Below are 1,153,433 nucleotides of genomic sequence, written 5' to 3'. Positions count from 1 at the left end.
ATACCACATTTTCTTTATTCATTCATCCTTCAGTGAACAATGAGGTTGTTTCCGTATCTTGACTTTTGTGATAAATAATGCTGCAATGATCATAGGGGTGCATAAATATTTCTAAATTAATATTTTCATCCTTTTTTGGATAAGAAGTGGAATTGCTGGATCCGCTTGGTACTTGGTAGTTCCATTTTTAACTTTTTGAGGAAACTCCATACTGTTTTCCATAGTGACTGCATCAATTTATATTTCCACCAACAGTGCACAACAGTTCCCTTTTCTCCATATCCTTACCAATATTCCTATTTCTTGTTTTTTTGATAATTGCCATTCTGACAGGTGTGAGGTGGAATTTCATTGTGGTTTTGATTTGCATTTCCCTGATGATTAGAGATGTTGAGTATCTTTTCATGTGCCTGTTGGCCATCTGTATGTCTTCTTTGAAAAAATGTCTATTCAGATCCTCTGCCTATTTTTTAATTTCATTGTTTGTTTTTGTTTTCTGATGTTGAGTTAAATGAGTTCTTTATATATTTTGGATATTGACTCCTTATCAGATATATGAGTTACAAATATTTTCTCCCACTCTGTAGGTTGCGTTTTCATTTTTGTTGATGTTTTCCTTCACTGTGGAGAGCTTTTTGGTTTGACATAATCCCGCATGTTAATTTTTGCTTTTGTTGCCTTTGCTTTTGGTGTCAAATCCAAAAATCATCACCGAGACCAATGTCAAGGAGTTTACTGCCTATGTTTTCTTCTAGGACTTTTACAGTTTCAGGCCTTATGTTGAAGTATTTAATCCATTTTGAGTTAGTTTTTGTGTATGGTGTGAGATAGTGGTCCAGCTTCACTATTTTGCATATGGCTGTCCAGTTTTCCCAACACCATTTATTGAAAATACTGTCTTTTCTCCCATTGTTTAGCCTTGCCTCCTTTATTATAAATTAATTGACCATATATACTTGGGTTTATTTCTGGATTCTCTATTCTGTTCCATTGATCTAGATGTCAGTTTCTATTGTAATACCAGACTGTTTTGATTACTGTAGCTTTGTAATATAGCTTGAAATCAGGGAGAACCATGCCTCTAGCTTTGTTCTTTCTCAAGATTGCTTTGGCAATTCAGGGTCTTTCGTGGTTCTTAGGATTCTTTGTTCAATTTCTGTGAAAAATGCCATTGGTATCTTGATAGGACTGCATTGAATCTGTATATTGCTTTGGATAGTATGGACATTTTAACAATATTGATTCTTGGAATCCATGAGCAGAGAATATCTTTCCATTTATTTGTGTCTTCTACAGTTACTTTCATCAATGTCTTATAGTTTTCAGTGTATAGGCATTTCACCTCCTTGGTTAATTTTTTCCTAGATATTTTATTATTTTTAAGGCAATTGTAAATGGGATTCTGATAGTTCACTATTAGTATAGAAATGCAACAGATTTTTGCATATTGATTTTGTATCCTGCAACTTAACTTAATTCATTTATTAGTTCTAACAGTCTTTAGGGTTTTCTATAAATAATATCATGTCATCTGAATATAGTGACAGTTTTACTTACTCCTTTCTGATTTGGATGCCTTTTATTTCTTTTTCTTGTCTGATTGTTCTGGCTAGGACTTCCAATACTATGTTGAATGAGAGTGTCAAGAGTAGGCATCCTCCTCTTGTTCCTGATCTTAGAGGAAAAGCTTTCAGCTTTTCACCACTGAATACAATATTAGCTATGGACTTGTCATATTTATATTTTGCTTTTATTGTAAATGGGCCAACTAGGAAACTGTGATTTCAGGGAAATCATAGACTCTGTCATAAAAGCTCATTCTCTGAAGACAGAAAGACCTGGATATGCATCTTGTCTCCACCACATTCTAAATATATGACTTTGAGAAAGTTCCTTGACCTTTGCAAGCCCCAGTTTTCTCATCTTTCAAAGTGGAGATAAAAGTACCAAATGCTGGGGCTTCCCTGGTGGCGCAGTGGTTGAGAGTCCGCCTGCCGATGCAGGGGACGCGGGTTCGTGCCCCGGTCCGGGAGGATCCCACGTGCCGTGGAGTGGCTGGGCCCGTGGGCCATGGCCGCTGGGCCTGCGCGTCCGGAGCCTGTGCTCCGCAGCGGGAAAGGCTGCAGCAGTGAGGGGCCCGCGTACCGCAAAAAAAAAAAAAAAAAAAAAGCCTACCCCATAGGGTTACAGTGAGGATTATATGAGATAAGGCATACAAAGCACATCAACAAAGTCTAAACTTGTGACAAGAACCCATTAAGCATTAGCCATCACTACTTTATTATTATCATTATTATAGATTTTAAGGAGGCTCAGTTGAGAGATGATCACCTAAAAGCCTGAAATGGGAATAGTAGATAAGATGGAGACGAGAGGACTGCCTTTAGAAATATTTGGGACTTAACAATGGAAGAAGAAGAAAATTGATTGCATGTGGAACTCTAAGAAGAAGAAAGACTCAAGAGAAATCTCCAGAATTTTTTTAGCTTAAGTTACTGAGTAGACTGCTTCTAACTGGTACAGCTAATATAGGAGGAAAAGCTCATTTAGAAGGAAAAATAATGAATTGTGTGTGAGGCGAATTTGAGACACCTGTGGGAGTTAAGCTGATGGGCACCCATTGGACAGATATGGTGAGTTTAGTTTCAAGCCTATGTACAGCCAGCCTTGAGATTTCATAATGTGAAAAGAAACTACCTATATACTCTAATTATGTTTGCAGGCAAAGGGTCTTATTTTTAGAAGTGAATAGAGCCTTATTCCTCCATGAAATCCAAGCCCAAACAAGCAAATGTAAGTGGCTGGAATTCCTTGTCTTGTTCACTGTTGTTCACTGTTATGACTGCAGCTTCCCTGAAGGGTAATGCAGTGCTTACTTTGTCATCCCATCAGGAGTCTCCATTGGGAGGGAGGGGCTAAGCTAGGGAAAATGCCCAGTAACAGAGAAGACCAAAACAAGGGAAGGGGGACTTCCCTGGTGGCACAGTGGTTAAGAATCTGCCTGCCAATGCAGGGGACACGGGTTCAATACCTGGTCAGGAAGAGCCCACATGCCACAGAGCAACTAAGTCTGTGAGCTACAACTACTGAACCTGCACTCTAGAGCCTGTGAGCCACAGCTACTGAGCCCACGTGCCCCAACTGCTGAAGCCCACGCGCCTAGAGCCCATGCTCCGCAAAAAGAGAAGCCACTGCAATGAGAGTAGCCTGCGTGCAGCAATGAAGACCAAATGCAGCCAAAAAAAAATTTTTAATTAAAAAAAAAAAGCAAAACAAGGGAAGGGAAGCAGGAATCTGGGGAGAAAGGGAGAGAATTTTCCTCCTCTAAGAGGAAAGAGCAGTTCAAGACTGATCCAAACAAGGGCACTGCAAATTCCCAATCAAATGATGAACATCAAGTGTCACCAGGTGGGAAGAAAAGAAAGATGCAGCTTCATTTAAGAACCATAGAACTTTTACTGGAAGAGTATTAGGTACCAAGTCAATTCTCTTAGGAATTCTCTCAACCCTTAATCCTTAGAACTCTGGTACAACTAGAAAAACTCTATCTCTTCCCCGAAGGAGGCTATAAAGTCTTCCAGGCAGAAGAGATTTCAGAGGGTGAGCTGGTTGTGCTACTTTGATATCTAGAGGGCTGCCCCCAGAGAGCATGTACTTCTTCCATTGGACTTAGAGCAGAGAGAAACCAGTTTCTAAGCATGCTAGTGTACAGGGCAAAGGATCTGGAAATATTGACCTACTAGGTCATTAGCTCTTAAACTGTTGAAAACCATGGACATCTTACCATAAAAATTCACATTCACACACAGTTATTCATAGGATTTGAGGACTTGTTCAAGCCTCTCAAAGGTTATCCATGGAAAAGCGAAGATCTGAGGACCCAAAGCTAACAACCTGACTCTTTTGGAAGAGTTGTTCAGGGACTGCGTCAGGGCAAGGACGGGCAAGGAATGCACAGTTTCACCAAGATGTTAGCGGGAATGGCTGAGAGATCTGATAATGGCATGTTGAAAGTAGTTCCTGGAAACCATCATTCCTGCTTCATTCCGGTGTCCTGGGTGCTGAGGCTAAAAGGACTGAGCTTGGTGATAAAGCAAGGAGTTTTGGAACTTGAGAAAGGATCATAACTTCTACCTGTAAAAAAAGAAAAAGAAAACAAAAAAGAAAAAAAACTAGCAATGCCAAATTCACATATTCATTATAATGTTTGCTTTGAAAGAGACATTTAAGAAACTTAATTTTCACTTTTTTTGCGGGGGCATAGATTATTGTTCCAGGGCCATCCGCCCACTCTGCCTTTGTCTCAGATTTGCACACATGGCTTGGTGTCCTTTCAGGGAACGCAGCATGCCTGGGGCTTGGGCTTGCTTTGCTGTGGTGGGTGGACAGCAATCTGTGCATGAGGAGCCCCAGTTGCTACTGCAAAAAGCGCTGGTGTCCCAGAATATCAGACAGTTCTGTGTTACAAAACAAATAGGAGCAGAGAGGATGGAGCTTATGTCCTCTCCAGCCACATCACCGCTTCCTGTTTGAAAGAGCTTGAAGTTCTCTGGTTTGGGCTTCTGGTCAGCCTCTCCACGTATGTACATTTGTCAGCTTATCATTTACCCAGTTCTCAGAGGAGAGGAAAGCCGTAGTCGTAGAAGAAGTTGTGTGACTTCTTCCTCTTGTGCATTTCCCATCTTTTCTCTCTTCTGATTGAAGTAGAGCATTAAAAGTTGTGGTAATGGCAAAGGATTCGGGGATGAGGGTTTCAGCCTCTCTTGTGAGTGTAGATTTCCTCTTCCTGTGCTTCCTAACTTCTCTCAAATCCCTTCCACTAGTATTTATTCCTCCTCAGCCCACTGAAACACAGTGGTTCCTTGATGTTCATGCAAGAGACCAACTCTTTTCAAACATCAACTATTACTAAACACCAAAGCTGTGCCCCAACCCTTCCCGTGTTGCAGTCACCTGTTTTGTTACCCCAGAACATCTTCTATTCAGATTAAGAGAGTATAAAGCTTAATCTCCCTCAAATCATATCTGAGTGTCTTGAATGGGTTAATCAAGTATAGAAAGATACATGTCTCCAGTATCTTACATGTTGGAGATAGATGATTTCATCTGAGGGAATGAGGGTCCCAATGACAGAATTTGCAGGCAGAAATTCAGTGAACTGTAATCATTCACACTGAACTCTGAATGATGGTATGTTTGGCAATTCCATTCTGAACAATGGGAATATGTTTAAATAAGCCGTGAGAATAGAATTTCTTTTTGTCTTAAATACCAAAAGCTCCTAGAAAGTAAACTCAAACATCACACTTTAGCATACTATGGCAAGAGTACTCAGAACTTTGGGTTTATTGAGTAATAATGATAAAGTACGCTTCCAAATCCTTTCCAGGAAGGCATAAATGTGACAGAGACAAAATCAGCCCTCAGAGCCAAGCGAACATTTTGTCTAATAACCGTTTGATATTACATGGTAATTATAATTAACTTTAAAGGACTAGTGTGTGATACACAGTCCTCTAAAGAATCCTCGTAGTTGATTCCAAGTTAATGGTAAGATTGGACAAATGGATGCAGTAAGGTGCAGCAACATTAACGGAAATGACATTTCAAGTGGCCTGATCCCTGGCCCTCTTCTACCACAATGCTCAGTGTTTTCCAATCTTTCTCGAGTGCCTGTTCTAATGACCCTGACACTTAACTGTAGATAAAGCAACAAGTTTTGCCCAATTAAATATTTTCTCTTAAATATTCCCCAGTGCACTCAAAAGAAAATGGTGTCCAGGATTAACACAAATATTCTTTTTCAATAAAACCCAGGGATGAGTTTTTTATTTTAATGAATCTAGTCTAAGGAGACTACCTTTTTGTGCAAGGTGGATATCATTTACCAATACAGTGCTTTCTAGTTAAAAAGGAACCCCTGTGTGCATGGGCGGAAAAGCATTTCAAATAATACTTTCTCCTAAACTGATGAAAACTTTGTGTCCAGAGAGAGTAGGGGTCTGAACGAATGGAGCTCTTCTAGAGCATTTCACTTCAAATCTTATATTTAGTATGAGACACTGATATGGCCAAAGATTGTGTTCTGGAACCTCAGATAGGCATGAATGAAATATGAACATATTTATTACATGGGGTCTCAGTGCCTTCTTAGGAAAGGTCCTTTATAGATTTATGTCAGTCATTATTCTTTCAGCGGAGATTTTTGTATTTTTGCCACAGTTCTTCAGGGATGTGGCAGTGGGTTCTGTACAATGACCGTGACTCATGTTGGACAGTTGTAATAATCAATATTGAAACATGAAACTGCGACACTGCAGCTAATGCCTTGCTGCATGCAGTTGGGATGTGGTGAGCGGCCCAAGTCCCTGACCTGACAGCACATTGGTCAGGGGCCACCTGGTTCCAGTTACAGAGTCATAATGCATATGGTTATGAGGGTATCCATATCTGTGTAAATGATCATGAATGTCTGTCGATATTCAGAGCACACTATTTAGATGAACTCAACTGCAACTAAAGAATTTAGACATGCTGAATAATTTGTGGGAATTTGTCAATTTTTGACAACTTTTGAAAATCAAGGGCTGATTTTCTAAATTGTGCATCATTCAGCATTTTGCTTCTCTTCCTTCCCTGTGCCCACTTTTGGCATGGATTTTTAAGCTGATGGATGTGTTGATGAAAATCATTAACTAATATAATTTGGAAGAACAGTTGCTGTGATCTGAATATTTGTGTCCCCCCCACCCCGCCCCAGAGTTCATATGTTGAAATCCTAACCACGAAGGTGATGGTTTTTGGAGGTGGGGCCTTTGGGAGATTAGGTCATTAGGTCATGAAGGTGGAGACTTCATGAATGGGATTCGTGCCCTTATAAAGGAGACCCCAGAGAGCTCCCTCACTCCTTCCACCCCTTCCATTGCAAATTGAGGCTGCAATGAGAAGTTGACAGTCTGCAGTCCAGAAGAGAGCTCTCACCAGGGTCCAATCATGTTGATATCCTAATCTGACTTCCAACCTCCCGAAATGTGAGCAATAAATTCCTTCTGTTTATGAGACACCCAGTCTCTGTGGTATTTTGTCATAGTGGCCCCAATGACTAAGACAACAGCACAGAGAAGTCATTAAGAACAATGGCTTTTGATGAGATTTGAATTGAAATCTTGGCTTCACCCCTTGTTCACTGTAACAGGAGCCTGTCATAGGCTCTTAACTTCTCTGAGGTTCAAGTTCCTTACCTGTAAAATGGAGATAAGGGTAGTATACCCCTCTAGAGTTATTGAGAAGACTAAATGAAATAAAGTGAAAGCACTTAGCTCAGAATATGAACTCAATACAGATTAGCAGTTTTTATGTTTACGAGCAGTAGACAGTGTCATATCACAAAGAATTTATTCTGTTTCTAAATTCCAGTTGACATCCTTAAGTGTGTGCATCAAGAATGTAAAACCATGGGAAGGAGACAATAGGAGAAACATGAGCTTTGAAGCTGGTAGGCATGCAAAGCAGGAAATAAAAGCCATGCCTTAAAAGGGTGAAAAGATTGTCACTATCCTCTTGGCTGCCAAACCACCTGTGACATGTCTTATTATTTTTTTCTGTTGTCTTTATTGTATAGTCTCTGCCCCTTTTCTTTGTATGCCTTAATGCTGACCTCCTGCATAAAATATACTATTAAATCCTTAACAGTTATGACCGGCTAATGTGATGTGGGCTAGTGGACATTGGCAACTTTGTCATAAGGAAAATGTAGAGTAATTCATGACTACCAGGAGGGGGATGTGAGGAAAGAGGAAGGTGTTTCATGGTTTGAAGATATAGGATTTTGAATAGTAAGTGTTCATTTAAAAGTTATTTTCTCAGTTGGCATTCACAGAGAGTCAATTACCAAAATCTAGTTTTAAAACTTCTTCATAGGAGCCTGGTCTATCTCCAAAGTCATTTTGAAGACCACAGTGTTGTTCACAATGTATACAGTTGCCATTCTGCTTTGTATTCTTTTAATTGGGAGCATTAAAAGGATTTTTGCTTATAGTATTTTTAAAAGAAATATTTGGATAAAAGCAGAAATGTGGAAGTTGCCTGCATGGTGATGATATTTGTAGCCATAGAAACAAATAAAATCCCAAAGTGGAAGAGGAAGCATGAAATCTGGGTGCAGACCTTTGGGAAAAGCCTTCATTCAGATGATGGATAGAGAAAGAGGAGACAAAACAAATAGTCTGAGAGGGAGAAGAACCAGTATATTTATTTGACACATTATGCAAGGGATGGGGCAAAACTTGAGCAGGGGTTTTCAAACTTTTTTTAGACCCAGGTCCTTATTCTCAAAGGATTGTACTTCAAGTTCAATAAATAAACTAACAAGAGCAAACTGGAAGGACTTACTATGTGGCATTTGTAAGCACTCAAAGTCACTCGTTTAAATCTTATACAAGCCTAGAAAATAGGTACTATGATTACTCCCTTATATTTGCTTATTTTACAGATAAGCAAACTGAAGCACAGAAAGGTTAAGCAATCTGCCCAAGGTCACACAGCCAGTAAGGGGTAGATCCAGCATTTGGATCCAGAAAGAATGACTCCAGGGTTAGAAAGTTCTCATGAAGGAGGAGGAATGGGCCTTAAAGGGGACAGAGTAGCAGCTAGACTAAGAGAAATGAGAAAGGAACAGTACAGAAAGTGATCTCCCAGCTCCAAAAAGTTCAGCCAACATCCTAGCTTTTGGAACTCCCTTTCCTCTTCATTCTTCACAACTAAATGGAGTTTTAATTTCCCTGCTGAAATCCTGTGAAAAATAATCCCACCCTTTTCATAGTGCTTCAACCCAAATTTCAAAACAAAAAAGTTCCAAGGGGGAACAGAGGGAAATGAAGACACTTCAAGTTATTGCTGCCTTGGCAGAGGGTGTAGGGATGGGGAGTGACAACAAAGGAGATGAGTGGAAGACTTTAATGATGCTGTAAACATTGTAGTGCATTTCCAGTCGGGGTGATAGGATTTAATCAGGAAGCATAAATAACTTTTGATAGCCCAAGACTCCGCTGCACAAAATGTATATATTTAAGTGGAAAACAGACACCACTCCTTAAACTTTGGGCCAGGAAAGCCCATACTGAAATGAGGCACATTTAAACTGCAGTTGATTCCTCTTCAAACCATTTTGTCTACAAGCTTTTCAATGTCTAATTTATTGCATTGTAAATCTAAGGAATTTCCCTCTTACAAACAAAAAACAAACTGATCTCCTATATTTGCTTTCTCTTAATAGCAATTTGGCTTAAGCCTTGGGTTTCTTGATTCTTGAGAGGGGCGGCTCCACCCACTGTGAGGGGCTGTGGACCTGGATTTTCTCTGAACTTCTCAAGGCATGGCTGACCGTGTACAATTTCACAAAGTCCCTGACCCCTGGCTTCAAGTCTGGACTCCTTAAATACAGGCACTCTTACTCAGGTCTGTTTACCCCCACCCCCCACTCCAAAAAAGATAATACACATATGCACCCAGGTGGTTTTCAATCATTCTAAAAACAGAATAGGACTGAATTGCTTTGAGGAGTATTATGACCCCAGTTAACCAAAAGCAGCAGGTGCTGTGACTTGAAAATCCTTTATATTTAGGTCAATTTATTTCCATTTCACAAATATTTACTGAGTGTCTACTGTGTACCAAATTTGAGATTTGGTGATGAGATTTCAAAAATTAATAAAGATATTATAATTTGGGCAATGAGTCCCCTACCAAAGCTGGAGGGAGATAAAAGAACTTTATTTCCTAACCTGATTTTCAGCTATTTTTTGATGGATTGACACTTGGTGAACACATCCATTTAAGAAAAAAATAGGCAGGCATCACAAAAGTATCCATGATGGCAATAAGAAGCTGGTCTTCTGTTTTCAACAACTTGTCACAAATGTGCCACAAAATAGATAACCCATAGACAGATAATTCACAGATTAAGTTTTCCTTTCTTTTTGTGACGAATATTGTTTGGGGGATTTGGAGTTGTCTCTAAACCACCAGACTGTACATATCAAAGAGGTTCACAAAGAAGGCATGTACATTTATATTTGAAAATAGTTTGGATCTCATTTGTATCTTTGCCAAGTAGTCATCATGCTGCTCTTAGACCAGTAGTTTCATCAAATCACACTATAACCATGAATCTTCAATTTCATTTTGTATTATTTCTAACCAAAAGGAGCATGAGATAAATGTGTGCATATTGAAACACCTGGTAGATCTTTAATAGTGCACTGCTCGTTGGATGGAGAGTTGGAGATTGTCTTGTAGGGGGACTTAAATCTGCTTTAAAGCAATGTTAAGTGTACTGGGAAGGCCCAAAATAGTTCCATGCATCTTCTAAATGAGAAAAATAACCAAGAGGACAATGAACAGGAGGTAGAGTTATTTTCCATATATTTTGCAAATCTAGGTAATGCATTCTTCATTCAAGCCACAAAATGACTGAACAGCTAAAGGAGTAAGACTCAGATGAAGGTGCAAATTGCTTTTCCCTTGGGGCCACTGTCATCTGTCTCTTGGGATGCATTTCAATCTAAACTATTTTGGGAGAAAGGGGAGGAAAGAAGGCCAATTATCACAAAAGCAGACTTCATCGCTAATCTTATTACCAGGAATGAACCACTAACTTCAAAAAAACTTGGAATATGTTACTGTAAAAAAAAAAAAAATCCATTCTCTGTATAAAATAAGTGTAAATGGGGCTTCCCTGGTGGCGCAGTGGTTGAGAGTCTGCCTGCCGATGCCGGGGACACGGGTTCGTGCCCTGGTCCGGGAAGATCCCACATGCCGCGGAGCAGCTGGGCCCGTGAGCCATGGCCCCTGAGCCTGCGCGTCCGGAGCCTGTGCTCCGCAACGGGAGAGGCCACAACAGTGAGAGGCCCGCGTACCACACACACACACACAAAAAGCGTAAATGGCTTTTTTTCTAATAGTCTGCTAATAAATCTCTAAGTCTTTAGTGTTACTACAGAAAGTGGTCAGATCTCTTATTGTCTAAAGATACACAAAGTAAGAAAGCCATGTCTGGGGTATTTTCATGCCACTCCCCCCAAAAAAAACATCCTGAAAAAAACTTTAACTTATAAAATTAAGTTTTTTCACAATATAAATGATAAAGGTTGGAATGCTTCAGAGAGGAATTAAATTAGAATGTTGTTTAGAAGATTCACAAATACTAGCTAACTCTCATATGGTAAAACAAATTAGCTTAAGGTTCTATAGATTTAGTAGTTTTGCTAGGAAATAATGAGTCAAAAAGAAGTTTGGTCAAAAAGAAGTTTGATGGTTATGAAGCCTTGACCAAAAGGCTAAAAACTGCTGAAATTTTTAGATTCAGTGGATTTACCTTCTATAGACAGAGTAAAATGACCTTTAAGAATCTTCATAGTAGTAATAATAGTAATAATAATAATTCAGTGAATCATTATAGAAGTTATGGTAAGTAAACTGAGGAGCAAACATAAGACTTATTGAATCTATTCAACTGTTCTTTCTACAAAGAGCTACTCTAGTAAATTTGGCTAGAATTACTTGTTATAGTGAGCGTCCAATCAGCAGCACAGAAGTCTTGATCAGATAATAGAAAAAAAAGATCAATTAAGTACATCTAACTTCATTATTAATACAAATGTTTTGTTCAAATTAATAACTACTGAAGAGGATACCTTTACCCTTGTATTAAAAAAAGAAAATACCCTTGTGTCTATCCTTGAATATGTATATTTTATATATATCACCATTCCATTACTATCTTCCTAAAAATATTGTCACAAATAAAAACACATAATTCCAACTCTAGAACGAAGTTTTGGATTTTCCATATGATCAAGAAAACAGCTGTCTTAACAGCTGAATCACCCCTAATATGATTACTCTTTTGGCTGGCTTATTGATCAAATCTGAGTGCATGTGTTGACCCTGTGGTTTACCACATCATCAAACACGAAATCAGTTTAAAGCATTGACTGGACCACACCCCGGCCAACTTGAGCACATTGTACAAGCATGTTTACTCTGAGAAGTGTCCAGGAAATGGAGGTCATGTGTGTTCGCACAAATGTTCTGTAAAACTCTGTGCAAGAACATAGGGTCACATCAGCCACAGGAGAAACAACAAAGCCATACAGCAAGTGGAAGATAAGCTTTGGGGAGGTTTCCTTCAATCAGTCTAAAGGGCTTAGTGCAGAAAGCAAATACAATGAATTATTTGGAAGGGAACTAGAGCCTCAGGAATTGCCTGTAATCAAGAGCCAAAAGGCATTTACATCATATGCTTGAAATGCATGATCTATGCTGAGTGTTCTGCCAGCGTTTTCAGGGCTATAAGTCATTTTACAATGCTGCATGTGACTCAGAACTGGAAAGCGCGGGTGTTTTGTTGTGCTCATGGCTCCTTCCCCGTTCCCCTCCCATCTCTTTCTGTCCCAACCCTTCTCTTCCCTTTAAAGGAAGTAGACATGGCTTTGATTTTCACAGGTAAACAAAGGGGCTACTGGGATTCACTGCCTACGTTCAGTCCTGCAGGTTAAGACACATTTAATGGATTCTCTGCTGTACTGAGATATCTGTGTTTCAGTCAGAAAAATATGACTAGGGAGGCTTGGCCAGTTTCACTAGTCTAGGAGACCTTGGGAGGATTCAGACTGCGATGGAAAATCCACTGGACAGAGAAGAAAAGACCTGAGTTTTAGTCCCCATCCTGAAACTAAAGGCAACCGCATTAAGTTTTTGAGCATGAATACCCTTTGTAAATTAACACAGTGATACTGACACGTGGTTAGTTGAGAATGAGCTTTGAACTGGACTGATTTACTAATGATAAATTGAGTAGAAGCAGACACCACGACCACTCTTCAGTCATGTGCATGAACTTTCACAAGATGCAATATCTGTATGGCCATGAAACAGTAACCAGCATCGTATGGGGTTCCAATCAACAAGCTGGGTTCCTTGTAACATGTTCTAACCAACTTGTAAAATAAATTCTTGAGAATCTTGTACAATAAATTCCATGGGTCCCTTTTGAGCCTTTTATCATTTATTTGATAAAATGGGGTTGGGCCAACAACAACAAAGACCGGAAAAGTCTGGTTCTTCATTTGCCTACAGATGCGTGCCTTTGTGGAAAGATGTTCAGACTGGAAGATAACCGATTAGGGGTTTAGACTAGGTCTGTTAAGGATCAACTGTGTAAACTAGGGAAAGGGTTATCTCCATTTGACTTTGAAGTTCTTTCTAGACCTGAAATTGCATAGTTATTTTCATCAAAGGAGAAACCAAGGAAAAATATTACTGAGAACGTCTTTAAACACCACTATGATATTACATGCTCTCCACAAATACTCAGAAGCTATTTAATGCTGGAAGATGTTCCTTGACCAAGAACAATTTTATTTCCTTACTCAGTTTATAACCCTATTAATACTCCTAACACTGAGATATGCAGTGAAGATCACACATCAACCCACTGCTTGAGATGAGTAATGTATGTGCTCTTGGGTGCACCTCATCATGCGTTTTTGTTCAGGTGTTTCATTTTTCACAGTGTTACATTTTATTTTTGTAAAGAGAATGTTAAAAATAGGAAATGGCAGCAAAATGAGCTACCTGACAGCCTAAAAAAAATGCCTGCCACAGGAATTTTGACTTCCATTTGTAACTTGTAGGTTCAAACTACAAGTATTGAAAATACAGGTTTATTCTTTGATAGATCTCAAAGCCAAGCATGGGTAGAAGCCCCGTTCTGAAAGGCAGCAGGTGTTTTTCATTCATCCCGGTTTGGAGCCCCCAAAACACAAAGGTGTGGAAAGAAAACCATCGTAAAGAAAGACGGGGGATGCCTTAGTGACTGTTTCTCTGTTAATTTTAGAACAAGACCATCAGGTAAATTTTCTTCCTGATGTCTGCAAGACATCAGGGCAGAAGTATAAAAGGTAGGGTACTTTAAACATAGTGAGTGACTCATTTTCAATCAGGTTCAGCTACTTGCCCAAGATCATTGAAAATGAGAGTGCAGGCATTTTAAAGTGACACAAGATTCTGTTTTCTTGGATACCAACAAAGGAAAGTTCTAGATGTCAGTCAAATAAGGAAAAGGATTTCTTATAACTCTGGTGACATCCTGGAAATCCATGAAATTCCACAAAAGATATTTAGTTGGGGGATTTCCAAGTTAAAGTAGCTGTTTGATTTAGAAGAAAGAGAGTATTTTTTGAACACCAGATGTGTTTACCCTAAGACAACCAGATTAATACTGGCCTGGGAACCTAAAATCATTCATCCTTAGTGACTGTCCATTACTTTAGGCAAAATAACATCCTGGACTCAGTGTCTCCCACAGGATACTTCATTAGCCCCAAGGACAAAATTAGACACTGCGGATGCCTCTGTTATTTCATCTCCAAGCTGGAGGGGTTGAATGAATCTGGAAGCCAGACTACTTTATCATCTTTAATGGGTGTCTGTGAAGGAAAGATTTAAATCTCTATCCAGGTTGAATTGGAGGCAAGAGAAAAAGATCTGGGTGAAAGGAGAGAAAATGAGGCCCAGTCTCACAGACAAAACTAACTTTTGTCCTACAGTCAGTGTTTTTCCAGCTCTTCCAAACTCTCCCTAGCCCAACCACTTGCCTAGTGGGTAGGTCTAGACTCACACCGAAACCAAAGAGATAGTATGAGTTAAGGAGTCTTGGGAAAGCCTTGATTCTCTTCCAAATATCTTCCCCTATTTTCTGGAATTCCTCAGAATCTAGCAGTGATTCCTAACTAGAACTATGTATGTATAGGTGCCTATCAGAAACACCTCAGTATCTTTTTTAAAACATAGATACAGGTACCCAGGGGGCCTCCTGAATCAACAAGCTCAGTATTAGAAATTTCAAATGCTCTGGGGATGAGGGATGGCTATGATTTATGGCCAATATTGAGAACACTGTCTGAAATGAACCAGGATTGAAAGGCATCCTTCTTGCAAATGTGATCTCCCCTGAGAGAACCATTGATCTTTCTCACCTTAATTGAACCATTTCAATCACATTCCCCTATAATTTTAGAATTGGCACAGAGTGTTCATCTAGTCCACTGTGCCCTGCCTATATCCCTGGCGAAAGAATGAAGTCCAGAGAGGGAAAATATGTATTAACCAAAGTCACACAGGTTATGTGGCAACAGCTAAAGCCAGAATCCAGGTATTTTAGTTCTGATTCAGTAAATATTCTACTTTGCCACCACCAGTACCATCTTCATCAGCGTGTTTCTGTAGCATCTATCATATGCATTATGAAATACGGTCCCTCTCCAATAAGTTCTGGTGAGGCTGGACTGAGAAAATGGTGCCAATTCCCAGAGCTGTGTTTGGGACATAGAAAATGATTCATAAACGTTTCCTGTATCAAAGACCACCGTTTACCACCTGTGTACAGAGGCCCTCTCCAGAAGCATCACAGCAGAAGGCTCTGAAGAGCTGATGAGAAGTCTGTGGTTGGAAGCCAAGAGGGCAGCCAAGAGGGGTGGGGACAAGAAGAAGAAGACGTGCAGGAGTGGGGAAGTCTAGGCAAACTCTGCCAGGGCCAGCTCTATCCCTACTGACAGAATCAGTAGATTCTTCTTACAAAAGGACAGATAGTTGGCTCCCAAAGTCTCTTTAAAGAACAGATGGGAAGTGGGAGTCGAGAACTCTATTCTAGGATGGCAGTAATCACTGTAGATGCTATGGTTTTAGCCAAATCACCCAACTGGCTTGTGACTCAGTTCTCTCCATCTGCTAATGTGCTAAAATAATGGGCCACACCATCTTCTGCACCTACTTGCCTCACAGATATGCTTTGAGGAACAACATTACAAAGTCAGAGACTTCAGATTAATTCATAACAACTCAAGGTACAAGAAACCCAACTAATTGCTATTGTTAAGGGGAAATTCATTTTAACCTTTGTATTCGTTGAGTTTCTGAGGTCCTTTCTAAATGTAAATATTGCTTTCAAAGTACAATTGATCTGGGACCAATTCCTGTGGATCAATACATTTTGCTGTGCATCGTATCAATTAAGATAACTATTTCAGGCTGAAATACCCTTTGATATTTCGATCAAAACCAAAAGGCAGCAACCTTGCTTTTCTTCGGGCAGTTAGATAAGATCTATCAAAATGAATATGCTACGCACTTGACTGAGTATGCCACAACACCCAGCATTACTAATCAGAGCTGTATCTTTAAGATATTCATGGTTTAAAAAAATGAAAATATTCTTCCCAAACAAGCAAGGATACATCTTCACATTTCCTCTCCCTCAATGCTTCCTTAAAGTGGTGCCAAACAAAATTTCTCATTCTAAATTTCAGAACATGTGTGAATATGATTTTATTATGTGAGTGGCTGGGAATTTTTTTTCAGAGTTGACAATTTTTGACAGTTCATTTCAAACGATTATTGCTCCAAGTTGTTTTCACTAATGTGAAATAACTTTAAAATCTTAAATTTATCTTTAGACCGACTTACACATTCTTTGAGATGGAAGTTAAAAGTTTGAAGAAAGGAATTTTTCTTTGATTCAACTCCACTTAACTTTTAAGAAACTGCTCTTTCCTGGCAATAAAGACTTTTGTCTATATGATGCCAAAAGAGCCAACAATGGATTCAGAAAGGTCAATAAAAAATAGTCAAAGTTGGGCTTCCCTGGTGGCGCAGTGGTTGAGAGTCCGCCTGCCAATGCAGGGGACATGGGTTCGTGCCCCGGTCCGGGAAGATCCCACATGCCACGGAGCAGCTAGGCCTGTGAGCCATGGCCGCTGAACCTGCACGTCCGGAGCCTGTGCTCCGCAACGGGAGAGGCCACAACAATGAGAGGCCCATGTACTGTAAAAAAAAAAAAAAAATATATATATATATATATATATATATATATATATATATATATATATAGTCAAAGTCAATTTAGTAGGTACAAAGAGAACAAGTTAACTGGCTCACTTTTAGACCAGTTATAGTGCTTGAGAGAACTAAATTGTAAAATTCTGGGTTGAGAAAAGAGAGATGAAATTGACAACGCCAACCTAGAGATTTTTGCAAGTCACTCTTGGTCCAAATAAGGCAAGCTGGAAGTAAAATCACCACCCAGCACCTTAGGACTGTATTACTTTCTTTTTTTCTTTTAATTTTAATTTTAATTTTACTTTTAATTTTTTTTTTTTTTTTTTTTTTTTTTGCTGCACTTGTGGCTTGCAAGATATTAGTTCCCCAACCAAGGATCGAACCTAGGCCCAGCTGTGAAAGCGCAGAGTCCTAACCACTGGAGCACCAGGGAATTTCCAGGACTGCATTACTTTCTATCTCTCAGGAATGGAAGAGTGGCAGTGAGGGTGATGAGTTTGGAAGAGGCACTCTGAATGCTCCGCCATGTTCGACTATGATCCAACTATAATGGGAGTTAGAAGGGAGAGTTTGGAAATACCCTTTAGTGGGGCCGAGTCCAGGTGTGTTTCTCTGTACCCCCTGAGTTATGGTGTACAGCAGGAGGGCACCGCACTGGCCTCATGTTGACAGGGTCAGAGCCAAGAAGGGCCCCCTACCCTACTGCACGATTTCCAATGCAGCAGGAGTCCTTCTAGGGGGCTGATCCTATAGTTGGCAATGGAGGCCCTTTGAGAGTCCCGAGCACATTGACTTATCCTAACTTCCTGCACTGAGGGACTTTAAGGAAACGCTGTGTCATCTCATTTGACATTTCCTATTTGAACTGCGAGGATGCCACCTCCAATAAACTTACCTTGGCAAAACGCTTGAAAAACATGTACCATGATTGCATTAGTAATGCCTTCTAGAATCCATAAGTCACAGACACCTGAAATGAAGACACAGATGTCATAAACAAAATTTGTAACAAAATGTCACTGAGATCACCTCAAATGACTGCCCCTAAAAATCCAACATGATTGTAAAGCCCTTTGCCTGAAAGAAGGATACTGAAAATCAGCACCGTCTCTGTCCACATCTAATTTGATTTCCTGGCTTGGTTAGAGATTAATGACAATAGGGCCGGAGACACATGAGGCCCTTAAATTATATAGAAACACTCAAGCACACACACACATACACCTCTTTCCATATATGTGTGTATATATATATGTGTGTGTATATGTGTATCCATATATATTATATACATATATAATATATACATATATACATATAGTATAATAATATACATATTAATATAATATAATATCAATATAACATATTATATGCATATATACATATATAGTATAATAAAATCTCTTTATATTTCTATTTTATGATTAGCTGACTATTTTGTAAAGGCAAGCTATTTGTCAGAAGGCAGACCAGGCACAAATTTAGTGCAACCCATCATAACTGGAGGGAGGGAAGAAGTTGGGGTTCTGTATTCATCTGTAGCATCATCTAAACATGACTTCAAGGAGATCTGTTATTTCAGTCTAAAGTGAAGTTAATTTGAGGAAAAAAGAATCACCCTATTTACTTGTTATGATATTGTGTAGCAGGAACAATCTGTTGGAAAAATGAAACTTTCCCTTCAAGCCTAGTTATTGCCATATTAGGTAAACCCACCCATAAAAATGTGGCAGTGGCTTTTACCCAAAGTACTATCAGTGGTGTTTCCACAGAAGAAATAGCTGCAAAAATGACCCATTATACATACTGTATTATTCCAATGATATGACATTCTAAAAAAGGCAAAACTGTGGAGACAGTGAAAAAAAAAAAACCATCAATGCTTGCCAGGGGTTAAGGGGAAGGGACTGATGAATAAGTGGAGCACAGAGGATTTTTAGGGCAGCGAAGCTACTCTGTATGATACTATAATGATGGATACATGTCATTATACATTTGTCCGAACCCATAGAATGTACACCACCAAGAGTGAACTCTGATATAAATTATGGACTCTGAGTGATTATGATATGTCAACATAGGTTCATTAATTGTAACAAACGTACCACTCTGGTAGGGGAAGCTGTCTGGGGGAGTGGGGGACAGGGGGTAAATGGGAAACCTCTGTACCTTCTGCTCAATTTTGCTGTAAACCTAAAACTGCTCTAAAAAAATAGTCTTTTTTTAAGGCCCCATTGGCCAAAAAAAAAAGTCCCAATTTGCTTTATGGGTAAATCAAATCCAACCATGCATTTCATCTTTCACTTCTTGTACATTCCCCAGAAAACAATGAAATGGTAAACTTTTCTATAGATTGTGTGCAGAAAAGAAAGAACAAAGTAATAGGGGAAAAACACACTCATAAATAAATGTGAGTTCTAATCTCAGATCTGTCACTAATTAGCTGTGTGACCTTAAGCATCCTATCTCCAAACAATTATTAAGAATTTTATGTACCAAGAACTCTGTTAGATGATAGGACATACAAGCCAGAGAGAGAAAAGGGCAAATAAATCATTTTGATTAACAGAGATAAATCTCTGATAGAAGCAAATGACTTATTCTTCCTGGATGGAGGAGACAACGTGTGGAAAGATATAGAAGTTCTGCAACAGAAGATACTAGCAGGGGGATAGAAGGAGGTTGAGTTATGATGAGCCAACGTCTCAATTCCTCAGACCTCAATTACAACATCTTTAAAGTAATTGATTTGTATCGGATGCCCTTCTTCCATGAACCCTATAATACCCTTGGTTGCTCTCATCTGGGGCCTCTGCGTCTGACCAGTTTCCATGTACTTTCAGAGCCAGATTCTTGTATTGGGTCCTCTTGACTTAGCACTTCATCCTGATGAAAAGCCTTGTTTTCTGCAAATAGAAAGGTCTTGTTGATGTCTGAGTTTCAAGGACAGAGTCCTAGGTGGACATTTCAGTCAGATGAGTGCAATTGTTTTAATTATATCATTAACATGAAGTGACACATTTAGGGGAAGATCAAATTAAAATGAGGAGAAGTAAAGCAGTGTAATGAAATCTATGGCAGATAGCCATTCAAGGCATCAACATCAGAAATCAAACTTTCTTAGCTGTTAAACTCTTAGCTCTGTAACTTTTAAAAGCAGATATTTTGGGGGGTATTTTCTTTCCCACAAATCATGAAACAAATGTCAAGTGGAATTACAAATGGTGTCCCCTCTCTCGGTACTGGAAGTAAGGGTGGACTGCGTGGGGGTGAAGAATATTACTGTTCCTTGACAACATTATGCTCAGAAAATATCAAAAAGCAAAGAGAGTTTAAAATGGGTATTTACACATAATATCCATGCATATTTACATTTAATATCATATTGGATTTAATTTTATTACTTTCTGGAAGGCAATTGGGAGAAAAATAAGCACAGTGGAATGCTATCTCTTTGGCATGCAGGATCAATGTGATAATCACATGACTGATATAAACTCATAAGAAAATGCTTCTGACATTTCATCGGAGCTTCTTAATTTAGTATTTACAATGTCTGTGTGAAATGATATAGTAGTTTATTGTTTAATTATGGAGATGGCAGAATGTAGCAGATTCCTGACCTTCCCCCCTTAATTACTATTAGCCTTCTTTCAAACTGTTGAATGTGGTATATAAGTTGGTCTACTGTTAGGTTTTCTATTGCTTGGATTTCATATAATTTCTAATCCTCCCTGAAAATGCTTTTAAAAAAAACCTTTTCCTCTCCAATATGTGGACTTTTATTATGAGCAATAATGTAACACAGGGGTATGATTATGGTGAGATAATCACAATGCAAAATAGAAATGATGCTTTGGAGTACAATAACCTGCCCAAAATGATTATTCATCTTGCTGCTGTCCCTTAGATTTATTGCTCCTTCCTGTAAGGTGATCAGCTCTTTTGGAAATGAGGGCTGGATTTTTTTTTTTTTATTACACTCGATGTGCATAATTTTTAAATGTCATTATTTCCACCAGCAAATGTGTAATAAAGGATAAGTCAGAATGAGGGAATAAACAAATGTCTTAGCCCTCTCCCCAACTAATATAGAATTCATGAGCATGAGCTATAACCCAGAGTAATATTTGTAGAAAGGAGACTGCGTTTGTTTCTAGAGTAATTTGGATTTGAGGATGTGAGTTAACTGATCTCTAGGGTTGATGAGGTTGACCAGATGTCTCCTTTCTCCTCCATTGTCCCTTAGGCAATTTCAACAATTCTTATTATGCCTTTGGATTTAACACCAGTTAGATGTCTGTTAGCATTCCTGCTCTGCTGTAGAACGACCACCCCCCAACACACCGTTTTCCTCCAAATAAGCTGTTTCCCCATTCCTGGGACACAGGACCCCACAGTGAAGCCAATGTGAAATATGTCTGTCCCCCAGCAGCAACTTCCATAAGGCCATCTCCCCAGAAGTTGTTTTTCTGATTTTAAAGGCAGATTTATCTTATGGGAAATTGCTCCATTTAAACAAAAGGAAACAAAAGTTATAAAATCCCACTCTCTCCAGAACTGATAGTGAGTGATTAACATTCCCCACAACTTCACAGAGACTGCCACAAGGAACTCAGCAAGGGAGAATTGATTGAGTCACTTATTCAAGAATAAAAATGAACAGGGTGCCAGGCCTGTTGACAGGGAGAGATATGAGTCCAGCCTTATCTTCATGTTATTGCCCTTGCCAGTTGCTATCACACTATTAAGATAAAGCAGGTGACCCAGGTTTATAAGCCACTGACTGGAAGTTGGATAGTGAATTCAGGATTTTTTCACTCTGCAAGTGTTGGCCAGAGCCCAGACAAAGGTGAATTGGTAAATGAAAAATCCACTCTCTAGGAAACAGACATAAGGCACAAATCACAGCACTTACATAGCCAGACAGATCTTTTACTAAAAAGTAGTGGGTAGCCAGTGATGGGAACAGATGAAGAGGGAAGCTCTGAGAGCTTGATGATATCTCTAGGCTCAATTAGATAAGGGTTCAACTTGATCATCCTGGCTCAACCCCTGGTGGGAGCCATCTTCCCACCAATAAATGAGGTCTGCTAAGTTCTAGTCCCTGTTATATGAGTGTGGCCTATTCACTATTCTCTGTTGTAATTTTTAAAACCAACGAAGTAGAGATAAAAAAGTATTTAATGCAATTATTGGAGACATAAGATATGGATCAAAGTACCATTGATCTCATTAATCATCGATTCCATGTTTGCCAATTGGCCTGATCACTAAAATGTATTTGTAACCCCAAAATCAATGCAGCACTTTTGCAATCATTTGTGGACATGTATAGAGCAGCAAAAAAACTTGAATCATCAGATGCATGTGTTCCCAGCTGAGGTTAAACAAGTCCCATGCCATAAACAAGTGTCCTCCTCCCAGTCTGTTTTGTGCCACATTTTTATGCTTTTCATTTAAAATGTGTCTAAAATGGCCTTCAAGCATAGTGCTGAAGTGCTATCTAGGGTTCCTAAGGGCAAGAAGGCTGTAATATGTCTATGCATGTGTTAGATAAACATCATTTAAGAATGAGTTATAGTGTTCTTGGCCATGAGTGCAATGTTAATGAATCAACGGTATACAGTTAGGTCCCCTACATTCGAACCTTCAAGTTGCGTAGTTTCAAAGATGCAAACATGTGTTCACATGTCCATTCACTTAAGTTAGTTCACGTGTCTGGCATACATTGTCATGTGCGTGCATCCTCTACAACTGGTTGTGCTTTTATGTACTTTACTGTACAGTACTGTATAGAGTACAGTAGTACAGTATCTTTATTTCAAGCCCAGGATGTCCAGAAGCAAGCATAAAAGCAGCAACAATGTAGCGAGTTTTACTGTACTTCTCAAGGTACTGTATATAAGATTAAAAATGTTTTCTTTATTTTTTGTGTCTGTTTGTTTTTTATGTATTATTTGTGTGAAAAGTATTATAAACCTATTACAGCACAGTACTATACAGACTATGTTTGTTGGGTACCTAGGCTAACTTTGTTGGACTTACAAACAAATTGGACTTACGAAGGTGCTCTCAGAATAGAACTTGTTCATATGCAGGGGACTTACTGTATACTATAGGAGGTGTCTTTAAACACATAACACAAGGTTACGTATTGATTGGTTGATGGAAATGTTCTGCCAAGAGTCTCCCGAGAACCTAACCTTGTATTTCCCTTAGGAACTGTGGCTCGGTGTTTGCTAATTCAGTGTTTGCAGTGACTTTTATAGAACATAACTACCACAAATAAGCATCAACTGTATTTTGAAAAGTAAAAAGTACTAGGTAGATTCAAAGCATTTTTTTTCATTACCTGTTAAGTTCTAGAGAGCAAATTCAGAACCTATTACTCAGAGGAAATCGGAGGATTCTAAGGCCACCTGTCCTAGAAATGACTCTGTCATTACATAGTGTTGATCTTTAGAAAGTCTCTCAATCTTTCTGGGCTCAGCTTGGTATATAAAATAAAGGAGTTACATAAAGGTTGCTTCCAAGTGTCAGGTTCTGCAGAAAGGCTTAATAAATGTTTGTTGAATGAATGAATGGGATTCTATAGTAATCCTAACACGGGAAATTATTCTATGTTGGTAGTGTCATAATGCAGCCAAGTCACACTCTCTTTCGGCAGAAAGAGGCTGTTATCTACCCAATGCCCTCCAAGAGAATGAGAGAAAAAATACTGCTTCTTCTTCTCCAAACTTCTCTTTTAAATTGGAAGAATCCTGGATGGGCCAATATCAATTCATATCCATCAAATAATTTCTCAGATCTCTGGCAGCTATATCTGCTAAAAGAATGAGAGGTTTGGAGATGATAGGATGAAATCATAACTTTGGGAGTATGGGTTTACAAAAATGTGGAGGAGAGAAAGTTATGCTTACATAGATGGCAAAATAATAGCTACCATTTATTGGTCGCTCACTCTGTGCCAGGCACACTCTTGCAGGTTTTAACTCACTGAATACTCCCAACAGTACTATATGGGAGAAACTGTTACCCCGCCAAAACTTGGGTCTTGAGTCTGCTTGCCTGTGTGCAGTAAAGCCAATCTACTGACACCAGGTTGTGGTGAAGGAAAGTGCAGCACTTATTGTAAGGCGCCACACAAGGGGTCCAGGACAACTAGTGCTCAGAAAGCCCAAGCTCCCGGATGGATTTCAGGAAAGCATTGTAAAGGCAAGGTGAGGGACTAGAGTCCCAGGGTATGCGATCAGTGCACAATTCTCTGATTGGTTGATGGTGAGGTAACAGGGTGGGGTCACAGAGGTTAACATAATCAGTCCTCAGGCTCCAGTATATCTTGGGGCTCATGATCACCAAGTAGTTAATTTCTTCCACTTGGTGAGGATTTTAGCATCTGTAAAACAACTCAGGAAATGTGCATCAGATACTGTTATCTAGGAACTTCAGAGAGGAGCTAAAGCAGAGGATACGGGGGAGGGGTCTGTCCCAGGAAAGCCCCATAGGCTCCTGCTCGGTTACAAAACTATTGTTAACGCTATTTTATTTATTTATTTTTCTTAAGCCCTTGACTTTAATTACCTGTTAATAAAGGATAGTTTTTAAGTATTTTAGAAAATTATTATCATATCACCAATTACCATATTGGTGTGCTTTGGGCTTAGTCCTGGGCCCTATCTTATTCCCACCCCACACTGTTTCTTTTTTTTTTTTTTTTTAACATTTTTGGAGTATAGTTGATTTACAATGTGTTAGTTTCAGGTGTACAGCAAAGTGACTCAGCTATATATCTCCATTCTTTTTCAGATTCTTTTCTCATATAGGTTATTAAAGAATGTTGAGTAGTTCCCTGTGCTGTACAGTAGGTCCTTGTTTGTTATCTATTTTATATATAGTAGTGTGTACATGTATATCCCAGTCTCCTAATTTATCACTTCCCCCCACATTTCCCCTTTGGTAACCATAAGTGTGATTTTGAGATCTGTGAGTCTGCTTCTGTTTTGTAAATAAGTCATTTGTGTTATTTTTTATTAGATTCCACATATAAGTGATATCATATATTTGTCTTTCTCTGTCTGACTTACATCATTTAGTATGATAATCTCTAGGTACATCCATATTACTGCAAATGGTATTATTTCATTCTTTTTTATGGCTGAGTAATATTCCATTGTATATATGTACCACATCCTCTTTAACCATTCCTCCAACAGTGGACATTTAGTTTGCTTCCATGTCTTGGATATTGTAAGTAAGTGCTGCAATGAGCATCGGGGTGCATGTATCTTTTCAAATTACAGTTTTCTCTGGATATATGCCCAGGAGTGGTATTGTTGGATTATATGGCAGTTCTATATTTCATTTTTTAAGGAACCTCCATACTGTTCTCCATAGTGGCTGTACCAATTTACATTCCCACCAACAGTGTAGGAGGGTTCCCTTTTCTCCACATCCTCTCCAGCATTTTTTTTTTTTTGGTAGACCTTTTAATTATGGTCATTCTGACTGGTGTGAGGTGATACCTCATTGTTGTTTTGATTTGCATTTCTTTAATAATTAGTGATGTTGGGTATCTTTTCATGTGCTTTTTGGCCATCTATATGTCTTCTTTGGAGAAATGTCTATTTAGATCTTCTGCCCATTTTTTGATTGGGTTGCTTGTTTTTTTCATATTGAGCTGCATGAGCTATTTGTATATTTTGTAGATTAATCCCTTGTTGGTTGCTTCATTTGCAAATATTTTCTCCCATTCTGTGGGTTGACTTTTCGTTTTGTTTATGGTTTCTGTTAATGCTATTTTAAAGTGAGGCAGGTGAAGCAGAAAGAGGTTAAGTAACTTTCTGCTGAAGGTTACACAGACATTAAGTGGCTACACTGGGTTTTGAACCTCAGTCTTCTGATCGCAGATTCTTGAGGAAGCTTAATGCTTTGTTGGGACTAAGTAACCATGAGCCAGAGTGCAGTAGCATCACCAAAAAGGGCACATATCTAATTTACATTAATATTCCAGTTCTATAGCAGGCCGTTCTTTCCTAACTGGTACTCAATTTTTGTGTTGGAACCAGAAAGCATGAGGTGCAGAAAGGACCCTGGTCATTACTCTTGACTTCCATTCCCTGACTCCTTCTGTAAATCAAAGCAATCTTGAACTCTGACCAACTTACTGTCTTAATATTTCTTGATTCTGACCAGCCCTCTCAACCCTCCCACCTTCATTTAACGCCCCACCATCTCATGCTTGGGTTTCTGCCACAGCCCATGCTGGCTTCCAGGCTTGCATCTTTCCAGCCCATTATCTGTAATCCAGCTTGAGGAATCTTTTCAAAATGTAAATTTGGTACTTACAACCTTTTGATGACTCTCCAGTGTCCCTAGGCATAAACCCATTTCAAGATGCAGGACAATCTGGGCCTGTCTTTCCACCCACCCTCTTCACCTACAGCTTTGGTTCAGTGTCCCATGTTTTTCTTGGAAGAGGCTCCTTTGCACCTCAAGGCCTTTGCATTTGCTGGACCCTTGGCCTCCTGGCTCAATAGGAAATTTGCCTCATGAGATTCCACTTGCCTTTGCATATCAGGTGAGCTATTGCATCACCCAGGGAGCCAACCACACATATGATTCAGTTCAGTGACCCTACCATATAAATGCAAAGCCCCCCAACCAATCCCCATCAATATAATAATTACTATTATTATGATGATGATTTAACCCATTTTCACCCTTCACTTTGTAGTAGAAAAAAAATGAAGAACAGAAACAAGGAGCAACTCCTCTAAGAATTTGAAGAAACTCGCAATGAAATAGATAACAAATATATTTATGAGAGATAGTAAAACTGAATCAAAAAAGAGGAGATCCAATATCCTTGCCATGAGAGCTAAGACGACTTTTGTCATTGAATCTTAAATTTACTCTAAGCTTCCTGACATCAGGTATAATAAGAAATAAGGTGTATTATACAAGTCGCTCTATGTAGGAGAAGAAAGAAAATTGAGTCATTATTACAAAAAAACAAAACAAAGCAAAAAACACATTTTCTCAGCCCTAAATTCTAAAAGACATTTCTCACATTAGACCTGGAGGGTACTCGGAGCGGCAAAGTGAAAAGCAGAGTGCTTCCCAGGCTGACTGCATGTTGTAAGCCCTGTGGAGGTTTCCAGAAGTGCCCATTCCTAGGCCTTGCCCCCACTATTGACAGTCTCTGGGACTGAGGCCCGGGGGTCCCCATAAAATCACCGCAGGCTAGTGCATTCTCTGATTTAGATCACTCTTACAGCAGATTTCAAATGAATGTATTTTTGGTTTTGAGACTTACCATACTAACTTTTTAGTGTAACTCAGTGAAGGATTAAGCGCCTGAAAGGTGGAGTGATTCTTGAAAGACACCAAGTTTAGGGCCATGGATTGGGAAAATAACTGAGCATTTTCAAGTTGACATAAAGATTGGTAATAGGGCAAAGGAGTGGACTCCTGGCAGGATGTGTGTTTGTGTACCTGGTTTCGAAGTAGGTGGTTGGAGCCCTCTGTATGGCCATAAGCAACCTTGGTCTAAACAGTACGACAGTTTGATGAACTGCCTTCTTTCATTCACACGGGCAACGTAGCCTGTGGAATCCCTGTGAATTATAGCACGGTTGTCTCTATTCGCTGGAATTCAAAACCCATCTGCAGAGAGCATCCAGAGAAGCCCCTTCTTATTCTCCAGAGGGCAGCAAATGTGGTAATCTCTGCCGTAAACACGCATCGGAAAAGAGCTCCATATTTTGCTAAAAGTAAAAGGGCAGTTTGCAAGTTGTTACAGAGTAATCATTTAATTTACTCTGAATTATTCCTACTAATACTGTATTCTGATTCTGCAAAGAGGCTAATCTTAGCAGTGGGGAATTATGTCATGCTGGCAGTATTTCGATGGCATCGAGCCTCTTTCCCTTAGGCAGAGTTGGCTCTCACTCCACTTTCCCTGGCCACGACTTAACCTAAAGCCACTGCAACAGGAAGTTCCCCTTGGAAACAGCACACCAGCCCCAGTGGCTTCTGGATCTGGGAGGAAGCTTACCTGAGCCCAGGTATTAAGAAGCTGGGGGAGTCAAGACCAACCAGATATGGTGAAGGGGGAAGACATCTTGGAAAAAGAATGATGAGGAGGATAAAATAGAGCTTAAATATAAGGATTTATAATGTGTCAGACACTGTACTAAGTGCTTTACGTAATTTTATCTCATCGAACGCTTAACACAACTCTATGGGATAGGGTCTATTCTACCCAATTTACTGATCAGGAAGTTGGCATGCAGAGAAGTTCAGGGAACTAACTGCCCTATGTCAGCCAAGGAGTGAAAGTGACGAGCTTAGCCCAGAATCCAGGGAGGTTGACTGCAGGGTGATGTACTTAACCCCGGAGCGGAGAAGGTGGAGTGCCCATCTGATAAGACTCTGATAAAACTGGACTCAGCAAGTCTTTCTGGGTTGTACTCTTATCTCTGCATTTCCACTGACTATTTATCCAATGCTTTGTGTTGTTGTTGTTGTTTTTTTAACTTAACTCTGTGACTTGGAATGAGAATGAGCAGTATGTACTAGGCAGCAGCACTAGAAGAATGTCCCATGGGCGACACACAGGTCCCTTCTTCATGGGCTTTGCTTCATTTTTACCATCTCTTCTGCTTTAGAGACAACTGACATGGATCATAGCTGAGCTTGTGCACAGATTTCTACAATCCATACCAGAAATCTGCTCCCTATCACTTTCTAAATCAGAAAGGCCTTTCAGCACCTTTAATCTTTCACCTTTGCTCCAGTACGCGTGAGCCACAGAAAGTCACTGCACGTACTTAATAGCTCTGTAATGCATTGCATTTTTCCAGTCACCTAAAAGCTTGGGTCTGCATCTACACGGTCAAAACAATTTTTGTTTCAGAACAGTCAATTAGTAAGTCTGGCTACCTTAATCAATTCACATCACATTCAGCTAATTTGGTCAATCGATGCATAATGGCTTGTAAAAATGACCCAAATTAGTGCTGCATCATGTTTTCAGCATATAAACCTAGTCCTGATGCTATTATATATGTTGATTGCAGAAAACCCTGGGGGATAGTCTCAAATCCCAATAGGTCTAGAAATCTGTGAATAACGTGCTACACTCAGATATTTTCCAGGAATTTGACAAATTAAGACAATCATTCTGGGCCAGGAGACTTTTGAGAGAAACTCCGCACCACTGAAATCACTAGTGGATGATCATTTCCCTCCAGGGAATGAGGGGAGAAAGAGCTAGTTCAGGGACACAAGAAGGCAGATGGCAGGAGAAAAGGTCCTGGTTCTGCTGCTTTTGTTGTTAATAATAAAATAAGACATCACAAGTAGCCCCATTGCCAAGTCTAAGTGTGTGACAATATTTCTTCAAGTTTATCAAAAAAACAAACAAAATAAAATAAACAAAATAATTTTTTAAAAAGTCTTTGAACTGCCCTTTTGTCACTTTTTCCCCCCTTAAAGTTTTCCATGATTGGTTTTCAGTTTAATTAGATAGCCACTGAATAAAAATGTAAGGAAGGTGGGAGATTTTCCCTAACCCTGTAGGTACAGTATTAGTAGAAGTGACAAATTAAAAATTTCCCCCATTTGGCCTTTCATCCACTTGCTGTGTTACTATTTGCCTGCCTTCTATGTATCATGACTGAGGGCAATTCTTACTATGGAAATATGGTCATAATATCCACAAGAATAGCAATAACAGCCGCTAAAGTTCATTGACCTTGTACTATGTGAGGCTGCCATTATGAATTAACTCATTTAATGCTCATGGCAACCTTTTATACGGTACTTTAGTGGGTACTAATATTAATCCCATTTTACACATGAGGCAACATTGCGTATGTTAGAAGCACAGTAATAATGTCCTATAACTTCGTAGAACAAAGCGCATCATGCTTTGCTGGGTCAGCTGGGAAGGTAGAGAAGTTTCAAAACTTCAAATCTTGAAGCTCTGAAAAGCAAGGTTTTCCCCGTAATGAAATAGCCTCAGGAAAACACCTTACTTGATCATGTATAACTCAGGCTGGGTTTAGAGAGCATCCTTGTAGGGCCAGAATCCTTGAGCTTCCCTTTCTTCACTGCATCCTTCCCTTCAGTCCTTAGCCCAAGCTCTCTGTTTGAACTTCTTATCCACTCTGTATTGAAGAAGTGCAAAAGGCACAAGGCACACACAGCACCATCCTAAGCCCCAAAGAGGACAGGAGGGTGGATCCAAGTGTATGGGTGTCACTGACCCAGCACGATTTTCTTCATTCACTTCATTCATTTGTTTGAAGTTTCTAGCCATGGCATCGATTTTATGTGATTTTTTCTTTTCTCTAAAAATATCAAGTTGTCTGCTAAAATGATTCAAGCCTGGGACAGTGCAGTTACATGTGGTTTCACCTGCCACTGGAAATATGCTTTCACCTAGAAAGAGAAGAACATTTTGGTCCTTGCTCCCAACTTGAACCACAATAAAAAGCTAATATAGACTTTTTCTCACCTTGAACTTCTTTTCCTTAAGCTGATCGTCTTGCGTGCCTGCACCCAATTGTGAAGCATGTTAGTTGCTTTATTGATTTACTGCATATTCCTAGGTTGGAGCTGCAGAATCACACCTTCTCCTAACAGCTCAGGAATTGCATCTGGGCTGTCATTCACACAAAAGGAAAGGGTTATTGTCAAGTCAAGCCTCACATATTCATATTAGGATGAATTTGTATTAGTGATAAGTATAGAGTAAATGAAATAAGACTGATCTGGGGTGGTAAATCTGCCCGATTTAAGTGAGTTTCATATGCAGTTAACAGCATGTAAATTTCCTAAATGTGATTAACAACTTCATGCATGTAAGACCCATCAGCTACTGACAAAGCTTTCATAAGGGAATGAAAAAATAAGATCACAAATAAACAGATTTTCTCGAATTCTCCCTCTAGGGTTTTGTCTTTTTGCTATAGATTTTTATTCTTTCTACTTTTTTTCCCCTTATTTTAGAATTTGATATTTAATGCTGTTAAGGATTCCTATATTATTGAGTTGAAGCAGAATAATTCTTCAGCTGGCTAGCTCTGATAGCAGACGGCAGTATATTTTCTATTTGGTTTACTTCATTGACAGCTTATTAAAATGTGCTGTCTCTTGTATATTAATTTTGGAGTCCTCAAATCCTGAAAAATCAATCCTTCATCACATGTTTACAATAGAATTCTTGAGTATTTTTCTCCATCAACATCACTGATACACTGATGCCATATCAAGTGTTACAGGGCTCAGGGGGGTTTGGGTTTTTTTTGATTTTTTGTTTTTTGTTTTTTTAGCATTCCCCAAACCCTAGCATGGGACTCTGAAATAAGCATGAGTTTATTAGAATCCCTCTAAGTCCAAACTCTAGGTCTCTGGCATTTAAGAAGCTACTGCTAAGTGGCTGTTATAACTGAACGAAGAATTGATCAGAGGAATACAAGTGCCAGGGACACCCAGTAAAAGTGTGTAGCTTTCCTGTACAGCCCCCCAAAAGAGCCTCATTTTATGCCTAAAAGGAGGTAAACAAATTTGCTTTCATAGGAAAATTGGTAGAGTTAGGTCTATAGGACTTCACACCTCTGGACCTTAGCACTTTCCAATAAAACCTAGGAACAAATGCATATACCTTTGAAGGGAAAGGGTAGAGTGTAGATTTTGGAGGGCTCTTTAAGGATGGTTAGAGAAGGTAGCTATGTTTCAGCCTCACTGATGTTTTTAGCTGCTGCTGTTCGGCTAATATTCCGTGAGTAGTCTCAGAATGGCCTCTTGGAGCCTCACTATGCCCAGGGAATTTACATCCAAGAGCAGAGCAGGGGGAGAGACTGCAGGAGGTCCCTAGGGTGCGGGCCTGCAGAGAGCCCTAAACTAAAGAGCCCGTTTCGGTCTGGCACCTCACAGAGCCTCAAACCCTTTCACAGATGCCTTCTCATTTGAGCTTCACCACCTACCTCCAGGCAATCCGTGATTTCAGTGGACAGTGACACTGGGTTAGGTGTCACATGTGCAAGTAGACCGGGTAGCATGAGAAGAATGTGTATAATGCAACACAGATCTGCCCTGAACCCAGCAGACACAGTCCTCTCCCTGCCTCCTTGGGTCTTTTGAGGTCTTGGAGTCCTTTAGCTTCTACCCTTTGAAGGAACCTTACCTCATAACCTCTTCAAAATGGGATCCTTTTCTACTTTCTACAAGAATATAAGCTCCAGAATGATAGAACCATGGGTATGGAATTTCTTTATCACTATATTCCCAGTGTCTAACATATTATTTGGGACGTCGTGGAGGCCTAATTCTTTGTCTAACCCTCTTAAAATCAGCAAGTGCCACTTGGCACAGTCAAAAACTTTTATCACGATTCTTGTGTCTACAGAACCAAATATTTTATTATCATGTAGACTGAGCTGTTCCCATTCCAGAAAAGGAAACAGAAGGAAGGCAGAGAGAGAATCTCATTTATGGAGCACCTACCATATGCCAACCACTCTGCTAGGTCCTTTCTGTGTGTTTCACCATCCTTCCAAAAAAATGTATGAAGCACGGAGCATAATCTCCATTTTGGAGATGAATAAATCAAGTCTTGGAGATGTTAGGTAGCTTATCCAAGTCACTGGGCTAAAAATGGCAGATACTCATACTTACGTGTCTGACTATGAAACTTTCCCCTTTACCAGGCAGCCTTCCTATAAATTTGGGGTTGTAGAGAAGAAGATCCCCAGAAAAGGATTATGACTATAAGTAAGAGGATCACCTTCTAATTTTAAAGCTTCAAGAGAGTAGAGAGGACCCACATTTTTAATCCAATGGCATTAATAGGTTGTGATATGAAGATAGAATATCCCGTTTTCCCAAAAGAGTTGGTTAATGCTGAATCTCCCAATTCCTGGATTCTGGTAGGTAATTGCCCCAAACTACTTCACTACCTTAGACCTCTACCCCAAACATTCCCTGTTGATGACTTTTCTTGTCCTCTTACCCTGGTTATTTTCCCATCTGCTGAAAGTAAGCCTCAATCATTAATTCCCCACCCCTTCCCCATGGTTTTAGAAGGAAACTGTGCTCACAAATGGCACTCTTATTCCTCAGTTTACAATGTATTGGGCTAATGGGTGCATTTGCTTTTCAACGTTGAAGTCCTCATATCCCATAGAAAATCTGCAAACTGTTGTTTACCCTCCTTTTAAAAATTTGATTTCCTTAAGTTTAATTAAGGCTCCCTTCATATCATCCTAGATAAATGTCTTACTAGCATGCTTTCTGCAACATAAACTTCAAAATCATTATTACTTGAGCTGCATTCTTTTTGGATGACATAGACCAAGATACTTTGGGAATAAAAATCTCTCCAACAAAAGAACTAGTGTGTTTAAAGGTAGCAGAACTCTTCCAGTGAAATGTTTTCTAGAGGGAATGTTGGAGTGCCCAGCTTACTCCATTTCGAAATACTAATTTGAGGCATTTGTTCTAAGAATCTGGATGCACTGTGGACAATGTCATGTATGCAGTAGCTCTTTGCATAAGTGAATCATTGCTAAGCACAAATGAAGACAAAAAAATCAAGCTTTTGTAAAGCTATTAAACAATAGCCTGTTAGTTGTCTTGGCCCTGAAGGAGTTTTACCTGATGTTTTATTACTGACAAATCTGTACCGGCTATTATTCTATGTTCTCCCATTTCAAAAGTTAGATAATAAAAGAATAATGAAATAATATCTTGCCAAGCAAGATACTCCATCTGCTTTTGTTTGTTATTTTTTTTTTCCCAACCCATCGCCCACTTTCCCCAAATGCTTCCTCTAATGCAATAATTTTCCTTTAACACAGACCTGTGATTTTAATCAGCCCATCTGTGTGGCTCCATCTGGGGGAAGGGATTGAGGATTTAACGTTCATGTTCAATTCACATTTTGAATGTAAGGGCAGTCGCAAGCACACAGTCACCTTCTGGAACTCAGAGCCAGCAACTGTAAAGGCCAACAGTCTGCAATTCTCACCAACTTTTTTTTTTTTTTTTTTTTTTGATCAGTAGGGGTTGTGCTAAATACTAAGCAAGCAATTGTGTATCATCTGGGAAGAAAGTGAATCCATGCACCCAGTGTCTGGATCAGAGGTCACTTGGATCTCTGTTCTACACTGACTGGTCCCCTAGCTGTAGAAAGGCAGAAGCCAAGATCATGAGTGAATGTGACAGGACTCTAGTGACTAGCTGAAATCAGATCCACTCGGTAGAGACGTCATGAGATGCTATAAAACATTTTGTAGCCATTAAACTAACAGCTCATAAAATGAGTGAGATTTGGACAAGTGTAAATGTAGAATCTGTTAATTGCTCCAGAAGATCGTGTGGATTAGAAGGGAAATTAATGAGAGTGGGATAAATGGAACTGGAAAAGGAATTGACTGAATATCTCTATAACACTTAAATCATATGCAATGCGTTAGAATTACTGAATTGTAAGAAATGCAGAAAATATAGCTGCAAATAAAGAAACTGCAGAGATGAAGCATTGTAGCTAAGATTTCAAAGAGATGGCTCCCACTCTCCCCTTAACCCTTATTCCCCTGCACGTGAATTTGCTCTGGAGTACACAAAGTGTACATTTTTATGCCTCATTAGATAAAATGTGTTGTCACAGAGTGACAGTTGCCGGGGAGCTCTAATTTGGAATTGCCAGTGTTATACACCTTAAAATTCTCAACTATAATGCAGAATTAAAACTCTTCTCACTGAATTTCTTTAATAAAAAACACAGCTGTGAGCATTCATTCAAATACGTACTTATCATGTTTTATTCCTACAAGTAATGACTTCCAGATCCAGCCCGACATTTGGAACTCTGTTGCTAAATGGAAGACAGAATTTAAAAAGGTACCTTTCCTCATTAGAAGCAAAGCCAAACTCATGGCGAGTCTGAACAAACTAAACTAGGCTAAAGAAAAAAAATAGTTTCAGAAGCATGTACACATATTTGGAAATTGTCATTTGGACTGGATACCCTTCTGTTTGTGCACAGAAGTGACCGGAAGTGCTCGCGACGAACCTATCGTCTCCAACCCACAAATATACTTCATATCTGTCTCTAGAGGTCATGTCAGTATGAAGAATGTTAGCTTTAGGAAGTTCCAGAAGCTCTCAAAAAGCGAGGATACCAGTCATCCCAGCACCAACCATTCCATTGAGAAATGACTTACAACTTAACAAGCTTAGTTAAGTTGCTTCAAAATGAAAAACATAAAATCATACTTTCTTTGAGGAAAAGATGAGGGAAGCTGTAAATTCCCAGAATGTGAATGAGTTGAGATTTTGGTGAATCACCAGACTTATTCTTTCTTGGAAGAACAACCACATTTGTCATTCAGCTCCTCTTCTAAGTTCTTAGGATCAAAATTTTCCCTCACATAGGTGAAATTCTATTAGTGAAGGAAAAATGATGTCCTACAAAATGTGAGATAAGGAAGTGGAAAGTACCGAACAAAGATACTAAATAATGACCAGCGCTCTGGTGCAGTGCGAGTTGTGGGAAGTGGGTAGGGGACCTGGTTTGCCTCTTACCAGCTTCAAAATGCACAAAATGATATTAATGATACATACCTCTTCGTGTTCTTGTGAGGCATAAATGAAATATCTGTGTGAAACACTTACCACGATGCCCACCACTCGGCAGGTGTTCCTAATAGTTCTGTTTGTTCCCACATACCAACCCATACTCGTTCACTTCTCCCCTTCTGCTGTATTTTCCAAAGCCAAATGTTTTAGGCTATATTCTCCTAACTAAAAACAAAGCAAGAGCAGTTATTACTTCTGAATTTATTTCAAGACAGAAGTCTGATCCATACCTTCCACATGCCGGAGCAGGGCAGATGGCACACTCTTCCTTGTGGGAGATGTAGATACACAGGGTGGGGTTACAGCGAGGGATGAAATGGGTTTTACTTTCATCGTCTGACCTTGTAAGTCATCACCTGGCTCATCCTGTGATTTCTTTGATATTCACAACTAGTTCTTAGGAGCCTCACGTTGTACATTCTGCAAACAGAACTCCATTTCCAAATTTTCCAATAATTTTTTTTTTAAGTATAAGCTTCTACTACATGGAAGAACAGATAATATAGACGTGCTAGGAAAGGTGAGAGTAAAGGGGAGGTGATCTGCCATCTGGCAATTAGATCATTGTGAACAACGAGACCTCAAGTGCAATTTGTCTTTTCTATCAATAGTTCTGTTAGGATTGCTAACACTTAGTGAGGCTGCACTTGCCACAAAATCTCTAAACCTTCTTTTTGTTTACCTTTGTTTGTTGATCTTTCTTTTTTATTTAGTTATGTATTTATTTATTTATATGGCTGCGCTGGGTCTTAGTTGCGGCACATGAGACCTTTGTTGTGGCATGCGGGATTTTTTTTTATCTTTCTTTTAAAAATTATTTCAGTTGAAATGAAAAAGGTATGTAGTTTGAAATTCACAAGGTGGAAAGGAGGTCTTCTTCCTGCCTCTGAGCCTAGTGTTCCAAGACCGGCCTCTACAGACAACCATTATTGCCAAAGCTCTAGGATATTTTTCCAGAATTATGCTCTGTGCACACAAAGGTACAAATATATACACCAATAAGAGCATAAGATACACACCATTCTGTGCCTGAACCTTGCATTTCTCACTTAACAATATACCTTGTAGCTTACTCCATATTAGCCATACAGAGATGCCTCATTCTTTATAAAGGCGGCATAATAAATATTCCATTGTATGAATGTACCATGCTTTCCCCTAAACTATTTCTCTCCATGAGCATTGAAGTCATTCTTCAATCTTTATTATCATCATCATTATTATTATTCTTTACTATAGGTACTGTTTGGGGGACTATACTTGGGCCTAACTCATTTCACACTAGTGTGAGTATATCTGTAAGATAAATTTACAAAAGTTAAACTAATGGTTCAAAGACTATGGGAAATTCTTCTTGAAGGGTAGACATTACCAACTTAATCCTATAGAGGGTTTATCAGTTACACCATCAGAAATGCAGGTGAGTTCCTATTTCCCTACATCCTTATCAACACTGTCTGTAGGCTGTTTTGGTATTTGCCAATCTGAAAATAATGTCTCAGTATAGTGACTGCTTGCATTTCTCTGGCTTGGTATCTTTTTGTATGTTTCTAATCCTTTGTATGTACTTTATTTCATATCTATTGCTCATGTTTCTCTTGGATTGTTGGTGTTTATGATGATTTATATCTTCTTATATTAAGAATAATAATTCTTCATCATATGGGTTGCAAATTTTTTAATGTTTGTCATTTACTTTTTGTATTTGATTTTTTTTAGTCACATAGAAAATCTTTTTATTTTTATGTAACTAAATTTTTCATTTTCATCTCTTATATCTTCTGAAGTTTGTGTCACATTATAAAAACCTTCCATACTCTGAGATTATTGTTTTTTCTAGTATTTTAATTTTAGGTTTTTTTTGTTTGTTTGTTTGTTTTGCGGTACACAGGCCTCTCACTGTTGTGGCCTCTCCCGTTGCGGAGCACAGGCTCCGGACGCGCAGGCTCAACGGCCATGGCTCACGGGCCCAGCCGCTCCACAGCATGTGAGATCTTCCCGGACTGGGGCACGAACCCATGTCCCCTGCATCGGCAGGCGGACTCTCAACCACTGTGCCACCAGGGAAGCCCCTAATTTTAGTTTTTTAACCTTCAAAAATTTGACTGCTGTACTGTGTATATTTGTGCAAGCAGTGAGATAGAGGTGTGATATTTTCATGATACCTATCCACTTGTTATTTAATGAACATTACATCTTTTCCCACTGACTTAAAATACCATTTTATCATATATTAAGTCCTTATATCATTTGGGCTTATTTCTACTCTGTTCCAATTATCTGTCTGCCTATTTTAACTGTCTGCCAGAAACAACAGTTTTTAATTATTATAGCTTTATAATACATTAGTAAGTGCTAAGTCTAGCGTACTCCCCATTTCCCTGCTTTTCTAGAATTTTCTGGGCATTCTTATATTTATTTTACTGTAAGTACTCTGTAATAAGCTTGTCTTGATATTTAATTAGATCACACGGAATTTACAAATTAACATCAGATTCTTAAATCTCTGTAATACCATCTCTTCTTATCTAAGAACATGACATGCTTTTATATTCATTCAAGTTTTCTTCTGAGTTCTTTACTAATGTCTTAAAATTTTCTTTATATATATCATGCATGTCTCATTAATTTCATTCCTAAGCATGTTATGAATTTTGGGATGTGACTGTAAATAACAAGTGTTCTTCTACCATACATTTGTATTTATTGTTCATTGTATATTTGGTTATTCATTTTGTATATTAATTGTCCAGCAGACATCTTATTGAATTATCATACTGTTTGTAGTAGTTTGTCAGCTGATTCCCTGCGTTTTACAAGTAAATAACGTACCAACTGCAAATATTCCTTCTTAATGTTAGCTCCTGTTAGTCACAATAAGATAGGTTTTGCTGCAATACTAAACATCCTCAAATTCTTAGAGGTTTAGCAAAATCAAAGTATATTTCCGGCCCAGCCAAAGTCTGCTGTGGATCCAGGTCATTCTACAGGACAGCAGGCCTCCATGTGTAGCTCAGCACTCCAGGTGGTATGACCCTTACAGCACTTTGACATTAGCGCATGTTTCCATGGAGATCATGCAGCAGAAGAGAGAGACAAAGAGTGGGGTATTGGCAATTAAACCCAGTAGGCACATGTATCACTTCTGCTTACATTTCATTGTTCAAAGCAAGTTCAAATCCAAGGGGCAGGGAAGGTTAATCCTGTTGCACCCCAGGAAGTAGAGGTGACTCGAATACAATGCAATGTGCCTTCCTTAATTCCCTTGGCTGAGTTAGCAAATTGTTTTTCCAGTTGCCCCCAGCAGAATTAGCTCTTCATTTATTTATCACCCTGAATGTTAAACAATTTACATGTGAATGATTCAAAAAATCATTTTAAATCTTGCTAAAAGAGTCATTATTGAAGTCCAGTTCTCAAATATATTTGAGGAATGATCCCAAATATGTTTGAGAACATATTCCCTTTTTCTGTGGAAGGTCCCCTGTATCAGTTTATCAGTGTTTCTTCCAGGAGGTTATGACACATTCTAATCTTATCCACTGTAGGGTTTATATCCTTGAACGTTCCTTCCATGGTTTATCCCTTTAATTCTAGATTAATTCTGTACCTCTGGGAGGAGGAGAGAGACTTCCTTCCTTTAAGTACCATGTGTTATATAAAAACTTTGTTTTTAAAAGATGTGCATAGAACAGGAATGAATGTATGTGTATAAATATATGTATCTTTACCTTCTCCATCTGCTGGCCTCAAAAGCCACAACATCAAAAGTAAACATATTCAAGTTGTCTCTAATCAGCAAAATAAAAAATGTTGGCATAGGAGAGTAGCGATATTGCATGCCTATGAAAAGATTTTTAGCCATTATTTTCTTCAAAGTCTATCCCAAAACTAGATAATCACTTGATTGGTAAACAAGAATACCATCCCTGTGACTTGCAAATCCTTCCTACTGGTTGGGGTGGTGACTAAGATAATATAATTTCTAATAACTCATGTTTTCTTAAAAAGCCTATTATGTTTTTGGAAAAAGCTTTCCATCTTCCCCAGACCCATTTGGGTCCATCTAAACAGAAATATATTGTGACAAATATCCTGAAGAAAAGATTATTGGGCAGAAATCTTTTTCAGATAAGAAATATATCAAAGAACCTAAAGGAATGAATTTTTAACACTTCCAAAGTATCATCTTTTTTAAATTTTATTTTATTATTTTTTTATACAGCAGGTTCTTATTAGTTATCTATTTTATACATATTAGTGTATATTTGTCAATCCCAATCTCCCAGTTCATCCCACCACCACCACGACCACCGCTCCCCCGCTTTCCCCCCTTGGTATCCATACGTTTGTTCTCTACAACTGTGTCTCCATTTGTGCCTTGCAAGCCGGTTCATCTGTAACATTTTTCTACATTCCACATATAGGCGTTAATATTCGATATTTGTTTTTCTCTTTCTGACTTACTTCATTCTGTATGACAGTCTCTAGGTCCATCCACATCTCTACATATGATCCAATTTCATTCCTTTTTAAGGATGAGTAATATTCGATTGTATATATTTACCACATCTCCTTTATCCATTCGTCTGTCGATGGGCATTTAGGTTGCCTCCATGACCTGGCTATTGTAAATAGTGCTGCAAAGAACATTTGGGTGCATGTGTCTTTTTGAATTATAGTTTTCTCTGGGAATATGCTCAGTAGTGGGATTGTTGGGTCATATGGTAATTCTATTTTTAGTTTTTTAAGGAAACTCCATACTGTTCTCCATAGTGGCTATTATCAATTTACATTCCCACCAACAGTGCAAGAGGGTTCCCTTTTCACCACACCCTCTCCAGCATTTGTTGCTTGTAGATTTTCTGATGATGCCCATTCTAACTGGTGTGAGGTGATACCTCACTGTGGTTTTGATTTGCATTTCTCTAATAATGAGTGATGTTGAGCAGCTTTTTATATGCCTCTTGTCCATCTGTATGTCTTCTTCAGAGAAATGTCTGTTTAGGTCTTCTGTCAATTTTTTGATTGAGATTTTTGTTTTTTTCGTATCAAGCTGCATGAGCTGTTTTGTATATTTTGGAGATTAATCCTTTGTCCGTTGATTCATTGGCAAATATTTTCTCCCATTCTGAGGGTTGTCTTTTTGTCTTGTTTATAGTTTCCTTTGCTGTGCAAAAGCTTTTAAGTTTCATTAGGTCTCATTTGTTTATTTTTGTTTTTATTTTCATTAGTCTAGGAGGTGAGTCAAAAAAGATGTTGCTGTGATTTATGTCAAAGGGTGTTCTGCCTATGTTTTCCTCTAAGAGTTTTATAGTGTCCAGTCTTACATTTAGGTCCTTAATCCATTTTGAGTTTATTTTTGTGTATGGTGTTAGGGAGTGTTCTAATTTCATTCTTTTACATGTGGCTGTCCAGTTTTCCTAGCACCACTTATTGAAGAGACTGTCTTTTCTCCATTGTATATCCTTGCCTCCTTTGTCATAGATTATTGACCATAGGTACTTGGCTTGATCTCTGGGTTTTCTATCCTGTTCCATTGATCTATATGTCTGTTTTTGTGCCAGTACCATATTGTCTTGATTACTGTAGCTTTGTAGTATAGTCTGAAGTCAGGGAGCCTGATTCCTCCAGCTCCATTTTTTCCCCTCAAGATTGCTTTGACTATTCGGGATCTTTTTTGTCTCCAAACAAATTTTAAGATTTTTTGTTCTAGCTCAGTAAAAAATGCCATTGGTAATTTGATAGGGATTGCATTGGATCTGTAGATTGCTTTGGGTAGTATAGTCATTTTCATAATATTGATTCTTTCAATCCAAGAACATGGTATATCTCTCCATCTGTTTGTGTCATCTTTGACTTCTTTCATCAGTGTCTTATAGTTTTCTGAGTACAGGTCTTTTACCTCCTTAGGTAGGTTTATTCCTAGGTATTTTTTTGTTGCAACGGTGAATGGGATTGTTTCCTTAATTACTCTTTCTGATCTTTCATTGTTAGTGTATAGAAATGCAAGAGATTTCTGGGCATTAATTTTGTATCCTGAAACTTTACCAAATGCATTGATTAGCTCTAGTAGTTTTCTGGTGGCATCTTTAGGATTATCTGTGTATAGTATCTTGTCATCTGCAAACAATGACTGTTTTACTTCCTCTTTTCCAATTTGTATCCCTTTTGTTTCTTTTTCTTATCTGATTGCCATGGCTAGCACTTCAAGAACCATGCTGAATAATAGTGGCAAGAGTGGACATCCTTGTCTTGTTCTTGATCTTAGAGGAAATGCTTTCAGTTTTTCACCATTGAGAATGATGTTTGCTGTGGGTTTGTCATACATGGCCTTTATTATGTTGAGTTAGGTTCTCTCTATGCCCACTTTCTGGAGAGTTTTTATCATAAATTGGTGTTGAATTTTGTCAAAAGCTTTTTCTGCACCTATTGAGATGATCATATGGTTTTTATTCTTCAATTTGTTAATATGGTGTATCACATTGATTTGTGTATCTTGAAGAATCTTTGCATCCCTGGGAGGAATCCCACTTGATCATGGTGTATGATCCTTTTAATGTGCTGTTAGATTCTGTTTGATAGTATTTTGTTGAAGAATTTTGCATCTGTATTCATCAGTGATATTGCTCTGTAATTTTCTTTTTTTGTAGTATCTTTGTTGGCTTTGGTATCAGGGTGATGGTGCCCTTGTAGAATGAGTTTGGGAATGTTCCTTCTTCTACAATTTTTTGGAAGAGTTTGAGAAGGATGGGTGCTAGCTCTTCTCTAAATGTTTGATAGAATTCACCTGTGAAGCCATCTGGCCCTGGGCTTTTGTTTGTTGGGAGATTTTTAATCACAGTTTCAATTTCATTACTTGTGATTGGTCTGTTCATATTTTCTATTTCTTCCTGGTTCAGTCTCAGAAGGTTGTACCTTTCTAAGAATTTGTGCATTTCTTCCAGGTTGTCCATTTTATTGGCATAGAGTTGCTTAGTAGTCTCTTATGCTGCTTTGTATTTCTGTGGTGTCCATTGTAACTTCTCCTTTTTCATTTCTGATTTTATTGATTTGAAGCCTCTCCCTCTTGATGAGTCTGGCTAAAGTTTTATCAATTTTGTTTATTTTCTTAAAGAACCAGCTTTTAGTTTTATTGATCTTTGCTATTGTTTTCTTCATTTTGATTTCATTTATTTCTGCTCTGATCTTTATGATTTCTTTCCTTCTACTAACTTTGGGTTTTGTTTGTTCTTTCTCTGGTTCCTTTAGGTGTAAGTTTAGATTGTTTATTTTAAATTTTTTTTGCTTCTTGAGGTAGGATTGGATTGCTATAAACTTCCCTCTTAGAATTGCTTTTGCTGCATCCCATAGGTTTTGGATCATTGTGTTTTCTTTGTCATTTGTCTCTAGGTATTTTTTGATTTCCTCTTTGATTTCTTCAGTGATCTCTTGGTTATTTAGCAATGTATTGTTTAGCCTCCATGTGTTTGTGTTTTTTATGTTTTTTCCCCTTTAATTTATTCCTAATCTCATAGTGTTGTGGTTGGAAAAGATGCTTGATATGATTTCAGTTTTCTTAAATTTACTGGGGCTTGATTTGTGACCCAGGATGTAATCTATCCTGGAGAATGTTCCATATGCACTTGAGAAGAAAGTGTAATCTGCTGTTTTTGGATGGAATATCCTATAAATATCAGTTGAATCTATCAGGTCTATGGTGTCATTTAAAGCTTGTGTTTCCTTATTAATTTTCTGTCTGGATGATCTGTCCATTGGTGAAAGTGGGGTGTTAAAGTCCCCACTATTATTGTGTTACTGTCGATTTCCTCTTTTATGGCTGTTAGCTTTTGTCTTATGTATTGAGGTACTTCTATGTTGGGTGCATATATATTTATAATTGTTTTATCTTCTTCTTGGATTGATCCCTTGATCATTATGTAGTGTCCTTCTTTGTCTCTTGTAACATTCTTTATTTTAAAGTCTATTTTATCTGATATGGGTATTGCTACTCCAGCTTTCTTTTGATTTCCATTTGCATGGAATATCTTTTTCCATCCCCTCACTTTCAGTATGTATGTGTCCCTACTAACACATACATACTGAATGTGTTATGAATGTGTGGGTCTCTTGTAGACAGCATATATATGGGTCTTGTTTTTGTGTCCATTCAGCAAGCCTGTGTCTTTTGGTTGGAGCATTTAATCCATTCACATTTAAGCTAATTATCGATATCTATGTTCCTATTACCATTTTCTTAATTGTTTTGGGTTTGTTTTTGTAGGTCCTTTTCTTCTCTTGTGTTTCCCAGTTAGAGAAGTTCCTTTAGCATTTGTTGTAGAGCTGGTTTGGTGGTGCTGAATTTTCTTAGCTTTTGCTTATCTGTAAAGCTTTTGATTTCTCCATTGAATCTGAATGAAATCCTTGCCAGGTAGAGTAATCTTGGTTGTAGGTTCTTCCCCTTCATCAGTTTAAATATATCATGCCACTCCCTTCTGGCTTGTAGAGTTTGTGCTGAGAAAGCAGCTGTTAACCTTATGGGAGTTCTCTTGTATGTTATTTGTCATTTTTCCCTTGTTGCTTTTAATAATTTTTCTTTGTCTTTAATTTTTGTCAATTTCATTACTATGTGTCTTGACATGTTTCTCCTTGGGTTTATCCTACCTGGGACTCTGCGCTTCGTGGACTTGGCTGTCTATTTCCTTTCCCGTATTAGGGCAGTTTTCAACTATAATCTCTTCAAATATTTTCTTGGGTCCTTTCTCTCTCTCTTCTCCTTCTGAGACCCCTATAATGTGAATGTTGGTGCATTTAATGTTGTCCCAGAGGTCTCTTAGACTGTCTTCATTTCTTTTCATTCTTTTTTTGGTGTGTGTGTTCTGAGGCAGTGAATTCCCCATTCTGTCTTCCAGGTCACTTATCCATTCTTCTGACTCGGTTATTCTGCTATTGATCCCTTCTAGTGTATTTTTCATTTCAGTTATTGTATTGTTCATCTGTGTTTGTTTGTTCTTTAATTCTTCTAGGTCTTTGTTAAACATTTCTTACATCTTCTCGATCTTTGCCTCCATTCTTTTTCCAAGGTCCTGGATCCTCTATACTATCATTATTCTGAATTCTTTTTCTGGAAGTTTGCCTATCTCCACTTCATTTAGTTTTTTTTCTGGGGTTTCATCTTTTCCTTCATCTGGTTCATAGTCCTCTGCCTTCTCATTTTGTCTATCTTTCTGTGAATGTGGTTTTGCTTCCACAGGCTGCAGGATTGTAGTTCTTCTTTCTTCTGCCCTCTGCCCTCTGGTGGATGAGGCTGTCTAAGACGGTTGTGCAGCTTCTTGATGGGAGGGACTGGTCCTGGGTAGAGCTGGGTGTTGTTCTGGTGGGCAGAGCTCAGTAAAACTTTAATCCTCTTGTCTGCTGATGGGTGAGGCTGAGTTCCCTCCCTGTTGGTTGTTTGGCCTGAGGCAACCCAGCACTAGAAGCTACAGGCTCTTTGGTGGGGCGAATGGTGGACTCCAGGAGGGCTCATGCCAAGGAGTACTTCCCAGAGCTTCTGCTGCCAGTGTCCTTGTCCCAGCAGTGAGCCACAGCCACCCCTGCCTCTGCAGCAGACCCTGCAACACTACTTGATGTCTGGTTCAGTCTCCTGTGGGGTCACTGCTCCGTCCTCCTGGGTCCTGATGCACACACTACTTTGTATGTGCCCTCCAAGAGTGGAATCTCTGTTTCCCCCAGTCCTGTCAAAGTCCTGCAATCAAATCCTGCTAGCCTTCAAAGTCTGATTCTCTGAGAATTCCTCCTCCTGTTGCCGGGCCCCCAGACTGGGAAGCCTGACGTGGGGCTCAGAACCTTCACTCCAGTGCGTGGACTTCCATGGTATAAACGTTCTCTGGTCTGTGAGTCACCCACCCAGCTGTTATGGGATTTGATTTTATTGTGATTGCACCCCTCCTACCATCTCAATGCAGCTTCTCCTTTGTCTTTGGATGTGGGGTATCTTTTTTGGTGAGTTCCAGTGTCTTCCTGTCAATGATTGTTCAGCAGTTAGTTGTGATTCTGGTGCTCTCACAAGAGGGAGTGAGCACTCGTCCGTCTACTCCACCATCTTGAACCAATTTCCCAACATATCATCTTAATGGCCAATTAGTCAGAATTTTTATTTGAGTTATTCCCTTCTGATCAAGAATATATACACAAGAAAATATCTGTTTTTAAAAACTCCGTGCATGATCAAAACAACATGTAATTGCTACTTCACTTGACTTATGTTGTAATAGAGCTAATATTTGGCTTTTCAACCTGAAATAAATACCTTCCTCTCTCTTCTCTTCTGGTTGTGCCATAATTAACACCAGGGAAGCACACATTTAACTATATATGACAGATATTTATTTAAAATACCTCCTGCTGCATATATTAACATTTTTCTTTCTACTTTTTAAAGTAGCCTTGAGTTCAGCAATAAAATCAGATTACATTTCTATTATGTTAATAGCTTCATGCTAGTGCAGAATATATCAGTTCAGAGGAAGTCAGTGAGTTACGTTACAATAATTGTGTTTACCGCATGGGGCAATTTAGATAGAAAAAAAATGCTATGGAAACATGGCATCCTCAGTCTCCCCTACCATCACTAAGCATCAACATAGAAGTCATATCCAAGCCCACTAGCAATAATCCATTAGATGCATGCCCAACAGTCAGTTTCTTACTGATTTTTGAGAAGATGGAAATCGCCATTGCTTGAGTCTTAACCCTAACATCATGGGGTGAATAATTTAAGCAAGTCTATGGTTAAAAAGACCTCCCAGGTGAAGATAATCTGTAAGAGAGATTATGAGGGTGAATGGTTCAGCAAATCCTGAAAAACTAATGATACATTTGCATGTATGGCAATGAAATCATTAGAATAAGGAGAAATAAGGGCTATTTTCATATTAGTATATAAGTTTGAAAATACATCTTTCCCTAGGGATTATATAGGTGGAATGCATAAATAAAGTATACAAATCAAAATATTTTTCAAGTTAGGAAGTACGTCAGATATGATAATTGCATAGGTGAGCCCCTCTGGGGCTCAGAGAGGTCCAATAGTCACACAGCTCGTAGGCAATTGCACTTTCATTAGACCCCAGTGTCCTGGCCCACCTAGATCCCCACCCCTGGTAAATTATTAAGGGAAAGCTATGACTGTTGAAGTAAAGTCTGCATCCTATAGGGATTTACTATGTTCCCTCAAAACATAGTTTCCCAGAATCCCAGGCACAGAGACATTCAGGTGGAGGTCACGTATTTGTCCAGTGAGGACTGGGACTAGAACCCCATCTGTGCTTTCTAGATCCCAGAACAGTGCAATTTCCCCAGGACTGTACTATCCCCCTTAGTGGGGATAAGTGACCTTATGGGGGGATGAGTGATGTTATGGGGTCACTGCTTCTTCCCCCTGGGTCCCGATGCGCACACTACCTTGTGTGTGCCCTCCAAGAGTGGAGTCTCTGTTTCCCTCAGTCCTGTCAAAGTCCTGCGGTCAAATCCCACTAGCCTTCAAAGTCATTCTCTGGGAATTCCCCCTCCCATTGCAGCAGTGTTTCTCAGAGCAGGAGGAAACACTGGCTGTGGTAACAGGTGGTCAGAGAAGAACCTGGTAGCCATCACCCCAAAATCAAAGAACATAGTACTTTTAGAACCCTGATACATCATCATTTCAATGCGCCAAACGCCCAGCAAATATAGCTGGTAAAACTATCCTATTCCTCAGTGGGCATGTGATCACAGCGGTTATCTGAAACTTTCCGAATTCACCTTTCAGCTGAACACTGAGTCTCAAATGATTTGAACTTGTCGTGGGATCTGTGCTCTGCTCATATTAACCTGAGTAGAACATTCCTGGTCTTTCTTAGTCTTTTGCATCAGAAGCTTCTTTGTTGCAGCTGCCTTAAATTTCACAGCCTGAATAGGGGTAAGCAGAATTTCTGGGGTCCTGAAAATAAGCATCATATTTATAAAGTTTAATAATACTTAAAAATCATACTTCTTTAAAAAGAAAAGAAAACTCATAAGATTATTATGTATGGTTTCCCCTTTAGTCCAATTGATGAATAGTTCATCATACACAGAATCTTGAGAAATATTCAGTTTAATTAAGGGCACTGATATGGATAGACCGGAGTATCTTTAAATATTGTAAGCAATGTTGCCAGTGACTTTCTGGTACCCAGAATAAAACACCACCATCATGCTGTTTCTTTTATTTATATAAATTAATGGAAGCAGATGAATATCATTGACACCTGATTACTAAAGGGCCCAGGCTTCTATAAATCCATGGATCCTCTTGGTTTCTGTATCTGAAGTTCTGCTGTAAGTATCCTCTGCTCCAAACCTATAGTTAATCTGACCAACAAAGGCTTCATTCATTAGCAGGTTCCTACATGAACCCATTCATTCACTCATCCATCTGTCTATTCATTTATACATGAGGGGAAATGGTAATATTGTGGTGTAATAAGAGCTTGGAACTGTGAAATAATCTGTACAATATCTACTGGAAGTTCATGCATATCATGAGTAAGATTAGTTCTAGATTCTCTGAGTCATTAATGGAAAAACTTTTTATGGAAATGCCTGTTTGGGCATGAATGGCCATTGCATTCACCTCATTTGGGAGGGCATCCATTGCTATTATGACACATAGTGTTCTGGAAGTAGGTACTCACTAAAGAAGTTGTAGTAGAAGTGTATGATGAAGAGCACAGTTGCCTAATTATAGCATCTGCCCCAGAGCAAGTCAAGACCTACTGGCAGGGCTTCCCTGGTGGCGCAGTGGTTGAGAGTCCACCTGCCGATGCAGGGGACACGGGTTCGTGCCCCGGTCTGGGAGGATCCCACATGCCACGGAGCGGCTGGGCCCGTGAGCCATGGCCGCTGAGCGGGCGCGTCCAGAGCCTGTGCTCCGCAACGGGAGAGGCCACAGCAGTGAGAGGCCCGCATACCACAAAAAAAAAAAAAAAAAAAAAAGACCTACTGGCAAAGGAGCAAATTCTCCACTCTTTCTGGACTAAATTGTTTCTCCAAATGCAGAACTTACCTCAAGACCATGAAGAGTTGATTCCTCTGCCGACTGAATTTCTTCTTGAACTTTTCAACCTCACCCTGACTAGCAAAGCAGAAATCCCATCATGACACTCAGCGAAAACAGAGCTTGCTAGTCCCACAGTCAGGGAAGCCCTGAACTGTCCAGACCCTGTTTCCTCACCTAAGAGTTTGAATTATTGCATAAACTTAATTAACATTTCTTCCTCCAGGATTCTATTTGTTTCTTGGTTTTGTTCTTTCTTTTGAAAAAAAATCCAAAAGAAAGCTTTTAATATCCAACTGTAGCTACAAGTTTATGATCATAAGAAAACAAACTAAGACATATCCTAGAAAACCGTGCAGTTGTTCTGGATTGTGTGATTAGCATGGACATTATGAAATTCTTTCTAAGTAATTGAATACCCTAAGTGTCTTGAGTATTTTTAATAGCAAATATTACCATCAGCTTATGGCATATGGTCCTGTTAATTATGACAAAAGAAATATTTTCAAATCTGGACTATACCACAAATTGCACTATACCTCTTGTGATTTCCTTCTTTGGGTACTGAAATAGTGGTTGCAATTTACAGGGCTTATGCCTTTTTGCAAACATTCCTATTTTTTAAAAAATTAAATATAAAATGTAAAACATACAAGGGCTTTTATAAATGTCGGAGGAGACATCTATTTTCACAAAGCATTGATGCAAATCATAAGTTCACTCTTTATTATCTTTACCATTTCCACTTGGGCCTTGTTCAAACTATACATTGCAAAAGTCTTTAGCATAGATGAATTTTAATTGCTGTGATACATAGCCTTTAAAATCCTTCGGAAACATTATTGAAGTGATGAAAGAGCTCTGGGCAGTCTCCAGCCTATATGTCACAATGTTTTCTGTTAGTATAGTTACTTGTTGGGGTATATAATGACCAAATTTTAAAATAAATCTATTTCATTGGGGCAACTAATTTTCCAGGAGTTAACTTCCAAATATGAGGACATTCCTGTTGCCTAGACCAAGCCAGTAAGATTCACTACAGACAATTATTGAAAGTAAGACTGTGGGAGGAGATGGGGTTAACGTGATCAGACTCATCTCTTATTAATCCTCCTGTGAATGCCACGCTCCCACAGGAACAGCTTCCATCCCTGGAATAGGACACACCTCTGTCTTTGCGCACCTTCTTCTTGCTACCTGTGATGCCTTCTGCCTCCTTTTTGTCCATTGGCCAAAGCTTGCTCATTGTTTAAGCCCCAATTTAAATGTCACCTCATCCAAAAAACCTTTCCCGATCTCTTAATTAATTGCCCCTTCTTCTGGACTCTCAGTGTGCCATTTCCACCCCAATTTCACACTGTTTTCATTACGCCTTTATTTATTTTATTTATGCCATTATTTGTATATCTTTCTCTCCAGTGAGATACAAAACATACTGAGAAGAAAGACCTTGTCATATCTTTGTATCTCTGTGCCCCTAACAACGTTTTGACCATATCAGGTGTTCAATCAATGCTTGGCTTCAATTGTTTTTGCAGTTCTGTGAAGATATTGTTCTCTTTCTCATCTCTCTGCCTTTGTCCATATTGCTGTTCCCTCTGCCTGGGATACCTTCTCCCAAGTCCTACCTCCTTCTCAACCCAAATCTTTTACTCAAGCATCAAGACTTCTCCAGTTGTCAGGTCCCTGTAGTAAGCTTTCTCAGATTATCATCACCCTCCCCTATACCAACAATCAAGAGAGATCTGGGGGCTTCCCTGGTGGCGCAGTGGTTGAGAGTCCGCCTACCGATGCAGGGAACACGGGTTCGTGCCCCGGTCCGGGAAGATCCCACATGCCGCGAAGCGACAGGGCCCGTGAGCCATGGCTGCTGAGCCTGAGCGTCTGGAGCCTGTGCTCCGCAGCGGGAGAGGCCACAACAGTGAGAGGCCCGCGTACCACCAAAAAAAAAAAAGAGAGATCTGGGTCTCTGCTCTGCACTTCTCAGATTATCAGATTATCATCACCCTCCCCTATACCAACAATCAAGAGAGATCTGGGTCTCTCCTCTGCACTTCTATAGGAATCTCTATTTCCTCAATCATGGCAGGGGTTGCGTGATTCTGTAATGACTTGTTTATAGGATGGTCTTAGTAGTCTTGTAAGTTTCTTGAGGACAGGAATCATTTCTTGTATCTCTGAATTTCCAAGATCAGCTTAGTAGGCACTCAGTAAATATTTGCAGAATGAATTTGGCAGATAAATCAAAGCATCTTACTGTCATTCTTGTGTTATTTTCTAAAAATGAAAGGAAGGAAGGAAGGAATGGAGGGAGGGAGGGAGAGAGAGAGAAAGAAAGAAAAAGGAAGGAAGGAAGGAAGAAAAGGAAGAAAGAAAAAGAAAGAAAGAAAGAAGGAAAGAAAGAAAGAAAGAATATATTTAATTGACTTAGGCGTACTACAAAATCCTTTGTTTTCCTTCTACTGCTGCTATTCATTACATAAGTATATTGACCCAGTTATGGCAATAGACAGCCCACCTAGGAGTCATCTGTGTTTTCTTCCACACTTTGCCTGCCATCCAGTCCATCTACTTGGCTTTGAGGAGCAAAGAGATTCCAACTGGCTAGAGTCAATTGCATGAATATGATATACCTTCTTTAAGGAGAAAGAAAAGTTTAAAAATCTCTAAATAGAATGTAAACTATACTGTGGAGAACTTGTGATACATTAGTCATAGTCATATCTTACTGGATATTCTGGATAAATATAAAATTTCACCAGCTTCCCATAGTCTGAGCTCATCAACAACACTAATAATATTTTTATTGGGAAAGAAGCTTGGAGTAGTGGGCACAAGCATATGTTTTGTAAACAGACAGACCAAAGTTTAGATTGTGTAACTCCATTTCCTGGTATGGCCTTAGGCAAGTTACTTAGCCTCAGTTTCTTCATCTGTAAAATGGAAATAATATACTACTTGGTCACATTGTTCCTAAGAAGTAAACTTCAAAATATATGTCTATACTTGGCACAGTGTCTAGATTATACTAAGTATTCTTTTCCTTCTCCCTCTTGGTAGAGTGCTAAAGAATTTTTAAAACATATTTCTCATTATCTAAGTTTTCTCTCTCACATCCCTCACCTCAACCCCCTGTTATCATTTTTAGATAAAAGTGGGCAAAAATATATCAAAGTTCAGCTTGGTAACCCTCAGGCTGTATTAGGTGGGTCTCTCTCCTTGTTCTCCCAAAGCATCCTGTGTTTTTTGCTGTCATGTCATTTTTCACACTGTTTAAGCTTTCAAACTAGATCATAAACCCCTTGAGAGGAAGGATCCTGCTTTTATTTCTGATTTTGAGTGCCTTGTAAAGACCTGACAGAATATGGTCAGTAAATGATTGAGTCCTTCCTTTATTCAATAGTCAATCAAGACCATCCTGGAATAAAAAAGGAAACAGGAAGTCAGCTGCACACAGACTGAGAAGCAGAAAGGGGTGACTCCCTTTGCCTTGGCAGGGATATTGGTGAGAGTCCCAGGATCATTGGTCTTTCTATTTATTACCTAAGCCAAGTTTTTCTCCCTTTCACACTATTATTGCCCCGTCTCTTGTCACTATAGCGGTAGAGTGAAAAGGGCTTCGGACAGGTCACACCAACCATCCTACTCAGACTCATTTCTCCCACAAAGCTCCAAAGCCAAACTCAGATGACCTTACAATTCACATTACCCAACAGACAGAGTGTTCTATGGTCGCCTGCATTAAATCATGATGTCACAACCAGACTGAGGATGTCTTTCTAGCAAGGAGCAATAGGAAAAATGAAACAAGGGAGAGAAACTGTTTATTGAAATGCAAATGAATGCTTTGTGCCTGTACTTTAGCTCTTTTGAAAAAGAAAATCTGTTAGAAGATAGCAGTATTGCCTCCCCTCATCCCCCACTTGCTTATCTCTACAATGTTATAGGGCACAAATACTATGAAAATATGTGAGAATTTTGGAGAGGAAATACTTATCTTGAAAATGCATACTTTCTTTAAAAATAGCAAATGGAACAGTAAAAGGGCCCAGAAGAGTAAATTAGGATTGGCTCAAAAATCATTCTTTTTTCCCAATGGGTCCGTGGACAGCAGGGGTGCAGGTGGAGCCCTGCCCTGTCCTGGATTCCACAGGAAGCCAGTGGCAGGGGTGCAAGATACGGTCCCCAGGCCTGGCAGGCCATCTGACCCTGCGGCTGTCACTCCACATGGATTGCCTCTCAGCCAGCCTGGCAGCTGCTGGCCGTCTTAAAGAACAAGGACATTCCTCATCTGCATCCCTGGTAAACAGCAGTTGTGAGAATTGGAGCTGGCACAGCCCTTTGAGTTCTGCAGATAAGAAAGTTCTCTTGAAATGTAAAATATCAGAAAATGTTTTAACCATCACAAGGCTACATCCACTGCAGTGCTGAAGAGGGCGAGCAGAGGACATATGTGCGTTTCAACATCCCATTTGAGCACTTTGCACAGTCAGATTTCTGACACTTACATAATCCTGTAAATGTAAATTTTTGGAAAATTGGACCACAGAGTTTTCAAAATATTTTCATGGTTTATACCTGACCCCTTTGTCTAATGCTCTCTTTTATTAATCCTGGATCTTAAGGAATAACATGTAAGTATTGATCCCCGTGGAGTCCCTTCTTTTAGAAAAGTGAACACCGGGAGTTTCCTGTAAACCTACCCAAATTCTCCTGGACCTGAAATTGAATATCACTATTTTACTTTATGACTTTATGTTGTCTCTGAAAACTCTAAATTACATCAGTCTTAAGTGGCAATTTTTCCATTTGCATTTTGAACATTTGACACAGTTACAATTTAATGGGTAAACTCATGTAGTCCGTAGTCAGAAATAATCTCTCTCCCCTGTCTTCCAAAAGATCGATGCATGGACATTGTCTTAGCCTGGAGGTAAAAATTTAGGATTATGGACATCCTCCCCTCACTGCCCCCCAAGCCCAGGCCTTGCTTTGTTTTCTACCAGGTGACAGAAGAGGTTTACCTATGGCTGAAAACACGATGCTGCAATTTAGGCTTTCTTTACAAAATCATGTCTCCTCTCTACCACCCCATGATAAATAGAATCTGTACTGCCTGACACTTGTGAACAATGGGTGAAATGGATATTAGAAAAATCTCATTTATCTTCTGCTTTATTTCTTGATAGGGGTCCTTGTCACTAGGGCTATTGTGTGACCAGCCCTGGAAAGGGCATCTCATTAGTTTTTCTTATCAAGATAGCAAGGTCCTTTTAAACTGCAAAGCACTTACATTTTAGATTCAATTAGGAAACCGCAAAGTGTGTGTGTGTGTGCACGCGTGTGCTCACGTGTGTGCGTGTGTGCACTTTAGAGCTTCTGCTTTGAGACACAGCAGTGTCGGATTTATTCTTATGGACTAATGTGCACCACGCTTGAAGCCAGCAGCCTGGCACAGTGAACCATGCACTGAAACTCCAGGTCCACCTGCACAAATGCAGGCTGATCAACTCATCTTCATCTGGTCCCACGGTTTTGCATGAGACAGGATCCATCTGAGCCAGGTACAGGGAGCAGAGAAGCCATCTGGTTATGGAGGGATGCTCGTGGATTTCTTTTCTGAGATGATTTGTTTCAAAAATCAAACAAAAGCCCTTTTTCAGCTCCATAAGCTTCCAAAGGGTTCACCTTGGTTGTCCCGGCCCCTCTCACACCGCAGGCTCTTCTGACAAGTGCATTTTGGAAAGTCTCACAGTTACCACCCGGACAACTGGGAGAATGTCAACAAATCAGCCATGATTTCGAATATGTCACATGGAACTCAACTTTTTCACATCATTTCAAAAATCCTAGTGACAGGCAGATGAAGTGGGACAACTGGACATCAGGGCACTGTTGGGTAAATTTAGCTGACAGACTAAGAGAGCACTCCTCCCCACCAGCAGCTGTGAAAACAAACCGAAAATGAAAAATCCCGGCAGGGTTGTGAACGGTCTCCTGGGGATATTGGCCTCTTTTGAAAGCACAGTGATCCTTTTGGGACAGTAGGATGCCATGTAGCTCACTTGTTATGTGCATATGGGAAGCTATTGGCTGGCAATTGAATCCCGCCCTCCTGGTCGAGTGCTATTGAATCCCCTCTTGTTGAATGAATTTTTCGGGGAGAAGGTCCATTCACCTGCCTTGGAATAGACGGTCACCATGCATGATTTAGGCTCATCACAATTGTGACAAAGAAATGATTTGCTTATATGATATCACTTCTATGTGGAATCTAAAAAATAGTACAAATGAACTTATTTACAAAACAGAAACAGACTCACAGACATAGAAAACAAATTTATGATTACCAAAGGGGAAGGGGGGAAAGGGATAAATTGGGAGTATAGGATTAACAGATGCACACTCCCCTATATAAAACAGATACACAACAAGGATTTATTGTGTAGCACAGGGAACTATATTCAATATCTTGTAATAAACTATAATGGAAAATAATTTTTTAAAAAGAATTTGGATATATACATATATATATGTATAACTGAATCACTTTGCTGTACACCTGAAACTAACACAATATTGTAAGTCAACTCTACTTCAATTAAAACAGAACCATATTAAGAAATTACTATCAATTACTCAGATGCATATTAGTACATGTTTAATTTTCTGATTTGTTTAAGCTGGGGAAGGACAGAATATTAAGTGATAGCCTGGAAGAGAAATTAATAATATTAATAAAATTAATGATATTAAATCCTCTGAAAATTAAAAAAAAAAAGAAAAGAAAGAAATGATTTGCTTGATGGTGGATAAGTTTCTGGAGTAGCCTGTTCACTGTAGATCTCCTGACAAAGAACAGGCACTCCATACATTTCTTTTTGAATGGATGAGTGACTACTGAATGGACACTTTCTTTCCCTGATTGAGGTAACTCCAGTCTGAGATTCCAGGAGTGCGCCATGTAGGTTACAAAGTCCTGGTCCTGGCTTTGTGCCCTGCTGGCTGGGACGGGTGGTGGGACCCTGGCGGGGCCTTAGTTCATTCTCCTGTGATGAAGGGTGTGAACCAAAATCTCCCTATGAGATGCTCCCATCCTGGTCCCCTGGTTAAGGATCCTAAGAGCGTGACCTCTTACTTCCCTCTCAATGTGCAAATTCTAAGATAAGAGCTAATACATGCCATTGCTAACAATTTATTAGGCTTGTGTTGGTCCACTTTTCCCTACTAGTCAGGGCATGTGAGGCCACCTGAGTGTTCTGAGCACCCACAGATAAAGGACCACAAAAAGTGGGAGTCTTGAGTGAGGACAAAAACGGAAGTAGAAAACCACCGAAACCAAAATTCACCTACTTCATTAGCCCAATGGCCAATCAGTAAACACCCACAAGTAAAGGCAAAGTACATTCCTGGGAACAATGAAAACCACAAACCCAAAGGAAAGCCACATGAAATTGATGCAAATTCCACAATTTTCCCATAAAACATGGGTCTCTCACTTGTCACCCCTCCTGAAGAGTACTGGGTCTCCTGCACATTGACACTGGGCCCCTTACCTTACTCCTACACTATTTAACCAAGTCTCTTTCGATTGCTACAACACTTGATAGTGTTAAATATTATAGGAGTCACATCCATCTTCATGCATAATTAAGACATGGATTAGATGCTCTGAAAATGAAAATCGCTGCTACGACTTCCGAGGCTAGAAAAAAAAATTATCCAAATCCGGTATTACTTCCTGAGTTTTTTTTCATGGAATATTTATGACAAGCTGTGATAAAATATTGAACCAGGATGTTCTGACTAGAAACAGGTGCCATGGAGGGGCCACATCATTATGTGGGACTTGGCTAGCATGCGCTTGCCAAGAGCCTGTCTCTAATACTTTAGATTTGCTTTGCATTTGTTTTGGCAGCTCTGCTCTTTGAGTGCTAAGAGCGAAGACGCAGGGCCCAGAAAGGTGAGCTCTGTGCCCCACATCAATGGTTTCTCCCTGTCCTTCAGGGAGCTACACGTGTCCATCCTGGCCAGTCCACTTCAGACTCCTCGTTGGTGGGAACAATGATGAACTGAAGAACCTATCACGTTTCCGGCTGTTTAATATCTCTGGGACTTTACAAATAGGGCCATGGGGATATGACTGATTCTCCTGTCCCTCCTGGATTCAACTGTCATTTCTGAGTTTGATGACCTGGCTGCTCCTTCTGTATCTCACAGCTCAGCCCCTACCCCTTCCCACCTGTCATGGCCAACTCCTCTGGCCCCATTTCCCCTTCAATCTAAACCCTAAACTTCCTTCAGGGCATGGCTCAAGCGTCAGCTGCTGTGACACCTTTCTTGCTAACTAACGCTGGTCTCTGAGGTTCCCTGTCCTTTGATCCCACTCTTGACCCCACCCCATGTGTGGGTAAGCATGTTATCACTGCCTTTACCTAAAGGCTGCCTTTTGATTGGAATGCTTCTGTGTGTTTTTAACAAGTTGAGAACTATTTGTAAATGCAAATATAAATGTGGGTAGGTGTATATACGCTGTCTACAAGAGACCCACTTCAGACCTAGGGGCACATACAGACAGAAAGTGAGGGGATGGAAAAAGATATCCCATGCAAATGGAAATCAAAAGAAAGCTGGAGTAGCAATTTGGGCTTCCCTGGTGGCAAAGTGGTTGAGAGTCCGCCTGCCGATGCAGGGGAGGCGGGTTCGTGCCCCAGTCTGGGAAGATCCCACATGCCGCGGAGCAGCTGGGCCTGTGATCCATGGCCGCTGAGCCTCTGCGTCTGGAGCCTTGCTCCTCAACAGGAGAGGCCACAACAGCGAGAGGCCCGTGTACCGCAAAAAAAAAAAAAAAAAAAAAAAAAGGAAAAAGAAAGCTGGAGTAGCAATTCTCATATCAGACAAAATAGACTTTAAAATAAAGACTATTACAAGAGACAAAGAAGAACACTACATAATGATCAAAGGATCAATCCAAGAAGAAGATATAAGAATTGTAAATATTTATGCACGCAACATAGGAACATCTCAATACCAAGGCAAATGCTAACAGCCATAAAAGGGGAAATCGACAGTAACACAATCACAGTAGGGGACTTTAACACCCCACTTTCACCAATGGACAGACCATCCAAAATGAAAATAAATAAGGAAACACAAGTTTTAAATGATACATTAAACAAGATGGACTTAATATTTATAGGACATTCCATCCAAAAACAACAGAATACACTTTCTTCTCAAGTGCTCATGGAACATTCTCCAGGATAGATCATACTTTGGGTCACAAATCAAGCCTTGGTAAATTTAAGAAAATTGAAATCATATCAAGTATCTTTTCCAACAACAGTGCTATGAGACTAGATATAAATTACAGGAAAAAAGCTGTAAAAAATACAAATATATGGAGGCTAAACAATACACTACTAAATAACCAAGAGATCACTGAGGAAATCAAAGAGGAAATCAAAAAATACATAGAAACAAATGACAATGAAAACACAATGACCCAAAACCTATGGGATGCAGCTAAAGAAGTTCTAAGAGGGAAGATTATAACAATACAATCCTACCTCAAGAAACAAGAAACAAGTCAAATAAGCAACCTAACCTTACACCTAAAACAATTAGAGAAAGAAGAACAACAACAACAGAAAACCCCCAAAGTTAGCAGAAGGAAAGAAATCATAAAGATCAGATCAGAAATAAATGAAAAAGAAATGAAGGAAACGATAGCAAAGATCAATAAAACTAAAAGCTGGTTCTTTGAGAAAATAAACAAAATTGATAAACCATTAGCCAGACTCATCAAGAAAAAAAGGGAGAAGACTCAAATCAATAGAATTAAAAATGAAAAAGGAGAAGTAAAAACTGACACTGCAAAATACAAAGGATCATGAGAGATTACTAAAAGCAACTATATGCCAATAAAATGGACAACCTGGAAGAAATGGACAAATTCTTAGAAAACCATAACCTGCCAAGACTGAACCAGGAAGAAATAGAAAGTATAAACAGACCAATCACAAGCACTGAAATTAAAACTGTGATTAAAAATCTTCCAACAAACAAAAGCCCAGGAGCAGATGGCTTCACAGGCAAATTCTGTCAAACATTTAGAGAAGAGCTAACACCTATCCTTCTCAAACTCTTCCAAAGCATAGCAGAGGGAGGAACACTCCCAAACTCATTCTACGAGGCCACCATCCCCGTGATACCAAAACCAGACAAAGATGTCACACAAAAAAAACTATAGGCCAATATCATTGATGAACATAGATGCAAAAATCCTCAACAAAATACTAGCAAACAGAATCCAACAGCACATTAAGACGATTCTACACCATGATCAAGTGGGGTTTATCCCAGGAATGCAAGGATTCTTCAATATACGCAAATCAATCAATGTGATAAACCATATTAACAAATTGAAGGAGAAAAATCATATGATCATCTCAATAGATGCAGAAAATGCTTTCGACAAATTCAATACCCATTTATTATTAAAACCCAGAAAGTAGGCATAGATGTAACTTACCTCAACATAATAAAGGCCATATATGATAAACCCACAGCCAACATCATCCTCAATGGTGAAAAACTGAAACCATTTCCACTAAGATCAGGAACAAGACAAGGTTGCCCACTCTCACCACTGTTATTCAAGATAGTTTTGGAAGTTTTAGCCACAGCAATCAGAGAAGAAAAGGAAATAAAAGGAATCCAAATTGGAAAAGAAGAAGTAAAGCTGTCACTGTTTGCAGATGACATGATACTATACGTAGAGAATCCTAAAGATGCTACCAGAAAACTACTAGAGGTAATCAATGAATTTGATAAAGTAGCAGGATGATACAAAATTAATGCACAGAAATCTCTGGCATTCCTATACACTACTGATGAAAAATCTGAAAGTGAAATCAAGAAAACACTCCCATTTACCGCTGCAACAAAAAGAATAAAATATCTAGGAATAAACCTACCTAAGGAGGCAAAAGACCTGTATGCAGAAAACTATAAGACACTGATGAAAGAAATTAAAGATGATACAAACAGATGGAGAGATATACCATGTTCTTGGATTGGAAGAATCAACATTGTGAAAATGACTCTACTACCCAAAGCAATCTACAGATTCAATGCAATCCCTATCAAACTACCACTGGCATTTTTCACAGAACTAGAGCAAAAACTTGCACAATTTGTATGGAAATATGAAAGACCCCGAATAGCCAAAGCAATCTTGAGAAAGATAAACGGAGGTGGAGGAATCAGGCTCCCTGAATTCAGACTATACTACAAAGCTACAGTAATCAAGACAATATGGTACTAGCACAAAAACAGAAAAATAGATCAATGGAACAGGATAGAAAGCCCAGAGATAAACCCACACACCTATGTTCACCTTATCTTTGATAAAGGAGGCAAGGATATACAATGGAGAAAAGACAGCCCCTTCAATAAGTGGTGCTGGGAAAACTGGACAGCTACATGTAAAAGAATGAAATTAGAACACTCCCTAACACCATACACACAAAAAAAAAACTCAAAATGAATTAAAGACCTAAAGGTAAGACCAGATACTCTTAGAGGAAAACATAGGCAGAACACTCTATGACATAAATCACAGCAAGATCCTTTTTGACCCACCTCCTAGAGTAATGGAAATAAAATCAAAAATAAACAAATGGGACCTAATGACACTTAAAAGCTTTTGCACAGCTAAGGAAAACAGAAACAAGATGAAAAATACAACCCTCAGAATGGGATACAATATTTGCAAATGAAGCAACTGACAAAGGATTAATCTCCAAAATTTACAAGCAGCTCATGCAGCTCAATATCAAAAAAACAAACAACCCACTCCAAAAATGTGCAGAAGACCTAAATAAACATTTCTCCAAAGAAGATTTACAGATTGCCAGCAAACACATGAAAGGATGCTCAACATCAGTAATCATTAGAGATTTGCACATCAAAACTACAATGAGGTATCACCTCACACCAGTCAGAATGGCCATCATCAAAAAATCTACAAATGATAAATGCTGGAGAGGGTATGGAGAAAAGGGAACCCTCTTGCACTGTTGGTTGAAATGTAAATTTTTACAGCCACTATGGAGAACAGTATGGAGGTTCCTTAATACTAAAAATAGAACTACCATAGGACCCAGCAATCCCACTACTGGGCATATACCCTGAGAAAACCATAATTCAAAAAGAGTCATGTACCAAAATGTTCATTGCAGCTCTATTTACAGTAGCCCAGACATGGAAGCAACCTAAGTGTCCATCAACAGATGAATGGATAAAAAAGATGTGGCACATATATACAATGGACTATTACTCAGCCATAAAAAGAAACGAAATTGAGTTATTTGTAGTGAGGTGGATGGACCTAGAGTCTGTCATACAGAGTGAAGTAAGTCAGAAGAGAAAAACAAATACCATATGCTAACACGTATATATGGAATCTAAAAAAAAAAAAAAAAAAATAGTTCTGAAGACCCTAGGGGCAGGACAGGAATAAAGACACAGACGTAGAGAATGGACTTGAGGACACAGGGAGGGGGAAGTGTACGCTGGGACGAAGTGAGAGAGTGGCATAGACATATATACACTACCAAACGTAAGGTCGATAGCTAGTGGGAAGCAGCCGCATAGCACAGGGATAGCAGCTCAGTGCTTTGTGACCACCCAGAGGGGTGGGATAGGGAGGGTGGGAGGGAGACGCAAAAGGGAGGGGATATGGGGATATATGTATACTTGTAGCCGATTCACTCTGTTATAAAGCAGAAACTAACACACCATTGTAAAGCAATTATACTCCAATAAAGATGTTAAATAAATGAATGAACGAACGAATGAATGAATGTGGGTAGGGTTTAGCCACCACATTCCAAAGCCATATTTCTATAGCTGGCATGAGCTCTTGCTTATGAGAAGTTAGATGACCTATCAATAAACAACAATAACACATCATTACGACCAGCATTTGGACAGTGCCCTGCATTCACTCAGTGCCTCCATCAATAACGCTTCTCACACTTCTCCCCCGACAAGACGGATGGATGTCTCAAGGGCATGGGAGTACATCCACAAAAGGGAGGCAAGCATAAAATATTTTAAGTCTCTTGCTTTGCTTTAAGATTTCATGTGAATTTTTTGTCTTCCATGATAAAGCTTCTTGTTTTCTATTTTATTTTTTTAACCATTTTTTAAGTTGAAGAATAGTTAATTTACAATATTGTATTAGTTTCAGGTGTACAGCAAAGTGATTTAGTTATTGAATATACTTCCCTGTTCTATACTGGAGGTCCTTGTTTTTTATTTATTTTATATATAGTAACGTGTATCTGTTAATCCAAAACTCTAAATTAGGAGTTTGTTTTCTATTTTAAAATGTTTTAAATCACTCACCATTTAGTAAAAGTGCTAGTTCCAAAAGATCCCATGGGTCTGCAATACCAGTTTGAAAAAAACTAGAATGCCATTGAACTCGATCCCCGTTGTTATTCTGTAAAGAGGTGACACATTTGTTATTAATTCATTGTTAGAGGAGATCCTCAGCTTGATTCACTTCCCTGGGTCACAAATTAGTGACAGACAAGGATTTAAGTCCAGATGTATTAACTCCAAACCTCATGTAAAAATGTCTTTGCCCCTGAAGAAGCTTGCAGTTTCACTGCCCTAATGATATATGAAAGTGTGTTTTATCCATCCCCAGCTACCTAGAAGCAATGAAGGAAACCACCCACTGCCCAGGCACTGCTCCCCCAGGCCCATGTTGATTTTCTCTGCTGGAAACCTTGCACCCAGCTCTCACTCTTCTGCAGCCACATCCAGCATGCAATATAAAAACCCAGGGGAAGCTCAGCATTCTCCCTGTATACTCATGTATCATAGCTCGCTGGAGCACTTTATTGTCCTCCTTATTATCATACATCTGCCCTTTTTTTACTAAAGTCCTTGGACATAGGGGACCCCTTTTCTGCATCTTGGTGCATTTCCTCAGTCTGCTCAGTGTCCGGCCTCTCGTAAGCTCTCTTCTGTCCTTATTTACCAAATGAATGGACTACCTTCCTAGTTTCCGGAAGCTGGATGGGGAGAGTTGGAGTGGGTAAAAAATGTACCATTTCCCCAAAAGCCAAAGCCCAAGAATAACTGTGACAAGATGCCAGTCTACAGCCTTCCCTCTCTCCTGTATGTAGTGGTAGATCGCGTTCTGGAAGTAGCGTTCTGTAGCTTAAATGGGTCAGGCGTGTATTTTGATTTCCTCTTACTGCCTACTGAAAATTATTTTATGCTTTTGTAATTTGTTTCTTAATATCCAAGATGATTGACCATGCTACCCAGCAGCCTGAAGGAAAACATTCTTAAATGTCATGATTATTTATCCGGAAATACTTGAACAATAGTATTTGAAATTTGATGTTCTCAAACATATTACTATAACTGCTTTCCATTTTGATTCAATGAGTGAAATAAGGGGAGGGAATTGAACTGCTTACAGGCTATTCTCTTTCGTATTACTCCTCTTTTCTCCCCCAAGAGCCCTGGAATTGAAATGTTGTTATGTGTTCCTCTCCTTGTCTTATGATATATGGAGACTTCTCAAGGCTTGAGATTTCAATCCTGGATTTTCTGCTGGTAAGCTAAGACTGATTTCCCATCTCTTCCTCTTTGAAAGAGGTACTGTGTCTAAAGAAACCATTATCCTCTGACATTTTCACTCTGGTGAAACCATGGATCATTGTAGATAGTCCTACACATACTTACACACTCTTCATAGCCATGTCTTTCATTTTCTAAATGACCTAATAAATAAAAGGTAACTACATATTCTGAATACACTCACCTTCACAATCTTAGAATAAAAAAGCAGGTCCATTTTTCTTTTGGAAAGGTTGGAAACTGCTCTTAGATGGCAGGGTATGTCTTCTCTTTTATATTGACTCAAGTCAATATTACCAACTATTTTCTCTGGAAAAAAAAAATTAGCTGGACCATCCCCAAGATTGTTTTTACATGTTTATATGTTTCACATACAGATATATCCTATAGAGAGGGATATATCACCAGATACCACACAACTTGTCTTAGACAACAGTTTACATTCTCAAGCATCACCTCTGTGTAATAACAGACTTGCAAAGCAGATCCTAAATTTAATCTACAGGTGTAATGATTCACGCTTCCAAAAGACGTGAGCAGATTCCCATAACCTCAGGTATCTCTGGTGTTCCCAAAACACTGGGTCCTGACTGTACACTTCCCAGCACTGTAAAAGCCCCAGCATATAGTGTAGATAAACCCAAAATCTGGGATCATGCGCACTTCTTTCAGAGATCCTCTGACACCTGAGACTGTGCCTTCAAATTCCCCCACACTGTGGTAGTCCATCAGCTCACTTCTGCCACCTCCACATCGATCTCTGCAGGGGAATGATTTAAGGGGCCATTTAGATCAATGCCTCAGACAGCCCAACAAAGATATCCGCCCAGCCATAATCTACTCATTCTGTACGGAAAGACTTGGGCTTAGCTCCAAGAACTCCAATTGCATTGCAAGCTGCTGAAAACTTTCAGGCTGTTTAATGCTCAGCAAATGCTGTTCCCGAATCCAAGGAATAATAAAGAACAATGCAAAGTACAGCCTTCTCCCTTCATAGCATCTTATTAAAGTCTCAATTTGAGGCAATAAAAGGAAACTGAAAACAAAAATATAACAAAGCAAAACAAAAGCCCCCCATTGAAAGCATTGTGAGTGTTCAAAGCATTCCCTTGTGTAGAAAGAGCATGCAAAGAGCAAGGCGTCTCAGTAAGAGAATCAAAATTATTTTCATTGAGCACTTTCAAACTTTTGCTATCCACCTTACTTCCAGATTAGTAAATCTATTCATTTTGCTCAAACTCATAGTTAAAAAATAATTACCATAATTTTTCATAACGTTGAATATATGCACATCCTATGCCCCAGAAATTCCAATCCTGGATATAGTCCTAAAAGTACACACAGCAGACCATGTAAAAATATACATGCAGCATTACTGATAAGAGAGAAAAAAAAGAACATCAGTATCCACTAACAGGAGAATGAATTTTTTAACAAAATGGAATACGATACAGCATTTAAAAATGAAATAGCCCCTCACACTCTCTAGGATTGCTGTAATCAAAAAGACAGAAAATACTTAATGTTGGCAAAGATGTAGAGAAATGGGAATCCTCATACATTGTTGATAGGAATGTAAAAAGGTACAGCCACTTTGGAAAACAGTCTGGGAGTTTCTCGAAATGTTTAACATAGAATAACCATCTGACCCAGAAATTCCACTCCTAGGTAAATACCCAAGAGAAATAAAAACATATGTCCACACAAATAGCTTATACATGAAGGTTCATAGCATTATTTGTAATAGCCAAAAAGTGGAAACCATCCAAATGTCCATCAACTGATGAATGGATGAATAAAATGTGGTATATCCATACAACAGAATTATTATTCAGACAGAACAAGGAATAAAATAACTGATATTGATACATGCTACAACATGAGTGAAACTTGAAAATGTTAAATGAAAGAAGTCAGACACGAAAGGCCAAATAATATGTAAGTCCATTTATTTGAAATGTCCTGAATAGGCAAATCTATACAGACAAAAATTAGGTTTGTGGTTGCCTATGGCTTGGTGATGAGGAAGAGTGATTGCTAATGGGTACGGAGTTTTTTTCAGGGAGGAATGAAAGAGTTCTAAATTTAAACTGTGGTTGTAGAACACTGTGAATATAGTATAAAAAAATGGAATTGTATACTTTAAATGGGTGAATTGTCTGGTATGTTAATTATATCTCAATAAAGCTATTTTTAATTACAAAGGAAAATATGAAATAGAGGTGAAGTTATCACCATAATTAATTCCCACAGCATAATGTTGAGTAAGAAAAACAAAAAGATGCATGTAATATGATTCTAATTACATAAGGTTTAAATATAGGCCGAACAATCCTACATTAATATTAAGGACATATCTACATAAATAATAAAAGAAGGGCAGGAGAAGGAAAGTAGAACGTGATACAAGATATTCATTATAATATCCTTTTGTCTTTTTAATTTTTTTGTGCAATTTTGTAACAAAGATATTGATAATTAGCAATGAGCACATTCATCCAGAAGCATCAGCTAAATTGTTTTAGGCTATGCTTTGCCCTATTATAACCTTCTGCTCCCATCAGGTTTACACTGAGTTGTAAAATCATAGAAAAGTTAAATTTCCCATGATTTTTTGGTTGCAACCTTGATATCCCACTTTGGGAGGAAATTAGCAATGTATTCCCACACTTGCCCCATAAAATGTCCAGACTTCAAATTATTAGCAATATTCCCCTGTTGAGAAAGGTTACTTAACAATTCCTATCTGATGATGTCTTTTCTAAATTCCAAATATTGGGTCTTTAAAAAAACCCTAATACATGGTTAGCTTGTGGGCCACTGGGATCATTGTGGCCTCTTTTTTGCTCATTTATTTATCCCAATCTTCTGCTGCTTAGAGCCTTAGGAGTGTTGAAATATATGTTCCATTATAGTTTGTCAAACAATCGCCTTATCTTTTATCTTTTGACCATACCTCCACTCTGAGATTATCTTACATTTCAAATGTGGAATCAAAGATAACATTGACATTTTTATAAGCACTATCATCCATTAAGCTATTTAATGAATATGCTTTCTTTTTATTAAGAAAATCAGTATAAATCTGGACATTCTAGATCTAGGACCAGATCTCCTACAGACTATCTAAGCAACTTTGTGCATCCATCCAATAGAAAACCAAAGTCTTGGCCTGCTGGCCAATTTTTATAAATGTTTTTTCATCAAAGTATTTTTGATCAGCTCAGTGCTTTGTGACCACCTGGAGGGGTGGGATAGGGAGGGTGGGAGGGAGGGAGACGCAAGAGGGAAGGGATGTGGGAACAGATGTATATGTATGACTGATTCACTTTGTTATAAAGCAGAAACTAATAAAAAAAAAGTATTTTTGACCTATTTTCTGCATTTTCTCAAATTTTCTGCATAGAGAAAGACAAATTCAGAGAGTTTGACCTTCTAAAAGATATTCTCTATTGTTACAGCTTCTGAATATATGAGTATATTCCATATAGATCTTTTTGCTTCTTTTTCAAGTATTTAACCTTTTAACTGGCCTGATAGAATTTGCTCTTCACAAAGTCTAGATAGTTATTATCCAGATTGTGTCATGTTCTAGGACTTTGTACATCTTGCCAAGATAATACAGAGAAAAGGCCAAGGTCTTTTTGAGAATGGTAGGATCTTCAAGGGAGATGAGGTTTGAGCAGCATCACCCCTAGCATCCTCCCTAGGGGTGATGTTGAACTCATACATCAATCTGCATTACTGTTTGAGGTGCTCAAAGTAATGAAAGTTCACCAGAATCATGCTTAAAAATGAAGTTTGTCTTCTGATTATCAGGAAAACCAAGCATAAGCTACCTTGTCTCTTGTTGCAAAATGCTGTTCAAATTATTTTTATTGAATATAAAATTACCTCAAGTGCTTGATAATAAGGGTTTTTGTTCTTTAAGATCTTCTTGACCCATCTAATCCCTCAATTCATGAAGAAAACAGGAGCATATTAAGGAGATCGTGGCCTGTATACAAATAATCTGTCACTGTTTTCATAATGAGGGAACCTTCTCCCAGCCAGGTTAGTCAGTGAATTGTTTGCTCTTTAATAAAATATTTATGTTTCCAAGTCTAAACTGCCCTCAGTGTTGCAATATTTAAAGGAATTTCAAAGTGAGTAATTACAAGTAAGTCCCATGAAAGTAATTTTCCTTTAGTGATTACCTATTCTGTCAAAACTCTGAAAATAAGAAATCCATGCTCTCCCTCCCCCTCTCCTTCCCTTCTTTATCTTCTCTCCAAATCCCCTCCCTTGTAATGGTGATTAAGGATAGAATCCATCTTGGGCAAGATTAAGAAACTGGTGAACTTCCTAGTTCAGACCTCGCCGGGACCCTTGCAATGACTTCAAGGTTATGGCCTCACCTCCAGTTCTCAATCCTTCCAGCCATCCTCCCCGCTAACCAGAGCTCGTTCCCTGAAGCTCAGACCTAAGCCTGTCAGTGTGAAGCTTCTTGTGCCTTCAGCTCCAGATCCCTCTCAGTGCAAGACTTTTCCCTCCTCCCAACCAGCCTCTCATTGGCTCAGTCCCAGCAACCTGGCCTTTCAACTACACTCAGATTCACCAGAATGGTCTCTAGGTAGCTCACATATCATCTGAGGTAGGCTGAATAATGCCCCCTCCCCAAAGAAATCCACAGGCAACTCCTCAGAACCTGGAATATATTATTTGACATGTTAAAGGGCACTTTGCAGGAATGATGAAGTTAAGGATCTTGAGATGGGGAGATTTTCCTGGATTATCTGAGTGTACTCAATGTTATCACTAGAATGCTTCTAAGAGGGAGAGGCAGGAAGGCCAGAGGGAGAGAAGGCGGTGTGATGACAAAAGCAGAGAGAAACTAGGAGACGTGACAATGGAAGCTGAGGTCAGAGACTGAGAGATTTGAAGATGCTACCCTGCTGGTTTTGAAAATGGAGGAAGGGGCTATGAGTCAAGGAAAGTAGGCAGCCTCTAGAAGCTGGAGAAGACAAGGAAATGAATTTGATCTTTGACTCACAAAATCAGATTTCACCAGTAATTGTTGTATCCTATTATACTGGGTTGCTAATCTGATAAAGCAACGTGGTAATGGATGATCCTGACTTAAATGTATCACCTCTCCCAGATAATAATAACAGTAGCAAAGTATGATGTTACAGCAACACTGCAAAGTAAGTATTGTTATCCCAAATTAGAAATAATGACGTGGAGGCTCCAGGAAGATGAGCAAATTGCCCAAAGTGATAGAACGTGTCTGAGGTTTGCGTAAACCGAGAGTCCTCATACTGTCTCTTGCCCTCATCCTGCAGGACCACACTGTCTCTTGTGGTTTTCTAAGGACTTGGTGTCTTATTTCAGGCATCACCTCCTTTGGGGGGAAGCTGTTCTTAGCACCCCAGATGGATTTCCCCATCCCCTCCATTCAGCATCCCCTGTGCCTGGTACAGTACTTAGTTCTACCACTGTGCATCCATCTATCACTGCAATAGCTGCAATCAATTCCTTTAACATATTCCTCGAGGCTGAGAAAATGCCTTATCTTTCTTTATATTCCTAGCATCTAATTCAGTGCCTGTGATGCTGCAAACTACAAATGTTTGATAGAATAAAATGAATGAACGATGGAACTTCTTATAGATTTGCAAATAAAATGTCATCAAAGTATGACCCATTTACATTCATTTTTAAAAAGCAATCTAGTGAGTTAATTCTCCCCCACCCCACCCCAATCCCAAATACACCTAAAGTACATTGAACCCAAATGCAACACTCTGTAGAAAAGACACATAGAGATGCTAAAATATTACAACCAATCACTCTGGTCCGTCTCTGGGCTAACTTTGTCATAGTCCCTGTGTTCAACACAAGTTCATGATCAAAGTAAGCAAGACTCAGAAAAAGATGTGTTTTTCACATCTGCTCTTTTTTTAATTGAGGTATAATTTACATACAGTAAAATGCTCAGCTCTTCAATGTGTTCTTCCATCAGTTTTGATGACTGCAAATCAAGGCACAATGTTTCTGTCACCCCAGCAATTCCTTCCTGCCCATTGTCAGTCACTTTCCTGTTCTCCTCCAAGTAACCACTGCTCTGATTTCTATCCTTCTGGATTAGTTTTGTCTACTCTAGACTTTCACTTAAATTGAATCATATAGTGTATACTTTCTGAACCCGGAATCTTTCGCTCAGCTTAGTAGTATTTTTGAGATTCACCTGTGTTGTTGCATGTAGCAGTAGTTTATACTCTTTATTGCTGGGTTGGATTTCATTTTAGGAACACACCCCAGTTTATGTTTCTACTCTTCTGTTGATGGACATCTGGGTTGTTTCCAGGTTTGGGCTTTTATGAATAACTTTGCTATGAATGTTCTTGTCCAAGGCTTTTTGTGGACATATGTTTTCATTTCTTTTGGATAAATACCTGGGAGTGGAATAGCGGGTTCACACTGTAAATGTGTATCTGTGTTTTACCTGATGGATTATATATTTATAAATATTAGAGTGTTCAAGGTATGTATAAATTGTTGTAATTGTCCTGTGAATGTTAGTGTGTTGCAATAGCAGACTTAGTTACCATGTGTCTTGGGTCACATTCTCTGGCAGTAGAGGCCAAGACAGGGATTCTTGTGGATGTGATCTGTTGAGATAATGCTTGTGGGAGAAGCATGTTAGGGAGTGAGGGAAGCAGGGTGTCACAGGGAAGAAGCTAAGCAAAGAGGTGGTTTCAGTGAAGCCCAGCGTCATCTTTATCCCACAGAAAGCTCTGGAGCATTTCATGTTAAGGTAGGAGAGCTGGGCCTTTTTATCCACACTTCAGACAGTCTTTAGCTGAAGACAGCCCTCTTCCAGGGGGCAGAGTTTACCTCCCAGGCATTTCTTAGTGGAGGTAAAATGGTGAAGGGGACCTGGTCGGGGTTCCAAGCATCCTCTCTCCCAGGCCAGCCACTAGAATACATGAATTCTCTCCATCCCACAATTTACTGGCAACTTGTTTAGGATGGGGCAATCCATACAAAGAAATGCATTCAGACATTACTCCAAAAGACTCACCTCTGTGGCCCAGATCAGATGATTCTAGATGAGGGTTATCTGCCCAGGCTTAGAAGACTTGCATGATTTCTCAAGGAGTAAAATGCCAACAGTGGCTGCCACTGTTAACCTTGTAACCTTGCACTTCAGGGATGGTGTGGCTGCTCTCTGAGGTCTTCCAGCCCTGACCTCGCTCTTAGTGGTAGCTGCCCACCCCTGCATCCTGGTGCTTCGGTCACCACTTGATATCATAGATTTGTAGACTCGGCAGGCTTGGCAGGAGTATGAGGAAAGACAGGTTCCTCTGTGACCTGAAGGAAATTTCTGTGACTAAGAAGTCTCATTTCACACTAAAAACTGACCCCTCCTCCATACGCCTGGTCTTTTGAACAAGTGGTATCTCTCTTTGAGGGACATTTTAATCCTAAATTGACAGAATGAGTATACAAATGAAGGACCTGCTGTATAGCACAGGGAACTCTGCTCAATATTATGTAACAACCTAAATGGGAAAAGAATTTGAAAAAGAATAGATACATGTATATGTATAACTGAATCACTTTGCTGTACACCTGAAACTAACACAACATTGTTAATCAACTGCACTCCAATATAAAATAAAAAGTTTTTTAAAAATGAAACAGAATAGGTCACAAAATGGCCAAAAAAATAATTTCTCTTCTTTCTGGCCAAACCAGCAATGGTGGGGGAATTGATGGGTAAAGGGGACTCAGGAACCACAGAACCACAGGTGATCTTTTGACACAGTAGCCTTGCTTTCCAATGTGTCAATTGGAGTATTAACCACTTGTCAGCATATTAACCACTTGCTGGCAGAGAGGAGCATCACTACAACATCATAATGCATCCATGGCAACTTGATGTCAAGATGTCTTTCCGTGACCCTCGTGGCACTTTGTGTGAAGAAAGTCCCATTCCAGCTTCTCAGTCTGCAACAATGCTGTTCTGGAGGGGCTCATTCTCAGCAATGTAAGGAGCTATTGTCCCACTTTTTGGAAATAAGATGGTGGTGGGAACAAGAGCTGTTATTGCAAACTCATTGTAGTTTATTATTTCCATCAAAGAGAGAAAGCAAGGAAGTCCTCAGGCAGGCTTAGCTGAAATATTACAGGGGCTAAGAGGTGAACTTGAAAAACCTTTCATTTTAAGCTTGCAGCTGCTGTGTGCACTGAAAATCCAGTGAGGAAGAACTTCCCCAAAAACAACCACCATGAAATTGAGCAATGTTTATTAATCTTTGGTTATTTCTCTCTGGTTGTTTGATAGCAAGCGGCCATAAGTTCATATCTAAGGGAAGAGTCTTGTAGGTTACAACTCCTCCTCAGCCTCCCCCCAAAAATAAAAACACAAGAAAAATCTAGAGGATTCGTATGGTGATGAAGAAAAAGCCATCTTCAAGAACCCACTCACAACTCCTTAAATGTTGGTCCTTCTTGGAGTCCTATGATGCTGATTTTGGCTACTAAAGCCATTCAATTCATTTGATAACTGTGACCCAAAGAATATCTATGTCAGCAGCTGACCCAAGGGGAAAACAGACAGGAAAAATACCTAAAGTTCATTATTTCTCATGTGATGCACAGTTATCAGAAAAGAGAGTACTACAGTTTGTGGATACAAGAAATTACATGGTAAGATGATAAGAAAAGTGTGCATTGGCTAGCCCATTGAAAAGCTGACTTTGTGTTTGAAATTACTTATTACTGATATCATGGACTCATGTGCCTGGCCCTGGATATCTATCCTTTCCCTCAGAGAGGAATCCCCAACATGCGGCAGAAATATGATTACATTTCCAACTCTACAGTAGCGACCTGTTATGGAATTAGAGCACAGAAAGATTCTTCAGCATGTCATCTTCAGTTTACTACCACTAGTTAACCTATTGGAACAAAAGAAATCCATTTTGTTAGAAGTGACATTTTGAAAGCAATATTGACTTTGAAAACTTACATTTGTTGAGCCTTCTGGAGCTTATCTCAAAGGACGTTGAACTCTTAAAACAAATTAGGTTAAGGATAAAAAGCCATTGAAGATAGATGCCTATTAACATCCTTGAAGTTTATGAACTCACTCAAAATCTGGGTAAAATAGAGGTAGGCAAAAGCACAAAAACAGTTTTGGTGGTCCTAGCCAATCGCAAGCTGAAGATAAATTTTCAGCAGCTCAAAGGGGTAGACACATTGATATAATGAGGGTAACAACAACAGTTACCTCTTGAGAATGAGTTGAGGCCAGAAGTGAAACGATGACTCAATTTCAATATTCATCGTAACACATTTTATTGCAACCAGTTTGGGGCTCAAGTTTTAAAAAAATTGAGTGCAGAAATATAAACAAAATATGATGTAAAACAAGTTCTGTGATGAAAGGGGAAAGATAATAGAGGTGATTTACCCTGGGGAAGTGAAGCTAAAAAACTACCCTCAGAGCAATCCTTGGGTGTCTGAAGCAATAGTACAAAGAAGATACAAAGGAGATTTTCTCTATGTTTGCAAAAGATCTAGCAAAGTGACTGTGCAGAAGTAGAGTCTGGCTAGAAATTGCTGCGGGTCCTTTTTACTTTAGCACTGGGATGGGCTATCAAGGAAAAGCTTGGAATCTTAGACATCTTTGAGAAGAGCTAGAGAGAAAACAAACCAGGATAGAAAATCATCTGAACCATCTGCCTTCAATTCTGGTAAACACAAGAAAATGATGACAATTCTTTTTTTTAAACTTTTTATTTTATATTAGAGTATAGTTGACTAACAATGTTGTGTTAGTTTCAGGTGTACAGCAGAGTGATTCAGTTATACATATACATGTACCTATTCTTTTTCAAATTCTTTTCCCATTTAGGTTGTTACATAATACTGAGTAGAGTTCCCTGTGCTATACAATAGGCACTTGTTGGTTATCCATTTTAAATATAGCAGTGTGTACATGTCAATCCCGAACTCCCTAACTATCCCTCCTTCCCACACTTCCCCTCTGGTAACCATAAGTTCGTTTTCTAAGTCTGTGAGTCTATTTGTTTTGTAAATAAGTTCATTTGTATCATTTTTTTTAGATTACTCATATAACGATATCATATATTTCTCTTTCTCTGTCTGACTTACTTCACTCAGTATGACAATCTCTAGGTCCATCCATGTTGCTGCAAATGGCATTATTTCATTCTTTTTAATGGCTGAGTAATATTCCATTATATACATGTACCACATCTGCTTTATCCATTCCTTCATCGATGGACATTTAGGTCACTTCCATGTCTTTGCTATTGTAAACAGTGCTGCAATGAACATTGGGGTGCATGTATCCTTTTGGACCATGTTTTTCTCCGGATGTATGCCCAGGAGTGGGATTTCAGGATCATATGGTAGCTCTATTTTTAGTTTTTTAAGGAACGCAATTCTTGCCTTGCCTTCATGGTAGCCGCCACATGTGTGTGGTTTAGGGGAATCTATCTCCATATGCATATCTTACACTTGCATTCTTTTCCTTCCAAAGTTGGATGTGAGTAGTTTTAAAAATGATTGAAATAGTTAAGACATTTTTGCAATTGCAGAGAAGGGTCCACGTTAACTGCACAAACTAAAGTCATCATCATTCCAACAATCTGATTTAACCAAGGAAAGTAACAATGCCAACAAATGAAGCCAGTGTGAAGCCACTCAGCACTGTGGTACTGGATTAATCATGTTGCTCTTTGAGAATGTAAAGCTTTTAATCATGTAGGGCTGCAGTCTTTGGTGAAAATTCATGGGCACTTTATGGGTTTATTTTGGGCCCCAGGGCCCCTGTGCATTTCTTTATACTAAGTACAATGAAAACCTGTTAAGGGTAAAGAATAAAAATTAATGTCAAAGTGAATAAAGGAACTGAAAAGGTCAAAACTTGTTCCTAGGGCCAAGGAATACACCTGCCAGTGGAAAAGACCATGGAAATCAAAATTAAATAAAGAGCTTATGCCCATAAATTTGTGGAATTAGCAAAATTGCTGCAAATTGGCTTTCCAATGGCTCTGCATTACAAACACATAATATGCATAAGAATATATTATGGCTATATGTAAACATATGTATAAGCAGGAGATAAATTTTTATTTTGTTCTTGTAATCCAAATACTTGAACTATCTATTTAATTATCTGGCCTGAAGGAGACAACAGCAGTCCCTCTCAGAAGGCCCATGTCAACCCTGGATACATATAAATGCCTCCCAGTTAGTATATATATATATATATACATATATATATATAGAGAGAGAGAGAGAGGGGGAGAGAGAGGGAGAGAGAGCGAGAGAGAGAGAGAGCGCATGTAAGCTGGAGTTACTGAATGCATTCCCCAAATTTCCAGGAGCCTTTTTATTTTTATCTGCAGGAGCCGTATTATCCTTCTGGATGAATGGTTTATATCTATATGTATGTACGTGTGTGTGTGTGTATATATGTATATATATAAGTATATACATATATATATAAACCTACCAGCAGACACTAAAATTTTGATATCTAATCAGCACCCATTTTGTAGTGGAAAATACATGTAATACTGATACAAAATATATATATATGATTCTATTTATTTGTTTAATCCCAACTTCAATGCATCACAAATTGGTTTTAAAAGAGGGGTGATGCTATAATTTCACACATCATTTATCATTGAACACTAGGATTTAGGATAGTTCGAGAGATAGGGTAGGATACATCAACATCTCGCAAACTATTCCTAAATATTAAGGTCCACAAATAGCTCGTTTGATAGAAAAAGTTCATAAAATTCTAAGAAAAGAGGAAAAAAAAAGGTTCTACAAAAACTGCGTGTGCAGTTTGTCTCATATAATCACCAGTAATCAGTGGTCCACGAATGCAACCATTGTCTGTGAAACCTAGAATAGTGTTTTGCCCATCCTGCCAGGTCCGCATGATATTAACGGTGGGGTGGTTTTCTCAGTAGGCTCCCTCCTTCTCCCTGCTTGCACAGGGGAGAAAATTCTTCCATTGGCTCTGTTGCCTCCCTGGCTGGGCTTTCAGGCATCTTAGCTTTCGTTTCTTCCATAGTCATTACCTGCATTTCCAAGCCTACTCGTCAACCTGACAGTACAAACCCATTCTCTCCAATGGGGTCCTCAGAGCATTTACCTTTCCCTGTTCCAGGTGAAAAGTCCCAGCCAAGCACCAAGGACTGGGTGCTTTCTGTAGATTCCAATAGTCAAGTCAGTTCTGGGTTGAAGGGCCTACATTGGCTCAGTGTCTCCCCGGCGGGGAATGAGTCAGGGGAGGACTGTTCAGTGGTCAGTGCCCAGCACAGCTCCAGGCAGCCAAACACTGGCAGCAGCTCTGCCTGCAACCTGTACATGACCTCTGGCAATCTTCACCACGTCTGCCCCTTGAGCATCATAGAAGAAACCAGGATGGGTCTCAGGTCGTGATGGGAATAACAGATGAGGAGGAAAGGAAAGCCTTGAAATGACTTACTTCAGAAACAGCCAAAATTCCCCCTTGAGGGGGAGGGTTATGTGCCAGCAGGAAAGAGTCTAATTCACTCTGTAGCCTATTCTCGGGGTGTTTTGTGTGTACATATGTGCACATTACACCACAGCATACATTGATAAGGCAGCCACCCTCCAAACTAAATCTGATGGAGGGGTGAATAACAGGAGGGAAAATGAATACCCATTCTGGGCAATCAAAAAGGTCCCTGTTCATTTGAAAATGTTTTAAGATGTCAGGTTGAAAGGCGCCAGGCTATTTGAATAAATGAATTGGTCCACAGGCATTACGGCTATGGCAGTTATGGTTATTATTCCTCAAAGAGGAATTTTGACTTTTTTTTTTAAGTAATGCAATAGAATCAGGAAAAATGTCTGGGAGTCAGCTCCCTATTTTAGTGACAGCCTGTATCAGGGCATGTTGTGAAAATAGACCAAGCATTTGTTTTAGAAAAAAATAATACATTCATAATGTGTTCCTGCATTTAGTTCCTTCCAAATAAATAAAAGCGTATGTGTGAGTGGCTGTAGGCTAGTGTGCTCAGGTGTTGACATATTGAAATGGAGATGTTTTTCAGCACCGAAGCCCACAGGAATAGTTGCCAACCTGGTCACAACTCTAAATGGGTGTTGAAATATTTCCTGTAACTTAAAGAACATATAAGCTGAGTTATTGAATGCGTTCCCCAAATTTCCAGGCGCGTTTTTGTTTTTACCTGCAGGAGGCATATTATACTTATGGATGGATGTTTTAAACACTCTGCCGTGTGTGGGTTTATGCAAATTCGATTTTTTCAAAGGTGCCTCTGTTAGGTGCACATGCGTTAGCCCCCCATCTGCTGGAACACCTGGGATCAGGGCGCAAGGTGGGATCAGGTCAGAATGAAATAAAATTGAGCCTTTCTGCTCTCTAGGGGCATAGCTCTTACTATTTTCCAGTCGGAACTATTCCGGGCATCTCAGAATGGCAGTTCATTTTAGCTTTTTACTCTTAAACCAACCCCGTGATTCTCTGCACACCCTCACCCCTGAAAAGACATTAACTGCTCAAATAATGTGCCCCAAAGAGACACAGATCAAAATGGCATCCATGCCAGTTCTTTACTTTTCTCTACCATATGAAAGGATGAATGGACAATTCAAGCAAAGCACCAGCTTAGAGGGAGAGGCTGAGATACCCAGAGATTTAGAAGGAGCATTTCTATAGTTCTGTGGATAGTTTCCACCATTAACATTTTTATCAGTTTTATTGTAGTATAGATGACATCCCATAAACTGTACAATTTGGTAAGTTTCATCATGTGTAATCATCTCTGAGATCATCCCCTCAATCAAAGAAGCACCCCAGATTCTCCTTGGGTCGCTTTTTAGTCCTTCCCTCTGACCCCTCCCTGCATTCCCCAACCCCATCCTACAACTTATAACCTTTATCTGTTAAGGAAGCCAAGCCAGTTGTCCTATCAGGATGGTTTTGATTGGTTTCTTCTTCCTGGTGTCATTTAGCTTATTCCTCTCTCTCTCATGTTTCCTATGAAGTGGAAGGTGTATTTAGAGGCTTCATGGATGCCTGTTAAGCATTTTTGGCTAAAAATAACATATGTATTTCATGAGGCATCGCATCAAAGGCACTTAATATCTGATTGACCCAAATATTTCTATTTTACTCTCCTGATACCAGCTTTTATTTGTTGTTGTTTTGTTATTTTTTTGCTTTGCTTTTAATGATATATTTTCTTCCTTAGAAGTTACATTTAAGAAAATTTAGGTTAGGTTTAAGATGAATCTTAGTTGAGTTATAGTTAAGGGAGTTTTAATGTTGCCTCTATTACAAAATATGTTTATATCCACCCTTATTCACTCCTCACTGTGAAGAGAGGCAGCTTAGTAGTGATTTGACAGCAAGAGGTGTGGATTTGACTTGTGGCTCTCTCATTGAAAGCAGTGTGGCCTTAGACAATTTGTTTTTTTTTTCTTTCTCTGAGCTTCAGTTTCCTCACCTGCAAAATAGAGATGAAAATGTCAGCACCAAATACATGAAAGGTACATTATATTAACCAAAAGAGATAATATATGGGTTGATGTTCTGTGAAGAATAGAGTTCTAATCAAATAAAAGTTATTATTATTCTGATGTTTCTTTGAGATAAGAAGAAATCCTAAGTAATATATTGCACACCTAGAGAAATTGAGACACAGAGAGAGCAAATGACTTACAAAGCTAGGGAATGGAGCATCATATTCTTGGCTCCTACCATGGCAGTGGATCCTGGATTTGAAATTAGTGATGCCTCACTAGAGCCAGGACCCCAAGACATAGAAGGATAATAGCCTACAGCCCATCACATGCTATCACTCTCAAAATGCAATCTGCTGGATTATGTATTTTCTCAGTAACCCCCACCTAACTACCATTGCTAATGCCAACGCTTCCAAGACATCTTCACTTATCCTCACAAGATATAATTTTCTTTCCCTCTCCACCCTAGACAATTTCACCTAAACTCCTCTGAGAGATTCTACACATTTTTCACAGTATTATTGCTACTTAAGATTGCATGCCTCTTGCAGGCAAGGACTGAGTCATCTACATGCCTTAAACATAGCATATACTCAACATATGTTTGTGAAACTAAATTAAACCTTAAAGAGTTTGAAGTTAGAGTAATAATGCCCTAACTGATTGGTCAGCCCAGCTGTGACTATTAGACAAAACAGGTCACTTACCCGAAACCAAAATTCTGATTAAAAATTGATAAACATTAAAATAAGTTGTTTATAATTTAGCCCTTAGACTTTTAATAACTACAAATGCCAAATTTAAACTTGAGGAATAAAATTGAACCTGCCTTTATAATCTGTCATTATTCTAACGGCTAGATGAGCTAAATATTTAACCTTAATTGCCTTCATTTATTAACAGTATAAAGTATTTTAATATAGTCTGAAAAGAAAAGAAAAAGCAGACTAGCTCAGCTGTTCATGGTTTTATTTGACAGCTGTAAGGTAATGATGACTATGACAATGTATGGTCTGGGGAAAAAATCTGCCAAAATTATTCTCTGGGGATATTTAGAATATACATTTACATGATGTTAATCAAATGCTTTGACAGGTCACATCATTTACGTCCTCAAAATTAATTAGGAGCCAAGTAAGTACCATTTATACGATGGCCAAATAGGTCCTATGGCTTGTGGACAAGGTCACTGTGTGCAGTCTTTTCTACTGGGTCACAGAATGTGTGCTGCTCAAGGGTCCTGGCATTAAGCACATGAATTATATGGAGACAGTGGAAACCAACTGCCCCTTTTGGAAGCTTAGAAGCAGTTCTGACTGATTAGGACTGGGCTACAGGACAAAGAGAAAATTAGTGTCTCTCGAAGATTCTCCGAGACCATCAATCAGAATGACTTGGGTAGTTCTTGAAAATGCGTATCACTGGGGCCCCAACACAGAATACTGAATCAGTATCCCTGGAGAGGGACCTGCCTAGGAATCAGAGTTTCTAGACAAGTTCCACTGAATGGTTGTTACACATGATGAAATTTGAGAGCTGCCAATAGTGCGTCCAATGGATGTAACAGGAGGTGATGACAGCACCCCCCGCCCAGTGGTTTCTTCCCTTCAATCACGATCTTTGCTTGGAAGCTACCTGGCATTTAGTGCTTTATTTAAATGGCCTGAATAAGGCTCACTCCTCCGGCTTTGGGGGAATCCTAACTGCTATCTGCTAAACAATGAAACTGGTTGCCACGAGGTCAATTTGATTGAGTTGCTCAGTTGGCCAGAACAAGCCACTAATCGATGAGACTGGCCTGATTATTTAGGGCCATATGAACAATGGAATCAGATGAAGCCAGGTAATGCAATTACCAGGAATTGACTTGTGACAGTCGATCTGGGTGACTTTTAAAAGGCAGTTACTTTAGAAGACGACCCAGTAAGTTCCTGTCTTCGGTCTCTACATATCCCTCTGTCTGAGCAGACCACTGATGGAGGAATGTATCAATAGCAAGATTCTGCTACTTTGGTGTACTTTGACTATTCTACTGAGCTAGTGGCCAGCCAGCTTTATAATCTTTTTCCCTTTGTGATCTATAACTATATTATTTTGGGAGAGATAACCATGTTCCCAAGAGCTAGCAAAAATTTTTCCAAACTGTGTTGATTTTTAGGTTATTTTCAAAGGTCAGTAAATTATATCTGATACCTTAAGAAGTTAAGTGAATATTTAAAATTGTTTTACCTTGCTGTGACCACATTATATGTCTATTTTCAAGCTATAATCAGCTTTGTCAGACACTAGGCAGTGACGACTGCTAAAGAAGTTCAGTGATCTGGCTCTAAGGAGGCACGAGCTTTGTTTGGTCTTTCTGTGTGGCAGTGATCTTTCTACGTGACAATGTTGCATCCATTGTGTCGGCAGGCAATGACTGCAAAAAGGACAGATCTCGATGGGTGCAGGGAACTGACTGTTGATGGCTTTGAATCTGCCTTGTTATCAACGAGTTTAGAATTTTTTACCTAGGCACACATTAGTCCCAGAACTGGAGAGGTGCTGAAAAGGGGAGAAAAATCCCAGTGCTCATCTTTAAAGGAAGTTACAATTCACTGTTATGATCATATGTGGCTCTACTGAGTAGCTGAGATTTTAGTCCTTTGATCTAACCTATGCAGATGGGGTTTGTTCTACTACAACTAAGTAGAACAAACAAGATACATCACATACTCCATTCCAAGATACACATGTAAGCAGTGGGACAGAATTTTCAAGACTCCAGAAAATGACAACTAAAACAAATTAAGATCCATATTCTATTACAAGACCACAAGAATTGTGATCCTTGAACAACTAAGTGACTTATTTCTTCATGAAAAATAAATAATAGTCCTTGAGTAACAACTCTAAGGACAAAATGGCAATCTTTTCTTTAGCTGAATGCTTTAGCTGTTAAGCTGGACCTGAGGATGGTTCTGTAATTTGCTGGAAGGAGTCACAGAACTTGTGAAAGCTGTTACACTCACAATTATGGTTTATTACAGTGAAAGGACAGAGATTAAACTCAGCTTAGGGGAGAGGCCCATGGGGCAGGATCCAGGAGGGTTCCAACTGCAGAGCTTTCAGCCGTGCTCTCCCAGTGGAGTTGTGTGGACAGTGCTTACTTCTCCCAGAAATAGTGTGCAACAAAACGTACACAGTAAACAACTGTGAAAGCCCACCTAAGCCTTGGAGTCCAGAGGTTTAACCGGGGCTCAGTCATGTAAGCAAAGTTGGTCACCTGCTGAGCTAACCTTTGTCTCCAGCCTCTCCAGAGGCTGAGTTTCTACTGCATGGTCCAAGCTCCCCATGGACTAGAAATCACATTGGCAGCATAGATTATCTGGAGCAAACCAAGGCCCCCAGGTAAACGATGACACTCTTATCAGGCAGGATATCCCAAGAGCTGAGGGCAAAGGCCAGACCTCTCTTTGGGCAAGGTTAATCCTTTACTGTACATATGTGAATATATATATGTTATGTGTATATATCTTTTCATTAAAAATATAGTTTGGGTATGTCTGTTTTTGAACCTCATAGAAATGCTTCATATAAATCATTATATGTATATACTTGTATGCTGTGTTTCATTTCTTTCAAGATTTCTTTTTTGATTTATTCCATATTGAGTTAATGTTCTAGATATTCTTATCAAATATTAAGGAGAGTCTTGAAATCTTACTATAAAATAAAATGTGGATTTGATAGGTAACTAAAATCCAGCAATGAAGCCAGCCTAGAACTTACTGCACAAACAACTGACTCCATTTGTTCATGAATTTCCCCCACATAGTCTGTGTCCTAGAGGACCCCAGAATGAAATACAGTCACTTTTATTTTTTATTTATTTATTTTTGCGGTACGCGGGCCTCTCACGTTTGGTACTGTATATATGTCCATGCCTCTCTTTCGCTTTATCACAGCTTACCCTTCCCCCTCCCCATATCCTCAAGTCCATTCTCAAGTAGGTCGGTGTCTTTATTCCTGTTTTACCCATAGGTTCTTCATGAAATTTTTTTTCTTAAATTCCATATATATGTGTTAGCATACGGTATTTGTCTTTCTCTTTCTGACTTACTTCACTCTGTATGACAGACTCTAGGTCTATCCACCTCATTACAAATGGCTCAATTTTGTTTCTTTTTATGGCTGAGTAATATTCCATTGTATATATGTGCCACATCTTCTTTATCCATTCATCCGATGATGGACACTTAGGTTATTTCCATCTCTGGGCTATTGTAAATAGAGCTGCAATGAACATTTTGGTACATGACTCTGTTTGAATTATGGTTTTCTCAGGATATATGCCCAGTAGTGGGATTGCTGGGTCATATGGTAGTTCTATTTGAAGTTTTTTAAGGAACCTCCATACTGTTCTCCATAGTGGCTGTATCAATTTACATTCCCACCAGCAGTGCAAGAGTGTTTCCCTTTCTCCACACCCTCTCCAGCATTTATTGTTTGTAGATTTTTTGATGATGGCCATTCTGACTGGTGTGAGATGATATCTCATTGTAGTTTTGATTTGCATTTCTCTAATGATTAATGATGTTGAGCATGCTTTCATGTGTTTGTTGGCAGTCTGTATATCTTCTTTGGAGAAATGTCTATTTAGGTCTTCTGCCCATTTTTAGATTGGGCTGTTTGTTTTTTTGTTATTGAGCTGCATGAGCTGCTTATAAATTTTGGAGATTAATCCTTTGTCAGTTGCTTCATTTGCAAATATTTTCTCCCATTCTGAGGGTTGTCTTTTGGTCTTGTTTATGGTTTCCTTTGCTGTGCAAAAGCTTTTAAGTTTCATTAGGTCCCATTTGTTTATTTTTGTTTTTATTTCCATGTCTCTAGTAGGTGGGTCAAAAAGGATCTTGCTGTGATTTATGTCATAGAGTGTTCTGCCTATGTTTTCCTCTAAGAGTTTGATAGTTTCTGGCCTTACATTTAGGTCTTTAATCCATTTTGAGCTTATTTTTGTGTATGGTGTTAGGGAGTGATCTAATCTCATACTTTTACATGTCCCTGTCCAGTTTTCCCAACACCACTTATTGAAGAGGCTGTCCTTTCTCCACTGTACATTCCTGCTTCCTTTATCAAAGATAAGGTGACCATATGTGCGTGGGTTTATCTCTGGGCTTTCTATCCTGTTCCATTGATCTATCTTTCTGTTTTTGTGCCAGTACCATACTGTCTTGATTACTGTAGCTTTGTAGTATAGTCTGAATTCAGGGAGCCTGATTCCTCCAGCTCCGTTTTTCGTTCTCAAGATTGCTTTGGCTATCCGGGGTCTTTTGTGTTTCCATACAAATTGTGAAATTTTTTGTTCTAGTTCTGTGAAAAATGCCAGTGGTAGTTTGATAGGGATTGCATTGAATCTGTAGATTGCTTTGGGTAGTAGAGTCATTTTCACAATGTTGATTCTTCCAGTCCAAGAACATGGTATATCTCTCCATGTATTTGTATCATCTTTAATTTCTTTCATCAGTGTCTTATAGTTTTCTGCATACAGGTCTTTTGTCTCCTTAGGTAGGTTTATTCCTAGATATTTTATTCTTTTTGTTGCAGTGGTAAATGGGAGTGTTTTCTTGATTTCACTTTCAGATTTTTCATCAGTAGTGTATAGGAATGCCAGAGATTTCTGTGCATTAATTTTGTATCATCCTGCTACTTTACCAAATTCATTGATTACCTCTAGTAGTTTTCTGGTAGCATCTTTAGGATTCTCTATGTATAGTATCATGTCACCTGCAAACAGTGACAGCTTTACTTCTTCTTTTCCGATTTGGATTCCTTTTATTTCCTTTTCTTCTCTGATTGCTGTGGCTAAAACTTCCAAAACTATCTTGAATAACAGTGGTGAGAGTGGGCAACCTTGTCTTGGTCCTGATCTTAGTGGAAATGGTTTCAGTTTTTCACCATTGAGGATGATGTTGGCTGTGGGTTTATCATATATGGCCTTTATTATATTGAGGAAAGTTCCCTCTATGCCTACTTTCTGCGAGGTTTTTATCATAAATGGGTGTTGAATTTTGTCGAAAGCTTTCTCTGCATCTATTGAGATGATCATATGGTTTTTCTCCTTCAATTTGTTAATATGGGGTATCACATTGATTGATTTGTGTATATTGAAGAATCCTTGCATTCCTGGAATAAACCCCACTTGATCATGGTGTATGATCCTTTAATGTGCTGTTGGATTCTGTTTGCTAGTATTTCGTTGAGGATTTTTGCATCTATGTTCATCAGTGATATTGGCCCATAGTTTTCTTTCTTTGTGACATCCTTGTCTGGTTTTGGTATCAAGGTGATGGTGGCCTCATAGAATGAGTTTGGGAGTGTTCCTCCCTCTGCTATATTTTGGAAGAGTTTGAGAAGGATAGGTGTTAGCTCTTCTCTAAGTGTTTGATAGAATTCGCCTGTGAAGCCATCTGGTCCTGGGCTTTTGTTTGTTGGAAGATTTTTAATCACAGTTTCAATTTCAGTGCTTGTGATTGGTCTGTTCATATTTTCTATTTCTTCCTCATTCAGTCTTGGCAGGTTGTGTTTTTCTAAGAATTTGTCCATTTCTTCCAGGTTGTCCATTTTATTGGCATAGAGTTGCTTGTAGTAATCTCTCATGATCTTTTGTATTTCTGCAGTGTCAGTTGTTACTTCTCCTTTTTCATTTCTAATTCTATTGATTTGAGTCTAATCCCTTTTATTCTTGATGGGTCTGGCTAATGGTTTTTCAATTTTGTTTATCTTCTCAAAGAACCAGCTTTTAGTTTTATTGATCTTTGCTATTGTTTCCTTCATTTCTTTTTCATTTATTTCTGATCTGATTTTTATGATTTCTTTCCTCCTGCTAACTTTGGGGGGTTTTTTGTTCTTCTTTCTCTAATTGCTTTAGGTTCAAGGTCAGGTTGTTTATTTGAGATGTTTCCTGTTTCTTTTTTTTTTTTTTTTTTTTTTTTTTTTTTTTTGCGGTGCGCGGGCCTCTCACCACTGTGGCCTCTCCCGTTGTGGAGCACAGGCTCCGGACGCGCAGGCTCAGCGGCCATGGCTCACAGGCCCAGCCGCTCTGCGGCATGTGGGATCTTCCCAGACCAGGGCACGAACCCATGTCCCCTGCATCGGCAGGCAGACTCTCAACCACTGCGCCACCAGGGAAGCCCGAGATGTTTCCTGTTTCTTAAGGTGGGATTGTATTGCTATAAACTTCCGTCTTAGAACTGCTTTTGCTGCATCCCATAGGTTTTGGGTCGTCGTGTCTCCATTGTCATTTGTTTCTAGGTATTTTTTGATTTCCTCTTTGATTTCTTCAGTGATCACTTCATTATTAAGTAGTGTATTGTTTAGCCTCCATATGTTTGTATTTTTTACAGATCTTTTCCTGTAATTGACATCTAGTCTCATAGCGTTGTGGTCGGAAAAGATACTTGATACAATTTCAGTTTTCTTAAATTTACCAAGGCTTGATTTGTGACCCAAGTTATGATCTATCCTGGAGAATGTTCCATGAGCACTTGAGAAAAATGTGTATTTTGTTGTTTTTGGATGGAATGTCCTATAAATATCAATTAAGTCTATCTTGTTTAATGTATCATTTAAAGCTTGTGTTTCCTTATTTATTTTCATTTTGGATGATCTGTCCATTGATGAAAGTGGGGTGTTAAAGTCCCCTACTATGAATGTGTTACTGTCGATTTCCCCTTTTGTGGCTGTTAGTATTTGCCTTATGTATTGAGGTGCTCCTATGTTGGGTGCATAAATATTTACAATTGTTATATCTTCTTCTTGGATCAATCCCTTGATCATTATGTAGTGTCCTTCTTTGTCTCTTGTAACATTCTTTATTTTAAAGTCTATTTTATCTGATATGAGTATTGCTACTCCAGCTTTCTTTTGATTTCCATTTGCATGGAATATCTTTTTCCATCCCCTCACTTTCAGTCTGTATGTGTCTCTAGGTCTGAAGTGGGTCTCTTGTAGACAGCATATGTATGGGTCTTGTTTTTGTATCCATTCAGCCAATCTGTGTCTTTTGGTGGGAGCGTTTAGTCCATTTACGTTTAAGGTAATTATCGATAGGTATGTTCCTATTCCCATTTTCTTAATTGTTTTGGGTTCGTTATTGTAGGTCTTTTCCTTCTGTTGTGTTTCTTGCCTAGAGAAGTTCCTTTAGCATTTGTTGTAAAGCTGGTTTGGTGGTGCTGAACTCTCTCAGCTTTTGCTTGTCTGTAAACGTTTTAATTTCTCCATCAAATCTGAATGAGATCCTTGCTGGTTAGAGTAATCTTGGTTGCAGGTTTTTCTCCTTCATCACTTTAAATATGTCCTGCCAGTCTCTTCTGGCTTGCAGAATTTCTGCTGAAAGATCAGCTGTTAACCTTATGGGGATTCCCTTGTGTGTTATTTGTTGTTTTTCCCTTGCTGCTTTTAATATGTTTTCTTTGTATTTAATTTTTGACAGTTTGATTAATATGTGTCTTGGTGTATTTCTCCTTGGATTTATTCTGTATGGGACTCTCTGTGCCTCCTGGACTTGACTATTTCCTTTCCCATATTAGGGAAGTTTTCAACTATAATCTATTCAAATATTTTCTCAGTTCCTTTCTTTTTCTCTTCTTCTTCTGGAACCCCTATAATTCGAATGTTGGTGCATTTAATGTTGTCCCAGAGGTCTCTGAGACTGTCCTCAGTTCTTTTCATTCTTTTTTCTTTATTCTGCTCTGCATTAGTTATTTCCACTATTTTATCTTCCAGGTCACTTATCCGTTCTTCTGCCTCAGTTATTCTGCTATTGATCCCATCTAGAGTATTTTTAATTTCATTTATTGTGTTGTTCATCATTGCTTGTTTCATCTTTAGTTCTTCTAGGTCCTTGTTAAATGTTTCTTGCATTTTGTCTATTCTATTTCCAAGATTTTGGATCATCTTTACTATCATTATTCTGAATTCTTTTTCAGGTAGACTGCCTATTTCCTCTTCATTTGTTAGGTCTGGTGGGTTTTTATCTTGCTCATTCATCTGCTGTGTGTTTTTCTGTCTTCTCATTTTGCTTATTTTACTGTGTTTGGGGTCTCCTTTTTGCAGGCTGCAGGTTCATAGTTCCCGTTGTTTTTGGTGTCTGTCCCCTGTGGCTAAGGTTGTTTCAGTGGGTTGTGTACCCTTCCTGGTGGAGGGGACTAGTGCCTGTGTTCTGGTGGATGAGGCTGGATCTTGTCTTTCTGGTAGGCAGGTCCACGTCTGGTGGTGTGTTTTGCGGTGTCTGTGGCCTTATTATGATTTTAGGCAGCCTCTCTGCTAATGGGTGGGGTTGTGTTCCTGTCTTGCTAGTTGTTTGTCATAGGGTGTCCAGCACTGTAGCTTGCTGGTCCTTGAGTGAAGCTGGGTGCTGGTGTTGAGATGGAGATCTCTGGGAGATTTTCGCCATTTGATATTATGTGGAGCTGGGAGGTCTCTTGTGGACCAGTGTCCTGAAGTTGGCTCTCCCACCTCAGAGGCACAGCACTGATTCCTGGCTGCAGCACCAAGAGCCTTTCATCCACACGGCTCAGAATAAAAAGGAGAAAAATTAGAAAGAAAGAATTAGTAGAAGAAGAAAGAAAGAAAGGAGGGAGGGAGGTAGGGAGGAAGGAGAGAAGGAAGGAGGGAAGGAATGGTAAAAAGAAAGAGAAGATAAAGTAAAATAAAATAAAGTATGATAAAATATAATAAAGTTATTAAAATAAAAATAATTATTAAGAAAAAAAACGGATGGATAGAACCCTGGGACAAATGGTGGAAGCAAAGCTATACAGACAAAATCTCACACAGAAGCATACACATACACACTCACAAAAAGAGGAAAAGGGGAAAAAATGATAAATCTTGTTCTCAAAGTCCACCTCCTCAATTTGGGATGATTCATTGTCTAAAGGAGGGAAGGAAGGAAGGAAGGAAAGAAAGAAGATAAAGTAAAATTAAATAAAGATAAAATGAAATAAAGTTACTAAAATAAAAAATAATTATCATGAAAAAAAATAAAAAAAAAAAAAGGACGGATAGGACCCTAGGACAAATGGTGGAAGCAAAGCTGTACAGACAAAATCTCACACAGAAGCATACACATACACACTCAGAAAAAGAGGAAAAGGGGAAAAAATCATAAATCTTGCTCTCAGAGTCCACCGTCTCAATTTGGGATGATTCGTTGTCTATTCATGTATTCCACAGATGCAGGGTACATCAAGTTGATTGTGAAGCTTTAATCCTCTGCTTCTGAGGCTGCTGAGAGAGATTTCCCTTTCACTTCTTTGTTCGCACAGCTCCCGGGTCTCAGCTTTGAATTTGGCCCCGCCTCTGCATGTAGATTGCCGGAAGGCGTCTGTTCTTCTCTCAGACAGGACGGGGTTAAAGGAGCAGCCGCTTAGGGGACTCTGGCTCACTCAGGCCGGGAGGAAGGGAGGGGCACGGAGGGCGGGGCACGGAGGGCGGGGCGCGCCTGCAGCGGAAGAGGACGGCGTGACGTTGCCCCAGCCCGAGGCGCGCCGTGTGCTCTCCCGTGGAAGCCATCCCTGGATCCCGAGACCCTGGCAGTGGCGGGCTGCACAGGCTCCCCGGAAAGGGGGCGTGAACAGTGACCTGCGCTCGCACACAGGCCTCGTGGCGGCGGCAGCAGCCCCAGCGTCCCACGCCCGTCTCTGGGGTCCGCGCTTTTAGCCGCGGCTCGCGCCGGTCTCTGGAGCTCCTTTAAGCAGCGCTCTTAATCCCCTCTCCTCGTGCACCAGGAAACAAAGAGGGAAGAAAAAGTCTCTTGCCTCTTCGGCAGCTCCAGACTTTTTCCCGGACTCCCTCCCGGCCAGCCGTGGCGCACTAACCCCTTCAGGCTGTGTTCTCGCCGCCAACCCCGGTCCTCTCCCTGCGCTCCGACCGAAGCCCGAGCCTCAGCTCCCAGCCCCGCCCGCCCCAGCGTCCGAGCAGACAAGCCTCTCGGGCTGGTGAGTGCCAGTCAGCCCCGATCCTCTGTGCGGGAATCTCTCCGCTTTGTCCTCCGCACCCCTTTTGCTGCGCTGTCCTCCGCGGCTCCGAAGCTTTCCCCCTCCGCCACCCGCAGTCTCCGCCTGCGAAGGGGCTTCCTAGTGTGTGGAAACCTTTCCCCCTTCACGGTTCCCTCCCACTGGTGCAGGTCCCGTCCCTATCCTTTTGTGTCTGTTTATTCTTTTTTCTTTTGCCCTACCCAGGTACGTGGGGAGTTTCTTGCCTTTGGGGAGGTCTGAGGTCTTCTGCCAGCGTTCAGTAGATGTTCTGTAGGAGTCGTTCCACGTGTAGATGTATTTCTGGTGTATCTGTGGGGAGGAAGGTGATCTCCGCGTCGTTCTCTTCTGCCATCTTAAGAGCAAGTTTTTAAAATAATGTTTGCATAGAGTATCTTTCTCAAATTAAAGGACTGAACCTAATTACCTGTGTTTTTTTCATCTTTAGATCTGCAGAGCTTGAGAAGGAGTGATCGAGCCACACAGGTAAGAGCTTGCCTCTTTTGCAGACTTAAGATGGACAGCTTCAAGATACCTGCTGAAAAGGTAGTGATGGTGGTTAACTCACGTGAATTTGATTTTCAGGTTTTCTGCTTTTTCTGCTTTTTGGTGTATGAACATTTCTGTTGTTTCTCTTTGGATTTTTCTCTTCTGGATTGTGTTTACTGTTGAGTGTGCTCCATCACCTGTTTGGAGCACATTTATATCAAAGCTTAGTTGTTGTTGAATATTGACATTCCTGTATGACTGTCTGATTTCGGATTCCTATACCGCTATTACTTTTGGTTGTTTGCAATGTGTTTTATTTTGTTTATCCAAAACATCAGCTTCTTTTGGAAAAAATTGTTTTGAATAAGGTTATTGGAAGAATATATAGAAAATTAGGGCTATGAGGATAGTTTTGAGGTTGGAAGCAACCAACAGTATGCCAACGCCATCACTCCTGAATTGACAAAATGGCATACCACACCCAGTGACTCTCAGTGTCACATTACACCTGTTCATACCACTCAGCAAGAATTTGTGGAAAGAGATTATAATCTTTTTCTTATCTGTGACTTTAAGGATCAAAATAACAATACTCAAATTTAAAAGGATAATTAATTCTCCTTCTTAAATAATTGAACACGGGGCGCTGTCCCCACTGTAGCGTTCCTATATCCAGACCTCGTGAAGATTTATGCACTGCCCATTTTTCAAGACAGCCTGGGAGATGCACTGAATGAAATTAATCATTCTCAAGTCATCCTCATAGAAAGGCTATTCAGCATCCTTTTCCTTCTTCTCTTAGGTTTTTAAATATCATTGCAATTGAATATTGATAAACTCTGGAGCATTGTTACTGATAAATGATTTCTATTAATAGCAGTTTCATTCATTGGAGCTTTTTAATTTGTTTTGGCTTTGTTGGTTTTCATGCTTGTGTCTTTCATTTTTTTAATACATTCCATTTTTCTGTTTCTTTTCGAAATTTTAATCCAATTACCAGCCCTGTAAACAAGCATTTGCTGCATCTCCAGTAGGTGCACTGAACTGTGAGTGGAAGTGATTTCTGATTAAAGACAGGCTAATTTTCAAGGGACAAGAGGAGCAAAATGCAGTGAACTGAATAAAAGAAAAATGGATAATACCTTGTTAGGAGACATACGGCACAGAGTTAGAAGACAGATGGAAAAGGGAAAACTTACTTATTAATCCTCGAGTACATATGCATTGCATGGATAGTAGTTGTGATCTGGGTCACATATGTATCTGCTTGGTTATGAGAGGGAAGCTATTTCCCACACTTTATTGCTTGGGAGTGTTCAATAACATTAGATTAGCTTCTCTAATTGAGAGGGTGACAAAAAGCAATTTAGAACCTGTAAAGCCTTTGAGTTTTGTCAGTGGGGCCAAAAGCATATGCCCTTAGGCAAGAGCATCTCCAGGATTTCTGGATTTTTGATTTCTTATCCTTCTCCTCCTTTCTTGGTTCCCTTTCTCCACCCCTTTTTTTAGAACTTCTACCTTCATGGCTTTCTACTCCCACAAAATAATCTCACGAATTTCCTGCGCCTTGAAGTATGATTAATAACATCTTGGGAGTTATCTGTTACAACCTTCATGCTGTAACAGGCTGTCATGTCTGAGGATCAAAAGAGGCACCACTGATGATGGAAAATTATGTTTGTTTTAATATGAGACAAGTTGGGCAAACATAGGGAGTCATTGGATCATCATAAAGCCCCTAAAAAGTGGGGGTCACACTACAGAGTGGCTTGATCCTCCATCAGTGTGAAGGCTGACCATGATTATTACCTATTCAAAGCAGAGGCAAGGCAAAGTGAGTTTGGAAACTAGACGTCACTGTTTTCTGGCCCTATTCTTGCCAGGCATCTGAGTGATGGTGTGAGGGGCGGGGATAGTAAGCCCTTTGCATTGGCAGAGGGTTCAGTAGAATAAAGTTTAAAAATCACAGCTAATGAGTACTTTGTCATGTTAAGCCACCTTCCATCACAAGAAGAGAGCATCCTGTTTTGAAGCTCCTAAATCGGAGAAACAAGATTTATAGGCTACAGAGTCTTCAAGAAAACCGGCAGGCACATAATAATCAAAGCACTGGAAGCTACTTCACTGAGAATTTAACCACTACAAGTTAAGATTCCTCCATAATAATGAATTCTCTTTTGTCAAAGCAAAGCTCATAAAGGCAGGAGACAAATACAAATGGCCACCAGAGACCAAAATATCAATTTTTCGAAGAAAAGAAGAGCTTGAAAGGGCTGTCAGAGCAAGTTAAATATAATGGTGCAAAAATAGTAAACTCTTAATTTGCTCCATGTGTCGTGTGGATTTGAAGAGCCTCTGGAAATGGGGAGTCCAGAGGTAGATAGATCAGCTCAAACTTTGGCCCTGGCCTCCTCTTCTCAGAGGCCAAAGGATACTGTATCAAGCATCTGCCTTCTGATGGTTTCATGAAGCATAGTCTGCCTCTACTTAGTAATGCAGCTTAACATATTTCTTTCGGTGCTTTGGGCAAACATTAAATCATAAAACCTTGCACAGTATTTAAAAGACATTTAGCTGCCAAATGATGAATAAAATGGGTGATTTAGACACTGAAATCCAAAGCTTGATGTCATTTTTATCATCTCATTATACTATAAAATACAAAGCTGTAATTAATAATGACAATGACAATCATACACCATATATTCTGTAGATTCACTTCTAACACTAGCAGAATGCATTTCAGACAGACTGTATAGCCCATATATAACTAACAAATAGGGCTTTTGTCTCAGGGGCCAAACCTAAAAAATCAAATGGTCGTTTAAATCCTGACTTAAATATATGAGGCTGACTTTGTAACTCAGGACCCCTATTGATAAAGCAGACTTTTGGAAACAGTCTGTTTCCTAATAGACCAGGGGCACTTGCAAGAGCTAGATAAAGAGAATAAACACAAATAAGACTTTAGTAAATAAAAACTGACTTTTAGAGGGTGAATAATCTAGTTTGGTTTTCTACATTGATCAAATTCACTGAATAATTGCTTAGTAGACCTCTTTCTTTACTTGAAGAGTCAGAGGAAAGAGACCACTTCAGAATGGAAATGTCAGGGCAAGGAGTCAATTACCTTCTATGGTCTTTGTCACCCATAATTGTCACAGGATTCGTTGTACACCGTGGCTGAGTCATTAGGACCCTGATGTGACGGGGAACTTTATTTGCATTTCTTCCGTCAGCATGGTGACCATATTGTGAGAAGTTGGACTTCATTGTTGACAAATAGTATTTGATTCTTTCAATCTGTTGATAAGATTGGGGGAGTGTTTTACTTTGCATGGTCCTATGCTATTTGCAGATTAGCTGGCAAGGAGTTTGAAGTTATCACCATGAAAATCTAAGTCAGATAACTTAAAAAGGAAACTTAACTGCTGAAAAAATCTTAACTTTCTGGAGGTGTGTATGTGTGTTTCGTAACCTCTTGTTAACTCATCCCTTCTCCAGTCAAGCAGGGCCAACTCCTCATCGTATCATCAGGGCTGGTCTATCCTCTGATGACTGGTCCTGTGATGTGACTTTCTCATCTTCCTGTATCTGCGGCTCTGAGTCCGCCCTCATTTCACATTCTTCATTAAAGCTTAAGTAATGGTTTTCCTGCCTAAATTCTTGACCTCTCATAATTGTATACTCCTTAATCCTTATTTCAGAAACCTGGAACACTCACCTCTCATCTATCTTGGTTTTATTTTCCTAGATCTGATCTGTGCCTGAGGACCACTGCTCCCTTCCTATCCTCAACCCATGAAAGCACCCTGTGCTTAAACCCCATGGCACCTCTTCCATATCAGTATTTCACAAGAGTCTATTATAAGGTCACTGCACAGATTGGCATAATTGCAAAGCACTGATGCTGTGGATCTGAGAGGATTTTTAAATGGATACCATAGTCTATGCCCAAAAGGACTGCCATAGAAATACTAAAGGTTAACTTTCCTCCACCTCAGATTTGCTACTGAAATTAGCAGAGCTCATTTGAGAGATAAATTTGCTCTTCAAAAATTTATTTCCTCTGCATTCATTTTCTTTTCCTATAAATGGGAACCTGAGATCTCATAAAACTGAATTAAAATTATCAAATACTACTGAACCAACCTAATGAAAATTTTAACCAAAAGTCATTGTAAATTACGTATGTGCTGTACTGAGAACACAAGCCTTTGTAAAGTAGATATTGTTCTTATGTACACTCCTAAATGGAGACTTTCTTGAGTAAATTGCTTCTTAATAACATCAGAGAGTCATTGGCTGGGTAAATATCTCCCTGGGGCATTCACTGAGATTCTTGAATTTAAATGTTCAATAGAACTTCATATTTGTCACCTTTACTAACGAGTTTTTCTTTATGAAATCATTAGAATGAAAAAGTTAAATTTTGTGTCTAATTTCTAGAATTAATGCTCTTTAAAAGACCTCAAGGGCTTGAAATTTGTCTTGCTGGAATGCAACATTTACATAATTTCTATTGCCCCAACATTTACACTCCCCAACCCACTGTCAATTTGCTACCTGAAGCAGGAGGGAAAAAATGATCACAACAGCCAGAATGTCTGGGAATTTCTGCTAAGAAGACCAATGGACCTTCTCAAAGGACCAGATAGTAAAATCATTTCTCCCATTCTAACTTGTGATCCAAGCATCTAAAATCTTTATAGTGGTTATTTCTAAGCCACACATTCCCAACAAGTCCTACTGTGGAATTGTTGAAACACCCCATTCTGCAGAACCCTTTAACATAGAAAATGAAATGCTTGCTTATAGACCAACCTGAACTGTTCTTCCACATATGGAGCAGCACAGCAATGCCAAGAGGTCTCAAAGATGCCACTTCCATGACCATACTCAGAAAGAAAGATGCAAATAGATTATAATAATTGTTTTCCTGCCTGGTCCAGATCCTGCCCAGGCTACTCCTGTTTGTGCCTAAATACATTCCCAAATTTACAGGTGATTTCCTGCCACTAAGCCAATAGTATATTTGCTGCATGGCAATACAGAGGACATCCTGAGTGCAACATGGGGAATTCAGTGCATTGCTCCCCGACCACTAAGTGATCACGACACCCCTGTAAGATTTATAGCATTTAGCTTCCCTCAAAATTGAACCAACACCGTAAGACTAATTGATGATGATACAATTGGTACCCTTCTGAGTGCCATAATTTTATATCACCTTTGCAATATATCCAGTCAAAAAAGTGTTTTTAACAAAATCTTAACATGAAAAATTAAAAAGAGTACTTGAATAAACTTCATATTACTGTGAAATGTTTTTAAACATAGAGGCTAAAGATACTAACAAAAGTTACTCAAGGATGGTTTTATGCCAGTGAATTTGCTCCTGAGCCAACACCCAAGAAGACATGTAAATCACCACGACACAAGACAGACTTGCCGAAGACCCCAGATTAGCAAATAATTGAGCACGTACCCCAGCCTCTACAAAGAAAACCTTATGTTCAGCCAAATATTTTAAACAGAACTGAAAGTTGCTTCCACATTATGCTACAGAGTCATTGAAATACATGTATTCTAACAAAATTCTATATATGTATGTAACATATTTCTGCTGAATTTCAAATCAAATCAAATATGAATGAAATCAAATATGAAATCCCACAGAAAATAGTTCCCAGGTCAATTCACTCAACAAGTATAAGTTGAGAACAGATTCTAGTGGCAGGAGTCCGAGAAGACAAGATTGAGAATGAGGATTAAAGAGTGACCAGTTCTGTGGAGCGGTAGGTGTGATACGCACACATAGGAACCATAGTCATATCATTTCTCCACTTTCTAAACTCTCTCTTCTTCTTCCAATAAGAAGAGACCACAGGGATTTCCTCTAAGACCACAGGGATTTCCTCTAAGACCACAGGGATTTCCTCTAAGACCACAGGGATTTCCTCCATGCCAAAAGATTCTCTGACCTCACATGAAGTTTCCAGAACTTTGCAACTTTCCCTCTTTTGACTGGTTCATTGCAGAGTCTGAGTTGCAGGTGTCACCTTCTAGTGTATCATGTACCCTTAGGTCTGTAAATCCCCTTACAGGATTGAGGCTTAAATTATACAAAGCCAGTATGTTTCCTGCCTATTAATTCTGTATGACTCGAATTATCTATATATCTTATTTATTGAGTTATCCATATCTATGCTAAAGCAGTACACTACATATGATGTACTGAGTTGCCAAAATAAAGGTAGAAAAATAAGTCAAGAATGCCCACCTGTTCCCATCAAGCATCCCATCCATACATTCTGGTTGGCAATCGTGCAGGCCTTAAAGAGAGAACACCTGGATGCAATATCCCAGCTCAACCTCCTTCAAGCTCTGTGCCTTTGGAGAAATTTTCTTTTGTTTCAGATTCCTTTTCAGAAAAATGGAGAATCACAATATTTCCTATCTTTCAGTGTGATTTTATGAATTGGATAATAAAATATATTTAAGATGCTTGATATCACGACTGGGACATGCTATCATGACATCCTGACTTAGAACAAGGTGAAAGAAGTAATTGTGCACCTGGAGCAAGCATCCAAGCTGAGTTTGGGGGGAAGTTGAGTATAACACATGTTTGTAGAGCGTCCTAAATAACAAGACGGGAACACCAAGGACAAGGCCTGGGAATTGCCAACATGGTAGTGACTTTTTGAAGGATATTTCTGATGGGACAGAGGTGTGGAGAATCGGTGATAAATCACCAAAGCAGCTCTTGGATGACAGCTGTCCACTACAAATAAGGAGGACCATGGCAAACCCATCTTATTAAAAGTGCTCCCAAGCACTGCTTAGGGCAAGGTGTGAGAATAAGGAGTTATATACAGACCGGCTCTGTAGGCATCCGCAGAGGGTTGACATGGTAACCCCAAGCCCTTGCAGCATTATCAGTCATTTCATTTCATAGATCCTAGAAACTCAGCTACTAGGACAGTCAATTTATGGTGGAATATTCAATTTAACTGGAAAATGGCTCCAGGAGAAGATCTTAAGCCCATGGAATTGATTCATGGAGCTCGGAGTGGTAGAACAGATCTCCGAAGCAGGATGCTCCTGTGACACGATGCATTTAACTGACTTCTCTGCTATAACATGTCAATAATAATACCTCCATCTCTCAGTGTGTGGGGAGGATTAAATAAGAAAGACAAAACATTTGAAATTGCTGAGCAAAGTCTTTGTTGCAAAGTAAATGATACACACATGTAACTTTCCATTTTTTGTTCTTCCTAATTCCTTCTACTTTATAAAGCAGAAATCCTACATTTCCCCCAAATTATATATCCGTTAATTTTCAGGATAACCCATGCAAAATATGAAGCAGTCTTCTCAGTAAACTGCAGGTCTGGGCTCTGGTCCAGGAACATGCTTGTCAACAAAACCATTTTGGGCACGACTGCTTCCCAACTTCTGTTTTATTCTCTCTCACTTAACAGAAAAGTCTGTGATGAAAGACTTCTCATAGCATCCATCTATTGATTATCATGAGCAAGCAGCCAAAGACGATACAAAAATTAAAGAGCCATTTGCACACATACCAACACGGAAGGAAGGGTTGTCTGGAGTCATTCTTTTCAACAATACTGACATAGAGTAATCATCATCTTAATCATCGCTCTGGATTATAAAATTCAGTAATGAATTCTGTCTTTGCAACTAGCTTGCAGGGTGGCTTTAGGTAAATATATGTAATATGCTGGTTAATTGGTTTATATAACATATGTAATAACTATTATGTATATATAATATACAATTACATACTAGTAAATTAGTATACATGTTATATATATTATACATCTACCATGTAGTATATAAGATATAGTATATACATTATATATTAGGGTATTATATACACTAGTATATATCTACTACATATTATAGTAGATGTCTGCTATGCTGTATTATATATCTACTATATACTATAGTAGATATTTACTATTACATAATATATAGTATGTAATATATATAGTATATACATATATATATATATATATGTGTATATATATATATATATATATATAATTTTCTTCACAATACAATGCCTCACTTTCCTCACAGAGATTTTTTTTGATGAGCAAATATGCTAGAAGATGCAAAAGGTCCTTTGAAAAATTAATATCCCAATTAATATCCCAATTAATTATCCCAATTATGCTGCACATTTACTTATGTATGAACATGTACACATACACATCAAACTTACCAAAGAAAATAATACATGTTTTGACGACAACTCCATTTAAGTTTCTAATCACTAAATGAACTAACATGATCATAATTATTCAATCACGGTAAAAGAGAATTTCTGTAAAACTTCAGGGTTTCAGTACAATTTGTCAGTCCCGTAGATAAGCTCATTGATAGCATACTTCGTTCTGACTGAGGCCTGTGAGCCGGGCAGTGTGCTAGGGATGGGATGGAAGCAAGGGTGAGTGATTCACATGCAGCCCTGTCCTTGTGGAGATGGACAGTTAAACGTTTGGTAAATAATGGCACAAATAGATGTATAATTGCAAATTGGCTCAGTGCACTAATGGATAAGGATAGAGCAAATAACACGGGCATGGGACCTAATCATCAAAGTATTCCCTGAGGAACAGACATGTCTCCAGTATCTGAAGGGTGATTTGCAGTTATCTAGACAGACAGCATGGGGTGGAGGATGGAGAGAAAGGGAGAGGGTGGTCTTTTCCAGGAGAGGGGGTCTCCAATGTCCTGGCTGAGAGGAGGGAGCATTCTACCCAAGGCAGGAGGGCTTGCCTGGCTGAGGGACTGTGAGAAGGTCTGTGTGAGGGGCGCTCAGGAAGCAGGAGGGACCAGAGCTGCCAGACAAGCTGGGATCTCCTGGGGCCTTGCTGACTCTGTCAGGGATGTTGGTCTTTGTTCTAAGAGCCATGGTACACTTGGGGTGTATTTCAATTGGAGTGAAGAGATTTGTGTTTTCTAAGTGACCGCTCTGGTGACCAATTGTGAAGAAGAGAATGGGGTCTTCAGAATATCTTCCAGACTTCATACCCCTACCTTCATCTTAGGGGAAACTGGTCTTATACAGAGAGAAATGGCATCTCTATACTTAAATGTTGTCTTTTTCCTTTTTTAAAAATTTTTGTGGAAATATAGTTGATTTACAATGTTGTGTTAGTTTTAGGTGTACAGCAAAGTGATTCAGTTATACATATACATCTTTTGTACATTCTCTTCCATTATAAGTTATTACAAGATATTGAGAAGAGTTCCCTGTGCTACACAGTAGGTCCTTGTTGGTTATCTATTTTATATACAGTAGTGTGTATATTTTAATCCCAAGCTCCTAATTTATTCCTCCTCCCCCTCCTTTCCCCTTTGGTAACCATAAGTTTATTTTCTATGTCTGTGAGTCAAATGTTGGCATTTTAATAATTCCAGAAAAAAAAACTCCAGTCTTTACCTTAAGCTGGAAATATGGTCCCCACAAGAGATCTGAAATTCCCAGACAAAAGGTTTACTCCTTTGGCTTAAAGTTTTTATCCCTATTAAAATGCTAAAAAAAAAAAAAAAAAAGAGAGAGAGAAAGAAAAAGAAAAAAGAAAGAAAAAGAAAAAACAGCCTAAGAAGTAGCACATAAACCCCATCTGTATGATAGTATGAATCAATCATTGAATCTTTTCAAGGGAAGAGGTTTTGTTTAGGAAGAGATGGAATAAAACCCAAATATAGGAAGATGGGTGGGATGAAATGGGTAACACCAGGGAGACAAAGAGAACCCCAAAAACCACATTCACAGACTTTACAATTTAATCTAATCACTCCCTTGTGTGAGAAAAGTTTGCATGAAACCCCCAAATCCCAAGTTCCAGCTTCATCATGGCTTCTGTTGTACCTCAACTTGAGGATCCAATCCTGATGTCTCCCTTTTTGCTACTATGATGAATAGCAATTGTGAGGCCTAAACTTGGATTTATCAGTGGCACTCAGGTATAGCAACTCATAAAAGCTCAAAGTAGTATTTGCATTTTTCCTGGAATAGAAAACACCAGGCTTCCAGTTGGAAGCCCCAGCCAGAGAGGAAGAAGGCAGGCTGCAGTAAGCATGTGAGGAGGAGGGCGTCTGTGAGCCTCCTGCCAACTCAGAGGCAGATGCTGCATCCCAGCCCGCTCAGAGGGATTAGACAGACAAAACCCAAACACAGAAAGAGATGCAAATATCCCCAGGAACTGGGATAACTCGGAGCCTCAGCTCCAAATGGCAATTACTGGAAGTCTCCAGAGCCTGGTTAAAAATAGATATGCAGGTTTCTTTGTTCACATGTCAGATAGGGTCATCCCATCAAATCAGATTCCCTTCACCCTCTTTTCACCCAATAGCTGAGTTGTCAACTGTTTGCAACTGTAAATCTTGGTTACAGTACTGTCACAGGGTCTAAATTAGCATGCGCCCTTTCAATTATATTCAAATACCACGGTTTCCAGGTTTTCACAGGACGTGCATGATATGGGGATGCACATACACATAATAAGTGTAAACATTGCTGTACCCAGGTTCCTCCCCCCGCCACCTCCAAATAGCCTCTTTGTGTGCAGAGAGAGAGAGAGAGGGAAAGAGAGAGAGAGAGAGAGAGAGAGAGAGAAGGGGCAGGGAGCAGTCTCATGTTGCCGGCAGGCAATTTAGGCAAACCAGGAGTTAGGACTGGATGGAGGTGAGGACAGCCACTTCTGATCTTCCTTTTCTGCTGCCACCTCACTTAGGGAGCTTTAGAAAGTCCCTCACACTGCAGCTTTCCTCGTCTCCATACTTAGGCAAATCCCTCACTACCCACCTTTGCCCAAGAAATACTGTACAAATGAATTAGATTTAGTCTGAATGACTCATGAACTTCTGCTAAAAGTGCTTAAATTTGCAGTCAACTCCAAATTAGACTTGGTAATTGAAGGAGCCGCGGTACAGATATGCCCAAGCAACAGACAGTCTAAAAAGTCATTTTGACTTGATTCTGGTAGGCAATGTTTGATTTTTGAGGGGAGCAGTGGATTTGCTTCCCTAATTAGTTTTCGCTTGAGCAGGTATCCAACTTGATTCTCTTCCGTGAGCCCTGCCTGGCTTAACACAAAAGGATACAGAACAAAAAGGAAAAGACCAAAATGTAAATTTTGCCATTGAAAGAGGACATATGTCCATGCCACTCTCTCACTTTGTCCCAGCTTACCCTTCCCCACTCCCCGTGTCCTCAAGTCCATTCTCTAGTAGGTCTGTGTCTTTATTCCTGTCTTACCCCTAGGTTCTTCATGACATTTTTTTTTCTTAGATTCCATATACATGTGTTAGCATACGGTATTTGTTTTTCTCCTTCTGACTTACTTCACTCTGTATGACAGGCTCTAGGTCTATCCACCTCACTACAAATAACTCAATTAAAAAGCAAATATTTTAAAAAAAGAGGGCATAGCCACAAAATGAACAATTTGCAAATTCTTAGTTAAGTCTAGGTTTATCTCTACAGAGAGGAGTAGTGGTATGCTTAACTTTTTATGCTTGCCAGAAATTTCCTTTTCACTTGACTCACCCCTTTATGTGTCTCTCAGCTCTTGAGTCTTTAAAATTTAACCTGGCCGAGGAGCCTCCACGCCACCCCCAACCAACCCAAATGCACCCCCCTGTAATTGTGTTCATGTTTAGGACATCTTAACCAAGCATATTACATCTCTGCAGTAGTTCCTTCCACAGATAAGCGAGCATTTCAGGAACTAGTCTACCCTCTAAAGACTGGTCCAGATCTTTTTTTTTTTTTTTTTTTTTTTTGGCTGTGTTGGATCTTTGTTGCTGAGTGCGGGCTTTCGCTAGTTGTGGCGAGCAGGAGGCTACTCTTTGTTGTGGTGCACGGGCTTCTCATTGCGGTGGCTTCTCTTGTTGCAGAGCACAGGCTCTAGGCACTTGGGCTTCAGTAGTTGTGGCTCTCGGGCTCTAGAGCGCAGGCTCAGTAGTTGTGGTGCACGGGCTTAGTTGCTCCACGGCACGTGGGATCTTCCCAGACCAGGGCTCGAACCCGCGTTCCCTGCATTGGCAGGTGGATTCCTAACCACTGTGCCACCAGGGAAGCCCCAGATCTATTTTTGGTGACAAACAGAATTTCTTAGAGCTCAGGTAGACCTTTCTTTAAATGTAAGCAATTTTATTCCCCTGGCCCTTTTCTAGCATAAGTTTTCTTCCCCGAAATAGGTACAAAATAAAAGCTCCTGTAAAACCGACTCTGCTGCAAACCGTTTATGGTGTTTCCCCAAACGGGCCATCCTGTCCTTTCTGATAGCTCTCAGCAACTCTTCTGTCCCTGGTGGGCCCCAGCCTAACCTCCTCTGAACCTACAGGCATATTGTAAAGCAATGTCTTTTGCTTCCTCACTCTTTGCCCTCCAGATCGCTTTGAATGGCAACTCAAAATTTACATTTCTTGATATGTTTTGAAAACTGTTCTTAACCTTTCATGTATGTTAACACATTTAATTACACATCTATGGATGGATACCTTTATTAACCACATTTTACCTAGTAAGTGGTAGAGAATTCAAACCCAGCAGGCTGATTCCAAGACCCATGTTTCTACTCCACACCTCCATCTAACAGTGAGACGGTCCCCTGTCCTGGAATCTACACTTATCCTAACTGCTGTGGCTCTACTAAGGACACAGTATAATACTGACAAGTCAACACAAAAACACAGCTGTACGTGGGTCCTTTCAACTCTCAGTGGTCTCCCAATGGCTCTCCATCATCAGTTAAGGCAGAATGTCTGCACATGGGGTTTGGTGTGTTCAAATAGCTCCCCAGGTGGCTCGGCGGATAGCCAAGGTTGAGAACCGTTCATCAGGATTAATAGAAAGAAGAGGAGGAGGAGATGATGGGAAAATGATGGGTAATAAAAATCTAGGTGCATTAGATTCTGAATCCCAACATTACCCCTGGGCCTGGGTACAATTCCACACATAAAAATGTGTAGCCATTTCTCAGACAAGGGAGACTTGCATGTAATTAAGTTGGCCCTCCTTCTTTCTTGAAGGGAAAATCGTAAAATCCTAATCAATTCAGCAGTAGGGTAAATGAGGAGGTTGGATAAAAGAACATACATGAGCTCTTTTCTACCTTGAAAGATCTGTGATTGCAGAGAAAAACGTGAGAGTAACGCTAAATGGCAACCTTAAAATGTCTTTTTACCTCTGTTCCTCATTTTGCATGTACAGTAGACCTTCCATCGTCCTCACTTCAGTACTCTGTAAGCCAGATAATTATTTGCAACCCCCTGCAGTCCCAAAGCTATCTCTGAGCAAAGATGTAATGTCTGAGTTCTATAGTAAGATTTCTGATTACCAAGACTTCATTATTTTTGTGAAACAAGCGACGATACGTTTATACCGAGGTACTGGAAAGGTTTATCATAGACTGTTAAGTCTGAACGACCACTGTCAAAACAAAGGGATGCAGCATAGTGTGTGATTTTACTTTCCTTGACTCTAGTGTGTGATTTTACTTTCCTTGACTCTTGTCTGTCTGTTTGCATACCCACTCATCTGAAAAACTTGGTAATTCACAATGGGGCTCTCTGTCATTAGTCTGAATTAGGAAGTTTCTACTGTGTTTTAGAAACCAAGTTGAAGTCCTCAGGAGGTGAAATGCTTGAATATACCTAAATGATTTTCATTATTGTAACTCAGATTTTTATTAAACATGTATTACTCTTCAGAAATAATGAACAATAATATAATAATTAATAACCAAACCTACATCAAGGGGTACTTTATGTCAAAGTAGAAACTTAAAAGACTAACCATCAGCCTCTCTGGCAGTGGAGGATAGTTTCTGGTCTCTCTGGTCTCTCTGGTCTTTTTGCTGGAAAGTTTGGGCTGAGTTTACTCCCAGGGAGGCACACTGCTTTCTCCTTCATCTTGCCATCTGCATTGATGTCCTGCCGTATCATGTCTATTGGATCCCAGTGTATGCTCTTAACCATAGAAGTAGAAGTTTTAATGATGTTCTTAGTATTTAATAGTATTTAAGGGTGAGAGAGTGCCAGTATTCCCATTAAAATATCCCCCCTGACCATCCCAGCAGACATGAAGCAACTTGTATAAGAATTTTTTTTCTCTTCTCTTTCTCCTCCTATGCATCCAACCCACTTCCCTTTAGACACTTCCACAAATGAACATAAAGTCACAAGATACATTTGTGAAGCTCTCAAACTGTGTGAATGTGTGAGACCCATTTTCCTCTCCCTTCTCTGGCTCAGCATCCCTGAACTCACAACAGTGCAGAAGTCTGGCTCCCTCTCGTAGGAAGCTGGAAGAGATCAGGGTGAGACATTTCTTTACCAACGGGGTGACTCTCAGAAGCATTTGTATTTAAAACATTTGATTCCAATTTTGGAATGAAAGGCTGTGTTTGAACTTTAAGGTGAGACCAGGGGAGTAAGCGTCCTTCTGGGTAAAGAAACACCACCTGAAACTGCACACCAAAACGTAAAGTGGAGCCTCAAAATCTCACTTACTCATTTAGCACTTAGGAGGTCAGAAAAGAATATGAGTTTGGGCTCATTTCTTTCCCCCAAAAGCTTCTTGGATTTCTCTTGTCACCCACCTCCCTGTGGAAATCGGAATGAACTACTTTTTTTTTTATTTTAATAAATCTATTTATTTATTTATTTTTATTTTTGGCTGTGTTGGGTCTTCGTTGCTGCGTGTGGGCTTTCTCTAGTTGCGGCAAGCAGGGACTACTCTTCATTGTGGTGCACGGGCTTCTTATTGCAATGGCTTCTCTTGTTGTGGAGCACGGGCTCTAGGCACATGGGCTTCAGTAGTTCCAGCGCGCGGGCTCAGTAATTGTGGCTCTCGGGCTCTAGAGTGCAGGCTCAGTAGTTGTGGCACATGGGCTTAGTAGCTCCGGGGCATGTGGGATCTTCCCGGACCAGGCATCGAACCCATGTCCCCTGCATTGGCAAGCAGATTCTTAACCACTGCACCACCAGGGAAATCCCGAACTACATTTTTTTAGTAACATTTTATTGGAACAGAGTCATTCACTTATATATTACCTATGGCTGCTTTTGGACTGATATAGTAGAGTTAATTAATGGGTCAGAGACCATATGGTTCACAACACCAAAAATATTTACTCTCTGGTCCTTTATAGAAAAATTTTGCCCTCCCTTAGAGCTTTTTTAAATTTTTTAAAATTTTTATACAATTTTTAAAAGTTACTTTCCGTTTACAGTTATTACAAAATATTCCCCATGCTGTACAGTACATCCCTGTAGCCTGTCTTACGCCCAGTAGTTTGTACCTCCCACTCCCCACCCCTGTCTTGCCCTAGTTTGTTCCCTATATCTGTGAGTCTGCTTCTTTTATGTTATATTCACTAATTTGTTGTATTTTTTTTTTTTTTTTTTTTTTTTTTTTTTTTTGCGGTACACGGGCCTCTCACTGTTGTGGCCTCTCCTGTTGCGGAGCACAGGCTCCGGACTCACAGGCTCAGCGGCCATGGCTCACGGGCCCAGCCGCTCCGCAGCATGTGGGATCCTCCCGGACCAGGGCACGAACCCGTGTCCCCTGCATCAGCAGGCGGACTCTCAACCACTGTGCCACCAGGGAAGCCCTGTTGTATTTTTTAAATGCCACATATAAACAATATCACACAGTATTTATCTTTCTCTGTCTGACTTATTTCACCTAGCATGAAGGATGAACTACTTTTAACTATTCGAAATTTCCTTCATTTGCTAATCATTCTAGGTGTTCTCTCAGTCTGGAGCTGTCTTCTCTCCTCTGTCCCTCCCTCCCCACAGCATCCCTGACTCTTTCAGCCTCATCTTTCAGGTTTCAGGTCAGGTGACTCTTCCTCCAGGAAGCCAAGCCTGGGTTGGAGTCCCTTCTATGTGTACTTTTCCCAGTAGTACTTAACAAATCATGTTGCTTTGATGGAATCCTCCATGTCGACCGTACAGTCGATGAGGGCAGGAACGATGTTTGCTTATTCACCTTTGTTCCTAGTACCTAGCATAGTACCTGGCACAAAATGCTTGTTTAATGAAAGAGTGGGTGAATGAATGAGCAGATGGATGTCAGTGATGCAGGGTATGTTTGCATCATTTTCTCTCCCTGTTCATATCACTACCCTTGGTCCAGACATCTCTCCAGCCCATCTCACCATCCTTGGATCCATCCATCAATGTCCACCTTTCACAGTATCTTAACTCAGAGTGTCTACTGTATGAAGGAAGGCCCCCAGCCTTCAGAACACTTGAGGATGAGAAGGAAAAGGGTGTGTAGAAATAAAAACGATTTGCCAAATAGGAGAATCTGGTAGGATGCATGGGCCCTCATATTGTAAAAGGGAAAGCAAGACCCGAGGGTTTCCAAAGAGCCAGATGTGAGTGTCAAGTGGTAATAATGATGTTGGGGGAGGGGAAGGGGAAAGGAAAAGAAGGGGAACTAGCCCATGGAATTAGGGAATCAAGAGAAAGTAGTGACATTGGCACTGATTAGAGATACAGGAAAACTGAGCCAGTGAAAAAATTATATATTAAAAACTTGGATTGGCTAGGTGGATGTAACACAGATCGCATTGATCTGTATAAATTGCTTATAAATTTTGCCTAAACATGATGCAGGACAAGCATAATTTTATTTATCAAAAGGTACAAGTCGGTGTTTATCCTTATGGTCAGTCTTCTCTTGTTAGAATGACAAACCCAACACATACAGTTTTTTCTTCTTTAATTATTTGTGCATTTAGCTTGGTCAACTCACAACTTTAAAAATCTTGGGAGAGCTCTGTGACTATCTATGCATATGTCAAATTCTCTACATCATTAAATGTTTTAAATAACTGAAATTGGCCTTATCTAACTAGATTACCCCTTGAGGAAGACAGTAATAGTAGCAACCAGCCAAACTTGTCTCTCAGGATTTACCTTTAATTCATCTGAATTCAGTTCAACCAAAACTGAATGAGTACCTTCCATGTAACCAATCGCGGAAATAGCAGAGAGGAAACTCTTTTCTCAAGTCTCCTTCTCCAACTAGATCTTTTAGGAAAACTGAGCCCAAACTTAGTTAGGGCCAATCACATAACCAAGATGTCAAAGAAATTATCAACCTATCATCAACCTCAACCCATCTATCTCACCGGACTGGACTCACAGGCTTTGGAACACTGCCCTCTTTCTCAGCTTCTACTTTGACAGTAATAAAAGTCCTGGGCCTCAGTGTGGACCCAAAAGTGGAAAGAAGGTGCCTAAGTCATATTAGCAGGTTCTCAACCAAATGCAACCAACCTTTAGTGACTTCTGACAAGAGGAAGCAAGAGGGCAGATGTGTTAAAATTCTCAAGCAGTCCAGAATCTTTTCTTAGGAAGATTACTGTTGAGCAGGAAAAGATCTTAAAGATACTCAATTAGATCCTGTCCGATTAGGTATTAGGAAACTAAGATCCGAAAACTCAAGTGAATGGTCACACTACTTAATGGTGGAGTCAAGAATAATACTCAAGTTTCCAGATATATAGTCCTGTGATCTTTCTTTATCTAGATTTTATAACTTTAAACTTTGTCTTACCAAAACTTTAGGCAGATAGATTTGCCAGTCACCCAAAGATTCCTTCTCTGTATGTCTCCTACTGATTTGAAGGAGAGAAGATAAAACAGAGGAAAATACCAAAGCTCAGAAAGTCTTTAATATTAAAAGTAGGAGAGCAACTATTCCACTGAGACTGGCCTACAACTCAGACTTTTATCTTCTAAAAACAAGCCAGTTTTTCAATAGAACTCAATCCTTGAAATAAACACTAAAATCATGAGCTCTGACTTTTGGGGTGGTTGGCTTTCCCCCAGTTTGTCAATCTGGGTTAAATATTCAAATTCACTTGAAATGCTGGCTCTTTGAGTACAATTCTCTAGTGGAAATACAAATAATAACTCAATATTAAGGGTGCTAATTACAGAACCCAGACTCTATAATCAGTGAACAATTTGGTCTAGAAATTCTCCAATGGAGTGTGTAACCTCAATCTCCAGACACTTTATTAAATGTCAGCAAACGCCTAGCCATCTGATAGTATCCGGGGCTTTTGATTCCATAGACGGGGTGAAAACAGATTTCTTTGCTTTATTTAAGGTAGGAAATATTGGTCAGTCAAATGAGGTTAATATCCGATAATGGAGAAATGATAGTTATCATTAAACACTTCAGTGGTGACAATGTTAGATGCATTCCTTATTAATCTAGAGGCAAAATTAGAAAACTTGTGTAAAGTACAGAAAGACAGAGTTTTGGTTCATGTAAAGAAAACAGTCCCCATCAGAGCTGGTCAACAGTATAAATGACCACCTATAAGAATCTGTGAGCGATTGGTCACTGTTGAAGCAGAAGCAGACCAGTTAACCATCTGTCAGTGGTAGTGTATGTGGGATTCCTGCATTGGGTAGAGAGTTGAACAAGTGACCTCCTTTACAATAATTTCCTTCTATTAGCAGACATGGTCCAATTCAGACTTTATAGATTGATTTTAGTAAGTTTTACATTATTAGTTTAAATCAGCTATTACTAAGCCTCTAAATATGTACTTTGCTAGACCCTTTACAGAGAGAACTTCAGGAACATGGATCTTATGAACTTAAATACACACACACAAACAGGGAAATAGGTAGGATTCCACATTTTATGCTTTTGGAGCTGATTTGTGGGAGAGAAGTCATGACAACACTGAGTAGTTGAGGCAGGAAGCAAAATCAAAAGGCATACAAGAGGAAACATCCATTGTTAAATAAAAATTTTCCTGTTGCACAATATTTCATAGCACTGCTTCAGTCCGCAAGCTGAGAAACACAGGATCATGTTTAGGTACTATAATTGTAGACTGAAAAAAAGAAAAGCACAACGTGAGAGTTGTGAGTTAAGTTGTATTTGGGGCAAAATGAGGACTATAGCCCGGGAGACAGCTTCTCAGACAGCTCTGAGGAATTGCTCTGAAGAGGTGAGGGGGAAGTCAGTATATATGTGATTTTATGGAGGGGGTACATGCAGTCAAGCACACATTGTGGCAGAAGGTTACTGCTAGTCGCAGGAAGGTTGTTGGTCACAAAGAGCAGATGTCTCCGTTAATGACCTTGGTGCTTTTCTAGATACAAGAAAATGCAAGAATTTGAGCTCCTAAAATCTTCTCCTGAAAATATCTGAAGGCTTGTTCTGCCAGTTTTCCCAGAGCACAGAGGGCCTGATTCCTGATTTCCGCCCTGAACTCCTTTTAGGGTGTGTTGAAGGTCAGCGACTGCAGTGGCTTGTGACTTCATCCTTGTAGAGGCAGATGGCAAGTGCCAGTTTTTGGTTGGCATAATGTGTAGTTGGCATATTTTTGGTTGGCATAATGTATAGTTAGTTAAATAACTATATAAATAAAATCTCAGAACTAGAAGTCAGTCTAGAATCCCATCATCTTGTTTTACAGATGAGGAGATTGAGGCCCAGGAAGGTAAAGGACTTGCCCACAGCTCATGGGATGATCGTGGTGCTGAGGGATTTGGGCACTCTTTCTAGCCAAACTAATTCATGTATGTAAGGGTTGATGTCTTGGGACACAAGACAATGACATTAAATGAACCTGTAGAAGGAAATGCAAACAAATGACTTGGCACATATAAAATACCTCCAAATGAAAACAACAAAAGCTATGTCAGTGCGTGTGTTTCCAATATTCCCGGAGAGACAACAAAAGCTATGTCAGTGTGTGTGTCTCCAATATTCCCGGAGAGACAAGAAATATTTATTGTAGAACCCCGTGATAAGAAAAGTCATTGACTCAAGAAAGAAAAGGAAATCATAGGAAAAGGGCTATAGATTATTCCATTTTAGAGCTATTTCTCTTGTTTTCCTCTCTTTTTATTAACTCTATCTCATTGTGAGATCTTGCCTTGGAGTCTGATACAAATGGTATTATTGAGCCAAGAATAATGTCAAACATATATGATTGAAATAATATACTGAGAATGGTTGAACATTATATTTAAGCTAAGAAATAATAGTCCTATTAGCTTATTGGTATTCACCTTGACCCTTACACACACACACAAACACACACACACACACAGGCTAAATTTTTCTCTAAAAAATGAAGTCATCATTACATAAACTCTGTAAAGGCAAAGGCTATTTCTGGCCTGTGGTCTTTAAGCTGCCTGCCCTTGCAAGGTATTATATATGCAATATATGCTTAATAAGTACTCGTATGTGAAAAGGATGATGATGATAACAACCTTTGCCGAATGCCAATTACAGGACATACAGTCAAAGCTTCATGGGTCAATACATCAGCAGAAAGGAAGCAGCAAATGGAATTAAAATAATGTATCTGTTTGTTCATTGTTAATGGCTGCTATGAATTTGAATTAGGCCAGTAATTGCTTCCCTGATATGAGAGCAAAATGCCAAGGTAAAGACTGTAATTAACATTCAGAAGGAATATAGGCCCAGAGTGTGGGGACGCTTTTGAAAAGAAATCTCTAGTTTCCTCTGTTCCTCTTCCAAATCTCCTCCTAATTTCTTAGCATTCTTTTCCCTCAGTTCTGTTTTTGTTATTTTTGATCCCTCCTCGCTTTTAACTCTTGTCTCCAGTTTTGAAGCTAGAAGAATTCCTGTGTTTAAAGACTGCTACTTCTTTTCCATGAAAAGTTAGGGAATAAGAAGTAACTGCCTCACCAACAATAATGGGGGGTCTTGATGAGGAGAACGTGGAAAGGCCTCTGAGATACTCAATTTTAAAAATAATGCTTATTATCCAAGCTCCTCTGTATCCAAGGGGAGGTGAGCTGTTTCCTTTTGTCCTATCTGATCATCATTTTATAGGGAAAGGACAAGAATATGGCCAAACATCTTATGTCCAAAGAAAACCAATTGTCTCAGTTACATCCATCGAGAATCAAACAATAGCTATTATAATAAATTTTAAAAATCAAGCACTCAAGGGTTTTTTTTTTTTTTAATTCCTATCAGTTGAGATCAATTAGTGATCTTGTACTCCTTGGAATGTGATTGCTTGATATGTCTTAGAATGTCCTCCATTTTTCCTACAAATCTCAGGGTTCTAAAAGGCAGATCAGCCTTTCCAAGGGAAGCTGATGGCTTGGTGCTTGGGTAACACAGCTCAGAATATTTGCTTTGTCCATTTCCTCCCCTATGGCTCCTCACTTTGTGTTGGATTCCTCAACCTCATAATGATGTTTCGACTCAGGATTCCATAATACACTTAGGAAAACTCACAGAACCCCGCCTGCCACTTTGCAAGGACTCAAACTCCTGTGGCACTAAAAGAATGCTTTAAATAACAAACCAAAACCAGTTTTCCTCTCTAAGAGATGGAACATAAGAACAGTATTTTTGAAACAGAACAGTGGGAAGAAAAATGCATTTCTCAAAGTAAAATCTTCAGGCAGGTTGACATTGTTACAATCATAAAGTGGGGTAAAGAAATGGATTTGAAGCAAGAGACTTCATCGTCTGGGGATAATTAGTGTCCCAGGCAAAAATTTGCTAAGGCCAGGATTTCATATCACTAAGTAGGAATAATTACAGGGAAGCAGGAAGCACAGCCTAATCATTGAGCATCTCTGATTCAAGATGCATATACTGAGTTTATACTGCACGGGTACCACTGTCTTATAAGCATCACAGGGTCCAGCAGAAGTATGGTATTGATCTGATAATATGATTAAGGAAATAATTGTCTGGTTGAAAATCAATTACACTGGCTACCTACTAGCCAGTGAGCCTAGAATCTGAAATTTTTTTTTCATTTTTGTTCCTCTCTCAGAATGACTTTAAAATGTCAAATTTTGTCTTAGGAGCAGTAGGGGTTTCATTTGCAATATCAGCACCATGAAAGCTTCACAAGAAATGCTAAAATGCATTAATGGAATCAGTAGAAGGCTATGGGCGTTTTATGTACTTCTTCTAATGGAATACCTTTCTCATTTTCTTTTCACAAAAGTGAGACAAATGGCATGAAACCGACACACTGATGTTGTTATATAATGGTAGAACAGTCAGGAAAATGAACTCATAAGATGGTACACTCAATTCATTTGAAAATTAAGTCTAAGGCTGAGAATTAACTATGGTTTTTTAGAGTTTTCTTTATATGAGAGTTTCTCAACCTCGACAGTATTGATATTTTGGGTCAGATAATTCTTTGCTGCGGGGGACTGTCCTGTGGATTGTGAGATGGTTAGCAGCATCCCTGGCCTCTACCCACTAATTGCAGCAGTAGCCCTCAGTGTGACAACCCAAACTGCCTCTGTCTCCAGATGTTGCCAAAGGCCCCCTGCTTTATATGGAAACCTCCTCATTGAGAACCTCTGCTTTGTATTGACACCTAAGAAACAGCAAGTTGTGTGAGTTGCTGCTGGCCATGAGAGCAAATTTTGGATTCATTGCAACACAGTTGCTCTAAGTTAAACCAAGAAATGACATAGTCCAAGAACTATAACATTACAGAATTTATATATTTTTTTATTGTGGTCTAGTTGATGTCCAATATTATGCAAGTTTCAGGTGTACAACAGTGATTCACAATTTTTAAAGGTTGTACTCCATTTATAGTTACTATAAAAGATTGGCCAAATTCCCTGTGCTGTATAATAATATCCTTGTAGCTTATTTATTTTATACAGAGTAGTTTGTATTTCTTAATCTCCTACACCTATTCTGCCCCTCCCCGCTAGAATTTATATTTTTATTGTGTGACTCATGAGTTTCTTTTCTTAAAAAAAAAAGGATGCATGGTGTTGTGATATCCTGGTCCCAGGGTTGCCTTTCTGAGTCACAGTGTAGCCTCTGCCACCTGTATGCCGACTTCACACCTGAACTTCGCTGAGCAGAGAGCACCTGGAGCTTTTGCTCCAACTTGTACTCCTGGGGGTTAGTTATAATGACAAACCGTGTGCACCGTGAGAATAGAGGGAAAGATGAATGTGTTTATTCTACCACTGGTTTACCTCCTGGGAGGATGTTTACCTCTGGATTTTCAAGGAAGAGGCCACAAAGGGAGTATGGAGCCCAAGCAGTCCTCAGCTTTTCAAGACCTTTATTTCCCTGTTTATAAAAAGTTTGGGGATCTTTTTCCCTTGGACTTCTCTTGTCTCAAAAGATTTGAGCATGTCTCTGTAGTTTGATGGAGTTCCTTGGAGATTGGTAGGACATAAACATGAAGAACTGGAATTTGTCAGAACAGGAAAAGTGCATCCGTCACCTTCAATAGCAGGTCAGCTCAGGCTTACGTTGTAGGTCATCACCCAAGTGAATCCATCAGGAAAGATTTGCATCCTCACAAGATACAGGAATTTTCAGAGTGAATCATTCTTCCCTAATGTTTCAGTAGCACTTTCCATGATGGACTACATTCTTTTTCTCTAACTATTTATTGTCTTGACTTCCGTAATATATATTTGCCTAATTTTCCTACTATATCATAGGCCCCTTTTTTCTAAGCTCCTTTACTGGATCCTTCTTTCTACAAAACCTGTAAATAGATCAGTGTTTACAAGACCCTGTCCTCAGCCCTCTTCTCGTTCTGCTCACTCCTCCTGTGTGATCTCATCCAATTGCACAGTTTCAAATGCAATTCATGTATCAGTGATGTATCTCCACAGCCAAGATCACTCCACTGAGTTCTGTCTTCTTTCATCCAACTTGTACTTAGCATCTTCTCAATACACATGAGCATCTCAAAATTAACATGGCCAAGGGACAACCACTGACTTCTATTTTCTCTCCCTCAACCCCCCAATCCTCTCCAGAATATTCTCCAATCCAACCACTGCTCACATTCTCCACTCTTATATCCTAGTGCAAACCACCGGCATCTCTCACCTGGATCAATGCAGTCATCTTTGAATTGTCGCTCTGTCAACAAAGTATTTCTAAAGCTTTCAATTCTTTGCTTTCCATTATACGTGGGGTGAAATCCAACCCTTATTGAAACCCAAAAGACCTCCAAATCCTGGCCATCACCTCCCACCACTCCTTGCCTCGCCTACGGCACAACTGTCACACCGACCTCACTTCCGCCACACAGCACTTCCGGTGTGTTTTGATGAAAAGGTCTTTTTGCCTGTTTTCCTTTGTGTTCGTGACACTCGTTCCCCATATCTCTGTAAGGCGCCCTCCAGTTAATCATTAAGGCCCCAACTCCAGTGATACCTCCTCAAAAGGCCTTCATAGCCTGTTCAAACAGCCCCACCTCCTGTCAACCAAATAATACATTTACCTTTTTTATCTTATTCATACTGTCTATTCCTGAAATTAACTTGTTTGTTACATGCCTATTATCTGTTCTTATGGCTAGAATATATGCCCCTTGCAGACAATGACTCTGTTTTGTTCATCACTGTATCCCTGGAACCTAGAGACGTACCTGACACAGAGAAAAAGCTAAATAAACACTTGTGGGCTGGCTAATCCAAAAAGAAGGGAAAACCCATGAAAAGTTAAATGCTTTCTAATAAGCCAACTACTTGGTTCTGTCATGTGCCTGCCGACCAACAGAGTATCTTTATCCATCTTGAGATCTGCAGAGAATCCCAAATTGCCCTTCAGTGCTTTTAAAGCCCATATATGAACTAATCAGGAGAACTTCTGTTTCTAGGTAGCTTGCTTCAAATTCTGGTATGTCATGCAATTCTGCTTTCACATTTTTGCTTACCGCTTAGACCCAATGATGCCAGAATTCTTTTTTTTTTTTTTTTTTTTTTTTTACAGTAGGTCCTTGTTGGTTGTCTGTTTTAAATATAGCAGTGTGTATAGGGATTGGGATGCCAGAATTCCCAAGCAACTTAATCAAGAACAGAATGAGTCATTGTGAATGAATCGAACTAGCACCAAAAGGAAATAAGGGTATAGATGCTTTCAGAGCAATGGGATCAATACAGGACTCTCCTTTCAGGCAGTGTTTAGATGGTGATTAAAATTGTAACCCCTCCCAAAATATTAAACATCTTTTGGCCACTAGAAAATATGAAATTTCCTTCAAGAGTAACCTTTAAAATTGAAGCAACTCTCTGAAGCTCTTCTTTTTTTTGCATTTACACCACTATTATTTTATCTATAATTACTTTGTTATTACCCACATCATCAGAATTATCACTGGTAAAAGAAATTTCCATCTGGAAAAGTGACCAATATTGACCTGAAATATAAAACAAGATGGTAGCTGAATGATAACTAATTAGAGACAAGCCATCAGAATTAGGGAGCCCTGCTAGTTAGACATATTCAGCTTCAAAAGGAAAAAAAAGGTGTGAACTAGGAGGGAAAGAAATCTCAGAATCTACCTTGCATCTTTCCACAGTTCCGTGATTAAATGAAATTCACACCAATTGAGATCAAGGATGCCTGTAGGCTGACACAATAAAAGAAGGTTATATGTGCCCCTATGACATGCTGACAGAATTACAATCATTTCACTGCTAGAAGGACAGGGAATTTTTGATGAGTTCTTACAAGCGATATCTTTTAATCATAGGGAAAATGACTTCTCCAAAATATAAAAGAGGGTATGTTAAAATGCTTTTTTTTTTTTGCATCCCCATGCTTATATTTTAATTGACAAATAATTATGTTGGCTTAGCCCTACAGTGTGCTCATCCTTTTCTCATTCCCACGCCATACAAACATAAATATATAAAAAGTCATATAAAACATAAGAAACTCTATCTTATTGAAAATATAGTTTATATTACAAAGGGGTTTTATTTCCACCATATAAAAGATTCATTACTGGGTGACTTTATAAAGAGCTCTCCTGTGTTTTTAATTGTTTGCTTAAGAGATTATTATTAGACCTAGATGATAAAAAGAAGGAATTTTAAAGTTCACATTCCAGAAGCCATAACCAATTGAAGAGCTATCAGAAATAAAAATAAAGCATCTCTAAAATCATTAAAGATGTTGATAGGAAAGTTAACATTTTAAGAATTTTATGAATCATTTTAAAGAACAAAAACATGATATAAACAGGACAATTGGTAGTTAACCAAAAGCCATGAAGGAAAGAAAATAGACCCTTTGCTTTTTCAGTAACTGGAACGAAATAATCCTTGATCAACACCATCTCCATAGAATTTTCAACCCTCCAGCCTCCAACCCATAAGCTAGATTATCAAATTCCATATAAGAAATAAGTTTACAGGGCTTCCCTGGTGGCGCAGTGGTTGAGAGTCCGCCTGCCGATGCAGGGGACACGGGTTCGTGCCCCAGTCTGGGAAGATCCCACATGCCGCGGAGCAGCTGGGCCCGTGAGCCGTGGCCGCTGGGCCTGCGCGTCCGGAGCCCGTGCTCCGCAACGGGAGAGGCCACAATAGTGAGAGGCCCGCGTACCGGAAAAAAAAAAAAAAAAGAAAGAAGTTTACATATATCAAAATTCTTTGGTCAGTATTCAGTAACCTCCTTTTACTTTCAAATTGCTAAATTATGTTCTTGAACAAAGGTGATTTAATATTCTTTTATGAAAGCAGCTTTTTCAATGTTTACTGCTTACTACATGTATAACAAAAAGGCTTAAATCATCGTTCCCTTTATTAATCTATGTTATGTAACATTGTGGGTTCAGATAGCGGGTATAAATCACCGTCATGTTGTTCTCTGAAACCAAACATAACTGACACATTAGCCAAAAAACTCTGGTAGAAAACTTGGGGCCTGGGACTGTATTTTGGTTCCATTACAAAACCATCGTTTTCCTTAGCAGTGAAATAATTCATCCATCTGCTTGTCTTAAGGAGTTGCTATAAGGATAAGATGAGCTGAGTTATCTGAAAACTCTCTGAGAAGTATAAATAGCTGTACACACAGCCAATAGAAATAATGATATAACACTAGTATGTCATTTGCATTTATCAGCCACAGATGATTAGAAAGTTACCCCATGGTGTCCCTGAAAGATGAAACCTTCTGGCAAGACCTTCTGAAATGTCCCCATCTGTGGTAAAGGGTTACTTCTCTTCCATGTGACCTGTTCTTTTGATATCAAGCAAGAGTTGATATAGTTCAGATATAGTTTGCTCTGTACTTTAAAAAACAAACTTCATTCCCCATTAGTTAGAAAAATTCTACTTGAACATCAACAGAAATCATGTGGAAGGAAACAAGAATATACCAAGCTGATTTTCCTAGCTGACCCACAGATATCATCATGGATAAAAATTCTGTCACCCACGGCACTCGAGAGCAATTTTGATCAATGATGTTCTACTACTGTTCAAAAGGTCAAATGGTTCGTGAAAGTTCCATCGTAGTATCCATGCTTACGCTTTGTAAAAGTTTTGAGACTGATCTCTTAAAAACCAGTTCCTTTTTGTTATGGTTACTGTTGTGTTAGTAACACTAACTGATTGGGTCAGTTAGTGTTACTTTCAGTTTATTGCCATGCTCTTGTCCCTGTCTTCATTTGAACCCCAGGTGGGCACCATATCTGAGTATCAGAAGGCAAAGTGGTCAGTGCCAACCAAAGCATAGGCAAAGATGACCTGTTGCTGGAGTAGTCCTATCCACGGCAATGTTTTTTACTTTTTTTGTTTTTATTACCACACCCAAAGTTCGTACCTAAATCTCATGACCCAGATGCTTTAATTATGCTGAACATAACTAATCAATACCAGCCAAATGCTCCCATAATTTAATAGAGCAGATAAAGCCTGGATGTCTAACAGATAAGGATAAATCATGTGGGCATGTGAATCACAGTTTTTATCAGAGACTCAGTAGGATCATAATGTATTCTTTCAATCTGCACCAAAGGTAGTAGCAGGAAGCTATTTTATAGATTTCTTGGTAATCTGAGCTGATGCTATACCTGTTACAGGACTCTTCCAATAAAATAGAAACACAGCAGGATAAAAAAAAGATACAAATGGTGATTTTATAACCGTCAATAAAAGCATGACTCTGTAGTAATGGAAAATTTGTTCATGAATTGTGAAGTATCGGTGGCTCAGTTGGTGTGGTAATAAAATAATTTGTGTTCTGCCACTGGAACTTTTTCTAGTGTGCCAGGATATACCTTTATTTACTGGTTTTTTTCTTCCCTTTGAGAGAGGAGTCACCAAAGGCAATGAAACTTACTAAGAAAATAATGTATCTTAGTCAAATACAGGCGCCTAATCAAAACAGCCTCTTGAATGGCTTTTTAAACCACTTTATAGGCCATTACTTTTATTCATGAAAGAAAATTTCAGGCCATTATGTGAAAAATAAATTTATATTTAGTTCTCTCCTCTCATGCACATGGGAATGAACCATTTTATGTATAAAATAGTTAAGCTCAGGCCTCCCAAATTAAGAGCTTTCACTACTTGTTAAGTCATGTGTTAACCTACAGGAAGCAAAATGCAAAAAGATTGAATCACCATTTTATGTGATAATTTAAGTGGGGAAAAAAAGAAGGCAGAGAAAAAGGAACCAAAGTCATTTGAGGGACGAGGGCAGAAATGATATACTCTCTTTGATCCATCAGAGTATGTTCTATCCACAAGATTCATCCCCAATCCTCTCCAAAGGGAATTCTGTGCTATTTTATATGTTTCTGTTAGTGTCTTTGTGGATATTACTTGGCTTGGAAACTTTCCTCACCCTCACCTCTCCTCAGGGTTCCTAAATTATTATAAATAATTAAAATAATGGCAGAATCCTGTTTCCTAGTGAAGCTATACTGTCAAATTCGTGAATTATGATTATTCTCCCCCAGTGACAAGGTGTATTTGTTTAAATTATATGACTTCATAGTTGGTATTAAAGACAGGGAGATAAGATCTTTATTATCTCAAGAATATGGGAAATGAACCCTCAAAGGGTAAAGAAGCCACTTATAAATGATTTCTTGCCTAGCAAAACCAATCCAATTTTCTTTAAATTTCTCAGATTTTAAATAAACGCTCCTGAGAGCCATATTTGAGAAAGTAGGTTCTATGTTGTTCTTAACAGGAAGCAAAAGAACACTAGGAAATTTGAACCCAGGACACATCTATTCTGTCTTCTCTCTTGCCCTTCTGGTGACTTCCCATGAGTCTAGGATGGCTCACCCATCATTTTTATGAGATGGAAAAGCTTGGCGTACCCAGGGGCACAGATCACGACGATGCTCCTATCAAACCGCTTTGCATTCTATGGGGCTGGTCAATATCACGTTCCTGTTAAGCTGTTTGCTTAGCTCTTCTTCTTTTCTGTTGGCAATTCCCCCTCTTCTTTCGCTGGGCTGGTCTCAGAGTGAGGTTCGCCACGCAGATCCAGCCCGGCCAAGGGCATAGGAACAAGATCAAAAGCCCTGCAGTGCAGCTGGTGTTTGCAGGGCCCTTGGAAGTGGAGCAGGAGCAGCCCTGCCTTACTACATCTGCACAATGCACATAGTGTTAAATGTGCAAATAGCACCAGAGTGCAGGCCCCGTGCTGCTGCCTGCTAACGTTGTCAGGCCAGAACTCACCGGTTCTTGCTCAAGGGAAACCCTTGGTTCATTTTCCCTCCCTCAATTCATTGAGTGGAAAAACTGCTTTATGGGGGCTTGCCATACCCCTGCTGAAAAGTTGGGCTGAAACCTAACTGTCACAGGGGGGTCTCTTCCAGGAAGCCGACCGAGGTTAGGCCACCAAACACCAAACCTGCGTACCGATTGCTGTGTCCTCCCCGCACTTGGGGAAAGAGCCAGGCCAGCAGGCTTCCCGGAAGCACATGGCAGTGAACGTGTCACCCCGTGGCAGTGAACCTGAGCACCCTCTGCACCAACTCCTCAGACTTCTTCAGCCCAAACATTTTAAGAAGCAAAGATAAATAATTATTTAAACATTCTCATTGATTCTGAGGAAGCCCAACTTTGTTCCAGAATAATTAGTTACTGGAAACTTGATACTGCTTTTGTATGTAAGGCAGTGGTCAAGGGCTTCCTTCAACGCTGTGAACTACGTGGTAGCACTAGATCCAAATTATCTGGGCTTCTTTCCTGACCTTATTATCTAGCTATGTGACCTGCCCTCTCTGTACCTCATCTGATCTGTAAAGGAGGAATTAAAGCAGTACCTACCCCATAGGGCGATTTGAAGGATTGTTAGAGGTAAAATAGTTACCATAGCTCCCAGCACGTAGTAAGCGCTCAATAAATGTTAGCTGTTGATTCTGCTTGGATGGTGGGGATTACAGCAATCCATAACCTAATTTGAAAAGGACAGAAGCGGTTGTTTTCAGTCCCACGATAGACATCAAATTACTCACAGGTTACAGACTTATTATTGGCCCTTTCACCTGCCTGAATTTCATCATTTCTTGGTATCTTGTTCAGTCCTAAAAGGATACAGTTTAACACAGTCAAGTGGATCCAGTCAGGCTGCTTTTCCTGAATGGGGGGAGGAAATGTCAGATGGGAAGTACTGGTTTATAGTCAGAGGCCCTTGGGACTCTGGTTTACCGCTGAGTAGGACATGTGGCAAAAACACATTAATAAATAGGAATCATCAAAATTCTATGAAGCTCATAGCCTTAGTTTAACAAACAAATTTTTAAATGTAATTATATTAACTATAGAATACCAGGCAAATATAAGGGACTGTTACCATCTTCAATAGCATGTTCGTTGCCCACAAGTAATTTGTCTGCTTCCCCCTTGCTTTTTTGAAGCTGCCGTCAACACCCAGTGTCTTGAGAGAGTCCCCGTTGCCAGCACCATCTCTTGGAAACCTCACAAAATGATATCAGAAATGATTACATGAGAGCACATATATAAAGCTGTTAATAAACAATAGGACAGCTTCCTTAGATGCTAGATCCCTTCCCTAATTCTTGTCTCCACCTACAGCTGTTCCCCTATGTAGGGAGAAGGAATGGCACAGAATCTGGAGTGCAAGGATTTTGAGAAGAAAGGGGCAGTGCCAAGGATTAGATCATCCTGGCTATAGTCAATGTTGACTGGATGTTCTTGGTTCAAAAAATAGAGAATTCAGAGATACCATGAGAAGCTTAAGAGTACCACTGGGGTCTGTTTATCTAAACTTCTTTATCTAAAGTAACCTTTGTTAATCATGAGTCCAGTCATGTGATCGGGACTCAAGTGATCTTTCTTCTTCTTTTACTGGTTATAATGTATTGAGAGCCTCCCATGAGCCAGGCACCATACAAGACACTCTGTATATGCTAGTTCTCATCCTCACACTTGCACTTGGGGTTACCTGTGGTCCTTGGCATAGAGATGAGGGAAGGGCCTTGGAGGGGTTCAACAGCCACCCAAGCTCACACAGGTGGTGAGTAGCAGAGTCTGGGTTCGAACCTGGGGCACAGAAACCGAAGCTCTTCCCCCTTGCCACAGCGCCTCCACTGACGGACTGCTAGCTGTTGTTGGACCCATATAGTCTTGGTGGGCACCCATTGTGCGTAATCTGGTTGGGTTCCTGCCTGAGATCAGTTTGCGGCCCCCTCCCGCAACTGAATTCAGCATCAAATGCACGGCAAAGTCAGCAGATATCATACCTTAGGAAAGTCAGTTGGAGAAAAAAAAAATGAATGCAAATTCTAAAACTATCATTTAAAACCCTGCCGGATGTAACACAAAAATATTCTGCCTGGTAACACAGATTAATATAATAATTAAGCCGTGTTAGACATGTAATGTTTTAGTCAGTTTAGTGTAGGTAAAGCACTCCTGCACAGATTGCAACTTCTGCTCAGAGACTATAAACATTTGCCTTTTATGAGTTTTTAAAAGCATATCTTATTTTAAATTCAAGACCTTAGTGTCACATACAACTGCATTTGATGAAAAGTTATTTCTGCACCGTTTGCAAAGAGAAGCCTAACACTGGGTTTTGGCAGAGGTTTGGAAGTAGGGCGAGGTCAGTCTTTCAAAGTAGCCAAGTAGATCGAGCTTGAAATATTAATCATCTGTTTACCCATACTTAATGCATTTTACTCCTGTTCATCTACACAGAAATCTCACTTGGAGTTTAACAGCAGTCTATACCCAACCATCAAATATTTAGTGTCTGTTTAGGAAAAGCAATTGGTAGAACTCAAAGCTACTATTTGTTCTGTTTGATTAAAGTTTACCAAGTGGAAATTTTGGAACAAAATAATACATCAGCATTCCATACCTTCCTCCGTTTATCAATACCGCACCTCCTTCTGATCCTTCTTTGCATAGTCCTTTGAAAGTGGAACACAATGAATATTTTCTTGAATTAAATCTTAATTTCTGTAAAGAATTTGCATTTCCCCGCAGTGGCAGATGTGTCCTTCTCAAAATTCACTCTAGATAAACTAATAGTATATCCACTTCTCACTACATATTTGCTTTCTCTACAGAGTCACTAACCATCATCAGTTATAGCCAAGAGCAGCATTCCTCCTATTCTTAACACATGCTGTAGGTTCAGAGTTTGATGAATGAAATAATGAGCATCCTCATACGTACAGTGAGGATAATGGAATCCACCCCACCCATTCAACAGGCTGTTTCAGTGATTAAACAAGTCATAGTCTAGGGAAACATTTAAAATAGTAAAATGACATATAAACATATATTCTTATTACTATGCCAGCCTTTGAATAGTGGTGCATAGTAAGAAATATTTGAAAGAAGTTGAAGGGTAGGAAATACCTGTAGGCTCATAAAAATTTGCATAGCTTCAATAACCTTGTTCCGTAAAATAAATTAAACATTGGCATGGTTTTCTCAAAGCCTGAACTGACAAACTGAAAACAAAGAAATGCCCTTTATTTTCTCCTCTCAACTCTGACTCAGAGCCCAGCTCTCTTAACAGAAATGTGTTTCTAATTAAACGTTATTTTTTCAAGAATAGCATTTTGTAGCCTATTGCTTAAAAGGCATCAGTGTAACGAGTTTTAAAGGGGAAAAATTCTGCTATGTATGAACCATGAATGACACCTGATTTACAACAAGCAGCCATCCAGTGATGACCAGAAAAATTAAGAATAACTCGTATGAGTGAATCAAAAGTGCTCACTCTATTTCCAGAAGCAAGCTTTAGCATATCTTTTTATAACTATCTTGATTATCTTGACTTGGGCAAGGTAAAGGCAGCAGTGAGATTTTGGGACTGGACAAGCTAAGAGATAATGAAGCAAGGCACTTCCTGTTCTGACCAGGAAATGATCATTCTCTTCCTCGATGGTGGGTCCTGATATTAAACTGATTTCTGTTCTTCTAAAAGGAAATGCTATAGTGTTAACTGCAAAATTGATTCCTTCCTCATAAATCTTTATGCACTATGATATTCATGGGTTTTGTCTTTTCTCTGAATTTTAATTCAATGGTATCTATGAGGAACAAGACCTTAGATCCAGTTGTCGTCAACTGAAAGCACTAAACATTCCCTAATTTTTTTTTTTTTTATGTGACCATGGGGCTGTGTCTGTGCTTTCCTCAGGATGGCTGTTCTTAGAGTTGTTACAATGGAAAGCATTCCACGATGAGTATATAAAAATGAGTATCGCTGTCTCAAAAAAAGGTCAAATATTTCTTGACTTTTGGTAAGCTGAAATAAGAGAGATTTTGGTCTAAAAGATTTTCTAAGCAATGTCCCCAGCATCCTAGAAAGGAAATTCTCAGTGGCTACTCAAACAGATCCAGTAAAAGAGAGAGGATCGGTCTGAGACTGGTAAAGACAGCGTTTGTGCAAGTGTTTCTTCAGCTCTTAGTTAATTATTATTTGAATAATGTTTGAGCTGCTGGAAATTCTTCCAGGGATTCCAAACAACTCACCAATTAGCACTTACCTTGAAATGTGAGCTATTTCTCTGAAGCTTACTTAAGCCATCTAAAGTACTGCTACATCTTATGTAGTCCCTCGTTTTTTTATAAGCACAAAACCTGACTTCTAACCTGGAAAATAAAATTAATGACATTAAGGAGGATACCAGAATCGAGCTTAGAGAACTCAGGGAAGCACCACCAGTGTGTCTTTCTGGGAGGAAGAGAAAGGGAATTCTAAAGGAGGGGAAAATTAAAAGCAGTAACACATATTCCACCAACAGCCAATACATTTGAAAATGATTTATTGTAATTACTTAAACTCACATCTCATTGGCAGTATTCTTCACATCTTGGTCGGATAGTTGCTCTAAATACCACTGGAAGGGTAGTGAGAAGACTAAGGGTTGTTTTTTTCTTTTTAAAGCAAACACGATATTTGATTCTTAAAGGACCAGTAACATCACCTATTGATCTGTTAAAGCAATGTAAAATCAACACACTGATATATTCAGTAAATAAAAATCTGCATTCCTCCCATTTGTGTCCCAAGCTCAGCCCCAGGGTGGCTGACTTAGCACTGCAGAAAAATCAAGGCCCCATCCTTGAACTTTACAACCATGGTAAATCACCTCGTCTCTGTGTATTTTCACTATAAGTTCTATCCCTTTTATTTTGAGTGAAAACAAATCAAAAACAAAGATAAAAATGTCTGGATAGTAATGGTGACATGTTTTTAACCCCAGGGTCATCTCTTCTAGGATGTACAAATTTGCGGGAGTCATTTCACCTCTCCAGAGGCCTCAACTGCCTCAACTAAAAGTTGGATTTATAGTTTAATCATGGATTGTTTAACTCCTTTGTGCTTTAAAAGTGCAAGGTTACACTACAACCTTAATTATGTGGATTTTGTCATTTACACTCTTCAGCATGATGTTCATACTGAAAAGGTATTAATTGTTCATATCTTTCTCTCAAATCCTTCCCTCCTATAGATGTTTCTAGCCCATAAGTTTCTGTATAAATGGCTCCAATAGGCCCTATGGAGTTGATTTAATGGTTGATTCTGTCGGGATATTTATAAGTGACAATGATTTTGATATAAATTCAGAAAGCTCTGAGGGAGTATGATTTTTTTTTTTTTTTTTTTTTTTTTTTGCGGTACATGGGCCTCTCACTGCCGTGGCCTCCCCCGTTGCAGAGCACAGGCTCTGGACACGCAGGCCCAGCGGCCATGGCTCACGGGCCCAGCCGCTCCGCGGCATGTGGGATCTTCCCGGACCAGGGCACGAACCCGCGTCCCCTGCATCAGCAGGCGGACTCTCAACCACTGCGCCACCAGGGAAGCCCCCAGGAGTATGATTTTTAATTTAATCCTAAAATGTACAAGACGGCAGTTCTACTTAAAACATATGATCCTGATTAGTACAACTAGTTTTCAACTCCTGTTTTCTCCTGCTTTGGAAACATGTTCAATTTCAGCACTAACTTCTGTGGATTATGCTTGGGTTTCTTTTTGCTTTTACCAGAATTTCAATTCTTAGCTCAATTATCGACTGTAATTTCCCTAAGGGTGGATTTCTTTCTGTATTACTGAAAAATCAATTTTTTGCTTCTGGATATGAATTGAAAAGTGACTCTAATTAGCTGCCACTAGCAAGAATAATAATAATAACTACATTGGTAAGTGCTTACATTTATATAGGGTATTTTTTCTATCAGAGGAGGATAGAGTACTTGTCTGATGGGGTGATAAACAAACTGAAACAAACTGAATCAAAGTGATCGATTCCATCACCTGGGGTGAAATGTAGTAGCTATTAAATAGTCTACAGCAGTACAGGATTGAAGGGTGAAACACAAAAAAGATTTCCTTCTTTATCGTCTCATGGAATGTATCTCTGCTGTTAGTAGTCCATCTTAGACTGCCAGAGAAAATCCCAACTTGCTTGTAATAAATTTCATTTCCAGTCATTTGTGTTCCCACCTTGGATACACTATTAAGACAGAGTGTTGAAATGGGACAAGCGTGGGAATAGAGCCAGATAGACCTGTTCTCTGATTCTGTTTCTTCCACTTATGAGCTTCCCAACTTGGGCCAATCACACAACTTTGGTGAGCAGCATTTACCATCCCCATGTGGTAAATGCAGGATGTCATGATGACTCTCTTGGCAGAAGTTATAACCATGAAGTGTTATACAATATTCCGGTCGCCTAGTATATACTTCAGTACGCCACACATGATAATTCCTCAGAGAGGAAAGTACAGGATTGGCATCCAAGACTGAGAGTGGGACTGTGGAGTGTTTTTACACTTTGATTGGCTGGTCATTGTCTACACATTTTCTGTCTTACTAGTTGGTCCCTTTCTTGGTCTCTTAGTTAGAGAAGAGACTTTTCTTCTGACATTTTTTGTCTACTCGCATTGTAGTTTTGGGGTTGTCACTTTCTACAGTTCCCAGTTGGGGATATTTGACGCATGAAGAAAACCCAGGGGACTTGCCGCCATAGTGTTGATCAGGTTCCAAGGAGCCTAGCTGGGCTTTCTCCACCTGTTACTCTTCTTATGTCTATTTCATAAACTTAATGACCTAGTGTTTGGATGTACTTAGCAGGAGAAATGGAGAGAAATGTGTCTACACCATCTTGGTCGTGAACGTGGAATGCAGATTTTCTGAATTAATGTTTTTTTAAAAAGATTTTTTTGATGTGGACCACTTTTAAAGTCTTTATTGAATTTGTTACAATATTGATTCCGTTTTATATTTTTGGTTTTTTGGCCGCATGTGGGATCTTAGCTCCCTGACCAGGGATTGAACCCGCACCCCCTGCATTGGAAGGTGAAGTCTCAACCACTGGACTGCCAGGGAAGTCCCCAATGTTTATTTTTGTCTTTTTTTTTTTTTTTTTTTTTTTTTGCGGTACGCGGGCCTCTCACTGTTGTGGCCTCTCCCGTTGAGGAGCACAGGCTCCGGACGCGCAGGCTCAGCGGCCATGGCTCACGGGCCCAGCCGCTCCATGGCATGTGGGATCTTCCCGGACCGGGGCACGAACCTGTGTCCCCTGCGTCGGCAGGCGGACTGTCAACCCCTGCACCACCAGGGAAGCCCCCCAATGTTTATTTTTGAAAATACATCTCTAAAGTATTTCCCTAGCTTCCTACCTTTATAAGCATCCTATATAAAACATAATTGAATCTTTTATCATTAAGAATAATGCTATGTTGACTATCATAACTGCATAGTATCGTAGATGTAGATGCTGTAGGGGATTCTCCCCCCACTGTAAGATAAATCCTAAAAATTGCTTTCAGACAAAAATAAGGTCCCTATAATAGTTAAATCAGTTGCTTCCATTGTCCTAAGCTACTGTTTTAATGCAGCTACCTATCCAACATTATTAGACTTTTGTACCTCCTTCCCAATATTCCCCACATCGTTTCCAAACCACTCCACCTTGTATTGATATTGAACTAAAGTCCTAGCTGGCTTTATAAATCCTCATCATCAACAACAGAGAACACCTGCCCTTGATGGCTTAATAAAGAAAAACAGGGTGCCATCTTAAAGGTTCCTTTATGGTATACAATAACCTGGTCAAATAGAAAGCATTTTCTGTTTAATCCAATTCATTTTTATTGAGCACTATAATAAGCCAGGCACTGAGCTTCTAGGGACACAAAGATAAGATCCTCCCTCCCCAGGTTGCTTATAGCAGGGGGAGGAGGAGGTCCCACCCAGTAAGGACAGGTAGAGATGGCATGAGTAATGCTGATGGGCTGGGAGAAGGGGGATGGGGAGAGCCTCTGACTAGAGGTGACCTTTGAGTTGGATTTTGAAGTATGAGAAGAATGTTTTTGTTTCAGTAAAGGGAGAGAGAAGAAAATACAAGCAGGAGCACAGGGGCTTGAAAACACCCAGAGAAGCCCAGTGCTTGGCACAGTGGATGCTGCGCTGGGGACTCCCAGCAGATACTCACAGAGCTTTTGATTTAAGTTTGCATGGTGAATAGGAGAGATGGGAGAAAGTTAAAGGACTTTTGTGAAACATTTCTTCTATGTCATTTTCTATTTTATTAAGTGCCTTTGCTGTTTGATTTCTTTTTGCCTGCCTGTGGTATGCAGTGATAATATATGCACGTTGCAAACTCCACAATGTGAGAATTGACTCTTTTAGGAAAGCATCCCATCAGTAGGCTTCTTTCTCTTTTTAAACAAAACAATCATAAGAACATGAACTGGTTAAATTACTTTGCCGCCTCTAAATGTGGAATCTAGTTGAGTTCTGGAGGGGAAAAATAATTGATTGCCGTAACAAGGTCTACTGCTAAAATGAACATATGTTGTTCATAATGTCACTTTCTAAATCAATGAAATTATCATTATAGAACATGTCGACAAATTAGACATGTAAAGTGCCGGCTGTATGTGGGAGAGATGTAATTTGGCTCCATAAAAAGAAAATTAAACAATTAAATATCAATGACAGATGTAGTTAGCTAAAGGTTTTGAGGTTTAAATACCAATTTGTGGGGAAAAAATTGTGCAGACAAACTGAGGGTACCAGATAAAAATACCAGTCTTCACGGGAGAGGAAAATTCAATCTTTTGATCAGATGTTCTAAGACCTTAGCTGTGCCCTTTATTTAACAGATGAGTCTACAGACAAATTCCTAACTTTTCCAAATTCAAATAAAGTAGGCTAGTGATGATAAAAGAAACAAAGCTAATCAAATAATTAATTCATGTCTCTGATTTGAAAGATATAGTAGATTAGGTTTAGATTGGTGAAGCCATGTTCTCCAAACCAGGGCTTCTTCAAGTGGAATTTGTCTTATGTTTCATTCCTTAGAAAGCAACATGTCAAAAAACCCCCACAGGTTCCAATGTATTTCTAGTTGTGGTTAATTATTCCTAACAGCATCATGGAATTATATGAGTCTTAAAGATAAGTATGAAAAATAATCAACACAATTATTGATGATAAGCTTACTGTTATTACTATTACAGTAGTAATAATAGTAAAATAAGTGAAAATTAATCATCTTTTATACTCCAATTAATCATCTTTTATACATTGGTTATTCCTAGTGGGTCTCAGACTTTCAATGTCTGTAGCTGGAAAAGTAGATAGACCCAAACTTTTCTCAGCATTGAAACCTGGGACAGAGTAATGACATATAAACCGTAGAAAACACTTGGTGACGGGCTTTACAAGTCTTCAGCATCCTGTATAGATTAAGACAGGAAACATGACATATACCAAGATTATAGAAATATTTTAAAATTTCAACATCAGTGAAATCTACTAAGGGCCTTCTCCAATCTCTTGTGAATCCTCTACTTTTTCCCTCCTCTATGTCCCCAATCTTAGGAATCAAGAGTGGGTTCATTATTCTCTCTCCTAGTGTTTAGCACAGTACTCTGCACATATTAGTAATTAAATAAATACACGTTGAAACAATGTACAGATGATTAGATGCAGAAATGAAAGAAGAAAGTTTAAAATATTTCCCAAGTGAAAGCCATTCATCCTGTCCATAAAATAATTCTGCCTCTGCATGTGTGAGGGTTGTAATCCTGGCCCCCATACAGTTGAGAGGGGCCACCTGGATGGTAATTCCACCAATCAGTTGTAAGGGGACGTGGCCTTGGTCACTACCAGGCTGGCCCAACTGGTTGCTATTGTGAGACACAGCAGAGCGTTCTTTCGCTCTCTCAGCTGCTCTATCAGCCTGAATCCCAGGTTAATTATAATAAGTAGAGTCCCCAGCTAACTTGCAGACATAACACATGAGTGAGAAACAATCTTGTCTTATTCCAAGTCCCTGAGATGATCCTGGTTGGTACAACAGGCAAAGATATAATATTAGGCTACTAATATTTCCCAGGAAATGTTGCTGCTCCTATTAAAAGCCACATGGTATACATCTTTGCAATCATCTCAACTTCACTCCCAATCTCCATCACATTCCCAAAGGGACAAGTTTGATTAAACTTTAAACATTGCAGTAGTCCATACCTGAAGATCTTCCTCCAGAGGAAAAACTCTTTTCAGAGTGGGCTACTACTAAGGAGACAAGGATGACTCCACAGAAAATTATACACACACACACACACACACACACACACATCTAAGCAACTTCATTCACTATCTTCTTAGCCAAAATAGAAAAATAAGATGATATACATAGCTGGATTACCATGGTCATTCAGGTAGATATTATTTTCTGGAATTTTCATGTCTAATGTTATTGAATGGATGGTTCCATTATATTGCACACAATATAATTAATAGAAAAAAATGGCAGTTATATAAAGTAGGAAGAAATGAGGATCTAACATAAATGACATTCCCTTCTGAAAGTTGTGGATAGAAAACTTCCCCAGCATCTGTTATGGAAATATGGAAACTGGTATTTTTAAATGCAGTGTGAAATGTAAAATAAGAGATAAAATGTGGTGAGTCCATATTTGAGGATCCATGCTTGTCAAAATAACACTTCCAAAAAGAAAATCATTTAGAAAGGTTACCCCTCGGAATACGGCCACCAACAGTGCTACTTTCAATAACTGGTGTATTTAGTATATCCATACAACGTTCAACCCTACCAACCTACAACCCCAGGAGGAAAAGAAGAAGAAATGTACCAATACAAATAGGTAACCTTCAGACTGAGTGAAAGGAAGCATATTTCTGCAGGCAGTTTGGTATTGGGGAGCCCACCCCCAAACTCACCATAGAGAGAAAGAAGTTATAATGGGGATCAATTAGCTGGCAATGGAAATTAAGAAGGAGTCATCAAGCAATAAGAAATGTGATGTTGCATCAAGTAGCTGTCTCCTGGAAGTTAACTCTAGGACCATTTTCTTTATTTTAAAGAGTAGTGGGAGTTCCCTGGTGGTCTAATGGCTAGGATTCGGTGCTTTCACCCGGGCTTCAATCCCTGATCAGGGAACTGAGATCCTGCAAGCCATGGGACGTGGCCAAAATTTTTAAAAAATAGCATTAGAATACAATCCACTAACAGTTCATCAAGCGATGAAGACCACACTCTTCAGGGAGAAGGAGTGGGCCTAAAGGATGCTTCAGAACCTGCATTCTACTCGCTCACAAGTACAGTCCAAGCCTAGGCTTATTCCACCTGTCAATTTCTCTTAAGAGATTTACTATTCTTGTTTAGATCTGCATATAACACAGCCATAATCACATCCATAATTTATATTTTTTTCTTCAAACTTTCCCTCCTTCTACCTGTCAACAGAGATAAATCTTCCATCTGCAGTCATCAAAGAAACAAACTTTAAACATGTAAAGAAAGTGTGCCCAGAAGAGGCAGCAGAAAGGGGACAGCCTGTGGAATCCTTCACACCTGAGACCTTAAATCCATCCAGGGGTGGCCCCAGATTTTATGGGACCTAAAATTTAAATTGGTAGACACCTTTTAAGAATGATACAAAATTACAAAAAACAAAAGTCTCTCTTGAGAATGAGAAATCACAGGAAATTAGAAATTTTATAAAACCTTAAAAATCCAGAAAAACAACATGCATATATTTATTAATAGCTGTTTAACATATCTCAGTAATACCCTTTTTCCTATATGCTTTTTGGCTGCATAGACTTTAATCACCTTTGATATGATAAATAATCTTGTGTTCTTTTTAATGAAAAAAATGGAAGGGTAATTCCATCTTCCAGAATGACTGACCAGACACTGATGGTGATTGTTATTATTACTGTGAGATCTTCCAACTTCACAACTTGTCATCGGTAATAGCATACACACGTTTAGGATTGTTGTTAAATTTGGGAGAAACTCTTCAAGCTTCTTTCCTATATGAACTGTGAGATTTGGAAGAATTTTCTATAGCAGAGCTTCACAACTCTACATTTCACATTTTGTTTTTCTCCCCACCTCCCACACAATTCTGGTGCAGGGTGCTATCAGGACATATTTATGTCACAACTGGACCTCTGCGCCAGTATCATCATGTCACAGTGCTGGCTGGCTTGGCCAGGTGGGCATAGGAGCAGCCCTGGAAGCCATTCCTAATCCAGAGCCGCTGGCAAACTTTTAACCCATCACAGAAGTAACCATCCACATAAATATATAAACCGCAACATAACGTCCCCTTAGCTAGAACCCAAAAATCTGTGGGGAAATATAATGGAATACCATTATCAGGAGGGGAGGTATGACAAATGAGAAGGGAATATGAGTGGGGAAAATGCAGCTATCTTAATCCATTGGGATCATAATATCTCACTTTTTCAATTTTTTACAAACTTAGGACACTTTATAATAGGGTGACCAACCATCCCAGCTTGCCCAGGACAGTCCCAGTTTTAGCACTGAAAGCCCTGCATCCCAATAAACTCATTAGTCTCAGGGCAACCAGAACAGTCTGTCATCCTATCTTATAAACACATTTCTGGGGCACCTACCAGGGCCTTGGAGGGGCCGTGTGAGGGAGGGCCATGGAGCTCAGCCTCGTGGTCCACCCGCCTCGTGGTCAGTCTAACTCTAGTTCTAGACCTTATCCTGAGAGTTATTAGGGTGTGACATTCAGCCATTCTTTATCTTCTGAGTTTCTTTCTCTTTTAACAGTTGTAAAATACGGTTGCTTGAGAGGATTATATGAAATTATAAGCATCCTGCACGAAGTGGGAAATCAACCCTTGGGAATTATTGTTACAGACTATTTTTAACATTAGGACCCAGATGATTTCCATGGTTACTTGTCTTCAATATTTTAATGTAAAATCAGTGATGAAATATTAAAAGTTAAATTCTGAATTTAACTTTAAGCCAACTTTTCAGAATCTCATCCATGTCATATTTTATGAACTATTTCTATGAAGCTGTATGTTATGAAAAAAAAGTCACAATTAATTTTCTATGAATTAGCAACTCAGAGAGAGGAACAGTGATATGCGTTATACCAAAAACAACTTTGCAACTAAAACCTGTGGAATTAGTAGTTTGAAACGGGACCTCATGAGAAACAGAAAGAATTATCTGGAAGAAAACTAGAGTTGAAGACAGAAGAATATCTATTTCATTTTACACTATCAACATATTCCCTTGGGGCTTCCCTGGTGGCTCAGTGGTTGAGAGTCCGCCTGCCGATGCAGGCGACGCGGGCTCGTGCCCCGGTCTGGGAGGATCCCACGTGCCGCGGAGCGGTTGGGCCCGTGAGCCATGGCCGCTGAGCCTGCGCGTCCGGAGCCTGTGCTCCGCAACGGGGGAGGCCATAACAGTGAGAGGCCCGTGTACCGAAAAAACAAACAAACAAACAAACAAAAAATATTCCTTTGATAATTTCAGTGTTTAATCACCATGGCATCCAAGAAGTTTTTTTCTTATTTTTAACTGAACTCTATTCTGCCCTAACATGGACCCACTTGTCTTATTTGCATCTTTATGGTGATAAAAATAAAAAGGTCATCATTTTCCTCAGAATATTTCACATCGTTTTGGACAATTATTGTCCCTTAGCCTTTCCTAGTCAACGTTAAACAACATTGTGTCTTTACAGCATTTATGAGAGAGAAGCAGTATGTCAGCTGCAGAATAGCTTACTTGACACTCTCTCTTCTGTGCCTAATATTCAGTAATACTCAATACATACTCAACCGATAGCCAATAAACACCTTCTAAATGAATACGCCAATAGCTCAATGTGTGAATTGAGAGAGGTCACCAACTTCAATGGACTTCATCATTCTCCTCTTGAAAATAAGGAAATTAGATTGTCTTGAGCACTCAGTCCAGCCCTGAAATTCTGCCATCTTAGAATCTATTTTTTATTCTTCATCCTGGATTCTTTCTGAGCAGCCAAAACAAGATACGGTTTGTATGTTTGTATAAAATAGGATCTGGCCCAATATACTGGCAAGGCTTTATCCTTGCCTCTTTTGTTATTTTCCTATAAATGTTCAACAGACCTGCTTGCTTTTGAAATAAAAGTGCTAGGAATGTAGTCCACTCGAGCTCAGAATTTTTGCTGCTGAGATAATTTCTATTCATTTTTACTGCTGAGATAATTTCTATTCATTTTTACCCATCTCCTGTTTTTTGCATACCTGGTTACAGAGATGTATTAAGAATGTCAGATTGGCAAAGTTTGAATATCTGTAGATCAGCCCCTGATAACAGTTCCAAATAATACAACTTAAGAGAAATATATTGGGGGTTTTGTTTGCTTGCTTGCTTGTTTGTTTTGGTTCACAAAGCCATACCTATATGGTGAGATGATGGAGTTGGCAGCTGCGGGAGATGGCGGGGGCGGGGGGGCGGGTAGAAGAAAAGAAAAAGAAGAACTTCAGGCCCAGTCTTGTCAGCCCTCTCAGTAGCCAAAATATGCTGACCATCAATTTTGCAGAATTCAGTTAGTAAGATGATTCAATCATTTTTAATAGGAGATCACCAAGACCAGTCTGTTCAGTAGTTTCACATGCGTGTTGACCAATAATTTCAATCATGATGACGTGGCACCCTGACATACCAGTTTCTAATACTCTACGAATTGAAACAATCACTGTGCCTTCCAAATGGCACAACTTAATCCCGCAGAGAAAATGGCTCAAGTGGGATGAGCGGCCCCTATCTGTGTAATTATAAATTATAAATAAGTAATTAAAGATTAATTCTAAATCTCAGTAGGCCCTAAGATGGATGGGCCATCTGGTTATTCCTGAGATGCTTAAAAAGCATTGGTGCTCATATGTCCCAATCAATGATAAGACCTTGTAGAGAGGAAAAATTCAAGAAATCTCAGGGTTTGTCCTTTAATATATTTATTTATTGGTCCCATCTAACTATTCCCTAAACGTTTAAAAAGTTTTCTGATGGGTCTGTTTAATGGCTCATATACTGTTCCTATAATTCTTCTTAATGCTCATTTTTGAAAAGCTATGAAGATTTAGGAGATTCTACTACTTTATATCAGCCCTTTGTCATCCCAAGTGTGATAAACATCTTTGTATGAAGAATTACTAAGTCACACACCAAAAGATAGATCTAGTCTCTCCCAAAGAGTGATCTCTGAACAGCTCTATCCGATGTTCCCTGATTTTCTCCTTATCCTGGGTAACGTATTTGCTGCCAGGATTCAAAACCAGCAGAAAGCTGTCAGCTGTCTGGGAGCTGTTACTTTCATCTCCCCACTGCCCTTCATTTCAATGCGGTCCATTGTGTACAGCAGACAAGTCTGGGTTCATTAGCAGTCATTCAGAAAGCCTTCAGCAGCGGGGAGGTTCTTCCCATCCTCTGCCCCTTCCATCTGCCACCAAGCATCCACCTCCCCACCCCCCAAATAAATCATCCTGGCACACCCTCTTCTCTTTCCAGTCCCAAATTCTGCATTTCCCCACCTGATGGCAAGTCAGATTAGCATAAGAAAGAATGGTAGATCATCTGTCAAATCACCTTTTTATGTGGATGACCTCAAGCCAAGGTCAATAGAGAAAGAGTCAGCTATAATCTAATGGACCATTTTCAGAAATGAAATATGGCACCCATCACATGAAGCAGATCAGGCCTCTCCCCTGCAAACCAGTTTCCAGGGGCTCCCATGACACTGGGAAGAAAAAGTGAGCTCGTCACACCCTGCACAGTTGGTCCTCTGCCCACCCCACCAACATCCTCTCAGACCACACTCCCTCACCCTGGCTACGCACAAGTGGTATAAAGAAACGGCACGCTCTTGCTGATACAGGCCGGTTGCACTCGGAGTTGCCACAGATATTCTGGAGATCTGTTTTGCACTATGTGTCAAAGGCCTTGCTGTACATATTCTTTGACCCAGCAATTTCACTTCTTGCTTTTTATCCTAAAGAAACAATCAGGGGCTTCCCTGGTGGCACAGTGGTTGAGGGTCCGCCTGCCAATGCAGGGCACACGGGTTCGTGCCCCGGTCCGGGAGGATCCCACATGCCGCAGAGCGGCTGGGCCCATGAGCCATGGCCGCTGAGCCTGTGCGTCCGGAGCCTGTGCTCCGCAGCGGGAGAGGCCACAGCAGTGAGAGGCCCGCGTACTGCAAAAAAAAAAAAAAAGAAAAAAGAAACAATCAGTACACATGAACAGATCAATGTTCTAGGTTAGAATGCATTGCAAGATTCTTTACAGTGATTAAAAGTTGAAAACCCTCTCTACGTCTACCAAAAAAGAAGTTGGTTAAATATACAGAAATTCATTCATATTTCTGAACCCATTAAAATTTGTCTCCTTAAATGTGGAATGTGCATTGTGACTTCCTTCTAAAGAGTATAGTATGGAAAAATGGGGAAAAGAATACTTTTACAGTGGAGAATCCTGATAACACCCTAGCCAGGTGATAAATGTCGGTATCAACATGTTGATTTAATCATGTTGGTGGTGGTGGTGGTGGTGGTGGTGCTGGTGGTGTGTATATATATATATATATATATATATATATATATATATATATATATATACACACACACACACACACCCTTGACATGGTGGTATGAGGATGGCACTTTACCTCTACAACCTTCCTCCCAAAAGTCCATTACCCCAATCTTATCTTGAGAACAATATCAAATTCCAATTGAGGGGCATCCTACAACATACCTGAATAGTACTTCTCCAAATTGTCAAGGTCATCCAAAATAAGGAAAGTCTGAGAAACTGTCAGTGTAGAGGAGCCTGAGACATGACAAGTAAACGTAATGTGTCCTGAATGGCATCTTGAAACAGAAAAAGGAAATTGGGTAAAATCTTTAAAAATCTGAATAAAGTATGGACTTTAATAATAATGTATCAATATTGGTTCATTAATTTTGACACAGGTATCGTACTAATGTTAATAGTAGGAGATGTTAATAGTGAGAGAAACTGGGTGTAGAGTATATGAGAAATTCTCTGTATTCTTTTCTCAATTTTCCATAAATCTAAAACTCTTCCAAAAATTAAAGTCTATTTAAAAGGGAAAGAAAAATGAGGCTGTAGGTGTATATGTAGTTACACAAAGTGTGTTAATAATTTAATTTTAAGTGAAAAAAGTAGATCATCAAACAGAATCTAGTGATTATAACAAAAATTATATATACATGCACATGTATCCATAGTTTATATATCTATAGAAAAATCTGAACAAATGAACATTAACATATTAACAGTGGGGTGACAGGTGATTTTTTTTTCTTTTTTACTTATTTTCCAATTTTTGACAATGAATTCTTAAGTATTAAAATTTTTTTAGGTTGGTTTTTGTTTATTGCTTTATTCAAATCTTCTGAATGTTTAGATATGCCAATGTTAGCCAATGATCAATGCAACTTCCTGAAAATTGCACCATATTGGGGACGTGGAAATAGGAATAAATTTTGTTGTAACTTGTATTGCTTTTTAAAAATCTTTTTAATTTTAAATAATTGTAGACTTACAGAAAAGTTGCAAAAATAGAATTCCCATATACCTACCTACATCATTCAGCTTCCCCTAAAGTTGACATGTTTCATAATCATAATAAAATGATCAAAACTGGGAAATTAACATTGATACAGTACTGTTAACAAAACTCTAGACCATACTCAAATTTCACCAATTTTTTCACTATTTCCCTTTTTCTCTTCTGGGAATCAATCTGTGACCTCAGGCTGCATTTCGCTGTTAAATCTCCTTAGTTCACTCCAGTCTGTAAACGCTTCTTAATCTTTCCTTGTCGGTCTCTGAACTTGACATTTTTGAAGAGAACTCTAGTTATTTTGTAGTATGTACCTCATTTTGGGTTTGTCTGATGCACTTTGGAGGTTATGCACTTTGGCAAGAACATCACAGAAATGACCTTGCCCTCCTCAGTGCTTCATATCAGAGTGTCCATGAGGCTGATATGCCTTTTTACTGGGGAGGTTAACTTTGACCACTTGGTTAAGGTGTGTCTGCTAGATATTTCCACTTGTAAAGTTACTGTTTTCCTCTTGAAATTCCTTATCTTAGGGAAGACACTTTGATACTATTCAAATATCCAGATACCTCCTTAAGCTTTTGCCCCCTAATTTTAGCATCCCTTTTGTGTCTCTTGTCTGCAACAACTATTACTGTGTCATCTGATGGTGATTTTTCTTTCATTCTTTCTGTATTTATTAATTGGAATTCTTAAGGAAAAGACATTTCTTCTTCTTTATATAAGTATTTATATCAGTATGAACTCATGCCATTCTATGGGTTATTATCCAATACTATCATTATTTATTTTAAAATAAAATATAAAAAAGATAAACATATCAAATTGTTCAAGACTTTGCCATTAGGAACTTCTTTGGGTTGACGTGTCTGTCCTTTAAATATGCCCTCCTGTCTTTTGGAGCCATTGCTACTTTATGGCATCACAAGATGTTCCAGGCTCCTCTTGTATTTCTCTGTGCCAACTCTGGGATCAACCATGTCTCCAAGGAGCCCTGGTCCCCTTTGTTGGAAAATGATGTTTAGAAACAAAATCTAGACCCAAGGTATGCTATTAATACTGGAAAACCATTGCCTCTAGGACCTCTGAGCAGACAGAGCTAGGAAATACATGTGTGTATACCAACCCACACATATACACAAACACCTACTTTTCTATTAATATAGCCATCTATCTGTGTAGATAGATAGGTAGATAGAGAGATAGACAGATTCCAACCCAACACCACAGATTCATTTTCGCCTTCCTTGTTTATAACTTTTCTCTAACAATGTAAAAACCTAGTCCTCATTATCTACAATGTAGGTACTTATTTATTCAGTCCTAATATACACATGTAAAGCAGTTTCAGAATTGCTAACCCATACCTCTGTAACAAATTTAATAGCTGAATTAAACTCTAAACATATTAATGTTTTCTCATATGTTTAAGAGCCTTTTTATATATATTTTACAAATGTTCTTTTTGAATCTTTTCCCATTTTTCTTTTGTGTTTTGATCCTTTGTCTCTTAAATTTTGGGGTTTTTTTTAATATCTTTATTGGTGTCTCTAACTTTTTAAGAGTTCTGTGTATAGTAGGGATGTTTGCCCTTTGTCTGTGATATATGTTGAAATATTGTCTCCCAGTTCATTCGTTGTCTTTTGATATTGTTTATGAAGTGTTTTTGCCATGTGAAATATTTTAATTACATCATCAAATTTATCAATCTTTTATTACCTCTGGATTTTAAGATAGTTATATAGCCTTTTCCTACCCCGAGGTTAAGGAGGAATTCACCCATATTTTCTTCCAATGCTTGTATGGTTTCACTCTTAGATTTATAACCCTAATCAAGTTAAGGTTTATTCCTGTGTATGGCCACACATCCCTTTCTCCATCTCTTTACAAGAATATGTTCACTCGGGTGAAATCAAATTGGAAGAAATCAAGTTAACAGAAAGGTATAGCGTTAAATTAGCTGTGGAGAAAGAGCAAAGCTTTAACTTGAAATGGTTAGAGCCAAAGCCACTGCTTATTGTGGCTTACAGGATGGCTTGGTCTCTACCTGCCTCCCTAGCTTCATCTCTCCATGACCGGGACAATGTCTTCCACCACAGCCAAGCTCTTGTTCCTCCCTGGAAATGTACATAAAGGCAAGATCTATGATCTCTATTAGCAAAAACTAAGAGTGGCAGCTTCCATCAAAGGAGGGATTCAAGTTTGTAGTCTTTGAGGTTGGAATCTTAACTTCGGGGTGAAACATTCTGAGTTACATAATACGTGTTTCTGCCTTTGCTCTCATGGTATCCATTGCTACGTTCGACTTCACAAATACTTTTCTGTGCCCAAGACTGTTTCCATTTCTGGGTAAATGGTGAAGAAAATGATCTTGCCTCCCAGGAATTTTACCTCCTTGTTTAGAAGATATTTCCACAGTTCACAGATTCTTCTGATCCCAAAGTAATGTTGACAGTCTTTATCCAAAAAAAGTCCCTCCAAACCTAGAGAGTTCCTAAGGATACCCCTGTGATTTAGTGTGTGAATGCAGCTAGAAGTCTCCATTGGAATGAGAGATGGCCTTTAGAGGCAAAGCAAGCTTCCTTAGATTGGAAGAAATGGGAGCATTTTTGATGAAAACCAAAAAAGACAAGTTACAGGTACACACAATAATATAGTTTTTCTGCAAAGTGTTTCATGTTCTGCAGCCAGCTCAAGGACTGCCCTTTGAGAAACTGAGAATAGCTCTAATCTCTAAATGGCTACATAGCGTTGGGCCATTTTCTCCCCTGATGAGAAGACACCATCTGCCCAAACTCACATTTGAGGATTCCCTCTGACAGGCAACTTAGAAGTGCAATGAATTTTTAATTGGAAGATACTGCTGTTCCATTTTGTCTATTTCCCACTCATTTATTTAGTGCCCAAGCAGTATCTTTGTCTTAGTGATGTTTCATTCCTGTTGTTTATTCCACACCTGAAGTCATAATCTTCTTTGTGACATCTTAAACCATAAATGGTGGCTATGGAAATGATTAGAATGTCACACAAAGGATTATTACCTTTGGTTGGGTACTATCCAGACCATATAAACTCTTAAAGACATTATTTAAGGCAAATGTTCCAGCGAGAAATTTGGGAGAAAATAGATTTCTGGAAGCATAAACCTTGCGATACAAGTGAAATGATTCCAGTTCAGCAAACTTGGTCATCTCTAGTAATTCCAGAATGTGGAATATCGAGGGGAAATTTTTCTTAGTAACCCGTTTTCCTTCTTCACATTAATTGTTTTTGACACAGTTTTTTTAATGTATTTGTTTGTAAGTGGATCTTTTCTCCAAATTATTCAGATAAGACTATATCACAAATATCTGAAAGAACAAAAATGAGCCAATGCTGCTCAAAGAAACTCTAAAATCTCAAGTGCAGATAAATAAGTACAAAACATCAGCTCTCTCCACCAACTATATATTGGGAATGACATTAGAAGCCACAATCTCTTCTAAACACATAGTTTTTACACTATGTGTAAAAGAAGGCACATAGTGTTCTTCTCTTTGAGTTTAAAAAATATCAATGCTATTTTGCATCCTAAATCATTCAAATGCATATAATTTCAGTGCCTAGAGATGTTAGGTGTAACTATTCACATTTACAAGAAACAAGAAGACATCTTTTGGTTATAAATTAGCAATAATAGTACATGCAGTTTAGTTCTTGATATACTAGTGCATTTCCAAAGTGTTTAAAGAGTACTTTTCAAAGCATTTCCCTAGGATATATACTTGTTCCCAATTAAGGAAAAGTTGGCATAAGTGATTATATTGACCCTATGGTACAATAGCCATCTCTAGCCATGGACCACCTCTGTGGGTGGCACACATACCCCGTCCCATCCAACCACGTATGTCCTATGCTCCATGTTAATTCCCAAAAGCCTATGTAATGAGAAGACGTTGCATTTTTTTACTTCAAAATATGCGTTTATATCTATTATGCTAGTAAAAATGATTCCACTCTTTTTATTTAGCAAGCATTTGTTTTGTTTGTTTGTTTTTTAAATTTTTTACTTATTTATTTATGGCTGTGTTGGCTCCTCGTTTCTGTGCGAGGGCTTTCTCTAGTTGCGGCAAGTGGGGGCCACTCCTCATCACGGTGCGCGGGCCTCTCACTATCGCGGCCTCTCCTGTTGCGGAGCACAGGCTCCGGACGCGCAGGCTCAGCGGCCATGGCTCACGGGCCCAGCCGCTCCGTGGCATGTGGGATCTTCCCGGACCGGGGCACGAACCTGTGTCCCCTGCATCGGCAGGCGGACTCTCAACCACTGCGCCACCAGGGAAGCCCTTAGCAAGCATTTGTTGAGTGGAGGTGTACCCTTTCTAGTTTGACATTTAATTGGCCAACACTGCCATTGATTTTCTTTTTCCCTTGTACTCTGACTATAAGATCAAGATTTGTAAGTCACAGAGAGGCTTTCTACCAAGAGGAGGGATCTTTTCCTACCTGAGTGAATTCTCTACCTAAATTGGAAGCCAATTAGCGGCCTTTCCTAGTTCCATTTTACCAACCTTTCCTGGTATACAGGGTTCATACATTGGGGCTCCCAAAACAGCCCACTAATAGCCAGACTTCCAGGAAGATAAACAGAGCAGCAAGGCTCAGAAAAGCCGACTCAGAGACATGAATATGAGTTTATTCCTGTGGGAAAAGCTTCTTCCATAAAAGATAGGCAGAATGTGCTTGCTGTCAAATCCATCAAAACCATGCCACGTAAAGCTATAGAAAAAAAAAACTCTGGTAAAAACTGAAGAGACATTTGCAAAGAGACCTGTTTTACAGGCATGGCCTATTTGTGATTTTTTTTTTTTTCAATCATCACTCAGCAAGCACAGAAAATTTACAGAATGGGGGTTAGAACTGGTGCCAGATAACACTCTAGTGGTCAAAGCTGCTCCATCATCACCTTAATTTCTTACTAAATTATTTTCCTTTTTTTGACTCACATCTCTTTTTATAGTATTCAAGGCAATTTTCTAGTCCATGTGAATTTGTTCAATCTTTTCTCCTATGTAAACATTTTACATAGGAGAAACATTACATATCCATGTAAACATTTTTACATGTTCATCCAAATTTTTCCCTTCGCCTGCACCCCTACAGAGCTCTCTTTGAAGTGGAGAACTTGGCAGGTCCTTGCTAGCAAAGCAGCATGCTTCCTCCTGGGGTTGGAGATGTGTGTTGTGTTTAACCTCCTCCTAACTGGCCTGTCTGCCAACAGTATAATTTTAAACCAGTTCCGTTTTCCTCCAGTGGGTATATTTATCTCCACAAAGACCACCCATCTTTGTTCTGCTTCACTATTTATGGTTTATTTTCTGCTGGCCTCTGTCTGATGGAGGATGATCCCTCTAAAAGGACCATGGAACTAGCCAGCTGTCAATATTCCCTGTCTTTGACATTGATGTAGGGATCTTTAGGTGAGTCGTGTAACCCTTGGTAATTTCTCACTGCTTCTGTACTCAAACAGGGGTGATCGCCTGGTCTGCCCACCTATTTTGTGCTATCGGAGGGCAAAACATTTTTTTAATATTGTCTGCATCATGTTGATATTATTTCCTGCCCGTTGTTTGGATTGGATGACATAGAGACGGAAATGAACACTCTAAAAAATAGTGTCCTTATTTTGCATCTGTGCCTGATTATTAATTCCCCCAACTGCTTAACTTTTGCCTGTGCCATTTCTCATTTTAACTTGATGGCCCGTCCAGGGCATAAATCCTGCTTCACCTAAATCTTACCCATTCATCTAACGCCAATCAGCTGCCTTACCTTTCATGCTTTCTTTCACTCTCTTACTTTTAAATCTTGCAGCAGGATTTGTTATTAGGAAAACTTAATATTCTGTGTTCTTTGAGGGCAACAGGCAAATCTGCAGAAAACTTAGATAACAGATAACAGTATTGAACACTATTTATCCAGACTTTAAAAATCAGATGTTTATTGTTAAATTATGCATTTATTTATCAAAATGTGCTATCATCATTCTTTTGGTGGATGGAGAATATAAGAATTTGACTAATGCTGGCAGCCTCTTGGAAAGATGCTGCATCAAATAAGCCAAAAACGAGACCTAACCTAGATTGGGGATTGATTAGCTACAGGATGCAGAGTTCTAATTCAAAATTTTAGAAGTTTAAGTGAGTCATTTTAACTTTAACTTCTGAATGAGGCCAAACCCAAAAAATAAGTTCCAATGCATGTTGTTAAAGAGGGAATTCTCATTATCCTTCATCTATCTCTCTCCCTAAAACTGAACAGAAGCCAACAATCACGGTGAAGCAGTTTCTTGATGTTTTTAAACCTGTTACTAAATCTTTTAGACTTCAGAATTGAAAATGTGGATGATATTGGTTTTAGAGTTGCTATTCTTAATAAGAATTAATAAAATAAAATTATTATATTATGAAATTATTCAAATAATAATTTAAATATCTCAAACATACCCAAAATGGGTAACTGCTATATCACCACTGAATCATAATTCTTAGCAGTCTTACAAAGCATCGCCATGTGTGAAACAGAAGTGCAAGAGAAGTAATGGTTGTGTTAATTTCCATGTGAGAGCTGGGTAGCATCAGAGTGTAGCACCTCCAGAGGCTATGGTTACCTCGAAGTAGACCTGCTTAGAAGCCGTTTGAATTTATCAAACAGTAATCAAGATTTTTTCAGAAGTAGAATTATTTCAGGAAGCTTTGAAAAAAAATACTGAAACAGTTCCTGATGTTGCCCAACTAGGAAAAGATCCATCCTTTGGGAGTCCATAAGCTGGTGGACCTATAGATGGAGACTATTCTAAGTTATCCCTACACCACCCTGGGGTGATAGAGCCTAAGGTCGTGTCTCTTTCAACAAATATTCCTGAAGGGTCCACTATGTGCCATGCACTGTACTGGGCATTGAGTAAAACACTGTAAGTAAAATAGATAGGGTGGTCCTTGCTTTCTTATAGTTTTCTGTCTAGTGAGGGAGACAAAGAATAAACAAATAAGCAATTAATAAATGTATTTGCAAATTATGGTAAGTGCAGTGAAGAAAATGAAAAAGGCACATTGAGAGAGAGTGATGGGTGTCATAAAACGTAGCAGATGATTAGACCTGAAGTCCGAGAGACATCCAGCTTTGTGAAGGGCAACAGAGAAGGGGGGAGGGATACAGAACAAAAAACTACAGCCTAGGTGGGTGCTTGGAGAACAAGAAATATTGGTATAGTCACAGAACTTACAGAAGGACCTGTGGCAGGAGACAAATCAAGTAGTGCCTTGTAAGCCACAATACGAAGTCTGAGTTTGTATTTACAATATTTAAAGTGCTAAGTGCAAAAGGCAGTGTTGTTTTCAAAAGAGAAGTAGCAGGATCCTTAAATGCGTTTTAAAAGTCTGTCTGAAAGCAGTCAACAGTAGAGGTAAGAAGACCAGAAAGAAGGACTTAAGGTGAGCTGACGGAGGGTTGGACCATGGTGGCTGTGGCAATGGAGGGAAGTGGACGGATTGGAAGTGGTTCTGTCAAGGAAGCATCAGGACTTGCTTAGTAGGGTGAGGGAGATGAGTGTCAAGGGCGATTCCCAGCTTTCTGGTTTGACAGAACATGTGAATTATGGCCCAACTTGCTGAGATGGGAAGGAGAGAGAGAGACAGATGATTTTTTAATCTGCTCTATGAGAGATTCATGACAGTTATTAAGAGTTCAGCATGCCGGCATGTTAGGTTTGAAATGCCCATAAGACAGTTGAGTGAAATGTTAAGTACATACTTGGATATTCAGTTAGCAAATTTTTATTTAATACCTACTATGTGTCATACACTGTTCTATTATGATAGAAGATAAGTGATTCTGGATCTAGAGGAAGTTTGGGCTGAGTATAAAATCAACTTAGAGCTGCTATGAGCACTGGCTTCATTACAGAAGGCATGTTCTGTAATGAAGCCAGAACATGCCTTCCCTTCTCTGCCTCCCTAATAGACCATCTCCTGAGACACATCAAGATAAGCTGAGAGTTACCAAGTACTCCTAAAGAAGGAACAAATCCAACAAATTGTGGATTAAATGGCACCTGAGTGACTGGAATCAGTTGACTTTTTTTTTTTTTTTTTTTTTTTTTTTTGCGGTACACGGGCCTCTCCCTGTTGTGGCCTCTCCCGTTGCGGAGCACAGGCTCCGGATGCGCAGGCCCAGCGGCCACGGCTCACGGGCCCAGCCGCTCCGCGGCATGTGGGATCCTCCCGGACCGGGGCACGAACCCGCATCCTCTGCATCGGCAGGCGGACTCCCAACCACTGCGCCACCAGGGAAGCCCCGACTTTTTTTTTTTTTAATAATCAGTGTGCAAAGAATATTACCATGTATTTATAATAACGAGATATTGATACAATCTAAATGACTAACACAGAAGGAGAGATTAAATAGCATACATTTGTAAAAAGGAATGTTAAGCAGCCATTGTAAATAATAGTGTTTTTTTGTTTGTTTGTTTTTTTGCGGTACGCGGGCCTCCCACTGCTGCAGCCTCTCCCGTTGCAGAGCACAGGCTCCGGACACGCAGGCTCAGCAGCCATGGCTCACAGGCCCAGCCGCTCCGCGGCATGTGGGATCCCCCCGGACCGGGGCACGAACCCGTGTCCCCTGCACCAGCAGGCGGACTCTCAACCACTGTGCCACCAGGGAAGCCCGTAAATAATAGTTTTGAAACATATTAAATGGCATGAGATAATATTTCAAATGTATAAGTGAAAAGTAGGCTAGTGGAACACACTTAGAGCATATCTCAGTCTTCTTTAAAGATTGAAAGTAATATATGCATAGAAGAAATAAAAAGGAAATGAGTCAAAATGTCAATTAGACTTATCAATATGTGGTAAGATTTAAAGCGGCTTCCATGTTTTCTCTATGCTTTTAAGTATTTTTTAAATGTTTTTATAATGAACCTACCCTCAATTATTGGTAAGAAAGAGGACCATGATGGGAGGCACTTTGGGGAAATAGGTGGAATAAGTAGATACGACCCCTACCCTTAAGTTAAATGTATGGAATAGGTATATGAAAAACAGGCTTGTTACTTCCCCTTAAGTCACTGAAAGGATCAGTGCTTCCGTTATTTATAACCAGTGTTTCATATGGAGAGAATTCATGGGGAAAACGAGCCAGAGATCTGGGATATTCTCAACAAGGGAAGACAAATAAGAGAACGTGAGAAATTGTCACTGTTAATTAACATCTATGGCGCACTAAATGTGCGTCAGGCACTCTTTTTTTTTTTTTTTTTTTTTTTGCGGTTTGTGGCCCTCTCACCACCGTGGCCTCTCCCATCGTGAAGCACAGGCTCTGGACGCGCAGGCTCAGCGGCCATGACTCACGGGCCCAGCCGCTCCGCGGCATGTGGGATCTTCCCGGACCAGGGCACGAACCCGTGTCCCCTGCATCGGCAGGCGGACTCTTAACCACTGCGCCACCAGGGAAGCCCTATGCCTTTTGTAACATTTAACTAGAAAAGCATAAGAAGTTACCTATTTCAATGATGAAGCAGAAGCACTCTTTTTCTGTTCTTTAAGATACTAGAGGAGAAATGAAGCCACTAGACCGGATTCAAGTGATAAATACAAGTAAGCATGATCATTAAAAAAATGGCTTTAGAACAAACTCTGCTGTCTTAGAATTTGATGATTTAAGAGTGCTTAGCCCCAGGTCTGTTTTCATTGTTCATGGGTTTACATCCAGATTCTTTAGATCTCTTTTCTTAGGCTTCAGCTATTTTTACCAAACTTAATCTCTTACTACTTTGCAGCCCCAGCTCTCTTTGCAGATCTGAGTCCTACTGGTTCTTTGAAGCCCCAAACCAGTCTCCCTGTGACTCCAAAGCCTCTCCTGGTTACCAAAGCCTTAAGTAACACTCTCTTGAATTCCTAAGCCACAAGCTATCTGCTTCAATCAACTGACAATAAGAATATACTTTGTGTATTGTTAGTTATTATTGCTTTTTAAAATTTAGAGGCTTTTAAAAATAGATTATTTGCTTCCTGTGAGCAGAGACCATCTTCACTGGGTTCAGAGATGTTACTAATCAATAACTTTAAATATATTCCAAAGTTATGTCTACAAAAGACCAATAATGAGATGAAAACTTAAAAGAGAACAAGGAAAAAATGAGTGATAAACTATAGGCTTATAATCTCAAAATATCATAAAAATCCTCATATTAAGATCTATCATGAGTAACATAATTAATTAATATAGCATTTTATCATTTTACACCAGATATCTGGAGTTAGAACATGAGGGTTTTTTTTTTCCATTCTCCTATTTGTCTTCTATTGCCTCTTCTACATAGTATACCAATATTCCAATTATTTAGGTATTATTTAGGATGACTCTGGCTGCAAGTAACAGAAAACCCAGCTGAAATTGGCATCAACGATAAGGGCATTTATTGGCTTAAAACATTGGAAATCTAGGGGTTGGACGGGTTTTATCTTTTTCTTAATGTGCTGGCTCTGCCCCATTTGCCTGTAATTCATCTGGCTCTGCCCTCTCGTGTGTGCTGGCTTCTTCCTTGGATTAGTCTTGATAGAGCTTGATAGCTTCATGACCAATGTTTGCTCAGGACAAATTGTCCAAAGTGAAAAGAGGAAGGGGCATTTTCATAACCTTTCCCAAAACATCAAGAAAGCCCTCTCCTAAGATGATTCTGCAGTGATGTCTATGCACCATTTTGCCAAGTTAGGTTAGGTGACTCTTCCTGCAAACACAACTGAACCAATCCCTCTTGGAGCTGTGAGTGTGTTCAGATTCACCTGAGACATCTGAGCTGAGTGGGAAATAAGAAGGGACCTCAGCAAAACTGGAGTTCTCTTGGGAAGAAGAAATGAGAGAAAAGATGCTAAATAGACAATCAACAACCTTCACTCCAATTTTCAAAAAAAAAATCTCTTCTTCCCAAGTAGATCCAAAGCATACCTTTCTAATGACCAACTCTGTTGTTTAGTATGAATATATATTGACTTTGTTAAATATAAATTTCTCCCTGGGCAGAGTCTGTGTTTCCCACAGTAAATTCATAGGTATATTAATGGGGGAAACTAACTAGTAAATATTTAATTATTTTGGAAGAATCCATTTCATATGACATCAAAAATAATTTTTCCTCTGTATTCTGCAAACCTAAAATAGTTCCAGGAACATAGTGATTCACCAAGAATACTGATGCTGAGTCTCTCCATTTCTATATATTTTCTTTTAGAAAAAGGCTATACTTTGCAGGTCATTTAATATTCTGATGCAGAAGACCTTTCAGAGGTGCTCTATATTTAAAAGTGTTAAAGAAAATTTAGCTCACTGATTACTAATGGTGAGATTATCTCTCACTATTGCCATGATGGCTTTTGGTAGTAAGGAAATTTCATTTTTATCATTTTATTCATAAGGAATACAATAAGAAAATACCTCTGCTTGTAAGCATTGGCTTAAAATATCTAATATTCCCATTATTAGATATTTGAGTTAGAATTACTATGTTTGGGGTAGAGTTTATTTTTTTCTCCTGGTAATAAAAGCACTCTCATAGTTTTCAGCTAGAGATTTTATCTTCACTTCTCCTAAAATAATACTACAGTATATTAAATCTTGATTTATAAAGTCTATCCTATGTCACATAGATTTATTCCATATTTGTTTAGTAATTTTTCCCTGAACATCAGAGGCACCTCAAAGGAAGTAGATTCCTATTGAATATTCTCTCTGATATGTTGACTTTCAGTGGCTTAGTTATATTGATTCAATTAAGTTAACTGGTGACAATAATCATATTTCTATTGATTCCTTCATTTTTCTTTTCTTGAATTACCACTTTATTAAAATTCATTTGTGATCAGTAATTTTCTAAGAATCATTGTCCTAGAATAATGTGAATATCAAGACCCTATAAATCAGATTGACTTAAAGAATCAATAGTTTTTGTTAATCACTAGACAAAAGGTCAATACACATAACTTAAAAAAAGACACTTCTATGAGGGCTTCCCCGGTGGCGCAGTGGTTGGGAGTCTCTCTGCCGATACAGGGGACACGGGTTCGTGCCCCGGTCCAGGAAGATCCCACATGCCGCGGAGCAGCTGGGCCCGTGAGCCATGGCCGCTGAGCCTGCGCGTCCGGAGCCTGTGCTCCGCAATGGGAGAGGCCACAACAGTGAGAGGCCCGCGTACCACACACAAAAAAAAACTTCTATGAATTCACTGAATTCAACAATGGCAATAATAAATACACATACATACATGCAAACATGCGTGTGTGTGTATATGTAAACCAAATAGACAAATGTATGGAAAAGAGAGAGGAATGATTAAGAAACATATGAAAAGATATTAAACAGCCTAACAATAAAAAGTAATAGCAATGAAATCAACTATGAGCTATTTTCTAAAAGTGTAAGAATAATCTTTCCTTAAACATATAGTTTGAAGAGATTGACTATATGCCTGTGATATGAAACAGTAATACACTATGGCAAATACTCCTCCTTTTAAAAATTTTATTTATTTATTTATTTATTTTAATAGATCTTTATTGGAGTATAATTGCTTCACAGTACTGTGTTAATTTCTGTTGTACACCAAAGTGAACCAGTCATATGCATACATATGTCTCCATATCCCCTCCCTCTTGAGCATCTCTTCCATCCTCCCTATCCCACCCCTCTAGGTCGTTGCAAAGCACTGAGCTGATGTCCCTGTGCTATGCTGCCGCTTCCCACTAGCTATCTATTTCACGTTCGGTAGTGTACATACGTCGATGCTACTCTCAGTTCGCCCTAGCTTCCCCCTCCCACCCCATGGCCTCAAGTCCATTCTCTGTGTCTACATCTTTATTCCTGTCCTGCAACTATGTTCATCAGTACCTTTTTTTTATTTTAGATTCCACGTATATGCGTTAACATACACCATACACAAAAATAAACTCCAAATGGATTAAAGACCTAAATATAAGACCAGATACTATAAAGCTCTTAGAGGAAAACATAGGAAAAACACTCTTTGACATAAACCACAGAAAGATCTTTTTTGACCCACCTCCTAGAGTAATGGTAATAAAAATAAACAAATGGGACTTAATTAAACTTAAAAGCTTTGCACAGCAAAGGAAACCATAAACAAGATGAAAAGACAACCCTCAGAGTGGGAGAAAATATTTGCAAATGAAACAACGGATAAAGGATTAATACTCCTCCTTTTTTAAGCATAAAATGAAAGCAGTACAGAGCGAAATAGAAGGTAGGGTTCTTGTCCTTATTTTCCTGCCATTGAATCTGTTACAAGATGGTTACATTTTATATAGTTGAAAACTTGTAAATAATTCCTCCATAATGAAGAAGCGAAGTTTGTAAACTTGGCCCCTTGTAGAATGGAATTGTTGGAGCCCCAGGACTTTCTCTCCATTTATTGATGGATTCAGATGCCTACACTCTACCTGTAAGCACCTCCAATAAAGTGTTGTTAGCCGCTGAATGATATTGACAGAGCCATCAGCAATCTGAAGATTTTCATTTTGAACTGTGGCATCCTGAAATAAGTTGAAGCAGAACTAATATCTCTGTGTTGAAAGATTTCAAATTCCTTTTATTGATAGGTGAAGTACAGGACTAGAGATGAGTGACTGAAGGATGATTTGAGAGGGCAGAAATAACCAGTGGACTGCTGCCTGCGATTGTGGAAGGGAAAAACAAGAGGAGGGAAGAGAAGCCAGCCGTGCTCTATGCTGTTTTGGTGTATTAAGCTTCAATTCACCTTAGGCTCTTTATCTACTTTTCATCAGGTTTGCCTTTCTGCTTTATTCTCTTCAGAGCTCTAGGAGGAATTATCAGCAGCACAACCCTCTGGCAACACTTAGTGGGAAACCCTGGGAGGTCGGCAATCTGAGCCAGTGATTACAGTGACATCTTCCTGCCTGGACCAAAGATAGCATTCATCATCATTTAAGTAGACACACGATGCTGCTAGACAAAACCTCAGCCATGGATTACATCAGTGTCCCATAGGGAGCCAGCCTTTGTCCCAATGTCTACATGGAGTAGAAATCTCAAAGCTGGATCGTAAGACTCTTGCTAGAACTTCCAGGAAAATTAATGCACTAAATCAATTGGTTAATTATCCGTATCATTGACCTTGGTGCCTTAATGAGAAAAGAGAACTCATATACTGCATGGCTGTAAACAATTATAACATGGCATTCGTTGTGTAACTGACAAACTTTGCTACATCTAAATAGTGTGGAATGAAATAAGCCACCCCATTCAGAACAAGTGCCTCCCCTTTTTCTTCCTTTATTTCCTACACTTCTTATTCCCCTGACATTTGCCTCACTCAGTTTCCCTAAGATCAGTACAATGTGTCTTCTAACTTCGTCTTTTGATTAAAACTGCCTTCGTTGAACAAAGCTACTCAGATAGCGTTCTCTGTCTCCTGATTGGCAGACAGTCCTCTGAATGTTTATAAACTTCCTAAAAGCTGAAGTTCTCTTTGGTTGGCACGGATCTTTGCTTCACAGTGATATGAGCTAGCTAATTTCTGATTGCTTCGTAACACAGTTCCTGCCATCCTTTGTCTCAGTCTGAGCATAATATACAAATTCATCACTGAAGTCAGATCCCAAAGGCATAATACTCCATGAAACCAGATGAAATAAGAGCATATAGATAATGATGCCACACCCAACACACCCAGCCTACAATAAAGCAGGTATCAGTGAGTGTTGGCTGAACTCAGGGACCTCACTGGGCAGCCAACCATGGCTCACCCTGGGCCTCACCCCCAGCTCAGCCACAGGGCCCACCAACACACAGGAGAATTGCCATTGTCATAGAAGTTTCTTCCAGTGGTTGCATAAATCTCCATGTTTATCTTCCCGTCCTCACCAAAAATAAGATTATCAATATCAGATGCCAAGTGTTTTCCTAGCTATAAATGTCCATTGGAAAACCACACAGAGAGAACAAATTATATTCTTGAAAAGAAAGTACTATTTTTATTAGGAATAGCCAGGTTTGTATCATCTTAACCATTACTCTCCTAATTCTTAGCCTTTTTGCTCTGGCACATCCAGACCTCCTCTTTATCCCTGCAAACATGGGATTCTAGGAGAAAATCTGCTACTGTCCTTCGGATTCTCCACAGGGTACAGACTGACACTTGGGGAAGAGATTCTGCTACTGTTACTTGGTTTGGTATCTGATTGTGTAGGAAGAGGCAGCCATTTCATGTGGTCCTTCACTGCATCCATTCATTTGTTTGATAGATCATTATTTATGTATTCACTAAATAGCCCATACCTTGTATGAGCCATGCTTAACTTACAAGATGCAAGGAATTCAGATGGATAAAATTTACAGTCTGATATGGGAGATGGTCATTAAATATAATTACAAAAGCAGAGAATTAATGATGCCTATGATTCGAGCTGTAATGGAGAAGCACAGGGTGCTGTGAGCACACAGCCACCTCATCGCAGGACTCAGGAAGATTTCCCAGGGGAACTGACATGTAAGCTGAGTCCTGAGGCTCTATAGAACTTGTCCAGGCAAAGGCAGTAAAAGGCCAAGAGTGTTTGTAGCAGAAAGAACAGTGTCTGTAACAGTGTTGAGGAGGGAAAGGGCTCTATGTGTGGGAGGAACAGAAAAAAAAATTCCGGCAATGCATCTTGAATAAGAAAGATCGACAAGATAAGGCTAATGATGTTGGCAAAGGTCACATCATGCATGACTTTGTAGGGCTTGTTAAGGAGTTTGGATTTATCGTGACAGCCATGGGAAGTCATAGAGGAATTTGAAGCTGGGTGTAACACAATATAATGAGCATTGTAAAAGATCGCTCAGTGCTTTATGGAGTATGAGTTGGGGTGGTGGGAATTAGAAGGCTGCAGACCAGTTCTGTCAATAGTGTTAGTATTGTGATGATCTGAATTAAATAACAATAGAAATGAAAAGAAGTAGAGAGCTTCCACAAATATCTACAGGAATTGGAATTGATTGGCTGAAATTGATGATTTGGGGATATGGGCAGGGAGGTGTAAAAGATGGCTCTCGGGTTCTGACATAAGCAGTTGAAGGAGTGGTGGTGTCATTTTATAGTTTCAGGAATACATGAGAAGGAATGAATCTGAAGAAAAAGGTTATACATTAATTTTTTGATAGGATAAATTTGAAGGACTTGTGTGAATTCAAAGTGGACTTGACACTAGGTAGTCAGAGGTATATGTTGCGATGGTTAATTTTACGTGTCCATTTTTCTGGGCCACAGGATGCCCAGATATTTGGTCAAACGTTATTCTGGGTGTGTCTGTGAGGATGTTTTTGGATGAGGTTAACACTTGAATTGGTAAACTGAGCAAAGCAGATTCCCCTCTTGAATGTGAATGGGCCTCATCCAATCAGTTGAAAGTCTGAATAGAACAAAAAGGCTGACTCTCCCACAAGTAAGAGGGAACTCCTCCTGACTGTTGAGCTGGAAATGGGTCTTTTCCTGCCTTTAGACTCAAACTAAAACATCAGATCTTCTTGGGTCTGGAAACTGTTGGCTTTCAAACTAGACCATTGGCTCTTCTGGTCTTCAGGCCTTCAGCCTTGGACTGGAACAAAAAGAACAGGAGAACCATCCCATCAGTTCTCCTGGATCTCCAGTATCAACTGCAGATTGTGGGACTCCTCAGACTCCATAATTGCATGAGCCAATTCCTTATTTTAAAAAAATCTCTGTCTTCAATATAGATATAGATATAGATATAGATGGCTGTATTTCTCTGGAGAACCCTAATACAAAAAATATCTGATTGGTGATGTGAATTTGAAAAGTCTGGGCATATAAGTAAAAAATGAAGCCGTTGAAACTGATGAGATGACCTAAAATTGGGAGAGAGAAAAGAGATTGTGAAACTGAGCTCTGCGATCCAAACTTAGAGGTTGGGTAGTGAAAAATGGTCCAACAAAGGAGACAGAGAAGGAATGACTAGAGAGGTAGGAGGCAAACTAGGAGACTAGGGCATCATGGAAAGTAGGAGGATGCTGCAAGAAAGGGGTGAACAGGTGTATTCGGTGAATTTAAGGAGGTGACCGGGCAATACTCACTGGGTTGAGTACTCTGAAAGTCAGTGCTTGTAATGGTGTCTACTCATGAGTTGTGCTAGCAGTGGCCAAATGGAAGTTCAAGGCATGGCTTAGAGGTGACGAAGGAGAGACATTGAGCAGGAAATTCATCTGAGAATTTGGTGTAAGAGAGAATTTGAAAAAAGAGGAAGAGGACGGTAGAGGAGGAAAAATAATTTCCCCTCTACCCTTCTAGGTTCTTGGCTGGGACTTTTGTAAGAAAAAGACAGATTAACAGGAGGAAATCAAATTTAGTGACATGTATACCTCCTGTATGCATGGGAGAGGCCCAGGAAAACTGAGTAACTCCCCCAAATAGTCCAAGCCATCATCTTAAATACTATCTTTAGGTAACGACAAAGGAAAGATGTTGTGGGGTGGAGGAGGCCTATTAATGATCATCTTAAATACTATCTTTAGGTAACGACAAAGGAAAGATGTTGTGGGGTGGAGGAGGCCTATTAATGGGTGGTGACCGGGAACGGCACAGTAACAAGTAAGAAGGGCAGACCTAGGTCATTGCCTTCTCCATTGACAAGAGTTTCTAGAGATTTGTTCATCTTTCTCTTCCCACTACAGAGAGGAAGACACGCTTACAAACTGAGATTTCCCTTATCAATGTAGATGTTTCCCACAAAAGGATAACTTCTACTCACTTTTCAAAGCCTTCCCTGTTTCTGCTGTTTCTTTAAAATAATCACCCTAAAATAATCCTTATGCCAAAAAAGGCATTTTCTAGGATGATGAATTCTGCTCCCCTTCAAAGAAAGGCAGCTAATAGCAGGAGAAAGTGACACATAAAAACCATTTCCCTTCTGCGCATGGTTTCTGCCATTGTGTGGTTAGTCAAACTGTGTGACTATTTTTTTTTTTTTTTTTTTTTTTGTGGTACGCGGGCCTCTCACTGTTGTGGCCTCTCCCGTTGTGGAGCACAGGCTCCGGACGTGCAGGCTCAGCGGCCATGGCCCACGGGCCCAGCCGCTCCGCGGCATGTGGGATCCTCCTGGACCGGGGCACGAACCCGTGTCCCCTGCATCGGCAGGCGGACTCTCAACCACTGCGCCACTAGGGAAGCCCTGTGTAACTATTTTAAATAGAAATAGGCATGAGCCTGCCAACAGAGGGTCAGCGTGTCTTTACTAGGCAAAATATAAGATCCAGCTGGAAGGGAGAAGGAGGAGGATGATTAAAAATGTCAAACAGAAGGAGACTGTCTCGTATAATACTTATTTGTGACAGGTAAGTCAGTCCTTCATATCACCTGAACCATGGAGAATTGTGCTATTGTATTAATTACTCTCTTTAGTGACTCTCTGAGCTTTGGACTATTTAAATTCCAGCATGAGAGGCACCGATCGATCTGGTATTGTGGATGTAATGAATTAGTATTTCACGCTGTGAGGCCGCCTGAAAGAGTTCTAAATGGTACACCACAGACGAGCAGCACCCCATGCTTTTAGAGTTTATTCAGCCATTCTTTCCCATTAGTAACGCAGCAACTCTGGGGTCATATAAAAATTCAGAGAGGAAGAAAAGGAAAGTGGGTGTCAGTGGGACACTTCGGGAAGATGAATGTGTTTTGCTGTAAGACTGTTTGTGATATACTTTTTTTGTGCACATTGACAATACAACCCCACTAGTTCACATCTGAAAGGGAAATCATGTGTCCTTTAAAAATTTCAAATCAAAGCTGCTTTGAATGAGATTTTTTTTAAGCCGTAGTTTCCACAGAAACTCTGTTTGGCAAATTGACAGGGATCTCATCAGGTACCTTCATACTTGGTCATGTCTGCCCGCCTGACCCGGGGTCCCACATACATAAGAGGTATAAACAACACGCTCATGGCAAAACATTTCAAAGCTCCAACACAATTGTTCATGAAAACCTAATCAAAGAACAGAAGGACACTGTATGCTGCACGATGTATCCTCCTAGAAGAGGCAAAGCCAAGTTCTCCAACAAGAGGAATGAGCCTGGTGATCAGTCTCTGAAGGGGAAGGCACCAGACCAGGAGTTGATGTCAAAAAAAAACACACATCACAGGGCCCCCTTTTTTACATGTCTCAAAACCTTACTTTTCCAATCCTTCTAATTTCTTTTTAATAATATTATAAATCATCATGCCAATACTTTACTTGAAAATTTCTTGAGTTGGAAAACACAGTCAAGAAGAAAGAGTGTCTCTGGGCACATCTACCCCAACCCCACTGCATCCTAAACATCTGTTTCCAGATCTTTGTACAAACTAACCCTACGTCAAATCTCTGCATTCTTACTTAAATTCTGCCTGGGCTAGGCTTCCAAGAAAGCAGGGCCTGAGGCGAAAACTTCTATGTAATATTTTATTAAGGAGTACAATTCCAGGAAAGCAGGATTAAGGGGAAAAAAGGAATGACAAGGGAGAGAAATGAGACCCCATCCAAAGGAAGCTTATCATTACCAAGCTGACCACTCCTGGGGATCCAGTGTCACTGATGGCTTGATCTCGTGGGACTGACATCCAAGGAGCTTATACGAACCTCAGACCATGTGTCTGGGGAAGGAGGGAGGTGGAATTTATCTACCAGCTCCCACTTCCCATTGGTGAAAACTCCCTTTATGGGATAACTGCCCACACTTCTGAGTTGCACAAATGTGGCACTGGGCAGGTCTCTCTTGATTCCATTCTTAGAAAAATAAAAGGCCAAGGGCACCAGGCAAGAGTGCCGGTGCAATGGCAGAAGGTGAAGCTGGGTTGTGCCTGTGTGAAACTGGCCAGAACCCAGGCAGGGCTGGTTACACAGCAGTGGGTAGGTCAGAGCCAGTGGCCCAGGTCCCAGAAACAGTGACTGTCAGACTCGTCACTCATGCCCTTGTATTGTGTTGAATTCTGCATTACAGCTGGGGCTTCATTGCTGTAAAACAGGATGCCCTGAGAGGGGATATAAAACCAGTCAGGGGGCTTCCCTGGTGGCGCAGTGGTTGAGAGTCCGCCTGCCGATGCAGGGGACACGGGTTCGTGCCCCGGTCTGGGAAGATCCCACATGCCGCGGAGCGGCTGGGCCCGTGAGCCATGGCTGCTGAGCCTGCACGTCCGGAGCCTGCGCGTCCGGAGCCTGTGCTCCGCAACGGGAGAGGCCACAACAGTGAGAGGCCCACGTACCGCAAAAAAAAAAAAAAAAAAACCAGTCAGTCTCAGAGTTCCCTTCAAGGTAGTAGCCAGACTCAATCTCTGAGGACTTAAAGTTAAAAAGGTGGATAAAACATAGTACCAGCCCCTCTCCTGCGGTTGGTTTTGAAGCCATGGCTGCTACTCATCCTCCACCACCCCTTCTAGACTGCCCTTCTGCTTGGCCAGCCCTGGGGCTCACCTGTGTGGCTTACCGGAAGGGCTGACCAGACCTGCATCCCTGAGGGGCTGGTTGTCTTCTCCTTGTTGTCCATTTCTCATTGTCACTCAACACCAAAGCACCAAGAGACTCCAGAAAATGCCCTGGATCCCAGACACGTTCTCCCTGCCTCTTCATGCAGCAGTCTCCACCTCCTGATGACAGGATCGAGCTGCCAGTTGACAATAACTGCTTTATTGGCCTCTGGCCCATGGACCTGAGAGACCAAGTGCCCCTGCAGAGGTGTCCCACTCCCCAGTTCTGGAAACCAGAACTTCTAATCTGGTAGAAACTAAGAGTGCAGGGACAGGAAACACAAATTCCGGAACTTGGTCATTGAGTGACGGTGCGAGGGGCCAATCCCATTTCGTCCCTTTGGTTCCCAGGCTCATGTATTTTAGCTATTGAGAATGTATCAGACTCTTAGTATGAAAGACACGTATACTAACATATAGGATCACACACTGACTCGTAGGATGTCCTCCATGAGCTGGTGCCTTAACTGAGCCTCTACCAGGCCTATCTGTTGCTCCATAGGACCAGCTCTTTCTGGGTGATGAGTCGTGTGGAAAAATGAGAGGACTCTCTTGCCATGGGCCCATTACTGCACTTCCTTTGTTGTAAAATGTGTCTGAGATGATTGTATGGGCTAGATCAACAGGTTGAGGCCTTGAGAAGAGGGAAGGTGGACCATAGATGGAGAATGTCTGGGTTCCGAGGAGAACAACCTGCAGTCTCCATCAAGATGGAGAGGGTCTGGTGTAAGTGACCTGCACAAGTGTCCAATGGGGCTCCTTGGGGAACAGTGCATGTGAGGGCTCAGCCTTGGTCTCTGCTTCTGGGAGGCTTGGGTATTCAGCAGTAGCCATGGATCAGTCTAGTCCTCCTGCCCCTCTGGTGAATGAGAGCCTCCACTTCAAAGATCTTCATGCTTTGTGCCCACTCATGTGCTCATCCATATGTGTCTCCACCAGACCGTCTTGTCCTTTCTTCCAGTCTTTTTCCTTCTAAACCCCAGACCAGCCAACTAATTCACTTGTCACTACCAAAAGTCCATAGATATCTGTATCTCAGGCCACTTCTCCACCAGTACAACAGGAACAACTAAGTGTACTGCCAGAAGTTCTGTCTTTTGGGGTTACACTTGATTGGGGCTGAAATGTAGCACTGGCCCAATTTTGGCCAACACCAATATATAGTACTCACCTATCAATGAACTATAAACAAGTCCCAACACATTCAGCTGATCACAAGCAATCCCCTCCCCACCCACCATGATGATACCTGATGTTATAGGTGTATACTGAAGGACAGACATCAGTCCTTCAGAACCAGACGACAAGGTAGACTGGGCCACCTGTTCATGTAATTTATTCATGTCTTCTGGATCTGCTTAGGCCTGATTCCAAATCAAGAGGCTTCCAAAATGCCATCGTGAGGGTGTGTTTTCAAGGGTCGCTACCAACTGTCTCATCCTGGGTCCTCCAGAAAGCAGAACCTGGAATTGAAACAGTAATAATAAAATAAATAAAAACATATATGTTACTACTGTATTTGGGAGTACAGTGCAAGGGAAGCAAGATGAGGGAAGGAGGGGGGAAGCAGAGAAAAAGAGAGCACCTCTCCAGAATGTGTTAGCAAGGAGACCACTGTTCAGTATTCAGCATGATTCATTACTCAGTCTCCTGGGAGTGTCTTTCAAAGGGCTGCATGAATAGTTTCCTCTTTGGACAATCCATCTGTTTGGAGTAGGGGGTAAGAATTTATCTGCCAGCTCTCATATCTAGTTCATCAAAGATTTGCCCCATAAGGCAGTTTCTCCCAGTCTTCTGGGGTTGCATGTGCTGATCCTTGAATGGATGTCGTGGGCATCTCTCACCTCAGCATCAAAATCAAAGCCCCAGGATGGGGGATAAAAGGTGATGTGGTAGGGACATGGGGCAAAGTGCTGGTGGTTGAAGCTCCATGAATTTGGTTGGAGCTCATGAAGAGTTGTTTGTTGAAGCAACTGCTGGGGAGCGACAGGTGTCCAAAGACCCTGGAAACCAGCAAGGTCAAGAGGATCCCAAGAAGGGGCCTCTTTCCACCTGTCATTTCCCTTCTCCAGATCTTGCTTTTTCATTCCTGATTTTTGTTTTCTACTAGAGTCTGTATTCTTACCAATAGCCGTCATCTGTAGTGATAGCAATGCACTCTTCCCTCCATCCTTCCTTCCACCCACCAAATATATGCTCTACCGTAGACAAAATTATAAAATAAGCAAAGGGAATGTTTGTATTTTTTTTTTTTTGGCTGTGTCGGGTCTTAGTTGCGGCACATGGGCTCTTTGTTGTGGTGTGTGGGCCCTCTAGCTGTGGTGTGCAGGCTCCAGAGTGTGCAGGCTTAGTTGCCCCGGGGCATATGGGATCCCAGCTCCCCACCCAGGGCTCAAACCCGCATCCCCTGCATTGGAAGGTGGATTCTTTTTTTTTTTTTTTTTTTTTTTTTTGCGGTACGCGGGCCTCTCACTGTTGTGGCCTCTCCCGTTGCGGAGCAAGGCTCTGGATGCGCAGGCTCAGCGGCCGTGGCTCATGGGCCCAGCCACTCCGCGGCATGTGGGATCTTCCCGGACCGGGGCACGAACCCATGTCCCCTGCATCGGCAGGCGGACTCTCAACTACTGCGCCACCAGGGAAGCCCTGGAAGGTGAATTCTTAACCACTGGACCACCAGGGAAGTCCCAGCAAAGGGAATTTTGGACTTCTTCTCACTTCCCGATTTTTCTGTATTTTCTCTTTTCCTTTTGAGATTGTCTCCCCAAGGTATCCTTCAGTTCAGTAAAACAGATATTTATTTTAAGCTTATTAAGAGTTTGGCACTGTGCTATAGAATAAGAATATAGGGATTAAAGATGTACTTCTTGTCCTGCTAAGCTTACCTTCTATCAGCAGAGACAAGACACAAAAGTGGGACACTTCTCCTAACCTGGAGGACCAACCAAAGTTTCCTGGAAAAGATGACTCCTGAGCTGAGTTGTAAAGGATGGGTAGGAGGTCAATTCAGCAAAGAACAATAGGAGAGAGTATCAGCTGATCAGAGCACAGAGTATGAAACGAACTGCAATCTGTTCTGTCTCACTTTCCCATAAAATGTGATGCAGTGACTGGCTGGTGGGTAGTAGATCGTGGGAGAGCTTTCACATCATGACAAGGGAACAGGCGTTTATTCAGTAAGTGATGTCAATCCATAGTAAAATTTTAAACAGAAAGGGCAGCAATCAGAGTTACTTCTTAGATACATTATTCTGGCTGAAGAGTAAAGGATCAATTTATAGCAGCAGGGAGATTAATACTAGTGTTACTACAGTTGACCAAGCAAAGGATGATGCAGGTCTGAATCAGTAATGTAGTTACAGAGGGTTAGAAGTAAAGAATTAGGTTAGAATACATTTAAGTGGTAACATCAGCAAGATTTCATAATCAGTTATAGAGACGGAGGTAAGCACAGTTATGCTGGATAACTTGAAGGTTTCAGACTTGGGTTTCTAAGAGGACATGGTACAATTAGCTGGGATTGAGAATATAGGAAGAGATACAGGTTTGGCAGAAAGATTATGCAATTAGTTGTGGATAGAGTAAGATTGACATGACCATGGAACATCCAAGTGAACGTATAGAAGGAAGCTAGGGCTAGAAATGTTGGGAATCATCTGTATGGGTTTGGTGGTTAAAAATATAAGGATATATGCTTTCACCTAAGGTAATTCTCTGAATTGAGGGGGTGAATGGACCACAGATATATTCTTAACTAGGTCAAATGTATAAGGAATGGGCAGACAAAAAGAAACTCACAAAGAGAAAAAGATGGAATATGGAGAGAAATAAAAACAGGACCCACCAAAGAGTTTTGAAGGTCAGGAGAGAGTAGAGATGCTGATCATGAACAAGAAGAGAAATGCTTGGTTCTCTGAAAAGAAAGGAAGATAAGTAGGGGCCCAAGTCCAGATGTGGATAAATTTGATGTTGGGGTTGTTGGCTGGATGGCCCCAATTTTCTGCATGAAGTAGGGAGTAGTGAAGGTTCTGAGGGACGTGAGGGTTGAGTGGGTGGCTTGATGAGAGCAGGGCAGGTGTGGTTTAGTCTCTATGTTAATAGGATAAAGAGGGAACAGGGTAAATCAGAGGTTGATGAACAGTCTTGAGATCAAGCTGCTGTTGTAAATCCTGACTTAGGATGCCATTGCACCATTTCCGCAGCGGTGCACAGCAGCTGGCAAACAGGAGGGATGAAATCAAAACATGAGGCAGATCCCACGCTGAGATCTGGCAGGCAAGGGGCACTGGAGAATGAGGTTACGAAGTAGTTGAAGCAGTTGGTCCAGGTTGGTAAGGAAGGAGTTTGAGGCCAGTATGAATTTAGGAAAGAACTAAGAAACTATGAAATAAAAGTATGAGACCCAAGACAAGTTGTAATAGGCGTGAGGTTGTGAGAGAATTGGAATTTTAGATTGTGGTCAGAAAATCGAATAAGAGTTTAAGATCATTCTTAACTGGACATGCTCCCCCTGTAATGCCACACCCCTCTTCCCTTACCACACCCCACCCCCAGCCCCATTAGTCCCAGCCCAGATTCCTCTTTTTTTCTTCATGAAGTTGTATTCATCCTGTATCTCCCAGCAAAATGAATTAGGCTAATCTGCTGAACTAATTCATGATAAGATATTGATGGCTGATGACTGCTTGATATGTTATCCATCCCAGAAAATACTCTCCTGATGCTAATGACTTAAAACAATGGGTCTAAACTAGGGAAGTAGCAGAGTCACCTGTCGTGCTATTTCAGTAATAAGTGCCCTCTGGGCTCCATCCTAAGATATTCTGATTCAATTGCTCTGTCATGAGAACCAACGGGGGGCATCTGAATTTTTGCAAACACCTCCAGTAAAGAGGTAGGTCAGTGGAAAAGTAACTGAGGAATAGATGAGCCTTTTTCTAGCTCTTCGAATTGATAACTTCTTCTATATGTACTTAACCTTGGCGTTACTCTTTCTGTCTCTCCAGGAGGCTTTGCTGTGCCCCATCTTCCAGTTTTGTATCCACCCCTCGCCCAATTTGTAGTAACCTATAGGCAACTCTGTCCTTTTCTTCTGGACACAATGAAACGTGAACTAAGCAGAGCAAATCAAAGTCTTTTTCTGAGATTCAGAAATAGATTGGAAGCCGTTGTTTACAGTGGTGTTGCTAATTTGGTGTAAATCTCAGGTCATTGATGGCCATCTTCCCAGGTGTTGGTAGGACTCTGCCTACAGAATGAAACCAAGCAGAGGTAAGCAAAAATGACATTTGAGTCCCTATTCCTGTCACTGATTTTGGCTCCTGAAATTCTTCCTTCAATCCTGTGTGCTACCCAGTATCCTTCCCAGCTATGGGATCCAAAAATATCAATTTCAGTCACTTGCACCTTAAAAAGCCCTTATTGATTCATATATGGAAGGGAAATTCTTCCTAATATTTACATCAACCTGTCATTCATTTCTCGGGGTTCATCTGTATTAGAAGGAAAGACTCTTACAATTACATGACGTACACAAGAGCAGGACAGAGCGGCCCCCCATTAATGTGACTGACCAGCAAGAGGGAAATTAAGGAGAAGGTCTAGATTTGTAGGATGTATTTTATGAGAAGTATTATTATGTTCAAGAACAAAACCGGGCCTCCCTGGTGGCGCAGTGGTTGAGAGTCCACCTGCCGATGCAGGGGATACGGGTTCGTGCCCCGGTCTGGGAGGATCCCATATGCCGCGGAGCGGCTGGGCCCGTGAGCCATGGCCGCTGAGCCTGCGCGTCCGGAGCCTGTGCTCCGCAACAGGAGAGGCCACAACGGTGAGAGGCCCGCGTACCACAAAAAAAAAAAAAAAAGAACAAAACCAACTGGAACTAGCATAAGAGTGCCCTGCGGACCTGTTTTTAATGAATGAATAGGAAGGCTGTGTGGCATTATAGTGAATCTAGAAACTTGCCTTTTTTTTTTTTTAACATCTTTATTGGAGTATAATTGCTCTACAATGGTGTGTTATTTCTGCCGTGAATATACATATATCCCCATATCTCTTCCCCCTTGCCTTTCCCTCCCACCCTCCCTATCCCACCCTTCTAGGTGGTCACAAAGCTCTGAGCTGATCTCCCTGTGCTATGCAGCTGCTTCCCACTAGCTATCTATTCTACATTTGGTAGTGTATATATGTCCATGCTACTCTCTCACTTCGTCCCAGCTTACCCTTCCTCCTCCCCATGTCCTCAAGTCTATCCTCTATGTCTGCGTCTTTATTCCTGTCCTGCCCCTAGGTTCTTCAGAACCTTTTTTTTTTTTTTGAAACTTGCCTTCTTTTTTTTTTTTTTTTTTTATTTTTATTTTTTTTGCTGTACGTGGGCCTCTCACTGTTGTGGCCTCTCCCATTGCGGAGCACAGGCTCCGGACGCGCAGGCTCAACGGCCATGGCTCACGGGCCCAACCGCTCCGCGGCATGTGGGATCTTCCCAGACCGGGGCACGAACCCGTGTCCCCTGCATCGGCAGGCGGACTCTCAACCACTGCGCCACCAGGGAAGCCCGAAACTTGCCTTCTTAATCTTGGTTTTGCCACTATCCAGAGACATGATCTTGGATAAACCTTCTGAACTCTCTATATTTAGTTTCAGCTGTAAAATATAAAATATGTGATTCTAGATTTTTTTAAAATCAGCTTTAAATTGTTAAATATAAATTATATAAACATTAAATAATTTTTAAATGTTTAAAGTTGCATAATAGTTTGGTCCCCATGCGAATGCTATCTCTTTTATCTTTTTATATTTTTTTAATTTGCTAAGCAAACCTTTGTGATACACATGCCATACACTTCAGCCTGGTTCCAGTCTGAATGTTCACAAATTAGGGTCTGAATCACTGAGCTTGGGATGGACCCAAGTGAACAGGTGGGACTAGCACTGTCACAGGGGGAACTGGGAGAAATCTCTATCAACAGCCAAAAGCTGTAAACTCACCATTGCTTCTTATTCTTCCTTAGGGCAGAGCTATAGAGGAGATGCTCTGGATTTCCCTTTAAATTGTCCCTGTGAGATAATTAAACACAGATCCTTTATTTCCTAGGAAGTCTCCCATATGGGTAAAAGATGCGAAAGATCAAGGCAACATATGTGAAAATGTGTCAAGTAAAAAAGAAAACTCGCATATTTGAACATCTTAAAAAATCAAGATAAAAAAGAGAGTGCCAAGGGAGTCATGAAAAGTTAGCTCTAGGCCAGAGACATGTTGCTTTTAATTTCTATACAGTAGAAGAAATTTTAGCGCATGAATCACATTTCATTAAAAGGTATACCTTTAAAGATTTATATTATCAAATTTGAATGGGGGAGACAACAGAAGGTAGTTTAAACTGTCTGAGACATGCTGATTTAGCATTTATTCAGTAAACAGGATCGACTTCTGGCTGCAAAATATATATAGAACATCTCTTTAAACACAAATATGATGTAGATTTCAAAGGAATATGAAACAAAGGAGAGAAAAATAACTCCCCATTTTTTTATAGTCACCCACCTTTTAAGACTATTCTCAGTCAAGCCTTATTTTGTGGCGTATGCCTAAGCAAATGTCTCTAAGCAAGTCACTTGAGGCATTCATATGTATGCAAGTAAAGGCATAAAACCTGAAAGTGAGAAATTCTCCTGTAACTTTTTTTTTAAGTTACTCTATATTTAAAAATATTTTTTGTTGAAGTATAGCTGATTTACAATATTGTGTTAGTTTCAGGTGTACAGCACAGTGATTCAGATATATATATATACATATACGTTCTTTTTCAGATTCTTTTCCATTGTACCCCATTTTTGGGAAAGAGCCCAGCACAGTAGCAGCAAAACTAGAGAAGGGTCAAGAAGTTTGGGGCATGGAGGATGTACCCCACTTGCTTGGGCACAGTGATAGTTGGGGTCAAATTCACAGGGAAGATTTGAAAAGAATCTTAAGTAAATACACTGACCTGAGAGAGGAAACCATCCCACCTGGAAGGGCCAGGGAGGTGAGAATGAGAGGTGTCTCAGTGCCTCTCTGCACGATGTCCAAGCACACACATGCATGGACAGACAGCTCAAGCGTCAGGGGACTGTCCTGCTTCCAAAACCGTAGTCAATCGTAAGCTTCCAGAACTTAAACCAAGCCTTAGAAAAGGGAGAGAAATTATGAGTTAATTGAGATTTAAATGAGAGCTGCCCTGGCAAAATGGGAGCTTAAAAAAAAAGCAAGTTAAAGAACAATAAAGACATATTTCTTGCACACTTGAGTTATGAACTGAAATTTATATTGTCCCACTTATTCCTCTGAATACTAATCACCTATTTCCTTGTTTGTCTGTCTAACTAGATTATAAGTGCCTTGACTAGAGCATAGGATCTGGCTAATAATGAGTGACTGATAAATTTATGGGAAAAGAATAAATAAATGAATACATGTTTCTGAACCAAAAATGAGTCATCATTAAGAATCCTGAGAATTTCAGTCAGCTGGGGAGAGAGACAAGGATACAAGTCACTATGGAGCAGTGTGTTCTAGTGGAGACACATATACAGGGCAATGAGAACACCAGAGGGAACAAGTAAAATTCTTGCTAGGAATCCAGGAAGGCTTAATGGAGGAGGTGACATTTGAGCTTAGATGTGAAGGTAGAAAACAGGTCTTACCAATAGGATCTCACACCTGGCTTAGTTCATGAAATCGCCCAATTGTAATTTGGATAGACACCATCTCTGCTGAGGGTCAATGAGAAAAAAAAAAGATGGATGGAGGAGGGCACTGAGTGTGGATCCCAGGAAGAGGCATTTGGAAACTGCCTTACAAGATAGTGTACATTTGACCGAGTATGAGTTGTTCTGTCTTCGTTCACCTTTTTATCACTACCTCCACTGGGTCATCTCTTTAAAACCTACATTTGTATCTGGGTGACAGTTCACAAACTGTGTTCCTGTGACCCTCCCATGTCCTAAAATGTTGTAAAGTTAAAGGAGTAGGTTAGATATTCAGTTGCCAGACGTATTTAGGCTAGTTTTGCCCTATTTTCTCTGCCATTGTCTTTTCCTACATAGTCAGTTAAGCAACTACTACGTATGATTAGTGTGGAGTGAAGAATAAAAATTCTTACTCTACTCAGGGTCTGTCTATCTGTCCTTTGGTTTCACTCTTTCCTTTCTCTCCTTCCTGTCCTTCCTCCTGCCTGTGCCCCCCTTGCTTTGTGTGGCACCATGAAGCTTTCAACTAGCAAGCATGACTCCCAGCTCTGCTGGTCCAAAGAGAATGATCAGGACCACCCAGCCCAGTGGTTCTCACACTTCAGTGTTCATCACATTCATCTGAGATTTTTTTTTTTAAAGTAGAGACTCATGGCTTCATCTTAAGGCTTCATTGAATTCAAATACTTGGGGGTGGGACCCAGGCATTAGTATTTTTAAATGTTTCCCTAAGAGATTCTAAAGTACAATCAAGCTGAGAATCACTGATCTAAACTTTCTCTTCATACCTTAATTCCTTCTGTAAAATGCAGTCATTGGTCTGAATGATATTTAAGAAAACTGTCAACTTCCCAGTGTATGACATCCCTTCCAAAGGCCCATATTGGTGGATCCCTGGGGGAAGATCTGGTCAGGACTGGGAGTTACAGAGGACGAGAGGCTGAAGCTGGTTGCCAGTAAGATGGGAAGGGAGGGAGGGGTGGATTCTGACAACTTTTCCATCCACCTTTAGGCCTGATATTTTTGATAGCAGAGAATTTTGTGTTTCTGTTCTGCTTTGTCTTCTGGGTTTTTTTTTTTTTTTTTAATGGTTCCAACACATGCATTTTATTTTTGTTTTTTTTAAATTTTTATTTTATATTGGAGTATAGTTGATTTACAATGTGTTAGTTTTAGATGTACAGCAAAGTGATTTAGTTATACATATACATATATCTATTCTTTTTCAGATTCTTTCCCCATATAGGTTATTACAGACTGTTGAGTAGAGTTCCCTGTGCTTTTGTTTTATTTTGTTTTTCTCTAGAAGGGTAACCCACACTTCCTTTGATGAAAGTGACTTTTAAGTCATATATTTGGACATCTGATATGACAAATCTCTGGACCTTTTGCTTATTGTTTGTTTTATCTTAATACAGAGTTTAGAACAAAACAGCCATTCTGTAGCACTTCCCGATCCCACCCCAATTCTGTGCATGTGAATATCTGGCAAGAATAAGATAGAAGATTCTTGAAGGCACTTATTCTGGACATTTTTAATAAGAGGATAAAGCCGCAGTGCTTCTTGATGTTGCCAGATCAGCAGTACAGCTTGGAGACTCTACAGATCTATTCCCTTCCTGACCTAAGTACGTGTTTTTTTTGAAAATGGAGGGAAACACTTCAGAGACCAAGGAGCTCAAACATCTGTGGCCTCCACTATTTGCAAGGGTTTCTGTGCCTGACACCCTTATCTAGAACCTACACATCAACACGGCTCTAATTAGTTTCACTTGTCAATGGGCATGAAGTTGGGGTTATCACAGACTCCGAGTAACTGTTCCACGTGGGGCTTTGCGGGTCTCAAGAAGCAACACGTCTTCTTAATCCAACTCTACTCTTCTTGAGTCACAGCAGAAACACCAAGAAATCAAGTGAATCCATCAAAGAAAGCATTTTGGAAAAATTTACCCACTTACCAAAAAAGTCAGTCTTCCGTGTTCTCCCTTTGCCAATAAACAGTACCGATTATTGGCAATAAACGGGAAGCCCACATAGTGGTAGTGTTATGTTTTACTCAGCATCTCATCTTGAATGTTCTATTTTCTGGGGGAGAATGTATTCACCTTCCTTTGCCTTCTTGCGGCCACACCATTCACGTTCTTCGTGACGTCAGCTCAGTAAATCTGAGGTTTCCCAGTCATCACGCCTCATCATCTGTGATGAATCGGGCTGGACCCCTAATTTATTTGGGGAGGGAGCAGCAGTCATGGGTGGAGATGGATGACAGAACTCGAACCACGACTCCCCCTAGGTTGTGTGGCCCCAAAGTGTGTCATTAAACACTCTGATTTTAAATTTATTTAGTAAATCTAAAGGGCCACTGTGAGGATCGTGAGTGAGAGTCTCTGGATATGTTTTATCAACTTTAATATCCTACACATGTTTAAGGTACAGTTCTTATCTTTTTTCAGAAAAACTAAGAAATCTCTTTTTATGAGGGGTTTTCACAATTTCTGATTAGTAAGAACTTCTTTCAGTTGGCAGAAAGTACATGTTATGGGCTAAATTGTGTCCCTCTAAAAGATACTGAAGTGGTAACCCACCATATCTGTGGAAGTAGGGTTTTTGTAGGTGATCACGTTAAGAGGAGGACATTAGGGTGAACCCTCATCCAAAAGGACTGTGTTCTTATAAAAGAGGGAAACTTAAACGCAGAGACACGACATAAAGAGAGAAGACAACATGAAGACACAGGGAGATGACAGCCGCCTACAAGCCAAGAAATGCCTGAGGCCACCAGAAGCTGGGGGGACACCAGGTGTTCCCTCTCAGTCCTCAGGAGAAACCAACCTCGCCGACACTGTGATCTCAGACTTCCAGCCTCCAGAACTGTGAGACAATAAATTTCTGTTGTTTAAGCTACTCTGTTTGTGGTATTTTGTTACGGCAGCCCCAGGAAACTAATACGTTATTATTTCCGGAAGACTTGAAGTGCCCTGCAGCTGAAGTTCTAAGTGAGAATCTTTTCAGTCTCAGGCAGGGGTTGTATCTCAAGCAAAATAAGAACTGGAGGTCATGATCTCAAACTTGCTGCCTTTGGATCAATGTTTCTGGGGTTTTAAAGCTCCCAGCTAAGGTTGAGAACCATTGGGAAAGTGTAGGTTCTGAAGTCAGCCATAAGTGAGCTGAAACCACTGCTCCACCATTTAATGGTCGTGCTACTTTGGGCTTGAATTTATTTCCTCATTTGTAAAACAAGATGAGTAATACTACGTGCTTCATAGTGTTTTCTGTGAACATTAAAAGAGATAAATGCATGTAAAATGTTTGTACCATGTTGTTATCAAGAATAAAAATGTCGTTTGAACAGGGATCTACTGTATAGCACAGGGAACTATATTCAATATCTTGTAATAACCTATAATGGAAAAGAATCTGAAAAAGTATATATATATATACAAACATATATACACATGTATATGTGTGTGCGTATATATATATTTATATATATACATAAAACTGAATAACTGCTGTACACCTGAAACTAACACAACATTATAAATAAACTATACTTCAATTTAAAAAATTTCCCTTCAGACTGTCTACTTAGGGATTTCTGGTCATGTTGGGTGTTTAGAAGGGGCAATATAAAGGACCCTAAGCTATCACATGACAAAAGCACACAGTTGGCCAATATAAAACTTAGGTCTTTACGATGAGAAGTCTTTAATCACACCTTGTGACTCATCTGGGAGGGAAAAAAAATCCCTATAAAGGGTTGCTTCATCTAAAAAGAAGTTATAGAGCAGAAACCCTTGAAATACTTCTGCATTTTTCGGTCTGCTATGACAAGTTTTTTATACTCTGTGATTCAACTCAAAGAATGGAAATCAAGTTAGCAGAAAACAAATGGCCTAACCTTATTTTCAAGAGGTCACAGGGAAGTAAGGAGAGAATTGGGGAAATACATTTCCGTACTGATCAGGGAGTCTGCCAGCTCACTTGAAAGGTGCTACAGGAATAAGAAACATTCTACGATTAAGCAAAGTGAAATCATAAACATAGTGAATTTAACCCATCTGCACCCTCTGCCCCTACAGGGAATATTTTCTCCTCCTTTTGGTCTTTATTTGCCTATAAGGATTATGTTATTAAAACACACACACACACACACACACATTGAAAGAAAGGCTATAGAGTAATCTACCCCCATTTTCATAGCAAACTCGTCATCTCAGAAAACCATTTTTGAGTTTTCAAGTGAGTGATTTGTGACACCTATTTTGTAGAGAGAAAGCACGGACAAAACGGGGCAAGAAATACATTATGTGGATTGTGTTATAACTTTAACATGTGTTAAATATTCAGTTATAAAAAGTTCCCCCTTGCATTTGTAATTATAAACTGACATATTCATTTAAACACTGTCAACAAGAAGTCAGAATTCTCACTTTTTAATGCTTCAGTGGGAAGAAAGCCCTTAAGGTTTGATATCACACATTTAAAAAAATTCTCATTTTAAAGGTTATAGCAAGCCTTTCTTTGAAAATGAATTACACTATTACACTATTTCCTGGTCCAATAATGTCAGCCTAATAGCTAGGATACACTTGTTTTTATGCTATACTAATTTGAACAATTTTCATTTTCTCTTTTTATTTAATACTTTACAAAACACAACATGCTTCCAAAAAAATAGAGGAATTAGAAAAAAACAATAGCTGGTTAAAAATGAAATCCAGGGCCTCCCTGGTGGCGCAGTGGTTGAGAGTCCGCCTGCCGATGCAGGGGATACGGGTTCGTGCCCCGGTCTGGGAGGATCCCATATACCGCGGAGCGGCTGGGCCCGTGAGCCATGGCTGCTGAGCCTGTGCATCCGGAGCCTGTGCTCCGCAACGGGAGAGGCCACAACAGTGAGAGGCCCGCGTACCACAAAAAAAAAAAAAAAAAAAAAAAAAAAAAAAAAAAAAATGAAATCCAGATCTTTCTGTTTTCCCAATTTTCATAAAATTCAAGCTTTATAAACAAGACAAATGGTCAAACAAGCTTGTTTCCAAGAAGCCTCACCCTTTAAACATAAAGATACCCAGACAGGGAGGTGTATAAAGATTACTGTGTGTGTGCAGCAGTGATTCTGTAATTAATTTGCTTTGAGCTTTGTGAAAAGCATTCTTTGTCCTTATATAAAGAGAGGGCTTTGTAGTTGTTGCCAGTTATTTTATCATAACCCTCAATCTACTGAGCCTATTATATTCTTTTTTCCTAGATTGAGTACTGAACTTAGTGCTACATTCTTTTTGCTTTTTTTAACCCCCTTTTGTAAGGTGACTATCCAGAAAAGCATGTGCTGAGAGATGGCACAGCAGTGCTAACAAACCTTAGAGCTTTCTTTTCTGTTTTAAAAGCCATGCCTTTCCGAACAGTTATGGACTGTCCTAATATTTGAAATAATAAGACACTTTGGCCAGTGAACTGCCAAAATTGGACCATCGATGGCCTCTACCACTAGATTAGAAAATTGCTTAACATTGCATAACTGTAATTGAAAAGGATGGATATGATTTAAAGGAGAAAAGAACGCAGTTGAAATTATGCCAAAAATGATTAAGGTAAGCCACAAGAGAGTGAAAAATGAGACAAATTTTTAGACCCCTGTTTTTGAAAGAATTTTCCAGCAGCTTACAAATAATGATTTAAAAAGAAAAGAAAGGAAGGAAATAATGATTTCATAAATAAGAGCGTTATCTATAACCATGTAGATAGGTGGACATATTTAGACATACAAGATCAGAGACAAACTTCAAAATAGGACCCTTCATTTGTTTTTTTTAACTATATCTCCTAAAAGGATTACTAAAGGGATAAAATAACATGAGGAGGTCATAGTTTACTGATTATAAAAAAAAAATACATGGAGGGAACTTAGAAAATAGAAAAGGTATGAAGAAAATAAAATTAAAATGATCGAAATTATGCTAATAACTGTATTTTTGTGTATTTCTTTCCAGCTTTTGCATTCCTGTACATAAGTGTGATTGTTGGTAGTCACAAACCTGAAGCTTCTCAATGTGTTTTGTCTGGTCCTCACAGTGTGTTATGAAACATACATGAAATCTTATACACTGTGTGTGTGTATAATCTTAAGTCAAATGAAGTTCAAGAACTGACATTTGGGCTCCACTCTGCCATGGCAAGAATAGATTGGGTGGGACTCCTGCCCTCAGAGGGCTCCTCTCTCCTGCTACCCACACTCCCCACTCTGAGTGCTCTTCCTTAATGTGATGCTGAATTTCCATCGCCGGTAATTACACATCCTTACAGTAGAGATATATTTTTCTGTGCCTGGTCTTCAATAAGAGTGGGAAAAAAGAAAGATGGACGATGGAGGAAGGAAAGATAATTGCAAAAGAAAAAGCTAGACCAAGTAGGCTGAATGTTTTTGGAAAATCTGGAGAAAGAAAGATTGTTGCATTTTCGTAGGGGTCTTCTTTTCTAGCTTTACTCACTGTGATACTTCTGTGGACTTTTGGCAATTAAGTTTACAATCCCTGGTAGCAAAACAAAATATTGATAATACATGATAGACAACATGTTATGCCCTGCCTTTTTCTCTTATTTTATTTTTAAAGTCTTTCAAAGTTATTCCACCAAAACATGGTTTTAATGGCTTCATAATATACCACCTTATAGTTATAACATTTTATGCATATATATATTTTAATGTACCTTAAATTGCTGGACATTTAGGTTGCCTCTAATAGTTTATTAATATAATTAGTACTGCAATGAATATCCTTCTATGTAAATCTTAAAAAAAACTTTTAGAAGTGAAATTTCTGCGTCAAATGGTAGGAATATTTTTAAAATTGTTGACACGTAATTCCAAATTGCCTTCTGGACAACAATTTAAACATTCACCAGCCATATAGCTATATATAAGTGGGCCCTTTTAATTATACCTCATTTGGCCATTACATATAGTCATTTAAAGGTATTTACCAGTTTGATGGGTAAAGCACTGTATTTTATTTTACCTTACATTTCTTTGATTCTTTCAGAAATTTTATATGCATATTTTCAGTTGAATTTCTTCTTTGGTACATTTTCTGTTTGGGCATTTGCCCACATTTTTTTCTATCATTGTATCTACAGAGTTTTGCTCTGTTATAAATGCATATGTTTCTTAACACATTTTTGACTGGAGATATATTACAGCCACAGGCGTTAGTTTCTGCAGAAACCCCCAGTCAATAATGTGTTAATTTGTCTTTCATATTCTAATGTTACGTATGATGTTTTTGATAAATGGATTTTTATGGACTCAAATGTAAAACTTTAATTCATATTTTTATAACTGCTTTTACTTAAAATTTTTCCTTTATAATTACTTAAAAATAGAGAAATTATCAAGACAAAGATTTGTCTCCCCTATATTTTCCTCTAATTTTCTGTGGTTTCACTTTTTATATCTAGTTCTTCAATCTGTCTGGTATTTATTTTGGTTTCTGATACAAATTGAGGGTCTGATATTTTTACCTCCATAGAGGTCCCACAGTTTTTTCAAAAGACATTACTTCAGTAATTATTACAGTCTCTCTGTTACGTTTTCACCATCATCTATTAGTTTTTCTATTCAAGGAATAATATAATACTGAGGGCCAAATTCTGTTCCAGTGATGCCTTTGTTAAATTTTGTGCCATTGTTTGTGCCATTCTATCATTGTTGTTGTCTAGATATGTTTTCTTTCCTTCCTACATTTTCCCCTTTGGGAATATCTCCTTCATAATTGTACTTACATGCATGTAGGTTTTGATTTATACATGGCAAACAATAATTCCCCTCTGGACTCTGGAAACGCTTGTATGGTTTTTGTTGCCTACACACTCAGAGACTTTTGATCCTTTTGTAAGCTCTTGTAGAGTATGTATAAATGATCCATAGATGAGGGTTAGAGCTGGGGTTGTCTTCTCCTATAAAGGAGCAATTCAGGGTGGATGTTTACAAAGGAAAGTACAAAGGCAACTGAGTGGTCATTAGTTATATTACTATAGAGTTATTTAGAAAGGACACTGAAAGAAGTGGTTTCTAAAGGGAGGTGAATGGATATTCAGTGAATCTTCAGTGATCTAAGAATAAAATGATGGTTTCCACCTTCTGTCTTGATCTATAAATTAAATAAGTTCACGGGAAAGTTTTATTTAAATCACAATGCTCATTAATTGTCCAGTTGAATTACATTTATGATTTGAAAAATGCTTTGCCCTTCTTTCTGATGGTCCATTAGAAGATGCCCCTTAGGTTTGGAATGAGAGGGTGACTGGAAAACCAGACCACTTGGTTTCAAATTTTGCTTCTGCCGGCTACTCGCTACAGTCATCATTTACCCTCTCTGAGCTTTAGTTTCCTCATCTGTAAAACGAAGATAAAAATAGAGTTTGCCTCATAGGTTGTTATGAGGATTGAGTGACTTAATTTTTGTACATCCTTTAGAACAGTGGCTGGGACATAGTAAGTGCTATGGGTTTATTAAATCAATATTCTTTTCCATTTTCACTTCTAGGTCCTTCTACTTATAGCTATGCCAACTGTTTAGTGATTTAAAACACTGCTCAAGCACACTAGGGGAAATTAACTACATTAGGAACCCTTCAAAATATTTTATAATCTAAATGATCTTTTGGGGAATAAATACATTTGGATTTTCATATATTGAGATATCTTAAATTGTAGCAAATCGACAGCGGTGATTTGTTTACCTTTCGCTATCGTAGAATAAAATAGGAACTAGAGGAAGCAATTAGAAAGGTGTCACAGGCAAGGACTAATTTCCAAACCTGCCAGTCAACAAAGAATTATTTTCAATGAAATCGAGTCCCACTTTTTAAAGCATGAGTGTAATTATAAATGATTTTTTAGATTTCTCATTAAATGGTGACTTTAAGAATGTTTGGCATCTGGTGGCTAAGTTAATTGATTTTAATTTTTTATGTTTTACTAGAATAGCTTATTTTTTATTAATTAATTAATTAATTTTTGGCTGTATTGGGTCTTCGTTGCTGTGCATGGGCTTTCTCTAGTTGTGGCGAGTGGGGGCTACTCTTTGTTGCGGTGCGCAGGCTTCTTATTGCAGTGGCTTCTCTTGTTGTGGAGCACGGGCTCTAGGCATGTGGGCTCCAGCAGTTGTGGCACGCAGGCTCAGTAGTTGTGGCTCATGGGCTTAGTTGCTCCGCGGCATGTGGGATCTTCCTGGACCAGGGCTCGAACCTGTATCCCCTGCATTGGCAGGTGGATTCTTAACCACTGTGCCACCAGGAAAGTCCCGAATAGCTTATTTTTTATCTTTTCATCAACAGTATAAATGGACATAATTTCTATTTGCCTTAGATCGTATATGGCTTGGTTTAGTACAGGTCCTAAAACTATTCTTTGAAAGTCTGTAGATTTTGTTTTTTATTGTTGTTGAATACTTTTCACCAGTATTCCTCAGACTGTGAAAAGCAGACCAACGCAGGTCTGTGGCTTGTTTGTTTTTTAACAATTAGGAGTAAGAGTTTGGATATGCATAGCAATTTTACAGAGTAATTTTGTATCTGTTAATCCAATAATTTTTAAAATTGGGGTTTATACTTTGTATGATTCTGCTCTATTTTTTTCTAGTTGTTCAATTTTATTGTATTTTACAAAAATGCTGGTCTACAACATATTGGAAATTAAAAAAGAAACATGGTGCTTCAGCATGGTGAAAAGCCTTACCTAGTAGACAAATGGGAAAGTGCTTTGGCATGCTAATGGATCATTTGATTGCCAAATAAACACTTTATACAATCAATCAATTATCAATCAGTATTTTTTGTAGTTACTACTTTGAATTAAATTAACAAGTTATTAAGTATTTAAATCTGTGTCTTCAAGTAAATTTGTTGCACACTTAATTCCACATAGGTCTGCTGTTTTTAAGTTGGGGATAATACTGGGCAGCTTATCTTTTTCTCTGATCCCTAGGCGGAATTCCTGGTTAGGCAGTCCTTCATAAGCAGAAGTTGACATTGTTTCATTGACTGGAAACTTGACACTTGTGTTTGACTTTCTTCTAAAACTCAGTTTTGCCTCTTAAAAAGCAGTGAGGAGTCCTGTCTTGAAGCACACAAACACCAGAGTAATCTGAAATTGCCATTGAAAGAAAAAACAAAACCGAAAAAAAGATAATAGGATCAACGCTGCAGGTTTTATTTCCTGGCCTGAGCTACAGGGACTGTCTGAACAATACATCTTTTTTCTGGGCATCCCTTTGTCCCGCTTGCTGGGAGCCGTGAGTGCTAACAAAGCAGACTGGAAATTAAAAGAAGGACATTACACAGCTTTAAAAATCACATCTTCTGTGGCAGTACAGGAGTTAAAGCTTGAATTTTTTTTTTTTTTTTTCCCCACTCTATGGCCAAATTTGGCCTGTGATGCCTTTGAATGGCATGAAAAGCTGCTGGCTGGGTGTGAGTCTTCTCCCCTCTCTTCCTTTCTCACTTTTAAAATATGCCTGGCAGAGAGTCAGCCCTCCCCTCCCCCTGCTTTAATCCATTTTGCCCTCCTGTTCAGCTGACTAAGAAAGGCTCCAAATGAGAAAAAGCATTACTTCCCAATTTTTAAGAGGACTTTTACACCACTAGAAAATATTCAGTACATATGTAGACCCTGAATAACACATTTGGTCTTTCCCTCTACTTAGCAGGTTTTGTAGCTCTCTCTTCAGAGACCCTTTAGAATTTTTTTAGTTTCCATAATAGCAATTTTTTTTTAGTGTCCCATAATAGCAATTCTCCAATCATTGATGAGGCACCAAAACACATATCTTTGTTCATAGACTTTTCATTGTATCAGGTGTTCGGAGCTAAACACAAAGGCACTTGAAATTCCATTAAAGTTACATTCATTTCTTTAAAAAAAAGAAAACCCCACCATCTTTGGAAGTTGGTCTCTGTAGACCTTGCTAATGTAAGGATATGTACAAGACACATTTTACGTAACTGAAGATTAATAGTTAACTGTTTCAGGTGCAGATTTTGTACAGTAGGAGCTGATGCTTGCTGGGTGCAAAAACAAGAGGACACAGCAACTGTGTTATCTGCCAAGTCACTCTGTATAAAATAAATATAATATAGAGATGCTCCCAAATTTTACAAAATGTCAGCTTTGGTGCTTCTGAACATATCAATGTTACCAACACTTAAAAGTGCAGTCAACTTGCCAGTCTTGAGACAAGAAGGGTGCCTGGCACTTTCTAATTTCCAACATTGGAAGATACAGGCATTCTCGCATCATATCACTGCTTTGTTGAGAAAGCAACCTCAAATGGGGCTTTTTATGTTTGACTTATAATACATAAGACAGTAAAGATGCTTTAAGAACATTTCAGTAAATGCATTTTGATGCCTGGTTGTCAGGGAGGAAGAAAACTTTCCTCTACCCTTCTAGGTTCTTCTGGCTGGTCCAAGAATTAAATTAACATGAAACAGATTAACAGGAGAAAATAGAATTTAATTCTGCATGTATGGGAATTACATGTACTTGAGAGGGTCAGAGACAGAAAGGTAAAATGAGGCTTATATGCCATCCTGAGCTAGGGAATGGGATGGGGCCTGGGGCTTCCAAGGACAGGAGGGCCATTCACAGGATGATAAGAAGAGCACATGTCTGGTAATTAGATGTTTGCCCTGCCATATAGATGAGGCCACTTAGATAAAATGTATCTCTGGTAATAATTATTTTTCTAGGAAAAATCCCCAATTTAAATTCTTCTAGGTAGTTGAAGGACAGGCAGTAGTGTCTGCTTAGCTTGTGGGGTCTTGATTGCCTTTAACTCAAAATAATCCACATCCTAGGGAGGCCTGTTCTGAACCCCGACATAGCCAATGACATCAGGGTGCCTTTACAGACCTCATAAATGAAAACTAATCATCACAGTGATGTTGCTCTTTTTATTTAAAAGTCAAATCAATAGCTAGTGGCAAGCAGCCACATAGCACAGGGAGATCAGCTCGGTGCTTTGTGACCACCTAGAGGGGTGGGATAGGGAGGGTGGGAGGGAGGGAGGCACAAGAGGGGAGAGATATGGGGATATATGTATATGTATAGCTGATTCACTTTGTTATAAAGCAGAAACTAACCCACCATTGTGAAACAATTATACTCCAATAAAGATGTTTTAAAAAAAAGTCAATCTAGCATACGGTTGCCAGATTTAGCAAGTAAAAAGGACTTATTTGCTAAGTAAATCGTGAACTGACACAGGACTTAAAATGTCAGTTCAGATAAAAAGCAAATATTTTTTAGTATATGTATGTCCCATGCAATATTTGGAGGGGGCATACTTATGCTAAAAATTTCATCCTTGTGTCTCAAATCCAAATTTAACAAAGAGTACGGCATTTATCTGGTGACCCCTGTCTATCATCATTGCTATGAAAACAGTGCAAAGCTGGATCCAGTTTCCAGGGTCAAGAACAAGAGCTAGAGTCTCTGAGTTCATTGCATCCGCCAACTTGAAAACTCTGGCACATCACCAAGACCATGGAAGCTTCTTCTACAGAAGTAGAATGTATTTCCAATCAGTCATTTCAGTTTCTTAAAGGGAGAGAGAGCACCAACATCCGAATTACAGGGCTCCCAGAAGAAGAAGAGAAAAAGAAAGGGACTGAGAAAATATTTGAAGAGATTATAGTTGAAAACTTCCCTAATATGGGAAGGAAATACTCAAGTCCAGGAAGCACAGAGAGTCCCATACAGGAAAAATCCAAGGAGAAACACGCCAAGACACATATTAATCAAACTATCAAAAATTAAATACAAAGAAAAAATATTAAAAGCAGCAAGGGAAAAACAACAAATAACATACAAGGGAATCCCCATAAGGTTAACAGCAGATCTTTCAGCAGAAACTCTGCAAGCCAGAAGGGAGCGGTAGGACATATTTAAAGTGATGAAAGGGAAAAACGTACAACCAAGATTACCCACCAAGGATCTCATTCAGATTTGAGGGAAAATTAAAACCTTTACAGACGAGCAAAAGCTAAGAGAATTCAGCACCACCAAACCAGCTTTACAACAAATGCTAAGGGATCTTCTCTAGGCAGGAAACACAAGAGAAGGAAAAGACCTACAATAACAAACGCAAAACAATTACGAAAATGGTAATAGGAACATACATATCGATAATTACCTTGAATGTAAATGGATTAAATGCTGCAACTGAAAGACATAGACTGGCTGAATGGATACAAAAACAAGATTTGTACATATGCTGTCTACAAGACACCCACTTCAGACCTAGGGACATATACAGACTGAAAGTGAGGGGATGCAAAAAGATATTCCATGCAAATGGAAATCAAAAGAAATCTGGAGTAGCAATTCTCATATCAGACAAAATAGACTTTAAAATAAAGACTATTACAAGAGACAAAGAAGGACACTACATAATGATCAAGGGATCAATCCAAGAAGAAAATATAAAAATTATAAATATATATGCACCCAACATAGGAGCACCTCAATACATAAGGCAAATGCTAACAGCCATAAAAGGGGAAATCGACAGTAACACACTCATAGTAGGGGACTTTAACACCCCACTTTCACCAATGGACAGATATCCAAAATGAAAATAAATAAGGAAACACAAGCTTTAAATGATACATTAAACAAGATGGACTTAATTGATATTTATAGGACATTCCACCCAAAAACAACAGAATACACATTTTTCTCAAGTGCTCATGGAACATTCTCCAGGATAGATCATATCTTGGTTCACAAATCAAGCCTTGGTAAATTTAAGAAAATTGAAATCGTATCAAGTATCTTTTCCAACCACAATGCTATGAGACTAGATATCAATTACAGGAAAAAATCTGTAAAAAAAAAAACAAACACATGGAGGCTAAACAATACACTACTTAATAACCAAGAGATCACTGAAGAAATCAAAGAGGAAATCAAAAATACCTGGAAACAAATGACAGTGAAAACACAACGACCCAAAACCTATGGGATGCAGCAAAAGCAGTTCTAAGAGGGAAGTTTATAGCAATACAACCCTACCTTAAGAAACAAGAAATATCTCAAATAAACAACCTAACCGTACACCTAAAGCAATTAGAGAAAGAAGAACAAAAAAACCCCAAAGTTAGCAGAAGGAAAGAAATCATAAAGATTGGCTCAGAAATAAATGAAAAAGAAATGAAGAAAACAATAGCAAAGATCAATAAAACTAAAAGCTGGTTCTTTTTTTTTCTCTCTTTTTTTGTGTGGTACACGGGCCTCTCACTGTTGTGGCCTCTCCCATTGTGGAGCACAGGCTCCAGATGTGCAGGCTCAGCGGCTATGGCTCACGGGCCCAGCCGCTCCGCGGCATGTGGGATCTTCCCAGACCAGGGCACGAACCTGCGTCACCTTCATCGGCAGGTGGACTCTCAACCACTGTGCCACCAGGGAAGCCCAAAGCTGGTTCTTTGAGAAGGTAAACAAAATTGATAAACCACTAGCCAGACTCATCAAGAAAAAAAAGGGAGAAGACTCAAATCAATAGAATTAGAAATGAAAGAGGAGAAGTAACAACTGACACTGAAGAAATACAAAGGATCATGAGAGATTACTACAAACAACTATATGACAATGAAATGTAGAACCTGGAAGAAATGGACAAATTCTTAGGAAAGCACAACCTTCTGAGACTGAACCAGGAAAACATAAAAAATATAAACAGACCAATCACAAACACTGAAATTGAAACTGTGATTAAAAATCTTCCAACAAACAAAAGTCCAGGAGCAGATGGCTTCACAGGCGAATTCTAACAAACATTTAGAGAAGAGCTAACACCTAACCTTCTCGAACTCTTCCAAAATATAGCAGAGGGAGGAACACTCCAAAACTCACTCTATGAGGCCACCATCACCCCGATACCAAAACCAGACAAAGATGTCACAAAGAAGGAGAACTACAGGCCAATATCACTGATGAACATAGATGCAAAAATCCTCAACAAAATACTAGCAAACAGAATCCAGCAGCACATTAAAAGGATCAAACACCATGAGCAAGTGGGGTTTATCCTAGGAATGCAAGGATTCTTCAGTATATGCAAATCAATGAATGTAATACACCATATTAACAAACTGAAGAATAAAAACCACTTGATCATCTCAATAGATGCAGAAAAAGCTTTTGACAAAATCAATACCCATTTATGATAAAAACCCTACAGAAAGTAGGCATAGAGGGAACTTTTCTTAACATAATAAAGGCCACATATGACAATCCCGCAGCCCAAATCGTCCTCAATGGTGAAAAACCAAAACCATTTGCACTAAGATCAGGAACAAGACAAGGTTGCCCACTCTCACCACTATTATTCAACATTGTTTTCCAAGTTTTAGCCACAGCAGTCAGAGAAGAAAAGGAAATAAAAGGAATCCAAATTGGAAAAGAAATAAAGCTGTCACTGTTTGCAGATGATATGATACTATACATAGAGAATCCTAAAGATGCTACCAGAAAACTACTAGAGCTAATCAATGAATTTGGTAAAGTAGCAGGATACAAAATTAATGCACAGAAATCTCTTGCATTCCTATACACTAATGATGAACAATTTGAAAGAGAAATTAAGGCAACACTCCCATTTACCATTGCAACAAAAGAATAAAATACCTAGGAATAAACCTATCTAAGGAGACAAAGGACCTGTATGCAGAACATTATAAGACACTGATGAAGGAAATTAAAGATGATACAAACAGATGGAGAGATATACCATGTTCTTGGATTGGAAGAATCAACATTGTGAAAATGACTGTACTACCCAAAGCAATCTACAGATTCAGTGCAATCTCTATCAAACTACCACTGGTATTTTTCACAGAACGAGAACAAAAACTTGCACAATTTGTATGGAAACACAAAAGACCCCGAATAGCCAAAGCAATCTTGAGAAAGAAAAATGGAGCTGGAGGAATCAGGCTCCTGGACTTCAGACTATACTACAAAGCTACAGTACTCAAGACAGTATGGTACTGGCACAAAAACAGAAATATAGATCAATGGAACAGGATAGAAAGCCAAGAGATAAACCCACGCACACATATGGTCAGCTTATTTTTGATAAAGGAGGCAAGAATATACAATGGAGAAAAGACAGCCTCTTCAATAAGTGGTGCTGGGAAAACTGGACAGCTACATGGAAAAGAATGAAATTAGAACACTCCCTAACACCATACACAAAAATAAACTCAAAATGGATTAAAGACGTAAATATAAGGCCAGACACTATCAAACTCTTAGAGGAAAACATAGGTAGAACACTCTATGACATAAATCACAGCAAGATCCTTTTTGACCCACCTCCTAGAGTAATGGAAATAAAATCAAAAGTAAACAAATGGGACCTAATGAAACTTAAAAGCTTTTGCACAGCAAAGGAAACCATAAACAAGACAAAAAGACAGCCCTCAGAATGGGAGAAAATATTTGCAAATGAAGCAACTGACAAAGGATTAATCTCCAAAATTTACAAGCAGCTCATGCAGCTCAATAGCCAAAAAACAAACAACCCAATCCAAAAATAGGCAGAAGACCTAAATAGACATTTCTCCAAAGAAGATATACAGATTGCCAACAAACACATGAAAGGATGCTCAACATCACTTATCATTAGAGAAATGCAAATCATAACTACAATGAGGTATCACCTCACACCCGTCCAAATGGCCATCATCAAAAAATCTACAAACAATAAATACTGGAGAGGGTGCGGAGAAAAGGGAACCCTCTTGCACTGTTGGTGGGAATGTAAATTGATACAGCCACTCTGGAGAACAATAGGGAGGTTCCTTAAAACACTAAAAATAGAACTACCATAGGACCCAGCAATCCCACTACTGGGCATATACCCTGAGAAAACCATAATTCAAAAAGAGTCATGTACCACAATGTTCACTGCAGCTGTATTTACAATAGCCAGGACATGGAAGCAAACTAAGTGTTCATCGACAAATGAATGGATAAAGAAGATGTGGCACATATATACAATGGAATATTACTTAGCCATAAAAAGAAATGAAATTGCGTTATTTGTAGTGAGGTGGATGGACCTATAGTCTGTCATACAGAGTGAAGTAAGTCAGAAGGAGAAAAACAAATACAGTATGCTAACACATATATATGGAATCTAAAAATAAACAACAACAAAAAATGGTTCTGAAGGACCTAGGGGCAGGATGGGAATAAAGGCGCAGACCTACTAGAGAATGGACTTGAGGACATGAGGAGGGGGAAGGGTAAGCTGGGATGAAGTGAGAGAATGGCATGCACATATATACACTACCAAATATAAAATTGCTAGTGGGAAGCAGCCACATAGCACAGGGAGATCAGCTTGGTGCTTTGTGACCACCTAGAAGGGTGGGATAGGGAGGGTGGGAGGGATGGAGGGAGATGCAAGAGGGAAGAGATGTTGGGATATAGGTATATGTATAGCTGATTCACTTTGTTATAAGTCAGAAACTAACCCACCATTGTAAAGCAATTATACTCCAATAAAGATGTTTAAAAAAAAAAAAAAAGGGAGAGAGAGACCTTACCGGCTTGAGGAGAAGGAAAGAGCTGGCAAATAAGAAAAAGAAAAATCTGGAACAAGCAGAAGGGGAAAGAATCTTTATCAGGAAGTAACAGAATTAGGACTAAGCTTGAAACAAAATTTTCTAAAATAAAAAATTAAAAAAACATGATAATTGGATTTCTAGGAATCAGAAATTAGAGACAAACATAGAATGAAAAAAGGACATAAAATGTTATTTTTTTCCTTAGTAAGGTTGTGTTATTTCTGTTTGTTTTTTTTTTTTAATTCCTGACTATCAGGAAGTTAGACATTTTCTTGGGAGTTGAATTTCCTGAGACATCATATGTGTCTTTCTGAAGCTCTGTTCAGTAGTTGGTCTAACTTCTGACTGATGGAGAATGCTTGTTTTCTTTCTTTGGCTACTTCACACCCAGGTGCTTCTTGTTTCTCTATAACATAAGATCTTCACCTTTGGCTTCAAGGTCATGGCCCTCAACCCATGAAAGGTCACCCGGGATGCTATATGACTGGGGTAAATTAGACACTTGCTGACTATCAGCATTTTCTGCCTAGGTCTGGTGTGAAATGCAGATTCTTTGGCTCCTGCTCTTGTCTCTTCACTGGGATTCTGTGGTTCAGTTTCTTCGCAGGTGACTCTAATCACCATACTCATGGAAACCACAGTCTCATAAGGTTTGGGGCTGGAGGTTTTATTTGTTTGGATGGAAGAGGTCCAAAGGGGGGGTTGCTTTTTGTTTGGATTTGGATTTTGGTTTTAGTTTCTGTATCTAGGAAGAGGGAAGGATATTGCAGAAATTTTAGTTATATGAAAAGAAAAACTACGAGTCTTGTCCCTGGTAATAGTGGGACAATTTAAGAATGTTGCTTTATATAGATGACGTTCTTTTTTAACACATAGGGACCATTCAGAAGAGCCAACCATTGAAGAGTCATTGTAAGCAATAATAAAATAATTTCATTTTTTAAAGGCATCAGTTGATCAAAATATGAGGAAAAGAACCCAAAATTAGGGCTTCCCTGGTGGCACAGTGGTTGAGAGTCCGCCTGCCGATGAAGGGGACACGGGTGCCCCGGTCCGGCAGGATCCCACATGCTGCGGAGTGGCTGGGGCTGTGAGCCATGGCCGCTGGGCCTGTGCTGCCCGGAGCCTGTGCTCTGCAATGGGAGAGGCCACAACAGTGAGAGGCCCGCGTACCGCAAAAAAAAAAAAAAAAAAAAAAGAACCCAAAACCAAATCTTGTAATTCATACAGTGACATGGAGGAAAATTATATTTGGGGGCAAAGTTTCTCAACACTAAATTTAACCTTTGAGTTTTACATATAGAAAGTTTATTGTTGCTTTTCTTGAGCTAAAGAGGAATAGTTGGCCAAGTTTTGAACAGGGCAGTATCTTGTTTGTTCATTTTTACTGGTTTCCCTCATAGCTGAAGGTGAATGAATCTTTCTGATGGCCTTTTTCTTAGTAGGCAATGGATCCATTTGATGTAAAGCTGTTCAGAATCAGGAACAGAATGCTTAGGGGAGAGAGGAAGAGAAAATTCACACTATATACAGCATGGAATTAATCTCCAGTGTATGTAAGAAAACACTTGTTCCTCACAATTAAGAAAGATAAGAGCAAAATCTTCAGCCTGTTGGACTCAACACAGCCTTTCAAAGATTGTCTATCACCAAATACTTTCAGGAAGTGTATTTCAAAGCGTGTCCTCCTGAACGCTATGGTTTCCTAGGGGCGTCTTAGAAGAGGAAGCAGGAGCTTCATGCAAACAGTCTTATCCACCCCTAACCTGATCCCAACCCTAGTCCCACCCCAATACAGATGCACCCTACTTGTGTATTCCTCTCTGCTGGAGGAAAGGAGTGCCCTGTGTGGTTGATCACGTGGGATCCAGTGGGCGTGGCTTCTGGGTACCACACCTCCCCCTGCTGAGGACTAGCCCTGTGAACCCAAATTTGCATGCCCAAATGTCCTCACCTGCATTAACAAAACAGTGGTGCTTCTGGTAACTTACTTTGTAAACAACTTAGTCACAAGGGCTGAACAAGCTAACACACGTAAGGAAATTAGTCCCAGTAATAAACTTTCACTAGTATCTGTTTCTGCACTTGGACTTGGGGCAAGGTTTCATCCAAAGGAAAGTTTCTACTGCCTTTAAAAAGTTTTTGGAAGGACTACTGCTTTAAAACATGATTTAATAATTGAGGAGCATGCTTTTGTCCTTTTGTCCTTTGGCAAAAGCCAAGTTCCTCCCCCTTTTCACCCATTAACCCTGAACTCCAAGGGTTAAGGAGCCATTCCCCCTTCTTCTCCAGATCTGAATCTCAGCAGCAGAGCAGTGGGTTAATATATAAAAATGATGTCATTGTAGTCACAGAAACTATTTCATTATAATCTTTTGTTTTTTCCTGCTAACTTTCTAAAGGGAGAAACAGCTTATTAATTATCTAAGCATTTGGAACCCTTTGCAGGTACATGTCCCACAAATGCTATTATTATCACCCACATTTGGTGAAGTACTTGGGGATTACAAGTGTCATGTAAATGTTTACACATTATTATACTGTGACCCAAGATCCACAGTGGGACAGCAAAGGCAGCCCAGGAAGGAGCATGAAGCCCCAGAGAGGCAATGTTTTTTGTAAAAAGTATGAAATTCTTCTCTTTGTTTAGCATAAGGAGAGTTGTACTTCTGCGGAGAGTCATTTACAGCCATTAGGGAAACTATGTATGACTGTAAAAGAGACACCTGAGGGTTTGCTGCATATCTTCAGATAGAAGGGGGTCCTTCAAGAAAAGGGTAACAGGGAAAGGATTTAAAATGCTGTGAGGGGCATTTTGAGTTGACTGGAAGAACTTCCTGACAGTAAAAGCAGCATGCTTCCAACAGCTGTCACCACATCTTTCCCTCTGGAGACTCTCAGGAAAGAAGAGATTCTTTTTCTTGGTAAGCTCAGCCTAAAGGCAAGAAATTGGAACGCATCCTCCTGGCTGACCATTTTGAGTAGTAAGGTCACTGCAGAACATTGAATGGCACTATGTTCTCTTTAAATCTGGACTGAGCTTGTGGGGAGTGTCTTGGTTGGTGCCAGCGTGTCCTTAACATCCCCTAACACTCACTCTCTACACTCTTTTCAACCGAGACAAAAAGATCTAGAACCGGCCATGTGTCCGGGCACAACAATCATTGTTCTGTTAGACCAGGGAGGCTGATCTTCCATTTATGGTGATGGTCTTAAAATTACCTTCTAAATTAAGTGCAGGAAAAAGAGGAATTGGATATAAAGAGAGTAAAGGTCCTATCGAGTAAAGGTCCTATCATGTAAAGCTCATGTGGCATGCAGGTGTCAGGAAAATCTGAATGACCTGGGAGGTCATGGAGACCCCTATGCCAGGTGATTTCAAGGTCTTCTAATGCCAGGATCCTGGGAGGACAGGGTGGGGAGGGGTTTCAGTAGTGGAGTCTTACCTAGAACCTCAGGAAGCAGGAAAGCATATGCTATGAGGCAGTGCTTACAAAAATAAACCTGTACAGTCACAAAAAACCTACATCAGCACACAGACCAGTCTAGAGGAAAACAGTTCTGCTCTGGATATTGTTTTCAACATCTGCTGTGCACGGTTTCAGACGACTGTTGAAAGGATGTTCAGTTTTAAATAAAGGACAAAAGATATACAAGTTGAGGGAGAAAAGCCCACGCCCTTTTCTCTTAATGCTTGGAGAGATTCTACATTTCCCCCTCTTCACATTCTTTTAAAACACAAGAAAGAAAGAAAGGAGGGGGGAAAAACAGTGTAACAAATTCCCTGCCAGAAAGCACACAGTAAATTCTAGCTTGTTAGCAGGCCGGTTCCAAATGATTTCTAAAAAACAAATCCTCACAGTCATGTAGTTACAGCCTCTGAGGGAAGCTGTAAGCCCAACGCTGGTGTCCCAGAACCCAAGCCACCAAAAAAAAAAAAAAAAAAAAAAAAAGGGAAAAAAGAAACCTAACCGGTCTTCTGACAGGAATATGAAAGCAAAATCTCACGAGGATGCCCCAGAGGAGGAGAAAGCTGCAGCTTGCAGTAATCTGTAAATGATTGCTGTTAAAGTCTGGAGGCTTCAGGCTTGATCTGTTTGTTCCAAAAGCAAGCCAAGGAGGACGGTGTTAATAAAGAGAGATTTAACTGAGAGCTGTGCTTGGAATAAAGTGGGCTACAAAAAGGTCAAATGTGATCAGTTGGCGCAGATTACAAGGGCTTTAAAAGGTGGTGTGGAGAAATGAGCCAGGGCTGGGGAGTAATCCAGCGCAAGATTGATTAGGCCGTGGGCGTGGAGAAAAGCCAGGACAAGTGCTTATCAATCCTAGAAGGAGGAAGAGCCGCGCGTGCAGGCGCCCGGTCGCTCCGGGCCTGAGCCGAGCAGCCGGCGGCCGCTTCCTTCCCCCGCATCCCCTCCCCGCGCCCCCTCCTCTCGGGACTGGATCTGCCTTCGGCCGCCCTTTAGACAATGGTCTCCTTAATCTCTGACTTGGATCCACTCAAAGACTGGAAAGTTTTAAGGTAGGCCTGCTTTTCTTTCTCTTTCGTCGCTGTTACCGTTCACGGCCAAGTGCTTCCCCCGCCCGCACCCCGATTACGGCGCGTGGGATGCTGCGTGCAGTGCCAGGGGTGGGTGGCAGGGACCGCCGGGTCTGCTTAGCGGGATGCTCCGTGGTGATGCGGAAACAACTTCCAGCGGATGTGGAAAGAGGGGCGGGAGAAGTCCTCAGTTTCACTCCCTCAGGGGAAGGCGGTGCATTTTAATGAGAGTTTGTCTTACTGGAATGATTCCTGACATTGGCTGACTCAGGGAGCCAGTTATACTTATTATTGCGTTCCATGGGGCGCTGAATCCGTCAGAGGGGATGTGGGAAACTTTCTGGGACTTCAGATAAAAAACCGAACTTTCCAGAAGACTATTCCTTCTCCTCTTTTAAGAGTGTCTGTGGAAATGCCGTTTCCTCCTGTGACCTCTCCTCCCCACCCCCAGGCCTAATTTGGAAAAGCCGGTCGTATAAAAACTCAGCTGACCTCGGAACGGAATGAGTAGAGTTTCTGAAACAAGGTCGTTCTCTGAATGCTCCTGAAAAGGTGAACTCAGACCTCTTCATGAGTCAGAGACCCAGAGAAATGAGAACCCAAGGACCTCGAAGCGGCGAAAGTTCATGCGTTTCCTCCACTTGGGTCTAAGCTGACTCCTTCCTAGTTCACAATGCCTTCCTAGGTCTAAGTTAACACTGAAGGGTATTTCCCAGCCAAAAGCACTTTGGGCAATTTTTTAAATACAAAAATGTTAAATGGAGGAGTTTCTATGAAAAGTGGTTTAACAACAATGGCATGTTGTCCTGAATACCTACTCCCAAACATGATTCCATTGGAACTAAACCGAAACCCAAAACGTCACCTCTTTTTCCTGACATCTTGTATTAATTGCCAATTACTTATTTCCCTGAGTCTGCCTTAGTTTTTTTTCAAATTGTATTATTTTTTAAATTTATTTTATTGAAGTATAGCTGATTTACAATGTGTTAATTTCTATGGTACAGCAAAGTGATTCAGTTATACATACATATATATACATATATATTCACATTCTTTTTCATATTCTTTTCCATTATGGTTTAACACGGATACTGAATATAGTTCCCTGTGCTAGACAGTAGGACCTTGTAGTTTATCCATCCTATATACACTAGTTTGCATCTGCTCATCCCAAACTCCCAATCCCCCCCCTCCCACTCCCCCTCGGCAACCCCAAGTCTGTTCTCTATGTCTGTGAGTCTGTTTCTGTTTTGCAGGTCAGTTCATTTGTGTCATATTTTAGATTCCACATATAAGTGATATCATATGGTATTTGTCTTTCTCTTTCTGACTTCATAGTAAGATAATCTCTAGGCCCATCCATGTTGCTGCAAGTGGCATTATTTTATTCCTTTTTAGGGCTGAGTAGTATTTCATTGTATATATGTACCACATCTTCTTTATCCACTTATCTGTTGATGGGCATTTAGGTTGTTTCCATGTCTTGGCTATTGAAAATAGTGCTGCAGTGAACTAATTTGATTATTTTTAAAAGCAACCACATGATACAAAACAGCAAATAAAAGAAAAATTGGCCACTATCCATCTTATTTTCTTTTAAAAAATTCTTGCATCTTGCTTTCTAGAACTTCACGTGTATACATGTCATATAATATGTGTCATTTTATAATCTGCTTTTTCCAGTTAAATATCAAACACATTTCCATGTTTCTGCCTCCCCTTCATAACCATAATTTTAATGACTAAAACAGCATCATGATGTTGATGTACATTGTTTTACTAAATTACCCTGTTGGTTGAAAATTTAGATTGTTTCCAGTCCTTGGTTTATATGAACGACGACTCAGAGAGCTATACCTTTCTGCTTTCATTAAATAATTCCCAGGATTTCTAGATGAAAAGGCATGAATGTTTTATGGGCCTGTCAGTGATACTTTCTTCTTTTTGTAGGTTTAAATTTTATTTTTAATTGAGAGATGCTAAAGTACTTCTGTACATGTCCTTATGATGCAGCTATTTATAATAAATTTCATTCTTTAACTGGATTACTAACCTGTTTCTAAAATTGAAATATTTCTTAAGGGTGCTTTTTAAAAAATTGTTTTGGGTGATTAACTTATTATTGCACAAGTGGATAAGGTGGGCCCCAGCTCTAAGAACGTGTGTAAGATTACAAATCTTTAAAAATGTTGCCTTCAAAGGCCTTTTCAGATAATGATCCCTAGTCTTAACTCACTTAGAAGCCAGTGGTAATGTTGCCTTTCCCCTAAATGTGTCTCTAACATAAGTGAAGGTTATTTTATGGCTGGAGTAAATAAAGCTTCACAAACTTGGACTGGGAAGACCTGGGAAAGAGAAACATCTTCCCATTGACCTCTGGGTACACTAAGTTCGTTCTCGCCACACCTCTTCTTGGCAAGTGTTATTCCATCATCATTTTAACTGTGTGTAATTCTTTCCTGCGATAAGGAATTATGAAGTATGTAGTGTTTAGGTGTCACATTTTAAATTCCTTAATTGTTTATAAATCGGGCATCAGCTTGGCTAATTCTGATTCATGGAACCATTCACTCGCCAACACTAATGCTCTGTCCGTTACAGACACACCTTGTTTTAATGCTTTGCTTTATTGTGCTTGGAAGATATTGTCTTTTTTTTTTTTTTTTTTTCTTTTAAACAGACTGAAGGTTTGGGGCAACCCTGTGTCGAGCAAGCCTTTTGGTGACATTTTTCCAACAGCATTTGCTCACTTAATGTCTCTGTGTCCCATTTTGGTAATTCTTAGAATATCTCAATTTTTTCATCATTATTATACTTATTCTGGTGATCTGTGATCAGTGATCTTTGATGCTACCATTGCAAAAAGATGATGACTCGCTGAAGGCTCAGATGATGGTTAGCATTTTTTAGCAATTAAATATGTATATTTTTTAACATCTTTATTGGAGTATAATTGCTTTACAATGGTGTGTTAGTTTCTGCCTTATAAAAAAGTGAATCAGCTATACATACACATATGTCCCCATATCTCTTCCCCCTTGCCTCTCCCTCCCACCCTCTCTATCCCACCCCTCTAGGTGGTCACAAAGCACCGAGCTGATCTCCTTGTGCTATGTGGCTGCTTCCCACTAGTAGCAATAAAATATTTTTAATTAGGTATGTATCTTGGTTTTTTTTTTATAAATTGATTTATTTATTTTTGGCTGTGTTTGGTCTTAGTTGCTGCGCGCGGCTTTCTCTAGCTGCGGTGAGCGGGAGCTACTCTTTGTTGCGGTGCGCGGGCGTCTCATCACAGTGCCTCTCCCATCATGGTGGTCTCTCCCGTTGCAGAGCACAGGCTCCAGGCACACAGGCTTCAGTAGTGTGGCACGCAGGCCCAGCAGCTGTGGCTTGCAGGCTCAGTAGTTGTGGCGCACGGGGCCAGTTGCTCCATGGCATGTGGGATCCTCCCGGACCAGGGATCGAACCTGTGTCCCCTGCATTGGCAGGCAGATTCTTAACCACTGCACCACCAGGGAAGTCCCTGTACATTGTTTTTTTTAGACATAATGCTATTGCACACTTAATAGATGACAGTATAGTGTAAACATACCTTTTATATGCACTGGGAAACCAAAAAATGTGACTCAATTTATTGCGATTTTCACTTTATTGCAGCGGTCTGGAATCAAAACCGTAATATCTCTGAGGTGAGCTTGTGTATGTGGGAGAAGGAAAGATATAACATGATCTTCTAAGTGGGATAATCTAGCAGGAGACTGAAGATGTGTATGCTGATGGCATACAGGGTTGTATGTGATATGATTTACGTCAATAAAATGCTTTTCGGGGCTTCCCTGGTGGCGCAGTGGTTGAGAGTCCGCCTGCCAATGCAGGGGACACGGGTTCATGCCCCAGTCTGGGAAGATCCCACATTGCCGCGGAGCAGCAAGGCCGGTGAGCCATGGCCGCTGAGCCTGCGCGTCCGGAGCCTGTGCTCTGCAACGGGAGAGGCCACAACAGTGAGAGGCCCACATACCGCAAAAGAAAAAAAAAAATGCTTTTCAAATCCAGAAGTGGGAGATCCTATTATAATACTGCTACTGCCTTTGTCTGATAACAGGTGAGCAGAATGCTTGGTATATAACACGGAAAGACTTTCAAACCTGCCTACCCTGGAATATTTTCAGATGTTTGCTCCAGTTATGCAGCCTGGAGTTCTGCCAAATCTGCTGCTCTTGAAAAGTGATTGCAAGGCACATTTTTTGAATCTGCTTACACCCTAATTTAGTGTTTTAAGATATGATCTGAGGGTGGGATACAAGTTCCGGTCCTAAACCTTTGTCGGGCACTGTATATTTAGCATCACTCCCTCCTAGGTCCGTTTTGTCAAATGGAAAAAAAAATCCAGGTTGGGAATCCTGCTGTTGGCTGTTTTAATTCCTGTCTACCTCAAGGGGCATAAAAGAAACAATTTCCACCAAAAGACATGCCAACAAATTTGCAACTGTAAGACTCCCCTCTTGACCATTGGGAAAGCACAAACACAAAAGCTTCACTCAAGAGAATCAAAATCAGCTAAATCAAGAAAAAATAGTCTTAGTACATAGAAGATGAAAAAGGAAATGACAAGGTAGTAGATGTATGATTAAAAGAATAAAACAAACCTGCCAATCTGATTCATATAAGATTTCATGTTCATCGATACCACTTGAGGGAAAGCAAGTCATAAAGATGACTCAAGTTCAACAGGTTGAAAACGGTACCTGTTATCTCCCCTAAAACCTGCTTCTTTTCTGGTGTTGACAGGCTTATAAATCACACCATGTAGGTATCCGGCCAGGTACTCAAATTGGAAAGTTGGCATCCTCCCTCATCCCTCATTTTCCCTCCTAATTACATCTAAACTATCACCAGCTCCTGATGATTTCAACTCCTAAACATCTCCTGCCTCCCCACTTTTCTCCACCTTTCCTTGCTGTGTAGTCTTGTTTTGCTCAGAACTCCGTACTACCGCCTAAATCTCCCTGCTTCAGTTCTAGCTATCATAGTCTACTTCTCACAGAAGAGGAATGAAAACACTTAAAAGCCATAAATTGGATCATGTGATGTTCCTTTTTAAAAGCCCTCCCTTTACTCTTCAAGTAAAAGCCAAGATCCTTATCCTAACCCACAAGACCCCATCTGACCTTGCCCTTGACTACCTCTTCAACCTTATTTCCTCCTTCTTTCCCCAGAGCCCACGTTGCTTCAGCCCCTCTGGTCTGCTTTCTCTTCCTCGAATGATCCAAGCTTACTTTGGCTATAGAGTATTTGCAAGGGGCTCTCCCTTTCCCTGCCTGGAAATCTTCTCCCTCGATGTTTGCAGGGCAAGATGCTGCTGTCATTCAAGTCTTAGCTCAGATGTCACCTCCTCAGTGAAGCCTTCCTTGATCCCTCAATTTATTAAAAAAAAATTTTTTTTGTTGATGTGTAGTTAATTTACAATTAGTGTTAGTTTCAAGGGTACAGAAGTGATTCAGTTATACATATATGTTCTTTTTCAGATTCTTCTCCATTATAGGTTTTTACAAGATATTGAGTATAGTTCCTTGTGCTATATAGTAGGACCTTATTGTTTATCTATTTTATATACAGTAGTGTGTATATGTTAATCCCAACCTCCTAATTTATCCCTCCCTCCCAGATCCCTTAATTTAAGGCCATCCAAAAATCACTCTAAAGCATTTCTCACTGATAGGTTGAATCATATAAAATTGTCAATATTCAACTACTGTAGACCTATAAAAATTACAGTTTCATATGGTTGAACTAATATTCTCATTATAGCACTTATCAGTACCTGCTATTTTTATATGTGCCTATTATTTCTCTTCACCATTAGAATGTATAATTGGTGTGGTTAACTGGTATGGTTAACTGGTACCTAAAATATTTCCTGGCACATTACAGAGAATGAATGAATGAAGGATGAATGAATGAATGACGTGGTCACCGTTTGTCTCCCTCATTGACTTTATACTCTATGAGGCCAGATTGTTCATACTCTAATGCCAGTATTTACCACAGGAATGGTGGTGGTGTCTTATGTGGAATGAATAAATGGATGAATGAATGAGTGACTTCTAACTCCCAGTTCAGTAATTCTCTGTTCACTTCCTCCTTTCTGTTCCAGTCAGCAAAGTGTCTGGATTTGATAACATGGGAAAGTTTTAAATTCTCTGGGGATCTGATAGATGACTGTTATTCAAGCAGAATTCTTTCTACCTAAGACAGTGATCTAGATCAGGGGTTGGCAAACTTCTATAAAGGGCCAGATAGTACATAGGTCAGTTTTCGCTGCCCACACAGTCTCTGCTGCAGCTACTTAGGTCTGCCATCCTAGCATGAAAGTAGCCACAGGTAATATGTAAATGACTAAGGTTGAGTGTGAACCAATAAAACTTTATTTACAAAAATAGGAAGTGGGTGGGATTTGGCCCAAGGGCCATAGCCTACCTTTCATCTGTTATCTAGGCTAATGATTTGACCAACAAGAAAATAGAAGTCGTTTTGACAGATAGCTGGAAGGATGTTGTCAAATCTCATGGCAAAGTACATATCATGAACTTACCTCCTTATTGGGAAAAAATATTTTAAAGAGCCTTGGTCATATTTCACAGATCAGAGATGTTTTCGGTCATGAGCACTTGATCTCACAAAGATGATTATAGTCTGGAGGAAATTTATGGCTCCCCAAATTCTTTAAATGTTTGGGTGAGCCTTCAGGCTATAACAAAATACACTTTTGCCTGTTCCCTTACTCTGTGTGTGAGAAACTCCCATTAATGAGAACAGCACATGTTGATGGAAAAAAATAGACCAAATCCTGACATGTTTAAAGTCAGTGCTTGGCCTCGTTTCTTTCTGTTTCATTGCTTTCTCCAGCTCATTTAGGAGATGTTTCCCTTTCACATGCCTGATAAATCTCCCAAGATGAATTCCAAACTCACGGAGGAAAGCATGCTGTGTGATTTTGAATGAATGCCATGTATAGATACTCTTCAGCTCACGTTACATGACATCTTGGAGGCGCTCGGAGTGAGGAGAGTTTACGTGGAACTCTCTTGGTGTCCAGTGAGAGCAGGCTGGCCATCTGAAGATCAGAGATTAGTCTTCTTAGAGGATGATAGAAGAATTATTAATGCTTTCTGTGTGCCAGGCATTATGCTAAGAGCTCTGTATTTAATATCTCATTTAATCTTTGCAACAACCTTATGAAGTAGGTGCTGTCTGGTCATGGCACCTTTCCTTGGTATGTTGGTAACTTAATGAAGCATCTTGCCTTAACTATGCCTCAGATGGGAAAAATTTGCACCGTATCATTTTTTCCCCCCACTGGAAAGTTTGAAGAATCATGACCCAGTTACTACTGGGTTCTTTAGAAAACCTTTGCAGAGCAGGGGGGAAGTAGGCTATGAAAACAGAGTTATATCCAGTAATAATTCTTTAAGTAGAGAATTATATGTTTATAAAAACGAATACAAGACCTGGGCCTTTTAAATAATGTATTGTATCAGAATAATCTACTCTTTTTCACAAAGCGTGACTAATGTAGCACATTACATAACTAATAATAACAGAGTATTATAAGATCACATAAAAATGTAAAGTAGAGAAATCCTGTTATCTATAGGTTGGAATGCTACTGCCAAGGCTTTTGCATCTCCTTCCAGCACTCAAAAGAAAGCAAAACACTAAAACACCCTCAGGAGTTGTTTCCACTCCACTGACTCCAATAATCAGCAGAAAAATATTCACTTGACAATTATTTTGTTCCCCATCCTGAACGGGTCTGTTTCCCTAGTGGGCTGGACCAGCAAGGACAAACCCAACACATCCAGATCCTGTGAAATATCTGTTAGGAGAAACACAAGAGGAAATCCCTGTAATTGGGGGAACGTCTCCCACGGGTCAGAGACCACAGGGAAATTATTTTCCCAAAATAGAGGAGAATCACCTGGCACTTTTATTCCACTCTTTGGGAAGAGAATCTGACACTTAACTCTCTACACTCCCCAAATATGTGTTCAGACTCAGAGTTCCCGAATACCAGCATCATATGCTATAGATTATAGTATAAGGAGCGGACTCAGTGTGTAGGTTTCACGTCTGTTCCCACATGGAGTCCCTGTGTTTACCTCCCCTTTCTGTTTTAGTGCAACAGGAGAAGGCACCTCAATAGGTCAACTAATCACTCTCCTTTCTGCATCTCTGTGTTAAAAAATCTCCACTACCCAAACACCATATTATTCATGAGGACATGGTTTGTCTCTCTTGTTTACCACTGTGTCTCCAGCAGTGCCCAGCCCTGATGCAGGTTTGATACTTATTTCCAGCAAGGATGTCTCACTAACCCTCTCTCCCTGGCTTCCACCCACCCATCTCCCACCAGGAAGGAAGGTTTTCTTCCCCTAAATGCTCATAGCCCTGAATCTAAACCTTAGATGCTCCAATGCAAGTGCAGATTTCCTACTTTGTAATATTTATGTATATCTTAGTTCCATTCCTAGACTGTGAACTCTCAAAAGATAAGGGCCATGCCCCATTCATCTTTGCATCCACTTGCATCCTTAGTATTACCTGACACCGCATTTTGCCCAGCCAGGATTTGAACAGACATCCACACATTCCTCATTTGTAAGATGAGAGATTGAACCAGATTATATCTAAGGATCCCCTTCTATAAAATTATGTGATCAATGTGAGATAGAACGAAGCACTCTCCCCCAGGACCCTGAGTCCCACCTCTGAGCCATACCGTGCATCCTTTCCCTATATTGTTGAATGTTTCTCCCAGCAAAACAATTCTCTTTCTATTGATCCACATATTCTTTCAAGGCTCTTTTACTCCCAGTCCTTCTGTAGAGTTGACAGACCAAAGTACAAACCTGTTTTCAGATGTTCTTTCTCGAACTAGGGCAATAATGTAAATCAGCTGTTCCAGGGATGAGTTTTGCTGACACGTAGACATTAGCAATCATAGGACCAGTCCTGTGGGGCTGAGTATTGCAATTAATCTGGGTTGCAGGTGTTTCAGTTACCCATGGCTTTGGCACGCCCTTTGTTTTTCATTGCATTAGTTTTTCATTCTTATAGAGACACAAATATCTAAGCCAGAAAGAATTGTAAGAGGCCCCTGGAAACAGCAGTTTTCTCTTATTTTGTCATGTTTCCTGGTGAGTAAGTGAAAGATTTTGTAAACTGGAAAAATGTTGCCCTCATTTAAGTTTGGTATTTACAAATGGAACTTAATGCTTCTTCTGAGGCTTGGCACGTGATATTTTTTCCCACCATCATTATCATGATCGTTACTGACCACAACCACCATTACTGAGTCCCCGAAAGCTGGGCTGTTCTTTCCTTCCCCATGAAAACACATGTGCTTCAAAGGTTTGTTAACCTAAGCTCCTGAAGGTAACTTTGCCTGATAACCCTATTCACATCGACCGACCACTTGCTTCATTAGAACTTCCTTAACATTTAGTTACCACTCTACAGAGATGTAGTTTATTTGTTTATTTATTTTTGGCTATGTTGGGTCTTCGTTTCTGTGCGAGGGCTTTCTCTAGTTGCAGCGAGCCGGGGCCACTCTTCATTGCGGTGCGCGGGCCTCTCACTGTCGCGGCCTCTCTTGTTACGGAGCACAGGCTCCAGACACGCAGGCTCAGTAGTTGTGGCTCATGGGCCTAGTTGCTCTGCGGCATGTGGGATCTTCCCAGACCAGGGCTCGAACCTGTGTCCCCTGCACTGGCAGGCGGACTCTCAACCACTGCGCCACCAGGGAAGCCCCCAGAGATGTAGTTTAAATAACTATTTGGAATGTGGGTTTTTTTGGTCAGGTATCACTGACATATAACATTATATTAGTTTCTGGTGTACAACATAATGATTCCCTGTTTGCGTAGATTGCAAAATGATCACCACAATAAATCTAGTTAACATCATCACCAAACATAGTTACAAAATTTTTTTCTTATGGTGAGAATTTTTAAGATCTACTCTCTTAGTAGTTTTCAAATATGCAATACAGTATTATTAGCTATAGTCATCATGCTGTAATTTCATCCTCGTGACTTATACATTTTATAGCTGGAAGTTTGTACCTTTTGGCTCACTTCATCTATTTGGCCACCAAGCCCCCACCTCTGGCAACCATCAATCTGTTCTCTGCATCTATAAGCAGTTTGAGTTGTGGGCTGAGGTATTTGTTCTTTTAAGATTCTACATATGAGATAATACAGTATTTGTCTTTCTCTGTCTTATTTCACTGAGCATAATGCCCTCAGGGTCCATCCATGCTGTTGCAAATGGCAGGATTTTATTCTTCTTTCTGGCTGAGAATATTCCATTGTGTTTATATACCACATCTTCTTATCCATTCATCTACTGATGGATGCTTAGGTAGTTACCATGTCTTGGCTGTTGTAAATAAGGCTGTCATGACATGGGGGTGCATGTATCTTTTCCAGCTAGTGTTTTCATTTTCTTCAGATAAATACCTAGGAGTGGAATTGCCGGATCATGTGGTAGTTCTATTTTTTATTTTTTGAAGAACCTCCATACTGTTCTCCATAGTGGCTGCACCAATTTACATTCCCACCCACAGTGCACAGCGATTCCCTTTTCTCCACACCCTCGCCAACACTTGTTATTTCTTGCCTTTTTGAAAATAGCCATTCTAACAGGTGTGGGATGATACTGCGTTGTGGGTTTGATTGGCATTTCCCTGATGATTAGTGATGTTGAGCACCTTTTTATGTACCTGTTGGCCATCTGTATGTCTTCTTTGGAAAACTGTCTTTTCAGATTCTCTGCCCACTTTTAGATTAGGTGAACTTCCTCAACACTGAGGCCCACTATGGTGGGTATTTAGGTGTTTGTGAAATCTACACATTTGAATGACATAACAAATGTAGTTCTTTTACACAAAGATGGAAAGTGAGATTGGGTACTATTAAATGGCAGTATACCTAGGGAACCCAAGAATATTTGGATCCTGATGTAGATGACAGCCACCTCTCATGTACAAGTTTCCAGAGGGCCTGAGGATAGAGGGACCAAGATGAGGCCCATCAGTTTCTCAACCAAGGATTTTAAAAACCATTTGTTTGGGAATCCTGGGGTTGAGAGAGGGGAGCTGGAACATTCTGTGACACTTAGAGAGCCTCCCCTACTGCCAATTCTGCCAAACCCAAACCCTCATGGCCTGAGAGAGACAATGACAAACTGAAGCAAAAGCAATAGTTTATAATTAAATGTAGCATTGGCTCAAAACCCCTATGTATATATTTACATAAATCTAATGAGTTGGGTTGGACTATGTAGAACACCCATTTTTTTTCCCCTGATGTAATCTAGCTTCTTCCAAGTAACTTCTGCTCTGTTTCTCATTGAAACCGCAACTTTAGTTAGGCATGTTTCTGCTGCAGGTTAATCAAACACTGAATATTTCGTCTCCATTTTATAGGGGTCTAAACCAAGGGTTGGCAAACTTCTTTCGCAAAGGGCCAGTTAGTAAATACTTTTGGCTTTGCTGACAAACCATATGGTATCTGTTACAACTATTCAGCTTTACCGTGGTAGCACAAAAACGGCCAGAGACAATATAGAAATGAATGGGCATGGTAGTATTCTGATAAAACTCTATTTACAAAAACAGGCGGTGGGTTGGATTTGGCCCACAGGCCATAGTTTGCCAGTGGCCCATGTATGCTACACTGAGTTTTGGACCTTTCAGAGCCAAGGCAGCCTGCACAGCAGTAGGGAAATTAAACCAGAGAAAGCAGCAAGAGAGAGTATGTTTCCCCAAATGCTATGTGCTGAGCTGGCTTAAGCTGTGCTTGTCTTTCTTCCCTGGGAAGAAGAGAAAGTATATGAGGAGTGAGGGAGGGGTGGCTGAACTGTCTCAGACCCAGGGTCACGTTTTACTTTTGCTACATTGAGGCAAGAAGCAAAGCATCCTTTACCTTTAAAGGAAGGTCCAGCACTCTTACCCACCTGTCCTTTATAATGACCCGGAATCTCATCATCCAAAGGAACTCATCCCTTTGGGGAAGGGGGCCAGATGATGAAATGACACCAAGGAAGGGAAGAAAAGAAAAGAGGATCTTGAAAAACCTGCCCAACAAGGATTATAGGAATCTGGGGAAAGAAGGCAGCTGGGATAATTGATTGCCCAAAGCCCAAGAGAGTCAGTCAGAAAGTGACTTCTGGAGAAATCTAACATGACGCCTGGTGCCTTTGGTCTGTATCCACTGTTGCTGTCTTCATCACCACAGAATTGCCCTCTTCTTCAGGATGTGGCTATGCATTTTATTATTAAACAAAAGTAAAGCTCTCTTACAGACTGAAGGCAGGTTGAATACATGCGTGATCATAGCAAGCAGAGAGATTTAGCATCTCATAGAAGCCCACGTTTCCTGCTTATGATGGATACCTCTTTGCCCCCACCATGATGGGCCATTCATCACAATCACTGCAGAACACACATAGCATTTTTCAAGAGATTTAGGATTAAGAACTGGCCCCAGGCCAAATGAAGTACCACAGCTTCCTCTAGCGTGGGAAGCCTCTTCAGAGAGATCAATCAGTTATAGCTTACTCTGAATTTAGATTAACATGATATGACATCCAGGAATTTATGTTTTAAGACTTCCAGTTATGCAGCATGGGGAGTGGGGTGGGAGTGGGGACAGGAGTACTCAGGAATTAGAAGTTTGTTGAGGATTTCTGTGCCCCAGGGGTTCTGTCTAGAAGACCTGAGCCGGGAGCACTGGAGGGTGAATTGAGTCCCTTCCTGGTTCTGAGAGCTCTCTCCACTCTTGAATCTCACTTAATAAATTACCACTTCACAATAAATTGCCCTTAAATGACTAGATCGAAAGTGTCAGTTCCTCTTGGCAAAGAGCTAGAATTATACAAGAGAAGACCACTGGAGAGGGACGTGGTTTGAGGCAGAATTTCTTTCTTAAAGACTTTAATTACATTTATAACTTCTTCTCAATAGGCAGGAAACCCTCTTGAGTGCCAGCCCTGCCCGGGATCGAATCAGGCTCCCTCCCAGCACGTTGGCTTTGTCTTTCCTCCTCCCCGCCTCCCAACTGTCCCCTCCTGGAGCAGGAGGCAGATTTTACCTGTGGGCACCTGGCATTGGTGATGACAGACAGAAAGTGGCAGGAAGGAACAAGCGCTACGCAAGGCATCATTTGCTCAATTAATATTTCCGAAGGAAAGGAAGGGAGGGTCGTTATTTTCATTTTTGAAAGAGGGGTGAGTATGTTTGAGGAAAACAGTGCCTGAGAACTTGGATTTTTATCTAAAATTTAAAAACCAGTAACTGAGTTGGAGAGTAAAGCCCTTTTCCCTGCTTCCCAAACTAGTTTTTGCCTTTCTGTCTTCTCTCATGACAAAAGGCAGGTGGTAAAGGTGGTTTTCCATTTATTGAACATATCTTGAGCAGAGCTCTCAAAACAGAACTAGCGTGTTGTGCTTTTGAATCCTGTTTTTAAGCTCTGTCTGCAATCAGGCAAAGCTCTCTGGAGGATAAAGCTATATTAAGCTTTAAATCTCTAGTTAATTTTTTTTTTTTTTTTTTTTTTGCGGTACACAGGCCTCTCACTGTTGTGGCCTCTCCCGTTGCGGAGCACAGGCTCCGGACGCGCAGGCTCAGCGGCCATGGCTCACGGGCCCAGCCGCTCCGCGGCATGTGGGATCTTCCCGGACCGGGGCACGAACCCGTGTCCCCTGCATCGGCAGGCGGACTCTCAACCACTGAGCCACCAGGGAAGCCCTCTAGTTAATTTTTGTTTGTTTGTTTCCATAAAATTGGTTTCCTTGTCTTTTGCTTTTTCTCTGCAGGTCACCATTCAGTAAATCAGCAGAATCACCAGTCCTCTCAATGAGCCCATTAGTTAGATGGGGATCAGAGAGAAATATTTTGCATATAAACTTCAAACACCATAAAGTAGAGAAAGAGAGAGTAAGAAGATTTGGAGCCCTTGACTCCAAGTTTCATAGCATGGGTATTTCGTCCTGGTAATTAGTTGAAGTCCCTTTTGATCATCATTTCTAATTTTTTGGCAATGTTTTTTCTTTATAAAGACTGTGAATGTTTTTTTAACTTGTCCTAACACCCTTCTCCCATGTAGATCTTTTACTTTCATTGACCCCTGCAACTGAATTTGATCTGAACTTTAACCTCCAAACTGTAAAATAAAAGTTTGAACCTAATCTTGAGGAGATAAATTTCTGCATTTGCCATTGGTAGGCACAATGGCTTTTATTAATGAGAGTTCAGATGAGGAAAAAATAAACCCGTTCTAGAAGGTCGCGGAAAATGCCCTCATGTTTCACAAATCCATTGACTTACATTTTGATTTCTCTTTATATCTGATTTAAAAAAAAAAATAATTGGAGACAAATGGTAATTAATTTTGTGTTACAAGGTGATTCTGAGAGCTGCCTCTCTGTTCCTGACTTTAGATAAAACTCTGTTTTTAAAAGTATTTGCTGAAAACCTAATCTACCTGATTATAGCAATCAAGATGTTTCGGGTATATTGAGTGTATTTTGTAAATGCACAGTTTAATTATGACATTCTTTGTGTCCCTTTCCTATAATTATTTTTCTCTGCATTATGCACATACTGAATAGCCATCGAGCTGTCTGTAAGGGGAAAAATGAATAAGTGGAAAATTAAATGTCCAGTTAAGTAGCAACAAGCCTCCATGCAGATATGGAAAACAAGTCATATCTTAAAAATACGGTCCATTCTTCTGAAGAACCTTGGATAAACAAACTTAGTATGATGCTAATCATCTGGTACTAATTTGCTGCCTTGCTTTTCCATTAAACTCTCCGCAGGTGACTCCATATAACAGTTGGGTTTAGTAGATTCCAGATTCAGGTAATGGATTAAAGTTAAGCAGATATTCTTTTAAAAAGACAGCATGTAACAAAAGTCTGTACTAGAGTCTTCAATGTGAAAACCTCTAGTGGAGGAAAGATAAATTCTGTTAATTGGCACTCTTCTGCCCTTCCTTAAGAAAGACAATTGGGAGTTGAAAAAGGAAATTGGAAGTCTGTAGGTCAGAGTTATGTGGCATCAGGAAATCAAACAGGCAACTTGGAAACTGGTTCCGGAAGTTTCTGGATGGTACACAACAAACATGGCAGGCGGTCGAGGAGGAGAGGTTGTATGAAGTGAATGGATGCTTGTCGTGAGTCAGAGCTGAAGAGAAGGAATAGACACATCTGTCTATATTAGGTTTTCTTTATCCTGAATTATGGGCATGAACACTGTTCTGGAGTGAGATCATGAGGTTGCTGAGCTTGCTCCACTCCTCAGCATTTCTTGTTCTCATTTGTTCCTGGGGCCTAACATGTAGGGGGAGAGAGGGCTTCAAAGCAAAATAGACCCGAGTTCAAATCCGGTCTGCCACTTAATAGCTCTGTGACCTTAGGTAGGTACTGACTCTCTGAGGTAGTACTACCCAAGCAAAGTTCATGTGCCCCACGCACAGTGAGGCTAAAGAAACCGTAATGTCAGAGTTTGGGGCAGAGAAGTGTTTATTGCAGGGCCAAGCAAGGAAAACAGGTGGCTCATGTTCAAACACCCCAAACTCCCCAATGGTTTTGTGGGAATAGTTTTTATATGCAAATTTGGGGTGAGGGCTACAGGGTATGTGACTTTCTTCTGATTGGTTGGTGGTGACGTAGCAAGGTGGTGCTCCAGGAATCTTGTGCTCAGCCAGAAGTTGCCATCCTCCACCTGGGTGGAGGTTTTAGTTCTGCAGAAGAACTCAAAGATATTGTTATATATATTCCTTGAAGAGGAACCAGGACCCTGCCCCATGGTGCACTATTGTTTCTTGACTGCTCCTCCCTTGTTTCTGCATTCCCTCCCTTCCCTGATTAGCAACTGTTTGAATCTGCCCTTTGGAACTCAGAGAAGGTCAAGGAGGCTGAATGAAACCTATTTCCTACAACAAGAAGCAGGGGACACAGAAAGAAAGGCTTTTGTGCCAGAAGGGCCCCACAGGGTCTTGCTTGGTTTCAGTAGCCTACCTTGAAGGTCTGCTGTTAAACTCACAGGTAATCTTTACAAAACCTCTGGCACCTAGTTCTCACTCACTCACTCAAGTAACAAGCTAGTGTGCCTATGAATATCACTTATACAGAAAACCAGACACTTCTGATCTTTCTGGTATTTACTTAGGGGCAAAAATAATTGCTTAGATAGCATCTGTTCTGAAATTATATTTTGAGACTGTTAGAAGAGAGCAAAATTTGCCACCCTAAAATGTATCTCTTTGGCACGCAAGATTGAGCTGAAAACAATCAAGGCCCAAGAGACTCGGGAAGAAACTTTGACCTTCCCCCTAACTGCCTAGAAGAATTTAGATGGAAGGTCTGTTCCCAGAATAGAGCTCTCACCAGAGTTATCTGCAAAGAATATGGGTGAGGTATGGTGGGGGAAACTCTGCAGGCTCTAGAGATCAGAGCCCACCCTGTGTCCCGTTTTCGGTGCAGGCCCAGCAAACATTTGTTTACCAAACATTTGCTTTTCCGTCTCCTTGTGAATTGCCTTCCTCCCCTTTGAAGTCTCAAAGCCCCACCCCCAACATCCTCTTTTGTCTTTAGCTAAAGATGGTATTTAAGGTGAGGGCTTGGGCCATTTTGGTGAGTTGCTCATTTTTTCTGGGTCTCTCTCGTGCATACATGTTATTAAACCTTTGTTTTATCTTCTCCTGTCAACCTGTCTTCATGTCAATTTAATTTTTAGACCAACTGGAAGAACCTAGAAGGGTGGAGGAAAATTTCTTCCTCCCCAACAGTATGAAGCAAAATTCTAAGAGGCGATCATATGCCCTTGGTTTTGTGTAAATAAGCATTCTTGAGACCTGTAGAAATGCATTCAGTGACCCTCACCTCTGTTCTTCCAGAACGCAGCAGCCATGTTGCTGGCATGGGCGGACTGATGATAGGTACCAGGTGCCAAGAGCAGAGGACTCAAGCAGCCCCAGCTTCCCAACTGCTACAGGTGTACATCCAGAAGGAAGGGTTTCTCCCTAGATGGTACCAAACTCAGGTTTGGCCGTTTGCCATTTGAAAGCCAATACTGGAGAGACAGGTGATGATAGAAACGGAAAGATTGCTTTATTCAGCAGGCTGGCAACCTGGGGAGATGGTAGACTGGTGTCCAAAAGCCAACTCCAAAGATTCTGCTTGACCATGAAAGTGTTTAAAGAGACAATCATTTGGGGAGGGGGTCCGAGTCTTCATTATCTTTTACTGTGTCTTTTACTGTGTGCAGACTTTATTTTGACTGGTTGGTGGTGAGGTGCTCCAGGAATCCTGTGCTCAGCCGGAAGTTACCATCTTCTCCCTGGGTGGGGGCCCTTGTTCCTACAGAAGAACTCAATGATATTATTATATATATTCCTTGAGGAGGAACCGGGACCCTGCCCCATGGTGCACTATTGTTCCTGACTGCTCCTCCTTCGTTTCTGCATTTCCTCCCTTCCCTGATAAGCAACTGTTTGAATCTGCCCTTTCGAACTCAGGGAAAGTCAAGGAGGCTGAAAGAAACCTATTTCCTACAAACAAGAAATTTGTACCCAGAAGGGACTTGTACCCAGAGGGCCCCACAGGGTCCTGCTCCATTTCATAGAGATGAGGTTCAGCTTCCATTGAACACATGATCATAGAAGATACTTACTTACAGAGGTAGCCTATTTCCTGGGGTCTGCAGAAGGTCCCAGCCTTCATGGAAGGCTTCTTCCATGTGGAGAGTTGAACTTCTTCTGAACCAGGGTCAGCTTGGCCTGCTGGGTAACTGTTTCCTGTGGTAGAGGTGTGCTTGGCTGATACTGTTAATACCATATCATCAGACAGACAAAACAGGAAGCATCCAGCACAGTCACATGGGAGGAGCCCAAATTTGGGCTACTTGTGATTGGGTTGTTTAAGTGGTTGCATAATCCCCGCTAAATCCTTGACCTCCCTAAGCTTCTGTATTCTCATCTATAAAATGGAGGTAAGACCCCTCCTATATACCTCTCCAGGCTGTTGGGTATTCACTTTATAATAGTACGAAGTATATTCAAAATTACTCCTGCTTTGACTTACTTTTGGTTCTATTTTAAATTTTATTTGGATTTTTAAAATTACATTAAAAGGAGAATGTGAGATACTTACGTTTATCAAAAGGGAACATTTTGTTTTGATCTGATTTGGTGCAGAGCGTGCATTCTCCAGTTCACACCCACTGTCCTTGGTCTCTTACTTGACTAGTTGACGCCACCTTTTCTGGGTCATTCCTGGACATATTTGAACTTGCACTTCTTCTTTATACCCACCCCCTTAACACTGCAAATTTACAAGTACCTATGCGTGGTGACTCCCAGTGTCAACTTCTCTCTTGAAAGTATTTTGTATATTCCACAACCCACCGGGGTATGCTATAGAAATCTAAAAAAGGAAAGTCTATACCTTGTCCCTAACTGGATTCATTTGTCCAGCTCTATTCTCAACTTTAATCAACGACTTTATCCGTCTCACTGTTCTTTCACATTAGGAACCATGGGCTTATTTTTTATTCACTTAGTCTGTTGTTATTCAAATGTTTATTACCTAACACGTACCAGGTTTTCTGCTGGAGGAAGAGAATTCAGTGGTGAGAAGAAACAGACCTGGCCCCTGCCTCGTGGAGTTTAATGTCTAGTCAGAGAGGAAAACATGAATGAGATAACATGAAAATAAACACAAGATGGCGCTTGTGTGGATACAGAGATATGGAGAGCTATGAGAATTATATAGGGGTCTCTGACCTGGTTAGGGACATCAGGAAAGGCACTCCTATGGAGTACTTAAGGTGAGATCAGAACATGCTGTAGGACTTAACTAGCAGGAAAAGGTGCTAAGATACATTCTAGGCTACGTTGAGGGTTTTGTTCTTTCAACCTCAGAGTAGTGGAAACCCCTGAGATTTTTCAACAGAGACAGTGCCAGGAAGAGATTTACATTTCCAAAAGTTCAAAAGGAGAACAAGTATGGATGTGGGAAGGGCATTTTGGAGGCTGTTGGAAATGCTCAGGGCAGAGATGACAGTAGCTAGAGCTAAGACAATAGCAGTGGGAATGGAGATGAGTGGGCAAATTCAAATGAGATTTAGGAAGTAAAATCTAAGGATTTGGAGTGATCTTGCATATAAGGGTGAGGGAAGAAAAATATCAAGGATGACTTGTAGATTTGTGGCATGGTGGGGGTGTTTTACTGAAGTTGAATCTTGCAAGAGAACCAGATTTGTGGTTGGTTTTGGACAGCTTTGGTCCAACAGTGCCTCTAAGATACCTAAGAAGACATCTCAAGCAGTGAGTTGACCCTATGTATCTGGAATTCCAAGGAGACTAGTGGAGAGATCTATATATAGTTCATTTGTGTAGAGGGGGTAATTGGATACATCTGTGATGGTTGAATGCCTATATGTGACATTGGCATGGAAGGAAAGAGGACCTAGGACCGAGGCTTGACAAATGCCAGTCGTCAATGGCTTAACTCCTGACCCCACCACACATCTTTAATTGTCATTAATTATTTCACTTTCTCCTCGGAAGCATCTCCTGAGGTAAGGTCCTTCTCAACTTCCTTAGTGCTTTGGCCATAAGTGAGGTCTTCAGTCTTCCTTTCTAATGCTTTAGATTCTAGCAGGGCTCACTGCCACTTTCCTTCCTGACTCTGGAGCTTCTCACGGAGCTACTGCGGTTATCTTCTTAGGCAAGTGTGATCTTGTTTCTCCCCTACTCAGAAACCTCAGGGGCTTCCTGTTCTCTCCCAGCACCCTGTTTTTATGTCTGCTGAGCAAGAATCACATTGTATTGTCACTACTTATTCCAAAATCTGTTTCCTTGCTGGCTGGGATGCAATAGACTTTCTGGTAGAGGGGACCAGACTTCACCCACATTTGCATCTCCAAAGCCTGGGAAAGCATTTGGCATCTAGGAAGCGTGCAGTGATGTGAACCCTGCTGCCATCTGACCTTCATTTCCTTCTGTACAAATGTAGATACAGCTCTTTGCCACTTACCTGCCTCGGAGGCACGTTTTTCTACAAGGGAAGGAATCTCCTTACTTTAAGGAGAGGAGTTATATAAACAATGCTTAAAAGAAGTGCTAGGTTCCATATATATGTGTTAGCATACGGTATTAGGATAGGGAGGGTAGGAGGGAGGGAGACGCAAGAGGGAGGAGATATGGGGATATATGTATATGTATAACTGATTCACTTTGTTATAAAGCAGAAACTAACACACCATTGTAAAGCAATTATACTCCAATGAAGATGTTAAAAAAAATTTTTTTAAAAAGGAGTGCTAGGAACACATGCAATCATGTGTTTTGAAGTCAATAGGCAAAGTTGCTTCACTGGTTTAGGCATGACATTATTTTTACTCAAAATAAAATGCTCTAAAAACCCCATTGGAGGGCTTTCCTGGTGGCGCAGTGGTTGAGAGTCCGCCTGCCGATGCAGGCGACGCGGGTTCGTGCCCCGGTCTGGGAAGATCCCACATGCCACGGAGCGGCTGGGCCCGTGAGCCATGGCCGCTGAGCCTGTGCGTCTGGAGCTTGTGCTCCGCAACGGGAGAGGCCACAACAATGAGAGGCCCACGTACCACAAAAAAAAAAACAAAAAACAAAACAAACAAAAAACATTGGATTACATTCCATAGATTAGTTATGTGTGTTCAGTGAGGAAAAGTTCAAACGTCCATTTGAAGAACCTCAGGGGAAAAAATGTCTCTTTAAGGAATTAACTACCTATACTTGTATGTAGACCTGATTTACTATTTTATTGTTTTTCTGCAAATGCAGGTTCTTTTCCTACTCTCTCTTCATATGAGAGAGAGAGAGGGAAAGAGAGAGAGAGAGAGAACATGTTTTTGAATAAGTTTGGAAACCGAATCATTTGGAGTTAAGAAAATTAGATATTTACTTATTACAGATTTTTATTTTTCATCTTGAATGGAGAGCAACTGGCTGGCCCTAATAGCTTGCCTAGGATTGATGCATTCCAAAGAATCTACTTCTAATGAAAATTTCTGTACATTTCAAAGATTTTCACTTGTAAGGCAATGATGGATGCAGATAAATCCAAAATGAAATTTTTAGTAATTATTTACTTATTTTGATAAGAGCCTGGATACACTGGGCTCTTAAAAATAGGATGTTTTCTTGAGATGGAGCAAAAAGGTCATTAAAAATAACATATGTAATTCTATTCTTCTGTTGTTTCCTTGGGGAAAAAAAAATACCACAATCCAGAAAGCACTTTTTAAAGCTTTTTTTTTTTTTGTCATAGAAACATAGAGAAAAAATATATAGGTATGACCTGTACCCTCTAGAGTTCTAGTTAAAAATAAATGTAGAATGAGCCTGTAGTTTAAATTACATATTATTAAGTCAAAATCCAATATCTGAGCCCTGTCTCCAAGCATTTTAGTTGCGCTAATTCTGCATTTACAGACTTTCCCAGCACAGTCTTATGGGATGAGTGGGGAAGAGTAAGGATCAGAGCTCTTGCAGGGATGGAAATTGGTTATAGGACTATAATCCCACCTGGGTAATAGGAATGGGGAGTCGTGATCCATCTCATGCTTTGACCGTTCAGATTTAGATCTCTCTTCTCTGCGCCTAATGCTTTTTAGTCTATAAGCAAAAGAAAGAAAGTGAGGGACTTAGTTAACTGAGCTGTGTATATATATTTGTGTGCGTGCGTGCGTGTGTGTGTATTTTCCTACAGACAAGAGTGGAGTGCCTGAGTTACGTTAAATGTATGTGAAAACCATCAAACAGTTTTATTCATTTGAAAATACTGAATGAAATGTGGTGGAGATCATAGAATTAATAATAAATCTTTTTCTAAGTATAGTATCAGCTGCCATTCGAATAATCATACACCAAGCCCTATCCTAAACATTTCACAGCTGTTCTCTCGTTTCATCCTTGCAACAACCCTATGAAGCCTAGGAAGCAGATATCATTACCATCCCCATTTTATTAATGAGAAAAACAAGGCACAAAACTTCCCCAAACTCATACCATTAGCGTGCACCCTTATTTCAGATCTTTTGACAAATGACGATAATTACATTAAGAAAAAAAGCATATTTTGATATAAATTAAATTATATATATTTATATTTTTTTATGTATTAAATTACGTATAATTATATATAACTAGATAGCTAGATAGATATAGATACAGAGTATTACTAGAGGGATCTAGATCTAGATGTAGGTTTTATACAGAGAGAGGCGGGTAGCATCGAGGTCCACCACAGCTAAGAGGTAAAAGTTCATTTTCCTTTCAAATACTATTTTGAATTTGTTCCTCTTATACAAATAATCGCAGTTATTAAAGTTTAAAAGTAGAAAGCTAGCATATTAAAACCCATGTAAGAATTTTATTAAAACACTCTTTTATCACCTAAATAACAAGCTGTGTTATACAGGTCAAGCACACTCGGGAATGCTATTAATAGCGTGCAATGGTTATTATTTATTTATGTATGTATTTGGATAGACAAGACAGAGTTTTCTAGAATTTTCCATCTGCCTCATCTCACAGTATTTGTGACCTCTCAGTCATATCCACAGCCCCCTCCCTCGAAGTTCAAACGCATATCTGGAACCTGAGATAGTCCCCCAAAACTCTGAAAAAGAATAAAAGTGAACTGAACTGGAGGCGTATTTGAAATCCCCGTCAAACCAGCTTGAGCACACACCTCAGATATTCCCGTTTCCTTAACCCCACGTGCCTTTGGGATCATAATTATGCACAGATCATAATTATGCACAGTGTCTAATTGGAGCATTAACACTCTTAATGTTAAGCCTTACTTTTTAATAAGAATGCCAGTGTAAACCCACTTAAAATAACTCCTTTTTAAAGCCATGTCAGAAATATTTAGTCTCTGTTGCCCAACAGACTGGGAGGGGACCTCAGCCATAGGAGGTCAGCTCAGATCTGTGCCTCTATGGTCAGGCTGCCAAAATCCATAAGAAAATGTTGAGAACAATGAATTGTAAGTTGAAAGTTTTAACGCTCATGGAAAGTTGTCTCCAGCACTCACCCACACCTCTTTTAGCCTCTGATTACAAGGGAAGAATCAGGGGAAGAGCCTGGGCTGGGCCACCTAATGGAAACATTTCATCAGGCGGTGACCTTTGCATGTGTCATTGTTTGTCCTCTCCGCTTTCTTGGGCATACTGTTTTAATAAGCGTTTGTAATTTTAATCTGCACAAGCATCTTAATAGTTTCCAAAGAGACTCGGATACTCATTTGAGCTGTTTTACAATTGGAAATTGGCATTTATTTGGAGATGGCTCTAATAGGATCATTGGCTTCAACCTCCCTGGGGTTCCCCCTGTATGATTTCAGTGGGTCTCTTTCGGGAAAGATGCCAATGTTTGAAGCTTTCAACGGTGATAGGAAGATTTCTGCGTTCCTATAAAGTTTCATAGTGGTACAGTTAATATTTGCACATGTGTTTAAATATGCCTGGTATTTTTGCTTTGTGGCAGTAAATCCTTTATGAATTATGTCACCTATTTAGATATTGAGAGCATTTGTGTACCTCTCCACTAAGTCATTTGACATAACAACAAAGAACACAGAGGACATTTACCTAGCTAGAGATTTCATGTAAGTCACTCAATCTATCTAAGCTCCAGTTTCCTTATCTGTAAAATGGTAAACTTAGACCATATCATCTCTGATACCTGAAGCTCTGATTATATGATGCTTGTAAACCCATCTTCAGGTTATGAAGTAGGTTATTCATACAAAGATATTTTAGTAACGATAATATTATCTACCTCAAATGAGCCATTCTCAACACCAGGAGCCATACTCAGAACTTGAGGTACAGTCTCAAGTACAGTCTCTAATATTAAACCTTACAGATTCAGATTGAGGGGCCGTATAGGCAAACAGATGCCAGGGTCATCACACCATAAAAGGTTTGGTTTCTAATAAATTAAAACCTCTCATTTGAACACTCACATTATTAAAATAAAACAGCTTACTCCTACTTTCACTGAATAAATTTCATGCAGATGTTTCACTAATACTAACTGGATGGGGGAAAAAATCAGTAGTCTTTCCAGGGTACCCATTTATCTTGAGCTGGTCCTCCTTTGAGGAAGATGATTATTATTGACACTCGACAGGTAAGGAAACCAAAGAGCATGGAGGCTGTGTAACCTGCTCAGTTATTCATCCACCTGGGGCCAAGATGGACTTCACACTGAGAGGACTCATGTTCTCAGTGTTGTGACATTTAGCACATAAAAATATAGGACATCCAGTTACATTTGAATTCCAGAGAGCATCAAATAATTTTTTTAGTATTAGTATGTCACAAATGATGCATGGGACACACATATACAGAAAAAATTATTAGTCATTTATCTGAATTTCCATTTTAACTGGGTGTCCTGTATTTTGATTAGGCAGCCCTACCTAAGGACAGAATTCCGTGACAGAATCTGGGTCTCTATGCTTTGGTAGATGTATTGGGGATGAGCAGAAGACCCCATTGCTGAGAAGTTTGAAATCCAGATGATGAAACTGATAAAAGAAATAGAGTGAAAATCCACAAGGGCACCCGAGTAGCCTTAGGAAATAAAGGACTCTTGTTTTTTTTCCTTCTTTTGGATTTTTATCTTTGAGATCTAGAATTTGCCCTGCTGTTGGCACAAGGGCAATTTGTGTAAAGTAATCAAGAGAAGCAGAGTTACAGAATTTCAGTCTTGGGAAGTGGATGGCTTTAGAATCCATAGATTCAGATCTCTTGTTTTATTGATGAGAACAAACTCTTCACAGTCACAGCTAGTGTGGACTAAAATAAAATGACCTAACACCCTTCCCGAGGACCTTCCAGGGAATGGCGAGTGAAGGAACATTCCAGGTAACATAGAACTAATCAGACAGGACTAAACAATCCTCTGGCTTCCCAGAAATTTTAGTGTGATCGAACTATTTTTGTAGATAATTAAGTAGGGAATCCTACTATCCTGACCCATATCCCTGGACCATGTGGCATTTTCTTCTCTATTTTACAAACATTTTTATCTTCTCATGAACAGGTGCTACTGTCCACCCATGAGTGTTCAGAAGCTAAATACCTAAATAGTGGCTTATCCAGGGATTTTTGCCCTTCTTCCCTCATTTTACTAACCTGCTAAGAATTATTTCATAACTAACACTCCTCTCATTAATGCCTTTTTCTGAAGATAGGGAAAAAAGAAAAAAAAATAAATAGAATGTAAATCATTTATCTTTGCAATCTGACAACAGACCACTTTGGAAAAGCATTAAAGAATAAAAAATGTTTGAAGAAATAGCTAAACAGGGCTTCCCTGGTGGCGCAGTGGTTGAGAGTCCGCCTGCCGATGTAGGGGACACGGGTTCGTGCCCCGGTCGGGGAGGATCCCACGTGCCGCGGAGCGGCTGGGCCCGTGGGCCATGGCCGCTGGGCCTGCGTGTCCGGAGCCTGTGCTCCGCAACGGGAGAGGCCATAGCAGTGAGAGGCCCGCGTACGGAAAAAAAAAAAAAAAAAAAAAAAAAAAAAAAAAAAAGAAATAGCTAAACAGGGTTTATCCATTATTTTACTAATTTATCATGTCCTTGACCCTAGTACCAAGGATGATCTAGAATAGATGTGGATATGCTAGGCCTTCCTTTAGGTATGGAAGTTATTCATGTAATTACAGTAATTATTTACTTATTAAAACAGAATTGTTTAACAGTACTTTTAATTGCAAGTCAGTCTCTATTCCAGGAAACCTGCATCTTTGTTCCTACCTAATCATTGACAAGCCATAGACATTGATTGGATATATCACATTCTCTCTGAGACTCATTTTAAGATCTATAACATCCTTAGACTTCTAGAGAAGGTTCTTTCCAGAGATGACTTTCTATGAGTTAATGATTTTGAAATTTTGAGTGATTGTAATCAACTTGTGTACTAGAAGCATGGATAGATAGGTAGATAGGTAAGTAGATAGATATAATTTTTTTAATCCTTAATCATTTTATAGAATCTGGATTTAAATATCTTCCAGATTAATTTACCAGAAGTTAATCCAAGGGAATTGTTTTGTCAGACTTGTAGGTACAGCAGGCTTTGGGGTGTAAAGTATGAGGACTTGTTCAGGTACCTTTCCAAGGAAGGCTTTCAAAATGTACTTCTGCATCTCAGCCTTCACCAACCAACATCCCCAGAGATAAGAAGCAAAAGGGAGACACCAAGGGGACTGGGACACAGGTGAAGGGCCTGCGGTGACCCTGGCAGAGCTGAGGCGGTTGACTCTTGGCCCTGCAGAGGTTGATTTCTGTGGATGTGATACATCTGTTCTCATGGAGTCCCCCAACATTTTCAGTAGTTGGTTAATCGTTGGAACTGATGTAACAGCATTTTAAACATACAACTGCATTTTCTAAAATCCAACAGGAACCACCTGTATCCATTGGCCAAGTTCTATTTGTTTCTCTCCAGCAACACTTGTGTGGTGTTCTATCATATTAATAGACTTCTTTGTCTGCCTTGCTTCAGTGTAGAAAGTTTATTGAACTAAAGTCAGTTGAGGGTCAAAATACAGAAATTTCTGTTGAGTTTTATAAGACCCCTTTCTTAACAATGCATGGGTGATGTACAATAATGAAAGTCTCTGCACTTGGATACATAAAAGCAATTGTTTAGCCTAGGCTGTGAAAAGATTTCCAAAGGGCAATACAAATTGTGGACCACTACAGCCGTGGATTAAAAAAAAAAAGGTCAACAGGAAGTTATTGTAGAATTACAGTAATAATACAAACAGTATGTATAGCAGATTGTTGGAATCTGCGTTACAATGTTATCATAGCTATGTTATAGCAATAGTCTTTACTTCAATGCCAGTCTGTTTCCTGAAAACTTAAAAGATATATATAACATAGTTCATGTAATATGTCACTCCATAATGAAGCCAAGATTGACTCCTCATTTTATGGTATTCTTCTTTGGGTCCTTGAAGGACTTTTTTAGTTTAATAGCTTACAATCCACTCCCTTCTTTCCTTTTTACAGAACTTCCCACTCCTGACGCCCTGTGGGAAAAACTAAGGAAAGAAAATAAAAGGACTTTGGGAGAAAATCAGTAGAAAACAAGCCCTCTAAACCCAAGAGGCTTTCTTTTCTTTTTTTTTTTTTTCTTTTACATAGAGAATATTCACATAAAGAAAATAAGAGATTTACAATTCCCATAATTTGGCTAGAAGAAGCACACAAGTACATACTTCCTGTGTGTTAGTCATTTGGGGTTGCCTAGCTGCAAAACACAAATATATTGCAAAACTATTTTTTCATCGCTATCATCCACATCTGTCAAGGAATCTACTCCCTTAATTTGTTTCTCAATGTGTTAAAAACAGTAGACGTCACCATATCAAATTCCAAATTTCTGATGACTCCAACCTTGTTTAACTCTACGTTTGATCCCCTATCTAGCTTCAATATTGGGCTTGTCTGAGGCTGCATGAGAGAAAATTGCCTAAAATAAACTAAAAGTACTAGAAATGGGCACTGGTGACACACAGGAAAAAAGAAACAAGTTCTTCCAGAAGCCAATAGAACAAAGAAAGAAATGTTGTTCTATGCAGAGATGAATTAAATTCCCAATTGCAAATTTCAAGTATGTTAGCATTATTCTAGAACAAACTGCTCCAGTGTTCACTTCTGATGGTATAATGAGTATTCTGAGATACTTGAATATGATCCCAGATTCCCTGGTGTTTACATCCTGAGGGTTGGCTAAGGGTCATGACTAACACAAAGGGTAGTAAAGGCACTTCTGGAACGGGGTTCACAGAGCCACTTCTGTCTTCCTGTGCCATGTGGTTGGCACAGGCCGATGTGCACAGCTCCCTGCAAAGGCCCTCAGCCCAAAGAGGTGATGCAGTACATCCTAAAGGGAGGCGTTGAAAGAGAATGAGAATGTGATAAGCTTAGTTTTCTTGGTTGTTTCCTGTCCGCAGGATAGGGATATGGAGAAGCTCTTCATTCCACCATGTATAAGGGCACCCCTGATGTTGCACTTGAAGTCTGACATCTACCTGGGCAACCTGTCCTGTATCAGTCACCCCAAGAAAAGTTAGCACAGTGCCTGGCACATGGTGGGTATTTAATGAATATTTGCTGAGCGAGCAGCACTTGGGGGTGATTTGTACAAATGGGTTCAGCACAGGGATTCTAGAGCTACTGGCACATAGATGCGAATGTGCTTGGGGCCTCTTGTAAGATCCCCAGACATGGGGATCACCCCTAGCACAAGAATCTTTGCAGAAACGAGGAAATAGTCAAGGTTCTTCTTTTGCAGTTTCTCCTTGGACCTCAACATCTTCTTCTTCTTCTTCTTTTATATTTATTCATTTGGCTGCATTGGGTCTTAGTTGCGGCACGCGGGATCTTGTGGTGCGCAGGCTCTTCCTTGCAGCGTGCGGGCTTCTCTCTAGTTGTGGCTCACAGGCTCCAGAGCATGCAGGCTTAGTTGCCCTGCGGCACGTGGGACCTTAGTTCCCTGACCAGGGATCAAACCTGTGTCCCCTGCATTGGAAGGTAGATTCTTAACCGCTGAACCACCATGGAAGTTCTGGACCTCAACTTCTTGATGAATGCCATTTTAAGAGTAGAATAAAGCAGAGGGTAACCCTTTCTAGGAGTAATTATAGCATTGTGATGGGTGTGTGGGTGAATCAGTTCAATAAAACATTTATGACCAATGAGCTGACTAAACATAGTATGATTCAAGATCAAGGACCCAACCTGATTTCAGTATCTTCTCCCTAGTTTCCTTGATTATAGTCTTAAAGTTACTTCTCTCCTCCCCGATGCCTTGTTTCTAAAGTGGAAATACCATAAATAAACAATCTCTGAAAACCTGCATTCAATGCCCTAAAATTGGAGGGAAAAGAAGGCGCAATTCAAATTTAGCCTGTCACTAAAAACAGTAAAAAATGAGATGCCTCGGTTATAAAAACTAGGTTTCTCAACTATCTGGGAATCACCCCAGGACACCATTTTGCAGTTCTGTATGTCAGGTGTATCAACTGGCAATTTTTGAAGTTTTTGAGCCTAATACACACACAGAAGGGTATTAATGGATATTTTAAAATGTGAGTTCTATGAGGCAAAAGTTTTAGCAGACAGAAAAAAATGAAGTCCCTTCGTGCTTTGAGGATCTGTCCTCATGCATAAAACTTTTGTGTGATGCTTTATGTTTACAGTTTGTCTTTTCTCCAAAGAGCATTATGTCTTTTCAGAATTATGGCATGTAGCCTATTCTAATCAACCTCGTTAATGTAAATGAAGCAATAGCAGACATAATTCAAAACCACCAATAATTTCAAAGGGCATTTGTGCTTGATTTCGGAATGTACATGGTATTTTCCCTTACCAGTTGTGTTCATTAGACTGATGTTCAATTTGAACTCCTTTTCCAGAGCACACAGCAACCGACAGTATAAAGAAACTGCCAGGATGTCTCCTAGGGCCAGGATGAGGCCAAACCAAAAGAAAGAACTCTCTGTAAATAAGCTAAGAAGTGGGTAATTAGAAGCAGGAAGCATTATCTCATTTATTTTCATACTGTCCCTTGAAACTAGGTAGGAATATAATCAAGGATTTTGAATCATGAAGATCAAGGGACACATAGGAACAGAGCTGTATTAGAAAGGCTGAGGGGTAGGTTGAGATGTACAGGACCACCTGGCAGGTGCCATGCCCATGCCATGCAATGTGTGTTACCTGATTTTAATTCTTACAACAACATGAAGTTATTATCCTCATTTTACAGAGGATTCCAAGAACTGGAGAGGTTGATCAACATGCCAAGCACACACACACCTAGGGAGTGGCAGGGCTAGGAGTTATACCCAATTTTTTACTTGACCCCCAAGCCTTTCCTCTTTCCATAGGAACCAAGAAGCTCACTGGACATCTTAAACATCACATGGAAGACAAAGATTTAGTTTTATGTGGATTCAAATAAAATTATAGCATTCATTAGCAGCACAAAAGGAAACCTAATATATTTATGGTGCAGATTCCTAATAGGCAGACTGTTCAGGATGCTTTTATCCTGCTTCCTCTCCAGAAGCCTTGTCTCCATGATTAGCCAATGTGTCTGCCCAGACTTGACGCCTTAGAATCACCTTTGTTCCTTCTCCTCTCTCTCGTCTCCAGCTACATCAAATCAGTAACAAAATAGTGTCTCTCTTACCTTCTTAATGTCTCTCACATTTGCATTTCCCCACCCTTTGTTTCCCTTGTATAGGAGGCTGGAGTATAAGTCAAAGATGAGATGCCTGGTCTATTGCATCATCCTCCTGACTTTGCTTTGTATCTTGAAACTACATATACCTTGTAACAAGGTTCATTTTTAAATTCTTGAGTCCTTACCGGGCATCAGACCCTGAGGTTGTATGCCAGGGTAGGCAAAACAGGTGTAGCCCCATCCTTTTGGAACTTATGATCTAGTGGGGGAAATAAACAAAGATATGCAAACAAATTCACAATTATAAGACCATAGAGCTTTAAAGGATATAAATAGGGTGCTGGGATAGAGAACAGTGAGGAACCTACTTCAATAAGGTGGCCTGGGAAGACCTCTCTTAAGAGGTGATATCTAAGCTGAGATGGAGCTGATCTTGTAAAAAGGTCAATGGTGAGATTGCCAGGAAAGTCAACAACAGGTGAAAAGTCCCAAGAAGTAAATGAACTTGTCTGGCTGCAGAATGACATGAGGTAGAAAAAGTGAGCATGCATCCAGTCCTACAAGGCCTTCTAGTTCATGTCAGAGAGTTTGTGTTTTTCTTCCATGTGAGATGGAGGCCATTGCCAATAAAGGTGGTTGTATGATGAGATTTATATTTTAGGTTCTGAAAGAAAATCAGGTGTGATTGAAGTGTAAAGAGCAAGGAAAAATGTGAAGCAAGGTGAGGCCAGAGGTGGAGATGGGGCAAGAACGTGCAGGGTGCATTAAATTGTTGGACTTTTATCCTCAGAGCCACAGGAAGCCACAAAAGTATTTTAAATAGAAGGTGACTTGAAAAGATTTGCTATGACAGAGAAAAAGGACAGAGGTAGATAAGAGAGGAAGGATAGACAGACCAGTTAGGAGGCTGCTTCGGGGGTTCATGCAAGAGATAACAATGGCTTAGACTAAGGCAGTGGAGAAAAGGGGACAAATTTAAGGTAATTAAACTTTAAAATTTGTATTTATTTTTAATATTTTTTTCTTTTGTAATCAGGGAACTTAAAGTAATATCTACCCTCTTAGCAAAATTTTTCCAACTTTACTGAGATTTAATTGTCATATAACATAGTGTAAGTTTAAGGTGTACCATGTGTTGATTTGATACAGTTTTATACTACAAAATGATTACCACTGTAGCTAGCTAACACCTGCATCATGTCACATAATTACCATTTCTTTTTTGTGGTGAGAACATTTAAGATCTACTCTCGTAGCAACTTGCAAGCATATAATACAATATTATTAATTGTAATCACCGTGCTGTGCATTAGATCCCCAGAACTTACTCATCTTATAACCAGATAGTATTGTTACATATGGGCCCTATATTGTGCAGTAAATCTCCGTCATCTTGCATAACTGAAACTTTGTACCTTTTGACTGATACCTCCCGCCCGACCCCCAGCCCCTGGTAACCATCATTCTACTCTCCTGTTCTATTATTTTAACTATTTTAGATTCCACATGTAAGTGGGATCATGCAGTATTTGTCTTTCTGTATCTGGTTTATTTCACTTAACATAATACCTTCTGGGTCCCTTACGATTGTGCAAGAAATGGCAGGATTTCCTTCCTTTTTAAATTGAAGTCTAGTTGATTTACAATGTTGTGTCAGTTTCAGGTGTACAGCAAAGTGATTAGGTTCTTTTTTTCAGATTTTTTTTCTGTTATAGATTATTACAAGATATTGAATATAGTTCCTTGTGCTATATAGCAGGACCTTGTTGTTAATCTATTTTTATATATATACAGTAGTGTGTATGTGTTAATCCCAAACTCCTAATTTATCCCTTCCCCCTTCCCCTTTGGTAACCATAAGTTTGTTTTCTATGTCTGTGAGTCTATTTCTGTTTTGTAAATAAGTTCACTTGTATCATTCTTTTAGATTCCATGTATAAGTGATATCATATGATATTTGTCTTTCTCTGTCTGACTTACTACACTTAGTAGGATAATATCTGGGTGCATCAATGTTGCTGCAAATGGCATTATTTCATTCTTTTTCATGGCTGAGCAGTACTACACCTTCTGTATCCATTCATCTGTCGATGGACATTTAAGTTGCTTCCATTCATCTGTCGATGGGACATTTATGTTGCTTCCATGTTATGGCTATTGTAAATAGCGCTGCTGTGAACATTTGGGTGCATGTATCTTTTCAAATTAGAGTTTTTGTCTTTTCTGGATATATGTCCAGGAGTGGGATTGCTGGATCAAATGGCAACTCTATTTTTAGTTTTTTCAGGAAGCGCTGTACTGTGCTCCACAGTGGCTGTATCAATTTACATTCCCACCAGCAGTGTAGGAGGGTTCCCTTTTCTCCACACCCTCTCCAGCATTTATGATTGTAGACTTCTGACCAGTGTGAGGTAGTACCTCATCATCATTTTGATTTGCCTTTCTCAGTTAGTGCTGTTGAGCATCTTTTCATGTGCCTGTCGGCCATCTGTATCTCTTCTTTGAAGAAATGTCTCTTAAGACTTCCTTCTTTTTTAAGGCTTAATAATATTCCATTGTATGCATGCATACACCACATTTTCTTTAAGGTAATTTTAAAAAGTAAAATGGACAGAACCCGCTAATGGGTTGGATGGGGCAGGGAGAGGAGGAGGTGAGGAAAAGGGTAGTATCAAGGATGACCTCTAGGTTTCTGTACAGAATTAAGAACAGGATAGTGCTGTTTATGAAGATGTGAAAAACTGGGGCATGATTTGAGGAGGATGCATGGAAGATCAAGAGAACAAATTTGGACATGTTAAATTTGAGGTAGCTCTTACATAACTCAGGCATCCACACAGACGTGTCATCTATACAGCGGTATCCATAAGAGTGGAACTCAAAGAAGAATTCTGGGCTAGAGATATAGATTGTGAAAGAAAAATCAAGCAGAAGGAAATAAACCAAGCCATGGGAATGCATGGGGTCAAGTAAGGTGAGCCTACAGAGAAAGAAGAAAAGGGAGAGAGAGGTAACTGGAAGAGCCCCATCACTTAGACGTTGGATAGAGAATGAAGAACCAGCAGAGGAAAGTAGCCAGAGAGACAAGGAGAAAATCAGGAAAGGGTGGAGGTCCAGAAACTGATAGAACACATTGTTTCAAGGGGGAGTAATCAATACCAGAGTTAAATGCTGCTGAGAAACTAGAGCTGAAACTAGCAGTGTGACCGTTAGATGTGACAGCTCTGAGGCAGATAATGCCCAGGGGAGTGGTGGCTGGGAGAAGCCGTTCGGGGGTGGACTGAAATGGGGGGAGAGGACAGAAACACAATGTGTGCAGGCAAAGCACTGCTTAAAATCCGTATTTAATTCTGTTACTTCTTTAGTGAGAAACTTTGCATGGCTCCCTACGTACTGCCTGTAACATAAACCCCACATTTTCTAGCCTCTTTGCCAACTTGTCTTCCATCTGAATACTCCTTTCTGGTCAAATTGAACTAATCCTATTACTTTTTTTCCTCTCCACCTCTGCCCACATATATTCCTTCGCCAGGAATTCCCTGCTCACTTCTTTGTGTCCCAGCTCCTACATGGAGGTTTTCATGATTGCCCTGATCTTTCCATCCTCTGAATTCTCATAGCACATTCTGTCTGTAACCCCTGGTGTGACATTTATCAAATACTGCTTTTATTCATTTTATCTTTCATGTCTTCTCTTATCAAAGGGTCAGGACTGCAATGGACATTGCTTTTAGCATTTTCCCAACACAAAATCTTACATGCACTGGTACACGGTATTAACTATCTGAGTGGTGGTGACATTTTCCATTCACTTCTTCCTAACTTTGGAGTTGGCATCAAGGAGAACACACTTACCCACACACCTCCCTAGATGCCTTCTGGAGGAAAATTACTGACAGTGTGGTTTTCCTACACTGGAGTGTAATGACAAGACCCTGATCCAGTGACTACGTTGTGTTTTGCTGTTAATAACTTTTTTTTTTTTACTTTAGAATAGTTTTAGATTTATAGAAAAATTGCAAAGATAGTACAGTACAGAGTTTCCATATACCCCACATCTAGTTTCCACTATTATTAACATTTTATATTAGTAAGGCACATTTGTTACAATTCATGAACCAATATTGATACATATTATTATTATTATTATTATTATTATTATTATTGCCTAATGTTCATACTTTATTTAGATTTCCTTAGTTTTTACCTAATGTCCTTTCTCTGGTCCAGGGCCCAATCCAGGATGTCATATTACATTCAATCATCATGTCTAAGGAGACTAAGGAGTCTTTTCTTGGCTATGAAAGTTTCTCAAATGTTCTTGTTTTTGTTGACCTTGATAGTGTTGAGGGGTACTGGTCAGGTATTCCGTAGAATGTCCCTCAATTTGGATTTGTCTCATATTTTTCTCATGACTGGGCTTGTGGGGTTTGGGAGGACGAACAGAGAGATAAAGTGCCACCATTCTCGTCATATCATATCAAGGGTGCATACTGTCCACATGGCTTGTCACTGTTGATGTTGACCTTGATCTCTTGGTGTCTGTCATGTTTCTCCACTGAAAAGTTGTTTATTTTCCCCCCTTTCCATACTTGTGCTCTTTGAAAAGAAGTCACAATGTGCAGCCCACACTTAAGCAGTGGAGGAGATCTCTGCTCCACCTACTTGAGGGCAGAGTAGCGACAAAAATTATCTGAAATAGCAGATTTGTCTCTTGTTCCCATTTAATTAGCTCTTAAACCATTTTTTTCTATCAGGATGGACTCATGGATATTTATTTGTTTGTTTGTTTATTTAGCTAGCGGTACGCAGACCTCTCACTGCTGTGGCCTCTCCCGTTGCGGAGCACAGGCTCCGGACGCGCAGGCTCAGCGGCCATGGCTCACGGGCCCAGCCGCTCCGCGGCATGTGGGATCTTCCTGGACTGGGGCACGAACCCGTGTCCCCTGCATTGGTAGGCGGACTCTCAACCACTGCACCACCAGGGAAGCCCATGGATATTTATTTTATACTTTAGATTATAATCCAATACTAACTTCTTTATTTTGTTGCTCAAATCGTTTCCACTTTCACCATTGGGAGCTCTTTCAGTTATCTCCTGTATCTCTTTGACATACCCCATCCTTGCAGGCTTTTTGGTTTGTTATCTTTTGAGTACTTTCTTGCTCAAAAACAAGATGCTCCATGTGCATCTTGTATATTTTCTGCCTGAGTCCTAGAAACACCGTTTTCTCTAAGGAGCCCCAGTTCCATTTATTGGAGAATGTTATTAGAAACCAAGATCAGTGTACTAGGTATGCTCAATACCGTTGGGTTGTCATTGCATTTAGACCCTCTCAGGTGACAGAGCAAGGAAGTATGTGCATGTGTATTAATCTCTAATATTTATATACAAACTATTGATATCAATAGTGAGCTAAGCATAAATTCAGACTGATATCTCCAACTCTAATCCATTACCTCCTCCCCTTGTTTATCTGCAAATTCTCACTCTAAACAGTGAGATACCTGGCTCTCAGCTTATGCCATCCATTTACTAAGGTGTTCAATTTCACAAGTATAGTGATTTCAGAATGTTAACCCATACTCATATCCCATTGGGAAGCAACTCTATCAACTAGAGTACAGTGCTTATGGGTACTTTCTTTTGCCTCTAGTCTTACAGACTCCACTCATTTCCAGAGTTACTTGGATCAAAATCTTTTCCCCCCGTCCCCTTTGGTGAAGCTGTTTCATATGTTTGAACTCTCAACTCCATCCTGGGATCCTAAATGAGCTTTTTGGAACTTTGCATAAATTTTGGTTCACTCTTTGTGCTCTAAAGTTCTAAGGGTTGTGACAAATCCAGCATCATGTATCCACCATCACAGTATCATACAGAATAGTTTCACCACCCTAACATTTTCCTGTATTTCATCTATTCAACCTATCCACTCCAATCCCTGGGCAACTACTGATATGTTTAATATCTCTAGTTTTGGCTTTTCCACAATGTCATATACATAGAATAATATGTATGTATGTAGCCTTTCTAGAATGGCTTCTTTCACTTCCAAATAGGCAGTTAAGATTCATCCATGTATTTCTATACCAACTTGATAGCTCATTCCTCCCTATCACTGAATAGTATTCCAGTATATAGGTGCACCACAGTTAGTCTATCAATTCACCTACTGAAGGACATCTTGGTTGCTTCCAGTTTGAGGCAATTACAAATAAAGCTGCTGTAAACATTCATGTGCAGGTTTTTGTGTGGGTGTAAATTTTCATGTCAGTTGTATAAATACCTAGGAGCATGATTGTTAGGTCATAAGCTAATTAGCTTTGTAAGAAACTGCCAAACAACCTTTCAAAGTTACTATACCATTTTTTATTCCCATCAGCAATGAATGAGAGTTTCTGTTGCTTCACATCCCACCAGGAATTGGAATCGTCAGTTCTTTAGATTTTAGTCATTCTAAAATATGTGTAGTGGTATCTCATATTTTTTCAATTGGTATTTCCCAAATGACAAATGATATTGGGCATCTTTTCATATACTTATTTGCCATATGTATATCTCCTTCGATAAGGTGTCTATTCAGATCTTTTGCCTGTTTTTTAATAGTGTTGCTTGTTTTGTTGCTGAATTGTAAGAGTTCTTTGTGTATTTTGATTACAAGTTCTTTATCAGATATATGTTCTGCAAATATTTTTTCCCAGCCGGTGGCTTGCCTGTTCATTCTCTTAATAATATCTTTCTCAAACCAGAAGTTTTTAATTCTAATAAAGTCAGAATTATCCACTTTTTCTCTCAGATTGTGATTTTCATGTTGTATCAAAAAATCCTCATCAACAAACCTAAAGTCATATAGATTTTCTTCTGTTTTCTTTTAGAAGTTTCATAGTTTTGTATTTGAGTTAATTTTTAATGGAAGGTATAGGTTTGTGTCTAGATTCATTTTTGTGTATATGAATATCCAAATTTTCCAGCACCATTTGTTGAAAAAGTTATTCTTTCCCCATTGAATTGCCTTTGCATCTTAAAAAAAAAAAAGAACAGTCTGTTAACTATATGTGCATGGATCTATGTCTGGGCTTTCTATTCTGTTTCATTGATCTATATGTCTGTTTTTTCACCAGTGCTGTACTATCTTGATTATTGTAGCTTAATTATAAGTCTTGACATTGGGTAGTATGAATCTTCCAACTTTGTTTTTCTTTTTCAATATTATTTTGGCTATTAAAGAACTTTTGCCTTTCATTATAAATTTTAGAATCAGTTTGTTGATATTCACAAAATAACTTGCTGGGATTCTGACTGAAATTGCATTAAATCTGTAGATCAATTTGGTAACAATTTATGTCATAACAATATTGAGACTTTCAAACCATGGATACAGACTGTTGATTTAAAACTTTGATTTCTTTTATCAGTGTTTTGTATACAGGCCTATATTTGTTTTGTTAGGTCTATACTGAAGTATTTCATTTTGTTTGGTGCTATTGCAAATAATTTTTTTTTAATTTCAAATGTTGATCATTCATTGCTGGTATAGAGGGAAAAATGACTTTTGTGTACTGATCTTGTGTACTGCAATCTTCCATACTTTTTGATTGGCTCCAGGAAATTTTTGTAGATGCTTTTTGATTTTTCTACATGGACAATCATGTCATCTGTGAATAGGGATGGTTTTATTTCTTCCCTTCTATTCTGTATACCTTTTATTTCTTTTTATTTTCTTTTTCCATTAGCTGATACTTGTAGTATTATGTTGAATTGGAATGGTGAGAGAGGATATCCTTGCCTTGTTTCTAATCTTAGGGGAAAGGTATCCAGTATTTCACAATTAAGAGTAATGTTAACTGTAGGGGGTTTTTTTGGTAGATGTTCTTTATCGAGTTGAGGAAGTTTTCCTGCATTTATATTTTCTGAGAGTTTTTTTTTTTAAATCATGAATGGGTGTTAGAACTTTGAAATGCTTTTTCTGCATCAGTTGATATGATCATATGATTTTCCTGCTTTAGCTTGTTGAAATGGTAGAATACATTGATTATTTATTTATTTTTAAAATGTTGAACCAGCCTTGCATAAATGGAATGAGTCCACTTAGTCATGGTGTATAGTATTTTTATACATTGTTGGATTCAATTTACTAACAATTTTGTTAAGGATTTTTGCCTTTGTATTCATGAGGAATACTGATCTGCAGTATTCCTTTCTTATACTGTGTTTTTCTGGCTTAGATATTAGGATACTGCTGACCTCCTGGAATGAGTTAGGAAGTGTTTCCTCTGTTTCTATTTTCTGGAAGATAACTGAAGAATTGGCATTATTTCTTTCATAAATACTGGGTAGAATTCACCTGTGGAGTTGCCTGGACCTAATTTTTTTTAAAGATTTTAAATTGATTAAATTTCACAAATGATGACCCATCTTTAACTTCTGATATTGGCAATTTGTGTCCTCTCTTTTAATTCTTACCTGGCTAGAGGTTTATGAATTTTATTGATCTTTTCAGAGAACCAGCTTTGGTTTCATTGATTTTCTTTATTGTTTTTCCTATTTTCAATTATTGATTTCTGCCCTATTTTTTTATTATTTCTTTTCTTCTCCTTGCTTAAATTGTTCTTTATTTAGTATCATAAGGTATAAACCAGTTATTGATTTTTAGATCTTTCTTCTTTTCTATTATATGCATTTACTGCTATAAATCTCCCTCTCAGCACTGCTTTTGCTGCATACCACAAATTTTGTTAAATTGTATCTTTATTTTCATTTAGATCAGATTATTTTATATTTTTATACATATATTTTTTAAGTTTATGTATTTATTTCTTTTTGGCTGCGTTGGGTCTTCATTGCTGCTTGCTGGTTTTCTCTAGTTGTGGCGAGTGGGGGCTGCTCTTCATTGTAGTGCGCAGGCTTCTCATTGCGGTGGCTTCTCTTGTTGTGGAGCACGGGCTCTAGGCACGCAGGCTTCAGTAGTTGTGCCACACAGGCTCAATAGTTGTAGCTCGCGGTTTCTAGAGTGCAGGCTAAGTAGTTGTGGCTTGCGGGCTCTAGAGTGCAGGCTCAGTAGTTGTGGTGCACAAGCCTAGCTGCTCTGCAGCATTTGGGATCTTCCCAGACCAGGGCTCAAACCTGTGTCCCTGCATTGTCAGGTGGATTCTTAACCACTGCACCACCAGGGAAATCCGAGATCAGATTATTTTAAAGTACTCTCGAGACTTCTATTCAACCCATGGCTTACTTAGAAGTGTGTTGTTTAATTTCCAAATATTTGAGGATGTTATGGCTATCTTTTGATTACTGATTCAGTTTAATTCTGTTGTGGTCTGAGAACATACTTGGTATGAATTCTGTTCATCTAAATTTGTGATGGTGTATTTTATGGCCCAGAATATGGTCTATTTTGATGGCTGTTCCATTCGAACGGGGCAAGAAAGTGTCTTCTGCTCTTGTTGGGTGAAGTAGTCCATAAATGTCAATTAGATCCAGTTGATTGATAGTGCTGTTCAAATCATCTCTATCCTTACTGGTTTTCTGTCTTCTTCATCTATCAGTTACTGACAGAGGGGTGTGAGGCATTGACCATGTCTTGATCTTTGAAACAAAATCACTCCCCAACACTGAAGATCCAAGTTCTCTCTGGTCTACCCCAGTCGTCTTTCCATGAATTATGAAAATGAGTATCCTTGGCATTAGATTTATGAGAAAAATAGGCTAACAACAACTTGTGGAGGATATTGTAGAAGGGAATCATGAATCAGGGCAAAATTGAATTAGAAGATTTCTAAGATCCTTCCAACTCTGGGATTCTGGATTCTCTTAGTGATATTTTGACTTGAGTTTTCTACTTCTTTGTTCCCATTCTTTTTTTTTTTTTTTTTTTTTTTTTTGCGGTACGTGGGCCTCTCACTGTTGTGGCCTCTCCCGTTGCAGAGCACAGGCTCCGGACGCACAGGCTCAGTGGCCATGGCTCATGGCCCAGCTGCTCTGCAGCATGTGGGATCCTCCTGGACCGGGGCACGAACCCGCATCCCCTGAATCGGCAGGCGGACTCTCAACCACTGCGCCACCAGGGAAGCCCCCCATTCTTATACGTGCCTCACAGTCCTGGTATTTTTGTCCTCAGTAATGAAAGTTCTCTGTTAAATGAAACCTCATCTGTGACTTCTGACCAACATATAAAAGTATATTCATTGAGGGACCTAGTGGGTCAAATATCTTTCTAATTTTTTCCCTGAGATCATTCTTTAATAAGAAGTGTTTGTCTTAAAACATTCAAACCAAGGGTAAAACAGTTTATACCACCCTGTGAACCAGATAAAGTGATAAATCTGAAAAAGCTGAAGAAAAATAAGGAGTCTTTATCAATGCTTCTAGCCAAAACAGTGATCCTCTTGCTACCTTCCCCTGATATAAAATCATTAAAAAAAAAAAAAATAGAACTCTCTACAACACCTGAACTTGGAGACACCTGAACTTGGAGACACCTGAAATTGTATAGTAAAGAAGATTTTGCTAAGTGGGGAAAAGTAGTGCAGGGAGGACTTGCTCTACTGCTGTGTGCACTTTTATCCCCAGAAAAATGATAAGCCTGAGGAAACTTTGACAAATGACTCTTTTATGATATTTGTAAATCAGTTGTGCAAATTAGCATATGTCTTATACCTAATATTAGAGAAGTTTCCCAAGCTTCTCTCTAGGTACTCTTTGTTGGGTTTTCTTGGGATTCTCTGACTTTAGGAAATTTTAAGTATGTTTTAAGTCCATGAGGAAGGGGAGTTTTATTACGTTTAATGGAAAAATCTGGCACAGAGCCTGATCTGTGTCCTGACAAAGGGACAGAAAATTTGCAATCAGAATTGTCTTGGAAACTCAGGAAAGCACAGCTGCTATTTATTGCTCACCTCTCCCACAAGGACTTCCCTTTGAGAAAGAGCCTTGTAACTATTCATTAGTTCTCAGAGCTTCGTGTTAGATGGATGAATGACCAGAATTTTCATTCCATTTTTGTAGACAAGAGTGAGAAACAGCAAGGTTTTAATTACTTGCTCAAGGACAGGATTGGGTCTTCTAATTCCAGTTCCTTTTCACTGCCTATGCAGTTTCATAGCCTGTAATATTTAAATTACTGCTTAAATGTTTTATTTAATGATGAGTGGCTTTTGCCATCATAGATGGGAAATAGCTTTGGCCACTTTCTTGCCTGACTAACTGGAGTCTCTGAGAGGGTAGGCTTATTCTTAGAGGGCCTCAAATGAGAAATCTGTTTTAAACATGTTTCCAAGTGTGAATGAGCTTTCATAAAAGGAGAAAGAAGGGACTTCCCTGGTGGCGCAGTGGTTGGGAGTCCGCCTGCCGATGCAGGGGACGCGGGTTCGTGCCCCGGTCTGGGAAGATCCCACATGCCGCAGAGCGGCTGGGCCCGTGAGCCATGGCCGCTGAGCCTGTGCGTCCGGAGCCTGTGCTCCGCAACGGGAGAGGCCACAGCAGTGAGAGGCCTGCGTACCGCAAAAAAAAAAAAAAAAAAAAAAAAAAAAAGGAGAAAGAAGGAAAACACAGCCCCCGTTTCCTGTCCATTAGCCTTCAGCTCATTGCTCCAAAGAAAATGGGAGCTGTTTTTGTAAATAACCCTATGTTATCGTGATAATATCTGTGGAAACTCCCTAAAATTTTTAAATAAAATAACAAAACACGACACACACACACACACACACACAGAGTTGTAGCTAAAAGCCTGCCGTGCATCTGTGAGCTATTTCTTCCAAAAGAAAGGCAGTGCCTTGGGAAGAGGTGTCAAAGAGGAATTCTAAAAGCAGAAGATAAAACTGGATACCATCTATGCATTTGGTTCAGAGATGAGCAAATCATTAATTCAACAGAGCAAGTCAAGATGTCAGTGGATCCATGTGTCTCAATTTTCCCATCTGTAACATGGTTCATTGACCTGTGAGTCCCCTTTTATTGTAGACTTTTGTGATTTGAACTATCCTTCCATGATTCCTGAGTTCAAACAAGAGCAGACATTTCCCCTGACAATATTCGGGACCATTTACAGCAAGGACTTCGTCCCTCCTCCTCTTCTGTGCAGACCTGGCATTTTCATGATTAATTATATGTAGCATGGCCCTTTCCTTTCCCAATGTTTCAGTGTTGTTTGCCAGCTTCTTCATGCTTTCCAGGACCTGGTTGTTCCTGGAGCTTTTTTGCTGACAGTGAGATTTTTCCATTCACTGCCCAGACTCTTTCACAGATGTTCCCTGTATCAACAGAGCAGCAGCTGATGCCTGGTCAGTGAGAGTCTACGGAATTTGCTGGTGTCTTTTCATCTTGGCAAATATCATTCAGATAAGCAAATAACTTTCCAAAAAAATCCCAGAAGAATTTGTGTATGTGATAGTTTCCCTGTCACCTTCTTTTCAAGAACTTGTCTTCCCTTTGATGTTTTTATCACTAGGGATAAAGATTTAGAAGGGATCCATAAATTGCAAGAGAAAGCAGTAATTGCCTTCTGAGTTGAGTGTAATATGTGAAGCCAGTGTGAAACCCTGAATGGTCCAGATCTGTAATGGATGCTTTAGACCTTGAGTTTACACTTAACGCAAAGAAGAGAGACCCCCTTGTAGGCATGCCTGCAAGCAGAGTGCGGTATATTATGAATCTCAAGATCAAGCTCTGTTTTGCTGAAATGAGTTTTGAAAACAATCTAAAGAAAAGTTATGTTTTCCTAAAATAAAAATTGAGTTTGGGCACCAAACTGTTGTACATGCTGGTTAAATGAGATTTGAGCACTTCCAAGTGATTGCAGGTTTTGGTTTTCTCTTTGTAATTCCCTCTTGCAATTTCCCATACCTGCTCGCCTAAGGTTAAGAAAGATATATCTGATGTGATTTCTTTTATTACCTACGTATTGGATGTACAATTTTGATAGCTAAGTCCATTATTAACCTTGAAGAAGGTGGTCTAAAAAAACTAAGCAGTACCTTAATATTTTTATTTGCATGAGAGGTATATATATTATATATAAACAAAAGTGGAAGATACAGTAATATGTAATAATCTGTTACGTATAAAAATATAGTTATATATTATATAGAAGTATATATTGTATAAATTTACTTACATATAAATTTATATATATGTGTATAAATATACCTATATATAGATACATAAATACATATGTAATGCATATAGATATGCATAAACTTATATTTAAATAAATGTGTATATAAGTAAATTTATATAGCATATACCCCTATATAATAATATGTAATTATATTTATATATAGCATTTTATTACATATATCTTCTATATAGATAGAGATAAATTCATCTATATATAGATATATTGTATCTTCTACTACCGATATCTATACTTATATCTATATAGATAAGGATATAAAAGTGGAAGAAGCAAAGTATTGCATGAGGTGCAAAGAAAACTGTATGCTAGTCCTGTCACAAGGATAATTTTAAAATGTCATTTCAATTCTCCCTGATTTCTCATCAGTCTTTAAAATAGCAATGATACCATCTGACCTACTTACTTTTTAAGCTCAAATGAGAAACTGTTCTAGGAAAAAAATACAAATGTGAAGTCCAGGTGTGTCCCTCTGATGCATGTGTGTGAAAAAATGCACCTTTGTTCTACTACAAGCACCTCTCTCTGTAAACATTCACATGATTCGAAGCAAATAGAATGTAAAAAAAAAAAAAATCGATTCACATTTCTAAAAGGGAGGATGGCTTTCATGTTGGAAAAGCATCATTATAGAATGACTTTCAATATCAAGTTCAAGTGAATGCAAAAAGGTTTCCATTTTCAGGAGCGTGTTGACTGTAGAAAGCTGAGTGTGTAGTTTAAAGCAGTGGCCCCCCCTCACTGTGCAGCAGAAACACCTGGGCCCCACCCCCAGAGATTCTGACTTACTGAGTCTCAGCTGACACCCAGGTATGGTGTAGTTTTATGCATCTTTGGAATTCTAATGGGCAGCCAGATTTTATAGCGTGATTTCTGAATTTGAAGATACAATATTTAACATACATCCAGGAAAAAGTGACTCCGTTAAAATGAATACAGTCAAGTAAATGTTATAAGCATTGAATTTTAACCAGAAGGTAACTATCATAGAACATATACATAGGACAGTCTCTTTCCCTCCCACCTCCTTTATCTCTCTCACTCTCTCTCATTTCTCTTACCCTCAAGGTATACAAGTCCATCAGATAACTGGAGATTACAATTTCCTGCTATATTGTGCATATCAGTTCAGATTAAATCCTTTGGAGGAAATTTCATTTCCCTTTCCTATATGAAATTGCCCTTTTAAACAAGTGCGTTTTAGGTAAAAGCTTTTCTATTTGATCTGTTCAGTACCTCTTTATTGCAATAAAACTAGCGTGGTCCTGAATACGTTTGAATGCTCTTGAGTTATAGGGAGTGAAACCATTTTGTGCATCTCATGTTCGTGCTGATACGCCTTTCCCCTTTCTATACTGCAAGCTTTAAAATTAGCAACATTGCCTTGAATATTGAGGCGGGATTGTTTTATGTAGCACTCTCTTTAAAAGCATGACACGTGAAACTGAAAAACTGCTAAAAGATTAAGAATGTTGCTTTTCACCAGAAGATGCTTCATGGAAAATTAAAGTTTGGCTTCAGTTTATGAATGGGATTAAGACAGAAGTCTTTAATTAAAGCAGTTCAGAGCCACGCATAACAGAAGGCAGGCTGTGGCAGGAGTTCTGTTTTTTCCTGCTCCCAGGGAGGCTCCCATAGTGTTGCAGGATTTTGCTGGTCTCTTCCCTGTAGAGTAGAAGGGGAAGTGTTTGTTTTGGCTTTCGTGTGCCCTGGGTCATCCTCCCAAGCCAACTGGGGAGGCCGGGAAGGGACATCAAAAGATTCCCTATTCCTATTCTTGCCTCTATCAACCAAGTAAACTGAAAAAGCCACTTCGTTTGTCTCTGTCCAGTTTCTTCAACCATCTAGAAAATGGTGATTATAGCCGGGGTCTGAGGGGGTGTTGGAAAGGGGATGCCGCCATGTTTTCGGTGGCGTCTGAGTCCCATGTGTAAGGAGTACCCCCCTTCTGCAAGTCCATGCCTGTGGCCTGCTCTCACATAGTCTCAAAGAGTGATTGCCCAGGGATGGGGGGGGAAGGGGAATAACCTGTCTGCTATAGACTGAATGTTTGTGTCCCCCACCCAAGTCATATGTTGAAGCCCTAATCTCCAATGTGATGATATTTGGAGGCAGGGCCTTTGGGAGGTGAGTAGGCTTCAGTGTGGTCATGAGGGTGGACCCCCATGATGGGGTTAGTGCCTTTATAAGAAAGGAAAGAGACCAGAGCTTGCTCTCTTTCCACTAAGTGAGGACACAGCAAGAAAGGAGCTATGAGAGGCTCTCACCAGACACTGAATCTGCTGGTGCCTCGATCTTGGACTTCCAGCCTCCAGAACCGTGAGAAGTAAATTTCTGTTGTTTGTAAGCCACCCAGTCTCTTTACAGCAGCCTGAGCTGCCTGAGACAGTCTCTATCCTTGATAGAGACTCTATCCTCTATCCTTGACTCCCCATTATTCTTCTGTATTACTGTATTACAGTCCTTAATTACAAACAAAATCTGCTTTGGCTAATTTTTTTACCCTGTATTTTTTTTTAATAATTTTAAAGTTGCAGGAAAATCCTAAGACTAGTTCAAATAATATCATATATCCTTTTCCCAGATTTCCTCTCTCTTAACATTTTGCCATATTTGTTTTATTGTTCTTTCCATACATATTTCTTTCCTGAATCATCTGAGAATAAATTACAAATCGGATGCCCTTTACTCCTGAGTTCTTCAGTGTATATTTCCTAAAGATAAGAATATTCCGATACAAAAAAAACCCAAGAATATTCTGTTACTTAATCATAGTACAGTTATCAAAATCAGGAAATTATTGTGAAACAGTATTATAATACAATCCACCTCATCCAGGGTTGTCTAATTCCTCAAATTGTCCACTATATATATAAATATATATATTATATATATTATTAAATATATATTTACACATGTTTATATACTCGTCTAAAGAAATTGATCTATTTAAGCTATACACACACGTGCGTGCACGCACGCACACACAGCTTTTTAATTTTTATTATTGTCTTTTAAAAATTTTTTTTGAATTTTATTTTATTTTATTTTTTATACACCAGGTTCTTATTAGTTATCCATTTTATACATATTAGTGTATATATGTCAATCCCAATCTCCCAATTCATCCCACCACCACCCCAACCCGCCACTTTCCCCCCTTGGTGTCCATACGTTTGTTCTCTACATCTGTGTCTCTATTCCTGCCCTGAAAACCGGTTCATCTGTACCATTTTTCTAGGCTCCACACATATGCGTTAGTATATAATATTTGTTTTTCTCGTTCTGACTTACTTCACTCTGTATGACAGTCTCTAGATCTATCCACGTCTCTACAAATAATCCAATTTCCTTCCTTTTTAAGGCTGAGTAATATTCCATTGTATATATGTTCCACATCTTCTTTATCCATTCGTCTGTCGATGGGCATTTAGGATGCTTCCATGACCTGGCTATTGTAAGTAGTGCTGCAATGAACATTGGGGTGCATGTGTCTTTTTGAATTATAGTTTTCTCTGGGTATATGCCCAGTAGTGGGATTGCTGGATCATATGGTAATTCTATTTTTAGTTTTTTAAGGAACCCCCATACTGTTCTCCATAGTGGCTGTATCAATTTACAGTCCCACCAACAGTGCAACAGGGTTCCCTTTTCTCCACACCCTCTCCAGCATTTGTTGTTTGTAGATTTTCTGATGATGCCCATTCTAACTGGTGTGAGGTGATACCTCATTGTAGTTTTGATTTGCGTTTCTCTAATAATTAGTGATGCTGAGCAACTTTTCATGTGCTTCTTGGCCATCTGTATCTCTTCTTTGGAGAAATGTCTACTTAGGTCTTCTGCCCATTTTTAGATTGGGTTGTTTGTTTTTTAATATTGAGCTGCATGAGCTGTTTATATATTTTGGAGATTGATCCTTTGTCCATTGATTCGTTTGCAAATATTTTCTCCCATTCTGAGGGTTGTCGTTTCATCTTGTTAATGGATTCCTTTGCTGTACAAAAGCTTTTAAGTTTCATTAGATCCCATTTGTTTATTTTTGTTTTTATTTCCATTACTCTAGGAAGTGGGTCAAATAAGATCTTGCTGTGATTTATGTCAAAGAGTGTTCTACCTATGTTTTTCTCTAAGAGTTTTATAGTGTCTGGCCTTACATTTAGGTCTTTAATCCATTTTGAGTTTATTTTTGTGCATGGTGTTAGGGAGTGTTCTAATTTCATTCTTTCACATGTAGCTGTCCAGTTTTCCCAGCTCCACTTATTGAAGAGGTTGTCTTTTCTCCATTGTATATTCTTGCCTCCTTTGTCAAAGATAAGGTGACCATATATGCATGGGTTTATCTCTTGGCTTTCTATCCTGTTCCATTGATCTATATGTCTGTTTTTGTGCCAGTACCGTACTGTCTTGATTACTGTAGCTTTGTAGTATAGTTTGAGGCCTGGGAACCTGATTCCTCCAGCTCTGTTTTTCTTTCTCAAGATTACATTGGCTATTACATTGGCTAAACACAAACACATTTGTGTTTCCATATAATTTGTAAAATATTTTGTCCTAATTCTGTGAAAAATGCCATTGGTAATTTTATAGGGATTGCACTGAATCTGTAGATTGCTTTGAGTAGTATAGTCATTTTCACAATGTTGATTCTTACAATCCAAGAACATGGTATATCTTTCCATCTGTTTGTATCATCTTTGATTGCTTTCATCAGTGTCTTATAGTTTTCTGCATACAGATATTTTGCCTCCTTAGGTAGGTTATTCCTAGGCATTTTATTCTTTTTGTCGCAGTGGTGAATGGGAGTGTTTCCTTGATTTCTCTTTCAGATTTTTCATCATTAGTGTATAAGAATGCAAGAGATTTCTGTGCATTAATTTTGTATCCTGCTGCTTTACCAAATTCATTGATTAGTTCTGTAGTTTTCTGGTGCCATCTTTAGGATTGTCTATGTATAATATCATGTCATTTGCAAACAGTGACAGTTTTACTTCTTTTCAATCTGGATTCCTTTTATTTCCTTTTCTTCTCTGATTGCCATGGCTAAAACTTCCAAAACTATGTTGAATAATAGTGGTGAGAGTGGGCAATCTTGTCTTGTTCCTGATCTTAGAGGAAATGCTTTCAAGTTTTCACCATTGAGAATGATGTTGGCTGTGGATCTGTCATATATGTCTTTTATTATTGTTGAGGTTGGTTCCCTCTATGCCCACTTTCTGGAGAGTTTTTATTATAAATGTGTATTGAATTTTGTCTAAAGATTTTTCTGCATCTATTGAAATTATCATATGGTTTTTATCCTTCAGTTTGTTAATATGGTGTATCAGATTGATTGAGTGGCATATATTGAAGAATCCTTGCATTTCTGGGATAAACCCCACTTAATCATGGTGTATGATCCTTTTAATGTGCTCTTGGATTCTTTTTGCTAGTGTTTTGTCGAGGATTTTTGCATCTATGTTCATCAGTGATATTTGCCTGTAATTTTCTTTTTTTGGTGACATCTTTGTCTGGTTTTGGTATCAGGGTGATGGTGACCTCATAGAATGAGTTTGGAGGGTTTCTCTCTCTCCTATATTTTGGAAGAGTTTGAGAGGGATAGGTGTTAGCTATTCTCTAAATGTGTGATAGAATTTGCCTGTGAAGCCACCTGGCCCTGGGCTTTTGTTTGTTGGAAGATTTTTAATCACAGTTTCAATTTCAGTTCTTGTGATTGGTCTGCTCATGTTTTCTCTTCTTCCTGATTCAGTCTTGGAAGGTTGTACTCTTTGAAGAATTTGTGCATTTCTTCCAGTTTGTCCATTGTATTGGCATATAGTTGCTTGTAGTAGTCTGTCATGATCCTTTGCATTTCTGCGGTGTCAGTTGTTACTTCTTTTTCGTTTGTAATTCTATCGATTTGAGTCTTCTCCCTTCTTTTCCTGATGAGTCTGGCTAATGGTTTATCAATTTGGTTTATCTTCTCAAAGAACCAGCCTTTAGTTTTATTGATCTTTGCTATTGTTTCCTTCATTTCTTTTTCATTTATTTCTCATCTGATCTTCATGATCTCTTTCCTTCTGCTAACTTCATGGGTTTTTTTTGTTGTTGTTGTTGTTCTTTCTCTAATTGCTTTAGATGTAAGGTTAGGTTGTTTATTTGACATTTTTCTTGTTTCTTCAGGTAGGATTTTATTGCTATAAACTTCCCTCTTAGAATGCCTTTTTTTTTTGTAAAAAAAAGTTTTTATTGGGATATATTTTATTTACAATGTTGTGTTAGTTTCAGGTGTACAGCAAAGTGAATCTGTTATACATATATCCACTGTTTTTTAGATTCTTTTCCCATATAGGCTATTACAGAGTACTGAGTAGAGTTCCCTTTGCTATATAGTAGGTCCTTATTAGTTTTCTACTTTATATATAGTAATGTGTATATATCAATCGCAATCTCCTAATTTATCTCTCATCCCCCACCCCATTACCCCCTGGTAACCATAAGTTTATTTTCTACATCTGTTACTCTATTTCTGTTTTGTAGATAAGTTCATTTGTAGCCTTTTTGTAGATTCCTCATATAAGCGATATCATATGATATTTGTCTTTCTCTGTCTGAGTTACCTCACTCAGTAAGACAATCTCTAGGTTCATCCATGTTGCTGTAAATGGCGTTATTTTGTTCTTTTTCATAGCTGAGTAATATTTCATTGTATATATGTACCACATCTTCTTTATCCATTCCTCTGTTGATGGACATTTAGGTTGCTTCCATATCCTGGCTATTATAAATAGTGCTGCAGTGAACACTGGGGTGAATGTATCTTTTCAAATTATGGTTTTCTATGGATATATGGCTTTTAAAAATTGGATAACTTAAGTAGCAAGGGAAATTATTAAATAATATTAGGTAGTATGATCATCTCCAAAAAAGGCTAGACAGTCACACTCTGAAGCTACATAACTAGGAAAAAAAGCCCAAGCAAAACACAGGGCAAAAAGAAAAACCAACAGTGCAGCACTGCTCAGTACGTATACTACTTGGGGCTGAGTTCTAGAATGCTGCTATGGCTGCCCATAGAAATTCTTTGAAAAGTGAATTGCTGATACGTGACCATCTGCTTTGATTGTTCACCTCTGAAACCTAGGCCTTCAGAGCCATGTCTGATTGGTAGAACCTGAGTCACATGCCTTTACCCCAGCTGCAAGGAAAGATGGGAATGCAAGTTTTCTGGTTCTTTCTGGGGATTTCATAATGTGGAAAATTATCGAAATGTAGGCAGGGTATTCGGGGGTGTTGGACAGCCACAAAAGATGATAGTAGCAACACCATTTACAAAGAGTAACAGTTAACATTACTGATTATGCTTTATGTGCTAGACATTCTTAATTTTTTAAGTTTTTTGTAAAGAATGTGGCATGCATACCTTAGCATCAGAGAATTCACACTGGGGAGAAAGCATACAAATATGCAGAATGCGGCAAAGCCTTTACTCCATGTTCATGTCTTAAGCAGCATCAGATAATTCATACTACAGAGAAGCCTTACAAATGTACAGAATGTGGCAAAGCTTTTAAATGGCACAAAAGGTTTACTCGACACCATAGAATTTATACTTGTGAGAAAACATACAAATGTGGCAAAGCCTTTTAGACATTCTTTTAAATACTTTGCTTTTTAATGCACTGAATCCTCACAGCAACCCAGTGAGGAGGGCAGTATTATTGTCCCTAGCTTATAAATAGGGAAACTAAGGCACGGAGATATTTAGTAAGTTGTGCAGGATTACTAACAGGGAAGAAGCAGGAGCCAAATTCATTCCATTCTTAACCTTTATGTCTTCCTTTTTCAAATACATACTGGAAAATAGTTTGGCAGATTTTAATAAAATTCAGCAATTGCATTCTTGGGCATCTATCCCAGAGAAATGAAAACTTAAGTTCACACAACACATGTTCGTAGCAGCTTTTGGGTACCAGACTTTCCCTCCCACCATAAACAACAAATGATGATGGAACAATTAGATGTGTGTATGCAAAAAATGAACTTTGATCCTCATGCTATATTTTTAAAAATTAACTCAAAATATCACAGGTCTAAATATAAAACTTAAAACTACAAAACTTCCAGAGAAGACATCAGAATAAGTCTTTGTGGCCCTGTGTAGGCAAAGGTGTCTTTTTTTTTTTTTTTTTTGTCGTATGTGGGCCTCTCACTGTTGTGGCCTCTCCCGTTGCAGAGCACAGGCTTTGGACGCGCAGGCTCAGCGGTCATGGCTCACGGGCCCAGCCACTCCGCAGCCTGTGGGATCTTCCCGGACTGGGGCACGAACCCGTGTCCTCTGCATCGGCAGGCGGACTCTCAACCACTGCACCACCAGGGAAGCCCGGCAAAGGTGTCTTAGCTATGACTCTCAAACACTGATCCAAAAGTTGATAAATTGGACTTCATTAAAACAAAACAAAGCAAGACAAAATTCTTCTCTTTGAAAGATATCATTAAGAGAATGAAAAGACAAGCCACAGACTGGGAGAAAATACTCACAAATCATATCTTTGGTAAATGAATTATATCCAGAATATATAAAGAACTCTCAAAATTCAACAATAAGAAAACAACCCAATTTTTAAAAATAAGCAAAAGATTTGAACAGGCACATCCCCAAGGAAGATATGTGGATGAATAACAAGCACAGAAAAGATTCTCAACATCATTAGTCATTAGAGAAATTAAAACTAGAATGAGCTACCCCTGTACATAGATTAGAATAGCTACAGTTAGACAACTGACAATCTCAAGTGTGGGTGAGGATGTGGAGGAACTGGTATGTTCTTATACCACCGGTGGGAATGTAAAATAATACAGTCATTTTAGAAAACAGTTTGGTAGTCTCTTAAAAAAGTTAAATATATAGCTGCCATCCGATGCAACAGTTCTACTCCTAGGTGTTTACTCAAAAGAAGGGAATTCGCATTTCTGTGCAAAAATGTTCATGGCAGCTTTATCTGTAATACCTCAAACTGGAAACAACCTGGATGTCTTTCAACAGGTGAATGTTTAAACCAACTGAGGTACATCCATACCATGGAATACTCCTCAGTAACAAAAAGAAACTAACTGTTGATTTACACAACTTGGATGGATCTCAAGGAAATTATGCTGAGTGAAAAAAATCAGTTCCAAGAAGTTACAAGCTATATGACTCCATGAATATAAAATTCTTGAGTTGACAAAATTATAGAAATGGAGAACAGATTATTGGTTGCCGGAACTAGGGACCGGAAGGGGGAACAAGAGAGGTTTGTGATTATAAAAGGACAACACAATGAACCCTTGTAGCGATGGAACTCTCTGTATCTTGACTGTGGTGGTGGATACACAACCCTGGACACATGTGATAAAATTGCATAAAACTAAATATACATATATAACAAGTGCATAAAAAATTGGTGAAATCTGAATAAGATCCATGGATTGTATCAGGATCTATATCATGATTGTGATATCATACTATAAGTTTTGCAAGATGTTAATGTTGGGGGAAAATAGTTAAAGGGTAAAGGATCTCTGTATTAGTTCTTTATTTATTTATTTATTTATATTTTTGGTTGTGTTGGGTCTTCGTTGCTGCACGCAGGCTTTCTCTAGTTGCGGCGAGCGGGGGCTACTCTTTGTTGCAGTGCGTGGGCTTCTCATTGCAGTGCCTTCTCTTGTTGTGGAGCAGGGGCTCTAGGCGCGCAGGCTTCAGTAGTTGCGGCACACGGGCCCTAGAGTGTGCGGGCTTCAGTAGTAGTGGCGCATGGGCTCAGTAGTTGTGGCTCATGGGCTCTAGAGTGCAGACTCAGTAGTTGTGGCACACGGGCTCAGCTGCTCCGCGGCATGCGGGATCCTCCTGGGCCAGAGATCAAACCCGTGTCCCTTGCATTGGCAGGTGGATTCTTAACCACTGGGCCACCAGGGAAGTCCCTCTGTATTAGTTCTTATAACTAAATATATCTACAATTATTTCAAAATGAAAAGTTTAATTAAATTAAAAGATACACATGTATCTCAAGACAACAGCATAAGATGAAATCCCCTTATTCAGGTCTTCAATTTCCAAAAGCTGACATTGGAGGCAGGACAGGAGACATATAATTTATTTTTATGGATCCTTTTTTAGGACACGGGATTAACATTTCCGTTTTACTTGGGCACAGGAGGGTTTGTGCACATATGTTATAACTGTTCATCATTATTTTAACTTTGTCTTTTCTCTGTTTATCAGTCCTGGATTCTTAGTTGCAATAATAAGAACAGACTTAAATTATCAGGCTATTATAAGCAAAAAAAAAAAAAAGAAATTTAGTGAAAGGATCTGGGGAGCTCAGAGAATCTACTGGAAGGCTACAGAACAAGTTTTGGAAATGAGCAGAAACAGAAGCAGCTCTGGAGGTCTAGGAAAGGGAACCACATAAATAGAGTGGTCTCATGGTAGGAACAGGTGGTTGGAGGCCTGGTGGCTGGGAAGAATGCATGCCAACCTTTTTTAAAATAAGAAATGATGAGAGATTACATCTATTTATTTATTTATTTTTGGCTGCATTGGGTCTTCGCCGTGGTGCGCAGGCTTCCCATTGCGGGAGGCCTTTCCTGTTGCGGAGCCCGGGTTCCAGGCATGTGGGCTCAGTAGTTGTGGCACGCGAGCTCTAGAGTGCAGGCTCAGCAGCTGTGGTGCACGGGCTTAGTTGCTCCACGGCATGTGGGATCCTCCCAGACCAGGGCTCGAACCCGTGTCCCCCCGCACTGGCAGGTGGATTCCCAACCACTGCACCACAAGGAAAGCCCACGCCAAGCATCTTTCAGTCGTAAGATCACTTGCTTATGGGCCAAAGTCCAGCCTACAAGGTCTCTCACTGAAGGACTTATGTCACTTCCTCCTGGCCATACAGAGACAATGAGAGCAAGGATCTGGCCTTCTTGGTCTCCTCAGTGAGGGGCAGACACCTGAACTTAACATTACAGTCAATTTCCCGCAGTGTAGGAGGGGAAGCTCCCCTAGAGGAAATCAGGAAGCCATTGGGGAGGAGAAATGAATGCTGGGTGACCAGATGGTGATAAACGTCAGTCTCAACAAGGGTGTTACAAGGGAGAACAAGACTTACACATGTGCAGAAGTCAAGGGGGAGTGGTATTTCAGAAGGCCTGGGAAGGCAGCTTTTCTACCTTCGCAATTCCTTCTTTGTGTACTTTCTAAAATCCCATCATTTGGGAATATGTTCGTGTTAATCATTAACCCTCATTTGATAGCTCTTTTAAAATGTGCTTTCTCCTGGTAGAGCCAAAATGCCAAATCACTGAAATATTAGTATCAGATTTGTCTGGGGACACTTAGAAGGGCTCTGTGTCAACAAAAGGGGAGAGCCTGGAATGGGGAAGTTAAAAAAGAAGCTTATGTCTGCTCTGATTTTGTCCAGAGCTGTCCCCACCTAAGGAACGATTTAGGGGCAGTGTACCTGTTTTAGGTGCTGTCAGACCCAGGATGTGAAAAACTACAAAGCAAGGCAGAATCAGGAGTCAAGTTATGTACATGCTGTGACTACTAACAAAATGTTCAGCCAAACCTGCAAAGGGCTCCACCTGCATGACCACTTTCTCTAGAAATGAGTATACAGGGACCAGTCAGCTAAAAGGCCCCAGGTAAATGGATTCAGTTCAAACATAACCCAAATAAACCCCAGAGTCCATGTGGCCTGTTTCTAGCACAATAGCTCATTCAGAAAAACATAGTCCAGGAACCAAAGATATTTGCTGGCAAAAAGAATTCTAGTTCTATTTGCCTTTCCCTCGAAAATATTAAATGGACTGTGTTTGGTTCATAACCCACATTTCCCAGAACCTCTTTCCACATTGCTCTGTCCTTTCCTTCTTTACTACACACCAGACCTGAGGACACTGTCTTCCTCTTTCAACTCTCAATCAAAAACCCACTCTCGGGCTTCCCTGGTGGCGCAGTGGTTGAGAGTCCACCTGCCGATGCAGGGGACACGGGTTCGTGCCCCGGCCTGGGGGGATCCCACGTGCCGCGGAGCGGCTGGGCCCGTGAGCCATGGCCGCTGGGCCTGCGCGTCCGGAGCCTGTGCTCCGCAACGGGAGAGGCCACAACAGTGAGAGGACCGCGTACCACGAAAAAAAAAAAAAAACCCACTCTCACCCTTTTATATATAAATATAAAAACATCTGAATGCAAATCAGATACCACCACCCCTCTCCTCGCGCCCACCCTAATCTCCTACCTGATTGCCTTGACCTGCTGAAGGTACTTGGAGGACAAGAAGAATAAAGTGCCTTTTTCACCCATAATAATGTTTGGCCGTGTTACAGAAGGATTGAATCACACGTGAGTGGGCAGGAAGTGGATTCCAGGTGAAGAATTATAGACAGAGTCCAACTGTTAAGCATTGGTGAGTAAGCTCATGTCCCCAACACAACGAGCATGTAACTCGGCCAAGCAGACAAAAGTCCATCTTCACCTGCCTGGAAACTTCACCTTTGGGTCCTAAGTGTAGGTCCACCTGCCTCTCTCTGGTTCCTGAATTGTTCCCACTTTGTGCCCCTGGATTCCAGTCCCGGTGAGAGTCTGTGCGTGATACGCAAGCTTCCTCTCCTTCCCCAGCACTCACATGGAGGGTCTTTGGGCCCCTCTGCACATCAAGATGTCCATTAGGCGTCTAGTCTCCCAGTCACTTCCTCCAGCCTTGTAACTCCGAGGTGCTTTTGGCATCCCCATCTGCAAGTGTGATCAGGTGTAAAAGAGGATGTGATACCAAAGTGACACTGCTGTCACCTAGGATGGACTTCCTGCAGCTGACATGAGTACACACAACAGCAGTGCACAGCCTGCTCATCTAAATCCATTGGCACCTGGGGGGAGAGCAGAGGATAGGGGCTCTGATAACAGCAAATACAGTGCCCTGTCACCAAAGACTAGCAGAGCATAGAGAGATTTAATCCTTTCAATATCCCTGGCACATAAATCCTACACAGATTGTGACTTTAAAAGGTTTAGCTACCAGACTAGGTTACAGCCTAAGTTTCTGACACATACAAAGAAAGCAAGCTTCCCATTCGTTGTGCTCCAGAAGGTCTCAACAGAAACGAATCAGGGTGATTAACTTAGACAGAATTATTCTCCATGACAGCCGTTCCCAAAATTTGTTCCACAGAATACTGGGATCACTGGAGGTATTCACAGGCACTGATATTCAGCATTAATTCCAACTTTATATTTACTGAGTTCCTACTATGTGCTAGGCATGATTCTAGCCTAGGAGATCCATTAATGAACAAGAGAGACAAAAATCCGGAAAAGTGTTAAGGAGATCTCAGTTTGGGAAAACTAAATCTAAGAGTAATTCTAGTAAGAGAATTTGGAGGAAAAAGGAACTAAATTATTAGACTTCTTTGGTGAGTGATATCTAATGTTGTCTTCCTAGTTAGTTAATCTTTCCAGAGAACTTAAAATTTCTAAGTTCAAGACAGAGCTATATGAGCCAGGATTCCCACTACCTAGAAGGAGAGAAGGATAAATTTAGTATTTCAGTGACAACTAAGGTTAGCATATTAATTATATTTTATTTTAATCCTCACATTAACCCTATCAGCTCTATTATGTGGGTATTAATCCCATTTTATATACAAAAATTGCATTGGGTTTTCTAACTAGGAAAAAAAAAAACCAGAATAGTAATGTTTTCTTTTTAAAAGCAACCATCTGACCGGCACCAAAACCCAGAATTCATCCGCAAGTCATGCACACGTATTTTTGAAAAATCTTTTCTTTGGTTCCTCTGGATACAGAGATCCTCAAAAGAAAGTATCTGCATAGTGGAACAGAGAGATTAAATGTTTAAAGGCTTGTAATTTAGGAAGAAAAAAATGACTCCCTTTTGACCAAAGATAAAGAACAAATGCTTTATCATATTTACTGTTCTGCTCATTCAAAGCATTTGATCAGACAATAAATAATGAAAATAGTCATTCCATTACATACTAATTTTTACTTTATTATTCTGACTTTATTAGCATTCTTACTTTAACTCTGAATTAATAGATAAAATTCCCCTTCTCCTTATTAAGGCTAACCCCTCTACTTATGCACTGAGAATGAGTTTACATCTATTCTCACTTTCTCAAAGAATTTGCCTCTGAAATATCATTCTCTGAAGCATCACCAGATTCCCCCTCTTAATTGGATCATTCCTGTTGGCATATAACATTGCTATACTATCTTCCATCTTCAAACAAATGGACAAATAAATAACAGTCGTCTGGACTTCTATTTTCACACATGATTGGGAAATTAGTATTGGACTTGCCCCCCCATCATAAACAATTAGAATATTGGGGAAAAATCTATAAATCAAATTTGTTTGGATATTGGACAACAGGCATCACAGGATTCTAATCCCTTAGAGAAGGGAAACAAGTGAGGTAAGTCCCATGATTACCCCAGATTTCTACCTGGTGGCACTTTCTGAACTGCAACACAGGAAGGGATACCCAAGCAGAGAAAAGCAGTATCAATGAATGGAGCACAAAAAGATTTGAGTTTGAAGAGGCTTAGGAAGCTGGAATTGAGCTCCAGAAATCCATGAAGTTGCCTTGAGTCTTTGGCTGAATTCTAAGCTTCTCATGCGCTGGGTGAATCTCCACAAGGCTGGAATAAGAACAACCAGGGATTCCACAAACTAAAAAATTTACAGAGCTCTCAGAGGATGGGAGATGTTTGAACTCCAACCAGATAGAATGGAGAGACTTTGTTGAACACCCAAACCATTCGAAAGAGATCCCAAAAGGGTTATTTCTTAGTAGCAGCTCTAAACTGGCCCTGAAGTAAAAGCTACTGTACATTCACCCTAATAAAGCTAAAAAGCAAATCTCAGAAGGATTAAGCTGCCCCACAAGTAACTTAGCTGCCTGCCAAAACACACTTAATGGAAGACAACAGTGTAATATTAAAAATGTCCAACATCCCATCAAAAATTACTAAGTGTACTAAGAGGCAGAAAAATGTAGCCAAAAGAAAAATCAGTCAATAAAAAAAGACTCAGAATAGCAGTGATGATGAAATTATCAGGGAAGGACTTTAAAACAGCTATTATAAATATTCTCAAGGATTTAAAGGGAAACATGAATGTAAGGAGCAGAGAAATAGAATATATAAAATACAACGAAAGGGAATTTCTAGATTTGAAAAATACTCTTAAGTTTTTTTAAAAATCACTAAATGGGCCTATCAACAGATTAGAAACAATAAAAGAAATATTAATGAACTTAAAGACATAGCAACAGAAATTATCCAATCAGAAAGAAACTCAGAATAAATGCTGAAAAAAAATGAACAGAGCCCCATTGAGCCACAGACAGATCTCAAGTGGCCTTAAATGTAATTTGGAGTTCCAGAAGGGAATGAGGGAAGAATAAGTAATTGGTGAAATAATGACTGAAATTGTTCAAAACATGATGAAAACTACAAGCCCACGGATTCAAGAAAATCACAAACACGAAGCAGGGTTGGGAGGGATGTGTGAGGTCTCTCATCATCCAGTAGGGTAGCCCTGGCTTGTTTAAATGATACAAGGAGTTACAAGAGAGGGAAAACCCCAATGTACAACTACTCTCAAGATTCTGCTTATGTCCCATTTTCTAATGGCCCACTGGCACATCAAGTCACATGACCTGGGCCAGATTCAAAGGCTAGAGAAATATACCCTATTTTTCAATAGAGTCATTTCAAACAGACAGGCATAGTGAGATGGAAAGAATGTGTGGCCATTTGCAATCTACCCATCACTCCATCAGAGAAGCCTTCCTGACCATCCTGTTTAAATATGTTTCCTTCCATATCCTGTCACACTCTATATTCTTGTTTTATTTTTCTGCCTAGCACTTATAAGTAATCAAAATTATATTAAATATTAATTTATCCATTCCATTATAATGGAGTATTCTGACATTTTTTCTTTTCCAGTGCATAGTACTTGGTCAATAAATAGTTGTTGAATTAATGAGAAAATGCAGGAATATATGTATTTTCTGAAAAGTACATAGGATATACCATCTCTGCTTTTCAGTAAGTCGTTTAAATAACATTATCTTTTTAATTCAATTAAAAGATTCAGAAAGCCAGAGAGTTTATAAACTAAGAAGGAATGTACTTTTGTCTCACAACTCTTGATGAAGCACTATGTGTATAGGTATAATTTAATATTAGGTTTGGGAAACAGCTTTCTTTGTCTTTTGTGCAATTTTTATATACCTGAAAGGTGCTCAATAACTAACAGATAATAAGTAAATATTTATTTTCTTTGAAGGACTGATTTTCACACAGCAAATTCAAAATCATGAGCAGATACTGTAAGAACTGGACTTTCCAAGGAGTTGTGAAAATTATGTGGCTTTTTTTCTTTTCGTCCTTTTTTTTTTTTTTTTTTTTTTGCAGTACGCAGGCCTCTCACTGTTATGGCCTCTCCTGTTGTGGAGCACAGGCTCCAGCTGCACAGGCTCAGCGGCCATGGCTCACAGGTGCAGCCGCTCCGCGGCATGTGGGATCTTCCTGGACCGGGGCACGAACCCGTGTCCCCTGTATCGGCAGGCAGACTCTCAACCACTGAGCCACCAGGGAAGCCCCTTTTCGTCCTTTTTTATTAGGGAGGGACACAGCTATTCATTTATTCACTTGGCTTTTTTTTTTTTTTAAGATGTTGGGGATAGGAGTTTATTAATTTATTTATTTTTGCTGTGTTGGGTCTTCGTTTCTGTGCGAGGGCTTTCTCTAGTTGTGGCAAGGGGGGGCCACTCTTCATCGCAGTGCGTGAGCCTCTCACTATCGTGGCCTCACTTGCGGAGCACAGGCTCCAGTCGCGCAGGCTCAGTAGTTGTGGCTCACGGGCCTAGTTGCTCCGCGGCATGTGGGATCCTCCCAGACCAGGGCACGAACCCGTGTCCCCTGCATTAGCAGGCAGATTCTCAACCACTGCGCCACCAGGGAAGCCCTATTCACTTGGTTTTGACTGCAAATGTGACTTTAAAGACCTGAAAGCAAGTCATTAAACAATAAAAAACAAATTGCACATTCCCTTAAAACGTAATCCTCAGACCAGGGCTTGGTTGAAGGCTCAGGTTGGTCAGGGTGGTTGATTTTTATTACCCTAATTATAATCTAATTTTCGGATTTATTGAAAGTGATTCAATGTTCTTAATTCTGTTGGTCAAGAGGCTAAATGGAGGGAGTGTTAAGAATCCTTCAGAACAGAAGGATCTGACCATTTTTCATATTATCTACTTTGCTAAGCAAACACGAGAATGATGAGTAGCCTCCATGGTATGACCTGTTATCTGGTCTGACAAGAGAAGAGGAGAGAGATTTAGAGAGAAGATAACCCAATTCTTCAATTTATAGTATTTCACACAGAACATTTTTTCTGGTTAATCCACCATTCTGTCAAATAATCACACACATACACCTTTTTGAACTAGCCAGAATCTTTGATTCAGAGAGCTCTAAATACCTGCCTGGCCTACCTAGGTCTATTAGTTAGACCGTATATTACACTCAAATATTTCTGATTCTTATAAGAATTTTTGAGATTTTCAGCATAACATAGAGGTTTAAGGTTTCGATTTACCTAGGAGTATAAATGTTATTATCTATTGTCAGTAAAATAATGTTTGTTTCCTCAGATAAATTCCTAACTCAGTAGTTCTCAAACATTTTGGTTCCCATCCTTTTTTACCTTTTTAAAAAATTTTGGTGATCTCAGAGAGTAGTTTTTAATATGTGTTATGTCTATCAATATTTACATTAGAGATTAAAACTGAGAAAATTTTAAATTATTCATTCAATATAATAATAAATCCATTACATATTAATACTTTTAAAGGAAAATGTATTATTCTTTGTTAATTTTGTAAAATAATTTTACTTTCAAAAAAGTTATAAAATGGCATTATTTTACGTTTTTGCAAATCTCTTTAATATCTTATATAATAAGACAACTGAGTTCTCATGTATAGCCCTGCATTCAGTCTGTTGCAATATCACACACCATGCAGCCTCCAGAAAATGCCAACAGTGTACTCATGAGAGAATTAGATGAAAAATAGCAAATAAAGTCTCAACATCATTATGAAAACAGTTTGATTTCACAGACCTCCTGATAAGGCCTCTGGGACCCACAGCCATCCCCAGGCCATACTTTGAGAATGTGTGTCCTAACCAGTTCAAAGAACTTCTGTCTCTGACCAGAGTCTCCTGATGGCAATTGTATGACTCATAAAAAAGAAATGAAAAGTTATCAAAAGTATGAGAAAGAAGTAAATTTTATTCCTGTGGTTTCTTTGGCAACCATTCCTTTGGCAAAACTTGATTTTAATTCAGTTGATAAATTTTATATGATGAGACTTTTACATTTTGTAAATGAAAAATATATTTGCATGGTCTTGTAAAAACAAATGATCCCTAGAATGTTTCTCAGCTTCGAAAGGCGCTGTAGGTAAATCCATCAAAAGAGTTAGCCTCTATAGCCGCTTTAACCACCAACCAACAACTCTGCTCTCCCAATCTCTCTTCTTACCTATAATCCTGATATCTTGCAAGAATTGGAATTTTTTTTGTGTGTGTGTGGTACACGGGTCTCTCAGTGTTGTGGCCTCTCCCGTTGCAGAGCACAGGCTCTGGATGCGCAGGCCCAGCGGCCATGGCTCACGGGCCCAGCTGCTCCACGGCATGGGGGATCTTCCCGGACTGGGGCATGAACCCATGTCCCCTGCATCAGCAGGTAGACTCTCAACCACTGCGCCACCAGGGAAGCCCAAGAATTGGAACTTTTTGCTTTCAAAATTATTTTCTAAAATATTTTAAAGTGAAAAGTGTTCACTGGAAGACATGATCAAGGCAGATAAAAATTACTTACATCCTTGAGTTTGTGAAACTAAGATGGAAGATAATTAACATGCTCAAAGGTAGACAAAGGCCCTTGACTCCATAACCATTAAATAATTAGAAATAATATTTAAAACACAAGAGGTCTAATAAAAGGAATTAGCAGCGTGAACCTATTTTCTTTTTTACCTTCATTGTGGCCAGCTCTCCAAAATGCTTACAGTTCGAGTTCTTGAGCCCTTTTAATAAAAATAAAACTAGCCCTTTGTATTAACATATGACTTCTATCTGTGAAAGTATACTTCTTTGGAAATATTAATATATAGCTTGCAAGGCTCTAAGACCAGATGGCAGTGAGTAGGGGACATTTAAGCATGTAATGGCTCTAATATCTGTGCGTTCTGGTTACTAGCTGTGAACAAATTATCCCCAAGCTTAGCAGCTTAAAACAGTCATTTTGGGGCTTCCCTGGTGGCGCAGTGGTTGGGAGTCCGCCTGCCGATGCAGGGGACGGGGGTTCGTGCCCCGGTCCGGAAGGATCCCGCGTGCCGCGGAGCGGCTGGGCCCGTGGGCCATGGCCGCTGGGCCTGCGCGTCCGGGGCCTGTGCTCCGCAACGGGAGAGGCCACAACAGTGAGAGGCCCGTACCACAAAAAAAAAAAAAAAAAAAAAAAAAAAACAGTCATTTTATTTTTCTCACAGTTTTGTAGGTCAGGAATTTAAGAAGGACTTGTCATTGCAGTTTTCACTTAGGGTCTCTTGTGTTGGCTGGGCTGTAACATGATCTGAAGGCTCGACTGGGTTGTATTTCCAATTTGGTTCCATCATTTGCCTGGGACTTGTTGTAGGTGGTTAACTGGAACTCAGCTGGGCTGTCAATCAGAATGCCTGTACATGGACTTTCTACCATGACAGTTTCAAACTTCTCATGTGGCACCTGGCTGGTTTACCCCAGAACAAGCATCTTAAGAGAATTAGGCCGAAGCTTCTTACTCAGCCTTTACTGACACAGCCCAAGAAGTCACTCAGCATCACTTCCATTGTAGTCTGATGGTTACAAGAGAGTCATTATGGTCAACCCAGATTCAAGAGAAGGGCATATGGACCCTACCTTTCAATGGGCGATGTGTTCAGCAGTTTTCAGACATGCTTTAAAAATCAACACACCATGTAAGGTTGAGAGTGCCTGCTTTAATATTTCAAATGACGAAAAATATTTCCCATGGTGACTATGTAATATTGGTAAAATTCATTATATCTTTACTGTAATTAAAAATATTCATGATCACATGAAAACAACTTATGTTCAGAATTCTTATTTTAACTCTGTTGAAATTGCTGTAGTCTGTGTAAAGGAAGCAACCTTTTTCAGAAAACAAATTCTAAGTAATTCTTTTATTCCAAAGTTAATTTGTTAAAAGCTGCAGATTGCTAAGCTGTTGATAGAGTTACTGTTAAATTAAATATTGTTGTATTAGAAATTGTTCAGATAAGCTCTGAGTCTGGAAACTATTGAGAGAGGGATGGTTTCACTCTTTTGATTGGTAAAAATGTGAACATAAAGGAAAGATTTGTATATTCTCAACAAAGCGTTGACAAATAGAACTGTACTTTCTATATGAAAGTAAAAAGGGACAGAGAAGAAAACTAAAAAGAAATCTATACAGACTCACAAGCATTTCAATAGTGGGCAATAAATGAGGGAGGCAAAAACCTGGTTCCCAAAACTAAAAACGTCTATCCTGTAAGGACTTCGGACACTGGTTTGGCCTAACAGCAAGAGTTGAACCAGATTCAGGGCAGTTTAACTACTGAGACAGAATTTAGGGTGAGTTAAAATGGAACATTCTAATTTAAGACTGAGAATTAGAACAAAGTTAAATTAAGTTGAAATTCATAGTAATTTATAGAGACAATATGATACTTCTCTTTTATCTTAGATGCAAAAATTTTATGTCATGAGGAAAAGCTAGAAAACAAAACCCTATATGAACTTCAGATTAAAAGTCCCCCTTTACCTTTTGCCTGGGTTAGGGCTGTCACCTCCTGTCTACTCTCCATGCCTTTATCCTTGGTAGCAAAACTATTCTTTTAAAGCCTAAGTCAGTCTCAGAAATTTCCAGGTAGAAAGCAAAGGCCTTATGATGACCTCTGAGGCTGAAAAAGGTCCACGTGTTCTGCTGCCCCTCCCACCACTTGCCTCCTTGACATGTTCACCCACCTGCTCAGCCCCTCCCTGCAAAGTTCTCCTGGGACACTCTTTCCCTCCCTTCCTTCGGAGAATGCCATAACAAGTTTGTCCGACAGATGGTTGAACACTTAGGTCTAGAAATCAAAAGAGAGTTCTCATATGGAGATCCAGACCTGGAAGTTGTGAGAACTGGTTTCATAAAAGTAGAGATCCATGGAGAGAGGGCATCATTAGAAGAGAAAAATTTATAAAGATAGAACCTTGAGGAGGAGCTCTGGTTTAAGGGGTCAGTAGAAAAGAAAGAAATAATATATGAAGAGATCTGAAGAAATGAGAGAATCATGGCAGTCAAAGAAATACAAAATTCTAAGAAATAGTAGTGACTGGGCAACAGTATCAAGTTTTTCTCTGCTTAAACTGGGGAAGACTTGGTAGATGAGCAACTGGAAAGTTATCCATGGAGTTTGAGATCATTTCAGTAGAGCCAGTTACTGAGACCACCCAGTTGGGGTGTTCGTTATACATATTATAATGATAATAATATCCGAGTTAGTGTTATTTTTCTCAGGTATTATTCAGCTATTCCTATCAAGACCTAAAGAAGGAGAGAGACTAAACCAATCTAGAGTTGGGATTTTCTTGTCAAAGAACAAAACATATAACACCAAGGCTTTAAAAAGATACAAGGCCAACTTTATTTCTTCCAGGCAAGAAAACATACACCAGTGGAGAATACTCTGAGTAGTTAGCTAGAAAAAAAGAGGTCATTAAATATTGGTAGTGGGATGATTTGTAGTTATTATGCTAATTAAAGGATTAAAAACTAGCACTCTAGATAGAATGGAATGAGCCCATAGGTCTGTACAGGGTTAATTTTTTAAAGTTTCACTGCATTATTAGTCAGGAAAGAGATTTCAAGTAGGTCCAGTAAAAGTCTGGTATTCCAGGCCACTCAAAGTTTGTTATCAGCCCCTGACGTTAGAACCAGTTGTGATAAAACACAGCATTCCATTTTGATACCTCTTAGGCAAGGGTTTCTGTAAGTAGAAAATTTTCCCTTTGTGCCATGGAGATGAGAAGGAAGGAGGGAAAGACAAAAAAAATGACACCGGTGGGGGACCATGGAATCTTAGCAGAGTAAACAGGGAAGTGAAGACTAGCTGAAAGAGAATGCATCCCATGTGTTGGGAATTAGTTCTTCATCCACTTGAAGGGCGATTTCAATGGGGCTCTTTAAGCAAGCAAGCTGGAAGGAGAGGAGGCTGTGATTAGAGAGTGTGGTGCATGAACTTGTGATTTCAGATGTGATGGCAAAGTCAAGGATGTGATGGCAGGGTGAGTGCGGGTCACTAAAGGAGATGGTCAGAGCAGACCTGAGAGCCAAAGTGCTGGATGTGTCATCTGCATAGACTTTAGAGGTCCTTATGATGATGGCAGCAGTTAGGGCAATAAGGAATGTTGGCACCAGCTATGGTGAGAGGCTGGTGTAGCCAGATGCCCTGAGCCTCAAAGTGGCAGTGGTTTTGCAATGGTCTGGAGAGAGCATGGGTGAGCAAGGAGGACTCCATACCCCCTCCCAGCTAGGGAGAGAGAAACATTTTCATTAGAGTCGCATTAACACTCACATTAGCCTTCTGAGGAAGGCTTTACGCCAATTTTACTAATGAGAAGATGATATAATTTGTGTTACTTTCATGTATGTTAATAGCATGTGAGAAAGTGCTAGGCATCTACTAATCGGCATCAGTTTACGATTTAATTTCTTCCAAGTCATTTTACATTTCTTACCTTCCAAAACCCTTGATGTTTCAAGTGTCCTGGTTCAAAGCCCAGCTCTGATGTTATTAGCTATGTGACCTTGGGCAGGTACTAACTTTACTAAAGTTAGTACTCTACTAAAGGCAAGTACTTGACTAAAATCTCTCTCAACCTCAGTTTTCTCATCTGTCAAATGGGGCTTGTGAGTAAGAATTAGATATTTGTGTAAACATGTATTGTAGTTAGCACACAATAAAAATTCACTGAGTGAATGGGTAAAAAAAATGTATTTATTAATCTAAATATACATGCATGTGTGTGCATGTACACACACACACACACACACACACACAAAATCTCAGTATTCTGGCTCTGCCACCAACCATTTTTTTGACCCTGGGCAAGTCATCTTAAATCTGGGCAGTTTCTTTACCTTGTCACCTATTAGATCTCAGAGGAGAACTAAGTCGTTTCTCAGTGTAGTGCATGAGCACATAATGCATACTGCTGCCACAGTACTTATTACAATCATTTTTGTACTTCTTGTCTCCTCTAGACTGAGTTTTTTGGGAGCACAGACTATATATTACTTAGCTCAGGCTGCCATAACAAAATACCATAGACTGGGGGGCTTAACAGAAATTCATTTTCTCATAGTCTTGGAAGCTGGGAAGTACAGGATCAAGGTTCTGGCCAATTCAGTTCCTGGTGAGAGCTTTCCTCCTGGTCTGCAGACGGCTGTCTTCTCACTGTGCCCTTGCATGATGGAGAGAAAGATAGTGAGCAAACTCTCTGCTGTCTCTTCTTATAAGGATGCTAATCCCATCATGAGGGTCCCATCCTCATGACTTCATCTAAACCTAATCACCCCCCTCAAAGGCCCCATTGCAAAACACCATCACTTTGGGGGCTAGAACTTCAACATATGGATTTGGGGAAGAAACAAACATTCAGTTCATCACAGACTAGCTTTCATCTCCACGTCCACAGTACTCCACATGTCATTTTTCCCTTGGGGAATGCTTGTTGAAATTTTAAAGCCTCTTCTTCTCCCCAAATTCTATCATCTAGAAGTAATGGAAAAAAATACATATCCACAATAAAGTAGTTTCCCCTTATATAAAAATTTTAAAACTTGCATATTTTCAAAATCTCATAGTGTGTTGTTGTTTTGATATAGCAAGCTTAAATTGCTGTGTCATGGCATATTCATTTTTAAAATCCATTTTAATAAGTGCCCTTGGAGGGAAAAATGAGGAAAATTATTTTTCCCTGTTAGGTAATTCTCATTCACTCAACAGAGTAACTGTTAAACAGAATTCACCACATGCCTCACTTTTCATCTGGTCTCAGTAGGAAATACGGTCTGTTTCCTACTGTATTCAAGGGAAAGTATGGAAGGAAGCTGTCTAGTGACTAACATAACACCTGCAAATGCCTGATGGGATTATCATTGAAGCCCCCAGATAAAGAATGTCACCAACCAGAGTTCAAGTAGAATGGAGGTTTTGTTAGTGCTTTTCTTCTGTCTCAAAAATATCACTCCACATGTTAACACTAGTTATTACATATTCATCTCTTCTAATTCTCCCCCAACTAAAATATGTTCAATAGAAACAGAATAATCTAACATACTTCTAATTTTAATGAAACTTTTCAAGTCTATATAACAATTCTGAAAGCGAGTCACGAAGAGCTTTATTACCCTTATAGTCACATCTTAGTCATTCTCAATAAGTTTTTATTGCATGAATGGAAAAAAATATTTATCTAGTTTAGCATACTAAGTAACAGCTCAAAATTCCCAGGTTTGCTTTGCCTAGCAGATAAAATTTTTGTGTCTTATTTCAAACTTACTAGGCTGAAATCCTTTGAGGGTTGTGTCTTCCTTCATATTCCCAGTAACCTTTTCTTTCTTATTGTGCTAATTTATTAATTTTGTTACTATAAAGCAAAATGAGGGAGAAAGAAAAGTGCAGGCAGTATTTGAAAACTGAACTGAAAAAAATCCCAGATAGATAAAGTAGGAGGCTAACCCTATTTTGGCCCTAGATTGTAATATATCAGCTATATCATTTGGCAAATTGGGGTGGTTAATAACTTTTTTTTGAGTGATTAGTTTATTTAGCATTCCTTTCAGTGCCAGTATTATAGTGTTTGCAAACTGAAGGCAGAAGGAACATGTACACTTGGGGGTGGATTTCTGGTGAGTAGCATGGGTAGCTGGGCATATTTTCAGGGGCCATGGGGAGTTCTTATCCTGACTTCAATTGCTCTTCACCACAAGCTCACTGAGAAGGAAGATTAAACTATGCCAGTTTTCCCCTTCTGAAAATAATCTTTTCACAGTTAATCCTTTTTCCAATTCCATAGCCGTTATAGGACCTACATCTTCACATGGCTGAACTTTGCTTACTTCAGCTTGTTTTGTTGCCTTTTCCCTTCAGTCTTGGAATGTTCTGGCATCGGAAAGAGGGAAACGTGTGTCTTCACATGTAATAAATTACTTATCCTGAATCCAACAGTTGTGCTTCATGCATATAATAAAAGTAGGATGAAATAATCTTCCACTCATGTCCTTTGCAGGATAAGGCATAAATTCGAAGACATTGACAAGAAATGCACAAAATTAAATTCTCTTTCTCGTGGAAACTGTGTATAGGGACAGCATGGGTGGGTAGTTGTGTGCTGGTAAATATTTAATACCCACTTTCTGGGAAACAAAGGCTGCAAGTTTCTATACTGTAAATATTCCAGCATGGCCAACGTCAAGCTACAATGTGATGTCACTGAGCAGAAATATAGAAAGATGTGCACGGTCAGCTCTCATGAGTGGGTGTAAGTAGGCTCCCCACACCTGGATATGGGCAAATAAACCTCAGTCTAACCCTCCCCTGTGAATCAGCTTCCCATCCAGGGATACTTACAAATGACTGCCAACTGGAAATATTAATTGGTTTGGATTTTTAAATGTATTAGTTTTTAAATATTTCATAAATAAAAGCTTTCATTACTAGTGAGGTTATTAAAAAATACAAGCACAGCAAATAATTCAATAATATTCTATTTTGGGGTCAGAACTTACCTCTCCAGCTTCCTTAATCCCTTCTCTTGCATGGTAATCTTTTAGACCTCAAATGTCTGCATCTTCTTTCACTCCTATTAGCAGCTCCCTCCCCATTTCACTTCTTTTCCCTACACAGGCTAAAATCCATGGTCCATTGGTTCAAATAATACCTACCAAAACCCACAGCTATCTTGCTCTGTCTTCCTTCCTCACTTGCTGTTTAAAATTGCAATCCAAGATCAATCCGGTCAGAGGATTTTTCTTCTCTTAACTGGACAACTGAGTACAGATGGGGAAAATCCCAGCCCCTGGCAAATGGTATTCTTCAAATTTATAGCTTACAACATCAGCTTGGCCTTCAGACATGTCCGTGAACTTTCATTGGATTCTGTCTCCAGTTACATGTATCTGATATTCCAAATATGTATCCCTTTCTTAAACCTGCTACCTCATCTTTTTCTCTTTCTTATCAAATGATATTGCTTCCAAACTCTCACCTCTCATTTCTTACCCATTCAGTCTGGAAACCTATCTATCATCTCACTTATTTTTTGGTCTCTTTTCTGCCTTCTTCCTGTCAAAGCCAAATTCCTGTATCTGTGTTTTGGTACCTGTTCCAGTTATCTGTTCCTAGTTAGCATACCACCCCCAAAAGTAGTGGCTTTAAAACCATGCATTGTTATTTCTCGTGGTTCTGTGGGTTGACTGGGCTCAGCTGGGCATTTCTCGCTGGGCCGTCTCATGTAACTGAAGTCAGGTGTTGGCTGGAGTGACCATCATCTGAGGTCCTGATGGTGTGAGGTATCCAAGATGGCACACTTGTGTGGCTGGGAGCTCAGCTGGGGTGTGACTAAGGCACCCACGTGTGGCCACTCCATGGGGCTTGGGCTTCTTACAGCCCAACCTTGGGTTCTGAGAGAGAACATACCAGGGGCAGATACTCCAGAAGGCACGAAGTTAAAGCTACCAAACCAGTTAAAGGTTGTGCCCAGAAATGACACAGTGTCCTGTCTGCTGTGTTCTGTGGATCAGAGCAGTCACAGAGCCGACCAGATGCAAGTGAGAAGAGAAATAAGCTCTACCTCTTGATGGAGGAGGAGAAGGGTCACATTGCAGGAGAGCTTAAGGGACGGGAGGTATTACTGCGGCCATCTTTGGAACCTACAATCTGCCATAATACTAAAGCTCCTAGTTTTCATTTTCTCCCTTCCCGCTAGCTCCTCTACTGCCTTGACCTATAAGCAATCTCATATCTCTATATTGTCAAAAAAAAAAAAAGTGTGCAGATCGATGAATTCATCACTTACGATATGTGTACTTTGTGTACATTATACTTCAATAAAACATTTAGAAAAGGGTAAGAATTTGTGGCTCACTGCTGGCCAAGACATCATATGCAGTTTTGGTACGAAATTCATTATATGTATTTTGAGTACTACATCCAGTGCTTGGTATTGCCCCAAGCTTAGCACCTTTCTTTCTAGACTAGAGAACTAGTTAATGTTTACCACACATACCAAAGTCAGAATGTAATAATAACACATACTAATATCAGAATAAATAAAACTACCACATATATCTCTACCTGTATCTCTACATCTTTAACCCATCTATCTAGCAAGGAAGGCAAAAATTTTCCATTTTTCCATGCCTTACTTTCTTTAAGAGTAAAGTGAGATAATAAAGTGGTCTCTTAACTTGGATGTGGAGAGATTAGATAAGGTGTAGAAAAGGTTTTATGGTCTAGGAAGAGAGAAAGTTCATGTAAATATAAGATATTCAATTTCTATTTTACTTTCAATGAAGTTAGCTAAAATAATATCCCTTACAAGTTGACATAATGGTCCTGTATATACAGGATAAAATTTCTCTTTGGCCAGACGAGTAGGAAAAATCACTTTCTAAACCCTGGTTTTAGGAAAATGACAGGCCATGCAGTCCTTGGCACCCTCCGTCTTTCCTTCTGTGTGGTGTTCATTCTCTCTGACCCCTCCTCCACACTGCATTCTTTCACCATGCCTTACTACATGATGTATCCCTTAAAAAATCAACTATTAGTTATTGAGATAATTTTACCTTGATGCCTAAATATATTAGTTGTCCCAGGATATGTGAATTTAAAATTTCTCTATAATTATAAGGTAGGTTTTTAAAATTCATGTTAAAGCAGTTAGGGCATCAGGGCACAAGGAATAAGGGTCCACAGGAAAGGCTCATCTAATGGAAACACCAGTGAAGCCCTCTGTGTGACTCTGCTTCTGTGATTTCCAAACTACCAGTAAATCACTGAGAAGCTTTAAGGAACTCATCCAAACCACCCTTATAGGAACCGGTCAAATGTACTGATTCTCAAGGTAAACCCATTTCAACAGTGAGTATGTATAGATATATACCATATATATATCAAAGCTCGGAAGCCAAAGTCAAATTAGCAAAATCCCTTTTACAAATTTTTGAGTTTCTTCTTATTTCCATTTTGAAAACTTCAACCCTGACTCCATGGGGTCCTTTAGCCCATTACCTGCCCAGCCTTCCCCAGCCAGCCATCAGCAGACATCTGCTGTATCCCAGGTAAGAACCAGAGTGAAGTGGCAGCCATGCCAGCCCGAAAGCAGTCTCCAAACTGAAAAGTGATTTACTGCCTCTTTTTTGTTAATATATCTTGGTTGCCTCCAGCCCAGTTATTTTTCTGTAGACATTACTGAATTCAGGAGAACAGTGGCCTGCCGTCGACAAAAGGCAGGGTACACTCTACCCCACCCCCAACTTGCAGGGAAGAGCAACTCCCTGCTATTGTGCCATAAATAATTTAAAAATCTCTTCCAGGCAACACAGTCAAGATGCAGATTTAATTTATTCCCTGGGAGGACTAAAAGTGGCTCTATAAACCTAGTTCACAGTCAAGCTGAGTTGGGGACACTAGTTCCTTTCAAGATGTGTCACACAGAGCACATGCCCTTGGGTCTCGCACTGAACTCCTTGCAAAGAATGGTTGTGTTGTTTGGTTGATTTCTTTCTTTTTTTTTTTTTTTGCTTTCTTCTGTTTTGTTTTTCCTGGGTACTCACCACCAAAGAAAGAAACTTCATTCCACAACAGAAAGGGAAATAATACTGATGGAAATGCATGGCATTCTGCAGATCTCTCAGTTCACGGGAAAATGTAGGCACAAATTCTAATGTTGTTGATTGGTGATTGTTTCGTCTTTAGACTTTCTTTAGAAGGTTTCTTTTTTGAAACCTACCTGTGACCTGACGTCTGGAGTTGTTGTTTTACATTACACAACCTGTGAAGCACACCTAGTAGGAGCTACACCTTCTTGGCTTTTGTTAGTCTTAATCCTAGCAGGAAAAGACAGACAGACAGAAAGAAAGAAATCCAAACTCAGATGGTTCAAAGGATTTCTCATGAAGGACTGTTGGGTGTGCAGCCAGCAAGGGATGTGGAGAAACCCAAAGACCAGAAGCAGAAGGAGGCGCCAGGAGCAAGGAGAGGAAAGAGGTTCCAGAGAGGTAAACACGCCAGAAACTTGATAACTCAGCCCAAAGCTGGGAGCAGCAGGAAGCAATCCCTCCACCTCTCTCTCCTTCCATCCTTAGATCTGCTGTCTCATTGGCCCAGCCCAATAGGGAGCAGCTGCCAAGGGCCCCTGGGTGGGGTGCAGTCTTGGGATTCAACCTCCCAGAGCCCAGAGGGACATTTGGGTTGGGGGGATGGAGAAGAGGGACATACACAGCTGAAACATACTGGGGTCACTAGTAACTACAAAATTGAATATATAAAATATATATAATATTTAATAGATATATAAATAAAAATTTAAATTTTATTGACATATAGTTGATTTACAATGCTGTGTTAGTTTCAGGTGTACAGCAAAGTGATTCAGTTATACATATACATATATCCATTCTTTTTCAGATTCTTTTCTCATATAGGTTATCCCAGAATATTGAGTAGAGTTCACTGTGCTCTACAGTAGGTCCTTGTTGGTTATCTATCTTGTATATAGTAGTGTGTATATGTTAATCGCAAGCTCCTGGCATATCCCCTCTTCCCCCACTTCCCCTTTGGTAACCATAAGTTTGTTTTCTATATCTGTAAGTCTGTTTCTGTTTCTCTTTTGTAAATAAGTTCATTTGTAACATTTTTTAAAATCAGATTCCACATGAGTGATATCATATGATAGTGTATATTTTAAAGATCTTTTGGCCTGCCTTTTAATTCCACATTTTAGAAAATGCTTCATGTTTTTCGTGTGAAGTATTTCCTTTTGGAAAGCATTTTTCTGCTCTTCCTCCCTCCCTCACCTTTCAGGATTAGGGTATTTGCAAACTATGCAGAGTATGGCTGGAACCTTTTTGACAAGTACTTAGTAATACTCAAGCTTTGTTTCGCAAGCCTGGGTTGCTGTGAGTGTATTCCTAAGGAAGTTTGTGAAGTTTTGCTAAGACTGTATAATTCAGAGTCCTGGCCTGTACCTCTGACTTCTGAGGTGATTTGAGGAAGTAACTTAACTTCTCAATTGTTTCTAAATGTCTGAAACACTGAGAGAAGAAAGTCACTGCAGAAGTTCAAAGTCATAGTGATGTTCTGCTAAAAGCCTTGCAAAATTTTAAGTAAAAATTTCCAAATACTGAAAAAACCATTCCAAATAATGTGCCATCTGATTCACTTCCCACAGCTGTCAGCTGACTCCAAACATTTATGGTTCCCATTAAGAGCTTAGAGGAACAAGATAAGGGTTACTTCTGGTTCATCTAGACTGATAAAGGCCTGAGGCTGTACTGACTCTACCATAAACATGGGAAATAAACCCACAGAAACAACAACAAAAAAATGCTAACAACATTCTAAAGGCTTTTCCTTAACCTGGTAGACTTTTTTGGCTTTAGAGGCACATGGGATGAGAAAAGGAGAATTTCGTCCTTTTGGTGAAACCTCTTGCTATGGAGGATTTGTAACATGTAAAATTATGTCATTTCTGGAGTGATGTTTTGTGCTTGGTATTACACACACAGAATTTGAGGAGACAGCACCCTCAGTTATAAGGATTCTGAGGTCCCATCTCACAGAGTGCCTGTTCCAAGAGTTTCTGGGTGACCCTTCTTGGTAGTTAAAATAAAACACACACTTAAACCTTTCAGGTTTCTCCCTTGCTCATGTTAAGTCAGCTCTCCTAACTCAGTGGGTATTTGGGTAAATGTGCACACATTGACTCGTTGGCTTATGTACACACATAGATTGTACCAAGCTGGCCAGTGTAATATTTATGTTTGTACTTGGAGCTGCCTAAGATTTTGTCATAAAACCTAAGGCTGCTGTAGGGGAGAGAGCAAATAAAACTTTCATGACTTGTATACAAAATACAAAATGTTATCATGAATATTTAATAAAATTTGCAGCAGTCAATGAGCAAAATCAATGTTTTTTAATTAAGTTATTCATTTGTAATACAACCTGTACCTTGTTGGGTATTAGCATGGAATTTAGCAGGTTGAACTTAAAATAAATAAATAAACTTCATTTGAGTCCTCGGAGGCAATGGTATTAGTAATAAAACTATTAATTGGTTGCCTTTTCTTTGATAAGCAAACAGGGTTTCTTCGGGGACAGAATCTTGTATTCCACAGTGTTTTATGAGTCTCAAGCTGGATGCTGTCCAAGGTGTTTCGGAAGATGAATTGCGGTTCAGAGTGTTTACAGCAGGTATCTGCCTGCTTCTAGCCTATTGTCTGTTTTCACTAGGTCTCTTTTATTAGGAATTGGGGCAGCTGAGGGGTGGAAGTGTATACAACCTGAGTGGGTTTTTGTTTTGTTTTGTTTTGTTTTGTTCTTGCGGTATGCAGGCCTCTCACTGTTGTGGCCTCTCCCGTTGCGGAGCACAGGCTCCGGATGCGCAGGCTCAGTGGCCATGACTCACGGGCCCAGCCGCTCCGCGGCATGTGGGATCTTCCCGGACCGGGGCACGAACCCATGTCCCCTGCATCGGCAGGCGGACTCTCAACCACTGCACCACCAGGGAAGCCCCTGAGTGGGTTTTTAACCAAGGTTTGAAGAGTCATCAGATGTTAAAGAAATTAGCAGTAAACCAAAGGCTTGGGAATCCGGCCTCCTCCTCCTTGCTCTGGAATATTCATTTTTCTGATCTGTCATCTCTGTCCTGGTCTCCTTTCCCTGAGCCCTCATTGTTGATTGTCAGAACCTCCCTCCTTTGTCCAGCCTTCCTCTGAGGGTGTAGAAAAAACAGTTTGCTAGAAGCCAAGTTCCATGCACGTGCTATGCTGTTTTTCCTTATGGCCATTCAAAATACAGCTTGGTTGGCATGATGTTAACCTATAGCCTCTGTACATCCCCTACACCTAGCTGGCGTCAATAACACATTGAAATTGCATATTAAAAATCCGCTGTGTTTACAATACGTTTTACCCAGACTACAGAGAAAACACCTTGCCTATATTGTACAACTGCGTCCTTACTTGTTAACCATGAGTTGAAAAATACACAGACCTCTGAGGACTTGTGACACCAGCTCTTTGCAGTTTAGAGCAGAAAGGGGCATTTTTTTCCATTTACCATAATCATTAAATAAATACAAATTATTGATGTAATTTCTAAATGCAAAAGAAAATTAAGTACATCTTATTATTTATTACTATTGGTTAAATTTGCCTGATAGGGACATCATAAAATCCCTGAAATAAACAAAATAACTGAAAATGAATAAAAAGTAATATATATTGGTAAGCTGTAGTGTATAGAATTTGAGATTAATTGAGTAACTTCTAAGGAATAAGCCAAATGAGATATGCATCTTGATATATGTTCAGATTCATTAATAATGATAAATTGATGGTGCGAGGGACACAGTAGATTTAGCAAGGCAGCCACAGGAAAAGGATTTAATTTTGATTTGTTTTAAGAATGTTGAGAAGTAAATATCAGATATAAACTGGATTTAATTAGAATAGATCTAAGATGATTTCCTTTTTAGAATTATCAAGAACAGTTGATATAGACCCTTTGGGGGTAAGGAAAGTATGGGAAGAAAGTGTGCTAGCTTATATTATGCTCAACTTTTTTAGTTGTTTATTGAAATTGTCAACTTTATTGCTAATATTTCACTGATGATTGATTCTTTATTTCTTCAATAGAGAATTCAATTTAAAATAAAACCCGATATTTCATCTGAAAATTTCAATTCCCACCACAAATATAATTCAATTAAGCTCCAAATATTTCTCTTAAAAACACAAAATAAAATCATTCTTTCTACATATGATATTTCTGCTCAGTTCCAAAAGGATAAAAAACTGCATTTGCTTAGTTTTGGTTCATCTATCACTTTGTACATTTTTATGGATTTTTATGTGTAATCACATTTTCAGGGGGGATTTTTATATAGTCTGCTCCATTTCTGCAGAGTTATTATCTTTCAGCCTTAAAATTATAAAAATTGATACACGATCTGGTTTCTCTCTCCTTGGGAAAGTGATGGGGAGACATTCGTCATTCACTGTGACAAGCTAAACTCACTTTGTTTACTGTAGTGAAAGATGACTTTTATTCTTGTTTCTATTTTTTTCCCCTTCTTGCTAACAATGGTGGTGGTGATCAGAGTGGCTCTGATGTGTATGCTGAATGGGAGTTTGGGGATAGGCACTGTATTTCTAAGCCTTGGAAAGAATCAGCATTTTTTTTCCCTAAAAGCTCAATAAAATATGTGACTTAAAAGGAATTTATAAAAGAATTCAGACTTCCATCTGCCTTTCCTGTTGAAGCCACTCTCCATATATCTCTTCCCCCTGCCTCTCTCTACCAATTTGCTCTTTACAAGATGACTGCTCTATCTGACATAAAATGCTGCCTTTTTCACTTAACTATGCAATAGCCGCTCTCTGTACTTCTGGGGCAGATTTAATGGTGCATTTATATTCCATCCATACTTGAACACAGCAAGAGCAAATCTACCCACAGGAATCATAAGTACTGGTGGCATTTGTGAGGATCTGAAAGCTTTGCATACAGCATTATATTTATCTGAGCCATTTCAAAGTGTTATCATTAAAACACAGTTGTGCTTCACAGTATCAGCTGGCCATCGGTGAGGTTTAGAATCATTTTTATGCCTCTTCCCTATGGTTTATGTTGAGGCTCATTTTAATCTCTAGGATGGAGCAAAGGGCCATATAAAAAAACCTCAGTTACATCAATCTCTTAGAAGAGAACAAATGTCAGTTTCCATTTGATTACCAACTGGAGAAATGCCTTCTTCTAAATTGCGGCAGGGGAAATGCCAAGTGGTAAGAAGCAGGGTGATGCTTTGGAAGAGAACCCTCACAATGGGCCAGTCTGGTGAGATTTTATCCAACCTTACAGTTAAATGCTTGGAGACAGGGTCCCCAACTTGCCCGAAAGAGTCCTGCTATTGATTAGAACGTAGGTGCATAGTAAGAGGCCTCTCTGACTCTTTCCTTTCACATAGAGCAGACTCTCACGTGCATGGACAAGTACGCCCACCACTAATGAGATGTGGTGAAAGGTGCTGCATCTGTTGAGGCTGATCAGTTTTTTTTTTAAGATTATTTATTTATGTATTTGTTTATTTATTTTTGGCTGCATCGGGTCTTAGTTGTAGCACGTGGGCTCTTTGTTGCAGTGCGGGCTTCTTTCTAGTTGTGGCGGTGCTCAGTCTTCTCTCTTGTTTTGGTGTGTGAGTTTTATCCCTCTACTTGTGGCATGGGCTCCAGAGCACATGGGCTCTGTAATTTGTAGCTCGAGGGCTCTCTAGTTGAGGCGCGTGAGCTCAGTATTTGTGGCACATGGGTGTAGTTGCCCCACAGCATGTGAGATCTTAGTTCCCTGACCAGGGATTGAACCCACGTCCTCTGCATTGTAAGACAGATTCTTTACCACTGAACCACCAGGGAAGTCCCAAGGCTGATCAGTTTTAACGCAGTTTGACCACTCTAATTTTCTGATGGTTGGCAAGACGAACTTGTGAAATACGCACATGGCTCTTCACGGACCCCCGCCCTCCATGTGTATGTTGGGTTTCCTGCTCTATGGAATGCACCTCCACTCAAAGGATTCATTCTCTTACATGCTCCTGTGTTTCCTTCCTCCTGCTGAAACTTGCTGCCAGGAAAGAATCACCATCCTACAGTTCTTTATACGAAGATGAAATTTCAGATGTAAATTAAGAGACACTTTGTAAAGCATAGCAATGTTTGGTCACTGTGCGTATGTGTGTGTGTTTGTGTGTGCCTGTGTGGTAGTCCTTACCTAAAATTCCTGAACTCATATTTCCTCTGCTATGAATGGTATCTGGAATGTTTCTTTCCACTACTCTTATCTAGAGCAGTTTTACATTCCTTTTAGAAGATTCCTAATCTAGTATGTGTCTAAAAAGTCTCAGATATGGCTCCGTGAAGGTGAGCAACTAAATGTAGACTATGGATAGGTCAAGAAGAGGCCACTTGGGTGATCTGGGCAGGCAGTAATTCAACATTCCTTCATCCCAATCTTCAAGACAGTGACTAAAAATTTTTGAATGGATGGAAGAAACTCTCAGCTACCAGGAATTTGGGGAAGGAGAGTTGGTAAGGCTGGGAGATAATGAGGGAAATGGAAGGGTTAGATAGGAGGGAGCCAGTTTACTTCTATCCTTAGTGGCAGTTGGATAGATCCTTCATTCATTCACTCATTCATTCATTCACCAATTCTGCTTCATTCATTCATTTACCAATTCTGCCTATTACATTCAGCAGGCCTGGCATAACCTCTGGCCTGTCGTAGTTGACAGCATGCATCTCTTTTATTTCTTCAACTAGAAAAGACCTAATTTTCTTGCAGGCTGAGCCAAAACATGCCAATGAAGAAGCACTCTTCCAAGATAGAAAATTCATAGACCAGAGGGGATGGCTATGTAGAAATAAGACCAACAATGCGTCACTGGGCTGCCCTGCCTTCACAGGAAGCTGAGGCCATCCAAAAGCTTGAGATGGCTGCCATGCCAGTGGGAATTTCCCCACGGTACACAGAAATGACTACCACCCCCTCCACCTTCCAATGGGAGGAGCCCAGAAGCCTCCCCCCACACCCAGGGTGACTATACTGGGATCCTTTGTCCCTAAACTAGAGGGAAGAATATTAATTCCGATGTTAACATCAATCATCGTGGACCCAAGTGTCGCCCTTTCCTCTCACTTTGAGGGTTCATTCTCCTGGGCTAATTTGGTGGCCAGCCAGAGATGGGATATAAACCACAGAGCTTTCTGTGGGTCTCTGAGCCCTGAGAGTTACTCTCCTGAAGGGGGAAGACGTGGACCAACACGCCCTGTGTGAACCAGTTCCCTTCACTGAAATGTCGCATCTAACCTGTACTTTTGTGCTACACGTCTGTCTGCTCACTTCTGCAATGCTGAGATTTGGGGCTTTTGTGCCCTCTTTGAGTAAAATGGTACTTAACGATCTTGTAGTCAAATGTCCAACGGACAGACTAGACAAGCAGCTCTGCCCTTGAAAGCACCTCCCACAGCTGTGCGGATGCCCTCAGCTCTGCCTGAATCCTCTCAAGACGGTGGTGCGTGCTACCAGACCCTCCCCATCTTGGGAGAGGGTGGGCTTTCTGAGTAACAGTATGTAACTGCTTCTGGAGAAGAGAGTGTTTGTTTCCAATTAGGATCGAGATCACACAATTGTTTATGACAGAAATACGATTTTCTTTTCCATAAATACACAGATGAAAGGCATTGTACTGACTACAGCTTTATCCTAGCATCTCCTGGTCTCTGTCATGCTCTGGGTGAAGGTCAAGGTTGAGGAAAGTGAAGAGCTCTGACCACCCTCGAATGCATGGCCTAGAAAAACCAATGAAGATTTTACCTTTACTTTTCACATGCCTGACTCTCAGGGCATTCCTCTTTGTTTTGGCAAGGCTGCACACGGGGCCGTTAATTACTTCTCTCTTTATATATAGGGGAATAACTGGGAAGATTGTACCCACAGGTAGTTATCCTTTAGGTAATCAAATGGGAAGAGTTAATTCCAAGCCTGCACAGCAATGGACTTCCTCATAATGGAAAGTAAACAGTGTGTCACTTTTCTAAACAGCTGAACATCTGAAGAAGAGGCCTGGGGAATCCAAGTCCATGCATCTAGCAAGGAGAGAAAGATGATGCTGGCAGCTCCTGTTTCTCTCCAAGCACCCACCCTTCAACACTTCTCCTGTGTGTAGAAGGAGCCGTGCCACACTCTGGCTAATATTTTTAAATGCAACCTGCTTAAACCCAGACTAGGAACTGCATTTAGAACTTCACTTTGGCCCATGCATTTAAAAAGGAAGTTTAATTGTTTAGATCAGGGTTGTCACGAAATTCATTCTTGATGTTGTTCGGTATTGTAGATTCTCAGGATTGTAAATAAAATATGGTGCTTAATTGACCAGTACCCTCCAAGGAAGTCCTGTATTTAAAGTGTTCTGAATGGGTAGGTGGCAGTTCTATTTGAAAAGCTCTCTAGGAAGAGTCTACAGGGTGACTGTCTAAATCTTTTGATACTGAGTTCAGGAATCTCTCCTTCTGCCTGATCTGAACTCTTCTCCATCAAACGTTACCCCATTACCTTGTGTCCTTACTGCCTTCTACGTGGGAGTAAATGCTGTCTCTCTCCAATTCTCCTTCATAACCGGTAATCCTGTTCCTAAGCCTCCTCTTCACCAGAAGAATAGTTCTGATGTTTTCAAATAGTTGTGCTCCCCCTGCCTGCCACCTCGCCACACACGCATTTTGTGGACTTTCTTGTCTAGTCTGACAGTAATGGCACCGCAGAGATGACCATCTCCCTAATTAGAAAACCTGACATCTAACCTCCTGAGAAATCTGACACAGGGTGAATGTGAGCAGTTCAATTTTCCTTTTTAAATCCATTTAGCAAATATTTATTCAGCCTGCTAAGTAGAAAAAAAATGTGCTCGATCTAATGGGAGTCAGGAAGGGTAAGGTAAGGTTCCTATCTTCAAGGACCATAAATCTGAAGTCTGTGAACAGCCAAATAAAAGAGCATAGCAATGAGTGAAGGGGTGGCCCAAGGCAAGGCAGTTCCTTGGATTGGTTCCTACATGTTCTGTGGAAACTGTCAGGGGCTGGGCAGATCAGGGAGGATCAACATGGAATTTAGGTTTGGAAAAAGTCAGATTTTCTTCCATAGCTCCTGTTAATGGGGCATACGTTGTGGTTTGTGCTATCTTTACAAGCAGCTGGAAAGATAAATGCACTTAGATTCTAGGCCTGAATATTCAGATCAGAGAGACAGTAGGGGTAAGAAATGTAGTCTAGAAATTCTCTGGCTTCATTGCTTCGGATGGTCAAATAAAGAAGGATGCTGGGGAACACATCTCCTATCCACATCCTTTTAGGAAACTTATGGCACTAACCTGAGAGGTCCTTCAAATGGGATTTGGGGTTATAAAGACACTGGTCGTACTCTCTACTACTGAAATATGTGGGGCATCTGGATATAGAGGGGTGCAATTTCTGAAGCGTAAACAGCAGACGGAGGGAGAAATAAAGGAAGATGTATAATGTTATACAGTGACGTTATCATTCAGAGAAGCTGCAAGCAGGCTGAAGCCGACAGAAGTAGAAATAAGTGTCTCTGTTTCATGAAGGTGGTGAGGAAACAGATGCCTTAGAAAAGGACGAAGTGACATTTGCTCCCTACCTGCCTCACACAGATCTGAATAACACCTCCTGTCCAAAGGGTGACGGTCAGGGAATAAACTGGGGCAAAACAATGTGTCTTTGGGGCCTGAGAGGGTTGTGTGGCTTTTCAGGACTGAGAGAGAATTCTCACACAATACTAATTTCAATCACAGTACTTCTGGTGTTTTTAACCTAGTTTATCCAGTATTAGATCAACCAGGTGATGATCGTTGGTTTAAGATACACACATAGATATTTTTCATCATTACTTTTGATCCCATTTTACCTAAAGCATTTTTTACACCTGTTTATATAATCTATGAATTAATAGATTATGAAATATATAAGCATCCTTACCTCTTGGTGGCAAACCCTGTGAATTCTTGACTTCGGATTCTTTTCATATATAGTCAATGTGATTTCCCGTGATTTTACTTAGAATATTTTCACGTCTCTCCTCATAAGGGAAATGTCTTTAAATTTTTGTCCTTCTCTTTTAGATTCTGATAGTAGAGTTTTGCTACCTTCACCAAGTATACTAGTTATATTTTGCATTTTTCTGTATTGTGGAACAAATCATAGATAGAATCTGATCTGTTCCTAAAAGCGTTTTTTTGTTTGTTTGTTTGTTTTTAAGGTGGAGGGTATAAGGAAAAAAAAAAAAACAAAAACCTCACCGGTAAAACTGATATGAGAGTCCAAGGTCGTTTTTTCCTACTTCTTTTTAGTTTTCATTCCCTTTTTTTTTTCAGCTTTATTGAGGTATAATTAATAAATAAAATGGTAAGATATTTAAAGTGCACAGCCTGATGATTTGATACATGTCTACATTGTGAAAGGATTCCCCACACTGAGTTAATTAACACATTCATCACCTCACATATTTACCTTTTGTTTGTTTTTTGGTGAGGACATTAAAGTTCTACTCGCTTAGCAAATTTCTGTTATACAGTACAGTAATATCAACTATGTCCCCATGTTATATATTAGATCCTTAGACCTTATTCATCTTATAATTGAAAGTTTATTCTGTTTTACCCATCTCTCCCTATTTTCCCCACCCACCCCAGCCCCTGGCAACTACTTTTCCACTTTCTGTTTCTAAGAGTTCAACTTCTTTTCTTTTTTCTTTTTTAGAAAAGGAGTATTTTATTTATTTATTTATTTATTATTATTTTTTTGGTTGTGTTGGGTCTTCGTTGCTGCACGCAGGCTTTCTCTAGTTGTGGCGAGTGGGGGCTACCCTCGCTGCGGTGCGCGAGCTTCTCATTGTGGTGGCTTCTCGTTGTGGAGCACGGGTGCATGGGCTTCAGAAGTTGTGGCACGCAGGCCCAGTAGTTGTGGTTCGTGGGCTCTAGAGCACAGGCTCAGTAGTTGTGGCGCACGGGCTTAGTTGCTCCCCAGCATGTGGGATCTTACCGGACCAGGGCTCGAACCCATGTCCCCTGCATTGGCAGGCAGATTCTTAACCACTGTACCACCAGGGAAGTCCCTAAGTTCTTTTTTTAGATTCCTCATATAAGTGATACCGTGCAGTATTTGTCTTTCTCTGTCTGGCTTATTTCACTTTGCATAATGCTCTAAAGTTTCATCTATATTGTTGCAAATGATCGCATTTCCCTCTTTTTATTTTATTTAAAAAAAATTTTTAAACATCTTTATCCCTCTTTTTAAAGGCTGAATAATACTCCTGTGTGTGTGCACGTGTGTGTGTAATATCATAGTTATCCATTCATCCATCAAGGGACACTACTTAGGTTGCTTATAAATCTTGGCTATTGTAAATATGCTGCAGTGAACATAGTGGTACATATACCTTTTCAGATTAGCGTTTTCATTTTCTTCAGATAAATACCCAGAAGTAGAATTCCTGGATCATATGGTACTTCTATTTTTAGTTTTTTGAGGAACTTCTGTACTGTTTCTCATAGTGGCTACATGAATTTACATCCCACCAACAGTGTGCTAGGGTTCCCTTTTCTCCACATCCTCACCAGCATTTGTCATCTCTTGTCTTTTTGATAATAGACAACCTGACAGGTATGAGGTGGTATCTCATTGTGGTTTTGATTTGCATTTCTCTGATGAACAATGATGTTGAGCAACTTTTCATATACCTTTTGGCCATTTGTATGTCTTCTTTGGGAAAATGTCTATTTAGGTACTTGGCCCATTTTTAAAAATTGGGTTATTTGTTGATAATTGAATTGTATATATTCCTTATATATTTTGGATATTAACCCTTATCAGATATGTGGTTTGCAAATATACTTTCTCTCATTCAGTAGATTCCATTTTTATTTTGTTGATTGTTTCCATTACTGTGCAAGAAGCTTTTTAGTTTGCTGTAGTCCCACTTCTTTATTTTTGCTTTTGCTGCATTTGCTTTTGGTGTCAAATCCAAAAAATCACTGCCAAGACCAAGTTCAAGGATCTTACCCCTGTGTTTCCCTCTGGGAGTTTTATGGTATCAGGTCTTCAGTTTAAGTATTAATCTATTTTTGAGTTAATTTTTGTGTATGGTATAAGATAGGAGTCCAGTTTCATTCCTCTACATGTAACTGTTGATGGTTTCTTTTGCTCTGCAGGTGCTTTTTAGTTAGATACAGCCCCACTTGTTTATTTTTGCTTTTGTTGCCTTTGTGGTTATCATTTCCTCGATTTACTTTTCTCCCCCAAACAATCAGTTCATTAATTGATTTCTGAATTTGTTTTTGTTTTTGCTTGCTATAATTTCTGCTATTCTCTTTTCTATCCTTCTCCTGTTTTCTCATCTTTTTCTTACTCTCATAATTTATTTTCATTCATTGTTTAATAAATCTATCCTATTTGTAAAATTTTATATCTTGTATTTTAAAATTTTTATTCTCTAATAGTTTGTAAAGTTTAAAAATTTTTCTCTTTAATCTAATGTTACTTAGCAGACTTTTTTGTTTTATTTTGTTTTAGATTTCCAAGTGATCTGGTATATTTGCTTAAATTTTCTCACTTCTGGTTTTATTGCATTATGGTCAGAATCTAGGGCATTTACAATTCCTTTTTTTTTTAAAGGAATTTTTAAAACGTTTTGATAGCCTCTTATTGGATCATGATTTTTGCAACATTTCCTGTGGCTGCTTTGTGCAATATAAAGCTGGAAAGAGATATATTTATTCAATTTTATGATATTGAAATCTTTTATCTTCTTAATTTTTAAATTTTTTTACCTTTAAAAGACTGAGAGAGATATAATTCTCACAGAATTTTGTTTTTGTCCATTTCTCTTATTTCTAAGTTTTTTATTTATTGAAATGCTGTATGAATTGTCATCTACGTGTGATAATTTCTTTAAGGATTTTAACTTTTAGTAATGAAAATGATGCTCTTTTTCATTTAAAGTTTTTTGTACTGAATTCAGATTTACCTTCAATTATTATTGCCACCACTGCTTTCTTTTGATTTGTGGTTGCCTGATATGTATCAGCTCATTTTTCTTTCTTTCTTGTTAGCATTTACCTGTTGTTTTGTTTCCCTTTAAAACAGCTTATAGTTGGATTTTGCTTTTAACACATTCTTACAGAGGATTTTAAACTTTGTTCAAACATTGATTTTCTGTCTTAACCAAAATGTTTAAACAAAATTCTGTCATATTATTTTAAACACTCCATGTTTATATGCCTTACCCTTTCTATAATTATATTTCTTTTTTGCTTTTATTTTTTTTTCTAGTGGCGAGAAAGGCCCATTTCTGAAAGGTAGAAGAGCTTTACTTACTGATTCAAGAACCATTATTTTAATTCCTCCTTATGTATACTGAGAAATTTAGAGTGATTTTTACTTCTCCCCATCACCTTCTGGCTAATTTTATATGATACAGAATTCCAGATCCTGATTATTACTACTTTATAATTTTCATTACTCAATTGTTAATTGTTACTGTAAATAGATTTTTCTTTCAAAAATTATTTTCAACATTCATGTTTAATTCTGTAGCTTTATTTATAACTATTATTTGAGTGTAATTCTGTTGGTTTCACTTGTTTGTTTGCTCACCACAGTCCTTTTACACCTTGACTTTCTCATGCTTTAATTCTTGCCTTTGATTCCTCTCACTTATAACTGGAATAGATTTGCATAAATTTTTAGAACTGGTACATGGATTATATATTTTCAGAGACATTGCATATCCAAGCAAGACTTACTGTTGCCTTAAAATCTGAAAACCATCTGGCTGTGTACAGAATTCATGAGTAATCACTTATTTCCTTCAGAAAAGAAGTTAGGCTTAATTTTTTTTTCTAGAATTTGCAGTTTAGAAAGAGAAGTTTGAGCAAGGGAGGCCCTCTTTTATTAAAATATCAAATATTTTAAACCACTGTCCAAAGATTAGTAAATTAGACAAAGGTAAATCCGCCATCCAGATTTAATATAATGAAATACTTTTTCATATATACTTCAGATCTATTTCCTTTTGTTAAAGAAAAAAATGTTGAGTTAGCTAAATTCCCAATCTAACTTTTGATTAGAATATTTTTCTTTAGTCTTTACATTTTAAAAGTCTTGGTATATGTATAGGTATGTGTCTCTTTACATTTAATATTCTTTTCTGGAACACAGATGAGTTTTTCCTATTGACTCATTTTTCTTAGTTCAAGAAAATGTTTAGTGAATTTTTGGTCTATTTTTAGATGCTACCAGTTGTAATATACATTGTTGATTTAATTATATGTGTATGTATATACATATATGTGTATACCCATATATGCATTTATGTTTATATACATATGTTTGTATAAATATTACACATCAATAAGATAATAACCTCCTACTTTCACAGCTATTAAAAAGTCTATGTGGAAGAGGGGAAACTGTCTTGGCATCTTGGAGATGTGGCATTATGTATCCTTTTTTTTTTCCTTTCAGGTTTCTTTCTTGAGAAGGTGAATTTGCTGTATACAGCATTATCAGGTTTTTTTATTTGATCTTTTTTACTTATTTGATCTTTTTTACTTATCATATATAGGATCATTTTCCTATATATGATCTGGTATTCTTTTCTCAACATCAGTGTGCTTTTCTACATACTGTTAATTCTCTTTGTTCGTTGCCTTGAATACACATTTTCATTTATTCTGGCATTTGTGTTTCTTACATGAATGTCTTCTCTGTCAGTTGCCTTGTCACACCTTGACCAGATCCCCTCCCCTCTAATATTTTAATCTCTTATTACATAAAATCCAGGCTTCCTTGATATTTTAAGAAAACACAGAGGTCCATAGTCTCTAGTTTCACATAGTGATAATGCTGATGGTGATGATGATGATGATGACAGTGACAGCAAACAATGGACATCTACTTCGTCAAGGGTGTCATGTGTATAAATTCATCTAATCTTCATACCACTTGGTGCTGTTATCCTCATTTCATAGTTGAGGAATCTGAGTCCCAAGAGACTAAATAACTAATAGATGGGAAAGCTAGGATTTTAGGCCAGAAATTTGGCTTTCAAACCCCTACTGTTAGCCATGAAATGGTCCTATGGGCACATGCTGTATTAAGGTATACATCCATTGTGTCTACAGGACAATGGATCCTTTCTTCTATGCTAGTGCTTCTTTCCACAGAGCCCCCGCCCCCATTACATATTTGTTTTGGTTTATTGTACTGATTTTCGAACAAAGAAAATATTTTCTATACCCAGTGCTTGCCTGCTGACAGATTCATCTCTCAGAGTCCACCTGGTGCTGCCACAGTTCCCTTCTCAGATCTGAAGCTTGGAAGTGTGTTGTTAGGTATATGCCTCATAACATATCTGCTGCTTAACAGTCATTTATCCAGTATGATTCTACTTTATTGAGTTTCAGAAGTCTAGGCACAACTGGATATTATTCCTTCTTCAATATGATCCGCCTATTTTGCAGTTGGGGCCAGTTTCTCCCAAAGCTTAGTGATGTTTCAGTTGGTAGCTTTCTTTGCTAGTCCTGCTGCACTTTTGCCTCTTTCAATGTGTTTTGAAGAACATTGCAGAAGAAACATGTAAAGTGAATCAGGCACAGCTGGCAGATCACCATCGTACCTCTGAAGAATACAGTCACTGTTACCGTATCCATTTATTTGGCTGGATTTCCCATTTCCCCCAGAATGTTCATCAATATGGAGGACTATCTATAGCCCTTAGAGGATAGTCTATAGAGGACTACCTGTAGATCGGCTTGCATCTTCTAATTCGCACTTTCAGTCTTGTCTCTTAAAACGAAACCATTAGCAAGAAAAGGAGAGTTGAAAAACTCAAATGAAGAGGAGAAGAGAGAGAAGGAAGAAAGAAAGCACAGAATCTGTGAAGTGACCCCACTGCTGCTTAAACTGCTCTAGAAGAGCAGAGTTGAAATGTGGTTTCCTTCAGAGTTTGTTTTCTTAAATCCATCCCCACTCTCATTACTTGACCACAAAGGGAAAGTGTTTTGTTGTCACTCAATTACTTGCCTGAAGAAGGAAGAAAGTTTATATTGGCTTAATCCTCATTTATTGCTAGGAAAATGTGGCCTCTCTTTCTCATGAAATTCAATTCGTTATTGGAAAATCCCACTGCTGACACAAACAAATTGAATTATTCCATTGGGTTTTATTGCTCTAAAAAGCAATTCATTCATTGATGAGAGAAACTGTATTACTAAAAGGAAAAAATTATACTTAATGGCGAGGATGCCCTATGTGAATTCTCTCCCCAAAGATTTTCTTGTGATTTGGGCTCTTGACAAATAAATAAAATGCATTTTATTATGCTGCTGTTATTATTTATTATTCCAAAATTTGAAACAGTGAATAATACCCATCATGTTCTGGATGTAAGATTAAGTTTTGGACCTTTTGCTTGCCCCTTCAATGCAAGCACAGGCTAAGTATACTCTGATACATGATCTTGTCATGACTTTAGTATAAAGCTCATTTCCCCCCTAGTTTATAAGCTCTGGTTATTGGAGGATGACAAAAGTGCTTACTGTCATTCTCCCTGACTCTTGAATTGTTAGTTTTACACTTTTTAATTAAGATAACATAGCACTGGGAGTAAAAGATAGTTTACTTTCATTTTTATGATATTTTAATAGGCCATTGTAAGATACCCACCAATACGCTGTCATTTGCTAACCTAGTAACAGACACATTCAGCCTTCCAGAGATAGCAGGCATGTCTGTCACTTTCTGTAGGAATGCCTTCAGAAAGCTTTGCAAACCTAAATACTGACTAGAGGAGCAAAGGTATATTAAAAACAAACAAACAAAAAAATACTAACAATAAATGAGACTATGTTAACTGAACTTCATTCTGTTTATTTCTGGCTTTAAAATTTCCCCAAGAGGGCTTCTCTGGTGGTGCAGTGGTTGAGGGTCCGCCTGCTGATGCAGGGGACACGGGTTCATGCCCCGGTCCGGGAGGATCCCACATGCCGCGGAGCAGCTGGTCCCGTGAGCCATGGCCCCTGAGCCTGCGCGTCTGGAGCCTGTGCTCCACAACGGGAGAGGCCACAACAGTGAGAGGCCCGCGTACCGCAAAAAAAAAAAAAAAAAAAGTTCTCCTAGAAATTGGGCATTTAAGAAATAAAATTTGAGAAGTACAGCATTTTTCATGATCCAAAATTTCATGTCCTCCGTTATAAGAAAAAGAAAAATGTTTTCTTCAAGCGATAATGTTGAGAGCCCCTGGCATCTCTGCGGGGATTTCTGTTTTAAATGTGTGTTCTGTATACAAAGTGGCCTTCTTTGTTCTTTCCTCTCTGTAACCATTAGTCACCATGGATGCTGCTGCCAAGAGTAGCATTTTGAGGTGCTGCTGAGATGAACTGTATGCTCCTTGTCTTGCATCATTCACAGGGGTCCCTGGTAGGCTAGCGACACTGTGACTGGAGGCCATGGAGCGCCTGCCTCCACGGGGCCGGTACCATTTCTGGCCCCGGCCGCTGTGGTCGAGGTGACATAAGCCCAGAGGCATCTAGAGAAGACGCATGGGGGCCAGGGGGAGTGGAGAAGATGGATAGGTTAAACCATATCAAATTGTTTATATTTGACCATTTTTTTACCTATGAAAATGGCTATTTCATATGGTTTAACCTAATACATTCCCCTCCTACTGCTGGTGTTAAAGAGATGACAGGGGCTAGGCGCTCTCATGATTTCCCTCCCCCTCCTCTTCCTCCTTTTCTTCCTGTCTGGAGTCATTGGGATTGTGATTTAGGAATTGGCAAGGAACTCCAATCTTTCTCTCCTTTTTCTTTCCATTATATTTTTTGAACAAACAAGCCTGGAAAAAACAGCCAAAATTGAATAAACAATCATCTTAAAGGTCCTCTCCAAACTTTAAAACTCTGTAACAGTGACTCCACAAAGAATAACTGTAGCTAAGTTGGATTTTACTGAGAGCTGGAGCCGTGTATTTCCCAGCGGCTGGCTTTGGGTGGGACCCGTGCATGCCTGCCATGGGCAGAAGGGAATGTGGCCACCCGGAAGGTGACGAGTGAAGTTTTCCACCCCAGTTCTGTACGTAACCCCTGCCCATTGCTAACGCCACCTTCTCTCACTCTGAATCTCCCGTCTCCCTCTTTCTCTTACAATGACCCTTGTGATGACACTGGACCCACCTGGATAATCCAGGATATTCTCCCACCTAAAAACTCTTAATTAAGGTTTTAATTGGCAAGGTCCCTTTTGCCATATAAAGTAACATGTTCACAGGGATCAGGGCATGGAGATCTTTGGAGGGTTATCATTCTACCTACCATATCTTATGATATCAGAAAGAATTCAATCTTCCCAGGTATTCTAATGATCTAGACAGATGGTCTCTTTTATATATATATATATATATATATATATATATATATATATATTTTTTTTTTTTTTTTTTTTTTTTTTTTTTTTTTTTGCGGTACGCGGGCCTCTCACTGTTGTGGCCTCTCCCGTTGCGGAGCACAGGCTCCGGACGCGCAGGCTCAGCGACCGTGGCTCACAGGCCGAGCCGCTCTGCAGCATGTGGGATTCTCCCGGACCGGGGCACGCATCGGCAGGTGGACTCTCAACCACTGCGCCACCAGGGAAGCCCCTCTTCTATTTTTAAATCAGCATTCTGTCCAGGATCATTTACCTGCCTTCCCTTCTTTCTTTAGGTGTTTACTGAGTCCCTGCTAAGTGTCAGGCACCCATTTTAGCCCAGGTTAGTGATACCAAGAGAAATCAGGCAACCATCCATCTCCCCTTTGACTGGTCCTTCAAGACAGAACTGTTAGAATGTGTTTGTCACCCCACTTGGTATTCCGTGGATGAGCCTTCCATCAACACATTGGAGTATCATTATGATAGGACACTTATGGAACATTTCAAAATCCAGAATTCTGGCATAGTGCTGGCAGAGGGGCTGCCCTCCTGATACTTACACTTTCTGGCAGATGAGACTGTTGCAAAGAGATGCTCAGGTTAGGGTCTGACAACCAAATGAGCGTGGAACATTTCTGTGCATTAAAAAAAGAAATGAGTAATGTGTTGACATTATTTATAAGTTGTTTGTGGCATGCCAAGCAAGGAGCTGTCACAGGAGTTGCATTTCTAGACTGGGTGGGATTTGGGGGGCGGGGTGGGGAGGGCACAGATTTTTGTCTGGGTGTCACAGCTTCCTGAATTTTCAGTTGAGAACGGATGCCTCAGCAACCTCTCTTAAGCCTTAAAGCTCCCTCTCGCCAGGTCTAAAATAACCAGGCACTGGCAGAGCCTAGAGCTATTCCTTTCCAGATTGGTAGCATTGTTATTTTTTCTAAACTCCACTTGTGGAATGTTTAATGCCAATCCAACTTGCAAAGCCATCTGATAAGAGCACATCATCCTGTAAGCATTTCTGACAGCCAGTGTCACTGCATCTTTTTTATCACCCTCCTTTTTGCAAGGTATCGCAGATAGCACGCTAGGTTCAACTGTGATTAATAGGGCTCTCTCACCATTGACTTCACTGGGCTCCAAGAAGATTGTGGCTGCTGATAAATCTCATGTGATAAGAGCTGTGTGATGCAAGGCAGGCATTTCACTGCATATTATTATGATGGCCTGGTAATTTGCAAAGTTTAATTGAATTGACGAGGCCTCTTGTCTCATTGATTTTGCTAGGCTTCTGTAGAGTGAGCAAAACAAATACTTATGGGACTGAAAGCCATGTGCACATGATAGAGATGCAACTGTTTGGCTGCTCATATATATATGTGGAGCAACTTCCAGAGTATTATACACACTTTGAAACGGTTTTTCTAGGTGACTTATTTTTTTTTTTCTTAGAAATTAATACATCAAAGTTTCTGGTGGAACATGAAGTTGAAAAATTAAAACTTGTCTAGGAACAGTCTTGGAGCAAAGACAAAAGTGCAGTACTTCCTCTGTTGCAACTTGTGATGCCCCAGTATGTATATGGGAGACTGTCGTCAAGTTGTATATGTGCGTGAGACTTATGGATGAAATGGCAAATAATTTGGGTTACTCGATTTCTAAATGGCAAGAGAGCTAAGTGGTAAAAAACAAAAAAAAAACACCTTGGGTTTGATGGGAGCCTAAACAACATTCTTTCAAGGCATGAGTTGCTTACTGGAAACATTCCGAAGGAAATTTAATTGTGCACACACGGTATTAAGGGGCACGGAGAAGGCTTTCCTTTGAATTGAAGTCTGTTGGGGAAAAATTGGGGGGGAGCAGTTTCAATTCAAAGCCTAACTTCCAGCAAAGCTAAAAATTATCATTTGTTTATAGAGCAGCATGCAATCTTAAGGACCAGTTAGATAAATGAATTCTGATGTTTATGAGGGTAACAAGTGAAGAGCAGAGCCTTTTATTTTAAAGAAAATTTTCTTCCAGGTAAAGAGAGAAACAAAGTTCACCGACCACCCTCCTTCAGCAGCTTTTATCTGTGTTCCTTGAATGCGTGACTTAAACCACACTGCAAAGCCTACAACCCTCAAACTTGACCTTTTTCATGCTTCCATGTCTTTGCTTGAGCTTTCCCTCCACCTGAAATACTCTCTTACCTAAACGATAAGACCTAGAACAAAGAGTCATCACCACCTCCCGTCAAAATCGGTATCTCTTTTCTGAAGTCCCCCAGCACGTTGCACATACTTCTTTTCTAACCAATTCATTGTTATTTATCTACAACATGGTCTCCCAGCACCCCCATAGATCGTGAACTGTGACCATGTGACATTGACCTTTGTATTCCTGCCCTGTCCAAGCAGATCAGAGCCTCTCAGTGAGTGCTGATTCTGTGATTGAATGTATTTGTGCCCAGAGAAGAAACACTAGCCAGTCAAAGGGACAGCCCATCACCCTCCTCTACTTCTTATCTACTTCAAGAATGTAAAACTCTTGAAGTAAAATCTCTCTGATGAAGAAAGCAGAAGAAGGTTGTGGAACTTAAAATCCTCTAATATAACATGTTCATGTGGGAAGATCCAACAGAGAAGAAACTAAACCGAGGGGATTTTCACTCTGAAATCCATGGATTTGCTTTTTTGTTGTTTTCACCTCTTCCCAGTAATTCCATGTGATGGAGGCATTTTGCAAGGGTTAATCTACACGTTATGAAGTTTCAAAGAAATCATATACTATACTCTCCTTACAGGGCCCTGAGGTCTTTCTTTTCTAGGCAGCACGGTACAAAACAGTGATAAATAAGCTGATGCTTACCACTGTAGGTAATTCTTTTTTTTTTTCCTTTCCTTACTTTTCCCTCCCTCCCTCCCTTACTCCCTTCCTTCCTTTCTTCTTTTTCTTTACTTTCTGGCCATACCCAAAGCAAGGGTGCGTTACTGTGAGTGGTTTCTTCATTAAAATCAGGTTAGAACATACTCTGACATAACTGGAGAATCTCTGGAAACCAGAAACATGCAAGATCCAGGTGATAAGTTTTATTTCAAAAGACCTCCAGTGGTCTCTGGCCCATATCCATCTGACCTTGGCTTTCTAATAAAAGTAATGGGCAGATGTCCAGATCTAGTCTGCACTTGAGCCCTGATATTAGGAACTCAGTTTTGCCACCTCCAACCATCTAACTGCTGGGCAAGAAAGCATAAAGCACCCCGTGGATTTGCAGCGCAATAGAATAACAGAGAGAGTTCCAAAGTGACTGGTTCTGATTCTGAGAGAAATAGCCCACCCTCAATAATGGCTTGAAGAGACTAGAGTCTTTCTTGTGTGTGATAAATTTGGGACAGTGACAGCTAGGAGAGTCCTACATAAATGTTGATCAACCTTGAACTTCATCTTCTAGCCTGAACTCAGAAGTATGCAGATGAGTGAGATGTGAAGTATGGGGTCAAAGTAATGAAAAGGAGGGTTTATTTTTTTTTCTAAATCTCAGCTTAGAGAATTTTAGTGACTTACAGATGTGCTTAATTCTCATGACTTTTTTTTTCTCCTGTTTCAAAATGAGAGTAAAATTAATAGCCAAAGAGAATGAGATAAGGACATACCAAGATGGAAGAGGATCCAATCCACTATTGTCCAAATTTCTGGAAATCAGTGGTATTTCCGGGAGCTTTATTGCTAGGTCTGGAGTGCTGAAGGGTGCATTGTCCCCATCACAGAGTGTGAGGTAGGGAGGAAGGATTACAGATTCAGAGTCTGAGGCCATGGAACTGCCCATCCCCTCTGCCGCTCATCAGCCGCGTTGTACTAGGTCAACTCACAAGACTGGGGGAGCTCCGTGGGGTGGCACGGAGAACGTGCTTTGAAAACTGAACAGCACAGTAGTATGACATTCAGTTGCTCGTTATCACAACTAATCCTTGAAAATGTTGCTTTATAATTTATGGACGTTTCCACCCGCGCTGATTCCCTCAGATGCGATTTTGTTTACTCTCTGTCCATTGGTGGAAAGAAAATGCCTTCTGAAGCCCTAAGTAGCTCTCTGCCTGGGAAGGTAGGATGTTTACGGAGAGCTGTGCACTTTGGTTTTGGTTGCTTTGCCTGTCAGTGTGCAAGGCGGTATTTTCTGTTTCCACAATGGAAATGAGAGAGGAAAGCGACGCAAGAAAAGAGCATCGTGGGAAAGCTCAAGGCTCAGTGATTTTCTCTTTTGTTTAAAGTTATTTCCAGAAGATTAGACCTACATGCTTTAAGTCCAAAAAAATGTAAATAATTGGGGGATGATCTGTTTGGAATTATTCATACTGCTTTTCCTACACATTAGTGTGAACAACTGGGAGTTAATTTTGTTCTTAGCCCTCTTCTGATATAAATCCTTGGCCAAAGCAGGTCCCTGGGGTGAGAAGCAAGCAGCCCTTAACTAACCCTGAGTGTCAAACTCCATGGAAGAATTTCTATTCCTTCCTCTAAAAGAGGATTGCAAGAATAGCTGATAGTGATAAGTTTAAAGTAGAGTTAAACTTTTGTTCTTAATAAATGTTTTGGTTGCAAAAAAAAAAAGAAGAAAAGAAAAGAGTAGCTGGTAGTGTTGGAAATTGAAAACCGGAAATGGCAAAATCCAAAAATTCATCATCAATCATAATAATAATAGGCAACTTTTTTTGAATTTCTTCTACGTGCCAGATGCAGTACTAGGTAGTCACATATATCAGCTCATGTAATTTCACCCTTACAACAACCCTGAAGGTATCTATCATACTTCCCATTTTTCAAATGAATCAATATCAGCTCAGATTGTTGACATAACTTGGACAGCTTTTAAGAGACAGAGCTGGGACTCCAACCCAGATCCGACTTCAGGCCTTAGTTCCCTCCACTCCTCTGTGTGCTGCTTCGCTATTTATTAGCTAGATGAGCCGGATGGATGGATTTACAGAGCTCCAGGCCTCAAGGTCAGATAACCTCTGGCTTCATGTCTCAACTCTGTCACTTATTACTCCAGAGCTCTTAGAAGAGTCTGTTAATCATACTAAGCCTGTTGTTTCATCTGTAAAGTATTGTTAATATTGGGCCTTCAATCCTCATAGGATCGTTGGGGAGACCAAATGACATCAGCATTCTGAGTGCCACACAGACATCTGGGCTTCTTACGACTCTTGCCTGTTGAGCGCTATCATTAGCAAGGCTTGTTCTTAAAGATGTGTTTTTTGTTGAAGGTTTTATATTATTCGAAGACATGGACATTTATCAAGTAGTCCAAGCCATGACAGGCAATAAAAGCTTTATTTAATTAGAGCCCAAGTACTTATAAACTCTGTGATCTTCATTGCTTTTTACTGTTTTCTTGAACTCCACTTGTGAGAGCAAGGCACATCAGTAAGAAAGTAAGTGAATAGCCAGGATTTGCTAAAAATCCAAACAGCTTCTAAGGTATTTCTAGGGTCGCAATCAGAGGCTGTTAGAGCAGGAAGTCTCCCTGGGGACCACAGACGTCAAATCAGACCCTGACCACAGACGTCAGGTTGCTTCCCCAATGAGAAGCCTTGAACCCAGGTTCCTGGAGCTCAGCCCTTTCGGTCGCGTCCCCCCATGTTTCTGTCTAGACCTCATCATCTCCTTCATGTCATGTTGAGTGCACACTGGCTTTCAGAGTAAGAGCTCTTCACATCTCCGTCCACACGGCAAGGCACACTTCTTTGTTCCTCTGGATGGTGTTTACTTACAGTAAATGGATTCATTTTTAAAAGACTTCCAGCCATTGGACTTCCCTGGTGGCGCATTTGTTGAGAGTCCGCCTGCCAATGCAGGAGACGTGGGTTCAAGCCCTGGTCTGGGAGGATCCCACGAGCCACTAAGCCTGTGCGCCACAACTACTGAGCCTGCGCTCTAGAGCCCACAAGCCACAACTACTGAGCCCACGTGCCACAACTACTGAAGCCCATGCACCTAGAGCCGGTGCTCCGCAACAAGAGAAGCCACCGCAATAAGAAGCCCGCGCACCGCAACGAAGAGTAGCACCCGCTCGCCGCAGCTGGAGAAAGGCCCACGCAGCAACAGAGACCCAACACAGCCCAAAATCAATCAATTAATTAATTAATTTTTTAAAAAAATTAAATAAATAAAAGGCTCCCAGCCACAAAGGCTGGAAATAGAAATTTCAGATTGTTTCAAAATGTTCCCCAAACAACCTCATTCATGGGTTTTTTTTTCTTTTTCTTTTTTCTTTTTTTTTTTTACTGTTGTCATTTGCCTTCTTGCGTAACGGCAACATAAGTCACAAGGAGACCTGAACCATCTAGGACGCATAGTGAACTTGAATTAGCCATTCCCTTGAGCCACCTTCAGGCTCTGCAGATTGCCCCAATTCGCCCGAAAACTGCCAATCTCACTGTTAAGTTTTGTCTGGCCGCCAGGGAGGAAGGCATTGTGTAGCAACATGGAAGATTGAAAGCACAGAAAGAGGACTTTTATGGTTACCGTTGAAGGCAAACACAGGAAAATGTTGTGTTTATGGAGGGTTAGGACTGATCCTAATCTAGTTCCTTACTCTCAGGAGGAGGTAATCATACTTGGAAGGGGAACAGAGGACGTGCCAGGAAGTAAGATGGAGATATCATTTTCATGGTCTTTCTTTTCTTAGGATTGTTTCCTCTTGATTGTTTCCTTTCTAGCAGTGGCTCCTTTGGGGGCATCGTGGATACACGAGAACAGAACATTCTAAAGTCCTGCTTTGAAGCAAGGATTAGAATGAACTGCCCTTTAAATACAGCAACAAATTAATCCAGCCCAAATCCCAATGAGAGGAGTCAGTCAAATTCTTCTTACTTCCCAGATGTGGGGCATTTCACACAGAGACACAAGAGAGGGTAAATTACTTGCTCAAGGCCACACAGCAAGTTACTGAGTTACAAGTTACAAGTTACACACAGAGAAAAATCTTAATTATTGGAGGCCTAAGATGATAGAAGTGTCATGATATCTGAGGCATCCAGCAGTTCCTCTGCAGTCCGAGTGGTTGCCATATCAACTGCCATGAGTTGGGGAGCAACCTGCTTAAAGCCCAGAGTTAGGCAGGAGCAGAATGTAAGATTTATGAGTGCAGAGCCGCGTCTACCTTCCTGTAAAAGGCTGCAGGACCTAAAACTGTGGCCTGGGTCTACTATGCAGGGTTCCCAGAGCAAACCGAGTCTGCGAAGGTAAGCACCAGACGTGCTTTATGATTTCTAGAACCAAAGTTCTTGGACCAGAATGGCTGTGTTAACTGTAACAGTAATGAATGTGGGTCAGAACCTTCAAGATAATTCGAACAAAAAATGTTTTTAACCTGATTCACACAGGGCAGAGAATGTCCAAGTGATAGATTTTTCACTTGGGGCCAGGAAGAATTGGAGGTAATCTCAGAAGTATACCTCTTTGGGCCCAGAGGCCAAAACTTGCAGCTCAAAGAAGAGGTATAATGTGAGCTTTAAAATGGATTATAAAGAGCCAAATAGAATAAAATTGGGGTCTGAGTAGAAGAGTTGATAACATGTTACTGGATTTCCTGAGATGAATCATCTGCCCAGTCCAATAGCACCAACATGATGGTTTTAATGTAACGTCTAAAATTGCTAAGCTTTGATATTGTAAGTAACCTGACCACATAGTGAGATGCTAAGAGTAACTTGATTTTGCTGCTATTGTTCTAAAGTGGATCCTCTTTATCAAAGTCACAGATACACGGGGCAGTTTCAGAGATAATGTGAAAATTCCTCTTTTCAGTTACTGGTTTATATCATCAACTTTCAGTCATTCCAATAGGTCTGGTTATAAGCAGTTGGTTATAAAAGCTTGTCTGAACTTAAGAAACAGATGATTAACTAGAAAGCGTAATCTACTGTGATCACCTATAAAATACACCACCTGAAAAAAAAAATCTGTGTTAAAAGCAGGCAGTCTATGAGGCTTAATGTTTTTAAATGACACTAAGTCAATTCCCAAACTTATTCTACATGCTACCCTACAGTGAGTCCCCTTATCCTTCCATGTGGTGAATCCACTCGGAGGATGAATCCACTGGAAATAGACTATGATTTCATACTCTCTCAAGTTAGAAGCTGGAAAATGTCTGTCCATTGAGAAACAGAAAGCTCCATTTTTAAAGAATGTCTCCTACATTGCTCACCCTTATAGTCCCCTGGCAATATCGTGAAATAGAAGTAAAAACACTAGCTAACATTTATTGAGAAATGAAGGCTAGTTGCTGTGTGCCTGGCACTGTGCTGAATGTACTGACATCTGATACTGAATTTAATCCTCACAAGAGTCCAGATTTATCTACATGTTTCAGATGAGGACACTGAGGTGACAAGGTGAGGTAACTTGCCAAGGTCCCATGCGGATGGGGACAGAACCAAGATTTGAACCCAGGTGGTCTAACTTTTGACCCACATTCTTTTTTTAAAATTTATTTATTGAAGTATAGTTGATTTACAATGTTGTGTCCATTCTACTGTACAGCGAAGTGATTTAGTTATACATATATATACATTCTTTTCATATTCTTTTCCATTGTGGTTTATCACAGGATATTGAATATAGTTCCCTGTGCTATACAGTAGGACCTTGATGTTTATCCATTTTATATACAATAGGTTTTCTTAATTAATTATTTTTATTTTTGGCTGCATTGGGTCTTCGTTGCTGCATGCAGGCTTTCTCTAGTTGCGGTCAGTGGGGGCTACTCTTTGTTGCGGTGCGCGGGCTTCTTATTGCGGTGGCTTCTCTTGTTGCGGAGCACAGGCTCTAGGTGCGCAGGCTTCAGTAGTTGTGGCTCGCCGGCTCTAGGGCACAGGCTCAGTCGTTGTGGTGCAAAGGGTTAGTTGCTCCATGGCATGTGGGATCCTCCTGGACCAGGGCTCGAACCTGTGTCCCCTGCATTGGTGGGCGGATTCTTAACCACTGCACCACCAGGGAAGTCCCTATATGTAATAGTTTGCATCTACTAACCCCTAACTCCCAATCCATCCCTCTGCCAGCCCCACTTTGGCAACTGCAAGTCTGTTCTCTATGTCTGTGAGTCTGTTTCTGTTTTGTAGATAAGTTTATTTTGTGTCATATTTTAGATTCCACATATAAATGATATCGTATAATCTTTCTCTTTCTGAGTTACTTCACTTAGTATGATAATCTCTAGGTCCATCCACGTTGCTGCAAATGGCATTATTTCATTCTTTTTTTTTTTTTTTTGTGGTACACGGGCCTCTCACTGTTGTGGTCTCTCATGTTCCGGAGCACAGGCTCTGGACACGCAGGCTCAGCGGCCATGGCTCACAGGCCTAGCTGCTCCGTGGCATGTGGGATCTTCCCGGACCGGGGCACGAACCCGTGTCCCCTGCATCGGCAGGTGGACTCTCAGCCACTGCGCCACCAGGGAAGCCCTTCATTCTTTTTTTATGGCTGAGTAGAATTCCATTGTATATATGAACCATATCTTCTTTATCCATTCATCTGTGGACATTTAGGTTGTTTCCGTGTCTTGGATGTTGTAAATAGTGCTGCAGTGAATATTGGGGTGCATGTATCTTTTCAAATTATAGCTTTGTCTGGATATATTCCCAGGAGTGGGATTGCAGGCAACTCTATTTTTAGTTTTTTAAGGAACCTTCATACAGTTTTCCATAGTGGCTGCACCAATTTACATTCCCATAAACAGTGTAGAGGGTTCCCTTTTCTCCACTCCCTCTCCAGCATTTGTTATTTGTAGACTTTTTAATGATGGCCATTCTGACTGGTGTGAGGTGATACCTCATTGTAGTTTTTTTATTTGTTTGTTTGTTTGTTTTTTCCGGTACACGGGCCTCTCACTGTTGTGGCCTCTCCCGTTGCGGAGCACAGGCTCTGGACACGCAGGCTCAGTGGCCATGGCTCACGGGCCCAGCCACTCCACGGCATGTGGGATCTTCCCAGACCGGGGCACGAACCCATGTCCCCTGCATCGGCAGGCGGACTCTCAACCACTGCACCACCAGGGAATCCCTCATTGTAGTTTTGATTTGCATTTCTCTAATAATTGGTGACATTGAGCATTTTTTTCATGTGCCTGTTGGCCATCTGTATGCCTTTGGAGAAATGTCTACTTAGATCTTCTGCCCATTTTTTGATTGGGTTGTTTTTTTGTTATTGAGTTATGTGTTGACCCACGTTCTTGTGCTGTCTCCTAACATCTTTCGTGGACTTCCTCTGTAAAGCTATTTTCTTAAGAAAGAGATACTAGTCATTTCGCTGTGAATTTGACAATATTACCCACCCTACAGATTTTAATCTTAACTGTAATTGTGACATTGAAAGTTTATTTTCCAATTCAAGAAAATTCAGCTGGAGGGTTTCAGCTTCTGACCAAGATGGAGTAATAGGGTAGGTTTACCTTCCTCTCTGATGAAACTATTTTTTAAAAGGCAAAACATTTTTATAAATAGAGTAAAAAATTAAATGTATTTGGGGGGAAAAAAATCTGTCTGCAAAGCACTGGACACCAGACAATGAAAGACAGTGATACTTAAGAAATGGGAGGCAAATAAGGTAAACTCTGAATTGTCCTGGCTTACTATCTGGAAAGATTTTTCAAGCCATGGCTCAGGGTATGGGGCTAGGAGGAGCCTAGTGGACTCTCTGTGTTGAGGAGACAAAGCTGAGAGCCTAGGAAAACCAAGGTGGCTAGAATTCACATGAGTACTGGAAAGCAGAGAGCTATGTAGAGAAAAAAGTACAGACATCACCAGAAGGTTCCTCTTGAGTATCAGCTGAGTACTGATCAGCTTATGTATATGAAAAAACTACTGGAGGCTGGGGAAAGAACCACCTAAGTGGTTTAGCAATAATAGTGCCTGGCATTCACTCTTGGCTGAAAATAGTGCCTTTTCCCATCAGCCAGGCAGAAACCCTCAAGATTCACAGGGCAATGGATACAGTACATAAAAAGGTCTTAATGGGAAAAATAAGCTGTAAGCACAGGGAATATGACCAATATTCTACAATAACATTAAATGGAATATAATCTATAAAAATATGGAGTCACTATGTTGTACACCTGACATTAATTAATATTTTAAATAAACTATACTTCAATAAAAAATAAACTGTAAATTGAGCAAGACCCAACTATATGCTGCCTGCAAGACATGCACTGCCTATATAAAGATATAAATAGGTTAAAAGTAAAAGGGTGAAAAATGATACACTATGTGTACTGGGTTGAATAGTGTGCTTCCCTCCCCAAATTCATATACACCCAGAATCTCACAATGAGATCTTATTTGGAAAGAGGATCTTTGCAGATAAAATTAGTAAGATGAGAGCATCCTGGATTAGGGTGGGCCTAATAAGAGGGAAGGAGACACAGAAACACAGACACACACAGGGAAGAAGGACATGTGACAGCAGAGACAGAGACTGGGATGATGTCGATGCAAGCCACAGAGTACCAAACATTGTCCACAGCCACCAGAAGCTGGGAAGAGGCAAGAGGCTCTTCCCTAGAGACTGCAGAGGGAACACAGTCCTGCCAACCCCTTGATCTCAGACTTCTGGCCTCCAGAACTGTGAGAGGATAAAATTCTATTGTTTTAAGTCACCTAGTTTCTGGTAATTAGTTATGGAAGCCCTAGGAAATGAGTACAGATTTTGGCACTGGGAAATGGGGTATTATTGTAACAAATACCTAATAATCTGGAATTAGCTTTGGATTTGGGTCATTAGTAGAGGGTGGAAGAATTCTGAGGTGCATGACAGAAAAGGCCTAGATTGTCTTGAAGAGATTGTTAGTAGGAATATGGACATTAAAGGTGATTTTGGTAAAGGCTCAGAAGGAAGTGAAGGCATGTAGAGAAAGCTTCTATCATCTTAGATAATCCGTATATCATCATGAACAGATGTGGGTAGAAATACAAAAACTCAGGTGCTTCTGGTGAAGTCTCAGAATAAACATGTTATTGGACACTGGACGAGAGACAGTCCTTGTTATGAAGTGGTAGAAAACTTAGCTGAATTGTACTCTAGTGTTTGGTAGAAAGTAGAATTTGTAAGCAATGAACTTGGTTATTCAGCTGAAGAGACTTCCAACCGAAGTGTGGAAAGCGTGGCCTGATTTCTTCTGTTGCTTATGGTAAAATGAGAGAGGAAAGAGATACATTGAAGAAGGAACTCTTAAGCAAAAAAGAACCATCATTTGATGATTAGAAAGTTCTCAGCTTGTCTAGAGTGTGCTCTGGAAACAAGGCCAAGGCTGTGGTTGGACACACCTTCACTGACTATACTAAGTGTGTGACTCATGGATCCAACCAACCATCCCAGCAGAATCCAGGAATAGAGATGGGGTTATCTAGGAAGGATCTGTAGAGAACCCTCCTGTGTAATGGTTTAGATACCCATGGCATACGTAGGAGACCAGCAAGGTTTTTAAGAATGTTATATTAGCAGAAACACTGACAGCTTGGACTGAAAGGAACAAAGACAGAATGAAATGGAAGAAGGCTGTCAGATGTCCTGGGTTCTATAACAGAAAACAGGCTGATAGAACTACTCAACTAGAAACGTACTCCGCTCCTCAAGAATATGGACGAATTCCTCAGACTCCAAGGATGGAACTGCAGACACAGAGGTCGGAGAGGCAGACCCAGAGGAGGGGCCAGTGGGGCCTCCATGGGCTCAGAGACAGAGGTTGATGAGATCTCTGCCAGCCCAGAGGTAGGAGCTGGCTCAGTCTTCACGGGCCCAGAAGGTACATTATTTTCAGGCCCTGAAACCTGATGGAACTTGCCCTGCTGGAATACAAACTTGTTTAGACCAATAATGACCCTTTATTCCTTTTTTTTTTTTTAATGGAAATGTCTATCTTATGCCTGACCCACAATTGTACTTTGAAAGCAGATAACTTATTCTCTAGTATCATAGGCCTACATATAGATAGGAATTTTCCCAGGATGGATCATGCACAGAACCTCACCCATACCTAATTTAGATATTTACATATAAATATATGATGATATTTGGAACTTTTTTGAAACGATGATATTTAGCGGGGATTTTGGATTTAAAGTTAATGTTGGCATCGGTTAAGAATTTGGGGTATATTGAGATGAGATGAATGTATTTTGCATTCATGGAAGTGTATGGATGTGAATTGGGGGGGTCCAGAGAGCAAACTGTAATGGGTTGAATAGTACCCCCCCCACGAAAGCATGTCTACCCAGAACCTCAGAATGTGACTTATTTGGAAATAGGATCTTTGCAGGTGTAAGTAGTTGAGATGAGAGCATACTGGATTAAGGTGGACCCTAAATCCAATATGACTGGTGTCCTTGTAAGAAGAGAGGAGACAGAGACACAGACACAAATGGGAAAGACGGACATGTGACAATAGAGGCAGAGACTGGAGGGATGCAACTATAAGCCAGGGTCACCAGGATTGTTGGCAACTACTAGAAGCTAGGAAGAGGCAAGGAGCGTTCTTTGCTAGAGAGTTCAGAGAATGCATGACCCTGCTGACATCTTTATTTTGGACTTCCAGCTTCCAGAATTGTGAGAGAATAAATTTCTGGTTTTTTAAGCCCCCCATTTTCTGGTATTTTGTTACAACACCCCTAAGAAACGAATACACCATGGTAACACTAATCAAAAGAAAGTTGGAGTGGCTCTATTAATAATGAGGATATTACCAGAGAAAAATAGGGTCATTTGTTGATAAAGGGGTCAATTATCAGTTTATCAAGAGGATATAGAAATCCTAAACTTTTATGCATCTAAGAACAGAGATTCAAAATACATGAAGCAAAAACATAGAAGAAATAGACAAATCCACAATAGTCAGAGATTTCAGCACTCCTCTCTTAAGAAATGATAAAAACAAGTAAACAAGAAATCAGCGAGAGTTTAAAAGATTTGAACAACACTTGAACCAACTTGGCCTAATTGACATTTATAGAACATTACACCCAACAACAACATTCATATTCTTTTCAAGTGCATATGGAACATTTATAAAATAGACCACACTCTGGGCCAGAAAACAAGTCTCAATGAGTTTAAAAGCATTCAAGTGGTACAAAGTACACACTTTGACAAAATAGTATTGAATTAGAAATCAATAACAGAAAATCTCTAAATATTTGAAATGAAAATAACATAAATAATCCATTGGTCAGGTAAATCAAATGGAAAATCAGAAAGTATTTTGAACTGAATAAAAATAGAAACACAGCCTATCAATATTTGTGGAATGCCATTAAAGTGGTATTATGAAGACTTTTCAGCACTAAATTCTTATATTAGAAACAAAGTCTCAAATCCATGAATTCAATTTCCACATTAAGAAACTACAAAAAGAAGAGCTAATTAAGCACAAAATATGTAGGATAAAAGAAATAATAAAGATGAGAATGGAATAGAAAATAGAAAAACAACAGAAAAAGTTAATGAAACCAAATGCTGGTTCTTTCAGAAGATTAATAGAATTGCTAAACCTTTAGATAGATGGATTAGGGGAAAAAAGGAAACTTAATTTACTAATACCAAAAATGAAAGATGTGACATGATTTGAGTTTCTACAAATATTTAAAGGAAGAATAATGAATACTATGAGCAAAATTATGCCAATAAATTCAAAACTTAGATTAGGGATCTACAAACTTTTTCTGGAAAGTGTCAATGAGTAAAAACTTCAGGCTTTGAGGATCACATATGGTCTCAGTCACATTTTTTTCAATCTTGAAAAATGTGAAAAAAAAATTAGCTTGCAGGCTATGGGCCAACTGCTGACTTAGATGAAATAGACATATTCCTTGAAACACACAAATTATTAAAGCTCACTCGAGGAGAAATAAATACAGTGGGCCCCCCATATCCAGAGATGTGGAACCTGTGGATATGGAGAGCCAACTGTACTGTGGCATTTTATATAAGGAACTTGAGCATCCACACATTTTGGCATCTGAAGTGGGGGGTCCTGGAACCAATGCCTCATGGATACCGAGGGACGACTATAGCCTGAATAGCCCTATATCTAATAAGAAATTGAATTTGTAGTTAAACACTTTCTCACAAAGAAAACTCCAAATCCAGAAGGGCTTACTGGTAAATTCTACCAAATATTTAAGGAAGAAATAGTAAAATGCTACCCAAACTCTCCCAGAAAATTATAAAGGAGGGAATACTTCCCAACTCATTCTACAGACTAGCATCACCCTATTACCAAAACCAGACAAAGACACTACAAGAAAACTACAGATCAGTACCCATTGTGAACATAGATGTATAAATTCTAAACAAACTTTTAGCGTATTGAATCCAACAATGTATAAAAAGGAAAATTCATGATAACCACGTGACTTTTATGTCAGGAATGCAAACTTGTTGCATCATCTGAAACTCAACTGATGTAATTTTCCATATTAACAAACTAAAACTATCTAATGCATAAAAGGATTTGACAGAATTCAACATCTATTCCTGGGTAAAAACGTCTCAGCAAACTAGGACTAGACAGGAACTGCCTCAATCTGATATGAAAAATTAACTGCTATTATCATACTTCATGGGGAAAGACTTAATGATTTTCGTCTAAGCTCAGGATCAAGACAATGATGTCTGCCTCTCCACTTTCATTCAACATTATACTGGAGATTCTAGCCAGTGCCATCAAAACTGATATAAAAGTGCAGTATAAAGGACATCTATATTGAAAAGGAAGAAGTAAAGCTGTCTATTTAGAAATGATATGGTTGTCTATGTAGAAAATTCTATGGCATTTACATAAACCTACTAGAACTAATGAATAAGCTTAGCAAATTGACAGGATATAAGATCTGTATATGGGACTTCCTTGGTGGCCCAGTGGTTAAGAGTCTGCCTTCCAATGCAGGGGACATGGGTTCAATCCCTGGTTGGGGAACTAAGATCCCACGTGCTGCAGCGCAACTAAGTCCCTGTGCTGCAACTACTGAGCCCGCATGCCTCAACTAAGACCCGAGGCAGCCAAATAAATAAATTAATTTAAAAAAAAATAAGATCTGTATATGAAAGTAAGTCATATTTCTGTATACTACTGTTTATTTTTTACTGAAGTATAGTTGATTTACAATACTGTGTTTCAGATGTACAGCAAAGTGATTCAGTTATATATATGTATATATATATATATGTATTTTTTCCAGATTATTTTCCATTATAGATTATTATAAGATATTGAGTATTGTTCCCTGTGTTATATAGTAAATCTTTGTTGCTTATCTGTTTTATATATAGTAGTGTGTATTGTTAATCCCATACTTCTAACTTATCCTCCCCCCCACCGCTTTCTCCCTTGGTAACTATCAGTTTGTTTTTCTATGTCTGTGAATCTATTTCTGTTTTATAAATAGATTCATTTGTATTATTTTTCAGATTCCACATATAAGTAATGTCATATAATATTTGTCTTTTTCTGTTGGACTTACTTCACTTAGTATGATATTCTCTAGATCCATCCTTTTGCTGCAAATAGCAATATTTCATTCTTTTTAATGGCTGAGTAATATTCCATTGTGTATATATACCACATCTTCTTTATTCATTCATCTTTGATGGACACTTATGTTGCTTCCATGTCTTGGCTACTGTAAATAGTGCTGTTATGAACATTGGAGTGCATATATCTTTTCAAATTAGAGTTTTTGTCTTTTCTGGATATGTTCCCAGGAGTGGGATTGCTGGATCATGTGGTAACTCTATTTTTAGTTTTGTAAGGAACCTCCATACTGTTTTCCATAGTGGCTGCACCAATGTACATTCCCACCAACATTGTAGGAAGGTTCCCTTTTCTCCACACCCTCTCCAGCATTTGTTAATTGTAGACTTTTTAACAATGGTTATTCTGACCGGTGTGGGGTAGTACCTCATTGTAGTTCTGATTTGCATTTCTCTAATAATTAGTGACATTGAGCATCTTTTCATGTGCCTGTTTGCCATCTGTATGTCTTCTTTGGAGAAATGTCTACTTAGGTCTTCTGCACATTTTTTGATTGAGTTTCATGAGCTGTTTGTATATACTACCATTTATGATACCATCAAAAATATTAAGTGCTTTGGAGTAAATCTGATAGAAGAGGTGAAAATCTATACAGTGAAAACCACCAGACATGCAGAGAGAAATTGGAGAAGACCTAAGTAAGTGGAGAGAAGTAATACCAATTCATGTGTCAGAAGACTCAATATTGTTAAGATGTCAATTCTCTCCAAATGGATCTATAGTTTTAATGCAATACCAATCAAAATCCCAGCAGGCTTTTAAAAATAGAAATCGACTAAAATTCATGTGGAAACGTGAAGGGCCTACAATAACCAAAATAACTGTGAAAAATAAAGAACAAAGTTGGAAGGCTAATACTGCATGGTTTCAAGACTTATTATCAAGCTGCAGTAATCAAAACAGTGTGATATTGACAAAAAGATAGACAGATAAAGGCAACAAAATACACAGCCCAGAAGGAGATCTATACATATATGGACAACTGGTTTTCAACAAAGATGCAAAGACAATTCAGTAAGAAAATGATAGGTTTCTCAACACATGGTGCTGGATCAATTAGATATCCACATGCAAAACATTAATAAATAAACTTTAATCCTTGCATTGTACAAAAAGAATTAACTCACAATTATCATAGGACTAAATACAAAATTTAAAACTATAAGTCTTCTAGAAGAAAACATTAGAGACAAATCTTTGTGACTTTGGATAGGCAAAGATTTCTTAGATACAACTCTAAAAAGAGTGATCTAAAAGTTAGTGATTGCATATATACAATGGAATATTACTCAGCCATAAAAAGAAATGAAATTGAGTTATTTGTAGTGAGGTGGATGGACCTACATTCTGTCATACAGAGTGAAGTAAGTCAGAAAGAGAAAAACAAGTACTGTATGCTAATACATATATATGGAATGTAAAAAAAAAAGAAAAAAATGGTTCTGAAGAACCTAAGGGCAGGACAGGAATAAAGACGCAGACGTAGAGAATGGAGTTGAGGACACGGGGAGTGGGAAGGGTAAGCTGGGACAAAGTGAGAGAGTGGCATGGACATGTATACACTACCAAACGTAAAATAGATAGCTAGTGGGAAGCAGCCACATAGCACAGGGAGATCAGCTCGGTGCTTTGTGACCACCTAGAGGGGTGGGATAGGGAGGGTGGGAGGGAGACGCAAGAGGGAGGAGATATGGGGATATATGTATATGTATAGCTGATTCACTTTGTTATAAAGCAGAAATTAACACACCGTTGTAAAGCAATTACACTCCAATAAAGATGTTAAAAAAATAAAAATAAAAAAATAAAAGTTAGTGATTGGACTTTAAAAAAATCCTTCTCTTTGAGGGAAACCATGAAGAGAAAGAAAAGAGAAGTCACAGACTAGGAGAAGACATTTGTAAATTATGGATCTGATAAAGAACCCTGAAAATGCAACAAGAAAACAAATAACTAAATTTTTAAAAAACTGGACAGAAGATTTGAACAGGCACTTCTCCAAAGAAGGTATAAAGATGTCAAATAAGTATGAGAAAAGATGATCAGTGTCATTAGTTTTTAGGGAAAACCAGATTAAATCTACATTGAACTACCACTATACGCCTATTAGAATTTCTAGGCTAAAATTAAAAAGACTGATCATACCAAATCATGGTAGACGGAACTTCTGGGACTGTCATATACTCCTACGCTCCTGGTGGGTTTGTAAAATGAGACAGTCACCCTAGAAAACCGTTTGGCAGTTTCCTAAAAAAATTAGATATACACCTACCATATGATACAGCCATTCCACTCCTAGATGTTTACCCGGAGAAAGGAAATCATACAATGTCCATATTAAGATGTGTACATGAATGTTTTTAGCAGCTTTATCTGTGATAGTCAAAAGATGGAAACAACCCACGTGTCCATCAAGAAAAGAATGGATAAACAAACCGTGGCACATTCAGGGTATTGTGCTCAGCAATAAAGAAAGAGTTATTGATACAGGCTACAACACGTCTGAATCTCAAAATGATTACACTGAGTAAAAGAAGCCAGACTAAAAAAAGTAATACTGTATGATTCTGTTTATAGAAAATTCTAGGAAATGCCAGCTAATGTGGAGTGATAGAGAGCAGATCAGCGGTTACTTGGAGATGGAAGGAGGGACGGGAGGAAGCAATTACAGTGGGGCGGAAGGAAACTCCTGGGGTGGATGGGTATGCTCACTGTCTTGATTGTGGGAACAGTTTCATGGGTATATACACAAGTCTGCTGTTACCAAATCCCACACTTTAAGTATACTCAATTTATTGTGCATAATTATACGTTAGTAAAGCAGAGATGAACTCTTCCTAAAGGAGGAGGAGGAGGAGAAGAAAGGAAAGGAAAGGAAAGGAAGAGGGGGAGGGAGGGAGGAAGGAAGGAGAGAGGGAGGGAGGGAAATTTCAGCTCTCAGGGAAGCAGTCTGGGAGGCCAGGTTACTGAGAGGAAAGAATTTCCTTGAAGCTCCCCAATATTTCCCAGTCTGAGTAAGACTGGCCCTGATTTGGCATATGAGCTACCAGACATGTTCCACTGGGATGTTTGTTCAGATGGTTCCAGTAACATTTACTTTCTGCAACTTGTCTGTGATATCTGTGGAATATCAGGGTCGCACCTGTCCACCCTCTTAGAAATAGCTAAAAACTTTCTTCTCCCAGATGTTAGATGAAAAAGTGAAGGACTCCACATAGAACCCAGGCCACAGTTGTCATCTCGGACTTATTTTTTCTATTAGCAGAAATACCTCCTCACTTTCTACTTAACCCTCACCGCAGAGAATTCTGTTCATTACAGAACTTTCCAATAAGCAAGCCCGATTTAGGAAGCTGCCAAGTTATAAGGCAAGCGAGAGATGGATCATATTCTTTACCCAGCGTCCCCAAAGGGCTCCTTTAAATAGGAAAGCTTTCGGAGGACTTATAAAGTTGATTTAATACATGCAAAATTGGCTTTGCATGCATTTCACGAACCTCTCTACATGCTCTTAAGCCAGCCTGACCGGGTAAAAGTAGTTTTTGCATAAGCAGCCTTTTCTGTGGATGGGCCCCTCTGGTCCTACGTGTCCCCACCGCATCACCCCAGGCACCCCCTGGCGGCCGGTGATGAGGGCGACCTGGACCCGAGGCGCCGAATTGCGCCTGCGTGCTGCGGAGTCGCGCCTGCGTGCTGCCGAGCCGCGCGCATAGGGGCCTTGGGGACTTTCCTGGCGCCCCTAGCGGACCGGAGTCTCGCTGTTGGTAGGCGACGTGGGCTCCTTGCCTCCCTTCTCCGGGCGGGTAGATCGCCAGGCCCGTGAACGCCCGACTCCATGAGCGACCCGCTGGCGCTGTGGCTGAACCTGGCCCAGAGGCAAGCGGGGTAAGTGTTCCCTGTTGGCCCGGCGGGCGGGCGTCACGCGTGGGATCACGTGCAGAGCCTGGTGCGCGCCCGCTCTCCCCTCTCAGACCGACCCTGCACCCTCGCTTGCCCGGGAGCTGCTGCCCAGGAAAGGGCCCTCCACCCTCGGGGCCCTCGGGTTGGCTGCACGGCCCTTAAAAAGAAAAAAAAAAAAAAAAGTTTCGTGTGTAGAAGTTCTTTGCCCACCTCTCCTTTTTCTTCAGAGGTCACCACTTTTACACCTCCCGTGCGTCCTCCCAGGCCTATTTCTATGCCTTTCCATTCTCAAACGGACCCATGGAACATCTTGTTGTGTTTGTTTTTAAAATCAGCAGGTTAAAACCCAACGTGTTTTTCTGCAGCTTATTCTTTTTATCCTTCAATATACATTGGAATTCTATACATTTTAGAACTTACAAGGCTTCCTGGTTCTTTCTAAAGGCTCCATGTTCGGTCCACAGTGTGGATATAGCACAGTTATTCCATTGCCTTATTTGTGGGCATTTGGATTATTTGGGTAGCACACAGCGCTATGATGAATTTCCAAGGCCTTATTGTGCATTGGGCGGGGGGCGGTGGATGCCCAGAAGTAGTTTAACCTTCAGCCCTAGACCTGACCCTGAGAAGTACCGTTTGACCCTCTTATTTACTCTCAAAACCTCCAGTGCCTTCAGATCTTTTCCACAGAAAGTACCTGTCTAGAACCAGTAAGATAAAAATTGATCTATTAATAAAGTTGGGGAGTGAAACTTTTTTCCTAGATCCCCGTTTCTCTCACTTTGGCCATTAGATTACTATAGAGATCCACCCAGATTATCATCCTATTTTTGGTGTCTTTTGACCATGATTGGCCATGTGTTGTTTTGTTTTCTTGTCTTAATCATTTATTATAGGGTTGGACAGGCCTGGGTTCAAATTTACTTGACTTCTCTGAGCCTCAGTTTCCTTCTGAAAAATGGATATAATGATAACTAACAGTTGTGGAGAATAGAAGGAGGAATTTATGTAAAGTGCTAAGTGTTCAAAACTATAGTAAGAACGTGGTCATTGCTGGCTGTTGTGGAATAAATGATAAACTCTGAAGTGTTAGTTGCATCTAAATCTATCTCAGTATTTTGAATACTGAGGGGATTTTTAACAAGAGCCATGTCTCAATGTATTAGCATCTTTGATACTAATAGTGTGTCTCAAGGATGTGATTGCTATTTATTTACCTCCACACAACTACACATGCCCTATTTAGGCTTATGTTAATTGCCTTTAAGTTGGTCTAAGTTTGGTAAGCTGTTAGATAATCTCAAGGTTGTAAAGGACCTTAAACGATCTGTTCCAACTCTCCGCTCCTGATTCCCAGGGGCACAGACTTTGTCTAACAGTTTATTTCCCAGGACAGCTAATTCAGCCAGATAAGTGGTGAAAATATCCTTAATTTCCAGCATGGTATTACCTAATTTTCTTCTAGCGTCAAAGTCATTCAGGTGATTAATTTTCAATTATTCCCTACATAAATGGGAAGGAACTGCATCTTCATTGATTCAACGTATTCAATTTATTGAGCACTTTATAAGAGCCACTGTCCATTCTGGGTGCTGGTGATAGAGATGGACAGGAGCCTGTCAGTCTAGCAGGGGAGGCAGTGATAAAGTGTGTTTGAGTTGGAGTCTAGATTTATGAAAAGGTAGCATTTCACTGATAGTAATTAGTCACTGATTCTGTTTGGCTGATATTGACCTTGTGCCTCATGATTTACTAAACCAAGAGACAGATTTGTCACAATCCAGGGACTTCTTAGTTTTGGCACTGCATAGTTGAGGCACTGTGTAAATATGCCATAAATAAACAAAGAGACAGTGTTCTGTCATATAGAACTAGTGAACGTATCTTTCTAACATAAGCAATTATTTTTTTCCAAAAATCCTGATCAAGGAAACAGACTCTACAAAGCTAGCATTTCTTTTTTTTTTTTTTAAATTAAAGGGGACACACACACACACAACTAAAAGGGAAAATTGTTATCTAGCTTGGAGCAGGCCCTAGAGCTTTAAATCCTAAAACCTTCCATTTATACCAATAATACATATACAGCTATATGGGGTGAAAAAGGTTAATGATGGAATTTTTTTAAAAGTATGTTCCATTGACTATAAATGGCAGATCTGACAGTTAAAATGAAAATTGTTCCAGAAGAAACTTTAGTCAGATTAATTATTTGAGATGTTATAAGGATGTATAATTATATTCTTCACCTTGTAAAAAAAAGTTTTATTACACATGTACTTTTAAAGAACAAGTAGAGAAATAAAAGCTGTAATTGTTCTTAATTATAGCTAACTGTAATTGCACTCGATTGCAATATGCTGAATATCACCAATGGCTAAAGAAATCCTGGCATACAGACAGTGCACCCACATTCATGAGATGAGGTATAGATTTATGAATATTCTCTTATCTATAATTTAGCTCTTTTACTGTTGATTCCGTTTCTGTTGGTTTTATTTTATTTTATTTTTTTAGTGATTGTAGAGATATAATTGTCATCTGTGAATGTGTTGAAGGTTGGAGATTTCACATCTGTGAATGTGTTGAAGGTTGGAGATTTCAAAATCCCCATCGCCACAAAAAAGGCATATTGGCAATTGTTAAAGGAGAGATTTGGACATGAGCCACCACGATTGAATACACAGATTTGAATTTCCAGAGGTAGTGATGAATACCACATTTAATTTACCAGCAGGGTCCACGAAGCGACCTGGAAGATGTGAGGGAACTAAACCAGCCTGAACTACCCCTCTGTGGATAGCTCTCAGAGTCGTGTTATTTCAAATGGGTACATTTAAGAAGGGTGAACGCATCCTGTGAACGGGAGAATTTTCCTCTCACTCCTCCCTTTGTGCTCAGAACTCAGATGGAGTTCTGTGTTTCTGCCCAGACCTCCCTGCTTGCCTTTGTAGTCAGAAGGGCCGGGCAGGAGTCCCTGAGTTGACCGATCACAAACTCTTGAACCTCTTAGAGCCTCACTTTACTTGTCTGCAAAATGAGGGGTTGTAGCACCATCCTGTTCCTCATCCACGACTGTATCAGGGCAGATTGAAAAACAAAATGCAGGGAGATCAGCTCGGTGCTTTGTGACCGCCTGGAGGGGTGGGATAGGGAGGGTGGGAGGGAGGGAGACGCAAGAGGGAAGGGATGTGGGAACAGATGTATATGTATGACTGATTCACTTTGTTATAAAGCAGAAACTAATAAAAAAATAAAAATTAAAAAATTTAAAAAAAAGAAAAACAAAATGAATACACCCTTGGACACTACTGGAGAGAAGAAGTGAGTTCTTTAGCTTCAGGAGAAACAGGCATTTTATTATGTACTTACTATGGCCACTGTTCTGAAAAGTAAAAAAAACAGAAAACCAACAAAAAACCAAGATTCCCCCAAATCACATCAAAACAACCCTTAGTACTTTTCAGTGTCCATGGATGGCTGCTGCGAGCCTTCCACCCTATAGCCAGAGTAAGCTTTGACAGAATTTCTGGTATATTTTTTTAATTAAAAAATTACTTATTCTAATTTAATTTAAAACTTTAAAATTACTAATTAAAAAAAAATTTTAATGCCTTGGCCTTAGACCTATTCCTGACAGCAGGTTGGAGGCCAGGTCCATGTAGAAGCACCCTCTGAGGTGCTGGCCTTTTGGACACTCTGCACCCCAAACAGAAGCCTATCTATCTGGTCCTTACTCGGGCTATTGGGTGGAAACAAACAAGGCCAAGAGGCCTGAGCTCCAGCTTGCGTTCCTCAAAGCCCAATAGCCCCCAGTGCCTGACACGGCTTGTGGGGCCTGTCTGTAAAGCGGGGGAGGAAGTAATTGGACTCCTAGCCAGTCTCCAGCCAGGGGTCCAAGAGCTGGTGTAACCCATCTCTCCCCCTTTTTTCAGTACGTTGCTCCATCCACCATGGAGTTTGACTATGGCTGTCAGAAGCCGCCACCTTCTCCTTCTTCTCCCTCCCTCCCCGCATCCTCCCTGTGTCCTTGGTCCTCTGCTGCCCTCCCCCAGCCCAGGACCCATTCTGGGCAAGCCCACAGTGTCCTCCTGCAATCTCTCACATCTGCCTCTGACTGGGCAGTGGCTTTTGTATTTTAGATTCTTGGAAAGGACAGCATCTGTAAGACAAAATATCCTTCCTCTTGTTAAAGTCTGTTTCATCAGGCAGGACTTTGGTGTAATTATACCGATGAAGTCGCTCTGGATTTGTTTTCCCAAAAACCTCCGCAGAAGGGGATCATCATGGAATAGGGGCGGATAAAATCTCATCCTGCTCTTGACACGTAGGCATGCCTGATTGTGAGAGTTTGTTGCGATGGCTTCCTCACTGGATGGTCAGCCTTGTGAGGGAGGGGTCCATGTTTATTCATTTCACACTTCATCCCCAGCACATAGTAGGAACTGTAGAAATATTTGTTGAACAAATTAATAAATAAAAGCTAATGATAAATGCTAATGAACTCAGTGCCCATACATGTCAATTGATGGATTAGGCCATTAGTCAGACATTACAGTGCAGGCCGGTATTTGCAAATCCCTCTTTGATCCAGAAATTATCAGGAGTGGGGATGATTTTCTCTCATTAAGAGGACTTATTGGTGATATTATGTCTCTGGGAGCTAAGAGAGAAAAATTAGGCTTTTTGTGCACAATGGGCCTCCTTTTAAACTGATTTATCAAAGGAAAAAACATTTTCAATTAATAATGTGGGGGGCATATTTTCCCTTAAGAAGCTCACTTACGAACTGCAGTACAGCTTCGGGCCCAATGATAAAGCACTATTAAAGGCAGAGGTCTTGTAGTAACCTGACACCCTCTTCCCCTGGTAGAAGCTGAGTGTTTGAAGTATGGCTGATTCAGGTTCTTACTGGATCATAACATTTAACCGTGGTGGATTCACAGAGCAGAAAGAGTATGATGATTAAGAGGTAAACCTGTGAGTGTGGAGACATAATTCTCCTTCTCCTAATTCCACCAGCAAAGTCCAGGACAGGCCTCTTCTTCTCAGGTGCATTCCTGAGCTAAGTGTCAAGATGACATTTTTGAAAGAAGAGAAGACAAAAGCCCTTTACACCATCACCCAATGACAGAAGGGATGGCGGTGCTGTTTGAACAGTGGCCCGACTCACGGGTGACAGTTGGAGCGCCACGGTATCTGTGGCAGATTTGATTAAGAGAAACCTTGGGTGATTGTGTTCTCAAGGCCCCGTGAGCACAAGAGCACAGCCAGAGGCACACATTTGTGGCTGTTTTATATGAAGAATACTAAAATAATCTGAGGAAATCTGGAGCCAAATCCAATCTTAGCAAGGACTCTACATAGGACTGGCCTATCCAGAAAGAGGCTGGATATATCAGTGATTAGATGAAGTTAATCTTTATGCAGCAAGTCTTCTGACAACCCACATGGCATGTGTGCCTGCTGCCAGGTGCTAGTTCCCCATAACCCCCCCGTATGACCCTGTTTCCTAAGGATTCGGTGGGCAGAAGTCCCATCTCCCCTGCCCTCAGCCTGAGCTAAATACCAAAGTGATATAAAGAGAAAGTCTACCTGGTGGACTTAATTCTTTAAAACTCAGGCATGGAAACTAAAAAAAAAAAAAAAAAAAAAAAAACCTCAGGCATGGGAGGTTTAACCCCTGGGAGGGCAGGCTTGGCAGAAGGAGCTTGGAGTGGTACCACTCATGACGTTGGTCTGCAGGCGGGACCACTTCTGTGGATGCTGCCGGCTGACATTTCATTCATTTCCACGCCGGAGTGGATTTGAGAGGCTGGCTGGCCTCTCTAGTGATGTGAAGTGTCTCTTGTCGAAACCTGCAGTTTTCTAAGTGACTGGCTGAGTTTCTGTAAGGGTCTCGTCTCCCCTTTTAGTTTGTCAGTATTTGGAATGTACAGGTCCATACTGTCTATCATTTTTTTTAAACCACAGCATCATCTTGTATTGCCTGCTCCATGCACTGGGTACCAGTGAATATTCGCTGAAAAGAAGAATGAAATGCAGTAGTGCAAAGGAAAGAAAGGGACTTAAGAAGGGAAGGTGGGGATAGAAGTGGTTGTGTTTCACGCCTTCACATATTCCTCAGAGAGCCCTCTCTATAGAAATAGCCCCCCTACAACGCCTACTGTCAGGTACCATCTCCTACCTTGACTCATTATTCTTCATGGCATATGCTATGTAAGACAGTGATAAATATTTATTTGCTCATTTGTTTTTTGTCTGTCTCTCCCTTCCAGATTGTAGTTTCCAACAGTGGGGCCATTTTTTGTGGCTGTTCTTTGTTCTAGTGCAGAATCCAGAACAAATGAATGTATGTAAAATATAGATATATCAGGTCTGGTAGATACTGAGCAGCAGTGTAGCATAGTGACCACAGGAATGGGCTTTGGGGCCAGAATGCCTGGGTTCAAATCCTGGCTCTGTCTGTCACTAGCTGTGTGGCCTTGGGAAGCTGTTTAATGTTTTTCTGTCTCACTTTCCTCATCTTTGTTGTAGTTGAATCATAGTAATGACTTCATGAGGCTTTTAGAAGGGTTAAGTGAGTGAATGCATGTAAATGACCTAGAATAGGGGCTGGTATTAAATAAGTGCCCAATTAATGTGAGCTATGGGCTCTGTGTGTGTGTGTGTATAGATTTCACCATGGGAGAGTAATTGCTTGGGTTTACACACACACACACAGATATTTTAATCATGGGAGTGAAAATTGAGGAAGGATAAAAGTGGAAGAGAAGAAATGAAGGACCAAACAAAAGAGAAGAGAAATTCAGAGAAAGGACTGGAAAGAAAGAAGCTGGGGCAGAGGGAAGGAGCAGTGTCTTTGGGCTTTCTTTACCCAAAGAAACGAGAGAAGTAACGTTAATCGCTAAGGTGTTTTAAAAATTTCCCAGACCTAAGGTTTACCATATAGGAAAAAAGTTAACTGTTCTAAAATGATATATGAATATTTAATGATGCCTTGAAGCTAATCTTTTTATCTATGTATTATTTGGAAATAAGTGCAACTTTAAAGACCCACAATTTGCCCCAAGCACCGGGTGACCAAAAAAAAAAAAAAAAAAAAAGAAGAAGAAGAAGAAGAAAAAGAACAAAATCTGCTTGATTGTGATACTTTCACCCTTAATTGAAGTAAAGAAAACCTCACTCCTCCTACAATCAGAACATTAAATCATTTATTTGTAGGACAGGCAATAAAAAATAAGGTATTTTAAGATTTTTTAAAAAGTCTTTGTACTTTTAGAAGAATTGGAGGTACCATTGGAGACAGATATTCCAGGTCTTAAAAATATTTATCATGCTGACACACAATTAACAGGGGGCTCTCATGTCCTCTGTTTTATAGTTGTCAGCTAATTTTGGAAACTGGCAAGCTGCACAGAAATAGATAGCTCTTGCTTCAACACATCCTAAAAAAAGAACTGTTTGCATAGCTCAGGAGTGGGATGGGATAGGAGAGCATGAGGAAGAGCACTTTCAGACAGCTAAGAAAAGTTGGTATCATTCTGTGCGCCCTGGCAAATGTTCTGCACATTTAAAATTAAAGTTGTTTTTAAGGAATGCTAAATAATCTACAGAAACTGTGTAATACACACGGGACACTTGTCTGCTTTTGAAAAGTACTTGTCTCTTCTGGTTTTTGTTTTTGTTTTTTCCTTTGATAAAATGGAATGTATAGCCCAACTTCAAATTTGCAGAAAGCTTTCCTGTTTGTTCATATCGATGATTGATCCAGCAACTCTAGATCAAAGGGAAGCATTATTATTCCATTCTGGGACTTAGAGACCCCAGGAGGCAGAAGGAATTGCTCAAGGATATGCAACCTATCAGAAACCCACGCCCTCCATCATTTTGGTCTATTTCTTAGCCCCTAGGTCAATTCTGTTTCTCGAAACATATGACTTTGCTTTATCATCTTTTTCATCACTGTTTTCATTCAGTTTTTAGCATTCCGCTCTCTTCTTGAAATCAGATTATCTTGGTAATGACAACTAAGGAAAGAAAATTAGAGCAATTAAACTCCAAATATTGCTGTAACAAAACAGGCATTTTAGAAAATTAAGAGACTGGAATTACCTGCCAGTAGACAATGTTTTGGGTTTTTTTTACTTTCTGTTTATTTATTTATTTGTTTTTAAACATCTTTATTGGAGTATAATTGCTTTACAATGATGTGTTAGTTTCTGCTTTATAACAGAGTGAATCAGTTATACATATACATATGTTCCCATATCTCCTCCCTCTTGCGTCACCTTCCCACCCTCCCTATCCCACCCCTCTAGGTGGTCACAAAGCACCGAGCTGATCTCCCTGTGCTATGCAGCTGCTTCCCACTAGCTATCTGTTTTACATTTGGTAGTGTATATATGTCCATGCCACTCTCTCACTTTGTCCCAGCTTACCCTTCCCTGTCCCTGTGTCCTCAAGTCCATTCTCTATGTCTGTGTCTTTATTCCTGTCCTGCCCCTAGGTTCTTCAGGACCTTTTTTTTTTTAAGATTCCATATATATGTGTTAGCATATGGTATTTGTTTTTCTCTTTCTGACTTACTTCACTCTGTATGACAGACTCTAGGTCCATCCACCTCACTACAAATAACTCAATTTTGTTTCTTTTTATGGCTGAGTAATATTCCATTGTGTATATCTTTGTGCCACATCTTTATCCATTCATCTGACAATGGACACTTAGGTTGCTTCCATGAGACAATGTTTTATGGTTCTCTTGCTCTCGGTATTTATTGCGTGTCTGGTATGTGCCAGGCACTGAGTATTCAAAATCTTGAGTAAGACGTGACCTTTGACTTAGAGGAGCTTTCACCAGTAGAAAATTGAAAAGTATTCACCACTTTATACTTTACATAATATCCTTTATTGGGGTGTAAACACTTGGAAAGAAGGATCAGGATTTAATTTTTCTTGGTGCCTCTGTAAGAACCCGGCACAGTTTGTATTGAATGTATTATAAGTGTTTGGTGAATATGGTGGATAAATAAATATTAGTGATGCAGATGATTTATGCTTAGAAAGTAATGTTATTAATGGACATTGCAATCTATATAAGTTCATTGGAAAAAGCATGGTCTTTATGGCATCTTTTTTTCAGTGGACTTTATTTTTTATAGCAGTTTTAGGTTTATAGCAAAATTGGGGGGAAGGTAGAGCAATTTCCCATATGCCCCCTGCCCCCCACCACGCATGGCCCCCTACATTATCAACATGCCCACCAGATGGTGCATTTGTTACGACTGATGAACCTACACTGACACGTCCTCATCACCCAGAGTCCATAGTTTACATTAGGGTTCACTGTTGGTGCTGTACGTTCTTTGGGCTTGGATAAATGTTTAATAACGTGTGTCTACCAGTATGGTATCATAAGAGTAGTTTTACTGCCCTAAAATTTTTTCATACAGTATCTTTAAGTCCTCTCAATTGGGTTATGAAGGAACATTATCTAGATGAAGCATAGCATATTATGCTACGTTTATTTTCCTCAAGGGTTTCTTTACAAAAGGTATAAATTCATGAAAACGTGAATAATTCAGATGATTTGTTAGCAATAATAAAGAGGTAAAAACGATCAAGTTATTATTTTAAAAGCTCTGTGTTCTGATGATCTCAAAAGTGGCAATTGGTTGGTGCATCCTTGCCTCATTGCTGCTGCCAAATACAGTGGTTCTTTCTTTGTATTTTTTTTTAAATCGTGGAGCTACGTGTTCTAATGGAATCATCAGGTTTTTTTGGTAACATCTTGTAATTTAAACTGTATTCACTCATTCATTTATGTTCACCAAAAATTACTTTTCCTATGAAGTAATGTCTGTCATTGTAACGTAAATTTTTGAGAGCGTGGTTGTATAAAACATAAATTTTCCCATGCTGGTACTAAATATGTGGAAAGCATAACTTTTTTTCTAGCATTTGTCTTTTACTGTAAAGGCAAGGACGATGCCTTGAGTCTGTGGATGAGAGGAATTCTGCATTGTCTTTTGTGTATAAATCACACCTATAATTCACCATCTAGTAATTTCTATTTACTTTTTTTTTTAATAAACTTATTTCTTTATTTTTGGCTGCATTGGATCTTCGTTACTGCATGCGGGCTTTCTCCAGTTGCAGCGAGCAGGGGCTACTGTTCATTGCGGTGTGCGGGCTTCTCATTGCGGTGGCTTCTCTTGTTGTGGAGCGTGGGCTCTAGGTGTGTGGGCTTCAGTAGTTGTGGCCCGCGGGCTCAGTAGTTGTGGCTCGTGGGCTCTAGAGTGCAGGCTCAGTAGTTGTGGCGCACGGGTTTAGTTGCTCCACGGCATGTGGGATCTTCCCGGACCAGGGATCAAACCTGTGTCACCTGCATTGGTAGGTGGATTCTTAATCACTGTGCCACCAGGGAAGTCCCTCTAGTTTACTTTTTAAGAGGAACAAGAACTTGGAGAAACTTGTAACAACCACGTCATTTTTCTCCCCAATATTTATAGTTGTCTTGTCCCTAGACCTAATCTACCATCAGTTTTTCTTAAGCTTGTTGACTGAAAAAAAATGCACAACCTAAAAGTTGAGAATTATGTTTTATTCGGCAGACAAAACTGAGGACTTAAGCTCGGGACACAACCTCTCAGATAGCTCTGAGGGACTGCTCCAAAGAGGTAAAGGAGGAGCCAGGGTATATAGGAATTTTCACAGCAAAGACCAGGTGTCGGAACATCAAAAGATTCCTGTTAATTAAAGAAAACCAGATATCTCAAGTTAAGGAAGTTAGCGCTTTTCTGTGTATGGGAAGACGCAAGAGTCTGGGCTCACTGAATTCCTTTGATATGCACCTCAGCTATCCGGGGCCAGTATCCTGTGCTTTCTCATCCTGAGTCTCCTCTGGGTATATCACCGGGGGTGGCTGCAGCTGGCTGACTGCTAGATGGTGGACATTCTGTTTCTATCCTGAGTTCCGTGAGGGCGGCTGTAACGTGATGGCTTGATGGCTGCAACATCCTTTGTTTACTGATATTTTTTCACTGATAAGCTACTTGTCATTTTTAGTTTTTCCAAAGAACCCAACTTAGTTTTCAAAGAAACGAAAACTTTTCCGTACTCCTATTTCATTGGTTTCACATCATGTTTAATTAAAGAGTAGAATGAGTCCTAACGTAAACGGGTGGGGGAACAAACACAACATACTCCTGGTGAGTGTGCAAACTTGGGTGATGGGAGCAAAGTGAAACAGGCGCTCTTGAGGGGGCTCAGCCACTGTGTTTTTCCAAGAGAATGGAGATTGTTGGTTAATCCAGGAAGGTTTTAAAACGGAGGTCAGTTGCACACCCTTGGGCTCTGTTGCTCTGTTGCAGTGGTTCCCCACCGAGGGCAGTTGAGCCCCCAGAGGACATTTAGCAATGTCTGGAGACATTTTGATTGTCACAGTCTGGGAGGGGGGATACCACTGGCATCTAGTGGGTAGAGGCCAGGGACGCTGCTAAACATCTGCAAAGCACAGGACAGTTCCTCACTAGAAAGGATTATTTGGCCTAAAATGTCATGATAGTGCCCAGATTGAGAAGTACTGCCTTACTGTGGTTTAATTGGATTTATTATAATATAAGTCCAACGTAGTTTTAAAAGATACCAGGGGGACCCATAATATTTAAATATGTACAGTCTGGGGACAAAAATAAAGAGCTAGAAGATTAGAAAGAAGGAAAGGTCATTGTACTTTAACTCTGGGATGCTGCTGTTACTGTGATCAAGCTCTAAATATAGATCTAACCCTCAAGGTCAACAAGAAGGTCAGAATAGTTCATTAATTCATTCCTTACAATCTGAACAAATACTGATTGAGTCCTCATGTGTGTTGATCTCAAGTGATGAAGTGATAAATAATAATATAGAATTCAAAAGGTATTTCTGTTGTGATCCATGTTATAAAGGAAGACTAGAGGGAGGGGTGCTTCTTAGCTGGGGGGTACCCACAATTCCAGATTCTGTTTTGAAAGAGAAATTTCTTAGGCAGGTACTAAATTCTTAGAAGAGTTGAATACATGTGAGGCCTTCAGCTGTGTAGTGGACAATGCTTTCAAGTACGGTTTTGTTGAAGGAATGGAAACATTCTCTCGAAAGCCAATAGCAATGAAGGCTGAAGGTTTAATATCATGTGGTTATTTAGGAAAGAACATTTCTATGGGAGCTGAAATTATAATCACTTATATTTTTAAGGCAGCATGGCTCCAGGGGAACCAGCATGTCCCTAAAGTACCCAGGTGCTGTCACAGACAATAGGTGAGGGGAAGTTCTAGAAACCGGGAGGAAGTCCTCTATTTGGATCGACAAGATGAGTATGTAAAGACAATGTGAGTTTCAAGGTGAGATTCTTAACCCAGGGTTGACATATGAGCTTTCAGAGGTCCACGACAATTATAACTGTACACCACATTTTGTGTATATGTGTATGTGTGTATCTTTTTTTCTATGTAAGATGTTTCTATCTTTAATGAGATTCTTTTTTTTCTTTTCTGTTATAGTTTATTACAAGATTTTGAATATAGCTCCCTGTGCTATACATGGGACCTTGTTGTATATCTGTTTTATATATAGTAGTGTGTATCTGCTAATCCCAAACTCCTAATTTATCTCTCCCCACCCCTTTCCCCTTTGGTGATCATAAGTTTGTTTTCTATGTCTGTGAGTCTGTTTCTGTTTTGTAAATAAGTTCATTTGTGTCATATTTTAGATTCCACATATAAGTGATATCATATGATATTTGTCTTTGTCTGACTTACTCAGTATGACTATCTCTAGGTCCATCCATGTTGCTGCAAATGACATTATTTCATTCTTTTTTACAGCTGAGTAGTATTCCTTTGTTTAGGTATATATCACCTCTTCTTATGAGATTCTTAAAGCGATTACATGACATGAAGAATATTATGCACCACTGTTCCTAAGAATTACACCTTGCGTCCCTCAGTCTCAAGTTAAGCCCTCCTCCACTTATAGAATATCTCAGCAGTAAGGCCCCATCTCCTCCTCCTCCTCCTTGCTTCCCATTCCTTCCAAGAACACATCTGTAATCGAAAGATAAGATACTGCAATTAGGAAAAAGTAAGCTCTGAAATGTATCTCTGGTCGCTCTTACTCACGTGCTGCAGAGCTTCCCTCAGTGACATATCATTTGTGCCGTTTGAATTGTCATAGCACCTGCCTTCAACCATACCAACTGGTCTGACGTTACAACAAAGAAATGAAGAACAGCAATTTGCTACTAAAATAATTGGATTTTGTGTTGTACGTGTTCCTTCATAAACCTCAGGTGACAGAGATCAACAGGAAGACACACCCTCCAATGAATTCCTTCTTAAATGATTCTTGGAAAGAGAGTACAGTGTGCTTTGTTTCAGTGGAAAACATCCAAATGCAGTTTGCGACTCTTTTCCCTCCTATTTTCCTTCTGTATGTCGTACATTTTAAAATTTGAATGTTTTTTTTTTTTTTTTTTTTTTTTTTTTTTTGTGGTATGCGGGCCTCTCACTGTTGTGGCCTCTCCCGTTGCGGAGCACAGGCTCCGGATGCGCAGGCTCAGCAGCCATGGCTCACGGGCCCAGCCGCTCCGCGGCATATGGGATCCTCCCAGACCGGGGCACGAACCCGTATCCCCTGCATCGGCAGGCGGACTCTCAACCACTGCGCCACCAGGGAGGCCCTAAAATTTGAATGTTTTAAACTCAGTTGAGCTCTACCACCAGAAAGCAGAGGCAGATATTTTGCATGTGTATAAAATTTCCTCGGGAAGTAACCATTGAAACATTTATGGGAATTAATCAGAAATGTGATGAGTCAATTTTAAATTTCTAAACAGCTGCATATACAGTGTCCTCTGGACCCATATGATTCCAGAATGCCCTGGCACATTGGATTATGGTTTTATTAAACACATTTTTATAATTTACCAAAATAAGCTAATCATGCTTATCTTCTTTTTCTTCCAGAGAGACAACCACAGAATTAGCTGGAAGTCTACCAAGGTAAGCAGCACACTTTGCTTATTCTGTACATGAGTTCTGATGCACCCCCTGACAGAAGACCTGTGTCGCCTTGGAGAGGTCTTCTTCACTTTCTCTTCCTCATGTTAGATTTTAAGACCTCATGCTTCACCATATAGATGCCAGAAATGGTGTATGAGTTGCATATAAGTGATGTAACCAAGAGGTAATGAGGATGATGTCCACATATGACTTAGAAATCATTCTCATCCCTTGGAAGTTATATCACATGTACCCATAAGTATATTGGAGCTATTTTCTCCACAGAACTCATAAACATGCCACTTCCTTTATTATATTCATGGCTATTGGTAATCTAAAGGTGCATTGAATTGTTTTTTTCTTCAGTATATTCATTCGTAGTATTGTGTTCAAGTATTTATAGATTTGTGAAAATTTTGAGCTTCCTCTAGAGAACTTACATCATAGTTTTGATGATATATAAATGCATTTGTAATTCATATCATCATTTAAATACCTAGTTACTGTCTCACCAGGGAAAGAAATCAATATATAAATTGATCGATGTCTGTAACATATTTTGGATATCTTATGTCACTATATGAAATAAGAGATGATTGCAGGATGCCAATTATAGACAACTAGCCATCAGAAATGATTACCACTGTTTATTAGAAGAAAGGAAAAAAAGAAAGAAAGGAAGTGGAAATGTTTTAAGAGATATTTTCCTGGGCATCACGTACAGCACCTAGTATTGCGCCTGAGTCCTTGAAGGTGCTTGGTAACTGTCTGTGAATGAATTAATAGGGCATAGGGTTTTGCCTGGGAAGTGTTGGAAACAGAAGTCAAGAGAATCTCAAGAACCAGGAAAAGAAGAGCTTACAAAATATGATGATGAACAGCACTAGGGAATCGGGGGAGGGTACATATTGTCACCATCTGTTCCAGGGGATAACATCCCAAAGAAGCATTTCAACCACGTGCTAGTTTACAGGGTTAAAAGTGTGCCTGTGTTCTGGTGTACGTGTCCCAGCTGAGTTCGTTTGTTGTGGTGCTTTCACTCTGGAGAGAGTCCAGTGTGAAGACCGAGGCACCTTGTCATTTTCTGGAAGAGAGAGAGTTGTGTATCTGCCCATGTTTGTGGTGCAGAAGTTAATCCCCAAATAATGGAATGAAGGATGACTTTTAAACTTTTCTAGAATGGCTAAGGAGTGGGCCACTCGCGTGTTGTCAGGTGAGACCCACACGGAGCTGTAATCATGCAGATAAAAATTACTGAGATGTCTGCGAAATCTGGTGTGCACCCTGAATTCTATTAAGTACTGTTCTGTTGTGAATACCAAGTGGCAATTCCCACAGTCACCTCGAATGATCTTCTGTTGTAGCTGCTTTATTACTGGAGGGAGTCCACTCCCTTCTTGAGTTTTGTGGGAGGTATTTTAGTAATGAGCCTACTTATTGTTTTTTTCCATGAATTTCTGTTACTCTAATATTGCATTGTGCTGAGAATAAACACGACACCAATCCCAGTCTAACTGCAGTGTGCATTCATTGAAATATATGGTGGTAAGGGCGTGAATATGTCAGTTATTTCTTAGTTATTCTTCTAATGTAGCTTCAGGTATTCTTTTGACTTTCTCTGGGGGCAGTTTGGGACATCATCCATTGACAATTCTTTCCCTTCTTCACATTACCATGAATGTGATTATTTGATGATGAAAACTTCTCTTGCCGTCCAGACTATTTCTTCTGTTAGCGTTTGTTTGTTTTACAGTCTTGTAGAATTCAATCAGTTGTTCAACTTCCAGCCTTTTTTTTTTTTTTTTCTAATTTCTTCAGCCTGTCGCTGGGAAAGTGCAAATGAACCCTGGAAAACCTTGGTGCATTTAGAGCAAGGCACCTGTCGTTAACTCTGTTTGTTTGTTGGCTAATGATTAGTGGAACATGACACGTTGGGGTTTTTATCCTTTTAGTCATAAAGGTGTGCTTATGCGGTGACATCTAGGAAAAATGGAAAATTGCAATTCAGCCAACTGCCAACTTGTGATATGTGGCTGGAAAGGAAGACAGTGGTGTTTTATAGTAAGTTTATGCTTTGGTTTTCCTTGGCTTTGACTGTCTTGAAATTTTCTGAAAGGCCATTTATAAATATTGCACAGAGATGGGGTATTTCAACTTTAGTTGCTTTACATAGCTGGCCACTGGATGATACTATTCTGTGAATATGTACAAATCATACAGCAGTGGATTATGTATTGGTTGTTAAAAATGCATCAAGGTTGAGATGAGATATATGTACAAGGTACTTGAACAGACACCTGGTTTGTCTTTCATTACGATTGGACCTAAATGTGTCTATGAATTCTTGCCATTGCTGAAATTAAAGCCTGGTAATAATGTGTCACCAGAAAAAAATTAGATTATATGAACAATTTGTAAAGCATTGTAATTATATTATAAATATTAAAACCGATGATCTTGTCAGGATTAAAACAAATATTTAAGCTGGCTACATGTTCCACTCATGCTGTCCTGTTAATCTTGAAGTGTTCTGGCAAAGGGATGTATGGGTCCATTTTCTTGAGCTGTGGAGAGGATCATTTTTAATCTTACATATGACTCCGTGCTTTATATTGCTGTAGCAAAGGACAATTGTTTTTCTCCATTGCAAGCATGCCTTTCAAGACCTTTTTCAATGGTGCAAAGTTTTTAGTTTAGGTAGATGTGTTTTAATTAAATCATGGTAAAATCCCAATTGTTCACATGGAATGGAGGCACTAAATTAGTTATGATAAGCTGGGGTTTTAATATAAAGGATGACTATACAGAGGAAAACTTTATTTTGGATAGCAGAGTAAAGGTGTAAACAAGGTGTATATTAACAGAGGTTTTACTGTTATCCTGCAATGTTAGTGGCTGTTTTTGAAAAAGAGAGAGCATTTTAATTCCTTAAACATAGTCTACTGTTTCTCAACATAAACTAAACAATATAGAAAATACAGCTATTTAACAGACCTTAATAGGAGCATCTTACAGACTACAGTGGAGATTCATGAGCAGTTTTTAAAACTAAACACACAGAAGTCAGGATGCTCTTTGAAAAACATTAAGTATTGGTAAATGAAGCTTACAATAATTAAATATGTAAATAAGATGTGATTTTTTACTGGATTTTAGCAGAAACCAGTGGAGGCAGGGGCCAAAGATTAAAGTTATAAAAGAAACACTTAACCTTTTTTCTTCTATTTTAATCCAATAACTTGATCTTTTTCCTATGCCTCCTCAGAGGGGGTTAGGAAACAAGTATTCATTGGAAGCAGTGGAATACCCAAGGCCTAGAAATCACTGTACACCATCAGATTATTATTTGAGCTTCTCTACCAAGAAGTTAGAGCTACTTGGTTGGTGTGACTCTCAGAGAGAAAAGTCATGACGTGGCAGTTTCACTTATGGAGTTTTGGTCTTCAGTTATTGGTCTTTGTTATCTGAAATTTGAACTCAACAGATTGCATGCAGTGGGAGGGCAAGACTGAACTCTCTGATTGACCAGATTTCTCAGTCATGGTTATCACTGGTCAGGTAGCAGCAAGGGGAAAATGTGGAGACGAAGAGAATCAAAGCAATCTCTGCCAGCTCAGCTCTCCACTTGTGCTCTGTGGGTTTTCAGTTAGGTGTTCACTCCCCTGTGGGGGGCTTCCGTAGGTGACAGAATCTCGTATTTTTCATTGTCCTCAATTAAGGTGCTATCTTCTGAAAGAACTTTAGAAATTAGAAGATGAGAATGTTGGTGACACCAAAAGCAAAGGCAACAAAAGCAAAAATAAACAAGTGGGACTACATCAAACTAAAGAGCTTCTGTACAGCAAAGGAAACCATCAACAAAATGAAAAGGCAGCCTATGGAATGGGAGAAAATATTTGCAAATTATATGTCTAATAAGGGCCTAATATCCAAAAATATGTAAAGAACTCACACAACTCAATAGCAAAAAATCCAACAATCTGATTTTTTAAATGGACAGAGGACCTGAATAGACATTTTTCTAAAGAAGACAGACAGGTGGCCAACAGGTACATGAAAAGATGCTCAACGTCACAAATCACTGGGGAAATGTAAACCAAGACCACAATGAGCTATCACCTCATATCTCTTAGAATGGCCCTCATCAGAAAGGCAAAATATAACAAGTGTTGATGAGGATGTGGAGAAAGGGAATCTTCATGCCCTGTTGGTGGGAATATAAATTGGTACAGCCACTATGGAAAACAGTATGGAGGTTGCTCAAAAAATTAAAAATAGAACTACCATATAATCCAGTGTTACCACTTCTGAATATTTATCCAAAGGAAGTGAAAACAGGATCTCAAAAAGATATCTGCACTCCCATCTTCATTGAAGCAGCATTCACAATAGTCAAGACATGGAAACAACCTAAGTGTCTGTCAGTGGATGAATGGATAAAGAAGTTGTGGTGTATACGTACACTGGAATATTATTCGACCATGGGAAAGAAGGAATTCTGCCATTTGTGACACCATGGAGAGAGCTTGAGGGCATTGTGCTAACTGAAATAAGTCAGACAGAGAAAGACAAATACCGCATGGTATCACTTCTGTGCAGAATCTGAAAGTCAAACTCATAGAAGTAGAGAGTGGAAAAGTGGTTGCCAGGGCCTGGGGCTGGAGGAAATAGGAAAAAAAAATGTTGGTATATCCAGGCCAACCTTTTACTAAGTAATCTAGAACTGATGAACATTTCCTATCTTCTTTATAATCCCTAAGAAAGAACACTTTTCTCAAATTCCTGGGACCCAGGTCTGGTGCAGTTTGATATTTACAACATCTGTCATTTATTCATTAATTCAACAAAGGTGCATCGAACGCTAGCTGTATGCCAAAAATGGTTATAGGCTCTGTGGTGGAAAACAAACTGATCATCATCTCTTCTCCTAAGTAGTGTAGTCTAGTGTAGCAGATACAGATAATCACAGTGCTAGGTGAACAGTGTCTAATGCCATAAGAGAGGTTGCAAGTCATATAAATAAACAAAAGGCGCCAAGGGATTTCAGCAGCAAGATGGGATACCCCTGATTGGAGGAAGTGAGGACAGCATCCTGAGTCAACCTCCTGAGCAGGACTTGGACAGACAGGTCAGGATTGAGCATGTGGCGGCGGAGGGGGCTGTGTGCTCCACACAGAGAGAACATCGTCACCCAGGGGAGGTATGCAGGGACTGTGTGCAGGGAACAGGAAGTGGTGCCATCTTGTTGGATGGAATGCAGAGGCAAGAAGAGGTGCTTGGAGGATCACTGGTTGATGGGAAGGGTTTAGACACCAGTTTGAGGAGCTGTTATTCTCTTTGATACTGTTCATCCAGGGAGTGTTCTAAGCTGTTGCTTACAAAGAGTCATCTGGGCAAATTGATGGAATGGATTTGGGGAAAGAAAAAAAGGGTTGACATTCTCCACATGGGACCCCGTGGTACTCCCAGAACTTATAATTCCTAGAGCTCCCCTGTCTCAGATTCACTATTTGGCTAACAATAGAAAACAAGCCTTCTGGTTTAAGTGATTGTTTTCCAAACCTTACACTGCCCAGTTTCCTGCTTCCAGCACCCACCATCGTACTGCACACCGACCCTGAGGCCACACTTGCAGTTGGTAAGAAGTATTCTTCCTTGCTCCAACCCCCACCTCCTAATCTTTTACAGTGTATCCCCCACTCATAGTCTATGACTAAATTCTTTCCTGCATGAATCTTTCTCTTACAGTATCTTTATTATTTTTCCCAGGTTGAATCCATTTAATAAAAGGCACTGTAGCAGTATCAGGGTGGAAACTGCATATTGAGTTTGTAGCTATAGTTCAAGAGATCTGAGAAGACCCAAGGTTAATGTGGTGCCCTGGTGTATTCTCTTCCTCCTCTGCCATCCTCAGCATCTTGGGTATGATGTGCCTCATGCTCACAAGATGACTGCCACAGCTCCAGCCATCACATGGAGACATGACCACATCTAGTGAAGAAGGGCATTTTTTTTTCTCATGTATTTCTATTTTAGGAAAGAATTTCTTGCCTATGCCTAAGCTCTTATGGAGGGGAAATTGGGTTTCTGGTATTGGCAGCCTTTATAATGGGAGTCATGTTCTGCCATCAAGAAGAAAGGAAGGAGTCAGGGTAGGGGGAAAATGGCTTTATGTATGTAAGGAGTGGTATCTGCCACAAGAACTCTTCTCTCACTTAACCCTCAGCCTATTCCAGCTGGGCTTCTGACCCTTTCATACAGTCCTGGTCAAGGTCAACAGCAACCTCCATCTAACAAAATCCATTGGCCGGTTATCTGTTTTCTTATTTGGTCTCTCAGCTGCACTCAAAGTAGGGACTTCTTCCTTCTCCATGAAACACCTTCTTAGTTTCTGACAACAAATTCTTCCAGTTTTCTCCCTCTCTTGCTGGCCGGCCTTTCCCAGTCTGCCTGCCTGTTCCTCCTCTGCTGGACTCCATGTGCTGAGCTTCCCAGGGCTTCCTTTGGCCATTTCTCTCTTCACTTGTAGAGAGGGTGTGGAGAGAGATGTCATCAAGTCGTCTTTATGAGGATAGTTCCCATTTTCACATCTCCAGCCTCAACTGCTCCCTTGAGCTTCAACTCTGAATACCCAGCTGTCAATTTAATATCTCTTCTTGGATATATAATCTTCAATTTGATGTGACCAAAGAGAACTCTTGAATCTTCCCCCCACCCACCTTACCACCATGCACCCAACTGTTCAGACAAGAACTCTTAAGTCATTTATATTGCCTCTTTTTCTCATACTTAGCAGACCATCCATCAGTTAAGCCTATTGGCTCAACCCCCAAAATTCATCTTTAATTTGGCCACTTTCTCCATCTCTTTCTAAGCCATCATAGACACCCACCTGCACTATAAAAATGGCCCCTAACTGGTCTCCCCCTTCCTCGTTCGCAAACCATGCTCCACACGGTAGCCCAAGAGATCTTTGAAAAGTCATCAGTCAAACCACATTGTTTTTGGCTTCAAATTGGGTAATAGTTTCCTCTTGCTGGGAATAAAGTCAAACAGCATATTTCAGCTTCCAGGGGCCTCAGTAGGCTGCCTCTGTCTACCTCTGCAGCCTCATTTCCTCCTGCTCACCCTCTCCTTTACTTTGTTCTTGACATACTGGCCTTTCTTCCCTCTTACTTCCTCAGAGATCCCACCTCTAACCACCCTGTTCTATGTAGTCCTCTCTACAGCACAGTTACTCACGGTCACATCACCATATTGTATTGTTCATACAGCACTTGTCGTTGTGTGTTCATTTATTTGTCCATTTATCTATCTTCTGTTCCCCTCCCTTCATCCCCAGAAAAGAGTCTCCTTTGGCTTTCTTGTTTATTCCTCCATTCACAGGACTCCCAACAGAGCTGGCAGCCAATAGATGTTTGAATGACTGTGTGAACCCCCATTTTAGAAGAAAGTTGAGGACCAGTCCCTCAGTCTTTGCATTTCTTCCTCTCTCTACTGGGAAGTCTCTTGTCATCTCCCAGTTCTTTTTCTCCCTCCCCAAACTATCTCTCACTCATTCTTCTAGACCAGGGTTGGCAAATTATAGCCCACAGACCACATCCAGCCTGTGGCCTGTTCTTATAAATGTTTTTATTGGAACACAGCCAAACCCCTCTATTTACACATTGCCAGTTTCTGGTTTTGTGCTACAAAGGCAGAGTTGAGTAGTTATGGCAAAGACTGTATGACCCGGCAAACCAAAACTATTCATTATTTACTCTCCGGACACATCTTAGATGTGTTTTCTCCTCTGAAGGCTTCTCTGTCCTGAAGGGCTTCATGACTCTTCTATTAGTGTCCAGAGTCTCCAGTGCTAACTCCTATCCTAGTATCTGTATCGTTGATGACAGAGTTCAGTGGAGGACTTTTAGACCTTCTCCACTAAGTAGGACATGCGTTGAGATCTTACCAGTATTCATAGTCTTCCCTCAGTGTCTAGCAGTGCCTGGAACATAGTAAGCCCTTAGTAAATATTTACATAAGTCTTTGAGTGAATGGATGTTTGGATGCATGAATAAACGTTTGAATCGGGAAGTGTCCTAGTCTGCTGGGGCTGCTATAACAAAATACCATAGACTGGGTGACTTAAACATTTATTTCTCACAGTTCTGGAAACTGGGGTGACCAAGATTAAGGTGCTGGCAGATTCAGTGTCTGGGTGAGGTCCAGCTTCCTGCTTTACTGTCTGCTGCCTTCCTTCTGTATCTTTACCGGGTTGGGGTGGGAGGAGGGGAGAAGGGGAGAGAGAGCCAGCTCACTGGTCTCTTCTTGTAAGGGGTCCCCATCATGAGGACCCTAATGACCTCATCCAAACCTAATCACCTCCCAAAGGCTTCACCTCCTGATTCCATCACACTAGGCATTAGGGCTTCAGCATATGAATTCTGGGGGGACACATTCAGTTCCTAAGAGGAAAGGAAGGAAGGAAGCATTGAAGAAACCTCCCAAAGTAACAGTCTTAGACCAGATATATGATTTCGGCCTTCCATCACCCTTCCCTGCATTATACGCTTGGCACTCAGAAAAATGCATCTTATTGGCTGGAAAGTTATTAACCTAAGTTTGACTCTTACCAGGCTGTTCAGAGCTGTTGCTGTTGAGTCTCTGTTAGCACAAAGGTTAAGAGATTGGGCTTTGGGCTCAGACATGCTTCAATCTTTTGTCTGCCATTTCTTAATCGTGTGACCTTGAGTGAGTGAATTAATATCTCTGTCTCAGTTTTTCACTTGAAAATTTGGAAAAATTACAATACCCATCATAGTGTCACTGTGAAAAGATAATCTACATAAAGTGTTTAGCCTGGCACCCAGGGAGTAATCAATACATGGTAGCTCTTAGAGTGGTGCATTCAAAGGGAGCTTTGTGCTCGTTATTTGGGTAGTGCCTCTGTCAAGACAAGATGCCTTGTTGCATTATAAGAATCAGCCTAGTGAAGTGATTCAGCACATATGCTCTGGAGACGAACTCCAGAGTGTATTCAAATCTCTGTTCGGGGGCTTCCCTGGTGGCGCAGTGGTTGAGAGTCCACCTGCCGATGCAGGGGACACGGGTTCGTGCCCCGGTCTAGGAGGATCCCATGTGCCACGGAGCGGCTGGGCCCGTGAGCCATGGCCGCTGAGCCTGTGCGTCTGGAGCCTGTGCTCCGCAGCGGGAGAGGCCACAACAGTGAGAGGCCCGCGTACCGGAAAAAAAAAAAAAAAAAAAAAAATCTCTGTTCAGCTCCTTACTAGGTCTGTGATCTTGGGTAAATTTCTACACCTCTCTGTGCCTCATTTTCTTTATCTGTAAATTGGGAGTCATAATAGGACCAGTTCTGAGAATGAACTGAAGTGATAGGTGTAAAGTGCTCAAAACAATGCTTATTTTATTTTATTGTAAAGAAATTAGAGTGGCATGCTAGTCGAAATTTGTGATGGGGAATATGAAGGAATATTAAGCCATAGGCCATAGAAACCTCTAATTCAGATATTAATTATTCAGTGGCTAGATTTTTGCCATGCTATGGATGATATTGATTTAAAGCAAAATGTTCCAAGTATTAAATATAAATTAATTAAATTAAATATAAATTTCCCTTGACCTTGCTATAATGTATGAAAATAACAATTACCCAACGAAGTATATATGCACATATTGCCCATGTGTCTTGGGCAGCTCTATCAGGAACATGGTTTTCATTAATTCTCCAAATAACCTAAATCAAAACATTTCATTCTTTATGGATGTAAATAAGAGTCTATAGTGAGTGAATTAAATTACACTTGTTTTATAATACAGTGTTCTGATGTGTAGCAGACTATCAAAGGAACGATCTTTACAAGGAAAACTTGAGAATATTGTTAAGTTACTCACTGCATGACCTATTTAAATGGCTCAGATTCTTCTTGTTGTAGACTGCATAATTAAATTTTAAATGGAACATGATAAAGAAGTTATACTGGTGATCTCCAGAGACTTCGATACCCTATTTGGCTTTTTATAAGAGTATAGCAAAGGCATACTTTAAAATTTAATAAAGGCCTGCCCTAATTTTTTTCCCTTTTAGATTTTCTTCATCTGCTCAGGAATCCAAAGCTGTGTTATATTATCCACAAGTGTTACCTGAAATAAATGATGAAAATAAAAATTCTTTAAAGCACATTTATCCCAATTTGAGAATTCCATTATTTGCGCATGAGAGCTTTTGTGTAGCCATTGAACTCCTTGAAGATAAAACCTGCCATTTCCCGAATTTGTCACCATAGAGAATTGGGGTTGGGGCTTTATTCATTCTTGGAAGCATTCATATCTTCAGAGCTTCCAGAGCAAAGGGGTACAAAATGGATTCCGTGGAAGATATAATTTTGCAATTAGAATTCCTTATTTGCTATGTAGAAGTTGCACTTCTTGAGAGGGTTGAAGGAAAAACACACACACACACACACACACACACAAACACAAACAAACACACACAGCCTGTTGGAAGAAGGGCTAACGCAGAGTAAAGGAGAATTCCTGGGTTGAGCATCCTAAGAGCTATTGGAGCCTCTTGGGTAAAGAATTTTGTTTCATAACCTTCCATAGTTCATTTTCTTTTGTATTAAAAGGGATGCTGCCAAGATAAAATTATATGTTAAATAAATTTTTCTCATATTTACTTAATACTGCTTTGTCATATAAAGCATATTAGGAGAAATGCTTCTCTGTCTTCCCTAAAGGATTTCAGATTTTGCTATCCACTGAGCTTTGACAAAACACCAGGTGCGAGCTTTTCTCTTCCCACCTGAAGAAGGTATAAGGTTTTTATTATACCTTCTTAAACATTTGCCTCCATCAGTGTTTGGAATGTTCAAGCTCCTAAGGTCACGTAAATTAATAAAATTTATTCTCATTTATACATGCATATTTTTAAACCTTGTAAACCTTTCTTTTCAGATTAGGTTTTGTAAATGTTTCTATTACGTATTTCCCTTTGCCTTCTTTCTGGTAAATATACAGATTTCCTTTTGGGCCCAAACTACTCACGCATCTGATGTTGTTTTCATTTTTCAAATAAGCGACATTAAACTCACATATCGCTATATAAAACCAAACTGAGGCAGTGACACAGGCCATCCTTAACCCTCTGCTTCTCATGCTTTTGGTGGGGGAGGAAGGATGGAACGTCAAGGAATAATGCTGAGCTACATAAAGGATGCTAAAGAGAAATCCTTATCAGGAGCATGATTACCCAGTGAATAAGTGGAAATTCTGCTTTACCAACACAGTACAACATTTGAGACCCTCTCTCAGTCAGATTCAGACCTATGAAAATCAGGTGAGCATCTCCAAGAGAGACACCTGGTGGCCTGTAACTCATTAAAATGCACCAAGTTCCCTTTCCAAAGCAAAGGGAAATCATTCCCAAAATAGGCTTTCAGTGAAATAGGTTTCTGTGAATAGTTCACAATTAAAAAAATATATTTAATGAACAATGAAGATGCTTATGGACATAATAAATTATGAAACTTTAAAATTAATCTGTCGATATTTAACAATATTGTTATTACTAGTTGCATCACCGAGCACCCATATGAACAAGGAACGGGGTCCTATGGAGAATGCAAGGTATGATGCATCCTACTTTTAAGGGGTCGTACAATGACCCCTGCTTTTAAGAACCAAAAAATTCTAAAAGTGGAAATTTGATTTATAGTAGGAGCAAATATGTTCTTCATTAGCTCTCCATGCCTAGGACAAAGTCTGTCACGTGATAAGATGAAAAAATTTCTACTGAATGCATTAAGTATCATATAAGTTCACAAAATATTTAAGTTTGGAGGAGAGCGAGAACATTTTTTGGTAAGGCAATTAGAAAAATCTCACCATGAAGGATGTAGATCTGGGAAAAGACACAGCAGTAACAAAGCAAAGAGCGAGGAATACGGAGTTTTGAAATAGGGATTCAGCCAGCTGGTTTCACCTGGGTGGTTTGTTGAGAGAGTAATGAAATATGAGAGAAGTAGGTAGAAGCCAGCTTGCACACTTTAAAGGGATAGAAGAGTTTTCCTTTTGCTTTGTTTTGTTTTCAGTGAGCCATTGGAGGTATTTGAGCAGGATGAATATATGATTCAAAGTGTATGTGAGCACGGTGACTCTGATGGTGTCCTACAAAATGTATTATTCTGGAAAGAGCAACACCAACCCATGAACTCCGTGACGACTGGGACCAAGTCCATTTTGTTCATCTCTTTTATCCTCAGCACCTAGAACAGTGCCTACAGGTACTCAAATATCTGCCAAATGAATTAATGGTAAATGGGAGATGAGGATTTTTCCAGGTAGTTCAAATGAGGATAATAAGTACATGAACTAGACTGGTCTTTGTAGAAAGAAAAAAAGCAGTGATTGATTACAGAAAATATTGGGAAAAACAAATCAGTATTACTTGCTGAAACTCAGGCAATGAAGGAGAAGTTTCCGGTTTGTCTTGCTTCCGGTTTGGGCATGTCATTGGTGTCACCCATCAAACCCAGCGAGAGAGGTCTGGAGAAGGCTTGTTGGGAAATTCAGGGCTAGAAAAAGGGTTGCTTCACATTGAGTTTGAGATAAAAGCCAAATATTTAGATGAGCATTTCTGGTAGAGGGTGAGGGACACTTGTGGATGTGGAACCACAGGTTTGAGCGTTAGTAATAAAGCGTCTAGGGAGTTGCTTGCATAGAAGTTTAGTTGAAGTCATTTTGTGCACACATGGGTTTTGTGGTTGTCACAGTGACATCCTTTGACATCCTTTGCCATATTAGGCAAGATGCAAATTTGATTTGGAGTCCTTGAGGGCAAATGATGTTGAAGCAGAGATGAGTGTAATACTTAAATTGTTTCTAATTCATTCTGGAAATTTCTCAAGAGAATGAAAAAAGGAAGTTCCTGGGGGGTGACTTACATATAGACTATGCTTTCCCTTTAAATGCCTACCTCAATTGCCATCTTGGTCCTGACACTCACTAGGAAAATTTGGTACCTGGCACTCCTGGAGGGGTTGTGTTGGCGGCAGAATCCTATATGCTGCCTGCTCCCATTTGGCCTTTCTCATCTTGGCCTGGTGTTTCTGGACTAATTCCATCGTGTCTGGAGTTTGATCTTCTCTGGGTTCTTGCCTGAAGCCCTGGCAGTTGACCGTGTTCAGTTGAGAAAGTCCTATCCAAGTTCAACTTCTGTGATGGGGGATTCGTTTAAGGATGCTTTGGGACAACTTTAGGGACAACTGTTAAGGGAAAATAGGTCATAAAGGCAACCTGGGAGCTGGTACAGCCGATCAGCCCAGGGGTTGTTGAATCTTGTAGATTTTAAATTTTGTCTGTGAATGTGTGTGGCCATTCAAGCATCCTACAGAGATGCTTGTGAAGGTGAAAAAGTTATGTTTCTGTTTCGAACTAGAGTAAAGGACAGTAGTACTTTAGAAAATTGGGAAATGAAACCCTGAAAGGAACTAAGGATGGGAGAGCAAGATGAAGTCAGAGTAGCTGTTGTGAATTTTCAACCCAGTGACTGCAAAGGTTTATGTATTTTATTCTTCTCTCTTCCTCTTCCAAGCTCTCAGTGGATCCTTGCCCTTCTCTGACGTATGTGTGCATTGTAGTTGACCTTGGTGAAGTAGAAGGCAGCAGTAAGACCTTTAGAAGGAACAAAGGTAAAGAAATGGCTGCTCTCACTCAAGCAAAAAAGACTAATTTTCCAAAAACCTTTTTAAAATAAATAAATGTCTTTCCTAAAAAAAAAAGTAGAAGAAGAAGAAGAAATTACTCTCAGTGGAGCAATAATCACATTTTAACATAAAAATTGTCCAAGGTCCCAAAGTGATATCTGCATAAGAATTGTGCAGATATTCCTATGTGAATGTTCTCCCCCACCCACCACCAGCCCTGTTAGTTTTTGTACATCCAATGGGAGGACTTTTGAGTAGATGGAACTTATCTTGTGTCACCTCCTGGCTTTACAGATGAATAGACTTGGGCATCAGAAAGTTGAAAGCTAGCTCTCATGACCGTGCTCTCTGGGCTTGCTGGACAAGTCGATATTCGCTTGGTATGGATGGAGTCCATGTTCATTTCAGGGTCTGTTCTTGGGACCATAGACCTGGAACCCCTCTAACTACTTTCTGAGACCTTTTTCCTCTCAATTCTCTAGTAAGTTCTCTCTGCTTCCACTATCTGCCCCTAGGGACAAAATCTTCATTTCCAGTATCTTAATCATAGCCTTGTTCTAACTAGATAAAAGCCAAGTGCTGAGACCTGGTTGATGCTGGTTATATAGGGTGAACAATAGTGCTTCTCAGATTTTAATGTGCATGTAAATTACCAGGGGATTTTTCTTTAAATGCATATTCTGATTTAGTTAGCCTGAGATAAGACCTGAAATTCTGCATTTCAAATAAGCTCTCATAGGACATCTGCTAATTCTGGTCTTCAGACCACCCTGTGAGTAGCAAGGGACTACAGACCCACCGGCCACATCTTGTTTGAAAGAAGTACCAGTCACTTTTCAAGTTCTACATCTGTATCTTTAGGAATATGATGCTTTTATTTATATTATTCTCCCTTATGTCTGGTTGGTTTGTTTCCTTTTTGAGAAGATGCTACAGAGCATTTTGCAGACTGCCACTGCAGGAGTAATTTCTTTTCAAACTCTGAGATACTATAAAACCACTGTAGAAGCCTGTGGATTGAACTATATAAAGGTAATCTTATGTTATCGAGCCCATGTGAGTTTAGGATACAATATCAATCAAGATTTGACTTTCAGTTCTGGGTTTACGACAAGCAGCTCTCGTTGAAGGAGAAACCAGAAGTTTGACTATTAGAAAGTTTTTATTTTACAAACATGAAGTCTTATTTATGTCAAGTAATTGAGTTCCCAGATGTTCTCATTCTGTATCAGTGACTGTATAGAGTGTCAGCCTAGGTAATATGAGAGAATGAATATATACATATTCATGTTCAGGCGTCAGCCTCAAAACTACAGTCAATTCACAGGTTACCAAGCTTATTCCTGGAAACTGACATTTATTGACTGTGCCAATTTTAAAATTGTCTTTGTTTTATTTATTCCACGTGAAACTGCGAAGTGTTCTAGAAGCAATATTACTTCTCTTCTTTCCCCTCTATCCCCATCCATCCTATCCACTTTACTAAAGTAAACTGAGGTGTCTGGATATAGCAAGCTAATTTGGGATGACTCGAGAGAGATACAGAGAGAGAGATAGGTAACACTGAATATTCAGAATTCAATAATGAAAAATAATCACTTTAGTGAAAAGCCAGCTGTTCTTTCTTTCCTAATAGGCATGTGATGTTGATGAAAAATAGCATTCACGTAAAGTTTACCAAGTAGGATTGGTTTGATTCAGGCAGGGTATTATATGATTTTGCAGAATAGGAAATGTTATTTAGGTTGAGCGAAAAGCTGAACAGTCCAGCCAGTCCCAAAGACCCAAATACCAAAGGATTATCTTTAGAGAATGAAAAATGCTAGTGCATTATATGTACGGCAGCACATGATAATTCATTCAGAGAATATGCCTATGTTTTCTATGTCCTTCAAATTTCATTTGAATGAATGCTTTATGGATTTCTGTGACGCTTGGGGACATGTTAAAATACCACTGCAAACATACCAGGCAACTTAGGTTTAGATAATTCTCGATTTGAATTATTATAGCATGCTGCTATTTTCCTCCTTGGAAAAAAATAGGAGTTTCGTGACAATTTGGAGTTACCTTTCTGTGTCTCCCCTATGAGTCTGTGCAAAGCAGACCCTTGAGACGTGGATTGGAGTCCAAGGACATGAGGGAGTAAGGAGGGGAGGCGGGAGGGGAGACAGGAGGGGAGGACAGCCAGTGGACATATGTCCAGGAGTGTGTTGCTGCCTGGGCAGCGGGGACTCAGGCCCACTGGGGCCCTGCGGAGCATTATCCCACCGAGGGGCAAGCAGCCTGCTGTATGTTCCATAATGCCTTGTCCTTCGTTGGTTGTCCTTCAGTGGTTGATGCCCCTCAGGGAGAATTTATTCGTGGGCACTTCTCTCTTCCCCACCCTCAGGCCAAGCACTCCTAAGGCCAGAGAAGACACACTCTGAAAGGCAGAAATAGGAGGAATCCATAGGCTTCTACACAGGATCTGCAGGTGACCCTCAGGGCAAATTAAAAGCAGGGCATTGACAATATCTATCTTATCAGTGTGGTCACTGTTGTATGCCCAGCACCTTTTCCAGTGTGAGGTACCTAGCAGATGCTTACTAAATGTTTATTCGATGAAGGAAGGAAGGAAGCTAGGGAGGGAGGAAAATGCTTGACTCAAATAGGATGGGAAGTATCTCCCTTCTGACTTAGGTCCCCAAGCTAATATCGAAACGTCATGCTTGCCAGATTTATCATGCACGAGGAGATGGGATAAGAAAAGGTAAGCATGAGAGAGCAGACAGCTCTGTGTATCAACTACCTCAATTCCAAAGGCTGGCACTCGGGGACTTCGACTTTTTTTTTTTTTTTTGCGGTACGCGGGCCTCTCACTGCTGTGGCCTCTCCATTGCGGAGCACAGGCTCCGGACGCGCAGGCTCAGCGGCCATGGCTCACAGGCCCAGCCGCTCCGCGGCATGTGGGATCTTCCCGGACCAGGGCATGAACCCGTGTCCCCTGCATCGGCAGGTGGACTCTCAACCACTGCGCCACCAGGGAAGCCCGGGGACTTTGACTTTTGACATCAATAGTTATGTTATATCCACTTAACTTTTTAAAAGATTAACAGTGTGTTTATCTTTGATTGTTCAGTATATATGCATTTCTAGTTATGGGTGAATCATCGAAGAGCTGCGTGGATTATCCATGCTACGTCCTAGATGAATAAACCGGGGAAATGACTTACTTCTTGGTTGTGGGGTGACCGGGGGACCCCAGGTTTGAGGTAGGACAGCATATGCCCAACATCCAGACAAAAATGGAAAAATTACCTCGGTCACCTGGATGTTTGCAGATAGCCAGCGTCTTTGTTTACATTCTGCTAACATATTTGAACGAAGAGTACAGCATTCAGTAAATCACACAGATATTTCCAATACATGGCACTAAGCATAGGAATATCTAGAAATAGCATGTGATTACTTGCATTTATTATTCTAATCATTTTCATTATGCAAATAGATAGTTATCACCTGAGAGTGTTTCTCTTTAGCTAAGCATGGACCTGAATGTGCTTATATGTGAATGTAGTGTGTACATGTTGGGAGGAAAGTTAGAGGGAGGGACTTCTCCCAAAAATATGTGGAGCGGTTCTGGGGGGGTTTCTTGTTTGTTTTTTTGGTTTGGTTTTTTTAAGCTTATTTGGTGGTTTGGATCATCTGTAACTTTTGTAACACTCATGATTGTTCCTTGATTTGGTGAGTGTAAAAACCTCAAAAGGCCATATTCTCTACCAAACAGCCCTCTCTAACTCTGACAAGTGTGTGAACTTGATAACTTAGAGTCAGAGTGCTCTTTTGTCCCTTTTTCTGGGCCCTGAGTGATGTTGTTCTAGATAAATCACATTAAAGGAAAAAGGGACCCATGGGAGAGTGGCATCAAGCATGCAGAGCTTCACTATCAGCAAAGGGTTAATAAGTTAGAAATACTTAATTCCTTGCCAGAAACATGAGCAGAAAGCACTTGGCAATGATTCCTTTCTTTTTTCCCGGAGTCATGGAAAAACGGGCTACAGAGACACTGGGGCCAGCGTGGACCCAGAGCACTGAAGCATTTTCCTGCCCCCAGGAGCTTGATGCTGCCTCTCTGTCCGGGCCTCCCATGGCCCTGGAACTGGGTGGCAGGCCAATTACCGAGCGGTGTGGGAATTCAACCCATAAACACTCGCTTTCTTCTAGCAGGACGCCTAGCTCCTCCTGACAATTTTCCTCATACTGATTAATTGATTTAATTTTTGGTTGGCAATGGTGGTAGTTACAAAGTAAATTCACCCCAGAAAAAAAGGGTATTTTGGGAATTCATTAATGCTAACACTGCACTTGGATGCTAGATTCACTTTCCATCTGCCCAAAACAGCCAAATAAAACAAGGAAGTGACACCAAGCAAATGACAACTAATTATCTCCTCCAATTATTCTGCTGGGATGGTGGGAATTGAAGGATTCTGAAGGTTGTTTTCCTCGTACAGTTAACCTCAGAAATCAAAAGTCAAGTGACCATCACTAACACCACATGTGTCATTGTGTTTGAATTTCAGCAATGTATTTCTCTATCTTCATTTTGATTTAGGAATCAGAAAACGAAATTGTCTTGGATGTGTTTCTTTCCTACTCTTGATCCTGTTTTGATGTAACAAATTTCCCTACAATTTAGCAGCTTAAAGCAACAGACATTTGTTATCTCAATTTCTCGGGGCAGGAATCTGGGCCTGGCTTAGCCGAGGGCTCACATTTCAAGATTTTCTCACAAAGCTATAATCAAGGTTTTGGCTGGGGCTGCAATCTCATACAAAAACCCAACTGGAGAAGGACCCACTTTCTAGCTTTCTTACGTGGTTGTTGGAAGGATTCAGTTCTTCCATCCCTTTGGACTGAGGGCTTAGTTCCTGGTTTGCTGTTGACAGGGGCCTCCCCCCGCTTTCTTGCCATGTGGGTCTCTTCGTAGGGGAGCTGACTTCCATGGCGGTGAACAAGAGCGAGAGTAAGATACAGCCAGCAAGATGGAAGTTGCAGTCTTTTTATAACCTAGTATCATAAGTGACCTCCTATCACTGTTACTGTGTTCTCTTCCTTGTAAATGAGCCGTTAAGACCCAGCCTGTGCTCAAAAGAGGGATTATACAGGGGCAGAAATAGCAAGAGGTGGGGATCATTGGGGGCCGTGATAGAAGCTGCTTACACAGATGTCATTCCAAATTGCAGTTTGATGGAGAGTTATGTTTCCTGCAGTTACATGCTGTTGACAAACTCAGTTATTTGTGGTGATGTGGATTGATGCCTTCAGGGTATAAAGAAGAAAGAAATCATAGGGCTAAGCAAAATGTGATAGTTATTTCTTTGGTAACTGAAAATTGTCCCACTATGACTAAGAAGGAACCGGGGTTCAGGCCCAGGGTAAACTCAGGGTAGGACCCTATGTCTGCTCTAGTGCATTATGAGACACAGGTATCACTGTCGAATGACTACCTGTGAGGGCAGAACTCCCACATGGGCTGAAGGAGAAGTTGTTTGAGCTCTGATAGGAGAAGGGCCCGTGGATCTGAGACCTAGAGAGATGGTGGGAGCGGAACCCTAAATGTGCACTTCCTACTAGAATAAGCAGATTGTGAAAGGGAGAAAGCGTCACTCATTTAGGACTGGATGTGGAAAGATTGGGGTGCTCTGGAAAGACTTTAGAGACCTGGAAAAAACAGTTCTCAAAACACTAGTCTGTCACCTACCCAGGATGGCTCCTGAATGGGTTGACTCTGCAGCCCGACCACCTGAGGGTGAGTGGGCCGTGGCCTGAAGGGTAGTGTTCTGTCTACACAGGAGAAGGGGAGCTTGGTCTCTACTCACCGTAGAATAACATATTAGCATGTCTTGGGCACACATTGAACTGGATGTCAGGAGTCCCTGTTCTAGTACTGGATCTATGTAGGTGTTACTGGATCTGTGTAGGTGTTAGTGGATCTGTGTAGGTGTTACTGGATCCATCTAGGTGTGTGATTTTGAGTGTCTTTAGTCACTTTGCCTCTTTGGGTTTAGGAAGCTGATCTGCAGAATCAGGTAGAGATTTGCCCTCCCCCAGCCCGCCCTGACCTACCAAACCTTAAAGGGGTTGCCAGAGACCCATGAGTAGCTCAGTCCAATTCCATGTGGAGACACTCCCATGCACATAGCGCTTAGTCTCTCCACAGTATTTGATACCGTTGACCACTTCCTTCTCCTTGAAAAACTTCTTCCCTCGGTGTAGATATAATTTCGCAAGTCATTACCAAACAGTTTATCTTTGAAGCACGGGGGCATATTTGACCCGGGGGAGGCGTGTTGCAAGCAGAGAGTGGAGGGCTGCATTAGCACCTCAGTAATTACGTGCACCAGGGAACAGGTGAAGAAGGTGTATCCAGCAGAAGTACTGACCTAAGAGGTAAGAAGGTGGCCAGATTGGAGTGGATTTAGCAGTGAGTTGCAAGTGAGCAAGTCCAGAAGATTCATTCAAGAAGCTCAGCTTCAGAGGGGACCAGAGAGAGGTGGTGGTAGCTGGTGGGAAATAATGAACTTGAGGTAGGATGTTTCTTAAAGATAGAAGAGACTTACACATGTTTAAACGCATAGAAGGCGTCAGTAGAGAGGGTGGGGGAAAGGGGTGCAGTCCCTGGGGAAGTAAGAGGGCGTGGGACCCAAAGCACAGGTGGAGGGTTAGCGTAAGAGAAGACAGCCAATGCCTCCATTTAAACAGGATGGAAGGAAGAAAAGGTGTGTGTGGATTCACATCAACCTGTGGGACTGGTGGCATCACTGGGTCTCCTAGACATTCAACCCAAGAGCAGACAGGAGCTGTAGGGACATGGCCAGTGGCCCAGGAGCAGGGGATGCTGTTAATGAGCCTGCCAAGGGGCAGGAAGAACAAGGTTGGAGGGTGGTGGATGGAGACAGCCGACGGCATTTTGCTCCGCCCGCCCTGCCACCTGTACTTCGGCAGAGGGAGGAGGAGTTGTGTGTGGCCGTACAGACAAGAGAAGAGGGAGGGGACGAGGCGAAGGAGTTCCTCGGGTGGCCAGGAAGGGAGCAGTGCAGGCGGGCAAGTCAGGGAAGGCTTCCTGGAGGAGGTGGGACTCGGAGCCTGCCCCTTGGAGGATGGTCAGGACTCAGGTGTTCAGGGGAGGGAGGAAGGCAGGTAGCCATGTGTGCTGAGAACCTGCTCCCTGTCTGATGCTGTCACCTGTCACCTGTGTTCCCGCAACCTTCTGTCAGAGAAGTTCCAAGACTTTCCTGAGGTCTTTGGGCTGGTAGAGGAGCAGCCAGGCCCTGACCTGAGGACGTGTGTCTCCGGTTTATACGGCGCGCTGCGTCCCGAGGGCTGTGTGGGCAAGGGGAGAGCGTGGCCGGGCTGGCCAGGGCAGCTCTGACGCTGGAGAAATCCCAGCCCAGGTGACAAAGCACCGCTGGTGAGCCTGGGAAGCTGCCGATCAGAGGTGGCAGAGCTCCGGGAGCTGCTGTGTGCATCTGAGTGGCAAACAGTGTTGGTGGTGGTCACTGGCACTCAACCCCACAGGGCCGTGGGCACCGCACACCTGACATCCCCGAGGAGGCGACGCAAGGACCTGTCAGCAGCCTCAGCAGCTGCTCCAGGATGCGAGCCCAGGAAGGTGGCAGTTAGCTCTGCCGAAAAATTTCTGACGGGGCTGTTACAGTATGTTAATGTGCTTCTCCAACAATGTATTTCCAGCACCACTTTTTCCCCCTGCTGGTTTGATTGAGAAAATCATAGCAACAGAAAGTGCAAGATTTATCCAGAGAGCATAGCAGGGGGTTGGGGCGTGAGCAGGGAGCCCCCCTTGGGAGGAATTTACCTTTTAAAACTAGAGGGGGAACAGGTGCTCTGGAAATGGCTCGTAACTGCATGAGGGTGGGCACGGCCTTCCTGGAGGGGAAGGTTACTCAGATTAACAACACTGGGCTGAAAATGATGGCATCCTGGCTGTCATTAGAACAGGTGGCTGTCATTATGGCCGCACGCTCCTAGTGGGAAGATAATACAGGGGGAGAAAGATTTATACCGGCCCCAGAAAGATGAAATTGCACATAAAGGAGGAAAAAGGCAAAAAGAGGGCTGACTGGGGGAATTTCTCACCCCACAAGACAGCACGTGATTCTCATTAATGGTGTAGCATTTCTGGCTCTCTATCCAGAGGGTTATATTACCTACAGCACTTTCATTTCTTTGGGCTTATTCAAGTTTCATTTGGGAAAGATTTTTTTTTGGATGTTTTTCTTCATTTAAGAGAGTAGTGAGTATAAAAATGTACTGTATATGACAAAACGTACCCCCTTCCTTTTCTGACAACTAACGTTGGCTGCCCAGTAGACAGTGGGAAATCCAGAGTCGGCTCCAAATAATGATGAGGCCATACAGGGGTGCTGTGTGAGGTTACTGATGGGCCCACGAGTCCTATTTTCTTCATAAAAAGATGCAGTTTGGTTTTTTTTTTAACAGTGATGACTAAAAAATTGTTTTAATGTAATAAACACTTATATGGTGCTGATTATTGCCCAGCACTGTCCTAAGCATCTTATAAATATTCACTCTTTTAGTATTCACAGTAACACTTTTAAGGAGTGTTATTATCTCCATTGAGAGGTGAAGCATGAGGAGGCTAAGTGACTCATCCAAGGTCACACAGTTAGGAAGTGGTGGAGTTGGGGTTCCTGCCCGAGCAGACTTGCTCCAAAGGCTCCTGACCACTGCTATACCCTGACTACCCTTCACACATTTTTTGTTCATTTTCAATTTCAAGGGACATTTAAACTACTCGTTTGTCCCATCTTTCTGGGTGAGAATACATTTTAAAATCTCAACGTGTTAGACATTGATGGTCTAACATAGCTACATTGACGGTGGGAAAGATATCAGAATGGCACTCGAACTTGAGCAGACAGTGGTGTTTTCCATTTCACGAGGCGTCTTTAAAATGTGCAGTACGTGTCCCAGGCAGACCTTCAGAACCCTGCTCCGGTAGCTGTGTACAGTCGGGAGAGGTAAGGTACCCATTGAAATCCACCAGAAGTGCACAAGCTCTTTCTCAAAAACAAAAGATCAACACAGAGTTTCAGATATGCATACATACTTATCATAGCCAGCCCCTTATGTATAGCTTAAAACCCTACTTTTGGATGCACGGTTGGAAGGATCTTTCTTTGGAGATCCTGAGCACATCGTTCCTGGAGATTTAGAGCTGATTGGGCACAGATGGGAGGCAGAGTAATTCACCCTTTTCCTCCCCCCTCCCTGTCCACCATTGGACACAAGACATGAACACCTCTTTTGCCTTACAAGGCTTAGCCAGATTGCCAGGCAATTACCTTGATTTATGAGGGCAGGAGGAGAAGGAAGCGGGAAACATAATTGTTAAGTGAGGATAGTCAGATTACCACGCCTGTAATTTGTAAGTTATTTCATGTTGCCTGGCATAGCTAACAAGCACATTGTTAGGTATCTTATTGCCTTTGTGTCCTTGGTGCCTTTCTTAGAACAGTGCCTGGCTTTCCGTGTTTAAGGAATAAAGAAAGTAATGAATAAATGAGCCGTTAGCACCTAGCTACCTAACACTTAGCACTTAGAATACTCCCTTTAGATACCTGAAGTCATTCAAGAATGTCTTCAACTTCCTGCTTTCAAGGTCATAAGTAATACAATGGGACAAATATACACATCTGTAGCACAGATGCATAAGAGAAATATGGCATTTAGAGGAGAGAGAAAATGATTGGGGGAATAAGAAAATCTTTGTGAAGAGGGTATTGGAGAAAGCTGGGAGAGGCTTGGTGGGACTCTAAGGGCAGGAGGCAGGGATGAGCAGGATGTGGTAGAAAGTTCACAAGTCCCCTGCCTTTGAGTGTTAGGTGTATACAGGTTACAAAGGGAATAATAAAGCTAAGATAGGTAAGACATACAGTGGGGCATGTGACTGCCAAGCTGCAGCATTTGTGTCCGGTACCCCAGGCAGTGAGGGACGGTTGAAGATTTTGCAGCAGAGCTCACAGCTTGCCTTTGGCAGGGTTGAGCTCTAAGAGTCCATAGCGAGGGGCAAACCTGGGAACAGAGTGAGCTGTTGAGAGGCCATCAGAATTGTCCAGAGGAAGGGAGCCGAACAAAGGTGGCGGCAGTGGGACTACAAAGAAAAGATGTCTCAGGGGCGTCATTTAGAGGAATCAGAATTAATTTGGAGGAGAGCAAAAAACAAAGGAAGAATGCGTTACAACTAAAAATCTGAACCAGGAGAACTGGGGGTCAGGAGGAAGAGTGGGTGTGGGAGCGGAGCTGCCCAGTCGAGTTTGCTGGGATAGGACATAGGGGATTGTAAGTTGCACACTTGGGAGTTGGGGAGGTGCGGGCGGGAGGGAGCGAGCTCAGGGTCACCTCCATGGAAGTGACGGTGGAAGAAACGACAATGAAACAGAACACCGAGGGAAAGTAAGTGAGATGAGGTATTCGGGGATGGCTTGGACACAGTCAGGTCAGCAAGAACATGAGTCATTAATGTTTTGTGAGCACAAGACGGCCAAGAACGGAAACTCGTATTTCCTCATTGGTGACCAGGATTGATCCCCACCCTCTCCAGCCCCTGCAGCCCGGGGGGACACATCCAGGCAGGCTTCAGAATGACTTCTGGTGGGACAGTGGCGCCTGCTGACCCCCCACTGCTCAGTGCCAGTAGAGTCCGTTTTGGGGTTGTTGGAATTCAACGATCCTCTAGCTGGTTTCCCTGCTTCCAGCCCAGAACTCCTTAGCCTCTTTCCAACACAGCAACAAGAATGATGTTTTTAATATAAAATGCATATCATGCCACTCCACCCCTCAGACTCGCCAGACTAAAAGCCACAGCCCTTCTGAGCATCTCCAGCCCTCTGCCAGGAAGCTCTGCCTCAATGCAGCTCCGTCTCTGGGGTCTTCTAGTCACTGGACTGCCTCCCACTTCTCAGAACAGCATTCTGTGTGTGATGCAAAAGGCCCTTTGGTTTAAGTTCCGGCCCTTTGACTTTCTGGTTCATGAACTTCCCAAACGCCATGTCTCCGTTCCCAGTGCTCCCCAGTGGCTGAGGGAAGCAGTGGACCTATCCGTTCACTTGTCCATTCACGGGGCCGCACAGGCTGCTGAGTGGCTTAGGAATCGTCTTGGACAACACCCACGGAGCCCCCAGAGCTCGGTCAGTTCCCCAGGGTCAGTGGGGTGGGCCCGTATTCAGGGCAGAAGTAGATTTTGGACCCATGGTTCCCTTTGTGAGTATACACTGTGTCCTGCGTCATTCACTAAGGGCCACAAAATTGACACACGTCAAAAGGCAGCATCAAACATACCCCCGAGGGACAGTTCAGTACCTGGTTGAGGAACTGATAATAATGATTCATGCTCCGCTAAAATCCTTCTAAACACAGTGTTTTGCCAGAGACACTGGTACCTCCCAATAGTTCATTTTCCCGACTGCCTTCCTCATTAGATGCTGATGTGTGATGGGACGTGGGGTCCATGGAGTCCTCTCCAACTGGAGAAGCTTCACGTGAAGAGAGCTCATCTCTTTTCCTTCTTCTTCTCTGCCCTCCCCACCCCTTAACACAGCACAGAAGACCACTGACTGCACAGCCTAAGTGCCTGGTGCACGAGGCCCTTTGTGGCCAGCCTCCGCCAGGCTGTAGGTGAAGGCACATGGCATATGCAGTGGAAATTAGCCAGATGCCTGTCTCTGACTTGATTCTGCTCACACCAGGCTGATGCTCAGAAGGGACGAGATTTAGTATGGAGCCAGGATTCTGGCTGCTGCAGTGCCCACTTCTCTCAAGTCTGCCTGGGGGTGCACCTCTGCTTTTTACCAGAAACCTAGACCCATCAGACCGTGTAAAGAGAAAGTGGGCCAGTTAACACGCAGAGAAGGACTTTTGGGAACCAGTTCCAGAGCATAGTCTGTCTGTGCCTTCTTTGGTCCCCTGGTCCTATAATTCCACGCTCTAGAGCAGGCCTGTAACAGACCTTCCCCCCAGCTAAGGCTGTGTGCTCTCAGCTTCTCCACTGCCGGGAAGTGAGCTTCTGGGCGTTTACATCTTGCCCTTAAATGTATCCAGAGTAGAAGCAGGAAATGGAGTAGCCTCAGGAGGATGCTCCGTGAACTGGGCCCGGAGCTCCTTGCCCTTGAAGGGAAGGTTTGAAGGTCCCTAGACTTTGGGGCTGCTGCCAGAACCTCATGCTGTCTTGTGCTGGCACAGAACTTGATGTTCGGTTTTATCAAATTTCTTATACATTGTGGGCTCCAATCTTTTCTCCCTCCCACTGAAATAGCTGTTTTCAGAACATTTCAGAGGACCTTGAGGATGTTCGGGAAACCAAGGCTAAGTGTGGCTACTAAGTCTTCGGTGGGAGAAGCTCATTCTCTGTCCCAGACTCCACAGCTTCCTTTCTGCCCTTCAGGCTCTTCCTGCCCACATCCCTAAGACAAGCAAACTCCCTTGCACAGAGGCCATCCGTTTTTTCCCCTTCTAAATCATGGACTCTTGCAAACTCTCTGTGGTCCTTCTTACTGAGGTCAAACCCCTGTTCAAACTCACTTCCGCCTCAGGCATTGGCTGGCTCTGGCTTCCAGCACATATCCTTAGTGGCCTCTATACTCATCTTAAAGATGCAGGGCCTGCTTATGCACAGAGCAAAGAAGGAGCAAGTCCTTTGTGTGTCCCAGATACTACCTTGACCTGAGTGCCCCAGAATGAACACATGCACACATAGTAGGTGGAGCCGGTATTTATTCAGAGAATTAGAGGGGGCGGGGGGACAATCTTGGGGGAGGAGAAGGAAATCCAGGCTGAAAAGTATTTGGCATGTGCTGTATGGACTGAATGCCTGTGTCCCCCAAATTTTATATATTGAAATCGTAACCCCCAAAGGTGATGGTATTTGGAGGTGGGGCCTTTGGGAGCTGCTTGAGTCGTGAAGGCGTGGCCCTCATGAATGGGATTAGTGCTCTTATAAAAGAGGCTTCAGAGAGCACCCCGCCCCCACCAGCCTGTGAGGACAGAGGGACAGGTGCCAGCTATGAGCCAGGGAGAGGCCCTTCATGAGAACGTGGCGTTGGCACCTTGATCTTGGACTTCCAGCCTCCAGAACTGTGAGATACAAGTTCCTATTTCTTGTGAGCCACCCCGTCTGTGACTTTTTGTTACAACAGCCCAAGCAGACTAAGACAGCATGAGAAGCCCCCCCTCCCAGAACTTGAGGGTCCCCCCAGGGCGTCCCCTCCTTCTGGAAGCCTGCCCTGTCCAGCCTTCTCCAACGTCATCTCCTCCCATGTTCTCGCTCGCTCTCCTCTAAGCTCTGTCCCACTCCCAGAGCCCCTGCATTGTCTGGAACAGCCTACCAGCCCCCAAACCCTGCCTGTGTCAGGTTGACTACACAGCTTCCCAAGCAGGCTGTGACTCCACAGGGTCTCTCCCAAGCCTCGTTTCACCGTGTGGACAGAGGGGGGATGCTGGGGGGCAAAGTGCAGGACAGGACAGTGGGGATGGGGGGATGGCAGGAGGACCCTCCCTCAGAGTTGCAGAAAGCTTATTGTGTGTGTGTGTGTGTGTGTGTTTAAGTCCCATATAGAAATTCGGACTCAGTTCATGCTACAAGGATCCGTTTCTAGCTGGAAACCCTTGCCTAGTCTGTGGAAGAGAGTCACATTCTTTGGGTTGACGGCTCTTCGAGGTTCTTTGATGCCCAGAGAGCATTTGTCCCCTTTCGCACCCTGGCTCGCTTGAGGGTCTCCTCTGATCGCCTCCCTGCCCTCACCCCTGAGTTCATCCCATGGCTGTGGGAGGGGGTTGGGTCTCTGGCCACACTTGTGCCACTTAATTGGTTTGCAGGCTGTGTGCCTCTGCCTGGCTTTTGTGTTCTTGGGCAGGGAGGAAAGCTTGAGCTGGGAAGGGCCATGATTTGGATGTTACTAGGAGGACACAGGTCACGAGTGGGAGAATGGTGACTTTAGCCCTTTAGGACCGGCTGTTCTGTCTGGGGTCCCAGTAAACACTGGATCTGAGCCAGTGGGGCGAGTGCCTTAAACTAGTCAGGATTTCAGATAGCGGCCTGGACAAAAGGCCAAAGGAACCATGCGATGTTCCCTTCAACAGCAGCCACTGCAAGAGGAGATGGGGATGATCTTTAATATTCTCTTCATTTTATGGGGGCAGAGAGGGGTAGATGTATGATTCCTTTAATAATAGAATGCTACCAGGGGCTGCCCTGCTCAGGGGAGAATGGAAGAATTACAGGGGTCTCAGAGGGGGATATGAAGAGTGACTATTTCTATGATTTTTCTACTGCTGCCACCCTCTTTTGGAAACTGGAGACCATTTATTTATTTATCATTGTTGCGTATAAAATCGTAATTCTTGTGATTACATTGCCTCAGGGCACAAGTACAAAGCATAAAAGTTCTGTTAAAGTCCGTAAGACAGAACAGCAGCAGCTATCAGCACGTATTAAAATATCTACTGTTGAATGTATCGTATGAATGTAGGTCACACGTGGCGTCCTACCATCCAGGCCTGTCCCAAACAAAAGCAGGATTTCCTTGAAAAACACCTTGTAAGTGAAATTTGAGAGTGGTTAGATTTTAGCTTGGTGGGGTGTGTACGTTGCAGGGGTTACTTTTGCAATAGTGTCATGGTAACTCGTGAACATGGCTCATGTCCCATTGGCGACCCTCTCTGTTTCCTGATCTACTGTTTAGTGAGATCCTTGGTGTCTATAAAAGCCAGTTACCAAAGCCATCAGAACAAGCCGACTGGAACTCATCTTCAGTACCAGCCTCCTGTCTCATAGCTCCAAATAGTCAAGCCTGACGTTAATAAGTTTCTGTTCAGTGAATAGCCATCAGCTAAAGAGAAGGGTGATTGGGTGGGTGAGCGTGGCTCCATGCTATTTTATTCCTCCGAGGACACTAGCTTTTTTTTTTTTTTGCGGTACGCGGGCCTCTCACTGTTGTGGCCTCTCCCGTTGCGGAGCACAGGCTCCGGACGCTCAGGCTCAGCAGCCATGGCTCACGGGCCCAGCAGCTCCGCGGCATGTGGGATCCCCCCGGACCGGGGCACGAACCCGCGTCCCCTGCATCGGCAGGCGGACTCTCAACCACTGCACCACCAGGGAAGCCCAGGACACTAAGCTTTGAAGGGTGAAGACCACAGCCCTCCCCAGTCCCATGCCTTCTGTTCAGTGTTTCTAATTCAGCTAATGTCCCCTGCTCAACAACAGCCCTATCATTTTACCTCCTGGACAAAGAGGAAAGAAGGCAGCTCCCGCTTTTCCATTTCAATCACACCCCAGTCACCTAAAGAGAAGGGGGGGTGGATGAAGAGATTATCTCCCATTCTGTCACACACACCTCCAAATCCCGTACCTTTTCCCAGCAACCCAGATGTGATAAAGCCATGGCCAAGCCAACAGACTAGCACCAGAGAGGAAGGGTGTTCTGCATGAAGAGGTATCTAGGGCCAATCTCCAAAATGCCGTGGGCTTCTTCCAGTGACAGTCTTCCCTTTGCTCTTCCGTGCTTTGGGCTTCTGGAGTCGTCCCACCGGCCACAAGGAGCCTTCAGCCCTACCGTCCAAGGAAAGGAGCAAGAGCGGAGGGCAAATAGAGCCAGGTGGCCCCAAGCCAGAGTGGTATCGTGGTCATGCAGGGAGTGTGGCTGCCCTCAGCCATGGGAGTGGAGGCCCCAGAGCTGCTCTGCAGGCATCCAAGGGGAATGTCTTCGGACCTATTCAAATGTCAGGAGATAGCAACAAGGAATCACCCTGCCAGAATTACTGTCTTGGTTGTACGTTCTGAGGGAAGAGCCGTGTCATAACAAATTTTAATCCTCACCTGTTGAAGTTCTGCAGCTATTAGGTACTTTTCTCATCACAGTTGTGTGCTCGGGACCAACTTGGAAAAGAGCCAAACTCCCATCCCTTTGAAAAATTAGGTGTTGGACCATATACCCCTGTTGGGAAGGAAGAAATTTTCCTCTACCCTTCTAGGTTCTTCTGGCTGGTCTGAAAATTAAACTGACATGAGACAAATTAACAGGAAAAAGTCAAACGAAAGTTTAATAACATATATACATGGGAGAGACCCAGGAAAACTGAGTCAGTCACCAAAATGGCTGAAACCCTCACCTTAAGTATCATCTTCAGCTAAAGACAAAAGAGCATGTTGTGGGTAGGGGCTTGGGACTTCATACAGGAGGAAGGCAAATCACATAGAGATGGAAAAGCAAATGCTTGGTAAACAAATGTTTGCTGGGCCCTGCAGAGACAATGGGACACAGAGTAGAATTTTAACCGACTCTGCTAGATCCTTCCCTGTCTGCACACCTAGTTTATACTATAGTGATCTATGGTGATGCTCCATGCCTGGACCAGGTCCTCTGTCTACATTGTTTTAGGTGGTTAGAGGGGAGGTTGAAGGTTCTTCCTGAGTCTTTTGAGCCTTGACTGTTTTCAGATTGAAATAATCCACACGCCAAAGAGACATTTAGGTGTGGCACATTTTGCTTCCGTACACTCTCCAAGAAGGAGCTACCATTGCACACAGCTTTGTGGAGAAGGAACTCATTAACAGAGAAGGAAGACAGTGAGGGAAGGAAAAGACAGGAGTTGGACTCAGGGGGATAAAGGTGGCAGGGCATGAACCCCTGGGAAGAGGCCTTCACAGAGGAGTCCCGGAGTCTCTGCATACTGTTCCTTTTTCTACATAAATATTTGAACACTTATCTATATATCTATATCTAGCTACCTCTATTTATAAAGAATTAATGAGTGTGAGGTGGTCCAGAAAAAAAAAGGAGTACAGTTATTTAAGTGGCTAATTTAAAGTTAGTTTTAATCAGACAATTATATAATGTAATTATGGCCCATGGCTTTATGAGAGAAAAGTATAGTTTAAAAAATTAAGCCAAGATAGAGTGGAGAAGGGATGCTCTGATGCTTGTTCCCCATTTGGTCCACGTGTAATTAAGTTGGCTCATTCTTCCTGTAATCAGGCATCCAGAATGATCTTTAGATTTTTAAAGGGCTCAGGTTTGGTGGTCGTAAAAGATGATGCTGGAGAAAAACAGATGGGCGAGTGGGTTTAGATTGTCTACATAATAGAAAAACAGTAATAAAAATGCCATCACCTACATATTGTGGGAAGATAAATGCAATGCTCATCACAGATGAGTGGGTAGTCTCATTCTGTCCTCCAGCCATAATCAATTATACATCATTAACAAGACACAAAATCTTTACTGATTAGCCTTTATGATTATACTGTTATTGCACAGAGGCATTTAAAGCATTGGCGATAAAGGAGGTTTGATGCCCCAAAAGAAGAATCCTCTGGAAGGAGGGAATATATGACCCCACGGCTCGTGCATCTTCAGAGATTTTCACCCACTGTTACCATCTGTAATTTTTAACTCAATTCACTGTGAAGATTAATATTTTTAGCAAGTGAGTGACAACTGTTGAAAAGAGGAGAAGAATATTGAACTTTCACACCAGGAAAACTGGAAGAAAGTCAGCTGTTGCAGTTATCGAACAAGAATAATTGTTCATTTTCTCTTTGCTTCAAATCTTCAAGGCTGTTTTTTTCTTACCCTACATATCATGTCTTATAAATTGTTCTTCTCTCAATGTAAGAAATAGAATTCAACCAATTAAAAAAAGAGATCCATACCTTACACCAGGATACATTTCAAAGGGATCCAAGATTTAAATACAAAATATAAAACAATAAATATATCAGAAGAAACCGTGGGGGAATTCTTTGATAACATCAGTGTGGGGAAGCCTTTTTGAAACCATGATACAAAACCCAGAAGCTATCAAAGAAATGTTAGATAAATTCAACTCTGAAAAAAAAAATTCTGCATGGCATACTGACAAAAACAGACCAAAATAGCAATAAGCAAAGTCAAAAAATAAGTGACAAGCTAGAAAAAAAAAATTTGCAATTCATATCACAGACCAAGGCCTGCTATCTCAAATATGTAAAGAGCTGCTATAAATCAAAATGACAAAGTCCAACAAACCAATGGAGAAATAGGCAAGGATATGAATAATCATTTCCCAGAAAAGGGTATTCACATTTTCCTAAAACGTATAAAAATATGTCCAACTCTACTCATAAGGTAAATGCCAGTTAAACTACAATGAGATAATACTTTTTAATTATCAGATTGGCAAGATCAGAAAGTTTGACAGGAGGTTTTGTTGATGAGGGCATGAGAAACAGGCTCTCTTCCATTGCCAGTGAGAGTATAAATTGGTACAAAAATCTGTAGAGGACAGTTTGGCAATTTCTAACAAAATGACAAATGTACAAACCTTCTGATCCAGCAATTCCACCACTAGAAATTTATCCTACAGATACATTTGCATGAGGAGATTTATTTAAAAGTTACTCATTCCTGCATTGTTTGTAAAAGAAAATGCAAGAAAACAACCTAAATGCCCCTCAGTGAGGAACAGGTTAAATTATGAGACATCAATCCAGTGGAACACTGTGTCTCTGTAGAATAAAAATGAGGATGTTCTTTATGTACTGATTTGGAAAAATCCCCAAGTTATATTGTTAAGTTGTTTTTTTTTAAAGCAGTAATATGTAGCAAAGAATACATAAATGTTTTGTTCAAAAGGGAAAAAAACAGATGTATTCATTGTTTTAAAAAGATAAATCATCATTCTTAGTTCTTAGAAGATTAACTGCTGTTCCAAAGGCTCCAAATATGCAGCACTTCTCCTATTTCTATTATATTTCCTTCTGGTTTGAGCAATCTCTGTAAGAGTAAGGCTACATTTTTTAAAGCATCATTTATCAATTGCCTCTGGAACTTCCATAGATTCTCTTTAAACCTCAGAGCAACAGTTTCAGAAAGATGGTATTGTCTCTATTTTACAGATGAGAAAACTAAGACTCAGTAAAGATCAGTAACTCACTCAAGGTCATGTGGCTAGGAAATTGCAAAACTAGGGTTTGAACCTAAGTCTGTCTGAGCCTACAGCTTGTGTGCTTCTCGCTCAGCCAGGCTGAGCAAGCGTGCCTTGCCTTTTGCATTTCACGTGAAATGATGAAATTCTGGCTGTGTATGAGGGTCCCCCACGGACTTTGCAGCTTCCTAGGCCCCATCCTAAATCTGTTGATCCAACCCTCTGGAATAGAGCCTTTACACGTGGGCTTTTCACAGCTCCTTGGATGAGCCTGATAACACGGAGCTTCAGAACCACTGCCCGCATTCACTCATTTCATCCCCAGATGACCATATGAAGTAGGTACTGTCAGTTTCCCCATTTCACAGATACGGAAGCTCAGGCTTAGAGCAAGAGGTTAAGTAATCTGCCCTGATCACAGGGCTAGTGATGGGGTGGGGGCTGAGATTTAAGGCCAAGAAGTCTGGCTCCTGGACTCTGATCCATTACACTACATTCTCAGCCACACACCATGCTCGTATCCAGTAATTGCCGTCATAAGACAAGACATTGGGATATTGTTATGGGGCCGTGCTGGTGTATGTGTGGGCTGAGGTGAACCGGACCACGGGGCTTCCTTCCTGTTACTCCTCAAGAAACCGAAAGTCAGAGAGGCAAAGAATCATGATAGTCTCAACAGAAGTCCCTGCTTCCTTCTGTGTCCATCACTGCAAATCAAGTCATCATTTGGAATTGCCCAGACCTAAGTTAGGAAAGATTACACTTGGTAGAAAGAGATGGGGAAGAAAGGGCAACTGATAATCCATTTGCCCTGGCTTTTAACGTTGTCTTCTGTGGATGAATCAGTTTACAGATATTTTTATAGCAACATCCTTCTTCTTTTTTTTTTTTTCCCCCTCTGTGTTTGATGGGGAGCTTACCAAACATCAATACTGAGTTATTTTACTTTATTGCCGCCACAAAACTGCCCTTAATAAAAAGTGAAAGAAAGAAGAGTGAAAGCTTATGGTTTTTCCACTCTATTTCTTCAAGAGAAGCCTGTCATCAAAGTTTTAGGGTTTTAAAATTTTAAACCCCAAAGTTTTAAAATTCTTTTTGGAGAAAATGGTTTCCTGTCATGAGCAGAAAATGGTTCTGGTGCTCTTTTTACTTGTATTTCTCTCCCTTTTTAGCAGTTCCCCGCCCCCCCAGATGGTGGCCATCAAGTGGGCACAACCTTGGGAGTAGCCCACACTTGGATCACATCCTACTTCTGCCTCTTCTACGCAGTGTGACTGGAAGCCAGTGTCTTAATCTCTCTGAACCTTGGTTGTTAAACTTCTGTACCACAGTGTTAAATAATACCTACTGGACAGGACTGCGAGGCAGGTGGTTCAGTGAACCACCATTGTGAAAGCGCTCACCAGAGTGGCCCACACGTACTAGATGCCTCTTACACCTCAGATCCTCTTATAATGAAACAAACTGCTTCCTTATATCTCGACCACCAGCCCCAGCTCTGTTCTCTGAGCACTCAGGATCAAGTGCAGAACCCTCCGCAGGGCCGCTCCCAAAACATTTAAAAGCAGCCACCTTCTCCCCCGAATCCTCCCCTTGCTTCAGTACTCTGGAGTTTTGGCTTCTCCCCATATGATAATTCTTGATCTCTTTATTATTTAACCAATTTTTCCACCCATTCACTCAAACTGGTTTATTATGTATTTGCTATGATCTGAGGTACTGGTTAATTTATTGAAAGAAGGGTACTACTAGTAATGGTACATTAGTGCTGGGATAGAATTAGCATTCTTTTTGTGTGTATGTATCCTCAGGGACTCACTCACTCACTGAAACAGAATGCCTTTTGTTTGAATGTAAAAGGATGGATTGATTCACCTATGCAGCGATGTGAGTTAAAGCCAGAAGAAACCCACTGGAATTAACCAGGTTGTGCTTTCAACAACTGCTCAGGCCTAGTGGATTGTAGAATAGTCCTTCTTGTGTGTGTCTCTTACCAGAAAGGAACGAGACAGATCACAGGTCAAAGTCAGTGAGTGACCTCTTACCTGAGGAATACTTTACGTGATGATTTCTTTTTTTTTTTTTTTTTTTAATTAATTTATTTATTTTTGCTGCGTTGGGTCTTCATTTCTGTGTAAGGGCTTTCTCTAATTGTGGCAAGCGGGGGCCACTCTTCATCGCGGTGCGCGGGCCTCTCATTATCACGGCCTCTCTCGTTGTGGAGCACAAGCTTTAGACGCGCAGGCTCAGTAGTTGTGGCTCATGGGCCTAGTTGCTCCGTGGCATGTGGGATCCTCCCAGACCAGGGCTCGAACCTGTATCCCCTGCATTAGCAGGCAGATTCTCAACCACTGCGCCACCAGGGAAGCCCCTACGTGATGATTTCTGCTCTCCCTGCCTCAGTAAAATGACTGATGATTGCCTGAGTTTTCCAGCTTTTCACTATTCTAAATATTATGATTCAGCAAAAGAGTTCATAGCTGGTGGATAGAAACTGGTTTGGAGGTCCAGAGCAGACAAAAATAAGCTCTTTACTCACAAACGGACTACATTTTCCTTTAGCCTTCCACATGTTTCTCAATGGAATCATGTTCGTCACACCATGCTGGGGTGATGTTACCTGAAGCTAAACACTAGAATCACTTCCGATTGTTCAGAAGGAAATCATTTCATCACAGTCCTCCCTCAGTGTCCTTGGGGGACTGGTTCCAGGACTGCCCCCCTACCCTGTGGGTACCAAAATCCACAGATGCTCAAGTTCCTTATAGAAAAAGTATTTGCATATAACCTATGCAACCCTCCTGTATACTTTAAATCATCTCTAGGTTGCTTATAATACCTAATGCAATGTAAATGCCATATAAATAGTTGCTAGCGTGTGACAAGTTCAAGTTTTATTTTATGGAATGTTCTGGAAAAAATTTTTTCCTAGTATTTTCCATCCATGTTTGGTCAACTCTGCAGATGAGGAACCTGAGAATACAGAGGATACAGTTGGAGGGCCCACTGTATTGTTAGTGTTGCTGTTTTGGTTTTCTGTTTCAGAGGAGTGTTAGGATTAGGACTTCAGGAATTTTTATGAAGTGTTCGGTAGGCTGGAATGAAGTAGACAGATTAAATGAGAATGATTCTTTAGGAGTCAGTAATTGAGCCTTGCTGGAAGCTCTCCTTCATCAAAGAAATGTGTAGACCAAAAGAAGCATGTGTCTGTCTCTTTGTCCATCTGTCTAGAGAGGAGGGTGTATAGAGGGAATTGAACCAGTTCAGCAAGAAAGGAAAACTTGTTCAAGCATGAGGGAAATGTTTCACTGAAATCTGTGCTTGGCTTCTTCCCAGAGATAGTGCTTCTCTTGGGCTTTGCAGCTGAATTCTCAGGGATTTATCCTCAGAAGTGCCGTGCGTACCAGTTCATCTGCTTCTAGAAGGAACCACATTTTAAAGGGGGAAAATAGAACAGACAGTGGAGGCAGGGTGACAGAAGTGAGAAACCCAGCCATCTGCCCGAGACATTTTACACCCTAACCCAAGGCTCTCTGGAGCAAGCACATGGAACGTGGACCATCCTGGCAAAACTGGACGAGAGGGCCTCTGTTTCGGAACTGCCCTGTCCACCATTTTGAAGAGTCATTTCACTGCGCTGCCTTTCAAATCTGTTAGAAAACAAACAAACAAGAGGGCCATGGTATCACCACTGTGTATGTATGTACTGTGCTTGGTTGGCCTACCAAAGACTAAGCCAACACATCTTTCTAGTACCAAGAAGTCCCCAATGCAGTTTAATACTGCCCTGGACTGAATGTTTGTGTTCCCCTCCAAAACTTGTATGATGAAGCCCTAACCCCCAATGTGATAGTACATGGAGGTGGGGCCTTTGGGAAGAGATTAGGTCGTGAGGGTGGAGCCCTCATGAATGAGATTAGTGCCCTTATAAGAAGAGACCAGAGAGCGAGGATCTTGCTCAGCCATGTGAGGACACAGTAAGAAGACAGCCCTCTGCAAACCAGGAAGAGAGCCCTCACCATGAACTGGGCCCCGTGGGCACCCTGATCTCAGACTCCCAGCCTCCAGAACTGTGAGAAATAAATGCTTGCTTAAGCCACTCAGTCTATGGTATCTTTGTAATAGCAGCCCAAGCTGCCTAAGACAGATGGACTTCACAACTATGCCCTTTTGTATATCAGTCATCCAAGTCATCCATTTCATCATGGCCCACTAGTTTCTATACGACATAGTACTTTTCATCGGAGTTGGGAGTCTCTGTTCACCTTCCAAAAATATTTACCAAGCATTTAAAATACTTTGAGTTCTGCTCAGAAGAAAACAAATGTTAAAAAAAAATTATTACCTGCATTTTACAAAGGGAGACAGATAAGGCTCCAAGCAGGTAGTTTGTCCAGCATGGAGAACCAAGCTGGGATTATAGGAATCTCCTTGAATTTCCAGCATGTGTTATTTCAGGGCAATTCTACCATCTTCCTAAGATCGAATATTACATTTTTCCTCCTTGGGTATTTCTGGTCCATCTGCAGAAAGTGCTGTCATCACATAGGTATTGCCTGGCCTTTTCAGAGACATAGAATGACCCCAAACCCCAGGGGAAGTTACCTTAGATTATTTTCCTCTGTAAAAAGATGTTTCCTGGATGAAAAAGCATGAGGTGGGGCAAACTGTTGTAGCATTGAATTATCGTTTTCCTTTTCAGTTAGCACCAGGAGCTGTCACCTTGTGTGACCCAAACTGAAAAAGGATTAGCATCAACACACTTTTATTCCAACGCAGTGGTCATCAACGTGCGCATGAAGCTGGTCAGGATTCCGGCTACAGGCTCCAAAACTCTCCAGCCACTCAGGATAGCTTTAAACTGCAGTTGGATTTTATAGCCAGATACTGAACTTCTTAGCAGACTTTTCAGCTGGTGGCATGCTCCTCCTTGAGGATCCTGGGGCTCTGGAAACGTGACAATTTTACAACTGGAAAGCTTTCTGGTAAGAGGGCTGCAAGAACAGTGGTGGAAGAGAGAACGGAAGGAACTTGTCCTTCTCTCTCCATTTCTCCCCATGTGTAACGTCTGAGTCTTCTTTCCCCAAACCGTTATCATTCAAACCAGTGGAAGCCAGTACCTCTTGAGGCATTGAACCAATGGACCACCATGCAATGCAAAAAATCCAGCTGATTGGAATTCATGTTTTGCCTAGTACCTACCCAGTAGAAACAATATACAGGCAGACCTTGTTTTTTGCGTGTCGCTTTATTCTGCAGTCTTTTATAGAACGAAGGTTTGTGGCAACTTGTCAGATGATGGTGAGTGTTTTTTAGCAATAAAGTACTTTTAAATTAAGATATGTGCATTTTTTTAGACATAATGCTATTATACACTTAATAGACCACTGTAGTGTAAACATAACTTTTATATGCCCTGGGAAACCAAAAAATTCGTGGGACTCGCATTATTGCAGTATTCGCTTTATTGCAGTCGTCTGGAACCGAACCCTCAATATCTCTGAGATATGCCTGTATTGTTAAAGCTAGTTGTTAGAACATCCTGTCAGGTGGAAACCTCTATTAATTGATATAACCATGCTTCACTGGGCATAGTGAAAATTGAGGTTCAGAATGCTGACCTAGAGGCAATGAAATATTCTGAAACACCCTGAACCGTCAGAGAAAGATTAAAATATGTTCAGTGTTGTTTTAGCGTTAAGTGTATTTTATTGTGTTCCATTATCTTGCAAATTGGTAATGCATACCTAGTATTTTTGGTAATACTCTATTAAACTGAGTGCTTGACACAATCCCATTTCCTAGCAGAGACTTCTTGTTACATGTCGCTGGTTGTTTTGCTCAAGGCAGAGTTAGGTGGTTGTTATTTTTTATAGGGAACCTAATAGGCATGAGTTAGAAACTGCCTCCTTTTTCTTTTTAATTGGGCATTAGCTTTATAGATTTAAATACAGTAGGCACATTTTAGAGAGAGAGATTGTAACTAGTTGTGCCCTCAGCCAGACAACTAGCTGCTCCTAATTTCTGAAAGTTTGGCATCCTCTTTGGCTAATGGGATTAAAGGAATCTCTTTCATTGCTCTAATATCTCTACCTGTTTCTTGAGCAGCTGCTCAATGGAATTTGAATTCCAAAATGATCCTTCTTACAAGCAATTTTTTAAGGCCTGAGGAAGACCAAAGAGTTAATTTGGAATTGAAAGGGCTCTGTTCTTTTCCCTAAAAAAAAAAAAAGAGAGAGAGAAGAGGTAAGTTCTTTAAGTAGGTGAGGGGGTTTGGAGCAGGGAGGTAATGATCTCCAGGTTTACAGGAGACCCAAAGGAAAGCTGACCTCGTTTTATTGGCAGAAGATTACACTGTGTATTTATAGTTTGTGATATTGACTTCTCGAAGAGAAACACTAAAAATATATTGGGGGATGTTAGTGTATTAAAGAAGGAATGTGTGACATTCCCATCCAGGTAAGTTTCTTCATATGACTAATTAAACAATGGTGCCAGTAACACCAAAGATTTAGTTTTAGTTTTGGGTTTTTTTTTTTTTTTAAAGATGTTTGAAGTTTTTTCCACATTATTCAACTTGGGCCTTTTAAGTTAATGTTTCACTGCCTTCCTGCGTATACTTTTTCTCTTTTTTTCCCCTCAGATCCTTTTTTTTTTTTCAGTCAGATATGGATGAAAAACAAAAATTTAATCTAAAATTAGAAAAGGCTCTTTCTTCTCCCCCATCCTTAACCCACAAGCCCCATGGAACCACATGATGGAGGTTTCAGAAGAAACAAGATGGGGTGCTGGGTACCGCTCCCGCGGGCCCGTTCTGCCTCTCCTTCCTATTGTCACACACAAGGCTTTGAAGAGCTCTCAGAACCACTGATTGCTGTAGGATAGGCCCATCATTCTGCCCAAAGAGGCTGCCGTGCTTGAAGTAGCAGAGAAAATATACCTTGACAGGAAATCTCTTTTTCAACAACTAGAAAATGAGGAGGTGGAGGGAGGAGGGAGATGATAGGGGAAGAGGAGGAGACAAAATTTACTATTTCTTCCAAGCCCTCCAGAGGTCATGCAAAGCCTTGGCTCATGCCAAAGGCAGCTCCACGCTGTTGCCTGGCCTTCTGATCCCTGCATTCCAAGTGTCACATCTAAATCAAATGTGAAACACCATCTTTGTCAGTCAAGTGGATTAAACTTCCCGATAAGTAAATTCTGTTTTAGTCTACACTGAAAAACAGTGTCCTTTCTTTTCCACACTTGAAGTTGTCATCTTTTCCTCTGTCCCCTTTATGGGGTCTTTAACATTTTCTTGCCATTGAGGGTTAGAGCTTTTCCTTGAAATTTGTCAGATGTGTACGTACAAGCAGTCCACGAAGCTGAAAACGGGAGAAATTGATGTGAAGGATTGTTGGAGGGCCTACCCTGGCGAGCTTTTCCCTGACAGTGTGAGGTCTCTGCATAGTTTCCTCTAGGTATGGATCTCTAATTACAAGTCCATTATGTCCTATGTGTGTTTTTAGTGATGAATTAATTACTCTTGGGAAAGCGTTTAGTCACTGATTTTTTAAGAAAATGGTAAGGTAGCTCGTGACCTGGACTTAAGTTATGACTTTTGGGTAAGAGTGCTAAACTGAAGTCAGAGTGAAGTTTGCATGAAGAGGTAAAGGTGCCCATTGAAGGTGAAGAAAGGGGTTTATCCTCCTGATGCTGTCGCCCTGACCATGGTGAGCGCAACCTCAGTGCAGCAGCGAATTCTCAACCTTTCCCATTCTAGTACACACACACACACCCTGCAGACTTCTCATGAACAAGGCTCTTGACTTCCCACCATGTTGACAGTTGTCAAAAAAAAAAATTCAGCAAGATTCTCCCCTAGACCAAAATCTAAATTCTAATACCATATGCTCCCACTCAGCCTGAAAGCATAAATCAGAATCAAGGGGATATTAGACTAGACATCTTCCTTAGCATTCTAAAGCACAGTCAGTAAAAAAAGAAATAGCAACATTTGGATAATATGACTTGGCAGTTATTGGACAAATATATAATTAAAAAGTTTGAAAACTGTAACATTCCTTTACCTTACTAGGGAAATTCTAAAATCTTTCTTTGGGGCTTCTCTTCCCCCACCCTAACTACAGATGTTAAGGGTGAATTTAATAATGTCTGTAAAAGTGATTTATGTTTATCAGACTCTAGCACTAAAGAAATTGAAGCTATTTGGACTGATGTTATCAGTGATTGGGGGTAAAGTGACCACTTTTTGAAGGTGATTTAACATTTCAAACCTTTATGATGTCATTTGGTGCCCTGGAAAAGGTAATTTACTAAATGGTACTTTTGTAACTTAAAAGAATTAATGATCATCAAAAGTGAGAAAATTATTCCTTTTTCAGTTTTAGGATCAGGTCTATAGCATTGTATGTGAGGCCATCCACCTTTCAAAGGGATTTGATTTTATGTCATTTCAGTGACTTAAAAAATATATCATCTGAAGAGCAAAAGAAAGCCTTCGGGCTTTTGATTTGTCTGTTGTACATTCTCAGACACGTCTATAGAAGGAATAAGAAAATAGACTTTTTAAAATTTTAAACTGAATGTGAACCTTCCCTTCTCTTATTGTCATTTGAGAATCAACAAAACCATTAAGCCTCTCATGCAAAAGCTGATGCAGCTCTTTACATCAAACAATAATAATAATTACAATAATAACAGGTATCTACCTTTCGTATAACATTTCAGACTTTACAAAATACTTTGCCATCCCACTATCTCGCGGTGTCAGTTGCGAATTAGCTATGAAGAGCTTTTTTATCTTTCTGGTCAATAAGGAAAGATTTTTAGCTGGGCATGAAAAAACTCTCAGCTTTCACAGAGGTAGGATGCTGGCATGGTTTACTGAGAAAGGCTGTGGAGCCATCATTATCTCTGATGATGAAAGCAAAGCACGTTTAGAGACATGATTAAATTTGCCTCTAACCCAATTCTTGGGGTCGAGGAAAAAGGCTTTCGCTACTTTTTTCTCTTTACTCAAAGAACAATCCACCTTTCCGTCAATATTAATTATATATTCATAAGGCAAATATTGAATCATATCCAAAATAAAGTACAATAAATGTGGTCCCACTCTCTTTTTTTAGATTTATTTTATTGAAGTATAGTTGATTTACAATGTTGTGTTAATTTCTGCTATACAGCAGTGATTCAGTTATACATATATATATAATATATACACATTCTTTTTCATATTCTTTTCCATTATGGTTTATTACAGGATATTGAATATAGTTCCCTGTGCTATACAGTAGGACCTCGTTGTTTATCCATTCTATATACACTAGTTTGCATCTGCTAATCCCAAACTCCCAGTCAGTCCCTCTCCCACCCCACCTCCCCCTTGGCAACCACAAGTCTGTTTTTTTTAAAATTTATTTTATTGAAGTATAGTTTACTTACAATGTTGTGTTAATTTCCTGTCCTCCTGTCTTTTTTTCGTTTTTGTTTTTTTTTTTTTGCTGTATGCGGGCCTCTCACTGTTGTGGCCTCTCCCGTTGCGGAGCACAGGCTCCGGACACTCAGGCTCAGCGGCCATGGCTCACCGGCCCAGCCGCTCCGTGGCATGTGGGATCTTCCCGGACCGGGGCACGAACCCGTGTCCCCTGCATCGGCAGGCGGACTCTCAACCACTGCGCCACCAGGGAAGCCCCTGGTCCCCCTGTCTTGATAGCCTTTTGTACCATTTGATTTGCACACATTTAATTATTTATTGTCCTATTAGTTTTCTGTTAATTTCATGTTTGTAAATTTCCCCGACTTGACTGAAAACTCTTAAAAGACAAGACTCATTCTTGGAGCTATTTTTGTACTCTCCACAGGATTGTTACATACAGGACACTTAAACAGTATAATTGACCCATGATTGATATAATCCCAGCCTAAAGATAGTAGATAGAGAAGATCAATGGTTTCCAAACTTGAACATGGATCAGAATCACCTGGAGGGCTTGTTAAAACACAATTCTGGGCCCACTCCTGGAGAGTCTGATTTAGGAGGCATGGAGTCAGGCTGATAATTTACATTTCTAATCATTCCTAGATGATGCTGATGCTACAGGTCCTGAGACCACACTTTGAGGATCGTTGCATTAGATTCATGTTTAGTCTCCTCCAAATTGTATTTGATGATATTTAAGATCTCTACCAATGTCTAATTGGGATTTAAGAGCACAAAGCAACATTATTCATAGAAACAAATGTAGTCAAGGAACTCACTGCTAAACCCATAAGTTAAAAGACCTAAAAGAAATCAAGCTGAGCTCCCAATATATCAGGCTATGAATGAGTAACTCTAACTGATTAATGATAATGATAATTTTCTAAATGAGGATGTATCCCACATCATTAGCACAGCTATTACCCAACTTATGAGTGGATCATATCCCACAGTTTATTTGGAGTCTGTTGTTTGGAACTCAGAATGTGTTTTGCCATAGAAGAATTGTGAGAAGCAATGGTAACAAATGTTTAGCTCATAATTCACCCAGAGATAGTTGTAAGAGTACCACGGGTCCTAATCCTGAGTTTCTAAAGGGACAAGTTTAGGATGTACAGCTTTCTATTACCACCAACTGAATAGGGTACCCGGATAGAAGAGCGAGGAAGGAGGTGGACATTCCATTTTGGACATGTTGAGTTTTCTTTGGCCCAGCCAGGTGATGGCCACTATGCACAGCATGATGTGTATATCCCCACCTCCACTGCAGGCACTCACAGATTCCATTTGCCCTCCTCCTTTTGTCAGCCAGACAGTGATTGTTGCAGGGGCACGGGGGACTGATGGTGCCTTTCTTCCCCAGCTGGGTCAATGAGCACAGCACAGTGGGGCTGAAGAGTCCAGGGAGAGCTCCACGTCCATCTGTGGTATAAACCACTGAGGATACTTCCCGGCCTTTTTTTCATAATCCCTGTCTTTGCTTCTGGAGGTTCAGCAGTGGACAGGTCTGCTTAGATATTTCAGCACCTTCCTCTATAGCTCCGCCCCCTCTCTCTCCTTCTCCTGTAGGCTTCCTGATCTACCCCCAATGCTTCCCTTTCCCTTTTCTTATTCAGATTTACAAAGGATGTACAGCTGATAAAGATGTTTGGGGGAACACCCATTCACCGACATTTCAGGGGAAAACCCACATCACCTGGAACTGGGCAGGTGTTCTACGTGAAGAAAGCAAAAGTCTGGGATTAGGGAATTGAGGAAGTGGGCAGAGGACAGGACCAGGTGACCAGAGGTCCAGATAGTGCGTCTGTGAGTTACCATCAGTCCTGTAGCCCCGTATCACTGCGTGAATCGCCTCAAAACCTGCGTGGGACCCCAGGGGACAGCGGGTTTGGTTCTCTGTCATCTGGGGGGTAATGGAAAGGAGCAGAAGAAAGTCATCATTACTGGCAAATCAGACAGAAAGAGTATTTCCTCTAGCCACCTGACTGGCATTGTTTGGGGTGAAGCAGAACAGATATTCCAGTTGGCCATTTGTGAACCAGGGAATTCCCGAGTAAACACACACACACACACACACACACACACACACACACACACACACACAGTGTAATGTCTGAATGGATTTCATTGATGACCAATTCATACTTTCTTACACCTGATTTTGCATAGAAGTATAGACTGTAGGAGAGTCGGGATACTTTGAGAAGGAGGCACCAAGAGGGAAATAAATGTGCCAGGATTTCATTAGGAGAAAATGGGACGGAGCCAGAAAAGGCTGAGAGAGTGGCTAAACTGCAATGCATGTCTGACCCGGAGGGAAGGCAAGGTTGGTGGAAGCGTCCCAGACCTAAGTGGAAATGCTGGGGAGTCCTTGAGTGAACCTGACCCCCAGAGCCATCCCGTGTCTCCCAGGAACAGACCTGCCTTAACATCCCTCCTGTGCTCAGTCCGTGGCTGGGAGCAGTCAGTGGGACATGTGATCTGGAGCACACGTGCTGATGGATTTCAGAGCCTGGCGGCTGGAGACCCTTGGTCACGTGTGGCCCCTGTTGTGGGCGTTCTGCCAGGTGGGTTTCCTCCACATAAACCAATAGAGCGTCCAGGGTCAATGAAAATTGTGCTTTGCAGTGGAAATGGTGTGATATTGGTTATTTAAGCCCCCCTCCCCAAAAAAAAAGAAAGGAAAGGAAAGAAAAACGCTTCATTATCTTCAGTGCTTCGAAAGTAGAGAGTGGAGACCATTAAAATCTGCCATGATCTGAAACTTTTACTTTAAGCCTACAGCTTCAGCCTGTCTGTCCCTCTGGACTGGTCTTAAGAGCTGGTAACAGGAGCAAAATGATCTGCCTTGGCCTCATTTTTCTCTCAGTGCTTAATGAAAGGGCAACAAAATGCCATAGAGCTGGCAGCTGGAGGGGTGGCGGGGGGAGGGGAGGGCTGGAAAAAGCACCAACTGAATAATTGCTGCTTCATAGTTAAGAATTGCAATGCATTCTGTTTTTGATTGCTAAAATTTTCATTCTTTTGACCTAGAAAAAAAATCTTGGCCTTTAAATGTGGAGCACCTAATTTTTCATTTTATAAATAATCTGTGTTCCATTCCACTGGGTGGAATGCATGATGATGTTTAGAATACCAGCTGCCACCTAGCAGTGTTCCCAAAGTTAAATATACACGTACCATGCTGTATTTAAAATTATGTAAATAATTTGCTTTCTGTGTCCTCTGATGTCGAACTGGAGAAATAAGAAGCCACTATTTTTAAAACCCGACAGGTATTGGGGTTTTTTTTGTCTTTGATTTATTATTTATTTATTTTTTTAACATCTTTATTGGGGTATAATTGCTTTACAGTGTTGTGTTAGTTTCTGCTGTATAACAAAGTGAGTCAGCTATATGTATACATATATCCCCATGGGTATTGTATTTTTGATGCTGTTTGTGAGAGGTGTGGGTGCAGAGAGAGCAGGATTTCTTTTTAGATAACTTTTGAAAAGCTTAACTAATGCAAAGCTTCCCGTGATGGTGCAGCCACATTGTATTCTAACTGTAGGGCACTTCACTCCCTGTTCTTTTAGGCTGAAAATAATGTGTCACAAAATGACAACCTATCCATGGACTTTGCTTAAAAAGTGATTAAAAACCATTCCGGCATCAGAGTGGGGCAGTTGCTTACTGTTCAATATTACTTTTCTTAGTAAAGAATACATAGACTAGGGCTTCCCTGGTGGCGCAGTGGTTGAGAGTCCGCCTGCCGATGCACGGGGACACGGGTTCGTGCCCCAGTCCAGGAGGATCCCACGTGCCACGGAGCAGCTGGGCCCATGAGCCATGGCTGCTGAGCCTGCGCATCTGGAGCCTGTGCTCCGCAACGGGAGAGGCCACAGCAGTGAGAGGCCCACATACCACAAAAAAAAAAAAAAAAATTGAATACATAGACTAAAAGTCAGACCCTATGGTTACTTATAAAGTTGCTTATTGTATGGTTAAGGAGATACAGTTCTAATGACTGGAGTTCGAATTAATAGCAAGATAATGATTCTAAGAATAAAAGACCTTTTTTTTTCTTGTTCAGAGTGAAAACACATTAGCCAGCTCTAGTAATACACAAAGGAGATGGACAAAGAGCTTGGTTTCTCTCAGAGGAAGAACAGCTAAGATTATGATTATGATGACAGGTGGATTCAGGGACAGTTTCAAAATGGGGGACTCGGGTGAACCCCAAAAGGCATGAAGTGAATTCCAGTAAGTTGTAGGCTAGGGGTGGGCATTCAAGGGAACAGAAACAGTGAGGTGTTTCTAAGAACTGTGACTTGGAGGGGCTTCCAGTATTTCAGGAAGGTGCCTTATCTTATGTGAAATGGAGATTTAGCCGTTAAGATGAGCAAATGGTGGCCTGTAGATCAACCACTCTATACTCTTGGTTTACGTAATAATAATGAACAAACTACAAACATTCCTATTTTGCTACACACACAAAAACACATGCAGTATTTCATGCTGTCTGTCTCTCTCACACACACATACACACGTGCACACACACACTTATAGGCATGTTCTTTCCTTCACTTTGTACAAAAAGGAAGGAATGGTCTCTCTAGTTCTGTGCTTCAGAATACATATCAGAGATGCATTTCCTACAGTTATATATCTGAAGTAATATGTAGTTACTTGAGGTCTGTTTATATAAGCTTTTCCCACATAAGTGGAGACATTTATTCTTAGATGAGCTTAATTGTGGCAATGAAAGATACATACGTTTAATGGTCCTGTTTTCAATAGGGTGTTGGCTGATGTTTGTGTCATGGGTTACCAATTTGTCGCCTAATAATTGTCATTTAAATACTTCTTTGGGGTCTTCCCTGGTGGTCCAGTGGTTAAGAATCCATCTTGCAATGCAGGGGACGCAGGATCGATACTCCATCTGGGAACTGAGATCCCACGTGCTGCAGAGCAACTAAGTTCACACCACAATAGAGAGTCCTTGTGCTGCAACTTATGAGCCTGTGCGCCACAACTAGAGAGGAGCCCACACACCGCAATGAAGAGCCCATGCACCGCAATGAAAGATCCCGTGTGCCGCAACCAAGACCCAATGCAGCCAAAAATAAATAAATAAATAGATAGATATTTAAATACATGTTTGGGGCCGGGAGCAACTTTCCCCAGCTGCTGACACAGGCTAACAATGAGATTTCATCAGGCAACTGAGTGGGGCAACCTTCTGATTAAAGCAACATCTCTAGAACAGAATAATTTCTATTTCTGTTATTATTTTTAATATGACTTTAGCTAAAGAATTGAAATGTAATGTTTAGAGGAAAACAGCTGAGAAGTTTCTGTTTATGCCATCTGCTTAGAACAAAAATGTTTTGCCGAAATGTCTTCTGAATACATCCAAACCCTAGTATTCATGCCTTCTCTAAAAACAGGAGATAGCTAGCGAGTTCTTAGTTCGAACTGCACAGAAAAGAAAACCTCCTAAAATACGTAATTGTTTTTCAGACTATGACCCCAAATACTGATTATTTCATGCTTTTTCGTGGTAAACAGTAATCACCAAGAACACACCCACTTTCTTATCTAGAAAAAGATGTCATTCCAACAAGATGGAAACTATAATTTGTTCAGGTCTATGACACACTTCTCGTTCCAGATTCTGTTTTTTTTTTTTCCCAATAAATTTATTTATTTATGGCTTCATTGGGTCTTCATTGCTACGTGCGGGCTTTCTCTAGTTGCGACAAGTGGAGGCTATTCTTCATTGTGGTGCGCGGGCTTCTCATTGTAGCAGCTTCTCTTGTTGTGGAGCACGGGCTCTAGGAGCACGGGCTTCAGTAGTTGTGGCACGTGTGCTCAGTAGTTGTGGTTCGCAGGCTTCAGAATGCAGACTCAGTAGTTGTGGCGCATGGGCTTAGTTGCTCTGCGGCATGTGGGATCTTCCCGGACCAGGGCTAGAACCCACGTCCCCCGCATTGGCAGGAAGATTCTTAACCACTGTGCCACCAGGGAAGTCCCCCAGATTCTGTTTTTGCATCAGTCATTTGACTCAACTCTTAGTTCCAGATTAGCAAAATGAACCACATGCAGTTTTTCCACTCACGAGATTTTCATTGGTTTTGTCTACTTACACTTTTCAGTTCACTGAAAGTCAACTGTGTGTTTCTTCACTCTCCTTTTCTTTCTTTTTTTTTTTTTTGCGGTACGCGGGCCTCTCACTGTTGTGGCCTCTCCCGTTGCAGAGCACAGGCTCAGTGGCCATGGCTCACGGGCCTAGCCGTTCCGCGGCATGTGGGATCTTCCCGGACCGGGGCATGAACCTGTGTCCCCTGCATCGGCAGGCGGACTCTCAACCACTGCGCCACCAGGGAAGCCCTCCTTTTCTTTTTAATAGAACATTTGAGGTATGTGACTTTAGAGCTCAGGAATCAAATAATAAAATGGGCCCCAAATTACAGGTGAACAGATGGACGGAGCAGGTAGTCATTAAGGATCCTGTAGTCAATTAGACATCCCATTACATGGAACCACTGACATCCAATGAGAAGAGAATTAGCTGAAAACGAGGAGTGCTAGACTTCCAGTCCCAAATGACCTTGCTTGGGCACACTCTGTCCTTTAGTGTCGCCACACCTTTTATTCTGGCTCCTTGGAATGGCTTTCATTTCCTGCTGCCTCTCTTCTCTGCTCCTCGCCTGCTGCTTCCAGCCCCAAGTCAAAGGCCACCTCTTGTAAGGAGTCTTGCCCAGTCTTTGTCCTCCCAGTTAGTACTGAGCCCTTCCTCCTCTGTCTTCCCTGAGATGGTTACTTTTATGTGAACCCTTCCCATATTCTATCTTACGTCTGGTTCCTTTCCAGATCTTCAGTCCCATGCTCCAGCTCATCCCTTTTACCTCATTCTCACATCCCATGTATTTTTGGCTTCTCTCTCTCTCTGGTTTTGTTTCCTTTCAGCCTATAAATTTGTACAAAGCTCACTCATCCTGAAATGTCCTATTGATGCTACATGGCTATCCTGTGTGTCTTTCCTTTCAAACCCAAGTCTCTTTAAAGAGTCACCAACATGCACTGTTTTTACATCCTCACATCTTATTTATTAGTTAATCCTTGTCCTGCCCCTGTCCTTGCTGCTCCACTAAAATTGCTCTGATAAACGTAATCAGCGACTTGCTACTTGCTAAAATGTAGCCTTTGTTGAGTCCTCACATATTGGATCTCTCTGTGGTACTGATATCACAGGCAATTTCTTGTTTGGGGAAACTTACTCCAGGTTTCCTCAAAGTATGCTCCAAGGAACATTAGTTTTTGGGAATCTGAATAGGTTTTACGTAAAATGAAGAGTTCCATGGTCAAATAATTTTAGGAAGCTCTACATACTATTATCTTCTTTAAAGACTCCCACTGAAAATTAGCAAGCCAGTGCTAATCTGTAAAACTCATCTTGGTATAATACCAGGAATACCCTTTGGGAAATGGTGCCCCTCAAACTTGATTCCCCCCATTACTGTTCTTTCCTGGTTATCTGAATCTCTAAGACTATCCTCCTAGTTCCCTCTCTCTCTCTGTCTCTCTCTCTTTTTTGCATTTCCTAACATTCTACTTGGACCCTCTACTCTTCTTTCTAAATGTTCTCTCCTTGGTGAGCTTGTCCTCTCTGTGGTTTTAAGTATCTCCTACATATGGATGAGTCCCGGTCTAGGTCTCCAGTTATGAACTTCCCAGGTACTTCAGACCCACGTATCCAAATTTCTACCCGGCATTTCCACCTGGGTGTTTCTAGATACTTTCTTCACCTTCATGCTACTCAGGCAGTTCAAACTCAACATGTCTCCAACTGATAGGATTATTCCCACTCCTACTCCTCATTTTTGACCTGTTTCTGTCCCCGAATATATGGTATCAGTGAATGGCACCAGTAGAGTCCCCCTCACTGGAAAACATGGAAGCAGAGCTGATTTTCTCTGTGGCTTTCTCCCGATTCAGTCAGCACTACAAGACTGTCCCAGCAGGATGACCATGTGATGGAAAGCTGTGAACAGAGGATGGAGAGTTCCTTTAATGGCAAAGAATATAGGAACCTAGGGAGGTGGTTGGACAAAGAAGAAGACAACAGACTTCTGCCAACCAGCAGATGGGGATATGACTTCTGGGCCCCAGCGCCCCAGGCCATGCATCTCAGCATGGCGTCATTCCACTAAGTGGAAGAATTTTGCCTGTGACATTTTTAAAGGGTATTAAATCCTGGCACCCACTCACGCTGGGCTCTTCTGGAGACTGTGCCTATGAGCCTGCCTACTCACCATGTGGAAGAGGCCCAGCATGAGTGGGAAGATCCGTCACCAGCTCTTTAAGGACAATCTTGATATAAAATTAGGACAGTTTGACCCAAGTTTTCTTCTTGAGTCCCTGGGTCCTGCTGCCTTCCTGATTTGGGCTTTCACTTTTCAACTCCATTTTTAGTGCCTTCCACACATGTCATTCTTATTTTCTAATGAGGCATACAGGGATTATAGGGCAGGCTAGATAAATGCAACTTCATGGACTTGGGATCAGACACACCTGTGTTTAAATCCCAGCTCTCCTATTTCAGCTCATGAGACTTTGGATAGGGCACTGAGAATGCTCTGTCAACTGCGTATAAAAATAACCTACCTTGTAGGGGAGCCATGAGGACTGAATGAGATAATTCACATTAAGTGCCGTGCACATGGCGGTCATTCACTAAATGGTGGTCACTCTCACTTCATATGTTGAATTCGCCTTTGTTTTTCCGACTGGGTTTCTTCTGCATGCATTCCTTCACCAGTACTGGCAGCTCACTTATATAAATAATATAGCTCATGACTCCACTAAAGTATTCTCATCTTCATTAAAAGTTTTCACATAATTTCCTAAGTGCTGGGAAGGTGTTAAGAGCGAGTAAGCCTGAAATTCAATACTTAGATAAATAAAAAGTACAAGGTATTTAGAGTCTCCCTAAGATAAACCAGATTTGGGTTATAAAGCCTTATTTGAGTCTCTCAGATAATAAAAATCTATGAAATGTAATTGATCAAACTCAAGGAGATGAAGAGTCATATAGACTCCCCTGGGATTTGAACTTCATGCTTTAAGCAGCCTAGGCATAGCAAACCTGAGGCTTAGTGTACTAAGCTCTGCCCTCTGGCTATGTGATTATATATAGCAATTTTCTATCAGTGAAAGGAGAAGAAATGCTTTCTGAATTGCTGTTTTCCGTGGTCCCACCTCTCAACTGTGGTAACTAAGTTGAGTTAGTTATAACTAATTTAGTTATAACTAAGTTATACCGTCTTAAAGGAACAGTGGGCCCTGCCTAGTCAAATGCTCATGAACCAAGACTGAAATTAATTTCCAGATCACAGTGTAGTCGAACTTCTGTTTTTACCATAAAGGCAAAGTGGGTAGTGATTTTACAGTGCTCTGACTCAAAAATTTATCTTCCCCTATTGGCAGAACTCTGTCTAGATATTCATTTGAAAATGAATAATAGTCACTTGTAATCAACAGTGGATAGAGGGTGAAGAAGAAAGCCAGCAATTTTTAGTTTAAATGGATACTAAAAGCACGATGGTGTCTCTCACCTCCTTTCTAGCTGTGTGACATGGGACACATTGTTTTTTATTTTCCCCAAGGAAAAGATTCAGGGATCAGCAGTTCAAAGACTTGTTCTCTAATGGCAGGTCCACAAACTGAGCAATCAGTTTCAATATTCCTTACCTGTAGAGTGGGAACAAGTATCTAACTCATGGAGATCTTAGACATGAATTTGTTGTGAGGAGAAACATTCATAAGCTAACATTTTTGCATGCTTCCTAAAAATGCCAAGCAATACCATACATGCATTTGAGTATATGGCAGAAGGCAGATCCCATATACTCTGTTTTGCAGATAAGGAAACATGGGCTCCTGGTGGTAAATGATACGCCCAAAGGTACCCAGTTGCCTACTGATTGAGCCAAGTCTAGAATGTGGGTCTTCTGCCTACCGTCTAATGCTTCTTCTGAACATTGCAAGGCAATGTGGAAGATGGAGTTTGTGTCTGCATTTGTCTTCATGGTGTCTTATCTCATGTCAGGCTTGGGGATTCTTTTTTACTTTGAGCTGTTTTACCCTTCTCCTTTCCCACGCCTTTAGTTTCAGGGAGGAGGACTTGAAATCACCTTTCATTTGTTCCCTTTTCCTTCTTTTCTCTTTTCTGGGTTCAAGACCTGGTTCCACTTTCTAGTCCCAAGTTCCTAATCGGTCAAATGACATAATGCCTTTAGTGAAGCTTTGGAAATTGCAAAGCGCTTGTAGACATAAGGTCTTGAATGTCATCAGCACAATGACTAACCTTGCATTTCAAGCCACAGTTCCATGTTTATTTATATGGAATGTCATTTTCCCTTGCCTTGTAGGATCTGGCTTCTAGAAATGTCCCCTCTCTTCCCTTGAGGGAATTCAAGATGCAACCCTGGGTCTCTCTCTGGACCCCCATCATGTATGTGTCAATTCTTATCATTTGCTGTGCATTTTCTAGAAAATTGTTCTTCTGCCTGCTCTGCTCAGCCATAGTCCTTTCTGCGATCCCCATCATTGAGTGATTTTTGAGTGCAGATCCCACCTACATATCTGTGTCCCGGAAAGGTATGCCAGTTAATTGCCTTCTGTCAGAGCATTGCCCTGATTTGGACCAACTCTTGACAGCTTCTGAGGGCAAACACCTGCAGAAACCTGCCGGGAGCCAGAGGTGGATTCCAGAACCTGCACAGTGTCTAATGCTCCTTTTGGAAGTTGAAGTAAGGAGGAAAACTCATCGATCCTTCCGGAAACTGTTGTGGAAAAGTGAGGGGAACCGCAGCTCCCCACAAGTGATTTTTTTTTATTCAAAGGGGACAGCAAGAGCCTAGAACATCTGTTGTTTCAGATGCACTGACACAGATACTTAGGGATGCGACAGGTCCAATGGTGTTTGTGTGGTATTTCCAAATGCTCTATCAGCAAGGACTACTTTTAGTCTCCAGGGAATATTGTACATGGTAGACTCATCGTTGGCATCTGGCTGGTTCATATGTAACCACCGAAATCTTTCAAAACAAAACTGTTGCAAAGGATATTTAAACCCAGAATGTCACTTGGGAATAAAATGTTCCCTTCTCTAACTATCTTTCCTAGTGTGAAAATGTACAAATTTTAAAGATTAGGAGTCGATTTGGATATTCTGAAGCCCCAAAATGGAAAGAAAACCTTATACTGAATGTCATCCCCTTCCGAAATTATTGGGGGAAAACTTTGCCATTTTTTTTAAAGGAAATGTAAGAATTTTGTCCACTCTCTTTGCTGAGCTTATTTGGGTACCTCATTGCCTACTTGACAGTTCATTGTCATGCGCCCTGGAATTAGATTGGGTTCAAATTCTGCCCCCTCTGCTTCATAGCTGTATGACCTTGAACATGGTATCTGACTTCTCTGGGCTCAGAGTCTTCCTCTGTAAAATGGAGGTATCAGTAGTTCCTCATCTGCTAGGATTTTTGTAGGAAAAAATATCTTGCCTATAAAGAGTTAAAACCAATGCCTGTGCAGTAAATGCTTGATAAATGTTGGCTGCTATTTTGTTATTACATGGAAGTAGATGTACCAAAAGAAGGTATAACTGTTTTTTGTGGGGGGGCGGGTTTCCAGAGAAAGGTGGTTAACATCAAATGAGTCTTTTCTGAAGTTGATAGTAGATTTACAAAAATGTTTCTATGAAATCACTGTACTTGACTCCTATTGAAATTATATGACTCAAAAATCAAAAGGGGGCCTTCCCTGGTGGCGCAGTAGTTGAGAGTCCGCCTGCCGATGCAGGGGACACGGGTTTGTGCCCTGGTCCGGGAAGATCCCACATGCTGCGGAGCGGCTGGGCCCGTGAGCCATGGCCGCTGAGCCTGCGTGTCCGGAGCCTGTGCTCCACAACAGGAGAGGTCACAACAGTGAGAGGCCCGTGTACCTCAAAAAAAAAAAACAAACAAACAAAACAGAAATATTTCCAGGCTTCCTAAGATACCGGTTTTACACGACTATTCAGTTATTCAGAAAAGGAATATCCAGTTGGAACCTAATGCTTTGCCAAAATCCATCTGTGTCATACTTTAACCATTTCACCTCCTTGTTGCAGTTCTGAGAATGTAAGTGTTGGGGGAGAAATGGTTAAATGCTAATCAGACATGATTTACTTCTTTTCAAAAAGCTGTGTTAAAAAGTAGACTAGCTCAGGATTTTTTTGTTTATATTTATGCTTTTTTTGATGACCTCAATTAGTGGCAAATTAGGAAGGCAAGCACTGAAGCATTCTTGATAGCTTTTCTCATAGGTCTCTGAGATAGTTTGTGTATTTTCAAGACATAAAGGTGATAGGTGATTGGCAACTACAAGCTAATCAGCATCCAGAATGAATGACTGAATTTGAGCTCAAAAGTTGTACCCTGGGCTTCCCTGGTGGCGCAGTGGTTGAGAGTCCACCTGCCGATGCAGGGGACACGGGTTCGTGCCCCGGTCCAGGAAGATCCCACATGCCATGGAGCGGCTAGGCCCGTGAGCCATGGCCGCTGAGCCTGCACGTCCGGAGCCTGTGCTCCGCAACGGGGGAGGCCACAACAGTGAGAGGCCCGCGTACCGCAAAAAAAAAAAAAAAAAAAGTTGTACCCTGCATGCCCAGAATGCAGTCAAAACAATTGGGAATATTATAGCAGCTTGTGAATGGAATACCAGAGGCATATTTAGCAATTGTCTAAGAAGAGGGGGGCAGGAAGAAATTGGCAAGACTCAACAGCTACCAGTGATGTTGGAGACTGTTACCCTAAGCCTGGAAGCTGAATATGAAGAGAGGAGAAAAAGAGTGATGAAAACAGAAAGGGACCATTTGAAAAGCCTAGTGTCCAAACAGTGTCATTATTGCTGATGCACACGAGGAAAATCGACAAAGATATTCATGAGCAAAGAGAGACTCATGTAAGCATATTTCATGCCTTTCGAGAAGTCAGGAACCAAATAGTTCTGGCTCCTTGGCAGGACGCAGTTCCTGATGACCGTGTAGCCTGTATCCAGGAGTCCAGGCTTCTTGTTTTCCAAACCTGGAAACTGTCCTTCAGTGTGCAAGTTGTAGCCAGTTCTCTGCCTTTGAAGTTTTTCCGTTCACTTTCTGGCCCCAGGTTTGGCCACCATTTTCCAGGAGAAAAAGTGGCTGAAACACAGCAGCCTGAGAGCAAGCAAAGACCACGATGGAGCATATTTGGGGTCCCGCCTCCACACCCATGTTTTGCTACAGTGATCGTTTCTCTTCTCTTGGCTCCAGGCAGGCACCTTCCAACTGTCCAGATAAGATGAGGCCCAGAGAGTCACTGATCAGCAAACTGCAAATTGTAAATCCAAGAAGGCACTTTAGGGGAGAACCATTGGAATTGCTTAAATAATCGTTGATGATAATAACAATTATCATAAAAGTCATGTTGGATTGTAACTTTACAGTTTGCCAAGTTGTCAGCTGAAGAACAAGTCAAACTTTGTGATGCCTGGAAATGCACAAGTACATCAGAATGTATTTGGTAAAGCTACTGAAATGGGGCAAAATGGAGGATTGATAATAATAAACAGAAAGAGGAAAATTGTGCAATTGTAAAGATTTTAGTAACTATGTTTTGGTCCCTTTTTGATAAAAAGAGATTATTTTTTGGTGGCCTGGTGGTTTTAAGAAAGTGAAAAAGCATTGTTTTTAGGGAGAACATTGAAAGCATTTGTAGAGGCAAAGCAAAAGGTGATAAATAAGTAAGCCCTTGGCAAACCAGGACCCTGGTTCCATAATTCAACAAAAAGGCATCTGACTTTTTTTTCTGATAAGTTGCTAAAAACAGAGGAAAGACAGAAGAATACAAGGAGAGAGAGAGAGAGGGAAATTGTTATAGCTTCAAATGTCAAAGAACAGTAAAGTAGTGGAGCAATCCAGATTACACTTAACAGAGTTTTAGGTGTGCATACAGTGTTGATAAGTACAGGCACCATAATGTGCAGCAGATTTTTAGAAGTTATTCATCTTGCACGACTGAAACGACACCCTTCGGGCGACTCTCCATTCCCTCCTCCCCTGAGTCCCTGGCAGCCACCATTCTGCTCTCTCCTTCCATGAGTCTGAATATCTTAGACACCTCTACCTGTAAGTGTAATCACACAGTATTTGCCCTTCTGTGACTGGCTTATTTCACTTAGCATAATGTCCTCAAGATTCCTCTGTGTTGTCACATATTGCAGGATTCTTTTTAGGCTGAATTGTGCATGTATGTATTGTGTGTGTGTGTGTGTATACTCACACATTTTCTTTACCCATTGATCTATCAATGGACATTTAGGGTGTTTCCGCATCTTGGCTATTGTGAATAATGCTGCAGTGAACCTGGGAGTGCAGATATTTCATTGAAGTCCTGATTTCAGTTCTTTTGGATACATACCCAGAAGTGGGCTTGTTGGATCATAAGGTAGTTCTATTTTTAATTTCTTTAGGAACCCCTGTTTTTCATAGCTGCTGTGCCTTTTTCCATTCCCAGCTCTAGTGTACACGGATTCCAGTTTCTCCACATCCTTACCATTCCCTGTCTTTTGTTTTCATGATAATAGCCTCCTAAAAGGTGTGAGGTGATACCTCATTTTTTGATTTGCATTGTCCTGATGATTAGTGACGCTGAGCACTTTTTTTTTTTTTGCGGTACGCGGGCCTCTCACTGTTGTGGCCTCTCCCGTTGCGGAGCACAGGCTCTGGACGCACAGGCCCATCGGCCATGGCCCACGGGCCCAGCCACTCCGCGGCATGCAGGATCTTCCCGGACCGGGGCACGAACCCGTGTCCCCCGCATCGGCAGGCGGCCTCCCAACCACTGCGCCACCAGGGAAGCCGTGACGCTGAGCACTTTTTATGTACCTGTTGACCATTTGTTCTATGTCTTCTTTGGAGAAACGGCTATTCAACTCTTTAGCCCATGTTTTAATCCAGTTATTCATTTTTGGTTTGCTAGTGAGTTGTAGGACTTCCTTCTGTATTTTGGAAACTAACTCCTTATCAGGTATATGGTTTGCAAATATTTTCTCCCATTGTGTAGGTTGCTTTTTCATTCTGTTGACTGTGTGCTTGGCCGTGCAGAAGTTTGGGGGCTTTTATCTTACACCACACACAAAAGCCAACTCAAAATGGCTTGCAGACTTAAACATGGGGCCTGAAATTGTAAAACTCCTGGAAGTAAACGTAGGGGAAAAACTTCATGACATTGGTCTTGGCGATGATTTCATGGACATGACACCAAAAGCACAGGCAACGAAAGCAACAATAGACACAGGGGACTGCATCAAGCCTGGTTTCCATTTTATTTTCTACTTTTTCCAGTGTCTCTGCTGGTGGCCCTATTTTGTTGCACTTTCCAATTTCTCGATCCAAATCATTGAGTTTTATCTTTACAGGTGTGCCTGTTTATTTAAAAGAAGCTGTGTTTTTTTTCCTTTTGCTCCCAAGACAGTATCCATCTTGTTTTACAAGGAATGTTTTCTTCAAAGGCCTTCTTGGATCTTTGACTCTGGTGTGCCTCTATTTGGACTCTGTCCTATAAAGTCTACATTCTCTGTGACCTCACTCTCTTACTTATTACTTAGCTTCCTCTGCTCAGCTGCACTCGCCATCTGGATGGTTCTCAAAAACCACCCACTAGACTCAGGAACCTGCATTTGCTCTTCTAATGGCTCATATTCTCTCTCTCTCTCCCCCTCTGTTTTTACAACAAAGATGGTCACAAAACCCTGAACTACTAGTGCATGGGGACTGTGGGTTTGTGGCACACCAGGGCCCTCATGACACGTCAACTGAATTCCCAGAGCTGATATATATCAGGTGTCCAGTAAGTATTGTTGAATGAATGAATGCTCCCCACGTGTTTTATTTCCTTCTTCTCATTGGGTTTCCACTTTATGATATAGACTTCTATAAAATACCTCTCATCAAAGGTCTTTTCTCTGTAGTCATTGTAGCTGTTGGAACAGTGGAGTATGTTGGAAGGCTGAACAGAGAATGAGCTCCCTAAATTTCACCCACCTGTCAAAATATTTATTGGCTTTTACCAGGCACTTAGCAATCCTCTATTGGTGCTGCATTTTGAGAGCACTGAAAAGTAATAGCTGGAGGAAGTAGGATGCATATAGTCTAATATATTCAAGGTTGGAGAATTGGCACCTACAGTAATTTGCACAAGTTGATGAGTACTTCAGAGGTTGGCCTCTGTGTTTTTTAAATACCAAGTTTCTCTACCTGTTTTATAAATAACAGAGATATATGCATAGTGGTCTATTGTTCATGCCTGCATTATTTTCACAGAGGCTTTTAGAAAAAGTAGGTATTTTGAACAGTGCTGGCCATAGCTACTCCCCTTTCTAAGTCATCACTGATTTTATTACACTAACCCTTTCCCACTGAGATATTATAGAAATAATAAGAATAGCTAACGTTTTGGTGCATGTTCTCTGTGCCAGGCATTGTGCCAAGGCCTTTTGCATGAATTTCCTCATTTAATCCTCTCTGTTAGGCAGGTAAAATTATATTTTTCTCATGTTAGAAATGAGAAAACTGAGATCTAGAGGGACCACTCAGGATTTAAACTGTGGGGTCTGTCACATCTCTAAGCCTCTGCCCCTAACTGCTTTGTAGGTGACCTCCTCTACTTCCTGGTACCCTGGCCACCCAAAATCCTCTGGCAGCTGGGGTCACATAGAAATCATCGGTAGAGGTGTAGGAGGTCTTACAGTGACCCAGATTCCCCCCTTCTCATGCGTGTGCCTGATGTTACATTTCTAAACTGACAAAGGAAAACCAGCATCCAAGCTCACTTGGGAAATGAGTCATTAGCTGCTACAGAAATGTATGAACCTGGCCATCTTGGGGGCACAGCTGAGATTAATCAAGCACATGTGGGTCCCCTGGAGAAGAGGTGGGCAGACAGAACCCAGCCCTGCCAGCTTAGAGGCCCAAGAGGAGGGGGGTGAGGCCAGAGCAAGAAGGAATGAAGGCCAGGCAAGAGCTTCTCATCAAATCAGTGGATAAGTAAAGCTTATGTAACACTTTTTTACTGCCCTGTGCTTTCAGCTTTGATCTGAAGGGAGGAAATCAGTTCTGTGTCCAGACCAGATTCATTTTATGACTTCAGGCATATTTATCCAGGCAACTTGAGGATTACATTTTCCCACAGCTATTTGAAAGCTAATTAATTCATCAAGCACTTGCCACTTTTCCCATTCTTGTTGGGAACTACCCCAAAGCTTCAATTTCTAAAATACTTTTGGTTTTGAAGTGACTTTCATTTCTCTTGGTCCACGAGAGCTTTCCTCAATTTTTTTCATATTTGAAATTTATGGGAATACTGTGCTTCTAGATTTATTCATTTAAACTGTTAGAAAGTATGTTGTCATATGCTGAAGAAGTCCCTTACCCCATCAGTTTGGCTGCATTGATGGGGTTATTAACCCTTTAATGACTTGAGGACTGCATCATAACCCAGCAGGTTAGCTCAGGGATTAATTTTTTTAAGTGATTTAAGCCCTTTTTTAAATTACTTTTTTCCGGTTTTTCAGAAGGCATATTCAGACACATGGGCAGCTTGTACGAGATGAATTTATTAAATAAAATTAGTGATACATTTGAATGATGTTCTTTTTACTTAAATATCATGCATTCCCACATAGCATTATGTATACACATCATAGCAAAATAAACTATGGTGTGGTTTATTAATAAACTATGGGTGTGGTATTCAGTACGTACTTAACCTGTACCTAAGTTGACACATCCTCCCTAACCTAATGGTTTACGTGGTTGACTTGATTAGGGACTATGAAAAAATGAAATTAGCCTTGAGAACCAAAGAACAAACACATGGTTCTTCTACTGGAACCAACAATTCAGTCTCCAATTTTTGCTGAGTTTCTGTGGAAACCTTATGCTGTGGTAGGTATTATTGAAGATACATACTTTTTTTTTTTTTTTTTTTTTTTGCGGTAGGCGGGCCTCTCACTGTTGTGGCCTCTCCCCTTGCGGAGCACAGGCTCCGGAGCACAGGCTCAGTGGCCATGGCTCACGGGCCCAGCCGCTCCGCGGCATGTGGGATCTTCCTGGACCGGGGCACGAACCCATGTCCCCTGCATCGGCAGGCGGACTCTCAACCACTGCGCCACCAGGGAAGCCCCGATACATACGTTTTAATGCAGGTTTTGAATCTTGGCCGCAGTGATTTAAAAACCAGCATTTCAGTTGCATGTAACCGCTAAGCTCAATTACTGAACTCAGGTGGAAAATGGAATACTTGCTTATGGGAGTTTGATTCTTTTTTGAGACCTCAGGGTGGAAGAGATCATGATAAGGAACAATAACACTTATGGAGTATATTATGTGATAGGTTCTTAACATCTGTTCAATTATTTTATCTTGCAAACGTTCTTTATCCCCAATTTACAGATGAGGAAATAGGTTCAGATAAGAAATTTGCTCAAGGAAACAGACAGGTGGTCATTGAGGCAGAATTTGACTCCAAGCTGTTGTCTTACTCTAAAACCTGTCTTCGGGGCTTCCCTGGTGGCACAGTGGTTAAGAATCCACCTGCCAGTGCAGGGAACACAGGTTTGAGCCTGGGTCCAGGAAGATCCCACATGGCGCGGAGCAACTAAGCCCGTGTGCCACAACTACTGAGCCTGCGCTCTAGAGCTCACAAGCTACAACCACTGAGCCCACGTGCCACAACTACTGAGCCTGCACGCCACAACTACTGAAGCCTGCACGCCTAAAGCCCATGCTCCGCAACAAGAGAAGCCGCCACAATGAGAAGCCCGCACACCTCAACGAAGAGTAGCCCCTGGTCGCGGCAACTACAGAAAGCCAGCATGCAGCAATGAAGACCCAATGCAGCCAAAAATTTAATGATTAATTAATTAATTTAAAAAAATAAAATAAAACCTGTCTTCTAACTGGTACATTTCATGTCCAATCATAAAATATAAAATTAAATAAAGTTTTGATAGCTTTTTAATATGATCAATGCAGGCAGCCAAATAGAATAATTAAGAGTCTAAAATAGCTATTTTGCGTTGACTGTTTGGCTTCTTTAATTGTCTACAGTTATGAGTTAAATGGATAATTGTAAAATCTCTAAATTATTTTAGGTTATTTGGACATAAGCCTGACATGGTTTTATTCTGACTCTAATTATATTTAATTTCATATCCCTGATAGCTCCTGTCTGGTGGGTATCCTGGAGGAGAGGGAAAGGTACATTTTGAGGATGTCTTAGGATGTGTGTGTTTAGTAGTCCTTAGAGCAGGACAGGTGTGTCACCCTTTAAAGAAATTTTGTTCAGAAAAGTCAGGCTTACAAACAAATACACTAGGAAGTAATTATTTGCTTATAAAACAACTCTTCTCAAAGAAATTAACCACAAATTTCATCTAATTAGTAAGTATATTTAAAATATTATTTTATAAACAACAAGATGCTACTGTATAGCACAAGGAACTATATTCAATATCCTGTGATAAACCATAATGGAAAAGAATATAAAAAAGAATGTATGTGTGTATATATATAAATATAAAACTGAATCACTTTGCTGTACAAGCAGAAACTAACACAACATTGTAAATCAACTATGCTTCAATTTTTAAAAATCTAAAAAAATATTACTTTAATATATGAGTGTGAATTGCACTTCTTTTTAGAAATGTATCTTTTCTCCTAAGGGAGGCACATCTGTATCTTGAATTGATCGAATGTTTGTCCTTCCATAAAGCACAAGACACTTCTCTTACGTGATCTTGTGCATCCTTTTAATAATTTTAAAGCAAATGGGGGACTTCCCTGGTGACGCAGTGGTTAAGAATCCACCTGCCAATGCAGGGGACACGGGTTCGATCCCTGGTCCAGGAGGATCCCCCATGCTGTGAAGCAACTAAGCCCATAACTACTGAGCCTGCACTCTAGAGCCTGCGAGCCACAACTACTGAGCCCATGCACTGCAACTACTGAAGCCCACCTGCCTAGAGCCCATGCTCCGCAGCAAGAGACACTGCCGCAATGAGAAGCCCACTCACTGCAAGGAAGAGTAGACCCCGCTCGCCGCAACTAGAGAAAGCCCGCGCGCAGCAACAAAAACCCAATGCAGCCTAAATAAATAATAAATAACTTAAAAAAAAAAAAGGCAAGTAGGGACTGGTACAGAGATGAAGAAAGATACGGGTGTAAGTTCACCGAGGTTTATCCTAATGGCTGATATTTCAAATCTTCTATCACTTCTGGAGGAAATATGATAATATGTTGCCCCCACTCCTTTCCCAACTTCTGAAGAAGCATTTTGACTGGGAATTAGGTAAAATTTATTCTCCATATAAGTGAAGATGTTTAAACTGTAATTGTGTGCAATTTGAAAGAAATATTCTTTCAGTGGCATGAAGACTGACCTACTCAGGAACATTAAAACGTACAGAGGTTCACACTTTTGTGATGATATTTTATCATTTTGAAAACTTATTCTTAATAGACCCTCACTTTGCATTTCAGTAAAGTAGTTTCATTTTCTTTAACAACCATTAATAGCTATTAGAGATAAAAAAATAAGGCTTTATATAGATCATTAAAGTACACGTAAGTAATTTGTAATTGACAATTAAATCAGCATGGCAATGCATTATCATAAGTTTGATAGATCTGCCTTTTTTAATGTACTAAGAAGAAAGGGCTCCTTTGTAAGACATCCCATTACAGACTATTCTTGAGTTTTAATTGATCACAAAGAACACATTGTCTCCATATATGTGCTTGGTAATCATCTTTTACAAGTTTCCTTTTGTGAGGATTTGGAGGCTGTGTGTGGGAGTTTGGTTCATGCTGGAGGCAGTGTCCTTGGTGAAATTTGGAATTAGCAGTGACCTTTAAACCTTTCTCTTTGCCATTGTCCTAGTAAGATAAAAGAGTTAGAGCTTTCCACTTGGAAAGTCCAAATTCCTCATTTTCTCTTTCCTTCTCCTTTTCCTTCATCTCCCTAAGGACAGATGAATGAATGTGTCATGAGGCTGGATCTCAATGTTACCATGACGATGGCCACAGAGATGTTGGGGGGTTCCTGGGCAGCCAATGGGTATTGACCTTATCCTGTCAAACCATAGAGGAAGCATGTGGGCTATGTTTGTGTGTAAAATTTGGACTCTTCTCCCCTTCCCCCACCCCCAGGAAATTTGTGGACTTATTCCTAGGAAATTTGTGGACCATCCAGAAATTCCAGTTAAAAGAGTTTCTATGTTTAGATTAAAATACGGAAACATAACTACATTTGAGAGGGAATTCTAATCATTGATATATTTTTTTTCTCAGATGGACCTTATTATCATAGATAATTGATTAATTCCCGCTTTTCTTTATTTCCTTATACCATACAATAACAATGAAATTTATCCATTTAGTGTAAACCTTAAAAAACAGGGCGCGTTCTCTATATTTTAAACTATGAGAAAAGCAAACAATCAAAAGATTCCTCTCTATACAATTTGCTAGATTCTGAGATAGGTCAAAATACCAATAGGGTTTTTTCCCTGTAATATCTAAGAAAGATATCTTATAATATGGACGTAGTCAAGTTTTATGTGGGTCTGATTAATCTCATAGAGATTTATCTGCTTCCTACTATTATTTAATTCATAAATTTTGTAGGATTTCATGTGAGATAAATGCATCACATTAGAAGTGAAAGAGAACGATGGGTGCTTTTTAAGTAATTTTAAAATTATTGAAATTACTTAGATATTGGTACCCAAATGGTAGAAATTAAAATTTTAATTTAACTAGGAAGGAGAAAACTGTCTTGTATAATCAGATTGAGTATCTTTACACTATAGAATAGCTCCATGCACACAACAGATACTCAGTGTTTTTTAAAAATTAAATTGAATTAATGAATTAGAGGAGTTCAAACCACAGCTGAAGTGACCATAGCACAACTGTAAGTCAACCAATCTCTCCAACTTCCCTGCAGACTCTCAGGGAGGAATGTGGGAAGTCTCAGCATCAGAATCACAATGGTTGTGCTCTCCTATTGACAAATATAATGGGTCTATATGAGTGTATTGAAGAGGGAACAGTGCACTCAGAGAAGACCCCCCGCCCTGCGGACTCTCCCCAGTAGTAGGAAGGCACAAACCCAAAGCATAATTGATGAAAATGTTAAGAGAATGCTGTAGAAGTGTATAAATTGTTTATTTTATGGAAAGAAGCTGAAAGTCACGGAGAGATTTTCTGAAGGTCAGCCATGGACAGCCTTCTTGGCAGCGGTGATCTTTAATTTTCAGATCCCGCCACCTCAGTTTGATTCTGCTATTTGAAACATGTTTCAAGGTATTAATGAAAGAATTAAGATTGGCAAAGCCATAGAGACTCCTGATCGCAGAAAGCAGGCAGCAAAATGGCTGATAACTTTAAAATGTGTGGTCAGTCAGTAGTGAAAATGTAACTGATCTTCAGAGATATTTTTTTCCATTTCTGGTAGTGTGCTAAAACCTCACTAATTCAAAACAGTCTTTCCTAAAATTGGAGAATGTCCCAAATAAACTATATTTGTAAATATTATACTTAAACTAAGGCATACATATACTACTTAGTTGAATTAAGTATGTTAAATGAAAACAAATATGTCACAACAGGGCTAGAGTACACGTATTTCCTAAACTTTAAAATATCAAGTTACGTCATTTACTTTTTAAAATTGTATACAAAAGAATTACGTATTCTTTGGGATTTCTAGTTAAGATGGTGTTTTGACTTAACGGCCCTTGACGTAATTCAAAGATACGAGTACACGAAAAACAAAAATCCATCCTCCACAAGCAATTATGGTTTTATGCCAAGAATAAAAAGATGTTTTCATTTGAGAAAAATCTGTTAATATAATACAAGATCTCAGTAGGTCAGTGAGAAAAAAATGATCTCAGAAGATAGTCAGTAAAATTAAACCTTTATTCCTGAGGTTGGGGGTGGGGGTGGGGGAGTCTGAGAAAACCAGGAACGCAGAGGAACTTTTAAAACTTAATAAAAGACAACTATCTTAAACCAGCCCTTGAATGAGAGATGAGCAAGGGTGCAAATTATCATCACTCATTAAATAATGTTTTGGAAGGTTGGATCATAGCAATAAGATGTGGAACTGAAATACTGATATGCCAATTCCAGTTAGGAACACAAAGATAAAAAGTATGTCATTTGCTCATGAAATGCATGTTTATGACTCTGATCATGAAACAAGATAATCAACTAAAAATCTCTGAGAATTTAAGGAGAATGTAGTAACAAATGTTTTAACTCAATAACTTTACGAAAAATCGGTAGTAACACATGTGGAAACTATTTGAAGAAAACATTAATTCTCCCTGATAGAGAAAGAAATTAAGATTTGAGTAAATTTAGAGTTTACCCGTGTTTCCAAGTGGAAGGAGCAAGTTCTGTAAAGATGTTAAGTTTTCCCAAAGGAATCTAAGGTTTCAATTCAGATACACATCAAAATCTCAGTAGAGGGCTTCCGTGGTGGCGCAGTGGTTGAGAGTCCTCCTGCCGATGCAGGGGACACGGGTTCGTGCCCCGGTCCAGGAAGATCTTACATGCTGCGGAGCAGCTGGGCCCGTGAGCCATGGCTGCTGAGCCTGCGCGTCCGGAGCCTGTGCTCCGCAACGGGAGAGGCCACAACAGTGAGAGGCCCGCGTACCGCAAAAAAAAAAAAAATTCTCAGTAAAAAATGTTTTTGAATGGACAAGATTATTCTAAAGTTCAACTTGAATTTCCCTTTGCAAGAAAAGAGTACTAATTAGGGTAATTGGCATTCCAGCTGTTATAAAACACATCTACCAAGTGTTCCAACTTAAAACAATGAGGTACCAATGTAAGAAATGAGAGAGAGATTCAGTAGCACTTAACCTAATACATCAACACATGCATCATACCCCAAAAACCACTGGGAAAAGAATGAATCACATAATAAATGATAGAGGTAAAACTGCCTATTTGTAAAAGAGGGAAAACTCAGGTTGAAGTTTATTCTTCAAAATAATTCTAGATGAATAAAAGTAAAAATAAAACCCAACAGAATACAAAGGTAAAAAGCTTAACCTACTTTCAGGGCAAGGAAAACTTTTTATGTAAAAAATAAAAGTTTAAGGGAAATTATTGAAATAATTATGTAAAAATTTTAACTCAGTACCCCCAATTTTTTTAATTGAAAGCAAGGTAAATGATGATCTGGGACAAATTTTTAAATCCTTTTTTAAAAGAATTAAAATAGAGAAATATATAGAGAAGTGCTACAGCTCTGTTCAGAAATCACCAGTTTATGACTGAGGCACAGAAACTGATCTTTCAGAAAAGAAGACAAATGACAATAAACTTTGGGGAAAATATTTATCTTCATTAGAAAGAAACACAAACAGTGACATAATCTGCTTCACCCATCATGTTTACCGACTTAAATGAGAGTCAGTGTGTTTGAGAGATTGGCAAACCAAGAACTCTGGTCTTCTGGGCAAGTATCAACTGTTGCAAATCTTCTGCAAAACAATTTGGTAATTTGTTAAGACTTAACTTAGTTTTCGTCTCTCAGAAGAAAATCAGAAGTGCCCACAAACATTCATGTTTCAGAATTTTCATCTCAATGTTATGTATAAAAGTGAAAACTTAGAAACACTGCTAATATCTAATCTTACGGAAGTGGTTAAATAAGTTGTGAGACATCAGTAAAATGAAATAACATGCAATCCTTGGAAAACATTTTTTCAAATATTGTTGGGGAATTCCCTGGCAGTCCATTGGTTATGACTTAGTGCTCTCACTGCCAGGGACCCAGGTTCGATCCCTGGTCGGGGAACTAGGATCCCACAGGCCACATGGTGTACCAAAAAAAAAAAAAAAAAATTACTTATGGGAGAAAAACAGCTCATATTTTAAAAAAGGATTAAAAATTATATGATCAAAACACCCCCATTTGTATATAAAGAGATGAAGTATATGTATTGAAAATAACTAAAAGGAAATGTACCAAAAGTTAAACAATTATTTTTTTCTAGTCAGATTTAGGTGACAGTTTTTCTTCTTTATACTTTTCTATATTTCTGGGCAATATTGTGAACATGAATTGCTTTTATAATTATTAAAAATAATAAACATTATTTTTAGGAGAGTCACATTCGATGTCCAAGTTATCCCTAAATCTGAGTTAATGGCATCTAAATTAAGAACATTTTAATAGTAAAGTTTTAATGGTATAATGTTATACGCTCAGTGGGAATTCAGTATATTGATAAGTATCATTTGTAGCAATATGCTAAATATAGGCTCAAAAAAAGGCAATTATTTCCCAGAGATAGTTAGATAAATAATTGTTATAAAACAAGTTTGGCTTCAGCCTGAAATAGCCTGGAAGTAGGATTCAATAAGTTGCTCACAAATGACACGACTGACAGGCTTTTCTCTGTATGTCAACATGGTTTGGGTATTATTTGGGGCAGCTTGTGTTACCAGTGGCTTTGTACAACCCTAATGGGCTTGCAGATGTTCTGGCATTGAGCCTTCATTTATAGAAATGGGGGTAAAGTGCATTCAGGTGCTTACGGCATCTTTTTGAGGTTCATATGTGTTGTTTGGTTGTGCGTGTGTGTTGTTTTGGTGTGTGTGCGCGTTTTCCTATGAAATATTCCTTTTGAAGTTCAGAGCTTAGGCAGAGAAGCATGAGTTTAGCGGGTGTAACTTTTGAATGCATAAAATAGCAGCTTTAATCTCACGTTCTGATTGACACCAAACAAAATGCAGACTAGCTCTTTGTTCTCCAAAACACAGTGGAATGTGTGCATGTGTTTCTGTGTTGGATGTGCATGAGTGCACACGTGTGCACACATGCACATGTGTATATGTTTGTGCACGTCTGTGGGTGTGGTTTGTTCAAAGGAAGAAAAAAATTTGAAAAGTGCAACCACAGACTAATGCATTTGGCATCCTTCAAACTGTGTCTTGCAAGGAGCAATTCTGATGGCAGGCCCATGCCACACACGTTAAGGGAATGTGACAGTGGTCTCTGTTGGGAGGACTGCTGTTGTGCAGACCTGCTTACATCTCCCAGGTGTGCTGGCCCAGGCTGCATAGACCTCTGGTGACCAGCCTGAGAGCTTCAGATATGGTATCACACCAGTCTTTCAACAATAACAAAAACCAAAAATGATCAATGGGCCAGGGGTCTGTAAACTGACCGCATCAGGTTAGATGATTACACAGAGACAAGTTTACCTGAAGGAAGAATAAGAAAGTTTTATTTCCCAGTAATTTTGTTTTCTTGATTTTTTTTTTTTGGAGGTGGTTCAGGCTTTTCATCTTTTGTCAATTTCCCTACTATACATGGCTACAGACAGGCACTGTGGCTTTTATTGCCAGCTGCCCCCAGAGAGTCATGAGAGTTCAGAGTAGGAAAAAATACTCTTCAAAGATACTGGAGTCACATGGAACCTTTGATCATCTGAAAATTAAAGGCAGCTAACTTTGTATCGCATGATTGTGCATGGACCACATTAGGCTGACACTTGCTTCCACACTCACTCCCTCCTTTCCATCCTGTCCACCTCTGTTAGTTTCTCCTTCCACGGCACACCCCTTGTGCCATGCGTCTCCCCATTCTGGTTCTTTGATCATTTGGTCATTTATTTATTCTAGGATACAAAGAACATTTATTGAGCACCTACTATCTATCAGGCATCTTAGTAGGCACCGGAGAAATGGAAATTATCATAATGGTCCCTAGTCTCAAGGAACCAATGAAAAGTAATTTACTAGTCTGTTGCCGCAACAAGGCTGCATACAGATGATTCTGCAGTACAGTGGTTTGCAACAATACACATTTACTCTTACTCTATGAGTCTGTAGGTCAACTGTAGCTTGGCAGATGTTGGTTGGGTGACTCTCTTTCAGGCTGTGATTCAGCTATGCTTGGCTCCAGACTGTGGGTTGGGTTCAGATCTTCTCCATGTATATTCGTTCTGAGGCCCAGATGGAAGGGGCAGCAGATTCCCTGGGGCATGCTTTTCTCATGGCAGGCCACAGAGCGTCAACACCCAAACTACACCACACAAGCACATATAATATAATGCTGGCTAAAGTTTCAATAGCTGAGGCAAGTCACATTGTCAAGCTGAATGTTAGTGGAGTGGGGAAATATATTTTACCCACTGTAGTGCACTGAAAGGTCACATGATAAAGGGAGGGCATGAAGAATTTGCAAGATAATCTTATCTACCGCACAAATTGTGACATTAAAGTAATATCTTAAATGGTACAAGGTGTAGAGGAAGTATAGAGAAGTATCTCAGAGGAGGGGCACATCAGTCAGGGTTCAACTAGAGAAGAAGAGCCAGTAGGATGGATAGTTAGACGATAGATAGATAGACAGGTAGGTGGATGATGGATGGATGGATGGAAAGATGGATGGATAGATAGATGATGGGTGGAAAGATAGATAGATAGATAAATAGACTATAGATAGAGTTTAGATGATAGAAGATACATGATAGATAGAAGGTGGATAATGGATGGATAGATAGATGATAAATGATGGAAGGATGGATGGATGGATGGGTGGATGGAAGGAAGGAAAGAAAGGAAAGGAAAGAAAGGAAAAAGATGGATAGATTGATTGATAAGTACATAAATAGACGATACATAGATGGCAGATAGATACATAGTTGTTACAGGGATTTGACTTTAGTAGTTGTGGCAGTAGGTTAAGCAGTCTCTATAAGGCTTTTCTGCATCGGGTGCTGGAACTTGACATCCACAGCCAAAGAGTCAAGGAGGAAAAATGGGTGTAAAGTTGGAGCAACCAAGGGCAGGCTAGAATGCACAAACACTACATACTACATGTTTGTATTCAAGGATGGACTAAAACACATCAGTTCTTGTTGCCTCTGCCTTGGGGACCTTGGGGACAGAGGTAAACACACACACCTGGCACAGAGGTCAGGGACACTCAGGAGGATCGGGAAGGCAGAGCTGCTGCTTCTCACCAAGGAGGCGAGTCAGTACATCAGCAGCCATGTGTCCAAGCTGCAAAATGACTGCCGCTTCCCTTCTGGCCTTCACATCTCCCAAGACTCTTCCTTGTGGCTCACTCCAACCAGAAATATTTTATTAAAAAAAGAAAGAAGTGAATTCTGGGAAATGTAGTTCAGCCTAGCTGAGTCAACACATTGTAGAGCCATCACAAGGGAAATCTAATTCCACTGCTGGACACAGTGAATTAGGAAATGCTTTCAGGGAAGGTGATGTTTGAACTGAATCTTTAAGGATGAACAGGAGTTACCCAGGAAGGAGGAACGGCAATTGAGGCAGACACAAAGTATGAGAGAGGTAAGACTCCAGAATATGGAAGGTCCTGGTGTGGAAGCCAAAGCCACCAGGAACACACCCACAGTCCAGATTGGGTTTATTTAACTTGCAACAGCAAAGGAGAATACACACCAAGGGTATGATGGAGCATCTTAGGAAGAGGAGGTCGGAAGGGGTTTATTATAGAAATAGGGCTTATGCACATCCTGAGGAGGTGTAAAGGCAGTGGAAGCCAGTTCCGGATTGGGTGTTTTCAGGAATTATTGGGTATTGTTATGGACTGACTTGTGTGCCACCCCCCCCGCCACATTCATGTATTGAAGTCTTAACCCCCATTCTCTCAGAATGTGACTGCATTTAGAGAGGGGGCCTTTAAGGAGGTAATGAAGTTTAATGAGGTCTTAAGGTTGGATCCAATAGCACTGGTGTCTTTATAAGAAGAGGAAGAGGGCTTCCCTGGTGGCGCAGTGGTTGAGAGTCCGCCTGCCGATGCAGGGGACGCGGGTTCGTGCCCCGGTCTGGGAGGATCCCACATGCCGCGGAGCGGCTGGGCCCGTGAGCCATGGCCGCTGAGCCTGCGCGTCCGGAGCCTGTGCTCCGCAACGGGAGAGGCCACAGCGGTGAGAGGCCCGCGTACCACAAAAAAAAAAAAAAAAAAAAAAAAAAGAAGAGGAAGAGACACCAGGGATGCACAGAGGAAAGGCTGTGTGAGGACACAGTGAGAAGGTGGCTGTCTGCAAGCCAAGCAAAGAGCCCTCAGAAGAAGCCAAAGAAGCCAAGGAAGCCAAACCTGCTCACACTTCGATCTTGGATAGCCAGCCTCCAGAACTGTGAGAAAATTGATTTCTGTTATTCAAGCCCCCCAGTCTGTGGTATTGTTGTGGCAGCCCAAGCAGACTGATACAGGCATCTTGGCATCTCATCTAGAGAGCAGAAGGATTAAAGCAGAGCTCGGTCGTCACTGGTGCGTAAGCAGTCGGAAGATGGGGATATTTTGTTATTTTTGTACCTGCAATGTCTTTGTCTTTCTCTTGTTCCACCATGATCTCAAAGTTTGATTATTTTTATATTCTGTAAGAGTTGTTTATGTTTAGTTGGAAGCATCATGGCATACCTGTCAGCTACCAGTTGCCGGAGTTGTTTTTCACTTTCTCATTGGCATATTCGAAAAAGGATGCTCATTTACTGACCCAGAAGTTACATTGAATCTTCATTTCTTATGATGTGGAATCCAGATTCTTTTGCTCCATTAACAAGATTCACAGGCTGGCCTCTCTCTTCCTTGTTTCTTTTATTTCCCCACATTTGTCAATATTCATGCTCTTCTAGTCAGACTTTCTCTCCACTGTCTCCTACGTAAACTCTTCTCATGCTGGTTCCCTCTGCTTGGGGCGAGCATCCTCACCCTTTGTCTCCACGTCCTCCCCCAAATGCAAGTGTATTCTTCAAGATGCCCTCAGGTCTTATTCCTCTCATATCACTCCAGCCAACTCTTAACCTCTCCTTCCTTGGAACTCTTATGGCTCACGGAACATCACAGCAGTAGGCCTGATATTGTTCTTTGTGTCATGTAAGTTCTGTCTTTCTAACATGATTATACATTCCCTGACTACAGGGGCCATGACTGGTACCCCTTTTGAATTCAGCTTTAGATAGCTAACATGTCAGTCCCTAAAAAAATTTAAAAAATAACTGGGACCATATTATGACATCTGGGTATCTCCTTTGCTGCTGAGATGATGTCCTTTCCTTATTCATGGATTCAGCCATCCAGGCAACAAGTATTTTTTGAGTCCCTGTTTTTCTGCTTAGCACTTCATAAAACCAAGTCCTGTAGGAGATGCAGAAATAAACCTGGTGAGAGGACGGGGATAACTGGGAGAGTTTTGCACGTGTAGGAAACAGCATGAACAATAGCATAGAGGCAAGAGAAATTATATATGTGAGGACTTGAGAAAAGTTAATGGTGCAAAGAATGTTGTGTGTTGGCTGAGACCACCCGCGAGAGGAGGTTGGAGATGTGCAGGTGCCTTGTGAACCGTATTATGCGACTTGGACTTCATCATGGGTCAGGGGGAAGGCTCTGATGGGTTCTAAGCTGGGGGCAACTAATGAGTATATTTTGGTATCAGTGACTGCTGGAATGTATAGCGTGGGTCAGAGATTCCTTAAAAAACTGGGAGAGCCTGAATTAGGAGAGCATACATGGTGACAAGTAGGTGGGTTCTAGAGAAAGTCTTGTTCAATTGACTCACTGTCTCCCTGGCAACTTTTACTCACAAGCACTCTAATTCCTGTATATTTTTATTCATCCAGTCATGCTTTGGTTATGGAATTAAAAACGGACACAAGGCTTAGTTGAAACTGGGTTTAATTGCATTGGATCTGTTCGCTCTGTGAATATTCAGGGAGCACTTGTGGGTCCTCTCCTCTGAGTGTGTGATACTTCACTCAAAAGTTTAAAACCATTGACCCCGGAATATGCTCTCCAGGTCTAGAGTTTATAGTTCCTTATAACTTTTGGAATCCTCATCTGGCCAAATGCACAGACTTCTGCTGTTGCCTTTTTGAGCTGGTGGATCCAGCCAGCCTATGGAAGCATACAAGTTTGTTCTGCATGGTTGCTTTCCTCTTCTGCAAGCTGGATGCAGCCCCTCTCCCCGCTCCCCTCCCTTCCTGGTTTTTTAGTTACGCCTTCGAGGAGATGGTGACGAACAGCAGGGCGCTTTTCACTGCCATCTCAAAGTCAGGGCAAGTAGATGGATGTTCAGCTCGAGTCAGCCTGGAGCAAGCAGCATCTGCTCCAGGACCTCTTCCATCTCCCCTCCCCATCCCACCCCAGCGAGTACGCAGGTGTGGAAGTAGCCTGCTTCCTTAATTTAAAATCAGGCTGTCTTTTAAAGTTATTGCCCCAGTTCCCAACTCATTCCTGAAACTTATTGAATGTTCCTGGCTCTGATTTGCACTGCCCTGCTTTTTCATTTAGCATCTAAACAAGTAATTCATGATCTCATATATGGCAAGGTAATTTAAAAACTCAAATGCATATGTTTTCTCTCTCCAGCTGGGTTTAAGCTCCTTGGTGATGTGTTCAGTCCTCTCTTTCACTGGAGCATCTTTCTTTGCCTCCTCCTCAAATTTTGGTTTGCCTGGGGTTCTGGTCTTGGGCAGAAGCCCTCAACACTCCTCCCGGCCAATCTCGTCCACTGCAGTGGTTCTAACTCCTCTGCTTGGAAGACCTGCCTGCAGGTGTCTCCAGCTCATATTATCCCCAGCGGAATCGGTTATCTTCCCCATCTACCCTGTTTGCTTTTTTGGGTTTCCATTCACTTAGCAATGTCAGCGTTTGCCAAAATTTCCAGGTTAGAAAACATCAGAATTATCTTTAACTCGGCTGTTTTCTCCATTCCACCCATTCAGTTGTCCCTATAGTGATTCTACCACTAAAATAGCTTTTTACCCCTTCTTCTCTCTAGATATGTACTGCCTGGACCACGTAGGTCAGTGAAAAGAGCTGAGCTTGCCCCCATCTCTGCCAGTATCACTGCACTTGTTGGCTTGGGCCTCTCTTGACCTCCCAGGCCCCAGTGTCCTCATTTGCGTGATGTGGATGATAATAGCAATTTACTGAATTGCTCTGGTAATTGAGTGATTTCATCTTACCTGGAGGATCTCAAGCCCAACTAACAGGCAGTGGTCACGAATAGAAGACCCATCTCACAGGCCACATGGCCTCTTAGCTGTACAGCAGCTCTCCTGCTGTCCCCCTGACTCCACGCTCTTCTTTGTTTTCGGGTCACGCTCCACACTGAAACCAGAGTCATCTTTCTAGATCCAGAGCCATTTAAAATCTTTCATCGCTTTCGACAGCCAGGTTTTAGTCTGGGATGCAGTGTCCTTCCTCCCTCAGCTTGGGGCCACTCTGTGCCTCATCCCCATTCCCCTTTGGCCTCTAGGAACTTTCTCTTGACAATCGTGACTTAGTCATGTTCTTCGTGCATTTCCGATACCCACCATAACAATATTTAACTGATGTAACAGGAATAGAGAGGTCAACATCGCATTTCGTGTCGATCCCTGCAACGTAAAACAAAATCGAATTAATACATTTTTGAAATTGAAGAGGCATCTCATTAGGAACTGCCTTGAGAATGTGTGGGTGGCCTTTAATAGCATTTACTGTTTTGTTTTTAATAACAGGCGGAGGAGGAAACTTAACAAGGGAATCACTTGCTGTAAATCCCTGGGGAATCTCAATGAGCTGAGCAGGAAGTAGGGCAGGACTACACTGGGCGAAGGGGATAACTTACCAACATGTATAAAGAGTTAAATACAGGAAATAGGTCGACTGAAAATGAATGAAGCAAAAATTAGATTGACTTCTGATGCTTGCTTCCTGCCCATAAAGACACTTGTATTTTCCAAGATACCCCGCAAATCACCCTCCAACTCCCACTGCTCTTAATTCTGAAAGTTTTGTCTACTCAGCTGTTCCTCAGTGCCTGGTCCTACCTGCCTGCAATTTGTCAACTCCCAAACTTCAGCGTTGATAGAAAGTAATGAGCGAAATGTATCACTTCTCATTTTATTTTCTGTGCACCCATATAAATGGTGCCTTAAAGTTTAAAAAATATTAAGACAACAAGCTGATCATTCCATCTCAACGAATCTATCAACTTCTTAAAGTCAGAAATGCAGCCTTCTGCATCTTTCTGTCCCTCTCAGGGTCTAGCGCAGTGACTGTCATGGTTGACTGTGGTATCAGTATTTCATAAGTCATGTCATGTAGTGACACTGAGATTGGGTCACTCAGTAAGAAGAATGCTGCACAAAGAAATTCAGCTGTTGATCAAAAGTTTATTAAGCGTCTGCCATATGCCACACATTGGCCTAAAGTGGTGATAAAAATGGAGTGAGTTCTTGCTTTAATGCAACTTGGGTTCAGATGGAGGAAGGAGATAATAAACAGGTAAATAAGTAGATAATTTCATTTCAGAGAGTGATATATAAAGAAATGTAACATTTAAAGCATCTGCGTATTCTATGAGAGCGGTCGTGGTAGTTTCAAAACCATCTTTCCCAGACCATCTGGGTTTCTCTTTCATTTCTGTTTCACTTCATCTTGGTCTCACCTTCCCATCAGGAAGGCTACCTGCTCTACCCTGGTCTTTATTACGCTTGTGCTGTTCACTCCGTATGATTCCCTAGGATCAAAACCACTAAGAAAGATGGATCCCCAAGTGCACCAAACTCTACATGGCCATCGAGAAGACTCATGGCTAATAGTCAAGTTACAGAATCTCTGGGATGTGGCAGCCTGAGCAGACAGGCAGTTGCGTGCATGTGTCTGTCTTTAAAAATAGAAATAATAAATGTGGCCCATTTCCCATGCAAATGTTAATGCCTAACTTACATGTATTCACCTGTAGCCTTCTCAAGATTTCCCATATGCCCAAGGGTGGCCCTCGGCAAAACATTAGGCCAAAAATAACCACTCTGTTGTGTACATGTTATTTATGAAGTCATATGAGTTCACAAGCCAAAGTTAGTTATTTTATCAACGGGGCTACTTATGGTAGTCCATTTTCATGGGAGATCCTTGACTTTCTTCTCTTTGTCTTCAACAGACCTTTCAAACCTACCTACACAGAAGTAGATCTCCAAACCCACTTTGTGGTGTCTGTTTTCATAGCCCCTTGTGTCTGTAGTAGGCAAGTTATTATTACTCTTTATAATAATAAAACCTCTTAAATTTCTAAGGCTTATTTTCAAGTGGCTTCTTGGAGCTCTGAGTACTTTATGGTTTATTATTTACACCTACTCATTGGTAATTATGTTGCTTGATCATTTTAAGGGGCTTTACTATTACGCTTGCCGATTACTCATCCCCATGCCCCAGTTCTAGAAAAACATCTCCATTTTGCAAAGAAGTGCATCATTCCACGGCTTGGAGAAGGAATGTCCATGTGGAACGTGGGACCCTTGGGTTGGTTACAGGGATAGCTGCCTTCTGCTTGGCTTGGTGGTAACTTTGTGAGCCCTCAAGTGAGAGGAACTCCGGTTACATAGACCCTCAGATCACCATCAAATCCTTTCTTTGCTAAGGCTGCTATGGTTTTATGTTAAACCAACTGTCAGTTTTATGTTTCAGGTAGTGGTTTGTGATACTTATATCCTTGGGGCTTTGGAGGTCTTTCCCCTCAAGGCAGGAGGGAGCACAGGGTCTGGAAGCACAGGATTGTTCCATGTTCTATTCATTCTGGCTCCTGTGTGCAGATTTCACTGCTTTGCCTAATTCTGCCCATAGACACCCTTCCTCCAAGGCTGACAAAGCTGGTCAGAGGAACTTTGTGTCTTCTGCTTGACATTGGCCCTGGGTGGAAATCCACCCCCTCACACACAGACTTAACTACTTTACTGGGCACCTCCTACATGTCATGTGCTGAGTTTGCTGCAAACCCATTTCTTGTAGACCTTGGTCATTTCTTCATGTTCACTTCACAGACTCTGTGTGCTCTTTCCATCTTTCATAACAATGTGGTATGTTTCTTAGTTAAACCTGGCAACTCTTGGTATCTGCTATGGTCTGAATGTTTGTGACCCCCAACCAAATTCATATGTTGAAATCCTAATGACCAATGCTATGGTAGTAGGCGGTGGGGTCTCTGGATTAGGTCATGAGGGTGTCATGCATGGGGTTAGTGGTCTTAAAAAAGAGACTCCCAGAGATGCCTTGTCCCTTCTACCATGTGAGGACACAGCAAGGAGGTGCCAGCTATGAACCAGGATGAGGGCCCTCACCAGAACTTGACCGGGCTGGTGCCTTGATCTAGGACTTCCAGCCTGCAGAACTGTGAGAAATAAATGTTTGTTGCTTCTAAGGCCCCCACCTCTGTGGTATTTTGCTGTAGTAACCTGAGTGAACTCAGGCAGTATCTGAAACCAGCAACTAAGTACATTTAATATTCTCGGTGCCTCCACGTTTCAGGATGGTTCTTTTACGATGGGAATCTGAGAGGCAGACTAGATTTTTTTAGTGCCCCATCCTTTTTATCAAAGGATTCTGTACTGCCAGGCCCTAATCTCTAACATACTTCATATCATACACTTCCACTGAAATGGCATTTTCCACTACTTTTGCAATGTAAATATCCAAAGGCAAAGACCAGGCATAGAAGGCAGAAAAAAGTTGGAGCAGTTATGGTTGCATTTGGAAATGTAGCTTTTTATTCGAGAAATTATCTACAACATAAAGAAATGCACATATCATATACCTTAAAAAATTTTTTTTTGGAATCTCATATCTAGGAAGGTCATGAGATCTGGCTGATTCTCAGCTCACCCCCATACTTCCACATTGCTGTACCTCTCCACTTTTTCCCTCACCAAATTTGCATTATTAGCTAAACATTTAATTTCTACAGTTAAAAAAATCTTTTTGGATATAGAGGGCATTGAAATAAACTAAGTTTTCATTATTCTTCTTTGCTAATTACTACTGTAATCCTCATCCTCTTAAAAAACTTTCCCCAGGGCTTCCCTGGTGGCGCAGTGGTTGAGAGTCCGCCTGCCGATGCAGGGGATACGGGTTCGTGCCCCGGTCCAGGAGGATCCCACATGCCGCGGAGCAGCTGGGCCCGTGAGCCATGGCCACTGATCCAGCGCGTCCGGAGCCTGTGCTCCGCAACGGGAAAGACCACAACAGTGAGAGGCCCGCATACCGCAAAAACAAAACAAACAAAGAAAAACTTTCCCCTACAAAACAAATTTGATAATAATCAGGATTATTAAAAATTAATTCCTACTCTAGATGACCTCAAAAAGAAATTGATCTCCAAAAGTGCTTTGTCTGTCTCGTTTCAACTCAAACTGTATTTGAAATAAAGTTTTGAAAGGAATTGATAAATGCTAGTAGCCCAGACATAACCTTTCCATCAATTTTTTAATCATTTACTATCTATCCTCTAAGGTAATTAACGTCACTTTAGGAAGGTGTACAATAAACACTACTTCAAAGCCATGCCTTCCCGGGTGTGTGTCTGTCACCCCTGGGCACAGTGGGGTCGCTGGGTTGCATCGCCATGCAGTGGAAAGAACATGGGCCCAGGGTTGGTAGACTGAGTTCCCAAGCTCTGTCATTGTCTACCTTCTGTGGGCAAGTTGCTCATTGTTTCTGCATTTGAACTTTTAAAGGTGAGCAGGTAACAGAACCAGCTGTGCCCACCCCAGAGTGGTGTAGGGATTCATCAGCGAAAACGTGAAAAGGTCTTGAAATGTGAAACACGATGGCAGGGAAGGACTTCCCAGTGTTGTGAGCTGTGCCAGTGGAATGCCTGAATTAGAGTAAGAAGTGTTCCCCACCCCCGATATTTGTTAAGGAAGCTACATGAAGGAATATTGAAAATAAAAGTCTTCTCCCCGAAGTCCCAAGAGTTAAAAACAAATTCATTCCTTTATTTAACAAATAGTTATTAAGGATCAGCTAAGGGAAGGTTATTCGATTGAGTGGATTAAGAATACAAAGATTGATCCAATTGGATTTGGAATCAGAATTCCTATACAGTGTGACACGCCTGCCTTATATTCGCTCATCTTTCTATCCCCACGTTCAGCACAGGCAACTGGTGGATGTAAGACCCCCGATCTGTCATCCTACTGGCGTTTGGACAAGTACTAAACTCTTACCTCAACAGCTTTCTCATTACTTAGGTCCCTAGACTCAAAAGGAAGTAGAAGGAATATAAAATATTTAATGGTTTGATTCCATCCCAGTCCTTACTGCTAGGGATCCATAATTCATTTCACTAGAGGAACAGCCCCATATACTGCAGCCCTGGCTTCCAGGGTTAAGAATCTATTTATGGATGAGCAAATGCATTAGTGCTACGTGTTAGTACTTGCCTCATAGTTTAGCCCTGTTAGAAATTGGATGGAAGTATTAAAAAAGGGCTTTGTGTTGGAACAGTGTAATTTTACTTTTCTCTGATGGACAAAACTGTGGCCTGTGTCAGGCCACTCATTCCACTTTTTATTAATATTTGCACTGGTGGAACACACCCAGTTTCATCACACGTGCTTCTGGTGCTTTAAAATATATGAGCATTTGTCGCCCCCATTTAACTGCTTGGCAAAGAGAGCTCCAGAGAGGTAAGGTGACTCCTGCCTCAGCACAAGTCGCTAGGGAAATGGCTCAAACTCTTTCTCTCTCTGCAGTGTCTGGGGTTCCAAACTCATTTACATGACGTTGATCTTGCTCTAAAAGAACACCTCAGGGACTTCCCTGGTGGTCCAGTGGTTAAGACCCTGCGCTTCCAGTGCAGGGGATGTGGGTTCGATCCCTGGTCAGGAAACTAAGATCCCACATGCCTCGCGGCCAAAAAAAAAAGAAAAAAAGAGAAATAAACGGATACTTCAAAAAAATAAAAGAACACCTTAGATTGTATATAGTATCTTTCCCTGGCAAGGTCATTCATTTTTGTATATTCACTCTCTAACTTTTAGTTGCTATCATGAAGGAAGGCAGTGTAAAAATGTGCTTGTTTTGAGGACAGAGCTCTTGCTTCATTATTTTACCCCAGTCAAGTTATTCATCATGTGGTCTTCCTGCCATCTAGAAATGGGGATGGGGACTGCTTTCAGTCACCTTTGGTTGTTGTCATAAACTAAGCGCGATTACTGTGCAGTAACCCTGAAAGCACTTTCCTCGCCCTCCAGAACATCTCCATTTCCTTAGCTGTGGGCCAAGGCTAAGTTCAGAGGTCACAGGTCAGAGATCTAGCAAGATATTGGGGTATATTCAAGATCTCCAAATGGGAGGGTAACGGGGCATGCCATTTATCTTCCCCGTCCCACTATTATTCCCACAAGTGTTTTAACTCCAGATTATTACTGAGTTGCACGGTTGTGCTGATGAGGACAGGTGAAGTGTTTTGAACCTGGGAGTGAGGAAACCAGTGTTCAGTGATCCAGATCTGTTTCGGGCTGTGTTCTGCATTGTTCCCATCCAAGCTGAGTGCGCTCTTGGCTTTCCGGTCAGCACACACCTCCAGGAGCAATGCCTTAATTTGCAGTTTTGGACAACTGACTGTTCCGTCCATAGCATCTCATCTTTTCTCTGTGTGTTTAACTTGCTCTTTTACTTGGCTAATCTGCATGGAATTCTTCTAATTCCAATAAGCAGAAGGACAGTATGTATTTCCTTGGCTAACTGTGTATGCTATGCCCGGTGTGGATAATGAAGTAGGGAAGCAGATTTTTTTCTTATTTTGGAAAAGAGCATCTAATTGGTCTTTTGAGGCTGATGCTCCAGTGTTTATTAGGATTTCAATATGACCAATCTTTGCATCGCCCACCTCCTTTAGAAGTCCTGCTTCAGGTGGATGATGCCCTGAACCTCCAAGAACTCCGGGGCTCACAGAGTTAAAATCTTTCGAAGTCCCCCAATCTCTATCCTCTGAATCCTCAACCCCCTTAGTGGGGCTGAGGGTCTTGACCTTGTCACTCTGCCTGAGGACAAGGGGAGAGGAAGAGATGAATCCAACTGTGAATTCAGTGTCCCAGAAAAGAGCAGAAATCCTTTTTAGCACCCTGACATACCCACATCTTCTGTGAGTCATCTGCGATGCTTGCTGACAGTGGATGGCAAAAAGAAAACGTGAACTTGGTTTTGTTATGAAATGTGTAAGACAAAGAGGGAAATGAGTTATTTTCCTTTCCAATTTCTAAAGATGGTAATTAGGAGAACTCACACCAGCCAGGCTCAAGTGAATGGAAGCAAGACCCCTATAGGCAGTGCAGTGTATTAATGTACAAATATGCTTAGACAACATAACTTGTCAGAGAGGATTATTTCTACTTAGTGGATCTGCAGGAGCCCCTTTGCTCTCCCATTCAGAATTTGACTAGAGAAAAGAGTGGGGAGAGAAGGAGAGGGAGAGAGAGGGAGGGAGAGAGACGGGGAGCGCACATTAGTGAACAGCTACTGTGGCATTGATGTTGGAGCGCACTTCTGAACTGGCTTTTGTTGAGACTATCAGTGTATCTGTGCAGAAAGCATGCGCTGTCCCAAATCCGCTGTTACTATGAGAAATGAAGAGCTGCTTTTAAGGTATGTTACTGTGTTCTTTGTTTTAACGTATATCGCGCTAGTTTCCAGAGCTGGCTGAGACAATCACCATGCCCTGAATCAAGTAGCTTCCTTATCTTAGAAGGAAAAAAAAAAGAAGCTAGAGAGAGAGAGAGGAGAGGGAAACGATATCGAGACGAAGAGATTGGGAGAAAGAGAGAGCATGCAAGAGAAAGGAAAAGGACTCCTGTGGACGAGTTATATTTGCAGGAGTTGCCTTTTGCAAGCATATCATGTATTTGCTCTCTGCTATTTGTGCACGGCCAGTGGATAATTTTAAAGGCTCCGAATCTGGCTCTGGGTTTGTCTTTTCCTTTGCAATGTCTAAGCCTCTTTCATTATTATGCACTCTGCATGGAATACTCAGCGAGAAAGGAGCTAAGGAGACTCCATATTAGACTTGCGTTCCAGATACCGCTCTAATCTGGACTTAGCCTACCTAAATAGTCCTCCTGTGTTACCAGGTTTGGATCACTTTATCCTGTTTGCCAAAATGTGTACCTGTTTAAAGACTTCTATTCATGCATGGCGTCCTGGGTCCCTCTGTATTGAAAGCAAATATTTGTTTCCTGCATCTGTGTTAGGGTCCTACCGCTTACCAAGAATGAGCCACCTTTTGGGAAGCAGAGAAGGAATTACGATACAATTGGCATCCTGCTTTGAAAAATGTAGTCTTTTGTTTATTTCCTAGCAGACATTGTAGCACTGAATACATCTATGGGTCTGACAATGGGACCCATTGAACAATGGAGCTGTCAAACTAGCTTAATGCATGTCTGGGGCTTTTTTTTTTTTCCTTTCTCAACACCCTTTTATCTGCTTTAATCTTGTTTGTATAGACTATACAAATTGAAGAGCTTTTAGGAGTGCTTGTTTGTGGTTTTGTGCTTTTAAAAGATTTAATATCTGCCGTTCATAGGGCTTTTTGCATTTTGCAGCTATGTTGGTTGGATTAAGTTAGAGATTTATTGCTTACCTCTCTGTTAACTACAGAAAGAAACTCACTGATTGAGACTGCTTGTAACACTATTATCATTCTGGCAGATACCTTGTTATCAGACATGCCTCTGCAGTATTTAATGCTTGGGATTTAAAATTTGCCTATTTAGTGGACTTACGGAACATAGCACACAAGAGAAGTTAAGAGGTATATTTCTAATGTTTAAGTAAATTATAATTTTTAGTGTCTGCCCTCTTTTGGCCCCTAGGTAGATAAACAGTTTAGAAATTCAAGGACAAGTGAGAACTTCCGCCCTTCTAATTTTGGTCACCAACTGTCATTATCTAGCCTGTTAAATTGTTAAGTTGAAGGTGTCTGTGGAATGTATCCATTTTTGATATATGATTATGTGCTCATAAAATGCATTTCTATGCAAGGTAAACATTTCTCACATCTTCAAGAATCTTTCCTTTTATAACATAAGCATTGGTTTCTCATGTGAAAACAGTGAGACTTCAAAAAGAGAAAATGGAAAAATCTGTTGCAAACTTCTCAAATATTAAAAACATTTTTAATCTCACATTAGATATAAAAGAACTGATCCTAGAATATTAAATGGTAATTGATCTACATGAAAATCATGTCACTAAAGTTCGTTTCCATAAAGAATATATCTTTTCTAACATTTTAGTGTTTTGCTTTAATTAGCTGTTTCTGCCAGAGCAGTATATTGAAAAATATTAGTAAATTTATAGAGATTAAGGACCTAATTTTTAAAAACAGAAGGGAAATCATTTTAAAGGGTAATTTTTTAAAAATAGATGTATCTAGTTACAAATATTTCTTCTTGGATTATATTGTGTTCAAATTAATTATGTTCTCAGTAAACAAGGAACAAAATGTATTCCTTATAAAAACAGTTGTGAAACATTAACTATTTTTTAGAGTTTGGACATGCATTTCAATTTTTTAAACTTAAGTTGAAATGTTATATTTTATTCAGAATTATGAAAATTAATGTTGCAAGCTCAATAAATTGCCTTCTGGAACATAGATTTTTTATTGACAATATTTTCAGAGTCTGGCTGGACCCAAAACATATCTGTAGGATAATAATGTTTTTAAAGTCATCCATTGTGAGTAAAGTGGATTTTATGATTATGTTCTCTTACTTCCAAAGGGATCTGAACTGCTCATTCCATTGGGTATGCCAGTAATTGCTTTTAGGATGAGCTCATAGAAGGTAATGGGTGAAGCTTTATATCTGAAACTGGCCCACTGTTACCAGCACACCTAGATTCTGCATTCATGGGAAATTTTTATTCCAAAACAAAGGTCACAAAGCAATTTTTTGTGGCTTGGGAAAAAAGGAATGTCCTGTGTTCCCCTGCTGCCTGTCAGAAGCACGCTGAAATAAAGAAATATCTTGGAAACCTACACGTTAAATTTTTGACTAAATTATAATCATTTACCTGTGATCTATTCACTTAATTCCTGGGTGATCATATTAGGTCCAAGAACAAGGGAACTCCCTTCCCTCTTGTGCTTTTAACCCATTACCAGCTTTCAGAATTCCAAGACCCCCCATTCAAGTGTCTGACACACAGCTATCTTTTCCTTTAGCCTGATGGGGAAGTAGGAGATGGCCGAAGTTGGCAAATTTGTCTACATCTATTTCCATAACAGTAACAAGATATGTACTCTGTATCCTGCCATCAGCCTCTATGTGGGATGATTCCCTTCCAGGGTGACCTAAACAAATGTCAAAGTGAATTTTAATTCTAAGCCCAGACTTGTAGAAAAGGAATAGCAAAAGAGTCAAACTGGGAAAATGGCTTCTTTCAATAGAGTTGCAGTTGCACCCCGAGGAGTCCCTTCACACAGGAGACTGAGGAATACATAGCTGTGTTCAGCAGACCACAGGCTGAGATCTGTAACCTTGACGTATCAATAGTCCTTTATTTGTGAAAATGAAACCTCACAGTTTTTCTTTTTCAGAATATGAGTGTGTACAGTTGCAAAATATCCCTTTGGGGCTGAAAAACAAAGAAAGGCATTTGATTAATATTCATATCTAGAACTTCAGAGCAAGTGCAGATTGTGCTGGGACACCCAGGAAGTCATTCGAAGAGTGAATCAATACTAATTATTGCAATCAGGGCGGTTAATTAGGTGAAAATGTGGCTGATGGAAAGTTCATTGCTCGCAGCCCTGGAAACACCTAGGTTGATGAAAAGAAGGTAATATACAAAAGCAAGAGTGTTAGGTGGGAATGATGGTTCTGTATTTAAGGGGTCAAAATCTGTCGATGAAAAACATAGCTTGATTTGGTATAATCGTGGCAGTGAGGAAACTAGAAATATCCAACTTAGTTTCTGGTGTAGAGATTTCAGTAAAAATCATTAGCAGAATGCAGTTTGTTAAGAAGCATCTCCTGTGGCTCCACAGCATTTATCTGCCCTTCCTCCAGCGGTAACAAGTATATTTCACCCAGTTGCAGTAACGCCTTAGATCATCTTGATTAGCCTTCCTTGAATTTCTTTGTACATTTGGTAATTCCCGGGGAATTTGTTGGCGGTGGGGGTGGGGTTGGGGGGCAGGTTCTCCTTTCATCAAACTACTATTGCTTCTCTCTTGGTTATTACCGGCTTTGGGAATTTTTCTGAACTCGCAGTGACTTTCATTCTGTAGGAAAGAAGAGGCAGTGGTTTTTGGAGAAGATTAAGATCCGTGGCATTTCACTTAACTGACATGGGGAAGAGGGTGTCAGAGGAAGGAAAGCTTATGTGAGGTTTCAGTGTTGTAGCCCATTAAGAATTGAAATGGAGTGTCCTAGAGCTGAAGCACCTTTCTGATCCCATGGTACCCATCTCCAGAGGTCAGACTGAGATGGAAGCTAGATGTACATGTAAGAGAGAGAGAGAGAGAGAACTTCTACTCAACTCAGAAATGTGCTGGTTAACCCTGATTTGGGATGAGATACCCTTTGTTCCCAGACGCAGCCTTCTGCTTCATGCGATATCGTTAGGGGTTGTTCCATGCAGGTATGTTTATCTGATCCATAGCTTTCTTCCGACTGTGACAGATCCCAGCACATTTTCTTTTATGTCAAGACCGTCACAGTTAACAGGGAATGGCATCTGTGGGGGGAGGGTGACATGTGTTCCCAGGGCAGCTCAGCTGTTCCCTCACCTCTTTCCACGTTGACCCGCCTGTGATTGGCTGCCTAGGGTTGCGATGAATCACTGCAGTTCAGGAAGCAGGACGTGCCAGCGTGCCCTAGGAGAAAAACAAAAACCAGAATTTTCCTGCATAATCATTCAGTTCAACAAACTTTGTTTTCATGGACAAGAAGAGCGTGAGGTTTGGAGTTATCAGGTTGATACACCTTCAGTATCCATGGCTTTTTGAATCCCTGGGTTGAGAAAGGTTGCAGCTGCAATCGGTAAAAATTCTGTGTTGAAACTTAAGGGTGGCATTGCTGGCTTCCAGCTGGTGTGTGAACTGGTGCGAAGGGGCACTGTGGTACCTGGTGCAGGAATGAATCAGACTCTTGTCATGGCTCCTGTAAAGCTGCCCATCTCAGTGATTCAGGGGCTGCAGGTCCTCCTGTGGTGGTGTCGTCTTTGTCATGCCTTGCTTTTTGAATAGCTTGGTTTGGGACCCCAGCTCTCTTTTGGGTTCTGTGAGATGGCTTCCCCGTTCATTCAGAAATGATTTAGGAAGTGTCTCTGTGAATGAAAACGCACTGAGTTAGTGATGGGTGGCGTGAGTTCCTGGTGGTGGCAGTTAGGGTTCATTTTAACTTTCGCTTTGGAAACTGACTTGATCAAAAGGGATGGAGCCCTCACCCGCAGCCCCAGGATGCTCAGTGCCTGCCTTGCATAAACTGTACCCTTCCTCTCCCCTGTGGGTTAGGCTGCTGGCCTTAGAATCAGTGAAAACTTTAATGCTACAAGAACAATAGGATTAGGACTGGCTTCCTCTTTTCCTTCCCATCTGCCAGTTCCAGATTTAAACAAAGATCAGGGAGTGGGAGTGTTATGATTAAAGTAAGGAATAAATCCAAAATTTATTGACAGTCTACTCTCTGCCGGGCACTAGGTGATCTCTTTTCATCTTGTATAATTTAATCCTCACAGATACCCGAGAGTTAGTAGTAGTTATGTTATTCCCATTTCAAAGATGAAAAAAACAGACCAAAAGAGGGAAACTGGCCACACAGCTCATGGTGGAAGGGATTCTAAGTCACGACTCAGGCCAACTCCTTCCCTGGCCAACTTAAGAGTACAAATATTGGACATTTGACATTTGAAAGTTGTAGTTTCCTCCAGTGCCACATTTCCACGGTGCACTGATTTGTGCATGCCTTCTAGTTTTGTACGGAGTAAGCTGTACAGTAAGAAAGGGAAAATCACAGTCGTTTTTGCTTCTGAGTTTGTACAGATCCCCTGCGTATGCTCACTGGTTCCCCTTATAGCTCACGAGGTCTTTGAATTAAAGCACCCATGGCTCACTTTTCTCAGGCTTTAATCTGTATAATGGGAACACATGTTGGAGGGAATAATAGAGAAATCTGATGCATGATGAAATTGAAATGTGACTTCTAATCTGCATAAGGGGCCAAAATGTATCATATTGTAATCAGAACCAACCAAGCAACAAATATACTATGTGACATGATCTTTTCTCGTTAAGAAGCTCAAGACAGTCGTGAAACAGAGAGGGAACAGTGGGTAAGAAGGTATCAAGTGGTGTATAATGAGGGGAGGGGGCCTTGAAGGATGGAAGAGGGAGCAGGAAAGGGAAGTTGTCCTTAGAACACCCCTGATTCGTCTTTGTTATTAAAACAAAATCCTTAATTTCATCACCTTTCTTCCTCAGACCTCAAAGTCATTCACATCTCTCCTCCTCTCTCACTTTGCCATATTCCTATGAAATAGTGCAAATGTAGCTGTTAGCCGCCACCAGAGAGTATGAGAGACTAAGAGACTGGGCAACATAAAGGTTTACACTCAGCCATAGTGATAAGATAAGATAACACATTTCCACTTAGCTTGGGTAGATTGCCACACCACTTTTCCATGAAGATTTTGGGTAGTTCTTTTAAGAGAAAGAAAAAAAGATTTTTTTTCCCCTAACAGACTTTATGGGAATGAGCATCAAAAGCAAATTTAAAGAAAAAGTCATTTGGGATTTTCAAAAACCTCTGTCGTAAGCTAAAAATAGTTAGAGATTTGAACCATATTATAGGGAAAAAAATAAATTTCCTGTGCTCAAAACCTTAATGTATTTTCAACCTACATGTCACTTTAATAGCTTGGTTATGTAATTGCTGTAGTAATAATTAGGTTAACACCTCGTACCTCTCATCAGAGGATCATGGTAGATTTTGATTTTTCAGCCATCCATCCCTACAAGGAAATGATGGCCACGCACATGCAAAGGTCTAGATGATGAATCAGAAAATTAAATGACGTGTTCCCAGTGTCAGTCCACTCTTTGACAGAATCAGGTGCAGAATCCAACAGGTTTGATTCTTAAATCTTATCATCTTTGTCACTCCGCTTGCAAGTAGCATTTGCCTTACGGAGTCTGATCTGCATCCACTTTGTCAGATGACTTCTGATCCTTGGAAGGAAAAGCTCTTTGACGGGGACCCATCATCATTGTGGGTAAAGCAGATTCATGTGTTCTCTTTTACACGCAATCCAAGCATTTGGTCTCTTTAATCCTTCCTCTTCTTCAAGATGTATTTGTTTAGAAGAAGGAGGGACATTGAGGCCAGTGGGGCTTTCATGCCTCCGGAGAGTCCCTCTCAAGTCCTGATTTTGCTTCTCGCCAAGATCAGTCTCAGACAACACCCTCCCCCCGCCCCCACCCACTAAGTCTTAAAACATCCTTTATGCCCCCACCTGTTGCTGCTTTCTCTCTAGACCTAATGTTATGCCTACTGCTATATCCACCCAGCTGTCGCTGCTCAGCTGCTGTGTTTCATCAAACAGTAGTTTCTCTTTTTGAAATTTACAGCATGTGACAGTAAGATGAGAACTTCTGGCCATTTGGGGAAAACAGTTCTTGGGGGTGGTGGGTGTTCAAGGGCAGATTGCCAGGGAACTCAAAACCCCACTCTGATAGGTATAAATTTTGTTCCCACCGCCAGGCTGGCACCAGATAAAGCTACCTGATACAGTTTGAAAAATCTCAGCATCTTCAAGAGGCTGCTGGGACATTCCTTCAGAGGTTGTTTTTTCTGAGTGCCTTTGTGTACATATCACCAGGCCAACCTTTTTCTCCTCCCCACCCTTTCTCCAATCTTCTCTTTCCCAATTTTCATATATTTACTCACTTCATGGGACGTGATCTTCCATCCTCCCCCTCCACCCTGTGATGATGTCTGGAAAGGAAGCGCCCCAGAGACAGCTGTTCCTAGTTGAGAACTCAGCCTTGGTCGAGGCAAACTTGATTTCCCTGACAGATGAGCCACCAAGACTTTTCACTTTTGTGGTCACCTGCCTCCTCAGACCCACAGCTGTGGAGGAGACCGGCTGGCATTGTCTGGCTTTCGTTTGAGAGAGAAAGAGGGAGAAAGAAAGAGAAAGCTGAAGGGGGAGGGAAATAAGGCAGCAGGGGGAATAATGGAGAAAGGAGGAAAAGGGAAAGGCAAGTCCGAGAGGGAAGTGATAGGCTGGTTGGGCTCAGGGTCTGACAGGTCCACAGTACTAGCATTTCACCCCCTTGGAATGGAAACTTCTGGAAACCCTAAAGGGGCATCTCATTTCCGAGCACGAAGGTATGTATACAAAGAACCCATCTTCCGTTGGAGGGTCTCTTCAGAAGGGAGAGAGATTCACCATTATGTCTTTTGGCTCTATTGAAAACAGATTCAGAAAAACACAAGATTGCAAAAAGCCAGTAGCAGCTGTTCTCAAGGGAGAGCGACGGCTTAAAATTCCCGTACAAATGTAAAATCAGAGTTTAATAACGATGTCATCTTTATTGGCATGTGACTTTACTGAAGTCGTTTTAGGAGTGTGATAAAGTCACCATTCCAGAAGCTTTCAAAGTGGGGGGGGGTTAAATAAGATCATTTTAAACTCGATTGGTGATATAAGTATTTTTTAAGGGATACCTCTATGGAGCTAAGAAAATATAGATGTATAATGTATCACTTAAGGATCTATTTGGGGATTTTTTAAGCGCATAAAGACACTTGTTTATTTTTACAAGTTGCTGATGAAACTGGGGTAAGCCAAGAACAAACACATGACCGCAAAGTCAGATACTTTCCCAGGTACTTCAAATTCATGTGGATTTCAAACTTATTGGCTGGAAAACGCCCAGTGCTGGGAACCCCCACTTCTAGGGCCTGCCTTTCTTGCTCCAAACAGCTCTCAGTACACTGGGTTAAAAAAAAAAAAAAATGGAACAGCTATTTAATAAAATTTGAATTTGAAAATGTGATGGGGAAAGATGTTTTGGATTCTAGTTTTTAATAAAGAGCCAGGAGTGAGGGGAGAAAAACCCTTTTGTGAAGGTGACTGTTTGAGGAGATGGAACAGTATTGGTACATCTGTAGTTGCATGGCCGACTGTCTACTGCTTTTAAAGAGATTGCAACCCGTGACATTATGCATAGGAATAATTAAAAAATGGAAATTTGTCACAAAATATACAGGGCTGTCTGCAGGAGAAGAAAATTAACTGTTGGGTTATAAACGTGCATCACTATCTATCAGACTCCAGTCTCTAAGTTATGGTATAAACTTTGTGCAAAAATGTTGAAAGATCTATAGTCAGGGGGCTCTATCCTGGTTCACTGATGAAGGTGGGTGATAGGAGTAGGATACCTTCCATTCGAACAGTGTGACTCCATTTACAAACACATTTATTAGCATTCTGTTTCTATGGAGAGGTTTTTGGTTTTTTTTTTTTTTTTTTAATGCCAGTGATAATTCAGTGCTCAAACAATGACCACTGGAGAAAACTCAGTTTGAGATGAGGCATGGGTGTGTGTGTGTGTGTGTGTGTGCTGAAACAGCACAGTGCACCCAGTTGCCTTGGAAGGCCTCATATAAAATGAGGTCATTCAGAAACTTTCCCTTGAAGTGCTTCCAATTCTTGAATTGCCTTTTGTTTGGGAAATGAATAGCAAGTTGATTAAAAAGAAAAAAAAAATAGACAATTAGGGATGGTAGGGGGATGGGCTTCGGGAATAGCTTAAGGTTTTTCTACAGTGAAGCTAAAATGGTGAGGAAACTGCATTGTTCCCAGCAGCCCCGTCCCTAGGGATGTCAGCACACAGAGGTGTCACCTACCAGGTCAGGTCTAGGAGGGGGGCTCGCTTGTGGCCTCACCCCCTTTCACTGCTGTTGATAAGATCCTTGGCTATAAAATAGCTTCACTGAACCCCACGTGTTTAGCAGCGGCCCAGACGAGCTGTCTGCAAAATAATTCCAACTGCCAAAACAGGATACCTGATGGCTCGTTACGGCGTGAAAATTAAAAAAGGGGGCCCCGTCGAGTTTAGATTTTTCTTTTCCTTCTGGCAAAGCAGTCAGATGAGAAATTGAAGCTTTTCATCAGGTGGTATTTAGTTGGGTGTTTTTGTTTTTAAGCTCAAGAGGTTTTAAAATTTGTATTTTTAAAAACAGCTCTTGTGTAGATGCTGTGATCATAGAAACAAAACCCTATAGGGTGTGTGTGTGTGTATGTATATTTTGTTTCTCTCTGGCACCTAAATTAAGTGCCTGTGCAATCACTCTATTATTTATGTATTTGGCAGCCAAACTGTTTCAGCTCAGCTACATCCAGAAGCTTTCCTTGGTTCCCCTCGTCACTGTATTTAATGTTAGAGTTTTCTTTTATATCTGACCCTGGTTTTGCTTCTAACTTTAAATGGCAAAAGCAAATGTGCTTTGAAAACTCTGGGACTCACTGTAGTTGTTAAATAAGGCAGTAACCTATGCACTAGTAATTCTTTCTCTATGACCTACTTACATACTTCTTCACCCTCCTTATAGTATGATTAAAAGCTGCTTTGAATCCACTATTGCCTCAAGGGATTTGAGCCTAGAATTTAACAAACTGCTGAGAAGGCTTAAGTCAGTAAGAGGCCTTCCCTACAATGTCTCCCAAATAATTCACATGCAATTAAGGAGAGAATAAATATTTCAGAAGTCTATGTGTTAATGATGCTTTTTCTACCTTATAGAATGTAGATGTACATGGAGCTTCATTCCGTGGCGGATTTGAAAATATTTTCCTTTTTGATTAATGCAGTTGTGTTTTGCTTCTGTTCTGGAGGCCAGTTCTGTTAGTTCGTTCTTCAGATAGTTTTATTATAGAGTCAGCTGCTTATATACATTTGGGAGTTATGTAAATAATGTCTAGAAAATCATGAACTGTCAAGGTTTGTCTCATTTATCTGGCTAATTACTTTAGTAAGGTTATTGAAAGACCAACAAAATTCTTATAATTTCAAAGGCAGCCTGCAGTAGCTAGGGTCGGGAAAAAATGTAGCTTAGTATTATTAGGAAAAGTTGGGGCATTTGGGGTATAAGAATTGATTTTACCACACCTCTTTTTCAGTTCTTTATGAACCTAGCCCTGATTCCTCAGAAAGGCAATATTTTCAACTGAAGGTTAGTCCTAGCCCTATATCTGTCTTGGAATTAGAACCATCTTGGTCAAAAGCCAGATATGTTGTTCAGCTGAAGAAGGAAATCAAGTCAATTAAGTATGGACTTAATTGAATACACCAGGCCTGTTATTCCAAATTGCTCAATGCAGCAAGCCTGGATTTACAGTTGATATGTGGATTTAATATTGGTATATAAATACCATTTGTCTTCACAGTCTCTAAAGATGATCAATTCTCATTATAACACAAGAAACTGGTGAGAAAAGATAAAAACAATTTTTCTCCATGTTGTCTGATACATTTAACACCACGTGATACAATTAACTCCACGTGACTTAGTTTAACCCTCTTACTACTGTGAATACACCCCCAAGTGTGATGTCATTTCAAAATAAAATTTAAAGTGATGATTAATAAAAGAGGCAAACTATAAGACTTCTGGTTTGCAATTTATGAGGTTGCTTTTGAATGTGAAATAGGCCACAAAGAAGTTTTACAGACTGGTGACTTTGTGAAAATTTCAGTTTCATCTAAATAACGAAGCAACAAAACAATGATGAGAGTGCCAAATTAGAACATCACCATATAAAAATACTTTCAAGAATTTTCACAAGTCACTTGGGAAAATTAAACTCCCTTCTTTGTGAGAATTCTGCCCTATTTCTCAAGTCCTATTAGTAAATCGGTCACAAATCTTAAATGAGTATTTAAGCTTCATGGCCATTACAGACCTAACACTCTTTTCATGAAGCCACACTGTTGGTTTTTAAATCATTGTATTTAAGTACTTCGAAATGACCAACTTGTGATGTATCGTTTTAAAAGAAAACGTGCTTTATCACTATTTTAGTCCCGTGTACTTCTTAATGTTTTCAAGATGATACAAAAGAAAATATAATCGTGCAGAGACTGATGAATCTTTCTCCTTGTATAGCACGGAAAAGTCCGCAAATGTCACTTGGGCCGTTTATCTGATACTTACTTTGGCTCAACCACGAATGCTGTTTCAGTTGAGTTCATACACTGGCGAGCACAGCCCACCGAGGAGCATTTAAACAACCCCCGTGATGATTCGTCTCTCGTGGCTTCAGCTGGGGAGTTTGGGTGCGCTCATGGAGTGCACCGGCCTTGGGCAATACGGTGGTACTAAAGCCACGACAAGCAGTGGCTGAGTCGGGCCTCGTGCCAGGCTCCTGGAAATAGGGGACCGGACAGAGTCAGCGCTGGGGACAAGTGTGCGTGTCTGGATGCCGGGGACCCTAGGCCGGGGGGCGATTTGTCCAGGGGGGGCGGTCCCTCCGCCGCCTCCTCCCCCCGGGGGCCGGGCGTGCGGGCCCGCAGGGGTTAAGCGGCGGCGCGGCGGGCACGGAGCTCCGCCCCCGGTCGCCGCACCTGGCGCTGGGCAGCCCGCGGCCCGGGCGCTGGCTGTCGGCGGGGATTGGCGGAGAGCCGCGGAGAGAGAATGTGACAAGTGCCGGCTCGGGTGGCCGCCGCGGGGAGGCCGCGCGCACCTGTCCCTGCCCGTCTGCGCCGCCCGCCGCCGCTCGGCCGCGCGCACCGCCGCCCCCCGCGCCCGAGCGCAGAGCGCGCGCCGCGAACATGACTTCTGCCTTCAAGCTGGATTTCCTCCCGGACATGATGGTTGAGGGCCGCCTGCTAGTTCCCGACCGAATGTGAGTTTGGCCGCCCGGCCGCCTCCGGGTCACCGGCCCGGAGCCCCGCGGAGGGAGAGGGCGGGCTGTGGCGCTTCTGCGCCCCGGGGGCGCGGGGGGTGGCCCCGGTTCGGCCGCGCCCTGTGGTTCGGAGCCGGCGCTGGACGCGGGGTGGTGGGAGCGTGTCTGGAGGAGCGGCGAGGACCAGCGAGCGGGGCGCGGTGGCCGGGGTGGGGCGGAGAGCGTGGACCGGCGAGCCGGACGCGGGTTCCCGGGGTCTGGGCTTGGGGTCTGGCCCGCGGGGACAGGCGAGCGTGGCGCGGCGTCCCAGGGTGGGGTGCGCGCGTGCACGCTGGTGTCATTTGAAATTCGGGGCTGCTGGAGCTCTCGTGGCCCATTTAAAGATCCTTTCTTACCAAATTGCTCGCTTCTCTGACTTACTCTTTGCAAAGATTGCTTTCCTAGGATGGGAGAGTGGAAGGAGGCGAGAAGGAAAAAAAAAAAAAAAAAGGTGGGGGGGGAGATAATTATAAAACATGAAAATAGCCAGGTGTACTCTGTTGAAGAAATTAGTGGTAATTTTTAGGTAATCACGGTGATTTGTCTGATATGCAGTCTATAGTTTAATAATTAATGTGATTCTGGTTGTTTTACACGTCGTCAAACTAGAGTAGAGAGTTTATTGGGAGAAGTCAAGAGCTGGGATTCCTGAGGAAGGGAAAATATGCCTAATTTTTCTTGGGCTCGTTAGTCTTGGTAGGAAAGTCTCTCTTATCAGCTGGGTCACTCTGAAGGCAATGGGATCTGCTTGTATTTCAGGAGTTGTTTGAAAAGACGACCTAGAAGGTTGTCAGGAGTGGGTCTGAAAGGTCTGTGTCAATTTCAGACTTGGAATATATACAGTTGTCTCTTGTCAGGCAAGAAATGTGATGGTGAATCTAGGCTACAATTAATCGAGTGAAAAAGGGACTGCTATCCTTGGTAAGAGTACGTATAAAATGCTTCCTATTGTACGCACCCTGAGATAACATTCATATTCTTTTTGGCACTTTGCTCTATCCTGTGCAATTTTCAGGCCATTCTGAGCTTTATGATCCATTTCCCTGGCAACTAACTTTCCCCTACGGTGCTAGATTCTTTTTCTAGGATGTTAAATGTTATGAGCTGAGAGATTCTTGAGAAACTCCGCAGTGGCCAATTATTTGAGCCCCTAGGATTTGGGAGGGAAAAAAAAAAGCTGGGGAGAGGGATGAACGTCTGTTAAATGTGAATTGTCCTTCTAGTTGGTATTAAGAATGTTAACTTGCTTTTTACACATGATCAGGTTCATTGTCCCAACTAAGATAATCAGATAATGTAAATTAAAATATTGAATTTCCCTTTGGCAGTTTTCTCTGTGAAAGTAATCTTGATTAGTAGTGTTCCCATGATATTTGTTTTGAGAGATCTCTGTCCTCTCCCCCCTCTTAAAATGGCTATCTGTATAGGCGTTTATTACATGTTTGCACATTAGCTAGTTTGAAAGTTCTGTGTTTTCTCCTCTGTAAGAGAGTTGGGGCCGAACCAAAAAATTGGCTTGATCGTGGTTTTGAATGATGGTCGCCTGCTAAGAATACTCTCTGAATGTAAAGTGTTAATGGCCTCTGAAAGATGCTATCTCTTGTCAGTTAAATTATTAATTATGGAAGTTTAATTTGTCCCTTTCATTTGGTGGATGAATGTGGCTCATTCAAACTGTTTGCTCTGAATAGAGCCTTTTTGTCTTAGTGATGGAGTCTGCTAGACCAATCCTAATATAACTTCTACCCACTTCTCTTCCATGTGTTAGTTATTTTGGAATCAAACTCAAATTGTTTTCGGTGTTTCTCAACTCTTGCTTAATTGAACCTAGAAAAAAAGAAAAACAGAGGATTTGTAAATGATAACTTTATTATTTGTTTCCAAGATAATGATTTTATGTTTCCTTAGCCCTGAGAATACTGTAGCATGTTTTCCAAGAGTTTGTAATTAACTCACGTTAGAGACTGTCTTTGGGGAATAGGAGTGCGTGGGAAGGAGTGTGATAAGTTGAAAATGCTTCAAACCCACACGAAGTATATCTTATCACCAAGATAGCTTTGCGGGTTTATTGTTTTCTGGACCGGTGGTTGTTTATGGTATATTGCCATTCGGACTAAATTGCCCTCAGCTAGATTGTTGGCCTGTTCCTAAAAGGAACTTATATAAAGCACAGGGCTTTTCTGGTGCTGATTTTCTAAAGCAGTAGAACATATTTTCAATGACGTTTTCCCACAAGAATATATTAGATAAGTTTGCAAGATGTAATATGTTTGAGTCCTCAAGGCAGATGAACAAATAGCTTTTGAGGTAAATGATTACGCTTCATGGCCCCATGAGCCATCAAGTGTTTAAAGAGCCCATATCGTTTAAGGCTCTGTAGTGGGTATAGAATTGTTATGACATAGGCTTCAAAGTCTTGGGGTTTTAAACGTTCAACATCAAAACTGTACATGGAAATGGACCTTTTAAATAATCTTAACTATCAAAGGTTTGTTGTCTTTGTGTTTAGAATGTCATTTGCAAAAAAGCGTAATGAAATAGAATGTCATTTGCAAAACATAATGAAAATAAAAACAACTGATATTTTAAAAATTCTGTTTTAAACTGGGGCACTTGGTTTTGGATTGGAGTCGGGGATGAGTGTCTTTCTTTGTTTCACCTTTTGAATGATTGTATGTATGCATTGGGCTTTTTTTTTAATGTTTTTGAATTTTTACACAAATTTTAAACAGAAAATCTAAGACATGCTATCTTGGAATTGAGAAATTACAGGTGGAAAAATCTATGAATGCACCTTTAAACATGTTAGTTCAGATTTGTGATGTTAGAATAAGGTGCTGAGGAGAAGTTACCAGTAAATTAATACGAAATCTTATTTTCTTCACATTCGGTGAGTAACCTTACTGACAAGGAAAAAAAGTTATCCTGAGTCAACTTGGTGCATTAACCTTTTTGTTGAGTCCTCCCAAGTTGGGATAACTGGAAAGATGTCTATCAGGGTCTAATTAAACTGGACAGCAGTTCTAGGGACATAATTGTTAAAGTTGAAAGAGGCTTTGGAGACCATCTCACCAGACCTCCTCGTTTTATAGTTGAAGAAGCTAGTAGAGGGGCAATGGGACCAGTCCAAGAAGGCAGTGTAATTACTGTTTCCCTCTCCCCACTAAAATGAGAAGAACGTGAGTCATTCATTGAATGCCTGCTACGTGCCAGGACACTTTACGTACGCTGTCATAGTAGATATGCAGGGTGGGTATTGCACCCACTTTACAGGTGATACTTAAAGAGATTACATTCTTGCACATGCCATGTAGGCAGTAAATGGCAAAGCTGTGGTTTGCTTGTGTGTGTGTGTGCGCGTGTGCATGCGTGTGTTATATAAATGCATGTTTATGTGTTGATGAGAGAAGAGAGGACTGAGTTTTTGTTGGGAAACCATAATTGTCACTTGAGAATGATGGAGCATTATAGGAAATACATATCACCGATTCAGGATTGACTCTCTAATTTGATTCAATGAGTGAACTGATCACTCTCTTGTTTGATTCAAATTCACACTGTTATTCCATATGCTAATGAACTAAAGAGAATATACTTCAATTAAAAACTTTTTTTTGTTTACTGAGTACCAGCAAGATGAAGGTCAAAGACATTGAGTTCCCTTTTTTTTTTTCCATATGGCATTTAAAGTATATTTAGGAAATGCCATTACCAATAATAAAATACAGCACTGAGATTCGTCACCCGATTCCTTGATAGACATGAGAGGAAATTAAAATGCAAAGACTCTAAAAGAAGAGCTGTGTATATGGTTCTTAAAGGAAATTTTTAAAGAAGCATTTTCAGGTGGGATTTCTCAGTGCCTATCTCAGTATCAGCTGCTTCCTGAAACCGAAAACTCCTCCCACGTTGGCATTTTAGAACACTAATGTTATCTTTGATCTGGGTTAGAGGTATTACTGTAATTGTTGAGTATTGCTATTTAATTGTAATTTGCTGGATTGAGATTACTCTGGCATCTTTTGATGAGATGCAGTGAGCTGGGAGGAATAAGAACCTTGCTAGACAAGATGAAAAGAAGATAATATTTTCAGGTATGAACCCAGTGGTTCATGGGATCATTAAGAATGTTTTCCATCTCCGAGTGGTTACGTCCTCCCCCCACCCCTGCTCTCACCACTATAATAATAGTATATTTGGCCCCTGATAAAAGACTGCAGTTTCCTTCCTTTTTTTACCTAAATCCCCAGACTTTTCATTTCTCCTTACTCTTACCTTGTGGTTTTCTTACAGGTTCAACACTCATTCCCTTCTCATGAAAAGACGGGTAATAATCTGATAAACGTGATCATGGTTGAGGCTTATATGTAGACATGGATGATGGGGGGTGGGGGGTCTGATGTCACTGGAGCAAACAACCCCACAGCTGTTTATACTACCAGTATCTCTTATTTGCATTTCGTTGGAAAACCTGGGTATTTTCAACACATTACAGGGAGCCCCATGATAAATCAATAAGTCATTGATGTCTTTCACTTCCTGTGCTGAACCTCCCCCAAACTTAAAAAGTCTTTATTTCCAATTTAGAGTGTTAGTACTGGAGGGTTTTGTTTTTTTGGCGGAAGCTTGGATTTTTGCTTTGTGTTGGTGGATTAGGCCATCACGAAGAGTTAGCTATTTCTCAGTGTCATATGTGTTCTACAAAACTGCAGAAGGGGGAGGCTTTGGAAAGTACGAATGATTTCCAGTTCTTTAGCACCTCCCCGTTCTCGTGCCCTTGTGTGTGTTTCCACTATCAGGGAGCTGGTGGGGAATATAAGGAAGCCGGCAACGGTGCTGTGCTACTTGTGTAGCAGTGCAGAAAATGTGTTTTTATTTTTCCTTAAGAAAAAGCTCTCGCTGAACTAAAAGGGAAACGGAGCTGCACATTCCTGGAAAAACCTTGGTGGGACACAAAAACTAATTAGCGCGGTAAATGTGATGCTAGCAGGTAATTGTAAAATAATTATCCCCCTTTAGCATCATCACTGTTTAATTGTGCCATCCAATATTCTCATACTCTGAATCTAGATGTGAAGGGATGGAACCCCCCCACCCCAATCTCCTCCTGGGACTGTCTTTTTCATTTACTGTGAGCTTTAGACTCTTCCGAAAGGACTTTAAAAAGAAAGGGGGAAACATACAGGGGATTTTCAAAAGCTTCACTCTGCCCATTTGTTCTAAATCACGACAGAAAGTGATTACTCCAACTAGTTTTATAGAAATACAATTCCACTTATGTGGTTGAAATGCCTTGTGAGCATATTTGAGATTTACGCTTTCACAGTGCTACCCCCGGAGTTTTATGAACAGTCGGTTTTATGAACTGCAGATTGTATATTATGTTCAGATACTGAGAGTGATGCTTTAAAATCAGCTGATGATTTAAAATGGAATGCTAATAAATATGTAATCATATGGCTCTCAAAATGACAGATGAGTACAAATTCGGTTTTTGGTTAAATTTTAATTACTCCATTTGAATGAATGCCTCAGAGCCAACTTGCTGGCAAATTACTAGACCCATTTTTTTTCAGTTTTCCCTCCTAAATATGCATGTAAATTAAGTTTAGGCTGCATTTAGACTAAAATACCATTTTGGTTTATTATTCTCAACTTTTCTGCCGGACTTGTATGGCCTTTTACTTAAGGTCAGATTTTAAATAAAGAAACCTGTTTGAAAGAGACCTCAGTTTAAATGATCTGTGTTCCCTTTACATCAGCAGAAGGGTAAGAGACAGATAGATACAGGATTCCTTTAATAGTGATAGTGCTTCAAAAATGGGGTACGTGAAGTGTTTGGATTTTAAGCCTTAATAATGAAAGAAGTCAGAGGTTTGTTTTCTCGGGGAGATTGTTGATGGCTCTGTCATGACCATGGAAATCAAGTTCCCCCAACCCAGCAGCTGCTTTGTCTGACATTTATAGGCTCAAACAGGAATGAAGATTTCCGAGCTTCACAGATGATGGTGCTGACTCACTCCTCAGAGAGAAGGCAATTAATTTCAGCTGATTTCTTTGACATTTGACATCATTTTTAAACAGCTTAAAAAAAATTTTTTTTTGAGTGTCATGGGAGTGAATAGGTCTTCAGCTTCCATACTAAGATCGAAAATTCTGTTTTTATGCTGAAAGGCTTAATTTTCATGTCTTTTCAGAAGGGAGTTCATAGCTGGACTTGGGCTCATTAAGTTTTTTTTTAATTTAAATTTGTTTATTTATTTTTGACTGCATTGGGTCTTCATCGCTGCATGCGGGCTTTCTCTAGTTGCTGCGAGCAGGGGCTACTCTTCATTGCGGTGCACGGGCTTCTCATTGCGGTGGCTTCTCTTGTTGCGGAGCATGGGCTCTAGGCGCGCAGGCTTCAGTAGTTGTGGCACATGGGCTCAGTAGTTGTGACACACGGGCTTAGTTGCTCTGAGGCATATGGGATCTTCCTGGACCAGGGCTCGAACCCGTGACCCCTGCATTGGCAGATGGATTCTTAACCACTGCGCCACCAGGGAAGTCCCGGGCTCGTTGAATTTTAAGGTGGTATTTTAGATCCTTTTCCTTGAATGATGTCTTCCTATCTCCTGGTCTCCCCCAGTAACAGGAAAGTTGTACCACATTTATGTGACACGAAATCAGTTGGTCCTTTAGGCTAAAAGAGGAAAATAATTTGTTATTCACCTGGCTGTAAATGTGCACACACATGTATATATACGTATGTATGTAAAGGTGAAATATATATATGGAAAACTAGCTTGGGCATAATTCCTCACTTTCTTAAAATATCTTCCATTTAATGGCCTTTGGCTCTAAAAGTTAGGAAATATGTGTACAATGTAACATGTGTTTAATGGATTCTTACGTTCATAACTGAAACGTTTAAGATTCAAGAAGGTTTAACATCTTGACCAAAGATGTGACACTGCTAGAAGTAGTTCTTAGGACTTTGTTTTGACTCTTTGGCCCAGAACCTCAGAGTAGCTTTTGTTAAAGGACAGAAAAGAGGTTCACTGTGATGGTCCTGTCATACCTTCTGGGTGAGAAGCTGAGACTCTTCCCACCCAGTTGAGTGGCTTTTCTCTCCTTGCCAAAAAGTCCCCAGACTTAGGGACGTTTCTCAGTTGCAACTGAGTTGTTGCTACTGTCAAGACCTTATAGGTTTCAAGTAGGAAGAAAGAAAGACTCTTCACAGAAGCCTGACAGTAGGCCCTCCACTGATATTTTTTCGTGTAGATACGCTGGTGCCCACCAGACCAAATTCCTCACCTTGTGCTTCTTGCCTGCTGCCGCCATCTTGTATGGTCCATACCATTATCCCATAGCTTCCTACTGCTGTTGAAAGAAGAGCTCAAAATTTTGATTGTGTCTAGTGGGACTCCAACACATCAGCTGAACATCTTAAAAAGGCTAAAGTTATGGGAGATCTATGCAGCTGTAAGGAGGTAAATTGGTGTAAACCTTCTTCAACATGCACGCACACCTCTCACCCCGTTGTTTTCTCTGTGCATCTCCAGAGTAGACCTTGGGTGTCACACAGGTGAAGCAAATGCAGGCCGAAATCTGACATTTCATTTTCTCCTTGGAAAAAAAATCTTTGGGGAATAACAAAAGTGAAAGATAATAGGAAAAAGCGTAAGGAAGGAAAGCTTTTGGTAGCGGACTAATGGATATTCATTTTGTTATGCTTTGACTCGGCACTCCTGATTCTTTGTACCCTAACCCAGACTTCTTTAGGTCATCAACAGAACAGCTCTTCCTGAAGTTTTCTTTCTGCCTTTCCTAGGTTTTCCTGATGTATATCTTTTCTGTTCTTTTATTTGAATCTTCTCTAAGAGTCAGTGGGCTTCTCTAAGCCCCATTCATTATCCCTCTTCTGAGCAGTTTCCTAAATTTCAAGAGAAGGGGCCACATCCGTCCACAAGACAGTTCTCAGAACCACAGCCTTGAGAGGGAGGACAGCGTCCAAACACCTTGATCATCACTTGCAGTAAATTCCACTGGCACAGCTGTGTGTTTCTGTGCATAAAACTATATTTTGACTTCCTAGGCTACAGAAGGGGTGTCGAGTTTTCTGGTTGGGCAGAAGGGCACCATATTTCGAAGGATTGACTTTACGGATGTCATTGTCTTGGCCTGCTCTATTTGGCTCTGCTGCAGCTGTGTTTGCCTTCTCAAAATTGTCACCAGGAGGCCTCCAACTGCAATTATTCCCTTCAGTTCGTGCTTGTAGCATCCTTCCTTGTGACTCCCGTGGTCCACCCCGCCATCTTGCCTGAGCATCAGGATTCACAGGCAACACGCAAGCCCTGATGGCTGGTTAATACGACTGGCAGCTCCATCTCGAGACAATAATATTAAGTCACCTACATTTTACATTCTAATGCGACCTGTCAGGGTACTTCTTTCTTTTCACAAAAAGCCCAGATTTTCCTCTTTTTTTCTACTTCTCTCTTCCTCTTCGACGGCAAAAAGTTGCTGCCAGCATCTGCTGACGGGCAATAATATTTCTTCCGTTTCTGTATTACTAGAGCACTTCCAAGCAGGTTTTTACTTACTTCTGGTGTTTCCAGGTCCCTCACAGAGCACCGTGTTGAAGAGGAGACTTAAAGGCAGAGCATTTTTTTTTTCCTGTTAGTTGAGCCCCTGCCACAGAATCTTCTTTTCTCTCAGGAAGATTTTAGGAAAGATTGTTCTTCGTATAGAAACCATTTTAATTCTTTTGGCTATGTGTGAACTTTAACCTTGAGTTAGAACTTCCTCATGGGTCGCTTCTGCTTGTCGGGGACGCTTGCCCTGCGTCGAGATCTGCTGTGTGTAGCAGAATGGCATCACCAGCGACATGGCTTTATGGTCTCTCCAGCAATGCGTTAGAAGGTCATCCTTGAAGGCTAAGGGTCCTTTACTAAACAAGAGTCTCCTGCCTTCTCCTGGCTTGTCTTCTGACTTGTTCCATGCCCCCTTCAAGTCTCAGGTGACTTGTCAAAATTCCTCATCTAGAAAATAAGTATAATAAGATAACGCTTCTTACCTGTGCCCCAGAATTATTGTGAAGCTAATGTCGGGAGAGGAGTTAAAACCTAAATATTTTACAGCTTTGTGGTACTTGAGATCGACTGCAAGTTCACCTGCCTTTCCTGGGAGAATGAAACTCAGGGAAACTTCATTACAGCTGACCAGTTAATGTTTTCTCCCTCAGAACATTCATGCGTTAAAGTCTCAGCCAAAGACCCGTAAAGCAGTATGGCTTCCATATAGACCTGCAGAAAATGCTCTGTCCCCAGGACCACATTAAGAAGACGGGACTTTTTTTTTCTCTCTCTCTCTCCTCTTTCTGCTTGATGATTGAGAAATAAAATACAGTTTGTGTTCTAACTGTGAACTCGTGGTCAGACCTTGCATTCTGGGATGGGGTGAAGCAAAAAGCAATATCTCCATCCCGGTATCTCCATAAATGCATTTGGAAAAGCCCATCTCTACATCAGCTGAAATAGATCTTGATTTTCTTATGGGAGGAGACTCAGCTGCACCATAGGAAGGCTGCTTCTCACATGATGCAGAAACCCCAACCCTTAAGAAAACAATTTCAATGATGTGAACGTGGAGGCGAGTATTGTAGACCCTGCCACCTGCTGGCCTCATTAGGTGCTCAGGCCACAACATGCCAGGAGAGTCTCTGAAGGAGGAAAGGATTTGGAAGAGGAATCAGTGATTTTAGGAGTTGGCACAATGGGTGGAGGTGTGCATCCCGCCACAGGAGTCATCATAGTTACTCTTTTTCTGCTGTACTATACAGGCCCTTCTTCTCCTGACATAGCCGGTAAGGTCCTTGAAGTCCTGAGAAGCCAGAGCTGCTACAGCTAGTGTGAAGGTTTGCTCCTAACGTTTTAAGTCACTTGATTGATTAAGATCAGACATGATCAGATTCAGTTGGGAAGCTCAGAGCCTCCTCTGAGTCCATTAGCTGAGGAATGTCCTCCATGGTGGGCCAGAGGCCACGCAGCACCCACTCTGGCCAAGAGAGTAATGTTGCTGGTGAGACACCGCCCCGCCCCCCAGGCCATGAACGTGACCTCCCAAACCAAGAATCCCTTGCCCCTGTAGCAAACCACTTTGCGCTAGGCTGAACTTGGGCACTATCCGAGATGACGGCTGTTTGTGACATCGTTGGGAGAGGAACCTGAGGTCTGTGGATGAAATCTGGCAGAATCTTTCGAGAAGGGTCTGCCTCGCAGATACTACAAATGTTTCTCTACAAATTGATGAGTTCTTTGTAATTGGCACATTTTATCTTAGCGTCAAGGACGTCTAATTGACTTTATAGGCAGCCTTTCAATTGGGCCAAGATTTTGTGTCCACCTATCATAAAAAGTGACCAAAATTAGACCCTTGTCAGCCTCAGGAGCCACAGGATGGCCTTGATCTCGCCTCTGACTGTGTCTTGTTTTTTTCAGGTTTACTCAGAACGTGATACTTGTGATCCAAATTGATTTTGAGTTGTCTGTTCAATAAAATAATGTCTACCTAGAAGCCAAAATGTGTTTTCTGGTGTCAACAAAACTGTAATTCTTTGACAGTGAAATATTTCTTTTTAGTATGTTTCTCCTAATTCTGATTCCTAACGCTTTAAAGGATGTTGCATTCCTGTGGGTACGCTTTCTGAAATGTTTTATGACATTTGCTGTTCTTGATTTAGGGTATACTGTGGGTCAGCCATTAAGCTAAGGGATTTGTATAAATTATCAGTAATCTTCAGAAAACTTTTGCAAGGTAAGTTGTATTGTTCCAATTTTGCAAATGAGAAAAGGGAGGTTCCAGAAGGTAAAGGCACGTATCTGCATCCATTTTCAAAGCCTGAGCTCTTTCAACTGTGCCACCTTCCATTCTGGCCCAGAAGGTTGCTGTGTCTTTTGAGGGATCCCTAGACCCTTGTATGACCATAAACAGGTTGAACTTCTAGATGTGTTGGCGAATTGGCAGCTGAATTTGTGGATCCTGAGTATGAAATAGTTTCTTAGCTATGACCTAATGATAATAACCTGCTTTTTATGTGCTCTTTCACATAAATTTCTTGATTTTGTTTCATAGCCAGACTAATTTCTGAGTTTAGAAGGCAAGAGTGTTGTAAAAGTTGGCAGAAGAAAGGGGCACCATAGCAAAGTCAAGATATCTTAATGCTAGAGGCAGGGTCTTACTTACAGCTGAGATAAGGAAGCAATTAACATTGAATGTTAAGGTGGCTCCTTATTCTTCATTTAAAAAGATCACTGCCTGAAAGAGAAAAACAAATATTGTATGCTAACACATATAATATGGAATCTAAAAAAAAAAAGGTTCTGAAGGACCTAGGGGCAGGACAGGAATAAAGCGACAAATGTAGAGAATGGACTTGAGGACACGGGAGGGGGAGGGGTAAGCTGGGATGAAGTGAGAGAGTGGCATGGACATATATACACTACCAAATGTAAAACCGATAGCTAGTGGGAAGCAGCCGCATAGCACAGGGAGATCAGCTTCGTGCTTTGTGACCACCTAGAGGGGTGGGTTAGGGAGGGTGGGAGGGAGACGCAAAAGGGAGGAGATGTGGGGACATATGTATACGTATAGCTGATTTACTTCGTTATACAGCAGCAACTAACACACCAGTGTAGAGCAATTATACTCCAATAAAGATGTTAAAAATAAATAAATAAATAAACTTAAAAAAGAGAGAACTGCCTCTTCCAGGAAGAAGTTTCTTTGGGGGATTTCATTAGACACCTGGCATCCCACCCTGCATTTACTTCCAACTTCCTGATTTTTGCATTGATTTAGAGGAACACCTTTCTCAGGGTGCCTCCAGCCCATAGTGTGCCTTCTTGTGAATTAGAATAAAGCTCTTGGGTGGCATTCGGTCCGCATTGTCCCCCTCATGTGGTGACTTGCTGCTGTGTCCTTTCTACAGTTGCTTGCAGTTTTACCTCCTCCTTCATAAATGAGCCAGAGGGGTCGGCAGTAGAATAAGTGTCTCTGAACATGATAACACATGGATTTTAGATGATTGACAGTGGTGACCAACTCAGCCATGGCCCCTGGTCCCTTTCAAGTGTCAGTACACCTTTGACCTTTCCATAGCATTTTGCTCAAGTGCATAAACATTTGATGGGACTCTGGGTTTTCAGCAAATCAGAGATGTGCGTTTCCTGCGTAGCTATCCAGAGTAAAGGAACAGGCAATAGAAAAGTTAGCGTAGAATTCATGCCTGGGTTGGTCTAACCCACACCACCATTTCATACCAGATATTAGCTTGTCGAAATGCGTTTACTCTTAGCAGGAGACGCGCGTTGTAACCTAAGAGGATGTGATTGGAGTGGAGTTTTCGTGCCCCATGTGCTTATTGTATTCTTGCTACTGATGCAAACATTATCTGTAATTACATTTTCAAGTGAGTGAAAATTGCAGGCTTTGTTGAACAAAAATACAGCCAAAGAATGGAATGTATATCCACTCCACCCTCATTATAAGGCTTTCAGAAATCAAACTATAAGGCCCAATGCCGTGGCTCTTAACAACACGATACCAACTCCATTCTCTGATGTTTGAACACTTCGTCAAAATGCTGGGTTCCCAATGATGATCATAAAATTGGAGGAGAATGTTGTTACTCTTTTAGTACTTTGCCAGCTCCATTGTCAGCGCTGTCACAGTGACAGCGCCTCTCCTGAATCCTCTCTTTCCAGGATGTAAAACCGGAAACCACGATTTGATTTAGATCCAGGCATGGTGGGCCAAGTTGAGGGGGTTGGTTGAGGTGAAGACATTGTTGCCTTCCTGGGACAGATACTGTTATATCTGTACAACATTATATTGTCTTAAAGCAGCCTCACCTACCACCTAGGGTGCAATTAAAAAAAAAAAAAAAGATTGTCCCCATGGGGACCTACTGCAAGGTAAACTCTTACCTTGATCTTAGAGCCTGGCCATGGGACGAGGAAAACATTCTGGCCAACCTTGCTCTTCTAGACACAGGATAAGACCCCACGTCTAATTTCAGTGAGAGCTTAAACCACGTGGAATTTTAAAAAAGAGACTCTGACACGTCTGACCTTAGTGTTTTGCTCATCGTTGATTAGCCTCTGAAAATCCAGGGAACCCATGAAATAGAAAATGTTCCCTGGTTTTTGGGTGGAAAGCAAATGGGAGGAAGAAATTATGGTGACGTTGTTACTGTTAATTTGTTTATAAGGCATTAAACTTGTCATTTTCATGATGGTTCACAAACTCACAACTCACTCTCTAGGCCCTAGTAGAGTTCAAACTCTTAGCAAAACTAAAGAAAAAAATCATTGTGATGCTTTACTCCAAAAAAGGAGCAGAACGAGTACTTGAGTCAGGCTGCTCGGAAAACCCACCGACCTTCCCTGAGTCTGTCGAGTTCTGCCCTTTCAGGTAGGACGCCCATGTCATCAAAGAAGTGTTTAGTTAACAGGTCATAATTAAAGTGTGGACAGTTGAAATCCATGTAGTTCTGGTGTATACCTGGTGAATTGGGTGCTCCCGTGTGTGTGTGTGTGTGTGTGTGTGTATATACATATACACACCATGTATGTATGTTACCTTTTCTAACATAAGTTATACACTCAAACGTGTACAGTTGTATTTTGCACAGACCACTTTATACTGTAATAATAAAGTTACGTTCAGTATTTTTAACATTCGTGGAGCTGAAATGAGATAATTTGAAGGTCCAAGTAAAGGGCTTTCTGTGTAATACAGCACATCAACAAGGTGTGTGTGTGTGTGTGTGTTTCATTTTTTAAAATGTAAAGGGATTGTTGTAGCTGTTGACGCTTCTTTTGCAGCGGAAACTGTGAGACCTAGCCAGTCTCCATAATATAATTGCCCGATTGTGACGCACAAATGAGGGCAGCTTAATTTGTGTATTTCATCAGTTTTCTCTGTGGATTACAAACACTCCTTCATGTTCAGCAGCACACTTTTTTTGACAGGTTATGTGTTTATATCTGTAAGTGCCTGGGCTTCCAATAGCTTGGGCTCTTAACAAATCAGCACAACTTACTTTAAGAAGTGTAATTAGCCTAGAACCAAAGTTAATTAGCTTTTAAAGTTGTCTGATTCTCGGGGTTTCCTGTTTCCTGCTACAATAATAAATTGATTCCATTGTGGTGTAGTAGATAGAGCGGGAGCCAGGAAGTGTGTAGTCGTTTTATAGTTTGCCCTGCAGATTGAATAGTTAAAATTAAGTTGGACAGCTGAGGAGTTGAGGATTTATGAGTCACAGCTGACCTATTTGGCTGAATTGATCAGTTGTTCTGTGGAAACCACCTAAACATTTTCTGTACTGAAATCTGTTGTTTTTTTTTTTTTTTTTTATAACTCTGAAATTCCTGCTAGTGAACAAGAGTTGCAGCGTGTATTGTCAACCTCAACACAAACATTTGAAGTCTCACAATGTACTGCCTGTTCTTGGTGTTACAAAAATCTTCTAGAGTGTTAACAATGGTTCATATTTTAAGTTAAACATTTGGTTACTCTGAGCTTTTGTCTATCACTTTGTTTCTTTTTCTGGGATATACTGGTTTAAGATGAAGAAGGCTTTGCACTATTTGCTTTAGGTTCTGTTAGATTAGTAAAGGATTTTCTTGTTGGGAAATAAAAATTTAACTGTTACATCTTTCTGAAGACCTTCGTATATTTTGGAGATTAATCCTTTGTTGTTTCATTTGCAAATATTTTCTTCCATTCTGAGGGTTGTCTTTTCATCTTGCTTATGGTTTCCTGTGCTGTGCAAAAGCTTTTAAGTTTCTTGGTGAGTGGGAAGCTGCTGCCTAGCACAAGGAGATCAACTGGATGCTTTGTGATGACCTAGAGGGATGGGATAGGGAGGGAGGGAGAGAGGCTCAAGAGGGAGGGAATATGGGGATATATGTATACATAGAGCTGATTCACTTTATTGTACAGCAGAAACTAACACAACACTGTGAAGCATTTATACTCCAATAAAGATGTGGGGGAAAAAGACCTTCGTTCAGCATCCTGTAAATCAGATGAGGGAAATATGATATTGCCTCATCAATTTTTTTTTTTTTTTTTTTTTTTTTGCTATACCTAGATCCTTCCTAGAAACCTTACAAATATAACTAAGAACACTAAGTGGAAGAAACATGGTCTCTTGGTGGTGATGTGCATGTACATTTATGATCTTGGCCATTTGGATTGTAGAATCCAGGCAGGCTGAGAGATGGGGGAAAACAACAGGATTGTAGAATCCAGGCAGCCTGAGAGATGGGCGAAAACAACATGAACCAATATCTGTAATATTGCAGTTCTTTCCCATCTAAAAAAGCTGCAAGAGTAATATTGCCTTACCTACTCCATTAGGTCTGAGTGAATCAGGTATGATCCACAGAAATAACTGTGCAAGCAAAGAAATCTGGATTTTTATCCTGTCGAACCTTTTGCTCCTTCAACTTCCTTTAGACAAAATCTTGATTTTACTCTAGATCTAGAATCTCGAGAGCAAGTAGGCATGGAGAGTGAAAATAAGCTGATGGCATAGCAGCCACTTAACTGGTGCTCCAGATATGACCCCCAGGTTGGAACTCAAAACACAGTGTGTATGTGTCCTGGTTTGCTGAGATACTCCCAGTTTGTATCTATCATCCTGGCGTCATCACTAATGGCATCCGCCTTTCACTCTAAAAAGTGTCCCAGTTTGGATGATAAATTACGTGGCCCCCCTTCTCATGTCTGATCCTGTATCACTAGCTTTCTTAAATATAAACATGTTTGCCAGCTTTTAAAAGTCTATACATAGGACTAACCCAAACCTTTGCACAGAAAGGATTATCCATGCTTTGAAACATTCAGAAAAAGCAATTTCTAGCCTCTCTTTCTCTGACCCATTCCCTTACCTAAAGTATTCAAAATTGAACAGAAGTTTCCTCGCTGTTTTTAATGTGTTAGTACCCTGCTGGGCACCTTGGGACAAGCTAGCTCATTAACTTATGTTTCTTTCTAACCAGAATCTCTTGTCCTGGGAAATTCCCGTGGACGGCTTTGTCTGATCACCCTTCCCCCAGCACATGGGTTCAGTGTTTGAGGACCCTGAGACCAGATTTACAAAGCTGCCTTTCCCTTCGGTTCCGTTAAATTCATGAAATAACTTTGCCCCATTCTGGAAAGCTCAAGTAGGTGGCTCAGTTCTGTTAAGATTCAGCTAGAGCGTGACGAGGGCCAGAAAATGATCTGATGGCGCAGGCTTTGTTTGTCCTCACACTGCCCGTGGTGAGACAGTAACAGCCGGAGCCCAGCCAAGGTATTAAGGATGACCCCAGGGTGCCCACCTATATTTTTTGAATTTTAATCTCTGGTATGCTTTTTTGTCCTCTTCCACACTAATTGGTCTTTCTCCTTCGGTGCTGGAACTTCAGAGGATTTGTGCAATCTGTGTTTAAAATCGATTTCCTGATTTTTAACATTTATACCCAGCTGTTTGTTATTCCGTGCAGCCATCAGCATCCGAGTCTCAATGGACCATGTAATGTGCAGCTGTAGCCAGATGTAATGCTTCTGCTCCCTAAATGTTTCCATTAGAAGCTTAGAGAGGCAGGCTAAAGACTGCTGATAACCAGGTTGCCGGCATTAATTTACCCTCTGGAGCTACACACATTCTGCCTGGCAATTGTATTTCACGACCAACAAGCAGAGCAGTGTTTGCAGGCTTCATCCCTGGTAGTAATGTTGACACTGTATATATCAAGTACATCCACACTGATATGAAAGGTACTTGTACCGCTAATTCAGGCGGCAGGAAGCTGTCTGATCTGCATGCATAAATACTCTGGAAGTAAGGTTGCTCTCAAGAAACGTCAGCCAGGATTCATATCAAACCTTGGCCCAGATTAAAATAGGTTCATAAACTAGTCTCTTGAAGAGAACATTTCTTAGGAAAAATCATTTTAGGATCATTTCTCTGCCGTCTATAGTCAAACCTTGTTTCTCATTTGCATTTATTATTCAAATCTGTGTTTCCTTTTGTATTTGTATGATGTATCTTTGTTTAGAGGCTACAGCTTCTACCAAATTTAATTACTTCCCTCGGAGGCTTTAAATTGAGGGCAGCTTCTATTAATTGTTAATTACATTCCCATTCCATTTACACAGCAAAGGTGCAGTTACTAATTGAGGGTCTGTTCTGTACAGTGATAAGCGACTTCTTCAGCCTCAATATTTATGTTTCTATGGGGACCGATTTTTATTTCTCTAATCTTATCTTTTATTAAACATAAAAATAGACATTCCCGTGATATATTGGCCATTCCTATGATCCAGTGTTGTATATCCCAGAGAAATACATGGGAATCATATTTGACTCTGTGTTGCCATCTGGTGGTGTCTTGATCTTTTTTAGCCTTCTTAGACCAGTTTCTGATGAGAAGATGGTACCCCAGGGGGTCTGTTCCTTTCTTAGTTTTACCCCACAGCCTCTCTGGGAATTTAAAATTAGCCTCATTCCTCACTGGTGGCAGCATCAGTATGGCTCAGTGTTCTTTGTGTCATTAAGTACGCATCGCATGTCTTCTAGATATTAGGCATCTCGCATTACTCAGTCTTTGATTCTCAGCTTGTCGTTCTCAACCTTCCTTTTCTAGACGGCTTATATCCTCAACTAACCTGTCCAGCCTGACTGGGGCGGGGGGAAACTATGTCTCAGCATTTGATCTGGGTTTCTATCTGGGTGTCCTTTGGTGAGCAGTGTTTCTGCCTCAGTGGCCGGGCTTCGAGTCAATTGTGGGAGCTGGTGGATGGAGTCCGTCTGCTCGGTGTTGGCTACTTCCTGAGTGAGAACCCTTGAGTTGGCCGCAGTTCCATTTCAACAATTTATTAAGAGCGGTTTGGTAATTTACTGAAAAAACAGTGAGAGTTGTTTGTTCATTTATTTATTAGACATATTTCACAAGATGAAGTTACCTCCCAGCCCAGGCTGTGTTATTTCATTTTTTACTGACATTTCCATCTCCTCTTTGAAATGGATCTGCCATAATAGTTGGTTTTCGTGTCATGATGTGCTTCTGTTCCATAGCCCCAAAACTTTTTTAAAAAATCATAAAGGTAGAGAGCAAGAAAGAACCAAGCTATAGGTTGAATTAATGAACCGGGCAAAGTGAAAAGCATTAAATCCTTCGTTATTGAGGAGTTTAGGTTTATAGCAAAACCAAAGAGATGTTAGTTTGTGGGTTTTAGTGGATTTTGTCAAAATGCTTGACAGTGGGGAGGGGGAAGGGTAAACTGGGACGAAGTGAGAGAGGGGCATGGTGATATATACACTACCAAATGTAAAATAGATAGCTAGTGGGAAGCAGCCATATAGCACAGGGAGTTCAGCTCGGTGCTTTGTGACCACCTAGTGGGGTGGCATAGGGAGGGTGGGAGGGAGATGCAAGAGGGAGGAGATATGGAGAGACATGTATATCTATAGCTGATTCACTTTGTTATAAAGCAGAAACTAACACACCATTGTAAAGCAATTATACCCCAATAAAGATGTTTAAAAAAAAAAAATGCTTGACAGTGCCTAGACCTCCAGTAGATAGCCGTGCTAAGTTAGAAATGTACCATCTCTGATAGCAAGAGATGCCAAAGGCAGGCATGTGTAGTGCTTTCTGTCCCTCAGCTGCTAGAGGTGGCTGCCTGTGGAGGGACCAAGCCACACTGGGCAAGGAGGAGCCTGGGTCAGATTGGGGCATGGGCGGGGAACGACCCACTTCAGCCTCATTGGAGAAATGAGTTCCCTCTACCCCACCTGCATTCCGGCTTCTCTTTGTGAAATCCTCTTGCATCTGGCCTATATTCTTAAGGGAAAAAAAAAGCTTCTAATTCTTAGAAAGAATGTGTGGAAGGTGATTTGCACTGTGTTACATTGCCAGGCTGTGCTGGTGGAGGTATGTGGTGTGTGAAACTGGGGGACTTATTAAGTTATTGATACAGGAGGGTTGTCGACTTAGGCAAGGTGTGAAGATAATCCTATTAGAAAGTGATTACTCTTCTACCGGAAATGCATTCAAAGAGTTGTGGTGCTGGGACGGAAGGAATCCTGACAGAATTTCTGGGATCAATTCAATATTATGCAGTACACAGCCATCCACATGAATTCTGGAGTGAAACAGAATATCCACTGCAGCACTGATTTTGTACATATTATACCCATCCATGTAGAGATCACGCATAAATTACAAATGGAGGTGGGGTTCAATGCTCTTTCTTAAGGATTTTTTTAATTGAAGTAGAGTTTATTTATACTGTGTTAATTTCTGCTGTACAGCAAAGTAATTCAGTTATACGTATATATATTCTTTTTCATATTCTTTTCCATTATGGTTTATCACAGGATATTGAATATAGTTCCCCATGCTATACAGTAGGACCTTGCTGTTTATCCATTTTTTTTTTTTATTTTTTTTTTTATTTTTTTTTGCCGTATGCGGACCTCTCATTGTTGTGGCCTCTCCCGTTGTGGAGCACAGGCTCTGGACGCGCAGGCTCAGCGGCCATGGCTCACAGCCTCAGCCACTCCACGGCATGTGGGATCTTCCCGGACCGGGGCACGAACCCGTGTCCCCTGCATCGGCAGGCAGACTCTCAACCACTGCGCCACCAGGGAAGCCCCTCCATCTTATATATAATAGTTTGCATCTGCTAATCCCGAACTGCCAAGGATTATGGTTTTAAAATGTGCTATAACCTTTTGTATAAATGTCCCACATAAAACTCTTTTAATATTTGGAACCCCCAGGTATGAGCTTGAAATCAGATAATTAGGCTAAATTATACAGGTTGGGTTCATCTTTATTAAAGCATTTCCGGCAGGGATGAAACTCCATTATTAAACATGATTTTGGAATTAAAACTGGAAAGCTTTACAGAATCTTGGAAATGGAGGGAGGGGGTAGCACCTTCGGTGGGAAGCCGACTGCCTTGCCCTCTCATTCCATCCCCCCCCCACCGCTGCCCCCCACAGCCGAGCACCCCGTACTCCCTTGGCATCCTGTACCTGTGTGCCCGCAGCAGCATCCTGAGTCCTGTTCCATCTCTCCCATTAGACTATGGCACCCTGAAATCAGAAACCAAGATTCAGTGAGCTGATGCCCACAGCACCTAGAACTTCATACAACTCAGAGGAGGTGAGGGCGCACCACATTACGTGAAAAAGGAAGAAGCGTCGAGAACTAACATTGCTAGGATTGAAATGAACTGAGCAAATTCTCCTGGAGCTCCTGCCATAGGCCAGGGTGTGGGACACAGGCAAAAGCATGTCATTGGAGCTGACATCGGCACTTCCTGAAATCCTTGAGTTCAGACTCTTAGGGCACCAAGCTGAGTGCCCTTAAAACTGGACTTCAGGGTTCTTTGGCTGTAGACTTAGTCATTGACCTCTAGAGGCACCACTTTGCCGTATTTGTCCAGGTGTACGTTTGAGTCCTTACTTAAGTGTTTATGAACTTCTAAATGCACGTTATTGAAGAAAAAAAATTTAAGAATCACAAGTTTGTTTTTAAAGCTTTATTGAAAGCCACTCAGTGGAAATCAGTGGAAAATAGGTGTTAAGTGTGCTTCATAACTCTGGTCATTGAAGTAGGAACTTGCATACCAGTTTTTCAGTCTAGTTTCATTACAGAATAAGGGATAATTATATATTTCCTACGTTTTACACTTTTATGCCAGTGCCCTGGAGGAGACCACAGGCCCAAACAATTCAAATATGCAGATAGAGATTTTTTTTTAATCCCTTATGACTTCAGAACATAATATACATTGAGGGGCTGGGGCAGGGAAGATGGTGGTATTATTTTCTCTATTATAACTTCATGAAGCTAATATTATGTCACCTCTACAGAAAGGAGCTCAAAGACATTCTAGGGATCGGGAAAAACAAAATGTGTTGATCTGGCCTATTAGAAACCAGTTTTTAGTTGAAGATTTCCCATTTTCTGGGAGTTCAGTGTCTCTTAGGAAAATGTAAATTTTGAAAAAATGTATCATTTCCATGTCCTTGGCAAGGGGACCAGGTGATTCTAAGGGAAACAGGGGCAGGAGGAGGTGAAAGAAATCCCGTGCCAGTGCAAAGCAGAAGGAAAGAGTGGCATTCCTGTATTTAACCACGTCTTCATGATGTTCTCTGTGCAAATTGTCTCCAACAATATGGAGATAATTCAAACCAAGCGTTCACAAGACTCAGACACAGTGTTTTGGAGAAGAAATAAAATAAGTTCTGTTCTATAAACACATCAACTGATGGTTAGTGCTTGATAAGATCTTAATCTGCTATAATAACATTTTCACATCTGATAAATTGCATCATATAATCGAAGTAACAATGGTTTATAGGAACTTTAAAGGTATAATTTGTATGGAATTTTAATTACGGAGCAACAGAACAGTGAGCCACCAGGAAAAACCTATTTTACGCTGTATTTCCTGTGTTGTAGCTTATTGTGTTGCAGCTTTTTGTCATTCTGGTCTGGTTGGTCACTCCCTTTTCCCTGTATGATGATTTTAATTGTTGTTTCTTGGCTCAGGCAGGCATTTAGTAAGTATTTGCTCTGTGCCAGTGACTGCTTTAGGTGCTGGGAGAACCCTGCATCCTCAAGTTGTAGCCCCATTCATAGAAACAGTGCTTTTTTACTTGCCTCCTATGTTGTGAGTTCCCTTCTTCCATCCATTTCACCTTCTACTGTGTAGAGTTTTCCATGATCCAGCTGTGTTGCACCTGCTGTTTACCTCCATCTCTGTGATAGGTTATTTTAGTTGCTCTTCTAGCCTCCTGCCCTTGGTAGTGTCTTAGTTCTGGCTCTTATAGCAAAATACCACATACTGGGTGTGTAAACAACAGACATTATTTCCCACAGTTCTGGGAACTGGGAAGTCCAAGATCAAGGCACTGGCAAGATTTGGTTCTTGATGAGGGCTCTCTTCCTAGTTTGCACACAACTGCCTTTTTGCTGCATCCTTACATGGCAGAGAGAAGTTCTGATGTTTCTTCCTCTTCTTGTAAGGGCACTAATTCTATCATGGGGGCCCATCCTCTAATCTTATCTAAACTTAATTAGCCCCCTAAAGCTCCACCTTCAAATACTTTGAGTGTTAGGGCTTCAACATATGTATTTGGTGGGGGATACAAACATTCCATCCATAACAGATAGTGATACTACCAAGACATAGAAGCAGACCTGAAAAGAGGTGGAGCAACCACAGTCTATACTGCTAAATAAGTGGGATCGAGTTAGGAAGGTGATAGTATAACACCAAGGCCCATTAGCTATGAATAGTGGTTCACTATTAACACACATTTTTGGGGATTTCCCTTTCACACTTGGAGCCGGAGCACTTGGAAAGCCATATCAGAGGAAGTTCCTAAACCCTCTTGTTTCATGAGGCTGAGAAAATAACATGAACATTGCAGGTGTCAATGGTACTGAGATTGTAAGGCTTTGTGTTAAAAATATGACTCGTACTTCTTAGTTTTCTTAACACATGTTTAATTTCTGTTCAGTCAAGTTACAGGAACTTTTCTCATCCAGTTTTCCAGATCATTTTCTTAACAAAATTACCTTATGTAAAGAGATCTCTCTGGACCCTTTTCCATGATGTTTACCCAGTGTGATCTCTGTAATCCAGGACATAACAGTAACCCCTTTAAAATTGAATGCATCCCAGAGATCTTACAGTATTTAAGCTGATATATTTGGATGTTCACAGCCCTGTTACTATATATAAAAAGAATTCTGTCAGGGTTTTTTGGACTTCCGTATATTTGGTGCATGCCTAGCTATACCTTTCTGAGATTAGTTCCATTATCCTCTATCTGGTTTTCACTAAAATTATGTTATGATCTCCTTGGGGACACAGTTATGGGTACATGGTTAGCAGGATAGACTAGAACGTTTGTGATGAACTGTTTTCATCAGAAATATCAGAATCTCCTTAGTAAAATGAAATGAAAAGGAAAGCTGGGGGCTTAGCGTGGGGTTGATATTTCAGGAAATTACCAAGAGGTTGGTTTTCTGTTGGGGGAAAAAGGGAAATTTTATATTTATGACCTGACCTTTCATATATCTGTTATTATTCCACAGTAGACACTATATTTAATTCAGAGCTTTTGAGAGCATGAAACCATTGCTGTAAGTTGAATAACTTTTAACTGGGAAATCAAAGGTCCAGGTTCTTTGGAAGCCAGGGTCATAGTCAGGGTGGGAATGAGGACGCAGTTGGCAGGCATCGTGGCCGTCCCAGGGTACAAACGATCTGACAGTCCCCCTGGACTTCCAAGAGTCACACTGAGTTTCTCCTAACAATAGATTTCAACCTGGATTTTTTTTTATATGAGAAACTGTGATTGGCTGTCACCCCCACCCCACCTGGCATCCCCCAGTATCGTTTGTTTGGTTTGGTTTGGTTTTACTGAGATAGTCACCCCTCTGAAGTGTGTGATTCAGTGGTTCTTAGTATATTCACAAAGTTGTGCAACCATCATCACTGTCTATTTTCAGAATATTCATCACCTCCAAAAAAAAAAACCCTACCTTACCCGTATTGATCACCTCCCAGCACCCCCTCCCAGTCTGTGAGCCCTGTGCAACCATTCATCTGCTTTCTGTGTCTGTGGATTTGCCTATTCTGTACATTTCACATAAATGCAGTCATGCAATATGCGGACTTCTGTGTCTGGCTTCTTAGCATAACGTTTTCAAGGTTCACCATGTTATAGCCTTTATCGGTATTTTATTCCTTTTATGGCTGGGTAGTATTCCATTGTATGGATAGACCACAGTTTATTTGTTCATCAGTTGATGGACATTTAAGTTGTTTTGGTTGGTATGAATAAGGCTGCTATGAACATTCTCTACAGGTGTTTGTGTGAACATATATTTTTAGTTCTCTTGGAGATACGAATAGGAGTGGAATTGCTGGGTCGTAGGGTAATTCTGTGTTTAACTTTTTGAGGAATTGCCAGACAGTTTTCCAGAGTGAATGCACCATTTTGCCTTGCCACCAGTAGCATATGAGGTTCTAATTACTCTACATTCTCACCGACTTTTGTTATTGTCTATTGCAGTATTGTTCTTAGTTATGTTTATTTTGTAGATGAGAAGTATAGGATATAGAAGGTAAGAGTCAAACCCTCAGAGGGTCATAGGTAGGGCCAGGGATGGGATTTGTGTTTCCTGATCATAGTCACTATTTTTCTGCCACAGTGTGTTTTAGGAAAACCAGATGTGGAAAAATAATGATTCTGGAATCGATCTATTTTTATATCCCCACCACAGGAACAGAGCGTTTTATTTCTTCATTATCCAGTTGTGTGTCTCCAACCTCAACCTTTTCTCTGAACACTAACCTTAAATAGCCAGTTGCTTCCTTGCCTCTCTCCACTTGGGTGTGTACTTGGCATCTCAGACTCGGCCCAAACCAAATTCTTGCTCCCCTCCCCATTCCATTCCCCATCTCACTGAATGGTACCCAGCTGCTCAGGGCCAAACCCTGAAATGCTTCTGAACTTCTCATCCTCTCATCCTCCACATCCAGCCCATCACCAAATCCTGCCGGTTCATCCCATAGTCACTTCTATTCAGTCCCCTTCGTTGTCACTCCCTTGACCAAACCACTGTCATCTCACCCAGACATCCTCTCTCACTGGACTAAAGATCTTGCAGATCCCCTGGTCAACGCCCCCCCCCAACAATGGCTTCTTTTCCAACCTAGAAAGAAATCGAACATCCTTACACTGTCCTATAGCCCTTGATTGCCCCACACCTCTCAGTTCCTGCTGTTTTCTCCTTGGTCTACTCTAGCCATCCAGCGTCTAGCTCTTAGCTGTCCTCCGAAGATGCCAGTGTGTGTTTATTTGCTTATTTTCTGTCTACTTATTGGGATGTAAGCTCTGAGACAGCAGACACTGCTCTACCCTCATAGCCTGAGATTGGACTTAGCACGTGCTGGGCACTCAGTAAATCACTTTTGAATGAGCAGGTTATTTTATTCTTCCTGGCATCATTCAGAATCGTTTTGCTGTCAGCCTGTATTGGGTGAGCTTTTAATCTTTCCTACATTTTGCAAAAAGACTTCCCTATAGTTGTGTATAAATTTGTGCAAGCCTTTCCATAGCACAGTTCCTTCGTATATAAATTTGCAAGCATACTGGGCAGGTGCTTTGAGACCTTATCTGAAAAATGTTTTCCGCCGGGCTTCCCTGGTGGCGCAGTGGTTGAGAGTCCGCCTGCCGATGTAGGGGACATGGGTTTGTGCCCTGGTCCGGGAAGATCCCACATACCGCAGAGAGACTGGGCCTGTGAGCCATGGCCACTGAGCCTGTGCATCCGGAGCCTGTGCTCCGCAACAGGAGAGGCCACAACAATGAGAAGCCCGCGTACCGCAAAAAAAAAAAAAAGGTTTCTGCCCCAAGTACCAAAGATTATGATTATGTTGTCATTTTTATTAGTCAGGCTGGTTTTAATACATTACAACAGTATGGACCCTATTAGCCAAGTATGTGATAATCTCTTTGAATTATATAATACCCTAGGATATAATATTGTAATGTAGTAATATCTTATTACAGTGCTCCTGCTGATAAAGATCTCACTTATATGCACATAGAGTTCTAGTAGTTTTTTAATAAACATCCAGGGGTGAGAATCTGCTGTTGAGAATCTTGTCTAAAACATAAGATACCAAACAGGATATCGACAAAATATATCCATGTATGTAAGCTGAACATGCAGAGTTTAATTCATTCATCTTGCTGTATTGCACATCATTCCTTAAAATTCCACATTGTTCAGGTGCCTTCCAACCTTCCTTTCGTCTGTTTATTCCATGTCATGTAATTGCCAAAAATAAGTGGGGCTGATATTAACTTTGAAGATAATGTTCCAGTGCCTTCCAGTAGACTAAATAATTCAAGAGAGTATGATGCAGCGGGGAAGAACTTGCTTTTACAGTCAGGTTTACCTAAGTTTGAGTCTTGACTTTAGTCCTGAACGCACTATGTACTGATGAGACTGTCTCTTTCTAATCTGCGATTTCCTCATCTGTAGGAATGGAATGAGTAACAGTAGCCACTTGCTGAGGTTGTGTGAGAGTTAAGAGAGATGATTCATTTCAAGTACCCGGCTCCTAATAAGATGTGCAGTAAATGTTAACTGCACTTATTAGTACTATTACTATCTTAAAACATTTGCACACTCTGGCTGAAGAAATAGTCATTCTAGCATCGCTTTGCTGAAGGATATCAGGCAGAGTAGTAAAAAGGGCTTTAAATAGGGCAATAAAATGCAGATATATTCCCTTTGCTTCCCCCCTCCCCCCCACCAACTGTTACCTCATTCAGCTCCTGGAAAAAGAGAGCCGGGCTGCTGCTAAACACAGTGTAACAAAATAATACAGAAAGAGACCACCTTAAGGTAACATATATGTCTATAGCCTATTTCGGGAACAAAAATGGATCTTTCTGTAGCAGCGGCTCTGGCCAGGACACTCAGAATAACCATTAGCTTCCGTGCTCATTTAGCTGTTGTAATGGGAGCTCACATTTTCTCCCTCTTCTTAATCTAAGCCTCTGGGGGTGGCGGTGAGAGAGCAAACCCAGAATTGAAAACGCCCCGGGTTTGTTTTTAAAGGCAACGACCTGGTCACGAAGAGTCTGCACATGCGGGGAGCCTGCCCGAGCTTTCCAGACTTTCCGCTCGGTTCTGATGTCCAGCTGCTGCTTAATGATTTCATGCCTCCTCAGCTAGACTGTCTGCCGAGGTTCTCAGACAGAACCGTACCCCAGCAGCACTGCAGGGCTTGATGGAAACCCCGAAAGCCCAGCCCGTCCCCAGACTTTCTGATTCAGTGGTCCAAGGTTGGGCCGAGAATTTGCATTTCTGATGAGCTCCCAGGTGTCGCTGTCGCTTCTGGTCAGGAGATCAGATGTGAAGCCCCGCTGCAGGCAGTCGGAGACCTCCCCAGGCTGCCAGCCTGGAGCTGGGTACAGGGTATAAACTCATTAAATATACTTGTTGGTTTGCTTCGTCTGAGGCCACTGAGGTGAAATATAAAAGGAAGATGAAGTATATTAAGGTTCTCATTAGTTGCCCTGCCTGATTCTCATTAAGACTGTCCTGATTTCTTTTATGTCCTGGGCATGTGGGCTCAGTGCTCATTTTCATGGCTTCTGGATCCCTGATGTGCTGTTATTTTCAGCTAGTCCAAGGTTCTCCTCATTTCCTTTCTCGAGTCTCTCTAGACAGAACAGTAATCATAGACATCGGAAGGAATCCTGAGAACCAGTACGTGCATGAGAATTCTTTTACCTCCCAAAGAGCTTCTCTAAGTCCCTTGTCATCCATCTCATTTCACTGGTCCCTCCACCCCCTTAATCGAAAGCCAGAGCCCTGGGCTTGTGACTTCATTTTCTAAGATTTTAAATTTGATTGAAAGTGCCTTCACTAAGCTAACGTTTGTTGGAGTCCCTGGGGAGAGGAAAATGATTTATAGGGAAGTGGTGTAAAACCAACTGGACTTGTAGAGGAAGGATTGTTTGGAATTCTATTGCCAAATTCATTGTTTATTTCTGTCTCAATTTTCTGAGTGCGAGCACTTGGGTATTCCTTCACCAGAAAAGAATTTTAGGGGGTGGTTTTGCACATCCTTTAAAGTTCTATTTGAACATCAACAAATTTTAGAGGAAAGTGATGTTTTCCTTCAATAAAATAGAAAAAAAAATCTGTTTCAGTTTCCACGGACCCATTACCACTTACAAGGGAGTCTCCTATGCAAAGATATTAAAGACCTTTAAATATCTTTTCCACTGAGTTTCTGAGTATAACTTTCATTCTTTGCTTTCAGCCAACAACATGAGTTCAGGTTTTAGATTAGTGTTTTGCAGAGTAGGTTCCGTGGAACACTAGAAGGATGTTATATGGATGAAAAGGATTCAGTGGCAAAAGTAAAGCTTAGCAATCACAGGTTTAAATAAAGTTAAACAAGTATCTTTAATTCTTTATTCAAGACTAATCTTTAATGCGGGTTTTAGGCCTTGTAGATATGGGAGAGGGGTGTTTCTAGACTCTTCGACATGGGAGCTTTTGGTAGAGCGTCTTATGGCATTAGTGTTATTCACAACAGACTTCGGGGAGTACTGTGTGAATATTGTACTATCATCATCTTGGATTCCTAAAGAAGCCTCAAGGGTATAAGATATAGAAAGCTGGTCTTCTGTGCAGATACCAGCGACATAATTTTGGTTCCTTTTGGAAGCAGAAAAAAATTTTAATTCTTTTTTAGAAAATTTACAGTACTAGAGATCCTGTTTTTCAGTAATTCTGTCACTACTGACGGCCACAGTGCCTACACTGAATGCTGATTTCTGGTTAAATTTTCCTAGAATGTAGAAATTTTCATTTCACATTGTTGATATTTAGACAAAATCCCACTGCCCAATACATCCGGCATTCTATTGCTAAATGTAATTCTAGGGTGAAATCAGGCAGAAAGGTCATGGTTTTTTCCTCCCCTACCAGATGTCAACTTCCAAAATCATGGAAAAATCAAGTTAATAGTCATTTGAAACTCAGTCACTCATAATTTAAACAAGCCCACGAAGCCGTAAGTTCACGTGTAAGAATTGTTTCTTGCTGGTTTGTACACTTCCAAGTTCATTGTTCTCCCTGTATCCCTCCCACCAACACCCCCCAAGGCTGTATTGCAGTTAGCAATATGCTGTGTGTCACCCCATTTTCTCAGTCACTAGGAAATGCCAAGGAAGTATATTTTGGGCTTCGGAGGCTATTAATCTCTGAGACACCGTCAAAGGGAAGTTTTATAGCTGTAGGACCCACAAGAGAAAAGTTGCCTTTTTGTTTCCTTTGCATTTGGGTTATTGCCACTGTTTAAAAATTGGCAGTGAACAGGATGTACATTTTTAGTTGTTGCAAGATCCCATATAGACAGGTGGTGAGAGATGAAACCACACATAGACTTGATAAAGAGATGGCTGGCTTTCTGAAGATAGGGCAGTCTCAGTTATTTTGTGCCCTTCAGCTTTTCATTTCAGGGTGGGCGCTGGTGACAGCGAGTGTTCTAGTGCCACCCATCCTAGTTTGCTGTCTTATCCCCACCTCCGACCACCCACACATGTGAGGGATATTGGCATCTGGGAAGAGTTAGATCACCCCCATTTGACGGCAATATTATGCTTGTTAACATCCACCGAGCTGTGAAAACACATGCGTAAAACATGGAAGGTAGAATTTAAAAACGTTGTCTTCTTCCTCTCTTCTCCAGGGGCCATCCAAACTTTTTAACGTGATCTGTCACAGAGCACTGGCATTTTCTGTTGCAGCCAATCTGGTTCTTATTCACTGAGTGTAATTACGAGTGTAGGTGTTATGAATTTGTTGGTTAAAAACCCCCAAACGCACATAAATGTGTTGCGTGTAAATGTTCTAAGTACAGGATACCTAATTTAAGTGAATGACAGGGAGCACGACATTGTGGAATTGTCAGGAAAACAGAAATTAGGTATTTCACAGCCCTTTCTTTGTCTCTGCTTGCTGTCTTCCTGTATTGGAAGCCAGAGAAGCTACAAAGTAGGTACAGGATTGAGTGGGATCTTGGGTGTAACCTATTACCATGAAAAATTGGCAGGGAGGAAATCACTTCTTGTTTTCTGCGTGTGCTTATGTAACCTTGAACACACTGTTCTGTTAAAAAAAAAAAAGTCTTTGCTTTTCCCTTGTTAAGAAAAAAAAAAAGAGATCAAACTTCAGCCTTATTTTTGAGAGCTGTACTTGTTTGTGTGCCTTTTTAATTGTTTTTGAAACTGCATCTGTGCGTGCTCCCTCCCCCAGCCCCCAGCTTCCCAAATGTTGGGTTGCAGATGTGAGCCTGGCCGGCAAGTCCCAGCAGCTTGACGTTCAGCGGCATTTTAATTCTTTGGAAGATGACAGTGTGCTCCAGTGTGCTGGATCCCATCACCTCTTCACTACCGAGTTCTAATGTCGACGGGGTTATGCTCGGCTACATGCCTTGCTTGTATCTAATCACTTTATGGCAAACAGGATGGGGAGAGGTTAAGGACACAGCTATGAGACTGGACCTCTGGTTTTCCCCAGCCTGGGTCACTCAATAATCTGCCTTTATTTGGTGCTTCTCATTAGTTCCTTTCCTTTTTCTCTTCCAACTGGATATTTTTCGGGTCTCTCCTGTCCTTTGCTTTCGTTCTGATCTCCTCCTTTTTCGTTTCCAAAACAATAAAACTTGCTGGATCATCTTGTTTCTGCATCCCTCATTTCCTTGTACCATGCCATGCTTCCAGTACATCCTTGGACTCAGAATTTAGCATAGAAAAAGGTCCTTAGGGAACTGGTTCATTATGAGGTCTTGCCTGCCTCCTTCAGGTGGTGGGTTTTTGTTTGTTTGTTTTGCTTTGTTTTTTGTGTGCACTTGGGTGTGTGTGGGGGTGATCAACGTGACAGCCTTCACAGACTGTCTCTCCGCAGTTTGGAGGAGAATAGGATATGGTAAATGGAACTTGGGAAGGATGTGAGATGCCCTCTCGGATGTCCGCAGCCCTATGTCCCCACAGAGGTGTGATGACCTTGGCTGGACCCCCTGCCACCAGTGGCTCAGGAGCCTGGAGGGCCTACAGAGGCAGCTGGCACTTCAGCGGCGGCCTCAGGACCTGGGACTCAGCCAGGCTGCTGCAGCTGCGGTTCCCCTGGGATTCCCGACTAACAGGCCTCCTGATAAAGGCAGGGACCCGAATGGGAGAAGTTCATGAGCCACAGATGATGTATTTCTCTGAGAACAGAATGTTGTCTCTGTCCCGAACTCTTTGTCCCTGCAGTTTTCAGAGAGAAATCCAGTGGAATGGGCTTAAAAACATCCTGCCTGCATTGATCTCATTGGAATGGTGAAAGAAAACGCAACGTTGTATTTTTTTCTTTTCCATTCTGGTTTATCCTAGGATACTGACTATGGTTCCCTGTGCTGTACAGGAGGACCTTGTTGTTCCCCATTCTGTATATAATAGCTCACACCTGCTAGCCCCAACCTCCCAGTCCTTCCCTCCCCTGTTCCCCACATCCCGCCCGCCCGCCCTTGACAACCACAAGTCTGTTCTCTATGTGAGTTTGTTTCTGTTTTGTAGGTAAATTCATTTATATCCTATTATAGATTCCACATATAAGTGATATATGTTTGTCTTTCTCTGTCTGACTTACTTCACTTAGTAGGATAATCTCTAGGTCTATCCATGTTGCTGCAAATGGCATTATTTCATTCTTTTTTATAGCTGAGTAGTATTCCATTGTATATATGTACCACATCTTATCCATTCATCTGTCAGTGGACCACTTAGGTTGCTTCCATGTCTTGGTTATTGTGAATAGTGCTGCAGTGAACAGCAAGGTGCATATATCTTTGTGAATTAGGGTTTTGTCTGGATATATGCCCAGGAGTGGGATTGCAGGATCATATGGCAACTCTATTTTTAGTTTTTTGAGAAACCTCCATACTGTTCTCCGTAGTGGTTGTACCAATTTACATTCCCACCAACAGTGCAGGAGGGTTCCCTAAAATGCAACATTTAAAGACCACCACGATCCATTGTTTGGATATCACGTGGGTCTTGGGGTTCAGGCACTTCTGGGACATACACAAGATGGTTGACAGGACAAAGAGGCAGAAACTGGCGAGTAGGAGACTTTTGTGTTATCAGAACCTGGCCTTTCTCGAGCCCAGGATGCTGGGTCTCATTTGGTTCTGCTGGACTGGATCGGCTGCTGGGGGCACTCTCACTGCCTCACAGCTGTTTGCAGATGCTTCGTCTCCATCATAGTCCACCGTTGGCTTTTTCTTTTGTATTGGGTTGAGCATGTTGTTCTTTAGAGCGCATGTCCCATCAGTCCTCATCTCTCTGTCCCTGGACCCTTTTGCAGGGTGCTTTCCTCCCAGCATGGCCGGATCAGTCATCTTAAGGCCGTCTGCTACTTCCCAGCACCCCTGTGCTTGCCCTCAGCTCTCCCACGGCACTTAGAGCTCTGCAGACTGCTGTCCCTCTTATCCATCACCCCTGTGCACCCACTAAACCACTTGCCAGCCTCCCTGCCCTGTCCTGACTCCTTCTGTGGAAAGCTCCTAATAGCGTGCGCAGGACAGCCCAACAAACCGACACACACACACACACACACCACACCACACCACACCACACCACACCACACCACACCACACCCAGGACTCTGTCTGCTTTCAGCAGCGAGACCTGGACACGTGAAAGCAGGATAAATACGCTGTGATCTGCTGTCCCCTTCTTTAAAGCACAGGGACCCTCTTAAATACAAGAGCTGGGGTGTCTGGGAGTGGTAAGGATTCAGAGCTAAAATCTCCGTAGGCTTTGGTTTTTCTTAAGAGAACTGCTCTTGAGGACTTCCCTGGTGGCGCAGTGGTTGAGAATCTGCCTGCCAATGCAGGAGACACGGGTTCGAGCCCTGGTCTGGGAGGATCCCACATGCCGTGGAGCAACTAGGCCTGTGAGCCACAACTACTGAGCCTGCGCATTTGGAGCCTGTGCTCCACAACAAGAGAGGCCGCGACAGTGAGAAACCCGCGCACCGCGATGAAGAGTGGCCCCTGCTTGCCACAACTAGAGAAAGCCCACGCACAGAAACGAAGACCCAACACAGCCAAAAATAAATTAATTAATTAAAAAAAAACTTTATATAAAAAAAAAGAACTGCTCTTGAAAAGGTTAGCCTTTTAGAGCCTTCTTAAAAGAAAACTTGTGATGGGTTGCATAGGGGCCACGCGATGATGGGGATGCTGTCTTGAAAACATCCTTTCTGCTTCATTTCACACAAAATGCCTATGTACATTTTGAACATTGCAAACAACTGATACGTATTAAGTTCTCTTTCAATTATCCATTTATATATTATTTATGGAAAATACTTAAATCCAGCAGGGTCCTAGCTTGTATTCTTTTGGTTTGCCTCTTCAATTCATCTGGCTGAGATAAAACATAATAACCTTAGCAGTACGTGTTTATGAAAGTCAGTCGGGACTTCCCTGGTGGCACAGTAGTTAAGAATCTACCTGCCAATGCAGGGTACACGGGTTCGAGCCCTGGTCCGGGAAGATCCCACACGCCCCGGAGCAACTAAGCCCGTGTGTCACAACTACTGAGCCTGCGCTCTAGAGCCCGTGGGCTACAACTGCTGAGCCCATGTGCCACAACTACTGAAGCCTGCGCACCTAGAGCCCATGCTCTGCAACAAGAGAAGCCACTGCAATGAGAAGCCCACGCACCGCAACAAAGAGTAGCCCCCGCTCGCCGCAACTAGAGAAAGCCCACACGCAGCAATGAAGACCCGATGCAGCCAAAAATAAAATAAGTTAATTAATTAATTTAAAAAAAAGAATATACGTGCCTCTGGACTCAGCAGTTCTATTTCTTGGAATTTATCTGAAGAAAATAAATAAACTTAAAAAATCAGATGATGCCTTCCCGATCAGATACTGCATTTGAATTATTTATTTAGTGTATATTAAGTACCTGCCAAGTGACAGGCACCACACTGTGGGCTAGGGGTTCAGGATAGATATGGTGACTGCTTTTCTGGAGCTTACACTTGAGAGGAAGGCAGATATTAATCAAATAATTACACAGATATATAATTCCAAGCTAGTTTAAGGTGGACAGACAAGGGATGCAGCTGAATTGTGGGTGGAGCTGGTCCAGGTTTTACTTGGATGAAATGTTTAAGCTTCAGGTAAAAGATCTTCATGTTGTCTTCTATACAGGATTACCCTACAGTTTCATGACCTTCAGTGCTTCCTAGACTTTGAAGATTTCTGTTCTCATGTGTGTTGCGTCTATGTATTTGTTGCTGCTGTCAGTACTTCTTGCTTTGCCAGATTGGGTCTGTAGACCATTTAGGGGAAGTCGGAGAAGACGTAGCAGTAGAGATCATTACCTTTTTTCAAAGACGTTGCAAAACTAGTTCAGATAATCTAGGTTTTAGTTACTGTGATCCCACCTTTCTTGATCCAGACACCTAAGAGAGACTTTTCTTTATACTGTTAGCAAACTCTACGTTGTTTGACCTGAGAAATCACCAGATTGCCAAGTACTGAGGCACCTTCTTCAGGAGATGATCGTTGTTGCAGGGGTCTTGGGTTCTGCCCCGTGGCTTTATTAAATGGGACTTTTACCCGGTCCAGGACCAAGCAGTGCCATAATAAAAATGAAAAACTAACAGCAGATAGACAGAGTACAATTCACTTACCATAACTGACTGGTCTTGTTGATGGTTGGTGTTTCTGTGGATCCTTGTAAGTGTCTCTGGCAGTTAACCTTGTAGGGTCCTTTAAAAAGAAAGCTCTTTCACAACCAGTATCTTGCTTGATCCAGGCAACAACTCCGTGAATTAGATAGTCCTGTTAATATAGTGAGATTCACAGGGAGAACTTGTAGCCCAGGAAGATGCAATAAGTGGATCCAGGTGGTCCAGCTAGTAAAGTCACAGAGCTGAAGTCTTCTAATGTCAAAATCTAGTATTTTCCACATGGGGACACATAGCCTCTCCATACTAACTCTTTAGAGCTGGTTACTGTCCTTAGAGTGAAATCCCACATGATCTTATTTCACTTCTCTCCTGACTGGAGCCTGAGTTACTTTTTTTTTTTTAATATTTTCTTCTTTGGGACTTTCCTGGTGGTCCAGTGGTTAAGACTCTGTGCTTCCACTGCAGGGGGAGCGTGCGTTTGGTCCCTGGTCAAGGAACTAAGATCCTGCATGCTGCATGGTGTGGCCAAAAAAATGTTTCCTTCTTCTTCAATATAAGCTTGTAGTATTGGGTTTATTGCTTCAGAGATTTTTATTTTATGGAAAACCAAGGTCACATAGCACAGTAAGTTGTATTCTCACAGGTTGGAGGAGTCCTTCAGAAGAGTCCACTTCATCTGTGCCTTTAAATTATCAGCCACAAACCCTGTAATTATGTGACACATTCTCTGGAAATTTGTATTATTAATTATTATTATTACAGTCACTTTCCCAACAAAATGTCACACAAAAGCATTCTTTTGTTCCTTGGATCAACTGTCAATTAGTTTTTCCTCACTAGACCATCTCTTTGGTTACGTAGATGGTTTCTCTGGTCTTGTTCAGATCCTTTCCTTACAATCACTGCTGGTCTTTTCTTTCACCTGAGACACATCCAAGGAAATAAAATACATTTAACCACATTCAAAATCCATTTCAACTACGTGTGGTGGCTGGATTAGGAGGAAGTATCTCACAGTGTTATCTTTTTCTTGTCCCTAGGCTAACATAATTGTTTTTCTTTGGCATCAACAAATTTCCATCATTTTTGTTCCAAGAAACACATGTTTAGAAAAGACTGAACCAGTTTCTTTGCACATCCGGACTCTGCTCTCTCTATCAGCTCATCTTGAATTTACTTTTGGCAATTTTGTTTATAGTTTTTGATAGTGATAGGATTATAAATAATGGAACTATTGGATAATTTGGAAAATAAAGACAAGCAAATACCCATTTTGATATAGCCTAAACATAGCTGCTATGAATTTTGATGCATAATGCCAATTTTGATGCTGATATCTTTAGAAAGCAGCAAATTCTTGGACTTGACTCCTCCAGTTGTGAGGTGTGATGAGAAAATGTACGTACAACTGTTAATGCAGAGCCTGGTACACAGACCTTGTACAAAAGATGCTTCTTAGGGGGATTCTTGCAAAGCTGGTGCATGCTTATACAGCTGTGGCCCCAGGGTCCACAACCATGCCTTTCCTTCCATTATGCCTTTCTTCACCAAAGCTTTGATCTTTCGTCTTTCCTTTTCTTATTTTACCATCCCATAGTTACTGAGATATCGTTAGGAAGAGGTTGATATTTAGGGCCGTGGTTCTTAGACGGGGAGGGACACACATAAGGTTGCTAAGATTTTATTTTGACAAGGAATGGCATTAAAAAAAAATCATTGGCTTTCATCATAATTTTTAAAAGAAGTAGACAGTCTCAGTGGGTATTAATAGGACTAGCTTTTAAAGTAATTTCAATTTTTGAAAAATCTGTACAGTGTCCTAATTGCTCTCATTTCACCATGGACTGGAGGGAACTCTATGAGCTAACACTGCCTGGGTGAACCATGAAAGTCAAATGAAGGTCAGAATAAGAAAGTAAAGATGCTGTTAAGGGAGGATTGTAAACTCCCTTTTCTAGTGTAATCTGTGAGCTCTAAATCCATGGTCTAGCTGTAGTAGATAGTAAAATTGATTGAATTGTTGCTATTACCATAATGGTCATAACCTGTATTCTATGTGTTCATATATCATTTATGCAAATTTCCAGTTGCCCAGGTTAACTGAAAAAAGTATTGATGGGAAAGGTGTTAAGTCTTGTCTCATCTGTCTTTTCTCCCTGGATGCTTTATTAGCACAGAGTGAATATAGCTGAAAGATACACATTCACACAAAAGAAGTAGGTAGACTCTACATGTGTAGAATGCTTTTAAAAGTCCAAGTTGGTCTGTTATTATCCTGTACTTAGTACTACAATTTCATCATAATCAGAGCATTTTATAAATAGGACAAATTCCTGTTTCTACCGAGTTTCTGAATTGGAATAACTGAAAGAAAGGACAATAAAGGGAGTGACTTGGCTAACAAAACATAATCATTTTATACAGAGTAGTTTTAACAGATACAGATATGGCCAGCTCACTCCAGTGCATTTCTCCTTTCAAAATGTTCCTTGTCCTCCGTGAGCCCTGACTAGGCGAGCGGGATAGATGTACTGGTCTTAGAAGGTTGTTAAGATTTGGTCTAACCCTGACGCTCTGTGTAATGGGTTCTGGAGAGGAAAAACAAAGCGTTTTTGATAAACCTGACCTAGTTTTGATCCCAGTTGCTTCCCCAAACCCTTGATAGCACTATAAAGCGTGGCAGACTCCACGAATCCAGGCAGATGCCAGCTGCCCTCTTGAAAGCTCCGGCCTGTGAATTTTTGCTTTCGTTCCTTTTCCCCATCTGGTGTATCGCCTGTCCAGCCACTTCTAAAGGTTCTTTCTCAGTCCCAACTGCTGTATTATTTAAATCCCATCTACCGTACTCACTACAAGCAAGGCTGAAATCTGCTTCTGTATTTGAAAATGAAGCTTTAAAAGCAGCCAGGGGAGTCACACGGAAGAATAGTGATTTTGTGACAATGGCCTAAATCCAAGAAATGCATTTAGAAGGAGTTTTTGTTTGTTTTAGGCAGAATTGGTTTTGTTTGTCCAGTGAAAATGGAGAATGCTGAATTCCTGTATAGATTAAAAAAAAATCTCTGTAGGAAACTGGAGATTTTTGTTATAGGTAGAAATATATGTGCACCATGGTACTTTATATTCCACAATTCTATAAAACTATTTAAAACATTTTATAATCACAGGAACAAATTATTCTGCATATTGAGTATGTCCTTTCACACTCTATATTATTTTATGGTTATTCTATAAATGGGGCCTTGTTGTTCCTATAGGATACGAATGGTTAGAATTAATGGTTAGATCTTCCTTTTCTAAAATGCAGAGCTTGGGATGGGTGGCTAGTAGCATGCTCTGTAGTTTGTAATCCATCGGGTTATAATGCTTTATTACACTTGTTCAAACTTCTCAATACTGTGATAGTCTCTGTACAAGATAAAGAGAAGTGTAAGGTGAGATTAAAGCATAAATTCTATAAAATGAACTCATGATGCAAAATGAGAGAGAGAAGGGGAGAGAGGAGATGCAGTTGGATCTTTGAGAAACCTTCATGCAGGGAGGGAAGGTATTTGAATTGTACAGGAAGGGGGTCAAGGGTTATACATGGTATGAGTAAGAATGAAATGTTTGCCAAGTGTGCTGATTGATTTCTTGATCGAAGCATCACAAAATGTCTAAGAGGAACCGGGGTTGGAGGATTCAGTTTCATTAACATCGTAGACCACTAATCTCCAAAGAGGTGATGAAGACTCTAAGAGCCAGTGCTAGAAGAAGATCATGCAAGCAGGACGTTCCAATCAAAGAAGGAAGCTGAGGGGTCTGAAAGGCCACAGACATTAAAAATGATTGTAGACCGAAACAAAGAAGAAGCCCAGAAGTCCTAAGACTAGGGGAATTTTGCATACATGGAAGGGTGGGGGCCCTTCGGAGTAAATCAGGCTCCTAACCACACCCTTCTGGAGGGGGCCTCCCCTGGGAGGAGGAGAGGGGGGATCCTCACCAGCTGGGCGAGGTATCAGCCTCCTGCTGTCAGCTGAATCCCAAAGGTGGGCCCCGGGGAGGCCATACTAGGACAGTTAGCACGCAGCCGCACCAGCAGACTCTGGTGCCAGCTGTGTAACAGGGAAGCGGGCTGCCCTGATGAAACATTGATCTCCAGAGGCAGCAGATCCAGCCCTGGAAAGAACAAGAGGTCCCAGAACTGACTTTCAGGGAGATGCCAGCAGGGCCGGGCTCTGAGAGGCGGCGGGAGCGGGCTGCCCGCCCAGGAAGGGGATGCAGGGTGAGCTCTCCCCACTGCCCCAGTTCTGGTGCTCTGGGAGTGGAATTCTGCACCAGGGGGAGCAGCGGTTTCTGTGAATGCCTTAAAATACAGCCAGGTAACCCTGGAGGAAATTTTCACTTTGCTGCATGTTAATCTAGAGAGAACAGGAGAAAAAGGAGAAACAAGATAATGGCATGATAAACAGCTACTCACCATGGCACTCCTAGAATGAATCCCCTGGGCAGGGCCTTGTGGGGGAGGATTTCATTTAAATGTGTTAATCATTAAAGGCCAGTGCTTGGCCTTTATGGATACAAATGCTAGTTTTGTGCTCAAAGCCATTGAAATATTATTCCTTTTTTTTTTCCCCTAATGAAGTTCTTGAAGCTTGCTTATAAGCGTGAGGCCCTAACTAGGGATGATGATTGTCAGGGTGTTACTTGGGGACACAGGAGCCTGTATTCTTTTTTTCTTTTAATATTGGAGTACAGTTGATTAACAATGTTGTGTTAGTTTCAGGTGTACAGCAAAGTGATTCAGTTATACATATACATGTATCTATTCTTTTTCAAATTCTTTTCCCATTTAGGTTATTACAGAATATTGAGCAGAGCTCTCTGTGCTATACAGTAGGTCCTTGTTGGTTATCCATTTTAAATATAGCAGTGTGTACATGTCAGTCCCAAATTCCCAATCTATCCCTCCCCCTGACGCTTTCCCCCTGGTAACCATAAGTTCATTCTCTAAGTCTGTGAGTCTGTTTTTGTTTTGTAAATAAGTTCATTTGTATCATTTTTTTAGATTCCACATATAAGCTATATCATATGATATTTGTCTTTCCCTGACTTACTTCACTTAGTATGATAATCTCTTAAGTCCATCCATGTTGCTGCAAATGGCATTATTTCATTCTTTTTTATGGCTGAGTAGTATTCCATTGTATATAGGTACCACATCTTCTTTATCCATTCATCTGTCGGTGGACATTTAGGTTGCTTCCATGTCTTGGCTATTGTAAACAGCGCTGCAGTGAACATTGGGGTGCATGTATCTTTTCGAACCATGTTTTTCTCCAGATACATGCCCAGGAGAGGGATTGCTGGGTCATATGGTAGCTCTGTTTTTAGTTTTTTAAGGAACCTCTATACTGTTACAGGAACCTGTATTCTTGCCTATTTCTCCAAGGCCCAGCCTCATTCCTCTAACCCCTGTTATCACAAAGATGCATTTTAAAATACGGCATCCAGTGAGATCCTGTCATTTGCTAGCAGTCCATCACAAGAAACAATTACATTTAGCAAGACTAATTCTGCTTTTGACTGTTAGCAAGATGCAAGTTAAATTAAATGGAATTTTTCTTTCCTTCTCTTTTTTGGGTGTTGGTCTTAGATTGCCTGGGAATCAAAAGAGGACTGCACAAAAGGAAGATCCTTTATTCTCAACCAAATGGGAATATATTATTTGAAGGAAAAAAAAAATCTAGATCTAATGTTAAAACCCTCTCAACCTGGAACCCCTGGAGAATTCAGCATGCCCTGGTTAGATTTTAGTATTTCAGCGCCGTACAAAAGAGCATAAATAAAACACAAGACCAGGTTAGCCTGAGCTCAGCCGTGCAGTAGCATTTTAAGTACTGTCTGCAAATTGTCCTACAGGTGGAATCTACCCAGACCTCCTGTGTGTTTGTTTGATGGAAAGTTTTAAAGGCCTCATTGCAGTGAGTTACATCATGTTTGCTTCCCATTTTACTCCTGTTGGTTTTAAGAGCTCTGTTTTAATGCGTTGTATTAAAGGATAAAGCATTATTTTTCAACCATCCATGTAAGCCAGTGGGTGAGGCATTGCTTCCTGTATTTCACACGTGAGAAAATAAAGCTACGGGCAGGTGAAATGATGCCTTCAGGGCCCGACACCAAGGAATAGAACGGCCCCTAGAATACAGGCACACCTCAGAGATATCGCAGGTTCAGTTCCAGACCCCCGCAATAAAGCAAGTCACGTGAATTTTTTGGTTTCCCAGTGCATATAAAAGTCTGATAAGTGTGCAGTAGGTCTATAAAAGCAATGTACATACCTTAATTTAAAAATACTTTCTTGCTAAAAAAAATGCTGACCATCTTCTGAGCCTTCAGCGAGTCGATCTTTTTGCAATGGTAACATCAAAAATCACTGATCACAGATCACCAGAACAGATAGAATAATAATGAAAAAGTTTGAAATATTGCAAGAATTAGCAAAATGTGACACAGAGACATGACATGAGCAAATGCTGTTGGAAAAATGGCAGCGAAAGACTTGCTTGATGCAGGGTTGCCATAAACCTTCAATGTGTTAAAAACCAAAACACAGTATTTGCGAAGCACAGTAAGGTCAGGTCCGCCTGTCTAGGTGTTCTGACCCTCATCCACTGCTTTTTCCTTTCTATTACAGGGCTTTGCCACACAATAATGCTGTTTTAATGAATCAGCTTAAAATAATATGTATTCTGATCCTTAATGCGTGATGATTTGATTTGAATCTCATGTCTATTTCAGGATGGCCATCCTGTGCTTGAATTTCTTAGTCTTTCCAGTGAGCTTAATGTGGCCTGCCTCCTAAGGATGGGATGGGGTTGGAGCCATTTCACTAAAGTGAAAGCAAATTGTTAAGAGCCCACACTAAGCTGGTGCTCTGGAAAGTGGGGCCTTTCCCCACCACGAGGGGAAGTGTTTTGCTTCTGTGGCTGAGCCTGTTGGAGGGAGAGCTGGGGTGAGAGGGTGAGAACATCCCAGGTGACCGCTTTCATTTCTCTGCATCAAGGATTTGCAACCTTGAAAAAAAGGCAAGAAGCCCAAAGAAAAGATCTGAGCCACGGCAGTAAGCACATGGCCTTATAGCTAAGCTATCGGGACAGAGGAAGGAAAGCTCAGTGAATTCCATTGGCCCAGGGAAGCATGGCCCCGGGCGCCGCAAGAGCCTCCGAGTGGTACTTGCACTTAAGGAAGCTGAACTCCTCAAGGCCTCCCCAGCCCATTTTATTGAATATGTGATGTCCCTACAACGTGCGACCTTTCTGTCTCCTGACAGCTTGCCTAAAGCAGGGCAGAGAACCTTTGCCTTATCTGCAAATAAACCATTTGCATTTATCTGATCAAGTGCAAGTTTCAGCTTTCAGAGGCTTGGTACAGGTACTCAAAACCAGCGGACATGGCTGTGGATCTTTTTCTCAGATTCTCTTCCTTTAACAGCTTATCTGAAATGCTCACCTTTGAAATGAGATGTTTGTGCTCAAAATGGAAGAGGAAGAGAGAAGAGAGATCTAGACCGTTTCAGGAGAGGGCTGTTGACTCCCTGTGAAGGGGCTAGCACAGGAATTGGAAGACTCACGTTTCACTTTGTCTTAAGTCTCTGAACAACAATCGTGGTGGTTTTCCTTTCTTATACTTTAGGTAAGATGGAATCCACCTGGTAGCTGAATTCCGCCCCCCGGGTCCAGAGGGAACCTCCCTCACAAGGCCTCCAGGATAGACGGCCCACCGGACCCAGGGACCCGTGGACAAGTGATGCCTTCGTGATCGAAAGGGCGTTTTGCACTGCCGCCCCAGTGCCAGATGTGGTCATTACAATTGGCTCATTTCAGGAGAAGCATAATTCGGATGTATTTTATACGGTGGGGTTTCTTCACGTCCTAATGTTCTCTGGTTTCATAGCCTCGGATCTGCTGCTTTGAACTCTCTCCTTTGCCTGGAGTTGGAGTCTCCTTCTTGGATGTACCTGGACATAGAATAATTAGGGACGTGCTCCATGTAAGGTGCGGCGGGAGGGGCTGCCGTTTCCATGTTTACTCCCGTTTGAGATCTGTGAAGTGATTGGAAATCGGTCAGGGAGAAATGCTGATTTGAGATGGCCTGGCAGCCACCATAACACTTGCGGCTTATCTATAAAATCTAGGCACAGAAACGTTTAAACCTCAATATTTAAACTGTAGATTTTATTTATCAATTTTTATTTATGAGTTTTCATTTGAAAGCATCACTGTGTGCCAGGCACTGTGCTGAACATTTCTATTTGAAAGTCACTTGGGATCACACTTTAAGTTAAAGCCTCATAGATCTAAGGTTTACTTTTTTTATTTTTCCTTTGGCTGCGTTGGGTCTTTGCTGCGCACGGGCTTTCTCTAGTTGTGGTGAGCAGGGGCTACTTTCATTGCGGTGTGTGGGCTTCTCATTGCAGTGGCTTCTCGTTGTGGAGCACAGGCTCTAGGTGCGCGGGCTTCAGTAGTTGTGGCACGTGGGCTCAGTAGTTGTGGCTCTCGGGCTCTAGAGCGCAGGCTCAGTAGTTGTGGCACACGGGCTTAGTTGCTCCGTGGCATGTGGGATCTTCCCGGACCAGGGCTCAAACCCGTGTCCCCTGCATTGGCAGGCAGATTCCTAACCACTGTGCCACCAGGGAAGCCCTAAGGTTTACTTTTTGACTTGATAGTAAATAAAATGTTTTAGAAAATGCTTAGCGATTTTAAATTTGAATATTCCAGTTCTTTTGGTGTGTTACACAAGTATGGCAGATGTCCTTTAAAAGGGACACTACTTTTTTCTTTTTTGCTTATCAATATAGGTAAAACATTATTATATAAAAAGGTTTAGATTTAAGAATTCAGTGTTGTGTAGGTAAGTGGTTTTCATTTTTGGCTACACATTAGAATCACCTGGGTCATGCTTTAAAAACTGATACTAGGCCATCTGTATGTCTTCTTTGGAGAGATGTCTATTTAGGTCTTCCCATTTTTTGATTGGGTTGTTTGTTTTTCTGATACTGAGCAGCGTGAGCTGTTTGTATATTTTGGAGATTAATCCTTTGTCCATTGATCAGTTTGCAAATATTTTCTCCCATTCTGAGGGTGGTCTTTTCATCTTGTTTCTGGTTTCCTTTGCTGTGCAAAAAGCTTTTAAGTTTCACTAGGTCCCATTGTTTATTTTTGTTTTTATTTCCGTTACTCTAGGAGGTGGGTCAAAAAAGATCTTGCTGTGATTTATGTCAAAGAGTGTTCTTCCTTTGTTTTCCTCTAAGAGTTTTATAGTGATATGGACATGAAGGAGGGAAAGGCGGGGTGGGATGAACTGGGAGATTGGGGTTGACATATATACACTAATATGTATAAAATAGATAACTAATGAGAACCTGCTGTGTAGCACAGGGAACTCCATTTTGCTGTACAGTACAAACTAACACAACATTGTAAAACACCTATACCCCAGTTAACAAAAAAACCCCACTGATACTAGGGTCCCACTCTGACCAGTTAAGTCATCCTTTCTGAAAGGAAGAGCCTGAATATTTGGGTTTTTTAAAAGTGTTTGTGTGTGTGTGCATGTGGGGGGGTGGGGAGGGATTTGTGACTTTTGCATTCTGTGTAGATAATGTACTACAGCTCCCAAGGAGGTGTCCATCCCATGGAGTTGTATTCACTGAGTTGAAGTACAGGAAGCCATTCATTGAGTCTGTTCAGCACATCCTTTGAGGGTCTCCTCTGTACCAGGTCTTAGTCCCTTCCTCCTGGAGTTTATATTTCTTGGTTCTTGCCAAAGATGATTTATTGTCTTGTCACTGCCTGAACATACCACTAACAGGGTCCTTTGATTTCATTGATCAGTTTAACCTAATTCTTGGGTCTGGGCTTGGTGGTCAGAATCAGTCCATAGCGCTTGACCCTTCTTCTGACTTGTGGATTTTGTTTCTCCTCCCCCATATGCAGTATTTTGGATTAATTCACCATTTTCAGCAAGTTGCTCTCTACCTGCACTCCCCTCAGGACTGGCCATGTAACCAAGGAATTGTATTTGTTTGCCTGGTATAAAAAGACAAATAGTACATTGCTTTTATTTTTCAAGAACCTTAAGCTTTAACGTTAAAATCAAACAACATTTCTTGGTTAAAAAAAAATAAGAGTTTAATACTGTGGAAGTAGTAGGTAAGCAAGTGATATCAATTAAATGATAATGATTCAATTTAAAAGTAAACCCATCATTCAAGAGTGAAAGAGTTTGAATTATTCAGGATTTTGAATTGTTCTGCTTCAAACCGAGTATAATGAACACAGTCCCTTGTGTATCCTGATACCAATATTTTTATCTCTTCCCCACCCCCCAATAACTATCTAAAATCTTGACATATAGAGCATGAACACCAGAGATAAAATGCACATTCAATTAGTCAGAGACTCCTAACTGACCCAAATAGCAGTTCATTCATGAGGTAATGTGACCTGCAGTCATGGAGATGGAAGTGTGTTGCTTGAGCCAGGGTAAGCCTGGCATAGTACAGACTCTCCAGTGATCAGAGAATCAACAGAAATTAGCCCAGGCAGAAAAATACAGCAAAAGCTATGCAGACCTGGTCTCAAGTCCAGGAATATTTCTTTCTCGAGGCGTGTGTATCATTTGTCACCTGGGCTATTCCTGGTAATCCTTTAAAGCTCATCTTTTTTTTTTTTTTTTTTTTTTTTTGCGGTACGCGGGCCTCTCACTGTCACGGCCTCCCCCGTCGCAGAGCGCAGGCTCAGCAGCCATGGCTCACGGGCCCAGCCGCTCCACGGCATGTGGGATCTTCCCGGACCGGCGCACGAACCTGTGTCCCCTGCATCGGCAGGCGGACTCTAAACCACTGCACCACCAGGGAAGCCCAAAGCTCATCTTTTATTAGCGTGAAGTGCCTTGGTATCAAAGGACTTGAGCATTTAAGCAACTTACATATTTTAAGGTTGGTTTTCTGTTCATAATTTGGGAATCACAGTTTCCATTAAAGAAGGTTTCCTGGGGCTTCCCTGGTGGCGCAGTGGTTAAGAATCTGCCTGCCAGTGCAGGGGACACAAGTTCAAGCCCTGGTCCGGGAAGATCCCACATGCCATGGAGCAACTAAGCCCGTGCACCACAACTACTGAGCCTTCGCTCTAGAGCCCGCGAGCCACAACTGCTGAAGCCCGCGTACCACAACTACTGAAGCCCACGCACCTAGAGCCCGTGCTCCACAACAAGAGAAGCCACCACGATGAGAAACCTGTGCATCGCAACGAAGGGTAGCACCCACTCTCCGCAACTAGAGGAAGCCCACGCACAGCAACGAAGACCCAATGCAGCCAATTAATTAATTAATTAATTAAATTTATTTAAAAAAGAAGGTTTCCCCTTTGGAGACGGTCGATGTATGCTGGGATTTTGGGGTATTCACACGTTGGACAAGCCACTGCTGTCACCAGCACATCTCTACCTCTCCTGGAAAGTAATACTCTGCATGGTGTATCCAAGGGTACATTTCTTAATCAAATGATTCCTTTTGCAAAAATGTGAGATTATCTTTTTTTTCCCTTCAGCTTTCTTCTAGTAGATTTGACAGTAAGTTCCTACATTGCTGAAGCAGCATTCCTTACCACTGAAGCTATTTCAGATGCTTTTTGGAAAGAGATGGGAAGAAATAAATTCAGTATACTGGTTAGTTTACTACCCGGTAAACAACTCATGTGATGGTTTCTGGGATCATTTGATTTATAAGGGGCTTCGGTAGTAGTTTTTGATAAATTCATGTCACAGTGGAAGAAGGGCAAGGGTGAGCTTTTCCTCTTCAACCCTTAGGGAAAAACTTAGGGGAAATCTAAAATATTAAGGTCAGGACTTATTCACTCAGCAAATGTTTATGGAACAGCAGTGAACAGGACAGACAAATCTCCCCACCCTGTCGGAGCATGCAGTCCAGTGGTGGAAAGAGAAAATAGATGCTAAATGTAACAAATAATTTACATGAGAAGGTATTAAGTGCCAAGGAGGGAAAATAAAGCAGAGCAGGGAGACTTGGGAGCGGCAGACCAGATGGGGGAAGGCTCATAGTTTTAAATTTATTTATTTGTTTATTTTTGGCTGCATTGGGTCTTCGTTGCTGCGCCTGGGCTTTCTCTGGTTGCGGTGAGCGGCGTCTACTCTTTGTTGCCGTGTGCAGGCTTCTCATTGTGGTAGCTTCTCTTGTTGCGGATCACGGGCTCTAGGCGCGCAGGCTTCAGCAGTTGTGGCACGCAGGCTCAGTAGTTGTGGCACACGGGCTTAGTTGCTCCACGGCATGTGGGATCTTCCCGGACCAGGGATCAAACCCATGTTCCCTGCACTGGCAGGCGGATTCCTAACCACTGTGGTACGAGGGAAGCCCAAGGCTCGTAGTTTTAAACCAGATGTCAGAGTGGGTTTCATCAAGGAGCAGTTACTGGAACGAAAATAGGAAGGAGGTATGAGGGTTCAGCCAGGTGGTCACATGGGGTGAACCACCTGGACAGAAGGTACATCCAAAGGAAACGACAGGAGTGTGCCTGGTGGGTTAGAGGAAGACCCAGAGGCTGGTGTGGCTGAGCCGAGGGGGTAAGGGTGGTCACAGAGGCCCAGACCACATAGGGCCTGGCGGGCCTGTACGGACCAGGGTTGATTTAAGTTCCATGGAAAGCCTTTGGAGGTGTTTGAGCTGAGGAGTGCTTGGTCCAGCTTCACTATGTGTCTTAGCACCCATCTGCTGTTTGGCAATGGCTTCTTTTTTCCCTCAAATTTCATATCTTTTCTGGAAGCACAAGCTCCTTCCTCCATTTCTGAAAATTATAATGACGACAGCTACCATTTACTTTGTTGCCTAAGCTGCCAGTGACTGTATGTGGATTAATCCCTGTGACCCTCACAAGCTGAAGCAGTAGACGGTCTCATCTCCCTTTTCTAGGTAAGGAAAGTGAGACTCAGCGCATAAGGGACTTGCCCAAGGACCCGGGGACACACAAGTGACAGAGTCAGTCTTCAGGCCTGGGCAGTTTTCTCCTGACTCCTGGCTCTTAACCACAGTGGTGAACACCCATGCCCTCCCCTCCTGCCTCGTGCCCAGACCAGCTGGTCCACAGCCCACCCAGTTGTCACCCTCAGGCCCCCTCACCCGTCCACTCCCCAGACCTGGTTGGCTGAGGGACCATCCAAGGCACCCTTGGTACACACCTGGGTGCACTACATGTGTGTCTGCTGGAGGTTGTGAGAGGAGACATTGTTGCTTTTGTCCGAGCCATCAAATTACACTGGGATTTAATCGAATTACAATCTCCCAATGTATTATAGTATCATTTCCCATGTGCCAGCTGGCGGGAGTGGGGGGGACAGAGACCCGTCTGTGTATAGTGGACATGGGACCCATAAAACACACGCACACGCACACGCACACGCACGCAAGACCACTAGTGTAGATGTTGCTGAGCTGTAAGCACAACAATTACGGTGACACTCCTGATAGCTACTTTTGCCAATAGGTGGAAATTACAACTCGGGAGTTGAATTTGTGGCCTTCACTCCTATTTCCCTCCTACATCCTGCTGTTAGTCACTTAATGTCATGCTAACCTTTTTATGGCTGTTAACGATGTCATCTCATGAATTCTGTTTTGCATTTTGCAAGGCAGAGCCCAAGCATCTAATAGAAATGTATGAGACCAAGAAAGTTCTAAGGAGGAAGCCATTGTAACCTCTTTTCAAGAGCACGTACATGTGTGCACACTTGACAGATTTAAAAACACGGGACTTACTTGAAGCCATTAGATTTTATGGGAACAAGCATTATGATGGCCAGTGGAAATATACTTTTCAGGTGCTGGTAAAAGGCAAATCTCTCATTGGGGAGCTAACTTTCTGAATTTTCTGGGGATGTGAGATGTGTGAGATCCATAGCCCATTGCTGGTATTAATATATTGGAGCTGACTTTTTGTTTTCTAACAAAAACAAAAGTGCTGCTCAGTCATGTGTGGCAGATATTCCATTTTTAAATAAGATTCTACACACAAGGTAGGGAGAGTACCAGCTTTACAGAAAAAAAAAAATTTAAATCTGTTGATTTAAATTGAGTCATTGCTCTTCGGACTATACCACCTAGTAACTTGTTTCTAAGGCAAGAAACTTGATGTTCTCTGTGGTTGTAAAGGAAAGAGAACATGGCTCCCTCGTGTATGTTTCGGGGGTGAAATAGATCACAGGTTTAGAGTCATATCAGGCATGAATTTGAATCTCTTTTTTCCTGTTTATTGGTTCTGTGATCTTGGGCAAGCTAGTTCACCTTCTGAATCCCAGTTTCCTGTCTATAAAATGAGAACACTCATATTCACTTTGCAAGATGTTGAGAATTTCAAAACCAAACAGAGCAATACATGTAAACCACCTGCCCCCAGTAGGTACTCAGTAAATCTTCCCCCTCACTGTTGTCAAGGATCATGCAGTCAGGGGTGTGGGGCGAAGGGGAGAATGAAAATATATAATAATCTTAAAGGGAAAGATTATGAAGCAGTTCAGAAATTATGGGCAATTACAGTTATTTCACAGAGTGTGGGGAGAAAAACAGAACTGAGTTGGGATCTATTTCCCTAACATCCCTCTTGAGAACCTACTGTGTGCCCTGCTTGATTCCAGGTGCTGGGGATCGAAATCAGACATAGGCTCTGCCCTCATAATCTTCACGGTTTTGTGGGCGAGCAGACATTGATTAAATACTCATACTAATCAGACCAATCAGTGGCACGTTGGGACTGAGCCAGATGGAAAGGCAGTTTATTTTAACTGAGATATGATACTCAGCATAGAAGGCAAATCAGGGAATGTGAAGCGTGAGGCAACTGGGCTGGAAGGTTTGAATCCCGCTCTTCCTCTTCCCAGATGTTTGACCGTGGCCTTCTCTGAACCTCAGTTTTGTCATCTGTAACATGGAGGGAATAGACCAACCTCATACGGCTGTGTTGAGGAATAAAATTGAGATAAAGCATGCTGGGCCCCTGGTCCAACAAAACGTCATGCCCTCCACAGCTTGATGACAAGAATCAGTGCATGTCCCAGCGGGGGGCTTGTACAAAACAAATGTAGACAAAGTGAGAATATTTTTATATATTTGAGTCATAGAACTTGGAAGCTTGTGATTTGAAAGACTGTTTTAGAGGAATAATTTCCAGCCTCTGTGCCCCAAGCCCCTGAGGGAACTGCAGAGTAATTAGCAGAAGTCCTAAAATCCTTGAGCACACCATGCATTATCTGTAGAGGTATATGTGTGTATGTGTGTGTTATAACATTTGTCCGATCCATTTTGTTGCTACTTTGAGCAGTAAAATAATTTTGAAACATATTACTAAATTGAAAATACATCCTTCTGTATATTCTCAGTCATCAGGTACCAAAAGATTCAACTCTCATCACATGAGGGAGCAAAAATCTTTTAAAAATATGTTCAAAAAGGGTAGGAAGTACTGTGCAAGGGAGTGTGGAAAAAACAGCCAAAGATTGGAAATTACTTAGTGACTTTGGCTGCTAGCCTGGCTCTCCGTTCTTGGAAAGTATGTCAGCTCCATTCTGAAGTCAGATGTCATCATTGAAAGGAACACCTCCATTCTCAAAATATATTGGCACTGCCTTAGGAGCAACATGGAATTAAAGGGAAACATTTCCAGCCGCGTTCTGGTTGGTGTTCTTTAGTTTCCGTAACTAATATTTGGCGTGGAAATATGACTCACTATTCTTTGAAACAGGCGAAAAGATGCCCTCCATGTCCTGCAGTCACTCTGTGACCCGATGTTATGGCAACACTAGTGTAAGCAGAGACAAAGCATGCAGTACAAAAATATACCCAATGCAGTTGAGAGAGACGTGGCCATTCTGTGCCCCCAAAAGGCATGAATCATGCATCACAAATCAGGGTGATCACATGGGCACCGCTTTGTTTGAACCTCTGTGTAGGAAGACACCCATTTCTTTAGTAAAGACTCACTGGTGACCTTGCCCAGCCATAAGGTACTACGGGTCATTCTTATGTTCAGATATCTAAAGCAAAACATCTGATGGTCTCTAAGTGGCATTAGCCAGTAGTTCATTTAAAGTCCCATGTTTGAATTTTGGAGCTTATTTTCTCCTTGAAAATGGTTTACAGGTAGGGTCCCCATTGGGCTACAAAAAAAACAAAAACCCTCTTGGACTCAGAAAGGAACCAACCGAAAGCTGTTTTTGATAATATTCTAGTTTGCTGCTGTTACTGTGGGAAGATGTTCCTCTGTCCTGATCCCTTGGCCTGAGAAGTGAACCACCTTTCCCCTTGTCACGTGGTTGTCCCCTCCTTCTTTGGCAAGTACATAGGAGTGGCAGAGGTGTTGGGGGAGCCCCCAAGGTGTGCTTCTGCATTTGTAAGGGGTGCTCATAAGTCATCTGAAGACATGCTTTTATTCCTGTAAGGAATAGTGAAAGAAAGCATAATGCCACTCCACCGTATTCCTTCAGCATTCAGCTCATCTCTCCTTCTCTCTCTCTCTCTCTCACTCACTCACACACACACACACTTTTTTTTTTTTTTTTTTTGCAGTACGCGGGCCTCTCTCACTGTTGTGGCCTCTCCTGTTCTGGAGCACAGGCTCCGGACGCACAGGCTCAGCAGCCATGGCTCACGGGCCCAGCCGCTCCGCGGCATGTGGGATCTTCCCGGACCGGGGCACAAACCCGTGTCCCCTGCATCAACAGACGGACTCTCAACCACTGCGCCACCAGGGAAGCCCACACACACACTTTTTAAATAGAAAAAAGTTACTGCAGGTCAGTATGAGAGTTGCTCAATGGAAAGATTATGCTCTATGATACAGCACCTCATTAAGGAGTAAACATTGACTAGGTGTGGAGTCCCCGTGTATAAGAAAGACGCGGTCAGGAAAGTTGGAGGGAGATGGTAATTTGAGCCTCAGGAGCAGTCTGTTGGAGTGTTTTATTCTATCTGTCAAGACCTTTAAGAAGCTCAGAAGAAGGCTGTTGTGTAAATAAAGGGGGTTATTGCTGTGAGTCTAAGTATTGATTCGAATGTCCAGACTCTAAAAAGTGAATATATTCTCTCCTTTGTTTCTGTTTGGCTTACATTTAAGAGACCTGCCTTTGGGGGTTAAAATATTTGCAGCGAAGCAGGTAACACCCAACGGCAAGGATGAAATGGAGTGAGAAGCCGTAAGAATTCTTAGGAATAAAGAGTGATATTGATAAAGAAGCCAGGCAAGCAGATACTATGAAATGATGGCTAGAAACTTTCTAGGCAAGAAAAAAGTACTAGCATGAGAGCAAAATCTCAATTGACCGAAATCTTTAATTTACTGCTAACATTAACATCTCAGAAGGAGCAAAGCAAAAAATCTTTTCTTTTTTCTCCGTTTTTGTTAAAAGCTTTCTTTAAAATGATGCACCAGTATACTTTTTTAGTGTGGGGCAGCCCTGATTATTTCAGAACATAGGTTTTTAAAAAAAACTCTTGAGTTATTCAGAAAGAAAAGTCATGATCCCTTGTTTTTTTGTTTTTTGTTTTTTTTTTAAAAAGGCGAGTTAGATTGCTGATAGACATAAAAAACAAGTTTATTTTCTTGAGTAGATGGAATATTGTCATAGATGGAGCAAGCTTGTTAACAGTATGGACTGAGCTTAACTAAAGCAGGCTGACTCCTGCTTGAGGTAGAATATTCGAGGATACAGAGAATGCTGTATGGGACCTTTATCGTAGAATCTGAAGAGATAGTCAAAGAGTGCAGATTTAGCAACAGGCAGAAAGGGCCAGAATTTTATGTTTGGACAGTAAAGAGAAAAGGCAGAGGCTGTGGGAGTCCATTTGCCCTGCAGGGAGGTAGCCTTGATATACAGCAGGAGCTGGATAAATGTGGCTTGAAGGTTATAAATGTGTTGTGCTGGTTTCATATCTGCAGACACATCTGGATCCACGGCTACTTTTCAGTGCTTGGGTGTTTTCTTAGGTGAGAGCCTTATAACAGTGTTTTACAACCCAGAATTAAGTAGTGATTGATAACCAGGAAAACTTGAGTTAACGATGTAACATGTAGCACCTAGCATTCTCTCTCACGGGAACCCTGCTCTAGCTGAAACTGTGTTTTAGCCTCTCTCTCAGTGTTTGCTAAAATGACGTGGATTCATTAAGTAAGAGTAGATGAGACAGGAAGCATTGCTTGGATCGTAGGCATTATCTCTGTTCAGCTTCCTTAAGCCTGAGGAAATTTTTAATTACCTGGTTTGAGCCCCACAAATCAAGGCATTGGTTGTCAGTAGTAGAATTTCAGGCTTACAGGGGTTTGACCAGAGGAGAGCTTGTCTTGCAAATCTGACTCGGTTATTGGTAGCATGGAGCTTTCCAGAAAGCAGGTTGTAGTAAACGAGAGTCTGGGCAAGAGGTCTTGGGCTTGGAGATCAGATCTGCCTTGGAGTTCTTGCTCTGTCATTCATGGCTCTGTGACCTTATGTGAGTTGCTGAATTTTTTCTGGGCCTCAGCTTTCTCACCTATAAAATGGTAATTTCCCAAGTCCTTTGCAGTTTTAAAAAACCATTAACTCTGAGACAAGTTAATGTCTCCTGGGTGAAGGCAGTTCAGACAATGGCTAGGGTTAGCATTAGAAATACCAGACTGGTTGTAGAAACAGTCCGTGAAAAGATGGGAGTGATACGTGAACATAGAAGAGCAAAAGGCTTCTCCTTGGCTAGTTTTGTTTTAATCGAAGTTTTTAATCATGATGACGACTGTTAGTATTTTCTTCTTTCTTTTTAAAGCCAAATTCACGTTAAGTGGACAAATACTGCACTGGAAAAAAAAATCCTAAATCATCCCAAGTGGGTCAGTTCTGATTAGTCCAGTTTTTAACGTGTTCTTTAAGGCCTTTATAACTAGAGACTTGACACCATAAATGAGAACAAAATATCAAAAGTAATTAGGTCAACCTGTTGGCATTAGAAGCTTCTGTCTTCCAAATATGCAGTGGTTAGTGTGTGTTCTTCTGCTTCCTGGAAAATGATGCAAGTCCTCTCTGCCCTATAAAAATATGTATTATTAGTTCTGTTAGCAAAATTTAAAGTTGAAACTGGAAAATCATTAGTTTCAAAGTTAGCTGTTTATTGCTGAGTGTGCTAAACATTCTGTTGCTCTCAGAATTGAAAGGCCAGGTGGCCCTCTGGACAGATGAATTATGAACTGTTCCCCCATAATCTTTACCATCCAGTACACAAACATAAAACTGATTTCACTTTTATGGACTCCAGTCCCATAGCTCTAGAAGTTACTGTGTGAGTAGAAGAAAAATTTGGAAGACAGTAGTCTGATTTGCAAACTGCTACATCAGAATTGAGACATAAATCATACTTACAAAAGCATATGAGGAGTTTTGCAACCAAAGTCCAAAATAGTCCTTGAGAATAATGTACCAAAGGGAATGGAAAATACAAATTAGTTTGGGAAATGACCTGCTTAGGTTGACTAGAGCAGACCGTTTTCTGCTAGTTCAAGGTCATTCCCTCTTATAGGCCTTGATGTCTCATCCGTGTGAGTTTTGAACGCTTTCCCTTGGAGGGCACTTCCACAGTCTAATAGCTCGAGGTATTTGAAAGCTTCTTTAAGACAGTCAGCCTACATTTTCTTTTAATTTCCTCTTCCAGTGTCTCTGTAATTGCTCTTTCTTGTATTATCCTTAAAGGAGTTTGTGGGGAGTGCGTGCAGTGGGAAACAGAGTTTAGTGTTTTCTTCTCGGGTGCTACAAATTTCACCTTTCATAAACTTATGCTTTGCTCAGAGAAAATGACTACAAAGAGAATGAATTTACTGCTTTTCCAGGGCTGAACAAGTTCTGCCCATAATAGAGATACCCGTAGAGACCAGCTTGAGCCTGAGTCCTGGATGATAGAGGTTGCCTGAATATATTTTTTCGCTGGCCTCACTTGAGTGCTTGGCCCTATTTCTACAGCCGCCAGCTTCATTTATCTCGAACCTTCTTCCTCCCTGAAATCTCCATCTTCCAAACTCAGTCCATACCCACTACACATTTACAACTCAGAAAGTCTGTGCAGAAATGTAACAGGACAGTGTTATGTACCCATCAGAAGCTTGCTGAATGCATAATGATACCAGATCACCAAAGTGGGTGGTTCTGTCTCTTCATGCACTGCCTCCAAAAATTACAAAAATAACACAAACCGTTCTGTGTTCTCTTCTGTATTATGTATTCTTGACCTCCGTGGGAAAGACTGTAGACCGTGGGATGCTCAGTAGATAGGATCTGGGAGTGATGGTGCTCTTGGGCATGTCCACATCTTTCAGAATCATACTCCTCCCATCTTTAGTGTAAATGTGATGTGATTAAAGAATTAAATAAGCAAACACTTTCGGACCAGAAGAGAGTTGTTTTACAATTGATTAATTCACTTGAGCAGATCGCCACCCCCTTTCGGCTGTTATTTGCATACCGTGTGTACAGCTGAGGTGCAAGAGCCTTGCAGTCCTTCATGAACTGAATGTATAAGACTACTCTTCCTCCCGTATTTTACCTCCCTGCCCTCTCTGTGGTTTTCAGGATACTCTTTGTACTTATTGGCCTAGAAGTAAAAACAAAAACATTCTTAAACTTGTTCAGAATGGGTGGAGAAGAAGGCATTTGGAAAAAACATGTAAATTTTATTAATGTTTTAGGATCATCTTAAAGTCCTATCACCTAAGTGATCTCTTATTCCATAATTTCTTTATATTCTGTCTGCAGACTTTGATTTTAGCATATTACCAGCTTTGAGGGTTGTTGTATAGCTGTCCCCTCAAAAATGTGGGGAGACTGCAGATCCGTGGAGTTTAGCTATTCAAAATAGAATGAGAAGTGGTCACTTAGCCCTCGAGTCAGCTTTTGCTATCACCTGGCTGCATCATTATGTGTGGTCAGAATTATCATGATACAGTACAAACAGCAACAGCATTTACTAAGAAAAACCAGATCACTGTGGGATCAATTAGTTACTCATCATTTGTACAACTCATAACATGAAGAAAAAATGAATCTGGCTGAATAATCAAGAGTTAAACCACTGTTAATTGCTCCCAGTTTGTAAATGTCTTGGCTGTATTTGTGAGAGCTGATAAGGTAGAATGAAAAGGGTTTGCTCTTGTCAGACACTACTTCAGATGCTGGCTTTGCTACTAAGTGTCACCTTAACAAGTTCTTTAACGACTTAAGTTATTTCACCATCTAAAAAATAGAAATAACATAGGCTTATTATGAGAATTAAGTGGGGTAATGTATAAACGGTCCCAGTAGGGACCCGATTCATGTTAGTTACCTTTGCTTTTTCTGTCTTTGTTTAAATAAATCTGTATATTTACAAGTCTTTCTACTAACATCATTAATGGATTATTTCCTAATCAGTGCCCAGTTTCTGACCCATAATGATTGCTCAGTAAATGTTCGTGGAACGAGTGAGTGGATGATGATGTATATTTAGTGAGGTATGGCCATTATTACTTCCTCTATTAGACAGGAAACACGGAATTTGCAGTTTCCCCAAGAAAATGGATTCACTGCCTACACAGGCATCTAGAAATGTACAGCCCTTGTAAATTTCAGGCAAAGCCAGTATTAGATGAACGTTCCTGTATGTATTCACCATTACCTTCTTCTCCATCAAACACTCATTTTGTGAAAATATAATTTGTGCATGGCACTGAGTCTGATATTGGAGGACCTCTTCATTGTGTCTTACAGAGGGAACCTCATCTATGTGCTTAATTTAAATCATGGGATAAGGAGAAGGCAGTGCTCCAGAGGTGGAGGAGAATGGTGACCAGCCTTTGCTGGGATAGCCTTTCATTGGAGTCAAAGTCCTAATATTCACTTATGAAAAGAAGATTGTTTGAACTGTGATTTGATCCATGTCTGTTGTCATTAGAATTAAGTCTAGCCAGCTGTCAGTTCCCAGAGGCAGGCGGCTATAGTTGTCTATTTCAGCATTCTCCTGTTTTCAGTTTCTAAGTTGGCTTTGTTAGATGAGTTAGTGTGGTATTTATTTGAAAAAAAAAGATAGGTGTGTGTTTGTTGAACTTCTCACATGTTGCTTGAGCATCCATTTCATAGGAATCAAACTTTTAAAAAATAAAATTATGCTTTAAATTTAAGGGGGCTGATTTTAGAGGCGGGGCAAGCCCAATCTTGTAATAAATTCTTGAGCACAGTGAAGAATTACTCATTTACTTTTTGTTCTTATAGATGTGATTTTCCATATAGAGGGGCCTGGTCTCATGTTAATAGCATCAGCTAGACAGTAAGATGCTTTGAAGAAGATAACTTTTACTGAGTGATTTCCTATTTACTAGGTTGGCAGAAAGACCCAATGGGGAAAGGGAAAAGAAAGCTTGCTGGTCAAGATGTCTCAATCTCAGTATCATAATTGAAAGAGTACCACTTGAAAATTCAAGTTGAACTAGCATCCAATTTCACTGTCTGGATTTCTATCAGTCTAAGTCACACCTGGGACAATTCGAGTTTAAACACCTGGCTAAAAAATGTTAGGATAAGAGCATTTCCATTCCCAATAGAATTTGTTCCCAGGAAAGATGGAAATTCTACATCAGGACCCCACTTCACTATTTTGGCACCACTGGTTCAAATACTAGCCAGAACCCAGAAAGGTTGAGATAGAAAAAAATAGACATGTTGGAGCCTCTAAAAAGCTTCTCATGGAGGATTCATTTAGAAATAGATGAAAATTTGAACAAGGGTATTTTGATTGATTGATTTTTTTTTTTTTCTCCCTCTCTGAAGTGCTTGATGGATTATCTTGCCCAGCCTGGTAAATGTGTTGCTAAAGGGTTTCCAGTGTGCATCTCTCAGGAAAGAAAGGCTTTCAGGGCACGTTGGTCATTTACTGACATATTTTCTCTAGATTCTGATTTCCCCATAATATTCATGCTTTCTTCTATACATTTTTTTTTTTTTTTTTTTGCGGTACTGGGGCCTCTCACTGTTGTGGCCTCTCCCGTTGTGGAGCACAGGCGCCGGACGTGCAGGCTCAGCGGCCATGGCTCACGGGCCCAGCCGCTCCGCGGCATGTGGGATCCTCCCAGACCGGGACACGAACCCGGGTCTCCTGCATCGGCAGGCGGACTCTCAACCACTGCGCCACCAGAGAAGCCCTCTTCTATACATTTTTAACTGATGGAAAAGAAAAACAAAACAAGCTTTATTCTGGGGCCAATAGCATACCACCCTGCCCTACTTTTCTTTCCCTGGAGGGACTTTCAAATTTGCCTGTAACTTTGGCCAGTTTATCACAGAATGGTCAATATTCCAGTGAACTGGGGCCTGGGACTCTGGATTCCTTGTTTCTGGTTGGAGCCAGCGTTCTGTGGAGGAAAGGAATAAGGAGGGGAACACAAATTTCAGACTCCAGTCCTGTCCACCCCTTTACCCACCCTTCCCTCACTTAACCCCCATTGCTTTCTCAGAGTTCAGAACTCTAATTACTCCCCAAAAGGCACACCACAAAATGATATCCAGCCTCTAGCTCCTCCCAACAGAGGGCCCTAAAGAAAAGCTGTGCTGTTGCAACCAGTGGGCCTATCTTTTGTTGAAATAATGGGAGAGATGAACTCATGACCTGGCCCAGATGGTGACATTCCTCTCCAAACTCTCTTCCCTCCAGTTTTTCTAGATTTCCAGGTCATTCAGCTGTTTATTCAACTACAGGGTATTGGTGACTGCTATGGGTACGGCGATGTGCTAGGTTTCCCTGCAGAGTGGAAAACATGGAGGCCTAGGAGTCACAAAACGAGAGTTCCAGGTTTCACTTTGCTATGAGTGGCTGAGTAACTAACTGTAAATCACCCTTCCTGCCTGGCTGTCTCTCCTCTCATCTGTAAAATGAAGCGGTTACTTCAATGAGCTCTGAGATCCCTTTCAGTTCTAGAACTGCTATGATTTTCTGATTACAAATCTCTCGAGCCAGTTATTCACATTTCCAAGTTTAAGCTGAAAACGAAATTCTTTCCACTCTTGGCCTGAAGCACGTGGCGGCCTATGAAAAGTTCCATGGTTTGAGACTTGAATGTCTCACCCGTGATACAGTAAACCTACTGACTCTAAGATGCTTAGTGTAAGGCAGAATCAAGGGTTGGAGAGAGAATTGAAGAAATCATCCTCTTGAATTTACAAGTGGTACAGTTCACAAGCAGTAATTTCGGCTTTTAAACTGAAAGTCAATATATTGCTTAAAAAACTAGCCAATTGGGCTTCCCTGGTGGCGCAGTGGTTGAGAATCTGCCTGCCAATGCAGGGGACACGGGTTCGAGCCCTGGTCTGGGAAGATCCCACATGCCGTGGAGCAACTAGGCCTGTGAGCCACAACTACTGAGCCTGCGCGTCTGGAGCCTGTGCTCTGACAAGAGAGGCCGCAATAGTGAGAGGCCTGTGCACCGCGATGAAGAGTGGCCCCCGCTTGCCGCAATTAGAGAAAGCCCTTGCACAGAAACGAAGACCCAACACAGCCAAAAATAAAATAAAATAAAATAATTTTAAAAACTAGCCAATTCTCTGTTGGTGTAGAAATCTCTGACCCTACCTGATAATTAATTAACAGGTCTCTGGGAAAAGGATATAAGGAAAAAAAATATTTTCTAAGTTCTGCCAAGAGAATATGGAAATTATGGTCTAGAGAGTATAAACCCCTTCAACGAACGGTCATTATCGTCTGACTGCTAAGGTCATCAGACGATAGTACATATGCTTTTAAGTAAACCCAATGATCCTCTTAATATCATTATGGAAATGCAAGCTCCAGCACATTAAAAGTATTCTATTGGGACGCTTTGCTATTCCTGTATTTTGCAAAGTGTGTTTTTAGAGGCTTTGACTTGTTAAAATTTCTACAAATATATACCCTGTGGAAATATTCAAAGGTACCTTTGTTAGGGTTTCCTTCTATTCGTATAAAATTTCAGGTATATTGAATTGAATTTTACATTTACTCCTGGGGATGTTTCTCCCCCTAAGTAACAAAAAGACCAAGCGTGGGACCTAAAGGCTTATGTAATATCATCACTGAAGACATTTGAGGTCATTTTCCAATTCTATATTTTATCGATAGGCAAACTAGACCCAAAGATATAAAGTGCCCAGACCAATATCATACTGTTGGTTAGTGACTGACCTAGGTCTGGAAGCTAGGCTTTTTCACTCCTGAATTGGGGCTCACGCATCACACCCTCATTCTGCCCGTTGGGAAAAAATCTGGGAACTTACAGTTTTGAAGCAGTGTATCAGAATGCCATGAATCTCTAGCCCAGGGGATCTCAAGTACCTTTTGACTGACAAATTGTTATTTAAAAATAATAACAACGGCTAACATTTATGAAGTTCTCCTAAGCACTGGTATGAGTATTAATTCATTTAATCCATCAAAACCACTTTGTGATATTGGTACTGTTATTTCCCCCAGTTTACAGATGGGCCATTGAGGCACAAAGAATATACATATGGGCAGGGGTGCGCGTTGCAGAGTAGGATTCTGATGCTGGCAGGCAAAGACTCCTTTGCCCTTAGGTCAGTCTGCTTCCCCTAAATGGGATCTGGTCATTGGGAGCCTTTTGTCCCTGCCTCCCATCTGCCTTGTGTCTGGAAGCAGTCTTTGTAATTTCTTATTAACTGTGAAGTTGGGACCATACAGAAGCTATACCGCCGGAGTTTCATTTGGATCCTGGATCACTGTTCCATTTCCAGAGAGGCATAGGGCACAGAACTGTCCTGCATCAGTCCAGACATTCAGAACAAAGGTATGTTGGCACCACAGCCATGGTTTTGCCATCTGCAGCAGCCCTGTAGCTGTAGGGCAGGTCCACGGAGGAGAAAGTATTGAAATAGCATCTCTCTGCTTGAGCAAGTGATTGAAACTCCCTGAGCATTTGCAGCCATAGCACCCATATCTTTCCCTCCACCTAGGCTAAATCTTGACTTTGGGACAGGACTCTTAGTGGACAGTCCATGCACCCTGGAGGGTATGAGCTAAACACTCCCTACTTGGGTCTAAAGCAGGATGGGGACTAGACTGCAGCATCATTATGTATAACAAAAGGGGATCATTGGAAGAGGCGGGGCTGAGCTGTCCCCAATATTTGGTAACATTGAAAGAGCTTTTCTCTTCTTCCACAATTAATCCATGTCTCCGTTTGCACGTGTGAGAAGAACTCCTGACAGCACCAACAGCACAACAGGAGAATCGCCCAGCTTGAGCAATAAATCTTCCTAGGCATTCAGCAAGTGCCACAGGGCTCATTAATCTTGATTATTTCCCATAATAGATAACTTCACAAATCAGCTATTATTCCTAATCATGCACATAAAGATAACAACGGACGGGTAATAGCTTCCTGCGTGGTGAGACCAAAATAAAATTTCATCTAAAAATGTGTTTCTGCACATTCCAGGGGAAGGTGTTTTCTGCCTTCTTAAAGGGGCAGCAGGAGATGGGGGAGCAGCCACTGAAAGAGAAACTGATTGTCATGGGTTGGGTCTTTAAAAAAAATTAGGTGTGTTTGATTTTCTTGGAGATGCTGGCTGGCTGTGTGTCGCTGTATCACTGGGAGGTGGGTTTGAGAGACATTGGGCCACAGGAGAAGAGATAATTGTGCAGTTCCAGCCTCTAGAAGGAGCTGGAGGAGAATACCCAGGAAAAAATAGAAAGCATGGGGATGATATCTTGTATCTGTGAAGTTCACATTGGGATTTCAGGATTTTTGCTGAGTTGGGTGAATTGCTTTACATCTCCAGACTGCGTTTATCACCACAGGGACGCTCTTCAGATGCCAGCTACCAAGCAGAATGAATAGTAATAGAAGGGTGTATGTGTGATGAGACATGGGTTTCCTTCATGTTGGGAGAGTGCACAGATGGTAAAGTGTTTTGAGCACGTGACACTAGGTTATCTTAAACCTAAAAACTCCCAGGTCTTTGGCAAGGGGCAAAAACACGTATCTAATCGTGCTGGGAAGAGGGCTCACTAAAGTCACCCAGGTGAAGGACATTAGCAACCAGCTCCCCCTCATAAATGATGCATTTCTGGAGGCATCGCTGTTGACATGGGAAATGACTTTATTAGCCTATAACGACAAGCTGCACCTGTCCATCATTTTATTATCAAAGTGCCAGTGCATTTCAGCAGGGCCCGGAATGAGACTCATCACATTTATGATGGGATTGGACTCCACATTATTCAGTCAGTGGGAATAATTGACCTATCACAACAACACATGCCCACAGAAACAGGGGCGTATAGCCTTTTAACCCAACCAGATGCTGGATGGCACTGGCTAAAGTCTGTTCTTCTCCAGGCACCTTAACTTAAAATGTCACTCTCAGCTTCTCTTTTTACCGGAAGGGAAGTTGTTCTGCTGTCCCAGAACTTGCCAAGGAGGATCTGGAGGTGGTCCTTCCCATGGCCTTGTACTTTATTCGTATTTATTAAACGTTAAGGAAGAAGAATTTCCAGACCCAGTGGTTCAGCGATTTCCTGCCAGCAAAGTCTGTCTTTCTGATACAGTCACAGAAATGACAGAGAAACTGAATGCCCTTTATGTGCAAGGCCAAGTATTAGGCACTGGGACAGAGAGATGTCCCAGACTCTTGAAGAATGAGGCGGTCCCATAGAGGAGACAGGATATGAAAACAGACTTTTGTACAAGACAAAAGGTGTGCCAGGGTGAAGGTGGTAAGCAGGTGCTGAGGACATTCGGCGGAGGCAGAGCTGTGCATTAAAGGAGGCATCAATTTACACCCACGCCTATGGAGAGGAAGAGACACCGAGGCAGAGTGAGCAGCATGAGCAGGGCAAAGCCAGGGGAAAATGGTGGACAGCTCCCTGTGAAAGCAGTGAAAAATGGGAGGTAAGACAGAGTGTCAGTTGAGGCCAAATTAGAGAGGACTTTGAATGCAGGGCTAAAGAGTGTGGATTTTTCTCCGTACACATTGGAGCTCTATTAAAGGGCGTGTAGCAGCAGGGTAACGACATGGTTAAACCTGCGGTTAAAAAGATTAGTATTAATTCAGCAATAGACAGAATCCATTAGAGAAGGAAGAGCATAGGAGTGGAGCCCTCGTGTGTATTGCTGCTCAGCTCGACTCTTAAAATGATCATGTGTCTCAGCTGTGTGGATGGATAAGCTGAGAAGACAAACGCCCTGAGCAGCGGGGGGAGCCAGGCAGAACTGGTGGTTTTGTTGGGTATATCAGTTACCTACTGCTGCATAACAAGTCATCCCAAACTGCGTGGCGTAAAACAACCACATCACTGTGGTTGGGAATCTGTGGGTTGGGAATTCGGACAGGGTATAGTGACGATGGCTTGTTGCTGCTCCATGGTGTCTGGGGCCTCAGCTGGAAAGATTCAGATGGCTGGCAGTGACACCCTGGGCTGAGGATGGGAATCATCCCCAGTTTCTTCAGTCACGTGTCTGTGTCAAGATAACTCTGGACACTGGTTCCAGTGGTCAGGACAGCATTTAATTAGTGTTACACTATTGCAGTAGGAAAGAGAGTTCAGCATGGACGGAACTTCACTTGGATTTGTACAGAGCTCATTGCGTGTTAGTGACGGAGAGTGTGGGAATAGAGAGGGGGTAGGTAGGGGCGTCGGTAGAGTTAGGGATGTGTAAGTTACAGCGAGCAGGAAGGAGGGTTTTGGTGCACGTGAAACCCATGTGGGTTTGCTGAGTGGCACGAAGGAAGTTAGGCCGCTAGCCTCCCCCAGAGGCCGGGGTGTCCACAGAGACCCTATCTTCAGGTGTTGGCTGGAACAAACAGCACATTCTTTTGGCTGCCCTGACCTTTCTCTGATGGGCACTTTAAGTGGGAGGGGGAGGGGAGGGTCATCCTAGGGACACGGTCTTGAGCTGTTAGAAACACTCCACAGAGTTTGTTCAAGCCTTTATCGGCCAGGGTAAGGCCTAGTCGAGGAAGGGCTCAGAGGAGCCTGGCCCGAGTATGGGCAAGGAGAGATTCTTTGTCATCTGACGCGTAGGATTCGGTTACTCAGAAACCAGGCTGAGCTGGAGACGAAGCACATACCTGGCCTCTCCACACATGTTGGCGTGGCTGCCAGGTGTTCAGAGAGGGAAGGAGAGCTTCTGTCGAGGGTGTTCCAGTACAACCAGGCCAGAGCTGCACAGTCTTCTCCAGCCTCCCCTCGAAAGTCAAACATTCCCTTGGCTGCAAGAAGGTCATTAAAGCAAATCCTGATTCAAGGGGAGAGAACTGGGCTCCCAGTCTCGGTGGATGGAGGTGGCGAGGTCACACTGCAGAAGAGCAGCTGGGGCGGGGATTCTGACTGCAGTCACCTTTGGAAAATGCAGTCTGCGGCAGAATGCTCAGCATTCTCTGCTGATTTGGGAGCAATTCGAGGAAAGGCTAAACCAAACGTGGAGGCAACACCCCCCCCCCCCACAAAAGGTTTTGTCTCCCCTGCACTGGCCTAGTAGCTTCTGAACTCATTTTGTAAAATTTAACCTGTAGGAAAAACCCATAGAAAAATGGAGAAGGGTAAGCAGTAGAATTCTCCTGAATGACCAAAAGTGAGCTTACCACTGTCAGGGCTTTCTCAATGAAATTCTCCATCAGGCGAAGAATGAATGCGGGTCAAAGATTGATCTCATCAGTGAGAATACTTGTAAGGTGGTCATGGAGGTTTAAAGAGCATTTGAGGAACTTTGTGTTTATAAGGCATTTAGAAAAGAATATTAGATTAAAATGTCTTGATTATATATTGAACTGATTAATTTCCTAGACAACAGTACAACCACAAGCTTTGGGGTATTCCTTTCAACTGGAGGTAAATCTAGAAATTAAACTGTAACTTCCAGTCAAATAGTAAATAGCAAAAAAAAAACCCCCCCCCCCCCCCCGCACACATATTTTCTAGAGAATTGACTAATCCTTGGCCTGTTAAACAGTGCCCCACTGTGACAATTTAAGGACATGCTGTACTCCCTCCCACCTTATTTGTAAGTTTTAGGTCATTTTTCTTAACCACACAGTTTTCAAGTTTTTCCCCTCAACTTTTTTCAAAAGTTTTAAAAAAAATTAACACAGCTTTCAGCTCCCTTCATCAGAGTGGTCATGATGACCAAAACAGAGTCAGTCTCTTGCCAGGGGGTCTTGTGGATACTGCTTCAGCCTTTTGCACCCTAATTTCAGGCCATGTCATCTTGGATTGATAAATAAATACTTCAGCCTCACAGCTGAACGAATGTCCCTCTGCACACACGCGCATGTGTGTGGGACCCACATATCTTATTTTGCAGCCATCACTGAACTTGTGACCTCACTTTGCACTTCTCCGTTAAAAAAGGAGATGCATTTCCTGGCATTTTGGATGCTGCCCAGTGTGATTGTGTGTCTTTCAGTGTGTGTGACAGGAGGCCATGCTTCCTGATTGACATCATTCTTAATTTTCTGTTCTGTCATGGCATTAGCATGCCAATGGATGCAAAATGATGCGGTCACTTGTAATTGTCTTCTCTAGCTTTTTTTTTTTTTTTTTGCGTCCACTGGTATGTTCATTTCCTTGACAGAAGGAGGAGTTAATGCTGCTGTCAGTCATTTCATGGGACACTTGGCCTGTTCCGTCTTCAAAGGGTGCTTCTCAGATGACAAGAGTTTGGTGTTTGGGAATTAGTCAATGTGCAGATTCCAAGAGACTGTTTCCGGGATTGGAGCTTAGTCTTAAAAGTCCTGACAACCAACATTTGTTTGAACCTCTGGGTCCCTCTGTCCTCAAAAAAGGCACTGTGAAATTCACATGGGAATCAATTCTAATTTATTTCAGTATTTAAATAAACACATGCTGCACAAACCAGGCATGTGGAGGAAGGGGAGGGGGTGGGGGGAGGAGGAGGAAGAACAGTATCAGAGATGTTACAAAATCAAACCAACAGCCACAATGCATATCCCAGCTTTATAATTTTAACAAATCACTACCTTCATGTCATCAAATTGGGGTATCACAGTGAAACTGTTCTAATGTGTCAGGCCAACTTTTAAACAAACCTGATGCTAATAATAATCTCCATATACAAAACGATTGAGCAATTTTGAATTTACTAGGGAACAACTTTTTTACTTACATTATCCGGGCCCTTTTTCTTCCCCCAACCGAATCAGCCAGTCGATTCAGGTTCACTTGGCCCAAATTGTCAGTGTGGTCACAGCTTACCACTCATTTCTTGATCGCTGTTTTACAGCTAGAACCCCAGAACGGCTTATTAATAAGGTCATCCTGTGATAGAATTATGGTAAGCTCAGACTCCTTCTCTACCGCTCAGACTCAATGAGCTCTTCTGAGGTCGAGTCCGTATTTTCCATCATTGTCATGGGCAATTAGTAGCCACTTGCAATTGGTTACAGTTCATTTCTGCTAATGGTATTAGGATGAGAGCCTACTGACCACATGATAGTCCAACGGTTCTCAGACTGGACGTCCAAATGGTAGATTGGAGGCCATTTCTTTTTTTTCAGGTCAGTTTGGAGAACTCTCTGCGGATTCCAGTGCTTTATTTGTACTCCTGTTTATGCAAACGTGTCTTTATGGCAGATTAACTTGCTGGAGACCCAGCAGCCCGACTGAATCGAATTCCAGAGCATTCACTTTATGCTAAGTACAAAACAATGACAAAAACCGCCTGTTATCCTAGAAATCTACGGTTCTGTGTTACTCTTCTAAAATGCCATCGTTTCTAAGAGTAGCTTAGGAAGAAAAGTGTGTCAGGGTCAGCGTGGTTACGGAGAGTCTGGTTACTAAGCTGCCCGTTTGTGGGCAAAGAGCCACATTGTTTTTTGAAACCACCTTGTCTGTCTCCTCCTGATTCTCATTATAATGAACTTGGGGATGTTTAGCAGATCAGGTGACTGAATGTTTTCCAACCTTCTAAATACTGAAGTGGGAGACAATAAAGCTTCCATAGCAACCAGGCTTTTCCTGAAAACATGTTCTCTGGAAGGGGGAAAAAGCACCAGGAAAGCAAGAGCCACGTCTCTGTATTAAATACATTCTGCTGATTGATTTTTTAAGGTAAAAAAGAGAACGTCTCAAGCACTGTGCGATAGGGCTGCCTGCAGTGTGTTCATGCCAGGGTGTCTGTCATTTGGTTTCTGAATCTTCACTAGGCAGCCTCTGTCCCTGGCAGATAAAACTTAACCATCAGATAAACATATGTGAGACTTGCTGGTCTAAACTCCTAGAGTAGGGACGCTGGCAAGCATCCTGGTGCCAGACCTTGAAGGATACACTGCACTTGTTTTAATTGATTATCATTTTGGACATTAATTAATGTGTCCATTCTCATTTCCCCAAATGGCAAATAATGATGTGTGAAAACAGTATAATTACATTTTGATATTTTGGGGTAGAGTCATAACTGGATTCGATTTGCTGTTGATCTTGGCAGTAATTTATTCCTATCAAGCATTTAGCCTTTTTAATGGTACTCATGTTCATTTTCTGTTTCTCTTCTTAATTCTGCACCGAGATCGGCACTGGCCCCAGTACGTTGCCCTGTCATTCTTGGTACAGCGCATTTGCAAAATGGAGTTTCTCCCTGTGCCAGTGGGCCAAAAACTTTGAGAATCTCAAGCCTAAGAGAAGCTCACCCATGCAGACAGGGACACTCACCCATGCAGACTTACTGACCAGAGTTTGTGACTTAATTCAAATGAGAATCCTTGCTTTTTTTTGGGGGGGGGGGCCGGCGGTGGGGAGAGAGGAAGCAGCAGACTGTCTGGTTGTCTGCAGCATGATTCCAGAATATGTCATGTGGATTGAGGTCTCCCAGCACCGTCAGAGTTGCCATCTGTGATGGCTCTTGCCCACATTTCAGCTCCCCACTATCCACTTATTTTCTCCATTCGCTTGTGATGGTTTACCTGTAACCAGGATGCAGCCCAGGGACGTTTTAATCCATGCCTTGCAGAGGGTCAGGGCCACTGGGGTTTACCAGAGGCATGTAAACCTCCGTCTTTTGCTCACATTTTAACTGTGACAAGGCATTGTCAGTTGGAAATAGCCTCCCTGCTGGGGGAAGGGCCTCATTGCCTTTCAACTTGAAAGAGGTAGTGCTGGCATTTTTGTTTGGAGACCAGAAAAGGAGAGTGAGAGGCAGACACGTGATCCTCCCCAGCAGGAGAAGCAGGGCTGTCAGCGTTCATCATCACTCATCACGACAGGAGACACTTTGAAATGAAATTCGTACAAAACAGGAGACCAACACTTAGAATCCGGAGGAAAGTGAGGAAACCCCTTGTGAAATTCCCTGGTGAAAAAGGATGCATATCTTTTAACTGATCTGCAGAGTAAAACTATTTAAAAAAAATTTTCCTTGGTAGCCACAATGTGCTTTCACGTTTTGCCATATTTAGTCTATACTGTCTTAAAAGTATGTCTGGGCATCTCCCTCACACTCTTGGATATTAACAGCCCCTTTTATCTCCTCTTGCCTTTGTGCTGATATCAGATCTGATTTTACAGACAAATAAGTAGCCTCATATTGACCTGCATTTATGCGAAAGGCATTAATGCACCAAATGCGGAGGAGATACATTTACTCCTAGCTCTAAACAACCAAGGCTTAAATAATGCATTCCAGCAAGGTAATTTTAATAGAACAGCTTTCTTGAGAAGTGCTGTGTTATGAATGGATGCTGCATTTAAAATATCCATTTTGTTGCCTCTCTCCTACTAATTACATCTTTCTTTGTCTTCCCTCTCATTTGCATCCCTGAAGTGCCAGAGGGAACCTGGTGGGTGGTTTTCCCTGTTGCAAATCCTTGTATTTAGGAGCAGCCCCTGTGCCGTTGACTTAAGCCCATTTCTGTTCAAGGAAAACTACCTTGCCAAGGAAAAGATGCTCGTTAATTGCTACATCTAATTACAGAGAGGAATAAATCACTAAAAACAAATTAAGCATCTTAAATAAAATGGAAAATAAAAGCAGTTAACAATCAAAGAGGGGGAAATGCTGCCATCTCACAAGTCTGGTTCCTGGGCTAATTGAAGGCTCCGTGGAACCCCTTTGCAAAAAATTAGGCCAAAATGATTCAGAAGCAACTTGAGATCCAAGCAATTCTAACCGAGGATCTCTTGGAAATGAGGAAGCCACAGGTAGCCCTTTCCCTTAGGTCCTGTAGGACCTACTCACCCTCTTTTCCTTCTTAGCCCAGGATGATGGAGGTGACTTTCAAATCACTGCAGCCCTATTCTAAATAAACTGGAAACTAATGAGAATTTTATACTTGACCTTAATCTGAAGAGGCCTGAAATAAGCTTTTTACTAACCAAATCCTTCCTCTCCTGCTTGAATTTCTTTAGTCCTAGTAGCTTGTGTCTTCAAATGCATGCCAGTCTACTGGAGTTTAAAGCCAACAGTGAAATGAAGTTTTTAATCACTGGTTCCAGAACACGTGGTCTGAGGAGTATTTGTTGTTCCATGCACAGTTCTCCTGATCCAGTTTGAACTTGGCAATTTCCATATTTCTCTATCCAGTGCAATTTAGTGATTTAGAATATCTCCTATAAATATCCCAACAAAAGCAGGACTGGTGTTTCCATGCATTTCCATGATGTGCCTATGGGTATTGTCTAAAAATCAGGAGCATAAAGAGAATTATTTCATTGAACTGTTAACATAGGAAACTTGCCTTTAAAAATGTTTATATGTCATCTTTTTGACTGAAGATCCATAAAGAAGTGCCTTTTGCTTTTCAAGTGCAGTGTCTAATCTTGGTAGAGATGAAGAAAGGTCAGAAGGTTTTAATTTCTAGCTGGGAAGGTTTAGGAGAAGAGTGGTAGGTAGGAGATGGAAATCTAGGAAGATGAAAATGCCCAACAGAATGACCTACTTCATTCTTTTCCTTTACCTGGAAACTCTTGACTCCCACTATAACAAGTTCCACTGGACTCTGAACCCTGGGACCAGGAGATTGGAAAGAGTCCAGTGTTCCGATTCAGTGGCTAGGTCTCAAGTCATCTGACTGACTGTCTGGACCTTCAGCCTCAGTTCTAAAATCTGTCCCTACCTCTCTTCTTTGTGACCAGGTGCCCACGTGAAGCATGTCCTGTTCTTCCATTCCTGCTTCGAGGATCCTGCTGGGTACCTGGGTTTCTCTGGGGTTTCTGATACTATGTTCCCCTGCTAGAGCCACCCCCTCACAGTGGTCGCTCTCTGATCAACTGATAAACTCTGCTACCGTAATCACCTGTGATGGCCTTCCCAAATTGACCACAAGTGGGTCTCTCTTCCAGCCTCTGGCTTTCTGGGGGTATCACCCCTCCTGCCACCTACCATGAGATTCGAACACACCAAGTCACATAAAGCTGGGTGTTGTCCTTCAGTGATTGGGCTTCAGTTGTTCAAGTGAACACTCTCCAGAGGTGATGAGGTCTTGACAGTGAACGTGGAGCTTTCGAGTTTTGTCTTTTGGAAGGGCGAAGAGTATTTTACATGCCTAGATTTTAGGTTGAATGGACCACCAAGTAGGACTGTGATAAAGAAGGTGGTGAGTAAAATGGCCTTTGCTGTGGACGGAGACAGGCCCTTGGAAGCATTGCCTTTTCTTAATGTGAAGCGTCAGCATCCAGGGTGCTCTTGCCTCTGGCTCCACTTAGCAAATAGAGGGATGTGTCTGATTATTCCTTCTGCTCTGCTCCCTTCACACCCGGGGTCAGCATTTGGACTTAAGCTCAGGCCCCAGTGTCCTGGAGAGAAATGAAGAAGCAAGCCTTGAAAAAAGAATTACAGAGGAAGGGCGGGGAGTGGACTCAGGAGAGAAGAGAGAAAAAAATAGATAAGGAAGAGAGTGAATAAGGAAATGACAAACACTGAAAGCCCCCTCTAGCCCTTTAGAAAGGAGACTGTTATAATGATTCTCTCTCATCAATTTTTTTTCTATTTAAGACAGTTCATTATAGGTACAAATATGTATAATGAGTATATTGTTTTCTCTGTGAAAATAGGAAAGGCCCTGCTTAGAATTGTCTGTTGGATCTTTCTCTTCTGTGGTTGGGGGCGTCTGTCTACTCATCAGTGGTTAATCCCTTTGAACTGATGGACAGCTGATTTGTCTGAGGCTGGACTCTGCCTGGCCAGGGGTGAGAGCAGACAGGTTGCCCACACCTGTTTTCATCCCCCTGGTTAGAGAACAGTCCAGGAAGGGAATATGTGAGGTTGGTTTCTGTTTAAAATGCAGATAACGGACAGAATTGTAAATAGGGTTGTACTAGGTGAAACACCAGGATGACTTCAGGTGAAAGGCTAGAGAATTCGGACCGTCCTCCTGACGACAGTGTGACAGCTCTTTACCACCAGCCGTCCCATCTCATAGGACCTGCAGGTGTGTGTTAGTCTGAAGGAACTGTGTGAAAAACCAAGGACTGTGTGAGGTGTGCCCTGATGAGGAAATGAATACCCTCACCTTTCCAAGCAGCAGGATGGAGCCCAGGCAGCTCTGCTGTTCAGTAAAAACGATGAAGAGCCCCCATCCATCACACTGGACAGCGTGGTATATCTGAGGAGCGGAGAGCTTACACAGTATACTTGGCAATAAGTCCCCAAAACATTCATATTTTTAATAATATTTTTGAAGGAGAAAAACCTGCTTTTCAATAAATTCTGCCATGGCTTTCCTCCAGATTTTATTACTCATTTAAAATTATCTTAGGGTCAGTTTTTTTTTTCTTCTCTTCGTTGGCTCTTTACTAGGTTTCTGCCGAAGACAAATACATTTCAGAGACAAATTTTAAAAAGAGGACTAGCTTATGGGTGTAGGATTCCAGATTTCCTTCTCCTTCTGCTTTTGGGTAGTAGTGAGAGAGTTAACACCAATGTATTCAATTAAATTTTACTGAAATTTTGTAGTTGCTGTTACTCGTGATTAGGGAAGATTATTTCTCAACACAGTCCTGTGTTATTACCCCTATATATTTGGCTTTTCTTCGTGGAATATCTTATTTCTCTTCACTGCTGTGTAAATGACAGTCTTTCTTATAAATGGTAGGTTGATACCATTTTCAGTGGTAGAATTCTGAGTTGATTATATGTTATACAGCCTGTTATGGGAACTCTGTGTTCCTACTTTTTTCAGTACACAATGTATATTTACAATGCAGAATGGCCCAGGGTCAAAAAGTTGGTGCTGGGGACTCTCATATGAGGGTGATGCTAATTGTAGTAAATCTTCTCTCTTCTTCTCCATTCATAAGACGTCGACACGTTATTCCTAAGTGACATGGGGCTTTCTTTGTGCAGGGCTAGATTGGAGTTGCTAATAAATCAAGGTGGATTATACTGTCTAGAAGAAGGGAACTTTCCAAAGTCTGTGAAATTCATCCTTATACTGGCAAGGAAAGATGACACTCAATCCCACCTTCCATTCTTCACACGCCACCATCAGTTAAACATTAAATCTAAATCCACAAATGAAATAATGTACAGGGTTTTCCTGCCCAGAAAGAGGTTCCGTGGCATTTTATAGCATGAGACCTTTTTGGAGCAGAGAAGAGTTGCCAGCATGCAGAGCCAGTCAAACCCGGTGACCAGCACCCTTAAGGGGCCAGAAAAAGCCAACTTTCTTTCTGTGTTGGTTGAAATGGGAGGTGTCAGACACCAGCTGTCTGGTTTTCTTCTCTTCCTTCTGGGAAATGGAAGGTTTCGTTCAATGGAACAAAATCCACATTAGGATGTAGATGGAGAAGTGTTGGAAAACCTGGCAAAGAGAAGGCACTTGCGCCACTGAATACCTTTGGTGCTGTCTAGTTTGATTGTGAGACTGTTACCGTTTCTACACTATTTTATTTCTGAATCTTGCATTTCTTTTAATTGGACATTTGAGAGACACTTAGAAGGGGAAATCGATACAGCACTGTGCTGGATTGTGGGTGGAGGGTGAGAGAGGGAGGCATGAATGTTGGCCCCAGGGTGTCTTGTGTACTTGAATGAAAGGTGGTGGTAGCCAGGTGGAGAGCTAGTCGCTTTGGGGGAAAGATCAGGAGGGTTAGGTTTTAGGTACACGGAGAAAGTAGCAATACTTGGAGACATCCAAGTGGAGATGGCACATCAAAGACTGGATGTCCAGACCTGAATGTCACAGGAAAGGCCTGGGTGAAGATGCAGATTGTGGCTGTGTGTGCACAGGAATCATTTCAGACGTGCATGTAATGAGGTTGCCCAAAGGCTGGTGAGAGGAAGATGAGCCTGCACGGGAGACAGAGAAGGAGGAGCCCAAGAGGTTGGGGGCAGGGGTGGGGTTCCACGACAGCGTGAGTCACAGACCCCAAAACAGGAGAGCGTTTCCCAGTCAGAGACAGTGACAGCCTCGGGAATGAAATGCGCGGCTTTCTCTGCTAATTCAGGCCTAGTCAGATGTTGGCAACATCATAATGTAAACTGCTTTGTAGAAAATCAGCTGCGCTGTCTACATAGCAAGGATTCACCCTTTCCAGTTGGCTGACTGGTATATTTTTACCACTGTGACACGCGAGAAAAACTTCCAGCCTCTACATACCAAGCATCATGTCTCCCCGGCCTGGAATAATTTTGCTTTAATATCATCCTGTGGGAAATGAATCTAGTTTATTGCTCCATTCTTTCTATCTTATATGGGGTCATAATGATCTTTCCTTTCGTTGACAATTTGGATAATGACAGGAAAATAATCATGATTGCTGAGGTGTCCTGATTTTATAGCATATATATATATCTCCTTTTTCCTGGGAGAAAACATCAAACGCCCCTAATAAAGTGATAGTCGGATTTAATAAATGTATTTTTGAAAAAGTGTTTTTGCTTCCACATAGAAGCAGCGGGGCCCTTTATTGAACTAATTATAATGGTAGGATTATTGATAGCGCTAGTCTGGTTTTGAGTGGAGGAGTAGAAAGAACCGGGCCTCCTTCGGTTTTATTTACCGCACTGAAGTTTCTGACTTGGAAGGTTTGACGCTCGCTATTAGATCAGACTATAATCCAGTGACTCCACTGCAGAAGCAGAAATAAATTCATAAAAATAGCCATGGTTGTTTACTAAAGCTTTTCCAGTCCATGACAAAAATAGACCCTCAGTAGATTTCAAGATATTTCCCCCAATATGCCAGTTTTAAAATCATTGATTGGAAGAAAAAGGCATTAACTGGTTCTTTTTGGGGGTATGAGGTAAGTAAGAATTTTTAAATATCTCAGCAAACCTCGGTTCCTGAAGTAACTTTACTTTCCCTGTATAAACAAGTTTTGCTGTCGTGAAGATAAAACAAAGGCACGTGCTGTTGATTTTTTTGGCAAAGTTAAACTTTCTCTGACTCCTTCCGCGTGCCTTATTTTTAACTAAAGAGTCTTAAGGTTTTGAAATACATAGATTTTCCTTCTAGCATCAGAAGCAGTTGCCCTTAAGTTCTGTGGGGGATGTTTGCTACTTGTCTCTGAAACTCTGGGCCCGATTTCCCATCCAGTCCCAACTTCAGCCATGCTTGTGGCTTTAGACATCGTCCATACTGTGGGTATTTCCCAATCTTTATCGCAAGCCCCACTTTTTTCTTGAATTTCAGTAATTTTCTACGGGAAATCTCTACCTATTTGTTCCACAGACAGCCAAATCCCATGTAAAGTAGAACTCCCCTCTGAATTTATTTCTCCCCAGAGCTCTTATAAAAATCACCCAAGCAATGCATCAGAATCATGCTTAACACCTTTTTCTCCCTCACTCCCCACAGCTCATAAAACCCTCAGTTCTATCAGTTTTTTCTTCCTAATAAACACATGTTAAAAAGTCAGTCCCCTTCTATCCATCATGCGTGGACAGGCCACCTCTCCCTTGCACGATTGCAGAAATCTCTTCAACCACCCTCCCTGCCTCTAAACTAAAACCCGGTGCCAGCATGTCACTCCCTACTCAAAATTCTCCATTGCCTCCCCCTTGCCGACTGGATGAAGTTTCACCTTCTTAGCATGTCTGAAGGGCACTTCACAATGAAGCTCCAACCTACCTTTTTCCAACGGCTTAGTTGGCAACTTGCATACACTCTTCACCTGGCTACACAAAACCATTTATCAGAATTTGAAAAACTCCACATCTTGTCGCAGCCAATCCCACATCATGCTTCCGTCTTTGAGCCTCTGCTCGTCATTCAAGATTCAATTCAGATATAATGTTCCCCTGATGGCTTCCTGTACTTCCAGAGCTAAATTTTTCCTTTCTTCTGTTCCCGTGACATTGTATAAGCTTCTAGTGAATACATTTTTGGGGTCTATTTTTATTAACCTTTACAGGAGGCTTTAGAGCCTAGTGCTTTTTAAAAGCACAAGCTTGTAGTGAGGTGGATGGACCTAGAGTCTGTCATACAGAGTGAAGTGAGTCAGAAGGAGAAAAATAAATACCATATGCTAACACATATATATGGAATCTAAAAAAAAAAAAAAAATGGTCATGAAGAACCGAATAAAGACGCAGACCTACTAGAGAATGGACTTGAGGACACAGGGGAGGGGGAAGGGTAAGCTAGGACGAAGTGAGAGAGTGGCATGGACATATATATACACTACCAAATGTAAAACCGATAGCTAGTGGGAAGCAGCCACATAGCACAGGGAGATCAGCTTGGTGCTTTGTGACCACCTAGAGGGGTGGGATAGGGAGGGTGGGAGGGAGGGAGATTCAAGAGGGAAGAGATATGGAGATATATGTATATGTATAGCTGATTCACTTTGTTATAAAGCAGAAACTAACCCACCATTGTAAAGCAATTATATACTCCAATAAAGATGTTAAAAAAAAAAAAAAAGAAAGTAAAACACACTTCTGAGACATATCAACCAATTGCAGTTTATGGACTTTATTATTTGGACCTTATTCAAACAAACTGTTAAAATCTTTTATAATCCAATTGGGGAAATTTGAACAGTGACTGAATATTTCATGATGATAAGAAATTACTATTAATTTTTAGGTGAGATAATGACACTGTGGGTATGTATTTAATGATAAGCGCTTATCTTTTAGAGATCCAGGCTCACGTATTGATAAAAGACAAATGACAGTTAAGAGGTCCTTCACAATACCTCCATGGCAGATGAATCGAAAGTGTTGAACCTGGGGAACTGTACATGAAGGTTTATAACAGTGGTGTGTTTCTTGTCATATCTGTTTGAAATTTTCCAGCCTCAAAAAATTTTTTTAAAGTTTGAAAATAATAATTCAGATTGTTAAAAAAAAAAAATTTAAAAAAAGCACAGGCTTTTGGATCAGATAAACCTGAGCTTGAGACCTCATTTCACCTTGAACTAAGTATGACGCTCAAGTTATGTGACCTCTGTGAACTTCACTTGGCTCATCTGTAAAATGGGAATTATAGCCGAACTTTTCTCAAAGGGTCATCATAATTACCCGAGATAAATGATATAAAACACTCGACACATTAAAAACTGCCCCTGGTATATGTTTATGTGTTGTGGTGGTGGCTGGTGCTTCCAGATCGTGGGCTCCAATAACTGGTCCTTAGTAGAAGTCCAACGAATAGTCAATGAATAGAGAACAAGTGGTAGATTCACATGAGTGTAGTTTGGTTGTCCCAAAGATTAAAAAAAAAAAAAAAAAAAAAAAAAAAAAAACCTCTTCTAGGATGTGATATGGGATTAGAAGGCTAACAGATTATCAAGTATTTTAAAATTTGGATGAGTGAAATTTAATAACCCCTGAATTTATCCTCTCCTGAAATGTGAGAAATTCGGGTTGTGCTGTTCATAGTTGTTCAGCCTGCTTTTATTTTATTCAGCAAAGCATGAGAAATATTTAGATAGAGAAATATGGACCATATCACCCTTTTCCTCTTAGCATTTGGCCTGCAGCATTGGTCCAATTATTACTGATCTTGACTACTGTTCGTATCATAACGTGTTTAAAGTTCCATAAATTATGTCAAGTTGGAGGAAAGTAAATTTTTAAAGGGTTTATTCTAGTATTTCTAGCTTATTTGCTCATCTTTTGCCATGTGCTATAAACTACTACAATCCTTTGGATGATGAAATTTTAGAATCTTCGGATAAATTTTTAAAAATCTGCGTTTCAGCTTCCAGGAAGCTTCATACAACATATTTGATGAGGTTGACCTCATGAACTTAACATATTTACCAGGAATATGAGCGATAAGAAATTACCTTGAGCTAAGAAAAAAATTCACCAAATGTACTAAGGGAAAAAAATCGTTAAACGCAAGTGACAGTGCATTTTCCAGTAATGCTCTTTGGGGTCGATAAGTATGGGAGTCTCATGGGGAAATGATAGGATATTCAGAACCTTAGCATCGGTGTGTGTCTTTGTGTCTAGACTGGCTGTGTGGCGTGTGGCAGACACAGGTAACTTAGGACTGTGGACTCTGAGATGCTGCAACAGATTCCTGATGACAGTTTTGTAATCTCCTTCTCTGAGGGTCCGCAATCAAAGAATGAAAACCCGGGTTCAGCTGAAATGTAGTTGGGGCCAAGCCTTTTCTTTCCAACCCTAGGATTTCATGATGAGCAAAATTAAAACAGTGATGCAAATCCACATCCGGATGGGTTATGTGATGGGGAGTAAAAACTTTAAGTCCAGACGAATCAAGTTATCTCCTAATTTCCAGTGGGTGGAAAATAAAAATAGTCCTTTTTACCATCAACAGTGGTGATTAAGGGCACAGAATCTGGAACCATGCCATCTGGGTTTGAATCTGGCATTGCAGCTTCCTTTATTTGTGAGCTTGAATTAGTTTACTGCTTGGGGCTCTGTTTCTTCATCGGTAAAACGGAATAATTAAGTGCCCATCTCAAAGAGCCATTGTGGAGATTAAGTGAGATAACGTGTTTGTAAAACTGTAGCACATTTCCTGGCACAGAGGAAGAAGTGGGAGCTGCCATTGCTGTTACCTTTCTGGATGAGTCAGCCCGGATTTCGTTTACTTCCGAAAGGCCAGTGACCTCTGGTGACATCTTCAGCCCCTGCCTTTTCGGACATCCAGTTGTATTTTTCAACTGCCCACTGAAGGTCAACTCTTCATTTGCTTTTGAGCTCTGCCTACCTGTGTGTGTCCATAACCTAATTCATCTTCTCACTCCCCACTCTAAGTGTTCTCTTCTTCCCATAGGACTTTACCAGTAAGTCACTCTCGGCTCTCCCCGCTCTGGCACACTGGCCGCCTTGCTGTTCTGCAGACACCTAAAGCATGTCTCTGCCCCAGGGCCTTTGCACACGCTCTTCCCTTGGCCTGCAGCGTTCTTCCCCAGATACCATCTCGCTTGGGGGCTCCCTCACTTGCTTTGGATTTCCTCTCCAAGGTTAGGTCTTTATTGACTCCTCTTTACACTGTTAACATCTGAGTCACACTCTAGCTGCTACCCTTTTATAGACTTCTTCCTTACCATTGCCTGACTGATAGTATGTTGTTCGTGTACAGATCCTTTTTGATGGGGAAAAAATATATCAAAACAAAGCATATCTAAGTAGTGTCTGAATTCTTTGGATAGAACATTGTTACTGGGTACCAGAGTTTTCTATTTCAAAGAGTTGACGTAGGTCCTAGTCAGTCCCACATGTGTACGTTAGCAGATGTGTCCTGATAATTTTGAGAAGGCCACTTTGTAGACGGACGTTAAGTGAGAAAGAAGGTTTAAACTCAGAGCTCAGTCATCCTGGCACTTTTAATACTAGTCCTAAAACATAAGCACTACCTTCATTTCTGTGGAACTGTGGGAAGGGGACAAGAACCCAGCATCCTCAGAGCACTTGAAGTTAAGCTTTTAAGCAAAGATGAGAAAATTAATAAACGACACAATGAAAGGATGCTAGGTGGAGCAAAATAGTTCCTCAAGGGAAGAAGATGATACCTGGGAAGGGACTGGGATTGGCATGAACAGTTGTATCTACTTTGAAGGGGGCACTGGCCCTTGGGGACCGTGACCATCCAGCATGCAGGCTTCTCCTCAACTCAGGCTGACTCTCTGAAACGTGGTCCTGGAACCTCGTCAGCTTGAATGTCTTCCAAACACAGAAGGACTGGGTGCCTTTCCTGTCCCTGCCCCTGCCCCATTGCCTCTGCTGGTTCTGGTCCATTCCGTGGGGCACACAGCTCCTCCAGAAGTGCCCCTTGAAGTGGGCTCATGCTTGTTTTAAGCTCAGACTGACACTGTTTTCATGAGTCCTGTGATAACCAGTTTACCATGTGGCTGCACAGCAGACCATCCTGCCTGGAAGCGAGTGACCAGCAGCAGTAGTCTGGGTGCACGGCAGGGTTGGGTGAGGCCTGCGGCAAAGCTGAGGGCTCGCAGCTGCTTCTGTGGGAAGGCAGCCCAGGCGGTTCAGGCAAAAGTGGTGTGTGGGGCCTCTGTCTCATATTTTTCCAGTTTCCCAGGAGAACCAGGAATCCAAACTGGATGCAAAACCTAAACATCGGCAGCTAATTCCGTAACATTGTCTACACTGGATTTGACTTGTGGTCCACCAGCTTGTGACCTTTGTTCTTGAAAACAGACTTTTCAGTTTATCCATGCTTTACTCCCAGGGAAAGCATTCCAGGTCATCAAGCTACTCCCAGACAAGAAAAAAACACACACACACACATGCACGCACACACACACACACACACACACTTCTGAGCTTCTAGGCATCTCTCCCACCCTCCGATAGCCACCTCACTGTTCTGAGTGTGAGCTTGTGAGTCTAGGCAGCCAGCCTGTCTGTCAGAGGCTATAGGAACCTCAGCATATCCAGAGAAGGGCTGATTTTAGTTTGAATCTGCAACTTCCTACAAATCTCAAGCATTTCCTAAATACTGATTGAATGTCACGCTCTATTTTAAGCAGACACATGTTTCTAGAAGGTACGATATCTCACTTCTTTCATGTGTCCTCTTTGGAAAGTCTTTTAGCCTGGTGTTTTGGCTTTTTCGCCCTTGAACATGTCCACATTCCACTTTTCACAAGATGCAAGAGACCCGCCCCCCACTCAGCTGGCTTCCTGCCCCCGCCGCCCCCCCGTCCTTCCCATTCAGGTGCCCAGAGGTGGTTCATAGCGTCGTTCCCCGCATTCATGGCGCATCCCCGTCATCATCACGCCATTCAAGGACCCTCTTGTTTCATTCTGTTTGCCCTCTTCGCCCCCGTCCCCATCCCCTTCAGAGGTTACCACTGTAATGCATTCAGCATTTCTTTAGATGTATGTGTGTCCTTGAGAAATATTTACCTGCATGAATGACTCATAATATACATCCATGGGAGTATAGATTGCGGTTCCTTTTTTCCTTTCAGTCAGTGCTGCTTTTAGAGCTACTTAGGTTGTGGGTATGCATCGTATTCCTCGCTTCTGGCTGCCACGTGGTATATACCATCCTGTAAACTTTCCATGGTTTTATTTATTTATTGCCCTAGTACTAGTCACCCGTAGCTGCCTCCAATTCCCAGATATTCCAAATCCTGCTCCGATGAACATACATGTCCTTGTATGGTGCTTTGTGGGCACGTGGCTGGTGGGTTATTTTTCTCAGGATTGCGGGGCAGGAGCCCACTTCATTTCTCCACGTACAGGAGATTGTTTGCCAGAAGGATGGATCCAGTTCCTTCTCCCAAAGCTGTGAACAAGCCTTGCTGTCACCCTGCATCTACATGTGGCACTGTGTTACTTTCTGGCTCTAATCTGGTAGCTGTATCATTGTCCTTTTAACTTGCATTTCTCTGATTACTAGTGAGATCAAGCGTCTCTTTATATACCTCTTAGCCATTTGGATTTTTCCTTCTATGAATTTCTTGTTCATATTTTACACACATTTTTCTATTACATTTCTTTTTTTTCTTGTTGATATCTTGTGTAGTCTGGATATTAATCTTTTGTTCATCTTTAGAGATGGAAGATATCTCCTGTCAATTTGTCTCTGGTATCCTTTGTTGTAGGCAGATCCATCCTTTTCCTTTATGAGTTTTTAAAAAATCATATTTAAGAAATCTTTCCTCGTCTCAAGCGATCACGAATATTTTCTAGTAGCTATTTCGGTTTGCTTCGTGGCTGCACTTTATATCTAGACCTTGACAGCATTTGGAGGGGAGGTTTGGGGGATTTGTTTTGTTATGGTGAGGAGGTATTGATCCAACAGTTTCTCTCTGTTGTAAATTAGTTTCTGTAATACCATCCCCTAAATAATCCATCTATTTCCCCCTAATTTGTGTTGCTACCTGTATCATGTAACAAGTTACTACATATACACGGGAACTGTTTGAGGACCCTGATTCTGTTTCTAGAACAGCAAACAGACTTGGGTATCTTATGTACCAGGAACCCCAGCACCCCATGCACCTGGGGGTTAGAGTTGGAGTTTCCATCTAGAATTACAAAGCTGAAAGGGCCTTTACATGTAATCTACTGCATGCTCTCATTTTCACATGAAGAGTCTGAAACTTCGAGGTCAAAGTGCTCAGAGCCCCGTGCCAGTGGCAGACGCGGGGCTGTGACCAGGTGTCCTCGAGCGCTGCCCCAGTGTTCTCTGAATTAGCCCAGGCTGTCTCCTGCCTTTCCAGGGGCAAAGCACGTTGGTTTTCGGCCTCACTTTCTACTCCTCCCTGTCACAGTTTCGTGGGTTTCGAGTGACCTCGTTAGGTGACCAACAGTTTCACTATGTAGGCTGGTTATTACCCTTAACTACTGGGTGCAGATACTTTATATTTTTCTCTCGTTTTCTCCCTCCCTCCCTCCCTCCCTTCCCTCCTCCCTTCCTTCCCAGTCTAGGAGGCAAGGCAGGCTGGAGAGCAAAGATGACAGGAATGGCATTTCGGTGCTTTGCAATTTTAACATGTGTCTCAGAAAAATTAATCTGACCGTCATTCCTTCTGAGATGCACTATGTCTTTAGATGCATTACAAAGATAAGCTTCTCTGTGAAAATCTCTCTTTTTCTTTCTCTCTCTTTCATTGAGTGGAACAGAAAAAAAAAATGCTATGGAACAGAAAGAATTGTCAGAAGCCATTCAGCCTCTTGAGTGTTTCCCCATCTTCTCCCTAAGTCTGGGGCAAACCCTGCTCAGGCTCCTGCATTATCCTGTTTCTCCTCTCCTCGGGGGGAGGGGTATAAAAAGGTTACTTCGTGAAATAGAAACAGAAGCACTTGAAGGGGAGGTAACATCCCGAGGCAGAGAATCAGAGGGGGGAGAGAGGCTTGGGTGAGGCAGGAAGGCAGCCAGTATGATCTTGACCATGATCTCTGAGGTCACAGCCATTCTCAGCAGTGCACCAACGAAGGGCCACGTCTTGCAGAATACCAGAGGCAAACGTGCCAAAGGGAGAGCGCCATGGAGTGCTGTTTCTACTCATGTCCAGGATCCGTAAGCCTGATCGTGTAACCCCTGAGCACTTGGACACCTTGAGCCCTGCGAACAAGGCAGAGAGGCCCTTGGAAATGCAGCACAGCCCCATGGATGTGCAGCCAGGTGTGTTGGGAGCTGGGCTGGCAGATTGGAAGATAACGTGCCCAGCCTCTCCCCAGGCTCCTAATCATTTCCATGATATTGTCTGCTTCTGAACCCAGAGCTGTCATCTGGAAGTGATTTGCAATCCTTTGATGAAATAATAATATGTAGCATTTATTAACGGAATGATTTTTTCCCCTCAGAAATCTTCTGGGCCTAATAGTAATCTCCATCTTTCTGCTGGGTGTTTTATTTACTTCCTAAATGTCCATGTTAAAGATGGGCAAAATGACCTAACAGAACTATTGCACAACTTACCTATCTGCTAGCTAGGTCGTCTCGCGATAGCTAAAAAGATAGTAGCCACAGACTACTCTGATGCTTTTGTAAATGATGAACGTTCATCAGTGTAGTTAAGGCTGATTCCTAAGAAGCAGCAGCTCAGTTTTCCTTTGCTCCACATTCAATGAAAGCTGCCTCATAAACTAAGGAATTCTTTTTCTTCCCAGCAAAGCCGAACAGAGTTGTAAAGGAAAGCTATTTTCAATTATAAAGACGATTATTTTTCTTTAAATGGGAAACTGTTCCTGGTTTATGGCTTGAAGAGGATTCTAAATGCTTGTCTGACTGATGTGAAAGCATCCTCTCTTTCACTAACCTTATGTCATAGAAGTTATAGATGAAAAATTATCAGCATCATAGGAATGAATCTTACTGGGCTGTGTCTGTAATACAGTCAAAATGCCCTGAGTTTATGGTGGAGACATTGGAACTCAGAGTGTTTCCTTAGGCAATTTGAGAACAAGTCAGTACCTCAGACAGTAATACATTTTAGAAAACCACCTCTCATATAAAGCAATAGAGTTTGCATCTTATGAATTTGGTGGACTTACAGTAATCAAACATTTGGGGTAGGAGAGACCTGTTCTCTGACAAGAAGAGTCAGCGCAACCTGTGTGGTAAGCTTGGCTTTTGTAAAGCAAACACGCTAAGAATTTGGGGGATACCCCTGAGTAGCTTTGTTAAAGGTCTACTTACCTGTTGATTTCTTGTATCCATTTTTGGTTTTCAAAGGGGCCTCCTCCATATTTGCCCTTGAAATATACATGAAACACCGTGGCAAAATTTTAGAAATGTCCCATATCCATGCAGATTCTTAGCTGACTCTCTTCTCCAAACCACATTTTTTATTAGATGCTAATGTCCTTTCAAGAAAATCTCACTTTGTAGGCTCTTCCATATTCTTCTTCATCTCACCCATGGGGATAGTAAGCTTTTTCATTTCTTTAAGATATATAGCAGGAAGTGGAAAGCATCATCCAATCATGAACCAGGGATGCACACAGAATGGGTTATGGGTTGAGATGATGGGTTATTTTATACAAGAAAGAGAATCAGAGACTACAGGAGTTGAAGAAAGATGAATACAAATTGATGATATCCCTTTTGAAGTATGTGTGTGTATCCCTAACTCTGACTTTATCCACATACACATGTGAATTAGAAGGACTAGAGCTGTTAGTTGAATCAACTGTTGGTTCCTCAGTTTTCCAGCTGGTAATGGAAGTGAAGGTTTCGAAATGGGCTATATTTCCTGCTTTTTGTTAGTTTATTATTTTTTAAGAAGCGAAGGAAATAGTAGATGTGGTGGATAGCCAGAGAGATGCCTTTATGTTCGTTTAAGGGGAAGGAATTCAAGTGGCAGTAAACTACAGACAGCAGTATTTATTGGGGGGAAAGCAATAGTAATAACCAGTTTTTCTGTCAGCATCTGGGAGGCAGGCAAAGTTTGGGCAACAGAAGTGATTTATAGACAAAAATAAGGCTAGTGAAAATGAAATCATGATGGAAGGTAGTTTTGAAACGGAGTCACAATAAGTAAAAGCATTGCATTTCCACATGTGTGGCCCATATCTGAAGCCTCTGCTGCAACTGCAGAAATACTTTATTTTCTTACCCCCCTTATTTGGAAAGCCAATGAGCAGGGAAATGCAATTTTCAATTGCTCAGTCAATCAGTACCTTCCTATTTCAAAATATAGGTGATTTTAACTTGCATTCTAACTTAAATTTAGGCCCCGGTGATTCTTTTCAAGGTAATACGAGCACTTTATGTGTCTTGGGAAGTGTTTCCAAAAGGAAAACTAAGGTTCTGTTACACTCAGTGTTACATTGGCCTTTTCAGGTGTTTTAAATTCAGTGAGAATAGCGTCATCAGCATCATCATGACTTTTAATATAATTATCACCACTAGGTGGTGTGTGGGGAATTGGGAGCATGGACCACGATGGGATCCATTCTCGTGGATGCTGTCACTAATTGGCTGTTAAGGGAACATAGAAACGTATCAGACAGTGGAGGAAAGGGGATGGTAACATCCAATGGACTTTTCTCATTAATTAAATTTATGCTGGGTGTAGAGGGGTGGAGGTAACCACGGCAGGAGACATGGCCTTCCATATGTGGGCCTGTAAATAGATGTGGAATACTGAAGCAGGGAAGTGATGTTTACATGGTATAAATGTCCTGTACCAGAAGCAGGGATTTATTTTATTTTATTTTATTTTATTGAAGTAGTTGATTTACAGTGTTGTGTTGATTTTTTTTCCTGTACAGCAAAGTGACTCAGTTATATGTATATATACACATATATGTATTCTTTTTCATATTCTTTTCCATTGTGGTTTGTCACAGGATATTAAATATAGTTCCATGTGCTATACAATAGGACCTTGTTTATTCATCTTATATATATAATAGTTAGAAGCAGGAATCCTTTAAACCAGAGACAGAAAGGGTGGAGCTGGATTCTTAAGAATCACTTTTTAAATGTGATGGTCTGTCTTGACCTGGGTCCCCAGCCAGGTCCCTTTGTGCCCAGTTCAGGGTCCTGGTTTGTCCCCTCCATGCAGCCATCCCAAGAACATTAGAAATGAAATCCAGGTTATGGATTTGACAGGCGTCATTTTCCAGGAGCATCACTTCTTGATTTCTTCTTTCTTAAAGTGATCTGGATGGACATTTGGGAATCTCTGCTGTCAGAAAACGCACTGGCTTCAGGCTCCGTGTGTAACATCTTGTGTCTTGACTTCCTCTAGACTGAAAATAGAAGTGGAAGGAATTATAGATGGCTCAGTTACAATAGTAATTGGGCAAAAACAGCTCATAGCAAATCCAATTCTGGGAAGCACATCTATGCTCTGATTATCACGTTCCTCCCTATTTTTCCCGCTTAATTTTTAAAAATGTGATGTAAGAGCTCAATTAAGGATTCCCCATTTCTCATTTGTCTTTCTAGTCCTAGCGCTTAGTGAGGGACCCAGTGCACAGAAAATATTGAGAGTAAAAACAGTAAATCAAAAGAGAGTGAATAATGATCAAAATGACCTTTAAAAAATATGTATACGAAAATCCTAGTCTCTTAGTGTCCACAAGAATCGTAGGCCAATGATATTTATGTAAAATACCAGGATAAAACAGATGGGAAGGGAAGTTAATAAGAAAAACTAACAGCATCAGTAAATCTGTAGCATGTTGAAGGCAATTTGACAGTTTCTGATGTTGTACCAAATCTTTTGATAATACCAGATTCGGATTTGTCACAAGTCACTTCGTGGCTGTTGGAAACTAGCTGACACTCTTACTTAGCTTACACCCTCATTGACTCATAATCAGAGGAGGACTTGCAGTTAAGACACGTGGATAGAATGTCATTGCGGCCAAGCACTGCTCTGTGTGTGGAGTTGAGCTAGTGGATGATGGCAGTGGGTTTTGAAAAAGCAGAGGTTCTTAATAAGTGACTCTCTAGTTGTCATGGGTGGGCAACGGCCCTTTCCTTCTTTTGGCTTGAGAAATTTAAATGCATCCTAAGGTCTTAGACCTCACAAAGATGTTTATACTCTCAAAATACCATTTCCCAGTCTGAACACCCACAGCAGAAAATGCAGTAATCTTGGTAGAAGGCATATACTTTTAAGCTCTGATTAGCCAAAACATATAACCAATGCATCAAAATTGTATCTGCTTTTTCTTTAAGGTCATCAATTCAATGGGTAAATGACTTTATATACTGCTGTCCATTTTGTATCACCAGTGGGTTCCCAGCAGGTAGCCTGTAGCTTCTGGCACGTAGTAGAGACTTAAGAAACATTTTGGAGTGGTTGAATCCAGTTACACACCTAGAGAGTAAAAGTGGTCCTACATCAACGTGTGGAGACCTGCGTGTTGCCAATTACCTGATATGCAGATGAACCACGTGACTTTCTGGAGGTCCGTGAACTAGAGCAGGAAGATGTATCTAGTGCATACAAATGCAGTTTTTTCAGCTTTGTTTTGATGAGTAACATTAATTCAGACAGAGTCAGAAGCCTCATACTAACGGATTTTTAATGGGTTAAAAGAACGTGTGTCTTACTCAGCTTTTTATATCCAGCCCAGCAGCTGCCGAGAACCAGACACTGCAGGCGTTGAACAGATATTTGTTGGGTTGTTGAAAAGGGGGAGGGGGAGGGGGAGGACCGTATTGGATCATTAAGAATCCTTGCCCTTTCTCACATGGAAAAGAAAGGACTTACTTGCCCTAGGAGGGAGCTGGGTTTGTGAGTCACAGGGACCCATTCTCTGTGTCTGCTGAAGGGCTGTCAGATCCGAAGTACATTCAGAGACCTACTTGTCCCTGTAGCTGTTCATCACTGTTGATTGGCTCCGGTGGCAGGCAGCAGTATTTTTAGAGAAGCGAAATGGTACGGAATTTCTTCATGTACAGAACATTAGCTGATCCCATTACTCAAAGCTACTCAGAAAGTCAGAGCTGACACTCAACTGAGCTCCAGAGGAAAAACACTCGACCTAAGAAACAAAACCCCAAAATGCGTGATGAAAATAACAGGTAGATTTGACTTAACGCCTCACCACTGTTAATCCAGTTTGGTGCTGTGAGTGGGATTAAAAATAGAATTTTCATAGGAAGCGATTTTATGTGTCTCGTCACCATATCGTGGAGTGAAAAACAGGTTGATTTTCCACATCTTACACCACCCTCCTTTGAAATATACCTGATATTTGTGCTCTGAGAGTTAGTGTGTGGAGACAAAGCAGGAAGGACCTTTTTCCCCTGTAGCAGCCGGCATGGTGCTAGTATATCCTAGTCTCCAAAAGATAAACACAGGAAAAAGCAAGTAATTTTTTTAACATCTTTATTGGAGTACAATTGCTTTACAATGGTGTGTTAATTTCTGCTTTATAACAAAGTGAATCAGCTGTACATACACATATATCCCCATATCTCTTCCCTCTTGCATCTTCCTCCCACCCTCCCTATCCCACCCCTCTAGGTGGTCACAAAGCACTGAGCTGATCTCCCTGTGCTATGCGGCTGCTTCCCACTAGCTATCTATTTTACATTTGGTAGTGTATATATGTCCATGCCACTCTCTCACTTCATCCCAGCTTACCTTTCCCCGTCCCCATGTCCTCAAGTCCATTCTCCACGTCTGCATCTTTATTCCTGTCCTGCCCCTAGGTTCTTCAGAACCTTTTTTTTTTCTTTTACATTCCATATATATGTGTTAGCATATGGTATTTGTTTTTCTCTTTCTGACTTCACTCTGTATGACAGATTCTAATTCCATCCACCTCACTACAAATAACTCAGTTTTGTTTCTTCTTATGGCTTAATAATATTCCATTGTATATATGTGCCACATCTTCTTTATCCATTCATCTGTCAGTGAACACTTAGCTTGCTTCCATGTCCTGACGATTGTAAATAGAGCTGCAGTGAACATTGTGGTACATGACTCTTTTTGAATTATAGTTTTCTCAGAGTATATGCCCAGTAGTGGGATTGCTGGGTCGTATGGTAGTTCTATTTTTAGTTTTTTAAGGAACTGCCATACTGTTCTCCATAGTGGCTGTATCAATTTACATTCCTACCAACAGTGCAAGAGGGTTCCCTTTTCTCCACACCCTCTCTAGCATTTATTGTTTGTAGATTTTTTTGATGATGGCCACTCTGACTGGTGTGAGGTGATATCTCATTGTAGTTTTGATTTGCATTTCTCTAATGATTAGTGATGTTGAGCATCCTTTCATGTGTTTGTTGGCAATCTGTATATCTTCTTTGGAGAAATGTCTATTTAGGTCTTCTGCCCATTTTTGGATTGGGTTGTTTGTTTTTTTGATATTGAGCTGCATGAGCTGCTTGTAAATTTTGGAGATTAATCCTTTGTCAGTTGTTTCATTTGCAAATATTTTCTCCCATTCTGAGGGCTGTCTTTTCATCTTGTTTATGGTTTCCTTTGCTGTGCAAAAGCTTTTAAGTTTCATTAGGTCTCATTTGTTTATTTTTGTTTTTATTCCCATGTCTCTAGGAGGTGGGTCAGAAAGGATCTTGCTGTGATTTATGTCATAGGGTGTTCTGCCTATGTTTTCCTCAAAGAGTTCTATAGTGTTTGGCCTTACATTTAGGTCTTTAATCCATTTTGAGTTTATTTTTGTGTATGGTGTTAGGGAGTGTTCTAATTTCATTCTTTTACATGTAGCTGTCCAGTTTTCCCAGCACCACTTATTGAAGGGGCTGTCTTTTCTCCATTGTATATTCTTGCCTCCTTTATCAAAAATAAGGTGACCATATGTGCGTGGGTTTATCTCTGGGCTTTCTATCCTGTTCCATTGATCTATATTTCTGTTTTTTTGCCAGTACCATACTGTCTTGATTACTGCAGCTTTGTAGTATAGTCTGAAGTCAGGAAGCCTGATTCCTCCAGCTCCGTTTTTCTTTCTCAAGTTTGAAAAGCAAGTAATTTTTTAAATGGCCATAATCCTATGGGATGGCATGAGTCATTTCTCAGATAAAATCCTTTTAATTGAAAGCTCTACAGTAATGTATTTGAATTGCTTCTCTGCAAGAACTGGAGACCACAGAAATTTATAGATCATCCTTCAGAAGATCAAAGGACCAAGCCGTATGCAAATTAACTGGCAGTAAACGGTCAGGTCTCCTTCAAAGCAGATCCTTTTCAGCACTCTGTTCTTCGAATTACTTTTTGAAGCTTGATGATTTTTAAGATGCAACAGTTCCTCTGATGAGTCTGTTAGGCTTGTCAATGTCTATGTTTATTCACCTACATACCATATATATAAGGCCTCCAAGGCTTGGGGGTCTATAACCAAAGACTGACCAGCAGGTTTCAAGCCAGATGCACTAGCACAGCAGGTGGTGGGGTGGGGTGCCCACTTTGGCGGAACAAGTGTCTTTCTTGGATCAATCCATGTAATTGTTTGATAAAATTTGTCAGTGGTTTTCCTAGCTTTGTGGGGAGAAGAGTGATCCTGGTGAGTCTGGGGAACACATTGGATGCTGAGTCGTGATGGCTTTGCTTTTGAAAATCGATGAGAGAGTTTCTGTGTTCCTGTCAGTCATGTGGTCAAGAAGGGTATCGGGATGAGTCCAAGGAAACTTTTAACAAGGTAATAGGGAGGTGATGTCTCTTCATTAAAAATTCATCAGAAAGTTGTTTATGCCAGTTGGAGAAGAACCTGCAACATCCTGGTAGAATAATTGATTGAGTTAACCAACACATATACAGCATTAATTATATGGCAGATGTTATTCTGAATGCTTTACAAAAATTAACTTACTTGATCTGCATAATAATTACATGAGGTAGGTTCTGTTATCACCTTCATTTTAAAGATAAGGAAGCCCAGAGAATTAAGTACTACTCCAGGATCACACAGATGGTGATGGCAGAACTCGGGCTTGGATCTGGGTGGTCTGGCTCAGGACTCCAGGCTCAACCCACTGAGCTACGCTTCCTCCAAGTCATACGAGGCGCAATTTGTGAATCACATTGACAACCAGCCCTAGAGCCCCTCTAACCCAGCATATTTTACTCCTTTATATCATCTCTCTCTACTCACATCTTAAGACCATTAGGAGATTTTGCTGAACACCAAGTGTGCTGGTTTAGAAGACCTGTCTTTGAATGCTGACATCTAGTAACCACATGGCTTGGGAAGAGTCACCTGAGTGACTCTCATTTGCCAAATGGGTACAGTGAGGTCACAAAAGTCAAAATGTTCTGTGCATGCAAAGCGTTGTAGAAATGGGCCAGGCGTCATTCCCAAAGACAGGCGGTTCTCCGATGACGGCAGTGCTCAGGGGGGTCTCGTTCTTTTCTTGGGTTTCCAGCTTTCCTGTTACTCCCTGCCAGTTCTCTGGAGGCCACCTGGAGACCTGGATGTCATTTGAGGTCATGCTGCCCAACCTATTGGGGGTTTCTGTTTAACTCTTTATAATAGTCATGATCAAAACAAAGACTGCGGATGTGATAGTATCATGAAATGAACATGATCCCGGTTCACGTTAAAATGGGGGACAGAGTCTCCATTCCAGGTGATAACACGTTGGCCCAAATATTTTAAACTGGATGACTCTCCAGAGAGGGTGCCTTGGAGCGGCCCCGCCACTGACCCCAAGCGATGCCATGCTGGACCTCCCAGCCTCGGGCTCTGGTTGAATGGCGTTCATCTCTGCTTCTGGTTCTGATCTTGTACCAGCTAACTCAGGCATGCACAGCATGATGGGGCCGTGTCACGCCTCACAGCCGTTTTCTGTGCTATCCTTTTATACATTTTTTATAAGGCAGAATGTATTCAGAGCATTCTGCCTCAAAAGGCATTTTGCTCTGATGGCTGTACAGAAATGTTTATTCTCTGGTTCTCTGTTTTTAAAAAACAAAAGGGTAATCACAAGCATTTAATTGTCTTCGATGCTCTACAAATAGTAATTAAAAGCTATTTTTTTTTGCAGTTTTGCAGAAGTATAAGCATGTCTGTGAATGAAATAAGGTCTTGTGTCAAGCCCGATGTGCCCAGCAAAGGGGATGTATTTTAGCAACATCCAAACCCAGGGCTTGTGGCCCAGTTGCATGATAAGTGAGCCCCATTTAAATGTGTGCTTCTTCCTTACTCCTGTTCTCCGTCTTAATCCAAGGTGCAGTGTAGTGTTTTCACAATGTTGCCTCCTCTTATTTCTTGTTTTCACTGCGAGGGTCATGCCCCCCTCCCCAAACCATATTCATCTCTTCCATTCCCAAAGCTTTGAGTCACAGCACTCCTAAGATAAGGTACTTCTGTTAGAAGATTAGTATATTCAAGAAGTAGTTTGCAGTGTCCCCATTTCACAGAGAGAAAAACTGAGGCACAGTAGCCCCTGATTTTTGCATAACATTAGAGCTAGCCAGTGGGAAAGCTGAAGTTACTCACTTTTGGATTCTTGGCCTTGGATTTTCCCCACCAATTCAACAGCCTCTCATTTGTATGTCCAAGAGCAACGTTAAACGAGCTCCATGCCTTAGCTCATCCTGTCCGAGGCTGAGAAGATCAAAAGCTTGTCATGTTATTTTACAGCTCAGGAATCAACTGCTCTTGTCCTTGAATCACTTGAGCAGGAGACAAGGAGGTCAGCAAACCCCGATTCTATTTTGGTCCTGACCAGCAACTGGTTGTTTGACCTTTTGCAAGTCACATAACTGCTCTGTCACTCTCTGTGAAATGAGGATGGAGGAGCTCTGGTCCCCTACCTGTCTCCGAGGGTGACTTTATCAGGAAAGGTGAGTGGAGATGCTCAGAACAGGCTGCTCAAGGCACTTGCCTGGGCTGCCCTCCGGTTGACCAGATACATAAACGAGGCTGAAGCTAGATGGGAATCCATGATTTTTCAATAAGAAGATGTGCCAGAACAGCAGAGTCGTAACCTTGACACCTTCCATCTCCCTGAGTTAATGAAGGTGTGATGGTCCAGAGGTGTGATTTTTTTCCCCTGAAACTTGCGATATCTTGAGTAAACTTGAACAGGTAAATTTAGGAGGGTCTGATAAAATAGGGCAATAAATCGAGCTGGGGAAATTCAGTGGACCTGCTTCCTGAAAGTCAGGTTTTCCTTTACCTCCACCTGTCTTCCTTGAGGGACAGTTGCTGTCAACCAGCTACCAAGCACTTTCTTCATGGACCCTTTCATAGCCCTTTAAAAAAATTGTTTAAGAGAAAAAAAATTCTATTAAAACACCAATCAGATTTATGGTTCCCTCTCACATAATCTAACCATTAATAACCTATCAGTTTTAGGAGAAATGTCGTTTTCAGAAATGTCATGTTTGTACTATAAATCTTTAGTTTCTTTTTATTGACAAAGTTAATATATTTTGATGTTTAAAAATTTTCTCCATAAATTATATTTAAAAAACCCAAAACCCCAGTAAAGAAATGGGCAAGGGATACAAATAGGCCTTTCACAGAAGAAGAAATGCCAATGGCTAATAGATGCATGAAGCTGCTTTCAGCATCCGTAAAGATCAAACAGGATGGGTATATCTGGGTTCACATCCTGACCAAGCTACTTACTTGGCTGTTGGATTTTTTTTCCTCCTCTTTTTTGTTTATTAAGGTATTATTTACATTCAGTTCGGTTTAATGAATTGTGATCATTGTATACAGTCATGTAACACTGCCCCAATCCATTTTATTCCTTTTTTATGCTGCAGTTCACCAGCAGCTGATTTTCCCGACCATGCAGAATTTGGTTGGAGCCAGGTATGCTGCTGATTCTACAGGCCAAGGGAGAGGTTCCTTCAGGTCAGGAAACATCCTTTGAGCCCTTGTGTGTCAGGCACTTTTGCCAGGTGCAAGGGATACTGAGTTCATGGAGTTTCTGTACCTATAAGTGTAAGCCATTGCAGAAGGAACTTGTGTGTATTCAGTCGTTAATTTACACCTTGATGAAGGAAAGGATATCTGCTTACTAGTGCCAGGGAGCAAGATTTCTCAAGGGCCCAGACTTTGCACACTCCCTGTGCTTCTCCCTTCAAGAAGAAAAACTTTGCTGGGTTTTGCTCTAGGTTCTCCATGTTCTAACAGGATTTCATTTCCGCGATTTCATCATTTTGAATAAGAGGAAATTTACCAAGAGAAAATCAGACTTCAGATGTCCTTCCTCCTGTTTAAAGACACTCTCACTGCCATGTCTTTGAAATGGACATTCCTGTAAATATCAAGCATCTCCAAAGACCCACCTCCAAGTACCAGATTCCACTCTTCAAAAAGCAGAAGGCAAATGGAAAAGCTCCATTCAGCCAGGAGATTGGAAGAGGCTGTGCTTTCACCCTTCCTGCATCTGGAGCCTCTTGATTCATCCTCCAGCCTCCCCACCCCGTCCAACGCCTCCATCCACTCTGGTGGGTGGGCTCTTGATTTCCTGGATGACTATCTGGGAAAGGAAAAAGGCCATAGCCAGACCTGCAGCAGCACTAGAGAGAGCGCCGAGGCTCTTACAGATCCTTTACTGGCGCTCCTGTCTGAAGCCTGCAGTCCTCAAAGTGCAAAATTACGGCAGGTGCAGTTCAAACAGTGCACAGATTGGCCGACCAGTGCCTCTCGAATCAACAGCTTTTAAGCATGTCCATCTGCAGAGGCACCAAGAGCTTGCAGGTAGCTGTGCCGCCTGTAAATGAGCTCAGAGTCTATACAGTTTCTGTGACTTAGCTGCCAAGGCGTGTTGCTGTCGGGGACAGAAATCGCCGACGTGACCCAGATCTGGTACGAGAAGTTGTGAAGTCGACACAGTTGGACTTTTCAACTCAATGCTATTTTTGCAAATTCAGAAATAATAAAATTCCCACCAATTTCCAGGCATAGAAAACCAATTTCTCCCTTGATGGGTCCAATTACATGGTTGAAATAAAATTTTAAGACCTATCTTAGCGTTTTCTGAGGCTGGCCCCTCTCTGCGGGCTTGTGAATATATACACATGTCAGATGTTTGCATATTTGTAGGTCTGGGCCGTTCGTGTGAAAGGAATCAGGCAAATTCTTGTAGAACGCAAGCCATGAAGCAGCATTTTGTCCCTTGGGGCCCCCATCATTCCTTCCTCCGCCTCCGCCTCCCCCTCCTATTCCTTCTTCCCTTCCTCGCTCGACAAATATTTGAGGCCCTACTAAGTGCCAGACTTCATATTTTGCCAGGGATGCAAGAATCAAAGAAAACAAAGCTGGCTTGTGCTGTCAAGGAGCTGATGGTCAAATTGAGGCAGACATTAGTCAAATAACCACAAAAATCCGCATAGATTACAAATTCCAGTGAGCACGATGAAGAAAACGTGCCCAGCGCTGAGAGGTTCATCTTTCCTTGCTGCCTTTGACTTTTCACTTGGGGGAAAAATGCTTGTGCTGTTTGTTTCTGAAGGAAGGGCTTTTCTAACACCATCTTTTGGGAGGTCTTATGCTGAGTACGTAGAATCCAGCAGGCAAAGAGAAATGCTCTCATGACAGGGACGCATGCCTTTCATGGCAATTATGATGCCTTTTACTGAGGAAATTGGCTTCTCAAGGAAGGGCTCGTGCAGACTGATTGGGGTGGGGGTGGGCGGTGTTTTGTCCAAATTTGCCACATCACCATATGGCCGAGCATGATGGCAGAATGTGGGCCCAGTTTAAAAGGCCTGGTGCATTTCACATCCAGGCGAGATAGTCCAGGCAATTACAGCATCTCTGGGAACTGCCTTTGGTTTCCACCCTGCCTTCCATCATCTTTTTTAAGAAAGCCACTGAATGGAATGTTCTTTTTTTTTTTTTTTTTTTTAAAGCATAGCATTGTTCAGCATTTGGTGCAGAGTCTTTGGAAGATGGATCTCTGCAGCAAGGCCTGGGCTTGTAGACCTGGCTCCTTTCTGAATGCGACAGCCTGTCATCCCAGTACTGGGCATAACAGTCTTGTTTTGCAGCTTTACTCACTCAACTATCTTTTTTTTTTTCTTGCAATAACGATGGCAACCATTAGAATAATATAAACCACTTACTAATCAGTTTAGTAACCAAGGACAGCTGCTTTACACAATACAGAGCCAAATTAAGAAGGCTTTTATGATGTTCAGAAATTGCCTCTTAGACAAAGTCAAAAAACCAAGCGGGGGCTTCCCTGGTGGCGCAGTGGTTGAGAGTCCGCCTGCCGATGCAGGGGACACGGGTTCGTGCTCCGGTCTGGGAAGATCCCACATGCCGCAAAAACAAAAACAAAAAAACCAAGCGGTAGAATCAGTTGACTCTTTGTGCCAGTTTGCACCCAGCTGTCCCCTCCAAACAGTGACTGCCGGATGCCACCGAATTGTGGTGTTGCCAGATGTCTTCAGAAAGTCGTACTGTTCCAGAACCTTCCTAACTTGACAACTTGTGGGAGAAATCAGAGCCCTCTTTTTCCCTCCTCTTAGATTTGCTCCTTTGAAACCATGAGGAATGGTTTCAAGTGGTTGACATCAAGCAGTTGTGGGGAATAAATTGTCTCATGCCGATGTGTTGAAGCTTTATTTGTATGTATCAAGTAGGGAGGATGGCCAAGCTCAGTAGGTCGCAAAATGTAATTTTCTGTCCCCAGGAAACTTACAGTCTTGGACACAAATACAAGAAGATATTTTAGAGTCAGAAATTGCTGGCATGGCAGTAAATAACTGATCTATGGGTGCTGGGAGCAGTGCCCCTCAGCCAGTAGAAGGTGGGCATTGGGGCATCTGTACTAAGACCTAGTAGCACTAGGTGCTCCTGTAAGTTCTGGGGCTGAAAGGTACAACTTTGAATGTCAGTATCCCCTGAGTGGCCAAGAAAAAGAAGAAAAACGAGGGCAGATCAACTTGACGTCTGGAGTTTCCCATCTTCCCCTGCTCCCTGAGTCTCCGGTTCCGGATGGTGGAGTGAAAGGCACAGATGTGAAGGGTGGAGGCATCTTCCACAACCAGGAAGATCCTCGGTCCCCACAGTGTCCTTGTCCATAAGGATATTCTACAAGGCCGCCTTCAGGTACATGAAATGAGCAGTTTCAAGGCCACGCACCTCCATACACGTTGCCAAAGCTTTGTAGACCGTGCTTTCCATCTTCAAGCATTTTCGATCAGCCCTTCACGGTTATCGTTCCAGACACTGTTTCTGTCCCCCTCGTGCAGCAACTGTAAAATCCATACTCCATCAGTTGTAAACATGGAGTTGAGAGTAAACAGAGCTGTGACTCCAAGGCAGACCTGGCAGGTTGGGGAGCCCAGCCCGGAGGCTGGCTTTTGACTGGTGGTGAAGGATAAGAGTTTGGCAGTGACACTCGGTGATGTCGCTGGTGCTCAAAACTGTATTGGGGCAATTCCTTAATGTTGTGGGGGATCCTTGCTCTTCCTGGAGAAGAACCCGCTACTTCCGTCGTGTGAGACGGCAGCCCGCCTTCTCCAGTGAGAAGCCTGTGGACAGTGATAGATCTCAATCTGAGTGTACTTCTGCCAGACCTTAGTCTTAGTCTCTGGTGAAGCACTTCTAATGAAGCTGAAAGACATGGAAAACATTTGGAAGCTAACATATACAGAAACCTGAAGATGTGTCTTCTCTCCCTTCCCGCCCTCCTTCCCTCCCCGCTCTCTCTCTCCAAATGCTGAAAAATTAAAGATTTCTGTGTATACACACACCTCATGTGGTCATGCTTGTTATTCTTGATGACTTTCCTGTGAAATGTGATTGGTTCCAACTGTTTTCATGCCTGTTTAAGAAAAGGATGGTATCACTTAGCTTCTTTATTCCTAATAAAGGTGGAAATGGGTTGGGATAAAAGTTGCTCCGTTGAAAAGAAATTGCAGTGCAAATACGCATGTAATTCACTTCAGGTGTTTCATATCTAGAACAGAAACTGATTCAGCATTTTAAAATGTGACATTAAAAGGCAGTGTTTAAAATTTTCCAAAATTTAGTGATCATTTATGTCGGGTGGATAGGAAATGTGGTAAAGTATTGTCACTCCTTTATTCATTCATTTATTCACCACAGCTTTGTGGATGCCTGCTCTGGGCCAGACACTGTGGTAGGTTCTGGGTATATCAAGGTTCCTATGATACTCTTGGTCCCTGCTCTCAAGGAGCTTACAGCCTGTCACTGTATATGAGGTTTCAAAAGATATTCAACAGCTTGAAAATCCCTTTGATACATCTTCATAAATTCCGCTTCTAGTTACTTTTTTTAGCTTTGGACAACATCATATTTCCCTTGGATTCACATACGTGCATTTTAAAGAAAAGCATGCGGTGGTTTCTTATAGACTAGGATGGAGGGGGAAAATGCTGACCGGAACTTTGCATTCTTGGGAAAACAGGTAGATGCCAGAGAAGCATGGGGTGGAATTTCCCCAAGTGTTGCATGAGATTGTTTTACAAGTTACTTCCATCTAAATGGCTTCCTTTCTAATAGGAACCACTTAGCTGGACCATTAAGGATGATGGTTTCAGGTTCCACAGACTCGCTCTTGAAATTGACCTGATCGGTGGTGGAAATGACCAAGAATGCACACAAACGTGGGGTGAGGACCTCAGGGCCCCAGCCGAGCGCAGACCATGAAACAGCAGATTCTGCGCAAACCGACCACTGAGCAGAGAGGCTTGGGGAGGGGAAGGACAGTCCAGTCTCTTGTTGGCTGTAAAGTTAATTTGCTCAGACATACATCTGGACTTCTGTAAGCCAGGTATTGGGATGATTTAATGACCTTTGTTATTTATAATGTGGCAGTAGGGGGAAGCCCCTGAGTAGGAGACATGGATACAGAGAGGCAGGTTTAGGATGGATAATTTGGTGAAGAAAATGAGAGTTTCACATGAGGAACCGAATGGCTGAGAGGATAACTCAGCCTTCACAACTCAATTTTGAAGACTCCTCCGGTGAGGGATCGAGTTCTTCCGTTCACTCCCTTTTTTAAAAAAAATATTTATTTATTTTTGGCTGCACTGGGTCTTTGTTGCTGCGCACAGGCTTTCTCTAGTTGTGGGAATAGGGGGCTACTCTTCACTGTGGTGTGCGGGCTTCTCATTGTGGTGGCTTCTCTTGTTGTGGAGCACGGGCTCTAGGCACGCGGGCTTCAGTAGTTGTGACACGTGGACTCAGTAGTTGTGGCTCGCGGGATCTAGAGTGCAGACTCAGTAGTTGTGGTGCACGGGCTTATTGGCTCCACGGCATGTGGGATCTTCCCGGACCAGGGCTCGAACCCGTGTCCCCTGCATTGGCAGGCGGATTCTTAACCACTGCGCCACCAGGGAAACCCACTCTCCCTTTTTTTTAATAAACCGATAATCTATTATTGAATAACGTGCCGCTTTTGTTTCGAGTTGCTCTAAAATGGCACAGTGGTCCAGAGTGGATGCTGTTCAGATAGCGACGGCAGCGTATCGTCACCCTGCCTGTCACCTCTCGGTTTTGCTGCACCACCTCCTCACTTCGTCACTATAGCCTTAAATCCCTGCCGCCCCCATTCAAGTGTCGACTTGTTTCCTAAAACTCATCTGTACAGTTTGTTTCTGATGTCTTCCTTGGCAACTTAATTTACATGTCTGCTCTTTTTCAAACGGGGTTGTACTCGGCACCACCTCTAATTTCCCGTTTTTAAAATCACAGCCTTTGCTGGGTTCGTGCAACTTCTACCAATGCAGACCGTTCATCTCATTCCTCTGTCAACACCCACTTATAATTTTTAGTATATTTCCTCAAATTTTCTTTTCATCTCTCAGAATAAGATCTTTCTGTCCATTGGACAGAAAATGGGAACTCCTAGGGCTCTGGTGGCTTGCGCCAGTTTACACCACCTCTGAGTAAACAGAATGTCCTGTCGAGAAAACAGTGGATGGAAGGTCCACTCAGTGATGGAGACCCATATCTCAGAAGAAAGGAATACCTGCACCTAAATTTCCAGTTCTCCATTCGTTCTTTATATCCATCATCCTTCACAGCTTTTTCTCTCATAACCAAGGAATCTTTCCAGAGCCCCGTGCCTCCCCGCATCTGTGAAGCACCTGCTTTTTCTCTCTCACGTGACTACTCTTATGTTTCAAGATTTCAGCAGTTGCCCAATAGTATATTTAGAAAAATATTGTCAGCCCTTGCAGAGTGGGTTATAATATTAAGCAAACCAGGAGTCCAAGAGGAGTTTGGCATATCTCTAGAAATTTCCAGGATAACTTGATACATACAAGTAGATATGCAAACATGTGTATATGTATTTGTAGTTATATACAGGGATCATCTTTCCAACTGTTTTCTGGAAAAAAGAAACGCTGGGGATGTGTATTAAAAAATTCTCTTTCCCTTGGTTAATTTTGGCTCCAGCTAATTAATATTCTTTGTACAGAGTTGTGTGAAAATCAATGATGATACACAAAATGGAACGTGTTAGTAAGAGAATGGAAGAAAATGGTCCTATCTCAGCACGCAGAGTGTCTTTGAGGTTTGACGAATTTCGTGATGTGCCCATTGTTGGCAGTTAGCATGTTGCATTTCCCACGGCCTTCTAATCATCTGAGCATTTGCCTCCGCCATTTATTTCATACCCCAGGGAACGTTCTCTTCAGTATCAGTGCTCATTCATACTTTCAGCCATCTTTCCACAAACACATACTTTATGCCAGCGTTGCTGCACCTCAGAGTTTTCCTAATGCTTAAACCATTAGGGGAACAAAACTGTCTCGTGAGGTAAGGAGGAGATGGCCGGAACCGTCACATCGCTCTTCCGTCCTCACTCACCTGGAAGGTGTGTTTCCTTACGCTGCTGCCCCTCAGCACTTTATTCGTCTAAAGCACTGATCTCTACTTTGTATTAAAAGTTGAGAGATCTGAAGTGTATTCAATATATACCTATATATCTTCATATATATATATATATATATATATATGAAGATATGTAACATGTATTTGTATGAATGGCCTTGAGTTCTGGTGTAAATAATTTTCATATTTCTAACTAGATTACATATTTTGAGAGTGCAGTGTATTTTTTATTCTTTATTCCCCACAGCATTACTAGAATAATCTTATACGTTTATATATATATGCACTGCCTATGTGTATTTGTATATATGTATTTGTGTATGTGTATGTACTTGTATATGGGCATTTGTATTTGTAAATGCTGGGCAAATAGTTGCTGGGTGAATGAGTATTACTGCAAGCTAGTCTGTTTTTAATCCACTAAATGTCAGAGTTCATTTTTTTCTGCTCTACCCTTTCACTACTGGTTTACACAAACTAGAACTTGAAACTCAGAGCAAGGTGATCCATCCAATGTTAGAAATGTGACAGACCCATAAAACTGCATGTTAGCACATTTGCTTATTAACAGAGAGATAGTCAACAAACACCCAAAACGAACTTGGCCATCGTTACCTGTGTGTTGTGGTATTAAACCAAAAAATAATGTAAAATAAATGAAAATAACTTGCAATCAAATTGCAATTCCACTGAAAACAATATAACAGCTTGAAAGTTTGGATATTTGACTTCTTTGAAAACTTGGCAGGACAGTAATTGAGTAATCGAGTTGGGTATAATGTTGACGTGATACCTTAGAAGCCCAAGGAAAAGAAGACAATTTTGAAGATCGTGATGCCCTTTAAGCATGTTCTGAAGGAAGCCAGCTCTCATTTGTTGAGCTCCGTGGAGGATACGCTGTACCAAGAAGCATGGGATCCCCTGGGGCTCATTATGGACATTGTATACTTGGTCACTGAAGAAAGAGTATCATGACATTTTTGTGGAACTTCTGCCCAGTTTTAAGTTCTCAGATTCATCATCCCAGCTGAAAAGAGGTTCCTCTTAGCTGCCACGGGTTATCTTGCACCTAACAGACCTGTTCTGAAAGCTGACTTTGATGCCCAGTCTTCATAACTGGTTTGTAAAGTCCAAAAATATCAAATAACAACCAGCACAAATTTTGTGGATCAAGAATCTTTCTCCATTCTTGAGGCCCCCTCCCCTGCATCATCTTTGTCCTGGGTTAATATGGACTCATGACATAGGATGAGATACTCTCAGCTTTGTTGAGGTTGCATAAAATGTTATAGATGGGCTACACTTTGCAGCTAGTTGTAGCTCAGTAGTCAGTTGGCCTTGGTGATTTTTTCTGGGAAAAAGAAGTCTCCAGGCTGAAAGCAAGAAGGTGATTTAAAGGATTGGTCCAACAATCTAGTTTTGTAGCTGGTTAGTCATACAAGCTGGCACTCTCAAAGCACTGGCTTTCTGTTAATTCACAGATAAAACTTAGAACAGATTTTGAGTAATATTTTAGATGGATATTGAGTTTTATGTCTTGTATTTGTGGACAAAACTCTAATTTTTTAAAAAAGTAGAAGACTTGTGGATTTTCAGACTTTTTTTTTTTAACAGAAGGTACAGTTTATGTCCATGTGCAAATCTGTGTCCAATTTAGTTATCCTCAGGTTATCCTGTTTTATCCAGGTCCCTTGCCTCTCTCCTTCCTGCTTTGTTTTTAAGAATTCACTGCCAGTTAAATATGTCCATCATTGTGTAGTCAAGAACAAGGAAGAAAAAGGAAAGATGGAGCTTCCCTGGTGGCGCAGTGGTTGAGGGTCCGCCTGCCAATTCAGGGGACATGGGTTCGTGCCCTGGTCCAGGAGGATCCCACATGCCGCGGAGCGGCTGGGCCCGTGAGCCATGGCCACTGAGCCTGTGCGTCCAGAGCCTGTGCTCCGCAATGGGAGAGGCCACAACAGTGAGGGGCCCACGTACCACCAAAAAAAAAAAAAGGAAAGATGATCTACATTACTTCTTGCAAAAGAGGTACTTGTTTCTGAAGATCTAATATTTAAAATAAGCTCCTAGGTAGATTTTAATTATGGTTATCTTCTCTATTTGTACCAGTTTTTATAAGCAGGTTAAGCTTTTAAGAGGGCAAAGGAGTTATGCAAGAGGGTAGACTATCAAGGGAAAGAAATCCGGACATACTTTCATCACAGTGAGGCTGAATTGGCTCAAGAGCACGGCCAAGGAAGGAAAGCAAACCAACTTCATAATGCAGCAAATGTGGGCCATCCAGGTAGCATCTTAGAAACCCACCTGATCCTGAAGACTCACAGGAGTGTGTGTTAAACAGTGACAGGGCCCAATGAAATTGTCTTTGTGTTATAAATTTTCAGTTGCAGGAAGTTACAGCTCATTCAAGATCTAATATCCATAATCCAGGCTGACAGCAGCAAAGTCACTCCACCGGCAAAAGACTGAAATAGGAAGCGGTGCTAACTGCCTGCCTCGGAGGAAACGTGACACGGTCTCAGCTAGTCCCATGTCCAGGGGGTGTCGTAGAACACAGGAGAACAGGGCCACCAAGGACACCTTTAGGTCTTTGTGAATCATGCATCCAAAATATTGGTCATCTGTACAGTGACATGTGCTTTGTTCAGGCACCAGCAGACGTTCTGAGCCTCACAACAAGACAGATGAGGATTCTGAATAATCTCAGAGGTGGTACTGGTGATTCCTTGTATCAAACGCTCAGTATAATGAAGGTGGTGGCAGAAATGTTGGGCTAAATGTAAGTGATGAAAATACAGTTAATTAAGAAATGCTGTTATGTTTGAAAGTATAAAACTGGAAGGGGCTTAAAGAAGACAGCTGGGCTACATGTGTGCTCTCTTCTAGAATTCCAGTGAGCTCTTCATCGTCAAGTAGGAAAGAAGGAAATGTAGAAGTCTAAGGAAGAAGGCGAACACATCTCCTTTCCCCTAAAGAGATCCTTGAGTGCACAAGGAACCGTGGAAGAAGAGGGCAGCCAGTTAAAATAACAGGCTTTTGGAGCCTTGAACTGACAGAGGTCAAGAATTTAGATTTTTTTTTTTAACTCAGAATCTAGTAAAGCTAGAGCCATTAAGTGCCCTTCATTCAAATATTGATCCCCTCATTCAAATACCCACGATTCAAATGTTGACCTTTCTCATCATTGAAATACTGATTCTTTGATCCAACAGCTTCTATTTTGGGACTAAGAAGAACAATAAAAATACAAGATTCTTCGCGTTTCACAATTTAGAGGCCTGTCCAATGATGCTGTAATCAGAGGTGACAATATTGATCACTGTGAAAGGGAGGTCTTGTTCATATATGTACAAGATATAGAATATGTAATAAATGTCTGAACAAAAGAGCAAACATCATATTCCTTAAAAAAAGGGAAATAAGTGTGTTAGGCTCCCCTAAGAGACATTTATATCACTACCATCCAGTATCATTAACCCTGCTTTGTAGAGGAAATCTGAATCTCAGAAGGGCCAGGCAACTTCTGTGCTGATCACTTCCCACCCTGTAGCGCCTGCCTCACCTGGAGCACCTGCCCCACTTGTATCATCTGCCCCTTACTTCGCTTTCGTCTTCACACACCCATTGTCTTTTCCCCAAGGGTCCAGTAAAAGACACAGCCTCCTTACAGAAGAGGAGTAATTCCTTAGGGCTGAACCTGCCAAGGACTTTGAAATCTTTAAAGAATGCCCCCTCCCCAGGTTAGCAAGTGTTGAACAGAGGCTGAAAAATGCAATATTTGCACAACAAATCTTGTATTTTCACAGTTGCCTGTCACAATTAGTTTCTCTGTGTATTTTCTGGTTACAGTTGTATGTGATTGGATATTTTCTGAAGCGCATAGAATTACTAGCCTAGCGATACTTGCGTGTGTTTGGCTAAGGATGTCAGTTACCCGTCTAAAGAGGGATGAACACCACTGTCCTCCCCCTCCCCTGCCTGAATGAAGGGCATGTTGCAGTCAAGCCCAGCCTTGAAACCAAATGAAAAGGTGCTGCCCTGCAGGAGAGCTTTTGCCTCTGCCCTTTCCCAGTGAGCGTACAGGTACTGTTCAGAGAGCTGTGTGTAGATCCCACAGGTCGGCTTATTCATAGTAAAAAGGTGTGGTGGGTTTGCTCTTGGGCGCTCTGGAAGCACCAGTGCCCAAGGAGCAGGTAGTCAAGTGTTGCCTCAAAAAATGTGTCCCCTTGGGAACTGGAGATCACCACAGGGAAGGCTTTCAGTAGAACTGGTTCTTACCTAACCAAAGGTGTGAGGCATTGGTTTGATTGGGCATCAGTGTGGGTCTCCCATGTTCCCTTTCAGCATCTCTCATTCTCAAGAGTCACCCACGGGTGAGCCGGTCCTCCATGCTAGGGGCTGTATGCCTGCTTTGTTTAGACTTTCTAGATACCTGCTGAGGACTGACCAAGTGAACACTTGTTTCTAAGTTTCTGTGCTTCTGTTGGCAGTGGGATCTGAAAAGCAGAGCAGGAGGAGAGAATCAGGAACACATGGCTCACGTGTCCTTCCTCAGTGCCTCCACCCACGCAGAGAGACTCCCCCTGGTGGGAGGAGGTGGGGAGATCTGGCCGTTTCCTTTTAAGTAATTGAAGTAACTTTGGCCAGTGACCCCAGAAGATATAACCCAAACCACAGTGCCCAGCGTCAGTGCTGTTGGAAATCTTACATTCTCACGTGATCCTCAAATGCCAATTCTTGCAGCTTCACAGAATTCTAATAGGTTAGGCGTTTATATAGACTGATGCTTTGAGGGGTGGGTGACACCATGGGAAGACTGGAATCCCTGTCCCATGCACTTTCCTACGCCAACCAGTTGTGGTATAATGTGCTGTGATATTATTTTAAACATTCTCTTAGCTTGAAATACTGCCTAAATTTTTCCCCACAGTGCCCTTGCTGTCTCTGTGCTTGTTTCAAAATAATTTATATACAGCTTCCATATTAACCTGTCCACCTTTTTTTTTTTTTTTTTTTAGCAATTTCTCCCTTCCCTGGCGTGTCTTTTTTGGGTACATGACATGAAGTAGTTTGGGTCAGGAGCTGGGACCAAGTGCATGGCTTGTACATTATGTTTCTTTTGGTTTGTCCAAAAAAAAAAAAAAAAAGGACTTATGTTTTAAAAAGGCATTTCTTCCAATTTGACTCCACAATAGCTCACAACTTAGCAAACAGATTTTCTAAAATGAGAATTAATTTTATCAATGCCCAAGAAACATGCTCCAAGAAAAACCCTGGCCTTTCCAAGAAATGTTATAAACATCCATAGTCATTTTTTCCTCCATCTCAAGGGAAAATAGAACCTTAGGTCACAGAGCAAGGGGTGCTCTAAGCTGCTGTGTACTTCTAAATGTTCTCGTTTATCTTTCCTTTATAAAATTCATCATTATACTGCTCCCCTGAATTTTGGTAAAATAGCATGGGTTCCCCTGACCAAAGACCTTGTGCAGAAGTCCTGGCAGAAGCTGGATAATGTTGGTGCTTGTCTAAATTTGGTCTCAGGTTTCTAAGTACCAGCATCCCTTGGGGCAGGGGTATGTAGATTCCAGGATCTCTCTCCAAATCTATAGAATCAGACTCTCTGGGCATGGAGCCTGGTATTCTGCACTTTTACCAAGCTCTCGGGTGGTTCTTGGCCCTTTGAGAACAACTAGATCCATTCAGCAAATATTCATTATGGTCTGTAACGTACCAGGCACCTCCTTATTAGATCCTGAGAATAGAAAGATGCACAAAAACGGATGCGGAGCCTGAACGTGTTGCTTTATACTTGTTTAGAAATGTGACGCAGCCTTGGATGGTGAGGTTCAGAAAGATGCCTGAAAACCTGGAGCTGACATGTTCAGTCCATCAGCCAGTTAGCCAGTATTTATCCAGTGCGTAGGGGAAAGGCACTGTGCTAAGCACTTCAGGTGATGGAGAGTGTAACATGGTTTCCAGGCTTCCAGGAGCTTCCAGTCTGGTTGGGAGAACAGCATCTGAAAAGTTAAATAATAGGAGAGGAGTCGATTAATTCACTACTACAAGGAAACCATCATCTAATGCATGATTAATCTCTAAGTGAGTGATACTGACAATAACTATTAATGTCTTAAGTGTCACTCTTTCTTTCCTCTAAGTTTCCTTCCATCTGGATTTCTCTCCATTGTGAGTCCATCCTACATCTAGAATTCCTTTTAGAAAAATTTAATGTATAATTAGATAGTCACTAAAAAACATTTCATACTTCACTGTAGAATGTTTGGGATTTTTGAAACAGACTACCTCTGCTCAGATCATCCTGCTGATTTAAGATTATCCAGCTGTAAAGCAAAGGTTAATTACCTAATTATGTAGAGGTATACTCAGATAAAATAGACACTTTTTTGATTCTCAAAATGCTACCTAGTTTGAATATGTGTATATATGTGTATATACATAGGCATGGCCTATTTGTATGAGTGTGTATATATTTACCTATGTATATATTACACATAAACACATATGAAAAATCCAAGGAGATGGAAGACAGGCTTGGAAAACGTGTGATTCCAGAATACATTAACTCAACTGAAAGTTATGATATAGGAACTTTTTGATCATTTGAGATATTAGAGATTGCTACGGGTTGGCTCTGCAGAGGAAACTGGAATATCCTCTCTTGAGAACTTTGAAAAGGCCCGTAGATTCGAGTGAGTTAGAAATGTTCTGTGTACTACTCTCCAGTTAGCGCTCCTGGGATGGCCTTGCTGTGATTTAAGTACCCCGAATTTAAGGCACATTTTGGGGAGTTGGATGCTTATAAACCCCAGAGGGCAGAGGCTGTATCAGTGCAGTGGTTTAATACTTTTAGAGTCAAGATGGTTCTTAACAGGCTCTCTCCCTTTTCTGTGTGGCCATGGGACTTAATTCTTAGACTCAGTTTTCTCATCTATACTTATCTAAGAGGGATACAGAAAATATTAAATAAGTTAATAGATGTTAAGCCCTTACCCAAAGGTCTGGCATAAAATTAAGCTCTCAAGAAATAGGAGCTCTGATTATTCTCATTGTCGTTTATTGTTTGATAGAAGGATCCACTGTATATTTATTTATTTGCCTTTCTCTAAAAAAGTCAGACAAATTAGGTTCTACAAAATAACACACTGGCCTTTTTCAACAACCAGTTCTACGTGTATTTCAGCAGGTGGGAAAACTTTTTAAAATAAAATTATCCATATTCTTTCAGTTATCCAGAATCTTGGAATTGTGGAGGCAAGCTTCAAATGTGTTTCCTTGTGATCTATACCCAAAGGAGGGTATGACTTTACAAATGCGTTATTTAGTAACGCATAGTGCATATACCCACCAGTATACCATCCTCAATTTAGGATGATAAAAATAATTGGAACAGGGCTTCCCTGGTGGCGCAGTGGTTGAGAGTCCACCTGCCAATGCAGGGGACACGGGTTCGTGCCCCGATCCGGGAGGATACCACATGCCGTGGAGCGGCTGGGCCCATGGGCCATGGCCACTAGGCCTGTGCATCCGGAGCCTGTGCTCCGCAACGGGAGAGGCCACAGCAGTGAGAGGCCCGCGTACCTCAAAAAAAATAATAATAATAATAATTGGAGCAAAGTTAGCAGAATGTGAAGCTGTCCTGAAGCAGAATGTAACAGTTCCCATAAAAGAGGCCTGGCAATATTGACAGTAACGACGTTGGGATTTTCACTTCCCAGCAGCTGGGGTTTCTTGGAGCTGTTTACATGTTCAATATTAGAACATTGCTAGAAGATAAACTGAGACACAGGATGGAATCACCTTTGTCCTGAGGCTCAGGCCTAGGACCCAGAGGGGACCTGGCCATTCTGGATGACATTTCCCAGGTGGACCACCTGGAGCTGTCAACGAGCCAGGCCCAACTTTGAGCTGAAGCACAGGGAACTTGTGAGAAGTCAGGCGGTTAAAAGCCACGTGACTCTCACATTGTTTGTCCTGTGTTTCTTCCTGGAGAGACTTTATTCACTCCACAGATATATGTTCCAAGAGCATAGAACGTTCAGGATTGTGCCGGGTGCATGGTGGTTACCGAAACGAGCCTGACCCTCAGAGAATTTATAATCTAACAGAAAGCAGTAGCCTGAAGACATGCTCCCAGATTTCTGTTTTAAAAAGGTGTGGGCAGGTGTCATCAGCTGCCTTTGAATGTGTATCAAAACCTTGTCGTTTTTCTTTGGGGCACCAAGATACTAAAATGTGTTCGGACCATCTCTTGAGAAACAGAGCTATGTTCTTCCTCCTAAACAGTCTATAATGATTTAAGACGGAGCCTTGGGTGCTGTGGTCGAGAAAGGCCATAAATTATCAAGTCTAAGTGAAAGGTAGTGCTTATCGTGTAACTCGAGCCTGGAATGTATTAAAGGCATTAAGTGCAATGGTATGTGACTGAACTGATGGGAATTAATGTGTAATTACTGTTTTTTACAGTATGGTTGTAGTGATTATAGTCTATTTATTCTATTTTCCTTTGGAAATACAGTATAATGTAATTATAATTAATAACTCTAAAGATAGGCTCAATTACTTAAGTCATGAAAATGAATTACCATCATCACATCGAGAATTTTTCAACCACCCCGTATAGAGTATCTACAGAAACAGTAAATGCTTCTGAGAATATTACATGTAAAGAAACTGAAATGAATAAATACTGAGTTTACACTGAAATCAGTACAGTTTTAAACAATGAAAAAAATTATCAGAATTTTGTGGTTTGCTGTTATATCTTTAAATCCTTTTAGATGTTTTGTGAATCTTCACCTTTTAGTTTTAACTATAAATTTTTAAACTGTAGAAATTACATTTCTAGAAAGCTTGTCTTGGCAAAATGTAATTTAAAATAGTTTTAAAACCATGAGACAAGAAATCCAGGATTATTTTTGAACCATTAATCTACTTTTTGAGAAATATTTTTAAATGACTTAAAAAACCTTTCATTAATATTAATGGCATTATGTTCTAAAAGGGGCCATATTAATGTTTCCTTATAAATATTTCAGTTACTTTTTAAGGATGAAACTTTGATGCAGATTATGTGATTTTTATGTAAAAAGGAAGCCTACAGGGAAGAACTTCCGATCACCAAAGTTTGTAAGTTATTTCATTGTAGTTCATATGTATGTTTTCCCGTTATTATTCTGGTAGCTTCTTTAGGGTGCAGTGACTCCATGGGAGAGCTCAGAGGAATCCTGAGTCTTCTAGGTTATAAAACCTATCAGATCTTTACCTTTTTCCTCTTTCCTCTTCTCTGTCCTCCCACCCCCCATATCTAGTTCCTTATCCTGGAAATTTCATTCAAGTGCCTATCCTTTATCCCCCTTTTCCATCCCCAACCCCCCAAATTAGGCCTCATGGTTCAATTATGTTTTATTCAACAAACCCCCTTTCAAGTCATACACACCAGTCACTCAATGAATCCTTCCATTCTGCCTAATTACATCGCTTCCTCACCACCTTCAATTTCTCATCAGTGTTCTTTTTTAGGAGGTTAAAGTCAGACATGGCTTCTTGGGATTTTACTTAAAGTAGAAATAAAAACAGACATTTCCAGTTTTTATAGGGTGGTGAGCCTAACATATTGATATCTTGGAAAACAGCCTCACAGCTTAATCAATTAATCAAAAATGCTGAACAGTAACTAAACTTGGCTTAAAAGAAATCTAGTTGGTAGGTTTTCACTCTTCCCCAGTTGTAGGAACCCAAAAGGTCAGGAATCACATTTTTATATTTTAGAGTTCTTCTTCTGATGAGGGTCCGCTTTCTGCTACCAAGTACACATCTCCATGAAATACTGCAGACGTGCAATAGTCTTCCCTTCTACCCTGGTCTACCGTTTAGCCTCAGACAGGTCTCTTAAGTGGTTATATTCACTTTGACGAGATGCATTTCATTGTATGAGAACATATTTTTAATCTTTTATTATTATTATTATTATTGGCTTCATTGGGTCTTTGTTGCTGCGTGTGGCCTTTCTCTAGTTGCGGTGAGCGGGGGCTACTCTTTGTTGTGGTGTGCGGGCTTCTCACTGTGGTGGCTTCTCTTGTTGCAGAGCACAGGCTCTAGGCATGTGGGCTCAGTAGCTGTGGCACGTGGGCTCTAGAGCGCAGGCTCAGTAGTTGTGGCGCACAGGCTTAGTTGCTCCGCGGCATGTGAGATCTTCCTGGACCAGGGATTGAACCCGTGTCCCCTGCATTGGCGGGCAGATTCTCAACCACTGCACTACCAAGGAAGTCCCATATTTTTAATCTTAAGAAATATTTTGATATGTTGCAAAAATGTACAAAATACTCAATTCTTCTGTCACGTAGGTGTAGCTCTTCGACATCTAATGTCTTTGCATGTGTTTAATTATAATAATTTTCTGGAATAATACCCATCGCTTATTTCCATTAAAAAAGAGTTGCTAACTTTATGTTTTTTAAATTCATGCACAGTCATTCATTCAGTACAAAACCGTCCACCCTCGCCCTGTGCCAGGCACTGTGCTGAGCTCTGGGAATGCAAATCTGAGGACCTGATCCCTTTGTCAGGCAGCTATCTACCCTCGGGGCTGTGTATGTGGTGTATGGCACTGCGCACACTGCTTCCTAACCTGTTCAGGAGCTAGGGACTGGAGTGGGAGAGAGGAGTTCTCTGAGGAGTGTGTCAAAGGCAAATAGGATTTGGCCGAACGAATGGAGCTGGAGCACAGTGGAAGAGTGAGTTTGGTCTATATGGGACCAGCAGGTCTGGAGCAGACTTTGAGGGGCAGAGTGGTGAAAGAAAGGCTCTGGAATTAGCCATGGACTAGCTCCTAAAAAGCCTTGATCTTCCCGAAGAGTTTGGAGATTATCTAAAGGACCCGGAGCAACAGAGGCAGATTCACATCCTTAAAAGATCCCTTTGGGAACCAAATGGTGAATGAATGACTGTGTCCAGACTAGACAGCCCTGGAGTGGGGGGAGGGGTACAGAAGCAATGGGCCTTGGTTCCTCAGGCCCTTTGCTGTTGACTTTGAAGTGCAAAATAGTTAATAATTGCATATTTATTTAGATCCCAATGTGCCTGCATAGATGAAGTTGAGAATCCAAAGATCTGTTGGACCTGGATCCTGCCCTCAAGATGCTTAGAGTCAAATCAGAAAGATGATCACATAATGTATGGTTTAGAGTGTTTTAATCGTTTGCAGAGGACTGTCACATTCAGTATGTCTTTTGAGACTTGAAACAACTGTGATCTGTCACATGATTACAGACAACATTTCATTAGTGAAAGACTGTACCCTAGATTTCTCCATGTCTTGTGGGCCTATTTAGAAGCAGTGGAGCTCCAACTCCAACCAATACCTTTGGCCCCATAGCTTGTGGTCTTGCCACTATACCGGACTGTATAAATAATAAAAATCCAATAATTAGGTAACTATATAAGATGAAAATATATGGGATACATAAATTGTGATTATTCATCAGATGGCTTATGTAGACAAAAACTATGTGGTGAGTTTGGAGAAGAATTAATTATTGTGTGTCTTTTTTTTTTTTTTTTTTTTTTGCGGTATGCAGGCCTCCCACTGTTGTGGCCTCTCCCGTTGCGGAGCACAGGCTCCGGACGCTCAGGCTCAGCAGCCATGGCTCACGGGCCCAGCCGCTCCGCGGCATGTGGGATCTTCCTGGACTGGGGCACGAACCCATGTCCCCTGCATCTGCAGGTGGACTCTCAAGCACTGCGCCACCAGGGAAGCCCTGTTGTGTGTCTTGAATGGTAATTTGCTTCTTGATGGAGTAGGAAGCTAATTCTGGGCTACAGGAGTGAATGAAGAAAGGAGCAGAGGCAGAGGACGAGATAGAAAAGTTTGTGCCTGAGGGTTCTTGTAGGGGAAATAGGGAAAGAACTGGAATTTTCAGTTGGATCCAATGGTGAAGAATTTGAATGTCAAGATTAAAAGTATATGGGCTCTCCCTGAGAGAGTGGTGACCTCAGGGGCTTATAAACACATAAGTAGGAAAAAAGAACTTGGCAGTGGTGCGTGGAATGAATGGGCAGGTGAGATGGAAGGTCAGGTCGTTTAGGAAGAGATTACAGTAAAGCCAAGGCATGTCCTCCCTCCCCTGGGAGAACTTCCTTCCACCTGCTTCTTCATTCCTTCTGTTCTGTCTCGTGTTTCTTCTTTTCTGTCTCATGTGCCTCTAATTGTCACGCATGCATTCCACGTTTCTTCTGTATTTGAGATGATAAAGATATTTCCCTTAGCCCGCCGATTCCTAAGGTGGTTCTGTCTGTCACTTTTTTGTAATCCTGACATCGAGTTCAATAAACTATTTTGATGCTTTTTAGTAATTATGATTCCAGTATAGGCTTACCTCATTTTATTGTATTTTGCTTTATTGCACTTTGCAGATAATGCATTATTTTGTAGAAATTGAAGATTTGCGGCAACCCTGTGTTGTCAGACGACAGCATTTTTTGAGCAGTACATTATTTTTAATTAAGGTATGAACATTGTTGGGTTTTTTTAATATATTTATTTATTCATTCATTTATTTATGGCGGTGTTAGGTCTTCGTTGCTGTGCGCGGTCCTTCTCTAGTTGCGGTGAGTGGGGGCTACTCTTCATTGCTGTGGGCGGGCTTCTCATTGTCGTGGCTTCTCTTGTTGCGGAGCACAGGCTCTAGGCGCACAGGCTTCCGTATCTGTGGCACTTGGGCTCCGTAGTTGTGGCTTGCGGGCTCTAGAGCGCAGGCTCAGTAGTTGTGGTGCACGGGCTTAGTTGCTCCACGGCATGTGGGATCTTCCCGGACCAGGGCTCGAACCCGTGTCTCCTGCGTTGGCAGGTGGATTCTTAACCACTGCGCCACCAGGGAAGCCCTGAACATTGTTTTTTAAGACATAATTGCACACTCAATAGACTAACAGATGTATTGTGAACATAACTTTTATGTGCACTGGGAAACCAAAAAATTTGTGCCACTCGCTTTACTGCAGTATTCACTTTATTGCAGGGGTCTGGAACCCAGCTGCAGTCATCTCTGAGGTGAGCCTGTGTGCTGAAATTTTCAAACCCTTGAAATGCTAGGTACTTGGAAAGAAACACATTCACATCTTTCCAGGTCCTAGGGACCCTACCACTGCAGCTTGAGGTCTCAATTCTTTTTCCTTTCTCTTCACATTACCTGTTGGCCTGGCTGACTTACCCTCCAGCCAGATAATTCTTGCCCTTACTGTGTTGCTACCTTCATCAGCACGTAGGATATCTGCGTTTGGAATGATTTTCACCCCAGATGAATCAGTTGGAAGTTTTCTAATACGCATGCCACTTTTTTTTCTCTTCTTCCCTTATTTCTCATCTGTTGCATCCTTCACATTGGTTACCTTAGCCCCGTGCATACCCGGCAGTATTTCATGCTGTTTATTCCCGAGTTCAAAACCCCCATCCAAGGCACCAATCTAGGTCTTCCCTTGACCTTTTCAGTGCTTTGCCGAACATCTCGTTATATTTGGAAATCTCTAGAAATAGATTTGCATATATGGTCATCTTTTTTTTTTTTTTTTTTTGCGGTACGCGAGCCTCTCACTGTTGTGGCCTCTCCCGTTGCGGAGCACAGGCTCCGGACACATAGGCTCAGTGGCCATGGCTCATGGGCCCAGCCGCTCCGCGGCATGTGGGATCTTCCCGGACCGGGTCACGAACCCATGTCCCCTGCATCGGCAGGTGGACTCTCAACCACTGTGCCACCAGGGAAGCTCTATGGTCATCTTTTATTCAACTATATTTCTCTTTGAAGGCTACCCCTGACTTAAAAACAAAATCAGAGTAGGGGTGGAATGTCTTTACGTTATTCCTCAAAAAAGGGAAACTATTAAATAAAATGCACAGACATGCAGGAGTCAGCTCTTTGAATAATACAGTATAGTCACAGCACTGCCATACGCCAGTGGCATCCCTGTATGGACCAGGAGAGCTACTTACAGCATTTCCAGTGTTAATGCCCAGCTGCGTGTAACATTTTCATTTTCAGGTTCACTCTCTAGGCGTCTGGTTGGTGTGCTTCATATGGGCATTATCTCGTGAAAATGCCACGTTTCCTGACATTGAAACAAAGTTTCAGTGTAATTGCCTCTGAAAGACAGTCTCAGCTCTGCGTTTACAGCTCAATACCTTGCTTGTCTATGGCAAGGTCGGAAAAGCTGCAGACATGTAAGAGAAGAAGAAAAAACATCTGTCCCCCAGGCTCATAGTGATTTGTGTATTTGGGCAAGGAGGCAAAATATCCAACTTATAGTTTGATGTTGCATTAATAGATTTAGCTGTGGGATGTCATCTGCTCAGGACAGAACAGAGTGCTATGTGCAGAGTGTTTACTCTTTGGCTCCACAAATGGGCAGTATGTAGTTTCCAGTAGAATCATCCTGCTTGTTTTACTTTGTTCTCCAGACTCCTTTGTTAGTTTGATCTTGAGCAAGCAATTTACAAAGGAAAGAAACTTGAGGAACAAATTTACAGAAACGTTGATTGATTTTTTTTTTTTTTTTTCCTTAGAGCATCTTCTCAGCCCTCTCTAACTGTGAGGGCTTCATAGGGATGTGCTGATTCGGAGGCCGGGGAGTTGAAAATACACTACACACCAAGGCTCCCTTGTTGATTTCTGTGTTGAAGCCAAGGCAGCTTGATAGAACTTGAATTTGACTAAATCCAGCCACTTAGCGAAACTGTCTGCATCCCCATCCCCACAATGCAGTAGCCCAAGGTAATCTGCTTGTCAGGCACTTTCCTTTATGATCCCAGCAAGTCCCACATTCTGGAAGCAAATGTTGTATTTACCATAATCCACGAAAGGAAAAAATTGCCCAGGCTAAAAATACGAAACAGAACAAATGTAAAACATTGCTGCCACTCCAGTCCTGTAATTGGTCCATAAATGAGTCTCCAGCATCTGTGTGGCAGAGATACTTTTATGTATCATTGAAAGAGCTGGCTGTGCTTCAGATAGGTTTGCGTGGGCATCAGGATGCATAAGCGGCTCTGCAACACATTTTGTGCTGACCAAGCAAATAGTGGCAAGTTGTACGTAGGACTCCCATGTTTGCAAACGCTGTTGCCTAGTGAGTGATTACATTTAATATGAGAAACAGGTAGAATTGTTCACCCAGAACCAGTTGGTGGGGTGGAGATATTAAAGGCTTGAATTGCTCGGGGAAATCTGTATTCTCAAATCAGTTACTGAAGAAGGGTGGGGATGCTGAGGCAGGAAGTAGAGAGAGGAAGTGAGCTGTGGGGAGATGCATGGTGACTGCAGAGAGAGGGTGGTAAACAGCGAACTCCCTTTAACCTAAAAGTGGAACAGCCACAGCTAAGCCAAGTAGAAAACCCAGGCAGGCCTCTATATAGTAAAAAGAAGTTGTTTATTTTTCTTTCTAAAGCATCTTTGTCGATATTAGTTAAGTTATACTTAGCGTTCTGGGTGCTTGGGGTGTCATGGCTCTTATATACTGCTATTCACCTTGTATGAGAAAGTTATTCTTTATTTATGCATTTTTCCATTTTCCAGATGTTACTTAAAAACTCAAAGAACAATGAGAAGGCACCTACACTCTTTCCACGCATGGTTTAACATTTAAAACAGCTCCGTCAATCCTCACAACAGCACACGGGCCTTGTTGCGTTCATTCTGTAGCTGAAGGACTTGGGTAACTTGCCCAACCAGAAGGCTTCAGAGCTGGGATTTGAACTTGAGTCTGGCTATCATCAAACCCTCTGTCTTTTCCATTGATTACACTTCCTAGAAATGTTTTGTAGTATTTTATAGGCACTCAGGAAAACAATCAATTATGAATGAATGAATGATTCAGATAATGGTCCCTTATTAAGTAGTGTTTTACATGCATTCATAGGGAGGAAACATTTTTGTTACAATCTAAACAAGGAACTTGGTTTGTTTTCCCTTTCCAGTTTATTATTATCCCTTGTGTGGCCTGTGCATCCATCAGGTCACAAGTGCATCCTTAGCTGGCCGAGGGAAATGAAGCACAGAGTGGATGGGAGAAGAGTGTCTGGCTCTGTGCACCACATTCCATTAGTCCCCGCCGGCCACGTAGTCACGTGCTCTGTCTGTCTCTGGATGGTTGCTCTTCACATTCCTGAAGGAAGGAATCTTTCCTATCATTGACTAGGTCTTTTCAGGATTCTTTTCCTTCTGAGGCCAGAGGCACCTGATTCTCCATGTCAGTAGATAACTCATCTCCCCTTTACAGTCCACAGCCGCAACCCAAAGTGTGTTGATCCATGTAGTAGTATCTTTTCCTGATCTCCCTGACATCGCTTAGGTGAAAAAAATAAAGCAGTTTAGCAGCCAGCCCAGCCCAGGGCCATGGCAGTGAAGTCAGACCTAGATTGGATGTGTTTATTTAAAAGAAAAAGGTGGACCCAAAATGGTAAATGTAGCTTTACAATTAGTATTCAGCTTTACAAAATGGTATTTCAGATTTATTAATGCCTTAATAAATGTTACTAGAAGTCATTAGAGTTTAAGGTCAGTACCTGAACTAAGAGACAGATTACTGTATTCTAGTTGTTTATCCCATCCATCCATCCCTCCATCCATGCATCCACTGCCAATTCCTTGTATGTGCCAGGCTCATTGCTTAAGCACAGAGATGCTCTAGGGTGATGACCATAGGAATAAACAGGAGGTGATGGATTCAAGTGAAAGTAGTACTTGAGACTTCCAGGTTTTTGCTTTTGTGAAGGAATGATACCTTGGGGAGAGGAATCGCAACTTTTCATTTGCTGTTAGTGAGGAATCATCACGATGCCAGCAGTAGTGGTACCGACAGAAAACTGTTGGCTGGCCAAGTCAGAAAGGTCGCAGTTTAGCTGATTGCTGAATGTTTAAAGAGCTCTCGTTTTGAGATTGTTAGCTTCAGAGGCAGAAGTAATTAAAAACCAATGCTACTTCCCTCCTTTTTTGTTTCTTTTAATATGATGGGCCCCAAGAGCTTCTGTAGTCATTAAAAAATAAAAGGCTTGTGCAAAGCTTGTCCCCATAAGCCTTTTATGAGTGTGGCCCCTGTGCATACAAATCAGGATGTCTGTTAATTAAGTAGGGTAAGCCTGTTAGAACTATTGAGCTCGGTGTTTCGTAATCACATGGCAAGAAACGTGAGGAAGTGCATTTCTCTTGCGTGGAGTGTGACTCTTTAAGTTACAGAAACATATATAATCACTGTTTGCTGATTTTATTAGGAGGAAATTGCTCTGATTGTCCTTATCTCCATGGCATAGCTGGAGAGTTCAAGTTACTGCGTCACTTGAAAATTTATTTTTATGAACACCTGACCACAGTGTGTAAAACTGCCATGTAGAGTCATGCCCGGCTGTCACACGTGGGGAGATGTCCTTCCTCCCAGCCGGAGAGTGGTCACGGTGGCAACCTAGTGGCTTCTTTTCCTGTCGAGAGCCACACGTCAGAAGGACAATTGGCCTGACAGTGTCAGAAATAGTGTACAGGTGTTAGGTTCAAATAAATTTTACATTAAAGGAGGACTAGAACTTAGCACCGTGGGAGCTGCCAAAAAACACTTGCTCTTGTTTATTTGCATAAGGTAAGCAGCAGTGAGACTGGACCTGGTATGGCAAGGACTTGGTTTATTGAGAGACTCCAGTGCTTTTCCTAAATGTTCATTGAGATCCCCTGTATTAAAACTAATAGAGTGAAAGGTATTCCCACCATCCCCAAGTCGATATTTTTAGCATCAAAGAGAACCCTATACCGTGATGCATTGTGTTTCATTCAGATTTTGCCAAACGTGGTCCTGGAACTCATTTACACAGCATAGAACAGATGGAGTTGCTTTTGCTGACTGGTTAGAATAGGCAAAGTCTAAATATTAGAAGAGAATTTTGCCCAATCTGCTTCTTTCTCCTGTCTTTAACCAACAGAAATATAGGGCTGTAAATAATTGAAGCTGAGACTCATCTAGCAGAAGAGACATACATGAATTTTAATAAGAGTCTAGGACAATTGATACTTTGGCTAGGTGGCAAAATGGTACACTGTTGATGTCTTGGGTCAGAATAACATTGTGTCCTTTCTGATTCCTGAGATGCTTGGCTTCCTAAAATGGCCATCCTTATTTAGATTAAGGACCCATTTAGAGTAGTTTTAATAATGTATGGTTTCACACATAAGTGATTCCATAATTTATTTCACCCTTATTCTCCGTCAGGGTTTTTTTGTTTTGTTTTGTTTTGTTTTTTGCGGTACGCGGGCCTCTCACTGTTGTGGCCTCTCCCGTTGCGGAGCACAGGCTCCAGACACGCAGGCTCAGCCGCCATGGCTCATGGGCCCCGCCGCTCCACGGCATGTGGGACCTTCCCACCACCCTGCAGCATGTGGGATCTTCCCGGACTGGGGCACGAACCCGCGTCCCCTGCATCGGCAGGCTGATTCCCAACCACTGCGCCACCAGGGAAGCCCTCTGTCAGGGTTTTGAATGTTGGTGTTAATTAAGAAAAGAGAAAAAAGGCAATATCTCCCTCCAGTCAGTGAAGCCAGTTGCCCTTGCTGTTAGCGATTGTTGTCTTAAAAACAACCCCAAAACAGCCCTAGTAACCTGTCAATAATGACCAGTGAGTAAGTCAAAAACTGGCTTCGTAAATCTTACCATTCCAGGTTCACAGGTGAACTGACTCCTAGCTAGAACCCACTTATCACGAGTGACCCATTGACCAGAGGGAACCTTGTGCTGATTTCCAGTCCCTCCCACCCACAACTAAATTATTAACCTGCGTATTAAGGAGATTGCCTGCATCTTCATCAGCTGGTGCAGCTTGACTTTCCCACACAGCTGGACCCACAGATCTTGAGGTTTTAGGGCACCAAGATGAAAATGCCACAAGAACAAATTTTTTCTAAATACAGTACACATGAAGATGAGCCCTGTGGCCAGACGAGGTGGGATTTCCAGATGCAGTGTCTGAAATGAACACCAAGGGTTTGAACTTTCTAAGTGTGGCTTCAGGACACCTCTGGCATTCCTATTATTTCTGGATCTTTCCATGCTCTGCACTCACAGTCCCTGTGTGAGGGGGGTGGAACGTTGCCAAGCTGTCCACTGACTTCACGATGCTTTAGGTTGCTAATGAAACCTCTGTGTGGAAGCCTCAAAAACGAGCTGCTGTCACAGCATGTGTGGGGTCATAGGTACGTAATTAGGAAGTTTCCTCATCCTCTTGCCCCCCCCGCCATGTGAATACCCTCCGTCCTAAGGTGTCCATTCACTCAGGTGTATACTGTCTAGTCAGCGGATTTCCAAACAATTGCCTTTCTGCTGTTCAGTATATTCACAATACTGTGCACACAGGAAACCTCACACAGTTCTGTTTCCCAGGGGAAATGTGATTTCCAGAATTGGTACCATATGACCCAGGGAGGGGAGCTAAAATTGTTTTCAGAGCCATTTGGGTGATGGTTTTTAATATTTTTGTATCTTCCTGCCCTTGATGCATTTTTGGGTTTCAGTATCAGTAGTGTTTCTATTTTGTTGTCGGTTTCAGTAAGATAAGACATAAATCTTTCCAAGTAGTCTTGCTTTCCCTCATTCTGCCTTATAGAAACAAACCCACCAACAGATCGTGATTTTCAAAGTAAACGTGGAGCTAAAAGCAAGATCCCAGGTATCACACCTTACATGGTTGTCCTCTTTATTGTTGGGAACAGTTACTAACTCCGTGCATGTTTCCAGCATAGTAAAGTGTGTCCATTTTCATATGAACATGATGCCTGTCATTCCAGGTCCTAGAGGAACTTACTGTCCATTCTGCATTGTTGGAAAGGCTTCTTTCAGGGTCATATTTTAATAATTCCATTGATACAGGAATTCCTCTTCAATTTAATTGGATTTGATTGCCTTATGCCATTGTCTAACAAGCATACAACCCTAGAATCTAAAAGATACTTTTAATACTTTGCAAATCATGGTTGCCTTGCAGATCAGCCAAAGCTGAGCTGCCTATATGTAGTCAAACCTCTCAACATTCAACAACAACAAGAAAAACCTAGGTAGCAATTTGTTTTCGGCTTTCAGTTCTGAACTCCCTTTTAAAGCTGTGCCACACTCGAATTACCATCTCCTATTTATTTCCCACGTATATAACATCCTTCTCCTCAAGGAGTCTATTTAGCAAATATTGTCAATTCTGGAAAATTATGATTGTAATTTTGGTTGCCCCAGTTTAGAGCTGTCATTTTAAAATTGAAGAACTATCGTAATATGCTTTGTGTTGTTGTTCTTAAAGATAACAGTAATTATTCAACAATTTAAAAATACCCACAATAATCATTGTAGGTGACTTTTCAGCTTCTCTCTTTGACTCCCCAAGACCTTACAAGAGTGATGTGAAGTTGTGAAAAGTTTTACCAGGGGAAAAAGTAAATGAGGAGTCCTAATCATGAACCCTGACAGGGTAAGGATATTTAACTAATGAGACAAAGGCATGCTGTTTATAATCTCTGTTTCCATGACCACGGATGTTTCCTCACCCAGTTTTTAGTAACATAGTATTAGGATTTGATTTACAACTGAAAAGTTTTCGATCTCAAGTCCCACAGTCCAAGTTGAGTTATTAAATTTAAACCTCATGACTTTTCCTGTATATCCCCTGGATTTAGAGGACCACTTTGGCCCTATTAAAGAATTATATTGCTAGTGTTTTGGGTTTTGTGTGCTCTTGAATTGTTTTTCCTTTCATACCTTTTCATATCATGGGTGGGATAACAGGAAAAGAAACCAGGGAGTATGAGAGTACGTCACAATATTATAGAGGTTTGTTGTGGTGGTTGATAGTTTTTGGCTTGTTTTGCATAATTTTGCCTTGAGGTAAGGTTACATTAATTCCTTGCAGTGGAGTGAGGTAGAGAGGCTTCTGAGCTCTGGAATCCTCTATCAGCTTTACCACTCCTGCAGATGTACCATGACGGATGCCCGGGGGACACTGTGTACGGGACCCCTGACTCAGAGAACCAGCTTGGCCACAAGAGAGCTGAAAGATCTTAGTGCCTTGTGAGCTAAGCCTTAACCTAAAAGGAGGCCTGAGGCTGTTTCTTCTGGACCCAACCCTGACTTGAATCCCTGGGTCTTCACATCCTCATGGTGAATTCAGTTAGGGAGGAAAGAACGTAGGGAATCTCTTAGGAAACTCAGGATTGCCTTTCTTCTCAAAACCAGAACATCTGGCTTAAGCCATTCCTGGATCTGCCATGCTAGATCTTTCAAAGCTGGGAGCGGGGGGCAGCCCTAGGGCCTTCAGCACCAGCCATGTGAAGTTAAGGGAGCATTCCAAAGAGAAAAATCAACCCTCTCTGGGGAGACAGGCACTTGTAGCTTCTTCAAAAGCTGCACCAAAAGTTCCTATCCTAGCACCATGGCCCAGTCATATCCTAGACCTTGGGTTTGACGCCATTAATTTTCCTCCCGAAGAGAGGAGCTGGGAGAAGGGAGAGGAGTTACGAGTGGTTAAGGAGCGTGCTATGGAGTGAATGTTTCTCCCCCAAAATTCATACGTTGAAACCTATCGCCCAAGGCGGTGGTATTAAGTAGATGGGGTCTTTGGGGGGTGATGAGGTTATGAGGGTGGATCCCCCATGATGGAATTAGTGCCCTTATAGAAGAGACCCCAGAGAGCTCCCTCACCCCTTCCACTGTGTGAGGCCAGAGGGAGAAGCGGCCACCTAGGAACTAGGAAGCAGGCTCTCATCACACTCCAAATCTGCCAGTACTTTTATCTTGGACTTCCAGCCTCCAGAACTGTGAAAAATAAATGTCTGGTGTTTATAAACCACCCACTATGTTGTATTTTTGTTATAGTGATCCAGACAAAGACAGGATTTCAGCAGCCAGCTGTTCCCAATGCAGAGGTGTAGCAAAAAGCGTTGCCTTACCTCAGCAAAGCATAGTTGTGTAGTCACTTCAATAAGGACCAAACTTTGGACAGAAGAGAACATTGTGACACCTTATTCAAGACCTTGGATATTCGGTTGTACAAGCTACTAAACAATGAGAAGTGTGAGGGCAGGGACAGTGTCTTACTCATCATTGTGTTCTGAGCACAGTGCCTGGCACTCGATGAACAGCGGTTAAATAAATGAACAAAAATATGGTGGAATGAATCAAATAATAATGGGCACTATGGCAGGGGTTGTTCAGAGAGCATGAACTGTGAAGGAGAAGTTTATATGTACCGGTCTTTCTTGTGTCTTCCTGGAAAGACTTTGATTTGCAGAATTGTTACTCTTTTAACTTTTCAAGGTCCTTGAGGATGTTCATGAAGAAAACATACAACTTTTGTTCCATTCTTAAATCATCTTTTCCAAATAAAAGGAAACTTATTTTTCCTTCCGTTTCTTTTTATGGAATCTTACCTTGAACTGTGCTGTTGTTCACCATCTCACTGTCTCAATCTGTGTACTCGGAATGCATCCAACTTACATAAATCCATAGTTGTCCTTTTTTTGTGTGGTCTGACAGATACTTCCTGGTAAAGTTTCAGTGGCACATGTTTGGCTGTAGACTAGTCAAGGATAGTTCTGGATTCTGAATTCTAGCAATCCAATTCTAGTTATCCAGCAGGAGAGGGGGATGCATCCATCCAGTTACCATAAGGCTGGTTGTAGCATATGTCTCTGAAGCTCACAGTCTGTCACCGTCAGACTTAGTGAGTTGAGCTCTTAGCTTCCAGAAAGGAAAGGGATTACTTTAACCACATTTTAAGAAAAAATTCTCTCCACTGCTGGATGAAGTAAGGCATTTCTGGATGTCAGCTAAAGCATCATTGAGAGCCATGACTGGTGCCTCATTTTCCCAAGAAAGCAGTGGTTACTTTCTTTTTTCTTGTTCAAGTTGACCCACCAAACTTAAGCCACTCCAGAGGGGTCTCTCCCTGCTCTCTCTTAAATGTAGATAGATCGATATTTAATTTTTAATATTCTCTCCCAGGTTTTTTGACAGGTTATACATATGCTAATAGAAATAAGCTTATTATTTGAAGCGCGGAGCTGCTTGTCACCGAAGCTTCATTAACACTGTTATCACCGCCTGACATTTATCTTATAATTTTCTAGAGCTGACTGTTGTGTCTCCATGGAAACCCAAATTGCAATTGAAACAAGTACAATAATAAAGGCATCCGCCGAGATTGACAGCAAGCAGAGCCTGGTTATGTTTTGTGATGGTTCCTTCAGTAGCTACAGCTCAGGATAGAGATTCTGCACTTGGGGCGTTGAGAATTCACTCTCCCGAGTCCCGTGTCCCACCTGGCTCCACAGAGACGGTCAAGTTTACCGTGACCTCCCTGGTTCTCGTGTTAGTAATTAGGTCGCTCATTTTGACTGTCATCCTCTCAAGGCGCTATGAATATTAGATGTGATATTAACCGTGATCCTCTTTGGATCCAAGAGGAAATTCTTGCTGGATGCTTTTGACACTGTGCAGTGTTGGCCTTACGCTGGCACCTTGTGGTGCCCGAATGGATCATTTCTGGACACAGGGTCAACGCCAGCTTTGTGTCATGTTTTCCCCCTTGATATCGAGGAACCTGTGCTCTTTTCAGTTCATGACTTCCCATCAGTTCGGTTGGTGCTTCAAAGCAAGGAGTCATGGAACTGGAGTGGGTCCAGAGTGAATTAATCTGAAATTAATTTGATTCTGAAAGACTCCATCTGGCTGTGTTTGGGAGAGGCAGTTAGACAGATATATAAACAAATGATCATCTGTATTCATTGTGCCAGATGTAGTGTCAAAAAATGAAGAAATGGCTTTTAAAAAAAATCAGCTATGGGGAATTTTGATATGATATTCAGCCTCGTGGAATAACAGCCTTTATAATTTTGCACATAATCCTATTTCTGTTCTTATTTGTTTAGGGCGTTAGAGCTGATGGTGTGTTTTTTTAGGGAATAAGCAAATTAAATGTCAAAGCCTATTTTAATTGGTGATTTAAGATGCTAAATGGAATTTATGACATGCTGAGAGAGAGAGAGAGAAGGCCTATAGATTTCCGAATCAGAATGTGGTGTTTGGTATTGATTTCATCTTAAGAAGTGATTTAGAGATTTAAAAACTAGCAAAGTGGAATGTCATTTGGACTTTGTCTTTTGAAATGGAGTTTTGTAGCCTGACAAGCCAGCATGTTGTCTCATAGGGAGACACACAAAGAGCTGACATGCATACAATTCTGGAGGTCATCTTCGAGTAATTACACAAACTTGGCAAAGTTCTTTTTCCATTGCTTTAAGCAGACTATCAGAGAGGCACATGTTTTGGATTGCTATCTAGGAATTTAGTGCAGTCCCTCTAAAACCTGTCATCACCTTTTCTTATGTTGGGACAGAAAGATCTAAAAAATTCATGGTTAGTCCCGTGAATGATAACACAATCATCTATTATATGGGCCCTTTATTTCTCATTTTCAAACCTCAAGCATCATGTTTTGTGATGTCTTGAAGAGAAAGAATTAAAGTTGGCTGCTTGGTCAGGGAACAAACATAATTTACTTTGGAAAAACCAACTCCCACAAGAGAAACAACTCATCTCTGCCCCAGTCCTCACCCACCTCTCTCACTTCTCCCAGCCAAAAAACAGGCAGATAAAAATCAAGCAGAGGGCTTCCCTGGTGGTGCAGTGGTTGGGAGTCCGCCTGCCAATGCAGGGGACACGGGTTCGTGCCCCGGTCCGGGAAGATCCCACATGCTGCGGAGCGGCTGGGCCCGTGGGCCATGGCCGCTGAGCCTGTGCGTCCGGAACCTGTGCTCCACAACAGGAGAGGCCACAACAGTGAGAGGCCTGCGTACCGCAAAAAAAAAAAAAAAAAAAAAAAAAAAATCGAGCAGAATACTTAATAAAAATTAATACCCCCCGCCAAAGTCAAAGCATCTCAGCAAAATCCGTTGCTGCATGTGATGACAGCAAATTAGATGGTCCACAGATTTTGAGTTTTGATGCTCACAGCTGTGTTAGAATGAGAAAGTAAAATCTCAGGTACCTGGAGCGCCCCCAGGGAGGGGAGTCAGTCTGATTAGCTAAGTTTGTAGTAGAGTTGAAAGCTTATCCTTAAGGGCAGTGATTCTCTTTGTTCTTATTTGGAAGGAATTCTTCCTAACAATAAATTATATATTTCCTTGCGTTCTTAAACAGAATTTGTTGAGCATAATGTGACCCTGTAGGTGAGACATGATAGTCGTTACACAAATTAATCATTCTGCTGGGCGGCTGTCCTTGGGAACTCCTGGAGAATGTAAGTCAGCTCCAGCTACCTACCAACATAAAACAAGAAATCTTTGAGTAAAGGATTGGGAAGCTCCCCCAAAGGGCTTAAGGGGCATAAACATCAGGCCAGCTACTTTGTGAAATACGTTTTGACTGCTCTGGTGTCCTTTTTAAAAAAAAAAAAAAAAGTTTATTATTATTTTTTTTCTTTTTGGCCACGCCGCGCAGCATGCAGGATCTTAGACCCACACCCCATGCATTGCAAGCACGGAGTCTTAACCACTGGACCACCAGGGAAGTCCTAATGTCTTTTTTTTTTTTCTTTTTTTGGTATTCTGTTTTTGGCATTTCACAATCATGAGTTGAAGGCATTATCAGAAAAAAAGAAGTACATCTGAACCTCATAAATGGCAAGTGCACAGAAATATACATCTTTGCTCACAAGTGGATTCTGTTTTCTGGTCTAAACTATGGTCATTAATATGACATAGTTAGTTCTTATTAACTGTCAGCTTTTGATTTTCCAGATCAGTGGAAGGAAACAGCAGCATTACTGATCTCCTCTGCATTTATCTTCCAACCTACTACTGCTGGCTGCATCCCTGAGGCTGGCATTCAGTTTAAGTTGTATTCCTTGATTACACATCATTTATGACTGAGGAAGGTAGGCCAGAGGCAGGTTGAGGAAAGAGCAGCCTGAGATTAAATTTTGCCATTGATAAATGATGAAATGAATAATGAATGGACAGGTGATCAATATTTAACAGAAGGATAGATAGAGTTCTGAATACGAGGGCAGCACAGAGGTCAGTGAAATCTTGGTCCTTTAGTCCAAAGTAGGAGAGCCCCCTGAACGGTTTTGCAACGATTTTATCATCAGAATAGTCAGAGTTAGGACAGTGCCTGCACCAGGACAAGTGGACCCAGTGGGCATTTCAGGGAAAACAGGCCTGACTCAGTAACTCGTTGGTTATAGGTGTATTGACCCCCAGATTCAATACAACAGGTCCAGATGGGATAATGTGGTTCTTTATGATCATAGTGACGGATTGTGTACTGTGTGATTTAATGTTGACAACTTTTAAGACTTCTCGCTGTATTAAATCTGTTCATTCAGAAAATATGCATTGAGGTTATACTGAGACTGAATTCAGGGCACCGTGCTGGCCTTCTCTGAATGCCTTATTTAGAATTGTGCCCTGGCACCCAACCCTTTCCATCTCCCTCTCCTGCTTTATTTTTTCTCCATTGAAATGATCTCTTTCTAGTCTCTTAGAAGATTTACTTAGTTGGCTCGTTTTATGCCTTGCTCTAGAATAGCAGCTCCATAAAGGCAGTTTTACCTGATTTGATTCAGTGTTTTATCCCCAGCACCTTGAATAATGCCTGAATGGTGGGGTCACTTGAGAAATGCGTATTGAGGGAACGATTAAGACATCCTTGTCCTCAGGAATTTCACAGTCTCACCATGTGCCGAATTGGGGGTTCAGTTAGTGATAGTTTCCATAGGTTCAACAGTCAGAGGAGGGGTGGGGTGCAGGCCAGCAGTCACTCTGTCGTGTGCGTGTTCTGTGTAAGACCTTATTCCTGGTCTTGGATCCGGGGTGGAGCAGGGGGCAGTTTGAGGCAGTAAGAAAAACAGGGAAGTTGAACATGAAACCCAGCTGGAGGAAGGGGAGACGGGAAGAGGTTATTTGTAAAGGTGCTGAGATCCAGGTGGTGCCAGAGCCTTCTGCCAGCTGTCGCTGGAGAGGGTTGGCTGGGAGGGTTGATCAGACGAGACCAAGGAGAGTAATAGTGAGTGACAGGAATGCTGGAGGGGGGTGACAGCAGAGGAGTTAGTCCAGAGGCTAGGGTGAAAAGCGGAGCTGGAAGGGCTTCGTGGACGGAATGGGCTTCCAGTTGATGGCCTTGGGAGCAGAGGTGGGACCCTGGGCTGTCCCCTGAGCTCAAGGGTTAGCAGTGCGGGTGACGGCCGTCCAGCCATGGGTCCACGTGGCACTCTCTCCAGCTGGCTCAGGTCCCCTGTCTCGAATGTATGCTCCGTGGGATGGGAGACACCTGTGGCCACTTTCTCTCCAGGCCCAGCTCCCTTGCTGCAGTGGTTTTTGTTCAGTCTCACTACCAACTTAGGGATAGCTTATCATCCTGTGGCTCTGATTATTGCAGATTCCATTGGCAAATTGGACCACGAGGATGTAGCGTGGTTCACGATGCTGAATGCCAGTCCCCGTGGCCAGATGAATCCCTTCTGGCTGGCTGACGGCGGGCCCGTGTATACTGCTCTCTTCTGGGCCTTAGTGTTCTGGGGTTTGATTCTATATTGTACATATGGCTGACTCTGATCAGTGACTACTAGTGGCTTAAGGGCATAAATTACATTTGTTTCAACTCTCTCTCCTTCAAACCCAGCACCGTGGGACTTCCCTGGTGGCGCAGTGGTTAAGAATCCACCTGCACGGGTGGAGCCCGTGGACATGGGCTCGAGCCCTGGTCCAGGAAGATCCCACGTGCCCCGGAGCAACTAAGCCCTTGTGTCACAACTACTGAGCCTGCGCCCTAGAGCCCATGAGCCACAACTACTGAGCCCATGTGCCTAGAGCCCGTGCTCCGCAACAAGAGAAGCCACCGCGATGAGAAGCCCGCGCACCTCAATGAAGAGTAGCCCCTGCTCGCCGCAGCTAGAGAAAGCCACAGCTTCCTCCCCCCAAAAAATAATAAATTAAATTTTAAAATCTTAAAAAAAACCCAGCACCGTGCCTGACAAAAGGCAGGTCCTCAATACCTGAGTAAGAAAAGGGCTTTGTGTGCAAGTAACCCTTGGGGGCGGGGGCGGGGGCAGGAGTAGGGGTTGAAATCCCACAAAGGTGAACCATCCACTTTCACTACCAGTATTTCTTCAGCGGATGGAGAGTGTTGTGAATCCGTCCTGATTGCTTTCTTCCTCTTGCATAAGTAAGTCGAGGCAAAATATTGTAGCCAGCAGTAGAAGCAGGAGTTATGTGTTTTGAAAAGCACAGTTGCTAAAGCCCAGGTGCGGGGTACCAGGAGCTGTGTCGTCACTCTCAATATACATCCCTCGTTTTCATCACTCGCTGCCGGGACGTGAATAGCGGAGAGACATTTTAGGTAAAATTAGTGTTCGGTTTGGGAAGTTTGGACCAGTATTGAGTTGTCTCTCACACTCGTCTTCATTTCATAATGATTCACGGGTTCAGTTACTTAACGGAGGCCAAGCCAGTGTCTTCTCCGTCATTCAGGAGGGCCAGTTGCAAGTGCTTACCCAAGCAAACAGGTGAATTCTGCAGCATTTAGTGGTGGGCAGGTGAATCAGCCTGGGGGCACCTAGAAGGGGTGTGCGCCCCGAGCGAGTGCACCCCCTCCCTGGCCACCATTGGCTCATCTGTGCAGTGGGGGCAGGAGCGCTGACCTCGGCCCTTGGAGTGGGAGGATTAATTAACGCGTGCTCCAGCAGCACTTGGAAAAGGTGAAGCCTGATATAAATCTTCTGCGTGATGATTATTTCCCTGTTGCCATTTCTAAAAGTTCATCTAAAGAACTCTCCCGTACAAATACCTTCTGCTCTGCAGTCCACGGAACTATTTCTGATAAATCACAGAAGGAGATGAGTTCCCTGGGCGGGGGCTGTCCGGAGCTAATGCCTGACTGCCTTCCCAGCATGTGTGTGTTCCCAGGGCTGTGTGTGTTCAGCCTTCAGGTACCCCCTGGATGCCTCCACATTTACTTCTTTGAGGGCGGTGGGGTTTCTGGCTTTTTGCTTTTTACTCGCAGTCAGGTTGAGATAAGCTAATGTTTCCCCTTGGTGAGCCCAGACACCCGTGTTGTGAGGCCATTCGTAGGAATGATTTCCTACGAATCAGGGTTACATTTTACCCCGGTAATCGGATGGATAACTTTTAGACCTGCATCCAAATGCAATCCTGCGTTAACTCCAGCCGTCCAGTGGAAGGCCCATCACAAATGTGTGCTTTCCTAGTCATCTGCGAATGAAATCGATGTGCTATCCATTCTTAATAAATTCTATTTCTTTTCAAATTTTGTCAAAGCCCAGGGATGAAGATGTTACATGTGTGCGTACTTACAGGAAACGAACTTTTCTTCAGAGGAGCACAAACTAATTTATTTACAATTTGACCATTTGGAGAAAGGCTTTGCCTCCTTCAGTGACTTAGGGTATTATTTGATCTATTGAATCTTCTGTGAATTCACCAGCTGATCTGCAGAAGTCTCACCTCCAAGTTTGAGGGCCCTGTCCTGTTACCATTCTATAAGTGGTGGAGACATGACTCACAAAACTTAGGCTGCATGTGAGAAATTATATCCCTACCTTCCAGGTAAATACAGGAATGGCCTTGGTTTCATCATCTGATTGCTGAGTAAACTGATATCCGGAGAGTTTTGTTAGGTCTACCAGGATCTAACACCAGGACCCCGCCGATGGAGATGCACCTGGATCGGTGCAGTGCAGCGGTGCCGTGTTGAAAGGCAGGCACAGGAGAGCGAGGTGTTCTTCATGGTGACCCCGAAGTGGTGTGTTTTCAAAGGGAGCTGCAGTTCCCAGAGCTCGAGGTTGGATGACAGCCAATGCCTCTTCTTAAATGGAGAGGGTTAGGTTTAGAGTAGAAGGTTGCAACTCTGGAGCGGGGCCCCTCTCTGATCCCCAGAGAGTAGTGGAGTGACAAAGAGCTGGTGCTGTACCCCTCGCACCACGTTGCCAATCCATCGAGGAGAGAATTCTGTTCTTAAATAGTAAGCAACAACCACAGGGACAGTGTAGAAGGCTGTTAACGTGACTGAATTTCACACCATCCCGTCGCCCGCCACCAGGCCCATCGCCAGGTTCTTCCTGCTTGTGCCTCCCGCAGCTCAGCCTTGGAGAGTTTCCTGCGATCGCCACACAAAGCCTGTTTCTTCATGGGCTATTACTTAAGTACAAGGGATATTTTAAAATGGTCCCCGGACCCTTTGAAAGAGCGGCCTGTCTGCTGACTGCCGTTGAGATACTAGGAAGAATTGGCGCACACTGAGAGAGAGGATGCTCTGGCAGAAGCCCTGAGCGACCAGCCACTCGCAGAATTGAGAAACTACCAATCAGATGGGAACTGTTGTGTCTCTGTTTTACAAGTGAGGAAACTGAGGTACAGAGTGATTACATGATTAGCTTGGGATCCCACAGTTGATTTAATGCTGAGCCAAGAGGAGGACCCGGGCCAGCCAGCCCACTGCCCGCTGACTAGCTCTCGGGTGACTCAGGCATTGGTGTCATTTTCCTGGCCCTTCATTTCTGTTTTCCCAAAACAACTATCTGATGAAATGTTTTGGTGAATCTCAACTCCTATTGGTCTTTAAAACAAAGCAAACAAAAAAAAAACCTACTTATATTTGCATTTAGAGCTATTTAAGGTTAAATTAATTCAAGTAAAATAAAACTTAAAATTCCATTTCTCAGTTGCCCTAACTTCATTTCGAGTGTATAGTAGCCACATATAACTTGTGGCTACCGTGTTGGATTGCACAGGTTATAGAACATTCCCATCATTGCACACAGTTGGCAGTACTGATGCAGGATATTCCAAGGACCAAAGTAAGATGGATTAAAAAAGTGTGGGAGTAATAAGATTATTTGTAACTACCAAGGAGATTAGCTGTCTTTTATGCAAAAGTTTTCCAAGACAAGGCATCTTTTTGTAATGTTTTCAGGTTTGTATATCTTCGGAAGGTGGCATTTTATGTCCTTTTTTTCCACTTTTATAAAATTACTTATAGCCACTTGGTGTTTCTCATACCCATTTTGTAAGTTTGTTATTCTTCCTTTTGTATAGATAAGGGAGATGGAGATGTAATGCAGAAGGTTGCTGTCCAATGAGCAAGATAAAAGAATAGAAATATCAGTTCTTTTGTTTGCATTCTCCAAAAAGAAACCTGCATTCACTGGACCTCATAAAAGCTTGTGTCCTGGAAATAATAACAATAATAAGAATACATTGAATCAATTATTGTAATTTCTGTAATATTTTGCTGCCTAGAGGAACCTCAGAAGATTTTGCATATCCTCTGTTGGTCTAGTTCTCTTTACTCGAAAATAGAGTAGGGAAGTAGGTCAGTGCCAGTGCTGAAAGCAAAGAGTAAGCACCGTCATTTTTCTCCCCCAGCATCATTATATTTTCGTCTTGGCTCTGAGACTAGTACCACCAGTGCCTGCTGGCTGAGTGCTCTCTAACTCGTGGTCCAATTCCATATGGCATCTGTCCTGGAGGAGCCTGATAGTTGGCACTTTGCCAAGAGCAAAAGCGGAATTGGCGTCCAGGATAGTATTGTAGTTTGTAGGTGAGGTGCCAGCAGAAGAGGTATGGCTTGTGTCTCGGGCCTGCCAATGGCCACTGAGTCCAAGGGAAACATCACCCTAGAGAAACCCAGTTCATGGAATATTAAGCAGTAACCATTGGCCTTTATTTCATACTGTGTCCGGATTCTGCAGACACCTCTTCTTAGGGGTGTGACATTGAAAAAGTCACTTTACCTCTATGACTCTCGATTGCTTCATTTCAAAAACAGGGATAATAATTTCATCTTCTTGGAGCTGTTGTGATGCTGTGTGTCCTGTACCTGGCAACGTTTTCTGGCAAAGAGTAGACTCTCAATAAATATTTGAATTTGAACCTAATTCCTGGACTGTCCTGGAGGCTGAGGATGGCTAGGGAGTGCGGAGAAGGGAGCTAGTCTAATTTTCTAAGCCCGAGATCAGATTCCAGTAAATGGAAGATGTTACTGAGAGTTAGGGTATCTGTTCCCATAATTACGCCTCTGTGTAGATCGAATTGGTTTGCTGTGGCCTCTGGCAAGTACCTCGAAAGGTTTAACTGTTAGACACATGATTTCTGGCTTCCTTAGAAGTGTCAGCACTTGCAGCCCCATGAGGACAAAAGAAGTCAGTAAGTCTCTGGTAGAAATGAGTATCAGCTGGGAAGAAAGTTGGGAGTCCAAAGAAGGAGGAGCTCTCACACATTAGAACAGAGTTACCCAGGCTGCTGCAATACTGTCAGCATCCAGGGCATAGGATTCAGCAGCACAGGGGTCATCCGTGGGGTAGGACCACTGATGCTTTGATCTGGAAGATGTGCTGCTGTTGTTGATTTGGCTGCACTGGGTCTTTGTTGTGGCATGCAGGCTCTTTTAGTTGCAGCATGTGGGATGATCTAGTTCCCTGACCAGGGGTCAAACCTGGGCCCCCTGCATTGGGAGTGTGGAATCTTAACCATTGGACCACCAGGGAAGTCCCAGATGTGTTATTTTGAATTTGTGTAACAGCTAGACATAGTTGGATTTACTTAAGGGACTGCATGCTCTTAGCATTGGATGCAAATCTTTGGAACATTTGTTTGCAAAATGGGCAGGTAGTTGGGAAAGGATGCAGATACGGATGAGAGGTGCTCATCGATGTGATCCAGTGGGAATAGAGAGGGAGGCAGTCAGTGGAGATGGAGACACGTTATATGATTATGGAGAAAATGTGGGTTGTAAGGTAGCCTTCATGGACTCTTAAGTTCAGTACTTTGCACCCTAATTCCAACACAGAAAGAGGAAAGATGCATATGTGTGTTCCTAATAGTGCTGCCTGTTACTTGGCAGTGTGATTCCAGGGAACCAGTAGGTCTTGCTCTTGGCCTTGACTTCTCATAGATTTACCATAAGCTGTTCACTCTCAGCCCAAAGCAGACCTGATACAATACGTGGCCACGTGATGGTTTAGAAATGTTCCGTGCTCTGGAGCCCATTGGGCCCAGGTTCGAATTCTACTTCTACAATGTATAAGCCAGTAATCTTAGAAAAGGAATTTATTTCTTAGACGTTTGCATCTGGAAAATAATACTTTCTCATAGAGCTGTTATAAGGATTAGAAATAATGTATGTAGAGCATCTAGCATGGTATCTGGCATATAAGTGCTCGCTGAAAGATGCCTATTATTATTATTATTACTTAGGATATGAATTGTGTTTGAGTCCATACTATGAAAAAATTTGGATTGAAAAGTAGTCTTGTGATGGTCACTCATTTCTAGTGCATCACAAGTGCACAGAAAAGATGAACAGCGGAAACAGCTAACACTTATTAGGCACTTACCCGGGGCCACGTCCTGTACTAAGCACATGACTATATGAGGTGGAGTCCGTTTGTTACCATTTTACAGATGAAGAGTCTGAGGCCCAGGGTGGCACAGTTAGGAAGTGGTAGTGCCAGGATTCAGACCCTGAGCCCCAACACTCCTCTGCCTCAGGGTACAAGAGATCTAAAGGCACCTGTAAAGGATGGCTGGTGGGGGACAGGGATTATAAACACATACTCATCAACATAAAGACCAAAGGGCGTAAACCCTCTTTGTAGCGTCCCTTACTTTTTGCCCCTCGGTGAGTGTGTATTTTTTGAGAAAGTAAAAATGGCCCCTCATTTGGAGACCCATGAATGCTTGCTCTAGGTATTCAGACCAGTGTGCTGCTGCCTGACCCCTCAGTTGTCTTAACCGTGCTTTGTGCAGATGAGATGCAGGAGCCCCATTTTTTGAACTTCCGTTCTCTGTTAGCTGGGACCTGTGGCAACGCCTTCCTCTTTTCGTTCTAGCTGCTTGTCAACAGCGGTAACCACAAGCCCTTCCTGTCCCAGAAATAAGTCTTGCCACACTGTCAGCGAGCTGTGAATGCTACATTCCGTTCTGCGTGGGCCTTTGCCACCTCCGCCCTGCCCGAGCAGGGCTCCACGGGTTAAAGTGTTTATTGAATTCCCAGGGGGCGATTTGAAAAGCAGTAGAGGTGCACAGGAACGAGATTAAATGCTCGCACTCTAATCTAAGCAGGCATTGCATTACACCTAAATCGTTGAAGGAAGATTTTGTGCTCAACATTGTATTCAGCAGAACATTTTTTATAACAATAAGGTTGATTAGAGAAAGCTCTGAAAGTGCTTCAAGTTAGTCTGATTGTTTATCTCAAGGATTAAAAAACAGAGTGGTAAATTGGGGGATAAGAAGTAGAAATTGAAGCCAGGACCTAGTGAAGAGTATTTGCCATCATTTTCCTCTCGGGATTAAATTGAATTCAGGATTTCTCCTTTCCATAGGTTTTATTGTTTGTTTGTTTGTTTGTTAGCCATCAGTGTCTTCCCCCCACCAAGGGCTCAGGACTAGCCTAGTTTCACAGCAAATTTAAGGTACTCTGATGGGTTTTGATTGAAATAAGGAAGCGTACTTAAGATCTTTGAAAACCCTCTTACTGTTACCCTGAGGCTACAGTGAAGTGACCATTTGCAGTGGAGTTTTAGTCCATGTGGCCCTTTCTTTCTGCCTTCTGGGCTGGAGGCTAGGGGTTGAGGGACAGTCATGGACAAGGCTCTGTAGGTTCTTCGTCTGCTGAGTTTAAGTGCATTTTACCGTATTTTCACAGGCTGGGAATCAAGAGCACAGTACTGCAGATGAATGCTGCTTAGGGCATTCAGCCTTTCGCTGGGCAGAGTAGGTGGGTTTAGGGTGCATTGGGGGGGGTATGCGGGGGAGACAGAGGGTATGTGGTTTTGCTTTACTGTATACTGCAGCTCAAACGGGGTGGGGGCAGAATCCAAGTAAAACATAAACACTTTCATCATCCTTCTACATGATGGTGACTGGAACTGCACGTTCTAAACAAGCATTGTCTCTTTCAAATAAGGGTTTTGGGAAACAGCATTAAGGAGGATTGATACGTAAAAGCTTATGGTCTTGCTCTTTGTATCGGCCCCGAATATTTACTGAAGCTAGGAGAAGAAAAGGCAGACTTTCCTCTTTTCTCTCCCAAACGTATGGTTGTTTAGAACTCAAGTGCAACATCTGGATGTCAGATATACAGAGGGCAATTTACGGAGTGTGAAAGATTTGAAATATTCAGTGTCCTTTAGCGGGAACTCAACTTTCTGGGACTGGTTTTTTTTTTTTCCTCCCGGCACAAAGCAGGCAATTCTGAGATCGCCTTTGCCTCTCTGAATTAAACCCTTTGTGCCCGGGTCCCATAAACAACGTGCTTTTTAAATGGGAGCCCCCTCCCCGCCCGGGCCCTTTTCTCCAGCGTGGGCAGCCAATCGGCTGCACCCAGCCGCATTGCTGGAGCACTTTCCCTTCTGAGCAGCAACAACATACTAATTTGATGCACACATGGATGCCTCGCGCGCTCTGCAAATTCATCACCAGCATCTTGCATTAGTCATCTGACGGACTGCCTGAGTGTTTCATTTTCTTTTCATGTGACTTTATTATTACCACCTCTCTCCTCTCTTCCAAAGACCTCCCAAAAGGGGTGGAAGGGTGGGAAAGCCAGCAGAAATCCAGCCCCGCCTTTCTTTCCACGCGAGAGCCAGTGTGGGGGCTGATAACGCTGTGGATGCTTTTTGATGGCAGCCTAGCCAAGCGAGACCTGCTCTTAACTTGCAGCTGCTTCCCGAGCCGGGTTTCAAGATGTCCACGCCCCGGGTGACAGCCGGCAGGGCGCCGCCCGGGGTCGGGCGGCGATACTGAACAGCAGCCTGCAGTGAGAGCTCTCACCGCTGCCGCTGAGGAGCAACCTAATGGTGCCTGTGCTTTGTTTTAGTTCATCACGTTTCCACGACTCATTAGGCACTTTGCCCCGTGCTCCTCTTCCTCCTCCTTCCGCATCCCCGCCCCCACCCCCGATTTTCTGTCTTCCTGTCCCTCACCCTGCAGCCCTAACTCTGGCTCCCGCTTCCCTTTTTGACAGTAACGGCACAGCCAACAAGATGAACGGCGCTTTGGATCACTCAGACCAACCAGACCCAGATGCCATTAAGATGTTTGTCGGACAGATCCCCCGGTCCTGGTCGGAAAAGGAGCTGAAAGAACTTTTTGAGCCTTACGGAGCTGTCTACCAGATCAACGTCCTCCGGGACCGGAGTCAGAACCCTCCCCAGAGTAAAGGTACAGATAGTGGGGCGCGCGCGCGCGGTCAGGGGCGCGCAGGGCGCCTGGGCGTCCCGGGAATCGCGGGAGGGAGGAGGGCGAGGGAGAGCCTCCCGCTACCCCTGTGCCCCGCGGCCAGCCGGCCTCCTCCCCGTGACCCCCCGCCCGCCTGATTCCCGGACAGGTGGACCAGATGGCCTGGGATGCGGGGAGGGAGAAACGGAGCGGGGGCGGCGTGGCCGCGCCTCCGTCCGGGCGCGTGATTCCTCCCTGAGGTCACTTTCTAGGCAGTGGCTTGCCTCTCTGAGGAACAGAGCTCTTTCTACCCCTACCTTTCTGTTACTGCCCATGTAATTACAGCTGCATTTCACTTTTCCGTAAGCTGTGGGGACCTTGAAGTACCTTATAAACAGTGATAATCACTGGTGTAAGGAATAAAGGGTACCCTTTTAGGAGGGACATTAATTCTTGGGGTCTAAATGGAGATCATTAAGTGAAGTGTGCCTTTGGGGGCGGGAAGTAACACCCTAGTGGCCTGAAATAGTTAGCACACCTTCAAAAATGCCTCTGGTTTACGCCCTTAGCAGTGGTAAGATTCACGTGTACAATCTGGTGGCTTTGACTGCCTCCATTTTAAGATGAGAGTGATTCTGCAGGGGTGGGTACAGTTATTAAAATAGAGGCCGGAAACCTCTGTCCAGGTTGAAGCTTCTGGGTATTGGAGTCACCTTTTGTAAGCCCTTTGTAGACTTAAGTTAAGATATCTCCTCTGCTGCTACCATTTGGTCTCTGTCCATGTTTTAACCTCGCTTTAGTAATTTTGTTCTTTTTCTGGTCTTGATCTCTTGGTTTCCGTACCCAGGGCTCCTCCATCTCTTTGTGGGTCTCACAGTTGCTGTTTCTCTGCCCCTTGGTATTTCTGTCTGGCCTGTTATTTTATTTCTCTGTTGCCTCTCACAAGAGCCTCCTGCAAGCTCATTGTTTGGCTTGTACACACACTTCAGTTGAGCATATGAACATCAGCCCATACTACTCTCTGAGCCTCTTCTTCACTGTCAAGGTGAGGGGCTAGGACTCAGTCATTGTTAAAACTCTGATGTTCTCTGACTCTGAGAAACGTTGGTCCATTTCTTGTTGCCTGTAGTTACTGAGGTCTGATAGGAGTTTTGGGAACCTTTTAAGAAATTTTAAAACTCCTAGATCCTATCTGTTTTATGAAGGTGAACAGACATGCCTGTGTTTATAGGACTCTCCTTTTCTATCTCAAAACCTATCATGTAACACCAAGAGTGTTTTCAAAAGAAGATATTTAAGAATTTTGTCATCACATACTTGACTGTCCCATAATTTAAAAAATGGAAAATTCGATATTTAAAAATCAAGAGGATTAAAAACATCACAAATTAGGGCAATGCTGGGACTCTTTATTGATCATATTCCTTAACTCTTTACCTACGTGTTTCCCAAATGGAGAAGACTAGAATTGGTTTTAATACTTTCACCGTATCCAAAGGCAGTATAATGAATGGGCTGAAGCTCAGGACTTAGCAAAGAAGAGCCTTCCCACCATCTAGCATGGCACCCACAGAACACTAGGCCAGAGGCAGTAAACCAGTGCTTGAGAGCAGTAACCACAGTTCATCCTTGACTAGGAAAACGTGCCTGCAAATTTCAGTTTATTCAGCATTTTTCAAAATGACTTCTGACATAATGATCAAAGCTTATTTATCGTTACGATGCCTTGTTACGTGCATTTTAGCTTTTGATTACACGTGTCCTACTTTAGCCCAAAGGACCTTTCTCTAAGTCAAGTAAATGCTTATGCCTGGCCTCGTTCTTCTACCATTTGCTCTCTTTTCCCCAGTGTTCCTCTGGTCAGTCTCTTTACCAGGCCGTATTTGTGACTCTGTATTTTAACTCCATTCACTAGGTCTTACATCTAACTTCATTTAAACAGTTTGCATCAGCTCAGAGTCTTGGAGGGAAAGGGAGGCCTTGTGAGGGAGTTTACTTTTTTTGAGCCCATGCTGTGTACCAGGCTCTATGTTAGGAGCATTGCATAGTTATCTCATTTAATTCTTACTGGAATTCTGAAAGTAGATGGTATTAGTATCGTTTTGCAGATGAGAAAACTGAGGATCACAAAAAGTTAAGAGATATAGTTCAGTTCACCCAGCTAGTAAGCAGCAGAGTAGAAGTTTGAGCCCAGTTCATCTGTCTTCATGGGCTACTCCATCTCGCCTCTCAGGGAGATGAGACCAAAACCTGCCTTGGTCTGCTTTATTTCAGGGTTGGGTCAGAGGCCTTCTCCTTTCCCTAAGGGTTCCCCAAGTGAAAGGAAGGAATTTCACCCTCCAAGAACAGGGTTGATTTGGCTTCTGTCTTTGTCCTTAGTTTTTATACCCCTGGCTCAAGATTGTACATCTCTCCAACTCATGGTATCATGGGATGGAAGTTACAGATGAAATCATTCAAATCTTACCATTGGAAATATAGGTCAATTCCCATTACTGTGAACTCCAAGTCTCACATCAAATATTGCTTGAAGTACATGGGCTGTCAGCCAAAGCTTGAAAGGGTTTTTGTTATACAGACATCTCTGTTGTAACGGTGTTTGTTGTGATGGGATTTGTGCTGTATAATGACATTCCTCTCGGAGGATTACAGCCCTTAGACGGTTACGTGTAGAGATCAAACACCACCACTTTCCTTTACACTGAGACCTATGCGTGCCATACATTATTTGCCTGTTCATAGATTAGATACAACCCCACGTTTACGTTAGTTCTAACTATCAACAGAGTAAAATTATCCTGTTTTCCCAGGGCTGATGTCAGAGCCTCAGAAATTAGAAATTTGGAGGCTCTCTCTAAACATGGTTTAAATTATCTAAGGCTTTTAGGATGGCCTTGATTCGTTGCCTTACTGACATCAGCGATTCCAAGGAAAGAGAAAATCAGGCTGTTACCTAATCCAGGTGAATTAGGTTTTTCCTGTCACTTTGCATTTGATGTTCTGTTTAATCTTGAGGCCTAAAAACTTTGCTCTGTTTTTGAAAGTATCCTTTAAGAGTTAGAGTCTAAGCTATCTGCTTCTTCTCTCACATAAATACATGTGTTGATCAAGCAGCCTCAGCAGCTCTGGGGAACCTGGCTCAGTAAACCATCCCACCTCCAAGGACCTAGGGAAAGTGTGTTTTATTTAGTGGTTATTGGTCAAGTCTAGATAGGAATATATACTAATCAAGAGCATGGCTTTTGAAGTCAGCAAGCCTTGATTCAATTTCTAGCTGTACCACTTGCTACATGTTGGCCTTGGGCACATTACTTAATCTCCCCTGAAAATGGAGACAGTCCTCATAGGGTTGCTGAGATAATGAAATCACGTGCTTTGCACAGAACTGTACTGTGGTAGGAGCTCGCTATTGTGGTGGTGGTGATTACAGTCATTATTATCATCACTGCCCCCAAGAACTTGAAATCTAATAGGGACAATGAGGTAAATATACACACAGGTAACTATAATATAAAAGAACATGAGATAAGAGTAAGCAAGAAAGAGATGAGCATATTTGAACTCTGGAGGTTCAGGGGAGGAATGAATAACTTGCAACTATGGAGATAGGAAAAAAATGGCATTTTTACCAAGTCTTGAACAAAAAAAAAAAATACGATTTCAGTAAGTAAAGACAAGTAGACACACTGGCCTGTTTCTGGTGTGGAGGTGAGAACATGCAGGGCGGGTTCTGGGAACTCTGAGTTCTCCCAGAGTTCAGAGGAAATGTGAAATATAGGAAGTGAAGGAAGTGGGGAAGATGAGGAGGCTTAGAAATGAAGACTGGGGCCAGTTCCTTTAAGACTTACTTCTCAGGCTAAAATATTCGAGTTTTATTTCTTAGACAGCAGAGGGTCTGTGAAGGTATTTCAGCAACAGGGAAGGTGGCCAGGAGCCTGGTGTCACATGTCAGGGAATCTGTGGAGCCTGGACAGGATGCTGTCATGGCAATGGAGAGGGAGGAACCAGGTGACACAGACATGACCATGGTGAGAGGAAGGGGACTTAATAACTCCATTGGGGCAGTGACAACTGGGAGCTTTGGGCCTAACTGGGAGGACTGGGGAAGCAGTCAGCAGGTGGGAGTGGACAGGGAGAGGGGTGGTCAGTTCAGTTTCGATCGCTCTGAGTCTGAGGTGCCTCAGAAGAGTCAAGCAGGATGCAGGCCAAGGAAAGCCATCAGATTTGATGATTGGAGGACCTGGGAGCATTTCAGAAGGATGGGGAAGGTCGGGAGAGGGATCGTGTAGGTTTCTGTGCTGGGCTATGAGTGGATACTGCTCTCTCTGGGAAGTCAGAGCATGAAAGGAAAGAGATCTTAGATGCAGTGCTTTTTTTTTTTGAGCCAAAGGTAAGAAGATGGAGCAAAAAAAGATAGTGCAAGTGCAAGGAAGGTGAAGCTCAGGATCCTTGAAGGGATGAAAGGAGTGGCTGAAGAGCACATGTCAACGGATGGAAGGATGCTTCATTCGAGACAGTGGGGCCTTTAGCAGGAAGTAACACCAGAGTGAGTCTCGGTCTAATGAGGGAGGTAGACACTCGGTCACAGATGCCCTTGGACTTCTCAGGAGGCAGTCTGTTTCTGAGAAGTCTGGGTGAAATCAAAGACGTAAGAAAAATGGTGTAAAATGACTGTTTTAGAAAATCCAGTAGGGGAGAGAACAAGGGGATTATTGAACAGGAGGGTGCAGTTACCCCTATGTTGTGTCGATTTTCAGCGGGCCCTGGCGGTGTGGTTCTCTGTCCGTCAGCGAGTGAGCAGGGAATGTCGGGCTGGAGATGAACAAGAGAAATGTGGCTGAAGATCAGGAAGGGTATTCAGTGTGTCAGAATGTTCACTGAAGCTGGTAAAGACGGAGGGTAAAGACGGGTCTTCTGGAGAAGGAAGGGTTGGGGGCTGGAGGTGGTGAACGAGGCACAGTGGAAGGGGTGGCGGGTACGGGGATGGGGTCCAGTGACACCAAACTCAAAACCTCTAGGCAGTAGATAAATTGTGTACCTTGGATCATCACTCTTGAGGTTTCCATTTTAATCAAAATTATACCTCAGGATCCCAGCACCCTGAAAAAACCTACCCTTTCATGAATGCTAGTTATACTTTTCTAAGTTTGAACGCTTAGGTATTATTATTCTGATTTTACTGGAAGGAACTCTGCGGAGCCTGTGCTGAGTGACCAGAATAGTCATTTGACATTTGAGATGGGAGGTAGAAGCAGACCCTCGACCCTAACCAGTGCCTTGCCCATCACATTTTTACTGTCTCTCTTGGGTGATTTCTCAGCCAAAAGAGAACTAGGAAGGGGAAGTGGCTTGTGTCGACTAGCGCTCCGTGCCACAGGCCTGAAGAACAGAACTTCCTTTTTTCTTGAAATGTGCTTGGGGGCTGTGGCCTAACCGCCGTGCAGCTGCAGCGCTTCCAGCGCCTCGAGTCCAGAGTGGGTGGAACAAAAATCACATTCACAGCTCCTCGGGGAAGGGTGATTACCTTTAAGTTTCAAAGGAGCAGCTTTTGCCCTTTCATCTCCTGGCTGGGCAGCCTGCAGTTGGGGTGACGCCAGGGACAGCCCTGGACGGCGGTTTGCCTTTGGGTGATTTCATCCTGCCCTCCTCCCTCCACCCGCCTGAGGTGATGACAGAATATGAGTCGCTTCTTTTCTTCCCAGTGCCCTCACTCCAGCCTTCAGGAATTCATTCACAAAAAGCTAAGCTCAACCTCCTCCATTCCCAGTTCAGCACGACGGCAAAGTTGTCCTGGAGGGTGAGATGCGATGACCAGGGGACGAACAGGGGAGGCGAAGAGGAGGAAAATAAGGGCGAAAAGCACCCAAGTTAATTGTCCTTATTTCAGAATCTGACAGGACAGCCCTCTGGGCTCTGGCAGCGTGAGAGCAGGCCCTGGAGTCGGGGGACCGATAGCTGGTGTTTATTATCACAGATGAGTCTGGAGAACCAGCCTCGATCTCTGTGTCTTTGCAGTATTGATAATACCTACCTCCGAACTGTCATACATGCTCAGTGAAAGGACAAAGGTGGATGCTGCTGGTAGAGTCCAAGGAGAGCTGATAATCTTACAACCTTGATGATTCTTCACAGTGTGAAAGGCTTGTAAAGAGCACCTCCGACCTTCTTATTCAAGGAAGGATATTGGGGGCGGGTGGGGGGCGGGGGTGGGAGTGGAGAGAAGCTCATTTTTGTGTTTCTTGCCTTTGCTTTCTTCCCTTGAGTACTAGAAATGCACTTGGAGCCAGTTTATTTAAGCGCTGTCCTCTTGAAATCAGTAATTGAGAAAGAATTCGGAACACAGGAAGATGAACCAATTTTACATTTTTAACACACACAAGTCAGGGATAGGATTTCTGCCCTAAATTTCTTGCATACTAGGGTGGCTGCCCGAGATTGTCTGGGACAGCCCGAGTTATGTTCGTGCTGCCTCAGGGGCCCACAGGAAGGATGCTTTCACCCTGAATTAATTTTTTTTTAATTTTTAGTTATTTTATTTATTTATTTTTGGCTGCATTGGGTCTTCATTGCTGCATGCGGGCTTTCTCTAGTTGCGGCGAGTGGGGGCCACTCTTCAGTGCGTTGCGAGGGCTTCTCATTGTGGTGGCTTCTCTTGTTGCGGAACACGGGCTCCAGGCATGCGGGCTTCAGTAGTTGTGGCTCGCGGGCTCCAGAGCACAGGCTCAGCAGTTGGTGGCACACGGGCTTAGTTGCTCCATGGCATGTGGGTTCTTCCCAGACCAGGGCTCAAACCCGTGTCCTCCACACTGGCAGGCGGACTCATAGCCACTGCACCACCGGGGAAGCCCCTGAATTAATTTTATGTTAACAGAAACCGCTGTGTAACGTATTGTGACATCCTTTTATCCTTTCATTGTTGGCTGACCGAGATCTCGCAGGATAAACCTAAAATGCAGTCAGAGGCTTTATACTCATGAAAGCAGGGATCCTTGTCACACCCTTGGGAGAGGTGGATTCATCAGTTATAGCGTAGGGTTATATTTTTAAAAATTAACAACTCAAGTTTTTGAAATGGAGTTTTAAATTATTTCGGCTTATGCAGGCCACACCCATGGAACTGATTGAGGTGAATGTGAGAGAAATGTCAAGTGAGCCTTGATTAAGTTATAGTGAGAAGGAATCCCTTTAAACACCCCATACTCTGTGCTGAGAGATTGGGCTGTGCTTGTCTAGCTCAGCCTGAATTTCTGTTACTTAAAGGGCGGCATCTACCCTAGCAGGTGGTATCTGTCCTGGGTAGATTTTGGTCCTTACATCTCTGGAGGGAAAAAAAGAGGAAGAAAGGGCAGGAGAGCGATTCAGAGGAGACACAGAGCAAGCCGGTATCAAAGAAGAAATGAAATTAACCTAAGGTTGCTTCTAACCAGTTTGTTTTCTTCTCTGTCTGGGGCGTCAGCTGGTCCCCAATCATCTTGTCCCCAGTAGGTTTGCATTTCTGGAATTAAAGTGGCAAAAGAATAAAGAAAAAAACAGGCTCTGGACAAAAGGAGAATGGGCTTTTGGGGTAGAAACTTGCCATGAACAGTAAATCCAGGGTTTCATGCCTTCTGTTTGTTTGAATCCCTGCAACACATATTAGAGGTGGACTGAAAAAGCCAAGTCTAGGTGATATCACAACTCCCATTTCCCACGGACGCATTGATAGTTTGCCTGCCTGGAGGTCTTACTTGCCTTTTTATTTGCACCCAATGAGATTTCTCCACATTAGAGATGCTCCACCATCTGTTACGCAGTTGTACCGTTCTGCATCACCATACTGTGGGTTGTTATGAAATGTCTTTGGAAATGAGAAGTCCAGTTTCCTAGCCAGAAACGGAAGTGCTCCCTCTGGGGTAATGCTGCTAGGTACTCTGCAGTACGTATGCATTGCCTGGGAGTGGCCTTAGCATGACTCTCTTCTCACTTTCGCTCCAAGGACACCAGGTAGTCGGGCCATCAGGTTGAAAGGGTGACTTTCTTCCTTCTTCAATCTTGGCTTCTAATTAAAATTTACAATCAGCTATACTCATGTTATACTTTAGAAGTGTTCAGAAATGCTAACATTAAAAATATAAATAAAATCATTACATACCTTATGAACCATTAGCTTCATAGATAATCCATTATCTTTAATAATTCCAACCATGGTAAAATGTGCCATGCGGGCGGTTAGCACAGTTAGCTCCTTTTTTTTTAATCTTATGTTCGTAGATTCTTAAAAGACTGAAGTTTCACCTTGGACCTACGGCCCCAAATGCTACCAAGATTTGGGCATGAGATTTTTATTCCTTGTCCAATTTCACTGGTCCTGAAACAGTCCATGCTCATGTTTTCCTATCTGATATTGGCTAGCCCAAACCTCTTATTGGAACAGCTCTCCTTCCCTTTGGACCTAAGTACGTGTGATGGAAAAAGGAACACGGGGAAAAAAGGCCTGTGTGGAATGATGGATTATGATCATGTGGATTTCACAAGCTCCCTTTTCACTGAGTCACACAGACAAACACATAGGTGGCAGGTTTGCTGTTAATGGAAAAAGGAGTTATTTGGCTGAACAGGGGCAGGTTATAATGGTGAAAACTAATGGGTCCAGGAGAATCGGGATGGCAATTTAAAAGCCACAGAAATTGATATTAGGATCAATATTTTTTCACTCTGTATGTAAATGACTGAGAACGATGTCCCCGATATAGTATCCACGTCCTGCCATCAATTCAGATTAGAGAAACCCAACTGGAGAAATATACTTCGGGCAGTGATCAGTTGGAAGAATAAAGGAATATAATTTCCCCCTTTCTATTAGAGGATCATAAATTGGAATTAGAGAAGTGAATCAAGAGAGTGAAAGAGAATATCCACCCATCACCCTCTTGAAGTGACCCAGAATCTGATGGTTATAAAACGTTTTGGGGTGTGTTAGACGTTTGTAGGACAAGTTCACAACCTACATGTGGATGGAGACCTGTCTCTTCAAAAGCGTCTTCAGCATCCTCTGTGCTGTTTCATGGTCTCTTGCCAGCCAGGTCTTGTTGCCTTCTTTTCAGTTTTAGGTGAAAAAAAAAAAAAAAGCCCCACAAACTCCCTTTAGTTTAATGGAAACCACATCACAGATGTAGGGAGAGACCTGATCATGGGGGGGGGGAGGGGTGTAAGACGCAAGGCTTCCGACAAGTTAATGGTCACAAGAAGGCGCCCAAACGCGAAACATTCCAAACGCAGGTGCCAGATACCAAGTTTTAAGGAACAGGCAATTCACCACTTTTCACAGAGAACTTCTTCGCTCCTATATAGGCCACAGTGCCTCATGTGAGGAAATGTTACTGAAGTTCCACCAAGAAGATGGACGCCTTCCAGAGGCAGAGCGGCACGAATCACAAAGGTCCTGGAAGGTGCGCCCATCTGGAAAGGTCCTGGAGGTTAACTTGAAAGACCTGAGAGCGCGGAGTCACAAGAATGAAAAGAGAGAAAGGCTGGAGCCAAACATAAAAGGAGAGATTGTGCTCTCCAAAAGAAAAAAAGAAAGTTAGAAGAGAATATGATTGAAGCTTGGAAGATGCTAAAGTGCGGAGTGAGGCTATATATAGATAAGCTCTTTCAATTAATGCTAAACCCCAGGATTCTGGGGCTTAGACTTAAAATGTTGGCACGGCAGGCCAAGTGTAGAGTCGGAGCCAAACTTTTACACGGAAGAGGTGGTGAACTTAGAGAAAAGGATGGAAGTTATGGAGAGGGTGGGGGGCAGCTGCTTACGGCGGTCCCCCCCCAGGAGTGGCCCTCAGGCTGGCGCTCCCCTGGGGCTTCATGCCTCCCTCTTTTGTAATGGGGATATTTGGACCTTAGGGTAACCTTGAAAGCCCCAGGTCCCATTTAAAGTGGAATTTAACCTCGAATAGAAAAGATGAAAGACGTGGCCCAGAAAACTAGCCACGTGTTTACCAAAGGACCTGTTACATGGCAATAAATGTTCATCGGCACCTACTGTGTGCAAGGCCTTGTGTTTAGTGCTGAGAACATAGAGATGAACAGGCCATGTTCTGGGCACCACAAGGAGAGAAAGCATTGAATGTCATTAAAGGGAGGACTGCCCAAGTCGTTTAGAAACGTCCAGCCAGCCTGGGGTCGTCAGTGTCCACTTGGTGTGCGTGTGTGTTGTCTCTTTCGGAGCAGACGCCCAGGAGGCCTCGTGAGCAGAGGATCCTGTGCCGTTCGTATAACAAAAGTGAAGTGAGGCTTCCCTGGTGGCGCAGTGGTTGAGAGTCCGCCTGCCGATGCAGGGGACATGGGTTGGGGCCCGGTCTGGGAAGATCCCACATGCCGTGGAGCGGCTGGGCCTGTGAGCCATAGCCGCTGAGCCTGTGTGTCCGGAGCCTGTGCTCTGCAACGGGAGAGGCCGCAGCAGTGAGAGGCCCGCGTACCGCAAAAAAAAAAAAAAAAAAAGTGAAGTGAGAGTTTTGGGGGACCCCAAGGTCATGCGATGGTAGAAGTCTGAGGGTTTTCCTTTCAGTAGTGCACCTCCCCAATGGGCCCTTTCTCTTCAGTTTTAGTCTTCCTTCTTCTTTCTTCTCCCTATAGGGAGCTGAGGGCGAGATTAGCCTAAGTTTTACTCAGTCAGCTTTTCTGAGGGTTCTCTGTTAAATCCAAGGGCATGCAGTTTGCAGCTTCCTGTTGGCATAACTGAGTCAGTGGTCATGCAGCAGCTGGTCCTTGCTGTCCCCCTCAGTGTCACACTGTTTGGTGCCAGGTCCTGAAGACACAGCTGGCCCCTACCTGACGGAACTGTTCAGTACATCCAGTTGACACGAATGAGCGACCGATAGCCTGACCCCTCATGGGAGGTGTGTGTGTACATGTGTCCTGTGTACAACACACACACACGTATGTTTTGAACTTTGTGGTAACTCGAAGTTTATTTCTTTGAACACCGTTTCTTCAACTGTACGTGTATTGCCTGTGAGGTAGACTTCTGAGGAATAAATTATTTATAAAATATTGGCTGTAAATCGCGTCGGGCAGTGCCTGGTGTAGGCTGGGGACTGAGTGAAGCATGTAGGTAGTGTATAGTAGGTGTGGGAGAAGACAAAGATGAGAAAAGAGCACAGTACCAGGCTCTTGATTTTGTTAAACCTGTGTCTAATAGGAAGGGCTGTTTTAAACCTTCTGATGCTTCTTTCTCACTGAGTTTGCTGGAAAATACTATACACAATTTACACCTGCATTATGTGGGGAAAAAGAAGGACATGACAGCATGAGACAGGGGATGGGTAGTCAGTAAAAACCAATGATCTCTGGTAAAAGAGGGTAAAATTCGGTAAAACAAATATTTGCAACTTAGTCCGATTTTAGAGGGTCTCCTACCGATTCTAAACCTATATAGTTATTCAGAATTCTGGATCCTAACATGCCCGGTCTTGAGGACAGCAGACTCTTTCAGAATAATTCTATGTCTGATTATCTTGCTTTGGCCCTGATCCCCACGGACGTTCTATAGTAACTACAGGCCTCACGTCATAACTGCTCAGTACATTGGGCTGTGTTTAATATCGTACTAGGCTTTCTGTTTGGGGGTTTTCAGGTTTGGTTCGGTTTTGTCTTTGGCACTCAGACCTTGCCGTATGATTGGTTCAAATTTGATGTTGCATCTAAACTACCATCAATAGGATGTTACTTTTGAGCTATTTTCAAACATTTATCCCAGTGCCTTCACTCTTTTTTACGCAGCCTGTCTTGTTTCCAGCGGCACTCAGTTTTGAAGATGGTTGATTGGCATTAGAGGGGCATTTTGTGACCAAAAGTGGAATAAAGTTGCCTGATTTTCATGGCAGGAATCTCTAGGCATCCTGGACTAACCATCCTCCAGGAGGTCATTTTCACACAGGGGCTAGTTCTTAACCCACCCCCACCCACTACCCAGAATCACCACGTGTTTCAGAAGCCTGTAAAGGGTAGCTCATTTTGCACATGACCCTTAATTACCATTAAGGTAATTATTAGAAGAGTCACCACTTTGAGAAGGAAATAGGTGTATTAGCTAACGTGAGCTTTCATGCACGTTAACACCTCTCTCTAAAAAAATTATATTCCTGGGGCTTCCCTGGTGGCGTAGTGGTTGCGAGTCCGCCTGCCGATGCAGGGGACATGGGTTTGTGCCCCGGTCTGGGAAGATCCCACATGCCGCGGAGCGGCTGGGCCCGTGAGCCACGGCCGCTGAGTCTGCGCGTCCAGAGCCTGTGCTCTGCAACGGGAGAGGCCACAACAGTGAGAGGCCCGTGCACCGCAAAAAAAAAAAAAAAAAAAACAATTATATTCCTAAGGCATGTCTTATGTGGGACCTACATTCTGTTGAGTAGAGAAGTATAGTAGTAATGGGTACCAATGCTGAACAGGTTTTCCTAGCATGTTATATAGTTCATGCAACCTAATCCAAGATGTCAGGCTCTTATTTTTCACTTTCTGTGTTGCTGCTTAAAGGTTCTCTACATCAGGTTGGTTGATGTTAGTTTAGTTGTTGGGTGTTTGGTTTTTGCCGGTTGATGTTTGTGTGTATGAATTTTTTAAAAAGAATTCCTGGTTACTAAAGAGAGGATGTGAGCAGAACTGTTTGCATGAGTTATGAAAAAGCATTGCTTAATTTATTCACTCTGCTGCTGTGCTGGGGAAGCACTTCCGTTAGGCTGGGAGGAAACAGACCAACTTCATTTTGCTCTTGAGACAGAATCAAGTCCCTGAGCGGCCGAACAGCAAGTAGGGCTTTTGTTGCTTTAATCCTCTGACATGTCCATGCGTTGTCCAGGTAGACGGGACCTTTGGAGGGTAAAGGACCATTGATCTTGCCCTTATTTTAGCATCAGCCACAACTTGTTCATTTGGAGCGAGAATGCTAGTCAGTCCCAGGAAGGTTGAGGAGGACTGTTCTCAGCATCCTCTGCCCCAGACATAGTCCCTAATTCACACTGTAACCAAAGCTGAGGAGACAGTATGGCGGGGACTGTGATCTCTGCCAGCCCCTGACTGAAGTCAGCATGTCCTGGGGCTGGTCTTAGAAGACAGCCACCATGTGGCTGCATAAGACAAAACCCAGTTTGGAAAAACGTTGCTTCCCAGTAGGATAAATGAGACGGCATCTGAGGCGGGGGTCGAGGTGTGTTGTGAGGGGCTCGACGGAGCCATAAACAAGAATACACCTCTCAGAGCCACTGCCATTCTCCCTGTCCCCTGTGCCACCCAGGAAGCAACCTGGTTCAGCAAAACAGGAAGATGCAATTCCCATGCCCCATCCACTCTCCTCTTGGCCAAGCAGGCTGCTGAGTGTGATGCTCTCTTTGTGGAGGGGCCACCTGTCTAATGGGAACTGGATTGTGACCACCAGTTCATTTGACAGAGGCCGCCACACAGCTGCCAGATGGTGACAGTCCTTAGCTGTTTTGCAAGTCCAATGTGGGTCACATTCCCCTCTGGAGGTAGACAACGGATGGTTCCCTCCACCCAGCCCACGTGCTTGCAAAAGGCCGGGCTTCCAAGAGCCAAGGCTTTGCTCTCATCTCTTTGAAGGTAGAAAAAGACTTAAGGAAATGTAATGAATAAAGACACTTTTTTTTAATCGGCTTGCTGGGTTTTCTTCTCTTCCTAATTGTTCTCTAATCTGTACTTAGGAGCACGGTGTTGAAGTGGGACATGTCAGGCTTTTACGCCACAGATTAAACTCCCAGGCAAATAAAATTGTGACAGCTTAAGAGGCAGGGAAGAGTCTCTGGCCACTGGCAGAGTTTGATTATCCAACCTGGACTCAGGAGTAGTCGGAGGGCCTGCATGTAGCTTCAGGATGCCCTGCACGCAGCTTCAGGATGCCCTGCCGGGACGGCTCAGCAGATAGGAGGAGGACCTGCTGCATCAGCTGAAGAGCTGCACGAGGACATGTACAACTACTGGTTAGACGGTCCTAGCAACACAAAATTCTGTGTCGACCCATAGCCCATCACGTGTTTGCAATGAAAACGCTATATTTTTAGAACACTTCAAAGTGAGGAAACCGTTAAAGCCCTATCACATCCTCGCCTTGCCCTCCGGCCACTTCCTCTGCACCCCCCAGGAAAATCGCCCCCATTTTCTAGAAGAGGAGCCAGAGACAAAGATTAAGTGCTACTTTGAGCAAAGCTGATGATGCCAGGGAAAATTGCTGATCTCGTCTTAAAAATCTAACACATGCTTTGGGGTTGTTTTTCTAAGGCTTCCACTCCTTTTACCTACACCATGTGGGTTCCATATGACCTTGAATCTAAGCCTTAATATTGCATGTGGAGTTCAAAAGACAACTCGGTCTCCCATTTTCTTTTGTGGCATTCATTCAAATAATAATAGGCATATAATACTGTCTTGTAAAAATCAAAGCTCCAGGCACACTTTGAAAATCTTTTAGAATTTCTAACACTTCTTTTCATAAGTGTCTTTCATGCAACTCGCTGAAACTGCTTGTTAGCAGACTATATCTTTTGTATCTCTGCAATTCCCGTGCCTAGCTCAGTGCCTGGCATGGACTAGGCAATCAAAATTAGCTGTTACCTCTTTTGGGCCCCATGCTGACTTAGCCATTTTTACAGAGTTACTGCTGAGAAGCAGAGAGATGTCATCATGTTTTGAGAGCCTTATGTGCTAGGCAGTGTGCAGTGTACCAGGGATACAAACACAAAAGGCATGGCCCATGTCCATGCGGTACTCAGAGTCTACAGAGGGGTGGGGTGGGTGCACAGGGGCTGTGTGTGTATGTGTGTAGTGGGGAGAGAGCCTATACTATTCTTCCTTTTTTCCCCTAAAAGCTCTCTGACCAATTAAAGTTAAGAACGACAGCAGTGTACAAATAGGGGGAGGGACTTCTGAGTTGTCCGACTCGTATGGCATCCTGCCAGGTACGTGCTCAAAACCAAGCCTTCAGCTAGGAAGGCTTGTCAGGTGTTGGGAAGAGCTGTGCCCACCATCAGCTCTCAGCACTGTTCCAAAACAAGAAACATCCACTCTGTCCCCACTCATCCCCAAGTCATCTCTGTCCACACCCCCAAATTCACAGGGCTTGGGTGTTTCTTAGATGAGGCTATGTTTATTAGTCCATTTATGGTCCTCAGTCGTTTGGGGCCGGAAGGAAAGAAAAGTAGATCAAGTAAATGAAAGCATTTTACAAATTGTCCAACTCCACTTGAATGTAAGATGTGATGCTTAGGTGTGTGTATTAGGTGTGCTTTTCCTGGTTTAGGCTGATCGCCATGGAGTGTTTAGCTGTTGTGTACTCTTTGCCTGCAAAATAAAATGCCACCTTGCAGTCAAACGCTGTGGAATTGGATGGTGGTAGAACAAAAAGACAGCGAGGTGCAGGGGTGAAGAACAGGCCTTGGCCATTGAGTGCCTACGTTCTGACCCCCACACACACCTTTTTTCTTTGTGTCACCTGATGCCTCCATGCCTCAGTTCCCTTGTCTGCAAGATGAATAGGGCTGTTATGCAGGTGCAGTGAGACCATACAGACAGAACACTAACAACAACATCCAGCACGTAGTAAGCTGTTGTCCTTCCCAGTCTACTCCAGATGAGAAAACTGAAGCCCAGAGAGGCTAGGTGAGCATCACAGTCCAACACGGTCTCCCAGCAGCACCTGTGCATGCAGCCTACATTCAAAACAAACTGGCTTTTCAGTAAAGGCAGGATCAGTTCTCAGTAGTATTGACCATAATAGTAACAACAGCTAGTATTTATGCAGAGTACTTGATATGTACCAGCTCCTACACTAAGGGCTTAATACCCAGTATCTTGTTTTAACATATATTCTCCCAACAGTCTTTTGAGGCAAGTACTATTTATTGAGCCCATTTTATAGCAAAGAAACCTAAACTTACAAAACAAACACATATGAATAAGTGGCAGACAGGGAATTGAAACCTAAGTAGTTTGTCTTTGGAGTCCGTGCTCCTAACCATTACCCTGCCCTGCTTCCTGGGTTCCTCCAGCACTCTGGATGTGCTTCTATTCTTGGTACTTACAATTACTAATAATAAATTGTAATTGAAATTACGTTTTTTTCCCCCAAAATGTGTACCCCTCTGGAGTGTGAGTTGACTTTGACAGCTCTGTATGCCTACCACTTGGCAAAGTGTGTCGTATCCAGTGGGTGCTTAATAATGTTTGTTGAATGGTATTGAATTATTTCCTGAACACTCCTTGGATATCGGCTCCCATGCCTTGAGTCCTTCCCATTTCCTCTAACTAGAAGTATTATTTTTTCTTTTCCCAGTTCCGATTGTTCATATTCTGGCCTTTCAGAGTCTAGTGCAAATACCATTCCATCCAAAAAGGCTCCTTCTGGACACCCCATCAAAGAGTAATGTCCACTCCACTGAAATTTGTATGGCATTGTGGCCCCTTGCTTTCTGTGTCATGCTGCAGTAGGGTTTTCACTGGTCTTAACAGAACTTGAAGCTTCTGGAAGTCGGGAGTTATTCAAGTCAACTGGTATACCTCATAGAACTTAATACAGTGCCTTAAAACCGTAATGAACACCGGTTGAGTGAGTGAGTGCAAAACGATCAAGAGAAAGGGACATTTTCCCCACCAGGTGATTCTACCTTTTTTGCTTCTCTTTCTTTTCATGGCACATTGAAATAGAGTGCCCCAGCACATTCCCAGTTTTTTTGTTTTTTTGTGTTTTTTTTTTGCAGTATGTGGGCCTCTCACTGTTGTGGCCTCTCCCGCTGTGGAGCACAGGCTCCGGACGCGCAGGCTCAACGGCCATGGCTCACGGGCCCAGCCGCTCCACGGCATGTGGGATCCTCCCAGACCAGGGCACGAACCCGTGTCCCCTGCATCGGCAGGCGGACTCTCAACCACTGCGCCACCAGGGAAGCCCACATTCCCAGTTTTGAATCAGCTGGTGGGCAGTCTGTGGAGCATGAAAAAATATTGTTTCAACTGGAACAATGGAAGGAAGAGAATCATTTTAGGGTGTCACTGTAGTGTGAAAAGCTTTGACATTTGAAATAAAATAAGGAAGGAGAAAAACAGGTCACTGTGTAGTTGGGGTCTCTTGCCAACAAAGACTTGGGCACGCTCTCCAAGCACGGCGGCGTGCTCACCTGAAACCCCGCCAGACTTACAGATGTTTCCTTTGGCTCTGGTGTGACGAGCCACAGCGAGTTCTCAGGAACAGTTCCATTCTGGCAGGGATGGATGTGACAGGGAGTGGGGCAGCAAGCAGAGGAATGACTTCATAGGTCTCCTCCGTTCCGAGTCTCTTAGATCCTGTGGTGTGCATTGCCATTTCCCTTTGAGTGTTCATACATCACTTTATTCACTTAGTGCCAACACATACACAACCTTTTTATGAGGCTGTGAAAGCTCCACTTAGCTGAGCGCATTTTTGGAACTCTCTGATAAGTTTTACCTCTGGTTGTGATCCTAGAACTTCCCCAAAGGTCACACATAGGTGAATGGAACTCTTCCAGACTTGGGTTTTCTTCCTTCAAGATTATGACACAGAAGAAAATGTATCCACCCAAGGGGAATGAGGGAGGAGTACGAAGTTGAAGAAAGGGTGGAGAGTCCAAAGGCTGTGTTTCTTGCCTCATTTCTACTCCCGGGTTTTAAACTGCCCCTTGGAATGAGATGATCTGGCAGCATACAGCATGTCCAAAATGTGAATTCACCCACTCTTCTTTGGTAATCCGTTGACTATTAATGGTGCCATCTTCCTTCCTCTCAACTGGTCTCCAAATCTTCACCTTCACATCCAAATCTTGTGAATTTGAGTCTTTTGTGTTCTCAGAGCTATTCTCTCCATTCCTACTACCACTACTATTTGTACTGCTTTCTTAGGATATTGCAAGTAACCTCTCAAATGGTCTTTTCTTCTTAACAGCTTTGTTGAGGCACAGTTAATACACAATAAACTTCACACACCGGAAGTGTAAAATTTGATAAGTTTTAACGTAGGTGTACACCTGTGAAACCGTCACCACAAAGTAACAAACATATCCCTCACCCCTAAAAATGTATGCATTTTCCTTAGAAATCCCATCCTCCCTGCCCTGCCCTCCACCACTGATCTGCTTTCTTTGTAACTTTCCATTTCCTACAATTTTATGTAATTGCAGTCATACAGCGTGTGCCTTTTTTGGGAGGATGGGGGGGCCTGGCTTCTTTCACTCTGCATAATTATTTCAAGATTTAATATCACCAGTTCACTTACATCAGTAATGTACTCCTGTTAATTGCTAAGTAGCATTCCTTTGAACGAACATACTGCAGTTTTTCAGTTCTCATGTTCATGGGCATTTGGGTGGTTTCCAGTTTTTGATGATTAACAAATGAAGCTGTTATGAACATTCATGTTACAAGTGTTTGTATGCTTTTGTTTCTCTTGGCTAAACATCTAGGAGTGGAGTGGCTGAATCTAATGGTAGGAGTATATTTAACTTTTTAAGAAACTGCCAAAGTGTTTTCTACAGCAGTTGTACCATTTTACAATCCCACCAGCAGTGTAGGAGTTTCAGTTCCTCCACATCCTCGCCAACACTTGGTGTAATCAGTGTTTCTAATTTTAACCATTCTAATAGGTGTAGTGATGTATGCCATTGTGGTTTTAATTTTCATATAACTAAAGATGCTAAGCATATTTTTATGAGCTTATTTGACACCTGTATATCTTCTTTGAACTGTTTGAATCTTTTCCCAATCTTGAATTGGGCTGTTTCCTTATTGTTGAGTTTTGAGACTACAAGTCCTTTTATCAGATCAATGTTTTGTGCGTATTTGCTGCCAGTCTGTGTCATGTCTTTTCATGTCTTTTCATTCTCTTAATAGTATCTTTTTAAGAGCCAAAGTTTTTCATTTTGATGAAGTGTTATTAATTTGTTCTTTTACTGATTGTGCTCTTGGTTTTGTATCAAGGAAAACCTAACTCACGGTCACCAAAAAAGCGATAGTTTACTTCCTTTCTAATGTAGGCACTTTTTTTTCCCCTTGCCTGCTTGCTCTGGCTAAAATCTCCAGGTCAGAGTTGAATAGAAGTAGTGAGAGTGGACATCACCATCGTGTTCTTGATCTTAGAAGAAAATCATTCTGTCTTTTACCATTAAGTGTGGTGTAAGCTGTAGGTTTTTCATAGATGCCCTTTATCAAGTTGAGAACATTCCGTTCTCTTCCTGTTTTGCTGAAAATGATTATGGAGAATGGATGTTGGGCTTTGTCGGTTGCTTTTTCCACATCTTTCGAGGTGATCATATGGTTTTCTTTTTTAGTTTGTAAATATTGTGAATCACATTGGTTGATTTTCGATGGTAAACCAGCCTTGCATTGCTAGGAGATAAACTCAACTTGATCATAAGGTACTCAACTTGATCATAAGGTACAATCCTTGTGTTCACTGGATTCTGTTTGTTCAAATTTTATTCAGAATGTGTACAACTGTATTCAGAAGGAAGATTGTTTTGTAGTTTTCTTTTAATTTCTTTAGCTGATTTTGGTTTAATGTAATCCTGACCTCATGAGTGAGTTAGAAAGTAATTCCCTCCTCTTCAGTTTCCTGGAAATGTTTGTTAAGTTGTATTATTATTTTCTTAAGTGTTTGGTAGAATCCATCACCTAAGTCATCTGGAGCTCAAGTTTTCTTTGTGAGAAAAAGAAGGTTTTTAAGCACAAATTCATTTTCCTTAGTGTGTGTATAAATCTGTATGTACTAAATATATATATATATATATTTTTTTTTACATATAAATGTACCTACAGGTCTATTTAGGTTGTATATTCTTGAGTTTCTCTCCTTTAGAGAATGTCTGTTTCATCTAAGTTGTCAAATTTATTTGCACAAAGCTGTGTATACTATTCTTTTATCCTTTTACTGTCTGTAGACTCCATAGTGATGTCACCTCTCTCATTTCTGATATTAATAATTGGTGCTTTATCTCTCTTTTTTCTTCATATGCCTGAAAGTGTCTCAGTTTTATTTGTCTTCTCCAAGAAGTAGCTTTGGTTTTATTGATTTTCTTCGTTGCTTTTGTTTTCTCTATATTATTGATTTTCACTGATTTTTATTACTTTTCTTCTATTACCTACTTTGGGTTTAATTTGCTCTCATTTTTCTAGTTTTTAAAGGTGGAAGCTTAGGTCATTGATTTGAAATCTTTCTTTTCTAATGATCGTATTTACTGGTATACAGTTAACCTAAGTACTGCCTTGCCTACATCCCACAAGTTGATATGTTGTGGTTTCATTTTCATTCCATTCAAAATGCTTTCTAATTTCTTTAGATTTCTTCTTTGACCTGTGGTTATTCAAAGTGTGTTATATGGTTTCTAAATATTCGAGAATTTTACAGAGATTGTTCTATTATTGATTTCTAATTTAATTTTATTTTGGTTAGGGAACATAACATACCTTGAATGGCTTGCAGACTTACAAATTTACTGAGACTTGTTTGCCCTATAATATGGCCTATCTTGGTGAATATTCCCTGTGCACTTGAAAAGAATATGTATAATGTTGTTCTTGGACCGAGTGTTCTACAAATGTCAGTTTGGTTGATGGTGTTGTTCAGAAGTACCCTTACTGATTTTCTGTATATACTATCAGTCAGGCTGTTGAAATCTCCAAATATTATGGTGGGTTTTTCTATTTCTCCTTGCAATTCTGTCAGTTTTTGCTTTATGTATTTTGCAGTTCTGTTATTTGGTGCATAAATGTTTAGAATTTTTATGTCCTGGGTGAATTGACTTATTATTTTGAAATGATCTTTATTTCTGGTATTATCCTTCGCTCTGAATCTATTTTGACTGATGTTAATAAAGCTGCTCAAGTTTTCTTTTAACTAGTGTTATAAAGTGTATCTTTTTCCATTCTTTCACTTTTAACCTATTCGTGTTTGTATAATCTAAAATGCATTTCTTATAGATAGCAGACAGTTGGGTCTTACTTCTTTTTTAATTACTGTGACAAGTTCTACCTTTTAATAGAAGTGTTTACATAATTAATATTTAATATGATTGTTGATAAAGTTGAGTGTAAACCTGTCATTTCACTGTTTACTTTTTATTTCTCTCATCTGTTCTTTATTCTCTTTTTCTGCCTCTTCTTAAGATTATTTTTATTCTGTTTTATCTCTTTTATTGGCTTATTAACTATCAAACTCTGTTTTGGTATTTTAGGGGTTGTCTTAGGGTTTATAGTATATATCTTTACCTTATTACAATTTACCTTCAAATGATAGTGTAAAATTTCACATATAATTTGAGAATCTTACAGTAGTATATGTCCATTTTTTCCCCTCCCACACTTTATGCTATTGTTGTCATAATTTTGGTTTTACATATGTGGTAAAGCCCACAATACATAGTTATAATTTTTGTTTAGGAGATCCCATTTCTTTTAAAGAGATTTAAATAATAATTTAAAATATCTTACATATTAACCCATGTAGTTACTGTTTCTGGTGTTTTCCATTCCTTTGTGTAGACCCCTGTTTTCTTCTGGTAATATTTTCCTTCTGATGAAAGACTTCATTAACATTTCTTATAAGGTAGGTCATCTGTTGTATGTCTAAAAGCATTTATTTTGCCCTTGTTCTTGAAATATATTATCACTGGATATAGAATTCCATGTAGACAGATTTTTTGTCTTTCAGTATTTTTTTTAATTATGTTTTCCAGCTCTATTGAGATTTAATTGACATATAATGTTGTATTAGTTTTAGGTGTAGTACATGGTGATTTGAAATATGTATACATTACAAAATGATTACCGCAATAAGTTTAATTAACACACATCACTTTGTATAGTTATAGTTTTTTTCTTGTAATGAGAGCTTTTAAGATTTACTTTTAGAAACTTTCAAGTATGCAATACAGTATTAACTAAGTATAGCCACCATGCTCTACATTACATCCCCAGAACTTAAAACTGGAAGTTTACCTTTGACCCCCTTCACCAGTTTCACCCACCCTCCAGCCCCCGTCTCTGTCAACCACCAGTCTGTTCTCTGTTAGCTGTGAGTTCATTTCTTTCATTATTTTAAAGATCCACTGTTTTCTCAACTTGTATTTTTCCTGATAAGAAATTTGACATCATCTTTACTACCTTTGTTTCTCCATATGTGAGTCTTTTTCCCTCAGTCTGCTTTTAAGATTGTCTCTTTGTTACTGGTTTTGAGCAACTTGATCATAAAGTGTCTTGATTTCGTTTTCTTCATATGTCTTGCACTTGGGCTTCATTGAGCTTCTTGGATTTGTGAACTATAAGTTTTCATTGAAATTGGAACTTTTCCAGCTCTTCCTTTGTTCAGATATTTCTCTGTCCCCTTTTTCCCTCCTCTCCTTTGGGGACTCCAGTTACTCACATATTTGGCCACGTGAAGTTGTCCAGTAGCTCACTAATGTGCTTTTCTTCTTCTTTTAAAATTCTTGCTTCTTGCCGTGTTTCACTTTGAAACACAATTCACTCACTAATCTTTTCTTCTACAGTGTTTAATCAGCCATTAATCCCATCCAGTCTCTCTCATCTCAGACATTATAGTTTTTTAATCTCTGTAAGTCCATTTTGGGTCTTTTTTATACCTTTCAAATCTTTACTTACCTTTTGGAACATACCAAATACAGGGATAATAACTATTTTTAATGTCTTTTTTAATGTCTTTGTCTGCTAATCCTAACATCTGTAGTAGTTCTAGGTTGGTTTATTTTTACTTTTATTTTTTTGGTTGCACCGGGTCTTAGTTGCGGCAGGCGGGCCCCTTAGTTGTAGCATGCGAACTCTTAGTTGCAGCACGCGAACTCTTAGTTGCAGCACGCATGTGGGATCTAGTTCCCTGACCAGGGATTGAACCCTGGCTCCCTGCGTTGGGAGCGTGGAGTCTTATCCACTGTACCACTGGAGAAGTCCCTAGGTTGGTTTAAATGAGTTGATTTTTCTCAGTACAGACTGTGTTTTCCTTATTCTTTGCATGCCTGGAAATCTTTAAGTACCAAGATACTCATACGTTATGAAATTCGTCTTGTTGGATGCTAGATATTTTTGCATTCCTTTAACATTTTTGAGCTTTGTTCTGCCGTGCAGTTAAGTTAGTTGAAAACAATGTGATCCTTTTGAGTTTTGCTCTTTTGATGTATTAGGCAGGTCTGAAACAATACCCAGCCTAGAGCTAATTATTTCCTACTTCGAAGGTAAGGCTTTCCTGATTTCTCTACCCAGTATGCCATGAATTAGGAGTTTTTCTAGTCTGGCTGTTGGGAACAGCACTGTTCTTAGCTTTTAATCATTTTGGATGGTTTTTCCATTTCTGGTCTTTTCTGGTTTCTTTTCCCACGTAGACTGAGCAGTACTATGCTGAATACTCCAGGGACGCTCTGCAGATATTGGGGGTTCTCTCTGTGTAGCTCCTTCCTCTCCATTACATTTCCTTGTGAATTCTAACTGACTTGCCTGCCCCGGACTCTCAGCTTAAATCAGTTCAGGATGTCTACCACGTTCTACCTGGCTTTCCTCTCCCTGTAACATAGCCTGGAAACTCTTTCGGGACGTCAGCTGTTTTCATCCTGGAAAGTTACCATCTAGACCAGAAGCAGAGGTCTGCTCTTCTGGATTATATTTTTTATCCCTAATTTTTTTCTCAAAATGCCTTCCTTTGTATCCAGAGAAGTCACAATACTGATTATGGTACATGAACATTTAATAGCACCATATAGCCTAGTAAATAAAGCCCAGATTCCTTGGCCATATTTTTCATGTCTTATGTAAACCATTCTGTGTTTTTTCTATTTCCTTTCATAATTTCCATTCCTACAGATCTGTTCTTTATAAGGTGGAATCCCTGTACTCCATGTCTTTCTCACAACAACCTGCCTGCCTTCCAGACCTGCCATTTCCTACAAAGTTTTATCAAATTTCCAGGTTGAAAATAATCTCTTCTTTCTCCAAACTCCTATAAAGACTTATTTGTGCCTCTTTTATTCAACCTATCACCTTCTAATATGTAGTAGCTTATTTACATACATGTCTTATCTCCTCTATCTATAAATCCCTTGAGGAAAAGTTTCCTGTCTCCTACAGATGCTCTTAGAAATAATACAATGTGTGCATTTTAAAGCGATCTGTGAATGTCCATTAAACACACATTTATGGGGAATCTTGGGAATGAACACTGAACAGGGGTTGATGAAATTTTAACCCAATGATAAAGAATATCCTAGGTAAAAATAACTGGGGAGATTGAATGTCTACAGAATGCTTCAATCCACTCTTAACTTAGCTGATATAACCTCTTCCTTCTCTGTGTGTCGGCCTACAAACAAGAGGTGCCCTTGTCCCTTTGAAAGAAGGACTCTGAAGTCAGGGATTTTTATATCACTATCTTTGTCTTTCCCACAACCCAGTACTGTACCTGGTTCAAGAAATAGCTGTTTAATCACAGCAGTAACTCCCAATGGGAGGTCCTCTCCAGAGAATTAGTCTTTTAAAAAAAAATTCCACAAAGTAGACTGGACCCTGGATGTGGTACAGAGAGCTTTTGTCTTCCAAAATCTGTCTGAAATACTGTAAGCATTCAAGGAAAGAGAAAGCACAAAATTAAATTCTGACGCCCTGGGTTTTCTCTTTTTATAACAATCCACTGAAATGATTCTACTTATACGAGGCACTTAAGAGTAGTCAGATTCATAGAGACAGAAAGTGAGGTGGAAGTTGCCAGAAGCTGGGGGAAGGGAAAATGGGGAGTTGTTTTGTGGGTGCAGAGTCTCATTTTGGAAGGATGGAAAAGTTCTGGAGGTGGATGGTGGTGATGTTTACACAGCATTGTGAATGTACTTAATGCCACAACCAATACTTAAAAATGGTTAAAATGGTAAAGTTTCAGTTACATATATTTTGCCACAATCTAAAAGAAAAAAAATACCCATTGGAGGTCCTGGTCATGTTTATGAAAGGATCATAGGTAAATCTGGGTTTAAATTCCAGTACCAGTACTTACTAGCTGTGTGAGGTTGGGTAAGCGGCTTGCCCTCTCTGAACCTGTTTTCTTACCTATAAATGGGGCCTAAAGTATTTAGAAAGTGCCTGGCCCAGCCTGTAACATAATGGGCACTCGCAAATGTTTGTCTTGTTCTTCCCTTTTCAGCATTCTAATGAATGTCTTCTTACTTTGAAATTCCTGCCCTGGTACAGGCTTGGAGAGTGAAGGGGGCAAGGGTAGTGGCTTTGGAAAAGGCAGAGTCCTCTGGACCAGGACTCTCCATGGGAACAGCTCCCAGCTGGCAGTCTCTGACCCGTCAGGGGGCACAGAACAGGGACAGCACCTCACAATCGCAATTCACCAAACGTCTGGAGGAAATAAGAGCTCGGGGTAACCCTCTGCCTCCCCTTGCTTTTCATTTTAGTGAGGACTCCCCAGGATATATACCCCCAAGCACCCTCATTTTCAAAGCTTAGATCGTTCCCAAATCATCAGACTTGGCTTCTTTTGTAAATAAAAAATAGTTTTCTGATGTTTCGTTAGCGTTTAGACGTCTGATCAAAGCAATTATCCAAAGTGTGAATATAGAGAAATAAATCTCCAGTAAAAGAGGAAGGAGGCTCTCTTTCTCTCCCACCCTCCCCTCACATGCAGATGTCCTGGCTCTGTGTCTCTTCAATCTCTCACAAAATCGACAATCCAGGGAATTTTCCTGGGGAGGATCAGAGTCATCGTCCCTTGATGGGTTGTACTGTTTGCCCAGAAGGGCCAGTTAGTAGTGAGGGATTGTCATCGGCTCCCTTCCGGCCCCATGTGCCTTCGTGTAAGCTCGTCCATCGCTTGTAAGGACCGGCTGTCCCGAGTGTACAGCTGTGCCCCCTTGGGCTGTGATCTTGTCAGAAACTCACTCACACTGAGTAGGGCGCTGATCATGGTTTACGTGGGGCTCCAGCACAACCCCCACATGCCCAGCTCCAGGCACTGAGGAAGAGCCACCCCCCGAATGAGGACCCCTTAGTCCCGGCAGGGTTGCAGGTGAGATGCAGGTAGTTAGGAAGACCAGCCACACGGCTGGGTTATTCTAGCAGTGATGTGGGGCCCCAGCTGGTGTTGCTGCCCAGTGAGCCACTTCTCCCACGCTGAGGAGCCCAGGGGCGGAATGTGTCCTCCTCATCCCCATGGTCCTGCCCGGCCCTGCCACCTGCTACGGCGGGCTGACCGTTGGAGGGGCGGCTGTGTCACCCGCTGACGCCCACAGACTAGATGTTGGGGGAGCTGGGATTCCACGGAAACCAAGCACTCTGCTCTTGAGCCTCTCTACCCCCATCACAGCACCCCCATGACAGTCTCCTGAACCCTGACAGGTGAGCCCTGTTATTTTGGAAAGGTGTCAGGGACTTTGAGTTCTGATCCAGACTTAGAATGAATCTCCTGTGTGACCTGGAGTAAACTGCCCGCTCTCTCAGAGCCCTTTTCACGAGGTTGATAGGTTTGCAACCCCCCTGTGTGCATGTTAGAATCACCTGGAGAGATTAGGAAGCAAAAGCACCAGTGCCTGCCCTCCACCCTCAGGAAAGTGGACCTCTTTCCTCTGCAGAAGGGCCCGGGCAGTGGCTAAAGATGCCCAGGGGATTCTCACATGCAGCTAGAGTTCAAAGGACCAAGTTAGACAGGGCAAGAACACTTTTGAGACAGTGGAAGGCACTCCGTTAACTTAATTTGGTGTTACTGTCATTACATTTTCCACTCATTTTGGTGATGACTAAGAATTTTGACCCAACCGATGTAAAGATACTATGATCATTCATGACCTGCTTTGGTTTTGTGTTTCTTAATGTTGCTTCCAACACCCAGTGCAGACCATTTTTGAGTGAGAATTAGGTGTTTCACTGCCCTAGACACAAACACCCCCAAATTTTGAGCCTCTCACCGCGCTTGCAGTGACTTTTCTGTGGAATATCATAATAGCCCTTCCCTGGGAGACTGTGGTCTTACAGTGGACTGGGAAAGGCGTCTCCATGCTTGGGATTCCAGGAAGCACTCGTGCTTCCCAGTTGGAACCCCCTGAGGCTCCTTCACGGAGACAGGTATCAAACATAAGGGTAAGGGAAGAAATGGTTTTGACGGATGTGGCAGTTAACTTCAGCCTCGAAATCTTTCAAGGAAGGGTCTGCAGGAAATCACAGGTTTATGTGAATGTGAAAAGAACAACTGGAAAGTTTCACAGTGGCAAGATAAGTGCCATAATTATATTTAAATGAGTGCAGAAGAAAATTTCACCACAAACTGCATTAACTAAAGAAGGTTTTCGACACCGGGGTATAATTGAATTAACATTAGGATCTGTGTTCGGGCTAGTGCCTCACTGGTTCTGCTTGGGCCTGGTGCCCCCTTCAGCAAAGCATTCCTGTTTGTTCCACTCAAGGACCAGGGTGGGCGTGTGGATCAAACCCCCCTAATGGTGAATTTTTAGCAGAAGAGATAACACCTTCTGAGGGTCTAATACGGTTTGTGCTGTGAGGAAAACAAAATGCAGGTTTAACAGAAAGAATATGATCTTTTAAGGCACTGTTTGATTTCACGTGTGTTTGTATTACTTTGTTGAGGGAATTACTTTTCCAAAAAAAATGCTGTAATACATGTGCTTCTATGGGGCTTTACCGTTACAGATTTATAAAATATTAATTCCCAGTATAATCCTGGGAAGGAGGCTGTGAGGTATCTAGTCATCCTCATTTTGCAGATGAGAAAACTGAGATTTACTGTTGACGTAACGGTCACATAGCTAGAAATTTGGACCTTCGGGGACTGGACTCATCTTAAGACTCTCATTTTGTGCTTTTTCTGTCTTATAAATTTTCACGTGGTTTTACTTTGAGCTTTAAAAAGTAAGGATTTGTAGGGCCTCCCTGGTGGCGCAGTGGTTGAGAGTCCGCCTGCCGATGCAGGGGATATGGGTTCGTGCCCCGGTCCGGGAGGATCCCATATGCCGTGGAGCGGCTGGGCCCGTGAGCCATGGCCGCTGAGCCTGCGCCTCCAGAGCCTGTGCTCCGCAATGGGAGAGGCCACAACAGTGAGAGGCCCGCATACCGCAAAAAAAAAAAAAAAAAAAGTAAGGATTTGTAAATGGAGTTTTCATTTTGAAGTGAAAGCATGAGAAAATTGAAAAAAATTTTTAACGTCTTTATTGGAGTATAATTGCTTTACAATGGTGTGTTAGTTTCTGCTTTATAACAAAGTGAATCAGTTATACATATACATATGTTCCCATATCTCTTCCCTCTTGCATCTCAAAATTGAAAATTTTGAAATAAGAAAATCAGCCTTCCTTTGCCCAGTAACCCAAATATGTCTCCACCTTTGCATTCATCTAACTCTTGAGAATCGTCAAGTCCTTTTCCTGCAAAGGGCATCCTGAGACATTCAGGATCTAAAAAACTGATCGTGGACAGGTAGGAAGAAAAGTAAAGCAAGCTGCGTTAAGAGAAACTGCCTGGATCCTTGAAATAAACTCTTCCTAACCACCACCACCACCACCACCACCACCACCACCACCACCACCACCCCCGCCTTTTGTAATTATTAGCAAAGATCAATGACACCATAATATATTATGCTGTTTTACTAGGAATACATTGTTGAATTTTAATAGATACTCACTGAGTCAGATAGCAGTTTCTGAACCCCGAAGAAAGTGACATGGGTTGCAGACACCCATAGGTATTATTTACCATGGAGGAGTTCAACTCAGTTTTTATTTGCTGTCTGTTTCACAGCAAACAATACACCATCATTTTTTATGGTGCCATATGGGTTATAAAAATACTGATGGCTCTTTGCTGGATGAGTCATAATCTCAAGAAGGAATGGAGGTGAGCTTTGATCTCAGTGGCCTCTGCCCTGAGTTATAATTTTCAGTGGGTCACTTTTAGGCATGCTGTGCCATTTGTCTCATCTGGATATAAGGGGGACAATAGTGCCTTTCCCTGCACAGTTCAGAAGGAGCTTTTGAAGTGCCCTTTTGGAAGCCATAGAAATCTATGATTTTTATTGTCAGTGTTCCACTCTGAACTTAAAGTCACCTCCTATCACACCTCTAGGTGTAATAATATCTCTCTTTCTATTACAACCGAGTAATGTCACGCCTGGCACTTTTACTGTCCTTTTCCTAGAATATCCCCATAGTGCTCACTAGGAGTGTTAACTGCTATTTGCCTCCTTTTTTCTGCACCGGAGAGAACAGAAACACACCGGGCACCGAGAGATTTCGTGTGCAGTAAATAGGCAATTCTGAACAGCGACAAGTGAAATTCCGGCATTCCCTGACCCCTGCTTCTGTGCTTTTTCTGCATCGGGTCACAGGGCTTGGTAGCCATGCTTAAGTATCATTTCTTTTTATCCCTTCCTTTTTCCTAATCATCACACTTGGTTCTACCTCTGCCACACCCATCCAGGCCAATAGCAAAGCATACGGAAAGCAGTGTCATCAAGGAAAACAGGATAGGAGCTAAATCATGTTTAAAGTTTTGGCTGGCGTCAGATTGGAATTAGGACACAAGTTAATTCACCATTACCTAGGTACTCCAAATCAAGCTCAGCTGGCAGGCCTTAGCACCCCAACTCTGCATTTGCTAAAAAGTGGAGAAAAAGGGAGCCGCGATCGCGAAGACAATAAACAGCCCGTTTCCAATCCAGTAATATTTTACATGAACTGGCACTGGTAACCATATATCACTTATCTTCTGAATCCGTGTTTCACATCGCCTCCGACTTGAGACCAAGTACAGTACAGCTGTGCCAAAGAGTGGGTGGAAAAATAGCTTTATTGTTAACCTGCGTTGAAAACATAATGGCTTCTCGAACGTCTTCATTCACAGATGTTGTCCACGGCTATTAATGCTCTTCCTTCAATGCGGCAGATTAGAGTTTTCGTGTAAACCTGCTCTGCCCACGTCTGTGGGGCACCCACACCTTGGGGAAAAGCATTAGCCCCTCGAAAATGGCTTTATCCTTTCCATTTCCATATGGTTCGAATCCATAAGTGGGCTCTTTCTCTTGGTTAGCAGTGTGTGATCATATACACCCATAAAGGTGTCATTTAGTGGCATGTGGACCCGTCATCCCATGGCGACCCTGCGGAGCCCGCGAGCGTGGTTGGCCTCCTTGTCGAGGACAAGAAGGGATGGAGAGCGATTTCCCAAGAGCCACTCAGCGTCTGCAGCCGCCAATCCAGGTTTATAAACAAGCAAGTTTAGGCACCCTGTTTGGTAATACCTTCCATCTGCAGAGGCCCCGTTTCCACGTCATCGTCACATGTGTCCCCCCATCACGGCCCTGAGAGTACACACGGTGGGGCTGGCGTCTTGATGGCACACCGAACGGGAATCCGTGATTGGAGGTGGTCAGGGACTTGCCCAGCTGGGAGACGGGGGACGAGGCCCGCCGCCTTGGACTCAGGCCAGTGGTCCTGCTGTTCGACCAGGCGGACGGCTTCATCCAGGGGCCTCCCATCGCCACATGGGACACCTCTTTTCTCCTGCATCAAAAAGGCTTTGTGGTTTCGGGGGCATCCATTGTCATCTCAAGTCCTGGTTCCCATGAAATGAACAGATACTGGGGTAGCAAAGCGGCCCTTATCAGGTGTCACAGGGAAAAGAGAAAACAAAAATCACTCTCTGTATTCTCCAGAATCCAGCTTGGCGTCCAGGTTGCATGATACCTCCAAGGAAGGCACTAGTAGCATTGATCGGCCGTCTCTCAAAGAGCCACTTTTCTTTTAAACAGTGCAAAGTGGAAGAAACACAGACTGGCCTTTGGACTGTCGTGCTTAATATGCTGAATAGAATCTTGCTTCTGTTTGACCGACATGGTCAATGGCACAGTGGCGGGGGGCAACTCTTAAAGCTTCATTCCCAAGTGGGTGTCTGATACTTAGGCGCATGTGCACAAAATCTGTTCCTGCCTGCTTTATGGGTAGATATTTTACTGCGGATTTTAATTCATGCCTTTACGAGGAATCTTCTGTGTCTTTTTGATGCTGACAGTTTTATTAAGGCTATTTCTTTAGGTTTTGTTGTTATTACTCCATTAAAAACGTATTGTTGTGGCAGCTTTGAGGCGGTTGCAAAATACTCCTTTTTTTTTTTTTTAAATACACAAGCTGGATTAAAATGTACAGTAACTGTCACCTGGTAACCAGACCCCATATAACTATGTCACCATTCGCCAGTGATTTATTGCTTTAAATTGGAATCAGCTGATATTTGATTCCACAGTTTTGAACTCTGCAGGGTTAATCTGCAGCCCGCTGGTACACATGAAATAGTTTTATCTGCTGTTCTAAGACTGATGAAACGTTTAAAAGATGGCTGTGTAATCAGTCAGTTATCTCTCAGTGTTACAGCTTATTCTGCTCAGCAGTGTACAATCTCCAAAATAATTATTCTGCTGTAGTTAAAACATGGGAGCCGAATGCAGCCACTGATAAAAACTGCATTCACCAAGTCCTTTTCCAAATTGGATAGTTCTATTTTGTTATCTTCTTAGAGGGAAAACATGCGTTGTGATGGTCAGACCTCCTGGGAGCTTGAAAGCTTAGGGCAAGGCCTGGGAGACAGAACACTTAATCTATTGTCAGTGACTTTTTCTACCTTTGACCTTTTGTTTTCAGATAAACTTGATTAGACTAGACTTTCATTCACTCATCTGGATGTAGGTAGTCTCCTTGGAAATAAGGATACTGATTCTTAGAGTTTTCTTTTGTCCTAAAAGCAGTCAAAAGATATCTAAAGTCAGGAGGATTTGAAAAAAAAAAAAAATTCCAGACCGGTGTCCCCTTTTTAGCATTCTCCTTTCATCACCATGTACTGAAGAAGACCTGAAAGGGAAAGGTTATTTGGTCAGCTTCAGACCTAGCATTTTCTGCAAAGCTCATCTGAAGGAAAAGCATCATAGATTTTTTTTTTTCATAAACTATGTAGTCTGTAGGGATAATAACTCTGTTTACAAAGACGTTTGCAAAAATCCATAGACAACTTATTGATGTTTCGAGGAAGACCCAAGACTCAGAATAAAATCTTTTATGTAACGGTCTGCCGATGAGATTACACAACCTGTCTTTGAACTGAAAGTAGAATGTAAGTTTTTCAGTTCATGAGAAAAAAAAAATACAATGAATTAATTGTATTTGGGGCACTTCTCATCTCGTGGCCCAAGAACAGTTTCTCTGTTGGGTGAGGAGGGGTGCCTCATGGATAGGGGTTTGTAGAGGTGGGTGAGGTATCATGTGTGGTCGTATGGTTGGTTTTTTTTTTTTTTTTTTTTTTTTTTTACAGGTGAGAGATTATCAAGGAAGAAATGTTAGTTTTCTTAGAACCCAAGAATATTGTCTCTGGCGCCAACCTCTTGAAGTGGGGACAGTGAGAAGCCATTTGGTTTAGAAGACAGTGCAGGATGCTTCCTGTTTGTTTCTGTGATGATTTACTCTTCCTGATTCAGTTGCTCATCGCCTCTTGGCTGCTTCTTTCCCTCTTGAATATATAGTAAATCACTCCCTAACAGACTCCTGTCCCTCCAGAAACACTTCTTCTGTTGTTACTTGAACATGGGCCCCACATTGTATTGCTACCCAGCTAGATGCGTCAGAAGTAGATGTCAGGCTTGCACGTAGAACAGGCCCGTATGTTACTGCACTGTCCAGAGTCTGCACTCGACAGATGGGGCCTGGAGAGGTGGATCGATGGGTGTGGCTCCCCCCCCTTCTGGGTACGCCTTCTTTGAAAAATATATTTAATTACACAGAGTCTATTTCTAGTCACAGTTAAGTGCAGGCTCTCCAGACTCCACTCAGCTTGTCTGTTAGGAGGCGGAAAACGCCATCAGTATTTCAAAAGCTGCTGACAGGCAAGAAGTTAGGCTTGATGACTGGAGATGTAGAATTTTCTTTTTTTTAACTCTCCCTACCATCTCTGCATGGCTTCCCTAAAGCAGTACTGAGGAAGGCTTAACATAGAGCAAGGGGTATGATGAAGTCTGATGAGATAAAACCAGTCAGAATCTTCAGGCTCCAGATAACCTAGATGTGCCCGGATTGGATGGCCTGCATTTCCCACCTGGGAGCTTTCCAGCACAGCCAGCGCCCAGAGACACCCTGGCATCGATGTCGCGAAACTGGGTCGTGGAAGGTGCGTTCCAGAGAATATATTTTAGGGCAGATCTTCCAGGGACAGCTTTTGAGGGACATTCCAGATTTCTAGTTGTGGTTGGAGACAGTGAATGATGTTCAAACGCACCCAGACTTTCCAGCTATTGCCTTGGCGGTCCTGTGAGAGGTTTGGGGGGTGGGTGGAGCAAATGAATTCTTTGGGGCCACTCTAGAAGCTCTAGAAGTAGTTTGCAAGAACCCGTTAGCCTATATGATTTCCATGCTGCCTACAAACTGTTCAGGAATCGTGTTTCCGTGTAGGTATCTTTCATGTCCAACCTCACCTTCACCTCCGTTCGAAGTACTAATTTTTCTTTGTCCCTCTATCACAATGCTAAAAAACTCAAAGCATCTTCTTAGCACAAAGATACTTAGTATTCTGTATACTTCTTTAGATTCACATGAACTCTCAACCAACGGGGATAAAGAAAAGAGGTGAATTTGTTAAATTTTTAAAATACCTGTTCCCTAGATTTTTGTAGGCTACACCTTGATATCGCATATATTCGGTTTTATGTGGGCATGTGCTTATTTTTGTGAATTTTTTTAGAGGGATTTAAAACAATTGCAGATCTACCTCGGCACCAAAAGGACTTGGAGACACCACTTGCTAGCCCATAACTCAACCCAGGAAAATGGTACAGGAGATGGCCTCCTTCCTCTGCCAACTTGGTCCAGACCCCTTGAGACCTCTCCAGGTCAGATTTCTGTACCCATCTGCACAGCAGGCCCTGCCTGGTCCCCAGACCCACTTGAGATGCTAATAGGTTGGAGAAGCAGTAGAGGGAAGGGGTGGGCGGATAAACCTGAATTGCTGGATCAGTGCTTTGAGAAGTGGCAACAAAAGAAGAGAGAAAAGGTTGAAAGAGGAGACAAAAAATTAACTTGTGTTCGTGGACTAAATCTCACCAACAAGCAGATGAAATTAGGAATCATTTAGGGATGTGGATTGAAACGTGTTAGACTTTCCTATCAAAATTACATCCTCCTGTGAATCTAGTCAATTTTGCCGAGTGGTTTGTTAAAAAAAAAAAAAAAAAAAAAGTATTCTCACCACAAAGCCATTAAATCCGGTTTAAATGCATCACTCACTTTATCCACCTGGTTTTTCTATAGCAGTCCACCAACTTCTAATTTTCTGAAACCAAATTCTAAAGCACACTCACTTCGATCCTTCTGGTGTGTTTTTAACACAGCTCCTTTGGGCAGGACGCCAACAGTGTGCTAAAGGTGTGGGCCGAAGAGCACTAACATCATTGTCCTTGTTTCAACTATATTTATATATATATATATATATATATATATTTTTTTTTTTTTTTACCATTTGACATTGTAGTAATCAGGAGAGGCTCAACTCCTATAACAGATAGGCCTAAAAATGTATTAGGACTCCAAACACAGAAGTTTCCTTCTTGCTCATGTCAAGAATCCCTTCTGGGTGTTCTGGGCTGGTGGCCGCTTTCCTCCACGTGGCAATACAGGGAACCAGCCTTCTTCACCTTGTGGCTCGGCCTTCCCCTGGGTTTGTTGCTGCTGCTGCTGTTGTCATTTGCCATGTGCATCCATCCAGAAGGAAAGGAAGGAAAATGTGGAAGACTTATATCTGCTCTGTTAAAAGGCCTGGCCCTGAAGCAGCAAGTATCACTCCACTCATGTCCCCTTAGACTGTATGTGGTCACGTGGCAAGAAGCCAGCCCACGTGGCCTCACCCTGCCCTCTGCTGCAGTCCTGGCCCCGTGGGAGGAATGGATTTGGGTGGGCAGCTGGTGGGCTCTGCCACAGGTGGTGTTTCCCAGGCTCCCCAGAGGATAAGAATCGTGGGGGACACTTGTACAGATGACCAGGCCTTGCCCTGAAAATCCTGATCCCATGGGAGGACCCTGGGTTGGTTCCAAGGAATTTATAAACAAGCGACTACGATCTTCAGGCAAGTTTGAGAAACACTGTTTTAAGATGTAATTGGATGTGGAAAGGTATTTTGTACATTTGTTGCAGTCTTAGGCTGAGAATGCCCTGTTGTAAGGAGACCCAACTCCTGACACCCTTTAGTCTTTGGATTTAGCTACAGGCCTCGCTGTATAGACAAGATTATACAGTGACTCTTGCGTGTAATACTTATACACCTGTCCAAACCTGAATTTTTCTTCAAATTAGCCGATTGCGTCACTTAATTGATCAAGTTCACCAGTCATTTTGACACATAGTTATTTTTATGGTTTATATCAGCTACTTGGAATATATCCATTTATGACAGCTCTTTAACACATAGTTCACTGTCTAAGACTGACAAGGAAAGAACTCATCGGAGTTCTTTCCCCCTCCTGTCATAATGTTGAATCCTTTAGAAGCCTACCATCATGGAAATTAAAAGTATAAATATATTTGACGAATAGTGGTTGAATTATTTATCAGTGACCTCGGTCCAAAAATGAAGGCTGGAAGGCTGCTCCACCCAGCCATCCAAATGTTCCGGAAGAGTGACACGAGATATGGGGAATTCCATCGGTGCTTTCCATGGTGCATTTGAATCCTACACTGCCTTCTCCACGCCACCCAGCAGTGATGTGGCCACGTCCCTTTCGACAAAGTGGATGTGCTCGGGGAATTGAAACCAACTTCAGGATTAGTCTAACACAGTTTTATCCAGGAAGGTAGCTCTTCCTCTCACTAACATAAAGAGTATTCCAGGACAGTACAGTCAATGAAAAGATATTTGCAGTGGCCACTATTTTAATTGCTTGAGTTACTGATCTGCTCATGATAGAATAAAATTGGGAACTAACTACGAGACCCTTAGTGGTGGGAGAACATCTCTTGTAACTACAAAGCAGTATTATTATCATTTGTTGTCTGCACAATTAGGGAGCAATAGCGTACAGCAGAGGCTTCGCCCAGACCAATGATCTTTGTCGCCTAGAGCCTTTTAGCTCTTTGCAGAGTGTTTTACAACATGCCTTTCTTCCTGCCCCCACCTTAATCATCGTGTGTGTTTGTCTGAAATCCAGACGAGCAGTAGCCCTTCAGTTCAAAAGGGGCTAAAGACTTGGAAATCCATCTTCATCCAGTCATCAGAGGATGGAATGGGAACCTATGGGGTATTATTTCCTTTCTCCTTTCTTCTAAAAGTTTTAACAGAAGAATAAGTGTCACTGGCAAAGATTGAGGAAAACGAAAGTTCTTAGATCAAATACTACTTCAGCGTCTGTGCAGGGTGAGGAAGGCTGATAGATGGCATGTTATTATTATTATTTTTTTTACCTCTTTATTGGAGTATAATTGCTTTACAATGGTGTGTTAGTTTCTGCTTTATAACAAAGTGAATCAGTTATACACATACATATGTTCCCATATCTCTTCCCTCTTGGGTCTCCCTCCCACCCACCCTCCCTATCCCACCCCTCTAGGTGGTCACAAAGCACTGAACTGATCTCCCTGTGCTATGCGGCTGCTTCCCACTAGCTATCTATTTTACGTTTGGTAGTGTATATATGTCCATGCCACTCTCTCGCTTTGTCACAGCTTACCCTTCCTCCTCCCCATATACTCAAGTCCATTCTCTAGTAGGTCTGTGTCTTTATTCCTGTCTTACCCCTAGGTTCTTCATGACTTTTTTTCCCCTTAAATTCCATATATATGTGTTAGCATACGGTATTTGTCTTTCTCTTTCTGACGGACTTCACTCTGTATGACAGACTCTAGGTCCATCCACCTCATTATAAATAGCTCAATTTCATTTCTTTTTATGGCTGAGTAATATTCCATTGTATATATGTGCCACATCTTCTTTATCCATTCATCTGTCGATGGACACTTAGGTTGCTTCCATGTCCTGGCTATTGTAAATAGAGCTGCAATGAACATTTTGGTACATGACTCTTTTTGAATTATGGTTTTCTCAGAGTATATGCCCAGTAGTGGGATTGCTGGGTCATATGGTAGTTCTATTTTTAGTTTTTTAAGGAACCTCCATACCGTTCTCCATAGTGGCTGTACCAATTCACATTCCCACCAGCAGTGCAAGAGTGTTCCCTTTTCTCTACACCCTCTCCAGCATTTACTGTTTCTAGATTTTTTGATGATGGCCATTCTGACTGGTGTGAGATGATATCTCATTGTAGTTTTGATTTGCATTTCTCTAATGATTAATGATGTTGAGCATCCTTTCATGTGTCTGTTGGCAGTCTGTATCTTCTTTGGAGAAATGTCTATTTAGGTCTTCTTGAGTGAAGCCCAGTGGCTGCTGATCAGCCAATGTGTAGAGTTTTCCATAACCTTGAAGGCAAGGAGATATTTCACCTTTTCCCTCTGAAGTTTTCAAGGGAGAGAGTCTCTGGCGAAGAAGATGAGTCTTCTCTCTACCTGCTAAAGAATGAGCAGTTAACTCTGCTGCTAAATATTAAACACATCAAGTGCAGGGACCGTGTATTATATTTTTCTTGTATCCGTCATCAGTTAATACTCACTTGATTTCCTGAGAAATGGAAAGCCACACTTGCTGTTTATCTGGGTTGAGATTTAGAGCAATGAGGAAGCATGGTGTTCTTTTTTTTTTTAAACACCTTTTTTTTTAAGTATAGTTGATTTACACTGTTGTGTTATTTTCAGGTGTACAGCAGAGTGATTCAGTTATACACACACACACACACACACACACATTCTTTTTCAGATTCTTTTCCATTATAGGTTACCACAAGATATTAAATATAATTCCCTGTGCCATACAGTCGGTGCTTGCTGTTTATCTATTATATATATAGTAGTGTGTATCTGTTAATCCCAAACTCCTAATTTATCCCTCCTCCCCCACCTTTCCCCTTTGGTAACCGTAAGTTTGTGAGTCTATGCCTGTGAGTCTGTTTCCATTTTGTAAATAAGTTCATTTGTATCATATTTTAGATTCTACATATAAGTGATATATGACATTTGTCTTTCTCTGTCTGTCTTACTTCACTTGGTATGATCATCTCTAGGTCTTTGTCAAGAGTGAGATTGGGGTTCAGGCTTTGCAAATCCAAATACTTCCTCTCTGTGCCTTGGTTTCTTTTGCTGGAGGTAGGGACTTAAACTAGATGATTACTAAGGCCCCTTTCCATTCCGCTCTCCACTCCAAGATTTAAATTGGATCACAGTCAAATCTGGACCAGCCCTTGTCGAAATCAATGCAAGTGAAGTTTTTTTGTTTGTTTGGTTTTGGTTTTTTTAATTTTATTAATTAATTAATTAATTTTTGTCTGTGTTGGGCCTTTGCAGTGAGAGAGCTTCTCATTGCGGTGGCTTCTCTTGTTGCGGAGCACGGGCTCTAGGCACGCGGGCTTCAGTAGTTGTGGCACATGGGCCCAGTAGTTGTGGCTCGGGGGCTCTGGAGTACAGGCTCAGTAGCTGTGGCACACGGACTTAGTTGCTCCGTGGCATGTGGGATCTTCCCGGACCAGGGCTCGAACCCGTGTCCCCTGCATCGGCAGGTGGATTCCTAGCCACTGTGCCACCAGGGAAGCCCATGAGTGAAGTTTCTTTTTCCCCAGCCACCAGAGTTTTTCCATGGCACTACCTCATGCCCCAACCCTGACATTCTCACTGTGTATACTCTTATCAAAGCCTGTAGCCAGAGATTGATTTATACTCTAGTATAAATCACTGGAAAATAGATCATAGTGTTGTTTTTTCCAAGGAATTTTTGTTTTAATATAAATCTGAGCTTCAAGCCATAAAGATGAAGCCCAAAGGAGGAGGGTCAGGACTTGGGGAGATCTCAGTGGGGAAAGGGGCATGTAGGGTTTACCTGCGACAGCCCGGTTTTCATCTGTTGTCCCAGAATAATGACTAATATTCCCCCTCCCACTCTCCAAATTCTGGATCACTCTAGATATAGAAGAAACCTTTACAGTACCCCCAAAATGATATCAGACAACAGAAGGAAGAAAACAAGCTACCGTTCCTTCGTGTTTTCCGTGTGCCCAATTCTGAGCTTGGTACTGTGTATACATTAACTTACTAAATGGATCGGTCAAAATCTATTTCACCTAACCATCAAACCCACAGCCACCTCAGGTCAGAAATTGACTGGCGCTACCAGGGTCACTTCTCAGAAAATGGATTCAAGAGTATTGCATGGACCGTCTTCATCACCAGTAGCCCAAATCAGAAAGACTCATGATGCATGAAGTCTAAAAGGAAACCATATTGCTGTGAGGCGAGCAGATGGGAAAAGGCCCTGAGGACAGTCAATCCATAAGTATTTCAAAAGCACCTACAAGCCCAACTTCATGTTGTGCCTTGTGAAGGGGACCAAGGAACCTTCAGAAGTGGCTCCCTGCCTTCAAAGGTGGTCCTTAGGTGGCATGATAATGAAGTAACAACTGAACCACTATAGCAGGTTCACTGTAGGGGACAGCAGTTCATCAAGCAGGCAGTGACTTTTTTTTTTCTTGTGTCTTACCATTGTGTGATGGCAACTGTCAAAATGAAATCCAGCTGCTGGGAACCCCTTTTTTCAGGGGATGCCTAAATCTGTCCACAGTCTTCCTCCTCACATGTCCCTTCCTCTCCTCTCCTGAGCCTGACATTTAGAACCCCACCTCTTCATGCAGAGCCCAGGATCACTGCTCTTTTTTCTTTTCCCCCTCCCTGGTTGCTGTAAAGTACAGGAAAATGACAGGTCCGTGGTTAAAGTTTTATAGTAATGAAACCCAGGTATGCTCATTAGACAGCCACAGGGTTTATTTCACATAACTCACTGTTTTAGGGAATTTTTTGCCTCTTGGGGGAGTACCATCAAGTGTACAGTTGGGGGTAATTCTGTTGTACTCTGAAAAGGAAAGTCCTCAAAACGATTCCATTAAAATGGATTGACCGTTCAGAGGCCATGTAAATGGATGTCCAGGGTCCTCAAGGGCCATGCAAATGGGCGGACTTGGCCAGTTCCAAATAATTACTTCAGAAAGCAAGACAACAAAACCAATTCCAAACCCTGTTACCGGGTGTATGGTCATCACTTACAAAAGAGGCTCGCTTGCCTCCCTTCCATCCAGAGGCCAGCGGGGAGCAGCGTGAAGCTGTGGCTGGCATGTGAATGCTGCCTTTCTGTACCTCGGGGGCTTTTTTTTGTTAAATCATCAGGATAATGCTGACTGTCTCTCACCTGCCTTGTAGGGAACCTGCACAGGGTCTGTGTGGGCCAGGGGCTTTATGGAGGAACGTAACAGATTTACGGTGGGCAATAATCTCTAACATTTATTAAGCACGTCAGTGTATATACCAGGATCTGTGGTCTATATACCTTTTCATAAATTACCTTGTTTGATAACCCTGGGATAGAGCTGCTATTACCTCGTTTTAAAAGTAAGGAAAAGCAGCTTAGAGAGTTTCAGAAATGTGTCCAACACCCAGTCTGTCTGAAGTGCTAGTAAAGGGCGACTGCTTTATTCAGCAAAGCTTTGTGAACAGAGCAGGGAGGGAATATCCAGGGCCACTTTGAAACCTGTCATAGCCTCTGCCCTGAGAACTCTGGGACCAAGGATGCTTGGCTTTTATCACTAGAACATCAATTTATACTTGGCTACAAAAGTGCATTTCTTATATGATTTCTGCTGTTCCAGGCAATTTGTAAAAATATCTCCCTCCTCGATCTACATGCACATGAAAGATGCGTTAGTTTTCATGGGAGTGGGTGAGGCAGTTATAATGCCCATAAATATAGGCTCTCTGGAGCCATCTGCTACAGGAAAAGTCTAAAATAAGGACAGATCTTTACTTGAGCCAACGTACAGGTTCTATCGCCAGTGAGTTTGCCTCCATTTCATTTTGACCCGTAAAGATCAGAATGAGGAAGTAAATATGACTTTCCTCACCCCCCCCATAACAGGAAAAATACCTTGGCTCTAGTCTGGCTTGAAAGCCTCTTATAAAAGAGTCCAGCCCCACCTAGAACAGGCCCATAAGAAGTTGGAATACCAGTGATACCACTGGTAAGTGCTAAAGTGCTGAGCTATATTTTATTCAAGCCGATATAAGGGGTCTGAATGTGTAGACTTGGCAAATACAAGTTGCCCAACCATCAAAGCAGGACAGTGAAGTTGAGACTTAAGAGAGTGGTCTGGCCAGGAAGCATCTCATGGCCCAGTGTGCTGAATTGAGAATCACAGGAAAATGACCCTCATTGCCACCAGACTCCTAATTATAACGCCATCCTGTCCCCAAGAGAACGCATACTACACAATAACCTTATATTAGAAGCTTCTTTTTAATGAGGTCCCTCGGTGCTTTTGAAACTAAATCCTTTTTAATTGGAACTATCTTCTACCACATTTAACCCTGGGACACCTTCCTTAATCTATGTCAAGGTATCTTGATTAACTCAGCCTGAGGCCTTGCTCAATCCTCTGGACCCTTGGAGAAGAAACCTTTGCCGCCATGCCCCCTAGAACCCTCTCTGCCACCAAGACTCGTGGGGGACTGACCAGCCCAGGAATTGGAGCCAGACACACTGACTTGAGGGAGACCACCCAGTATGGCCTTCCTGTTGGCTTGTCATGTTCAACCTATTTTCTTCTTACCTTGAAAGAAAAAATATAGCCCTCCCTCCTACTGTAGAATTAATATTTTAAAAATACAAATTAGGGCTTCCCTGGTGGCTCAGTGGTTGAGAGTCCTCCTGCCGATGCAGGGGACACGGGTTCGTGCCCCAGTCCGGGAGGATCCCACATGCCGTGGAGTGGCTGGGCCCGTGAGCCATGGCCGCTGAGCCTGCGCGTCCAGAGCCTGTGCTCCGTAACGGGAGAGGCCACAACAGTGAGAGGCCTGTGTACCGCAAAAAAAAAAAAAAAAATATATATATATATATATATATATACAAATTAATCAAATCCAGAGTTTGCTTATTCCCTTGCATTTCTTAACAAAGGAGACTGCTTGCCCTCTGCATTCTGTCCCCATGACTCCTTGGCAAACACGCACGGCACCGCACCGTAAACTCACCTTCCAATGCTTAGAGCAGAGTGGGAGCCTCTAAGAAACAGCTAAGTGCAGTGATTGTCCCATCAGGGGAAAGGGATGACTTTAAAATTCTTCAGATACTTTTACAGCTATTACACTGAAATGGTTTAACCTAAGTGGCTTATTTCAGAGGCCCAGGGAAAGGGGAAAAAACAGATCCCAGCAATTTTGCCCTTGATATCTTTTCGATCTGTGTCCTGCAGTTGTTGGGATTTACATAATAATTGGTGAGGAAGTATTGCAGTACACACAGATCCATGCACATCCCTCCTGGTTGCTTTCCCAAAAAGGCTTAAAAATGCGGTAGATTTAATCTAGGTCAAAAAAAAAAAAAAAAGGAAAAAAGAAACTCCATTTGCCTGGCAGAGGATTTGGAGAGCGTGCCTCACTTCACAGGGCCAGGGAAGTATCAGGAGATGGTTCCTTCAGGAAAAGTCACCAGGGCAGATTGTGATCTTGTGGCCAATTAACCGACTGGTCCCAGCATGTCAGGTGCGGATCTCAGGAAAGGGTGCGGGGTTGCACGGAGCCCCGTGAGATCAGCACTCTCTCCCTGGTTGAAAAGTTGGCACTGATTTACTGTCTAGGGGTCCTCCTGCTGGGGACATGAGTCGGGGTTCTTGGAGGAGCATAGGATCTGCGCCCCAGGCAGCCAGAAGTCATAAGCACAGCTCCTGCTTTGTCAGTGAAATTCCCTGGGGATTCCCTTGGGATTGCAGTTGGTGGGCCAAGCAGTGGTGTCTACATAATTCAGGTACTGAAAGCAGAATGACGGCTCCGTCTGCTTCCTAGGTAATGGCCAGATGGTATTACTTTTTACATCAGGGTGCCCATTATATGAAACTCTATAAAAATAAGCTAATTGGATACGGTTTCATTAAAAGTTGATTTCTACAGTATGTGGCATTTGTATTGGGTAGCTGTTATTCTCGCTCTGGAAGTCCCACTTTCACATAGAGAGGGGGGAAAGTGCTTTGTCTTAGAGAAGACTGTTAGAAGTTTAAAACAGGAGAGGTTTGGGGTGTAAAAAGACATTTTCATTGACATGAGAGGAGGTTGAAGCAGTCTTGAGGGTCCTTCAGAGGAAAGCAGAACCTATCAGGGGTGGTTCATTGCAAACTCTCCTATGATAGGCATTAACTTTGAAGGTGGCTGTGAACCATTAGTGATGTGGATGGTTTTGCCTTTGCTCTGAGCTACTTGTGTGATTGTGGGCTTTTGGCTAACATACTATGGGAGGGGGATGGAGAGTTGGGTGACTCGAGTTAATTAATTGTAAAATTCTTTGATTCTATGGAACAGGCATAGAAGCCAAGAGAAAGATGACACGCTAACTTCCTCTAATTTTATTTTTCTTACTTTTGAGTTTAAAGCAAAAAAAAAAAAAAAGAAAAGAAAAAAAAAGATGCAAAACAAAACCCTTTCATCTTCTTGCAGGTTCTTACCATTTAAGGAATTTCTGCTTCGCTGCTTTTTAAAATTCTTTTCCTTGATATCTCAGTTGATATCATTACAGCCACCTTGGTGCAGCATCCAAGTTCAGAGGGGCCACACTAAGGAAATCATACTAGGGAATACATAAATGTGTTTAGCAGCCAGGGGACTGAATTTTATTTTATTTTTTTTAATGAAGTATAGTTGATTTACAGTATTGTGTTAGTTTCAGATATACAGCAAAGTGATTGAGATAGATAGATAGATAGTGACGGATGGATGGGATGGATAGATAGACAGAGTTCATAGGCAGATAGATAGATTGATTGATTCTTTTTTAGATTCTTTTCCCTTATGGGTTATTACAAGATATTGAATAGAGTTCCCTGTGCTATACAGTAGGTCCTTGTTGTTTATCTATGTTATATATAGTAGTGTGTATATGTTAGTCCCATACTCCTAATTTATATCTCCCCACACCTTTCTCCTTTGGTAACCGTCAGTTTGTTTTCTATGTCTGTGAATCTGTGTCTGTTTTGTAAATAAATTCACTTCTATTATTTTGTAGATTTCACATATAAATGGTATCATGTAATATTTGTCTTTCTCTGTCTGACTTCACCCAGTATGGTAATCTCTAGGTCCACCCATGTTGCTTCAAATGGCAAAATTTCATTCTTTCTTATGGCTGAGTAGTATTCCATTGTGTGTATATGTACCACATCTTCTTTATCCTTTCATCTTTGATGGACACTTAGGTTGCTTTCATGTCTTGGCTGTTGTAACCAGTGCTTCTGTGAACATTGGGGTGCGTGTATCTTTTCAAATTAGAGTTTCCATCTTTTCCAGGTATATGCCCAGGATCATATGGTAGCTCTAACCTTAGTTTTCTAAGGAACCTCCATACTATTTTCCATAATGGCTGCACTGATTTACATTCCCACCAACAGTGTAGGAGGGTTCCAGGGGACTGAATTTTAAATGCAGCTTGTGACATCAGTAGCATTACGTGTTAAGTCCCATCTTACATTCCTCTAAAGCAAGCCATGTTTTGAGGACAAAGTAGAAAGAATAAAGAAAGTCCTAGGACCATGGAGGCCCCAAGTTAATAACAGTGCATTAACCAACAGTGCCAGTTCTTTTGGCGGGGGTTGGACTTTAGGCTGGGGAAGGGGATCCATCCGTGCTTCTCCAGGGGACCAGTTTGCCTCCTGAAGCATCTGTGTTCTTTGGAAGGATGGCATTTTGCCGTTGTCCTTTTCCTCAAGACTCTTGAGGATCATCTTCTAGACCCCTGGAAGGCTACTTCTTTTTTTTTTTTAAGGTCAGTGCTAAGTTTACTTTAACAATTTAATTCAGGGGATTTTTTGACGGGGTTTTTGAACCTTTAACTGCCTTGTAGAAACTGAAAGTCAAGGGTCTTGGCAGTGGGTAAGCCCGTGGTTGATAGTCACAACCTTACTTAGCATGTGGGAGATTCACTTGAGCACAAAGTGCACCACTGAGATCAACAACCTTCAAAGAAGCATGAAATTCTCTACATAGTGGCTGAGTTTGGGGGAGAAAACAGATGAGAAGGGGAAGCAACGGTGAGAAGTCCGTCCTCTTTTGACTTAAACTGTGCGACTGACTCGACACGAAGCCAAGATCCCAACTGCAGTTGGACTTGTGTAAAGGAGGCACTTGCTTTGCTTGCAAATGTGTAGACAAAAGAGAGCTTCATTCACAGAAAGAAAAAAAACTGTAGCAGGTTCAGTCATTTAGCCTCGAAGGGCCTTGGTCTCTTGATCTGACGGCCCCTTAGAATTCAAAGGCAGCCTTTAAAGGAATTTTCAGTTTACACCATGGTGACCCTGTTGCTGTCTTGAATTCAAATACAGCTTGAACTCAATCTCTCTGCCAGGGCTATTCCTTTTTTTTTATTTTTTTTATTTTTTATTTTTTTTAATTTTTATTTTTTTGCAGTACGCGGGCCTCTCGCTGTTGTGGCCTCTCCCGTTGCGGAGCACAGGCTCCGGACACGCAGGCTCAGCGGCCATGGCTCATGGGCCCAGCTGCTCCGCAGCATGTGGGATCCTCCCGGACCGGGGCACGAACCCGTGTCCCCTGCATCGGCAGGCGGACTCTCAACAACTGCGCCACCAGGGAAGCCCTATTCCTTTTTTTTTAAAGAAATAAATACGTACAGGGTTCAATCAGCACATGATTTTTCTGTGGTTGTTTTCAAGTGTTTATCTGTGTAGGTTTTGACAGTGATGCAGATTTCTTGTACAAGATGTTGAGTGACCTTGAGGACGTGGATGACCCCTCTTTATACCCCAGGGACAGAGTTGACTTGGGAAGACAGGTGTCCACGTACACAACACCAGAAGCTCCGAACTTGAAGTACTTTTTATTTTACCAGCTTGGCCACAGCGTTGTGGGAAATCATTTTTTCACCTTCTCTCCTCTATCTTCAAGTTGTCTAGTTGTTTGTATTTCAGAAAACGTTCCACAATTTCCCATATTAAGATATTACTGAAGAGTTGCATCAGAAAAAGTATTAACAATCAGGACTAGAACGTTCCAAAAAAAGGCCCTTTTTCCCATTTATGGGAGCAACCTTTCAAGGAGAGGGAGCTGGTGGCTCCAGGAGAATCGTGAGGAATGTTCCACTAGACCAGCCATACGTAGGGCTGGCTTCCTGTGCCATTGAGAGTGTAATTGTTGGCATGTGATCTGAAATTTCTACCCCACAGCAGACAAGTGACTATTTCAATAATTGCAAACCTTTCAAGTCACTGACCTCCCATCTTCATACCTGGATTCTTTAAAACAAACACACAGATAGAGTAAAAAACTACCATGCTGTCCATATTTTAGAGCCAAAGACTTAAAACTGTCTTTTTATAAAATGGTGTCTTCAGAGCATCAAACCTTAGTTTCCTTCTTCCCCAATTTGGTAACCTCAGAGAAGTTTCTTGAACAAGTATGGTGTCAGTTTTCTTCAGGGCAGAACTAATTTTAAAATCTGATCTCGGTACCATTCTCTCGGGCTGTGTCTACACTGCCCTCCACATGGAAGAATGTAAATTAAGTGCTGTGTGACTCAGGACAGGCCATGATACAAACTGGTTATCTCTACATAAGTAGTGCATTTTTTTCCCTGTATTATTACCAAGAGTTTCCAAGTTAGGCTTTCCAAGAGAAACAGCTGTGGTTTGAAAAGATTGGTGATAATCCAGATGGTTTCTTTTAGGATAAGTCTCCTTGATCATTTAAAATTAAAGTCTTTCAGTAAAGTTGAGTGTCTTCTTGATGGCTTTAAATACACTACTGTGTGTGTGTGTGTGTGTGTGTGTGTGTGTGTGTGTGTGTGTGTGTGTGTGTGTGTGTGTGTGTGTGTGTGTGTGTGTGTGTGTGTGTGTGTGTGTGTGTGTGTGTGTGTGTGTGTGTGTGTGTGTAGAGAGAGACCATTGGCCTGTCTTCTTTGAGGCTTTATCTTTGGAAACAGCAGAAACCTCATCACAGTGTCTCAGATTATTCAGCAGTGAAGCCAGCAGAATACCTGAGGGAACTTTTTATGGCAGCAGAAAATATTTGTGAGGAAATATAGTCAGACACCAACTACCCTATTTGGAGTAGGTAGCTCTTGGCGTCTCTGAGATTTACCATTCTCAACTTACGGTACAAGATGGTCTAATCATATCACACAGTTATGATCCTGATGACACATTGCTTTACAAGCTGAACATGGGCAGCCAGATTGCTGAACTTGCCAACTTGTGGGAATCGGGGCCATCAAAAGCTCCCAGTCCCCCTGACTCGTTCCCTTGGGGCCCAGCGTCCCCTGGGTGCCTCCTGACCATCCAGAGATGCCCACAGTGAGGCCTCACGCCGGTGGCCTTCACAGTGGGCACTCTGCACCCAGGACCTTTCTCTCTAGACCTTCTTTCCCATCCAGACAGATCTGTCTTAAGTGGCCTTCCTAGGGGTCAGCCAGGTGGTCAAAGTTGAGCCGCAAAATGAATTCACAGGGAGATGGTAATGGCCAGTGAGCTTTCATGTGATACCCCCTGCAGTATGTAGACTCAGCAGCATCTCTTGGGGTTCAGTGCAGGAGTCATCACTACGTGGGCATGTTAGGCTCTGTATAGGCCTGAAACACTGATATTTGGTTCTGGAATCACCTCTCGAGTTTTACCCCCTAACCTGTTCTACCTGTGAATTTAAAGAGCCTTGGTGAGGAATAAGGGGATGGGCCTGATAAACAGACACACAACAGATGGATTTTTTTATTTTTTGCTCCGAAATCCAGAGCTCTTATTAACACAGTCAATTGTTGAAACTCTTGGAAAGTGAGATGCCACGAAGTCACCTGGGCGTGGGACATCATGTTTATCTTTTCCTAAGCTGGCTGCTGCCACTGGCAGAAACTCCAGAGCCAGTGGATAAAGGTGGCAAGAATTATAAAGTGCGAGTGCTTATGAGACTGTGTCAGACGGGTAGCATAGAAAAATGTGAAGCCGCACAGAGCAGAAACAGGAGCGCTGAGCCTGGCTGAAGCATTCGGCTCCGCCCATCCCCGGAGTCCCCTGGCAGGTGGCTTCCCGTCTGTGACGTGGAGCAGGCCTTGCTCTGCACTCCACAGGCAGCAGGGAAAGCGGATTCTGGGAGCGATGCTGACACCGGAGGGGTGGTCACCTCGGGTGCACGTCGCAGCCGCTGACCATTGAAGAGTGCCCGGGGCTGTTGTCTGCGTTTAACCACCCACCTTACAATGATGTTGGAAGCAGAGCCTGGTGGAGGAGGGAGGTCTGTCCCCCGAATCAGACTGCTGGGCCATCTGGTGTTGCAGCTGACCTGCAAACGAATCTGGTAAATTGCAGACCTGAGTTACAGCTGGTGCAGGGAAATCTAAAAGCCAGGTGGTTCCCTTAACAGCTGTCCATCCAGTTAGGGTAGGCAGGAAAGAAAATTCCAGCCCTGTTGCACCTCCATGGGTTTTCTAGGATCTGGAGTCGCTCCCTGGCTTTTTGCCATGATGATCACCATCTCAGGGCAAACATTAATGATATTTCTCCCTTCCTGTGTTGAAATGATCTCTGCAGGTCAATGAGTCTAAGATTTTAAGTGAGTATATCAAGTGATTAACTACTAAAAAAGTCTGTGGTGGTTTAGCTGGGAGAGTACTCATAGAAGCAAGAGTCTGTGAAACACATTCTTACTCTGGAAGTGTCCAGACTCATGTCCCATTGGGGGAAAAACACAAATGGCAGACTCTAAGATGAATGTTGAAGTTGGGAGTATTTCTACCGCAGATTTTCTGATAACTTAATGAAACATTACTTTTAGTAAGTCAATTAGTATGCATGCTGAATGAAGTGCAAGACATTTTTAGCCAAGAAAGGGAAGGAATAATTTTTTTTTTCCCCGTACGCGGGCCTCTCACTGTTGTGGCCTCTCCCGGGGCGGAGCACAGGCTCTGGACACGCAGGCTCAGCGACCATGGCTCACGGGCTCAGCCGCTCCGTGGCATGTGGGATCCTCCCGGACCGGGGCACAAACCCGTGTCCCATGCATCGGCAGGTGGACTCTCAACCACTGTGCCACCAGGGAAGCCCAGGAATAATTTTGACTGTTAAAAAAAAATTTATTCTGAATGAAACCCTTGGTTATATATCCATGTAGGGTTTTTTTTTTCCAGGGGGAGGGAGTGGTAGGCAGACCTGGGTTTTGTGTGTGTGTGTGTTTTTTTAATAAATTTATTTTATTTATTTATTTTTGGCTGCATTACATCTTTGTTGCTGCACACAGGCTTTCTCTAGTTGAGGCAAGTAGGAGCGGTGGCCACTCTTCATTGCAGTGCGTGTGCTTCTCATTGTGGTGGCTTCTCTTGTTGCAGAGCACGGGCTCTAGGCACGTGGGCTTCAGTAGTTGTGGCACGAGGGCTCAGTAGTTGTGGCTCGTGGGCTCTAGAGAGCAGGCTCAGTAGTTATGGCACATAGGCTTAGTTGCTCCACGGCATGTGGGATCTTCCTGGACCAGGGCTCCAACCCGTGTCCTCTGCATTGGCAGGCGGATTCTTAACCAGTGCGCTCCAAGGAAGTCCCCAGACCTGGTTTTTATTCACTGCTTTAGGGGTGATGCAGCTAAAGTAACTCAGGTATAGAGGAAGTAAGTTATTTTCCACCGAGTCATTCAGGAACAGAATGTGTGAAACCAAAAGAAGTCTTGGGATGAGCTTCCCCCAGACCCCCTATGTTGGTGCGAGTGGTTCATTGCATGAGGGTGCCCAGCTGAGGCTACAAGTCGGGGCAGAAATTCAGCCCGAGCTTTACCCCCTGAGCCTTGGGACTCTGCCCACCTGGAGATGGGATACCTCCTTCAAAGGTCCCAAGTTTGCTTGCCAAGCATGGTGCCTGTGGAGCTGAGCTTTTGGGTTGGGGGTCAGTGAGCAGTGAGGGGTTAGGCGTATCACCAGTGGTGTCCAGAGTACTCTTCTACGTATTACAGTAGAACTGGAGCTTCGAGGGGCATGTTCTTCCAAGGTCTTTGTTTAGATGGAACTAGAGTAAAAGAGTTCAAAGCTATGCACAGTTCAAAGAGGATCTGTAGTGACAAATCCCTGATTTCACCTTGTCGGTTGCATAATCACAGTGGACCCTGGATGAAATTGGAAAGAGTTCGAGGTTTGGAATGTCCTTCCATCTCCCTTCTGTCCATGAAGACTCCTCTCTGCATTCTTGCCCCTCTTCACCCCCATCCCACGCTGCTCAGACAGCAGCTTCAAACTTGCCCTTTCTCAAAGCAAAACAAAACAAACACAGAAACCACCTTCTGTTCACTAGGAACCTTGTTCAAGAGGGAAACGCTTGAAGTTGCCAAATTCAAGGTGTAAATAGCTAGGAACAATTACATATTACCTTCCTCAAGGGTAGCATTTTAATACTTAAATAACAAATGAACTACACCTTCCCAGTGGAATTTCAGGCCATGGGAAGTGGTAGGGATTTTGTTTGGGTGTTTAAGGCAGGAAAGGATTCTTTATTCCTGAGACCACTATGTGTTGGGTCCACAGTGGCCCAACAACAAGATTCCTTCAGTTTACATCATCTTTATTCTTCGTTGCTTTTATCTTATCATGTGTCATTCACAATTTCTGTTCCCTTTGTCATTACACTGTTCTTTTAGGCTGACCTCAACTTTTCCTTCTTAGCTCTGAGCTTGGCCAGACTGGCATTTGTTTTCCTTCTGCTGAGATCATTCTTCCTTAATTGCCTTCTTTCCAGGCATGCAAACTGCCTTATGACTTCTATCGCATCCGAAATCTTCTATTTTTTAAGTATCACACCCTCAAAATCTACCTGCTTGAAAGCATCAGATTTTGTAGCTTCGATTTTGAAGTTGAAGTTCAGAGCATCCTCATTGCTTACCCAGAAGCCAACCCCATAAGCCCAGGAGAGAGAAAGGAGAACTTACCCAGAGTCTGGTTGTTAGAAGCTTTTGGATGACAGAGATGATGTCTTTCCCTATTTTTCTTTTCTTTTTAATTTTACTGAAGTATAGTTGATTTACAATGTTGTATTAATTTCTGCTGTACAGCATAGTGATTCAGTTATACATTCTCTTTTTAAATATTCTTTTGCATCATGGTTTTCTTTCCCTGTTCTTCTTTCTGTATCAAGCCTAGGGGAATATAATTTTTCTTCCTCTTAAAGTGATTACGATGGATACTGGAAGCTGGGACTTGACTCTGCTGTTTAAAATCATTCCTTGATTTGAAGCAATTCCTATAGCTTTTCTGGGCTTAGGTTATGCCACTGAAGCTGGAAATCACACATTAATTTGATCAGTTCAGGAAAAAAATCTACCACCTGGCAGCATGGCCAAATGAACTCTGGTCAAAGAACTCAGATAGCTGAAGTGGGAAGCTCATATAAAAAGGAACACTCTGTCTATCTGTGATTCTTTAAAGACACTTCATAATTTTCGTATCCCTCCATCATGCAAATGATAGACTTTAAGAGTTTCTGATCTTTGGAGGTATGGAGTTTTTTAAATGCCGAGGAGCTATGATCATACTCTCCTTTGTCCAGGAGGTGGAGGTCTTACATATTTAACCTCAGTAGACTCCAGTGAAACCAAGTATTTGATAACAAAGTTCCAAGTTTTCTTTTTCCAGATAAGGAGGAAGCATATGCATTTTGGAATGTTGTATGGATGGTATTGTACTTCATTTTCTTCCTTTGAATGAGTTTTTTTTTGAAAAGTAGATGCCAGTGTATGATTTTGAACCTTTGATGGTTTGTGGTGCCAACTTCCTGCTCTCCAGCTGTGCCACGTTTCTGCTGTTCTTGGTCTTACTTACGTCATTCCCCTAAATAGAGCCAATGTTGATGCCTTAGTGCTGTGAATTTCTCTCATGCCAGTTGCTGTACTTGGCGTTTGAGGACCTCTCAAGGCTCTCTCCATCTCTCCAAGCATTAGGATAAGGATCAGGGTGAAATATGTACAATCTGGGTGACTGCATCTCTCTGCTTTTTTTTTTTTCCAACCCAACCCATCCAAGGCAGCCCAGGTCAGAGGCAGCATCTTTTTTTTTTTTTAATTTCCAAAGTTTTTTCCCCTTTTTTCTAAGCCTGATTGTGCTAAGAAACTATATGCTAATTAATAGATAATTAACCGGTATCTTCCTCTGGTTTAACCACATATGTTAACCAGTATATTTAGATACAGGTTGAAGAAGGGGTCAGCCATCCTTTAGAATGCAGAAGGAATGTAAACAGTTTTCAAGACCATTTTCTTTGGTGGAGGGAGTTGGGTGGGAAGAGGGTATATGCTGGTCTCTCTTGGAGGGGCCTTCAGCCTGGACTCCCATCAGCTCTGAGAAACAAGGAATCAAGAGGTTACCAGTTGACATACCACAGCTGTATTTAATATACGGGACAGAGACTGCAAACATGTTTCCGCATATGCCCACTGCATCATAGCTTACTTTCTCAACTGGTTAAAATAGAGTCTTTCATTTCAGCGAACAAACATTGCGTGTTTCATGTATGGAATTTTGCATTATGTACTATGGTGGAAATTAAAAAGAATAAAGCACAATCCCAGCTCCTGGGGAGCTTATCATCCAGCTGTCTAAACCTTGGAGTTGAGAAAGTATTTTAAAAGGGTGACGCTCTAGAGATATTCTTTAAGAAAATGATAGTCGATGTAAGTTTCTGCCATTGTGCTTGTGATTAAGCACTTCGCTGGGTGCCGTGGGTGCACCGCCAGTCCCACTAACAACCCACCCGCCACCTCCCGCCCTCGTTCCTGAGCAGCTGGATTCCCCGTAGTTGGTGCACAGTTCGGAATTGACTCCCCAAAGTGGGGAAAAGCTAATAAATATGATTTAGGATGAAAGGCGCTGTGTAAACGCTTGAGCTGTTATTCCTGTTCCCGTGCACTTTATTTTTAAATTGTGCATCCTTTTAAGTAGATGACTCGTTCGCCCCAGTCTCCATTATATCGAAGCAAAGCATTCACAGAAATTTCTAAAACCTTTTCATTTCTCTCTGTAGGTTGTTGTTTCGTAACATTTTATACAAGAAAAGCTGCACTTGAGGCCCAGAATGCACTGCACAATATTAAAACTTTACCTGGGGTGAGTCGGTTTACTTTTGTACCAAAATCACTTTATTGCTTGAAAATGGTCCTTTCAACTGAAGGTTCTAGTGATGGGCTGTTAGTGCCAAAAATGACTTTGGGCTTTTGAGGAGGGTGTGCTGACCCCACCTCCTGTCCCCCCCTGCAGCAGCCAGAGCAGCTGGCCAGCCCCTCAAGAAACGCTGGCATTACCGCTGACAGAAAGACCTCTCAGAGAGTATGTCCCCTGGTTAGAAAATCAGAGTGACCCCACTGGCTCGCAGTGGCTGAAAAGAGGACTGGGTGGGCTGCAATTTCAAAACGGGGGGAAACTCCACACACACACACGCACAAGAGGAGCAAATGGAAAAGGAAAAGCTTTTACTCACCAGGAGCCTCTTTTCAAATTTAGTCCTTAGATTTTTCTTTTGAAAGGACAAAAATGTACCCTGCACAGCCATCATATTCAGTCTCCTAATGGTTTCTAAACAGTCAGTGGTGGTTAACAAAGTCAATGTTTTAATGCCCAATTTGCGGCTTCATGTCGATAGAGAACAGAAAATACAAAGCTTACAATTTTTTTCCATTTCCTTCCCAGTAATTTTGGATGCTTGGTACCATTCACTAGAAATGAACTGATGTGGGCTATAGCTACTTCATCAGAACACATGATTTCTGGGGGGCTGTGACAGTTTTATCTAGTGTATGCTGGTATAAATTTCTCTGTGCTGTTGGGATATCTTCCCTGTTGACTCAAATATCAGGGATGAGTTAACTTAATAGCATAATGATTTGTGTAGGTGATAGTGAAGAACCTCTGGTAATCAGTGCTATGGTAATGATTTTATTGAAACCTGGTTTGATAATAGTAAAAGAAAGATAACATGATGTCCCTAATGTTTTCAGCGTATAATTCTAACTTTTTATCATTCATCTGTCGTGCTAACCTGTGTATACAAGTCATTTGATACCCTGTCACCCCCAGAAAAGATAGCATTTGTTTAATTCACCTTAGCGCAATTGAAAATTGTATAATATTTTAGTGACAAGACAGTCAGTGGAAGGTTTTCAAAACATTAGCTTCATAATAACAAAAAAGTAATAAGTTATGAACCTTGGTCTCAAATCACACCACTTCGGTTTTCCCCTTTTTGTGTGAGCAAATCAGAGAGACAGTGGTTCAGAAAAGCAAGTGTGATACCAGAATTCTCCCTCCCAATTCAATTTAACTACTTCTCCCTGAAACTTCTAAGGTGGTTTTTAGTAATGGAGATTTTACTGTGTCTAAGTGCTTTGCCTAATGATTTTTTAAGTTATCATTTCAGCTTCATTCTCTGTATAAATGGAATTTTTCCAACGTAAATTCTAGGAGGTTGCAGCGTTAGGTTACATTATTGAACGAAGCAACCACGTTAAATATTTACTGGCAACAGTAGAAAAAAAATTTTTTTTTATTTCCCAGGCTCCTAATCCACCCCAAAACCCACTCGGTATTCCTTCTTTTAGAAAGAAATACTTTATAGTAATTAGTGTACAAAATCCCTTCTAGGTATGTTTTAAAAAATTACTTGATGATAAATTGTTATTTAGCATTTAGGGTGTATAGGGGCCACATCACATCCTATTTTAAATTAATGCAGAGCTTGGTTAATTTGAGTTCATCACCTCCACTAGGAGGGACACAGCTCTTAACATGCAGTTTTCATACGTGAAGATGCTCCCTAGAAACCCGGAAGTAATCTGATGAATGGGCCATGTTGAAAAACCTACAAATGACTGATGAGTTTGCTCCCATTTGGGACCTCTTACTCTGACCCTCTTCTCAGCAAACAAATAGCATCTTCTGTATTAAAAAAAAATGTTGCCCATGTCTCTTTTTCACCTTAAAAATTCTGCATGCAGAAGTCAGGGATGGTGATTTTGGAAACCCATTATTAAGGACAAGAAATCTGGGGTTGGAAAAGATGGTTCGTGGATTGTTTTCGGCTTTCTTTTTATCCAGTTCAATTTCCTATGCCCAATTACTTGAGGTGGGTTAAATGAAAATTTTGAGAAGTCAGGTCTGATTTGTAAGCTCCTAGCCTTCACAGTGCACACAGTATTGCTACATCTGCCATTTCAAATTAGGTGCATGGGAACAGAGTTCCACATCTTGCATTTATGTATTGCTTTATCTGATCAGCATCACCCTTAACAGCTCCAGGAAGAACATGAAAGTGGTTTCCCGTCAGCTGGGAGCTTTGGTGGGCAGGAAGAAAAGGGACCAGCTAGAAGATTAATGCATATTCTTGGGGAAAAAAATATTACAGGGTGCCTTTCTGTTTGATTACAAGCCTTGGAATTAGTCAACATTTCCATAATTCTAAACCAATATACACCTGTTTTCCCACTGTGATGTGAAGGAACAACTTAATTTAACAGAATCCCTGCTGTGCTAAATCTCTCATTAAATACCAAGTGAGTTCGGTAATTTAAAGTTGTAACACTACTATTTTAACTGGTTGCCTTCATATTATGAAATTAATAAGAAATTAATGATGCACTTTGCCATATGCCTTCACTTTCTTTCTGAATAAAAATAAAAGGGATAAAGAAAAATGCATCACCAGCTGATACTTTAAAGCTTTTCTGGTTGTAATCATTTCTCTTGTGGATAAAATCCATTAAAAATGTACTTGCTGCCTTTTTCTCTAAAGTGTCCACAACTTTCTGTTTAAAACAAGATCAAATAGTGCTGGGTGTTTGGTTGGAGGTTTTTTCCCTATTTAATTTTCTTTTGCAGTTGATGTGTTTTGTCATAATGGAACTTTTCATCACGCAACCAAACTTGGTGAATGTTGAGAGACTATCATTCTTGAGAGAAACAAAGAACTTGGTTAGTATGGGAGAGGAAGAAAACGTGATAGGATGTTCATTTATGCAGTTGGATGTGTCTGCTCTCAGATTTTTATATAAAGGCACCCTTCCTCCCATGTCATGTATGGATTATAGAGACCCTTTCTGTGGTGAGGTATAGGGCAAAGCATCTGGGCCTTACCTAGCAGTGCAAAGTCATTAAGGACACATTTCTCAAGCCTGTCTCTTACCATGTGACTGAGAAAGACGCTGGGTCTTACATCCTCTGAAATGCTCAACATAAATCCTAGAAATACACTATTAGAAATTAAGGGAGAAAATTCAGGAGCTCAACACAGGGAGCAAGAAATGAGCTTCGGAGGGTGGGGAGGTCCTTCCCCTGGTTTGATCATGCTCTGCAAATAGTGGTTTGACACATATGCAACAGATCAAATCTTAGGCACGGTGCCTAATTTATTGCTGACATTTCATTAGGTTAACAAATCACTCATGATAATCGGGTGCCTGCTGTGTGCCAGGCAACAAAGCTATACAGTCACACACGCACCCTTGAGATCCCTAGTGAGTCTGTAACCACGTCTGCACAGAAAGCAGAGCTTGATGAACCATTGGCCTTGGTACCAACTTGTTAGACTTTCTCCACAGCTGAGCCATTTGCGTTCGTGGACAAATCTTGATTGCCCGTCCTTTGACGACATAGCCAGTCAGGCTAAGAGATAGCTTCCTTTGTTTAGGGTTTCAGGCAGGCACAACCTCACTGGTAGAATTATTCAGTAGAAATATCATCGTCTGACATTGTGTTTCCGAGAGAGAAAACCCTTGTGAAGGCAACTTGCAAGATTCGTTTTGTTTTCACTGACCTAATTTAGCTTAATTAAAAAATAAAATAACGACCTCAGCGGAGGCACAGGAAAACTACCACAATCTCTTCAGTAATCAGATGTCAGGGCCAAATAGCCCTGTGCCAGTGACAGCACTAGGCCTTATGCCATTCTTTTTTTCAAGGTCTTCACACACACTGTTTCTAGCAATAAGGCTTTTTGATTGAAAATCTCCAGCAGTATCGTTAGAGCATTCACCATATAAATTAATTTAATTAAGGATGTAGTGACAGAGAGGAATACAGGTTTGAAAAAGCTCTTAAATTTTAACAGCAAGGAGGCATCAGAATCCAAATGTCTTGTAAAATATCAACTGCAAATTTCTTCCAGCCATTTTCTCCAAGTCTGCCTTCCTCCTTTCTTTTTAGAGTCACTACCAGTTTTATTAAATGCAGTTTATATTAAGGAGTTACAGCCCTAAGAGCACATTTGTTTAGAGCACTCCATGTTAGCAGTGGCAGATGGGAACGACACATAGATTTGAGAGATAAAGACAAATGGGCCTGATCCAGCAGGAAGAAGCTGTAAATAAAATGGCCTCTTGGGCCACGTGTTTTCACCCACATGACGTGAATGACCCCCTTCCTGGCTGGCCCTGTGTGGGTTGGCAGTCCTCCCCGGCAGCCTTTAACACAGCTCTCCATGGGATAGTTCCCCTGTGTCCTCTAAGAGAGGAATGCTAGGGCTTAATTTCTTTCAGCAGAACAGCAAAGGCTCTCACTGGGACCACATTCAGTTTGCCCATTGTAATGCTTTTTGAGGTACTCATTTACTCTGAACCACCTCTTCTGATTATTAATATGTATTTAATGCCTTTGTTCTCAGAGCCATGATGATTATTTTATCATTATCATCATCATTATTATTTCTGTCATAAAAATCTCTCAAACCCCATCTCTTCATGTCATGGAAATTTCCCCTGAACCATCCCATTTGAATCAAAAAGAAGTGTTTTTCCTCAGGCACCTTTTATTTAAAATTGTTAGTTGATTTACAGTGCTGTGCCCATCTCTGCTGTACAACAGAGTGACTCAGTTATACCCATATAGACATTCTTCTTTTTTCTTTTTTCTTTTTTTTTTTTGCGGTACGCGGGCCTCTCACTGTTGTGGCCTCTCCCGTTGCAGAGCACAGGCTCCGTACGCACAGGCTCAGCGGCCATGGCTCACGGGCCCAGCCGCTCCGCGGCATGTGGGATCTTCCCGGACTGGGGCACGAACCCGTGTCCCCTACATCAGCAGGCGGACTCTCAACCACTGCACCACCAGAGAAGCCCGACATTCTTCTTTTTATATTCTTTTCCATTATGGTTTATCATAGGATATTGAATATAATTCCCTGTGCTAGACAGTAGGACCTTGTTGTTTATCCATCCCGTATATAATAGTTTACCTCTGCTAATCCCAAACTCCCAGTCCTTCCCTCCCTTAACATTGTAAATCAACTATACTTCAATTTTTTAATCAAATGAAAAAAAATTTTTTTTAATCATTAAAAAATTTTTAAAGATTGTTAGGAAAAATAAAAGTCAAAACATCGTTCTGAACAGATTTGAGTCCTCAAATTCACGTGCCGTGTAGGACATACAGATATTCATACCTTCATTCGGCAGATATTTATTGCATTTTTATGGTTTGCCAGGCACCATCCTACGTACTGGGGACTAAAGGAGCTACTGTGATATTTATAACTAAATCTTCAAAAAACAAAGCCAGCCAGTGTGCTTGTGTATGTTTGATGTTTAATAAATAACTCTTGGTTATTTAATGCCTGAGTGAGTTAGTTTAATAAAATACCTCTAGAGGAGTCAAGTTTTATTCCAAAAATGATCATTTTGCCCAAACGCTCCAAAATGTAAGATGCATGTAGATTTGTGATTCCATGTGTATATAATGATAGTTTGTTTCACGTATAGAGATCTATATATTTACGTATATCTCTGTATACTTACAGGATAGGTAAACATTCACACACGTCCACATGTGGATATCAATTCAGTCAAATAAATACAGGAAGACATAGCAGAAAACCTCATTTTGTGTTTGGCCTGCCCACATACTCTTCATTGCAATGTAGTCACCTTTCTGACCTTTGACTTCATGAACTGTATAATTCTTCACGTTGGTAGGTTGGTTGGTTTTTGCTTCGATTCAGGATCATGGCTGATTCATAGCGCATGTGTGAGGGCACTTGACAACTGTCATTTAATGATGGTAATCCCTGCCTTTCCACCTTCTTAAGAGACGAGTAGGTGCTGAATGAGATAATGTATGTAAAGCTTTCCGAGCCCCTGAAGAAATGGGCTTGTAAGACGTTTCCACTTGACAGTTTCTGTAGGCATGAAGTCTTCTTGGGTAGCAGCCCAACAGATAAAATGTATTTGCTGGGGAAGAAATCAGGACACCTTGATTTGGGTGTACATTCTTCAGACTTACTTTTGCAGAATTTGGCCAGGGCTGAAATATTTGGCCTTATAGGACTGCCCCGAAGCAGCTATTTCCCTGCTGTGCCTGTGTTCTTTTACCCTAATACTCAGTCCTGCAGAAATACAAGCTAAACAAACGTAAACCTTTGCTGTTAAGATGACTTTTTAAAGGCCTGTGGTGGAGAGCGCCACCAAGCAGCCGTGGAGGAGCTCCTGGGAGCGGTGGGCGCAGAAGCCCCTACCCACCTCCGGAGCCAGGCCAGTGTGAAGAAGGGCTTAGGGTGTAGAACCGGCCCCAAATGGGTCTCAGCCAGGTGTGGCAGGGTTGCTGGTCAGCTCGTTGGTTTAGACCCGAGAAAGTTGGAGGGAGGAAGAAATCCATGGCCTGGTGCTTCCCAGTCTGCTGGCCAATCCCAGGGGATCTGGAAAAGTATATTTTAGTACTTCATAAGAGGCCATTGGTATATATAAAATAGATCACTAATAAGGACCTACTGTAGAGCACAGGAAACTCTAATCAGTACTCTGTAATGACCTGTATGGGAAAAGAATTTTACAAAGAGTGGATATATGTATATGTATAACTGATTCACTTTGCTCTACCGCAGAAACTAACACAACATTGTAAATCAACTTTACTCCAATAAAAAATTTTTTTTAAAAAGGCAGTTGGAAACTGTCCATTTCACCCACCGTAAAGTTTTACAATGCCACCCAAATAGTGGGCACCTCTGCTTTGGACTGGCAGACAGTTCAGTAACTTTGATTGGCACTTACTGATGGATGGCTTTGATTACCTAAAATGAAAAACCAGTTACTTTTAAAATAGGGCCCTCTCCCTTAAGGAAGCCTAAGGGAGAAGACTCATGAGGGGTCCTTAGTGGTGGCGAGTTGAAAATGGCTGAGGCGGGCAGCCCAGGGTTAAACTAGGAGCAGCTGCACCCCTTTCTGGTAACAGAACTCAGTGGGAGGCCTTCCAGTTTTGTTTTGCAAGCAACATAGTCTCAAATACCAACCTAATTAATAGGACGGTTCTGAGGGCATCAGAGCCAGCGTGCGTGTGACCTAGCACGGGCGCCTGGCCAGATGTGCGTTGTCACCTGTGTCATGGCTTAAGGAATGTTGGTCTCTCACAGTAACAAGTAAAGGCATGAGGGGATGGATGGCACAATGGCAAAATTAAGTCATAGTTAGAGTTTAGAGTTTACCATCCCTCTGTGATATGTCAAGATTCAGTTGGGAATATTTGGTTCACTTACACAGATCTCATTTCCCACCAGGTTGATAAGATTTCATTCAAGACAAGAATGCGGGGAAAAGCCATGAATTTGATGAAAGGTCTGGATGGAATTGCAGAGGAAAGGATTATGACAGTCAGATGAAAGAGGGAATTTTTAAAAAATAAAGTTGGAAAAGAGTCCAAATTCTGTCTTTAGAGTATGCAGTCTCCGTGAGAATGCATCACCCAAAATATGACAGAGCTTGACTCTTTCACGTGTGAGCTGAGCCCAGCTCAGGAGACCATCCAGTGGAAGTGGGCTGGCCAGTTCAGAGCCTCCAACTCTGGGCCACCAAAAAGTGTATGACGTGGGAAGGTGTGGAGAGAGTTCGGCCAGGAGCCCCAGGGTCCTTCCCCAGCCACCAAGAAACAGAGAGTGGCTGAGCTGGAGCCAGGGAGGCCGGCATAAGAGGGATCCTTGGAGCTCCACTGCTGGGCCGGATCCGGTCTGGTTGGGCGCAAGGGAGGCAGACCGGCCACTGGGTGGGAGGGGGGCAGGGATAGAAGCTTCACGTGTCCTCTCCTTGTTGTAGCCATGGACCGTCACGGTACACAGGTGCTCAGGAAGCGTCCTTAGGATTCTGACATAAGCTATTAAAGTTGTTCTGATAATAAAGCAGCATTTCAGGACCATATCATTCCTGCTCTCACTACCCACAAGTCACCGAGATGAAAGGATGAACAGGCAGCCCCTGCGGGAGGCTGCAGAAAGGGGCACCGTGACCGCTGTTCTCTTTTGTCCTCTTTATTGTTCCTGGCCCTCGATACCTCCCATCAGTGCTCAGAACGCATATTCACGCTGCCACCCCTTCCTCCGCCAGCACTTCAGAACACTCAGGAGTCCGTCCTTTCTTCATTCAAAGAAAGGAAGTGGTTGGACTGGAATGATTCTTATTAGAGTCCATTCCAGTTTTGAGAAAGTGTTCTTGGCCTTCTATGCATTGGCTACATTGGTGGCCTATTGAATTGAAGAAAACCTGTCTAGATAGATAGGTAAGTAAATAGGTAGGCAGAAGGTAGATAGATGTCTCTGACTTGACTCACTTCAGGTGTGGCTTAGTGACTGTAGAGGACTTGGTACAGACACATCTGGACCATCCAAGGTGTGGCGCTCCACTTTGAGATTCTCAGCACATCTGCTTCCCTCTGCCCTCTGGTTGAGAACCATCAGGGGGCTCAGCAATCATGATTCTTCCGCCAGGGGACAGAGAAAGGAAAGGGAAGGCAGTGAATGCCATCAGGTCGGTCTGACTCCTTGCTTCCGGCCTTGGTTTCACAAGGGTGTTCAGCCTGACGAGGCTCCAGGATTACTGGTGGATTTCCTTTATCTGTCTGGTCACTGTCGCCAGTCCACATGGATAAGTGAGCCTGTGTTTGTAGATGGCTTTCTGGTGTTTATTTGTTTTCCCTCCTAAAAGCATTTTGGGTGATGTATCGATAACATTCACCTTGTTATACGGAGGACACGGAGGCTCCAGAAGATTAAATTAACTTCTCTGCCCTCCCCTGGCACAGCAGTGACAGAACTAGAATTAGAGGTCACAGTCGGTCAGTCTCCCCAAAAGCTTGGCCTCCTGACAGGGGATTTTGGCCTGATGCTCCCCGCCTCGGAGGGAGCAGGGTGCATGACTCAAGGGGCCAACACAGCATAACAGTGAAAATCAGTACAAGGTGACGACTCTTTGTCGGCGGCCCAGGTATCAGGCCCCCGATGGAGGCTCTCGGGATGCATACTTTGCGTTGTCACCGCCGCTCCACGAGGCATGTGTCATCCAGCCCCTTTGCTGGTGAGGAAGCTGAAACTCAGAGAAAGGGAGTGACTTGTCCAGGGTTGTACAGCTGGTAACCGGGAGTTGACAGATTCAGACCAACATCTCTGGCACCTGTAGACTTTGCACCCCATGGGTCGGGGCAGAGGCTTACAGGTCCTAAGCCCCATTGGGCCCCCCTGTTTCAGGGGACCTCCAGCAGAAAGTGTGTTCCCGTCCATGGCTTCACTGATAAGCTCCAGATGACCACCGTGGCTCCCCGTGCAACCGTCCTGGAAACAGATCTGAAGCCTCAGCTCTCCTGCTAGCCGTGCCGCACGGCGATCTCACCTAAGGGCCAGAGTGCCTGGGCCCGGGCTTTCCCTCCCCAGCAGCCGGCCGGGCGCCCCATCTGCAAGTCGGTCCTGTTGCCACGAGTTGGGGCTCCAAGGTCCCCTGTAACAGTGGGCAGGCGAGGCAGGGTTTGTTGGTAACCCAGGTACCAGGTGACTGGCACCAGGCCCTCTAAGAGGGAGCCGCAGATCAGAGGCAGTCGTTATGTCAAGAGGAACCACTTTGCAAAATGATTATAAATGCAGCACTTTTCTCCAGAGGAGTGTAGCTTTACCAACATCAGCTCATTAACATTCAGGTTATTAGGGTTCTCTTCTTTATCTGCATCCCCAGGCTCTTGGTCCCAATCCGTAATCTGCATTCTAATGTCCTGTCTCCATCCAGCTGGCCTCCCCGCCCTCCCCCATCTCCGGGCTCCACGTCCAAGGGGGGAGGGAAGGTGGGGGCCTGGGCTCATCTCCGAAGATTAAGCAGAAACCCTATTACGTGCCGCCCAAAGCATGAGGCAGCAGGCTGTGGCCGTGGGAAGCAACTCGGAGGGGTTCCAGCCCAGCCTCCCTCCCCCGACCCTGCAGCCCCGAGGAGACCTGGGGGCCTTTATGGAACAATCAGACTTACCCTCTTACTTTATGCATGAGGAGCCAGGGTCTGGGGGGCGGGGGGTGAAGTCTGCAAAACCATCCAGGCGTCTGAATCCTCTGCTTCTGAAAACGAGGGACCAGACTCCCCGCCCCCCACCAAGGGCACTTAAATATGCAGCAAACGCCACGGACGGGGTTGTACATCCTCCCTGAGCAGCCTCACCGAACGGTCACTGCTGTCCTCTTGGCCACGGCAGGTTGAGGGCAGGGAGACTAGGTCAGCGGATGCTTTGCCATGGGTCCGGGGGGGCTCAGATGTCCTTCTCCCTCTGTCCCCATCCAGTCATCTGCTCTGTGCTCCCCCTTTGTCAAGAGGCAAGTTAGGATCAAAGGCTGAAGCATCTTTGAAGATATTAGGGCAGTTTATGTGGTTAATTCTGTCCAGTCATCACGCTGTGATTTCTGTGTTGGTAAGAATGTGGCTAAGTGGATGACTGTACAGGCTTAGACTTTTGTCACCTCTGCCGCTGTCTTGGTTGTGGGAGCGTGTGACCCTGGACGTGTGGTGTTCTGAGACCAGGAGTTCTGTGCTATCTAGGCCACCGATATTTCTATGTTACTGTCCTCCATCAGGGACAGGAAGGACCATGTAAGAGCAAAGAACAGGTTCCCTGGAAACTCACCTCCATTCCTGGAAGGTCCATGGGGTATGTTTCAGGCTGTCCAATTCCACGTGTTATGCACTTGCCCATACATAGACTGTATCGTCATTTCTTCAGAAGAGCATATATTGATATTTAAATACATGCCAGGAAACTGTGCCAGATGTTTCGCATTAAGCAGTGTATGGGGTCCAGGGTACATTTGATGAACAGTCAACAAGCTGTGTGGATTAGGAAAGAGAAAATTCATTGGTGTCCTTGCCTAGATCCTACATCTTAGGTGTAAAGTCAGACCAGTAGTTGTTAGAACCCCAGGAGGAGTAGGTTTCTAGCAAATTTTGGTTGAGTAAACCTTTTGTCTGTGTGCCTGATATTTTTCATTGGCTTTCAGAATTTAGATAATTTTAGCCAAATAATCAATGTTCAATTAATAAAAATCATAGTAATAGTGAACTTTTATTGACCACGCCATCTGTCTTGGGCACAGTGCCAAGGGCTTTTATATATGGCTGAGCTCATGTTAATGATACAATACTAGGTAAATAATTAGACAGTGAGTAATAATTTGTTTTCTCACTCTGGTTGCCTTTTCAACTCGAAGTCCATCACTCTCAACCCAAGAAAGTTTAAGTAGCTATGGCTATTCGAGAAAATCTCTGTGACAAATCAGTTAATATCTCTTATGGCTAATAATTTCCCTCCTCCAACTGAGCTAGATGCAGGTTAGATGGGAAAGACAGCTGGCAGCTAATCTCAGGTGAGCTTCTCCTTGTCATCTTCATCCATTGCTAATACCTGGTTTATGATTTACTAATATTTATAAGCTATCATTTAAAGAGGAAGAGGAGTGTTAGCCCAGATTTCCGTGAGTTCTAGCTTACATTTCTTCTGCTCATGGAGGCATTAACTATAATCACAACCCCTAAAAAAATCTCACAGATACTGTTGAGTCATTTATCAGAGAATCTCGATCACCAAGTTACTTAAATCACTCCTGAGTCAGAGTTGCCACATAAAACCCCTGGAGGTCATTGACAAAAACTATCATTAGTAAGGAAGATAAAAGTAAGAGCCACAAACCTAGGAAATCCATGGCGAATTTCAGTAGGTTTCTGTTTATTTGAATGTTGTTCTCTGGGTCATTAGAGGAACACAGGGCATGTGGAGGAAAATAGACCAGATCTGATCATAAGTGTTTTTAGAAACAACACCATCCAACCCCGTCACTTTGTGGTCGAGGAAACTGAAGCCCAGAGAGGTTAGGAAGGTCACACAGCCACTTGGCGGAGGACGTGGGACAACTCATGTCTCCCAGCTCTGCCCCTGTTGTTCTTTTCAGCACCTCATGTCCCCAGAACTTCTCTCCAAGATGATGCCAAAAACATTTTAAAGAGTCAGAAATTCAGAGCCCAGAATACCAGTCTGTCCGTGGATGACACTCTGTGATATGAGGTGACTGAACATGGCAATTCCTTTTCTCCTTTCCATTCTCTGAGAAAGACCCAGAGAGATAATGATAATATTCTTCCTGGCCATTTACCTAAAATGATAGATGAATGAGATGAATTTATAAAGAATGGAAGAAGAAAAAGGAAAGTCCTTAACCTTTAAGTCCATTTGCATCTACAGCTGGCGCAGTGATTTGTAACCCTGGCTGCACAGCAGATCCACCCGGGGAGCTTTTGAAACTACACATGCAGGCCACACCTCAGGCAAATTAAGTAAGAATCTCTCGAAGCTGGGAGCCCAGCATCAGTATTTTTAAAGTTCTCCCAGCGATGGGCAGATTTGAGAACCGAAGCTGGGAGAATGAATCATCTTCAGCCCCCAGGGACGGGTGGTGGCGATTAACTGTTTCCTCCTTCCACTGTCCTTCCACTGTCCGTCCGGATGCTGGGAGCGCCCTTACGGGCTGGTTATCCTCCCACAAGTACAGCATAGCCTTGCTACTCAAAGTGTGGTCCATCAGCCAGTGGCATGGCCATCATCTGGGGACGTGTCAGAAATGCTCTCCAGCCCCGCCCCAGAACTGCATCTAAACTAGACCCCCGGATGATGCATATGCATAGTATGTAAAGTTTGATGCTTACTCACTGGTAAGAACAAGCCTCACCCGTGCTGCTCTGGGAATCTATCGCAGTTCCCTTTAAGATGCTCTGGATGTGTGTGCATACACACCTTTTGTCTGTGCTGAATTGATCTGTTGGCTCATCTGAGTCCCGGGTGCACCAGGATGACCTGACTGTCCAGGACAGGTGAAGAAGGAGATAGAGAGGTCACTGGCCAGAGGAGGGGATCCTTTGTCCTCCAGCATCCATGTTTCCGGGCACCTGTATTTTTCTATCCCATCAACACTCGAAGACCTGCCGGAAAATCTCCCATGAATGGGACTTACACAGAATTCATGCATCCCAGACTGGAAGGGGATGAGTGGAGTGGGTGCTGTCTTAAGCCTAGTTCTATTCTGAAGCAAGAAGAGCAATTTCTGCCACAAAGAGTTAATCTGTAATACTCGGCAGCCCGGCCCCACCTCGCAGGAACCATAGTCTCGTAGAATCCCTGCTGCTTCATCATTCGTGGACTTGAAATGCCTTCCCAGGAAAGCAGAGTGCTTGCTCTGCTGTTTCTCTTGATAAGCCTGAGAGGCGAAGAAAGTGTAACCACCACCCGCACGCCAGGGGTAGAGTAGACTGTCTCCTAATAAGAGGTGCTTTATGTACTTTGGTGTACCTGTACGTTTCCACAGTTTGGGAGGCTTAAAAGGAAGGTCATCTGCCCTACAGAGTCATTGTGAGATTTCCTCTTGAGTGAGTTCTCGTTTTCCATCCATACTTACAAATCTGGAGACGTCTTTCACATTTGGGCTTATTCCTAATCCTCAAACATCCTAGGTAGCAGTCTCTACGCACAGGGTCACTTGTTGCTACATAAAATGAAAACCACGACCAGCCTTTCCCAAAGTTGCAGCTGTCTCTTGTCAGACCAGCATCAAAGCATGAACTGTGGCTGGTTGGCCAAAGAAGCAGTCGAGAGTGGAGGGAGGAGCCAGGCCGGAAGGGAAGCAGGTGGGACAGGACGGGAGGTGCCCAGAGGAAGAAGAGTTTGGTGCACCACCTGCTGACGGTGGATTAGACCCGAACAGAAAAGGCGACCCAGAAGGAGAACATGCGATGCAAGAGGAAAACCACCAGGCTTCCTCTGGACCTGCCATACACACCTTGTGCTGTCTGTGTTTAGCACAGGCACCTGACTAGCTCTCGAAGAAGAGCTCCCATCAGCTGGGTCTGTATACAGTTGATACATGCACTTTCATGCTCACCTTCCTCTACCCGTCTTTATACTTGAGTCTGATTAGAGCTGGATTAATAGATTTGAGCTAAAAAAAAAAAAAGAAAAGAAAAATCAGAAAAACCCAGCTTCTGCTTCTTCATTAGGCAGTTTGGAGGTTCATAACCCACACTGCTTTCTCACCGGTGCTCACTGCTCCCTGAGTCCCATGAGTTGAGCCGCCTTGCCCGTGGTCTTGGGAAGAAGCCAGTAACCCAGTTGACTAACCGTGAACTTCTCTTACCCTTTGGGAAGGAGAGGAGAACAATGCTAAGGAGGTTTCAATCCTTGAGACAGTCTGGTCGCACCTCCTGAGAGGTGCCCCGATGAAGTAGGTCAAGGAGAAGTTCTCTGTATTGATTCTAAGGACACACCCTTGTATTCTTCATCATTTGCATCACAGGTGAAAGCCACTCACAGTCACGGAAGGGAAAAGGAAAACAAAGAACACTCTGCATACAAGTCAGGGCTCCAGTAGGACGCAGGTCTTTCAAAGGAGACTGTGCCAGGTGCCCAGCTCCCAGAATAGCATCCCAAGGTCTCGTATGAACGGTGACCTTCAGTCTCTTTGGCAGCATTTGGTGGGACAGATGTTATAGTTTGGATTCTTGGGGCGTATTCGTCAGCATTTTATCTTGACTCTCTCCTCTAAACATGATAGGCTCTTTGAGTTTTATGGAAATGCAGATATTCAGTATTTCCAGTTAGGTAACTTTTAAAAGCTTTACTGGGAACGAGGAAATTTAGCTGCGACTTTAACAAAATTCTAAATAATGAAAGATAAAAAATACACCAGCTGGCTAGGCCCAATACTGATTTATGAAAGGAGAGGCTATTTTACAAGATGAAAGAGTTCTGGAGACGGATGATGGCACAGCATTATGACTGTATTTAATATTTCTTAACTGTAGACTTAAAAATAGTCCATATGGAAAATTTATGGTCTTTGTATTTTACCACAATAAAAAAAATTGGGGGGAAAAAAAACGAAAGGAGAGGCTGCATCTGGCCTAAAGCTTGGAACATTGAAGAAGCTGGATCAGAGCAGAGCTGAGTGTAAACGAGAATGGAAAGGCATCTCAAGCCACGTGCCTTCCCAGTTCCTCATCACACAATGAAGAGAACTTTTTAACAACACACTTATGAAGACATACGTTCTTCCTAACGATGGTAAGCAAAGGACTACGCCTTAGACATCGCCACACCCTAGGGTCGTTTTCTCCCACTGTCACACGTTCTCATGGCTTTCCTCTACCTCCTGTAGGCTACTGGATCCCAAATCTTGACCTTGACATAAGACTTTTCTGCCTAGCCCCAAACCTGGACATTCAATGTCTGTAATTGGAAAGTTCCATCCAAATGACCCACAGGAAATTCCAAAACTGAAATCCTCTCCCCTCCACAAGCCAAGCCCTCTCCGTATGTCACCTACGTGGATGGGCGGTCCAACCAAGACAAGTAGCTGAAATCATTCTCAAGTTCTCTCCTTCCTGTCCCTCCCCTTTCCTGGACCCCATTTCTAATTAGTGAGGAAATCTGTGTTCTACCTGAGAAGCAGCTCTGGAATTTTGCCCTCTTCATCAACTGGGCCTTATCCATTGTCATCACAGCTAATAAAAGCACAGAAGAGCTTAGGGGAATTTTTGAAGTTATCCCTCTAAGAACTACACTCATTAGTCCTCCAAGTGCTTTCCTGAAGGTGAGCGGATGGGTGGAATTACCTTCAGGACGCTGGGGGCTACAGGTTTCCCTCAGCCGCTCTGGGAGTATGTGAACATCGTTGTGTTGTGTCTTCTGGCAGAAAAAAAATGGACACACATAACTGCTGAGTCTTGAGGGTGAGATGGGAACTCCGAACCGTGTCCCTTCCTCTGTCTTTGGCTTCTGTTTACACACTGTGTTCCCACTGTAAGAACACAGTCTCAGGCTTCCCGGAAGGTAGAAGTAAATACTCCTGCCTTGTGATCCACTGTGGTCTGTGCTGAAATTCACCCTCCCACCTGCTGTATTCTGTTCCCCTGACGGCTTGTGTATCAGTCTCTCCTACACACAGCTCCAGATTCCTGGAGAAAGAATGTTCTCAGAGGCCTCTGTGATGCTGCCATGGGCGCCAGCTCCACAAATGTTTGTTGGATAAATGAATTCCCAAGGAGGTAGCTTTTATTCATAGACACTCACAATATCAAACAACCTCAAGAGTTCTTTACAGACTAGTGGGGTGCAAGTAGGAGGGGGGTATGTAGTTTCACCTCTTTGGTTGTCTGTCGCAATCCTTTGGGTCACGTAGACCCCTGCCCTACAAACTAGAAGCACAGGGTGAGACATGGACTCAACAACGCAATGAGTTTTCTGATATGATCCTTGCTTCGAATATGAGTTTCCTGGGGCTTAAAGAGACCAAGTGGTTTGACTGTAGGTACTTAGCATTGGCAAAGCCAAGGTTCAAACCCAGACCTTATGATTCTGAGGTGTTCTTTCCACTACAAAACAAGCATAAAGCAGCCTGGGTTTCCCAGAACCTCATTCAGTACAGCATGTCCGGAGAAGTAAGAAACCATCAAAGTAGATTTGCCATTTCACAGATCGAGTGTCAGTGAAGGGTTCTTACTTTATTTCCTTAGGATAAATTTCTCCCATATTCTTGTCTCATGGATCCCCTTTCTGAGTTTACCTTTGCCATTTAAACTTTGGTCACATGCTGTATATTGAAAGGCCCAAGCCTTGAATATGATCTCTAGAAGACTGAGCTTCAGTGTAAGGTATTTATAGAACAATCAAACTGTCATAATTTCCCTAAGCTCTGCCAACAAGTAATTTCCAAAGTTGGTAAATGACCTCGCACATTAGAATAGAAGGTGGAAATCAAAACGAGACAGTGATATTAAGCTCAAACTCATAAAGAATTAGCAGCGCTGGAGGATAGATCTTCATTTGGCAAAATATCAACCAAAGTTTAGTACCACGGCAGAAGATGAGATGAATAAATATAGCTGCTAAAAACAATATCAAATGTCTTGCTCAGATGTTTAATGGATTTGCATTTTAAACATGGGTAATATGAAATAGCCCTTAAGGCATGTTTTTCAAACTTGCCGTCTATTTTTAGTAGGAAATTTTTTTTTAGCCAGGTCTCGTTTGTTTAAAAAAAGAGAGAGATTTAATCATTTTTGCTTAAACATCATTAAGAAAGGAAAATTACACTAGTTATCTCCTTTCCTTCACTTAGTCAGTGCAAATCCCAAAGGCCATGGAGGTAGTTCAATAAATAAATGGGAAGAGGCTGCTGAGTGAGGTATGGTATTTATTTGTCTGTTGTAAATGAAGTTGTCATTCCTAAGCCAACCAAATCATGCATTTTTTATGAGAGGTTGCAACTTGCAGGAGATGGAAACGTTAGACACTAATTAATAAACGTGGCTGGTAAAGCAACTCAGACAACTCAGGACTCGGAAACTAAGCTGCAGCAGCAGCATTAGAATACAGAGTTCAGTGGTGCTTTTCTTTTGATTGGATGAAACGCCTCTACCCTGTCAGAAGGTTCAAGATAAGATACAGTTGGCTTAAATATTCCGAGTTAATTTTGAACCAGAGGTTTTAAAGATTTGCTTGTTTAGAGGGGCGTTGTGGTGGTGGCTTTGGTTTGCCTTAGAGTTGAAAGGAAACTGGAGATTACTGGATAAAGCATCACTGATCTTAACAAGCTACTAAGAGTAGATAAAAAGTGTCTTGGGTTGCACACGAACTGCCCATCAACTCCACGGTTGGTTTAGAGGGTAGTGTTATTTTACATCATCAAGTTGATGTTTAATTGAACTCATACAGCTTGTAAATATTGCAGATGAATTACTGGAAAGCTCTCCAAGCCTGACAAAGGAGGTAGCCCACATAAACTGAATGTTTAGGGCTTCTTATGAGTCATCTGAAATGAAGATAATACAGTTCCTTGCTATGCAGTATAGGAGGTTGCACTGTATGAAACTGTCACCATTCAACCATTGTCAATCTACAAAAATGGCAGTTTCACATGATCAACCTAATAACTTGACATATCGGTGTTTCTGTGTAACAGATATAAAGCGGTTATGTAGATGCACGGGAAGGGTCGTGATGCCTTTTTGTGGGTGAGCCTATGGCAGAAGTACCAGGAAGAGGGAGTTCTCCAATTTGACTGGAAGAAAAGGGAAATGTAGAGCAATGATGAGAAGTAAGCCTGAAAAGGTAATTTGGAGGCAAAGCATGGAGTTCCTTGAAAGACAGGCCAAGGAGCTGGAATTTAATTTGGCAGATAATTGAAAGTTTTTGAACAGGACAGAGACATGATTACACCTGCTTTTTCGTCGGATTAAATAAGGCAGCGGTGTGTATGATGGTCTGGGAGACAAGGACCAGAGTGCATGGAGACCACTGCAGGAATCTGAGTGAGCCGTAGTGAAAAAGAAATTTGGTGGAGACAGATCTAAAGTGAGAATTCCAAGAGGCAGAAAAGTAAGCCAGTTTAGCCAGGGTATTGGTTCCATGAGGGGTCTGGAAATGCAGACCCGGCGGCTGCTCCCATCCCTGAGATGATGCTTCTTTAGCACCAAGTTCAGCCCAGCACCGATGTTTCCAGTGAATGACCGAAACCCAAGTGCAATGTGGGCAGTTTTCACTGTCCAAAGGATATTTCCTATGGGGACGAGGCAGGGGTGTGGCTGGAATTGAGTAGAGATAATCCTAGGAAGGAGTACCAGGAATTGTCAGGAACTGAGTTGAGTCCTGGGAAGGGGGTGGAGAGATCGGGGGAGGAAACAGCCTCCCAGTTTGGCTAAGATTCCGAACTGGGTACCAAGAGTCTGCAGGCCCAGTGGGCCCAGGCAGAAGGGCCAGTTAAACAAAATGGGCATGTGCACCCAGAGTGCAGGTCAGCGAGGGAGGGGCGGTGCCATCCGCTCTCCAGTCTGCAGGCCTTGCTTTCCCCCAGTTCACAGGGTGTTGAGAACTGGGTAATGGTGACCACCTGGAAACAGCCAGGGTTGGGGAGGGAGGCATCACAAGCCCAGCGGGCTGGGCTCTGGTTTAGGCCAAGGCCGTGTGCAAGCTCAGCCCGAAGGTGGTCATGATGGGTCGAGGCTAATGTCCAAAGGACCGTTTATGTTTAAACCAGACTCACTTGTCTTAAAATACGAGGTTATACTAAGTCTGTGGCCTGAAGAACCATCATATGGGAAATGTAAGGGAAATACCAGATCATTAAATCACTCCTCCGTGGCCAGGTCAGGCACTGTTATTTTAGTGTGTATTTTCCTGACTCAATTAGGGAGTGTGTCTAATGTAACATCTGGGTAGCATCTGGAAGAATAACTCTTGGAGCATCCATCGTTGATTTTGGAAGACAGTTCCACAGTCAGAATGAAATCATGGTTAGAAAGGATATCTGTATATTGTAAATTTTGGCTTATTAATCAGGAGTGGTTATACCCTAAGCATCACCCAAAATCCTTGTGTGGTCTTCTGCTGCGCTTGTGATTGTCATAGTATTGCCTGAGCAGCACTGTAATCCTACACACCTCTTCTTACATTAAGTCTTTCCACTTCCCTCCATTTTCAAAATAGTTCTAGACCCTCCAGTCTTCTGTCATTAAAACAGGTAGATCTAAAAAATTCCAGATTCCAGAAAAGCTAAATGCTGTCGTTCAGTTTTAACTAGTTTTGCTTTGCTTTTCACCATATTTGTTTGGGAGCTCACCTAATTGGATCATTTGTTTATTCTATCCCAAAGATGCAGTGACAGAGGGAAGAACCAAAATCTTATCCAAGAAATTGCTTTCTGTTTACAATAATACTGCTAAACACAGTAATAATACCTTCTAGTGAAATCACAGGTAATTAGGCACCAAATCTAACTAGAGGTTTAAAAAGTGTCATAGATTTACCTCTCTAAGTAATATAATAGTTCCCAGAAAAATTAAAGTAATAAAGGATTAACATTCTTCTTAAATAGCAATGCTTCGAAAAGCCTTACGCTTGCTTTTTGTTATGACAACTGTTTTTCATTCACGTTCCATGCCTCCTATTTTGAGCCTATTCATTTTTCTTCTCATTTTAAGAATAAATAAAGCAAAATGGAAGCTCGTGTTATTATTTAGTATGAAAACACAGAACCTAATTATAGCTAATGAGTATAGTAAATGCCGGGCCGTACCTCCTCTTGTTTGTATGTGTTTTATATACAGAAGGTAACATAGGCTGAGTAGCGAGGACGCCAAGTTACAGATGGGGTTGGGGAATGCTGTTTGACAGCCGATTAGAGTAATCTGTCAGAAATGATGACTTAATCACCAAAACAGACTCCAACTCCCCTCATAGAATTCCACCCAGAGTAATCTAATTTTCCTGCAATATTTTATTTTATTTATTTTATTTTTTTGCCAGGACTAAATGGTTTCACTGCTTGACTTCTCCCCTCTAGTGTACCACACGATTGTAACAGAAATGTAAATAGCTAGTGTCATTACAGCAAAAAAAAAAAAAAAAAAAAAAAAAGGCTGCTTTTGGAGCCTGAGAAGCCAAAAGCAGACCTATAATTCTGGGTTCTGTAGGTTGTTTTCCCTCACTGGGTTGTTAGTATATATGGAAAAAGCCGGGAGCAGTATTATCTATATACTTCCCATGTGACCAAGAAAAGCTGTTCCCTCTAGTATGTTCTCTCAGCTTTTGAATGGGACCTTTTCCTTTTTCCCTCAGGGAAATCCTTTTGCTTTGTAAAATAATAATGACAATGATAATGATAACTTTACTGGGCACACATTATGCAGGCAGTGCTTAAGCATGTCACGTGTATCAATGGCTATTAGGAAGAAATAGTCATTTATTTCCACTCTAGGCTTTTTCCCCCTGGTTGTGATTTGCCATGGGAAGATAAAGGATCACTTACGTTTCTTTGTTATTGTCATATTCAAATGCCCTTTTATTCTTTGCTTTGGTCACTTTTATAAAAATATACATCAGCAAATATTGGTTGAAAGTTTTCTGTGCACGTACTCTGTTAACTTAGTTAATAGAGACGCACAAAGGAGCAATTTGGAATAGTACTGTGACTCAAGGCACAGATGAATCCCATACACTGCTTCCCTCAAGGAATCTGCATCTTCAGAAGGCGACTGTCTACTCAGTGTCATCCAGAATTTCCAAAGCAGTATTCAAATAAACAGGCATTGTACAATCCAGTCAGTTAGCATAAAGCCAAATACCGATGCCTTTTGTTGTAAATGCTGACTTATCCAATAAGTGGTCTACACTTTGATTCATTTTATAGATTCCAGTGTACTTTTTTGCACTAACAGTTTGTGAAGAAACCACAAAATGTAGGATCAGTTAATGTCAGTGATTCAAAACTCTTATTCTCCTCTCGTAGAATAACTGACAGCTAATTTTGCTTGTTATCAGTTTGTTTCTCATCAACATAGATATAGAACATTTTGGATAACTTGGCCCATGAAACAAACCTCAGAGTCTAATTCCATTTTGCACGTCTATTTTAAATGGCCTGAAGGGATTGTAGAAGAACTAGCATTTAATCTGTCTGGATTAGCGCATATAGTTAGTTCCCTTGTGGTCAAATGGCACATAGATTGGAGCTATACTTTCCTAATACAGCGGTAAGGCTGTTTTTTCTTTGAATCGTGGCAGGCTTGTAAGTTTTCTTTCCTTCCTTTTTCATAGAGAAAATCTAGACAATCTTTTTTGTTCTGAGGCTATTTTAAAATATTTTACTTCCTCTTTTCCAATCTGGATGTCATTTATTTCTTTTTCTTGCCTCATTTCTCTTGCCAGGACTTCCAGTACTGTGTTGAATGGAAGGGGCAAGAGTGAGCATCCTTGTCTTGTTCCTGACCTTAGAGGAAAGGCTTTCCGTTTTTCACTGTTTAGTATGATATTACCTGTGGGCTTGTCATGTATGGCCTTTATTATATTGAGATGCATTCCCTCTGTACCCACTTTATTGAGAGTTTTTTTTTATCATAAGTGGATGTTGAATTTTGTCAAATACTTTTTCTGCATCTACTGAGGTGATCATATGATTTTTACCCTTCATTTTGTTAATACGGTGTATCACATTGACTGATTTGCAGATGTTGAACCATCCTTGCATCCCCGGAATAAATCCCATTTGATCATGGTGTATGACCTTTTTAATGTATTGTTGAATTCAGTTGGTTTCTGCTTGTCTGGAAAATTCTTCATCTCTGTTTCAATTCTGAATGATAACTTTGCTGGGTTGAGTAGTCTTGGAAGTTCTTTTGTTTTTGTTTTTCCTCTCATCACTTTGAATATATTGTGCCACTCATGTGCCATCACGGCTGCTCTTTCTAGGTGTCAGGATGGTTTTAATAAGGATATGCGTAACAGTGATGCCGTAAAACCCATTTCGGGTTAAAAATGGCATGTTTTATTGAGTCTCATGTTAAAGGTGGTTAACTCATCCATCGGTGATGGCTGGAGTTAAACAAGTTTCAACATGCGTTCTCCTGTGTGTGAGAAACCGGCCAACTCACCTTCACCCAGGTCTTCTATCTTCTGGCCTCCACCTGGCTTAACACTGGCTATTTCAACTCAGAATCTCCCCCGTAGCCATCACAGGATTAAGGCAGAGAGATCTGGAGAAATCTCGCTGACTTGGTAGACTGTGCGCCTCCAGAGAACCTGATTCGTGGATGCTGGTGCTTGTGGCCCAGCAGCGTCTCTGTCGCTGGGATGTGATGGGACTCGTAATGGGGCCTCTGCAGCTCCCTTCACGTGCTGTCACCCCCACAGGCTTTGGGGGATGCCTTTGCCCCACAGCTGTGTCCTCACCTTCATTTCCCTGAGCCACAGCTGGGCCCCCGGGTCACGCATCCAAGGTAAACGCGTTCAGGAGTGAGAAGCAGCAGGTCCTATCAGCAATGGGAGAACTCAGTTCTGGGACCCCATGTGTATGTGGCGGAGAAGCAGAAAGAGGGCCAGAGGCCACTCACTCATCACTAGGAGGCAGGGTAAAGGGTGAGGCTTGGTGCTGGAGGCTGGTGCCCTCCGACACCCACAGCTTCCCACGAGAGAGGAGGTGTGGGATGAAAACCAGCCCAAGCCAGAGAGGAGTGGCCTGCATATGGTGAGACCCTAACCAGACCCCCGAGAAACGGCAGCTCAGTGGGCTGTAGTCACAGTGCCCTAAGCATGTGATTGAAACTGAATACACAGATGGAAGCGGAAGTAAACCACCGATTTCTCCGGAAGCTGCTTGACTCCAGTACCTGCCCCAGAGGGAGGGAGGGAGCTCTTGCAATTCCCCCCTGTCATTAGATTTCCTTTGCTTTTTGTTTGTTTAATTGAAGTGTAGTTGATTTACAATATTACGTTAGTTTCAGGTGTATAGCAAAGTGATTTGGTTATACATATATATGTATGTATTTATATTCCTTTTTTATTCTTTTCCATTATAATTTATTGCAAAATACTGAATATAGTTCCCTGTGCTATACAGTAAATCTTTGTTGTTTATCTATTTTATAGACTTCACTTGCCTTTAAATAAGTAGGGCTAAATAGAAACCAACAAGTTACCCAGTACCTTACTGTTGAACATGAGGCAAGATGCCGTTGTTCTGTAATAAAATGCAAAAGAAATTCACGTACAAAGAAATCTTCAAGGAAATGGGTTTGGAAGGCTTTCTTCATTGAAACATAAGCTTGATGAACTCTATTAAGTCAAATGCACTGCCAGGAACCAGGATCTGTTTCCAAAACACTTGATTTTGCCTCCCTGGGACAGGCCCTCTGCCATAGGGGAGCCTGGTGTAAGACAACCAGAGCCCTGTTGTGGTCGAAGTTCGCTCCAAGGGCAGCTGAGTTGAACTCAAGTCTTAGACTCACTGCTGCTGTTTCTCCAGCCCTCAGGGAAGCTACCCTGTCAGTGTCACAGGCCGGAGGTTATAAAATGCCTAGACTCCTCTGACCAAGTAGACAAATCATGATAATACAGACCAGTGAAGGTTTTCTCAGACCCAGCTGATCCAGTGTGATGATAGAGTCTCACGTTAAAGGTAGTTAACTCATCCATTGGTGATGGCTGGAGTTAAACAGCATCAGTATAATTAACTGCATTAATAATGCAGCCTCAGTATAATTAACATATCTCTTAACATATATACAACGGAATATTACTCAGCCATAAAAAAGAATGAAATACTGCCATTTGCAGTGACATGGATGGACCTAGAGATTGTCATACTGAGTGAAGTAAGTCAGAGAGAGACAAATATCATATGATATCACTTATATGTGGAATCTAAAAAAAAAGGTACAAATTAACTTACCTACAAAACAGAGTTATAGATGTAGAAAACAAACTTACGATTACCAAGGGGGAAAGCGGGGGGAGGGATAAATTGGGACATGGGGATTGACATATAAACACGACTATATATAAAATAGATCACTAATCAGGACCTACTGTAGAGCACAGGGAACTCTACTCAGTACTCTGTAGTGACCTATATGGGGAAAGAATCTGAAAAAGAGTGGATATACATATATGTATAACTGATTCACTTTGCTGTACACCTGAAACTAACACAACATTGTAAATCAACTATACTCCAATAAAAATTAATTTAAAAAATAACATGCCTCTTAGGAGACTCCTTGGGAGAATTCTTGAAGAGGATGTGCTCACTCGCCATAGACAGAAGGAGGAGGGATCCAGCCCCAGCCCTCAACTCTGAGGGTCCCTTGCATCTGGTGGGACGTTAGGAGATTGGAAGGGTGACGGCCAAGTTCTCGGGCCCTTCCTCCCGTTGCTGCCATCGCCTGGGCCCCCCACCACCACCGCCAGTGCAGAGCACGGTGCAGACCTCTGACCTCCGGCCCCTCCAGCTCTGGTATTGGAGGCGCCAGTTCCCCATCATGACAGAAGCACTGTTGACAGGCTTCAGTTCTTGACACCATGGGGGTCACCTTCAGTCCTTGAGGAAGGCGATGAGCCTCTGGCTGCCAAGCCAGGGCAGTTTTGATTCAGAGCTGAGATGTGCATTGTTTTCCCTGTACTTGAACTTCTCCGATCCAGGGATGTATCCCTCGCTGTTGGTCTTGTCATGCTTCATTTACGTTGTGTTTGGTGAATGATCTCTGGCGACATCGATTGCCTCCTCTGTTGGTTAGCATGTCCCCTCATCATTCTTCAGGAACAGCATGACTTAGTTTCTCTTACTCTGTTCCTTCACATTTGTTGTTCCTTCCCTGACATGCCCTTCACTCAAGTCCTGGTTAGCGCCCTTCAAGATCTGACTTGACCATGGTTTCAGCTGAGATGCCTTCTTGCCGTTCCTTGGACTGTGTGGGGTGTGTCTCTTCTGAGTTCCCACACTGCATGTGGGAAATGGCTGGTCTGTCTGTCTCATCCTTACGTTACATACCTCCACCATGACCAGAACTCTTTTTCACCCATTATTCCCACCATGTATCAGATCATCTGGTCAAAGCAGAAATAAGCGAATGCGTGAGTGATCTTAGCATCCTACTGGGTCAAATCTTTGACATCCTTTCCTGTTACAGGGAAAGAATCCCTGTATTATAATTTGAAAGTTTAAACTAGAATACCTCTTCCTTTACAATAACTTCCCTACTCCGCTCAACAAATCTCCCAAAGTTCTTGGTATCATGAGACTTTGAGGAAGTGACACACATTATGAGAACGACTCCTCCAAACCATGTGTTTTTTTGTCTTCCTTGACATGTACGTCCTGTATCTGATCAGGAATTTGTAACTCAGATGAACTGTTCCTGGTAATGAGCCATTCTTAATACAGTCCTGATTGAATACCTCTCTCCAAGAAGGTCACGCACGGCGCTTTACATACATTATCTATATTGTCTTCAGAACATCGCTGGAGTAGGGTGACCACCCATTCAGATTCACCTTGGTCTGACAATCCAGATCTCTGTGAGGTTGACTTTTTCCCCCTTCAGAGGCCCAGAAAGACCGAAAGAAACCAAGTTCAAGTCCGCAGTGGGCGTAGCTACCACTGCTAAATTCCTGAGCCTTCTGGATAGTCTTAGGTCAGAATCAGAGCTCATTCTCTCAGCAGCAGCAGGAAAACCCAGAGTCAAGTCTTCGTGTAACACCCGTCTTAAAGCTCCATAGATAAAGCATGATGCGAGGGCAGAGGAAGATTACTTTCACCCAAGGGGATATTGCTGGCGCCTTCAACTGAGTGTCTGTCTGGTGCCTGCAGTGAGTGAAGCCTGCAGTTCATCATCATAGGCTCATAAGTCCAAATCCCGTGTTGGGCATTTTGGGGGGAAGCAATGTGGTTTGGGGGAATCGGCCCTGGATTAAGAGTAGGCAGCTTAGAATTCTGATCCCAGCTCTGTCATTAGCCATCTGTGTGTCCTTAGTGAAGTCACTTATTCCCTTCAGACCTATACGTTGAGAGCATTTGATGAAATGATTCCCAGGGCCCTCTGCAGCTTTAGAGTCAAATGATTCTGTCCTTACTGCTCCCAGGTTTCCTCCTCCAGACCTCCGTGTGCGTCACAGACGGATCTGAATGCTCACGGCACTCTCTCTGTGCTGCTTTTCTGATGCTGGTCACCGTCTTTTCTCCTTTATATATGTACCTATCAACGACCATGTTGGGTCAGCATCTTCCCAAGGGCAAGAGTCCTCCATTTCAATTTTGTGTCCTATATATAACGTTGGTACAATTATCTCTTGTCTCCTATCCCTTGAACCTGTGAATCTCATTTGAGTCTTTTCAGCTCATTGACCTGTTACAAGTCTTTCCTATCTGGAAAGGAAAGACCCCATCCCCATCCTCCTCCCCCATCCTCCACCGAGCCTCCTGTCTTCCCCACTTAGAGCTAATCTTCTTGAAATAGTTGTCTGCATTTCTCATATCAACTGTTACCTTTCCTGTTACTCTCCCGCTGCCTACGAGCTGGCATTCTGGCCCCTACCACCCAACAGAAACTGTTTTGATAAACTCCCTTAAAAAAAAAAAAAATTTGTATTGCCAAACCCAGAAGGATACTGGGGCGTTTTCATTGTAGCGTCTGAGAGCACTTGCTTTGACCATCACCTTGTTCTTGAAACTCCCTGCGTGGCTCCAGTGGGGCCAGCTGTTCTGCTCCTGCTTCTCTGGATGGCCCTTTGCTCTGTCCCTCTGAGACTCCTCTTCCTGGCTCTTCTCCACAGTTCTGCCCCTGGCTCTTGTCTCTCTTCACTCTGCATTTCCCTCTCTGGACAGTTTCAGCCACGCCTGGGGCTTCCGCCGCCTCCCAGAGCTGTCCCAACAGCTCGAAACCCACATTTCCAACTTCACCCCAAACGCAGCGTGTCCTGACCTGTGCCCATCAGTCTCTACACCCCCTCCCCAAACTGCTTTCTCGTGTTTTCCCTATTTAGGCAGTTGTATACAGGACACAACGTTACATATAGGACACAGAAGTGAAATGAATAGGCAATGATCCCACTACACATTTAGTTGTCCAGGCCTGGGGTTCCGCTGCCCCCTCATCCCTACAACCAGCCAGTTACCTCTGAGGTTTAGACCTTCCCTGCTTTACATGGGCTGTTGCAGTAGCCTCTTAACTGTCCTCCCTGCCTCCTGTGTCTCTCTTCTACCATCCATCCTCCATACTGCAGCCAAAAATGACTTTTCAAGGATGCACATGGGATCTCGTTGCCTTGCTCCTTAAATGTTCTATGCCTGATCGTTGACTTTTAGAGGAAATTTCAGCTCCTTAGCACGTGGGATCCTCTAAGACCTGGATGCTGGCTGCCCTGGCAGCCCCTTCTCGTGCCTTCTGCCCTCACACTGTGGGCTCCCTCCAGGAGGACTGAGGGCTTTCTCACCACGGTGTCCTTGTGTGGGGTCGTCCATTCGTTTCAAGGGCCACCCACTTCCTCTGCTGGCAAGTCCAACCAGCCCTTAGGACTCAAAGCAGATGGGCCCTTTGCCAAACTCCCCCTACCTCCCTCACCAGGCAGAATGAAGTATCTGCTCCCCTGGGCTCCCACAGCACCTTTTCTTAAAAGGCCGGTCTACTTACTGACTCCTGAGCATTCCATTCTCATGCTAGTCTCTTCTCTACAAATTGAGCATGTTAATGAGTGGAGTGGGAATACAAGTAGACCCCACAACTCTAGGCCTGTGTTCTGTGCATAAGAGCATCTTGCCTTTGAGAATAAACGAAGCAGCTCTGAATTATTCAGCCTCTTGTCCCCTGATACTGCTCCCTCTTACCTCTTCCTCTTGTGTGTTGAAGACCCTGGCAGGCATTAGGTGCACGTGGTCTCAACCGCCTGATAATCATTTCCCATCATTTCAGTGCCAGAGCCAAGTACCATTCCCCTTTCATTTCAATTAGATAAAGCCCAGAGCTGTGGCTGGCAAGTAAGGGAAGTCCACTGGGGAAATTAAAGGTTCAGAGAGAATAGGGCCCATTATAATAAAAGCATTTGCACAGCCACTGATTCCATCTACCCTGTGGCTGCGACGTTCCTTGGGGTAGGATGAAATATGAAGTAAGAGAACCCACGAAAGTCATTTGAGGCATTTATTTTAATTGGAAATGGTGGCAGCTTTCTGTGCTCTGCAGATCTTCACATCATGCACGGTGATGTGATTGGCATCGTTTAAAGAACCGTAGAGCAGCTTGTTCTGCCGCGATGCGGACTCTTGGTTCCCCTTTGTTTCAGGCGCTTTCTCCTCCTACGTATGTACTGAATGTGATCGTAAGCCCCTCACTCCCGCTTTTCCTCCTCCCGCCCTCTCTCCTTCCTTCCATTCTTTCGGTGCCTCTGCATTCCTGTTTCACACTTTGTGTTTAATAAAAATGGGATAGTGGCGCCTGGGATGGGATAACTGGTCGACCTTCAGATTACTCAGAACTCTAAGAAACAGCCATGCAGCAGACATAGAACGGCCAGAAGAAAAACAGATCATCTGTGTTTAAATTTGTAATAATACAAAATAACAATAACTTTTTTTTTCTATGCCCCATTCATTAAGCACATCACATGCATTTTCTCAGGTAGTTCTCACGGCCCTACTATGCAGGGGTCACCTCCATCTCGCAGATGAGGAGACTGAAGCTCAGAGAAGTTAAGACGCTTGCCCAAGGTCACGTAGTTGTAATGAATGGCAGAACCAGAATTACCTGTAAGATCCAGGCAGAAACCATACCATGAATGGCAGGACCAGGTTTTGAACTTGAGCCTGACTGCAAAGCCCACGTGTTAAAATACCATGTCACAGCACCCCGGGACTTACAAGTATCCTGTTGCTGAGCATCAAACACATGCTTGCATTTTAAGGTAGTTCATTTTAACTGTGAGAGGTCTCATTATTTACGTGCCCTTATAACAATATCAGTAGTCGTGTTGAATAGCATGGGATTTCTGAGACTGTTGAACAGTTGTTCAATCTGCCTTACTTTCTCACTTTTCTATTTTTAGATGCATCATCCCATTCAGATGAAACCTGCAGATAGTGAAAAATCAAACGGTAGGTGGTGACTGACTGTCTTCCTTTAATATCTGTTCCTTTAAGTGAAGACGTGAGGTGGGGGGGCGGGAAGAGCTGGCCCCCATTGCTGTTTCTCTGGGGAAGGCAGAGAGATGTGCTCCAGGAAACCTCCATTGCGGTGGGTACCTCGCCCTCCTGCCTCCTGTGTCTCTGGGGTAAAGACCTGTGAAGATGCTACAAGGAATGGCTTTCTGTGTCCCTGTTTGGGGCTTGCTCTGTGTGGCCACCCTGTGGCTATTGTTTACCTCCTCTGACAGCAGCTTGGGCACCTGATGGGGAGGCGTGACCTTATACTATGCAGAGAAGGTGAGTGAGAAGGGCATCGCCCACCAAGAATTGAGGCTGTCTTCCCCCCGCTTCCCTTTGGTCCTCTGGCTTTGCGACTGTCTCACTGCACTTTTCTCTAGGTTGTATCCATGCATTTGCATCCACATTCATTGAGAATTCCGTCAGCTGATTAAATACACATATAATCAGTGCAAAAAATATATATATATATGCATTTGATGAGGTGGGTGAAATAATTGAGACTTGCCTCTCCAACACACCGGAGGGTTGCTAACCCCATTTCTCTCTGAAGTTTTTGCTCCCACTTCTGCAAACCTTCTGTCCCTGTTTTGTTCTTTGGACTGGCTGCATCGTATGTTAAAGGAGTCGTCTACCTTCCTAGACCTCAGCCCTCTCCTGCCCCACAAGACTGACGTGGTCAGCATGGCCGCCTTCCTCTGGGCAGCCCTGCACCTCATTAATTAGTCATGGAGCAGAAGCCGTACACTTAGAGATCTGCATTCTCTGCCAATGTAAATTATGGCGGGGCTCTGCATCTCTCCACGAGGTACTTTCTTTTGCTAATTGTAGTGCATCCCATTTTCCGGCCCCATACACTAGACAGTTTCGAAAGAAATTCCACATCGTACGGTGGTGTCTGTCGGAGAATAGATGTTGGTGCTTTCCCCACCATCTCCTCATCAGCCACACGCTTCTCTGCAAGTCTAACTCCCTTTTTCCTACAGTACTTTATCACAGACATGGCGTTGACTGTCAGAGGGTCTAAAATCCACCCCTGCTTTGTTGTGGGTCTTGGTCCAGTCACCTCATTCCTTGACTTGACAGTTATTCATCGATTACTTATTGTGTGCCAGGCACGTTGCCAGAGGCTGGGACTGCAGCAGTGAATTTTTAAAAGAAGAAGAAAGGGACACAAAAGACACTGTCCCTTACCTGCTGGAACTCACATTCATTGTCACTAGTTTCAGTATCTAATAATCACTTAAAGACCAGACTTCAATCTCCTCATTCATAAAATGGGAATAATGCTAATTGCCTCTCATAGATGAGCTTTTTTTTAAGACTCATAGAAGATGTTTGTGACCGTGCTTTGTAAATGTTCGAACACTTCTATAAGATGTTGGTCAGTGTTCCCTGGCCTTTAGGGGCCTTCGCCGAGTGTGTCTGCCCAGGCAGAAGGCCATCTCCCCGTGCCGATTTGCTCCAGGAGTGCGTGTTACAATCTGTTCTCTTCCTCCTGGGAGAGAGGCGGGATGGATCTAGTATTTGTGGGGTGAATTCCATCAGTGAAGGTCATCCTGGCACATCCGGCCACCAGGAGATGCTCTCTGTCCTTTGGCCCCATAATTCTCCAAACTGTGTCAGGACACGGGCCATGGGATCAAAGTCTGCAGGAGGGGGTTCATCTGAACCTTAGGCCGCAGTGATAAAAACGTGACAAAAGAGAGAACCGAGTTGGAAATGTCTGACTTAAAATACCCAAAGAGTTGAACCGAGAAAGGGTTTCTTCTTCTGCATTTTCTCCTGTGCAGGTGCGAACCCTGACTGTCCACAGGGTAGCTGCCGGGAGGGCTCAGAATGGTCATCTGCCCTTGCTGTCCTCTGTCTCCTGTGGACACTGAGGGTAGTGTTTGCTTTGGATCTAAAACCACAGCAACAGAATCAAACTGATGTGGGCACACCCCATGTTGCACAATCTCAAAAGCCAAGCAGGATTGGGCTCTGTTTTACTAAGATGAGCAAATACCTAAAAATGCCATTTTTCAGGAAGCGCCCCAGGGTAGCAGGTGAAATCTATTTTGAGGAGCCCGGACTTGATCCAGACCCTGCACTTATTGGCTGTGACCTTGAGCAAGTTGTTTACTAACCTCACCCAGCCTCCGTCTCTCCCGCTGTAAGAGGGGCTCCGGAAGCCTAGTCTGTGCTCAGAGTCATCATGTAGTTAACACCCACAGAGCTTAGCGTAACACCTGGCACGTAGCCTGCGTGCAGCCTGCTCCATTGGTGGCGTAGCTCCAGCCGGTTGAGGTAGTTGTTTTGGTGCATCCTGAGAACAGAGGCCAGCCCTTCCAGCCTTGGGCTCTTCCTGCCAAAGCTTAGATCTGTACACCTGAAGGAAAACCCCCAAACCTTCTTGCTGGGCCGGCTGTCCCTTTGCTGGCAGATCTACCTTCATTTTCTGAATTTCCAGTAAAAAAGAAAAAGTCAAATAGTGTAAATGGACCAAAAGCTGCTTTGAAAGAGCTCTTCTTCACGGAGGCTCAGAGGGACCCCCCCACCTTGCATAGCCATGAGCAGACTTCAGGGTTGTCCTTGGACCTGATTGGAAGAATCAGGAGAAAGGTATCATTTCCCAAAGCCAGGGATAAAAGCTGCAAGCCTTTTCTGATTTCACATGACATTTTTAACAGGTAAGCATAGTTTCTGCAGCTCAGAGAGCACCAAGATTTCTTTGGCTCAGATGCTCGAAATAGCTCCTGTGCTTGTGAAAGAAGTATAACGAGCTCTAATTGCACTTTTTTTTGAGTTTGCTGACATTTATGGATGACACAAAGGACTCATCACAGTGAAACAGTTACTCTCTTCATTATCATTGTGTTCAGATTGCCCGAACTTCGTATTTGCTGAGCAAGACTCATCACAGATTCATTAGTGATGGACAAACGAATTCCGGAAAAGCAATCACTCTTGTAAGCTTTTGTCAGTGCAGGGATTCTGACAAAGCCCAGAAACGTTAGTCTGCTTATCTGCCCGGCACTTTACCCTTTTACTGAACGGGCTTCTGAAATCTCCATGGCTTCCTAGAACCTGCCCTTCCAATGGCTCTGATTTCAGCTGCAGCCTCTAGCACATTTATGTAAACTCCTAGCATCTTCCATTTCTTATGCTTCTACTGTGCCAGGTATCCAAAAAACGGATCCTCCTCTGGGTTGGCAATACCATGTCAGGGGCTTTGAGAAGAACACACTGAGTGTATACCCAGATTTCCACAGCACCCACCTTTTTTTGGTGATTTTTCCCTTACACCTAGTTGAGTGGATGGCACAGGAAGGGCATTGGAGGAGGCATGGATTATTTCAGGGACCAGCCACACTCACACACACAGTCACTCTTTTATCATTCTCTCTCTTGTCGGAGGGCCTGTTTTCCAGCTTTTAATCTTCTGTCACTGTGCAGAAAAAGCAACCAGCCGTGCGAGATTGAAAGTGAAAGGCAGTTGCTGGGTCTAAAGTCGGTCCAGCAGTGGGTGACAAGGAAGTCGTGGCGGTTGCCTTTGGTTCTGTTTTTGGGGTCTCGGGGGCTGGAGCCAGTGTTCACTGTGAGGTCACACTTCTGACTTGAAGGATTATTTTTGACTCTGTAGGCAGAGTACCAGGTCCCTCCTGCTTTAACCTCCAACCTCACAGCTTGTCAGGGTCCTTAGAGCCTTGAATCCAGAAATGCCATTTAAGACCGCCTCCACCCATCTCTTTCCTCAAGGCCTCTGAAACCCCCAGTGGCTGTGCATCAAGTTCCGAGCTCACAACAGGCAGGATGACCCGACGATGTCATCCTGGGGAGGGCAAGGCCTGTAGAGATAGGAATCCAGGGTGTTCCCGTGCAGTCACTTGCTGATGTACTAGAAGATGAAGAAATCATTTTGAAATTCAAAGTAGAGAGACCCGTGGATTCGGAGGCCGTAATTAAATGCCATATGTTAGCACTAACACACTGAAAAGTTGTTAATTAATTCAGGCCGCCCCGAATCCAGGTGTGACTTTGACAGATTGTACACCGGTGTGTTAGCACGGACTTACAATCAGGGGGGTTTTAAAAAATGAAGTTTCTAGTCCCTGAACTTAAAAAAGTCCCCACTTATATTTAATATTAACCCCTTCTCATTTATACCACGGAAGGGGAGCCGGCAGACGTCACTGGTATGAATCCACTTTCAGTTCTGCTACTGTTACTGACGGCAGCAACCCTACCTGTGCAGCACGTGGTATATGAAGTATTTCCCCTCATTCATTCATTGGTTATCCTAAAGGAAAACAGACTTTTTCTTTAGGGGACAAACACCTTGTCTTTTCTTTCTTTTTTTTTTTTTTTTTTTAGTTCCCCTAAAGCACTTAGCAGAATACTGTGAATATGGTAGGTTTATCTAAGCAATTGGCATTCTTGTGGATTGAAAAAACTGGTGAGACACTTAACTGCCCATGAATACTTAGGAAAAGCCCGCCAGGAAATTCATCAAACATTGATGAAAAAGTTAAGTGATTTCAAGATAATTAAGTTTATTTAAAATGTTGACAAAGCTGTTTAGCGATCCTTAGAATGGGGATCCTAGGAATAAAAATTTTCACTGGAAGATCGGGAAAACTCACTGAGAGGAAAGCTGGATATTTTTAGTTATTCCCATTTTGCCATTAAAGCAAACAAGGCCCAACTGTTAAAACCACAGAGCTACTTTGGCTTGCAGAAGGTTGCCAACGTCCAGGTTCCTTTATACATGCACACACGTGCCAACACACACACACAGGAAAGGAAGTTAGCACTTTCAATAGCATATGGATGGTACAGATTTTCTTTTCTTTTCAGCTGATACTTGTTAATGAAAAAAGTGACAGTTATCTTTCATCTCCCTGCCTGAGTTTACCCCTTCATTGTGCCGAGGAAGTCAGGATTTCTTCGTAAATGGTTTCCATTTTTTGTAAATCGTCTTAGGGAAGAAGTCATACTTGAGCTTCTCAGGGGCTGCGCATTTAGTTGACTATAGCATCCCGCACCCTGAAGCTCAAACCCTGAAAATTGTCTTCGCTAAATACCGTCATGATAGGTTTATCAGGGAAACCAAGGACCAACTGGGACTTTATCCTTTGCTTTTGTTTGAAAGAATGAAAACCTGATTCTTCAGGATAAGAAGAAATACAACAGAAATTTTTTTCTACTCATCAAGGTGTCATCCATAGCTTCCTGGGGGTAGGAGTCCCAGAGATGAGGGCAGGAAGGGATCAGGGCGGGGGCATCAGCCCCGTTTCCGCCAGTCCCATCCATTCCCCTTCTGCTTCAAGGGAATGCCATGTGCCCTCAGGGCCACTGGAGTCCTCGCATGCTGAAGAGTCTGGCGTTGCACTGGAGGTCCAAGGCTCCCGTTGGAAAGAAAGCACCTCTTCTGGGGCATCTGATGCTTCTAATTCTTAGACCCCAGTGCCAACACAGCCCTCAACTTACTATGCTTTCACCAGTTCCTAGTAGATCATTGGTAGTCCACTTACTCTGACAGGAGAAAGAAGGACTTCTTAAATTTAAAAATCTTCATCTGCATAAAGCAACTGGAGTCCTCAGGAGCCTCTGCTGAGGAATCAGAGCCAGTGACACCCACTTTCTCCTTGAGGAAGCTCAACACAGGCGGTGGCCCTGGACCACCTGTGACCTTCCTTCTGCATCAAGCCCCTCTCTGCAGATGAAGCAGAAAATGGTCCATATTGTGCTTCAATCAGGCTGCCTTCCTCCGTCCACCACAAAGACAGTCCTTATTCATTCCTGACTCTGCACCTTGTCCGGTTAGTATGTGATGCCCCCAGCACACTACCAGTCCATCCAGACCCTGCCCGTGCTTCTTAAAGTCTGGTTTCAATTCCACATCTAACGTCAAGCCTTTCTCAAACTCTGGTACCTGATTCATAGTTTACAAGGATTGTGTAATTGTGGTTTTCAACCTGTATTCTTTGGAGCCCTCGTTTCTCTGCGTTGTCTTGGGAGCCGCCACCAGTGTGGAGAGAGAGGCTGGGTAGAAAGCGATGCTGAAGTCCATGTTCAAGTGCTTCATTCAGTCAAAGCATGTAACCAGGCTGCCTTCTCTCCACCACTTGAGAGAGAAAGGAAAGAGAAGAGGAAAAAGAATTAAGTTGAAACCTTCATTCTATGGATGACAAGACTGAGGTCCCCAGAGGTCAGCTCGTCCTCCAAGGTCACCCATCACCTTCATGGCAGCTCTGGAACGAGGACCAGGGTCTCCCAGTCACAGCACTGCCCTACCCTCCCAGCCTCATCTGCCTCCTCTGGACTTGCCAGAAACACAGGAGAGTGAGCAGAACCCTGGGCTGAAGAAGGTACCAGATCCTGGTGCAGGTTAGGCCACCTCCTTGTAGAATGATCCTTGGCCAGATCCTTCCCCCTGCTGGGCCTTAGCATCTCTTTAGAGTCAGACAAAACGTCTTTCAAGTCTGTTACTTCCGGCCTGGGATTCTACAACTAGGAGCTCTTAGCCCCTCAGCGCCACCCTTGTCCAATATAGTAGTCACATGCAGCTTTTAAATTTTAAATTAGATAAAATTACATCACATGAAATTTTCACTTTCTCGATCACACTAGCCACCTTTCAAGTGCTCAGTGGCCACACATGGCTTTCGCTACTGGGGTGGACGTTACAGACCAAACTTTTCCTCGAGTTCTACTGGACAGAGCTGCTTCAGAGTAAACGAGTCTCTGTTCCATTATAGATCTTCCGTCCCGGCTCCTGGAAGACACAGACTAGGGATTCTGACTTAGGTACCCGAAGCAACTGGCCCTGGCAAGTCTAGAATACACTCTTGCCAGTTAAATGATAATCAGACACTTACTGTCCAGAAAAAGAGTAAGAGAAACAGAAATAAAAGCCAATTAAATAGCAATGACAAGATTATAATACAGATATAAAATGATCCCGTAAGCTAGGACTTTCTGAAGTGTTGGTGTAGCCGGCTATCTTTCTTTCTTTCTTTTTTTTTTTTTTTTCTAATTCTAAGAAATGGATTGAAAGGAAACATGGGAAATAAGCAAGACTTCTCCCTGAGGGCTTCTAGGACGATCTTTTGTTCTCTCTCCTACAAACGGCTCCAAACACTGTCTTGAAATCCATAATAATCGTGCCTTTGAGGCTGAGTGTAGGCCAGTTATCCTGAGCACAAGCATGTCAGTTTAGGGAAACAGACCTCCAAGGTCATCAGAGGTAAACCTTCCCTAGTCTTTACCCGCTGACAGCTTCCAAGGTTAGAATTTGCAGGTTGTTGCCCTGACGCCCAAAAGGCATTTCTGTTCATCAAGAATCCTACCTCCAAGTGGGCAGAATAGCATTATTTCTTCCTTGTTCTTTTTTTGGTAATGGGTTTCACCCTGAGATTGGGGCCACCCTGACATGATTCTCAAATAACTGCAGCCCCACTCACTTGACTACAGTTGCCTTCAGCTTTAGTTGTAAGGTGCAGACCACATGTGCTGACCTGGGTAGGGCTACATAGCCAGTGCTATGGACAGAAGGCCCCTTAACCAGCTCTCTGGAGAAATTCACATCCCTCCTGTCTCCTGTTCTCATCTGGACCAGTGGGGACAAAGCTATATGAAATCAGGGAAGGAGAATGTTTTCTTCCATTGAATCCTTTGTTAAAAGTTTTGTTTATCAATTTTCCACTATATCTGTTTCTGTTATTTTTCCTCTCCCGATCTTTCTCTTTCGCTGTCACTCAAGTTAAAAGAACATCTACCCCCCCAAAAAAATCAAATTAAAATCTGTATCCCAAAATATCTCTATGGGACAGTAGCATTTAGCAGTTACTTAGAACTTTAACATTTTAGTAAACATATTACTGTTTCCAAATGGGGGAAAAGGACTTAAAAACAGTGTTTCGTGTCCTTTGAAGATGTTTTATTGATAAACAAGCTCCCAGTGTTGGAATAGGAGCTGAGATACCGAGCAAGGGTGGGGAGAGCCAAGACGGCACGTGTGGAGGAGGAAGGTGGCCTGGGTGTCTGAAGAGTTAGCCTCGGGACCCAGTCGGAGGTGGTGATGACGTATTGATTACGAGGAAGAAGGTGAAGTGGCCTTGGCTCATTCATTATTTCTCTCTCCTAGCCGTGGAAGACAGAAAGTTGTTCATAGGAATGGTTTCGAAGAAATGTAATGAGAACGATATCCGGGTGATGTTCTCTCCATTTGGCCAGATAGAAGAATGCCGGATCCTCCGGGGACCCGACGGGCTGAGTCGAGGTGAGTGTGCTCTCTGCAGAGTCTCTGCCCTTAAGTGCTAATTGGAGCTCTGTGTCCCAGTCAAGGTAGACGTAGCTCCCACATGCAGCAAGAGGTCACCCTGGGATACGTCCTGCGGGACGAAGTTATCCAACCCAAACTTTTCACTGTAGCTGGAATGATCACCTTTTATTTCTCAAGTCAGGAAGGTCCTAGTGGCAGCATATTAGCCCAGGTTATCACTGTCAGACGAGAGGCCCACAGGCTGCCCTGCCGTTACACATCCCTTTTCAGTCTCAGATTGAAGGAGCTTTAGGAGGTATGAGGGAGAGATGCGGAGGGCGAGAGAAAATGTTTGCTGCTCGCATCTTAGTCTTCGGGCTTTCTGCTTGTGCCTGGGAGAATGTTGAGCATGTAGGCCTCTTGACAGAAATAAACCAAGAAAAAAGGCCCCTGTCCCCGCATCGTGTAGGTACAGACTCAGGGTAACGTACCCAGGCCTGTCTCAGGGCGTTAGAGTTTTATGGCAAAGAGCAAAGCTCCTGGAGTCCTAAACACAGGGGTCCATTAAGTGACAGAGAAGTGACTTCGTCCAGGAGAAGATGGTAGGTTCTTCGTCACCGTGATAAGAGGCAAAGGCTGGGGCTTTGAGCGCGGATGAAAACCAGTGTTTCCGCGAGCAGCCACACAAGGTAGCTGGAGATGACTCTCTTCTGTCCACATTTACCTCCCCCTCTGACGGACCCACACGCCTCCCTCCTTAAACCGCTTATAAGGCTTGTCACCGTGTTCCCAGCCATCTGACTGGTTTCCTGAGTCAGCCCAGGAGGCCCAGGGGAAGACGCACATGGAAAACACATTTCTCCATTCTCGTAAGAAATCTGTCTTTTTGCAACACAGAGAGGATTTCATTCAATTGTAATGGGGTTTCCAGGGCAACTTCCACAGGGCTAATTAGAAATGTCTTTACATTCCCCATCTCTGGTTCTGGGACTGCACTGCCCGCACCCCATGTTGAAAGAAGAGGTTAAGCCTTAAGTATCAAGGCACTAGTTTTCATTCATCTCCCTGGTCTTACGTAAACTGAGCGCCCTGGGAGGAAGAACATTTGTTCTTTTGACTTTTAGACATAAAGCTTCATGATGTCAACTGCTAGAATCGAAGACACAGGGAACAAAAGTTTTCCACCTCCCTCCACCTCCAAAGCCCTGAAACGGAGGTAATCTCGAGGAAAACTAGGAGGGGGAGGAATGACTCCAAGCTTGTGATCCCTATATTTTCTTCTGAAGGTGGTTTTTAAAAAAAAGAGGAGGAGGAGGCCTGGAAATGACACTTAACACTCACTGAAAGATGGGCGTCTAAAAGCTGAGCAAGACATGATGTTGAGTGGGGTCCCTAAACAGCAGACCCAGTGCCTCAAGCTAATCTGTCACTTACCACGTGTGCCTTTACCAGTGTCACCCAAAATAGTTCCTTGTCCTGGGCACCCGCATCGCCTCTGGTTCCCATCCAGCCTCACAGGCAGAAGGATACCAGGATTTCTATCCTGGGTCCCTCTGTGCCATCCTGGAGATACGCACCAGGAGAGCTTATCATCACATCTGATCCAGGAGAGGTAGATAGGTAGACAGACCAGGAGAGCGAATACCACGGGAAAAAGCAGTGGGGCTGAGGAGGAATTAAGTAGGCAAGAAAGACAAAAGAATATTTTTGCGATCCCTTTTCTGCTGCCAATTTAGTCATAAGAACCACTATTCTCTCCCTGTGACTATTCTCAGTCACAGCTTCCATGTTATCATTGCACTTTTGCATTTGCCAAGGTGTACAGCATGGAGAAAGAACCGATAGGCATAGGGAAATGTATAGTGCCTTAGAGGTCAGTGACCCTGGGCCCCAGTCCCAGAACTTCTCCTGACGTGAATCGTGGGCGTGATCCATTCATTTTCCTATCTCTGCCCTCAGTTTCCACACTTGAAAGTGGCAGCAGTCTAAATATCTGCCCTGCTTCTCTGATAGATAGGTCGTGATTAGCTACTGCCATGGTAGGTTTTTTGTAGAAGCAGGCCATCCATAGTGTTTCATAGAGACCTTGACTATGAAGTAGGAATGCTGGACTTCTGTTTTCCCTCTGCTGATTTACAAACTGATTCTCTGCCTCCATTTCTCCATCTGTCCAGTGGGGACAGTGATGAAGAGCATTGGTGCCTAGAGATCCTTGAGCATATGTTAGCTATTTTTGCAGATGAGATTTTTAAAATGGTCAAAACTTTCATAGGAAAGGGTGTCAAGACACTGTACTTGATGGGAGAACCTGACCAATTCCATCTGCCATTTGGTTGATGAACCAGCACTTGACACCAGAAGCAGCCTATTTCTGAAACAAGTGATGGGAGCACTTTCATCAATATTTTATGCAACTGCTGGTTCAATGTAAAGACTAGAATCCTCCTCCCTGCCCCCCCTTTTTCTTAACAGAAAAATAGTTTCTGATTTTCTGGCAAACGGATGAGAATTCCCTGTGGCAAAAAAGAAAATACTCATTTATTCTCATTTGTTCTGAGATATAAAGACAGACAGTGTTGCATTTTTCAATTAGCAGGAACCAGGGACTCCTGGGTACTGGGGACTGCTCCTAAATCAGTGATTTGTTGAAAGAACAGTTCTCTTTCATGCTACTCTTTTGCTTTCATTAAAGAATTGTCGTTTTCAATCAAATATTAATAAGTGTGGCGCTGCAGATCAGGGGCGCTCAGCATTTCTGGTCTCCATGCCTGTTGCTGGCTCAGCTGTTTACAAAATAAATAAAAATGAAGTGAAATGAAAGCTTGGCTGCTCTGAAAAGTACCTTGTAATACTAAACCAGGGTATAAATTAGTCAGTAGGAAAGGATTTAAATCGAACCATTTGATTATGATGAGGGAGAGGTGCCCTTGAGTGGTGGTTCACTTTTTTGTTTTTGCTTTTGCCCAGTTCAGCTACAAAAAGGAAGACAGAGGAGGCAGTTAGTAGCCCTGGGTCCCCAGCAGGCGTCTCATGTCGTTCATTCTCTGCCACATCAGTAGTTGACATTCCTACCTGGCAGGTGTTAAGCTGAGGTTCCTCCAGGCTGTTGATTCAGTACCCCTGCCCCACATCAGAGTAGTGGGCTGCCAGGACCCACATCTTTGTACCTATTTATCCCTGCTATACTTTCAGTTAGAATCACTGTTTTTAAAAAAAAAGAAAAAAGAAAAAAAATCATGATCTACACATTGGCAAGAAAGACTATTTTAAAAGTCCCATAGTTATTCACCAGCACCCAGATCTGTGCCATGTTTTAAGATGGGACCTCTCTGCCCCATCCCACTGGGAAATCGTCACACCTATACATGGACAGCACCTGCCAAGCCTGTTGAAACCACTCAACAAGCATTAGGACTCTGCCTCACTTTGCGCTGTATGCCCACATCTAAACGTGCATTTTTCCCCCCTTGGGGGGCAGTAACCCATTCTGCCGTTTTTTTCTGATTTGGAAAACCTGGTTTGAGATGCTTTCAAGCCCCTCATGATACTCAGATCCTTCTACAGTGGCAGATCCACCTCTCAGGCCCGCTGTGTGAGCCTTCATTGAGAAAGCAAGCCAGGGTAGCACACGCCCACACGTGGCAAGTGAAATGAGATGTTTGCTCTCAGAATCAAAGCTTGAGGCTTCTGAGCCAACATATTTACTGGACAGTGTCACCTTAGCATGTTGATTTCCTAAAATACCCATGTTCTCACTTACCCACAGTCCCACAGTCAGATTAGACTATTTGGGTACAATCTGCCAGGTTTGCTGCACCATAGCAACTGAATATCTGTAACTCAGAGACAATGAAGGGGTTGATTTCATTTTTCTTTCCCATAAACTGCAGTCAAATCTTCACTGCCATTTAAGGTAACTTTCTGCTAGTTTAAGAATATTCCAGCTGTGTTTATGGTGTTCCAGCATTCTCCTGCCAAAACCTTTGACAAATGAATTGGCGGTATCTTCAGGGATGTTAGCGACCACAGACTGGATTTAGCCATTAAATCCTCATTTATTTTCGTTATATCTGATCAGGATATTGGGAGAGGGCTTTTGACTTTTAAAACATACATGGAGAGGACTCAGTTTTGATCGTGACATTTTAGTCTTGCCCACGTGGTACCCAAATGTTCAGATATGTGGAAACCTTTATCAGATGCCCCCTGGGTTATTAAATGCATCTTGTCATGCTGCTCTGGGTACAATCTTCCAGCCTCATCTCAGGGATGAGATTTTTGCCAACTGTTAAGTCCTAGTCTGCACTCAGCCTCAGGTGCCATGAATGAAAGATCTCTCCGTGCCAGTTTTAAATAAACTCACCCCGTGTTGGGGATTGCACATTAGAGTATTATTTTTGATGCGCCAATGTTATAGCATATGTTTAAACCCTGCCATTGCTCAAAAGATACTGAGAGGAAAAATTGGCTGCGTTAAGATCTTTCTACAGCTGAAGAGGAATTTATAAACAAGTTTTCCATAGGCTGAAATCTTCTCAGCCACACAAGTTATTTTAAATTATGCTTCCTTCAGTTAAAATATAGCAGCTGTTGCTCCTCTTTCAAAGAAGCAGCAGAAAAGCAAGAGACCCTGGCATCATTGTATGTGCTTTTAAAAGTGCCTCTACTTTTTTCATTACTTTCTCTCTCTCTCTCTCCCCCCCTTCTTTTTGATGCAGAGCAAGAATTCATTTAGTTCTCTCAAAATTCTCATGTAGCCTAGAGAAAAGGTAGAACACCTGAGTTAAGATATCCTTTCAACTGAAATGACAAGTGTAATAGCTGGGTTCCAAAATCTGCTCTGTGACAGGGCTCTGTGCTTTCCTTAGATCCTGTCTGTAGGAGGAAATGACTTTGAGAAACCTTTCCCCAGTCAATCATTTATCTATTTTAGCAGCAAGAAGACAACCTCACTGAAATAGGAGGAATTCAGCTCCTTTCATTTCTGTGAGCAATCTCTGACACTCTGAAAGTGGAGACAATAAATAGTGGCAAGCTAAATTACAGGTTGGACACATTTACAGAGGGAATTTTTGCCTTTTTTTTTTTTTTTTTTTTTTTGCTATTATGTATTTGGAAGCTTTGAGACAGTAATATATGGGCTATCTTACCCCACCCCCAAAATTGTCTTGGTACCTTTGTTGTCTTGGTACCTGTATTTTTTTTCTCCCAATCTAAGTTCTCCAGCATTTTGGTCGGTCACCAGCATGCGCAACAGTCTAGAACAGTTGAGGGCTGACCCTATAAGATCAGAGCAGTTGTCCATCAAGACCCAGTAGACTCTGCTGTACCCAGAAGCCCATCTTTAGAGAGAGAAGAGGACAACTGACCTAAGTCATTTCTGTCCAGCGGGAAGTCATCTGGCTGGTTTGTAGAAGAAGCCAGCAGCCCATTTTGACTGTAGGAGCTTGTGTCACCCTACGTTAGTGAAAAGCGCAGATTTGAGGGCCCACCCCAAAGCCAGTGTTTTCAGTGGTGCTGAAAAGGAAATGAAAATCTAGCCAGGACCTCCTGTTTTAGAGAAGTTACAAAGGTTAACTGGCTACCAACCCATATGGAACATTTGGTTCTGAAGTTCCTTAGCTTCATCCAGAGCGGCAGAAGAGAGTGAATCTTTCAGCACGTGCTCCCATTTAATAAATGACAGTAATTTTCTCCCTTAAGTAATTGAACACAGCACCCAGTAGGGGACTTGACAGAGCCCCTAGGAGGCAAGTTCTCTCTTACAGCACCACTGCCAGTAGAATAAAAAAGTTAAAGGAGTCATCAGATTTGTCAGATCATTTTTTGGATGGGATGAGGATTGTATAATTAGAAGCATCAGTCAGCCTTTTAATTGCAGGTTTCATAGAGGAAGGGGCAATGGTTCGAGTTTATAGAGAGATCATTTCATTGTTCTCGTGCTAAGACTTTTCTTTTGAGACCTGTTAATTGCTCGATCTTTCTCCGGAAGTTACTTACAAAAGGTCTGCCTGCTCTGAAATTGTGGTAAATGCATAAACTCTGCCTTATTGATTTTTGTTGACATTTTACATTTTTTTATGCATTCTTAACCTCCGTTTAGAAGCTGTTGGTTTGGCACATGCTCCCAGATAATAAGAGCAAGCAAAGTGAATGAAACAGGCTTCTTGACTCTTAAAAGCAGAGTTAGTGGGGCTTCCCTGGTGGCGCAGTGGTTGAGGGTCCGCCTGCCGATGCAGGGGACGCAGGTTCGTGCCCCGGTCCAGGAGGATCCCACGTGCTGTGGAGCGGCTGGGCCGGTGGGCCGTGGCCGCTAAGCCTGCGCATCCGGAGCCTGTGCTCTGCAGCGGGAGGGGCCGCGGTGGTGAGGGGCCCGCGTACCGCAAAAAAAAAAAAAAAAAAAAAGTTAGTCTGGGCTTCCTATGGCCTCAAATATTCCTCCATTAGATGATTTGCTTGTGCCTCTACTGTAGCCTCCAGACAGGAAATGAAGGGACTTCCCCGGCGGTCCAGTGGTTAGGAATCTGCACTTTCACTGCCGAGGGCACAGGTTTGATCCCTGGTCTGGGAACCAAGATCCCGCAAGCCACGCAGCACCAATTTTTTTTTTTAATTTTTAAAATAGAAAAAGAAAAATCTCTTAGCGTTATTTCCTCTGTTAATAATACCAGTGATCATCACAATCTTCAAGAGACACTACTTTGAAACAGATGGTAAATTTGGGACTCTGTCATTTTAGAGCTGAGTCTATTTCAGTATGGAGCCAGCAGAGGTCCTGTTGTAGATCTCACACTGTCTCACACACATCATCTGGATGCCTTAGAGAAGGCTGCCCAGCTGCTTCTGTTGATGACAAAAGCCACAGCCACTGTAGGTACAGGCAGCATGTTGAAACAGTCAGCTTCACCAGCTGCTGTAACGTCAGAAAAGCCATAGGAAATAGCTTGGCATTCTTGGTGAGCTAGACGTCGGGCTTCAGTGAGGACAACTTAATGGAGGTGAATGAGATGAGCCTCCCATGTACAGAGAGCTTTTGTGTATTAAAAATTACAGCGTGATGCAAAAAAAAAATGCATTGACTTATTTTCATGACTGGTTGTTGTTGTGCTTTGGGGGTAGTGGGCAGGCATTGCTTTCTCTTACTGCTGTTTGATTGAAAGGTGCTAATACAGTATTGACTTGATAATCTCACCAGGTACCCATGCAGAGCAAACAAAGAAAATGTGTCTAATGGCTCCCACAGTGACTCCCATACACCAAGCCACCCGCTGGTTGTTTGGATGTAGAATGTTCTGTTTGGCTTCCCGGCCACAGAGGCAACCATCTCACGTGATTGGTGCCAGAATTCCACTTTTGTGCACTCGCTCTGAGATGACAAGCTTCAGCCCCTCAGTGTTTAGATCTGCTTCACTGGGAAATCTTTTAAGTAGTAATAATAATAATGTTTTCAGGCAATTGAGTGGAACACTAAATTATTCTCTGATACCTAAGTTCAAACTGTGCAAGGCTAAAGAAGCTGAAAATCAATGCACTTTTAAAGTCATTAGAGATCATAAGTGAAATAGTCAGCGTTGCTTTAGCTAAGCTTTTAGTGTGCCGTGGTATTATTATAAAATCAGCCTGAATCTGCATTAATTTCACAGTCTTTTTCTCTGAGAAGCCCAAGGGTGCATGATGAATAAAATGTAAATTTCAGAAGGCAGTGCTTTTATTAGTGGAAAGGGCAGTGAGCCATGTAGCTGGAGCAGTGACCTGCATGGTAGCCAACACTGCTACAAGAAGCAGCAACAAGCAAGCACTGTAGATTCTAGTTATTTTACAGCTGGGGAAAAAAATAGCCATGGAGAGTTCTGTGGGTCTCAGGGGAGACATTCAGAGAAATATACGTTGTCTTCTGTATGTTACACTTGAGGTGGAATTTCTGATAAGAATCCACAAGTCACAACCTAAAGTCTTGAAGGTTTGATACAAATAAGAAATCCAGTGCAAATGTTTAAATTTTACTTCACATACAGGGTTGACTATTCCCAGAGTAACAGAGCATTTGCTTTTGTTCTTCATTAACAGTTACTAAGTAGTTTGTACAGGATTTGGGTATATTTGTTTGCATTTGAATAGCATGAGTGTATATTTATACATACATCTATTTTTTAACTACCCAGAAGAGGTGAGGTATATTTATTTGCTGACATTTCGAGCTGTTGGAATCTAGTTGCTAATTTGCCCTGGGTGTGAGGATTTTACTGTTTGCTGCTTAGAAATCAGGGCTCATGTTTGAAATACAGAGCCAGAATGGGTAGATGCCCTAAGTCAAGATAGACAAGAAGAAAATGTAAAATCGCAACTTTTTATTTTAGAAAATGCAAACTAGGTCTTGCGCATTTCAAATCCCCCCCTCCCCCGTGGCTTAAAAAAAGAAAGTACCCAGTGTCCTTCCCCTGGACTCCATTTAAAAAATAAATAAACTAATCCATCAGTAAATCTTTCTGCTGTGGTCAGATTAGCAGGTCAGCACTGTAAGTAAAAAGCAACACGAGATAAAAACCAAAGAGAGAAGTTGTTGATTTCATGTACTACTGAGAACAGTGTCGTCCTGTGGCAGTTCTCGTAGACTGTGTTGGTTTAACAAGCGTCCAAACCTTTTGTCTTGTTGTTTTTTGTCTTTCCTGCTCCCTGTCCCCTTGTTTCCCACAGGCTGTGCGTTTGTCACATTTTCTACAAGGGCAATGGCACAGAATGCAATCAAAGCCATGCATCAGTCTCAGACCATGGAGGTACTGTATCATCTGCCCTTTCTTTGTTTTCTTTGTGCAAATGGTGGGGAATGGAAAGCAATTCTCTCCTGTGTGGATTGTTCACATGACAATCACAGATGTAAACTTTCACCATCTCTCTCTCTTCATTCATTCATATTCCTTCTACCTTAATCTCTCTCCTTCTCCCTCTCTCTCTCTCCCTCTCTCTCTGAATTTTCCCCCTGATGACTGGAAATACACTTAGTGTAAAACCTTCCACTTGCTCTACGTTCCTTTTTGAGCCTTTTATTGCAGTGGCCCAGGTCCTGCTGTGTAAAGTTCATGATGCAATTTAAACCGAGCATCCTTCTATACCTCAAGGATCAAGTACGTTCCCCAGCCCCAGGGGTGGGATGGGTTGAACATTAACAGACCCCATTCCAAATTGCAGCTGGCCCTGTGCTAAATCACAGGGTTCTTTCATTTCTTTTTTATTTTCTTTTTAATGCGGGGTCAAGTATCTTTAATCGGGACAAACAGAATTGTTTTTGCATCAAGAATGTTGGAGAAAGTTAAGATTTCTCCCACCTCATTGAACCAGTGCAAGTGTTCGCGTATGAGAGTCCCCCGAGAAATTAGATTTTCCCCCTTACTAAAAAATGAACAATAACCAAGAAACTCAAAGGCTCAAATGTGATCTCCTAATGAGAAATAGTGGTTTTCGGGGAAGAGAAATAGGCTGGCGTGGGTCCACAAATGTAGACAATGGCTCTGTACTTTGAGTCTGTGATTCGGGTCATGGCCTTTCAGAATTTTGCACAAAAACATTCCAAGAGTGATATGCTGTTACTTATTCTGTATTGTCTGATAGAATCCTTTGGGAGTGCATGTTCTGCTGTATTATGTAAACTGTATCTTTGTGTATGGGTGATCTTTTCTGGAGGTGGCTTTGTAGTGTTACCTGAAATTACGTTTTTCATCTTTTGAAAAAAAAAATTGTTTTCAGTTTTATTTAATGTGCCACAAAGTTCTTTATTGATCGTTTGAGCTTCTTTTTTGCCTCCACTTTTGGGGGGGTTTTAATTTTTTTTGTGTTCATTTGTTTGTTTTTTGCAATGCTGCATCTCCCGAAGCATGCCGGGAGCTTAATGATCTTTATGGGTCTTGTTTTGTGGGCAACCTTTTTCTAGGGAGCCAAAGGGTGGGTGGAAGCGGGGGGTAAAGAGTGTGCATGGCATTGTCATTAAGTGTTTACTGTACTTTTCTGAGTTTTGATATCAGCATTGCAAAGCCTATTGTCTTTTTCGAACTTCCTTTTGACTTCAATATTCCTAACATATCTTATATAATCACTGTGTTTTCCTTTCAGTGCAATGCATTTTTAAGACACTCACACCCCCCTACGTGAAGGCAAGCTCAGGTGAAAATCGGCCACAATAAGAGAGAATTAGCAGGATTTGAAATGTCTAGGAATCCAGTCTTGAACAACATGCAGTCACACACGTGATCATGTTTTTATCCCCTCCCCCTGCTCTTTCCCTTACCTTGGGGGGCTCCAAGGGGAGATCAGCCTGGTTTCCAGCTACATATCAGTCTGGAGATGAAATGAAAGTACTGTTAAGAAAAAGGAAGTCTTGACCTGTATTTATTATCTTCCATATATATGTGTTTCATTCTTAAAGATGTTTATTTCCTGTAATTGAGTGATTTGTACCTAAATTGGTCTCACCTTAGATGATTTTGTAACCTCAATTCTTTCAGCTCTGTTGGAAACATTGCCACCCCAGTTCCTTCACCCAGGGCCCCCCGCCCGAGTGGGAGGTCTGTGTTCTCCTGGGTCCCTACGGAAGGAGAGCACGAGAAAATACAGCAGAACTGGGTATGAACCCGAACCAAGAAAATAACAGGCTCTCAGAGTGAAAAGAATTTGCTGTAGAGAAGGGGGCATATTTATTCTTCAGAAATCCTTGATCCTTTGTTAATACTGCTATTATCAGAAATCAGATTTGATGCACTTGTTTTTAAATCTGGACATCCATGCTTAATCAGAGGAGCCCTCAGACACTTAAATTTCTTGTTTAATTCAAAATATTGACATTTAAACAGAAGATTATATATTATGCAGTCTGATTATACTTGTACCACTGCAGTTTGTTTTCTTTTTTTGAATTAATTACATTATTTTCAGGACTCTGGCTTACATCTTCCACCAAGATATATGATCTAAGAGATGTGAATTCAAATCGATGTCACTGTTAAAGTTTAAAAGGACATGTTATTTTAAAAATCATTAATCTTTATATGGTACCTTGATTTTCCCACTTTCCTCCAATCTCTCCCCACCCTGTTTTCCCCTTTTGTGGTTTATACAAGTCATTTTGAACTATAATCATTGGCCTGATTTTCTGCTTTTATATCATTTTTTAGTATTTAAGGAAGAAAAAAGCCAACCGTAAATGAACTGTTAGGAAGAGATGCTATAATTTGTTACGGGACAAATTTGATACAATAACAACCCTTTCCATGCAAAACCCTTGCTGTCTGTAATTTCCATCTTCAGAGTGGTTTTGCTGTCTTTAAAGTGATGAAACGCTGAAATAACGGAGCAGATGAAGAACAATGAAGTATAGATTTTTTTAAATGGTGGAAATACTACTTTTATGCAGTTTACTGACTCTCAACATCTGTGCCGTGACTGTGACTCCCAGAGCTGAAGACCAGTCTGCTGGAGGTTCAACACCCAGTCACCTCACTTTTCTCACATGTTGGGGGGTAACAGCAGGCATGATAGCTTCACATATGCATAGTTCCATCCCCAGTAGCTACCCAACGTGATAAGAAAAAAATGCAACTCTGTTTTCTAGGAGAAAGAAAAATAACCCAAAGGGAAGGGAAAAGCTCATTTAAATAGGAATATTAAATTTCTGGGAGGAGAAGAGAGAGGTCTGTTACCATGCTGAGTTTCAATAAGAAGTGGGGTTTTTTTTAATCACTTGGGTGGAATTAACTTCTTTTTATCTCAGCAAAATTTCACAGCTTTAATTGTGGTGGAATGTTTAGCAAGCTAAACAGAGAGGGAAGAGAGTTGGTTTCTGCTGAGTATTTGCCAAGTGGCGAATGTTGAAAAGGTGCTTTCGAAAGGAAGTCCTCCCGCCTGAGGTGTCAGGCCCTTACTTTCCCTAATGATTTTCTCCGTATCAGACATGAATTGGTCCTGTTATATAACCCTTGGCCATTTCTCACTCACTACCTCTGCTCCTGCCTTTTAAAGGAAATGAACACAGAAGCTCCTAGAACAGCGAGATTGATTAGGAAAAGAAGCTAAGTAGACATCTCCTCCTGCCATTTGAGATGTATCTCCTTGGACTAGAATGCTCCTGATATCTTCTTTTTTGATTTGTTGTAGCTCCTGGGATTACAGCTAGAGTAGATGTGATGCAGAAGGAGGAGAACCCCTTCTGAAAACATGGGGACAGTGACATTGGTCCATGCCTGTGTCCCCTGAAAATCTCCTTCCTTCATCCATGTTCCTAAAATGAAACCCACTTCTCCCGATTATATTACTGGGTCGGTATGATTCCTACAGTTCCAAAGTTCAAAAATACTTAACATTGGAAAGAGTGGGAAAAAAAGACAGGAACGACAGGCATTTTCACTCCCATTACAGCATTTCGTTCCCCTCCTTTGTCCCCTGCTCACACGTGGAAACAGGCAGACACACCAGGGCAAGTCCGTCTTTCAGACAAGCGAACCCTGAAGCTTAATTAAAGAACAATGATAAGGTCTCTTGCCTCTGAGGAGGTCCTGGGATGGTCGAAGGAAGACCCATGAAGAGAGAAGGCGAGGCAGTGTAATAATCAGAGCACGAGCACAGATGGCTTCATCGACCACCAGAGCCCCAAAAGACACCAGTGACAGGATGTGGAATTTTCTGTTGATGGTACTATTCAGAGAAGAAGAAGGACCATCAAACCATTTAAACACGAGGCCAGACCATCCCCCGTGCTCCAGAATAGTTCAGAAAGCTAGGCCCCGAGCTGACTGAGTGTCCTGAGCGGAGTGGGCCAGGCTGTAACCCCCTCTCCACTTTCCGCTGTGTCTGACCACAGGGCTGTTCTTCACCGATTGTGGTGAAGTTCGCGGACACTCAGAAGGACAAGGAGCAAAGGCGCCTCCAGCAGCAGCTGGCGCAGCAGATGCAGCAGCTCAACACTGCCACCTGGGGGAACCTGACGGGTCTGGGCGGCCTCACCCCGCAGTACCTGGCGGTAAGTTCTTGGGGGTGTGGGGGTGTGGGGGGAGCATGTGGTCCCCAGGAGAGAGGAGCACAGCCTGTGGAGCTCTTACAGGCTCCTTGGCCCCTAAGTGCACCAAAAGCTCATCTTCAGGACATTATGAATGCCGGGAAATGCCTGAAATCAGTGTTGATGAAGAATATTTTTCCAGGTGAAGCCAGTGAGCTTAGGAACAGGACTCTTCATTCTAGCCGCATGGAGGCTGAGCAGGGTCCCACGGGGCTGAGTGTCTAACCAGTGTTTCAGCACCAACTCCAGCCTTGGCGGGGGTGCGGCACGCGTGATAGATGATGATTTAACGGCGCTGAGGCAGCCGTGGTTGGCACTCTCACCACCTCCCCGCTCGGTCCGTTCCACATCAGGACCTCAGATGGAACTTTCCTTCACTGGGTCCTCCCAGTGGAGCGATGTCAACTAAATTCAAATGTTTCTTTATCTATTTGAAACCCAAAACTCAGATCCTGTTTCAGGCCAAATAGACCCAATTCTTTAACTATCCCTTACATTTCATTGTTTCTAAACTTTCACCTCCTTGTTTTTTTCTGTTGTGCTGCCTGTTTTACTTTGCCAGTGTCTTTATTAAAATGCCATAATCAGAAATGTGAGACACTTCCTCCCAGGAAGATCCAAACAGCATGAGCAGTGACCCCTATTGTGGACTTTAAAATATCTTAATGTAGCTTGAGAGCAATGGAAGGCAGCTTGTACTCCTCTAAGGTTTTATTTATTTTTACTTGAACTGCTGCTTAAGCATGCTACTCTACCCCACTTTTCTGCTTTGGAACCTAAATGCTGGACTACACATTATTAATATAATTTCATAGTGTGCCTTTGGACCTTTTATTCTAGCCTCTGTGTGCGTGTGTGTGTGTGTGTGTCCATCCGTCCGTCCGTCCGTCCATCCTTCCTAATTCTGTCCTGACATTTGAACTGTCCCTCTCAGGATTGTATGACCCATTCCATACTTTGTAGCAGAACCAATACTGTTCTGTAAAACAGTCCTTCCTGTGACCTTGAAAGGTAAGATCACCGTGCTTCTACAAGTGAGGAAAGGGAGAGGCTTAAGGGAGAAAGGCGGGGAGGAATAAACTGGGAGATTGGGATTGACATATACACACTACTATATATAAAACAGATAACTAATAAGGACCTACTGTATAGCACAGGGAACTCTTTGTGATACACTGTATTGGCCTATATGGGGAAAATATCTAAAAAAGAGTGGATATATGTATATGTATAACTGAATCACTTTGCTGTACACCTGAAACCAACACAACATTGTAAATCAACTATACTCCAATAAAAATTAAAAAAAAAAAAAAGAGGTTATGTAACTTTACCCAAGGTCATGGCACTGGTGGTCAAGCAGGATTTCAACCCTCCATGGGTTCTCTCCATCCGGCGGGGCTGCTTCTCCAAGGACAGATGTGACTCACATTCCTCTTTTATCCACCCCACTGCCTGTTGGTGTCTGCCATGTAATTGCTACTCAAGACATGTCTGGATGCCTTGCTGGAGAAGCATGCCTTGCCTGTCTTCCCCTGAGTTATTAATACAAGCAGTGACCAAGTTTGCTGTCACCTTCTAGCCATTTCTCCATCTTATCCACAAAGAGATAAGAGATGAGAGATTTCATCACACATCTTGCTGAAATCTATATGTGCTCTGCCATATCTTTTTCTTGGTCTATCAGTCTAGAAGCTTTATGAGAAAAAAAAATGAGTCTAGCTGAACAATCATTTATTTTTCACAAACGTGTGTTTTTCGGTTGTTCACAGATCATCACCTTAAGTACAAGAATTTCTATCAGAGATTGATGTCAAGCTCACCTTTTCATAGTTTTTAAGAATCCAGCTTCCTGCTCCACCATGTCTGAAAACCAAGACACATGTGCCTAGCCCTGGTCTCCTGGACCATCTCCCATGCCCCAGGGCTCACAGAAGTCTCTAGCACATGTTTCTTTGATCACATCTGAAAATTATTTCTGAACCCTGAAAGAGAATTCACCCCCACCTCATTTAGAAGAACGTGTTGTTACACGCCCTGAACTACGTTTTCCCCTACCGAGGGCTTCCATTCTTTCTCTGCCAAGTTCGCTCCACCCCTTTCGATCGGAAGCCCATTTCTCTGAAAAGACCCTTGGCCTTTAAGGCATCCCCTGCCTCTGTTTTGAGGGTAGATTCTGACCGTGGCTCACCAAAGAGTGGTTGTCAGTGGGAAGAATCCACGGAAGTAGTTTAATGACACTCCAGGTATTGCCACTTACTAATCAGTAAAGATTATTAATTCCTCAAAGTATCTTCAAAGCTAATTTAACTTGACTAAACTTTAATTTTTTTAAATATCTAATATAGGAGAGAGTAAGGGCTTGCAACCACAAGAGAATGGGAAACCCAAGAAATCAAGCCAAGATAAGGGATTTCTCTCTGTCAAAACGGATAATTCCTAGCTTCTTCCTCTTCCTCATTCTGTGTCTGTGTGTAAGGTCTAGGGAGTATACTACCCTGAGTCGAGAAGGATGAATGAAAGTTGCAGACATATGTCTGGGACCTGTTCATGTTTGTTTTTGTCTTTTTAATTTTATTTATTTTTTGGTTGCATTGGGTCCTCGTTGCTGCGTGCGGGTTTTCTCTAGTTGCAGCGAGTGGGGGCTACTCTTCGTTGCGGCACACGGGCTTCTCATTTGCGGTGGCTTCTCTTGTTGTGGAGCATGGGCTCTAGACGTGCGGGTTTCAGTAGTTGCAGCACATGGGCTTCAGCAGTTGTGGCATGTGGGCTCAGTAGTTGTGGCCACAGGCTTAGTTGCTCCGCAGCATGTGGGATCTTCCTGGACCAGGAATCAAACCTGTGCCCCCTGCATTGGCAGGCGGATTCTTAACTATTGTGCCACCAGGGAAGGCCCACAGCTGTTCATGTTAATCCCCATAGGGATTACATTAATCATTGTAACCAAGACTGAAGTTGAATCAACCACTGATATTCCACTCGGTGCTTTTAAGTCAATTGCTAGATGCCCATTTCTGAGTCACATCCAGTTGTAGAGTTTCCTTCTTCTTAAGCTGAGGAGACCTACCATTACCTGGCGGAGGGGCAGTGCTCTCCGTTAGGTTTGCAGCACTCCAAACAAATTCCGAGAGCTTGTTTTTTAAATAGTGGATTCATCTGGTTCCTCCTCAGCTCATAGTACCATAGCAGTTTTTTAATAATAAATTTGTTGAATCTATGCTTTTAGCATCCATGGACTTTTGAGTATAGGAGATAACTCCACACTTGACCCCAGGTACAAACTGCGGCTGTATTGATCAACCAAAAGGAGAATATCAATAAGCCTAGTCAGACACTTAGTATAGCACCTAAGTTAACCTATAATTCAATTGATGTGGATGAATAAAGGAGTGCTTTCGAACAGTAACCACATGCCTTTACCTTGTGGTACCCACCGTTTCTATATGGGGGATTAAATGTATTTTTGGAAGCTCTAGGGACAAAATACAGAGACCTTTTCACAGCTGTCTTCATTTCTTTTTTAAAAGATGCTGATATATCTATAATGCATAGCATCAACATATGTAGCACCAGATACTTCTGAGTTTTGACAAGTAGTATGTTGCTCTCTGCCAACGAAGACCATCTTAAAATGGGTGATCATTGTCTTGGTCGTGAAGTCACGATAGTGACTCTATGGCTGCAGATACATACACTTACGTCTGTAGGTGTTACAGTGATTTCTCTGTTAGCCCAAGAGTCAGTGAATCTATACCTCTCTAATGAAGGTTGTAGGACACTGAGCTGTGAAGGAAAGCGGAGGAGACCTAGGGATGGACCGCGATTGACAGAGATGAGTTACAGGAACTACTAGCCTCCAGAGAGATAGCATTAGTCACGCCATGTTGGTTCCCATAGATTTAACACCTGGTCATTAAAAAGAGTAAATTGATGAATTGTTTTAAGGCAGCTACGTTACTGAGTTTCCCCAGTGTCTGTGTTTCTTAATAGAGATTAGACATTAATATGGATTTATAGCCCCAACTCTCAGAACCTTCAGCCCATTAACAGGCAGCAGCAACCAACTATGTAAATGTAAAGGGAACTGGACGTGCCCTCAGTGGACTTGGGAAGTTCCCTTGACAGCACATTTCCAAGCTCCACTTCATTTTGACAGTACCTTTCTCTTTTCTTTTGCAGCTTCTGCAGCAGGCCACCTCCTCCAGCAACCTGGGTGCATTCAGTGGCATTCAGCAAATGGCTGGTAAGTCATGAAGTGAGCCTTGCCTTTTGACCGCGCTGTTGTCTGAATTTGGGATGGGTTCAGAAGCTGGGGAAAAGAAGAACAAAGGGTAACTACCCGTCCTAGTTGCTTTCTGGCTTAGGTGTTAAAATTAGAGTCAGCTGCTCAGAAGTTGATCTTCTAACTCTGGCATCTCCAACAGTTATGAGAAAATTTGGGGGGCTGAGAATTCCTGCACAGCACCCTCCAGAGTTGTGTTTATTTTTTTTAAAAAAATGGGTTTGCTTGCTGGGGGATTTCCAACAAGATTCCTATATCCAGGGCAGCTGCCATGATTGACATCCCTCTAAAATTTTAATAATAGACAGTCAATAATAATGTTTTGACCTTCGTAATGAAAGCCAGGCTTGCAGGCCTATCTCTGATACCGTTTGCAGTCCCTTGATAACCACAGACAATTAACAGGGTGCCTTTTTTTTTTAACTTCTGAACCCCAGTTGACAGAATTGTGCATCAGAATCTTTTATGGGAAAGTAGAATCTTTGTTCTTGAGCAAAATCAAAGTGGGACTGGATTTGAAAGCCGGCTCATCAAGGATTTCTTTTTATTATGAGCTGTGTCAGTAGTAACTGAGGGGCAGTGATTAATGAAAGGTCAGTCCTGCTGTGTCACCTTCCAGGCTCACATCCTAACCCACACCATGGGGCCAGGGAAGGCAGCCCGCACAATGAATCAGAACACAGGTGCCAGGAACCTGCCATGAGGAGCAGTGAGGAAGCTTCTTCCTTGCTTCATTCTGAAAAGATAGGGGAGCGCAGGCGAGGAGAACAGGTTTTTGGCGTATTAGAATCGAGCACAGTTTGTTTTCATCAAGGACACCCTGAGTCAATGAAATGAACCCAGGATATACAGAATAAAAGCCTGATTTCCTTATCTGTCACTACAAAAACTCCTTTTTTTCTCTTTTCTTTTTCCCTCCCACATGCATATCCTTGTGGGGTTTTTTTTTCCTTGTTTCACTTTGAATGGATCTGGAGACACTTGGAATGAGCACACGTAGATTTCTGCTCCTATATGTCCAGTTGTTGTCAGCCCAGCCTTTCGTGGTGGCCTCCAGGGTTAATGGTAACTTGTCTGATGGGACATAACTCGCCTACAGTAAAAACAATGCTCAGTTACCCGTGGGGCTTTAAATCTGCTGGTACCCCCAGCTTGTTCTGTTGTAATAACACTTTTGGATTATTACGGGAAAAAAATACATGTTAAAATAATAAGTAGTGAAACCATTCAGCAGAATGTTGACGAATACATTTGGGGAAGCTGGCCTTGGAGCTGAGCATCGCCTTGAACAGTTGATTTATTTTTAGTTCTGTGAAGGGGATTGGAGAGACAGAACTAAAATATTCAGAGAGTTTTCTACGTTTTAAAAAGAGAAAACCTTCCAGATTGCAAGCTCTGAAAGAAATGCTGAGATTTGTTGCATTTTCCACCAATGCAAGATTTGTTTTTCTTCTAATCGAAGGGACCCACCCAGATCCAGAATTAGAGTCTTTCCTTAGAGGAAGCCTCAGGCTCTCCCGTTCCCACAGTTGAATTATGCAAAGAAGGTCACTGGGTCCTGAGGCTATTGCCAGGCATGTCTTCTCGGGTGGACGGAGCGCCTTGTCACTCTTCATTAAGCCACAGGCGCCCGTGGCTCGCCAGGTCAGGTCAGGATTGGTAGCATATGCACGCCGTGTGCTCATTTAAAAATGGAGGGTATCTGGGAATCACCTTAGAAGGTGCATGGGGCAGATGGCTAATTTAAAGGTGGTCTGTAAATGCGCTCGGCTCTCCAAAATATCCCTTTCTCGAACCTTCGGCATTAAATTCAGCACCGAGGCTGCCCAGGCTGTGCATTCGAAGGCCGAGTGGCCCATTTTCCACCGTCACCTCGAGTAGTGAGGACCAAGGACGTGGATGTCAGGGTTCTGTCTGCTTGGCCATTTCTATAACAAGTACCCTTCATTGCTGTGGAAAATCAGGTCTCATCATCCCAAGTGTTGGAAGCGTCGTGGTTTGGGGTATTTTTTTCCACCAAGTGCTCTTGGCCCCCTGCTCTTTCATCTTCTCCCAAGAGTAGGGCTTAACTTTTGTCACCACCAGTCACCTAAACCAGTCTCAGAAAGTGGGTGGATCATAGAGGCCCCTACTTGGAGGACGTTTCCCCAGAGCACCGACTTCGGGGGGGGCCCTCTTCCGCGTACCCCTAAAAACCCTCTCTTCCTTCCCTTCCTCCCTCACCTCTGAATCACTGATGCTCCAAGAAGGCATGGCCTCGGCCCTCACTCCTCTAAGTGGCACTTGTGACTGTTTTTGCGTGGATGAGTAAGTAAACTTATAATTTGGCAGGTGCAAATTTATGTGTTGGATACAGTCCCAACGAAGCTTAAGTGAAATACCTGGTTTTTTAATTAAGAAATTTGACTTTAGCCCGATGTCTAAGCCACAGACCATCACATAACCTAACGACTGTATCTTCATGAATGAGCTGTCAAAGATTTGGGATCAGCGAGTTGGTACAGCGTCATACGTGTTACACAGCGCGTGGTATTGACATACACGGTGGAAGCAACATGAAGGAGCCCGAGAGGTGGTTCATCCCAGAGCACCCCTGGGCTTACGATGCTGGTGAGTTGAGTGAGATTGTGGCAGAGTGAGAGCGGGCACCTCCTCAATTCAGATGCCACGTTCATATCCTCCAGGGCCAGAGAATAAATTCCACGTGGAAAATTCGAGTATTGCTGCTGAGAGCATCATCACCAAAGAGTGAAATATCATTTCGGAAAACAATAATACTGTGTTGTGAACAGCTCTCAGAAAAGAATGGTCTGGCCTTCAGGAAATTGAGGTGTCTCACTAGAGTCTAAAATGTCTCATTTGAATGAGTAAACATTTTCTGTTTGAGGAGAAAATAAAAGAAAGCTGGAAAAAAACAGAAAAAAAAAATTAGGAGGCGACAAGTTCCTAAGTGCTTACATCAATAAAATTGAATGAGACATCAACTATACTACTTTTTTCACAAAAAAAAAAAAACTTACCATTTTCCTTTCAAATTGAAAATAACTTCAGACGTGTTTTATGATTTTATAAAAGGGAACCTTTACTAAATCTGAAATTTAAAAAGCAGAAAATAGATTAGTAAGGATAAAATTTTTATAAGCTGACTGCTTTTATGTACATCCTTCAAGTCGATTGATTTTACTTTCCCTCTCATAACTTCTGATAAAAATGTGTCAATTTCTCACTCAACTGTGGTATTCCATGAATTTCTGAAATCTCAAAAACGTGGGGGTCTGTGTTCAGGCCAAAAGTCTGGATTTTTCCTGAAGAAGAAGGAATTAAGGGGAAAGTGGCTTTCCGGTTTTTCACTTCTTTATAACAACTATCATCTCAAAAAAGCATCGTGTTAGAAAAACAAGGGTAGTATTGCACAAGTTTGTTTTTCACAGAGCTTCTTGAAATAATCGTGGGGTTTATCCTCACAGCACAGCCAAGGACAAAACCACTACTTGTTACTACGTAACAGTTGGGAAAACTGAAGTACAAAAAGTTCGAATAAGTTCTGTGAGCCCAAGGACCAGGCAATGGTATTATATGGATTAGGATACAGAATTCCCAAATATCAAAACGCTTTATGAGATAGGGACCATTAGCATCCCATTTTACAGGTGGGGCAACTGAGGCAGAGAGAAGTTAATTAACAAACTTGCCCAGAGTCACTAAGCTAATAAATGGCAGATCCACATTACAAACTGGCCTGATCCAAACCCCGAGCTCCCTTTGGCCCCCGAGATGGTCACACAGCGCTCCGCGTCTCCACAAATCCAGGTATGTTCTGTCAACATGAGCCTCCGTGACTGGTCTGCACAAACGGTTGAAGAGGCCAAATAACAAACGACCCTGAGCCATCGATAAACAGTGCAGGAGAACCCCAAAACTGCTCAAAAAGCAGCAATTCTGAGTCAGCCACAGGAAAACCTCCTCCTTTCACTCTGGACAACATTCCAAATTTATTAAGAGGGGGTTGTTTTTTGTTAGGGGAAGTATTTTTCAGGGGTGAGGGGTTGTTAGTAAGAGATTACAGAGATTAAGAAGCGATGGCCAAAGAAGAGCATCTTGTGATAAACAAGGGAAAACTGCTTCCCTTGACTTCTGATATTCAGGAAAGCTGGTAGTAATTCGCTTCCAGAATATCTGGCCTAAGTTTCCAAAGTCACAGTGAAATCATAGAGGGCAAATATTTTCCCGAAACAACAACATCGCAACTACCTTACCTATTGGAGATCCCCTCCCAGCAAAGGCGGGCTTGGAATGTCTGTGACGAGCGGAGAAGAGGGAAGACTTCGGCAAAGACTGTGCATTGGAGGCTGAGAACCTCACGTCAGGGACACACTTGGGAGGTGTGCAGACTGGACCCACGAAGACCCCAAGTTCTTCCCACAGCCAGGCAGCCTCCGCAACCCACACTTCCTGCGAAAGTGCTAACAGGCCTTCTGAGAATGTGCCATTACCACCCCCATCTGTCACTTTTTAACAGACCTGATTGGCAAGCGCTTGTAACAACTGACATCTGTTCTCGCTTATTGAAATGCAGATTTATGGTAATTGCTCCGAACAATAAGACAGAATTACCTAAGGTGAACATTAAATTAAATTTTCATGCTCTTCTCCCTATAAATAATTTTTTTTTAATCTTAAGTTTCAAGTAGGCATAATGTGCATCTGTTTGGCACATCATTTCTTCGTTTGGAGAAGGGTTTTCTTTTCCTGAGTAATGAGTGAAAAGTTGAAGCCCTGTATGCCCCCAATTTTTTTAGCCCTCTCGATCTCGGCACACTGTCGGATTTCCTAAAACTCATTTAAATGTTTTGCATTTCTCGTCACCCAGATTGTTGCCCCTGGTTTGACGGGTGCCCATCCGAGCAGCGTGCTTTGTGAGGTTAAATGCGGGGGTTTTTCTTCTCAGAGAAGAGCTATTTGCCAAACCAGAATCAGCATCACACACCCACACACCCCCCACGCCTCCCGTCCGGTGCCCTTTCAGGATCCTCGTGTGGGAGGAGCCGCGACGAGATGGGCTGGTGGGTGGAAAAGCAGAGGCGCTGTGGAAGGAACGGAGGAGGAGGACAGGACAGGGTGTGCTCACAACAGAAACAGACGGAGAAACAACCAGAAATGTGAATTCAAAGTCAGCAGAAGCAGACACCCCCTCTCAGACAGCCTGGGGGGCCCAGGACTGGCCGGGCCCTGCTGGGTAACTCTGCCCGTCCAGGGGCTGAGTCTGCAGCAGCTGGAGGTCTGGAGAGACGGTGTTGTGGGTACCCGGAAAGCCTGGTACAGTCGAGGAGGTAGAGGAGGAAGCTCGGGGTGTGTCCCCGCGAAGCTTCCGAGCTGCTTTCCCAGCGTGGGACAGACGCCTTTCCCGGCAGCAGCGTGGCCCTCACGCCCCTTCCCTAAATGGGAGGGGAAGGGAGGGGACACGTCCACACTACAGGTGAGGGGCCTCTGGCTCTGGGAACATCCGGGGCGGGAAGAGCCAAAGCATCCGTCAGCGAGGATATGCGCTGCTGTCTGTGACGAGTCCAGAGATTCTGCCCCACGGAAGTCACCCAGGCTCTCACGGAACCCCAGATGTACCCCTGTGATGTGCCGACGTTAGCAGTGCTCGGAAGGCCCGGGAGTGGTGCAGGGGTGTCCTCCCTGGGAGGGTTTCTTTCTGGGGGGATGGACTAGAGAATGGGCCTCGGGCCTCCACCTGGCTGGACAGAAGGACACCGTGCAGGGAACAGGTGCCTCTGTGGCCCCGTGGCCCACGTCCAGGCACAGCGAGACCGGGAGGTGGGCAGGAGCACCTGTCGAGGCCCCACGTGCGTGCTGCCCCCAATTTCCTAGCTCCAGCCGTGGCATGGGACCTGCCCTGGTGTCAGCCACCAGCTTACATGTTCTTGGAGAATCTCTAGTTGGTTTTGTTTTCTTCCGTTGGCTTGACTGTGTATACATCTTGGTTCTGAGGGGGAGAAAGAGCCCTCTTCTTTCATCCTTTTTCTGCGTTCTCTGCACCATCCCTCCCGAGCTCTGATCTGTTCTCAATTCCTCTTGTCGCCACCACCAGCCCCAGGCCTCTCGTTCGATGGTTTTCTACCAGGACTCACATCCATCACTTTTAGGCTATCTAGAGGCACTGGAAGTCCTCCAGCTTCTTAGGATCTGCTGCCAAAAAAGTGCATGCATCATACACATGCTTTTTTGTAAAACTTCAGGGAGCTCAGAGACCCCCCCACCATATCTCATCAGGGGAGCTCCAGTGAAGAGCCCCTGAGTTAAGTGACAAGCAGGAGGGAAGCCGCCACGTGACCCGCTCAGTGTTCAGAAGAGGGTGCAGCCCACCGTTCCCCGAGGATGCGTGGGCCGGGGTCTGTGATGTCTGGATTCTGAGCATGGAGGGGAGAGGAAATGAGGGTAAGAAACTGAAGGGTTGATTGAGTTCAAGACAAGATCTAGTGCCTGGTTAGCTGGGTTCTTAGCTGCTGACGCAGAGCACAGGTTCAGTTCCGGGCCCTCTGGGGCTCAGGTGCCCGGAAGCCAAGCAGGGGCACCACTGTACACGCGTCCTTGGACCCTGGGCTCCTGCTAACCAGGACCCACGCGTGCTCATGCCAGGCAGCATCCCTCACCCACAGCCGTTCTCTGCTGAGATTCCGTCAGAAGCAGCAAGGCTGTGATGGGCGAGTGTTAGGAGCCGGTGGACGTTTACATGTGATGTCCCGGCCCCTTTCCTGTGAAGCCCTGTGTGTATCACCCCTTCCCTCCTCTCACTGCCTCCCCGTGCCCCCCACACACTTCCCAGGTGGGAACCCAGAGGGACAGAGGCACAGGCGTGGGGAGGCCCCGGGGGGCAGGGAGGGACCGAGAACCAGCCTCCTGTCCCCAGGGTTCTGACCTCCCACGTTCTCCGTGGCACGTAGGACTGCAAGAGTGCCAGCGTCACGTGGGTTTGTTACAAATACTAACTAAGCGTGATTAGCATGTCCAGCACATGCTTTGTCTTTGGTACCATTATCCTCGTTATTGGGGGGAGATACTGTTGTGATTATTTTCCAGCTGATAAGAGTCTGCTCTGCCCCGGGAGTTGTTCTTTAGCTTCAAGTGTACAAAGCATTTACTCTCTTTACCCTCGAGGTCCGTTCAGTTTTACACCTACTTCACAGCCAAGAAATCCAAGAGGCTGACAGTTAATGTGCTCAAGGCCAGGGAGGCAGGCAGAGGGGAGGCCGCGCCCGATTGGAGCCCAGATGTCCTGGAGGCGGAGCCCGTGCTGCCTCCGGGGTCCTTGTCACTGTTGTCACCAGCAGGGAGAGCTGTGCCTTCCAGGCCCGAGGAACAGAGGACAGGTCGAAGGGAGGAATGTCGGGGTCAGGGCTGGGAACAGGACTGCACCCAGAAAAGTGAGCAGGAGAGGAGGGGGGCCTCCCGGAGCCAGCATGGAGGGCCAGGAAGGGACAGACGGGGAGGACGGCCCGGCCTCTTCAGCGCCGCAGCTGCCCGGCGCTCCCCTGTCGTCTTCTCATCCCTGTCAAACCAGAGACGCAAGACGGAGGGGATATAGGGATATGTGTATATGTACAGCGGATTCACTTGGTTATAAAGCAGAAACTAACACACCGTTGTACAGCAATTATACCCCAATAAAGATGTTAAACATAAAAAACAAACACCAAAGACGCATGAGAATGAGCTTCTGGACCCAGGCCTGTTTCCAGTAATGGACCGGATTGCCCCCAGTCCCTGGCTCCCCTCCGTTCTGGTCTCCAGCAGCCTCCTGGGGCGGGGAATGTCTTGTTTTCCCCACTTAATTCTGGGTGCGGCCCCTGCTCTGGCCTGTCGCGGCCAAGTGGCAACGGTTGGCTGGCCGGGCGGCACCTGTGGGTCCTGCTGCTGCTTCTCTCCATCTAACACTCCCCCTCCTCCTGCGCCCCGCCTCTTCCTTCAGATGCTGGGGTCACCACGGCCTCTCCTTCCCGGCTTCATCTCTGCTTCCTTTGGTCTGTATTCTCCCCCTCAGTGCAGTGCGGTGGCTGGACAGAGTTGGCCCTGCCCGGTGTGGCGCCCCAGAGCCCGGCCTTGGCAGCGGAGGCGGGGAGGGGCTGAGCGGGGCAGCCCCTCAGGGGTGAGGGGTGGAAGGGGACACACAGGGAGAGGACGGTGGGACAGAGAGCCCGAGTGTGGTCGGCGGGACTCCGGGACAGCGCTGAGTGTCGGTGGGTGAGATGAGGAAAACGCGCGGTCCTAATAAATGTTTGTAGAAGGGATTAATTAACGGTTGAGGGAAACAGTCAATATTTGAGGCTGTTGTAGATACTAAAGAACTAAGAACAGAGAAGAACCTTGTTTGGGTCTGTAGACAGCGCTCTTTTTTTTTCTTTTTTTTAAATAAATTTATTTATTTTATTTTTGGCTGCATTGGGTCTTCATTGCTGCATGCAGGCTTCCTCTAGTTGCTGGTAGTGGGGGCTACTCTTCATTGCGGCGCATGGACTTCTTATTGCATTGGCTTCTCTTGTTGTGGAGCACGGGCTCTAGGCATGCGGGCTTCAGTAGTTGTGGCACACGGGCTCAGCAGTTGCGGCTCACGGGCTCTAGAGCGCAAGCCAGTAGTTGTGGCACACGGGCTTTGTTGCTCTGCAGCATGTGGAATCTTCCCGGACCAGGGCTCGAACCCGTGTCCCCTGCATTGGCAGGTGGATTCTTAACCACTGCACCACCAGGGAAGTCCCAACAGTGCTCTTTATAGCAGCGTGGGATAATTTCATGCTGTGTGTGGCCCTGTTCATTCATCTTCCATGGAGCCACCCATCACCTACTATGAGTGAATGTAGCCGTGTGTGTGTGTGTGTGTGTGTGTGTGAGTGAGTGAATGTAGCCGTGTGTGTGAGTGAGTGAATGTAGCCGTGTGTGTGTGTGTGTGAGTGAGTGAATGTAGCCGTGTGTGTGTGTGTGAGTGAATGTAGCCGTGTGTGTGTGCGTGCGTGTGTGTGTGTGTGTGTGGACTTGAAAGCGAACAAGGCATCTTTGTCCTCAGGGAACTTAGCATCTAGTCGTGAAGGTCAGCAATCCGTACAAACGATGTGAAAGCAGGAGGTGGTGAAGGCAGCAAGAGTTCGGAACAGCGATGGGGAGTTTACGGATAACGTGCAGAAAGTGCGCGTTAGACACAGATTGTCATCACCCTACGAGGGAACGTGCCTCGGCCTCTGGAGGGTCTGTGGGGCTCTGACCCAGATGAGCGGGCTGAGCTCCTTCCAGCCCCAGAATCAGGCCGTGGCTCCACCAGGCAGGCCAGAGCAGGTGCCCCGGGGGACCCTCCGGCCCAGGCCGAGGAGGGTGCTCGGCTGATCATTAACCGTTGCCAGATGTGCAGACTTTAACGTCGGTGCTAAACCCTCCTCTCGTCTGCGCAGCCGCCTGTTGGTAACGGTGTCTGGTCGACTGCGTTACGTCCTTAGCACATTAGAGGGGCCGTGGCAGCCAGGCGGGTCCGTGCTGGTGCACTACGCGCACGCGCACACACACACACACACACTCCCCCCCCTGCCCCCCGCCCAGCAGCATCACCCCAAGCACGGCCCCTGGTCATGCCAGCATGAGTGCGTTCAGCTGCTTTCAGGAGCTGCCCCCTGGGTAGGGGTGGGAGGGGGAGTGTCCGATGGGGTCTGCACTCAAGCCCTGTTCCCCCACCTCCGTTTTCCTCAAGCAAACCTGAAAAATAGGCCCTGGGCTTTTTCCGCTCCCAAGGTCTCATGAGAACCACCGTGTCTGACCCCTGATCTGAGGGGAGGAGAGAGCTTTGTTCCCAGTGTCCCCTGCTCGATGGAGCGGGGTCACGTTCACAGGATGCCCCCAGTGCTTTGTCCTGCTTCTCAGCATCCCCAGGAACTACGTGGGTTTGAGAAACAGGTGCCGGCTTTTACCGTAAGCCACGGGACTGGGTGCCTCCTGCAAGAAGGTGGTATATCATTTTGAGCAAAATGCGAACCCATTTTGCAGCATGGACTGGGGGAACTCTTTTCTGAGTAGAAATAAGTCCTGAATGAAGCAGCCAGGACGGAGAGGGTAAGTGAGCCTGGCAGCCGGGCTCTGAGCCAAGCTGAGACAGGGCTCCACATGGTGGCCGGGGGCTTCGCAGGTGTGTTGCTAAAACATTCTCTTGCCCCTCCATCCACCCCCCGTCCCCACCCAGCACTGTTGTTAGACCACTGTCTCCGGTTATAAAGCAGGTTATGTTTGCTCAGCAGCCATGTATTGAGTACCCAGATTTGAGACATAAGAAGAAGGTAAAATTAAGCTGATGACTTAAGTCCAATATCTTTCTGTATAAAATTCCTCTATATGAGGAGAGGACCATTGTTTCCTGCTTCTTGAATGTACATGGGGGTAAAGTGAGTCATGGAAAAAGACTTTGTGCAGAGAACCTGTGTATTGAGAAACAGAAGGAGGGGGAGAAAAGATACTAAAAGTGTACACAGCACAGGCTCCAGGCCCGAGCCCCCCAGGGCCTGCCAGCACCCCTGTGACGGATCAGCCCCAGACCTCTCAGCAGAGTTTCCTTACTCTCTGCTATTCTTTTCTTAATTTTCGTTAGCCCTCAATTCATTCTAGTTAAAAAGTATTTCCTCTTTCAGATACAAATACGTTTAAAATGCAAACACAAATATTTTACAAATAAAAATATTATGGCACTGCCACTTTTTTTCATTCTTTTATTCAGCAAACATTATTTGAGTTCCCGCCATGGACGCGATTTCAAGTTCACATTCAAAATAAACCTGGAGAGAGTAGTTCAGGGTCGATAATAATAGTAACAGCAACACTAGTTGCTGACGTTTATTGGGGGCTTACATCGTGCCAGTTATTACGCTGGGTGGTCTTCATTCATCGAGTTATTTAATCTGCACAACCACCATGGTAGGAAAGGTACAGTAACTGTTACCACTGACTCAGGAAGCAGGAAACAGAGAGGTTAAGAAATTTGTGCAGAGTCACACAGCCGATAGAGCCAGGAAGCTGAATCAGTGCAGCTTCAGAGCAATAAAACATCATTTCTTCCGTAATACCTCGTACGTGTACCTGTCGAGTTTAGGGATGGAGAGTTTCCCCTGAAATTCCAGCTGTCCTAGCCCGGATCTCACAGTTTCTTGACAGCCACGAGGTGGAAGGCCCTGCTGTCCATGGTCCACACAGAAACCTGTTGCTTATCTTTAAGGATGACCTGCGCAGCCTGGGAGGAGGCGTTGGGAAGAGGGTGCTGGGTTGGCACAGGCTGCGTGGGGACACATGAGTCCCCAGGGCAGCTGGGGCGAGTGTGCCATCCCGGAACTCTCTGCCCATGTCCCCTGCCCTCTCTTTTTGGAAACGGGAGAAGTGGGCCTATTGCTGACGTTGCCTCTCTCTTCCCCTCCCGCAGGCATGAATGCTTTACAGTTACAGAACCTGGCAACGCTGGCGGCGGCTGCAGCCGCAGCCCAGACCTCAGCCACTACCACCAATGCAAATCCTCTCTCCACCACGAGCAGCGCCCTAGGAGCCCTCACCAGTCCCGGTAAGGGGTCATCCTGCCTCTGGGAGACAGGACACGGGGTCAGTGCCAAGTGCAGGGTGGACGCATCCAGACCGAGCCGGGCACCAGGCTTAATTACCTATTTGATTTCCATTTTTGTTTGCCTATTTTTAATTTATTTTGTTGTTGTTGAAGTATAGTTAATTTACAGTGTTAATTTCTGCTGTACAGCAAAGTGACTCAGTTATACACATATATACATTCTTTTTTATATTCTTTTCCATTATGGTTTATCCCAGCTATTGAATGTAGTTGCCTGTGCTGTCCAGTAGGAGGACCTTGTTGCTTATCCATTCTGTATATAATAGTTTGCATTTGCTAATCCCAAACTCCCAGTCCATTCCTCCCCAGCTCCCCGCCATTGGCAACCACAAGTCTGTTCTCTATATCTGTGAGTCTGTTTCATAGATAGGTTCATTTGTGTCATATTTTAGATTCTACATATAAGTGATATCATGTGGTATTTGTCTTTCTGACTTACTTCACTTAGTATGATAGATAATCTCTAGGTCCATCCATGTTGCTGCAAATGGCATTATTTCGTTCTTTTTTATGTCTGGGTAATGTTCACCACCTCTTCTTTATCCATTTCTCTGTCAATGGACATTTAGGTTGTTTCCATGTCTTGGTTGTTGTAAATAGTGCTGCTGTGAACATAGGGGTGCATGTATCTTTTAAAGAAACAGAGTTTGAGCATGTGTGTTTTTATCCTCCAAGGATAAAATGAGAAAAAAGGTTTTGCGAGGGAGTCCACCCGGGTATTGACTCTCGCACATTCCTTTTGTTTGAAAAATGTGCTGTCGCTTCAGTCCTCGCGAGGTTTCCCCGTGATAAGGAGCCTCAGTCTCTCAGGAATGCTCTTTTCTCCTGTTTTTTTTGTTGTTGTTGTGTTTTTGGTTTTGGTTTGGCAATTTAAGAATTCTCTGTTAAATCTCAAAATCCCGAATCATCTTCGTCATGATATTTCACACCAGCGCCATCCTTTACATTTGATTTTCAACACCGTGGCCTAGAGGGGACCATCTTTGTTGTTCCTTTGTGGTCCTATTCTGGGCCGTGTCATTTAAAGTGTTTTTTTTCTTTCCCCCCCCACCCCTTAGAAATTCTTTTGCCTTATTCAAAGGCAGATGCCGTTTTCTTTTTCATAGGAGCCAGACATAATGTGGTTGCTTAGACACCGGGATTTGTTTTTTAAGAAGCGTTTTGCTGGCTTGCCTTCCTCTCTGTGTTTTCTGGGCCTTGATGGATGATCTCACCTTCTCCTCTGGTACGTGGAGGAGTTGGCCTGAACAACTTACAAGCCCCCTTCTAACTGGAATCCCCAGGGCCCTCTATCGGCTGCTCCCAAAAGATGAGCTAACTGTCCAACACGCTTTTATGTCATAGTGTGGAGATTTCTTTCAGAAAAATGGAGAAGGAAAGCTACAGCACCTGGCAGACCAACTTTGTTAAGGCTTCCAACTTCAGGGAGCAGTGAAGCTGCCACAGCCCTTGATTTGTTTACAAAACATTGTGTTTCTAACACATTTCCTTCTGAGTACAGTTTTGAGGGAGAAACCTAAGAGATGTTTAGGAGAGGCTGGAAGTTGTATCCTCCACCTCATCTCAGAGCAACAGCACATGGGACGTTGCCTTCATTCTTGAAATGTCTTCAAAAACGTACCATGACTACATGGGGGCCTCATTTCATGCAACAGATAATATTCCTGAGACATCAGCTTTGTCGTTTTTTTCAAGAGATTAAGTTATAACTCTAATGCAAAACATAAACTAGTTATTTAAATCCTTTTTACGACATACACATTTTTGACATGGTATATTCCTGCTTATGAAAATAATAGTGATTTTTTTTCTTAAAAACAAATATTTGACCTCGCTAATGTATCTGTTTTAGAAATCAGCTTGAAGAGTGTTTTTTAAATGAGAATTATCGTCTCCCTGTGAGGACTATGAAAAGATTACATTAAACCAGCACAGACTCCGTACACCTGAAACTAACACAACACTGTAAATCAACTCCAATAAAAATTTAAAAACAGCACAGAGCATTGTACATGCATTTTATACATTTATACATGGATCTTTACTCAGCAGCTGGTATTTTTAACTATATTTTGTTTGGAGTGAAACAACTAAACATCCCTCAAAATCTGAATGCTTTTTTAATTGTTCATATGAAAAGGAAGAAGATGGGCTTTTTTTTTTTTTTAAGAGAAAGCAGTATTGACTTTATTTTGGCAAAAGTAAATGATTGTAATGTTTCCAACCTTGGCTTTCAGCCTTGACTCCCTTGTATTTAGAGTAATCAGCAGAAACTCACCACATGGTTGGTAACAAGGTGGAGAAAAAAGAAAACTCTTTTTTCTGTGAAGACTTTTCCTTATATGGCAAGGAGCCAGAGTCCACCGTTTGGCCCATCAGCCCTTAAAGAGTTTACTATTGTCGTTACACTGAAATTATTCTGCTCTTCCAGAAGTGACCGTTCTCGTGATGGACGTTTGGGTTAAGGGTATGTGGCCTGTCGTTTGCTTGGCAAGGTTCATTCAACTTTACGAAAATATATTCTTCCTTTGTGATATCTGGGCAGGACTGTGCCCAGGACATTCCAGAGAATCAGAATTGATACTTGAACGTTTTGTTCTCCTTTAAGAAGGCTCATGGGTTTAAGAAGCCAAGTGCAAAAGTGTCTGTCAGCTGATCAGTGTCATATTGTAATTGACAGCTAGTGCTTTGAGCGTCTGTATCGCCTTAGGCGCTGGCCTGGGTGCTGGGGACCCAGCAGTGAATGGATATGTACACTCCCCGCCCCTGGGAGTCTCCCCATCTGTTAGGGGAACTCGGACAATGAGCAGTCGTGTGTGCCATGTGTGTGCCAGGCAAGCGCTGTGAGCAGAGAGACCGGGCAGAATAAGATGGAGAGAGTGGAAGGGGTTGAGGAAGGCTTTCCCCCTCTGGAAAGGTGGCGTTTGAGCAGAAACCTGCGGAAAGTGAAGGAAGCACGTAGATAATCCAGAGAAAGGGTGTCCAGGCAGAGGACAGAGCAAGTACAGGCTGTGAGGCAGGAGGAGGCCTGGCACGATCACAGTCTCACGTGGAAGGCGTGGTGCTGAGCAGCAGCGGAGGGAGAGGTGAGAGGTGAAGGGTGAGGGGTGAGAGAGAAGGTCCATGTACGTGGATCCATTCCATCCAGTATGGTCAGGAGCGCAAATACATAGTGACCTTCTTAAAATGCAGGGCACTCAAAACAGCCTAAGAAGATAGCCAGAATATTTAAGGAACTTGAAACATATTTGACCATTTTCAGCTTTTTCCTGAGACCTGAATGAAAGGGAAAATGTGTCCTGAGATGCATTTTCTTTCTTCCCACCTCAGCCAAGCGTCCTTCCCTCTGCTCTTAATGTGGTGTCCAGCCCTTCCGGAAATTCTGCCAACGGAGGTGTCAGGGAGAGTGGTTTTTCTCTTCTCCGTTGAGGAATGCTTTGCATAAGAGCTCAAAGTATTTGATTAGAATCCTGAAGTGTAGCAGCAGAAACGATTTAAATCTACGTTTCAATTATTTTTCTTAAGTGTAACTAAAAAAAATCTGGCGTTTAAGTGCAAGTAAATTATTTGTCTAATTTCCATCAGGGACTCTTTCAAAGTCACAGGAAAGGTGGTTAGTAAGAATTCATGACTCTCCACTTCATCAGAGCAATTTCCCAGGAAATAAAAGGGATAGAAAGCTGGTCCCAAGGCCAATGTGTTTTTTTATTTTCTAAATAATGAAAAACAGAGCTTCCAGTTGAACCGTGAACCAGTCCATTCAAACTGTAAAGTGAATCAAAGCTTCAGCCCACCCTCCTGCACAGGCCTTGTTTTTATCCTGTTTTTAAAGATAGATGTCTCTTATGCTTCAGACAAATCCATCTAGAAAGTAAAGGGACAACTCAGTCCTCAAAACTATTAATTTTTTTAATAATTGTAAATTTATCATTTCTATTTTGCATACCCAGGAACAAGCTCCCTTACAGCATTATTATAAATGATTTTAAACAGTCTGTGCTTTAAGACATAAAAAATTAAGCATTAATTTAAAAAAAATAAAAATCCCCTTCGGCAATAAATAGGTTTCTTTGTCTCCTGGCCTTGAAATAAACATTAAAATCATCTCAGTTATTTTGGTGATGAAATGATTCAACCTTTGAGAACATTTCTCAAAGAAAGCAGAGTTAAAATTAAAACATAAAAAAAAAAAAGAAAAATATCTCAGTTGTCCATGGTTAGAATAAGTGTTTCTTGCAATTATCATATGGTAGGGAATAAAGTTAGAAATTAAATCATGAAAAAATAAAAACCAGGTAAATACATATTATGCCTTTAATGAGTTTCTCTGAGGTCTTTTGAAGCCTAATTTAATCGTGTTTCGTGTCTTTCATTTTGATATGATAATTTTTCCTTTGTTTACTTCAATCTCCTATTTAGTTAATTAATTCTTGGATCATTTCTTCTTACCCGATTTTCAACCTGTTTTTGAGGCATGAGTCTCGATATTGGTATAAAGAGGCAAATTGTCTGTAAGGCATGTGGCTAGGTCTTAAAGAAAGATAATAATATCTGTCTTCTACCCAGCTTGTAGATTTGTTGCCTTTGCCTGGTAATTTTGAGAACTTGCGCAAGAGGGTTATCATTACCACACGCGAACATTTCTCTGGCATTTTCTGTCTGAAACATAATGTTGCATTCATGTACCACATTATTCCACTGACCTTCTTCTATTTTCTTTTTTTTTTTTTTATAAAAGGATGTTTTAAAATTCTCCAAATGCTTCTGTAAGTGCACTCAGTCAAGTGAACACTTCAGGATAATAGATAATTTCTGTCGACAGTAGAAGGCATTTTAAAATGCTAGGGAGCATTTTTCCATTCCTACCATTGGCTTTTCACATAGTTTTCACTCTGAAGTCTAGGCAGTATTTTTTCCCATCTTCAAGACGTGGCCCGCCTCCTTGCAGGCTGTGAAGCTCCCCTGTGGACTCTTTGAGGGGAACAGAGACACCGAGGGTGTTTCCATGGGATTCAGACCTTTCCCGCGCTCCTCACATAAGGAGGGCCAGCAAGTGGGCCCCTCCAGTGTCACCCACCGCTATCACCAGGCTGGCTGAGCTCTGGGGACCTGGAAGTTATCCTCCGAGTCATCCCAGAGCCCTTCAGTGTTACAAGAGGCTTTTGTCCCCCCCACTAAGTGTCTCTGCACGTGTGTCACACAAGAACTCGCATCGTGGGAAGAGATGGATTCACAGGCAGACCTAGCCCACATTCTGGAGCCTTCTGCTAGGCAGGGCAAGTCCATGAAAATGAGTTGGGCCTGCACTGCCCCGTCCCAGCCGTCAAATGCGGGGGCAGTAGTATCACGGTGGAGTCTGATGGGGCCAGGAGAGAGGCGCAGACAGACAGAGGGCGCTGGGGGAGGCCATCTCCCCAGGCTGCCGAGTGATGCCACGACCTCGGGGAGTCTGAAGCCGACCTTCTTCCAGAAACCTGTTGTCCCCGCCGCCTCCCATCCCCGTTGAGACACCCTCCCCCTCTCACTGACCCAGGCTCAGCCAGTGAAGTGACCTTTGCAGCCAGCCTCTGGTTCACTGTCATCTCATCAGTCACCGTGGCCAGTCGGTTCTCTCTCTGAAACGTCTTTTTTCTCCTCCCACTGACACCCACCCTGGGTGCAGCTCCCTTTGTCCCATCAGTGCTGCCACCAGCTCCATCTTGCCCACTGTTAACAAAGCCCACAGCTCGGTTCAGACACTTTCATGCGGTTCACTGTGGTCTCAACTAGAGCAGGACAGACTCCTTAGCGTGGCCTTCAGGGAGCTCCCTGAGCTGCCTCCATCCTTTCTCCCCAGCACTGCCGCGGCCCCCCAGCCCCCAGCAGCCTGCCCTCCAGCGGCATCGGGATTCTTCCTCCCCCGAAACACACTGTCGGCCTTCTTGCCTTTGTTAAACCTACTGGCTGCTCTGCCTTGAATATCTTCTCTCCAGTTTTCTCCTGTGAAAACCTCCTACATCACTCCTTTATTACAGTGTCAGTGGTTGGGAAGATTCATGAGTAGGTCTAAAGTTGATGTTTTTAATGCACGTTATAAAAAGTAGAGTTTATACTGCTTTCCATAGATTAAGCAGCAGTAAAAAAAAATATTTTCTAGTAATTATAAAAAGTGCTTTTAGTAGTCTCATACTTATCTCTTAAGAATCAGTGCAAATGTCATCTCCACCATGAAGCCTTCTGGAAAGAATTAATTGCTTCCACAGTGTATTTCTAATATAAATACGTACCTCATTCTAAACCTGGGTCACACGCAGGCTGCTTGGTAAGGAGCTGTATTAGAAGTTCCCTGAGGGCGGACTTGAGGGAACGAGGAGCCGTTGAGCAGGGAAGCAGTGGTCCATCAATGCCTCAGGTCTGCCCTCCTGTACCGTCATAGTACGTTCTTCTTACTTCTTCTAAAACACTTATTTCCTTCGCGGGCTGGTTGTTTGGGTGCTTGTCTCTCACCTTCTAGATAGTAAGTCCTGTAAAGTAGGAACGGTTTCTTTACTCGTAACCCCTCTTGCATTTGGAACAGTGTGTCATGCATAGTGTCATGCATACTTCAAGTGTTACTTCAGTTGAACAGCAAGTAGAAATGCTCGAAGAGAAAGGTTTGAAAGCCGCATGTTCCGTCTAGCTCAGCGCACGCGTCCCTAAGAAGGACCCTGAGTCTTTCGTGGTGACGTGTGGCAGGGTCCGTGCCCCTGCCTTACTACCAGGACTTGGCTCTTGAGTAAATCCCAACATAGCCGCACCTGCCAGGTGGATGTTCAGGTCTGACAGGTTTCTGAAGAATGAATCAATACCAATGCACATTAGAACAAGGTCATAGAAAGCAGGGTTTTCATTCCAATAAGTTTACGAAGATTGGCTTTCAAAACATTCTGATGTCGTGATATAGAATAAGTAAGAGTCTCAGGTCAGATAAAGGGATTTCATTTGAAAAGAACCATCTCCTCTGATGTGGGCTTTTGAAAGACCATCCTCAAACGCGCTCTTAATTCCGTGTGCTTCGCCAGCCGCCCTCAGGTGGGCCTCCACAGGGTCTGTGAAGCAGGGTCCCATTTAACTTTGGGGGTACTTTTTTCCTATGCTGCTCTTCAGCATGTTATTAATTCAGGGATCCATTATTCATTTGAAAATTACCTGGGTCTCTTACCTGCCCACGTTTCCCCTTAGGCCTGTCTTTTCTCATTGCTTATTATCAAGCAAGTGAATCTCAAGCAGTCAAGTTTTCCCCTTCGTTAGCTACACTTTAAAGCGTCGTAATCAAGCAGACACAACTTGGTTTTTAAAATCAGCTACTTACTTGTGGGGTTGAATCCGTCAAACAGCCTCACATCCTCATTGCTACAGAAAGAGAATGGACATTCCATTTTTTGCTTGTTTTTTGTAGGTTTCACCCTTTTGTACTTTTTTTTTTCTAGAAGGTTTCCACATGTTAACTTGTTCTCGACATTATGGGGCTCGCTTTATTTTCAGCATTGCTAATGGGACTGAACATTATGTAAAATGTTCCATAAATAAAATGTCACTAGAGTGACTATAATTTCCTGATATATTTTTTTCATTCAGTCAAGAAATACGTATTGAGCATCTACTATGTACCTGGAATGATTCCAGGCATTTGAAGCACATCAGTGGACAAAGCTGACCTAACTCCTGCCCTCATGTCGTTTATATTTTAGCATTAGCTTTTTAAAAGACATATTGACTAAATTCCCACTGTGGTAAAAGGATTGGGTTATTAGTCCTTAAATATAAACTATAGCTTCTACACCCTTTAAAAAATAACTTTTCATGACCAACTTTTTTGTATACCTTATGCTAAAATTTTGTGAATTAGACCAAGGTGGGGAAAGGAGAGATCTTTCTCTACTTTCTTCCTCTTCTGTAAACTGTACCATTTTTCTATACACTTAATGCAGCAAAGAGCTCTGAGAATAGTATTCACCATTAGGTTAGATTTCGTAAGTGGCAAAACCAGGAAAAAGAGGAAAGTGTCCTTGGCACTTCTGCTCCGTGGCTTCTCAACAGAGGCATTTCATGAAAAGCAAATATTTCAAAAGTCCTTAGGCATTTAAAACATAATCACTGGGAGTGGTCCATCTTTCCAGTAAATGCTTCTTTATTTGGCATTGATCATTCTGCTTCTAGGGTTTAAAAAAGAAAAAGCATGCAAAACCTCCCAACTGGAGTTTTGACAGCCCCTGCATGTGCTGGTCGTTTTGATGTGGAATTACCTTTAAATTTCCCTTACCATCAAGGAAATGAGAAGTCTGTTGGTCCAAATAGCAGAACCGCAGCTCATTGTCTCATTCATTCATTTCCTGAGCTGCCAGAGTCATCTCAGCGCCTGCCATCAGAACAGCTTCGCACGGTGGCCGGGCTGCCCTGTGCAGTCGATGAGATGCTCCTGCCCTGGTGCAGTCTCTTAATAGTCCTGAGCTAATTGAAAGCTTACTAAAGCTGCCCCGCCGAGTGGGTGACGATAACGTATGGTCCTCCCCTTTGCCGCAGAGCTTGGATTTCTGCAAGCTTGGCCCCGGGGGTGGACACATCCCATCCTTCATTCGTAGGGCTGTCACTCACTCAGGACTTTGGTCCTGCTTTGTTCAGGGTGCACTTTTTCAATATTTTTAGATAGGGGCTCTCGTTCTCCGCGTGTTTGCTTCAGTGGCTCTGGAGGCTGTGCTGTGTCCGTGATTCAGTGTAAACATTGCCCTGCACAGTCTCCTGCATCGTGTGCAGGTCCACGTCACGGCCCCTTGTGAGGTGTGTGTGAGCTCAGAGGCGTGTCTTCTCTACAACGCAGCCACTCAGGGAGACTCCCCCGCCCCCCAAATTATCTGTGTTGCTGTCTGATATAACCATGTTATCATTGCTGGCACTAGTAAAAGCATGTATGGAGTGCTTAATTGTGTTTTATAGTAGATGGAAAAAGCAACAAAACTTGACTCTAGTCACAACTTCCCAGAGGCTTATGATCTAAGGTCCATGCTTTAAGACTTAAAAGCAGCAAAATATAAGTGCTTCATTTGTATGTGGCTTAATCCCTTAAACTGGATATAGTGGCCACATGCAAAAAAAATAAGCAAAATGCCCCAGCCTGGACTCTTCTGGTTGAAGAGCAGGAACCAGATAAGGCACAAGGTGTCACTGACAGCAGAGATTCTGTCTTGAGGAAATGAGGGTCACTTTTAACAGGAGAGTTGGCGTTGGAGCCAAAATTACAAGACAAATAGGATTTTGGGAGGTAGAAATGGGAGATTTATCAGATGTGTCAAGCGTGAGAAAACACAGAAAAAGCATTGAGTCAGCAAAATGGAAATGCATCTCACTTTTCACCAGCAGGAGATGGATGGGAAATAGGAACCAGGGAGGGAGGGCCCTGAAAGCCATGGCTGAGAAGCTAGAACTTCCTCTTGCAGGCAGAGAAGAGCCATGTAAGGACTTTGAGCGCAGGAGTGTCAGTGATGGCACTTGGGTACCAGTTGGATGTGAGCGAGACAAAGGGAAGGAGTTGAAGACGGACGTGTATTGAGCTTGGGGACCAGTAGGACAGCGCTTTCATTAGTAGAGAGAGGGCAGGCGGGAGCAGGAAAGGTTTATAATGGAAGGTGGTTTGGTTTTATACACGTTGAGCTGAGGCGCATGTGAACTGGCCTTTCCTTTAAATACATCCCCAAAGAAGATGGATTCCCTGATCCTCGACCTTGCCCTGGGTCAGCTGCAGGGGCGGGGAGGTGGGCAGATGTCAGCCAGGTGGGGCCTGGTGGGATCATTGAGCTAGAATCACCAAACACAGCAGAGCAGGGGCCTGGGGTGTGAAGCCTTGGCTGAGGACCGTGTTTGGGGACAGTCAGGAGGAGCCAGATGGTGGGAAGGGAGCTCCAGGGAAGCCTGGTATCCGGGGAACCAAGCAGGAAGGAGATGAAGGTGAGCGCAAAGAAGAGGCATTTGAGTTTCGCCACTGGGCAGGCGGTTCACCCCCAAGTGGCCAATCACTGCAGCGGTGGCGGGGATGTCATGGTTCCGGAGGCCGTGAGAGGAGGGCGGATGTGAGCCTGGAGGCGGGAATTATGTATTAATATATAACACTTGCATGAAAGTGGTTTCTTTTACAAAGTCTAGCAGGGTCAATAGGAGGAAAAATTTTAAGATGGAGAAACGTAAACATACTCCTAGATTCAGGAGGAGGCAGAACAGGGCAGGAAAGGCAGAGGCCAGCGAGAGGTGAAAACTGATGGACTGAAGGGGACGGAGGTTGGACGGATAGAATCAAACCCTCTTCTCAGCCTCTTATCTGGCGCCTGGAGCAGCGTGTGTGAGGATCTGTCCTGCGTGTCCGCAGCCCCAGGGCAGCAGCCCCCATGCCTGCCTTCCCAGCTGTCCCAGGATTAGGTTATACACTAATGTACGGGACAGGGCACAAAGCCGTAAAAATGTTCAGTAAGTGGATGGTGTAGCCTTAAAAGAGGGAATGCCTTTGCTGCTGAGACATGAACAGGAGGAGGTCAGGATTGGGGAGGCTACAGGATTTGAGACAGAAAGGTATTCACATCATGCATAAATCAAGAATTTGAATTTAAGGATTTGGCCCGACTTCCGGGTAAGATGGCGGAAGAGTAAGACGCGGAGATCACCTTCCTCCTCACGGATACACCAGAAATACAGCTACACGTGGAACAACTCCTACAGAACACCTACTGAACGCTGGCAGAAGACCCCAGACCTCCCAAAAGGCAAGAAACTCCCCACATACCTGGGTAGGGCAAAGCGGAGAGATTCCCGCACAGAGGATCGGTGCCGAGCGGCACTCACCAGCCCGAGAGGCTTGTCTGCTCGCCCGCCGGGGCGGGCGGCGCTGGAAGCTGAGGCTCGGGCTTCGGTCAGAGCGCAGGGAGAGGACTGGGGCTGGCGGCGAGAACTCAGCCTGAAGGGGGCTAATGTGCCACAGCTAGCCGGGAGGGAGTCCGGGAAAACTCTGGAGCTGCCGAAGAGGCAAGAGACTTGTTCTTCCCTCTTGGTTTCCTGCTGCGCGAGGAGAGGGGATTAAGAGCGCTGCTTAAAGGGGCTCCACAGACGGGCGCGAGTCGCGACTGAAAGCGCGGAGCCCAGTGACGGGCGTGGGACGCTGGGGCTGCTGCTGCCGCCGCCAAGAAGCCCGTGTGCGAGCGCAGGTCACTGTCCACACCGCCCTTCCGGGAGCCTGAGCAGCCCGCCACTGCCGGGGTCCCGGGATCCAGGGGCGGCTTCCCTGGGAGAACGCACGGCGCGCCTCGGGCTGGTGCAACGTCACGCCGACCTCTGCCGCTGCAGGCTCGCCCCGCACTCCGTGCCCCTCCCTCCCGCCCGGCCTGAGTGAGCCAGAGTTCCCGAAGAGGCTGCTCCTTTAACCCTTTCCTGTCTGAGTGAAGAACAGACGCCCTCCGGCGACCTACACGCAGAGGCGGGGCCAAATCCAAAGCTGAGACCCGGGAGCTGTGAGAACAAAGAAGAGAAAGGGAAACCTCTCCCAGCAGCCTCAGAAGCAGCGGATTAAAGCTCCACAATCAACTTGATGTACCCTGCATCTGTGGAATACATGAATAGACAACAAATCATCCCAAATTGAGGAGCCAGGAGTCAGTACTGTGCCGCTGAGGTGGGAGAGCCAACTTCAGGACACTGGTCCACAAGAGACCTCCCAGCTCCACATAATATCAAACGGCGAAAATCTTCCAGAGATCTCCATCTCAACACCAGCACCCAGCTTCACTCAACGACCAGCAAGCTACAGTGCTGGACACCCTATGCCAAACAACTAGCAAGACAGGAACACAACGCCACCCATTAGCAGAGAGGTGGCCTAAAATCATAAAAAGTCTGCAGACACCCCAAAACACACCACCAGACGTGGACCTGCCCACCAGAAAGACAAGATCCAGCCTCATCCACCAGAACACAGGCACTAGTCCCCTCGACCAGGAAACCTACACAACCCACTAAACCAACCTTAGCCACTGGGGACAGACACCAAAAACAACAGGAACTACGAACCTGCAGCCGGCAAAAAGGAGACCCCAAACACAGTAACATAAGCAAAATGAGAAGACAGAAAAACACACAGCAGGAGAAGGAGCAAGATAAAAACCCACCAGACCTAACAAATGAAGAGGTAATAGGCAGTCTATCTGAAAAAGAATTCAGAATAATGATAGTAAAGATGATCCAAAATCTTGGAAATAGAATAGACAAAATGCAAGAAACAGTTAACAAGGACCTAGTAGAACTAAAGATGAATCAAGCATCGATTAAAAACACAATAAATGAAATGAAAAATACTCTAGATGGGATCAATAGCAGAATAACTGAGGCAGAAGAACGGATAAGTGAGGTGGAAGATAAAATAGTGGAAATAACTAATGCAGAGCAAAATAAAGAGAAAAGAATGAAAAGAACAGAGGACAATATCAGAGACCTCTGGGACAACATTAAACGCACCAACATTCGAATTATAGGGGTTCCAGAAGAAGAAGAGAAAAAGAAAGGGACTGAGAAAATATTTGAAGAGATTATAGTTGAAAACTTCCCTAATATGGGAAAGGAAATAGTTAATCAAGTCCAGGAGGCACAGAGAGTCCCATACAGAATAAATCCAAGAAGAAATACGCCAAGACACATATTAATCAAACTGTCAAAAATTAAACACAAAGAAATCATATTAAAAGCAGCAAGGCAAAAACAACAAATAACACACAAGGGAATCCCCATCAGGATAACAGCTGATCTCTCAGCAGAAACTCTACAAGCCAGAAGGGAGTGGCAGGACATAATTAAAGTGATGAAGGAGAGAAACCTGCAACCAAGATTACTCTACCCAGCAAGGATCTCATTCAGATTTGATGGAGAAATTAAAACGTTTACAGACAAGCAAAAGCTGAGAGAGTTCAGCACCACCAAACCAGCTTTACAACAAATGCTAAAGGAACTTCTCTAGGCAAGAAACACAACAGAAGGAAAAGACCTACAATAACGAACCCAAAACAATTAAGAAAATGGGAATAGGAACATACATATCGATAATTACCTTAAATGTAAATGGACTAAACGCTCCCACCAAAAGACACAGATTGGCTGAATGGATACAAAAACAAGACCCATATATATGCTGTCTACAAGAGACCCACTTCAGACCTAGAGACACATACAGACTGAAAGTAAGGGGATGGAAAAAGATATTCCATGCAAATGGAAACCAAAAGAAAGCTGGAGTAGCAATTCTCATATCAGACAAAATAGACTTTAAAATAAAGACTACTAGAAGAGACAAAGAAGGACACTACATAATGATCAAGGGATCGATCCAAGAAGAAGATATAACAATTGTAAATATTTATGCACCCAACATAGGAGCACCTCAATACATAAGGCAAACACTAACAGCCATAAAAGGAGAAATCGACAGTAACACAATCATAGTAGGGGACTTTAACACCCCACTTTCACCAATGGACAGATCATCCAAAATGAAAATAAATAAGGAAACACAAGCTTTAAATGATACATTAAACAAGATGGACTTAATTGATATTTATAGGACATTCCATCCAAAAACAACAGAATACACATTTTTCTCAAGTGCTCATGGAACATTCTCCAGGATAGATCATATCTTGGGTCACAAATCAAGCCTTGGTAAATTTAAGAAAATTGAAATTGTATCAAGTATCTTTTCCGACCACAATGCTATGAGACTAGATATCAATTACAGGAAAAGAGCTATAAAAAATACAAACACATGGAGGCTAAACAATACATTACTTAATAACGAAGTGATCACTGAAGAAATCAAAGAGGAAATAAAAAAATACCTAGAAACAAATGACAATGGAGACACGACGACCCAAAACCTATGGGATGCAGCAAAAGCAGTTCTAAGAGGGAAGTTTATAGCAATAAACAACCTAACCTTGCACCTAAAGCAATTAGAGAAAGAAGAACAAAAACATCCCAAAGTTAGCAGAAGGAAAGAAATCATAAAAATCAGATCAGAAATAAATGAAAAAGAAATTAAGGAAACAATAGCAAAGATCAATAAAACTAAAAGCTGGTTCTTTGAGAAGATAAACAAAATTGATAAACCATTAGCCAGACTCATCAAGAAAAAAAGGGAGAAGACTCAAATCAATAGAATTAGAAATGAAAAAGGAGAAGTAACAACTGACACTGCAGAAATACAAAAGATCGTGAGAGATTACTATAAGCAACTCTATGCCAATAAAATGGACAACCTGGAAGAAATGGACAAATTCTTAGAAATGCACAACCTGCCAAGACTGAATCAGGAAGAAATAGAACATATGAACAGACCAATCACAAGCACTGAAATTGAAACTGTGATAAAAAATCTTCCAACAAACAAAAGCCCAGGACCAGATGGCTTCACAGGCGAATTCTATCAAGCATTTAGAGAAGAGCTAACGCCTATCCTTCTCAAACTCTTCCAAAATATAGCAGAGGGAGGAACACTCCCAAACTCATTCTACGAGGCCACCATCACCTTGATACCAAAACCAGACAAGGATGTCACAAAGAAAGAAAACTACAGGCCAATATCACTGATGAACATAGATGCAAAAATCCTCAACAAAATACTAGCAAACAGAATCCAACAGCACATTAAAAGGATCATACACCATGATCAAGTGGGGTTTATCCCAGGAATGCAAGGATTCTTCAATATACGCAAATCAATCAACGTGATACACCATATTAACAAATTGAAGGAGAAAAACCATATGATCATCTCAATAGATGCAGAGAAAGCTTTCGACAAAATTCAACACCCATTCATGATAAAAACCCTGCAGAAAGTAGGCATAGAGGGAACTTTCCTCAACATAATAAAGGCCATATATGACAAACCCACAGCCAGCATCGTCCTCAATGGTGAAAAACTGAAACCATTTCCACTAAGATCAGGAACAAGACAAGGTTGCCCACTCTCACCACTCTTATTCAACATAGTTTTGGAAGTTTTAGCCACAGCAATCAGAGAAGAAAAGCAAATAAAAGGAATCCAAATTGGAAAAGAAGAAGTAAAGCTGTCACTGTTTGCAGATGACATGATACTATACATAGAGAATCCTAAAGATGCTACCAGAAAACTACTAGAGCTAATCAATGAATTTGGTAAAGTTGCAGGATACAAAATTAATGCACAGAAATCTCTGGCATTCCTATATACTAATGATGAAAAATCTGAAAGTGAAATCAAGGAAACACTCCCATTTACCATTGCAACAAAAAGAATAAAATATCTAGGAATAAACCTACCTAAGGAGACAAAAGACCTGTATGCAGAAAATTATAAGACACTGATGAAAGAAATTAAAGATGATACAAATAGATGGAGAGATGTACCATGTTCTTGGATTGGAAGAATCAACATTGTGAAAATGACTCTACTACCCAAAGCAATCTACAGATTCAATGCAATCCCTATCAAAATACCACTGGCATTTTTCACAGAACTAGAACAAAAAATTTCACAATTTGTATGGAAACACAAAAGACCCCGAATAGCCAAAGCAATCTTGAGAACGAAAAATGGAGCTGGAGGAATCAGGCTCCCTGACTTCAGACTATACTACAAAGCTGCAGTAATCAAGACAGTATGGTACTGGCACAGAAACAGAAAGATAGATCAATGGAACAGGATAGAAAGCCCAGAGATAAACCCACGGACATATGGTCACCTTATCTTTGATAAAGGAGGCAGGAATGTACAGTGGAGAAAGGACAGTCTCTTCAATAAGTGGTGTTGGGAAAACTGGACAGGGACATGTAAAAGTATGAGATTCGATCACTCCCTAACACCATACACAAAAATAAGCTCAAAATGGATTAAAGACCTAAATGTAAGGCCAGACACTATCAAACTCTTAGAGGACAACATAGGCAGAACACTCTATGACATAAATCACAGCAAGATCCTTTTTGACCCACCTCCTAGAGAAATGGAAATAAAGACAAAAATAAACACATGGGACCTAATGAAACTTAAAAGCTTTTGCACAGCAAAGGAAACCATAAACAAGACCAAAAGACAACCCTCAGAATGGGAGAAAATATTTGCAAATGAAGCAACTGACAAAGGATTAATCTCCAAAATTTATAAGCAGCTCATGCAGCTCAATAACAAAAAAACAAACAACCCAATCCAAAAATGGGCAGAAGACCTAAATAGACATTTCCCCACAGAAGATATACAGACTGCCAACAAACACATGAAAGGATGCTCAACATCTTTACTAATTAGAGAAATGCAAATCAAAACTACAATGAGATATCATCTCACACCAGTCAGAATGGCCATCATCAAAAAATCTAGAAACAATAAATGCTGGAGAGGGTGTGGAAAAAAGGGAACACTCTTGCACTGCTGGTGGGAATGTGAATTGGTACAGCCACTATGGAGAACGGTATGGAGGTTCCTTAAAAAACTACAAATAGAACTACCATATGACCCTGCAATCCCACTACTGGGCATATACCCTGAGAAAACCATAATTCAAAAAGAGACATGTACCAAAATGTTCATAGCAGCCCTATTTACAATAGCCCGGAGATGGAAACAACCTAAGTGTCCATCATTGGATGAATGGGTAAAGAAGATGTGGCACATACATACAATGGAATATTACTCAGCCATAAAAAGAAATGAAATTGAACTATTTGTAATGAGGTGGATGGACCTAGAGTCTGTCATACAGAGTGAAGTAAGTCAGAAAGAGAAAGACAAATACTGTATGCTGACACATATATATGGAATTTAAGAAAAAAAAAGGTCATGAAGAACATAGGGGTAAGACAGGAATAAAGACACAGACCTACTAGAGAATGGACTTGAGGATATGGGGAGGGGGAAGGGTAAGCTGTGACAAAGTGAAAGAGCGGCATGGACATATATACACTACCAAACGTAAGGTAGATAGCTAGTGGGAAGCAGCCGCATAGCACAGGGAGATCAGCTCGGTGCTTTGTGACCGCCTGGAGGGGTGGGATAGGGAGGGTGGGAGGGAGACGCAAAAGGGAGGGGATATGGGAACATATGTATACATATAACTGATTAAATTTGTGATAAAGCAAAAAATAAAAAAAATTTAAAAAAATAAATAAATAAATAAAAAATAAATAAAAAAAAAAAAAAAAAAAAAAAAAAAAAGAATTTGAATTTAAGTGTCTAGGGCTAGAAACCGAAAAAAGTTCATGCCCTGGGCAGAGGTTTAAAAACCAGTTAATCTAAAGAATGTGATAGAGGAATTACAGTTTCATTTTCTTTCTAGAGTGTGTGGACATCTTGACCAAGAGCTGAAGGACTGTGATCTAGAACAAGTCATTTCATCTTTCTTTGTTTAGTTTTCTCCATCGTGAAATGGAATTGTCCACTTTTACCTTTATTGAACTATTGAGGGAATATGTATATATAATGCATGCTATTGCTTTTTTTTTTTTTTTTTTGCGGTACGCGGGCCTCTCACTGTTGTGGCCTCTCCCGTTGCGGAGCACAGGCTCCGGACACGCAGGCTCAGCGGCCATGGCTCACGGGCCCAGCCGCTCCGTGGCATGCGGGACCCTCCCGGACCGGGGCACGAACCCGTGTCCCCTGCATCGGCAAGCGGACTCTCCACCGCTGCGCCACCAGGGAAGCCCACTATTGCTTTTTTTTTTATAAATTCGTTTATTTTATTTTTGGCTGTGTTGGGTCTTCGTTGCTGTATGCGGGCTTTTCTCTAGTTGCAGCACGTGGGGGCTACTCTTTGTTGCGGTGCGCAGGCTTCTCATTGCGGTGGCTTCTCTTGTTGCGGAGCACGGGCTCTAGGCATGTGGGCTCCAGTAGTTGTGGCTCGCGGGCCCTAGAGCGCAGGCTCAGTGGTTGTGCCGCACGGGCTTAGTTGCTCTGTGGCATGTGGGATCTTCCCAGACCAGGGCTTGAACCCGTGTCCCCTGCATTGGCAGGCAGATTCTTAACCGCTGTGCCACCAGGGAAGCCCTATTGCTTTTTTTTTTAAGACATTAAAGTATCATCTGGGAAAGATGATTATTTGGGAGTGACACTAAATTCTGCTCCTCTGGACAATAAGAAACTAGGTTAAAACTGGAATAAGATCCAGTGATATTTTTTCTCTGAACCTTTGCCTTCAGAAAACAAGTATCTCCCCACCCTTCCTAAAAATATTAGAATATAAATGCAGGGAGTAGACCCTTTCCTTACTTCTTTCTGCTTTGGGGCTTAGCTGAAGAAGATGGCAGTGAACTTCAAATTTGACTTGATGTTATAGAACCAACACACCTGCTTATCAAAGACAAAATGCTCTATTGGATTAAGTAAAGCACGATAGCCATGGTCGGACCCGTTTCCTTGTAGCTGTCACCACTGAGAGTGAAGCCCTCGGAGAGTGGTTTGCTTTTATTTCAGGCAACATACTGAGTGTGTGCTCCTCTGTGGTCGGTCATTTGCAAAGGAAACCACCCAAGTAGCCGAAGTGCAGCTCATTAGCATCTCGGACCTTGAACTCTGCCAGGTGACCTCTTGCCAACCTTGGGGTCCTGTTATCGAAAGGAAGATCTGCCCCCTTTCCGGGACAGACCAGGATCCAGCAGGTCTTCATTAACCTCCCAGTGACATGCACTTGCTTTCCACAGAAATCCGTGTTCCTCACTTTTTCTCTCCAGAGTCCAGAGCTTGGTCAAATCATCCCATTTCATAATCACAAGGAGTCTTCAGGATCATCTATCCAGGTGCCTCACTCATGATCCAGATGAGGCAACAGAAGCCTGCAAGGTTAAATGATGTGCCCAAGGGACCACAGGTTGTTAGCCGCAGCTGAGGGGCCACCACTTCTGCCACCCCAGGAAATATTCAAAAGCAAGAGCTCCTGGGGACCTGGAATTGTATTTCTGAGTTCCTTCATCCTTATAAGGAAATCACCACGATTTTTCAATTTTTGTCCATGACCATCTATTTTTAAAAAAAGCAAATATCAGGGCCCAGCTATGGGGAGGCATGTACTTTTATTTTGGTAATTCATAAGCAAAATATCATTAGAAGGGGAAACAGGTCCAATTTTCCCTTTCCTTTGCTCCATTCCTGTTTGATCCATACAGGCTGAGTTGATGTCAATATAAACCGACTGTTTCAAGCTCATGGCCCCAAATTACACCTTCATTCTTGTGTCCCTCTTCATGGGACTGGGGAGGGTACTGAAAACAGGCAACGTGAGGCGGTACCTAGGTTGTTGACAACTAATGAAGTAGATTCTTTCTTAGAAACATCACCCAGTGACGGCTCCAACGAGCACTTGTTAAGTGACAATTAAAGTGAAGAAAACAGTGGGACTGCAGTAGATGTGAAGAGATTGATGCTGCCCACATCCGTTTCCATACCACTTTCTCACCTCCAGAAACATTTACTGTCATAGAATAATGCTCAAAAAGGACTCAGCGTCCCAGCAAGGGACTTTCTTCCTCTGGTCCTCCAGACTCAAGAGTGTTCCTCTGGCCCATCTAGAGAACCAGTAATGACTTGTCTGGCCCAGCGTCACACACACCAAGTTGTTGACTGGTCTCCTGGTGAGTTGGAAGTAGGTTAGTGAAGGAAGAAAGTGATGCAGGTGTTTATGGGGTCACGGACGTGCCCATTACAGATCGTCGGGTAGTGAGATCAGAACACCTTGGAAGCTTTCAACGCCATTTTCTAACCCAGACAGCCACCTCCTGCCCTGTCATCCCTCCTCTCCTCACCCCTCTCCGCCCCCCCCCAAAAAAACCTTTTAGGGAATAAATTTAAAATAAGAGGTGTGGTTATTGTGGGATAATTAGACCCCTTCGAAGAGGAGACACTGTTGTTTGGCGAATCCCCCTTCCGAGCATCCAAGCTCGTGTGATGCAGAGCGGTGACCACAGGCTCCGCCGTCCTGAGTGTGTCTGGTCGATGCAGGCAGTTTTCTCTGTTTGCAATTATTTTATTTATTTCCTAAACTACAAAGCCACTGTGCTTACACCGTCTCATTGGTCTGTGGAAAGTGTTTTGTGGACGCACTAAAGGCAGACTCTTGGCGTCCTCTATTAATGTTGTCTCGTTGTAGCTTTTTTAAAATCTTGCAGTCCAGGGAAAGTGGGGAGGGGGTTAATAGGAGGAAATTGAGGCACTGGGTTCCTAGAAAGCGTGGTCCTTTCAGGGGCAGACATATCCGACACAGGACCTGCCAGTGCACCGATACTCTTCCATAGTTTTTTACCCCTCATTCCTACTTCCCAGCATCTGTTCCCCTGTCTTATCACAAACCCAACCTCACCTCCTCTTGGCCTCTCACCTTCTCACACCCCAAACTAAATTCTGCACCCAGCCTGGAGGGAATCTGGTGATGCTACTCACAGACACCCCTGAGATCAGTGGGTCCCAATCTTTAACGAGCAGGAGACGCACCAAGAGGGCGTGTGAATTCACAGTCCTGAGCCTCACAACCGGCAGGTCTCAGGGAACGTCCAGGTGACTGCGATGCAGGAGACCCTTGGCTATACCTTCTTCCCATCCAGCGTGTGTGGTTCCTGCGCCGTCTAAGGACATCGTGGTCCCTTCCTCCAGAGACAGGATGGTTCTGACGCAGTGGCCCATGGAGCAGCCCAGCAGCCCTGGGCCGCAGGTCAGAGGGAGTATCCACCACGCAAGGCTGGCCTTTCCCTTGGTGATCGTTTTCCCCACGATCCGGCCGTTTGGGATCTGAGTTGCATGCCTCTCCTGCTCAGAAGAGAAGGTAGAAGCCTGTGATGTCTTCAGCTCGATGGGGCTTGTGTTTGTGTGGATCCCTTGGGTCTTCAGCCTCCAAACAGACCTGGGGTCTCAGGCCCTTCAGTGATGCTGTGGGCAGAGGGGCTGGTCCCCTTCACTGAGGGTCGAGTCCTCGTTTGCCCCGCCGGGAGATGCTGCCAGTGTGTGTTCAGTCCTAGGGGGGAAAGTAAGAGCTTTTCAGACCTTGGTTTATTGGACTCGGAGGCCACCAAGCCTAGCCCCGGGGTCTGCCGAAACCCCCGATACGTGACCTTGCGGCAGCCTCTGCTTTCCTGTTCCCACAAACGGGGAAGCTGGGCCCGCTGTGCAAGCCAGTTCTTCCCCACCCCGCCTCTGCCCCTCTCGGCCGCCACTGACTCGCCCCCGCTTGGGTCTCTGGAGCTACGACGACTCTCTCTCTGTGTCAAGACCTCAGACTGTTCTTCCCTTAGCCTTCTCCTCTCTAGGCTACATTTTGCCTTTCTGTCACGTGTTTGTCTGTCAGCTTGGCCTTTAGGCCAGCTCACCCTCTTCCGGACCCTCTCAAAGCTGTACCCCCAGATGGAGTCTCCTGAGGACCAGCCTGCTGATAAAGGCTGGAGAACTGGTCATTAGCTGTGCAGCCGCCTCCCCAGGGGAGATGTTGAATCTTCAGGTGTTGCAAATTGATGTGAAAAGAATGTAATGCCTCCTTGTGAGAAAAAATCCTCCTAGCGGCCACCGACTCCCCTTGGCTCCCGGCCCCTTCTTCCATCTTCAGAGCTGCTGTGTCTTTGTGCTGCTGTCTCTCTGGTTCTCTTTCCAGCCCCCGATAAGAACCCTTGTGTTTACATGGGCCCCACGCAGATAATCCAGGAACATCTCCCCATCTCAAGGTTAGCCGAATCACAACTTTTAATTCCTCTGGGTCATGTAACCTGACATGTTCCCAGGTTCCTGAAATTAGGGCACGGACCTCTTTAGGGGACAGTAGATCCTGCCCACCTTAGAGAACGAGGTAGTGGTTCTTACCTCCCTCTCTGAACATTGCCCTGAGACCAAAACAAACTTAGTTTACCTACCCAGTCATGCAGAAGTTAGAACAAAAAGAGAACAGAGAGTGGGAAGGCCTTTCTCAGGCACCTGTTGGTCTCGTATTTCAATTCAGGGTCCCCGACTCTGGCCCGGAGGACATCAGGGCCTCCCGAGTCTGTGCAGTCAGATGAGTCACCCTTGTCCCCAGAAGGGAAATCAAGGCCGCTGGGGGCTGGGAGAAGCAGAGACCAGGGGACGCTTTCCTGGGAAGTGAAGCAAAGGTCCTTTCTCTCTGGAAAGCTGAGAAAAAGAGAATAAGCTTTTATCTCTGGCACAAATAAACATAAAAAGAAAACAAATGGAACATCTTTTTTAAATTCAGGTAAGATTAGGCTTGCTTGTTATACTGGTTTAAGAAAGTTTTCCAAACAGCCCTTCTCGCACAGCTGTGTGTGTCTTGCTGTTTGGCCCCCCCCCCCCGATGGGCCACACAGCTGCAGAGCGTCCCGTCCTGTACCTCCGCACCGTGTGCACCACGCACACCCCTCCGCTTCCTCCTCCTCGTCCCCAGCCAGTGCGTGCGTTTCCTGGGAGGACCAACCGGAAATGAGAGAGTATGTGTGAAGGACTTACTGATGTAAGAAACAAATCCTTGGGCTGAGGATATGAGTGAGTCCAATTCTCAGCTCTGTGCTGAACAGACGTTCTTCTGGGGGCTCTTCTAGCACTGGTTCCTCCTTCCCTTCCTTCCTTCCTTCCTTTTCCTTCCTGCCTTCTCTCCCTCCCCCTCTCCCCCTTCCCTCCCCCTTCCCTCCCTCTCCCCCTCTTTCTACCCCTCCCTTTCCCCTCCCCCTTCTCCCCTCCCTCTCCCTCCTCCCCCTCCCTCCTCCCCCTCTCCCCCTCCCCCTCTCCCCCTCCCCCTCCCCCTCCCCTCCCCCTTCCCTCCCTCTCCCCCTCTTTCTACCCCCTCCCTTTCCCCTCCCCCTTCTCCCCTCCCTCTCCCTCCTCCCCCTCCCTCCCTCTCCCCCTCCCCCTCCCCCTCCCCTCCCTCTCCCCCTCTTTCTACCCCCTCCCTTTCCCCCTCCCCCTTCTCCCCTCCCTCTCCCTCCTCCCCCCTCCTCCCCCTCTCCCCCTCCCCCTCCCCTCCCCCTTCCCTCCCTCTCCCCCTCTTTCTACCCCTCCCTTTCCCCCTCCCCCTCCTCCCCCTCCCTCTCCCTCCTCCCTCTCTCCCTCTCTCCCTCTCTCACCCTCTCTCCCTCTGCCCGCTCTGTCTCCCAGCATAGCAAGGGACCAGATGACCTGGGCCCTCCATCTGTGATCTGCAGTTTGACCTGAGTCAAGAAGCTCTTCTAGACACATCATTCAGCAAGGCACCCCCTGGCTCTGAGAAGAAAGCACCCATCTCATCACTTAGATTAGGATGGGTGTTTGGGGATCCCTGAGCTTGGAGTCTTTCCGTCAGTGAACTGACCTGGTCACATGAACAAAGTGATTCCGTAACAGGCAGAGATGTACTTCCTCACCGCCAGTCTCCCCCTCCCTCTCCAGCACCCCACTCTCCCCCTCCCGCAGTTTTTTGTTTTGTTTTGTTTTGTTTTTTATGACTGCGTTGGGTCTTCGTTGCTGCGTGCGGGCTTTCTCTAGTTGCGGTGAGCAGGGGCTACTCTTCATTGCGGTGCGCAGGCTTCTCAGTGCAGTGGCTTCTCCTGCTGCAGAGCACGGGCTCTAGGCGCATGGGCTTCAGTAGTTGTGGCTTGCGGGCTTAGTTGCTCCACGGCATGTGGGATCTTCCTGGACCAGGGCTCGAACCCGTGTCCCCTGCACTAGCAGGCGGATTCTTAACCACTGCACCACCAGGGAAGCCCCTCCTCCTGCAGTTTTTTCATCCAAAGGCACAGAACTGCATTTCCATGTGAGGTCATAGACACATGGCTCTGGTGTGTTGCTTGGCCATTTCACTTCCTGGCTGGCTAGCTGCTCAGAACCTCTTTGGGCTGCTTGGTGGTCTTGAGCTGGTGGTACAGCAGGCGTGGAACATGGCGTGTGACAGGGCCTGTCCTCGCTGCCCGGGAGCTGAGGTGGCTCTGCTTCCCACCCGCCTTCCTCTCGGCCTTGTTGTGCGGCCTCTCCTTTGCGTGGGGCAGCCTTCGACTGAAGGAGGTGCTGTGGGCAAAGCTGAGCCAACATTCATTTACCAGTGTTCCTTTGGCGTCTTGTAAACAGTTTAACTGAGAAGGCGAAGGATACAGTTCTCAGTGGAGACGGAAGGGAATTTTAGGTGGGCAGAATGCAGTTACCCAAGGCAGCGTCCTGCCAGTCTGCCAGCACAGAAATAGGAAGATATGCGTGTTGGTGGCATTTAATGTGTCTCTGTCTTTTGCGTCTAGGGGCTTTTCTCTATCGTGTGTCTCTTGAATATTTGGCTTTGAGGTATTTGATTGAGATTGGCTGTATGACAAATTTGACTTTTCCTTTTGCTTTAAACAGATTGTTTGCTAGAACTCAGAAGGTTCTTAAAGGCAGCTAGATACATAGTCAAGGTATCTTTTCCAATTTAGACTCAAACTGGGCTGAATTTTCATTGTATTGTCCAAAGCACTGGAGCACGTGGAGTCTTCTCATTTTAAGGCAAGGTACTTAGTTCAATTAATCTCATGTTTGATTCCTCTCCCTCCTATTTTCACCCTCTCCCCATCACTCTACTGGGACCATCCAAGAACAGCACAACAAGAGGTCAGAAAACTACAGTGCACTCTAGCCACTCTGCCTGGGTTTTAAATAAATAGAAAAGCAAGACATAAAGGGACCTCTCACTTGCATACTGTGTCTTTTTTTTTTCTTTATTGGAGTGTAGTTGATTTACAATGTTGTGTTAGTTTCAGGTGTACAGCAAAGTGATTCAGTTATACATACACATATATCCACTCTTTTTCAGATTCTTTTCTCATATGGGTTACTACAGAATATCGAGTAGAGTTGCCTGTGCTATGTAGTAGGTCCTTATCGACTATCTATTTTATGTGTAGTAGTGTGTATATGTTAATCCCAAACTCCTAATTTATCTCCCCTGCCCCACTATCCCCTTTGGTAACCATAAGTTTGTTTTCTATGTCTGTGAGTCTGTTTCTGTTTTGTAAAAAAGTTCATTTGTATCATTTTTTTAGATTCCACATATAAGTGATATCATATGATATTTGTCTTTCTCTGTGTAACTTACTTCACTTAGTAGGATAATCTCTAGGTCCACCCATGTTGCTGCAAATGGCATCATTTTGTTCTTTTTTATGGCTGAGTAATACTCCGTTCTATCTATATACCGCCTCTTCTTTATCCGTTCATCTGTCGATGGACGTTTAGTTGCTTTCATGTCCTGGCTGTTGTAAATAGTGCTGCAAAGCACTCAGTCTTAACTATAGCCCCACTTTGCCTCCAGTTTTCTGCTCTTAAAAGAGAACAATGAAATTGTGAGTGTGTTGTTTACAGCCGTAGCCTCATTTCTCAGCACCTGCCGGGCCAAGCTAATACACTTTATCTGTTCTTCCTCAGGATGCCCATGCTAACCTTCGTGATCCCTCTCCTGCCACCACCGTTTAGATACAGGGCGACTCCCGCCAAGGGGTGGTCAGAGGATTAGAGACTCATGAGGTCTGTGTGGTAAACGAGCCTGAAAAGTTCACGTTACAGAGACTGAGGTGATAAGGCCCTGTCGTAGGTGTCGGGTCTCCAGTAGCTATGAGGAATACCCCACATCAGCATGCTGACAGGTCACGTGAGGCTTCTAGGAACGTGGTGGCGTCCCTACTGATAAGCGACCTTCTCCAGATTAGTGACCTGAGGGCGCGGGTACCCACCCTTCTCCATCGTTGCTGCGAATGGCACCCGGGTCTGGGGGCCTTTCTGATGACAACAGTAGCTTGTACGTGCTTCTCAGATGAGTGCCAGAGAGCATGCTGACCCAGGTACTCAGTTTACTCTCCTCCATGCCTCCACAGGTTGCTTCACGTTCATTTCCCGTGCTGTTGGAGGAATATGTCATCTCCTCACCCTGGTCTTTTCCATTCCTTTCCCTTTTCTTAGATCTGAATGAAGAGTCTTAGGGAGGTAAAGAAAAACAGAGCCCTGAATAAAATAAGGGTTTTCTGCCAGTCACTGCACACTGGCCCTGGAATTCTTTCATGAGCTACCAAAGACACAGATTTTCATGAAAGTGTATTAAGGTCCTTTGCAATGCAAGCAGTTGACCCAGTTTTCTTTCTCTCTAAAATGATTGTCAAGTCTATGCTGTCTCATTCTAGTCTAACCAGTCCAGCTCTACGGTTGCTGTTTGCCTGGTATATACTTTTCCACCCTTTTACTTTCAACCTGTTTGTGGCTTTGAATCTAAAACGTGTCTCCTATAGACAGTGTAGACAGATCTGGTTTCCTTTCATTCTTTGAACATATTTATAGTGGCTGCTTTGATGTCTTTGTCTGCTAAGAACAGTGTCTGGGCCGTCTCAGACTGTTTCTGTTGCCTGCTTTCTTTCCTGTGTGGATCACACTTTCTCATTTCTTTGCACATCTCATAATTTGTGAACAACTAGACATTTTATTCTGGACACTGATCCTCCCTGCTCTCCCCCACCAAACCCAGCTGCTTCTTGTTTGCTCATTTGCTTAGTGACTTAGCACGTGAAGTTTATTCCCCTACAATGTGCTTCTGATGGCACTCCTTAGAGAACACAGCCTCAAGCTGTGAGTGACATTCTTATATTTCCTTTTTTAAGTGGCATAATTCTTCCAAATGGCTCTCTTTGAATGCCTTTCTGCCGGATTGCCTGTTCAGTTTCTGGCTGGTCTGTTTCAATTGCTATCCCACCCAGCCTCCATTAATTTCTAGTTGTTTAATCTGTTATTTTTGACCCTGGGCATAAATGGCCACCACAGTCTGATTCTGTTAAAGTCAGGCCCCTCCATACGGAAAGTCTTCAAGGCCATTCCTTGAAGCTTGCTGTGACCCCAGGAACACTCTTCTTATCTCTCTGTTTCTCTGGTTTTCTCTGTTAAACTTCTGGGCGGTCTACCATTTTGTTCCTCTTAATGGCCCACCACCAAAATATCTATTGTTTTCCATGGTGCCTTAGGCTTGAACTTCCTCGCACTGTGTTCCAAATAAATTCATTCCTCTTAGGTTAGGTTATGGAGCTCTCTGTTCTTGTGACCTCTCTCTCTCTCTCTCTCTCTCTCTCTCTCTCTCTCTCTGTGGGCAGACCCTCTTTGCCACTGCCCTGGAGCTGAGGGCAGGGACAGCAACCTGCTTTGCTTCAAGCAACCCCTGGCCTACAAGAGGGGTGATGCAGCAGGGCAGTAGCACCTGCTCTTCTCAGCTTGCTTCTCTGGGCATAGAACCTCCCCCCAGAAGCAAGATGGGATGAGGGTAATTGGGCCCAGTATTCTCTGAGTGCTGTGCCTGGAGTTGAGCTTCCACCCTCTGAGTACAGGCTGGTTTGAGGAAAGGACTCAACACTTCTTGACCTGCAGTAGAGTTTCTGCAAAACAGGGCCAGGGAAGAAGGATGGTTAGAAAGGCCAGTGGTCTACCCCTCCCTAGGAGAAACCATCGCTATAGTTTGGGAGCTAAAAAGAGCCCCCATCTTCTTGACCACAACCTCCTGGGGTAGAGCTTCCATTACGCTGAGCTTGGGGGAGAGGAGGAGAGGGGATAGCACAACCTGCTGGTTGTGGCTCAAATGTCACAAACTCCTGCTCTTCCTACTGAGATTTAGTCAGTTTTCTTTTTTTTTTTTTTTTTTTTTGCGGTACGTGGGCCGCTCACTGTTGTGACCTCTCCCGTTGTGGAACACAGCCTCCGGACGCACAGGCTCAGCGGCCATGGCTCACGGGCCCAGCCACTCTGCAGCACGTGGGATCTTCCTGGACCGGGGCACGAACCCGTGTTCCCTTCATCGGCAGGCGGACTCTCAACCACTGCGCCACCAGGGAAGCCCTAGTCAGTTTTCTTGAGAAAGAAATTTCTTGGGACTAACCTGGTGGTCCAGTGGTTAAGAACCCACCTTCCTATGCAGGGGATGCGGGTTCGAGCCCTGGTCAGGGAACTAAGTTCCCACAGGCGCGGGGCAGCTAAGCCCATACGTGGCATCTATGGAGCCCATGCACCACAACAAGAGAGAAGCCCATGCCACTGCACAAGATCCCGTGTGCCCCAACTAAGACCTGACACAGCCAAAAAATAAAAAAGCAAGCAAGAAATTTCTTTTTCTTTCAAGGATCTTACGATACTTTAACTCAAAAAAGCTCCCCTGCCCCGCAACCCATGGGTGGTGTATTCATGTTGTTGTGTATTTTAGCTCTAACTTGGTTTGGTTTGGTTTGAATTTCAGTCCATTGCTATTTTATATAGCATTTATTTAGGTATGCCCATATATTTACCACATCCTTATTATTCCTCCTTCTTTCATCTGGGATCATTTCTCCTTTAGTTTGAAGTATATTCAGTAGAACTTCAGTTAGTGAGGGTCTAATGGTGAAAAAGTCTCTTAGCTTTTGTGTGAAAAGTACTTCTTTATTTTGTCCTAGTTTATGAAATACATTTTTGCTGGATATTCTAGCTTGGTGGTTAATTTATCTCAGCACCTTTTACTAACTTGCTTACATTATTACTGTTTAGATGTCAGGTACTGAGATGTCTAATTGTGGTCTTTTGAGGTTTTTTTTTCCTATCTGGTTGTTTTTTTTGTTTTTTTGTTTTTTTGCGGTACGCGGGCCTCTCACTGCTGTGGCCTCTCCCATTGCGGAGCACAGGCTCCAGACGCGCAGGCCCAGCGGCCATGGCTCACGGGCCCAGCCGCTCCACAGCACGTGGGATCTTCCCGGACCGGGGCACGAACCCGTGTCCCCTGCATCGGCAGGCAGACTCTCAACCACTGCGCCACCAGGGAAGCCCTCTGGTTGTTTTTTAAATCTTCTTTTCTTTGATGTTCTGCATTTTTTGCTGTGGTGCATCTAATTATGTATTTATTTTCATTTTTCCTGATTGAAATTCACTGGGACCTTTGAACATGTGGATGTGGGAGAGGATCTTGTATCAGTTCTGGAAAATTCTCAGTCATTAACTCTTTACATATTGCCTTTTCCCTGTTCTCCCTTTTCCTTCAGGAACTTCAGCTAGACATATGTTAGACTAGTCCATGTCCCTTAATCTGTTATCTTTTCTTTCTCAGTTATGTATAATCTCCTCAGGTCTGTCTTCCAGCTCACCAGATTCTGTGACTGTATCTAATACCCTGTTAAACCTGTGCATCCATTGTATTTTATATTTTGTTTGTTTTTTCACTTCTAAGACTTTTATTTAATAATTTTATCAGTATACTTGGTCATTTCTTATAATCTTTTTTTTTTTCATTTTCTACCCTTTTTTTTTTTTTTGTGGTACGCGGGCCTCTCACTGTTGTGGCCTCTCCCGTTGCGGAGCACAGGCTCTGGACGCGCAGGCTCAGCGGCCATGGCTCACGGGCCCAGCCGCTCCGCGGCATGTGGGATCTTCCCAGACCGGGGCACAAACCCGTGTCCCTTGCATCGGCAGGCGGACTCTCAACCACTGCACCACCAGGGAGGGCCCCCACCCTTTTAAAATTGTGCAGACATGTTAAATGTACCTCCATTCTATTGTTTGCTAATAATTCCAATATCTGAAGTTTTGGTGGATCTAAATATGGTGTCTGTCTAACTCTGTCTCTGCTGCTTCTTACTCTTGGTACTTGTGATTTTTTTTTCTTGTGAGCTTAACTATCTTGGAACCTTATTTCTGAGAATTCTTTGCTGAAAATGGGCCTTTTCATGGTTGACTTATAGTTGATTCTGCAGGGTGCTGGAAGACAGTACAAGCTAGGGACCACTTTAAATTGCTGGCTTGAGCAATTTTGACCAGTCAGATAAAGTTGGTTTGCATACTGATGTGAGGGCTAGTTGGTTATATATTATCAGAGGGAAATTCCCCTTGCCATACTCCACACTAAGTTTTGAGACAGGCAGTTTTCCTTACAGTTTCTGAAGTGAGAGTATATCTTGTTCACTGACTGTTTAGCCTTTTAGTGTTCCAGACTTATTGGTGGGGAAGTCTCTTCTTAGATGCTTTACCTCAGGTGGGCCCTAGGCTTTCTTGTATTTCTTGCGTACTGGGAAGCTTTGAGAACTGAAGCTCAAATTTATCTGGTTCACCAAATGCCCTTAAGGGGAAAGCTACCTTCAATGCTCTACTTACTTCTCTTTCACTTACATCATTGATTTCTGAGTATTTCTTACTAAATGGTCAGTTATTGATGCAATTTAAAAATATGTTTTAAAATATCTTATTAAGCATTTTAGTTTTTTTCATTGGGAGAGTCTCTCTAGTAACCTAGACCACCTAACTGCCAGAAATTGAAGTCCCCCCACCCCGCTTTCCCATAGAGAAATACACTTCTGTTTGACGTCAGTCTACATGTGATAGCTCTTAACAGACTGTTGTGCCTGTGAGTAAGGGGTAAAAACTATCCCTAAGGCATGTTCTGATTCTAAGCCAGTAATAAAGGCCTGAAGAGTTTTCACACAGTTTTAGGTGACACCAGGGAAGAACTTCTAGAATGGCAGTATGAGGATATCTGTGGACTTTTTCCCAGTGAAAGACCCATAACTGGTGAAAATTATTTAAAAAATCAACCACTTAAAGTCTCTAGAAATTGTCCTAAGCATATACACGAATGGAGAAACATTCTAGAAAATGTTCTGGCAAAGAATAAAGATAATGTTAACTTTGATTCTTGTAAGTTATGTGTGACTTAACATTTTTATGGTAATACATAAAAAAATAGAAATATTAAATATTACCTCCAAAAAAAATATTACCTCCAAATATTAAATATTACATCCAGTGGTAGAGGGGGAAAATGGAATGTGGAAAAAACCAACAAGTAATCCTAAAGGTAGGCAAGAAAGAAGAGAAAAAATGTAATATAGGCAGGACGTATACCACAAAATTTAAATAGTTCTGCTGGAAGACTATCAAATTATTAGGCTGTATTCTGTTTTTGAAAACCTGTTTATATATTGATTATAAGAGATAGAGCTAAAATATAAACAAACAAAAATAAAAACATGGCAGAAGATATACCATGCAAATAACAAAAGAAGGGCTGGTGCTGCTTTTTTTTAACATCATATAAAACAGACATCAAGGTAAAACTAGAAATGAAGAGATCACCACAAAAAGTTTATTTCAACAGAAGATACAATGATCTACAAACATCTGTGGAAGTTGTAAAGTAGCTTCAAGAGGTATTCCCCCAAATTTACATATTTGCATGGAGTAATTGGCATCACCATAGTGGAGGATTTTCACGTGCTTCCCTCAGTAACCGACAGATCAAGCAGACAAAGAAATGGGACTTAAATGTAAATGCTCCTGATTTTTTAAATTTATTAAGAAGAAATTATGAGTAATTTTATACCAATATAAATTTGAAAACTTCAGTGAAATATACAGATTCCTAGAAAGCTATAACCTTAATAAAACTGATTCAAGAGGAAAGAGAAAAGTGGTTTGGGGTTTTAAAAGAAAATGTCCTCAATTTTTAGAGTTGCATACTGAAGTATGTAGGGATAAGATGGAAGTAGGGTGGTTCTCAAATATTCTAGAATCTGGATATGAGCTTGAAGGAATTTGTCACTATCGTCTCTTCTTTTGTGTGTACTTGAAAAGTTTCATAACACAAAAGGACTATAGAAACATTGACTTGATTATGTATAATTTTATTTTAAAACGAGAAAGAAAATACATACACATTATGAGTCAGAAGTTAATGCCATACATGGGCAGAAATGTGACAAGGTGGGGAATTCATTTTTCAGACATTTGATCTAGCCTCACCCAGAAGGAATCCCAAGCAAGGTGCATTGCAAGCAATACTGTGTGGTTTCTGAAGGCACAGCAGGAATGCGCTCCATCTGGGCAGGAACATTCCAGCAGGATGGACTGAAGTTCTCGGCCATCCTAGAAGGAAGGAAGTTCACATGCTCACAATGATTCCACAGCTAGAAGTGGACCAAGCGCCACTTTTAGCAGTGGTCAGAGTTTCCCTTAGCTTTTATGTCTATCACTGGGATAAAGTGAGATAATATATGTGAAAAAAGTCAGCAGACTATCAAGCTATACAAATGTAAGATACCTGAAATGTTATTTACATTGTAAGTGTAAAAGGGATTAGGGAGGACAGCAACTTTGGAGAACATTTTAGTATTTCCTCAAAATGGTAAACATAGATTTATCATATGACCCAGCAGTCCCACTCCTAAGTATGTCCTCAAGAGAACTGAAGACATATGTCTGCCCAGAAACTTGTGTACAGATGTTCACAGCAGCATTATCCATAATAGCCCCAAAGTGGAAACAATCAAAATGTCCACAACTGATGAATGAATAAACAAAGTGGAGTGTTTCCACAGAATGGAATATGATTCAGCAATAAAAAGGGATAAAGTACTGACACGTGCTACAACGTGGATAACCTTGAAAACATTTTGCTAAGTGAAAGAAGCCAGGTGCAAAAGATCACATATTTTATGATTCCATTTATGTGAGATATCCAGACTAAGCAAATCCACAGAGACGGAAAGTAGGTCAGTGGTTGGCAGTGTCAAGGGAGAGGAGAGAATGTAGAATGAGTGCTAATGAGTGTGGGTTTCTTTAGAGGGTCATAAAGATGTTACAAACTTAGTGGTGCTGGCTGTACAACTCTGTGACTATACTGAAATCAGTAGATTGTATACTTTCAAGGAGTCAATTTTATGACATGAATTATATCCCAATAAAGCGGTTATTTAAAGGGGGGAGGGGAAGGAGAGCTCGGACCAAAATGGTTTTATCTCGTATCACTCTCCTCTTCTATAAGCACCACTACCTGGGTCCTGAAGTCGTCTGTCAAACCCAGGAATTTTTTTTTTTTTTAAGCTTCATTGAGAAAATGCCAAGTCTGAAGCATAAGCAACATGAAAGCCAAGAAACGCCATTTTACTGCCCCTTCCCTCCCCCTTTTTTGTGCGGGTCATTGGTTCAGAGGCTTCCAAGGTGCGGCTGGTGAAGGACCCACCACCCAGGCAGACGGGCTTCCTATCGTGGACTGTCCCCTACTAACCAGCAATGCACATGTTCGCTGGCTGGCGCAACAGAGCTGTGATGCTTTTTTTTCACCAGATCTCAGTGTCACAGTTGCCACAAGGACAACCCCATGTCTTTCACACCAAAACCTAAGCCCAACTCCCAGACTGCCCATGGTTGAAGGCTCCCCGGCTCCGTCTGCTGTGATGGGGACAGACTACTTCCCGGGCCAGCTGGCTTTCACTCATCCTGTGCTTTCTCTCCCCGGTTCCCTGTCTGTCTTTTGTTTTGCAGTGGCTGCTTCAACCCCCAACTCCACTGCTGGTGCGGCCATGAATTCTCTGACCTCTCTCGGGACTCTGCAAGGACTGGCAGGGGCCACTGTCGGACTGAACAACATTAATGCACTAGCAGGTACCATCGCAGTGAGCATCTGCTGCTCTGGTGGACAGCCTCCCCCCAGATTCCCCACAGACAGTGGTCAGCCAGAGACGACCTAAAATGTTACGTCACAGGGAGAGCTAAAGCTTGGGATGGAGGAGCAGAAGCACGTGTTTTGACAGGCGTACGCTGCCTACCTCTGTTTTGTCTCCAGAAATACCCCACCCTCACCACCCCAAGTCTTTTGTAACGTGTAGACTGTGTATTTAGCCATAGGTCTCTGTGGTTGACAGGTATCTGCAGGTTTTGAGGGCTTTGGTTTGGTTCTAGTTTGGTTCCCTTCATCTGAGAGGAGGAAGTGTGTTATAAAAGAAAAATCAGTGGGCTAGAAATCAGGACGCATGGGGCCAGCTCCCAGTCACCTGCAGGAGTCTGAGGCCAATCACTGCCCCCAACTGGACTTCAGGGTCCCATCTGAAAATTGAAAGTTCTGGATCAGATGATCTTAAGGGTCCCCTCCAGCTCTAAAACCCAAAGGTTCATGGCGATTATACAGGAGGAGAAATGAGGCCTTGGAAAGCAGGTGGCTCCTGCGAGGAGCCACCCCCGCAGGTACCGTCTGGAGTCTTTATCAAGACCCCGGAGTCAGGGGTCACCCTACAGCAGTGCATCTCCTGAAGGCCCCATTCCACTAACGCAGGTTGAAGCAGAGTGAGGCAAATTGCTTACAGAATTACTTAGCTCTGAAATATACAGACTCACCAAAGCACTCTGAGTTCTGTCTACACAGCCTACCCATTTCCGGCATTCTAGATCTATGGGGAGAATAGTGCCCGGCCAGAGGATGAGTCACATCTGAGGCTCGAGCTTAGCCTTGGCCCCTCCAATTGGGGAAGGTCCTCAGTCCACAGAAGGGACACCTCAGTTGCCTTTCGCTCAGCTTGGGCCCGCACCCCTACCCCATGCCTGAGAATAGCCACATCCAGAAGGACCATGACAGCCTGACTCAGGGACCTGATTAGCTACCGGGCAACCCAGCCTCTGCCCATTTTAGGCATTAAGAAAAGGGTCCTTGGCAAGTTGCCTTATTTTAAACCATGATTGACTAAGGGTACAGTTTTTAAAGGGTGATCAAGCAGTACAGCTTTTTTAAAAGCAAAAAAAAAAAAAAAAAAAAAAAAACCCAATAATTCTATATTTTCAAATCCCAAAAGAATACCTTGCAATTTGTTTGGTAAAGAAGCACCTAGAACTCATCCAAATGAAGACTAACTTTTATAATCCAGATGAGAGGATAAGTCATACATTTAGAGGTAGGAAATGTGTTCAGGTTTTATTAAATCCTTTTATTCCGATGCTTTGGGGAAAGCAGTCATAACCTTGGACTGAGTTTTATCTGACCAGAGGCCAAAAAGAGCAGACAAGAAAAAGATTTCTTTCCTTCCCGACCAGATAGCTGTTGATTAGCAAGCACGTGTTGAATGAAGTGGTGGCCGCGTGACAGCAGAATGTTTTACTCCAGTGAAGCTGCCTCCAGCTGCCCTCCTGCCAGCAGCCCTCATGGCCTTGCCTCCTGTTTCTGACCTTGTTCTGCAGACGCTCCAACTCACTTGTCCTTCCCCTCGGTTGCAGACGTGTGTTTGCACACATCCCTTCATGCTGCTTCTCTTGCCCCAGGACCTAGTTCCCCTAAAACAAGGAATTTGATTTGATCGCCTGCCTGTCCTTGGTCTGCACAGTAACAGGCCAGTGGGAATGGCTGTCCTCCTCAGCACGTGCTCATGACTGCTGTGTGTTGTCTGTGTGGTCTCGCCTCTCTCCATCCTGTTCTGTTGTCCTTTGCGGGGATTTTCCCCTCGTTATCATGAGCGACTGGAGAGGAACTGTGTGGAATGGCAGAGAGACCGTGAGTAGTCCCTGTGTGGGACCTGTGTCACTCCAGTTCTGCTCCTGGCAAGAAAAACAGCCTTCAGTTGTTTTGTTTTTTAAATTCTTTGCCATTGGGTTAATGTAAGTACATATAGGTCATGGGAAATTAAGACTGTTTCTAGTTTCAAATAACCCCTACTAGACAGTATGAACCAGAAAAATGTTTAATCAAACCAAAAGTCATGCACAAAGAAAAATACATTCCTTCTGATTGGGTAAATTACTGTCAGAGCTGTTTAACAATCCCGGCACCAGCTTGGAGCTAAGATTTGCTTTCTCAAATACCGAGAGAAAACCTTCTAATATAGAGTGTCCTCTTTCAGACCGTTCTTCCTTAACAGACATGATGATGCTACCTGTCCTACTGGATGAGAAGGTAGTCAACAAACGGTTACCTGGACAGAGGCAGCTTGACAAATAGTTGGCCACAGCTTCCATATCATCACCGTTTCCTCCCCCACTCCACCCAGGAGCCATTACTTGCTACCATAAGGAGAGTTTTCTGGTTTTCTGAGTAAAGCCACCTCTTTTCCATGGACAAAGGAGCCATGGACAAAAATAGGTAGATGGAATCCAGTTAATTCCCAAACTCATCCTGGGAGAATTTGACTGCCTTCCCTGCCAGAGGGCCTCTCAGCTCCCCACAAGATAAAGCTCCGGATGGTAGACAAGTAGCTGAACCAGACTGTTTGAGCTTCATACCCTTGGTTTCCTTATACACTCATAGAAGGTGGGACTAAAAAAGGACAGCGCTGTAAAGCTTAAAAGCGGAAATCAGCAAGATCAGAAGGAAGCAATGTGGGCAATTCACTAGCAGAGCTTTCCCTTCTGGATCAGTTGAGGGTTCTCCAGGCAGGTTTCATATACTAATAGCTGAACGAAGATGAAGAAAATATTTTTTGCAGTTATATCCACCCAGGAATCTGTATCTGATTTTGTGCTTAAATGTATGTCAAGTGACATCCTTATTTTTCCTTTTTTTAAATGAGCTAATTCTTCCAAATGGCTTACCATATAGTGTTTAAAGTTATGATTATCTGCATATCACCAGCCACAAATGCCTGGTGAGTAGTGTTTATGGAATTATGTAAAGGAGAGAAAAGATGCAATGCTTTGGGCATAGTGTTGCGGTGGCTTGTCACCCTTGGTATGCCTTGTGAAATTACTGTTTTAATCTGTATTATTGGAATATATAAAGATACATGTAGTTAGGTACATATACAAGCACATACAAAGTCACAGACACTTGTGACCATATTATTAACACAGGCATGAGTACAAGTGCCACTAATTGTATATATTCATATTCATCTACCCTAATTTTAGACATTTCTTAGACCTGAGTTCTCATTATCAGCTTGTAGCTTAGAAGGATATATCCCATCTATACCAAAGAAAATTTATCCCAGCAAATAGATACAAATCTATGAGAATATATTAATACATTCCTCACTTTTGCCCTTTCTTTATTTGGTATAAAGCCTGGCCGAAGGGTGTGCAGATAACTGTAGTTGGCTTGTGGCACTGCGCCTCCAACTCTTTTTTTCAGCATCATCTTCATGCTGGCCACGCCAGATGTTCATGCTCATCTTTATGGGTGGGTCCTTCTAGGTCATTTTCACAGGTTTACTCGATAGTCTCCATCAGGGAGGACCTGGGAGAGCAGTTCAGTTAAAGCACGCGGTAGTCTGGACGCGCACTAACTTCACTGCTAGACTATTTGCAAAGACCTTCCCTCCCTCGTTGAGGTTTGCCAGTCCATTTGGCCTTTTCGAAGAAAGCCCTGTTCTTTTAAGGGGAAGCATTTTATTCAGCTAACCTTCTTCAAACCTCTGTTTCGATTGTCCGAAGTGTTTAGATGGAATCAAGTACCAGCAGCTGAACTGACAAATGTTATCTTCAGTATAATGACTATTTAATACAGAATGACATTAGATCATTGATAGGAATAACTCTCAAAAGTTGAAATCTTCCTTTGATGGTTTTTAAGATTCTGCCTGGTAATCAGTCACCTGGTCTACCTTGGCCGTGGTAAACACACACCTCAGAAAAAATTAGAACAGACTCCTTGATAATAAGAAACTTCAAGCAACGTCAGCAGGACCTCTGCTGGCCATCACCTTTTGAGCTTAGTTGGTATCGGCCAGAACTGCTTGAAATCACTTTCCTTTGCAGGAAGCTGGCTTTCCACGTTCATGGCCCCCAGGCTTTCCTTGACACTCCAGCCCCACCCCAAACGTCATCCAAGGCCCATTTCTGTCCCCTCAAGCCCCCCAGGGAGAACACCAGACCTGAGGCTCCATGAGATCCCTCTATCCTATCTTGTGTGTAGTCCTTTTAATCTAAGAGAGGAAGGTGTCAGAAGAACAGAAGCATGATGGAGTAAGTAGCACACTGCCCCCTGCCCTGTGTCCTGTGGATGGCAGGGGAATGTCGAGGTGATTCTGGTATTTGATTCCTCTATAATTTCTAAGCATCCTTCTCTTAGTTGTCCTCTATTCTCATTAGACTTACAATTTTTTTTCAATTAACCACCTTTGCTATTTTAACATCCTTAATCAATAGCCCTAATTCCTTCAAGATTTTCACTAATGTTTTCACTAAGTTCTTCCCATAAACAGATCTTTAAAAAAAAAAAAAGTCTTCATCATAAAGGGAACTCAAGGCAATTATGATGTCACCTCTTCCATTTCCTGAGTTTATAGAAAAGTTCACACTCTATAAAGTATTACTTGTTTTGAGTCATATTCAGGGAAAAAGTGACACAGTCAACAACCATAATAGAGCAAAAGGGCAGCCAGGAGACAAGGAAAAAAGTCAAAAAAGTGTGCTGGCCGTCATCCAGTTCACATGGGTTAATAGCCAAGATCCAGCTTTTCAGACACGGGGTCACTTCAGTTGACTGAAAAACATGGCATGGGGTGCTCTCATTGGTGGAAACCCCAGTTCCACGGGCACTGATTTATATTCAGGCATGTGTGTCTTGTGTGTGTGTGTCTGTGTGTGCGTCTGTTTGCTGCTGAGAACAGCCCCATCCCGTTTCTAGCCTTTCATACTGAACAAGCAGCTTCAGTTAGCTACACCGAGGGGAGGGAGCCGCATTTTTCCTGCACCTTTAATTCTTCGTCAGCGAGGCTCTCCCTAAGGTCCTCGTCCCTGACAGCATCCTTCAGCTGCTGAGGAAGCCGGTCAGTGGAACTGGTGATTCACTGGTTTATTGAGTACAGAGCTCGTGCTCTCTGCCATCTCATCAGATAGCTTAAGGGAGAGTTTCAATCCTGTCCTTCCCCCTCGAACCCTGGGGCCATCCCACGGCTCCTCAGAGAGCCCAGTAAGTGGCTCAAGTGCACAGATGTCGCAGGCCTCTGCCACTAGTGGTTTTTTACATGCTCTCAAGCTCTAAGCGGCAGAAGGCTTCTACTTCAGAAAGAGAACCCCGGTCCTTACCAGCAGTGCTGCTGGAGCTCAGATGCACTGGTTCTGTAGTGCCTCGGTGAATTCCGTCACTGGCCTAGGGAGTGAGGCTTACCGTTGCTCAGGGGCTTGCGGTGGTCGTCTGTGTGCCTGCCGTTATTACAATTTGTCACTTCATGGTTTTGTCTGTAAGTTCCTGTTGGTGTAATTGGTGTGCTCGCTGCATGCACTTGCTGTCGTACTTGTGTCAAATGATTCTCTAACTTCCTTTGGAAAGCACTAATGAAAAGTGCTGTTTCTCTTCTCTATTGTTGGGTTTTTTGTAAAGTTGCTCAAATGCTCTCAGGTATGGCGGCTCTGAATGGAGGACTTGGCGCCACGGGCTTGACGAATGGCACGGCGGGCACCATGGACGCCCTCACCCAGGCCTACTCAGGGATCCAGCAGTACGCGGCCGCGGCGCTGCCCACGCTGTACAGCCAGAGCCTGCTGCAGCAGCAGAGCGCGGCCGGCAGCCAGAAGGAAGGTATGTGTCTGGGCCCGGGCCGGAGGGCAGCGTTCGCCCCCAGAGCAGAGCTCCAAGGAACTTCCACCGAGCCACTGTCCTGAGAGAAAGCAGTTGTTTTATTTCTCCTACTCATGTTCCGTTTGGATTTTCGTAAAGAAATCCGACAGGCCCTTTCAGTCTTCTTTCCTGTCGTATTTAGCTTTACTGTTCCTCTCCCTGTTCAGGTGGAGTCCTCACCCTCTGTGCGCCATACGCCATTACCTAGTGATTGCTGCCATCAAAAAATTGCGGGGAGCACCCTCTCCCGAATCAGCAGGGCCACCTCTCATTTCTCCCCTCCCATACAAACTCCTTGCTAGAGGAAGAGGTGGGTCGATGCAGCCCCCTGTGGGCTCGGCCCAGCTTTCCTGCAGTCCACGTCCCCCGTGATGGTGGAGCTCACCTTCTTAGTCCGCGATGGTTTCCAGGTTAATGAAAAAATCCACTCTTAGGTTTGACTCAGTCTCGGTTTAATCAGGGGTCTTCTGGGGAAGCAAATAAGTGATTGATTGCCTTGCTTCTCTGCCGGTAAGGCAAAATAAACATCAGGAAGTGAATGCTAAGAATAAATGAAAGCTAATTATAAAGCAGTTAATGAGCTGGCCCGAATAGGGAGGGCTTGGCTCTTTCTTTCCTCCTTTTGGCTCCTTCCTCCTTGATTGAAATTGCTTTTAAAGCAGAATCTGCACTGTGATATTTATTCTCTTTCTGACTTGTTTTGAACACAAGAAAAGACGTTAGAATAGGGAAGTACTGCTGAAGATGTTTTTAAAATTTCTTTCCCTTCTCCTATATCCTCACCCCATAGTTCCAGACTGGTTTTTGTCTGAATATTTTGACTTTAAACATGGTGTCCTATAAGAAATAGAAGGGTTTTTCTTTTTAAGTTGGGAATTGTAAAAGGGACACAGCTTTAAAGATACTCATGTGTTTTTGTTTTGTTTTTTTCTTTTGGCGGTACGCAGGCCTCTCACTGTTGTGGCCTCTCCGGTTGCAGAGCACAGGCTCTGGACGCGCAGGCTCAGCGGCCATGGCTCACGGGCCCAGCCGCTCCGCGGCATGTGGGATCTTCCCGGACCGGGGCACGAACCCGCGTCCCCTGCATCGGCAGGCGGACTCTCAACCACTGCGCCACCAGGGAAGCCCACGTTTTTGTTTTTTTAAAGAAAAATATTTTTCTGTTTATATGTAACAGCATTAAAAATGGAAGATAGGGCTTCCCTGGTGGCGCAGTGGTTGAGAGTCCGCCTGCCGATGCAGGGGACGCGGGTTCGTGCCCCGGTCCGGGAAGATCCCACATGCCGCGGAGCGGCTGGGCCCGTGAGCCATGGCCGCTGAGCCTGCGCGTCCAGAGCCTGTGCTCTGCAACCGGAGAGGCCACAACAGTGAGAGGCCTGCGTACCGCAAAAAAAAAAAAAGGAAGATAGTTGAAAATCTGAGTTTCATTCTTTCAACTTTCTCTTTCCTCTCAGCTGTGACTGTTATTGTTGATTTTTTTTTTTAACTTGCACAACTGTTCAGACAGCTGCGTCTTCCCCAGGCGTGTGGAGACCCCATGTCATAAATACCTCGGCTTCCCAAAGGAAAGCCTGTATTGAGGTCCCTGTGTCTGAGGTCTGACTACCATGGTGACAAATGAGGGTGGTAGGAGGGATCCTGTCAGATAACCGTGTCCTCAGGAGAGACCGTAAAAGCCAGTTCCCCCACTTGCGTCTTAGAGAGTGTTGGTCACTTCTCCCTCACCCAGCAGGGCCTCACAGGTTATATGGTTTATATAACCTGGGTCACTGAGACAACATCTGTCACCAGCAGACTCGAAAGTCAGTAGCTTAAGGAGAAAGTCCGGGCCTGGAAGTTGCTTCACACCAGCTCACTGCCCTAAATTTCTATGCCTTAAATTTTAGGCACTGCTTGTGCAATAATTAATCCTCTGGGATTAATGTAAAATAGTTCAAGATAAATACTGCCTGCTCCAGGTTATTTATATTTAGGTATGTGGGCTACCAGCAGCATGGGTTAGTGCTTGATGGTGTTTCAGGTTTGTTCAGGTCTTTTTAAATCATCTTCCATCTTCTCATATGTCTCTTCTGATCACCTTCTTCTCACCCTGTTAACCTGTGCTCAAGAAATTTAAACTGTCTTAACATTAGCTTAACTAAAACATAATTTAAAAGGCAGGTCATACTGAGAAGCAAAGGAAGGACCCCATGATGAATTCCACTACTAAACAGAGTCTTAGATTTTCTACTCCTTAGTTCTGTTCTTTAATCAAGAGAGTTGAGTCAATTTGATGTATTTAGTCGTGTACCCTGGTATATATTTTCCGACTGGAAAGTGAACCAGTCTGGCCTTGTAAAGAAATGGTTTTAATATTTTCCCCAGCTAAATCTTCTGAAGGGTTATGGCATCCCTACAGATCTAAATTCAGGCAAGCTGACCACGTTTCCTGCCATTCCTGAATATCCTCTGAGCTCTTTCACACCCTTCCCATCTCCCTCTGTTTGCAGGAGGCATGTCACACACACAGCATTAGGTAGAGCCTCCAGATCCCAACTGGCGGTCTGACACAGACACCCCCAGTGCTTTCTGCTACATCAGGTGCCCTGTGAGAAATATGAACATGAACACGCAGCCAACTGGGACCAATGATACAACTGAACGAGCTCTAGCAACTTAGTCACGTATACTAGAGGTCTGAGGAATGTGTGGTTGGTCAGCAGGGTTTTACTGAAGGGAGACGGAAAGAAGATACCTAGGTTGAACCCTCAAAAAATTGTTTCTTTACCCTTGCTGTCTATGGCAGTAGCCTCCTTCACTGAATATTAAGAGGTTTTCCATACCAAGTCACCTTTTTCTAATTTTAGTGTTAATGACTTCGGCAGTTTGCAAAATCCAAGTATTTCTTGGTGATGAGGAAAAAGACAGCCTCCTTGGGTTTACCTTCTTCCCGTTTTCTTAGTCCCGTCTGGCCTGGATACGTTCAGAATGCACTGCGTTCGAGAAGGCCAGGACTATCCAGGCATAGCCAGTAATCTGTCATAGTGCATTAAAATTGCATTTTCTCCCCAGGCTTCAGGAGGTGAGATGACTTCACAATTCCAATTGGGCCCCATTAATCCTCATTTGTGCATTTGGACCTTCTATTTAGAAGGCATATCCAGTCTGGGCAGTACCAGATCTGCCTGATAGACAAACTGCAGGGGATGCACACGTGTAGTGGCCCTCAGAACACCCACCTCCAGTGTTTTGGTTTTCCATCTATTCATATTAAGTTTTGACTATTTAAGAGTTGTCTTTTTTTTTTTAAACAAAGAAACATCTGGGTACCTAACCCTGTAATTGTGCCCCTTTAAATACAAACTGTGTCTCTTGCACTGGAACATGGATACGCCCCTGGAAATTGTGAGCAGTACAGAAAATTAAAGTGGCCATGTTAACACTTAAATAAGAAAGAAATGCTTCATCTCTGTGGCTTCAGAAATTTGCCTCAAGAAGATTTCCTTGTGAAAAGTCCCATTCATTAGAATACTTTTTTCATGACTGTGTGTGTGTGTGTGTGTGTGTGTGTGTGTGTGTGTGTGTGTGTTGTTTGACTTTTCTTCGCAGAGATGTTGACCCCTTTTATTTTTACAGAGTTCTTTCCACCCCAGTTCTCCTTCTCTTTGGCCCATACAAACAGACACTCACCCCCCAGCCCCTGGGGCTTCCCAGTGGAGCAGGCAGTCCTGGTTCCTCTCCTGCGAGAGTCAGTCAAGGCCCCGTGAACCAGCTGCGTGGCTACTTCACCAGTTTTATGAGCTCCCTTCCCTCCCAGACACCGTGCCCAGAACATCCTAGAGGCATCCAGCCCTGGGGCCTCCCCAGAACCATCTGGGGAAGGACCTGCAACTCCCCCAAGTCCCCTCTGACCTGGAAAGCATTCTCACCTGTGACATATTAGAAGGTGATGACCTGCTGTACTCATTGGGATTCCCTCCTTTCTGCTTCCTTTAAGCTGCAGCTAGTTCTTCTGCAGGTGGCTAGAGGGATGGGAGAATGAAGTGGAAAGGAACTTACGAGCGCTCTCCCATCCGGTGTAGCTCAGATCGCCCTGACTCTGTCCTCGTTCCTTGTATTTCTGGAAGTGGTGGTGAAGAGCAAAGAACCAGGCTTCGCTCAGTCTCTGACCACCTTGTGCACCTCATGCGCTCAATTTGCAAGGCTAATTCCCAGTGGTGTCGTTCCCATCACAGTTGTGAAACTCTAGCACCTACTTTTTCCTGCCTTGACTCGTTGCCAGTCATTTCTAAGAAAGATGACTATTAGACTGTGTGTTAAGAGATCTGCCAAATCAGAACTGGATGGATAATTAGGTAAATGATTGAGAAATCCAAGCAGCATTACTGCTATATTCATTACTTCTAAATTGCTGCAATTTGCTTAGAATACACAGGACACTGTATCCAAGAGAGAATATATACTACGTGCTGTAAAACACGGCCACGTGGGGAAAACCCACGCCTGCATTCTCCTCCCCGACCCTACCCCTCGTCTGCCACCTTCACGCCCAGGAAGACTGAAGATATGTGCTCACGCGCAGTAAGCAAATGTGACCCACAGGTTATAGATGAAAAGGAAGCCATTCTTAACCGGTGTCTCTTTGGAAGTCAGGAAAATGTGAAGGACGACCCCTGTCCTAAAAGACATACCAGCACTGGACTTGTATCCGTCTCTGTATGAGGGAAAGCCACGTGCTTAGCCCATCTGTTGTTAAAGCATTCCTAAGAAGAGGCTTTGGGAACTAATAAGTGCAGAATACCTTACTCTGATTTTTTTTTTTTCCCCCTCTTTAGGTCCAGAGGGTGCAAACCTCTTTATTTACCACCTTCCACAGGAGTTTGGAGACCAGGACATCCTGCAGATGTTCATGCCTTTTGGAAATGTTATCTCTGCTAAAGTCTTCATTGACAAACAGACCAATCTGAGCAAGTGCTTTGGTATGCAAAAGAAACCCAGCTAGAATATACAGTGCACTGCCAGTAAGGAGTCATGGGAAGGAAAATGTAATGGCCAATATTTTAGATGCCAGGATAGGGCCTTCAATGTGTGTGGTGGTTCCAGGTTGTCTGGATCCATGTAAGCAGACTGGGTCAAGTCATCTCATCAGAAAGAGAGCAAAGACCTGGGAGAAAGGAAAGATCTGGGAACTCCAATGCCCATATAGTCGGCAGTGCTCTATGCTGTACTCAAGGGTCTTTACTCCCTGTAACTAATCACTTTTCACAGTTGACCAGCAGGAGTCTCTTCGGGCCCCCAGTCTGAACCACAGGCTTCACCGGATGGAAGCAGTTTACAGACTGCAGTGTAGTTGAGACTCCTGATACAGAACACACTGCAGACACTTTGCCACAAACTCCATACCCTTCCAGGTCCACTAGGACTCAGACCCTCTGGGTGTAGGCAGCACATTGTATTGGGGGCTTATTGTTCAGCATCTGGATGTACATAAAAACACACTCACCAATGCACACACCTTCACAGTAGGGGTGTGCTCAGGCCACGCCCGACATTGCAGCTCCTGGAGCCCAGGGATGGTGGCTGGTTTAGCTCATGGTTACATGAAGTGCTGCGGTGTGCTGGGATGCTGGGATCTGCAGTGGCTGCCCGAGTGGGTGGAGAGTGCAGGAGATGCAGGTGTTCTCAGGACACTGGACATCCCAGCTCCTTGGTGGCCTGAGCTGTCAAGGTCTCCTTCCTCAAGCAGCCTGGACTCTGGCTCCCTGGGGCGTTTTCGCTCCCTGAGAGAGTATGGCAGGCTCACTGCATGCCCTAATGTTTTACAGAGGAGGAGAACATTCATTAAATCTAGTTCTTGTTTTATTTTTTGAACCCTTGTGTTCCCCAAGGTAGTTTAGAGGCTAGAATCTTCAGAGTATATATATATATATATTTCTCACTTGGCAAGTTCTGGCCCAGTTTGAGATGTAACATTTGCTTTAACCACTCCTCCCATTTAATGACTCACATTGGTCATAGGTGCTAAGAGTAGCACAAAACAAAGTAGAACAGATGTGGGCAGAGGAGAACAAATAGAAGCGGACACGGTGAAAAGGAAAGCATCAAAGGAAAGGTGGGGACGGCTCTTGCAGAGGCACAAACTCAGACTTGGCGCTCGGCTGACTGGCGACTGGCGGCTAGTCTAAAGAGAGCACTCTGGCTTCTGAAACTCCACTCGTGTAACGTCCTTCTGATTTCCGTGCTGTCACCTAGGAAGGGCTGAAGCCTCTGCTGCTGAGGGAATTAGTGTGTCAGCCATTTCCAGTCACTGTTTTTATCCAAGTGGAAAGGCTGTTAGCCTGAACCCATTACAGGTATATAAACGCCCTTGTAATGGTTCATGAGAGAGTGAAGTGGAAAGTAAGCTGTTATGTAGGGTGCGTGCGTGTCTCAGTGAGGGCTCCCCACTGGGAGCTTCCCTGAACAAGGCTTCGAGCCGGACATTCATAGTCTTCATCGCTAAACAATGTCCTGAGCTTATTTGGAGATTAGAAAAAGGATTGTAGTTCATGGTTTGATTTTGAGAAAATATTTACTGTCTTGAAAAGAGATTGTATCAGCCCCCAAACTGCTTAACCACTGTGTTCATAATAATGCATCAGACAGTTGTATTTAGTGATATGCACTCTGTTTTCAGTTTTTATTAAAAAGCTGTAACATCCCATACGTAGGTGTCTCGGTGAGACAGCCTAACTTCTTGGGGTCCCAGGTTTGCTGGTCATAACGTGGTACCCCATTCTTCATCCTAAGCTCTTGGACAGGTTTTGTTATCCACTTTGCCCTTGACCTATTTCCATTCTTCAATCGTCTTGCTACCTCTGGATGAGACGTAGGAGGAAAGGAGAAAATCAGAAAAAATCTTAGATTCAATATCACATTTATTGGGAATTTAAATTTAATAAAAATTTAAATCACCGTTTTGCATACAGGCAGCCTACGAGAAGCTATTCTGCTTATACTGTACGCCTATTTTTATCAGCTGAGAACTCTGCTAAAGGTATATTAATGTCCCTTTCTTCCTCCTCTTATTTGTAAAGGAATGTTCTCCTTAGCTTTCTACTTTAATAGTAGCTAGATAGAGAACTTGGTATAAAACCTTCTGAACAGTGGATGGTCAGAGCTGAAATCCAATCAGTATAACTTCCTTTCAACAACAAAAGTAAGTAGGGACAACACTTATGCACTAGCATTAACTAAAGAAACTTTTGCATGTAACCTCTGCCCCCAGTGCTGAAACAAAACTATGTGGTCAGAATTCTGTTTCTGGGTTTTGGCAGCACCTGGGTGGTCGTCAGAAGCGTCTGAGTGTTGGTACAGAGAAAGGTGGTGGGAAGTATGTCAGGATGGCTGTGAAGCCCTGAGCTGTTTAGACTGTTTATTCCCCAGGACAGCTGGGGATACAAGGTAGCAATTTCCATTCCGCTGAACTCACTGGAGCTTTGAAAATGAAAGTTGAGATAAGGAGAACGGCACAGCATTTCCCCTGGGCCCCTAGGTTTCTCTGAGTAACAGCTCCAAGTAGTAAAAATCAAGTACAAATTACTCTAGAGGTAATTGACTAACTGACCCCGTCCTGTATACATGGAGAATTGGAATGGAAACAGGGTCTTGGGCAGCATACGGGTTATGCAGCCCTTCCCTCAATTATCCTGCTTTTAAACCTCACCTGGTTGGGGCATGTGAGCCTCTGGGGGCCCTTGGAGACCTAGACTATTTGTACCACTGCTTCTAGGAGCAGCACTTACTGATGTACCTGGAGGCTCGTTCAGGATTCTAAGGGACTTTAAACACAAACAGGTTTGACTGAAATCAGTAAACAGACTAAACTGACTCAATGTTTGAGGTTTTAGCCTTCTGCGGAGGGGTTTTGTTCTCATGAGAGCAAGTTACCGGTCCAGCCAGCTTCTCCACTGCCTCTCAGTGGCTGTTTCCAGTGTTGCCCCGAAAACAGGACCTGTAGTCCGTGAACTGAGGAGAGCTGACCTGGGACCGCAGGCTGGGCACGTGGCACTTAGCATCTGCAGACACACCCTCCTTTGCTCCCCCGCCTCTCCATCTTGATTCCCGCCCTCCTTCCGCTTGTGTCTTCCAGGTTTTGTTAGCTACGACAATCCCGTGTCTGCGCAAGCTGCTATCCAGGCTATGAATGGCTTTCAGATTGGCATGAAACGCTTGAAGGTCCAGCTGAAGCGCTCCAAAAACGACAGCAAACCTTACTGATCCTAACCCCAGAGGCTCCCTGCTCTTATTTTAGCTTTCTTAGGGTAAGTCCCACGAGCCAGCCTGGGCTCAACAGGAAAGGCAGAGGAGGACCACATTGCCAACTTTTACCAAGAGAGACGGTTATTTTTACAATAAGGCCTCCATTACCCCCACCCGGCCCCCTACCCAGTTCGCCATAAACTCGGCTACCTTGTTTCTATCGAGTAAACTCCTCCTCCACTTGTACCACTGTATTCTCCTTTGTTTTGCAATTTGAATCTCCTTTTACCTTTTTTGTTTTTTGTTTTTTTGCTTTTTTTAAAGAAAAACACACACACAGTAAATGACATCTTAACAACTTAAAAGGCAAACAAAGGCTAACGTGCAATTCTAACTCTGAGACCCACCCCTCCCCCTCCCCCACCCCGTGCCCCAGAGCACTGCCTGGAGAATTCGCCCCTCCTGCCCGCGCCCACCCCCGCAGAGGGGCGCCAGCTGTTCACAGAGGGTAAGGCGGTGGCCTAGCGCGAGAGAAAAGCCAGGAGAAGCACTTAAAAACAATACAAAATGTCTTTCCACTACATTTGGTTTGTTTTAATAAGTAGGATTTTATTTTAGTGTTCAAAGAAACATGACATTTATTGGTCAGATTATTACACTGGTTGTCTATTTTGTTATTGTTTTATTTTAGTTTTTAGAAAGGATTAATGTAAAAAAAGATTTAGAGATCTGTTTCTTAAAGCTACAGGGTTTAAAAATTAAAAATGAGTGAAAATACTTGATGTTTCTTGAAAGATAAATTTAATAATAAATAAGTAATACATAAATACTACATAAAAAGAAAGCCACAGGCCTGTAAATTTTATTTGTAAAAAAAGCATTTCTATTTTTGTACAAAATTTTTACTGCCTCAGAAATAATGGAAGTTATTTATTGCCTATTGTTAACTTATTGGGTACCTAAAGAGCAGCTCTCTGTGCTAGCCAGAGCCTTCTGAAGTAGTCTCTAGAGGAATCGTTCTAGGAATGGGCTTTTTTTCACCGTTGAACCCTAGGCCTCAAGTCCATGCTTTATCCTCTCGGTGTCTGTATCTGTCTGATGATTTTGTCCGTAACTGCCATTATCTAGTTTACAGTTCAGTCGTCTGACTCTCCCCGTCTGTTCCGTTCGTTGAACCTGGACCCTCTCCCCATCCTTCGCCAGCCCCTCACCCCAAAACACCCAGAATCCATCCTCTCTCCCTCTCCGGATGGATTCTCTCGGGTTCCTTTGTGCCGTGGATAAAGAGTGTAAGAAATGCAAATTACGTGGATGGCTCGTAGACTCCCTAATGACCTAAAATTTGCATTAGTTTTTCTCCTGCACCCTGAAGAGTGATTTTGTTGCTGCTGCGTAGATTCTGTGTAACTTTTTACTCTCCCTGTTTTCTCCCTAGACATCTTCATGCCCGTTAGTTCACCGTTTGCCTAGCATGTCCCTGTGGCGTCTCAAAAAAAAGTTTCATCGTCCCGTCATTGTTTCTGATGTCTTTCTGACCTCACATCATATTTGGTTCTCCTACTGACCTTTGATCTAGTTTGACCTTTGAAATTTGCATGTGACCTCATCTAGCTATGAATTCTGGGAAGTCAATGTGAAAAACATTGCTGCATTCATGCAAGACTGAAATTTATTATTACACAAATTAATAATAGGAAAAAACCTGTGGCAAAAATGTTTCTTTTTTTTTTTCTTTTCTTTTCATAAAACAGACTTGAAAGTATTATACAGGGATTGGCATTCTTCCCGGTCACTGGTAACAATAGCAATATGTGTCCAGGGACACAGAATGTTGGTTTCTAACAGACTACTTCCAAAAACAGTTTGAGAAAAAAACTGTCTGATTTTAAGTCTCTAGAGGTCTGTAATAGTTTTTACATTTTTCAGGCAGTGTAAAGTTTTTTGATAAGGCCATTTTAGGTGGCTCACTTTCTCATTAAGATATATATATAGAACCACTTTTTGTAGATTAGTATAAGAAAAATATTTACCCTGTTTTGGGGCAAATGCTACCTATTTGTGTCACCTTTTGCTGAACTGACTCACAGTTAGACAATCCATGGTTTAATGCACATGAAATTACCTATATTTTATACTGTTTCAATGTACAGGAGAAAGGTTACTGTAAACTGTGTTACGTTGGTGCTTCTGTGAATTAAGTTGTGGTTTCATCATGAGTCTTATGGTCTTAATGTTCTTTGTTGATAAGACAAGTTTAGAATTGGTTTACTTAAAACAAAAAAGAATTTCAAAAAAAAGTTGTTTGCTTACAAAAAATTTCATGTGAGGGAAAAAAGAAAACCTATTCCAGAGTAAGTTTTGTGTTGGCTTGTAAAGCATTGATGTCATTTTTTTTTTTTTTTGTGGACTATTTAGATGTGTTTGTGTTCAGCAAAATGTGATTTTTTTTTTTCTTTTAAAGAAAAAAAGTGAAAATATATAGTGCCAAATTCCAAAGGTACTTCCTTCCTAGAGCTTCAGTGTGTTTCTTGTGAGAAGTAATTTGATAACATGGGTATTTTATTATGTGTTTTGTATAAATCCCTAATATTTAAAAAACAAAAAACAACAAAAAAAGGTTAAAAAGTTTGTTAACTTGCTATCCTGTGGTCTTGTTGCCTGAAATTGTTATTGTTTGTTATTTCTCTATGATGTTTTTTGTAAGACATTGTATAAGTGCCCATGTCTCACTTTTTTAACCACTCTGAACATCAATGCTGTGACGGCAACCTCACAATGTATTTTCTTCATGATATATGGAAACCTCTAAGGTGAGAAAGTTTTGAACTTAACCCTTTCTACCCAGCGCTATCTGGAATGTTAACTTTTTATGCTGTCATCATTTTCGTTTGTTTTGGGGTGTTTCTAATTTGGATTTTTTTTCCTGCATATACCTTTGAGTTTCTGTCTTTACTACTACTTTATCCTTTGGTTGAGAGCCAAAAGAAAGGAAAAAAATACACTTTAAGAAGAGTTTGCTGGATAAACCTTCTGAGGGGAACAGTAGATAGTCAAGCACCTAAATAAACCTTAAATTCAATATGCTTTTGAGATCAGGTTAGCGGTATGTTCCAGTTTAGAATAATTTCACAAACCTTCCAGTTAAACGGCTTTGTGATGATGATGGGGTAGTCTTTTGAGGGATTTTTGGTTTTGTTTCTTACATATTCCCAAATTAATGTTTCTTATCAGCCATTGTGCAGTGGATACCTCTGAATAAGCCAGGTGTCTGGAGTTAGAAGTTGACAGTCCTTTTCCCTGCCTTTTTGTTTCTTTTGAATTGAATGCATCTAAAGGGGACTGACCATCAAAGGCAAACTCAGTTCATCACAGTTACTGACCAAATACCCAGCACCCGTTCCTGCTGCCACTTTCTAAAGCGCCATATTTCTTTGACTTTCACTTCATGTGAGCAGGTCTCTTGCTGTCCTGACAAACCCCAGAGTCATCCCACAGTCCCAAAACACACTCCTGCCTTTCTGGAAGCTTCTCTGTCTCTCTAATGGAGTTCAGAAACTGCTGGCTCCATTTCCTTTCTCCTTTTCCCGCTCACCACCCTGTTCGGTTTAATATGTGTGTGGATGTGATAGCCCTGGGATGGAAAGGACTAGCCTCTAATGATGCAAAAAAAAAAAGTTTCCTTCTTACAGCACATGCACTTACAATGAAACGATGTGTATTATCCTCACACGTGTTTACTACTGCTGGGGCCTTCCTTCATCCTTAGAGGGCTATTTTGTACTTCCTGCAGCAAGCAGCTGAATAACAGAGGTGATCGCACTTGTCTCTCTCTCGTGTAGATGATAATATGGTGGTACACAGATACATCCATAAGAACACAAGACAACACCATTTGAATTTCCTAGACTGTCTCATTTAGAACCTCTTATCAAGTATACATAAATCTTAAACCATTTTTTCCCATTTCTTCACTGAAGCCAGAAGCGCTCTGGTGCCCTCCTCCCACCGCCTGCATCTCCCCCAGAGGAGCTGAGTGCACTTGACAAGAGGCTCAGGGTGGGCACTTAGAGCTGAGTGTTTATTCTGCAGGCAACCAAGACAGACTGTACTGTTACAGGGAAAGTCCTTTTTTTGGTGGTGGGGGGGCATGTTTCATTGCTAAAAAGATAACCCTCCTCAAAGACAAGTTGTCCTTTTCTTCACTTTCTCTTTTAATGTCAAAAGGAAAAAGCTGCAAGGGTGCGAAGGGCCTGTGCCAGAAGAAAAAAACAAACACACAGGGAAACTGCTTTTTTAAAAATCAAGTGTAGACAGTAGTGTCATTTTTAAACTAAATTAGAGAATTGTGATCAAATGGCAGTCCTTAAAGGCGTAACAAGTTCATCTTTCTTTCACCATAGGGGTTATAGTTCTTTGGCTTGTGCTACTCTGGACTCATTTTACTGTTTCTGTTTTTATTATCTTAAGTGCTAATTAACAAGAAGAAATAAAATTTTAAAAAAAAACTGTAGTTTCATTACCTTTTTGAATAATGTCATACAAAAAAATGTATTTGTGTTTTTTTGTGCTGTGAGAATTGTTGTTTGTAGATTAATAATATCATTTTGTTTAGAATTACAAAATAGTTTTTAAATATTGTCTGAGAAAAGCCAAAGTTAATGCAACCTAGTGGAAAACTGTAAGACCATTTGAGTATTGTTTCTGTTTTATTGATGCATTTGGATTTTGTTTGATGGAATTTGAGCCAAAAAAAAATACGCAGGCTTTCCTATTTCTACAACTGATTGTACTTATGCATTTTGTACCAGTGGAACTTTTTATACTGGAGATTAAAAAAAAAATGGAAATTTTTGTGGCTTACTCTAGTGGGCCCCCTGACAATGACTGATTTCAAGTTTGATTTCTGGTTGATAGAAAGAAAGTTGCTTTTCTTTTGAGAATTAAAAACTTTGGCTTGATTTCTTTTTTCCCTTTGCTTATATCTAGCATTAGAATTTTGTCTTAAAATACAGCGGTAAGTTTCACTTTTTATTCTGTATTGTGCAGTTACACAATAAGGTAATTAGATTTAGAAGTACTCAGTCACTTTAAGTGGATAAATGTATTAGTTAAAACTTTAGGGGTTTGCTTTTTTGCTGTTTAGATCAAAGTTTTTTCTGATTCCTCTGTCCTCATTGTGAACATAACCGTGTAGTTGAAACAGTCAAACTTATTTTTGTAACGTATGTTATTGTGTGATGCAGTTTTTTGCTTCTGTCTCCAATATTAAACCATTTTCCTAATACTTGTTTCTCTCTCTGAGTGTTGTATTGTTGGTAGTCATTATATGTTGGTGATACATCTACACACCTCACTGTTTCACGTATGTTTTTTTTCTATATGTTGTGTAATAAGATACAGTCGATTCCACCTAAGTGAATATCTGATTTGGGGAAGGGGGAAACTACACACCAGCCACCTCTAATTTATGTACAACAGCCTATTTTAACCACTGCTTCCAAGATTTATACTTATTTCTATGGTCCACCTACAGAGTTGGATTTGCCAAGACCTTAGCTGGTCTTCTCACCACACTGGTATATTTCACTTTCTCTCTGCCCTCTCTCCCCTTCCCTTGGGTATATGTATGCAGTTCTTAACACTCATTAAAAATGGCTCTGCTTTGCTGCATAACCTTCAGCAGGGAAGCAGCAGAGCTGGGGTTTCTTCTGCCTACCCATGAGTCCAAAGGCATATCATTACCATCAAACTCTTCTCAGAAACCAGTCACATTTTTTAAAAGAGGTGAGCTCTCAAGGGAAGAAAAAATAAACTTACTTACCTGGTGAATAGATGTGAAAGGTGTTAAATTTAAATCTATGTGTTGCCATCAATCAATAGATATGTATAGAAAAGTAATTTAAATTATTTATTTTTAGAGCTAACTGAATCCAGGAGCAGCTTTAATTATTAAAACTAGTGGAAGAGCAAAGAAATACTTGCAAGGGCTCAAATGGAAGCTCTACTCAGTCTGGTGGGATGGGAGGGGGGGAAGAGGTCAAGTTTCTCATGCCCAAGTCTTCATACCATAGCATCCATTTCCAAATGAAAGCCAAGAAGGCCATATGCAGCCGCACACTCCTTCCGGAATGAGTGTACATTTTGTAAAAAGCCTTGTCCCCCACGATCGCCCCAACCCCAGCTAGCAAAAGGAGAGCTAGAGAAGCAAACCACTCCTTGCATGCCCGCGAAAGCTGGAGCCACAGGCCCTCCTCCCTCTTCTGCCCACCTCTTCTGCTCAGGAATCTGACTGCTCTCCAAGTGCTCTTACAAGGTTCCACTGACGTCTGCTCTGATCTCTCCCTCCAACTCTTCAGACGCACAAGCTCTGTCCGACTCAGGCCACCCAGCACCGGCAGCCTTCCTCTGGCCGCCAATGAGGTTTTCCCTGCAGGTGCTCAGGCTCCTCACCCTCCGGTTTCAGCAGCCCCTCTGACCCCTAGACTGTCTTTTCCAGTCGGCTCAACAACAGAGGGGCCGGGTGAGGCGGAGGGAAGGAGGCTCTTTCCCCCATAGGCCGAACACCTCAGTGAAGTAACTTCCACCAGCTCTAAACCTGCACAGATGAGAGCTGACTTCCTGCCAATACTTCTGCTTTAAATCTCATCAGAGCCTTCATCAGTTTGCCTCTGAAAACCCACTGCTTACATTAGTGGGAAAAGACGGCTATGGGTGTGATTTCTTTTTCTTTCTTGTATGTTATTATTTGGGGGGGGGGGGGTGGAGGGTGTGAGGGAGGGAGAAGGGAGTAAACAGGGTGATCGATTCTTTCCAAGATGCAAGTGTTTACTTTTTAAATATTTAAGTCATATTAAATATATAGGTCCACCGTTTGGCACAAGGCAAAAACTCATGCTAAGTAAAAGAAGGGAAAGACAGCCAGATTTTTTTGTTGTTTTGCAAAAACAACACAAACAATAATTCTCCAAAGAAGGGGACAAAAATGCTAGTTCCCTTAAGCACTTAAGACTGTAAAGTTTGTCCCTGCCTAAATTCACACTTACCCTTTGATTCTGTAAAACACCACTGCAGTGTCAGCAAGGTGTATCTGCTTGCCATACATGGACCACCTTGGGAAATGACAGACCTGTCAACGTTTACCTTGCTGATGGAAGCCACATATCTGCACAGCCCACAGCAGTTACGAGCAATCTCGGGCTGGCACTCTTAGCTGGCAGGCTAGGAAACACAGTGAACATTAATGTACTGTGAATCGTTCCTGATAAGTGAATAAAAACATTGTGACCAAACAATCAGCTTATTCACTTATCAGGAATCGACTGTTCTGCTAATTCGCTGTTTTTGTTTTTCATCTCTGTTGTAGTTCACTATTTCTGCTGTGTTCTGTTTTCTCCTCTCATGCTTGGGCAAAATCACTGGGAATATTATCTTCATGTGACCATGAAACGTTTATATCAAGTGAAAATGATATCTTAACAAAATCTATGCACTTGCTATCAGGAACACAATACTGGATGTGTCTTATATATATTGAACTATATAGTACTCGATTTCTTAAATAAAGCTTAAGAAAGGATTCTTGTGTGTAAAGTTAATGTGATTATTTTTCAAAGCAGTGTTTCTAAGGGGCATTTTTGTTCTTTTCTGTCTTGAGTGATACAGGTTATTTTTCATTAAAATTATAATCACTGGCTTTATGACTTAATATTCAATAAATTGACTTTGGAAACAAAATGGAGTGGGGGGAAGTTCTTCCTGGTGCATTTTAGCGAGAGTCATCTGGAAAACCATGCCCTTACTGGTGGCCCTGGCAAATCTCTACCCAGGCGCTGAGGGCAGCAGAAGAAAGCAGTCCCTTCACCACCAAAAGACACCTGGAAAGCGTCCAGAATCTGCCCTAACCTAGAAAACCCAACTGCCTTTCTAAATGCGATCGATCTCTTTAGGCTTAGAAGAAAGGAGACGAAAAAGAAAGGCAGATCCAAGAATAATGCTGGTCTGCACCAAAGTTTTTCCAAAATGAGATGACACTAGAACCATACCCTGCTGGAGAGCAATGGCGGGTCTATTCAGGACTGCAAAATGAGAGAAAGCAAGAGAAGGGGTTTGATCACTCAGGATGAGAAGGGTAAAATTTCAAAGCTATATGTGAGAGACATCCTGTAAGAGTTGCAAAGCTTATATGGGAGGCCTGCTGCTTGGTCCTTTGAAGGAATATTTTTGAAATTTTTCCTACAGGCCATAAGTCTGAACAGAATGGCATTTGCTGTTAGATTTTTTTGCTTTGAGGTTTTATGTTAGATTTGTTTTTCTTACTTGATGTTTGATTTGAAGAAAAAGTCATAAACTTCTACTTGCAAAATGGCACAGGCATCCTAATCCTTTATAAAACAAATCTTAGTCATCCCTGATAGCGAGGGACAGAGAGAGACAGTTAATGAAAATTCCCAAATAATCCAAAATTGTTCGTCCAGTCTCTGCCTCCTCCCACCCCAAACCTCCTACTCATATATTTGTCACCAAACCAAAAACTTCTAGTGAACGTGAGAGATCAGAGAAATAGCCAAGGGTAGCAAAATGAAAGGGTCGAGATAGACGTGCTTACTGGAGCCCATGCAGTTTGAGGTTGGAGCTGAGGTTTTGTTTTTAAAAAGGTTAAAACCACTGGTCTACATGAACTGGGCTCGGGTGTCGAAGAGTTGGTGGCCTTACCTTGAACATCAGTCGCATTGCTAGAAAGAATCCTCTTTGTGAAAAAGGACACATCTGAGGCAATAATGGGAAGAAGAGCTCTGAGCCTCAGGGAAGAAAGGATGAACACCAACATGCTCCGCTCTCGGGCCTGCAGCCCCGATTCCATGGTCCCCCACTCCGGAACTCACCAGCCGGGGGCTGCGTGCTGGGAGACCAGCTCAGAGCCACAGCTTGAGGGTCTGAGGGTCTGTCAGGCAGGAGCTGCTTTAGGGGGAATGCACCATTTCTTTGAGCCTTTCCCTACTGGCAGTGAAGCTGCCTGACACCAACTTCTGCCTGCCCACATCTGAAGGATATTTTTTAAAATAAAAAATATATAAATATGTATATTACATACAAAAATATAAAAGACATAGTATGTGTTCTGCAACTGATCAAAGCCCCAAATAAAAGTCCCCAGCTCTGAGATGCTAGTTGACCCCTCAATCGCGACGCTGGTGTTAAAGGTAGGGAAAGTATTCAATGCTTAGGCATACTCTCTGGAGCCACGCTGCCTCAGTTGGAATGCCAGCTCTAGCACTCATCACCCGTGTAACCTCTCGGTGCCTTAATTTCCTCGCTGGCAAAACGGGCATAAGAATAATACCTACTGCAAGGGGTTGTTATGAGGATTAAGCCAGCCAATACTTACAAAACGCTGAGATGAGGATCTATCACACTGTAAGTACTCAGTAAGGTCAACCAGTTAGTAGCAGTGGTCGCATCTACCGACATGGTGGGCTAAGCTCCCCTCCACTGGCCTGGGCTATTACTTTCTCCTGCTAGGTATGCGCTCAGCCATCCCCAGAGAGCCCCACAGCTCTCCCTGGGTTCCTTGGACAACCATGGACAAGGTCTGACCAGAAACTGCAGCTCCTCCAGCAGACATCTCTGCACCAACAAGCTCCAGGACAGGCTTTTCCCCTCGTGAGAAACTGTACACTAGAGGCATACCCACCCTTAGGCTGCCCTAAGACTTGGGGAACAACAACTAACTCCATCCTCAGAAAAGGAAGCTGATTCCTCACTCGAATCCACCCCTCCCTACCTTTAAGTATTATATTTAGGTATCTCTTACCCAAAAGAAAAGCCCAGCCGTCCAGTTTAGGTCCTATGTGGGAATGACAAAATCACCTGGAGGTTTGCCTGTAACAAGCCTGTAGGTTCTATGCCCTTCCAAGGCAAAGCTGTGTCCTCAGTAGCAACCAGAATCTATAGGTCTTTGACCACCTTGGGAAGAGCAGGGGTCCGAGCTCAGAAGCCTGGATGGAGCCAAGCAGAGAGCTCTCTAGACCACGTCACCCCACCCGCAGTTTAACCAAAGGCGCTCTGCTTTTGCTTGTTTTATTTACTGGTGGTCCACGCAGGACTTTATTTAGAAACACCATTTTGTTACTAAAAGCACAAAAGGTTAAAAACCACTGCTTTAGAAGAGGGTAACTCTGAGACAGGGCCACCATTACCTAAGCCCTGTGACATACATTATTGTCTTTGGAATCATTCTCTCCTTCCTTCTCCTTTCCTCATCTCTCTACCACTTCTGTGTTCCCATAGTTCACCGCCTGTGATACATCATGACATTCACTATTTGCTGTGTGTTTACACGCTGCTTACGTCTTTTCTCCCAAGCTAGACTGTGAGCTCTTTGAAGGAAGTGACCGTGTCTCATTCATTGCTGTATCCCCAGTGCCTCAACACAGTGCCTGCCATATAGTCAGTGTTCAGAACTGTTGGATGGACGGATGGGTGGGTGGATGGATGTAGCAGGTGACCTTGCTAGGGAGGGAAGAGCATTCCTTATGAAATGGACAACTCAGGAAATATTTGTGGAGAGAAGTCTGACAATGGGATGGGATGAGGATGGTGGAAACTGGTGGCAGAAGTCAGGAGCCACTATGGGAGGCCTGGGGCACAGATGGGGGTGAGGAAGAATACTCAACTGCTTGTGCGTCCCAAATATGCAGGCTCTGCTTTGTTGCCACAGAGCTGATCAGCTACTGGGTCCTGAGTGGAAAGACATTCCTGCAATTAGGTCAAACTACCTTGAGTACTACTGTCATCTTTTCTTAAGCTAAATTTTGTACCCTCTCAGGAATATTTTATATCTAGGGACTGTCCCTAGATATATTCTTCATATCTAAGAGACCAGACCACTGAACTGAGTACAAATCAATAGAAAACTAAGATTAGAGGCACTGGATGCTAAGGCACTCCTGAGAAGCAGGTCAATTCACGTCCTCCCAGCTGCAGCTACTGTTCAGCCTGCCAAGTTAGTGCCTGGAGCAGGATGGGGCCCGGGCCAGCCCACAAGCAATGCAGTACAACTAAGTCATTAGAACAGCCTTGAAGACAAACAGTCCATGCTGCTGCCAGGATGCCATGTAGCTCCAGGCATCCAGGAAATGCACTTGAATACAAGTAATGTGTCCCAACTTGTCAACAGCTACCACAAGGATAATGCATAATCCACTAATCATTCATTTGTTCAAAAGACGTGTACTGGGCTTCCCTGGTGGCGCAGTGGTTGAGAGTCCGCCTGCCGATGCAGGGGACATGGGTTCGTGCCCCGGTCCGGGAAGATCCCACATGCCGCAGAGCGGCTGGGCCCGTGAGCCATGGCCGCTGAGCCTGCGTGTCCGGAGCCTGTGCTCCGCAACGGGAGAGGCCACAACAGTGAGAGGCCCGCGTACAGCAAAAAAAAAAAAAGACGTGTACTAAGCAGCCACTCCATGCGAGGCACTCGGGTAGGGGCTGGCAGTGCAAAGAAAAGTAATACATGGCCCTGCCTCCAGGACTTTGCCTTGATTAGCATATCTGCCAAGTAAGGAGAAACCCTTCAAACCAGCAAGAGCAGATGGTCCAAACAAAACCCTCTCTCCCCACGGTGGACACTGTATCACCACAGCACCCACACAGGACTATGTGCTGAAGAGCCACCAACAGATGGCAGCTGTTTCAGACTTTCTAGTCCTTCAGTGAGCTCAGTGCTACTCAGACACAATGTCTCCCCAGCTAAAGCTTAAAGGTCTGTCCTAGAGAAGAAAGAAATACACTGGGTGATGGGGGTGGAAGAGCTGGGAAAGCCTTCTCAACACCAACGTCTCTACCTAGGGCAGAGCTGAGCAAAGTGGCCCTATGTGCTCAAGAGTCGTGTTTCCCAACTGGCCATCTATGGCACATTCTTAGCAGTCTACAGAATGCGTTCCATCCAATAACTTCACCTCTTTAAAAACTATGACCTGAAACAAATGGGAGCCTTCCCATCAAGGAGTACAGTGCGGCAGGGAGGGGACTGGTAAGGGGGGACAGAGCCTCGGCGGGAATGAAGGATGGGCTATGGCATGAGAAAATGTCCTGCAGAGCTGACGGTGCAGTCACCATCCACCTGGAGCTCCAGGATCCCGAGCCCAGAAGCTTGCTCTCCACCCAGCTCCCACCTTCCCATCCCACTGTGAGTGTATTCCACATTCCAGGTTCATCTTCCCCTACCGGGCTACACATACCCCTACTGCTAGTATCCCCTTCAGCCCAGTCACGTATTGGCTAGAACAAACCAAAAAAGGAAACACTGAGGACTCTGTCACTAAAGAATATGATAGGAGTGACATGACCAAGAAGGTGACATAGGTCATTCCTGACTTCACTCCCCTTTACAAGAAGAACAGCTAGCAACTATCTTGGGCAAGACACCACTGAGAGAATCCTGGGAACAGAGTGAGGCTGCAGCACCCCACTCCCCACCACCACAGAGAGAAGACAAACTGCAACAGAAGGGGAGGAGAAGCAGCCACATGCGGACCACATGCCCCTCCCCCAGACCAGAGCAGCACAGCACCACGCCAAGAGCTCTTCCCAGAGCCTCCGGTTCCTCCAGTGAGAAAAGAGAGCCCAGGGGTGACATCCAGCCTCCCTAGCACAATAGGTCACTTTGTGGGAGCCCCAACTCTAGCTTCACCCCATAGGAATCATGGGAATCTGTGAGGCTCAATCACGGGGAATCTGATCATGATGAAGAAGTGGGGAGGGGGTTCCAGCAACCAGCCCTTGGACCTTGGCAGACCAAGTTCCTACCTGCAGAACCTAAGTAGTAGTCCCTACCTGTGGCTTTGCTCACCTGCAAAACCAAGGTGGTGGTGCAGCGTGACCAGAGAACTCAGCAAGGTGCAGGTCTGCCTGATTCAGGTCCTCATATGAGCTTTGCTGGCCCTGGAGGCTGGTCTGCTCACACCCAGGCAGAAGAGCTGAGTCAGCCCCACCTGCTGTGGAGGATGGCTCCTGCCCCCTGCATCCCCTCACCAGAAAGCTTGTTTGGGAAAATTTGGGAATTGCCTGAAGTGGCCCCACCCAGTCTCACCCAGGCAGGAGAGCTGAGTCATGGCTCACATGCTGCAGAGTACGGCCCCCAGCCCCATGTGACAGAAAGAGCTGCAAGAACACCTGGAACCAGCTGCATAACCTAGCAATGCTTGAGCCAAGAGGCAGGTAGGCAGAGCTGATCACCCCCAAAGCAAAGCCAGTGTCCCGGGACTTCCCTAGTGTCACAGTGGTTAAGAATCTGCCTGCCATTACAGGGAACACGAGTTCAAGCCCTGGTGCGGGAAGATCCCACATGCCAAGGCGCAACTAAGCCTGTGCACCACAACTACTGAGCCCGCATGCCGCAACTACTGAAGCCCGCATGCCTAGAGCCCTTGCTCCACAACAAGAGAAGCCACCATAATGAGAAGCATGTGCACCGCAACAAAGAGTAGACCCCGCTCGCCACTAGAGAAAGCCCACATGCAGCAACAAAGACCCAATGCAGCCAAAAATAAATAAATTTAAAAAACACAACAAAAAAACAAAGCCAGTGGCCCTGTTCAGCCAGGGGACCACCTGGGGCATGGGTTAGCTTGCACCAAGACCACAAAGAACCTTAGCAGCCTTGGAGCTGCTTCTGTTGTGCCCAGACAGAGAAACTAATTCATAGCCCCACTCATTACTGAATACAGCCTTCAGCCTGCCAGACCAGAGAATCTTACCAGAGCACGCAGCAAGCTGCATAGCCCACCCAACAGCCCTTCTTACAGTGACACCTGAACAAAGAGCACAGCCCATGGCTTTCGCTCTATGCAGAGCAAAGCCTTGGCATCACCTGACCAGAAATATTCAGTGTACACTCTTGCCTGATTCAGGCCCTCAAACTTCAGGGAAACTAATTCTTAGCCCCACCTACTGCTGAGCATAGTACCCAGTCCTGACCATCTTAGTAAGCCTGACCAGAGAATCCAGGCAACCACAAAGCCCATCCTACAGCCTCGCTTGGACAGGGAACAAGCTAGCAGTTCTATCCAGATGTTCTCAGCCAGTGGCACACACCCCTCACCCCAACCTCACAGTTCAAACAGTTGCCTCACCAAAATCAGACCTTATAGCAGGCCCCACCTGTCCAAGGATATTACCAGCAGACATGTGTAAAAACCCAAACTGAGCTAATGATAAAAACTATCTCTACCAAAGCAAACCTGCAAAATCTGGAAAAGGAGACACCAACGTAAGGAATCAAGGATTATTAAAAAATAAGGAAAGGGCCTCCCTGGTGGCGCAGTGGTTGAGAGTCCGCCTGCCGATGCAGGGGATACGGGTTCGTGCCCCGGTCTGGGAGGATCCCATATGCCGCGGAGCGGCTGGGCCCGTGAGCCATGGCTGCTGAGCCTGCGCATCCGGAGCCTGTGCTCCGCAACGGGAGAGGCCACAACAGTGAGAGGCCCGCGTACCACAAAAAAAAAAAAAAAAAAAAAATAAGGAAAATATGATACCACCAAAAGAAATTAATAAAGCTCAAATAACTCACCTTAAAGAAATAAAGACCTACGAATTGTCAGGCAAAGAATTCAGAATAATCCCCCTAAAGAAGTTTAGTGAAATACAAGAAAATAAAAACAACTGAATGAAATTAGGAAAACAATGTATTAACAAAACAAGAAGTTAACAAAATGAGAAGTTCAACAAAGAAAGAGAAACCATCAAAAAAAGAACAAACAATAAAATATCTAGGAATAAACCTACCTAAGGAGACAAAAGACCTGTATGCAGAAAATTATAAGACACTGATGAAAGAAATTAAAGAGGATACAAATAGATGGAGAGATATACCATGTTCCTGGATTGGAAGAATCAACATTGTGAAAATGACTCTACTACCCAAAGCAATCTACAGATTCAATGCAATCCCTATCAAACTACCACTGGCATTTTTCACAGAACTAGAACAAAAAATTTCACAATTTGTATGGAAACACAAAAGACCCCGAATAGCCAAAGCAATCTTGAGAATGAAAAACGGAGCTGGAGGAATCCGGCTCCCTGACTTCAGACTATACTACAAAGCTACAGTAATCAAGACAGTATGGTACTGGCACAAAAACAGAAAGATAGATCAGTGGAACAGGATAGAAAGCCCAGAGGTAAACCCATGTACATATGGTCACCTTATCTCTGATAAAGGAGGCAGGAATGTACAGTGGAGAAAGGACAGCCTCTTCAATAAGTGGTGCTGGGAAAACTGGACAGCTACATGTAAAAGTATGAGATTAGATCACTCCCTAACACCATACACAAAAATAAGCTCAAAATGGATTAAAGACCTAAATGTAAGGTCAGAAACTATCAAACTCTTAGAGGAAAACATAGGCAGAACACTCCATGACATAAATCACAGCAAGATCCTTTCTGACCCACCTCCTAGAGAAATGGAAATAAAAACAAAAATAAACAAATGGGACCTAATGAAACTTCCAAGCTTTTGCACAGCAAAGGAAACCATAAACAAGACCAAAAGACAGCCCTCAGAATGGGAGAAAATATTTGCCAATGAAGCAACTGACAAAGGATTAATCTCCAAAATTTATAAGCAGCTCATGCAGCTCAATAGCAAAAAAAAACAAACAACCCAATCCAAAAATGGGCAGAAGACCTAAATAGACATTTCTCCAAAGAAGATACAGACTGCCAACAGACACATGAAAGAATGCTCAACATCATTAATCATTAGAGAAATGCAAATCAAAACTTCAATGAGATATCATCTCACACCAGTCAGAATGGCCATCATCAAAAAATCTAGAAACAATAAATGCTGGAGAGGGTGTGGAGAAAAGGGAACACTCTTGCACTCTTGGTGGGAATGTGAATTGGTACAGCCTCTATGGAGAACAGTATGGAGGTTCCTTAAAAAACTACAAACAGAACTACCATATGACCCAGCAATCCCACTACTGAGCATATACCCTGAGAAAACCATAATTCAAACAGAGTCATGTACCAAAATGTTCATTGCAGCTCTATTTACAATAGCCCAGAGATGGAAACAACCTAAGTGTCCATCAACCGATGAATGGATAAAGAAGATGTGGCACATATATACACTGGAATATTACTCAGCCATAAAAAGAAATGAAATTGAGCTATCTGTAATGAGGTGGATAGACATAGAGTCTGTCATGTAGAGTGAAGTAAGTCAGAAAGAGAAAGACAAATACCGTATGCTAACACATATATATGGAATTTAAGAAAAAAAATGTCATGAAGAACCTAGGTGTAAAACAGGAATAAAGACACAGACCTACTTGAGATTGGACTTGAGGATATGGGGAGGGGGAAGGGTAAGCTGTGACAAAGCAAGAGAGAGGCATGGACATATATACACTACCAAACGTAAGGTAGACAGCTAGTGGGAAGCAGCCGCATAGCACAGGGATATCAGCTTGGTACTTTGTGACCGACTGGAGAGGTGGGATAGGGAGGGGGGGAGGGAGGGAGACGCAAGAGGGAAGGGATATGGGAACATATGTATACGTATAACTGATTCACTTTGTTATAAAGCAGAAACTAATACACTATTGTGAAGCAATTATACTCCAATAAAGTTGTAAAAAAACAAACAAAAAAAACAAATAGAAATTCTAGAGCTGAAAAATACAAAAAGTATCTGAGGAATTCAATAGAGAGCTTCAAAAGCAGACTCAACCATGCAGAAGAATCAATGACCTGGAAGATAAGACATTTGAAATTATCCAGTCAGAGCAAAAAGAAAAAAGAATGAAAAAGAGTGAAGAAAGCCTACAGACTTATGGGACACAGTGAAAAGAAACAATATTCACATCATGGGAACTCCAGAAGACAAAGAGACAGAAAGTATATTTAATGCAATAATGGCTAAAAACTTCCAAACTAAACATCCAGATACAACAGGCCCAAATGATCCCAAACACGGTGAACCCAAAGAGAGCTACACCAATACACATTATGATTAAATTGTCAAAAGTCAAAGACAAAAAAGATTTTTTAAAGCAGCAAGAAAAAAGAAAGAAGTTACATACAAGAGAACCCCATAGGACTACCAACAGATTTTCTTAGCAGAAACTTTTCAGGCCAGAAGAGAATGGGATGACATATTCAGAATTTTGAAAGAAAAAAACTGTCAACCAAGAATACTGTCCCTCATAAATGAAGGATAGATAAAGACTTTCCCAAAAACAAACAAAAGCTGAGGGAATTCATCACCACTAGACCTGCCTTATAAGAAATGCTAATGGAATTATTTGAGTGGAAATAAAAGAACACTAGTTAACATCATAAAGACATAAGGCAGTGTAAAACTCACTGGTAATAGTAAATATATAGTCAAAGTTAGATTTTGTAATCAAAAAATAGTGGTACATAATTCACTTACAACTCTAAAAGTTAAAAAAAATAGTAAAAATAACCAAAACTACAATGATCTGTTCTTAGTTACACAATATAAAATATATGTAAACTGTAACATCAATAACCTAAAATGTGAGGGAGAGAAATAAAAGTGTAAAGCATAGGAATTCTACTGAAGCTATGTTACAAGTTTAAATTTGGGTATTATAATTTTAAGATATTTTATGTAAGCATCATGGTAACCATAAGTGAAAAAACCTGTAGTAATTACACAAAAGAACGTGACAAAGAAGTCAAAGCATAGTGATACCACAAGACATCAAAACGCAAAAAAAGACAGCAGGATAAGAAACAAGGAACAATGGACTTACAAAACAACCAGAAAACAATTAATAAAATGGCAAGAGTGAGTCCTTACTTATCAATAATTATTTTAAATGTAAATGGATTAAATTCTCCACTCAAAAGACACAGAATGGCTGAATGGATAAAAATAAATAAAAAACAAGATCCAATGATATGCTGCCACAACAGACTCACTTTAGCCTTAAAGACACACAGAGACTGAGAGTGATTGGATAGAAAAAGATATTTCAAGCAAAGCATAAGCAAACCAAACCAAAAAAGGGTAACTACAGTTTTATCAGACAAAATAGACTTTATTTATTTATTTATTTATTTATTTTTGCAGTATGTGGGCCTCTCACTGTTGTGGCCTCTCCCGTTGCGGAGCACAGGCTCCGGATGCGCAGGCTCAGCGGCCATGGCTCACGGGCCCAGCCGCTCCGCGGCATGTGGGATCCTCCCAGACCAGGGCACGAACCCGTGTCCCCTGCATCGGCAGGCGGACTTTCAACCACTGCGCCACCAGGGAAGCCCCAAAATAGACTTTAAACTGAAAATAGTAAAAAGAGACAAAGAAGGCCATTATATAATGATAAAGGGGTCAATACATCAAGAAGATATAACAACTAAATATTTATGCACCCAACACCACAGCACTTAAATATATAAAGCAAAAACTGTAGAAGAGCTAAAAGAAAATGTATGGCAATACAATAATAGTTGGGGACTTTAAATACCCTACTCTTAAAAATGAATAGATTATCCAGACAGAGAATCAATAAGGAACCAGTGAATTTGAACACTATAGACCAAATGGACCTAACAGACATATACAGGACATTCCATCCTACAAAGCAGAATACACATTCTTCTCAAGTGCACATGGAACATATTCTAGGATAAACTACATGTTAGGCCACAAACTAAGTCTTAGCAAATTCGAGAACACCGAAATCATACCAAGTATCTTCTCTGACCACAGTGGTATGAAACTAGAAATGAATAACAAGAGAAAAACTGAAAATTTCATAAAAACATGGAAATTAAATAACACTCTTCTAAACAACCAATAGATCAAAGAAGAAATTAAAGGTGAAATTTAAAAGTATCTTGAGGTAAACAAAAACGGAGACACAACGTATCAAAACTTATGGGATGCAGCAAAAGCAGTTCTAAAACAGAATTTCCTAGCAATAAATGTCTATATTAAGAAGCAAGAAGGATCCCAAATAAACAACCTAACTCTATGCCTTAAGGAACTAGAAGAAGAACAAACTGAGCCAAAAGTTAGCAAAAGGAAGGAAATAATCAAGACTAGAGCAGAAATAAATGAAATAACAGGAAAACAATCGAAAAGATTAACCAAACTAAGAATTGGTTCTTTGAAAAATAAACAAAGTGGACAAACTTTTAACTAGACTACTCAAGGAAAAAAGAGAGGACCCACGCAAGAAAATTAGAAATGAGAAAGGACAAGACTTCCCTGGTGGTCCAGCAGTTAAGAATCCGCCTTCCAATGCAAGGGACGTGGGTTCAATCCCTGGTTGGGTAACTAAGATCCCACATGCTGTGGGGCAACTAAGCCCACGTGCCACAGCTACAGAACCCATGCACTCTGGAGTCCACCTGCTACAACTAGAGTGCCCACATGCTGCAACTAGAGAGAAGCCCGCATGCCGCAAAAAACAGCCCGTGCGCCACAACGAAAGATCCCACATGCCGCAACTAAGACCTGACAGAGCCAAAAATAAATTTAAAAAAAATTTTTTAAAAAGGAAATGAAAAAGGAGACATTACAACTGATACCACAAAAATACAAAGGATCATAAGAGGTTACTATGAACAACTATATGCTAGCAAACTGGCCAACCTAGAAGAAATAGAAAAATTCTTAGAAACATACAAACTACGAGTTTGATTCAGGAAGAAATAGAAAGTCTGAATAGGCCAATTACTAATAAGGAGATTGAATCAGTAATCAAAAATACCCCAGTGAAGAAAGTCCAGAACCAGATGGCTTCACTGGTGAATTTTACCAGACATTTAAAGAAGGCTTCAGCCAATCCTTCTCAAACTCTTCCAAAAAACCAAAGAGGAGGGAACACTCCCAAACTCATTTTACAAAGGCAGCATTACCCTCATACCAAAGCTAGAAAGGACACTACCAGAAAACAACACACCAATATCCTTCATGAATATAGATGCAAAAATTCTCAATAAAATAATATCAAATCAAAAAGCACATAAAAAGGATCATTCACCATGATCAAGAGGGTTTTATACCTGAGATGAAAGGATGGTTCAACACACACAAATCAATGTGATACCATATTACTAGAATGAAAGAAAAAATCACATGATCATCTCAATAAATGTAGAAAAAGCATTTGACAAAATTCAACATCCATTAATGATAAAAATTCTTAACAAATTAGGAATAGAAGGAATGTACCTCAACATAATAAAGGCCATATATGATAATCCCACAGCTAACATCATATTCCATGGTGAAAGATTGAAAGTTTTACCTCTAAGAACAGAAACATGACAAGGATTCCCACTCTCACCACTCCTACCCAACATAGTACTAGAAGTTCTTGCCAGAGTAATCAGGCAAGAAAAAGAAATATGAGGCATCAAAATTGGAAAGGAAGAAGTAAAACTGTGTCTATTTTCAGACAACATGATTTTATATCTAGAAAATCCTAAAGACTCCACCAAAAAAACCTGTTATATCTAGTCAACAAATGCGGTAAAGTTGCAGGATACAAAATTAGCATGCAAAAGTCATGTAGCATTTCTATAACATCAAATTATCTGAAAAAGGAATAAAACAATACTATTTACAATAGCACTGGAGACAATAAAATACTTAGGAATAAATTTAACCAAGGAGGTGAAAGATCTAAAATCCAAAAACTACAAGACACTGATGAAAGACATCAAAGATAACACAAATAAATGGATATAGATCCCATGTTCACGGATTGGAAAAATTAATATTGTTAAAGTGTCAATACCACCAAAAGCCATCAACAGAGTCAATGCAATCCCTATCAATATTCCAATGGCATTTTTTAGAGAAGTAGAAAAAACAATCCTAAAATTTATATGGAACTAAAAAGACCCTGAATAGCCAAAGCCATCCTGAGAAAGAAAAACAAAACAGGAGGCATCACACTTTCTGATTCCAAGCTATCCTATAAAGCTATAGTAATCAAAGCAGTATGGTACTGGCATATAAACAGACAAATAAATAAATGGAACAGAATCAAGAGCCCAGAAATAAACCCAAGCATATACAGTCAACTAATATTTGACAAGGGAGCCAAGAATACTCAATGGAGAAAACACAGTCTTGTCAATAAATGGTGCTGGGAAAATTGGATAGTCACATGTAAAAGCGTGAAACTAGACCCCTATCTTATACAATACACCAAAATTAACTCAAAATGGATTAAAGACTTAAATGTAAGATGTGAAACCACGAAACGCCTAGAAGAAAACATAGAGAAAAAGCTCCTTGACATGGATCATGGATCCAAGGATCATGATTTTTTAGATATGACACATAAAGCAAAAGGAACAAAATCAAAAATAAGTAAGTGGGATTATATCAAACTGAAAAGCTTCTGCACAGTGAAAGAAACCATCCACAAAATTAAAAGACAATCTACAGAATGGGGAAAAACATTTGTGAACCACACATCTGATAAGGGGTTAATATCCAAAATATATAACCAACTTATACAACTCAACAGCACAAAAACCAATAATCCAATTTTTAAAATGGGCAAGAGGCCTGAACATTTTTCCAAATACAATATATGAATGGCCAACAGGTACATGAAAAAACATCATTAGTCATTAGGGAAACACAAATCAAAACCACAATATCGACTCCTGCCTGTTCGAATGGCAATTATAAAAAGACAAGAAATAATAAATGCTTGATGAGGATGTGGAGAAAAGGGAACCCTTGTGCACTATAAACTGGTACATGTGGAAAACAGTATGGAGGATTCTCAAAAACTTAAAAATAGAACTACCATATGATGCAGCAATTTCACTTCAAGGAATATATCCAGAAGAAATGAAAACACTAACTCAAAATGATATCTGGGGACTTCCCTGGTGGCACAGTGGTTAAGAATCCGCCTGCCAATGCAGGGGACACGGGTTTGAGCCCTGGTCCGGAAAGATCCCACATGCCGTGAAGCAACTAAGCCCGTGCCCCACAGCTGCTGAGCCTGCGCTCTAGAGCCCGCAAGCCACAACTGCTGAGCCCCCGTGCCACAACTACTGAAGGCTGTGCGCCTGGGGCCCGTGCTCTGCAACAAGAGAAGCCAACGCGGTGAGAAGCCCACGCACCGCAACGAAGAGTAGCCCCTGCTCGCCGCAACTAGAGAAAGCCTGCGCACAGCAACAAAGACCCAACGCAGCCAAAAACAAATAAATAAATTTATTTATTTAAAAAATGATATCTGCACCCCTATGTTCACAGCAGCATTATTTACAATAACAAGACATGGAAACATCAACGGCTGAATGGATAAAGAAGTTGTGATATACATACATACATACACACACACACACACACACACACACCATGAAATATTATTCAGTTATAAAAAAATGAAAAAATCCTGCCATTTGCAATAACACGGATGGACATTGAGGGCATTATGTTAAGTGAAATAAGGCACACAGAGAAAGACAAATACTGTATGATCTCACTTTTGGAATAAAACAAAAACACCATTCATAAAAGAGATCAGATCTGTGGTTACCAGAGGTGGGAGCAGGGAGGGGGAGATGATAGTCAAAAGGTATAAACTTCCAGTTGTCAGAAAACTAAGTTTGAGGGATGTAACATACACATGGTGACCATCATAGTTAACACAGCTGTATGGAATAAATGGAAATTGTTGACAATAAATCCTAACAGTTCCCATAATAACGAGAAAAAAAGGGTTTTTTTGCTCCTTTTTATTGTACCTATATGACATGATGGACGCTAACTAATCTTACTATAGTAATCATTTCACAATGTATAGAAGTTGAACAATTATGCTATACACCTTAAACTTATACAGTGATGTATGTCAATTATATCTCAGTAAAACTGAGGGTAAAAAAAGAATGTGATAAATATAAATATATAATATTCACATACGTTATTACAATAGTCCAGTTTAAAATTTGGATAATTCATTAAGTTACAATGTGGTATGAATTTGGAAAAACGGATCTAAAGCAATGTTTTCCAAATTACACTGCACAGACATTAACCTGCAAGATAAGTAATCTATGGGAAACAATAGGGTTTGGTAGCTGAGATGGTGTGAGAAATGCTGTTAACTACAGCCTCCTCTTGGAAATTCACAATGTGTATTAACATATGAAAAGATCCAAGAAGCAAAGATCCACCTATTAAAACTTGCTTAACCCAGTGTTTATTAAATAGGGCATTCATTCTTAAAACTCTGTATCATATAATACCTATTAAACTGAGGGAAAATATAGTGTGATGTCATAGGTTCAAATCATGTCAGGTTAAGCGCATGGCCTTTGGAACAATACTGCCTGCATTTGAATCCTAGCTAGCGCTCCCACTTATTAGCTATTAGTTTCTTCATCTATAAAATGGATAATAATAATACCTACCTACATGCAAAGTATTTACAGCAGCACTGACAACACTATAAGCACTATATAATGTTGATTAACATCCAGCAGAATGAGTGTTCTAAGACACACTTGGAGAAACACTGGTAGAGAATCGAGCCCTTTAGAATTCTGGGGCTCGTGTCCCTCCATGGGAAGATTACCAACTCGCTGGAAACAGGGCTATATAATTATGACACAGTATGTTACGTACTGAACAAGGAGCAAGTGAGGACTCTGGAACCGAGAGTAGGGACGGAATAACATTTCTAATGGTGAGGGACGTTTCAGGAGAGAATCCACAGCCAAATCGACAGACATCCTAAAATGCGTGTAGGATTTCACCAAGCAGAGAGGTGGAGAATGATAGCAGCCAAGCCCGGGCCTGGCTGGGAATCTGTAAGCAGCCTGATCTGACGAGAGTGCAACCTAAGTTGGAAGACGGGGAACGCACTGGAAATGAGGTTGACATTAGATTGTTAACAGTCCTGTATTCCAAACTAAGGACCTTGAGGTTTCTTCCACAGGAATTAAGGAGCACAAATGTTAAAAACAACCAATCAACCAGGGAAGGATCAGAGGATCAGTGTGGGAAGTGAGCTGAAGAGGAAAAGACTAGGCACAAGGATAGAGAATAGTTCAGGTAAGTGGAGAAGAAAAGAGCAGTCAGACTAGAGGACGGGGAAAACAGGTTTAAAGGTACTTCAAACCTAGCAAAATACTGGGCGTGACGTTTAGAGAAAGTTTAGACATGGCAAAAAAAAAAGAAGAAGAAGAAGAAAGAAAGAAAATAATTAGGTGTGAGGGATGAAAAGGCCAAAGGTGGTGGCAATATCCCTGAGATGGACTCAGGAGGAGAAGCATACCCTGGGAGGGGCTGTGGGTTATCAAGCAGGTTCATGTCATGCTCAAATCTCTCCTGGTCTTGATCTCAGGAGGCAAGGCCAGAGACAGATGTGGGAGACATGAATCTGGGCGGTCATTAGTTAAGGGGATGGTTGGGCTCACCCTACAAGAGCATCAAAAGGAGGGAAAGGGGCCTGTCCTGTGTCAACTGAAAAATAATACACAACCTAAAAGTTGAGAGTTATGTTTTATTTGGCGGACAAAACTGAGGACTTAAGCTCGGGACACAACCTCTCAGATAGCTCTGAGGGACTGCTCCAAAGAGGTAAAGGAGGAGCCAGGGTATATAGGAGTTTTCACAACAAAGACCAGGTGTCGGAACATCAAAAGATTGCTGTTAATTAAAGAAAACCAGATATCTCAAGTTAAGGAAGTTAGCGCTTTTCTGTGTATGGGAAGACGCAAGAGTCTGGGCTCACTGAAATCATTCCTTTGATGTGCACCTCAGCTATCCGGGGCCAGTGTCCTGTGTTTTCTCATCCTGAGTCTCCTCAGGGTGCATAGCTGCGGGTGGCTGCAGTGTGATGGCTTGATGGCTGTAGCATCCTTTGTTTACTAATATAGCAGGCAACATTTTTTCATTGACACCTGAATAAGATGCAGGGGTTTTATTTCTCCTGTCCCCAAGAGGAGATCACCGTGGGGACTCCAGGAAAGCTGGGATGTAACGTCTTGAGGCTATATTCCAATCAAAGCCCATTTGCCTTGGCCGCCTTCCTCCTCTCCACAATTGATGACAGAAGCCTGGGATTTCTAACAGGTGGAGCCAGTTCCCTCCTCCCTCTTCCACGCGGGCCAGGGGACTGTCGAGCTCCACACTCAACCATGAAACTCTACGCTTGAAATGGCTACTTGACACAGGAAAACAGTGACATAGCTAAATGTATAAGCCTAGACATTTTCAACATTTATTTCATTACCAGCTATCGTGCTCAGAACCCTCACCTTACCCCTGACACCCTTCAACACCCTTATCCCATCCTTGGCTTAAGTGGACACCCGAGCTTCACTTGGGGGTAAGGCAGAAGTTCAGGATGGGTTAAGGGTCAGCAGTGTCTGATATGCACATTACCTGGTAATAAAAAAAAAAGAAAAAACTTCATTTTTTCCTTTTTGCCATGCCTATGTCAAAACGGCTGCCTCAAAACCAGCACAAGAAAATGTCCTACCTGGAGCCATGATTCTACCCACACCTGGACCAGCCGAGATCTCTAGTAGGAGGAGCTCATCTGACCAGCTGCCTTCCCTCTCTGACAGCTGAAAACTGTACCAAATGCACATCAATCACGTCCCTCACTGTGTGAAGGACCCATTCTCTTCCTGCTGACTTTCCACTTTGAGGCTAATCACCCCAGCCAAGAATAGACATCTGCGGCAGTGTGACCCTGAAAGTCCACAGGGTCACGGCTTGTCGTTTTGCCCGCAGGCTCTGAGCACCCAGACATCTCTCTGCCAACTGCTGGAGACACTAGAGCATCACCCTGTACCAGGAGCAGGGCCCAGACCAGCGCCACCACACTCCTCTCGGGCTGCACCTGCCATCTGCTCTGATCCCCCCCAGCGGGGAAGGGCTCCCTGCTCCAAAAACCTGCTCCCTAACAAGCTCCACTTAGAACCTGAAGCCTTGCATTCCACAATTCGATACAAGGTGAAAAGGCAACGATCCTGGAAGCGGTTCCACAACAACGCACGGTTCCACCTGGAAGCATGAATGGCCCTTCTCTGTGAGGTGATGTAATCGAATAGGATGGAGAGCCCGAGCGCAGGAGGAGCGAGGATGTGGCCGGGGGGCGCGGAAGACGAATCGCTTCTGCCCAAAATGCGACCTTGGGCGCCTCGGCTATGTGCCGGGCATTGCACTATATTGGTTCTATACACATTATCTCATCTCATCCTCAGAGGGACCCAACGACGGGGGCATTACTGTTTCCATTTTAGAGGGAAGCAAACAGTTTCAGGTGTTATGTGTTCGTTTAAGCCCAAACAGCCAGCAAACGGCGCAATAGTTCGGTTCCGTGGTTTCCCTGATTACCATCTTGGCGCACAGGTGATAGAAGCCCTCAGGAGGATCAGGAGGGCGAGGACGCTTCATCCCCTGGTGGCTACAGGGGCACAGTCCACTGTCAAGTGCAATGGAAACAGGGCTCTGCTATATGCAGGGGGCGGGAGGAGATGCTCCCGCCCTGTCGTGTATCTGCCAGCCCAGGCCCAGGGGTCACTAGACCGCAGCCTTGAACACCGCAAGCGACAACGTGGAGACGGAGACACCCTCCCGGCGTCCCGGCCTCCGCAGGCCAGCATGGTCCCCACAGCAACCCCAAACAGGCAGGGCAAACGTCCCGGACCATGAATTCGGGTGCGCAAGACCCATTATTGGTCTTCCCGCTCCCAACCTCTCATTTGGCCCTTGTTTTCACCTTGAATATCATCAGTTTCAGGTTTTCTAGGTAGACGCGTATATTAGGTTGTGTTTGCGCCGCTTTGCTCAGGCTCTACAGGCCGGGTCGGCTTACCTGGTGGTAGGCCAGGAGTAAACTCCGCGCAGGCAGCCTCCTTCCCCGTCCGCGGGAGCCGGTCCTTGACCTCGCCCTTCAACAGTAACCCCGGCTCGGTAGTGTAGGTCCCACCGTGCCTGGGGCCAACCCTGGAGACAGCACTCACCTCCTTCCCGGTGCGCTCACCCGCAGGGCCGTGAGGAACCCTGGGACATCGGGTCTCTGGCGCATGGCACTCTGGGAGGGGACGGGGGCGGGGTGGGGAGTGGGCGGGGCCGACACGGGCCACGCCTTCGTCCCGGTTTCCAAGCCGCAGCTGCTGCTGGGTACCCCAGGGTATCTGAAGGCGCTGTAGCTCTGTGTGGAACGCAGGGAGGCGCGGGAAACAGCTGCAGGCACTATTGTCTCTTTCCTCCCTGGATCCAGCCCTCTGTTCTTTCCCCCGGACAGTTTTCATCTTCCTGGTGTTTCTGTTTTATACTAAACCACAGTTTTTAAACTTAAAAGCCAAGCATGTTACTTTCATTCTTTGATTTCACTTTCCTTTGGGATAGCGTTGCCAGAGAAAATACAAAACACCTATTACATCTGAATTTCAGATAAATGTCAAATAAATTTTTAGTGCAAGTATATCCCAAATATTGCATAGAATATACTTATACTAAAAAGTATTTGTCATTTATCTGATTCAGATTGAACTGGGTATCCTGTATATTTACTTGCTAAGTCTGGCAACCCTATTTTGGGAAAGGCCTGTTTTCTGTTACCCTCCATCAGTGTAGTGCCATGGGGTACCAGGTGCACGTGTGTCTTTGTGAGAAGCAAGATCATGTTAATATTTCACAATATCATCTTCCCACACAAATAGAAATGCACACAATAGGGACATTTTATCTGCAGGATACTGTGAAGAATTTACTTGGAACAAACAAAACCGTCATGCCCTATATAAGTTAGGAAGTGCAAGTACAGTTACCGCAACCTGCTCTCTTGTAACTGTGTTTCAGTCACGGACATTCAGACCATGCAGACACAAGGGAATTCAACCAAATAAAAGTCAGCAAAGCTCCAATGCTCCCAGGTCATACACATACACACTGTGCTTGTTGAAGCAAGCAGAATCGCAGAGTGCTCTGAAGTCAGGTGTTTCCTCTTTGTGTGAACCTGGACAAGCTACTTCTCCCTACACCTGAGTCAAGGGCGTGGCATGAAAATAAACACACTACAATATTAACCCTGATGGTCAGAATTGCTGACTGAACTGAAGTAGTGGATGTGACACTTTACAAGCAATTTAAATCCACTGAGACAAAAGAATTTACTGTGCTTACTCACCTTTCTCAGCAATGTCCGAGTGAGAGAAGGTGACTAAGTTGGGACATTTCTAACAGGTCATTCATAATCACAAAGAGCTGGTGCTCGAGGATGTCTGGGTTCAGCCTCCTGTCTTTTGCCCACCACACCCCTTAGTTCTAGAGGAGCCTCTGCCCTAGGACTTGGGATGGGCATCCAGGAAGAAAAGAGGGGCTCTGAAGGAAGAAACAGGAAACCTAAAAGACATGATGTGCTTTTTCCAAAGACACACCCAGAGCCAACCTTACCCAACCATCTCAGACCCTCCTGTCACTCCTGCATCTTCCCTCCACCAGCGTGATTAATATTCCTTCCATTTCACACTCCACCCTCGGGATCCAAGTTGCCATAGTCACAAGCAGCTGCCTCCTGTGTGATAACACTGTGACGGCTCACAGGCTAACCTGGACTCCAAAGCCATCTTCACCCTCTTTCTCCTTTCTTTTTAAGTGTGTGTGTGTATGTGTGTGTGTATACTCGCACATACGCCCATGTGCAAGAATTTTTTTTTAATAAATTTATTTATTTTTGGCTGTGTTGGGTCCTTGTTGCTGCACACAGGCTTTCTCTAGTTGCGTCGAGCGGGGGCTACTCTTTGGTGCAGTGTGCGAGTTTCTCATTGCAGTGGCTTCTCTTGTTGCGGAGCACGAGCTCTAGGCAAGTGGGCTTTAGTAGTTGTGGCACGCAGGCTCAGTAGTTATGGCTCACGGGCTTAGTTGCTCCATGGCATGTGGGATCTTCCTGGACCAGGGATCAAACCTGTGTCCCCTGCATTCGCAGGTGGATTCTTAACCACTGTGCCAGCAGGGAATTCCCTGTGCAAGAATTTGAGGAAGAAAAAAACTTTGGCCTTGAGACAAAGGTTGATTTTTCTTGGGCTTTCTTTGCCTGTATTGCTGACGTAACCAGGGACCATCCTAGGTTTAAGTCTATCGTGCTCCAGAAGAGACTCACACAAGAAATGGCCTTCACATCCCACCCTGGGCTTTAGACCTGACTTAAGGTCCCCTGGGCAGTAAAGGACAACAGCAGGATATTTTTTAAATCTGTCATCACCTAGGGCCTCTTTGGCTCTTTCGACAGAGAGTCACCGGGTGAAGGTGCCCCATGTCCCCTCTCAGCCCACGTTCTTCCCCACAGAAGAAGAAAATAGACACAGGTCACCTGGAGGACTCTTCAGGGTCAGAAATATCCCTTTTCATTCCATTGTCTCTGGAGCAACAGATGCTCTAAAATGGGCATAACTAATAAACATCTTTACACATCTTCCCTCATTATCAGAATATTCTTTAGTGGTGTTACCACGATGATCCAAACAATCCGTGAATGAAGCTCTTCTTGAGTTTCTTGTGTGTGCCCAGCCTTATTCTAGGAATTGTAGGCTGATACATGGAGCAGGAATAGCGCCTGCCTTCAAGGAGCTTACAACACTGGACGGTCCCACGCAGGCATCCGCATGTGGAAATTGATCTAGTTAGTGGGGGGAGGGGCTTCCACCACCCCAGCCCCACCATTTCAGCCACCTTGTGTCCCAGCAGATTGCAGCTTGTGATGGCTGGGGCAGTAAGGTCATCAGTCAAAGAGGGCTCTGGGCAGTGGAGCACTTGACCTTGGGAATAGAGTGGAATGGAGGGAGATCTTAGGGGACCCGCACCCTGAGCCTCCATGTGCCATATTGATTTCCACTGCACTTCTTCTGAGGCATAAATTGCTCTAATTCTCCTTTCTTCCGCCCCTGAGCTTCTCTTCATTTCTCCCAGAGGATGCTGAACTTCCAATTCAGGTTTAGAAGGCAGGAATGGGGCAAACAAAGGAGGAAAACTTATTTCAAGTCCTGTTTTGTTTCTAACAAGACTCTTGACTTGAAAGAGCTCCAAGTATTGGGGTGGGGGGCGGTGAAGGGGAGGGATAAGTATAAGGAGACCCAAGGTGGTGAAGCATCCTTCTTGCTCGGAACTATAGGAAACGTCCAGGTCAAAAGCAAAGCCAGCCCTGGGGGCGCAGTGGTTGAGAATCCGCCCGCCAATGCAGGGGACACGGGTTCGAGCCCTGGTCTGGGAAGATCCCACATGCCGCAGAGCAACTAAGCCCGTGAGCCACAACTACTGAGCCTGCGCGTCTGGAGCCTGTGCTCTGCAACGGGAGAGGCCGTGACAGTGAGAGGCCCGCGCACCGCGATGAAGAGTGGCCCCCGCTCTCCGCAACTGGAGAAAGCCCTCGCACAGAAACAAAGACCCAACACAGCCAAAAATAAATAAATATAATAAATTTATTTTTTAAAAAAAGCAAAGCCAGTTTGGAAGGATGAGCAGAAAAACCACAAGACAAAAAGCAGCAGCAGTCAACCTTCCTTAAGCAAATGTTAAATACACTTATTATAGCAACAAATAATAATGCAGTATGGAGTGTACATGGTGTAAACACCTTGAACACAATTCTAATTTTCTCTTTGCTTCAAGAGCCACAGATTGTTATGGCAACAAAACAGAAAAAGAGATCACAGTATTAATTTGATATCTCGGCTTCATTTGTTCCACATTTGCAATACAACACATGCATGATAAACAACCCGGGGCTGAGCCAAAGCAGAGGAAACACTAAAACCACAGAAGGGCACCGTGGAGCACCCTCTCAGCCTTGACTTTTGTCAAATAAAAAATAAATAATAATTTTCTACAAAGAATAGCAGTTCGGTTGCCCACATAATTTGCTATTTGATTGAGAAGCAGATAGTTCTGTTCTTGCCAGCCTGATGATAAAAGGGAAAATGGGAACAGGCAGCAGAGGGTCATTCAGGAAGATCTCTACCACCAGTCCGGAGCTGAGGAAGCTTGGCTGGCCTGGCTCTTAGCTCTCCACGTGCCGGGACCCCCCTTGCACACCTCCCTACCCCCACCCAGGTCACTTTTTACTTTGCAGCCAGAGTGATCTTCTCAGAACAAAAATCTGATTCTTTGATGTGGAGAAAAAGGAAGTCTCATAAATTGCTGGTGGGAGTATAAACTGGTAGCATCTTCCTTGGATAGAACCTTGGCAATATCTAGTAAAGTCGAATATTCTCATGACCTATGACCCTTCTTGAGTATAGAACTTTCAATATTAGATGCTTTTGCCCATGTCTCCAAGGACACATGCCCAAGACTGGTCATTCCAGTATTGTCTACAGCAGAAAAAAATTAGAAACAACTTAAATGTCCATCAACAAGAGAGTAGGTAAATTATGGATATGTAGTCATAAAATGGATTACTCTTCAGTTATTTCAAACAAATGACCTAGAACCATATCTTCAATGTGTATGTATGATATCATTTACACAAAGCTTAAAAACTTGTAAAAAAAAATACCATATAAAGTATATGGATCTACAAATACGTGATTAAAAAAAGAAATACAACAACATGAGAGATCACGCTGGTTTAGATTTGACAGTTGGAGAAGGTTTTCTGAGGAAATATGCTTGAGTGACAGGAAAGGGTCCAGTGCTGAGACAGGGGTGGGAGCCCAGGGTTCTACACAGCCTGGGGTTTAAGAGGCTTCCTGGAATCAAACCCTTCTTTGTCTGCCAGTTAATCACTGTGTGACCCTGGGCAAGTCATATAACCTCTCTGTGCCTCAGTTTCCTCATATGTAAAACTGTAATAATAATAGTACTTACCCCATAGGGCTAAGGTGAGAAATAAATATGTTGATGTGTAAAGTCAGAACAATGCCTGGCACATGCTAACAGCTATATGACGGGGTGCAACTACTTCTTTTCCAGGTAGAAGAAACAGTAAATTCAAAGGCAGAGGGAGGGGGAGAAAGGATGGGCAGAAAAGCGTTGAGTATTCATATAAGAGCAAGAAACTCATGTGAACAGAGCAAAGTGAGCGAGGCAAGGTGGATGGTGGACGGCTCTGAGGTTGGAGATCAAACCCCAGCAGGCCTTAGAGGATAGGGCAGGAAGCTTGGATGTTGCTGCATATGCTACTGCAGAGATGTAAACCATGGAACAATGTGATCCAGTGCGTATACTTGAAAAATATGACTCTCACTCAGCAATAAAAACAAACTGTCAATACTCACAATCATTGGATGAATCTCCAGGGAATTCTTCAAAGTGAAAAAACCAATCCCAAAACGTTATACACTGTATGATTGCATTTCTACAACACTGTTGAAATGATAACAGATGAGGGGTTGCCAGTGGTTAAGGAGGGGGTGGGGGAGGGAGGTGGGTGTGGCTGTAAAAGGGCAACACAGGAAGAGTATCTGTACACACATGTTCACAGCAGCATTACTCACAACAGGCAAAAAACGGAAGCAACCCGAGTCCATTGATAGAGGGATGGAGAAATAAAATGTGTATATGCATACAATGGAATATTATTTAGCTTTGAAAAGGGAGGAAATTCTGCAACATGCTACTGCAAGTAGCATGAAGACATTACACTAAGTAAAATAAGCCAGACACAGAAAAAGACAAATACTGTGGATTCCACTTATATGGGGGTATCTAGAGCACTAAAATTCATAGAGACAGAAAGTACAACGGTGGTTACCATGAGAGTGGGGAATGTAGAGTTATTGTTTAATAGGTACAGAGTTTCGGTTTTGCAAAAGGCAAAGAATTCTACGGATGGACGGTTGTGATGGTATCACAACAATTTGAAGGTACCTGATGTTGACTAAATCAATTTATCTAGACCACACATGCCTCATCTATAAAAGGAAAAGATTAAATTAGACCAATAGTAAGAAATGACCAAATCTGTGACTAAAGAGGGCACACACCAAACAATACAAATTGTGAATATTTATGCATTCATTAATTTCTATTATCAATTTTCTACTTACTTATTTCAATAACTCTTTGGTACAAAAAAGATTTAAAGCTATTGGCAACCAACATATAAAATAGAGCAACACGACAAGAATTAGGAGTGGGTGAGAGGGAAGAAACAAAGGCAATGGTAAACAGGAGGAGGAGATAAAATGCTAACAAAAATGAGACTAGAACAAAAAACTAAGTTCTATATCCTTGCTAAAAGCAAGCCCAAAATTGCGCTCTGAGCTGCCTAGAAGCCAATGGGAAAAGGGAAACTTATACAGACCAAAGAGTAAAAGCAAACCAATCACTCAATTAAAATAATAATAATAATAAATAATAATAAAAAACTGGACAGTATACAAAGATAAGACAAGTAAATTCTCTTGAGGATCCTTTCGAGAGAACAATGTTTATTGCAATGATCAATGTCCTCCAAAGCTTCCTTACTGGACACACAGCAATGAGTTCCTTAGGACTTACAGGCTGGTGGCATCACATGAATATGAAACTCAGTAACTCAGGAAGCCAGTGCAATAGCCTTCAGGTATACAGCTCTCTGTGGCTCAGGCTAAATTCAAAGAATTATTTTAGATGATCTAGATGTATGGAAGGACTACATGTCTTTCAGTGATCTTCACTTAATACTGTTTCCAACTAGTTTCTAGATATCAGATAAAAACATTCCTGTCAAATTTTCTTCTTAAATTCATCCCAAATAGTAAAAGGAAAAAAGTCAGACATATGGACTGCATTTTTGATGAAACTAAAGAATCTTTGTAACTTAGAACAAAATGAAGGCAAAAAGCAGATGGAAATGACCAAGCTGGGAGCAGGGATGTCATACCTAAGAGCCTACAGTGGCGAGTTGGGTCCAGAAAAAGCAGATTTGCCGTGAAGCCCAGGAAGCCTCTGGATCTGGAGGCACAGGTGGTGCAGGGGGCGTGGTTGCAGGGAAAGGGAAGAAGTGGAAGCAGGAAGGTCGTTTGAAAGTCAGGAGGGGGAGAGCTCAGATTCCCAGCTCCTGACCCCACCCAGTCCCACAACCATCCCCCAGCAGTGCTAAGAGCTTGAACCAATTCACAGGTGCCAAGCATGAGGAGGGTGGCGATGCGTGGTCCCGCGACCAGACTTAGGGGAATTCATTTAAGGTTTGCACACAGACCGCTGAGACAATTAGCTCCCTGCTCCTTCCCAGTCCCAGAACGCCAGCAAACAGGGTTACACTCCCGGTCAGGAAACTGGAGGAGTCTTCGCTAAAGAAATGGAAACACCCCCAAGAACAGTAAGACCCAAAGATAGGAAAAAGCCTGCGGACCACCCCTTCCTCTTCCAGTACAGCGCCCAAAACAATTAACAAGCCCCACCTGTGCACACAGGGCTCCAATTAATTTCCTGTGTCCACCTCTTAACATGAATGAATTTTCAAGGACCACCAGGCCTGGGAGGAATGTCTTCCATGTGAAGGGGGGACACCAAAACAAACAGAAAAACGAAAGTTGGAGAAAACAATTTCAAGCAATAGAAAGGAAAAAAAGCTGCCTATAAATAATATTCGCAGCTGGATAAGGAAAAATCTAAACAGATGACAAAATAATGCAGTTTTTAACTCCAGGAAAAATAAAAGTTGAACAAGAAATGAAATACTCTCCTGGTACGTTAGTTGACATGGCACTGAACAACACTCACGGGGTCACAATACAAAATGTGGACGAACAAGGACAACAAAAAATGTAATTTAACCAGAGAGGAAAGGAGAAGACAGGTGTCGGAAAGCAAAAATCCTCATCTTCCACAACGCTGACGAATCACGATATAGGATGCTTATGTGATTTAGGAATGGGGCATTAAATGCTAAGACAAAACAGTAAAAAGAATGAAAAGTATGCTTTCAGGAAGAGGACAGGATGGAAACAGGGACCAGAGGATTCTGTTTTTTTCTGATTTGACTTTTTGGCACCATTAGCTGGTTTGACTATGTGCATCAGAGAAAATGAAAGTTGACTTTAAAATTTAATAGCTCTCAGTCACAGGTGAAATGTGTTAAGCGATGGTCCGAGCACATTACATTTCTGAGGCTTCACCTATTTGATGCACCCAGTGAAGCAGTCTTGTGTTATCACAATCAGCGGTGGCCTTGGGCTGAGCACATGCCTTGTAGCACTACGCTACGAGCTCCGTGAAGACAGGAACCGTGCCAATCACGTCCACTTAGCACTGACCACCATACCTGCCAGGCTCAGTAATAATAGCTACTTTGTTGTTGTTTACCTCTTCCCATGTGCCAGTCACCAATTCTAAGCCCTTCACCTGTAGGAAGCCACTTAACCCTGCCAACGCCGAAAAAGACAGACACGACGGTTCTCTCCCACTTAATAGGTGAGCCAACCAAGGACGGCAAAGGCAAGTAATTCATCCAACATTGCCGCCTAGTAAATGGTGAAGCCAAGATTTCATTCCAGTCTGAGACCCTCCCTCTCAATGACTGTGAGCTCAGTAAATCCCTGTGGAGGGAAGACAGCTCAGCCGAAGGCAGGAAGGAAGAAAAATCAACAGGAAGAAAAATGAAGAAGAAAGGTCCCCTCTCCTGAGAAGATAATTTGGAATCTGATACAACACGGAAACATTAAACTTCCACTGGAGAGAGCGGGAATACAGCAACGTTAGCCTGGAGAAACCTGGAGGCACCTCTACTCAAAAGTTGCTTCTAGACTATGAAAACCCAGCACCCACAGACTGGCTGGCTTTGTGCGATGCTGCTTCCTGGCATCCTCTCCAAAATCACCTCGCAGCAAAATGTAGCTGCAGGAAAGAAGGCGACTCACTGCATGAGCAGGCGGCTGGTATGAGCAGGCGCAGGACAGAGAGCCTGACCTTGTGGGACGTGCCATCCAGACCTGAAGACAACCTCTGCATGTGTTGTCCAAGGCTTCCCACTTGAAGGAAGGCATCAACGCACCAGTTATAAAGCGCCACATCTCTGCCCCGCCCCACCCGCTACCCTAAGGCCTTCACAAGCCCAATCCACCCCCCCACCTCACCACCCGCCCCAGGAACCCTCTCGGGCGTTCATACGCGCCATCCTCCAGCCACCGCGGCCGCTTTCCACCTCTCCTGCTCCAGCACCAGCTGCCGCCAAGGTTGCGACGCTTGTGTCAAGGTCACTGCTGCTCACAAACTCCCACTTGTCACTCCCCGGGTGCCGGGCGCTGAGGGACGGTGGCAGGCGATATTCGGTGCTGCTTCTCTGCCCGCAGCTCCCAGGTCCTCCAGCACAGACTCCTCCTGGAACCCATCTCTCACCAGCCGCAGTGCCCACCTTGTCCCCAGCGGCCACCCAGACTCGGCGAAATCACTTCCTCACTTTCTACTGGCAGCCCCCATTCTCGGGATTTCGGCCCAAATCCGTGCGGCATTATTTGCATATAGACCCCACCTGTGTCCCCGCGGCAGGCCTCGTCTCTGAATCTAGCCTGGGATCACGGCCCTCTTTGCTGATTTTTTTCCTCCTTAGTTCCTGGGGCAAAAGACCCCTGGGAATAATTCTAGGAACGATCGGGAGGAAAGGGGAACTGAGGGCAAAAACAGACTCTCCATTTGGGGGAAAAGGGGCTTCTGCCCGGCTGAATCTGCCAGAGAACACTTCAGGGAAAATGTCAGACATAACAACCTCAGAGGAGGATGGGATCTGGAAGGTAGCAGCCCGGGGCCTTCCAGGAAGGCGGGGTCCAAGGCGGGGGTGCGACAGAGCATGTGGTACCCCAGTGCTCAGAAGTGGGGAAACTGAGCCAGAGGGACGTGTGGGAAAGAATGAGACAAGCCTCCAGATCTTAGACCTTGAATGGCAGGTCAAACAGCTTGAAGTTAAACAAAACACCAATCCTAGGAACCTCTCCTACAGCTCTGTTCACACATATCCTGTGGCAGAGGGACTCCAAGGATGCTCACATGCCTTTCCAACCACCTTCTCCCTTGCCTTCCTCTACACTTGAGCCTATAAAATAAATCCATTTCCAGCCTCCTTTAAGGCTCAGATTTGTTGCGTGACACAGTCTGGCCATTTACATGGAGGTGGGTTCCTGTAGAAGGGTTGCCTTCCATAACCCCCCCAACACACACACACACACACACACACACACACACACACACACACGAACTCACAAGAGCAGAAAGCCCTTGGCTTTCGCCTTTCACCTTCACTCTTCCTCCTTCCTTGCTGAAATATAGAAGATCCTGGAGCTGCAGCAGCCATCTTTTCACCAGGAGGACCAAAGCCATACACTAGGATGGCAGAACAGGAAGAGACAAGAACATCCTTGAGCAGCCCTGGAAACCTCCAGACTTCCTGTTACATTTAAGAGCAGGAAGGAAGGGGACTTCCCTGGTGGTGCAGTGGATAAGACTCCGCTCGCCCCGTGCAGGGGGCCCAGGTTCAACTCCTGGTCAGGGAACTAAATCCCACATGCATGCCACAACTAAGGAGCCCATGTGTTGCAACTAAGGAGCCCTCCTGCTGCAACTAAGACCCAGTGCAACCAAATAAATAAATATTAATTTAAAAAAAAAGAAGAGAAAGGAAGGAAGAAGCAAGATAGGAGGGAAGAATCTTGTTTAAGCTATTATAATTATATTTCTATTTAATTCATATTTATAATCTATAACTTAGAGGAAAATGCATTCCCAGACACTGGAGGATCATTTGTAATATCATAAAATGGGAACAGTTGCTATGGGAGTGGTAACATAAATTATGAGCCATCTCACTATGGAAAACTACATAGTGGTTAACAAGGATGACGTGAACACACACATATAGAGAGACATGGAAAGATGTCTACAATATATTGCCAAGTAAAACAAACAAATCAGCAGAACAAAATGCAGTTTTGACCCATGTATGTGATTTTAAAAATTATATGTGTGCATGTACCTATATATCTATAAGTGTATAGATAAAAGAAGAACATACACCACCTGTTAGCAATGACTATTCCTGGGCTTGTGGGAAAGCAGGGTTGGGCCGGGGGTGAAAAACGGCTTTTGCTCTTCACTCTATGCTTCTGTGGGGAAAGTAGTTGAAAAGTACAGTGTTAGTTTGTGCCTTTCCCTTTGGGTAATTAAGTTCTAGACTTGCTAAACATGAACAGATGAGTGAAACATCTTGGAAGACCATCCTCTGGATGTCTTTGACTCTAGAATTCCAAATGTCCTGTGTGACCTCCCATCACAGAGAGAGACAGAGGTTGTGTGGAAGGGGGCCCACCGGGACTGCCATGTTGGTGGCATTACTGCTGGGCTTCTGCTCCCTGGAGACCTAGAAATGAAATTCTTGCACCCCAATCAAATAAGCAACTGGGCCACCCAAAGAGTAGACTGTGTGACATCCCGAATCTGCCGAAATGCCCTTGGCCCACTTCAGATGGGGGACTCTCCACAGCCCGAGCGAGTCTGGCCCACACAGCCGGCTGCCCATGCTCCCCGGGGACCCCAGCCCTACCCCCCTCCATTGACCTGGGGTCTGAAGCAAGAGCACCCCATCACTTCCCCACAGCACCAAGAGGTGCTGGTTCAAGGGCACTGGCTTACTTTAGCCTTCTGGGCTCTGCTAAGTGTGGGTCTGCCGAACGCCACTAGCAGGGTGAACGGATGTCACCTGTGAATTACACAGCTGCTGGTAGGGATAACTGCTCTGTAATCTAAACCATCATGGGTGTGAGGGAGACAGCGTTTTCCACAGTGGCTGCGCTGCATGTCTGAGGACGCTCACAAGTCGCAGCGCCCTGTGGACAGAGCACCAGCTGGGCGCATGGTGCCCCACGCTGGCGCGAGCACCGTGGGGTCCAGTGGGGGAGAAAGGATCCACGCACACACGCGTGCAGGGGGCTGACCAAACCCTTCCGAGGCATTAGGTCAGGGGAGTGCAAATTAATAACAGTGCACACAGGGGATGAGAGGCGGGGGGCAGACGATGTCATCTCAAAGATGGCACGAGGGTCTGCTGGAGAAGCACAGGACTCATAGGATGGGTCCCTGCACAGCGCCTTGGAGGCAGGCCTGCCTCCGGGTAACCGCTGGCAGCCTGGCGCTCACTGGAGAACAAGGGGGACCACACAGTCCTCTCCTACCGGGATTCCCGTCTCTGGAGCCAAGTCCCACTTCAGTCCAACCCTCCTGCTGCTCCACATTCCCCAGCCACCCCCTGTGGGCCCAGCCCCGAGCCGGGCAGACGCAGATGGCAGCTTGGGGCTGAGCCCGGCGGGGGCCACAGTGAGGCTGTCACTGGCTGAGCAGCTGCCGGGGCCGGGGAGCAGGGGAGGGACGGCTACACCACGAACAACTGGGCCTGTGGACGGTGAGCTGGGCGGGGAAGGCTGCACACAGAAGCATCCCTCCCCATCTTCCAGTCCACCGGGGTGGTGGTCGGAGCCCGGGCTGCCATCCTCCCATCTGTTGCTGGGGCTTGGTACCAAGACCAAGGTCCCCCCTCTGATGGCAACCTTTGGCTTTTGCAGAGGCTGAAGGGTCCACGGGAAGCATGTGATGGGGTGGGACAGAGGCGCTGGGGGCACTAGTTGAGGACATAAGCATAGGGGACCACTGCACCTCTTCGTGGTGGTCCCAGAGCCCCCCCAGGAATAACCACCCACCCCCTCTTCCTCCCCAACTCCTACCCCATCTCGCTGACCCGTCTACCCCTGGCACCACCAGCCCCTCTCGGCTCTCCCCTCCCCTTCTCCAGGAGGGTGGGGTGATGCCATTGGCGAGGGGCCCTTGGGGGAGCAGCGGATAGAACTCCCTCACCGTTCTCTCTCATCCTCTGGCCCATCTGCCACCTGCTTTCCCCGCCCACCCACCAAAAGGGTGCTTTTAAAAGGAATCAGCTTAAAAAGGGGGAAAAAACCCCAAACCCTCCCAGTAACAAAGAATCATATAATTACTTTGCAGCTACTTGTCCTTGGTAATTCGACGCTTGTGTTGCTATAATTACACATTCCGTAGAGTTAGAGAGTCACAGTTCTGGGTTGGCCCATCGGTGACATCTGCAGTATTTTCAACTGGAAAAAAAAAAAAGTCGGGGAGGGAGCCTGGCTGATGGAGCTGCAGACCCAGGCATGGAGGGGGAGGGGTGGGAAATGTTGGCCATGGTGCAGGTGAGGCTCTGGGTGGGCGCCAGGGGGAAGGACCGAGCAAGGTTTTCTCTCACGCCTGCTGTGTGCTTGGTCTGATGTATCCAGGAGTGCTCAGGGTCTGTGTGTGAAAACTCACCCCCTTGCCGCACGTGCAGTCCGCTCAGACCCAGGCCCGAGCTCACCTCTGAACCGGCTCTCACCTTCGTCCTCACCTGCACCCCTGCCTCCACTGTCCCCCATGTTCATCTGTTCTCTCAAACCCACAGACGATCTTTTTTTTGGCCATGCCACTCGGCTTACAGGATCTTAGTTCCCCGACCAGGGATGGAACCCGGGCCCCCTCCAGTGGAAGCGCAGAGTCCTAACCACTGCACCACCAGGGAAGTCCCAAGATGATCTTTTTAAAAAGGTGAATCTGATAGCATTCCTTCCTGCCTGGCATTCGCTGACTTACCGTTGCCTTCAAGAGAGCTCCCGCGTGGACCACCGGGAGGTCTGGCTGCCCCTGGGCTCCAGACCCGTGTGAGGCTGTGCTGGGGGTGAGATCCCCGGGGAGCAAGGCTGAGGTGAGAGCAGGCCGCCCCCAACAGGGAAGGCCCGGGTCCAACCTCTCATGGCTGCACCCTGGTCTCTCTCCCCGGTGGGCGCGGGAGCTGCGGCACGTAGCTCTCCGGCGGGACTGGAGACTTAGTCCTTCCAGCCTCGTCTCTTCGAAGTTGGTCCAGTGTTTGAGAACCAAACTCCTAAAGATGGAGAGAGTAACGAGGATGAGGGAGAGAATGGGCTGCCCTTGGCTTCTGAGGCCCGTAAAAGCGACACAAGTGACCCCGTGGTGTGGGAAGCGGGGGTCACACCTCCCCTCCTGCTGGAACCAAGTCAGGCTCGGGAGCCCAGGTATCTCAGGCTACACCGTGTGAAACGATCTGGAGGCAGCAGGCTTTGTTTCCCAGGCATCGCAGAGACGTGCCGGGTAAGCGCTGCTGCGTGTCCCTTGCCAGAAGCTTGCAAAGGTTAAACACACCCCAAATACCAGGGGTCCCTGCAGTTTGGTCCCTTGTAACTGAGCAAACTGCACTGGGACCTCTGTCAACTTCTGCTATGTTGGCACCTGTGCCCCAGGGCAGCCAAGCGGGTCACGGCCAGGTGGGCACCCCCACCCAGCTGCTCAGCCTTCACCTGTGGAGACTGAACATCGTCCAGTCTTGGCTCAGGAGGCCAGGGGCTCTGGGGTGTCCACTGACTTTCTGAACCTATGGAATGCACTCTGTGTCCCCACCCCTACTCCCCGGGGAGTGTGTCGGTGTGGGTGGGAGCAGGAAAGATGGGAAGGGGCAGGTCAACTCCTCAGCACCTCCGCCCTCGCACACCCTGCCCCGCCCTGCAGAGCCTTCCCCCTCGGGCCCCTCCGTCCCCAGCTGGATCCTCCCTCCAACTGCCCTCCCCTCCTCCTTTCCCAGCAAGTGTCTAACAGTCCAGTCTTCTCCGTAAAAGAAAGAAGGTAATAGCTGTCCCTTAGGAACATCCTGTATTAGTCTCCTGTTGCTTCTGTAACACGTCACCACAAACTTGGTGGCTTAAAAACAACAGAAATGTCTCTCTCACAGTCTGGAGGCCAGAGGCCCAAAGCCAAGGTGTCAGCAGGGCCATCCTCTCTAAGGAAGAACCCTTTCTGGCCTCTTCCAGCTTCTGGCAGCTCCTGGCATTCCTTGGCTTGTGGCTGCAACACTCCCATTTCTGTCTCTAGTCCTCACACGGCCGCCTTCTCTGTGTCCCTGTGTCCTTTTCTGTCTCTTATACGGACACTCTCATTGGACTCAGGACCCACCCTAATCCAGGCTGATCTCATCTCCATCCTTACCTTAACTGCATCTGCAGAGACCCTATTTCCAAATGAGGTCACATTCTGAGGTTCCAGATGGACATGAGTTTGGGGGGGCTCACGATTCAACCCATTCCACCTACCACGTATGCACATCATGCTGGATGTTTACCTCATTACCCGGTCGACTTCATGGGCCGTGCTTCTCAACCTCACATTCAAAAAGGAAATTGAGGCTTGAAGAAATGGATTGAATGGTGGCCACCAGCGTCCTTGCTTGTGCCCCTCTGCTGTGTTGTAGCTAAAACGGGGGCCTTCCCTGGGATGGCGTCCACAGCTGGGGAAACGGCTGGGCCCTGACCACCTCTCTCGGCCACAATCCCCGGTCTGCGACTGAAGGGGGGCACCAGCTAACAGCCCAAACCCTGAATATTATACAAACCAGGACAGCCGAGAGGCAGGGACCGTGGAGAAGCCGACTCAGTCAGCCGTCCTCGGCCAGCTAAGTAGGGCAGACTCCGTGGAGAGGCTGTGGTCAGGAGGGTCTGTTTCTTTGTAGAGGCCGGTGGCGAGGAGAGGGCATCTTCAAAGGTTCTCCTTGGTTCCGACAACCATTGAGCTCGACTATGTGCAGGGCGCTGTTTTTCAGAGAAAGCTTTAAGCAACGGCCCTTTGAGCTTTAAAGAGGGGTCAGTCACCTGGTTGCCATGCAGAGAGCACAGAATTAGAGAAATAGAAGCCACGGACCCGCCCTCCAAGCACCGATGCAGAGGCATGGGGGAAGGGGAGACAGGGATGCTGATGAGGAAATGGATGGAGAACAGCCCACAGCGACCATGCAGAAGAAAAATAAAATTGGGCCCAAACCTTCCCCATGAATGAGCTCTCAAGGATAAAAGGGATGGGCAGAGTTGGTGAATAAAAAAAACCCTTGGTATCTGGTGGTAGGCATCAGGCCACACGTTAAGCATTTCTGCTCTTCATCTGCATTCCTGGGGTTCACTTCGGGAACTCAGGCAGGCTGAGTCTGATGTTCTTTGGGGGGAAGAATTAAAAGTGCTGCAGCCTGGAGAACACCTCTGTGAATGGCTGAGCTCCAGGATGGGTGAGGATGGGTGAGGATGGGTGTGGCCGGGATGCCTGCAAGGGTGTGAGGGCAGCCTGAGCAGCACAGAGAACAGCTAGCAGGAAGCCCCCGCCAGAAGCCAGGTCCGGTTGCCAAGAAGCATCTTTCTTTGAGTAATGGTTCTAAAGGGCTGAGCATCTCTTGAGGAAGCCAGACACCACTTCCTGCATTTTCCGAGGGAGGGAAAGGGGTTTCTAGAGTTCCATGATTTTGTCCTCTCACAGAACCCGTGGAAATTCCACCATTTCATTTTATTCCTATTTTAGAGAGAGTAAATGGAGATTTTGAAAGTTTAAGTAATGTCCTCAAAGTCACATGGCTGAGAAGCGGCAGAGTCTGCGAGACCCCAAAGCCCTGGTCCCACTTCTGCCAACGTATGAAATATTGGCCTCACCGGGGGCATGTGACCAAGGGCCCAGCCTTCTTGGATGGAAACAAAGGGACCAGCTTAGTGACAGTCCAGAGGGACTTCAGTTTCTTCATGGGATGTCATGAATTGATTTTTTAAAAAATCTCATACAGCATTTAAATTCATTTCAACCCCAAATAACAGTACCATGAGGGGCTAAAGAAACTGAGAGTGCAGGAAACTTCTGTGGAGGGAGACATCTCTTAACCTGCTGGCTGAATAAATCAGAGGCTGATGCACGGCTGGATGTTCTACCCGGGTTTTGCATTCGTGAAAATTTTGCTGAGGTGGCAACACACTATCTGACAGATGAGGAAGCGGATTGAGAAAGGGAAACTGATGTCTCTGTTTTCACAGAGAGTGACAGGCCCCGGGCCAGGATGAAAACTAGGAACCCCTGGTCCCAAGCCCCAGCCTCCACAAGCCGGTTCCTCCATGCCCGTGATCCCCCTCTCGGTGTTGGTTTTAATTCAATTCAAGGGCAGATCATATATCAAATTAACTTGACCCTAGAATGATAGTAGACACTCAATAAATTATAAAAACATAGACGTTTGGAGCTGGATGGGACCCTGGGGGTCACGGGGCCGGTGGTTCTCAGCCATTGTGCACATTTGAATCAGCCACAGGAATGTGAAAACGGGGCAAGTGGATTGGCCTGGGCTGGGCCTGGGCATCCGTCTACTCTAAAGGCTCCTGATTTTATAGATGAGGAATCCGACTGCCATCCAGTGCCCCCACCAGCCCCTAAAGGATTTGAGGACAAGAACATCACATCCCCTTGGGAAATGTCTGTCCCTTTGGAAGCTGGACTTATTTTGTCCTGGAAGAGTGAAAAACCACCATGGAGGACTTTGGATACCAGGGCTGGGGCATTTGGAGTCTACCCCAAGGGGAACTCAGGGCTCTTCGGGCTTTTTAAGAGCAGTGAGACCATGCAGCCTGTGTGGAAGGCTGACTGTATCAGGGAGGCCAGGGGACAGAGGGTCTGGGCTCAGCGCTTTCCAAAGGCAAGGGATGGGGCTGGGAGCTTCTTGGAGCTCTTTGTTCAGCCCCGTGCATTCCTATCAAATTTGAAAATTGGGGCCTACCCAAAGGCTTATTATTATTATTGTTTTCAGTCTTTTTCAAAGACTTAAAGGCATGAAAAGCAAGGGAGCAAGAGAGCACAAAAATGTGCATCCGGCCAGAGGGAGCCCCGTTTGGCAACCTGAAATCTCTGTTTCTCGTTAATTAGAGAAGCTGAGAAATCACCCTTCAAAAGCTGGCTTTTCAACCAGAAATGCCAACTGCTCACCCTTTTGTGGGAACCGTGCCACCGGCCCCCTGGATGGCCCAGTGCCCTGGCCACACGACTGAAGCGTCCACTCCCGCCACCCCAGCCTGTTAATTGCCGTGGAGAGGGACCCTGCTCGCCCTCTTTATCTGTCACCTCCAGGAGCAGGGCTGTCCTCGCGCTTCTCCCAGAGCCAGGCTGGCGGAGTTGCCGCCCCCCGTGCCAGTCGCTGGCAGCCGCTCCTCTCCTGCTTCCAGGATCTGGATCCCCGTCCGGCTCAGGGCTCACACCCTGGCTGGCTCGGCTCCGGCCGCACTGCGCACTGCCGAGCACAGGAACAGCTGGGCAAGTGGCGCTGGCAGGTGGTGGCGGCTCCTGGAGCTGGACCCGCAAGCACGGTGGCCTCCCCTCCTGCTCAGCCGCGCTGGGGTGGTCGGAAAGTACAGGGCAGCCGCACGGACGGGGAAGGGGACCCCTGGACGCCAGGCTTCCTACAATGAAGGGCTGTGATGCTGTGATTTATAACAGGAAATATAGATTTGGTCTTAGTCCCTGCTCCTGGCACAGAGCTCCCAAAACCCTTGGGATTACCTGCAGGAGGAGAGCCATAAAGGTGTCTCTGTTATGTGAATAGGGTGCCTGGAGGGTTGGAAATTCCAGTCCCTCCCCCGACCTCTGGGGAGCGGGGCGGAGCTGGGGTTTGAGTCAATCACCAATGGCCAACAATTTAATCAGTCGCAATGAAGCCTCCAGAAAAACCCAAAAGGACATGGTTTGGAGAGCTTCTGGGTTGGTGAGCACATACAGATTTGGGGGCAGCGGCCCTTGGAGAGAGCATGGAAGCTCTGTGTCCCTTTCCCCGTGCCTTGCCCTATGCACCCCTTCCATCTGACTCCTGAGTTAATCCTTTTATAATAAACCGGTGATCTAGTAAGTAAAATGCTTGTCTGACTTCTGAGCTGCTCTAGCAAATTAATCAAACCCAAGCAGGTGGTCGTGAGAATGCCCACTAGACAGCTGGTGGGTCACCGGTGACAACCTGGACTTGCAATTGGCATCTGAAGGTTGGAGGGGGGCAGTCCTGTGGGGCTGAGCCCTTCATCTGTGGGATCTGACGCTGTCTCCAAGTAGTGTCAGAACTGAGTTAATTGCTTGGTGGTGTAAAAAAAAATTGCTTGGTGGGAGAAAAAAAACACACCCATGGGAATTGGTGTCAGAATCATAGGCAGGAAGCAGGGTTACTTCACCTGGAGAAGAGACAACAGAAGGACAGACCTCCGGGTTCCCATGAGGACTGTCGTCACCATAGGAGGACCAGAATGACGGTACTGACCCCCAGAGGTGGAACCAGGCCCTCCGGGTGGAAGCAACAGAAAGACAAATCTCCTGGGACAAGGGTGTGTGGCTGCCTCTGGACAAGGCAGGTTCCCAGAGGAAGGTAAGGGGAGGATGCCAGGTATGAAGACAGGGGTGTCGGAAGGCTGGACTCCACCTGCCCCAGAGGTCTCGGGGGCTGCCCCAGCAGAGGGAGTGCACCTGTCTACTCCGTGGAGGGGATGGAAGGCGTCAGAAGGGACGGATTCCACTCACAATTCTGCAGTGAATTTGTCGACAGTGGGATCTGGCAAATCACTTAACCTCTCCGAGTCTCAGGCTTCGCGTCTGTAAAATGACAGGTCTCAGAGAAGATGCCCTCCGAGTCATTTCCAATCTTCAGTGTGGCAGTGCCACCCTGCACCCACCCTCCCCCCTGTCCTGTGGCCAGAGAGGGGTTTTTGCAAGGTTAAGCCCAAGTCAGGAAGTGTGTGTTCATTGTGGGGCTGGGGGGGAGGGCACAGAGAACTGTTTATATCATAATAAGGTCAGTGTTATGCTAGCACAGAGGCTCTGAATCTCAAATGTGAAACTGATGAGGACTTTGGGGAGAAATCACCCCCTTGCAATTTGCAATAGTCCCGATTGGTTTTAGGAACTTAAAGAAAATAAGAGGAAAAGACAAGTCTCCCCGAGAGCAGAGCATCCCCACCGCAGCAGAGTGGACGGTGTGGCTGGCTCACGACTATATCCAGAGGCAGCGAAAGCTCACAAGATGGCAGAAGAAACTTCTCAAATCCTGGTGGAGGCTGGGGGTGGGGGTGGAGAAGAAGGGGAGGGGTCTTGAGGAAAGAAGGAGTTAAAAGGGCAGAAAAACTGTGTGGGAAGGCAAGGAGTAGCTACTAAGGCAGAGAGGGTGCCGCACGCTGGCCTAGGGGGTGTCCGCTTGGCGCCATCCCAAAGGTCTGAGCCAAGATGGCCAACTCCCGGAAGATGCATGGATGCACAGTTGCTAGCCCAGGACTGGGGGTTGGAGGGAGCATCTAATGCCTGAGTTTCCTTCTAGTCCCACCTCTGAAGTTTAGATTTCTCACAAACACCTTAAGATGAATGTGAACATCCTTGGTATCTCCTATGCTCACGTGTGTTCGCTTTAAGGGGATGGTGGCCAAGTTAGCCACAGCTAAGGGTGTAGAGTAAGTCCCAATCCCCAGCTGCAGTCAACCCAGGCAAGAGAGTCATCTTTACTACGGGCCATGAGTCACTTTCAATGGCTGAAAAAATAACAAGGTGGGTCCTTTGGGCTTTCTCCTACCCACTCTGCTTCATATCCTGGCTGAAAAGGAGAAAAGTGGGAGAGGCTACCATCTTGGATCTCCAAACTTTGCTGCAAGGTCCCTCTGTGCCTCAATCCCATTTAGGGTCCCACAGAGCCAGAGGTGGAAGCTGCCAAGCTGCAGAGCTGTTCTGGCATCCAGGGGTGTGGTAATGGGGTCATGGCAATGGGAATAGCCTCTCGGAGTGAGAGGGACTTGGAATGGGTAGCTGGAACCTTGGTTCTGGAATCAGCTTGGGAGGTGGGTGTGAGTGCTCTGCTCTTGCCCCCAAATTTTCAAGCAAAGATGTCTTCCAGAAAGGGGAGGCAGGTCTGTTGGAGGAAAGAGTTCTGGGAAAACCCAAAAGCTAAATTTCTTACCTCCTGGCAGAAAGGGGGTGAAAAGACCCCTAAGTGGGAGGTGAGTTTGCAGAGCTCCATGGACAAGGCAGTGCAAGGGGCAGAGAAGCTGGGAAGGTTTATCCAGAGCCTCTGTGTGACTCAGCCAAGCATTTGCTAGAGACATTCATGGTGTCAGCAAAAACCTCAGGCTTCGTGAAGTGCCCAAGGGCCTTCCAGAACCTTCCTGATTAGTCTGGGTGGGGGAAGAGGAAGGAGAGGCCACAGGAATTTTGAAGAAAGAGAATAACACTGCAAGCTCAAGTCTTAGAGACTAAAAGAGAAAACGTCGCAGGGAGAGAGGTTAGCAGCTGCCCCAAACAGGGCGGGAACAGGACCTGGGGCCAGGCCCAGCTCATGGCTCCACCCTCCCACTTCTGGTTCCCATATGAATAGGGTGGTATTAAAGGTGAGCTGTTTAGAGCCTCTGAAATATCTTTGGTGTTGGAGGAGATGTTAGTGACAGGTCAGAACAAGCTGGACCAGGCCTCGGAGAGGCTAGAGCTCCCCACAGCTCCCATTCCCAGCTCCCTGGGTGGCAGGGCCGGAGGTGAGACAGGTGCATATCAGAGAGGGGGGGACATACCTGGCAGTGCCAGAGGTTAGGTCCCAAGACGATACTCCTCTGGTCCTTCCCCAGCAGCATCCAACCCAGGCTTCACTGCAGGATGCAACAGAGTTCGGCCTCTGATGCAGGTCCAGGACAGACACCCCTGCGAGGTACGTGGTGACAGGGCAGGAATTCGGGGGATGGCCTGAGGGTAAGAGAACTCATGCTGCACCTCAAAGGCCTGGCAACGTGGCCCAGGTTACTGGGACAAATTCTCATCCAGTCCAGTGTTAACCCATTATTTCCACAACCTGGTTGAATCAATACGCAATGACACTATGGCTTCTGACCCCTGCTACTCACGCCCACCTCCGAGGGTCTGGGGGGCAGGGTTGCAACGTTTCCAAGGCAACCATGCTGGTGGGGAAGCCTCAGGGATCCGGGCCCAGGAGACTAGCCTGCCGCAGCTTAAAGGGTTTGCTGTCCATGGATGGGATGGGGCTGTAGGAGCAGGGCGTGCCCTCACTTGTTACAAGACCCTGGAGTGCTCAGTAGTGTAAGGGACCACATGAAGAACACCCAATGAATGGCATTGCACGGGAACACTCAGCTGGGTTAAAGTGCAGAGAAATGGGAGGAGGTGAGGTCTGAAATTCCAAATGATGCTCAACTGTGGGCGGGGGCCTTGCACACCCAGCCAAGAGGTGTGGGCTTTTCCTTGGAAGCAACGGGAAGGCCCTGAAGGCCCTGAAGGGAGGCAGGAGGGAAGTGGAATCGGTGTCCAGATGTGTGCTGGTAGCACCTCTTCCTCCCTCCAAAGGGCCCCTCTTCCACGCTTCCTCTACATATCAGTTCCTGCCTCAGCCAGCTTTCCAGGTCAGTGCTTGGCATCCAGAGGGTATTAAACAGGATTTCCTGAGCACATTAATGGACAGTGTGATGTTTACTGGAATCCAAAGGGAGGGAGTCTAATGAGCATTAAATATGACATGACGTTTACAATCGCCAATTAAAAACTCAGTAGTGAAATACAAATTATTATTTTGCTTAGGCAGAGACATCTCTTTGAAATAAATATTTTGATAAGTCACTTATGGTGAATGACACGATTATCAGAAATGATCATAAAGCAGCCTTTTAAAATGAAAGTAGGTCTAGTTAGCCCCGTCACTCTTTGTTTCACTATGGTCTGTACAGAGTTTTCTGCAAGTTTGGGAGTGGAGGCTGGGCAGGGCTGCTCTGCTTGTCATGAAAGAGGAGAGGACCGCCACCCAGGTCGGGCACTTCCTGGGGACAGGGAGATAGAAAAAGATTTTCGAGAAGCGAAAAACACCTGAAATGGATCTTTAAGCAGTTTGCTGTGATGTAAACACCCACACCACCTCCCTTGGAAGAGCTTCTGGAAATCCTACTAAGCAGACTTCTGCTCTTACGTGAGGGGATGCTTTCTGAGTTCTACTCCCAAGTTCATGCAGGATCGAAATAGAGGCCGTTCCCACAAATGCTGGCGCCAGAGGACGAGGGACAGCTGACATCTGGCACCAGTGGATGGACCATGAGTCACCTGTGCTGGACGTGCCCTGAAGACAGTCTTTAGGAGGAGACAGGGCTGCAGAGAGGCAGGCGGTGGATGTGAGGATAGGATGAGTCCATAGGCGATAGAGGATAGAATCCACTGGCCCTGTGACCGGTCAGCCATCAACACCAGCACCTGCTCGCATCCCTGTTTTCTCCATCTGTTGATGATCTTTGATTGTCACAACTCAGCAGGCAAGGAAGAGCACAGGGAGGGCAGGAAACCAAGATGACAAAGACTCAAAGGAAGTTTTGTCAGGGGAAAAAAATAAATAATAATAGGCTTTCACACCAAGCACTGCTCTGGGAATCCAACTGTTCGCCCTGTATTCGAAGTGTACATTTACTAAGAAAGCAAAAATAAGCCAGATAAAGGCAATTGAAACCCTCTCAGAAAGAAGCTTCCCCTGCTTGTACCCCGCCATCATGTCGCCCTATGACTCTCCCGAGCGTGGTGCAGCTAGCCGCAGAAATGGAAGGCTGTAATTAAAGGGAGACTGGCTGGTGCTGATGCTCAAATTAAACTCCTTTAAACAACAACAACATTTTTAATAAAGAGAGGCCAAACTCAGCACGCTTTAGTCATTACTGTAGCACTTTTCTTCCAGGAGGGTTAGCAAATAAGAAGTATAGGGCCTTGAAATTTTGATCAAGCAAAGTGTTTTAAAGGGTTTTATTTCCTCCCTGTTCATTAAAATTGCACTACTGTGATTCTATTCTGTATATAAACTAGATACACACACGCCTGCTGTGTCACTTCTACCAGATGAGGACAATAGGACCCTCCGCAGGAGCTAATATCTCTTTGAGGATCTGCTGGGGAAAAGCCATACATATAAAAATATAAATGAAAATGGCCCCATATATATATATATATATATATATATATATATATATATATATATGTAAAGATACAAAAAAGTGCTTATTTCCATCGCTAGGGTATGGTTTTAACTTGAGAACACATAAGAAAAATACGTTTATTAGGTCAGAGAAACAGATCTAGACTTGGGAATGTGACTAAAAGGAGACTGGAGGCCTCTCACCTGATGGCTGAACCTGGGAGGAATTGAACCCCAGAGCCTCAGACGAGAGAAGGACCCTGATTGCTGCAGCCTGGAGCCTTCTGCTCCCAACACTGCCCCTCCATTTAGGCCCAATGACTAGAAAGGAAGGGAAAAAAAAGGAGAGAAGCAAGAGGAGAGGAAGAGAGAAGCGGGCAGGAGAGAGAAAAGAAGGATGAAAAGACAGAGGGAACGATTTCAAGGGGCCTTTGGTCACAGTAAGATAAACCATCTCAAGCCACTTAAGAGAAAAAGAGGGATGTACTATAAAGACAGAGAGGTGATTCATGGGAATCCACTCAAGTGGGCCTTGGGAAAGTTCTAGAACAAGGACCTAGAAGCTCTTCAAGCACCCAGGTCACCCCCAGGCTCTTCCAGCTCCCCACCCTGCTCCTCCCTCTGCCTCATTCCGTCTCTCCAGCCCAGCACCCTCCACTTCTCAGCCCTCAAAGTTGTACACGAAGACCCGCCAGTTCTTAGGATCATACACGTATGTCCCCCACACCCAGCCGCGTGCAGAAGCCAGCTGGCCATCTCTGAATCCCAAGTCCAACCTCCCTGGGGTGAGAATTTGATTGGTCCACACACGCCCACCTCAGTTCAATACTGCAGGGAGGGGTCACGTGATGCAAATGTGGGCCAGAGCCCAGCCCTGGGGCAGAAGCAGGGGGGTTCCTAGGATAGAGGGATCACCCTAAAGGTTAGGTGAGGGAAGGCTCCAGAAAGTGGGAACGGGGGGACAGAGACGCCTGTTTATCCTCCTGTTCTCAGGAAGCGTGACGCCTCCCTCCTCCGTTGTCAGGGCAAGAAGAAACCGGGTCTAAACACAGGCACACTGACCTACGTGTCATGGAACCTTCTGGACTCCTTCCCCTTACGTCTTTGCCTCACTCAATAGCTACCAAACAGGAGCGGCCTGTTGGATCCCTTCTTATTCCAGGAAGACCCTGTGGAAAACGAGTCAAAGGTGAAGACTGTCTTCCTTGCCTCCCTTCCCGGAATTATCTTCCCTGTTCCCATCTTACCCTAGTGCCCTCTCATTACTTCCCCAAATGCTACACCATTTCTTGTAATAATATTTTTAAATTAAAATTTAATAATATTTTAAAATTTTGCTTTCATTTCACTTTACACCTAAACAAGAAGCCATGCAAAGGATGTAGACAAGACCAAGGAGTCAAGATTCCCCATCACCTTCCTCACACCCAACAGGTACACTCCAAATCTGTGGTCAATGTAGCTTCTATGAAGTGGGCAGTCTTCCAGCTCAGAGGATCATCCTATTAATACTTTAAAATCTGTTCGCTTGTCACTATTCAGTGGGTCATGCAACCAATACTTACTGGTATGTCTTCTAGATACCAGATAATGTGCTAAACACTGGATACAGCCATACAGGACAAACACAAGTTTCTACTCTCATAGAAGCTTAATGACTTGCCAGGAACACAGTCACTGAAGAGTAATTCCACACATTAGAAGCGTTGCAAAAGGGAAATCGAGGGTATGGGAAGAATTTATGAGGGTGAGTCAAGGAACGCCTCCTTGACTAGGTGAAATGATGTAGACTTGCAGCTTATGTATTAGTTTACGAGGGCTGCCATAACCAAGTGCCACAGGAGGGGTGGCTTAAATAATAAAACTTATTTTCTCACAGTTCTGGAGACCAGAAGTTCAAGATTATAGTGCTGGTGGGGTTGGCCTCTCTCTCTGGCTTATAGGCATCCATCTTCTCCCTGTGTCTTCCACATGGTCTTCCCTCTGTGCCTGTGTCCTAACCTCCTCTTTAAAGGCCACAGTCATACTGGATTAGGGCCCATCCTAACCACCTCATTTTAACTTAACCACCTCTTTAAAGATCCTATGGCCAGGACTTCCCTAGTGGTCCAGTGGTAAAAAAATCTGCCTTACAATGCAGGGGATGCAGGTTCGATCCCTGGTCAGGGAGCTAAGATCCCACATGCTGGGGAGGGCGGGGGCAACTAAGCCCGTGTGCCACAACTACTGAGCATGCGTGCCTCAACTAGAGAGCCTGTGTGCCACAAAGTACAGAGCCCACGTGCTCTGGAGCCCACACACCACAACTAGAGAAAAAAAAACCCCACACGCCACAACTAGAGAGAAGCCCGTGCATTGCAATGAAGAGCCCGGCCATGCACGGCAAGGAAAGATCCCACATGCCACAATGAAGATCCCGTGAGCCGCAACTAAGACCCGATGCAGCCAAAAATTAAATAAATAAATAAAATATTTTTTTAAAAAAGATCCTATGGCGGGGCTTCCCTGGTGGCGCAGTGGTTGAGCGTCCGCCTGCCGATGCAGGGGACACGGGTTCGTGCCCCGGTCTGGGAGGAGCCCACATGCCACGGAGCGGCTGGGCCCGTGAGCCATGGCCGCTGAGCCTGCGTGTCTGGAGCCTGTGCTCCACAACGGGAGAGGCCACAGCAGTGAGAGGCCCGCGTACCGCAAAAAAAAAAAACAAAAAAAAGATCCTATGGCCAAATACAGGCTCATTCTGAGGTACTGGGGTTTGGCGGGCGGGGGGGGACACAATTCAGTCCATAACTGCCTGTTCATTGCTAGCCAGGTGCCCAATCTTGGAAAGAGCCTTCTAGAAAGAAAACACAGCTGGAGAAGAGCGAGGATGATCATGAAACGTCTAGTAAATCAGGTTAAATACTTTCGACTTTAGATCTTAAAGGTGACCTTGAGATCCTTGAAGGAAGAGGGACGTGACAAACCGCAGGTTAGAAAGATCATTCTGGTTTCACTGTGGAACATGAATTGGAGGAACAAGATGGGTATGCGGAGACCAGGCGCTGTCAACGGTCCAGGTGGCAGGTGAAGGGGACTCGGACTGGAGGAGACCCCTAGGTCTGGGGAGTAGTTGGGATGTGACTATAAGCTGGGATGGAGGCAAATGCTGAACAGAGCCCCGGGAAGCACCGATAGTTGAGGATGAAGGGAAGGCAATAAAGAGCAACCAGAAAGGTGCCAGGAAACCACAGAACATGTGGTCACCAGAGCCGGGGACCGGAGTGCCCCTAGCAGGGAGGGGTCAGAGGGCAGAACTGTCCAACAAGGGAGGATGGGGAGTGGCCATTGGATGTATTTATCTGGAGGCCAGCGGTGCCCCGGGTGAGGGCAGTTTCAGGGGTGTGGAGGGCTGAAAGATAAAGGTCCATGGGAAGGGGAGGTTGGGGGACAACCCTGGAATATTTGGGCTGGGGATGCGAGGAGAGGGAAGGAATCACAGCTGGGAGGTTAGGGATCCCAAAGGGACATTTTCAGAGGGAAAAGGTTGAAACACACTTGAACGATGTTGGAAAAGAGCCAGTAGAGGAAGAACATCAGATCCTGAGGAGGCAGGTGGGAATGCTGGCCTTGGGAAAGAAAAGGGGCGATTCTTCCATCTCAGTGCAAATGAAGCAGGAAACAAAGAGCAATCAGAGCCTGTAATCAAAGCGATGGCATCCCAGCCAAGAGGTGTGTGCACGGGAATCGCACAGTAGAGGGACACTCTGTGTAGATTTTGGATGTAGACAGAATGGATGAATTAATAAAGAATGAACTGAAGAGTGAATACCCAACGCATTTGGCGACAGATGTACGAATCAGGCCTGCTCTTTTTTTTTTAAATAAGATTTGTCCTCAAATTGCCACCTGTGCCCCTTGGCGGTTCGGTATCTAGACTAGCAGACAGGAACCATCCCATTACCCCCTGGAAGTAGGCCACTGAGCTACCCACAGACAAGCCAAATCTTTTCTCCAGAATATTTTGAATTAACTATAAAAGCTGGAGGCGTGTGATTAAGCCCCTAAAGCTGCAAACCACAGAGTGTGCAAGAATGGTTGTCTGGGCCCGGATAATTTTAAGGGCCATTGTTATGAGCGAAAACAGCAGTCAGACCTCCAGTGAGCTGCGTCTTTCCTCCTCCATCCTTGCCTGGGGCCCCCTCAACAACCCTGCAGGTCCTAGATGTGCCTGTGACCGGACAGCCCACTCTGCGGGCCCCGAGGGCAGGAATAAAGCCCCTTGGAATAACCGGGCCATTGAATTTCAAACTGAATCACCCCCCAAAGGCCCACCTTCTCCAGTTACGGGGCTCATTAGAGCTCAGGTAACGTAACAGCTCCTCCTGCTAATGGCGCATGAGCAAGTGAAGGAGAGAAACCAGCCCCTCTACTACTTCACTGAAGAGAAACGGGAAGGAAACGGTCATTGACTATAGCCCCGAAGTTTTTAGTGTTTTGGAAGAACTTCCTACCATGAGTGATCTGGAGCATGAAGAATGGATTCACTGGGAGGCTGTGGTGGTTATAAGCAGAACAGACATTCATCCGTGCGTCCTAGTGACCGATGTCCAGCGTTCTGGAATTTGTCATTCTAGAAGTTTCCATGGCTAGTCTCACTGGTAGGAAGGAGGCATGAGAGATCCCTGGAGCCAGAAGAGGTCTTCAGAAGCTATGGGGGCCGCATGCCAGGAAAAGTGACACCTCTAGGAGGTGCCTGGTTTGCGCTGACTTGTCCTGCTTGAACCTCAGGGTCTGGACAAGGACGTGCTTTCCAGGGACAGTGAAGAGTTTGACAGGGACTGGACAACTGGAAATACAGTGGAAATCGACCAAGATGTTCCTAGCATTCAGTGTGTGGCATTTCCTGGGCCAGGACTCCACTGGTACCTCTGCTGGGGGCCACAAGAAAAGGGAGCGCCCCTTACCGCCCTGCGGTCTGACCCTGAGCCCCAGCCGGCCTCCAATCACGTTCACTTGCTTAGAAATCAGCTGACCTTCAGAAAGTGATACCTAATAAGGAAAAGGACTTGAAGTTGGGGGTTCCAGGCATAAGAAAGCTAAGAGTAGCCCCCTAATTCTGTGGGGACCAACTAGAGTTCCTTAAAGGATGACAGCAGATTGGTTATCACCACAAATGAAATGCGTTGTCAAGTGCCTGGTGCACGGAAGGTGAACGGTTTCTACCTGGACCTGTTAAAATCACTCCCACTAAATTGAATGGAAACAAAGGGATCATGGCTCCAGGGCCTTCCTAGCCCACCAGGTTGGGAATCATTTCCCACAGGCGAATGACATCAGGAAAGAAAACTGGGATTCCTCAGCCAGATTCCACTGTAGTCCCAGATCTGTGCTTCTTGCTGTCAGTCTTAGCTGGGAGGAAGCTTTGGGGCCAGTTGAAGACCCCAAGCAGTGCAGTGGCCCACCTGAGTCCCCTCTCAGCTTTCCATCCGTCATGAAACCTGCAAAGGGATTGCCAAGAATCCCAAGAACCTGCCATTTTGAGTGTCCCAGACAATGGCAGAAGAGGAAAGGGATGGGGGACACCAAAGTTTCACAACCCAATGGCCTTGGCCAGCCCAGGCACGTCACATGATGGGGGAGCAAGAGCGAGCCATCACCATGGCAACCAGAAGGACCACAGCTGGGGTCCAGGAGGGCCCTGTGACTCAGCCATCTCTCCTCCTGGGCCAACGCCAGCAGATCCTTACAGGTTTGCCAGGCAGGGAAAAAGGGGGCGTGGTCACTGAGAAGAAACTCGACTAAAGCCTTCCTCCTCCTAGTCCCTGGTCCCACCCACTCCCACACTTTCTGCGTCCTTGCCTGCCAGGGAGCGAGGGGCAATCTGTTTCATAACCAATACGCAGGTTTTGAATGCCTCCCGTGGGGAGGGCTCTGGGCTCTTCCCCAGTGGGACATGGGGCAGTGGGGACAACAGACTGAACACAACCTATGGAATGCAAGGCAGAAGCCCATCAGGGTAGAGGAGCCGGGGAACCCGAGGAGGGCATGACTGATTCTGCCTCGGAAGATGCCAGACACTTCACAGAGGAGGTGACCTCAGAGCTGGGAACACTGAGCAGCTCATTAAGAACTGGCAGATGATACAAACGAACTCATTTACAAAACAGAAACAGACTCACTGACTTAGAGAATGAACTAATGGTTACCAGGGGGGAAGGGTAGCGGGGAGGGATAGTTAGGGAGTTTGGGATTGGCATGTACACACTGCTCTATTTAAAACAGATAAGCAACAGGACCTACTGTATAGCACAGAGAACTCTGCTCAGTATTATGTAACAACCTAAATGGGAAAGCAATTTGAAACAGAATAGATACATGTGTATGTATAACTGAATCACTTTGCTGTACACCTGAAACTAACACAATGGTGTTAATCAACTATACTCCAATATAAAATTAAAAGTTAAAAAAAAAAAAAAAGAGAACTGGCAGATAGTCCTCCTAGCTGGGCTGGGAACACTTCTCAGCTCCCCAAGGCAGAAGAGCTTGTCAGCGGTCAGGGCCTGGCTCCCAGGAGCCTGGGTCACGCCAGGCCACATTCCTGGCTGCACGCGGATGGGGTGTCAGGGGCTTAGCTTCCACACGTGCCTCCCACTCCTTCCTGCCCCGATCCAGCTCCAATTCACCCATCTTTCCCTTCCAAAAATGCTTTGTTCCTGCACCACTTTTACACCCTCACTGCACCAAAATTACCATCCTACTTGAAGCACATTTTTAAACATATACAAAAGTAGAGAACATAACTTAATGCACCTCTGTTACCTAAATCCAACAGTTTTCACCTTATGGCCAGTCGCATTTCATCCATAATCCTACTCCATTTCCCCAGCCTCCACCCCAGACAACATACCATTTCATCTGTAATTATTACAGAAATTATCCCCCAAAGGTCAGAGTTTTCTCAGCACATCCGCAAGACCCTTCTCGTTCCTTTAAAAAATATCCATTTCCGAATATTATCCAATATCCAGTCAGCGATCCCACAGTCGGGATTTTTCAGACTGCATCCCCAAGATTTCATTTGCTGTGTTCCCCTGTCCCTTGACTTTTCTGTAAACGGATATTTAGACCTAGAGACTCCGTGATTATTTTTGGCAAAAACTTCAAAGGCAGTGGTGTTCCTTCCATCAGCAGGTGCACAGAGTCTGGTCAGTTCTTTCTGTGATGTTAACAGACACTGATGCCAGGTCCATTCATTCCTTAGAGGTGGTCACGTGGTGATGCTCTAATTCTGTAACTCCTGCATTTATTGGCTAGAATGCTTCTAAAAAGGAGAAACTTCATGGGAAAACAGAATGAGTGCCTGATTCTTCCCTTCTTATACCGGTTTCCCGAAGATTGAATTGCTTCCCTAACCTCCAAAAGTGACCAAGGAGCGCTTGATGTTTAGCATTGCTATAAAGGCTTGGATTTCAACATATCTGATGTATTTTAATCCATTGCAATCAATCCCTTGTAGTTATCGCTGTAACTGATGTCTGAACTGCCTCATCTTTGCCTAGTAGGACTTTCGCTCCTGCGTGCACTCTGACAGTTTCCATGCTTTCTGGGCTGACAGGATGGTCCAGGCTCATCTTGTACATTCATCTCACTTTTGTTTATTTCAATAGCAGGTCCCCTGACCCCCACCTCCAATCTGTCTGTGTCTTCACTGCAGCTAGATTCATCTTTCCTCAAATTAATTTTAGCCCTGTTTCTCTTCTTGGGAGACAGTGTGATACAGGCAACAAACAGGACCTTTGGAACTCGGGAGAACTGGGTTTGAAAGTTAGCCACATCAACTACAAGATATGCAGCCCTGGGTGGTTACATCATCTTCTGAGCCTCAACTGCCTCAATTGTAAAAATAGGAAGAATAATACCTTACCTTACAGGATTATGGTAAAGACTAAATAAATGTAAAGCACCTGGTTTAGAATCCTGCGAATAGTAAGTACGTGTCCACATTCCTTCCTTTTCTTCTTGTTCTTTTTGAGAAATGTTAGTGGTTCCTAGTGCCCCTCCCGTCATGCAGACTTCCAAGCCCCCTTTCCTCTGACCCTCGATGCCTGTGCTCTCCACCCACCTCCACTCCAGTCCCGCCAGCCTGCTCTCACCCAAGCTACTAGCTCCCACACCAATCTTTATTTACACCGACTCCCCAGTCTTAAATGCCCCACGCACTTCTGCTTATTCAAACCCTACCTGTCTGTGAAGACCCAGCTCAGGTCCTTCTGTTTCCCCAAACCCTTCAGACCTCATACTCTTCTCATCCCACAAAAGCTTGTCTGCCTGCCCACAAAAGCAAGTTGGGAGGCTACAGTCTTCCGTAGCCATTTTCACCTGCCACCTACAAGTTAGGACAGAATACACTTCAAGAACAGCTGTTTCTGAAGCTGGACTGGTGTGTACACAGATCCCTGGGCACCCCAACTAGATGTGGGACCGTAAGTGTGCAGGACCAGCTAAGGGTGTGCACGTGTGCGTGCTTGCATGCATTTGTTAGCACATTCATGTGTGTGCACATATGTAAGTGCATGTGTGCACACGTGTGTGCATGTGTATACGTGTGCGTGTGATCAACACCCTGCAGGAAGCCAGGCTCCCTGTTGTCCTCTCTGACTCAGAATCACTGGGAGTCCCTGAGGCTCTGCCCTGCCCTCAGATTTCAGCTGGAACATGGGAGGGCCCTGATTTTAACAGAGACCCAGTAATGGTCTCCTTGGGGGTCTCACTTTTCCAAACCAGGTATGACTCCATCTGGAGCAAGGAGAAGAGCCATAAATGACTAGAGAAAGCTGCCCTGTCCAAACGTGGCAGCCAGATCTGAAACCAAAGATGAACTCAGCATAGAATTTTTCAGTGGAAGAACCAGCCTCTGGAGAAGCAGCAAGTAAGAACACTTAGCAAGATGGCCTCTCATCCCCAAGACAGGATGACCCCAGCCATCGACTTGGCCAACCGTGCCAAGGCATCACAAAACCCGGAGAGGAAGCTGTGACACGCGGTATCCACCTACAGGCCCTTCCTGGACCCCAGAGTCTGTCCCAGGACGGAGTCGCTGCTGTGAAGAATGAAAGAAGAAAGCGTGTTCCAGGTGAGAGACAAAATGGAGCTCCAGGGTGGGTGCAGAAGCCCTAAGTGGGCTTTCCTGGGTCTTTCGGGTTTAAAAGAAACGCCTGCCCCTTCCCTCAAAAGGTGTTGCCCAGATAAAAGGGGTTTAGCCAAAGCAGGGTTCAAAGCTCAGCATAAAAAAGCAACAGTGATTTAAGCAATAAAACCAGAATTTCCCTGGAGGGCTGGAGGGGCAGGGGGAGCCCTGGGATGAAGGGAGGGGCTGGCCAGCACCCCAAGAAGAAAATGGCCAGTGAGGAGGTTCCTGGAAGGCCTGGCTGGGGGGTCCCTTGGGACAGACAGGGCCACATGTTCAGTGGTCGCCTGTCAGTTCTGTCATGAACCCACCCCTGCTGTCCCGAACTGTCAGGAAGACGCCTGGGCTGATGTTCCCCAGGGGATGAAGGAAGCAGGCAGAATCCCCAGGCTGGCAGCTCTGTGTCCAGGGGTGTCAGAAAACAGGCTGACATGTGGCCATCTCTGGAGCAGAAGTGAGACAACCCCCAATTATTCCAGAGGAAAGTGTCCTTTGGACTGAGCGGGGAGAGGCTGGGCTCTTTCCACAGGGGAGTGAAAATGGAATCTCAGGTTGTTTAATGGGGTGTTAAAGGTGTGGTGTCACTTCCCCCGAAGGGGGTGGGGCGCTTGGGGACATCCCAGCAGAGGCAGGCTTCTGGGTCTGCAGATGCTCACTGGTTAAAGGCAGCTGCGCTGGGGGAAAGGCTCTTCAGGACCGGAGGATGTGTGGCCCTGCCCTGCCCTCAACTCTCTTCCAGTGCTCGTGGAGGGGCGTGGAGAGCAGGAAGGTGGGCTTCCAGAGAGTGCAGCAGCTTGGTAACCACCAAGGGCCATCACAGAGTAACATTTCATAGCACTGCACAAAGCTCCAGGCTGTGTTCCAGCAAAGGCTTGAAAATTCCAGGCCCGCTTCCTTCACAGGCCTGCCACAGGAGCGGCATCTGGGGGTGTGACAACGTGGGCTCTGCCCCAGGCCTGCAGGACATTCATTAAGGGAGGGCTGCCCTGGCCCACCCTCTGCCCACCCTCCACGGGTCAGCCTGATTGAGACGGACACTGGTGCACGAGCCTTTACAAAAAACCCTATGAGCCACTCTCTATTCCTAACATATGAATAGACTGTGTTCTTGTGCATCTTTCTGGAACAGGTCATGTGTGAAGGCTCTCCTTTCATGGCTTGCCTTACGTGGGTTTCTCAACCCAGGCACCAGACCTACCTAAAAGAGGCAGGTGCCCCCGGGCCAGGCCTCCTGGAGGCTCTGACCCCAGAATTCTTAGAGTGCCTCTCTCTACTGGGAGCTGGAAATCCAAGCTCAGAATGGTCAGCATAGGGCACTCCCGCTGGGGTCCCAGGAAACTCTTTATTGCCAGCTTGCTTTTTTATTTCAATTGGTTTTTTTTTTTTTTTTTTAAGATTTTTTTTTTTTGATGTGGACCATTTTTGGTCCAAAGACCATTTTTAAAGTTTTTACTGAATCTGTTACAACATTGCTTCTGTTTTATGTTTTCGGTTTTTTGGCCACGAGGCATGTGGGATCTTAGCTCCCCGACCAGGGATCAAACCAGCACCCCCTGAACTGGAAGGAAAAGTCTTAACCACTGGACCACCAGGGAAGTCCCTCAATTGTTCTTAGATGAGCCAAAGGCCAGGTCCCTTAACTATTTGCTCGAGAAAGCTGTCCTTGTCCTGGGGAATGGACCTCACAAATGATCATACCCGTTCCCTGCTTCCAGCCCAGGGGGTGGGCTCAGAGAGCCCCAGAAAGAGCCACCTGCCTCCTCAAACATCCCCCGACGAGGACAGGCCACACTGACCCCTGGCAAAAGGGCAGTGACTGGGATGAGGCAGTGAGGCATCCCGGGGGCCCAACTCACGGGGCAAAACCCCCAGGTGGGCAGCTTGGGTGACTACCTAGCCTGCCTCACCCTGGTCGCTGCTCTGCTTGCAAATAATCCTGTCTTGTGTAGGATAATTTGTAGGCTCTAGAAGTCTCCCCAGACATCCATCTCAAATTCTCCTGCTTCAAATTGAATAAGGCTTGTAGCTCTTGTGGAGAAAGAGAGGGACAGAGACTGAGGGACAGAGACAGACAGAGACTTACAGAGACAGGGAGACAGAGAGATGCCCCTGGTCCTGCCCCTGCCCCTGCCCCTGGCATCCCCTTTGCATTACCCTCAGGCAGTTTTCTCCTCAACCTCACTTTCCTTATTTTTTTTTCCAGCCTGATCTCTCCACATCTTTCAAGCTCTGCCGGTGGGATGAGCTCCATGGAATGTCCCACAAGCATCCATCCCCCTCGGAATGCATTTCATTTTCCTTGTAGCTGTTTAATCCTTTGAGTCTCCTCCCTCATTCACTCAGCGCCCACTGGGTTCAAAGCTCTGGACAGGGCCCTGGGGCTGCCAAGAGCAAAGCGGACATTGGGGCAGCACCACGACTTTTGTGGGCTTTTCCTCAACAACAAAAAAATCTTAAAAATTCCATTTTATGGTTCTGTTGGTACAAAGGTGAATATATTAATAATATATATGACAACATTTTCTTCAACCTAAAAGTTCATTTTTTTGCTTCTGATTTTAAAAGAAATGAAAACTAAAAGTCGTGGGCCCCTGAGAGTATCACAGGTCCCAGGCACAGTGCTTCATGGGGGCTTTGGCCATGGCAGACGGTCGCCAGACTCAGAGCTGCCAGTCTGGCTCACAGTCAAGGATGTAAAGTGGACCATCCTGGGAGCCTTCAGAAGCCCTGTAGCCCAAAGGCACTCAAACAACGACATCAGAACCTCAGGATGGGACCCAGACACCAGTATTTTTTTAAAGCTCCCGGTTGATTCAATGTGCACTCAAGGCTGTGAATTAGTGATTCTCAGCCCCAGCTGCCCAGAAGAATTACCTGAGGAGCTTTTTTTAAAAGCCCAGGGAAGAGAGGTTGTGCATCCACGTTCTTAAAACCCCAGGGGATCCCCCCCTGTAAAAGGGTTCTCCTTCCCTTGCCGGGCGGGGACTTGTATGTGCTCACCATTGTCACAGACTCCGAATTGCAGTTCTCTGCTGATTCTGAATAAACCCTCTTTGCTGGAGAAATATCTGGCTGTCTATTTGTTTCAGGTCAACACCATTAAACAACAACTCCCCACTCTCCCCACTCCCACCAGTCCCTGGCAGCCATCATTCTGCTTCCTATCCCCATGCACTTGACTACTCCAGGTACCTCATGGAAGTGGAATCCTGCAGTATTTGTCCTTTTGTATCTGGCTTATTTCCATCACAACGTCCTCAAGGTTCATCTATGTTGTAGCACGCGGCCGAATTCCCTTCCTCTAAGGCTGAATACTGTCCCATCGTGTGTACAGACCACATGTTCATCCGTGGGATTTTGTCTCTTTCATCCACTGCTGCATTGCAGTGCCTAGAACCTTGCTGGCACACAGGATACGTGTTGAAAGACTGCTTTAAATGAAATAATCCATTACAAGCACTTCTTTCCGGCACATGGTAAGCCTTCCAAAAGTATTAGCCATTGTTGTGATTAGCCATCTTCATTCTAGACTCATCCATGTAAACAGAGGGCGGTTCTCAGTACTGCCAGGAAGCAGTGGCATTTCCTCAGGCCACCCCCATGGGCACACACAGAGAGAGGCAGGAGAAGTCACAAGTTAGAGCTACATGTCACTGGTGCCATTGAACTTGGGAGTCAGAACCCGAAGTTCCACCAGCTTCTGGCTGAGGAGGTGCTCCCTGGACCCAGGCTGGTCCCTGCCATCTTGTGACCTTCTTCTGGGAAACACAGAGGGAGGAGGCCCTGGTGGCTGCCCTCCATCGGCCTTCATCATTCTCAGGGTCCCCTGCTTTCCTCCCAGATGAATGACCCCTTCCAGGAAGGCCCAGAGCAGCATGCAGCCTGGGTTGGCACCTTGTAGACAAGAGCCAGTGAGAGATGATGGAGGCATCCATCATCCAGATGATGGAGGCATGATGGACCACGGGCCTCGCCCCCTCCTGTGTTACACCTGCAGGAAACCTGGGGATTGAAGTGGGTCGTTATTACAGGGAGAGAGAAGCTCTCTCCACTTTGTCTTGGAACAAATTCCAGGAGACTCAGATCATCCATCCTGAAGATGGTCAGCCAGCAGCCCAGGGCCATCCTTCTTGTCATTTTCTCACAGCACAGACCCTGGCCCCATGATGGTGCCACTGCCTAAGGTCTCTGTTCCAGCTCGGAGGGAAGCTGAAGGCTGGTGAGGGGTTCCTAGGGAGGGCAGGGGTCATGGGGCACAGGAGCGGGGCCGAGGTGTCTTTCCACAGAAAACTCCAGAGCCTTTCACCTTCTGCCTGAGCCTCGCAGCCCAGAGTTTGATGGGGGCAGCTCCGTCTCTCCTGGCAGATCCAGATAGCTCGCCCGGCAGTCTTTTGACATGAAGTAATAATTGTTAGAGAGGGTCAGGCTCCAGCAGCTGAGAAAACAACAGAGTGACCCTTGCAAGGCAAGCAAGCCCTGCAGAATCGGACACAGCCCATTAACGGGTCAGAGGACCTACCCCCACTGACACCTGCAACGTCGCTGCCACATCAGGAAATGTGATGGGAGAGACACCCTCTGTGCAGTCACCTTGATGGGGTGCGTGCCAAGCTCTCCTTCCGAGTGGCTGTAACACCAGAATAAAAACACAATAGAAGGCTGTTCACGGGTGTTTCTGCCTTAATACAAGAGGAACAACTAACCACAGGAATTTTGGAGATGACACAAAAGCACACTGATGAAATAAATTGCCCATAATTTCATCCTTAAGAGATGAGAGCTGCTGCCTCTATGTCACAGAGTCCTTGGATCTCTGTCAATGTGTGTGTGTGTGTGTATGCATGTGCACACATGTATATTATGTGTATGTATATGCACATACATTATGTGTATGTATGTATGTATGTATGCATATTATGTATGTGTACGTGTATTATATGTATGTATATATATTGTGTGTAGTGTATATGTGTAGGTATATGCATGTACATGTGTGTATGTGTATGTCTATAAATGTGTATTGTGTGCATGTATATGTATGTATGTGTTAAGTGTGTGTATATTATGTGCATATATGTGTATATTATTTGTATATGTGTATGCATATGCATGTGTCTACGTGTATGTATGGGTATATGTATGTGTATGCATAGTATGTGTATATATGTGTACACATTATGTATATATATATGTATATATATGTGTATGTCTACATGTATATGCGTATGTATGTGTAAGTGTACGTATGTATATTATGTGCATGTATATGTTATGTATGTGTATATTATGTGTATGTATGTGCATATTATTTGTAAGTGCACATGTATGTGTATGTGTAGATGTGTATATGAGTGTATACTGTGTGCATGTATATGTACATATACATGTGTGCATTATATGTATGCATATTATGTGCATTTATGTGTGTATATTATGTGCATGTATATGTAGGCAGTTATATTTTTATGAGGACACACTTTTATTTGTAACAAAAGTCAATCACCAGGATAAGAAAAGATGCTGTGAGATCAGGGCATTTTGGTATTTAAAGCTTTAAAAATGTTTGTAGACATCTTTAATATATTTCTATAGCAGCATTTTCCAAACTGTGTTCCACAAAACACACACATGAATTAAAATAAAAGCTGGGACCTGCTGCTGACCAGCTAGAGATTCTAGGGCACACAGAGACCCTGAGAAACCCTGTAGCAAAATCCGTTAAGCATGGATTACCCAGCACCGTCAGCCATGGACCACCTTTCTTCATGAGACCACTGATCCTTGCTGGTCTGCGGGATAAAGGGAACCATCTTTTCTCACACCCTTTCCTGAAGCCGGGGTCCAATCCTTTCCAGTTCTCCTGGGACTGAGGAGGGGCCAGTCCAATATCACTGGGGGAATTCTGAAAGCAAAAGGAGAGGGAAAGTGGCTGAGATTCTATGTAACATTAATACTTTCCCGGCACATTTCCCCAGCTCCTCCTGGGCAAGGGGTGAGGCAGATGACCGGAAGGGAATTAAAATCATTGGTTCTCTAATACACTGCCTGACCTTTGACTCACTTTCTCACTCTCACCAAAACATGGGGAAGGATGGGAGGGGGGTTGACAGGCAGTGGGAAAAGGAGAAGACATTCAGGAATCTTTTTTTAAATGACGATCTTCACTCTTTTTTCTTGCTCTTTTTTTAAAAATTAGGATTACACTGTATTGATTGCTTTTGTAATCTGCTTTTTCACTTAGTATATCATGAGAATTTTCTCAGGGCATTAAATAGTCTTCTAAAACACAATTTTTAATTGCTTCATATAATTCTATCTTGCAGATAAATACCATGATTTTTACCCAGTGTGCCAGATATCAACTGCTTGCCTATTGGATCCAAATTCACCCTTCAGCACCTGCTCTGTGATAAGCGGCTGTGTGTACTCTCAGCATTTCTCCTTTACTGTGAGAGCAATGCTGAACTTTGTCAGAAGACAGCGTGAGAGGGACATTGCAGGAAAAGGCCAGGTTCTCTTCCCACATTCCAGGGTGCGGGGTTTGCTCTTTCTCCTTTCCATTGCACTGTCCGTTGTGTGTATGCACACGCACGTGCACGAATGCCCGGTGGTGCTCTGCCCTAGCACACAGGCAGCCTTGGCCCAGGCTGGTGACCACCCAGCTGCAGTGGGGACACTGCTGTGCTCCCCCAGCCTCACGTGGGCAGCAGTGCCTTGACCCCTCTGTGCACCCACCTAGAAGCTCCCCTTGCCTGTGCTCTAGACACAGGTTCCTGCTGCCCAGGGACATGGGCCAGTTCTGGCCAAGGCCACCAGTGGACTTCCGTCCCAGCCAGTGACCCCCAACCACACCTGCTCCGACCATGGTGAACCCCCTTCCAAGTGTGCCCTTTCTTGGTTGTCTCCCTGCCCTAGGGCACCCCTTAGAGCTCTCTTTCCATCTTTATAGCCGCTTTCCTATCACTGCTGAATAATTCCTTAGAGTTAACTTCCTTTGTTCAAATTATTGTGTGGTTTCTGCCTCCTAACCAGACCCAGATGGAAACATCCAGCGAGGACAGTGCTTTAGGCCTTGTCTTTGAAGTGTTTTCTTTAGAAGTTGGGCAGCAGGAAAGGTTGGAGTGAAGGATGTATTTACTCAAATGGCAAACGTTTACCCAGGAGCCCTAAGAGGGCTACCAGGTCCCAGGACAGGCAGCCAGAGAATAGTGATGGTGACATTGCTAAAAGCCCGTCATGAGAACCAAGTCCTTAATCTTCACGACAGCCCCATGGGTGGCACTAAAATAAGCCCAGCAAAGGAGGTGGCTGGTGCTTTCATCAGGAGAATCCGAGGTCCAGGCACATGGGACTCACTGGCTAGTCTACAAAGGTAGCGCGAGGCCAGACTGGAACTTCCAGGAGATGGACGGAAGGATCGAGATGGATTCTGGGGGGGCACGTTTTGCACACAGGAGAGGAGGCCCCAGGAGAGCCCCATCTTCTGTGAGCTCTGTGTGGATTCATCATTGGCTGTGAGACAGCCTGGCCACCTGGAAGAGTCAAGCAGCATGCCCTCCCCGCTACTGCTGGGGGTCAGGCAGGCTCTCACCCAGCTCCTGTGAAGAAAGTGCCGTTTCCACTGAAGGTCCACATGCCTTGAGTCCTCCCTCTGCTGTGGGTGTAGGGGGCTGTGAGGGCTGTGGGAGCAGCAGTGGTCCCCAAGCTTTGCACCTCATCATATTCCAACGTCTCATAAGCACTTCATGTTGCGTATTTATTTATCAATTAAATATATTTACTACTGTTCCAATCACAGTGTGCACGTCATAAAGCATACACCCAGTAGAAATGTTTAGAGAATAAGACAAAAATAAGTACAGAGCAAAGTTCTAAAATTGTCCTCCTGCGTTCCAGTGAGTCATCCTGACCCCATATGCCACCCGAGGTGCGTGGTGCCCACTTTGGAGATCTCTAGTTTCCAAGACAGGCTGATCCCACAGCAAAGTCCAAGTTAATTAAAGTTACTTAAGCCCCTGTGATCTCTGCTTTCTGCTTCTTCTCCTCCCCCATGAGGCCCTCCCATCCCAAGAGTCCACATTAACAGCCCAATTTTCCCATATTTAAAAATGAGATTACATCATCTCTTACATATTTCTTCCATGTTGCTTTTGCTACTCTTTTTACAAAAATATTTATTTGTTTATTTATTTATTTTGGCTGTGCCAGGTCTTAGTTGCAGCATGTGGGATCTTTAGTTGTGGCATGCGAACTCTTAGTTACGGCGTGCATGCGGGATCTAGTTCCCTGACCAGGGATCAAACCCGGTCCCCCTGAATTGGAAGCACGGAATCCTACCCACTGGACTACTAGGGAAGTCCCTTTGCTACTTTTGAAGAGTCCTCCAAATTCATACTGCTCTATGAGTTCTATATATTTAATGGCTATATCACATTTAGTCGTGTGTGTATGGGGGTGATTTATTCAACCATTCATGAACGTTCACTTTGCTTCTCACTTTTTGTCACGATGAACAATGCCATAATAAACATCCTTGTATGAATACAAAAAAAAAAAAAAAAAAGAGTTACTTAGCCTGTTCCTGGGTGTCCTTGTTGCATCATGACCAGCCAGCTCTTCCTTTCCTTCAAGGAGACCAGGCTGCACACCTAGCAGGGGTGAGAAGGTTGGTGAGAAGTTCTCCCAATCACAGTCCTGGGCACAGTCTCCTAACATAGGACACAGGCATTTTAATACCTGTCTCGTAGGGTTTGGTGAAGATGAAATGAGATAATGCATGCGAATCACTTAAAAGAATAACCATTGCAAAATGGCTATTCACTAAGTAGTAGTTGTCTGTTATTATCTCATGTCAGGGCAGTTGGGGGTCTGCATTAGATCAGCCACCCAGAAGAAGGGTCATCATTCCAACCAACACCTCACGAATGGTCTGACCTAAATCACGAGCTGCATGTTGGGATTCTGAGGGACAGAAAATGGCTATTTCCTAGACAGCAGAGACTTAAGGAAAAGTACCCTGGGGTGAGCTCTACCCCCAAGGACAGGCTGGGTGTGGCAGAGACGGTTAATTGTACCCCAGTATCTATTTCCCCCTTCTTCCTTGTAGTCATAGAACCCCTTGAATTCCAGCTGGGCACGTGGCATCCTGGTTAGAAATTACGTTTCCCAGACTCTTTTGCATTCAGGGATGACTATATGGCTAAATTTTGGCCAATGAACTGTGGGCAGGAGTGATCTGTGCAAGTTACAGGTTGCTTTTTTTTTTTTTTTTTTTTCCGGTACGCGGGCCTCTCACTGTTGTGGCCTCTTCCGTTGTGGAGCACAGGCTCCGGACACGCAGGCTCAGCGGCCATGGCTCACGGGCCCAGCCGCTCCGCGGCATGTGGGATCTTCCCAGACCAGGGCACGAACCCGTGTCCCCTGCATCGGCAGGCGGACTCTCAACCATTGCGCCACCAGGGAAGCCCCAGGTTGCTTTTATAAGGAAATTCTTTGCACTCCATTTCCTCTTATTCTGCCTTGAATGGACTAAAATGCAGATACGATGGAATGATTCAAATTCAACGCCACAGTCAGAGGAAACAACCTCAGGGATGGGATAAGCAAAAACAGGTGAGGACCCGGGATCCCTGGTGACCCTGAAGAGCAGAGCTGCAGTATCCCTGGACCACTTCCCAGCTTCTACCGAGAAGGAGATATGATTTCAGCTTCTTTGAGCACCTGTCTTCTGGGATCTTTTGTTACAGCGGCTGTCCTGTATCCTAATTAGTCCTAAAATTGGTGTTGGAAGGGAGGTGCTGCCATAATGTAAACTAAATTATACAGCATTGTCTTAGCAGTGGGGTGGCAGACAGTGAGAAAGTCACACAGCAGGCTGGAAAGCAGGTGATCCGTGGCAAGATATTTGGCAAATCAGTTGCCTTCAGTAACTTGGAAGCAGATCAGGTATGTAAAGAGCCTGTGTCTCTAGCAAAAATAATTTTAGAACATTCACAACATGGATCGTCTGGCTGTGCCTTGATACCTTTAACAAGGGACCACAAGAGAGACATAAAGTCAGGTGTGTTTGCAAGCAAAGATGTAGGGATGTAGCTCTGCGACAGAAAGGCCACTCTGCCTGTGGCCTGCAATCCAAATTGACCAAGTGGCTGGAAAAGCCAGCTGCTTCTGTCACCAACAGCAGAGTCTCCTGGCGCAAGCTCAGAGCCTTTCTCAAAGGCCTCCTGTGGAGACTTTTCAGCCAGACAACAGGATCCAGGCTAGAAGCAACAATCAGATTAAGGATGTTGCTTTCCACTCAGACATTTCAGGTGGCTTCAAGAAAGCCACTGTTAAAATGAGGAAGAGGAGGTTGGCAGTGTAAACCCTTAAATAGAAAAAGACCTAGGGGCAGGCTTAAGGCCTGCATCCCAAAGAGATTTTTGAGTAGATTATTTTGTCCATGGAATGAACCAGAAGCAAATAGACTGACTTACTAAGTCTGGGGCAATTTATTATGGTTCATTCCCTAAAATAGCCCTCAGATCCCCAACCTGCAGCAGTGGGGGCCTTCAGCTCCTTTGGCATGATGTCAGCATCTTTGATATAACCTCCTTACTTTCTGTTAAATTAGATAGTCTGAGCTCATCTTGGAATAAGCCTCCCAAACTTGGAATCAGCTCTGGTTCCTTTTGGCAGGAAATGGTTTTAGATATTCAGATACTCTGATTTGTGTTCTGGGGGTGTTCATTGCTTTCAAACCTCTTTATTGGACAAAACCATGAAATACTTTGAATTTCATGTTCATGATATATGAGTTCATACTAAAATTTTCAATTCAGATTCAGGACTGTGGGATTTTTACTTAACTCATTAATGGACATCTGTACTTCTTCCTTTATGCTGCATATTCCGGTCCTCAAAAACGCCAGCCGAAGAACTGCTGTGCTTTATTCCACAACATGCACACAACCGCTCCAGAATAAAAATGCCTAACACCACCACAAACAGGAGTCACTGAATACAGTTTTTTTAAAAATAAATTTTATTTATTTATTTTTGGCTGCGTTGGGTCTTTGTTGCTGCGCACAGGCTTTCTCTAGTTGCAGTGAGTGGGGGCTACTCTTTGTTGTGGAACGCGGGCTTCTCATTGCGGTGGCTTCTCTCGTTGCAGAGCACAGGCTCTAGGGACACGGGCTTCAGTAGTTGTGGCACGCGGGCTCAGTAGTGGTGGCTCGCGGGCTCTAGAGTGCAGGCTCAGTAGTTGTGGCGCATGGGCTTCGTTGGCTCTGAGGCATGTGGGATCTTCCTGGACCAGGGCTCGAACCCGTGTCCCCTGAATTGGCAGGTGGATTTTCAATCATTGCGCCACCAGGGTAGCCTTAGTTTTTAAAAATGTTTTACAGTTCTTTTTGGCCTCAGAATACGGTCCGACCAGGGACGTAGAGTCAAATGATTGCATTTTATAGTCACCTGAAGTAGTTCCTTTCTGGATAGTTACGTCAGTGGTTCAAGACCCAGTTCTGCTCAGTTGTTTCATTTTGCTCTCAACATTTAGGAAGCACACCTTGAAATTTAATTTTATGCCATCGGTATGTAAAATACTTTCATGATTCCCAAGGCAAATACACAAAACAAGGTGAATTTATTAGTAGACTGACCTTAACATGTGTGGGTCCTGGGACAAGGTTACAGGCAGAGGCCCACATTCTATGTGGACATGTATTTTAAAGTAATAAATCAAGCCAACAAATTCTAAAATAGAATATGTCCCATCCTCTTCTCAGAGAAGCACTTCCTCACAGACATGGAGGCCAATTTCCAGGTAGAATTCCTGGCTACTTAGAGCTCCACACTGGAACGTGGCAGCACAGGACAGCCTGCCACTCACTGCCCCTCCTGGTCCCATCCCCCCCACCCCGCCCCCGGCTTCCCCATAGCTCAGGGGGCCTTGCACACACACACGTGGACACACCAGCCTAGTCAGACTTCAGGAGGACGGACCCTGAGACGGGGCCCTTGAAGTGGGCTTGGGGCCACGTGGGTAGGGAGTTCCAGAGTCCTGTGATCTAGAAAGGAGGGTGTTGGCTCCCCGTAACTCAGCCCACGGGGTCCTCACCCCCCAGGCCCGGGCAGGGACTCCTCTCACCCAGGCCCACAGGCAGCCCTGACGGACAAGCCAAGCATCTCTCCCTGTCCTGCAGCCCTGCAGTCTTCGGTTTATCGTTCCAGTTTATAAATAGAAGCACATTTTATACGTAAATAGACTATATCTTCACACACACATATTTACACACAGACATCCTACCCTGTGGCTGGGGATGGCAGGGAGAGGACAGGAACCCGTGATCACAGATCTCCTCCCCGCAGATAAGGGCCCTGCTGAGCCCAAGCAGCAGTGAGGCCGCCAGCGGGCAGTGAGCACGGGGAGACCGCTTCCCATCACTTTGGGATGATTCCGTCAAAGGAAGCAAATACGACTTTAATTCACATTAACCAGTAGGAAAATACAGTTTTCTCCGTGTACCAACATAAGGCAAATTCGACATAAGAGACACAGATTCAGTTCAGCTCCACTGCCTTGAACCGATCACTGGCCTGACCAGCCTCTCTTTCCTTTGCGAACGCCTCATGTGATTACACCCCCCGCCTCTCCAGGGAGCGGGACCATGAGAAGGAACCCAGGTCGTTTGCCCCACGGCCATCTCGCAAGCTACCAGCTCAGCACCACCCTTTCTGTGTTGATCCGTAAGCCCCATGTTGGGAAACCGCTTTACCTTCTTCAGCTCCACTTCCCCCCAGCTCTCATCCGAGATGAAGAGGGTGCTTCACGGGCGACAAGCTGCCAGCTTTCCACTGAAGCCCTGGGTCCTCAGCCGTCGGCGAGAGAGGCTTAAACTCTCCCTGCTGAAAGATGATGAGGGAGGAAATCAGAGAGAGTGGTAGCTTAATGGGTTTACAGTTTCAGTTCTACAAGGTGAAAAGTTTTGGAGATCTGTTTCACAATAATGGGAATATACTCAGTATTACTATAAATGGTACTGTTGAAAATGGTAAAGATGGTAAATTTTATGTTATGTGTTTTTTACCATAATAAAAATCATAATAGCATAAGACACACACACACATGCACGTGAACACACACACACACACACACACACACACAAAGACAGGAGGATGCACTCCGAAAAAAACAAAAATCAGCATCCGAGACGCGAATCAGTCCATGTGTCTTTTCTATCACTAAAAAGGAACTGGATTTGGCATAGACACCCCTAGGGGACAAACGAGTCCCCTCTGGACACTGCGGTACCCGTCGTGGCCGCCAGGTGGCCTGGGGGGTCGGAGGGAACGCTCCTCTCCAGCCAGGAAAGCTGAGAGAATTAGGAAACCTATGAGCCAGTCCAGAGTTGTTTTTGTAAGTATAAATAAATAAACATATATATTATTTAAAACAGTGTAAATTTTGGGCTTCCCTGGTAGCGCAGTGGTTAAGAATCCGCCTGCCAAGGCAGGGGACATGGGTTCAAGCCCCGGTCCAGGAAGATGCCACATGCCGTGGAGCAACTAAGCCCGTGTGCCACAACTACTGAGCCTGTGCTCTAGAGCCCGTGAGCCACAACTACTGAGCTCACGTGCCACAACTACTGAAGCCCATACACCCAGAGCCCGTGCTCCATAACAAGAGAAGCCACCACAATGAGAAGCCCGCGCACCGCAACGAAGAGAAGCCCCCGCTTGCCACAAGTAGAGAAAGCCCACATGCAGCAACAAAGACCCAATGCAGCCAAAAATAAACAAACAAAATAAATAAATTTATTTAAAAAATACAGGGTAAGTTTCACTGATAAGAACAACGTGGTGTCAACTCACTAAGAACTCAACCTCTCATAAACTACCACCTAACCTTGTCTTGGGTTGAAAAACTCTGATTTTTTGTAGAATTAGGAATATCAGCAGCAACACTCACTTTGTATCAGATCTCTCATTAGCCTTACGGGAAAGAGGCCTCCCTTTGGCTCCCTAAGTAATAATTAGCAAAGTTTTGCTGGAGGTTCTTGAAGTCTCTTTCCTGAGAGAAAACCAACAGTCCCTCTGTTATGGGCTCTTAGCCTCTATCCTTTGTTTTCTCTCCATTTACGTAATTAAAAAAAAAAAAAATCTCCATGAAAGCATGGCAGCCAGAACAACAAGGTCCTACTGTATAGCACAGGGAACTATATTCAATATCTTATAATAAGCCATAATGGAAAAGAATATGAAAAAATATATATATGTATAGCTGAATCACTTTGCTGTATGCCAGAAACTAACACAACACTGTAAATCAACTATATTTCAATAAAAAAAGAACTAAAAAAAAAAAAAAAAGCATGGCAGCCAGGCCAGGCTGCCATAACCCTCTTCATGACCAGCTACCCAATCAAGAAGAAAGTTCCCCTGGTTTCCATGGGCAACCACCACTTGGCCTTGGCTCTCTAAGGTCTTCTCACAAACCACCGCTTCACTAGGATTGAAGAGATTTTCTTTGTTCAAGAAGGACGTCCCTCCTTCATACCTTCAACTTCATCCTGAAACCTCAGACCAATCTGCTTCATTTCCTTTCCAAATATGCAACCGTTTTCAACGGAACAGCTGGTAAATATGCAGGCCTCAGCAGTCTCCTCTCAACCGGCAAGTGAAGGTCAACCCACAGGGCTGCTCGGCCGGGATGTTAATAACATCACTTGTAAAAACAGCTTTTCTACATAAGACAGCTGGTAAAAAGACCCTGTTGGCTCAAGATGGCATCGTAAATGAATCTCAATTGGAGGTCCTCTGCATGGAGATGCGACTGCAAAATAAGTCAGACGAAGCAACTGTTGTAGCCTCCACACCCTCCATCCTCCCTTCTTCCTCTTTTCCGTGGTGGCCACATGCCCAGCACCAGATAACCATGACAGTCCTGTTCCCCAACTTCCCAACTTCTCTTGCAACTAGGGGTGGCCCTATGATCCACTCTGGCCAGTGGATCCAAATGGAAGTAGGTTGAGAACATTTCCGGGAAAACTTTACTTTTCCTATTAAAGGGATAGACATGGCTGGTTTGACTCCTCGAATTCAGACATGATGTCTGGAGCTATAGCATCTGTCTTGCAACCAGGAGGCAAAGGAAAAGCTTGGGTGACCATCACGGATTAGGGGAACCAGGGGCAGCAAGCCCTACCTCTGAACACCTGCTTACATGAGAAAAGTATACCCATACGTATTCAAGCCACTTAAGCTGGCTTTCTGTTCCTTGTAACTTCACGCAATTCTGAGTGAGACACACCATGCCTGGCATACTTTCCACTAACTGCTGTCTCTGAAGGAATCTAGAGCTGAAGGAGCAGCATTTCTGCTCACCTCCTCTCTCCACCTTCTCTCCTTTGTAGAGCAAACTCATAAAAACCCAAGCTGGGTAGATGAGACTGTGAAATTCTCCAATTTGACCCAGGGATTTTTGTCACTGCCAGGTTAAATGGGTGATGACTGATATCCAAAGAAAGTCATGGGACTTTATGTCAAAGATGTTGAAGGACCTGCCCATTCCAAAGCCAGAACATCTGCTCGCTGGGTGGGAGGGACCCTCCCTGGAGCCAGAAACTCAACCCTGACCAGGTGTCCTCGTCAGAGGGACAGGAGGGTCCGTCCAGCCACCCGATGCATCCACTTGGCAGTGCCACAGGCCAGAGGAGCTCTGTGTACGCAGAACACATTTGAACGGGGCCTGAGTGGATTATTTTGAAGAAATCCTCAATACTGCCTGGTTCTGGCAGCCTATTCAGCACCGATTCCTGAGCTTTAAGAAAAAAGGTGGGAAAAGGACCTGGAATGTATGTGGCATAATCATAGACACACATGATGGTTTTGATAATAATAACCTCCGAAGGGGTCAGGCTAGCATTATCATTAATCCCATTTAACTGACTTTTGACACTGAAGCTGACGGGGTCTCTTGCCTTGGAGTCCCCACTTCCATGCCGCTCCTCTATATCACAGGACATTCACCTGGACTCCCTTCCGCCACCGCAGCAAGGTGCTCACCAGGCAGCCAGGCTCCAGGGCGCCGACGGGGCAGGTTTACCAGCAGCAGGATGGCCGTTCTAAGCGGGCCAGCATCCTCTCCCTTCACGCTGCCCAGTGGGCGAGCTGGGCCAGGATGCCCCAGCCTGCTGGTTCCCTCTGTCTTCCTCTCGCCTGCGGCCATGGGCACCCCCATCACTGACACTTCCTCTGGCGGCCATGTCTCGACGTGGGGCACTGGGTCTCTGTTGCAGATGCTCCAGCAGGCAGAGCAGGGGTGCCCCGGCACGAGCATTTGGGATGGATGTCGTATGGACGGTGTGGGCTGCAGCTGGGCCCTGTGTTCAGACCTCCAGCTGCCAGTACGACCACCAAGGGGCGTAGCAGAAGAGCAGACCCACCTTAGTGAGGTCCAACTGAGCTGAGAGGCCTCTGTCCTTGGTGGGAAGAGAGATCTCTTCTGGGACCAGCAAAGGTGTTTTTGATTCTGGTGGGTGATGCACATGAGGAGAAGACCTGACTCATGAAGTTCCATCTGTGGGCCTTGGCAATGTCGATTCTAGTCCTTTGTTTCTTTTCATCTTTAAAATTGAAAACAAAATTAAAAAGGTAACCACAGGTGTATTAGACTGCTAGGGCTGCTACACCAAAGTCCCAGTTTAAGCCTGGGGGGCTTAAACAACAGACACTTATTGTCTCCCCATCCTGGAGGCTGGAAGTCCCAGATCAAGGTGTGGGCAAGGCTGTTTCTCCTGAGGCTTCTCTCCTTGGCTTGTGGATGGCCACCTTCTCCTGTGGGCTCACATGGTCGTCCCTGTGTCTGTCTTCTTCTCATAAGGACCCCAGTCATATGTAACAGGGCCCACCATACTGACCTAAGTTAACCTCAGTTGCCTCTGTAAAGACCCTCTTTCTAAAAACAATCACATTCTGGGGACTTCAACATATGAATTTGCGGGGGGGGGACACAATTCAGCCCATAACATGACTCATGTGATTACACTGGCCCCACCCAGATAATCCAGGATAATCTTCCGATCTTAAGGTCTATAACCTTAATTATACCTGCAAAGCCTCTTTTGCCATAGAACACAATCCAGTTACGGGTTCCAGGGATTAGGACGTGGACATCTTTGCAGGGAGGCCCCTCTGCCTTCACCATTGTGCCAAGTACTTTACATATATTACCTCACTTGTATATGTCCAGATTATCCTACTCTCCCCGATTCCTAGCTGCAAAAACGGAGACACAGAGAAGCTAGGAAGGACCCCAAGTCCCACAGTTGATAAATGGTGGAGAATGTGGTTCAGCCACAGCCTGACTATAAGGCCTGCCCATTCTAACTGCCACCCAGTAAGGAGTCTTCAGCCATAAGGGTGGCTGCAGTTCTGGAATCTGAGGGCTACTCTCCCCCGGCATAGAAATGGGGCAAAGGGACATGCCCCTCCTCTCTCACCCACCAGCCTCCCCGAGGCTGCATGGTCTGAACCCCTCCCCTCAACACCGGTCTCCCTGAGTCTGTGCTTCTTCCCTCGAATCCGCCCACCACAGCGTAGCCAGAGCCATGGTTTAAATCACAGATCTGATTCTGTCACCTCTCTGCTTAAAAACCTTCCACAGCCCCCCAGTGCTCCCAGACTGCTATAGTCTGAGTGTGTCCCCATGAGATCCACATGTTGAAATCCTAACCCCCAAGCTGATGGTATTAGGAGGTGGGGCCTCTGGGGTGATGAGGCCATGAGGGTGGAGCCTGCGTGGATGGGATTAGTGCCCTTATAAAAGGGACCCCACAGAGCTCCCTCGCTCCTTACACCATGTGAGGATGCAGGGAGAAGATGCTGTCTATGACCCAGGAGAGGACCCTCACCCGACCATGCTGGCACTTGATCTTGGGCTTCCAGCCTCCAGACTATGAGAAATAAATTTCTGCTGTTTATAAGCCACCCTGTCCGTGGTATAGACTTGTTTGCTATGACAGCTTGAATAGACTAAGACAAGATAAAGACCAAAAGCCACAATATGCTTTTTTTGCTGGGGCTCTTGATTTAAAGCTATGAAAACCCAATGCCACTTCAGAAAACAGTTCGGTAATTCCTCGAAAAGTTAAGCACAGAGTTTCCATATGACCCAAGAATTCCATTCCCAGGCATATACCCAAGAGAATTAAAAACATGTTCAAACAAATACATGTACACACATGTTCACAGCAGCATTACTCACATGTTCACAGCAGCATTAGTCACACTAGCCAAAAGGTGGACACAACCCAAGTGTCCATCAATGGTTGAATGAATGAGCAAAATGTGATATATACATGCAGTGGATGTTATTCAGCCATAAAAAGAATCAAGTACTGATACATGCTACGACATGGATGAGCCTTGAAAACACTGAGTTTTCAAGTGATGAGAATATAGACACAAAAGGTCACATACTGTATGATTCCATTCACATGAAGTATCCAGAATAGGCAAATCCAGAGAGACAGAAAGTTGATTGTCAGTGGCTGGGTGGGGAGGGGAAGGGAATAACTGCTTCATGGGTATGAGGTTTCCTTCTGGGGTGATGAAAATGTTTTGGAACTAGATAGAGGTGGTGGTTGTACAACATGGTGAATGTACTAAATGCCCCTGGATGGCTCACTTTAAAATGGTTTATTTTATGTGAATATCACCTCAGTTAAAAAAAACATGGAAGGAAGGAAGGAAGAGAAGGAGGGAGGGAGGAAAGGGGGGAGGGAGGGAGGGAGGAATTTATTGGCTCACGTAAATGTGAAGTTGAAGAAAGCGCCTCAGCTAAATGATGGACTGAAATGGAATGATGGGGGATTTCCATCATTGTGTCACCTTGTCTCTGATGTGCCTCAGCCTCCACTAGACAGGCAGGGTGACAAACCTTCAGCCTCAGACACCAGTGCTCCCAGCCCAGAACCCCAGCAGAAAGACACAGCCCAGTTCTGTCTTCATATCCCTGTGGTCTAAATAATCAGCTAACTCCACACACACCCAATATGCAATAAGGGAGAAGTTTGGGGGCTGTGATTTCTTTGAGGGTTCAAGTTCTTTAAAGGAAGGGAGCTTATTTTGGACTTTCATTTCTCAGCAAAAAAGGGAGGCGTAATATAGGTCAAGATCTAGTTGGAAGAAATTGACCACCATGATTATCTGAATGGGGAAATTTAATATTAAGAACTGTTAACTAAAACTATTAAAAGGGGTATAAGAGGACTGGAGGGGGTCCAGCAGTAGCAGCTGCAAAAGGGCCTGACATTGTCTGGTGGAGGGAGAGTGGACACAGGGAACAAGGGCTGGGAGGCGGTCACCCCCAACCAGGGCTTGGACTCCCACCTCTTCAGGAGACCCTGCCCGACAGGGAGAATACAGCCAGCTGGAGAAGCAGCTCGCTGCAGGGGGCAGCTGTCTAGGCTCTTCACTGAGGAACAACAGCAATGCAGGGCCGGGACCCGGAAGGGAAGGGTCTTCCTGGCCCCGTGGGTCCATCTGTTGCCCTCTGTTGAGGAACCCTAACATTCCTCCAGCCAGCGAAAGAGAACATTCCCCCAGCCAGCTGGGGTCCAGCTCCAGTGTCACAGGCAGAGGAAAGAAGGATGGATTTGGGGCTGAGAGATGATAACTGAAACAGGGTATTTCATTGGTTGGGGCTTTCGTTTCTCTGGTGAAACACAAATGGGAGCGGGTCCCTGTTCTGGGCGTTGTGTCTGGACAATTGATCACCAGGGTCTCTCCCTGGTTAGGGAGGTGGGCAAGGAACTGGGCGTGGGGACTTGGGGTCTGATGTGCAGTGTGCTCTTGGCTTTAACTGATGTCCATTCTGACCTGTTTTGGGGACACGAGCTGAACTTCTCACTGCACCGATCCTGCAGGAATATGAGGGGTTCGCAGAGTAACACAGAGGAGGGAGTTGTCGCTCTCCACCTCCCTCTAGAGGGTGGGGGAGAGGGGTTCTTGCCTGGCTTTGTGCAGCTCAGGCTGGGCTGTGGCTGCTGGAGGAGGGGTCACTGCTCACCTGGACACCCCGGGGCCCTTCTCTTCAGGCTCCGGTGGGACAGGGTCGATGGCGGAGCCCGGCCGCCGTGCTCGTCTCTCTTCCCTGCTGCTGTACCTGGTGTGCTTTGCTTTGCTTTGCTCTCCTGCATGAGGCACCAGGGTAGAAGGGGATAAAATCCCCTCTCAAGGTTGTGGCTGCAGGGGAGAGAGGCTCCTGCTGAGTCCACGCCAGCTTGGTGGGACAGGCCTGCACAGCGAGACCTGCGCTCGCCCAGCCGCTGTTACAGTGGCACCTGCTTCCCCGTGTGCTCCGTAAGACGGCCGCCCCTGATACGGGGCAGGCAGAACAGGCTAAGACAGGCCTGCGCGGTCCTGAGCTCTCTTCACCTGATAATGCTGATGATGGTCACCACAGCTATTCAGTAGACCCGCTGTCAACAGACCCGGTCTTGAGTCTAACATGCCTTGCGAAGGCCAGGCTAGAGAGTGCTTGCACTGCACTTAGAGGATGCACGCTTTGCATCCAAATCCCAACAGTGCTGCAGCAGATCTCAGAGGAACCTGTGATCCACCAGATTCAGTATGATAGATCACACAAACTTAGCACACGCCTAGCACTGAATCTGGCACAGAGTAGATCCCATGGACGTACGCACGAATTAATGGACGTTTGGGAAAACCCACGGCGCTGGGCAGCATATGCTCAGGTTGTGTTCAAGCGCTAAATAAAAGAGGAAAATCTAATCCTTCATCCATCATCCAGTCGGACGGTAAACCGATCATTTCCCCAAACAGCACTTCCCTTCAACAAACAGTGGCCATAAAAGCAAAGGCTCTGAAGCTTTAAGAGGCCATAAAGCCTTTGGCAGTGGTGCAGGGCTCTGAGAACACACACATGAATAAATTAAAACCCAAAGCTGCCGCGGAGACACAGCCACGTCCAGAAGGACACTGATGAACAGACTCTGAGAGGAAAGAAACACAGGTCACAGCATTTTTTTTTTTTTTTTTTTTTTGCGGTACGCGGGCCTCTCACTGCTGTGGCCTCTCCCGTTGCGGAGCACAGGCTCCAGGCGCGAAGGCTCAGCGGCCATGGCTCACGGGCCCAGCCGCTCTGCGGCATGTGGGATATTCCCAGACCAGGGCACGAACCCATGTCCCCTGCATCGACAGGCGGACTCTCAACCACTGCGCCACCAGGGAAGCCCCAAGGGTCACAGCATTTAATGTGAGCCAGGGGCAGCTGCCCGCCAGGCACCCCGGGGCCCCCAGCCCTGGGCCAAGTCGGCAGCTCCCGTCCAGCTGAACAGGGGGCTTACACAGCAACACAAAATCGATGTCCCTGGTTGGTCAACCAAATAGCGACCTCACCGAACGACTCTCAGGCCACAGATGCGCTCCTCTGAGAGGGGAGAGGACAGTGATCAGTCTGGGGATGCAGACCCACACTCCCTGAGTTACCAAGTTTACAGTCAGCCACCAAACAGAGTGCTCCAGGGCGGAGAGAACCACTAGTGCAGGCTCCTCATTCAGTGACGGACGTGGGGAGGGCCCTTCACGTGGAGAGCCTGACTCTGGACGCTGGATTTCTCTACTGAGAGCCGGCCACCAAGACCAGGCAGGCCGCCTGCACCAAGGTTTCATCCTCAATTTAAAAACACTCTTTTCCCTGCAGACCTCTGAGCGGGGACTGAAAAGAATTGCAACGAGGCCCTTGGTGTCAGACAGAATTAATATGACTCATCCCTCCTGCTGGGTCTCGGCAGGACACTTGACACCCAGACCACATCCACTCAACTCCTTTCCCGGGACTGGGTGTCAAGGCTGCGAGCTTGGTTAAGCTCCGAGGAGGATTGGCAATAGAATTCGAGTTGAGGGGTTTTTTTGGGGGGGGGGGGCAGTTCTTTTTCTACCTTCTTTTCACCTGTAAGTAGAGTCCAATCAACTGCTCAAACACGCATTTTTTCCAGGGCTGAAAAAGTACATACAAACCAGGACTCGGGGGAGACTGGACACACAGAGGCCCCATTAAAGCCACTGAAGGAGACAGAGCTTGGCAAACAGGAACTTCTACTTCAGTTCCAGCAGGCTGGGGTGGTGGAGGCATGTAACAAAGAGCAGGCAGAGTGAGGAATGGCCTTACCGGACAGTCATCCTAGGTTTCCTGAGCATTTATTATGTGCCGACGCCATGCTGGGCAATGAAAAACAGTTCGGGGCAAAGACTGAGAGGCCGTTTGAAGGCAGTCAGGCCCTTGGAATGATGGACCATTATTCTCCGAGCCTGTCTGAGGGCCGGTCAAATCCTTCACCTTCCAAGTAAAGAAAACGAGGTACAGACACAATGAATTAAATGTAGCCTTTCCAAAAAAATAATAAGTCTGTGCCTGTTTCTACATCACAGGAGTATTGTGTCTGGAAACCCCTGATTTCATCTGGGTTCAAATCAGCCATGGGACTGTCTTAGTCAGCTCGGGCTGCTGTAACAAATATATCAGAGGCTGGGTGTCCTAAACAACAAACACTCATTTCTCACAGTTGTGGAGTCTATTGATTCTGTGTCTGGTGAGGGCTGCTTCCTGGTTTGCAGATGGTGCCTTCCTGCTGTGTCCTCACATTACAGAAGGGGCTAGAAAGTGCTCTGGGGTCTCTTTATAAGGACACTAATTCCATCATGAGGGCTCCACCCTCATGACCTCATCACCTCCCAAAGGCCCCACCTCCTGATACCATCACAGTGAGGGGTTAGGATCTCAACAGATGGATTTTGGGAGGACACAAACATTCAGTCTATAGCATGGACCAAGCAACATGGCCTGAGGACCCCTGATGGTAGACAGAAGGGGCTCTCCTCATTCTTCGTGGGTGTAGCATAGAAGTCTGGGGTCCTGCAGTATCTTTTCCTACATCAAGCTAATAGAGACCTGCTATCTTATTTTTTTCACAGTTATACACTTTTCCCCAAATGAAAACCTCGTTCCTTACTACTAAATAATAAAACTTACATTCTTAAACATCTCCCCTTTGTCCAACACTGTACCAAATGTTTTATATTTAACTCTCACAACACCTCTAAGGGGTTGGCATCCCATCTTGTGGATGAGGACACAGAGGCTGAGAGAGATTAAATCACCTGCCAAAAGCCACATAGCTGGCCATGATCCAGTCAACTCCCAAGCCCGTGTATGCCCCTTCCAGTATTAGCAAAACTCTTATAGATTTACTGGCTGCACACAAGTGGGCTGTCATGACCTCTTCCACGGCGGTGGGAGCAGATGGAACAGATGAACAAACTCTACTCCGCCAACCCTTCTCTGGCCAAGGCTGCTCTCAGAGACAGGGCCGGCGAGCAAGTGCTGCTCCCTCCTATGGACAGGAGGCGGGCAGCTGTTTCCAGCAGGGGCTGTGATGGGGTGGCGCAAGCCCCCTCTGGCTGCCATGCACAAAGGTGGCTCAGGCCGTGGGGCTCTAAGGGACCCTGAGATGGAGGGATGATGGCCGTGGCGGCAGCAGCCACTGCCCCTGGCATGTCACAGGCTCCTTGCAAATGCCTGGATTCAGGTTCAGATGGGAACAGAAATGAGACACCTGAGTTGATCCCTGCATGCCTCCACCAGGGTCCATCTGGTCAATCAGTGAATTACTTCATAAGGTTCTGAAGGAATGAAATGGAGCAGCACCTAGAATGACACAAGGCTCTAAATGACAGTGTGACGTGTTCATTAGTGTGAATACAACTGCACTCCCACTAGTCAGGGTCCCCACCTCTTCCCCATCAGACACAGACCTCCAGGGGCTTCAATTCTTGGCCAAAAGTTTAAGAGTGGTGATCTTCGTGTAAGACATGACTAAAGTATATCCAACAAACTAATCACACACCATCCTTACTGAGAGAGAGAGAGGATAAAAAGAATAGAGGTGGAGGCGTGGGGGAATTCCTGGGAAAGAGTGAGAGGGGGTTTTCTGAGGATGGGCCCCTGTCTCTTGGTGTGGGAATTCCCAGATAAGTTTAGGGATATTAGAGGGAAGTTTCCTTGTGGCTTTGGAATCTCATAGTGGTAAAAACTGGAAGGACTTTGAGGAAAGTGTCCATGAAAACTTGAAGAGCCTTGAAAAACTGTTTTTAGAAGCATGACTGTCTTTGAGGTGGCCTCAGGTAAGGGATTAAAGAAAAGGGAAAAATCTTACTGGAAGTTGTTATGTAGTAGAGACAGAAACTTTACCAGCCCTGTTGCCTTATAAGGAAGATAGAAAACGTACCTTATGCATGGGGTGGTCTAGCAAAGGAGATGGTCCAAGCAGAGTACTGAAGAGTGATTTCTTCTTGCTGCTTCTGGTAAAAAGTGAGACGAGAGAAATGAGCTAAAGGCAGGACTGTTAAACAAGAGAGGCAGCACTTCCTGGTTTTGAAAATTCTCACCTTCTTCAGATGGCAAATGATGTCAAATTTAAAGGGCTCTTAGGTAAAAATCAAGTACAGGGCACCATCAGGAAAATCTGGTCTAAAGATGAACCCAAGAGTGTGACTGTGTCTTAGTTGGCTTGGGCTGCCATACAAATAACAAATGCCACAGGCTGAGCACTTCAACAACCCTGTCCTTTCAGGGCATATATTGGAGCTATTTGCAGGTAAAGCTTTTTTTTTTTTCTCTAATGGAGTGAGTCCCCCCCCCACCAGTGAGATTCACAGGTCATCCACAAGGTTTTTAAGAGAATTATATTGGAAGAAGCATTGACAGCTTGAGCTGAAAGGGACAGACAGCACAAACTGAAAAGATGTCTTTGGACCCTGAAACTTGTACAAGGCAGAAGCAGGCTGAGAAAACTACACAAATACAGGAAAAGGAAGGATGACTCAGAGGGTAAAACCAAAAGCCTGCAGAGTAAATCCAAGAGCTGTGGAAAATTATTCCCAGGAAATGTCAATTTGTACCCTACTGGATTTCAGAATTGCTATGAACCAGTGACTTCTGTGCATCCCCAATTTCCAACTCTGTTGAACAGGAGGGTCTTCAGTAATTATGCTATGCTTGTCCTATTATTGCAGATAACTTGTCTCTCTAGTTCACAAATTTCAGACCTGGCTTTGAGGATTCAAGGAACTACACCTAAGGAGCCTCAAGAACATCTAGACCTAATTTGGATAATGAAATTCTGGACTTCAAACTGATACTCTACTGCACTGGGGGCCTTGGGAGAGGCTAAGCACATTTTGTGCATGGGTAGCACATCAATCACTGGGGCACAGAGGGAGGATGTTGGTAGCCAGCCTCCAAGACTGCCCCCAATGATCCCCATCCTCCAGTACTCTTGCCCTTGTGTCACCTCTTCCCACAATGAATAGGACTGACTAATGTGACCAATAGGATGTAACTTCTAGGTCTTAGCAGACGTTGTGACTTTCCCCTATTCTCTCCTGGATCACTTGCTTTGGGGGAAGCCAGTAGTCATGTCATGAGGAAACTCACGCAGGTGTGTGGCGAGGTCCCCATGGTGAGGACGGAGGCCTCCTGCCAATAGTGACCATTGGCTTGTCACCCACATAAGTGAGTCATCTTGGGGAGCAGACCCGCCCAGGCTCCTACAGTTGGCTGCAGTCCTGGCTGATTGCAATCTCATGAAAGAACCCAAGCTAGATCATTCTACTAAAATGCTCTTGAATTCCCAACCCACAGAAACTGTGTAACATAACAAATGTTTATTATTTGTTTAAGCCACTAAGATTTGGGATAACTTGTTACCCAGCAATAGATAACTATTACAGGATTGAGATGAGCACATCAAATACTTCATTCAATTCATTAATGAATGATGGAAATAGTAATATAATTCCAGGAACACTTGGGGAACTTGATATTTATAGCAATTTCATAAAGGACTGTTAGAATTTGAGTGCTAGGTTAATACAAAATAGTACAAAACTGGTTAATGCCCTAGGGAATAATAAACTGAAACCTTTGGGGTTATCTTTTTGAGTTAACACTGAAATGACATGCCATCACCTTTTGCCTCATTTTCAAGTTTTAAATACTTTTCCTTAATAAGCAGATGTGATCCAGGAATTGAGAAAGGGAGCTCCCACTTGACTGACTGCTTCTAAGGAAAGGCGGTCCCAGTAGCTGCTGCCACCCCAGTTGAGACTGCATGTGTGATGTGGCCTCCCTCACCTCTGCTCAGAGAGGACAGAAATGAATGGGTAAAGAGGGCAGATATGGCCGGAGTGGAGCATGGGCTCAGAGAGCTGCCAAGGGTAAACAGCATGGGACTATATACAGACTTGTCTCAGAGGAGCTTTGGCAGGGTAGGTAGGAAGGACAGGTGGAGAGGGAAGGGGAGAAACAGGATGCCCAAATAGAATCCCAGTCCCTAACTAAGGTTTGGGGGGGGTTGTTTTGTTACCTTTTAAAAATCATCTTAAATATGTAAGCAGTATTTACCTAGTAAAAATAAGAAATTTGGGACAGACTGATTCTTTGTTTTGGGAAGAACTATTAAGTGAACACTTGATTATGAAATATAAAGCAAATATCACGCTTCTTGTTGAGTCTGTTGGTCTGAATGCGCGTGTTTGAGGCTGAGAAGCTCCATATTCTGTGCGGAGTAAATGGCAGAAACAGAATTGTTCCTGAAAAAGAAGTAATTGGTGGGCTAGGGGCTAAGGAATGCGTTTGCAGTCGCTGTACCTGCAGCCTGCAGGTGGCACATCTGCAGGAGGCCAGGCTGGGTTGGAGAATTCTATCATAAAAGAGAGAAGAAAGTCCAGAGTAGGGACCTGGGTAGCTTGCTGTCTCTGTCAGCCTTTGGGAACGCTGTTGGACACGCTTGTTTTTTAAGGCTCACGTTGGAAAATCATGTTCTAATGGACTTCTTGTCAGGTACCAGAAGGCAAGGGAGCATTCCTGAGGCTAAGGGTGGGGGCTGGTTTATCTCTCAAACACAAGGGCCATTTCTGTTGTCAGTCATCCTGGGGAGAGGCTGCTCTTGAGACAGGAAGTGAGGATTAGGGAGGCTGGCCTCTGAATGCAGAGACGGGACATGCACAAAGCCCTCCCAGGGAGGAAGTGGCCCCTCCTCCCCATGAGGGTCACCTGGCAGCAGGTGTGTGGGGGGGCTCTGTAAAGGACCCCCAGGACAGACCCACCTAGAGGCTCTAAGGGAAGTCCCATCCAGTAGGGTTATCTGTTACCTGTGCTGTACCTCCTTCCCCTTCTCTCACTCATGCTCGTCAACACAGTCTGGTTCCTGTTGTGGTGCCAGAATTTAAGGGAAAAGCCTGTTCTGTACCTGAAACGCAGGGCTGAGTGCCAAAGCTAGCGTGTTGGTGAGGGCAGCAGCCTGACAGGGAGGGACGGTGACCCAGCTCAGTGACAGAGGATGAATAAGACACCACAATGCCAAATTTGGACGCTGGAGAGATCTCAGCATTGAGGGGCTGGACAGGGAAGGGACCCAGATTAACAATCCACAAATTGACAAGTAGCTGTGAAATTCACAGCAAGATGAAGTGTGGCTTAATTTGTGATCACAGACTGGTGAGACCTGGCCATGCGGGCTATTGATGAATGAGACAGAGGACAGATGATGGTAGATAGGCAGGCAGGTAGAGAGACAGGTATAGGATGGATGGATGGATGGATGGATGAATGGACTGACTGATGGATGGATGGATGGATGCATGGACTGATTGATGGATGGATGGATGGATGGATGAACAGATGGATAGGCAGGCAGCTGGAAGATAGACAGACAGCTGATGTATAGATAGATGGAGATATAGGTATAGAATGGATGGTGAAGGAGTTCAGAGGATGTCACCCCAAAATATGCCACTCAGGCATACTGATTCTTTTGAATGAAAGGCACTTGAGAAATAGCAGGTATAACAAGGGCTCTCTAACCCTCCTTTTTCTTCCTGAAAGGAGGAGATAAAACTCCCCTGTGAAAGGTGTCCTCCCTGTACCGGGAGAAAGGAAGATATTCTTATCACCAGAGATGGGGAATCTGAGGCCGAGAGATCTGTACAAGCAAACCCTGTTCAGCCAACCCTTATCTTCAGCCAACCCTTATCTTATTTCACCATTTACCACCTCTGGCCCAAACCCCTGTGTCTTGTCCATTCCTCACAAATGTATTGTTTCTTTGTCTAAAAGGTATAAAAGCTTTCTGCTCTGGTTGCTTCTTCAGGTCTTCATTCTCTTATGAAGGCTCCTATGTACATGTAACAGTTTACTAAAACGTGTAAGCCTTTCTCCTGTTCATCTGTCTTTGTCCATTTAATTCTTAGACCCAACTGGAGACCTAAAGAGAGTAGAGAATTTGTCCTCCCTCACAGTGGACAGATAATGAGGGATAGATAAACAGATAAACAGATATAGGTGTAGGGTGGATGGATGGATGGACAGATGATAGAAAGAAAACTGCAGAGGAAACATTTATTTTTATTAACTTCCTAAAATGTGGACAAGCACAAAGAAAGGACATGAAAGTGTAAGTGAACAGGAACTCCAGAATACAAATTACTTACTTTTGCTTGTCACACTCCGAGAGGAGTTTTAGAAGCAAAATTCAATGGTTCCCAATTTCCCCTTTTCTAGATTATCTGTGATGGATACTTTTCTCAGCAATTTCACCCAACACCAACCAGGAGATTGAAACTCAACAGAAAATAGAACTCTAAGAGCCAGAGCTGGCTGTTTCTGTCCCCTCCGACATATGGAATAACATAGGGAGCGGAGGAGGTTGTCCGGATGGGCCGAGGGGGAGGCTGGTCCCTGCAAGCTTCTCCTGAGCCCCCCACCCAGCCGTGTGGGGCCTTCTGGGTGGCTTCTTTGTCCCCACGCTTCTCATACCCAAAGGGAAGGGCATGATATTCTGCCTGCTTCCCTAGTGTGTGTCAAGCAGCTCAAACAGCTATTTGAAAGAATGCGGCTATTTGGTGATAAAAAACTCTATATGCAGGGCCAACTACTGTCGCTTCATAACAGGACTGGGTCCCCGGAAACACGAGAGGCAAATCAGTTCTGCTGGGGAGCCGGAGAAGGCTTTTGTGATCCAAATGGAACCCAGTGGGCAGTTGAGAGTTCTAATCCTCTGTGAAAGGCCCCTGTGGAAAGTGCAGTCATATGCAATGTGCATATTTTTCTCTACAGAAAGCTGATTATCTACCATTTCCTGGAAACAAAGAAAAATTACTTGTAATTATTCTAGACTGAAAAAACAGCGACTTCTGGAAGTTTTCCACCTCCTCTCCTACAATGCCCATTAATAGATATGAGGAGGAAATAATACCACATGGATTCAGGGTAACGCGATAGATCAGAGCATGAGTCACGTCTTAAGAGGAGGTGGGCGAGGAGGATCTACCTTTAAAGAACTCCAATTAAAGCAATTACCACCGTTACCAAAATTACTGTTTTTAAAAGACTGAAGTCTTCTATTGGAGAATGAACACTTCAGAAAGCTGTGGGGAAGAAAAACCCACATGACCAGCACTATTAGGGAGAACAGAAGGCAAGCATTGTTTAAACCCAGTTACTTAAATCCTCCCATGCCTCCATTCCTTGGTGGGAAGTCACCATTCCTGAAAGCCTGTCATACTTTTTAAGTTTTCAAAGAGCTGTCAGCAATATTCCAAGGGTGGGAGGTAAGCGCTGCTGAATGTGGCGGGCGGGTCGGGCACAGTGATGGCTGTTGCCTTCTTTCTCCTCCTGACAAGGTCGCATCCTGGGGCTTCTCGTTCTGGAGCAAGGAGTGGATGGACCACTGCGGGGGTCTGAGATTCCACACTCAGACTACACAATTACAGGTGCACGAAGAAATGATAACAGGCAGGGCTGGCTGGCTGCCCTACAGGGGTAGGGGATGCTGGAAGGTAGTCTGGAGTCCATCTGGGTAACCTTTGTGCTCATGGCCTGATGCTAGAAAAATCTGATCGGGGCTTTGATGTTGGTGGGGATGCTCTCAAATGATGAGGAGAAGGACTGTAATTTTTTTCTTTTTCAGTGTGCTGCAGATGGGTATTTTTTGTAAAGTATCCTAAAAATGAATGACTCGAACATGAAATACCAAGCAAAGAAATAAAAAATGTAAGCCCCACTACTTTGGTATTAGGTTCAACAGACATAAAAATTAATATGTCCAATTGCCAGAAAACTTTCTAAAAGCTTACTCTCAATTTCCGTACTTACCGCACTGGAGACCATCAGGCCAAAGGCTGCACTCCAAGTAGCTCTGATCTAGGACAGTGTATCCCAAAGTTGTTGCTGGAAAACTAAGTCACCCAAGGTGATCATGGGAACATGGTTCCAATGGTCACATAAGAGGTGAAAATGCTACCTGTGATTTTGGACATTCACAAGGCGTGGTGGCGTGTTAAAGGCTCCGAAAAATCTTGTTTCAAAAAAAGGAAAAAACTACTTTTATTGAGCCTAGTTTTCCAAATTTATTTGCTCACTTTCTCTTTGTCTCCTTTTTAAGTTTGTTTACTTATGAATTTATTTTTGCATCATACATGCAACATTTGCCAAATTACATTCCACCATCACACACTAAGAGATGTGGGTCTGGGGTCTGTCCCCATGGGAATCTGCCCAGCCCGAGACACTGAGAAATTAGTCATGATGCTGGACCCCAAAGTGGAAAGTACCCCAGCCTCAGCGAGCCTTTGCCAGCCAGTCGGCCCCACAGTGGTAATGCCTGGACCCAGTTGTAGACGGCGCCAAATGGTCCAAGGAATTGCTTCTGGTGAAACTCAGGTTCCTCTTTAATTGTTTAGCTGCAGCAACAGATAAGAGCTCCAGCTACTGGCACTACTCCATTTTGGCAATTGCCTCACACGTTGGGACACGGTGGCCTTTAGCAAAGGTCTGTGCATGGAATAAACTCAATCAAGTGTAAGGAGACTACAGGTTATCCTGGGGACTCCAGGGTACCAGTTATAGTAACACGGTTTATCCTTCCCCGGGCTCACTCAAGCTAGGCCCAGAATGGGTTTTCCTAATTAGCTGGCATCAGGCAACCATCCCATAGTGCAATCAATGTCCTTGCAGGAGGCTTTCAAACACCTCTTGGAAGTACTTTGAATTCACTAAGACTCCCAATTCCCCTCTAACAAAACAATTATCTATAGTCCGATTTCCGCACATAGAACCCCAAGTGCCTTCACACTGGGGACAGTAGCATGAGAGGTCTGGTTTTGCCAGGACTGGTGTCACTACTGGCTTTAATAGTCATGGAGGCAGATGGCCGATCTAGTTGGTTCAGAATATTGCTATCTCTCAAAGACTTGGAATCTTCTGCTGTTGCATCAAATCAAAAGCACAACAAAGTCAAGGTCACTTTCTTACCTACCAGTCAATCTCCTTACTGTTTCCTGCCTTACTGTTTCCTTTCCTTACTGTCTCCTAGCTCTATTTTGTATCCCTGTGGCATGAACTACTTTACAATCTACTCTGATATATACCATCCTGAGTCACAAAAAAAAAGTATTTCCAGGCCTGGGGGTTTTCCTGGTAATGACATCGACACAGTATTTAGTCTCAGAAAACGTAGCCACTTGCCTGCACGTCACATCATCCCTCACACATCCGACACTAATCGCCAACCACCGCAGGCACTGAGAAACTTTCCACTGAATGCCTCTTGTATAATTAGAAGGGTATAATTATGAGGTCCCCAGACCATGTCACAGGCTTCTGTGTGGTTATAAATCATGCCAGCAAATCCTTGGATTTACCTCCCAGAAAAAGGTGGAGTCTACTTCATGTCCCGTGAACAAGGGCCAACTGTGGGCACTAGCTTCTGACAATCAGACTGCAGCAAAGAGGAGGCTGTCTGTCCCCCGAGCTTCCTCCTGGTTGTTTCTCTCTCTGGGGACACATGGCTTTGGAACCCTGAGGTGTCACATAGGAAGTATCGCTGTCGTGAAGACACCACGCTGGAAAGACCCTGAGTGGAGACCCCAGAGAGAGAAATGCCGGAGGACAGGGAACTCCACCTACTCCAGCTCAGGCGCCACACGTGGGAGGGAAGAGCCTCTGAGATGTCGCTGGCTGCTCCTGAATTGTGAGAGATCACAAATCATCATGGCTGGTATAAGTCACTCAGTTTGGGGTGATTTGTTACTCAGCAAAGAGATAACTAACATACTTCTTTTTTTTTTTTTTTTTTTTTTTTTTTTTTTTTTTTTTGTGGTACGCGGGCCTCTCACTGTTGTGGCCTCTCCCGTTGCGGAGCACAGGCTCCGGATGCGCAGGCTCAGCAGCCATGGCTCACGGGCCCAGCCGCTCCGCGGCATATGGGATCCTCCCAAACCGGGGCACGAACCCGTATCCCCTGCATCGGCAGGCGGACTCTCAACCACTGCGCCACCAGGGAGGCCCTTTAACATACTTCTTAAATGGGTTACAATTGGAGCTCTTCCCACTTCTCTTTTTTTCAGCACACACTGCTCACCTCCTTAGGACTCTCCCAGCTGGTAAGACTCTCCCAGCTAGTAGGACTCTCCCAGCTAGTAAGACTGTCCCAGCTAGTAGGACTGTCCTATAGCTAGTAAGACTCTCCCAGCTGGTAAGACTCTCCCAGCTAGTAAGACTGTCCCAGCTAGTAGGATTCTCCCAGCTGGTAAGACTGTCCCAGGTAGTAGGACTCTCCCAGCTGGTAAGACTGTCCTATAGCTAGTAAGACTCTCCCAGCTGGTAAGACTCTCCCATCTAGTAAGACTCTCCCAGATGGTTAAGGCTCCCAGCTAGTACGGAACAACAAAGCACACCTGGTCTCACAGATTAGGCTTGAACTGTCCCCTGCCCACTCCCCCCGCCATCACTCACACCTTGCTTTATGCTGCTCACCTCAGATGCTGACTCATGTTTTCACGTTTCTCTTTTTGATGCTTCTAGTTATGAAGTTGCTCACCTTGAACGCTCCGTGCCCCTGGTTTCCAAGCTCACTCTCCCACGCACCCACCATGTGCCTGGTAGATGGATGTACCCCACCCCTGGGTCCCGTTCCTCGGCTTCTCCCCTCACAGGCGAGGAGCATGGTCAGTCCAGGCTGTGGCCGGCGCCTACAGCTTCCGCAAGCTCACTCACTCACTCACTCAGTGTTTACACGGCATCCATGAGGCTCCAGGGGCAGAACAAAGCTGATAATCTCTCGCCAGGCCATGGGACCAAGGAGAAGACTCACGTCTTCATTAACAGTGTGGCGAGCCAATACCAACCATGGCCGTGCAGTTAAGACAGAACAATCAGACGGGAAAGATCTATGTTGCTGCCGCTGCTGCAGGAGGTCTTGTCAGGCTGTGAATGGGCACAGCTACCCACTGTCTTATCTCTACAATGGAGACAGTAAGAGTGCTGTTGTAAGGACGAAATGGGACGATTTCTGTAAGATGCTTTGCCCAGTGCCCGACACGTAGGAAGAGCTCAGCAAATGTAGGCTCTTCTTAGTCTCATTCCATATTATCTCAAGTTTAATATGCCCAGTGCAGAGGTCCTCACCTTCCCCCTGCTCTTCTCACATGCTCCCCACCCCAGTTCAGGGCACATTATCCTTTGAGCTACAGCCGAAAAGAACCCCCAACACCTGCCGTCATTCATCTCCTTTCCTTCACTCACATCCCACATCCAACCCAATGGCAAGGATGTTGGGTTTTGTCTTTAAAATGCATTCAGAACCGACCACTGCTCTGCCCCGTCCAAGTTCTCATGGCCGCCCCCCTTTGCTCACAGTTGAGAGGTGCTAACTCCTCCGCCTGCTGCCACCCGCCCTCCGCACGCCCTGACCCACGCCTTAACCAGCAGCCAGGAGAAATCCTGCAGTAATTTCCCATCTTTCTAACGACCTTGTGATCTCATGATCTGGCCCCAGATCTTCTCTCTTGTCGACTTCTCGGCCCCTCACACATTCTTGGCTTCAGCTTCGCCAGCCCTCCTGTTCTTCCTCAAGTACATCGGCCACTCCTGCCTCAGGACATTTGCACTCGCTATTCCTTCTGACTGAAAGACTGTCCTCCAAAGACCTAAATGTCTGGCTCCCTCAGCTCCTTTCAGTCTATTCTCAAAGGTCAACTTTTCCGGGTGGGGGGGTCTTCGTTGACCATCCTGATTAACATCACAACCCCTCCCAGCACTCTCCTCCTCTCCACGCTTTGTTTCCCCACCAGCTACCTCGCTTATGTGTTGGCTTTGCCTTGCTGTTTCCCCCACTGGAATGTGAGCCCCATGAGGGTGTGGATTGTTGTTCACTGCTCTATTCCCAGTGCCCAGAAACAGTGCCCAATACACAGCAAACACGCAGTAACTGTTCACCGAAGGGAGGGAGGGAAGGAAAAAGGGAAGGGGATACAGTGCACTACTTCTTTGCCTCAAACAACCTAGAAAAAAAATCCAGGCTGATCAAGTGTGGAGCCTTGCTTGGGTTCTAAACTAGAATGGAGAGTCCTTTGCACTTCCTCGGCAGGGAAGGGAAGTACTGCAGCCCCTTGGATACCTGTCCCTTCACCTTCCATTTAGCGCCGGTACAGACGAGTCACCGTTAGCTCGCGGCCCCCACTGCTGCTGCTCTAGGCATCCTCCCCACTGTATGTGGGGGAAGAGGCAACTTCTTTGGGTGAAAGTGTTGGCCCAAGGATAAGAGCAGAGCAGGGCTCGAGGTCAAGTCTTCTGGGATGCTAGTTCTCAGGGAGGCCCCGTGGCCTTACGGAGGTCAGTGACAGGTCCCCGAGTTAATTCACTCCCATGCTCGCTCACAGAGGGGTAAACATGGATGGTGCACGTTTCCTGGCTGGGCCAACAGCTTGACAGAATAGAAAGCGTGTTGAGCTGGGGGTCACGGGATATGGGCTTTAGTCCAGGCTCTGCTATCAACCAGGTCCAGAAGCTCCATGACCTGAAGGAGACCAGTCACAGCTGCCACAACCCCATGAAATAAGTCACTGCTCACCTTCTCAGGAGGACACCGTCCAGATGTCTCCATGAGGCCCCCAGCATGCTTGGGACAAGAGCCTTACAAGTAATTGGTGGGAGGGAAGCAGGAGAACAGGACATTTGGTGGTGACACCCGTGCTTCATATACAATAGCTTTTTCCTTCTTGACTTGTTTTCATTCATTCATTCAGCAAATGCTTACTGAACATCCATCCAGGTAACAAAGGCACATTTACAAAGGCCCTTACCTTCCGTGGGGACCTCATTTTCTGGGTCTCTGCCTCCATTTCTTTCTTTCTTTCTGAGCTCTAACCCTCATGCTGCTCCCTGGAGTGAAGCCTAGGACCTCTTGGGCAAGAAAGGTGTTCGCTCCTGTGCCAGATGGTCAACAAGAGTGTTCTCTCTGGGGAAGTGACAGGCCTCCAAAGGCCCAGCTGACATCTGCTGCAGACTCCACAGTCTGTAACCCCATCGCATGACAAATGGGTTGGGTGACCTGTCTCAGTGTGGACTTCAAAACATGCTTTAGAAGGAAGCGGGGGGTGGGAGGAGGCAGGAGAGCAGACACTAAAGACTTGCGGGAAACAAACGTGGCAGGAGCTCTGGGTTCTGAAGAGATGGGGCTGTCAGAGTTGCCATCGACCACATGGCAGGAGGCCCAGGCATAGCAGGTGTCAGAGACACAGGCTTAATCAATAGCTTCTGTAAGGAATTAGGTGGATTATAACTTCCAACCTACAGCTTGGCTTAGCTAAACTGCATTATCTTCCCTCTCCAGAGTAACATACACAGAAGTGAACGAGAGTGGGTGTCATCCACCCAAGACCTGCGGCTAAGTGGCCTGTTTGTGCACACAGTAGGAAGAAAAACGATGTGCAAAGGAGAACAAGTCCACAGGCACCTCCTCCGCTTGCAGGAAGCTGCTCCAGGAGATCCCCGAAGGCAGCATTTACCCTTTCCCCTCGAGAACTTGCTGAACTGCCTTCTGGAGATGAGAAGGACAATCTCCAACAGCCAGATGAGAGCCTTCTGAGGGTCTAGACCTGTGAGATAACTGAGGTCTGCAAAGACGTGGAAGAGCAGACACCCCACTATCTCATGTATGCCCATGAGCTCCCGAGGCAAACGGCTTGTGCTTATGCCAGGCAGCAGCCTCTGGCCCCCTAGCGTGGGAGTGACGGAGCCTGGGAACCTGAGCTTCTCCCCGACGGCTCTCCAGGGGCATCTGGTCTTGATCCTCGCCACTCACAGCGTGCTCCCCAGTCTAGTAGCACTGGCACCGCCCAGGAGCTTAAAAGGAATAGAGATCCTGAAACCCACGGAACCAAATCTGCATTTTAACAAGCTCCTCAGGCGATTTCCACACACATGGAAGTTTAGGAACCGGTGACCCGGGTAATGGATGGTACAGCCCAACCTCCAGTTGAAACTCACCCTTTCCTCAAAAGTTCTGCGTAACTTAGAACTGTAAGAAGAGTGGGGCCTCTGAAAAATCTAGGCCACTGGGTAGAGACTCATAACTGGGATCTGACACCTTTATTTAAATATAAATGTGATGTTGAGGATCTCAAGAGAAGTGATACCAGGTGGGAAGAGTCCTAGATACAGGAGGGGGACAAAGCAACAGGAAGGGTGTGAGGGACATAAAGGCGAACCAGGCTTTGTAATTCTGCCGAGAGCCCGGTGGGCAACTTCCATTGTGGACCCCGTGGAAGACGGTGCCCCCGCTGCAGGGCCAGGCACCATGGAGCCTGGAACACTGACTAAGCTACTGAAACCTGCCACCCGCGAAGCTGAGTCCAGCTGTACCTCTTTAGCGAGCTTCGGCCAGCAAAGCCCCTTCCTGACTTTTACGCCGACATCCAACTTCATGACTTCCAAACCCACCACTGCCCGAGTCAATTCTAGAGGCCCTGGGGCCCCAGAAAGCGCATACGGGAAAACCCTGCTGAAAGGAAGTTCACAGTGTATGTCACAGGCAGCCTTGAAAGCCCAGCTGAATGACGGATATTTCATCTGATGGCCTTTGGGAGCCACCCAAGGTTTTTAAAGCAGGAAAAGGACATAATCTAAGCTGGGCTTTAATGGTACGATTTGAGGTCGTGTCTTTGAGTAGAATGTTACTGCAGGAATCCAGCAAGTGTCACTGAAGACTTCAGCTAGGAATTTTTGTTTTTTAGTTGGATGTGTAGTGAACAAAATATGACTTTATTCTGATAAACACTTATGGGCACACAGCAGACATTCGGTAACACTGTGGGATTCAGGGGCCTCATTACACAGGCCAGTCTACACAGTGATGCAGGGAAGACTTCAGATTTGTTGGGCTCTTTCACCCATATTGCCATTTCTTGAATATTTGCACCAGGGTTGGTTGGTTGGCTGGTTGGTTGGTTTTTCAGGTAACTAGGCTTTATCCTCCTCTCGCTCTCAGGCTGAGTGAGGGCTGTCCGGCTGACGGCAGGGGTCACCGCAGTGCCCACCTTCCTCCTTTGGATTTGTGTCTTCAATCTGCTTTGGGGTGGATCCGCAGCAGGGAAAGGTGAGGTCTGGTTCCTGCCCAGTCGTGAGACCTTGGGCAAGTCGTCGCCGGACAACTCTGGGCTTGTTTCTCCATCTGGAAACTGTTCATCACACGATGCGGGGAGCTTCAGGAATTGCCTGGCCTGAGTCCACTGGGTGTGGTCTGTCATCCTGAGAGTTTCCCCAAGAGCACAGTGTTCCAGCTCTACCACTCTACGTGTAGGACATTAGCTTGGTTAGTCAGCCCGGTTCCTTCGGGCCTCCTGTCCTCGGGTGAAGCTGCCAGGTGACTGGATTCTGGGTGGGTTAAATTGTCCCTGCTTCCCTCCAACACACTTCATCATAAAAGAACATCTGGCTTTCTTTGCATGGGTCTTAATTTCTTGTATCAGTTTCAATTAGGTTCTAGTTTTCCCGGCTTCTCTCAGCTTATCTCAGGCCTAATTCAGATCCCAGTGGGTTTTTTTCTTTTTTAGGCACTGTACAGATATCCCTTCTCGGGACTCGATTAAACTTACACACTCCATCTGGTGTTACAAGAGCTGTTTCAAGCCTGGATTCCTTCTCTGAGGTTATTTGCCAACAACCCATCCATAAATTAATAGTTACGGTATGTTTATTAGTTTCTAGACTTCTAACAGTATATTGATTCTGGGCAGAAGCTTAGCATCTGGTTTAGCTAAAGAATTTAATTTTCTACAAACCACGTAATCTAATTTTATCATCTGGTACTCAAACACGAATTCAGTGGCCTTTAAATGCTGATGTGTGCACCATGGCCAAGCCACTTATCGAGTTTCCCCAGTCTGCCATAACAATGTGGGTGTTTAAAAAAAAGGAAGAAAATAAAGGTCAATATAGTGGATTTTTAAAAAGGCTAACTACATTCAGTTTAACGGACTGTCCATTTTTCTGATTTATGCTCTTACTTTCTTCTTTTTCACCTGTGTAACAATACTCTTTAGAATATTTTCCTTTTGGGACTTCCCTGGTGGCGCAGTGATGAGACTTCTTGCTCCCAAACACAGGAACTATATCCCACATGCATGCTGCCACTAAGAGTTCTCATGCCACAACTAAGGAACCCGCCTGCCGCAACTAAGACCCAGCACAACCAAAACAAATAAATATTTTTAAAAATGTTTAAGATATTTTCCTTTTAATACATTTGATAAAATAAAAACGGACAATGCTATGTACCTCAAATTTTGTAGAACATTTTCCTGATCCATGAACTCCAAAAGATAGGCTATCCCAGGCGAATGGAACATCCAGTGATTTTAAAAAGATGGGCCAAGTCCAGGTTTAAAACCTCCTCATCTCTTTCTGGAATCAATAAACACCCGCCATTGTTTCTGATGGGGCCAGCGGGGAAGAGAAGACAGCTTCCTACACAGGCTTTGAAACAGAAGCAAGTCCAACATCGACTTACTCAGCTGGAAGAGACTAGCAGGGATTGGACTCCCCCCTTGTTTCAAGGCCTTCCTATTTCTGAGTTACCTGCCTTTCAAAAAAACTATTACTGCTTTTCAAACTGTCACTCACTGGGCATCATTTGACCTTTAGCTTCGATGTGAAAATAAACAAGTGCCCTTTCACCCCAGGCCACACCAGCCTCAGACAATCAGGGTGTGGCTTCCAGTCGTGCTCTGGGCTCGGGGCTCCTGGCCTGTGACCACCTGCTGCGTTTCAGGGCTGCCCCTTCTCCTTCCGCCAACTCCCCAGCTGAAAGAACAGGAAGGGAAGCAGCAGGACTGTTTAAGGGGAGGGCATGGCACTTTGAGGGCCTCTCCATGGAGGATGGGCACTTGCTGAGTTCCACTGCAAGCCCGGTCAGTCTCGTTCTTGGTTAAAGCCTTTAAACGGTGACCCAAGTGGGAGGTATCTGCCCGGCCTCCCTCTCACCTCTTATCCCTACCGACCTGGGACATCCCCCCATCTTTAGGGGTCTTTACCCCTCCTCATCACCCTGTCTTACTTCAACGTGGCTCATTCTTATGTCCCGGGTGCCTGCCCATCTGTTCCAAAACCTTCTTCAGAGTCTGTCTGTCCTCAAGGCTTCGAAGCTCGTGTACATAGAACTTCCCTGGCCCTCCCAAACCTACAGTGAGTGACCCCCGACCCCACCCGATGCACGACCTTCAACACCACAATGCCGTCTGCTTCAAGGCTGGCCTGACGGGGAGGCAGAAGCTGGAAAGTCAACCAAGGGCTATGTGAATGCTGTTTGTAGCATTGTTCACTGAGCAATAAATCAGACATCTTCCCACGTCAGTACATATCAGGCCATCTCCGTATTTTTAAAGGGTGAACAGTGCTAGTGTTCTTTTATATGGTTACACCCTAATTTAACCTATCCTCTGTTGATGGACAGTCAGGCTACTTCCAGTTCTTCGTTATTACAAACAATGGTGAAACAAACACCCCTTTACATCCACATGTATTTCTGCTCTTGGAAGTCAGCAACTTGAACCGTTTGTGCCATATTTGCTACTCTGCGTCCTCAGCTCCCAGGCTGCCCTGCGAGGGCCTCTCATCTCCCACGGCCGTGAGCCGGTTTCCTCGGCCCATGACCGCACCGACTTCGCTGCCCGCACAATTCAAGCCGCATCATTTCTCACGAGCATCACCTTCGTGCTTGTCGTTATCACAGGGGCCTGAGCGCACTGGGTCCTCCTCCCTCCTGGTCCCTGCCACAGATGTGGGTCTTCATTTATGCTGGTAACAAAGAATTAATGCCAGCCTTCCCCACACGACCGTCCACTCCGTGATGCCAGGGACCATCTGGTCTTGGCTCACCACTGTTTTCCTAGCACCCGACATGGTACCTGCACAAAGCAGACAAAGAGGCCTGGGCTCGGGGCACCCTCCCCTTAGAGTTTGCAGCAGAGCCCTTTCAAACTCTCCTTCCGACCTCCAGAGTTTGCAGATCAGAGAACCCAGGCCTGGGGAGGCCCAGTGACCTGCCTGGAGCCACACCAGGGATCTTGGCAGAGCTGACAGCCGCATTCAAGCCTGGGATTTCTGGGAGCCACGGTTCATCGCTGATCTGTGTTTAGCTTTCAGAGCAGTGAGCCTCTGCACCGTCCGCGCACAGCGACTTTGAGATCACACCCCCTTAGTGCACTGCACAGGCAGCAGAACTCAAAGAACCGGTCTCCAGAGTCAAGGATGTCCCTGGGCGGGATGTGAGAGCTTTCCTGATGCAGCCTGCTTTGTCTTCAGATTATGCTGATTTGCCTCCAAATTAAAGTGGGAAGTCTGAACTACAGAAAGGTTAATCATTGGTGTTTTAACGCCCACGAATACAGAACAAACTGGAATAAAACCACAGGCTAGCTGGTAGAGGTACTTGAGTGTTTGAATGGTCAGAACCACCCTCTAACTGGCACTATTTCCCCCATGTAAATCCACCCCTCCCAGCCCCTCCCTCCACCCACCCTTCTCTGGAGAGACTGGCATCACTGCCCATGGGTGCCAACCTGGCCGTGGCTCTAGGAGAGACAGCAGATGATGGCACCGACCCCCAAACTGTCAAACCCCAATCGTTTCTTCGGTCAAGGCAATGGGCCTTTCTGCTGCACTGAGGCCGCCGACCATTGCCTCCTTCCTGGGACCGCTGCCCCCCTAGCCAGGGCCCCTCCTCTCCCATCGCCCTGTGCCATCCCTCCCCCCACGTGTCGTGTCATGTCGTGTCGTGTGTGCCTCTGTGCTGCTCACGAGACTCTCAGCTCCGTGAAGTCAGGGTCCACACCCTCCTGCTCTCTAACGCCCAGCTCCGTGGGGTCGTGTGACAACAGGTAACATTCCACGTTACTACCGCGTGACGACGCTACGCTGGACACTTTGCACAAGTCAACTCATTTAATCCTCACAACTCCATGAAATAAGCGCTACAATCTCCATTCTACAGAGGAGGAAATGGATCACATCAGGTCCCCGAGGACACAGATGCTGTCGTCCTGCTACTTCACGATTTCCCAGAATCGACAACAGTGGCCTCTGTGGATGTCGACTTCAAACTCGAGTCAGTCTGACTCCGAAGCTCCGTCTTCAATCACTGGGCACCTGGGTACTGCGGAACCAGTCCAGGACTGTCTGTCCGAGTCCTTCACACCTCCTTCCCTGGGGCACCTCTTAACTGTCAGTGACCCCCCCAGGCTCTCCCATCCTCAGCTCATCTTTTCCCGAGGCAGGTGCTCTCCTATGACTTGATCCTTACATGCTGGCAAGTCCAAATCTCTCTGGAATTCCCGGCTGCCCATCAGACGGCACGATCTGTCCGTCCCCTATTCCTCAGATTCTACACGTCAAAACAGAAGCCATTTCCTCACCAAGCCTACACCTGCTCCGTCTCCTGAATTCTTTTCATCAGATTGTGACCCCACTATCCACCCCACTGCCCAACTTGGGAACTGAAGCAATCAACCTTGAGCCTCCTCTCCCCTCAACAGTACAGAATGATGTGTAAGCACACAGGCTCTCAAGAACACAATTCTATTCACAAGAGCAAGGAAAATAAAACACTTAGGAATACCTTTAACAAAAGAAGTGCTAAGGCTAAAGCTATAAAACCTTGCTGAAATTAAAGATCAAAATGAATGAAAAATAAATTAAAAACCAAGTGAAAAATAAATTAAAAATCAAAATTAAAGGGCTTCCCTGGTGGCGCAGTGGTTGAGAGTCCTCCTGCTGATGCAGGGGACACGGGTTCGTGCCCTAGTCCGGGAAGATCCCACATGCCACGGAGCGGCTGGGCCCGTGAGCCACGGCCGCTGAGCCTGCATGTCCGGAGCCTGTGCTCCACAACGGGAGAGGCCACAACAGTGAGAGGCTGGCGTACCGCAAAAAAAAAAAAAAAAAAATCAAAATTAAAGATCAAAATAAATAGTCTATGTTTATGGATCAAAAGACCCAACATTTTAAGATTCCCAAGTTGATCTATAGATTCAACAGGTTGTTGGTTTGGTTTGGTTTTTGAAGAAACTAATGAGCTGATCCTAAAATTTATATAGAAATGCAAAGGACCCCAAATAGCCAAAACAACTTGAAAAAGAACAAAGTTGGAGGATGTACACTTCCTGATTTCAAAACTTAAAATAAATATTTATATATATGGTTAATTGATTTTTGTTAGAGGTACCAAGGCAATTCAGTTGGGGAAAGCAGTCTTTTAAACACATGGTGCTGAGACCACTGAGTACCCACATAAACTTAGATCCTTACCTCACACCTTATACAGTAATAATTCAACACAGCTCACAGACCTAAGTGTAAGAGCTAAAACTATAAAACTTCTGAAATAAAACATAGGAGAAAATCATTTGTGACCTTGGGTTAGGCAGAGAGATACAATACTAAAAGCATGATCCATAAAGAAAAAAACAATAAACTGAACTTCATTAAAATTAAAAACACTCACACTTCAAGAGACACCATTAAGAAACTGAAAAGACATGTCACAGACTGGGAGAAAATATTTGCAAATATGTCTTATAAAGGACTTGTATCCAGAGTATTTTAAGAACACTTACTTTTCAAAAATAAAACCCAATTAAACAAGTGAGCAAAAGATCTGAATAGACATTTTACCAAAGAATATACATGAATGATTCATAAAAAGATGAAAAGATGCTCAACATCATTTAGCCATTTGAGAAATGCAAATCAAAGCCACAATGAGATATCACTTCACACCCACTAGAACGGCTATAACCAAAAAATATAAAACAACAAGTATTGGTGAGGATGTGGAGAAATCAGAACACTCAAACATTGCTGGTGGGAACGTAAATGGTACAGACACTTTGGAAGAGTGTGGGAGTTTCTTAAAAAGTTAAACACAAGCTTATCATAAAAACCAGCTATAGCACTGCTAAATAAATACATACCCAAGGGAAGTGAAAACAAGGCCATACAAATACCTGTACACAAATGGTCACAGCACCATGTGAAAACAATCCAAATGTCTATCAACTGGTGACTGGATAAACAAAATGTGATACAGCCATACAACAAAATACTATTCAGCAATAAAAAAGAAAGTAGTTACTAATACGTGCTACACATGGATGAACCTGAAAGACATTAGGCTAAGTACAAAAGAAGCCAGATGCAAAAATCCCACATATTATCTGATTCCATTTATACGAAATGTCCAGAAAAGGGAAATCAAAGAGATATAAGGTGGATTAGTGGTTGCCTGAGGCTGGGGGTGGGAATGGATATTGCAAATGGGGACAAGAGATCTTTTTGAGATGATGGAAATGTTCTAAAATTGGTCTGTTGTGATGGTTGCACAAGTCTGCAAATTTACCAAAAAATCACTGACGTGTACACTAAGATGGGTGAATTTTATGGTAGGTAAGTTATACCTCCTTAAAACTGTCGGTGGGGGTGAGGGAAGCACAGGCCCTAGATTCAGATTCAAGTCCGGGCTCTCTTACCTACCAGCTGTGTCACCTGGGGTAAGTTACTTCAACTCTTCGTGCCTTAGTTTTCTCATCTGTAAACTGGGAATTAGAGTCGTACACACTTCAGAGAGTTATTCTGAGAACTAAGTGAGTTAATACAGGTAAAATGCTTAGCACAGTGCCAGATGCACAGCAAGCATTCAGTAATGTTAGCTACTTTTCTTAATTATTATTGTTACACTCAACCAATTATCAAGTTTTCCCAATTTTATTTAGTAAACAGGTCTCAAGTTCATCACCTTTTCTTCGTAACGTCTTCCCTGGCATTGAGTTCTGGACCACCTTGTAGACAGAACACCTGCAGCAATTGTCTTAACTTCCCCCAGGCCTGCACCCCTGCATCCACCTCCACAGGCCACAAAAGGCCCTCCAGGACCTGGTCTCTGCGGACCCTCCCACCCCATCCCACACTCACACCAAAGCGAGAAACTTCCCCCCACACACCACGCGGTTGCTCGTCCCATCCCCTCTGTACAAACGCTCCCTTCCCCTCCCTTTAGTCCATCTACTCTGAGAATCCTCCACACAGGCCCTCCCCCACCCTCTTGAGCTGGGCCTTTCTGTGCCCGTAATAGTCACCTGTGCACATCCCGCCCCCAACACTGAATTGAGACACAGATTACAAAATGTGCCTCCTATCTTGAAGCGTGAACCTAGCACAATCCCAAGGCAACTAGTACACTGTAGGTGCTCAATAAAATGCTGACCGGTCAAGTGGACGACCAGGATATGCAGCATCTTCTCAGCTTCTCACGTGGGGAAAATGCACTTGGGCTTCCTGACAGCTTAAGCCTCTTTTTAGCCTGTCACTTAAGGAAAGTGACAGAGGTTGTCCAGGAAAATGGAAATCCTCGTAAGGCTCTACCTATTTGGAAGAACTACTGTAAGACATAATGAGAGAAAGTACAGGGTCAGGCCACCTTCAGCTGAAGCCACTGCTACTTTCCAAAACTGCCAGTAGTTCATGAGCATTTACAGAGATGGCTGGTAATGTTAGTCTTTCCAGTGGAAATTTTCTTAACTTACCTGAAATCAGAGTTTCTAAGCTCTGAAACTGATCTGTTAAGAATTTTTAAGACAGCTCACAGTGGTAATATACAATCAATTTTTAAAAAAAATTTCCCCAGTTCTAACGAGCAGCAGGGGTCAAGATCCACTACTATGAAATCTAACATTTGTTCCTTTATTTTTCAGGGTTCTTATTGATAAAATGGTGGCAATTATGCTTAGATTTATGGAAACTGAAAATCCTTCTGAAAGTACAATTCATACATAAATGTTAAATGGAACCCTTTCTTCCTATTCTCAATACCTTAGGTCATTATAAAAGTAAAGTTTGACTTATTAAAACCATCTGGTCAGTAAGTGTTAATATCAATATTAGAAATGAAATTTAGGGCTTCCCTGGTGGCACAGTGGTTGAGAGTCCGCCTGCCGATGCAGGGGACACGGGTTCGTGCCCCGGTCCGGGAAGATCCCACATGCAGTGGAGCGGCTAGGCCCGTGAGCCATGGCCGTGGAGCCTGTGCTCCGCAACGGGAGAGGCCACAACAGTGAGAGGCCTGCGTATCGCAAAAAAAAAAAAAAAAAAAAGAAATTTAAAATCCATTAAAGGACAATTAAAACAAAGAAACAGACTGCCAAAACCATAGTCTTAATTAACCCACAATCAAGTGCATACTAAAACAAAGGTGTGAATCTAAAAGATAACTGAGCTGGGACGAAGTGAGAGAGTGGAATGGACTTATATACACTACCAAATGTGAAATAGATAGCTGGTGGGAAGCAGCTGCATAGCACGGGGAGATCAGCTCGGTGCTTTGTGACCACCTAGAGGGGTGGGATAGGGAGGGTGGGAGGGAGACGCAAGAGGGAGGGGATATGGGGATGTATACGTATAGCTGATTCACTTTGTTATACAGCAGAAGCTAACACACCACTGTAAAGCAATTATACTCCAATAAAGATGCTAAAAAAAATAAATAAAGATAACTGAGAATAATATTTCCAGAAGATTAAGCTGTAGATCCTCTGTGAATAAATCCCTATTTGTGGAGATGGAATGCTTTTCTCTAATCATGAAAATGAAAAGAAAAGGGGTCTTAGCAAAGTATTGACTAGGCATCATTTTTGTGCTTATAGTATAACGAGCCCTGAGGGAGAGATCTGAAATGACAACAAATATAAAACTCCATGTTAAAGTGACACTGAGTATGACATAAATTTAGTATAAGAATCTTCTTAAAATGAAAAAAAGTTCAAACAATCACATCACATCCTGTAAACAACCATTTTTCTTCTCTGGAAATGCCCCATTACCTGAATCTCTCTTCCTTCTTTTGAGAAACATCCTGTCATTGACAGTGAAGGGGATCGGGACCCGTCACCCCAAAACATGCCACTGGGCAATAAAAACGATTCTTGAGCTGAAGGCATCTGAGTTCCTGAAATCCCTTATCTGCCTAAAAGCAGAGCGCCACCCCCCTGCACCCCCAAAGAACGCAACTCTCCTAAATCCCCTCCTGGGGCAACTCTATAACCTCCTCTTCTGGCGCCCCACCAGACCCCGTCACAGACGATCATGTCTCCCACCTGCTCTCCTAAGGCCCATTTATTTTCCAGAAAGTCATCTGCTTTTCCATAAGTGCCCTTTCTCCCCCTTACCACCCTCACCCCTGCTTTGACTAAGTTGGGTGCAGAGACCCCAAGCTAACCCTCCCTTTGAGCGACTGATCACCGGATACCGCGTGAATGCAGGACGCACGTGTTAATGACCTTCCAGTTGCTTTTCTCCCGTTAGTCTGTCCTTTGTCAGTCCAATCTACAGGGCCTGGATGGAGAACCTAGAGGGCAGAAGGAAGAAGAATTTTTTTTCCTCCCCTGCAATACCAGGGTGTCTGATTTGACAGCTATGGCTATCTCCCAGCTCTCAAAGCTATTTTAAAAATCCTGTAAGCAACGTAAGCACCTGAAAGAGTCGAAGTTTTAAAACCCTTTGAGACACTGGGTCTAAGTTTCTTTAACTTTTCAAACTAAATATTAAAATATAAAAACTATATCAAAGTGCTTACTGTGTTAGGCAAAACTGCTATGAAGAAAAGACTTAATAGTGGCAAAATAGTTACTCATGTACCTGCAGTTAAAGCAAAATCAGTCTCCACACCATGAAGATCCTCACCAAATGTTTTTTATAAATATACTTAGCCTACTTTATGAATGTTATTTAATCTTTTATCATTATTTCACTATTTATCTTTTATTAAAAGATAAATTTGAAAGAGTAAAACTGTACGGTGGCAAAATGACTCTGAATTAAATTTTCCTACTTGAAAAACTAACAGATCTACATTTTATAACGGGGGAAGACTGAAAATAATACCTTATCACTATTAACAATGGCTGATTAAATCAAATAAAGGGCAGGTGATGCGGTTCTAAATACAGAACTACTGGAAATTAGTAAAACATATAACATAGAACTGTGATACATATAAAGTCATGTAGGCAAATGCTACGCAGCATCTACTCAGTTAGAAAGGAACTAGCTTTAGAAAAATCAGAGATGCCATCTGAAAAAAGCACATAAAAGACACAAAATATACTTATTTAGCATGTTAAAAACAATCACATCAAAAAAAGTATACAGATAAAAAAGTCATAGGTGACGTAAGAAAATAGTGTGTGTGCATATATTTTTTGCATATATATATATATAAATCTACAGTATTTACCACTGTTGATATATATATATATTTTGGAACAGCTCTGATGCTGCTATCATAAACTAAATTGTACAGCTTGGTTTATTACAAGTCACAGAATCATGGTTTAAAATTGGAATTCACATCCCCAGCTACAATTTTATATACATTTATTTCTAAGCTTCCACATGATCTGAACCAGGAACCTGGTGGATCGGAGTTTCTGTGCAGTGTTTGGCTGCTAATACACTGCATTTGTTTTGCCATTTAATAACATCATTACCAAGTTGATTAAAATTATATTAGGCTCATTATATACATAAAAATATTGTCACATTCACTAGCGAAACAAATGTTACTCTCATTTTAAAAGACATACTTCTGTACCTTGAAAGCTTAAAGCCCCAACTTGCAACAAGAAGAACCATCAATGTTAGGTTTTCTATTCCCTATTGTTCAAATAGGATCAAAGTAATGTTGAAAACAAGCTCTCCAGTGAAACCCAAAGGCATACTTTCTTGGAGTGCCCAAAACTTGGTCAGTGTTTTGGTCATTGTAGTGTAACAGAAGATTTTGAAAGACATTGCTGATTTGTTACCATGAACCTGAATTTTTCACTGAAACAACAACAACAAAAAAGATTTTTGAAAGTATGAGAGTCACGCTATTAAAAAAAAAAACAACAACAAAAAACCCACCAAAATCTGAGGTTCCTAGTAATAATTAGGATCATTTTTTACAATTTTACACAGCGATAATTTAATGGCCTACGAGCAGCAATATTCACTGACTACATTCTTTAAAGAAGAGGGCCAGGAAAAGATCATGTAAATGCCTCCCCAGGGCCCTCTGCGGGGAGACTCCACAGTCATTTAAGGGGCAGAAGAGAGAAGTAACCATATTGTTAATCTTGCTTTCAAATGAATGTAAAGGAATCTGTTCTGCTGCCCGTGTGAGTGCTTGATGATCAGTAACTTGCAGCTTCTCCTGCTGGCATCTGCCGGAGGGCTGTGTGTACACTTCCTGGGCATCTGGCAAGGAACACTCTGCTCTGAGCTTTGCGAGGGTCAGACCAGAAAAAAGGGCACAGATGCACAAAAGCTGATCTCTCGGTGAACACGGATACATTGCGCGCTGCACCTTTGGTCATAAAATTAAACTGCCCCGATTTTAAGCACCATTAAGTGGTTAGCCTTTCTCTCCGATGTCTTTAATTTTCAGATTGAAAACTGAATGAGCAATTGAACAAGAAAGCTGAGCATTCCGTGAGATGCTGAATTAAGCCAGGGCAAACCCTCAAGTCAGTTTAGGACCTGGGTTAAAAATATAAGGGGGAAAAAAAAAACGTGACCAAAAGACAAGGTAGGGAAAAGAAGTAGAATAAATTATTCCATGGATCTAGATGAAAAGTAGTTGGGTTTTTTTTTTTAAACATTTCTTTAGCTCTGTGTTCAAACGTGTATGCGTAGATGCATATAGTATCTATTAAAAGACACGTACACTACACATAGCCTTAAAAGTATCTATTCTACAGTTTTTCAGTGCTTTGTATCATTACTCAAAATAGAATGGACTAACAGAATACAAATATTCAGATTTTGGAGAAAGATATAAATGAAACTGTGCGTGCATCCCTAAATACTATTGCTATGTTTCCAGGTTAAATTCTTTTTAACAGGTTCAGTGATGATGCAAGTTAAAAGCTCATCTTAAGCAGCATCTAGGTGGGGATGAAATCACTTCCATATATTCTTATTACTGACAAACACGAGAATTGTGCGAGTTGTTCACAACTGTATAAAATACTGCTTTGGCAATTATCAACATAGCAATGTAGGTTTCATACGGTTTCTATTCTCTCGTCTGCAGCAAGTACAGATCAATTCTCACAGCAATACTGATTCCTGGATAGAGAGTCCATCCCGATTCCTGTAGTGATATACTGGAGGCAAGGGCCCTGAATAATGATACCCAGATGAACTGGCATCTTCCAGAGCTGGGGAAGTTCGATACCGCACCGGACTATCTACTGAAACTGCAGGGAGGGTGTGGTCCTGATAGGGGACGTGTTGAAAGGTGGGGTATTTGGGTAAACTGCTTAAGTGGCTACGGTTGGCATTACGAGTCCACGACTGTCCGTGCATCTCCGGTCTCAATGCATAACCAACTTCCGACCATTTTCCGTTATCTGGCAAACAATCCACTGGAGGAAGGAGGAATTTCCCATTCTTTGGTGACCCTGAATTGCCCGAATATCCCCCAGCACCAATATCAACAGGGAGAACTTCTATTCGACTGGATGGCTGAACCAGAGGAGTTGCGCGGCTGTAAGATTTCTCTGGAGAAACATCAGTCGAAAAAGTAGAACCATAAGGTCTCCGGGAAGGATTCACTGGTGTCCCGTGGGGAAACGGTGGAGACACAAAGCTGCTGTTAGCAGCAGGGATGCGTTTTGGAGAACTGCCCTGGTAAGTGGGGGGGTCACTGTAAGATGGGGGGTGCACCGCCCCTCGATCCTCCCCATCTAACTGGGATGGATATTTTGCATAACTCGGAGGCTGTATTTTAAACGTAAACGCGTTTGGGGTTCTAGATGGACTGGAGCTGGGCTCAGCGTGCCTCCTTGGGCTGTGAGTGTAGGCCGCGCCCCTGGGGCTCTGGGAGCGCGCCCTCTCCAGCGCCTGCTCCAGGGCCGCGCTGGCTCCGTCCCCGGGCACGTTGTCATACTGCGAGGCGGTGGAGCCACGCTTCCCTTCATCTGCATCCAGCACCTTCACCTTCTGCCTGACGCTGGGGGCCCGCAGATCAGCGGAACCGGGGACGGTGACTCTCGGTGTGGGGTGTGCGGCCCGACTTCGGCCTTCAATGGCATACTTTGCGGTTTTCTCAATAGCTGAGATATCTGACGGCTTATTCCATTTGGGCACAAACTCCTTCCTGATGTGTGAAGTGGCGTTGCTATTCTGGTTAGCGGCTGCATGGTTATACTGCCTGGAATTGTCCTGTGGACCCGATGGAAGTCTCCTTTGAAAATCCACCTCTTCTTTAAGCTTTTTACTCTCCTCGTCCACCGACTTCCGCCGCAGCTGCCGTGCCCTCTCGGGGGTACCTGTTCTACTTTGATGGGGAGGGGAATGCTCGTGGGCTTTGTAAGGTGACGAGCCGCTCTCTCTCCTGCCGTCCAGATGTGGACTTGACCTGCCCACACTTCTCTGTCCGTTGCTCAGGTGACTGATGCCAGCTGATTGAGATTCGGGGGGAAGTTGTCCCAAAGGTTTCTTTGGAAATTCATCCTCTTTACCTAAAAGGAAAGATCAATTCATAAGTGACATAAGTGCATGAATAAACGGTATCAAATGTAAGAACTACATCATGAATAACTGCTTACTTTTCATGTGTGCACTCAAGCACATGCATATACATACACAGACACACAGAATTTTAGTGGCTTAGGAGAAGCATTTTTTAGAGAGATTCATACTAAGGCATACCAAAACTCAAAGTCTTATCACGCAATGTGCAGATGGGAAAATTTTATAACCTTATGAGTAAGGATCATACAATTGTGTAACATATGATTCTTATATTTTGTTAAGAGAGTTACCTGCTTTTTCATGAATGAGAAGCTGATATTCTCATTTCTATTCCTAAAACAGTCCTGCAGGTCAGTAGTTCAGTGTCTCACCGCTACATTCCTTCCACTTAAGCATACCTCAACGAAAACAGTTCTGGAATCTCAGTAAAATGGTTCTTATCAACCTCAAGTAGGTCTGCCAAGTTTAAAAGTTAACTGATGACCAACTGTGGTCTCCAAGTTATCCCCAAATAGCTTATTACTATTCTCTCAAGTACCTTCCACCGTATACAAAGAAACGGCATTCTCTATTTCCAAATTACTACTCTAAGAGTGTCCTACTTTAAATGCAAAAAAAAAAGGGAAAAAGAATAAAAAAGAAAGAGAAAATCATATTAGATACTTTTTGTTTTACATTTTAAATAACTAACATGGGAAAACTAATGAGGAATTAAAGGAACGTGCAATAACTTGGGCATTTTGTAAACAGTGTTTAAAATGATCCACAATATGGACTCCACTAAATACCATCCTGAAAAAAACAACAGACCCCACTTGTAAAAATTCCAAGGCTTAAGATGTATGTTTTTTTATGTCTTCTATTACTACAAAACCGTACATTCTCACCTAAAAATAAGTCATTGCACTCTTCAAATGCTCTGCCACCCACCCACCTAACAAATGTTTCCTGAAGAAAGCCATGAGCCCACCAGCTGTGTGCAGGCAGACACCGCCTCATTTTTATGTAGCTTACGGTCTAGGTGATGATAACTGTATTATTTACCCACATACCATAATTTTCTTTAAGATGTTAAAATAATTCAATGAGCTTTTCTTTGGGAGGGGAGGAAGCAGAGTATGATGGCAATGCGATATCCTTTAAATAGTTAAGCCACCAGAGTAAGAAGTATTGAGCTAAAGATACTTTATGCTTTTCTAATTCAGTGGTCTTGGCATAATCCACATGGTTCCTGCATCTTTCTATAATAAAGACGTTTTATGATATATGGACAGACTATTTTAAGTGATAACCCAAACTTGAAAATGCTTGTCATTGAGAAAAGTTTTGTTTATGAATGTTGCATGTAAAATAGTCTGGAGCATTCCAGTTCAGCTTGACTAGCCTCATATGAAATATCTGGAATTGAGGTGAGAAAGTTGACTCAATTGCAGCCCTAGTCCAGAATATTCACAAGTAGTCATTCAGCCTGTCAGGTTAAAAATGAACAATAAAAATAAAATTAAAATCTATCTGGTGTCCCCCAAGTTTTTATTAGCTCTACACGTAGTTATCCATTTAGTCCCAAGGAAACATATGAATTCCTTCTTTCCTGTAGGAAAATAACCGCAACAAACACAAATTATCTGGAAGATATGATAGAAAACCCGAATGCAGGAATTTTCTTTTCGCCTCCACTCTGACAACTCTCTAAACGCACAACACAGTACTCAGACTGGCCGATTGATATTCCATCAGATAATAACATCAGCCTTTTCAGGCTGGCGTGTAGGAAACCTGATGGAAAACATAACCATTAAAAAGAAAAGGAAAACAGTGGCTCCTGGAGAGAGTGCTAATTCATGCCTGCAAGACGCACGTTACAGGGACAGACAGGATCAGCTGTAGAGATCCTCACGCTGAGCCCTCCAAGCCGTCCCACGTCCCCACCACTCGATGGCTCCCGGCAGCCTGCAGAGGGCTGCCAACACTCTACTTCCCATGAAATCATTCTAAATGTTTCTAAAAATTTTCCACAGCGGTATTAAAAAAACAAAAAAAGAAGAACAGATTTCAAGCCGCCTGGCTGCTGCAGGTTGCACGCCTTCTCCCTAGAACACCGTCAATCAGCGGAAGCCTCACCTGCTTCCCTCGGCCCAGACCCTGCGTTGGGGTTTCAGTCTTTATCAATTCACAAGTCACGAAAACAGTCGCTTGAAATTAGGTTTTTCGAGGGTTAGCTATCTGCTATGGTTTGAATGTCTGTGTCCCCCTAAAATCCATGTCGAAACTCCCCAGCGTCACCTCCATGTAATGGTGTTTGGAGATGGGGTTTGGGAGGTAATCAGGTCACAGGGTGCAGCCTCGTGATGGGATTAGTGCTCCCACCCTCTCCACAGTGGAGTAACGGACAGGGCCACCAAGAGAGGTGGGATCTCCTGGGTTTTTCCTCCCCCCCACCAACCGCGGGGACTGCAGCCACGGGTCCCTCTGAGTTGTGGTCGACAGTGGGGTGAGGAGTGGCCCTGGCAGAGCAGGAGGAATGCCCAGCTGGAGAGGCAGTGGTCAGACAGGGGGCTCTGAGCCCTGCGCGGGGCAACCCACCTCCTTCTGCTGTCACGCCTGCCCAAATGCACCAGAGGGGGTGACACTGAAGAGGGAAGGAAAGGCCGGTACCTGATTAATGTGAGTGACGTGCTGGGCAGGGCCTGGCACGTGTAGCCCTGGGACAGAGCCACACGCCCTGTGTCCTCTGAGGTGGAAGGGGCACCAGAGCAGGGGGCGAGTCACCAGAGACTAGACGTTTGCTTTTTCTCTTCTTCAGCAAGGTCTGTGTCTAAAAACCACCTCCTTGTTAGGGGCTGAATTGTGTCCCCTCAGAATTCCTATGTTGAAGCCCTAACCCCCTGAACCTCAGAAGGTGACTGCATTTGGAGATAAGGCCTTTACAGAGGGGACTAAGGTTAAATGAAGGCAGCGGATGGGCCTCTCATCCAACATAACAGGTGACCATATAAGAAGAGGCGATGTGGACAGAGACACACACAGAGGGAGGACCACGCGAAGACACAGTGAGAAGGTAGCACCTAAAGCCAAGCAGAGAAGAAACCAACCCTGCCCTCACCTTGATCTTGGACTTCCAGCCTCCAGAATCATGAGAAAATCAATTCTGTTGTTTAAGCCACTGTCTGTGGTGCTTTTGTTATAGCAGTACACAAGGACTAAGACACTACCCTTCAGTCTACATCCTAAACCTCAAAACTGATTTGCTTTACTAAACACAAATTTTATGGATTGCTTTTCCTGTTAGTGAAAAGTCACATATTTCATTATTTATGATCCTCTGCTTTTATGGTTCTAGGACATTTTCAATGTCAACAATGTAATGAAACCAATCACAGTAATTAAAATTTATTTTAGGGGCTTCCCTGGTGGCGCAGTGGTTGGGAGTCCTCCTGCCGATGCAGGGGACACGGGTTCGTGCCCCGGTCTGGGAAGATCCCACATGCCACGGAGCGGCTGGGCCCATGAGCCATGGCTGCTGAGCCTGCGCGTCCAGAGCCTGTGCTCCGCAACGGAGAGGCCACAACAGTGAGAAGCCCGTGTACCACACACACACACGCAAAAATTATTTTACAAAACCAGGTCAAAAAGACAACTGAACACAATAAATGTGGAGGGTGGATACAGGCAGTAACAGACCCACAGGGGTAACTCGAGTTCCGTCACTTCACAGATTCTTGTGATTTCCTATGGAAACACAGACATTCAGCTGTAGCTACTTACTGACGCTGATGCTGATAAAGGGCATCTTTGTAAGTGTGGTACCCAGGAGTTAAGCAATATTCTAGTTTTGGAGTAACTGAAACGCAGTACAGTGGGGTTTAATAAGGGATTGATGCAATGGAAGAAATTTTTTAAGAACACTCTACAGTGGTGGTGGGAGGGAGAACGTGAGGGGAAAGAGGTACTAGGGGAGAAAACTGAACATCATGTCCTATTCCTGTATTCTGATGTCCATAGATTTCCATCCTGAAATCCTTTGGATACATAAAAGGCCTGTATCAGTGAAGACTAATAGGACACAGGGTAAAAGGCAGGATTACAAAAATAAGGCACATATTTCTCAGGAGAAGGAATAAAAAAGTGAGAAGGAAGTAATGGACTGAGGTGGTAATTTCATGCCTGAAACAAAATGGAAAGGTACGTGTCATCCACACAAGGGAGTTTTAATTTTTCAATATAAAGGGTAAGAAAAGTACTCACCTTACACTTAACACTACTTTATATTCAAGTCAATACACGAATTTCTCTAAGGAAGAGACATTAATATTCTATGCATCTACACATTATATTAGAATTAAAAGAAAATTTTAGCATGTTCCATTTACTGAATGGTCAAGAGGCCAAAATCCACACCGGGAAAAAAAAAAATCTGTGACTGTTCTAAAATATCAAAAAAGCAGCTTCTTAAAGTTCTTTCATGGTAGCCCATAATACATTTCCCTTTCACCTTAGCAGAAGATAACCTACTTAAAGTGCAGTCCTACTTATTTTGCAGACCTTCCTATAGCATCTAAAATATTAACAGAATTACAAGTAAGGTTTTGACAAAATGTCCACTCATTCATATGTAATTAATGTGAATTAGAGTAACGACATACCATTCAAATAGTACCAAAACATAACGGTTATAAATACCCAAGATCTACGTAGCTATGAAACTAGATATAGCAGGATTTGGAGGAAAAAAAAATCCAGTGCAGACAAAAGGACATTGCATCTAATTAATTCCTGAATGTCAATCTCTCACTAGGAACTAGGATTCTGTAAGAGGTGCATGGTGGATACCTCGACTGTACAAAGACATTTAGAGGATATGGCCTCTCTGCCCCCATAAAGATTATCAATAAGCATGGAAGAAAGGAAAGTAATTTGAAAAAGGCAGTGGATAAGGATATAAGAAGGAGCCTTCTAAAATGGAAGTGCTTAAGAAACCTAATTCCTCCCAATTTTAAGGACAGTAATGCAAGTTAGGCAAGGAGGCCTTGCTTGGTAAGGGTAAGCTCATCCCCCGGTGCCAGGGCTGGGCCGCAGTGCTGGGAACAGTGCCGGGCTACACCTACTGTCCACAGCGACCTGGGACCAGGGAGCAGGGTAGGGCCACCAGCAGTTGCTGACTGATGACACACGGACTCTGCCACATCCAGTTTATTCCTGTAAGTGACCCAACCCCTCTGAACAGCGCAGCTCCTCAGCGATTCAAGAGCAAGCAAATGTGCACTTGCTGTTGGCATCTCTAAGGGTCCTCAGGGCCACCGTGACCGTGGGAAGGGCTGTCTCTCAAGAGGAGGAGTGAGAAGGGGGTGGGAAGGAGAGACCAGAGGGGAAAAGAGGGGAAAAGAGAGAAAGAGGGGGAGGAGGAGGGGAGGGAGAGGACGGGAGACAGAAGGAAGGAGCGTGGAGGGCAGCAGGGCTGGGGAGGCCCATGGTGGAGCATCGCCCCCCGGAGGCCGCCGGGGCCCGCGCGTCTGAACGGGGACCTGCTGCTGTTTCTCAAAAACTGAGCAAGGGGCTTCCCTGGTGGCGCAGTGGTTGAGAATCCGCCTGCCGATGCAGGGGACACGGGTTCGTGCCCCGGTCTGGGAAGATCCCACATGCCGCGGAGCGGCTGGGCCCGTGAGCCACGGCCACTGAGCCTGCACGTCCGGAGCCTGTGCTCCGCAACGGGAGAGGCCACAACAGTGAGAGGCCCGCGTACGGCAAAAAAAAAAAAAAAACCTGAGCAAGGCCAAGTCTTGGCAACCACAGCACCAAAACCCAAGGGCCCTGCGCCTGGGGGAGCTGACCTCTGTGTGTAAGTACAAAAATGAAGAAGAAAAATCTACCCAACCTCATTGTAAGGCGATTCTTCTGTGAAGATTAGTTATTCAACTTTCCCTGAGCTTAAGCTGTACTAGGCAGACCCTCCAAGAAGTACATATGCCATCGTCATATTTTCATATGCTAATAAATATCCTCTGCCCTTTCCCATAGTAGATCCAAACAAGCATTAAACATTCTTGAACAATCTCTTCATAGATTCACCTTAACCTACTCGAACTACCTGTCCCCCAAAACACACACCACTATACTTGGCCTTTGTTTGGTTTAAGTATCTCCTTTCACCCCTAAGCAAGTGAGTGTAACTAAAAGATTCAAGCATAACTGATGTCAAAACAGATGGCTATAAACAGGCAATAAGTACTAATATTTATTATCCACACTTTCATTCTGGACTTCTTTTCAGTAGACGTAACATTGTTTTTGCTCACCCCACTCTAGCTCCCTGCCGACAATTGTGTTCTTCCCTTCTTCCCCTGAAAACCAGGAGTTTAAATGATATTTTTCACTAGCGTTCCATTATGTGAATGGTGAGTATTTTTATGCCAGTGCCAACAATTAGACTACTCTGTTCAAAAAAAAAAAAAGGAACTATAGCTTGATATATTTCAGGATAAACGCAAAAATGATTATTTTTTCTTAAATAACTTTTTTCCTTGGAAAAAAAAAAAAAAAAGAAAAGCCACCGAAAAGAATACTCCTAAGCATCCCTAAAGAAATACGGGAGAGTCTCAAGCCCCTTTGGGCTGGTCCATCTCTGATCTTACTCAGGTCTCTGTCACCACCCAGTGGACACCACATGCAACTACAAGTCTCACAGACTGCCTCCGAAGACATGAGCAGCTTTCTGCGCCCAAGGAGAGACACGTAACTACAGGAAAGCGCTCTCAACGCTCTTCCCTGTGAGCAACTTTCTACTTTTAAATTTTAACAACAGAATACATGTACTCTGACTGTTCTAACGGTTTTCAGTGAGAAATGGTGGGGGCCACTGTCAGGAAAATTCTTCTGGGACAGAATCATCTTATTCCTTTTTCCAGATTAAATATTAAGTCCACTTGAGGTTTCAAATATTGTCACAAAATTACTGATTTCAAATTTATACCTGAAAAATAGAGCAGTTTCATTTCTGTTTAATGTACTATCAGCCAGAAGAATATACAATTCAAACACTATTACAGCTTTCAACAAGGTGATCAAAAGAAATACAGTATGCTTTCAAAATGATAGCTATGATAGTTTCAAAAAATCCAAAAAAATTATTGTAGTTAGGCTCATAGGCTGGACTTTCTTTCTAGTAGATTAAACTTCAAAGATAAGGGAAGCTGAAAGGATACAATTATTTAACACATTTATTTTATTTTATTTTTTTTTTTTTTTTTTTTTTTTTTTTGCGGTAGGCGGGCCTCTCACTGTTGTGGCCTCTCCCCTTGCGGAGCACAGGCTCCGGAGCACAGGCTCAGTGGCCATGGCTCACGGGCCCAGCCGCTCCGCGGCATGTGGGATCTTCCCAGACCGGGGCACGAACCCGTGTCCCCTGCATCGGCAGGCGGACTCTCAACCACTGCGCCACCAGGGAAGCCCCACATTTATTTTTATAAACCTATTTTAATGCCACATAAATTCAATAGATCTTTGTGAAATAACTTAATTTTTAAAACCTGTACTGTGTGTTTCCTAGGGTTTCAAGTCACAAACACAGTACAAACTGCTGTGCATGTGTAACATCAGTTTCCACTATACAAACAAATAGAAGTGAAAACGCACTCAAACCCTCAAAAAGTGAGACAGAACACATAACTAAACTGACTTGTCTGTGTGCAGTCGAGATACAGAAAGGTTCCATCACCTCCAAAAACTGCCGCCCACTAACCTTTTGTAGACGATAGGTTTTTATACCCTAAAAAACACATTATAGCTTCATTTGTTCATTAAAAAATATCAATTGAATGCCTACTCTATGCCAGGCACTACCCTAGGTGCTGGCGACACGAAGACATGGTCACGGTCCTCCAGGAACTTACTGTCTAGTGCAGACATCAAACTAACTGACACGGGGGTGACGCCCAGTGAGTGAGCGAGTGTGGGGACAGATGCACACACGGGGCACGGCACGCACGGTTGCAGCACAAAATACCGGTGACCAAACTCTGCGGCTTTGGGGAGGCGGGGGAGTGGCCGAGTCTTTAGGAAAGAGACAAGGCTTAAGCCAAGCCGTGTGCACTCAGCAGGGTGGACCGGGTCAGAGGCCCCGGTGGTGCGGAGCCCCCTCACCACGTTCCCCCTTAACCGCCAGCATGAGCAGAGCAACATCAACCAGTGTTCCCGTTGTTATTTATCCACCCTTCTTTTATCCCCACCCTACTCTCCATCCCCTTTCTACCATTTCCTAGTAAAAGATCTTACAAACGACTGATACCAGGTTTCCGCATGTGTAAGATGAGGACGAGTACTTTTTCTTAAAGTTATTTTAAGGATTAAATGAGACAGTGCATGTGGTATGTGGCAGAGAGCAAGCATTCAATACATACTAGCTGCTAGTTAGATGCTAAATCATCCCATTCCATTACACAGGTTTTGACATTTTATTCTCGTGTTTAAATAGTTCTATTATATACATATATTTTTTTCTTTATGTGTCTTTTACTAAAACTTGTCTTAAACTCTTTTTAAAAGCAGGCAAGACATTTATAAATAAATGTTGGAATAGCAAGAATATAGTTTATAACTGCTGTTCCAAATACATTCCCTGCTACAGGAAAGAATTAGTAGAAAAGGGACATCATCACACTGCACGAGAAAGGAGTGACCTTCCAGAGCAGAGGTGATGGTCTCGCAGGGCCCAGGCCCACACTCCATTATTGCTGTGACGGCTTGTTTTCTAGTGAATCCTGAAGACCCAGAACAAACCTCGGAGAACACGGATTAGACCCCTTGCAATTAAATAACTAAAAGCAGAGCATCTTGGTTTTTAGCAAAGGTGTGTTCTTAAAACTTCTTTCTACTGTGCTCTCTCCACATTTTCTTTTTTTCTCTTCCACTCACCCGGTATCACCCTCCATCCATCTTCCCCCATTTATCCTGTTTCTAGCTCTATTATGACCCTATCCACACTCTATTATTATTGTGTAAATTCTGTCTCTCCTCTGTGCACCCTGAGAGCAAGAAGCACGTCTTTCTTTTCAGTTAAATCCCCAACAGAGCACCTAGCAGAAAACCTAACAGGTGGTACTGGAAGATGTTTTGAAATAAGTGAATAAAATATATTATTTATACTGCAACATACTGCCAAGAGCCCTGGATCAGCAGTCAGGAAACTCGAACTCTAGTGGCAGCAGTAATGCTTTGTCTGCAGGTTCTGCAGCTTCAGAGTTAGCATTTTAGTATCAGTTTCCTCTTCTAGAAAATGGGACTTTTACTTGCTCTGTTACTGCGTATGGTTCCACAAAATGAGATGATGAAAGTAAAAAGTGCTTATTGTTATGGTAGCTTAAAGCACCATGGTCACTTCTGTTGAAATAACATTATTTGTATATCAAACTTCCTAAATTTAAGTAGGGACTCTATTAGGAGAGGCAGATTTAATTAATATGTTTATTCAATTTTTCTTAAAATCAAAGATTTTAAGAAATCTGATTTACATGATGTCATCACAAGTATGCTGCTGTTTTCAAACAGAAATGGCCCATGTTAATTAACTGCACCGTGTCTTCCAATCTTAATTGTAAGTTACACAATAAGAGTCTGGCTATTTCCTTACCAGGTTCTGGAAGGTCTAACTTTGCCCGCTTTAGTTCTACCATAGAAATCTGGAGCTGCTCTATTACAAAGTCGTCTTCGAAGAAAAAATCCTTTGCCAAGGTCTCCTGAAGAAATTCCACAAGTTCTTCCATAGACAATTTCATAAGATGTTCTGAGAAAGGATGAAAAAGGTAAACAACAGCTACTTTAGGTTGAGAATATAATGTATTCTATTCTGATGTATGTTTTTAAAAGGGCACAGCACACAATTTATATATGGCCTTGTGAATTTCACCGAAACTGAGTAAGACGAACATCTTTTCTGATATTAAAGCAGTCACAGAGAAAAGCAGGTACCCCTGGGGGCTTGGGGACAGGCAAATGCTGCTAAATACCTTCTCGTTGGTGTAAGAATAACCGGACCTGGGTATTAATATTCCCCCAGAGCCACCCAGGATGACATGTGCGCTTTCTGTTTCACTGATACGGAGCTCCAACTGCTATAGGCACATCCACTTCTAGGTCTGTATTTTAACTGTCTCAGAATTTCTCAAAAATCTGGATTATTAATTTTATTTGTATTTCTATTTATGAAAAAATTCAAATTATAGATACAAAGCAGAAAGTAAAAATCAGCTAAAATCCACTACTAGCCAATGACCTACAAGCAGATGTATGTACACGTGTATCAATTTACAAAAATAAATGATACTCTCCATGTTATTCACCTCCTTGTTTTTCCCCCACTCGATGGCGTACATCACTGATACCTCTCACTTCAACAAACATGATTTTATACCACCATCATTAACTATGTAAGAGTCCATTGTATTGTACGCTCTATACTTTACTTAATTGGTCTTCTGATATTGGGCATTTAGGTTGCTTCTAATTTTTTTTTTACTGTTTAAAATCACTGTGTGATTTTTTTTTTTTTTTTTTTTTTAGTAACAATGTCTCTAAATATTGGTAAGGCCATCAGGGAAAAAAACAAGAAAAAAATCTTACGAGCTTCAGCTAACTATTGGTCCAGACAGTTTTTGAAGGTTTATATGGTGAAGGAACTTCATGTAAGTCCTTGAGCTGTGTCTTCCTAACAAGAAAAAATACACAGCAGCAGACAAAGGTTTTCCACAGCTTATTTAATCTAATGACATGGTAGGATATAAACTAACTGTTATGCTTAAAGTTTATTTACAAAAGGTAGAGAAACTTTTTACTCGTCAAAGTTAAGTAAGAGTCTGAAGTAAAACATAATTTAAGAGGAGGAAGAGAGCTATAGGGAAATATAACATCATGTTTTTACTTTCTCACTGCTTAGGGAACATTAAACTAATAATGTTTAAACTAACTAATGTAAACTAAACTAATGATGTTTAGTATACTAAGAGTATACTTTTGCTCTACATTTTTGTCAGTTCATAATCCAGAAAGAGAGAAAAGAAGTAAAGGGGGTGAGAGGAGAGACTGATTGATTGATTGATTTCCTGTGGTTATGATAGACCCCGAGTCTTGGGAGATAATTCACTGCCAAATTGTTTCATCTTGGTGCTGTGGTTTACGTGTTGGGGGAGGGAGGGAAATGGACCACAACACTTCTGAATCCTCTTCTTTCAGAGTAAACTATACAGTCGTGGATTTAAAGTTTCATTCCAACCTAGAATTTGGATAATCTGGTGCTCCTGAAGGCCACGCTTTTCAAGTAAGCAATCAAGCAATCTCATATCAAAGTAGCTAACACATTCTTAGAACAAAGCCAAGCACAGTAGGGAGAAAAACTATAAAACATGACCCCAAGCACTCAATTAGCTTATAAGTTATGGGGGCAACTGAAGAGATGATCATTCAAGAACAAGATAAGATGCAGAGTATACAACAAACGTGAACCTAGGCTGTGCCCTAGGCTGGAAGTGTTGTGTGAGGTTCCAAAGCTTCTAGTGACTCTCTTCTCTGCATTGTTAAAAGAAGAGTCACCAAAGTTTTAAGGTTGTGTTGAGACTTTAAGACGAATAAGTTTCTTCATATTCATAAAGAGAAACTCTCATTCCTTGACTTAAGGAATTCCTTGACTTAAGGCACAGCATATCAAATTTACAGAGCCCTTGAAATATTGCAACTGAAGGCTTTTAAAGGCTTTGTGTTACATTTGGGCAACTGTGGACATGGACTGTACTTGCTTCAGAGGCCGCAAAGCAGCCAAACAGGGAGATGAGCTGGAGGTTCCCCATCTCTGGTCTACGGCGTGGGGCTGGATGCTTTTTTCCTGGGTGAAGGACACAGTAAAGGAAAATGTCCTCACTAGCCCTTTTAGCTAAGGGGCCTGGCTTCTTTGGTCTCTCCCTTTTCCTACTACAAACCTGAGATTCAGACCAATGAAAAGAAATAAGGGATCCCCCGTGGAAACAAATAGCTAACAGGAATATTATTATTAGTGAAACATATACACTGCATTCCACTGAAGTGTGAAGATGAAAATGATGTAGAGAAAAAAATCAAAGACATTTTCCAATGTAGTAAGCTTCTGGTCATGAGGAAGAACCAATGAAAGTAAAGTGCCAACTGAAGATAATTTCACTGATTTCCAAGAATTTTTTAAACTCATTACTGAAAGAAAATGAATTTGAATTTGGGTGGGTAATGAGAAATCAAAGTTAAAACAAGGCTAGATTTTTGTGAAATCTTTATAATTAAACATTTTCTTACTTCTGTGTAATTTTAAGATTGTGTAAGACATAGCAGTAAGAATTCGTTCTCCTTCAAAGATATAGATGTCCCATATTCTGAGGTTTAGTGTAAAGGGAGTCTACAAATAAAACAAAACAGAAATAAGATTAACAGTTTGCCCTTGGCTGGTATTTGTAATTTTATGATTGGGCTTTGTAAATAAATACTCACCCGATCAAGGAAACATTGAAAAAACCATTTCATTGTATAAAAACTTGTGTAGATTTCTTGAGAATCCTGGAAAAAACAAAGACTTCACAACTTCTGGATTGCAGCACACAAAACATGACAATATAATACTAAAAGTTAGGCAGGTTTCTGGAGGTAGCTGTCACAGCTAAACAAAACCAGTCATTACAAATCTCTTTCGTGCTGGAGTAGTTCCACTTCTTCTCTCCTGACTCTCTCTTCTCCCTCAATTTTACTTTTGAAAATCACCCTGAGAATAAACCCTTCATAAGATAGGATTGTAATACAACACTTTGCTTCTCTTTAATATATTCTAAAGGGACGTATCCTTGCTTTACTAAATTACCGTGTTTTACAGGACAGCATGTATATGGTTCACTGAGGATGAGTTTGTATGACCCTTAAAATATCTTAGTGTGATTACAAAACCTCCCAAATCACTGAGAAATCACACATCCTTAGAAACTATACTGTTCATATATATCAGCTTCAAAGTTTGATTCTATGAGTTAGGGCTGTGATAGTTCATCCGTACTAAATTTCACAAATCTAACATCCTTTGAACAACTGGGAATTACAACTGCTCAGTAAATGACATGGACAAGACTATAAATCAATAGGGTAATTGGGACCAACGGCTGCACTCAAGTCTTCTAGCTTTATTCTTGGTGTAGGTGGGTGTAAGTCAATGTCACATCTACCTACCAAGTGCTGCTTAAGCTTGGACAAAAATTTATTCAGTATTTTTTCATGATGTTCTTGAAACCTCAAGAGTTTGGGAAAACCATGGACAAAAAATCCTAGAATATAAACATAAAAACAATACTTCATAAACAATACCAACAGAAATCTCTATTTTAAAGTGCAACATACTTCTTTCATCTTTTAACTGTCAACAACAACAACAAGAACAACGCATCCAGTAATCACCCAGATATTTTTCCTCCCCTTCAAGGAAACAATTGTGTATAAGCTTTGGTTAATGAAACTTACAGTCTAGTATGTGTTTGCTAAGGATCTTCTATATCCTTGTAAAAGTATAAAAGAGGGCAGAATATTTCTGAATTAAAAGGGAAACTAAGAAAAAATGGAAACTGAGGCCATGTATCAAGATTATCTGTTCTCTTGAAGTACTGGGTCATGTCTTATATGTACACATTTTTATGTTATTCTAATCTTGATTACTTATTTTGTTTTACCATTAATACATTACATAACAAACATTTTATTACCCTTTTCAGGCTTACTCCAGTACTATGTCAAGGTTATTATCACTTTTTAATCCTTTCTATAAGTGATACTTAACATCAGCTAAAACATACGGGCACTATATGATCGATGTTAATATATTCTATCCCAACTGATTATACAATATAATCTGTAAGATTTCTAGGAAGTAACTGTAAATGGGAAGTTAGTATTAATTTTGTGTATTTAAGTCATGGAACTTTACATCTATTTTCATTCGGAAATTTCCTTTCAGATATTCTATATAATCTGTTAAAAAGGATGCATACACAATGAATTTATGATTTATCCACATTGGCGTTTTCCAACCTGGCTTCTACTTAACTTCGAAAGATGTTACTAAATGTTCTGTTTTTAAAAGAATCCAGGAGAAATACTGTGTGTTATATATACCTTTCTTGCCTATGTTCACGAGGCATATGAACTTCTGAATGTTTCTAAGTTGCTGTATGGACTAAAGAAACCTGGTTTTCTTCGTTTAGCTCATCTCCCAGCCTTACTGGCTCTTGGAGTCCATTTTTCCGCACAGCACACCTGTTTCCAAAAAGCGAAACTAAGTCCCTCCAAGAACCCAAGGAACACACTGCTGGGAAACACAGCTTTATAATCTGCAGGGAAGGGCTACTTCTTAGCTAATTCTCCGCTTTCTAAGGCGCGTGTAGAACTTCCCAGACAGCAACTTCCTCCTTAGTAACACTGTCCAGTGAAGTGAGTCCATAAAAAATCCATGTCTCTCTTTCTGTGCCACTTTCATGGTCAATTTGATAGGAATGGGAGTTGGAAGAATTTCAAGAAAAAGTCTGATTTTGAAAAAGGCAATCCCTTCAGTAATACACAAGTGCTCAAGGGTGCTAAGATACCCAACTCTGCTTCACTTTTCAGTGGTGTCCCAGACTTGATATTTTAAATCTCATTTTCTTCAGCCCTCACTTTATTCTACACATTTGTAAGTGATACCACTTTTCACATAGGAAATGCAAAGAACTGAGGTAACCTTCAGTTATATAACTTCACAGGCACACCTTGAAACAAATATCTCTAAGTACAAACTTACCCATAATAATGACCTAAACTGCTTTGGTAATGTAAATGTTAGAATAGTAAAATTAATACTGCTTTACAGATTAGACTGGTGACAATAATTACTGAAAGCAAGCTATCAGCTTTGTTTAAAAGAATGAATTTTCTAAAATTGGGCGGTATTCCACATAATTACATACTACTTAAACCGTAACATTCCACTGTACTTCAAGATATATCAGCAACACCATCTCAGGGTAAAGCAAAATGAAGACTGATAAGGAAGAGTTATTCTTCTTCAAGATGCCTTTTGAAATGATACTGTCTATTGGATGGCAGCTCAATATAATGTGTCTTACTACTGGAGTCTCTGTATGGGATGCAAAGTGACCAGAAACAGTTATCATGCAGATAGTATTTATTTTTTAAAAGATTCACAGGGACCACTGAGGGAGAAACAGACAGAAAGACAGACAGACAGACACACACACACACACACACACACACACAATGCCCCCACAATAACCATATGGTAAGAATGTGAGATTTAATAAACTATGGACTATGGAAGGTCATACTTTTGAAAATTTGAAATATTACTTTAATATGTGGCAGGTTCCCTACCACATAAAGCTTTAACATTCACAAACAGAACTAAGATGGTCCATTCTCAGAGTGATTAGTGTTAAAACTGTTTTTAATTTGGTATTATCACACGCAGTGGCACTGGGAGAATAATTTTGCATTATATGGACAAATGCCACTTTTATTTCCAAGAGAAGGTGCAATCCAAACTCTCGCAAGTGAAGTTTACTGCATATGCTTGGCAAATATAACGAAAACGTTATTAAAAACCTTCTTCTAACTTGAAAACCAAAAAATTATGCAAGTTTTGAAATATTAAATAATAAAGTGTCCAGATTATGTTATCAGCCTTTTTACTGTAAAATGGAGTCAACTTTAAGGCTGCAAGAACTGAAACACACACATGAAATACAAAACTACTTAATTACGGTGTACCTTTCCTTTAAACACCTAAGTGTCATTTCTCAATTAATATTCTTTGACAAAGAAGTATACATCACAACATCCAGTCAATAGTAGACATTTCACTGAATGCATGACTGTCTAAAAGTTTTGATCAAAAGCTCTCAATAATTCAGTTTTTCCTAAATTCTTCTAAACGTAAATTAGTTTCTCCTGACTGGGCCAAGTAAGGAAAGAGTTTTAAAATGTCAACAGTATACTTTGTAGTAAACATGAAGGAATATAAATGTGAACAGAAAAGTTTAGAAATAGAGAAGAGTTAAATAAGAAACTAGTAACAAACACTAATGAATTAAAGAAGCCCCTAAACATTTTTTTGGACTTAACCCTACCAAGCATCTTCCAAAGTCTGACTTTGTTTGAATTTGCCTTTTTCTCCCTCCCTTGTTTGTTGCTGATGATCAACTATGGGGTTTTCTTACCATGCATGGCATGTTTGGGGCCCGAGAACAGTTTGACCAGGGCCCAGAAGGCATCTTCTTCATTCATATACATGAGGAGTAAAGCTGTGATCTGGCTCATCCCCTGACAGTATCCAACTTCCTAAAGAGAAAATGAGAACAGAGAAACTGGGGGTTTTCAGATCGAATTACATGTACATGCACATATAAAAAACTGATGTAGAAAATAATCAGAAAATGCCTAAACACATTATTTAATGGAAATTCCATAGAGAAATATTACAATCTCAACAGCACTGAGCCACATACTATCAAAGAACGCACCTGGTATTGGAGAATAAATGAAGAAGTACAGGCAAGTTTAACCTGCACGGATTTTACTGAGCCCTGTTCAGTACCATTACACCTTCTGTAAAGGCTGTTTATTTTTCTGTTTTGTGTGTGATTCTCAGCTCAACAGTCCTCTTCTTTGCTCAGATGCTGGCAAATTTCTCTCCTCATATAGTTCCCAAATTTGCTGTCTTTTCTCCTCTAGACTTCCAGACCTTTATACAGACACACTGTGGGGTACCTATCCAGCCTATGCTCCTTCCCTGAGAACTGCCCACTCCCCCCAAAATCCCTGCTTATAACATGGCCTTAGAGATTCATGTCTGTGCCATGTGAACCAAAGCTGATGGAACAGAGGACACCTGGCCCCAGGGAACCATTAATTGGCTGCAAGACTAATTTACTAATTTCTCTAAGAAAAATGAGTAAAGCCAGAGACTGCAATCCGATGGTGGTATGTACTTGAACAGAATGGTCATGCTGAGTCCATGGGTGCAATACTAGCCTTGGAAAACAGATAAGCAGACAAAGAAAGCAATCTGGAGAGAGAAACAGTGGAACGAACAGTTCCCACAGACAATCAGGATTACCACATGGCCACAGAGTGGAAGAGAGAGAAAGGGAAGCTCTTCTCACTGGAGGCTTCTCACTCTCCAGCTCCAACCCCCCTGAGCTTCATTTCTATGAGAAGTCCCTGTAATCAATCCCTTTTTAACTTGCCCTTATTTGACTGAATTTCTGTCCCTTGTAACTTAAAGGTTTTGACTATAACAGAAATGATACACCCCAAAGTTCAAGGTGTCCTTCCTGGAATCTAGTCAACAAGCATTTATTTGGCATCTACACTGGTTTCGACACTAGTTGATCTTTCCCCCCAAATCTCTCTCCCCCCAGAGTAATCAATGCCTTAAGAATAACATGTTCTAATACCGAAAAGCTTAGTTTTGGCCTACTCCAGGAGACAGCAAATAGGTACCTATGGTCTCCCACCTGGACCTCACTGAATAAATGAAATGTGATCCTGAAAGGCAACCTCCCCGGGCAATGAGGAGTCACCACGAGTCAGGCAGAAGTTAACCTAGCTACAACTTCCTGTCCTTCTAGCCTGCTCATTCCAGTCCTACTTGCTTAAAATAAAAACAAGACAAACAGCAACACAAAACGTAACAAAACAGTCTGGAGAAAGAGGGGGAAAGTGAGCTTCGCTGTCATACTGTGGTTTTTCCGCTTCCCAACCAGCTCTGCTCTAAGACACCAGGGGGGCCACAGGAGCCTCAAGAAGATCCACAGACACCTGGAGACCATCCAGTCCTGAGATGAAGCAATGCAGGCCAAAAGGGCCTTGTCAGGAGGGAGGCCCAAAGATCTCCTCCAGATGCTCAGAGCACAACTCAAAAAGCTGTGGGCAGGCGTGCTCCAACTTACCGTATTGTAGATAGAATATGCAGCAAGAACGTGGAACAGGGATTGCTGCCTAGAAAAAGAAATTTACATTGAACACAATTTAGTTTTTTTCACATATTTTTAAAATTATAAACTTAAAAAAATAAACAAGTTTGACTGAAGATAAACAGATAATCCAGATTAAACTACTACTATAATAAGGAAATGATCCCCGAGCTCAAATTTAAACAATACGGTCTAAACTTGAGGCTAAATTTGACAGAAAGGATTTATAGCAAAAAGCATGAAGGGCTTCACAGTTTCTTCAATTTGCTCCCCTCTTTCACTGAACTACTCTCACTATAGAATCATCCCCATAGGAGGAGCCGGCTGGACGGAGCTGCGGACCGGCCTTCTGAAGACTCACTCACACTGCCAGCTCCGAGAAGTACCTTGCAAGGAGGCGGTATACACCCAAAATCAGCCTCCAGCACCAGCGTTGCCTCTCCCAGGATCCAGGGGTGGGAACGGGAGTGGCTCCACACACCGTTACCTCTCGGGTCCACTAACAACACGCTTGGCTCCGCTGCTCTAGAGGTCCTGGCTCCAAAGAGAGGAATGTCCCCACCAGGAGACACAATGATTCCACTGAACTGAAAGCCGAGACGGCCACCCGGCCACTCTGGGCTCCTCATGCCTCCGAATCAACAGGCAAAGAAGGAGGTGACTGTACCGGCTGGAGGGACTGATCCAGACCGCTAAGGGGAAGGGGGTGCTAGGACACAGTGGACGTAAGCAGGAGCACGTCTAGAACACAGAAGACACTTAAGGTGCCTCTGAGTATAACCAAACCCTGTGATTAAAGTCAACGGATAACCTCCACAAGCAAATTCAGGCAGGACTGCTAATGGTCCAGACTCTTCAGGAATAAAGGTTTAGGTCGCCCCACCAGGCAAAGAACTACGGCCAGCCAAGGCACTTGCTGAGGGCAAAGGGGATATGGGGTGGGTAGTGGGAAGGTAAGTAACCAACCAGCAGTGACCACGTGCCCAGTCGCAGAACTGCTGACTATATCTGTTTTGAGCATTTCCTTATTTTGATATCAATATGTTTGTGTATATATTTTAATGTGTTTTCTTCTTTCTTTTTCCTTATCATCTAACGTAAGATGTTTAATAGTTGACTTTATATCACAGAATTTAGGTTACACATATCGACGCAAAAAGAGTAAACACTACCCAAGGGCACTGCATCTTTTCATGGGGAGGGGGTTAGCACATTTTCAGTCTTAAGTAGAATAGCTGTACCATGTTAGGCAAAGCATGCCTTTATCGTCTTTATGTGGAAATTAAGTTGACAAGGGTGGACTGTGATGGTTAGCTTTACATGTCCACTTGGCCGGGCTACAACCCCCAGTTATTCAAACCCTAATGTAGGTGCTGCTGTAGAAAAGGTGCTTTGTAAATGTCATTAAAGTACACAGTCAATTGACTTGAAGTAGGGGAGAGTACCCTAGATGATCTGGGAAGCCCTGGGTCAAGCAGTCAAAAGGCCGGAAGAGCAGATCTGAGGCTTCCCTGAAGGAGGGATTCCTCCTGTGGACCGCAGCTTCACTCGCGCCCACCCGAGAGCTCCAGCTGCCCCTCCTGATGGCCCGCCCTACAGATCCTGAACTTGCCGAGTCAGTCCCTGCAACTGTGTAAGCCGATTCCCCACGATAAATCCCTTAGTTTACATCTCTTACTGGTTTCTTTTTCTCTGGTTGAACCTTAACTGATACGGAGGTCAGCAAAACTGTACCTTTCATTCCTAAACTGTCATAGTCATTTCATTTGCGTATTTCCCATTATTTTAGTTTCACCTTTGCGTGGAGTCAAGGGTCTAAGAATGTATTTATTGCTGACACGGCTCTCAAAAAGTAACACAATCTCTCATTTCTTTTCTAACACCTTTAATAAAAGTATCTACCATATATTTAAGAATTCCCAGATCATAAAATGATTTATAGCAATTTTATAGCACCTACTATGTCAAAGGTTAAAAATTTAAGTTAAATTAGCCCCTGAATTGTATACAATATGGAACAAATGATTCACCAAAACTTAAACCCTTAGAATTGGAATCAAAATTATCGTCTATACAAGACATTCCAAACACTGACATTTCAAATTGATAAAGACTATTTGTAAATGCTATTCATAGTTCATAATACTAAACTTTACTTACTTCACACCATATCTGTCTCTAAACATGATATGGTCCCTAAATGTGCGGTTGACATCAAGGTCTATTTGTCTGATATCAGGTGAACAACCCCGTGCTCTGTGTTTTAATTTCTGAAGAGGAAAAACAGGGGAAGAAAGCACATTGTTATGGAAATCGGTTGTCAAAAAGCCTATGACAAATGGTAAAATAATTCTCTTTAAAAAACTTTGACTTAGGAAAGCCATTTCCATGGTTCAAAAATGAAAACAATATGAAAAGGTGCACAATGAAAGGTTTCTCTCCATCCCCACGCCCTCCTCTCCCTCCTCCCACCCCCTCCTCTCCCTCCTCCCACCCCCTCCTCTCCCTCCTCCCACCCCCTCCTCTCCCTCCTCCCACCCCCTCCTCTCCCTCCCATCCTGCCAGTACAGTTAAGATTTTCATTTTGGATGGAGAGCGTTTTGGAGTTTGTGTTCCTAAGACTCTTCACAGCTGAGCCATGCAGTTCACTATGCCTCCTTTCTTCTTTCTAGCACAATGTTCTTGTTTTCCTTGGGGCTTATCATTGCCTTGTTTCTTGATTTGCTTCATTTTCTACATATGCGTCGCTAATTCAATCCAAACTCACCTTAAGTTGCATCAACCTCTCCTGGTGCTATTCTAACAGAACAGGCACCCTCCCTGCAGGCCTGGCTTCCAGAGCTTTTGGACCCGCTACTCAGTGGGGGTCTCGAGGGTCTCCCTTCACCATCTGCTAGGCCTTCCTTTGCTTGGGTCCCCTGTCTCCTGCATCTCACATCTTTCTTGGTTTATTCCCTTGTTCTGGAGCAGCTTGTCCTCCAGTAGCTCCTGTGAAAGGGCGTGTGGGAGATAAATTTTGTGACACTTTGAATGTCTGATAAATCTATCTTCTTTCTTAGCTATTTTAGAATTCTAAGTCAGAAAATATTTTTGCTCAAAAGGCACCGCCTTCACTGTCTTCTAGCTTCCAGTGTTGCCATTCTAATTCTTCTTTACATGAAATCTATTTTTTTCCTCTCGAGAAGCTTATAGGAGCTTCTATCTTCAAGTTTAGAAACTTGCAATTTCTGTGCTTGGCTTAGATCTATTTTTAGCCACAGGTTTGGGCACCTGATGGATCTTTTCAATCGTAAAAACTCACTGATTTGAGTTTTGACTTCACAATCTATTTTCTGGGAAATTTCTTCACTTGTTATTTTCAAACCCTCCTCTAGAATTTTCCATTTCTATTATCATTTTTTTATATTCATAAGCTCTGCTGTTCTCTAATGTTCCTTTTATAGCATCCTCTACTTGTTTTATGGACACAATATCTCTTTTTATCCCTCTGAAGACCCCAGCAATAGCTCTTCCGTTTTCGTCTTGCTGTACAGTCTGTTTCTCACAAATTGCTTTTTCTACTTGTTCTTATTTTCCATGTTAGCTCCTAGCTCCTCTCCTCACTCATATTTGAAAGAAGACATGAGAAAGCTGATGGAAAGCGCTATGTGCAGACGTGGGGCTTCAAGCTCTGTCTTCACTGTAGAGTGATCTGGCTGGTTTCACTGGGCTTCCCGTGAAGTCAGGAGTTTGGGGGGTATTTTCTTGGGCTGGTCAGATTCCTAGAGAAGACTCTTCTGAGTTCCTGTCAGGAGGACAAGCGTCCGGCTGTCGGTGTTTTGTTCTGGGAGCCGAGCGGAGGGAAAGGCGGGACTGCCCCGAATCCAGGCCATTCCCTCCCTCTGTGCTCTCCTCCGCAGGTCTGTGTCCGCTCCAGCCCACGGGCCTTCTGTTTCATCCTCTCCAAACGGTAACCCACACCCTGCCCCCGGCTCGTGCAGGGGTGGGGAGCAGGTAGGGGCACTCAGGGACTCCAACTGCTTCTGCAACAGACTTTCAAGCACTTCTACTGTTTTCAGTTTCAATTCCACTTCCAGAGGTACCTGGAGCTGGCAATTACAAAGCCTGCTGGGGATTTTGAAATATAAATCAGGTCCTCCTCCGGTTTTCTCAGGGTTGCTAAAATTACTAAATGTTTGTCTGAATTCTGGTCTCCAAAAATTGCCAAGGGTTAGCTCTTCTCCCATTTTCTTATTCCTTGCAGTTTTTGTCTTTTTTAAAAACCCTCTCTGCTGTCAATTAAGCAGCATTTCAGGGGGAAAAGAACAAAGTGAGTATGTTTAACCAGGTGGGAGATTAAAATTTATATTAATTTATACTTAACCAGATTTAATTGTAATTAAACATCTATATACATGTGTTATATTGACCTATTTACCATGTACTGGAAATATATATTTCTGTTAAAACCAATTCTCGTAAATATATATAAACATAACTGTTAATTCCTGACTTAAGCTAAAAGTGGAAAAAACAAGGCTGCCTAGAATATGTGTATGTATGTTAAATGTTTTGTGAGGATGTGGGTTTTGTGTTTTGAGGTAGGAGCTCAGAGAAGGGCAGCTTCTGCAGCTTTTAAAAACGTGAGCACTTCCACAGGGTTTTAAAACACTTCAGAGTTCTGAAGACCAAGGAAGATATTTATACTATTGTACTAGAGAACCGTACAACCACTAAAATAGTATTGTATGCTACTTCTGATAAAAGTTGATCCAAGAGACATTACAAAAATTTAGGTTTAAAAAAATAATCTTTACATATTTGTTCTTTAAATATCTTAAAAAAAAAAAAAAGGCAGTCGGCAAGCAAAGAGGTTTCAATTATTGTTCCGCAGGCTCCCTGGTAAAAGATGAGGTATCAAAACACAGAAAGGAAATGTTTGACAAGACATGATAAAATATGCTTTAAAATAAAATTTAGTTGAGAGGGAGAAAAACACCCAAAGACATCTATAATGTCAATTACTCTAGAAAACTTTTCCTGAAGATGGCAGTGTGGGAAGACGGGAGTTAGCATCTCCCCACACCAAGGCACCTGCCAGCCGCCGGTGGGGGACTCTGACACCTAAGGAGACGGGAGGAACCCCAAAGTGAACCAGTAGGACGCAGAGGGACTGAAGGGGGAGGAGAAGTGGAGGCCAGACAGGATCGGCGCCCCCGAGGCTGGGGAGATCAGGAGAGGCAGGCGGAGGGACTCTCCAGGAAGAGCAGGAGGGGAGAGGAGCGGAGGGCGATCGCCTGGCCCACACGAGCCAGGGAGCCTGCTGAGCTCCCAAGCTGGTATCCCCCCCTCCAAAGCCCCCTCCAGGCCGCGTGGGTGCTGGGGGTATAGGAGGGAGGCTGGGGACATCAGGAGAGGCAGGCGGGAGGGGCCCTCCGGGAGGAGCGGGAGAGGAGCGGAGGGTGATCGCCCTGCCCACTCAGGCACGGGGAGCCTGCTGGGCTCCCAGGTGAGGTCCCCTGCCAGCTGAGACCAGGGGCGGGGGGCACGCCTGGGCCCCGTCTGTTCCTTGAGCCTAAGCCTCACCCCTCACAGCCTTTTCCAGCCCTGTGGGTCCTGAGCATTGGCCCCACCCACTGCCCAAACCTCACCCTTGCTTAGGCCCCGCCCTCCACAGCCAAGGCCTTCCCAACTCCCTCTTTTATTTTTTTTTTCTTTCCCCTCCTCCTTTTTTATTTTTTTTTACTATTGTGGTACCGATGTACCTTCCGGTTGTTGATTTATCTATACTTTTATTTTTATATTCTTTCTAACATATCTGTTAGTTTCCTAGACTAATTTTATTTTTTTACTTTGTTATTGTTCATTTTTTTTTTGCAAGGATTCTTCAATATATACAAATCAATCAGGGTGATACACCGTATTAACAAATTTAGGAATAAAAACCATATGATCATCTCAATAGATGCAGAAAAAGCTTCTGACAAAATTCAACACCCATTTATGACAAAAACTCTCCTGAAAAAGGACACAGAGGGAACCTACCTCAACATAATAAAGGCCATATATGACAAACCCACAGCAAGCATCATACTCAATGGTGAAAAACTGAAAGCATTTCCACTAAGATTAGGAACAAGACAAGGATGTCCACTCTCACCACTCTTATTCAACATAGTTTTGGAAGTCCTAGACACAGCAATCAGAGAAGAAAAAGAAATAAAAGGAATAAAAATTGCAAAAGAAGAAGTAAAACTGTTTGTTACTGTTTGCTGATGACGTAATACTATACATAGAAAATCCTAAAGATGCCACCAGAAAACTACTAGAACTAATCAATTAATCTGGTAAGGTTTCAGGATACAAAATTAATGCACAGAAATCTCTGGCATCCCTACACACCAAAAACAAAAAACCAGAAAGAGATATTAAGGAAACACTCCCATTTACCACTGCAACAAAAAGAATAAAACACCTAGGAATAAACCTGCCTAAGGAGGTGAAAGACTTGTACTCAGAAAACTATAAAACACTGATGAGAGAAATCAAAGATGACAAACAGATGGAGAAATATACATGGTCTTGGATTCGAAGAATCAATATTGTGAAAATGACTATACTACCCGAAGCAATCTACAGATTCAATGCAATCTCTATCAAACTATCAATGGCATTCTTCACAGAATTAGAACAAAAAAGTTTACAATTCGTATGGAAACACAAAAGACCCCGAATAGACAAAGCAATCTTGAAAAAGAAAAATGGAGTTGGAGGAATCAGGCTCCCCGACTTTAAACTATACCACAAAACTACCGTAATCAAGACAGTATGGTACTGGCACAAAAACAGAAATATGGATCAATGGTACAGGACAGAATGCCCAGAGATAAACCTACACACATATAGGCACCTAATTTACGACAAAGGAGGCAAGAACATACAGTGGAGAAAAGACAGCCTCTTCAATAAGTGGTGCTGGGAAAACTGGATAGCTACACATAAAAGAATGAAATTAGAGCACTACCTAACACCATACACAAAAATACACTCCAAATGGATTAAAGACTTACATGTAAGACCAGACACTATAAAACTCTTAGAGGAAAACATAGGAAAAATGCTCTTTGACATAAACCACAGCAGGATCTTTTTTGACCCACCTCCTAGAGTAACGGAAATAAAAACAAAAATAAACAAATGGGACTTAATTAAACTTAAAAGCTTTTACACAGAAAACGAAACCATAAACAAGACAAAAAGACAACCCTCAGAACGGGAGAAAATATTTGCAAATGCAACAACAAAGGATTAATCTCCAAAATATATAAACTGCTCATGGAGCTCAATATCAAAAAACAAACAATCCAGTTAAAAAATGGGTGGAAGACCTAAATAGACATTTCACCAAGGAAGACATACAGATAGCCAAGAGGCACATGAAAAGATGCTCAACATCACTAATTATTAGAGAAATGCAAATCAAACCTACAATGAGGTATCACTTCACACTGGTCAGAATGGCCATTATCAAAAAATCTAGAAACTATAAATGCTGGAAAGGGTGTGGTGAAAAAGGAACCCTCCTGCACTGTTTGTGGGAATGTAAATTGATAAAACCACTATGGAAAACAGTATGGAGGTTCCTTAAAGAACTAAAAACAGAACTACCATATGACCCAGCAATCCCACTACTGGGCATCTACCCTGAGAAAACGATAATTCAAAAAGAGACATGTATCACAATGTTCACTGCAGCACTATTTACAATAGGCAAGACATGGAACCAACCTAAATATCCACTGACAGATGAGTGGATAAAGAAGATGTGGCACATATATACAATGGAATATTACTCAGCCATAAAAAGAAACGAAACTGAGTTACTTGTAGTGAGGTGGATGGACCTAGAGTCTGTCATACAGAGTGAAGTAAGTCAGAAAGAGAAAAATAAATACCATATGCTAACGCATATATATATATGGAATCTAAAAAAAAAAAAATGGTACTGATGAACCTAGTTGCAGGACAGGAATAAAGAGGTAGACATAGAGAATGGACTTGAGGACATGGGTGGGAGGGCGAAACTGGGACGAAGTGAAAGTAGCATCGACATACATACACTACCGAATGTAAAACAGCTGGCTGGTGGGAAGCAGCAGCATAGCACAGGAAGATCGGCTCGGTGCTTTGTGATGATGACCTAGAGGGGTGGGATAGGGAGGATGGGAGGGAGGCTACCTAGAGGGAGGGGATATGGGGACATGTGTATGCATATGGCTGATTTGCTTGGTTGTGCAACAGAAACTAACACAGTACTGTGAAGCAGTACTCCAATAAAGATCTATTTAAAAAATTACTCTAGAGGACAAAAAAATTCAACATAAAAAAAGACCTCATGACAAAAACAAAGCCCAGTTAAGCAGGTAAAAAATAATAGAAGAGAAAGATTATTTATGTCCTAGAATGGTTACAAGCCAATGTACAGAATATAGGAAATCAAGCATATTTCTTATCTTAAAGGAGGTGTAAGCAACTTCTAAGGTTACTCTGAGATTGGGTGGGTTAAGATCCATGAGTGTCACAATAATAAAGAATAAACATTTTACTTAAAAGAAATAGGAATGTAATGAACCTATAAACCTGAGAGCAGAAGTACAGTGGAAAGTATCTGGATGAAAAACTAGCAACTTCACTGTGGGTTTGGCCAACAAGATTACTAAGCCTTGCTGAGGCTGCAGGTGAGGTTGTTATCCACTGTCACTGGATCTCTGCCATCTGTGAGACACAGCACTGTACCCCAGAGAGACAGATAACAATGAGATACAATTAAAAGAACAGGAGAAATAGCAGATAAGAGCACTGGCTCAGGAATCAGGACAATTCCACCATTTGAGAAAAATCTTAGTATCAATAGATTAAGAAAAAGTAGTTTTATTCCCATTGAATTTCCCATTTCAGGACAGCAATTTATACTACTTTTACAAAGAGAGAGTAAAAGAAAGTAACTGGGAAAGGAAGACTTGGTTAAATGCTAGAGGAATCTCACGTAGTAAAAATAATGTTTATGATAGCGCTGAAAATTATAAGCTTGAAAGGATTGGTGGGCAAGTCACTTCTTTTCTTGTTACTGTATACTGGATATACAGTAACTGGATAATTTTATTCTAGGTAGAAAAAGCCTGAACCACAGTTCTAATATTAGCATGTGTACTGGGTTGAACAGTATCCACCCCAAATTCCTGTCTACCTAAAACCTGGGCCTATGACCTGATTTGGAAATAGGGTCTTTACAGATGTAGTCAAGTTAAGAGGAGGTCATACTAGATTAGGGTCGACCCTAAATCCAATGACTAGTGTCCTTAGAAGGTGAGACAGACACACACACAAGGAAAGGCCACTTGAAGACAGAGGGAGAGACTGGAGTGATGCAGCCTCAAGCCAACGAAGAGCCGGGATGCCGGCAACTCCAGGATCTAGGAAGAGTCAAGGAAAGGTTCTTCCCTAAAGCCTTGGGATGGAGTATGGCCCTGCTGACACCCTGATCTCAGACTTCTATCCTCCAGAACTGCAGGAGGGTAAATTTCTGTTGTTTTAAGCCACTCCGTTTGTGGGACTTTGTCATGGCAGCCCCAGGAAACCAAAACAGCATGCTAACTAAAAGTTTCTTCTTTATTAATTAAATAAATATTTACTGAGCACCCACCATATGAGAGGCACACTGTACTAGGGGCTGGGGTTAGATTTTAAATATTTCTCTCAGATATCATTTTTCAATACTGGTTCTAAAACTATGACATTAAAGGCAAATATCTAATCAACCATCTAAAATAATTTGAAACTCTAAAATCCTGAGACAAAACTCATAATCTGTGCAGGGTCCAAACAACTAATTTAAAAACCCTTTACATCATAAAAAACAAGTAACTGTTTTTTTTGTTTTGTTTTGTTTTGTTTTTGCAGTACGCGGGCCTCTCACTGCTGTGGCCTCTCCCGTTGCGGAGCACAGGCTCCAGACACGCAGGCTCAGCGGCCATGGCTCACGGGCCCAGCCGCTCCGCGGCATGTGGGATCTTCCCGGACTGGGGCATGAACCCGCGTTCCCTGCATCGGCAGGTGGACTCTCAACCACTGTGCCACCAGTGAAGCCCCAAGTAACTGTTTAAATTAACCAATATTTATTACATCTTTTTAAAATTTTATTTATTTATTTTTGTCTGCATTGGGTCTTTGTTGCTGCGTGCGGGCTTTCTCCAGTTGCGGTGAGCGGGGGCTACTCTTTGTTGCGGTGCGTGGGCTTCTCACTGCAGTGGCTTCTCTTGTTGCGGAGCATGGGCTCTAGGTGCACAGGCTTCAGTAGTTGCGGCTTGTGGGCTCTAGAGCACAGGCTCAGTAGTTGTGGTGCACGGGCTTAGTTGCTCTGCGGCACGTGGGATCTTCCCAGACCAGGGCTCAAACCCGTGTCCCCTGCATGGGCAGGCGGATTCTTTTTTTTTTTTTTTTTTTGCGGTACGCGGGCCTCTCACTGCTGTGGCCTCTCCCGCTGTGGAACACAGGCTCCGGATGCGCAGGCTCAGCGGCCATGGCTCACGGGCCCAGCCGCTCCGCGGCATATGGGAGCCTCCCGGACCGGGGCACGAACCCGTATCCCCTGCATCGGCAGGCGGACTCTCAACCACTGCACCACCAGGGAGGCCCGGCAGGCGGATTCTTAACCACTGTGCCACCAGGGAAGCCCTATTACCTTACATCTTGATGAAATTTTGCTTATTTATACATAAATATGAAAGTATCAAAAGAGCATTCCAAAGCCCCTTTTATAATTGGTGTTGGGTTTAAATTACAAAAAATTTGTCTTTATTTCAGTTATTCGGTCTTATTCTATATATATACATTTTTTGAGGAACAGATTTCAAAGTTATTTTTATTTTTATTATAATTTGTCTTTATTTCAGTTATTCTATCTTAATTTATTCTATTTATATACATTTTTTGAGAAAGATTTCAAAGTTTATTTTTAATTTTTTAAAATTTACATTTCCTTGTTTATTAGTGACATTGAACACTTTTTCCAAGGCACAAAGTTATTTTTAGATATGTTTCTTATTCCTTTCAAAGGTTAATATAAAATTTAGGTTTAGAAAGGGTATAGCTGAGATGACAAGGAGGTAAATTTAATGCCCTGACTAATTTACAGAAAGCATTACTGATCACTGAGTGAAACGTTTAACTTTTTTTTTTTTTTTTTTTGCGGTACGCGGGCCTCACTGCTGTGGCCTCTCCCGTTGCGGAGCACAGGCTCCGGACGCGCAGGCCCAGCGGCCATGGCCCACGGGCCCAGCCGCTCCGCGGCACGCGGGATCCTCCCGGACCGGGGCACGAACCCGTGCCCCCTGCATCGGCAGGCATACTCTCAACCACTGCGCCACCAGGGAAGCCCGAAACGTTTAACTTTTTATAAATAAAAAATAAAACCTAGAAATACTGTAACAATCTTAGGGGAAAGAAGAAGAAAACAGTCAATCATACACAGACAGCTGTTGGATAAACTGAATTCTGCTGTTATTTTCCCAAAAACTCTAAAAGTGACATTGTAAATCTCTTTATTATTAATACTACATTGCAAATGAGTAGCTACAACCAGGTGTTAGTCAATTTTCCTGACAAATATGCCCCAACATTGACTGATCGTTTCAAAATAACAGGCTGGCTCTCGGTACTCACATTATATAGGTCTCTGGTTTCTTCCTTCATTTTCGGGATCTCCAGGAGGAGGGCCCAGACTTCCCCTCTGAGCTGGAGTGGGATTCCTTTGTAAATTCTCCTATGAAACTTATTAAAAGAAACATAAATTGAAAGTTACAAACTGACAAAGCTTAGACTAGTCCCTTAAGTCCAACTAATGAATATTTGTTAGTCTTTTCTTTTCAAAGGATTCCTGATAATTGATACAACTTAACATGGCACATTTGGATCCTCTCATCTCTGCTTTTCAGATCCGAACAGGGAGGCATATACACAGAAAGCATAGAATAAACAAGAAAATGTTAAGTATGCCCAGTACATTAGTTATTTTCATACACTGCAAAGGTGTTCCTTCAGGGGCACGAGAGCACAATCAGTGCTGTTCTTTAAGTTGTGAACATCTGACTTACACACTCCCCATTGATATAAGTAACTAGATACACATTTTCTTCTTTTTCCCTCCTACATCTAAAAGGTTCCAAATAGCAAAAGGGTTCTCCTGTGTCAAAGTGCCTTCAAGGAGGGTCGAGTCTCTCTAGAACCTTCTATCTCATAACTCAGTGTGACCTACAGTCTTCATTCAGGTCCACCCCCACCCCCCAAACACACACTCTCCCCCTCTTCCCTCTCCTCTTCCCAATTCTGGAGCGTTTCTTCAGGAAAACCTCTGTCCTCTTCTTAATGACATTGATCCTATCTGAACAGACAAAAATAGTGATAAATTGCCATCAAGAAGGAGCATCATCACCTTTGAATGAAATTAGGTATAAATCATCAGCATCAATAACACTTTGGGTCCTTGAAAGTACACTGCCATCATTCTAAGAATCTTAAGACTCACCATACCTCTCCATCTTCTTGTAATTATATCTTTTTTCTCAAGGCTAATTACATATTCAAAATAACATATAAACTTATTATGCTCATTACAACGTTGTGCATAAGGAAACTTTGAAACTTAAAAGTAGATGAAACTTAAAAGGAAATGATTAAACAAATTACGGCAGAAACTTCAGGAGCGAGATAAGAATAAGTACATAGTTACCTTTATGATCAAAATAATATATTGAAGTAGTATGGCTAAGAAAATAAGATGCAAGTTCTAATAACTGAGATGTTGACGAGCTATGAACTAAAAAGCAGAGCTTCAACTTCTACAATTATACTAGATTTTTTAAAATGAAACCTTTAGTAACTAAATTATGATGTAGCTTTAAGAAACTCTGTGATTTTAAATCAGTGGCACTATAGAATAACTTTTCCTGTGAAACAATGAATATTGTGAAGTCGATTCAATTAGATAATTACATACATAATTTCAATTTTGTTCTCTTGGTATAAACATAGTAAGTCTCAAATTTGAAATTCCAGCAGACAGTGACTAGAAACACTGAAGTTTTAACTTATGCGGTAGATGTAACTGGAAGAATATGTACAGAAAGGCTTTGTATAAACTAGACTCTGCTTCTTCAACAGTTCCCATGTACTAAACACTTACCACCATTAATTGCAAACTGAGTGTGGTTTAAAAAAAAAGTGAATTTAAGATTTACTTTCCAAAGAAAGTTTATCATCTATATTCATTTCAAAATTATGATAAACTTAATCTTTTAAAGGAATATCATCCACTAAAAGTAACTTCAAATTATCTCCTGAATTTCTAGAGTAAGGATGTTAAACTGAAAGCAATTAATATGAATACCAGAATGCGGGAATTATTGCAAATGTGAAAAGTGAAATTTTGATAATCAAGTAAAACATGATGGCAGGTAAACAGATAAACTTTGATGGACCTGAATGTCCATTAGACGGATGTTTTTCAATGAGTAAGATAGGAACCACATGCATTTCTTATACTGTATCACTTACAAAGGTTTTGGACATTATTTACTGCTTTCATTCAATTCTGTATTCAACAACTGTACATAAATTACCACTCATTGTTTATCCTAAAGTTAAATCTAGATTTAGAAAAACAAAACATTAAATTGCCATGATTCAATGAAGAAGAAATAATAGAAAGATTTCAGGTAGAAATAAAAAATTAATGGTCCTAGTGTTATTCCAGGGATAAAACGAAAAATGAGGCATGTCTAGAAAAGGCTCAAAAAGACAACTCTGATGCACTGTCATTATCATCAACAGTAACAGTTAAAACCAACTTTTACTGAGCAATTACTATGTACAGGAAACTGTTTAAAACTATTTACATATGTCTCATTCAATGATATTAATAATTCTATGAGATAGTATTACCCCAATTTTACAAATGCTGACAGTGAATCACAAAAAGATTCAGTAACTTGCCCAAAGACACACAGAAGATGTTACCAGTTAGTAGAAGATACTGATTTTATATTTTATAAAAAGCAAAGACCATCTTTCTAAAACCATGGTGTTATGTAGTATATCTACTGTCCTGCTCAACTGGACTTACTAAAATACACGGAATGGAAAATATTAATGAAATTGAAGAGCAGAAAGCATTAAAAATAAAATTATAAAATAAAATTGTAAAATAAAATAAAATTATACTCAAAACCCAAAAGGAATATAAAAAGGGATGTATCTGGATTCAAGCTGTGCAAGGTAATGAAATGAAACATGTATACAAAGTAAGATATAGCAGAAAAAGAATCAAATTATGAGATCTTAAAATAAGCATTTTAAATTATAGTTACTATTTTTCAAATACTTCTACTGTTACATGACAGACTGACACTGTGGTTACAGATCTTTCCTCACAAATTTTCAACTATTGTAGAAATTCTGGAAATTTTGTAAAACAAAGTAGGAATCATATCAAAGCACAACAATTATAATAAAATCTGCTTCGGGGCTTCCCTGGTGGCGCAGTGGTTGAGAGTCCACCTGCTGATGCAGGGGACACGGGTTCGTGCCCCAGTCCGGGAGGATCCTACATGCCGTGAAGTGGCTGGGCCCGTGGGCCATGGCCGCTGAGCCTGCGCGTCCGGAGCCTGTGCTCCGCAGTGGGAGAGGCCACAACACTGAGAAGCCCGCAAACCACAAAAAAAACAAAAAAACAAAAAAACCTGCTTATTCTCCAGAACAGTAGTACAGTTTTCATTTGTTGAGAATCTTTCCATTGACAAAGCAGTATCTCACACTTTCTAGGACAGCTCTGTAATGTCAGCAGGGCAGGTGCTACTCCAGTTTAAAAGGAAGGAAATCAAGGGACAAAGAAGTGGCCTGCCTAGGCCAAGAATTCCATCTTCCTGCTCCTGCTTCAGGATATTTCTGCCAAATCACACTGCCCCTTAGAGATCACAACTTTATTAAAGTAGTAGAATTTATCAGTAGAAGGGGACAGCTGGTCATCCCAACTCAAAAGTGAACAACATTCGTTCATTCATTGTAAACAGCAACTGTAATGACGTTCTGCTTTGTGGCCAACGCTTACTAGGTACTATGGATACAAACTTGAAAAAGTTCTGTGGAGTTCACAGTGTAGTGGGGAAGATAATCACAGAATCATATAATTATAAACATAATCCTTTGTAATAAGGTCACATATGTTAATTCCTATCAGAGCTGAGTATCACACCCTGAGGGGCAAGTCGTGATAGAGACATCACCCTCACCAGAAGTGGGCCAGGGTGGTAATGGGAGAATGGCAGGCGCCATGCTGTCTAATCTGGGGGAGTGATTTCAGGGGGGCAGCTGGCCCTTATGGAATAGACGCGAGATTCTAAGGGGAACCAGAAACAGTTTAGGGATAAAGGTGTTGGGGGCAGGGGCAGTGAATCTGCTGTGGTGGTCACTTCTTTATTGGTCCAACACCAGGGCTCTCATCCCGAGACTATATCAGAGATACTATAATGGAGGAAGTGGGGTGAGTTCTGCGGGAGAGAGTAAGTAAAGATTTCCTTTAGAGGATGATGACAAACTCAACATGAAGGATATGCAGGAATTTTCCAGGAAGGAGAAATGAGGGTGGCGACGAGGGTAAGGACAGTGATAAATCAAACAGTAATAGCAATGTTAATAAAACCAGTTACACTAACTAACATTTTATGATTATTTATTAGGAGCCGAGATATGTTTCTAGATCAATGTATTCCTTGTAGTATTTTTACATTCCTAAAGAGGTAGGTACTACGCTTATCATGTCCCTTTTACAGATGAGAAAATCAGGTGTAGAAAGATTTAGTAATAAGCTCAAAGTCACACAACTAATACACTGTGGAAGAAGAACTGAAATTCAAGTAGTCAGATTTCATAGATCATAGTCTGAACAATCATGATATATATAGAACTTCTATATGTTGGACTTTAATATTTTAATATTCCAATTTGAAAAGTACTACCTTTAAAATTCTGTTACAATTTTATTTTATGGGTATGATCTCTGTTCACTTGCCAATAAAATCAAGCGGTCTATTTCAGTCACACAGATACATTTAAAAATCCATCAACTAAAAAAAAAAAATTTTCCATCAACTGACCTAATGTTTTCAACATGTCTTTCTAACCTTACTGGTTTCAAAATAGTGATAAATGTGCAGTGCACGTCAGCATGGCTGCGAGTGAGTAAACTTTTCAGCCCAGAAGGTTTGGCTCAGTTTGGTGGGACTTTCAAAACTGCAAGTGAACTCCAGGAGACAAAAGTTTACTCTCTGAGCTGCTTGTGTTCTTCACTGACTTCATTTCCTTCAGTCGTCCCTGCTCCGTTGGTCCCTTCGTCTCTGTCTCCAAATAGGCCCACGTCTCCTGAGTCTGGATCTGAAAGCTTTAGAAGCCACAAGGCCCCAGTGCCTCTTACAACCACTTTCTATTTCCTTCCGGCCTTTTACTGACAAACACCGCAAGCGAGAGCTAGCAAACAGACGGTACATCTGGACGTAGCATCTCTTGCTTGTCACTAATAATGGCCTTGAGAAATTTATTTCTAAACATTGTGCCTCCATTTTCACATCAGTACAATCAAATGTTGGCTAATATGAGTCTCTTAGTTACCTGACGAACAAAGGTCCATTCAGTTATTTAACCAGAAAAAAAATGTGTATCTGTAGTAGGAACTCTGCTGTGACAGAGCTTAGACACAATTATATAATGGCTAGTTAAATCAGAATGGCCTCTACTTAGCAGAGATAACTTCATCTCTTCATTCAATAGATTCTATAACTATACATAGGGGGCAGTCACTGTGAAAACACAGGCAACCGTAATGGCAACTATTTTTCATTAAATCTTATATTCTAAAAATCCAAATATTCTTATCGGAGCTATATATTTTTATTTCAAGATATTTTTAGATATTTCTTTGTACCACTACTACATAAGTAAGGAGTCTGTTGAGAGAAAACTCATACCTCCCTTTGGAAGAGAAGAAAAATATATACTACTTTTTAACTTCAATGCAATTTAAAACTGGATATGAACTGAGAGCAGCATTCTTTTAGAAGGTACATTCTACCTCACACCAGATTGGACCATATATATCATCAAATAATTCTAGCATTACAGCTGTGGGAAAATACTTTAAAATTATTCATGAAAGGAAAAGCTCTACTAAAATCCCTCTTACTGGGAAGTACATTAGCCAGAGTTGCTGTGAGCGTAACAGCCTAGTAGAATGCTCATTTTTGCAGAGGCTTATATACTTTCAGACATATGTCTAAAGCCATACAATTCTACAGATATTTTATTGAACTGAAGCTGAGACGAAAGTGTAGGTGCAACGCATCAAAACTGATCCTGTAATTAGCACTTGAGAGACCTTTCCACAAAGATGTCAGGGGAAGTAGTTGTCAGTTTTAGGCCAGTCTGAGAAGCAGAGTGCTAAACAAGAGCACAGGGGTCATGACCAACATCCTACCCTGAACGGATTCTTCTTGAAGCACCTTAATGAAATCAGCAACCCAGAAATGAACTTACTCCTGATGAAAATAAAATAGTAAGAGTCTAATGGAATTTAAATAGGGATATTTAGGATGCTCAAAAAGAAGAGTGATGTTATTCCTGTGAGATACCCCATGACAAAAAGATTTTCATGGTTCAATAATTGTCATGCAATTTAAGGTCCCTCTTGAAAATTTCTACCATGTTATAATATTAAAGATGATGAGGCATCCTGTAGTAAAGAAACCTGCTTACCTCGGTTCAGCTTTATCCCAACTTTATTTAACCAGAGAGCCCCTTTCTCATGTAATAATAAACAACACTTACTGACACATATTAAGTATCAGGCACTATTCTTTGTGCTTTACATGAATTAACTTATTTAATCCTCAAAACGACTCTGTGAAGGAGGTATTGTGATTACCCCCATTTTACAGACATGTAAACTAAGGCAGTAAAAGGTTAAATACCTTCCTCCAGGTCATACTACTAGTAATGTGGCAGAGCTAGGGATTGAACCTAGGATAGTCTATTGCTTAACCATTAGGCAACAATGCTTTTGTGTAATACCCGTTAGACCCCAAGGAACTGCTGCTCCCTGGAATTCTTGTTGGTAAAGGCTGACACACAACAATTTATATCTATGTAAAAAGGAAAAAAAAATATATTGCATGGAAAAAAAGTGTGAGGAAACAGACAAAAATCCTAACAGTTAACTCCGTGTTTTGCTGTAGGATTATGCAAGATTTCTTTTTTCCCTTTAAATATTTTTTACTGCCCAACCTTCTTTCAAAAAACTGATAGCAGTAGTCAACCCTACTGAATGCTTACTATATGCGAGGTGCAATGCCAAGTGCTTTATATTCATGAAATCATTAAATCTTCATCGCTTTGAAATGGGTATTGTTATCTCCACTTTATAGATGAGGAAACCGAGGCTTAGATGTCAGCAGTTCTCAAGGCATGGGCCATGAGGTCAAGAGTACTTTTGTCATGATACTAAACCATTATTTGCCTCTTTCCCTATGTTGACTTTGGCACTGGGAGCAGAAAAGCCATGGTGGTGAAGCCCCTGGCACCTCAGCACAAACTGAGGCAGAGGAAGCACTGTGCTGGCAGTCACTGCATTCTTTCCTCACAGTTTAAAAAAGAGGTCAGTTCGCTTAGGAATGCCCTTGACGAAGCAGTATAAACTATTAATTTCATTCAGTCTCAATCCTGAATACACACACGTCTTATTAATATTCTGAGCGATGAGGTGGAACACACACAGAGCAGAGTGTCGGCCTCAAGAAAGAGCATTTATGAAATAGTATGAATCGCAATCTGAACCAACTGCTCTGGTCACGGACACCGTCATTACTTGAAAGAACGACTGACCAGCCAATCATGGTTGTTGACACTGGGTACTTAGCAGACATTTTTCTCAAAAATAAATGAAGTAAGCCACTTTAAGGGAAATACCTGACAGTATTTTTGCCCCTGATAACATCTGCCCTTTCAAGCAAAAGTTTGAATTTTGGAAAACTTATACCACTAGGAACTTCACAGCTTCCCAATATTTAAGGAAGAATAGTAGGAATTAGTAGAAATTCCTACTGATTAGATTAGTAGGAATATTAATAGATGTATGCATTTTTACAAATTGATTCAAAACAGCACAGTCAATGCGGGGTAAAAAGATCTGGGGCGGGGTGTGAGGGTGGTCTGCTAGAAGCTTTAGGACAAGGAGATGCTCCTGCTTCATGGAAAGCTTTCAGAGGCCAGGCCTCTCTCCTTCTGGGCAGGGAGACGGGGGAATACGAAGCCTGGAACGATGGCAATAATCCTGATCCCAAAGGGAAGCCAAGCTCAGCAGGAAGCCGACACTGAAGTAGGCAGAGAAGAGAGACGGAAAGAAACGAAATCACAGGCAACATAACCAAGCGGCGGAATTCAATCATCCCCGAAAGCCAGCTGACCTCTGGACTGTCCGCCACACCCTCTCAATTCCTGCAACCTATCTGAATTGGCTATTCTGTGACAGCACAAAGACTCCTAATTTGAGGCATTCCACTCAATTAAATTACACTTAAAATTTTTTTAAGAATATGAACGTAATACTCTTATAATTAAAGTGGAACTTTTACTGGGAAAATCCACATTGAATTTGTATAGTTTCATAAGGAAGTAACATTTTTAATTACCTTTTCAGTGTTCTTGTATTTTTCCCATCCTTTTAGCATTTTCAACCATTTAGTAGTTCTTTCAATTTCCAGGTGCTTTTGCTAAAAATAAAATTGAAATTCATTGTTACTGTTTGTTTCAGGCTTCTTTTACTTACAAATTACAAAAAAATGTCAAGGAAAATGCTGCTGAAAAAAGGACTACTAAAAAAGTTATGCTATACTGGACAGCAAATATCCTAACTTTTTTTTAAAGTTGGATAATTGATGACATTTGTGTCAACAGTATCCCCTCGCTGAAGTTAAGACACGTAGGAGATGCTCCATTGGGACAGGTAAAGAGAAAGGGATCACTGAAAATGCTGGGTACTCTACAAATTTAAGCCAAAAGGAAATTTTTAAACAGTCTGAAATATTTTTATGAAGCATCAAAAACACAACTTCAAAATTCCATTCTCTTCTTTCACATTTTACTGATTTCTGGCATCTTAATGTTTTCGGTGACAAAGGTGGTTTTGTAAAGGAGAATTGGGTATTACTGGGGGGAGATCATCATATAACTAGCACTATGTTAGTGAAAAACTGTACAAAAATAAGTAATAGTTGCTGCCCCAAGGCAAGTTCACCGTCTGCTAAGGGCACCCGACATGGAATATGCAGTGTTGTGACCTAGAGGCAGAGACGGTGACTCAAGTCCTGTGGAGGGAGCAGTCGAACCCACCCAGGGGCGTCAGAGAAGGCGAGTATAAATGAAGGACTGGAAGAGGGTTAGGGTTTTTATCAAGTGCAACATGGGAAAGAACATTCCGAGAAGCATGGACAGATGTACTTCTTCGACAAGGCGGCAGTGTAGGGGGTAAAAGAGGAACCATCTGGAGCTGAGGCTGAACACACAGGCGGGGGTCTTGGCTGTCACACTAAATTAAGATTTGGGGCAAAGCTGGGAACGGGGAAGGTGGTAGAGAAAAGGCTTCTTCTGCACTTCTTTGGTTTCAAGGAGAAGGGGTATTTTTCCTAAGTACTCGGGTGGGCTCTCCAATCTCTTATTCACTCCTATGGTGGTAGAGGGACTTACTTGATTCGTACATTTAGAAAAAGACCTGGGTGTGCACAGCCCTCTGTCTCTTTACTTTGGGAACCCAGCTACCGTCAGAAAATCCATTTGTACTCTGTCCTTTCAGGCAGGAAGAAGCACCCTCTTCAGCCAAAAAGTCTGGGTGACCCCTGTGCCCATGACCAGGTGAGCAAGTCCTCTCTTCCGGGGGCTCAGCCTAGGAGGCCCGTCGCTGCCGCACACCTAACCTCCTCCCCCCTGACTACTCCATCTACGAAGGCCGAGATGTTCGCTGCTTTCCCACTGCCTGGAACAGAGCCCGGCAGGGTCCACTCCTAATTATAACCTTTTCATGAGAACAAAACTCAACAGGATTCTTTCTTATGAGTGAGCTGAGATTCTGCTATTTTGTTAATTCTCCTCGATCCCAGCATTGTCTTTTCAGAAGGCCTAAGTGCATCTAAAAAGTAAATGAAATGGAAGACTACACAGGAGAGAAAATGGTTCTGAGGATACATTTTATGCTCAAAAATGTATGCTCGTTACACCCTTATGAGGTAGGTATAATCACCCCCATTTTACAAATAAGGAAACAGAGGCACAAAGGGTCTAATCAACTTCTCCAAGTTCCCGCATCTGGCGAGTTCAAGGCCAGGCAGCGTGGCCCCAGGACCTGCGCTCGAGGCCGCCATATCTCTTGCCTCCGCCATGTCCCCGCTCTCGCTGGGGATCACAGTTCCTGGATGGAAGCAATAGCTCCTCATCGACGGTCTTCAATCCAGCCTCAAACAGGCAGACTGCATAGGCCCACCATTGATATTTTTAGATTCAAAAGAAGCATAAAATCCCAAAGAAAGTCCTGAATTTAGGAAAAGATTCTCACCAATCAGAATACTTTTATGAAATTTTATTTTTAGGCATATCCTTAAAACTCTTTAATTACTTCTTTACTCTTAAAAATTTTGATGGGTTTTTCATAACCAAAGATGATCACTTGTGAGCAAAAGATACTCTGTTATGATTCTCATTTTTCAAAAGATTAAGCATATTCTTCATTATATTATTAGTAATAAAATCTTATAGATAGTTCCAGAAATACATTTAATTTTAAAACTCAGTGGGGCTCTGAAATCTAATTAATGTTTCTGCTAAATGTGACTTTAGAGAAGGCCAAGCTGTGAAAAATTAAGATTGATCTAAGATGCCATTTGGTACTTTCTTGTTCTTCTGCACTTCCCCCCCGGACTTCTTCAAAGCATAATCCCTTTCTCCACCAACAGGAAAACACCAAATAATTCAAGCCCATCCAAGAGTACAATAACATACACTTTGCCAGGAAAAACCCTGCTGAGATCTAGCAGGTCTCTTGCTATCTTTCATTTTTATGGCTATTAAATTGTCAATAAATCACTTTAAGAAATAGCTATTCTTTTCTTTAAAGGCACATTTTTGTATTCTAATGCTCATCATATATAGAGAGAGATTATTTTAAATGCTACACATTCTCACATGCAAGATGCACACAATTTTCAGAACCATTAAGTATACATTTCTTTCTCCTACAGCAAAAAAAAAAAAAAAAAGGAAAAATATATACTTCGGGTAAAGCTCCCAGGCTGTAGGATTTTAAAATTATACATCAGTAGTTCAATCAGGTTTAAGTGTTAACTCCGTAACTCTGCCAGATCAACTACACCAGACTTGCATGCTCTCATGAATCTATAATAAATGGATACGATATACTTTATCAGCAAACATGCTATAGCTTAACAACTCCAGAATTTATTCTGAAGTAAGAAATAACTGAAAACACATATGACAAATGTAAACTTAAATGCTCTAGAAAAATAGCTAAGGAACATCATCTTGCCATGGACTCATTGACACCAAAACAGACTAGAATATAACAGCAAGTTAGAATCTCACCCAGAAGTTCAGCAGATACTTCAAACTCAGCACACCCAAAACGATTTCCCTAAACATGCTGCTATTACCCCTCCCTTTCCTACTATGGATTAAGAGCATCAGCACCCACTAAGTCAATCAACCTAGAAGCTTAGGTTGTCTTCAGTCTTCCTTGTATCTTCTTTCCACACCCAACCTACACTCTGCTGGTCCCATCCACTTCTGCTTCCATCACATCCTCTGCCCTTTTTCTGTCAATCCTCATCCCTAGAGGAGGGCAGTAACTCCTCACAGGTAGCCCTGGATGGCTTCAAGCCAGCCTCCACGCTGCTATGACCTTTTAAAAGTGAGTCCCAGCTTAAAATCTTTCAATAGCTACAAGTAAAGTTCAAATCTCTACACGGTTGGCCCTTCACAGTATGGCCCAAACTCACCTTCTAGTTTCACTTCCTGCTACTTTTATGATCTGGCCACCTTGAACTATTTGTCATTCCCAACACACAATGTATTTTCATGCCTCTCTGACCAGTGTTTCCTTTTCATCTGCCTGTGATGCTCTTCCTCACTATCATCTGGCAAAACCCTCATGCATCCTCTCAAGACCCAGTCAAATGTCAAAGGTTCAAAACCTTTTCCAAATTCCTCCATCCTCCAGGCAAAAGAAACTGTCTCTTCAGCATTTCATGGCGTGGACTAAGGACTCGGCTGGCCTGAGTTCTGCCCCTTATCTGTTTCATTTGGGACAAGTTACTAATCTTTCTGTATCTTAGTTTCCTTATCTATAAAATGAGGATTATTATGATTATTGTTATAGCACCTAACACCACTTGTGTTCTAGTTGGTCTAAATTCCAAATATTTATTATTATTATTATTATTATTATTATTATTATTATTATTAAAGGATGAATTCCTTGAGTACAGGAACCATATCATATACTCTTCTTTTAATTTCATCACCTAAAACTGTGACTGGTGTATTAAAAAAGCTAAATAAACATTTTAAAACGTAATTTACATCAGGAGAGACAAGCAAACAATACTACGAAGCAATTATGTAATAGCATTTTGTGGTCTTAGAAGCAGAGGGGTGGGAAGGAGAATGAATATGACTAGACCGACCAAAATCCTAAGTACTTTTGATAGCAGTTCGATCGCTTTAATACAGAAGTAAACATAAGTGAAGTATAATAGTATCTCTAATGTAGCATAATAAACATATGGATCGGGGCTTCCCAGGTGGCACAGTGGTTGAGAGTCTGCCTGCCGATGCAGGGGACACGGGTTTGTGCCCCGGTCCGGGAAGATCCCACGTGCCGCAGAGCGGCTGGGCCCGTGAGCCATGGCCGCTGAGCCTGCGTGTCTGGAGCCTGTGCTCCGCAACGGGAGAGGCCACAACAGTGAGAGGCCCGCGTATCGGGAAAAAAAAAAAAAAAAAAGATATGGATCATTCCATCATGTTGGCAACGCTTTTCAAAGTGCTGCTAAAATGTGAAACTACTGATGTTAGGAATCTATACAAAGCTGATATTAAATAACTCTGTTGCCTTTATACACTGACATCTTGCTTCTCCCAATTTTTATTGAAATATTTCAAGCCTAGAGAAAAGTGGAAGACCAATACACCATATACTTATATATGCTTCACCAAAATCCATCAATTATTAACATTTTGCCAGATTTAATCTATTTATATTAGGGCTTTTTCTTGCAGGGGGTGGGGGGCGCTGATCTATTAGAAAATCTCAGATGTCGTGAACTCTCCAAATATTTCAAGTATGTAACACCTAAGAACAAGACACATTATCCTACATAATCACAGTAAAACTATTACACCCTTTCAAGAAATTTAAAATTGGTCCGTTATTTGGTAATAAATGGTCCATATACCAAATTCCCCACTTGTCCCACAATCGTTCTTTAAAGCTGTTTTTCTTTAGGTGGGTTGGGCAGGGGAATTCAGAATCCAACCCTGGAACATACACTGCCTTTACTGGCACATCTCTTAAGTTCCCTTTGCTCTAGAACAGTCCCCTGGCCTTTGTCTTTCATGGTGTTGACTTTTTTTTTTTTTTTTTTTGCGGTACGCGGGCCTCCCACTGTTGGGGCCTCTCCCGTTGAGGAACACAGGCTCCGGACGCGCAGGCCCAGCGGCCATGACTTACGGGCCAAGCCGCTCCGCGGCACGTGGGATCTTCCCGGACCAGGGCACGAACCCGTGTCCCCTGCATCGGCAGGCGGACGTTCAACCACTGCGTCATCAGGGAAGCCCCCATGGTGTTGACTTTTGAAGAGTCTAGTCCACACTATCTGGCTTTGCCTAACTCTTTCCCCTAGATTTTGGTGGGACTATTACACAGGTGATTTTGTGTCCTTCTTATGGCATCACATCCAGTGACAGATCATGCTGATTTGTACCATTATCAATGATACAACTTTTGATCCCTTGGTTAAGTGGTATTTGTCCAATTTCTCCACTAACTAATAGAGAAATTCCTTTGTGTAACTGATAAGTAATGTGGGTGGTGCACTTTCAGATAGTATGGACATCCTGTTCCTTAACAGCTCTACTCAGTGGTCTTCTCATCCACTATAATCTCTGTCTGAGTCAATTCTGATTCTGATGGTGGTAAAATGGTATGGTGGATTTTTTTTTCCTTATGATTCTTTCTATATTATTAACTGGTATTTTTCTATTAAAAAGTTTTTCCTTTCAAGTCCCTCCCCATTTTTAATATCACTAAGGTATAAAGGACTATTTTATTCAATGTGTTATAATCCATTATTATTATCATCATTATTCTTTTTGAAGCTCAAATTGCCCCAAATTTGGCTGGACTGCCTCTTATCTGGTTGGAGATTTCCCCTCTTCAGGCAGATCCTTTAGACATGACCGAATCTGGCACAATATAATTCAGGCTCACTTTATACGTTTTTCTATCCTAGACCTAGATCATCCATTTCTTTAAAGAAACAGTGGTTCTTTTTCATGGGGAATGGTATTCCAAAACTAAGATCTGGGTACTAGATGTGCTCATCACTGAAATTTTTAAAATCATATAGGAGACCCTAGTATAAGAAAATTCTACTCCCCTGAGAACATCAGAACAACATATATCAAAAGGAAAATGATGCAGAGGTCTTAATCTCCATCCTATATTCCCTTTGTTGTCTCTCCATTACCTCCACTGATAAGGAAATCGTACAGTGTTGTATACTCTTCCCCAGGAGCTGTTTTCAGGAAAGGACTAAACTTCCATTTGAAGTTTGCAATCTGATACCTGATCATCTTAAATTCACATCCCCTCTGAATCAGGACTGGCCCCTCCTATTGGGGTAAGGAGGATATAACGATTAAAAATGGGACCAATATCTTCTTTGTTGAGATCACTCAACCTCTAGTGATCTGAGACGATACCTTAATCCTATACAGGACCAGTAGAATAGGAAGTATTTAACAATTGCTGCATCACCCACATAGTATGAAGTTGCCTTGCATTGGGTCCAGTGCTCCTCCCACTAGTAACATGATTTATAAGCTACATAGTAAAGGCTACCCATATCCACAATGCATGGATGGATATTAAATAGCCTTCTCTTCTAGAATAAGAAGTCTTAGAACTTTACTGAAGTTCAAGTCTTCAGATGTTTTTTTGAGTATTAGGATGTGTGACTGAGGATAAAGCTGATCCAAGTCACGCACACCTCGACCTCACCAGCAGAGGTCAGGAGAGGATAAGGAGTGTAAGAAGCAAAGAGTCGTGTTTTGATAGAATAATTATATGGAAAAGTCATGTATTTTGAGCAAGATGTCACACCTCATAAAATTAAAATATAATCTTTAAAGATCTGAAAAGGCTCCAATATTCTTTTAAGCCATTCAAAATACTGCACTGCAAAAAGAAATAGCTGAATCCATGAAAATTCATAGCTTTACATATCCTTTCCTCCTTATTAAAAACATCAATAAGCTCAAAGAGACAATATAATCCATTATTAATAGTGTTCTCTACAGAGTAAATATAATAAGTGTGTTTGTTTATTTGTTTCAGTGACTGTCTGGGGGAATCCAAAGCAGTCTGCAAATACCAACACCAGTCCTCTTACGAGGGACTGCCTTCTACACCGTTTTAAACCTTATGTAAAAAGAATACACTGGCAAAGCTGGAACAAAAGCCCCGATGGCTTGACTAGGCATCAGTGTACAAGTCTTCCCGAACGGCAGGCAGGAAGCACACGTTGCAAGCGGATGCTCTGTGAAGATTGATGAACACTTGTACACTTCCACAAGGCTATCATTTCCACTGATCTTATTCAATGCCGCATATGAATATGTAGAATTTTTTATTAGTTTCCTAGAAATGGCAGACCTTGGCCATTAGGACTAGGCCATCACTGAAGAACATATGAACTAAACTGAAACTAGAAAAATTGGGGCAAGTCCTGATAAACTAAAGTTTCCAGCCTCAGACTTCTTTGCATGGGTCTAAAGTTCTCATTCCACTTTAAAGAAACCAACTGGGCCACACAATATGAGTGCAGTTTATAGACAAGGGTAGGACGGAGTCTCACTCAGCAGCCCCAGAACCCCCGCTCCCAGTAAAAGCCCGACAAGGGAATATAAAACTATGTCTTATGTTAAATTATTAAGGTGTACGTATCATTTCATAGTGATTCCCTATTATACTAAACTGTTTAGAGTAAAAAATCCATTAGTTATAACTTTAATTGCATTGAATAAGAGGTCTTTTACTGAACAGGCAAATCTCTTAAAAAAAAATTAAAAACAAACAACCTTCCTCGAGCATGCAACCTCTAACTAGGTTTTGTCTCGTATTTCTTCTTTCCTTCACTGTCACATTTCTTGAATCATCTACACTACTGGTTCCCACATGTCTGAATTTTCTGGACCAGGAATTCGTTTTGAAAGGGGAAGAGAGGTGGCATTGGAGAGAAAAGTCAATAGTGGGTTGCCAGATTTTTATTCTGCCAAATATGGATATCTTTTGTTAAAAGGTGCCTTCCGACTTTTGTCTCCCTCATTTCTCAAATAAAGCACATTGTCAACGTTTGAAAGGACAAGCTCCGCCAACCTTTAAATTCGCATGTTTAACGACATAACACAGTCTATGTTCACCTGGTCATTCACTCAGCCACCATTTATTAAATAAGCACGTACTATGTGCCCTGCTCTAGGTTCTGGGGATACAACAGTGAACAAAGCAGATGAAACCCCCCTCCTAGAGATTACATCCTAGTGAGGAAACAGACAAAATAAAGATATAAGTAAAATATTTAGTAAGTGAAACAGTGTTAGTACTAAAGAGAGAAACAAAGGAAGGAGGGGGATAGTGGACATGCAGCGGGGAGGGAGTTCCCAACGTAAGATCTGAGATGCCAGGGAGGGTCTTATTCCGAAGGTGGCGTCATACAGTAAATACCTGGAGGAGATGAGGGACCGCGCCCTGTAGCTCTTGGGGGGAGGAGGAGGGGCTCCCCAGGAGAGGAGGCAGCCAGGCAAAAGCCTGAAAGAGGGAACACGGTGGGCTCGTCGGGGAACACTGAGGAGGCCGGTGGGTGAGCGAGAGATGGGAGCAGGAGAAGAGAGACTCACGGAAACCAGTCACACGGGGCTCTGAGGTCATTCTAAGGACCTTCCCTTTTACTGTGGATAAGCTGGAGAGCAGGCAGGATGTTCCCATCAAGAGTGACATGCTCTCTCTTATTTTAAGAGGATCATTCCGGCTCTTGTGGTGAACAGACAGGGGAACTAGCAGAAGCAAGGAGCTGGAAGCCCCAGAAGAGGTTCCAGCAGACCAGGCAGCAGAAGCGGGGATGCTGAGAAGTCATCAGACTCTGGACACACACTGAAGGCAGAGCTGACACATGAGGTGTGGGGATGGTCAAACACAACTCAGAAGTTGTTAGACTGAAACCTGGAAGGATGGCGCTCCCACTGGTTGAGATGGGAAGCTTGTTCACAGATGGATTTGAAGAGAATAACAGAAACCCCAGTTTGGACATTTTTTAGACATCTGAGTGTATGGAGTAAGCCAGACACTAAGTCTAGACACTGAAATGCACACACAGTCTGGGGGTTGGCATTTAAAGCCAAAAGACTAGTTGAGATGACCGAGGAGGAGATCCAGACAGGAAAGAGAAGTTCCAGGCCTGAGCCATGGGCTCAGGATAAAGTCATGAGACGAGAAGGAACAAGTGGAGGAAATGGAGAAAGAGCAGCCAGTGAGGAAAGAAGAATATGCGGAGAGTACGGGGTTCTGAAGGCCAAGAAATGGGAACGTGTGAGAGTGAGAGGCTAAGCAACCACATCACATGCGCGGGTGGGTCACTGGGAACTGACTACATGGTGTGACAGTGCAGAGATAAGAAATAAGAAACACGAAGCAGGCACATCGGCTGGGCAAGGCCAGAGAAGGAGGTACGGGAGGTTTGAGAGGGAATAGGAAGCTGCACTGGTTAAAATGGGAGCAGAAATTCACTAGGAGGAAACGGTATGATGTCCGGGCAGCATAAACATCCAGCTGAGGTCTGTGATCATGGATGTAAAGTAAAACCAGTCATCCCAGTTGGGAGTCTTTTCCCAGTTGCACTGAGCCGCTCAGGTGCAGGCGCTGCAGAGGCACAAAGTTCAGCCCAGGAGAAGTGGGCAGGAGGGGGCAGGGGGCGGTCCCAGCCTGTGGCAGAGCTGAGCTGGGAAGAGAGGGGAATGAAGACATAACGGTTGTGGGATCCAGAGGGTCCACGGATTAGCCAAGTCAGGGCAGTAACAGAGAGAGAACGGCCAGAGAGGACACAAGCAAATCCCTGTGTGCCCACTTCCAAGTGGTCTGGTAGAAGCTCACCAGGAGCAGAACTGGTAGAAAGTGCCGTCACTTCCTTCTCCCGCATCCCTGGGCCGCAGGGGCCCGCCTTCTCCACCAGCACCACTGCCAGGCACGCTGCAGACACCATGCCCCTGAAAGCCACTATCATTTCCCACTACTGTCTCACCTGACCTGCCTCTAGTCACGGGATGGACAGCCAGCCTCTCAGAGCAGCAACTATGCCGTATTTGATCCTGATATTCCAGGCTATGGCCTTGATTCTAGATCCGTGCTTGATATATAGTTGCTAAGCAGTAATACAGCTTTATTAAGAGAAAGAAATTTCTTTGCCCAAACATCAAGGTTATGACACAGAATCAGGCAGTCACAAGAGAATTTAACCACGGGAAGTACCTATAGGGCTCCCTACATGGTATATGTAAAATGGCACTTTTTATCCAGTTATGCTACAGTTCTAATTTTCAGGAAATTTTTTATTTTAGAAAGATTTTCTAAAATATTTTTCAAATTCCAATTCCAATTTTACCTCCATTGTCTGTAACCCAGCCTCCTTCCCCCATCAAACATAAACAAACTGAGAGTAATTCCCCCGATCAATAGCCTCCCTCTCAATTCATAAATTCTACAATTCATTTTTAGGTACATAAAACAATGGAGAGGGGGAGGGAGGCTCTGAGCAACCTTAAACATTCAGCCGCTGGTTCTCATGCACACCCAGCTATGGAGTCAGCTCCCCAGTCAAGTGCAATGAAGAAAGGGGAATCACTGAGTTACAAAAGAACTGATGAGTTTACTATATATAAGACTTCTAAGTCTTTAAAATGCAAATGTACTTATTTGACTACAGTAAACTCTTTTTGCTGTTGTCTGTGGAAAATGTGATTAAAAGCTCATGGCACAGTTATGTTCCAAAGAGCTGCTGGTCTGGACCATGGCTTTAGGAGCCACACGGTGCTTGAGAGGCACCCGTGAAACTTTTACACCTTAGGGGCCCAGGCTCTCGCTGCTCCCAAGCTCTGTGCTCTCACCAGGCCCGCGTCCTGAGGCATCCTCGATGGAGAACCACCCGTCCACAATGCACTCTCTGCTAACGCCTACCTCTCCTTTTTTCCAAGTACCTACCAGAAGTTCCATAAAATCTAAAATTATTTCACCATTAATTTAATTACTTTCTTACAGTAAGAAACATGAGGGTCAAATTCTAACGATGACTACAGCATTGACGTATAACACGGCACTCACAATCACAAAGGTGGCAGGTTTTATTCCTCTGATGAACGTAATTCCCCGATAACTGTAAACAAACGCAGAGCTGGACTTACCCGTTCCATAGCTGCGTTATGATATGGGAGCTCCTCTTCGCTGCAGAGGAAAAACAGTGGATGTGAAATAGTTGAAACCAGAGCAAACTTTTAAAAAATCATAAACCTGTAGGTAAACATGATGTACAACCATTTATTTATCATCTCAAGAGCTACGTAAGCTTCCATTCCACCGAATTTAACATAAGACAATGAGCTATTCTGCAACCACGTCCCCTGTCTTCAAATCTCTAGACACACTCTGTCCAATCCAGTCATCTCTTGTCACGGGTGGCTGTTTAATTTTAAATGTAAATTAAAATGAAATAAAATTAACATTTCAGTTATGAGCCTCACTAGCCATGGTTCAGCTACCATACTGAACAGTGCAGATATAGTGAGAACACTTGCACCACTGCAGAAAGTTCTACTGGACAACATTGCTCTAGTCCAGGAGTCAACAACCTTTTCCTGCAAAGGTAAATATTGAATAGTAAATATTTCAGGCTTTGTGGGCCACACAGTGTTTTTCATAATACTCAACTCTGATGTCGTACTGTGAAAGCAGATATTGACAGCATGTAAATAGAGTGTGGTTTTGTTCCCATAAAACGTTTACAAAAATAGGTGGTGAGCTGGATTCGGCCTATGGGCCATAGTTTGCCAACCTCTACACTAGACCATCACCTCCACTTTCTGTCTTCAACTATAGCCTGTAACAAATGATTGTTCAAAAAAATTAGTATAAGGAAATAAAACTGCCTCCCATGAATTTATGAATTAAAAAGAAAACTTCAACTTTTATTCTGTAAATAAGGAAAGCTTCATTTGTCAAAACTTCAACGGGAATAATTTTTTTAAATGTAAATATAATAAAAGATCAAATCCATTTCTCTGATACAGTAATTTTGTGATACCACCTCCAATATAAAACATTCTGAGACTCTTGAATTAATTGTCAGTAATATGAAAACAATGTACTATCTGTAAACAGTGCTATGTGCTTTGAGTTGCTCTATCAGTAGTACTGATGTTTTGACAAGAACTATCCATATTCTTCCCTTAGTTTCTATTGACACCAGATAATAACACTTTTAAGAGTACAATATGTTAGTATTCAAGACTCCAACGTTTTCAAAAGCACTCTTTTGCTACTCTGGAGAGTCCTTAGGTGAAGCATGAAGCTACAGAAATGAAACTGACCAAAAGGTGTAAGAGCCAAAAGAGATCTCAGAGAGATGATAGTCCAACCCCTCATTTCACAGATAAGAAAACTAACATTTTCACTCAGACACCATCACTTATCCTAATACAGAGATGTTCAGCACTATCTAACCCAGTGGGTTCAAACGTAGATAAGTATCTGTCTTCAGACTCTGCGAGAGTATGTGAACAACGGGCTAAGAAACCAATTTTCAAGGAAAAGAGTATGAGGATTAAATATAAGTTTTTTTTTTAAGTGCCTACTCACCTTTTTTTTTTTTTAAATAGCTTTTGTTAGGCTCTTAGTCTACCTTTCCCTGCTGATTTGTAATCCTGATTACTAGTAATGCATGAATTACCAGTGATGCATGAATGGCACCCATCCATTCTTCATTTACTGGCAGAAGAAGGCCGGCCAACACTACTGGAATGTACTTGTTAGGTGATTAGGTCAGCAAGGACATCTTGAAAAAATAAGAACATCTGGCAACCTCTGTGTGCACCAACAATGGTATTTCTGGGGTGAGTGGGCTGGGCTGCCCTGGGCAAGAGCAACCTTCTGTGCAGCTGATTTGAGCAGATCCTGACCTAACACTGAACACTGAACATTCCTAACTGCAAATGAAGTGCCAACTCTGGCTGCCACCACAGGACAAGTTCTTCCGTGTCCTCCTATTCACTAAACAAGACTAACAGACCTAACTGTGCCTGTTCTCAACACTGAATCAGAACCAAGTTTTGCACACGTCTGTGGAATGGTGTGAATCATCTGCTCAGGCTACATGATGGTCTGTGCCAGGCAGGTCCTACCCCCGCCTCTGGCAACCACCAGTATGTTCTCTGTATGTATGAGTTTGGGTTTTTCTTTTTTTACATTTCACATATAAGTGAGATCATACAGCATTTGTCTTTCCCTGACTTATTTCACTTAGTATAATGCCTTTAAGGTCCACCCACGTTGTTACTAATGGCAGAATTTCCTTCTTTTTTATGGTTGAATAATATTCCACTGAATATATTCACCACATATCCATTCATCCGTTGATGGATGCTTAGGTTGTTTCATGCCTTGGCTATTGAGAATAATGCTGCAATGAACATGGTGGGTACAGATACCTTTTTGAGTTAGTGTTTTCATTTCCTTCAGATACATACCCAGAAGTAAAATTGCTAGATCAGACAGTAGTTCTATTTTTGATTTTTTGAGAAACCTCCATACTATTTTCCATAGTGGCTACACCAATTGTCATTCCCACCAACAGTGTACAAGGGTTCCCTTTTCTCCACATCCTTGCAAAACTTGTTATTTCTTGTCTTTTTGATGATATTCATTCTAACGGGAACAAGGTGATATCTCACTGTGGTTTTGATTTGCATTTGCCTGATGATTAGTGATGTTGAACACATTTTCATGTACCTGTTGGCCACCTTCTTTAGAAAAATACCTATTCAGATCCTCTGTCCATTTTTTTATTGGATTGTTTGGAGGGTTTTTTTGGCTAGAGTTGTATAAGTTCTTTGTATATTTTGGATATTAATCCTTTATCACAGCGGTCCCCAACCTTTTTGGCACCAGGGACTGGTTTCATCGAAGACAATTTTTCACGGACGGTGGTGGGGGGATTGGTTCAGGTGGTAATGCGAGTGATGGGGAGCAGCAGATGCAGCTTTGCTCACTCGCCTGCCACTCACCTCCTGCTGTGTGGTCCAGTTCCTAACAGGCCACAGACTGGTACCAGTCCGAAGACTGGGGGTTGGGGACCCCTGCCTTATCAGATATATGATTTGCAAATCTTTTCTCCCATTCAGTAGGCTGCCTTTTCATTTTCTTCATGGTTTCCTTTGCTATGCAGAAACTTTTTAGCTTGATGTAGTCCCACTTGTTGTTTGTTTGTGTTTGTTTTTACTTTTGTTGCCTTTGCTTTTGGTGTCAAATCCAAAAAATCATCACCAAGACCAATGACAAGGAGGTTACCACCTAATTTTTCTTCTAGGAGTTTCATGGTTTCAGGTCTTATGTTCAAGTCTTTAATCCATTTTGAGTTGATTTTGCGGTATCGTATAACATAGTGGTCTGATTTCATTCTTTTGCATGTAGCTGTCCAGTTTTCCCAACACCATTTACTGGAGAGACTGTCCTTTCCCCTTTGTATATTCTTGGTTCCTTTGTTATAAATTAATTGACCACATATGCATGAACTCTAACAGATCTATGTGTCTGTTTTCATGTCAGTACCATACTGCTTTGATTACTGTAACTTGTAATAGAGTTTGAAATCAGGAAGCATGGTGCCTCCAGCTTTGTTCTTCTTTCTCCAGATTGCTGTGGCTATTCTGGGGCTTCTGTGGTTCACACAAATTTTATAATTGACTGTTCTATTTCTGGGAAACACGCCACTAGAATTTTGATGAAAACTGCATTAAATCTGTAGATTGCTTTGGGCACTATGGACATTTTAACAATATTAATTCTTCCAATCCATGAGCATGGAATATCCTTCCATTTATTTGTGTCTTATATTTCATCAATGTCTTACAGTTTTCAGTGTACAGGTCTTTCACCTCCTTGGTTAACTTGATTCCTAGGTATTTTACTCTTTTTGATGCAACTGTAAATGAGACTGTTTTCTTAATTTCTTTCTGATAGTTTGTTACCAGGGTATAGACATACAACTGGTTTTTGTATGCTGATTGTATATCCTACAACTTTACTGAATCCGTTTATTAGTTCCAACATTTAGTGGAGTCTTTAGAGACTATATAGACAGACATATCATCTGCAGATGGAGCCGGTTTTACTTCTTTCCTTCCAATTTAGATGTGTTTTACTTCTTTTTCTTGCCTAATTGCTCTGGCTAGGACTTCCAATATTATGTTCAATAAAAGTGGTGAGAGTGGGAACCCTTGTCTTGTTCCTCATCTTACAGGAAAAGCTTTCAGTTTTTCATCATTGAATATGATGTTAGCTGCAAGCTTGTCATGTAGCCTGTATTATGCTGAGGTACATTCACTCCATACTCATTTTGTTATGAGTTTTTATCCTGAATGGATGTTGAATTTTATAAAGTCTTAAGACCTCATAGATAGAATGTGATCCATTCATGAATTTTCTTGCATTATTGCTCCATTTCTAAAATCTTTCATACAAAATCTGCTATGTGCTCAACACTGATCTCCAAAGAACTTTTCCTCTTCAAGTCTCTGTGTTGGCATACACTCTTGCACAGCCTTCCAAAGAGAAAACAGGGAACTGTGCCTTATCAAGAGCTATACACAATGTATACATACACACGTAAAACACTGTGGCAGCCTCAGGCACGATGGCTAGCATGCTACAGGAGCGTACTAATGTTGCTGAATGAATGTATGAAGGGAAGGATGAACGCATGCCTGCATTCCTGTATGCATCTTTACCTTGCCACCTAAATATCCTCCAAGTAGAAGAAAGGGAAGACCAAAATCTGGGTGAGTGCAGTGTTCCTTTAGATCAGCAAACTACAGCTCCTGAATGAAATCTGGCCATCAGCCTGTTTCTGTAAATGAAGTTTTACTGGAAAACCACCATGCTCATTTATATATTGTCTATGATTGTTTTCAGGCTACCATGGTAGAGTTGAATAGCTGTAAGAAAAACAATATGGTCCACAAAGCCAAAAAGTATTTAATATCTGCCTCTTTACAGAAAATGTTTTCCTACCCCTGCTTTAGAAAACGAAGGTTTGTCGTCTAATGGAAAGAGGCACCTAGAGACTGCTTAAAGAAAACACCAAGCTGATAGCAAGAGGCTACACCTTGTAGAAATATACAAAGTAAAAACAACAACATAGTCATCACTGGAAACACAGGGACCTTAGCTGGATCTATTTTCTTTTATCTGCTATTAAGCTTAAAAGAATACTAATTAGAGTGTATGTGCTTGTAATTTCTCAATAGCTCAAATGGAGTATTTCTGTAACTATGAGATAAACTTTCATTTGGAAACATAAAAGTTAACTTGTGAAAATCAGTTATTCAATATACTGACTAAATTTTATTTCTGATTTTGTAGCAAATTTTGCCTGAGTTTAGATTTACTCTAGTCAAAATTATTGGATGGGTAGAGAGAGTTCTCAAGGCCTCGTCATTAAAACAGATATTCTTTAAAAACAAAAACACCATTATTCCGGCTTACAAATATTTATATAGTCACATTAAACTACAGACAATGTGCTAAATTTTACAAATATATTCATTTTGATAAGTAGTTGAAAATCTGAAGCTTGGTATTAATTTTATCTTTATTTTTGAAACAATTTCCTTCTAATTCTTCTACTAATAACTTGTGGCCTAAAAGCATTATCTATGATTATCCAAATACCAAGCATTCTTTGTTGAGCAGACTGACAGTGACTATTTTTGAAAAAAGTGTCTAAAGTTCAAATACTGAAAGTTCTCTAAGTTCTTAAATAAGCTCGATTTCTCCATTCTCCAGATACAAGTCCATCATAGTCACGCAGCTAGGGACAGCTCCCCATTTCTGCGTACTAAACAAAGACGACCCTGTTCCAGCATCACGCCAGGCTGGTTTGGCAACAGTTTTTATATTTATTGTGAAATCTGTTATAAAACCAAGTTAGTCCTATACTGTATTTGTTAATTACTGTCATCCTTCTCCACATAGCCTAACAAGTAATTTAAGTTACAAAAACTGTAATTAGATATGAAGTCAGCAGCCTTCAGAGAAGGCTGCAAAGTTACTTTGTACCATTTTATTGACCTTGACACTTGAAACCCATGTTTATCACAGAACCAATCAGAAATTACAAAGAACTAAAGACAGCAGAAAGAAACGCTCTTGATCAAGGTGTGACAGGGAGCAACATCTAAATGCCTAGGTCAAGTGACTTTATTCAAGAGCGCAAAAAACCCCAGCAGCAACCTTGGGAGAAAGTGTCTCACTGAAATGAAGCACTGTAACAAAAATCAGTGACTTTGGTGAAATTCAATAAAGCCTAACATTACACTAAAATCCATTTCTATGCTTCATTATTTTTATTTGTGCTGCCTGCTTTAGGATTGCACCATGGAGTTAATAAAAAATTTAGGGGGGCAGTATGAGGACTGGTTGGGCTTCGTTTTCAAAGACCAGTGAGCTCACCAGTGGGATCATTTCAAACAGATCCCTCTCCTTAGGCACTCTTCTTTCCCCCTTTAATTTTCTTTCTAGGCATTTCGAAGAGCTTCTTCGATGTTTTTCTTATTAAAACTACAGAGGCAGGGGCTTCCCTGGTGGCGCAGTGGTTGAGAGTCCGCCTGCCAATGCAGGGAACACGGGTTCGTGCCCCGGTCCAGGAAGATCCCACATGCCGCGGAGCGGCTGGGCCCGTGAGCCATGGCCGCTGAGCCTGCGCGTCCGGAGCCTGTGCGTCCGGAGCCTGTGCTCCGCAACGGGAGAGGCCACAACAGAATGCAGAAGGTCAGAACTCAGGCTCTGCCCTGAGGCTGCCACGGTCAGTTCCCCAACCCGACATTTACTGCAAGCGCAACCTGGGCAAGTTGCTTGACCTCTTTGTGTTTCAGTTTCATCTAAAAAAAGACAAAAAGAGTACCTATCCCAAAGAAGTTTTGAGAGGAATAATCCATGTGAAGAGCTTAGAACAGTGCCTGGCACACAGTAAGTGCTCAATAAATATTAGCTAATATTATTATGGTAAATCACTGACTGGCTTTTTTTCCCACTAGAGCCAAATGGACCTCAGCACAGAGGTAAAAAGAAACATTGAGTAACTGAGTGTGATTTTTAGATTGTAGACACAGACTAGGCTCTTGGGCCAGAACCTAGTTGTTTCAAGCAACGAGAAAAGAGAATTTAGCTAATTCCTAGACCCTTCTGGAATGCACGGATTTTTCATATGTATTTTGTCCTATATTAGACCATTTTATGATTTAAAACATCCTTTGTAGTGGTTCGCGCCCATCACAAACACTTGGGGAGGTCAAAATCAGCTGAGTTGTATCCTACCTTCTGAATCAAAATCTGGGATACAACCCAGATATCTATTTAAACAAACAAACAAACAAACATTTTCCAACTAATTCTAATGTGCAGGAGATTTTGGGACCCACTGATCTTGACAGTGCTAAATGCTCAAAGTGTCCTTCTAAACAGCATTCACATACCTCAGATCTGCACATTAACCCACACAAATGTAAAATCATTTCCTGTCACATTTGTGGCCAAGTTTGATTTACTTAAAAAAAAAAAAAAAAAAAAAAAAAAGCCGAAGTGGGGGTTTCCCTTAGGGACAGTATTTTCATCACAGTTACACACTGCTCTGTTGGTCTGCTGAAATTCAAAGTCTTCTAATTAGAACTAGGCAGGAGAACATTTCGGATATGCTGATAACATTAGGTAGCATAATGACACCTTACGTTTGTCTAGACCTGTATGTAGTATTCTATCATTTTATTTCTTCAAAGCTTCAAGTACCCGTAAGTATGTAGAGCAATTAATGATTTCTGTTTCACAGATAAGGTGTGAAATAGTTAACTGAAACCAGCAAAGCCAGAAGAAGAGCACACATTCTAACTCCCAGAACTGTTTGTTTGCTTGTGTCACCCTGAGAAAAACATGATACAACAAAATACTTTCTAAATGCAAGAAAACTGAACAGAAAGGAAAAAGAAGGTCTGAGTACTATAAAGTTACTGCTATGAACTCCCTAAGAAATTGTATTCCTCCTTCAAAATTTAATCATGTATCATAAAATAAAAATCCCTGGCTTCTTCCTCTTTATAATAAATGAGACTGGGAAAGGATAAATGTGAATAAGTAGTAGGTTAATCACTAAATTGTATGGACCCATACAAACTACAGAGATGCAGAAAAGTCTCCAGCCCATGGGAATCTTACTAAACAAAGCCAGAACCAAACAGGCAAATTCACGTCATTTCAGGATGTTTTTAAGAGTCAAAATCACTTTAACTTCTTTACTTTATAGCGCTCTAGACCTCTCTCGACTCCTTACGTAACATACTCAGGATAAATGGAATTAATCTTCAGAAGCAATAACATGAATACATTTCCCACCATAAGGAAGATCCGTGGCATTTCTTTTCATTGCTCATTTTCAGGCTGCAGGATACTAAAGTTCTAACTGCTAATTATTTTTAAAATGCATTTCCACTTAATTCTGCTAAATTATTAATATAACTCATTCATTGCACTTAATGTTCTTACTAAAACACAATGAATATTAAAGACTGTATTCTTAACTATAGTTCAATTTCAATCACAGAGGTTAAAAATGCCGGGAATTTAATAAAAAAAGCATGTTGCAGGATCAATCCTGGAATCTTATTCAGAGCAACGCTATTAAAAATAAAGAAAATCAATGAAATAGGAGACCATAGAAACATAATTTTAAAAGTTAGCTTTCAAACTATGCAACTTACTGTAAGAAGCCAAATCTATCCGTGACTTTGTAAACAAGGTAATCAGCATCTTCCCAAGGTTCAATCTCTGCACCTTCTCGTCCCTATAATAGGGGACAAAGAAGGGTGTTATTGGGAATATATAAAACTGAATAATTTCTTAAAAAGAACAAAAAACAAGACTTATTTTTTTACTAAAAATAAGAGCTGGAACTGAGGCATTATCGACCCTAAATAACTTAAAAAAAATTCTGGCAATAATCACTATTTCTTTGATACAAACTTTGGAAGACATTAAGCCGTGATCAGACCTGGGTTCCTATGAGAAACAGACTGGGAAAGAGGGAGCAACGGAGGACAAGAAGCCACTCAAGAATGAACCGCCAGGGCTTCCCTGGTGGTGCAGTGGTTAAGAATCCGCCTGCCAATGCAGAGGACATGGGTTCGAGCCCTGGTCCGGGAAGATCCCACATGCTGTGTGCGCCACAACTACTGAGCCTGCGCTCTAGAGCCCGCGAGACACAACTGCTAAGCCCGCGTGCCACAACTACTTAAGCCCACTCTCCTAGAGCGCATGCTCCACAGCAAGAAAAGCCACCGCAATGAGAAGCCCGTGCACCGCAACGAAGAGTAGCCCCCGCTCGCCTCAACTAGAGAAAGCCCGCGCGCAGCAATGAAGACCCAACGTAGCCAAAAATAAATAAATAAATTTATATATAAAAAAAAAAGAATGAACTGCCAAACTTGAAGGCTTTAGAGTGAAAACATCTTAGAAAAAAGTATGTCTTGCTTTTTCATGCTAACTTCTCAGAAGAGTAGGCTACCTACTTTGCCTCTCTTCCTCTTCACTCCCAGCTCTACTGGCCCTGATACTATCCTTGCCAAGATCAAAACCGGCCTCCCACCATCAGATCCCGTGGACACTACTCTGGCTTCCTCACCGAGTGGATTTTTCCACTGCGCTTGTCACTGCTGCTCAGCCTTATGACACCATCGTCTCTTGGTTCTCCTGTCCCTCCCCTACTCTTCTGTGACAGCTTCCTCATGGGCTGCCCCCACCAAATGTCTGTGTGGCCAGAGCTGCATCCTCAGCCCACTGCCCGTCACACTCCCCTCCTGAGCTGTGAAGCAGCACTGATTAGAGCAGGAGCCCCAGGGCAAGAGTCTGCACTAATCCCTCATGTTTCACACTTAGTACCTGACTGTCTTGTGGATGTTTTTATAACTGCCTATTCATGTGTTCTCTGAGTAGGCCCTGAGCATCTTGTGGGCAGGGACCCCTTGTAACTCACGTTTGTACAGTGAAACCCCAAGGCCTAGCATGACACTTGGCCTGGTCACTAAGTGTTAACTGCATGAAAAAAAAAAAATGCACGTGAGCATGAACAACGATGGTTCTATTGGTTTTAAATAACTTAAGCAGTTAAATAAATTAATTAGGTTTTTCACGGACTACGTTAAAACCTAATCATAATAATGGGAAACGGTGTCTAATGTTCCAAACAACCAACTTAAAAAGAAACTCTGGGAACATGATTGTTAAGTGGAGCTCTGCCTGTATGCCTCCCTGGAAGCAGGGCACAGTCCAGATGGCCTTCTATAATTTCATGTTCCTGTTATTCTCATAAATAATCAAAAATAACAGATATGAAATTACATCCAAGTGATATAAATATAAAACATGACATTTATAAATCATGGCTACAACTCATTATAGATCTCAAGAGATAAGGTAATAATAAGGATATATGTAAATCGTCAACAACTGTGATTTTCTAGGCCATCAAAAATGAGATTCCAGGGCTTCCCTGGTGGCACAGTGGTTGAGAGTCTGCCTGCCGATGCAGGGGACACGGGTTCGTGTCCTGATCTGGGAAGATCCCACATGCCGCAGAGCGGATGGGCCTGTGAGCCATGGCCACTGAGTCTGCGCGTCTGGAGACTGTGCTCCGCAACAGGAGAGGCCACAACAGTGAGAGGCCCGTGTACCACACACACAAAAAAATGAGATTCCATAATTAACTTAAGGATAAAATGCTAATGGAGATTATACATCATGTATAAATTCAAATTTTCAGATCCATGTTCAATTTTTAACATCACGTATCCATTATAAATAAAATGGGTATTCAATTCCATATACTAATATATTAAAATATTTATTGAATACCTAGTATGAGCCAGAACTATTGTAGGTATTTAGGATACAAGAGCAAATCAAACAAAAGAAATTCTTACCCTCGGAGAGTTTACATTCTAGGAGGGAGAGCAGACAACAAAGTATAATATAAAGTATGCTGATACCTAAATGCTATGGTGAAAAATAAAGAAGAGAAAGGGGATAGAGAGAGCCAGGGGGTGGAGGGGTGTATTAAACAGTGTGGTCAGAGAAGATTTCACTAAGAGGTAGCATCTGGGCAAAGAAAAAGAGGAGGCAATAGGGCATGAAGGTATCCAGGATACAAGTGTTCCAGGAAGGAGAAATAGCCAGTGCAAAGGCCCTGAGGCAGGAGCAAGCCTGGAAGAAGTGTTGGAAGAATAACAAGTGACCAGAGTGGCTAAAGCACAGGGAAGGAGGGAGAAAAAATACAGAGATGAAGTCAGAGAAATAAGATGACTTCAACAGTCACGGGAAGTAAACAAACTGCTGCTGTAATTTAAGCTCTGCAAAAAGGAACTCCATTTCTATTTATACTTTTGTAAATAAAAATTACTCAAAGAGTAAATATGAATACTTACTCTGTCATATTTAGCAACTATTTCAGCTCGCTCCTGGGCAAGTTTGACTGCTACATCCTCGTTTGAATCTGTGGAGAGATCAAATTTCAATGAACTGTTATTTAAAGATTTATGAAGTTAATTAATTATAAAACTAAGATAAAACAAATGAAAATAAAACAGTAAATCAATGCTGCCTAAAATGACAAACCAGCAAAATCGAATAAAGTATCTGTAATTATAACTTTGAAATATCAACATATCTACCATTTCAATATTACAATACCATACTCAAAAGAAAGCAAATTTGTTAACACAGCATTAACTTAGGGGATATAGTAAATCTTATCCCTCAAGAGTTAATTTTGGATCTAGTTTCATAGAAATAAATATTAAAGTAAAACTGGAACTGAGAGCTCTAAGTTTTCAGATGAAATCCACTTAGGTAGGTGATGAGAAGAGCATTCAAGAAGGCTTTTAAAATTTAAGGTAATTTGCTCGCAAAATAAATCAGTGCAAGATAGACTTCAGGAGTTAAAAAAAATATTTCTCTGACATGATGAATATAATCATTTCTTCATTTAGCCTCTCAGGTCTCCCTTATCAACTGCCCCAACTACTATTATAACCTCCAGTTTTTTACCACAATACAACCACAAATAAAGTTTTCTTTCTTATTACCACCAGGTTATCTTTCAAAAACGTTAAGTCTGATAACAAGTAAAGGTCAAAACATGAAATAGTGTGGATATGATTACACACCCCAACTACCATAAATAAAAATAAAAGATCAATGACAGACTGTATAAAAGGCACCTCTGATCAAGAAGAAAGACAAGGATTCCAGTGGAAACTGGGCAAAGGTCATATGCAAGAAATTCACAGGAGTAACAACAGCAGTGACAACTCTGTGTTCCGCACAGAGTGCCCGGCAGATAATAAGATACTGCCAGCATCTGATACTGCGGAAAGCACTTTACATGCCTTATCACACTTAATTCTCACAACGGCACTTTACTGTATTAATTCTATTACACAGATGGAAAAAAAATGAGGTTTAGAGATTTTAACCAACTTGTCTAAGGTCACAAAGCTAGTAAACAGCAAAGCTAGATTCAAATCCAGAGAGTATTGACTCCACAGTCCATAATTTTAACCACTACTTTATAAAAAAGATCACTAAAGACACAAAAAAGGATGTCCAGTTAAAGATGGCAGATGGAACACACACTTTTATATCCATTCCTCCTAAAACCCCAGTAAAATGACAATATAGGGATTCTTTAAATCCTTGCCCTGAGTGGCCCAGCAAATGGAGGTTCCAGAGAAGAGGTGAGGGTAGGGTTAAAAACAGGGAGTTGATTAAAGAAGTCAAGTCCCCGAGAGTTGAAGGGTTGTGTGTGTGTAAGAGGTTGAGTGAGTGCAGGGAAGAAAACCAAATCCTCACCCTCCAAAGCAGGAAACCATGAGATAATGACTAAATCTGCAGAACAGGAAGCGGCAATATAGCATGGTATCTAGCGCTTTGGAAGTAAACGGATAATGAACCAGCTGGGAGTGGAGAGTGATTACTTCTTTGGGGTGGGCAGCCCGGAGGGAGGGGTGTGGAAGTCAGCTTATTTTTCAAAATAAGTTTTACAGGCTGCTGAATCTTTACACCAAGTACAGCTCTGATAAAAAATAAAAGCTAATTTTAAAAGCCAAGACATGGGGGAAAAAACTCAAGTCATCAGAAACTAAGGAAATACAAATTTTAAAATACCACTTTGGAGGGGGATGGACCTAGAGTCTGTCATACAGAGTGAAGTAAGTCAGAAGGAGAAAAACAAATACCATATGCTAACTATGGAATCTAAAAAAAAAAAAAAAAAGGTTCTCATGAACCTAGAGGCAGGACAGGAATAAAGATGCAGACATAGAGAATGGACTTGAGGACACGGGGAGGGGGAAGGGTAAGCTGGGACGAAGTGAGAGAGTGGCATGGACATAGATACACTACCAAATGTAAAATAGATAGTTAGTGGGAAGCAGCTGCATAGCACAGGGAGATCAGCTCCGTGCTTTGTGACCACCTAGACGGGTGGGATAGGGAGGGTGGGAGGGAGACGCAAGAGGGAGGGGATATGGGGATATATGTATGCATATAGCTGATTCACTTTGTTATACAGCAGAAACTAACAGAACATTGTAAAGCAATTATACTCCAATAAAGATGTAAAAAATAAATAAATAAAATAAAGGGACTTCCCTGGTGGCACAGTGGCTAAGAATCCACCTGCCAATGCAGGGGACATGGGTTCGATCCCTGGTCCGGGAAGATCCCACATGCTGTGAAGCAACTAAGCCCATGCACCACAACTACTGAGCCCGTGTGCCACAACTAATAAAGCCCGTGTACCTAGAGCCCGTGCTCCACAACAAGAGTAGCCACTGCAATGAGAAGCCCACGCACCACAACGAAGAGTAGCCCCCTTGCCGCAACTAGAGAAAGCCCGCACACAGCAACGAAGACCCAACACAGCTAAAAATAAAAATAAATAAATAAAATACCACTTTGCACCTATCTCACACTGACGAAAAAATGCATTGATATTACTCAATCGTGATATAGTGTGGGGAAATCTGCCATTACTTATGCTGTGGGTAGACCTACAAATGTATAAAATCTTTCTGTAAAGCAACTTGATAATATGTATAAAAAATCTTAAAAACAGGGACTTCCCTGGTTGGCACAGTGGTTAAGTCTCTGCACTCCCAATGTAGGGGGCCCAGGTTCAATCTCTGGTCAGGAAACTAGATCCCACATGCATGCCGCAACTAGGAGTTCGCATGCCACAACTAAGGAGGCTGCCTGCCGCACAGGCAGACCGGCACAACCAAATAAATAAATAAATAAGACCCGGCACAACCAAATAAATAAATAAATATTAAAAAGAAAAAAACCTTAATAGGTAGAGACTATAGCCCAATAAATACCCACATAATAGCAAAGTGCTGTCTATATGTTAAATAGTATTAAGGACAAAAGACACAAGAAAAGTTTCCTAAAGTAAAGAAAAAAATAAAAAATTTTAAAAATCTTAAAAACAGGCGTCTCCTTTACCCAATAATTCCACCTCTAGGAATTTATGATAATGAGACAATCAAACAAGCACAATGTTGTTTATAATAGTAGAATGGAATTTGTGAATTTCTTAAAGCTTATTTGGGAAAAAAAGTTTATGTCACTGCTTTTCTCAGACTACAAAGTGTCAATATACTATCCTTTGAGGGAAATGTGAATAAATAACAAATGATTCAATAAAATAACAAAAATATAGGTTAGTTGTTCAGATTTTCACAGTTAACTTATACATTCAGAAGTCTGGGATACTCAACTCAATTATACACATATTTATTATCCTATTTTAGACATATGAACCTTCATCAATTCCTTTTTCCCTCTCCTGTTACCCAGCTTTAACACATTACACTTCTACAAAAGGGTAGGGAAAGCAAATTAACAGAAATTAAACTCAAACTAGGAAACTTGGCTACTTAGTAAATTCTATTTCCATCACCAGAACAGCTAAGCATGAATTTCTATGGTGATTAGGCCAAATCCAATAAATGAGTGCTTTCTTTGAAGTATTTTATACTAGTACTTTATTCCTGCTACTAGTCCTAGGAGTCTCAACTATATTTCCAACTTAACAATGAAAAGTTTAAAAGTGTAAAGGCAAGAACTGGAAACAGTATAGAGTTGGGAAGTGAAGATGCAAAGTATCCCAAGAAAACATCATTGTGGCAAACTGTAAGATACAACGCTTTACATGGGTCGTCTCCAGTCCAGAGATTTCCAGAAAGGAGACCTAGCCAAGTAATAGGGGTTGTACTGGAATTGGATGAAACTGTACCTAATTTTACGGGAATAAAATGATTAACATGATTAGAATAGTTGACTCCAAATCAAGTCAGTACTAATCTTTAAATTCCTTTAGAAAGTTCTTATCCTTGTATTTCCTGATGGGGAGAAAATTTTGTAATGTTAATGAATGTAAAAGAGAACAGTTAAAGTCAAACTAATTTTATAAAATATAGCCAAACCTGCTTCTTTGAAGAGACTAAATAGAAATGCCAATCTTTCCCAACACCAAGTTTAGAGACATTATTTAATAATCTGCATTGTGAAGCAAGCATCTTTCCAGTAAGAAGTAGTGTCCTTATGCAGAATTCACTATCGTTAAATTATATTTCATACTGTCTGATCTACAGCTGAGAAGTTTATTAAGAATTATAGTAGAATACTCCCTTTGGTTTTGTTCTGATTGCTTATTTAGAAATTCCACTGCAGAACAAAGAGTTTGCCCTATAAACACTGACCACAGAAGGTATCAGGCAGCTGTCTGTGTCTATGCAAGTATGCACCGACTTCCAGGCACCTATTAAAGGACAAAGGCTGTGTTCCTGGGCACTTGTCATTATCAAACAAGAAAGCTATCACAGAATTCAAGCCAAATTAAATCTAATTATCTTAATTGACTTTACATCTAATATAACAATGTTTCAAAGTATAAGAGGCACATTTTAAGCAGTAAGGATCGAAAGGCATTTGGATTAAATACTCAAGTATATAGAAAACATCTCTGGGCACAAATGTACGAAGAAAACGACAACCAGAGCATTTTAAGAGGACCTCTAATTCCATTTAAACATAAAAACTTTAAAGAATCAAGCATCCACCTGAATTGTAACTTAGTATCACTAAGTTAGCCCCAAATTGTAATGAACAATTCTAAGTTACTAAATTTTAAATTCAATGAAACAAAATTGACAGACCATTTTTCCTAGTATACGTTTTGACAGATGAATGTAAATAAATATATATTTCAATTTAAAAAGTACTTTACCCTTTGTTAGATAACCAGTCTGGCTTTGGGAATTAACAACAGCTTCAGTCCTCATAGAGTAAACTTATCTCTTCCAAGATTCCATTACTGCTTTATAGTTTGCAAGCACATCAAGAGTGTTAGGTGGTCCCTCACACATTCTGCAACAAACTGAAACAGAAAAGCGGAAGGCAGCTCCACTTTAAACTATTTGTGAAACAGGCACAAGAAAGAAAAGGTCTGAGATATATTCTAAGGGGGAAAAAAGACCTTGCTGTGGTTACACGCACTACAGATATTCAAACAAAGATGATGTTTGTTGAGGGTAAAAACATGCCTTTCAGGCTGGATCCCAAGTATGAACCACACCAGCCTACACCCAGCATTCCATCTAGTAACAAACAGGGGCTTTGAATATGCCTTAATCTTGCACTTCAAAATTAGCCACATTCTTACTACTTTTAATAAACCTTGTCTTGGAGCAATAAAGAAATTTTTTATTTAAAACATTAAACTAAAGCTAAGTAGGAATACTCTTCTCAAGTACATTTTATAACTTAATTTTAATGATACTTTTTAATGTGAAAGTTTCAACCCCTGTTTCAGACACTAAGCAAACGCATACTAATTTCTGGAGGGTTTTGGAAATATTTAACACACCACACATACACAAGTGAAATAAATGTTTCATGAAACAAAATGCAGAGCTACCGCAGGGTGGCACTGGGAAATGTCCTGTTTATTCTTTCCTTCCCTTCACTGTTTCCTTCTTTCTTTCTTTTTTTTTTTTTAAAGGGTTGGAACCTACAATATGGAAACTACTTTGCAAAAGTGACAGCCACCTTAGAGGCATGATTATGAACATTAATTACACTTAACTGGACACTAATGAATTATGTTTACACTCAGCTTAAGCCAGGTGTAACATTCAATACAGGTAAAAGATGTCAGAAGCTTAGAGAGAGGGAAAAAGTTCAAATCATAAACCAAGGAATGAGAATCAGACTGGCATCAAATTTCTTATCAACTAGAAAGTAATGAAGCACTTATTTTCAAAGCTCTGAGAAAAAAAAAATTATCATGAGCTTGGAATTCTATACCAAGCTAAACAACTGATTCGGTATGAGGAAAAAGTAAAAAAAAATGTTTACAGATATTACAAGGTGGGGTGAGCTGAAGAATGACTCCCCAAAATATGTCCACATCCTAATCTCTGGAACGTGTGGATGTACCTAATATGGCAAAAGGAATTTGCGGATGTAATTAAGTAAGGATCTTGAGATGGGAAGGTGACCCTGGATCGTGAAGGTGGGCACAACGCAATCACAGGAATCTCATGAAAGTCAGCCAAGAAGGTCAGAGGAGGAAGTAGATGTGAGGATGAAGGCAAGAGGCTGGAGTGATGTGAAGAAAGAAGGGGCCATGAGCCAAGGAAAGGAGGCGGCCTCCAGAAGCTCAGAAAGGCAAGGATCCCCATTCTCCCCTAGTGGCTCCAGCAGCCCTGCTGACTTCAGCCCAGTGGAACTGATTTCAGACTTCTGGCCTCCAGCACAGTAAGAGAATCAATTTTGTTGTTTTAAGCCACCAAGTTTGTCATAGTTTGTTACAGCAGCAAGAGGAAACTAATACAATGATTCAGAGTTTACTGCCTAAACAATGTTTCTTTGACAAAGACTCTCTCCTTGTCCAAACTTTTAACGTCTTCTTTACTAGGCCTTGAGTCCTGTTTTAGCCTGCCTAGCCCAGCTGTAGCAAAAATCCTGCTAAGTCAGTTCAGTGAGAGTCCCCCCACCCTTGACATCTCTTTGCTCTTGATATCTGGTCAGATTCCTCATCCCCCACCCCTGATATCTGGTAACACTGGCCTGCCTCTACCAAAAATCCTGTTAAGTTGGTTTAGCAAGAATCCCATCCTTGAAGTCTCCTCTTAGTAATTTTCTACCCACCAAGGCCCTCACTCGACTGACTGACTATAAATCTCTTATTTATAGGGATTTCTTTATTGTTTTAATAAGTGTCGGGATAATTTTTTAACAGAATCAAAAAAAGGGGTAGACACAGGATCCATGCAATCTCAGGAAGCTAACTGTGTAGTTGCCTAGAGAGTGACTAGCCTGCATTAGAATAGGGAATACAAGGTGTCTTCAAGAAGAAAGTGGATTCTAGGCAACATGTAGATCACAGATATTATTAGCGATACAGTGAAAGCTTACATATGAAAGACACCAAAAAGAGGATAAGAAGACTATTAGAAAATTCAGAACAAACAAAGCAGAGTGATAAAAGTCATGGTCAAATATGAAGCAATGTACAAAAGGGCATGGCTATGAATCTGATACATATGGGAAAAGTGAATTCATCTGACCTTGACACTTTCAACATTAGGATTATATTTCCTTCCTACATACTTCGTCATAATGTTTGAGACTGAAGTAAATTATATTGACTACTGACATTGTGATTATATAAGGATTTTATTGGCTTTTAATGTTCATAACCAACTATATACAAAGCGTCTAAAATTGAACTCTCATCTGCACACTTCCACACACCCCACTCCAAACTAAGTCCCCCCTTCCTAGAAGCAGCCACCGTTATCTCCCAAAACTATTCTCCACACTATACAAGGATCTGCATGTATGTATGCACATACACATATATTTAAATGTCCCTTTTCTATTTAAAAACTAGAACCATTCTATAAATAATTCTAGATCTTACTTTTTTGCTTAACAGTACATCTTCGAGCTTATGCATATCAACACCAATAAAGGCTTAGCAACTAGTTCTTGCAGGGAAGAAGTTTAGGCTGTGAGCCCTGGTTTGTGGCATCTGCCATTTTCTATGCTGCGAATATTCCCACTGTGGCAGCCAATTACCAAGGTACCAGTGTGATGTCACCAAACGCATATAGTTCAGGCTGGGTCCAATAAATCAGTGGATCTACCTCAACCTTTTTTACAGCTGTAAAGTTTCCCAATGCATGAACATAATTTATTCAACTAGTCCTTTCTTAGGAATTCGAACTAGGATAAACTAGAGAGTCAATTTGTAATGAGAGTTAAAGATGAAACATTATGAGGTAAAGAGCTTAACAGGTTACTGTAACCAAAGGCAAGCTGACAAAAAAGAGGAAGCAGAAACTACCAGTAAGCTGAGAAAAAGATGCTTCAGAGAGGAAAATGGTACCCAATACGCAGAGCAAAGCAGAGTCACCATCAGAGAGACCTTTTAGCCTAAAAAAAGAAAAGAGAGAGACTAGCCCGCCCCTGAGCTGCTGCTGTGGTTGCTGGCTTTCCTTTCCTGCTCAATGCATGCATACAAAGCAAATGTTTTTTCCTGAAATTATCTGAGTAAATTACCCATGTCTATAATTTGAGTTCTTTAATTCCATCTCATCTTTCAACCAAAAGAGGCCCTAAGTATCGATGGTGCCTAAACAATGTTTCAGTTATTTGTGATCGCTTTCTTAGAATACTATGGACTATGATACACCAATTATAAAGTTGCTTCTAATGATAAAATCTTAAAAGGCACCATTGCTAAAAACGTCAGCATTTATTTTGCCATGCTCTAGATCCAAGGCTGAAGGGAACGCTCAGAGGAGAAATAAGCAGAGTTAAACAAATCAACATCAAAACACAACTAAAAACAAAATAAACGAAGGCACACCAGTCTTATTTTAACTGGTTATTCTGTGAGAGATGAAATTCAATACGGACACTTAAAAGTGACGTATAGCTACTCTCCCGGCAACAAAGTTTATGACTGGAGTAGCATCCCGGGAGAGCTTCACATCCTTAGCCAAAAGCTCCACCTGGTGGTCCTGTGAGCACGGATCCCAAATCTCCTGTCCCTTTTACCCTAATCCATGCTCCTGCGCCCTCCAGCACAGTCCCACCTCTCACAGCTCGGTTAACTCCACCTTAAACAAGTGTCTCATCAAAAATGTACAACCTCGGACTGAAAGCGCGGAGCCCAGTGACGGGCGTGGGACGCTGGGGCTGCTGCTGCCGCCGCCAAGAAGCCCGTGTGCGAGCGCAGGTCACTGTCCACACCGCCCTTCCGGGAGCCTGAGCAGCCCGCCACTGCCGGGGTCCCGGGATCCAGGGGCGGCTTCCCTGGGAGAACGCACGGCGCGCCTCGGGCTGGTGCAACGTCACGCCGACCTCTGCCGCTGCAGGCTCGCCCCGCACTCCGTGCCCCTCCCTCCCGCCCGGCCTGAGTGAGCCAGAGTTCCCGAAGAGGCTGCTCCTTTAACCCTTTCCTGTCTGAGCGAAGAACAGACGCCCTCCGGCGACCTACACGCAGAGGCGGGGCCAAATCCAAAGCTGAGACCCGGGAGCTGTGAGAACAAAGAAGAGAAAGGGAAACCTCTCCCAGCAGCCTCAGAAGCAGCGGATTAAAGCTCCACAATCAACTTGATGTACCCTGCATCTGTGGAATACATGAATAGACAACAAATCATCCCAAATTGAGGAGCCAGGAGTCAGTACTGTGCCTCTGAGGTGGGAGAGCCAACTTCAGGACACTGGTCCACAAGAGACCTCCCAGCTCCACATAATATCAAACGGCGAAAATCTTCCAGAGATCTCCATCTCAACACCAGCACCCAACTTCACTCAACGACCAGCAAGCTACAGTGCTGGACACCCTATGCCAAACAACTAGCAAGACAGGAACACAACGCCACCCATTAGCAGAGAGGTGGCCTAAAATCATAAAAAGTCTGCAGACACCCCAAAACACACCACCAGACGTGGACCTGCCCACCAGAAAGACAAGATCCAGCCTCATCCACCAGAACACAGGCACTAGTCCCCTCGACCAGGAAACCTACACAACCCACTAAACCAACCTTAGCCACTGGGGACAGACACCAAAAACAACAGGAACTACGAACCTGCAGCCGGCAAAAAGGAGACCCCAAACACAGTAACATAAGCAAAATGAGAAGACAGAAAAACACACAGCAGGAGAAGGAGCAAGATAAAAACCCACCAGACCTAACAAATGAAGAGGTAATAGGCAGTCTATCTGAAAAAGAATTCAGAATAATGATAGTAAAGATGATCCAAAATCTTGGAAATAGAATAGACAAAATGCAAGAAACAGTTAACAAGGACCTAGTAGAACTAAAGATGAATCAAGCATCGATTAAAAACACAATAAATGAAATGAAAAATACTCTAGATGGGATCAATAGCAGAATAACTGAGGCAGAAGAACGGATAAGTGAGGTGGAAGATAAAATAGTGGAAATAACTAATGCAGAGCAAAATAAAGAGAAAAGAATGAAAAGAACAGAGGACAATATCAGAGACCTCTGGGACAACATTAAACGCACCAACATTCGAATTATAGGGGTTCCAGAAGAAGAAGAGAAAAAGAAAGGGACTGAGAAAATATTTGAAGAGATTATAGTTGAAAACTTCCCTAATATGGGAAAGGAAATAGTTAATCAAGTCCAAGAAGCACAGAGAGTCCCATACAGAATAAATCCAAGGAGAAATACGCCAAGACACATATTAATCAAACTGTCAAAAATTAAACACAAAGAAATCATATTAAAAGCAGCAAGGCAAAAACAACAAATAACACACAAGGGAATCCCCATCAGGATAACAGCTGATCTCTCAGCAGAAACTCTACAAGCCAGAAGGGAGTGGCAGGACATAATTAAAGTGATGAAGGAGAGAAACCTGCAACCAAGATTACTCTACCCAGCAAGGATCTCATTCAGATTTGATGGAGAAATTAAAACGTTTACAGACAAGCAAAAGCTGAGAGAGTTCAGCACCACCAAACCAGCTTTACAACAAATGCTAAAGGAACTTCTCTAGGCAAGAAACACAACAGAAGGAAAAGACCTACAATAACGAACCCAAAACAATTAAGAAAATGGGAATAGGAACATACATATCGATAATTACCTTAAATGTAAATGGACTAAACGCTCCCACCAAAAGACACAGATTGGCTGAATGGATACAAAAACAAGACCCATATATATGCTGTCTACAAGAGACCCACTTCAGACCTAGAGACACATACAGACTGAAAGTAAGGGGATGGAAAAAGATATTCCATGCAAATGGAAACCAAAAGAAAGCTGGAGTAGCAATTCTCATATCAGACAAAATAGACTTTAAAATAAAGACTACTAGAAGAGACAAAGAAGGACACTACATAATGATCAAGGGATCGATCCAAGAAGAAGATATAACAATTGTAAATATTTATGCACCCAACATAGGAGCACCTCAATACATAAGGCAAACACTAACAGCCATAAAAGGAGAAATCGACAGTAACACAATCATAGTAGGGGACTTTAACACCCCACTTTCACCAATGGACAGATCATCCAAAATGAAAATAAATAAGGAAACACAAGCTTTAAATGATACATTAAACAAGATGGACTTAATTGATATTTATAGGACATTCCATCCAAAAACAACAGAATACACATTTTTCTCAAGTGCTCATGGAACATTCTCCAGGATAGATCATATCTTGGGTCACAAATCAAGCCTTGGTAAATTTAAGAAAATTGAAATTGTATCAAGTATCTTTTCCGACCACAATGCTATGAGACTAGATATCAATTACAGGAAAAGAGCTATAAAAAATACAAACACATGGAGGCTAAACAATACATTACTTAATAACGAAGTGATCACTGAAGAAATCAAAGAGGAAATAAAAAAATACCTAGAAACAAATGACAATGGAGACACGACGACCCAAAACCTATGGGATGCAGCAAAAGCAGTTCTAAGAGGGAAGTTTATAGCAATACAATCCCACCTTAAGAAACAGGAAATATCTCGACTAAACAACCTAACCTTGCACCTAAAGCAATTAGAGAAAGAAGAACAAAAACATCCCAAAGTTAGCAGAAGGAAAGAAATCATAAAAATCAGATCAGAAATAAATGAAAAAGAAATGAAGGAAACAATAGCAAAGATCAATAAAACTAAAAGCTGGTTCTTTGAGAAGATAAACAAAATTGATAAACCATTAGCCAGACTCATCAAGAAAAAAAGGGAGAAGACTCAAATCAATAGAATTAGAAATGAAAAAGGAGAAGTAACAACTGACACTGCAGAAATACAAAAGATCGTGAGAGATTACTATAAGCAACTCTATGCCAATAAAATGGACAACCTGGAAGAAATGGACAAATTCTTAGAAATGCACAACCTGCCAAGACTGAATCAGGAAGAAATAGAACATATGAACAGACCAATCACAAGCACTGAAATTGAAACTGTGATAAAAAATCTTCCAACAAACAAAAGCCCAGGACCAGATGGCTTCACAGGCGAATTCTATCAAGCATTTAGAGAAGAGCTAACGCCTATCCTTCTCAAACTCTTCCAAAATATAGCAGAGGGAGGAACACTCCCAAACTCATTCTACGAGGCCACCATCACCTTGATACCAAAACCAGACAAGGATGTCACAAAGAAAGAAAACTACAGGCCAATATCACTGATGAACATAGATGCAAAAATCCTCAACAAAATACTAGCAAACAGAATCCAACAGCACATTAAAAGGATCATACACCATGATCAAGTGGGGTTTATCCCAGGAATGCAAGGATTCTTCAATATACGCAAATCAATCAACGTGATACACCATATTAACAAATTGAAGGAGAAAAACCATATGATCATCTCAATAGATGCAGAGAAAGCTTTCGACAAAATTCAACACCCATTCATGATAAAAACCCTGCAGAAAGTAGGCATAGAGGGAACTTTCCTCAACATAATAAAGGTCATATATGACAAACCCACAGCCAGCATCGTCCTCAATGGTAAAAAACTGAAACCATTTCCACTAAGATCAGGAACAAGACAAGGTTGCCCACTCTCACCACTCTTATTCAACATAGTTTTGGAAGTTTTAGCCACAGCAATCAGAGAAGAAAAGCAAATAAAAGGAATCCAAATTGGAAAAGAAGAAGTAAAGCTGTCACTGTTTGCAGATGACATGATACTATACATAGAGAATCCTAAAGATGCTACCAGAAAACTACTAGAGCTAATCAATGAATTTGGTAAAGTTGCAGGATACAAAATTAATGCACAGAAATCTCTGGCATTCCTATATACTAATGATGAAAAATCTGAAAGTGAAATCAAGGAAACACTCCCATTTACCATTGCAACAAAAAGAATAAAATATCTAGGAATAAACCTACCTAAGGAGACAAAAGACCTGTATGCAGAAAATTATAAGACACTGATGAAAGAAATTAAAGATGATACAAATAGATGGAGAGATGTACCATGTTCTTGGATTGGAAGAATCAACATTGTGAAAATGACTCTACTACCCAAAGCAATCTACAGATTCAATGCAATCCCTATCAAAATACCACTGGCATTTTTCACAGAACTAGAACAAAAAATTTCACAATTTGTATGGAAACACAAAAGACCCCGAATAGCCAAAGCAATCTTGAGAACGAAAAATGGAGCTGGAGGAATCAGGCTCCCTGACTTCAGACTATACTACAAAGCTGCAGTAATCAAGACAGTATGGTACTGGCACAGAAACAGAAAGATAGATCAATGGAACAGGATAGAAAGCCCAGAGATAAACCCACGGACATATGGTCACCTTATCTTTGATAAAGGAGGCAGGAATGTACAGTGGAGAAAGGACAGTCTCTTCAATAAGTGGTGTTGGGAAAACTGGAGAGGGACATGTAAAAGTATGAGATTCGATCACTCCCTAACACCATACACAAAAATAAGCTCAAAATGGATTAAAGACCTAAATGTAAGGCCAGACACTATCAAACTCTTAGAGGACAACATAGGCAGAACACTCTATGACATAAATCACAGCAAGATCCTTTTTGACCCACCTCCTAGAGAAATGGAAATAAAGACAAAAATAAACACATGGGACCTAATGAAACTTAAAAGCTTTTGCACAGCAAAGGAAACCATAAACAAGACCAAAAGACAACCCTCAGAATGGGAGAAAATATTTGCAAATGAAGCAACTGACAAAGGATTAATCTCCAAAATTTATAAGCAGCTCATGCAGCTCAATAACAAAAAAACAAACAACCCAATCCAAAAATGGGCAGAAGACCTAAATAGACATTTCTCCACAGAAGATATACAGACTGCCAACAAACACATGAAAGGATGCTCAACATCTTTACTAATTAGAGAAATGCAAATCAAAACTACAATGAGATATCATCTCACACCAGTCAGAATGGCCATCATCAAAAAATCTAGAAACAATAAATGCTGGAGAGGGTGTGGAAAAAAGGGAACACTCTTGCACTGCTGGTGGGAATGTGAATTGGTACAGCCACTATGGAGAACGGTATGGAGGTTCCTTAAAAAACTACAAATAGAACTACCATATGACCCTGCAATCCCACTACTGGGCATATACCCTGAGAAAACCATAATTCAAAAAGAGACATGTACCAAAATGTTCATAGCAGCCCTATTTACAATAGCCCGGAGATGGAAACAACCTAAGTGTCCATCATCGGATGAATGGGTAAAGAAGATGTGGCACATATATACAATGGAATATTACTCAGCCATAAAAAGAAATGAAATTGAACTATTTGTAATGAGGTGGATGGACCTAGAGTCTGTCATACAGAGTGAAGTAAGTCAGAAAGAGAAAGACAAATACTGTATGCTGACACATATATATGGAATTTAAGAAAAAAAAAGGTCATGAAGAACATAGGGGTAAGACAGGAATAAAGACACAGACCTACTAGAGAATGGACTTGAGGATATGGGGAGGGGGAAGGGTAAGCTGTGACAAAGTGAAAGAGCGGCATGGACATATATACACTACCAAACGTAAGGTAGATAGCTAGTGGGAAGCAGCCGCATAGCACAGGGAGATCAGCTCGGTGCTTTGTGACCGCCTGGAGGGGTGGGATAGGGAGGGTGGGAGGGAGACGCAAAAGGGAGGGGATATGGGAACATATGTATACATATAACTGATTAAATTTGTGATAAAGCAAAAAAAAAAAAAAAAAAAAAAAAAAAAAAAAAAAAAAAAAAAAAAAAAAAAAAAATGTACAACCTCAAAAACCCATTTCTCTCCTGCTTCCTTCCCCCACTAGAGTAATAATCTCAGAAAAATCATTTGGCTTCCTTCCTTCTTTCCATGTTAACTTGGAAACAACACAACAACAAGATTCTGATCACAGCTGCAATTATAAAAATAGTGTAACTAATCATGATCAAGGAAGGGACAGCCAAAGGCTGAAAGTTAAATACAGGAAAGAACCAAAGCCATAAACCCAAAAGTCCTCAGAAATGCCCCACTTTCCACTTCAAAAGAGCCACACAAGCTTCCACATACATCTTCATACTCCTCTGGTAATATGCATTGTCTGATACAATAAAAGTATTCAAACAATAAGCCTAGGTGCTCTTCAATTTTAGCTTTTGTCAGTGTAAATATGATTTATACCTTTCCATTCAAAATATTTCTATTATCTCACTAGCAGCATGATATCAGCATTTTCTATTATATCATGTTTTCATTTTTTAATTTTTCATTCAATGTGCAGAACACATTTCTTCAAACAAATTCTTATATAGAAGCCCAGCTTTCAAGCAAGGAGAGTGATGGGGCTGAGGAGAGATGAAGCAAAGTCCTCCTTGTGTTAGCATGTTTGTCATCTACTGCTCAAATGAGTTCTCTTCCAACAGTTTCCCAACTGCCATCGCCACCTCCCTTTCATAGAGTCCTCTCAATTCTCCAGGCCCTTCTCTTGCTTCTACAAATAAAAAGATTAACATTTTATAATTGGTAGGTTGTCTGTATGTTGTTTTGTTTGTAAGCATATATATTTTAAAACCTGTAAGAACAGGACACATCTCCGATATTTTAAACATGGAGCACCCAGCATCGGGTAGATATTTAATATTTCTATAACTAATAAAATATTTTAAATCATAATTTTTTAAATGAATTTATTTATTTATTTTTGGCTGTGTTGGGTCTTCGTTTCTGTGTGAGGGCTTTCTCTAGTTGCGGTGAGCGGGGGCCACTCTTCATCGCGGTGCGCGGGCCTCTCACTGTCGCGGCCTTCTCTTGTTGCGGAGCACAGGCTCCAGACGCACAGGCTCAGTAGCTGTGGTGCACGGGCTTAGTTGCTCCGCAGCATGTGGGATTTTCCCAGACCAGGGATCGAACCCGTGTCCCCTGCATCGGCAGGCGGACTCTCAACGACTGCGCCACCCGGGAAGCCCCTTAAATCATAATTTTAACAACAATTCCAGGGAAGGCTTCTATTACTTGCTTCCTGAATTCTAGAAAGATGAGAAACAAAATAATTTTAAAGTCCTACAATTACTGACGAGGATTCATTATAACAGGATAATTTTCTTCCCCTAAAATTTAATCATGACTACAGACCTACTAGAGGATCCACCTTACCAATGCCCATTGCCATAAAGGAAGAATTGGTTACTGGTAGAACTGGCCTTTAGATCTACTGTATTTACCATCTGTTACCCACAACAATTTATTGAATATACTTACTTCCATGTCACTTCTATTAAACTGTAATCTCCATGAACAAAAGACAGTATCTCATTCATCTTGGTATCTCTTATATCCATCACAGTGCCTGGCACACAGTAGTTGCTCACTAAGTATTTCTTTTGAAAAATTACTCAAAATTAGTTACTAATGTGAATTATTCAACCAGGTAAACACAATATATCAACTTATTTTTAAAATTAGATTTATAAGCTATTTTCCAGATATAGCTTTACTGCAAAAAAAAAGAAAGAAAAAGAGAAAAGAAAATATACGCTTCTGCTAAAGATTCTTACTTTTCTCATACATTTTATTCTGTTTTTTTTTAAGTCTATTTCAAGGTAGCATTTGAAATATTATTAGGATTCAGACATGAGAAGTCACAATCTATTTCTGATGAGCACTTCGGATTATTTGCAAGACCTTCATATCCATTAAGGAATGAATGAATACATGCATGAATAAGTGTATGTATGTACTATGTGGCTACCGGAAGATGAAAGAAAACAGAGACTTGTTTGTTATGTCTGTGTTCCCACCTCACACTTCCCCTTTTTCCAGCTCCCCAACCTACTCACAGACCATCACTGCCTCACTTCCTTTACCGGAAGCTCTGGCTCACTCAGCTCCGTGTGCCCCCATCATGCTTCAAGCCCACGTGGAGGGCCTTCAGCTAGAGAAACACTCCCAACTCCCTCCAACTCTTCCCTCACTCCTCTCTCGGGAGCAGAGGAGGTGGGGATGGGCTTGGCCGAGCTCCTTGCTTTCTCACCCAGCCACCCTGTCGCTGGGCACATCCCTTCTGATATCCTCTCCATGCAGGAAAGCACCTGCCCTGATGGGAGGCCTGGGGTTGCTTGGCTGTGCTAGTCACCGGGTGGGTAAATCTAAGTCAAGAGAGGCTAATAAGCCCTTTCCACTTCAGATCTAACGTCATGCCCTCCAATCAGCCAAAAGATTTTGCTCTCCATCTGTCAATGTCTCCTGTGTTACTTCTCAAAAAGAAAGAGCATTACTACTGGTTCCCTAGAACTCCCAAAGTCAGACTAGTAACTCCAACATTTATGTGTAAGATGATTCACAGAGGAAAAGGATATGAAGTGATGTAACAATGTTTAAATACCATTACTACTAATGAGAAACATAATTATTACTTGTTGAATGTGAGTTTCATTTCCACATTTGGCAGCAGGGTTGAATGACAAAATTGCCAACAACAGACACCTAGAACCAAGACAAGCATATGAGTCATTTTACTCCCTTCAACCTGCCTACAGTTGCTGGCAAACTCAAGACTAGACCTTAGCAGTTTTTCCAGCAGCATGAGAGCATGATTGCAGTAATAGGTGACACAAGACTGGTGTGTAACAACTCCTTGCTTGTGGATACTTTATAACCTGCTTGGTGCAGGTTTAATATGTACCAGACATTTACTATGCATTTACTATGCATAAACTCACATAATCCTCATAGCAACCTACTCTGTTCGTTTTATGACCCTCCCTAGTTTACACACAGGGAGCGTAATGTTCGAAGAGGCGAAGTGATTCAGGTCCTACAGGAAGTAAGTGGCAGAGTAGAGTCCGGCTCTCTGACTTCAAAGCCATTTCTAACCGCCACACTATTTGTTAAAGTATAAGTGAGTGATCTTTTTCTTTTCTTCTCACCTCTGCTAGGCCTTACATTTCTTTTCTTAGAAACAAATCTATTTGTGATTCCTATGAATTTTAACAGTTGTGTTTTTTGGGTTCCAGTAGCCTTCCAATCTTATCACACTAAATTGTCAATTATTTGTGCAAAATGGAGACCAATGGTGTTGTGTAGAATCCAAGAACCATTTATATAAAATATTCTTTGTGATCATAACCTCCTCTATTACATTTTAAGTGGTGTATCAATACTTTAGGATAGTAACAGGAAATGATCAAGAAACAGGCAAAAAAAAATTGACAGGATAATCACAAAATTACTGAAGTTAAACTTTACTAAAATACTTTATGCTTTTAGTAGACACTAAATCAAATGTCTTCACGATTAATTTCTATGATTACAGAAAGAATTCTGTTGAATCCACTTCATTTCCTTAACTTTCACAACTCTTTCAGCTCATTCGGAATTGTAAGTATGTACAGTTTTATTAATTACAAAAAAACTTTGTGTTGAATTCAGCCCAATGGGTATTAATAACAAATGATGCAATTACAGCAAATTCTTGTAGACCAGATATAAGATAAAGAGAATTCACAGACGGCTCACCCTAATAGCAAATAACTAATTCCACAGATAGTTTGGCAAGCCTTATTCTCAACCCAAAGGTAACTTTTCTACTCTTTAAATCAAAAATGCAAATATGTAAAAACCAAATTGTGCCCAAAATGACACATGAAAACAAGAACTAAGTATTACCTACAACAACTGAGTAGCAAACAGGAAGAACTGCATTAATACATAAATAAAAGTATGAGCTATGCAAGTATTTGGTCCCCAAATGGTCCTTAGGTTCAAATTGGAACATAAGGCCATCAAAAGCCAGCAATGTGGGATACAATAAATTTAAGTGCTCATATCATACTGAAGCTGTCATTCATTCAATCATTAAAAAAGAGAGACAGGGCTTCCCTGGTGGTGCAGTGGTTAAGAATCCACCTGCCAACGCAGGGGACACAGGTTCGAGCCTTGATCCGGAAAGATCCCACATGCCTCGCAGCAACTAAGCCTGTGTGCCACAACTATTGAGCCCGCGCTCTAGAGCCCGCAAGCCACAGCTACTGAAGCCTGCATGCCACAACTACTGAAGCCCACACGCCTAGAGCCTGTGCTCCACAACAAGAAAAGCCACCGCAATGAGAAGCCCTTGCACTGCAACAAAGAGTAGACCCCGCTCACCACAACCAGAGAAAGCCCGCGCACAGCAACGAAGACCCAACACAGCCAGTAAATAAATAAATAAATAAATAAATCTTTTTTTTTTTTTAAAAAGAGACAAGAGCTCTAAACTCTGACACAACACCACGTAACTCCCACAACATACAACACACCTCACCTAACAAATCCTAAGAACATGATCTATACATATTACACAATAAACATCAAAACTGCTATACATACAGGGGTAGTCATTGATCAGGAGTCCAGATGCATTAAGTACCAACAAAGAGCCAGGCTCATAAGTAATAACTAGCACTTATTCTGCACAATCTAAAAGTCTTATGTATATTATTTCATTTAATGTCTTCACATCTAAACTACGAGGTAGGTATCATTATCATTCATTTAAGAGACAAGAAAATTGTTAGGTTAATGAACTTGCAAGGATCACACAGCGTTGAAGTTGCAGAATTGGCATTCAGACCAAGACAATAAGGCTTCAGAGCGCTCTTAATCACTCTGTGTGGTCTTTGAATAAATAAAATAGCAAGCAAATGAACAAAGGTTTATCAAGAGGATCTGTCAACAGGTATCATCAAAGTAGCATTAAACAAGGGCAAGAGGCCAAGGAAATACCCTCCAGCCAATAGGAAGCCAATGTGTTTCTGAAGAGAAAAGAGGCCAGAAAAGCTGTGGAGAAATTGAAGATCACTCAGGAAGGAAGAAGAGTTTACCCTGCCTGTTAACAATGCACACTTGTTTGCTGAGCTTTTAATACCCATTAGGCACTGTGCTAGGTGTACAGAAAATCTCAGTTAATATTCAAACAACCCTACTATCATTTACACTTTGCAGATGACAAAAATGAAACGTAGAGGTCAAGCAACTTGTCCAAGGCTAAATTACCGTCAGAGCTCAACTCAAACCCACATCTGAAAGGCTCCAAAGTCTGTGTCCACCTGCCCACTATGCTAGAGAGAGAGAGAGAGAGAGAGAGAGAGAGAGAGAGAGAGAGAGAGAATGTGTGTGTGTGTGTGTGTGTGTGTGTGTGTGTGTGTGTGTGTGTGTCTAAACTAATAAGGTCTACACTACCTAGAAACTGGTGCACAGTCACCAGGAAGTGGGTTAGTTGACTCCAGTGTGCTTGAAACTACTGTTCTTGTGTTTCCACAGTGAATATCCTACTCCAATAAAAAGAAATGTCTTCCTAGATCTGAAAATGATTACTTTCCAAAGTTACTTATTCCTGTACACTTTCAGATACCCAAGCTTCCAAGGTTTCACTCCACTGATTCCGTAAAGCTGCCATAGAGTTTTAAGGATATAAAATGCATTTTCACAGTATCTGATTATTATAAACAAGGAAGCAAATTTTTCTAAAGTTTAAATTGAGGCAGCTAACTATTGTTTTCATACACAACTAGATACAATTATACAATTAAGCTTTTTTTTTTTTTTTTTTTAATTAATGCTTTACTAGTTACCAACTGCCAGACCCTGGGCAGGAAACAAGAAAGCAGGGGCTCCGCACCAATCGCATCTTACATGGTTTTTCATTCATACTGTCTATTCACTATAATCCAATCCTACACCTTTTTTCTTTTTTACAAACTCTTTCAACCATGTCTTTATTTTTTTCTATATACAACACATGATGTTCTTCAGAGTAAAGATTCATTAGCTCTAAATTATATCAAACTTTAAAAAATAATATTCCCAACACATCTCCTACTGGCAATTTGTAGTATATAAACATTGTACAAAGATTTCAGTATTTCCCGACAGATACCTTAATAAAACAAAATAGACATTGTTCACCAAAGCTAAAGGAATGGGTAGTGAATTTCTCACATCATTGTTTCAATGGTGGCACAGATGCTTCACAAAACATCCACTTACTAAAAGCATTCTATCAATCCAATCTGAATATCATCTTGGAACATAAATGTCCATAATTTAAAGAAAGATCAAACACCTTCACAAATTCTTAACTCTTGACTTATACAAATACCAAAATATAAGTAAAAGCATTTTCAAGCTGAGTTAGAGAAAAATCAGCACAGTAGTACACTAATATTACCCTATCTTCAATAAATAACCATCTAGGACCAAGAAACAAATCTTCTTCATTTTTGGTATTTTGTTGGTTACCAGCAGAATAGGTAATAAAGTTTCCTTAGCTTTACCCTTGGACAAAATTTGAAAAATTGGGAAAGTAGGCACAGTGTATGTAGCCATGTGTTTATTCAGCAGCAGCGTTGATGGAGGGCCAGCCAGGTGCCCAGGACCATGGCGCGGAACGAGCCGGTCGGGGAGCCTGGCAAGCAGCGGGGAACTCATGCCACATGGCGACAAAGGCTGCAGGAGAAGGACATGCCATGCGCTATGAGAGCAAAACAGAGAGAGCAATCGAGGCTGGCTGAGTGAGTCGGGGAAGGCCTGAAAGAGGAGGGGATCGTTCCTGTGACAGCTCAGCTGTACTGAACAATGCAAAATATTTCCCTGGTCTTGAAACTCTGCCTACATTGTACACCTTGCCCTCAGTTCTTCTCCTTCCTCCCTTGCTACTTTTTCTCAAATTTTGTGTTAATTCCTTCCCTTCTGTCTACTCTTCGAAGACGAGGTTCCCCAGGATTTGCTGTCTAGGATTTGCCCCAGCTCATCCTTGGCATTCCTCAGTTTTTAACATTTCAGTTTCAATACTGGAGCAAGTTATCCTAAAGGCCACGGCGTATAACCACCAGCAGGTCCCTGAGGTGTGAGTGTGAACCAGCCCGTGTGTGAGTGAGAGAGCTGGTCACCTGCCGCAGAGGGAGCCCCACTGCCCGGCCGGCGCCTGTCCCTATGCACTGTCACCAACACACCAAATCAAATGGGGCGGGGCGGAAGGGGGTGAAGAAAAACTGAGCAAAACAAAAAATTGAATGGCTTCAAAAAGAAAACAACCTGGCAATATTTTGGAAGTACTTCTGAATTGAGGGGACTGCTACAGTAACACAACATGAGCCCCTCTAGAGGTGACCCACAGAGGTCTTAACTGATGGATCTCACCAGAAGTGTGCCAGCGGAAGCCTACAGTTATCCCAACACCAAGCACCAAATCATCAATCATCAACAAACAAACAAACAAACAAAAACACCATGAACAGAAAAAAAGACTGAAATGAAATGCACCAAAGTGGTAACATTTTAACCTCTGAAAGGAAGAAATAGGAATAATTTTACTTTTTTCTTTGCACTTTTGTATTTTTTGAATGATCAATAATAGGCATATACTACTTTTATTATAAAATATGCTTTTATAAAAAATATAAAGATATAATATTGATATATGTTACAAAAAATTTTTTTTTAATTTTCCAAACACATTTTAAGCTTTTTAATAAAAGAGTAGGCTGACTGGAAAACAGACTTGCTCCTCAGTTTTTTTTATGAGGTTTTAGATGAAAAGCTATGAAACAATTTTTGAAGAAAGTCAACTACAGTCATCAAAATGACTCTGCTCTATCTCTATGGATACCTAAAAATTCCATTTGAAATATCTAATAATCAATCAATAATGAATGTAACATATTTGAGAAAAATAGCAGTAGTAGCGTATAGATTTCCAAAAGAAACTTGCACCATTACATTCAAGATTTAAAGACAAAAACAAAACAGTAGTCTTAACTGCAACTGACTGATGAGAGAAAAGGGGAAAGGGCTGCCATTAGGCTCCAGGTAACACCTTGTCTGGAGATCCTGAAAATTTACATTTAAGGTTTCTTGACAGTAACCTAAAAATCCCATTCCCACTCCAATGCCTCACCCTCAATTTAACTCAAAAACTTATACACAGGTACAATCAGGTTCTAAATCATTTTATTTACACAGCAGCCAAAGAATAAAACTCTTTTAAGAAGTCATTAAATGGGACAAAGCCTCTTCCAGAATACTGTAATTGATGAGTTATGCCAATTTCCACATACTCCAGGAGACTGACTATAAAAATACTTTTTACATAAAAGACCTGCCATCCTTCTCATTGTGGAAAGCATTTCTTAGAAAGCACTATTACCTACTCATTGAGTAAACTATCTGAAATTACAGAATGAATTTAGAACAGTAAACCGAATTCCTCTTTTATGAGTAAATAAGCATGACCAACTTCACAATGCAGCAAAAAAGATTGGAAACGACATAAATGTCCATCAATTCAGCTGCTAAAAATCATGAAGCAATATTCTGTACTGATTTGATTTGGATTCATCTCCAAGATATACTAGAGGGGGAAAAAAGGCAAGGTTCAGAACAGTGTGTATAACACACTACTGGGGTCAGGGATGTACATAAATACACAAAGTTAACGGCGGTTGTCCTGGGGGAGGTGAGTGGAAAGGACACTTCTCTCTCACTGGATAACCTTCAGTGCACCTTGAATTGTTTACCATGTACATGTGCCACCTTATCAAAACATAACACGTAAAAGCTTTAACAACTGTAAAGATAATTAAGAGGAGAAAAATCCTTCCTCAGGAAAAGGCTTAAGAGTTACTACTGCTCCAACACAGCTGCTTCTGCACAAGCAGATGGTCCCTTATTTTAGTCCCCAGAGACCTCTCAAGTGCAAGGCCACCTCAGCTTTTCCTGATGGAATGGATTCACCTTCCAGTTGTCTTTACTGCTCTAAAGGAAGGAAAGGAAGAACAGAAATTCAAAGAGATAGAAACTACTGTCAAATGCAAAACTTCTTCTTTCCTGTGACCAAACGAAAACCAATGAATACTTTCACATCCAGCAGCCCATGCAGGCAGGGGGCCTGTGTCAGCGCAGAAAGAGTTGATTAAGGGTCTATATCCTATTTTCTCGGTATATGGCTAGAAAACTAGGCCCTCTACCACAATAATCTGTAAAAGGATCAGCGCTTTACTGAGAACTGCAAAAATTAAACAAAGGATAATACATTACATTTTATGCTGTTTAGGGCTGGTTCACATACTTTAAAAATAAGCACAAGCCAAATAACAAAACTGACAGGAGAATCTGCCTCAGCAACTCACACTACAACTTTCCTATCAGTTTACTTACCAGAGGGGATTTTTACTGCAGACAAATCTGGGTGGTTTTGTAATGGATGTCGTACACCAGGGGGTCCCCAACCCGCCCCGCCACCCCCACCCCCACCCCCGCGGACCGTCTGCGGCCAGTTAGGAACCGGGCCGCACAGCAGGAGGTGAGCGGCCGGCAAGCAAGGGAAGCTTCACCTGCTGCCCCCGTGGCTCACATTACTGCCTGAACCATCCCCCCACCCCCACCCCCACCCCGCCCCGCACTCGGCCGGGGAAAAATTCTCCTCCACGAAATACTATAAACTTGCGTTTATAATGTTTTTGAAATGCTTTTAAAGCCCTTTAGAGGGTATTTTTTTCATTTAAACGCGTATCTTCCGTATGACACTGATCTTGCCAACTGCAGTCCTTTTCTAGAACATAACTTTAATAAACTTGCTGACAAATAGATTACATTTGTAATCTGTTGTGAATGGCAATAGATCACTGTGAATGGCAAGTTACTTTAACTGACCATTTTTAATACAACCAATTTAATGGGTTCTTTGGTTTCCAATAAAGCCATCAATGCTTTGACCACTTCACAGACTCAAAGCTCTTTGCAAGTACTGAGGAACATAGAATATTGAAACACAGTATCTGCCCTCAAGATGTTTACAACCCTGTAAATGAATAAAAGTATCCTTACCCTAAGAGATGTGTTCCGCAGCAAGGAAGCAAGGCAAAAGTAACAATCCTTAAAGCGCATCACACCCTCTACATGGGACAACATCATTACTACACAACTTAAACTGTTTCTAACTAGACCAGAAAACTACATAGCATTTAATGAACTAATTCTAAGAGGTGATGATCTAAAGATAGAACAGAGTTTTGGTGAGATCATTCTTCTGTTTACTTCAATATTATAAATGAGAGCCGATGTGGATTTTTCTTCTAGGAGATGCCTTCAGTTTGACTTATGTTCCTTGAGAAATCTAAGCACATCTAGAAATCAGAAGCTCAAACTGCTTGGCACTAGGAAAGCCAACAGAAACCAAAGTTAATTGCCTACTTCCCTTCAAACCCTATCAAGCACCATAAATCTTGTGGGAAATGTGGTTATCTTTATTTATAATATGCTTTAGAAAAGGCCTTCCTACTGAATTATGTCTGGAATGTGTGTATATACATAAACACTCACAAAAACCCTAGCTTTCCTAAAATCTACAGTCAATAATTTCACAAAAGTCTTAATAAATTAAAGTGAAATCAATATTGTTTCACAAATTAGTCCATATACCAGTAATTTTACCCCATTTTAAAAATCCAATTCAACAGAATTCTTAGTAACTTCTCTACCACTTATTATTGATGTAAACTTGGGCCACAACCTGTGTGAGCTTCAGTCTCCTTACCTGTACAAGAGATACACGGTGATAAGAACAAGCGCTTAGCTAACATTTACTAAACGTCTACAACGTGTCAGGTACTGCTCTAAGCTGAGCATAATGTTCTAGGCATATATTCTCAAGCAATGATCATATGTAAACTCGAACAACCCTACGGTGTAGTCACTATTATTATCACCAAATTACAGATGAGGAAAACAAAGGCATTCAGAAATTTCCAAAGGTCTCACAGCCAAGTGCCAGAGCCCAGACTGTCGAGAATCCAGAAGCCATATTCTAAATTAAGACACAGCTGCCTAAAAATTGTAAAAATCTCCTGTGCAACCTGTAGAATTCTTGCAAACATTCCATTTAATCAGGCTCATAAAAGCATTCCAGAACTTTTAAGTGCCATATAAACATAAGACACAATTATGAATAAAGTCTTTAAGACAAGATTGATAAAATTGATTGTGTAGGTACCTAAGTCAAAATTAAAAAGAAAAGTTAAAGGGATTAAAGGGAACCTTAAAGTGTATCCAGCTCAACCTCCCCCAAATGATGACCTTCCCTCTATAACATTCTTAATAAGTGGTTACTAAATGCAGTGACCTTCAATGCTTCCGGAGATGAAATCTCACAAGCTCACAAGTCATCCCCTTCCATCTTAAAATGTTCTAATTATTATTAGAAATGTCTTCCTTTTAGTTCTAAACAAAATTGGGCTTTTGCACATGACAACCCATAAATACAAATCACTGATATATTCACACTGCACACATGACATTTTTTTTTTTTTTTTTTTTTTTTTTTTTTTTTTTTTTTTTCCGGTACGCGGGCCTCTCACTGTTGTGGCCTCTCCCGATGCGGAGCACAGGCTACGGACGCGCAGTCTCAGCGGCCATGGCTCACGGGCCCAGCCGCTCCGCGGCATGTGGGATCTTCCCGGACCGGGGCACGAACCCGTGTCCCCTGCATCGGCAGGCGGACTCTCAACCACTGCGCCACCAGGGAAGCCCCACATGACATTTTATTAAAGTCCCCTTTGAAATGTGACACCTAAATCCAACATGACAGCCCAGAAAAAGTCTGAGGTGAGGAGGACAACAGCTCTATTACCGCCCTTGATCTGCAACCAAACCAGGCTGGCAAGTCAACGTAATGGGCTGCAATGTAGCATATATGTAACATCTCTCAACCTTCTCTTAGGAGCTGTCTCAATTGCAATGTAGCGGTTGACATTTTATCTTTTTTTAGTCAAGCTTTTTTTCATTTTGGTCCACTATTCTAGCCTGTAAGATCTTTGTAAATCTCCATTTCATAATCTTATAAGCTCTGTCAACTCTGTACCCTCCTCCTTCCACCATAAATCCAATGATTATAACTGAATTTTTATTCTAGCCACCGAAAAGCTGTTGAATAAGCTAAGGCCCTAGGACACACTGGCAAAGACCTTCACTCTGATATAAATAAATTACTTTAAACATGATCCATCAATCATTATAAAATCCTTACATGACCAATTACTTCTAGTCTATGGTGGCATCATAGAAGACTTTATCACATACCTTTCTAACACCCAAATAAAACCTATCTCTAACATTTCCTTAGGTGGTCTATTCAGTGACAACAACAAAGAAGGAGGTTGCATTAATTTATTCTTATTATACCCAGAAAAGCTCCTAAAGATCGCTTCCTTTTAAATGCATTCATAAGCCATTATTTAATAAAATCAAGCTAGAATTCTGATTCAAACTATCATGAAACTCAATCATTTCTAATTACCAGAGTCTCCCCTTGCTCCTCTCTGAGTCCATTCTTCAGGTACTTTCTCCATGTTTTACTACCCTTACAAGACTGTTCACAATTACTACAAAACCATCCAAGACTATATTACTCGACTTATCCTAAAGACCTGACTTAAAGGGTGTTACCACCTTCTAACCTACATTGGGCTTCAATTACGTCTCATTTCTGTCCATTCCCTTATCTGTTTGAAGATAATTTTGCTCTGACAAAACAGAAAAGCAGTTGGATGCAAAAGAGTCTGGGACTCAGATGCTCTCTCTCTCTCTCTCACGTTTACACAACATGACCTGCCCTGAACAGCAGGCCTATCTGGTCATTAGTGACCTTCAGGTACCAAATTATGCTTCTTAGGACGTTTTTGACATGCTCCACACTATTCACAGATGTCAATTCATTTGCGCTTGATCCTTCCTGACATTGGTTTTCTAAGTACCTACTACTCTTTTCATTCATTATTGGTTACAAATCTTTTCTTCTACCTTTCATTCAAGCCCTTGAACTCAAAGAGCACCTTTAAGCAGCTACTTCATTTTGTGTAAATTCCTTTATCTTTTCTTTCTCATTAGAATCAGTAGCCACTGTAGATTTTTCTTTTATTGATTCAGGTCTCCTTTTAGACTCTGTGAAGATAAGCAAGCCCACCTTCACACTAATATTTTTCTAAATCACTTTCCTAAAGATAATCATATATCATAACTGGTTACTGAACTTTCTTCCTTACAACTTGACAGATTCTAAGAAGTTACCATCACTTCTCCATTACCAACAAACACCCCCTCATTACTTTGAATTAGCCCTGAAAAGCAGTTCCCTTCATTGTTCTTATAACATCCTAAAATATATACTTACCAGTAAGAATACAAGATGGATTTATTTATATTTGAATAAGCACTGTTGTCAAGCTTAAATTCTTGGTGAAAGAAGATGGTTACAAATGATAGCAAAGTCTCATAGTCTAAATGATTCAATGGGGAAAAGACAGTCTTTTCAATAAATGGTGCTGGAATAACTAGGTATCTATATGGGGAGAAATTAATAAACTTTGGCCCTTACCTCGAACAGTACACAAAAATTAACTTGAAATAAATCACAGATCTATATGTACGGCAAAAACTATGGGATTTCTAGAAGAAAACACAGGAGAAAATCTTTGTGACACTGGGTTAGACAAACATTTCTTTTAACTAAAATAAGCACAAACTATAAAAGAAATATTTATAAAATAGATCTCATTAAAATTCAAATAGAGCATCAAAGCTAAAAACTCAACTTCAAGAAATACAGTTAAGAAAACGAAATGCAAGCCACAGATAGCGAAAATATTTGTAAAATATCTGCCAAAGAGCTTGTGCCCAGAACATAAAAAGGATTCTTACAATTAAATAAGAAGATAAACAGCACGTTTTTTAAATGGGCAAAAGATTTAAGAGACACTTAAAATACCAAGCACATATCTTAACAAAGAAGATATTCGAAGGGCCAATAAGCATATAAAAAGATGCTCAACATCACTAGTTATCAGAGAAATGCAAATTAAAGTCACACTGAGATCCACAACAGCTAAAGCTAAACAGATGAACAATACCAAGTTCTCAGAGGGTGTGGAGCACCGAGAGCCCTCACACAGGGCTCGTGAGAAGACAGAATGGTACAGCTCCATTAGAAAAGAGTGGAAGTAGCTTATCCCATATGACCCAGTCATCCAATTCCTAGTTATTTACCCAAAAGGTTATTTACCCAAAACAAAAGCGTAGTCATAAAAACTTTTATGTGAATGTTCATACAAGTGTTATTCGTAATAGCCAATGATGAGAAACAACCCAAATGTCCATAAGTTGGTGAATGGATAAACAAATTGTGGTTAATCTCTACTTTGGAATACTACTAAACTGTCGGCAAAGAATGTCCTGATTTATCAGTAAATGAAGGATGTTGCGGCCATCAAGCCATCGGCCACTGCAGCAGCCCCCAACTGTGCACCCTGAGGGAATTCAGGATGGAGAAAAACAGGACACTGGCCCTAGCTAGTTAAGGTGCATATCAAAGGAATGACTTCGATAAGCCCAGACTGGCTAAATTCATTAACTCGAGGTGCTTGTTTTTTCTTTAATTAGCAGAAATCTTTTGATGTTCAACTACCTGGTTTGCTTCAAAACTCCTACATATCCTGGCTCCTCACTTACCTCTTCGGAAGAGTGCCTCAGAGTGACCTGAGAGCCTGTCTTCCGGGCTGAAGTCCTCAGTATGTCCACTGAATAAAACATAGTTCTCCACTTTTAGGCTGTGCAATTTTTTTCAGTCGACAAAATGATACAAAGGAACACATTACTAATACATGCAATAACATGAACAAAAGGAAGTCAAACCAAAACACTTCATAGTGTACAACTCCTTTACATGAAATTCTAGAAAACACAAAACTATAGTGACAGAAAGCAGATTAGTGGCTGCTTGAGGCTGGTGGCCAAGGCAGAGAAACACAAGAAAATAAGAATTTTTAGGATTCTTTTTTTTTTTTTTTTTTTTTTTTTGCGGTACGCGGGCCTCTCACCGCTGCGGCCTCTTCCGTTGCGGAGCACAGGCCCCGGACGCACAGGCCCAGCGGCCATGGCCCACAGGCCCAGCCGCTCCGCGGCACGCGGGATCCTCCAAGACCGGGGCACGAACCCGTGTCTCCGCATCGGCAGGCGGACTCTCAACCACTGCGCCACCAGGGAAGCCCAGAATTTTTAGGATTCTTGATGGAACTTTTCTATATCAGGATATGGTTGGCTATGTGACTATATATAATTATGAAAATTCATCAAGCTATGCTGCAAATGGATTCATTACACTGTATGGAAACAATACCTCAATAAATCTGAAAAAAAGATTTCATCATCTCACATTTTTAACCATCACTAATCACTTTAAATTTTATCTTTATTACACTGTAACTTCTTTCTGTCTTTTGGAGAACCTCTAAATTCATGCCCCAATTTGTTACTTCTAGGCTGTTATAAAATTCAAGTAACTAAATTTATGTGAACAGTACGAAAAATAATCACCAACAAGCTCTGGGTGAGGGCCTGAGCCCTCTCTAAACAGCATACACGAGTTTAATACACTGACTTCATGGCATCTACTTGGGAAGTTATTAGCTTCCTTCAAGGCTTTAACTGACAGCCCATAAAGTAACCTCTAAATAAAGTAAAGGATCATTATAATAAGAACAATGATAGCAGTTGACACTAATCATGCCCCCTGGGCCAGGTATCACACAGATCAGCCGCAGCTATTTATCCCACTCTCCACCATTTGCAAGCAATACTCCAACCCACGCAGGCCTTCTTTCAGTTCCTAGTAACCCCGCCACCACCCCACCTCTGTTTTTTGCGTCAGGACCATCGAACTCCAGCCGGAGCTCTCCTCTCTATGCTGACTGGCTGACTCCTGCCACTCTTCCCCTGTCAACCTAAGAGCTACCAGTTCAGGGAGCGCTCCCTTCAGTGGTTCTCTTATGGTGCCTTGATATCTTCCTTGACAGAAAGTACCACAACTGTAAATTATTTGTTTGTTTGCTTTCTGTCTTCTCCACTGGACCCAGAGGTCAGTCCATGTCATTTTATTTTCCACTGTAAACCAGTGGTGATACAGTACCTGACACCAAACTGATGCTCACTAAACTTACTGAATGACTAACAGAATGAACGAGAACTTCCTAATTTAATCCTAATCAAAACCCTAGTGACATAGGAACCACTGCAGACTTAGTGAGGGTGACACTGGCCATTACACAGCCATGAGGTGGTGGTGCCACAAATCACACCCAGGCCTCTCAGTCTCCAAATCTTGGGCATCTAACTGTGTGTTAACATCTGTACGTAGTTCTATAATGGATTGTTTAGGTCTATTCATCTAGTCTTAAGCTATTGGTCAGCTCCTATCACAAACTCAAGGACTGTTCAGATTACTTCCCTGGAATTTTGTTTGATCAAATATTCTTTGAAATAAGTGGGCCAGCTCAATTGTTTTTTTTTGTTTGTTTGTTTTATGGAGATTTTTTCTTTATTGAGAAACTTAAGACTTGGGTACATCAAATAAAACCAGTTTCTGGGGGGGAAAAAACAAAACTCACAATAGAAAAAAAAAAAAGTTAACACTGTTTGGGCCATATCAGAACCCAGAGAATATATTCTTTTAATTGAAAAATTCTAGGTGCTTCATAATTGACCTTTTGATACAAAATGACCTATTAAATTTGCAATTAGTGGTTCTTGGTGTTGAGGTCCACAGGACAAGCTAGGACGTCTTCAAACCTTGAGCTGAATTCCATGAGGGTTTATTTGGCTTTTGAATCGGTTTGTCCTTGTCTAAGAGGTAGCAGCAGCAACAGCGCCCACCTTCTGGGCAGCTTCTTTCTTGGCATGATGAGCCTGTAGGACCGCCACAGCTTCATCCACCTTGGAGCGGAGAGACTCGGGGGACTCCAGCATGTGCAGCAGCTCCGAGGTGTCAATCTCCAGCAGCATCCCCGTAATCTTCCCAGCCAGGTTTGAGTGCATCGTCTGGATGAGCGGGAACAAACGTTCACCCAGCATCTGTTTCTGTTCCTGCGGGGGTGCTGCGGCCAGCATGGAGGCGGTCAGCGGCTCCTGCCCCTGCACGTGGACCGCAGGCTGGGGTGCCTGCAGGAGCTGGATGGCGGGGTGAGGGCTGCGGACACTGGAGGCGTACTTGTAAGGTGCAACAGCCCGAGGAGCAGCGGCAGCAACAGCGGCACGAGGCGCTAGGCCCTGCACAGCTGTGGGAACACCTCCAGACTGGCAGCTGTCAGTCAGCCCTTGCTGGGCGGCACCAGCCCCACCAAAGTCCATAGCCAAGCGGTCCGGGCACTCAGACCCGACTCTCTGAGCGGTAGTAGGGAGGCCACGAGAGGCCGGAGCATTACCAGTTGGAGCCAGATGGCAAAGAGCTGGACGAGGCCCAGACTGGCGTATAGCACTTGGCATTCCTTGGAAGCCTTGAGGTCTCCCACCTTGCTGCCAGCATGGATTAGGCCTCATCTGTGCTAACTGGTTAGGTGTGTAATATGGAGGTCTTCCCTGAGCCTGTGGAACTGCTGGCACAAAGCAGCCCCCAGCTGCAGGCTGGAACTGATTTAAGATGGCATTGGCGGGGAGCGCTCTCATCCCGGCCACCCGCTGCATATATTGGTTGGTCAGGTGAGCCTTTCTCTCTTCTTTTCTCTGGGCCAGGGCGACATACAGTGGCTTGGAGCCCACGATGCGTCCGTTCATCTCCGTGACTGCTTTGGTTGCCTCTTCAGGGGATGAAAAGCAGACAAAGCCAAACCCTTTGCTTCTCCCATCCTCCAGCATCACCTTAGCACTGGTGATTGACCCAAAAGGAGAAAACTCTTTCCTTAACTTCTCATCATCAATGGTGTCATCCAAGTTCTTAATGTAGAGGTTCACCCCCTGATACCGACTAATTCTCTCCTGTTTCAGCTGTTCAAATTTTCGCTTTAACCCGGCCTGCCGTTCCACTTTCTTCTGTGCACGGCCGACGAAAATGACTTTCCCACTGATTTCTTTTCCATTCATCTCCTCCACGGCCTTATTGGCATCCTTGTGTTTTTCGTAACTCACAAAGCCAAAGCCTTTGGATTTCCCACTGGGATCTCTCATCACCTTGACACTTAGAGTCTTACCAAACTGGCTGAATAGCTCTTTCAGACTCTCATCATCCACCTCTTCCCCGAAGTTTTTGATATAAACATTGGTAAATTCCTTAGCTTTGGCTCCAAGCTCAGCTTCCTGCTCTTTTCGAGACTTGAATCTGCCCACAAACACTTTGCGGTCATTGAGGAGCATGCCATTCATCTTCTCGATGGCCTTGTCGGCAGCCTCCTGGGTCTCGAAGTGGACAAAGGCATAACCCTTAAAGCCGTTCTCATCACACACCACCTTGCAGGACAGAATGTTTCCAAAAGCAGAAAAAGTATCATAAAGTGCCTTGTTATCTATAGATTTGTCCAGGTTTTTGATGAAGACATTTCCCACGCCAGATTTTCTCAAAGAGGGATCCCTCTGAGACCACATGATTCGGATTGGCTTTCCCTTAATCACATCAAAGTTCATGGTATCCAAGGCCCGCTCAGCGTCAGCCGGCTGCTGGAAGTTGACGTAGGCATAACCCAGGGAGCGGCGGGTGATCATGTCGCGGCAGACCCGGATGGACAGCACAGGCCCCGCAGGACTGAACTTTTCGTACAGCATGGCCTCGGTGACATCCGAGTGCAGGTCACCCACGTACAGGGAGGCCATGGGGTAGCTGCTGGCCGCAGCGTTCATCTCCCCAGCCCCCAGTACTCCGAGCCCGGCCAGGAGGACTTCTTAGGGGGGGCCACACAGGACAAAAGGGGCTCCGCTCCGAGCCGCGGCCCACAGGTGGCAGTGAAGCTCAGAGAAGCTGGAGTCGGCTCCGAGGGCCGGAGAAGAGTGCGGGGACGACTCGGACGAGACTGCCCAACCACAGACAAAAGGCTCTCAAAAACAATATGGCCCTCCCTGGGAGTTTGTTAATTTTCAGCTGTCCTGGTCTGGAAGCTCCCAATTTCAAAAAATGAAAACAGGGACTGCCCTCCAAATTACAAAAATTCTTCCCGAGGCAACCCAGTGGTGCCCACGGCGGCCTCCGGAACGTGCGTTTCTCTATAAATATAGGCCTCAGGCTTCCGGCGGTTTAAGATTACAGCAACCCGGGGAAGAGGGAAACCAGATATTTGTCGGTGCCGACTCGGCAAGCCCCGCGCGGCCGGAGCGCTCAACCGCCTCCCACGCCGGGCCGGTGAAGGGCAGCGCGGACACGTAGAACGCGGAGGCCGGCGCGCGTGGGGCGAGGGCGGCGGGCGCGGGGCTGCCACGCGGCACGGCCCTGCCACGCGGCACGGCCGAGCGGCGGGCTGAGGCGCGTGGACGCGGGCGCACGAGCGGCTCACCACCGGACCGACGAACGCCCAGGTGCGGCGGCGGCGACGGCGGGCAGGCCGGAAGCGTGCAAAAGTGACTTCCCCGCGGGTTCTCCGAGGAGGATTCGCTCTTTTTTTTTTTCTTTCTTTCTTTCTTTTTTTAAGATTTTAAAGCGTTTTCCGGTTTTTTTTTTTTTTAATCTTTTTCTTTTTTTCCCCTTCAGGCTGCTAGGCCCGAAAGCTGCGGAGAGACGGGCCAGCTCAATTGTTGAGCAGAAATATTTACGAGACCTGATGGTACTTCCTGGAACAGGCTTTAATTGGGTACAACTAAATTTATAGTACATTCCCAACAACAGGTGCATATTTTCACTGAAGTAAACGATACAGTATTTATACATTCACCCTATTAACCGCAGAGCTTGCTGTCTCACGGCTCTTACACACGACCAGCTCTCACCCTACCGTACTTCCTGCCAAGACTAAACAACAAAATGCCAGCCATCGTAAGCAAAAGGCTTGAATATGCCTAGAGGCGTGGCATATACACACCAATTAAGACAAAACAAAGGTTATATTCAGCAATGTGAGACTTACTACAATAATTCTATTCATCAGGAAAAAAAAAAAAAAAGCCAGAAAAAGAACAGCAGAATAAAAGGGTTCTGAATGACAGTGAACTTGAACAAGCGAGTCAGGATAGTGAGTCATTCTTAAGTGTATACCTCAGAACTGTGAACAGATACTACCGTAAGTCCTAAGATGCTAATTATAATCTCTGTCAAAATAAGGAAATAATGTTGCTTTATGTTGAATTCCTGTTTTCAATGGGGTTAGAGTTTTGCCACCTACATTAGAACTGTACATGGTTTTAAGACTAGTTCCTGAAATACCACCTATGGAGAGGGGCAGGCAGGGAGTATACAGTGGAATATATGAGGATACAATAGCAACCACAGGTTTGGTAAAGTTTGGTAATATCCTTTAGGGTGGGAATACGATACAGAAATTCTTTTATGTTGGTGTAATACAATTCACATTATGCAGAGAATTCATTCACACCAAGAGGAAGCATGCCGATTAAACATACTCTTAACTTTAAGTAATGAAACATTTTTTTCTTTCAAGAAACGCTTCCTAATTTACCTATTTCCACCAATAGCATCACCATGCCAGACCCTACGTTCAAAAGCTTAGAGTCATTTTTCACATATCTTTTTCTTTCACCCCTCTACATGTAATTTCTCACTAATTTCTGAATATTGTTTTTCAATCATTCCTTGCTTTTTTCATTTCCCCCGCTACCACATTAGTCTACAACCATATTTTGTTCGTGGAATTATATTTGTTGAATGGAAAGAATACGCTGTTACAAGACAATGTCCAGTAATTCCCAGGTATGGTCTATTGGGATCATTTGGTAGGTATGTCATAAGTAACTTGCCAAGCATAACAACACCTGAATTCAAATCTCTCCCTGTAGTAACAATTCCTCTGACTAACTCGGATTTCCATGTTTCCTTGTGCAGGAAATAAAGTGATGGCATTTGGGCAACTATGCCAGATATAACCGATAACCTGTCCACAAGACTACTCACTCAGGTGAATGTCTCATTATATATGTTACAATTATATAAAAGACTGAAAAACAACAACAAATTGATCATATTCAATATTTTTGAGCAAACTAATCTGGCTCTCAGTTTCATAGGTATAACCAACTGAAGACCTAGATTTTTTTATAATCCTTGCATAAAAGAAGGCAGCCTTGGGGGATCATAATTAGAGAATCCTAAAAGAATTCTAGTGCAACTCCATATCCTCAGAAGAACTTTTAACAGACTACTAAAGCTAAAGCATATAGCTCATTATCAATTATGGATATCATTAATTTGCTGAATAGTTTGTTGTCCTTCTACACTAAACTTCCTGCATGCTGTCTTCATGCTCACTCAGCTCAGTTATTCATTCACAACTTCATTCAACATATTAGAGAGAAACTTGAAACCATCTGCTTGGTCAAAACTAGACAACTTCTTAGTAGTAGGAAAGATTAAGGAATAGTCACCAAAAAAGATATATGGAGCCCAATAGTACAAAGCCAGCAAGTATGATACCCAATGTGATACAACAGCAGTTAAAATGTGTTACCATTTTTAATACCTCTTTATGATATAACCATAGCAACTATGGATGGATGGTAAATCTACACATTTCTCTAAATATATTATACTTAGCAAAGGAAATTAAAGTGCTGTGAATAACACTCCACTTCAAATAAAACTTATGATTTTAAAAGCAAATTTTAAATTGACTTTCTGCCAATGTTAAATTGAAGTCACGGGGCTGAAAGTCTGACTACAGTGAATTTAAAAGAAAAGTGGAAGAGGAGAAATTGAAGACTGAGTACAGACAACTCCTTGGAGGAGATTTACTGCAAAAGGGAAGAAAGAAATGGAACAGCTGCCGACAAGAGGAGCGGAGTCAAATTAAGTATTGTTTCATCTGATGAGAGAAGTAACAGCACATGGTATAGCGATGGGAATGATGCATTAGAGGAAGAAAACTGAGGACAAGAGAAGGAACAGAGAGCTGAGTGAGCAACGTTTATGAGCGTATGAGGAGAGAGAGCTTAGTGCACAGGAGGGGGCTAGCTTTACGTGGGAGCAGACGGCTCACGTGTGGCGGGAACCGGCAGAGTCCATGCGTTCAGCTGATGTGATGGAGGAACTGCCAGGGAGTCTGTTCGTCCGTGGAAGCGACATGCTTCAAGTTTCTCAGTTAAAAAAGGAGATGATAATCAGCTGAGAATTGATATGGTAAGCAGATGCTGAAGGTTTGAGACAGGCAGGGGAACTGAGAGTCACCGATACGAATGAAGTAGGAATAATATGGTATGACTGCCAGGCAGCATTAAAAGCCCACCTAAAGTCCATGATCAGGAATTTAAAGTACAACTATTCAGAGGTGGTGTATTCTCCAGCCGCATCCAGCTGCACAGGTAAAAGCAAAGTGGGTGTAAAGCTGGCTAGAGCCTATTGGGAAGAGGTCAGATCAGCCACCAAAACCACTCTGAAGCCCTGGACTCTTCTTCCCCTCTTCCCCTGCCACCCCCTCACTGCCCCCCCCCATCCCTGCCTAAATTCCTCTTCTACAGGGATAAGCGCTAGAGCCCCTGTACAGAGGAACACCATCATCTCAGGGGCTCCTTTACCAACAGGGTTCCCTTAGGTCTCTCTCCTTGTCTTCACTCCCTCTGACATCAAGTTCTCCCACGAGTGATCACATCCTTTCCCAAAATGATGAATCCTCTGTCTATGTCCCTCTACCCTGTACTACCTAGATGCTAAACTCCTATCCTGATTGCTTTCCGGATGTCTACACTGGGTATCTACAGGATAAATCCCAATGTATCTAAAACAACCCTTGACAGTCTGGTCCTCACCTGTGGTTGTGGAATTCCAAACACATCTCCTCAAACCACTGCCCATCCACGGACTCCATAATCAAGGCACACTGTATTTCTTCCCCAAACACATCCAGCTCTTTAACAACTCCACACCTCTAAGATTATCACATCTAATTCACCTCATTAACTTTATATAAACTGTAGCCACTTAATCCTAAACAAGTTGAAAGTTACAGCATACTGAAGTTATATATAAATACCTAAAGGACTCAAAAAGATCTACCCCCCTCAGCTACAAATATAGAGCAAATACAGTGAATTTCTTCTGGAATTCTTTTTTAAACAATGTCTAAATTCAAACAATGTCTAAATTCAAATTCTTTTTTAACAATGTCTAAATTCAAACAATATTTTGCTTAATATTGGGACATGTTTTGTAACTGTCTAGATGATATAGTCAGGTCAACTACTAACATTATTTTTTTTAACCTACTTCTGAAAAAAATCATGAAAAAGCAATACAAAAAAACATGAAGTCAAGCTTCATTACATACTTAGAATCATGACAGTACAGTTTTCAAAATATCTGAAATAAGAGGCTGCCAAATCCCCTAAGCTAAAGGTCCAAGTATGACAGTGTAACGAAGGATAAAGTCCCCCGAAGAAATAGATTTATGTGTGTGTGTACCTACAGGTACTGTATAGGCAGTATATATAGTACAATATACAAACTAGTTTTTCAGGGACTTTCTGAAGATTATAAATAAATCTGTAAATGCTTTAGGATTCTTTTTTAATTAATTAATTTTTTTTGGCCGTGTTGGGTCTTCGTTGCTGCACATGGGCTTTCTCTACTTGCGGTGAGCAGGGGCTACTCTTTGTTGCAGTGCACAGGCTTCTCATTGCGGTGGCTTCTCTTGTTGCGAAGCACAGGTTCTAGGCACACGGGCTTCAGTAGTTGCAGCGCGTGGGCTCAGTAGTTGTAGTTCACGGGCTCTAGAGTGCAGGCTCAGTAGTTGTGGCGCACGTGCTTAGTTGCTCCGCGGCATGTGGGATCTTCCCAGACCAGGGCTCGAACCCGTGTCCCCTGCATTAGCAGGCGGATTCTTTTTTTTTTTTTTTTTTTGCAGTATGTGGGCCTCTCACTGTTGTGGCCTCTCCCGTTGCGGAGCACAGGCTCCGGACGCGCAGGCTCAACGGCCATGGCTCACGGGCCCAACCGCTCTACGGCATGTGGGATCCTCCCAGACCGGGGCACGAACCCATGTCCCCTGCATCGGCAGGCGGACTCTCAACCACTGCGCCACCAGGGAAGCCCAGCAGGCGGATTCTTAACTACTGCACCATCAGGGAAGCCCCAGGATGTTTAAATTAAAGGCAACATTTACTGACCCAAATAATAACTTCTTATCTTAAAAACACACGATCATGGAAATTACTATTTCAAAAATATCATAAAAATAAGGATATGGCTGATTTAGTCCTTTTTTGAGTACAATAAAACAGCAACTTTAAGATCATTTTCCACACCACTCAGGAATCCAACATCCAAAGTGAACACAACACAGTGTATTCCAAGCACCACAGTCAGATTTTCTATAGCTTAGAGAGTTAGGATCACGCTGGAGAAATACAAAGTCTCATTTTGACCTCAAGTATTAGAGTTTAATGTTTACGGAGCTACAAACATGCATATCACCTAAGTAACATTACACTACAATAATACACGGAAATACCATGCATTAAGCCCAAATCTACTTCGCTTTCTTAAACAATACAAAGTACAACCTAAATCTTAATCAAACATCTTATAATCACAGATATTGCAAACTGATTATGAAGAGAGATGACTGCTTCCAACTGGGTGGGGAGAGGAGCCCCTTCTCACTCCCGATCATGAACACCAGCTCCACCACCGACCAGCAATTTGATCTTAACCTCTTTCAGCCTCGTTTCCAATAAGGGAAGACTGAGACACCACCATGCCATGTAAGGTTGTTTGAAGGATTTAACGTTGAGTCTACTGATATAAAGCAAGCAGTATTTGCACACGGCAAAAAGACTGAATGAAAGACCTATAAAATATTAACAGAGATCCTTCCTGAGTAAGGAAATAACAGAGGATTTAAAAAAAATTTTCCCCTTGTGTGTTCTGTGTTGTTCAAGTTTTCCACACTAAGGATAATAATTCTATAAAAATAAAAGGAGGGGCTTCCCTGGTGGCGCAGTGGCTGAGAGTCCGCCTGCCGATGCAGGGGACGCGGGTTCGTGCCCCAGTCCGGGAAGATCCCACATGCCGCGGAGCGGCTGGGCCCGTGAGCCATGGACGCTGGGCCGGCGCGTCCGGAGCCTGTGCTCCGCAACGGGAGAGGCCACAACAGTGAGAGGCCCGTGTACCGCAAAAATAAATAAATAAATAAAAGGAAAAAATAAAATGTTTTGTTATAAAAAAGTATAATACATTATGCAAATCTCAAATTTCACATTATCCTCCATAATAAGTCACTATTTGAAGACTGTGGGCCAGATACATTACACAAATTTTCTCCACTTAATCTATGAATGTGTCAACTAGGCATTTATATAAAATATGTACTAATATTAAGCAAAATAAGCTTTTAAATGTAAGAAAACTGAGGATCAGGAAGGTCACTTAGCTAAGTACATGACAGAGCCAGGATTCAAACCCCAGCCTGATGTGTATGCACTACATACTATGTTACATGGGGTTAATTATTAACTTGTCAGCAAAGATAAGAATCATCTTACCATTAAGGAACAGAAAGAAAATCCAAACGCTCAGGGACTTTTTTCCTATATAACCCTGTCCTAAAACACCCTATCTCCTTTCCTTACTGCTGTAATAAGTTTCTCTAAAAGAGCGACACCGATGGGTTATCTGCTTTTTAAACATCCCTAGGTTTAGCAAACTTCCTGTATCAAGCCATCTCAAACAACTAAAACACAGCTGAAAACAAAGGTAAACAAAGAAGAAAAAAAGAGCTCTAAACAGTAAAAAAAAATGTTCAAATAGCAGTAAGCTAAAGTTCATGTACTTTACCCACAAAGTCTCTCAAAACCTTCATTCAGAACTAATTTATCCTGTTTTTATTCAGAACTATTTTTAGACACAATTAAACCAGGTTGCTGGTTGCTTCATTCCCAAGTCAAAGAAGATTACAGCAGAAATTAGAAATAGGAAGAACTGTTAGAGGCAGATACACTGTACACAAAAAGTACAGCCTGCCTAAGAAGTCAAAGTTTAAAAATTTATAAGGAAGTGTTAAAAATCATTTAATCTAAATCTATTTTGAGTATATTTAAGCAGCCCTGACTATCTCATTAGGCCTTGAGTGACTAAGAAAAAATATTTAGTATACTATATGCATAAAATGGCAAAACAAGATGTTATGCAGTTTCATCCAGAATGGTTAAAATATAGAAGTATGTGCTTCAAGCATCCAAAAAAAATCACATTATACAATACTTCATTTCCTAATTGAACAGTTACTACAGGCTTGTAAACTATTCAAGCAATACAGATGTATATAAAGAAAAGTGAAATCTCCTCCTATATTCTCCCTTCCCAAACCCACTTCCCACTGTTAATGTTTTCAGTGTTTTTCAATAAAGTCTTTCTCTTCTGCATAGGCCAAAACAGATATAATCATACCACACACATACACACATGCACAAGAACACATACAAAAACACATACATATGTATTGGAGGGCGGGCAGTAGAACCATATTATGCATAATGTGCTGCAGTTTTATATTTCATGGCTGATTTCCAGGTCTATTTACATAAATCAAGCTTATTATTTTTACTGGCTGCCTGTACTGTACTCCACTGTATGGATATACCATGATGTATGAGCCTTTCTCCCACTGACAGATAATTTCTAGTGGTTTGATATTATGTAGACAACGCTACAGCAAAGATCTTTCTGCACATATGCAGGGACAGCATTTCTACAGAATAGAGTCACAGATTTGTACTGATGGGCCAGATGAAACACAACCTTTAATTTTGAAAAAGAATATCACAATTGCCCATCAAAAAAAGTATACCAATTTGTTCTCTTACAATGTGTTAGTACCTCTTACATAACACAGGGCATTATTCATATTTTTTAATTTCAGGGTCTTAGGCACACATGACATTTCATATCTGCACTCTCCGACAAACTTTGCTAGTTGCCTATGCAATATTTCCACATCTTCCTTACTAAGAGAACCCCATATCTTTTCAGCAAGAATGTTTCAAGTAAAAAACTACTTGCTTCCCAGGCCCCTTTGCAGCTGCTGGTAGCACGTGACATAATTCTAGCTGACGGTTTAAGGAAAAGTTTTTGCTTCCCTTCTGCAGGTGACACTCATTCTGGATTTCCCCCTTTCCTTTTTCTTCTGGCCTGGCTCTTGCACCCAAGTATGGAGAAGCAGCAGTTATCTTGCCAAAATGAGGACAAAGATTGTGTGTGACTGAGGAGAAAAATGAAAAGATATGGGTTGCTCAAGGCATTTCTTGCCCACTGTACCTGCCATACTAGCCACCCTGGACTGTTCCCAGCCATTCTGCCTGCTTTTAAATTACTTGCATCTAAACATAATTCTGACAATAGTTGTCTGATTATCAGTGACATTCAAAATCCTTTCATATGTTAATAGCCATTTCTACTTCTTCTTCTGTAACTTGTCTGTTATATCTACTAAATGTCCATTTGGTTGTCTCTTGATCTGTAGACACAGAATTTTATAGAACACAACCATATGGGAAGTAATTTCTCAGTGTCTCAGTTTTATTAGGCATTAGTAAATAAGTTTTGGAGAAATAAAAGTATTGGTCTTTTGGTAGTTTCCTGAAAAACTAGACATCTACTTATCATTCAATCCACCAATCATATTCTGGATATTTATCTCAGAGAAATGAAAACTTATGTCCACACAAAAAAAAACTGTATATGAATGCCCATAGCAGCTTTACTTGTGTTGGTCAAAATCTTGAAAAAATCCAAATATCCTTCAATGGGTAAATGGTTAAACAAACTCTGGTACATCCATACTATGGGATACTACTCAGCAATAAAAAGAAACAAATGATTGACATATGAAACAGTTTGCATAGACACTGGCAGGGGGTGGGGAGCCAATCCCCCAAAGTAACATATTATTACATTTATATAATATTCTCAAAATGACCAAATTATAGAGACAAGAAACAAATTGGTGGTTGCAAGGGGTTAGAGAAGGGCAGGGGAGTAGGTTGACTATAAAGGGGTAGCTTTGTAAGTGACAGAACAATTCTGTATCTTAATGGTGATGGTGGTTACAAGGATCCTACGTATGTGGTAAACTGCATAAACTATACACCACACACACACACACACAAGTGCATATAAAACTGGTGAAATCGGAAGAAAGTCTGTGGGTTGCATCAATGTCAGTATTTTGGTTTTGATATTCGACTATCATTCTGTAACATTTTACCATTGGAGGAAACTGGGTGAAAGGTACACGGGACCTCTCAGTACTATGTTTTGCAACTTGCTGGGAATCTGTAGTTATTTCAATTTTAGTATATGTGCTGCTGAAGCAAGCACTGTAATTGTTTCAAAACTTTAAAAGTATTTGGTCCTATTTTTGAAAACCCCATAATCAATAAACCCTTTCTCACTTTTCAATGTTCTCCCAGCAGAGTCTGGGTAACCTTTCAATTCCACTCCAAGCCCCTCATTTTCAGTCAAGGTTTCACATGACAGTCAGAATGCATGAGAAAGTCACCGCTTCTCCCACCCAATTCTGTACACAGACAACTCCTAGACGCTGAGAATTCAGCCCATGGGACTCCAGGACTATCCAGTACAACCATTCCAAAAGTCTGTCCTTGATACTTTTTATTGTTCACTTTAAAAAAAGATAAGGGCTTTCTCACAATTATTTAAAATGTAAAGAAATATTTAAATGTTCTAAAGTAATTTATTAGATTAGCCTAAATCACATTTTCAAAGTACAGCTTCTATATTGTATCAGATGTTTTCTGGGTAACTGCAGTGATGAAAACAGCAGATGTTCAGGTAATAGTCATTAAAAGCTCTCCATAACTAAGCAACATAATGACCTTTATTAATCACTGCATCTGGTGTCTGCCAAATGGGAGAGAAACAATACTTAAGCAGCCAATTTTTAAAGGGTAACAAGTTATCTGAATGAAGACATTGCAGCACTTCTAAATTACATTTAAATTATATCAAGACAGTGGTACAAACAGTTAATTCCAAGTAGCATTCTAAGCATAATAAGTCACTGTAAACCTAATTGTTCTCTAGAGAATGTTTATAGTATCTACTGGGGGCTTCCCTGGTGGCGCAGTGGTTGGGAATCCGCCTGCCAACACAGGGGACATGGGTTCAAGCCCTGGTCCGGGAAGATCTCACAAGCCGTGGAGCAACTAAGCCCATGTGCCACAACTGCTGAAGCCCGCACGCCTGGAGCCCATGCTCTGCAACATGAGAAGCCACCACAGTGAGAAGCCTGCGCACTGCAACAGAGAGTGGTCCCAGCTCGCCACAACTAAAGAAAGCCTACGCGCAGCAATGAGGACCCAACATAGCCAAAAATAAATAAATACATAAATTTATTTTTAAAAAAATCTACTGGGCAGTCTGTTTCAGTAATAAAATAATATAAAGTGAGAATTGAGTCCTCTCAATAATTAGGTAACTGATTAAGTATACCAATTACCTATTACCCATAAGTGTATTCATCACTTTGATGGTAAGCTACAGAGAAACAAATACCAGACAAGCTCACAAACCACTGCATTCTTCAGAATTCACTTTTCTCCAAAATGATAAATGAACTGTGGTCCTTGTCCTCAAGAAGCTCACACTGTAATGAAGCCACAGCACTTTGAAAAGTAACCAGAAGTACCATGTTATAGGGTAACAAGTAGTGATATATGCAGAGGGAGACTCTAAATCATTCCCAAGTAGAACCTGGTGCCTCTGTCCTACAGTTCCCAACTATCGCCCAGGCCACCTCCAAAAAACCCAAGACCACAACACAGAATAATGAATCGAAGTCTCTAAGATGTCTGAGTATTTCCAGTTACAATGCAAGACCATTTATGTATGAATTTTATTCACATTACTGGTTTTATAATATCCACTCTTTTCTCCTTCAACATAATACAAGGCAACTTGCACAACATAAATGCAATATATGCAATACAGTACATGCAATCCAAAATGCAGCTATCCATAGATAATTATGGATTTGCCACTGATGTTGTTATATATTAAGCAACTAGTAATAACAAATGGGAATTCTGTATGACCTTTAGACCACAAGCACACACCATTCTATGGTAAGAGGTTTAGAGTTTTTACACTTTTTTCCTCATATGGAGAAAATAACCTGTTTAAAGTGAAAAAATACCTAATTGTACCAAATGTCATTATATAGAAACATAAAAACTAAGTTTTGCTTTTTATAATACATGGTACTTTTTTTCCTCTTGAATGACTTTTTTTCCCTTTGTTACATTCATGTGATAAGCATTTGTGTATAATCAGGAAAAACACAGAAAGAAGCAACAAACAGCAGACCAAAGAATATGGGAGATAACCTAAAGAAATGAGTAAACCAAGATAAAATCAGCATCCTTTTAGAAAGCGTCATCCAGAAAATCACCAAATTCATCACCAAATGGTGCTTTACACGGCACCACCATGCTACAGGGTAGTGACTACCATGGTGAGAACCACTGTCCAGACCCCTCCCCACTGAGACAAGTACAGCCCAGTAGCAGAGTCTTAAGAGATGGAGCACATTTCTGATGCTGACATCACAGATGGTAGAATGGGTTTTGAATCCCTTCACTTCAGAGATGACTTGAATGACTGTGTTTTGATATTAAAAGAAATACTGATTGCATTTCAAAAACAGAAGATTCTTTTACTCAACCTGAACATATCCTGAGCATTTACTAAATGCACGGATAATACTGCTACACGTTCTGGGAGAGCTTATATACCATTTGAAGAGATGAAACCACCACCATTAAATATTTTTAACAACAAAGGCAGTGATTAACTGAAAAATGGAACAAAGGGCTAGAATTGGATGGCAGTGAAAATGAGTTGGGAAGGGCAGGCTGGAATTCCCAAAATGCCTGACAAAGGAAACTGTGCTTCACCCTGAAAGCAGTGGGCACTCCCAATGAATTTTTAAGCCAGAGTGCATGACAGAGACATTACTCTAAATTGCGGCTAAATATAAAAACTCAAATACAAAAAATTATCCAGGCAGGTTGGTATATATAAATTTTTTCTCAAAAGGGCAATAAAACACACATAAAAGACAAAAAGATAATTACTACACATTAATACGTTATGAAGCGTAATAAATCTGAACACGATGAACATTTGTTTATTTAACAAACACATACTACGTGCCTGGTGCTGTTCTAAGCACTTTACAAATGTTGACTCACTTAATCCACATTAACAACCACAGGAGAACTTTTGTCCAAGTCTACATATGAGGAGACTGAGGCACAGGAAAATGAACTAACTTGCCCAAGGTCACATGACTATTCAGGAAACGAACCCAAGCAGTCTGGCTCTACAATCTATCCAGCGCTGTCTAACAGAACTTTCTGTGATGTGGCCGTTGAGCACTTAGGATGCGACTAGCATGACTGAGGTACTGAATGTCTTATTTTACTTAATTTTAATTATTTAAGTTTAAAGAACCACATATTAATGGCTAGTGTAGCACACTGGACGGCACTGCATTACTGACAAGCAAGAGAGGAATGCTAGTCAGGGAGTCCACTGCACTCAATTTTTAAAGTTTAAACAATTAAAAGAAAACCTTTCCAATAATTTAGTTTCAAGCAACAAGGGATTGCAAAATTCACTCTTGACTTTTGAAATTCTTCACCAAAGTTAAGACAAAGATACACTGGGTCTATGAGCTAAATAAAATGGACCCATTTTTCTTTAAAATAGTATTTAAAACAAGGTTATTAAGATCTGTACATACAAGTATATTTCCCTGAAACAAAGTTTTGATAAAACTTTTCTCAATTAACCTTGCCCACAAGACACATACAACTTTGACGTTCAATATTACATAGCTAAATTTAAAGAATAAATTCACTGATTAAAGTTTTCCAAGTACAAATGAACCAACACTACAATAAATCTTAATAAACATCAGTATATTGAATCTGACCATTGTCCACAGAACCCTGTACACTGTCTCAGACATAAACACCTATAAACAAGCTATCAGCCATCTAAGTGATCAGCAGTGCAGCATCAACAAAAATAACAATAATAAAGATAACAAAACCAAGAAAAATATTAACGGCAGCTTACATTTAGCCCTTACTAGGTGCCAGCCACTGTGCAGGGTCCTTCCTATGCCTTATCTCAATCCTCACAACACTCCTGTGAAGTACATACTATTATTATCCCTACTTTTCAGATAAAGAATCTGTTGCACAGGGAGGTTAAATAACTTGCCAAAGGTCACACAGCTAGTAAGTAAGTGAGTAGCAAATCCAGGGCTGAGACCCAATCAGCCTGACTGGGTATCCATGTTCTCAATCAGGCTCCCCGTGCTGCAGTTACTCACAGAGCAGTAAATTGTGGGAAATCTCTAAAAGCTCTTCATAATTAAGCCAATTACACAACCCAATTTACTCTGTGTATGTGCTTGTTCAGAAAGAGTAGATGTAGGCAGGCAGGCATTATGAATTTGATATTTTAATCTAAGAGGCTACCACGGAAAAACAAAAATGGCTTTAAGAAAACCAGTAGAATATGAATGTCAGGGCTATATGAGGTCTTAGGGAACAACTCATCATATAATAGATGGAAAACCCTGTGACACAAAGACACTCACTGACCTGCCCAAAGTCGCACGGTGGTATGACCAGATGACAGGTTTTCTGGCTCCCAAATCATCAATGTCCTGCCCACCATATTATTGTAATGGGCACATGTCTGTTTTAACTTGGGATATAGGCTACTCCTCATTAAGACTGCCCAACCCCAGCACCGAACAAAGTACACTGTAATGGTGTTTGAGGTGCATTTAAAAGACACTTTTTTTTTTTAAACCACATTGGATACCATACTACTCAGGATTGCTTTGACCGCGAGTAATAAACCAAGAAGTCTAGCAGTAAGTCAAACAACTAAATGCAGTACACTAGATGCTATGACTTCAGTTTCTCAAGCTTAAACAGTCAACATGAAGCAAAATATGGGTACAGTTTAAACATAAGCTGAAAGCCATTTTCTATCATACCATTACAAAGTATCTTAAAGGGGAATCACACATTTCTCTGTCCATTGTTAGGTTATTAGCTATAATATTTCACTTATCTAACGATCAGTTTATGACAATCTCAACTACCTAAAACACAGCTAAAAAACAGAATGGAAACAAAAATGTTCAGTAAGCCAAAACATTGTTTCAATTAACATTTACTGGTCAATTTAATATAATCATAAGGTACAGTAGAATTTTAAACGTGTAGTAATAGAGGCAAAAGCAAAATACTAAGAGAATACAAAGAAAGGAATGATTAATTCTGACTTAAAAGGGCAAGAGGAGAAAAAGATCAGGGAATGCTTTTTGGTGGGGGTGGCATTTGAGCCTTGGAGGCTGATCTGTAAGGACTATAGTCACTGGAGAAGGAAGGGAAGGACTTGCCGTCCGGATGGAGCAGCACATCTGGGAAACAGCAAGCATTCTGGTGTCGCTGGCATAGAGGGTGCATGGGGAGATCTAGTTAGTGATCATCACAGCTAGAAATATAGGTGAAGTCCCAATTCCAGGTTTTATGGCAAATTATTTCACAAAATGATCACAGACAGCAATGGAAGGATGGAATAGAGAGTTAAATGACCACATACCACTGACCAGTCTTCTCACCTTCTCCCATTATCACCTTAAGAATATTTCCAAACTTCTTCACATGTTTGGCACCTGAGCTCTCCTCCACTATTTATTTTGCTTGAGATGCTTATACACTCTCTTTTTTTCCCCCTAGCTTTTATGCATCCTTTGATACTTAGCTCAAATGAGGGCATCTGTCACTTCACCAAAGAGTTTAATCCCTTCATTCTCCTAATTACCAAATCAGGGCCAGTTCCCCCTTTGGGTTCCCACAACACCTCTCATACTACTGTAATCATTGACTTTTGTCTCTTACCACCCCCATATGAGTTCCTTGAGGATACATCTCTGTACCCTTTCATCTAAGATGCAATAAGTGTTCAATGCATGTTTATCAAATAAAATAAATGAGGAGGCTATTTTAATAATCTAGAAGAGAGGTGCTAAGGCATGAAAGTGGGAATGAAAAGGTTAGGACAGATGCCAAAGCTCATATGTTTTACTAACAGGACAGACTTTCAGGGCTTCATTCTAAATCTACTCTTATTTAAAAAATAATTTTGATAAACATGGTCATCAGGTTTTGTAACCTACAAAAAATTGTTTCAATAAAGAACCTGAATCATTAAGAAATGAATAATTTATATTTAGCATACTTCTATTTAGCCAGATAGAGAAACATGTCATATTTTCAAAACATTTTTGTCCAAATAAACACGAGGCCTTTAAAGGAGAAAACCAGGCTTCTTACTAATACAAAGTTACGATGATGACATTTGTGCCTTATGTACATCTGAATAGACGGTAGGGTTTTACCTCTGGTCTACTCAGTGAGGTGATTCCTTCCCAATCTAGTCAAACTTGGCCCTGGAGACGCAGGCTAACCAGGTCATTCAAGACGAAAAATGTTACAGTTTATTTTTCCATTTAGCACAGAATCACTTATCCCATTCCTTTCCCTAGTCCACAAGACTAAGTTGCTTTAACTCTGCACATGATGACCTCATGGCAAAACAAACAACTCACTATACTGCCCTGACTATACAAATACCTCTTAGACTAGACTGTATTAACAACTGTATATTCTTCCATTCATTCCTTCACTCAGTAAATAGCTGGGATCTACTATGTCCCAGGTATGGGCAGAGATCATATCTTATTTTGTATCCCCAGTGATTAGCAAAGTGTCTTCCAAATAGTGGACACCTGATAAAGGTGAACAAATGAGAGAATGATGAATGAACAAACGAATGAATACATATACATGCATATTTGACCCTCCATCCCATAACTTTTCCAAAGACCAGTTATCCTTTGCCTAGTCTTCCAAGGCTGTACTACAAAATACCTCTTCCTATCCACTTCAACTACTCACAAACATCAATCACTTCCAGCAGTTACCACAACATCAGCAGAATAGAGTGTGGATCCACAAGAATTATCCTTCAAATAGTGTTACTAGTTCTCTCCCTTTCTTATAGTGCTAACTGTTGCAAAATTCTAAGTTCTTTAAAGAGCATTAGCATGAACTCTTAGCACTGTATTTTACTAAGTTCTGGAAGGTTGGGATACTTGATTAATGTTTCTACTAAGTGACAAAGCAATGATTTGGCAAATATTTGGAAATTTTTAGAGAAAAGATTCATGAATATTCCATAATTTCTCTCTTTCCCCAAAATAATTCTTAGCCATACCCTTGGATCTTACTTAAAATATATTAAGTTTGTTTACTATCTCATACCAAGGAAAACTGATGAAAACTTCTCAAACCATTTATCATAATTATTTCATCCTCAATTTTGATACTTCCCCTCACAAATCAATTTTTCCATACTGTTTACTAATACTAATGTGAATACAATACTTTGAAATGTTGCTCTCTCTGCAGCCATCCAAATTCATACTATATTTTAAATAATTGAGTTAAAAACTCTCTTCCTATGGGTCATTGTTTTATACTTGTCTGTAGGACTTTACCTTTCTCAAGCAGTTTATCAATGTTAAAAATTGGTAAAATATAACATTACTTTGCAAAAAGACAAAACTAATAGTAAATATGTTTGCTAAATGATTAGAAACACCATGAGAATGGGTTTGAAAAAAACAAGCTTCTAAGAAAAATGTCTATGTATAAGCTGCCTCTGTTTTCCCTGGTCATGGAAAATTCTGTCTGAAATATAGGGGAAAAAAGTCTAAGAGCAAAAGCCATTCTACTACGTTAGTTAGTACCTTTTAGTACTATTTTTCCTATATTCATATGGCATTTCCTGTCGATATGATTACATTATTTATGTGTGTGTGTAAGCATTATGAAAGGCAAGAAGAATATTATTATTCTTTCCCCAGGTATATTCCAAGTAACTATGATTATGACTGAAAACATATAAACTAGAAGAAACATTCCAATAAAAAAAAATTCTGACTGTCTGTAAAGGTCAAACTGTATGAATCTGACATTTTCAAACAGATTGGGATTAAATTAACTGATTTATATTCTCTTGAAATAGTAAAAGCAAAAAGCTTTTTAAAAAATGCCTAATTGTTAGAATCCTGCTAGTCAGAGATAGAAACAATCTTTTGTTTCAGAAGAAAGTGAAGTAGAAAACAGGAGGTAAATAATTGTAAAATATCCTAAATAAGACTAACACATTTTCAAAGGTAAATGACAATAGTTTCTTTGCTTTGTGAGATGCTTTTTTGTCCATTTAAATACCATGTTCTTCCATAAAATCAGAACAGACAAGAAGATTTCTAACGTTTCTTACAGCTGTAATATTCCGTATACATGTTACAATATTATTTAATACCATTACCCTAAATCATTTTACATAGGACTTGAGGAATCTCACGAGCTTCACTTTAAACACAGATCATATCAAGTTTTTAAAAAAATCCAAAGTACTCTATATTTTATATCATCTGAGGTATGCTTACGCTAATCATACAAAGACAGAATGCTATATCTTTCATATGAAAAGGCTGGTATATAAATTTATCCACTGACTGATTTTAAACCCTAGATTAAATTAGTGAAATTGCCAGTATTATAAACTTAGCTGCTGGCCTACATTTCTTAAATTAATTCCTGTTATTTTGGAGATTTACTATTTCAAATGCTTAAAAAGAAAATATACAAGTATTTCTTCAAAGATGTATCTGCATTAGTTCGTTTTAAGATCTGTAAGTCAGGCATGCAATTAAAAAGATTTTGAACATGTATTCCAGCATATCCCAAACTGTCACAGGCTATAAATATAGGACTATTTTAAATACAAACAGTGCTGATTAAACATATATCATGGACAGAAAAAAGCAATTATTCACTGAAAAAGGCAATAAAATCTACCCTTCTCTCACTAAATTCATATTTATTACTATTATTTATCACTTATTCACATAAATAAGAACCATCTAATTCTTTTGCTCTGCTCTAGGCAGGATCCTAGCTTGTTCTCTTCTGATTTCTGCCATGAACATTTATATTTTAAAGTTAAAAGAGAAGAGGATTAAATAGATTATTCTTCTACCTCCAAAATAAATAATGCGAGAGGATCCTTACAGCATGAAAAGTACTGCCGCAGCAGATATGTCATAACCTCTCCTCACTCTTCGTACCTTGTAATAAAATGAAATGCTTCTAATTTGTGGTTTAAAAACAGTAATAATGAGGCATGTTCACAATTATGTCATTACCTGATCCTCCTCAGATACTGTAATATATCAGAAGAGCAAAAGCACACAGGATAACTCAAACTCCTTTTTTATAGCTGCTCTTTAGGTCGATATTCGTAAAAATCTCTAAGTGCCTTAAAGTGCTCTGATTGTTCATCCTGATGCTGTTCCTACCTTCCTTCACTCTGGCTGCTTTTTGCCTGGATGGTGTCACCAGCTCCTTTACAATCTGCAAGACTTGAATCATTGCTAGTTAACAAGCCAAAGGTTCCAGCTGCTTCCTCCAGGAATCCAACAGGTTTCATCACCGCGAGCTCACTGCATCTCTGCTTTCAGGAAGCTCAGGCACAAGCACAGTTCAACTCCAGAGAAGTACATGCTCTGCTTAGCTCTCCCTGAAGGCTCTGAAGCAGTTAATAAGAAACAACAAAAGGATGGGTTGCATCTTCTTGAAATGATGGATTCAAAGTGATTTTTGCATATGTGAAAACCACCGTCCTCAAAGCCCAAAATGTATGACTTTGCAGAGCATTAACAAGTTATAAACAAAGCAAAACAAAACATGAGTAATCGTCTGTTAAAGCACTAAGCACAGCGAAAACATTTTCTGACAAAAGTCACGACAGGAAAAATAAAGTGCTACGCTATAAATTCTCATATAGTGGATTGCAGATGCTGTGTGCAAGTTTTTAAAAACACACTCAGAAGCAGTCAACCAAAATACCCTGCACTGTCAAAGCCCTGATACTTTTTTCCAATTTCTCAAAAATCTCATATTTGAAATACAGAAAATAAAATGTGGATAAAAATACAACTTTATCTTGCTAACTCCAAGCTCCCAGATCTGCACAGAAGAAATGGTACCTCAAAAAATATCCTAAGGATTCCCTGCCCTCCTCCTCACACATGCCCCTGAGGTTCTAGCCCCTGAAGAGAGGTCTCGGTCCTGCCGCACGCGGGAAATCCCCAGAAGGGCTGTAAGTGCATTGGTCTCACCATCAGAGGCGTGGGCCAGAGACTTTCAAATCAAGTATAACCATATGATTTTTAACAGCCAAGCTGCAACCATGCTCAATTAATATTTAATACTTTTGTCATGTGTTCTATTTAGCACATAGCAGCCCTTTTCAAAGTAAACCTACAGAGTTAATTAAAAGAGAAAAATGAGCTTCAGGTTCACATTGTCAAATGTTACATTTACTAAAGTGATTCTTCACCAGCAAATTGTTCCTCTTACTGTACTGCTGACCTTCCTAGTTTTCTTTCCTTCCCATTTACTGATATTCTTAATGTATCATAAAATAATAGATCCCAGAGCAAATCAAAGGCAGTTCCTCTGCCTCCACACAGTTAAAGATTTGCTTGTTATTTTCCCATTTTTCAATTGGACAACTGAGGTACATGGTGAATCAACTATGGTTGGAAGTAAAACACAGGATCCAAAACCCAAAGGCTTCTGCCTTCTATGACACCAAGTCTCTTCTGTAAAAATGTACAGTTTTGAAATTCAGGGTAAAGTTGTCAGCTCTTCAAAGAAGAGGTGCTATAACATGCGCATATATATCTGCTCATAATGTATTCTCCATATGGGTGTTAACTGAAGACGTAAGTGCTACAAATCCATGATGGTGAGAAAATATTTGCAAATGGAAGACAAAACACAGCAATTATCCTAACTACCTATTATCTTGAAAGAGTTTGTTTGTACTTGCAAACCAAATCAAGAGTTCAGATGGGTCAAAGACCAAGTTTTAAACCTCAAATCAAAACTGTGTTTTTCAATGAATCCCTTTGAAGACCTGAAATAGACAAATCAACATTTAAGTCAAACCCTTCAAATCAAGTTCCCCTAATTCTTCCTAGCCCTTGCCCCATTTCCTAGGGCAGTTCTGAACATGAAACAGGTATTAAGTATCTACTGGCTTTATTTTCCAGTTCTTTGCACGTCCAGCTCCTGAGAAATTACTTCCACTTTTCCGGGAAAGAAATGATGTTTGTGAAAAGTACTTTCTGGTAGCTTTGCTTTCTCTCATAATTTTTCTCTTTCCATGCAAGGAAGGGGATATACAGGACACCATCCTCTCAGTCAACTCTATTTTCCATATCTGATCAGTGAAGAGAGGAATATCTGTATTCATGTTTCCATAAATTTCAAGTATCATAACTCCCTATTCTCACTGATATCAGTATTGGTTTTGAAAATGAAAATCATATAAGGATCAGTTTGAACACACTGGTTCACCACTGTTAGCCCTTAACTTCTGCTAACCTACCAATAGCTTTTTCTTGTTTCTCTCATTCGCTTCTCATGTTTTTATCACACATTACATCAGTAAAAATATCTGAGCCTACATTCTAATATATGGAACTGAGCTGTACTCTAAAATGTCAAGATCACGAAATACAAAGACAGACTGAGGAACAGTTACAGACTAGAGGAGAGTAAAGAGTCGGGATAACTAAATGGAACACACAGTTCCGGATTAGGTACTGGACCAGAAAGGGATAAAGGAAAATATCTGACATTTTGAGACAACTGGCAAAATTTGAATACAATCGGTAGATCATCAATATTAATTTCCTGACTATGACCATTCCATGGCAGTTATGTAACAGAATATCCTGGATGTTAGGAAATACACCCTGAAGTACTTTCGGGTAAATATCAATATATTAATTTAGTCTCTGATGGGTCAAAAATAATATTTATTAGAATGAGAAAGCAAATGTGGTAAAATGTTAACATTTGAGAAATCCAGGTAAGAGAAGATGAGAACTGTTTATGTTACTCTTGCAACATTTTCCTACGTCTGAAACTATTTCAAAATAAGTTAAATTCTGACTACATATCCCAATATATGCATTATTTTTTTGTTTAAAAAAGATATGTATGTGTTCATATTTATACATGTTTAAATCATACAAAACAGTAATCTAAAATGATGAGGACATAAATAATATAAGAAGAATTACACATTTGTATACAGGCTGTGTTTCAGTGAACTCTGTATGTATGTACACATTTACCTAACTTGCACGTGCATTCTCATACTGGCTTCCTTCACCCCAGAGATCATTCTGAACCCTCCTGTAAGGCAAGTTTGGGCTTACTCTGGCATGGTTAGGCTTAAAGGAATTAATTTTGCCACTAAAACTGATCTGCTGGAGGAGATGCCTGAAGCAGTGGTCCTCCACTCCTATCCCTTTACACAATGTCCCTTCTCCCATTTTACGAGAAAAAGGCCAACCCTCACCCATCTTACTATGGTGCAGAGCTCCAAAGGGTAAAAACATGGCAGGTGGGGGACACAGAAAATTCAGCAGCTCCTTTGATCAAGGCACAAGAAGTAACATCAGCCCATTCAACTGATTAAGATACATGAGTTTCTAATAAAGTATTTGTTTATAGTGAATATCAAAATTTATCACGTTTGTTGTTTTTGACCAACTGCATTAGGATGAAACTCTGGGAGGAAAGTGGAATTAATGTATAATTTCAGAAAAAAAAGAAAGTATGTAAAATCTCTAGCTACTAAGGAATAGCCTGTTCCTTTTTATAGACGGATGACACTGGGTATCAAACCACTGTGATATTTAAACCCTACTGTATACACTTACAAGAGGGATGTAACAGTTTTCATCTACTTAACATTTTTCCTCATTGGGCCTCTGGCACAAAGAATTGGTTTAATCATAGTCCTTAGCTCTTATCATTGGTCCATGCATGGCCCAGTTTTACTTATCCACTTAATTATTTAATCATTTTCAATAATTTAATAAATGCCACAAAGCAACCACCCAGACAAAAACTAGGACGTTAACAGTAATCTACATTTAACCTATGGTGCCCCAAAACACGAACTCAGCTCCCTGCTTTCACCCCAAAGTAAGAATCATCCTGAATCCAGCAGTTATCATTCCATTGATTTCCTTTATGTCTATCTATATTTTATTAAACACACACACACACACAATCCTTGTGTTCCTGTTTGGTTGTTCTGAACTTTATAAAAAGGGCATCATATTTTATGTTATGTTTGGGGAATTATATTTTTTCTTAAAAGTAATTCTATTACATTCTAGACCAGTGGTTCTCTATCTTCAATACATACTGAAATTACCTGGGAAATATTTTAAAGTATGATGCCTGGGTCCATCCACAGAGATTTTGGCTTCACTGTCCTAGGGTGCAGCTTTTAAAAGCCCCCCCAAATGATCCTAACATTCAGCCAAGGTTAAGAACCACTATTCTAGAAGAATGACACAGGAAAAGCTAACTATATGTGGATAAGTAAACATGAAAGGTACAAAACGTTAATGAATGCCCTACTGCCATTTATTTATACATACATGAGGGGAAAGAGAGAGATGGGTGTATGAAGGAAACTATCAAAATGTTGCCAATGATTTTTCCTCTGAATGGTGGCATTATAAATATTTACCGTCTCCTTTTGCTATACTTTTCTACAGAGAACACATTATACTATCAGTACTTTTTTTTTTTTTTAAAGGGAATTACATTTTGGTTTTTTAAAAATCTATATCACGTCACCAAAAAAGATATATATAGAAAACAAATAAGTATATGAACAGAGGCTCAACATCCTGTGTCATTAGGGAATTTCAAACTAAGACAATCAGATACCACTGCACATCTCTCTGAATGGCTAAAATCCAGTACACTGACAACATCAAATGCTGGCAAGGATGTGCAGCAACAGGAACTCTCATCTATTGCTGACGGGAATGCAAAATGGTGCAGCCACTTTGGAACACAATTTGTTGGTTTCTTATAAAACTAAATATACTAATATAATATATTAATATGATCTACCAATTGTGCTCCCTGGTATTTACCCAAATGAGTTGAAAACTTATGTCCACACAAAAACCTTTACAATTGCCAAAACTTGGAAGCAACCAAGACGTTCTTCAGTAGGGGAATTCTGGATAAACAAACTGTGCTACATCCAGGCAATGGAATATTATTCAGCAATAAAAGGAAATGAGCTATCAAACACAAAAATACATGGAAGAATCTTAAATGCATATTGCTAAGTGAAAGAAGTCAATCTGAAATAAGCTGCATAGTAGATAATTCCAACCACATGACATTCTGGAAAAGGCAAAACTATGGAGACAATAAAATGATCAGTAGTTGTCAGGAATTTGGGAAGAAGGAGAGAAGAATGAATATGTGGATTTTTAGGGCAGTGAAAACTACTCTGTATGGTATCGTAATGACAGATACATGTCATTATACATTTGGCAAAACTCATATAACATATGACTCAATGAGTGAACCCTAATGTAAACTATGGACTTTAGTTAGCAATAATGCTTCAATATTGGCTCATCAATCGCAGTAAATGTACCGCACTGGTGTAAGATGTTAATAACAGGGGTATGAGGGAACTCTTGGTACTTTCCCCTCAATTTTTCTGTAAACCTAAAACTGTTCTGAATATAATAGTCTTTATAAAAAATTACAAAGGAAATCTATATTTTTTTTTAAAAAAGAGACGTATATTTTCTTTTATTTATTTATTTATTTATTTTATTTATTTATGGCTGTGTTGGGTCTTCGTTTCTGTGCGAGGGCTTTCTCTAATTGCGGCAAGCGGGGGCCACTCCTCATCGCGGTGTGCGGGCCTCTCACTATCGCGGCCTCTCTTGTTGCGGAGCATAGGCTCCAGACGTGCAGGCTCAGTAACTGTGGCTCACGGGGCCAGCTGCTCCGTGGCATGTGGGATCTTCCCAGACCAGGGCTCGAACCCGTGTGTCCTGCATTGGCAGGCGGACGCTCAACCACTGCGCCACCAGGGAAGCCCCGGAAATCTATATTTAATATATACTTAATCTACATCCCACTCTTCAGACTTTAATACAAAGATAAATCCAAAGAGTACAGAGTTTAACGAGAGAGAGCGTGCTTAAAACAAAAATCCTAATTGCTTACATACATGAGAGATCCATGTGGCCTGGAGGACAAGGAATATTATTATAATTGCCCTTGCAATGGGCTGCCTGCAAACAGTTGTGAGCTACTTCTTTTTTTAACAGAAAAATTCTTACCTCAATCTTGTTTCCTACATTTGTATTTTTGTTATACATAGCCACCCCCCAAACCACTAACTTTTGGCTAAGCCCCAAAACCGCTGATTTACTTTTCCTTCCCATCACTTCCAACTCCAGCATTCCCAGAGCAGACACAAGGGAGAAAACGGGTGAGGGAACAAGAAAGACACGACAAAGAGAGAAATGCAGCAGGCTGGAAATACAGCACTCTCTACTCCTATTTGTATATTTCAATTTGTGCCATTTTCCTTTCTCTAAAGGAGAATACAAGGCAAAAATCAACTTCTTTCAGATGAAAAGGGATCAAGAACAGGAACTGTATGACAAATGATATAAAGAAAAAACAGCTCAGCAGAGGAAAGAAATCTTTTCCCACCATTCCTCGCTCACCAAAAAAAAGAAAAAAAAGAAAAGAAACAGGAAGAGAGAAAGAACAAGATTGGATTTGATCTCATTTGTATTCTTTCCCTCATTCATTTAATAAAACCATGAACAAGTTCACTGGAGCATCTTTCTTGGCTCTAAGTGAAAAGAAGTACAAGAGAATCCATATATTCTAAAGCAGAATTATATTACTATCCATAAAATTAGTGCTATAGATGCTTCAAACCAACTCCTTAGAATCTTAAAGAACTGCAAATTAATTTAACAAGGTTTCTGCTTGCTTCTTTTTTCCAATTTACATCTTTAATAGTTTTTCTCTTTACAAAAAGAATGCATGTTCACTGTAGAAAAAAATATATCCGAAAATAAAAATCTTTCTTAGGCCCATTATACAGAGATAAGCACTACCAACAACCTTTTAGACTTTTCATGTACTTTTTGCTTGCTGATTTTACAAAAATGAGATAACAGTATGCATACTCTTTTGGAATTGATATGTTTTCACACTTCTGAATATTTCATCATCTCTTTCATAAAATAAACACAGACCAGGATATTTGCACTGTGCTCTGTCCACAAAATTTTTTGATCAAATGAATAACAACCCAGCATCTTTTCATTCTTGGCAATGATTTAGATTTTTTTCTACCCAATTTTCAGAAAACTTCTTTGGTTTTCCTGGAAATATATTTCAGAATTAAACTACTGTCATTCTTTTTTCAGAACATGTAGATAAATGAGAAGAAAAAATGTGAGAGGCCACACTTCTTGTGACAAAAATAATCTGTAAATATTCAAGATGTCAGTCAGCCTGCAGATAGAAAAACACTATTGAATATTAAGCTATAAACCACTTCCAACTGGTTTCCTCTTGGGTTAATAAACCAGTTAATACACTTCACTTCTTTGTCATTCTACTTTAATTGTAAGGCTGAAATATAATCACTTTGTTCTAGAATTTTGAAAATCAATCTCTACAAACTCATCAATAGAAAATACAACATATATTGTTTATAAAAAATAAAAGTTTTACATTTTTTCTATACCTAAAAATCTATACTGTTTTCTGTCCAAAGAGTGTTCCTAATAATTCACACTGGGTATTTAAAAATTAACATTATCAAAAGCTCATCAACTATCTTCACAGATTTTCACAGAAAAAAAGTAAAACAAAACAAAGAAGATATGAAGGTAAATGTCCTGAAATTGTAGGATGTGGTAAGAGCCACAGAATAGGTGTTTATGGATGTCGATATTATCCTTCTTTTACATAATCTCCAAGTATATTAGATACAGTAACTGTTTATGAACAAAGTATCTGTATTAATGTAATTAAGTTAGCAATTCTTTCAAAACCAGTTTTTAAAAACATTTTACCAAAGGGCAATTCATTTTACTTATAAAAAGCAACCAAGAAACTGCTGAACTGTGTAGCTCAGTGGAAACTGTCATAAATATGTACAAAATATGCTTTACAAGCAAGGGAAATACAAACATGTTATCCCAATACATCTTCACAAATTCTTAATGTACTGATTGTACACCGTAAGTGCATGTTAAAGGCAATAAAATCTTGTTCATCCATACAAAATATATTACGCATCTAGTATGTATGTACAATACCTAGCAGGTACCTAGTAGATACAATGCCAGTTGCTGGTTATTACAGGGGTCTGGATCAACCTCCTTGCATTCTTCCAAGAGAAACTGGCATTAAACACATAATTACACAATTCATTACTGAATTAAAACTGAGATGACTACTGCGAGTAAGCACTGGATGACTGGAGCATGTGCCCTTAAGTGGAAAAACTGTGTGAATTAAAGGCCATACATAGTACATTATAACTGAACATATTCCAATTTCTGAATTACCACATTTTTAATTTTTAAAGTAAGCTTTCCTTTGTGCACAAATGACCTCTCTTTTGACTTTCCCAAGCTACATGCAGATGAATGCACAGATATGGAAGGAAAAGAGACTTTCTAGTCATAATAAGGAAATTTAAATATGACTTTATTTTCAAAATCAAGAATTCAAAGAAAACACAGTATCCAGGCAACCTGACCTACTCCAGGTTCTAACAAAGCTATGAAATAACATAATTAGTTTTAAAAAATTCATTACCATTAAAAAACACATATTAAAAATCATTTAAGTATATGTTTATCTCTTAAAATAAATCATAACTCAATTTGGAATAAATCATAATTCATTATAACATCACATTTAAGATCAAATAGTCCTATGTGGGGAGATATATATATACACACACATAACGTACAAACATAAAGACAAAGGGATTTCTATAGAGTTCATAAAAGTCCTTGTGTACATAAACACAGCAGTCCCTTCAACATTCAGAAAGATCTTTCCAGCGTTTCCTCAATATAAAATCTGTAATCACCATAACACATTAACCACAACAGGGAAGGAAGACCATTAAGAGAGTCCTTGACAGAACAATACATTGAGCAAAACTGATCCATGGTACCTATCATTCTCTGCTCTTCCTCCCTTTCTGAAACCTTTTTCCACCTCTGCCTTTTCTGTATACTGCACATTCTCTCTCCTCTGACCATCACAAAATTACCCATGTTCCAATAAACATATAAAAACTATATTGTTTCATAATACATTTTTGGAGAGACAAAAAAGCATCATCCAAGGTTAAAAATCCGTGATTTTTCAATAAGCATTTTGGAAGAAAAGACTATTTTAGAAGGATATGATGCAACAGAAAATGTAAACAGTGAGCACATGAAAAAAGATATCCTAACAATGCTATACCTCCTGAACACCCATTAGGATGGCTGCTATCCAGAAATAGAAAATAACAAGTGTTGACAAGGATGTGGAGAAATTGGAACTCTAGTACAATGCAAAATGGCGTGGCCACTGTGAAAAGCACTATGGCAGTTACTCAAAAAATTAAACACAGAATTGCCATATGATCCAGCAGTTCCATTTCTGAGTATATACTCAAAAGAACAGAAAGCAGGATCTCAAAGAGATATTTGTGCACCTAGGTTCATAGCAGCATTATTTACAATAGCCTAAAGGTGGACACAAACCAAGTGTCCATCAACAGATGAATGAATAAACAAAATGTAATCCATATAGTAGAATATCATTCAGCCTTAAAAGGTAAGGAAATTCTCATATATGCTACAACGTGTCTGAACTTTGAGGACATTATGCTAAATGAAATAAGCCAGTCACAAAAAGACAAATACTATATGCTCCCCCTTACATGAGGTACACAGAGTAGTCATATTCCAGAGACAGAAAGTAGAATGGTGGTTGCCAAAGGATGTGGGGAGGGGAACATGAAGTTGTTTAATGAATACGGAGTTTCAGTTTTGCAAGGTAAAAAGAGTTCCGGAGATTGGCTGCACAACAATGGGAATATACTTAATGCTACTGAACTGTACACTTAAAAGTGGTTAAGATGGCAAATTTTACATTATGGATATTTACCACAAATTTTTTGGAAAGTTATCCTGTCTAAAAATCAAATATGCAACTGAAAGCAACAGTATAATGTCATTTTGAGCCTACTGAGCTAGTCATGGTGAAACTGATATCCTTGTACACCAATTACCAGCGTCACTGTAAATTGATGTAGTCTTTTAAGAAAGACAGGAAGAACATTTCAATACTACAAATCTACAAAAACATTTCAATACTATAAATCTAGCCTAAAGAATTATAGTTTTTTTTTTTTAAGAAATAGGGCAAAGTCATCAATGATATTCCTTTTGAAAACATTTTTTTAAAAATGAACCATCATTGGGCTTCCCTGGTGGCGCAGTGGTTGAGAGTCCGCCTGCCAATGCAGGGGACACGGGTTTGTGCCCTGGTCCGGGAAGATCCCACATGTCGTGGAGCGGCTGGGCCCATGAGCCATGGCCGCTGAGCCTGCGCGTCCGGAGCCTGTGCTCCACAGCAGGAGAGGCCACAACAGTGAGAGGCCCGCGCACCGCAAAAAAAAAAAAAAAAAGAATCATCATAAATAACAAAAAAAAATAATAGGGAAGTAGTTAAATAAGTTACTATGCATCATTACCTTTAAGGAATATAATTATGAATTCTAAGTATAAAACACAATTATGGAAATATGATAACACTCTAAACACAATTCAATGTTAGAAATCCAAATATAAAATTGCATAGACACCAAGAGCCCAATTATATCAAAATATATACTATCTGGACAATACCAGAGGACCATATGCAAAAAAGCAAACGAGTGGGGTTACCAATGACTATTCCCCCCCATTCCCAAATGTATTTATTTTAATGTTACGGTTATACTTTAAAACAACAACAAAAGGGGATTAGAGAAAATGAAGAGAACAGATTAGTTTAGATGAGATTAGGTAAAATTAAGTATAAAATGGAGGCAACAGTAGGGTGTTTATCTAAAGTTACCAATTTAATCCCCTCCAAACACCTACTTCTACCAATGCTAAATTTTCCTTAATTTCTTAATCTCAATCTCAACCTCTTAACTCCAGATCTTCACACATGTTCCTTCTGTTTAGAACCCTCTCCCCCGTCCTCTTCACTTAGCCAGGCCTCATCTGGAATATGATTTCCTAAGGGTAGTCTTCCTGCCCTCCCAGAAGGAAGTTCCCTGGCTCCTGCAGACACCAGCTTCCCTTTTTGCGTTAACAGCGCTGCGGTATCTGTCTTCCCCACTAGTTCTGTGCTCCATGAGGCCCAGGGCCATGTTAGTCTTGTCCTTGTCTATATCCCCAAAGACCAACACAGCAGCAGTGCACGGGGAGGTGCTCACTAAATATGTTAGTACTAAAAAGAAAACATTATTAATATTTATTCTAAATCATACATTCTCTTCCTTAAAATTTGTTTTAAAATCAGACTCAAACACCACAACTCTTAAAACATTTTAAGAAATTAAGTTATAGCATCACCTGTCTCAATGTTGTCTAAAAACAAGTTTTGAATCTCTTATACTTTGCAATATTCCATCAATTTTCTAGCTTCCAATATACCTTTCAATTATTAAACTTTTAAGAATTATAACTATAGATGGTAAGTATCCTGACATTTCACATTAAATTTAATATAACTCATAAAAACCCAATGAGAATCAGAGTCTTGATACTTTCATCTATTTTATTTTTAGCTAAAGAAAATTTATTAGGACAAAGACAAAGAAGCACCAGGTTATGGGGAGGGCTAATCTTTAGTGAAGCAAATTCAATTTATATATGAAGAGCTGCAGCTGCTTTATTGTTATTAAAAAAAATTAATTCAATAGTGCTATACCTTACACCTTCATAGTACTTATTCAAGAGCATCTTGAGATTTTCGTCAATGTAATTCAAAACAGGAATCATACGGAAAGGAATTTCTCTTGATAAAAGCTAAATGTCTCCTTTCAAGGTCATCTCACATTCTAGAAAATATTTCTTTGCCATTTTTCTCAAGCCTTTGCAATAAAAGCAAAACAGAAACTAGTAAAGCAGAATAATAAATCCTGTTCTTATATAAGAGATTTGAATCCTATTTCAATTAAAGAAGAAATGGGAAATTTTTCTGTGAAAGAACCAAATGGGAAGGAAATGGAGAGATCACCACGCAGTCCTCCTGTCCCTTCCAGACAGCTTCCTGAAGGAATGCCCCCAGACCAGTCACACATGCCAGGACGGATCCCGGGAGAGGAGCCTCAGACAGTCCTAACCTGAGGGACACTCTGTGAAAGAATTGGTCTGTATTCTTCTAAAACACCACATCATGTGAGATAAAGAACATCTGAGGAAGGGGCTTCCCTGGTGGCGCAGTGGTTGAGAGTCCGCCTGCCGATGCAGGGGACACGGGTTCATGCCCCGGTCCGGGAGGATCCCACATGCCGCGGAGCAGCTAGGCCCGAAAGCCATGGCCGCTGAGCCTGCGCGTCTGGAGCCTGTGCTCCGCAACGGGAGAGGCCACAACAGTGAGAGGCCCGCGTACCACAAAGAAAAAAAAGAACATCTGAGGAACCTTCCAGATTAGAGGAGACTAAAGAGACTTCACACTAAACGCAAGGCGTGAATTATACTCAGCTGGACCCGGCACTGGAAGGACAGAATTGTCATAAAGGACATTATTGGGGAAACTGTCAGCAGTGAAATAAGGATTGTAGACCAGATAAACAGAATTGATCTTTTTGATAGTTTTACTGCAGTCATCTAAGAGAGTATCCTTATTCTTGAGAACTACACACCAAAATACATGATATATGCAACCTATTCTCAAATGGTTCCAAAATAAATAATGTGTATTTTTTAAATACACATTCAGATATTTAAAAATAAAATAAAGAATTGATCCCATGGAAAAAATAAAGTTGGACTGGGTGGGAAGGAAGGATAGAATTTCACGATATCAGAGGTAGAATTTCACCTGCTGAGAACAGATATGCACTAAACAGAAAAAAAATAAGAAGGAAAATTCTGTAGACCTAGAAGTTATTATTGTCCATCAGAATGCAGCTCAGCATTGAGCTAGGAAAGCATAGCTTTTAGGTTAGACTAAAACCTGATAGCTAAAATTTTTTTACATCACATTTTAGGGGAAAAGAGAATAATGACTCCACTTTTAAAACACAAGTCAACATTTTAAAGTATACCTTTCTTAAGTGGAGAGTTACTTCTACTAAGTAATCATTTGAGATCCAAGTTCCTTTTAACACAGTCAGTTTGGGTACCTAAAAAGTTGGGGTGGGGTTTTTCTCCAGTCCTGGGCAAAGTTCCCCGTACATATAGGTACATATACCCATAGGTACATATAGGTACAAAGTTCCATGAAAGGTCTAAGGCTGATTTTTTTTTTTTTAATCACAATGGCCCTATTGCCTCCATGTGTGGTAATGTGGACCAAGACCATGTGCATTCTTCATGGCAACAGAGAAGGATCTTTCCTAACCCAAAAGAGAGTACAAAGAAGCTATCTCTTTAGTTAGCAGTAAGGAAACCCCCTTTCATATAGCTTCTAGGTTACTTCTACCACCAGAAACAACATTTTTTATAATAAAGCATGCCAATGAAATATTAATATATCTTGGCAATCATATTCTAACAGTCTGAATCAATCATGTGGCATATAACCTTGTATTACTGCAGTTAAAACAATAAATTCAAGCAGGTTGAAAAATCAAATTCAAATTCTGTTGTGTCATAATTGTCACAAGGAAACAAGTTTGTAATAGTCTTCCAACACTGGTAATACCTAGTTCCTCCTTTCCTGGTACATATACTTACTTGATCTATATCTACATATCACAGAAGGAAAGAACAGAAAGTTATTACCTAAGGAAAATACAAAAGACCAACTATTGTAGGTTTACATAAAAACTTAATACATGTTTGCTTTTCAAATTTCTTTTAAGTTATAGTCAAGAAAACATATTTTGCCTTACTTTGCATTTATTAGAATATAACAAGGTTAACCAGTGAGGAGACCACAGTACTTTACTATATAGTGTCGAAAACTTTTACCAGTGCATCCAATAAATTCCAGTTCTGTTCCATTCTTCTAGAATCTGAAACAGGCAACTGTACTTTTAAAAAGACATTTCAATTCCAAATGCCTCACAATTTAATATAAGATATGAGTGTATGTTAGTATCTGACCATAATCTTTTTACATCCCACTGTTTAAAGTTTAACACCTGAATGCTCCAAATGTGTAAGCAGAAAGAAAAATGTTGCAATTCCAGGGGTACCTAGGTAATGCCAGCAGAAGTCAGCTTCTGAATTTAGGGGGGAAAATAGCACTCCACTACCATCTACCTATACAATGACCACCATCTTTGAAGCTAAATAAGAGATAACTCATAAAAAGTTTTCAGTTCCATTTGGCCTCCTAACTTCTGAACCACAATCATGATAGAAACCTATACAACATTTCCTTTTTTAAAAAAAAAATAACCAACTATGACTCAGTGCTGGAAGTGGGAGTGGGAGACTGGGGTAAGGGAAACTGGGAAGACTTTCTCGCTATATTCTTCATCCTTTCAGCACAAGGCTTTAAAGAGAGGCTAGAAAGAATTATAACATAATCACTTGCCTATCTCCAAAAAAAAAAAAAAAAAAGTAACACCAAAATATCATTTTAGATCAGTTTTAAGGGAGAAAGATCGAGGCTAGGAAATTTTAACATCAATTTCACATATCTGGGAAATGAGAAGACAACTATACAATGATATCCATCATATACACTGACAGGCTCAAATTCTCTTAATAGAAAATGTCTATTTGACTAAATGCAAAAAGTGATAATATACAGCTGTCTAGACACTATTTAAAAAAACAAACTGATGTTAATTATATGTAGATATATTAGTTGTAGACCATATAACAAATATCACTTACTAAGTTGTTTTCCATTATATGTCTTTTGATAAATGAGAAATACTAAAAGTCACACCTATAATATTTTCATATAGAATATATTAGAGAAGTTTTTGTTTTTAGATAAGTTTTTGTTAAAGAGATATGAAAATTTTCAAACCAGTACATCAGTTCTAATAAAATGAATTCAAGAAAAAATTGTAAAACTCAAACTCTATTTTCTGAAATTAATGTCCTTTTCAAGGGGATTTCTCTCAAGATTTCATTAAATGCATACACGCCAGTATTTAAAATGCAATTCAACTTAAATTTTCTTTTCTTTAACTTCTGCCCAACTTCTAAGGTACACAGCTATTCCATAAAACAGGATATACATCTAGATAGGCTATTGTTATAGAGAGAAGATGTAGCCAGTACTTAGGGAAAGTCCTATCTTACTTGTTGCATGATTTTTTCTATTTAATAAAAGACTCAGAAGAATCCTTATCCCACCACTCAGGGATTTAGTAATCTCCTCAATTATTTGTAACATTATCTGCTCTAACAAATGTTAAAGTGTTCTTCACTTCAGCATCATCTCTTAGTCTACCGCTCCAACAAATGATGATATTTACTCCTACTCTTATTAGAAAGCCACAAATACACCACATCTCAAATTATTCGCTGCCATTACTTTTTCCTCAGATAAAAGAGAAATATTTCATATCCCGAAGTAACCTCAAAAAACTCACTCCACTATTTAGGCCAAAGGGCAGGATCAAACTCTCCCACATAATAGATTCACTCCTGGATTGCCCAGTCAACATCCAAAAAGACTCTCTTAGGAAACATTTCGTATAATTACTTACAGAGCAAAACTTTTCCAAAGAAAGTGAAATAAATACAGAAGATTAAAAATTTTAATAGATTAGATAAGCTTTATTTTTTTAACTTAAAACTTGGGAAAAGAAAAATAATTAGTACCCTAAATTATCACTTTTGGGTTTTGGCTTTTTTTTTTTTAACATATTCCATCAAAATAATCATCTAGAAATTGTTAAGCACTGCTCTTTTTTTTTTTAATAAATTTGTTTATTTATTTATTTTTGGCTGCGTTGGGTCTTCGTTGCTGCACGTGGTCTTTCTCTAGTTGCGGCGAGAGGGGGCTACTCTTCCTTGTGGTGCGTAGGCTTCTCATTGCGGTGGCTTCTCTTGTTGCGGAGCATGGGCTCTAGGCATGTGGGCTTCAGTAGTTGTGGCACACGGCCTTAGTTGGTCCACGGCATGCGGGATCTTCCCGGACCAGGGCTCGAACCCGTGTCCCCTGCATTGGCAGGTGGATTCTTTTTTTTTTTTAAAAGAAGATGTTGGGGGTAGGAGTTTAGTAATTTATTTATTTATTTTTGCTGTGTTGGGTCTTCGTTTCTGTGCGAGGGCTTTCTCTAGTTGTGGCAAGCGGGGGCCACTCTTCATTGCGGTGCGCAGGCCTCTCACTATCACAGCCTCTCTTGCTGCGGAGCACAGGCTCCAGACGCGCAGGCTCAGTAGTTGTGGCTCACGGGCCTAGCTGCTCCGCAGCATGTGGGATCCTCCCAGACCAGGGCTCAAACCCATGTCCCCTGCATTAGCAGGCAGATTCTCAACCACTGTGCCACCAGGGAAGTCCCAAGCACTGCTCTTTAAACTACTCTTGCTTTTATAATCTCCATCAAAGATCTAAAAAATCCATTTTAAATGACAGCCAGACTTTAAATATAACAACAACTTTATTGCATCTTTGGCGCCATCTGATAAAAAATCTTTAACAAATCTGATAAATGCTAAACATTGCTAAATATGCATTATAGAAAATTAAGATCAATTTAAGTACTGAAAAAGGCTTTTTGCAAATTGTAATAAAGTTAACAATTCACAATGAAATGCAGAGCATAGCAGCATCATATAACACATATTCCACAAGACAAATATTTGGCCTCAGAACTTAACAGAATACATAAAAATTGAGACTAAAAGCTGAAAAACATCTTAAAGCATCTAACAAATTCTCTTGGTCTTACAGTAGGAGCATCCCAATTCGTGTGTCAGGATGTGCAGAGAAACTGATCCCTCGGCCCGGCCTGAGGTGTCAGAGCTGGTAGCCTCCAAGCCCCAAACATCTCCATCAGTTTATCTCACATGCTGTACAACTACTACCATGTCCTACATGGTTCATGACATGGGAAGGGTTAGGAAATCCTGCAGAGCTAAACGCATCCAGACATACAAGTATCCAACCTTCCTTGTAATCTCTAGAGAAATACTGAAAAAAATTTTAGTTACCCATCAATCTCACCCAAATCTAGGTTTGGAAATTCTATCTTTAATGACATGTCTTCCTATTTTTTAACCTGTACCATGCTTCTCCAGTAACTTTTACAAAAACAGGAACTCTGATATACTCAGTTCCCTCCCACCTTTATGAAAACTCACAACCCCATAGAAACTGCAACATGGCACAGACCATGACAACACTCCCTAATCTATGGTTCCAGTTCTCTGCTCGAGAATGATTTCCATCACTAAAGAAAATCAAGTTGGCAAGAAAGAAACTCAAAGTTTATTTCAAAGGGAGCAAGGAAAGGGCTGAAAACTAAGAACAAAACTAGGCAAAGCAAATACTGCCTGTAACCCATCTTTTTAATTTATGTCTAACAAAAATGTCTCTTTGCCAGAGTAATTTTTCCAGAATAAAATCTTAAGTTGTTCCCCTAACCGAAGTCCCTCAATAGTTCCTAAGCCCTGAGGTATGAAGTCCAAACCTCCAGAAATGTACACGACCCGGACCCTGATTTCATCTCCTCCCCAGCTCTATATTCAGAATGTTCAACTACTCAGTAACATCCTTGTATGGTCAAACCTTCATGCCTTTCTCACAGTGCTCCCCCCTACTTGGAATGCTTTATCCTACACACACACTCTTTTCATGGGAGCAGCTCAAATTTCAACCTAAGAATAATAACACATGGAACAGCTACAGTTACCACATAGTAAGGATGTCACTTAGGAACAGTCAAATCCATGCACTATTTACTGAGCATCTACTGAGTGCCAGGAACTTAGCACTAGCAATAAGTCTTTGCCCTCAAGGAGTTTACAGAATAGATGAAGATGAGAGTAAACAGGCCGCTGATTTTCCTGGAGGACGACAGCTACTAGAGTGAGGCAAGCAGCATGCTCTGGAGGCGCAGCCCCACGGGGCTCACCTAGCGAGAGAAGTGGTCATGGACGATGGGGAGGAACTCTAGGAACCAGGGAACTAAGCAGAAACTGAGTTATTTTTACATCTTAAATGTGAAGTAAGGATTTGGGACTTCACTGTAATCCCAGTGGTTAAACGCCCAATGGCATTGTTCATGCTTTGCAGCTCCCTTTCTTCGCAACAAACACAGAGAAATTACAGATAAAATATGAAGACAAATGACCAAAAGGACATACCTATGCCCCCAAACATGTTAAACATCTCCACAGATCAGAAATCTAACAGGAACACAAAGTATGAGCTGCGCTGAAGCGAGGAGGTCTGCTGAGCTCTGGGCCCCAAAGCAGGAAAAGGCAGCAGGCAGCTGATCCTCGGGGATTAACTATGGGTTGATCGTATGGAGTAACAAGGGCTCCACAAGGGCTACGAGGGTCAGTAGCCAGGCTCTTTGCTCAAAACCAGGGACTGGGCTGGCACTCTTCCTTGATAGGAAACTAGACTGAAAAAGACTTCTGCTAACTGTACTCAGGCTACAGCTTAGGAAGCGGCTGACCTAATGCCAGCTGCCTCAGTGACTGAATCTGTGATATCCCCAACGTCACCACAGGACCGGGGCTCTGGTCCACTAACACAGACCTGATTCTGATCTGGGAACTCCAAAGCCAGGCAGAGACAATGGCAAATCTGCTAGACCAGCAGGGGAAATCACAGAGACAGAGAGACACACACACGCGCACACACACACACAGGAAAAAGAAAAAAGAAACTCCCATCAGAACTTGCCTGCAGAATTACAGAACATGATGAAAACACCAACAATATCAACAACCACGACATAAACTCACTGCAGACAAGACAAAAATCATCAAATGATCTGAAAAAGACTTTAAAATCAGCATGTAAGAGATCTTCGAAGAGATAAAGAAATAACAAAAGAGCCAAAAAAATGTTAAATACAAACGAGCAGAAATGAGAAATGAACTAGTAGATATAAAAAAAAAACAATTAAAAATCTTGCAAATGAAGTGTAACCATTGTAATTTATAGATAAATTGCTGGTGGTTCCGATACGTATCTTGGTTGCCTAGTAAGCCATCCCTCCCTCTGCTTTCACGCTCACAGGGCTCTGAGTTTTAGGGGGCAGTTGTGTTAGACACCAAGATTCAAAAATCAAAGACACCCTGTATTTGTCCTCAAAGAACTTGCCATCTGTAACAGTGATGCTACCAGACCACTAAGGTTACAATGCAGAACAAAATTTAGTTAAATTTCCAAAAAAGGTAAGCATTTTTTAAACTAAAATGTTCTTAGTGTTCATGAAGTCTTATTACCATCTTTACTAGAGTTGGCATTCTATGATACGTAAACATTCTCAGAAAACTTCATATGAATGGAGCTGACATAACCAAAGGTGCTTCTTTCCGAATCTGTATTTGAACTCATCTGGCAACTATCCTTGTTTATTCAAAGCACACCACCGAAAAAGTAACCCACTGAAAAGTCTCCAAAACCAAAGACCACTACTTGCAATATTACTTTTAGTATAAAGCACTCAAAGATTTCACAATAACAGCTTCATTTTCACTTATCAACTGCCTGATTATTCAAACCGATGAGAAAAGCGACTCTATTCCTATTAAAGTAAATATAATCAATATAAATAACATGTGAAAAATTTTAAACTCTCTAATATTATATTCCAATAAGAAAATGCTCACTTCATCCCAAAGTTTCCATAATCAAAAACCTGTACTCTAAAAGTACATCAGAACTGTCATAGGATCCCAGTCAGGATTAAATCTTAATTCTTTCCTCACTCTCTAAAAGTAAACAACACAAAATAGTAAAATCCAGTTCTCCTGTTCACAAACAGAAGTGGAAAGGAATGACAGAAAATATTACATATACCATCCCCTCACAACTAAGATAAAATCCATATCAAAAGATAGGTCTATAGGATAGACTTGGTTCCTTGATCCATCAAAGACATTGATAAAGAGATTTTTCCTTTTTTTGCTTAAATATAATATTAACCTATGTTACCCAATGATTAAATTTCACACAATAAAACCTCTGCTAATTATGGTCAACTGTGATTTTTTCCCTCTTCATATTTCCAAAAAGTCATTTTCCAATGGCTAGTCAATAGAAAAGTTTAGATAGTAGAACTAAACCAGCCAAGAAGCTAATGACACAGATATCCTCACCACACCTAACTTCTTAGAATAAATCAAACATCAATCTCCTCGTTTAAATAGAGGCAAATGCACAGTATTGGGCTGAACCAAGATTATCCAATCTCTGATGAAGTGACATAATTCCAACCTGCTCAGTAACAAATTTTTTCTTTAAGTACAACACCGCAGATGCTCCTGAGAGGACTGAAATGATACACAGGAGGAAGGACACTTACCCATGACTGGAGATGTCTTTGTACGTGGTCCCGATCAGGCACTAAACCCAAATCTGCTGTCCAACGTTTCTCAGAGGAATACATGTCCTGGTCAGAAAACAAAGAGAAAGAAATCATATTTTCTAAAGGTCAGTGTTTAAAGTTTTCTAAAAGGAAATAAAAATAATTTACTTATAAAAATTTTCTATTTCCAAAAGAACCCCACGACGTCATCTAAATATAAAAAATTACCAGTCTTTGGAATATCATGGTTCTGCTCCTATTTTCCTTTTTCTGTTAAGCCATTACCTCAAAAGCAAATAGTACGTCTAAAGGAGTTACCACACAGAAACTTATTAACAGGTCCCCTTTGTCTTCAGTCCCTCCCCATCCCACCCCCTCATAAATAAGTCATAGGAAGAAAGCACTCCATTTGGGGTAAATTAAGCATATCACACCTGCTAAATGTATTCTGACTGCACACAGGTGATTTATATACACCATCAAATAAAGATTACCAAAGTTATTGCTATGGACTTTCCCTTATAATGGGCATTTTCCTCACAATAAAAGTAATAGGGTTTCATTGTTTTAAAAAGCTGGAAACAGCAGCAAAGTAGAAAGAAAAAAAATTCTCTCACAGTACAATGCCACTACATCTACCCAATCACGTGGGGCATATCTCCTTTCCAGGAACTTTCTGTACATATTTTAAAAATACACTTTATAAATACTACATACAAAATTTTGTATTTGGTTCTTTTGAGTATAACATAAAGCATCACCCTGCATTATTATAAATACAAACTTAACCCTTTGCGAAGATTTCCATTATAAATCTTCCTCTCTTGATAATATATTAAAGAAAATGAGGCATAAAGTAATACTAATGCTACATTTAAACATAACCACGGATGCACAAATGCCTCCCCAAACCTAATATATGAAATTTCACAAATAAGGTAACATCAGATTTGATACAAAATTTACACTTGTGCTAAGTCATGTGTAGCTGCCTTCATAAACTGATAAGCTACTTCTCGCAATCACCAGAAGCGGTGATTACTTTCTAGATCCATTAAGAAAATAGCATAATACTAAGGACCTCTGCTTCTGAAACAGATTTCAGTTCAGGAACCATTTTTTGAAGAAATAATGCTTGCCCCATCTATAAAACATCTCTACTCATACTGTGTAATATACAAAAGAAGGATAAATTCACCGAATGGAAATTCTGGACGCCCAGCAGGGTCCACACGCTGTAATTAGCAGTGGCCTATCTCCGACGGGCTACCGCATAATCACCTGGCCCACACCCCACATGCCCTCCTCTTCGTCTAGCAGTGGATACTATTAAATGATTTCCATTTCCAGATAACCCAATTATCCCAAAGAAAATGAGAAGCTGTAGGGAAAATTCTAAAACAACACATAATCCACGTGACGAAAGGTTCTCACCATGAATACACTTTCTTCCTGGCGCTTCGCCGAGTCTATTAGACTTGTTTCCCGGCCAGGAGACTAGGAGGTGGCGCACGCTGCCCGGAGGAAAGCACTGACAGGTGGCCGAGGATGGGAGCCCCGTGTCACAGAGACACAGAGGAGACTACCCGCTCAAAGGGGCCCCGAGAGCTCACGCACAGCTCGCTCACACCTGTGGGGTCCTCTCTCTGCCCAGGGACTTCTCTCTTTGTTCATGATTATATCAAGTTTTTTTATCTTAATTTAAAATTCCTACATGGCAACATCAAAGCACTTTGTACTAAGTCGTGCACTCCTCCTACCCACAGTTATAAACTGCCAAATAAAAACTTATTCAAGGATTGAAGTTCCTCAGATATTAGGAGTTTTCTCAGCACTAAAAATAGTAACCTCAAAAAAACCAGGATAATAAAACTTATAAACACTGGATTTATAACATAACTATCTGAGGTGATAAATGTACTTGACAAATATGCAACAATGCATGAGTTGGAATTAATGTCATGGAGTAGTTCTTAGAAAACATATTTTTAAATTACTTGTAACTGAAGTCCTATTCAAGATTCTTTATGCTAATCACAGCTTTGAAATGCAGACCCTCCATCCCCAAGTAGGTGGTTACCAATTCTTTTCAGCAATGAGGCAGCTCAGAAGCACAAATGACAAAACTTTCAGATTCCCTTCCTCCTCCTCAAAATGCTACCACCTGGACATACGAAGAAGAAAGAAGAAAAATCTTACTTGTTGTTTTTCACATCATCTAAGAGGGAAAGAGTACTGTCTTAAATCCAGAGTTTCAAATAAAAGGCGTTATTGGGATATTTCTGCAAAATCTGGCCTTTCAATGCATTTTCCAGGAACTTGAGCCACTGCTGTTTATTTTCAGCAAAGAATTTATCCTCATGCTAACCTACTATGGGTTCTTTCAAGTGGCTCCTCCAACTTTTGTGATAACGCTTGATATGCACAAGTGGTAAGGCTACAGCAGGCCTCCTTAGGCCTGCTGACATCCATCCTGACAGGGAACTCAAGGTCCAGTTAAAGGAAAGAAACTCCACCATATCCTTTTCTTTACTGCAGCACTAAACATGACCTAAAAATAATTTCTGTCACTTTTTTTAATATTTATTTTTATTTAGTTTATTTTATTTATTTGGTTGTGCTGGGTCTTGGTTGTGGCAGGCGTGCTCCTTAGTTGTGACTCACAGGCTCCTTAGTTGCGGCATGTGGCCTCCTTATTTGTGGCATGCGAACTCTTAGTTGTGGCACGCATGTGGGATCTAGTTCCCCGACCAAGAATCAAACCCGGGCCCCCTGCATTGGGAGTGCAGAGTCTTATCCAGTGTGCCACCAGAGAAGTCCCTCCTGTCACTTTTAGTCAGTTAAAACCTATGGAAGTATTTAAAAGGATTTCTGGTTTTATAACACCAGATCATCTATTCTAAAACTAGCTCAACAGTCCCACTTTTAATTATTTTAAAACTTAAATTTAATAGAATTATAAACCACAACATACAGTAGCACATTCTATTGTTTCTAATAATATTCTGTCTGGAGATCAAATTAACATTAATTTATTTCATTGTACAATAACTTCTACAAAGAAAATACACAAAGATTCCCAATCTCTACTAAAAGCTAATGTAATCTCCATTTTTAATCTCATCACAAATTATAATTTTTAAAAATCAAATTTAATCTTGAAGATATTATGCTAAGTGAAATAAGCAAGTCATAATAGGACAAGTACTCTATGATTTCACATATATGAGGGACCTAGAGAAGTCAAATTCACACAGACAGAAAGTAAAATGGTGGTTGACAGGGGCTGGAGGAACGGAAAATGGGGAGTTAGTGTTTAATGGGTGAAGAGTTTCATTTTGGGAAGATGAAAAAAGTTCTGGAGATGAATGGTGATGGCTGTACATTAATGTGAATGTACTTAATGTACCTGAACTGTACACTTTAAAATAGTTAAAATGGTAAATCTTATGTGTATTTTACTACAATAAGAAATATGAACATAAAAAAAGAATCAGTTACCTATGGTTTCAAAAGAGTAAGCAAATCCTGAAGTAACAGAAATTACAAAGAATTTAGACTTTTTAATTCATAAATATTAAAAAACAACTGCATGTTTCTAAAATATTTGGCTATAAGAGAAAAAGAAGTGTCTATGTGAGAAATAGCTAGGACTCATTATTTAGATTTTTTTTAAAATCCCTACAACTAAATTACTAACACACGCTCCTGCTAAATCCAGGAGGATTTAGCTATTCCCCCAATACCACCATTCACTATGATCTCTTAAACTCATTTGGTTTATTTCCATCCATTTTCAAAATACTTTTCCTTCTAAATACGTGTATACTTTTTCATTCATGTGCTCTTGTATACATAAAATACTTACTGACACCAAGAAGCTGAAGATGATGTGCAAGACTTTAAAAACTTTACCCACAGTTCTATTTTTATCTTTTAGCATCTTTAAAAATTTTGTAGAATAAGGACAAAGTAATTATTTAATTAATTCTTTCTCATAATTTTTAATTTCATGGTCAGTTTCTATTTAAAGAATTCCCACCACTCTGCTATGAACTTTCCAATGTTTATCATTCAAGATAAGTACTTCACTAACTAATATAATAAAGCTGTAAGAGACTTCTCTTTCTGCAATTCTTGTGTCCAAACGGCTTGAGAACCCTTTTGCTATGTGACACCTAAAAATGTTTGATAAAAATATAAGAACTATCCTTTTGAATGCATAGCAAAGCTCACAAGCAACTAAGAGATGTCCTCAGAGACCAAAAAAGTAAACAGGAGCACAAATAGAGAGTGGTAGGTGGGCAATGATGCCAGCAACTGCTCTAGAGGCACTGACAATCCCCCATAACCAAGCTATACTGTCCAATAGTGAGCCACTAGCCACATGTAGCTTTTTAATTTTAAATTAACTTAAAGCATCTAAAATTTAAAATTCAGTTCCTTTGTCACACTAGCCACATTTCAAAGGTGACTATTGGCTATCATATTAGCACAGATATATAATATTTCCATTATCATGGAAAATTCTATTGGATAATGCTGAAGAGCTTTCAGTGTTAACAGTCATGCATGGGACAAAGCAAAAGCTTCATACTACACAATATGGGAAGTCAGACTAAAGATAAGCACTTAAAGCCTGGTCCCTGAAGAACTAAATCTTCAATAAAAAAGAATAAACTATGAAAAAACAATCTACCACAAACGGAGACTAGAGAAAAATTCTCCCCTGAATCTAGGCTTATTGGTGTTTTGGGAGGAGAAGGGGAATATTCCCCGCAAGTTTGTAACCAAAACCAACCTTCACACGGGTATCAAGTTCAAATTCATACTACTTGTACATTGTGAAAATCTCAAGCCTAGAAATTAAGTGGCCCTGGGTTGACAGTGTCCTCAATTGCAATTCTTCTCTGGGAGAAAGCACTCTTAACCCCACAGATAAACTTACCATAAAAACAAGTTCAAATTGTAAAACTAAGAATAATAAGCAAGAGACAACAGAAATCAGTATATAATTCACAATTTTTTTTAAAAAGAGGGTACATTAATGTTTCAAAATACTAACTGAAATGGAAAATATGAGCAAAAAAGAGGGCAACAGATTTTTTAAAGAATCAAGTGAAAAAGAGGATAACTAAAATTAAACCTCAATGGACAAGTTCAGCAAACTGGATACTGCTAAAGAGAGAATTAACAAACCAGATGATGGACCTGAAATGATCCAGAATGCAACAAGACAGATTAAAAAAATAAAGGAATATTAAGAGATGTGAAAAATAGAATAAAATATCTAATATGTATATCTAATTGGAATTTTAGAAAGAGAACAAAAAGAATGAGGGAGAGACAATATGCAAAAAGAGAATAGCTGAGAATTTTCCTGAACTGATGAAAAACAGTACTGCACAGATTCAAGTTCAGCAAATTCCAAGAGATATAAATTTTTTCTAAAAAAAAAGAAATTGACACCTGGAGACATCACGGTGAAACTGCAAATCATCAATGACAAGGAGTTCTTAAAGCCAACCAGAAACAAACGTCAAACTGCTTACAAAGGAACAATCAGACTTGACAACTGATTGATCAACTGCAACCATGGAAGCCAGAAGACAATAATATCTTCAAAGTTCTAAGAGAAAATAACTGTTAAGCTATAATTATGTACCCAACTCAGCTAAACTATCTTTTCAAGAAAACGGGCAAAATAAAGAAAATTTCAGACCCAAACTGAGGGAGTACACTGTAATCATTAAGGATGCTTCCAAAACTGTAGTTCACAAAGATGGAAAATGATGCCAAAAAGAAGGTCTGAAATACAGGAAAGAATGGTGAGAAAAGAGGATTGTAAAAATGAGTAAATGGAAACAAGTATTAGAGGTATAATTTCTAAATTAGGAGGTATAAAAACAAACCTAAAATACTGAGCAAAAGCAGCATGTAATCTAGAAGGGAGATACAGGAATGGAAACAGTCCAAGTTTCTTATGCTGTTTTTCAGAAGGATGTGGCAGACACTATCTTTTGTTCATATGTCTTCCATCACGTGCTGTCCTTGCCGTGGCTTCCCTGGGAGTGGAGGATACTCCCCACCTCATGGATTTGAGGGTCTGGCCACATGACATACTGGAATGTGAGCAGAACTGACACTGTGCCAGTTCTAACTGGAGGCTTTAAGAGCACTGCACTGTCTGTGTTCTCTTGTACTCAGACACTGCATCCCAGTCACTGCTAGTCCCAGAATCAGGAGATACCCAGCACACAACTGAACCCAACCCACAGGTTCTAGCCAAACCCAGCCAACCTAGCCACACACAGCAGAGACTGCCAAACCTGTGAGCTGGAAATAAATGTCTGTCACTGTACATCACTGAAATTTTGCAGTAGTTTGTTACCCAGAATTATTACAGCAAAAGATGACTAATACCAAGGTGAAAGATATTAACTTTATATATTCTTTTTATTATTATTTATTTATTTATTTTATTTATTTATTTTTGGCTGCGTTGGGTCTTCATTGCTGCGTGTGGGCTTTCTCTAGTTGCAGCAAGTGGGGGCTACTCTTGGTTGCAGTGCGCGTGCTTCTCATTGCAGTGGCTTCTCTTGTTGTGGAGCATGGGCTCTAGGTGCGCAGGCTTCAGTAGCTGTGGCAGGCGGGCTGTAGAGTGCAGGCTCAGTAGTTGTGGCGCACGGGCTCAGTTGCTCCGCGGCATGTGGGATCCTCCCGGACAAGGGATTGAACCCATGTCCTCCACACTGGCAGGCGGATTCTTGACCACTGCGCCACCAGGGAAGCCCAAAGGTATTAACTTTAAATGCAAATTAAATTTGTGGGTATTAGTTTTACTAAAAAATTTTACTAAATTTGTGAACATGTGTGTATATATACATATTAAAAACTACAAATACTGATACATATGTGTATACACACACAAAGTGATACTATTTATATAAAGTTTAAGAATATGCAAAATTAACAATATGTTTTTTAGGAACTGTACATATGTAATACGACCATAAAGAAAAGCAAGAGAATGCTGGATCCCAGATTTTCTGGAGACAGGAGTAAGATAGAGGAGGAGTTGTAGGGAGTTGTGAGCCAAGAGGGCAGTGCTAGCATTCTACCACTTAACCTGAGGGAGGGGACAGTACAAATATCATTCTATTAGACCTTACATAACATTACATATAGTCCTTTGTATGAATATATATTTTAATGTGAAAAAGCAAAACTTTCCCAACAAAGTTCAGAAATGAAATGATTATAAATAAAAATGACAACATATGTAAGTAATCACATGTATAAAAGAGTTAAATGCATTTATAATCTTAAGCCATAATTAAGAGGCAGAAAGAGTTGTAGTGACTCACATTCTTTTTTTTAATTAATTAATTAATTTTTTATTTTATTTATTTTTGGCTGCGTTGGGTCTTCATTGCTGCGCACGGGCTTTCTCTAGTTGTGGCGAGTGGGCGCTGCTCTTCGCTGTGGTGTGCGGACTTCTCATTGCAGTGGCTTCTCTTGTTGCGGAGCACGGGCTGTAGGTGCATGGGCTTCAGTAGTTGTGTCACGCGGGCTTCAGTAGTTGTGGCTCGCAGGCTCTAGAGCGCAGCCTCATTAGTTACGGCACACGGGCTTAGTTGCTCCGCGGCATGTGGGATCTTCCCGGACCAGGGCTCGAACCCGTGTCCCCTGCCTTGGCAGGCGGATTATTAACACTGCACCACCAGGGAAGCCCTGACTCACTTATTCTTTAAGAGAAAGAGACAAATACAAGTGATAGCCAGGTCCACTATAAAATGCAAGAGGGAATTTACGTGAAAAGACTGATGATTATACATTATCCAAACAGCTCTTTGGCCTTCCCAAAGAGCTGTGTCATTTATGCATCTGCTCTCAGCTATCTGATCACTGAAGATTCTGATCTCACCTTCACAGCTGTATAATACAAGTTCATTTTCTAGTAGAAATTCCTAGATCCTGTTTTGCTGAATTGCCATGCATTGAACTACCACCCCAAGAAAAAGCTTAAGAAAATTGTCTTAATTGAAGGATTATTTGTAACAGGAAAAAAAAAGTATAAACAACTTAAATGTGCAACAATAAGGGACTGACTAAATGAATTGTTAATTTACATGTAATAGAGTCTCATGCATCCATTTAAAAAACATCGCAGAGAAATTTAATGACAGTGAGTGAATGAATGCTCTCCAATGTGCTTTGTGCCACTTTCTCACAATCAGCAAGAAGTATCAGAAATGATGCCTCAACCAACTTAAATGTATTTCCCCAAAGGCTTATAAACCAATACTTAAAGTGATTAATGTTCAATTTTTAAATTTAAAATGAACAGATAATATAAAAATTTACTATTCATTCAATAAATATTTACTGAGCAGCTATTATGAGCCAGACAGTGTTCTAGGCTCTGGATACACAGCCACGAACAAAACAAATACCCCATCCTCGTGGAACTCACATCCTAGCAATTCTAGTACCTTCCCTTCTTAATTCAGATGCACAGTTCATTAGTTCAAATAAATATGTCAGGGCAGATTCCAGGTAATGTCTTCTTATGCCAGATAAAGAAAACTTTAATTAATATTTAAAGTCATTATTCATTGACATGGATGGTCTCACCACTGTACTTTCACAATTCTTGAGCTTTCTATAAAGAATGCTCTTCCTGCAGTTTACACCCCCTGAAACACAATGCTGAATTCCCATGGCTTTCAGTATTTTCCCTGCACAAGAGAAGTAAAGCAAATCTTCTATCACAGCTAGAGTAGAAGGTTTATCTACCTTATTCACTCAATCAACAAAGTACTTCCTGCTAATAAGATCAGAGAAGGAGATGGGCAAAATGAGAAATCCTTCGGTTTCCTAGGCTTGTTTACACGTGTATGTTAATGAAGCATCAGATAAGAACCAGGTCTGATTTCCCCTTCTACAGGTAGAATTTAAGTTAGGTTTCCAGAAGGACTTATCGAATTCTAGTAGCTTTACACTGGTCAACGCGTCAACTTCTAGGTATTCAAGAAAACAAATGTCCTTCCCAAGGCTTCCTTTCCTATCTCAGTTACAGAGACGCAGGGCCTTTCAAAAGCAGCTTATAATTTGCTTACATGTCACATTTGCCTAATGTACTTGATACATCCTACCAGAACTAAGCATAATGCCTGAGGTCTACAGATAAAAGCTAAAATGAAGGGTACAGTATCTCTGATTTTCAGGGGCCTGGCTTCATTTAAAAAGTCAGTTAAAAATTACATACAGCTAAGTATAATATAAGCACTGCTGCAGACACTATGAGGACTAAAAAGAAAAGTAGACAGGATTCCAGGCCCAACTTTAAGGAATTTACATCTAGTTGGATTCTAAACACAAGAATACATCCATCCATCCATTCAATAAATACTAATTCAGCTCTACAACATGGAAAAACTTCTCAAAGGGCTTGAGATACAGCAATCGAGACAAACCTGATCCTAGCCACCCTGCCTTTAACAGAACATAGGACAAAAGTCCTAAAGAAGATGGGAGTCAAGGGCTTCAGCTCATGCAAAGGCCTTATACTGAGTTAAAATCAGTAAATGTATGGGCAAAAAAATGTGAATGTATACAGGTGAAAAAAAGAAAATTCACGTAGGATGTCAATAAAATTGGAATTCAGCAAGCTGATGGCAGAATGTAAGAAAATCACTCAACATACAGCAAGTCCAAGATGAAAGTGGTCCAGCTCTGCCATTAACCAGCTCTAGGAATGTAGATCAAGTCACTTCACTTCTCTAAGCCTTGGTTTCTTTATCCATAAAATGAGAAGTTAGCTTTTTCAACCTGGCTACCACTCAAGATTGTCAAGGGATTATGCATGACCAAAAAAAATGCTTTCATAAACTAAATATCTCATATATTTGACACATGCATAAGCATGGATCCATTTTTAGTCTTATTATAAAATAAAGGAGTTGAAACATAATTTTTAAGTTCTCTTTCTAGCACTGTAGGGTTTGTGACCTAAAAAGTAATTTTAGATCAATGGATAACTAAGAAAGATTCTAACTTCCTCAGCATAATAACTAGACTCAATTAATAAATTATTGCAATAAACCAAGTATGAGCTGGAAAAAACTGGTCTAAAATGTTGGTCATGTTTTAAAAAGGGGGGGGATGGCAGATTCAAAGGACACTTGGAAGAAAGTCAAAATGACTACTAACAGTGAAGTAATTAAAGGTAATCCTAAATTCAAAGGGAGAATCCATATGATATTATTTTGGCAATCCTCAGTGATGGCAGATCATCAACTTTGTAGGAAAAAGTTTTTGTAAAAGAAAAATATTGGGCTTCCCTGGTGGCACAGTGGTTAAGAATCTGCCTGCCATTGCAGGGGACACGGGTTTGAGCCCTGGTCCGGGAAGATCCCACATGCCGCGGAGCAACTAAGCCTGTGCACCACAACTACTGAGCCTGTGCTCTGGAGCCCGCGATCCACAACTGCTGAAGCCAGGGCGCCTAGAGCCTGTACCCTGCAACAAGACACACCACCGCAATGAGTAGCTTGCACACCACAACGAAGAGTAGCCCCCGCGCGCAGCAACAAAGACCCAACACAGCCAAAAATAAATAAAATAAAATAAAAAATAAATAAATTTATTTTTTTAAAAATAGTGAAATGCCTGGAAGGGCATATTTCTTTAAAAAAAGAAAAGAAAAATATTTCCCAAGCAAGTCTGGTGAAGGAGCTTAGAATTCAAACTGATCATAACATGTGATATAAATTGATGTTGAATAGGGTTTCATATCTCTAAAAAGCAATTTCTAAAAAGAAATTTCTCTTCAGCAACTAATGTAGTCTACTAATGGTAACTAATTGGAATACATAATTCTAAAATGCTGCTTTCAAAATGAGTCTATTACTTCACATAAGTCTATTACTTATTCTACTTAGCCTCTATTTTCTAATAACTAATCATTAGCTGGGAAAGTAAAACACAAACACATGAAAGTTACATAAAAGACAAAATAAGGGACCTGCATTTCCGACAAAGCTAAGCCACATATTACACACCAACCTTCTTAAAGACAAAAACCTAGACCAAAAAATATATATATAAATGTATATATAAAGTATATTTTTTAATTATTAAAAATATCAGAGGGTAAAAATTGGTACAACCACTTTGAAAAACTGGTAGTAACTCAAAGAACTAAATATTTATCTACCTATTACTCAACAATTCCATTTCTAGGAATACTTCCAGAAGAAAGGAGTCCATATGTCCAACAAAATACATGTATAAGAATGTTCATAGCAGCTTTATTATAACAGCCCAAAACTGGAAATAATGCAAATGCCTATTAAAAGTAGAATGGAGAAATAAATTGTGATACATTCATATGTTAAGTTACTACTACGACAGACAGTATTTTCCAATAACAGTCACTGCAATATTTCTCGACTCACATGTTCTTCCTGAATCTTGCATCTCTCTCATCAACAGGTTTCTGCTCTCTCTAAACCTGGGTCGGCTCCTAACAGGTGACCTAGCGTCCATCTGGCTCTCCACATCCCCCCCTCCCCGGGCTGCATGTGCAGGATGACCGCCCTGGGAACCGGCCACCACCCAGTGACGAACTCAGGCCACCTAAGATGCTCTATCATCAACCACCAGCTGTGGGAGCAAATGTTCAAACAACGTTAGGCCCAGCCTTCGAGCCGCCCTACTTGAAACTAAATGAAGCAGAGACAAGCGTTGCCCAAACTGCAGTTTTGTGACAAACATAAATGTTGTCATTGTTTAAGTCACTGAGTTTTGAAGCAATTTTTTTTGAGGCCACAGTAAACTAGAAAAAGTGCAGAGCAATAAAAAAGAAACACTAATGCTACTTGCAACAACATAGCTGAATCTCATTGATAATGATACAATGTTGAATGAAACAAGCCAGACCAGAGAGTACATATTGTATGATACCATTTTGATGAAAAACTAGAAAACTTCTATGGTGAGAGAAAACTGAGTAATTGTTACTTGAGGCAAGGGAGGAAGGTGTTATGGATTGGGAAGGAGTGTGGCAGAGCCTACTTCGGTGGCAAAAATATTCTATACGTTAAACTGGGTGTGATTATATACTTAATTACATTTATAAAAATTCTTCAGGGTATACATTTAAGATTAGTGCATATTATTATATGTATATTACACCTTAATTTTTTAAAGGTGGGGAGAGGTGGGGCAATAAAAGACCTAACAAGATAATGAGGAGGGCTTCCCTGGTGGCGCAGTGGTTGAGAGTCCGCCTGCCGATGCAGGGGACACGGGTTCGTGCTCCGGTCCGGGAAGATCCCACATGCCGCGGAGCGGCTGGGCCCGTGAGCCATGGCCGTTGAGCCTGCGCGTCCGGAGCCTGTGCTCCGCAATGGGAGAGGCCACAACAGTGAGAGGCCCACATACCTCAAAAAAAAAAAAGATAATGAGGAATTACCAGCCACAGTCTAAGAAGAGGAATCCAAAATGGGGACCATGGTACCCTGGGGCTTCTTTCCTCCTGGAAATGTTTGCCCAATCAAGGGAGGTGCCCGAGAGGCTAAAATGCACTTAGGCAGCCTTGCAAGCTAGGAAGACAACATGTCAGAGCACAAGAGCCACCAAGGGAGCCATCCCCTGCTTTGGAATAAGACTTCGAAAAGCTGAATTCCAGAAGAAAGAATAACACAAAAGTAAACTAAACCAGTCTTTGCACAGACGCCAAAAAACAATCTCAATTTGGATCAAGGTGATCCTAAGTGCCTGGCAAAAGCAACAGAAAAATCCTTATCTAAATCTATAATTACTTCTAGAAATAATTTTTCAAATACAATGAACAGTACACAATCAAAGATGAGCAGGCATACAAGGAGATGAGACTCCTTGAGAAATACCAGACGACAGAAAAAACCTGCAGGACTCTGGGACAGTTACATGCTTACTCTGTCCACAGAGATATATGCAAAGCTTTAACATTTTGATAGGGAATTAGTAACTATAAAAGTGGCATAGCAGATTTTAAAAAGAAGCAAACTGAAATTCTAGAATGAAAAATACAATCACCAAAATTAAGAACCCAGAGAATGAACACATTTAAGACCAAATTAGACAGAGATGAAGACTAACTTAGTAAACCGAAGATAGGCCAGAAGAAAATGTCCAGAAAAAAAGAAAAAAATAGAAAACGTAGAAGACAGGTGAAATACACAGAGGAGTCAGTGAGACCTAACACTGGAACCGAAGTCCCAGAAAGATGACGCATGAGAAATGGGGAGAAGCAATATTTTAAGAGATGACGGCTGAAAACTACCCAAGACTGATGAAAGACATCAGGTTACAGCATTAACAGGTATACGCCCAAGCAAGAAAAGGAAAGGGGCGCGGGGGGAGGACATCATCTGAAATAAAATCTGAAAGACAAAAAGAAGATCTTAAAAATAGCCTGAGAGAGAAACAAATTACCAACAAAGTGAGAAACTGCAGCTGCTTCTCAACAGAAACAAAGATTATAGAACAATCTCTTCTTCAAAGAACTAATATATAAATATATGTATGTATGTATCTCCAATCTAGAATTCTATACCTAGCAAAATGTATCTTTCAAGAATGTAGGTGAAATAAAAACATTCTCAGATAAACTAAGAGACTGAAATTTTTTCAACACTAAATCCACTCTAAAGAAAATACTAAAGGGTATTCTGCAGGCAGACGGAAAATTGTTTCAGAAGGAAGGTCAGTATCACAAGAAGGAATAAAGGAAAAGAAAGGCAGTAAGTCTAACTGAATAATAATGGTACAAAACAACAGAAATAGATCTTTGGGGTATAATGCATATATGCATTTAAAAACATGATAACAATGAAATAGGTTTAAAAAATAGGAAAGAAATTGACTTACATGTTTTTAAAGGCCTTAACATTATCTGGAAAAAGGGTGAAAGTCTCAATTAATGCTACACTTTGATAAGTAGAGAAAAGATTAGAGTTTCTTAGGCAAATACTAAAGGAACAGTAAAAGAATATATAATCCCAAGCTAATAAAAAAGTAGGAAATGGAATAATTATTTTTTAAAATCAATCCAAAACAAATCTAGAAAGAGAAAAAAGGAACATGGAACAGGTGAGATGTTTAATTTTTAACCATTAATATCAAGTTATCTGCCAATTCATTTTTATAAGAGCCATCAGCAAAATACACAGAAATATCTAGCCCCCACTCACACACCTAAACGTTGTAAACTTTAACCTCCACATCTATTCCATTTTTTTCCATTGTCACTGACTTTTCAAAGTCTTATTTCACCTTATCTTTTCTTATGTAACTGCAGATATGCTAACAAGCATTAAAACATCCAAAAGCCAAACAAAAAGAAACAGGAACAAAAAATCCAGAGAACCAACTGGTTTATAAATGCTGCATTAATTCCGCAATAAAATAATTTGCCATTACTAATCTATATAATAGTACTAACCAAAATTAATGTATTAAGAAGCTTAAAATGATATTCTTTCACTTATTTCATGAAAAACATTGCTCTAATATTTTTTAATTCACTTGTTAATTCAGTGAAGGGAAATCCCAGGATAAAATTAAAACTTTTTCTACACTAGTATCAATGTCAACAAGACACAGGTGCAACATATACCTCTATCAGAGAATAACTAAATAATCTCTTTAGAGCCAAAGATACTTAACCAAACAAGATATGAAACTCCAGAGTCACTCTTGAGCTTCCTATAAGCAAATGAAACTACCTTCCACTTACTAATTTTTTTTTTAATTTTACACTGGATTGCTACTTGTATTTTGTGAGGAGGAGATATTTTAAATAAGGGGGGGTCTAAGCTCTTCCAAGGGAAAATACTGTCAAAATTAAATCAAAACACTATACTGATATTATACAGCATCTCGCTAAAGAAAATCAAAGAACCTTTTATTTACCACTTAACAGATATAAGAACTATCAAGTAATCAGTGCCAGAGTTATAAAAATAGACACAAAGTGTGCAGACTCATCTCCAGTCTAGCGAGGTGAGAGTCATCTAGACTAACTCCCTTTCTACAAAGGCTGAGCCACCTTTGTTCTCACCTGGTTCAGATGATGCGAGCTCGGGGCCAAAAGCCTACCTTCTCTCCACAACTAACAGTGGTGGCGTATGTGCCACAGAGGGAACTAACACACAAGCCTTCTCTTCAGGGACCGTGTACTCAAAGTATCCCACCCTCCCACTTGCCCTTTCCACCTGCCATCTTCTCCTCATCCTTCAGGTCTTACCAGCCACTTCCTCAGGACAGCTTGCCCTGCCACTCCCAATCAAATTAGGTTCCCTGGTGGCAGGTTTTACAGCTCCCTGTACTTTACTTCAAAGGACTGATCCCTCCTGTTGTTGAAAACAAGGTACCTAACACAAGGTCATGGGTACAATAAGGCACTCAAGAAATATTTGTTGAATAAACAAACAAGTGTGAATTTATGATCCCTCCCTGAATTTTACAAAGAAACAAGCTTTAAAAAATCAAGTTATCGGGCTTCCCTGGTGGCGCAGTTGTTGGGAGTCCGCCTGCCGATGCAGGGGACGCGGGTTTGTGCCCCGGTCCGGGAGGATCCCACGTGCTGTGGAGCGGCTGGGCCCGTGAGCCATGGCCGCTGGGCCTGCGCGTCTGGAGCCTGTGCTCCGCAACGGGAGAGGCCGCGGCAGTGAGAGGCCCGAGTACCGCAAAAAAAAAAAGAAAAAAAAAAAAAAATTAAGTTATCTGCATGAAATACCATAACCTGGAAATGGCAGAGACCAGCTGAGACTCCAAGTTCTGTGACTCTAATTCCCGTGCTCTAATGCCCATGTACTATAAGGAAGTGTGCTAGAAGTCAGATTTCTTTCAAATGAATATTATTTTTGTATTGACTTCCACTGTAAAATTGAGACACTTTCTAAAGGAAAAAAAATGAGACACTAAATATAAGGAAATCATATCTAACAACGCAATACGCCTTTCAAAAATCACACTGAAGGGACAAACTATACCTTTCTGGCAATAAATGGTCCGAGTATCGTTGGTGTAGCAATACCATTGTGCTAAAACGAAACAAGGATGGTTGAAGTGAAATTGCAAACATAAACCAGAAAATGTAATCACTTGCCACTTTCTAACTGAAGCAGCAATTCTTCAAGTTTTGGTATTGTGGCTAAGTTTTTTTTTGCCAGCTTCAAACTGCCTTAACATTACTAGCATTTACAAATCAAAGTAATTTTGTTTCATTTCAGCTTGCCACTAGCTTAAATTTACTGGCCTCTTTTTCACCCATTTTCACTAGCTACAAAATGTAACAGTAACCTGAGAGAGATGCGAACATGAAGGCAAAGCCTGACGCACAACCTCTGCCTGGCACTGGAAGTCCAGTTTGGATCTGCCAGGAAGTTGTCTTGGTTCCCAAGGATGACCAGCCAATTAACAGATGGTGCCAAAGCCGACACTTCTACTTACTGGCTTGTTTAACCAATGGCAGCTGTCCTCCAGAGGAGCTATTTCATGTCAGAACAATGTTATAACTGGTAATGAGCTATTCTCACCAGAAACAAGGATGCCAGAGAGTCAGACAGACTAGCTAAAAACAGTAAGTAGGCACCAACAGCAAGACTCAGGGCCCAAGTTCTTAATGTTTGGGAAATGATGCTTCTTTGAATGCCCTTGGGACACCTCAGTGATTCTTTAAATAGGTAATCAGCAAAGGAATTTCTGTTAACTCAGAATACCTGTACTTGGAATTAAGGCTCTGGTTTTCCTTTTTAAAATAATTTATACCTTTATTAGTGTAGCTTTTTTCTCATATTTTGACACATTTCAGTTACCTATGTGGAATATAACATAGGTCAACAACATCCACTTTAAGTAATAAACTAGACTATGTTTACAGACTGTACTATAAAAAAACCCAGCAAGTTCAGAAACGTTTTTCTTAATTTTCGGGTCTGACAGAGTGAGAAATAAAAGCAAATAAACCAACTGTCCATTTGATGCTGGCTAATTTGATTCTTGTTAAGATGACTTCACAAAAGAAAAAAGTACCCTGACTTCCCTGTAACAGAACTTCTCATAGATTCAACATGTGAGGGAGTTGGCCAGGGTGATATCTAAAGTTTTGTCCAACTTCTCTGTGCTGCGAAATATTAAATATCTATCCCAAAGACTTACTTCTATTTATAAATGGATTAATACAGGATTGAAATCACTTTCTTCCAGCAAACAAAATATTTAAGACCGTGTCCCCACTTTTTTTCTATGTGTCACATTATTTCCAATGACTGGGTATTGCCCCAATTCAAAACTCCTTCCCAGTCCCGTAAGGGACTCATTTAACTCAGGTTGAAATCTACTGACTAAAAAGCATCCGTGGATTAAAATGAAGGGGGGGCAGACTTGAATCTTCAATTTCTAGAAATGTCCACCCGTGGATTCATAGACTCTTCACATTTCTTGGCATTAAAATACCTGCCAGTAACCATGCTGCCGCATCACAACTGCCGCACCAACACCCGGCTGTGAGCTCCAAACTATTTTGCAAACTCTGCAAAGGCGCAGAGATTTCCAGCCTCTCCAAAGCCCTCATTCACCCCATCCTCCCCTTGCCTAGTCGAAACGAAGTCCCGCGGCAGGAAGGCAATAATTTAAAAGAACGAAGTTTGCCTCAGTCCTGCCCACTTGGACTCTGGAGGACGCAACTGAAACTTGCAAGGGAGACACGTCTCCCGGGGACCGAAACTTGCTCGGGGGGAGGGAGAGGCTGCGGGTCTCCCCTCCCCCCGGACCTGGCCGACCCCCGCCCCTTCCAGAGCCCCCCTTCACCAGTCGGCAGGTCCCCTCCCGCGCCGGCCCCGCCAGACCCTCCCCGCACGCCCCCCTGCGCCCCCTACCCGGCGCCCGCCAACCTGCCAATCATACCCGCAGCACCCTGCCGTCCAGGTTCCAGGGGGTGGGGGCCAGGGCGGCCGCGCTCGTTTCCGGAGCCGGCCCGGGCCCCTGGAGGGTGGGGACGGGGAGCGCTGCTCCGTCCACCTCCCCCGGGGCCGGGAATGGCGGCGTCCGGCTCCCCGGGGCCAACTCCGAGTCCCTGCCTGGAGGAAACGCGCCGAGCCCCACCGCCGCCGGCCCCTGGCGGGGGGAGAGGAGAAAATGAACTTACCTCCGGACGGTCCCGTCGGCGGAGGCAGCGTGGGGAGTCCCGGGGGCCCAGGAGGTCCCGGCGCGGCGGCGGCTACCGCAGTGCCCTCCGCCCCATTGTTTCCCTTCCAAGAGGATCCCGGCGAAGCCGAGCCCTGGAACCAGGAAGTTCCCCGGCGCGACACCTCCTGCCGCCGCTATGGAAACGGCCCCCGCCTCCCAGGGCGGCTCGCCCGGGACCCCGCCTCCACGCCACCGGCCCCGCCCGCCTCACGGGCCGCTGCCATCCGACGCCGCTGCGGCCGCGGCCGCCGCCATCTTGGGGCGGCCCGGGCGGCCTCTTCCCGGCGGCACGTGCGCGCCGCTCCCGCGTTCCCGCCGGTCGCGGGGGCGCGCTGCCAGGGCTGCCGAGTTCGGGCGCTGTTCCTCCGGATCCGCGGCCAGAAGCGGCGCCTGGAACCCCGAGGGAGGGAGGGAGGGCCCGGGCGGCACTGGAGAGCCAGGACCTGGAGCAGGGCTTCGAGGCATTGCACGAAAACGACCGGCTTCAGCTGGTGTCAACTGGCAGGTCGAGGGATGGACGTGTTTCATTCCTGGCTCAACTACCGACCAGCTGTCAGGACCTTGGACACTTTAATTTTCCCTATGCCTCAGTTTCTTCGTCTGTAAAGTGGCATAACAATAGTACCTGCCTCATAGGGTTGTTACCTGGAAGCAAGTGCATGGTACTTAGAAAGTGCAAAATTATCATTCATTCAATAAAATGGCACTGCTTCTGACAAAAGTCACATTTCTGTCTTTTTCCAGGAACTTAATCTAAGTGTTCAAATCAGCACCACTTTAAATAGGCTACTGTGTAAGATCCCATTGCTGCTTGAGACTTCTGAAATGCTGATCTTTTGTCCCATATTTCTCTAGGTCAGCTTTCCTTTTTTAGATCATGGAAATTGTCAAGACTTTTAATCTCCAGAATCGTCCATCAAGAGGTTCCATAAAAAGATGAATGATGTAAACTTTCCAATACTGTAATTAGCTGGCAGTTAAATGATTTATTCACGAGAAGCTAGCAAAGTTAGGGTGTGCAAATAACTAAAAGGCTTCCTGTCCTTGATTCCAGGAACTAGAATTACTAAAGCTGGCAGCTCTGCATGGTGGCTATTATCTCTCTTTTCCAGCTGCTGAAAACTGACACCAAGAAATTGGGTGCTGTGTGCACTATGGGAGAGGAGGGGAGGAAGGAGGCGGGGTCACGGCCTCTTCCAAAGGATGCAACCTTGAGAACCGTGCATAAGCTTAGGTCTCAAATGGTCTCTAAGGCTTCTCCTTCTAGCTCACAAATGTGATCTCCTTTGTACACTCTTTAAGAAAATACAATGTATATGCTTCCCTTTGGGTCTTCCTACATACATTTAAGCCAGGTTTGTGAAGACCAGTGTTTAATGATCCTGATCCAAAAATAGTGGGACTTGCATGGCGGTCCAGTGGTTAAGACTCCACGCTCCCACTGCAGGGAGCAAGAGTTCGATCCCTGGTCAGGAAACTATTGATAAGATCCCGCATCCCGCACGGTTCAGGCAAAAACAAAAACAAAAAGCAAACAAAACAAAGCCATAAATAGCTTGATACATGAAATGAACCGGGGTAAAAACAGATCAGGAGCTGGCGGGACAGCAGGACATTGGTAACTTTTTCAACACCCAAACACTTCTCCAAAAGTCATGGAATGCTCTGATTAGCGATCCCCCAGCTTGGGAAATTTTGAATTTCTGAAAGGCAGGAGCCCTCTCTCATACAGCCTTTTATCCCCCACTGGACCAGCAGATTGCTTTGCACATGGTAGGCCCTCAATAAACATTTATTGAATTAAATCACCATATTTGTGGTTGTGCTCTCATCATTTCAGGAGGCCTTGGGGACCACAGAGACATGCAAGAGACGTTCTTCGAGGGACATCCTCGCAAACATCATAAACAAGAACCTGGAGTTACTAGTTAATGAGTTAATGGGATTTTGGATGAACAACCTCAGCCCCAGGCTTATTTGGCAAAACGAAGTGGAAATTTCAGATATGTTTTTCCATAAATTTTATGGGTAATTTTTTGAAAACTTTGCTTTGGACCTAATTATGAGCACCACTGACTCAATTTTATACTACAATAATAGCATGATTAAGGTTCAGAAAAACCCACATTTTCCCCAAGTCAAAGTGTCACCAATGAATTGTGTCACCTCAGTATAAAACCTGTATTTGTTCTTAGGTATACCTTCAGGGGCTTCCCAGAATTTATTTTTATTAACCATCTTGGAGCTATTGTTAAACCGTAAACACAAAGTTTTGTCTTTATATCCCCAGCATAGTGCTTGACATGCGGTAGGCATGCAAATTCACTTATCTATGGCATATGATAAATATATAGAATTTATGTCAATGATTAGCAAGGAAATAAAGATAGAATCATTTTTCCTCTAAATGAGGGATGGGCAAACTTCTTCTTAAAGGGGAAAGATAATGAACATGAGAGCAGCCATAGACAATATGTAAAAGAATAAGTGTGCCTGTACTCCACTAGAAATTTATCATGGAAATAGGTGGATTTGACCCACAGGGCATATTTTACCAACCCCCTAAAAATTATATTTAGATTATGCTCACTCTACTTTTATATTCATTCCAATAAAATTTCAGATAATAACTGAAGCAAGTGTAAAAGCTTGATATCCATAAAGCACCAAAAAGTAAAAAAAAAAAAAGTATGGAGTAACAGTTTATGTTACCAATTAAAATATTTCAAAAATAACAAAGGTTTAGGGGCTTCCCTGGTGGCGCAGTGGTTGAGAGTCCTCCTGCCGATGCAGGGAACACGGGTTTGTGCCCCAGTCTGGGAAGATCCCACATGCCGCGGAGCGGCTGGGCCGGTGAGCCATGGCCGCTGAGCCTGTGCGTCCGGAGCCTGTGCTCCACAACGGGAGAGGCCACAACAGTAAGAGGCCCGCATACTGCAAAAAAAAATAGAAATAAAAAAATAACAAAGGTTTAGAACTATGTCTCACACATTATGATGGAATAAGATAGATGGATATTTGCAGTTCATTTTTGCAAAAGTTATGCATTATGCTAATGATAAAAAACTTAAAATGTTGCCAAAGGTAAAAGTATATGTTTAACTCCTCAGGATGCCATAATAACTAAGGCCAGAAGTACAATTTGTGGTGAGAACAGAAGAACATAGGACATAGAGGGAAAAAAATCTCCAAAGCAAATCATACATCCTTCACTATCATCATCAGACTATGGATGAAAGGGTGCGTTCCTAGAGTCTCCTGTAAATTGAGAATTTGAAATGTGAATCCATGGCTACTGGATCCGTTTAATTTTTTTAAAATAAGGGAGAGCAGATAGCTCCCTAGTGGGGGGAGGTTTTTTTTTTAGTAAAGCTGTGGAAAGCCTTGCAGTGCACATGGTCATGCTCACCAGCAGTAGTACTTTCTGAAATCTCATAAGGAGCCAGTGCTCTCCCATTGGTTAGGAAAGTCAGCTCCAGTGACACTGTGTATAATTGTGCTTCATTGTTGAAAACAACTCAGGCCAGTCAACACCTCTGTACCCAGTATAAGTGCAAAAGCAATGACTAATCAACAACCACATCCACAATGCTCATACTGAAAAGTTATCCTTTGGTTTAAAAGAGAAGTTATTGATTGCACAGCAAGGAAGGAGAGTCCATGGCACGACTGTAAACCCCATAAAATTGTATGCAAGATGCTGTATGCACAGTTTGTTCCTTATAACTATCTGGGGTCGTCTTGTGTTTTTTACTGGTATACTTGGGTTTTTTCTGTCTATCTTAAAAATGGACATGCCGTGAGACTGGGGAATGGATCTGTCTTCTTCCCTACTTTATCCCTTAGTCCAGATCAGTGCCTGATACAGAATGAGCTTTCTCTAAATACTTGCAGAAGGAACGAAGGAAGGGAAGGAGGAAAGGGAGGAGGGAGAGAGGGAGGAAAGAAGGAAGGAAGGAACAAATGTATACAAATATACATTTTTCCTATATAATATTGTACATCGCCTATACTTCAATTTTTAAAAATACATTTATTTTCTGGGCAAAGCATTTCCTAACTTTTCCATGTGCTCCAAAGGGTCTGTGACTCAAAGGGGAAAAAATGTAGGAATGATTTGTTTTCAACTACAAAGGCTGCCTCTCATTATCTCCTCTACTCTTTGGTTCACAAGCCAACCTGCTCCTGATTACACACCAGAATGGTTGTCATGGTTTGCCAGAGACCGATAATGATGTCATAGCATTGAAAAGCATCTCCTTATGTTTTTATAGCTTTATAGAATTTCTTCTGTCTGCTCAACTTAGAGTTTCCATACTTCAACTCTCTGTTTGACCACCTTTTAGATATCATTCATGACATTTATTTGTTTTTTATTTGTCTCATCAAGCAGAGTTGTGTTAAAAAGTATTCTAAGATATTGAAAAGAATTGAAGTACAATTTCAAGGCATTTTTGTCTCCGTTGCAGGGTGATAAAACTTTTGCCTCTGTGTATGTGATTTTTGAACTTACTTTTAAACTCTGTACACATAAATCTATATACATTGTCTGAGAGCTGGATTTCAAAGATGACCCCCCAATGAACCATGCCTCCACTATCCACATCCTTTTATACTATCCTCCTCTTGAATCTGGGCTGGACCTGCGACTCACTGTTGACAAAAATAATCAGGTGGAAGTGATGTTAAGTGATTTCTAAGGCTAGCTCTTAAGAAGTCTTACTGCTTCCACCTGGGTCTCTGGAATACTTATCTTTGATGGGCTCCCTCGCAGCTCAGCCATCATGCTGAAAGAAGCCCAAGCCACACAGAGAGGTCACACATAGGTGGTCTGAATGACAACTCTGGCTGAGCCCCCAGCATTGACTGCTAGGCATGTGGGTGCACCATCTTGGACATCCAGCACAGTCAAGCCTTCAAGAAGTCTTGAGCCCCAACTGTGCAACCCCATGAGAAACCCTAAATGAGGACATCTCAGTCAACCCACAGAACCCACAGAACCAGGAGAGCAACAATAAATTATTTTAAGCCATTGAGTTTAGGGTGGTTTTTTACCCACTTACAGATAACTGGAATAAACTGATTAAAAATAAAATGTTAAAGCTAATGTTAACTTAGATATATTTTAGCTAAAACCTTAATAAGTAAATAACTTTATCAAGATTAATAGAAATGCTGTATTAGAAGGTCTTGTTGTAGAAGAATGAGGTGAGCTGTAAGAGATCCTAATGTATTCCGAGCACGCTTTTCACTACTAAGTTGCTGATTTTGTCTGGTTCTTTCCTTTGAAGTGGGGTGATGTTGCTGGGTGCTGTGAAAGAACACAGTGACCTTAACCTTTTGGTGTCTGCAGAGTAAATATACCCACAATTACATTTGACTTAAATAGATATGCAATAGTCTTTGACCACATGCTTTAGTTAAAAAAGGAAAGAAGGAGTGGTCGCAAGGAGTCAGACCAAAGACTCATTTAAAATAAGACAATAGGGGCTTCCCTGGTGGCACAGTGGTTGAGAGTCCGCCTGCCGATGCAGGGGACACGGAAAAAAATTTTTTTATCTGCTCAGTTTATCTTTTCTGTTGGCTAATACTTTATTAAAAATGCAGATCCAGGGGAATTCTCTAGCAGTCCAGTGGTTAGGACTCCACGCTTTCACTGCTGAGTGCCCGGGTTCAATCCCTGGTCAGGGAACTGAGATCCCACAAGCCGCATGGGGCAGCAAAAAAAAAAAAAAAAAAAAAAAAAAAAAAAAAAAATTCAGACCCGTAATTCCTAATCTGTCAGTTTGAAATCCACAAAGCTCTGAAAACCAAACGTTTTTTTTCCTAAATAATTTGCCATCTAAATTCATTGGGTAGCAACTGAACTTTCCTTTGGCTATTTATGATGGTCTTTACCTTATTTAATAGGAACACTCACTTCATCACAGAACAATTAGTGTGTTTGATCACAAGGTCCTGTCCCAGACCCCGCTTATGCTGCCCCTGTCAAGTAACGTGCAGTATATGTGCTGTGTCACCCTTGAAATGGAAACTTCTTATTTCAGACCTGAGGTTGACTTTACTGACGACCTAAAGTAAACTTTTTTTGCAGGGGGAAGGGCAGTCTACCGCAGAGTCACTGAGGAATCTCTGGATTCAGACAGCCTGAGTTCAAACCCCAACTCCACTGCTGGCCACCTCTGAGACCTGGGTTAGTGTGCAACCCTCTGCCTCAGTTTCCTCCCCTGCAGAATGAGGACAGCAATAGAAACTACCTCATAGGGTGGCTTAGAGGACTAAGTGAGATTATGCGTGCAGAATGCTTAGCCCAATGACTAGTAGTAAACACTCAAAAAATGTTCACTCTTATTGTATTATTATTAAACGTAAGCTTTTCATAAATTCAATGAAATAAATAATATCTCAGTTAGGATTCAGTGAGGGAAAAAGAAACTACTCAAGGTATTACCAGCAGAAAGATATTGAATATTTAACCCATGAAATCAGATGTGTACAAAGGCTTTGGAAGGAGTGGATGGGTGAAGGTTGAGAGTGACCCTCCACTAACTTTCAGGTTATTCCACATCAGCTGTGGACCCAATGTCAGGAAGCTGCTGCACCCAGAGGTCAGAACTTGCAGGAAATGACAGGAAATCATGGCCAATGTCACAGCTGCCCTGCAGCTTAGAAGCTGGTGACTGTCAGGGACACTCTTTGGTGCCTAGCTTCACTGCAAAAATTTATGTCTGTCAAACCCTCGTGTCAGCCACTCCTGGAGGAAGAATGGCACGATCCTTATGCTGTTCAAATCCCGAGTGCATCTCACTGGCAGAACCTAAACCTTATCAGAACTTGCTGGCAAAGGACTCTGGGAAATGCAGCCCTGAGATCAGGCAATACCCAACATAAACAGTAATTTAATAACAATAATTTTCATTTGTAAAGCACTTGCCATAAAAGCTCGTGAGGTAGGCAGAAACAGTAGCACAAGGGGCTAAGTGATGTGTCTGGAGTTGCATGGGTAGGGAGAGACTCGGGTCCTTATATTCGAAATCTAGAGAATGTGTCTTTATGCTGGTGTGTCCTATTTAATCATCTGGGTTCTACTTTATCCCTTACATCTTCATACCATTTATATTATTATTGACTCACATTTCTACTTAGATCAATCTAAAGAGGAAATTTTGCAACACTATGTAAAGTAGAATGTAAGTCACTAAAGTAGAAAACAGATGTCACATGACATAAACAGAAGATAAAAGTAAAAAAGAACACACTGAAAACAATGATATTAAAACCGCTAGAATAACATTGGCCAGAGGGCTCTGAGCCTGAAGCCTGCTCTCTCTTTGTTGTAAAGGGAGATTAGCTTGTATTAGAGACATTAAATGTACTAACGGCAAACATCCTAGCACCAAATTGAGACTGTCATTGATATATTCACATGGACTAAAAGGTGACTGAAATCTCAGTAAAGAAATTAAATTTCTCACTATGCAAGGCAATGTTATTTAAAGCCTTGTCTGTCTTACCTGCCATCAATAGAACACAACCCACACTTTGGGTGACACTGCCTTCTGCCATATCAATACTGAAAGTTTAGCTGAGAATCCAGGTATTTATTTATTCAATTTTGAAAACTACTTCATAGCTGAGTATTAAATGCATGTCAGTACGTTTTGCTCCTACTGACTCACTCATACAAGATTTTTGGATGTGGTTGAGGTGAAATTCACATAACATAAAATTAACCATTTTAAAGTGAACAATTTAGTAACATTTAGTGCATTAACAATGTTGTACAATCACCACCTCTATGTAGTTCCAAAACGTTTCCATCACCCCAAAAAGAAACTCAGTACCCATTAAGCAGTTACTCTCCATTTGTTGTCTTCCCAACCCCCAGCAACCACTAATCTGCTTTCTCTCCCTATGGATTTACACCAGATATTCCATATAAATGGAATAGAATCATACAATACATGAGCTTTGTCTCTGTCTTCTTTCACTTAGTATGAGGTTCATACATGTTATAGCATGTGTCACTACTTCATTCCTTTTTATGGCTGAATAACATTCCACTGTAGGGATATACCACAATTTGTTTACCCATTCATCCATTGATAGACATTTGGGTGGTCTCTACTTTTTGACTTGTACATAGTGCTGCTATAAACATGTGTGTACATGTATTTGTTTCAGTACCTACTTTTCCATTATTTTAGATATATACTTAGGAATGGAATTGCTGGGTCGTATGGTTGATCTGGGTTTAACTTTTTGAGGAACTGCCAGTCTTCCATAGGGGCTGAACCATTTTATGCTCCCACAGCAATGCACAGCGATTCCAATTTCTCCATATCCCTGCCAACACCTGTTTTCTACTTTTGTGATTATAGCCATCCTGGTGAGTATGAAGTGGTGTCTCGTGGTTTTGATTTGCATTTCCCTAACGACTAATGATTCTGAGCATCTCTTCATGTGCTCGTTGGCCATTTGTAAGTCTTCTTTGGAGAAAAGCTTACTCAATCCCTTTGCCCATTTAAAAAATTGGGTTGTTTGTCTTTTTATCTTGGAACTGTAAGAGTTCTTTATGTACTCTGACCTTTCTCAGATATATGATTTGCAAATACTTTCTCCCATTCTGTAGGTTGCCTTTTCACTTAATTGATAATATCCTTTGATGGACAAAAGTATTCAGTTTTGAAAAAAAAAGTATTCAGTTTTGATGAAGTCCAATTTATCTATTTTTTTCTCCTACTGTTCTGCTTTTATGTCCTATTGCCTAATCCAAGGTCATGGATATTTACCCTTATGTTTTCTTCTAAGAGTTTTATGTTTGAGTTTTTATATTTATAAAAGAATTTTAAACCACACTATACATTTTTCATAGAAATAAGGTAAATCCTTTGACCAAAATTAACTCTATAACCACTGAAATTTACTCAGCCTTAAAAGACTCATTTGTTTCTTTAATAAATGAGTTTGTTTAGCCATGACTATAGACAAGTCATTGTACAGATATTGTACAGATTGTACAGATATCTATAGGAGAAACATATATATATATATATATATATATATATATATATATATATATATATATATATGGAGTTAGGCTTCTTCCCACATGGGGAAGGTATGGTTCTCACAAGGAAAACTGGGCCAGTGAGAAAGAAAAGAGGAATGGCTATGGGGGGTCATCACAATGTTCACCAGGTAATCTTACAGGCATCATAACAGAGGAAATGGGATTTGACCTGGTCAGGGGGAATCTAATAGCAGAAGAGTTTGGAGGTCCATTTTTAAAAATAAAGAATAATCATCAATTTTAGCTGGACCACTGGTGTTAGGTGAAAATTAATAATCCTAGGAGCATAACTTGAGAGCATATCATTATGGAGGACTTCAAATGCCTGCCTAAGGAGTTTAGACTAAATTCATTAAGCAGCAAAAAGGGGGGGGGGGAGGAGACCTATTCTCCAAAAAAAAAAGAAAAAAAAGTTTCTCTAATTATAATTGTATAGAGATGAAAGAATTTATCTTTAACAAATTAAAAATTAAAAAAAATTTAAAGGGAATTCCCTACTGCAGGGGCACAGGTTGGACCCCTGGTCAGGGAACTAAGATCCCGCATGCTGCCCAGCACGGCCAAAAAATAGAAAAATAGAAAGAATTTAGAAAAATTCATTTTAATGCTAGGACTTGGTATTTGATAAGCTATTCATTTATGGAAAATCATTCATTCACTCATTCAATCAACAAATATTTGTTGAGTCCCTAATGTGTGCTGGGCACTGTGATGCCAAGAGCTGGTGATTCAATGGTAAAAAAACAGAGCATCACCCTTGTGGCAGTCATAAGCCAATGGAGAATTTATACATGATATCATCATGTCATTAGATTCTAATGTCTCATCTGCCTTTTAAAAGCATTGGTTAAATTCTGTCATCAGATTCTAATGTCTCATCTGCCTTTGAAAAACATTGGTTAAACTCTCTTCTGGGTCAGTAGAGACTTATAGCCACTGAATCACTCACAGCCAGTGGAAAGCAAGGTAAGAAAGCATTCAAATCATAGTTAACACACCTGACCGGGGGTAGCTCAGAGACCAACAATGTTCTCAAAATCTCCATGTCCCTTGCCAAGTTAATCCAATCCTATTGTGAGTCTTCTGAGTCTGGTTAATACTTCACTACAGACAGGTCACTCTTTAGCCCTAATTGGGTGAAAGGACAGGAGCTATGCCTAAAGGTCTTCTATACCTCAAGCCCAACAGACTCACTCAAAAAATAGGTGACTTTTGCTTTACCACCTTGTAAACCTAAATATTGTCATGTTAAAATCAAAGCAGAGACTGGATAATTAAGTTAAATTACCCATAATGTACTTGGATTTTCCTTCTTTTCTCTCTCCCACCCTTCCTCCCTTTTTTCAACAACGCTTATTGAGCACTTACAAAGAGGCAGGACTTGAGAATAACAGCTACCAAAGTCCCTTACCTGCCCACTCCCCATCCTTTAGTATGTGTCACTCCTTTCTTCCCTATGTTACCTGAGCTGGGCAGGATGCATGTGAAATTAAAACAATTCTCTTTCCAACCCAGAAAATGTAGCTTTCCTTGGTCCAGAAGTGAAACTGCCCAACTTAAGTTTGCTATTAGAAGTCAAGTTTACATTTAAAGGAGAATGTATATAAAACATTGAAAGACCACATACTGTATGATTCCAGCTCTAAGACATTCTGGAAAAGGCAAAACTATGGCAACAGTAAAATGATCAGTGGTTGCCAGCAGCTAGGAGTAGGGAGGCATGAATAGGTGGAGCACAGAGGATTTTTAGGGCAGTGAAAATGCTGTATGATTCTTTAATAATGGATACGTGACATTATACATTTGTTCAAACCCACAGAATGTACAACACCAGGAGTGAACCTTAATGTAAACTATGGACTCTTAGTGAGGATGCCGTGTCCATGTAGGTTCACCAATTGTAACAAATGTACCATCCGGTGAGAGATGTTGATCTTGGGAGAGGCAGTGTGTCTGGGTAGGAGCAGGGGGCATATGGGAAATCTCTGCACCCTCCATTCAATTTTGCTGTGAACTTAAAACTGCTCTAAAAGATAAAGTCTATTTTTTAAAAAGCAATGAAAAAAGGGGAGTTTACTAATTCAACCCATACTTATTAAGCACCTAGATGTGCCAAGCACTGTACAACACATTATAGTATCAAAAATCAACAAGACACACATGGTTCCTCCCCTCACAGAACTTATATTAACGTGTTAATCAGATTCAGTGGTCAATTTTACTCTAAATAATGATCGTAATCATTGCTGTTATCCTGTCCTGTAGTAAGAGTCGATACGAATGTGCCAGTAGAAAACTGGGCAACCACCAAGGTCCATGGCAAGGAAGTTCATGAGAAATAGAAACACAGATGATGAATAACCACCTGTTCTGCTTCACAAGTAATCAAACCTAAACTGAGGCCAGTAGAATGTAATTATTCATCTACCATATTGGCAAAGATTTTAAAACACCCAGAATATGTTGAGAATCTGGTGATATGGGTTGGCAGGAATGTAAACTGGTAGGATTTAACCAAAGGGCACTGTGGCAATATGTATTAGACTTTATAATGTAAATACAGTGGTCCAGTAATTTACTTTCTAGGCATATTTTTTAAGGAAATAACTCACATACAAAAAGGGCCCACAAAGATCTATGTATAAGGAGGCGGTTTATCACAGCCTTGTTTACAATATAAAAAAATTGGAAACCACCTCCATGCCAATAAAGAATTGGTTAAAATAGAGCAACCCATCTAACGGAATGCAATTCCATTATAAACTATGTCCATCTACAGACTTGTGGTTGCCAGGGGGGAGGGGGAGTGGGGGAGGGATGGATTGGGAGTTTGGGATTAGCAGGTGCAAACTATTATATACAGAATGGATAAACAATAAGTTCCTACTGTATAGTACAGAGAACTATATTCAATATCCAGTAATAAACTATAATGGAAAAGAATATGAAAAAGAATATATATGTATAACTGAGTCACTTTGCTATATACCAGAAATTAATACAATATTGTAAATCAACCATACTTCAATAAAATAAATTTTTAAAAAATTATGTCCATCTATATTTATTAACAATGGAAATATACCTTTCACTGACTTTTTCAAACTACATATATAGTATACTTTTATTTTTGGCCGCACCGCACGGCATGTGGGATCTTAGTTCCCCAACCAGGGATCAAACCCGCGCCCCCTGCATTGGAAGTGTGGAGTCTTAACCACTGGACTAATTTATTTTTGAATAAAATGTGTGAGACAGGGCTTCCCTGGTGGCGCAGTGGTTTAGAGTCCGCCTGTCGATGCAGGAGACACGGGTTCGTGCCCCGGTCCGGGAAGATCCCACGTGCCATGGAGCGGCTGGGCCCGTGAGCCATGGCTGCTGTGCCTGTGCGTCCGGAGCCTGTGCTCCGCAACGGGAGAGGCCACAACAGTGAGAGGCCCGTGTACCGCAAAAAAAAAAAAAAAAAATGTGTGAGACACATAGACCAAAGTGGGAAGGAAACTGTTGAAAACGTTGAGTGGTAATTTCTGGGTAATAATTACTGGAAATTTTCTTGTGTTTATACATTTTTACATTTCCTGAATAATTACTACAGTGAGCTTGTATTACTTTCAAAATCCTTTCCCCTCTAAAACTCTGCATTTTGTGAAATAAACATCCGGACATGTTACACCTATTTGCATGGGAATTTTCACTGAAGGAACAGTGTCTAAGGCAGTTTGGGGACGGTTCTATGGGGAGAAGATGGGGGGCATGGAGAAGCTGGAGGAAGAGGACAGTCAAGGTCTAACCTACAGCTCAGACCCCCAGATTAGGGCTGAGCTTAATGGCAAAAGAGTCTGCAAGCAAGGACTGAAAGGGATGTTTTCCCAGGGAACACTGAGACAAAGAGGCATAAACAGTGTTACTTCAATGCCCAGATAGGGTACATGGCAGGTGACCTTGAGTAAGGCAAAGAGTCATTCTCCTACTTTCAGAGCAGCCAGAGGAGCAGTGAGGGCCTATGGGAATATCCTAATGTTGCGAGGCCAGAAAACTAGAGTGTTCCTTAGACGTGGCAACATGGAAAACCCGGATGCCTTAGCAAGAGTCAGCTCAGGAGAGGGGCGAAGCCAGGTCCGAAGGGAAGAGGGGTCCAGAGAGGATTTTCCAAGGTGGGAAACCTAAGAGCATGTTTCACTGCTGATAAAAGCATCCAGGAGCAGGAGACGGGTTGATGATCTAGGAGAGAAGGGGCTCTTATTCCACTCAGTCTAACGCGATCTCATCCACACTGTGGTTTTAACTACTACCTGTATGGGAATGATCCAATTGCCACACTTGTAGCTGGAGCCCAGGCACACAGTAATTTATTAAATAAATGAAACTTTCTGCTGACCGCCAGACCCACATAACTAACCCATCATATCCCTCCCAGCAACCCCTCTACTACTAACTTAAGCACACACATACATGCACATACACCAACACACAGACACATACACATACACCCTTCTTCCTTTGTATTCATGTTCAATAAATGGCACCACCATCCACCTAATTGTCAAAGCCAACCACCTGGGCATCCTCCTTGCCGCTCCTTCTCATCTGTCCCCATTTCCAACAAGTCAACAAGTGTAGATTCCATCTTCAGATAACTGCTGAATCTATTTCCTCCTCACCTATTCCCACCACCACTGTTTTGATTCAATCTCTCATCAATTTGTGTTTGGATTCATACAAATCTCTTCTTTATCTTCCATCCATTCTTCACTCCGTCCCACACAGCTATGCCTCACACTGTTAACAGCATGATTTGCCTATAATTTAAATCTGACCATGTCACTTACCTGCCCGTTCAGAGCTCCAAAACAAAGTGCACGGTGAACACTCAGTAAATGATTGACAGACTGACTGAATAAAGGAATGATTCAACTTAGAGCAAGATGGTCAACCTTTTCCTCCTCTGGGATAACTTTGGGCTACTAATCCTTTATTATAATAACCTAATCCCTGTTGGTATCCAGGCAAAGACTCAAAACAGGTACTTGCCTGTTAATGTTCTTCCCAAGTTTTGTTACACGTTAGTTGTTCATTTTTTACTCTTCAGCAAGAAGTACAAGGGGAGCCCTGCAGTATATTATGTGGTCATGACAATTATTGTGTGGATCTAATGGAAGGCCCATAGTACCTACAACTGAAAAGAAGTCCTTTTGAAAGGTGGAGGGCTTCCCTGGTGGCGCAGTGGTAAGAATCCGCCTGCCAGTGCAGGGGACACGGGTTCGAGCCCTGGTCCTGGAAGATCCCACATGCCACGGGGCAACTAAGCCTATGCACCACAACTACTGATTCTGCGCTCTGGAGCCCGCAAGCCACAACTACTGAGCCCGAGTGCCACAACTACTGAAGCCCACGCGCCTAGAGCCCATGCTCCGCAACAAGAGAAGCCACTGCAATGAGAAACCTGTGCACCGCAACGAAGAGTAGCCCCCGCTCACCGCAACTAGAGAAAGCCCGTGCTTAGCAACAAAGACCCAGCACAGCCAAAAATAAATAAATTTTATTTTTTTTTAAAAAGTGGAAAAATAAAAGACAGCTTTGGGAATTACATATCATGCATTTATATGTTTGCTACCTGGGAGATACTAAGATCAACTATGAAATAAAATCCATTTCCAAGTAAAAGGAGGAACATCAACCAAAAAAAGTACTGAGGAGCAGAGAAAAGTACAAAAGAAGAGAGCTTTGAACAGAGCAAACTGTGCAAGGGCAATTTCATTTCCTTCTAGGATGAAGTGGAGGGTTCACTGATAAGGAGGAACCATGTCTATAATCTACAGCAGGGGTCCCCAACCCCTGGTAGTGGTCCAAGGCCTGTGGAACCGGGCAGCACAGCAGGAGGTGAGTGTCGAGCAAGCGAAGCTTCATCTGCCACTCCCCATCGCTCTCTTTCCCTCACATTACTGCTTGAACCATCCCCACTCACCCCCCGTCCGTGGAAAAATTGTCTTCCATGTAACAAGTCCCTGATGCCAAAAAGGTTGGGGACCGCTGATCCACAGCACCTTTCTTCAATAAAGATTCCAACGTGGCATTATCCTCAAGAAGCTGAGAAGATGCAGCTCAGTCAAAGAATGGCTAATGACAGATGTATATATATTGTGATACCAGCATCAAGCCACTTCTCAAAGAATACCAAATTACTCTTTTTGACAAAGAAAATGTTAAGATCCACCTTTTCCAACGCTGCAAAATCTAGGACCAAGAAGCAAATAGATACAGAAACCCTCTTTTCATTTTCATTACATCAATGGCCAAAATATAACAAAATTTGCTCTGGTAGACAGACTCAAAATGGCAGTTGATGTTATAGATAATGACCAGTGATTATCCTTCTACATTGTGTACGTATTTGGGTATAAACTGTGAGTGTCTTTGACTAAATAGAGGATATACAAATAAAACTATTAATAAGACATAACTATGTTGAGGTTAAAGAGAATGTCATCACTTGTTTCAGCAGCAGGGAAGCTTGTGTATTTAATATTGGAGTCTTTGCTATTCTTCCTCAAAAAATTAATAATAGTAAAAATAATCTAAAAAGGCATTTTAAGCCAAACACTTGGAATACAATTTTTAAAATATATATTTTTTAAAAACACAAATGTAAGGGATTTCTGTCTCCCTAATCTCTGAGAGAAGATGCTCCTTATGAGGACAAGATGCTGGCAATGGAGAACTTGCCTCTGCACCTGAGTTTCATTTCCACTTGGGGTTTGCTCAGTGGGTGTGACAGTCGTTAGTGATGCTTAACAAATATTTCTGGCCCTCTGCCTCCCAGACATATGGTAGGATTGCTTCCTAGCCCCCTTGGGTTGAGTGGGGTCATTCTTGCTAATGAGTTGTGAACATATGTAACGTCTGTGTGAAACACGTGATTGCTGGTGTGAGACCCTCTACAGCACACGTTCCCTCTGCCACAACCACCAGCAAAGCAATGCTCCAGATGCTGGCTGCCCCATCAGCCTGACTTACAACAAATGCAGAGTGGAACCCCCAGCCCAGCAGTAGGAGCGTAGCATGAGCAAGAACTAAATCTTAGTTTTAGCCATGGGAATTTTGGAGTTATTTGTTAGTGCAGCCAAGTCTAGCCTATCCTGACTAATCACAGTGAGATTATTACTATCACTAACACCCTTACCCTCATTATTAATTTTCCCTTAACCCGAGAACCCCACATTGACAAAAACTCTTTCTTAGGTTTCTGTTGACTTAGCTGATAGACACTGGAACTTTTGAAATGGCATCAATAACTACAATGGAGGAAAAGCAAGAGCAGAACACAAAGGCTCAGAGCATGAGCCAAGAGACAGACTAACTGGGTTCTGCCACTGCTATGCTGTAGGATCTTGGACAAGTTACATCATCTCCCCAAGCCTCAGTTTCCTCAACAATGAAATGAGAGATGATAATAACAGAACCTATCTCCTTGGATTGTTTTAAATGCTCAATAAATTCCTATTAAAAAAAAGATACCTTCTCAGTGGGGTGGGGGTGGGGGGCTTCCTCACCCATTGTCATAGCTTAGGTTCCCACAGAAAACAGAATCTGAGAAAGATGCTTTTGTATGCATGCTTCGTTGGGGATTGTGACCCCAGGGATCAGAATAGGAAGGGAGGAAGGAGGCAAAGCAGGGCAGAGGGGAGAGCCAACACAAAGATGCAAGGTTGCATTATGAAGTTGGTGACTTGTTACTTGGTCCTATAGGACTTCTACAGCCATCTGGGGTGGAGGAGAAAGGAGGAAGCATGTAACTATCAGCTCCTGTCCCACACTGGTCAAAGGTTAACTCCAGGAGGAGATTTTCTTTCTTTCTTTTTTTTTAAAAAATAGAATTATTGTTTTGGGGATGTTTTATTTTTTATACAGATCCTACTTTTTTTTTTTTTTTTTTTTTTTGGCCATACCATTCAGCATGTGGGAACTCAATTCCCCTACCAGGGATCAAACCTGTGCCCCCTGCAATGGAAGCCCAGAGTCCCAACCACTGGACCACCAAGGAAGTCCCCACGGGGAGATTTAGTGTCCATGGTCATGCATGCGTGGCCATGGGCACTGAGAGACGTGTCCCACACCTTGTCATCAATAGAGCAGCCCCACAATGGGAGACAAGGTGAAGGTGGTGCTACCAGGTTACACCTGGGTTAGGATGGTCAGAGATCGCCCACAAGAGATCTGAAGTGGGACAAAAGGAGACATCTAACCCACCACCTACTTAAAATCGCAAATAGCCCACCCTGGAATTTCTTATCCTTCTCCCCTGCTTATATTCCTCCATTTCACTTACCACCATCCAAATGCAATATAGTATACTTATTTAGTTTATTCTGTCTCCCCCTTTTGGATGGAAACTCCATGAAGACAAGAATTTTTCTTTTGTTAACTGCTATATCTCAATGCTTAGAACAATGTCTGGCATATAGTAGATCCTGTGTAAAGACTGTTTTTTAACTTTTTGTTTTGATAAAAATCTCAAATGTATAGCAAATTTGAAAAAATAAAGTACAAAGAACTCTTGTATATGCTTCACTCAAATTCACTGATGTTAACATTTTACATTTATTTTCTCATTATCAGTCACACACACACACACACACACACATTTTGAACCATTTGAGAATAACGCATAAATATCATGCTCCTTTACTTTCAAATACTTAAATGTGAATTTTCTAAGAATAAGAACATGCTTTAACATAATCACAGGACAATTATCAAAATCAAGAAACAATGTGCTATTGAATATACAGTTCATATTGAAATTTTATCAATGATCTCAATAATGTCTCATAGCAAAATTTTACCTAACTCAGGAGTCAGTCCATAACCACACCTTGCACTTAGTAGATCTCTCTTTAATCTTTTTAATCTGACGTAGTTCCTTAGTCTTTCTTACCTTTTGTAACGTTAACATTTTTTTAAGACTACAGGCTTGTTATTTTGTAGACAGATCTCTCAATTTAGATGAGCTTGGTGTTTTGCCATGACTAAATTCAGATGATAAAAATACATATATAAATTGTTATTATCAAAAAAGGTTGTTCTCAAAGTAGAGGGGTCTGACCCCCACATAAGTAGCTCCTCCTGGGATTCACAGACCCTATTCTACCCCCTCTCTTACAATATCTAAACTCTAACCCTGAGGATCTGACACATTCCCTGGTGGCCCCTAAGTTCCTTACTTTCCAGCTCCTGATCTATCTCCACGTACAAGGCCAGAGCTCCCAGTCCCATTCGCCAGCAGCTCCTGCCTATAGAACTTCACACTTTTATGGTGAAATCAAGAAAGAAATTCCCCCTCTGCAGCCCACTGGGTGTTAAGTCATAATACTGACAGGAGGCCTGGGAAACAGTCCCCATCTTGGGTGAAGACCAGAAAATTGTCACACAGAGATGAGCTATTGCCCTGAGATTCCCTTCAGTATAAGCATGTGGGTCACATGCCTATAGTCATATAACCAATGCAGAAACGGAGACGAAAGTCCCCAGGACAACTTCTGATTTCAAGAGAAAAGAAACCCTCAGTGATGTATCCAATGAGAGTTTTCTGTTGTTCAAAAGAAAACATAACCTTTTTTTTTTTTCCCAGAGGCTAGGATGCTCCAACATAGGAAGTTAAAAAGTGTATGAAAAAACATATGTGTACCCACATGCCATAAACACTGCTTATCTGGCAAAATGTCATTGATTAAATAGGTCCATTTGTTTTATATAACATTGAGACATCAATTAGCTGTTCATTAACAGGGAAAGTGTTCTAAATTTTAGTTGGATGTTAGCTGAGAGCTCACTGAAAATGGTCTGAGTCAAAGACAGCTGGTCATCACATGCTGTTCATCCCCCACTTCTTCCTTCCATACACTGTTGGGATAACACTATACCCAGTTGAAACAACACATTTTCCAACCCTCCTTACAATTGGAGTAGCCTATGAAAAACATGCAGAAATCATTGATTCAGGCTTCAGCTTACTCTGTTCTTTTCCCATCTCCTTCCTTCCTACCAGAAATCCAGATAGCAATACATTGATAAGTTCTACAGCAGCCATACTGTGTCTCCAAGGAGGACGTTTATCACACTGACACCATACTTCCCTGGACTGCCTACTTTGTTTTTTATAATATGTGAGAGAAAATAACATTTTATCTTGTGTAAGCAACTGTTACTTGGATTTTTAAACCTATACTTAATTTATAGAATAGCTGAGTATAGACCTTTAACGCACATTTCTCATGAATTTGAATGTTTATGTCATATTTGCTACCATAGGGAAGAACATATTTTTGGAACTAAACAAATGTATGGGAGAAATTAAGGTGATGAAAAATACATTTTAAGAGTAATGCTCACGATTCCCATAGTTTGGTTGTAAATTTTATTGTATAACTACCAGAATGCCTTTGTGCAAAAGTTTTTCTCAGTGATTCTAATTTTTTTACAGATATTCACATTTTTTCAAAAACTGTTTTCCCCTGAAAGTACCTGTGGCTTTTCTTGGTTATAAAACAATGTACCAAACATGCTACAGTGGATGAAACTTGAGGACATAATGCTAAGTGAAATAAGCCAGTCACAAATACAGCATGATTCCACCTATATGAAGTACCTAGAGAAGTCAAATACACAGAAGTGGAAAGTAGAATGTTGGCTGGCAGGGGCTGGGGGCGCTGTTGTTTAATTGGTATGAAGTTTCAGTTTTGCAAGATGAAAATGTTCTGGAGATTGGCTGCACAACAATATAAATATACTTACCACTACTGAACTGTATGTATACTCAGAAATGGTTAAGATGACAAATCTTATGTTTTTGACCACAACTAAATTTTTTTTTTTTTTTTTTGCGGTACGCAGGTCTCTCACTGTAGTGGCCTCTCCCGGTGCGGAGCACAGGCTCCGGACACGCAGGCTCAGTGGCCATGGCTCACGAGCCCAGCCTCTCCGCGGGATGTGGGATCTTCCCCGACCGGGGCACAAAGCCGCGTCCCCTGCATTGGCAGGCAGACTCTCAACCACTGCGCCACCAGGGAAGCCCACAACTAATTTTTTTAAACTTAAAAACCAATATGCCTCCCTCTCCTGATTTTTCTCCCCCCTCTTTATCTCCCCTCCATCTGCTTTGTAGACTATTTGTCCTCTGCCCTTATTATTATTTTTTTTTTCGCGGTACGCGGGCCTCTCACTGTTGTGGCCTCTCCCGTTGCGGAGCACAGGCTCCGGACGTGCAGGCTCAGTGGCCGTGGCTCACGGGCCCAGCCGCTCCGCGGCATGTGGGATCTTCCCGGACCGGGGCACGAACCCGTGTCCCCTGCATCGGCAGGCGGACTCTCAACCACTGCGCCACCAGGGAAGCCCCTGCCCTTATTTTAAACACTGTGTTCCTCAGGGTTTCATCCTAGGCATCAAGGATCACTGATCCAAGGACCCAAATGTGCCGGGACTCTTTCCTGCTTCCTCTGCTTATTCCTCTTTCTTCTCCTTTCTCCTCCTCCCCTCCCTCCCTTTCCCTTCCCCCTCCTATTCTTCCTCCTCCATCTTCTTCTTCGGCTGCTTCTTCTTCCTCTCTTTGCTTTTCCTCATACGTTGAATTTATTCTTTCAGACTAGCATTCTCCATTAAACCATAACCTTAAGCCCAGATTCTTCTCTGCCCAACCTCACAATCCAAGAACACCTCCTTTTTCTATAGTTCCAATTAAAAACAAAAATTCTTAGAAAGGACTCTGATTGGCTCAACTTAATTAACATCCTTACATCCCTGGTCAGAATTTGGGTCTTGTGACGCGAAGCTTCACTGGAGCCATAAACGTAGAGTGGAGGGTAGAACAATGCCCCAAAAAAGAGGGAGTGCTACTTCCTGAACAAGGGAGCAACCGTAGACACAAAAAGCACACTGATAGTCCCAGCAGATACTTCTCACTGCCCTCAGAATATTATTATAAAGGTGAACTATGACTGGCCCCGGTTGTATTTCCAGCATATTCTCTTGTCCCACCTACTCAGCATTTTAACCCTACTCAACTAGGAGTTCAGTGCTAAAACTCCTCACATTCTCACTGTACCTCTGCCTGGAACGTCCTCCTCCCCATCATCACATGGCCAAACTGAGGTCTTTCTTGCCACCTCATGTTAGACGTCATTTCTTCCATGAGGAATTCTTTAACTTTCTCAGATTTCCCTGACAAGTTCAAGTTGGATGCCTCTCCCACAAGCCCCCCACAGAACCCAGTACGTTCTTATCATAGCACTTATCACACTGTAGTCTTATTTTCTATTACACGTTTCTCACCCTATCCTCAACACCCCTCACCCTCGCACCGAATTTTTGCCCCCACTGGAATATAAGCTCCATTGAGGCAGGAATTAGGTCTGCCTTGTTCACTGTTGCATCTTCAATACCTCACACAAAGCTTGAACAAATATCAGGAACCCGACAACTTTTTATTGAATGAATGGATGATTGAATGAGTGAATTGATATGCTAGATGCAGTGTGTAACAGCTCCAAATAAGATTGAACTTTTCCATTCTAAGGATAGTGAGGCTAATAAGAATAAAGACAGGGTGATGTCAGCAGAAATGGCGTGGGGTAAAGACCTATGCAAATGCTCCCTTCCAAAAAAGCAATGAGAGAATTGGCAAAAACTGAAAGAATCAGCATGTTCAAAACTCTGGAAATTAATCCAAGGCTTACAGCAATCTGGGGAGTGTTTAATCAAGAAAAATTGCAGAATTCTGCTCAGAATGTTTTAACATTCTTGAGGTGTTTTAACTTTTCCTGTTTCAGTCCCCTCTCTACAGCTCCATGGTAGTCTTAAAAAAAAAAAATCCCCCAAAAACCCAGCAGCCAGAGAGCCACTGGAAAGGGGAGAATAGGTTCGGAACTCCTTCAACACCTCATTACCAGAGAATTGTCATTATTTGACCGGTCTGGCCGACCTAGAAGACTCCACTTGCAAGGCTGCCTTTGACATGACTCGGAGCTCACCCAGTGAGAACAGCCTTTTCCCTGAGCCATTTGTCAAAAACACTTAGAGGCAACTGTTTAATGTTGCAGCTCCCTGAGACTGAGGATAACAGCTGGAGGCAAAAGATAGGCTAACGAGAATGCTCACGAGGAAGAGCTGGTGAAGCTTCATTTATTTCCATTTGTCCTCCCTTAGAATACAGTAAAGTCTCTTTGAAAATGGCATCTTGTCTCAACTCTGTGAAGACGGGTTTTTTTACATTGGGGGTAGGACATTCATAGATAAAGTATCTGTGGCCATGGTGGTGACAGTGGTCATTACAGTAGAGATGCTCAAGGGAAAGTGAAATGCCCACGTTTCGAGGGAGGGTGTTTGGTCCTGCTGCCTTTTCCGCACCCAGACACCTAAGCCTTCCTCTCTGATACTTCCCAAGCCAAGAATGTACGGGTTTTGTGACTTCACTTCTAAGCAGGGATGATTCCCTTACTGTCTCTACAAAAAACTCTGAGACTTAAATGTATCAGCCTGGAAATAGGTTAAGACAGGAATCTGAGCAGTACCCTAGTCGGGATAACAGGCTCACCTGACGGTGGGGTCCTGAGAGGCTAAGGTACAGGCTAAGCGGGTCATAGTAGTGAGTGGGTAAATAATGTGGTGGAGACTAGTGCACGTTCATCAGCCTTGCCTCTTCATGGACTCACATTCCATTTCCAGCCACTCTGCAGTTACATGTGGTCACATAAATGCACTCTCCTCAAAGTGTGCAGAGGTGATGTTCATCCCCTCCAGTCGTGGCCCACAGAAACCTCCCACAGGCAATTCTCTATTCTATTTTCTCTTTCCAGAGCAACTGTGGAAGCCACGCATGGAAGATGACATGGATCGAATGAGCTTGGGTCCCAGTAGAAATACCCAATTGGGTTTTGACTTCATGAGAAACAAAACCTTATTGTGTTAAGCCACTGAGACTTGGGAGTTCATTTATTGAAGCAGCTCACTTGACCTTACAATAAATACCTTTATTATTATTATTATTATTATTATTGAATTTGGTCTGCCACTATTTTCCTTAGAATTTTTAAAAATTTATTTTGTTGAAGTATAGTTGATTTAAAATGTTGCATCAATTTCTGCTGTACAGCAAAGTGATTCAGTTATACATATATATATACTTTCTTTTTCATTTTCTTTTCCATTATGGTTTATCACAGGATAGTGAATATAGTTCCCTGGGCTATGCAGTAGGACCTCATTGTTAAATACCTTTAGTATGATAATACATTCCTTTATAAATACCAAGGAAATAACAAAAAGATGCCTGGGGAAGCTGGACAGGAGGACCACAGTCAGCTAGAATGATGTTCCAAAGCTGCTGTCCAGGCCTCACAGCAGAATCCTCTCCTCTGCATCCTCTCAAGCTTGCACGCTTCATCTCACTTTCTATTCATAGCCAAGTTTCTAGGAATAGCAGTCTGCATGTGCTTCCTCCACTTCCTCACCTCCCACTCATTCCTCATTCCATAAAATCTAGATCTTGCCCCACACTCTGCTGAAACTGCACCTATGACCTACCTCCTAGCTGTCAGATGCAACCAAATACTTTTCAGTCCTTATGGAGCGGCTTTGAATATGCAACAACACACAGACTTAAAGAAATGTTCTATTTATATGTTTCCTCCTCTAAAAATTCATCTGTTTCTAAGCTCCCTTTCCCACTAGGTAGGGAAGAAATCCAATCTCTGCCATTATTGGGGTTCCCTTCCTGGGACCTGGGTCATGCAAGATTCCAGAGGGTTTTAGACAGCACACAACACTGGGGGTGGGATCTTTGGTTCCCAAGAGTCTGGAGTGACCTGCTTCTCGCCCATCCCCTACGCTTCCATGGGGGATGAATAGCTCCCCTGCTTCTGTTCTAAGCCGGGCACAGGGGGTGCTGTCTAGACTAGATAACCTCGTGCCCCTCTAGGTGGACACTGCACCTGCCACATGCCCCGGGTTCCTAAGGGGGAAGGCCTTGGGCCCCACTGCTCTGAGCGTCCACGGGCTTCAATTCATTCCCAGTCCCTTAGGACACTGTCCTCACTAAACAGCCCACTCTCAATTCTGCAGTATCCTTGGAGCGTTTCCTCTGCTCTCAAAGAGTTCAACTCCTTGTGAGCCCCTCAGGGGACAAGGGAATCCTTGATCTTCAAACTCAAAATCTCCTTTGGGCAGGGGAAGGGTGAACTGTCTCCCAAGGATCTGTATTCTCATGAACTGAAGCCTCGGTACATTATCTCGTGGCACTTGCCTTGCTTCAGCTCTCTGAGGCCTAGAACAATCTCCCTCCTCCAAAGTCTCTCCTCCTTTGAATTTTGTGAGCGTGCTCACTGAGTTTTTTTTCTTTCTCTCTGACTATTCTTTCTTAGTCTCTGTTCTGCCCACCCCTAAATCAATGTGTTTTTTTTCCTTTTTTCTTCCTAAAAGTATTTTGAAAGATTATACACTCTCCCTGTACCTTTTTAAGCTGGCATATTAAAAAATGTTATCTTAAGTCTAAACAGTTGTAAGAATGAGTTTTCTAATACAGTGTAAATATGGATATTTTCAAATGAAACTGTTATATGATTCTTCTAAATAAATCTAATGGACTCTACGAAGCATGGTGATTTGCTATAACCCACTATGGTCATATTTTAAAATATTTGAACAACCTCTTTTTTAACAGATGCCATTTTATATGGTTTCTTTCCCCCTTTAATATCACATTTCCTTTCCCACAGAATTTTTCCTTAATACAGTTTACACTTTACAGTCTTTTATTGAGCACTTTCTTACTTGTACAGATGAGGAAACTAAGACTCTGTGAGGTGAAGTGAAAAGTCAAGTATATTCAGAAAAACATGAAGGAAATAAAAGATTTATTCTCTGCCTTGACTTGGTTGGAGAGAAGTTACTTAAATAAAGATATTAAAAATCAACACATGCCTGTACATGCAAGTAACCAAACTACTACTCAGGCAGATGGTACAAAGGATAATTTTCCACTCGTTTTAATTTAAAAAGTAGATTTATAATCTACAGAAAGGTACCGTATCTCATTTCCTCATGGAAATACGAAAAAATTAAAATTGGTTGCTGGAAAATAAATTCATTAAACTACAGTATCTAAGACCCCAATTTGATTAAGAACTATCAATGATTAAACGGTTGTTTAGCCAGAAACTGAGGTGAGATGTGTCATTTCCTTGGCTTCCTTCCAACAATTTAATTCCATACAAAGGAAAAAAGTAAGGTTTTCCCATTCTTTTATTGTGTTTTTGACATAGTCATTCACTGAATGTACATTTCCTGTCCTGAGTAAGGGGTCTGTGGATTGTGGGGAAAAACAACATCTTTGGCTCTACAGGTCTTGAACAAGTATTGTTTGTAACAAACCCCAGGGAAAGGGCATCTGGGGAGTCCTTTGAGTTTTTGTTCAACCCAGACTATGCGATTTCCTATTTTCCTATGATGGTGGTCAAGGGACTTCCCTGGTGGCACAGTGGTTAAGAATCCGCCTGCCGGGCTTCCCTGGTGGCGCAGTGGTTGGGAGTCCGCCTGCCAATGCAGGGGACACGGGTTCGTGCCCCGGTCTGGGAGGATCCCACGTGCCGCGGAGCGGCTGGGCCCGTGAGCCATGGCTGCTGAGCCTGCGCATCCGGAGCCTGTGCTCCGCAACGGAAGAGGCCACAACAGTGAGAGGCCCGCGTACCGAAAAAAAAAAAAAGAATCCGCCTGCCAACACAGAGAACACGGGTTCAATCCCTGGTCGGAAAAGATCCCACATACCGCAGAGCAACTAAGCCCATGTGCCACAACTACTGAGCCTGAGCTCTAGAGCCCACGAGCCACAACTACTGAGCCGGGTGCCATAACTACTGAAGCCCACGTGCCTAGAGCCTATGCTCCAAAACGAGAAGCCACCACAATGAGAAGCCCACGCACCACAACAAATAGTAGCCCCCACTTGCCACAGCTAGAGAAAGCCTGTGTGCAGCAACGAAGACCAACGCAACCATAAATAAATAAATAAATAAATTGGTGGTGGTGGTGGTCAAGCAATGATCAATCAAGTCTTTAAAACTGTACTTCTTTTCTCTCTCTCTTTTTTTTTTCTTTTGTTGTTTCCCTGTCTCTTGTCTTTGGATCTTATTTGTCATTGGCTGAGATGTCTGTACTGTTTATCTTTTTTTTTCTTTACTTTTTGGCCACACCACACAGCATGCAGGCTCTTAGTTCCCTGACCAGGGATGGAGCCTGCACCGGCTGCATTGGGAGCACAGAGTCTTAACCGCTGGACTGCCAGGGAAGTCCCTGTACTGTTTAATCTTCACAGATAAATCAAACTTTCAGTTTCCTTAGTCATATTTATTACTCTCATTTTCATCTCATTGTTTGTACCTTTTTGGACTTTGGATACACAACACCAAGCTTTTGTTGGCTGATAATGAGTGAGGTCTACTCTATTAGCATGTGTTTTATCTGGCAAAGACCTGCAGAGGTAAGAATGCAGCCAGTCAATGAACAAGGGGAGGTGCACTGTGAGCTAAGGAGTAGATGCATTCCAGTCCAACCTATATAAAGTCATACTCCTTACTTGAGATCTTTGACTCCACTGTGAAATCGGAAATGATGGAGGAAGCACAGCTTCCATTTTATAGGAGCCAAAGGGAAACTGAGGGTCTCCAGGATGTTCTGAGTTTAAGTGTCCCCAGTTCCATCTCTGGACTTGGAGCTGCTTCCAATGTTTCCAGACCAGCTGGTGATGGACCCTTTGGGGACTGCGGAGTTCACAGGGCTGAGGGGGCTGAGACGTGAAATACACTCCACGTCAATGTCTCCATTTCTGTTACACTGCCAACCTCAGTGGCACCCAAAGTACACAGGACATTACTAATATCACTGAATATAATAATTTAGAACATTCTATAATCACAAAACTAATGTTTTTTTGTAAAAAATTCAAACAGAACAGTGTTTTGGAGAACAAAAGTCAAAGTTCCACTTCACATAGCTCCTTCCCGCATAGAAATTTACTGATAAGAGTTTGAGCTGAATCAGTCCACATCTTATCTATTTACATGCATTTACATACATGTGCACACACACACAGCATACTGCTTTTAAAACCTGAACAGTATACCATTTATATTATTCTGTGATTTAGATTTTCATTTAACAATACACTTTAGAGTTCATTTTATGCCATTATATATAGACTGACTTCATTTTTGTTAGGAGTTGTGTAATACTTCAGATGTACTACAACTTATTTCACTAATCTTCTATTGGTGGACATTTAGGTTATTTGCAGTGTCTGGGTATTGCAAACAAAGGGGCAAGAGACATCCTTGTACATAATTTTGTGCACATCTGCCAGGATTTCTGCAGGATAGATTCAAAGAAGAATCATTGGGCTATTGGATACCTGCATTTCAATGTGCATAGAATTAGATAGCAATTTATGGACACCTTTTCTTTTTGACCTTACATTTTTTAATTTTTATTTATTTATTTATTTATTTATTTTTTGCGGTACGCGGACCTCTCACTGTTGTGGCCTCTCCCGTTGCAGAGCACAGGCTCCGGACGCACAGGCTCAGCGGCCATGGCTCACGGGCCCAGCCGCTCCGCGGCATGTGGGATCTTCCCGGACCGGGGCACGAACCCGTGTTCCCTGAATCGGCAGGCGGACTCAACCACTGTGCCACCAGGGAAGCCCCTGACCTTATGCTTTTAACTTGCAAAAGACAATCATACATATTTCAAGCTGGGAGAGACCATGCCAATGTTGGGAGAGGTATGATCTCCACAGTGGGGGTATGTCTAAGTCCATTAATGTTGCTTTAACAAAAATACCATAGGGCTTCCCTGGTGGCGCAATGGTTGAGAGCCCGCCTGCCGATGCAGGGGACACGGGTTCGTGCCCCGGTTCAGGAAGGTCCTACATGCCGCGGAGCGGCTATGCCCGTGAGCCATGGCTACTGAGCTAGCGCGTCCGGAGCCTGTGCTCCGCAACGGAAGAGCCCACAACAGTGAGAGGCCCACGTACTACAAAAAAAAAAAAAAAAGAAATTATGATAATAATAATGTATTTAAGTTAACAGATTTTCCCCCCCTTGATTTCAGTATTTCTTCATCCTGAATAAAGTAAGCTTCCAATTTAAAACTCCTCTCCAATTTTTCTCAGGTGTGTTTAAGACTCAGCCTGGTGCTATAGTTTTTAATATTTTCCAAACAGGAACTAAATACTTTTTTTGTATGCCAAAGAACTGCTAATCTTGCAAAGAGCTCTTTAACTGGGGTGGGGGAAGTTGGGAAGATGTGAACAGTGATGATATGTCCAGGGTTTCAGAGCCATTTCTCATTTAATCCTCCTAACAATCCAGGAGGTGAGCATTATTGTTCATCTGCCAGCAGAGGAAACTCATGCTCAAAAAGATCAGGCAATAGCTAAGTGACAGCCAGGATGGAACCAGGTCTGCTTGAATTTAACCTCTGCTCCTGCAGTGATTAGGGCTGAATTCTTCAGACTAACAACAGCAATGAAAAAGAGCAGAAATTAGTTCTTTAAGAAAGACTAAAAGGAGAAGCTCCAAAGAAAACCAAAAGAATTATCATCCTCAAAGATGAAGGAAATAATCATTTTAACCCCCAGGAATGGACTGTGTACCAAAGCCTTTCCCCAAATTGATCATGAAATTTACAAAAAGATGTGATGAGTAAGTGACACTGGGTTTTTGGACAGTTAGGGGACAGGTGCACTAACTTGACACAAACACAGCAGGACATCACATTGTAAACATTTAGAACCAGCAATAACCTGGATACAGACTCTAAATAGTCCTAAGAGCCAACGCCCGCCCTTAGCTTGGTAGGTCCAGACCTATCAGATCTCTGAGCCTTACTTACCTAATCTACTAGCATTTTAAGTTCCACATTTATCCTAGTCCTGCTAAGTGACAAAAACTGATAATAACTACTGTTACTGAACACCGACTGTGGATCAGGCAGTTTTAGGCATTTTAGCTACATGATCTCATTTAATCATCATAACACTTCTCTACAGACGAGAAAACCAAGTGACTGAGTAACTTACCAATGTCAAAGCTGGTAAGAGCATCACCAGATTCAGAGTTGTCTAACTCCCACTCCCATGCTCCTGGTACACTGACTCCCATACAGGCTTTGATGTGGAAAGGTTGGTATGAACATTCTTTTGACAGTATTAACACCTTATATTGAGCAATGGTGTATTAGTATCTCTCTCCTTTCTCCCCCCTCCCTTGCTTCCCTCCACCACCCAATTTTAGTTGATTATATATTTTTTAGTTCTTTTCTTTATATGGTGAAGTATTTGTAGGCCATCGGAAGTCACGCTATAGAGATGAAAGTATTGTAGTAGTTTGATCGGGGAAAAATGGTGGGAGAATTAAGTCATCAAAATACACATGGTGGTATAAGCATACAGAACTCAAAAGAGTGTGTCCCAGAGTTCAGCTCCATGCTCACATTGCAAGTGATTTAGAGTAAGAAGTCCATGATGAAAACACACACCAGCTTACAACAGATCATTAGTGGGTACAGTGAACAATCTGTGAATAAACTTTGTTAACTGATATTTTTGCCATCATATTTGAGATGCACCATTAGACGGCCTCTTCTAAATAATGGATAGGGGATATAAAATAAATTCTGTCCACAAGGAAAAATATCACCAGAGATCATGACAATTACTCAAATGATGGGAAATATGCTCAAAATCAAAATAACCAAACCAGCAAGTGAAATCTCAACCATATAAATAGATTTTCTACTATTAACGTCAATAGCAGTGATTTTATTTCAGCAAAACAGTACCATCTGTCATACTGAATGTCAATTTCTATTTTTATGAGTTTTGTAGTTTTGTTAGTACTTAATATGTTTTGATTTTATAATTGTATAAGAGCTATAAACATAGGTTTATAGCTGGTTTTAAATATTTAAATGTATGTATTATCAAAAATCTTTCTGTTATGAATGACAAAACCCCAAATCAACCTGATTGTGTTCATTCTTCATATCCGGGCTGTAATGAATGTCTTGGTCTAAGATTTTATAGCCACCTCATTTTATAGCCATCTCCCCTACCTCGCAATGAAATACAGGCATTACCCAAGATTCTGTCCTCTGCCCTTGGGGAGATTCATCCACTCATGCAGCTATGACCAACCCTAATCTCTACATTACCATCCATCATCTCTTCAAACCCACATTTCTGACTGCCCAGTGGACCTCTTTATTTCCTGTTTAATGTAACACTAAGAGATTCTCCCTGTCTGTCCCTCTCCCTGTCTCTCCTTTTCTCTCCTTTTTTTTTTTTTTTTTTTTTTTGCGGTACGCGGGCCTCTCACTGTTGTGGCCTCTCCCGTTGCGGAGCACAGGCTCTGGACGCGCAGGCCCAGCGGCCATGGCTCACGGGCCCAGCCGCTCTGCGGCATGTGGGATCCTCCCGGACCGGGGCACGAACCCGTGTCCCCTGCATCGGCAGGCGGACTCTCAACCGCAGTGCCACCAGGGAAGCCCGTCTCCTTTTTTTTTTAAAGTAAGATATTTTAACTGTAATCAATTAAAACCATTGTCTCTTTCCTCTTGGATTTTCTCTGCATCCTCCTTCCCCTTGCACAGATACCACTGGAATGGCTATGGCATTTTGGATTCTAGCCAAAGGGAAGTGGAGTTAGGGATGCATTTTATTGGGTTTGGAGGGATATATCCATGTGGTTCACAATCACTTGGGTGTACGCTTGTTGCTAGCCACCCTGGTGCAGGAATGGCTTTCAGGAATATTCCTTACTGTCCATTAGGCTGATTCACCTAGAAAGCACGTCATGATGTGACATGTGTCCTACTGCACTCAGTCCTGAAAGGATACTGGTAGTGAAAGATAAACAAGTTTGAAATATGTAATCTGTTCTCAGTGAACCCCAGTCAGAAAAGAAGTCCTCTGCTGCTGACCCCTGAATAGTTAGGAGGACTCAATAACGCAGCAGAGACCCTTCTAGATGCACTGCTTCTTTTCTTCTTTTTTTGGTGGGAATCGTATAAAATAGAAAGATCATAAATTCTGTACATATAGGACACAAACTGTAATAGAACTACAAACAGCAAGTACATCTGTAACAGCTCATATGTGAAAAAAAGCTATCTATATTTCCAGAATTAAAATCTATAAAATAAAATGAGATAATCTACAAAATAAGATAATAAGAAAATCTATGAAGACTGTTTTGTCTCATACAAGATCTTATTTGATCTCTGTTGCATAAATAAGAGGGTATATTTTCCCCAATTTTCAAATAAGACCCAAAGAAGTTGTCCAAGCCTGAACTGGCACTAGACTTCCTGCTTTCTCACAGCACAGAAGGAACCTCAGCCCTTGGCTAGCTGGTCTACCAGTCTGGTCTTGGCTCTTGTTAGCCCGCACTGGGAACAGGTGCCCATCTCACACCACTGTCTGCTGTCAGCTGTGCTCTGCTCACCATGACTATGCTGGGCACACAGATTGGGAGACAACGTGAGTGATGCTCAAGTGCCAGGTGGCATGTCTGCTGCTTCAGGGGTCCTGCCAACCAACCTAGAGAGGCTTTCTGCCCTTGATGTGCTACCGTGTTCCTCCTTGAGAGATGACTTTAGCTAGGAAAACTTTTTCCCCCAAGTTTTTATTTTAAAAATATCTCTCCTATAGTAAAGTGAAAGAATAGTATAAGAATAGCTGTATAGGGCTTCCCTGGTGGTGCAGTGGTTGAGAGTCCGCCTGCCGATGCAGGGGACACGGGTTCGTGCCCCGGTCCGGGAGGATCCCACATGCCGCAGAGCGGCTGGGTCCGTGAGCCATGGCCGCTGAGCCTGCGCGTCCGGAGCCTGTGCTCCGCAATGGGAGAGGCCACAGCAGTGAGAGGCCCGCATACCGCAAAAAACAAACAAAACAAAACAAAAGAATAGCTGTATACTCATCACCCAGATTCAAACAGTCCTTAGCATTTTGTCACATTTGCCCTCTCTCCCCCTCTTCCCCCTCCCACTCCCCCTTCCTCTTTCCCTTTCTCTTTCTCTCTCCCTTTTGTTTGCAAATAAGTTGCAGACACTGGGGCATTAAGTCTTTTGCATGTATCTTCTAAAAATAAAGACATTCTCCTCCATAACCAACACCATCATCACACTCAAGAAATTTAACACTGATACAATAGTATTATCTACAGTCCAAAATCCCAGTTTCCAGAGTTGTCCCCTAAATGTCTCCCATAGCTCTTTTTCAATCTAGGACAATCAATGGTCATACAATTCACTTGGTTCTCATGTCTCTTTACCCTCCTTTTATCTACAACAGCTCCCCCTGACTTTTTTTCTTTCATGACATTTTTTTTAAGGGCTTAGGCCAGTTGCCTTGTAGAATGTCCCAAAGTCCATATTTGTTTGTTTCTTCATGCTTAGATTCAGGTTAAACATTTTGAGCAAAATACTACACATGTATTTTTCATTGCATCACATTGAGAGATGCATGATAACATTGTCTCATTATCCCTCATGCTAAGCTGATCACTTGGGTAAGATGGTTTCTGTCAGATCTCTCTATCACAGAGGTATCTTTTCCCATTTGTAATTAATAAGTCATCTATTGGGTGATAAGGGGAGACTTTATAAATTGTGTGAATATCTGGTTTCCCAACAATCTTTAACCCAATGTTTTAGTATCATTATTACATTGGTGGTGGTAAAAATGGTAAATTTTCTAATTATATTGTTCTGTCTACATTTATTGGCTGGCATTCCTCATAAAGTTTTCCCTTCTGTGCAAGGGAGTATAGTGATACTCCTTTTCAGAGTCACTATAAATTCATGTTTTGTTTTTTTTAAATAAATTTCTTTCTTTCTTTCTTTCTTTCTTTCTTTTATTTATTTGGCTTTGTTGGGTCTTCGTTGCTGCACGTGGGCTTCCTCTCGTTGCGGCGAGCAGGAGCTACTCTTCCTTGCAGTGTGCGGGCTTCTCATTGCAGTGGCTTCCCTTGTTGCAGAGCACGGGCTCTAGAGTGCAGGCTTCAGTAGTTGTGGCACATGGGCTTAGTTGCTCCGTGGCATGTGGGATCTTCCCGAACTGCGTCTTGAACTGGTGTCCCTTGCATTGGCAGGTGGATTCTTAACCACTGTGCCACCAGGGAAGTCCCAGTTGGTTCTTTTTTAATTCTGTGTTTTATAATCCATTGTTATTACTATTATTCTTTTTTTTTTGGTTCTCAAATTGTCCCAAAATTCACCAGCAAGAGCCTCTTCAAGCTGGCTCTTCTGAACTTTTAACACATCTTCCATTAATAGGGCCGGCTTCGTGGGCCTGTGACCCTGCTCTTACAAAGCCTTCTATGTGGTTCACTGCTATGATGTTGCTCTCTTGACATTCTTAGTAGTTTTTCAACAAGAGGCCCTGCATTTTCATTTTGCGCTGGGCCCTGCAAATTATGTAACTGGTCCCACCCATTGATTTCTGGCTCAAGAAGACATTCCAAACACATTATAGCTTCCCTGTCCCTGATTCATAGTCAGACAATTTATTCAAGGAGGCTTGCTCCTTTTAGAGGGAAATGGTATTTAGAAACCAAGATCTGAGTACTACTGTGTCTATTGGTCCTGGGGTGTCATTGCTTCAAGGCATGTTCAATGGTGAGAACTGCATGTAACAACTCCATCCAAACCCCTGCACCAAGAGAAAACTAAACTCTAGCATGGCTTCAAGCAGCATAATGCCATGTCCATAGGATGACCCCAGCCCCTCCCTTCAACACCTGCCTGGAAAACTCAACAGTGCCAGGAGAATTTACTGTTTGTTCCAGCCAACACCTGAGGACAGGCCCCTCCCCAGCCTTTCTTAGTGCATTCACTAAAAATTGCCTACAGTTGTGAATCTTTACTCTGTCCCTTTGAGATGTGTATGTATCTCCTACAACCCAAGAGTGTCATTTTCAAGGTCCTAAAAGCCATTCCTTTGAAATGTAATCATCAAGAAGTATAGGTACCTCTGTTTCCTAATCTCTGTGGGGTGAAGAATTCTCACTTCCGTGATTGCCAGCTAACAGACACAGCTGACCTAATCACATCTACACTGACCGACCCAGGGTAATCACCTACTTGAGCCCTGCTCTCTCCCGCTCCTGACTCCTTCTTTCTCCTGTTCAAACACCCAGTCACTCTGTGCAAATCAGAACAGAGCTCAGTTCTTTTCCCTACTGTCACTAGTTACTGAAAAAAATATGTTTTCACAGCTTTAACTAATGTCCCACTTTGTCTTTAACAGTGGATAGAACTGGAACATCATGAATTCATTCTGATACCCCATTTCTCATTGCAGGATCATATTACCATTCCATATTTACCTCCATTCTATATTACCTCCCCCCTGCAACAGTGAGGGCCTTAGGTCACCCACACACAATTAATATATTGACTCATTTGCTGTATCCTACAACATACACAAGAGAGGTTTGCACGATGACCCTAATATTAGTCTCAATTACTAGCCTAATTCATAAGCCTCCTGCCGATTTTTTCCCCTTAGAATATATCCCACTAGTCAAAAGCACAGGGTTTAAAAGTTACATGTAGTCCTTATCTCTGTGTTGTTATACCATCAATTTGCTAACCACATACATTCCTTTGTTTCTGTTTGCATTCAACTTCAAGGTTTCTTTTTTTTTTTTAACTCCTCTTAGATTTAATGTAATTTTTTAATACTTAAAACCTTTACATGATTCAGAATTCAAAACTGCCTAAAAAGATACCTCAGAGAAGTGAAAACTATCACTCTCATCTGTATTCCTTCCACTCCATTCACACCTATGCCCTATAGGTAATCATCTTCATTTATTTCTGGTTTACCTTTTCTGTGATTCTTGTGAAAACAAGCATGCACGCACACACACACACACATTCTCATCCCCCTGCAACCTTTTTTTACACAAATGGTAATGTGCTTTATATATTCTTTTCCACATTGCTTTTTTCACTTAATAATATAGCTTGGAAATCCTCACACATCAGTTCGTAGTGATTCAGTCGTTCTTTTTTATGGCTGTATAATATTCCATGACTTGACTGTTCCATGATGGATTCAGCCAGTCTCTTATGGACAAGAACTTTGGTTGTGCTTTCAATGTTTTGCTATTATAAGAAATTCCACAATCAATAACCTTTTTCATATGTTGTTTTTCATTTTGGGGGTTGTTTCTCCAGAATAAATTCATCTAAGCTGAATTACTGGATCAAAGAGAATGCAGCCCTGCTGACACCCTGATTTCAATTCGGTGAGACCCATTGATGTTGTTTTATTAAATATTGCTAAGTCCTCCTCCTTAGTCGTTAAGCTGCTTTGAACTCTTGCCAGCAATGCCTGAAAGTACCTCTTTCAGCTGTGGAAATGCTGACATAGAGAAGCTTATCTGTTGCAGGTGCCTGAGAGTGGAGGGTTTACTCTGTGGGTATTGTCATCACCAGAAAGCTGGTCTTTTAAACCTTCCCACCACAAGCCTGCTGTGTTTGTGTGTCCAACAAGATTGAAGTGAAAGCTCATGCCAGCAACAAGGAGGCTACAAAGAAGAGCAAAACCTTTGCATGACGGATTGGACATTAAACCACTTGTATGGAGAACCCTAAAAACAGACTGTGGGGGCTCAGAAGTGGGCACAGCACTGGTCTCTCAAAGGAGACCAAGGAAGCCACAAAGTGAGAATCCAGACACTCCACTGGTCAAGGAATCAGGATGAGAGCAGCTACACAAGAACCAAGATTAAAAGAACCATACAGCTACTACAGCACTGAAAGCAAGTATAAAGGACAAGTCCTACTTTAGCTAGCGTGTTTTCACCTAGTGTGAGGAAGTTAAGGAGTTGAATCAAAGCTCTTATCAGTAAAATTCATAGCTATAAATTTACATACAGTATTTACAGTAATTATAAGCAGCTTCACATTTTCAATCCAAAATTTAGCTACCTATACGCCACACCCATAAAACCCAAGTGTATTAGTTTCCTATTGCTGCTGTAACAAATTACCAAAAACACAGTGGCTTAAATAGCACAAATATACTATCTTACAGTTCTGGAGGTCAGGTTGTTGCAAGGGCTTTTCCAGCTACCAGAAGCTGCCGCTTCCCTAGCTTGTGGCTTCCTTCATTCTTCAAAGCCAGTGATGGCCAATCAAGTCTTTCTCACATCATGTCACTCTGACACTGACTCCCCTGCCTCCCTCTTCCCCAGTTAAGATCTCATGATTACACTGGCCCCACCCAGGATAATCTTCTTATTTCAAAGTCAGCTGATTAGCAACCTTAATTCTATCTGCAAACAATTCCCATTTCCATGACCTAACATATTCATGGGATCTGGGGATTGGGATGCAGACATTTTGGGGGCCCATTATTCTGCCTTCCCTGCCAAGTATAACTGGTCTTTCTTGTTCCTAACTCTGGTCCAAATTAGTGTCACATTCAAAATTCTACAGAAGCCTTGAAAATAAAATGATCTTTACTAAAGGTCCCTTGAAACACTGAAAGGGGAGTTTTAGGTCTTCACACAGTAAATCCCCTTTGGACATCTCTTCTTCCTAAGGTTTCTTCCCAGTGTCTCTCATTGGAACTGTCAAATCTCTCTACTTTCTCTTCATTTTCTCTCTCTGGCTCTTTCTCTCTCCTTTCAGACCTGTTTTCCCCTCTGAGTATCTCCCACACCCTTTCTCTTTTAGAGGAACTCAGCCCACTCCTGTTCCTAGCTTCTCATCTTGCCTCCCCTTTCACCCCACACTTAACTCCTTGTAGAAGGTGGTAGGCTGGATATACTGTTTGCTCCTCTAGGTCCAGTCTCCATCCTTGCCCCCCATGCTCTGTGCCTGGGAAGGCCAGTCTTACCCTCTGGCTCCTGGTTGGGTTGGGTAGTGTAAAGCACAGGAAGAACATTGGCGGGTGGGGGATGAGGGAAGTGGGCGTCTCTTCTCCCTTCTCCCCAAGTCTTCAGCTCCTGACTAGTGGCCCTGTCTCCAGCTACAATAGTCTCTCCAGGTTCTGGTAATCATTACCCCTATTGCCCTTCAGGCCTTGGAGTGGTAACAGCCCCCAGTGGTTGTTAGCTCTGGCTGGGGGTGGGGGGCTTCACCACCCCTTGTTGGTTTCCTTAAACCCACACCCTTATAAATACTTCCTTTATTAAATTTTGCTCAGTATCCATATCCAAAACCATGTCAGGGGACCCTGACAACATAGTGGGAATGGGGCATCAATAATACTTAGAATTAAACACACACTTCTGACACATGCTACAACATGGATGACCTTGAAAACATTATGCTAAGTGAAATAAACCAGACATGAAGAGACAAATACTATATGATTTCACCATATGAGGTTCTTAGCATAGAGACAGACAGTAGAATGGTGTTGCCAGGGGCTGCGGGAAAGGGAAGTATGGAGTTTTGTTTAATGGGCACAGAGTTTCCACTCAGAAAGATGAAAAAGTTCTGGAGATGGATGGTGGTGATAGCTGAACAACGATATGAAGGTATTTAATGCTACTGAACCTACATGTAAAAATGGTTAAGATGGTAACTTTCATGTCATGCATTTTTTTAAACCACCATTTAAAAAAAAGAAACAGAAAACTTTTAAAGTTCACATACACAATAGGGACCTCAGCTTGAGTTCAGACTGTAACCATGTCCTGCGGTGGGATATACCTAGGCAAGTCTCAGAAGATGTTGGGGTGGCCTGAGAGAAGTTCATTTGCAAGAGGGCTGGGAACTCATTGTAAAGGAAGAAAGATCCAGGCAGCAGGAAGCTGACCCAGAAACACAGTCTGGCTCAGCACAGGGGAAAAGCAGTTTTCCAATTCAGGGAGTGTCCCCTGCAATACACCCTCACTTTTAGCATCTTCATAGCCCTTCCTGCAGTTATAGCTAAAGACACGTTTAATGCCTGTTGCTTCCACACACTCAAAGCTGCATGAATACACCTGTCTTAGTTCATGCGGGCTGCTGTAACAGACCACCATAAACTGGGGGTCTTATAAACAACAGACATTTATTTCTCACAATTCTGGAGGCTGGGAAATCCAAGATCAAGGCATTTGCAGATTCACACACTCCCTGACATCAGACTATACTATAAAGCTACAGTAATAAAAACAATATGGTACTGGCACAAAAGCAGACACATAGATCAGTGCAACAGAGTAGAGAGGCCAGAAATAAATTCACGCATTTATGGTCAATTAATCTACAACAAAGGAAGCAAGAACATACAATGGAGAAAAGATAGTCTCTTCAATAAGTGGTACTGGGAAAACTGGACAGCTACATCTAAAAGAATGAAATTAGATCATTCTATAACACCATATACAAAAATAAACTCAGAGTGGATAAAAGACATAAGTGTAAGGCCAGATACTACCAAACTCCTAGAGGAAAACATAGGCAGAACACTCTTTGACATAAATCAAGGCAATGTTTTTTTGGATCTATCTCCTAAAGGAAATAAAAGCAAAAATAAACAAATGGGACCTAATTAGACTTTAAAGTTTCTGCATAGCAAAGGAAACCATCAACAAAATGAAAAGACAACCTACTGAGTGGGAGAAAATATTTGCAAATGATATGATCAATAAGGAATTAATATCCAACATCTATAAACAGCTCATGCAACTCAACATCAAAAAAACAAAAAACTTGATTAAAAAATGGGCAGAAGAACTGAACAGACATTTTTCCAAACAGGAAATACAGATGGCCAACAGGCACATGAAAAGATGCTCAACATCTCTAATCATCAGGGAAATGCAAATCAAGATATTACCTCACACCTGTCAGAATGGCTATCATCAAAAAGAACACAAATAACAAATGTTGGCGCGGATGTGGAGAAAAGGGAACCCTTGTACTCTGTTGGTGGGAATGTAAATTGGAGCAGCCACTGTGGAAAACAGTATGGAAGTTTCTCAAAAAACTAAAAATAGAACTACCATATGACCCAGAAATGCCAATCCTGGGTATCTATCCAAAAAACACAAAAACTCTAATTCAAAAAGATACTTGCACCCCAATGTTCATAGCAGCATTATTTACAATTGTCAGGCAACCTAAGTGTCCATAAACGGATGAATGGATAAAGATGTTTTGCCATTTGCAGTGACATGAATGGACTTGAAGGATATTATCCTAAGTGAAATGAGTCAGACAGAGAAAGACAAATGCTGTATGATGTCACTTACATGTGGAATCTAAAAAATACAACAAACTAGTGAATATAACATAAAAGAAGTAGACTCACAGATAGAGAGCAAATTAGTGGTTACCAGTGGGGAGGGGGTGAGGGATTGGGAGGTACAAACTATTGGGTGTAAGGAAGGCACAAGGATGTGTCGTACAACACGGGAAATGTAACCAATATTTTGTAATAACTGTAAATGGAAAGTAACCTTTAAAACTGTATAAAAAAATTTTTTAATTTAAAGGCACATGCAGATTTAGTGGCAAGTAAGGACCCACTTTCTTCTTCAAAGACAGTTGTCTTCTTGCTTCATAGACAGTTGTCCTCACATGGTGGAAGGGGTGAGGGAGCTCTCTGGGGTCCCTCTGATAAGGGCACTAATCCTATCATGAGGGCTCCACCCTCACGACCTCATCACCTCCCAGAGACCCCACCACCACACTGAGGGTGAGCACATTCAGTTCATAACCAGGACCATGATTATTTTATTCATGGCTCTGTCCCCAGCACTCAGCTTACTATGCTGGCAATAGTACTAATACCTGTTTGTTCCCTACTTGAGTGAGGGAATGAATTCGGAATACTGTGTGGTGGTGGTTAGCACATCTGTTCCTGCCCAGCTCTGGGGATGCACGTCTGGGTCCTGGGGTCACAGAAGATTATAAATAGAATAACTGTCTCTGTGAACTCTGTAAAACTCCAGAGACATAAGCAGCACCACTTGGGCCCTTTAGAGAACACAGCCGATGGATGAGGGCTGTCTGGGATGGGCTTGAGTCTCAGAATTTCAGAGTGCACAGCAGCGTATCACCCGACAGTGGAACACGGTAAATCATACCTTGACTTCTCTGCTTTCTTTCCAACCCAACCTCAAAATATCCTAATGCCAGCCATCCCAGAGCTATAAAATGGTCTTTCTCTTTTTATATATTAATGTTTTGGAGCCACATGAATCAAGTTCATGATATTTACATTTAATGGATTTTGTAACTATTAATATAATTTTTGAGATATTTTTGCAAGGGGAGAGCTTTCCCATCCTGCTCCTATATTCCCTTCTTAGCTTACGGTTCCTATTAACTCCTCCACTTTAAACGTGGCCCACTGTTTCTGTGTATGAGAACCATGCTGGAGGCTGCAGGAAGCTTTCCAACCTCTGCCAGGAGAATGAAGGAAATTCAAGACACCATTTCCTTGATTCCCTCCACCCACACCTACCAAAATTTACTCCCTGCTCCTGTGCCTGCTGGCTCTCACATGGTCTTGTTATGACATCAAACTGCAATGCCAGTTAGTCTCCAAGCTCTTGTCTATCAGTATCTTGGGCCGCTTTTATCTCCTCCTTTAAAAAGCCAACTCAACCTATCTATTGATCTTTCTCATTTGAGCCCTTCCAAATTCCCAAGAAAGAAATCATTTCCCTCCTTCTTGACCAAGACTGGCACTGAAATTCCCAGGTATGGGGACAACCTCATGCGTGCACAGTTCCAAGCGGGGTGATGCTTCTCCTCTGCACAAAAAGACTAGAGGAAAAAAAGGAGAAAGGGACAAGAGGAGGGAGTTTGGGAGCACTGAGATGTACATGGAAAGGATTTTCTAGACTGGACCCCAACTGAATTCTGGAGGGTTTGTCGTATCTTCTGCCAGGGTTATTTGATGGTCCTTAATATAATTTCAGCACTATTTCTGGCAAAAGCTCCACACTGTATTTCAAAAATCTATCACTTTGCATTCTTTTCCTCGCAATGCATGTTTGTATCATCACATCTGACTCTTGCCCCAGCCTTGTCCATGCCACATGGACACACAAAATCTCTGGGTATCAGCAATAAAGAAGAACAAGGAATTGACACATGCTATTACATGGATGAACCTTGGAAACACTGGGCTAAGTGCAAGAAGCCAGTCACAAAGGACAATACTCTATGGTGATTCTATTTATACGGCATGTCCAGAATAGGCAAATTCATAGAGACAGGAAATAGAATACTGGTTGCCAGGGGCTGGGTGGGGAGGGGGGTGGGGAGTGACTGCTGGTGGGTGCAGGGTTTCTTTGGGGCAGTGACGGAAATGATCTCCAGTGGCTTGCGGTGATGTATGCGCAATTCTGTGACTATGCTAAAAACCACTGAGTTGTACGTTTTAAGTGGGCGAATTGTAAGATGTGTGAATTGTATCTCAATAAAGCTGTTATCAAAACACAGCTCACAGTGAGGAGAAAGGAGGAAGAAGAAGAAGTCAGTGTAGGAGGAAATGAACCATGAGGCAGAGAGAAATCAGAGGGGGATCAAGAGAGGGTTTTTAGAGGCATCCCTGGTGGTGCAGTGGTTAAGAATCCTCCTGCCAATACAAGGGACACGGGTTCGAGCCCTGGTCCGGGAAGATCCCACATGCCACGGAGCAACTAAGCCCATGCGCCACAACTAGTGAGCCTGCGCTCCAGAGCCCGCGAGCGACAGCTACTGAGCCCCCGTGCCACAACCACTGAAGCCCGCGCACCTAGAGCCTGTGCTCCGCAACAAGAGAAGCCACCACGATGAGAAGGCCGCGCACCGCAACGAAGAGTAGCCCCCCCTTGCCGCAACTAGAGAAAGCCTGCGTGTAGCAACAAAGACCCAACGCAGCCAAAAAAACAAAAAATCAAAAAACTATTAAAAAAAAGAGAGAGGGTTTTTAGGAGGAAGAAAAAAGTATGTTCTTATAAAAATAGTGCTTTTCACCCAATTCCTGAGAAGTGTGCTGTCTCTAAAGTGTGTTCTGGAAACTGCAGAAGGCAAAAAAAATGAAAAAATGCCTGGATCAAGTGGGAAACAAACAGAGGGCCAGGCTGACCGCAGGTGAGACACACCAAAGCTGAGAGTCAGAACATCAGGAAGCAGAGTGGACAAGACAGCCCAGAACAGAGAGACAGGAAAAGAATTTTGAAATGAAAATTAAGTTGAATGAGACAAGATAGCCCACTTTCTGTCTTCTGGCCTCTTTTTTTTTCTTTTTCATCCCCTCTACTACGCACACACCTCTCCCTCTTGCTCTCCTTCTCTTTCTCCTTCTCTGCCAGTTGGATTTCCTATCCCAGCTCTGTTCACAACAGGCTCAAGCGGGGCCCTGCCACTTCCCATCCCTCAAAGGGGTCCTTCCCAGCAAACCCTGTGCCTGGCTCTGATGGACAAGCCCAGGAAGTTACAGGCCCCGGGGACACACACAGGGGTGTGAGCAGGGGTATGGGGATGGCACGAGCTTCCACCAACATCCACCTTCTGGGCAGCAGTGTCCCTGGTCCTCACCAGAAGGTTATTCATGGATGGAGCCAGGCAGAAACCATCTTCACACAGTAGCCGGGAAAGTCCCTTGATGCCAGGCCAACTGGGAGCTGGCGAAAGCAGACAGAGTTTTGGAGCTGGTCCCTTCTACTTCCTCTCTCACCAAACATCTGGCCCAGGCACTAGACCATGAGGCAGGAAGTCCAGAGCTCTTGTTTTTAGCCGTGACATGCAGTCTGGGGGCAAGTCCTTTCAACACGGGGTTCACTTTCTATTCTGCATTCACGTAGCAACTTTTGCTTCTGAGTAGCTCTGGGTGGCAGACAGTGGCAGACAGCATCCTAGCTGCTGTTAGGGCTCCCATCTCACTACTCTGAAACTTGTACAAGGAAACCGACCATCTCCCTATCACAAAGTGAGTCACTGGGTCCGGCCAGGATTAGAAGGCCTCGGTCCCCAGACCTAAGTCTTACCAAAGAGGCCCAGGACAATCGTTGGGGTAGTATTCTGATAATGCCTCGTGAGGAAGAACTTAAAGCTATAAGAGATACTATAATAGTCTACTCACATGTTTTTAAAAATGTTATTACACCTGTCTTATTGTAAGAGATCTGAAGTTTAGAAAGGTCAAGTTGGCTAAACTAAAACAGACAACAAAAAATAAAAATCTGTAGCTTTTTCTGATTCCAATCCTATATACTTCCTTTAATTTATCTAGTCTTCAAATAAAATGGTACACCCACATCCCTCCCCAACAAGTAAGTTACACTTAAAATTTAAATTGGGTAAGTTTAAACAATTCTTTAAATTGTAGAAATTTTCTACTTAAAAATGAAAAATCAGACATAAAGCAAGGTGCCCTGGCTGCCTAAAGACTCAAGAGCGTCTGGGGCGGGGCATGGCAATGGGGAAACACTCTTTGCCCTTTGTGTTTTATTTGGTTTGGGACACGTCTCCAAAGCAGAACTGCAATAACTCGAGGCCAAGAATGGGATGATCTCACTCATGTTTGTTCAGATCTGCGTATGGCAGCTCATTTGGGGACCTGGCTTTGTAAATATGCCTTACATTTCCATAACTATGCATCAAATCAGATCCTCCAGGGAATCACGCATATGCAAATTAGAAGTTCAACCCCTGGAAAAAGTTTTAAAAAATAATCACCACCATTCTAACCCCACTCCACCCACTTTCCACCTAGTTCAAGAGATAAGTCCAAGAAAGTCTAAGAAATACATAATTAAAGAAATGATTTCCTGTAGTATTCTACCACCAGGAAGCATTTATTAAGTACCTAATTGCTTGTGTTTCTGGGCTAAGCACTGTACAGAGGGAATTGCACAGAGCTGCTCTCTTGTTTTCAAGATCTTGCCTTCTAAGGTAGACAGCATTCACCTGGACAAACAGGTAGGACAAAATGACAGCAGGTGGGAACTTGAAACCATACCAGTGGCTGGCTGCCAACCGAAGCATGCATCCAGTCCGTGTCAGTGCATTGCTTGGGTGGGGAGCCAGGAGAAAGCACATGGCGGTGAGTAGCTGTTGAGTTTCCCAGGGACCTTAGGTTCAACTGCAGACACTGCCCACACCTCTTGGAAGAGGCCAAGTCGATCTCCTGGTAGTCAGAGAAGGCTGCAGGATTAGGTTGCAGCCAGGAGGGAGGAAGTTGGGGGTAAAGAGCTGGGCTGGAGGAGAAGGGGCAGAGGGCAAGCAGCGAGGGTGTGGCCAGCCGAGAACAGTGAAGCAGAGACGGCTCTTCCGAGGGGACAGGCAAAGGGAACACAACAGAACAGCATTCGCTGGCAGCCCCACCCCTGCCTTCGGGTCCAAGGCGTTTCTCAAGACTTTCACTGGGCTCAGAAACCTCAGGTGGATTCTAGAATGCTTGTGATTGGTGGCAGTGGGAAAGAGGAGGGTCTAGGTGAGGTTAAAGAAGGGAGGTTGGAGTTAAGGAGTGAAGGGCATGAAAAGGTCCTGCTCAGAGGGACCCTGTCCTGATAAGTGACAAGATCGAACGTCCCAGGAGAGTGATGTCTTCAGATCTGCTCTTGGGGATGAGAAGACCCCAGGAAAGCCCTTGGTATTTCTGTGGATGAATGAAAACCACTCAGAAGGGGATGAACAGGGGCCAGAACGTTTCAGTTGACCAGCTGACTGTAGTTTAGAATCAAGCCTTGTCAAAGGATATGGGTAAGCAGTAAAACCTGACTCGGCGTCACTAAGCCTCCAAAGAGAATTCTTTCTTTAAAGGCCCCCAGATTGGGCTTCACTGCTGGCACAGTGGTTAAGAATCCGCCTGCCAATGCAGGGGGCACGGGTTCAAGCCCTGGTCCAGGAAGATCCCACATGCCGTGGAGCAACGCAGCCCGTGCACCACAACTACCGAGCTTGCGCTCTAGAGCCCACGTGCTACAACTACTGAAGCCCGCACGCCTAGAGCCTGTGCTCCACAACAAGAGAAGCCACTGCAATGAGAAGTCCGCGCACTGCAACGAAGAGTAGCCCCCACTCGCTGTAACTAGAGATAGTTAACTGTAAGCTAATAACTGTAAGCTTTCCAAGTCATTTTAGACAAGAGGCAGGACCCCTGGTCCCACCACAGTCCAGACCCCAAACACAGATATTGTACCAGGTTGGGGGGGCCAGGTCCTAGATCAAAGCATTTCCATTCCAACCCCCTCAAATAACGCACATCTTTCTGTCATTATGCACATTTGTTAAAAGAAACATCTAAGGCATGTTAATGAGGAAAAAAGAAGGCGGAGGGCATGTAGCTAAAATGTGCTCAATGGCCACTAATTCTCATAAAATACCATTTATAATTATGACAGTGAGTTACTATGTTTTTTCAAAGCAGAGCAGTAAAGATTCAAGATTGTCCATAGACAAGGTGGAGAAATAGATTGTCTTCTATTCACCGGCGGTACTCTGATAACACTTTTGGGGGATGAGATTTTGTCAGGATCTATCTTTATGAAATGCCTGTGCCTTTCAGCTAGCAATTCACTTCTGGATGTCTGTCCCAGTTTCCATCTGTCTTAGAGAATTACTCAAGTGTATGTACAAAGAAGCAAAGAATGTTTATTACAGCAGGGTTTAAAATTTAAAAAAAGGAAACAACTTAAAAACCATCATTAGGGAGCCTGGTTAAATTTTGGCACATCCACGGAATACAACGTAGCAGTAGAAGAAGGAATGAAGTAAATTCAGATGGAAAAGACCACATCAATGATCTATGGGAAGATTTCAAAGGCATATTGTTCACTGAAAGCTGAAGTTTCAGAAGGCTACAGAAAGCGTAACACTGTTCATATAAATACATACACAAAACTATATATTTCTCTATGTAAATATGGTCACTCAAATGCAAACAAGAAAATCTGGACACATTTATACCAAAATGATACTAGTAATTACGTCTGGGGGAGGAAGTAGGTTGGGTATTGAGGAATTCAGGGAGATTTTTGTCTTTATCTGTATTTTACAGAGAATGTATTCATGTGTTACTTGTGCAAGTCAAAATGGATTTTAAAAGAATGAGGGACACAAACGAACTTATTTACAACACAGAAATAGACCCACAGATATAGAAAACAAACTTATGGTTACCAAAGGGGAAAGAGGGCAAGGAGGGATAAATTAGGAGTTTGGGATTAAAATATTCATACTACTATATATAAAATAGATAACCAATAAGCACCTACTGTATAGCACAGAGAACTATACTCTATATCTTGTAATAACCAATAAGAGAAAAGAATCTTAAAAAAAGAATATATATACATATATGTATATATATGTGTGTATATATATATCTGAATCACTTTGCTGTACACCTGAAACTAACACAACATTGTAAAATCAAACTATATTTCAATAGAAAAAATTTTTTACACAAAAGCAAAAAAAGAATGAGGGGAAGGAACAAGAGCATCTGTCTTCACAAGACAGGCCAATAAATAGAGTCGACCACTGAGAAGGGTGGAACTTCTTCCCAGGGAACGAAACAAAAGTACCCACCTCCTTCTCTGCCTCCACCGTTCCCTCCAGAGTTGACTGGACGTTTGGCACACGGTCCCATCCATCTCTACTGGCTGGGTGGCCCCAACACTCTATTCTGAAGCAGTGTGGTACCCAAACCACTACCTCATCCCCCACAGAATGAGGAAGACACAGGCCTGAGAACCATCGTTGTGGGAACTTAACAGTTAGGAACCTCGCTGGAACGCGATAACCTACAGTTCCAAAACTCACCGTCAGACCATTTCCCTTGACCCTCATCCAGGGGGTTTTTCTTTATTACACAGAGAATTCAAAGGCCCTCACTATTGCACTACTCAACCTCAGTGAGTCTGTAGTATCTGTGGTTTTAAAACAGATACAGCAGACCAGTTTGAAGGTACTGAACTGGCATTTTAACAAATCACCCACGAAAGAACTGGCGAGTGACAACGGTGACTATGAATTGATGGACACAGAAAGTAACGCTGGGTCAGACCGAAAAGGCTGAAGAAAACACACAGCAACGAAAACAACCTAAAACAGAAGACTGGGGAAAGGAAGAAACCTGGAAAAAGAAAAAAAAAATACAATACATGTCAAGGTGCTAAGTCTTATTTTCGTCAGTATTTTCACCTTCAAACTTCACTTTTTTACTTTTTTTTCCCCCACACGAGAGGTGAAGATGGTGAAGCATGAATGAGCTCTTTATCCTCAGAGAATGCTTGGCAAAAAAAAAAAAAAAAAGTAACCACACGAGCTTTTATTTTCTTTAGAGGGGAACAAAACAATATTTTCCATCTCAACCCAGTTAACAGGAACATTTAAAAAATATTTTGCTGGCAGAGATTACAATCACAGATGCGCTCAGCCAAACAGCATCACGTTGCCTTCCTCATTAATCTAATGAATTGTGACTTCACATGGAGGTTTGCATTCGAGAACTAAGTATCCTAAAAATGGCATTATAGTCTTGACTCCATTGAAATTATAATGAGAACATATGATCATATGTTGAATCTGAGGTCTTACTGCAATAATTGGAAAAATATTCTTCTGTGTATATAATGTCCGTACTGTAACCCATCTGTAGACTCTTGGTAAATGAAATAAAACCCACTTAAAATTCTGTTGTTTTGGTTGTTGGATCCAGGCAATGTTTGTGTGTGTGTGTGTGTGTGTGTGTGTATGTGTGTGTGTACATATATATGTAGAGTAATATATTACAAATGTTTCTGTATGTTTGAAATTTTTCATAATAAAAATCGGAAGAACTTCAGTTGCTTCTTTCAAAATCTCTGAGATGACCCCTTACTACACCTTGTTCAGACCTTGGCTGGCTTGTGGGTAACAACATCGAGGCAGGTTGCTCTGACCTCCTCCGGCTCCACTTTGCAGGCCAGCCTGTGTAGAGCAGCTACAAGACTCTGCTAAAACAAGCTCTCATCGGGCCACTTCCTATCTCCTCGTGGTTCATCACAAAACGTCAAAACTCCTCTGCCCAGCTTTCCTGGTTCTCAGCATCCGGCCCCTCCCTTCCTGTTTCACCTTAGTCCCCATCATCCCACAGGCTGGTCTTCTCACCAGCGCTCTGTTTTCTCCTGCATCTGTGCCCCTGGGGCATCGTGTCAGGAAGGTGCTTCCTACGACCTTCACTGATCTAAGTTCCAGCTATTCTAGTCCCAGCCTAAGTCTTGCTGCCCCCATTCATTCCTTGTCTTTAGTGCCTGGAGTCTGAACCGTAAACATCCAGAAAGAGTACACACCTGCCCCTTGGATGCAAATTTAGCATCTCCATTCTCAATAAAGTTACCACCTCCGTGATTCCCACTCAGCTACTTAAAAACCAGGAAACAAAAGCAATAAGCATCAACTAACAGGTGTTGGAAGGTAAATTATTTATCAATTTCAATGCAGTGATGTTCTAGAGGAACACAAAAGCAAACTCGCTAAGAATATGTGACCCTGTCATTTGTTCAAAACATACCGATTGAGCATCTACCATATGCAGGCACTTTTCTAGGTACTTAAGATACATCAATGAATAAAACAGATAAGCCCTCATGGAATGGATAGTCGGGGGGGGGTGTGCAAACATAACTAATGTACAAAATAAATATGGGTGTTATATAGTATATTGGAAGATGGCAAATGCTACAAAAAGAAGAAAAAGTTGGAAAGGTTAAAGGGAACTTGAGAGTACAAGGCAGGGAATGTTGCAGAGGGAATGGGGTGTGCAATTTTAAATAGCACGGTGAGTGTCTTAGTCTCCCCGGGCTGCTAGAACAGAATACCACAGACTGGGGGGCTTATAAACAGAAACGTATTTCTCTCGGTTCTGAAGGCTGGAAGGCCAAGTTCAAGGCACCAGCAGATTCAGTGTCTGGTGAGCCCATACTTCCAAGTTCATAGACAGACAGCTGTCTCCTTGCTGTGTCCTCAGCTGGAGGAAGGGATGAGGGAGCACTGCAGGGTCTCTTTCATAAGGGCACTAATCCCACTCATGAGGGCCACACCCTCATGACCTTATTACCTCCCAAAGGCCCCACCTCCTAATACCATCACATTACTGGTTAGGGATTCAACATATAAATTTTGGGGAAGACACCAAATACAAAAATCAGAACATAACAGGTAAGGAAGTTTCATTGAGACAGTGACATTTGCAGAAACAGTTGAAGAAGTTGAGGGAGTTGGCTATGAAGATACTTAGAGAAACAGCATTCAGGGCAGCCATGCAGAGGGAACCAATCAGGTAAGAGACTCATGAGGCTTCATCACCTCTCAGGTGTGGGCACTCAACACCTCACACCAGAGGACACGTTTCCTAACTGACTTCCTCCTTTCCTTTCCTCTGGACATGCCCCACTTTAGCACATGGGGCTTTCCAGCTCCAATACTATCTTCCAAGTTGCATAACACAAATATTCAATAAATACTAATTAGGTAGGGAACACATAAATAATGGTATACTTTTGTAGCTCTCGATCATTTACTACAGCACAGATCTCAAAGAAGACTCTCAAAACACGTCCGTTCATAGAGAACAGACCTGTGGTTGCCAAGGGGGAGGAGGGTAGCGGAGGGAAGGATTGGGAGTTTGGGATTAGCGGATGCAAACTATTATATATAGGATGGATAAACAACAAGGTCCTATTGCATAGCACAGGGAATTATATTCAATATCCTGGGATAAACCATAATGGAAAAGAATATGAAAAAGAATATATGTATATAACTGAATCACTTTGCTCTACAGCAGAAATTAACACAACCTTGTAAATCAACTCTACTTCAATAAAGTTTTTAAAAAAATATCTCTGTTAACTGATTTGTTCATTGATGGCCTCCCACGTATCAAAATCTTCACCATTATTTTGGAAACTTTTTCTTCCATTGATTGCATGCTGTGTCCTTTGGAGAACTGTAAATAGAATTTAGCACACGATAGGGGAATAAAAGAAATATCCCACTCCAAAACTCTGATGGAAACTGGCCAAGTCGGTGTGGGGGAGGAAGAAGGGAAACAAGAGGCAGAAGAGATGGAAGAAGAGAATTGCAAGGTCTTTCAGAAGCAAAGGTGGGTCTGCCCGTGGGAAACCCAGGGTCAGGGAGTTCAGCTTCATTTTGCCCAGCATCCAGGGAGGCCTCAGTGATCAAGGACAACCTAGCTTAATAGGAAGTCTCTGCAAAGTGAAAATAATGAGACAGACCAGGGAGCTACAATTTATACATTTTTAACTTAAAAACACAAGTTATGAGTCATGTTTATCCCCATACGGAAGTCATTATGGAAAGTGGGAGAAGGATAAAAGTGAAGAAACAAAAATTAAAATTTCATCTGTCTTGACTCTTAGTCATTTATTATCATCCAGCTCTACACACACTTTAAAAAACACAACAAGTGGGCTTCCCTGGTGGCGCTGTGGTTGAGAGTCCGCCTGCCGATGCAGGGGACGCGGGTTCGTGCCCCGGTCAGGGAAGATTCCACATGCCGCGGAGCAGCTGGGCCCGTGAGCCATGGCCACTGAGCCTGTGCGTCCGGAGCCTGTGCTCCGCAACGGGAGAGGCCACAACAGTGAGAGACCCGCGTACCGCAAAAAAAAAAAAAAAAAAAAACACAACAAGCAAAATTACCCAACCGGAAAACACCTTGTTGCTTTAATTAGATTGATTTTTATCTTAGCTATGACAGAGCAATAGTGATATTACTAACTACAAGAAAAACAGTCTTTGTCTTCGGGATTTACACTTGTTGACACAGATGAAGGCAGGCAGGTCGTTTATTTCTTTACCTTGCCCTAACACTTTTGTTGTCTTCTGCAGAACATAATCACTTCCGGTATTATACCAGCCACGGGCACAAGGGTCCACACAATCATTCATCCATTCGTGCATGGCCCTGTGCCACATGCTGGGACCACAGTGTTGAACAAGACAGGTGTGGTCCCTGCCCTCAGGAAGCGCCCTGTCCTGGGAGGAACACAGACATTAAACAAGTAAATTCACAAATAAACATTTAAATTACAGTATGGTAAGTATTAGGAAAGAAGTTTAGAGGGAGTTGGCCTAGCCGTGGGGGTGGGGATGCAGTGGGGTCAGGCTTTCTTAAGGAAGTGATGCTTAAGCTGAGGCTTGAGGTGGATTTGGCTTTAGCCAGGACATGAGGGAGGGATGGAGGGTCCCCACAGAGGGAAGGGACTTAGTGCTTTCAAGGAACTGAAAGATCAGGTTGCTGCAGATAATTAGGGTGGGAAGGGATTGTATTAGTCATGGTTCTCCAGAGAAACAGAAACAATAGGATACATTGATATATACAGAGAGCGATTTATTAAAGGGATAGGTCCCTGTGTTTATGGAGGCGGGCCTGTCCTAGTATCTGCAGGGTGAGTCAGCAAGCTGAAGACCCAGGAGAGCCAAGAGGGTAATTCCAGTCCAAGACTGAAGGCCTGAGACCCAAGGGAGTGGATGGTGTCATCCAGTCTCAAGTCCATTAGACTCGACACCCAGGAAGAGTCAAAGATTTAGTTTGAGCCCAAAGGGAGGAAAAAACCCAATGTCCCTGTCCAAAGGCTGTCAGGCAGGAGGAAATCTCCGTGCCCAGGGGAGATCAGCTTTTTGTTCTCTTCAGGCCTTGAACTGATCAGACAAGTCTCACCACATTATGGAGGACAATCTGCTTTACTCAACCTACCCACTTAAATGTTAATCTCATCCAAAACACCCTCACAGAAACACCCAGAATAATGTTTGACCAAATATCTGGGCACCCCATGGCCCAGTCAAGTTGACACATAGAATTAACCATCACAGGGATGGTGAGGAATGAAGCTGGAATGCCAGATGTGGGGCAGATGTTCAGGGGCCTTGTCAGCAATGCTAAGAGCATTACTCTAAGAGCAATGGGTAGCTATTGAAGGGCTTCAAAAAAGGGAAAGAAATACTCTGATTAGTATTGGGAAGAGGTTGCTTTGATTGCTATGTAGGGAAGAGATAGGCAGGAAGAAAGACAAGGAAAAGTTGGGACTTCCCTGGTGGCACAGTGGTTAAAAATCCACCTGCCAATGCAGGGGACACAGGTTCGAGCCCCAGTCCAGGAAGATCCCACATGCCATGGAGGAACTAGGCCCACGCACCACAACTACTAAGCCTGTGCTCTAGAGTCCACGAGCCACAACTACTGAAGCCTGCGCGCCACAACCACTGCAGCCTGCACGCCTAGAGCCTGTGCTCCGCAACAAGAGAAGCCACCGCCATGAGAAGTCCACGCACCGCAACGAAGAGTAGCCCCCGCTCACTACAACTAGAGAAAGCCCACGCACAGCATCGAAGACCCAACACAGCCAAAAATAAATTAATTAATAAAAAAAAAAAAGACAAGGAAAAGCTCCATAGAAAAAGTGACATTTTAGTTAGGTCCTGAAGATTGAGCAGGATTTAGTTATTTGGAGAAGAGTAAAGGGCATTCCACATGGAAGGAATGTTATCAGCAAAGGAATAAAGATGGGAAGTCAAGTGACCAAGTCATTTTGACTAGAGAATAGAAATTTTAAATAAATAAATTTATAAGGTAAATATATAATGAAGCTAGCAAGGTGGCTGCGGGCAAATCACAGTCTTGAGTAACAGCTGTAGGAAATCCAAGACTTTATTTTGTACCTAATGAGAAGAACTTGGTGGTTTCTTTGAGCAGGTAAATCACACAATCAGATCTGTTTTAGAAAGATGATTGTTAATGACAGTATTTTGGTAGCTGGAGAGAAGACTGATGGAGCAGGGGGCAATTGGTAGGGAACCAAGAAACTATTAAGGGCTGAAAGGGGAAGAGGCATTGGAGATGCTGGAGGGAACCAATTCAGGAGACTTATCTCAGGTGACATCAACAGAATTTAGCAACCGATCAGCCATGGAAGGGGAGGAAGGGGGAGGAGTAAGATATAACTGCACGTTTCTAACCCGAGTTATTAAGGGGAGGGTGATGCCCTGACCATGATAGAGGATTCAGGAAGAAGAAGGAAAATCTGAGTTCATTTCAGGGAAGGGTGGGAAAGAGGGTTGGAAGAAGGAGGAGAGGGAAGGTAAAACATTTCAAGTTAGACATGTTGAATTGGAGGTGCCTACAGTATTTCCAGGTAAGATGTCCAGTGAGCAGTTCAGATTTATGGGTCTGGAACCCAGGAGAGAGGCTCGGGTAGGAATCATATTTATACTTGTTGTCAATCTTTGAATTTCAAATTTTGGTAAAATTTCTCAAAAAAAAAAAAAAAGGGCAGTTCACATAGCTAATTTTTTGGTTTGTTATATATGTACCATCACTTCAAAAAAGACCAGACATTGTAATTCCAAAAAAAGTATGAAAGCCATCAGAATAAAGAGACTCCTTTAAATCAAGTAGATTTATACGAAAACCTCCCTCCATCATCCCCATTTGTCTCATTTGGCTGCAAACCTGTGAAATTTGTGTCACAGACCGTCTGGTTTGCATTTGCCCAGCATGGGCTTAAGACACAAGGGTAACCCAAACTGTGAAATTTGATGAGAAAGTCCTGGAAGAGAATTGAGCACATAATGGAGAAGGGGGAATGGAAGAGAATGAAAGCTTAGGAGATCAACACTTAGGTGAGGAGGTGAGCAGAGAGAGCAGTGAGGGGAAAGTGAGTCAAAAAGAATTAAAAAAATGAAAATAAGAAGGATCCTTCCACCTTTCAACTGCAATCTGATAGAAACTTTTACTCTCATCCTTGCTTTTGTAGAGAAAGAATTTTGATGTGTGATCCAGAGGAAGTCATGTGCCCCTAGTGGCCAGGAGGAACATTAGCACAAAAGCAATAACCTAGAACAAGAGCTGCAAACTACAGCCCATGGGCCAAATCATCTGTCCCACCCACAGCCTTCTTTTGAAAAACACATGGGCCAAAAATACTTTTTACATTTTTAAATGGTTTAAAAAAATCAAAAGAATACTATTTTATGACATGTGAAATTTATTTGAAATTCGAATTTCAATGTCCATAAATAGTTTTGTTGGATCACAGTCATTCTTGTTGTTTACATGTTGTCTGTGGCTGCTCCCATGCTATGTGACAGAACTGAGTCGTTGTGAAAGAGATGTGTGATCCACAAGGCCTAAAATATTTACCATCTGGCCTGCATTGGTCTAAATGTTTACATCTCTCCAAAATTCATGTTGAAACCTAACACCCGCTGTGATGGTATTAGGATGTGTTACACTAAGTTACAGCTAGAATGCACAGTCTGAGAAGTGGGCCTTCACCAGACACCTGATCTTGAATACCCCAGTATCCAGAATTGTAAGAAGCAAATTTCTGTTTACAAGACACCAGTCTGTGGTATTTTGTTATAGTTGCCTAAACCAATAAGACATGGCTCTTTACAGAAAAGATTTGCTGGCCCTCAAACTAGAAGCTACAGGGAATGGGATGGGCAGGTTGGAAACCCAGGAAAGGAAAAGTCAGGCAAAGCTGTAGAAGGTGGTCCCCTCCCACCTTCAACTGGGACTGAGATCACATCAGGAAAGGGTCGCTCAGTGTAGCACTTAGCACCATAAAATGCCTTGGTTGTTCAGAGGCCCGGGGAGGGAAAAAAGACTAACATACCACGGAGCCTGTCAGCACATTACATATAGACTCACGTTTGGATTATTATTGCTGTTGTCTTATTCCATGCTTGTGTGTTTTTATACTGACTTTTTAAATGTTCCTTTAAGCAAAAATCCACTCTGCCTTTTAGAGCTTGACATCCCTCCCCAGACCTAGGTTCTGATTGTGTTGGGGCTGAGTGACATTTTCCTACAGTGCTAGGTCATTATTTTTGCTCCTGGAATTGCAAATCCAAGGATCAAATGGCGCAGTCTGAATGCAGCCAGGAGGGGAGGGAATCCCACCAGAGGTGCCCTGAAACAAAGCAAACAAATAACTTCAAAAACCACATCATGCAATCTGGACCTGTTACAGGACAGATGGAACTCTGAATTGTTTGATTCTATCAGCAGAACAGAGGAAGGAAATGTTTTAAAATGAGATTATGTTATTTTCCCCAGTTCTTATTATGAAACCTTCCTGAAATGAACTTTAAATATCAGCAGCCCCTTTCACGGAGATGAATGCAATTCAGCCAGCAGGAGCATTGCAGGAAAGTGGCTCCACTATGAAAAATGTGGAAAGGCAGAGGTCGAGATGAAGAGTGGATCCCTGTGGGGTCCTTTGGCTGGGTGAAAAATCAGGCTCTCAAACACAGCTGTGTGTGTTAGGAAGGGCCGGATATCTTTGAAAAAGCTATGTGCCCCATATAAACATTAATTGAGGGGTCCTTTTGCAAAAGACATCAATTGTAATGAATGAAAATTCTCCTGCATTCTTTGCCCTCAACAGGAAAATGATTGACAACTAGTTATTGTGTAGAGAAAAATATCCTGGAAGTTATGAAAATTTCCCCAAAATAAAATCATATGATAGTTCTTTATAATGCTAGGTATTCTATACGGAATTTTCTAAAGGAAATTGTTTGTATCATTCAGCCCCAAACTTTGCTAAATAAAAATTTAAATTAAAAAAAAAATAGATGTTTTGCTAGTGTTCTCTAGTCAGTGACTGTCCAGGCAGGATGATATGGACTGGCCAGGGATGTGTTCATTTGTCTCCTTTGCATGGTATCCACAGTCACTCACACACACACACACACACACACACGCACATACACACGCACATACACACCCCTCTAAATGTTGGGATTCCTCCAGATCCTCTGAGTCCCAGAACCCATATCCAACTGCGTACCTAACATTGCCACTGAGAAGTCTTGGAACATCTGAAATTTAATTACCTTCCCCATCCTCCTCCTGGTCTTCACCAACTCTGTAAATGGCACTTCCATCCACGCATCAAGCCAGATTTAGGATTCATAGCAAATTCTATTGTCATCACCCAGCCCACAGACCATTCTCTACCAGGGTCAAAAGAATGACTTCTTGAAGCGTAAATGAGACCATATCATTGCCCTGTTAAGACCTTCACTGACTTACCAGTGCTCTTAAAATAAAATTCAAACTCTTCTTCCTTAGCCTGCAAAGCCTACATGGTCTGGTCTGGTGATTTCTCGAGGCTTTTCTCAATCACTCCTTCCTCAGTCACAATGTTCCATCCACACTGGTGTGTTTCAGTCTTTGGACGCTAATCCTTTCCACTCTGAGCTCTGTGTTTTCTCTTCCTGTGTCTGTACAGTTCACCTCCACATACTTCACAGGCAGCCACTTTGGAGATAGAGCATGCTCCCAACCTCCTTTTTCTTTAAATGATCAGGGTTTGGGGCTGAGCTGACTGTCACTACTGGAATGCAGCATGGTCCCCCAAATGGCACCCTTCCTCTCTATCTAAGTTCTGAGTCCTTGAGAAATAAGTCAAAGGAGCCAGGCAGATGGAAACCAAAACATCATCCTTATGACTGACAAAATAGACATTGGAGAATGTGGCTTATGTTATTTGCAAACAAGGGGCTTCTGGACACTAACCCCAGCTTCAAATAAAGCTGCCCACCCAGCAACAGGCTGTGCTGTGTCAGAGCACACCTCCATGCCTTGCCCCTGGAATATTTACCGTGGGGCCGGGGGCGGGGTGGAGGGCAGAGCAGACCTGCACTCTCCGCAGGCAGGCTGGCTCGCCAAGAAAAGGAGAGGACATATCTGGACTCTGCAAACCCAGTTTCTCTTCCCAAATGTAGGAATTCCTCTTCCTCTAGGAAACAACATGGCAGAAGGAGACCAGAAGCATTACACTAACAAAGCTTCCTCTACATGGAAGGAAACACCAGGAGTTGAAAAGAAGCATCCCCGACTGTGCCCCCCACCCCCAAAGTCACCTCCTTTAAATGACCACTCTGCTTCCCTCCCCTGGGCTGGGCTGAGGGCCTTCATCTGCCTCTCCTGGAACACCAGCATCCCAGCATTTATCTCCCCCAATGCCATAACAATCTATTATGTGTCTGCAAACTTCCTGAGGGCAGAGACCAGGTAGAATAAAGAGTGGAGGGAAGAAATATTGTGGGAACTGTTGTTGTGTATAACTTGGAGGGGATTCTCTAGGCACATCCCACAGGTTGAGGGGTGACCCATGTTGGGAATGGAATCCCAGCTAGGATGGGACTTTCAACAAAATGAGAGCAGGGCAAAGGACCACAGCGGGGCTGGCCCATGCTTGGAAGCCATTTTTGGAGAGCTCTGTCTGGTCTCTTCCCAGCCTCAGAGAGAGGGTATAAATTGAAGCGAAGTTCTCTCCTCCTCACACAGGGCTTTGTGTGACTTTTTTTTTTTTAACATCCCAAAGACAGGAATATATCCATCAGACACAGGCTGCCGCCACCGCAACGTTCAGTGGTTCAGCCCCTGTTGCGATGACTCCAAGGTTAAGTAGTTCAATCCATGTCGCAATGACTTTGGCTTCCTGGTGACACAATGGGCTCTCACACATTAAACTGATGTTGTTTTAAAACCAGTGCAGCTGCTTTTGAAGTCTGTCTCTACCAAGGAGATTTCAGCAGCCCCCATATATAGGGTATAATACATACATGGTGCTAATCACCGTGCAGGCATTACTGAGAAAGTGGTATAATCACTACTTATAACCTACAACCGGTTGAACTCTGTACTTTCTCGCTCTAGCATTTACATTTTCTGCAAAGGGTGATATTTAAGCCTGAACTATTGCAGAGAACAAGGAAGAATGTGCTTACATGTAGGGCAAGCATCCCATGGGGGAGGGCTAACCTACCAGATTGAGGGCAGCAAGAAACGGAGTTATTAATATCTGAGTCACAACCTAGATGGAACAAGCAATGTTCCCAGGACAGAGCAAAGCTTAGCCCTGCTCCGGCTCCCCAACTCTAGGGGACCCCGGGGGCCAGGGGACAAGTCAGAGAGGCAGCGCTCTTCATGGCTACTGACAAAGCGCTAAGACTCCTGTAGAGCTAGGTCTATACATCTAGACTCACACATAGATCTGTGCATGTAAATTTGTACAATGAATCCTTAGAGAGCCGCCATCACCCCACTATGCTCCATGTACAACTTCCAATTATACCGTGTCCTTTAGCGGCTTCTTCCTTTCAAAGAGCCCTTGGTGTTTCTGTTAACCTTCAACTTTACAAAACTGTCCAACCAGGGAAGGGATGGATGCCCAGTGGGACTTACTTGAGCCCACACCCCTTATAGGCATGACCCCACCTCTAAAGCAAAAATTAAAAGGATGCTCGCATTTCACCTGGAGGGAGATCGCTGGGGATGCCATTCCCTCGTCAATTCATCAGACATTTCTGAATTCCTACTCTGCCAGGCCACACAAGGAAGGCCTTCTGGAAGAGCGAATCCTTGAGCTGAGTCTTCAAAGATAAACTGGATCAGGTAGATATTAGAAGGATGGGTTGGGCATAATAGGTGGATGGCATTCAGAGGGGACCACACGAGCAAAGGCATAGAAGGTGCAAAACTATGAGCAACTGTGGTATAAGTTGCAAAAAGTGGGGAGGCGTGGTCAGGGAAGACCTCACCTGTATCCTGCAGGCAGTGGAAGGTGTTAGGGTGAGATGTGCACAGCAAGTGGATGACAATAGGACCAATGGAAAAGATGGACTTGCAGGATCAGGAAGGCTGTTGCTACAGCTCACGCTCCGGGGAGGACTTGTAAAGTGCAGGTTTTAGGCTGATCCATCAATGCTATAGACTGGAAGGGACAGTGGCCTAGGGAGATTAAAAGGCTCTTTGTGGGTGAGAGAGGACCCATACAGAGCCAGGAGCCAGGTGGGCTGATGGTCTCATCTCTGGGCCCCAAGACGAACACAGGGTGAGAAGCCATCTGACAGTGCTACAGAAAACAGCTGGCCGACTCCAACCTCCATGATATCTATTCAAGTTTTTGAAAATCAAATTTGCTAAAGGTGTTTCAAAGGAGAAAGGATCCACCTCTGTGTGTGCCCAGAACAGCACTGAAATGGACTCAATGAAAGGGACTCAAATGGACACGCATATACCATGTTCATAGCAGCATTAGTCACAATAGCCTAGGGTGGGAACAACCCAAGTGTCCACTGATGGGTGAAGGGATAAAAACAATGTGGTACATATACATTCAATGGAATATTATTCAGCCTCAAAAAGGAAGGAAATTCTGACACTTGCTACAACATGGATGAACCTTGAGGACACTATGCTAAGTGAAATAAACCAGTCACAAAAGGACATATCAGGACTTCCCTGGTGGCGCAGTGGTTAAGAATCTGCCTGCCAATGCAAGGGACACAGGTTCGTGTCCTGGTCCGGGAAGATCCCACATGCCACAGAGCAATTAAGCCCGTGCTGCGCCACAACTACTGAGCCTGCGCTCTAGAGCCCGTGAGCCACAACTACTGAGGCCCGCAAGACTAGAGCCCGTGCTCCGCAACAAGAGAAGCCACCGCAGTGAGAAGTCCGCACACCGCAACGAAGAGTAGCCCCCGCTCGCCACAACTAGAGAAAGCCCACGCACAGCAACAAAGACCCAATGCAGCCAAAAATAAATAAATTAATTAATTTTTTTAAAAAAGGTTAAAATGGTAAATTTCACATTATGCACATTTTTACCACATTTTTCGTAAAAGAGAGAAAGGAAAAGTGAATTTATATTCATGGAGCACCTAGTGTATATCAGCACCGGCCTAATTGACGTGCTTCAATTTATTTAATCCCACACAAAACCCCTCCAGGCTCTGTGCAAGGCAGCCAGCAGGTCAGGTGTCCAGAGACCGCCCTCTATTCTGGACTTCGGGCCTTTCTGGGAGGAGTGCACCCACCATGTGTAAGCCCCTGTCCCCAGGGCAATGGTCAAAAAACTGCCCCAACCTGCCAGAGTTTCAGGAGAAGGGGTCCCACATTTAGCTACCAGCTCTTTGTCCACTGACCAGGAAGAGATCTGGGCTCAGCCTCCCAGGCCGTGGGCTGTCCCTGCCTCCCAGCCCAGATATCTCTGGCCTCATAAAGAAAGGGGTCCCACATCCCAGGAATCAGAGTTCTGTGTGACCTGGGTCACATGCACGTCGGAGATGAGGAAAGGTGCACAGCTCCCCGAGCTGGGCAGTCTGCTGGTTAAGGACCTCCTGCGCCCCTGACAGCCTTGGTGGAACATGAAAGACCATTGAGATAGAGACTTAGGATCCTTCTCAACACAGCACCCTGGGGTCAGAGTTGGCTCACAAGGCGAAACCAGCCCGCCATCCTGGCCTGGCCTGGCCTTGGCTTATGCTTTGACTTCCCCCCAAACGGCTGCCGGTGCTCCATTCCTTGTCCCGTGCCCAATCCAGGCAACTGAGATGCTCTCTCCAGTCTGCTTCTTGGAGAACGCACTGAGTGGCTATAGCACGACCTCCTAAAAAGGCACAAAGCTGCAAAATCCCATCTGCCCTCGTCCTATCTCCACTTTGCAGAGCCGGCTCCCGAGGGTGCATCTCCCCCCCTCCCTGTCCCACACCACTGAGCCACGTGAAACAGCAACTTTCCCATCAGCCTCCTTTCAGAACCTCTGCCTCCCATCACGGAGGCCTGAGCTGGTCTGTTTCAAAGCTTCTGTCTCTGTTAGTGGAGTAACATCGACTTCAGCCTCTTGCTCTGCCCAGCTTCAACGTGAGGGGAACAGACGGGGTACCTGGCGTGAGAGATACTGTTCTGTGCCCTGCAGGCTCCCCCCTCCCCCTGCAATTTCACACACACACACACACACACACACACACACACACACACATTTGGAACAAGAAGGGAAAGAGTCTGCCTTTTAGATCCCAGGCCTGCTCGATCACAGAGATAAGCGTACCCTTGCTGGCCACTGGCCTCACCCCAGAACGCACGGCCACCTCAGGGCGGCCGGGAGGGCTGGTCTGAGACACTGGGACAGCCCTGCCCTGGCCACTTGCACAAGCAGCTTTCAAACAAGATCAGCAGGCCGAGAGTTCTTTGTTCTTTCTGGCACCTGTTTAACTCGTGTTAAACCAGGGCTCTGGCGGCTCCCTCTCGGAAGGGGGAGGAGAAGGCTGCATTTCATTTAAGTGAGCCGCTGCCTCTCACCTTAGAATCACAACTAGCCTGACGCGTCACCGCTCCCTCCCTGCCAAGTCACCAGAACTCTGGGGCTCCCGCTGCCATCAGAGAACTCCAGGCTGAGGGGGACCCTGGGGTCAGGTCTGGAGGAGACCCCTCTCTGTGCCCCCCTACTTCCAGGCAGGACTCGCCTATGAGCCTTCAAGGCAGCAAGGACTCATGTTCAAGGCTGACTTCTTGGGAATCCAGGGAAGGCGATTGCACCAGCACCTAGGATGGAGCTGTGAACAGTAGGTGTTTCATTTGTTTGGGGCGCAAAGGGGCAGCCCAACCTGCCCTCACTCCACCAGCTGCTTTAACAAGCACCACAAATGGTAATTACCTTTTGCCAGGTGGACCAGTTGAGGAAACGGATGGCTTCCCCTGGAGCTGGGGTGCCTGCCAGCCCCAGGGTTCTTGGGACTATCCCTGAATGTCTTGGTCTGGCTTCTAATGTGCTTGACTTGTTATGTGAGTCACAGCCCAATTAAACTAAAAGTGGAGGAGGAAAAAAAAATGAAGGAAAAGACGGGATAACTACATAGAGGATATAAGACAAGTAAGCATTTATGTTACAGGACGCCTTCCTGTAAAAAACGCCAACCCAGAATCTCAACTTACGATACTTCAATTGTCTAGCACAGAGGCAACTGTAATCATTACAGAATGATAATTATTTTATTTTGCCCCCCTCCCAGATCCATCAGAAGTTTCTTTTGGTCACTAGTGAATTTTCAACATTACTAAATTGTCAGAAATCTGATTTACATACAACTGTTTCAGACCCCCTATATTGTATAAAAAGCAAGATATTCTTGGAATCTGAAGGTAGCTAAGCTTGGAAAACACCAAATGCTTTTGTAATTCTAGATAATAATAAGTGCTCATTTGGCACGAGAGAACATGAAATATAAACATCAGCTCATCAAACGACTTCAAATGTCTTAAAAAGGAAAGAAAACAATGCATTCCAGGAGCGAAACGTGGTAACAAACCCAACTTAGAGGAGAAGTCCTTAGTCGTTAGGCAGCTCCGTAGAGCATGAATCCAATGGTGGCTGTGCTCCCAGGTTCCTCCTTTGTAACTGGACAGGTTGGGGAGGCAAGCCTGGATTCCTCCACGGTCCCCAGAGCTCACCACGGCTCACCAGTGCATTGATCTTATTTTTCAAGCAAGGTTAGCTTTGGCACAGGTCTGGGAAGAAGTACGTAGGGTCCTGGTGGACTTCTGTACCCCGTGGTCCTCTCTCCCACATCTGGCCCAAAGCTGGACCAGCCCACAGGCAAACTGTAAAACTAGACAAAGGAATCTTCAGCTTCCTCCACCTGCCCACCCTAGTGTCCACCTCACTCCTTTCCTTCTTTTTGCAGGTCCCAGCCCAGCCCTATGTTCTCCTAAACCTTAAGTTTTAAGGGAAAATATGATGGTCTTTCATCAAGATGTCAATGGCTGATCTCTGGCAGCTGAGCTATTGCCTCTCTGAGCAGCATCTGTGTTCTTGCTGGGTAATTTAATTGTTAATATGACTCGGCCAAGGGATGCCCAAGTAGCTGGTAAAATATTATTTCTGGGCATGCCTATGAGGATGTTTTCAGAAGACATTAGCATTTGAATTGGTAGAGGGAGTAAAGATTTCCCTCTCTGATGTGTGTGGGCATCATCCAATCCATGGAGAGCCTGAATAGAACAAAAAAGCAGAGGAACTCGCTCTGTCTGCTTGAGCTGGGACATCCACCTTCTCCTGACTTTAGACATTAGCACTCCCTCAGACCTGGACCAGGATTTACCCACTAGCCCCCTGGTTCTCAGGCCTTCAGGTTTGGACTAGAACTACACTACTGGCTTTCCTGGGCCTCCAGCTTAGAGGGAAGATTGTGGGACTTCTCAGGCTGCAAAATTGCATGAGCCAATCCCTTACAATAAATCTCCTTTGTATATCTGTCTATCTATATATATCCTATTTGTCCTGTTTCTCTGGAGAAGCCTGACTTAATACAAAGAGGAATATGGTCTAACTGGAATTTCAGATGTCAGAAGGAACAGGAGGTATGGGGGAAGATGAGGCATAGGGAGGAACATCATAGAGAAGCTCTGAAGTCACACTGAGGAGGTGTCACCAACGCGAGCCACACACAGGACCAGGCCAGGTACTACGGGGTAGACCAGTTGTTCAGGAGAAACCACCTTTGATAGGCTACTTAACCAGGGGACAAGGGTGACCCAGGTGCTGCCAGCTCTATCTGGTGTGGCCTCAGTAGTGCTCCATGCTGGGGGACAGGGGCTCTGTCTCCCAGAGGAGAAGATCTTCTCTACAAAGGGGTTTCATACACAGGGCTGAGGAAAGTATCTGGATGTAGAAAATGGCATCAGCAGTCAGACTGGCCCCAGGTGTGTCCCTTCCTTGTCACCCCAGGAGAAACTCAGGTATTCTGGGCTTGTGCCATTTAAACACACAGGAGGGATGGCTCGTTGGTGACCTCATTACCATCATCGCCCAGAGAACCAGTTACACCTGCTCACGGCCCACAGCCTGCTGACGCTGGGCTCGGATGCCAGGCCCAGGAAAAGCCTCAGTGAAACCCAGTTTCTGGGCAGAAAATCCTCCCTTTACAGCCACATCAAGGGCTTAGAACTGTTTCTTCTTGGGCGGGGAAAGAATAAGGCTTTCTGTGCTCATTGAGAAATAGATGAGCCATGAGTCCCAATTGGTGTGAACTGTCTCTTTCACATGCTTCTCGAGCACCACCCACACAGTCGTGGGTAAAGCTGTGGGCCCCGCAAGTCAGCACTCCGGAGCCTGAATACGGGGTTGGTCCACCTTAAGGCAAGGGGGCCAGCCTTTCCTCATCAGTCGGCCTTGGCTTCCAGCTGCCCTGGGCCTGGGGAGGCTGCATAGCATCCTGGGCACAAGGGCAGCTAAGGGCTGGCTGTCAGCAGCCAACACGGCCTATTAGAGGGGGTCTGAGGATCCACGTGTGTCTATTACAGCTGGAAACACGGATTCCAATCTACCTGTGTTCCTTTGATGAGGTTTTTTTCCAGACTGGTTTCTTCGTCCATCATCTTTATGGCTGTTTATTTATTCCTGCCTTTGCTTTCTTGATTATTTTTGCACATCTGCTGTTCCAGGCTTCCATTTCTCTCTCTTAGAGTGTGGTTGAATTCCCTGTGACATACTTCATTCCTTATCGGATCGCTTATTTCTCCCCTTCTGAGCTATAGTTTTTTTGTTTTTTTTGTTTTTGTTTTTGTTTTTTTTTTGCGGTACGCGGGCCTCTCACTGCTGTGGTCTCTCCCCTTGCGGAGCACAGGCTCCGGACGCGCAGGCTCAGCCGCCATGGCTCACGGGCCCAGCCGCTCCGCGGCATGCGGGATCCCCCCGGACCGGGGCACGAACCCGCGTCCCCTGCATTGGCAGGCGGACTCTCAACCACTGCGCCACCAGGGAAGCCCTGAGCTATAGTTTTGACGGGGGTTTTGCAGTCATAGCCACTTTCTGCATCTGGTCACTTGACAGGGAAGAGACAGAGGAGAGTTCCTGTGGGGTTCCGAGCAGCATTTGCTGGCAAAGCTGCACCTAGCTTTCTCTTCTGAGATGGTGTGAAATGTCCTAGATTTCACACTACCTCATTATGAGTATTTCTAACTGCTGTATGGATCCCTTGGGTCTTAGGGTCATTCCTCCAAATTTTGTGGAGTTCTGGAAAGGCGCTAAGATCCTGAGAGCCTGGGGGTGGAGGGGCAGGGTAAGAGTTTTTATTCTCATGCAGTTTCCCTATCAATATTGTCAAACTGTTTCATTCACTAGAGAATGTTCCTGATTTTATTGATTAATCTTCCTTTTTATAGTTTGCTTTCGGGGGATGTTTGCAGGGGGTGAAGCTGGAGTTAGGAGCTACTTAGTGTATCATGTTTCTTTCCTCAGGGACCACTTTTCAAAGTTTACAGTATGGGATTGTATTCTTTTCTGTGTCTGAGCATCGACAGTGGGGTTTGGGGCTGGACACGACCACGTTCTGTTGATCTCATTAAGCTCTGGGGATTGAGAGAGTTGTGGTCTGACTTTATTCTTGGGAAATGCAGGTCCATGAAATTACAGACCAGCGTTCCACCGAGCAGGGTGTGGGCAGCAGAGAACAGAACAGGGCCCCAGGCTGTGGTGGCTCTGGGACGGTGGCCCCGGCATCCTCCTCACAATATCTCTGCCAGCCCTTAGTCCCCACCTGGAGATGGACGTCCTCTTGGCCTCAACCAGAGCCAAGAAAACGGGGACCTGCTTTCAACTGAGCTGACATCTGAGAAAAAGAAAGCCTTTCGTTTCTGTTAGGAGCCTCCACCCTCAAAGCTAATCTGTCTACTCCACCCATAGAGATGGCTTCTGTGGCCGGTACCTCAGCAGGAACTTGTCAAGGATCCACATTCTCCAATCCCTCTGCCTGGTCCTTCTCCAGGTGCACAGGAGTCTGTCTTCCTCCAAAGAGAATCTTTCCCCAAGTTTATAGCTAGCTCTACTAGCCATTTTGGCAGTAGAGGATCAAAATGTGAAAAGTGCCCTCAGGTCAATGGAACAACCATAGGCCTGATGGCGAGGGGAGAGTGGTCCCTAGATAGACAAAGCTTCCTCTCTGCACCCCGGTGTCCACCGAAGCTGGGGATGGGAGAGGCAAGGAGTATGGTAGGGCACTTCCTCAAGAGTTACCAGCTTAAGGGACTTCCCTGGTGGTCCAGTGGTTAAGACTCCATGCTTCCCATGCAGGGGGTACCGGTTCAATCCCTGGTAGGGGAACTAAGATCCCACATGCCACGGGGCCAAAAAAATAAAAAAATTTAAAAAAAAAAAGGTCACCAGCTTACAACTTTACAGTCTTAAAACCATTATTTCAAAAATCTGCAAAAACAAAATCTGCTCCCTCTAACATTTAGCATCCAGTGGCAAAGCCCAGACGCCCTGCCCTGATTTGGGCTTCACCTTATCCCAGGAAGGCTCCTGGTTGACTCCAAGCCCTTAGGTCGGTTCCAGCCTCTCCTGGCACCAGGTTCGCCCACCCCTGTGGGCCGTGATCACGTATTTCCTTAACTTACACTCACACAGTGTGTGAAGTGGACCTGGGCACAGAGAAAACCAAGGAAGAATTTGCCAAACAGAGAGAAGATCAGGGCACCCAGAGCTAAGCGCTGCCATCATCCTGCAGCCGGAGGAGGCACCTGGCAAGAAGGAGAGCCACTATTTGGTAAACCCACCCACATGTCTGCCAGAGACGTTAGGAATTCCTCACCTGAGTCCTGGCCACAGATGCTCCTGTAACAAGCGGTGATTCCCCTACCTGGCAGTGCCATGGAGCTATCTGGCTCTGTCTGTGTGGTTTGTGGGGTCCAGGGTTTGGCACAGAGGCAGAAGGGGGAGGGGAAGGGTGCCCACTGTTTTCCAGCACCCCATCTCTGGCTTAACCAATAACAGTTGTTTTCTTTCAAACATCAGAATTCCTGAATTGTAATTATATATTTTTGAGAAGGGATTGCAGAAATAGAGATATAAGGAATCTCCACATTCAAAAGCACAGCCCAGGGCTTCCCTGGTGGCGCAGCAGTTGAGAGTCCGCCTGCCGATGCAGGGGATACGGGTTCGTGCCCCGGTCCGGGAAGATCCTACATGCCGCGGAGCGGCTGGGCATGTGAGCCATGGCCACTGAGCCTGTGCGTCCGGAGCCTGTGCTCCGCAACGGGAGAGGCCACAACAGCGAGAGGCCCGTGTACCGCAAAAAAAAAAAAAACAAAAAAAAGCACAGCCCAGAGCAGACCTATGGGGGCAGGTCCAGCCCTGGGTGACCATAAAAAGTGCTCCAATCAGTGTGCACATATGGTCACATCCCTTTTACTTTTACCATTAATACTCAGACCTTGTCTAACTATCATGAAATCCATTTATCTCCTTCATGGGACTCTCCCTCTCCCTCCTCACCCCAAGAGGTCCACACCATCTGAGCAGAGAAAAACATCAAGTCTAAAATGTCTTTGCTTCTGAAGGCCACCGAGCACTGCTGCTGGAAACCATTCCTGCTTGATTCCACCAGCCATCTCTGTCCGCCACCCAACAAGAGTTGTGCACAAGAGGTTTGGGCTCTCAGAGGTGGGGTCAGCCACTTCCTCGGGACTAAATCTAGCCCGGAGGGCCCCGAACGTGAGTCCCCCTGTGTATTGGTTTCCTAGTGCTGCCATAACAAATGACCACAAACTGGGTGGCTTAAAACAATGGAAATTATTCTCTCACAGTTTTGGAGAATGGAAGTGTGAAATCAAGGTGTTGGCAGGTTGGTCTTCCTGGGGTTCTAAGGGTGAACCCATTCCATGCCTCTCTCCTAGCTTCTGGGGGCCGCCAGCAATCCTTGGCTTGTAGCTGCATGATTCCGATCTCCACCTCCTTCACGCGGCCATCTCTGTGTTTCATCTCTGCTCTTCTGTCTTCTGTCATTGGATTTATGGCCTACTTGGTTAATGTGGAATGTTTTCATCTCGAAATCCTTAACCTAATTACATCTGCAAAGATACTTTTTCTGACTAAGGTGATATTCACAGGTTCTGCTGGACATATCTTTTAGGGGAGCACCATTCAATCCAGGTGTATTAGTCAGCTCAGGTTGCCGTAACAAATACCAAGGACTTGGTGGCTGAAACAACAGACATTTATGTTCTCACAGTTCTGGAGGCTGGAAGTCCAAGTTCAAGGTGTCAGCAAGGTTGGTTTCTCCAGAGGCCTCTCTCCTTGGCTTGCAGATGGCCGCCTTCTTACAGTGTCTTTGCGTGGTCCTTCCTCTGTGGGCACATCCCTGGTGTGTCTCTGTGTGTCCACATTACCTCTTCTTACACGGTCACCTGTCATGTTGGATGAGAGGCCCATCTGCGGCCTTCATTTAACCTTAGTCCCCTCTGTAAAGGCCTTATCTCCAAATGCAGTCACCTTCTGAGGTTCAGGGGGTTAGGGCTTCAACATAGGAATTCTGAGGGGACACAATTCAGCCCCTAACAAGGAGGTGGTTTTTAGACACAGACCTTGCTGAAGAAGAGAAAAAGCAAACGTCTAGTCTCTGGTGACTCGCCCCCTGCTCTGGTGCCCCGTCCACCTCAGAGGACACAGGGCGTGTGGCTCTGTCCCAGGCCTACACGTGCCAGGCCCTGCCCAGCACGTCACTCACATTAATCAGGTACCGGCCTTTCCTTCCCTCTTCAGTGTCACCCCCTCTGGTGCATTTGGGCAGGCGTGACAGCAGAGGGAGTTGGGTTGCCCCGCGCGGGGTCCAGAGCCCCCTGTCTGACCACTGCCTCTCCAGCTGGGCATTCCTCCTGCTCTGCCAGGGCCACTCCTCACCCCATTGTCGACCACAACTCAGAGGGACCCGTGGCTGCAGTCCCCGCAGTGGTGGGGGGGAGGAAAAACCCTGGAGACCCCACCTCTCTTGGTGGCCCCATCCATTACTCCAATCTGTAAAATCATCATATTGTTAAAAAAGTTCTGTCTGTTGGGGTACTTTTGATGGCAAGTAAGAGCCAATCTAACTCAAAGTGGTTTTAACAATAAGAACTTATTGGTTCGCATAAATGAAAAGCCCAAATGTGGGGTGGGCTTTAGGCAGGGGTTGATCCAGCAGTTCAACAATGTCACCAAAAACCCGTATTTCTTTCCATTTCTTGTCCCTGTTTGTCTTCCTGGTATTGGTTTCAACCAAGGGCTCTGTCCTCTTTGGTTACAAGATGGTCATGAGCAGCTCCTGGGATAAGCTGCCTCCATCCCATAGAGCAAGAAGAGAATACCTTCCCCCAACTGGATCAGAGATCCTAAGCATCCTTCTGATATGGACCACATGCCCATCTCTGAACTAATCAGTGTGCCTGGGGGTAGGGTGGGACTACCTTAGAAAACAAGGACCCATTTCTGGAGCTGGAGGGGGGTGGTAGAATAGCCACTCCACCCAAACCATGCACTGCTTTGCAAGAATTGAGCCACAGGGGCAGGCTGACATAGATGATTTGGGATCAGCTTTACCATCCACTGCATCCACAAGTTGGATGTGGATTGTGCTGAAGAGCAGAGAAAACAAAACATATTACAGCATGTGTTGTAGGTGAAATTGTACGTATGTAAAATACACCTTGACCTCTGATCCAGGGGGGTAAGTCTTTAAGGAATACCCTTGTTGTAGGCAGAATTATGGCACCCCAAGAGATTCCATGCACTAATTCCTGAGACTATGAATATGCTATCTTGTCCATGAATGTGTTACCATACATGACAAAGGGACTTTGCAGATGTGATCAGTTGACCTTAAAATAGATTATCCTGGATGATCTGGGTGGGCCCAATATAATCACATAAGCCCTTAAGATCAGGGGCAGAAGAGGAAGTCACAGAAATGCAAAGCACAAGAATGAGTCAACGCACTCATTGACTCAACCCACTCCAGAGAGGCCCTGGAGTGACAGTAAACCCAGAACAGGGACTTCCGTCCTACAGTTGAGGGAACCAAATTCTGCCAACAATCTGAGTAAGGCTGGAAGTGGATTCACCCCCAGAGCCTCCAGATAACAGTCTTGATTCCAGCCTATAAGCCCCTAAGCAGAGGGTCCCACTGAGCCTGCCTGACTTCTGACCTGCAGAATTATGACTGGGTGTCACTACCTTTGTGGTCATTTGTCATACAGCAAGAAAAAACAATGAATACAGTGAGGTAGGTAATCGTATTAGTCAGAGTTCTCCAGAGAAACACAACCAATAAGTGATAGATAGATAGATAGATAGATAGATAGACAGATATTATTGGCTCACTTGATGATGGAGGCTGAGAAGTCCTACAACCTGCTCTCTGCAAGCTGGAGACCCAGGAACGCCCGTGGTGTGGTTCTAGTTCAAACCCGAAGACCCAAGAATCAGGGGACAGACGGTGTAAGTCCTAGTCCAAGTCCAAAGGCCCAAGAACCAGGAGCACCAATGTCCCAGTGCAGGAGCAGATGGACAGCCTAGATCAAGCAGGGAGAGTCAACTCGCCCATCCTCTGCCTGCTTATTCCGTTCAGACCTCAGCAGCTTGAGTGAGGCCCACCTGCACGGGTGAAGGCGAACTTCTCTACTCAGTCTACCTATTCAAGTGCTAATCTTTCCCCCAAACACCCTTACAAACACACCAGAAACAAAGTTTTACCAGGTCTCTGGTCAACCGTTGGCCCAGTCAAATTGACACATAAAATTAACTATCACAGAATTATTATTTCTCTGTTTTACAAATGAAGAAACCAAAGCACAGAGAAGTTAAGTGACTTGCAAAAGGTGGCACAACTAGGAGGTGAGGGTACTGGCCCCTTGAAACCAGGCAGGCTCCAGACCCTGTGCTTGTAACCATTATGCCATCCTGGTATAACCATTATACCTCCAGTTTTGGAGATGAGGGGCAGGTTTCTTTGAGGTGAGAAGTCATCAAGCAGCAGATTTCTAAAACAGGTTTTCAGAGCACACCTTGCAGATCTCATGTGCCAACACTGGATGCTACATTCGAAGGAGAGGCTCCATCTTCATTTCCAGAACTGACAGCCTCTGAGGTCTCTGGGATAGACTTTCCCCTTGTTGCCTTATAGCACATGTGGCTTGCAGAAATGAGTTAAATCGGATTTTGCCATCTGAAGCAGGAAGAGGATCATAATAGTAACCAGTATCCACTCTGCCCTCTCTACATACCAGGTACCCTGCTTTTTGCAAACACTGTTTCCTTCGATCCAGTCAGGGGCCCTCTGGGATGGACAAGGAAGTTTCTCAATGCAGATGTGCATAAACTCAGCCTCAGAGAGGCCCAGGGACCAACCAGTCAATAAGCAGGAGAGCTGGGCCCCAAAGTCCCAAACCCAAGTCACACCATCCACCCACCAGTAAGAGAGGATGATGACCATCAAAGTGGGCTTGGCAACCTCCAGACGTGACAAGGGTGGAAAATTAAAGAGGGTGTGTGGTGACATGTGAGTGGGGCCTGGCCCTGCAGTAGGGACTTAGGAAAAGCTAGATGCAAAAGAAAGTCATTTCTTTGCAGCTTGAGGTGGTGGGTACAACACTGTTATAAGCCCTCAGTAAGAGAAGTGCTGAGTTCATGGTATGAAATCTGGGAGGGGTTTATGGGAAGAGGGGGCACATCACACTTATCCCAGGGGGCTGTGAAAACACAGAGTCCTGAACTCCACCCCAGTTCTATCAAATTAGAATCTCTGGGGCTGTCACTAGCACTTCCATTTTTTTTTCTTTTCTTTTCTTTTCTTTTGTTTTTGGCCACACCACGCAGCATGCGGGATCTTAGTTCCCCGACCGAGGACCAAACCCACATCCCCTGCATTGGAAGCACAGAATCTTAAACACTGGACTGCCAGGGAAGTCCTGGCAATCCAATTTTTAATAAGCCCCCAGGGAAGCCATAGGTACACTGAAGTTTAAGACTTACTGGCTGTTGGGCTTCCCTGGTGGTGCAGTGGTTAAGAATCCACCTGCCAATGCAGGGGACACGGGTTCGAGCTCTGGGTCCGGGAAGATCCCACATGCCGCGGAGCATCTAAGCCCATTCGCCACAACTACTGAGCCTGTGTTCTAGAGCCTGCGCTCTAGAGCCTGTGAGCCACAACTACTGAACCCACACGCCTAGAGCCCGTGCTCCGCAACAAGAGAAGCCACCACAGCGAGAAGCCCGCGCACCACAACGAAGAGTAGCCCCTGCTCGCCACAACTAGAGAAAGCCCACGCACAGCAACAAAGACCCAATGCAGTCAAAAATAAATAAATAGGGCTTCCCTGGTGGCACAGTGGTTGAGAGTCCGCCTTCCAATGCAGGGGACACGGGTTTGTGCCCCGGTCTGGGAGGATCCCACATGCCGCAGAGCGGCTGGGCCCATGAGCTATGGCCACTGAGCCTGCACGTCTGGAGCCCGTGCGTCCGGAGCCTGTGCTCCGCAACGGGAGAGGCCACAACAGTTGAGAGGCTGGCGTATCGTACTAAATAAATAAATAAATAAAAGTTAATTAATTAATTTAAAAAAACTTACTGGCTGTTATGGGGTGAATTGTATCTCCTGCAAATTCATATGTTGGAGTCCCAACTCCCAGTACCTCAGAATGGGACCTTTCTTGGAGATAAGGTCTTCAAAGAGGTAATCAAGTCAAAATGAGGTCATTAGGGTGGGCCCTCGTCCTATGTGACTGGTGGCCTTATAAGAAGGGGAAATGTGGACACAGACACGCACATGGAAAATGATATGAAGAGACACAGAGAAGACGGCCGTGGACAAGCTAAGAAGAGAGCCTGGAAAAGACACTTCCTTCCCCGCCCCCAGAAGGAACCAACCCTGCTGGTACCTTGAGCTCAGATTTGCAGGCTCCAGAACCATGAAACCATAGCTGTCTGTTGTATAAGCCACAGAGTGTGTGGTACTTTGTGACAGAGGCCCTAGTAAACGAACACACCAGCCCCATGGAGAAAGGGACCTTTGCAGGACGTGTATCTGCCGTGGGCCTGGGGCAGGGTGGGTGTGGGCACCTAGAATGTTCCCAGCCGCAGCTCAAAGGTAAGACTAGTGCTCCACTTCCCTCCAAGCAGGGGGAAAGCTTGTCACACCAAGTTCCTGCAGTGAAGAAGTCTGAGAGCCGCAGCAAAGCCAGTGTCTGTTTCCTGGGACAGGGAGGAAGGATGGAACGAAGCCTCTGATTCCAAGGAGCAGAAAAGAGTGGAGGGGCGGGGGGAGTGGGGAGAGAGTGAAAGTGGAAAAAGAGAGAGACGGGGATCCTGGGAGATCACAGTTTTCATTCCTTGTTTGTTCTTTTTTTTTTTTTTTTTTTTTTTTTTTTGCGGTATGCGGGCCTCTCACTGTTGGGGCCTCTCCCGTTGCGGAACACAGGCTCCGGACGCGCAAGCTCAGCGGCCATGACTCACGGGCCAAGCCGCTCCGCGGCATGTGGGATCTTCCCGGACCGGGGCACGAACCGGCAGGCGGACGTTCAACCACTGCGCCATCAGGGAAGCCCCCTTGTTTGTTCTTAACTTCTAGGCTGGTGCTACGGAGGGCGTCTTCTTTTCTCACCTGCAGGAGTTCGAAAATAGGACTGGGTTGGCATTCTGAGCGCGTCTCTTACTTTGTAAAATAAATGCTCCTCTGAAAGTCTCCTGCTGGGTTCTCCCAGATTCTGGGTCACTGTTCCCACCCCAGGGTCTCCCAGAATGGGGGCTGGGCTGGCAGGAAAAGATGCCAGTCTCTCCTGGGCAGCCCTCTGGCCTGTCCAGTGTCCATCAGAGCCCTTTGTCCCCAGTAGAGCCCTTGAGGCTACATGTCCCTGGAAATCCTGCCTTTGAAGGAAGAAAGCACGTGGGGTGAGGACACCCCTTCCAGGTTGCCCTCCGGACTCACAGCAAGGCCCTGCATGCCCCAGAGCACTTGGTGAATAGCAGCTCTTCGATAAATGATAAAAGCACAGTGAGGCCCCAGTGACTACAGAACGTCCTGACTGGGTCACCTCAGGCCTTAGGACAGTCACCATGCTGTATTTTTCTATCTCACCCTCCACAGTACAGAACGATTTCCCTCCTAGCCACAAAGCTCCCCTGTTTAATATGAGCTCGACTGCCTTTCTTTCTCTACCCTAAGAAAATGAGGCACATTCCCAAGAAATCACAGCACACCGCAGCTGGAAGGGATCTTCAGAATCATGTTGTTCACTCCTGAATTTATTGGCAAGAAAGACAAGGCTCAGCCAAGTTAGGGCACCATCTCTCTACCAATTACTGACTGGTGGCAACCGCAGCCCGAGCCTCCCGAACCCCTGCTAGGGATCCTTCTATAAAACCAAAGCCTACTTGAGAATGGACTTGAGGATATGGGGAGGGGGAAGGGTAAGCTGTGACAAAGCGAAAGAGAGGCATGGACATATATACACTACCAAACTTAAGGTAGATAGATAGTGGGAAGCAGCCGCAGAGCACAGGGAGATCAGCTCGGTGCTTTGTGACCGCCTGGAGGGGTGGGATGGGGAGGGTGGGAGGGAGGGAGATGCATGAGGGAAGGGATGTGGGAACAGATGTATATGTATGACTGATTCACTTTTTTATAAAGCAGAAACTAATTTAAAAAAATTGTAAAAAAAAAAAAAAAAACCCAAAGCCAAGTGCTGATCCCACACACGGGAGGGTGGAAAGCGGTGTAGAGGGAGGAGTTCCCTGGTTTGAGATCTGATTTGTTTTCAAAACAAGGCCGAGATGCCCAGCCCTTTCCTACTCAAGACATTTGCATAAACCGCCCTCCTGTCTAAAAGTCTGCACCCAGACGGCTTCTTCCTGGTCCACAGCCTTTTCTTCTTCAGGTCTTATCTTGAACGTCATTTCCCCAGAAAAAGCGCTCCAGGATTCCCCAGACTGATTAGGACCTAGAGATAAGCACTCTCACAACAGCAGGCTTTTTTCCTTTATCATGCTTATCATCACAATTGCATTCTCAGTGGAGAGGTAGTTATTTCCTGTCTAGCTGCTACTGGCATATAAGCTTCATATCAACCTTCTCATCCCCAGGTTTCCAGCACCTCTTACGACATCATACACACAGTGGGTGGTAGAGAGGTATGTACTGACTCAATGGCTGATTTAGCAAATTAAGGACTCTGAGAAGTTCTGCAATAAAGCAGCCTATATAACTTTGCTTTCACTTAGCATTTCCCACACCTAGTGGAGTCTGGAACCCTCTTCTTGAGAGATGGCCCTCTGAGGAGCTAGACTATCCAAATAACAAGGGCACACCTGGGGAGACAACTGTGCCATGCTGCTGCACACAGACTGCCCCAAGCTTAAAAGGTTCTGATGCCTCCTGTAGCCCTGTCCCAGAGAGAACAGAACATGGTTTCTTTATGAGAGATAAAAAGAAATTTGACTCACGGTCCCTTCTGCCATCATAGAAATAAATATATTGCCATCATCCCCAAGTCTTCATTCTCAGGTCAGATAGATCTTCAGAATCTAGGACTCTTGAAAATCAGAAGCACCATCATTTGGTTTCTATAGCAGTGAAGGTGCCTCTTCCAAAGAAGCAGAAAATTTTTCCAAAGTGAAATCAGCATCCACTGTGAATTCTAGTCCAGGGCAGGGCCTGACTCTCAATCAAGGTGGAGGAGAAAGGCAGATATTCCAGTCTGAAGCGTACTTTTATGTATCAACTTGACTGGACCAAGGGATGCTCAGATATTTGGTTATTTCTGGGTGTGTCTGTGAGGGCGTTTCTGGAAGAGGTTAGCATTTGAATTGGTGGCCTGAGTAAAGAAGATCCCCCCTCCCCAATGCAGTGGGCTTCATCCAATCCATTGAAGTCCTGAATAGAACAAAAAGGCAAGGGCAAATTCACACTCTGCTCGACTGAATTGGGATAACAGTCTTCTCCTGCTGTGGTGTAGGTGTCTGTGTTTCCAGAACTCAAGGCATTATACAAAAGCCAGACGTGGCAGCGCGCTGGCGTGACATCTTGAGGAGCAAACGAGACATCTGCATGAAGTCTCGGCCAGGAGTGAGTCTGTTTGCCCTCCTACCCAAATGCTAGTGGGAGGAAGGCCTGAGTGGGCCTGGCAATCCAGACAAAAGGCTGCCCACGCATTCACACACACCAACGTCCACTCACACGCCGAGAAGAATCTGCCAGACTGCAATCATGCCCGAGAAAAAGGAAGCCTAGGAAAGTTCAACTAAGAGGATGCTATCCGGGCAGTTTGTCATGGACCAAGGCTAGGGCTCCCCACGCTGTTCCTTTACCTTCTGGATCTTCCATACCTTCATTCAGCACTTGCGTGAGGTCACAGAATCCGTTACACATCTACTGCTGGATGCAGTGGAGGAAGAACTTATAGATGCTTTTGATAAACTTTAAGATCTTGGTTGGAAAAAATTCCTACTGGGTTTTGAACTTAGGAAGGAGGAGTTTTAGGAAGTAAAGAGGCAAAACCATTGCTACCACAGTGGCCTGCGTCCCAGTACCTGAACGGCCTGGACATTATGACGTACGGCCCAGAAAATCTGGGGCGCCTTCTGGCATCTCTGTTTGGCCCCCAAAGAGAGGGGCCAAAAGGCTGGCCTTAGCCTGACACCCAGCTCCAGGTCTGAGTAGGGATGTCAACTGAAAGACCAAACATAGCCAGAAACCCAGGCTCCATCCCTCATCCCCCAGCAAACTTGCCTTAAAATTTACCCCAGACCACAGGGTGATTACCTGGTCCCACAGTCATGGCCTGGTCTGGGGAGCCAGGATGGGTGGAGCGGAGGCTACTTGGCCCCAAATGAAGAAGTCCTTTCATAAACGGAGCTGGCATGACCGGACGTGAGGGAACAGAGGCCCCGCTGGCGCTGGGAGCGAGGAGGGAACATCTGTGCTCCAGGCACCCCCCGTCCAGCCGTCTGAGGGGCCACCTCTCTACCCGGCGTCCCCACCCCTGCCCCTCAGAGCAGCGCTGGCCCAGCGCCAGAGACCGGTAGGGGCCAAAGGAAAAGGCTTCCCAGGGCCTTGACCTAAGCACCTCCACAGCAGACATGCCCTCTCTCCTTTTTGACACAGAAGAGGCATCGGGCTTCCCTGGTGGCACAGTGGTTGAGCGTCCGCCTGCCGATGCAGGGGACACGGGTTCGTGCCCCGGTCCGGGAAGATCCCACATGACGCGGAGCAGCTGGGCCTGTGAGCCATGGCCGCCGAGCCTGCGCGTCCGGAGCCTGTGCTCCGCAGCGGGAGAGGCCACAGCAGTGAGAGGCCCGCGTACCGGAAAAAAAAAAAAAAAAAAGAAAAGAAGAGGCATCAAGGCCTCCGCCTGACACAGCACGTCCCGCCTCAGAGAGAGAGCGCGCAAGGAGGTGGGAAAGGATGGCCAGAAAAGAGAAAGAATGCTAAGAAGAGCTTTCGTTTTCTCCCACTGGTTGGGAAAGGGGTGGTTGGAACCAACAAATGGTGACTGGAGGGCAACGCTAATAGGTTGAGTGGTTGTTTTACAGGAACTACTGCTTATCCTTTGGTTGGAATGTGTGGTGTTTTTGTTGCTGTTGTATTTGTGAGTTGTTTATTCTTAGTGGGGTAGGATGTGGGGAAAGGAGAGGCTGTGAAAGCCACCAGGTTGTCCAAGATTGAAGACTCAGAAGGGGCTGGGTTTGGGCCACTGCGTCCCCTTGGTGGCCACTGGGCAAGACCCTGGCCCCCCATGAGTAAGGGGTGGGCACGCTCACTGCCCATCACCCTGGAAGCAGCCCAGAAGGAGGGAGGGAGAGCTGGAAAAACAGCTTCCTCCTTCGGGTCTCTTGAAGGAGAAAGCTGGGCCCAGACCAGGGGGTCAGGATTGGTTCAAGGGTAGGTTGGATTCTGCCTCACAGGCTGTGAGCATAATTCATTTATTCCACCAATATCTACTCAGCGCCCTGTGCCTGTCACCATCCCGATATTACTCTCTGTGTTATACTCTCTTAAAAATAGAGTCTTGCCAAAGTGACAACCTGACTTGAGCTGTCACTTTGGCGGAGGGGGGCAAGGGAAGAGTTTGTGCCCACCTTGGGTGGAAGCCGGAGGGAATTCCTTGTTCTAGAAACCCACACAGGAAGAGGAGGCAACCGTGGTGGCAGTGGCTGGGACCCACCTCAGAGTCCTGCACGAGGTCCAGGGAGGTGGGCAAGCCAGCACAGATCCAAGGACATGTCAGTGTCTTTGGAAAGGCCCAGAAATGCTCAGGGGGAAACCCTAGGAAAGAAGTTCTTCTAGAAAAGCAAGATAAAAGCACAGCCATACTGCTGTATAAGCATGAATGTGTATGAGGCTGACCCTTTGGTGACGTTTGGGGCATACCGGTTGCAATAAAACATTCAAACGTAATCTTTAAAAAATGTGCTACACCCTGACAAAAGTTCACGAAATCTAAAACTTTCTATCAGGATCAATCACACACAGTAACAACTCTTGGACCCTGTAAAATGGGAAAGGGTTCTGTACCCATGGGTGACTCAAATGATAACTCACATTGGGCCCCTTTTTACCAGTCACCTCTACTGAGGAAGTTCGTCTGGGTAAGACCACACGAAGGAAAGGATGTGACAGATACCATTACAGTCAAGGCCAGATGGCTGAGAGCTCTGGGGCAAATCCAGCCACAGTCCTATTTTTTCCTGGCATATGTTCTGTTTTGTTCTGTGGATTGTGTGTTTTAGGATCATGACCTCAAATGTGGAAGGATGTGCTTTCTATACGTTTCTATAACATCATTTCTATAACATCATTTCTGTCTTCATAGTGGAAATTGATCTAGTCAATTCCAGGCAACCTGAGTCAATTCAATGACTTCCCAGTCACTCTGAGTCAGTCACATCGGGGTTTTCCTTCTCCTGCTTCTCTCCACAGGGGAGGTCCTTAGGCCAGAAGATGTAGGGGGATAGAGAAGGGGCCACCTTCTGTCCTATGAGCCTCTGCAGAGATGTCACTTGCTTTAGTAAAGGTGACTTCTCTCCAAGGCTTGTAGCCTCCTTGGGCTTTTCTAGAAAATCAAGACACAAGTCCTTTCTGACTGAGATCTTCCCAAACTTATCTTGGTTTTTTTTTTATCCCATATGTTGATTTTTTTCTTAAGTTGTGCTGAAATACATGTAACATAAAACTGACTATCTTAAACCATTTCTAAGTGTGCAGTCCAGTGGCATTAAGTACCATCATATTGTTGTGACACCATCACCACCATCCATCTCCAGAACTCTTTTCATCTTGCAAAATTGAAACTTGACACCCTTTAAACAACAACTTTCCATTCACCCCCCTTCCCCAAGCCCTTGGCAACCCTCATTCTACTTTCTGTCTCTATGAATTTGACTACTCTTGGTACCTCATGTAAGTGGAATTGTGCAGTATCTGTCTTCTAGGCACTGGCTTATTTCACTTTGCATAATGTCCTCAAAGTTCATCCATATTGTACCATGTGTCAGAATTTTTGTTCCTTTTTAAGTCTGAATAATATTACACCATGTGTATACATCACATTTTGCTTATCCATTCATCTGTCAATGGACACTTGGTTTGTTACCACCTTTTGGCTATTGTGAATAATGCTGCTATGAACATGGTGTACAAATATCTCTTCAAGACTCTGCTCATAATTCTTTTGGCTGTATTCCCAGAAGTCCAATTGCTGAATCACAGGGTAGTTCTATTTTTAACTTTTTGAGGAACCGCCATGCTGTTTTCCACACTGGCTGCACCATTTTACATTCCCACCAACAGTCCACAAGGGTTCCAATTCCTCCACAACCTCATCAGCACTTGTTATTTTATGTTTTTTTAAGTAGCCACCTGAATGGGTGTGAGGTGGTGCCCCCAACTCCCCACCTCCCCGCGGTCCTATCCTGAATTTTAAAAAATTTACTTCCAGTCCCCTCAAGACTCCCCCAGGGAAAGCCCTGTTCAGGGTATCCACATCAGAGTCTCACTCTATTCTTTGCTGTCTAGATGTTATTTTTATGTCTTTTTTTTTCATGGGAAATGTCACTGTCACATCACTGTGATTGTCCCCAACTCTTGTTTATCTGGCAGAGCTTCCTGATGGTGGGCTGTAACCAGGATGGGTGTGTTGACTGAGAGAAAAATGTGCAATGTAAAAGTGGTGAGTTAAGTTTTGTTTGGGGACCTTAAACTGAGGACTATAGCCCTGGGGACAGCCTCTCAGACAGCTCTGAGGAGCTGCTTTGAAGAGGTAGAGGAGGATCCAGGATATGTACACATTTTTTTGGCTGGAAATACATATAGTCAAACATACATCTTGGTAAAAGGTTCCTGCTAATCACACACAAAAAACCCCAGATACCTCAAGTTAATGATTTTAGTGCTTTTCTATATTCAGGAAGACACAACAATCCAAGGGCATCAAAAATTTTCCTTAGATATGCATCTTAACTATCTAGGGGCCATGTCACCAAAGCACAGAATGTTTCCTGGATTTCTCCATCCTGAAATCCTCCCAGGGCGCACTGCAGTGGCTAATGGCTTGATCCTTGTAGAACTGGAATGGCAGGCAACATTCTTTTCTTTACAGGTGGGACACATGTTGATCCCTTCTGCCTCTCGGTGGCCAGGTGGAGCTCGAGGTGGACTGTCACCCTGAGTCAGCGGCCAGTTGCATTGCCCAGTATACTCTACAAACATGGTATTATATAGTTTTCTATGTGTGCCACAAAATGGAAACATTTAGGAAGCTCTTATGGTATAACCCTTGTTCTTTGAGTTCTTTGGGCTTTGCCTCTTCATTAAAAGTTAAACTTTTGGAACTCTAGAATCCGTTCCCTTTAAAAACAAAACAAAACAAAAACTCAGCTCTTGCAAATGAAATGGGCCTGGGCTTTCAAGTCATGAATGATGATGATGAGTTTAAATGTTATTTGAGACTCAGTCAACAGCTAGGTTGTCTCCAGGTTATTCCATGATGTCCTTGTGCTGCAGCCCACGACTGTCCCCATGGCAATGAAAGATGAGGTCAGTGTGGGGCAACGTGGCCAAACCCCACTGACCGTCTCCTCCTTTTACTCAGCCACACAGGAGAGGTGTCATCCCAGAGCTCTAGAAGGTGCGTCTTTCAGCTCTGAGTCCCGCCTTTCAAGCCCAGAGGCTGCCTCCTTGGGCACTGTGGCCAAACTGTGATTGGCTGGTTTCCCAGTGGAAGAAAATAAAAAGAGAGAAGCACTCCGGGTTCCATCAAGAGAAAAGAGAAATGAGTCTCTCCACAGCAGGGTGGCATTTAGCAGGAAGGGAACTGGTTTGGGGAAGCGCCAGCCCTGATTCGCTCACCCTCCACCCCGAGAAACAATCCGTGCTATTTGAGGTCAGTTGTTCATCCCTTCTGTGTCCCAGTTTCCTCTTCTGCAGAACAGGCGCTAAATCATACTACAGCATGCGCTGTGGAAATGGATGAATAATCAGGGCCTCCCGCAGAGGACGGATGCCCTAAAATGCAAGTCAGGAGCAGCGATGAACACTTATCCCTGGGAAGCGAGAGAGTTTCGGCGCTGGCTGTGTAAACGTGCTTCAGAAGGGTCTGTCCTTGATGCGTGTGACAGAAGGAAGGGGCACACTGAGCATCGTGAGTTTCTGTAATTCATAAAAAAGCCTCTCTCCCTTTCACGCAAAGTTCCCTGGGATGTCTGTTAGGAAGAAAAGTAAGTACTTAGCTTGCTGGAGGCTGACTCCAAATCCTCAAATGATGTGTCTGGAAGGGTCTTCACACATTTTCTAGTTTAATGCTCTTCATTCTACTGACTTAATTAAGGAACTGTGGCTAGAGCCCAGCATATCACACAGGTATGAGTGGAACTGCGGGGCTGGGTGAGAGGCTAGGGCTGTCTGCTCCGGCCTTCAGCTCCACCCTCTTGCAACCCACAGTCCCAAGGCCTCTCCTCAGAACCCCTGGGGCTTCTCAAGACAGTTTGAAAAAACATCCGGACAAAGATCCCTCCTTGCTCAAACTCTACCCAGGCTCCCCTGAGCTTTTCCAGGCTTCAACTTTAGGACATCCATCTTCATCTCTGCATTGTCCAGTTTTAGCAAGAATCCTGCTAATTTGGTTTAGCTAGAATCCCCCGCCCTCCATATCGGATCACCCTCAATATCTGACCAGGATCCTCATCCTTCACCACCCCCCAGGCAATATCTGAACACCCCGGCCTGCCCTTGGCAAGAATCCTGTTAGGGTGGGTTAGCCAGAATCACACATACACACACCCCCACCGTCAACCCCTGATGTTTTTTCTTAGGAATCTTCCATCCACCAACCCACACCCACTCCTGGGCTGTAAATTCCCACTTGCTCACGCTGGACTTGGAATTGAGCCTGGTTCTGCTCTCAGGTCTTTTCCCCTGTTGCAATAGTCCTCAAAAAAATGTGGTTTTGCTGCTTTAACCACATTCAGTCTAGCTCTGGATTTTCTTTAACAATCCCAATTAGCTTCCCGCTCCCGTTTGATAGATGAATAGACAAGTATCACTAGAACCTGGAGGTCTTGATTCCAGACTCAGTTCGTTTCCTTTTATCAATACACCGGGCTGAGAATGGTGAGAGCCATTGCTATTGGGGTGATGGCAGTGGTGACGGCAGGGAGTCATCACGGGGAAGCGGGAAGGACAGAATGCAACAGATGGGTGTGAGCAACGTTTTTACAAAAAAGAAAAAAAGCAAGGGGGCATATCTGACTGTAGGAGGTCAGAGGCATTTCCTTCGTATATAAAAGACAGTGCAGACAAAGGGAAAGAGACCCCTTTCCCATGAGTTGAGGACAGAGGAGAGGATGCTACGTGGGCCAGGAGGACCACACGGCCTGTGTTCCAAAGGGGTGTAACTTACTGAGATTGCCTACTTACTGAAATAGGCATTTTGTAAACTTGTTTCTTAAATCAATGATAATCTAACCTCAAAGTTTTAGTTTCTTTTTTTTTTTTTTTTTTTTTTTTTTTGTGGTATGCGGGCCTCTCACTGTTGTGGCCTCTCCCGTTGCGGAGCACAGGCTCCGGATGCGCAGGCTCAGCAGCCATGGCTCACGGGCCCAGCCGCTCCGCGGCATATGGGATCCTCCCAGACCGGGGCACGAACCCGTATCCCCTGCATCGGCAGGCGGACTCTCAACCACTGCGCCACCAGGGAGGCCCCAGTTTCTTTTTTTAATTTAATTTTATTTTTGGCTGCGTTTTATTTATGTTGCTGCGCGTGGGCTTTCTCTAGTTGTGGTGAGCGGGGGCTACTCTTGGTTGCGGCGCGCGGGCTTCTCATTGCAGTGGCTTCTCTTGTTGTGGAGCATGGGCTCTAGGGCGTGCGGGCTCCATAGTTGTGGCACGCGGCTCAGTAGTTGTGGCTTGCGGGCTCTAGAGCACAGGCTCAGTGTTTGTGGCGCACGGGCTTAGTTGCTCCGCGGCATGTGGGATCTTCCTGGACCAGGGCTCGAACCCGTGTCCCCTGCATTGGCAGGCGGGTTCTTAACCACTGCGCCACCAGGGAAGTCCCTAACCTCAAAGTTTTAACATTTGGGTCTTTCTCTGGAGTTTTTGCGAATCAACCTGTGAACTGTCTGGAATCATTAAACGATATAGTAAAGTTACAGTGATTCTAAGATCTCCCGTGTACCCTCTGCCTATCCCCATCTCAGCCACATTTCCCTTCGTTGTGATGAATGCAGAGGAGGTCTTTAAAATACCTGAAAAACTGTTCAACCCATGAGGCTGGATGTACCTGTATAGGTCAAATATATTTTCTCTTTAAAAAACTTGAGACCAGGGCTTCCCTGGAGGCGCAGTGGTTGGGAGTCCGCCTGCCGATGCAGGGGACACGGGTTCGTGCCCCAGTCCGGGAGGATCCCACATGCCGCGGAGAGGCTGGGCCCATGAGCCATGGCCACTGAGCCTGCACATCCGGAGCCTGTGCTCCACAATGGGAGAGGCCACAACAGTGAGAGGCCCGCATACCACACACACACACACAAAAACAACTTGAGACCAGAAGAACCATGCTTCTGGAGGACAATTTTGCAACAAGTACCAGAGGCCATCAAATACATTCTTATCCTTTGATCCAGCAACTCTGCTTCTAGGAATTCATCCTAGAGAAACACCAGAGATGTGCAGAGAGATTTATGCAAAAGGTTGCTCACTGTGTTATTACTTTCATACTAAAAATTAGGAACAATTTAAATGTCTGTCAAGAGCGATTGGTTAAATAAGTTACAGTAAAGCGGTATTATAAAATAGCATGCTTCTATTCAAGTCATTTGTAGAATATTCAGTGTCATGGAAGTATTTATCATTTATTAGGGGAAAAAGCAGGTTTTAAAATATTACACTGTATTATTCTAAGTTTATATTACATGTTATAAAATACATCCATTTAGAAAAGATCTGTGACTTAGCTATAAACTGGGCCCTCTTTACTTCTTAAGATCTAGTGATAATCCGTTCAGTACACCCTCACCAACTCTATGCATGTGGAAGTTCAAAGCATTCCCTGAGGTTCCTGCCTTTTCCAAGGAGGAGGATGAGGAAGAAGATGCTTATGTTATCACAGCTACACTATGTTGACCCAGATGTGAAACTCAGCCCCATCTGTATGCAGAGTATGATTATACACAGACACCCACACATAGAGAGGCAGGACAGCCCATGTGGGAAGGTGGATGGAGCTGGGAGGAGGGCTGGAGGATGGAAAGAAGGAGTTCCTATTTCAGCTTGTAAACCACCTTATTTGTTTGTTTGTTTGTTGGCCGCACCTCGCAGCATGCAGAACTTCCCCAACCAGGGATCGAACCTGTGTCCCCTGCATTAGAAGCGTGAAGTCTTAAATACTGGACCACCAGGGAAGTCCATAAACCACCTTAATTTTAAATGCACCTTTGAATTCTACCAATATATTCAGCTTATTCAAATTCAGTTTATCCAAATAAATAAACATGCAAATTTAAAAATGTAAAGGCCTTACAGTAGCACAGGATAGTGAGGAGGGACCGGGAAAGCGATGGTTTGACACATGTAAATCCAGGCATGCCAAAGTGTCCCAGGTAGCAATTTCTATGGCTATCGTTGTATAGACATCCCTGGATTAATTATAATTAATGCTTTGCACATTTAGACCAATAGTGAAAAAAAAAATCAATTTAGCCCAGGTGACAGAGCTCTCGGAGCCCATTTCCCACATAATGTCCCAACATTAAGAATGGAAAGGATTACATTCAAAAATAGAAATAAAATTCTGGGCCAAACCAACTAATGAAAGAGATTTGCCACCAACACGCCCATTATGAAAGAAAAAGCTAACGGTGCTCCTTTATTACACGTATGATAGGTCTTCAAAACACCACGTATACTTTAAGAAAACAAAATCAGAAGATCTGATAGGGGATTGAAATCCCGTTGTTCATTCCTGATTTATGTTTCAGCATTTTCTTATCTAAACATCGATCTTTCCTTGACAGGAAAGAGGGTTTGAAAGGCAGCCCTCCCCCCATTCACACAGCCCATCTGAATCAGCTCGGGATGCCCAACAAAAGTCTAGAGACTGGGTGCTTTAAACAACAGAGACTTATTTTCTTACAGTTCTTGAGGCTGGAAGTTGGAGATCAGGGTGCCAGCATGGCCAGGCTTTGGGGGAGGGCCCTCTCCCTGGCTTGTAGATAGCCACCTTCTCACTGTGTCCAGACATGGCAGAGAGAGAGCTCTGGTCTCTCTTCTTATAAGAACACTAATCCCACCATGGGGCCCCTCCCTCATGACCTCACGTAAACCTAAGCACCTCCAAAGTCCCCATTTCCAAATACCACCCCCATTGGGGGTTAGGTCTTTAACATATGAATTTTGAGAGGGCACAATTCGTTCCATGACACAGCCCCCAGCCTTTCTTTATTTGGAGGCCCATGATATCAATATTATATCCATAGTCTGCGATCACAGGGCCCCTCATTCAGAGAAAGCAGGCGTGGCGTTTCGCCTTGTCTCTCTGACCAGATGCAATCTTTGTTTTTAATTTATTAACTCTCTTGCTTTACCCGCTAAATCATCTCTTACATTTCTTTCCTGTCATCCACAGTTGGTCAATATGATGATCAGTGAGACAGAATTCAGAAGGGACCCCATCATCTTTAAAATAGTTTGGAAATGCAGACTCATAGATATAGAGAACAGACTTGTGGTTATCAAGAGGTGGGGGGGTGGGGGAGGGGTGGATTGGGAGTTTGGGATTAGCAGATGCAAACTATTATATACAGGATGGATAAACAAGGTCCTGCTGTCTAGCACAGGGAACTATATTCAATATCTTGTGATAAACCATAATGGAAAAGAATATTTTTTAAAAAAGAATGTATATATATGTATAACTGAATCACTTTGCTCTACAGCAGAAATTAACACAACCTTGTAAATCAACAATACTTCAATTTCAAATAAATATTTAAATATAAAATAGTTTAGAAACGAATCCACCTAGAGCAGTCCGTGTCGTTTCGCTTGGTTAGGGCGCCTCCATGTGTCTCTAGAGGGAACTACCATTTAAGTGCTTTGAAACATTGTAATCACTTTGAATCAATAACCCGTGATAATTTTTTTACCTCACTTACGCTGAAGCATCGCGCGGTGGCATATACAGAGGTGATGAGAACATGGATCGTGCCCTCAAGAAACTCGTGGTTTCGTAGAGAAAATCAGACACGCAGAAAGAAACGTGAAAAAAAGAGGTAAAACGTGACAAATGCCTTCAGTGGTTACAGAGAAAGTGCTATGAAAGCCAGACAGCGGGCGAAATTAATTCCAGCTGGGGCTATCGTTTACGCTTCATGGCAGGTACGGCCCATTTGATACGGGCCTTGAAGACTGGGTATGATTTAGGACCAGTCCTTCATTCCTTCGTTTACGAAATATTTTAAGTAGTGGCATAATAAAACCATCAAGGCAGAAAAGGGCAGGACCTGTGGGAAGAAGAGCAAGGAGTTTTGCATTCCTGGAGTACGGATGTGTGAAGAGTAAGGATGGGAATTAAGGTCCAGCAAACTTGGACTTCCCTGGGTGATATAGTGGAGCCAGAGAAGGGACGCTCGTTTATTCCTTGATCTACTCAACGGTCTTGTACAACAGCTATAAGCGTGCCTGTCTGTGCCTGGCACATGGCGTTGGGAAAAACACACACAGGCCCAGCTCTCACAGAGCTTATAGAGGGGAGAGGTGATAAAGAAGAATTCATACATATAAATACCTGATTAAAGGTGATGATAAGGCAGATGAAGAACAGGGTCCTATAAAGAATAACGAGGGGCTGGGGACTTCACTGAGTTTGGGGGTCAGAGACGTGCCCTTTGAGACAATGACCTTAGAACTGAAGGAGAGGTGGGTGACGGCTAGGTGAAGCTTCAGGAAATGAACCTTCCATGCTTGTGTGACGGCTCTAAAGAAAAAATGATTTTGCTGAGCTCAAGAGGCTGGAAAAAAGGCTGATGTGGTTGAAAGACAGGGGCAAGGGAGGCAGGTGGCCAGAGATGGCATAGAGGGAATGGACACTCGTCCATCCTGGCCTTACAGGTCACGGCAGTGAGCCTGCACTTTAAGTGCCAAGGAGAGTTGGGGGGAATGTGACCACACATACAGCTGATAAACATCACTTGGGTCCAGTGTGAAGAATGCACTAGGAGGGGGTATGGGCAGGTCAGAGATACCAGTTGCGAGGCTTCTGCAATTGCCAGGTGAGACAGTGGGGAATGCACTGAGGCAGGTGTCAATGGGGATGGAGAGAAGGGCTCCAGGAAGGCTAATCTGCCTCCAGGATGGATTTCAAGGGGAAAGGCTAGAGGCAGGGAGGCCACATTCAGAGGCCATTGCAATTGTCTTAATGGGGGTATAGGAGCGAACCACGAGAGGGAAAGGTGGTCAGGATGTAGTTTGGGGTGGGGAACCCTCAGTCTAGGGAACAAGCAAGGAGGCACTCCAGGCCTTCAAGGAGACATGAAAGCTTTGGGTCTGCGTAGGAACAAAAGGAAGAAGTGTGATCGAGTGAGGGCAGAGCATGAGTTTGGACTGGGGCCTATCAGCTTTGGGAAGCAAGGGTGATACCCAGTTGGAAACGTCCAGGAAGGAGTGAGAAAGAGGCCAGAAGCTGTGGGTTCATGATAGACTGTGATTCTCTAACCTCTGACCAAGCTGTCTCACTTGGGGAATGGGAGAGATGGAGATGATGCCCTTATTTGGGGGTGGGGGGCAAGTCACATCCTGCCACTCACTCCCCTGCTTAAACCTCCTGTGGGTGGGGACCTTGCTCAGCGTGAAAAAGCCAAGAGTTTGCTGCCACCTAAATAAAAGGCCAGTATCAGCTGGCCCCGCCACCTCTCCTACCCACACTCTGCTCCTGCAGCCACCACCTGGAAGCCCTCCTGCCCCAGCACCCCGCTGGGCTTTCCCTACACTTCCGGTTCTCTGCTCCAACACCATCTTATCAAACATGCCCTGACCCACCCCACCCTTAAAATGGAATAACACCCCTCCCTTTGCTTTAGCCTTCTCCAGGGTGTCCATCACCATCCGACACACTTCCCACGAATCTATTTGCCACTTCCCTCCCTAGAACCCAAGCCCTCTGTGAGTAAAGACATAGTTGTGAGCACTGCTGTCTCCCCAGTGTCTAGAGCGATACCTGGCACGTGACGTGCTCAAGGAATGGATTATGCAAATTATTTAAATTATTCCCCCCATTTTACAGATGAGGGAACAAGGCTCAGAGGTCACTGGCTGAGGTCATCAATTAGTAATCTAGTAACTACAAGAGCTAAACCTTCCCCCTCCCTCCTTCCCAGCAACCAAGTAGGAAATCACCTCCCACTTCTGGTCAAGCAAACCCCCCTCGTTCCTTCCTCCCCTCCAACACTCCCTTAACTCCCACCTGCTGAGGCTATCTGGAATATTCCGGCAGTAGACCACACTGCATGGTGGAATGTTCCATTTGGCTGAAGGTTAACCTGTTCCATGCCAGGATGCCCATTGCTTTTCCTTTCTTTTTAAAGTACTGACCTCGTGACTTCCCTGGTGGCGCAGTGGTTAAGAATCTGCCTGCCAATGCAGGGGACACGGGTTCGAGCCCTGGCCTGGGAAGATCCCACATGCTGCGGAGCAACTAAGCCTGTGCACCACAACTACTAAGCCTGCGCTCTAGAGCCTGTAGGCCACAACTGCTGAAGCCTGTGTGCCACAACTACTGAAGCCCGCGTGCCTAGACCCCATGCTCTGCACCAAGAGAAGCCACCGCAATGAGAAGCCCGCACACTGCAACAAAGAGTAGCCCCCTGTGCTTCCCTGGTGGCACGGTGGTTGAGAGTCCGCCTGCCGATGCAGGGGATGTGGGTCCGTGCCCCGGTCCGGGAAGATCCCACGTGCCGCGGAGCGGCTGGGCCTGTGAGCCATGGCCACTGAGCCTGTGCGTCCGGAGCCTGTGCTCCGCAACGGGAGAGGCCACAACAGTGAGAGGCCTGTGTACCGAAAAAAAAAAAAAAAGGCATTTGGATAATGACTGGTGGATTATAAATAAAATACAAAACAAAACTGGGGCATTGAACAGCATCTGCAGCTGTGTAAAACAATGAACGTCTGAAACGTTCTGGTGTGTTCTTGATCCTCCTATGACTTTTCTGGGGGTGGCGGTGGTGGGGAGAAGGGAAAGACGTGGGGAGAATGAGGGTGGAAAGCTAGAACAGGATAATCAGCCGGATGCCAGAGGAATCTCTGCCGAAACTAAGCCCCCAGATCTTTCACATTGTACTCTGAACCGTGTCATTACGTGCCTGTCTTCGAAGGGCCCGAAATCAATAATAAAAAGAAGTTCAAAAGCTGCTCCATAAGCAGCTGAAAATCTGTCCTTCACTTTTCTTTCTCTGCACCCTGAGGAGTTCTAAAGCTTCCTTCATTCCAACATCAAGCCTGAGATGCCAGGCTCCCTAGAACTGTCTTTAATTCTGCATTATTTCTGCAACGTCCTGCCAAGCATCGGTGGGTCTTTAAAGAAACTGAGAAAAGGTAGCGAAGACACATCCATATGGCAAAGACATGAGGCCCAGGGAAGGCGCACATAAATCAAAGCCAGAGAGAAGCCTGCTAGCAACCTGGAAATCAAATTGTGTCGGGGCTTACGTGGAAAAATAGATTAGAAGGGCACTGAACAAGAGAGAAGAAAGACAAGCAGCCTCTACCAAAAATTAATGAGACGCAGAGGAGGCCTGGAGAAACAGCCCGAATGAAAAGACTCTCGCACTGCTTAAGGATGGATGAGCGTTTCAGCAAGCGATATCGACTCCCGCCTGGATAACACGATGGCTGTCCATCTCCACTTCCGTCTTTGTGTGTTTCTCCACTCTCAAACCAGGGCTAGAGGCACAGAAAGATATGAGGGGAGGAAGGAGACATGAAAGGGATGGGAGAGCAAGTGTAGGAATTTAGATGAGCATGGAAACCTCCATCGCAGCCCATCCTTCAGGTGACCCCCAGCACCCAGTCCCAACTTTGTAACTGCTGTGCTGAGCGCTAGTGGGGCTGGCGAAGCCTCTCTGAACTAGGTTAATGGTACCTGTCTCACAAGTTATCCTGAGCTGGCATAAGTAATGCGCTAAGTGCAGGCACTGCCACAGAGTGGGGGTCTTCATAAAGAGCAACTGTTATTAAATTTAAAAATTTTTTTACAATTTTCAAAGTGCTTTTTTAAAAAAATTGAAGTATAGTTGATTTACAATGCTGTGTTAGTTTCTGGTGTATGGCAAAGTGATTCCGTCATACACATATGTACCTATTCTTTTTCAGATTCTTTTCCCTTGTAGGTTATTACAAAATATTGAGTATAGTTCCCCATTAAATAAAGTTTAGAAGCAGGTGGAAGTTGTCCCTGAAACCTTCCATTTTCATCTGTGACGTTCACGCTCCGAGTGCCCTCCTCATTCCTTCTCTCAAAACTCTCTGCTTGGGCTTCCCTGGTGGCGCAGTGGTTGAGAGTCCGCCTGCTGATACAGGGGACACGGGTTCGTGCTCCGGTCCGGGAAGATCCCACATGCCGCGGAGCGGCTGGGCCCGTGAGCCATGGCCGCTGAGCCTGCGCGTCCGGAGCCTGTGCTCCGCAACGGGAGAGGCCGCAGCAGTGAGAGGCCCGCGTACCGCAAAAAAAACAAAAAAAACAAAAACAAACAACCCTCTAGTCCAGGTCTCTCCTCTACCCCAGCTCCTATGCTGGGAGGGAGCAGTCTCTCTATCTCTTCCCAGTCAAAGCTCCCGTCCTGCCAATGACACTTCATCTTGGTAAGAAGGTGGAAAAGGTCCTCCAGTGGTGGACTTTGGCCACCGTCAATGATGGTGATCACTTTGGTCAGAGTTTTTGATCCTGCATGACTCACAGCCTCAGGGAACATGTCCTGTCTCTTCTGCAGCACTTGGCGTGACTGGGAGGATGGACACAAATCCCAGTGTGCAAACTCGAGTGTTCTAAGGATTTAACTTCCTTTTATTTCTCAGCTTATTTCTATTTCAAATCTCCATTCTGCCTGGTGGCAGAAACTAAGCCAATTTGGAATTCTATTCCCGATCCCTGAGTAATAAGCATCTGTTCATTTATAACACCAAGGCTCTGTGCTTGGGCAGTTGTGGTCATCATTAAGCAATCATTGCTCAGAAAGACTTGCTTCTTCCAAACACATGGGAGGGTTGTACTTTCCTGCACATCTGAAGGTAACTGTGGTGGTGTGACTTGCTTTGGCAAATGAATCATGAGACCAAGTGCCAGTTCATGCTTCTCCCAACCATTCCTTTTTTTTTTTAATTTTATAAATGTATTTATTTATTTATCTATTTTTGGCTGCACTGGGTCTTCGTTGCCGCACGCAGGCCTTCTCTAATTGCGGCGAGCAAGGGCTACTCTTTGTTGTGGTGCGCGGGCTTCTCATTGCTGTGGCTTCTCTTGCTGTGGAGCACAGGCTCTAGGCACACGGGCTTCAGTAGTTGTGGCACGTGGGCTTAGTTGCTCCATAGCATGTGGGATCTTCCCAGACCAGGGCTCAAACCCATGTCCCCTGCATTGGCAGGTGGATTCTTAACCACTGTGCCACCAGGGAAGTCCTCTCCCATCCTTTCTTTACCCTCTGCCCCAGAGACTGGCAACTTTCCAGATAGAGGCTGCTCCACTGGGTCCCAAGGCAAAGACAGGGCTGACTCAGCACAGAGTTTTCAGCTGATCTGCAGTAGAACAGTAGAGTGAGTGAGAAATGAGGCTTGGTTGTTTGGGGCACACAGACTTGTTTTTGTTGTAGTTGTTTTTGTCACCTCAGCATATTCCAGTCTACCAGAAGGGTACAGGTGACAGCATCCACCCGAGATGTCCTCGTCCCCACCTTGCCTTCAACTTGTCAGTCCATACCTGCTGAGTCATCTCTGTTCCCCACCTCAGGGCCTCCTCAGGTCCAGACCTCTCTCAGCTGTTTCCAATCCCCTCTCAGAGGACAGGGACAAGTTTGTTGTCACAGCACCGCACTGGACCATGGGAAATTCTATGAGGTATTTAGGTCCATCTGCCCAGACATTCCGTGCCACCCAGAGTCTCAGGAGTGACCTGGAGTTCTACCAAGGAAAGGGGCAATCCTTCCCACTATTCCCACTATTCCCACTTCTCCTCCAGGAGGCTTTGGCACACGCTTTTTCCCGAATCCCACTCTCTTCTGGCTTTTCCTGAAGTCCTACTTGCCCTATCCTTGCCCTCAAACCTGGGGGACCTTAATCTGGCCTCAGGTTAGAGGCCTTGTTCCTATTCATCAGCTGCTCCCCAGATCTATCATGTCTGCATGGTGTCCTTCCCAATCCCAAGGCTGGGCTTTTACAAATTCAAAGCCAGGAATTGCCCCTGTGTGTCTCAGGGTTCTGCCCCAACTGCCTGAATGGAACAAGGACCAAGGAAATGGAGTGAATGGTGGTGTTGGTAGAGATGCCAATTGATATTTCAAAATATTATTCTGTACATAAGTGATCTGTCCAATTATGAAGCTGAGAATTAAAGGGGGCCTCACTCAAAGGAATCCACTGTGTGACTATTTTAAGCCACTGTGCAACCTCAACGGCCCCGCCTGTGGATGCCTTCGTATAATTGTTATCCTTGCAAAATTTCTCAGTGTGAAAGCCCGAGGAGGGTCCTGGGCATGGTGTCAACCCTACAGACTGGAAGATCCTTGAGGGCCCAGACCCTTCCTTCCAAGTATCCTGCAAATCTCCAGACTTTAGGAAGTTAACGAATACAGGAAGCAGTTAACCAGCAAATGACAATGAGGATATTCTCATCACACTTCAGCTCTCAGCCGCAGGATGTGCCCTGTCTCGTGCCAGCCACTTAGATCCTGAAAAGGGCCTCCCTTTCCCTCCTTGGTGCACTGGGAAAACGCAAGATATAAACGTAGATCCCACGGGTTCTCGATAAGAGAAGACACAAAGCATTCAAAAGCCAATACCTGAGTGGGATACAGCTCAAGTAGTGACCTGGGATCACGTGCGAGGCCTGGGATAGGATGGGAAGGATAAAGCAATTTGTAAAAAGGTGGCGTCCCTAGCTCACATCATTCGCTACCTGCCGACACTTCATTTTTCTCCTCATCTAGGCAAACCACTATGTTCTTGGTGTTGTAACAAAAAGGAGCAAGCTACACCGCTCCTCGCCTCCTTTAAACCCTTTCATCTGGCCTTGCAAGGGAAAAAACCCTCAGAGCGCGCCTGCAGGTTTAGAGTCTTTCACCCCAGAACCAAGCCCTCAACTCCTCCCAGAAAGGGCGCAAAGGACCCAATCCGCTGTGGCGGATCCCGGGGGCGGGGCGGCGCGGGGGGAGGGATCAGAGGCGGTGTAGGGATATCGGGGGCGGGGCTCAGGGTGGAGCAAGGGTGGGCGGGGCGCCAGGGGAGGGGTTACGGGGGGCGGAGCGTCGGGGCAGGGCCGGAAGACTGGGGGGCCCGGGCGGTGGGGCGGGGCGGCAGGGACCCGGGAACGAGGCGGCGGGGGCTGGGTCCGGCCTGGGAGAAGAGTCCGGTCGAAGCCTGGGCCTGCGATCCCCGACTCGGTTTTGCCCGCTGCCCAGAGCAGTCGAAGCGCAGCGGCCCGGCTCGCTCCCGCGCCCCTCGGAGCGCCCACAGCCCGCGGTCCTTGGCATCCAGCTCAGTGGCGTCCGACCCCGGCGCGTCTCTGGCCGCCATGGCCGCCGCCGCGGGCCTGCAGGCCTTGGGGGCGAAGGGGTCGGGCTGGCTCCGGCGCGGCCCGTGGCCTCCGCTCACCGCCGGCTTCCGCAGCGGGGGACCGGCCGGGGTCGGGCGGCCGGAGCCGGGGTCGCGACCCACCAGCACGCGGCAGCGGGACGGCATCAGGTCAGCGGCCCGCGGGCGTGCGGGGCTGTTCCCAGGGAGGGTGGCCGGCGGGACCCGGGAAGAGAGAGGGGCGGAGGAGGCCGGGCCGCCGGCCGCGCTACCCCACGCGGAGTACAGCGAGGCTCCGTCAGTGGTCAGCTCCGCCCGCCACGGAGCCCAGTTTATCCATCACAACGGATCGGTCCGGCGGAGAAGTCCGACGTGGAGGGAATCCGCAGATGCTGCGTTTACAGACGTCCCTTGCCTGGGCCCAGTGGCCTTCGTGACCCTGAAGGACGCACACGGAGGATTTAAGTGGGGCTACCTGGGAGGGCTCCAGCACTGCCTCTAAACCCAGGCCAAGTCGACAGTGCAGTTGGGCTCAGCGTGGGCAGCCTTGTGGGAGGCTCCACCGCTGCTGTACCTTTGAGAGAGCCCTTCAGTAGAGGCTTCTGTGCCTCACAAACTTGACCTGGCTCCGAGGCGAGGTCAGGCATAGCCGAGCTGCTCCTTGGCCGTCATCCAGAAGTGCCCACGTGAGGGCAGGCAAATAAACAGGCTGAAGGACACAGGGTACTGAGCTCTGCCCTTTGGCTCAAGAAGCCTAAAACCCTTTTACAAAAACATACCGGGGCACAAACTTGAAAGTGGACGGTGGCGTGATAAAGGCAGAAGGCCCCAGCCCCATCCAGGCCTCACTCTGACGTTTGCCAGGCCAGGGCAAGAGTGCAGAGGGAGGCCTAGGTGGCATGTCTGAGTATTCAGACCTTACAAATCAAGCTGGGAAATATGTTTTCTTCTCCTCCCCTCACAAGTAGGCCGTCATAAGACCTGGAAGGCTGTGTTGGAATTTACAATCCCCAGGCTCCTAGGAACTCCCCCAAAGCAGGGGAGAGCCTGCAGCTCTGTTCTGTTCTTCCCACCCTGTGCTGCCTGCCTCACCTCTCCACCCCTCCCTCCTGCTGCTCTGCCAGGGGCTTGGCACCCAGGTCTGCAGACACCCCGTGCAGCATGCCCACAATCTGTCTAATCCTTCACCCCCTACAGACAACTGCTCACAGCCACCCTCTGGGCCTAACGCTGCCCACTGCAGAGCCAGGGAATTCCAGGGTTTCAGGTGACGGGGGCGGGGTGTGGAAGAGGGTGGTGATTTCCAGGTGGGCACATCCCACCTTCCCAGTGGACTCCTTGCTCACCTGGAGGGGCACAGCTAGAAGAGGGCCCGGGCAGGGGCCCTTCTTACGCATTTTCAAGGGCACTTCTGTTTTTGCAAATCTGGCCCATTTGGCACGTCAGCCAGGCAACAGAAGATCTCACTGATTCTCCAGAGTTAAACATGAATCAGAAGGGGGGATGGTGGGAACAATCTCTCATACATGCTGGGAATGGTTTAGTAGCAAGGAAGCCCGGAGGCCAGCGCTAAAGCAGAACGATGTCAGGCACTAAGTGGGTGATCTGGAGCAACTCACTCAAGTGTCCCTTTTCAAAGCTGCTTCTCTCGGTGACAGTACTGCCGTGTAGTGAGGGCCAGCTCAGAGTTGGGTCCTGTGCTCGGCACTACACACTCCTTATCGCAGCCCTTACTACAGCCCACTAGGTAGATGACGTTATCCTCACTTGACAGGGTTCAGAGAGGTAACAGCCTGTTCGAGCTCACATGGCCAGGAGCTAGGGTTGCCAGGAGTCAGGGAAAGGCCCATCCGCCTCCAAACGCGTCCTCACTCTTGCTGTGCCATCTCAGGGTACTTGCCACTTAGTTTAAAAGAGATGCCAAAAAACCAGACGAGGTGAAAATCCACAGCAGTTGGTGGAACTGGCCGTGAAAAACAGAAATGCTCTTTTTGGTCATGAATTCAGTCAACAGATACATGTTGAGTGTCTCCCCTGTGTGGGACTCTGGCAGTGTCTTGCCTCCTGGACCTTCTGGTGGTTTACGCCGATAGGATGGCCTTCTGACAGCTCACTGCGGCATCTACAGGGACCATCTCTTGCCCCATGAATGGAAAGTTTACACTTTTTTAAAATAAATTTATTTTTTGGCTGCGTTGGGTCTTCGTTGCTGCGCATGGGCTTTCTCTAGTTGCGGCGAGTGGGGGCTACTCTTCGTTGTGGTGCACGGTCTTCTCATTGCGGTGGCTTCTCTTGTTGCGGAGCATGGGCTCTAGGTGTGCAGGCTTCAGTAGTTGTGGCACTGAAGTTGTGGCTCAGTAGCTGTGGCTCGCGGGCTCTAGAGCACAGGCTCAGTAGTTGTGGTGCACGGGCTTTGTTGCTCCGCAGCATGTGGGATCTTCCCGGACCAGGGCTCGAACCCATGTCCCCTGCATTGGCAGGCAGATTCTTAACCACTGCGCCACCCGGGAAGCCCCGGAAAGTTTACACTTTTATCACCTGCCCTGGTGGTGACCTCACTCTTAAAGAGATCCTCTCTCAAGAGGGGTGGTGTTAAAGCTCCAGGTGCAAGACATCCCATGTTCTGAACCAAGGTAGCCACTGGGGGAATTCAGACGGATGAGATTCTGAGGAGGTATTATCCACTGGGTTTGATATCCTGTGGAATGAGGAACGGAGCCATTGGGCAATCCAGGATGGCTTTCTGAGATAAGCGAAGGGGGAGGAGCCGCTTAGGTCACTGGGGGAAGATGCCCAAGGGGCGCCTCGGTGGAGGAGTCCAAGAAGCAGGCCGGTGAACTTGTGGGTCTGGAGCTCAGAGAAAGGTTTGAAGTGGGGCAAAGACTGGGTGTGGTCAGCACAGAGGTGGTAGCTGATGCCAAGGCCACGGTGAAGTTGCCCGGGAGGAGTGTATGGAACAAGAAGAGGGCAAAAGAGGGGACTCTGAGGGTCGTGGCATTTGGGGCTGAGAAGAAGGCTAGGAGCCCGTCACAGAAGTAGAGGAGGAGCAGCAAGAGAAGCACCAGGAGAACGGGGGAGGAGGGACATGTTTCCAGACGGCAGGCAGGACCACAGCGGCCACCGGGTTTGGTTCTGGCAATCGGGAGAGTCTTGGCAGCAACAGCTTTAGTGGAGTGGCAGGCACAGAAGCCTGGTGACCCGGGGTTGAAGAGTGAACTCGCAATTCAGAGCCCTCTGACGGCACTTGGGCCAAAGGATGAATGGGACACACGACAAATCAAGGGCATTTGAGGACTGGCATCTTTTTACACAATTTTGCCTTAGGCCTTAGAATTTAATTTAAGCATATGTCACCGACGGGATGGCAGCTTTTTAGGTTTGTTAGAGCGAGCACACTCATTATTTTATTGGAAGGCTTATCAGCAGTCTCTCTCCACCACCCCCAAAATACGGTTTCTGGGGCTATAAGCATATCAGCTACCAATCACTTTCGTACTTGGGAGAGAACATGTTTATGAGAAACCAAACAACAGCTATCACAGCCACCTGAAGATGGCAGCAAAACTGAAGTGGCATTCCAAAGAAAATGGTTATTCTTAATAACGTAGTGAAATAAATTCAGTCATCAAAGTGGTTTCCCAGAAAACAATGGCACAGAGGCTATTTACTGAGGATCCAAGTTGACACACAGCAGTGGAAATATCAGATTCAAAAAAGAATGAGGGACTTCCCCGGTGGCACAGTGGTTAAGAAGCTGCCTGCCAATGAAGGGGACACGGGTTCAAGCCCTGGTCGGGGAAGAACTCACATGCTGCGGAATAACTAAGTGCGTGCGCCACAACTACTGAGCCTGTGCCCTAGGGCCCACGAGGCACAACTACTAAGCACATGTGCCACAACTACTGAAGCCCGTGCGCCTAGAGCCCGTGCCCTGCAACGAGAAGCCACCGCAGTGAGAAGCCTGCGCACTGCAATGAAGAGTAGCCCCTGCTCGCCGCAACTAGAGAAAGCCCATGCGCAGCAATGAAGACCCAACACAGTCAAAAATAAATAAATAAATAGGGCTTCCCTGGTGGCGCAGTGGTTGACAGTCCTCCTGCTGATGCAGGGGACACGGGTTCGTGCCCTGGTCCGGGAGGATCCCACATGCTGCGGAGCAGCTGGGCCCGTGAGCCATGGCCGCTGAGCCTGCGCGTCCGGAGCCTGTACTCTGCAACGGGAGAGGCCACAATAGTGAGAGGCCCGCGTACCACAAAAAAAAAGTAATAGATACTTCTTATAGAAAATTTGGAAAATCTAGAAGAATAAAAGGAAGAAAAATAAATTACTGATACTACACCCATGATCATACCACCCAGAGAGAACTGTAATTAATATTTTGCTGTATTTCTTTTTCATCCTTTCCCATGTGTACCTATTTGTTTGAATGATCATACATGGGTGTGATTATACAGTATAATTGTATAATATCATCATAGCATTGAATGCTTACTATGTGCCAGGTGATATTTTGAGAACTTTAGACATGTTAATTTACGTAATCTTCCTGTTCTGTAAGGTTGTTACTATAATTATACCCATTTTACAGATGTGAAGACTGAGGGATAGGCAGAAAGTAAGTGATAGCCGGGGTGTCAGCCCCCAGCACCCTCACTGCAGACCACCATGCTGATATTTCTCTCAGAAAATTTCATTGTAATGAGAATGTAGCATTCCATTGCATTGGAATATATTTTAGTTTATATAGCCACTTACTTATTTTTGTATATTTATATTATTTATAGTTTTTACTATTATAAAGTAATGATTTGGTGAACATCTTGGTCCAGACAGCTTTTTGCCCTATTTCAGATTATTTCTTAGAATTCCTAGATCGAGGGTAGGATATTTTTAATGTTGGTGATCTACTGGATTGCCTAAGTATTTCCCACCAGTTTGTGTGGAATCTCAGCCCTTCCTAGACGACAGGCAGGAGACAGACTGTGCCACCCAAGTCACAGCCAACTGACTCTTCATACCTTCAGCTGATCAGGTGACGGATGACACTCAGAGCTGAAACAGTCTTTTCTGTCTCTGCAGCCAGACCTTAGACGCTCTTGTGCAGCCTGCTTGCTACTGTAACCACTGAGAAGCAGCACTGCCCCTCACCTTCCCCATCCTCACGTATGTGCATGAACCCCCATACCCACCAGTTTGGGGTGCTGGTACATATATGTGCATTCCTCTGGAGGAGGGTCATTAGCATTTACCAGATTCTCAAAAGGCGAACCCCCAAAGTCAGGAATATGATATCATATCCCTAAATATATAATTGGTCATTTTATAATAAAGCTGACAAGTACCAAATGTTCATGAACACAAAAGGTAAGTTCCTTAGGCAAAACCTTGGAATCCGTGAAGGTCGTTTTCCTTGGAGCGGCTGCGTGGGAAGCAAGGCCAGGTCCCCGCCTCCCCTCCCTCCTGCCGGGGTCGAAGGGCAAATATTTATACACTGAAGTCACCATAGTAACACAATCTGTTTAGAGTGTCATGGAAAAAAATGGAGAAATTAGCCAAGTTATTTCATAAGCTGCAAAACTAAGTTAAAGTTCTGGAGATTTTGCGGGGGAGGGGTCTCACCTGAGCCAGTTTCCAGCTCCCCTCTCTGTGCCAATGCATTTTGGAATTTTGTTTATTTTATTTTATTTATTTATTTATTTTGCGGTACGCGGGCCTCTCACTGCTGTGGCCTCTCCCCGTTGCGGAGCACAGGCTCCGGACGCGCAGGCTCAGCGGCCATGGCTCACGGGCCCAGCCGCTCCGTGGCATGTGGGATCCTCCCAGACCGGGGCACGAACCCGTGTCCCCTGCATCGGCAGGTGGACTCTCAACCACTGCGCCACCAGGGAAGCCCTGGAATTTTGTTTATTTTGATGACAGCGGGGTGTTCCCCACTATCTTAATAGAATTGAGAGAGTATCATGGTGGTAATTGGAGAAGTAATTACTAAGGAAATTACCTCCCAGGCCCTTTCCCACCTGTTTCAGACTTTTAACACAAGAGCTCCACGCAGGCACCTTTGGGACAGAACTGCTTGTTCCCCAGAGGTCAAAGTCAGCCCTCTTCTGCAGTGGGGCTGCTAGGGGAGCGGCTGAGAGGACAGCATCCACACAGAAGTCATGCTTAGGGACAGACCAGGGGCCTGGAGTCAGACAGAGGCGGCTCAGACCCCATAGCCCCCCTCGCGGATCTGGTGGCCTTAGGGGGTTACTTCCCCCGTGAGCCTTGGTGTCCTGGTTCCTTCCTCCTGGATCTCAGGAAGACCAAATCACACAGTCTGGCCCACCGTCAATATTTAATGAAAGTTATTCTCTTTGTGACTTCCCCTACCCTTTTGTCATAGAATCTGATACACTGATAGCATATGAAAAGGGCTCTGGAAACAGTAAGTCACACAAAATCCGAAGTGTTACTGTTGCACCTCACTCTTGGATGGAAGCGAAGCAGGTGTGTTTGCTCTTCAGGTCATGATGCTGATCCAGACCCACCCGGTCCCCATCATCGCCATGGTGAACGGCCTGGCCACTGCCGCCGGGTGTCAGCTGGTTGCCAGCTGTGACATCACTGTGGCGAGTGACAAATCCTTTGCCACGCCGGGCGTGAACATCGGGCTCTTCTGTTCCACCCCGGGGTGGCCTCGGGGAGAGCGGTGCCGAGAAAGGTCACTGAACTCCCTGCACCCGCTTGCTAGCTGTGATCCTCCAGTGCCTGTGAGGGTGAGTTCCAGAACTTTCCTGTTGAAAGTACCGTTTGATTCAGGACATTCTGCCCAAAGCAGAGCTGGCTGAATGTACTAATGTCTCGTGTTGGGAGGTTATCCAAGTGGTGGTCAGTTTGTAAATCACTGCTTTTCATTCTTGCCTACCCCTCAATACAGCTGGTTAGGTTTTTAGATATGCTTTGTTTTCATAAAGGTGAACATTTTTTGCACTCTTATTTGAAATGCAATTCAGACACAGTTTTGTTGCACGGAAAGGTTGCCCATGAGCTATAATAGCATGGTGACATATGCCAGTATAAGAGGCTAGGACACTTTGTCACTGGCTTCCTGTTTGCCAGCAATCTGTCTCATTCCAGAACGGACTGAAAGTAGCTGATACACGGAGTGTGTCAGGTTTGCAGTGGTTGCAGGAATGTCCTGTACATGGTGTGTCGAATCTGCCCCAGAGGAGCTGCATTGCCAGAGTTGTTCTGTCGTTGCTAACCCGAGTGAAGTCCACTTTCTGCACAAAGCTTTCCTCCTTCCTATAACGTCATAAAGAATGTTTACTGAACAGCTCTTAAGTGGAAACAGGTGGTTTCCTTGTTCTAGAAAAATACATCCTCATTCTCAACTGGAAATCTGTTTTTAAATGGGGTGCCAGAGTCATAGCAAGAAGGGAATCTAAATTGCTTTCTAGAATATATTAACCATTTTAGCATCAACTAGGAAAATTAGCAGTTGTTCATATGCCGGGGGCACAAAAGAAATGAGCCCCAAGGGAAATCAAGCCGCAGGACCAAGAGGTTCAGGGGAGCACACCTGCCTTTCATGCACCTCCTCATTAGCTTTTATAGAAATGTGTTTGTGAGAAAATTCTGGTGACAGATACCTACAAACACACTTATGAAAACCAGCTGGACATGGGCTCCACATTGGAAAAGGTGACCCTCAGAACACAACAGCTTGCTCCAGTGTCCTCAGACTCAGGGGGGTGTCTGGATCCCACCAGGATACACATTTACCTTAAATGTTATATATTAATTCAATAAATACTTCTTAAGTCCCTGCTTGGTGCCAGCACATTAAATTAAAATGCATCACAAAGTTATCGTCAGAGCTTATGAACGAAGTATCTTATAATTGTGCAAATCAAATCTCCAGGCCTTTTGCACATTAAAGGTGGTTGCTTGGCCAACCTGCTGCTGTTCAGCTTCGACACCTAACATTCTGGAAGGTTCCATGTTAAAGCATTTGAAACCTTTAAATCAGCCCTACTTTCCAGATAAGAATCTATTCTTTCTCAAAACAAACTTTAGGACTTCCCTGGTGGCACAGTGGTTAAGAATCTGCCTGCCAATGCAGGGGAGTGCGTTCAAGCCCTGGTCAGGGAAGATCCCACATGCCGCGGAGCAACCAAGCCCGTGCACCATAACTACTGAGCCTGCGCTCTAGAGCCCGTGCTCCGCAACAAGAGAAGCCGTGCACCACAACGAAGAGTAGTCCCTGCTCGCCGCAACTAGAGAAAGCCTGCGCGCAGCAACGAAGACCCAACACAGACAAAAATTAAAAATAAATTCTCATTTAAAAATCTTAAAAACAAAGTTTAAAAATCAAGGCTTATACTTGAGTCCCAGAAACTTACAAATTGATCATATGTGTCAAATTTTAAATTCGTTTTTGAGAAGAAAGAAGGAAAAAAATTTTTGTCAAAAACAGGCCTTAAATTCCCAGGAAGCCCAGTTCTCAGAACCATGTTGCATAAATCTCACCTGCGTGGCCCCCCCAGGAGGAAAATTAGGGATTCACAAAAATCTAAAACCGACCAAAACACACCTGCCTGTCGTCAGTGCTTGGCTGCACCCACAGGGACGCATCCATACACGGGCCGCCACCTGCGTGGGTGACAGGCCAGTGTCCCCGTGCACATCCGCCGGGAAGCAAAACTAGCAAGTGACTTTGCAAAGTGCCCCGGTCCGGAAGCTCCGCCCCTTTCAACACGGCTGAGGCGGCAGGTGTGGGTCGCCAGTGCCCTCTGCTGGTCACCCTAGGGAACTGCCCAGAGTGCGGAGGACGCCGCCATTTGTCCTGCAGAAACCGTGGCGAGGAGCCCTCGGGTTCCAGCCAGACTGAGCCTGGGCGTGAATCATTTACCACGTGTGCAAAGTGTCCTCCTCCCCCGGCTTGAGTTAAATATGCATCTTCGTTGCACGTATAGACGACCTGCCTGGTGCAGCTGCTCCCTCCCCAGTCAGAGCTGGTCTTGCCCAGCCCCTAAAGCAGTGGGTACCACGGGCAGGGGGAGCACGTGAAAGACCAGAGCCCCGGCTTCCCAAACCAGTCAGGTCTCCGCGGGAACACTTGCTTCCCCCAGTTTACCCACAGTCACTTTGTGCATCTGCGGGACCTGAATTCCTAATCGTCTGATTAGATCAGAGTAGAACTTGCAAGATGGAGAGGATGTTAAGTGAAAGCCTTGCTACCCAGCCCGCGTGCAGATCACCAGAGAGCCTGGGAACCGTGGGTCTCAGGCACCCCCCAGACCCACCGCGTCAGAATCTGCATGTGAACGGTGACGCTGTGGCCACCACTGGCATATGTTCAACAGCCCACCTCACGGAAGGGCTGGGGTCTCAGTGACTCACCGGAGGTCTCCCGGCTGATGAAGTTAACCCGTGATCCCCTGTCAGGTCCTTCCCTTCCGGTCCTGCGGAATCGCAGCCCTAATGCTGACGCGCCACCAGCCAGTTCTTCTCCTACACGTGCCTTGAGGAACCCCAGAGACCCCTCTGCTTTAAATAATCAGGGGCCTTGATACCTAAAGCCAACATTGGAGATTCATACAAATTTACAGGAGGAAGAAGCCTGTTAATAACAGGCACTGCATTTACTCGGGGCCTCCTGGGTGCACTGCACTGTAGTATAAGTTTTACACAGCCTTCTCCAATCTTCACAATTCTGCAGGAGAATGGGAATCTTTACTCCCATTTTTTCAGATGAGGAAACAGACTCAGAGGGTTAAACTGCCCCCTTAAGTTCGTGTGGTTGGTAAGTGGGATTGGAACTTGGGGACATCAGACACCAGGGGTCAGCCTTGAAGACCAGCCTTGGCTTCAAGTGCTTTCTGTTGCTTTTAATACAGATACTCTGGGAAGAGGAAGTATAAAATCACCACCTTGTTCGGGGGGCCCTAACAAGGGTTGATTACAGAAAAGGGTGAGAGGAAGTATTTTCTTCTCTCATCTGAAGTTTCAGGGGAAACAGTAAGTAAAGATTATGCTAATTCGCCATAAAATAGGCTTTCTTTTTCTCAGGGAATGCCACTCTATTATCTAATCTGTGTGGGTACAACCCCTATAAATCAATGTGGTACTAAATAGCATTACCCCACCAGGCAGGTAAGGACACTGATGCCAGAGAGGGCCATGAACCAGGTAGGACCAGGTAGGAAGCTGAAGGCAGGCCAGGAACATGAGTGCCCGGGGCAGGGGGTGACTCCCATGTTCTCTTGCTCCTTCCCCAGGTCGGACCCCCGGCCTCTGCCCTTCACTGGGACTCGCTGGGAGTCTTCAGAGGCGTCTTACTTAGCAGCCCTGGATCAGCAGCACCGGTTTTTAGCTCCACATTCAAACAGGCACTTCAAACGTGCTTTGCAGTGACAATGCTGTTCCTCTTCAACTATGAAAGAGTCTCTGTAGCTCCTGCTGCCTCCAACATGTCATCATGAAATTTCCAAAATTGGACAACATTGGGATTTAGTCCTCTCCCCTAATTGCAGAGGAGAAAATGGGGCCAACATCGCCTCGTCCTTGGTGGCCAGTCCAGTCCACTGTGTGCTCCATCTGTACCTATGATGGCATCTGTACCCGCCTTCTGGCCTCTCCTCTTCCACCAAAGCCCAATCCCTCCATGATACCATCTAGTCTCATGATTCAAAGAACCACCTTAATCGGTGGTTCTAAACTGGGAGCAATATTGGTGCCAGGGGCCGTTTGGCAGTGCCTTGATCGTCACAAGTTGGGACAGGGGTACTACGGCCCGGTAGATAGAGGCCAGGGATGCCACAAACATCCTACAATGCCCAAGACAGCCCCACACAACAAAAAAATTATCTGGTCCAAAACATATAATAGCCCTGAGGTTGAAAAACCATGACCTAAGTGCTGATGATACCACAAGCTAGTCCAATGATCTATAACAAACCACCCTCAACTCAGTGGCTCCAAACAATAGTAATTTGTTTAGCTCGTGAATCTGCAACTTGGACAGGGCTCAGAGAGGAAGGCTTATCTCTGCACCACAATGTCCATGGCCTCAGCTGGGAAGATTTGAAAGGGGAGCATGACAGCTGGGGGCAGTGGTCTGAGGGCCCACCCGCTCCCACATCTGGCTGTTGAGGCTGCCTCTCAGCTGAGACCTCGGCTGGGCTGGTGAGGGGCACACACAGCACAGCCTCAGTGTGGCTTGGGCTTCCTCACGGCATGGCAGCTGGGCTCCAAGGCTGAACAGCTGGAGAGAAAGAACCAGTGGAAGCCGTGTCACCTTCTGACCTGGCCTCTGCAGGACTGTGCCATCACCTCTCCTGTACTGTGTTTGCCTCCATCCATCCACTCCTTAAATCACTCACCAATAAATATCCTGAAGGCTGCCTACTATGTGCAAGGTACTCTTCTGGTGCTGGCAATACAGAAATAAACAGAACAGTAAAAAAAAAAAAAAAAAAAAGTCTCTGACCCTAGTGAAGTTTATGTGCCAACAAAGGAGATAATACAATAAACAAAATTAATGTGTAAAATATATATTAAATGGTGAAACTGCAAAGGAAGACAATGCAGCCAGAAGGGGGGATGGTGCTGGGGTGTAAGCTGTGATTTCAATAGAGTGGTGACACGTGACCTGAAGGAGATGAGGAGGGTCCCCCCGCTCTCCTGGGTGCTCTTGGATCCCGTCCCTGGCAGGAGTCTGGGGATGGAAGACCTCAGGTGTGATGGGGGACATGGTGTTTGAGGAGCAGGTAACTGGGCCGAGCGTCACGGTACAAACAGTCTCTGCAGAGTGAAGTGGGGCGGGTGGGGCCTGGGCGGCGCTGGGTCGCAGGATGGCCGGTGCCTAAGTAACGGCCCCCGTCCCCTCCCACAGGGGGCCTCGGAGGTGCTCTTCACCGGGGATCCCTTTTCTGTGCGGGAGGCCCTGCTGCACGGGCTGCTGAGCAGGGTGGTGCCGGAGGACGAGACCACGCGGATGGCGAGGAAGGTGGCCTCGCCGGGCCGGCCTGTGCTGTCGCTGGGCAAAGCTGCCTTCTACAGGCAGCTGGCTCGGGACCTCAGGACCGCCTGCCACCTCACCTCCCAGACCATGGTGGACAACCTGGGCCTGCCGGATGGCCAGGAGGGGGTCAAGGCCTTCCTCCAGAAGAGGAAGCCCGTCTGGTCACACTGAGCGGCCTCATCAGAGGAACTGGGGGCCGTGAGCCCAGTGGGCAGCGCTCAGGGTTTCCCCCCCACCAGCCCCACCCGTGACCTTCCGACCCCCAGACACCACCGCTGCCTCGTGACTGTAGCAGAGCCAGCCTGCTTTTCCGGCATCAGTCACGTCTCAGTGCACGGGGTCTGGGTTACGAGTCAGCGCTCCCTGGGGAAGGGGTGACCTGAAGAGTCGGGTGCTAACGTGAGTGGAAGGGCTGTGAGCGCACAAGAAAGCCCGTGTGTGACGCTCCTTCCCAGGACCTTAGGTGAGGGCATGCCCCCCCACCCAGGGGAGAAGGTGAAGATAAAACTGAGGTGAGAAGGAAGGATTTCAGTCTGACTCTGTGACCAGAAAGGGCTCCCAAGGTGGAGGTGGTGCCAGTTGCCCACGACAGAAACATTGCAGGTCTTCACGAGATGCTTTCCCCTCTGAAAATCTTCCTGATTCTATTGAGAAATAATCATGCCTCTGGCTTTGGGATAATCTTATGGGGTCTTTTAAAGATTACCTCTTTAGAGAGACTGGTAATTTTAACTTCCCAACCAGACTGTAAGCTGGTTGAGAGAAGAAAATCAATGAACTCTGTCTTTGATGCCTGTGCTGATGGACGTCTAGTAGGTGCCTGGTGCTTCTGTAATGAAGGTCCCTGCCACCAGGATACTGGGAACCCAGACCCTGGGCTAAACCTGAGGATAAAAGCATCAGGGAGAGAAAGGAGGGATGCAGAACACACATTCTCCCCATGAAGGATCACCTCCTCTGGAAGCATTTCCAAACTCTTCTCAGCTTCTGGTAAAGAATCCAGACTAGCCTCAAGCATTTGAGTTCCCCAAAGGTGGTTTAGGACCTAAATGTCTTACTTTCTGGCTTCTGGTCCAGTTAGGCCCCAGAAATGTCCCAGGCCTCTCCTCCGCCAGCTCACACCCGGGGCTGATCATGTTTTTTAAGGCCAATGTTTTTTTTTTTTTACCTATGATTAGAGTGGCTGTAAATGTAAGTAGTACCAAAGACAGAGACCCGTGAGGCTCTACCCGGTGGTTCTCATTCTAATCACGGGGGCAAGCAGCCCCTGGAAGGGAGGTCCCCTAGTGGGTTTCTATTGAGATTGGCCTTTTTTTTTTTTCTTTGCCAGAGTTTAGAAAGGTGAATAAGTGTTTTCTTGGAGGGGCTTCCCTGGTGGCGCAGTGGTTAAGAATCCACCTGACAGTGCAGGGGACACAGGTTTGAGCTCTGGTCGGGGAAGATCCCCACATGCCACAGAGCAACTAAGCCCGTGCACCATAACTGCTGAGCCTGCGCTCTAGAGCCTGCGAGCCACAACTACTGAAGCCCGCGAGCCACAACTACTGAAGCCCACGTGCCTAGAGCCCGTGCTCCACAACAAAGAGAAGGCACTGCAATGAGAAGCCTGCGCACCGCAATGAAGAGCAGCCCCTGCTCGCTGCAACTAGAAAAAGCCCACATGCAGCAACGAAGACCCAACGCAGCCAAAAATAAATAAAATAAATGTAAAAAAGAATGTTTTCTTGGAAAGGAGGAGTTTGTTACTGAGAATGTTCCTCAGAAGAAGAAAGATCATCAGAGCCACCAGTCCCTGGAGCCCAGTACACACAAGCACCCCCTGTACATCCTCATTCAGTCACCACCAGAATCCAGCAGAGCGGGGCCACCATCACCTCCAGCTTACAGATGGGTGGTGGAGACCGGGGAGAGGGAGGGTCCCAGACTCTGCTGATAAAGCCGTGGATGCCCTCCCCCCCAACCCCCCGGCCGGCTGCCCACCTTGTCGGGGAGCCTGGGCTGGAGGGAGGCCGGCCTGAAGACCTGACCCCTGCCCCTCAGCTTTCCAGAACCCAGGGCTGGACTAAGCGCGCCCCCTGGAGGACTTTGCCGGTGCACCGAGGACGTGGGATTTGACTATTGGCAAATCACCAGTGGAGTTTTACTACGAATCTGATAAACAACTGTCTGAAATTTCAACCCAGGCTGTGAAGGACTGGCCGTCATGATCTGCTCAAAAATAATCCGCCAGTGGGGCCCCTGCGGGTTGCCCCCCGTGGGAGTTGCTGTGTGGCTGTTGATAGATCCCACGGTGAGGAGAGGGTGTTATAAACTCCGGGCTTTGGAGAAAGTTAGCAAAGCCTTCTCACACATTCCAAGAAAACCAAGTTGCCTTTCCAGTTTCTGTATGAGCAGCACCATAGCCTCCAACCAGGAAATCCTCTGGCCTCTGGGCTGGCTTCCCAACCTGTGAGCTGAGGTGCCTCAGGGACTCGCTATAAATCTCAATAACCACCGGAGCAGAAAATAATCCAGAAGGAAAATCTGCTACCCAAACACCAGTGTCATATAATTCACGCCCAAGGCAAATACAAATTGGGGATTAATTTGCATCTCTGCTTCCTTCCACTGGGATATTGAATGAAAACTTTCTGATCACCACCACAGATGACTGCTTTTGGAAAGCTTCATGTGTTCATGTTTCCCTCTGTACCATTTACTGCTCAGGGAGCTTTGCTGAGCTCAGCCCAGAAGATCCCACACCAGCAGATTCAGGGGCTAGAAAGTCAGCAAAAGGGGCCTTTGATTCTGCACAGCCTGGGGGAGACAGCATTCCCAAGGCCGGCCTCAGCCCCCCAAAAAACAAACAGATGGCGTGAATAAATGACTAATTTTACACCAACAAATGGGGGGCCTGCCAGGAGATTTACTGAGCCGAAACTCTTGCCAGGCAGCCCTCGGAAGGAGCTCTCTCTGCTCCCCTGGTATGTGCAAGGCTCAGAGGAGTTAAGGCATTGGCCACAGTTGAGCCAGCATCTATATGACTCTGAATCCCGTACCTCTGACACCACACCGCAGTCCTCCCAATGTACCGAAAAGATCACAGTTTCAGCCTGGAGAGACGGACAACCAATGCAGTTAAAGGAAACCAATCAGAAATGGCAGAGCCAAAGCAACACAGCTTTGCTTACCGAGGGGATGCAGGAGAAGCACAGCTTCAACCTCGAAGAACACCGAGTTCAAGTCCGAGGACTGCCACCATCTAGCTGTGTGACGGTGCAGGTGACGGAGCCTCTTTCAGTGCCCAGGTCCCCTTCTGGGACCCTCGTGTCCTCCCGGTTCTGACACTGCAGATTCTACAGCAACGGAAACTTGCTGTGAAACCTGAAACAGGTAGCTTTGCTCAGAGAAAATGCTCTTTTACAAAAGGAGAAGATGGGCCTCTTTCCCTAGAAGTGATGAACAGTGAAAACACCTGATTACATTGGAGAACGAGAAATCCATCATAGAGCCTCAGAGCCTGGGGGCCACACCTGAACCTTTTTAAAATGTCCAGCTGGGAAGCACCTAGAGAGTGAAATCGGCAATCATCCTAATTTTGTCTAGGGGCCCCCTTCCTCTCTCCGTCCTCTGAACACCCTCTGCACTAAGCTTTTAAATGGTTTTAAAATATCTGACCGATGAATGATTATGCTTTCCTGGCAGTCATCAAGAGGCCAGAGTTCAAATCAGCTTTATTGAAGCTCACCTGTTACTGTTAATAAACATGAAATTTCAGTCTTGCAAGGGTTTTTCTTTCATGTTCTGGAGGCCAGAATGTATTTTTCAGGTCCCAAACAGAGCCCCCACCCACCCCACCGCGAGAAGCTGGCAGGCCGTCCTGGGCCTGCAGGATGGGAGGGCCCGGCCCCCTCTGGCTCCCTGGGGGAGGGGAGGCCGCTGTCCCACAGGAAAGGGGGAGGGAAGGCTGGGGGCCAGGTGAGTCCAGTGTTGTGGGGTTTATGCTCCTCTGACGTCCTCGCTGATTTTCATAACGATGTTTCCTTCCAAGCTGCCTTTCCTGCCCGGGAATGTCTCAGCTCTGACCCAATTTGCAAGTATTTGTTCACAGATTTAAGAAATCTTTCCCTTTTCTGTTGTATGTTTTCAATATTTACCTTACCTAACTCTGTATTGAGATGGTACTGGCCACGTTTAGAAATTTCTAGGAATCTAGAAACAGGAAAAAAAATGTGTTGATCAAAGTGGAGTGTGATTTAAAGCTTATCAATGCTTTGATTGATGTAGTGATTGCTCTGTGCCAGGCACTGTTTAAGCATTTTCTGGATGTTAATACATGAACCCTCATAAAGTCTCTATGCACTAGGCTTTATGAACCCCATTCTACAGAAAAGAAACTAAAACACAGATACTAAGTGACTTGCCTGTCATCACACAGCCGGTAGGGGGCAGGGCTAGGTCTGAAATCCAGGGGGTCGGGTTCTGAGCACGGACTCTACCCCAGGCCACCCTGCTGCCCCTCTTACTGGCTCTGAGGTGACGGCGACATTCCATCACTTTGTAGACACTTCTGTTGTGCAGGAAGCACACTGAATTTTTTTTTTTTTTTTTTGCGGTACGCGGGCCTCTCACTGTTGTGGCCTCTCCCGCTGCGGAGCACACGCTCCGGACGTGCAGGCTCAGCAGCCATGGCTCATGGGCCCAGCCGCTCCGCAGCATGTGGGATCTTCCCGGACCGGGGCACGAACCCGTGTCCCCTGCATCGGCAGGCAGACCCTCAACCACTGCGCCACTAGGGAAGCCCTGAATTATTCTTTTAAATCACAGTCTAGTGAATCATACTCCCTGCCCCCAAACAAGAGTGTGCATTCCTACAGGGCCACATCAGTCCCCTGTTGTTTATTTCTCAGCGCCTGGACACTGCCCGGCACAGTGTAGATCTCCCATGAGACTTTCCGGGTCCAGTTGAATGCAGCCAGGGTGCAGTTTCCCCACACACCCTCACCCCGTACAGGCCTGTGACACAGACATGAGAAATTTCTTAAAATTCTCAGACCACATTTTCTAAATCAGTTTTGCAAAGTTGAATAGCTCAGCAAAACGTGAATTAAATCCATGTTTTCTCTGTAGGTCCATGGAAGTTGATGGTGTCTCTGTGTAGGTCGGTATTCAGGAGTTACTTTGGATGAAATCAGATCCAGGGTTCCAAAAAGCCCATTTTCTTTCTTTAAAGCACAGCTGAAGCATGTTTTGGCCTCCAAATGCTTACACTTCTGGTGATAGAACAGAGAGAAAATATATGGTTGGTTGGCAAGGGGAGAAGACAGCTAATAGATTTGCTCTTGACAGACTCTACTGAAATGGTTAATATGCCTATTTAAACCAAAATTGGCTCATTTGGTACTGCTGTCAAAGTTATTATTCTGATCCTTTGATAATTATCCCTTAAGTTACCCAGTCAGTCTGTCTAGTTTTCACACATGAAGTTTCTTCAAGGCCCTAGTCCCATATCGGCAACCCCGCCCGGTCCCTAAAGGAGGATGGACAGTTGCCAGGGTCACTCACTGTGACCCTCCCCCCACCCAGCCCCCCCACCCCAGGGACCCCTCACACCTGTCCTCCTGCCAGCCGAGTGGTGAACCCCCCACACACAAGTTACCATGTTCCCATGAAAGCAGATTTAATTTCCTTTATTTCAGTTGCATGGATTTTTTTCCCCCTGGGTCTATGTCCAAAAGAAACAGTTGAAAGGATTTTAAAACATCACTGCATGTACTTATTGAGTCTAAACTGCAGAGCGCTGTGCGAGGCATCACGCGATGGTTTTTTTAAGACAATTCCGACCCTCCAGGAACTTGTTCTAGTAGATAAGTCATGACCACGTTAAAACTCAAATACAAAATAGCTGTCATGCATGGGCGTCAGGTAGTTGGGCTGCCTCTGTGCCCATGCCCTGTGACTTGCTGTGTGATGTGGGGGCTAGTCGTCTCACCTCTTCGAGCCTCAGGTTCCTCATGGTTAGAAGGGGGATGATAGTGATACCTGGCTCCTAAGTGGTTGGAGGATTAACGTAGATGAGACTTGATGACCGCCCCCCATGTCCCCGTGACCCACCTCCATATCATGTGCAGCTGCGGTGGGCACTTTCCACAGATAACAGCTTCCCCCGTTATGAAATGAGCTGTGTTCCCACAAAGTTCATATGTTGAACCACCCCTGTCCCCCAATGGGACTGTATCTGGAACTAGGGCCTATAAGGAGGTAGTAAGGTTAAATGAGGTCATAAGGATGGATCCCTAATCTGGAAGGATTAGTGTCCTTATAAGCAGAAGGAGAGACACCAGGGATATTTATGCACAGAGGAAAGGCTGTCCACAAGCCAAGGAAAGAGGCCTCGGGAGAAACCAAACCTGCCCACACCTTGACCTTGGACTTCCAGCCTCCAGAGCTGGGAGAAAATACATTTGTTTTTAAGTCCTCCAGTCCTCCAGGTGTTCTGTTACAGCGAGCAGACTAAGACCTGCACCCAAGCACTTTGTCGCCGCCTCTGCGGTGGTGCTGGCCCTCCAGTAACGGGCTCAGCCTTCAACACAAACTTCAAAGTGGCAGGGAGGTAAGGCCTCCAGGGACACCCCTCAACACAGCAGGTGAGGTGTGTGGATAACAGCCCCGGGCCCTGGCCATCGGAGGGAGAAGCTCTCAGGTGCGGGGCTGTGTCTTCTCAGGCAGGACCAGCAGGGCTGAGCCCACCACCCATAGTGCTGACCTGCTCGTTAACGCAAACTTCATCTGCTTTTCTCCTTCCTGCCTCACCTGGTCCCACGCCCTCACCTGTGCTTCCTAGGATGACCTTCCAGATAAACCGCCTTCACACGGGCCCTGGATTCGGGGTCCGCCTTTGGGGAACCCAAACTAAGTCAAGGGATAGATTCACATCAGTCACTCAGGGAACACCCCCCATCCCTCACAAAAAAGTGGAAACAAGATTTAGCCACGGAAGGCACGTTACAGTGGGGCCATCTGACCGGTTGCTAAATGAACACCACGGGAAATAAGTATTAAAGGAACCAAGAGGAAAAATCAATTCTGGCTCATTCATGAGCAGATGGAATCTTCTACGTGACGCTTTAGCTTTTCAAGCCGGAAGGGATCTCAGCGCCCAGTTACCTTACAAACTGTGACATCACACAGACAAGGTCTAGATGACTAAAAAGATACAGACCTAGCCAGCCCTGGTACTCAACGCAGGATGTTCTGACCAGAAGCTGGGGTGCCCTTCCTGGTGACATCCCCTCGAGACTGTCAGGGTGAGCAGCCTCATAAACAATCCAAGCTTTCTGGAAGTTTCCTTAGCAACGTTCAGGAAAAAGGCTGAGCAAGTGCGTGGTCCCCTAACTCCCCTCCAGTGGCCCCTGGAGAAGGAATTTGTGAGCTGCTGCATCTCTAGTCCCTTCGTTGACATTTATTGGCTTTTTGATGAAGGTTAGAGCAATTTTTCTGTCAACAGCTTCTCATTAGGGGCCTGGTGATGTTCCTTGTGACCATTATTTTACTCGGCATCATGCCTGGTCACTGTGAGAAGAGGTTCCACTTAGAAAGCATCCGTCTTTGCAGCAGCAAAGAGCTCAGGTAATCCCACTGAAATATTCCTACGGGCTGACAGCGCCCCGAGGCTTGTGTACTGAACTCAGACAACAAGCCAGCCTTGCGTGAACCACTCAGCTTCTGGCGTGGTGCCTCCCCACCTCTTTTTAAAGACATATTTCAGGTTTAATTCTGTTTCTTTTAAAAATGAATTATGGAGAACTTGTTGGTGAAATAATCACTAGGACTTCTCAGAGACCACAGGTTCTCACCATGAATGACAAGTCTGCCTTGGAAAAGCTTGGAACCAGCAGGTGTTGGAGGAAGGTGTCCGGGTCCCCTGACGGACTGTTTATCTCGCCCCTGAAATGCACTGTCTGCACACGGTGATGCTTTAAGAAAGCATTTGGAAACGTCTGAGGCTCCTGTCATTCATCCTTCATACACCCTCCTCCGCCTTCCCTACCACCATGAATCTAGCCTGGAATGGCTGTTTTTCCAAAAAAGGGTTTTTTTATTATGAACAATTTCAAACACAGGGAAAAGAGAGAATGTGGTAATAAACTACAATGTACTCATGGCCCAGCTTTCACAGTCCTCAGTGGATAGTTTATCAATCTTGTGTCACCTGTCCCATCCCCACTCCCCTCCGGTCCCCACCCAGACTCTTCTGAAGTGGATCCCAGAGTCACCTCCTCAGAACAGAAAGACACTGCTCTCACCCAGGAAATTCCAAGGGATTTGGGAGCTCTGTGTAGGGAACCACGGTCAAGGAGCAAATATTAGGACAAAAGATGCTCCTGGTGTGCTTATCACTCAGGAAATGACAAGGGTCTCAGGAGCCCTGTGCCAGGACCTGGGGACAGAGACCAGCATATACATGTTCTCTTATCTCACAACCCCTTGGATGTCTTTCCCTCCTGTTCCCAGGGATCATTTTCCAAAATAACTACCTCCATGCAGACCTGGGGCTCAGGCTCTGCTTTCCAGGGGAAACCCAGGCTGAGATGCCAACCAGGGGAGGGGCCAAGGGAGTTCCAAGAATGCCAGCAAAGGGAGTCCCAGGGTGACCACCAGGCACCAGACCGTTGTTCAATTAGAATCTCTGGTTCTCAGCGCTTGAAGCTGCAGTTCCAAACTTTTCCAGCAGAGGGCAGTGGTAGCTTAGCTCTAGATGGACATCTCCACGGCCTAACTGTTGCCAGGTTAACTGGACTAGAAAATCACATTTGCTTTTTTTTTTTTTTTTTTTTTCGCGGTACGTGGGCCTCTCACTGTTGTGGCCTCTCCCGTTGCGGAGCACAGGCTCCAGACACGCAGGCTCAGCGGCCATGGCTCACGGGCTCAGCCGCTCCACAGCATGTGGGATCTTCCCGGACCGGGGCACGAACCCGTGTCCCCTGCATTGGCAGACGGACTCTCCACCACTGTGCCACCAGGGAAGCCCCCACATTTGCTTTTTAGTCCTGAGAATAAAAGAAACATATTTAGCAGAGTCAATACTAGTAAAGTTAGTTAGATGTCAGTTCATCTGAGGCAGTGGAGAGGAAGAAGCTCATAAATATAATTGTTTGCTTTTCTTTTTTTTTTAAATAATAGAGTCAGCTGACCTCATAAGTGTGCTATAAAGATTGCTCCCTGCATTTTTATTCCTGGGTGGTCATCAGAGAAAAGGCTCCATATCAGGGTTTCTCAGGCTCAGCACTGTGGACATTTGGGGCCAGACAATCCTTTGTTATGGGGTTGTCCGGGCATTGCAGGGTGTTTAGCAGCATCCCTGGCTTCTTTCTACCCATGAGATGCCAATATACCCTCCCCCCACCCCTTGTGACAACCAAAATTGTCTCCAGATTTTGCCAACTGTCCCCAAGGGGGTGGAGGGACAAAATCACCCAGTTGAGAACCACTGCCCTGGATGATTATCTGGGCCAGTTAGTTTATCAGCGAAACAAAGTATTGATGCTGCAAAATGAGGCCAGAACCATGTTTTCAAGCCTGCCTCAGCCTGTTAATATCAAAGGGCAGCGTTTACTGAGAGCTTTTTGGGCCCTGGGCTAAGAGCTTCTGTTCTAGACACAGGCCCACCTCAGAGCAGAACTCAGCACCCTCCACTCTCCCCAAATAGATTCAACTCTCAGAAAGCATTAAAGGAAAATGGGGATATTCCTGAAGATGACCTGAGGAGACAAAGACAAGCCTCTTCCTAAGACTCTTCCTTTGACATTTCTGTCCTTGACCCCAAAATTCCTCTGCCAGGCCTGGTGGGTAGAGAGGAAAATTCTTCTGTATTCAGCTCCAGCTCACCCTGCACCCCTCACAAAACCATTACTCCTCCAGCACACCCCATCCCAAGACTCTTGTCAAAGTACCCCCCCATCAAAGAAGTTTCTTGCTGACATGGAAGATTTTTCTCCATATTGTTACACCTTCATTCACCTCATTTTTATAGATGAGGATGCTGAGGGATTGTCCCCAAAATCATAGAGCCCAAAAGTGATGGAAGCAGGACTTGGACTCCAGACAGAGAAGGAACATCTGTCAGGGCGCATGATACTTTTACGGGCTCGGAAAAGTGTTTTCGTGTTCATTTCTTTTAAAATCAGAAGAATGTCATTATAAAATATAATTTAAAATTTTTTCATGGAGGAAGGAGCGCATCAAGGCAAAAGTGCCTGGGGTCCCATAAAGTTATTCTGCACCCCGACATTGTGCTCCATTTTTGGTGAGGGTGTAGCTGACACACACCTGCTTGATACAGAGCCAGTCTTGGTCCAACATAAGACTGACCTCAATATTGGGGGAAAAATGTAAAAGTACAGGTCTTAGCTATTATGGGGTCAGTGGTATCATTTTCATAGATTCATTTATTCACTCAACAAACATTTCAAATGGCCTGCTGTAAATGAAAAAAATAAAAATTTAAATATTATTAAACTTTTGCTTTAAATACTATTCAGTATATTAGTTCTAAGTTATGAAAAATAGAGATTTTTTTTATTTGACACTAAATCCTGAGGGACCGTGATCTCACTGGATATTTTTCCGACACTAGACTTGGGGATGGGGGGGAGTCATGATCCTTCACTCATTTTACTGCACCATCTCTGTGCCAACTAGAGGTGGGGTGATGTCTTAGTTTGCTTGGGCAGCCATGGACTGGGCAACTTAGACAACAGAAATTAATTTTCTTACAGTTCTGGAGGCTGGAAGTCCAAGACCATGCCAGTCAAGGTGCTGGCATGGTCCCGTCCTGGTGAGGGCTCTTCTTCCTGACTTGCAGATGGCTGCCTTATCAGTGGGTCCTCACATGGCAGAGAGAGATCTCTGGTATGTCTTCCTCTTCTTATAAAGGCACCAGTCCCATCGGATCAGGGCTCCATCCTTCTGACCTCGTGTAGCCTCAGTCACCACCTTGAAGGCCCCCATCTCCAATTCAGTCACATGAGGGGGTTGGGACTTTGACATATGAATTTGGGAGTGACAGTCCAGTCCACAGCTGGTGAGTTGGTCAAACAATTTATAGCTGGTATATTTTTAGTATTTAATTGCAAGGCTGCTCTAAACAATCAAGGAGGAAGGGTGTAGTTCTTTGAGCATTCTTCCTCAAAACCTCACCTCTTCTCTGCTCCTTTGCTCCAATTAAAGCGGAATATAATGACGTCATACCCTGATGGCAATCTCTTCTTTCATGGCTGGAGCTGGTGGGTAATAGGGGTTATTTCTGTTTGGGATGAGGTGGGATGTTTTGGGTTAGGTTTGGGTTTCTTCTTCTTTTCTACCCTGAGAATAAGAAAAGGCAGGATTCCTGCCTAGGAAGGGTGGCAAATTACTGTGGAAAGAAATCCTGTCAGAATTGACCATTCCATTCAGCAGCTAACATTTTTCAGTAGTCTCTGTTTTCTGCTAAGCTCCACTTCTCCACAGTTGACTCTGATTCTGAATAGTCCATTTTAATGGATATACGAAAAAGAGAAATAAGATTTTTTGAAAATGTATTTAGTGGGGGCACAAAATTATACCATTAATTGCGTTTTGTTTGGTCTGATCTTACATTCCCTGAGCACATAGTCCTGCTTGGCTGAATGCCCCTCTTTCTATTTGCATAATAATTTCTTGACATTCAGATGATTCTCAGATGTTTAATCTTCCCTAACCACCCAATCTGGAGTCCTCTGGTCACGCCATCCACCACCTCCCTTTAATTCCCTTCTCAGTGCCTACAACTCTGATTTTCTTTCTTTTCTCTCTTTTCTTTTCCCTCCCTCTCTTGTTATTTTTCTGCACGAGAATATAAGCTGCATGAGGGCAGGGACCCTGACTGTCTTCTTCATCTCTGTACCTCTCATTTCAAGGACATGCCTGGCATAAAGTAGGCGCTCAACCATTATTTGTGGAATGCACAAATGAATGAGTGAATGAATGAATAAGATCTCAGCAAGGAGGAGAAGGCTTTTTATCTTGGTTCAGCAGTTTATAGCTTTGCTTGGAGAGCTCTTTACAACCACTGAGAGGATTGCAAAAGGAATCAAGGCCAAGGAGAAAGAATTCTTAACAGTGAAAGAGAGAGAATATAGAAGCAAAGAAGCAAGGATGAAGCATGGGAAATCAAGAATTCCCCTCAACAGTGAAAAACCTGTACCATGAAAACTATAGGACACTGGTAAAAGAAACTGAAGATGGTGCAAATAAATGGAAGGATATTCCATGCTCATGGATTAGAAGAATTAATATTGTTAATATGGCCATACTACCCAAAGCCACCTTGAGATTCCGTGCAATCCCTATCAAAATTCCAATGGCATTTTTTCACAGAAATAGAACAAATAATCCTAAAATCTGTGTGGAACCACAAAAGACCCCGAATAGCCAAAGTAATCTTGAGAAAGAAGAACAAAGGTGGGGGCATCATGCTTCTTAATTTCAAACTATACTACAAGCTACAGCAATCAAAACAGGATGGTACTGGCATAAAAACAGACACTTAGATCAATGGAACAGAATAGAGAGCCCAGAAATAAATCCATGCATATATGGTCCATTTACAACAGAGAAGCCAACAATATACAATGGGGAGAAGACAGTCTCTTCAATAAATGGTGCTGGGAAAACTAGACTGCTATATGCAAAAGGTATTGGGTTACAATATGTTTAGAGCTGGCATTATATAACATAATGCCGTATAACAAAGATAATGTTTTTTTTATTAGAGAACTACTATGCAGTCACCTAAAAAAATTTTGTAGAAAGAGGCACTGCAGGAAATAAAAAGAAGTATACACAAGGGTCCTACTTGTTCGAGTTTCCAAGAGTGGACTTAAAGCTATCTTCACTTTGGTAGCTCAGACGCAATTGTCAATGATTGATTGTCATAATTTCCTCCTAGGGCCATGCATGTTAGAACCACCTGGAATGTTTCATGCCAGACCTGTTGAAGCAGAATCTCTGGGTTTGGAAGAATGCAGGTATTTGCAATTTTAACAAGTTCCTCTGTTGATCCTTATACATTATATCAAGAGGAAGAGAGAAAGACCAAGTAGAAAATTTTCCGGTACAGAACACACAAGTTCACATTTAATAACACTCCTCCACTCCTGTGTTTGTTTTGTCTAGTCCTAAAGTTGCTTTTATTAAGGGAGTTGAGATACTCGCCCATGAAGCTTATTTGTTTGTTTTTTAAATGCTGCTTTGATTTCTCAGTCAGGCTGGGTTTACATTGCCCTTGGCATCCTCCCAGAGAATTTTAGGGCCATTGAGAAAATGAGTCTGCTGCCCCCTTTACTTATGCCTTCCACTTTTTGAGCACGATGTCGTAGGAGGTCCCCAACTTTAGACATCTGAAACTCAGAGTCGCGTATAGAGGCACGAGTGTGGACCCTGGCTAGACTTCAAGAGCAACAGAAAAAAAGCAAAAGGAAAACTCCAGGGAGAGTGGACCTTCCCCAAGGGCACTGAGGATGCTGGCAGGCTGCCAAAGTCAATTTCAATAACAGTGAAAAAATAGTTTTGTTGCGGTTGCGGTTCTTTCCAGATGATGTGTTGGATTAATGGCCATTACCTCCCTGCTTAAACTCCTGAACAGGCAGGGATTTGAAATGAGGATCTTGCAAATGGACATACCTTGAAGATGAGGTCTATTCTTATAAGTTGTATAGAGCACCCCAAGTAAGATACGTGTATAAAGCCTCATTAATAACAACAGTAGGGACTTCCCTGGTGGCACAGTGCTTAAGAATCCGCCTGCCGATGCAGGAGACACGGGTTCGATCCCTGGTCCCACATGCCTCGGAGCAACTAAGCCAGTGCGCCACAACTACTGAACCCACACGCTGCAACTACTGAGCCCGTGCTCCACAAGAGAAGCCACCGCAATGAGAAGTCCACACACTGCAATGAAGAGTAGCCCCGCTCACTGCAACTAGAGAAAGCCCGCATGCAGCAACGAAGACCCAATACAGCCTAAAATAAATAAAGTTATTTTTAAAAATTAAATAAAAAGTAATAAATAAATAAAGGTCATAGCGTTAAAAAAAACACAAAAAACAGTAGTTTAAGTTCTACTCAGTTCCAATGAGCTTTTGGTGTGTGTCAGAAGTTGTCAACCAATCAAGTACACAAGTGCCCACCTTCCCCCCAGAGGGAAAGTCAATAACAAGAGACACGCTGAGGGCCCACCTCCAACTCTGCCAGCGCCTTCTGACTACTCAGCACTGCCCAGCAGGTCCCAAAGCACCAAAGAAGCTCCACTCTCACCTGCTTGACACTGGGCTTCTGCACATGATTTCAACTAATAAAACCATCCTGCTCCTTTAAATTTTCTAGTAAATGTTTGAAAACGATTGTGTATCACACTCCCTAATGTAAAGAACTTGAGGTCAAAAAAGAGGAATTACCCACCCAAGAGTCAAGTAGCTCCATTAATGGCAGGTGTAGGATGTATTCATTTCTTCTCGCTGCTGTAACAAGCGACCACAAACTTAGAGGCTTAAAACAACTCAAATATATTACCTCACTGTTTTGCAGGTCAGAAGTCCAGAATGGCTTTCAGTGGACTAAGACCAGGGTGTCAGCAGGATCGCGTTGCTCCTGGAAGCTCTGGACAGAACCCGTTTCCTTGTCTTTCCCAGCTTCTACAGGCTGCCCACGTTCTCTGTCTCGTGACTCCCACCAGCGATCACATCACCCCAACCCCTACTCCTGGTCTTACATCTTCTCTGGCTCTGACCCACCCGCCTCCCTGTTTTTTTTTTTTGTTGTTGTTTGTTTGTTTGTTTGTTTTTTGCGGTACGCGGGCCTCTCACTGTTGTGGCCTCTCCTGTTGCGGAGCACAGGCTCCGGACGCGCAGGCTCAGCGGCCATGGCTCACGGGCCCAGCCGCTCCGCGGCATGTGGGATCTTCCCGGACTGGGGCATGAACCCGTGTCCCCTGCATCGGCAGGCATACTCTCAACCACTGCGCCACCAGGGAAGCCCCCGCCTCCCTGTTTTAAAGAGGCTTGTGATTATATTGGACCCACCTGATAGTCCAGGAATCTCTACCCACCTCACAATCCTTAACTTCATCACATATGCAAAGTCCCTTTTGCCACGTAAGGTAACATATTCATTGGTTTAGGACACGGACATTTGGGGGACCATTATTCTGCCTGCTACAGAGGACCAGAACCCAGGTTCCTTGACTCCCAGCCCAGGTATCCCTATGGCTCTCAGGCCCTCACTACCCCTTGGGCTCCTCAGAGTTCAAGGTCATCTCTGAGGTTCAGAGACAGAAGCTGGGTTGCACAGCAGCAGAGGATTTCCTCTTAAAGTGGCAGTTTACCACTGTGCACACCCCGTATACCCCTGCTACCCCATAACCACCCCTACATTACATCACTCCTCAGAAGGATGGGGCTGGCCCCTTAGGTTCAGGAAGCATCTTGGTGGCTCACTGAAAAGAGCTGTGGGTATAAAGATAGTGCTGCTGACTATCCTGGGGGTACCTCTCAGGAACCTGAGTGTGGTAGGATGAAGCACCCTGATATCTGCAAGGCCCTGGGAGCAACCTGAGGGCTGGTACAAATGCCCACCAGCCATGCTGATGAGAAGCCAGCAAAGAAGGGAATCAGGATGAGGAGAGTAGGGAAGAGAGAAGCAGGCTGAGCTGTGGTGTCAGTAGGTCTGTGTGAGGCCAGGACAAAGGAGCCTGTGCTCAGGGGAACAGCGAAGGGCTGGCCACCCAGCACTGCCAGCTGAGTCACCTCCACCAACCACTCAGAACCCCCTCAGCCAAGAAAGGTTGGCGGGAGAAGAAACAGAAGAGGACTCCGCCCGGAAAACATGCACCAGCAATCCTGCCAGCCTCAGTGCCATGGAAATGATAAAATTCCAAAGGTGTTCCCACTTTTCTACCACCACAGGCAGAGTCCGGGAAGGCTGGGGGCCTCAGAGAGGAGGAGCCGGGTGGGAGGAGAGTGACAGAGGGGTGTCAGCTATGACCAGGGAACCAAGCCCCATCCGCCTCCCCAGTGCTGAGCAGACTAACAGGAATACCTGGAGCCAGAGGCGGGTTTTCCTTTCTCGTGGGAAAGCCAGCTGAGAATGCGTCCATGGTAACTAGGGATGAGGGATGGAGAGTCTGCAAGTGAAGACGAAGTATCAGCTGCTCATCTAGAGAGGGATAATAATTAACCAGGAGGGTCCCCTTCGGTCCAATGACCCCAGGAGACAAGTGGCAGGGTCAGAGGGTCGGCCTCACGTGTGTGTGACCTGGGCAGCCCCCCAGGGCCCCCACCCAGAAGGATCTCACGGTTGGGTTCAAGCTCGGCTGTCACCATCTTAAACTTATTCATCATTTTGAAACCGAACAGGACCCTGCGAGACTTCCCCCGGGGCAGACCCCTATGTCCCCCACCTCTTTTTTTTTTTTTTTTTTTTTTTGTGGTACACGGGCCTCTGCTGTTGCGGAGCACAGGCTCCAGACGCGCAGGCTCAGCGGCCATGGCTCACGGGCCCAGCCGCTCTGTGGCATGTGGGATCTTCCCAGACCGGGTCATGAACCCCTGTCCCCTGCATCGGCAGGCGGACTCTCAACCACTGCGCCACCAGGGAAGCCCCCCCACCTCTTTTTTGTAGAAAAGCTTTAGCTTCCTAGGCCTTCCCCAAGTTCCAGAGAACAAATTTTATCAGAGAAGTGAGAAAATGCAGAAACAAGGGAAAGCAGTCGAGCAAGACAAAATAATAATAGTTTAGCCATAAAACAAAGTCAAGGACCCTTAGTTCCTCCTCAGGAGCTACAGATAACATCCTGAGCCATGTCCTTGAATTGTTTTGCAGATGCCAAAACCTCCACCAGGTGGAAACTGCTGACCAGGCAGACCCCAGACCGGTTGGAACCAGAAGGTTGATGATGTTAACTCCCGAAATACCACCCTGTTACGGCACCACCAACCAATCAGAAGGACGTACACAAGCTGATCATGCACCTGGGGACCCTCTCCCTCACGTTGCCCTTAAAATCCCTTCCCCTAAAGCCATCGGGGAGTTCGGGCCTTTTGAGCACGAGCTGCCTGGACTCCCTGCTTGGAGCCTGCAATAAACGCTGCACTCTCCTTCCCCACAGCCTGGTGTCAGTGGGTTGGCTTTGCTGCGCGTCAGGCAAACGGATCCAAGTTTAGTTCAGCAACAATTTTTGAACAAGAGACCCCCTCATTTTCATTTTGCACTGGCCCCCTCAAACCATGTAGCTGGTCTTCGGGTGTATCATGTAGGATACTTTGTGTCTGTGTAGGACGAAGGGTGAAGAAGGAATAAAATGCTCAGCATCTCATTTAAGAGGTAGATCTCTTATCTATTCATTCAGTCAGACAAAATTCAGCAGAAAATTCTCTCCCGCCCTCCTCCCAACCCCCCCACGAAGGTACACACATGTACAATCCCAGGCTTACCCCTCACACAACTGACCACACCAAACTGCAGTCCCCTGATGTCCAGGTGGGATCAGGCCAGTGTTTAGGGATGCTGAAGGGTATTTCATTGCTTTTCAGGGAAATAATCTAATGCTCAGCTGATAGGCTCATATACATTTCTGCCACGGCTCAGAGGATCCAAGAGAAGAGCTGAACGTCAAAACGAGTTTGAACATTTGGAATTTAAGTTTTTTCACAGATTCAACCACCACCATCAGAATAAGATTTTAAAAACAAAGATGAAAGGAAGGTAACACTATTTTTTAAAAGGTGAAGAATGGGGCTTCCCTGGTGGCGCAGTGGTTGAGAGTCCACCTGCCGATACAGGGGACACGGGTTCGTGCCCTGGTCCGGGAGGATCCCACATGCCATGGAGCGGCTGGGCCCGTAAGCCATGGCCGCTGAGCCTGCGTGTCCGGAGCCTGCACGTCCGGAGCCTGTGCTCCGCAACGGGAGAGGCCACGACAGTGAGAGGCCCGCGTACCACACACACACACACACACACAAAAAAAAAAGGTGAAGAATAATTTCCTTATAAGATGGTTGTGAAATTTCATTAAACTGCACCTAGGATATTGCCTGTGTATGTAGAGGCTAAATAAACAAATGTTAATTCCCTTCAAAGCCCCTCTTTGTACACTCTTTCTTCTTTTCTTCCAATCTTGCTGAGTAAGTTACAGCCTTAAGCTGCCCCTGCCCCTTGGTTACCTAACGTGATGGGCTGAATCATAACAAAACTCCTATGCTTCAGACCTACCCTCAGTACCTCGGAATGTGACTGTATTTGGCGTTGAGCCTTTAAGGAGGTGGTTATGATAAAGTGAGGCTGTATAGGTGGGCCTTAATCCAACAGAACTGGCATCCTGACATAAGAGGAGATGAGGACCCAGACAGGTACAGAGGGACGACCACGTGAGGACACAGGGAGGAGATGGCCATCCACAAGCCAAGGAGAGAGGCCTCAGGAGAAGCCAACCCTGCCCACACCTTGATCTGGGACACTGAGTCTACACATGTGAGAAGACAAAAGTCCATTGTTTAGGCCACCCAGCCTGTGGTGCTTTGTTGTGGCAGCCTGAGCTGACTAATACACCTAACATCATCCGAGTTATGGTTCTTGGAAAGGAGCAAGCCTACACTGCCAAGAATGATGAAGACTCTCTTATCAGGCAACACCTTGAACAAGGGAGCCCTGCTCTTCAGGAATCTAGCTGGGTGCTTTCCACCAGGTATGCGCTGGGTGTCTCTTCTCCTGGGAATTCATTGCCTCCTTGTAAATAGAAGCCACTGCCCCGAGGAGGGAAGTGGGGGGTGTATTGGGGGTCATCACTCACTCATGCCAGCCCAACGTACCCAAACGTTCACATACTCCTGGGCCCTGTTCCAACCTCAAGAGAAGTCCTTTCTTGGTCTTACAAGCCCTGAGCAGCAAAACACACATGGAGCCAGTCTTCTGCCCAAGGACCAGGCTGAATTAGCCCCCAAATTCTGAATAAACTTCTGGTCTAATGGGCTTTACTTGTGTTCCCTAAGGAAGTTACAGACCAAGAGTTGGAAATGGGGGAGGTGTCTTAACATTTGGGTCTTTTTTTTTTTTTTGCAGTATGCAGGCCTCTCAATGCCATGGCCTCTCCCGTTGCGGAGCACAGGCTCTGGACGCGCAGGCTCAGCGGCCATGGCTCACGGGCCCAGCCGCTCCGCGGCATGTGGGATCTTCCCGGACCGGGGCACGAACCCGTGTCCCCTGCATCGGCAGGCAGACTCTCAACCATTGCGCCACCAGGGAAGCCCAACATTTGGGTCTTTATCATTCCTGGCAAAATTATTTGGAGCCATAAAATCTGGATCAAGGCAGGAATGTCCAGAAGACCTTATTATACCATTCCTAAAAACAAACACTTCCCCTGAGTTTTCTCATTACCAACACTGTGTTAAGCACTTCACGTACACTTTTTTCTCCTAAGCAAGATTTCAACACAAAGGAGCCAGGCTGCATTTAGAAAAGTACCAAGAGTCAGGCCTGTGTATTTAGGGTGTCAGGGAAAGAGCTTTTCCAGGGGAGCAAATGCTTTGTCCATTACCATGTCCATTGCTTCTCCCTGGATTTGCTCGCATGTATCTGGATTCTCAGGTATTTAATGGCTCCTTTCTCCTGAGCCCTCTCCCAACATATATTATTTAATAATAATATTAGTTTTTAATTAATGTGTTTACTTATACCCTGTCTTGTTCTGAAAAGCACTTAAGGCAACTCATAGACAGATATACTGCATATGGCAACTAGCATTCATCGATTCAACATAAACGGAGCACTTCCTATATTCCAGGCACCGTGCTAGGTCCTGGAGAAACAGCATTCACGTTCTCCCGGGCTCTCCTGGGTCTCTCCTGCACATGTGCATAGTTTCCCAGCCAGCAGGGATGTGTGGAGAGCCCATCTCAACCCTTTGGCTCTCCCATTCCAAGATTTTCTGTTAAATATGTAGTTGGTTCACCACTTACCCCAAACAGGAGCACATTCTCGAACTTGCAGAGATGTGAGTTTTCCCCATTTGTTTCCTGCCAAGTTCTCTGTTGCTGTCAGTGCTGTAGCTTTTCACCCTCTGCTCAAAATTGATTTGACCCCATTGGCAGTAAACTTGATATTTTTTTCTGGTCAGCCCCTTGTTGATAAAACCGTGGACAAAACTGGGAAGAGGGCTGGGATGGAAACAGGCCAGACAAAAAGGCTGCAGACCCGCTCCTGCCTGAAGCTCTATCCATTTTTCTTGAGTAAATGCTTCTCAATTTGTTATCTGCCTTTGGCCAAGTTCCAAGGCACAGAAATGGTTGGTTCTGACAATATTGTCCAGTTTCATACTGTCTGGGGAGGAGAGGATTTACTGACCTTTTCATGTCACGATAGCTGGAAGTTTGGCCTCTGAAGTTTGTTTTTTTAATTTTTAATTTTGATGGGGCACGAATTTCCCAGTTTTCTGCTGTTTCCACTGTCCCTATGGCCCTACACTTGTTCTGCTTCATTACCTGCCACACCCTTGAAGGCACTGAGCTTAGGAATTATGATCCACAGTGGTGACACCTAGACAATGTCCTAAAAGTGAAATGGAATGTACAAATAGTGCTCGGGCCTGAGTGCTAGATTCTCTGGAATATAAAAGCATTCAAGAGAAGGTCCTTGTCTTCAAGGCCCCGAAAATCCCGGGGGAGATGCGGAGCATGGATACAAAGAGATAACTAACAATGCAATGGCTGGAGTCCGCGACAGGCACAGGGATGGACTTCCCTGGGGGTCCAGTGGTTAAGATTCTGCGCTTCCACTGCAGGGGGCGGGGGTTCCATCCCTGGTCGGGGAACTAAGATCCTGTATGCCGCATGGTGTGGCCAAAAAAAAAAAAAAAAAGCACAGGGATGTCCTCTGTAGGCTGGGAAGGACAAGAAATGATTTCTCCGGTTTATGACATACAGACCCTTTATAGGATTTGTCAGGTTTCTTGTCAATTACTAAATATTACTTTGGTACTTGGAATGAAATTGTTTTCATTGGAGGGAATAAACTAGTGTACCTTAATAAAGAGAGGAGAGTTTGGGAAGTGGAATACTAGGGAGTGCTAGATGTCACCTTGCTGCTGGTGGAACGTGAACAGTAAACAGAATACCACGTCCCAGCTCTGCCACTCCTGTGCTGTGAGATTTGAGAAATTCATTTCTGCATCTGTGCAATGAAGTAGGGGTGGGGAAGTGGTAATCATTTTTGGTTCAAATGCCCTGTGTTTCTAAGAGAGGAGAGAACTTTTTCCTACAATCTCTAGAAGATATGATTATGTTTGTTCCCATGTATCACAAGGATTAGTCACTAGATTTGCCCAAAGCAATGATCCCCAGAATGGTTAAGCAGGGTTTCTGAATGTTTTAAAATTTATTTTAGTAAGAATATTTTGAAAACCTGATGAAGTTATGACATCTTTTCTAGGCGAAATAAACCACATCTTTCTAAACATACAAAACGTTGCCTAGAATCACAGGGAACTGACACCCTCAGGTTAAGGACTCTTGAGAGAAAACAATGATAAAGAGACCATGATGAACTTCGAAGCCCTGGATTCAGCTCTGGCTGTTGTAGGCTTCTCATTCTTTTTAAAATAGTCAAAGAAAAACCAAAGTGAAGGTCTGAATTAAAAACTAACCTAGGAAGATCTGTTGTAGAAAATGAAAATTGTTCATCGCTGAGAAAGGCAGCCGAAAGAACAAGAAAATCTCACTCTTCACAGAATCCCAGGCTGAAGGGAGGAATGAAAAATTAAAGGCATTACTATTTATCACAGCCAGAGAAGGAAAACCTGCAGGAAATGATGAGCAAGGCTGCAGCGGCAATTATAACCAAAGACAGGAAAGTAAAACAGGAGGCTTATCTCATTAGTTAATTTCAATGCAACACTACAGGGGGGTATTTTGGCCGGATGCCTCAAAAGAGCCCTTAATCCTTCCACAGAAGGAGTATTCGGAGATCATCTGGAGAGTTATTCATGCCCTCTCAAACTCTTCTCTTTGCCCTCTACCTTTTGGAAAGTAGAGAAGGAATCTAGCTAGGTCAAGCGAGCTTTGTTTTTTTGTTTTTGTTTTTTTTGGCCATGCTGCGCAGCATGTGGGATCTTAGTTCCCCAACTAGGGATCAAACCCATGCCCTCCGCAGTGGAAGCTTAGAGTCCTAACCACTGGACCGCCAGGGAAGTCCCTAAGTGAGCATTTTTAATTTTAACTCCTAGAACATTACGTTGTGTTCATTTTGAAATCATCTTACAGAGAACCAGCCCACGGGCTAAGGTACAGATGTGTCTGACAGAAGAGAAGAAGCAGAGTCCAGGGTTCCAGTAGGGCCGTAGGTTTCAGACTCACTGCTGCTTCTGCTGCCCAGGGCTGCCTCCCAGGTCAGAGGTCAGAGGTTAGAGGTTATCAAACAACCAGGGCAGGGACTCCCACGTTCTGCAAAGTCATAGGCACCACTGTCATCATCTGCTCCCAGTACTCTGGCTGTATTTACAGGCTCCCTAGTCACTCAGGGAGAACGGCACCCTGCAGAAGGACAGAACCCACAGTGCCGCAGGACTCTGGGGGCAAAAATAAAATGCAATAACTTGTGCGTTGTTCTCTTTCAGGTCAGTGCCTTTTTGCTATTTAGAAGTCTGCTGAGAGACACCCCTGGCAGTCCAGTGGTTAGGACTCCCCGCTTCCACTCCAGGGGGCGCAGGTTCGATCCCTGGTCGGGGAACTAGTATCCCACAAGCCGCTCTGCACAGCCAAAAAAAAAAAAAAAAGAAAAAGAAATAGAAGTCTGCTGAAGCAAGCAACATCAAGGCACGCCGTGTCCTTAGTCTCTACAGACTGTTCTCCGCACCCAACAGCGATTTTTTGAATACTGAGTCAGATCCTAATATGCCTTCAAAATCCTCCAGACAGACCCCACCTCTCTCTGAAGGTAATCAGAGTCCCTGACATTGTATATGAGGCTGTGCTCCTGGCTGTCTTTCTGACACCCGCTCCCCCAGTCCCTGCACTCCAGCCCACTGGCCTCCGTGCTATGTCCAGAGCGCTCCAAGCCCACTCATACCTCAGGACCTCTGCACACACTGTTCCCATGTCTGGAGAGCTCCTTCTGAATCCCTCAATATCTGCAAGGCTCACCCTCACTTCTTTCAGGTCTCTGCTCATATGTCACCTCATCAGAGAGGCTTCCCAGCCATGCTGCCTAAAATAACAGCCCTTGTTCACCCCTCCCTTAACCTTCTTCACTCTTCCCATAGCACACATCGTTACCTGGCATTCCTATAGATCCTCTGTGCTTTTCAATTGTATCCTTTTGAATGGGGATTTTTTTTCTTGTTCCCCAACTATATCCCTAAGACCCAGAATGTGTCTGACAAATAATAGACATTCAATAAATATTTTTGAATGAATGCTATTGGTTATTCTGCCTAGATGGGTGTATAATGGTATTAACTATTTTTTTTTTTTTTTTTTTTTTTGCGGTACGCGGGCCTTTCACTGCTGTGTGGCCTCTCCCGTTGCGGAGCACAGGCTCCCGATGTGCAGGCTCAGTGGCCATGGCCCACGGGCCCAGCTGCTCCGCGGCATGTGGGATCCTCCCGGACCGGGGCATGAACCCGTGTCCCCTGCATTGGCAGGCGGACTCCCAACCACTGCGCCACCAGGGAAGCCCTATTTTCTTTTTAATAGTGAAATATCATAATACAACAGTGCATACAATGCATATGTACGCTTTAAAGAATAAGTGTGCACCCATGTATTACCACAAAGTGTACCAATGATATATTCTGAGGTACCAAAATAGATCTTCTATCAAGTCCAAGTACTAAATTATTTCCTGTTATCAGTCAATTAGAACTCTCTTTGATGTAGATAGCAGAAAAGCTGACTCAAAGTGGCTTACACAATAAAGAAATTTATCATATAAAGTCTCATTTTAAAAATCCATAGGCAGATACATGCACCCCATGTTCATAGCAGCACTACTCACAATAGCCAAGACATGGATCAACCTAAAGGTCCATGGACAGATGAATGGATAAAGAAGATGTAGTACATATATACTATGGAGTATTACTCAGCCATAAAAAAGAACAAAATAATGCCATTTGCAGCAACATGGATGAACCTAGAAATTATCATACTAATTGAAGTAAGTCAGACAGAGAAAGACAAATACCACATGATATCACTTATATGTGGAATCTAAAATAGACACAAATGAAGCTATCTACAAAGCAGAAACAGACATAGAAAACAGACTTGTGGCTGCCAAAGGGGAGTGAGGTGGGGAGGGATGGACTGGGATTTGGGGGTTAATAGATGCGAACTATTACATATAGAATGGATGGACAAAAAGGTTCTACTGCATAGAGCACAAGGAACTGTATTCAATGTCCTGAGATAAATCATAATGGAAAAGAATATAAAAAAGAATATATATATGTAACTGAGTCACTTTGCTGTACAGCAGAAATTAACACAACACTGTAAATCAGCTATACTTCAATTTTAAAAAATTCGTACGTCGGGGCTTCCCTGGTGGCGCAGTGGTTGAGAGTCTGCCTGCCAATGCAGGGGACACGGGTTCGTGCCCCGGTCCGGGAAGATCCCACATGCCGCAGAGTGGCTAGGCCCATGAGCCATGGCCGCTAAGCCTGCGCCGCAACGGGAGAGGCCACAACGGTGAGAGGCCCGCGTACCGCAAAAAAAAAAAAAGAAAAAAAAATTCGTACGTAGAAGGAGCTTTAAGCAATGGTTGCTTCAGGGGTTAGGGGGTGTCACCAAAGTATTGTTTTGATTCTTCTCTCCATTCTGCCTTCCTTAGTATCAGCCTCGTCCTAAAGCTGACTCACTAATGGTGGCAAGATGACTGCCCATAGATGCAGGCTGTGTGCTTCGTCTTTCATGTCCAAGAAAGAGCATCATGAGCTAAAGATGCTGAGAGCACTCCGATTAGACTTGCGTGGGTCCATTGCTCACCTCTGGGCCAACCACATGCCTAGGGGAATGCAATGTGCTCATTGGCTTAGCTGAGTTCAAGTGCTCCAACCTTGGATCCCCAGGTAGAAACACACGAATCCCTGAATAGAAACCAGGGACTGTCGGGCATAGAGAACAGACTCGTGGTTGCCAAGGGGGAGCGGGGTGAGGGAGGGATGGATTGGGAGTTTGGGATTAGCAGATGCAAACTATTATATACAGAATGGATAAACAACAAGGTCATACCATAATAGCACAGGGAACTATATTCAATATCCTGTGATAAACCATAATGGAAAAGAATATGAAAAAGAATATATATATGTGTACACTGAATCACTTTGCTATACAGTGAAAATTAACACAACATTGTAAATCAACTATACTTCAATAAAATAAGTTAAAAAAAGAAATCAGGGACGATTGGAAAGGTGTAATGCAAGCTGGGATGGCATTCACAAATGTCTACTGTACCTTTTTTCACCAAAGAGTAGTTCAGAGCCGATTTTATCCAGCTATAGACATATTCTAGCAAGCTTAATATCTGCTCTCCTAGCCCACAGCAAGTGGACAGCACTCGAAGCAGATAGATTGACAAAAACAGGCAATGGCACCAAGTAGACACAAGATTCCTAAAAACATGATCCTTCAGCCACAGGGCAAAAAGACCAACACAGCAGCTCAGTGATGACACCCTCATTACACCTCAGTGTGACAGGAATGGTATGATGACCCTGAGGAATAAAACCTTTAAGCTGTATCCAGTGGACAATGTTTAGGAAGATAAAAGGATGTTTAATGGATTTTGAAGAGATTCTATCAAAACGTTAACTATTACAATGAAGACACTCCAAGAAATGTTTCAGTTCTCCCAAATGATGCCAACTAAATGAATGGCTGTTAGCTATAATTATCAAAATTATAGTGAGAGGAGAAGCCATACTTTCCACAATTTGGGGGAATTTCTACCTATTACAGACCTATTATTAAAAAGAAAATTATAACAATTTAATGAGCAAAATGAATGGGTTTTTTTTTTTTCATAAAAAGCAATAAGTAGTTCCCTCCAACCTCAAAAGTTAAAAAGGGGAACTTAAGTCTCAGGTCACTGTAGTTCCCACTTCTAGTAAGTATGTTGGAGCTGGCAATTTAACACATACGTACTGAGAACCTGAATATTTTTTCAACTTGAATGTTCCTGATGGTTTTTTGAGCAAGGAGGCAATGGCTAGCACGACCCCCAGTTTTGCACATGGAAAATCAAGACTCTAAGTAGTGAAATAACTCACTTTTGGGGGAGCATTGAGGCCACTCAACAGGGAAACTTCCAATATTGTCCCTGTGTTGAGCCATTGATTGTTTTAAGGTACTAAAAACAAAAACGAGAGGAATCAAGATCTGAGATTGAGTAAGACACAGGGCTCTGTCTGGGGACGCCACACTGAAGATTTTGTTCAATTTTTCAACTCAGTTTTGCATCCCACAGCCCATAATTTTTTTCTTTTCAATCTTTTCCTATTTAACCAGGGAAGCCTTAAGAGCAGAAATGGCCAGCAGTCCCCAAAGTGATATAATCTGAGGGCTACCTAGGAAAGGCCTTTACTCCAAATGTTTTCTCCACCACTATTGTGAATTCCACCAACGGAGAGCACTGGGGGAGGGAGAGGTATTCTGCCAACTTCAGGGGTCCCCTAATACATTGCATATATTCCTGGGAGATATAACAAGACCCTGGCGGCCAAGGCCCTGACCAATGAGAAACAAGGCGGGCGGCTGGGCAGGGGGCAGGTGAGCGTGCGAGCTGAAGCTGGGAGCAGAGGTTAGACGAGCTGATTCCTATTGTCTTAATCCAGCCTGACCTACAACTGTCTGTACTTCTCCACCCCCGAGGCTTCCGCCCTAATCTACAATAGTCCACTTTAGCTCTTGTCATTTCAGAGCAGTCCCTCAGGCTCCAGGCTGTGCCTCCCTCTCCTGGGCCTTGTGCCCCGCTTCCCTAGCAGCTATGCCTCAACACACCTGTTCCGGGTCTGCTCAGGATGCCCTGAGAGAGTAGCACAGCCTGGGGGCTTCAACAGCAGACATTTATTGTCTTATTGTCCTGGAGGCTGAAGGCTGAGATCAAGGTGTGGGCAGAGTTGGTTTCTGCTGAGGCCTCTCTTGGCTTGTGGATGGCTGTCTTCTCCCCACATCTTCATGTGGTCTTCCCTCTGTGTCTGTGTTCAAATTTCCTCTTCTTATAAGGACAGCAGTCCTATTGGATTAGGGCCTACCTTAGTGACCTCATTTTAACTTACCCCTTTAGAGGGCTTATCTCCAAATACTGTCACATTCTGAGGTGTTGGGGGTTAAGATTTCAACATGTGAATTTGGGGGGTCATAACTCAGCCCACAACAATACCTGACGTTGAAGAGTCCCCTCAAAGGCCCTTGACTCCCATCCATTTCAAATTTATCAGAGCAGGTTTCCTAGATCCAGGATTTTCTAGTCTGAAGTTCTCCTGGAGAACATTAGTCAGGACACAGTGCCTTTAAATTGGGAGACCAACCCTGCAGGCAATTCACGGGTTTCTTTATTTGGTCAGAATTAGAAGTGGGTTCTGCAGGGGTACCTTGAATTACCCACAAGATGACTTTTAGTCTGGATTGGGCATCTTTGGTGATGGGCACCCTGTGACTTTCTGAGAAGCGGTAGACCCAGGTGAAGACTATCAATTAAAGCATTTCAGAATTACAAGGAGAAATTGCACCACCATGGAAATAAAATCAAAAGTCCTTGTTCCCTCTGTTGGTTGAATCCTAGGGATTATGGAAATCTGACACTGGCAGCATTAGCCCAGATCTTTGATGGGGGCCACCCCTCCGGCTCTATTTCACGTTTCGTTACCTGGGTTGCATACCTTTCAAGAATGGCCTTTAGTTAGGGTTTGCAGCTCTTTGCCCCCCTAGGCTGTAGGAATGGCATCATCCTGAGGCCCCTCATGAAAAGCAACTCCAGGTCTTTCAGCCCTTCCTTTCTGGGCTGTGTGACTCCACCTGATTCTGGAAAAGAGCCTCGCATCCCCGCATCCTGACCCCACGCCTCATCCCACCACCCTCGCTGCTGGGCTGGTCTCAGAGTCCAGAGAGCAGGAGGTAAGTTCTATATGTAGTGACATCACTTCTATACGTAGTGACATCACTCAGTGGCTCCAGCAAACGGCAGTGTCCCCTCCACTTCCCAACTCCCGGAGCATCCAGGACCAGACAGCAGCCTGACACACCCTCCTTGAATCAGGACCTCACAAAACACTATCTATGCAGCCTCGAGACGTTCACAGACACGGCCTCAGTGAACCCAGGAAAGAAAGCTTCCCGTGCTTTCCATTCCCCGCGAAAGAGGAGAACGAAATCCCCTCTCCTGGGAATCCTTAAAAATAGGTGAGAGGTTCATCTGTTGTAGCTGGAGGATGCGTGAGGCCGAGTGGAATGTCTCCTGGGGCCTGGGGGATTCTCTGATCCAGAACCCAGCCGTGTGGTTTAAACAGCCCTGGTCACCTCCACAGGGAACCCCCGGGATGGACCATGAACCGTCTCCTCTGTCGTGATTGCCCTGGACGCTGTGATCTTTCCCCTCCTCAGCACCTGCACTCTTACCGTTCAGCTATTCCAAGAACACTGACCGTGCATTTTGTTTGTTATAGTGCATTCCCTGAAGACGTGATGCTCTGAGAGGCTAGCGCTCTGGCCGTTCCCCAAGCTCCTGTGAGCCCTCGTGAAGAGCAACACGCATCAGTGACACAGGACTTAGCCCGTCTCTCTCTGCAACCTCCCACTGCATGCTCTCCTCACACTGGGTCCATCACACTTGCTGACAAGCAGCACTCAACCCTGCTGCCCTCTGAGCAGTCATCTTATTGCTTCCTGCCTTTGGCCACCAACCTTCTGCCTCTGCCTCTTGACCCCTTGTCTCTTCCTTAACCCCCTTCAATTCGGTTTCCATCTACTCCAAATAAGCGTAATTTTCAAAATGGTGTGTTCCATGCGCCAGGGGGTCAGGGGGAAGAAGGCATGGGCCTGGCTCCTAAGAGATCAAAGATCTTCCGACCCACTGGTGGATGCTCAGTTAGATGGGGGTAGAGACAACCACGCTACCAGGCAGAATGTTTCAAGTGCTATAGAAAGAGAAAGAAAGATGGAGCTTCCTTAAAAATACTAAAAATAGAGCTACCATATGATCCAGCAATCCCACTCCTGGGCAAATATCTAGAAAAGATGGAAATTCTAATTTGAAAAGATACATGCACCCCAATGTTCACAGTAGCATTATGTACAATAGCCAAAACATGGAAACAACCTGTGTCCACTGACAGGTGAATGGATAAAGAAGATGTGATATACATACACAATGGAATATTACTCAGCCATAAAAAAGAATGAGATAATGCATTTGCAGCAACATGGATGGACCCAGAGATTATCATACTAAGTGAAGTCAGTCAGACAGAGAAAGACAAATATCATATGATATGACCTACATATGGAATCTAAAATATGATACAAATGAACTTATTTACAACACAGAAACAGACTCACAGACATAGAAAATAAACTGATGGCTACCAAAGAGGGAAGGGGGGCGGGGGATAAATGAGGCGGTTGGGATTAACATACACAAACTACTCTATATAAAATAGGTAAACAAGGACCTATTGTCTAGCACAGGGAACTATGTTCAATATCTTGTAATAACCTATAATGTAAAAGAATCTGAAAAAGAATATGTATACACACACACACACACACATATATATAAAACTGAATCAGTTTGCTGTACACCAGAAACTACCACAATATTGTAAATCAACTATACTTTGATTTAAAAAAAAAGAAATATATATTTACGGCAAAAAAAAAAAGAGAGAGAGAGGAGTAGGTAGGGATTTTGGGGGGACGTGCAAGAGATCTCCATGAAGGAGCCACACTCAAGCTGAGCTTCAAGGACCAGCAAGATCTTTAAGGGTCCAGAATGAGAGCAACTCTGGCAGATTAGGGTGCAGGTTCAGGAAGCATTCAGGCCACAGAGGCAGCAAGGGTCTGAGTGAGGAGGGAATGTGGGGGCCAAACAGAGGAATGCAGCGCTGAGGAGTCTGGGCTGAGCTTGGCGTGTGTGAGCAGGCCTCTGCTTGAGGGGCCTTTAGCGGGCAGCGTTCACACATCACAAACTGGGGCTTGGCTCCAACTTGTCCACTTATTAGCAACAAAGGAATTGAGTCATTATTACAATAGATCCCCAGGTTCTGTTATGCCACGCCTCATGGTCCTGTCCCACTTGTGAAAAAACAAAAGGAGAGAGTTCAATGGCCTAATAGTGAGTAATTGACTTCAGCATCTTAACAAGAGCAGGGTCAGAAGTCTCCATTCTGAGAGTGGGATTGACATATATACACTAATATGTATAAAATGGATAACTAGTAAGAACCTGCTGTATAAAAAAATAAATAAAATTTAAAAAAAAAGAAAAGAAGTCTCCATTCTGATCTCCCACGAAAGATGTACGGGCTTGTGCCCAAGTGAGCAAAGCCTGGGGAGAGGGACGGGTCTCTGAAGCTCAGGGGCTGCTCCTGCAGGATTGGAGGAGCCCCGTGCCTTCCTACCTCCACCCGACATCCACGGTTTCCTCCCAGTCTGTCTCCTAAGAGAACTGGGTCATCACTTCACAATCTGGAAATGGCTGCCAAGAAGGCTCTGTCCCCAGAGGACAGTATTCACTGGTGAAATGGAAGGCCTTCAGAGAGCAGACAGTGCCCAGGAGATAGTGATCAGACCCCAGGGCGGTGGTCAGCCCACAGCTGGCACTGACATACCACACAGCCTTGGCTCCGCGGATGCTACAGTTCCTGTTACTAGATACTTTTTCACTTATTTAAAGATGTCCGGCCAATGCCACCCTACAGGTATGTCTTCGCTGGGCCAGAGGACAAAGGCTATATATTTTTAAAATATATTTAAATAGCTTTTTATTTCCCTAATCCGATGTTTATGGCTTTCTTCAATTGTCTGAAAACTATTTTGCTAAAAATTACAGTGTGTTATTCTATTACCACCTTATTGTAATAATACCCTCCTTTTATAACCACTCCACCTGTTGGGCAGTGTCCCTGAATTTGCAAAGGCCTTTTACTGAAGAAAGCCACAGATGGGGGAGCAAGAACCATGTCCTTCTGCAGGTTCTCTTGGAACCTCAGTTTCTCCTCCTGAAAATGGGATATATAATGTCATCTAGTTAATGAATTAGTATCTGAAAAATATTTTGAGATTGAGGGGTGAAAACTGCTATAGGACCAGAGCTATAGATGTAGCTTTTAAGCCACAGAAGTGGTCTTGTGTGTAATCTGAATATTCTTAACGCACAAAAGGAGCTTACAACTTAAAGGCATCTTTTAGTAAATGCATTTATGAAATGAAAAATTATGTGGCCCTCTTAGAAATGGCTCAAACATTTGGAATTTCTTAACACAACATTTTAATGCAATGTTAAGTCAGAATGGCTTGTTATTTGTTCTGCCCTCTGCTGATTAGATCAGATGAATTTAGCTCTAGAGTCAGACCTCAATGGCTTCAACTATTCAATTTATGAATCTAAGCAGGCCTGTTCCTCTTCAGTGCTCATAAGCACTTCTTCCCAGGAGAGGAAGGGGAAGGGAAAGCCAATGAAAATTAATTAATTTTGCTATTTTTAGTAAATGTGGGAAATGGGCTGATGGGAGACAAAACTCAAAACCTATTATGGAGCTGTTTGGATATCAATTACCCCTCTTCCCCTCAAATAGATGCTGGAAAATGGGCATGTTTAGATACCCTGTTGGGCGTAATTATTCTCCCACCATAATACAGGTTTTGCAGGGATGGGCCATCTGTCCTGCCCGGGAGAGTCAGCGTGAAGCAGACTGCATCCCTTCCCCAGCCAGCACTGCCCCTCACCTGCAGGGTCTTGAATCTATTTTTGTCACCTCTGTCAGCCTGGCTAAGGGGTTCCAAATAAAACCAAAGGAAGACGTGAAGATGGCCAAAAAACTGAAGTCTGGGCAGCATGAGCCTGTAGCCTTATCTTTTTGTAGCTTCTGTGGCCTTGCCTGAATGAAGGACTTTACTCTGTGTTGGAGGAGGTGATGCTTTAGGTAGGTTAGCCTTACTCGTGGAATTATTGTTTGGATTTCTTTGGTACGTGGAAGCACAGAATCTTTTCTCAAGTTAATAATAGTACTTTGCATTTGGCATTCAGTAATTCTTTTTTTTTTTTTTTTTTTTTTTGGAGATATGCGGGCCTCTCACTGCCGTGGCCTCTCCCATTGCGGAGCACAGGCTCCGGACGCGCAGGCTCAGCGGCCATGGCTCACGGGCCCAGCCGCTCCGCGGCATGTGGGATCTTCCCGGACCGGGGCACGAACCTGTGTCCCCTGCATCGGCAGGCGGACTCTCAACCACTGCGCCACCAGGGAAGCCCCAGTAATTCTTTATGGAACACTTCGGGAAAATGTTGTGGCACGTTCCATCGAAATAATGGATTTTTATGTCGTTCTCAACCTTTAGCTGAGACACAGCTTCTATTTTGTTGTCATCCCTGTAGCCTTCCCTCTCAGTAACTCCTCAGCTGACTCCACTCAGATGAATATTTTATAAGACAAGATTTCCACATTTCTCGTGTTTATGACTATTCCTAAAACTCTCATAAAGTTTGTACTTTCCCCCAATACTAATTTAATAACCTTGAAAATAGTCAACAGTATGAGCACAAATTCCTTAATTGGCTTTACAGAGAGAAAATGCATGAAATAGTACTGCTACGCCCAGTCAACACAGACACAGGAACGGCAGCTCTGGTCAAAAGCAGAGAGCAGTGGATTAGAACAACCACTTTGTCACTTACTACACAAGTGAGATTGAGCAAAGTCATTGAACACTTCTGAACCTCAGTTTCATCTGTAAAACGGGAATAATCACTGTCAAGAGGATTAACTGTGTGTGAATATGTTTTGTCAACCATGAAATGGTATAAAGATAAGGGTTGTTATTATTTATACCCCTGAAGTGTGAGCAAGAGGGGCTCCAGGCCTTTTTTTTGGCCGTGCCATGCAGCTTGCGGGATCTTAGTTCCCGGGCCCCTGGCAGTGGAAGCGCGGAGTCCTAACCACTGGAAATTCCCTCCAGGCCTGGAAAAGAGCTTAAGAAAGAAGGTCGGGATCTGAGAGAGAAGATTATGAGCCCAAAAGATGAGGGCCAAACACTTAACATGAAAAACACACGTCACTGGTCCCATAAGGATGTTAACATGTATGAAGAACAGGCACCTGGTGCCCCAGGTCAAGTCTTGTTCGTGAAGATTCTGTAATCCAGGCAACTCCCTGGCCTCCAACTTCCTGAGGTCACTGTTTCAATTAATATCAAAATGAAATGCAGTCATTAACAGCTGAATCTAGAATACTCTCATCTATTTCTCTAACATATCCAAGAACACATGGGTTTGCCTTCTCATCCACACTGTCACCGATTTCCCTGCTTTCCTCTGACTCCAAACCATTACTCCCAGCCCCACTTTAACTGTCCTTGCTTTCCTGAAATCATGGGATATGACCCTTTCCGTTCCCCCAAAGCACTGCCGGCGTTACATGGTTTGGGAGCAGCAGGGAGAATTACCACACGGTGTGCAAACACTTCAAATCCAACGTCAGACATCGCTGCGCTCTCCAAGTCCCATCGCTTTCAACACAGAGAGTGTTTTATATCCTCATCTCTCCACAGGCCCTGGTTTTCTTCCATGCTTCTAGCTAGCCCTCCCGACCCCCATTCCTCTAGACTCTTCCATTTCCTTCTTCAGGATCCCGACCCCCTTCTTGAGATACCAGTGGATTACTCCTGTTTCTGTATCATGCAGAATGGTTTAACTTTTTTTTGTGTGTGTCTATACTTCTCTCAACTCAAGCATCCTAAGCAGACAGCCTCACCTTTCACAACCCAATAGGGATGATGGATGGATGAATGAATTTAAATTTAATGAGATGCCCAGCAGACAATTCAAAACAAGGTTCCTGACCACAGTGAGGGTAGGCACTCAGCTTGTTAAATGAAATGAACAATGCCCAGAGATGAAGATTGTTCAGGTCATGGTCATAGAAGTCATGTTTGAGAGCAGGGTGATGAATGTCTTTGCCCAAGGAAAGCAGAGTGAACTCTGCTAAAGACTCAACTTTGGGAATTAAATACTATTTAATGGACAGTCCAAGCTCCTAGATGCCTGTAAGCTGGGACGAGAACTCAGAGAAGACAGCTTCAAAAGAGTCGTGGGAGTAGAACCCGGACAGCCAGGGTTTAGGAAGTGAATGGAGGTGGAATGAAGAAGGCAGTAAATGTATTTAGGTTGCTGCACTCTTACGTGAATCATTTTCAAAGCTAGTAAGCATTTTAAGAAAAAGAACTCTATTCCTGTAACTGGTTTACAGAGGATTCTCACCTTGCTGGGGATGTAAGCACGGGATGGTTTCATTGCTGTCAGCAGCTGCTCTCTGCTGAATCCCCATTTCCCACCAGCGATCAGACTGGCCAGATTTAATAATCTGCCTAAGATTTTGGGTTATTAGACCAGTCTCATTTTTGTATTTAAGATTCAATTCTAATCATTAAATGACGACGACAAAGAAAATAGCAAGTGTTGATGAAGATGTGGAGAAATAGGAACCCGCATACAGGTGTTGCATGTGGGGTGCAGCCACTGTGATAACAGTATGGTGGGTCCTCAAAAAGGTAAACATGGAATCACCATACGATTCAGCAATTCTACTGCTGGGTATGCACCCAAAATCACTGAAAGCAGGGACCTGAACAGATTTTTGTGCACCCACATTCACTGCAGCATTATTCACAATAGCCAAAACATGGAAACAACATAAGGGTCCACCACAGAAGAATGGATTTAAAAAGCATGGTCTATACATAAAAAGGATTATTACTGAACTATAAAAACGATGGAAATTCTAATACATATTATGACATGGATGAACTTGAAAACATACTAAGTGAAAGACGTCGTCCCAAAAGGACAGATACTGTGTGATTCCATTTATATGAGGTCCATAGAGTCGTCAAAATCATAGAGACAGAAAGCAGAACGGTGGTGCCAGGGGTGTGGGCTGGGGAATGGGAGTGAGGACTTAATGGGGACAGAGGTTCAGTTTGGGATAATGGAAAAGTACTGCAGATGGATAATGCCGATGGTTGTACAACACTGTGAGTGCACTTAATAGCACTGAACCGTACACTTAAAAATGGTTAAAATGGTAAATTTTATGCTATGTATATTTTACCACAATTAAAAAAAATTTTTTTTTAAAGGCTCAGTCCTAGGCATTCCATCTCAAATTCAGTCGCCTGGCCCATCGGCCCCCAGCAGCTTGCTGGTTCTGCCCTTGGGGTAATGTATGTTCCTGTACATAGAGCCCCAAGAACTGGAAGGTCCCCTTCCACACGCTTGGACGGACTTGGAGAGTGGGGTGGGTGGAGCTGCCCCATCTTCCCTCCAGGCTCACTGAGCTTGCAGCCCTTCAAGCCCGAGGGAAGGGACCGCTCTGAAATCTCCAGCCTGGCATGTCACAAGCCTTTCAAGTCTGTCCCCAAACCTCAGTGGGAAGGACACACTGTGCCATGCTCCTTGGCTCCCAGAATGCTCGCCGTGACCTTCTTACCCTGCTCAGCTCCTCGTGGCCTGGGGGTAACTACAAGGTCACTCTAGCAAGAGTCTAATTCCCCGTTTTGCTGAACCGCAATCTTTATGAGTGATTGTCTTAGGACTCTCGCCCTGACTTGGCTGTGGGGATTAAAGGAACCCCTTCCCCTTTGTGGCAGGCAGAATTCTAAGCTGGCCCCCAAGATTCCAGCCCCCTAAGCGTGAGTGGAGCCTGCAGATATGATGGGATGTCACCTCTGTGATTATGTCACATTATGTGGCAAAAGGGATTCTGTGAATGTAAAGTCCCTAGTCAGGGACTTTCCCAGTGGTCCAGCGGTTAAGATTCCGCACTCCCAGTGCAGGGGGCCCGGGTTTCGATCCCTGGTCAGGGAACTAGATCTCGCATGCCACAAGGAAGATCCCGCATGCCGCAACTAAGACACGCTGCAGCCAAAATAAATAAATAAATAAATATATATATATATTTTTCCTTTTTTTGCGGTACGCGGGCCTCTCACTGCTGTGGCCTCTCCCGTTGCGGAGCACAGGCTCCGGATGCGCAGGCTCAGCAGCCATGGCTCACGGGCCCAGCTGCTCCGCGGCATGTGGGATCTTCCCGGACCGGGGCACGAACCCGTGTCCCCTGCATCGGCAGGCGGACTCTCAACCACTGCGCCACCAGGGAGGCCCAATAAATATTTTTAAACAATAAAATAAAGTCCCTAATCAGTTGACTTGGAGATGGTTAGAAAGGAGATTGTCCTGGCTGGATAGAAAGGGAACACAGCCCAGCTCCAGTCTCCTGTTACAGCCTCCCACCATGAATACTAACTGCATCTCCACAAAGCTTAGGACCTGCAAGCCTCTTCTTAGTTTGGAAATGGGACTGGGGGTGTAGCTGGCAGTAGAGCCAGCTCAGAAGTGTTGACCATCAGGAAGTCCTGAGAAGCTGGTTAGTTCCTGGTGACTTCCTGAATGGGGAATGTAAGAGGTAGGTATTTTGGTCCTCAGGGCAATTTTAGGACAAGAGGGAAAAAAAAAATCCCACATTTTATTACTCCCAGTGAACGGTAACATTCGGTGTGATTTCCCTTTTCTTTTCCTATTGTGATTCTCTGTAGGAAGAGGGGTTTTTTTTAAAATCCTATTTAACAATCTAGAAATTGAAATAAAACATTTTAAGCTTATCAAAGAATTGCCGGTTTGATTTTCCCCATCCTTTCCTCCACCAGTATTGCAACTTGGAAATACAGTTGAGACCCACTGTCTGAGCAGCTGGTGGCATCCAGGTGGCACTGACGGGAACAGAGTTATTGAATCTGTAAGCTGGGGACAGACCTGGACTCCACCGTCCCACTAAGTGGTTAACGACCCTGCTCTGTGATTCCTCCATCTCTCTGACTGTAACACTAGGTACATTTTGCTCCCTCAAAATCAGGGAATTAACATCCTTAAGTTCAGGGTCACATCAAAGAAGAATTTATGTCTTGGGTCACAACAGAATTGTATTAAAAAAAAGTCAGCCCTCAAATGTAGAAATCTGGCCTAACGAAATCTTTTAACTGAAATGGGTTTAGAAGAATTCAACTTAGCAGAAGGTAACACAAACTACAAATGTTAAGTATTCCAACACACTGTACTCATCTCTCCTTCCAAATGTCTGTGACACAAACAGGACTGGGTCTCATTGGGTCCCGGCTCTTACCTAAGACCCACCTGAGGCCAGTTTCAGCCCATATTCAAATCTCCTAAGAATAAGGTTCACTCCAAAAGCCCTCGTGAGGAGTGGAGGCCTTAGTGAAGTTTGTGGGAAGATGGACAGGGTTAAAAGACACTTGCACAGGAAACTTCCCAAGGCTCTCCTGTCCCCGGCTCCCCAGACACCGCAGGTTCCTGGAGCCATTTCCAAGACCCTGTCGGCTTTGCATCCTCCATCTGTAAACCGAAAGCTAGCCAGAGAACAACGAAAGCGAAGCAAGTTATCCTCAGCCAAATTTCAACCACCCCTGAGTCCTCAGGCTTATCTCTGGGGGGATACGGTTCACCTTACCATTGTTTTATTTACAGAATCACTTCTATTTCATCTGGGGATTAATAGATGGTTGGTGACTAGCCAGTTTATCATTTGAGACTTGTCTGCATCCCACCAAGCCCTCCTGGACCATAAATTCCCTTTAGACAGGGAACTTATCCATACTGTTCACTGTTGCATCTCCTGGACCTTACCCCTAGTAACACCTGGCACAGAAGAAACCACAAACAATTTCTGGATGAAAAATGAATGGGCTCCATACATTCTCTCTTCCTGTTTGGACGTCAGTCACTTGGCATGTCCTAAAGCGTGAATGAAAAGCACTTCTTCACCAGGGATCTTTTTAGAACCTAGCTTCTCTTTCAGACTCTTATCATTGGGTTCAGATAAAATTATTTACCATTTTCTTCCACACTTGTTTCTTCCACATGTATTTCTCCTTCAGAATATCGACCTGGAATACAGACAAGGTAGCATGTTATCTACTTTGCTTTCAGGAAGTATGGAACCACTTTATTATCATCTTTTAAAGTTTTTCTTGAAATTTGTCACCAAAAAACCTCCAGGTTGTAATTTCCTCATTTGTAGAATAATTATTTCTTTTTTAAAATCAAGAAATTTCACTAGCAAGTCATCCTTGAAGTGCCTCAATCTCCTTCTCTTCCCTCCATTATCTACCAAATATTTATGGAATGTTTGATATAAGCCAGACTCTATGCTATGCACATTGGCATTTATTGTATCAAAAAATTTGTATTAGTCTGTATTGATTTATAACAGTAAATATAGAACCACAACAGAAAATTTGGGACATATACAATACTATAAATAAGAATCACATAATCACAGCCAGAAGGAGTAACTGTCATCCTTTTGATATATTTCCTTCTAGATTTTGAATATATACATGCATTTTTTCCATAGCTGAAACAATAGTTTACACACAATTTTGTAATGTTCTTTTTTCCCCTTTAACAATATATTTAGGTATTTTCTTGTGTTCATGAAAAATACCTCATTTTTAATAGCTGCATAATAGTTCACTTAAACTTCTCCCTAATTTTGGATTTTTTGGTTGTTTCTAATTTTCTGACATTATGAAAAAGGAGACAGTGCACAAATTTTTGTGCTCATTTCTGATTATTTCTGTTGAATCCTTAGATATGGAATTGTAGGCCGAAGTATATAAACATTTTTAAGGGTCTTGAAATATTTCACAAAATCACTTTCCAGTAAAGTTATATCAACTTATGCTCCCACTATAATATATAAAATTGCCCATTTCATTGCACTCCTGCCAGTACTGAATGTTAGAATTTTAAAATGTTTTTCTAATAGATGAAAATATTGCTTATTATTTTAATTTTTAATTTTTTCAATTACTGGGTAATCCAAACACTTTAAAATATAATTACATATACACACTAATCGTTTTTATTTTTTCTTTGAGGAAATTTTCTCATTGAGTTATTAGAGTTTTCTTATCAATGTGTGTGTACTCTTTTATTGAGGATAAAATGAACTGTCAGGGCTTCCCTGGGGGCGCAGTGGTTAAGAATCCGCCTGCCAATGCAGGAGACATGGGTTCGAGCCCTGGTCTGGGAAGATCCCACATGCCGCAGAGCAACTATGCCCGTGCACCACAACTACTGAGCCTGCACTCTAGAGCCTGTAAGCTACAACTACTGAGTCCACGTGCCACAACTACTGAAGCCCGTGTGCCTAGAGCCCGTGCTCCGCAACAAGAGAAGCCACCGCAATGAAGCCTGCGTACCGCAACGAAGAGTAGTCCCCACTCGCCACAACTAGAGAAAGCCCACGCACAGCAACAAAGACCCAACGCAGCCAAAAATAAACAAACAAACAAAAAATGAACTGTCAGATTTGTTCTGTTTTCTATTTTGTTCACAATATTTTTAGTTGCCACAATTTTTAAATTCTTATGTAATCTAGTCTACTGGTCATTTCCTTTATGATTTTTCGATTTCTTTTCTTCCCCCATCTTGAGGTTACATAAATATTTGCCTAAATTTTCTCCTAGTTTTAAAGTTCTTTAATGTAGCTGAAATTTCTTTTAGCACATAATGAAATGTATGAGCTCAACTTGATTTTTTTTTCAAATTACTAGCTTTCTTAAGTCCATTTATTGAGAATCTGTCCCTTTTTCATTTATTTTAGATGACTCCATCACATATTAAAATCTACAGTATATCAACACTGTCTTTTTCTGGGTTATCCTATTTTATTATCTATATCATTCAATATCTACTAATATTCTATTTTGATACTTTAAATTATCATTTTATACTGTTTAACTAACAAACAGGGAAATTTCCCATCTGTTTCTTCATTTTCATAATTTTCTTAACCCTTCTTATCTGCTACTTGTTCAAGTAAACTTTAAAATAATTTTGTTTTAGCCTCCCAAGGTAGGTGTTAATAGCTTCATTGTACAGTTGAGGAACTGAGTCTCAAAAAGAATAAATAGCTCAAGATTACACATATTCTAAGTGGAAGAGGCATAAAGCAAAATCATGTCTTTTGACATCTCCTCTTTCAGCTCTAAAATGCTGTAATTTTTAGTAAACTCAGGAAGCTTACTCGCTAACCATTCTTTCTCCTTTCCTGTCTACCTCCCTCTAGTGGTCATTATAAATATTGCAGATTCTCAAGCCAATTTTACACAGTAATTATTTTTATACAATAAAAATTATATGTTTAGCTTAAATTTTTAAAGTTTACTTTAAAATTTTTAACTTACACAGAGTTAATAAGAATAACTGTCTAATATTTTGAGCCATGTATCACCGGCATTTTCTTAGCAAAGACCAGCCACAGAATTTAGTAAAAAGTCGAGTGAAAAGAAAGTAAAATTTTGTCAATTTCATGGATTTTTAAAGTAGTAACAACAGCAGGTCCGAAGACCCTCCAGATGTTTCTTCGTTCTTTTCTCCATTGACGTTATCTAAGTACTTTTAGGAATAACAATCTTTAAATTCCCCCTCTAGGCCGTTTCTTGTTTTCTTACCTCACTTTATGTCCTTTCTCACCTTCTAGTGCCTTTGGGTAGGTTCAGTTGGCACAGAGGTGCCTGGGCAGGGGTGCAGGGGGTACTGGAAGGCAGCCTGAGCTCAGGTACTCACGCTGCGCCCTGGCCAGGTCTGCATCGGCCCCGCGGAAGGGCCACCTGTTCGCAATTCCCACAAAGATCGGGGACAAAGCTAGCAGGGCTGGCTTCCTCTCCCTACCGCCTTGGTTGAAACCTCAGTCTCATTTTCTTCCTTGTTCATTTCCTGTCCGCCACACCCTCCCACCCTTTTTTTTACTTTTTGTGCCTTTTTCTTTTCCCTTTCTTCCTTCCTAATCCCATCATCCTTCAATTTCTTCCTCCCTATCTCCTCTTCACCTGGAAGAAAAGATACCGTGTAAAATTTAATTCGTACACACAAGATAATGTGTACATTAAAAATTTTAAAGCTAAAAAACTAAGCTACACATATGTTTATACATCATAAAAGCTTAACCGAGCGAAAAGAACACTACTAAAAAGGAAAAATAATTCTGGGAAGCACTTATAATGTCTTTTTTTCTTAATCTGAATTTGTGAAAAACAGGGGCTGCCTATGTTACCTCTCACCTGTGGCTATTTAATACTATTTAACTTTTACTAAGCCAATTCACGATACATGCATTAGTGTTTAACTACATGGAACAAAATTTAAGAGAAAAAAGAACATGAACAGAAAGCTTAGTCCATTATTCAATGAGGATTAAGGACCGACAGAATTGATTCTCTCCTGGATTTGGTTCAGAAAGAGGGGGATAATAATACTTGCCTAATTAACTAGTAAGTGCAGTAGATTAAAGTGCTTTGTAAACATTAATTAAAGATGCAGGGAGTTAGATGAGGCCAATGTGTTATTAGTGAAAAAGTTTTCTTCCCTCTAATCAGGTATCTCCTCCTGGGGAGAGCAAAGAAATGATATAAGGACTAAGGAATTGGAACTCAGCCCCGAGTGCCACCAGTGACTCAGTCATCCTGTGCCACCAACCACTTCCTTAGTTTTCTGTAAAATGGGGATAAGCACCAACAGCACTTTGCAATACAGGTTTTATAATGTCTGCCATTTGAGTATATATCAAACACTATAATTAATAAAACCCTATAACTCTTGTTTTCTCCTTTCCTACAGAGTTGTCCCATCCATGGAAACACCAGTAACATTAACTTCCACCAACTTACAGAAGCCTTCCACAACCAGCTATTAACCTCAGTGGATATTTCCATGGTGATAAAGAAGAAATGGCAGCAAGGAATGGGGTCAAAACCTCTTGGACGAGTTTCTTCTCCTTTCTGAACCTCAGTTTTCCTCCTCTGTAAAATGGGGATAAGAAATTGGGGGTTGTTCTAAGGATTGAATGAAATAATGTGTGTGTGTTAAATGCCTTGTCCAAGGGTAATAAGAATTCGATACGTGGTAGTTATTATTGTCATTAAATGTAAAATAACCTCCCAAAACTGACCAAGGAGGGGAAAAAAATGTCCCGTCTTATTCAGAGCTTCAAATGCAAATCCCTATTTTTCCTCCGAGTGTTTAACTCAGATATGGGGCTGGAGTTTCCTCAGATCTTCCCCAGTTCAAACCTCGCACCAACACCGAGAGGCGGCTGCGGGGCAGCGCCGGCGCGGGGGCCTGTCCCTTTAAATGTCCCGGGCGCGCGCCGTGTGACTTTAGGGAGGGAGCAGCCGAGACCCCGTCGGGAGCGCGCACGAGCGCGCGCGGCGGGGCGGCCCGGGAAGGTCTGCGAGGCGCGCGCGGGCGGACAGGCGAACGGGCGGCGCTAGGGCTCGGCTCCCGCTTGCGGTCCGGGTGGGCGCCTGCGGGACTCCTGCGAGGTGAGTGCGGGCTTCTCGATCCCGGACAGGGTCGGAGGGCGGGAGGGCGTCCTGGCAGCCGATCCCCTCGTCCAGCACGTCGGTGAGCGGGGCGACGTTTGCAGCCGGTCGGGGGAGATCGGGGCTCTGGTGGGGTCCAGGGAGGGAAGGGCGATCCCCTTTCCTAGTGAGCCGGCTGCCTGCGCTCCCCGCGCGTCCCTGCGGGTGCCCTCCCGGAGGGGATCTCTTCTGCGCGCTCTCCCGCTCCTCCGCATCGCGTCCCTTGGAAGTTAGGAAGGGCTCTGGCGCCGTCCGAGGGGCCGTCGTCGACCCGGTGGCCTCCCACCCGGGAAACCCGGGGCCTCATTCGGGATCACGGGGGTCCGCGTGCGTCCGGCTCGGGGGCGGTGGGGAGGACGCGAGGCTTTCCGACTCCGAGGCTGTCCTGGCGGCGGGCGAAGGTGGTCCGTGGCACGGTTCTTGCTTTACGCGCAGAGAGGTCCGGGTTGTCCCAACACCCGTGCCCCGTCCCCACCGCCCTCCCCGGAGCCCCACTTGCCGCCGCAACCGTCGAATTCCCAGGGCGCTGCGTCCCATCCCCCGCGGAAAGGAGGGCGGGAGCCTCATATTGGCAGGAGGTGGCCGAAGCCACCTGTTAAACTTGGGTCCTGCGCAAAGTGACCATTAGATTTTCGTCCCCACCCCCGCTCCCCAACCCCTGACCCCCAACAGGTAACTGAATCACGCGGGAACGTGTAGGATCAGCCGGTGAGCAGGGGCGGGAGGGATTAAAAAAAGAGAAGGCGATGTGGCCGATGTGATACAAATAAAACAAACTCCAGAATTTCTCCAAAGCTTTGAAAGTTTCCCAGTATTGTTTTACGGAGTCTAAATTTAAGCACCTAGACTTTTATTTTTTTATCTTTTATTTTTTTCTTAAACCGCAGGAACTAACATCAGAAAACATTTAACTCTTTGCCAGGACCTACTTGGTGCAAAGCGAAAACTTAGAGGAAAGGAAAATGATTTTTGTGTCTTTTCCCCCTAAACACAGTAGAACATTCAGGTCTGTAGCTGGAGACTGTAGAAAGAAGGTTCCTCTGACTCCAATTTTCATGCAGAACAATTTTTAAAAAATCTATACTTCTGAAAGATATAGAAACACCAAATCAGATGTAAGTGTAAACGTGAGGAAAATGCTCACAGGAGAACCTAAGTTTATTAAAGATGCTTTTCTACTCTTTGTTTTAAGCACTACATTCTTACTGCTCTAGCATGCACTGAAAAGTCTGCCCTCAAAGCTCAGTGTCTGAATGTTACAGATTGTTTTTCTAGGTGGAGGAGGTATTTTGGTTCATGAGGCCAATGTGGAAATACAAACAAATGCCCTGTTTACTTGGGATTGGGCGGGAAGGGTGGAAGTTGTCTAAAATCTCTCTTGCCAAACTTGACAGTGTATGTATGGAATCTTGTGTATTTTCTTGCTCAGACCAGTAATAGCCATTTTTAAGGGACTGGGTATATGCCTTGGTAACAGCACTTCAGAGATTTTTTTACATTTTGGGGGGGGGGGAATGTTGGATGCTGATAATTTAAAAGTAACACATTTTCTCCATTACTAGAAATCAGAAAGCCAAAATCAGATAATTTAGAGAAGGCTGGAAAGAGGAGAGATGCTTTTAAGAAAACATGCGGGTGTTTGACACCACGATGGCTCCCTTTGTGGCGGAGGGCGGGATTTGCTTGTTTTCGTGCAGGCCCTGCGTGTTCATTAATTCATTCAGCAGTATTTTCAGGCCTGTTTGACCACCTACAATGTGCTGACTGCTGAACTAGTCGTGGGACATACAGACACATCTAGATAACAGCCACACGGCCCAAACAGATTAAAACCAGATCGAGTAAGCCTTCATCAGGAGCTGAAGATACACCTGGCCCTGGTTCCAAAGTTCTCAGACACCTTAGGAGCCTGTGGTTGGCACCCTGTGTTGATTGTCAAGATCATCTCAAGTAACTACAGGAGAGAGAGCTGAGCCTTGAAGCCTGGGGGGAGAGAGGGGAAAGGCTTGGGTGGAGCAGAACTGAGAACAGGGCATCCTCTGGAACAAGAGTGCAAGTGCGTCTTATCCGCTTGGTTGTGGATGGCCGCCAGTAGTGCCGTGGCATCCTAGAAGCATCCCAGAACCTGAGCCGCTGCCATCGCTGGTGGAGGGCGGCTTTTCGTTTCAGTTTCCACTGCCCTCTCTGGTGGCAGTGTTAGTGGCTTCCCCGCTGCCTGTGTGTTCTCAGGAGGATGGGCTGGGCAGCTCTACGCCTTGGAACGTTGCAGCCTTCCCCTCTTGAATCTGAGTGGGTCCAGCTTCTGTTCACATTGACACAGTGGCGTCAGTACAGTGCAGTCACTGTAGCCACCTCTGTAGAGAACCACCCTGAAGCTGCACTTCTCAGTAACTCCGTTGTCCCCCTCCCAGACCCGCAGCATTAATCTTGAATCCTGTTTTGAGAAAGTAGGTGCTGGGTTTAAAATCCAGGTTTAAAATCCGTGCAGTCGGCATCTGTAGTAGAGGAATGTGTAAGGCAGAACATTCTGCCTTATTGGTTAGGGATGTGATTGCTCCTTATGAACTCGTATCTTCAGACTAGATATTTCCAAAGACCCTACCACTGGAAACACTTGGTTCTCTCTATTTTTTTTTTGTAGTAAAATACATATAACATTGAATTTATCATTTTAGAGTGTACAAATCAGTGGCATTAAGTATATTCACATTAAATGTGTTTGAGAAGAATGTGTTTTCTTTCATTTTGTTCTGTAGAGGTCTACAGATATCCGTTAAATGAACCTTATTAATGGCATCATTCCTCACTAACTTTGTGTCTGCTCAACATGTCAGTAATTGAGGGAGGTATATGAAAGATCCCACTAGAATGGGATCTTTGTCGATATCTCCTTGTATTTGAGGTAAAAAATATTCTGAGACTATTTGTATAAACAGCTTTCTAGTTTAATGTCTAACAGTATGCATTTGTAAATTTATATTGTTAGACATGCAGTGTCTAATAGGAATTGAATTTTTATCGTAACATAGTTACTTTTATCACTAGTGAGGATTTTTGCCCTAAAGTCTATTTTGTCTGATGTAGTATAGCCAGAAGTGATCTTTTAATTGTTGCTGTTGTTAATATTTCCTTGATGTGTCTTTTCCCATTTTTAAAAATTTTCTTTCAAATATCTTTACTAAGGTATAATTGACATTCAATAAACTGCACATATTTAAAGTGTAAAAAAGTACATTCACAATGTTTTGCAACCATCACCATTATCCAGTTCCAGAGCTTTTTCATCACCCCAAAAGGAAACTCCATAACCAATAAACAGTCACTCCCTATTTCCCCCCTACTCCAGCCTTGGCAACCACTAATCTGCTTTCTGTCTCTATGGATTTGCCTTTCTGGATATTTCATGTTAATAGAATCATACAACATATGTCTGGCTTCTTTCACTTATGATGCTCTCAGGATTTATCCATGTTGTAGCATGAATCAGTACTTCATTCCTTTTCATGGCTGAGTAATATTCCATTATAGGAATGTATCACAGTTTGCTTATTCATTCATCAGCTCATGGACATTGGGTCATTTCCACCTTTTGGTTATTGTGAGTAGTGAAGTTATGAGGACCCACCAAACTGTTTTCCATGGTAGCTGCACCATTTAACATTCCCACTAGCAATGTTGGAGGTTTCCAGTTTCTCCACATCCTCACCAACACTTGTTATTTTCCATGTTTTTGTTTTTATTGCCACCCCAGTGGGCATGAAGTGGTGTCTCATTGTAGTGTTGATTTGCATTTCCCTAATGACTAATAATGATGAGCATCTTTTCATGGGCTTGTTGGCCACTTCCAGATTTTCTTTGGAGACAGGTCTATTCAAGGACTTGATTCTCTTTTGTATTAGCTTTTATATCATCAGCATCTTGCATGTAAGTATAGTTATTTTTATAGGACTTGGTTTGTGTAGTATGTACCTTCTCCAACTCTCATTCTATTGTTTTGGTTTTGTTTCTTTCTTTTTCTCTTTCTCTTTCCGGCTTCTGCAGCTCCTTCCAGGAGACCGGTTGTCTGACTAGTGCTTTTTTAATATTTAACATTCTACCTATTTTAGTTATTGGTGCGAAGGCCTGGGCGGTTCATCTCTTCATTCAGCAGTATTTGTAGGCTGTTGGGCCACCTGCCATGTGCTGATCACTCAGTCGTCATTGGAGATATAAACCTACTACTCCTCATACGCTTCTCTTTTGGATGTTTGCAGGTTATATTTTATTTTTTTAAATTAACTGATTCATAGAGCCTGGCATAGGGAAAAAGAGCAGTACTTAACTCTCTCCACCAGAGGCTTCAATACCAAATAGCCGTGTAACCATCGGGTTCACCACTTTACCTTTGTGGACCTCGGTTTCCTGGTCTGTAAAACTGGGGGCAGGACTAAATGACTTCTCAGGCCCTCTCAGACCTTGAAACTGGAGATTATACATTCATGATTCACCACAGCTCTCCCTTACAAATGAGTGTATGTAAAATAGTTTATTTTGTAAAACTTAAAGGAATTATCTTGTGTGGGAAAAAAAAAAAAGATGCCTATGCTCTTTTATACTAGACAGGTGAGTTTGGTCAGGTGCTGTTTTCCAAAATGGCACATTTGACATTTTCTGTGAAGATTCAGGAGCTTTCGTGAACATTTAAGTTCCTTCCATGCTGGGCACAACTGGGAATATAGAGGTCAATGAGTGTGGTCCCCGCCTTCGAGAATCTTGTGATCTAGTAACAGAGATATAGGTGTCAAGTGGGAGTCTATCTCAGAGGCCCACGGGTCTTCAGGGAGCGGAGGATAGAGGTACCCTTTCTTTCAGTAGGATGTAACGGAACCGGGCCAAGAAGGGCAGGATAGTGGGATGTCAGAATGGTAGAACCGTGGCTTTGCTCATCATGCCGAAAAGTTTAGCCTTGAGTTTGGCGGCATGAACCACTGACGGGTCACGAGTGGCCTGTGTTCTGCTGTGGACGAGATGTTTGTACACTGAGGCAATAATCTGAGTTGAGCGGGGGGTTGAGGGTTGAGGGTTGAGAAAGGCAGGATAGAAAGATGAAGGAGATAAGACAGTACAGACAAGGGGATGGCGCTGAAAATGTCCAGTGTTGAATAGAAGTTCTGGTGCATAAAAAGTCCAAAAAAGCATTCTTCTGGAGTGGAAATCTGAAGCCTAAATCCAACTCTTTCTGACCTCAGTTTCCTCATATAACTTGTCCTCCACACATACTAGAGAACAATGAATTTGTGGTCTGGGCTCCTGCTGATACAGGCAGCTTCACTTCATCAGTCAGATTGTCTGTAAAGTATGTGTGAGGTGAACCTGTTGTGTATTTTCCCCCCTATTCATTCCTTTGTGATTTCAGAGGTATCATCTGAGGGAAAGCATTTTAGTATCTATGTGTAATAAAGCCATACTGCAACCAAAATTGCATTTCAAAGAACACTTTGCTTTTTTACAATGTTAATTATCAATTCAGTTCCAAAACTGTTAGGTTAACCATAGAAAACTACCTATATTCAACTATTTTTGACCTACGCCGATGGCAGCTTCACACAATTCGATTTACTAACTGCCGGCCAGGGGTCTGACCCTTCCCTTCTCAACCGCTAGAAGAATGTTGCCGGGAACTTGAAAATTCACATAAAAATACAGTGTGTTGGGCTTCCCTGATGGCGCAGTGGTTGAGAGTCCGCCTGCCGATTCAGGGGACACGGGTTCATGCCCCGGTCCGGGAGGATCCCACATGCCGCGTAGCGGCTGGGCCCGTGAGCCATGGCTGCTGGGCCTGCGCATCTGGAGCCTGTGCTCCGCAATGGGAGAGGCCACAACAGTGAGAGGCCCGCGTACCGCAAAAAAAAAAAAAAAAAAAAAAAAAATACAGTGTATTAAATACTGTATTTCCTACCGAATTCTCATGTCAGTCTTGTTTTTCTTTTCCAAAGTGGTGAGGAGCCGGACAGCTTCAGTAGCCAAGGGGTCTTTGTCAAATTTTGAGTAATTTGAGTAATTATCAAATTCCACTGTTGATTCATTTAAGGTGCTGAGCTTTCTCTCAGAGAGGCTGATAGGCGGCCCTTGAAATGCTGACATCAGTATCATCTTAACTGTTGGTTAGAGTCATCCAGTTTTTTCAACAAACATTCGGTTGTCTACATTTCTTTTCTTTTTGTTTCCAGTTTTTTAAATTGAAATATAGTTGATTTACAAAGTTGTGTTAGTTTCAGGTGTACAGCAAAGTGATTCATATATATATATATATATATGTATTTTTCAGATTCTTTTCCCTTATAGGTTATTATACAATACTGAGTAGAGATCCCTGTGCTATACAGCAGGTGCTTGCTGATTATCTGTTTTATACTGGTTGTCCCCATTTCTTTTTTTTTTTTTTCTGGCCACGCCCCACACCTTGTGGGATCTTAGTTCCCTGACCCACACCCCCTGCATTGGAAGCATGGAGTCTTAACCACTGGACCGCCAGGGAAGTCCCCCATTTCTTGAAAAAGTTCTGAAAGCCCCTTGTCTCTTCCCCTCTGTTAAAACTGGGGTAGGAGTTTGCACCCAAGGGCCTGGATTTGCAGGGAGGGAGTTGAGTGCTTTGTTCCTGGGTTGCAGGTGTCCAGGAAGAGGGAGGAGAGAGCCTCTGGAGATGCACGGCTGGCAAAGAGATTGAGGAAGACGGGGTTCAAAGTCTGACGCAGTGGACTGACCTAGCAGGAGGTCTTGCAGGAGCTTTGCCCCACTCAGGTTTGGATTTAAATCTGTTCAGCCTGAGATAAGAAATGTAAATCAAATCTTGGCTTCCAGTCTAACCAGGTGTTGTAAATACCAGCGCAGAATGAACATGCTCTCGGTCAGCTTTATTTTTGCTGTGAGGAGGAATGAAAAACTTAGCTAAGAATTTTTTTGAGCTCCTCAGAAGAAAGAAAAAGCATTATAAAACAATAAGGTATAATTGTTATGACAAGTAAGAAGGTCTACATTTTAGCTCCCCAGAGTAGGGCATAGTGCGTGCTCTGGTGACGTTTGCTGAATAAATAAAGAGAAAGCACACAAGCTTGTTTAACGAAACAAGAACAACTTAAGCTGGGATTTTTCCTTTGATTTTTTTTTTAATTTGTTAAACAATCCAGAAATGCAGTATGCATATAGAATGTAAATTTTTTTAAATGAGCCAAAAATCAAAATTTGAAGTGTCTACCTTTGCAAACATTTCATCAGATGTAACTAGATTTTCCTCCTGTTGATGCTTTTCTGTTTGCTTCTTCCTGGGTCATTACTTTTTGTTATTAGTAACAAAACTCAAATCTGGGCAAGGTTTTTTCAGGTGAGGATTTACGTTGGGAAAATCTGATTTCCGAATCTTCTGTTCAGTGGTAGTACACTGGTGGTAGTACATTGGTGGTGGGAGACTTCTTCCCTTGGGGCCTGTTAACCAGCCTACCTGGCTGAGGCCTCTGCTGTGCAAGTGTTTGCTTATGAGTAGGCGAATCAGTTACTTTCATGTGGCATACGACCTTAAGTAAATTAATTACTGCCTCCTATTAACAGTTGAAACTATTCACAATTGAGAAGATCTGAAACCAACCTTGTTTTTTACATTGTTCAGTAAGAGCTTCCTCCCCCCACCAAAAAAAAAACTTCTAAATGAAAGCATGCTAATTCTTCTGGAGAAGTAAAACTACCAGCCTTTGAAGTGTTTGTCTTTAATACCCTTGAGTGCCAGTTAAGAGTTTAAGGTCCTAAGTTCTTACAGCAGACATCTTCAGAAGTAAGGGAAAAAACCATTCAGAGAAAAAAGCGAAGGAAAAGGAATGCTAAACCATTGACCATGTCAACCGTTTAAAACGCCAGACAAAATTAAGCCTCTGCCCCCAGCTCTCCCAGCAACAACGAGCCTCTACCTGAAAAAGATTTCCCTTTGATGTTCTGTGCTGGGATCCAGTTCTAGTTTGCTAGTTTGCTTAGTGAGTATTTTTTGGAAGCATTCTTTTCTTTCCAAGGCTTTTGTTTTCTGGACATGGAGAAAGAGCCCATACTAAAGAATAGTTACTACTTATTTATTTTACTTCAGCTGTTTATTTGTGTAGAGGCCCATTTTAGAAGTTAATGTTGGTCATGGTTACACCTGTTGATGTATACGTGTGTGCATTCATCCTGATACTTATCACATGTTAATATCGGGAAGCATTACTGGCTTAGTGTGTCCGATGTTATTGGTGCCAAGTTTTTAACAGATCATTATTTGTGTTTAAAGTTACTCCCCTCCGGCTCCACATTTGCCCTTGATTGGAATATAAAGGTTGACGGAGAGTAATTTCTCATAAATTTCAAGGCTTTGGTCTCTGAATATGATAGAAGGATAAAGGGCAGTTACTGCAACAAGGTTAACGTGTCTGAAACAACTCCTACGTGTTCAAACTTTTCTTCTACATCAAAGGTCTGTTTTAAGGATACTCTCATGGTTTTAGAGTTTTAAAATATAAATTTTGTGTTCATAGCAGCACTATTTACAACAGCCAAGACATGGAAGCAGCCCAAGTGCCCATCAACAGATGACTGGATTAAAAAACCATGGTATATATGCAATGGAATATTACCCAGCCATAAGAAAGAATGAAATACTGCCATTTGACGTAGTGTGGATGGACATAGAGAGTATTTGCTTAGTGAAATAAGACAGAGAAAAACGAATACTATATATCACTTATACATGGAATCTAAAAAATAATACAAACGCATGTATATACAAAACAGAAACAGACTCACAGACATAGAAAACAAACATGATCACCAAAGGGGAGAGTGGGGAAGGCAGGGACAAGTTAGAGGTATGGGATAAACGGATACAAACTGCTATATATAAAATAGATAAGCAACTAGGATATACTGTATAGCACAGGGAATTATAGCCATTATCTTACAATAACCTATAATGGAATACAATCTGCAAAAAATACTGAATCACTATGCTGTACACCTGAAGCTAACACAATATTGTAAAGCAACTGTACTTCCATACAACTTTTTTTAAAAATAAATAAAACATAAATTTTGGTTAAGTAACAAATACTAAGTCAATATTTTGGGATGAATATTTTCCAAAATCCTGTGGCTATAGTTTTAAAAAAGAGAGAGAGAGAGCTTTGCCTGCAAGTCTAGTCTAACTGAGGACAAGGAATTACGAGCATAATGAAATCTGACGTGATGAGTTGTGAGGGACAAAGGTGGCATCACGTGGTTAAAAAGTGGTGGAAAGTAAGCAGTAGGTACTGGAGGAGCCAGGCGATGGGCAGCCTCCCAAAGGAAGGCTGGATGGGGTTTGCCATCGTTCAGGAGCCAGGCTTTGAGGATGGAGAGGAGAGGGACGGGGAAGCAGTCCAAACGTGGCTCACACCCGAGCAGAGCATGGAGACCCGGCTGGATAAAAGGGTTCCTATTGTGGGAATAAGTGTGAAGAGACAAGGTTAGGCCAGATTCCAGACACACTTTAAAGCCCTGTGTTCTTACAGCTCCTTGGCAGGATTGGTTAGGAAAACGAAAACGGTGCCCACTTTGATAGGCCTGTGGTCCCAAAAGGAATCCAGGATTTCAGAAAGGTTAATTAGGTCTTTGCAATTCACTGGTGAATGTTGCACTGAATCTTTTTTTTTAATTATTATTATTTTTAAATTTTTTATTTATTTATTTTTTGCTGCGTTGGGTCTTCGTTGCTGTGCGCGGGCTTTCTCTAGTTGCGGCGAGCGGGGGCTACTCTTCATTGCAGTGCGTGGGCTTCTCACTGAGGTGGCTTCTCTCGTTGTGGAGCACGGGCTCTAGGCGCGAGGGCTTCAGTAGTTGTGGCTCGCGGGCTCTAGAGTGCAGCCTCAGCAGTTGTGGTGCACGGGCTTAGTTGCTCCGCGGCATATAGGATCTTCCCCGGCCAGGGCTCGAACCCCTACATTGGCAGCAGGCGGATTCTTAACCACTGCGCCACCAGGGAAGCCCTGTTTTATTTTTAACAAAGTTTTTGAGGGCAGAAAACTTGGAAGAAAATGAACTACAGGACCCCAAATGACTTTTACCTGCCTACCAGGTCAGTTCTGTACATTTGTGTCTAAATGTGCATCTTTGGTACTCTTTTTTTTTTTTTTTTTTTTTTTTTTTGCAGTATGCGGGCCTCTCCCTGTTGCGGCCTCTCTCGTTGCGGAGCACAGGCTCCGGACGCACAGGCTCAGCGGCCATGGCTCACGGGCCCAGCCGCTCCGCGGCATGTGGGATCCTCCCGGACCAGGGCACGAACCTATGTCCCCTGCACTGGCAGGCAGACTCCCAACCACTGCGCCACCAGGGAAGCCCGCATCTTTGGTACTGAGAGGGATGGGAGGGGCCAGAGACTGTCCTCTATGTGTGAAATGGGCGGTGGGACTGAGAGTTGTGTTGCATTATCAGGTGTGTTGTCATAACTAGAGCACAATCATTTCTATGGAGTTCATCTATAAATTATGTTTAGGGGGAGAAATGAAATGATTAGTCTAAGAATTTTATTCAAGCCATAATTAAGTTGAATAGTAGAAAAGAAAGAATATCAGGACTCCGTTTCCTTTTAACTTATGGATTAGGTTAATAAAACAGTATAAAAGAGTCTTGGCATCTATTACAGCTTCATCTTCTAGGTAATTTCTCATTATAAAACTCATTTTTGTTAATGCACATCACTCCCATAAAAACAGGAATGAGCAGAGAACCAGACAGGAAACTATAGAAGCTATAGAAAACTCTAAAAGTAGGACCCCTGTCTTCTTTGTTTGTGTAAATCAGAGCAAAGTACATCAGTACATGTTCAGACAAACAAAGGTTGTCAGGAGCTGGCAGCATTAAGGCCAACAATGGCTATTTTGTGTTTTCTGATTATTTCATCTAAGAGTGTGTACATTCCATGAAAAATGGCTCTTTCTTTACTTTCGCCCACTGCTTAACCATAGGGAAAGCCCATGAGTGGTAATGAGCTGTGATGACTCAGAAACAGTTCCCACCGGGAAGCTCCTTCATTTTTTTTTAATGTCCTTGAAGGTCAAGAAGAACATATCTTTTTGAAAGCGGCTTGGCCGTTAAATCATCATATTGGGATTTCTCAGGATATGGTCTTCAAGGTAATTTCTGTCCCAAGATTCTTTTTCTAGGTTTGGGAACAAATCTTCCCAACGTTCCTATTAATGGAGAATGAGATGATGAAAGAGTGGGATGTAGGTTTGCACATGGGTCTGGCCCTTGTGAATGGCCCAATATGGGAAGGGGGTGTTTTTAAAAAGCTCATTTCTCCTCCTTTCCCAGCTAAGCTGTGCTTCTGCTGACTGTGCGGTAGTTGTGGTGGCTCATAGTGGTGTCTAGACAGGAGTCGGGGTCTCTAAGCCTGGATCATAGCCCACGGGGTTCAGAACCCTAAGACCCAACCTTTCTTTTCTTTTGTGAAGGGTTTGCCTTGGCTGTGAGTTGGAGCAGTTCTCTTTTTAAAGTGTAACGCAGACACGCTAAGCAAAATTAGTTCCACATCACTTGGTTAAGGAGGATCATTTTCCCCTTCATGTTCAGAACTGCAAAGACAATAATCACCCTTGTGATTTTGTTTAGCATGTCTGCAGGGAATCTAAGTCTCAGAAGACGCGATTCCCTTCCCCCCACCAAGTGGGACAAAGCTTAGTAGTTGAATGTAAGGGAACTTATCTATTTGTTCCAGTTTAGATTCTTAGGTAAATTGGATCTGGTCAACCTTTCCCTGGCTAATTTTGAGCTAAACTATGATCCAAGAAAAGTTTAAATTCAGGGTTTCTCCTTCCTAGTTAAGCCAGACTGCCTTCAGCGTTTCCCTCCTAAATTGCTCCAGGGTTTCTAGATTATGGGTGTCTCCTCCGCTTCTCTCTTTAAATCCAAACTCATCTGTCCTGTGTCATCTCCTAAGATCTGGACTTTTCACAGTTTCCCAGGTGATAAAATGATCTGATAAATCATTATTATTCAAACCTGCAGGAAATCTTCCTTATTGTTTTTCGGGCAGTAAGAGGTGTGTAAGAAAACAGTGTGGTGGAGCAGACCAGGCGTAGACTATAGTACAGTCGATGTGTGCCCCGCCCCCCATCCACCCATCCGCACCACTGGGATGTGTCCCTGGTTATGGATGTAAAATACAGGGCTGTGTGTGCTTTAAATGTATACACATGGATTGTGCTAAGACTCTAATTATAACTTTTCACTCCATACATTTCAAGATCCATCCATGCCATCGTCCAATTGATTGCTTCTGACTGATGAACGGTATTCCATTGTAAAAGGTTTACCTTGTTTTTGCTTAGTCTTGGAGTTCATCTTTTGTTAAATCTTTTCCCAAGTAATATAATGTATATATACATATATGCATCTTTATTTTATGCTATTTTTAATTAATTAATTAATTAATTATGGCTGCGTTGGGTCTTCGTTGCTGCACGTGGGCTTTCTCTAGTTACGGTGAGCAGGGGCTACTCTTCGTTGCCGTGCGTGGGCTTCTCATTGCGGCGGCTTCTCTTGCTGCTGAGCACGGGCTTTAGGCACGCGGGCTTCAGTAGTTGTGGCACGTGGGCTCAGTAGTTGTGGCTCCCGGGCTGTAGAGCGCAGGCTCGGTAGTTGTGGCGCACAGGCTTAGTTGCTCTGCGGCATGTGGGATCTTCCTGGACCAGGGATCAAACCTGCGTCCCCTGCATTGGCAGGCAGATTCTTAACCACTGCGCCAACATGGAAGTACAATTTTATGCTATTTTTAATGGTATCTTTTTTAGTTGTTGTTTGTGGCTAGTATATAGAAATTATTTTTTTTTATATTGGCTTATCCCCAGTGACTTTGTTAAACTCTTACTGATTCTAATAATTTGACAAAATTTTGGAGTTTTCTACAATGACTGTAATTATATGTGAATAATAACATCTTCCTTTTCAATCCTTATACATTTTTTTTCTTGCCTTATATGTGGGTTATGACTTAATATACAATATAGAATAGAGGATGGGATGGTGGTAATGGGAGTGGTTTTAATATTTTGCCATCAAATATGATGTTTGCTATAATTTTTATGGATATCTTTTATTGGGTTAAAAAGTTCTCTCTTCATAATTTGTGGTTTATTTTTAAATTATGCATAGTATTAAATTCGTCCGATGCTTTTTGTCATCTATTGAAATGACTGTATGACTTTTCTCCTTTAATCAATTAATGTTGTACTGTATGTTGGAAAATCAACGTTATTCCAACCTTGCATTCTTGGGATTAAGTCATCTTGGTCATTATTTGCTTTCTAGATCCAGCTTACTAATGATTTTGTTTAGGACTTTTTGTATCTGTGTTCATGAATGGCAGCAGCCTGTAATTTTTTCTTCTTTGTACATTCTTGGGTTTTGGCATCAAGGTTTTAATAGCCTCAAAAGGAGATGAGTTTGTTTCTACTTTTTCTCTTCTCTGCAGAAGTTTGTGTAAACTTAGAGTTATTTGTTTCTTGAATGTTTCATAAAACTTTCTAGTAAACCTTTCTGGATGTGCTGTTTTCTTTGTTGTAAGATTTTTATATAATGATTCATTTTGTTTAATGATTATATTACTATTCAGATTTTTTCTTTTATTCTTGGTGTTATTTTTAAGGAGATCTTCTCTTAGGAATTTGTCCATTTCATCTATCTTTTCAAACTTACTGGCATAAAATTGTTTATAATACCCCCTTTTCAATACCTGTGGCATCTGTAGTTATGTTTCCCTTTTCATTCTGATATTGTTTGTCTATTTTTTCTTGATTAGTTCTGCCAAAAGTTTGTCAATTTTATTAGCATTTTCAAAACAATAAATTTTGAAATTTAGTTCTCTATTGTATGTTTTTCTATTTATCTAATTTCACATTCTTTTTTTCCCCCTGTCTATTCTGTGTTTATTCTTTTGCTTTTTTTCTAATTTACATGTTACTTGCTTGGTTCATTAAATTCCAGCCTTCTTTTCTAACACTGTAAGCATTTAAGTGATGTTTTAGCTACATCCCACAGGTTTTGATGTGCAGTATTTTTATTATCATGTAGTTCTAAATACTTTCTAATAATATTTCTAAGAGTTACTTAGAAATATAAATTCCTAATGACATGGATTCTTCTGATTATCTTTAGGTCACTGATTTCTAATTTAATTGCCTTGTAGTAAAATAATGTGTTTTCCAATACCACCAGTCTTCTGAAATTTGCTGAGACTTGATTTCTGGCCCAGTTTCCATAAGTATTCTATGTGAACATGAAAAAATAAGTATTAAGAAGTTGCTTGGGGCTTCCCTGGTGGCGCAGTGGTTAAGAGTCTGCCTGCCGATGCAGGGGACACGGGTTCGTGCCCCGGTCCGGGAAGATCCCACATGCCGCGGAGTGGCTGGGCCCGTGAGCCATGGCCGCTGAGCCTGTGCGTCCGGAGCCTGTGCTCCGCAACGGGAGAGGCCACAACAGTGAGAGGCCTGCGTACCGCAAAATAAATAAATAAATAAATAAATACGTTGCTTCACTTAGTATGTTGTAAATGTCGCTTAGATCAAACTTGTTAATTGTGTTGTTTAAATCTTCTTTATTCCCAGTCTGCTGGATTTATTTATTGTTAAGAGTGGTGTGCAGAAATCTCCCACTATAATGGTGGGTTTATTAACTCATGTTATTTATATTTGAGGTACATGCAGGTAAATCGAAATTTTTATCATTTTGAAGTAATCCTCTTTGTTTCTAGTAATTCACTTTTGCCTTCGTTTCCTTTGTCTGATCTTACTGTAATGATTCCAGCTACTTCCTAGTCATCCATTTCTCCTTCCCCACAGGCAGGCTTTGTTGGAATTTTTCTCGTGTATCCTTCCAGAAAGATTCTATGCACAGCAAAGCATAAACATAGATATTTTTCATTTATTTCCCTATACACATGGAAGTATACTAGACTCTGTTCTGTCCTTTAGCTCTTTCCACACTCCAAAATGTGTCCCGGAGAACACTGAGCGGCCTCCTCCTTCTTTTAAATCGCTTGTCCTGATTGCTTTTAGGTTCTCCCTCTGGTGCTGTCACCCTCCCAACTGTTGCCAGAGTCATCTTTCTAACCTATAAATGTGATGCTGCCTCTCTCCAGGGCTCCCCATCACCTGTGGGTGAAGTTCAAGATTCAAGTCCCTCTTCGCTCGGGTCCACTTCTCCGTGTGCCTCTATTTGCACTTTCTCCCTTTTCCAGCTCATTCTGTGTTGTGCTTTAGCTCATTTCAGGGCTTCACCCCAGCCACTCACGACTTTTCAAATAGGCCATGTGTTGCTTACTCTCTTTCTGTGTTTGGAATGCCCAGCACAGTTTGTTTAAACCCGAAATCTCAAACCTCTCTTATTGCTGGCCTTTCTGAAAGTCTCTGAGTCCTCCCGGGGAGTATGGGCACCTTCCCCCTGCTCCCATGTGCCCTATCTTGGCGCTGAACATGGTGATGCATCCGTCCTCCATTAGAGTTGGTGCCATGTGGCAGAATTACTTGTGGAACTTGATAAAAATGCACATGCTCAGCTGTTACCCCCACAGATGTATTCAGTAGATCTGGTTCTGACCCATTGCTGGATTCAGTTCCTCTGGGAAGGAGATGCCTCTTACCCATGGGTCTTTCTCTAGTACCTGGAATCTGCCCCATATGAAGTAGGAGAACAGTAAACATCAGAAGAACATGCTAAGACTAGAAAGGAATATAGGGTTCTAAGTGAAGCAAGGATTGATTGATAGGACGAACTTTGATTCTGCCTGTGGGGAGTGGGTTGAGGGTGATTGCTTTTAGGAGAGTGGTGACATCACAGTTGTGTTTCAAGATTAATCCAGCAGAAAAATACAGCAAAAGGATGGCCAAGAGTGGAAAAAGCAAGAACAGTCAGATGTGGTAAAAATGATCCTGAACTTGGGAGGGGGACCAGAAAGGAAGTGGATCCAACTGACATTGGGCAGGAAAAATCAACAGGGCTGGGCAGCTGGTTGATTGTGAGTGGCAGGGACAGGGAGGTGTCAAAGATATCCCCAAAGCTGTTTGTGTGACGAGGCTAAAAGCCACTGTGCCTGAGGACGGGTCTTTGACAAGATGACTCATCTCCGGGGTTTGGTGAATAGTGGAAGGACCTAGCTCCTTGGGCTGCTCTGCAGACCTGACTGTGGCCATCTGGAACTGTGACGGAGTGGGGTGATAGTGGGAGGAGGGCTGGATGCCTTCCATCCAGGCCATTCTAGGTCTTTCTGGAATGTACAGGGGAGGATTAAGAGGAGGAGCTGCCTTCCTCTCTGGCTCCAGTGCACTCGCTTTGGAGGTTCACTTGCCCCACCAGCTCCACCAGTTCCACGAGCACCATCAACTCGGATGGCTGCTGTGCCCTGACCAGCCATGCTCGGCAGACAGGGATTTACCAAGACTGTAGAGCACTTGTGACCTTCAACCTTAGCAGAAAAGGATGTTCCTAGTAAGTACCGAGCAACAAACACAGGAAGCCCAAGAGAATCAACAGAAACACGCACAGGCGGCTCTAGTTTCCCCTCGTGGCGCTCGCTTGTGGCGCCCCCGTAGCGAGCCTGCTCTGCGCCCTCTGGGAGAAGTCGGTTTCTTCATCTATGGAGCCCTCTTAGTCTGACCCTGGCCTCCCTTTTCTAAAGTGCACTGTTAGCAAACACAAAAAGTGAGCCCTTGTTTGGGCAAGGAGACTAGATGCTGTGAGGTGGTCATGACCTCACAGACTCACGGCTCTGGCCGCTCTGTCAGACGGATCTGCTCCTGCTTCTTTATCTCACGCTCTCCCCTTTCCGGTGCAGACCTTGCCCCCCTGCTCAGAAATCCTCCCCCATAGTGGCTCACCCATGGAATTCTATATTTTTGGCTCCTGGAGAACTAGGACCAGGGAGCCCCTGGTTCTCAATTCCTTAAGAGATGAAAGAAGATTGACGGCTTGAGCCTGTGAAGGATATTGAACCAAGGTTTCCACTTTCTCCCCAACAGACTCTGCCTTCTGGAGAATTCTGATTAGCTTCCTCATCTTCTTTCAAGGGAATAATTTGTGGAAGTCTAAACACTACAGTTTTACAGCATCAGAATAGCTTTTAGAATGCTAGTAGCACAGGAGAAAGGCGTGCTCTCGGACAGTGTAGTCAGTTACCACCCTCCGCCCCACGGAGGGACCCATGTGCTGTCTCATTGCACAGATCCGGAGCCAAGTTCCAGGTCCTGTCCCACCGAGCACACAGTCCCCCAGGTCCCTCACTGGAGGTGAATCAGTACCTCGCTTCCCGTCTTTCCTCTCACTGTTGTCAGGGGAAGACTCACTGCCCGCCCCACCCCCGCCACCAGATGGCACCTATGGTGGTTTTAGCTCACGTGCCCCTCGGGATTGTTTACGGGCTCGTAAGTCCACCTGCTAGTGCTTTCAGTCTAGGGAGGGGTGAGCATCTATTTCCTCACTTGCCGTAACATCAGGTCATATGTAATGGACAGGAGGCATATTCCCTTATTCCCTACTAGCCTTCTTTGGTCTTCTGGAAGGTTTTGTTGAACTCAGTTGTCTGTTGTTCAGGGGCTGAGCTGAATTTCCTGCTGGAACAGTCAGAGGACTGTATGAGACTAGGGCTCGGGGGGGACAGTTTCAGTGTCCTTGTTCCTGAAAGTGGGAACATGAACTTCCCAATGGTATTAACTGATGGGACCTTAGCATTTTATGTAGAAACTGCAGTAGTATCATGGCCTCCAAAGAGTCTGGAATTTCGGAGATGTCAACCAAACTTCCATTAGTAATTTGTTAGCTCTTGTCACTTTACCTCAACTCTGAACTGTAACGAGGCTGGAAAAGGAACCATGATGTTGTGGTGTCTGAGGCAGAAAAGAAGAGAATTTATAATCAGTACAGGGAAAGCCTGAGTCTGAGTGTGACGGAGCGTGAAAGTACAGACCCGAAGAGCAGAGGACGGCGCCAGAACATTGTTTCATCAAATTTTCAGCACGAAAGAAATTTTTAGTACACCCATCTTTCCTGAAAAATAATTCTCACTACCACTCAACCATAAAAAAGAATGAAATAATGCCATTTGCAGCAACATGGATGGACCTAGAAATTATCATACAGTCAGACAAGGACAAATATCATATGATATCACCTATATGTGGAATCTAATATATGAACTTATCTACGAAACAGAAATAGACTCACAGACATAGAGAACAGACTTGTGGTTGTCAAGGAGGAGAAGGGTGGGGGAGGGATGGATTGGGAGCTTGGGGTTAGCAGATGGAAACTATTATATATAGGAGGGATAAACAATAAGGTCCTACTGTACAGCACAGGGAAATATTGATATATTCAATATCCTGTGATAAACCATAATGGAAACGAATATAAAAAGAAATATATGGGCTTCCCTTGTGGCGCAGTGATTGAGAGTCCGCCTGCCGATGCAGGGGACACGGGTTTGTGCCCCGGTCCGGGTAGATCCCACTTGCCGCAGAGCGGCTGAGCCCGTGAGCCATGGCCACTGAGCCTGCGTGTCCAGAGCCTGTGCTCCGCAATGGGAAAGGCCACCCGCGTACCACAAAAAAAAAAAAAAAAAGAAATATATATGTATGTATAACTGAATCACTTTGCTTGTACAGCAGAACTTAACATTGTATATCAACTCTACTTCAATAAAAAATAAAATAAAAATAATTCTTACGTCTTCATAATGGAGAAGGAGATAAAGGAGAAATGGAAATGAGCATCACCAAACAAGTTGACTTCAGGGGTCCTAATTATCTTAGTCCTAACGGTCGAGGCTGTGGACCAGCTGACTGTATCTCGTGACGCCTGTTCATCCTGGGGGAATGAGGCCTTCGCTGTCTGAGCTCACTAACCCTTGTCACCTTGTGCTTACTCCTCCAGAGGTGACCCACTACTTGGGCATGGGACACCGGCCCCTTCCCCACTTCCTGTGATTGAGCCAGCGGCCGGGGTTACTGTGGGGATGCCTGTCCATCACCAGAAGTCAGACTCTTGGGAGATGGACCCTGACTTGTTGCCCGGCTGCAAGCTTGGTGGCCTGAGCAGAGGGGGCAGTCTGGAGAGTCGGGCCAGCAGCTCTCGTTCCAGAAGTCTCACTCGGGTGAGTCCTTGTTTCTCTGGTGCTCTGTGTAATTGAATGTTGGCTGATTTCGCCCCCCTATCAGGAGTATCTTACAACATCCTTTTGGGGTAACTAGCTTGACGTCTTGGAATACTTGCTCTCTGAAGCAGCATTTCAGTGTGAATCATATTAAGTTTTGCACAAAATCCAGAGCAGTGATAACTTGGCTGCTAAGACCCAGAGCACGCCGTGCCTGAAGGTGGTCACCAGCCCAGGCCAGGGCACCTGCCTTTCAGGTCCAATGACTGGAAGAAGGGAAACACCTCACAGGATAACATCAAATTCACTTTAAAACAGATGTTTAAGTCCTTTACAAATATAAATGCTTTCCTATCCCTTTCTCTCAGCATCCAGACCTTTACATAAGTGTCAACAAGCTTTGGGAACTTTCACAAAAAGTCTGTAAAGTTAAGAGATGATCTTTTGGCCCTCCCCACCCCTCAGGGTATTCACCTTTCAGGATGGAGACCTTCATATTCATAGAGGGAAGGACAGGAGAGAGTCTACCTTGGATATCAATAAAAATGGTCCATTGTTGGGCTTCCCTGGTGGCACAGTGGTTGAGAGTCCGCCTGCCGATGCAGGAGACACGGGTTCGTGCCCCAGTCCGGGAAGATCCCACATGCCGTGGAGTGGCTGGGCCCGTGAGCCATGGCCGCTGAGCCTGCGCATCCGGAGCCTGTGCTCCACGATGGGAGAGGCCACAGCAGTGAGAGGCCCGCGTACCGCAAAAAAAAAAAAAAAAAAAAAAAAAAAAAAAGGTCCATTGTTCATCTCAGCCCATCTTCAATGGGAGCACAAATTTTCTAAAGATACACCAATCCCTAAAATTAACCCCAGCTATGCTGAACATAAGAAAGAAGTGTACAGAGGGCACTTAATGGTAACAATAGAATTTTATAGGCTTCTACTTGCATATTTTCTTTTTTTCAATCACCATGGTAAGTATGTAATAAATATTATTTGATTCGCCAAAGGAAAAATATATACAAATTACTCTCTGAATATCTGAGAATCTATAAATCCTTAAGAACAGAGAACTTGGGACCACTTTTTTTAATTTAAAAACTGTATTTAAAGAATATGTTAAAAGAATAGGTAGAAAGACATACAGATTAATATTCCAGTCATTAGTGGAGTCTGTTCTCCAAAGCACAGTTAGGAAGCAGCTCTGCTGTGATGTAGAGGGTATTTCTAAAACATGGCGTGGATAACTTAGGAACCATAGTCTAAAGGGCTGCCCTGTGTGCGTGGGGAGGGAATAAAGTCGAGAATGGTCATCAGATGACCTCGGTCTCTGAGGAAATGGGTATAGTGCGTTATGAGTCAGTGCTCGAATTATTTTCTTGCCTTTCACGTTCATTTTCTTATTGAACTTGAGGCAAATCTCTTAACATCCTTTGCACCATGGCCTCTTTTGATAGAAAGCTGAAGCAATACCTGTTCTCTGTCTCTTCCTGGGAGAGTCCATAACCCCAGGTGTGTCACGTGCGCTGAATTTGGGGCAGGAAAGTCGCTACTTTTCTATCTCCACTGTAGTCATACAGGGTCCGTTCTTCACATGCACCAACTCATACCACCCTCACCACATCCTCTGCGGTGGGTCAAACTCATATACTCCAAAGACAGAAAGGACTTGATTGAGCTCTGCAAACCTGTCCATGGAGGACTGCCTTCCGTCTGTTCTATGTAGGTGATGTATCCCTTTGCTCAAATACTGAGGCACTGTTCTCGGAGGTGAGGACAGAGGCGGAGCTTGCAGTCTAGTGGCTGTGGTTCACCCTGACAGAATAGGCTGCAGATTTGCTTCCCCAGGCAGCAGACTCTGAGATGGACAACGTTACAGCACAGGAGGCTTATTAGGGCTGTTCCTGGGCTCAACATCTGGAAGGAAGAGGAAGCAGGGTTTGGGCAGAGAGAGAAGCTGGGCTGTGAGGCAGACCCAACAGAGGCCTTAGCTGTTCCTCAGGAGGCCCTGGAGCTGCTGGGCCGAGAGTGGAGCCTGGATACCCACTCCGCCATCAGCCCTGGGATGAGGACATCCCTGGAGGGAGGCATGACCTTGACAAGACAGTTCCTTTCAGTTGGAGACAGCCCCCAAAGGGGACTGACAGCTGAGGGCCGCCTGCCAGCAGCATTCCCAACAGATGGGGGGCCAGGTCCTTCATCCCCAGGGTGACCTGAGGGGCGCATCACACTCCCTACCACGAAGGTGTAGGAGAAAACAAACAGAGCCTTTTAGAGGGACCGAAGGCACCAGAGCAGCTATAAGATGTCTGAACTAGAAGAAGCAAGACTGTGAAATGAATTCGGGGAGTTTACAAGAGACCACCATATAAATACAGCTCTTCACAGAGTGTCTGTCTAGGCAGGTGGGGTGTTCATTCCATCACCTGGCAGATTTGAAGAATATGCATCGTTTTGACTCTTTGTCAGGACGTCAGACCCAGGAATTCATCTTCAGAGGCAAAAGCTCTTCTTTGAAAGGAGGTCTACTAAGTTTAAGCTCCGGAGTCACAAGGAGAAATGGTTTATTATAAAACTTTTTATCACGGATGTATTTTTTGGTAAGATATGAGAATTATCTTTAGGTTCAAAGACAGAAAAGACTATAAATCTCTTACATTTGTAAATCTCAGGAGGTCAAGATGGGTGAGGTGAGCAGTGTTATGCCTATGAGCCGCCTGTGCTGGAAGGGCTTTGTGAGCCTTAGTGCCGGGCTAAGTAGGTTCCACAGTGGAGTCGAGTACAGATCAGAAGGATGTTCCCCAAGATATAATTTCTCTTAAGTCCTCCCAGAAATCCGTATGCATTTTTCAAGTTGCTTTCTTTACTGATACTAATCAGTATCCTGAAAATCGGCTCAGAATAGTAATAAACACAGGATACTGGAGACATGCCCGGGTTCAAATTCAAATGTGCCTCCCTCTGGAACCTGGGAAAAGTAACTTAATCACTTTCTTCATTAGTTATTTTCTTCATTAGTTTAAAAGGGGGGTGGGCAGTGGGATAATAATTCTTTCTCAAGGGTTACCCATAGAGATGAAATGCCCAGCATCTAATCAGTGCTTCCTAATTACTGGTACAAGCTCCTGTGCGTGCCCTGTTAGCCCCAGGTAGAGAATAACTCCACTCCATCCTGCCCCATCATCCTGTTTGGATCTATGCTTTCCCATCTATCCATCTCTTATGAGTAGCCTTCTGAATTTCTTTCTTTGACCAGTAAAGATGGGATGGTAAAAGGGAGTCTAAATTTGGGGAGGGTCTATATGTTTTTATTCTAAATCCTCAGCCTTTTTATGACTTGTCTCTTTAGAACGACAGTCAACTGTAGTAGTTTCCCCACTCCCTGTTCTTTATTCCCTGACCTCATAAAAGGTTTGTCAGTAACAGTGTTTTTAGGCCTCCAGATTGTATGGGATTAAATAAATGCACCCCTTGGAGGGCTCTTTAAGTAAAAGATAGTTCCAATTTATAGAAGTGTGTATTTCTTTTAAGCAACGGTTATTTTTAAAAAGAAGATAAAACATTAATGCCTAAAGTTAAATGAGAGTATTGTGAAGTTTTTAAACACTAGTTGAAGTGTGGCCTGGAAGATGACAGATCTTTGCTTTTTAGAAACCTTTCTCCTGAGCCAGTACAAGTTAAAAATTAAAATAGCTGCTTAGGTAGGATTGTTATGGCTATCCACATGGCCGCCGTCATGACCCAGGCTGTTCTAGGAGGGTGAAGTATGTGAACTTTTTATCGCTCAAGAGGCTAGTTGTGGTTGTGTACGTGTATTGTTTTTTCTTGTAAGGAATTCTTCCTCTGAACATTTTCTAGCAAAATGTATAGCTAGAACAAGAACAAACTGGCCAGGACTTCCCTGGTGGTGCAGTGGTTAAGAATCCACCTGCCAATGCAGGGGACACGGGTTCAATCCCTGGTCCGGGAAGATCCACATGCCTCAGAGCAACTTAGCCTGTGTGCCACAACTACTGAGCCTGTGCTCTAGAGCCCATGAGCCACACCTACTGAGCCCACACACCACACACATGCCACAACTACTGAGCCCACGTGCCTAGAGCCCGTGCTCCGCAACAAGAGATGCCACCACAGTGAGAAGCCTGTGTGCCGCAATGAAGAGTAGCCCCCGCTCACTGCAACTAGAGAAAGCCCACACGCAGCAATGAAGACCCAACACAGCCATAAATAAATAAATAAATAAAAATTTAAAAAAAGAGCAAACTGGCCAAATCCTTGTATACTTGACTAAGAGGGTCTCTTTTCCCTTTGAACTGTAAGAAGGACATCGTCAGTACAGTACAGTTGGTAGTGTAGCTCTGGAACTTACCACCTCGAGAGGTGATGGGGATTCAAAATAGAAGGTTCAGGAAGGGTTTAGAGACATTCATAAATGATAGCTCTTTAAGGTGACAAAGGAAGCTCTGGGTATAAGGTGACATATTCTTAAGCTCTTAAGGCCAATATCTCAGACACACATCTCATCAAACATCCGGGGTGCACTGCCAGGGACCAGTACTGCGTCATGCCAGGATCCTTAGGTTCTTCTTCTGCACATGGTCTGAAGCCTGCTCTGCCCGGCAGGCACCCTGAAGCTTCCCCCAGAAAATAATATGATTTAACTAGCTGAAAAGAGGGGATGCTCTTAATACCCATAGGAATTGAGGAATTTCATAATGTGTGTGCCACTTTGAGGGTGGATTGGGAACAGCCCAAGTCCCCAAGCGTACTTCCTATTTATTTTTGTCTCTAACTTGGGCAAAACCAATGATCCAAATTCATTGTTTTTGGAGATTTGATATTCAGTGAACTGTCTTGAAACCCTGCCTGGTCCCTTAGCAGACACATCTTATAGCCCTCAAGCCACATAATAAGCCTGTGATCAGACAGCGGTCGTCAGCTCCTGATCACCCCTTCCTTCTCCAAAGCCTCTGAGGTCGTTTGGCCTCACCCGTCGGTCGTGGAAGAAGAAGGTAAAGCAAGCGGGGGCGAAGCCGTCTCCATGGCTGGCTCCGCCTGAAGTCTAAGCAGGACACTAGGAATCTGACATGCTTGTCGCCAGACAGTTTCAAGGAGAAGACACAGAACAGAGGCGTGGGAAGGAGAAGCAGACTGGTCAGTAGTAACCACATTGTCCTTTCAGCTCTGGCTCCTTCCCCAGATTGAACCCAAAACTTCCTGGACAGAGCAGCTATTTTAAAACAAAGCTAAACTGCTTTGAGGAGAGTTCAATTCAGTAAACATGCAGTAAATGCCTCCTACATACCAGATTGGATAGGTGATGGAATAAAACTCGGTTTTAATCTTTTCGGGAACTCACAGTTTAGTGACACGACAGCCATGCGGAGCTCTGGGACATGTGACAAGCTTATGTGGGGTCTCACGCATGACACCACGCGCTTAAGGCGTTTCCCTCTCAGTCAGGACCACTTTATGACGTTGTCAGTTCAGGGAAGTTTACGGCGGCCAGGGAGCCCAGCGTTGTCCTTCAAAGCCATGATTCTTTCCATCTGTAATCAAAACTGCTCACATATCTCATCCCCCGCGGGCTTGTCTGTGTCTCTTTCCGGCCACAAGTAGAGGTTTACGTTAACCATAGTGAAAAATTACAACAGGGACTAGTTAGAAATAACCCTAATTAAGCCCTTGTAATGAAACCGTGGGAAAGGCCACATGCACTTATGGTCTTTCTTATGAAGTTGCCAAAGTAAAGCGTGGCATTCACAGGGGGGTCGGAAGCACAGAAGACGCTGATTCCTATTTTCTTCTCGCTGCCCCTACATTGTGCTTCAGCTCCTGGGGGGCGTCTCTTATCACCTTGGGTCTTTAAGCCAATAAAGCCTTGCTCAAGTGTCAGATCATTTCGGTGTTTGTAGAAAGAGAATGTGACCATCAACTCACCTTCTGCCCGAACAAATACCCAAGGCTGCCTACTTGGGAGAGTTGGGGGTTAAGACATCTTGACTCATCTCAAGAAATTATTTTAGCCATCATAATCTTTCTTAAATTTTCTTTCTGGGCTTCCCTGGTGGCACAGTTGTTGAGAATCTGCCTGCCAATGCAGGGGACACGGGTTCGAGCCCTGGTCTGGGAAGATCCCACATGCCGTGGAGCACCTAAGCCCCTGCATCACAGCTACTGAGCCTATGCTCTAGAGCCGTGAGCCACAACTATTGAGCCCACGAGCCACAACTACTGAGCCTGTGTGCTGCAACTACTGAAGCCCGTGTGCCTGGAGCCCGTGCTCCGCAACAAGAAAAGCCACCACAGTGAGAAGCCCGTGCACTGCAACGAAGAGTAGCCCCTGCTTGCCACAATTAGAGAAAGCCCGTGAGCAGCAATGAAGACACAACACAGCCAAAAATAAATAAATAAAGTTTATTAAAATAAATTTTTTTTTCTTCTTTCTTTCTTTTTTTTTTTTTGGTTGAAGATACAGATAAGTTCAGCTGGTTCTTTTTTTTTTTTTTTTCCTCCTTCACAAGGAGTTACCACTCTTGTCTTAATCTGCCGTTAAATCCAATTTCTTTGTTTAAAAGAAAAGCAAAACAAAAGGAAAAAAAAGCCTAAGAACTGAATTAATTCAGTGGCTTTTTTAGGTGGGGGTTATTTTAGTATGAGTGTTTTAAGCCTTCTCGACGTTTTTCTTCAGCCAAACAAACAAAGGTTTTTTCCTCTCTGCCATTTGCCTAAAAACAAATCTCCTGTCCCGCATTTGTACTCCCATAGGTATGTCTAGGATCGCTGACTTTTATCACTGCTGGTCGCATTTGTCGTAAGAGTTGGTCATCCAGCCAGGACCATGTTCCTCTCAGAGCTCCACCGGGACTAGAGGGACAATTTTGCTCTCATCTTTGCAGGCGAGGATAGATGGCACCAGTCCGGGACTCTGTCCTCCTCCTCATGGGAGACTTGTTCAGCGTGCGTTCCAGTTATGGCAGTAGATTTGGCGTCTTGAATTTTCTGGTTTCATTACATTAGAAATTATTTCTTCACCATCATAATACATACATTAGGGTAGAAATGTATGTACTCCCAAGTTCTTGAAGCAAAACAGTGTTTCCCTGAGAGGCTTATAGACATCACCTGCAGTCAGCATGGTAGGTGGGGTAGCACAGGTGAGGGATGGTTTTCTAGACCGTTCTTTTAGCATCAGGAGATTTGTAGCCTTAAAGAACTTCCCTTTATTCCACATCCCAAATTGGCGCTTTAAAAACTTCATTGATAGAAAGGAATTAAAAAAATTTTTTTCTGCTGTCAGCCTACTACCTTCCAAATAATAGGGACAAATGTTCGTTCTCTTCCATTCACCCCTTTCCAAGAAAGCTGCTATGTTTTCTTATCCCATTTCCTCTCTGCTTAGTTCTTTGGGAACTTAGTTAGCAAATCTCTCGTCCAATAGCACCAGTGGTCAAGCAGGGACCACCCCGGCAGGGCACCAGCTCTCTCCCCTCCTCACATGGGGCCACTGGTCCACTGCCTTGCTTTTTTTTCTTAAATGTATTGTAACAGCTTTATGAGATGTAATTCACATACCCTGTGGCTCACCCATTACAGTATGCCATTCAGTGGTTTTTAGTAGATTCACAGAGATGTGCAACCATCATCACAACCAAATTTAGAATATCCTCATCACCCAAAAGAAACCCGTGCCCACTAGCAGTCACTCCCCGCTTCCCTCCAACTGCCCTAGGCCCTGGGCAACCTCTCATCTGCTTGCTGGCTCCATAGACGTGCCTGTGCTCGCTGCCTTGCCCTTCAGGCCCTGCCTCTTCCCCGAGGCCCACGTCTTCCTCTTTATCGTCCCTGCCTGAGAGAGGCAGCGGCAGCATCTCCTGGGAATAGAGGTGTAGACAAAACTCTCTCAGCCAAGGGCCACGTGCCCCTTTTCTGGCCCTGAATTCCTGGCTCACCAGCCCTTGGCACTGCAGCTTTTCTCTGTTTCTGCTTCCTTTTCTCTCCTAGGTACAGGCAGAGTCTGGGTTCATTTGGAGGGCAGCTTCTTGTTTGGGGAATTAGGCAACAGAGTCCACGGCGTGTTTAGCCCTGCCCCTTAGGTCAAGACTCAAGGCCAGGCTGATCACGAACAAGTCACCCAGCCTGTCCTCCAGCCTCTAACGCTCGAGAGACACCTTGGATAGCTGACGATGCAAGAATCTGAGTCTGCCAGGACCTGGGGCTCTGATCGCTGACCAGCCTGGTTAAAACTGATTTATGGGGACGTCCCTGGTGGAGCAGTAGTTAAGAATCCATCAGCCGGGCTTCCCTGGTGGTGCAGTGGCTGAGAGTCTGCCTGCCAATGCAGGGGACGTGGGTTCGAGCCCTGGTCTGGGAAGATCCCACATGCCACAGAGCAACTAGGCCAGTGAGCCACAACTACTGAGCCTGCACGTCTGGAGCTTGTGCTCCGCAACAAGAGAGGCCGCGACAGTGAGAGGCCTGCTCAGCGCGAAGAGTGGCCCCCGCTCGTCGCAACTAGAGAAAGCCCTCGCACGGAAACAAAGACCCAACACAGCCAAAAATAAATAAATAAATAATAAATTAAAAAAAAAAAAAGAATCCGTCAGCCAATGCAGGAGACACGGGTTCAAGCCCTGGTCTGGGAAGATCCCACATGCCACGAAGCAACTAAGCCTGTGCGCCACAACTACTGAGCCTGCGCTCTACAGCCTGCATGCATGCCACAACTACTGAAGCCCGCGCGCCTAGAGTCCATGCTCCACAACAAGAGAAGCCACCGCAACGAGAAGCCCAAGCACCGCAACGAAGAGTAGAAGCCCCTGCTCACTGCAACTAGAGAAAGCCCACACGCAGCAATGAAGACCCAATGCAGCCAAAAATAAATAAATTTATAAAAAGAAAGGGAAATAAGTAGAACAGAACAGAAAGCAAGCAGAGAACTGGTTCTGGCCTTGACCGCTCTACAAAATAGTTGTGCGACCCTTGGAAAGTCATTACATTGCCTCTGCACCCGGTTTTCACACCTTCAGGTGAGGGAGCTGGAATGACTGATCTCCGCGTTGCATCTGTCAGCCCGTGAGTCCTGTAGTTTGTCGCACAACATAAAATGGTTGAATAGGAGCTTCCCTTTCTAAGCTTACTTTCCAAATGAAATCTTATGTTGGGACTCCTTGCTTTGAGGTTGGATTGGACGTGCGGGGTTTATATACCCCATTCTCACTTTTGCCGCTCACTTAATTGGGAAATGGGAGTGTGTCTTAAGCTGACGGCGTGTTACAGGTCAGTTGCCTATTTAATTCTACTGTCTGTCTAACCAAAGAGAAATCATTATACCCAGCCAAAGTCTAAAATCTTGGGAATAACCCTATTGAAACACTGAGTTGGGAAGGTCAAAGTAGGAGGAAAAGGGTAGAGAGCATTAATTTATTTCCTCAAGACGTTTAATTCAACAAATAGTTGGGGCTAAGACTTTTTTGGTTCCGGTTGTTACCATTATCATGTCACCCTAACAACATTCATGGTGGTTGTAATTATTAACTAGGGGGATCTTTGTCATGCTAAGATCCCTGCTCATTTTAGACTTGCAGGGTTTTTGTCCTGATGGTGGTTGAATCACCGAGCTGAACTTCTCTGCATGGAGAGAAGAAAAATGCGAAATGTCTTAGGGTGACTCTGGGAGGAACAGGGTTGGTGTGGTGTGTGCTGAATGATGGGCGTGGGGTAATCTAGCAAGACTCAGACTAGATTAAGAGGAAAGAGGAGGAAAGAGGAGGCAGGATGCTCTGCGCCACCCGCCAACCCGCAATAAGTCTAGAAAAATCACAAAACGAGTAGCATCGCTGGATTTTTTATGAAAGTTTCGTGTTCTGGTGGCCAGAGGGCCAAGACAGACCTACGTGGGGAGGAGGCAGCTGACACTGAGGTTACAGTGACTGCATCCTGGACACGAGACAAATTGTCAGCTCTGTGCAGAGTTCACAGATGCCTCAGACATGGCTCTTTCCTCTACATATAAAGTCCAGCAAAGGTGAAATGCATGAGTGATGAACAGCTACAGTAAAAAATAGAATTTTATACGAAGAGTCGATTCTTCCTGTTAAATAACTCTCAACTCCATCTGCTTCTCTCTGTTCCCATCACCATGGCTCTACTTTAGGTGACTTTTAACTTTTGTCTAAATTGTTTCCATATTCAGTTGTCCATACTGTTTCCTATTTTCCACACTATAGCCAATGTGATCTCTCCAAAATACATATCTAACTACCCCTGGTCCCTTTTTGTTTAACTCTCGCCCACTTCTTTCATACTATGTTTCATAGTATGTTTCATACTAGGTTTCCCTAACTCGCCATAGTCACCTTGTCATAGCCATTTTGTCTACTTTCTTGTCTGAAGCCCTCATTAGATGGGCTAAACCAGACAGCAAGAACATTATTTACACCCTCGTATATACATTGCCCGATGCTTACTAGATGCTCAAATATTTGAATGCATGATTCAGTGGGTGCTATGGGGGTAGGCTGGAGGTGTGGTGACATTTAAATTGGACCAGGAAGGACAGGTGAGATGTGGCTGTGCAGTCATGGGCATTGCTGACAGAGAAACAGGTCTAGGAAATAGCAAGTGATTTGATTTGATTATAGGGCAAGAATTAGCAAACCCCACTCTGTGGACTAAATGTGGCCCCCCGCCTGTTTTTGTAAATAAAGTTTTATTGTAACAAAGCTAATAAGCTCATTCATTTATATATCACCTGTAACTTTCACACTGCATTGACAGAGTTGAATAGTTGCCACCATTAAGACTGCAAAGCCCCAAATATTTACTATCTGGCCCTTTACAGAAAAAGTTTACCAACCCTGCTATAGAGTATAAAGGGGAGAGGAGTAGGAGTGACATTTAAAAGGTAAGTAGGGTGGCCCCCGCTCGCTGCAACTAGAGAAAGCCTGTGCACAGCAACGAGGACCCAACACAGCCAAAAGTAAGTAAATAAATAAATAAAATTAAAAGGTAGGTAGGGCCAGATCCTGGAGTTCTCAGAATAAAGCGTAAACGCATTAGTCATATATTCTGTAGATATGAAGGATTTACAAGATTTTAACCCTGGTTCTTTTGTTAAAACCTATTCCTCTCTTCTTTGGTTCAGTGCTCAATAAAAAGTATTAAATAAGGAACGCCTTGTGCCCATTTTCCCCTGTAGTATCCTGCTACTCTTCTAATGTGCCTTCACATGGATCCTCTTATTAGAGGGAAAAATTGAAGTTCTTAAGGGCTACACAACTGCTAGATACGTAAACTGATAAACTTACAGAGATCTGGTTAATACGAAACTGTTACAATTTGAACTGGAGAAAAATTTTCCTTAAAATCACTCTGTTCCCCCCCGCCAGCCCCACCCAATCTCAAAAGAAGTGGAACAGAAAGATAGGCCATGAACTAAAATCTAAGGGCACACTGTTTCCTAAGTTCAAACTTAAAAAAGGAAATCCATACAAAATCTGATTATAATGAAAGGAAAATTATAATCTGTCTTGTGGATATATATGCAAAAATTCTAAACAAAATGTTAGCAAATCAGATTCAGTGTTGTATAAAAAGGCTAATAACATCACAACCAAGTTGGACTTATTCCAAGAATGCAAGGTTGGTTTAATAGTTGAAAATCAATCACCTTACTTCAGTACATTAACAGAATAAATGAGAAAATTGTGACAACTAAAATTTTCTCCAGACATTGTCAAATGCCCCAGGGAGGGTAAAATCATCCCCAGCTGAGAACCACTGCAATAAATGAAGAAAAAGCCTTTGACAGAGTTCAAAACCCATTCATTATTTTAAAGCCAAACACACTTAGCAAACTAGGAATAGAAGAGAGCTTTCTTAATCTGATGAAGATCATCTTTTAAAAACCTATAGCAAACACTGTACTTAATGGTGGAATATTGAAAGCTTTCTCCCCAACATTGGGAACAAGATGAAGATGCCACTTCTGTTCAGCTAACTAGAGGACCCTGGTGGTACGATAAGGCAGAATGAAGAAAATGAAAGGCATGAGGAATGGAAAGGAGGAAATAAAAACCTCTCATTTATAGACACCACTGTTTATACAGAAGACTGAAAAGCACCTACAGATAAACTGTTAGTAATGTGCAGCAAATTTGTTAAAGTTGCTTATTTCAAGGTCAGTATATCTTGTATTTCTATAGACCAGAAACATTTAGAAAATGTTCAAAGTGATGCCATTTCTAATAGCACCACAAAACATCAAATACCTAAGAGGAGAGATAACAAAATCTGTAAAATCTCTACACTGGAAATTACAAGATATTATTGAGAGAAAATAAAGAACCGGATCAAGGCATATCAAACGTTAGTTAATCAGTATTACACAGAGGGTCTGTTGAAAG

The 1,153,433-nt window shown here is 42.6% G+C and overlaps 5 protein-coding genes and 3 long non-coding RNA genes across 26 annotated transcripts in view; 3 read left to right on the top strand and 5 right to left on the bottom strand.

Moving 5' to 3' along the window:
• Positions 1-187,957: 187,957 nt before the first annotated feature.
• On the top strand, positions 187,958-711,074 carry CELF2 (CUGBP Elav-like family member 2; the record flags this gene model as incomplete). Of its 16 annotated transcripts, none has more annotated exons than XM_079700760.1 (14): positions 187,958-188,010; positions 313,427-313,462; positions 543,065-543,261; positions 596,444-596,526; positions 626,095-626,143; positions 634,323-634,457; positions 643,134-643,213; positions 647,284-647,442; positions 651,658-651,721; positions 663,204-663,338; positions 696,676-696,795; positions 702,452-702,631; positions 707,485-707,628; positions 710,781-711,074. In XM_079700760.1, the coding sequence occupies 14 exons, from the start codon at positions 187,958-187,960 to the stop codon at positions 710,906-710,908; spliced, it is 1,563 nt and encodes a 520-aa protein (XP_079556886.1). In that variant the 3' UTR covers positions 710,909-711,074. The 16 variants fall into 16 exon arrangements, with proteins under 16 accessions (XP_079556886.1, XP_079556878.1, XP_079556884.1 ...); XM_079700752.1 differs by having other exon boundaries at positions 702,434-702,631; XM_079700758.1 differs by having other exon boundaries at positions 696,676-696,825.
• Positions 711,075-729,014: 17,940 nt separating this feature from the next.
• On the bottom strand, positions 729,015-751,672 carry LOC307049436. Its single transcript, XR_013810757.1, has 4 exons — positions 751,470-751,672; positions 750,824-750,940; positions 748,860-748,945; positions 729,015-729,206 (listed from the first exon to the last, which is right to left on the bottom strand). It is a non-coding gene; the product is annotated as an uncharacterized lncRNA (long non-coding RNA).
• Positions 751,673-783,250: 31,578 nt separating this feature from the next.
• LOC307051062 lies at positions 783,251-785,484 on the bottom strand. Its single transcript, XR_013810820.1, has 2 exons — positions 785,346-785,484; positions 783,251-783,694 (listed from the first exon to the last, which is right to left on the bottom strand). It is a non-coding gene; the product is annotated as an uncharacterized lncRNA (long non-coding RNA).
• A 34,843-nt stretch (positions 785,485-820,327) lies between these two features.
• On the bottom strand, positions 820,328-934,805 carry USP6NL (USP6 N-terminal like; the record flags this gene model as incomplete). 2 transcript variants are annotated; one of them, XM_079699314.1, is made up of 14 exons in its annotated part: positions 820,328-821,764; positions 831,400-831,552; positions 834,084-834,183; positions 834,276-834,341; positions 834,999-835,093; positions 838,031-838,151; positions 839,765-839,813; positions 841,949-842,058; positions 851,489-851,596; positions 859,558-859,638; positions 870,662-870,701; positions 879,278-879,360; positions 881,996-882,063; positions 934,629-934,805. In XM_079699314.1, the coding sequence occupies 14 exons, from the start codon at positions 934,699-934,701 to the stop codon at positions 820,350-820,352; spliced, it is 2,562 nt and encodes an 853-aa protein (XP_079555440.1). In that variant the 3' UTR covers positions 820,328-820,349. The 2 variants fall into 2 exon arrangements, with proteins under 2 accessions (XP_079555440.1, XP_079555441.1); XM_079699315.1 differs by lacking the exon at positions 934,629-934,805 and adding an exon at positions 886,864-886,918.
• On the bottom strand, positions 913,705-915,837 carry LOC307050958 (polyadenylate-binding protein 4-like; the record flags this gene model as incomplete). 2 transcript variants are annotated; one of them, XM_079701247.1, is made up of 2 exons in its annotated part: positions 913,705-914,297; positions 914,433-915,837. In XM_079701247.1, 2 exons carry the CDS (start codon positions 915,835-915,837, stop codon positions 913,855-913,857), a joined length of 1,848 nt encoding a protein of 615 aa, XP_079557373.1. In that variant the 3' UTR covers positions 913,705-913,854. The 2 variants fall into 2 exon arrangements, with proteins under 2 accessions (XP_079557373.1, XP_079557372.1); XM_079701246.1 differs by having other exon boundaries at positions 913,705-915,837.
• Positions 934,806-1,067,157: 132,352 nt separating the features above from the next.
• On the top strand, positions 1,067,158-1,079,334 carry ECHDC3 (enoyl-CoA hydratase domain containing 3; the record flags this gene model as incomplete). Its single annotated transcript, XM_079699054.1, is given in 4 exon segments — positions 1,067,158-1,067,508; positions 1,073,660-1,073,825; positions 1,073,828-1,073,856; positions 1,079,035-1,079,334. Coding segments are annotated over 4 exon segments (846 nt in total).
• A 5,022-nt stretch (positions 1,079,335-1,084,356) lies between these two features.
• Positions 1,084,357-1,120,126, bottom strand: LOC307050164. 2 transcript variants are annotated; one of them, XR_013810783.1, is made up of 3 exons: positions 1,119,957-1,120,126; positions 1,117,329-1,117,382; positions 1,084,357-1,084,415 (listed from the first exon to the last, which is right to left on the bottom strand). It is a non-coding gene; the product is annotated as an uncharacterized lncRNA (long non-coding RNA). The 2 variants fall into 2 exon arrangements; XR_013810784.1 differs by lacking the exon at positions 1,084,357-1,084,415 and adding an exon at positions 1,087,488-1,088,192.
• Positions 1,120,127-1,140,885: 20,759 nt separating this feature from the next.
• Positions 1,140,886-1,153,433, top strand: part of PROSER2 (proline and serine rich 2) — a 21,110-nt gene continuing 8,562 nt past the window's right edge. The window contains exon 1 of the mRNA XM_079699266.1: positions 1,140,886-1,141,038. Within this exon, the coding sequence (XP_079555392.1) occupies positions 1,140,901-1,141,038 (138 nt within the window). The 5' untranslated portion in view covers positions 1,140,886-1,140,900. The remainder of the gene's footprint in view (positions 1,141,039-1,153,433) is intronic.

Source organism: Hyperoodon ampullatus, assembly GCF_949752795.1.
Source record: "Hyperoodon ampullatus genome assembly, chromosome: 3".
NCBI classification, from domain to species: Eukaryota; Metazoa; Chordata; class Mammalia; order Artiodactyla; family Ziphiidae; genus Hyperoodon; species Hyperoodon ampullatus.
Note: the sequence above shows the minus strand (reverse complement) of the source record. Positions and strands in the feature narration are given on the sequence as shown.